Here is a 1153433-nt window from a genome sequence, read left to right on the forward strand (position 1 = left end):
CAAAGGAAGAAAAAGAAATAAGTAGGAAAAAGGCTTGCAGTCAATTTTCCTAGAAGCAGTACCTCATTCCTGGGCTTGGTGCTTTATAAAATACAATTGTCTATGCCTGCTCTTCAAATAGAATCATTTATAAACGTTGTGCAAATCCATATTATAAATTTCATAGCTTCTGCCAAAATTAAGGATATTTTCTTACTTTGAAAAACACCTCATTTAATTGTTTTAACTGCAAAATTAATGAAATTCAGAACATCTAAGAAAAATTACAAAACAAATGACTAACATATTTTACAGCACCTCCTATTCAAGAGATGGAATCTGCTTCTCAGTTCTGTGAATCTGGGCTTGTCTATGACTTGCTTTGACCTAGAGAACCTGACAGAAGTAGTGGTTATCTTTTTAAGTTGTTAAGTTTCCTGGTGTTTCTTTTATTCAACACAAAATAACTGATACAACACTGATCAACAGGAATTGGACAAAATTATTTCGATAAGTTTTCCTTACAAATAAAATATCAAGTGAGATCTAGATATTAAGTTCATTATTCATGCCTTCTGCCAGAATGTGGCTTTCTTCACCTGTTAGAAATTCTAGAGACCCTGAGCTGAGGTTGCTTCTTTCTTAGAGAGGATGGATGAGAGTGTACTAGCCTGCTTATTGACCTTGTCCTCTGTCAGCCACCTCTGAAGTTAGCTGCTCATCTAAAGGTGGGATTCTGCACTGTTCCTATTTATTATTTTCTCCAGAGCAGAAACTGTGGACCTATGGTTACATGTGATCACAATCTATGGAAGGACACATCACCATGGTCTTTTAAATAGATATAAAATGTCAACAGGCCTGGCTTATTAACACACACAGGTCCTTAATAAAAGCTTAGGTAAAGATTGATCTTTGAACTTCAAAAAAGAAACAAAGAGCTATTGGAGGTCATCAATGAGAGGATGTGACTTCAGCTGACTCATAAGCTGGACCCACCAATCAGAGGCTCCTCACCCTCTCCTCTGCCCTTGCCATGTACCTTCTGACCACCTCTCCCACAGCTGGAGCTGTTTTCAAGGACACAGCCTTGAGAAAGCAATGTATGATGGAGACAATCTGGAAAGTACATGTGACTGAATCCAGTAAAGGCCTCCAAATAAACTTTTAAGATTCTGGTGGGCAGGTTCAGAAGTCTATTTGTCCCATAGCCACCCAAGACAAACCTCATGTGTAACTTCCCATGCTTATTAAACCTGCCACATACCAGTCTGGAGTGGTTTGCCTCTTTCTTCAGTCTCTCTTTGCACTCTATGTATGGGGATCAGTTTTTAAACCAACAAGAGCAGCTTCATTTCTCTAATGTGGCTATTAGCAGAAACCATAGATTGAATAAAGCACATCTGGTTATTACCTCCATCTACCTTAGAGGGTGGAGGAAGAGGGCAAGGGATAAAGGGCTCCTGACTTGAGTCCATGATGTTTGTAGAGAGGAGATTGCTCACTGCTTGGTAGTGAGCTCTTAAGTGCAATATCTCAGCTTTACTACTTCAGACAAAGGCAGTGATTTTCGTAGGGAATGGGTGACAGCTGCAGCACTGATTCCACCAGGTTTCCAAGGAAAAGAGGCTGAAGGATTATGCTTTTAAGTGGCTAGGTGGGTTGCTCAGAGTTTTTTTTTTTTTTTTTTTAAGCAGTAGGTCTCCACCTTGAGTAATTCTCTCCTGGGACATTTGGTAAGATCTGGAAAGATTTTTGATTGTCATACTAGGAGTGAAATGCTATTGCGATTTCATATAAGATGCAGCTAAATGTCATAAAATGTACAAGTCAGCATTCCTCCTCACTCCCCCCCACCACAGACACACACACAAGCACAATCCCATCCAAAATGGCAATAATGCCAAAGTCCAGAAACCCTGGTCTAGAGGAGCCAGGCCTTCCTTACCAGATCAGGAACATGCAGGTGGTTTTTGCTGTCAGTCTTTCAAATTGTGTAATGAAATCCCAATGACACTTCTATAATTGAAACAGAATGGTTGTGCTTAAATTTACACTACTCTATTATAACAAAATAATGTTATCCTATTTAAAATTTACAGGGAACAGATTTCAAATGATTTAGGGAAGAATCTGTTATTCAAAGGGAAAAAAATAGGCCCAGGTTCCAAGTGTGGGATTCCATGAAAAAACTTACATTATACATTTACCATTTACTATAATAAACCCTCCCTTATTATACAATTTTAGTTTTATAAAGAAGCTTTCATGTACCTTGTTATTAACAATAGCCCCAAATCAGTGCTTAAAAAACTCATCTGTTACCCAAGTTGTAAATGAATCATTTCCTTGTGATGTCAGGAATCTTGGGGCCCATAAAAGGAATTTTTTTAGTGTCTATCAGAGTACGCTACAAAACAAATATCATTAAGCATATGGAAAGAAATATAATGTTCTTGCTTTTTGAGAAGACTTAGAAAAAACACTTATTTAATAAGATCCTCACACTGAACTTTATACTAAGTTATGTGTAGCTTAATTGGATTAAATTTAAGCCTTTTTTAAGTTGTAATTTAAATTATGCTTTTATGATAACTTTTTTAAAAATCTATTTATGTGTATTTCTGAAATTTATTTGGATGGGCATTTAATTATATCATATTTACTCCTCTCGTTCTTTCTAAAATAGAATCTAGAATAGATTGAGTATTGTTTATCATCTGAAAGTTAAAACTCAGACTATAGATGATTTTTAGATCCTTATGCTGTTCATTTTTTCCTCCATTGTGAACTGGGCAAATGCTGTAGTTATTTAGAAATCTTTTCCATTGCCTTCTGGAAAGAGTGAAAAGAAACAGAAATGGGATAGGAGAAATTAGCCTAAAACATAGACTTTAAGAAGAAATAAATGTGAAAGCTGTTATTGCAGTTTTGCAGTTGGATAGCTACTGTATGAAGTGACAGAAAACCAATATTAATAGAAGTTTTATACCATTAAATGCATACTTAATTTTTTTCTTTAAATTCTTCTTTTTGCTTTTGTTACTTACAGATCAAAATTTAAAATGAGTGCTTTTTGTTATTTTTTCTTCTCCATGAAAGTCATTTTGTTAATTAATCCATTTATTACTGTGTTCCTTGATTTTAAGTTGTTTCTGCTTCTTCATTATCTTGATTACATTATCTTATACAGTGACACAAAAAACTGCTGTTACCCCTTTTATTCACTGATTGATAAGGCAGTGAATATAGTTAGCAGAAATTTTGTAAAAACTGAAGTGTCTCATGTATGTGGAAGAATTTAATTTTATTTTTCTTGAATCTATATCCTGACATTGATGCTGTCATTCAAAACTGCTTTAGGCATTGCTTTCTAAATTCTAACATTTATTCAACAAATATTGAATACATATAACACATCAGAATATCCTTAGACAAAGGGATATAATGTATAAAACAAAATATGCTTCCCTCCATGAAGCTTGTATTATAGCACCCTCTATCCTTCTGATTATGGTGTTTCTCTTGATTCTTTCTCAATCTATGCATTCATCTTTTTAACAAATATTTATGGTGTTCTTATGTGCTTGGCTTTGTTCTACATATTTGGTACATAATGGTGAGATGATTACTATCTTTGTGTTTTTTAAATTAGAATGGGGAAATGAATATTATATAATAAAGGCAGACCTGAATACAAAATAATGAGATTTTAAGCACTAAGAAAGAGACAAATTCTCTGTAAGAAAACAATCAGGGTAGCAGATTCTTATATAGAATTTGTAGCCCAGTATTTTCCTTAAAAGAAGTAAATCAACCTGAGAGCTGAGTGAAGAGAAGGATATAGCCATGCCCAAGAATTCAAATTCATGTTTTTCTGATAGAATATCATCACATTTAAGTACTGAGATGGGTAAAAGTCACAGTCTTCAGTACACCAGAGTCCAGTGCAACTGAAATTCAGTGAATAAAAGGAGAGAAAGATATTAGAAGATGCTGGGTGGTGGTCATGATGTTGAAGATCAAGAAGGTGTTTTTTGGAAATGTACTAATCAGGAATTGGTGATATTTTTTATGTGAGGACTAAGGAATACAGAAGTATCAAGGATGACCCCTAAACCTGAGCTTAAGCAGCAAAACAGGGGACATAGTTTATGGAAGGAATGAGATGAGTTTGCAAAATGTGTTAGAGACACCTTTTCTGGCACTAAAGCAGAGATGTCAGACGGAAAGCTGAGTATAGGTCAAACTTCAGAGGAGGTGATCAGATTGAAGTTAGAGGTATAATGAAAGATGTCTTGAGCTGATAGTATAAGTCATAAAAACAGGTTCCCCAAAGAGTGTCTTGAGAAGATACTTCCAGTATAGATTCAATAGTAAGGTTTGAATAGAGGAATAAAATCTGGGAGCATGCACTAGGAAATGGAGATATGGAAAAAATAGAAAAAGCTTTGACTTCTAGGGGATTAAGGTCAAGCTGAAGAGATAAACAAGTATCTGAATAGTTATATGATAAAGGTATGTACTATCTACTAAGGGAGCACAATGGAAGAAACATTTAACTCTACTGAGGGTAGTTCAGAGGAGAGTTACAGTAGGATAATATGGAGCATTTCTGAAAAATCTTCAAAATAAATAACATGCTAATAGGAAACAGGCAAGAACATTCTGAGTAAAGATTTGAGATTAAAAAAATTTAAAGCATTTGAACAATTGTAAATAGTTCAGCTTAATTACATGGTTATAGCTTGTTTCACAATTCAAGATTTAGTTTAACCTTCACTGATGTACATTTTCACCTTTATTTTACATTCCTGTAGTAATTAACAAATCATATTGCTTTTGCCCTCTCATTGTCTGTATTAATATTTTCTCTCCTGACTTGTCTTTAATCTGTACAGTAAAAAGAGGAGGATAATTCCTTCTTATAAGCAAATGCTCATGCAGTTCTATGGAAACATCAAATGGTCTACAAATGTATCATTTTCTAAAAAACTGTATTCTTGTCCCTTTGTCCTTGGCAGAGATGGAGGTAAAACTTTTAATTAGTGTGAAAACCAAAATAACTGTATCCAAAATATTACAACATATCATTCTAACCTATCTGTGATGCCCTGATATAAGTAAAACAATTCAGTGATCTGAAATTAACCTGTAATTATAGTGTTGAGAATTAATCAGTACAATTTAGGTTTCATTAAATTCAAACACACTCAATATTGAATCAATTTATTAAGCTTATTTATTTCCCAGTCCCCAACAGACACAATGATACCAACATATAACAAGTTCAGATATATAAACAGCTTCACTATTCCACATACAGAAGTGAGACTACAACTTCCCAACTAGAATAAGGTACACTCTAAACGCAAATTAAAAGCAAGACAAGACACTCTAAATTGGAGATCTGCTTGCTGTTGGCGAGAATGCTTTGAAATATTGTTCTTGATCTATATGCAAAAGTATAGGGACACACACTTGTCAAAAGAGAATACAAAGTTCAATCTAACCAATCCATCTTGTGCAGATTTTCCCTTCATTCAGTGCAAGTTTAAAATGTATAAATTATTTTGATCAGAAATCATCAATAAAATCTTAATTCAAAACAAATACAACAGAAGTGTCTTGTTCACACAATGCCTGTGTGTCTTTGAAAAAAGAAAACTACCTGGAAGCAATCCTCTCTGTACCTCTCTGCCAATTTTGATTAACAGATTCCCTCATCTTGACTTGGAGCAACTCTCTTAGAACCATAAATTGTGAAAATGAATTGCACATTAAAGTTTCTGGCTCCCGACGACCTTGAGTTTTCCAAATAATGTTTTTCAAGACATTTAACTAAATGCAACTATTGTGCAAGGAGATGGTAGTTGTCAATATGAACACTTCAATAGAGTAGAAGTAGTCATGTTGAATTTTTTGTATTCAATTATTCATTCTATGTTATATGATAACACATAATCTATCAATTATTTGTTAACTATCACAATTAAATTTGTCAGAATTTTTGGTAAAGCCACTACCAAAAACAGCAATGATTAAACATGCTTTTATAAGGATCAAGCAACCAATGCAGTTTAACACATGATCCATTAGAATCTCTCTTATCAAATCCTGGAGTTCTTTGACAGGTGGAAAAATGTAAATACTGTATACATTACAGAAGAGATCTTACAAAATTCTACCAATAAATATCCACAAAACTATTGCATGTCACTGTTAAAATTCAATTTCACTATTCTGTTGAAAAAATTCCATTGGTTACATATCTCATTTAAGTGTTGGAAAGAATACTCAGTGACTTCTAAGAAATGATGGACAATCTGAATTAAATAGCTAATTAACTTAAAATCAAAACTATAAGTTGCATATTTGATAAAAGTAATCTATATGTGTGCTTATCACACTAATATAATGTGGAATAAGATGGCTATAATTGTGGATGACTGGATCTACAGAGGTAGTAAAATGGTCCTGCTAGCTAGTAAGTCTGATTATTAAATTCAGGAAGGAATAAGAAGAAAGTAGGGAAGAGAGGGAGAGAGGAAGATGAGAGGGAGTTAAAGAGAAAAAGAAGGGAAGGAAGGAACGATTTGTAGTCAAACTGTTACATGTCAGGCCCTAAAATAAATTATTTCCTTAATTCTCCAACACTGGCTCTATTGTACCCAGAATTTATTTTAGCTTTTTTTTCCCAAGGTGAAAACATCAAGGTTTAAGAATATCAAATAAACTTCCTGTGAACACATAAATAATGAAGGAAGAAACAGGACTTTAAACTATTGACTTTTTATTATATCTGGACAACAAAAGTTACTTAAACATAGACTGATTAAACAAATATTTACTACTATTTATTTTTATCATTTACCCACTTTCCTGTAACTATGATAATCACCAGCAAAAACTCAGGTTGTAATGTCTCTTTATTTCACCATTGTAACAGTAGAAATAGAAAAAATATTTCCTATACAAAACATTTGATTTTAAGGTATTTTTTACTCAGCATGCTGAAGATAAATTCAATTAATGGTAGTTAAAATTAATCAGCAAGAAATTGAATGGGACAAAGGGCCTAATTGTTCCTTAAAATATTTATTTCAGAGTCTGTTCTACATGTCATTTTTTATGACGTCTTGTTGGGATATCTCTTAATAAAAAAAAATAGTTACTTTTTTGAGATACACTTTTGAAAGGTTGTGATAATATAATACAAATAGAATTATTCCTGTTTTACTAAACTTGCATAAATGCAAATTCTGAAACACAAGCATAAGGTCAGCTTTGTTTCTCAGTACAAAATTAAACTATACTAAATTAAACTATGCTAAAGGGAAGTGCTTGGCTAAGGGAGTTTGGCCATCTAAATAAATGACCATCATTTATGCAGTTTGCTCATTCCCCTGCAATGATTTTGCATGTTAAATAAAAATTGATATGAGTGAAAGGATATGAAATCTCTACCAACAAATTAGAAAGAAAAAATAACACACTAACTTAAAATATACTTCAGCTACCTGTCATGAGCATATTTTAAAAAGCCTTAATGGAAAGAAGTGCAGTACTTGGCAATATCAGTACTTGCTTCTATAGATGATTCAGCTTATTTGAGTCTTAAAAAGGAATTAGACATATTTGTATCTTCATATCTGAATGTTATGTGGTTTTCCTGTGGGATAAGGTGAATTATTTCCATTTAATAACTTTAGAAACAAAAGATAGGATATTTCCATATTATATTTTAGATGTTGGTATTTAAAATAGCACCTTTGGCCATAGCTTGACCTCATATTTTGTTTCTCCTTATTTTATATTAATCTTAAATCAACATTTGCAAAATTTTGTGCATGGTACTTCTTGTGAATAATTAAAATGGGTCAAACCAAGGAATTGTATTTGACTTCTTTAGGGCAGAAAACGGGGAGAAAAAGTTAAGAAATTCTACCATTTTACTAGAGATTGCTCTGCAAGGCTGACTGCAGGGGACTTTCAACTGCTTACCCATGCAAGTGTTTATCAGTAAACTGACAATTTCAACTGTCTGTATTTACAAGTTCCTGCTGTTCAACGTCAATAAACTCACCGACTGAATTCATGCATTTCAGCCACACAGCCAAGCACTGACTGCAACTGCAAGGAATGCCTTTGAAAAATTGAGATCAAAGATTGAAAACTTGCACTTTTAAGTGTAGATCCATTCACATTCTTTAAGACTCTTTAGGGAAGCTCAGCAGTGGACAGTCATATAACTGCTATGCACTTACAGTTGGTGTTATTTGTTAAGAAAATGTATGGCAATTAGAAACCAGAAAAGGGATTGACAAGATGACAAGAGTAGAAGGACACATGGCCCACCCTGTCCCATGAACACACCAAAAATTATATACAAATACAGAACAATTCACACAGAATAACTCCTGAAATTTGACATAATTTCTCTTACTTTGGAAATACAAGGAAAGCCCCACAAAACCAGGTAGAGGAAAAAAAAGAAAGAAAAAGGAAATTGGTGCATGATATTCTTCACAGAAAGAGAGCAGCATAGAAAGAATAGTGCCCTCACCCTGGGAAGCTCCCTCTCCAGCAAGGAGATCCACAGGGACAGAACAGGAGCTTCAGAGGTTCAGAGGAGGCAGCAACAGCTGCTTAGCAGAAAGAACTAAGAGAAACCAGCAGTGAGAGTCACTTTGAATCCTAGCCTAAGATGCATGCCATTGGGGACAGGCTGGGCTGGGCTGCTGGAACTCAGGCTTACACGGATGAGCCTGGGGAGAGGACTGGGGTTGACTGCACACAGGCAGCCTCAGGAGCCTGGAGTGTGGTGCGGGCTGTGGCTAGAAGAAAGTGCAAATCAATCTGGGTCCCTCCATAGAAAGCACCATTGCATGTGGGATGAGGGGTGCATTGCAACCTTCATAGCTGCCATCTCTACTAGTGCACAGGGTGTTGCTCTGCACCAATGTTGATGAGCATTCTTGTGAGAAGAGAGGCGGGGTTCAGTCACAACCATCTTCTCAGCATGCTCTGGAGCGTTACAACTGCTGGTGCTCGTCTTCTGGGCAGAGGAGGGGCTGAAACATGAACCATTACTCAGGGGCCCTGCAACATCACAGGCAAGACTGTCATTTTAGTCCCAGGCAGAGGTGGTGGATTTGGTCTCCTGGTGCCTTTGTAGAACTGTGCCTCTAAGACAAATGAGTGGAGATTTGGTGCACATTGGGGATGTGTTTGGCATCAACCGTAGGTCTGTGTACCCTGTTTTCGATTTGTGGTTACCCAGTTTTTTAATTATGTTAGCCCATTAGTATATCTATTTGCTTTAGAGTGGTAGTCATAAAGGCTCTAACACATCCTATGAAGAATGCAAAGATAATTTACATTTGGTTTCACTGGGGAATTCTACCAAACATACAAAGAAGAACTCCTATTGATCCTTCTCAAACTCTTCCAAAAGATTGAAGAGGAGGGAATACTACCAAACTCATTCTACAAAGACACCATCACCCAATATCAAAACCACGTAAATATACTACCAAAAAAGAAAATTATAGGCCAATATCATTGATGAACATAGATGCAAAAATCCCTCACAAAATATTAGCAGACTCCAATGACACATAAAAAGATCATACACAATGATCAAGTTGGATTCTTCACCGGGATGGTTCAATATACACAAATCAAACAATGTGATACACCAAATCAACGAAAGAAAGGACAAAAATCACATGATCATCTCAATATATGCAGAAAAAGCATTTGATAAAATTCAAAAATCATTTATGATAAAAATTCTTACCTAAGTGGGCATAGAAGGAACATATCTCAACATAATGAAAGCTATTTATAACAAACCCACAGCCAGCATAATACTCAACAGTGAAAAGGTGAAAACCTTCCCTCTAAAATCTGGAACAAGACAAAGATGCCCATTCTCATCACTTTTATTCAACAGAGTAGTGGAAGTACTGGCCAGAGCAATTAGACAAGAAAAAGAAATAAAAGGAATCTAAATTCAAAGAGAAGAAGTAAAATTGTCACTAAATGTGGATTACATGATACAATATATAGAAAACCTTAAAGGCTCTACACTAAAACTAATAAAGCTGATAAAATATTTGGCAAGGTAGCAGGATACAAGATTAACATAGACAAGTCAGTTGCATTTCTTCACACTAACAATGAAATATCAGAAAAGGAAAATAAAGAAACAATCTCTTTTAAAATCTCATCCAAATAAAAAAAATTCTTAGGAATAAATCTGACCAAGGAGGGGAATGATTTTTATCAGGAGAACTAGAAAACATTAATTAAGGGGATTAAAGATAACTCAAAGAAATAAAAAGATATCCCATGTTCTTGGATTGGAGGAATTAATATTGTTAAAATGGTCACACTACCAAAAGCAATCATTAAAAAGTCCATGAATGATAAACGCAAGAGAGAGTGTGGAGAAAAGGGAGCCCTCACACACTGCTGGTGAGAATGTAGATTGGTACAGCTATTACGGAAAACAATATGGAGATTCCTTAACAAAAACTAAAAATAAAGTTACAATATTATCCAGCAATCCCACTCCTGGGCATATATCTGGAGATAACTCTAATTCAAAAAGATACATGCACCCCAGTGTTCATAGCAGCAATATATACAGGTAGCCAAGACATGGAAGAAGCCTAAGTGTCCATTGACAGATGGCTGGATAAAGAAACTGTGGAATATTTATACAATGGAAAACCACTCAGCCATAAAAAGAATAAAAGAATGTCATTTGCAGCAATATGGATGGACCTGGAGGTTATCATTCTAAGTGAAGTAAGCCAGAAAGAAAAAAAAATTATATGTGATATCACTCATATGTGGAATCTAAAACAAATTAAAAATAAAGACACAAATGAACTTCTTTACAAAGCAGAAAAAGACTCACAGACATAGAAAGTAAACTTATGGATACTAGGGTGAAAGGAGGTGGGAATGAATAAATTAGGAGTTTGTAGATATATGTACTATTATATATATAATAGATAAGCAACAAGCTTCTTCTCTATAGCACAGGGAAGTATATTCAGTATTTTGTAGCAACCTAAAATGAAAAGTAATATGAAAACAAATATATGTATGAATACATATATGACAGAAACATTATGCTGTGCACCAAAAATTGACACAACTTTGTAAACTGACTTTACTTCAGTTGAAAGAAAGAAAGAAAGAAAGAAAGAAAGAAAGAAAGAAAGAAAGAAGGAAAGAAAGAAAGAAAATAGAAAGAAAGAAAGAAAGAAAGAAAGAAAGAAAGAAAGAAAGAAAGAAAGAAAGAAAGAGAGAAAGAAAGAAAGAAACTAAAAAATTTAAAAGGGATAAAGAAGGCCAACAAAAATAATAAACAAAAAGAGGAAAATTGGATTGGATTTTTTCAAAGTACCCCTTTATCTTATTATTTATAATTTAGTCAGTCCTCTATTTAACCATATATCAATTGGTTATTGCCCCTGACCTTCACTGACCTACTTTCTCTCTCTATTGTCCTACTTATTCCAAACATTTCATATAAATGGAATCCAATATATGGCTTTTTGTGTATGACTCCTTTCACTTAGCATAATCAGAACTTCATTCTTTTTATGTCCAAATAATGTTGTATTGTATGGATATACCACATTTTACTTACCCAATTTCTTATTGATAGACTTTGGCTTGTTTTCATTTTGGGGCTATCATGCATATTGATGCTGTGAATATTTGTGTACAAATTTTTGAACGTATTTTTAAAATTTTCTTGGGCATAACAGTGGAGTTGCTGGATCATATGATAATTCTTTCTTTAACTTTTTGAAGAACCAGCTGCCTTACAAATTGGCTTCACTATTTTACATCCCCCCGACTCAAAGCAATGTATGGTGTTTCCAATTACTTCACATTCTTTCCTGTTATTGCTTGTCTTTTTTTTTTTTAATGATAGCTATCCTGGTAGGTGTGAAGTGGTACCTAAAATTGTATTAACTTTCTTAGCATTTACAAACTATGTGATATACAGGTAGATATGAAACTAGATTCATAGGGACATAATTAGATACATGATAGAAAAAGGTATACAGGAATATCTCAAAGATATTGCATGTTCAATTCCAGACAACTACAATAAAGCACATATCACAGTAAAATGAGCCACATAATTTTTTTGGTTTCCAAGTGCATATAAAATTTATGTTATACTACACTGTAGTCTATTTAGCTTGCAATAGTATTATATCTAAAAAGCAATACACATATCTTAATTAAAAATACTTTAAAATCTCTTAGGCATCATCTGAGACTTCAGTGAGTCATAATTTTTTTACTGGTGGAGTGTCTTGCCTCGATGCTGGCAGATCAGGCTAGCAGTTGCTGAAAGTTGAGATGTCTGGCAATTTCTTAAAATAACAATAAATAATAATTGATAGTGAAACATTGATTGATTCCTCTTTCACTTGAACACTTAGAGGCCACTGTAGGTTTATCAACTCATCTAATTTAAATATTATTGTGTCTCAGGGAATAGTGAGGCCCAAGAAAAGAAAGAGAGAGGGGGGAACAGTCAAGTCAATGGAGCAGTCAGAACACACACATCATCTGTGAATCTGGTTTTCCTCTCATGTGGGTGGGGTTCATGGCACCCTGAAACAATTACAGTAGTAACATCAAAGACCACAGGTCACCATAACAAATATAATAACAATGAAATAGTTTGAAATACTGGTAAAATTACCAAAGTGTGACAGAGAGATACAATGTGGAAAAATGGCAGTGATAGACTTCCAGAGACCAGGTTGCCACAAACTTTCAACTTGTAAGGAAAAAACTCAATATCTGCAAAGTACCGTTAAGTGAAGCACAATAAAATAAGATATACCTGTATATAGAAACTTCCAAACAAATTATGCAAATTCATGTTTTTTTTCTGAGAATAAGCATAGTCACAAGGTCAGATACTCTTTTGTGAGAGGAATGACACTTTTGGAGTCACCGGCATTGACTGCTTTTTGAAGGATGAACACTATTCACACAGAGTGAGAAGAGAGAGAAAACTCTTCAAATAGAATATTTAAAGTAACATTTTGGGAAGGCAAAGTGTACAGGGTATCATTGTGAAACACAGGGTAGATCTACTTTGCTTGAGCAGACAGTTTTACAATTGAAGAAAATAAACCTGGAAAAACATATAGCCATTACAACTAAAATAAGGCAACATAAATAATTAGAGTAATTACATACTTTCAATATTTTGAAACAATGCAAGATGATGATATGTTTAAGTGGCATCATGAGTGAAACATCATAATTAACATGACTTTGCACTGAAATTTTCATAAGAGTTTCAGAAAGGGATAGTATTTGGATGGACATAGACACATCCCAGGTTGGTCCAATAGCGGAAGGAACTATTGAGAATTAGATAAGAGATGGACAAAGCTGTGCCTGCTATTCATTTCTCCCCACAAGCCTTGTGCTGTAACATGATATCCCACTGAGGGACCCTAGAGCTAAGGTTGCTTCTGATCTCCATGTATTTCTATTCTTTTGAACCCAATTTGGCTACTAGTTACATTATGTTTATAAAAACAAAGTGTTTTATGTGAGGATATTAATTAGCTATGTCAGCACTGGACTGCACCCTGCAGGTCTACAAGCCCTGTACTTGCCCAGCTTCAAGACCTGAGAAAAAGCCCAGAGTCAGCAACAGAGATAATCAATAGTTTAATGATTAGGGTGATCTTGCACATCTGAAGCAAAGTCCTGGAGCAAAATCCTGCCATGTGTGGGAGCTGGAGGGCAGGACATGATGGCAGTCTTTGCTTCTGGTGGGGAAGGAAAGGTTACCAGTTATAGGGGAGTTGATGTCAGGTTGGCTCATTGGTTACCAGGGTAATCAGCAGAGGGTCATGGCTCTTACCACCCCTATGATAAGCATAGTGGTGAGTTCTGCTCTAAATCTAGAACAGTCATTAGCTGGGGCCTGGGGCAAATATGAAGGAAGATCAGTCATGTGAGTTGTGTGTAGGTGAAGCAGGCACCAGTCAAGCAGGAGATGTATAGAGAGCAGCCATCTTGAGTTGCCTGACCATACAGCCATCATTAGAGGTACATGTTATTTATTGACTGAAAATAAAGAATCATGGAGTAGTGACATCAGAATTCCCATGCTCTCTTAAGGTTATAATTGCTTGTTCTCACTGTATGGGCAGAACCCTTGCCCCCAAGTTTCTGTTGAAACTCATGTTTCAGGGAAGTGTCTTCCAGAATAATGTTCCTTGTATACAGGAGATGGAACTGCAAATTAAGAGAATGGTTAGGATATTAGAAAACTAGACAAAATGATGACAAAGGGATGGCTATCCATTCAGAGGAGAACATGAGAAAAGAGAGGGGAGAATGGCAATCTGATAGTGGACACTTAACCAACGTCAGAAAACAAACTTTGGGAGGACATTTTACTTTTCAATAGTAGGAGATCACCAATAAGGAAATCATAAAGTTGGCTTGGAATGTGTGCCATCATCCTAAATAGTCTTAAGACATGTGATGTGATATGTCGAGTTCTCTGGTGAGTGGAATGATTAAGCTGTAATGACAGCTCCACAGGGCACAATGTCAGGAACCAGTCCTGTTGCTTTTCTGTTAAGGAGGGCAGTAGGGTGGAGGTGGGATTCCATTTTCAAGTTCTTTCAATATGCTGGTCCTCAAGCCAGCGCATATGTATCCGGGGCAGCTGAAAAGAAGAAGGGTGAAGAAGGGCATTGAAACCCTTTAAAATTGTACTCAAAGAACAAGTAACACTTACTTTTATATGTGGCTGACTACAATTTAGTCACTAAATCTAGCTACAAGTCATGCTGGGAAATGTTCCCAGATAAGAACAACTATCATTTCTACCCAGGAAAGGAGCAGCAGACATTGAATGATAGAAAACTGGCAGTCTGGCCCACAACTCCTTTAACGAAGAATCAGTGTAAATCCTCTTATAAGCCTGTAGTTTTATGACTCTCAACCCTTGTCTCACAGAAAAGAAAAGTGAGTTTCAGAATCAAGAGTAAGCATTTGTGTCCTGCCTTCCTCTGCTCTAACGTCACTTGCTCTCAGTAAGTCAGCTGCTCATTCAGAGGAGAAACTATCAGATGCCAAAAGCAAAATTGATCTATTGTGAAAGAGATGAACTGTGTTCTAAAGAAACTTTAGACACTTCTCTGTCCTCGACACTGAAGGCCTTCAGGATGTTATGAGATTGTTATAATTATTTTTGGTTCCTTTAAGTTTAAGCTTAGAGCATGGGACAGGTAGTTGTATTTTATTTTAAATATATTTGGATGATACTATTCATTGAGTAAATTTTGATCGGACTTAATGCATATGAAGATCTGTGTTAGTCCTGATAATTACTTTAGGAGAGAACAAAATATACATAAAATTGTGATGTGTTACAGACCCCCAGGCACCCATAATACAATGAGAATATGACAAGTATTTCAACAACCAGCATGAACAGCTTTACCACACATACACATGCCACATATAGAATATGTTATGTTATACATGCTATAACATATATGCTACATATTATATTATACTATAATGTATTATACTATACACTTTACTGTAGAGGTGAGTAATACATTCTTCCCATTTTCCAGGAGATAAATCCTTAGTAATTTGCATTCAAAGGGAAAGTAGAAGAAGAAATATTTCGGGAAAGAGACAACATGTAAATATACTCAATCAATAAGGCAAATGAGTTTAGGGTACTTCTTTTTTTATGTGTTCCTCAATACATGTACTTTCTTGTAGAAGTGTACTTGAGCATTTTGATCACTAACATGTACACATCATGAAGATGCTGGGTGAAGATGAGTGTTTCAATAGGAAACTCCATAGCATACTCAACTGGAGATTTCTGCCACTGGCTAGAATGACAGATTCAGTGTAAATGTCTAAGTACAGCACTAAGAAGATTTAAGTTTCCCTTTTGTATGTGAAACACTGAGGTCATGCTCCTTACATGAAGCTTGCTTGCGGGGTAATTGGAGTAGGTGATCAGGGCAATCACACTACCTGTGGATGGCTGGAGGGGATGGTGGGCACAGAATGCTCTGGAATATGACACGATAGATTTCTACTCCTCTTACAATGTGCACCCCCCAAAAATAAGCTACTGTTTAGTATTTTTATATACCTATACATATATATAATATTATAATATATATAGATATATATAATATATCTCCTTAGATATTTAGTTTAATTCAATTAAACTTTTGGATAAATTATGCAGTCTTATAGTCTGTCAGACAACCTGATGTTACAGGTAAATAGAATATAAATTTAACACATTTTAATTCACTGTATAGAAAAGAGCACTTTAAGATGAGAAAATTCACAATTTCAAAATTTTCATATCAATCTTTAAAGGGCACTATCTGCTTTATTTTGGGGAAGCAAACACCGAGGGCTTTTGTGATTGAAACAACATTGTGGTTTACCATTTTCTCAATGGCATCATAGTCATTACTCACATCTAATTTAATCAATCCATCTTATTAGTGTTTTCTGATTTTAAAAAGGATATAAAATTACATTTTATTGAATTATAAATGTGAGTATAATAGCTATTAATATTTCCTGTGGGTTGATGTCCATGCACCAGAATGCAATTGTACTATTTTATTAAATTCAAAAATATTTCTGTTTTGCTGCCCATTTGGTTTGCACATTCTGTGTCTTGAGTGATGTTCACAAAGTTTTCTTAAGATTTGTTTCTGCCATTGCCACAATACAACACATTTTTATAGTAATACATTCCTTTAGTATTTTAAGACAAAAAGTTGTACTATTTTGGAAAGATGGTTATGTTTCTAACAATCCTTCTTATGCTCTGGTAATCATAGGAAGTCAAATTCTGCATTTTCTAAATGTTTATAAAAGCTTTATAGCTAGACAGTATAAAATGATGCTGACAATATAAAAAAATTATACACATATAATATTTTGATAAAAGTGCATTTAGACAACATTATAATATTTAATTTTCATAACACTCTGGTACAGGAATGCTATTATCTACAATTGAAGAGAAGTGAGTCCGAGAGAGGTCAGTAAACATGTTCAAAGTTGCACAGTTTAGATTTCAGATCCAGAACCACACAGTGAATCTTGTGACTCAAAATCTCTTACTCATTCTGCTAGACCATGCTACTTCCAGAAATAGATCCAGGCAGCCCAGGTCTATCTCCACAGAATACTTTCTCAAAAGAAATTTCAAGGTAGGCCAAATTAAATAAAAAAATGAACATCTATCTTTTTCTCATATTTAATTCAAGATCAATCTCCCTCTTCTAACCGTGTCTTTATATTTGGCCTTCACTTCAAATCCAAGTGCCTTTTTAAATGAGTTTAAATTTATTGTCTCTAGTTTATGTTTTAAACTAAGTAAATGATTTTCAACATCAGCCTATACCACCAATTGAAATTGGTTAGAAAAAATGACTTTCCTTGTGATCATATTTTTTAAATTTTGTTTTGATGGGGGAGGTATTTATTTATTTGTTTATCTATCTATCTATTTATCATTTGTTTGTTTGTTTGTGTCTTTAAATGAAGATACTGGGAATTGAATCCAGGATCCTGTGTATACTGAGCATGCACTCTACCACTGAGCAAGAATTTTGTTATAGAATGAACTGTGTCCCTGTATAATTTGTATGTGAATTCTAAAATTTGGCTGCCTCAGAATGTGACCTTATATGGAATAGAGCTGTTGAAGGTGTGATTAGTGAAGATGAAATCATGCTGGACTAGTGTGGGCCTCTAACCTAATATGACCGGAGTCCCTGTGATAAGGGAATATTAGAGCATGAATACACATGGACACAGGGACAATGCCACGTGAAAATGAAGGTAGAGATTGGGGCAATGCTTCTTCACACCAAGGAATTCTCAGGACTGCCAGAAAACCACCAGAAACTAGGGGAGAAACCCTAGAAGGAATCAGCCCCACTAAAACCTAGATCTCAGACTTTTAGTATCCTAATCAATAAATTGCTGCTTAAGCCACTTAGTTTGTGGTATTTTGCAGGCCTCATCGGTTAATATATAGCCTTTTCTTTTCTTTATCAAATCCACTATTCTTTCCAGGCTTTTTCATCTTTATTATGATTCTTTAAGAGTCTCTAAAAAATTTGAATTTACCATCCCCTATAATGCCTAAAATGCTGGTCTTCTTGAGGATCGTCCTTTATATACAGTTTTAGAATAATATCAAAATCTGTGGTTTAAACTAGTACTCATTTATATACCGAAATTGCATATGCCTTCTAAAATCAGGCACAGATTACCCAACATATCTTAAACTGAATTCACTACACATGGTGAATTTCCCTATCTTCTTGTCTCTTCCCCACTCTCTCTATTGTTGTAAGTCACTCCTTTGACTCAGTTACTCCAGCAAGAATCTTGAATGAAGGTCAATCTATATTTGTCAACTTCATGTCCTAATGTTAAATAGTACATAAGCCCATCAATTCTATCTCCTTAAAAATTCTTCAATAAATCCAGCTTTTTATAACACTTTACATTCTCTCCTGGTCAACTACAGTACTTTCCTACCTAGCATTTCTGACTTCTGCCTTATGTACTTCCCCCAATTCATTGCTTGAAAGTTGTTCTGTTTAAAGACCCATTCTGTTCTGAAAGATATAACAGAGTGTATTGTGACTTTTTAATTTTATTTTTTATTTAACTCAGGAATAATTGACAAATAAATTGAAATTGTGTTTCTTAATACACATTAATGAGAATAACAGTTTTTAGATGCAGTTCATTTATGCAAAACATCTATCTATTTTTAGCATCTAGGTTTCTTTAATCTTAATGCATTTTGATTTCCATTCTTTGTAATGATGAAACATTGCAGATTTAAATAAATTTACATCAGAGTTTTTATTATCTCTTAAGTTTAAAACACCATAATCAAAGCCTCTTTTTCCCTGTCTACTTCACCTTCAAACCTCCTTCCCCTCCCCAAACACATGCATACACACACATACACACACACACACACACACACACACACACAAAGTCATCACTCTCTTTTTTTCTCTTTTGTGTCAGCAACATGCCATGGATATAGCAAACATATTTCTTGGTTGGTCTTTTTGTGAGTCTAAATGAGGTCCTTGTGCATCTGTAGGTGATTAAAAGGGAATTTTTGATTTCATAGAAAAGTGGTAAAATGCTTTGGAATGTCTTTTAAAATAGCATTTCTAAACTTGAAGTGGAATTTTGACATTTTGGCATTTAGCATTTTAAGTTTTATCCATTTATTAAGCAATTTTATGTGTTTTTGTCACCTGGCCTTTTCTGTCTTATTCATATATTTCCAGATGGTACAAATTTCTTCCCCAAAGAAAGTTCATAATGGCAAGAATGTTAGTTATATTCTTTATTTTGTGTTCTGTAAGGTTTTATTGATCCATACAATTCTAATAGCATCTTTTTTTCTGTTTTGATGGAAATGGGAGAATAAAAAATCATTTGTATCATTATAAGTCAAATACTACTTTCTTTCAATAATGAAATATTTTAAGTAAACTTATCTATTAACAGTTTCTCTTTTTAATTTTTTCTTGTTCATTTCCCCCCATGAATATCCCTAATTTTTAGCACAGTAAGCAAAATTTCCTTGGGTGACTAGTTCTTAGAAATTGTAAAATGCATTTGCTCAGGCAATAAGCACTTTACTATATCAACATATTTCTGCCATGCTTATAAAGTCATTAAGCTTGCACCTTTGGGAAGATTTTAATTAATTACAAAATGTCAATTAATCGATGGAGTAAAATGGGCAAAGGTAACATGGAACAGATTTAGCAATATACAAAAGAGTTGGATATCTTCAGTCTATGCTTGATAGAAAGTTCTAATTTCCCTATCTTGAGAAAAAAGGACACTGGACTTAGACATCTTTTTTCAATTTTGCTGTTAAGGAGATTTGGGCCAAGGAAGGTCACTTAACTGATGGACATCTCTTTTCTCATAAATGAAAGGACAGGACCAGAGTACGTAATTTCTAAAATTCTTTTCAACTCTAATATTTTATTTTTTTGTCAAAATCTATCAGCCTCAGTGATACATGTTGTCAAAGACTAGAGATATAGAGAATGATGATGATGATAATGATGATTTTGATAATGTTTAATATTATTGAGTGCTATATGCCTGCATTTGATTCCCTAATTGTTCTAATAGTGGAATATTACTGCCTTCCATTTTATTAGTGAGAAAATTGAGGAACAGATAATTTAACAGATAATATACCCAATACCATAAAGCCCTATGCCAAAGTCAAATATTTCAAATATTAAGCTTTATGGAAAAATTATTATCAGTGTTCATTAGTATCCTTTCTGTGCACAAGCAAGACTATATTATTTATCCACTTGAAGATAATTGAGGTCATGTAATTAGCTTTGTCCAATGGCCATGAGTCAAATTTACATGTATAAGTTTTGGCACAAAACATGGAAAACCCAGCAATGGCTCTGCAGGTGCCTCTTTTTCTGAGATGCCCATGAGGAGGCAGTAAGCTCCATATGGTGTTGCTTCAAGATGGTGGTAATTTCCTTGTTCTGAATCACTGAGTTTCTGGTTTTGGAACAGTTCATCTCGCTTCTTATCTGGATACAGACTTTGCTTGAGTAAATTCTAAATCTTTGTTGTTTAATCCACTGAAATTTGGAGATATATATATATGTGTGTGTGTGTGTACACACACACACATACATACACACACACACACACACACACACACACACACACACATATGAGTATACCTAGCCTATATACAAAATCAGGACATTTTTATCCTCAATGAAATTTAAGAGCATGAAACTTTGAAAGTTTTCCATGTTATCAATTATACCAGTATTTTCTGATATAACCAGCCACCTGGCAGTTAGCATTGGGTACCAGGAAAACATTCTTAAGCATGAATTATTCTCTCCTGCTAGATTATCTCCTTTTTTCTCACTTCTTTCTCTCTTGAAACCTCTTATTCTTGCTCCCAAATTCTTTTTGAGTAAATACATACCCTAACAAATCCTCTTTTTTTTTTTTGGAAATATTTTTTCTTTCAAGATTGAGATATAGTAAGAAATATTTGATTTTCAATACTGACATTTAATAACAGTGTGATCTCATGAAAGTTATGTCTCAGTCATATTCAATCTGAAAATGAAAAAAAATATGAGTATTATGTAAAAAAGGGTTAGATATGTGATAGCACTTCCCCAAATTGTGTGTATTGCTGGGGTCATAAATTTCTAAAAGGGAGAATTGGAGGATCAGAGAAAAGACGATATCCAACCCTTTGAAATAAAGCAGTTTGGGCTGCCCAAGTGGGTCTGCAAAGGTGGAAAAGATTATGGAAATCTGCTGTCTCCAATTATCTGTTGGGTCTCAGTGGCTCTTGGTCAGCAAGATTTTCATTTGGGAAGATGATGTGGGTGTGGAGAGAAAGACAGCAAGAACTAGCTAGAATCCACATGTATCTGTTTGTTTGTTACTCGTACCTCTAAAATAACAGATTTCAGATGAGCTGCTTTATTTTCCCCTTCCAAAATTTGTAAAAAGAATTTCTTATTTGGGCCAGTTAACAAAGTATCATACAGGATAGGGGATTCTTGTAAACTATTCTAGCTTATCCAAGATGACAGTGCAAAAAATTGCTGCAAGTCAATTAATTTTCCTATACTTTAATTTCTTTATTTCTAAAATGTTTGATTTTGCTTCAGCAACTCAGTGTCATAGTTGTTGGAATCACATGTGAATATACACTGAAAATTAGGATAGTGATAAAAATTATTGTTGTTTCCAAAGTAATTGTGACAACATATTTTAAAACGATTTGCCTAAACACATCAATCTGTGAAAATAAATATTTAATACATTTTAAAAATAGAAGCCTCTTGAAACAGTGTGGGCTTAACTTGTCTTGTGTATATCTGCTTGTTCTATAGTCTATGATTGTAGATTTCAAATTTTTACAGTGCAGGACACAAAATTTACATAAAAAATTCAATAATCATTTGTTAACTAAATCCTTACTTTTAACTTCTAAGATAATATATTAATAATTTAATATTCATGACACATACAAAGAGGTGGATAGCTTACATATTCTATTACATGGAATTCTGAAGTTCATGTACTACCAAGAAAAATATAAATATAGATTTGAATCTTATGTAACTGCTGCTCTGATAAAATTAGTTGGAAGAAAATTCAGTACTTTGAATTTTAAATAGTTATTATTTTTAATAGTTATTTACTTCAATTTTAGCTACTGAACAGTGGAAACCAGCACACATTTAAGCCAGTAATTTCTACTTCTAGCCAGAAACACATAGGAACTGTGTATAAATAAATGCAAATGCCATTAATATATAGATTTCTAAAGTTCTACTATATTTTTCTTGGAAATGAAGAGAAATTTCAAAATTATCTTTCTTAATCCTATCATTTGATAGATAAAATAGAAAATTACCCAAAGTAAGAAAAATTATATAGATCATAAATAAACTTTTTGTATAATTTACTGAACTATTCATGTGCCTGTTTTATTTTATTATTGTTTTTTGTAATACAACTGACTACTTACACCAACCACTGTGGTATATATTTTACCAATTGTGCACATATTTCTATGATTCATTCATACAAATGTTGATTATGGTGTGTTCCAAATTCATTTGGGTTTGCAAACCTTATCATAACTAAGACAACTGAGGAATTAGAAATTCATTTTAAACAAAAATCAAAGGAGAATTTGCAAGAGACTATCCCAATCAAACCTATGGCCCTATTGCAGAAAACAGATTTTAAACAAATCTGGGCTAGGCCTTGTTATGTACACGGTATATAGACTGAGGTTCAAACCACAGTGCCTGATGTTGGGAGTATGTGGTCTTATTAAGATAGTGAAAGACATGTAGTCAGTAGTTACAGAGCAGTGCAAGTGTTTGACAATGACTGTTTCATAGGAGAGGCAGTGAAGGATTCATTTCTGTGTTTTCATCAGAGACATAGAGTTCAAAACAATGACTTTGGTCCTAAACTTAGGAGATTTTATACTACAATAAATAGTAGTAAGGAGGGTGTGTGGATATATTGTGTTCTGTATGTGGGGGCACACACACACATGCCTGTTGTGGGCAAAGATAATGTGTATTTTGCAGGGTTAGCTCATTTAGCCAATACTAAAAAAAAAGGGGGTGGACAATAGATCCCAAGTGACTTTGTGATTTTTTACTACTAATAATTATAAAGAAAAACACTGGCAAAATAAGTAAAAAGTACAGAATTTTTCTAGTTTTTTATTATTTTTTATTTTTTTATTTTCTTTTTTAAACATTTTTATTGATTTATAATCATTTTACAATGTTGTGTCAAATTCCAGTGTTCAGCACAATTTTTCAGTCAAAAATGGACATATACACACTCATTGTCACATTTTTTTCTCTGTGAGTTATCATAACATTTTGTGTATATTTCCATGTGCTATAGAGTATAATCTTGTTTATCTATTCTACAATTTTAAAATCCCAGTCTACCCTTCCCACCCTCCACCCCCCTGGTAACCACAAGTCTGTATTCTCTGTCTGTGAGTCTACTTCTGTCCTGTTTGGTGCAGCCACTATGGAAAACAGTGTGGAGATTCCTCAAAAGACTAGGAATAGACTTACCATATGACCCAGGAATCCCACTTCTGGGCTTGTATCCAGAAGGAAATCTTCTTCAGGATGACATCTGCACCCCAATGTTCATAGCAGCACTATTTACAAAAGCCAAAACATGGAAACAGCCTAAATGTCCATCAACAGGTGACTGGATAAAGAAGATGTGGTATATTTATACAATGGAATTCTATTCAGCCATAAAAACTGACAACATAATGCCATTTGCAGCAACATAGATGCTCCTGGAGAATGTCATTCTTAGTGAAGTATGCCAGAAAGAGAAAGAAAAATACCATATGAGATCGCTCATACGTGGAATCTAAATCACAAAAACAAAAACAAAGAATTTTTCTAGTTTTTAAATTCAAAGTTTGTTTATTCTTTCAAGCAACTGTTATACTTACTGAAGGGGAATAACAGTTCCTGCCTTTTACAGTGAAGGAATAAAGAGTATTCATGATGTTACTTTTCATTAAAATATAAAATTTTCCATCCTAAGGTCCTAGAGAATGAGTTATTCTACCCTGATCAAAAATGGTCCTCTGGGCATTGACTCATATGGGGTAATTTAATGGAATTTCACATTCTGTAATCGAGACTATATGTTCATCTAATGATGCCAAGCATATTTTAAAAACCCCTCAATGCTGAAGTTTCAGTCTCCTGCCATGATTGTTCATATCTCTCAGTTGATTAATGAATCTAAATGACAATGCAAATCAAAGTCAATTTTCATATTGTGTTTACACCATTAGTGAAAATCTAATTAAATATCTAATAATTAATGGAACTCCTTCCAGGAGAGTTAATACATCAGAGAATGTCAACGGGGAATATCCAGTGGGAATATTACCTTCATTGTTGTGTTTCATATTGTGAATTGAGTGAATTATACTGTATATTGTATTTTATATGCATATTTTTTAAAAACTGCGTGGGCAAGACAATCCAGTTCTTGGTACAATAATGTAACTTTCTTTTAGTTGGACATTATTATATTGATAACATGTCTATGTGTCTGACACCAGGTCACCCAGCCAGCTAGCCAGTAAACATTTAGAGAGTGCCTAATACGTGACCAGCACTGTCTTAAATGTCAGTGATATAGAAAGCATTAATATAGAGTCCTTTTTCTAAAAAAGATCTTTTTTAAAATTACTAACCATTACAATTAAGCTTCTAATTTTCAGTGGGGAACTTTTGAGTGGAGGTCAGGGAAGGTTATGGTGCATATTAGAATATCCTTTGCCATTATATTTCCACATGAGGAGTATTTATCTTCTCCTACTTTTGGGCTTGAACTTGTAACCTGCTTTGGCCCTTAGGCTATCAGCAGATATGATGTGATGCAAGCCAAGGCTTGAAATGTGCCTATGCACTGGGCTTTCTCTCTTGTACTCTACCTCTACCATGAAGACATGCTGAGTAGGCTGATTGGTTTCAAACAAATCAAAGGCACTTAAGATTAGACATGAACTGAACCCATGTCCTAGAACTAAACAAAAGTGAGGGCATCAGAGGTCTCAGCAGAGCTGGCCTAGTGGGTCAGCAGTTTGAGTTAGAACCCCAGCTGAACAATTAGTCAGTGCATAAGAATATTTATCTTTATCAGCCTCTAAGTTATGGGATGTTTTGTTGCAGACCCATAGCTGACAGACACAAATGAATCTGTGTTTTACAGTGATTGCAATATCAGATATGTTTTTCTTTTTAGATCTTCTATTTAAAAATATTTACAGGAGTATAAATATGTGTTCCCTGTTTTAAGGAAACAGAGGCTTCATCATTATTTAACTATAATTTAAGAACCAAGCAACAAAGGCAGAAACAGTGAAAACATCAATGGTATAAATGTAATAATATGAATGATTATATTCTACCAAATGTATCCATGACAATTTCTTAAGTGATCATCAAAGTATAGGCAAATTATTCTCCTCAGAAGGCCCTGTAAGCTCCCTGTGTAGTTAACCAGTTTACATAAACATGGAAGACAGTGATGGAGTTGCTTCTTGATTTAAAAAAAAGTTGTGTCAGTGTGTTTAGGTAATTTTTTAGAGTTGTGTTTGTGTTTGATCTGAGTTGGCTCAAAAAATGACAAATAGGCAATGTAAATATAAAAATTCAAGGCCACTAAGAGAAAGAAATATATGCTAGACTTAAAGCCATTAATATGTAACTGTTAACTCCTTAAAATAAAGCACACTCTTATTTTATATTATACACCTCTAGTCCTTAGAGCTATGTCTTTCATGATTTTGGTATATCATGTATGAGCAATAAATAGTATTACGTGATTAAAACAATGATCACACATAAATATATTACTAATGAAAATTTAAATGTTTAGGGACCTTTGTATTGTTAGTCCTTGTATAATGTACTAAATTTACTAAAACAACCTTTTCATGTACATATGTACATTAATAATAGAAAGTCATTTGGCATAAATTAACTGTGTATTTTCAGTGATTATGGTCACACCTCAAATCTCTGGAAGTAGTTATTTGGTACACTTTGACATCGACCCCCTTAAAATTAGATTAAATTTTTAGTAACTATAAAATCTCTGACAAGAATATGCTCCTTCCAGCATATTATATATAAATATAAAATTAAAAGAAGGATGTACCCTCCTGTGAGAAAAGCAAATGTAAATATCCAGTTATGTGGATTAGGTGAAGCAAGGACCTAGCGTTCACTTTACATAGTTTTATAGTGGGCATTTTTTCACCATGAATCTTTCATCACAGGTTGACTAAATGTTACTTGTTCATAACTCACAATTTAAATAGTTTGAGCTCAGGTACCCCTTATGAAAAAAGTGAGATTCAGCATTGCATATTTAATTCTTAAAGCGTAAACTGTCTCATATTTACTATCACACAAAATAACAGAACAAAAATAAGTAAATACAGTAGAAAAATATGAATCTGTAGGCAAAATTGACCTGTAAAAATAAATGGGATTATTCCAACAATGCAAATTAGTTTGCCTGTATACAATAAATTAATGTATTATGGCACATTAATAGATTACAAAACTACAAGGGGAAAAGCAATTGATCATTTCAGAAGATGCAGAGAAAGTACGTGATTAAAGTCCAATACTATTCCTGATAAAAAGCTCTTAGAAAACAAGAAATGAAAGAACTTCTTTATTCTGACAAAGAATATCTGGAAAAAAAAAACACCCAAAGTAAACTATTGTGATTAATACAAAAAAGGTAAAAACATTAAATTCAAAATTAGAAACAAGATAACAATATCCTCTATGACCTCTTCCATTCATCATTGTAAGGGAGGTACATAAGAACTTAGTAAGAAACAGAATCAAATGTATTATTTACTAGAATCTGAAAGAAATAATCTAAACTGTTTATGTTTAAAAAAATAAATATAAAAGAGTAGTTTTCAGGGACTAAATATCAGGTGTATTTCTATGCCTAGAAACAAAATGTTAGAAATACAATAAACAGATACAATTTTAACCACAGAAAATATGAAGAAAAGGAATTCACCAAGTAAATGTCTTGTGAGCCATCAGAAAAAAAATATGACTGTGTGGAAATGCATTAAAGATACAAAAGTAAATGGAGAAATATAGCTTCTTCATGAATATGGAAAGCCTATATTTTAACCATATAAAATCTTACCAAAGTGATTCACAGATTTAATCTCTATGATTAAATGCTGGCAGAGGTTTGAATGGTACTCAACAAACTTACTCTAAAATTTATATGGAAAAAGACACAGCCAATGATAGTCAAGTTATTCTTGAAGAAATTTAGGTGAGTGTAAATTCCAGCCATAAATATTAGGCAGTAACACTTAGCAGAAAAGTTAGAAAAACACTTACCCAAACTTGAAACTTTAAGTTTAAACTTTAAACTTTAAGTACAAGAGATGTGGTGTTGGGGCAAGGAATAGCGACTTTATTTGGAAAGCTGGCAGACCGAGAGGATGGCTGAATAATGTCTTGGAGAACCATCCAGGTCCAGTCACAATACAGGCTTCTTTTATACAAAACAAAAACAAAAACAAACAACAACAACAAACAAATAAAAAACAAGGGAAGGTGTATGGTAGGTTGTTGCAAACATCTTGCTGTAGAAATTCTTTGTTCTTGCAGCTGTCCATGAGGGGCAGTTCATGGTGTCCCTGTAAACCTCCAAAAAACAAATGTTATTCTCTATTCTACAGCTTGTTATCTTTATGTGAGTGCAAAGCTAGCAAGACCAAGCCTAGGAAACAGGGCACAGTGGTCAAAGCTAAAGGAACAGATCTAATATAGAGTCAGATTTTTTCTCCTCTATTACATTAACTTCAGAAAATTATAATATCCTTATAAATTAAAGGTTTCAACACACAAACTCTAGCAATTTCTTTCCTAAGTTACCTTCAACCTTCTGCCTGTGTTCAGTGTGCACCAAGATAAATATACAAGTATGTTTATAACATCATTGCTTATAGTAATCAAACATCATAAATAACTCAAACATCCACTTTTTGGAAAATGGATTAATGGAGTAATTTTTAAGTTGCATTCTAAAAATTTCAGTTTTATAAAAATTAATAATTCTAAATATAAAAATTGCAGTAAAGAGAATGTTTCAGGGGAAATTGAACAACAATATAACATTTAATAAATATAAATGGCAACTTAAACTAAATGATATCATTTTATTGATATATAAGTGTGTTCAAGAAATTATAAAGAAAAGCAGGAGAATGCATTTTAAAATCTCAGGATACTCCATAGTGAAGAAAGAGAGGTAAATAGGATAAAATAAAAGCACATTAAGGGCTTTAATAATAAAGTACATGTTTTAGTTAATTTCAAAAAGAAGGTTGATAAATTTCAGTTAGCCAGACAATTAGCCATTTTTGTTGTTTAAATTTTATCTTACTTATTTTTATAAAAATAGTACAACTTTAGCATCATGAAATTTGTGGACACTTCCTTTCTGACTTACTATATAGTTATTTTTTGTCATTTTTATATGTACATTTAAAAATATATATTCTGTGAGGTGTACAAATTGTTAGACAAAGGTTGGAAACTCTATAAGAAAGTCCTCCCTGTTCTTTTTTGTCTAATTAATCTAGAAATCTTCAAGGGATTAGTTGGTTTTTATTATTGTAAATCTTCTCACTTTAATTTTGAGTTTCTCAGTATCCAGACATTCTTTTTTTGTCAGTCTACCCTATATCTACATATGTGAGAGGACCAAGAACCTGATGCAACAATCATTCTTCCCAGAGAAAGCCCATGTCCTGGGATCTATAGGACCCAGCAGCATATATAAATATATACTTATCTACACTGGCACATTATAATCACTCATAATTACCTTTGGACTCACTCTTGGTGTTGAATACTCTATGTATCTGGACAAGTGTACAATGGTATTTATCCACTGTTACAGTACCACACACAATTGTTTCACTGCCCTAAAAATCCTCTATGCTTTACCTAATCAATCTTCCCTTTCTCATAACACTTAGCAACTTTTCATCTTTTTATTATCTCCATAGTATTGTTTTTTCCAGAATATCATGAGGTTGGAATCATATAATACATAGCCTTTGTAGATTGGCTTCTTTCACTTATCATTATACATTTAAGGATCTATATTATCTTTTTATGGCTTAATAGCTCATTTATTTTCAGCACTGAATAATAATCCATTGTCTGATTGTTCTATGGTTTATCCATTCTCCTACTGAAGGATTTTTTGTTGCTTCCATGTTTTGATAATTACAAATAAATCTGATGTAAATATCCTTGTGTAGGTTCTCATGTGGACATAGTTTTCAGCTCCTTTAGGTAAACTGTAAAGAGTAGACTTGAAGGATTTTATGGTAAGAGCACATTTAGTTTTGTAAGAAACTGCCAAACTACTTTCCAAACTGTTTTAATCATTTTGTATTTCCATCAGCAATAAGTAAGAGTTCCTGTTGCTCTACATCTTGGCAGGATGTTTGGTGTTGTCAGTGTTCTACATTTGGTTAGTCTAATAGGTATGTAGTAGTATCTTCTTGTTTTAATTTGTAGTTTCCTAATGGCATACAATGCTGAACATATTTTCGTATGTTTGTTATCTGTCATCATCCTTGGTGAGGTATCTGCTCAGGTAATTTGCTCATTTTTTAAATCAGGTTGTTTAATGTTCTATTGTTGAGCTTTTTAGAATTCTTTGTATATTTTGGCTAATAGCCTTTTATCAGATATATCTTTTGAATATGCATCCTCCCAATCTGTGGCGTCTTATCATTCTTTTGACAATGTCTTTTGCAAAGAAAACAAATTGTAATTTTTTTTAAAGTTCAGCTTAGAAATTATTCCTTTCATTGATCATGCCTTTGATGGTATATCAAAAAGTAAAGTGAACAAAGTCAAAATATGGACTAGATAATCCTTTAAATAGCAGAAACTAATTTCCAAAGATGGAGCAAAATACCATAATGAACTTATAATATAAAAAACAGTTAACATGACTATTTTCTTGATATAAAGTAGAAAATATATATAAAAATATATAATTAGAAAAAATTTAACTATCCTTGTGTAGGATAGAATAATAACTATCAGAAAATAACAATAAACAGGTTGTTTTTTATATAATATTGGCAAAACTGGATTAGAAGACAGCTTCTTGAAATGTATGCTTTGTAGAAAAGTCATCCTGAATTTTAAAATCTAGAAAAGGCCAAAATATTATACAAGTATGAAATAAATGAAATTATCTTCAGTGGTATAATGAATGAGGTGTTTAATGCCTGAAAAATGCATCTGAAGGAAAAACAAAAGAAAGTCACTCAAAAAAAAGAAAATTAATGAACAAAGTTATATGTGGAAAACAAAATAAAGTCATAAATAAATTAGTCAATAATACATATGGATAAGCCTAAATTAAGTCAATTTCCCTATTAAAAGACATTAAAATGCATAAATTCTCAGATATTTGGGGGGAACCTCTAGGATATTTGCAAGAGGAACACTTAAACATGCTGCAAAAATTATTGAAAATAAAAATATAGAAAAAGAAACACCAGAAAGAAATACCTATTACTATAAAATGTAGTTATATCAGTTTTAGTTTTAAGCAACATAAATGAGCAAGGGTAAATATATTGGAAATGTCATGTTTTATTTCTCAGTTTGGGTGGTAGAGTAATGGATAAATATTTTATAATCATAACCTGTATGTATCAAATGTTTCATAATTTAGAAATGCAAATAAAAAATATAATCAAATCTTAGTGTAATGTAACAAATAAAGAATTAAACATTCTTTTTTGTATGTAATTCCTGGGTATTATGTGTGTGTATATTATATATATGTATATTTTTGTCCTAGAATCAAATTATGCACACAATTTTGCTTTATGAACATTAGACATTCTATATTGAGAATCCCTGATTGTTTTCAAAGACTGTAAATATAATTATTAATAACAAAGTAACATTTTATTTGTGAAAACCATAAGAAATATAATTACTCAGCTTTACTGATGTTGTTACATTGTTTTTAATGCTTCACACTGTAATTTTTCTATTAAAATAACCATTCTAATATCTCTTTATTTATACATTTGAAATGATTTTAACTTTGTAATTAAATTATTAAAAATCTTTAGTGAATAATATAGATTATGAAATATAGAAACAGAAAAAATATTACTCACAAGCCCATAATTAACTAAATTTAATCTTTGATATAGAGACTTCCAGAATGCTATCATTAAAAATATACTCATTATTTTAATTATAAATTTTGCACAGAAATTTTAAAATGTTTTACATATCCAAGAAGTCATTAACTCTGTTTTCCTTTTCTTCTTTTTCCCCACTACTTATACCTGATAGGGATCAGTCTTGAAGGGATCATCAAGAGGACATGACTACTGGAATGTGTTTCGCTTGCCTTCCCTGCAGAAGTCCCACCAAGTACTCAGCCTTGCGACAGTAATGTGCTTGTTGCCGAGACCATCGGACAGTATTTTAAGCCTTCTATATAAACTTTTAAGATTCTGGTGGGGTTGCAGGGAGACTCTTGTGGCTGCTTAAGACAAGTCTCATAATTAAGTTATCTTGCTGATAAAACCTGCTGCCCACTAAGCTGCAGGGCTCTGCTTCTTTCTATGGTCTCCTTCCCGTCTGTGTTGGACCAGTTCATGGATCATCAAGCAGACTGGGCTGAAGTACATCCTCCAGAAATTCTCTCTGTGAAGATGTCTGGGTGTAAATTTTTTTTCATCCTTTTTATTTCTAGAAGTATATTTGGTTATTACTCTCACAACTGCTAATTTGTCCAGATGCATAGTTTTAAGCTTAGAGTGATTTATCTTCCTTTCATCATGCTGAAAATGTCTCTCCTTACACAGATTAATTATCATGGTGGCCCAGTTTTTTTTTTTATTTCAATTTGAAATTATATAGGCAGAGGTATCTTTTCACCAATTGTTACATCAATGTTTTGAACTATTTTAATATACATGCTGTTAACTAAAATAAAATTGTATAACATGAGAGTTGTGGATTAAGTTTTATTTGGGGCAAAATGAGGACTATAATCTAGGAGACAGCACCTCAGATGGCTCTGAGGACCTTTTCTGAAGAGGCAGGGGGAAATTCAATATTATATATGTAATTTTAGTGAAGGGGATTACGTGCAATCAAACACACATTGAGTTCTTTTGCCAGTTATGAGGAGCAGACGTCACCATTAATGAATTTTGTGCTCTTCTAGATATAAGGAGATGCAAGAATTGGGGCTTATAAAATCTTCTCCTGAAAACATCTATCTGAAGCTCTATTTTGTCAGTTTCCCCACAGCACAAAGTGCTCCATTCCTGATCTCCACTGTGAACTTTTAGGGAGTGATGGAGGTCAGCGGCTACAGTGGCTTGTGATTGGATATAGTACCAAGCAGAGGTAGCTGGCAAATGTTATAAACGATTATTCCCCTTAACAATTTTATTTGAATCATTTTTTGCTTACTTTTTTCTCCATTATAATTTTATATTATACTTAAAATATAAAGACTTATGATTGATAAAAATTCACTGTTAAATCTTTTATTTGTAAATATTAGAAAAGAAAGTTATTTTTGCTATCTCAACTTTTTTATAATTTTCTTTTAATTGTATCTGTGTTATTAACCATATAATAATCAATAATGCAAATTGATATAAAGTAACATGCATTTACAAAATCAAACAAGTTAGACGGAAGTATCATTTTAAGAATTACTTTTATTTATTGGCATTTATTTTGAAATATTTTCAAAATAGACGTGATCCTTATTTTGTCTACCTGTAGATTCAATACCCTTTAACATAGCATTTATATAATCATATCGTACTTCTTAAATTTTAAAAAATGTATCCTTTACTTAGTATTTATATTTATTTTTTAGGATAAATATATAGTTACCATTCCTTCTGATTCTTTGAATGTCTTGGTATTACTTTGGCTTAACTACAAACATAACAACATTAGTGGTAACACAATTATAGAATTATAATATTTTTTCTTAAAGCTTTATAGCTATTTCCATAATATTTGGTGGCTAGTCAGTCTTTAATAGAAGAAGACAAGGCTATTCTTTGTTTTCTCTATAGAAGTAATTTTGTTTTTTGTTTTTTTTCTGGTCCACTTTTAAATTTAACATTTTGAAATAGATATAGATATATATCTATTTTGCATTATAATTAAGCTTTAAACATGGTATATTCTTTTACTTATCTTGATATGCCTATTTCCCTGCCCTGGGAACAAATCTGGATATCCAACAGTTTGGCACATTTTCTTGGTTGTTCTCTGATTGCTTAGAGTCAGGTCATACCCATGCTTTAGCTACTGCACTGGATGACTGAATTTCTAATGCTATTTCCGTCTTTTGAGCTGCAGTTTCATTAAATTTATGTATTATTTATTGTAGAAGCAAATAAAAGCTTATATTTGTAGGTAAATGGCATAAGTTTTAGTGGAATGTGGAGGTCACAATACAAATGTTTAGTTGATATAGATCTTTACTCTAAATAATGATGAAATTTTTTGATGTTAAGTTGCCTTCCTGCTTTCCTTCCCTCTTCTTTTCTTTCTTTTTGATTGGTATTTTTGGCTCTAAAATTTATTTTTTTGGCAAAATCTTATTTGAATTGATACAGAGATGAAGGATACATACACACACATAAATGTCTATATAAGCTCTGCTAAATAATCATAAAATCTGTTTCTCGAATCAATTCAAAATATTTTAAGAATGCTGCTTTCCTTGAATTAAACTTAATTCTTCTCACTTATTTATTAAGCAGCATTCCTTTGTCATGCACTGACTACAGCCTTGTTCTTCCATTAAGTAATTGTGTTTTATAAATTTGCAAGCAACCAGAGTGATTTCAGAATTTGTTAAAGATTTACAAAAAATTGACATGATCTTAACCGCATGCTGCTATTGCCAATATGCCCGTTAGAGTGATGATTTTACTAAAAGCAATGTCTAACTCCTTCACATTCCTACAATAATGGCCTTATTATTATACTACAAAAGATGACATCTTCAAATAAAAATGTCTAACTCTATAACAATATTCCATGAATTCACTTATTACACAATATTAACAAACTACTTAAAGAATGAATCAAAACCATATAAGATATTATTTCACATGTATTGGAAAAAATAATACGATGAAGTAAATTAAATCTAATAGTGTTAAAATATTCAAAGCCTTTCTAATGATAAAAACTTTAAATATAAAATATTCTACTTCAAAAATGCTTTCAGAGATGTTATAAATGGTGAGAGGATTATATATCATATATAGTTTTCTGTATATGAATTTGATTATAGCAATGGAACAGTGTAGTATTAAATTTAAAAAAATGCATATCATTTGAAGATATAAATTAACCTCAAATTTGGGTTGTAAATAATTTTATATTTAGCTTTCAGTTTTCTTTATGCGTTTTTATATAATTTCAGGAAAATAATTATCATATACAAATGTACAGATCTGAGTTTTTATCTAATATGTCTCAATCTCAAGAGTTCTAAAACCCCTCCATTTCCTTCTTTCCTTCCTTCCTCTTTCCTTCCTTGGTATAAAAGTTAATTGTTGGCAATATTTTATCAGAACTTATAATGTGAATGAAGGATGAAAGATATATACATATATACACACACACATATAGTGATGATCCAACTTGGAATAAATATTTCCATATTTCTATGAAAAAATATGAATGAATTTAACTATAGTATGTAATTCCTTAACATTTTTCATAATATAGAGTATATGTACTTACAACTTCATACAGTGAACTTAATTGTTGAATATCAACCTTCATGCATGGAAGAGTTTTTATGTTATTATAAAGTATACTTTAATAATTGTGATAAAGGAGAATTACATGGTGTTAAGGAATTATGTTAATGTAATGGGCTTTATGAATTCACAAATTAGCTGAGCAATGAGAGTGATTGGAATTAGATAGGCAAATCCCTTGAGGGGAGTAGGGGATTGATCTGTAAAAGATTATTTCTAAGAGTGAGAATAGCATGTGCATGCCCCTGTAGCATGAGGGAACATAGTTAAGTACGAGGATTGTCAGAAGTATATCTATGATAATGATCCTGAAGGTGAACAAGGAGTGATTTGAGGCTACTAACAAGGGTAAGGCCAAATATGTAACAGTCAACATATTATAGCAGGCTGTCCGGCGAGCCGGCCCTCCGCCCGCGCCGCGGGGTGGGCAAGCGCCCCGCAGGAGTCTCGGGCTCCCAGCCCACTGCCCGGCCTCCCTGCCACATGCTATGCGTCATCCGGGGACGCCCCTCGCCAAGAGAGACCCTCAATCACAAGTCACCCGCCCTCCCCAACCTCCTCGCCGTGCCTTGCAACCCCGCCCCCGAACCGCCCTCCCGATCTCCGTGCAGTACCCCCCGTCCATCGCCGGGAAGAACGGCAGTAACTCCAGCAGCCATGGCGGCTCTTTGAGTCCAAGGGGCGAGCGAGGCAGCCATTGGCGGAGGCCGCTGCCTCTGGCTGTCAATCCCGCGGCCCGGCCCCGCCCCATGGGCGGAGCGTGGCAGGACGCAGGGCCGCGGGGACTGTCGGGACGATTCCAAGATGGCCGCGCGCTTGGGGTCCGCAACTGCTGGCGGCCCCGAGCCCCGTTTACTGCCACCGCTGCTGACCAGAGACGCCGGTCGGATCGGCGACTCCGGGGGCTGTCCCCGCGTGGCGGGAGGCCGCCATGGCGACCCTGGAAAAGATGGTGAAGGCCTTCGAGTCCCTCAAGTCATTCCAGCAGCCGCCGCCGCCGCCTCAGCCCCCTAAGCCGGCATCGCAGCCGCCGCCGCTTCATCCCTTCAGCCGATACCGCCGCCGATGCCGCCTCAGCCCCCTCAGCCGGCACCGCCGCCCGCCCAGCCCCCTCAGCCGGCACCGCCGCCCGCCCAGCCCCCTCAGCCGGCACCGCAGCCGCCGCCGCCTCGGACCCCTCAGCCGGCACCGCAGCCGCTGAACCCCCAGCCCCCTCACCCGGCACCGCAGCCGCCACCGCTTCAGCCGGTACCGGCGCCGATGCCGCCTCAGCAGGCACGGCAGCCGACGCCGTCTCAGCCCCTTCAGCCGGCATCGCAGCCGCCGCCGCCTCGGCCCCCTCAGCCGGAACAGCCGCCTCAGCCGGTAACGCCGCCGATGCCGAGTCAGCCCCTTCAGCCGGCACCGCAGCCTCTACCGGCACCGCCGCCCGCCCAGCCCCCTCAGCTGGCACCGCAGCCGCCGCCGCTTCAGCAGGGACCGCCGCCGATGCCGCCTCAGCCCCCTCAGCCGGCACTGCAGCCGCCGCCGCCTCGGCCCCCTCAGCCGGAACAGCCGCCTCAGCAGGTAACGCCGCCGATGCCGCCTCAGCCCCTTCAGCCGGCACCGCAGCCTCTACCGCCACCGCCGACCGCCCAGCCCCCTCAGCTGGCACCGCAGCCGCCGCTGCTTCAGCCGGTACCGCCGCCGCCGCCGCCTCAGCCCCTTCAGCCGGCACCGCAGACGCCGCCGCCTCGGCCCCTTCAGCCGGCATCGCAGCCTCTACCGCCACCGCCGCCCGCCCAGCCCCCTCAGCCGGCACCGCAGCCGCCACCGCTTCAGCCGGTACCTGCGCCGATGCCGCCTCAGCAGGCACGGCCGCCGACGCCGTCTTAGCCCCTTCAGCCGGCATCGCAGCCTCAACCGCCATCGCCGCCCTCCCAGCCCCCTCAGCCGGCACCGCAACCGCCGCCGCTTCAGCCCCTTGAGCCGGCACTGCAGCTGTCGCCGACTCAGCCCCTTCAGCCGGCACCGCAGCCGCCGCCGCCTCGGCCCCATCAGCCGGAACAGCCGCCTCAGCCGGTAACGCCGCCGATGCCGCCTCAGCCCCTTCAGCCGGCACCGCAGCCTCTACCGCCACCGCCGCCCGCCCAGGCCCCTCAGCCGGCACCGCAGCCGCCGAACCTCCAGCCCCCTCACCAGGCACCGCAGCCGCCGCCGCTTCAGCCGGTACCGCCCCCGATGCCGCCTCAGCCCCCTCAGCCGGCACTGCAGCCGCCGCCGCCTCGGCCCCCTCAGCCGGAACAGCCGCCTCAGCAGGTAACGCCGCCGATGCCGCCTCAGCCCCTTCAGCCGGCACCGCAGCCTCTACCGCCACCGCCGACCGCTCAGCCCCCTCAGCTGGCACCGCAGCCGCCGCTGCTTCAGCCGGTACCGCCGCCGCCGCCGCTTCAGCCGGTACCGCCCCCGATGCCGCCTCAGCCCCCTCAGCCGGCACTGCAGCCGCCGCCGCCTCGGCCCCCTCAGCCGGAACAGCCGCCTCAGCAGGTAACGCCGCCGATGCCGCCTCAGCCCCTTCAGCCGGCACCGCAGCCTCTACCGCCACCGCCGACCGCTCAGCCCCCTCAGCTGGCACCGCAGCCGCCGCTGCTTCAGCCGGTACCGCCGCCGCCGCCGCCTCGGCCCCTTCAGCCGGCATCGCAGCCTCTGCCGCCACCGCCGCCCGCCCAGCGCCCTCAGCCGGCACCGCAGCCGCCGAACCTCCAGCCCCCTCACCCGGCACCGCAGCCGCCACCGCTTCAGCCGGTACCGGCGCCGATGCCGCCTCAGCAGGCACGGCCGCCGACGCCGTATCAGCGCCTTCAGCCGGCATCGCAGCCTCAACCGCCATCGCCGCCCTCCCAGCCCCCTCAGCCGGCACCGCAACCGCCGCCGCTTCAGCCCCTTCAGCCGGCACTGCAGCTGCCGCCGCCTCAGCCCCTTCAGCCGGCACCGCAGCCGCCGCCGCCTCGGCCCCCTCAGCCGGAACAGCCGCCTCTACTGGCACCGCCGCCCGCCCAGCCCCCTCAGCTGGCACCGCAGCCGCCGCTGCTTCAGCCGATACCGCCGCCGCCGCCGCCTCGGCCCCTTCAGCCGGCACCGCAGCCGCCGCCGCCTCGGCCCCTTCAGCCGGCACCGCAGCCTCTACCGGCACCGCCGCCCGCCCAGCCCCCTCAGCTGGCACCGCAGCTGCTGCCGCTTCAGCCGGGACCGCCGCCAATGCCGCCTCAGCCCCCTCAGCCGGCACTGCAGCCGCCGCCGCCTCGGCCCCCTCAGCCGGAACAGCCGCCTCAGCAGGTAACGCCGCCGATGCCGCCTCAGCCCCTTCAGCCGGCACCACAGCCTCTACCGCCACCGCCGCCCGCCCAGCCCCCTCAGCCGGCACCGCAGCCGCTGAACCTCCAGCCCCCTCACCAGGCACCGAAGCCGCTTCAGCCGGTACCCGCCGCCGATGCCGCCTCAGCCCCCTCAGCCGGCACTGAAGCCGCCGCCGCCTCGGCCCCCTCAGCCGGAACAGCCGCCTCAGCAGGTAACGCCGCCGATGCCGCCTCGGCCCCTTCAGCCGGCATCGCAGCCTCTACCGCCACCGCCGCCCGCCCAGCCCCCTCAGCCGGCACCGCAGCCGCCGCCGCCTCGGACCCCTCAGCCTGCACCGCAGCCGCCGAACCTCCAGCCCCCTCACCCGGCACCGCAGCCGCCACCGCTTCAGCCGGTACCGGCGCCGATGCCGCCTCAGCAGGCACGGCCGCCGACGCCGTCTCAGCCCTTTCAGCCGGCACCGCAGCCGCCGCCGCCTCGGCCCCCTCAGCCGGAACAGCCGCCTCAGCCGGTAACGCCGCCGATGCCGCCTCAGCCCCTTCAGCCGGCACCGCAGCCGCCGCCGCCTCGGCCCCTTCAGCCGGCATCGCAGACTCTACCGCCATCGCCGCCCTCCCAGCCCCCTCAGCCGGCACCGCAACCGCCGCCGCTTCAGCCCCTTGAGCCGGCACTGCAGCTGCCGCCGCCTCGGCCCCATCAGCCGGAACAGCCGCCTCAGCCGGTAACGCCGCCGATGCCGCCTCAGCCCCTTCAGCCGGCACCGCAGCCTCTACCGCCACCGCCGCCCGCCCAGGCCCCTCAGCCGGCACCGCAGCCGCCGAACCTCCAGCCCCCTCACCAGGCACCGCAGCCGCCGCCGCTTCAGCCGGTACCGCCCCCGATGCCGCCTCAGCCCCCTCAGCCGGCACTGCAGCCGCCGCCGCCTCGGCCCCCTCAGCCGGAACAGCCGCCTCAGCAGGTAACGCCGCCGATGCCGCCTCAGCCCCTTCAGCCGGCACCGCAGCCTCTACCGCCACCGCCGACCGCTCAGCCCCCTCAGCTGGCACCGCAGCCGCCGCTGCTTCAGCCGGTACCGCCGCCGCCGCCGCCTCGGCCCCTTCAGCCGGCACCGCAGCCGCCGCCGCCTCGGCCCCTTCAGCCGGCATCGCAGCCTCTGCCGCCACCGCCGCCCGCCCAGCGCCCTCAGCCGGCACCGCAGCCGCCGCCGCCTCGGCCCCTTCAGCCGGCATCGCAGCCTCTACCGCCACCGCCGCCCGCCCAGCCCCCTCAGCCGGCACCGCCGCCCGCCCAGCCCCCTCAGCTGGCACCGCAGCCGCCGCCGCCTCGGACCCCTCAGCCGGCACCGCAGCCGCCGAACCCCCAGCCCCCTCACCCGGCACCGCAGCCGCCACCGCTTCAGCCGGTACCGGCGCCGATGCCGCCTCAGCAGGCACGGCCGCCGACGCCGTATCAGCCCCTTCAGCCGGCATCGCAGCCTCAACCGCCATCGCCGCCCTCCCAGCCCCCTCAGCCGGCACCGCAACCGCCGCCGCTTCAGCCCCTTCAGCCGGCACTGCAGCTGCCGCCGCCTCGGCCCCCTCAGCCGGAACAGCCGCCTCAGCAGGTAACGCCGCCGATGCCGCCTCAGCCCCTTCAGCCGGCACCGCAGCCTCTACCGCCACCGCCGCCCGCCCAGCCCCCTCAGCCGGCACCGCAGCCGCCGAACCTCCAGCCCCGTCACCAGGCACCGCAGCCGCCGCCGCTTCAGCCGGTACCGCCGCCGATGCCGCTTCAGCCCCTTCAGCCGGCACCGCAGCCTCTACCGCCACCGCCGACCGCCCAGCCCCCTCAGCTGGCATCGCAGCCGCCGCCGCTTCAGCCGGTACCGTCGCCGATGCCGCTCAGCCCCTTCAGCCGGCACCGCAGCCGCCGCCGCCTCGGCCACTTCAGTCGGCACCGCAGCCTCTACCGCCACCGCCGCCCGCCCACCCCCCTCAGCCGTCACCGCAGCCGCCGACCCCCCAGCCCCCTCAGCCGGCACCGCAGCCGCCGCCGCCGCCTCGGCCCCCTCAGCCGGTACCTCCACTGCTGCCGCCTCAGCCCCTTCAGCCGGCACCGCCGCCTCAACCGCCACCGCCGCCCGCCCAGCTGTGGTTCAGGAGCCGCTGCACAGACGGTGAGTCCCTGCGGGCCCCTCCCCAGCCCTGCGCGGGTCTCCGTCCCTCCCTCGGCCTCCCACGAAGGCCCCGAAGCGGTCCGGGCCCCACGCCTCTGCTTTCCCGGCTGCGAAACTCGGGAAGGAACAGGGCTGTGTTGTGATCGGGGGCCGCTCGTCCTGTTCGGCTTTCTCTGAGCCACTCCCCACCCCTCTCCTCCTCTGGGCCAGGTGTAACATTTTGTCTTCCCTTTTCAACTGACGGTTTAAAACAGTGTTTCAGATAACTGTCAAAACACTGTACATGCAAAATACTAGGTTAACTTAAGGGAAGGAGTAGGAGAGAAGGGGGAAAGGAGCGAAGTTCACCGATCACTTCTGCGGGGGAGGGTTAAGTGGTCACAGTGGTGAACGCGTAACTGCTACATGGCCCAGTGCGCTTACCATCATAGTCGTTACTGTTACTAACCCCAGACAGTTCTGGTATTAAGGAGGCATGACCACAGAACATGTGCTCATTGAGCTTAATTTTACACAAACAGTAAGTTTTCCACGGAATCAAGACAGGCAGTAAACGCCAGCTGCAGAGGACAGCTTGTGCAGGGCTGGGAAAGAGCATGGCATGATCAGAACTTTAGTTTGACTGGCTTGAAATGTAGAGGGAAAGGGAAACTTCACACTGATGAATCAGAGAGGAGATAGCTGTTTTTTATTAAACTAAAATGGTTGAATGAGCCTTGTTGATTAATGATTTGCCTTAGCAATTTGAATTTGGATTCTGCAAGTATTTTATAAGTTCTGTAAGAAGCTTGTTTTAAAATTTCAGAACTCTTAAGGTATTAGAAGTTCAGTTTTATTTTATAAGAATTTTTAAAAAGTGTTTATTTAACTCAATTAGAACAGAGTTCCTTTAACATAGGAGAGTTTATTATCTCATGTATTAATACCCTCTAGAGGTACACAATGAAAAATGTGATTTATAAACAGATACATACAGACACAAGGAAAACAGAGCATGTAGCTTCAGTAACAGTTTAAGAGAAAAGTCAGAAACAGAAATCTTCCCTGGTCAAACTATCAAAAAAAAGCACCTGGGGCTTATATCCCTTAATTGATTTGAGCTCTAAATGGACAAATACACATTTTTTTTTTTAAAAAATTGCTAAGAACAAGATTCTTTTTCATGCTGAGTAATAATTTTGGAGTTTAAATAAATACCAACAATAGAGCTATGAGGGAGGAAAAATATAAAATACTGATTTTTTTATTTGATTTCACCGTAAGGTGCATTCTTAAATACATAGGAGACAACTGTCATGATTTGCACAACTCGCTTGCAAATAGTTCAACAGTATTAACAATGATTGAATTTAGGTGGTGGGCATATGGGAATTTATCATCTTATTAAACAGTTTTCTGTACTTCTGAGACTTATAATAAAACATTGGAAGGAACCTGTTAGACATAATGCTCTATGTGAAGTAATTTGTTCCCTTTGTGAAATTCTAGGAAGGTTAAAATGCATGTTCATAACTTCAAGAAAGTCACAAGCATTTATGATGTAATCAGAACTACCTGAGGATCTGTGAAACTTGGTGAGTTGGTGAATTTTTTAAAATGTCTTAAAACATTTTGTTTTTACAAAGATTACAGGAGTAAGAGAAGGTAAATCTTAATCAACTCTTAATATTTTTTTCCTGGTTGATGTGATATAATTAAATGTGGGGAAAAAAAGGTAAATTCTAAAAGGAGACAGTACCTTGATGTTTTCTATGGAGGAAACTCAAGCAGGAGGAAGTTTAATTTAAAAACATAAATTACTGCTCTTTATAATACATTCTAAGTTGTCATTCTTTTGAATGCCTTCCTTTCCAGACAGATGTGTTATTCTGGGAGATCATCAGGACTTCTGGGTATTTGGAGGTATTGACCTAACCAGTGGAACTGCTGATTTATAAGAAGTTGTCCAGAATTTTGGAAAACTGATTAGTAGAGGTAAATAATGTTTCCATGGCAAGTGATGACAGAAAGTGACTTCAGTGAATTTTCCTTTGTTTTTAGGCAGATGTACCTAACCATGTATGTTAACAATGATTTCAAGCTGAAGACTGAGAAGAACTGCCATTTTTGCCAGCTGGGATGCAGAAAAATTTGGACTTCTGGGTTCCACAAATGGGCTGAGGTAACTAAGACAGTAAACATATCTTCTTGGTCAACATGTATCTCAGGGTAATCACAGATGTGTTCCATTACCTGATACTGTTTTAAATTGGATAAAAACAGGAAAATTTAAGAAATAGAGTTTGTTTTTGCTTTTACATCAGTTTGGCAAAACAGAACAACCTCTTAATTACTAAGCACAAACCAATTTTTTCATTATTTTTAAAATATTTTAGTTTCTATTTATATTGGTTTTGTGATAAGTAAGTAAAATCTGTAAGCTCAGAAAATAGTCAAACCTAGGAAGCTGCTTCTGACAAGTGAATTAGCCTATTGAAAATCTGATTTAGATCCTTGGCATTAATTTTCAAGTTTTTACACTTTCCTTGGATTTCTTCTATCCAGGAAAACAACATGCTCTTTTTAGATGACTATACTCTGATTATAGTCTCTCCTTTATGGATTCAACACTAAATTGTAACCATAGGTATATTTTACCATTTACAAAAGTGCCTGGTTGGGGAGTGTAATACAATGATTTTGTAAATTGAATTACTCTAAAATTTCAAGGATTTATTTTTAACTCAATTATGATTAATTTTCATTTGTCACTGGCTCTTAATGCTTTATTTTAAAGTGTCTCTCATAGACCCCCTTCTTTCATCTTCTTCCCTTATGCTCTCTGTCCAGTAACTCTAAGTTCTTACATGTTCAAGGTAGGCTTGTGTATTTTTTTAAAGGCAGGCGCACCAAAAAGCACTTTCCTGTGACTATCCTCTGTTTTGTTCATTTATGAGTCCAAATTTTATAGAATTGATTTAAAGAATGTCATATCTTTCTTATTATTGTGAATGGTTTTTAAAATGCTTTCCTTCTGACTCATTTCTGCATACTTTAAAATAATAATATGAATCAAATAAGTATGGGAATAAAATCACATTTACTTGTATCACATTTGATTCCATTTATATGGCAAAGTCTTATTATTATGTTGGTGTTATGAACATGCATTTCATAATACACTTATTTAGATGAATCAGAGCTTATTCATTAAGGTCATTTACTTTTAGAAATATGTAATTTCTTGTGAACACATGTATATAGAAATACATGTGTCTTTTTATAATTTAAGCAGCTTAAAATACAGATAAAATAAATCCAAGATACAAGATAATATGCCTTGCATTAATTTAAATTCATGTGAGTTAAAAGACAATTTGAATATTGTTTCCCATTTTCTACTAGCTTCTTGATCATATTCAGCAGCACATTTACCTTTACATATAATTAAGGAATCTTTTTTATTTCTACTGTAGCTCTGTCATAATGGATACTCTGCCGCAGAATCAGCTGTCATCTATCCCATGTGGTCAAGCGCAGAGGTGAGAATTCTCATTTGTGGGATGACCACTCACAGCTTTAAATGTTTTTACTGTAACTGCTTTTATAAGGTAGCAAGCTAGAGAGAGAGAGAGAAACAGAGAGAAGAAAAGAGTTCTCTCTGCATATTCCCATGTTGTGTGATGGCATTAGTCTTCTTCTGCTGTATTTTTCTAGAATGTGTGTGCGTGTGTGCATGTATGTGTGAGAAATGTCTTGTCTTTGTCCTAATAGCCACTCTTCTCTCCCTCGAGTTTTTTTCTCTATCCTCCCCTCCTATATTTTTCTTTTTCATCAATATCTTCTCTTTCAAAAAATTCTTGATAAATCAAATTTCCAACTTCCTCACTTTTAATATGGTAAAGTTACTTGGATCCCCAACATCAAGGGATCTCATACTTTAATGTCTGTAAGGATTTCCAGAGACACCTTTTAAAAATACAGATTTCCAGGCCTTACTTTGAGCAGTCCTCTTCCAGTAGATCCAGGGTGAGGCTGAGCATCTCCGAGCCTTCCCCCTTCATATTATGGTGCAGGGGATCAGGGGCAGTTTTCCTCTGGGTCTCCCTGCTGTTGCTATTAACAGTGGCTACAGCATCACTAATATTTTTCTTTCTTGTTTTAATTGCATTAATATTATCAACCAGTTAATAGCATTTTCTTAAAATTATGGTCAAAAGCATAGGTGTTTGATTTATAATGGTATCTGCAAACCACTCTTTTACTGAATTAATTTGTTTTGCTTGTATTTCCAAAATTGTAAATGCTGTGAGTTAAGTGACTGCTTTGCTTCAACTACAGGAGAATGTGAAAACACTCCAGGAGAGAGAGGTTGCATATATCAATGCAGACTCATACACAGAAGGTAAATTTTATTTCAGATTGTCATTAAATAGTATACCAGTATTTAAGTCTATCAACTCCAACTCATAAACTAGGATTATCCTCTTTCTATGAGATGCCTCAATAATACCTCCATTTCTCCATTTTACCAGAGAGAACATTATTATGATTCAAATGAATCAATATGATTCATAACTAAGCTATTGATCCTAATTTCTTTAGTCTATTTACCATTTGCCTATCTTGGATTACTACTTAAAACTTTAGTACTTTTGACATTCTTCCTGTGGAGCTATTTTTAAAAGTTGGGCTAAAATATTTCATACAGAAATAGTTCCTGTATGTATTGGAACAACTCTGAAATAAGCACCCACTACAAACTTCCTTTTGACCCTGACATGTGGCATGTGCATCTGTAGGCTTTCATCGTATTATGGTTATTTCTAGGTAAGTGTCACAGGACACATGTTAGTTACTGACATGCTCTAGTCTAAAGTCTTCATATTGAATTGAATAAATGAATAAAAACATGAACATTATGGCCTTACCACTTCCTTTGCCAAAGACCCCTAGGTACTGCTGCCGTAATGAGCAATGACCCTTACTTTTACTGCAGGAGCTGCAGCCTTAGCAGCAGAGTCCGCCTCTGCAGTCTCCTATCCTGAGTGTGTGCTGCAGCCTCTCTGGCTCCTGAATAGTTATTTCCACCTTGTGTTTTAGTTTTAGCCAGACTGTCTGCCTGTCTATTTATCTCCCTACCTATCTGTCTATTCTAAAATTTTATTTATTTCTTTTTACTGAAGTACATTTGATTTGTAATATTAGTTTCACGTGTACAGCAAAGTTACTCAGTTATATACATATACATATACATATACATATACATATACATATACATATACATATACATATACATTGTTTTTAGATTCTTTTCCATTATAGGTTATTATAAGATACTGAATATAATTCCCTGTACTATACAGTAGGTCCTTGTTGGTTATCTGTTTCATATATAATAGTGTATATCTGTTAATCCTGAACTCCTAACATATCTCTTCCCTTCCCCCTTTCCCCTTGGGTAACCATAGTTTCTTTTCTATGTCATGAGTCTATTTCTGGTTTGTAAATAAGTTCATTTGTATCATTTTTTTGTTTGTTTACATTCCACATATAAGTGATAGAATGTGATATTTGCCTTTCTCTGTCTGACATACTTCACTGAATATGATAATCTGTAAGGTCCACCCTATTTTTAATTCTCCAGGAATGATGCCTTGAATTTGAAATCTGTTATATATTGTTTATAATTAGAAAATAAAGTTAGAATTAAATACAGGTTTGTAGTCCATTTGGAGGTATTAAAATTCTCTCTTATTTATTTTGCAGGCAATTATACTCTCAGAGTTGACTGTACACCCCTTCTTTTCCAGTTGGTATATAAACTGACAGAAGAGGTATGTAAATAGATCTGTTGTAATGATTTCTGATGAGTAGATAAATCAATAACTTTTGTTTTCTAAATTACTAACATTTAAACTGGTGACAGACATAGCTGATTTGTATAAACAAGAAATCAGAACGAGCTTTAATACACTACTTATGTGACATAACTATGAGAACAGTAGTGCTAGTCTCTGTTCTAATAATAGTTCCTAATAATTGTATACATTTGTTAAAATGTGCAGGGTCTATTGTTTCATGGGGCAGAGTCTCTTTGATATAACAGAAAGAATACTGAGCTGGGTTGGGGAAGCCTTGGCTGTGAAGATTGCCTTGGCTATTCATTCATTCATTCATTTATTCATTCAGGAAGTATTTATTGTGTGGTTACTATGTATCAGGTCCTATGAAAGGAACTCTAGCAGCAAAAGTGATAAAAGGACAAGGTTACTGAATCCAAATACTTTGTAATCTAGAGAGGCCACAGACCTGTAAATGAGGACTCATACTTCACTTGAATATTGGATACTATATACAGTGGAGGACAGTTGCAGAAGAGAGAAGTTAAAATCCTAGGGTAGCTGGTGAGGTTGGAAAGCATTAGAAGGTGTTTAGAGAAGGATTAGTGGTTAGGCTGTAAAATGGAAGGATGTGAAAGTGGGGAGAATGTTTCTCCTCAGAGGACACAGGACCTAATAAAGATGTGGATGTGTGAAAGAACATTTCCTGACCTCTGGGTAATGCAATATAACCTCAATGTAAGGTGTTGGTGAAAAAGCTGGTAAGAAACGGGGCCTGACACATAGGCCTAAATGTTCATAAATCTGGTGATGGTGAAATTAAAGAATCTTTAACAAGGTTGTACATTATCATTTTTATTCATTAGAAAAATTACTCTGTATCAGTGCAGTGAATACGTTAAGCTGTAGTAAGTCTAAAAGCAAAATGGAAATAATTCCACATACTTGTTTAGCACACAGGAATTTATAAATACTAGTTATTGATGTAAAAACTACTCTGAAAATGCTACTGCACTCTGAATCTCTAAAAATTATGTGATCTACTCATTGAGTATATTTGTGCTTCATTTAAATAACCCCCCATTATAGAATTTAACTGTAGAAATGTTTCTTTCAAGTAGGTATCACTTAGATGACAGTGGGAAGTAGATGTCACATCTCTGTGGTCCTGTTTCCCAATCGCCCTTCAGCTTGCCCTGTCCTTTTCACTGTTAGTGAAACATCTTTAACATCTCATCCTCCCAAGTGAGCATCCTCCCATGCCCATCACAACGCCCACCATACTGGGAAGCTTAGGTCCTTGATCCTTTTATTGAAATGTCCCATAAAAACATCTAAAAGCACGCTGAAAAGACAGCCCTTGTTGGGGAATCCTTCTCAAGAGATACATTTACTCTCTGTCCTACAGAGGAGGCTCCTGCCTTTATAGGAGGAGTAGTAAGAATTTTAGGGCCAAGAAGGAGAAGCTTAGGTCTATCCCCTTTGTACATTTATTTAATAAGTATTAAATGTGTAAGTGGTTACCATAGTGACAGGATAAATCAAACATAGTTTCTGCTATTAGTGTGTTACCTGTGTAGCCAGGAGAGACTATGATCAAGAATTTTCAAATCCAAGATAGAGATTAAAATCACCAAAGGGTATACAGATAAAAGTGTGGGAAGCAAAAAATAAGTATCTTAGTTTATTATTTTACATGTTGGAATTAAACAGCCTGCTTAATGGGAAATTGCAAATTTTTTCCCATTCTAAAGCCTCTTTTAGATTAATTTGAATTTAATTTTCATGCCACTTTAGATACAATATATTTGACTTTCAGAGTTTTTGTTTTAGGTAGTTTTTTAACAGTTTAACTGGGAAATTAAAATGTGTATTTAGAAGTTACATTATCAGGATGAACTAATTAATTGTCCAGAAGAGAAGAGTGAGATTTTATAATCTTGTTTGATTTGATTGTCAGTGGAAGAATCAGACATCATTCATCTGGAGAAATGCTATTGGTTGCTGAGGGCTCAATCCTGAACTGGATGATTTGATTTAGAGACATTTGGCCCATTGGCTTCACCACCAATTCGTCCATCTCTGAGTGAAGGTGGGAATCCTTCTATTTTCTACAAATGTTCTTTGCTAAACACCTGAGCCTTGTTCCACCTTTGGAGCCTTGTGTAAGTCGGTTTACCTTTCTGCACTTGAATATTCTCATATATAAAATCAGTTTGACCAAGACAATCATTATGAAAGTGTGCTCCAGTGTGGTGCCTCAGCATCTGGTGCAGGGTCAGGGTGGTGGACACTGAATAGGCAAAGCTCTAGCTTCCACACATGACCCCACCTCTTCCTCAGCTGAGGAGTGTCTATTGTATTTCTTTTATATAGAAGAAGGTTCCACTGCTGTATACTTCCCCCACCCTTAAAAAATTAAGAAACCACTAGACCATCTCTAAGGTCCCCACTTAGCTCTAAACTTTTCACTACTATATATATATATATATATATATATATATATATATATATATATATATATATATATATTTTAAATGAGGTTTACAAGGAGCAGTTGTGGGTGATAATCACAAAAACTGTATTTGAAATCTGAAAGCTTGGGTTCTTCTTCTGATTCAGACCTTTTTAAAAAAAATTTCTTACTTTTAGCAAGTCATTTAACTACTTCTTAGCTTCAATTTTCTGCTCTTTGAGGGCACAGAATTAGATTCTTGAAATAGACAGTCTGTATTCTTCAGGTTTCTAGTGTGTTTTAGAAATATTTATTTGTTAGGGGAGCTAGAACAGACAGGGTTTCCACTTCAGCAGTGCAGTTATGTTTTTACCTTTTTATAATTAGAGATTGAGAAATCATTTCATTTGAAAATAAAATGATTCCATTTATTTTTTAGGAAAAGTTTAAAAACCACAGGATTAGATTATAAATTGCCCTTTATTTCTGAAATTTAATATATTTAGTTATACAGATTAAGTGGTACAATGAAGACTGCAGTACAGAATTTCTGTCTCTTATAATATAGTGTGTTAGTTTTCTTTGCTTCATGAAGGAGCTGTATGAATCTCATTAATAACAACACAGTATATCTTTGATAGAGTTCAACTTTTCTTCTTCTTTTTTCCTTTTTCTTCTTAGTCTTTCCAAATTAGGATAATTGTGGTCTCTGACATTTTTCCAGTTAAATTTTTAAAATACATTTTTATTTTTTACATTCTACAATCACTTTTGACTTTTGGAATTAATATAAGATAGAGACAGTTATGCAGACAAAACCAAACACTAAATGATAGTATTTTCTTCTAGGAAGTTAAATGTTGGTTATAATTATGCCAGGGGGTGGGGGAAAAACTTCCTAAGACAGTGGAAACTACTGATAACTTTTAAAAACTAAATCAGTTTATGCGAGTCATGCCTCCTTTCATAGGCGTGTCATTATTAACAGAAAGTTTGTTGGCTGTGATTTATTCTGTCTGTGTTCCTATTTTACAGGTTTATTTAATGCTTTTGGTGAAAATCATGACAGCCACATAGATTTTAAGGAGATATCCTGTGGGCTATCAGCTTGTTGCAGAGGACCTCTGGCTGAAAGACAGAAATGTAAGTGTGTTAAACATCACAAAATTTGGAAGCTATACAGAGAAAAAAATTAGCATCCATTCATGTAAAAAATCATCTGATTAAGGCTTGAATTATCATCCCTTTTGCAAATAGCAATCTCTTGCTAAGGTTTTACTGACGTCAGTGTAAAGGTTCAATCATCTATTCTTTTTTACTGTGGAGTAATTTAAGATCTTTGTTATTAATAATGGTTGATTTTCCAGATAAATGTACAATTCATGATAAATGAACTACATCAGTCATGATGTGTTTGAAAATGTTAAGCATATAGAAAATATTTTCTGGTAGTCTATATAGAAAATTTGTCTTGCTTAACTTGAATTTCAACTTATTTTCTATCACTGTGTATATTGATATTTTATTAGCAAAATTAAATTTATGATAAAACAATTTTATTAAATACTAAATTTATCTTTTAAACCTATCTAAAATATTATGGCATAATTTATAAGCATATTACATTCCTAAATCTTAACCATATTTGTTTAGGAAAATGCAGCAGTTTACATTTAATTGGAACCTAATTCTTACATATTCACTAGGGTCATTATCTCTGCATCTTTCTAAAATACAGCTTCACAAATACTGCATATTTTGGGTATGATACTTAATAGTTCAATATTCTTTAGTAATGTTGTACTGTGATGCACTCAGTTAACTTAATAGCATAATTATTACATGGGTGTGTGAAGTAGATAATTATTTAATCTTAAAAATTTAGATTTCTTTTATCTTCCCTGATAGTATACCATTACTCTAACCTGGCTTTGTGATAGATTATTTGTTCACATTAAAGTTCTGGTATTAAAGAGGCTGAAGTCTTTGTTTCTCAATTGAGGTTGTTGTCTTAAATTTTTTTTTAATTTATTTTTTTGCCAGTGGACTAGTGGAAGTTAACCAAATAGACTAACTAGCAATTTTGCTGATATTGACGTTAATTAGCAAAGTGCTGATATTTTGGATTTTTAGCTTGTTGTATATAAACTTCATTGAAGAATTGAAATTGTTCTTAGGCAAAAATATTGGGTGCACATTAATTACATTGGAGAGGCAAAATCTTTATACAGTCATCTCTCATTATCTGCTGAGGATTGGTTCTGAGACCCCCTCAGATACCAAGTCCATGGATGCTCATGTCCTTATGTAAAATGGCATAGTATTTGCATATAATCTATGCACATCCTCTTGTATACTTTAAATCATCTCTAGATTACTTTTAGTACCTAATACAATGTAATTATTTGTAAATACAATGTAAATGATATGTGAATAGTTGTCAGTGCATAGCAAATTCAAGTTTTGCTTTTGAGAACTTTCTGGGAAAATGTAGTTGTTTGAGGAACTAAGTAATTTCACTAGGGCAGGTTGTAATAAAATGTATTATACTTCAGAATATAAAAGTAATTTTCCTCCATAAGAGTTTCTTTTCTTTAGTTTGCTTCAAGGTATTTGATGTTGATGGTGATGGAGTTCTCTGTAGGGTTGAACTGAGAGACACGTGGTTGCACAGAGGTCTGGAAGGACAACTGCACCGATGATACCCTGGTAAAGTCTGATTGTATACATCTTCTTGCATGTAAACTTCCAACAGGAACATAGAGTGAAGAATTTTTTAAAAGAGGTTGAGAAAAAGATTTCTTACTACTTCTAGGTTCTATATTATGCTACTCAAAATATTCATAGCCAAAGAAGCAAAATTGGGAAGAGAATTTACCTTAGAAAATTTAATAAACTGAATGTATTATGTAAAAAAAAAAATGAAACCACTGGAAAATTGTCATAAATTTTTAAGGTAAACAAGCAATCTATTTCTGGAATTAAAAAAAAACAAAACTTGACCGAAAAAATATTTTATACTTCAGCTACTGTCTAATAAAAATGATACCTTCTCTTTCCTAACTACTGATTTGGGTTTCTGGTTTTAAAGGAATTACTTGTGGATCTATCCAACATTGTAGAGACACATAGAATGCACATGACACCACAAAGGTGAGTCTTGCAGAGACTAATTTATTCTTTTCTAAAAATACATTATATTCTGAATTGGTATACATACGTTACATATACATACTTGAATCTCTTCTGCATCATCCCTGCTAAATGCTTATTTGGACCTGTGGTTACAATAACTCCAAGTTGTCCCTAAGGAAAGCCCATTCGACCTTTAAACAACTCCATTAAGTGTTATTTACATAAAAACATTATATTTTATAAGCTAGGCATTTTGTAAAAATTAAGTAGAGACAGCCCTTGCCATCTGTAGTTTATAATCTTTACTTCTCCCAGTTTAATACATTATGGTAAGACAAAACTTATATTGAGCAAAAGAAGCCACAATAAAAGAACACATTGTACAATTTAATTTATATGAAGTTCTAGAACAGAGACAGAACTAATGTTAATAAGTGTTACAATAGTGATTTTGGAGATGGGTGAGTTAACTGAGAAGGAGCATAGGATATCTGGGATGATGGAAATTATTTTTCATCTCAATCTGGGTGGTGTATGTAGTTTTTAAATTTTTTTTTCAATAATATTGGTGAGGGTCTGTCCTAAGTTCTTTAATAGCAGCCAGAATAAGTGTATAATAGCAGAAACAAGCATGTACTTTACAAAGAATAAAGCCTTGAATTTTTTTAGTTTCAAAACATTTATTAAAGATATTATAATAGGTTTGCCTTAATGTCTATGTATCCCTGTGAAACTGAAGATAATCCATATATGTGAGACACATATGAGTTAATTTGACCCTTTCTATTCAAATGTTGACATGTACCAAGTTGCAAATGGTAGGATGTAGACCATAGTGGCCTTACACAGGCTTAGAAAAATAAGTAACATTTTTTTCAATCACAAATCCAGAAGAAATCATCATAGTCTTATTAACTGACACTCAATAGAAATAAATAATAGAAATGAATTTTTCAGGGCTTGATCTTTGTTTGGCAATTCAGATAACCGTCTTCATTTACTTTTCTGCCCAAAACTAAGGTAGCCATTTCTATTTGGTATATATGAAAACAGAAACACAGGAAAGTTTCTATTAGGAAATACCTTATGTAGAGATACAATTTCCATCGCCTTTCTTCTGGGTGTTTGATAAGTATGGAGGTTATCATTGCTGTCTATTTTTATATAAGACCGAGTTTCTTCTTATGGCTGTACTTTTGAACATTAAAAAAAAAGATCATTTAGCTGCTCCATCTCCGTGTAACCATAATAATGAAATGGTAAAAATTTAGAATAGATTTTGGACCTTTCAACCAAACCTATTACCCATATTCACTGGTGACTAGACGGTGACAATATTACCCATTATTTTGTACCATTACATTGGTGTTAATATACTTCAATGGAAGTTGCATCATGAAAGCCATTAATTACCATCACAGTGCTTTAAAATCTTTTCTTGTAATAAATGGTAATATATATTGAATGAATACATGAATATCATTAATAGTAAATATTATTAAATATCTTTAAATAATAAATCATTAGATAATAAAAATATAATTAAGTAATAAACGCTAAGAACATTATTATTCATCTAGGATTGTTAAGGTGATTGTTCAAAACATGAAGTAAGAAGCATTTGGTTATATTTTTGCCTGCCAAGAAATATTGTCTACTGTATATAAATGTAATTTTTGGTACACTTTGACACCAAAAAAAAAAAAATACTGCTTTACTCAACTTGTGAAAGTAATGTTACATTTTATTTTGAGGAAATGTTAATATAGATACTCATTTATTATATATATTTAGTTCTTTTAAATCTCTTAAGAAGTCTAATAATATTGCCAGATGTTTTAAAGATCTTAGAAAATTGTTAGGGTCAAAGGGCATAATCCAAAGAGTTTGGAAAAATGCTTTCAAAGTTAGTAAATAGTCCTTTTTCTCTACCCAGAACCTTTTGTGGGTTCTGTTAGTAAACTTCACCTTGAACCAGAAGATACTGTGAGTTATTTCCCAGGTCTTACTGGAGGAAGATTTTTGGTGATAAATTGCCCACGTTATGAGTGACTACTTCAGAGTTTGGTTACTTTTGAACTTATTCTTGCTGGCCTACTTTCGGATGAATACACAGCATCTACATTAAATCATTAGTTTTCTTTCAGACAAATGACCATTGCAAGTTTAATAAAACAAATTTAATTCAAATAATATAAGAAAATGAAGATTTAAGATATTCTTAAATATTGTTTCTCTTTCAGAATGGCCATCTTAACTCTAGAAGAATATCAGATCTGGAGTGTGAAAAATGTTCTTGCCAATGAGTTTTTGAATCTACTTTTCCAGGTATGTTTAAGGTAAATGACAGAGACCGAGGGCAGTGGTACCAGTAGTTCTACATCTTTTCCATTATGTAGTAGTTAGACAACTAGACTACAAAACCATATATTGTCAAAAGAACTGCATTAACCTGTACACCACCAGCAGATGGTAAGTTAGAGCGTGCGTGCTTCTTAGAGTCACAATGTGCATGATAGGAAAGTAGAGTATAGCTGATAATGTTTATCTTAATAACTCATGATAGAGCAGATTGTAGACACATAGAAAAGCATTTAAAATGTAAAAGCCATTATAATTTCCTATTTTTCTTTACTTTTTTTTTAAGACCCTCCCTAACAAGTAAGGCAGTGTGGACAGAGACATAGATCATAAGTTGGCAGCTGTAAATTTTTCACAAAGTATACCATCTTTCCAGATAGGAGGTTATTTTAGATGCAGAGCTGTTTCTTAATTTTCTTTCTTTCTTTCTTTTTTTCTTTTTTGTAATTTAATTCTTTAGAAGGTCCAATAAAGATTGAAGGAGAAAGGAGGAAAGAAAAGCTGTCAGGGGTGAACATGAAATCATAAAACTTGCCAGATTTTAAGTATTTTTCCAGTTAAAGTAGTTCTCTTTGCTCCAATTTAAAGAAACAACTTATAGTTTCCCATTTTTCATAATTCTTCAAAAATATATGTTGATTTAATAGTATTTTACAGGGGGGAGGGGTGTGAGTAGGGACAGACTGGAAGTTCAAGATTTGTAAATACTGACAGGTATATATAGAATAGATAAACAAGCTTATACTGTATAGCACAGGGAAATATATTCAAGAATTTGTAGTAGCTCATGGTGAAAAAATATGAAAACAAATATACGTATATTCATAAAGGACTGAAAAATTGTGCTGTACACCAGAAATTGACACAACATTGTAAATGGACTATAACTCAGTTAAAAAATAAAAGATATAACTGTTAGAACACTATAAAAAAAGTAGTATTTTAGATTTTTTTTTATTTTATTCTCCTTTTCTTATAAAAGCACCCCTATGAAGATCAATAAGGCTTGATATCTTCATATCTATCATGATCCTCCATTGTGAATACAAAGTAACCTGCCTGTGGCACAGCTATGTTAGAATAAATGAAAATTGAACTCTTCCTGACAGCTAATATCTAATGTATATTTAAAGCATATGAAATCTGATAAGCCTGTGATGCCCATTTAAATCAATCAGTTGCTCCACTGTCAGTTATCTGCCAGGATCTAAGTTGATATGTCTTTATAAAATATAAATACATATAAAAATAATATAAACCTACTATAAACAGAAATGACTTGGTTAGTAATATGAAAATTGAGCAGCTATTTTTATCTCATTTAAAATGATGCCCTCAATTACTTTAAGTTATCATTAATTATATAGATATTTTGACCACTGAAGTTTGTGTCTGAGTCATGTTGCAGCTCTTACATAGCAAAGCATTTTGAACTTTTATATTGCCTTTCCTATTTTCTCATGCTTATCAAGGACTTGCATAGGCACTATTTTTTCTATGACTCTATAAACAGATGTATGCCTGAAATTTTCTTTTGTGTCTCAGGGTTTCTAGCATTATATTACTGACAGATTTTTTATTGGTTAGCAATCTAATTTTTTTCTTGGTATATATAGTCCTTTCAGTCCTTTCAAATATATATATATATATATATATATATATATATATATATATATATATATGTATATATATGTATATATATATATATATATATGTAGTCAGTTTTCAATTTTGTGTCAATTTCTGGTGTGCAGCACAATGCTTCAGTCATACATGAACATACATATATTCATTTTCATACTCTTTTTCACCATAAGTTACTACAAAACTTTATTGGATATAGTTCCCTGTGCTATACAGTATGAACTTGTTTATAAATTGGGAGTTTGAGATTTCCAGGTACTAAATATTAACATTACATTTTATGATGCTCACTTTATCCCATATTCAGACATGCTTTTAAAACTTTATTTTCACTTAATATATAAGCAAGCAGGCTTACTCTAAATTGTTTTATTTTCTGTCTGTTTCTAAAATAGAATTAGCTAATAAATTCAGTGATAAAAGCTTGAATTATACTTTTATTTTATTTGCCAAGATCCCACTCCTGGCTGACCATTTTGGGTATTTAAGTATAAAGTAAGTAAATGTCAGTAGAATTAGGAAACCATTCCTGTGGTAATATTATTTTCAGTCCTTTCAAATAAACTCAGTGCCCAATATTTTGCAGAGGAAGCATTCTAAACATGACCAGGATCTTCTATCTTATACGTTTGTCAGAAAGTATCAAATGTTAAACAGTTTGATAAACAGAATAGTGCACCACACTGACCCCTACCTATATCCATGTTCTAATCCTGAAATCTGTGAATATGTTATTTTACATGGCAAAGGGTATTTTGCAGATGTATCAGGTTAAGGACTCTGAGACAGGGAGATTAGCCTGGATTATCTACATGGGCCTAGTCTAACAACAGGAGTCCTTAAAAATTGAAAATCTTTCCCAGATGTGGTCAGAAAGATATGACTTTGGAAGAAGGATTAGAAAGCTGTAAAGCTGTTAGCTTTGAAGATAGAGGAAGGGTCATGGGTAAAGAAATGTGGGTGAACACTAGAAGCCGGAAAAGACAAGGAAATATATTCTTCCTTTGACTTACAGAAGGGCATACAGCCCTGCTGACATCTTGATTTTTAGCCAAGTGATACCTGTTCCTGACTTGACCTACAGAATCATAAAATAATAAGTTTGTGTTGCTTTAAGCTGCAAAATTTGTGATAATTTGTAACAGCAGTGATAAAAATAAGTATAGGGGAGGTAATCCAAATTTATGGATTGGAGGGTTCAACATTTTAAACATGTCAGTTCCCCTTCAACTGATTCAAAGATTTATATGTGCACATCAAAATCCCCAAAACTTAATTGTTGTTACTGTTTCTTTGTAGAACTTGACAAGCTGATTCTAAATACATAGAGAAGCTTGAAGAGCCAACAATAGCCAAGCTGATATTAAAGAACAATGTTAAAGAACTTATTATAAAACAATATTAAGTCTATGTGATAACTACCTAAAGTTAGACATATAGACCAATGGAACAGTATTGAATTAAACCCTGTACCATACATGAACAGTAATTTTAGATAGATTATAAATCTAATAAATTTGAAACAAAAAGCAAAGCATCTGGGGGAGGGTAAAGCTCAGGTGGAATGTGTGCTTAGCATGCATAAGGTCTTGGGTTCAACTCCCAGTACCTCCATTAAAATAAATAACCTAATCCCCCACCAAAATAAAGCATCTAGAAAATAGTGTAGGAGATATTTTAATGACTTTGAAGCGGCAAAGACTTCTTAAACAGGACACAGCACTAAACATAAAAGAAGAGTTTTAAGTTGGACTTCAGTAAAATTAAGAATTATTTTTATCAAGAGATACCATTAAGAAAGTGAAAAGCCACATGGTGCGAAAATATATTTGCTATATCTATATCCACCAAAAGACTTGTATCTAGGGCATATAGAGAACAAAAACCAGTGGAGAAAAAGGCAAAACCTCAATATTAAAATGTGCAAAAAAATTGAACAGGTGCTTCACACACAAAAAGAAAAATCCAAATAAGCTATGAAAAGTGGCTGAGCTCGTTAGTAATAATAAAAATACGTACTAAAACCACACTTGGAACACCATTAGACATCCACTAGAATAGTTAGTTGTTAAGTCATATGAAGCATTGGTGAGGGTAACATGCAATGGGGACTCTTACACATGGCCAGTGGGAATATAAATTCTTACAAATAATTTGAAAGTAGGCTTTTTGAATGAAAGTTATATATGTATATGTGTGTGTGTGTGTATATATGTACACACACACACATATACATACATACAAACACACACTCCCTGTGTACCCTTCAGAAGCTTCTACATCAGAGCACAAAAGGACATCCAGAAAATTCTCATAATCACTATTTGTTATAGCCCCAAATAGAAAATGACCCAAACACCTGTCAACAATAAATACATAACCATAAGTGGTGGCACATGCATACAAGTTGTATACTTTAAAGCAATAAAAATAAATATACTAGTTTACAGAAAACACTAGTGGATGAATCTTACATAATGTTGAGTGGAATGTACGGGACTAAAAATTTCAAAAGCAAAAAAACCAATCCATGGTGGCTGAATTTAGGATGGTGAATCCATCAAAGGGGTGCCATAGTATCTGGGAAGAAACCCAAAGTGGAACAGCAATGTTCTGTTTCTTGACTGGATGAAGGTTACATAGATGTGTTTACTTTGTGAAAAATCACTGAGCTGTATACTTAAGATATGTTCACATGTAAGCATGTATATTATATTTGCATTTTTTAAAAAAAATGTTTGCTTGCAAAAAGAGATATCCAAAGCCTAAGTATTTATCAGTAGGAGAATGGATAAAACAAATGATAGTATATTCAAACAATGGAATACAATTCAACAATAAAAAAGAATCAACTACTGATACAAGGATGAACCTCAAAAGCCTAATTTATACATTTCATTGTCAGGTAAATTTTAACTCAGAAGGTAAACAAAACTATAAGCAGGCATGTGCCCTAGGGGGAGGGGTGCTGAAGCCTTTGTCTCCTCAGACCTGTGCCATTACTGGCACATCTCGCAAGAAGAGAGGCAGGGCTCAGCCACAGCTACCATCTCCTCCTGTGCATATTGCCAGGGCGGGGGCAGGGCTGAGACCTGAATCTGCACGTGGGGGCCCCACAACCTTTTAGGCAGGACTGAGACTGGTTTATAGCCTGAGGCAGAGAGGATTTTTCTACCCTGACACCTCAGAGAACTTGTGCCGCCAAGGGAAACAAGGAGCTCAGATTTGGCACAGAGCGTAGGCGGGGCTGTTCCGTGGTCTTCCCTGAGCCCACCTACAGACCGCCTACCCGAGGCAGAGCAGGCAGCTGCACAGAGCAGCGGAGCGACCAGCACCAGGAGAGGGCAGGTGGGCAGCCACCCACCTTCCTGGCAGGAACACAGCACCTGACCACAGTGCTGGGACAGGGTGTGATCTGCCCACCTGCTTCCCCCTAAGCACAGCATCTGACTGTGGCATCAGGAGGGGGAGTGACCTGCCCACCCACTGGATAAGAGTTCAGCTCCTGACCTAGTGTTAGGAGGGGGCACAATCTGCTGGCCAACAGCCACTGAGAGCAGCACAGATGAGGGTGCCAACAGAAGGCCTATGAAACAGCAAGCTGAGTTCATGAAGCAGGGCAAAGACACAAAGACCTCTCGATAAAATCATTAAGGGCACACCATCTCCAGGATAAGTAGGTAACTGCTACTCCTTAAGCCACGGTGCCAGAGAGATATGAGCAATGTGAAGAAGCAGAGAAACCACTCCCAATGAAAAGTTCAAGAGAAATCCCCTGAAAGCATGAACAAAGAAATAGACATTGATGGTCTATTAAATCAAGATTTCAAAAAAGAGTGATCAAAGTACTGAAGGAACTAAAAGAAATAGTGTTTAGGTATATAAAATGTATCAAAAATGAAATAGAAACTATAAAGAAGAACTAGGTAGGATTAGTAAACTCATTGGCTGAGATGAGAGCTGACCTAAAGGCTGTGCAAAGCAGACAAGAAAATACAGAAGAATAAATAAGTGACCTAGAAGACAGGACAACAGAAAGCACCCAATCAGAACAGCTGAGAGAAAAACAAATGAAAAACAAAACAATATACGGGACCTATGGGGTAATATAAACTGTGCCAATGTATGCATAATAGGAGTTCCAGAAGGGGAAAAAGAACAAAGCGGATTGAAAAGGTATGGGAAGGACTCATGACTGAAAATTTCCCAAACCTAAAGAAGGAATCATATCCAAGCACAGGAGGCTCAGAGGGTCCCAAGCAGGAAGAACCGAAACAGACCCACACCAAGGCATATCCTAATCAAGATAGCCAGATTCAAGGATAAAGAAATGATCCTAAAGGTAGCAAGAGAAAAACAAAGAGTGAGTTACAAGGGAACCCCCATAAGGTTTTCAGCTGATTTTTCTACACTATTTACAACAGCTAAGGCATGGAAACAGCCTAAAATGTCCATCAACAGATGACTGGATAAAGATGTGGGATATTTATATGATGGGATACTATTCAGCCACAAAAACTGACTACATAACGCCATTTGCAGAGATATGGATGCTCCTGAAGAATGTTATTCATGGTGGAGCAGTACAGAAAGAGAAAGAGAAATACCATGTGAGATCACTCATGTGTGGAATCTTAAATATATGCAAGATCTTGTGGTAACTCACAGCAAAAAAAAAAAGTGACAATGAATATATGTACGTTCATGTATAACTGAAAAATTGTGCTCTACACTGGAATTTGTCATAACATTGTAAAATGACTATTACTCAATAAAAAATGTTTAAAAATAAATAAAATAAAATATAACCTTTAAAATACTGTATAATGAGAGGTGTGATGTTCTAGTATCTGTTCTAAGAAGTACGTTAGACACACATAAGAATAGCCAATGGTCAGAAAGATCACATGTTATCAGCTACCACCCCATGCAAATTAATGACATTTAGCAGATATTCATATATGTGTGTAAATATATAAAATAGGTATTAGTCTATATGTAAATCAAATCAAATATTATATTATAATCTAATGTAAAATCATATCAGCAAAAGCACTGTGCTGACATAAGTGTCTTGGTGTAAACAGATTACAATTTTTTATTGAGTTGTCATAATGGGATAATATTGTGAACCAAGTGGAAATTGTAAAAAAAAGTTATCCAAAAAAAAAAAAAAATCCTGACTACATGAAAAGATGCAGTTACTATAAGGCCTTTCCCATTATTTACTATCAGTGTCAGAAAGTCTTGGAATAAGTTAGGAGAATTAAAAACTCTAACAAGACACAAGAATGCACTCTCTGTTAAAGAAAATAAACGAAAAGAAAAAAACAAATGAATAGACAATTAAGGTCCTACAGATAAAAATACCAATTTTTATGGGAAATAGCCTTAAAATAAAAAATAAGGAGATTATATTCTAATTTCACCTTTTGAATTAAGATATACAAAATTTAGCTGAATACCTTCGTATTCTGCACTTATGAAGAAAAAAATGTATTTGCAATGAAAAAGCAGCCATTACCCTGCCTTTTGAGTATTCTCAAGTTTTAGGTCTGAATATATTTCATCTTAAATAATCTTAAGCACTATGCAGTGGTTGGTGTTTTAAAAATACCACTGTGTGTGGAACTTCTAAAAGTGCTTCAAAAAATTTATATTTTTGTAATAATTTAGCAATGGCCTGGATATTATTTTTAAGAAGACAACTCACCATGGAATACTGCAAGATTTTTTCAATGAGTTTATATTCACACATGTTTAAGATTGTCACTGTATTATGAGAAAATGTCAACCGTGGCAGTATTTTGACTTGAAAATGAGATAAGCTGAGAAGCATATTTTAAGTATAAACTAAATGATTGCATTCCTTTAAAGACAAGAAAGTAAAAGCATGATAAACTCTGACTTTGACACACTTAAAATATAAAAATTAACATAATGTAATTTTACACACTTCTCTTTAACTCTCAGTACCTTCTCAGCCCCTTTCCCATTACACCCGCGTCCCCGCTCCTGACCCTTGGTGTACACACCTCCGTTCACACGGAGAAAGGGGGGACCCGGGCGGTGAGGACCCGGGGAGCGGACACCCCCGCGGCCCGGATGGACACGGACACTCACACCCGCATCCCCGCTCCTGACCCGCGGTGTACACACCTACGATCACACGGGGGAAGGGGGGACCCGGGCGGTGAGGACCAGGGGCGCGGACACCCCAGCGGCCCCGATGGACACGGACACTCACCCGCTCCCGGCGGGCGAGGAGAATAGTCGAAGCGGGCCCGCCAGCGCACCCGTCCCCTCCTGCCCTGCTGGCCGGGGCCCCAGCTCGGTCAGGTCCACACACACCCCGGCAGGAAGCGGGCTCAGGCCGTGGGAAACCGGCGTAACTTCAGACAGAGAGCGGGGAGCATCCTCCCGCAGACACGCAGGCAGCGCTGTCCCGGAGCCTCCTTGGTGCCGCCCTCTCAGCCCTGAGGAAAGCAAGCTCCGCCCCCAGGGAAGACGCTGGCTGCTGACGCGGACTGCGCATGCGCACCGCCACCTAAGACACGCTGGCTTCGTTCGCCCCCTGCAGGTCCTTGAGGGCGGTGCAGGATACTCGGAACTCACTGTAGAACACAAGACCCCTCCCAGCCATGATGCTAAATCAATGGAAATCTCAGTGCCCTGGCCTCTTTTTTAATGGCACTGGTGATGCTCTCATCCAGCCATGCCTGCTCTCTTGCCTGGCACATGCCTCAGTCCTTGGAATCCTGCCTGAATCAGATTCTGTTCTGGAGGAAGGACAGGTGCAGAAGAATCTCAAAATTCCAGACTTAGAAGATGACCAGGAACCCAAACTCAACTCTGTCAACTCCCTGGGGTCCCCTGAGGAGTGTGGTTTTCTCAGAACCATCTGCCCTGTGTCAGGAGCAGACCAAGCCTCAGGTAGCTTAGAGAGGCTATCATGCAGCACATGCTTTGGATGGTTCTCAGTTCTGACCTGCATGATCTTGAGACCCTTTTGTAACTCCTAACACTCTGTTTTCTCATACCTATAGTGATGGTTATTGATGACTGAGTTAAACCTCTTACAATGCTGAGGTGCTATTGTTCCTTGGATAACAGAATATTTTGAAGGGATCAACAGTTTATCACTTCCCCCTAATGAAGTATGTTTTTAAAACTAGAAATATTTCAGGGGGCACTCAGGTCCTCCTCTTGCACCAGTTCCTGAGGTGTTGGCAGTTTCTGCTCTGAGCTCCAGATCCTGATCCTGCCGGTGGTCTATGGTGATGCCAGTGTGTACATGCTCTTCCTTTTGCACCGGTGTGGAAAGGAGACAGCCCTTCCCCTACATGAGGCTGCAACACGCTGACACTCAAAGCAGGCACAATGAAGAACCAGCTAGAGTCCCCGGTACCAGCTGTCCCAGGTAGAAACGTCACCTTCACCACAGTGTTCCTGTGCTCCTATCAGGCCTTCACTACTCCCAGCAGGCCATGCATGAGCAGTGTGACAGTGTGACACCTGCACAGCATGGTGGTGATGATCCCACCTTATCTGTTTCTTTTTGGAATGTCCCCACACCTCTCTGAGCTTCACTTTGCTCTTCTCACAGGCAGAGTTGTACAGGCATGAACCTCACAGGGTTATGGTAGGTAGTCACGGTAGCTGCTCACCCAGTGGCAGGCTCTGCCGAGAGGGCTGCTGGGAGTGCTGTGTGTCTTCACACTTGTCCTTCACTCTCCCCAGTGAAAACACTCTTGGCCTTATCCTTCCCTGGTCTGCAGCCTTTCTGTGCTTGCAAAAGAACATGGAAACTATCTGCAAAGAAGTTTTGAGGTTCTGTCCATCTGGTCCAGGAAATGCTGACTCTCCGAGATGTGCTGTTGGGTGGGCTCTCATGGGAGGGGCTTGGGCAGGACTTCCCTTTGCAATAAGCTGCCCCACCCAGCCCTTTCCATGATCCAGACTCCTGGGACCAGGGTGCAAATCCCCAGCTCCGCACTTGTCAACCATGTGACCTGGGCAACTTTCTCAAACCCAAGCTTTGTCCACCCACGGTTAGCAGAGATGGGGGATAACAGGATGTCCCGCACAGAGTGTCTGTGCAGATTAAGTGAGGTAGAACAGACAGAACAGTGGTGGGGCCTGGCCCATTGGTTGACAGAAGGGAGCTCACCATGTGCAGCAAGTTCCACGGGTCACCCAGCAATCTGCCCAGAGGCTTAGCCACTCCATCGCTATCATGCATCTGAAGTCCACTTAACCACATGGGAGAGAAACAAACACATATTCTGAGTGTAGCTACCACAGGGAAAATTGCATCTGAGCGGGGAGTAATACCAGAGGGTGATCAGGATGGAGGAAGATGCCCCCTGGGTTTGAGCAGACTGGAGCTGCCCTCCAGAGCCTGGGGTTAGTGAGGATGGGCTTGTAGAAATGCCCCTCTCCTTTACCCATCAATGCTGGGTCCTGCGGGTACTGAGTCCCACAACCGGTGTGCTGCTTGGGTCCTGAGCACAGAGAAAAACCCAGGGGTTCCCACAAGGCTTCGGCCACATCCTCTGCTTCCTGAACTCCCACTCTGGTGACCCCACCTGGGATGCAGAGATGAGGTGAGGCAGGGACCTGTGCTGTCAACATCACTGCTCTACCCTGGGAATCTGGCACACAGTAGGTGCTTGGTAAGACATTGTTGAATGAACAGCAATACTGGGCCAAGTTTCTGTGGGTGTCTGTGCCCCCAGATCAGGGACCCCTCAGGGCCCACCTCACAAGTGACATGAAAATAATAATCCCACCAGGAGCAATAACAGTTCCTCAGAATAAATGGGCTTTTCCAAGCACTCTCCACCTGTTGCAAAGGCCTCCAAGCAGGGAAGTGGGCTGTCAGGGGCAGCACTGCACTCTCCACTGTAACAAGGAGAAAGCCAAGGGCCACAGAGAGGAGTGCCTTTCCAGTGTCACTGCTCACTTTCCCACCTTTTGGGAGACCAGGAGGCTTTTCTACTACATTCTGGCTCTGAAGCCCCAATACTGTGTGGACATGCCTCCCTCCCCGGAGCAAGGAACCACTAAGTGACCTGTCACTTGTCACCAAGCAGACAGGCTCATTCCAGCTCATTGTGCCACCAGCAGGTTGTGCTAGAAGCAGAATCCTCTGGGAGACATCACACTCTCCCAAGCTGGAAACAGGTGAACAGCTCACAGGTTTCCTGAAGAGGATGGTCACATGGCCTTGATCTGGCCGATCAGCATTTTCCATCCTCCCTGGCCACTGTGATTGGCTCAAGGCTGGGCACCAGCCCAATCAGGCTCCACGGAGGTCAGGCCTAGTTGCTGGAATCCTGGGAGCAGAGAAGTTCTATTTCAGTTGGGAGTTGAGGGGTGGTGATGTCAGCATGTGGCAGTTGGTGACTATCTTGCTTTATAAAGGCAGAGCCATGTGAAGATGACACCAGTGGCAGAGCCCAGAGGTGGGGAAGGATGACTTTTGTTGATGTCACTGAGCACCAGGTACAGACCTGCCTGAAGCTATCTCCCTGTGGACGTCTCAGTTAGGTAAGTCATTCTCTCCTGCCCTGTTTGCTTCTTAAAGCCACTTTGGTTTTCTGTCACTGGTTTTAAGAAAAAGTTTGACTATTCCTTCAAGCTGGCTAAATGGAGACCCTGGAACTGCAACAGTGAGGTGACAGGCAACAATGTGGCAAATAGACTCCAGAGGCCTCTGTTCAAACAGGGGATTGTAAATGACAAGGGAGAGTACACATGGCCTCAGTGAACAGATTTGCTACTGGTAGCTCCCAGTTCCTGGATATTAGAGTGCATGCACTCAGCCAAGTCTCAGCTCTGCTGTCACACCTGCTAACCCACAACTCTCCTCTCCCACCTGCCAGGCCTAGGGGGGGCTTGACACCCCCGGGCACCTGAAACAGCCCAGGGCTTTGTGTAGTAATTTACACAGGCTGCCCCCAGTTCTGAGGGTGAGGGTGACTGGGTTCCAGTTTACAGAGAAAACAGACTAGACGTTCTCACTGGTGAGATGTGGGGGTGGGACCCCAATCTACCATCTGACCTATGACTTCGGAGTGGACAGCCTCCCCACCCTCAGCCAGGATGCTTGCTAAGCCTCGGGGCTCAGGAGTCCTGTTCCCTCCATCACCCCTCCTGGAGGTGAGAGTGGGGGGCTCTTCTCTATACAACATTCACCCCTGCAGGGGCACACGTGTGACCTCACAGTCTGTCATCCCTTCCTTATGACCTGGACCTCCTTGATGTGTGAGCACTGCAGATCATGGGTGCACACGTGGGCAGGTGCACCATGACTGAGAGGACAGCACTCCAATTTAAGCCCCCTCCATGCTCAGATGATTACATCCTGGAATTGAGGGGTTCCCAGGGGTCAGGTGGCCAATTCTGGCCTTAGGGGCAAATTCTTATCACCCAGGGGGCTAATTTTTAAATTAAATTACACATTTACAATTCAATATTCAAGCCCCTTTCTAGGCAGCCTTGTAGCCTCTCAGCTTTTACCCCTCGCTGTGACCATGTTCTAAGCTTCAAATTGAGTGCCATTATGGACATGAACATGTCCCTGTCATGTGTCACCTTCACAGTAAGCGGCCACCCCAAACTCCCCTCCCTTCCCCTTGTCGATATCTCCACACAGGGAGTAGGGTCCTTTTGATGCAGTTGTGCAAATGTGCGAGCTAAGGGTTTAGAATGTCCAGGCTAGGAGGGGTCTTCTCCACATGGCAGGGCAGGTGGGCTGGCAGGGGGTGATGGTTCACTTGTAAAACCTCAGCTGGTTTCAGGCAGTGACCACAGACTGGCAGCCAAGGGCTCAGCTGGTGCAGAGTAAGCGGATTAAATGTGTTCACCCAGACGCCTTGGGAGTGGCAGCCATGAAGTACGAATACAAGTGAGGAAGGTGGAGGATCCCCAGTGCCTGGACCTCCAACTTCTAAAAATCAGGACTGAGATGTGGCTTTGAAATCAGAACACTGGAATTCAAAGCTTCCCCCACCACTTTGTCAATAATTCAGAGCAAATCAGCCTCAGTTTTCTCACGTGTAAAATGAGAACTTTGACGCCTCTCCCTCTGAGGGTGTGGAGGGAAGTAAATGCGGTGACAGCAGAGCACAGGAGCTGTCTTGGCTGAGCCTGCATACAGGCAGGCCTTTGTTGCTGCCATGACCACTGTCTTCCAGGGCAGGGTCTGCACTCGTTCCCTGTGAAGGTCCAGACAGTAAACATTCTAGGCTTTGAGGGACCTACAGTCTCTGTCACAACTACCACCCTCTGCTGTTGGAGGGCAAAGGCAGCTCCTGCAGTAGGTAGTCCAGGCTCGCACCCCCGCTTCCTGACACAAGTATTCCTGAGATACAATTTTCACATAACTTTGTTGGCTTTAGGTGTGCAGCATAATGACTTGTTACATGTGCATATTGTGAAATGATCAGTTCATTAACTTTACTTGACGTCTGTCATCACCCATAGTGACACACTATTTTCCTTGTGATGAGAAATTTTAAGAAGTACTCTCTTAACTAACAAATGCACAACGCAGTGCTGTTAACTACAGTCACCTTGCAGTACATTATGTCCCCAGGACTTGTTTATCTTCTAACTGGAAGTTTGTACATTTTGATTATCTTCCCGAATTTCAATCACCCCCTGACTCACCTCTGGCAACCACCAACCTGATCTCTGTTTCTATGTGTTTCGGTTTATTTTGTAGATTCCACATATAAATGAGATCATAGGTATTTGTCTTTCTGTCTTATTTATTTCACTTAGCATAATACCCTGAAGGTCCACCCAAGTTGTCACAAATGGCAGTATTTCACTTTTTTAATGTCTGAATAAGATTCCATTTTATATACATATATATGCATCACGTTTTCTGTACCCATTCATCTGCTGATGGACACTTAGGTTGTTTACATATCTTGGTTATTGTAAATAATGATACAGTGAACATGAGGGTGCAGTTGTCTCATTGACATAGTGATTTCATTTCCTTTGGATATATTTCCTGCAGTGGACTTGCTGGATCATATGGAAGTTCTAATTTTAAATTTTGGGGGAGCCTTCTTACTCTTTTCCCGAGTGATAGCACCAATTTACATTCCCACCAACATTGCACAAGTTTCCCTTTACTTCACACCACCACCATCACTTGTTATCTCTTGTATTTTGATGACACCCACCCTGACAGGTGAGAGGGGGTATCTCATTGTGGTTTTGATTTGCATTTCCCTGATGGTGAGTGATGTTGAGCACCTTTTCATGTACCTGATAGACATCTGTGTGCCTTCTTTGGAAAAATGTCTATTCAGTTCCTCTGCCCACTTTTTAAATCAGATTGCTTGTTTTTGCTGTTGAATTGTAAGAGTTTTTTATATGTTTTGGGTGTTAACCCCTTATCAGATATATAGTCTGAAAGTACTTTCTCCGCTTTTGTCTGTTATCCTACCCTCTGCTTTCTGGATGACAGGGGTCCAGGCACTTGGGAATCTCTGCTTCTCACGTGTTTCCAATGGTGGGTGGGTGAGGGCTGTGTTCTGATAAAAGTGTGCACAACCGTGGGTCACTACCCCTTAGTTTAGAAGGTGGGCTCTGAAGAGTGCAGTGTGGGCAGGGATGTTTCCCTGAAGTCATCATTTGGATGGTCATGTGCTCTGGAACTCACATCATCTAGCCCGGGTGTGATGGGGCAATTTGCAAAGGGAGGACCTTGTAGCTAAGACACTGACCAGGTGATCTTGTGTCTTGTTGGAAGGACCTGGAAACAAAGTTGTGTGGAACAGGGACTCCTCCAGGTCACAAGGCTCAGTTCAGACTTCTGGGATGCAGAGACCTGCTCAGAGCCACTGTCACTGAGGAGGGAAGGGCCTCAGGCAGGAGGGAGGAGTTGCTGGATTTCACTTGCCCTGTTTGTCAAGTTTCAGCTCTGGTGATGTGTGGAACATGGGCTTAGCTTTGGGAATGTAAGAGGAGAGGTTCCTGGGGAAGGGCTGGCTTTTTCCTCTGATTGAGGTCCTACTGTGTGCCAATCACAGCAGTCCTCTGATTCAGGGCTGGAAAGCCAGGCACAGAGAAGTCAGGGAGTTTCCAAGTCACACAACATTAGGGGCATCATTAGGGTCTGATGCAGACCTGACGCCCAGCCCACATTCTCTCTCCTTTCTCAGGACCATCATGATCCCACATGTCAGAATCACCCAGAGAGGCCCAGGTATGGGCACTGGGACCTTTCCTGCCTAACATGCCAGGAGCCTTAAGAGGGACGACAAGACACTTCCTGAGTCCATGATGCCCAGAGGCTGCTCTTAGCAAGAGGCTCAGCACACACTCCTGGATGAATCCTAGCTCTGTCCTGAGTCACTCTGTCCTCCCTGCCTCAGTTCTTCTGCCCACATGGGGCTGCAAACAGCAGCCACTTCACAAGGGTCTATGGAACCTCCAGGATCCTGGAAGCAGCGCCCTCACACAGGGAGCACGGTCTCCTTAACTTTTCCTCACCTCTTTGCTGGATGTAGAGTCCCAGAGGGGCACTGGCTTGTCCCAATTCTCACCCCAGATCAGGGTCCAGCAGGGGGTGGTGTCCAGGCTGGACTCTGTCCTCTGCCCCTTTTGGGGACCCTCATTCATTGCACCTTGGCTGCCTGGACACTGTCTTCCAGGGGCCACTCTGTGCCTCCCACACCTACCTAGCATCCACCCACCCTGGGTTACTCCAGCGCCCTCTGGCCCTTGGCCACACACCTACTCCGTGTTGAGTGGAAATGAGGTGACCGACATGCTGGGCCTCCTGGACAGTCTGGAGGAGCCCGATATCCCCAACCTGCCCACCACACCAGGTGCCCAAGATGGGGAGAGGGTGTGCCTCCATTCATACTCTGATTTGCTCAGATTCTCAGCACCTACTTTGCTGGGTGGATATGGGGGCAGAGGTATGATGTAAAAGCAGGAGACATGGACAGCAGACCATGAGAAGGGGGCTAGCCCAGGCTGGTCTCATAACCCCCTTAGATTTGACTTTATCATCTTTAAAGTGGGACAGACTCTTGTGAGGTGAGCAGGATCCTGACCCATAGCCAGGCACTGTCCTACACACCTTAGAGAAGCTTACTGACTCCTCATGAAAATCTGTGGGGCAGGGACAGGCATTATCACCCATTTCTGCAGAAGTAACTGAGGCGCAGAGAGAACAGCTGAGGTGACCACCCCAGATTACAGAGCCCAGGTCATCTGGTTCCAGTGTCCAGGCTCATGGTAAGTGCCCATTCTGGGTTTTCCTCCTCCCTTCATCCTCCACTGGGACCCATGGCCGCAGCCTCATCTCAGTGTGATTGTTCATGGGGAGCAGGGTGGTTGCACTGAGGGCCCGTTTCTCTGAGGACTGCTTTCCCAGAAGGCTCAAGGGGTTGACTGTATTCACTACTGGACACCCAGGCCTGGGCCCAGGCCAGCCACACTGCAAAGCCTGAATCAGTGATTGTTGAGTGAATACCTGAACCTCTGCGTGTATCTGCATGTTGCCCCCATTTCCTCATCTCCACAGCTGGCTACCCGGCCAAAACGTTGTGTAATCAGGCCTGGGCCAGGGACAGTCAAGGGGACCAGAGCTGCTCAGCTGGGGACAGGAAGCCTCAGGGGCCCTGTGGCTGTCCCAAGCACCTCCTGGGGCAATTCACAGGGAAACCCAGACATCTTCCAGGAACAGCAATCAGGTCCCAATCCCAGGGGTATAGGGTAGGTCTTGAGGGGTGTTCCTGAGACTGACTTTGTGTATGAAGGGGGCCTGGGGGTCAGGCTGCTTTCAACGTCCATTCCAGGCCCACACCCCTGCTGGCAGCATGGAGCTAGTCATAAAGGACACAGGTCGTGGGGCCAAGGCTATAGCAGGGCTCTGCTCCCTCTCTGTGGCTCAGTGTCCTCATCTGTAACAGAGAACTAGTAACAGGGCCATGGGAGGGCTCACTGAGACCCTCCTCTGTGGCTTTGGTTGGACACTGCCCTCTCTCTGCTCAGTGCCCTTCTCTGTAATAGAGAACTAGTAACATTTTTCTTAGCCCGTTTTGGCCCCATTTTTCTGAGTCTCTTTCTACATTGGGCCCAGGGCTTTCACAGAGATCACAGACTTGGGATGTAATCAGAGTGTGGTCACAGCCCTAGTGGTCTCAATTGAGGCCAGAGGAGCTTCAGGGGGGGTGGGAATCCAGAACTGCTTCATGGAGGAGGTAAGATCTGAGCTGTGTCCCCAAGGATGAGCTGTCATCTAGCTGAGGCCTGGCATTGAGCAGGACCCATGTACATGGTTAATGAGGGTGTGAATGAATGGATGGGCACCCCTCTAACAGAGAGTGAGGGGGGAGTCCCCTAGGCCAAAGCAGGAAACACAGGGCACCCTGGGGGAGCAGAGGGCGGGGCTGCAGTGTGATGCCTGCCTCACCCTTTATGGGTGTCTTGCCACCACTTTAGCGTGTGTTCTGGTGGATTTAGAGCCCTTTCCTCTCCTCTGCTAAAGTATCCTGCTCTTCATTCCCAGCAACATCCGCCTGTGTCACCTCAGTGTCCCCAAGTGGACCTGGACCTGTCTTGTGGGAGATTGTGAAGAGGGATTTGGTGTGCATCCCAAGAATGAAGTGGGAGGGAGAGGATAATAGGGACCTCCATAGGGGATCATGGGCTGGGAGACATCGGAGGGGTGCGGAAGGCAGAGCCTCAGAGCTGTAGGATCCTGCTAGTGGTGGCTCCTTCACGAGGGGCTTCACAGGAAGGAAGCAAACATGGGGTAAAGGCAGAGCTCAGTTTGGGGCTTGCTGACATGGAACAGCTCATCACAGAGATGTCCAGAGGAGCTGGATGTAGGGAACGAAGATGCCACTGATGTCAGGGTCAAAGCCTGAGACCCAGATGTGGTGGGGCGGTGGTGCAGGGGAAGGGGCTTGAGGATATCAAGATGTTCATTCATTGGGGTCCTCAGGGTGTGGACCTTCATGTTCATTTCATAGCCACCTGGTGCCTGACAGAGTTAGGCTTAGGGAGGTCACTGAGTAGACACGTGCCGATAACCTAGATTCTCCTCTTTCCACATAAAGTCCCTGGTGTGAAGCCAGCAGGCACTCTTCAGAGTCATACACCCTCACCCATGGGCTCTCTGTGTGCCTAGAGCCCAGTGGCCCCTTACCTCCCACTCCCCACTGCAGGACCCTTTGCACACCTGCATTTCCACAAGCTATAAAACATCTTCTCTTGCTGTGTGTTTACCCTATGAAACCTCATTACCCCAGGAAGAGAGAACTCACATCCTTCCCTTATTAAATTGGTAAAGCCTTTTGTTCAGAGAAGCCCCTGACAGATCTCACAACCAACAAGGTACCTGTGCATGAATTGATCATGCAGCCCCCTCCTCCTTGTGTGCACAGCACCCCCCCCAATAACAGACCCCACACACTCAACATTGGCTCTCGTGTAGGCACCTCTTGCCTGTGTGGCCTGATGTTGCCTATAGCAGTGTCCCTATTGAACTTTCCTAAACCCTTCTCAGACGCTGGTAATTCTTTACCAACCCAAGTAATTAGCCTGCCATTGTGCCCACAACACCTGAAACAGAGTTGACTAAATTATGCAGACTGATGATGCAGGTTAATTTGCTATAAAGGTGAAATCAAGGTTTACAAATGAAAGCAACATACATACTCAAGGCAGGACTAAGAACTCACACGGATAACTAAGACCCTCCACATACATCCCACTTTGCCCTTAGGGCCTTTGGGATGGCTGCTCTTTCAGCCAGGCTCTCTCTCCCCCTGCTTCTTAAACACCTCCAGGAATCTGCTCAAATGTCCTCCCTGACCTTATTTTTCTCCATGGAACATATCACCTCCGGACATTGTATATATTTTACTTAATTTTCTCTGTGTCCCCCACCAGGCTGTCTGCTGCATGTGGATGGAGACCTGACTGCTTCACTACCTGCTGTGCCCGGTATCTGGAACCCACCCAACACAGTACTACCTCAGAGATTGTGTGACGGGTGTGTGATCACTGTAGGCCACAGACAAAAGCCTTCCCAGCAGTCATGGTAAGAGTCATTCATACTCTACTTACTGAGCCCTACTGTGTGCTGGTTACTGACCTGGGTGGGAGGCATGCAGTGGATTAGACACAGTGAGCACACACAGCATGTTAGGAGGGACCTGTGCTCTGGAGAGCACATAAGGCTGGGAGAAGTCAGGAGTGCAGGAGTGGAGGAGAAGAGGGCCAGGTGGAGACAGTGGTGCCAGAGGAGACAGAGAGGTGGGGCCCAGGTCGTGTAGGGCTTTATGGCTCCTGTGAGGGCTTTTCCTCAGGGCAGCGGAACCATGGCTGGGTACGGAGCAGGGGCCCGTGTCCTGAATGCTATGCAGGAAATGGAGCAGGTGTCTGCTGGGGAGATGTGCTTGGAGGAGGCTGTCCCTGTAGACTGTGCAGGCAGAGAAGGCTCCTCTGAGGAGGTGACATCTGAGCTGAGCCCTTGTATGGACCGTGTTTCCACCTTCTGTAGACTGGATGCTTTCATCTGCCCTGCAGCCCTGTGCAGGACACACCCTGTTCTCAGTCACCTGGACTTGGCCTCCTGCCTCCCTTGTGGGCCCTCCCACCCCAGAAGGAGTCCTTCTAGATCTAACTCACTACCTCCTCCACTGGACTTGGACTCACACTGAGCCACTGTCCACCTGCCCAACTCACCCAGAGTCAAGTCCAGAAACTTGGGGGAGCCCCTCCACCACAGAGCCCATGAACTTACTCAAATGGCCAGTCCTCAGCCTGCTCACATGCCTCACACTCCCCTCCTGCAGAAACCCTGTGACAGATCATGTCCACAGCACCGTGCTCCTCCGATCCTGACCCCAGGCTTTCCCATGGGGTGTGACCCCGCATGGGTTGCAGTCCCCTCCTCCAGTCTGGTGAGTAGAAACTACCTTTTCTTTTTTCTTTTGTTAATATATTTATTTTTTTAATTTTTATTTTATTGAGTTATAGTCAGTTTGCATTGTTGTGTCAATTTCCAGCATAGAACATAATTTTGTCAATTGTGTTTACTCTTTCAAGAAACCATCTCTTGGCTTGATTTTTTCAAATGTTTCTTATATCTCTATTTTATTTATTTCCTCCCTGATCTTTATTATTTCCTTCCTTCTGCTTACTTTTGTTATTTTTGCTCTTCTTTTTCTAATTCTTTTAGGTGGTAAGTTTGATTGTTTATTGCAGTTGTTCCTCGTTTTTGAGGTAGACCTGATTCTCTCGCTATAAACTTCCCTCTAAGCACTGCCTTTTCTGGATCCCATAGGTTCTGTATGGTTGTGTTTTCATCATCATTTGTCTGAATGTGTTTTTTATTTCTTCTTTGATTTCATCATCCACCCATTTTTTTTTTAAAGTAGTATGTTGTTTAACCTCCATACTGTCATTTATTTCTCCTTTATTTTTCTGTAGTTCATTTCTAGTTTCATGGTATTGTGGTCAGAAAAAGTTGCTTCAAATATTTTCTATCTTCTTCAAATTGTTAATACTTCTTTTGTGACAAAGTATATGATCTATCCTAGAAAATGTGGTATGTGCACTTGAGAAGAATGTATGTTCTATTTTAGGGAAATATAATGTTCTGAAAATATTACCCAAGACAAATTGTTCTATTGTATCATTTAATTTCTATGTTGTCTTATTAATTTTATGTATGGAATATCTGTCCAGTGATGTTAATGGATTGTTAAAGTCTTCTACTGTGATTGTGTTCCGATCAAATTTTCCCTTTTTATCTGTTAGTATTTTCTTGTTATCTGTTATGTATTTAGGTGCTCCTATGTTGTGTTCATATATGTTAATGAGTGAAATATCTTCATCTATGACTCCTGTAATCATTATAAAATATCCTTCTTAATCTTTCTTTATAATCTTTGCTTTAAAGTCTATTTTATTTGCAATCACTGTTGATATTCCTGCTTTCTGGTCATTTCCATTTGTGTGGAATATCTTTTTCAATCCTCTCACTTTCAATCTATGTGTGTCCTTCTCCCTAACGTGGGTCTCTTCTATACAGCGTATTGTAGATACTTGCTTTATTATCCACTCTGCACTCTATGTCCTTTGATTAAAGCATTTAGTCCACTGACATTTATATTAATTATTGATAGAAATGTGTTTATTACACTTTGAACTTTGTTTTGCAGTTCATTTTGTATTTCCTCTTTGTTCCTTACTTTTTCTTTTTGTGGTTTGATAATTTTCCTTTTTATTATCTTGGTGTCTTTTTAGTTTTGTGACTCTATTGTAACTTTTTGGCTTGTGGTTAACCTACTTTGTACATATATTAACCCATTACTATATCTGTTTGTTTTAAACAGATAGTAATATAAGCTCAAACCCATCCTACCAAGAACAAAAAAGAGAGAGAGACAGAGAGAAAGAGAGAGAGAGAGAAACCTGTATATTTTCTTGCTCGCCTCTCCCACCCTTAATGATTTAGATGCCCTCTTTTATGATTTCATGTTTATTCTGTTGTAATTCATTGTAGCAATCACCTTTCCAATTATGGTTTTCTCCTTTTTGTAGCATCCTGCTTCTTTTCTATTTAGAGTAGGTCTTTCAATATTTCCTTTAGCATAGGTTTAGTGTTGCTAACTTCTTTTAGTTTTTGCTTGTCTGTGAAGTTCTTTATCTCTCCTTCTATTCTAAAGGATACCCTTGCTGGATAAAGTATCCTAGGCTGCATCATTTTTTCATTCAGGACTTTGAATATACCTTGCTTCTCCCTTCTGGCCTTTACTGTTTTTGTAGAGAAATCAGCTGAAAGTCTTATGGGGGTTCCCTTGTATCTCATTCTTTGTTTTTCTCTTGCTGCCTTTAGAATCATTTCCCATTCTCAACCCTGGTCATCCTGATTGTAATATGTCTTGGTGTGGGTCTGTTTGGGTCCTCCTTGTTTGGGACGCTCTGTGTTTCCTGTACTTGGATATCTGATTCCTTCTTTAGGTTTGGGAAGTTTTCAGTCATGATTCCTTCAAATATCTTTTCAATCTCCTTTGTTCTTTCTTCTCCTTCTGAGACCCCCATTATGAGTAGGTTGGCATGCTTTATGTTATTCCATAGGTCCCTTATATTGCTTTCATTGGTTTTTATTTGTTGTCTCTCAGCTGTTTTGTTGTCCTGTCTTCTAAGTCACATATTCATTCCTCTCAATTATCCAGCCTACATTTTACATCCTTTACCTCAACTCTCATCTCAGCAAATGAGTTTTCCAATTTTCACTGGCTCCTCTTTAGAGTTTCAATTTCGTTATTTGACATATTCTCTGTCTCTATACACAATCTCTTTTAGTTTCTTCAGTACTTTGATCACTCCTTTTTTGAAATCATCTAGTAGACTATCAATGTCTATTTCATTGATTGTTCTTTCAGGGGGTTTATCTTGTTCTTTTAATTGAGACAGGTTGCTCTGCTTTTTTATCTTGCTTATATCTCTCTGGCACTATGGCTTATGGAGTATCAATTATCTACTGTGGTCTTTTAAGAGTTTACTTATTTATATAAAATGGATGCAGAAATAAAACTAAGCACAAAGAAATTAGTTTTAAAAGCAGAATAATCAATAACAGAAGAACATATTGAAACAAGATAACAATTGAGTTGGGATGAATTTTTAAAATATTAAAGGAAGAAAAAATATTTGACAACAGAGTATAATCACAACAGAAGAAAAAAACAAGGATAAAAATGAAATTAGACAAATTGAAAGATAATAATAAAAGTATTTTAAAAGAAAATTTTAAAAGGGATTAAAAATAGAAATATAAAAATTATTTAAGAAGTAACATTTAAAAAGTAAAAGAAAATGGAACAGAAAAAGAAAAGAGTATGTTCCCGTGGAGATTGTGTGCCCTTAGTAATTTTATCAAGAGGTCCTTCTTAAATATGTGTGGTTACCAAGTCTTACTTCTGTGCCTTTTGTCTGTTATCCCTTTGGTTAATGATGTGGCCATTAACCTGTTAACCAGAGCCTACCCTGGCTATTGAATGGGGACTCCTCTTTGTTTTGTGGTTGTCACAGCTCCTGCCCTTGCCTTGCTTCATGAACTCAGCTCGTTGTTTCCAGAGACCCTCTGGTCACACCCTTGGTCTGTGCTGCTCCCAGTGCCTGTAGGTAGACATGTCACATCTCCTCCCAGTGCTGCATCTTGGTGCTGCACTCCTGCATGGTAGGTGGGCAGGTTGTGCCCCTTCCCAATGCCGTGTCCAGGTGCAGCAGTCCTCCACAATAGTTGGGTTGGTTGCTCCCATATTCAGTGCAACTCCCCACTCCACATCTGTTCCACACTCTGTGGGTGGGCTTGAGGCAAATGGCCACACCAGCCCTAGTCCCTGCTCTTTGCCAGAACTTTGCTCCTTGTTCATTTGTCTTAGAGGTGTGAGTTCGTAGAGGCACCAGGACAGAAACTTCCTATATGTCTGGGGATGTAAACAAGTCTCAGTCTCACCTATGAGGTTGCAGAACTGCCAGGTACATATTCAGGTTTCAACCCCATGTCTGCCTGGGTGGGTATGATGGCTGTGGCTGAGCCTCATCTCTCTTATTCTGAGAAATCACCAGTTATGTTGCCATGAGTCAGCAGAAACAAAGGACGAAACACCCTTCCCCCAGGCAAGCCAGCAATATTGCTTTGCTTTATTTTTTTTCTTATTTTATGGGAGGCCCAGGCTGTTCTGATCTGTATACAATCCAAGCAGTTGTCCACAGCACACTGCAGTCCCCCAGGGTTACCTATGTACAGTCAACCAGAGTCTGCCTGGATCCAGCAGCCTGTCCCTTCCCATCCCTGATTCACTTCTAGGTTTGGGGGTTGTTGACACACCTTGTGCCCATTTAACTTAATTCTGTCAATCAAGGGTGGTTCTGTACACATCTGAGCCTCAGAGGTTCCCTGTCCATCCTGCTGACCTCTCCGTTGGAAAGAGGGAGACCCAGTCAACCAGCACTATCCCTCCTTTGCTGCTCCCTCTTCAAAGGACCAACCCCAAGCCATTTTGCATTTTCTTCCTTCTTTTTTCCTTTTCTCCTACCAGATTGGTGGCACATTTTGTCTTTTGAAGATGGCAATGTTTTATCAAAGTTCAGCAGATGTCCTGAGTGGATGGGTGTGTCTGTGAATGTCAGTCTTGGTGAATTTATTGGAGAGGATAAGATACAAGCATCCTTCTACTCCACTATCTTGGCCTTTCTGCAAGAATATACACTCTTAATAATTTTGTCATAAGGTTATTTTTAACTATGGGTGGTTGCCAAGTCTTCCTTCCACGCCTTTTGCCTGTTATCCCCTTTGTTGGTGGTGTGGCTGGTGTTCTGGTGGCCTGAATCTGCCCTGGCTATTGAGCAGGAGCTCCTTTTTTTCTGTGGTTGTCACACTCCTGCCCATATCCTGCTGTGAAAACTCCACTTGCTGGTTCCAGAGGCCGTCTAGTCGTGCCCCTGGTCTGTGTCCCAGCATCTGTAAATGGGTGGTCTGCACCCCCCACCAGATGCCTGGTCCCAGGACCACACTTGTGCAAGGTAGTTGGCAGGTAGCTCCCCTGCCGCATTAGGTCCATGCTTTGTAGGTGGACTCAGAGGAAACAGCTGCACTAGCCCTCACCCCTGCTCTGTTCCAGAACACTGCTTCTTGTGCATTTGTCTTAGAAGAGCCAACTCAGAGAGGCATCGGTGTGTAATGGTCCCTTCTTCTTGGGACTGTAAACAAATCTCATTCCCACCTATGAGGTTGTGGAGCCCCTAGGTAGGGATTTGGGTTTTGACCCCTCCTCTATCTGGGAACCATGCACCAGAAAATATAGTGGCTATTTCTGAGCCTTGACTCTCTTCTCCCAAGAAGTCTCCAATAATGGCACTGTGGGTCTGCGGACACAAAGGCTATGGCTACCCTTCCCCCCAGGGCACACCAGCAGTGTTTTCTGCCTTTTTTTTTTATTTTATGGGGGACCCAGGCTGTTCTGTATACTCTCCCAGCCATGGCACACAGAACATTGCAGTCCCCCAAGGTTTCCTCTGTAGAGTCAGCCCGAGTCCTCTGCTCAACTCAGGCAGGCTGTCCCATCCCACACCTGCTGGTTCGCATCTAGGGCTGGGGATCGTTGGGACCCTTTGTGCCCCATTAACTTAGTTCTGTCAGTCAAAGTCTATTCTATACAGATCTGAGCCTCTGAGGTTCCATCTCCATCCTGCTGAACTGGCCATTGGAGTTGGAGAAACCCAGTGTATTAATGCTATTCCTCCTTTGCAGCTCCCTCCCCATTGGAATGGTCCAGAACTATTTTCCTTTTTCTCCTTTTCTCCTGTTCTCCCACCAGATTTGTGGAAAATTTTATCTTTTGAAGAAGCCAATATTCTGTCAAAGTTCAGCAGGTGTTCTGGGTGGTGGGTGTGTCTGTTGATGTCACTCTTGGTGAATTTGTGGGAGAGGGTGAGCTCTGAGCATCTTTTTTACTCCACCATCTTTCCTCCTCCTTCACTCTTTTTCTTTTGATTGGAACATTTAGTCCATTGACATTTATAGTAGCTATTTTATAGATGTGGGTTTATTGCTATTTTGAAATTTGTTTTCCAGTTGATTTTGGTAATTATTTGTTTCTTTCTTTTAATTATTTTTATTTTTGTGGTTTGATAAATTCCTTTTCTATTAGCTTGGTTTCTTTTTGGGTTTTATGACTCTATTATATACTTCTGATTTGTGGTTATCTTGTCATTCAAGTATGGTAACCCCTTACTTCATCTGTTTGGTTTTAGTTGATAGTCATGTGGGCTCAAGTGCATCCTAAAAAGAAAGAAGACAAAGAGAAAAAAGAAAAAAAAGAGAAAAAAATATATATTCTCTTGCTCTCCTCTTCCACCTTTCATGATTTTGCTATTCTCTCTTTCTTGTTTGCCTTCTTGTTTTCTTTATTAACTTACTGACTTATTTATATCCTCATGTTTTCCCTTGCAACTCACTGTATTTATCGCATTTCCAATTATGGTTTCTTAATTTCTATAGCTTCCTGTTTATTTTTTATTTAGATTAGAACTTTCAAATTGTTTTTTAGCATAGATTTAGTACTGCTGAATTCTTTTAGTTTTTGCTTGTCTGTGAAAATCTTTCTCTCTTTCTGTTCTAAAGGATAGTCTTTCTAGATAGAATATCCTAGTTTGCAGCCTTTTTCTTATTCAGGACTTTGAATACATCTTGCCACTCCCTTCTGGCCAGAAGATTTTAGGTAGTGAAATCTGCTGAATGCTTATGGGACTCCCTTGTAACAAACACTTTGTTTTTCTCTCACTGCCTTTAGAATATTTTATTTTACTTTAACCATTTTAACTATAATATGTCTTGGTGTAGGTCTGTTTGGTTTCTCCTTGTTTGGGACCCTGTGTGCCTCCTGTAGTTAGATAATTCTTTCCTTCTTAAGGTTTGGAAAGTTTTCAGTCATGATTTCTTTAACTAACTTTTCAATCCCCCTTTCACTTTCTTCTCCTTCTGGGACTCACCATTATGCATAGGCTGGCACACTTTATATTATCTTGCTTTAATTGGTTTTTATTGACTTTTCTGTCTGCTGTTCTTTTTGGGTTATTTCTTTTATCTTGTCTCCTAAGCCATTTATTCATTCCTCTGCATTATCTAGTCTTCTTTTGATTGCCTGTAGTTGAATTTTCTATTTTTAACTAGCTCTTCTTTATAGTTTAAATTTTCTTTTTAAAGTTTTCTGTCTCTATTGATAGTCTCTTTTATTTCTTTCAGTGAGTTGATAATTTCCTTTTTGAAGTCTAGTAGACTATCAAAGTCTATTTTACTGATTGTTCTTTCAGGGGATTTCTCTTGTTCTTTTAATTGAAAGTGGTTCCTCGGCTTCTTTATTTTACTTATATTTCTCTGGCTCTATGTATTTCTTTTAGACCCGTTTCTGAGCTGTGATATGTAGTAGGCAGGGTTGGAGCATTTCAGTTGTGAAGAATAGGCAGAAGATGTTCACTGGGGAGTTCTCTCTGTGGTGTTGCCTGTCACTTGTTATGCAGACTTACAAAGTACTATTTGTTGATGTTGGCTTTATCCCTGCCTTAGCTATGGGAATGTCAGCCACCTACTCTGGTGCCCCTCAGGTTCTGAGCCCCAGGAAACATCAGTGCAGATCCAGCAGTGTCAGTCTCTTGGACCTGCCTTAGCAAGTGTGCAGTCACACACATGAATTTGTGGTCCACTACAGGTTCAGCTCAAACCCTAATCCCGCACCCACATATGGAACCATACACCACCCTGTTGTAAATACCCTCACTGGCCACCCTTCTTGAGTCAGAACTCCACTCACTGCCTGTAAGTCTCAGAGGTGTGGATCCACAAAGTGACCAGATACAGCAAATCCACCCTCTCTGCCTGGGGCTGTAAACAAATCTCATTCCTGCCTGTGAAGTTGCAATGGCACAGGGTATGGAGTCAACATTCAGCTCTGCCTTTGTGCAGAAGTGTTGCCTATCACCAAGCCCCATTTCTCTTCTCATGAGAACACACCAACAATGGAGCCAAGTGGAGAAAGTGACTTTGGCACAGCTGTGTTTCATTCCTCCCCCATTATACCAACATCGGTGCTTTTTTATGAGAGTTTCAGTCTGTTCTGTTCCACACACACACACACAGCCAGAGCTCACACTGCCCTCTAGTTTCCTGAGGCTGCCTGTCTGCAGTGTGACCCAGCCCTCTGCCTGGGCTCTTCACTGACTCCAGTAGCCAGTTCTGGCTCATCCCTTCTAGCTCATGTCTAGGGCTGGTCATCACAGGGACCCTCTGTGTCAGTTTTCTCCAGTTCTGCCTGCCATGCAGTTGCCACTGTCTCCTCCAAACCTTGGAAGCTCTGCTTCTTTCCTAGCTGATCTCCCAGCTAGAGAGGTTGTGTCCCAGTGTGAGTGTGCCTTTCTTCCTATGCTACTCTTTCCCTGCAGGATCAGTTCTGCACTGAATTTTTCTTTTCTCTTTTTATTCCTTACCATATTTTGTGAGAATCTTCCTGTATTTCAAAATAAAAGACACTCTACCAGAGTTCAGGAGGTTTCTGTGCAATTCAATGTTTTTGTAGATGTAATTCTTTGCGTATTTGTGGGAGAGGTCAAGCTGTGAGTCTGTCTACTCTGCCATTTTGGCTCCTTCAAATTTTAAAATAGGGCTAGGTCTTTCTTAATTACTCTTAACAAGCTGTTGTAGTTTTCAGCGTACATGTCTTGTAATTTTTCCTTGCCTCTATTGGATGCTGATTCAGAACATACACAACCTTCTGGAGAAACCTGTCCCACCCTGCCATTTACTGTCAAATAGCTGGCCTGTGTCTGAGTCACCAAAAAGTTTTGTTCTTTATCTGATTCTTAATTCTTTAGAATTTATCATTTTACTCTCATAAATGCTGATTGTACTTGTAACAAATATTTTAAAATAAAAATAATAAACTTTATTCTATAGATGAAATATGAATGAATCTCAAGTAACATATGCTTTTAATACCTTAGAATTAGTAAAGCAATATAGATACATTATAAACGCTTGAAATGTTGCCTAAAGGAAAAGTGCAGAGATTTGCAAATCCCACTCCCAGAAGTGACCGTCATTAATGGTTTGGTGAACATCTCTCAGTCTCTATCTCTCTCATTCTCTCTGCCTCTGTCTCTCACACACCACAAGATTCATTTACATCTATGATGATTTGACACATATGTGGTCATAGAGATGGCATCTTGGATGTAGATGATGGATTAACAGGCATCCAAACTGAGGGCTTCCTTGACATCAGGTAAAGACCTAGCACTCATTTTTCCAGCTGCACAACAATCATTCCTCCATCTGAACCAGAACTGATGAATCCCACCCCCTCTCCATGAACATTCGTGTTGCTTCCATTTCCCTAGTAGTTTAAACAGGACTGTGATGAACATCCTTGAAAAGACATCTTTGAACAATTGTGCAAGAATTTTAGTATGATCAACGGTAAGCATTAGCACTGCTCGAAAAGTGGTGCACTTGTGGAACTGTGATGCATCCTGCATACTGTTCTCCCAGAGAGGAGAGTCTGCTCACTCTTCCCTCCAGGGGATCTACTGTGGCCTCTGTCTCCTCATGTTGTCACTAGAGCTGGTTGTCACCAGGCTAAAGGCCTGCCAGTGTGATGTTGACCAATGCTGTCTCCGAAGTGTGAACATCTTGAATTCTCACTTGAGAGGTCGAGCATCTCTAATATACACTGGCCACCTGCATTGCCTCTTGTTGGAATTGCATGTGTTTGTTCTGTTTCTGTTTAGAACACAGTGTTTCAAGATATTTTTGGACCACAGGGATGTGAAACCTTTCTCTGACTTTAGGTTATGAAAAATGATATTTCCATGTTGTGGTTTGTCTTTCATGGATTTTGATTATTATTTTTTTTTATTTTGTTAGGTTATGTTTTGCCACAGGAAGAGCTAAGCATCTCCCTCCTGGCTCTGGTTTCACACATAGAATAGCAGTGCCTATCTCGAGATTATGCACATAGTTTCTAAAAATATTCATTTTGTATATCTCATATTTAATCCACCTGGATTTCCCTTTGAAATAACCAAAATGCTACTTCAATTAAAAAAAAAAACACCAATCCCTTGTTAAAATATGAGAGCAGACACAAACAGCCATCTTTTGTATGATTTCATTGATAGGGAACATCCAGTGTAGGGAAAGACACACAGAGAGAAAGAGGATTAGGGCTTGTCAGGGGTTGGGGGAGGGAGAAAAGAGAATGTGTGCTTTGGATACGGGGTTTTATTTTGAGGAAAGAAACAGTCTGAAACTAGACAGTGACGATGGTTACACAGCATTGTGAATGCACTTAATGCTCCTGAATTGCACAATTTAAAATGGAAAAACATCTAAATTTTATTATGGTAAACTTAAAACATAAAAATAGATGGTACTCTAAATGACATGAAAGAAAACAAGGAAATGACAGAAAAAAGAAACAAAAATGATGCCAGGAGAAGGGAAGTAAAGTTCGGGTCTGAGAGTGGGTTGATTCTTAGAATTAGATGACAGTGTTGGTGGTTGCAGAGACATCTCAGCCCGTAGGGGTGGTGATGCCTGAATTGGCTCTGGGTCTCATAGAAGTATGTGTGTAGGTGCAGGGGGAGCTACAAAATCAGGCTCAGGGTCTCCCTGCAGGACTGGTAATGTAACCTGGTTCTAGGTCTCCTGTAGGGCTAGTCTTACAGTCTGCAAAGCTGGTGGGATGTGACACGGTCCTGTGTGTTTTGCAGGTGCAGGCTCGGGTTCCCCAGCAGGGTTGTTAGAATGGGACACAGTCCTGGGTCTCCTGAAGGAGCCAGCTCAGGATCTCATGCAAGACCAGGCTCAGGGTATCCTTGTAATGCTTGTGGAATGAGACCCCATCATTTTTCTCCTGCAGCAGCAGATTCAGGGTGTCCCTGCAAGGTTTTGCAATTTCACCCTGCTCTATAACTCCTGCAGGAGCAGGCTTGGACTGTCCCTGCTGGGTTGTTGGAATATGACCCATCTCTGATTCTCTTTCAGAAGCAGGCTCAGGGTCCCCCTACAGGGCTAGTCGATTTTGTTCCAGTCTTAGGTCCTTTGCAGGTGCAGGACTGGGGTCTCCCTTCAGGGCTGGTGAAATGTGACTCAGCTGTTGGTCTCTTGCAGAAACAGGCAGAGTTTCTCCCTGCAAGCCTTGTGGAATGAGACCCAGTGCTGGGTCTCCTACAGGAGCATGCTCGGGGTCTACATGCAGGGCTAGTGGAATTGGACCTGGCTAATGGTGTCCCTGCAGTGCTGCTGGAATTGTTGCAATTCTTGGGTGTCTTGAAGGTGTAGGCTCTAAGTCTCCCTGCATTGCTAGTGAAATGTGACCCAGTTGTGGTTCTCCTGAAGGGACAGACTCAGGGTTTCCCTGCAGGGCTGGTGGATGGGACATAGTCCTGGGTCTCCTGGAGGAGCAGGCTCATGTTGCAACATGACGAATCTCAGGTTCTCCTGCAGGAGTAGGCTTGGGACCTTCCTGATGGGCTAGTGGAATTGGACATGGCTCATGGTCTCCCTGCAGTGCCATTGGAATTGGTCCAATTCTTGGGTCTTTTGAAGGTGTAGGTTGCAGGCTGATAAATTACCTGTAGGGCTGGTGGAATGTGACATGGCTCTTAGTCTAATGCTAGAGCTGATTCAGGGTCTTTCCACAGGGTTGGTAGAATTGGTCCCAGGCCTGGGTCTCCTGCATGTGCAGGCTCTGGTATCCCTGTAGGGCTTGTGGAATGTGACTGGGTTTCTGTTTCCTGCAGGGGCAGGCTCAGAGTCTCCTTGCAGTGTTGCTGGAATGGCACATGGTTCTGAGTTTCCTGCAACAGCAGGCTTATGTCCTTCCTGCATGGCTAGTTGAATATGACTCAGACCTTGGTCACTTGCAGGAGCAGGCTAGTTTTCTCACTGCTGGGATGGTGGAATCAGACCCTGTCCTGAGTCTTCTGCAGAAGCAGCTCCAGGTCTTCCTGCAGGGCTGTTGGAACATGACCCATCACTGGTTCTGCTTCAGGAGTAGGCACAGAGTCTCCTTGCAAGGATAGTGTAATTGGTCCCAGCTCAGGGATCACTACAGGGCTGATTAAATGTGTCCTGGCTCTGTGGTTCCTGCAAGTGTAGATTCTGTGTCTCCCTTCAGGGTTGGTTTAGTGGGACCCATTCCTGGGTCTCCTGTAGTAGTAGGCTCAGAGTCTCCCTGCAGGGCTGGTGGAATGGGCCCCTTCTCTAGGTCACCTGCCAGAACAGATTTGGACTCTGCCTTCAGGCTGGTGGAATTGGGCCTGTTCTTGCATCTCCTGCAGGAGCAGGCCTTGGTTCTTCCTGGAAGAATACTGTAATATGACCCATCTCTGGTTCTCTTGCAGGAGAAGCTCATGGTCTCCCTAGAAGGTTAGCAGAATTTGTCCCATTCCTTGGTCCAAGGCTCAGGGTATCCCTGCAAGGTTGGTGGGATGGGACCTAGTCCTGTGTCTCCTGCAGTAGCAGGTTCTGTTCTCTTTGCAGGGCTGGTGGAATGTGACTCCACCCTGTGGTTCTTTTGCAGATGCAGGCTCAGGGACCCCACCAGAACTGATGGCTCTTAGTCTCCTATGGGAGCAGGTGAGGGATTCCCTGGAGAGCTGTTGGAATTGGTCCCAGTCCTGGGTCTCTTACAATTGCAGGCTCAGTGTCTCCCTGGAGGGTTTGTTGAATATGACTTGGCTGTGGGTATGCTGCAGGAGCAAGCTCAGTGTTTCCATGCAGGGTTGGTGGAATGGGATCTAGTTCTGGCTCTCCTGCAGGAGGAGGCTGGGGTTCTCCCTGGAGAGGCTGATGGAATTGGACTGGGATGTCTGTCTCCTGCAGGAGCAAGCCTATGGATTACCTGCAGAGCTGGTAGAATGTCACACAACTCTTGTTCTTCTGCAGGAGCTGGCTCATATTCTCTGTGAATGGCTTGGTCTCCCCCAGGAGCAGGTTTGTAGTCTCACTACAGGGCTGGTGTTATGTGACCCGCACTGTGTTTTCTGCAGATACAGTCTTAGTGTTTGACTGCAGGTTTGGTGGAATGGGACGAAGTTCTGGGTTTCCTGGAGTAGCAGGCTCACGGTCTCCCTTCTGGGGTATTGGAATGTGACCCAGTCATGTGTTTCCTGCTGAAGTGGCCTCACGATATCCCTGCAGGGCTGTTGGAATTGTACCTCACTGTGTATCACCTGCAGGATAAGGTTTGTGCTCTCCCAGCAAGGCTGGCGTATTTGGACCTATTCCTGGGTCTCCTGCAGAAGCAGGCTTTCAGTCTTCCTGCAGGGCTTCTGGAATATGACATATCTCTAATTTTCCTGCAGGATCAGGCTTGTGGGTCACCCAGCAAGGCTAGTGGAATTGGACCCACTTCAAGGTCTTAGTGCATGATTGATGGAATGGGACCCAGTCCTGGGTCTCCTGCAGGAATTGGCTCAGAGTCTTCCTGCAGGACTGGTGAAATTGGACCAATTCCTGAGTCTCCTGCAGGAGGAGGCCCTGCATCTTCCTGGAGGGATGGTGGAAAATGACAGAGATCTGTTTCTCCTGCAGGAACAGGCTCAAGGTCTCCCTACAAGGCTAGTGTAATTGGACACATTCCTGGATCCATTGCAAGTGAAGGCATGATGGTCTTCCTATGCAGCTGGTGGAATGTGATTCGGCTCTCAGTCTCCAGCAGGAGTAGGCTTAGGGTCTCCTTGAAAGATTGGTGAAATGGGACACAGTGCTGTGTCTCCTGCAGTAGCAGGCTCAGGTTCTCCCTACAGTATTGGTAAAATTGGACCTGGCTCTAATTCTCCTGCAGTAGCAGACTGAGGGTATACCTGCATGGCTGGTTTAGTGTGAAGGAACAGCAAGTCTTAATACATTGGCCCACTCCTGGGAAAAGGATAAACAGGGCTTGGTGCATGGTCTCTTGTATTGTCTGAAAAAGACCCTTGAGATGTGTTGATTCTGATGACCTCTTCCAAGAACTTGAACACTTTTAGAATCTCTGCCCATTCATCTTGTTTAGACTGAAGGAATCTGCCTTTCATCAGTTCTTGGAATAGAGATCAACACAAAAGGAAAGAGGGAAGAAAAAAATACCAATCTATCTGTTGAGAAATCAGCTGAAGACATTAAAAAGTTCTCTTGCAATGCACTTGTTTCTATTTTGGTGCAATTAGAATCATTTCCTTATTATCAATTTTTGCCATTTAAATTAGAATATATATTGTTGTAGGCCTACTGGGGTTCGTTATGCTTGGACGCTCTGTGCTTGTTGTGTTGAGATAGCCGGTTCTATATTTGGTTTAAGAAAATTTCAGTCTGATTTCTTCAAATACCTTTTCAAACCATTTGTCTTTATTCTTTTCCATGTGGGATCCCTATGAGTCATACACTGGTATGTTTTCTCTTATCCCAGATTTCATTTGCATTGCTTGCATTGCTTTTCACTAGCTTTTCTATGTCGTGTTCTGACTGAGTGATTGTGGTTATCCTGTTTTCTAAGTCATTTATTTGTTCCTGTGCATTATCTAGTCCGATTTGGACTGTCTTTAGCTTAGCTATTCTCACCATTGAGTTTTCTGATTATATTTGGCTCATCTAAAGTGTTTCTCTTTCCATTTATACTAGCCTGCATTTGTATTCATAGACTCAAGATTTCCTTCAATGTTTTTATGTCCTCCCTTTTCAAGTCATGTTCTATTAAATTTTGGGGGTCTAATACATTGGATGTTCTTTCAGGAGACTCCTGTTTTTTGAAAATTTGGAATAGTTCTTTTAACTTTATTATATCTCTCTATCGCTATGGGTTAAGGATTATCAGTTATCTATTATAGACTTGAACGGCTTTTGTAAGTGAAATCATTTCTGTGCACATTTAGTTTTAATGCTGTGAGGATTGTTTTTGGTATGTAATGATGCCATGCATTCCTTCTGTGTCTGTTGCCTGTTATATCTATGATTGCTACTGCGGTTTTTGTTGTGGTGAATATAACCTATTCTAGTAAGGTTAGCAGAGTGTCATTTTGGTTAAATGTTTATCATAGCTCTGACAGTGCTGGGACTACTAATTTTTGCTGGAATAGAGGTTTCCAAATGGTTTCTGGGCTGCAGGCTGGATATGTGGAGAGGGAATTGTTCCAATACACACTCATGAAAGTGCATTCGTCCTCACTGTTGCCACGGAAAAGTCAAAATTTTATAGTGGGTTCCCTCAGGTTATCTGCAAACAAAAATAAAAGTGGAAACAAATCTAATGATGTCACGCATTAGAACCTGCTGAAACAATCCTGCAGTGCCACAATTGGGTCCTTAGTGTAGTACTGGGTCAGCACCACAACTATAGTTGCATTAGCATGTGGTAGGCAAGGTTGATGGAAAAGCTTCAAATTCTCCTATTTTTCATCAGATCTCTGCTCCAAGAACTCTTGTCAATAAGGCATGGGAACTCAAAGGCAAGCATGGAGCATTTCAAAAACCTCTGCACTGGACAATAAGAAATTTCAATCCTGCCTATGAAAGTTGCAGATCTTTTGGCTATAGAATCTTATTTCAACACTAAATTGCCCTGGATTCTAGAAACCAGATAAAGATGGCTCTGATTGAGACCATTTCTCCTTTATGGAGAAAATGAGCAATTATACTGTGGATGTGAAAATGCTGTGACTAAGGCCCTGGGTTACTAAGCTAATCCACAACACATATGCCAGCAGATTTAATATTAAGAGAGGACCCAGGCAGATCTGTTCTCTAGATAGTACCAACCACAGCCCAAAACAGTCTCCAAACCCCTGGGAATAAATTTGTGACATCAGCCACACCCCTAACACAGATTCCACAGGCACTCCTAGCTCAAAACTGGCAGATGCAGTCTTGGTCTGGGAATCAATTGCAGAGAAATTTTGTGATTATTGCTTTCAGTTATGTCAATCAAACGTCCACTATGCACTCTTTTAACCCTCAGCGCATCGTCTTCCATCTTAAATGACCTGTCCACTTTAGAGTGTGCATCCCAGTAAAACACAGTTTCCCTTTACTGCTCCTTCACCAAAGGTCAGGTCCTGCACTGATTTCCATTCTCTACTTGCCTTCTACTCTTTCCCGGTTATGTGAGAATTCTTTCTGACTTTTGAAGTAAGAGATGTTTGGCCATTATTCAGCAGGGATCCTGAGCCAAGGGCCGGGAGAGTGGATGTTTATCTTGCTGTATACATGGGAGAGAGTGAGCGAAGTTTGCACTGGTACTCTGCCAGTTTGGCATGGATAAATTAACACAATTTAGACATAACTCACAGACACTTGATCCTTGTTTAGCTATTTTTCTCTATATCAATTGTGGAAGGATGTGTTCGAAGATTCCAAGTCTGACAATGTGTACGTACCTCCATTGCAGACTTTCAAATAGTTAACAGAATTGAATTACATACTATGGGAAGTGTATCAAAATAAAGATAGTTTTAGAAATATACTAAATCTAAGTACAAGACAGAGTTGCCATATTTAGGTATCAGCTTGAAATACACAAATAAGAAAAATACACAGAAAACATAAATTAGCAGCCAAAAGTCATGAAGGAGACAGGTCAACACTTTTCTCTTGGTGCTTCCAACACTAAGAAAAACAATGAAATAATTCTTAGAATCATTAACAACCACAACCATGGGTTTCCATTGTTCATGTGGTGCTCTTTCCTAATAATGGCACATACTGGTCAATGTTGGCGATTCAAGGGGCAACATTACTATTTAGGAAAGCACAAAGAAATCCAAACAATGTATTTTTATATAGGCTTGGTTTCAATAGCACTTAGAGACATTAAAGATACGAGAACACTGCAAAAGTTTTGCTAGGCTATTGAGAATCATGTACTCTTCTATGAAAGATGAGAATGTTTAATCATCCAATTATGTTGAGAAAAACAATTAAACCTGACAAATATGGCAACCACATATTTGCACCCGGTACATGCCTGAAGGGAAAAATGGTCCACAAAAAATTTGTCACTACATATCTATGCCAACAATTACACTTCATTTCAATAAGAGAATTGTAATAGTTACAAATACTGTTTTGAAAAACTGAGGATAAATAAATATTCAAATTCAGGCAAAGAATCCACTCACTTACCACACTCCCTTCACCCCAGAGAAGACATAAACCCAGCATTTGCTGAATCTAGCGGAAGGCCATCGTTTCTTTGTGGGAGCTAAGTATTCAATTCCTATCTATTTCATACGAGAGTATTTGACCTTTATGGGTTTCCCTGTTGTTCACAGAGGATGAAGCTAGAGGAACTCTGATTCTAAGAGGGGCTTGCTCTTCTCTTACTGGCTTCATTGCAGCTCAGGTACTGATCCCTCAAAATGGATGCCTGAGTGGAGGGGAGGGAAGAGCAAGTGCTTGATAGCTAGGCCCAAACCTGGGAAAAGGCTTACCTGGGCTTGGTGCACTTTGATCTGAATGGCTTGGAATTGCCTCTTGGGTCGTGTGGATTATCTGACCTCTTTCAAGAACATGAGCGTTTTTATCATCTCTGCCATCTCTTCTCTTTAGACGTCAGGGATCTTGGACCCGTTCTTGGAGCAGAGAATTGAGGAACTTCCTCCAGTCCACGTTGGCCCTCCGTAGGTTTCTGCTAGTATCAGCGAGGTTCAATATGTCTCATGAATGCCTTTCGAGCCTGCTATCCTCTACAGCTGTCTCCAGGCCAGTATTCTCTATTGTAGCAGAACATCTCTCATCAATGTGTTCGCATCTCTCCTCAATCCGTGCAGCCATATTTACGGCCAGCTTCTCTTCGTGTCTCCCATAAAGTCGACTTCAACAGGACTGGGCAATCTGAAAGGACCTCGGAGCCTCTCCAGTAAGCTGAAGACAGGCAGATCTTCCACTGTCTGCCCTTTCAGGTTCTGGAAACTGACCCGTGAACTCAGGTCTTTGGGCAGCAGCAGTATCTCGAACTGACACAGCTTCCCGGACCAAAGACCTAAGCCAAGCTCCACAGAGGGCGGCAGCCCCTCCATCGCACTGATCCACCCACAGAACTCTGCCCGGTTACCTAGGATCCACCAGCCACAACAAGCCTCGCGGTACACACCAACATTCCACCTGGAATCCAACCGCTAACTGCCATCCCCAATGGCTGCTGCATCTTGTCAGTGTTGGGGGAGGGGCTGCATCCGACGAGAGGTTCCTAAGGTAAATGTGATTCTACCCACTAGCGTCCCATGGGCCTTTGTTCTTCCCTCTTTCCTTTTGTTCAGATCTGTATGCACTGTAGCAACGGAGGGAAGTGTGTCCATTTTCAGTTGAATGTTTCACACGTGTTTAAACTTTCTAACAGTTCACAGTACACAGAGACCCACTAAGGGAAACTATTGTTCCTGTAATATGGGCACACCCGCAATACATAGCCGTCGGTTGATTTCTGCTGAAACACCCGCATTCACGGGACATCTATCCATTTGTTTCAAGGGGGCTGAAATTCCTAGGAATGATACAATCCCCAATGTGCACTTTACTGCCTGTCTCTTTTGATCTTAGTACACTTTTGCGGAGCTACTTTTCCTTGTTATAGGCTTGTGCCATTTCTTCTCGACGTAGTGTAGAAGATGGCATTCATTCATCCTGTTGGAAGACTTGCAAGTCTATATCACGGACTAGGAAACCATTGGATTCCAAATCGGCCTTTGGGTTAGGTCACGATATGCTCATATGAATCAATATTTACGAATATAAATGCACGCCTCTGATTTCCGAATACAGGTGTGCTGAGTACATTCAAGCCGCGATACTGGGTCGATGCGTACTGAATGATCCTTGACATCACCTTGAGTAATTTCTTTTGAATATTCATGTTACCCTACTCTTTTTGTGTTGTTTGTTTGTTTGATTCTTTCTTGGTCTGCTTCTCGTTTGCTTTGCAAACACGTCAGGCCATGCATCTCTCCGTTTGCTTCCAACAGAGAGTCATATAAGCTGACTCCCTTAAGATAGTGCTTCCAATCCCCTATGATTTCCTGCTTCCCTCTCCCATCTTTAGGGTTTTGATGTCCTCCTTGCCTTCTTCTTGTTTCTTCTTTTCCACTCATGCTCTTCTTGCATTTCCAATAAGGGTTTTCTTCTTTCCATTTCATCTTGCTGCTTATCCCTTCAGGGGAGAATTCTCAACCTTTCTTTTAGGATAAGTTTCGAACTGCTGAATTCTTTTAAGATTTGCAGGTCTGTGGCATTCTCTAGCTCTGCTGTTATTAGAAATGGTGGTCATGTGGCATAGGCTACCCTAGATGGCAGCATTTTGCCATTCAAGCTATGGTCTATGTCCTGGCACTCCTCCCTGTCCTGCAATATTGCTGCTGAGATAGCAGCTGAAACCCCTCTGGAGGTTCTCTTGTGACTATGTTGCTTTCCTCCAGGCGCATTTTAAATCACTGGGATGCTCATGAACTTTGTTGATTTGGATCATACAGCTGCTGCTAAGTCTATTGGGATTCCACCTCTTTTGGACGCTGTGTACTTCCTGAATTCACCTAGATGATTCTATCTTGGCTTTCAGCAAGTTTCAGTCTGATTTTTCTACACATAACTTTTCAAACATTGGTTGTTTCTTTATCTCTTGCTTTCCCATCTGGGACTCTTTCGAATTTTAGTCTTTCATGCCTTGTCTTCAACCAGGATTCAACAGCAATGTTTTCATTGGTTTGCACTTGCTTTCCTATGTGTGCTTCTGACCGAGGGATTTCTGTTCCCCTGTCTTCAAAGTCATTCACGCGTCCCTCTGCAATATCTCGTCTGCTTAGGACGGAATGTTAGCCCTGATATTTTCTCATCCACTGAGTTTTCTGATATTATTTGGCTCGTCTTTAGGCTTTCTCTTCCCCTTTTCTGGTATTCTGCCTTTTGTGATTCTGAGACACTGTTGTTTTTCAGTGTTTCCCTCACCTCCATTTTCAATACTTGCTCTGGAGAGCGTTTTGCAGTCTAGTTGTCTGAAAGCTTATCTTTAGGGCCTTCAATCTCTTGGGAACTGAAAATGGTACTTCCTTTTCCTTTTACTGTATTTCTTCATCTCTACTGGTCAGGTAATTTCAGGTATCTAATGTAGACTTCTAGGGCTTGGTCAAGTGAAAACTTTAGACACTTGGCTCTACACAATTGCATGGGATTTCTGTGAGGACAAATTTTCCTAGACATTGATGCCATGTCCTGTTCCTGTGTGTGTTGTCTGGTCTATCTCCAATTGCTGGTGTTGCCTTTGTTGTGATGAACCCCCCATACTATTTCGATTAGGATAACCTCATTTTGATTACGCTTATCTCACAAATCTGAAAGAGCACAGGACACTTCCTCTGGTGGAAATGGAGCTTCTCAAGCTTCTCAGCTCTGCATTCTACTCTATGTTATTTTGGAGTGTTTCCAGAAGAGCAGAGTGTGAGTGCGCTTGTGCTTTGTAGTGGTACGGGAATGTCCCACTGAAACCAGTTCTTCCAAGAGCTTCTCTGTCTACAGAAACACCAGTGGAAGCATATCTATGGATGTCACACATCAGGGCCTGCTGGAATGATCCCGCAGCCCGAACTTGGTGTCCTCGCTGCCGAACCGTGCCGGTGCCATCCAAAATGTAGCATCCGCTTTTGAGAGATAAACTGAAGGAAATCCTTCCTCTTCTCACGCTGTGTTCTTGGACCACATTTCCTTGTCCTCTCATCCTTGTGGCACGGGTGCACGAAGGCAACCACAGAGCTGTTGCACATCCTGTGTCTCAAACCAAACCATAATCACAGCCCAGGTTATGAATGTAGCAGATCCTAAGGCTTTTCATTCTGAATTCAAACCCAAGGCCCTCTGGATCCCTCAGACCCGATGCACAATATCTCTGATTCAGCCCCACACATGCTCTATTGGCAAAAGGCCAAATTGGTCTATGGTCCTGCAGATGCACTGGGTGTGGCCATGGGACATATCGATAATTTCAACTGCGCGCGCCAGGGTGGTTGCTTGCTCATTGGGGTCCCAGGTCGGTTTGCTCTCTTGATAGGACCCACCACATCCCACAACGCACTCCAGATCCCTGAGACTCAGCGTGTGCCACCATCCGTAGCCCTATCCCTCCCTGAACGCTGCCTCTGCTACCTCAAATTTGGCAGCTCGGAGCTTGGTCTCAGAATCAACTGTGGGGATATTTTGCACTGGATTCTTTGAGTTCTGTCAGCCAAGCATCCGCTGTGCACTCTTCTAACACTCAGCGCATCACCTTCAATCCCATGTCTCCTGTCCGCTTGAGAGTGTGCGTCCAAGTTAAAGAGAGTTTCACCTTTACTGCTCCATCAACAGGGCTCAGACCATGCACTGGTATCCATTCCCTGCTTTTCCTTCTCCTGCTTCCAGGTGTTCTGAGGCCTCATCCTGTCTTTGGAAGTAACAGACCTCTCTTCGGCAAGTGTCCTGTGCCAAGGGCTGGGTGAGTGGATGTTTCCATTGCTGTGTTCATGGGAGCGAGTGAGCGCAGGTTGCACTGCTTCTCTGTCAACTGGGCATTGATGAATCAACACTTTCCAGATACATTTCACAGAAATGTGATTTTTTTTATCTCTTTGTTTCTATACAGCCGTGGTGGGAGGGATTGTCCGAAGACTCCAGTTTTGACATTGTGTTGATATCTCATTTGCAGTCTTTAAAAATTTAATAGAATTGATATAAATGTTTTGGGAGTTATACGAAAATGAAGTTAGTTTCTGAAACATACTAAATCGACCTCGAAGCCAGACTTGTCAATTTCGGTAACATTTTGTCAGCTCTAAGGAAAACATAGACAGATAGAATGCAAACTAGCAGTCCGAACTGTTAAAGGGGTCATGTCAGCTCTTTACAGTTGAAGCCTCCGAAACCAACAGGAACCATGAAATAACTAATGGAAACATGAAATAACCCCCAAGCTTGGATTCCCTTGTGCATGTGGTGCCCTTTACTCCCGATGACACCTACTGGTCAATGTTGGCATTTCAAGGTGTAACATCCCTCTCAAGGAAAATACAAGAGGAAACGAACTAAATATATACATTTAGCTTTGAATCCAAAGAACCTAGAGGCATTATAGCTATGAGAACCCTGCTGCAGCTATGCTAGGCTACTGAGAACCAGGTGTTCTTCTATCAGTGATGAGAACGCTTAATCATCCGATCATGTTGGGTAAAGCACTTGAATGCAACCAAGTCTGCACCCCCATGATAGATTGCCCCCGGGGGCTTGACTCAATTGAAAGACGGTCCACATAAGCTGTGTCTTTCATGTCATTGGCGACTTTTACAGTTCCGTTCACTATCTGACTTCTAATATTTACCTAGACTGTCTTGAAAAACGGAGGCCTAATACAGATTCAAGTTCAGTCAAAGATTCCCCTCACTTACCACACTCCCTTCACCCCAGAGAGGACATAATCCCAGCATTTGCTGAATCTAGCGGAAGGCCATCGTTTCTTTGTGGGAGCTAAGTATTCAATTCCTATCTATTTCATACGAGAGTATTTGACCTTTATGGGGTTCCCTGTTGTTCACAGAGGATGAAGCTAGAGGAACTCTGATTCTAGGAGGGGCTTGCTCTTCTCTTACTGGCTTCATTGCAGCTCAGGTACTGATCCCTCAAAATGGATGCCTGAGTGGAGGGGAGGGAAGAGCAAGTGCTTGATAGCTAGGCCCAAACCTGGGAAAAGGCTTACCTGGGCTTGGTGCACTTTGATCTGAATGGCTTGGAATTGCCCCTTGGGTCGTGTGGATTATCTGACCTCTTTCAAGAACATGAGCGTTTTTATCATCTCTGCCATCTCTTCTCTGTAGACGTCAGGGGTCTTGGACCCGTTCTTGGAGCAGAGAATTGAGGAACATCCTCCAGTCCACGGTGGCCCTCCGTAGGTTTCTGCTAGTATCAGCGAGGTTCAATATGTCTCATGAATGCCTTTCGAGCCTGCTATCCTCTACAGCTGTCTCCAGGCCAGTATTCTCTATTGTAGCAGAACATCTCTCATCAATGTGTTCGCATCTCTCCTCAATCCGTGCAGCCATGTTTTCGGCCAGCTTCTCTTCGTGTCTCCCATAAAGTCGACTTCAACAGGACTGGGCAAGTCTGAAAGGACCTCGGAGCCTCTCCAGTAAGCTGAAGACAGGCAGATCTTCCACTGTCTGCCCTTTCAGGTTCTGGAAACTGACCCGTGAACTCAGGTCTTTGGGCAGCAGCAGTATCTCGAACTGACACAGCTTCCCGGACCAAAGACCTAAGCCAAGCTCCACAGAGGGCGGCAGCCCCTCCATCGCACTGATCCACCCACAGAACTCTGCCCGGTTACCTAGGATCCACCAGCCACAACAAGCCTCGCGGTACACACCAACATTCCACCTGGAATCCAACCGCTAACTGCCATCCCCAATGGCTGCTGCATCTTGTCAGTGTTGGGGGAGGGGCTGCATCCGACGAGAGGTTCCTAAGGTAAATGTGATTCTACCCACTAGCGTCCCATGGGCCTTTGTTCTTCCCTCTTTCCTTTTGTTCAGATCTGTATGCACTGTAGCAACGGAGGGAAGTGTGTCCATTTTCAGTTGAATGTTTCACACGTCTTTAAACTTTCTAACAGTTCACAGTACACAGAGACCCACTAAGGGAAACTATTGTTCCTGTAATATGGGCACACCCGCAATACATAGCCGTCGGTTGATTTCTGCTGAAACACCCGCATTCACGGGACATCTATCCATTTGTTTCAAGGGGGCTGAAATTCCTAGGACTGATACAATCCCCAATGTGCACTTTACTGCCTGTCTCTTTTGATCTTAGTACACTTTTGCGGAGCTACTTTTCCTTGTTATAGGCTTGTGCCATTTCTTCTCGACGTAGTTTAGAAGATGGCATTCATTCATCCTGTTGGAAGACTTGCAAGTCTATATCACGGACTAGGAATCCATTGGATTCCAAATCGGCATTTGGGTTAGGTCACGATATGCTCATATGAATCAATATTTACGAATATAAATGCACGCCTCTGATTTCCGAATACAGGTGTGCTGAGTACATTCAAGCCGCGATACTGGGTCGATGCGTACTGAATGATCCTTGACATCACCTTGAGTAATTTCTTTTGAATATTCATGTTACCCTACTCTTTTTGTGTTGTTTGTTTGTTTGATTCTTTCTTGGTCTGCTTCTCGTTTGCTTTGCAAACACGTCAGGCCATGCATCTCTCCGTTTGCTTCCAACAGAGAGTCATATAAGCTGACTCCCTTAAGATAGTGCTTCCAATCCCCTATGATTTCCTGCTTCCCTCTCCCATCTTTAGGGTTTTGATGTCCTCCTTGCCTTCTTCTTGTTTCTTCTTTTCCACTCATGCTCTTCTTGCATTTCCAATAAGGGTTTTCTTCTTTCCATTTCATCTTGCTGCTTATCCCTTCAGGGGAGAATTCTCAACCTTTCTTTTAGGATAAGTTTCGAACTGCTGAATTCTTTTAAGATTTGCAGGTCTGTGGCATTCTCTAGCTCTGCTGTTATTAGAAATGGTGGTCATGTGGCATAGGCTACCCTAGATGGCAGCATTTTGCCATTCAAGCTATGGTCTATGTCCTGGCACTCCTCCCTGTCCTGCAATATTGCTGCTGAGATAGCAGCTGAAACCCCTCTGGAGGTTCTCTTGTGACTATGTTGCTTTCCTCCAGGCGCATTTTAAATCACTGGGATGCTCATGAACTTTGTTGATTTGGATCATACAGCTGCTGCTAAGTCTATTGGGATTCCACCTCTTTTGGACGCTGTGTACTTCCTGAATTCACCTAGATGATTCTATCTTGGCTTTCAGCAAGTTTCAGTCTGATTTTTCTACACATAACTTTTCAAACATTGGTTGTTTCTTTATCTCTTGCTTTCCCATCTGGGACTCTTTCGAATTTTAGTCTTTCATGCCTTGTCTTCAACCAGGATTCAACAGCAATGTTTTCATTGGTTTGCACTTGCTTTCCTATGTGTGCTTCTGACCGAGGGATTTCTGTTCCCCTGTCTTCAAAGTCATTCACGCGTCCCTCTGCAATATCTCGTCTGCTTAGGACGGAATGTTAGCCCTGATATTTTCTCATCCACTGAGTTTTCTGATATTATTTGGCTCGTCTTTAGGCTTTCTCTTCCCCTTTTCTGGTATTCTGCCTTTTGTGATTCTGAGACACTGTTGTTCTTCAGTGTTTCCCTCACCTCCATTTTCAATACTTGCTCTGGAGAGCGTTTTGCAGTCTAGTTGTCTGAAAGCTTATCTTTAGGGCCTTCAATCTCTTTGGAACTGAAAATGGTACTTCCTTTTCCTTTTACTGTATTTCTTCATCTCTACTGGTCAGGTAATTTCAGGTATCTAATGTAGACTTCTAGGGCTTGGTCAAGTGAAAACTTTAGACACTTGGCTCTACACAATTGCATGGGATTTCTGTGAGGACAAATTTTCCTAGACATTGATGCCATGTCCTGTTCCTGTGTGTGTTGTCTGGTCTATCTCCAATTGCTGGTGTTGCCTTTGTTGTGATGAACCCCCCATACTATTTCGATTAGGATAACCTCATTTTGATTACGCTTATCTCACAAATCTGAAAGAGCACAGGACACTTCCTCTGGTGGAAATGGAGCTTCTCAAGCTTCTCAGCTCTGCATTCTACTCTATGTTATTTTGGAGTGTTTCCAGAAGAGCAGAGTGTGAGTGCGCTTGTGCTTTGTAGTGGTACGGGAATGTCCCACTGAAACCAGTTCTTCCAAGAGCTTCTCTGTCTACAGAAACACCAGTGGAAGCATATCTATGGATGTCACACATCAGGGCCTGCTGGAATGATCCCGCAGCCCGAACTTGGTGTCCTCGCTGCCGAACCGTGCCGGTGCCATCCAAAATGTAGCATCCGCTTTTGAGAGATAAACTGAAGGAAATCCTTCCTCTTCTCACGCTGTGTTCTTGGACCACATTTCCTTGTCCTCTCATCCTTGTGGCACGGGTGCACGAAGGCAACCACAGAGCTGTTGCACATCCTGTGTCTCAAACCAAACCATAATCACAGCCCAGGTTATGAATGTAGCAGATCCTAAGGCTTTTCATTCTGAATTCAAACCCAAGGCCCCCTGGATCCCTCAGACCCGATGCACAATATCTCTGATTCAGCCCCACACATGCTCTATTGGCAAAAGGCCAAATTGGTCTATGGTCCTGCAGATGCACTGGGTGTGGCCATGGGACATATCGATAATTTCAACTGCACGCGCCAGGGTGGTTGCTTGCTCATTGGGGTCCCAGGTCGGTTTGCTCTCTTGATAGGACCCACCACATCCCACAACGCACTCCAGATCCCTGAGACTCAGCGTGTGCCACCATCCGTAGCCCTATCCCTCCCTGAACGCTGCCTCTGCTACCTCAAATTTGGCAGCTCGGAGCTTGGTCTCAGAATCAACTGTGGGGATATTTTGCACTGGATTCTTTGAGTTCTGTCAGCCAAGCATCCGCTGTGCACTCTTCTAACACTCAGCGCATCACCTTCAATCCCATGTCTCCTGTCCGCTTGAGAGTGTGCGTCCAAGTTAAAGAGAGTTTCACCTTTACTGCTCCATCAACAGGGCTCAGACCATGCACTGGTATCCATTCCCTGCTTTTCCTTCTCCTGCTTCCAGGTGTTCTGAGGCCTCATCCTGTCTTTGGAAGTAACAGACCTCTCTTCGGCAAGTGTCCTGTGCCAAGGGCTGGGTGAGTGGATGTTTCCATTGCTGTGTTCATGGGAGCGAGTGAGCGCAGGTTGCACTGCTTCTCTGTCAACTGGGCATTGATGAATCAACACTTTCCAGATACATTTCACAGAAATGTGATTTTTTTTATCTCTTTGTTTCTATACAGCCGTGGTGGGAGGGATTGTCCGAAGACTCCAGTTTTGACATTGTGTTGATATCTCATTTGCAGTCTTTAAAAATTTAATAGAATTGATATAAATGTTTTGGGAGTTATACGAAAATGAAGTTAGTTTCTGAAACATACTAAATCGACCTCGAAGCCAGACTTGTCAATTTCGGTAACATTTTGTCAGCTCTAAGGAAAACATAGACAGATAGAATGCAAACTAGCAGTCCGAACTGTTAAAGGGGTCATGTCAGCTCTTTACAGTTGAAGCCTCCGAAACCAACAGGAACCATGAAATAACTAATGGAAACATGAAATAACCCCCAAGCTTGGATTCCCTTGTGCATGTGGTGCCCTTTACTCCCGATGACACCTACTGGTCAATGTTGGCATTTCAAGGTGTAACATCCCTCTCAAGGAAAATACAAGAGGAAACGAACTAAATATATACATTTAGCTTTGAATCCAGAGAACCTAGAGGCATTATAGCTATGAGAACCCTGCTGCAGCTATGCTAGGCTACTGAGAACCAGGTGTTCTTCTATCAGTGATGAGAACGCTTAATCATCCGATCATGTTGGGTAAAGCACTTGAATGCAACCAAGTCTGCACCCCCATGATAGATTGCCCCCGGGGGCTTGACTCAATTGAAAGACGGTCCACATAAGCTGTGTCTTTCATGTCATTGGCGACTTTTACAGTTCCGTTCACTATCTGACTTCTAATATTTACCTAGACTGTCTTGAAAAACGGAGGCCTAATACAGATTCAAGTTCAGTCAAAGATTCCCCTCACTTACCACACTCCCTTCACCCCAGAGAGGACATAATCCCAGCATTTGCTGAATCTAGCGGAAGGCCATCGTTTCTTTGTGGGAGCTAAGTATTCAATTCCTATCTATTTCATACGAGAGTATTTGACCTTTATGGGGTTCCCTGTTGTTCACAGAGGATGAAGCTAGAGGAACTCTGATTCTAGGAGGGGCTTGCTCTTCTCTTACTGGCTTCATTGCAGCTCAGGTACTGATCCCTCAAAATGGATGCCTGAGTGGAGGGGAGGGAAGAGCAAGTGCTTGATAGCTAGGCCCAAACCTGGGAAAAGGCTTACCTGGGCTTGGTGCACTTTGATCTGAATGGCTTGGAATTGCCCCTTGGGTCGTGTGGATTATCTGACCTCTTTCAAGAACATGAGCGTTTTTATCATCTCTGCCATCTCTTCTCTGTAGACGTCAGGGGTCTTGGACCCGTTCTTGGAGCAGAGAATTGAGGAACATCCTCCAGTCCACGGTGGCCCTCCGTAGGTTTCTGCTAGTATCAGCGAGGTTCAATATGTCTCATGAATGCCTTTCGAGCCTGCTATCCTCTACAGCTGTCTCCAGGCCAGTATTCTCTATTGTAGCAGAACATCTCTCATCAATGTGTTCGCATCTCTCCTCAATCCGTGCAGCCATGTTTTCGGCCAGCTTCTCTTCGTGTCTCCCATAAAGTCGACTTCAACAGGACTGGGCAAGTCTGAAAGGACCTCGGAGCCTCTCCAGTAAGCTGAAGACAGGCAGATCTTCCACTGTCTGCCCTTTCAGGTTCTGGAAACTGACCCGTGAACTCAGGTCTTTGGGCAGCAGCAGTATCTCGAACTGACACAGCTTCCCGGACCAAAGACCTAAGCCAAGCTCCACAGAGGGCGGCAGCCCCTCCATCGCACTGATCCACCCACAGAACTCTGCCCGGTTACCTAGGATCCACCAGCCACAACAAGCCTCGCGGTACACACCAACATTCCACCTGGAATCCAACCGCTAACTGCCATCCCCAATGGCTGCTGCATCTTGTCAGTGTTGGGGGAGGGGCTGCATCCGACGAGAGGTTCCTAAGGTAAATGTGATTCTACCCACTAGCGTCCCATGGGCCTTTGTTCTTCCCTCTTTCCTTTTGTTCAGATCTGTATGCACTGTAGCAACGGAGGGAAGTGTGTCCATTTTCAGTTGAATGTTTCACACGTCTTTAAACTCTCTAACAGTTCACAGTACACAGAGACCCACTAAGGGAAACTATTGTTCCTGTAATATGGGCACACCCGCAATACATAGCCGTCGGTTGATTTCTGCTGAAACACCCGCATTCACGGGACATCTATCCATTTGTTTCAAGGGGGCTGAAATTCCTAGGACTGATACAATCCCCAATGTGCACTTTACTGCCTGTCTCTTTTGATCTTAGTACACTTTTGCGGAGCTAATTTTCCTTGTTATAGGCTTGTGCCATTTCTTCTCGACGTAGTTTAGAAGATGGCATTCATTCATCCTGTTGGAAGACTTGCAAGTCTATATCACGGACTAGGAATCCATTGGATTCCAAATCGGCATTTGGGTTAGGTCACGATATGCTCATATGAATCAATATTTACGAATATAAATGCACGCCTCTGATTTCCGAATACAGGTGTGCTGAGTACATTCAAGCCGCGATACTGGGTCGATGCGTACTGAATGATCCTTGACATCACCTTGAGTAATTTCTTTTGAATATTCATGTTACCCTACTCTTTTTGTGTTGTTTGTTTGTTTGATTCTTTCTTGGTCTGCTTCTCGTTTGCTTTGCAAACACGTCAGGCCATGCATCTCTCCGTTTGCTTCCAACAGAGAGTCATATAAGCTGACTCCCTTAAGATAGTGCTTCCAATCCCCTATGATTTCCTGCTTCCCTCTCCCATCTTTAGGGTTTTGATGTCCTCCTTGCCTTCTTGTTGTTTCTTCTTTTCCACTCATGCTCTTCTTGCATTTCCAATAAGGGTTTTCTTCTTTCCATTTCATCTTGCTGCTTATCCCTTCAGGGGAGAATTCTCAACCTTTCTTTTAGGATAAGTTTCGAACTGCTGAATTCTTTTAAGATTTGCAGGTCTGTGGCATTCTCTAGCTCTGCTGTTATTAGAAATGGTGGTCATGTGGCATAGGCTACCCTAGATGGCAGCATTTTGCCATTCAAGCTATGGTCTATGTCCTGGCACTCCTCCCTGTCCTGCAATATTGCTGCTGAGATAGCAGCTGAAACCCCTCTGGAGGTTCTCTTGTGACTATGTTGCTTTCCTCCAGGCGCATTTTAAATCACTGGGATGCTCATGAACTTTGTTGATTTGGATCATACAGCTGCTGCTAAGTCTATTGGGATTCCACCTCTTTTGGACGCTGTGTACTTCCTGAATTCACCTAGATGATTCTATCTTGGCTTTCAGCAAGTTTCAGTCTGATTTTTCTACACATAACTTTTCAAACATTGGTTGTTTCTTTATCTCTTGCTTTCCCATCTGGGACTCTTTCGAATTTTAGTCTTTCATGCCTTGTCTTCAACCAGGATTCAACAGCAATGTTTTCATTGGTTTGCACTTGCTTTCCTATGTGTGCTTCTGACCGAGGGATTTCTGTTCCCCTGTCTTCAAAGTCATTCACGCGTCCCTCTGCAATATCTCGTCTGCTTAGGACGGAATGTTAGCCCTGATATTTTCTCATCCACTGAGTTTTCTGATATTATTTGGCTCGTCTTTAGGCTTTCTCTTCCCCTTTTCTGGTATTCTGCCTTTTGTGATTCTGAGACACTGTTGTTCTTCAGTGTTTCCCTCACCTCCATTTTCAATACTTGCTCTGGAGAGCGTTTTGCAGTCTAGTTGTCTGAAAGCTTATCTTTAGGGCCTTCAATCTCTTTGGAACTGAAAATGGTACTTCCTTTTCCTTTTACTGTATTTCTTCATCTCTACTGGTCAGGCAATTTCAGGTATCTAATGTAGACTTCTAGGGCTTGGTCAAGTGAAAACTTTAGACACTTGGCTCTACACAATTGCATGGGATTTCTGTGAGGACAAATTTTCCTAGACATTGATGCCATGTCCTGTTCCTGTGTGTGTTGTCTGGTCTATCTCCAATTGCTGGTGTTGCCTTTGTTGTGATGAACCCCCCATACTATTTCGATTAGGATAACCTCATTTTGATTACGCTTATCTCACAAATCTGAAAGAGCACAGGACACTTCCTCTGGTGGAAATGGAGCTTCTCAAGCTTCTCAGCTCTGCATTCTACTCTATGTTATTTTGGAGTGTTTCCAGAAGAGCAGAGTGTGAGTGCGCTTGTGCTTTGTAGTGGTACGGGAATGTCCCACTGAAACCAGTTCTTCCAAGAGCTTCTCTGTCTACAGAAACACCAGTGGAAGCATATCTATGGATGTCACACATCAGGGCCTGCTGGAATGATCCCGCAGCCCGAACTTGGTGTCCTCGCTGCCGAACCGTGCCGGTGCCATCCAAAATGTAGCATCCGCTTTTGAGAGATAAACTGAAGGAAATCCTTCCTCTTCTCACGCTGTGTTCTTGGACCACATTTCCTTGTCCTCTCATCCTTGTGGCACGGGTGCACGAAGGCAACCACAGAGCTGTTGCACATCCTGTGTCTCAAACCAAACCATAATCACAGCCCAGGTTATGAATGTAGCAGATCCTAAGGCTTTTCATTCTGAATTCAAACCCAAGGCCCCCTGGATCCCTCAGACCCGATGCACAATATCTCTGATTCAGCCCCACACATGCTCTATTGGCAAAAGGCCAAATTGGTCTATGGTCCTGCAGATGCACTGGGGGTGGCCATGGGACATATCGATAATTTCAACTGCGCGCGCCAGGGTGGTTGCTTGCTCATTGGGGTCCCAGGTCGCTTTGCTCTCTTGATAGGACCCACCACATCCCACAATGCACTCCAGATCCCTGAGACTCAGCGTGTGCCACCATCCGTAGCCCTATCCCTCCCTGAATGCTGCCTCTGCTACCTCAAATTTGGCAGCTCGGAGCTTGGTCTCAGAATCAACTGTGGGGATATTTTGCACTGGATTCTTTGAGTTCTGTCAGCCAAGCATCCGCTGTGCACTCTTCTAACACTCAGCGCATCACCTTCAATCCCATGTCTCCTGTCCGCTTGAGAGTGTGCGTCCAAGTTAAAGAGAGTTTCACCTTTACTGCTCCATCAACAGGGCTCAGACCATGCACTGGTATCCATTCCCTGCTTTTCCTTCTCCTGCTTCCAGGTGTTCTGAGGCCTCATCCTGTCTTTGGAAGTAACAGACCTCTCTTCGGCAAGTGTCCTGTGCCAAGGGCTGGGTGAGTGGATGTTTCCATTGCTGTGTTCATGGGAGCGAGTGAGCGCAGGTTGCACTGCTTCTCTGTCAACTGGGCATTGATGAATCAACACTTTCCAGATACATTTCACAGAAATGTGATTTTTTTTATCTCTTTGTTTCTATACAGCCGTGGTGGGAGGGATTGTCCGAAGACTCCAGTTTTGACATTGTGTTGATATCTCATTTGCAGTCTTTAAAAATTTAATAGAATTGATATAAATGTTTTGGGAGTTATACGAAAATGAAGTTAGTTTCTGAAACATACTAAATCGACCTCGAAGCCAGACTTGTCAATTTCGGTAACATTTTGTCAGCTCTAAGGAAAACATAGACAGATAGAATGCAAACTAGCAGTCCGAACTGTTAAAGGGGTCATGTCAGCTCTTTACAGTTGAAGCCTCCGAAACCAACAGGAACCATGAAATAACTAATGGAAACATGAAATAACCCCCAAGCTTGGATTCCCTTGTGCATGTGGTGCCCTTTACTCCCGATGACACCTACTGGTCAATGTTGGCATTTCAAGGTGTAACATCCCTCTCAAGGAAAATACAAGAGGAAACGAACTAAATATATACATTTAGCTTTGAATCCAAAGAACCTAGAGGCATTATAGCTATGAGAACCCTGCTGCAGCTATGCTAGGCTACTGAGAACCAGGTGTTCTTCTATCAGTGATGAGAACGCTTAATCATCCGATCATGTTGGGTAAAGCACTTGAATGCAACCAAGTCTGCACCCCCATGATAGATTGCCCCCGGGGGCTTGACTCAATTGAAAGACGGTCCACATAAGCTGTGTCTTTCATGTCATTGGCGACTTTTACAGTTCCGTTCACTATCTGACTTCTAATATTTACCTAGACTGTCTTGAAAAACGGAGGCCTAATACAGATTCAAGTTCAGTCAAAGATTCCCCTCACTTACCACACTCCCTTCACCCCAGAGAGGACATAATCCCAGCATTTGCTGAATCTAGCGGAAGGCCATCGTTTCTTTGTGGGAGCTAAGTATTCAATTCCTATCTATTTCATACGAGAGTATTTGACCTTTATGGGGTTCCCTGTTGTTCACAGAGGATGAAGCTAGAGGAACTCTGATTCTAGGAGGGGCTTGCTCTTCTCTTACTGGCTTCATTGCAGCTCAGGTACTGATCCCTCAAAATGGATGCCTGAGTGGAGGGGAGGGAAGAGCAAGTGCTTGATAGCTAGGCCCAAACCTGGGAAAAGGCTTACCTGGGCTTGGTGCACTTTGATCTGAATGGCTTGGAATTGCCCCTTGGGTCGTGTGGATTATCTGACCTCTTTCAAGAACATGAGCGTTTTTATCATCTCTGCCATCTCTTCTCTGTAGACGTCAGGGGTCTTGGACCCGTTCTTGGAGCAGAGAATTGAGGAACATCCTCCAGTCCACGGTGGCCCTCCGTAGGTTTCTGCTAGTATCAGCGAGGTTCAATATGTCTCATGAATGCCTTTCGAGCCTGCTATCCTCTACAGCTGTCTCCAGGCCAGTATTCTCTATTGTAGCAGAACATCTCTCATCAATGTGTTCGCATCTCTCCTCAATCCGTGCAGCCATGTTTTCGGCCAGCTTCTCTTCGTGTCTCCCATAAAGTCGACTTCAACAGGACTGGGCAAGTCTGAAAGGACCTCGGAGCCTCTCCAGTAAGCTGAAGACAGGCAGATCTTCCACTGTCTGCCCTTTCAGGTTCTGGAAACTGACCCGTGAACTCAGGTCTTTGGGCAGCAGCAGTATCTCGAACTGACACAGCTTCCCGGACCAAAGACCTAAGCCAAGCTCCACAGAGGGCGGCAGCCCCTCCATCGCACTGATCCACCCACAGAACTCTGCCCGGTTACCTAGGATCCACCAGCCACAACAAGCCTCGCGGTACACACCAACATTCCACCTGGAATCCAACCGCTAACTGCCATCCCCAATGGCTGCTGCATCTTGTCAGTGTTGGGGGAGGGGCTGCATCCGACGAGAGGTTCCTAAGGTAAATGTGATTCTACCCACTAGCGTCCCATGGGCCTTTGTTCTTCCCTCTTTCCTTTTGTTCAGATCTGTATGCACTGTAGCAACGGAGGGAAGTGTGTCCATTTTCAGTTGAATGTTTCACACGTTTTTAAACTCTCTAACAGTTCACAGAACACAGAGACCCACTAAGGGAAACTATTGTTCCTGTAATATGGGCACACCCACAAAACATAGCCGTCGGTTGATTTCTGCTGAAACTCCCGCATGCACGGGACATCTATCCATTTGTTTCAAGGGGGCTGAAATTCCTAGGACTGATACAATCCCCAATGTGCACTTTACTGCCTGTCTCTTTTAATCTTAGTACACTTTTGCGGAGCTACTTTTCCTTGTTATAGGCTTGTGCCATTTCTTCTCGACGTAGTGTAGAATATGGCATTCATTCATCCTGTTGGAAGACTTGCAAGTCTATATCACGGACTAGGAATCCATTGCATTCCAAATCGGCCTTTGGGTTAGGTCACGATATGCTCATATGAATCAATATTTACGAATATAAATGCACGCCTCTGATTTCCGAATACAGGTGTGCTGAGTACATTCAAGCCGCGATACTGGGTCGATGCGTACTGAATGATCCTTGACATCACCTTGAGTAATTTCTTTTGAATATTCATGTTACCCTACTCTTTTTGTGTTGTTTGTTTGTTTGATTCTTTCTTGGTCTGCTTCTCGTTTGCTTTGCAAACACGTCAGGCCATGCATCTCTCCGTTTGCTTCCAACAGAGAGTCATATAAGCTGACTCCCTTAAGACAGTGCTTCCAATCCCCTATGATTTCCTGCTTCCCTCTCCCATCTTTAGGGTTTTGATGTCCTCCTTGCCTTCTTCTTGTTTCTTCTTTTCCACTCATGCTCTTCTTGCATTTCCAATAAGGGTTTTCTTCTTTCCATTTCATCTTGCTGCTTATCCCTTCAGGGGAGAATTCTCAACCTTTCTTTTAGGATAAGTTTCGAACTGCTGAATTCTTTTAAGATTTGCAGGTCTGTGGCATTCTCTAGCTCTGTTGTTATTAGAAATGGTGGTCATGTGGCATAGGCTACCCTAGATGGCAGCATTTTGCCATTCAAGCTATGGTCTATGTCCTGGCACTCCTCCCTGTCCTGCAATATTGCTGCTGAGATAGCAGCTGAAACCCCTCTGGAGGTTCTCTTGTGACTATGTTGCTTTCCTCCAGGCGCATTTTAAATCACTGGGATGCTCATGAACTTTGTTGATTTGGATCATACAGCTGCTGCTAAGTCTATTGGGATTCCACCTCTTTTGGACGCTGTGTACTTCCTGAATTCACCTAGATGATTCTATCTTGGCTTTCAGCAAGTTTCAGTCTGATTTTTCTACACATAACTTTTCAAACATTGGTTGTTTCTTTATCTCTTGCTTTCCCATCTGGGACTCTTTCGAATTTTAGTCTTTCATGCCTTGTCTTCAACCAGGATTCAACAGCAATGTTTTCATTGGTTTGCACTTGCTTTCCTATGTGTGCTTCTGACCGAGGGATTTCTGTTCCCCTGTCTTCAAAGTCATTCACGCGTCCCTCTGCAATATCTCGTCTGCTTAGGACGGAATGTTAGCCCTGATATTTTCTCATCCACTGAGTTTTCTGATATTATTTGGCTCGTCTTTAGGCTTTCTCTTCCCCTTTTCTGGTATTCTGCCTTTTGTGATTCTGAGACACTGTTGTTCTTCAGTGTTTCCCTCACCTCCATTTTCAATACTTGCTCTGGAGAGCGTTTTGCAGTCTAGTTGTCTGAAAGCTTATCTTTAGGGCCTTCAATCTCTTTGGAACTGAAAATGGTACTTCCTTTTCCTTTTACTGTATTTCTTCATCTCTACTGGTCAGGTAATTTCAGGTATCTAATGTAGACTTGTAGGGCTTGGTCAAGTGAATACTTTAGACACTTGGCTCTACACAATTGCATGGGATTTCTGTGAGGACAAATATTCCTAGACATTGATGCCATGTCCTGTTCCTGTGTGTGTTGTCTGGTCTATCTCCAATTGCTGGTGTTGCCTTTGTTGTGATGAACCCCCCATACTATTTCGATTAGGATAACCTCATTTTGATTACGCTTATCTCACAAATCTGAAAGAGCACAGGACACTTCCTCTGGTGGAAATGGAGCTTCTCAAGCTTCTCAGCTCTGCATTCTACTCTACGTTACTTTGGAGTGTTTCCAGAAGAGCAGAGTGTGAGTGCGCTTGTGCTTTGTAGTGCCACGGGAATGTCCCACTGAAACCAGTTCTTCCAAGAGCTTCTCTGTCTACAGAAACACCAGTGGAAGGATATCTATGGATGTCACACATCAGGGCCTGCTGGAATGATCCCGCAGCCCGAACTTGGTGTCCTCGCTGCCGAACCGTGCCGGTGCCATCCAAAATGTAGCATCCGCTTTTGAGAGATAAACTGAAGGAAATCCTTCCTCTTCTCACGCTGTGGTCTTGGACCACACTTCCTTGTCCTCTCATCCTTGTGGCACGGGTGCACGAAGGCAACCACAGAGCTGTTGCACACCCTGTGCCTCAAACCAAACCATAATCACAGCCCAGGTTATGAATGTAGCAGATCCTAAGGCTTTTCATTCTGAATTCAAACCCAAGGCCCCCTGGATCCCTCAGACCCGATGCACAATATCTCTGATTCAGCCCCACACATGCTCTATTGGCAAAAGGCCAAATTGGTCTCTGGTCCTGCAGATGCACTGGGTGTGGCCATGGGACATATCGATAATTTCAACTGCGTGCGCCAGGGTGGTTGCTTGCTCATTGGGGTCCCAGGTCGGTTTGCTCTCTTGATAGGACCCACCACATCCCACAACGCACTCCAGATCCCTGAGACTCAGCGTGTGCCACCATCCGTAGCCCTATCCCTCCCTGAACGCTGCCTCTGCTACCTCAAATTTGGCAGCTCGGAGCTTGGTCTCAGAATCAACTGTGGGGATATTTTGCACTGGATTCTTTGAGTTCTGTCAGCCAAGCATCTGCTGTGCACTCTTCTAACACTCAGCACATCACCTTCAATCCCATGTCTCCTGTCCGCTTGTGAGTGTGCGTCCAAGTTAAAGAGAGTTTCACCTTTACTGCTCCATCAACAGGGCTCAGACCATGCACTGGTATCCATTCCCTGCTTTTCCTTCTCCTGCTTCCAGGTGTTCTGAGGCCTCATCCTGTCTTTGGAAGTAATAGACCTCTCTTCGGCAAGTGTCCTGTGCCAAGGGCTGGGTGAGTGGATGTTTCCATTGCTGTGTTCATGGGAGTGAGTGAGCGCAGTTTGCACTGCTTCTCTGTCAACTGGGCATCGATGAATCAACACTTTCCAGATACATTTCACAGAAATGTGATTTTTTTTTATCTCTTTGTTTCTATACAGCCGTGGTGGGAGGGATTGTCCGAAGACTCCAGTTTTGACATTGTGTTGATATCTCATTTGCAGTCTTTAAAAATTTAATAGAATTGATATAAATGTTTTGGGAGTTATACGAAAATGAAGTTAGTTTCTGAAACATACTAAATCGACCTAGAAGCCAGACTTGTCAATTTCGGTAACATTTTGTCAGCTCTAAGGAAAACATAGACAGATAGAATGCAAACTAGCAGTCCGAACTGTTAAAGGGGTCATGTCAGCTCTTTACTGTTGAAGCCTCCGAAACCAACAGGAACCATGAAATAACTAATGGAAACATGAAATAACCCCCAAGCTTGGATTCCCTTGTGCATGTGGTGCCCTTTACTCCCGATGACACCTACTGGTCAATGTTGGCATTTCAAGGTGTAACATCCCTCTCAAGGAAAATAGAAGAGGAAACGAACTAAATATATACATTTAGCTTTGAATCCAGAGAACCTAGAGGCATTATAGCTATGAGAACCCTGCTGCAGCTCTGCTAGGCTACTGAGAACCAGGTGTTCTTCTATCAGTGATGAGAACGCTTAATCATCCGATCATGTTGGGTAAAGCACTTGAATGCAACCAAGTCTGCACCCCCATGATAGATTGCCCCCGGGGGCTTGACTCAATTGAAAGACGGTCCACATAAGCTGTGTCTTTCATGTCATTGGCGACTTTTACAGTTCCGTTCACTATCTGACTTCTAATATTTACCTAGACTGTCTTGAAAAACGGAGGCCTAATACAGATTCAAGTTCAGTCAAAGATTCCCCTCACTTACCACACTCCCTTCACCCCAGAGAGGACATAATCCCAGCATTTGCTGAATCTAGCGGAAGGCCATCGTTTCTTTGTGGGAGCTAAGTATTCAATTCCTATCTATTTCATACGAGAGTATTTGACCTTTATGGGGTTCCCTGTTGTTCACAGAGGATGAAGCTAGAGGAACTCTGATTCTAGGAGGGGCTTGCTCTTCTCTTACTGGCTTCATTGCAGCTCAGGTACTGATCCCTCAAAATGGATGCCTGAGTGGAGGGGAGGGAAGAGCAAGTGCTTGATAGCTAGGCCCAAACCTGGGAAAAGGCTTACCTGGGCTTGGTGCACTTTGATCTGAATGGCTTGGAATTGCCCCTTGGGTCGTGTGGATTATCTGACCTCTTTCAAGAACATGAGCGTTTTTATCATCTCTGCCATCTCTTCTCTGTAGACGTCTCGGGTCTTGGACCCGTTCTTGGAGCAGAGAATTGAGGAACTTCCTCCAGTCCACGGTGGCCCTCCGTAGGTTTCTGCTAGTATCAGCGAGGTTCAATATGTCTCATGAATGCCTTTCGAGCCTGCTATCCTCTACAGCTGTCTCCAGGCCAGTATTCTCTATTGTAGCAGAACATCTCTCATCAATGTGTTCGCATCTCTCCTCAATCCGTGCAGCCATGTTTTCAGCCAGCTTCTCTTCGTGTCTCCCATAAAGTCGACTTCAACAGGACTGGGCAAGGCTGAAAGGACCTCGGAGCCTCTCCAGTAAGCTGAAGACAGGCAGATCTTCCACTGTCTGCCCTTTCAGGTTCTGGAAACTGACCCGTGAACTCAGGTCTTTGGGCAGCAGCAGTATCTCGAACTGACACAGCTTCCCGGACCAAAGACCTAAGCCAAGCTCCACAGAGGGCGGCAGCCCCTCCATCGCACTGATCCACCCACAGAACTCTGCCCGGTTACCTAGGATCCACCAGCCACAACAAGCCTCGCGGTACACACCAACATTCGACCTGGAATCCAACCGCTAACTGCCATCCCCAATGGCTGCTGCATCTTGTCAGTGTTGGGGGAGGGGCTGCATCCGACGAGAGGTTCCTAAGGTAAATGTGATTCTACCCACTAGCGTCCCATGGGCCTTTGTTCTTCCCTCTTTCCTTTTGTTCAGATCTGTATGCACTGTAGCAACGGAGGGAAGTGTGTCCATTTTCAGTTGAATGTTTCACACGTTTTTAAACTCTCTAACAGTTCACAGAACACAGAGACCCACTCAGGGAAACTATTGTTCCTGTAATATGGGCACACCCACAAAACATAGCCGTCGGTTGATTTCTGCTGAAACTCCCGCATGCACGGGACATCTATCCATTTGTTTCAAGGGGGCTGAAATTCCTAGGACTGATACAATCCCCAATGTGCACTTTACTGCCTGTCTCTTTTAATCTTAGTACACTTTTGCGGAGCTACTTTTCCTTGTTATAGGCTTGTGCCATTTCTTCTCGACGTAGTGTAGAATATGGCATTCATTCATCCTGTTGGAAGACTTGCAAGTCTATATCACGGACTAGGAATCCATTGCATTCCAAATCGGCCTTTGGGTTAGGTCACGATATGCTCATATGAATCAATATTTACGAATATAAATGCACGCCTCTGATTTCCGAATACAGGTGTGCTGAGTACATTCAAGCCGCGATACTGGGTCGATGCGTACTGAATGATCCTTGACATCACCTTGAGTAATTTCTTTTGAATATTCATGTTACCCTACTCTTTTTGTGTTGTTTGTTTGTTTGATTCTTTCTTGGTCTGCTTCTCGTTTGCTTTGCAAACACGTCAGGCCATGCATCTCTCCGTTTGCTTCCAACAGAGAGTCATATAAGCTGACTCCCTTAAGATAGTGCTTCCAATCCCCTATGATTTCCTGCTTCCCTCTCCCATCTTTAGGGTTTTGATGTCCTCCTTGCCTTCTTCTTGTTTCTTCTTTTCCACTCATGCTCTTCTTGCATTTCCAATAAGGGTTTTCTTCTTTCCATTTCATCTTGCTGCTTATCCCTTCAGGGGAGAATTCTCAACCTTTCTTTTAGGATAAGTTTCGAACTGATGAATTCTTTTAAGATTTGCAGGTCTGTGGCATTCTCTAGCTCTGCTGTTTTTAGAAATGGTGGTCATGTGGCATAGGCTACCCTAGATGGCAGCATTTTGCCATTCAAGCTATGGTCTATGTCCTGGCACTCCTCCCTGTCCTGCAATATTGCTGCTGAGATAGCAGCTGAAACCCCTCTGGAGGTTCTCTTGTGACTATGTTGCTTTCCTCCAGGCGCATTTTAAATCACTGGGATGCTCATGAACTTTGTTGATTTGGATCATACAGCTGCTGCTAAGTCTATTGGGATTCCACCTCTTTTGGACGCTGTGTACTTCCTGAATTCACCTAGATGATTCTATCTTGGCTTTCAGCAAGTTTCAGTCTGATTTTTCTACACATAACTTTTCAAACATTGGTTGTTTCTTTATCTCTTGCTTTCCCATCTGGGACTCTTTCGAATTTTAGTCTTTCATGCCTTGTCTTCAACCAGGATTCAACAGCAATGTTTTCATTGGTTTGCACTTGCTTTCCTATGTGTGCTTCTGACCGAGGGATTTCTGTTCCCCTGTCTTCAAAGTCATTCACGCGTCCCTCTGCAATATCTCGTCTGCTTAGGACGGAATGTTAGCCCTGATATTTTCTCATCCACTGAGTTTTCTGATATTATTTGGCTCGTCTTTAGGCTTTCTCTTCCCCTTTTCTGGTATTCTGCCTTTTGTGATTCTGAGACACTGTTGTTCTTCAGTGTTTCCCTCACCTCCATTTTCAATACTTGCTCTGGAGAGCGTTTTGCAGTCTAGTTGTCTGAAAGCTTATCTTTAGGGCCTTCAATCTCTTTGGAACTGAAAATGGTACTTCCTTTTCCTTTTACTGTATTTCTTCATCTCTACTGGTCAGGTAATTTCAGGTATCTAATGTAGACTTCTAGGGCTTGGTCAAGTGAAAACTTTAGACACTTGGCTCTACACAATTGCATGGGATTTCTGTGAGGACAAATTTTCCTAGACATTGATGCCATGTCCTGTTCCTGTGTGTGTTGTCTGGTCTATCTCCAATTGCTGGTGTTGCCTTTGTTGTGATGAACCCCCCATACTATTTCGATTAGGATAACCTCATTTTGATTACGCTTATCTCACAAATCTGAAAGAGCACAGGACACTTCCTCTGGTGGAAATGGAGCTTCTCAAGCTTCTCAGCTCTGCATTCTACTCTATGTTATTTTGGAGTGTTTCCAGAAGAGCAGAGTGTGAGTGCGCTTGTGCTTTGTAGTGCCACGGGAATGTCCCACTGAAACCAGTTCTTCCAAGAGCTTCTCTGTCTACAGAAACACCAGTGGAAGGATATCTATGGATGTCACACATCAGGGCCTGCTGGAATGATCCCGCAGCCCGAACTTGGTGTCCTCGCTGCCGAACCGTGCCGGTGCCATCCAAAATGTAGCATCCGCTTTTGAGAGATAAACTGAAGGAAATCCTTCCTCTTCTCACGCTGTGGTCTTGGACCACACTTCCTTGTCCTCTCATCCTTGTGGCACGGGTGCACGAAGGCAACCACAGAGCTGTTGCACACCCTGTGCCTCAAAGCAAACCATAATCACAGCCCAGGTTATGAATGTAGCAGATCCTAAGGCTTTTCATTCTGAATTCAAACCCAAGGCCCCCTGGATCCCTCAGACCCGATGCACAATATCTCTGATTCAGCCCCACACATGCTCTATTGGCAAAAGGCCAAATTGGTCTCTGGTCCTGCAGATGCACTGGGTGTGGCCATGGGACATATCGATAATTTCAACTGCGCGCGCCAGGGTGGTTGCTTGCTCATTGGGGTCCCAGGTCGGTTTGCTCTCTTGATAGGACCCACCACATCCCACAACGCACTCCAGATCCCTGAGACTCAGCGTGTGCCACCATCCGTAGCCCTATCCCTCCCTGAACGCTGCCTCTGCTACCTCAAATTTGGCAGCTCGGAGCTTGGTCTCAGAATCAACTGTGGGGATATTTTGCACTGGATTCTTTGAGTTCTGTCAGCCAAGCATCCGCTGTGCACTCTTCTAACACTCAGCACATCACCTTCAATCCCATGTCTCCTGTCCGCTTGTGAGTGTGCGTCCAAGTTAAAGAGAGTTTCACCTTTACTGCTCCATCAACAGGGCTCAGACCATGCACTGGTATCCATTCCCTGCTTTTCCTTCTCCTGCTTCCAGGTGTTCTGAGGCCTCATCCTGTCTTTGGAAGTAACAGACCTCTCTTCGGCAAGTGTCCTGTGCCAAGGGCTGGGTGAGTGTATGTTTCCATTGCTGTGTTCATGGGAGCGAGTGAGCGCAGGTTGCACTGCTTCTCTGTCAACTGGGCATCGATGAATCAACACTTTCCAGATACATTTCACAGAAATGTGATTTTTTTTTATCTCTTTGTTTCTATACAGCCGTGGTGGGAGGGAATGTCCGAAGACTCCAGTTTTGACATTGTGTTGATATCTCATTTGCAGTCTTTAAAAATTTAATAGAATTGATATAAATGTTTTGGGAGTTATACGAAAATGAAGTTAGTTTCTGAAACATACTAAATCGACCTAGAAGCCAGACTTGTCAATTTCGGTAACATTTTGTCAGCTCTAAGGAAAACATAGACAGATAGAATGCAAACTAGCTGTCCGAACTGTTAAAGGGGTCATGTCAGCTCTTTACTGTTGAAGCCTCCGAAACCAACAGGAACCATGAAATAACTAATGGAAACATGAAATAACCCCCAAGCTTGGATTCCCTTGTGCATGTGGTGCCCTTTACTCCCGATGACACCTACTGGTCAATGTTGGCATTTCAAGGTGTAACATCCCTCTCAAGGAAAATACAAGAGGAAACGAACTAAATATATACATTTAGCTTTGAATCCAAAGAACCTAGAGGCATTATAGCTATGAGAACCCTGCTGCAGCTATGCTAGGCTACTGAGAACCAGGTGTTCTTCTATCAGTGATGAGAACGCTTAATCATCCGATCATGTTGGGTAAAGCACTTGAATGCAACCAAGTCTGCACCCCCATGATAGATTGCCCCCGGGGGCTTGACTCAATTGAAAGACGGTCCACATAAGCTGTGTCTTTCATGTCATTGGCGACTTTTACAGTTCCGTTCACTATCTGACTTCTAATATTTACCTAGACTGTCTTGAAAAACGGAGGCCTAATACAGATTCAAGTTCAGTCAAAGATTCCCCTCACTTACCACACTCCCTTCACCCCAGAGAGGACATAATCCCAGCATTTGCTGAATCTAGCGGAAGGCCATCGTTTCTTTGTGGGAGCTAAGTATTCAATTCCTATCTATTTCATACGAGAGTATTTGACCTTTATGGGGTTCCCTGTTGTTCACAGAGGATGAAGCTAGAGGAACTCTGATTCTAGGAGGGGCTTGCTCTTCTCTTACTGGCTTCATTGCAGCTCAGGTACTGATCCCTCAAAATGGATGCCTGAGTGGAGGGGAGGGAAGAGCAAGTGCTTGATAGCTAGGCCCAAACCTGGGAAAAGGCTTACCTGGGCTTGGTGCACTTTGATCTGAATGGCTTGGAATTGCCCCTTGGGTCGTGTGGATTATCTGACCTCTTTCAAGAACATGAGCGTTTTTATCATCTCTGCCATCTCTTCTCTGTAGACGTCTCGGGTCTTGGACCCGTTCTTGGAGCAGAGAATTGAGGAACTTCCTCCAGTCCACGGTGGCCCTCCGTAGGTTTCTGCTAGTATCAGCGAGGTTCAATATGTCTCATGAATGCCTTTCGAGCCTGCTATCCTCTACAGCTGTCTCCAGGCCAGTATTCTCTATTGTAGCAGAACATCTCTCATCAATGTGTTCGCATCTCTCCTCAATCCGTGCAGCCATGTTTTCGGCCAGCTTCTCTTCGTGTCTCCCATAAAGTCGACTTCAACAGGACTGGGCAAGGCTGAAAGGACCTCGGAGCCTCTCCAGTAAGCTGAAGACAGGCAGATCTTCCACTGTCTGCCCTTTCAGGTTCTGGAAACTGACCCGTGAACTCAGGTCTTTGGGCAGCAGCAGTATCTCGAACTGACACAGCTTCCCGGACCAAAGACCTAAGCCAAGCTCCACAGAGGGCGGCAGCCCCTCCATCGCACTGATCCACCCACAGAACTCTGCCCGGTTACCTAGGATCCACCAGCCACAAAAAGCCTCGCGGTACACACCAACATTCGACCTGGAATCCAACCGCTAACTGCCATCCCCAATGGCTGCTGCATCTTGTCAGTGTTGGGGGAGGGGCTGCATCCGACGAGAGGTTCCTAAGGTAAATGTGATTCTACCCACTAGCGTCCCATGGGCCTTTGTTCTTCCCTCTTTCCTTTTGTTCAGATCTGTATGCACTGTAGCAACGGAGGGAAGTGTGTCCATTTTCAGTTGAATGTTTCACACGTTTTTAAACTCTCTAACAGTTCACAGAACACAGAGACCCACTAAGGGAAACTATTGTTCCTGTAATATGGGCACACCCACAAAACATAGCCGTCGGTTGATTTCTGCTGAAACTCCCGCATGCACGGGACATCTATCCATTTGTTTCAAGGGGGCTGAAATTCCTAGGACTGATACAATCCCCAATGTGCACTTTACTGCCTGTCTCTTTTAATCTTAGTACACTTTTGCGGAGCTACTTTTCCTTGTTATAGGCTTGTGCCATTTCTTCTCGACGTAGTGTAGAATATGGCATTCATTCATCCTGTTGGAAGACTTGCAAGTCTATATCACGGACTAGGAATCCATTGCATTCCAAATCGGCCTTTGGGTTAGGTCACGATATGCTCATATGAATCAATATTTACGAATATAAATGCACGCCTCTGATTTCCGAATACAGGTGTGCTGAGTACATTCAAGCCGCGATACTGGGTCGATGCGTACTGAATGATCCTTGACATCACCTTGAGTAATTTCTTTTGAATATTCATGTTACCCTACTCTTTTTGTGTTGTTTGTTTGTTTGATTCTTTCTTGGTCTGCTTCTCGTTTGCTTTGCAAACACGTCAGGCCATGCATCTCTCCGTTTGCTTCCAACAGAGAGTCATATAAGCTGACTCCCTTAAGATAGTGCTTCCAATCCCCTATGATTTCCTGCTTCCCTCTCCCATCTTTAGGGTTTTGATGTCCTCCTTGCCTTCTTCTTGTTTCTTCTTTTCCACTCATGCTCTTCTTGCATTTCCAATAAGGGTTTTCTTCTTTCCATTTCATCTTGCTGCTTATCCCTTCAGGGGAGAATTCTCAACCTTTCTTTTAGGATAAGTTTCGAACTGATGAATTCTTTTAAGATTTGCAGGTCTGTGGCATTCTCTAGCTCTGCTGTTTTTAGAAATGGTGGTCATGTGGCATAGGCTACCCTAGATGGCAGCATTTTGCCATTCAAGCTATGGTCTATGTCCTGGCACTCCTCCCTGTCCTGCAATATTGCTGCTGAGATAGCAGCTGAAACCCCTCTGGAGGTTCTCTTGTGACTATGTTGCTTTCCTCCAGGCGCATTTTAAATCACTGGGATGCTCATGAACTTTGTTGATTTGGATCATACAGCTGCTGCTAAGTCTATTGGGATTCCACCTCTTTTGGACGCTGTGTACTTCCTGAATTCACCTAGATGATTCTATCTTGGCTTTCAGCAAGTTTCAGTCTGATTTTTCTACACATAACTTTTCAAACATTGGTTGTTTCTTTATCTCTTGCTTTCCCATCTGGAACTCTTTCAAATTTTAGTCTTTCATGCCTTGTCTTCAACCAGGATTCAACAGCAATGTTTTCATTGGTTTGCACTTGCTTTCCTATGTGTGCTTCTGACCGAGGGATTTCTGTTCCCCTGTCTTCAAAGTCATTCACGCGTCCCTCTGCAATATCTCGTCTGCTTAGGACGGAATGTTAGCCCTGATATTTTCTCATCCACTGAGTTTTCTGATATTATTTGGCTCGTCTTTAGGCTTTCTCTTCCCCTTTTCTGGTATTCTGCCTTTTGTGATTCTGAGACACTGTTGTTCTTCAGTGTTTCCCTCACCTCCATTTTCAATACTTGCTCTGGAGAGCGTTTTGCAGTCTAGTTGTCTGAAAGCTTATCTTTAGGGCCTTCAATCTCTTTGGAACTGAAAATGGTACTTCCTTTTCCTTTTACTGTATTTCTTCATCTCTACTGGTCAGGTAATTTCAGGTATCTAATGTAGACTTGTAGGGCTTGGTCAAGTGAATACTTTAGACACTTGGCTCTACACAATTGCATGGGATTTCTGTGAGGACAAATATTCCTAGACATTGATGCCATGTCCTGTTCCTGTGTGTGTTGTCTGGTCTATCTCCAATTGCTGGTGTTGCCTTTGTTGTGATGAACCCCCCATACTATTTCGATTAGGATAACCTCATTTTGATTACGCTTATCTCACAAATCTGAAAGAGCACAGGACACTTCCTCTGGTGGAAATGGAGCTTCTCAAGCTTCTCAGCTCTGCATTCTACTCTACGTTACTTTGGAGTGTTTCCAGAAGAGCAGAGTGTGAGTGCGCTTGTGCTTTGTAGTGCCACGGGAATGTCCCACTGAAACCAGTTCTTCCAAGAGCTTCTCTGTCTACAGAAACACCAGTGGAAGGATATCTATGGATGTCACACATCAGGGCCTGCTGGAATGATCCCGCAGCCCGAACTTGGTGTCCTCGCTGCCGAACCGTGCCGGTGCCATCCAAAATGTAGCATCCGCTTTTGAGAGATAAACTGAAGGAAATCCTTCCTCTTCTCACGCTGTGGTCTTGGACCACACTTCCTTGTCCTCTCATCCTTGTGGCACGGGTGCACGAAGGCAACCACAGAGCTGTTGCACACCCTGTGCCTCAAACCAAACCATAATCACAGCCCAGGTTATGAATGTAGCAGATCCTAAGGCTTTTCATTCTGAATTCAAACCCAAGGCCCCCTGGATCCCTCAGACCCGATGCACAATATCTCTGATTCAGCCCCACACATGCTCTATTGGCAAAAGGCCAAATTGGTCTCTGGTCCTGCAGATGCACTGGGTGTGGCCATGGGACATATCGATAATTTCAACTGCGTGCGCCAGGGTGGTTGCTTGCTCATTGGGGTCCCAGGTCGGTTTGCTCTCTTGATAGGACCCACCACATCCCACAACGCACTCCAGATCCCTGAGACTCAGCGTGTGCCACCATCCGTAGCCCTATCCCTCCCTGAACGCTGCCTCTGCTACCTCAAATTTGGCAGCTCGGAGCTTGGTCTCAGAATCAACTGTGGGGATATTTTGCACTGGATTCTTTGAGTTCTGTCAGCCAAGCATCTGCTGTGCACTCTTCTAACACTCAGCACATCACCTTCAATCCCATGTCTCCTGTCCGCTTGTGAGTGTGCGTCCAAGTTAAAGAGAGTTTCACCTTTACTGCTCCATCAACAGGGCTCAGACCATGCACTGGTATCCATTCCCTGCTTTTCCTTCTCCTGCTTCCAGGTGTTCTGAGGCCTCATCCTGTCTTTGGAAGTAATAGACCTCTCTTCGGCAAGTGTCCTGTGCCAAGGGCTGGGTGAGTGGATGTTTCCATTGCTGTGTTCATGGGAGTGAGTGAGCGCAGTTTGCACTGCTTCTCTGTCAACTGGGCATCGATGAATCAACACTTTCCAGATACATTTCACAGAAATGTGATTTTTTTTTATCTCTTTGTTTCTATACAGCCGTGGTGGGAGGGATTGTCCGAAGACTCCAGTTTTGACATTGTGTTGATATCTCATTTGCAGTCTTTAAAAATTTAATAGAATTGATATAAATGTTTTGGGAGTTATACGAAAATGAAGTTAGTTTCTGAAACATACTAAATCGACCTAGAAGCCAGACTTGTCAATTTCGGTAACATTTTGTCAGCTCTAAGGAAAACATAGACAGATAGAATGCAAACTAGCAGTCCGAACTGTTAAAGGGGTCATGTCAGCTCTTTACTGTTGAAGCCTCCGAAACCAACAGGAACCATGAAATAACTAATGGAAACATGAAATAACCCCCAAGCTTGGATTCCCTTGTGCATGTGGTGCCCTTTACTCCCGATGACACCTACTGGTCAATGTTGGCATTTCAAGGTGTAACATCCCTCTCAAGGAAAATACAAGAGGAAACGAACTAAATATATACATTTAGCTTTGAATCCAGAGAACCTAGAGGCATTATAGCTATGAGAACCCTGCTGCAGCTCTGCTAGGCTACTGAGAACCAGGTGTTCTTCTATCAGTGATGAGAACGCTTAATCATCCGATCATGTTGGGTAAAGCACTTGAATGCAACCAAGTCTGCACCCCCATGATAGATTGCCCCCGGGGGCTTGACTCAATTGAAAGACGGTCCACATAAGCTGTGTCTTTCATGTCATTGGCGACTTTTACAGTTCCGTTCACTATCTGACTTCTAATATTTACCTAGACTGTCTTGAAAAACGGAGGCCTAATACAGATTCAAGTTCAGTCAAAGATTCCCCTCACTTACCACACTCCCTTCACCCCAGAGAGGACATAATCCCAGCATTTGCTGAATCTAGCGGAAGGCCATCGTTTCTTTGTGGGAGCTAAGTATTCAATTCCTATCTATTTCATACGAGAGTATTTGACCTTTATGGGGTTCCCTGTTGTTCACAGAGGATGAAGCTAGAGGAACTCTGATTCTAGGAGGGGCTTGCTCTTCTCTTACTGGCTTCATTGCAGCTCAGGTACTGATCCCTCAAAATGGATGCCTGAGTGGAGGGGAGGGAAGAGCAAGTGCTTGATAGCTAGGCCCAAACCTGGGAAAAGGCTTACCTGGGCTTGGTGCACTTTGATCTGAATGGCTTGGAATTGCCCCTTGGGTCGTGTGGATTATCTGACCTCTTTCAAGAACATGAGCGTTTTTATCATCTCTGCCATCTCTTCTCTGTAGACGTCTCGGGTCTTGGACCCGTTCTTGGAGCAGAGAATTGAGGAACTTCCTCCAGTCCACGGTGGCCCTCCGTAGGTTTCTGCTAGTATCAGCGAGGTTCAATATGTCTCATGAATGCCTTTCGAGCCTGCTATCCTCTACAGCTGTCTCCAGGCCAGTATTCTCTATTGTAGCAGAACATCTCTCATCAATGTGTTCGCATCTCTCCTCAATCCGTGCAGCCATGTTTTCAGCCAGCTTCTCTTCGTGTCTCCCATAAAGTCGACTTCAACAGGACTGGGCAAGGCTGAAAGGACCTCGGAGCCTCTCCAGTAAGCTGAAGACAGGCAGATCTTCCACTGTCTGCCCTTTCAGGTTCTGGAAACTGACCCGTGAACTCAGGTCTTTGGGCAGCAGCAGTATCTCGAACTGACACAGCTTCCCGGACCAAAGACCTAAGCCAAGCTCCACAGAGGGCGGCAGCCCCTCCATCGCACTGATCCACCCACAGAACTCTGCCCGGTTACCTAGGATCCACCAGCCACAACAAGCCTCGCGGTACACACCAACATTCGACCTGGAATCCAACCGCTAACTGCCATCCCCAATGGCTGCTGCATCTTGTCAGTGTTGGGGGAGGGGCTGCATCCGACGAGAGGTTCCTAAGGTAAATGTGATTCTACCCACTAGCGTCCCATGGGCCTTTGTTCTTCCCTCTTTCCTTTTGTTCAGATCTGTATGCACTGTAGCAACGGAGGGAAGTGTGTCCATTTTCAGTTGAATGTTTCACACGTTTTTAAACTCTCTAACAGTTCACAGAACACAGAGACCCACTCAGGGAAACTATTGTTCCTGTAATATGGGCACACCCACAAAACATAGCCGTCGGTTGATTTCTGCTGAAACTCCCGCATGCACGGGACATCTATCCATTTGTTTCAAGGGGGCTGAAATTCCTAGGACTGATACAATCCCCAATGTGCACTTTACTGCCTGTCTCTTTTAATCTTAGTACACTTTTGCGGAGCTACTTTTCCTTGTTATAGGCTTGTGCCATTTCTTCTCGACGTAGTGTAGAATATGGCATTCATTCATCCTGTTGGAAGACTTGCAAGTCTATATCACGGACTAGGAATCCATTGCATTCCAAATCGGCCTTTGGGTTAGGTCACGATATGCTCATATGAATCAATATTTACGAATATAAATGCACGCCTCTGATTTCCGAATACAGGTGTGCTGAGTACATTCAAGCCGCGATACTGGGTCGATGCGTACTGAATGATCCTTGACATCACCTTGAGTAATTTCTTTTGAATATTCATGTTACCCTACCCTTTTTGTGTTGTTTGTTTGTTTGATTCTTTCTTGGTCTGCTTCTCGTTTGCTTTGCAAACACGTCAGGCCATGCATCTCTCCGTTTGCTTCCAACAGAGAGTCATATAAGCTGACTCCCTTAAGACAGTGCTTCCAATCCCCTATGATTTCCTGCTTCCCTCTCCCATCTTTAGGGTTTTGATGTCCTCCTTGCCTTCTTCTTGTTTCTTCTTTTCCACTCATGCTCTTCTTGCATTTCCAATAAGGGTTTTCTTCTTTCCATTTCATCTTGCTGCTTATCCCTTCAGGGGAGAATTCTCAACCTTTCTTTTAGGATAAGTTTCGAACTGCTGAATTCTTTTAAGATTTGCAGGTCTGTGGCATTCTCTAGCTCTGCTGTTATTAGAAATGGTGGTCATGTGGCATAGGCTACCCTAGATGGCAGCATTTTGCCATTCAAGCTATGGTCTATGTCCTGGCACTCCTCCCTGTCCTGCAATATTGCTGCTGACATAGCAGCTGAAACCCCTCTGGAGGTTCTCTTGTGACTATGTTGCTTTCCTCCAGGCGCATTTTAAATCACTGGGATGCTCATGAACTTTGTTGATTTGGATCATACAGCTGCTGCTAAGTCTATTGGGATTCCACCTCTTTTGGACGCTGTGTACTTCCTGAATTCGCCTAGATGATTCTATCTTGGCTTTCAGCAAGTTTCAGTCTGATTTTTCTACACATCACTTTTCAAACATTGTTTGTTTCTTTACCTCTTGCTTTTCCATCTGGGACTCTTTCGAATTTTAGTCTTTCATGCCTTGTCTTCAACCAGGATTCAACAGCAATGTTTTCATTGGTTTGCACTTGCTTTCCTATGTGTGCTTCTGACCGAGGGATTTCTGTTCCCCTGTCTTCAAAGTCATTCACGCGTCCCTCTGCAATATCTCGTCTGCTTAGGACGGAATGTTAGCCCTGATATTTTCTCATCCACTGAGTTTTCTGATATTATTTGGCTCGTCTTTAGGCTTTCTCTTCCCCTTTTCTGGTATTCTGCCTTTTGTGATTCTGAGACACTGTTGTTCTTCAGTGTTTCCCTCACCTCCATTTTCAATACTTGCTCTGGAGAGCGTTTTGCAGTCTAGTTGTCTGAAAGCTTATCTTTAGGGCCTTCAATCTCTTTGGAACTGAAAATGGTACTTCCTTTTCCTTTTACTGTATTTCTTCATCTCTACTGGTCAGGTAATTTCAGGTATCTAATGTAGACTTCTAGGGCTTGGTCAAGTGAAAACTTTAGACACTTGGCTCTACACAATTGCATGGGATTTCTGTGAGGACAAATTTTCCTAGACATTGATGCCATGTCCTGTTCCTGTGTGTGTTGTCTGGTCTATCTCCAATTGCTGGTGTTGCCTTTGTTGTGATGAACCCCCCATACTATTTCGATTAGGATAACCTCATTTTGATTACGCTTATCTCACAAATCTGAAAGAGCACAGGACACTTCCTCTGGTGGAAATGGAGCTTCTCAAGCTTCTCAGCTCTGCATTCTACTCTATGTTATTTTGGAGTGTTTCCAGAAGAGCAGAGTGTGAGTGCGCTTGTGCTTTGTAGTGCCACGGGAATGTCCCACTGAAACCAGTTCTTCCAAGAGCTTCTCTGTCTACAGAAACACCAGTGGAAGGATATCTATGGATGTCACACATCAGGGCCTGCTGGAATGATCCCGCAGCCCGAACTTGGTGTCCTCGCTGCCGAACCGTGCCGGTGCCATCCAAAATGTAGCATCCGCTTTTGAGAGATAAACTGAAGGAAATCCTTCCTCTTCTCACGCTGTGGTCTTGGACCACACTTCCTTGTCCTCTCATCCTTGTGGCACGGGTGCACGAAGGCAACCACAGAGCTGTTGCACACCCTGTGCCTCAAACCAAACCATAATCACAGCCCAGGTTATGAATGTAGCAGATCCTAAGGCTTTTCATTCTGAATTCAAACCCAAGGCCCCCTGGATCCCTCAGACCCGATGCACAATATCTCTGATTCAGCCCCACACATGCTCTATTGGCAAAAGGCCAAATTGGTCTCTGGTCCTGCAGATGCACTGGGTGTGGCCATGGGACATATCGATAATTTCAACTGCGCGCGCCAGGGTGGTTGCTTGCTCATTGGGGTCCCAGGTCGGTTTGCTCTCTTGATAGGACCCACCACATCCCACAACGCACTCCAGATCCCTGAGACTCAGCGTGTGCCACCATCCGTAGCCCTATCCCTCCCTGAACGCTGCCTCTGCTACCTCAAATTTGGCAGCTCGGAGCTTGGTCTCAGAATCAACTGTGGGGATATTTTGCACTGGATTCTTTGAGTTCTGTCAGCCAAGCATCCGCTGTGCACTCTTCTAACACTCAGCACATCACCTTCAATCCCATGTCTCCTGTCCGCTTGTGAGTGTGCGTCCAAGTTAAAGAGAGTTTCACCTTTACTGCTCCATCAACAGGGCTCAGACCATGCACTGGTATCCATTCCCTGCTTTTCCTTCTCCTGCTTCCAGGTGTTCTGAGGCCTCATCCTGTCTTTGGAAGTAACAGACCTCTCTTCGGCAAGTGTCCTGTGCCAAGGGCTGGGTGAGTGGATGTTTCCATTGCTGTGTTCATGGGAGCGAGTGAGCGCAGGTTGCACTGCTTCTCTGTCAACTGGGCATCGATGAATCAACACTTTCCAGATACATTTCACAGAAATGTGATTTTTTTTATCTCTTTGTTTCTATACAGCCGTGGTGGGAGGGAATGTCCGAAGACTCCAGTTTTGACATTGTGTTGATATCTCATTTGCAGTCTTTAAAAATTTAATAGAATTGATATAAATGTTTTGGGAGTTATACGAAAATGAAGTTAGTTTCTGAAACATACTAAATCGACCTAGAAGCCAGACTTGTCAATTTCGGTAACATTTTGTCAGCTCTAAGGAAAACATAGACAGATAGAATGCAAACTAGCAGTCCGAACTGTTAAAGGGGTCATGTCAGCTCTTTACTGTTGAAGCCTCCAAAACCAACAGGAACCATGAAATAACTAATGGAAACATGAAATAACCCCCAAGCTTGGATTCCCTTGTGCATGTGGTGCCCTTTACTCCCGATGACACCTACTGGTCAATGTTGGCATTTCAAGGTGTAACATCCCTCTCAAGGAAAATACAAGAGGAAACGAACTAAATATATACATTTAGCTTTGAATCCAAAGAACCTAGAGGCATTATAGCTATGAGAACCCTGCTGCAGCTATGCTAGGCTACTGAGAACCAGGTGTTCTTCTATCAGTGATGAGAACGCTTAATCATCCGATCATGTTGGGTAAAGCACTTGAATGCAACCAAGTCTGCACCCCCATGATAGATTGCCCCCGGGGGCTTGACTCAATTGAAAGACGGTCCACATAAGCTGTGTCTTTCATGTCATTGGCGACTTTTACAGTTCCGTTCACTATCTGACTTCTAATATTTACCTAGACTGTCTTGAAAAACGGAGGCCTAATACAGATTCAAGTTCAGTCAAAGATTCCCCTCACTTACCACACTCCCTTCACCCCAGAGAGGACATAATCCCAGCATTTGCTGAATCTAGCGGAAGGCCATCGTTTCTTTGTGGGAGCTAAGTATTCAATTCCTATCTATTTCATACGAGAGTATTTGACCTTTATGGGGTTCCCTGTTGTTCACAGAGGATGAAGCTAGAGGAACTCTGATTCTAGGAGGGGCTTGCTCTTCTCTTACTGGCTTCATTGCAGCTCAGGTACTGATCCCTCAAAATGGATGCCTGAGTGGAGGGGAGGGAAGAGCAAGTGCTTGATAGCTAGGCCCAAACCTGGGAAAAGGCTTACCTGGGCTTGGTGCACTTTGATCTGAATGGCTTGGAATTGCCCCTTGGGTCGTGTGGATTATCTGACCTCTTTCAAGAACATGAGCGTTTTTATCATCTCTGCCATCTCTTCTCTGTAGACGTCAGGGGTCTTGGACCCGTTCTTGGAGCAGAGAATTGAGGAACTTCCTCCAGTCCACGGTGGCCCTCCGTAGGTTTCTGCTAGTATCAGCGAGGTTCAATATGTCTCATGAATGCCTTTCGAGCCTGCTATCCTCTACAGCTGTCTCCAGGCCAGTATTCTCTATTGTAGCAGAACATCTCTCATCAATGTGTTCGCATCTCTCCTCAATCCGTGCAGCCATGTTTTCAGCCAGCTTCTCTTCGTGTCTCCCATAAAGTCGACTTCAACAGGACTGGGCAAGGCTGAAAGGACCTCGGAGCCTCTCCAGTAAGCTGAAGACAGGCAGATCTTCCACTGTCTGCCCTTTCAGGTTCTGGAAACTGACCCGTGAACTCAGGTCTTTGGGCAGCAGCAGTATCTCGAACTGACACAGCTTCCCGGACCAAAGACCTAAGCCAAGCTCCACAGAGGGCGGCAGCCCCTCCATCGCACTGATCCACCCACAGAACTCTGCCCGGTTACCTAGGATCCACCAGCCACAACAAGCCTCGCGGTACACACCAACATTCGACCTGGAATCCAACCGCTAACTGCCATCCCCAATGGCTGCTGCATCTTGTCAGTGTTGGGGGAGGGGCTGCATCCGACGAGAGGTTCCTAAGGTAAATGTGATTCTACCCACTAGCGTCCCATGGGCCTTTGTTCTTCCCTCTTTCCTTTTGTTCAGATCTGTATGCACTGTAGCAACGGAGGGAAGTGTGTCCATTTTCAGTTGAATGTTTCACACGTTTTTAAACTCTCTAACAGTTCACAGAACACAGAGACCCACTAAGGGAAACTATTGTTCCTGTAATATGGGCACACCCACAAAACATAGCCGTCGGTTGATTTCTGCTGAAACTCCCGCATGCACGGGACATCTATCCATTTGTTTCAAGGGGGCTGAAATTCCTAGGACTGATACAATCCCCAATGTGCACTTTACTGCCTGTCTCTTTTAATCTTAGTACACTTTTGCGGAGCTACTTTTCCTTGTTATAGGCTTGTGCCATTTCTTCTCGACGTAGTGTAGAATATGGCATTCATTCATCCTGTTGGAAGACTTGCAAGTCTATATCACGGACTAGGAATCCATTGCATTCCAAATCGGCCTTTGGGTTAGGTCACGATATGCTCATATGAATCAATATTTACGAATATAAATGCACGCCTCTGATTTCCGAATACAGGTGTGCTGAGTACATTCAAGCCGCGATACTGGGTCGATGCGTACTGAATGATCCTTGACATCACCTTGAGTAATTTCTTTTGAATATTCATGTTACCCTACTCTTTTTGTGTTGTTTGTTTGTTTGATTCTTTCTTGGTCTGCTTCTCGTTTGCTTTGCAAACACGTCAGGCCATGCATCTCTCCGTTTGCTTCCAACAGAGAGTCATATAAGCTGACTCCCTTAAGATAGTGCTTCCAATCCCCTATGATTTCCTGCTTCCCTCTCCCATCTTTAGGGTTTTGATGTCCTCCTTGCCTTCTTCTTGTTTCTTCTTTTCCACTCATGCTCTTCTTGCATTTCCAATAAGGGTTTTCTTCTTTCCATTTCATCTTGCTGCTTATCCCTTCAGGGGAGAATTCTCAACCTTTCTTTTAGGATAAGTTTCGAACTGATGAATTCTTTTAAGATTTGCAGGTCTGTGGCATTCTCTAGCTCTGCTGTTTTTAGAAATGGTGGTCATGTGGCATAGGCTACCCTAGATGGCAGCATTTTGCCATTCAAGCTATGGTCTATGTCCTGGCACTCCTCCCTGTCCTGCAATATTGCTGCTGAGATAGCAGCTGAAACCCCTCTGGAGGTTCTCTTGTGACTATGTTGCTTTCCTCCAGGCACATTTTAAATCACTGGGATGCTCATGAACTTTGTTGATTTGGATCATACAGCTGCTGCTAAGTCTATTGGGATTCCACCTCTTTTGGACGCTGTGTACTTCCTGAATTCACCTAGATGATTCTATCTTGGCTTTCAGCAAGTTTCAGTCTGATTTTTCTACACATAACTTTTCAAACATTGGTTGTTTCTTTATCTCTTGCTTTCCCATCTGGGACTCTTTCGAATTTTAGTCTTTCATGCCTTGTCTTCAACCAGGATTCAACAGCAATGTTTTCATTGGTTTGCACTTGCTTTCCTATGTGTGCTTCTGACCGAGGGATTTCTGTTCCCCTGTCTTCAAAGTCATTCACGCGTCCCTCTGCAATATCTCGTCTGCTTAGGACGGAATGTTAGCCCTGATATTTTCTCATCCACTGAGTTTTCTGATATTATTTGGCTCGTCTTTAGGCTTTCTCTTCCCCTTTTCTGGTATTCTGCCTTTTGTGATTCTGAGACACTGTTGTTCTTCAGTGTTTCCCTCACCTCCATTTTCAATACTTGCTCTGGAGAGCGTTTTGCAGTCTAGTTGTCTGAAAGCTTATCTTTAGGGCCTTCAATCTCTTTGGAACTGAAAATGGTACTTCCTTTTCCTTTTACTGTATTTCTTCATCTCTACTGGTCAGGTAATTTCAGGTATCTAATGTAGACTTCTAGGGCTTGGTCAAGTGAAAACTTTAGACACTTGGCTCTACACAATTGCATGGGATTTCTGTGAGGACAAATTTTCCTAGACATTGATGCCATGTCCTGTTCCTGTGTGTGTTGTCTGGTCTATCTCCAATTGCTGGTGTTGCCTTTGTTGTGATGAACCCCCCATACTATTTCGATTAGGATAACCTCATTTTGATTACGCTTATCTCACAAATCTGAAAGAGCACAGGACACTTCCTCTGGTGGAAATGGAGCTTCTCAAGCTTCTCAGCTCTGCATTCTACTCTATGTTATTTTGGAGTGTTTCCAGAAGAGCAGAGTGTGAGTGCGCTTGTGCTTTGTAGTGCCACGGGAATGTCCCACTGAAACCAGTTCTTCCAAGAGCTTCTCTGTCTACAGAAACACCAGTGGAAGGATATCTATGGATGTCACACATCAGGGCCTGCTGGAATGATCCCGCAGCCCGAACTTGGTGTCCTCGCTGCCGAACCGTGCCGGTGCCATCCAAAATGTAGCATCCGCTTTTGAGAGATAAACTGAAGGAAATCCTTCCTCTTCTCACGCTGTGGTCTTGGACCACACTTCCTTGTCCTCTCATCCTTGTGGCACGGGTGCACGAAGGCAACCACAGAGCTGTTGCACACCCTGTGCCTCAAACCAAACCATAATCACAGCCCAGGTTATGAATGTAGCAGATCCTAAGGCTTTTCATTCTGAATTCAAACCCAAGGCCCCCTGGATCCCTCAGACCCGATGCACAATATCTCTGATTCAGCCCCACACATGCTCTATTGGCAAAAGGCCAAATTGGTCTCTGGTCCTGCAGATGCACTGGGTGTGGCCATGGGACATATCGATAATTTCAACTGCGCGCGCCAGGGTGGTTGCTTGCTCATTGGGGTCCCAGGTCGGTTTGCTCTCTTGATAGGACCCACCACATCCCACAACGCACTCCAGATCCCTGAGACTCAGCGTGTGCCACCATCCGTAGCCCTATCCCTCCCTGAACGCTGCCTCTGCTACCTCAAATTTGGCAGCTCGGAGCTTGGTCTCAGAATCAACTGTGGGGATATTTTGCACTGGATTCTTTGAGTTCTGTCAGCCAAGCATCCGCTGTGCACTCTTCTAACACTCAGCACATCACCTTCAATCCCATGTCTCCTGTCCGCTTGTGAGTGTGCGTCCAAGTTAAAGAGAGTTTCACCTTTACTGCTCCATCAACAGGGCTCAGACCATGCACTGGTATCCATTCCCTGCTTTTCCTTCTCCTGCTTCCAGGTGTTCTGAGGCCTCATCCTGTCTTTGGAAGTAACAGACCTCTCTTCGGCAAGTGTCCTGTGCCAAGGGCTGGGTGAGTGGATGTTTCCATTGCTGTGTTCATGGGAGCGAGTGAGCGCAGGTTGCACTGCTTCTCTGTCACCTGGGCATCGATGAATCAACACTTTCCAGATACATTTCACAGAAATGTGATTTTTTTTTATCTCTTTGTTTCTATACAGCCGTGGTGGGAGGGATTGTCCGAAGACTCCAGTTTTGACATTGTGTTGATATCTCATTTGCAGTCTTTAAAAATTTAATAGAATTGATATAAATGTTTTGGGAGTTATACGAAAATGAAGTTAGTTTCTGAAACATACTAAATCGACCTCGAAGCCAGACTTGTCAATTTCGGTAACATTTTGTCAGCTCTAAGGGAAACATAGACAGATAGAATGCAAACTAGCAGTCCGAACTGTTAAAGGGGTCATGTCAGCTCTTTACTGTTGAAGCCTCCGAAACCAACAGGAACCATGAAATAACTAATGGAAACATGAAATAACCCCCAAGCTTGGATTCCCTTGTGCATGTGGTGCCCTTTACTCCCGATGACACCTACTGGTCAATGTTGGCATTTCAAGGTGTAACATCCCTCTCAAGGAAAATACAAGAGGAAACGAACTAAATATATACATTTAGCTTTGAATCCAAAGAACCTAGAGGCATTATAGCTATGAGAACCCTGCTGCAGCTATGCTAGGCTACTGAGAACCAGGTGTTCTTCTATCAGTGATGAGAACGCTTAATCATCCGATCATGTTGGGTAAAGCACTTGAATGCAACCAAGTCTGCACCCCCATGATAGATTGCCCCCGGGGGCTTGACTCAATTGAAAGACGGTCCACATAAGCTGTGTCTTTCATGTCATTGGCGACTTTTACAGTTCCGTTCACTATCTGACTTCTAATATTTACCTAGACTGTCTTGAAAAACGGAGGCCTAATACAGATTCAAGTTCAGTCAAAGATTCCCCTCACTTACCACACTCCCTTCACCCCAGAGAGGACATAATCCCAGCATTTGCTGAATCTAGCGGAAGGCCATCGTTTCTTTGTGGGAGCTAAGTATTCAATTCCTATCTATTTCATACGAGAGTATTTGACCTTTATGGGGTTCCCTGTTGTTCACAGAGGATGAAGCTAGAGGAACTCTGATTCTAGGAGGGGCTTGCTCTTCTCTTACTGGCTTCATTGCAGCTCAGGTACTGATCCCTCAAAATGGATGCCTGAGTGGAGGGGAGGGAAGAGCAAGTGCTTGATAGCTAGGCCCAAACCTGGGAAAAGGCTTACCTGGGCTTGGTGCACTTTGATATGAATGGCTTGGAATTGCCCCTTGGGTCGTGTGGATTATCTGACCTCTTTCAAGAACATGAGCGTTTTTATCATCTCTGCCATCTCTTCTCTGTAGACGTCTCGGGTCTTGGACCCGTTCTTGGAGCAGAGAATTGAGGAACTTCCTCCAGTCCACGGTGGCCCTCCGTAGGTTTCTGCTAGTATCAGCGAGGTTCAATATGTCTCATGAATGCCTTTCGAGCCTGCTATCCTCTACAGCTGTCTCCAGGCCAGTATTCTCTATTGTAGCAGAACATCTCTCATCAATGTGTTCGCATCTCTCCTCAATCCGTGCAGCCATATTTTCGGCCAGCTTCTCTTCGTGTCTCCCATAAAGTCGACTTCAACAGGACTGGGCAAGGCTGAAAGGACCTCGGAGCCTCTCCAGTAAGCTGAAGACAGGCAGATCTTCCACTGTCTGCCCTTTCAGGTTCTGGAAACTGACCCGTGAACTCAGGTCTTTGGGCAGCAGCAGTATCTCGAACTGACACAGCTTCCCGGACCAAAGACCTAAGCCAAGCTCCACAGAGGGCGGCAGCCCCTCCATCGCACTGATCCACCCACAGAACTCTGCCCGGTTACCTAGGATCCACCAGCCACAACAAGCCTCACGGTACACACCAACATTCGACCTGGAATCCAACCGCTAACTGCCATCCCCAATGGCTGCTGCATCTTGTCAGTGTTGGGGGAGGGGCTGCATCCGACGAGAGGTTCCTAAGGTAAATGTGATTCTACCCACTAGCGTCCCATGGGCCTTTGTTCTTCCCTCTTTCCTTTTGTTCAGATCTGTATGCACTGTAGCAACGGAGGGAAGTGTGTCCATTTTCAGTTGAATGTTTCACACGTTTTTAAACTCTCTAACAGTTCACAGAACACAGAGACCCACTAAGGGAAACTATTGTTCCTGTAATATGGGCACACCCACAAAACATAGCCGTCGGTTGATTTCTGCTGAAACTCCCGCATGCACGGGACATCTATCCATTTGTTTCAAGGGGGCTGAAATTCCTAGGACTGATACAATCCCCAATGTGCACTTTACTGCCTGTCTCTTTTAATCTTAGTACACTTTTGCGGAGCTACTTTTCCTTGTTATAGGCTTGTGCCATTTCTTCTCGACGTAGTGTAGAATATGGCATTCATTCATCCTGTTGGAAGACTTGCAAGTCTATATCACGGACTAGGAATCCATTGCATTCCAAATCGGCCTTTGGGTTAGGTCACGATATGCTCATATGAATCAATATTTACGAATATAAATGCACGCCTCTGATTTCCGAATACAGGTGTGCTGAGTACATTCAAGCCGCGATACTGGGTCGATGCGTACTGAATGATCCTTGACATCACCTTGAGTAATTTCTTTTGAATATTCATGTTACCCTACCCTTTTTGTGTTGTTTGTTTGTTTGATTCTTTCTTGGTCTGCTTCTCGTTTGCTTTGCAAACACGTCAGGCCATGCATCTCTCCGTTTGCTTCCAACAGAGAGTCATATAAGCTGACTCCCTTAAGATAGTGCTTCCAATCCCCTATGATTTCCTGCTTCCCTCTCCCATCTTTAGGGTTTTGATGTCCTCCTTGCCTTCTTCTTGTTTCTTCTTTTCCACTCATGCTCTTCTTGCATTTCCAATAAGGGTTTTCTTCTTTCCATTTCATCTTGCTGCTTATCCCTTCAGGGGAGAATTCTCAACCTTTCTTTTAGGATAAGTTTCGAACTGCTGAATTCTTTTAAGATTTGCAGGTCTGTGGCATTCTCTAGCTCTGCTGTTATTAGAAATGGTGGTCATGTGGCATAGGCTACCCTAGATGGCAGCATTTTGCCATTCAAGCTATGGTCTATGTCCTGGCACTCCTCCCTGTCCTGCAATATTGCTGCTGACATAGCAGCTGAAACCCCTCTGGAGGTTCTCTTGTGACTATGTTGCTTTCCTCCAGGCGCATTTTAAATCACTGGGATGCTCATGAACTTTGTTGATTTGGATCATACAGCTGCTGCTAAGTCTATTGGGATTCCACCTCTTTTGGACGCTGTGTACTTCCTGAATTCGCCTAGATGATTCTATCTTGGCTTTCAGCAAGTTTCAGTCTGATTTTTCTACACATCACTTTTCAAACATTGTTTGTTTCTTTACCTCTTGCTTTTCCATCTGGGACTCTTTCGAATTTTAGTCTTTCATGCCTTGTCTTCAACCAGGATTCAACAGCAATGTTTTCATTGGTTTGCACTTGCTTTCCTATGTGTGCTTCTGACCGAGGGATTTCTGTTCCCCTGTCTTCAAAGTCATTCACGCGTCCCTCTGCAATATCTCGTCTGCTTAGGACGGAATGTTAGCCCTGATATTTTCTCATCCACTGAGTTTTCTGATATTATTTGGCTCGTCTTTAGGCTTTCTCTTCCCCTTTTCTGGTATTCTGCCTTTTGTGATTCTGAGACACTGTTGTTCTTCAGTGTTTCCCTCACCTCCATTTTCAATACTTGCTCTGGAGAGCGTTTTGCAGTCTAGTTGTCTGAAAGCTTATCTTTAGGGCCTTCAATCTCTTTGGAACTGAAAATGGTACTTCCTTTTCCTTTTACTGTATTTCTTCATCTCTACTGGTCAGGTAATTTCAGGTATCTAATGTAGACTTCTAGGGCTTGGTCAAGTGAAAACTTTAGACACTTGGCTCTACACAATTGCATGGGATTTCTGTGAGGACAAATTTTCCTAGACATTGATGCCATGTCCTGTTCCTGTGTGTGTTGTCTGGTCTATCTCCAATTGCTGGTGTTGCCTTTGTTGTGATGAACCCCCCATACTATTTCGATTAGGATAACCTCATTTTGATTACGCTTATCTCACAAATCTGAAAGAGCACAGGACACTTCCTCTGGTGGAAATGGAGCTTCTCAAGGTTCTCAGCTCTGCATTCTACTCTATGTTATTTTGGAGTGTTTCCAGAAGAGCAGAGTGTGAGTGCGCTTGTGCTTTGTAGTGCCACGGGAATGTCCCACTGAAACCAGTTCTTCCAAGAGCTTCTCTGTCTACAGAAACACCAGTGGAAGGATATCTATGGATGTCACACATCAGGGCCTGCTGGAATGATCCCGCAGCCCGAACTTGGTGTCCTCGCTGCCGAACCGTGCCGGTGCCATCCAAAATGTAGCATCCGCTTTTGAGAGATAAACTGAAGGAAATCCTTCCTCTTCTCACGCTGTGGTCTTGGACCACACTTCCTTGTCCTCTCATCCTTGTGGCACGGGTGCACGAAGGCAACCACAGAGCTGTTGCACACCCTGTGCCTCAAACCAAACCATAATCACAGCCCAGGTTATGAATGTAGCAGATCCTAAGGCTTTTCATTCTGAATTCAAACCCAAGGCCCCCTGGATCCCTCAGACCCGATGCACAATATCTCTGATTCAGCCCCACACATGCTCTATTGGCAAAAGGCCAAATTGGTCTCTGGTCCTGCAGATGCACTGGGTGTGGCCATGGGACATATCGATAATTTCAACTGCGCGCGCCAGGGTGGTTGCTTGCTCATTGGGGTCCCAGGTCGGTTTGCTCTCTTGATAGGACCCACCACATCCCACAACGCACTCCAGATCCCTGAGACTCAGCGTGTGCCACCATCCGTAGCCCTATCCCTCCCTGAACGCTGCCTCTGCTACCTCAAATTTGGCAGCTCGGAGCTTGGTCTCAGAATCAACTGTGGGGATATTTTGCACTGGATTCTTTGAGTTCTGTCAGCCAAGCATCCGCTGTGCACTCTTCTAACACTCAGCACATCACCTTCAATCCCATGTCTCCTGTCCGCTTGTGAGTGTGCGTCCAAGTTAAAGAGAGTTTCACCTTTACTGCTCCATCAACAGGGCTCAGACCATGCACTGGTATCCATTCCCTGCTTTTCCTTCTCCTGCTTCCAGGTGTTCTGAGGCCTCATCCTGTCTTTGGAAGTAACAGACCTCTCTTCGGCAAGTGTCCTGTGCCAAGGGCTGGGTGAGTGGATGTTTCCATTGCTGTGTTCATGGGAGCGAGTGAGCGCAGGTTGCACTGCTTCTCTGTCAACTGGGCATCGATGAATCAACACTTTCCAGATACATTTCACAGAAATGTGATTTTTTTTTATCTCTTTGTTTCTATACAGCCGTGGTGGGAGGGAATGTCCGAAGACTCCAGTTTTGACATTGTGTTGATATCTCATTTGCAGTCTTTAAAAATTTAATAGAATTGATATAAATGTTTTGGGAGTTATACGAAAATGAAGTTAGTTTCTGAAACATACTAAATCGACCTCGAAGCCAGACTTGTCAATTTCGGTAACATTTTGTCAGCTCTAAGGAAAACATAGACAGATAGAATGCAAACTAGCAGTCCGAACTGTTAAAGGGGTCATGTCAGCTCTTTACTGTTGAAGCCTCCGAAACCAACAGGAACCATGAAATAACTAATGGAAACATGAAATAACCCCCAAGCTTGGATTCCCTTGTGCATGTGGTGCCCTTTACTCCCGATGACACCTACTGGTCAATGTTGGCATTTCAAGGTGTAACATCCCTCTCAAGGAAAATACAAGAGGAAACGAACTAAATATATACATTTAGCTTTGAATCCAAAGAACCTAGAGGCATTATAGCTATGAGAACCCTGCTGCAGCTATGCTAGGCTACTGAGAACCAGGTGTTCTTCTATCAGTGATGAGAACGCTTAATCATCCGATCATGTTGGGTAAAGCACTTGAATGCAACCAAGTCTGCACCCCCATGATAGATTGCCCCCGGGGGCTTGACTCAATTGAAAGACGGTCCACATAAGCTGTGTCTTTCATGTCATTGGCGACTTTTACAGTTCCGTTCACTATCTGACTTCTAATATTTACCTAGACTGTCTTGAAAAACGGAGGCCTAATACAGATTCAAGTTCAGTCAAAGATTCCCCTCACTTACCACACTCCCTTCACCCCAGAGAGGACATAATCCCAGCATTTGCTGAATCTAGCGGAAGGCCATCGTTTCTTTGTGGGAGCTAAGTATTCAATTCCTATCTATTTCATACGAGAGTATTTGACCTTTATGGGGTTCCCTGTTGTTCACAGAGGATGAAGCTAGAGGAACTCTGATTCTAGGAGGGGCTTGCTCTTCTCTTACTGGCTTCATTGCAGCTCAGGTACTGATCCCTCAAAATGGATGCCTGAGTGGAGGGGAGGGAAGAGCAAGTGCTTGATAGCTAGGCCCAAACCTGGGAAAAGGCTTACCTGGGCTTGGTGCACTTTGATCTGAATGGCTTGGAATTGCCCCTTGGGTCGTGTGGATTATCTGACCTCTTTCAAGAACATGAGCGTTTTTATCATCTCTGCCATCTCTTCTCTTTAGACGTCAGGGATCTTGGACCCGTTCTTGGAGCAGAGAATTGAGGAACTTCCTCCAGTCCACGGTGGCCCTCCGTAGGTTTCTGCTAGTATCAGCGAGGTTCAATATGTCTCATGAATGCCTTTCGAGCCTGCTATCCTCTACAGCTGTCTCCAGGCCAGTATTCTCTATTGTAGCAGAACATCTCTCATCAATGTGTTCGCATCTCTCCTCAATCCGTGCAGCCATATTTACGGCCAGCTTCTCTTCGTGTCTCCCATAAAGTCGACTTCAACAGGACTGGGCAATCTGAAAGGACCTCGGAGCCTCTCCAGTAAGCTGAAGACAGGCAGATCTTCCACTGTCTGCCCTTTCAGGTTCTGGAAACTGACCCGTGAACTCAGGTCTTTGGGCAGCAGCAGTATCTCGAACTGACACAGCTTCCCGGACCAAAGACCTAAGCCAAGCTCCACAGAGGGCAGCAGCCCCTCCATCGCACTGATCCACCCACAGAACTCTGCCCGGTTACCTAGGATCCACCAGCCACAACAAGCCTCGCAGTACACACCAACATTCCACCTGGAATCCAACCGCTAACTGCCATCCCCAATGGCTGCTGCATCTTGTCAGTGTTGGGGGAGGGGCTGCATCCGACGAGAGGTTCCTAAGGTAAATGTGATTCTACCCACTAGCGTCCCATGGGCCTTTGTTCTTCCCTCTTTCCTTTTGTTCAGATCTGTATGCACTGTAGCAACGGAGGGAAGTGTGTCCATTTTCAGTTGAATGTTTCACACGTCTTTAAACTTTCTAACAGTTCACAGTACACAGAGACCCACTAAGGGAAACTATTGTTCCTGTAATATGGGCACACCCGCAATACATAGCCGTCGGTTGATTTCTGCTGAAACACCCGCATTCACGGGACATCTATCCATTTGTTTCAAGGGGGCTGAAATTCCTAGGAATGATACAATCCCCAATGTGCACTTTACTGCCTGTCTTTTTGATCTTAGTACACTTTTGCGGAGCTACTTTTCCTTGTTATAGGCTTGTGCCATTTCTTCTCGACGTAGTGTAGAATATGGCATTCATTCATCCTGTTGGAAGACTTGCAAGTCTATAGCACGGACTAGGAATCCATTGCATTCCAAATCGGCCTTTGGGTTAGGTCACGATATGCTCATATGAATCAATATTTACGAATATAAATGCACGCCTCTGATTTCCGAATACAGGTGTGCTGAGTACATTCAAGCCGCGATACTGGGTCGATGCGTACTGAATGATCCTTGACATCACCTTGAGTAATTTCTTTTGAATATTCCTGTTACCCTACTCTTTTTGTGTTGTTTGTTTGTTTGATTCTTTCTTGGTCTGCTTCTCGTTTGCTTTGCAAACACGTCAGGCCATGCATCTCTCCGTTTGCTTCCAACAGAGAGTCATATAAGCTGACTCCCTTAAGATAGTGCTTCCAATCCCCTATGATTTCCTGCTTCCCTCTCCCATCTTTAGGGTTTTGATGTCCTCCTTGCCTTCTTCTTGTTTCTTCTTTTCCACTCATGCTCTTCTTGCATTTCCAATAAGGGTTTTCTTCTTTCCATTTCATCTTGCTGCTTATCCCTTCAGGGGAGAATTCTCAACCTTTCTTTTAGGATAAGTTTCGAACTGCTGAATTCTTTTAAGATTTGCAGGTCTGTGGCATTCTCTAGCTCTGTTGTTATTAGAAATGGTGGTCATGTGGCATAGGCTACCCTAGATGGCAGCATTTTGCCATTCAAGCTATGGTCTATGTCCTGGCACTCCTCCCTGTCCTGCAATATTGCTGCTGAGATAGCAGCTGAAACCCCTCTGGAGGTTCTCTTGTGACTATGTTGCTTTCCTCCAGGCGCATTTTAAATCACTGGGATGCTCATGAACTTTGTTGATTTGGATCATACAGCTGCTGCTAAGTCTATTGGGATTCCACCTCTTTTGGACGCTGTGTACTTCCTGAATTCACCTAGATGATTCTATCTTGGCTTTCAGCAAGTTTCAGTCTGATTTTTCTACACATAACTTTTCAAACATTGGTTGTTTCTTTATCTCTTGCTTTCCCATCTGGGACTCTTTCGAATTTTAGTCTTTCATGCCTTGTCTTCAACCAGGATTCAACAGCAATGTTTTCATTGGTTTGCACTTGCTTTCCTATGTGTGCTTCTGACCGAGGGATTTCTGTTCCCCTGTCTTCAAAGTCATTCACGCGTCCCTCTGCAATATCTCGTCTGCTTAGGACGGAATGTTAGCCCTGATATTTTCTCATCCACTGAGTTTTCTGATATTATTTGGCTCGTCTTTAGGCTTTCTCTTCCCCTTTCTGGTATTCTGCCTTTTGTGATTCTGAGACACTGTTGTTCTTCAGTGTTTCCCTCACCTCCATTTTCAATACTTGCTCTGGAGAGCGTTTTGCAGTCTAGTTGTCTGAAAGCTTATCTTTAGGGCCTTCAATCTCTTTGGAACTGAAAATGGTACTTCCTTTTCCTTTTACTGTATTTCTTCATCTCTACTGGTCAGGTAATTTCAGGTATCTAATGTAGACTTCTAGGGCTTGGTCAAGTGAAAACTTTAGACACTTGGCTCTACACAATTGCATGGGATTTCTGTGAGGACAAATTTTCCTAGACATTGATGCCATGTCCTGTTCCTGTGTGTGTTGTCTGGTCTATCTCCAATTGCTGGTGTTGCCTTTGTTGTGATGAACCCCCCATACTATTTCGATTAGGATAACCTCATTTTGATTACGCTTATCTCACAAATCTGAAAGAGCACAGGACACTTCCTCTGGTGGAAATGGAGCTTCTCAAGCTTCTCAGCTCTGCATTCTACTCTACGTTACTTTGGAGTGTTTCCAGAAGAGCAGAGTGTGAGTGCGCTTGTGCTTTGTAGTGCCACGGGAATGTCCCACTGAAACCAGTTCTTCCAAGAGCTTCTCTGTCTACAGAAACACCAGTGGAAGGATATCTATGGATGTCACACATCAGGGCCTGCTGGAATGATCCCGCAGCCCGAACTTGGTGTCCTCGCTGCCGAACCGTGCCGGTGCCATCCAAAATGTAGCATCCGCTTTTGAGAGATAAACTGAAGGAAATCCTTCCTCTTCTCACGCTGTGGTCTTGGACCACACTTCCTTGTCCTCTCATCCTTGTGGCACGGGTGCACGAAGGCAACCACAGAGCTGTTGCACACCCTGTGCCTCAAACCAAACCATAATCACAGCCCAGGTTATGAATGTAGCAGATCCTAAGGCTTTTCATTCTGAATTCAAACCCAAGGCCCCCTGGATCCCTCAGACCCGATGCACAATATCTCTGATTCAGCCCCACACATGCTCTATTGGCAAAAGGCCAAATTGGTCTCTGGTCCTGCAGATGCACTGGGTGTGGCCATGGGACATATCGATAATTTCAACTGCGTGCGCCAGGGTGGTTGCTTGCTCATTGGGGTCCCAGGTCGGTTTGCTCTCTTGATAGGACCCACCACATCCCACAACGCACTCCAGATCCCTGAGACTCAGCGTGTGCCACCATCCGTAGCCCTATCCCTCCCTGAACGCTGCCTCTGCTACCTCAAATTTGGCAGCTCGGAGCTTGGTCTCAGAATCAACTGTGGGGATATTTTGCACTGGATTCTTTGAGTTCTGTCAGCCAAGCATCTGCTGTGCACTCTTCTAACACTCAGCACATCACCTTCAATCCCATGTCTCCTGTCCGCTTGTGAGTGTGCGTCCAAGTTAAAGAGAGTTTCACCTTTACTGCTCCATCAACAGGGCTCAGACCATGCACTGGTATCCATTCCCTGCTTTTCCTTCTCCTGCTTCCAGGTGTTCTGAGGCCTCATCCTGTCTTTGGAAGTAATAGACCTCTCTTCGGCAAGTGTCCTGTGCCAAGGGCTGGGTGAGTGGATGTTTCCATTGCTGTGTTCATGGGAGCGAGTGAGCGCAGTTTGCACTGCTTCTCTGTCAACTGGGCATCGATGAATCAACACTTTCCAGATACATTTCACAGAAATGTGATTTTTTTTTATCTCTTTGTTTCTATACAGCCGTGGTGGGAGGGATTGTCCGAAGACTCCAGTTTTGACATTGTGTTGATATCTCATTTGCAGTCTTTAAAAATTTAATAGAATTGATATAAATGTTTTGGGAGTTATACGAAAATGAAGTTAGTTTCTGAAACATACTAAATCGACCTAGAAGCCAGACTTGTCAATTTCGGTAACATTTTGTCAGCTCTAAGGAAAACATAGACAGATAGAATGCAAAGTAGCAGTCCGAACTGTTAAAGGGGTCATGTCAGCTCTTTACTGTTGAAGCCTCCGAAACCAACAGGAACCATGAAATAACTAATGGAAACATGAAATAACCCCCAAGCTTGGATTCCCTTGTGCATGTGGTGCCCTTTACTCCCGATGACACCTACTGGTCAATGTTGGCATTTCAAGGTGTAACATCCCTCTCAAGGAAAATACAAGAGGAAACGAACTAAATATATACATTTAGCTTTGAATCCAAAGAACCTAGAGGCATTATAGCTATGAGAACCCTGCTGCAGCTCTGCTAGTCTACTGAGAACCAGGTGTTCTTCTATCAGTGATGAGAACGCTTAATCATCCGATCATGTTGGGTAAAGCACTTGAATGCAACCAAGTCTGCACCCCCATGATAGATTGCCCCCGGGGGCTTGACTCAATTGAAAGACGGTCCACATAAGCTGTGTCTTTCATGTCATTGGCGACTTTTACAGTTCCGTTCACTATCTGACTTCTAATATTTACCTAGACTGTCTTGAAAAACGGAGGCCTAATACAGATTCAAGTTCAGTCAAAGATTCCCCTCACTTACCACACTCCCTTCACCCCAGAGAGGACATAATCCCAGCATTTGCTGAATCTAGCGGAAGGCCATCGTTTCTTTGTGGGAGCTAAGTATTCAATTCCTATCTATTTCATACGAGAGTATTTGACCTTTATGGGGTTCCCTGTTGTTCACAGAGGATGAAGCTAGAGGAACTCTGATTCTAGGAGGGGCTTGCTCTTCTCTTACTGGCTTCATTGCAGCTCAGGTACTGATCCCTCAAAATGGATGCCTGAGTGGAGGGGAGGGAAGAGCAAGTGCTTGATAGCTAGGCCCAAACCTGGGAAAAGGCTTACCTGGGCTTGGTGCACTTTGATCTGAATGGCTTGGAATTGCCCCTTGGGTCGTGTGGATTATCTGACCTCTTTCAAGAACATGAGCGTTTTTATCATCTCTGCCATCTCTTCTCTGTAGACGTCTCGGGTCTTGGACCCGTTCTTGGAGCAGAGAATTGAGGAACTTCCTCCAGTCCACGGTGGCCCTCCGTAGGTTTCTGCTAGTATCAGCGAGGTTCAATATGTCTCATGAATGCCTTTCGAGCCTGCTATCCTCTACAGCTGTCTCCAGGCCAGTATTCTCTATTGTAGCAGAACATCTCTCATCAATGTGTTCGCATCTCTCCTCAATCCGTGCAGCCATGTTTTCAGGCAGCTTCTCTTCGTGTCTCCCATAAAGTCGACTTCAACAGGACTGGGCAAGGCTGAAAGGACCTCGGAGCCTCTCCAGTAAGCTGAAGACAGGCAGATCTTCCACTGTCTGCCCTTTCAGGTTCTGGAAACTGACCCGTGAACTCAGGTCTTTGGGCAGCAGCAGTATCTCGAACTGACACAGCTTCCCGGACCAAAGACCTAAGCCAAGCTCCACAGAGGGCGGCAGCCCCTCCATCGCACTGATCCACCCACAGAACTCTGCCCGGTTACCTAGGATCCACCAGCCACAACAAGCCTCGCGGTACACACCAACATTCCACCTGGAATCCAACCGCTAACTGCCATCCCCAATGGCTGCTGCATCTTGTCAGTGTTGGGGGAGGGGCTGCATCCGACGAGAGGTTCCTAAGGTAAATGTGATTCTACCCACTAGCGTCCCATGGGCCTTTGTTCTTCCCTCTTTCCTTTTGTTCAGATCTGTATGCACTGTAGCAACGGAGGGAAGTGTGTCCATTTTCAGTTGAATGTTTCACACGTTTTTAAACTCTCTAACAGTTCACAGAACACAGAGACCCACTAAGGGAAACTATTGTTCCTGTAATATGGGCACACCCACAAAACATAGCCGTCGGTTGATTTCTGCTGAAACTCCCGCATGCACGGGACATCTATCCATTTGTTTCAAGGGGGCTGAAATTCCTAGGACTGATACAATCCCCAATGTGCACTTTACTGCCTGTCTCTTTTAATCTTAGTACACTTTTGCGGAGCTACTTTTCCTTGTTATAGGCTTGTGCCATTTCTTCTCGACGTAGTGTAGAATATGGCATTCATTCATCCTGTTGGAAGACTTGCAAGTCTATATCACGGACTAGGAATCCATTGCATTCCAAATCGGCCTTTGGGTTAGGTCACGATATGCTCATATGAATCAATATTTACGAATATAAATGCACGCCTCTGATTTCCGAATACAGGTGTGCTGAGTACATTCAAGCCGCGATACTGGGTCGATGCGTACTGAATGATCCTTGACATCACCTTGAGTAATTTCTTTTGAATATTCATGTTACCCTACTCTTTTTGTGTTGTTTGTTTGTTTGATTCTTTCTTGGTCTGCTTCTCGTTTGCTTTGCAAACACGTCAGGCCATGCATCTCTCCGTTTGCTTCCAACAGAGAGTCATATAAGCTGACTCCCTTAAGATAGTGCTTCCAATCCCCTATGATTTCCTGCTTCCCTCTCCCATCTTTAGGGTTTTGATGTCCTCCTTGCCGTCTTCTTGTTTCTTCTTTTCCACTCATGCTCTTCTTGCATTTCCAATAAGGGTTTTCTTCTTTCCATTTCATCTTGCTGCTTATCCCTTCAGGGGAGAATTCTCAACCTTTCTTTTAGGATAAGTTTCGAACTGCTGAATTCTTTTAAGATTTGCAGGTCTGTGGCATTCTCTAGCTCTGCTGTTTTTAGAAATGGTGGTCATGTGGCATAGGCTACCCTAGATGGCAGCATTTTGCCATTCAAGCTATGGTCTATGTCCTGGCACTCCTCCCTGTCCTGCAATATTGCTGCTGAGATAGCAGCTGAAACCCCTCTGGAGGTTCTCTTGTGACTATGTTGCTTTCCTCCAGGCGCATTTTAAATCACTGGGATGCTCATGAACTTTGTTGATTTGGATCATACAGCTGCTGCTAAGTCTATTGGGATTCCACCTCTTTTGGACGCTGTGTACTTCCTGAATTCACCTAGATGATTCTATCTTGGCTTTCAGCAAGTTTCAGTCTGATTTTTCTACACATAACTTTTCAAACATTGGTTGTTTCTTTATCTCTTGCTTTCCCATCTGGGACTCTTTCGAATTTTAGTCTTTCATGCCTTGTCTTCAACCAGGATTCAACAGCAATGTTTTCATTGGTTTGCACTTGCTTTCCTATGTGTGCTTCTGACCGAGGGATTTCTGTTCCCCTGTCTTCAAAGTCATTCACGCGTCCCTCTGCAATATCTCGTCTGCTTAGGACGGAATGTTAGCCCTGATATTTTCTCATCCACTGAGTTTTCTGATATTATTTGGCTCGTCTTTAGGCTTTCTCTTCCCCTTTTCTGGTATTCTGCCTTTTGTGATTCTGAGACACTGTTGTTCTTCAGTGTTTCCCTCACCTCCATTTTCAATACTTGCTCTGGAGAGCGTTTTGCAGTCTAGTTGTCTGAAAGCTTATCTTTAGGGCCTTCAATCTCTTTGGAACTGAAAATGGTACTTCCTTTTCCTTTTACTGTATTTCTTCATCTCTACTGGTCAGGTAATTTCAGGTATCTAATGTAGACTTCTAGGGCTTGGTCAAGTGAAAACTTTAGACACTTGGCTCTACACAATTGCATGGGATTTCTGTGAGGACAAATTTTCCTAGACATTGATGCCATGTCCTGTTCCTGTGTGTGTTGTCTGGTCTATCTCCAATTGCTGGTGTTGCCTTTGTTGTGATGAACCCCCCATACTATTTCGATTAGGATAACCTCATTTTGATTACGCTTATCTCACAAATCTGAAAGAGCACAGGACACTTCCTCTGGTGGAAATGGAGCTTCTCAAGCTTCTCAGCTCTGCATTCTACTCTACGTTACTTTGGAGTGTTTCCAGAAGAGCAGAGTGTGAGTGCGCTTGTGCTTTGTAGTGCCACGGGAATGTCCCACTGAAACCAGTTCTTCCAAGAGCTTCTCTGTCTACAGAAACACCAGTGGAAGGATATCTATGGATGTCACACATCAGGGCCTGCTGGAATGATCCCGCAGCCCGAACTTGGTGTCCTCGCTGCCGAACCGTGGCGGTGCCATCCAAAATGTAGCATCCGCTTTTGAGAGATAAACTGAAGGAAATCCTTCCTCTTCTCACGCTGTGGTCTTGGACCACACTTCCTTGTCCTCTCATCCTTGTGGCACGGGTGCACGAAGGCAACCACAGAGCTGTTGCACACCCTGTGCCTCAAACCAAACCATAATCACAGCCCAGGTTATGAATGTAGCAGATCCTAAGGCTTTTCATTCTGAATTCAAACCCAAGGCCCCCTGGATCCCTCAGACCCGATGCACAATATCTCTGATTCAGCCCCACACATGCTCTATTGGCAAAAGGCCAAATTGGTCTCTGGTCCTGCAGATGCACTGGGTGTGGCCATGGGACATATCGATAATTTCAACTGCGCGCGCCAGGGTGGTTGCTTGCTCATTGGGGTCCCAGGTCGGTTTGCTCTCTTGATAGGACCCACCACATCCCACAACGCACTCCAGATCCCTGAGACTCAGCGTGTGCCACCATCCGTAGCCCTATCCCTCCCTGAACGCTGCCTCTGCTACCTCAAATTTGGCAGCTCGGAGCTTGGTCTCAGAATCAACTGTGGGGATATTTTGCACTGGATTCTTTGAGTTCTGTCAGCCAAGCATCCGCTGTGCACTCTTCTAACACTCAGCACATCACCTTCAATCCCATGTCTCCTGTCCGCTTGTGAGTGTGCGTCCAAGTTAAAGAGAGTTTCACCTTTACTGCTCCATCAACAGGGCTCAGACCATGCACTGGTATCCATTCCCTGCTTTTCCTTCTCCTGCTTCCAGGTGTTCTGAGGCCTCATCCTGTCTTTGGAAGTAACAGACCTCTCTTCGGCAAGTGTCCTGTGCCAAGGGCTGGGTGAGTGGATGTTTCCATTGCTGTGTTCATGGGAGCGAGTGAGCGCAGGTTGCACTGCTTCTCTGTCACCTGGGCATCGATGAATCAACACTTTCCAGATACATTTCACAGAAATGTGATTTTTTTTTATCTCTTTGTTTCTATACAGCCGTGGTGGGAGGGATTGTCCGAAGACTCCAGTTTTGACATTGTGTTGATATCTCATTTGCAGTCTTTAAAAATTTAATAGAATTGATATAAATGTTTTGGGAGTTATACGAAAATGAAGTTAGTTTCTGAAACATACTAAATCGACCTCGAAGCCAGACTTGTCAATTTCGGTAACATTTTGTCAGCTCTAAGGAAAACATAGACAGATAGAATGCAAACTAGCAGTCCGAACTGTTAAAGGGGTCATGTCAGCTCTTTACTGTTGAAGCCTCCGAAACCAACAGGAACCATGAAATAACTAATGGAAACATGAAATAACCCCCAAGCTTGGATTCCCTTGTGCATGTGGTGCCCTTTACTCCCGATGACACCTACTGGTCAATGTTGGCATTTCAAGGTGTAACATCCCTCTCAAGGAAAATACAAGAGGAAACGAACTAAATATATACATTTAGCTTTGAATCCAAAGAACCTAGAGGCATTATAGCTATGAGAACCCTGCTGCAGCTATGCTAGGCTACTGAGAACCAGGTGTTCTTCTATCAGTGATGAGAACGCTTAATCATCCGATCATGTTGGGTAAAGCACTTGAATGCAACCAAGTCTGCACCCCCATGATAGATTGCCCCCGGGGGCTTGACTCAATTGAAAGACGGTCCACATAAGCTGTGTCTTTCATGTCATTGGCGACTTTTACAGTTCCGTTCACTATCTGACTTCTAATATTTACCTAGACTGTCTTGAAAAACGGAGGCCTAATACAGATTCAAGTTCAGTCAAAGATTCCCCTCACTTACCACACTCCCTTCACCCCAGAGAGGACATAATCCCAGCATTTGCTGAATCTAGCGGAAGGCCATCGTTTCTTTGTGGGAGCTAAGTATTCAATTCCTATCTATTTCATACGAGAGTATTTGACCTTTATGGGGTTCCCTGTTGTTCACAGAGGATGAAGCTAGAGGAACTCTGATTCTAGGAGGGGCTTGCTCTTCTCTTACTGGCTTCATTGCAGCTCAGGTACTGATCCCTCAAAATGGATGCCTGAGTGGAGGGGAGGGAAGAGCAAGTGCTTGATAGCTAGGCCCAAACCTGGGAAAAGGCTTACCTGGGCTTGGTGCACTTTGATCTGAATGGCTTGGAATTGCCCCTTGGGTGGTGTGGATTATCTGACCTCTTTCAAGAACATGAGCGTTTTTATCATCTCTGCCATCTCTTCTCTGTAGACGTCAGGGGTCTTGGACCCGTTCTTGGAGCAGAGAATTGAGGAACTTCCTCCAGTCCACGGTGGCCCTCCGTAGGTTTCTGCTAGTATCAGCGAGGTTCAATATGTCTCATGAATGCCTTTCGAGCCTGCTATCCTCTACAGCTGTCTCCAGGCCAGTATTCTCTATTGTAGCAGAACATCTCTCATCAATGTGTTCGCATCTCTCCTCAATCCGTGCAGCCATATTTTCGGCCAGCTTCTCTTCGTGTCTCCCATAAAGTCGACTTCAACAGGACTGGGCAAGGCTGAAAGGACCTCGGAGCCTCTCCAGTAAGCTGAAGACAGGCAGATCTTCCACTGTCTGCCCTTTCAGGTTCTGGAAACTGACCCGTGAACTCAGGTCTTTGGGCAGCAGCAGTATCTCGAACTGACACAGCTTCCCGGACCAAAGACCTAAGCCAAGCTCCACAGAGGGCGGCAGCCCCTCCATCGCACTGATCCACCCACAGAACTCTGCCCGGTTACCTAGGATCCACCAGCCACAACAAGCCTCGCGGTACACACCAACATTCCACCTGGAATCCAACCGCTAACTGCCATCCCCAATGGCTGCTGCATCTTGTCAGTGTTGGGGGAGGGGCTGCATCCGACGAGAGGTTCCTAAGGTAAATGTGATTCTACCCACTAGCGTCCCATGGGCCTTTGTTCTTCCCTCTTTCCTTTTGTTCAGATCTGTATGCACTGTAGCAACGGAGGGAAGTGTGTCCATTTTCAGTTGAATGTTTCACACGTTTTTAAACTCTCTAACAGTTCACAGAACACAGAGACCCACTAAGGGAAACTATTGTTCCTGTAATATGGGCACACCCACAAAACATAGCCGTCGGTTGATTTCTGCTGAAACTCCCGCATGCACGGGACATCTATCCATTTGTTTCAAGGGGGCTGAAATTCCTAGGACTGATACAATCCCCAATGTGCACTTTACTGCCTGTCTCTTTTAATCTTAGTACACTTTTGCGGAGCTACTTTTCCTTGTTATAGGCTTGTGCCATTTCTTCTCGACGTAGTGTAGAATATGGCATTCATTCATCCTGTTGGAAGACTTGCAAGTCTATATCACGGACTAGGAATCCATTGCATTCCAAATCGGCCTTTGGGTTAGGTCACGATATGCTCATATGAATCAATATTTACGAATATAAATGCACGCCTCTGATTTCCGAATACAGGTGTGCTGAGTACATTCAAGCCGCGATACTGGGTCGATGCGTACTGAATGATCCTTGACATCACCTTGAGTAATTTCTTTTGAATATTCATGTTACCCTACTCTTTTTGTGTTGTTTGTTTGTTTGATTCTTTCTTGGTCTGCTTCTCGTTTGCTTTGCAAACACGTCAGGCCATGCATCTCTCCGTTTGCTTCCAACAGAGAGTCATATAAGCTGACTCCCTTAAGATAGTGCTTCCAATCCCCTATGATTTCCTGCTTCCCTCTCCCATCTTTAGGGTTTTGATGTCCTCCTTGCCGTCTTCTTGTTTCTTCTTTTCCACTCATGCTCTTCTTGCATTTCCAATAAGGGTTTTCTTCTTTCCATTTCATCTTGCTGCTTATCCCTTCAGGGGAGAATTCTCAACCTTTCTTTTAGGATAAGTTTCGAACTGCTGAATTCTTTTAAGATTTGCAGGTCTGTGGCATTCTCTAGCTCTGCTGTTTTTAGAAATGGTGGTCATGTGGCATAGGCTACCCTAGATGGCAGCATTTTGCCATTCAAGCTATGGTCTATGTCCTGGCACTCCTCCCTGTCCTGCAATATTGCTGCTGAGATAGCAGCTGAAACCCCTCTGGAGGTTCTCTTGTGACTATGTTGCTTTCCTCCAGGCGCATTTTAAATCACTGGGATGCTCATGAACTTTGTTGATTTGGATCATACAGCTGCTGCTAAGTCTATTGGGATTCCACCTCTTTTGGACGCTGTGTACTTCCTGAATTCACCTAGATGATTCTATCTTGGCTTTCAGCAAGTTTCAGTCTGATTTTTCTACACATAACTTTTCAAACATTGGTTGTTTCTTTATCTCTTGCTTTCCCATCTGGGACTCTTTCGAATTTTAGTCTTTCATGCCTTGTCTTCAACCAGGATTCAACAGCAATGTTTTCATTGGTTTGCACTTGCTTTCCTATGTGTGCTTCTGACCGAGGGATTTCTGTTCCCCTGTCTTCAAAGTCATTCACGCGTCCCTCTGCAATATCTCGTCTGCTTAGGACGGAATGTTAGCCCTGATATTTTCTCATCCACTGAGTTTTCTGATATTATTTGGCTCGTCTTTAGGCTTTCTCTTCCCCTTTCTGGTATTCTGCCTTTTGTGATTCTGAGACACTGTTGTTCTTCAGTGTTTCCCTCACCTCCATTTTCAATACTTGCTCTGGAGAGCGTTTTGCAGTCTAGTTGTCTGAAAGCTTATCTTTAGGGCCTTCAATCTCTTTGGAACTGAAAATGGTACTTCCTTTTCCTTTTACTGTATTTCTTCATCTCTACTGGTCAGGTAATTTCAGGTATCTAATGTAGACTTCTAGGGCTTGGTCAAGTGAAAACTTTAGACACTTGGCTCTACACAATTGCATGGGATTTCTGTGAGGACAAATATTCTTAGACATTGATGCCATGTCCTGTTCCTGTGTGTGTTGTCTGGTCTATCTCCAATTGCTGGTGTTGCCTTTGTTGTGATGAACCCCCCATACTATTTCGATTAGGATAACCTCATTTTGATTACGCTTATCTCACAAATCTGAAAGAGCACAGGACACTTCCTCTGGTGGAAATGGAGCTTCTCAAGCTTCTCAGCTCTGCATTCTACTCTATGTTATTTTGGAGTGTTTCCAGAAGAGCAGAGTGTGAGTGCGCTTGTGCTTTGTAGTGCCACGGGAATGTCCCACTGAAACCAGTTCTTCCAAGAGCTTCTCTGTCTACAGAAACACCAGTGGAAGGATATCTATGGATGTCACACATCAGGGCCTGCTGGAATGATCCCGCAGCCCGAACTTGGTGTCCTCGCTGCCGAACCGTGCCGGTGCCATCCAAAATGTAGCATCCGCTTTTGAGAGATAAACTGAAGGAAATCCTTCCTCTTCTCACGCTGTGGTCTTGGACCACACTTCCTTGTCCTCTCATCCTTGTGGCACGGGTGCACGAAGGCAACCACAGAGCTGTTGCACACCCTGTGCCTCAAACCAAACCATAATCACAGCCCAGGTTATGAATGTAGCAGATCCTAAGGCTTTTCATTCTGAATTCAAACCCAAGGCCCCCTGGATCCCTCAGACCCGATGCACAATATCTCTGATTCAGCCCCACACATGCTCTATTGGCAAAAGGCCAAATTGGTCTCTGGTCCTGCAGATGCACTGGGTGTGGCCATGGGACATATCGATAATTTCAACTGCGCGCGCCAGGGTGGTTGCTTGCTCATTGGGGTCCCAGGTCGGTTTGCTCTCTTGATAGGACCCACCACATCCCACAACGCACTCCAGATCCCTGAGACTCAGCGTGTGCCACCATCCGTAGCCCTATCCCTCCCTGAACGCTGCCTCTGCTACCTCAAATTTGGCAGCTCGGAGCTTGGTCTCAGAATCAACTGTGGGGATATTTTGCACTGGATTCTTTGAGTTCTGTCAGCCAAGCATCCGCTGTGCACTCTTCTAACACTCAGCACATCACCTTCAATCCCATGTCTCCTGTCCGCTTGTGAGTGTGCGTCCAAGTTAAAGAGAGTTTCACCTTTACTGCTCCATCAACAGGGCTCAGACCATGCACTGGTATCCATTCCCTGCTTTTCCTTCTCCTGCTTCCAGGTGTTCTGAGGCCTCATCCTGTCTTTGGAAGTAACAGACCTCTCTTCGGCAAGTGTCCTGTGCCAAGGGCTGGGTGAGTGGATGTTTCCATTGCTGTGTTCATGGGAGCGAGTGAGCGCAGGTTGCACTGCTTCTCTGTCAACTGGGCATCGATGAATCAACACTTTCCAGATACATTTCACAGAAATGTGATTTTTTTTTATCTCTTTGTTTCTATACAGCCGTGGTGGGAGGGATTGTCCGAAGACTCCAGTTTTGACATTGTGTTGATATCTCATTTGCAGTCTTTAAAAATTTAATAGAATTGATATAAATGTTTTGGGAGTTATACGAAAATGAAGTTAGTTTCTGAAACATACTAAATCGACCTCGAAGCCAGACTTGTCAATTTCGGTAACATTTTGTCAGCTCTAAGGAAAACATAGACAGATAGAATGCAAACTAGCAGTCCGAACTGTTAAAGGGGTCATGTCAGCTCTTTACTGTTGAAGCCTCCGAAACCAACAGGAACCATGAAATAACTAATGGAAACATGAAATAACCCCCAAGCTTGGATTCCCTTGTGCATGTGGTGCCCTTTACTCCCGATGACACCTACTGGTCAATGTTGGCATTTCAAGGTGTAACATCCCTCTCAAGGAAAATACAAGAGGAAACGAACTAAATATATACATTTAGCTTTGAATCCAAAGAACCTAGAGGCATTATAGCTATGAGAACCCTGCTGCAGCTATGCTAGGCTACTGAGAACCAGGTGTTCTTCTATCAGTGATGAGAACGCTTAATCATCCGATCATGTTGGGTAAAGCACTTGAATGCAACCAAGTCTGCACCCCCATGATAGATTGCCCCCGGGGGCTTGACTCAATTGAAAGACGGTCCACATAAGCTGTGTCTTTCATGTCATTGGCGACTTTTACAGTTCCGTTCACTATCTGACTTCTAATATTTACCTAGACTGTCTTGAAAAACGGAGGCCTAATACAGATTCAAGTTCAGTCAAAGATTCCCCTCACTTACCACACTCCCTTCACCCCAGAGAGGACATAATCCCAGCATTTGCTGAATCTAGCGGAAGGCCATCGTTTCTTTGTGGGAGCTAAGTATTCAATTCCTATCTATTTCATACGAGAGTATTTGACCTTTATGGGGTTCCCTGTTGTTCACAGAGGATGAAGCTAGAGGAACTCTGATTCTAGGAGGGGCTTGCTCTTCTCTTACTGGCTTCATTGCAGCTCAGGTACTGATCCCTCAAAATGGATGCCTGAGTGGAGGGGAGGGAAGAGCAAGTGCTTGATAGCTAGGCCCAAACCTGGGAAAAGGCTTACCTGGGCTTGGTGCACTTTGATCTGAATGGCTTGGAATTGCCCCTTGGGTCGTGTGGATTATCTGACCTCTTTCAAGAACATGAGCGTTTTTATCATCTCTGCCATCTCTTCTCTGTAGACGTCAGGGGTCTTGGACCCGTTCTTGGAGCAGAGAATTGAGGAACTTCCTCCAGTCCACGGTGGCCCTCCGTAGGTTTCTGCTAGTATCAGCGAGGTTCAATATGTCTCATGAATGCCTTTCGAGCCTGCTATCCTCTACAGCTGTCTCCAGGCCAGTATTCTCTATTGTAGCAGAACATCTCTCATCAATGTGTTCGCATCTCTCCTCAATCCGTGCAGCCATATTTTCGGCCAGCTTCTCTTCGTGTCTCCCATAAAGTCGACTTCAACAGGACTGGGCAAGGCTGAAAGGACCTCGGAGCCTCTCCAGTAAGCTGAAGACAGGCAGATCTTCCACTGTCTGCCCTTTCAGGTTCTGGAAACTGACCCGTGAACTCAGGTCTTTGGGCAGCAGCAGTATCTCGAACTGACACAGCTTCCCGGACCAAAGACCTAAGCCAAGCTCCACAGAGGGCGGCAGCCCCTCCATCGCACTGATCCACCCACAGAACTCTGCCCGGTTACCTAGGATCCACCAGCCACAACAAGCCTCGCGGTACACACCAACATTCCACCTGGAATCCAACCGCTAACTGCCATCCCCAATGGCTGCTGCATCTTGTCAGTGTTGGGGGAGGGGCTGCATCCGACGAGAGGTTCCTAAGGTAAATGTGATTCTACCCACTAGCGTCCCATGGGCCTTTGTTCTTCCCTCTTTCCTTTTGTTCAGATCTGTATGCACTGTAGCAACGGAGGGAAGTGTGTCCATTTTCAGTTGAATGTTTCACACGTTTTTAAACTCTCTAACAGTTCACAGAACACAGAGACCCACTAAGGGAAACTATTGTTCCTGTAATATGGGCACACCCACAAAACATAGCCGTCGGTTGATTTCTGCTGAAACTCCCGCATGCACGGGACATCTATCCATTTGTTTCAAGGGGGCTGAAATTCCTAGGACTGATACAATCCCCAATGTGCACTTTACTGCCTGTCTCTTTTAATCTTAGTACACTTTTGCGGAGCTACTTTTCCTTGTTATAGGCTTGTGCCATTTCTTCTCGACGTAGTGTAGAATATGGCATTCATTCATCCTGTTGGAAGACTTGCAAGTCTATATCACGGACTAGGAATCCATTGCATTCCAAATCGGCCTTTGGGTTAGGTCACGATATGCTCATATGAATCAATATTTACGAATATAAATGCACGCCTCTGATTTCCGAATACAGGTGTGCTGAGTACATTCAAGCCGCGATACTGGGTCGATGCGTACTGAATGATCCTTGACATCACCTTGAGTAATTTCTTTTGAATATTCATGTTACCCTACTCTTTTTGTGTTGTTTGTTTGTTTGATTCTTTCTTGGTCTGCTTCTCGTTTGCTTTGCAAACACGTCAGGCCATGCATCTCTCCGTTTGCTTCCAACAGAGAGTCATATAAGCTGACTCCCTTAAGATAGTGCTTCCAATCCCCTATGATTTCCTGCTTCCCTCTCCCATCTTTAGGGTTTTGATGTCCTCCTTGCCGTCTTCTTGTTTCTTCTTTTCCACTCACGCTCTTCTTGCATTTCCAATAAGGGTTTTCTTCTTTCCATTTCATCTTGCTGCTTATCCCTTCAGGGGAGAATTCTCAACCTTTCTTTTAGGATAAGTTTCGAACTGCTGAATTCTTTTAAGATTTGCAGGTCTGTGGCATTCTCTAGCTCTGCTGTTTTTAGAAATGGTGGTCATGTGGCATAGGCTACCCTAGATGGCAGCATTTTGCCATTCAAGCTATGGTCTATGTCCTGGCACTCCTCCCTGTCCTGCAATATTGCTGCTGAGATAGCAGCTGAAACCCCTCTGGAGGTTCTCTTGTGACTATGTTGCTTTCCTCCAGGCGCATTTTAAATCACTGGGATGCTCATGAACTTTGTTGATTTGGATCATACAGCTGCTGCTAAGTCTATTGGGATTCCACCTCTTTTGGACGCTGTGTACTTCCTGAATTCACCTAGATGATTCTATCTTGGCTTTCAGCAAGTTTCAGTCTGATTTTTCTACACATAACTTTTCAAACATTGGTTGTTTCTTTATCTCTTGCTTTCCCATCTGGGACTCTTTCGAATTTTAGTCTTTCATGCCTTGTCTTCAACCAGGATTCAACAGCAATGTTTTCATTGGTTTGCACTTGCTTTCCTATGTGTGCTTCTGACCGAGGGATTTCTGTTCCCCTGTCTTCAAAGTCATTCACGCGTCCCTCTGCAATATCTCGTCTGCTTAGGACGGAATGTTAGCCCTGATATTTTCTCATCCACTGAGTTTTCTGATATTATTTGGCTCGTCTTTAGGCTTTCTCTTCCCCTTTTCTGGTATTCTGCCTTTTGTGATTCTGAGACACTGTTGTTCTTCAGTGTTTCCCTCACCTCCATTTTCAATACTTGCTCTGGAGAGCGTTTTGCAGTCTAGTTGTCTGAAAGCTTATCTTTAGGGCCTTCAATCTCTTTGGAACTGAAAATGGTACTTCCTTTTCCTTTTACTGTATTTCTTCATCTCTACTGGTCAGGTAATTTCAGGTATCTAATGTAGACTTCTAGGGCTTGGTCAAGTGAAAACTTTAGACACTTGGCTCTACACAATTGCATGGGATTTCTGTGAGGACAAATTTTCCTAGACATTGATGCCATGTCCTGTTCCTGTGTGTGTTGTCTGGTCTATCTCCAATTGCTGGTGTTGCCTTTGTTGTGATGAACCCCCCATACTATTTCGATTAGGATAACCTCATTTTGATTACGCTTATCTCACAAATCTGAAAGAGCACAGGACACTTCCTCTGGTGGAAATGGAGCTTCTCAAGCTTCTCAGCTCTGCATTCTACTCTATGTTATTTTGGAGTGTTTCCAGAAGAGCAGAGTGTGAGTGCGCTTGTGCTTTGTAGTGCCACGGGAATGTCCCACTGAAACCAGTTCTTCCAAGAGCTTCTCTGTCTACAGAAACACCAGTGGAAGGATATCTATGGATGTCACACATCAGGGCCTGCTGGAATGATCCCGCAGCCCGAACTTGGTGTCCTCGCTGCCGAACCGTGCCGGTGCCATCCAAAATGTAGCATCCGCTTTTGAGAGATAAACTGAAGGAAATCCTTCCTCTTCTCACGCTGTGGTCTTGGACCACACTTCCTTGTCCTCTCATCCTTGTGGCACGGGTGCACGAAGGCAACCACAGAGCTGTTGCACACCCTGTGCCTCAAACCAAACCATAATCACAGCCCAGGTTATGAATGTAGCAGATCCTAAGGCTTTTCATTCTGAATTCAAACCCAAGGCCCCCTGGATCCCTCAGACCCGATGCACAATATCTCTGATTCAGCCCCACACATGCTCTATTGGCAAAAGGCCAAATTGGTCTCTGGTCCTGCAGATGCACTGGGTGTGGCCATGGGACATATCGATAATTTCAACTGCGCGCGCCAGGGTGGTTGCTTGCTCATTGGGGTCCCAGGTCGGTTTGCTCTCTTGATAGGACCCACCACATCCCACAACGCACTCCAGATCCCTGAGACTCAGCGTGTGCCACCATCCGTAGCCCTATCCCTCCCTGAACGCTGCCTCTGCTACCTCAAATTTGGCAGCTCGGAGCTTGGTCTCAGAATCAACTGTGGGGATATTTTGCACTGGATTCTTTGAGTTCTGTCAGCCAAGCATCCGCTGTGCACTCTTCTAACACTCAGCACATCACCTTCAATCCCACGTCTCCTGTCCGCTTGTGAGTGTGCGTCCAAGTTAAAGAGAGTTTCACCTTTACTGCTCCATCAACAGGGCTCAGACCATGCACTGGTATCCATTCCCTGCTTTTCCTTCTCCTGCTTCCAGGTGTTCTGAGGCCTCATCCTGTCTTTGGAAGTAACAGACCTCTCTTCGGCAAGTGTCCTGTGCCAAGGGCTGGGTGAGTGGATGTTTCCATTGCTGTGTTCATGGGAGCGAGTGAGCGCAGGTTGCACTGCTTCTCTGTCACCTGGGCATCGATGAATCAACACTTTCCAGATACATTTCACAGAAATGTGATTTTTTTTTATCTCTTTGTTTCTATACAGCCGTGGTGGGAGGGATTGTCCGAAGACTCCAGTTTTGACATTGTGTTGATATCTCATTTGCAGTCTTTAAAAATTTAATAGAATTGATATAAATGTTTTGGGAGTTATACGAAAATGAAGTTAGTTTCTGAAACATACTAAATCGACCTCGAAGCCAGACTTGTCAATTTCGGTAACATTTTGTCAGCTCTAAGGAAAACATAGACAGATAGAATGCAAAGTAGCAGTCCGAACTGTTAAAGGGGTCATGTCAGCTCTTTACTGTTGAAGCCTCCGAAACCAACAGGAACCATGAAATAACTAATGGAAACATGAAATAACCCCCAAGCTTGGATTCCCTTGTGCATGTGGTGCCCTTTACTCCCGATGACACCTACTGGTCAATGTTGGCATTTCAAGGTGTAACATCCCTCTCAAGGAAAATACAAGAGGAAACGAACTAAATATATACATTTAGCTTTGAATCCAAAGAACCTAGAGGCATTATAGCTATGAGAACCCTGCTGCAGCTATGCTAGGCTACTGAGAACCAGGTGTTCTTCTATCAGTGATGAGAACGCTTAATCATCCGATCATGTTGGGTAAAGCACTTGAATGCAACCAAGTCTGCACCCCCATGATAGATTGCCCCCGGGGGCTTGACTCAATTGAAAGACGGTCCACATAAGCTGTGTCTTTCATGTCATTGGCGACTTTTACAGTTCCGTTCACTATCTGACTTCTAATATTTACCTAGACTGTCTTGAAAAACGGAGGCCTAATACAGATTCAAGTTCAGTCAAAGATTCCCCTCACTTACCACACTCCCTTCACCCCAGAGAGGACATAATCCCAGCATTTGCTGAATCTAGCGGAAGGCCATCGTTTCTTTGTGGGAGCTAAGTATTCAATTCCTATCTATTTCATACGAGAGTATTTGACCTTTATGGGGTTCCCTGTTGTTCACAGAGGATGAAGCTAGAGGAACTCTGATTCTAGGAGGGGCTTGCTCTTCTCTTACTGGCTTCATTGCAGCTCAGGTACTGATCCCTCAAAATGGATGCCTGAGTGGAGGGGAGGGAAGAGCAAGTGCTTGATAGCTAGGCCCAAACCTGGGAAAAGGCTTACCTGGGCTTGGTGCACTTTGATCTGAATGGCTTGGAATTGCCCCTTGGGTCGTGTGGATTATCTGACCTCTTTCAAGAACATGAGCGTTTTTATCATCTCTGCCATCTCTTCTCTGTAGACGTCAGGGGTCTTGGACCCGTTCTTGGAGCAGAGAATTGAGGAACTTCCTCCAGTCCACGGTGGCCCTCCGTAGGTTTCTGCTAGTATCAGCGAGGTTCAATATGTCTCATGAATGCCTTTCGAGCCTGCTATCCTCTACAGCTGTCTCCAGGCCAGTATTCTCTATTGTAGCAGAACATCTCTCATCAATGTGTTCGCATCTCTCCTCAATCCGTGCAGCCATATTTTCGGCCAGCTTCTCTTCGTGTCTCCCATAAAGTCGACTTCAACAGGACTGGGCAAGGCTGAAAGGACCTCGGAGCCTCTCCAGTAAGCTGAAGACAGGCAGATCTTCCACTGTCTGCCCTTTCAGGTTCTGGAAACTGACCCGTGAACTCAGGTCTTTGGGCAGCAGCAGTATCTCGAACTGACACAGCTTCCCGGACCAAAGACCTAAGCCAAGCTCCACAGAGGGCGGCAGCCCCTCCATCGCACTGATCCACCCACAGAACTCTGCCCGGTTACCTAGGATCCACCAGCCACAACAAGCCTCGCGGTACACACCAACATTCGACCTGGAATCCAACCGCTAACTGCCATCCCCAATGGCTGCTGCATCTTGTCAGTGTTGGGGGAGGGGCTGCATCCGACGAGAGGTTCCTAAGGTAAATGTGATTCTACCCACTAGCGTCCCATGGGCCTTTGTTCTTCCCTCTTTCCTTTTGTTCAGATCTGTATGCACTGTAGCAACGGAGGGAAGTGTGTCCATTTTCAGTTGAATGTTTCACACGTTTTTAAACTCTCTAACAGTTCACAGAACACAGAGACCCACTAAGGGAAACTATTGTTCCTGTAATATGGGCACACCCACAAAACATAGCCGTCGGTTGATTTCTGCTGAAACTCCCGCATGCACGGGACATCTATCCATTTGTTTCAAGGGGGCTGAAATTCCTAGGACTGATACAATCCCCAATGTGCACTTTACTGCCTGTCTCTTTTAATCTTAGTACACTTTTGCGGAGCTACTTTTCCTTGTTATAGGCTTGTGCCATTTCTTCTCGACGTAGTGTAGAATATGGCATTCATTCATCCTGTTGGAAGACTTGCAAGTCTATATCACGGACTAGGAATCCATTGCATTCCAAATCGGCCTTTGGGTTAGGTCACGATATGCTCATATGAATCAATATTTACGAATATAAATGCACGCCTCTGATTTCCGAATACAGGTGTGCTGAGTACATTCAAGCCGCGATACTGGGTCGATGCGTACTGAATGATCCTTGACATCACCTTGAGTAATTTCTTTTGAATATTCATGTTACCCTACCCTTTTTGTGTTGTTTGTTTGTTTGATTCTTTCTTGGTCTGCTTCTCGTTTGCTTTGCAAACACGTCAGGCCATGCATCTCTCCGTTTGCTTCCAACAGAGAGTCATATAAGCTGACTCCCTTAAGACAGTGCTTCCAATCCCCTATGATTTCCTGCTTCCCTCTCCCATCTTTAGGGTTTTGATGTCCTCCTTGCCTTCTTCTTGTTTCTTCTTTTCCACTCATGCTCTTCTTGCATTTCCAATAAGGGTTTTCTTCTTTCCATTTCATCTTGCTGCTTATCCCTTCAGGGGAGAATTCTCAACCTTTCTTTTAGGATAAGTTTCGAACTGCTGAATTCTTTTAAGATTTGCAGGTCTGTGGCATTCTCTAGCTCTGCTGTTTTTAGAAATGGTGGTCATGTGGCATAGGCTACCCTAGATGGCAGCATTTTGCCATTCAAGCTATGGCCTATGTCCTGGCACTCCTCCCTGTCCTGCAATATTGCTGCTGACATAGCAGCTGAAACCCCTCTGGAGGTTCTCTTGTGACTATGTTGCTTTCCTCCAGGCGCATTTTAAATCACTGGGATGCTCATGAACTTTGTTGATTTGGATCATACAGCTGCTGCTAAGTCTATTGGGATTCCACCTCTTTTGGACGCTGTGTACTTCCTGAATTCGCCTAGATGATTCTATCTTGGCTTTCAGCAAGTTTCAGTCTGATTTTTCTACACATCACTTTTCAAACATTGTTTGTTTCTTTACCTCTTGCTTTTCCATCTGGGACTCTTTCGAATTTTAGTCTTTCATGCCTTGTCTTCAACCAGGATTCAACAGCAATGTTTTCATTGGTTTGCACTTGCTTTCCTATGTGTGCTTCTGACCGAGGGATTTCTGTTCCCCTGTCTTCAAAGTCATTCACGCGTCCCTCTGCAATATCTCGTCTGCTTAGGACGGAATGTTAGCCCTGATATTTTCTCATCCACTGAGTTTTCTGATATTATTTGGCTCGTCTTTAGGCTTTCTCTTCCCCTTTTCTGGTATTCTGCCTTTTGTGATTCTGAGACACTGTTGTTCTTCAGTGTTTCCCTCACCTCCATTTTCAATACTTGCTCTGGAGAGCGTTTTGCAGTCTAGTTGTCTGAAAGCTTATCTTTAGGGCCTTCAATCTCTTTGGAACTGAAAATGGTACTTCCTTTTCCTTTTACTGTATTTCTTCATCTCTACTGGTCAGGTAATTTCAGGTATCTAATGTAGACTTCTAGGGCTTGGTTAAGTGAAAACTTTAGACTCTTGGCTCTACACAATTGCATGGGATTTCTGTGAGGACAAATTTTCCTAGACATTGATGCCATGTCCTGTTCCTGTGTGTGTTGTCTGGTCTATCTCCAATTGCTGGTGTTGCCTTTGTTGTGATGAACCCCCCATACTATTTCGATTAGGATAACCTCATTTTGATTACGCTTATCTCACAAATCTGAAAGAGCACAGGACACTTCCTCTGGTGGAAATGGAGCTTCTCAAGCTTCTCAGCTCTGCATTCTACTCTACGTTACTTTGGAGTGTTTCCAGAAGAGCAGAGTGTGAGTGCGCTTGTGCTTTGTAGTGCCACGGGAATGTCCCACTGAAACCAGTTCTTCCAAGAGCTTCTCTGTCTACAGAAACACCAGTGGAAGCATATCTATGGATGTCACACATCAGGGCCTGCTGGAATGATCCCGCAGCCCGAACTTGGTGTCCTCGCTGCCGAACCGTGCCGGTGCCATCCAAAATATAGCATCCGCTTTTCAGAGATAAACTGAAGGAAATCCTTCCTCTTCTCACGCTGTGGTCTTGGACCACACTTCCTTGTCCTCTCATCCTTGTGGCACGGGTGCACGAAGGCAACCACAGAGCTGTTGCACACCCTGTGCCTCAAACCAAACCATAATCACAGCCCAGGTTATGAATGTAGCAGATCCTAAGGCTTTTCATTCTGAATTCAAACCCAAGGCCCCCTGGATCCCTCAGACCCGATGCACAATATCTCTGATTCAGCCCCACACATGCTCTATTGGCAAAAGGCCAAATTGGTCTCTGGTCCTGCAGATGCACTGGGTGTGGCCATGGGACATATCGATAATTTCAACTGCGCGCGCCAGGGTGGTTGCTTGCTCATTGGGGTCCCAGGTCGGTTTGCTCTCTTGATAGGACACACCACATCCCACAACGCACTCCAGATCCCTGAGACTCAGCGTGTGCCACCATCCGTAGCCCTATCCCTCCCTGAACGCTGCCTCTGCTTCCTCAATTTTGGCAGCTCGGAGCTTGGTCTCAGAATCAACTGTGGGGATATTTTGCACTGGATTCTTTGAGTTCTGTCAGCCAAGCATCTGCTGTGCACTCTTCTAACACTCAGCACATCACCTTCAATCCCATGTCTCCTGTCCGCTTGTGAGTGTGCGTCCAAGTTAAAGAGAGTTTCACCTTTACTGCTCCATCAACAGGGCTCAGACCATGCACTGGTATCCATTCCCTGCTTTTCCTTCTCCTGCTTCCAGGTGTTCTGAGGCCTCATCCTGTCTTTGGAAGTAACAGACCTCTCTTCGGCAAGTGTCCTGTGCCAAGGGCTGGGTGAGTGGATGTTTCCATTGCTGTGTACATGGGAGCGAGTGTGCGCAGTTTGCACTGCTTCTCTGTCAACTGGGCATCGATGAATCAACACTTTCCAGATACATTTCACAGAAATGTGATTTTTTTTTATCTCTTTGTTTCTATACAGCCGTGGTGGGAGGGATTGTCCGAAGACTCCAGTTTTGACATTGTGTTGATATCTCATTTGCAGTCTTTAAAAATTTAATAGAATTGATATAAATGTTTTGGGAGTTATACGAAAATGAAGTTAGTTTCTGAAACATACTAAATCGACCTAGAAGCCAGACTTGTCAATTTCGGTAACATTTTGTCAGCTCTAAGGAAAACATAGACAGATAGAATGCAAAGTAGCAGTCCGAACTGTTAAAGGGGTCATGTCAACTCTTTACTGTTGAAGCCTCCGAAACCAACAGGAACCATGAAATAACTAATGGAAACATGAAATAACCACCAAGCTTGGATTCCCTTGTGCATGTGGTGCCCTTTACTCCCGATGACACCTACTGATCAATGTTGGCATTTCAAGGTGTAACATCCCTCTCAAGGAAAATACAAGAGGAAACGAACTAAATATATACATTTAGCTTTGAATCCAAAGAACCTAGAGGCATTATAGCTATGAGAACCCTGCTGCAGCTATGCTAGGCTACTGAGAACCAGGTGTTCTTCTATCAGTGATGAGAACGCTTAATCATCCGATCATGTTGGGTAAAGCACTTGAATGCAACCAAGTCTGCACCCCCATGATAGATTGCCCCCGGGGGCTTGACTCAATTGAAAGACGGTCCACATAAGCTGTGTCTTTCATGTCATTGGCGACTTTTACAGTTCCGTTCACTATCTGACTTCTAATATTTACCTAGACTGTCTTGAAAAACGGAGGCCTAATACAGATTCAAGTTCAGTCAAAGATTCCCCTCACTTACCACACTCCCTTCACCCCAGAGAGGACATAATCCCAGCATTTGCTGAATCTAGCGGAAGGCCATCGTTTCTTTGTGGGAGCTAAGTATTCAATTCCTATCTATTTCATACGAGAGTATTTGACCTTTATGGGGTTCCCTGTTGTTCACAGAGGATGAAGCTAGAGGAACTCTGATTCTAGGAGGGGCTTGCTCTTCTCTTACTGGCTTCATTGCAGCTCAGGTACTGATCCCTCAAAATGGATGCCTGAGTGGAGGGGAGGGAAGAGCAAGTGCTTGATAGCTAGGCCCAAACCTGGGAAAAGGCTTACCTGGGCTTGGTGCACTTTGATCTGAATGGCTTGGAATTGCCCCTTGGGTCGTGTGGATTATCTGACCTCTTTCAAGAACATGAGCGTTTTTATCATCTCTGCCATCTCTTCTCTGTAGACGTCAGGGGTCTTGGACCCGTTCTTGGAGCAGAGAATTGAGGAACTTCCTCCAGTCCACGGTGGCCCTCCGTAGGTTTCTGCTAGTATCAGCGAGGTTCAATATGTCTCATGAATGCCTTTCGAGCCTGCTATCCTCTACAGCTGTCTCCAGGCCAGTATTCTCTATTGTAGCAGAACATCTCTCATCAATGTGTTCGCATCTCTCCTCAATCCGTGCAGCCATATTTTCGGCCAGCTTCTCTTCGTGTCTCCCATAAAGTCGACTTCAACAGGACTGGGCAAGGCTGAAAGGACCTCGGAGCCTCTCCAGTAAGCTGAAGACAGGCAGATCTTCCACTGTCTGCCCTTTCAGGTTCTGGAAACTGACCCGTGAACTCAGGTCTTTGGGCAGCAGCAGTATCTCGAACTGACACAGCTTCCCGGACCAAAGACCTAAGCCAAGCTCCACAGAGGGCGGCAGCCCCTCCATCGCACTGATCCACCCACAGAACTCTGCCCGGTTACCTAGGATCCACCAGCCACAACAAGCCTCGCGGTACACACCAACATTCGACCTGGAATCCAACCGCTAACTGCCATCCCCAATGGCTGCTGCATCTTGTCAGTGTTGGGGGAGGGGCTGCATCCGACGAGAGGTTCCTAAGGTAAATGTGATTCTACCCACTAGCGTCCCATGGGCCTTTGTTCTTCCCTCTTTCCTTTTGTTCAGATCTGTATGCACTGTAGCAACGGGGGGAAGTGTGTCCATTTTCAGTTGAATGTTTCACACGTTTTTAAACTCTCTAACAGTTCACAGAACACAGAGACCCACTAAGGGAAACTATTGTTCCTGTAATATGGGCACACCCACAAAACATAGCCGTCGGTTGATTTCTGCTGAAACTCCCGCATGCACGGGACATCTATCCATTTGTTTCAAGGGGGCTGAAATTCCTAGGACTGATACAATCCCCAATGTGCACTTTACTGCCTGTCTCTTTTAATCTTAGTACACTTTTGCGGAGCTACTTTTCCTTGTTATAGGCTTGTGCCATTTCTTCTCGACGTAGTGTAGAATATGGCATTCATTCATCCTGTTGGAAGACTTGCAAGTCTATATCACGGACTAGGAATCCATTGCATTCCAAATCGGCCTTTGGGTTAGGTCACGATATGCTCATATGAATCAATATTTACGAATATAAATGCACGCCTCTGATTTCCGAATACAGGTGTGCTGAGTACATTCAAGCCGCGATACTGGGTCGATGCGTACTGAATGATCCTTGACATCACCTTGAGTAATTTCTTTTGAATATTCATGTTACCCTACCCTTTTTGTGTTGTTTGTTTGTTTGATTCTTTCTTGGTCTGCTTCTCGTTTGTTTTGCAAACACGTCAGGCCATGCATCTCTCCGTTTGCTTCCCACAGAGAGTCATATAAGCTGACTCCCTTAAGACAGTGCTTCCAATCCCCTATGATTTCCTGCTTCCCTCTCCCATCTTTAGGGTTTTGATGTCCTCCTTGCCTTCTTCTTGTTTCTTCTTTTCCACTCATGCTCTTCTTGCATTTCCAATAAGGGATTTCTTCTTTCCATTTCATCTTGCTGCTTATTCCTTCAGGGGAGAATTCTCAACCTTTCTTTTAGGATAAGTTTCGAACTGCTGAATTCTTTTAAGATTTGCAGGTCTGTGGCATTCTCTAGCTCTGCTGTTTTTAGAAATGGTGGTCATGTGGCATAGGCTACCCTAGATGGCAGCATTTTGCCATTCAAGCTATGGCCTATGTCCTGGCACTCCTCCCTGTCCTGCAATATTGCTGCTGAGATAGCAGCTGAAACCCCTCTGGAGGTTCTCTTGTGACTATGTTGCTTTCCTCCAGGCGCATTTTAAATCACTGGGTTGCTCATGAACTTTGTTGATTTGGATCATACAGCTGCTGCTAAGTCTATTGGGATTCCACCTCTTTTGGACGCTGTGTACTTCCTGAATTCGCCTAGATGATTCTATCTTGGCTTTCAGCAAGTTTCAGTCTGATTTTTCTACACATCACTTTTCAAACATTGTTTGTTTCTTTACCTCTTGCTTTTCCATCTGGGACTCTTTCGAATTTTAGTCTTTCATGCCTTGTCTTCAACCAGGATTCAACAGCAATGTTTTCATTGGTTTGCACTTGCTTTCCTATGTGTGCTTCTGACCGAGGGATTTCTGTTCCCCTGTCTTCAAAGTCATTCACGCGTCCCTCTGCAATATCTCGTCTGCTTAGGACGGAATGTTAGCCCTGATATTTTCTCATCCACTGAGTTTTCTGATATTATTTGGCTCGTCTTTAGGCTTTCTCTTCCCCTTTTCTGGTATTCTGCCTTTTGTGATTCTGAGACACTGTTGTTCTTCAGTGTTTCCCTCACCTCCATTTTCAATACTTGCTCTGGAGAGCGTTTTGCAGTCTAGTTGTCTGAAAGCTTATCTTTAGGGCCTTCAATCTCTTTGGAACTGAAAATGGTACTTCCTGTTCCTTTTACTGTATTTCTTCATCTCTACTGGTCAGGTAATTTCAGGTATCTAATGTAGACTTCTAGGGCTTGGTTAAGTGAAAACTTTAGACTCTTGGCTCTACACAATTGCATGGGATTTCTGTGAGGACAAATTTTCCTAGACATTGATGCCATGTCCTGTTCCTGTGTGTGTTGTCTGGTCTATCTCCAATTGCTGGTGTTGCCTTTGTTGTGATGAACCCCCCATACTATTTCGATTAGGATAACCTCATTTTGATTACGCTTATCTCACAAATCTGAAAGAGCACAGGACACTTCCTCTGGTGGAAATGGAGCTTCTCAAGCTTCTCAGCTCTGCATTCTACTCTACGTTACTTTGGAGTGTTTCCAGAAGAGCAGAGTGTGAGTGCGCTTGTGCTTTGTAGTGCCACGGGAATGTCCCACTGAAACCAGTTCTTCCAAGAGCTTCTCTGTCTACAGAAACACCAGTGGAAGCATATCTATGGATGTCACACATCAGGGCCTGCTGGAATGATCCCGCAGCCCGAACTTGGTGTCCTCGCTGCCGAACCGTGCCGGTGCCATCCAAAATATAGCATCCGCTTTTCAGAGATAAACTGAAGGAAATCCTTCCTCTTCTCACGCTGTGGTCTTGGACCACACTTCCTTGTCCTCTCATCCTTGTGGCACGGGTGCACGAAGGCAACCACAGAGCTGTTGCACACCCTGTGCCTCAAACCAAACCATAATCACAGCCCAGGTTATGAATGTAGCAGATCCTAAGGCTTTTCATTCTGAATTCAAACCCAAGGCCCCCTGGATCCCTCAGACCCGATGCACAATATCTCTGATTCAGCCCCACACATGCTCTATTGGCAAAAGGCCAAATTGGTCTCTGGTCCTGCAGATGCACTGGGTGTGGCCATGGGACATATCGATAATTTCAACTGCGCGCGCCAGGGTGGTTGCTTGCTCATTGGGGTCCCAGGTCGGTTTGCTCTCTTGATAGGACACACCACATCCCACAACGCACTCCAGATCCCTGAGACTCAGCGTGTGCCACCATCCGTAGCCCTATCCCTCCCTGAACGCTGCCTCTGCTTCCTCAATTTTGGCAGCTCGGAGCTTGGTCTCAGAATCAACTGTGGGGATATTTTGCACTGGATTCTTTGAGTTCTGTCAGCCAAGCATCTGCTGTGCACTCTTCTAACACTCAGCACATCACCTTCAATCCCATGTCTCCTGTCCGCTTGTGAGTGTGCGTCCAAGTTAAAGAGAGTTTCACCTTTACTGCTCCATCAACAGGGCTCAGACCATGCACTGGTATCCATTCCCTGCTTTTCCTTCTCCTGCTTCCAGGTGTTCTGAGGCCTCATCCTGTCTTTGGAAGTAACAGACCTCTCTTCGGCAAGTGTCCTGTGCCAAGGGCTGGGTGAGTGGATGCTTCCATTGCTGTGTTCATGGGAGCGAGTGTGCGCAGTTTGCACTGCTTCTCTGTCAACTGGGCATCGATGAATCAACACTTTCCAGATACATTTCACAGAAATGTGATTTTTTTTTATCTCTTTGTTTCTATACAGCCGTGGTGGGAGGGATTGTCTGAAGACTGCAGTTTTGACATTGTGTTGATATCTCATTTGCAGTCTTTAAAAATTTAATAGAATTGATATAAATGTTTTGGGAGTTATACGAAAATGAAGTTAGTTTCTGAAACATACTAAATCGACCTAGAAGCCAGACTTGTCAATTTCGGTAACATTTTGTCAGCTCTAAGGAAAACATAGACAGATAGAATGCAAAGTAGCAGTCCGAACTGTTTTAGGGGTCATGTCAACTCTTTACTGTTGAAGCCTCCGAAACCAACAGGAACCATGAAATAACTAATGGAAACATGAAATAACCACCAAGCTTGGATTCCCTTGTGCATGTGGTGCCCTTTACTCCCGATGACACCTACTGATCAATGTTGGCATTTCAAGGTGTAACATCCCTCTCAAGGAAAATACAAGAGGAAACGAACTAAATATATACATTTAGCTTTGAATCCAAAGAACCTAGAGGCATTATAGCTATGAGAACCCTGCTGCAGCTATGCTAGGCTACTGAGAACCAGGTGTTCTTCTATCAGTGATGAGAACGCTTAATCATCCGATCATGTTGGGTAAAGCACTTGAATGCAACCAAGTCTGCACCCCCATGATAGATTGCCCCCGGGGGCTTGACTCAATTGAAAGACGGTCCACATAAGCTGTGTCTTTCATGTCATTGGCGACTTTTACAGTTCCGTTCACTATCTGACTTCTAATATTTACCTAGACTGTCTTGAAAAACGGAGGCCTAATACAGATTCAAGTTCAGTCAAAGATTCCCCTCACTTACCACACTCCCTTCACCCCAGAGAGGACATAATCCCAGCATTTGCTGAATCTAGCGGAAGGCCATCGTTTCTTTGTGGGAGCTAAGTATTCAATTCCTATCTATTTCATACGAGAGTATTTGACCTTTATGGGGTTCCCTGTTGTTCACAGAGGATGAAGCTAGAGGAACTCTGATTCTAGGAGGGGCTTGCTCTTCTCTTACTGGCTTCATTGCAGCTCAGGTACTGATCCCTCAAAATGGATGCCTGAGTGGAGGGGAGGGAAGAGCAAGTGCTTGATAGCTAGGCCCAAACCTGGGAAAAGGCTTACCTGGGCTTGGTGCACTTTGATCTGAATGGCTTGGAATTGCCCCTTGGGTCGTGTGGATTATCTGACCTCTTTCAAGAACATGAGCGTTTTTATCATCTCTGCCATCTCTTCTCTGTAGACGTCAGGGGTCTTGGACCCGTTCTTGGAGCAGAGAATTGAGGAACTTCCTCCAGTCCACGGTGGCCCTCCGTAGGTTTCTGCTAGTATCAGCGAGGTTCAATATGTCTCATGAATGCCTTTCGAGCCTGCTATCCTCTACAGCTGTCTCCAGGCCAGTATTCTCTATTGTAGCAGAACATCTCTCATCAATGTGTTCGCATCTCTCCTCAATCCGTGCAGCCATATTTTCGGCCAGCTTCTCTTCGTGTCTCCCATAAAGTCGACTTCAACAGGACTGGGCAAGGCTGAAAGGACCTCGGAGCCTCTCCAGTAAGCTGAAGACAGGCAGATCTTCCACTGTCTGCCCTTTCAGGTTCTGGAAACTGACCCGTGAACTCAGGTCTTTGGGCAGCAGCAGTATCTCGAACTGACACAGCTTCCCGGACCAAAGACCTAAGCCAAGCTCCACAGAGGGCGGCAGCCCCTCCATCGCACTGATCCACCCACAGAACTCTGCCCGGTTACCTAGGATCCACCAGCCACAACAAGCCTCGCGGTACACACCAACATTCCACCTGGAATCCAACCGCTAACTGCCATCCCCAATGGCTGCTGCATCTTGTCAGTGTTGGGGGAGGGGCTGCATCCGACGAGAGGTTCCTAAGGTAAATGTGATTCTACCCACTAGCGTCCCATGGGCCTTTGTTCTTCCCTCTTTCCTTTTGTTCAGATCTGTATGCACTGTAGCAACGGGGGGAAGTGTGTCCATTTTCAGTTGAATGTTTCACACGTTTTTAAACTCTCTAACAGTTCACAGAACACAGAGACCCACTAAGGGAAACTATTGTTCCTGTAATATGGGCACACCCACAAAACATAGCCGTCGGTTGATTTCTGCTGAAACTCCCGCATGCACGGGACATCTATCCATTTGTTTCAACGGGGCTGAAATTCCTAGGACTGATACAATCCCCAATGTGCACTTTACTGCCTGTCTCTTTTAATCTTAGTACACTTTTGCGGAGCTACTTTTCCTTGTTATAGGCTTGTGCCATTTCTTCTCGACGTAGTGTAGAATATGGCATTCATTCATCCTGTTGGAAGACTTGCAAGTCTATATCACGGACTAGGAATCCATTGCATTCCAAATCGGCCTTTGGGTTAGGTCACGATATGCTCATATGAATCAATATTTACGAATATAAATGCACGCCTCTGATTTCCGAATACAGGTGTGCTGAGTACATTCAAGCCGCGATACTGGGTCGATGCGTACTGAATGATCCTTGACATCACCTTGAGTAATTTCTTTTGAATATTCATGTTACCCTACCCTTTTTGTGTTGTTTGTTTGTTTGATTCTTTCTTGGTCTGCTTCTCGTTTGTTTTGCAAACACGTCAGGCCATGCATCTCTCCGTTTGCTTCCCACAGAGAGTCATATAAGCTGACTCCCTTAAGACAGTGCTTCCAATCCCCTATGATTTCCTGCTTCCCTCTCCCATCTTTAGGGTTTTGATGTCCTCCTTGCCTTCTTCTTGTTTCTTCTTTTCCACTCATGCTCTTCTTGCATTTCCAATAAGGGATTTCTTCTTTCCATTTCATCTTGCTGCTTATTCCTTCAGGGGAGAATTCTCAACCTTTCTTTTAGGATAAGTTTCGAACTGCTGAATTCTTTTAAGATTTGCAGGTCTGTGGCATTCTCTAGCTCTGCTGTTTTTAGAAATGGTGGTCATGTGGCATAGGCTACCCTAGATGGCAGCATTTTGCCATTCAAGCTATGGCCTATGTCCTGGCACTCCTCCCTGTCCTGCAATATTGCTGCTGACATAGCAGCTGAAACCCCTCTGGAGGTTCTCTTGTGACTATGTTGCTTTCCTCCAGGCGCATTTTAAATCACTGGGATGCTCATGAACTTTGTTGATTTGGATCATACAGCTGCTGCTAAGTCTATTGGGATTCCACCTCTTTTGGACGCTGTGTACTTCCTGAATTCGCCTAGATGATTCTATCTTGGCTTTCAGCAAGTTTCAGTCTGATTTTTCTACACATCACTTTTCAAACATTGTTTGTTTCTTTATCTCTTGCTTTTCCATCTGGGACTCTTTCGAATTTTAGTCTTTCATGCCTTGTCTTCAACCAGGATTCAACAGCAATGTTTTCATTGGTTTGCACTTGCTTTCCTATGTGTGCTTCTGACCGAGGGATTTCTGTTCCCCTGTCTTCAAAGTCATTCACGCGTCCCTCTGCAATATCTCGTCTGCTTAGGACGGAATGTTAGCCCTGATATTTTCTCATCCACTGAGTTTTCTGATATTATTTGGCTCGTCTTTAGGCTTTCTCTTCCCCTTTTCTGGTATTCTGCCTTTTGTGATTCTGAGACACTGTTGTTCTTCAGTGTTTCCCTCACCTCCATTTTCAATACTTGCTCTGGAGAGCGTTTTGCAGTCTAGTTGTCTGAAAGCTTATCTTTAGGGCCTTCAATCTCTTTGGAACTGAAAATAGTACTTCCTTTTCCTTTTGCTGTATTTCTTCATCCCTACTGGTCAGGTAATTTCAGGTATCTAATTTAGACTTCTAGGGCTTGGTCAAGTGAAAACTTTAGACACTTGGCTCTACACAATTGCATGGGATTTCTGTGAGGACAAATTTTCCTAGACATTGATGCCATGTCCTGTTCCTGTGTGTGTTGTCTGGTCTATCTCCAATTGCTGGTGTTGCCTTTGTTGTGATGAACCCCCCATACTATTTCGATTAGGATAACCTCATTTTGATTACGCTTATCTCACAAATCTGAAAGAGCACAGGACACTTCCTCTGGTGTAAATGGAGCTTCTAAAGGTTCTCAGCTCTGCATTCTACTCTACGTTATTTTGGAGTGTTTCCAGAAGAGCAGAGTGTGAGTGCGCTTGTGCTTTGTAGTGCCACCGGAATATCCCACTGAAACCAGTTCTTCCAAGAGCTTCTCTGTCTACAGAAACACCAGTGGAAGCATATCTATGGATGTCACACATCAGGGCCTGCTGGAATGATCCTGCAGCCCAAACTTGGTGTCCTCGCTGCCGAACCGTGCCGGTGCCATCCAAAATGTAGCATCCGCTTTTGAGAGATAAACTGAAGGAAATCCTTCCTCTTCTCACGCTGTGGTCTTGGACCACACTTCCTTGTCCTCTCATCCTTGTGGCACGGGTGCACGAAGGCAACCACAGAGCTGTTGCACACCCTGTTCCTCAAACCAAACCATAATCACAGCCCAGGTTATGAATGTAGCAGATCCTAAGGCTTTTCATTCTGAATTCAAACCCAAGGCCCCCTGGATCCCTCAGACCCGATGCACAATATCTCTGATTCAGCCCCACACATGCTCTATTGGCAAAAGGCCAAATTGGTCTCTGGTCCTGCAGATGCACTGGGTGTGGCCATGGGACATATCGATAATTTCAACTGCGCGCGCCAGGGTGGTTGCTTGCTCATTGGGGTCCCAGGTCGGTTTGCTCTCTTGATAGGACCCACCACATCCCACAACGCACTCCAGATCCCTGAGACTCAGCGTGTGCCACCATCCGTAGCCCTATCCCTCCCTGAACGCTGCCTCTGCTACCTCAAATTTGGCAGCTCGGAGCTTGGTCTCAGAATCAACTGTGGGGATATTTTGCACTGGATTCTTTGAGTTCTGTCAGCCAAGCATCTGCTGTGCACTCTTCTAACACTCAGCGCATCACCTTCAATCCCATGTCTCCTGTCCGCTTGAGAGTGTGCGTCCAAGTTAAAGAGAGTTTCACCTTTACTGCTCCATCAACAGGGCTCACTGGTATCCATTCCCTGCTTTTCCTTCTCCTGCTTCCAGGTGTTCTGAGGCCTCATCCTGTCTTTGGAAGTAACAGACCTCTCTTCGGCAAGTGTCCTGTGCCAAGGGCTGGGTGAGTGGATGTTTCCATTGCTGTGTTCATGGGAGCGAGTGAGCGCAGGTTGCACTGCTTCTCTGTCAACTGGGCATCGATGAATCAACACTTTCCAGATACATTTCACAGAAATGTGATTTTTTTTTATCTCTTTGTTTCTATACAGCCGTGGTGGGAGGGATTGTCCGAAGACTCCAGTTTTGACATTGTGTTGATATCTCATTTGCAGTCTTTAAAAATTTAATAGAATTGATATAAATGTTTTGGGAGTTATACGAAAATGAAGTTAGTCTCTGAAACATACTAAATCGACCTAGAAGCCAGACTTCTCAATTTCGGTAACATTTTGTCAGCTCTAAGGAAAACATAGACAGATAGAATGCAAAGTAGCAGTCCGAACTGTTAAAGGGGTCATGTCAGCTCTTTACTGTTGAAGCCTCCGAAACCAACAGGAACCATGAAATAACTAATGGAAACATGAAATAACCCCCAAGCTTGGATTCCCTTGTGCATGTGGTGCCCTTTACTCCCGATGACACCTACTGGTCAATGTTGGCATTTCAAGGTGTAACATCCCTCTCAAGGAAAATACAAGAGGAAACGAACTAAATATATACATTTAGCTTTGAATCCAAAGAACCTAGAGGCATTATAGCTATGAGAACCCTGCTGCAGCTATGCTAGTCTACTGAGAACCAGGTGGTCTTCTATCAGTGATGAGAACGCTTAATCATCCGATCATGTTGGGTAATGCACTTGAATGCAACCAAGTCTGCACCCCCATGATAGATTGCCCCCGGGGGCTTGACTCAATTGAATGACGGTCCACATAAGCTGGGTCTTTCATGTCATTGGCGACTTTTACAGCTCCGTTCAGTATCTGACTTCTAGTATTTACCTAGACTGTCTTGAAAAACGGAGGCCTAATACAGATTCAAGTTCAGTCAAAGATTCCCCTCACTTACCACACTCCCTTCACCCCAGAGGAGACATAAACCCAGCATTTGCTGAATCTAGCGGAAGGCCATCGTTTCTTTGTGGGAGCTAAGTATTCAATTCCTATCTATTTCATACGAGAGTATTTGACCTTTATGGGGTTCCCTGTTGTTCACAGAGGATGAAGCTAGAGGAACTCTGATTCTAGGAGGGGCTTGCTCTTCTCTTACTGGCTTCATTGCAGCTCAGGTACTGATCCCTCAAAATGGATGCCTGAGTGGAGGGGAGGGAAGAGCAAGTGCTTGATAGCTAGGCCCAAACCTGGGAAAAGGCTTACCTGGGCTTGGTGCACTTTGATCTGAATGGCTTGGAATAACCCATTGGGTCGTGTGGATTATCTGACCTCTTTCAAGAACATGAGCGTTTTTATCATCTCTGCCATCTCTTCTCTGTAGACGTCAGGGATCTTGGACCCGTTCTTGGAGCAGAGAATTGAGGAACTTCCTCCAGTCCACGGTGGCCCTCCGTAGGTTTCTGCTAGTATCAGCGAGGTTCAATATGTCTCATGAATGCCTTTCGAGCCTGCTATCCTCTACAGCTGTCTCCAGGCCAGTATTCTCTATTGTAGCAGAACATCTCTCATCAATGTGTTCGCATCTCTCCTCAATCCGTGCAGCCATGTTTTCGGCCAGCTTCTCTTCGTGTCTCCCATAAAGTCGACTTCAACAGGACTGGGCAAGTCTGAAAGGACCTCGGAGCCTCTCCAGTAAGCTGAAGACAGGCAGATCTTCCACTGTCTGCCCTTTCAGGTTCTGGAAACTGACCCGTGAACTCAGGTCTTTGGGCAGCAGCAGTATCTCGAACTGACACAGCTTCCCGGACCAAAGACCTAAGCCAAGCTCCACAGAGGGCGGCAGCCCCTCCATCGCACTGATCCACCCACAGAACTCTGCCCGGTTACCTAGGATCCACCAGCCACAACAAGCCTCGCGGTACACACCAAAATTCCACCTGGAATCCAACGGCTAACGACCATCCCCAATGGCTGCTGCATCTTGTCAGTGTTGGGGGAGGGGCTGCATCCGACGAGAGGTTCCTAAGGTAAATGTGATTCTACCCACTAGCGTCCCATGGGCCTTTGTTCTTCCCTCTTTCCTTTTGTCCAGATCTCTATGCACTGTAGCAACGGAGGGAAGTGTGTCCATTTTCAGTTGAATGTTTCACACGTCTTTAAACTTTCTAACAGTTCACAGTACACAGAGACCCACTAAGGGAAACTATTGTTCCTGTAATATGGGCACACCCGCAATACATAGCCGTCGGTTGATTTCTGCTGAAACACCCGCATTCACGGGACATCTATCCATTTGTTTCAAGGGGGCTGAAATTCCTAGGACTGATACAATCCCCAATGTGCACTTTACTGCCTGTCTCTTTTGATCTTAGTACACTTTTGCGGAGCTACTTTTCCTTGTTATAGGCTTGTGCCATTTCTTCTCGACGTAGTGTAGAAGATGGCATTCATTCATCCTGTTGGAAGGCTTGCTAGTCTATAGCACGGACTAGGGATCCATTGCATTCCAAATCGGCATTTGGGTTAGGTCACGATATGCTCATATGAATCAATATTTACGAATATAAATGCACGCCTCTGATTTCCGAATACAGGTGTGCTGAGTACATTCAAGCCGCGATACTGGGTCGATGTGTACTGAATGATCCTTGACATCACCTTGAGTAATTTCTTTTGAATATTCATGTTACCCTACCCTATTTGTGTTGTTCGTTTGTTTGATTCTTTCTTGGTCTGCTTCTCGTTTGTTTTGCAAACACGTCAGGCCATGCATCTCTCCGTTTGCTTCCAACAGAGAGTCATATAAGCTGACTCCCTTAAGATAGTGCTTCCAATCCCCTATGATTTCCTGCTTCCCTCTCCCATCTTTAGGGTTTTGATGTCCTCCTTGCCGTCTTCTTGTTTCTTCTTTTCCACTCATGCTCTTCTTGCATTTCCAATAAGGGTTTTCTTCTTTCCATTTCATCTTGCTGCTTATCCCTTCAGGGGAGAATTCTCAACCTTTCTTTTAGGATAAGTTTCGAACTGATGAATTCTTTTAAGATTTGCAGGTCTGTGGCATTCTCTAGCTCTGCTGTTATTAGAAATGGTGGTCATGTGGCATAGGCTACCCTAGATGGCAGCATTTTGCCATTCAAGCTATGGTCTATGTCCTGGCACTCCTCCCTGTCCTGCAATATTGCTGCTGAGATAGCAGCTGAAACCCCTCTGGAGGTTCTCTTGTGACTATGTTGCTTTCCTCCAGGCGCATTTTAAATCACTGGGATGCTCATGAACTTTGTTGATTTGGATCATACAGCTGCTGCTAAGTCTATTGGGATTCCACCTCTTTTGGACGCTGTGTACTTCCTGAATTCGCCTAGATGATTCTATCTTGGCTTTCAGCAAGTTTCAGTCTGATTTTCCTACACATCACTTTTCAAACATTGTTTGTTTCTTTATCTCTTGCTTTTCCATCTGGGACTCTTTCGAATTTTAGTCTTTCATGCCTTGTCTTCAACCAGGATTCAACAGCAATGTTTTCATTGGTTTGCACTTGCTTTCCTATGTGTGCTTCTGACCGAGGGATTTCTGTTCCCCTGTCTTCAAAGTCATTCACGCGTCCCTCTGCAATATCTCGTCTGCTTAGGACGGAATGTTAGCCCTGATATTTTCTCATCCACTGAGTTTTCTGATATTATTTGGCTCGTCTTTAGGCTTTCTCTTCCCCTTTTCTGGTATTCTGCCTTTTGTGATTCTGAGACACTGTTGTTCTTCAGTGTTTCCCTCACCTCCATTTTCAATACTTGCTCTGGAGAGCGTTTTGCAGTCTAGTTGTCTGAAAGCTTATCTTTAGGGCCTTCAATCTCTTGGGAACTGAAAATGGTACTTCCTTTTCCTTTTACTGTATTTCTTCATCTCTACTTGTCAGGTAATTTCAGGTATCTAATGTAGACTTCTAGGGCTTGGTTAAGTGAAAACTTTAGACTCTTGGCTCTACACAATTGCATGGGATATCTATGAGGACAAATTTTCCTAGACATTGATGCCATGTCCTGTTCCTGTGTGTGTTGTCTGGTCTATCTCCAATTGCTGGTGTTGCCTTTGTTGTGATGAACCCCCCATACTATTTCGATTAGGATAACCTCATTTTGATTACGCTTATCTCACAAATCTGAAAGAGCACAGGACACTTCCTCTGGTGGAAATGGAGATTCTAAAGCTTCTCAGCTCTGCATTCTACTCTGTGTTATTTTGGAGTGTTTCCAGAAGAGCAGAGTGTGAGTGCGCTTGTGCTTTGTAGTGCCACGGGAATGTCCCACTGAAACCAGTTCTTCCAAGAGCTTCTCTGTCTACAGAAACACCAGTGGAAGCATATCTATGGATGTCACACATCAGGGCCTGCTGGAATGATCCCGCAGCCCGAACTTGGTGTCCTCGCTGCCGAACTGTGCCGGTGCCGTCCAAAATGTAGCATCCGCTTTTGAGAGATAAACTGAAGGAAATCCTTCCTCTTCTCACGCTGTGGTCTTGGACCACACTTCCTTGTCCTCTCATCCTTGTGGCACGGGTGCACGAAGCCAACCACAGAGCTGTTGCACATCCTGTGCCTCAAACCAAACCATAATCACAGCCCAGGTTATGAATGCAGCAGTTCCTAAGGCTTTTCATTCTGAATTCAAACCCAAGGCCCCCTGGATCCCTCAGACCCGATGCACAATATCTCTCATTCAGCCCCACACATGCTCTATTGGCAAAATGCCAAATTGGTCTCTGGTCCTGCAGATGCACTGGGTGTGGCCATGGGACATATCGATAATTTCAACTGCGTGCGCCAGGTTGGTTGCTTGCTCATTGGGGTCCCAGGTCGGTTTGCTCTCTTGATAGGACCCACCACATCCCACAACGCACTCCAGATCCCTGAGACTCAGCGTGTGCCACCATCCGTAGCCCTATCCCTCCCTGAACGCTGCCTCTGCTTCCTCAAATTTGGCAGCTCAGAGCTTGGTCTCAGAATCAACTGTGGGGATATTTTGCACTGGATTCTTTGAGTTCTGTCAGCCAAGCATCTGCTGTGATCTCTTCTAACACTCAGCTCATCACCTTCAATCCCATGTCTCCTGTCAGCTTGAGAGTGTGCGTCCAAGTTAAATAGAGTTTCACCTTTACTGCTCCATCAACAGGGCTCACTGGTATCCATTCCCAGCTTTTCCTTCTCCTGATTCCAGGTGTTCTGAGGCCTCATCCTGTCTTTGGAAGTAACAGACCTCTCTTCGGCAAGTGTCCTGTGCCAAGGGCTATGTGAGTGGATGTTTCCATTGCTGTGTTCATGGGAGCGAGTGAGCGCAGGTTGCACTGCTTCTCTGTCACCTGGGCATCGATGAATCAACACTTTCCAGATACATTTCACAGAAATGTGATTTTTTTTTTATCTCTTTGTTTCTATACAGACGTTGTGGGAGGGATTGTCCGAAGACTCCAGTTTTGACATTGTGTTGATATCTCATTTGCAGTCTTTAAAAATTTAATAGAATTGATATAAATGTTTTGGGAGTTATACGAAAATGAAGTTAGTTTCTGAAACATACTAAATCGACCTAGAAGCCAGACTTGTCAATTTCGGTAACATTTTGTCAGCTCTAAGGAAAACATAGACAGATAGAATGCAAAGTAGCAGTCCGAACTGTTAAAGGGGTCATGTCAGCTCTTTACTGTTGAAGCCTCCGAAACCAACAGGAACCATGAAATAACTAATGGAAACATGAAATAACCCCCAAGCTTGGATTCCCTTGTGCATGTGGTGCCCTTTACTCCCGATGACACCTACTGGTCAATGTTGGCATTTCAAGGTGTAACATCCCTCTCAAGGAAAATACAAGAGGAAACGAACTAAATATATACATTTAGCTTTGAATCCAAAGAACCTAGAGGCATTATAGCTATGAGAACCCTGCTGCAGCTATGCTAGGCTACTGAGAACCAGGTGTTCTTCTATCAGTGATGAGAACGCTTAATCATCCGATCATGTTGGGTAAAGCACTTGAATGCAACCAAGTCTGCACCCCCATGATAGATTGCCCCCGGGGGCTTGACTCAATTGAAAGACGGTCCACATAAGCTGTGTCTTTCATGTCACTGGCGACTTTTACAGTTCCGTTCACTATCTGACTTCTAATATTTACCTAGACTGTCTTGAAAAACGGAGGCCTAATACAGATTCAAGTTCAGTCAAAGATTCCCCTCACTTACCACACTCCCTTCACCCCAGAGAAGACATAAACCCAGCATTTGCTGAATCTAGCGGAAGGCCATCGTTTCTTTGTGGGAGCTAAGTATTCAATTCCTATCTATTTCATACGAGAGTATTTGACCTTTATGGGGTTCCCTGTTGTTCACAGAGGATGAAGCTAGAGGAACTCTGATTCTAGGAGGGGCTTGCTCTTCTCTTACTGGCTTCATTGCAGCTCAGGTACTGATCCCTCAAAATGGATGCCTGAGTGGAGGGGAGGGAAGAGCAAGTGCTTGATAGCTAGGCCCAAACCTGGGAAAAGGCTTACCTGGGCTTGGTGCACTTTGATCTGAATGGCTTGGAATTGCCCCTTGGGTCGTGTGGATTATCTGACCTCTTTCAAGAACATGAGCGTTTTTATCATCTCTGCCATCTCTTGTCTTTAGACGTCAGGGATCTTGGACCCGTTCTTGGAGCAGAGAATTGAGGAACTTCCTCCAGTCCACGGTGGCCCTCCGTAGGTTTCTGCTAGTATCAGCGAGGTTCAATATGTCTCATGAATGCCTTTCGAGCCTGCTATCCTCTACAGCTGTCTCCAGGCCAGTATTCTCTATTGTAGCAGAACATCTCTCATCAATGTGTTCGCATCTCTCCTCAATCCGTGCAGCCATGTTTTCGGCCAGCTTCTCTTCGTGTCTCCCATAAAGTCGACTTCAACAGGACTGGGCAAGTCTGAAAGGACCTCGGAGCCTCTCCAGTAAGCTGAAGACAGGCAGATCTTCCACTGTCTGCCCTTTCAGGTTCTGGAAACTGACCTGTGAACTCAGGTCTTTGGGCAGCAGCAGTATCTCGAACTGACACAGCTTCCCGGACCAAAGACCTAAGCCAAGTTCCACAGAGGGCGGCAGCCCCTCCATCGCACTGATCCACCCACAGAACTCTGCCCGGTTACCTAGGATCCACCAGCCACAACAAGCCTCGCGGTACACACCAACATTCCACCTGGAATCCAACCGCTAACTGCCATCCCCAATGGCTGCTGCATCTTGTCAGTGTTGGGGGAGGGGCTGCATCCGACGAGAGGTTCCTAAGGTAAATGTGATTCTACCCACTAGCGTCCCATGGGCCTTTGTTCTTCCCTCTTTACTTTTGTTCAGATCGGTATGCACTGTAGCAACGGAGGGAAGTGTGTCCATTTTCAGTTGAATATTTCACACGTCTTTAAACTTTCTAACAGTTCACAGTACACAGAGACCCACTAAGGGAAACTATTGTTCCTGTAATATGGGCACACCCGCAATACATAGCCGTTGGTTGATTTCTGCTGAAACACCCGCATTCACGGGACATCTATCCATTTGTTTCAAGGGGGCTGAAATTCCTAGGAATGATACAATCCCCAATGTGCACTTTACTGCCTGTCTCTTTTGATCTTAGTACACTTTTGCGGAGCTACTTTTCCTTGTTATAGGCTTGTGCCTTTTCTTCTCGATGTAGTGTAGAATATGGCATTCATTCATCCTGTTGGAAGACTTCAAGTCTATAGCACGGACTAGGGATCCATTGCATTCCAAATCGGCATTTGGGTTAGGTCACGATATGCACATATGAATCAATATTTACGAATATAAATGCACGCCTCTGATTTCCGAATACAGGTGTGCTGAGTACATTCAAGCCGCGATACTGGGTCGATGCGTACTGAATGATCCTTGACATCACCTTGAGTAATTTCTTTTGAATATTCATGTTACCCTACCCTATTTGTGTTGTTTGTTTGTTTGATTCTTTCTTGGTCTGCTTCTCGTTTGTTTTGCAAACACGTCAGGCCATGCAACCCTCCGTTTGCTTCCAACAGAGAGTCATATAAGCTGACTCCCTTAAGATAGTGCTTCCAATCCCCTATGATTTCCTGCTTCCCTCTCCCATCTCTAGGGTTTTGATGTCCTCCTTGCCGTCTTCTTGTTTCTTCTTTTCCACTCATGCTCTTCTTGCATTTCCAATAAGGGTTTTCTTCTTTCCATTTCATCTTGCTGCTTATCCCTTCAGGGGAGAATTCTCAACCTTTCTTTTAGGATAAGTTTCGAACTGCTAAATTCTTTTAAGATTTGCAGGTCTGTGGCATTCTCTAGCTCTGCTGTTTTTAGAAATGGTGGTCATGTGGCATAGGCTACCCTAGATGGCAGCATTTTGCCATTCAAGCTATGGTCTATGTCCTGGCACTCCTCCCTGTCCTGCAATATTGCTGCTGAGATAGCAGCTGAAACCCCTCTGGAGGTTCTCTTGTGACTATGTTGCTTTCCTCCAGGCGCATTTTAAATCACTGGGATGCTCATGAACTTTGTTGATTTGGATCATACAGCTGCTGCTAAGTCTATTGGGATTCCACCTCTTTTGGACGCTGTGTACTTCCTGAATTCGCCTAGATGATTCTATCTTGGCTTTCAGCAAGTTTCAGTCTGATTTTCCTACACATCACTTTTCAAACATTGTTTGTTTCTTTATCTCTTGCTTTTCCATCTGGGACTCTTTCGAATTTTAGTCTTTCATGCCTTGTCTTCAACCAGGATTCAACAGCAATGTTTTCATTGGTTTGCACTTGCTTTCCTATGTGTGCTTCTGACCGAGGGATTTGTGTTCCCCTGTCTTCAAAGTCATTCACGCGTCCCTCTGCAATATCTCGTCTGCTTAGGACGGAATGTTAGCCCTGATATTTTCTCATCCACTGAGTTTTCCAATATTATTTGGCTCGTCTTTAGGCTTTCTCTTCCCCTTTTCTGGTATTCTGCCTTTTGTGATTCTGAGACACTGTTGTTCTTCAGTGTTTCCCTCACCTCCATTTTCAATACTTGCTCTGGAGAGCGTTTTGCAGTCTAGTTGTCTGAAAGCTTATCTTTAGGGCCTTCAATCTCTTGGGAACTGAAAATGGTACTTCCTTTTCCTTTTACTGTATTTCTTCATCTCTACTGGTCAGGTAATTTCAGGTATCTAATGTAGACTTCTAGGGCTTGGTTAAGTGAAAACTTTAGACTCTTGGCTCTACACAATTGCATGGGATTTCTGTGAGGACAAATTTTCCTAGACATTGATGCCATGTCCTGTTCCTGTGTGTGTTGTCTGGTCTATCTCCAATTGCTGGTGTTGCCTTTGTTGTGATGAACCCCCCATACTATTTCGATTAGGATAACCTCATTTTGATTACGCTTATCTCACAAATCTGAAAGAGCACAGGACACTTCCTCTGGTGGAAATGGAGATTCTAAAGCTTCTCAGCTCTGCATTCTACTCTGTGTTATTTTGGAGTGTTTCCAGAAGAGCAGAGTGTGAGTGCGCTTGTGCTTTGTAGTGCCACGGGAATGTCCCACTGAAACCAGTTCTTCCAAGAGCTTCTCTGTCTACAGAAACACCAGTGGAAGCATATCTATGGATGTCACACATCAGGGCCTGCTGGAATGATCCCGCAGCCCGAACTTGGTGTCCTCGCTGCCGAACTGTGCCGGTGCCGTCCAAAATGTAGCATCCGCTTTTGAGAGATAAACTGAAGGAAATCCTTCCTCTTCTCACGCTGTGGTCTTGGACCACACTTCCTTGTCCTCTCATCCTTGTGGCACGGGTGCACGAAGCCAACCACAGAGCTGTTGCACATCCTGTGCCTCAAACCAAACCATAATCACAGCCCAGGTTATGAATGCAGCAGTTCCTAAGGCTTTTCATTCTGAATTCAAACCCAAGGCCCCCTGGATCCCTCAGACCCGATGCACAATATCTCTCATTCAGCCCCACACATGCTCTATTGGCAAAATGCCAAATTGGTCTCTGGTCCTGCAGATGCACTGGGTGTGGCCATGGGACATATCGATAATTTCAACTGCGTGCGCCAGGTTGGTTGCTTGCTCATTGGGGTCCCAGGTCGGTTTGCTCTCTTGATAGGACCCACCACATCCCACAACGCACTCCAGATCCCTGAGACTCAGCGTGTGCCACCATCCGTAGCCCTATCCCTCCCTGAACGCTGCCTCTGCTTCCTCAAATTTGGCAGCTCAGAGCTTGGTCTCAGAATCAACTGTGGGGATATTTTGCACTGGATTCTTTGAGTTCTGTCAGCCAAGCATCTGCTGTGATCTCTTCTAACACTCAGCTCATCACCTTCAATCCCATGTCTCCTGTCAGCTTGAGAGTGTGCGTCCAAGTTAAATAGAGTTTCACCTTTACTGCTCCATCAACAGGGCTCACTGGTATCCATTCCCAGCTTTTCCTTCTCCTGATTCCAGGTGTTCTGAGGCCTCATCCTGTCTTTGGAAGTAACAGACCTCTCTTCGGCAAGTGTCCTGTGCCAAGGGCTATGTGAGTGGATGTTTCCATTGCTGTGTTCATGGGAGCGAGTGAGCGCAGGTTGCACTGCTTCTCTGTCACCTGGGCATCGATGAATCAACACTTTCCAGATACATTTCACAGAAATGTGATTTTTTTTTTATCTCTTTGTTTCTATACAGACGTTGTGGGAGGGATTGTCCGAAGACTCCAGTTTTGACATTGTGTTGATATCTCATTTGCAGTCTTTAAAAATTTAATAGAATTGATATAAATGTTTTGGGAGTTATACGAAAATGAAGTTAGTTTCTGAAACATACTAAATCGACCTAGAAGCCAGACTTGTCAATTTCGGTAACATTTTGTCAGCTCTAAGGAAAACATAGACAGATAGAATGCAAAGTAGCAGTCCGAACTGTTAAAGGGGTCATGTCAGCTCTTTACTGTTGAAGCCTCCGAAACCAACAGGAACCATGAAATAACTAATGGAAACATGAAATAACCCCCAAGCTTGGATTCCCTTGTGCATGTGGTGCCCTTTACTCCCGATGACACCTACTGGTCAATGTTGGCATTTCAAGGTGTAACATCCCTCTCAAGGAAAATACAAGAGGAAACGAACTAAATATATACATTTAGCTTTGAATCCAAAGAACCTAGAGGCATTATAGCTATGAGAACCCTGCTGCAGCTATGCTAGGCTACTGAGAACCAGGTGTTCTTCTATCAGTGATGAGAACGCTTAATCATCCGATCATGTTGGGTAAAGCACTTGAATGCAACCAAGTCTGCACCCCCATGATAGATTGCCCCCGGGGGCTTGACTCAATTGAAAGACGGTCCACATAAGCTGTGTCTTTCATGTCACTGGCGACTTTTACAGTTCCGTTCACTATCTGACTTCTAATATTTACCTAGACTGTCTTGAAAAACGGAGGCCTAATACAGATTCAAGTTCAGTCAAAGATTCCCCTCACTTACCACACTCCCTTCACCCCAGAGAAGACATAAACCCAGCATTTGCTGAATCTAGCGGAAGGCCATCGTTTCTTTGTGGGAGCTAAGTATTCAATTCCTATCTATTTCATACGAGAGTATTTGACCTTTATGGGGTTCCCTGTTGTTCACAGAGGATGAAGCTAGAGGAACTCTGATTCTAGGAGGGGCTTGCTCTTCTCTTACTGGCTTCATTGCAGCTCAGGTACTGATCCCTCAAAATGGATGCCTGAGTGGAGGGGAGGGAAGAGCAAGTGCTTGATAGCTAGGCCCAAACCTGGGAAAAGGCTTACCTGGGCTTGGTGCACTTTGATCTGAATGGCTTGGAATTGCCCCTTGGGTCGTGTGGATTATCTGACCTCTTTCAAGAACATGAGCGTTTTTATCATCTCTGCCATCTCTTGTCTTTAGACGTCAGGGATCTTGGACCCGTTCTTGGAGCAGAGAATTGAGGAACTTCCTCCAGTCCACGGTGGCCCTCCGTAGGTTTCTGCTAGTATCAGCGAGGTTCAATATGTCTCATGAATGCCTTTCGAGCCTGCTATCCTCTACAGCTGTCTCCAGGCCAGTATTCTCTATTGTAGCAGAACATCTCTCATCAATGTGTTCGCATCTCTCCTCAATCCGTGCAGCCATGTTTTCGGCCAGCTTCTCTTCGTGTCTCCCATAAAGTCGACTTCAACAGGACTGGGCAAGTCTGAAAGGACCTCGGAGCCTCTCCAGTAAGCTGAAGACAGGCAGATCTTCCACTGTCTGCCCTTTCAGGTTCTGGAAACTGACCTGTGAACTCAGGTCTTTGGGCAGCAGCAGTATCTCGAACTGACACAGCTTCCCGGACCAAAGACCTAAGCCAAGTTCCACAGAGGGCGGCAGCCCCTCCATCGCACTGATCCACCCACAGAACTCTGCCCGGTTACCTAGGATCCACCAGCCACAACAAGCCTCGCGGTACACACCAACATTCCACCTGGAATCCAACCGCTAACTGCCATCCCCAATGGCTGCTGCATCTTGTCAGTGTTGGGGGAGGGGCTGCATCCGACGAGAGGTTCCTAAGGTAAATGTGATTCTACCCACTAGCGTCCCATGGGCCTTTGTTCTTCCCTCTTTACTTTTGTTCAGATCGGTATGCACTGTAGCAACGGAGGGAAGTGTGTCCATTTTCAGTTGAATATTTCACACGTCTTTAAACTTTCTAACAGTTCACAGTACACAGAGACCCACTAAGGGAAACTATTGTTCCTGTAATATGGGCACACCCGCAATACATAGCCGTTGGTTGATTTCTGCTGAAACACCCGCATTCACGGGACATCTATCCATTTGTTTCAAGGGGGCTGAAATTCCTAGGAATGATACAATCCCCAATGTGCACTTTACTGCCTGTCTCTTTTGATCTTAGTACACTTTTGCGGAGCTACTTTTCCTTGTTATAGGCTTGTGCCTTTTCTTCTCGATGTAGTGTAGAATATGGCATTCATTCATCCTGTTGGAAGACTTCAAGTCTATAGCACGGACTAGGGATCCATTGCATTCCAAATCGGCATTTGGGTTAGGTCACGATATGCACATATGAATCAATATTTACGAATATAAATGCACGCCTCTGATTTCCGAATACAGGTGTGCTGAGTACATTCAAGCCGCGATACTGGGTCGATGCGTACTGAATGATCCTTGACATCACCTTGAGTAATTTCTTTTGAATATTCATGTTACCCTACCCTATTTGTGTTGTTTGTTTGTTTGATTCTTTCTTGGTCTGCTTCTCGTTTGTTTTGCAAACACGTCAGGCCATGCAACCCTCCGTTTGCTTCCAACAGAGAGTCATATAAGCTGACTCCCTTAAGATAGTGCTTCCAATCCCCTATGATTTCCTGCTTCCCTCTCCCATCTCTAGGGTTTTGATGTCCTCCTTGCCGTCTTCTTGTTTCTTCTTTTCCACTCATGCTCTTCTTGCATTTCCAATAAGGGTTTTCTTCTTTCCATTTCATCTTGCTGCTTATCCCTTCAGGGGAGAATTCTCAACCTTTCTTTTAGGATAAGTTTCGAACTGCTAAATTCTTTTAAGATTTGCAGGTCTGTGGCATTCTCTAGCTCTGCTGTTTTTAGAAATGGTGGTCATGTGGCATAGGCTACCCTAGATGGCAGCATTTTGCCATTCAAGCTATGGTCTATGTCCTGGCACTCCTCCCTGTCCTGCAATATTGCTGCTGAGATAGCAGCTGAAACCCCTCTGGAGGTTCTCTTGTGACTATGTTGCTTTCCTCCAGGCGCATTTTAAATCACTGGGATGCTCATGAACTTTGTTGATTTGGATCATACAGCTGCTGCTAAGTCTATTGGGATTCCACCTCTTTTGGACGCTGTGTACTTCCTGAATTCGCCTAGATGATTCTATCTTGGCTTTCAGCAAGTTTCAGTCTGATTTTCCTACACATCACTTTTCAAACATTGTTTGTTTCTTTATCTCTTGCTTTTCCATCTGGGACTCTTTCGAATTTTAGTCTTTCATGCCTTGTCTTCAACCAGGATTCAACAGCAATGTTTTCATTGGTTTGCACTTGCTTTCCTATGTGTGCTTCTGACCGAGGGATTTGTGTTCCCCTGTCTTCAAAGTCATTCACGCGTCCCTCTGCAATATCTCGTCTGCTTAGGACGGAATGTTAGCCCTGATATTTTCTCATCCACTGAGTTTTCCAATATTATTTGGCTCGTCTTTAGGCTTTCTCTTCCCCTTTTCTGGTATTCTGCCTTTTGTGATTCTGAGACACTGTTGTTCTTCAGTGTTTCCCTCACCTCCATTTTCAATACTTGCTCTGGAGAGCGTTTTGCAGTCTAGTTGTCTGAAAGCTTATCTTTAGGGCCTTCAATCTCTTGGGAACTGAAAATGGTACTTCCTTTTCCTTTTACTGTATTTCTTCATCTCTACTGGTCAGGTAATTTCAGGTATCTAATGTAGACTTCTAGGGCTTGGTTAAGTGAAAACTTTAGACTCTTGGCTCTACACAATTGCATGGGATTTCTGTGAGGACAAATTTTCCTAGACATTGATGCCATGTCCTGTTCCTGTGTGTGTTGTCTGGTCTATCTCCAATTGCTGGTGTTGCCTTTGTTGTGATGAACCCCCCATACTATTTCGATTAGGATAACCTCATTTTGATTACGCTTATCTCACAAATCTGAAAGAGCACAGGACACTTCCTCTGGTGGAAATGGAGCTTCTCAAGCTTCTCAGCTCTGCATTCTACTCTATGTTATTTTGGAGTGTTTCCAGAAGAGCAGAGTGTGAGTGCGCTTGTGCTTTGTAGTGCCACGGGAATGTCCCACTGAAACCAGTTCTTCCAAGAGCTTCTCTGTCTACAGAAACACCAGTGGAAGCATATCTATGGATGTCACACATCAGGGCCTGCTGGAATGATCCCGCAGCCCGAACTTGGTGTCCTCGCTGCCGAACCGTGCCGGTGCCATCCAAAATGTAGCATCCAATTTTGAGAGATAAACTGAAGGAAATCCTTCCTCTTCTCACGCTGTGGTCTTGGACCACACTTCCTTGTCCTCTCATCCTTGAGGCACGGGTGCACGAAGCCAACCACAGAGCTGTTGCACATCCTGTGCCTCAAACCAAACCATAATCACAGCCCAGGTTATGAATGTAGCAGATCCTAAGGCTTTTCATTCTGAATTCAAACCCAAGGCCCCCTGGACCCCTCAGACCCTATGCACAATATCTCTGATTCAGCCCCACACATGCTGTATTGGCAAAATGCCAAATTGGTCTCTGGTCCTGCAGATGCACTGGGTGTGGCCATGGGACATATCGATAATTTCAACTGCGCGCGCCAGGGTGGTTGCTTGCTCATTGGGGTCCCAGGTCGGTTTGCTCTCTTGATAGGACCCACCACATCCCACAACGCACTCCAGATCCCTGAGACTCAGCGTGTGCCACCATCCGTAGCCCTATCCCTCCCTGAACGCTGCCTCTGCTACCTCAAATTTGGCAGCTCGGATCTTGGTCTCAGAATCAACTGTGGGGATATTTTGCACTGGAATCTTTGAGTTCTGTCAGCCAAGCATCTGCTGTGCACTCTTCTAACACTCAGCGCATCACCTTCAATCCCATGTCTCCTGTCCGCTTGAGAGTGTGCGTCCAAGTTAAAGAGAGTTTCACCTTTACTGCTCCATCAACAGGGCTCACTGGTATCCATTCCCTGCTTTTCCTTCTCCTGCTTCCAGGTGTTCTGAGGCCTCATCCTGTCTTTGGAAGTAACAGACCTCTCTTCGGCAAGTGTCCTGTGCCAAGGGCTGGGTGAGTGGATGTTTCCATTGCTGTGTTCATGGGAGCGAGTGAGCGCAGGTTGCACTACTTCTCTATCAACTGGGCATCGATGAATCAACACTTTCCAGATACATTTCACAGAAATGTGATTTTTTTTATCTCTTTGTTTCTATACAGCCGTGGTGGGAGGGATTGTCCGAAGACTCCAGTTTTGACATTGTGTTGATATCTCATTTGCAGTCTTTAAAAATTTAATAGAATTGATATAAATGTTTTGGGAGTTATACGAAAATGAAGTTAGTTTCTGAAACATACTAAATCGACCTAGAAGCCAGACTTGTCAATTTCGGTAACATTTTGTCAGCTCTAAGGAAAACATAGACAGATAGAATGCAAAGTAGCAGTCCGAACTGTTAAAGGGGTCATGTCAACTCTTTACTGTTGAAGCCTCCGAAACCAACAGGAACCATGAAATAACTAATGGAAACATGAAATAACCCCCAAGCTTGGATTCCCTTGTGCATGGGGTGCCCTTTACTCCCGATGACACCTACTGGTCAATGTTGGCATTTCAAGGTGTAACATCCCTCTCAAGGAAAATACAAGAGGAAACGAACTAAATATATACATTTAGCTTTGAATCCAAAGAACCTAGAGGCATTATAGCTATGAGAACCCTGCTGCAGCTATGCTAGGCTACTGAGAACCAGGTGTTCTTCTATCAGTGATGAGAACGCTTAATCATCCGATCATGTTGGGTAAAGCACTTGAATGCAACCAAGTCTGCACCCCCATGATAGATTGCCCCCGGGGGCTTGACTCAATTGAAAGACGGTCCACATAAGCTGTGTCTTTCATGTCATTGGCGACTTTTACAGTTCCGTTCACTATCTGACTTCTAATATTTACCTAGACTGTCTTGAAAAACGGAGGCCTAATACAGATTCAAGTTCAGTCAAAGATTCCCCTCACTTACCACACTCCCTTCACCCCAGAGAGGACATAATCCCAGCATTTGCTGAATCTAGCGGAAGGCCATCGTTTCTTTGTGGGAGCTAAGTATTCAATTCCTATCTATTTCATACGAGAGTATTTGACCTTTATGGGGTTCCCTGTTGTTCACAGAGGATGAAGCTAGAGGAACTCTGATTCTAGGAGGGGCTTGCTCTTCTCTTACTGGCTTCATTGCAGCTCAGGTACTGATCCCTCAAAATGGATGCCTGAGTGGAGGGGAGGGAAGAGCAAGTGCTTGATAGCTAGGCCCAAACCTGGGAAAAGGCTTACCTGGGCTTGGTGCACTTTGATCTGAATGGCTTGGAATTGCCCCTTGGGTCGTGTGGATTATCTGACCTCTTTCAAGAACATGAGCGTTTTTATCATCTCTGCCATCTCTTCTCTTTAGACGTCAGGGATCTTGGACCCGTTCTTGGAGCAGAGAATTGAGGAACTTCCTCCAGTCCACGGTGGCCCTCCGTAGGTTTCTGCTAGTATCAGCGAGGTTCAATATGTCTCATGAATGCCTTTCGAGCCTGCTATCCTCTACAGCTGTCTCCAGGCCAGTATTCTCTATTGTAGCAGAACATCTCTCATCAATGTGTTCGCATCTCTCCTCAATCCGTGCAGCCATATTTTCGGCCAGCTTCTCTTCGTGTCTCCCAGAAAGTCGACTTCAACAGGACTGGGCAAGTCTGAAAGGACCTCGGAGCCTCTCCAGTAAGCTGAAGACAGGCAGATCTTCCACTGTCTGCCCTTTCAGGTTCTGGAAACTGACCCGTGAACTCAGGTCTTTGGGCAGCAGCAGTATCTCGAACTGACACAGCTTCCCGGACCAAAGACCTAAGCCAAGCTCCACAGAGGGCGGCAGCCCCTCCATCGCACTGATCCACCCACAGAACTCTGCCCGGTTACCTAGGATCCACCAGCCACAACAAGCCTCGCGGTACACACCAACATTCCACCTGGAATCCAACCGCTAACTGCCATCCCCAATGGCTGCTGCATCTTGTCAGTGTTGGGGGAGGGGCTGCATCCGACGAGAGGTTCCTAAGGTAAATGTGATTCTACCCACTAGCGTCCCATGGGCCTTTGTTCTTCCCTCTTTACTTTTGTTCAGATCGGTATGCACTGTAGCAACGGAGGGAAGTGTGTCCATTTTCAGTTGAATATTTCACACGTCTTTAAACTTTCTAACAGTTCACAGTACACAGAGACCCACTAAGGGAAACTATTGTTCCTGTAATATGGGCACACCCGCAATACATAGCCGTTGGTTGATTTCTGCTGAAACACCCGCATTCACGGGACATCTATCCATTTGTTTCAAGGGGGCTGAAATTCCTAGGAATGATACAATCCCCAATGTGCACTTTACTGCCTGTCTCTTTTGATCTTAGTACACTTTTGCGGAGCTACTTTTCCTTGTTATAGGCTTGTGCCTTTTCTTCTCGATGTAGTGTAGAATATGGCATTCATTCATCCTGTTGGAAGACTTCAAGTCTATAGCACGGACTAGGGATCCATTGCATTCCAAATCGGCATTTGGGTTAGGTCACGATATGCACATATGAATCAATATTTACGAATATAAATGCACGCCTCTGATTTCCGAATACAGGTGTGCTGAGTACATTCAAGCCGCGATACTGGGTCGATGCGTACTGAATGATCCTTGACATCACCTTGAGTAATTTCTTTTGAATATTCATGTTACCCTACCCTATTTGTGTTGTTTGTTTGTTTGATTCTTTCTTGGTCTGCTTCTCGTTTGTTTTGCAAACACGTCAGGCCATGCAACCCTCCGTTTGCTTCCAACAGAGAGTCATATAAGCTGACTCCCTTAAGATAGTGCTTCCAATCCCCTATGATTTCCTGCTTCCCTCTCCCATCTCTAGGGTTTTGATGTCCTCCTTGCCGTCTTCTTGTTTCTTCTTTTCCACTCATGCTCTTCTTGCATTTCCAATAAGGGTTTTCTTCTTTCCATTTCATCTTGCTGCTTATCCCTTCAGGGGAGAATTCTCAACCTTTCTTTTAGGATAAGTTTCGAACTGCTGAATTCTTTTAAGATTTGCAGGTCTGTGGCATTCTCTAGCTCTGCTGTTTTTAGAAATGGTGGTCATGTGGCATAGGCTACCCTAGATGGCAGCATTTTGCCATTCAAGCTATGGTCTATGTCCTGGCACTCCTCCCTGTCCTGCAATATTGCTGCTGAGATAGCAGCTGAAACCCCTCTGGAGGTTCTCTTGTGACTATGTTGCTTTCCTCCAGGCGCATTTTAAATCACTGGGATGCTCATGAACTTTGTTGATTTGGATCATACAGCTGCTGCTAAGTCTATTGGGATTCCACCTCTTTTGGACGCTGTGTACTTCCTGAATTCGCCTAGATGATTCTATCTTGGCTTTCAGCAAGTTTCAGTCTGATTTTTCTACACATCACTTTTGAAACATTGTTTGTTTCTTTATCTCTTGCTTTTCCATCTGGGACTCTTTCGAATTTTAGTCTTTCATGCCTTGTCTTCAACCAGGATTCAACAGCAATGTTTTCATTGGTTTGCACTTGCTTTCCTATGTGTGCTTCTGACCGAGGGATTTCTGTTCCCCTGTCTTCAAAGTCATTCACGCGTCCCTCTGCAATATCTCGTCTGCTTAGGACGGAATGTTAGCCCTGATATTTTCTCATCCACTGAGTTTTCTGATATTATTTGGCTCGTCTTTAGGCTTTCTCTTCCCCTTTTCTGGTATTCTGCCTTTTGTGATTCTGAGACACTGTTGTTCTTCAGTGTTTCCCTCACCTCCATTTTCAATACTTGCTCTGGAGAGCGTTTTGCAGTCTAGTTGTCTGAAAGCTTATCTTTAGGGCCTTCAATCTCTTGGGAACTGAAAATGGTACTTCCTTTTCCTTTTACTGTATTTCTTCATCTCTACTGGTCAGGTAATTTCAGGTATCTAATGTAGACTTCTAGGGCTTGGTTAAGTGAAAACTTTAGACTCTTGGCTCTACACAATTGCATGGGATTTCTGTGAGGACAAATTTTCCTAGACATTGATGCCATGTCCTGTTCCTGTGTGTGTTGTCTGGTCTATCTCCAATTGCTGGTGTTGCCTTTGTTGTGATGAACCCCCCATACTATTTCGATTAGGATAACCTCATTTTGATTACGCTTATCTCACAAATCTGAAAGAGCACAGGACACTTCCTCTGGTGGAAATGGAGCTTCTCAAGCTTCTCAGCTCTGCATTCTACTCTATGTTATTTTGGAGTGTTTCCAGAAGAGCAGAGTGTGAGTGCGCTTGTGCTTTGTAGTGCCACGGGAATGTCCCACTGAAACCAGTTCTTCCAAGAGCTTCTCTGTCTACAGAAACACCAGTGGAAGCATATCTATGGATGTCACACATCAGGGCCTGCTGGAATGATCCCGCAGCCCGAACTTGGTGTCCTCGCTGCCGAACCGTGCCGGTGCCATCCAAAATGTAGCATCCGCTTTTGAGAGATAAACTGAAGGAAATCCTTCCTCTTCTCACGCTGTGGTCTTGGACCACACTTCCTTGTCCTCTCATCCTTGTGGCACGGGTGCACGAAGCCAACCACAGAGCTGTTGCACATCCTGTGCCTCAAACCAAACCATAATCACAACCCAGGTTATGAATGTAGCAGATCCTAAGGCTTTTCATTCTGAATTCAAACCCAAGGCCCCCTGGATCCCTCAGACCCGATGCACAATATCTCTGATTCAGCCCCACACATGCTCTATTGGCAAAATGCCAAATTGGTCACTGGTCCTGCAGATGCACTGGGTGTGGCCATGGGACATATCGATAATTTCAACTGCGCGCGCCAGGGTGGTTGCTTGCTCATTGGGGTCCCAGGTCGGTTTGCTCTCTTGATAGGACCCACCACATCCCACAACGCACTCCAGATCCCTGAGACTCAGCGTGTGCCACCATCCGTAGCCCTATTCCTCCCTGAACGCTGCCTCTGCTACCTCAAATTTGGCAGCTCGGTTCTTGGTCTCAGAATCAACTGTGGGGATATTTTGCACTGGATTCTTTGAGTTCTGTCAGCCAAGCATCTGCTGTGCACTCTTCTAACACTCAGCGCATCACCTTCAATCCCATGTCTCCTGTCCGCTTGAGAGTGTGCGTCCAAGTTAAAGAGAGTTTCACCTTTACTGCTCCATCAACAGGGCTCACTGGTATCCATTCCCTGCTTTTCCTTCTCCTGCTTCCAGGTGTTCTGAGGCCTCATCCTGTCTTTGGAAGTAACAGACCTCTCTTCGGCAAGTGTCCTGTGCCAAGGGCTGGGTGAGTGGATGTTTCCATTGCTGTGTTCATGGGAGCGAGTGAGCGCAGGTTGCACTGCTTCTCTGTCACCTGGGCATCGATGAATCAACACTTTCCAGATACATTTCACAGAAATGTGATTTTTTTTTATCTCTTTGTTTCTATACAGCCGTGGTGGGAGGGATTGTCCGAAGACTCCAGTGTTGACATTGTGTTGATATCTCATTTGCAGTCTTTAAAAATTTAATAGAATTGATATAAATGTTTTGGGAGTTATACGAAAATGAAGTTAGTTTCTGAAACATACTAAATCGACCTAGAAGCCAGACTTGTCAATTTCGGTAACATTTTGTCAGCTCTAAGGAAAACATAGACAGATAGAATGCAAAGTAGCAGTCCGAACTGTTAAAGGGGTCATGTCAACTCTTTACTGTTGAAGCCTCCGAAACCAACAGGAACCATGAAATAACTAATGGAAACATGAAATAACCCCCAAGCTTGGATTCACTTGTGCATGTGGTGCCCTTTACTCCCGATGACACCTACTGGTCAATGTTGGCATTTCAAGGTGTAACATCCCTCTCAAGGAAAATACAAGAGGAAACGAAATAAATATATACATTTAGCTTTGAATCCAAAGAACCTAGAGGCATTATAGCTATGAGAACCCTGCTGCAGCTATGCTAGGCTACTGAGAACCAGGTGTTTTTCTATCAGTGATGAGAACGCTTAATCATCCGATCATGTTGGGTAAAGCACTTGAATGCAACCAAGTCTGCACCCCCATGATAGATTGCCCCCGGGGGCTTGACTCAATTGAAAGACGGTCCACATAAGCTGGGTCTTTCATGTCATTGGCGACTTTTACAGTTCCGTTCACTATCTGACTTCTAATATTTACCTAGACTGTCTTGAAAAACGGAGGCCTAATACAGATTCAAGTTCAGTCAAAGATTCCCCTCACTTACCACACTCCCTTCACCCCAGAGAAGACATAAACCCAGCATTTGCTGAATCTAGCGGAAGGCCATCGTTTCTTTGTGGGAGCTAAGTATTCAATTCCTATCTATTTCATACGAGAGTATTTGACGTTTATGGGGTTCCCTGTTGTTCACAGAGGATGAAGCTAGAGGAACTCTGATTCTAGGAGGGGCTTGCTCTTCTCTTACTGGCTTCATTGCAGCTCAGGTACTGATCCCTCAAAATGGATGCCTGAGTGGAGGGGAGGGAAGAGCAAGTGCTTGATAGCTAGGCCCAAACCTGGGAAAAGGCTTACCTGGGCTTGGTGCACTTTGACCTGAATGGCTTGGAATTGCCCCTTGGGTCGTGTGGATTATCTGACCTCTTTCAAGAACATGAGCGTTTATATCATCTCTGCCATCTCTTCTCTTTAGACGTCAGGGATCTTGGACCCGTTCTTGGAGCAGAGAATTGAGGAACTTCCTCCAGTCCACGGTGGCCCTCCGTAGGTTTCTGCTAGTATCAGCGAGGTTCAATATGTCTCATGAATGCCTTTCGAGCCTGCTATCCTCTACAGCTGTCTCCAGGCCAGTATTCTCTATTGTAGCAGAACATCTCTCATCAATGTGTTCGCATCTCTCCTCAATCCGTGCAGCCATATTTTCGGCCAGCTTCTCTTCGTGTCTCCCAGAAAGTCGACTTCAACAGGACTGGGCAAGTCTGAAAGGACCTCGGAGCCTCTCCAGTAAGCTGAAGACAGGCAGATCTTCCACTGTCTGCCCTTTCAGGTTCTGGAAACTGACCCGTGAACTCAGGTCTTTGGGCAGCAGCAGTATCTCGAACTGACACAGCTTCCCGGACCAAAGACCTAAGCCAAGCTCCACAGAGGGCGGCAGCCCCTCCATCGCACTGATCCACCCACAGAACTCTGCCCGGTTACCTAGGATCCACCAGCCACAACAAGCCTCGCGGTACACACCAACATTCCACCTGGAATCCAACCGCTAACTGCCATCCCCAATGGCTGCTGCATCTTGTCAGTGTTGGGGGAGGGGCTGCATCCGACGAGAGGTTCCTAAGGTAAAAGTGATTCTACCCACTAGCGTCCCATGGGCCTTTGTTCTTCCCTCTTTCCTTTTGTTCAGATCGGTATGCACTGTAGCAACGGAGGGAAGTGTGTCCATTTTCAGTTGAATGTTTCACACGTCTTTAAACTTTCTAACAGTTCACAGTACACAGAGACCCACTAAGGGAAAATATTGTTCCTGTAATATGGGCACACCCGCAATACATAGCCGTCGGTTGATTTCTGCTGAAACACCCGCATTCACGGGACATCTATCCATTTGTTTCAAGGGGGCTGAAATTCCTAGGAATGATACAATCCCCAATGTGCACTTTACTGCCTGTCTCTTTTGATCTTAGTACACTTTTGCGGAGCTACTTTTCCTTGTTATAGGCTTGTGCCATTTCTTCTCGACGTAGTGTAGAATATGGCATTCATTCATCCTGTTGGAAGACTTGCAAGTCTATAGCACGGACTAGGGATCCATTGCATTCCAAATCGGCATTTGGGTTAGGTCACGATATGCTCATATGAATCAATATTTACGAATATAAATGCACGCCTCTGATTTCCGAATACAGGTGTGCTGAGTACATTCAAGCCGCGATACTGGGTCGATGCGTACTGAATGATCCTTGACATCACCTTGAGTAATTTCTTTTGAATATTCATGTTACCCTACCCTATTTGTGTTGTTTGTTTGTTTGATTCTTTCTTGGTCTGCTTCTCGTTTGTTTTGCAAACACGTCAGGCCATGCATCTCTCCGTTTGCTTCCAACAGAGAGTCATATAAGCTGACTCCCTTAAGATAGTGCTTCCAATCCCTATGATTTCCTGCTTCCCTCTCCCATCTTTAGGGTTTTGATGTCCTCCTTGCCGTCTTCTTGTTTCTTCTTTTCCACTCATGCTCTTCTTGCATTTCCAATAAGGGTTTTCTTCTTTCCATTTCATCTTGCTGCTTATCCCTTCAGGGGAGAATTCTCAACCTTTCTTTTAGGATAAGTTTCGAACTGCTGAATTCTTTTAAGATTTGCAGGTCTGTGGCATTCTCTAGCTCTGCTGTTTTTAGAAATGGTGGTCTTGTGGCATAGGCTACCCTAGATGGCAGCATTTTGCCATTCAAGCTATGGTCTATGTCCTGGCACTCCTCCCTGTCCTGCAATATTGCTGCTGAGATAGCAGCTGAAACCCCTCTGGAGGTTCTCTTGTGACTATGTTGCTTTCCTCCAGGCGCATTTTAAATCACTGGGATGCTCATGAACTTTGTTGATTTGGATCATACAGCTGCTGCTAAGTCTATTGGGATTCCACCTCTTTTGGACGCTGTGTACTTCCTGAATTCGCCTAGATGATTCTATCTTGGCTTTCAGCAAGTTTCAGTCTGATTTTTCTACACATCACTTTTCAAACATTGTTTGTTTCTTTATCTCTTGCTTTTCCATCTGGGACTCTTTCGAATTTTAGTCTTTCATGCCTTGTCTTCAACCAGGATTCAACAGCAATGTTTTCATTGGTTTGCACTTGCTTTCCTATGTGTGCTTCTGACCGAGGGATTTCTGTTCCCCTGTCTTCAAAGTCATTCACGCGTCCCTCTTCAATATCTCGTCTGCTTAGGATGGAATGTTAGCCCTGATATTTTCTCATCCACTGAGTTTTCTGATATTATTTGGCTCGTCTTTAGGCTTTCTCTTCCCCTTTTCTGGTATTCTGCCTTTTGTGATTCTGAGACACTGTTGTTCTTCAGTGTTTCCCTCACCTCCATTTTCAATACTTGCTCTGGAGAGCGTTTTGCAGTCTAGTTGTCTGAAAGCTTATCTTTAGGGCCTTCAATCTCTTGGGAACTGAAAATGGTACTTCCTTTTCCTTTTACTGTATTTCTTCATCTCTACTGGTCAGGTAATTTCAGGTATCTAATGTAGACTTCTAGGGCTTGGTTAACTGAAAATTTAGACTCTTGGCTCTACACAATTGCATGGGATTTCTGTGAGGACAAATTTTCCTAGACATTGATGCCATGTCCTGTTCCTGTGTGTGTTGTCTGGTCTATCTCCAATTGCTGGTGTTGCCTTTGTTGTGATGAACCCCCCATACTATTCCGATTAGGATAACCTCATTTTGATTACGCTTATCTCACAAATCTGAAAGAGCACAGGACACTTCCTCTGGTGGAAATGGAGCTTCTCAAGCTTCTCAGCTCTGCATTCTACTCTACGTTATTTTGGAGTGTTTCCAGAAGAGCAGAGTGTGAGTGCGCTTGTGCTTTGTAGTGCCACGGGAATGTCCCACTGAAACCAGTTCTTCCAAGAGCTTCTCTGTCTACAGAAACACCAGTGGAAGCATATCTATGGATGTCACACATCAGGGCCTGCTGGAATGATCCCGCAGCCCGAACTTGGTGTCCTCGCTGCCGAACCGTGCCGGTGCCATCCAAAATGTAGCATCCGCTTTTGAGAGATAAACTGAAGGAAATCCTTCCTCTTCTCACGCTGTGGTCTTGGACCACACTTCCTTGTCCTCTCATCCTTGTGGCACGGGTGCACGAAGCCAACCACAGAGCTGTTGCACATCCTGTGCCTCAAACCAAACCATAATCACAGCCCAGGTTATGAATGTAGCAGATCCTAAGGCTTTTCATTCTGAATTCAAACCCAAGGCCCCCTGGATCCCTCAGACCCGATGCACAATATCTCTGATTCAGCCCCACACATGCTCTATTGGCAAAATGCCAAATTGGTCACTGGTCCTGCAAATGCACTGGGTGTGGCCATGGGACATATCGATAATTTCAACTGCGCGCGCCAGGGTGGTTGCTTGCTCATTGGGGTCCCAGGTCGGTTTGCTCTCTTGATAGGACCCACCACATCCCACAACGCACTCCAGATCCCTGAGACTCAGCGTGTGCCACCATCCGTAGCCCTATTCCTCCCTGAACGCTGCCTCTGCTACCTCAAATTTGGCAGCTCGGTTCTTGGTCTCAGAATCAACTGTGGGGATATTTTGCACTGGATTCTTTGAGTTCTGTCAGCCAAGCATCTGCTGTGCACTCTTCTAACACTCAGCGCATCACCTTCAATCCCATGTCTCCTGTCCGCTTGAGAGTGTGCGTCCAAGTTAAAGAGAGTTTCACCTTTACTGCTCCATCAACAGGGCTCACTGGTATCCATTCCCTGCTTTTCCTTCTCCTGCTTCCAGGTGTTCTGAGGCCTCATCCTGTCTTTGGAAGTAACAGACCTCTCTTCGGCAAGTGTCCTGTGCCAAGGGCTGGGTGAGTGGAAGTTTCCATTGCTGTGTTCATGGGAGCGAGTGAGCGCAGGTTGCACTGCTTCTCTGTCACCTGGGCATCGATGAATCAACACTTTCCAGATACATTTCACAGAAATGTGATTTTTTTTTATCTCTTTGTTTCTATACAGCCGTGGTGGGAGGGATTGTCCGAAGACTCCAGTGTTGACATTGTGTTGATATCTCATTTGCAGTCTTTAAAAATTTAATAGAATTGATATAAATGTTTTGGGAGTTATACGAAAATGAAGTTAGTTTCTGAAACATACTAAATCGACCTAGAAGCCAGACTTGTCAATTTCGGTAACATTTTGTCAGCTCTAAGGAAAACATAGACAGATAGAATGCAAAGTAGCAGTCCGAACTGTTAAAGGGGTCATGTCAACTCTTTACTGTTGAAGCCTCCGAAACCAACAGGAACCATGAAATAACTAATGGAAACATGAAATAACCCCCAAGCTTGGATTCCCTTGTGCATGTGGTGCCCTTTACTCCCGATGACACCTACTGGTCAATGTTGGCATTTCAAGGTGTAACATCCCTCTCAAGGAAAATACAAGAGGAAACGAACTAAATATATACATTTAGCTTTGAATCCAAAGAACCTAGAGGCATTATAGCTATGAGAACCCTGCTGCAGCTATGCTAGGCTACTGAGAACCAGGTGTTCTTCTATCAGTGATGAGAACGCTTAATCATCCGATCATGTTGGGTAAAGCACTTGAATGCAACCAAGTCTGCACCCCCATGATAGATTGCCCCCGGGGGCTTGACTCAATTGAAAGACGGTCCACATAAGCTGGGTCTTTCATGTCATTGGCGACTTTTACAGTTCCGTTCACTATCTGACTTCTAATATTTACCTAGACTGTCTTGAAAAACGGAGGCCTAATACAGATTCAAGTTCAGTCAAAGATTCCCCTCACTTACCACACTCCCTTCACCCCAGAGAAGACATAAACCCAGCATTTGCTGAATCTAGCGGAAGGCCATCGTTTCTTTGTGGGAGCTAAGTATTCAATTCCTATCTATTTCATACGAGAGTATTTGACCTTTATGGGGTTCCCTGTTGTTCACAGAGGATGAAGCTAGAGGAACTCTGATTCTAGGAGGGGCTTGCTCTTCTCTTACTGGCTTCATTGCAGCTCAGGTACTGATCCCTCAAAATGGATGCCTGAGTGGAGGGGAGGGAAGAGCAAGTGCTTGATAGCTAGGCCCAAACCTGGGAAAAGGCTTACCTGGGCTTGGTGCACTTTGATCTGAATGGCTTGGAATTGCCCCTTGGGTCGTGTGGATTATCTGACCTCTTTCAAGAACATGAGCGTTTTTATCATCTCTGCCATCTCTTCTCTGTAGACGTCAGGGATCTTGGACCCGTTCTTGGAGCAGAGAATTGAGGAACTTCCTCCAGTCCACGGTGGCCCTCCGTAGGTTTCTGCTAGTATCAGCGAGGTTCAATATGTCTCATGAATGCCTTTCGAGCCTGCTATCCTCTACAGCTGTCTCCAGGCCAGTATTCTCTATTGTAGCAGAACATCTCTCATCAATGTGTTCGCATCTCTCCTCAATCCGTGCAGCCATATTTTCGGCCAGCTTCTCTTCGTGTCTCCCATAAAGTCGACTTCAACAGGACTGGGCAAGTCTGAAAGGACCTCGGAGCCTCTCCAGTAAGCTGAAGACAGGCAGATCTTCCACTGTCTGCCCTTTCAGGTTCTGGAAACTGACCCGTGAACTCAGGTCTTTGGGCAGCAGCAGTATCTCGAACTGACACAGCTTCCCGGACCAAAGACCTAAGCCAAGCTCCACAGAGGGCGGCAGCCCCTCCATCGCACTGATCCACCCACAGAACTCTGCCCGGTTACCTAGGATCCACCAGCCACAACAAGCCTCGCGGTACACACCAACATTCCACCTGGAATCCAACCGCTAACTGCCATCCCCAATGGCTGCTGCATCTTGTCAGTGTTGGGGGAGGGGCTGCATCCGACGAGAGGTTCCTAAGGTAAATGTGATTCTACCCACTAGCGTCCCATGGGCCTTTGTTCTTCCCTCTTTACTTTTGTTCAGATCGGTATGCACTGTAGCAACGGAGGGAAGTGTGTCCATTTTCAGTTGAATATTTCACACGTCTTTAAACTTTCTAACAGTTCACAGTACACAGAGACCCACTAAGGGAAACTATTGTTCCTGTAATATGGGCACACCCGCAATACATAGCCGTTGGTTGATTTCTGCTGAAACACCCGCATTCACGGGACATCTATCCATTTGTTTCAAGGGGGCTGAAATTCCTAGGAATGATACAATCCCCAATGTGCACTTTACTGCCTGTCTCTTTTGATCTTAGTACACTTTTGCGGAGCTACTTTTCCTTGTTATAGGCTTGTGCCTTTTCTTCTCGATGTAGTGTAGAATATGGCATTCATTCATCCTGTTGGAAGACTTCAAGTCTATAGCACGGACTAGGGATCCATTGCATTCCAAATCGGCATTTGGGTTAGGTCACGATATGCACATATGAATCAATATTTACGAATATAAATGCACGCCTCTGATTTCCGAATACAGGTGTGCTGAGTACATTCAAGCCGCGATACTGGGTCGATGCGTACTGAATGATCCTTGACATCACCTTGAGTAATTTCTTTTGAATATTCATGTTACCCTACCCTATTTGTGTTGTTTGTTTGTTTGATTCTTTCTTGGTCTGCTTCTCGTTTGTTTTGCAAACACGTCAGGCCATGCAACCCTCCGTTTGCTTCCAACAGAGAGTCATATAAGCTGACTCCCTTAAGATAGTGCTTCCAATCCCCTATGATTTCCTGCTTCCCTCTCCCATCTCTAGGGTTTTGATGTCCTCCTTGCCGTCTTCTTGTTTCTTCTTTTCCACTCATGCTCTTCTTGCATTTCCAATAAGGGTTTTCTTCTTTCCATTTCATCTTGCTGCTTATCCCTTCAGGGGAGAATTCTCAACCTTTCTTTTAGGATAAGTTTCGAACTGCTGAATTCTTTTAAGATTTGCAGGTCTGTGGCATTCTCTAGCTCTGCTGTTTTTAGAAATGGTGGTCATGTGGCATAGGCTACCCTAGATGGCAGCATTTTGCCATTCAAGCTATGGTCTATGTCCTGGCACTCCTCCCTGTCCTGCAATATTGCTGCTGAGATAGCAGCTGAAACCCCTCTGGAGGTTCTCTTGTGACTATGTTGCTTTCCTCCAGGCGCATTTTAAATCACTGGGATGCTCATGAACTTTGTTGATTTGGATCATACAGCTGCTGCTAAGTCTATTGGGATTCCACCTCTTTTGGACGCTGTGTACTTCCTGAATTCGCCTAGATGATTCTATCTTGGCTTTCAGCAAGTTTCAGTCTGATTTTTCTACACATCACTTTTGAAACATTGTTTGTTTCTTTATCTCTTGCTTTTCCATCTGGGACTCTTTCGAATTTTAGTCTTTCATGCCTTGTCTTCAACCAGGATTCAACAGCAATGTTTTCATTGGTTTGCACTTGCTTTCCTATGTGTGCTTCTGACCGAGGGATTTCTGTTCCCCTGTCTTCAAAGTCATTCACGCGTCCCTCTGCAATATCTCGTCTGCTTAGGACGGAATGTTAGCCCTGATATTTTCTCATCCACTGAGTTTTCTGATATTATTTGGCTCGTCTTTAGGCTTTCTCTTCCCCTTTTCTGGTATTCTGCCTTTTGTGATTCTGAGACACTGTTGTTCTTCAGTGTTTCCCTCACCTCCATTTTCAATACTTGCTCTGGAGAGCGTTTTGCAGTCTAGTTGTCTGAAAGCTTATCTTTAGGGCCTTCAATCTCTTGGGAACTGAAAATGGTACTTCCTTTTCCTTTTACTGTATTTCTTCATCTCTACTGGTCAGGTAATTTCAGGTATCTAATGTAGACTTCTAGGGCTTGGTTAAGTGAAAACTTTAGACTCTTGGCTCTACACAATTGCATGGGATTTCTGTGAGGACAAATTTTCCTAGACATTGATGCCATGTCCTGTTCCTGTGTGTGTTGTCTGGTCTATCTCCAATTGCTGGTGTTGCCTTTGTTGTGATGAACCCCCCATACTATTTCGATTAGGATAACCTCATTTTGATTACGCTTATCTCACAAATCTGAAAGAGCACAGGACACTTCCTCTGGTGGAAATGGAGCTTCTCAAGCTTCTCAGCTCTGCATTCTACTCTATGTTATTTTGGAGTGTTTCCAGAAGAGCAGAGTGTGAGTGCGCTTGTGCTTTGTAGTGCCACGGGAATGTCCCACTGAAACCAGTTCTTCCAAGAGCTTCTCTGTCTACAGAAACACCAGTGGAAGCATATCTATGGATGTCACACATCAGGGCCTGCTGGAATGATCCCGCAGCCCGAACTTGGTGTCCTCGCTGCCGAACCGTGCCGGTGCCATCCAAAATGTAGCATCCGCTTTTGAGAGATAAACTGAAGGAAATCCTTCCTCTTCTCACGCTGTGGTCTTGGACCACACTTCCTTGTCCTCTCATCCTTGTGGCACGGGTGCACGAAGCCAACCACAGAGCTGTTGCACATCCTGTGCCTCAAACCAAACCATAATCACAACCCAGGTTATGAATGTAGCAGATCCTAAGGCTTTTCATTCTGAATTCAAACCCAAGGCCCCCTGGATCCCTCAGACCCGATGCACAATATCTCTGATTCAGCCCCACACATGCTCTATTGGCAAAATGCCAAATTGGTCACTGGTCCTGCAGATGCACTGGGTGTGGCCATGGGACATATCGATAATTTCAACTGCGCGCGCCAGGGTGGTTGCTTGCTCATTGGGGTCCCAGGTCGGTTTGCTCTCTTGATAGGACCCACCACATCCCACAACGCACTCCAGATCCCTGAGACTCAGCGTGTGCCACCATCCGTAGCCCTATTCCTCCCTGAACGCTGCCTCTGCTACCTCAAATTTGGCAGCTCGGTTCTTGGTCTCAGAATCAACTGTGGGGATATTTTGCACTGGATTCTTTGAGTTCTGTCAGCCAAGCATCTGCTGTGCACTCTTCTAACACTCAGCGCATCACCTTCAATCCCATGTCTCCTGTCCGCTTGAGAGTGTGCGTCCAAGTTAAAGAGAGTTTCACCTTTACTGCTCCATCAACAGGGCTCACTGGTATCCATTCCCTGCTTTTCCTTCTCCTGCTTCCAGGTGTTCTGAGGCCTCATCCTGTCTTTGGAAGTAACAGACCTCTCTTCGGCAAGTGTCCTGTGCCAAGGGCTGGGTGAGTGGATGTTTCCATTGCTGTGTTCATGGGAGCGAGTGAGCGCAGGTTGCACTGCTTCTCTGTCACCTGGGCATCGATGAATCAACACTTCCCAGATACATTTCACAGAAATGTGATTTTTTTTTATCTCTTTGTTTCTATACAGCCGTGGTGGGAGGGATTGTCCGAAGACTCCAGTGTTGACATTGTGTTGATATCTCATTTGCAGTCTTTAAAAATTTAATAGAATTGATATAAATGTTTTGGGAGTTATACGAAAATGAAGTTAGTTTCTGAAACATACTAAATCGACCTAGAAGCCAGACTTGTCAATTTCGGTAACATTTTGTCAGCTCTAAGGAAAACATAGACAGATAGAATGCAAAGTAGCAGTCCGAACTGTTAAAGGGGTCATGTCAACTCTTTACTGTTGAAGCCTCCGAAACCAACAGGAACCATGAAATAACTAATGGAAACATGAAATAACCCCCAAGCTTGGATTCACTTGTGCATGTGGTGCCCTTTACTCCCGATGACACCTACTGGTCAATGTTGGCATTTCAAGGTGTAACATCCCTCTCAAGGAAAATACAAGAGGAAACGAAATAAATATATACATTTAGCTTTGAATCCAAAGAACCTAGAGGCATTATAGCTATGAGAACCCTGCTGCAGCTATGCTAGGCTACTGAGAACCAGGTGTTTTTCTATCAGTGATGAGAACGCTTAATCATCCGATCATGTTGGGTAAAGCACTTGAATGCAACCAAGTCTGCACCCCCATGATAGATTGCCCCCGGGGGCTTGACTCAATTGAAAGACGGTCCACATAAGCTGGGTCTTTCATGTCATTGGCGACTTTTACAGTTCCGTTCACTATCTGACTTCTAATATTTACCTAGACTGTCTTGAAAAACGGAGGCCTAATACAGATTCAAGTTCAGTCAAAGATTCCCCTCACTTACCACACTCCCTTCACCCCAGAGAAGACATAAACCCAGCATTTGCTGAATCTAGCGGAAGGCCATCGTTTCTTTGTGGGAGCTAAGTATTCAATTCCTATCTATTTCATACGAGAGTATTTGACGTTTATGGGGTTCCCTGTTGTTCACAGAGGATGAAGCTAGAGGAAGTCTGATTCTAGGAGGGGCTTGCTCTTCTCTTACTGGCTTCATTGCAGCTCAGGTACTGATCCCTCAAAATGGATGCCTGAGTGGAGGGGAGGGAAGAGCAAGTGCTTGATAGCTAGGCCCAAACCTGGGAAAAGGCTTACCTGGGCTTGGTGCACTTTGACCTGAATGGCTTGGAATTGCCCCTTGGGTCGTGTGGATTATCTGACCTCTTTCAAGAACATGAGCGTTTATATCATCTCTGCCATCTCTTCTCTGTAGACGTCAGGGATCTTGGACCCGTTCTTGGAGCAGAGAATTGAGGAACTTCCTCCAGTCCACGGTGGCCCTCCGTAGGTTTCTGCTAGTATCAGCGAGGTTCAATATGTCTCATGAATGCCTTTCGAGCCTGCTATCCTCTACAGCTGTCTCCAGGCCAGTATTCTCTATTGTAGCAGAACATCTCTCATCAATGTGTTCGCATCTCTCCTCAATCCGTGCAGCCATATTTTCGGCCAGCTTCTCTTCGTGTCTCCCAGAAAGTCGACTTCAACAGGACTGGGCAAGTCTGAAAGGACCTCGGAGCCTCTCCAGTAAGCTGAAGACAGGCAGATCTTCCACTGTCTGCCCTTTCAGGTTCTGGAAACTGACCCGTGAACTCAGGTCTTTGGGCAGCAGCAGTATCTCGAACTGACACAGCTTCCCGGACCAAAGACCTAAGCCAAGCTCCACAGAGGGCGGCAGCCCCTCCATCGCACTGATCCACCCACAGAACTCTGCCCGGTTACCTAGGATCCACCAGCCACAACAAGCCTCGCGGTACACACCAACATTCCACCTGGAATCCAACCGCTAACTGCCATCCCCAATGGCTGCTGCATCTTGTCAGTGTTGGGGGAGGGGCTGCATCCGACGAGAGGTTCCTAAGGTAAAAGTGATTCTACCCACTAGCGTCCCATGGGCCTTTGTTCTTCCCTCTTTCCTTTTGTTCAGATCGGTATGCACTGTAGCAACGGAGGGAAGTGTGTCCATTTTCAGTTGAATGTTTCACACGTCTTTAAACTTTCTAACAGTTCACAGTACACAGAGACCCACTAAGGGAAAATATTGTTCCTGTAATATGGGCACACCCGCAATACATAGCCGTCGGTTGATTTCTGCTGAAACACCCGCATTCACGGGACATCTATCCATTTGTTTCAAGGGGGCTGAAATTCCTAGGAATGATACAATCCCCAATGTGCACTTTACTGCCTGTCTCTTTTGATCTTAGTACACTTTTGCGGAGCTACTTTTCCTTGTTATAGGCTTGTGCCATTTCTTCTCGACGTAGTGTAGAATATGGCATTCATTCATCCTGTTGGAAGACTTGCAAGTCTATAGCACGGACTAGGGATCCATTGCATTCCAAATCGGCATTTGGGTTAGGTCACGATATGCTCATATGAATCAATATTTACGAATATAAATGCACGCCTCTGATTTCCGAATACAGGTGTGCTGAGTACATTCAAGCCGCGATACTGGGTCGATGCGTACTGAATGATCCTTGACATCACCTTGAGTAATTTCTTTTGAATATTCATGTTACCCTACCCTATTTGTGTTGTTTGTTTGTTTGATTCTTTCTTGGTCTGCTTCTCGTTTGTTTTGCAAACACGTCAGGCCATGCATCTCTCCGTTTGCTTCCAACAGAGAGTCATATAAGCTGACTCCCTTAAGATAGTGCTTCCAATCCCTATGATTTCCTGCTTCCCTCTCCCATCTTTAGGGTTTTGATGTCCTCCTTGCCGTCTTCTTGTTTCTTCTTTTCCACTCATGCTCTTCTTGCATTTCCAATAAGGGTTTTCTTCTTTCCATTTCATCTTGCTGCTTATCCCTTCAGGGGAGAATTCTCAACCTTTCTTTTAGGATAAGTTTCGAACTGCTGAATTCTTTTAAGATTTGCAGGTCTGTGGCATTCTCTAGCTCTGCTGTTTTTAGAAATGGTGGTCTTGTGGCATAGGCTACCCTAGATGGCAGCATTTTGCCATTCAAGCTATGGTCTATGTCCTGGCACTCCTCCCTGTCCTGCAATATTGCTGCTGAGATAGCAGCTGAAACCCCTCTGGAGGTTCTCTTGTGACTATGTTGCTTTCCTCCAGGCGCATTTTAAATCACTGGGATGCTCATGAACTTTGTTGATTTGGATCATACAGCTGCTGCTAAGTCTATTGGGATTCCACCTCTTTTGGACGCTGTGTACTTCCTGAATTCGCCTAGATGATTCTATCTTGGCTTTCAGCAAGTTTCAGTCTGATTTTTCTACACATCACTTTTCAAACATTGTTTGTTTCTTTATCTCTTGCTTTTCCATCTGGGACTCTTTCGAATTTTAGTCTTTCATGCCTTGTCTTCAACCAGGATTCAACAGCAATGTTTTCATTGGTTTGCACTTGCTTTCCTATGTGTGCTTCTGACCGAGGGATTTCTGTTCCCCTGTCTTCAAAGTCATTCACGCGTCCCTCTTCAATATCTCGTCTGCTTAGGATGGAATGTTAGCCCTGATATTTTCTCATCCACTGAGTTTTCTGATATTATTTGGCTCGTCTTTAGGCTTTCTCTTCCCCTTTTCTGGTATTCTGCCTTTTGTGATTCTGAGACACTGTTGTTCTTCAGTGTTTCCCTCACCTCCATTTTCAATACTTGCTCTGGAGAGCGTTTTGCAGTCTAGTTGTCTGAAAGCTTATCTTTAGGGCCTTCAATCTCTTGGGAACTGAAAATGGTACTTCCTTTTCCTTTTACTGTATTTCTTCATCTCTACTGGTCAGGTAATTTCAGGTATCTAATGTAGACTTCTAGGGCTTGGTTAACTGAAAATTTAGACTCTTGGCTCTACACAATTGCATGGGATTTCTGTGAGGACAAATTTTCCTAGACATTGATGCCATGTCCTGTTCCTGTGTGTGTTGTCTGGTCTATCTCCAATTGCTGGTGTTGCCTTTGTTGTGATGAACCCCCCATACTATTCCGATTAGGATAACCTCATTTTGATTACGCTTATCTCACAAATCTGAAAGAGCACAGGACACTTCCTCTGGTGGAAATGGAGCTTCTCAAGCTTCTCAGCTCTGCATTCTACTCTACGTTATTTTGGAGTGTTTCCAGAAGAGCAGAGTGTGAGTGCGCTTGTGCTTTGTAGTGCCACGGGAATGTCCCACTGAAACCAGTTCTTCCAAGAGCTTCTCTGTCTACAGAAACACCAGTGGAAGCATATCTATGGATGTCACACATCAGGGCCTGCTGGAATGATCCCGCAGCCCGAACTTGGTGTCCTCGCTGCCGAACCGTGCCGGTGCCATCCAAAATGTAGCATCCGCTTTTGAGAGATAAACTGAAGGAAATCCTTCCTCTTCTCACGCTGTGGTCTTGGACCACACTTCCTTGTCCTCTCATCCTTGTGGCACGGGTGCACGAAGCCAACCACAGAGCTGTTGCACATCCTGTGCCTCAAACCAAACCATAATCACAGCCCAGGTTATGAATGTAGCAGATCCTAAGGCTTTTCATTCTGAATTCAAACCCAAGGCCCCCTGGATCCCTCAGACCCGATGCACAATATCTCTGATTCAGCCCCACACATGCTCTATTGGCAAAATGCCAAATTGGTCACTGGTCCTGCAAATGCACTGGGTGTGGCCATGGGACATATCGATAATTTCAACTGCGCGCGCCAGGGTGGTTGCTTGCTCATTGGGGTCCCAGGTCGGTTTGCTCTCTTGATAGGACCCACCACATCCCACAACGCACTCCAGATCCCTGAGACTCAGCGTGTGCCACCATCCGTAGCCCTATTCCTCCCTGAACGCTGCCTCTGCTACCTCAAATTTGGCAGCTCGGTTCTTGGTCTCAGAATCAACTGTGGGGATATTTTGCACTGGATTCTTTGAGTTCTGTCAGCCAAGCATCTGCTGTGCACTCTTCTAACACTCAGCGCATCACCTTCAATCCCATGTCTCCTGTCCGCTTGAGAGTGTGCGTCCAAGTTAAAGAGAGTTTCACCTTTACTGCTCCATCAACAGGGCTCACTGGTATCCATTCCCTGCTTTTCCTTCTCCTGCTTCCAGGTGTTCTGAGGCCTCATCCTGTCTTTGGAAGTAACAGACCTCTCTTCGGCAAGTGTCCTGTGCCAAGGGCTGGGTGAGTGGAAGTTTCCATTGCTGTGTTCATGGGAGCGAGTGAGCGCAGGTTGCACTGCTTCTCTGTCACCTGGGCATCGATGAATCAACACTTTCCAGATACATTTCACAGAAATGTGATTTTTTTTTATCTCTTTGTTTCTATACAGCCGTGGTGGGAGGGATTGTCCGAAGACTCCAGTGTTGACATTGTGTTGATATCTCATTTGCAGTCTTTAAAAATTTAATAGAATTGATATAAATGTTTTGGGAGTTATACGAAAATGAAGTTCGTTTCTGAAACATACTAAATCGACCTAGAAGCCAGACTTGTCAATTTCGGTAACATTTTGTCAGCTCTAAGGAAAACATAGACAGATAGAATGCAAAGTAGCAGTCCGAACTGTTAAAGGGGTCATGTCAACTCTTTACTGTTGAAGCCTCCGAAACCAACAGGAACCATGAAATAACTAATGGAAACATGAAATAACCCCCAAGCTTGGATTCCCTTGTGCATGTGGTGCCCTTTACTCCCGATGACACCTACTGGTCAATGTTGGCATTTCAAGGTGTAACATCCCTCTCAAGGAAAATACAAGAGGAAACGAACTAAATATATACATTTAGCTTTGAATCCAAAGAACCTAGAGGCATTATAGCTATGAGAACCCTGCTGCAGCTATGCTAGGCTACTGAGAACCAGGTGTTCTTCTATCAGTGATGAGAACGCTTAATCATCCGATCATGTTGGGTAAAGCACTTGAATGCAACCAAGTCTGCACCCCCATGATAGATTGCCCCCGGGGGCTTGACTCAATTGAAAGACGGTCCACATAAGCTGGGTCTTTCATGTCATTGGCGACTTTTACAGTTCCGTTCACTATCTGACTTCTAATATTTACCTAGACTGTCTTGAAAAACGGAGGCCTAATACAGATTCAAGTTCAGTCAAAGATTCCCCTCACTTACCACACTCCCTTCACCCCAGAGAAGACATAAACCCAGCATTTGCTGAATCTAGCGGAAGGCCATCGTTTCTTTGTGGGAGCTAAGTATTCAATTCCTATCTATTTCATACGAGAGTATTTGACCTTTATGGGGTTCCCTGTTGTTCACAGAGGATGAAGCTAGAGGAACTCTGATTCTAGGAGGGGCTTGCTCTTCTCTTACTGGCTTCATTGCAGCTCAGGTACTGATCCCTCAAAATGGATGCCTGAGTGGAGGGGAGGGAAGAGCAAGTGCTTGATAGCTAGGCCCAAACCTGGGAAAAGGCTTACCTGGGCTTGGTGCACTTTGATCTGAATGGCTTGGAATTGCCCCTTGGGTCGTGTGGATTATCTGACCTCTTTCAAGAACATGAGCGTTTTTATCATCTCTGCCATCTCTTCTCTGTAGACGTCAGGGATCTTGGACCCGTTCTTGGAGCAGAGAATTGAGGAACTTCCTCCAGTCCACGGTGGCCCTCCGTAGGTTTCTGCTAGTATCAGCGAGGTTCAATATGTCTCATGAATGCCTTTCGAGCCTGCTATCCTCTACAGCTGTCTCCAGGCCAGTATTCTCTATTGTAGCAGAACATCTCTCATCAATGTGTTCGCATCTCTCCTCAATCCGTGCAGCCATATTTTCGGCCAGCTTCTCTTCGTGTCTCCCATAAAGTCGACTTCAACAGGACTGGGCAAGTCTGAAAGGACCTCGGAGCCTCTCCAGTAAGCTGAAGACAGGCAGATCTTCCACTGTCTGCCCTTTCAGGTTCTGGAAACTGACCCGTGAACTCAGGTCTTTGGGCAGCAGCAGTATCTCGAACTGACACAGCTTCCCGGACCAAAGACCTAAGCCAAGCTCCACAGAGGGCGGCAGCCCCTCCATCGCACTGATCCACCCACAGAACTCTGCCCGGTTACCTAGGATCCACCAGCCACAACAAGCCTCGCGGTACACACCAACATTCCACCTGGAATCCAACCGCTAACTGCCATCCCCAATGGCTGCTGCATCTTGTCAGTGTTGGGGGAGGGGCTGCATCCGACGAGAGGTTCCTAAGGTAAATGTGATTCTACCCACTAGCGTCCCATGGGCCTTTGTTCTTCCCTCTTTCCTTTTGTTCAGATCTGTATGCACTGTAGCAACGGAGGGAAGTGTGTCCATTTTCAGTTGAATGTTTCACACGTCTTTAAACTTTCTAACAGTTCACAGTACACAGAGACCCAATAAGGGAAAATATTGTTCCTGTAATATGGGCACACCCGCAATACATAGCCGTCGGTTGATTTCTGCTAAAACACCCGCATTCACGGGACATCTATCCATTTGTTTCAAGGGGGCTGAAATTCCTAGGAATGATACAATCCCCAATGTGCACTTTACTGCCTGTCTCTTTTGATCTTAGTACACTTTTGCGGAGCTACTTTTCCTTGTTATAGGCTTGTGCCATTTCTTCTCGACGTAGTGTAGAATATGGCATTCATTCATCCTGTTGGAAGACTTGCAAGTCTATAGCACGGACTAGGGATCCATTGCATTCCAAATCGGCATTTGGGTTAGGTCACGATATGCTCATATGAATCAATATTTACGAATATAAATGCACGCCTCTGATTTCCGAATACAGGTGTGCTGAGTACATTCAAGCCGCGATACTGGGTCGATGCGTACTGAATGATCCTTGACATCACCTTGAGTAATTTCTTTTGAATATTCATGTTACCCTACCCTATTTGTGTTGTTTGTTTGTTTGATTCTTTCTTGGTCTGCTTCTCGTTTGTTTTGCAAACACGTCAGGCCATGCATCTCTCCGTTTGCTTCCAACAGAGAGTCATATAAGCTGACTCCCTTAAGATAGTGCTTCCAATCCCCTATGATTTCCTGCTTCCCTCTCCCATCTTTAGGGTTTTGATGTCCTCCTTGCCGTCTTCTTGTTTCTTCTTTTCCACTCATGCTCTTCTTGCATTTCCAATAAGGGTTTTCTTCTTTCCATTTCATCTTGCTGCTTATCCCTTCAGGGGAGAATTCTCAACCTTTCTTTTAGGATAAGTTTCGAACTGCTGAATTCTTTTAAGATTTGCAGGTCTGTGGCATTCTCTAGCTCTGCTGTTTTTAGAAATGGTGGTCATGTGGCATAGGCTACCCTAGATGGCAGCATTTTGCCATTCAAGCTATGGTCTATGTCCTGGCACTCCTCCCTGTCCTGCAATATTGCTGCTGAGATAGCAGCTGAAACCCCTCTGGAGGTTCTCTTGTGACTATGTTGCTTTCCTCCAGGCGCATTTTAAATCACTGGGATGCTCATGAACTTTGTTGATTTGGATCATACAGCTGCTGCTAAGTCTATTGGGATTCCACCTCTTTTGGACGCTGTGTACTTCCTGAATTCGCCTAGATGATTCTATCTTGGCTTTCAGCAAGTTTCAGTCTGATTTTTCTACACATCACTTTTCAAACATTGTTTGTTTCTTTATCTCTTGCTTTTCCATCTGGGACTCTTTCGAATTTTAGTCTTTCATGCCTTGTCTTCAACCAGGATTCAACAACAATGTTTTCATTGGTTTGCACTTGCTTTCCTATGTGTGCTTCTGACCGAGGGATTTCTGTTCCCCTGTCTTCAAAGTCATTCACGCGTCCCTCTGCAATATCTCGTCTGCTTAGGACGGAATGTTAGCCCTGATATTTTCTCATCCACTGAGTTTTCTGATATTATTTGGCTCGTCTTTAGGCTTTCTCTTCCCCTTTTCTGGTATTCTGCCTTTTGTGATTCTGAGACACTGTTGTTCTTCAGTGTTTCCCTCACCTCCATTTTCAATACTTGCTCTGGAGAGCGTTTTGCAGTCTAGTTGTCTGAAAGCTTATCTTTAGGGCCTTCAATCTCTTGGGAACTGAAAATGGTACTTCCTTTTCCTTTTACTGTATTTCTTCATCTCTACTGGTCAGGTAATTTCAGGTATCTAATGTAGACTTCTAGGGCTTGGTTAAGTGAAAACTTTAGACTCTTGGCTCTACACAATTGCATGGGATTTCTGTGAGGACAAATTTTCCTAGACATTGATGCCATGTCCTGTTCCTGTGTGTGTTGTCTGGTCTATCTCCAATTGCTGGTGTTGCCTTTGTTGTGATGAACCCCCCATACTATTTCGATTAGGATAACCTCATTTTGATTACGCTTATCTCACAAATCTGAAAGAGCACAGGACACTTCCTCTGGTGGAAATGGAGCTTCTAAAACTTCTCAGCTCTGCATTCTACTCTATGTTATTTTGGAGTGTTTCCAGAAGGGCAGAGTGTGAGTGCGCTTGTGCTTTGTAGTGCCACGGGAATGTCCCACTGAAACCAGTTCTTCCAAGAGCTTCTCTGTCTACAGAAACACCAGTGGAAGCATATCTATGGATGTCACACATCAGGGTCTGCTGGAATGATCCCGCAGCCCGAACTTGGTGTCCTCGCTGCCGAACCGTGCCGGTGCCATCCAAAATGTAGCATCCGCTTTTGAGAGATAAACTGAAGGAAATCCTTCCTCTTCTCACGCTGTGGTCTTGGACCACACTTCCTTGTCCTCTCATCCTTGTGGCACGGGTGCACGAAGCCAACCACAGAGCTGTTGCACATCCTGTGCCTCAAACCAAACCATAATCACAGCCCAGGTTATGAATGTAGCAGATCCTAAGGCTTTTCATTCTGAATTCAAACCCGAGGCCCCCTGGATCCCTCAGACCCGATGCACAATACCTCTGATTCAGCCCCACACATGCTCTATTGGCAAAATGCCAAATTGGTCTCTGGTCTTGCAGATGCACTGGGTGTGGCCATGGGATATATCGATAATTTCAACTGCGCGCGCCAGGGTGGTTGCTTGCTCATTGGGGTCCCAGGTCGGTTTGCTCTCTTGATAGGACCCACCACATCCCACAACGCACTCCAGATCCCTGAGACTCAGCGTGTGCCACCATCAGTAGCCCTATCCCTCCCTGAACGCTGCCTCTGCTACCTCAAATTTGGCAGCTCGGATCTTGCTCTCAGAATCAAATGTGGGGATATTTTGCACTGGATTCTTTGAGTTCTGTCAGCCTACCATCTGCTGTGCACTCTTCTAATACTCAGCGCATCACCTTCAATCCCATGTCTCCTGTCCGCTTGAGAGTGTGCGTCCAAGTTAAAGAGAGTTTCACCTTTACTGCTCCATCAACAGGGCTCACTGGTATCCATTCCCTGCTTTTCCTTCTCCTGCTTCCAGGTGTTCTGAGGCCTCATCCTTTCTTTGGAAGTAACAGACCTCACTTCGGCAAGTGTCCTGTGCCAAGGGCTGGGTGAGTGGATGTTTCCATTGCTGTGTTCATGGGAGCGAGTGAGCGCAGGTTGCACTGCTTCTCTGTCAACTGGGCATCGATGAATCAACACTTTCCAGATACATTTCACAGAAATGTGATTTTTTTTTATCTCTTTGTTTCTATACAGCCGTATTGGGAGGGAATGTCCGAAGACTCCAGTGTTGACATTGTGTTGATATCTCATTTTCAGTCTTTAAAAATTTAATAGAATTGATATAAATGTTTTGGGAGTTATACGAAAATGAAGTTAGTTTCTGAAACATACTAAATCGACCTAGAAGCCAGACTTGTCAATTTCAGTAACATTTTGTCAGCTCTAAGGAAAACATAGACAGATAGAATGCAAAGTAGCAGTCCGAACTGTTAAAGGGGTCATGTCAACTCTTTACTGTTGAAGCCTCCGAAACCAACAGGAACCATGAAATAACTAATGGAAACATGAAATAACCCCCAAGCTTGGATTCCCTTGTGCATGTGGTGCCCTTTACTCCCGATGGCACCTACTGGTCAATGTTGGCATTTCAAGGTGTAACATCGCTCTCAAGGAAAATACAAGAGGAAACGAACTAAATATATACATTTAGCTTTGAATCCAAAGAACCTAGAGGCATTATAGCTATGAGAACCCTGCTGCAGCTATGCTAGGCTACTGAGAACCAGGTGTTCTTCTATCAGTGATGAGAACGCTTAATCATCCGATCATGTTGGGTAAAGCACTTGAATGCAACCAAGTCTGCACCCCCATGATAGATTGCCCCCGGGGGCTTGACTCAATTGAAAGACGGTCCACATAAGCTGTGTCTTTCATGTCATTGGCGACTTTTACAGTTCTGTTCACTATCTGACTTCTAATATTTACCTAGACTGTCTTGAAAAACGGAGGCCTAATACAGATTCAAGTTCAGTCAAAGATTCCCCTCACTTACCACACTCCCTTCACCCCAGAGAAGACATAAACCCAGCATTTGCTGAATCTAGCGGAAGGCCATTGTTTCTTTGTGGGAGCTAAGTATTCAATTCCTATCTATTTCATACGAGAGTATTTGACCTTTATGGGGTTCCCTGTTGTTCACAGAGGATGAAGCTAGAGGAACTCTGATTCTAGGAGGGGCTTGCTCTTCTCTTACTGGCTTCATTGCAGCTCAGGTACTGATCCCTCAAAATGGATGCCTGAGTGGAGGGGAGGGAAGAGCAAGTGCTTGATAGCTAGGCCCAAACCTGGGAAAAGGCTTACCTGGGCTTGGTGCACTTTGATCTGAATGGCTTGGAATTGCCCCTTGGGTCGTGTGGATTATCTGACCTCTATCAAGAACATGAGCGTTTTTATCATCTCTGCCATCTCTTCTCTTTAGACGTCAGGGATCTTGGACCCGTTCTTGGAGCAGAGAATTGAGGAACTTCCTCCAGTCCACGGTGGCCCTCCGTAGGTTTCTGCTAGTATCAGCGAGGTTCATTATGTCTCATGAATGCCTTTCGAGCCTGCTATCCTCTACAGCTGTCTCCAGGCCAGTATTCTCTATTGTAGCAGAACATCTCTCATCAATGTGTTCGCATCTCTCCTCAATCCGTGCAGCCATATTTTCGGCCAGCTTCTCTTCGTGTCTCCCATAAAGTCGACTTCAACAGGACTGGGCAAGTCTGAAAGGACCTCGGAGCCTCTCCAGTAAGCTGAAGACAGGCAGATCGTCCACTGTCTGCCCTTTCAGGTTCTGGAAACTGACCCGTGAACTCAGGTCTTTGGGCAGCAGCAGTATCTCGAACTGACACAGCTTCCCGGACCAAAGACCTAAGCCAAGCTCCACAGAGGGCGGCAGCCCCTCCATCGCACTGATCCACCCACAGAACTCTGCCCGGTTACCTAGGATCCACCAGCCACAACAAGCCTCGCGGTACACACCAACATTCCACCTGGAATCCAACCGCTAACTGCCATCCCCAATGGCTGCTGCATCTTGTCAGTGTTGGGGGAGGGGCTACATCCGACGAGAGGTTCCTAAGTTAAATGTGATTCTACACACTAGAGTCCCATGGGCCTTTGTTCTTCCCTCTTTCCTTTTGTTCAGATCTGTATGCACTGTAGCAACGGAGGGAAGAGTGTCCATTTTCAGTTGAATGTTTCACACGTCTTTAAACTTTCTAACAGTTCACAGTACACAGAGACCCACTAAGGGAAACTATTGTTCCTGTAATATGGGCACACCCGCAATACATAGCCGTCGGATGATTTCTGCTGAAACACCCGCATTCACGGGACATCTATCCATTTGTTTCAAGGGGGCTGAAATTCCTAGGACTGATACAATCCCCAATGTGCACTTTACTGCCTGTCTCTTTTGATCTTAGTACACTTTTGCGGAGCTACTTTTCCTTGTTATAGGCTTGTGCCATTTCTTCTCGACGTAGTGTAGAAGATGGCATTCATTCATCCTGTTGGAAGACTTGCAAGTCTATAGCACGGACTAGGAATCCATTGCATTCCAAATCGGCATTTGGGTTAGGTCACGATATGCTCATATGAATCAATATTTACGAATATAAATGCACGCCTCTGATTTCCGAATACAGGTGTGCTGAGTACATTCAAGCCGCGATACTGGGTCGATGCGTACTGAATGATCCTTGACATCACCTTGAGTAATTTCTTTTGAATATTCATGTTACCCTACCCTATTTGTGTTGTTTGTTTGTTTGATTCTTTCTTGGTCTGCTTCTCGTTTGCTTTGCAAACACGTCAGGCCATGCATCTCTCCGTTTGCTTCCAACAGAGAGTCATATAAGCTGACTCCCTTAAGACAGTGCTTCCAATCCCCTATGATTTCCTGCTTCCCTCTCCCATCTTTAGGGTTTTGATGTCCTCCTTGCCTTCTTCTTGTTTCTTCTTTTCCACTCATGCTCTTCTTGCATTTCCAATAAGGGTTTTCTTCTTTCCATTTCATCTTGCTGCTTATCCCTTCAGGGGAGAATTCTCAACCTTTCTTTTAGGATAAGTTTCGAACTGCTGAATTCTTTTAAGATTTGCAGGTCTGTGGCATTCTCTAGCTCTGCTGTTATTAGAAATGGTGGTCATGTGGCATAGGCTACCCTAGATGGCAGCATTTTGCCATTCAAGCTATGGTCTATGTCCTGGCACTCCTCCCTGTCCTGCAATATTGCTGCTGAGATAGCAGCTGAAACCCCTCTGGAGGTTCTCTTGTGACTATGTTGCTTTCCTCCAGGCGCATTTTAAATCACTGGGATGCTCATGAACTTTGTTGATTTGGATCATACAGCTGCTGCTAAGTCTATTGGGATTCCACCTCTTTTGGACGCTGTGTACTTCCTGAATTCGCCTAGATGATTCTATCTTGGCTTTCAGCAAGTTTCAGTCTGATTTTTCTACACATCACTTTTGAAACATTGTTTGTTTCTTTATCTCTTGCTTTTCCATCTGGGACTCTTTCGAATTTTAGTCTTTCATGCCTTGTCTTCAACCAGGATTCAACAGCAATGTTTTCATTGGTTTGCACTTGCTTTCCTATGTGTGCTTCTGACCGAGGGATTTCTGTTCCCCTGTCTTCAAAGTCATTCACGCGTCCCTCTGCAATATCTCGTCTGCTTAGGACGGAATGTTAGCCCTGATATTTTCTCATCCACTGAGTTTTCTGATATTATTTGGCTCGTCTTTAGGCTTTCTCTTCCCCTTTTCTGGTATTCTGCCTTTTGTGATTCTGAGACACTGTTGTTCTTCAGTGTTTCCCTCACCTCCATTTTCAATACTTGCTCTGGAGAGCGTTTTGCAGTCTAGTTGTCTGAAAGCTTATCTTTAGGGCCTTCAATCTCTTGGGAACTGAAAATGGTACTTCCTTTTCCTTTTACTGTATTTCTTCATCTCTACTGGTCAGGTAATTTCAGGTATCTAATGTAGACTTCTAGGGCTTGGTTAAGTGAAAACTTTAGACTCTTGGCTCTACACAATTGCATGGGATTTCTGTGAGGACAAATTTTCCTAGACATTGATGCCATGTCCTGTTCCTGTGTGTGTTGTCTGGTCTATCTCCAATTGCTGGTGTTGCCTTTGTTGTGATGAACCCCCCATACTATTTCGATTAGGATAACCTCATTTTGATTACGCTTATCTCACAAATCTGAAAGAGCACAGGACACTTCCTCTGGTGGTAATGGAGCTTCTGAAGCTTCTCAGCTCTGCATTCTACTCTATGTTATTTTGGAGTGTTTCCAGAAGAGCAGAGTGTGAGTGCGCTTGTGCTTTGTAGTGTCACGGGAATGTCCCACTGAAACCAGTTCTTCCAAGAGCTTCTCTGTCTACAGAAACACCAGTGGAAGCATATCTATGGATGTCACACATCAGGGTCTGCTGGAATGATCCCGCAGCCCGAACTTGGTGTCCTCGCTGCCGAACCGTGCCGGTGCCATCCAAAATGTAGCATCCGCTTTTGAGAGATAAACTGAAGGAAATCCTTCCTCTTCTCACGCTGTGGTCTTGGACCACACTTCCTTGTCCTCTCATCCTTGTGGCACGGGTGCACGAAGCCAACCACAGAGCTGTTGCACATCCTGTGCCTCAAACCAAACCATAATCACAGCCCAGGTTATGAATGTAGCAGATCCTAAGGCTTTTCATTCTGAATTCAAACCCGAGGCCCCCTGGATCCCTCAGACCCGATGCACAATACCTCTGATTCAGCCCCACACATGCTCTATTGGCAAAATGCCAAATTGGTCTCTGGTCTTGCAGATGCACTGGGTGTGGCCATGGGACATATCGATAATTTCAACTGCGCGCGCCAGGGTGGTTGCTTGCTCATTGGGGTCCCAGGTCGGTTTGCTCTCTTGATAGGACCCACCACATCCCACAACGCACTCCAGATCCCTGAGACTCAGCGTGTGCCACCATCAGTAGCCCTATCCCTCCCTGAACGCTGCCTCTGCTACCTCAAATTTGGCAGCTCGGATCTTGCTCTCAGAATCAAATGTGGGGATATTTTGCACTGGATTCTTTGAGTTCTGTCAGCCAAGCATCTGCTGTGCACTCTTCTAATACTCAGCGCATCACCTTCAATCCCATGTCTCCTGTCCGCTTGAGAGTGTGCGTCCAAGTTAAAGAGAGTTTCACCTTTACTGCTCCATCAACAGGGCTCACTGGTATCCATTCCCTGCTTTTCCTTCTCCTGCTTCCAGGTGTTCTGAGGCCTCATCCTTTCTTTGGAAGTAACAGACCTCACTTCGGCAAGTGTCCTGTGCCAAGGGCTGGGTGAGTGGATGTTTCCATTGCTGTGTTCATGGGAGCGAGTGAGCGCAGGTTGCACTGCTTCTCTGTCAACTGGGCATCGATGAATCAACACTTTCCAGATACATTTCACAGAAATGTGATTTTTTTTTATCTCTTTGTTTCTATACAGCCGTATTGGGAGGGAATGTCCGAAGACTCCAGTGTTGACATTGTGTTGATATCTCATTTTCAGTCTTTAAAAATTTAATAGAATTGATATAAATGTTTTGGGAGTTATACGAAAATGAAGTTAGTTTCTGAAACATACTAAATCGACCTAGAAGCCAGACTTGTCAATTTCAGTAACATTTTGTCAGCTCTAAGGAAAACATAGACAGATAGAATGCAAAGTAGCAGTCCGAACTGTTAAAGGGGTCATGTCAACTCTTTACTGTTGAAGCCTCCGAAACCAACAGGAACCATGAAATAACTAATGGAAACATGAAATAACCCCCAAGCTTGGATTCCCTTGTGCATGTGGTGCCCTTTACTCCCGATGGCACCTACTGGTCAATGTTGGCATTTCAAGGTGTAACATCCCTCTCAAGGAAAATACAAGAGGAAACGAACTAAATATATACATTTAGCTTTGAATCCAAAGAACCTAGAGGCATTATAGCTATGAGAACCCTGCTGCAGCTATGCTAGGCTACTGAGAACCAGGTGTTCTTCTATCAGTGATGAGAACGCTTAATCATCCGATCATGTTGGGTAAAGCACTTGAATGCAACCAAGTCTGCACCCCCATGATAGATTGCCCCCGGGGGCTTGACTCAATTGAAAGACGGTCCACATAAGCTGTGTCTTTCATGTCATTGGCGACTTTTACAGTTCTGTTCACTATCTGACTTCTAATATTTACCTAGACTGTCTTGAAAAACAGAGGCCTAATACAGATTCAAGTTCAGTCAAAGATTCCCCTCACTTACCACACTCCCTTCACCCCAGAGAAGACATAAACCCAGCATTTGCTGAATCTAGCGGAAGGCCATTGTTTCTTTGTGGGAGCTAAGTATTCAATTCCTATCTATTTCATACGAGAGTATTTGACCTTTATGGGGTTCCCTGTTGTTCACAGAGGATGAAGCTAGAGGAACTCTGATTCTAGGAGGGGCTTGCTCTTCTCTTACTGGCTTCATTGCAGCTCAGGTACTGATCCCTCAAAATGGATGCCTGAGTGGAGGGGAGGGAAGAGCAAGTGCTTGATAGCTAGGCCCAAACCTGGGAAAAGGCTTACCTGGGCTTGGTGCACTTTGATCTGAATGGCTTGGAATTGCCCCTTGGGTCGTGTGGATTATCTGACCTCTATCAAGAACATGAGCGTTTTTATCATCTCTGCCATCTCTTCTCTTTAGACGTCAGGGATCTTGGACCCGTTCTTGGAGCAGAGAATTGAGGAACTTCCTCCAGTCCACGGTGGCCCTCCGTAGGTTTCTGCTAGTATCAGCGAGGTTCATTATGTCTCATGAATGCCTTTCGAGCCTGCTATCCTCTACAGCTGTCTCCAGGCCAGTATTCTCTATTGTAGCAGAACATCTCTCATCAATGTGTTCGCATCTCTCCTCAATCCGTGCAGCCATATTTTCGGCCAGCTTCTCTTCGTGTCTCCCATAAAGTCGACTTCAACAGGACTGGGCAAGTCTGAAAGGACCTCGGAGCCTCTCCAGTAAGCTGAAGACAGGCAGATCGTCCACTGTCTGCCCTTTCAGGTTCTGGAAACTGACCCGTGAACTCAGGTCTTTGGGCAGCAGCAGTATCTCGAACTGACACAGCTTCCCGGACCAAAGACCTAAGCCAAGCTCCACAGAGGGCGGCAGCCCCTCCATCGCACTGATCCACCCACAGAACTCTGCCCGGTTACCTAGGATCCACCAGCCACAACAAGCCTCGCGGTACACACCAACATTCCACCTGGAATCCAACCGCTAACTGCCATCCCCAATGGCTGCTGCATCTTGTCAGTGTTGGGGGAGGGGCTACATCCGACGAGAGGTTCCTAAGTTAAATGTGATTCTACACACTAGAGTCCCATGGGCCTTTGTTCTTCCCTCTTTCCTTTTGTTCAGATCTGTATGCACTGTAGCAACGGAGGGAAGAGTGTCCATTTTCAGTTGAATGTTTCACACGTCTTTAAACTTTCTAACAGTTAACAGTACACAGAGACCCACTAAGGGAAACTATTGTTCCTGTAATATGGGCACACCCGCAATACATAGCCGTCGGATGATTTCTGCTGAAACACCCGCATTCACGGGACATCTATCCATTTGTTTCAAGGGGGCTGAAATTCCTAGGACTGATACAATCCCCAATGTGCACTTTACTGCCTGTCTCTTTTGATCTTAGTACACTTTTGCGGAGCTACTTTTCCTTGTTATAGGCTTGTGCCATTTCTTCTCGACGTAGTGTAGAAGATGGCATTCATTCATCCTGTTGGAAGACTTGCAAGTCTATAGCACGGACTAGGAATCCATTGCATTCCAAATCGGCATTTGGGTTAGGTCACGATATGCTCATATGAATCAATATTTACGAATATAAATGCACGCCTCTGATTTCCGAATACAGGTGTGCTGAGTACATTCAAGCCGCGATACTGGGTCGATGCGTACTGAATGATCCTTGACATCACCTTGAGTAATTTCTTTTGAATATTCATGTTACCCTACCCTTTTTGTGTTGTTTGTTTGTTTGATTCTTTCTTGGTCTGCTTCTCGTTTGCTTTGCAAACACGTCAGGCCATGCATCTCTCCGTTTGCTTCCAACAGAGAGTCATATAAGCTGACTCCCTTAAGACAGTGCTTCCAATCCCCTATGATTTCCTGCTTCCCTCTCCCATCTTTAGGGTTTTGATGTCCTCCTTGCCTTCTTCTTGTTTCTTCTTTTCCACTCATGCTCTTCTTGCATTTCCAATAAGGGTTTTCTTCTTTCCATTTCATCTTGCTGCTTATCCCTTCAGGGGAGAATTCTCAACCTTTCTTTTAGGATAAGTTTCGAACTGCTGAATTCTTTTAAGATTTGCAGGTCTGTGGCATTCTCTAGCTCTGCTGTTATTAGAAATGGTGGTCATGTGGCATAGGCTACCCTAGATGGCAGCATTTTGCCATTCAAGCTATGGTCTATGTCCTGGCACTCCTCCCTGTCCTGCAATATTGCTGCTGAGATAGCAGCTGAAACCCCTCTGGAGGTTCTCTTGTGACTATGTTGCTTTCCTCCAGGCGCATTTTAAATCACTGGGATGCTCATGAACTTTGTTGATTTGGATCATACAGCTGCTGCTAAGTCTATTGGGATTCCACCTCTTTTGGACGCTGTGTACTTCCTGAATTCGCCTAGATGATTCTATCTTGGCTTTCAGCAAGTTTCTGTCTGATTTTTCTACACATCACTTTTCAAACATTGTTTGTTTCTTTATCTCTTGCTTTTCCATCTGGGACTCTTTCGAATTTTAGTCTTTCATGCCTTGTCTTCAACCAGGATTCAACAGCAATGTTTTCATTGGTTTGCACTTGCTTTCCTATGTGTGCTTCTGACCGAGGGATTTGTGTTCCCCTGTCTTCAAAGTCATTCACGCGTCCCTCTGCAATATCTCGTCTGCTTAGGACGGAATGTTAGCCCTGATATTTTCTCATCCACTGAGTTTTCTGATATTATTTGGCTCGTCTTTAGGCTTTCTCTTCCCCTTTTCTGGTATTCTGCCTTTTGTGATTCTGAGACACTGTTGTTCTTCAGTGTTTCCCTCACCTCCATTTTCAATACTTGCTCTGGAGAGCGTTTTGCAGTCTAGTTGTCTGAAAGCTTATCTTTAGGGCCTTCAATCTCTTTGGAACTGAAAATGGTACTTCCTTTTCCTTTTACTGTATTTCTTCATCTCTACTGGTCAGGTAATTTCAGGTATCTAATGTAGACTTCTAGGGCTTGGTTAAGTGAAAACTTTAGACTCTTGGCTCTACACAATTGCATGGGATTTCTGTGAGGACAAATTTTCCTAGACATTGATGCCATGTCCTGTTCCTGTGTGTGTTGTCTGGTCTATCTCCAATTGCTGGTGTTGCCTTTGTTGTGATGAACCCCCCATACTATTTCGATTAGGATAACCTCATTTTGATTACGCTTATCTCACAAATCTGAAAGAGCACAGGACACTTCCTCTGGTGGTAATGGAGCTTCTGAAGCTTCTCAGCTCTGCATTCTACTCTATGTTATTTTGGAGTGTTTCCAGAAGAGCAGAGTGTGAGTGCGCTTGTGCTTTGTAGTGTCACGGGAATGTCCCACTGAAACCAGTTCTTCCAAGAGCTTCTCTGTCTACAGAAACACCAGTGGAAGCATATCTATGGATGTCACACATCAGGGCCTGCTGGAATGATCCCGCAGCCCGAACTTGGTGTCCTCGCTGCCGAACCGTGCCGGTGCCATCCAAAATGTAGCATCCGCTTTTGAGAGATAAACTGAAGGAAATCCTTCCTCTTCTCACGCTGTGTTCTTGGACCACACTTCCTTGTCCTCTCATCCTTGTGGCACGGGTGCACGAAGGCAACCACAGAGCTGTTGCACATCCTGTGCCTCAAACCAAACCATAATCACAGCCCAGGTTATGAATGTAGCAGATCCTAAGGCTTTTCATTCTGAATTCAAACCCGAGGCCCCCTGGATCCCTCAGACCCGATGCACAATATCTCTGATTCAGCCCCACACATGCTCTATTGGCAAAATGCCAAATTGGTCTCTGGTCTTGCAGATGCACTGGGTGTGGCCATGGGACATATCGATAATTTCAACTGCGCGCGCCAGGGTGGTTGCTTGCTCATTGGGGTCCTAGGTCAGTTTGCTCTCTGGATAGGACCCACCACATCCCACAACGCACTCCAGATCCCTGAGACTCAGCGTGTGCCACCATCCGTAGCCCTATCCCTCCCTGAACGCTGCCTCTGCTACCTCAAATTTGGCAGCTCGGATCTTGGTCTCAGAATCAACTGTGGGGATATTTTGCACTGGATTCTTTGAGTTCTGTCAGCCAAGCATCTGCTGTGCACTCTTCTAACACTCAGCGCATCACCTTCAATCCCATGTCTCCTGTCCGCTTGAGAGTGTGCGTCCAAGTTAAAGAGAGTTTCACCTTTACTGCTCCATCAACAGGGCTCACTGGTATCCATTCCCTGCTTTTCCTTCTCCTGCTTCCAGGTGTTCTGAGGCCTCATCCTGTCTTTGGAAGTAACAGACCTCTCTTCGGCAAGTGTCCTGTGCCAAGGGCTGGGTGAGTGGATGTTTCCATTGCTGTGTTCATGGGAGCGAGTGAGCGCAGGTTGCACTGCTTCTCTGTCAACTGGGCATCGATGAATCAACACTTTCCAGATACATTTCACAGAAATGTGATTTTTTTTATCTCTTTGTTTCTATACAGCCGTGGTGGGAGGGATTGTCCGAAGACTCCAGCGTTGACATTGTGTTGATATCTCATTTGCAGTCTTTAAAAATTTAATAGAATTGATATAAATGTTTTGGGAGTTATACGAAAATGAAGTTAGTTTCTGAAACATACTAAATCGACCTAGAAGCCAGACTTGTCAATTTCGGTAACATTTTGTCAGCTCTAAGGAAAACATAGACAGATAGAATGCAAAGTAGCAGTCCGAACTGTTAAAGGGGTCATGTCAACACTTTACTGTTGAAGCCTCCGAAACAAACAGGAACCATGAAATAACTAATGGAAACATGAAATAACCCCCAAGCTTGGATTCCCTTGTGCATGTGGTGCCCTTTACTCCCGATGACACCTACTGGTCAATGTTGGCATTTCAAGGTGTAACATGCCTCTCAAGGAAAATACAAGAGGAAACGAACTGAATATATACATTTAGCTTTGAATCCAAAGAACCTAGAGGCATTATAGCTATGAGAACCCTGCTGCAGCTATGCTAGTCTACTGAGAACCAGGTGTTCTTCTATCAGTGATGAGAACGCTTAATCATCCGATCATGTTGGGTAAAGCACTTGAATGCAACCAAGTCTGCACCCCCATGATAGATTGCCCCCGGGGGCTTGACTCAATTGAAAGACGGTCCACATAAGCTGTGTCTTTCATGTCATTGGCGACTTTTACAGTTCCGTTCACTATCTGACTTCTAATATTTACCTAGACTGTCTTGAAAAACGGAGGCCTAATACAGATTCAAGTTGAGTCAAAGATTCCCCTCACTTACCACACTCCCTTCACCCCAGAGAAGACATAAACCCAGCATTTGCTGAATCTAGCGGAAGGCCATCGTTTCTTTGTGGGAGCTAAGTATTCAATTCCTATCTATTTCATACGAGAGTATTTGACGTTTATGGGGTTCCCTGTTGTTCACAGAGGATGAAGCTAGAGGAACTCTGATTCTAGGAGGGGCTTGCTCTTCTCTTACTGGCTTCATTGCAGCTCAGGTACTGATCCCTCAAAATGGATGCCTGAGTGGAGGGGAGGGAAGAGCAAGTGCTTGATAGCTAGGCCCAAACCTGGGAAAAGGCTTACCTGGGCTTGGTGCACTTTGATCTGAATGGCTTGGAATTGCCCCTTGGGCCGTGTGGATTATCTGACCTCTTTCAAGAACATGAGCGTTTTTATCATCTCTGCCATCTCTTCTCTTTAGACGTCAGGGATCTTGGACCCGTTCTTGGAGCAGAGAATTGAGGAACTTCCTCCAGTCCACGGTGGCCCTCCGTAGGTTTCTGCTAGTATCAGCGAGGTTCAATATGTCTCATGAATGCCTTTCGAGCCTGCTATCCTCTACAGCTGTCTCCAGGCCAGTATTCTCTATTGTAGCAGAACATCTCTCATCAATGTGTTCGCATCTCTCCTCAATCCGTGCAGCCATATTTTCGGCCAGCTTCTCTTCGTGTCTCCCATAAAGTCGACTTCAACAGGACTGGGCAAGTCTGAAAGGACCTCGGAGCCTCTCCAGTAAGCTGAAGACAGGCAGATCTTCCACTGTCTGCCCTTTCAGGTTCTGGAAACTGACCCGTGAACTCAGGTCTTTGGGCAGCAGCAGTATCTCGAACTGACACAGCTTCCCGGACCAAAGACCTAAGCCAAGCTCCACAGAGGGCGGCAGCCCCTCCATCGCACTGATCCACCCACAGAACTCTGCCCGGTTACCTAGGATCCACCAGCCACAACAAGCCTCGCGGTACACACCAACATTCGACCTGGAATCCAACCGCTAACTGCCATCCCCAATGGCTGCTGCATCTTGTCAGTGTTGGGGGAGGGGCTGCATCCGACGAGAGGTTCCTAAGGTAAATGTGATTCTACCCACTAGCGTCCCATGGGCCTTTGTTCTTCCCTCTTTCCTTTTGTTCAGATCTGTATGCACTGTAGCAACGGAGGGAAGTGTGTCCATTTTCAGTTGAATGTTTCACACGTCTTTAAACTTTCTAACAGTTCACAGTACACAGAGACCCACTAAGGGAAAATATTGTTCCTGTAATATGGGCACACCCGCAATACATAGCCGTCGGTTGATTTCTGCTGAAACACCCGCATTCACGGGACATCTATCCATTTGTTTCAAGGGGGCTGAAATTCCTAGGAATGATACAATCCCCAAAGTGCACTTTACTGCCTGTCTCTTTTGATCTTAGTACATTTTTGCGGAGCTACTTTTCCTTGTTATAGGCTTGTGCCATTTCTTCTCGACGTAGTGTAGAATATGGCATTCATTCATCCTGTTGGAAGACTTGCAAGTCTATATCACGGACTAGGAATCCATTGCATTCCAAATCGGCATTTGGGTTAGGTCACGATATGCTCATATGAATCAATATTTACGAATATAAATGCACGCCTCTGATTTCCGAATACAGGTGTGCTGAGTACATTCAAGCCGCGATACTGGGTCGATGCGTACTGAATGATCCTTGACATCACCTTGAGTAATTTCTTTTGAATATTCATGTTACCCTACCCTTTTTGTGTTGTTTGTTTGTTTGATTCTTTCTTGGTCTGCTTCTCGTTTGCTTTGCAAACACGTCAGGCCATGCATCTCTCCGTTTGCTTCCAACAGAGAGTCATATAAGCTGACTCCCTTAAGACAGTGCTTCCAATCCCCTATGATTTCCTGCTTCCCTCTCCCATCTTTAGGGTTTTGATGTCCTCCTTGCCTTCTTCTTGTTTCTTCTTTTCCACTCATGCTCTTCTTGCATTTCCAATAAGGGTTTTCTTCTTTCCATTTCATCTTGCTGCTTATCCCTTCAGGGGAGAATTCTCAACCTTTCTTTTAGGATAAGTTTCGAACTGCTGAATTCTTTTAAGATTTGCAGGTCTGTGGCATTCTCTAGCTCTGCTGTTATTAGAAATGGTGGTCATGTGGCATAGGCTACCCTAGATGGCAGCATTTTGCCATTCAAGCTATGGTCTATGTCCTGGCACTCCTCCCTGTCCTGCAATATTGCTGCTGAGATAGCAGCTGAAACCCCTCTGGAGGTTCTCTTGTGACTATGTTGCTTTCCTCCAGGCGCATTTTAAATCACTGGGATGCTCATGAACTTTGTTGATTTGGATCATACAGCTGCTGCTAAGTCTATTGGGATTCCACCTCTTTTGGACGCTGTGTACTTCCTGAATTCGCCTAGATGATTCTATCTTGGCTTTCAGCAAGTTTCAGTCTGATTTTTCTACACATCACTTTTCAAACATTGTTTGTTTCTTTATCTCTTGCTTTTCCATCTGGGACTCTTTCGAATTTTAGTCTTTCATGCCTTGTCTTCAACCAGGATTCAACAGCAATGTTTTCATTGGTTTGCACTTGCTTTCCTATGTGTGCTTCTGACCGAGGGATTTGTGTTCCCCTGTCTTCAAAGTCATTCACGCGTCCCTCTGCAATATCTCGTCTGCTTAGGACGGAATGTTTGCCCTGATATTTTCTCATCCACTGAGTTTTCTGATATTATTTGGCTCGTCTTTAGGCTTTCTCTTCCCCTTTTCTGGTATTCTGCCTTTTGTGATTCTGAGACACTGTTGTTCTTCAGTGTTTCCCTCACCTCCATTTTCAATACTTGCTCTGGAGAGCGTTTTGCAGTCTAGTTGTCTGAAAGCTTATCTTTAGGGCCTTCAATCTCTTGGGAACTGAAAATGGTACTTCCTTTTCCTTTTACTGTATTTCTTCATCTCTACTGGTCAGGTAATTTCAGGTATCTAATGTAGACTTCTAGGGCTTGGTTAAGTGAAAACTTTAGACTCTTGGCTCTACACAATTGCATGGGATTTCTGTGAGGACAAATTTTCCTAGACATTGATGCCATGTCCTGTTCCTGTGTGTGTTGTCTGGTCTATCTCCAATTGCTGGTGTTGCCTTTGTTGTGATGAACCCCGCATACTATTTCGATTAGGATAACCTCATTTTGATTACGCTTATCTCACAAATCTGAAAGAGCACAGGACACTTCCTCTGGTGGAAATGGAGCTTCTAAAGCTTCTCAGCTCTGCATTCTACTCTATGTTATTTTGGAGTGTTTCCAGAAGGGCAGAGTGTGAGTGCGCTTGTGCTTTGTAGTGCCACGGGAATGTCCCACTGAAGCCAGTTCTTCCAAGAGCTTCTCTGTCTACAGGAACACCAGTGGAAGCATATCTATGGATGTCACACATCAGGGCCTGCTGGAATGATCCCGCAGCCCGAACTTGGTGTCCTCGCTGCCGAACCGTGCCGGTGCCATCCAAAATGTAGCATCCGCTTTTGAGAGATAAACTGAAGGAAATCCTTCCTCTTCTCACGCTGTGGTCTTGGACCACACTTCCTTGTCCTCTCATCCTTGTGGCACGGGTGCACGAAGGCAACCACAGAGCTGTTGCACATCCTGTGCCTCAAACCAAACCATAATCACAGCCCAGGTTATGAATGTAGCAGATCCTAAGGCTTTTCATTCTGAATTCAAACCCAAGGCCCCCTGGATCCCTCAGACCCGATGCACAATATCTCTGATTCAGCCCCACACATGCTCTATTGGCAAAATGCCAAATTGGTCTCTGGTCTTGCAGATGCACTGGGTGTGGCCATGGGACATATCGATAATTTCAACTGCGCGCGCCAGGGTGGTTGCTTGCTCATTGGGGTCCCAGGTCGGTTTGCTCTCTTGATAGGACCCACCACATCCCACAACGCACTCCAGATCCCTGAGACTCAGCGTGTGCCACCATCCGTAGCCCTATCCCTCCCTGAACGCTGCCTCTGCTACCTCAAATTTGGCAGCTCGGATCTTGGTCTCAGAATCAACTGTGGGGATATTTTGCACTGGATTCTTTGAGTTCTGTCAGCCAAGCATCTGCTGTGCACTCTTCTAACACTCAGCGCATCACCTTCAATCCCATGTCTCCTGTCCGCTTGAGAGTGTGCTTCCAAGTTAAAGAGAGTTTCACCTTTACTGCTCCATCAACAGGGCTCACTGGTATCCATTCCCTGCTTTTCCTTCTCCTGCTTCCAGGTGTTCTGAGGCCTCATCCTGTCTTTGGAAGTAACAGACCTCTCTTCGGCAAGTGTCCTGTGCCAAGGGCTGGGTGAGTGGATGTTTCCATTGCTGTGTTCATGGGAGCGAGTGAGCGCAGGTTGCACTGCTTCTCTGTCAACTGGGCATCGATGAATCAACACTTTCCAGATACATTTCACAGAAATGTGATTTTTTTTTATCTCTTTGTTTCTATACAGCCGTGGTGGGAGGGATTGTCCGAAGACTCCAGCGTTGACATTGTGTTGATATCTCATTTGCAGTCTTTAAAAATTTAATAGAATTGATATAAATGTTTTGGGAGTTATACGAAAATGAAGTTAGTTTCTGAAACATACTAAATCGACCTAGAAGCCAGACTTGTCAATTTCGGTAACATTTTGTCAGCTCTAAGGAAAACATAGACAGATAGAATGCAAAGTAGCAGTCCGAACTGTTAAAGGGTTCATGTGAACTCTTTACTGTTGAAGCCTCCGAAACCAAGAGGAACCATGAAATAACTAATGGAAACATGAAATAACCCCCAAGCTTGGATTCACTTGTGCATGTGGTGCCCTTTACTCCCGATGACACCTACTGGTCAATGTTGGCATTTCAAGGTGTAACATCCCTCTCAAGGAAAATACAAGAGGAAACGAACTAAATATATACATTTAGCTTTGAATCCAAAGAACCTAGAGGCATTATAGCTATGAGAACCCTGCTGCAGCTATGCTAGGCTACTGAGAACCAGGTGTTCTTCTATCAGTGATGAGAACGCTTAATCATCCGATCATGTTGGGTAAAGCACTTGAATGAACCAAGTCTGCACCCCCATGATAGATTGCCCCCGGGGGCTTGACTCAATTGAAAGACGGTCCACATAAGCTGGGTCTTTCATGTCATTGGCGACTTTTAGAGTTCCGTTCACTATCTGACTTCTAATATTTACCTAGACTGTCTTGAAAAACGGAGGCCTAATACAGATTCAAGTTCAGTCAAAGATTCCCCTCACTTACCACACTCCCTTCACCCCAGAGAAGACATAAACCCAGCATTTGCTGAATCTAGCGGAAGGCCATCGTTTCTTTGTGGGAGCTAAGTATTCAATTCCTATCTATTTCATACGAGAGTATTTGACCTTTATGGGGTTCCCTGTTGTTCACAGAGGATGAAGCTAGAGGAACTCTGATTCTAGGAGGGGCTTGCTCTTCTCTTACTGGCTTCATTGCAGCTCAGGTACTGATCCCTCAAAATGGATGCCTGAGTGGAGGGGAGGGAAGAGCAAGTGCTTGATAGCTAGGCCCAAACCTGGGAAAAGGCTTACCTGGGCTTGGTGCACTTTGATCTGAATGGCTTGGAATTGCCCCTTGGGTCGTGTGGATTATCTGACCTCTTTCAAGAACATGAGCGTTTTTATCATCTCTGCCATCTCTTCTCTTTAGACGTCAGGGATCTTGGACCCGTTCTTGGAGCAGAGAATTGAGGGACTTCCTCCAGTCCACGGTGGCCCTCCGTAGGTTTCTGCTAGTATCAGCGAGGTTCAATATGTCTCATGAATGCCTTTCGAGCCTGCTATCCTCTACAGCTGTCTCCAGGCCAGTATTCTCTATTGTAGCAGAACATCTCTCATCAATGTGTTCGCATCTCTCCTCAATCCGTGCAGCCATATTTTCGGCCAGCTTCTCTTCGTGTCTCCCAGAAAGTCGACTTCAACAGGACTGGGCAAGTCTGAAAGGACCTCGGAGCCTCTCCAGTAAGCTGAAGACAGGCAGATCTTCCACTGTCTGCCCTTTCAGGTTCTGGAAACTGACCCGTGAACTCAGGTCTTTGGGCAGCAGCAGTATCTCGAACTGACACAGCTTCCCGGACCAAAGACCTAAGCCAAGCTCCACAGAGGGCGGCAGCCCCTGCATCGCACTGATCCACCCACAGAACTCTGCCCGGTTACCTAGGATCCACCAGCCACAACAAGCCTCGCGGTACACACCAACATTCCACCTGGAATCCAACCGCTAACTGCCATCCCCAATGGCTGCTGCATCTTGTCAGTGTTGGGGGAGGGGCTGCATCCGACGAGAGGTTCCTGAGGTAAATGTGATTCTACCCACTAGCGTCCCATGGGCCTTTGTTCTTCCCTCTTTACTTTTGTTCAGATCGGTATGCACTGTAGCAACGGAGGGAAGTGTGTCCATTTTCAGTTGAATATTTCACACGTCTTTAAACTTTCTAACAGTTCACAGTACACAGAGACCCACTAAGGGAAACTATTGTTCCTGTAATATGGGCACACCCGCAATACATAGCCGTTGGTTGATTTCTGCTGAAACACCCGCATTCACGGGACATCTATCCATTTGTTTCAAGGGGGCTGAAATTCCTAGGAATGATACAATCCCCAATGTGCACTTTACTGCCTGTCTCTTTTGATCTTAGTTCACTTTTGCGGAGCTACTTTTCCTTGTTATAGGCTTGTGCCTTTTCTTCTCGATGTAGTGTAGAATATGGCATTCATTCATCCTGTTGGAAGACTTCAAGTCTATAGCACGGACTAGGGATCCATTGCATTCCAAATCGGCATTTGGGTTAGGTCACGATATGCACATATGAATCAATATTTACGAATATAAATGCACGCCTCTGATTTCCGAATACAGGTGTGCTGAGTACATTCAAGCCGCGATACTGGGTCGATGCGTACTGAATGATCCTTGACATCACCTTGAGTAATTTCTTTTGAATATTCATGTTACCCTACCCTATTTGTGTTGTTTGTTTGTTTGATTCTTTCTTGGTCTGCTTCTCGTTTGTTTTGCAAACACGTCAGGCCATGCAACCCTCCGTTTGCTTCCAACAGAGAGTCATATAAGCTGACTCCCTTAAGATAGTGCTTCCAATCCCCTATGATTTCCTGCTTCCCTCTCCCATCTCTAGGGTTTTGATGTCCTCCTTGCCGTCTTCTTGTTTCTTCTTTTCCACTCATGCTCTTCTTGCATTTCCAATAAGGGTTTTCTTCTTTCCATTTCATCTTGCTGCTTATCCCTTCAGGGGAGAATTCTCAACCTTTCTTTTAGGATAAGTTTCGAACTGCTGAATTCTTTTAAGATTTGCAGGTCTGTGGCATTCTCTAGCTCTGCTGTTTTTAGAAATGGTGGTCATGTGGCATAGGCTACCCTAGATGGCAGCATTTTGCCATTCAAGCTATGGTCTATGTCCTGGCACTCCTCCCTGTCCTGCAATATTGCTGCTGAGATAGCAGCTGAAACCCCTCTGGAGGTTCTCTTGTGACTATGTTGCTTTCCTCCAGGCGCATTTTAAATCACTGGGATGCTCATGAACTTTGTTGATTTGGATCATACAGCTGCTGCTAAGTCTATTGGGATTCCACCTCTTTTGGACGCTGTGTACTTCCTGAATTCGCCTAGATGATTCTATCTTGGCTTTCAGCAAGTTTCAGTCTGATTTTTCTACACATCACTTTTCAAACATTGTTTGTTTCTTTATCTCTTGCTTTTCCATCTGGGACTCTTTCGAATTTTAGTCTTTCATGCCTTGTCTTCAACCAGGATTCAACAGCAATGTTTTCATTGGTTTGCACTTGCTTTCCTATGTGTGCTTCTGACCGAGGGATTTCTGTTCCCCTGTCTTCAAAGTCATTCACGCGTCCCTCTGCAATATCTCGTCTGCTTAGGACGGAATGTTAGCCCTGATATTTTCTCATCCACTGAGTTTTCTGATATTATTTGGCTCGTCTTTAGGCTTTCTCTTCCCCTTTTCTGGTATTCTGCCTTTTGTGATTCTGAGACACTGTTGTTCTTCAGTGTTTCCCTCACCTCCATTTTCAATACTTGCTCTGGAGAGCGTTTTGCAGTCTAGTTGTCTGAAAGCTTATCTTTAGGGCCTTCAATCTCTTGGGAACTGAAAATGGTACTTCCTTTTCCTTTTACTGTATTTCTTCATCTCTACTGGTCAGGTAATTTCAGGTATCTAATGTAGACTTCTAGGGCTTGGTTAAGTGAAAACTTTAGACTCTTGGCTCTACACAATTGCATGGGATTTCTGTGAGGACAAATTTTCCTAGACATTGATGCCATGTCCTGTTCCTGTGTGTGTTGTCTGGTCTATCTCCAATTGCTGGTGTTGCCTTTGTTGTGATGAACCCCCCATACTATTTCGATTAGGATAACCTCATTTTGATTACGCTTATCTCACAAATCTGAAAGAGCACAGGACACTTCCTCTGGTGGTAATGGAGCTTCTGAAGCTTCTCAGCTCTGCATTCTACTCTATGTTATTTTGGAGTGTTTCCAGAAGAGCAGAGTGTGAGTGCGCTTGTGCTTTGTAGTGTCACGGGAATGTCCCACTGAAACCAGTTCTTCCAAGAGCTTCTCTGTCTACAGAAACACCAGTGGAAGCATATCTATGGATGTCACACATCAGGGTCTGCTGGAATGATCCCGCAGCCCGAACTTGGTGTCCTCGCTGCCGAACCGTGCCGGTGCCATCCAAAATGTAGCATCCGCTTTTGAGAGATAAACTGAAGGAAATCCTTCCTCTTCTCACGCTGTGGTCTTGGACCACACTTCCTTGTCCTCTCATCCTTGTGGCACGGGTGCACGAAGCCAACCACAGAGCTGTTGCACATCCTGTGCCTCAAACCAAACCATAATCACAGCCCAGGTTATGAATGTAGCAGATCCTAAGGCTTTTCATTCTGAATTCAAACCCGAGGCCCCCTGGATCCCTCAGACCCGATGCACAATACCTCTGATTCAGCCCCACACATGCTCTATTGGCAAAATGCCAAATTGGTCTCTGGTCTTGCAGATGCACTGGGTGTGGCCATGGGACATATCGATAATTTCAACTGCGCGCGCCAGGGTGGTTGCTTGCTCATTGGGGTCCCAGGTCGGTTTGCTCTCTTGATAGGACCCACCACATCCCACAACGCACTCCAGATCCCTGAGACTCAGCGTGTGCCACCATCAGTAGCCCTATCCCTCCCTGAACGCTGCCTCTGCTACCTCAAATTTGGCAGCTCGGATCTTGCTCTCAGAATCAAATGTGGGGATATTTTGCACTGGATTCTTTGAGTTCTGTCAGCCTACCATCTGCTGTGCACTCTTCTAATACTCAGCGCATCACCTTCAATCCCATGTCTCCTGTCCGCTTGAGAGTGTGCGTCCAAGTTAAAGAGAATTTCACCTTTACTGCTCCATCAACAGGGCTCACTGGTATCCATTCCCTGCTTTTCCTTCTCCTGCTTCCAGGTGTTCTGAGGCCTCATCCTTTCTTTGGAAGTAACAGACCTCACTTCGGCAAGTGTCCTGTGCCAAGGGCTGGGTGAGTGGATGTTTCCATTGCTGTGTTCATGGGAGCGAGTGAGCGCAGGTTGCACTGCTTCTCTGTCAACTGGGCATCGATGAATCAACACTTTCCAGATACATTTCACAGAAATGTGATTTTTTTTTATCTCTTTGTTTCTATACAGCCGTATTGGGAGGGAATGTCCGAAGACTCCAGTGTTGACATTGTGTTGATATCTCATTTTCAGTCTTTAAAAATTTAATAGAATTGATATAAATGTTTTGGGAGTTATACGAAAATGAAGTTAGTTTCTGAAACATACTAAATCGACCTAGAAGCCAGACTTGTCAATTTCAGTAACATTTTGTCAGCTCTAAGGAAAACATAGACAGATAGAATGCAAAGTAGCAGTCCGAACTGTTAAAGGGGTCATGTCAACTCTTTACTGTTGAAGCCTCCGAAACCAACAGGAACCATGAAATAACTAATGGAAACATGAAATAACCCCCAAGCTTGGATTCCCTTGTGCATGTGGTGCCCTTTACTCCCGATGGCACCTACTGGTCAATGTTGGCATTTCAAGGTGTAACATCCCTCTCAAGGAAAATACAAGAGGAAACGAACTAAATATATACATTTAGCTTTGAATCCAAAGAACCTAGAGGCATTATAGCTATGAGAACCCTGCTGCAGCTATGCTAGGCTACTGAGAACCAGGTGTTCTTCTATCAGTGATGAGAACGCTTAATCATCCGATCATGTTGGGTAAAGCACTTGAATGCAACCAAGTCTGCACCCCCATGATAGATTGCCCCCGGGGGCTTGACTCAATTGAAAGACGGTCCACATAAGCTGTGTCTTTCATGTCATTGGCGACTTTTACAGTTCTGTTCACTATCTGACTTCTAATATTTACCTAGACTGTCTTGAAAAACAGAGGCCTAATACAGATTCAAGTTCAGTCAAAGATTCCCCTCACTTACCACACTCCCTTCACCCCAGAGAAGACATAAACCCAGCATTTGCTGAATCTAGCGGAAGGCCATTGTTTCTTTGTGGGAGCTAAGTATTCAATTCCTATCTATTTCATACGAGAGTATTTGACCTTTATGGGGTTCCCTGTTGTTCACAGAGGATGAAGCTAGAGGAACTCTGATTCTAGGAGGGGCTTGCTCTTCTCTTACTGGCTTCATTGCAGCTCAGGTACTGATCCCTCAAAATGGATGCCTGAGTGGAGGGGAGGGAAGAGCAAGTGCTTGATAGCTAGGCCCAAACCTGGGAAAAGGCTTACCTGGGCTTGGTGCACTTTGATCTGAATGGCTTGGAATTGCCCCTTGGGTCGTGTGGATTATCTGACCTCTATCAAGAACATGAGCGTTTTTATCATCTCTGCCATCTCTTCTCTTTAGACGTCAGGGATCTTGGACCCGTTCTTGGAGCAGAGAATTGAGGAACTTCCTCCAGTCCACGGTGGCCCTCCGTAGGTTTCTGCTAGTATCAGCGAGGTTCATTATGTCTCATGAATGCCTTTCGAGCCTGCTATCCTCTACAGCTGTCTCCAGGCCAGTATTCTCTATTGTAGCAGAACATCTCTCATCAATGTGTTCGCATCTCTCCTCAATCCGTGCAGCCATATTTTCGGCCAGCTTCTCTTCGTGTCTCCCATAAAGTCGACTTCAACAGGACTGGGCAAGTCTGAAAGGACCTCGGAGCCTCTCCAGTAAGCTGAAGACAGGCAGATCGTCCACTGTCTGCCCTTTCAGGTTCTGGAAACTGACCCGTGAACTCAGGTCTTTGGGCAGCAGCAGTATCTCGAACTGACACAGCTTCCCGGACCAAAGACCTAAGCCAAGCTCCACAGAGGGCGGCAGCCCCTCCATCGCACTGATCCACCCACAGAACTCTGCCCGGTTACCTAGGATCCACCAGCCACAACAAGCCTCGCGGTACACACCAACATTCCACCTGGAATCCAACCGCTAACTGCCATCCCCAATGGCTGCTGCATCTTGTCAGTGTTGGGGGAGGGGCTACATCCGACGGGAGGTTCCTAAGTTAAATGTGATTCTACACACTAGAGTCCCATGGGCCTTTGTTCTTCCCTCTTTCCTTTTGTTCAGATCTGTATGCACTGTAGCAACGGAGGGAAGAGTGTCCATTTTCAGTTGAATGTTTCACACGTCTTTAAACTTTCTAACAGTTAACAGTACACAGAGACCCACTAAGGGAAACTATTGTTCCTGTAATATGGGCACACCCGCAATACATAGCCGTCGGATGATTTCTGCTGAAACACCCGCATTCACGGGACATCTATCCATTTGTTTCAAGGGGGCTGAAATTCCTAGGACTGATACAATCCCCAATGTGCACTTTACTGCCTGTCTCTTTTGATCTTAGTACACTTTTGCGGAGCTACTTTTCCTTGTTATAGGCTTGTGCCATTTCTTCTCGACGTAGTGTAGAAGATGGCATTCATTCATCCTGTTGGAAGACTTGCAAGTCTATAGCACGGACTAGGAATCCATTGCATTCCAAATCGGCATTTGGGTTAGGTCACGATATGCTCATATGAATCAATATTTACGAATATAAATGCACGCCTCTGATTTCCGAATACAGGTGTGCTGAGTACATTCAAGCCGCGATACTGGGTCGATGCGTACTGAATGATCCTTGACATCACCTTGAGTAATTTCTTTTGAATATTCATGTTACCCTACCCTTTTTGTGTTGTTTGTTTGTTTGATTCTTTCTTGGTCTGCTTCTCGTTTGCTTTGCAAACACGTCAGGCCATGCATCTCTCCGTTTGCTTCCAACAGAGAGTCATATAAGCTGACTCCCTTAAGACAGTGCTTCCAATCCCCTATGATTTCCTGCTTCCCTCTCCCATCTTTAGGGTTTTGATGTCCTCCTTGCCTTCTTCTTGTTTCTTCTTTTCCACTCATGCTCTTCTTGCATTTCCAATAAGGGTTTTCTTCTTTCCATTTCATCTTGCTGCTTATCCCTTCAGGGGAGAATTCTCAACCTTTCTTTTAGGATAAGTTTCGAACTGCTGAATTCTTTTAAGATTTGCAGGTCTGTGGCATTCTCTAGCTCTGCTGTTATTAGAAATGGTGGTCATGTGGCATAGGCTACCCTAGATGGCAGCATTTTGCCATTCAAGCTATGGTCTATGTCCTGGCACTCCTCCCTGTCCTGCAATATTGCTGCTGAGATAGCAGCTGAAACCCCTCTGGAGGTTCTCTTGTGACTATGTTGCTTTCCTCCAGGCGCATTTTAAATCACTGGGATGCTCATGAACTTTGTTGATTTGGATCATACAGCTGCTGCTAAGTCTATTGGGATTCCACCTCTTTTGGACGCTGTGTACTTCCTGAATTCGCCTAGATGATTCTATCTTGGCTTTCAGCAAGTTTCTGTCTGATTTTTCTACACATCACTTTTCAAACATTGTTTGTTTCTTTATCTCTTGCTTTTCCATCTGGGACTCTTTCGAATTTTAGTCTTTCATGCCTTGTCTTCAACCAGGATTCAACAGCAATGTTTTCATTGGTTTGCACTTGCTTTCCTATGTGTGCTTCTGACCGAGGGATTTGTGTTCCCCTGTCTTCAAAGTCATTCACGCGTCCCTCTGCAATATCTCGTCTGCTTAGGACGGAATGTTAGCCCTGATATTTTCTCATCCACTGAGTTTTCTGATATTATTTGGCTCGTCTTTAGGCTTTCTCTTCCCCTTTTCTGGTATTCTGCCTTTTGTGATTCTGAGACACTGTTGTTCTTCAGTGTTTCCCTCACCTCCATTTTCAATACTTGCTCTGGAGAGCGTTTTGCAGTCTAGTTGTCTGAAAGCTTATCTTTAGGGCCTTCAATCTCTTTGGAACTGAAAATGGTACTTCCTTTTCCTTTTACTGTATTTCTTCATCTCTACTGGTCAGGTAATTTCAGGTATCTAATGTAGACTTCTAGGGCTTGGTTAAGTGAAAACTTTAGACTCTTGGCTCTACACAATTGCATGGGATTTCTGTGAGGACAAATTTTCCTAGACATTGATGCCATGTCCTGTTCCTGTGTGTGTTGTCTGGTCTATCTCCAATTGCTGGTGTTGCCTTTGTTGTGATGAACCCCCCATACTATTTCGATTAGGATAACCTCATTTTGATTACGCTTATCTCACAAATCTGAAAGAGCACAGGACACTTCCTCTGGTGGTAATGGAGCTTCTGAAGCTTCTCAGCTCTGCATTCTACTCTATGTTATTTTGGAGTGTTTCCAGAAGAGCAGAGTGTGAGTGCGCTTGTGCTTTGTAGTGTCACGGGAATGTCCCACTGAAACCAGTTCTTCCAAGAGCTTCTCTGTCTACAGAAACACCAGTGGAAGCATATCTATGGATGTCACACATCAGGGCCTGCTGGAATGATCCCGCAGCCCGAACTTGGTGTCCTCGCTGCCGAACCGTGCCGGTGCCATCCAAAATGTAGCATCCGCTTTTGAGAGATAAACTGAAGGAAATCCTTCCTCTTCTCACGCTGTGTTCTTGGACCACACTTCCTTGTCCTCTCATCCTTGTGGCACGGGTGCACGAAGGCAACCACAGAGCTGTTGCACATCCTGTGCCTCAAACCAAACCATAATCACAGCCCAGGTTATGAATGTAGCAGATCCTAAGGCTTTTCATTCTGAATTCAAACCCGAGGCCCCCTGGATCCCTCAGACCCGATGCACAATATCTCTGATTCAGCCCCACACATGCTCTATTGGCAAAATGCCAAATTGGTCTCTGGTCTTGCAGATGCACTGGGTGTGGCCATGGGACATATCGATAATTTCAACTGCGCGCGCCAGGGTGGTTGCTTGCTCATTGGGGTCCTAGGTCAGTTTGCTCTCTGGATAGGACCCACCACATCCCACAACGCACTCCAGATCCCTGAGACTCAGCGTGTGCCACCATCCGTAGCCCTATCCCTCCCTGAACGCTGCCTCTGCTACCTCAAATTTGGCAGCTCGGATCTTGGTCTCAGAATCAACTGTGGGGATATTTTGCACTGGATTCTTTGAGTTCTGTCAGCCAAGCATCTGCTGTGCACTCTTCTAACACTCAGCGCATCACCTTCAATCCCATGTCTCCTGTCCGCTTGAGAGTGTGCGTCCAAGTTAAAGAGAGTTTCACCTTTACTGCTCCATCAACAGGGCTCACTGGTATCCATTCCCTGCTTTTCCTTCTCCTGCTTCCAGGTGTTCTGAGGCCTCATCCTGTCTTTGGAAGTAACAGACCTCTCTTCGGCAAGTGTCCTGTGCCAAGGGCTGGGTGAGTGGATGTTTCCATTGCTGTGTTCATGGGAGCGAGTGAGCGCAGGTTGCACTGCTTCTCTGTCAACTGGGCATCGATGAATCAACACTTTCCAGATACATTTCACAGAAATGTGATTTTTTTTTATCTCTTTGTTTCTATACAGCCGTGGTGGGAGGGATTGTCCGAAGACTCCAGCGTTGACATTGTGTTGATATCTCATTTGCAGTCTTTAAAAATTTAATAGAATTGATATAAATGTTTTGGGAGTTATACGAAAATGAAGTTAGTTTCTGAAACATACTAAATCGACCTAGAAGCCAGACTTGTCAATTTCGGTAACATTTTGTCAGCTCTAAGGAAAACATAGACAGATAGAATGCAAAGTAGCAGTCCGAACTGTTAAAGGGGTCATGTCAACACTTTACTGTTGAAGCCTCCGAAACAAACAGGAACCATGAAATAACTAATGGAAACATGAAATAACCCCCAAGCTTGGATTCACTTGTGCATGTGGTGCCCTTTACTCCCGATGACACCTACTGGTCAATGTTGGCATTTCAAGGTGTAACATGCCTCTCAAGGAAAATACAAGAGGAAACGAACTGAATATATACATTTAGCTTTGAATCCAAAGAACCTAGAGGCATTATAGCTATGAGAACCCTGCTGCAGCTCTGCTAGTCTACTGAGAACCAGGTGTTCTTCTATCAGTGATGAGAACGCTTAATCATCCGATCATGTTGGGTAAAGCACTTGAATGCAACCAAGTCTGCACCCCCATGATAGATTGCCCCCGGGGGCTTGACTCAATTGAAAGACGGTCCACATAAGCTGTGTCTTTCATGTCATTGGCGACTTTTACAGTTCCGTTCACTATCTGACTTCTAATATTTACCTAGACTGTCTTGAAAAACGGAGGCCTAATACAGATTCAAGTTGAGTCAAAGATTCCCCTCACTTACCACACTCCCTTCACCCCAGAGAAGACATAAACCCAGCATTTGCTGAATCTAGCGGAAGGCCATCGTTTCTTTGTGGGAGCTAAGTATTCAATTCCTATCTATTTCATACGAGAGTATTTGACGTTTATGGGGTTCCCTGTTGTTCACAGAGGATGAAGCTAGAGGAACTCTGATTCTAGGAGGGGCTTGCTCTTCTCTTACTGGCTTCATTGCAGCTCAGGTACTGATCCCTCAAAATGGATGCCTGAGTGGAGGGGAGGGAAGAGCAAGTGCTTGATAGCTAGGCCCAAACCTGGGAAAAGGCTTACCTGGGCTTGGTGCACTTTGATCTGAATGGCTTGGAATTGCCCCTTGGGCCGTGTGGATTATCTGACCTCTTTCAAGAACATGAGCGTTTTTATCATCTCTGCCATCTCTTCTCTTTAGACGTCAGGGATCTTGGACCCGTTCTTGGAGCAGAGAATTGAGGAACTTCCTCCAGTCCACGGTGGCCCTCCGTAGGTTTCTGCTAGTATCAGCGAGGTTCAATATGTCTCATGAATGCCTTTCGAGCCTGCTATCCTCTACAGCTGTCTCCAGGCCAGTATTCTCTATTGTAGCAGAACATCTCTCATCAATGTGTTCGCATCTCTCCTCAATCCGTGCAGCCATATTTTCGGCCAGCTTCTCTTCGTGTCTCCCATAAAGTCGACTTCAACAGGACTGGGCAAGTCTGAAAGGACCTCGGAGCCTCTCCAGTAAGCTGAAGACAGGCAGATCTTCCACTGTCTGCCCTTTCAGGTTCTGGAAACTGACCCGTGAACTCAGGTCTTTGGGCAGCAGCAGTATCTCGAACTGACACAGCTTCCCGGACCAAAGACCTAAGCCAAGCTCCACAGAGGGCGGCAGCCCCTCCATCGCACTGATCCACCCACAGAACTCTGCCCGGTTACCTAGGATCCACCAGCCACAACAAGCCTCGCGGTACACACCAACATTCGACCTGGAATCCAACCGCTAACTGCCATCCCCAATGGCTGCTGCATCTTGTCAGTGTTGGGGGAGGGGCTGCATCCGACGAGAGGTTCCTAAGGTAAATGTGATTCTACCCACTAGCGTCCCATGGGCCTTTGTTCTTCCCTCTTTCCTTTTGTTCAGATCTGTATGCACTGTAGCAACGGAGGGAAGTGTGTCCATTTTCAGTTGAATGTTTCACACGTCTTTAAACTTTCTAACAGTTCACAGTACACAGAGACCCACTAAGGGAAAATATTGTTCCTGTAATATGGGCACACCCGCAATACATAGCCGTCGGTTGATTTCTGCTGAAACACCCGCATTCACGGGACATCTATCCATTTGTTTCAAGGGGGCTGAAATTCCTAGGAATGATACAATCCCCAAAGTGCACTTTACTGCCTGTCTCTTTTGATCTTAGTACATTTTTGCGGAGCTACTTTTCCTTGTTATAGGCTTGTGCCATTTCTTCTCGACGTAGTGTAGAATATGGCATTCATTCATCCTGTTGGAAGACTTGCAAGTCTATATCACGGACTAGGAATCCATTGCATTCCAAATCGGCATTTGGGTTAGGTCACGATATGCTCATATGAATCAATATTTACGAATATAAATGCACGCCTCTGATTTCCGAATACAGGTGTGCTGAGTACATTCAAGCCGCGATACTGGGTCGATGCGTACTGAATGATCCTTGACATCACCTTGAGTAATTTCTTTTGAATATTCATGTTACCCTACCCTTTTTGTGTTGTTTGTTTGTTTGATTCTTTCTTGGTCTGCTTCTCGTTTGCTTTGCAAACACGTCAGGCCATGCATCTCTCCGTTTGCTTCCAACAGAGAGTCATATAAGCTGACTCCCTTAAGACAGTGCTTCCAATCCCCTATGATTTCCTGCTTCCCTCTCCCATCTTTAGGGTTTTGATGTCCTCCTTGCCTTCTTCTTGTTTCTTCTTTTCCACTCATGCTCTTCTTGCATTTCCAATAAGGGTTTTCTTCTTTCCATTTCATCTTGCTGCTTATCCCTTCAGGGGAGAATTCTCAACCTTTCTTTTAGGATAAGTTTCGAACTGCTGAATTCTTTTAAGATTTGCAGGTCTGTGGCATTCTCTAGCTCTGCTGTTATTAGAAATGGTGGTCATGTGGCATAGGCTACCCTAGATGGCAGCATTTTGCCATTCAAGCTATGGTCTATGTCCTGGCACTCCTCCCTGTCCTGCAATATTGCTGCTGAGATAGCAGCTGAAACCCCTCTGGAGGTTCTCTTGTGACTATGTTGCTTTCCTCCAGGCGCATTTTAAATCACTGGGATGCTCATGAACTTTGTTGATTTGGATCATACAGCTGCTGCTAAGTCTATTGGGATTCCACCTCTTTTGGACGCTGTGTACTTCCTGAATTCGCCTAGATGATTCTATCTTGGCTTTCAGCAAGTTTCAGTCTGATTTTTCTACACATCACTTTTCAAACATTGTTTGTTTCTTTATCTCTTGCTTTTCCATCTGGGACTCTTTCGAATTTTAGTCTTTCATGCCTTGTCTTCAACCAGGATTCAACAGCAATGTTTTCATTGGTTTGCACTTGCTTTCCTATGTGTGCTTCTGACCGAGGGATTTGTGTTCCCCTGTCTTCAAAGTCATTCACGCGTCCCTCTGCAATATCTCGTCTGCTTAGGACGGAATGTTTGCCCTGATATTTTCTCATCCACTGAGTTTTCTGATATTATTTGGCTCGTCTTTAGGCTTTCTCTTCCCCTTTTCTGGTATTCTGCCTTTTGTGATTCTGAGACACTGTTGTTCTTCAGTGTTTCCCTCACCTCCATTTTCAATACTTGCTCTGGAGAGCGTTTTGCAGTCTAGTTGTCTGAAAGCTTATCTTTAGGGCCTTCAATCTCTTGGGAACTGAAAATGGTACTTCCTTTTCCTTTTACTGTATTTCTTCATCTCTACTGGTCAGGTAATTTCAGGTATCTAATGTAGACTTCTAGGGCTTGGTTAAGTGAAAACTTTAGACTCTTGGCTCTACACAATTGCATGGGATTTCTGTGAGGACAAATTTTCCTAGACATTGATGCCATGTCCTGTTCCTGTGTGTGTTGTCTGGTCTATCTCCAATTGCTGGTGTTGCCTTTGTTGTGATGAACCCCGCATACTATTTCGATTAGGATAACCTCATTTTGATTACGCTTATCTCACAAATCTGAAAGAGCACAGGACACTTCCTCTGGTGGAAATGGAGCTTCTAAAGCTTCTCAGCTCTGCATTCTACTCTATGTTATTTTGGAGTGTTTCCAGAAGGGCAGAGTGTGAGTGCGCTTGTGCTTTGTAGTGCCACGGGAATGTCCCACTGAAGCCAGTTCTTCCAAGAGCTTCTCTGTCTACAGGAACACCAGTGGAAGCATATCTATGGATGTCACACATCAGGGCCTGCTGGAATGATCCCGCAGCCCGAACTTGGTGTCCTCGCTGCCGAACCGTGCCGGTGCCATCCAAAATGTAGCATCCGCTTTTGAGAGATAAACTGAAGGAAATCCTTCCTCTTCTCACGCTGTGGTCTTGGACCACACTTCCTTGTCCTCTCATCCTTGTGGCACGGGTGCACGAAGGCAACCACAGAGCTGTTGCACATCCTGTGCCTCAAACCAAACCATAATCACAGCCCAGGTTATGAATGTAGCAGATCCTAAGGCTTTTCATTCTGAATTCAAACCCAAGGCCCCCTGGATCCCTCAGACCCGATGCACAATATCTCTGATTCAGCCCCACACATGCTCTATTGGCAAAATGCCAAATTGGTCTCTGGTCTTGCAGATGCACTGGGTGTGGCCATGGGACATATCGATAATTTCAACTGCGCGCGCCAGGGTGGTTGCTTGCTCATTGGGGTCCCAGGTCGGTTTGCTCTCTTGATAGGACCCACCACATCCCACAACGCACTCCAGATCCCTGAGACTCAGCGTGTGCCACCATCCGTAGCCCTATCCCTCCCTGAACGCTGCCTCTGCTACCTCAAATTTGGCAGCTCGGATCTTGGTCTCAGAATCAACTGTGGGGATATTTTGCACTGGATTCTTTGAGTTCTGTCAGCCAAGCATCTGCTGTGCACTCTTCTAACACTCAGCGCATCACCTTCAATCCCATGTCTCCTGTCCGCTTGAGAGTGTGCTTCCAAGTTAAAGAGAGTTTCACCTTTACTGCTCCATCAACAGGGCTCACTGGTATCCATTCCCTGCTTTTCCTTCTCCTGCTTCCAGGTGTTCTGAGGCCTCATCCTGTCTTTGGAAGTAACAGACCTCTCTTCGGCAAGTGTCCTGTGCCAAGGGCTGGGTGAGTGGATGTTTCCATTGCTGTGTTCATGGGAGCGAGTGAGCGCAGGTTGCACTGCTTCTCTGTCAACTGGGCATCGATGAATCAACACTTTCCAGATACATTTCACAGAAATGTGATTTTTTTTTATCTCTTTGTTTCTATACAGCCGTGGTGGGAGGGATTGTCCGAAGACTCCAGCGTTGACATTGTGTTGATATCTCATTTGCAGTCTTTAAAAATTTAATAGAATTGATATAAATGTTTTGGGAGTTATACGAAAATGAAGTTAGTTTCTGAAACATACTAAATCGACCTAGAAGCCAGACTTGTCAATTTCGGTAACATTTTGTCAGCTCTAAGGAAAACATAGACAGATAGAATGCAAAGTAGCAGTCCGAACTGTTAAAGGGTTCATGTGAACTCTTTACTGTTGAAGCCTCCGAAACCAAGAGGAACCATGAAATAACTAATGGAAACATGAAATAACCCCCAAGCTTGGATTCACTTGTGCATGTGGTGCCCTTTACTCCCGATGACACCTACTGGTCAATGTTGGCATTTCAAGGTGTAACATCCCTCTCAAGGAAAATACAAGAGGAAACGAACTAAATATATACATTTAGCTTTGAATCCAAAGAACCTAGAGGCATTATAGCTATGAGAACCCTGCTGCAGCTATGCTAGGCTACTGAGAACCAGGTGTTCTTCTATCAGTGATGAGAACGCTTAATCATCCGATCATGTTGGGTAAAGCACTTGAATGAACCAAGTCTGCACCCCCATGATAGATTGCCCCCGGGGGCTTGACTCAATTGAAAGACGGTCCACATAAGCTGGGTCTTTCATGTCATTGGCGACTTTTACAGTTCCGTTCACTATCTGACTTCTAATATTTACCTAGACTGTCTTGAAAAACGGAGGCCTAATACAGATTCAAGTTCAGTCAAAGATTCCCCTCACTTACCACACTCCCTTCACCCCAGAGAAGACATAAACCCAGCATTTGCTGAATCTAGCGGAAGGCCATCGTTTCTTTGTGGGAGCTAAGTATTCAATTCCTATCTATTTCATACGAGAGTATTTGACCTTTATGGGGTTCCCTGTTGTTCACAGAGGATGAAGCTAGAGGAACTCTGATTCTAGGAGGGGCTTGCTCTTCTCTTACTGGCTTCATTGCAGCTCAGGTACTGATCCCTCAAAATGGATGCCTGAGTGGAGGGGAGGGAAGAGCAAGTGCTTGATAGCTAGGCCCAAACCTGGGAAAAGGCTTACCTGGGCTTGGTGCACTTTGATCTGAATGGCTTGGAATTGCCCCTTGGGTCGTGTGGATTATCTGACCTCTTTCAAGAACATGAGCGTTTTTATCATCTCTGCCATCTCTTCTCTTTAGACGTCAGGGATCTTGGACCCGTTCTTGGAGCAGAGAATTGAGGGACTTCCTCCAGTCCACGGTGGCCCTCCGTAGGTTTCTGCTAGTATCAGCGAGGTTCAATATGTCTCATGAATGCCTTTCGAGCCTGCTATCCTCTACAGCTGTCTCCAGGCCAGTATTCTCTATTGTAGCAGAACATCTCTCATCAATGTGTTCGCATCTCTCCTCAATCCGTGCAGCCATATTTTCGGCCAGCTTCTCTTCGTGTCTCCCAGAAAGTCGACTTCAACAGGACTGGGCAAGTCTGAAAGGACCTCGGAGCCTCTCCAGTAAGCTGAAGACAGGCAGATCTTCCACTGTCTGCCCTTTCAGGTTCTGGAAACTGACCCGTGAACTCAGGTCTTTGGGCAGCAGCAGTATCTCGAACTGACACAGCTTCCCGGACCAAAGACCTAAGCCAAGCTCCACAGAGGGCGGCAGCCCCTGCATCGCACTGATCCACCCACAGAACTCTGCCCGGTTACCTAGGATCCACCAGCCACAACAAGCCTCGCGGTACACACCAACATTCCACCTGGAATCCAACCGCTAACTGCCATCCCCAATGGCTGCTGCATCTTGTCAGTGTTGGGGGAGGGGCTGCATCCGACGAGAGGTTCCTGAGGTAAATGTGATTCTACCCACTAGCGTCCCATGGGCCTTTGTTCTTCCCTCTTTACTTTTGTTCAGATCGGTATGCACTGTAGCAACGGAGGGAAGTGTGTCCATTTTCAGTTGAATATTTCACACGTCTTTAAACTTTCTAACAGTTCACAGTACACAGAGACCCACTAAGGGAAACTATTGTTCCTGTAATATGGGCACACCCGCAATACATAGCCGTTGGTTGATTTCTGCTGAAACACCCGCATTCACGGGACATCTATCCATTTGTTTCAAGGGGGCTGAAATTCCTAGGAATGATACAATCCCCAATGTGCACTTTACTGCCTGTCTCTTTTGATCTTAGTTCACTTTTGCGGAGCTACTTTTCCTTGTTATAGGCTTGTGCCTTTTCTTCTCGATGTAGTGTAGAATATGGCATTCATTCATCCTGTTGGAAGACTTCAAGTCTATAGCACGGACTAGGGATCCATTGCATTCCAAATCGGCATTTGGGTTAGGTCACGATATGCACATATGAATCAATATTTACGAATATAAATGCACGCCTCTGATTTCCGAATACAGGTGTGCTGAGTACATTCAAGCCGCGATACTGGGTCGATGCGTACTGAATGATCCTTGACATCACCTTGAGTAATTTCTTTTGAATATTCATGTTACCCTACCCTATTTGTGTTGTTTGTTTGTTTGATTCTTTCTTGGTCTGCTTCTCGTTTGTTTTGCAAACACGTCAGGCCATGCAACCCTCCGTTTGCTTCCAACAGAGAGTCATATAAGCTGACTCCCTTAAGATAGTGCTTCCAATCCCCTATGATTTCCTGCTTCCCTCTCCCATCTCTAGGGTTTTGATGTCCTCCTTGCCGTCTTCTTGTTTCTTCTTTTCCACTCATGCTCTTCTTGCATTTCCAATAAGGGTTTTCTTCTTTCCATTTCATCTTGCTGCTTATCCCTTCAGGGGAGAATTCTCAACCTTTCTTTTAGGATAAGTTTCGAACTGCTGAATTCTTTTAAGATTTGCAGGTCTGTGGCATTCTCTAGCTCTGCTGTTTTTAGAAATGGTGGTCATGTGGCATAGGCTACCCTAGATGGCAGCATTTTGCCATTCAAGCTATGGTCTATGTCCTGGCACTCCTCCCTGTCCTGCAATATTGCTGCTGAGATAGCAGCTGAAACCCCTCTGGAGGTTCTCTTGTGACTATGTTGCTTTCCTCCAGGCGCATTTTAAATCACTGGGATGCTCATGAACTTTGTTGATTTGGATCATACAGCTGCTGCTAAGTCTATTGGGATTCCACCTCTTTTGGACGCTGTGTACTTCCTGAATTCGCCTAGATGATTCTATCTTGGCTTTCAGCAAGTTTCAGTCTGATTTTTCTACACATCACTTTTCAAACATTGTTTGTTTCTTTATCTCTTGCTTTTCCATCTGGGACTCTTTCGAATTTTAGTCTTTCATGCCTTGTCTTCAACCAGGATTCAACAGCAATGTTTTCATTGGTTTGCACTTGCTTTCCTATGTGTGCTTCTGACCGAGGGATTTCTGTTCCCCTGTCTTCAAAGTCATTCACGCGTCCCTCTGCAATATCTCGTCTGCTTAGGACGGAATGTTAGCCCTGATATTTTCTCATCCACTGAGTTTTCTGATATTATTTGGCTCGTCTTTAGGCTTTCTCTTCCCCTTTTCTGGTATTCTGCCTTTTGTGATTCTGAGACACTGTTGTTCTTCAGTGTTTCCCTCACCTCCATTTTCAATACTTGCTCTGGAGAGCGTTTTGCAGTCTAGTTGTCTGAAAGCTTATCTTTAGGGCCTTCAATCTCTTGGGAACTGAAAATGGTACTTCCTTTTCCTTTTACTGTATTTCTTCATCTCTACTGGTCAGGTAATTTCAGGTATCTAATGTAGACTTCTAGGGCTTGGTTAAGTGAAAACTTTAGACTCTTGGCTCTACACAATTGCATGGGATTTCTGTGAGGACAAATTTTCCTAGACATTGATGCCATGTCCTGTTCCTGTGTGTGTTGTCTGGTCTATCTCCAATTGCTGGTGTTGCCTTTGTTGTGATGAACCCCCCATACTATTTCGATTAGGATAACCTCATTTTGATTACGCTTATCTCACAAATCTGAAAGAGCACAGGACACTTCCTCTGGTGGAAATGGAGCTTCTAAAACTTCTCAGCTCTGCATTCTACTCTATGTTATTTTGGAGTGTTTCCAGAAGGGCAGAGTGTGAGTGCGCTTGTGCTTTGTAGTGCCACGGGAATGTCCCACTGAAACCAGTTCTTCCAAGAGCTTCTCTGTCTACAGAAACACCAGTGGAAGCATATCTATGGATGTCACACATCAGGGCCTGCTGGAATGATCCCGCAGCCCGAACTTGGTGTCCTCGCTGCCGAACCGTGCCGGTGCCATCCAAAATGTAGCATCCGCTTTTGAGAGATAAACTGAAGGAAATCCTTCCTCTTCTCACGCTGTGGTCTTGGACCACACTTCCTTGTCCTCTCATCCTTGTGGCACGGGTGCACGAAGGCAACCACAGAGCTGTTGCACTTCCTGTGCCTCAAACCAAACCATAATCACATCCCAGGTTATGAATGTAGCAGATCCTAAGGCTTTTCATTCTGAATTCAAACCCAAGGCCCCCTGGATCCCTCAGACACGATGCACAATATCTCTGATTCAGCCCCACACATGCTCTATTGGCAAAATGCCAAATTGGTCACTGGTCCTGCAGATGCACTGGGTGTGGCCATGGGACATATCGATAATTTCGACTGCGCGCGCCAGGGTGGTTGCTTGCTCATTGGGGTCCCAGGTCGGTTTGCTCTCTTGATAGGACCCACCAAATCCCACAACGCACTCCAGATCCCTGAGACTCAGCGTGTGCCACCATCCATAGCCCTATCCCTCCCTGAACGCTGCCTCTGCTACCTCAAATTTGGCAGCTCGGATCTTGGTCTCAGAATCAACTGTGGGGATATTTTGCACTGGATTCTTTGAGTTCTGTCAGCCAAGCATCTGCTGTGCACTCTTCTAACACTCAGCGCATCACCTTCAATCCCATGTCTCCTGTCCACTTGAGAGTGTGCGTCCAAGTTAAAGAGAGTTTCACCTTTACTGCTCCATCAACAGGGCTCACTGGTATCCATTCCCTGCTTTTCCTTCTCCTGCTTCCAGGTGTTCTGAGGCCTCATCCTGTCTTTGGAAGTAACAGACCTCTCTTCGGCAAGTGTCCTGTGCCAAGGGCTGGGTGAGTGGATGTTTCCATTGCTGTGTTCATGGGAGCGAGTGAGCGCAGGTTGCACTGCTTCTCTGTCAACTGGGCATCGATGAATCAACACTTTCCAGATACATTTCACAGAAATGTGATTTTTTTTTATCTCTTTGTTTCTATACAGCCGTGGTGGGAGGGATTGTCCGAAGACTCCAGCGTTGACATTGTGTTGATATCTCATTTGCAGTCTTTAAAAATTTAATAGAATTGATATAAATGTTTTGGGAGTTATACGAAAATGAAGTTAGTTTCTGAAACATACTAAATCGACCTAGAAGCCAGACTTGTCAATTTCGGTAACATTTTGTCAGCTCTAAGGAAAACATAGACAGATAGAATGCAAAGTAGCAGTCCGAACTGTTAAAGGGTTCATGTGAACTCTTTACTGTTGAAGCCTCCGAAACCAAGAGGAACCATGAAATAACTAATGGAAACATGAAATAACCCCCAAGCTTGGATTCACTTGTGCATGTGGTGCCCTTTACTCCCGATGACACCTACTGGTCAATGTTGGCATTTCAAGGTGTAACATCCCTCTCAAGGAAAATACAAGAGGAAACGAACTAAATATATACATTTAGCTTTGAATCCAAAGAACCTAGAGGCATTATAGCTATGAGAACCCTGCTGCAGCTATGCTAGGCTACTGAGAACCAGGTGTTCTTCTATCAGTGATGAGAACGCTTAATCATCCGATCATGTTGGGTAAAGCACTTGAATGAACCAAGTCTGCACCCCCATGATAGATTGCCCCCGGGGGCTTGACTCAATTGAAAGACGGTCCACATAAGCTGGGTCTTTCATGTCATTGGCGACTTTTACAGTTCCGTTCACTATCTGACTTCTAATATTTACCTAGACTGTCTTGAAAAACGGAGGCCTAATACAGATTCAAGTTCAGTCAAAGATTCCCCTCACTTACCACACTCCCTTCACCCCAGAGAAGACATAAACCCAGCATTTGCTGAATCTAGCGGAAGGCCATCGTTTCTTTGTGGGAGCTAAGTATTCAATTCCTATCTATTTCATACGAGAGTATTTGACCTTTATGGGGTTCCCTGTTGTTCACAGAGGATGAAGCTAGAGGAACTCTGATTCTAGGAGGGGCTTGCTCTTCTCTTACTGGCTTCATTGCAGCTCAGGTACTGATCCCTCAAAATGGATGCCTGAGTGGAGGGGAGGGAAGAGCAAGTGCTTGATAGCTAGGCCCAAACCTGGGAAAAGGCTTACCTGGGCTTGGTGCACTTTGATCTGAATGGCTTGGAATTGCCCCTTGGGTCGTGTGGATTATCTGACCTCTTTCAAGAACATGAGCGTTTTTATCATCTCTGCCATCTCTTCTCTTTAGACGTCAGGGATCTTGGACCCGTTCTTGGAGCAGAGAATTGAGGGACTTCCTCCAGTCCACGGTGGCCCTCCGTAGGTTTCTGCTAGTATCAGCGAGGTTCAATATGTCTCATGAATGCCTTTCGAGCCTGCTATCCTCTACAGCTGTCTCCAGGCCAGTATTCTCTATTGTAGCAGAACATCTCTCATCAATGTGTTCGCATCTCTCCTCAATCCGTGCAGCCATATTTTCGGCCAGCTTCTCTTCGTGTCTCCCAGAAAGTCGACTTCAACAGGACTGGGCAAGTCTGAAAGGACCTCGGAGCCTCTCCAGTAAGCTGAAGACAGGCAGATCTTCCACTGTCTGCCCTTTCAGGTTCTGGAAACTGACCCGTGAACTCAGGTCTTTGGGCAGCAGCAGTATCTCGAACTGACACAGCTTCCCGGACCAAAGACCTAAGCCAAGCTCCACAGAGGGCGGCAGCCCCTGCATCGCACTGATCCACCCACAGAACTCTGCCCGGTTACCTAGGATCCACCAGCCACAACAAGCCTCGCGGTACACACCAACATTCCACCTGGAATCCAACCGCTAACTGCCATCCCCAATGGCTGCTGCATCTTGTCAGTGTTGGGGGAGGGGCTGCATCCGACGAGAGGTTCCTGAGGTAAATGTGATTCTACCCACTAGCGTCCCATGGGCCTTTGTTCTTCCCTCTTTACTTTTGTTCAGATCGGTATGCACTGTAGCAACGGAGGGAAGTGTGTCCATTTTCAGTTGAATATTTCACACGTCTTTAAACTTTCTAACAGTTCACAGTACACAGAGACCCACTAAGGGAAACTATTGTTCCTGTAATATGGGCACACCCGCAATACATAGCCGTTGGTTGATTTCTGCTGAAACACCCGCATTCACGGGACATCTATCCATTTGTTTCAAGGGGGCTGAAATTCCTAGGAATGATACAATCCCCAATGTGCACTTTACTGCCTGTCTCTTTTGATCTTAGTTCACTTTTGCGGAGCTACTTTTCCTTGTTATAGGCTTGTGCCTTTTCTTCTCGATGTAGTGTAGAATATGGCATTCATTCATCCTGTTGGAAGACTTCAAGTCTATAGCACGGACTAGGGATCCATTGCATTCCAAATCGGCATTTGGGTTAGGTCACGATATGCACATATGAATCAATATTTACGAATATAAATGCACGCCTCTGATTTCCGAATACAGGTGTGCTGAGTACATTCAAGCCGCGATACTGGGTCGATGCGTACTGAATGATCCTTGACATCACCTTGAGTAATTTCTTTTGAATATTCATGTTACCCTACCCTATTTGTGTTGTTTGTTTGTTTGATTCTTTCTTGGTCTGCTTCTCGTTTGTTTTGCAAACACGTCAGGCCATGCAACCCTCCGTTTGCTTCCAACAGAGAGTCATATAAGCTGACTCCCTTAAGATAGTGCTTCCAATCCCCTATGATTTCCTGCTTCCCTCTCCCATCTCTAGGGTTTTGATGTCCTCCTTGCCGTCTTCTTGTTTCTTCTTTTCCACTCATGCTCTTCTTGCATTTCCAATAAGGGTTTTCTTCTTTCCATTTCATCTTGCTGCTTATCCCTTCAGGGGAGAATTCTCAACCTTTCTTTTAGGATAAGTTTCGAACTGCTGAATTCTTTTAAGATTTGCAGGTCTGTGGCATTCTCTAGCTCTGCTGTTTTTAGAAATGGTGGTCATGTGGCATAGGCTACCCTAGATGGCAGCATTTTGCCATTCAAGCTATGGTCTATGTCCTGGCACTCCTCCCTGTCCTGCAATATTGCTGCTGAGATAGCAGCTGAAACCCCTCTGGAGGTTCTCTTGTGACTATGTTGCTTTCCTCCAGGCGCATTTTAAATCACTGGGATGCTCATGAACTTTGTTGATTTGGATCATACAGCTGCTGCTAAGTCTATTGGGATTCCACCTCTTTTGGACGCTGTGTACTTCCTGAATTCGCCTAGATGATTCTATCTTGGCTTTCAGCAAGTTTCAGTCTGATTTTTCTACACATCACTTTTCAAACATTGTTTGTTTCTTTATCTCTTGCTTTTCCATCTGGGACTCTTTCGAATTTTAGTCTTTCATGCCTTGTCTTCAACCAGGATTCAACAGCAATGTTTTCATTGGTTTGCACTTGCTTTCCTATGTGTGCTTCTGACCGAGGGATTTCTGTTCCCCTGTCTTCAAAGTCATTCACGCGTCCCTCTGCAATATCTCGTCTGCTTAGGACGGAATGTTAGCCCTGATATTTTCTCATCCACTGAGTTTTCTGATATTATTTGGCTCGTCTTTAGGCTTTCTCTTCCCCTTTTCTGGTATTCTGCCTTTTGTGATTCTGAGACACTGTTGTTCTTCAGTGTTTCCCTCACCTCCATTTTCAATACTTGCTCTGGAGAGCGTTTTGCAGTCTAGTTGTCTGAAAGCTTATCTTTAGGGCCTTCAATCTCTTGGGAACTGAAAATGGTACTTCCTTTTCCTTTTACTGTATTTCTTCATCTCTACTGGTCAGGTAATTTCAGGTATCTAATGTAGACTTCTAGGGCTTGGTTAAGTGAAAACTTTAGACTCTTGGCTCTACACAATTGCATGGGATTTCTGTGAGGACAAATTTTCCTAGACATTGATGCCATGTCCTGTTCCTGTGTGTGTTGTCTGGTCTATCTCCAATTGCTGGTGTTGCCTTTGTTGTGATGAACCCCCCATACTATTTCGATTAGGATAACCTCATTTTGATTACGCTTATCTCACAAATCTGAAAGAGCACAGGACACTTCCTCTGGTGGAAATGGAGCTTCTAAAACTTCTCAGCTCTGCATTCTACTCTATGTTATTTTGGAGTGTTTCCAGAAGGGCAGAGTGTGAGTGCGCTTGTGCTTTGTAGTGCCACGGGAATGTCCCACTGAAACCAGTTCTTCCAAGAGCTTCTCTGTCTACAGAAACACCAGTGGAAGCATATCTATGGATGTCACACATCAGGGCCTGCTGGAATGATCCCGCAGCCCGAACTTGGTGTCCTCGCTGCCGAACCGTGCCGGTGCCATCCAAAATGTAGCATCCGCTTTTGAGAGATAAACTGAAGGAAATCCTTCCTCTTCTCACGCTGTGGTCTTGGACCACACTTCCTTGTCCTCTCATCCTTGTGGCACGGGTGCACGAAGGCAACCACAGAGCTGTTGCACTTCCTGTGCCTCAAACCAAACCATAATCACATCCCAGGTTATGAATGTAGCAGATCCTAAGGCTTTTCATTCTGAATTCAAACCCAAGGCCCCCTGGATCCCTCAGACACGATGCACAATATCTCTGATTCAGCCCCACACATGCTCTATTGGCAAAATGCCAAATTGGTCACTGGTCCTGCAGATGCACTGGGTGTGGCCATGGGACATATCGATAATTTCGACTGCGCGCGCCAGGGTGGTTGCTTGCTCATTGGGGTCCCAGGTCGGTTTGCTCTCTTGATAGGACCCACCAAATCCCACAACGCACTCCAGATCCCTGAGACTCAGCGTGTGCCACCATCCATAGCCCTATCCCTCCCTGAACGCTGCCTCTGCTACCTCAAATTTGGCAGCTCGGATCTTGGTCTCAGAATCAACTGTGGGGATATTTTGCACTGGATTCTTTGAGTTCTGTCAGCCAAGCATCTGCTGTGCACTCTTCTAACACTCAGCGCATCACCTTCAATCCCATGTCTCCTGTCCACTTGAGAGTGTGCGTCCAAGTTAAAGAGAGTTTCACCTTTACTGCTCCATCAACAGGGCTCACTGGTATCCATTCCCTGCTTTTCCTTCTCCTGCTTCCAGGTGTTCTGAGGCCTCATCCTGTCTTTGGAAGTAACAGACCTCTCTTCGGCAAGTGTCCTGTGCCAAGGGCTGGGTGAGTGGATGTTTCCATTGCTGTGTTCATGGGAGCGAGTGAGCGCAGGTTGCACTGCTTCTCTGTCAACTGGGCATCGATGAATCAACACTTTCCAGATACATTTCACAGAAATGTGACTTTTTTTTATCTCTTTGTTTCTATACAGCCGTGGTGGGAGGGATTGTCCGAAGACTCCAGTGTTGACATTGTGTTGATATCTCATTTGCAGTCTTTAAAAATTTAATAGAATTGATATAAATGTTTTGGGAGTTATACGAAAATGAAGTTAGTTTCTGAAACATACTAAATCGACCTAGAAGCCAGACTTGTCAATTTCGGTAACATTTTGTCAGCTCTAAGGAAAACATAGACAGATAGAATGCAAAGTAGCAGTCCGAACTGTTAAAGGGGTCATGTCAACTCTTTACTGTTGAAGCCTCTGAAACCAACAGGAACCATGAAATAACTAATGGAAACATGAAATAACCCCCAAGCTTGGATTCCCTTGTGCATGTGGTGCCCTTTACTCCCGATGACACCTACTGGTCAATGTTGGCATTTCAAGGTGTAACATCCCTCTCAAGGAAAATACAAGAGGAAACGAACTAAATATATACATTTAGCTTTGAATCCAAAGAACCTAGAGGCATTATAGCTATGAGAACCCTGCTGCAGCTATGCTAGGCTACTGAGAACCAGGTGTTCTTCTATCAGTGATGAGAACGCTTAATCATCCGATCATGTTGGGTAAAGCACTTGAATGCAACCAAGTCTGCACCCCCATGATAGATTGCCCCCGGGGGCTTGACTCAATTGAAAGACGGTCCACATAAGCTGGGTCTTTCATGACATTGGCGACTTTTACAGTTCCGTTCACTATCTGACTTCTAATATTTACCTAGACTGTCTTGAAAAACGGAGGCCTAATACAGATTCAAGTTCAGTCAAAGATTCCCCTCACTTACCACACTCCCTTCACCCCAGAGAAGACATAAACCCAGCATTTGCTGAATCTAGCGGAAGGCCATCGTTTCTTTGTGGGAGCTAAGTATTCAATTCCTATCTATTTCATACGAGAGTATTTGACCTTTATGGGGTTCCCTGTTGTTCACAGAGGATGAAGCTAGAGGAACTCTGATTCTAGGAGGGGCTTGCTCTTCTCTTACTGGCTTCATTGCAGCTCAGGTACTGATCCCTCATAATGGATGACTGAGTGGAGGGGAGGGAAGAGCAAGTGCTTGATAGCTAGGCCCAAACCTGGGAAAAGGCTTACCTGGGCTTGGTGCACTTTGATCTGAATGGCTTGGAATTGCCCCTTGGGTCGTGTGGATTATCTGACCTCTTTCAAGAACATGAGCGTTTTTATCATCTCTGCCATCTCTTCTCTTTAGACGTCAGGGATCTTGGACCCGTTCTTGGAGCAGAGAATTGAGGAACTTCCTCCAGTCCACGGTGGCCCTCCGTAGGTTTCTGCTAGTATCAGCGAGGTTCAATATGTCTCATGAATGCCTTTCGAGCCTGCTATCCTCTACAGCTGTCTCCAGGCCAGTATTCTCTATTGTAGCAGAACATCTCTCATCAATGTGTTCGCATCTCTCCTCAATCCGTGCAGCCATATTTTCGGCCAGCTTCTCTTCGTGTCTCCCATAAAGTCGACTTCAACAGGACTGGGCAAGTCTGAAAGGACCTCGGAGCCTCTCCAGTAAGCTGAAGACAGGCAGATCTTCCACTGTCTGCCCTTTCAGGTTCTGGAAACTGACCCGTGAACTCAGGTCTTTGGGCAGCAGCAGTATCTCGAACTGACACAGCTTCCCGGACCAAAGACCTAAGCCAAGCTCCACAGAGGGTGGCAGCCCCTCCATCGCACTGATCCACCCACAGAACTCTGCCCGGTTACCTAGGATCCACCAGCCACAACAAGCCTCGCGGTACACACCAACATTCCACCTGGAATCCAACCGCTAACTGCCATCCCCAATGGCTGCTGCATCTTGTCAGTGTTGGGGGAGGGGCTGCATCCGACGAGAGGTTCCTAAGGTAAATGTGATTCTACCCACTAGCGTCCCATGGGCCTTTGTTCTTCCCTCTTTCCTTTTGTTCAGATCGGTATGCACTGTAGCAACGGAGGGAAGTGTGTCCATTTTCAGTTGAATGTTTCACACGTCTTTAAACTTTCTAACAGTTCACAGTACACAGAGACCCACTAAGGGAAAATATTGTTCCTGTAATATGGGCACACCCGCAATACATAGCCGTCGGTTGATTTCTGCTGAAACACCCGCATTCACGGGACATCTATCCATTTGTTTCAAGGGGGCTGAAATTCCTAGGAATGATACAATCCCCAATGTGCACTTTACTGCCTGTCTCTTTTGATCTTAGTACACTTTTGCGGAGCTACTTTTCCTTGTTATAGGCTTGTGCCATTTCTTCTCGACGTAGTGTAGAATATGGCATTCATTCATCCTGTTGGAAGACTTGCAAGTCTATAGCACGGACTAGGGATCCATTGCATTCCAAATCGGCATTTGGGTTAGGTCACGATATGCTCATATGAATCAATATTTACGAATATAAATGCACGCCTCTGATTTCCGAATACAGGTGTGCTGAGTACATTCAAGCCGCGATACTGGGTCGATGCGTACTGAATGATCCTTGACATCACCTTGAGTAATTTCTTTTGAATATTCATGTTACCCTACCCTATTTGTGTTGTTTGTTTGTTTGATTCTTTCTTGGTCTGCTTCTCGTTTGTTTTGCAAACACGTCAGGCCATGCATCTCTCCCTTTGCTTCCAACAGAGAGTCATATAAGCTGACTCCCTTAAGATAGTGCTTCCAATCCCCTATGATTTCCTGCTTCCCTCTCCCATCTTTAGGGTTTTGATGTCCTCCTTGCCGTCTTCTTGTTTCTTCTTTTCCACTCATGCTCTTCTTGCATTTCCAATAAGGGTTTTCTTCTTTCCATTTCATCTTGCTGCTTATCCCTTCAGGGGAGAATTCTCAACCTTTCTTTTAGGATAAGTTTCGAACTGCTGAATTCTTTTAAGATTTGCAGGTCTGTGGCATTCTCTAGCTCTGCTGTTATTAGAAATGGTGGTCTTGTGGCATAGGCTACCCTAGATGGCAGCATTTTGCCATTCAAGCTATGGTCTATGTCCTGGCACTCCTCCCTGTCCTGCAATATTGCTGCTGAGATAGCAGCTGAAACCCCTCTGGAGGTTCTCTTGTGACTATGTTGCTTTCCTCCAGGCGCATTTTAAATCACTGGGATGCTCATGAACTTTGTTGATTTGGATCATACAGCTGCTGCTAAGTCTATTGGGATTCCACCTCTTTTGGACGCTGTGTACTTCCTGAATTCGCCTAGATGATTCTATCTTGGCTTTCAGCAAGTTTCAGTCTGATTTTTCTACACATCACTTTTCAAACATTGTTTGTTTCTTTATCTCTTGCTTTTCCATCTGGGACTCTTTCGAATTTTAGTCTTTCATGCCTTGTCTTCAACCAGGATTCAACAGCAATGTTTTCATAGGTTTGCACTTGCTTTCCTATGTGTGCTTCTGACCGAGGGATTTGTGTTCCCCTGTCTTCAAAGTCATTCACGCGTCCCTCTGCAATATCTCGTCTGCTTAGGACGGAATGTTAGCCCTGATATTTTCTCATCCACTGAGTTTTCTGATATTATTTGGCTCGTCTTTAGGCTTTCTCTTCCCCTTTTCTGGTATTCTGCCTTTTGTGATTCTGAGACACTGTTGTTCTTCAGTGTTTCCCTCACCTCCATTTTCAATACTTGCTCTGGAGAGCGTTTTGCAGTCTAGTTGTCTGAAAGCTTATCTTTAGGGCCTTCAATCTCTTGGGAACTGAAAATGGTACTTCCTTTTCCTTTTACTGTATTTCTTCATCTCTACTGGTCAGGTAATTTCAGGTGTCTAATGTAGACTTCTAGGGCTTGGTTAAGTGAAAACTTTAGACTCTTGGCTCTACACAATTGCATGGGATTTCTGTGAGGACAAATTTTCCTAGACATTGATGCCATGTCCTGTTCCTGTGTGTGTTGTCTGGTCTATCTCCAATTGCTGGTGTTGCCTTTGTTGTGATGAACCCCCCATACTATTTCGATTAGGATAACCTCATTTTGATTACGCTTATCTCACAAATCTGAAAGAGCACAGGACACTTCCTCTGGTGGAAATGGAGCTTCTAAAACTTCTCAGCTCTGCATTCTACTCTATGTTATTTTGGAGTGTTTCCAGAAGGGCAGAGTGTGAGTGCGCTTGTGCTTTGTAGTGCCACGGGAATGTCCCACTGAAACCAGTTCTTCCAAGAGCTTCTCTGTCTACAGAAACACCAGTGGAAGCATATCTATGGATGTCACACATCAGGGCCTGCTGGAATGATCCCGCAGCCCGAACTTGGTGTCCTCGCTGCCGAACCGTGCCGGTGCCATCCAAAATGTAGCATCCGCTTTTGAGAGATAAACTGAAGGAAATCCTTCCTCTTCTCACGCTGTGGTCTTGGACCACACTTCCTTGTCCTCTCATCCTTGTGGCACGGGTGCACGAAGGCAACCACAGAGCTGTTGCACTTCCTGTGCCTCAAACCAAACCATAATCACATCCCAGGTTATGAATGTAGCAGATCCTAAGGCTTTTCATTCTGAATTCAAACCCAAGGCCCCCTGGATCCCTCAGACACGATGCACAATATCTCTGATTCAGCCCCACACATGCTCTATTGGCAAAATGCCAAATTGGTCACTGGTCCTGCAGATGCACTGGGTGTGGCCATGGGACATATCGATAATTTCGACTGCGCGCGCCAGGGTGGTTGCTTGCTCATTGGGGTCCCAGGTCGGTTTGCTCTCTTGATAGGACCCACCACATCCCACAACGCACTCCAGATCCCTGAGACTCAGCGTGTGCCACCATCCATAGCCCTATCCCTCCCTGAACGCTGCCTCTGCTACCTCAAATTTGGCAGCTCGGATCTTGGTCTCAGAATCAACTGTGGGGATATTTTGCACTGGATTCTTTGAGTTCTGTCAGCCAAGCATCTGCTGTGCACTCTTCTAACACTCAGCGCATCACCTTCAATCCCATGTCTCCTGTCCACTTGAGAGTGTGCGTCCAAGTTAAAGAGAGTTTCACCTTTACTGCTCCATCAACAGGGCTCACTGGTATCCATTCCCTGCTTTTCCTTCTCCTGCTTCCAGGTGTTCTGAGGCCTCATCCTGTCTTTGGAAGTAACAGACCTCTCTTCGGCAAGTGTCCTGTGCCAAGGGCTGGGTGAGTGGATGTTTCCATTGCTGTGTTCATGGGAGCGAGTGAGCGCAGGTTGCACTGCTTCTCTGTCAACTGGGCATCGATGAATCAACACTTTCCAGATACATTTCACAGAAATGTGACTTTTTTTTATCTCTTTGTTTCTATACAGCCGTGGTGGGAGGGATTGTCCGAAGACTCCAGTGTTGACATTGTGTTGATATCTCATTTGCAGTCTTTAAAAATTTAATAGAATTGATATAAATGTTTTGGGAGTTATACGAAAATGAAGTTAGTTTCTGAAACATACTAAATCGACCTAGAAGCCAGACTTGTCAATTTCGGTAACATTTTGTCAGCTCTAAGGAAAACATAGACAGATAGAATGCAAAGTAGCAGTCCGAACTGTTAAAGGGGTCATGTCAACTCTTTACTGTTGAAGCCTCCGAAACCAACAGGAACCATGAAATAACTAATGGAAACATGAAATAACCCCCAAGCTTGGATTCCCTTGTGCATGTGGTGCCCTTTACTCCCGATGACACCTACTGGTCAATGTTGGCATTTCAAGGTGTAACATCCCTCTCAAGGAAAATACAAGAGGAAACGAACTAAATATATACATTTAGCTTTGAATCCAAAGAACCTAGAGGCATTATAGCTATGAGAACCCTGCTGCAGCTATGCTAGGCTACTGAGAACCAGGTGTTCTTCTATCAGTGATGAGAACGCTTAATCATCCGATCATGTTGGGTAAAGCACTTGAATGCAACCAAGTCTGCACCCCCATGATAGATTGCCCCCGGGGGCTTGACTCAATTGAAAGACGGTCCACATAAGCTGGGTCTTTCATGTCATTGGCGACTTTTACAGTTCCGTTCACTATCTGACTTCTAATATTTACCTAGACTGTCTTGAAAAACGGAGGCCTAATACAGATTCAAGTTCAGTCAAAGATTCCCCTCACTTACCACACTCCCTTCACCCCAGAGAAGACATAAACCCAGCATTTGCTGAATCTAGCGGAAGGCCATCGTTTCTTTGTGGGAGCTAAGTATTCAATTCCTATCTATTTCATACGAGAGTATTTGACCTTTATGGGGTTCCCTGTTGTTCACAGAGGATGAAGCTAGAGGAACTCTGATTCTAGGAGGGGCTTGCTCTTCTCTTACTGGCTTCATTGCAGCTCAGGTACTGATCCCTCAAAATGGATGCCTGAGTGGAGGGGAGGGAAGAGCAAGTGCTTGATAGCTAGGCCCAAACCTGGGAAAAGGCTTACCTGGGCTTGGTGCACTTTGATCTGAATGGCTTGGAATTGCCCCTTGGGTCGTGTGGATTATCTGACCTCTTTCAAGAACATGAGCGTTTTTATCATCTCTGCCATCTCTTCTCTTTAGACGTCAGGGATCTTGGACCCGTTCTTGGAGCAGAGAATTGAGGAACTTCCTCCAGTCCACGGTGGCCCTCCGTAGGTTTCTGCTAGTATCAGCGAGGTTCAATATGTCTCATGAATGCCTTTCGAGCCTGCTATCCTCTACAGCTGTCTCCAGGCCAGTATTCTCTATTGTAGCAGAACATCTCTCATCAATGTGTTCGCATCTCTCCTCAATCCGTGCAGCCATATTTTCGGCCAGCTTCTCTTCGTGTCTCCCATAAAGTCGACTTCAACAGGACTGGGCAAGTCTGAAAGGACCTCGGAGCCTCTCCAGTAAGCTGAAGACAGGCAGATCTTCCACTGTCTGCCCTTTCAGGTTCTGGAAACTGACCCGTGAACTCAGGTCTTTGGGCAGCAGCAGTATCTCGAACTGACACAGCTTCCCGGACCAAAGACCTAAGCCAAGCTCCACAGAGGGCGGCAGCCCCTCCATCGCACTGATCCACCCACAGAACTCTGCCCGGTTACCTAGGATCCACCAGCCACAACAAGCCTCGCGGTACACACCAACATTCCACCTGGAATCCAACCGCTAACTGCCATCCCCAATGGCTGCTGCATCTTGTCAGTGTTGGGGGAGGGGCTGCATCCGACGAGAGGTTCCTAAGGTAAATGTGATTCTACCCACTAGCGTCCCATGGGCCTTTGTTCTTCCCTCTTTCCTTTTGTTCAGATCGGTATGCACTGTAGCAACGGAGGGAAGTGTGTCCATTTTCAGTTGAATGTTTCACACGTCTTTAAACTTTCTAACAGTTCACAGTACACAGAGACCCACTAAGGGAAAATATTGTTCCTGTAATATGGGCACACCCGCAATACATAGCCGTCGGTTGATTTCTGCTGAAACACCCGCATTCACGGGACATCTATCCATTTGTTTCAAGGGGGCTGAAATTCCTAGGAATGATACAATCCCCAATGTGCACTTTACTGCCTGTCTCTTTTGATCTTAGTACACTTTTGCGGAGCTACTTTTCCTTGTTATAGGCTTGTGCCATTTCTTCTCGACGTAGTGTAGAATATGGCATTCATTCATCCTGTTGGAAGACTTGCAAGTCTATAGCACGGACTAGGGATCCATTGCATTCCAAATCGGCATTTGGGTTAGGTCACGATATGCTCATATGAATCAATATTTACGAATATAAATGCACGCCTCTGATTTCCGAATACAGGTGTGCTGAGTACATTCAAGCCGCGATACTGGGTCGATGCGTACTGAATGATCCTTGACATCACCTTGAGTAATTTCTTTTGAATATTCATGTTACCCTACCCTATTTGTGTTGTTTGTTTGTTTGATTCTTTCTTGGTCTGCTTCTCGTTTGTTTTGCAAACACGTCAGGCCATGCATCTCTCCGTTTGCTTCCAACAGAGAGTCATATAAGCTGACTCCCTTAAGATAGTGCTTCCAATCCCCTATGATTTCCTGCTTCCCTCTCCCATCTTTAGGGTTTTGATGTCCTCCTTGCCGTCTTCTTGTTTCTTCTTTTCCACTCATGCTCTTCTTGCATTTCCAATAAGGGTTTTCTTCTTTCCATTTCATCTTGCTGCTTATCCCTTCAGGGGAGAATTCTCAACCTTTCTTTTAGGATAAGTTTCGAACTGCTGAATTCTTTTAAGATTTGCAGGTCTGTGGCATTCACTAGCTCTGCTGTTATTAGAAATGGTGGTCTTGTGGCATAGGCTACCCTAGATGGCAGCATTTTGCCATTCAAGCTATGGTCTATGTCCTGGCACTCCTCCCTGTCCTGCAATATTGCTGCTGAGATAGCAGCTGAAACCCCTCTGGAGGTTCTCTTGTGACTATGTTGCTTTCCTCCAGGCGCATTTTAAATCACTGGGATGCTCATGAACTTTGTTGATTTGGATCATACAGCTGCTGCTAAGTCTATTGGGATTCCACCTCTTTTGGACGCTGTGTACTTCCTGAATTCGCCTAGATGATTCTATCTTGGCTTTCAGCAAGTTTCAGTCTGATTTTTCTACACATCACTTTTGAAACATTGTTTGTTTCTTTATCTCTTGCTTTTCCATCTGGGACTCTTGCGAATTTTAGTCTTTCATGCCTTGTCTTCAACCAGGATTCAACAACAATGTTTTCATTGGTTTGCACTTGCTTTCCTATGTGTGCTTCTGACCGAGGGATTTCTGTTCCCCTGTCTTCAAAGTCATTCACGCGTCCCTCTGCAATATCTCGTCTGCTTAGGACGGAATGTTAGCCCTGATATTTTCTCATCCACTGAGTTTTCTGATATTATTTGGCTCGTCTTTAGGCTTTCTCTTCCCCTTTTCTGGTATTCTGCCTTTTGTGATTCTGAGACACTGTTGTTCTTCAGTGTTTCCCTCACCTCCATTTTCAATACTTGCTCTGGAGAGCGTTTTGCAGTCTAGTTGTCTGAAAGCTTATCTTTAGGGCCTTCAATCTCTTGGGAACTGAAAATGGTACTTCCTTTTCCTTTTACTGTATTTCTTCATCTCTACTGGTCAGGTAATTTCAGGTATCTAATGTAGACTTCTAGGGCTTGGTTAAGTGAAAACTTTAGACTCTTGGCTCTACACAATTGCATGGGATTTCTGTGAGGACAAATTTTCCTAGACATTGATGCCATGTCCTGTTCCTGTGTGTGTTGTCTGGTCTATCTCCAATTGCTGGTGTTGCCTTTGTTGTGATGAACCCCCCATACTATTTCGATTAGGATAACCTCATTTTGATTACGCTTATCTCACAAATCTGAAAGAGCACAGGACACTTCCTCTGGTGGAAATGGAGCTTCTGAAGCTTCTCAGCTCTGCATTCTACTCTATGTTATTTTGGAGTGTTTCCAGAAGAGCAGAGTGTGAGTGCGCTTGTGCTTTGTAGTGTCACGGGAATGTCCCACAGAAACCAGTTCTTCCAAGAGCTTCTCTGTCTACAGAAACACCAGTGGAAGCATATCTATGGATGTCACACATCAGGGCCTGCTGGAATGATCCCGCAGCCCGAACTTGGTGTCCTCGCTGCCGAACCGTGCCGGTGCCATCCAAAATGTAGCATCCGCTTTTGAGAGATAAACTGAAGGAAATCCTTCCTCTTCTCACGCTGTGTTCTTGGACCACACTTCCTTGTCCTCTCATCCTTGTGGCACGGGTGCACGAAGGCAACCACAGAGCTGTTGCACATCCTGTGCCTCAAACCAAACCATAATCACAGCCCAGGTTATGAATGTAGCAGATCCTAAGGCTTTTCATTCTGAATTCAAACCCAAGGCCCCCTGGATCCCTCAGACCCGATGCACAATATCTCTGATTCAGCCCCACACATGCTCTATTGGCAAAATGCCAAATTGGTCTCTGGTCTTGCAGATGCACTGGGTGTGGCCATGGGACATATCGATAATTTCAACTGCGCGCGCCAGGGTGGTTGCTTGCTCATTGGGGTCCCAGGTCAGTTTGCTCTCTGGATAGGACCCACCACATCCCACAACGCACTCCAGATCCCTGAGACTCAGCGTGTGCCACCATCCGTAGCCCTATCCCTCCCTGAACGCTGCCTCTGCTACCTCAAATTTGGCAGCTCGGATCTTGGTCTCAGAATCAACTGTGGGGATATTTTGCACTGGATTCTTTGAGTTCTGTCAGCCAAGCATCTGCTGTGCACTCTTCTAACACTCAGCGCATCACCTTCAATCCCATGTCTCCTGTCCGCTTGAGAGTGTGCGTCCAAGTTAAAGAGAGTTTCATCTTTACTGCTCCATCAACAGGGCTCACTGGTATCCATTCCCTGCTTTTCCTTCTCCTGCTTCCAGGTGTTCTGAGGCCTCATCCTGTCTTTGGAAGTAACAGACCTCTCTTCGGCAAGTGTCCTGTGCCAAGGGCTGGGTGAGTGGATGTTTCCATTGCTGTGTTCATGGGAGCGAGTGAGCGCAGGTTGCACTGCTTCTCTGTCAACTGGGCATCGATGAATCAACACTTTCCAGATACATTTCACAGAAATGTGATTTTTTTTTATCTCTTAGTTTCTATACAGCCGTGGTGGAAGGGATTGTCCGAAGACTCCAGCTTTGACATTGTGTTGATATCTCATTTGCAGTCTTTAAAAATTTAATAGAATTGATATAAATGTTTTGGGAGTTATACGAAAATGAAGTTAGTTTCTGAAACATACTAAATCGACCTAGAAGCCAGACTTGTCAATTTCGGTAACATTTTGTCAGCTCTAAGGAAAACATAGACAGATAGAATGCAAAGTAGCAGTCCGAACTGTTAAAGGGGTCATGTCAACACTTTACTGTTGAAGCCTCCGAAACCAACAGGAACCATGAAATAACTAATGGAAACATGAAATAACCCCCAAGCTTGGATTCACTTGTGCATGTGGTGCCCTTTACTCCCGATGACACCTACTGGTCAATGTTGGCATTTCAAGGTGTAACATGCCTCTCAAGGAAAATACAAGAGGAAACGAACTGAATATATACATTTAGCTTTGAATCCAAAGAACCTAGAGGCATTATAGCTATGAGAACCCTGCTGCAGCTATGCTAGGCTACTGAGAACCAGGTGTTCTTCTATCAGTAATGAGAACGCTTAATCATCCGATCATGTTGGGTAAAGCACTTGAATGCAACCAAGTCTGCACCCCCATGATAGATTGCCCCCGGGGGCTTGACTCAATTGAAAGACGGTCCACATAAGCTGTGTCTTTCATGTCATTGGCGACTTTTACAGTTCCGTTCACTATCTGACTTCTAATATTTACCTAGACTGTCTTGAAAAACGGAGGCCTAATACAGATTCAAGTTGAGTCAAAGATTCCCCTCACTTACCACACTCCCTTCACCCCAGAGAAGACATAAACCCAGCATTTGCTGAATCTAGCGGAAGGCCATCGTTTCTTTGTGGGAGCTAAGTATTCAATTCCTATCTATTTCATACGAGAGTATTTGACATTTATGGGGTTCCCTGTTGTTCACAGAGGATGAAGCTAGAGGAACTCTGATTCTAGGAGGGGCTTGCTCTTCTCTTACTGGCTTCATTGCAGCTCAGGTACTGATCCCTCAAAATGGATGCCTGAGTGGAGGGGAGGGAAGAGCAAGTGCTTGATAGCTAGGCCCAAACCTGGGAAAAGGCTTACCTGGGCTTGGTGCACTTTGATCTGAATGGCTTGGAATTGCCCCTTGGGCCGTGTGGATTATCTGACCTCTTTCAAGAACATGAGCGTTTTTATCATCTCTGCCATCTCTTCTCTTTAGACGTCAGGGATCTTGGACCCGTTCTTGGAGCAGAGAATTGAGGAACTTCCTCCAGTCCACGGTGGCCCTCCGTAGGTTTCTGCTAGTATCAGCGAGGTTCAATATGTCTCATGAATGCCTTTCGAGCCTGCTATCCTCTACAGCTGTCTCCAGGCCAGTATTCTCTATTGTAGCAGAACATCTCTCATCAATGTGTTCGCATCTCTCCTCAATCCGTGCAGCCATATTTTCGGCCAGCTTCTCTTCGTGTCTCCCATAAAGTCGACTTCAACAGGACTGGGCAAGTCTGAAAGGACCTCGGAGCCTCTCCAGTAAGCTGAAGACAGGCAGATCTTCCACTGTCTGCCCTTTCAGGTTCTGGAAACTGACCCGTGAACTCAGGTCTTTGGGCAGCAGCAGTATCTCGAACTGACACAGCTTCCCGGACCAAAGACCTAAGCCAAGCTCCACAGAGGGCGGCAGCCCCTCCATCGCACTGATCCACCCACAGAACTCTGCCCGGTTACCTAGGATCCACCAGCCACAACAAGCCTCGCGGTACACACCAACATTCCACCTGGAATCCAACCGCTAACTGCCATCCCCAATGGCTGCTGCATCTTGTCAGTGTTGGGGGAGGGGCTGCATCCGACGAGAGGTTCCTAAGGTAAAAGTGATTCTACCCACTAGCGTCCCATGGGCCTTTGTTCTTCCCTCTTTCCTTTTGTTCAGATCTGTATGCACTGTAGCAACGGAGGGAAGTGTGTCCATTTTCAGTTGAATGTTTCACACGTCTTTAAACTTTCTAACAGTTCACAGTACACAGAGACCCACTAAGGGAAAATATTGTTCCTGTAATATGGGCACACCCGCAATACATAGCCGTCGGTTGATTTCTGCTGAAACTCCCGCATGCACGGGATATCTATCCATTTGTTTCAAGGGGGCTGAAATTCCTAGGACTGATACAATCCCCAATGTGCACTTTACTGCCTGTCTCTTTTAATCTTAGTACATTTTTGCGGAGCTACTTTTCCTTGTTATAGGCTTGTGCCATTTCTTCTCGACGTAGTGTAGAATATGGCATTCATTCATCCTGTTGGAAGACTTGCAAGTCTATATCACGGACTTGGAATCCATTGCATTCCAAATCGGCATTTGGGTTAGGTCACGATATGCTCATATGAATCAATATTTACGAATATAAATGCACGCCTCTGATTTCCGAATACAGGTGTGCTGAGTACATTCAAGCCGCGATACTGGGTCGATGCGTACTGAATGATCCTTGACATCACCTTGAGTAATTTCTTTTGAATATTCATGTTACCCTACCCTTTTTGTGTTGTTTGTTTGTTTGATTCTTTCTTGGTCTGCTTCTCGTTTGCTTTGGAAACACGTCAGGCCATGCATCTCTCCGTTTGCTTCCAACAGAGAGTCATATAAGCTGACTCCCTTAAGACAGTGCTTCCAATCCCCTATGATTTCCTGCTTCCCTCTCCCATCTTTAGGGTTTTGATGTCCTCCTTGCCTTCTTCTTGTTTCTTCTTTTCCACTCATGCTCTTCTTGCATTTCCAATAAGGGTTTTCTTCTTTCCATTTCATCTTGCTGCTTATCCCTTCAGGGGAGAATTCTCAACCTTTCTTTTAGGATAAGTTTCGAACTGCTGAATTCTTTTAAGATTTGCAGGTCTGTGGCATTCTCTAGCTCTGCTGTTATTAGAAATGGTGGTCATGTGGCATAGGCTACCCTAGATGGCAGCATTTTGCCATTCAAGCTATGGTCTATGTCCTGGCACTCCTCCCTGTCCTGCAATATTGCTGCTGAGATAGCAGCTGAAACCCCTCTGGAGGTTCTCTTGTGACTATGTTGCTTTCCTCCAGGCGCATTTTAAATCACTGGGATGCTCATGAACTTTGTTGATTTGGATCATACAGCTGCTGCTAAGTCTATTGGGATTCCACCTCTTTTGGACGCTGTGTACTTCCTGAATTCGCCTAGATGATTCTATCTTGGCTTTCAGCAAGTTTCAGTCTGATTTTTCTACACATCACTTTTCAAACATTGTTTGTTTCTTTATCTCTTGCTTTTCCATCTGGGACTCTTGCGAATTTTAGTCTTTCATGCCTTGTCTTCAACCAGGATTCAACAGCAATGTTTTCATTGGTTTGCACTTGCTTTCCTATGTGTGCTTCTGACCGAGGGATTTGTGTTCCCCTGTCTTCAAAGTCATTCACGCGTCCCTCTGCAATACCTCGTCTGCTTAGGACGGAATGTTTGCCCTGATATTTTCTCATCCACTGAGTTTTCTGATATTATTTGGCTCGTCTTTAGGCTTTCTCTTCCCCTTTTCTGGTATTCTGCCTTTTGTGATTCTGAGACACTGTTGTTCTTCAGTGTTTCCCTCACCTCCATTTTCAATACTTGCTCTGGAGAGCGTTTTGCAGTCTAGTTGTCTGAAAGCTTATCTTTAGGGCCTTCAATCTCTTGGGAACTGAAAATGGTACTTCCTTTTCCTTTTACTGTATTTCTTCATCTCTACTGGTCAGGTAATTTCAGGTATCTAATGTAGACTTCTAGGGCTTGGTTAAGTGAAAACTTTAGACTCTTGGCTCTACACAATTGCATGGGATTTCTGTGAGGACAAATTTTCCTAGACATTGATGCCATGTCCTGTTCCTGTGTGTGTTGTCTGGTCTATCTCCAATTGCTGGTGTTGCCTTTGTTGTGATGAACCCCCCATACTATTTCGATTAGGATAACCTCATTTTGATTACGCTTATCTCACAAATCTGAAAGAGCACAGGACACTTCCTCTGGTGGAAATGGAGCTTCTAAAGCTTCTCAGCTCTGCATTCTACTCTATGTTATTTTGGAGTGTTTCCAGAAGGGCAGAGTGTGAGTGCGCTTGTGCTTTGTAGTGCCACGGGAATGTCCCACTGAAGCCAGTTCTTCCAAGAGCTTCTCTGTCTACAGGAACACCAGTGGAAGCATATCTATGGATGTCACACATCAGGGCCTGCTGGAATGATCCCGCAGCCCGAACTTGGTGTCCTCGCTGCCGAACCGTGCCGGTGCCATCCAAAATGTAGCATCCGCTTTTGAGAGATAAACTGAAGGAAATCCTTCCTCTTCTCACGCTGTGGTCTTGGACCACACTTCCTTGTCCTGTCATCCTTGTGGCACGGGTGCACGAAGGCAACCACAGAGCTGTTGCACATCCTGTGCCTCAAACCAAACCATAATCACAGCCCAGGTTATGAATGTAGCAGATCCTAAGGCTTTTCATTCTGAATTCAAACCCAAGGCCCCCTGGATCCCTCAGACCCGATGCACAATATCTCTGATTCAGCCCCACACATGCTCTATTGGCAAAATGCCAAATTGGTCTCTGGTCTTGCAGATGCACTGGGTGTGGCCATGGGACATATCGATAATTTCAACTGCGCGCGCCAGGGTGGTTGCTTGCTCATTGGGGTCCCAGGTCGGTTTGCTCTCTTGATAGGACCCACCACATCCCACAACGCACTCCAGATCCCTGAGACTCAGCGTGTGCCACCATCCGTAGCCCTATCCCTCCCTGAACGCTGCCTCTGCTACCTCAAATTTGGCAGCTCGGATCTTGGTCTCAGAATCAACTGTGGGGATATTTTGCACTGGATTCTTTGAGTTCTGTCAGCCAAGCATCTGCTGTGCACTCTTCTAACACTCAGCGCATCACCTTCAATCCCATGTCTCCTGTCCGCTTGAGAGTGTGCGTCCAAGTTAAAGAGAGTTTCACCTTTACTGCTCCATCAACAGGGCTCACTGGTATCCATTCCCTGCTTTTCCTTCTCCTGCTTCCAGGTGTTCTGAGGCCTCATCCTGTCTTTGGAAGTAACAGACCTCTCTTCGGCAAGTGTCCTGTGCCAAGGGCTGGGTGAGTGGATGTTTCCATTGCTGTGTTCATGGGAGCGAGTGAGCGCAGGTTGCACTGCTTCTCTGTCAACTGGGCATCGATGAATCAACACTTTCCAGATACATTTCACAGAAATGTGATTTTTTTTTATCTCTTTGTTTCTATACAGCCGTGGTGGGAGGGATTGTCCGAAGACTCCAGCGTTGACATTGTGTTGATATCTCATTTGCAGTCTTTAAAAATTTAATAGAATTGATATAAATGTTTTGGGAGTTATACGAAAATGAAGTTAGTTTCTGAAACATACTAAATCGACCTAGAAGCCAGACTTGTCAATTTCGGTAACATTTTGTCAGCTCTAAGGAAAACATAGACAGATAGAATGCAAAGTAGCAGTCCGAACTGTTAAAGGGTTCATGTGAACTCTTTACTGTTGAAGCCTCCGAAACCAAGAGGAACCATGAAATAACTAATGGAAACATGAAATAACCCCCAAGCTTGGATTAACTTGTGCATGTGGTGCCCTTTACTCCCGATGACACCTACTGGTCAATGTTGGCATTTCAATGTGTAACATCCCTCTCAAGGAAAATACAAGAGGAAACGAACTGAATATATACATTTAGCTTTGAATCCAAAGAACCTAGAGGCATTATAGCTATGAGAACCCTGCTGCAGCTATGCTAGGCTACTGAGAACCAGGTGTTCTTCTATCAGTGATGAGAACGCTTAATCATCCGATCATGTTGGGTAAAGCACTTGAATGCAACCAAGTCTGCACCCCCATGATAGATTGCCCCCGGGGGCTTGACTCAATTGAAAGACGGTCCACATAAGCTGGGTCTTTCATGTCATTGGCGACTTTTACAGTTCCGTTCACTATCTGACTTCTAATATTTACCTAGACTGTCTTGAAAAACGGAGGCCTAATACAGATTCAAGTTCAGTCAAAGATTCCCCTCACTTACCACACTCCCTTCACCCCAGAGAAGACATAAACCCAGCATTTGCTGAATCTAGCGGAAGGCCATCGTTTCTTTGTGGGAGCTAAGTATTCAATTCCTATCTATTTCATACGAGAGTATTTGACCTTTATGGGGTTCCCTCTTGTTCACAGAGGATGAAGCTAGAGGAACTCTGATTCTAGGAGGGGCTTGCTCTTCTCTTACTGGCTTCATTGCAGCTCAGGTACTGATCCCTCAAAATGGATGCCTGAGTGGAGGGGAGGGAAGAGCAAGTGCTTGATAGCTAGGCCCAAACCTGGGAAAAGGCTTACCTGGGCTTGGTGCACTTTGATCTGAATGGCTTGGAATTGCCCCTTGGGTCGTGTGGATTATCTGACCTCTTTCAAGAACATGAGCGTTTTTATCATCTCTGCCATCTCTTCTCTTTAGACGTCAGGGATCTTGGACCCGTTCTTGGAGCAGAGAATTGAGGGACTTCCTCCAGTCCACGGTGGCCCTCCGTAGGTTTCTGCTAGTATCAGCGAGGTTCAATATGTCTCATGAATGCCTTTCGAGCCTGCTATCCTCTACAGCTGTCTCCAGGCCAGTATTCTCTATTGTAGCAGAACATCTCTCATCAATGTGTTCGCATCTCTCCTCAATCCGTGCAGCCATATTTTCGGCCAGCTTCTCTTCGTGTCTCCCATAAAGTCGACTTCAACAGGACTGGGCAAGTCTGAAAGGACCTCGGAGCCTCTCCAGTAAGCTGAAGACAGGCAGATCTTCCACTGTCTGCCCTTTCAGGTTCTGGAAACTGACCCGTGAACTCAGGTCTTTGGGCAGCAGCAGTATCTCGAACTGACACAGCTTCCCGGACCAAAGACTTAAGCCAAGCTCCACAGAGGGCGGCAGCCCCTCCATCGCACTGATCCACCCACAGAACTCTGCCCGGTTACCTAGGATCCACCAGCCACAACAAGCCTCGCGGTACACACCAACATTCCACCTGGAATCCAACCGCTAACTGCCATCCCCAATGGCTGCTGCATCTTGTCAGTGTTGGGGGAGGGGCTGCATCCGACGAGAGGTTCCTAAGGTAAAAGTGATTCTACCCACTAGCGTCCCATGGGCCTTTGTTCTTCCCTCTTTCCTTTTGTTCAGATCTGTATGCACTGTAGCAACGGAGGGAAGTGTGTCCATTTTCAGTTGAATGTTTCACACGTCTTTAAACTTTCTAACAGTTCACAGTACACAGAGACCCACTAAGGGAAAATATTGTTCCTGTAATATGGGCACACCCGCAATACATAGCCGTCGGTTGATTTCTGCTGAAACACCCGCATTCACGGGACATCTATCCATTTGTTTCAAGGGGGCTGAAATTCCTAGGAATGATACAATCCCCAATGTGCACTTTACTGCCTGTCTCTTTTGATCTTAGTACACTTTTGCGGAGCTACTTTTCCTTGTTATAGGCTTGTGCCATTTCTTCTCGACGTAGTGTAGAATATGGCATTCATTCATCCTGTTGGAAGGCTTGCAAGTCTATAGCACGGACTAGGGATCCATTGCATTCCAAATCGGCATTTGGGTTAGGTCACGATATGCTCATATGAATCAATATTTACGAATATAAATGCACGCCTCTGATTTCCGAATACAGGTGTGCTGAGTACATTCAAGCCGCGATACTGGGTCGATGCGTACTGAATGATCCTTGACATCACCTTGAGTAATTTCTTTTGAATATTCATGTTACCCTACCCTATTTGTGTTGTTTGTTTGTTTGATTCTTTCTTGGTCTGCTTCTCGTTTGTTTTGCAAACACGTCAGGCCATGCATCTCTCCGTTTGCTTCCAACAGAGAGTCATATAAGCTGACACCCTTAAGATAGTGCTTCCAATCCCCTATGATTTCCTGCTTCCCTCTCCCATCTTTAGGGTTTTGATGTCCTCCTTGCCGTCTTTTTGTTTCTTCTTTTCCACTCATGCTCTTCTTGCATTTCCAATAAGGGTTTTCTTCTTTCCATTTCATCTTGCTGCTTATCCCTTCAGGGGAGAATTCTCAACCTTTCTTTTAGGATAAGTTTCGAACTGCTGAATTCTTTTAAGATTTGCAGGTCTGTGGCATTCTCTAGCTCTGCTGTTTTTAGAAATGGTGGTCATGTGGCATAGGCTACCCTAGATGGCAGCATTTTGCCATTCAAGCTATGGTCTATGTCCTGGCACTCCTCCCTGTCCTGCAATATTGCTGCTGAGATAGCAGCTGAAACCCCTCTGGAGGTTCTCTTGTGACTATGTTGCTTTCCTCCAGGCGCATTTTAAATCACTGGGATGCTCATGAACTTTGTTGATTTGGATCATACAGCTGCTGCTAAGTCTATTGGGATTCCACCTCTTTTGGACGCTGTGTACTTCCTGAATTCGCCTAGATGATTCTATCTTGGCTTTCAGCAAGTTTCAGTCTGATTTTTCTACACATCACTTTTCAAACATTGTTTGTTTCTTTATCTCTTGCTTTTCCATCTGGGACTCTTTCGAATTTTAGTCTTTCATGCCTTGTCTTCAACCAGGATTCAACAACAATGTTTTCATTGGTTTGCACTTGCTTTCCTATGTGTGCTTCTGACCGAGGGATTTCTGTTCCCCTGTCTTCAAAGTCATTCACGCGTCCCTCTGCAATATCTCGTCTGCTTAGGACGGAATGTTAGCCCTGATATTTTCTCATCCACTGAGTTTTCTGATATTATTTGGCTCGTCTTTAGGCTTTCTCTTCCCCTTTTCTGGTATTCTGCCTTTTGTGATTCTGAGACACTGTTGTTCTTCAGTGTTTCCCTCACCTCCATTTTCAATACTTGCTCTGGAGAGCGTTTTGCAGTCTAGTTGTCTGAAAGCTTATCTTTAGGGCCTTCAATCTCTTGGGAACTGAAAATGGTACTTCCTTTTCCTTTTACTGTATTTCTTCATCTCTACTGGTCAGGTAATTTCAGGTATCTAATGTAGACTTCTAGGGCTTGGTTAAGTGAAAACTTTAGACTCTTGGCTCTACACAATTGCATGGGATTTCTGTGAGGACAAATTTTCCTAGACATTGATGCCATGTCCTGTTCCTGTGTGTGTTGTCTGGTCTATCTCCAATTGCTGGTGTTGCCTTTGTTGTGATGAACCCCCCATACTATTTCGATTAGGATAACCTCATTTTGATTACGCTTATCTCACAAATCTGAAAGAGCACAGGACACTTCCTCTGGTGGAAATGGAGCTTCTAAAGCTTCTCAGCTCTGCATTCTACTCTATGTTATTTTGGAGTGTTTCCAGAAGGGCAGAGTGTGAGTGCGCTTGTGCTTTGTAGTGCCACGGGAATGTCCCACTGAAACCAGTTCTTCCAAGAGCTTCTCTGTCTACAGAAACACCAGTGGAAGCATATCTATGGATGTCACACATCAGGGCCTGCTGGAATGATCCCGCAGCCCGAACTTGGTGTCCTCGCTGCCGAACCGTGCCGGTGCCATCCAAAATGTAGCATCCGCTTTTGAGAGATAAACTGAAGGAAATCCTTCCTCTTCTCACGCTGTGGTCTTGGACCACACTTCCTTGTCCTCTCATCCTTGTGGCACGGGTGCACGAAGCCAACCACAGAGCTGTTGCACATCCTGTGCCTCAAACCAAACCATAATCACAGCCCAGGTTATGAATGTAGCAGATCCTAAGGCTTTTCATTCTGAATTCAAACCCGAGGCCCCCTGGATCCCTCAGACCCGATGCACAATACCTCTGATTCAGCCCCACACATGCTCTATTGGCAAAATGCCAAATTGGTCTCTGGTCTTGCAGATGCACTGGGTGTGGCCATGGGACATATCGATAATTTCAACTGCGCGCGCCAGGGTGGTTGCTTGCTCATTGGGGTCCCAGGTCGGTTTGCTCTCTTGATAGGACCCACCACATCCCACAACGCACTCCAGATCCCTGAGACTCAGCGTGTGCCACCATCAGTAGCCCTATCCCTCCCTGAACGCTGCCTCTGCTACCTCAAAATTGGCAGCTCGGATCTTGCTCTCAGAATCAAATGTGGGGATATTTTGCACTGGATTCTTTGAGTTCTGTCAGCCTACCATCTGCTGTGCACTCTTCTAATACTCAGCGCATCACCTTCAATCCCATGTCTCCTGTCCGCTTGAGAGTGTGCGTCCAAGTTAAAGAGAGTTTCACCTTTACTGCTCCATCAACAGGGCTCACTGGTATCCATTCCCTGCTTTTCCTTCTCCTGCTTCCAGGTGTTCTGAGGCCTCATCCTTTCTTTGGAAGTAACAGACCTCACTTCGGCAAGTGTCCTGTGACAAGGGCTGGGTGAGTGGATGTTTCCATTGCTGTGTTCATGGGAGCGAGTGAGCGCAGGTTGCACTGCTTCTCTGTCAACTGGGCATCGATGAATCAACACTTTCCAGATACATTTCACAGAAATGTGATTTTTTTTTATCTCTTTGTTTCTATACAGCCGTGGTGGGAGGGATTGTCCGAAGACTCCAGCGTTGACATTGTGTTGATATCTCATTTGCAGTCTTTAAAAATTTAATAGAATTGATATAAATGTTTTGGGAGTTATACGAAAATGAAGTTAGTTTCTGAAACATACTAAATCGACCTAGAAGCCAGACTTGTCAATTTCGGTAACATTTTGTCAGCTCTAAGGAAAACATAGACAGATAGAATGCAAAGTAGCAGTCCGAACTGTTAAAGGGGTCATGTCAACTCTTTACTGTTGAAGCCTCCGAAACCAACAGGAACCATGAAATAACTAATGGAAACATGAAATAACCCCCAAGCTTGGATTCACTTGTGCATGTGGTGCCCTTTACTCCCGATGACACCTACTGGTCAATGTTGGCATTTCAATGTGTAACATCCCTCTCAAGGAAAATACAAGAGGAAACCAACTGAATATATACATTTAGCTTTGAATCCAAAGAACCTAGAGGCATTATAGCTATGAGAACCCTGCTGCAGCTATGCTAGGCTACTGAGAACCAGGTGTTCTTCTATCAGTGATGAGAACGCTTAATCATCCGATCATGTTGGGTAAAGCACTTGAATGCAACCAAGTCTGCACCCCCATGATAGATTGCCCCCGGGGGCTTGACTCAATTGAAAGACGGTCCACATAAGCTGTGTCTTTCATGTCATTGGCGACTTTTACAGTTTCGTTCACTATCTGACTTCTAATATTTACCTAGACTGTCTTGAAAAACGGAGGCCTAATACAGATTCAAGTTCAGTCAAAGATTCCCCTCACTTACCACACTCCCTTCACCCCAGAGAAGACATAAACCCAGCATTTGCTGAATCTAGCGGAAGGCCATCGTTTCTTTGTGGGAGCTAAGTATTCAATTCCTATCTATTTCATACGAGAGTATTTGACCTTTATGGGGTTCCCTCTTGTTCACAGAGGATGAAGCTAGAGGAACTCTGATTCTAGGAGGGGCTTGCTCTTCTCTTACTGGCTTCATTGCAGCTCAGGTACTGATCCCTCAAAATGGATGCCTGAGTGGAGGGGAGGGAAGAGCAAGTGCTTGATAGCTAGGCCCAAACCTGGGAAAAGGCTTACCTGGGCTTGGTGCACTTTGATCTGAATGGCTTGGAATTGCCCCTTGGGTCGTGTGGATTATCTGACCTCTTTCAAGAACATGAGCGTTTTTATCATCTCTGCCATCTCTTCTCTTTAGACGTCAGGGATCTTGGACCCGTTCTTGGAGCAGAGAATTGAGGGACTTCCTCCAGTCCACGGTGGCCCTCCGTAGGTTTCTGCTAGTATCAGCGAGGTTCAATATGTCTCATGAATGCCTTTCGAGCCTGCTATCCTCTACAGCTGTCTCCAGGCCAGTATTCTCTATTGTAGCAGAACATCTCTCATCAATGTGTTCGCATCTCTCCTCAATCCGTGCAGCCATATTTTCGGCCAGCTTCTCTTCGTGTCTCCCAGAAAGTCGACTTCAACAGGACTGGGCAAGTCTGAAAGGACCTCGGAGCCTCTCCAGTAAGCTGAAGACAGGCAGATCTTCCACTGTCTGCCCTTTCAGGTTCTGGAAACTGACCCGTGAACTCAGGTCTTTGGGCAGCAGCAGTATCTCGAACTGACACAGCTTCCCGGACCAAAGACCTAAGCCAAGCTCCACAGAGGGCGGCAGCCCCTCCATCGCACTGATCCACCCACAGAACTCTGCCCGGTTACCTAGGATCCACCAGCCACAATAAGCCTCGCGGTACACACCAACATTCCACCTGGAATCCAACCGCTAACTGCCATCCCCAATGGCTGCTGCATCTTGGCAGTGTTGGGGGAGGGGCTGCATCCGACGAGAGGTTCCTAAGGTAAATGTGATTCTACCCACTAGCGTCCCATGGGCCTTTGTTCTTCCCTCTTTCCTTTTGTTCAGATCGGTATGCACTGTAGCAACGGAGGGAAGTGTGTCCATTTTCAGTTGAATGTTTCACACGTCTTTAAACTTTCTAACAGTTCACAGTACACAGAGACCCACTAAGGGAAACTATTGTTCCTGTAATATGGGCACACCCGCAATACATAGCCGTCGGATGATTTCTGCTGAAACACCCGCATTCACGGGACATCTATCCATTTGTTTCAAGGGGGCTGAAATTCCTAGGAATGATACAATCCCCAATGTGCACTTTACTGCCTGTCTCTTTTGATCTTAGTACACTTTTGCGGAGCTACTTTTCCTTGTTATAGGCTTGTGCCATTTCTTCTCGACGTAGTGTAGAAGATGGCATTCATTCATCCTGTTGGAAGACTTGCAAGTCTATAGCACGGACTACGAATCCATTGCATTCCAAATCGGCATTTGGGTTAGGTCACGATATGCTCATATGAATCAATATTTACGAATATAAATGCACGCCTCTGATTTCCGAATACAGGTGTGCTGAGTACATTCAAGCCGCGATACTGGGTTGATGCGTACTGAATGATCCTTGACATCACCTTGAGTAATTTCTTTTGAATATTCATGTTACCCTACCCTTTTTGTGTTGTTTGTTTGTTTGATTCTTTCTTGGTCTGCTTCTCGTTTGCTTTGGAAACACGTCAGGCCATGCATCTCTCCGTTTGCTTCCAACAGAGAGTCATATAAGCTGACTCCCTTAAGACAGTGCTTCCAATCCCCTATGATTTCCTGCTTCCCTCTCCCATCTTTAGGGTTTTGATGTCCTCCTTGCCTTCTTCTTGTTTCTTCTTTTCCACTCATGCTCTTCTTGCATTTCCAATAAGGGTTTTCTTCTTTCCATTTCATCTTGCTGCTTATCCCTTCAGGGGAGAATTCTCAACCTTTCTTTTAGGATAAGTTTCGAACTGCTGAATTCTTTTAAGATTTGCAGGTCTGTGGCATTCTCTAGCTCTGCTGTTATTAGAAATGGTGGTCATGTGGCATAGGCTACCCTAGATGGCAGCATTTTGCCATTCAAGCTATGGTCTATGTCCTGGCACTCCTCCCTGTCCTGCAATATTGCTGCTGAGATAGCAGCTGAAACCCCTCTGGAGGTTCTCTTGTGACTATGTTGCTTTCCTCCAGGCGCATTTTAAATCACTGGGATGCTCATGAACTTTGTTGATTTGGATCATACAGCTGCTGCTAAGTCTATTGGGATTCCACCTCTTTTGGACGCTGTGTACTTCCTGAATTCGCCTAGATGATTCTATCTTGGCTTTCAGCAAGTTTCAGTCTGATTTTTCTACACATCACTTTTCAAACATTGTTTGTTTCTTTATCTCTTGCTTTTCCATCTGGGACTCTTGCGAATTTTAGTCTTTCATGCCTTGTCTTCAACCAGGATTCAACAGCAATGTTTTCATTGGTTTGCACTTGCTTTCCTATGTGTGCTTCTGACCGAGGGATTTGTGTTCCCCTGTCTTCAAAGTCATTCACGCGTCCCTCTGCAATATCTCGTCTGCTTAGGACGGAATGTTAGCCCTGATATTTTCTCATCCACTGAGTTTTCTGATATTATTTGGCTCGTCTTTAGGCTTTCTCTTCCCCTTTTCTGGTATTCTGCCTTTTGTGATTCTGAGACACTGTTGTTCTTCAGTGTTTCCCTCACCTCCATTTTCAATACTTGCTCTGGAGAGCGTTTTGCAGTCTAGTTGTCTGAAAGCTTATCTTTAGGGCCTTCAATCTCTTTGGAACTGAAAATGGTACTTCCTTTTCCTTTTACTGTATTTCTTCATCTCTACTGGTCAGGTAATTTCAGGTATCTAATGTAGACTTCTAGGGCTTGGTTAAGTGAAAACTTTAGACTCTTGGCTCTACACAATTGCATGGGATTTCTGTGAGGACAAATTTTCCTAGACATTGATGCCATGTCCTGTTCCTGTGTGTGTTGTCTGGTCTATCTCCAATTGCTGGTGTTGCCTTTGTTGTGATGAACCCCGCATACTATTTCGATTAGGATAACCTCATTTTGATTACGCTTATCTCACAAATCTGAAAGAGCACAGGACACTTCCTCTGGTGGAAATGGAGCTTCTAAAGCTTCTCAGCTCTGCATTCTACTCTATGTTATTTTGGAGTGTTTCCAGAAGGGCAGAGTGTGAGTGCGCTTGTGCTTTGTAGTGCCACGGGAATGTCCCACTGAAGCCAGTTCTTCCAAGAGCTTCTCTGTCTACAGGAACACCAGTGGAAGCATATCTATGGATGTCACACATCAGGGCCTGCTGGAATGATCCCGCAGCCCGAACTTGGTGTCCTCGCTGCCGAACCGTGCCGGTGCCATCCAAAATGTAGCATCCGCTTTTGAGAGATAAACTGAAGGAAATCCTTCCTCTTCTCACGCTGTGTTCTTGGACCACACTTCCTTGTCCTCTCATCCTTGTGGCACGGGTGCACGAAGGCAACCACAGAGCTGTTGCACATCCTGTGCCTCAAACCAAACCATAATCACAGCCCAGGTTATGAATGTAGCAGATCCTAAGGCTTTTCATTCTGAATTCAAACCCAAGGCCCCCTGGATCCCTCAGACCCGATGCACAATATCTCTGATTCAGCCCCACACATGCTCTATTGGCAAAATGCCAAATTGGTCTCTGGTCTTGCAGATGCACTGGGTGTGGCCATGGGACATATCGATAATTTCAACTGCGCGCGCCAGGGTGGTTGCTTGCTCATTGGGGTCCCAGGTCGGTTTGCTCTCTTGATAGGACCCACCACATCCCACAACGCACTCCAGATCCCTGAGACTCAGCGTGTGCCACCATCCGTAGCCCTATCCCTCCCTGAACGCTGCCTCTGCTACCTCAAATTTGGCAGCTCGGATCTTGGTCTCAGAATCAACTGTGGGGATATTTTGCACTGGATTCTTTGAGTTCTGTCAGCCAAGCATCTGCTGTGCACTCTTCTAACACTCAGCGCATCACCTTCAATCCCATGTCTCCTGTCCGCTTGAGAGTGTGCGTCCAAGTTAAAGAGAGTTTCACCTTTACTGCTCCATCAACAGGGCTCACTGGTATCCATTCCCTGCTTTTCCTTCTCCTGCTTCCAGGTGTTCTGAGGCCTCATCCTGTCTTTGGAAGTAACAGACCTCTCTTCGGCAAGTGTCCTGTGCCAAGGGCTGGGTGAGTGGATGTTTCCATTGCTGTGTTCATGGGAGCGAGTGAGCGCAGGTTGCACTGCTTCTCTGTCAACTGGGCATCGATGAATCAACACTTTCCAGATACATTTCACAGAAATGTGATTTTTTTTTATCTCTTTGTTTCTATACAGCCGTGGTGGGAGGGATTGTCCGAAGACTCCAGCGTTGACATTGTGTTGATATCTCATTTGCAGTCTTTAAAAATTTAATAGAATTGATATAAATGTTTTGGGAGTTATACGAAAATGAAGTTAGTTTCTGAAACATACTAAATCGACCTAGAAGCCAGACTTGTCAATTTCGGTAACATTTTGTCAGCTCTAAGGAAAACATAGACAGATAGAATGCAAAGTAGCAGTCCGAACTGTTAAAGGGGTCATGTCAACTCTTTACTGTTGAAGCCTCCGAAACCAACAGGAACCATGAAATAACTAATGGAAACATGAAATAACCCCCAAGCTTGGATTCACTTGTGCATGTGGTGCCCTTTACTCCCGATGACACCTACTGGTCAATGTTGGCATTTCAATGTGTAACATCCCTCTCAAGGAAAATACAAGAGGAAACGAACTGAATATATACATTTAGCTTTGAATCCAAAGAACCTAGAGGCATTATAGCTATGAGAACCCTGCTGCAGCTATGCTAGGCTACTGAGAACCAGGTGTTCTTCTATCAGTGATGAGAACGCTTAAACATCCGATCATGTTGGGTAAAGCACTTGAATGCAACCAAGTCTGCACCCCCATGATAGATTGCCCCCGGGGGCTTGACTCAATTGAAAGACGGTCCACATAAGCTGTGTCTTTCATGTCATTGGCGACTTTTACAGTTCCGTTCACTATCTGACTTCTAATATTTACCTAGACTGTCTTGAAAAACGGAGGCCTAATACAGATTCAAGTTCAGTCAAAGATTCCCCTCACTTACCACACTCCCTTCACCCCAGAGAAGACATAAAACCAGCATTTGCTGAATCTAGCGGAAGGCCATCGTTTCTTTGTGGGAGCTAAGTATTCAATTCCTATCTATTTCATACGAGAGTATTTGACCTTTATGGGGTTCCCTGTTGTTCACAGAGGATGAAGCTAGAGGAACTCTGATTCTAGGAGGGGCTTGCTCTTCTCTTACTGGCTTCATTGCAGCTCAGGTACTGATCCCTCAAAATGGATGCCTGAGTGGAGGGGAGGGAAGAGCAAGTGCTTGATAGCTAGGCCCAAACCTGGGAAAAGGCTTACCTGGGCTTGGTGCACTTTGATCTGAATGGCTTGGAATTGCCCCTTGGGTCGTGTGGATTATCTGACCTCTTTCAAGAACATGAGCGTTTTTATCATCTCTGCCATCTCTTCTCTTTAGACGTCAGGGATCTTGGACCCGTTCTTGGAGCAGAGAATTGAGGGACTTCCTCCAGTCCACGGTGGCCCTCCGTAGGTTTCTGCTAGTATCAGCGAGGTTCAATATGTCTCATGAATGCCTTTCGAGCCTGCTATCCTCTACAGCTGTCTCCAGGCCAGTATTCTCTATTGTAGCAGAACATCTCTCATCAATGTGTTCGCATCTCTCCTCAATCCGTGCAGCCATATTTTCGGCCAGCTTCTCTTCGTGTCTCCCATAAAGTCGACTTCAACAGGACTGGGCAAGTCTGAAAGGACCTCGGAGCCTCTCCAGTAAGCTGAAGACAGGCAGATCTTCCACTGTCTGCCCTTTCAGGTTCTGGAAACTGACCCGTGAACTCAGGTCTTTGGGCAGCAGCAGTATCTCGAACTGACACAGCTTCCCGGACCAAAGACATAAGCCAAGCTCCACAGAGGGCGGCAGCCCCTCCATCGCACTGATCCACCCACAGAACTCTGCCCGGTTACCTAGGATCCACCAGCCACAACAAGCCTCGCGGTACACACCAACATTCCACCTGGAATCCAACCGCTAACTGCCATCCCCAATGGCTGCTGCATCTTGGCAGTGTTGGCTGAGGGGCTGCATCCGACGAGAGGTTCCTAAGGTAAAAGTGATTCTACCCACTAGCGTCCCATGGGCCTTTGTTCTTCCCTCTTTCCTTTTGTTCAGATCTGTATGCACTGTAGCAACGGAGGGAAGTGTGTCCATTTTCAGTTGAATGTTTCACACGTCTTTAAACTTTCTAACAGTTCACAGTACACAGAGACCCACTAAGGGAAACTATTGTTCCTGTAATATGGGCACACCCGCAATACATAGCCGTCGGATGATTTCTGCTGAAACACCCGCATTCACGGGACATCTATCCATTTGTTTCAAGGGGGCTGAAATTCCTAGGAATGATACAATCCCCAATGTGCACTTTACTGCCTGTCTCTTTTGATCTTAGTACACTTTTGCGGAGCTACTTTTCCTTGTTATAGGCTTGTGCCATTTCTTCTCGACGTAGTGTAGAAGATGGCATTCATTCATCCTGTTGGAAGACTTGCAAGTCTATATCACGGACTAGGAATCCATTGCATTCCAAATCGGCATTTGGGTTAGGTCACGATATGCTCATATGAATCAATATTTACGAATATAAATGCACGCCTCTGATTTCCGAATACAGGTGTGCTGAGTACATTCAAGCCGCGATACTGGGTTGATGCGTACTGAATGATCCTTGACATCACCTTGAGTAATTTCTTTTGAATATTCATGTTACCCTACCCTTTTTGTGTTGTTTGTTTGTTTGATTCTTTCTTGGTCTGCTTCTCGTTTGCTTTGGAAACACGTCAGGCCATGCATCTCTCCGTTTGCTTCCAACAGAGAGTCATATAAGCTGACTCCCTTAAGACAGTGCTTCCAATCCCCTATGATTTCCTGCTTCCCTCTCCCATCTTTAGGGTTTTGATGTCCTCCTTGCCTTCTTCTTGTTTCTTCTTTTCCACTCATGCTCTTCTTGCATTTCCAATAAGGGTTTTCTTCTTTCCATTTCATCTTGCTGCTTATCCCTTCAGGGGAGAATTCTCAACCTTTCTTTTAGGATAAGTTTCGAACTGCTGAATTCTTTTAAGATTTGCAGGTCTGTGGCATTCTCTAGCTCTGCTGTTATTAGAAATGGTGGTCATGTGGCATAGGCTACCCTAGATGGCAGCATTTTGCCATTCAAGCTATGGTCTATGTCCTGGCACTCCTCCCTGTCCTGCAATATTGCTGCTGAGATAGCAGCTGAAACCCCTCTGGAGGTTCTCTTGTGACTATGTTGCTTTCCTCCAGGCGCATTTTAAATCACTGGGATGCTCATGAACTTTGTTGATTTGGATCATACAGCTGCTGCTAAGTCTATTGGGATTCCACCTCTTTTGGACGCTGTGTACTTCCTGAATTCGCCTAGATGATTCTATCTTGGCTTTCAGCAAGTTTCAGTCTGATTTTTCTACACATCACTTTTCAAACATTGTTTGTTTCTTTATCTCTTGCTTTTCCATCTGGGACTCTTGCGAATTTTAGTCTTTCATGCCTTGTCTTCAACCAGGATTCAACAGCAATGTTTTCATTGGTTTGCACTTGCTTTCCTATGTGTGCTTCTGACCGAGGGATTTCTGTTCCCCTGTCTTCAAAGTCATTCACGCGTCCCTATGCAATATCTCGTCTGCTTAGGACGGAATGTTAGCCCTGATATTTTCCCATCCACTGAGTTTTCTGATATTATTTGGCTCGTCTTTAGGCTTTCTCTTCCCCTTTTCTGGTATTCTGCCTTTTGTGATTCTGAGACACTGTTGTTCTTCAGTGTTTCCCTCACCTCCATTTTCAATACTTGCTCTGGAGAGCGTTTTGCAGTCTAGTTGTCTGAAAGCTTATCTTTAGGGCCTTCAATCTCTTTGGAACTGAAAATGGTACTTCCTTTTCCTTTTACTGTATTTCTTCATCTCTACTGGTCAGGTAATTTCAGGTATCTAATGTAGACTTCTAGGGCTTGGTTAAGTGAAAACTTTAGACTCTTGGCTCTACACAATTGCATGGGATTTCTGTGAGGACAAATTTTCCTAGACATTGATGCCATGTCCTGTTCCTGTGTGTGTTGTCTGGTCTATCTCCAATTGCTGGTGTTGCCTTTGTTGTGATGAACCCCGCATACTATTTCGATTAGGATAAGCTCATTTTGATTACGCTTATCTCACAAATCTGAAAGAGCACAGGACACTTCCTCTGGTGGAAATGGAGCTTCTAAAGCTTCTCAGCTCTGCATTCTACTCTATGTTATTTTGGAGTGTTTCCAGAAGGGCAGAGTGTGAGTGCGCTTGTGCTTTGTAGTGCCACGGGAATGTCCCACTGAAGCCAGTTCTTCCAAGAGCTTCTCTGTCTACAGGAACACCAGTGGAAGCATATCTATGGATGTCACACATCAGGGCCTGCTGGAATGATCCCGCAGCCCGAACTTGGTGTCCTCGCTGCCGAACCGTGCCGGTGCCATCCAAAATGTAGCATCCGCTTTTGAGAGATAAACTGAAGGAAATCCTTCCTCTTCTCACGCTGTGGTCTTGGACCACACTTCCTTGTCCTCTCATCCTTGTGGCACGGGTGCACGAAGGCAACCACAGAGCTGTTGCACATCCTGTGCCTCAAACCAAACCATAATCACAGCCCAGGTTATGAATGTAGCAGATCCTAAGGCTTTTCATTCTGAATTCAAACCCAAGGCCCCCTGGATCCCTCAGACCCGATGCACAATATCTCTGATTCAGCCCCACACATGCTCTATTGGCAAAATGCCAAATTGGTCTCTGGTCTTGCAGATGCACTGGGTGTGGCCATGGGACATATCGATAATTTCAACTGCGCGCGCCAGGGTGGTTGCTTGCTCATTGGGGTCCCAGGTCGGTTTGCTCTCTTGATAGGACCCACCACATCCCACAACGCACTCCAGATCCCTGAGACTCAGCGTGTGCCACCATCCGTAGCCCTATCCCTCCCTGAACGCTGCCTCTGCTACCTCAAATTTGGCAGCTCGGATCTTGGTCTCAGAATCAACTGTGGGGATATTTTGCACTGGATTCTTTGAGTTCTGTCAGCCAAGCATCTGCTGTGCACTCTTCTAACACTCAGCGCATCACCTTCAATCCCATGTCTCCTGTCCGCTTGAGAGTGTGCGTCCAAGTTAAAGAGAGTTTCACCTTTACTGCTCCATCAACAGGGCTCACTGGTATCCATTCCCTGCTTTTCCTTCTCCTGCTTCCAGGTGTTCTGAGGCCTCATCCTGTCTTTGGAAGTAACAGACCTCTCTTCGGCAAGTGTCCTGTGCCAAGGGCTGGGTGAGTGGATGTTTCCATTGCTGTGTTCATGGGAGCGAGTGAGCGCAGGTTGCACTGCTTCTCTGTCAACTGGGCATCGATGAATCAACACTTTCCAGATACATTTCACAGAAATGTGATTTTTTTTTATCTCTTTGTTTCTATACAGCCGTGGTGGGAGGGATTGTCCGAAGACTCCAGCGTTGACATTGTGTTGATATCTCATTTGCAGTCTTTAAAAATTTAATAGAATTGATATAAATGTTTTGGGAGTTATACGAAAATGAAGTTAGTTTCTGAAACATACTAAATCGACCTAGAAGCCAGACTTGTCTATTTCGGTAACATTTTGTCAGCTCTAAGGAAAACATAGACAGATAGAATGCAAAGTAGCAGTCCGAACTGTTAAAGGGTTCATGTGAACTCTTTACTGTTGAAGCCTCCGAAACCAAGAGGAACCATGAAATAACTAATGGAAACATGAAATAACCCCCAAGCTTGGATTCACTTGTGCATGTGGTGCCCTTTACTCCCGATGACACCTACTGGTCAATGTTGGCATTTCAATGTGTAACATCCCTCTCAAGGAAAATACAAGAGGAAACGAACTGAATATATACATTTAGCTTTGAATCCAAAGAACCTAGAGGCATTATAGCTATGAGAACCCTGCTGCAGCTATGCTAGGCTACTGAGAACCAGGTGTTCTTCTATCAGTGATGAGAACGCTTAATCATCCGATCATGTTGGGTAAAGCACTTGAATGCAACCAAGTCTGCACCCCCATGATAGATTGCCCCCGGGGGCTTGACTCAATTGAAAGACGGTCCACATAAGCTGTGTCTTTCATGTCATTGGCGACTTTTACAGTTCCGTTCACTATCTGACTTCTAATATTTACCTAGACTGTCTTGAAAAACGGAGGCCTAATACAGATTCAAGTTCAGTCAAAGATTCCCCTCACTTACCACACTCCCTTCACCCCAGAGAAGACATAAACCCAGCATTTGCTGAATCTAGCGGAAGGCCATCGTTTCTTTGTGGGAGCTAAGTATTCAATTCCTATCTATTTCATACGAGAGTATTTGACCTTTATGGGGTTCCCTCTTGTTCACAGAGGATGAAGCTAGAGGAACTCTGATTCTAGGAGGGGCTTGCTCTTCTCTTACTGGCTTCATTGCAGCTCAGGTACTGATCCCTCAAAATGGATGCCTGAGTGGAGGGGAGGGAAGAGCAAGTGCTTGATAGCTAGGCCCAAACCTGGGAAAAGGCTTACCTGGGCTTGGTGCACTTTGATCTGAATGGCTTGGAATTGCCCCTTGGGTCGTGTGGATTATCTGACCTCTTTCAAGAACATGAGCGTTTTTATCATCTCTGCCATCTCTTCTCTTTAGACGTCAGGGATCTTGGACCCGTTCTTGGAGCAGAGAATTGAGGGACTTCCTCCAGTCCACGGTGGCCCTCCGTAGGTTTCTGCTAGTATCAGCGAGGTTCAATATGTCTCATGAATGCCTTTCGAGCCTGCTATCCTCTACAGCTGTCTCCAGGCCAGTATTCTCTATTGTAGCAGAACATCTCTCATCAATGTGTTCGCATCTCTCCTCAATCCGTGCAGCCATATTTTCGGCCAGCTTCTCTTCGTGTCTCCCATAAAGTCGACTTCAACAGGACTGGGCAAGTCTGAAAGGACCTCGGAGCCTCTCCAGTAAGCTGAAGACAGGCAGATCTTCCACTGTCTGCCCTTTCAGGTTCTGGAAACTGACCCGTGAACTCAGGTCTTTGGGCAGCAGCAGTATCTCGAACTGACACAGCTTCCCGGACCAAAGACCTAAGCCAAGCTCCACAGAGGGCGGCAGCCCCTCCATCGCACTGATCCACCCACAGAACTCTGCCCGGTTACCTAGGATCCACCAGCCACAACAAGCCTCGCGGTACACACCAACATTCCACCTGGAATCCAACCGCTAACTGCCATCCCCAATGGCTGCTGCATCTTGTCAGTGTTGGGGGAGGGGCTGCATCCGACGAGAGGTTCCTAAGGTAAAAGTGATTCTACCCACTAGCGTCCCATGGGCCTTTGTTCTTCCCTCTTTCCTTTTGTTCAGATCTGTATGCACTGTAGCAACGGAGGGAAGTGTGTCCATTTTCAGTTGAATGTTTCACACGTCTTTAAACTTTCTAACAGTTCACAGTACACAGAGACCCACTAAGGGAAACTATTGTTCCTGTAATATGGGCACACCCGCAATACATAGCCGTCGGATGATTTCTGCTGAAACACCCGCATTCACGGGACATCTATCCATTTGTTTCAAGGGGGCTGAAATTCCTAGGAATGATACAATCCCCAATGTGCACTTTACTGCCTGTCTCTTTTGATCTTAGTACACTTTTGCGGAGCTACTTTTCCTTGTTATAGGCTTGTGCCATTTCTTCTCGACGTAGTGTAGAAGATGGCATTCATTCATCCTGTTGGAAGACTTGCAAGTCTATAGCACGGACTAGGGATCCATTGCATTCCAAATCGGCATTTGGGTTAGGTCACGATATGCTCATATGAATCAATATTTACGAATATAAATGCACGCCTCTGATTTCCGAATACAGGTGTGCTGAGTACATTCAAGCCGCGATACTGGGTTGATGCGTACTGAATGATCCTTGACATCACCTTGAGTAATTTCTTTTGAATATTCATGTTACCCTACCCTTTTTGTGTTGTTTGTTTGTTTGATTCTTTCTTGGTCTGCTTCTCGTTTGCTTTGGAAACACGTCAGGCCATGCATCTCTCTGTTTGCTTCCAACAGAGAGTCATATAAGCTGACTCCCTTAAGACAGTGCTTCCAATCCCCTATGATTTCCTGCTTCCCTCTCCCATCTTTAGGGTTTTGATGTCCTCCTTGCCTTCTTCTTGTTTCTTCTTTTCCACTCATGCTCTTCTTGCATTTCCAATAAGGGTTTTCTTCTTTCCATTTCATCTTGCTGCTTATCCCTTCAGGGGAGAATTCTCAACCTTTCTTTTAGGATAAGTTTCGAACTGCTGAATTCTTTTAAGATTTGCAGGTCTGTGGCATTCTCTAGCTCTGCTGTTATTAGAAATGGTGGTCATGTGGCATAGGCTACCCTAGATGGCAGCATTTTGCCATTCAAGCTATGGTCTATGTCCTGGCACTCCTCCCTGTCCTGCAATATTGCTGCTGAGATAGCAGCTGAAACCCATCTGAAGGTTCTCTTGTGACTATGTTGCTTTCCTCCAGGCGCATTTTAAATCACTGGGATGCTCATGAACTTTGTTGATTTGGATCATACAGCTGCTGCTAAGTCTATTGGGATTCCACCTCTTTTGGACGCTGTGTACTTCCTGAATTCGCCTAGATGATTCTATCTTGGCTTTCAGCAATTTTCAGTCTGATTTTTCTACACATCACTTTTCAAACATTGTTTGTTTCTTTATCTCTTGCTTTTCCATCTGGGACTCTTGCGAATTTTAGTCTTTCATGCCTTGTCTTCAACCAGGATTCAACAGCAATGTTTTCATTGGTTTGCACTTGCTTTCCTATGTGTGCTTCTGACCGAGGGATTTGTGTTCCCCTGTCTTCAAAGTCATTCACGCGTCCCTCTGCAATATCTCGTCTGCTTAGGACGGAATGTTAGCCCTGATATTTTCTCATCCACTGAGTTTTCTGATATTATTTGGCTCGTCTTTAGGCTTTCTCTTCCCCTTTTCTGGTATTCTGCCTTTTGTGATTCTGAGACACTGTTGTTCTTCAGTGTTTCCCTCACCTCCATTTTCAATACTTGCTCTAGAGAGCGTTTTGCAGTCTAGTTGTCTGAAAGCTTATCTTTAGGGCCTTCAATCTCTTTGGAACTGAAAATGGTACTTCCTTTTCCTTTTACTGTATTTCTTCATCTCTACTGGTCAGGTAATTTCAGGTATCTAATGTAGACTTCTAGGGCTTGGTTAAGTGAAAACTTTAGACTCTTGGCTCTACACAATTGCATGGGATTTCTGTGAGGACAAATTTTCCTAGACATTAATGCCATGTCCTGTTCCTGTGTGTGTTGTCTGGTCTATCTCCAATTGCTGGTGTTGCCTTTGTTGTGATGAACCCCCCATACTATTCCGATTAGGATAACCTCATTTTGATTACGCTTATCTCACAAATCTGAAAGAGCACAGGACACTTCCTCTGGTGGAAATGGAGCTTCTAAAGCTTCTCAGCTCTGCATTCTACTCTATGTTATTTTGGAGTGTTTCCAGAAGGGCAGAGTGTGAGTGCGCTTGTGCTTTGTAGTGCCACGGGAATGTCCCACTGAAGCCAGTTCTTCCAAGAGCTTCTCTGTCTACAGGAACACCAGTGGAAGCATATCTATGGATGTCACACATCAGGGCCTGCTGGAATGATCCCGCAGCCCGAACTTGGTGTCCTCGCTGCCGAACCGTGCCGGTGCCATCCAAAATGTAGCATCCGCTTTTGAGAGATAAACTGAAGGAAATCCTTCCTCTTCTCACGCTGTGGTCTTGGACCACACTTCCTTGTCCTCTCATCCTTGTGGCACGGGTGCACGAAGGCAACCACAGAGCTGTTGCACATCCTGTGCCTCAAACCAAACCATAATCACAGCCCAGGTTATGAATGTAGCAGATCCTAAGGCTTTTCATTCTGAATTCAAACCCAAGGCCCCCTGGATCCCTCAGACCCGATGCACAATATCTCTGATTCAGCCCCACACATGCTCTATTGGCAAAATGCCAAATTGGTCTCTGGTCTTGCAGATGCACTGGGTGTGGCCATGGGACATATCGATAATTTCAACTGCGGGCGCCAGGGTGGTTGCTCGCTCATTGGGGTCCCAGGTCGGTTTGCTCTCTTGATAGGACCCACCACATCCCACAACGCACTCCAGATCCCTGAGACTCAGCGTGTGCCACCATCCAAATTTGGCAGCTCGGATCTTGGTCTCAGAATCAACTGTGGGGATATTTTGCACTGGATTCTTTGAGTTCTGTCAGCCAAGCATCTGCTGTGCACTCTTCTAACACTCAGCGCATCACCTTCAATCCCATGTCTCCTGTCCGCTTGAGAGTGTGCGTCCAAGTTAAAGAGAGTTTCACCTTTACTGCTCCATCAACAGGGCTCACTGGTATCCATTCCCTGCTTTTCCTTCTCCTGCTTCCAGGTGTTCTGAGGCCTCATCCTGTCTTTGGAAGTAACAGACCTCTCTTCAGCAAGTGTCCTGTGCCAAGGGCTGGGTGAGTGGATGTTTCCTTTTCTGTGTTCATGGGAGCGAGTGAGCGCAGGTTGCACTGCTTCTCTGTCAACTGGGCATCGATGAATCAACACTTTCCAGATACATTTCACAGAAATGTGATTTTTTTTATCTCTTTGTTTCTATACAGCCGTGGTGGGAGGGATTGTCCGAAGACTCCAGCTTTGACATTGTGTTGATATCTCATTTGCAGTCTTTAAAAATTTAATAGAATTGATATAAATGTTTTGGGAGTTATACGAAAATGAAGTTAGTTTCTGAAACATACTAAATCGACCTAGAAGCCAGACTTGTCAATTTCGGTAACATTTTGTCAGCTCTAAGGAAAACATAGACAGATAGAATGCAAAGTAGCAGTCCGAACTGTTAAACGGGTCATGTCAACTCTTTACTGTTGAAGCCTCCGAAACCAACAGGAACCATGAAATAACTAATGGAAACATGAAATAACCCCCAAGCTTGGATTCCCTTGTGCATGTGGTGCCCTTTACTCCCAATGACACCTACTGGTCAATGTTGGCATTTCAAGGTGTAACATCCCTCTCAAGGAAAATACAAGAGGAAACGAACTAAATATATACATTTAGCTTTGAATCCAAAGAACCTAGAGGCATTATAGCTATGAGAACCCTGCTGCAGCTATGCTAGGCTACTGAGAACCAGGTGTTCTTCTATCAGTGATGAGAACGCTTAATCATCCGATCATGTTGGGTAAAGCACTTGAATGCAACCAAGTCTGCACCCCCATGATAGATTGCCCCCGGGGGCTTGACTCAATTGAAAGACGGTCCACATAAGCTGGGTCTTTCATGTCATTGGCGACTTTTACAGTTCCGTTCACTATCTGACTTCTAATATTTACCTAGACTGTCTTGAAAAACGGAGGCCTAATACAGATTCAAGTTCAGTCAAAGATTCCCCTCACTTACCACACTCCCTTCACCCCAGAGAAGACATAAACCCAGCATTTGCTGAATCTAGCGGAAGGCCATCGTTTCTTTGTGGGAGCTAAGTATTCAATTCCTATCTATTTCATACGAGAGTATTTGACGTTTATGGGGTTCCCTGTTGTTCACAGAGGATGAAGCTAGAGGAACTCTGATTCTAGGAGGGGCTTGCTCTTCTCTTACTGGCTTCATTGCAGCTCAGGTACTGATCCCTCAAAATGGATGCATGAGTGGAGGGGAGGGAAGAGCAAGTGCTTGATAGCTAGGCCCAAACCTGGGAAAAGGCTTACCTGGGCTTGGTGCACTTTGATCTGAATGGCTTGGAATTGCCCCTTGGGTCGTGTGGATTATCTGACCTCTTTCAAGAACATGAGCGTTTTTATCATCTCTGCCATCTCTTCTCTTTAGACGTCAGGGATCTTGGACCCGTTCTTGGAGCAGAGAATTGAGGAACTTCCTCCAGTCCACGGTGGCTCTCCGTAGGTTTCTGCTAGTATCAGCGAGGTTCAATATGTCTCATGAATGCCTTTCGAGCCTGCTATCCTCTACAGCTGTCTCCAGGCCAGTATTCTCTATTGTAGCAGAACATCTCTCATCAATGTGTTCGCATCTCTCCTCAATCCGTGCAGCCATATTTTCGGCCAGCTTCTCTTCGTGTCTCCCATAAAGTCGACTTCAACAGGACTGGGCAAGTCTGAAAGGACCTCGGAGCCTCTCCAGTAAGCTGAAGACAGGCAGATCTTCCACTGTCTGCCCTTTCAGGTTCTTGAACCTGACCCGTGAACTCAGGTCTTTGGGCAGCAGCAGTATCTCGAACTGACACAGCTTCCCGGACCAAAGACCTAAGCCAAGCTCCACAGAGGGCGGCAGCCCCTCCATCGCACTGATCCACCAACAGAACTCTGCCCGGTTACCTAGGATCCACCAGCCACAACAAGCCTCGCGGTACACACCAACATTCCACCTGGAATCCAACCGCTAACTGCCATCCCCAATGGCTGCTGCATCTTGTCAGTGTTGGGGGAGGGGCTGCATCCAACGAGAGGTTCCTAAGGTAAAAGTGATTCTACCCACTAGCGTCCCATGGGCCTTTGTTCTTCCCTCTTTCCTTTTGTTCAGATCTGTATGCACTGTAGCAACGGAGGGAAGTGTGTCCATTTTCAGTTGAATGTTTCACACGTCTTTAAACTTTCTAACAGTTCACAGTACACAGAGACCCACTAAGGGAAACTATTGTTCCTGTAATATGGGCACACCCGCAATACATAGCCGTCGGATGATTTCTGCTGAAACACCCGCATTCACGGGACATCTATCCATTTGTTTCAAGGGGGCTGAAATTCCTAGGAATGATACAATCCCCAATGTGCACTTTACTGCCTGTCTCTTTTGATCTTAGTACACTTTTGCGGAGCTACTTTTCCTTGTTATAGGCTTATGCCATTTCTTCTCGATGTAGTGTAGAAGATGGCATTCATTCATCCTGTTGGAAGACTTGCAAGTCTATAGCACGGACTAGGAATCCATTGCATTCCAAATCGGCATTTGGGTTAGGTCACGATATGCTCATATGAATCAATATTTACGAATATAAATGCACGCCTCTGATTTCCGAATACAGGTGTGCTGAGTACATTCAAGCCGCGATACTGGGTCGATGCGTACTGAATGATCCTTGACATCACCTTGAGTAATTTCTTTTGAATATTCATGTTACCCTACCCTTTTTGTGTTGTTTGTTTGTTTGATTCTTTCTTGGTCTGCTTCTTGTTTGCTTTGCAAACACGTCAGGCCATGCATCTCTCCGTTTGCTTCCAACAGAGAGTCATATAAGCTGACTCCCTTAAGAGAGTGCTTCCAATCCCCTATGATTTCCTGCTTCCCTCTCCCATCTTTAGGGTTTTGATGTCCTCCTTGCCTTCTTCTTGTTTCTTCTTTTCCACTCATGCTCTTCTTGCATTTCCAATAAGGGTTTTCTTCTTTCCATTTCATCTTGCTGCTTATCCCTTCAGGGGAGAATTCTCAACCTTTCTTTTAGGATAAGTTTCGAACTGCTGAATTCTTTTAAGATTTGCAGGTCTGTGGCATTCTCTAGCTCTGCTGTTATTAGAAATGGTGGTCATGTGGCATAGGCTACCCTAGATGGCAGCATTTTGCCATTCAAGCTATGGTCTATGTCCTGGCACTCCTCCCTGTCCTGCAATATTGCTGCTGAGATAGCAGCTGAAACCACTCTGGAGGTTCTCTTGTGACTATGTTGATTTCCTCCAGGCGCATTTTAAATCACTGGGATGCTCATGAACTTTGTTGATTTGGATCATACAGCTGCTGCTAAGTCTATTGGGATTCCACCTCTTTTGGACGCTGTGTACTTCCTGAATTCGCCTAGATGATTCTATCTTGGCTTTCAGCAAGTTTCAGTCTGATTTTTCTACACATCACTTTTCAAACATTGTTTGTTTCTTTATCTCTTGCTTTTCCATCTGGGACTCTTGCGAATTTTAGTCTTTCATGCCTTGTCTTCAACCAGGATTCAACAGCAATGTTTTCATTGGTTTGCACTTGCTTTCCTATGTGTGCTTCTGACCGAGGGATTTCTGTTCCCCTGTCTTCAAAGTCATTCACGCGTCCCTCTGCAATATCTCGTCTGCTTAGGACGGAATGTTAGCCCTGATATTTTCTCATCCACTGAGTTTCCTGATATTATTTGGCTCGTCTTTAGGCTTTCTCTTCCCCTTTTCTGGTATTCTGCCTTTTGTGATTCTGAGACACTGTTGTTCTTCAGTGTTTCCCTCACCTCCATTTTCAATACTTGCTCTGGAGAGCGTTTTGCAGTCTAGTTGTCTGAAAGCTTATCTTTAGGGCCTTCAATCTCTTGGGAACTGAAAATGGTACTTCCTTTTCCTTTTACTGTATTTCTTCATCTCTACTGGTCAGGTAATTTCAGGTATCTAATGTAGACTTCTAGGGCTTGGTTAAGTGAAAACTTTAGACTCTTGGCTCTACACAATTGCATGGGATTTCTGTGAGGACAAATTTTCCTAGACATTGATGCCATGTCCTGTTCCTGTGTGTGTTGTCTGGTCTATCTCCAATTGCTGGTGTTGCCTTTGTTGTGATGAACCCCCCATACTATTTCGATTAGGATAACCTCATTTTGATTACGCTTATCTCACAAATCTGAAAGAGCACAGGACACTTCCTCTGGTGGAAATGGAGCTTCTAAAGCTTCTCAGCTCTGCATTCTACTCTATGTTATTTTGGAGTGTTTCCAGAAGGGCAGAGTGTGAGTGCGCTTGTGCTTTGTAGTGCCACGGGAATGTCCCACTGAAGCCAGTTCTTCCAAGAGCTTCTCTGTCTACAGGAACACCAGTGGAAGCATATCTATGGATGTCACACATCAGGGCCTGCTGGAATGATCCCGCAGCCCGAACTTGGTGTCCTCGCTGCCGAACCGTGCCGGTGCCATCCAAAATGTAGCATCCGCTTTTGAGAGATAAACTGAAGGAAATCCTTCCTCTTCTCACGCTGTGGTCTTGGACCACACTTCCTTGTCCTCTCATCCTTGTGGCACGGGTGCACGAAGGCAACCACAGAGCTGTTGCACATCCTGTGCCTCAAACCAAACCATAATCACAGCCCAGGTTATGAATGTAGCAGATCCTAAGGCTTTTCATTCTGAATTCAAACCCAAGGCCCCCTGGATCCCTCAGACCCGATGCACAATATCTCTGATTCAGCCCCACACATGCTCTATTGGCAAAAGGCCAAATTGGTCTCTGGTCCTGCAGATGCACTGGGTGTGGCCATGGGACATATCGATAATTTCAACTGCGCGCGCCAGGGTGGTTGCTTGCTCATTGGGGTCCCAGGTCGGTTTGCTCTCTTGATAGGACCCACCACATCCCACAACGCACTCCAGATCCCTGAGACTCAGCGTGTGCCACCATCCGTAGCCCTATCCCTCCCTGAACGCTGCCTCTGCTACCTCAAATTTGGCAGCTCGGATCTTGGTCTCAGAATCAACTGTGGGGATATTTTGCACTGGATTCTTTGAGTTCTGTCAGCCAAGCATCTGCTGTGCACTCTTCTAACACTCAGCGCATCACCTTCAATCCCATGTCTCCTGTCCGCTTGAGAGTGTGCGTCCAAGTTAAAGAGAGTTTCACCTTTACTGCTCCATCAACAGGGCTCACTGGTATCCATTCCCTGCTTTTCCTTCTCCTGCTTCCAGGTGTTCTGAGGCCTCATCCTGTCTTTGGAAGTAACAGACCTCTCTTCGGCAAGTGTCCTGTGCCAAGGGCTGGGTGAGTGGATGTTTCCATTGCTGTGTTCATGGGAGCGAGTGAGCGCAGGTTGCACTGCTTCTCTGTCAACTGGGCATCGATGAATCAACACTTTCCAGATACATTTCACAGAAATGTGATTTTTTTTATCTCTTTGTTTCTATACAGCCGTGGTGGGAGGGATTGTCCGAAGACTCCAGTTTTGACATTGTGTTGATATCTCATTTGCAGTCTTTAAAAATTTAATAGAATTGATATAAATGTTTTGGGAGTTATACGAAAATGAAGTTAGTTTCTGAAACATACTAAATCGACCTAGAAGCCAGACTTGTCAATTTCGGTAACATTTTGTCAGCTCTAAGGAAAACATAGACAGATAGAATGCAAAGTAGCAGTCCGAACTGTTAAAGGGGTCATGTCAACTCTTTACTGTTGAAGCCTCCGAAACCAACAGGAACCATGAAATAACTAATGGAAACATGAAATAACCCCCAAGCTTGGATTCCCTTGTGCATGTGGTGCCCTTTACTCCCGATGACACCTACTGGTCAATGTTGGCATTTCAAGGTGTAACATCTCTCTCAAGGATAATACAAGAGGAAACGAACTAAATATATACATTTAGCTTTGAATCCAAAGAACCTAGAGGCATTATAGCTATGAGAACCCTGCTGCAGCTATGCTAGGCTACTGAGAACCAGGTGTTCTTCTATCAGTGATGAGAACGCTTAATCATCCGATCATGTTGGGTAAAGCACTTGAATGCAACCAAGTCTGCACCCCCATGATAGATTGCCCCCGGGGGCTTGACTCAATTGAAAGACGGTCCACATAAGCTGGGTCTTTCATGTCATTGGCGACTTTTACAGTTCAGTTCACTATCTGACTTCTAATATTTACCTAGACTGTCTTGAAAAACGGAGGCCTAATACAAATTCTAGTTCAGTCAAAGATTCTCCTCACTTACCACACTCCCTTCACCCCAGAGAAGACATAAACCCAGCATTTGCTGAATCTAGCGGAAGGCCATCGTTTCTTTGTGGGAGCTAAGTATTCAATTCCTATCTATTTCATACGAGAGTATTTGACCTTTATGGGGTTCCCTGTTGTTCACAGAGGATGAAGCTAGAGGAACTCTGATTCTAGGAGGGGCTTGCTCTTCTCTTACTGGCTTCATTGCAGCTCAGGTACTGATCCCTCAAAATGGATGCCTGAGTGGAGGGGAGGGAAGAGCAAGTGCTTGATAGCTAGGCCCAAACCTGGGAAAAGGCTTACCTGGGCTTGGTGCACTTTGATCTGAATGGCTTGGAATTGCCCCTTGGGTCGTGTGGATTATCTGACCTCTTTCAAGAACATGAGCGTTTTTATCATCTCTGCCATCTCTTGTCTTTAGACGTCAGGGATCTTGGACCCGTTCTTGGAGCAGAGAATTGTGGAACTTCCTCCAGTCCACGGTGGCCTTCCGTAGGTTTCTGCTAGTATCAGCGAGGTTCAATATGTCTCATGAATGCCTTTCGAGCCTGCTATCCTCTACAGCTGTCTCCAGGCCAGTATTCTCTATTGTAGCAGAACATCTCTCATCAATGTGTTCGCATCTCTCCTCAATCCGTGCAGCCATATTTTCGGCCAGCTTCTCTTCGTGTCTCCCATAAAGTCGACTTCAACAGGACTGGGCAAGTCTGAAAGGACCTCGGAGCCTCTCCAGTAAGCTGAAGACAGGCAGATCTTCCACTGTCTGCCCTTTCAGGTTCTGGAAACTGACCCGTGAACTCAGGTCTTTGGGCAGCAGCAGTATCTCGAACTGACACAGCTTCCCGGACCAAAAAACTAAGCCAAGCTCCACAGAGGGCGGCAGCCCCTCCATCGCACTGATCCACCCACAGAACTCTGCCCGGTTACCTAGGATCCACCAGCCACAACAAGCCTCGCGGTACACACCAACATTCCACCTGGAATCCAACCGCTAACTGCCATCCCCAATGGCTGCTGCATCTTGTCAGTGTTGGGGGAGGGGCTGCATCCGACGAAAGTTTCCTAAGGTAAAAGTGATTCTACCCACTAGCGTCCCATGGGCCTTTGTTCTTCCCTCTTTCCTTTTGTTCAGATCTGTATGCACTGTAGCAACGGAGGGAAGTGTGTCCATTTTCAGTTGAATGTTTCACACGTCTTTAAACTTTCTAACAGTTCACAGTACACAGAGACCCACTAAGGGAAACTATTGTTCCTGTAATATGGGCACACCCGCAATACATAGCCGTCGGATGATTTCTGCTGAAACACCCGCATTCACGGGACATCTATCCATTTGTTTCAAGGGGGCTGAAATTCCTAGGAATGATACAATCCCCAATGTGCACTTTACTGCCTGTCTCTTTTGATCTTAGTACACTTTTGCGGAGCTACTTTTCCTTGTTATAGGCTTGTGCCATTTCTTCTCGACGTAGTGTAGAAGATGGCATTCATTCATCCTGTTGGAAGACTTGCAAGTCTATAGCACGGACTAGGAATCCATAGCATTCCAAATCGGCATTTGGGTTAGGTCACGATATGCTCATATGAATCAATATTTACGAATATAAATGCACGCCTCTGATTTCCGAATACAGGTGTGCTGAGTACATTCAAGCCGCGATACTGGGTCGATGCGTACTGAATGATCCTTGACATCACCTTGAGTAATTTCTTTTGAATATTCATGTTACCCTACCCTTTTTGTGTTGTTTGTTTGTTTGATTCTTTCTTGGTCTGCTTCTCGTTTGCTTTGCAAACACGTCAGGCCATGCATCTCTCCGTTTGCTTCCAACAGAGAGTCATATAAGCTGACTCCCTTAAGACAGTGCTTCCAATCCCCTATGATTTCCTGCTTCCCTCTCCCATCTTTAGGGTTTTGATGTCCTCCTTGCCTTCTTCTTGTTTCTTCTTTTCCACTCATGCTCTTCTTGCATTTCCAATAAGGGTTTTCTTCTTTCCATTTCATCTTGCTGCTTATCCCTTCAGGGGAGAATTCTCAACCTTTCTTTTAGGATAGGTTTCGAACTGCTGAATTCTTTTAAGATTTGCAGGTCTGTGGCATTCTCTAGCTCTGCTGTTATTAGAAATGGTGGTCATGTGGCATAGGCTACCCTAGATGGCAGCATTTTGCCATTCAAGCTATGGTCTATGTCCTGGCACTCCTCCCTGTCCTGCAATATTGCTGCTGAGATAGCAACTGAAACCCCTCTGGAGGTTCTCTTGTGACTATGTTGCTTTCCTCCAGGCGCATTTTAAATCACTGGGATGCTCATGAACTTTGTTGATTTGGATCATACAGCTGCTGCTAAGTCTATTGGGATTCCACCTCTTTTGGACGCTGTGTACTTCCTGAATTCGCCTAGATGATTCTATCTTGGCTTTCAGCAAGTTTCAGTCTGATTTTTCTACACATCACTTTTGAAACATTGTTTGTTTCTTTATCTCTTGCTTTTCCATCTGGGACTCTTTCGAATTTTAGTCTTTCATGCCTTGTCTTCAACCAGGATTCAACAGCAATGTTTTCATTGGTTTGCACTTGCTTTCCTATGTGTGCTTCTGACCGAGGGATTTCTGTTCCCCTGTCTTCAAAGTCATTCACGCGTCCCTCTGCAATATCTCGTCTGCTTAGGACGGAATGTTAGCCCTGATATTTTCTCATCCACTGAGTTTTCTGATATTATTTGGCTCGTCTTTAGGCTTTCTCTTCCCCTTTTCTGGTATTCTGCCTTTTGTGATTCTGAGACACTGTTGTTCTTCAGTGTTTCCCTCACCTCCATTTTCAATACTTGCTCTGGAGAGCGTTTTGCAGTCTAGTTGTCTGAAAGCTTATCTTTAGGGCCTTCAATCTCTTGGGAACTGAAAATGGTACTTCCTTTTCCTTTTACTGTATTTCTTCATCTCTACTGGTCAGGTAATTTCAGGTATCTAATGTAGACTTCTAGGGCTTGGTTAAGTGAAAACTTTAGACTCTTGGCTCTACACAATTGCATGGGATTTCTGTGAGGACAAATTTTCCTAGACATTGATGCCATGTCCTGTTCCTGTGTGAGTTGTCTGGTCTATCTCCAATTGCTGGTGTTGCCTTTGTTGTGATGAACCCCCCATACTATTTCGATTAGGATAACCTCATTTTGATTACGCTTATCTCACAAATCTGAAAGAGCACAGGACACTTCCTCTGGTGGAAATGGAGCTTCTAAAGCTTCTCAGCTCTGCATTCTACTCTATGTTATTTTGGAGTGTTTCCAGAAGGGCAGAGTGTGAGTGCGCTTGTGCTTTGTAGTGCCACGGGAATGTCCCACTGAAGCCAGTTCTTCCAAGAGCTTCTCTGTCTACAGGAACACCAGTGGAAGCATATCTATGGATGTCACACATCAGGGCCTGCTGGAATGATCCCGCAGCCCGAACTTGGTGTCCTCGCTGCCGAACCGTGCCGGTGCCATCCAAAATGTAGCATCCGCTTTTGAGAGATAAACTGAAGGAAATCCTTCCTCTTCTCACGCTGTGTTCTTGGACCACACTTCCTTGTCCTCTCATCCTTGTGGCACGGGTGCACGAAGGCAACCACAGAGCTGTTGCACATCCTGTGCCTCAAACCAAACCATAATCACAGCCCAGGTTATGAATGTAGCAGATCCTAAGGCTTTTCATTCTGAATTCAAACCCAAGGCCCCCTGGATCCCTCAGACCCGATGCACAATATCTCTGATTCAGCCCCACACATGCTCTATTGGCAAAAGGCCAAATTGGTCTCTGGTCCTGCAGATGCACTGGGTGTGGCCATGGGACATATCGATAATTTCAACTGCGCGCGCCAGGGTGGTTGCTTGCTCATTGGGGTCCCAGGTCGGTTTGCTCTCTTGATAGGACCCACCACATCCCACAACGCACTCCAGATCCCTGAGACTCAGCGTGTGCCACCATCCGTAGCCCTATCCCTCCCTGAACGCTGCCTCTGCTACCTCAAATTTGGCAGCTCGGATCTTGGTCTCAGAATCAACTGTGGGGATATTTTGCACTGGATTCTTTGAGTTCTGTCAGCCAAGCATCTGCTGTGCACTCTTCTAACACTCAGCGCATCACCTTCAATCCCATGTCTCCTGTCCGCTTGAGAGTGTGTGTCCAAGTTAAAGAGAGTTTCACCTTTACTGCTCCATCAACAGGGCTCACTGGTATCCATTCCCTGCTTTTCCTTCTCCTGCTTCCAGGTGTTCTGAGGCCTCATCCTGTCTTTGGAAGTAACAGACCTCTCTTCGGCAAGTGTCCTGTGCCAAGGGCTGGGTGAGTGGATGTTTCCATTGCTGTGTTCATGGGAGCGAGTGAGCGCAGGTTGCACTGCTTCTCTGTCAACTGGGCATCGATGAATCAACACTTTCCAGATACATTTCACAGAAATGTGATTTTTTTTTATCTCTTTGTTTCTATACAGCCGTGGTGGGAGGGATTGTCCGAAGACACCAGTTTTGACATTGTGTTGATATCTCATTTGCAGTCTTTAAAAATTTAATAGAATTGATATAAATGTTTTGGGAGTTATACGAAAATGAAGTTAGTTTCTGAAACATACTAAATCGACCTAGAAGCCAGACTTGTCAATTTCGGTAACATTTTGTCAGCTCTAAGGAAAACATAGACAGATAGAATGCAAAGTAGCAGTCCGAACTGTTAAAGGGGTCATGTCAACTCTTTACTGTTGAAGCCTCCGAAACCAACAGGAACCATGAAATAACTAATGGAAACATGAAATAACCCCCAAGCTTGGATTCCCTTGTGCATGTGGTGCCCTTTACTCCCGATGACACCTACTGGTCAATGTTGGCATTTCAAGGTGTAACATCCCTCTCAAGGAAAATACAAGAGGAAACGAACTAAATATATACATTTAGCTTTGAATCCAAAGAACCTAGAGGCATTATAGCTATGAGAACCCTGCTGCAGCTATGCTAGGCTACTGAGAACCAGGTGTTCTTCTATCAGTGATGAGAACGCTTAATCATTCGATCATGTTGGGTAAAGCACTTGAATGCAACCAAGTCTGCACCCCCATGATAGATTGCCCCCGGGGGCTTGACTCAATTGAAAGACGGTCCACATAAGCTGGGTCTTTCATGTCATTGGCGACTTTTACAGTTCCGTTCACTATCTGACTTCTAATATTTACCTAGACTGTCTTGAAAAACGGAGGCCTAATACAGATTCAAGTTCAGTCAAAGATTCCCCTCACTTACCACACTCCCTTCACCCCAGAGAAGACATAAACCCAGCATTTGCTGAATCTAGCGGAAGGCCATCGTTTCTTTGTGGGAGCTAAGTATTCAATTCCTATCTATTTCATACAAGAGTATTTGACCTTTATGGGGTTCCCTGTTGTTCACAGAGGATGAAGCTAGAGGAACTCTGATTCTAGGAGGGGCTTGCTCTTCTCTTACTGGCTTCATTGCAGCTCAGGTACTGATCCCTCAAAATGGATGCCTGAGTGGAGGGGAGGGAAGAGCAAGTGCTTGATAGCTAGGCCCAAACCTGGGAAAAGGCTTACCTGGGCTTGGTGCACTTTGATCTGAATGGCTTGGAATTGCCCCTTGGGTCGTGTGGATTATCTGACCTCTTTCAAGAACATGAGTGTTTTTATCATCTCTGCCATCTCTTCTCTTTAGACGTCAGGGATCTTGGACCCGTTCTTGGAGCAGAGAATTGAGGAACTTCCTCCAGTCCACGGTGGCCCTCCGTAGGTTTCTGCTAGTATCAGCGAGGTTCAATATGTCTCATGAATGCCTTTCGAGCCTGCTATCCTCTACAGCTGTCTCCAGGCCAGTATTCTCTATTGTAGCAGAACATCTCTCATCAATGTGTTCGCATCTCTCCTCAATCCGTGCAGCCATATTTTCGGCCAGCTTCTCTTCGTGTCTCCCATAAAGTCGACTTCAACAGGACTGGGCAAGTCTGAAAGGACCTCGGAGCCTCTGCAGTAAGCTGAAGACAGGCAGATCTTCCACTGTCTGCCCTTTCAGGTTCTGGAAAGTGACCCGTGAACTCAGGTCTTTGGGCAGCAGCAGTATCTCGAACTGACACAGCTTCCCGGACCAAAGACCTAAGCCAAGCTCCACAGAGGGCGGCAGCCCCTCCATCGCACTGATCCACCCACAGAACTCTGCCCGGTTACCTAGGATCCACCAGCCACAACAAGCCTCGCGGTACACACCAACATTCCACCTGGAATCCAACCGCTAACTGCCATCCCCAATGGCTGCTGCATCTTGTCAGTGTTGGGGGAGGGGCTGCATCCGACGAAAGGTTCCTAAGGTAAAAGTGATTCTACCCACTAGCGTCCCATGGGCCTTTGTTCTTCCCTCTTTCCTTTTGTTCAGATCTGTATGCACTGTAGCAACGGAGGGAAGTGTGTCCATTTTCAGTTGAATGTTTCACACGTCTTTAAACTTTCTAACAGTTCACAGTACACAGAGACCCACTAAGGGAAACTATTGTTCTTGTAATATGGGCACACCCGCAATACATAGCCGTCGGATGATTTCTGCTGAAACACCCGCATTCACGGGACATCTATCCATTTGTTTCAAGGGGGCTGAAATTCCTAGGAATGATACAATCCCCAATGTGCACTTTACTGCCTGTCTCTTTTGATCTTAGTACACTTTTGCGGAGCTACTTTTCCTTGTTATGGGCTTGTGCCATTTCTTCTCGACGTAGTGTAGAAGATGGCATTCATTCATCCTGTTGGAAGACTTGCAAGTCTATAGCACGGACTAGGAATCCATAGCATTCCAAATCGGCATTTGGGTTAGGTCACGATATGCTCCTATGAATCAATATTTACGAATATAAATGCACGCCTCTGATTTCCGAATACAGGTGTGCTGAGTACATTCAAGCCGCGATACTGGGTCGATGCGTACTGAATGATCCTTGACATCACCTTGAGTAATTTCTTTTGAATATTCATGTTACCCTACCCTTTTTGTGTTGTTTGTTTGTTTGATTCTTTCTTGGTCTGCTTCTCGTTTGCTTTGCAAACACGTCAGGCCATGCATCTCTCCGTTTGCTTCCAACAGAGAGTCATATAAGCTGACTCCCTTAAGACAGTGCTTCCAATCCCCTATGATTTCCTGCTTCCCTCTCCCATCTTTAGGGTTTTGATGTCCTCCTTGCCTTCTTCTTGTTTCTTCTTTTCCACTCATGCTCTTCTTGCATTTCCAATAAGGGTTTTCTTCTTTCCATTTCATCTTGCTGCTTATCCCTTCAGGGGAGAATTCTCAACCTTTCTTTTAGGATAAGTTTCGAACTGCTGAATTCTTTTAAGATTTGCAGGTCTGTGGCATTCTCTAGCTCTGCTGTTATTAGAAATGGTGGTCATGTGGCATAGGCTACCCTAGATGGCAGCATTTTGCCATTCAAGCTATGGTCTATGTCCTGGCACTCCTCCCTGTCCTGCAATATTGCTGCTGACATAGCAGCTGAAACCCCTCTGGAGGTTCTCTTGTGACTATGTTGCTTTCCTCCAGGCGCATTTTAAATCACTGGGATGCTCATGAACTTTGTTGATTTGGATCATACAGCTGCTGCTAAGTCTATTGGGATTCCACCTGTTTTGGACGCTGTGTACTTCCTGAATTCGCCTAGATGATTCTATCTTGGCTTTCAGCAAGTTTCAGTCTGATTTTTCTACACATCACTTTTCAAACATTGTTTGTTTCTTTATCTCTTGCTTTTCCATCTGGGACTCTTGCGAATTTTAGTCTTTCATGCCTTGTCTTCAACCAGGATTCAACAGCAATGTTTTCATTGGTTTGCACTTGCTTTCCTATGTGTGCTTCTGACCGAGGGATTTCTGTTCCCCTGTCTTCAAAGTCATTCACGCGTCCCTCTGCAATATCTCGTCTGCTTAGGATGGAATGTTAGCCCTGATATTTTCTCATCCACTGAGTTTTCTGATATTATTTGGCTCGTCTTTAGGCTTTCTCTTCCCCTTTTCTGGTATTCTGCCTTTTGTGATTCTGAGACACTGTTGTTCTTCAGTGTTTCCCTCACCTCCATTTTCAATACTTGCTCTGGAGAGCGTTTTGCAGTCTAGTTGTCTGAAAGCTTATCTTTAGGGCCTTCAATCTCTTGGGAACTGAAAATGGTACTTCCTTTTCCTTTTACTGTATTTCTTCATCTCTACTGGTCAGGTAATTTCAGGTATCTAATGTAGACTTCTAGGGCTTGGTTAAGTGAAAACTTTAGACTCTTGGCTCTACACAATTGCATGGGATTTCTGTGAGGACAAATTTTCCTAGACATTGATGCCATGTCCTGTTCCTGTGTGTGTTGTCTGGTCTATCTCCAATTGCTGGTGTTGCCTTTGTTGTGATGAACCCCCCATACTATTTCGATTAGGATAACCTCATTTTGATTACGCTTATCTCACAAATCTGAAAGAGCACAGGACACTTCCTCTGGTGGAAATGGAGCTTCTAAAGCTTCTCAGCTCTGCATTCTACTCTATGTTATTTTGGAGTGTTTCCAGAAGGGCAGAGTGTGAGTGCGCTTGTGCTTTGTAGTGCCACGGGAATGTCCCACTGAAGCCAGTTCTTCCAAGAGCTTCTCTGTCTACAGGAACACCAGTGGAAGCATATCTATGGATGTCACACATCAGGGCCTGCTGGAATGATCCCGCAGCCCGAACTTGGTGTCCTCGCTGCCGAACCGTGCCGGTGCCATCCAAAATGTAGCATCCGCTTTTGAGAGATAAACTGAAGGAAATCCTTCCTCTTCTCACGCTGTGTTCTTGGACCACACTTCCTTGTCCTCTCATCCTTGTGGCACGGGTGCACGAAGGCAACCACAGAGCTATTGCACATCCTGTGCCTCAAACCAAGCCATAATCACAGCCCAGGTTATGAATGTAGCAGATCCTAAGGCTTTTCATTCTGAATTCAAACCCAAGGCCCCCTGGATCCCTCAGACCCGATGCACAATATCTCTGATTCAGCCCCACACATGCTCTATTGGCAAAAGGCAAAATTGGTCTCTGGTCTTGCAGATGCACTGGGTGTGGCCATGGGACATATCGATAATTTCAACTGCGCGCGCCAGGGTGGTTGCTTGCTCATTGGGGTCCCAGGTCGGTTTGCTCTCTTGATAGGACCCACCACATCCCACAACGCACTCCAGATCCCTGAGACTCAGCGTGTGCCACCATCCGTAGCCCTATCCCTCCCTGAACGCTGCCTCTGCTACCTCAAATTTGGCAGCTCGGATCTTGGTCTCAGAATCAACTGTGGGGATATTTTGCACTGGATTCTTTGAGTTCTGTCAGCCAAGCATCTGCTGTGCACTCTTCTAACACTCAGTGCATCACCTTCAATCCCATGTCTCCTGTCCGCTTGAGAGTGTGCGTCCAAGTTAAAGAGAGTTTCACCTTTACTGCTCCATCAACAGGGCTCAGACCATGCACTGGTATCCATTCCCTGCTTTTCCTTCTCCTGCTTCCAGGTGTTCTGAGGCCTCATCCTGTCTTTGGAAGTAACAGACCTCTCTTCGGCAAGTGTCCTGTGCCAAGGGCTGGGTGAGTGGATGTTTCCATTGCTGTGTTCATGGGAGCGAGTGAGCGCAGGTTGCACTGCTTCTCTGTCAACTGGGCATCGATGAATCAACACTTTCCAGATACATTTCACAGAAATGTGATTTTTTTTTATCTCTTTGTTTCTATACAGCCGTGGTGGGAGGGATTGTCCGAAGACTCCAGTTTTGACATTGTGTTGATATCTCATTTGCAGTCTTTAAAAATTTAATAGAATTGATATAAATGTTTTGGGAGTTATACGAAAATGAAGTTAGTTTCTGAAACATACTAAATCGACCTAGAAGCCAGACTTGTCAATTTCGGTAACATTTTGTCAGCTCTAAGGAAAACATAGACAGATAGAATGCAAAGTAGCAGTCCGAACTGTTAAAGGGGTCATGTCAACTCTTTACTGTTGAAGCCTCCGAAACCAACAGGAACCATGAAATAACTAATGGAAACATGAAATAACCCCCAAGCTTGGATTCCCTTGTGCATGTGGTGCCCTTTACTCCCGATGACACCTACTGGTCAATGTTGGCATTTCAAGGTGTAACATCCCTCTCAAGGAAAATACAAGAGGAAACGAACTAAATATATACATTTAGCTTTGAATCCAAAGAACCTAGAGGCATTATAGCTATGAGAACCCTGCTGCAGCTATGCTAGGCTACTGAGAACCAGGTGTTCTTCTATCAGTGATGAGAACGCTTAATCATTCGATCATGTTGGGTAAAGCACTTGAATGCAACCAAGTCTGCACCCCCATGATAGATTGCCCCCGGGGGCTTGACTCAATTGAAAGACGGTCCACATAAGCTGGGTCTTTCATGTCATTGGCGACTTTTACAGTTCCGTTCACTATCTGACTTCTAATATTTACCTAGACTGTCTAGAAAAACGGAGGCCTAATACAGATTCAAGTTCAGTCAAAGATTCCCCTCACTTACCACACTCCCTTCACCCCAGAGAAGACATAAACCCAGCATTTGCTGAATCTAGCGGAAGGCCATCGTTTCTTTGTGGGAGCTAAGTGTTCAATTCCTATCTATTTCATACAAGAGTATTTGACCTTTATGGGGTTCCCTGTTGTTCACAGAGGATGAAGCTAGAGGAACTCTGATTCTAGGAGGGGCTTGCTCTTCTCTTACTGGCTTCATTGCAGCTCAGGTACTGATCCCTCAAAATGGATGCCTGAGTGGAGGGGAGGGAAGAGCAAGTGCTTGATAGCTAGGCCCAAACCTGGGAAAAGGCTTACCTGGGTTTGGTGCACTTTGATCTGAATGGCTTGGAATTGCCCCTTGGGTCGTGTGGATTATCTGACCTCTTTCAAGAACATGAGCGTTTTTATCATCTCTGCCATCTCTTGTCTTTAGACGTCAGGGATCTTGGACCCGTTCTTGGAGCAGAGAATTGAGGAACTTCCTCCAGTCCACGGTGGCCCTCCGTAGGTTTCTGCTTGTATCAGCGAGGTTCAATATGTCTCATGAATGCCTTTCGAGCCTGCTATCCTCTACAGCTGTCTCCAGGCCAGTATTCTCTATTGTAGCAGAACATCTCTCATCAATGTGTTCGCATCTCTCCTCAATCCGTGCAGCCATATTTTCGGCCAGCTTCTCTTCGTGTCTCCCATAAAGTCGACTTCAACAGGACTGGGCAAGTCTGAAAGGACCTCGGAGCCTCTCCAGTAAGCTGAAGACAGGCAGATCTTCCACTGTCTGCCCTTTCAGGTTCTGGAAACTGACCCGTGAACTCAGGTCTTTGGGCAGCAGCAGTATCTCGAACTGACACAGCTTCCCGGACCAAAAAACTAAGCCAAGCTCCACAGAGGGGGGCAGCCCCTCCATCGCACTGATCCACCCACAGAACTCTGCCCGGTTACCTAGGATCCACCAGCCACAACAAGCCTCGCGGTACACACCAACATTCCACCTGGAATCCAACCGCTAACTGCCATCCCCAATGGCTGCTGCATCTTGTCAGTGTTGGGGGAGGGGCTGCATCCGACGAGAGGTTCCTAAGGTAAAAGTGATTCTACCCACTAGCGTCCCATGGGCCTTTGTTCTTCCCTCTTTCCTTTTGTTCAGATCTGTATGCACTGTAGCAACGGAGGGAAGTGTGTCCATTTTCAGTTGAATGTTTCACACGTCTTTAAACTTTCTAACAGTTCACAGTACACAGAGACCCACTAAGGGAAACTATTGTTCCTGTAATATGGGCACACCCGCAATACATAGCCGTCGGATGATTTCTGCTGAAACACCCGCATTCACGGGACATCTATCCATTTGTTTCAAGGGGGCTGAAATTCCTAGGAATGATACAATCCCCAATGTGCACTTTACTGCCTGTCTCTTTTGATCTTAGTACACTTTTGCGGAGCTACTTTTCCTTGTTATAGGCTTGTGCCATTTCTTCTCGACGTAGTGTAGAAGATGGCATTCATTCATCCTGTTGGAAGACTTGCAAGTCTATAGCACGGACTAGGAATCCATAGCATTCCAAATCGGCATTTGGGTTAGGTCACGATATGCTCCTATGAATCAATATTTACGAATATAAATGCACGCCTCTGATTTCCGAATACAGGTGTGCTGAGTACATTCAAGCCGCGATACTGGGTCGATGCGTACTGAATGATCCTTGACATCACCTTGAGTAATTTCTTTTGAATATTCATGTTACCCTACCCTTTTTGTGTTGTTTGTTTGTTTGATTCTTTCTTGGTCTGCTTCTCGTTTGCTTTGCAAACACGTCAGGCCATGCATCTCTCCGTTTGCTTCCAACAGAGAGTCATATAAGCTGACTCCCTTAAGACAGTGCTTCCAATCCCCTATGATTTCCTGCTTCCCTCTCCCATCTTTAGGGTTTTGATGTCCTCCTTGCCTTCTTCTTGTTTCTTCTTTTCCACTCATGCTCTTCTTGCATTTCCAATAAGGGTTTTCTTCTTTCCATTTCATCTTGCTGCTTATCCCTTCAGGGGAGAATTCTCAACCTTTCTTTTAGGATAAGTTTCGAACTGCTGAATTCTTTTAAGATTTGCAGGTCTGTGGCATTCTCTAGCTCTGCTGTTATTAGAAATGGTGGTCATGTGGCATAGGCTACCCTAGATGGCAGCATTTTGCCATTCAAGCTATGGTCTATGTCCTGGCACTCCTCCCTGTCCTGCAATATTGCTGCTGAGATAGCAACTGAAACCCCTCTGGAGGTTCTCTTGTGACTATGTTGCTTTCCTCCAGGCGCATTTTAAATCACTGGGATGCTCATGAACTTTGTTGATTTGGATCATACAGCTGCTGCTAAGTCTATTGGGATTCCACCTCTTTTGGACGCTGTGTACTTCCTGAATTCGCCTAGATGATTCTATCTTGGCTTTCAGCAAGTTTCAGTCTGATTTTTCTACACATCACTTTTCAAACATTGTTTGTTTCTTTATCTCTTGCTTTTCCATCTGGGACTCTTGCGAATTTTAGTCTTTCATGCCTTGTCTTCAACCAGGATTCAACAGCAATGTTTTCATTGGTTTGCACTTGCTTTCCTATGTGTGCTTCTGACCGAGGGATTTCTGTTCCCCTGTCTTCAAAGTCATTCACGCGTCACTCTGCAATATCTCGTCTGCTTAGGATGGAATGTTAGCCCTGATATTTTCTCATCCACTGAGTTTTCTGATATTATTTGGCTCGTCTTTAGGCTTTCTCTTCCCCTTTTCTGGTATTCTGCCTTTTGTGATTCTGAGACACTGTTGTTCTTCAGTGTTTCCCTCACCTCCATTTTCAATACTTGCTCTGGAGAGCGTTTTGCAGTCTAGTTGTCTGAAAGCTTATCTTTAGGGCCTTCAATCTCTTGGGAACTGAAAATGGTACTTCCTTTTCCTTTTACTGTATTTCTTCATCTCTACTGGTCAGGTAATTTCAGGTATCTAATGTAGACTTCTAGGGCTTGGTTAAGTGAAAACTTTAGACTCTTGGCTCTACACAATTGCATGGGATTTCTGTGAGGACAAATTTTCCTAGACATTGATGCCATGTCCTGTTCCTGTGTGTGTTGTCTGGTCTATCTCCAATTGCTGGTGTTGCCTTTGTTGTGATGAACCCCCCATACTATTTCGATTAGGATAACCTCATTTTGATTACGCTTATCTCACAAATCTGAAAGAGCACAGGACACTTCCTCTGGTGGAAATGGAGCTTCTAAAGCTTCTCAGCTCTGCATTCTACTCTATGTTATTTTGGAGTGTTTCCAGAAGGGCAGAGTGTGAGTGCGCTTGTGCTTTGTAGTGCCACGGGAATGTCCCACTGAAGCCAGTTCTTCCAAGAGCTTCTCTGTCTACAGGAACACCAGTGGAAGCATATCTATGGATGTCACACATCAGGGCCTGCTGGAATGATCCCGCAGCCCGAACTTGGTGTCCTCGCTGCCGAACCGTGCCGGTGCCATCCAAAATGTAGCATCCGCTTTTGAGAGATAAACTGAAGGAAATCCTTCCTCTTCTCACGCTGTGTTCTTGGACCACACTTCCTTGTCCTCTCATCCTTGTGGCACGGGTGCACGAAGGCAACCACAGAGCTGTTGCACATCCTGTGCCTCAAACCAAACCATAATCACAGCCCAGGTTATGAATGTAGCAGATCCTAAGGCTTTTCATTCTGAATTCAAACCCAAGGCCCCCTGGATCCCTCAGACCCGATGCACAATATCTCTGATTCAGCCCCACACATGCTCTATTGGCAAAAGGCCAAATTGGTCTCTGGTCCTGCAGATGCACTGGGTGTGGCCATGGGACATATCGATAATTTCAACTGTGCGCGCCAGGGTGGTTGCTTGCTCATTGGGGTCCCAGGTCGGTTTGCTCTCTTGATAGGACCCACCACATCCCACAACGCACTCCAGATCCCTGAGACTCAGCGTGTGCCACCATCCGTAGCCCTATCCCTCCCTGAACGCTGCCTCTGCTACCTCAAATTTGGCAGCTCGGATCTTGGTCTCAGAATCAACTGTGGGGATATTTTGCACTGGATTCTTTGAGTTCTGTCAGCCAAGCATCTGCTGTGCACTCTTCTAACACTCAGCGCATCACCTTCAATCCCATGTCTCCTGTCCGCTTGAGAGTGTGTGTCCAAGTTAAAGAGAGTTTCACCTTTACTGCTCCATCAACAGGGCTCACTGGTATCCATTCCCTGCTTTTCCTTCTCCTGCTTCCAGGTGTTCTGAGGCCTCATCCTGTCTTTGGAAGTAACAGACCTCTCTTCGGCAAGTGTCCTGTGCCAAGGGCTGGGTGAGTGGATGTTTCCATTGCTGTGTTCATGGGAGCGAGTGAGCGCAGGTTGCACTGCTTCTCTGTCAACTGGGCATCGATGAATCAACACTTTCCAGATACATTTCACAGAAATGTGATTTTTTTTTATCTCTTTGTTTCTATACAGCCGTGGTGGGAGGGATTGTCCGAAGACTCCAGTTTTGACATTGTGTTGATATCTCATTTGCAGTCTTTAAAAATTTAATAGAATTGATATAAATGTTTTGGGAGTTATACGAAAATGAAGTTACTTTCTGAAACATACTAAATCGACCTAGAAGCCAGACTTGTCAATTTCGGTAACATTTTGTCAGCTCTAAGGAAAACATAGACAGATAGAATGCAAAGTAGCAGTCCGAACTGTTAAAGGGGTCATGTCAACTCTTTACTGTTGAAGCCTCCGAAACCAACAGGAACCATGAAATAACTAATGGAAACATGAAATAACCCCCAAGCTTGGATTCCCTTGTGCATGTGGTTCCCTTTACTCCCGATGACACCTACTGGTCAATGTTGGCATTTCAAGGTGTAACATCCCTCTCAAGGAAAATACAAGAGGAAACGAACTAAATATATACATTTAGCTTTGAATCCAAAGAACCTAGAGGCATTATAGCTATGAGAACCCTGCTGCAGCTATGCTAGGCTACTGAGAACCAGGTGTTCTTCTATCAGTGATGAGAACGCTTAATCATTCGATCATGTTGGGTAAAGCACTTGAATGCAACCAAGTCTGCACCCCCATGATAGATTGCCCCCGGGGGCTTGACTCAATTGAAAGACGGTCCACATAAGCTGGGTCTTTCATGTCATTGGCGACTTTTACAGTTCCGTTCACTATCTGACTTCTAATATTTACCTAGACTGTCTTGAAAAACGGAGGCCTAATACAGATTCAAGTTCAGTCAAAGATTCCCCTCACTTACCACACTCCCTTCACCCCAGAGAAGACATAAACCCAGCATTTGCTGAATCTAGCGGAAGGCCATCGTTTCTTTGTGGGAGCTAAGTATTCAATTCCTATCTATTTCATACAAGAGTATTTGACCTTTATGGGGTTCCCTGTTGTTCACAGAGGATGAAGCTAGAGGAACTCTGATTCTAGGAGGGGCTTGCTCTTCTCTTACTGGCTTCATTGCAGCTCAGGTACTGATCCCTCAAAATGGATGCCTGAGTGGAGGGGAGGGAAGTGCAAGTGCTTGATAGCTAGGCCCAAACCTGGGAAAAGGCTTACCTGGGCTTGGTGCACTTTGATCTGAATGGCTTGGAATTGCCCCTTGGGTCGTGTGGATTATCTGACCTCTTTCAAGAACATGAGCGTTTTTATCATCTCTGCCATCTCTTCTCTTTAGACGTCAGGGATCTTGGACCCGTTCTTGGAGCAGAGAATTGAGGAACTTCCTCCAGTCCACGGTGGCCCTCCGTAGGTTTCTGCTAGTATCAGCGAGGTTCAATATGTCTCATGAATGCCTTTCGAGCCTGCTATCCTCTACAGCTGTCTCCAGGCCAGTATTCTCTATTGTAGCAGAACATCTCTCATCAATGTGTTCGCATCTCTCCTCAATCCGTGCAGCCATATTTTCGGCCAGCTTCTCTTCGTGTCTCCCATAAAGTCGACTTCAACAGGACTGGGCAAGTCTGAAAGGACCTCGGAGCCTCTCCAGTAAGCTGAAGACAGGCAGATCTTCCACTGTCTGCCCTTTCAGGTTCTGGAAACTGACCCGTGAACTCAGGTCTTTGGGCAGCAGCAGTATCTCGAACTGACACAGCTTCCCGGACCAAAGACCTAAGCCAAGCTCCACAGAGGGCGGCAGCCCCTCCATCGCACTGATCCACCCACAGAACTCTGCCCGGTTACCTAGGATCCACCAGCCACAACAAGCCTCGCGGTACACACCAACATTCCACCTGGAATCCAACCGCTAACTGCCATCCCCAATGGCTGCTGCATCTTGTCAGTGTTGGGGGAGGGGCTGCATCCGACGAGAGGTTCCTAAGGTAAAAGTGATTCTACCCACTAGCGTCCCATGGGCCTTTGTTCTTCCCTCTTTCCTTTTGTTCAGATCTGTATGCACTGTAGCAACGGAGGGAAGTGTGTCCATTTTCAGTTGAATGTTTCACACGTCTTTAAACTTTCTAACAGTTCACAGTACACAGAGACCCACTAAGGGAAACTATTGTTCCTGTAATATGGGCACACCCGCAATACATAGCCGTCGGATGATTTCTGCTGAAACACCCGCATTCACGGGACATCTATCCATTTGTTTCAAGGGGGCTGAAATTCCTAGGAATGATACAATCCCCAATGTGCACTTTACTGCCTGTCTCTTTTGATCTTAGTACACTTTTGCGGAGCTACTTTTCCTTGTTATAGGCTTGTGCCATTTCTTCTCGACGTAGTGTAGAAGATGGCATTCATTCATCCTGTTGGAAGACTTGCAAGTCTATAGCACGGACTAGGAATCCATAGCATTCCAAATCGGCATTTGGGTTAGGTCACGATATGCTCCTATGAATCAATATTTACGAATACAAATGCACGCCTCTGATTTCCGAATACAGGTGTGCTGAGTACATTCAAGCCGCGATACTGGGTCGATGCGTACTGAATGATCCTTGACATCACCTTGAGTAATTTCTTTTGAATATTCATGTTACCCTACCCTTTTTGTGTTGTTTGTTTGTTTGATTCTTTCTTGGTCTGCTTCTCGTTTGCTTTGCAAACACGTCAGGCCATGCATCTCTCCGTTTGCTTCCAACAGAGAGTCATATAAGCTGACTCCCTTAAGACAGTGCTTCCAATCCCCTATGATTTCCTGCTTCCCTCTCCCATCTTTAGGGTTTTGATGTCCTCCTTGCCTTCTTCTTGTTTCTTCTTTTCCACTCATGCTCTTCTTGCATTTCCAATAAGGGTTTTCTTCTTTCCATTTCATCTTGCTGCTTATCCCTTCAGGGGAGAATTCTCAACCTTTCTTTTAGGATAAGTTTCGAACTGCTGAATTCTTTTAAGATTTGCAGGTCTGTGGCATTCTCTAGCTCTGCTGTTATTAGAAATGGTGGTCATGTGGCATAGGCTACCCTAGATGGCAGCATTTTGCCATTCAAGCTATGGTCTATGTCCTGGCACTCCTCCCTGTCCTGCAATATTGCTGCTGAGATAGCAACTGAAACCCCTCTGGAGGTTCTCTTGTGACTATGTTGCTTTCCTCCAGGCGCATTTTAAATCACTGGGATGCTCATGAACTTTGTTGATTTGGATCATACAGCTGCTGCTAAGTCTATTGGGATTCCACCTCTTTTGGACGCTGTGTACTTCCTGAATTCGCCTAGATGATTCTATCTTGGCTTTCAGCAAGTTTCAGTCTGATTTTTCTACACATCACTTTTGAAACATTGTTTGTTTCTTTATCTCTTGCTTTTCCATCTGGGACTCTTTCGAATTTTAGTCTTTCATGCCTTGTCTTCAACCAGGATTCAACAGCAATGTTTTCATTGGTTTGCACTTGCTTTCCTATGTGTGCTTCTGACCGAGGGATTTCTGTTCCCCTGTCTTCAAAGTCATTCACGCGTCCCTCTGCAATATCTCGTCTGCTTAGGACGGAATGTTAGCCCTGATATTTTCTCATCCACTGAGTTTTCTGATATTATTTGGCTCGTCTTTAGGCTTTCTCTTCCCCTTTTCTGGTATTCTGCCTTTTGTGATTCTGAGACACTGTTGTTCTTCAGTGTTTCCCTCACCTCCATTTTCAATACTTGCTCTGGAGAGCGTTTTGCAGTCTAGTTGTCTGAAAGCTTATCTTTAGGGCCTTCAATCTCTTGGGAACTGAAAATGGTACTTCCTTTTCCTTTTACTGTATTTCTTCATCTCTACTGGTCAGGTAATTTCAGGTATCTAATATAGACTTCTAGGGCTTGGTTAAGTGAAAACTTTAGACTCTTGGCTCTACACAATTGCATGGGATTTCTGTGAGGACAAATTTTCCTAGACATTGATGCCATGTCCTGTTCCTGTGTGTGTTGTCTGGTCTATCTCCAATTGCTGGTGTTGCCTTTGTTGTGATGAACCCCCCATACTATTTCGATTAGGATAACCTCATTTTGATTACGCTTATCTCACAAATCTGAAAGAGCACAGGACACTTCCTCTGGTGGAAATGGAGCTTCTAAAGCTTCTCAGCTCTGCATTCTACTCTATGTTATTTTGGAGTGTTTCCAGAAGAGCAGAGTGTGAGTGCGCTTGTGCTTTGTAGTGCCACGGGAATGTCCCACTGAAGCCAGTACTTCCAAGAGCTTCTCTGTCTACAGGAACACCAGTGGAAGCATATCTATGGATGTCACACATCAGGGCCTGCTGGAATGATCCCGCAGCCCGAACTTGGTGTCCTCGCTGCCGAACCGTGCCGGTGCCATCCAAAATGTAGCATCCGCTTTTGAGAGATAAACTGAAGGAAATCCTTCCTCTTCTCACGCTGTGGTCTTGGACCACACTTCCTTGTCCTCTCATCCTTGTGCCACGGGTGCACGAAGGCAACCACAGAGCTGTTGCACATCCTGTGCCTCAAACCAAACCATAATCACAGCCCAGGTTATGAATGTAGCAGATCCTAAGGCTTTTCATTCTGAATTCAAACCCAAGGCCCCCTGGATCCCTCAGACCCGATGCACAATATCTCTGATTCAGCCCCACACATGCTCTATTGGCAAAATGCCAAATTGGTCTCTGGTCTTGCAGATGCACTGGGTGTGGCCATGGGACATATCGATAATTTCAACTGCGCGCGCCAGGGTGGTTGCTTGCTCATTGGGGTCCCAGGTCGGTTTGCTCTCTTGATAGGACCCACCACATCCCACAACGCCCTCCAGATCCCTGAGACTCAGCGTGTGCCACCATCCGTAGCCCTATCCCTCCCTGAACGCTGCCTCTGCTACCTCAAATTTGGCAGCTCGGTTCTTGCTCTCAGAATCAACTGTGGGGATATTTTGCACTGGATTCTTTGCGTTCTGTCAGCCAAGCATCTGCTGTGCACTCTTCTAACACTCAGCGCATCACCTTCAATCCCATGTCTCCTGTCCGCTTGAGAGTGTGCGTCCAAGTTAAAGAGAGTTTCACCTTTACTGCTCCATCAACAGGGCTCACTGGTATCCATTCCCTGCTTTTCCTTCTCCTGCTTCCAGGTGTTCTGAGGCCTCATCCTGTCTTTGGAAGTAACAGACCTCTCTTCGGCAAGTGTCCTGTGCCAAGGGCTGGGTGAGTGGATGTTTCCATTGCTGTGTTCATGGGAGCGAGTGAGCGCAGGTTGCACTGCTTCTCTGTCAACTGGGCATCGATGAATCAACACTTTCCAGATACATTTCACAGAAATGTGATTTTTTTTTATCTCTTTGTTTCTATACAGCCGTGGTGGGAGGGATTGTCCGAAGACTCCAGTTTTGACATTGTGTTGATATCTCATTTGCAGTCTTTAAAAATTTAATAGAATTGATATAAATGTTTTGGGAGTTATACGAAAATGAAGTTACTTTCTGAAACATACTAAATCGACCTAGAAGCCAGACTTGTCAATTTCGGTAACATTTTGTCAGCTCTAAGGAAAACATAGACAGATAGAATGCAAAGTAGCAGTCCGAACTGTTAAAGGGGTCATGTCAACTCTTTACTGTTGAAGCCTCCGAAACCAACAGGAACCATGAAATAACTAATGGAAACATGAAATAACCCCCAAGCTTGTATTCCCTTGTGCATGTGGTGCCCTTTACTCCCGATGACACCTACTGGTCAATGTTGGCATTTCAAGGTGTAACATCCCTCTCAAGGAAAATACAAGAGGAAACGAACTAAATATATACATTTAGCTTTGAATCCAAAGAACCTAGAGGCATTATAGCTATGAGAACCCTGCTGCAGCTATGCTAGGCTACTGAGAACCAGGTGTTCTTCTATCAGTGATGAGAACGCTTAATCATTCGATCATGTTGGGTAAAGCACTTGAATGCAACCAAGTCTGCACCCCCATGATAGATTGCCCCCGGGGGCTTGACTCAATTGAAAGACGGTCCACATAAGCTGGGTCTTTCATGTCATTGGCGACTTTTACAGTTCCGTTCACTATCTGACTTCTAATATTTACCTAGACTGTCTTGAAAAACGGAGGCCTAATACAGATTCAAGTTCAGTCAAAGATTCCCCTCACTTACCACACTCCCTTCACCCCAGAGAAGACATAAACCCAGCATTTGCTGAATCTAGCGGAAGGCCATCGTTTCTTTGTGGGAGCTAAGTATTCAATTCCTATCTATTTCATACAAGAGTATTTGACCTTTATGGGGTTCCCTGTTGTTCACAGAGGATGAAGCTAGAGGAACTCTGATTCTAGGAGGGGCTTGCTCTTCTCTTACTGGCTTCATTGCAGCTCAGGTACTGATCCCTCAAAATGGATGCCTGAGTGGAGGGGAGGGAAGAGCAAGTGCTTGATAGCTAGGCCCAAACCTGGGAAAAGGCTTACCTGGGCTTGGTGCACTTTGATCTGAATGGCTTGGAATTGCCCCTTGGGTCGTGTGGATTATCTGACCTCTTTCAAGAACATGAGCGTTTTTATCATCTCTGCCATCTCTTCTCTTTAGACGTCAGGGATCTTGGACCCGTTCTTGGAGCAGAGAATTGAGGAACTTCCTCCAGTCCACGGTGGCCCTCCGTAGGTTTCTGCTAGTATCAGCGAGGTTCAATATGTCTCATGAATGCCTTTCGAGCCTGCTATCCTCTACAGCTGTCTCAAGGCCAGTATTCTCTATTGTAGCAGAACATCTCTCATCAATGTGTTCGCATCTCTCCTCAATCCGTGCAGCCATATTTTCGGCCAGCTTCTCTTCGTGTCTCCCATAAAGTCGACTTCAACAGGACTGGGCAAGTCTGAAAGGACCTCGGAGCCTCTCCAGTAAGCTGAAGACAGGCAGATCTTCCACTGTCTGCCCTTTCAGGTTCTGGAAACTGACCCGTGAACTCAGGTCTTTGGGCAGCAGCAGTATCTCGAACTGACACAGCTTCCCGGACCAAAGACCTAAGCCAAGCTCCACAGAGGGCGGCAGCCCCTCCATCGCACTGATCCACCCACAGAACTCTGCCCGGTTACCTAGGATCCACCAGCCACAACAAGCCTCGCGGTACACACCAACATTCCACCTGGAATCCAACCGCTAACTGCCATCCCCTATGGCTGCTGCATCTTGTCAGTGTTGGGGGAGGGGCTGCATCCGACGAGAGGTTCCTAAGGTAAAAGTGATTCTACCCACTAGCGTCCCATGGGCCTTTGTTCTTCCCTCTTTCCTTTTGTTCAGATCTGTATGCACTGTAGCAACGGAGGGAAGTGTGTCCATTTTCAGTTGAATGTTTCACACGTCTTTAAACTTTCTAACAGTTCACAGTACACAGAGACCCACTAAGGGAAACTATTGTTCCTGTAATATGGGCACACCCGCAATACATAGCCGTCGGATGATTTCTGCTGAAACATCCGCATTCACGGGACATCTATCCATTTGTTTCAAGGGGGCTGAAATTCCTAGGAATGATACAATCCCCAATGTGCACTTTACTGCCTGTCTCTTTTGATCTTAGTACACTTTTGCGGAGCTACTTTTCCTTGTTATAGGCTTGTGCCATTTCTTCTCGACGTAGTGTAGAAGATGGCATTCATTCATCCTGTTGGAAGACTTGCAAGTCTATAGCACGGACTAGGAATCCATAGCATTCCAAATCGGCATTTGGGTTAGGTCACGATATGCTCCTATGAATCAATATTTACGAATATAAATGCACGCCTCTGATTTCCGAATACAGGTGTGCTGAGTACATTCAAGCCGCGATACTGGGTCGATGCGTACTGAATGATCCTTGACATCACCTTGAGTAATTTCTTTTGAATATTCATGTTACCCTACCCTTTTTGTGTTGTTTGTTTGTTTGATTCTTTCTTGGTCTGCTTCTCGTTTGCTTTGCAAACACGTCAGGCCATGCATCTCTCCGTTTGCTTCCAACAGAGAGTCATATAAGCTGACTCCCTTAAGACAGTGCTTCCAATCCCCTATGATTTCCTGCTTCCCTCTTCCATCTTTTGGGTTTTGATGTCCTCCTTGCCTTCTTCTTGTTTCTTCTTTTCCACTCATGCTCTTCTTGCATTTCCAATAAGGGTTTTCTTCTTTCCATTTCATCTTGCTGCTTATCCCTTCAGGGGAGAATTCTCAACCTTTCTTTTAGGATAAGTTTCGAACTGCTGAATTCTTTTAAGATTTGCAGGTCTGTGGCATTCTCTAGCTCTGCTGTTATTAGAAATGGTGGTCATGTGGCATAGGCTACCCTAGATGGCAGCATTTTGCCATTCAAGCTATGGTCTATGTCCTGGCACTCCTCCCTGTCCTGCAATATTGCTGCTGACATAGCAGCTGAAACCCCTCTGGAGGTTCTCTTGTGACTATGTTGCTTTCCTCCAGGCGCATTTTAAATCACTGGGATGCTCATGAACTTTGTTGATTTGGATCATACAGCTGCTGCTAAGTCTATTGGGATTCCACCTCTTTTGGACGCTGTGTACTTCCTGAATTCGCCTAGATGATTCTATCTTGGCTTTCAGCAAGTTTCAGTCTGATTTTTCTACACATCACTTTTGAAACATTGTTTGTTTCTTTATCTCTTGCTTTTCCATCTGGGACTCTTTCGAATTTTAGTCTTTCATGCCTTGTCTTCAACCAGGATTCAACAGCAATGTTTTCATTGGTTTGCACTTGCTTTCCTATGTGTGCTTCTGACCGAGGGATTTCTGTTCCCCTGTCTTCAAAGTCATTCACGCGTCCCTCTGCAATATCTCGTCTGCTTAGGACGGAATGTTAGCCCTGATATTTTCTAATCCACTGAGTTTTCTGATATTATTTGGCTCGTCTTTAGGCTTTCTCTTCCCCTTTTCTGGTATTCTGCCTTTTGTGATTCTGAGACACTGTTGTTCTTCAGTGTTTCCCTCACCTCCATTTTCAATACTTGCTCTGGAGAGCGTTTTGCAGTCTAGTTGTCTGAAAGCTTATCTTTAGGGCCTTCAATCTCTTGGGAACTGAAAATGGTACTTCCTTTTCCTTTTACTGTATTTCTTCATCTCTACTGGTCAGGTAATTTCAGGTATCTAATATAGACTTCTAGGGCTTGGTTAAGTGAAAACTTTAGACTCTTGGCTCTACACAATTGCATGGGATTTCTGTGAGGACAAATTTTCCTAGACATTGATGCCATGTCCTGTTCCTGTGTGTGTTGTCTGGTCTATCTCCAATTGCTGGTGTTGCCTTTGTTGTGATGAACCCCCCATACTATTTCGATTAGGATAACCTCATTTTGATTACGCTTATCTCACAAATCTGAAAGAGCACAGGACACTTCCTCTGGTGGAAATGGAGCTTCTAAAGGTTCTCAGCTCTGCATTCTACTCTATGTTATTTTGGAGTGTTTCCAGAAGAGCAGAGTGTGAGTGCGCTTGTGCTTTGTAGTGCCACGGGAATGTCCCACTGAAGCCAGTACTTCCAAGAGCTTCTCTGTCTACAGGAACACCAGTGGAAGCATATCTATGGATGTCACACATCAGGGCCTGCTGGAATGATCCCGCAGCCCGAACTTGGTGTCCTCGCTGCCGAACCGTGCCGGTGCCATCCAAAATGTAGCATCCGCTTTTGAGAGATAAACTGAAGGAAATCCTTCCTCTTCTCACGCTGTGGTCTTGGACCACACTTCCTTGTCCTCTCATCCTTGTGCCACGGGTGCACGAAGGCAACCACAGAGCTGTTGCACATCCTGTGCCTCAAACCAAACCATAATCACAGCCCAGGTTATGAATGTAGCAGATCCTAAGGCTTTTCATTCTGAATTCAAACCCAAGGCCCCCTGGATCCCTCAGACCCGATGCACAATATCTCTGATTCAGCCCCACACATGCTCTATTGGCAAAATGCCAAATTGGTCTCTGGTCTTGCAGATGCACTGGGTGTGGCCATGGGACATATCGATAATTTCAACTGCGCGCGCCAGGGTGGTTGCTTGCTCATTGGGGTCCCAGGTCGGTTTGCTCTCTTGATAGGACCCACCACATCCCACAACGCCCTCCAGATCCCTGAGACTCAGCGTGTGCCACCATCCGTAGCCCTATCCCTCCCTGAACGCTGCCTCTGCTACCTCAAATTTGGCAGCTCGGATCTTGGTCTCAGAATCAACTGTGGGGATATTTTGCACTGGATTCTTTGAGTTCTGTCAGCCAAGCATCTGCTGTGCACTCTTCTAACACTCAGCGCATCACCTTCAATCCCATGTCTCCTGTCCGCTTGAGAGTGTGCGTCCAAGTTAAAGAGAGTTTCACCTTTACTGCTCCATCAACAGGGCTCACTGGTATCCATTCCCTGCTTTTCCTTCTCCTGCTTCCAGGTGTTCTGAGGCCTCATCCTGTCTTTGGAAGTAACAGACCTCTCTTCGGCAAGTGTCCTGTGCCAAGGGCTGGGTGAGTGGATGTTTCCATTGCTGTGTTCATGGGAGCGAGTGAGCGCAGGTTGCACTGCTTCTCTGTCAACTGGGCATCGATGAATCAACACTTTCCAGATACATTTCACAGAAATGTGATTTTTTTTTATCTCTTTGTTTCTATACAGCCGTGGTGGGAGGGATTGTCCGAAGACTCCAGTTTTGACATTGTGTTGATATCTCATTTGCAGTCTTTAAAAATTTAACAGAATTGATATAAATGTTTTGGGAGTTATACGAAAATGAAGTTACTTTCTGAAACATACTAAATCGACCTAGAAGCCAGACTTGTCAATTTCGGTAACATTTTGTCAGCTCTAAGGAAAACATAGACAGATAGAATGCAAAGTAGCAGTCCGAACTGTTAAAGGGGTCATGTCAACTCTTTACTGTTGAAGCCTCCGAAACCAACAGGAACCATGAAATAACTAATGGAAACATGAAATAACCCCCAAGCTTGTATTCCCTTGTGCATGTGGTGCCCTTTACTCCCGATGACACCTACTGGTCAATGTTGGCATTTCAAGGTGTAACATCCCTCTCAAGGAAAATACAAGAGGAAACGAACTAAATATATACATTTAGCTTTGAATCCAAAGAACCTAGAGGCATTATAGCTATGAGAACCCTGCTGCAGCTATGCTAGGCTACTGAGAACCAGGTGTTCTTCTATCAGTGATGAGAACGCTTAATCATTCGATCATGTTGGGTAAAGCACTTGAATGCAACCAAGTCTGCACCCCCATGATAGATTGCCCCCGGGGGCTTGACTCAATTGAAAGACGGTCCACATAAGCTGGGTCTTTCATGTCATTGGCGACTTTTACAGTTCCGTTCACTATCTGACTTCTAATATTTACCTAGACTGTCTTGAAAAACGGAGGCCTAATACAGATTCAAGTTCAGTCAAAGATTCCCCTCACTTACCACACTCCCTTCACCCCAGAGAAGACATAAACCCAGCATTTGCTGAATCTAGCGGAAGGCCATCGTTTCTTTGTGGGAGCTAAGTATTCAATTCCTATCTATTTCATACAAGAGTATTTGACCTTTATGGGGTTCCCTGTTGTTCACAGAGGATGAAGCTAGAGGAACTCTGATTCTAGGAGGGGCTTGCTCTTCTCTTACTGGCTTCATTGCAGCTCAGGTACTGATCCCTCAAAATGGATGCCTGAGTGGAGGGGAGGGAAGAGCAAGTGCTTGATAGCTAGGCCCAAACCTGGGAAAAGGCTTACCTGGGCTTGGTGCACTTTGATCTGAATGGCTTGGAATTGCCCCTTGGGTCGTGTGGATTATCTGACCTCTTTCAAGAACATGAGCGTTTTTATCATCTCTGCCATCTCTTCTCTTTAGACGTCAGGGATCTTGGACCCGTTCTTGGAGCAGAGAATTGAGGAACTTCCTCCAGTCCACGGTGGCCCTCCGTAGGTTTCTGCTAGTATCAGCGAGGTTCAATATGTCTCATGAATGCCTTTCGAGCCTGCTATCCTCTACAGCTGCCTCCAGGCCAGTATTCTCTATTGTAGCAGAACATCTCTCATCAATGTGTTCGCATCTCTCCTCAATCCGTGCAGCCATATTTTCGGCCAGCTTCTCTTCGTGTCTCCCATAAAGTCGACTTCAACAGGACTGGGCAAGTCTGAAAGGACCTCGGAGCCTCTCCAGTAAGCTGAAGACAGGCAGATCTTCCACTGTCTGCCCTTTCAGGTTCTGGAAACTGACCCGTGAACTCAGGTCTTTGGGCAGCAGCAGTATCTCGAACTGACACAGCTTCCCGGACCAAAGACCTAAGCCAAGCTCCACAGAGGGCGGCAGCCCCTCCATCGCACTGATCCACCCACAGAACTCTGCCCGGTTACCTAGGATCCACCAGCCACAACAAGCCTCGCGGTACACACCAACATTCCACCTGGAATCCAACCGCTAACTGCCATCCCCTATGGCTGCTGCATCTTGTCAGTGTTGGGGGAGGGGCTGCATCCGACGAGAGGTTCCTAAGGTAAAAGTGATTCTACCCACTAGCGTCCCATGGGCCTTTGTTCTTCCCTCTTTCCTTTTGTTCAGATCTGTATGCACTGTAGCAACGGAGGGAAGTGTGTCCATTTTCAGTTGAATGTTTCACACGTCTTTAAACTTTCTAACAGTTCACAGTACACAGAGACCCACTAAGGGAAACTATTGTTCCTGTAATATGGGCACACCCGCAATACATAGCCGTCGGATGATTTCTGCTGAGACACCCGCATTCACGGGACATCTATCCATTTGTTTCAAGGGGGCTGAAATTCCTAGGACTGATACAATCCCCAATGTGCACTTTACTGCCTGTCTCTTTTGATCTTAGTACACTTTTGCGGAGCTACTTTTCCTTGTTATAGGCTTGTGCCATTTCTTCTCGACGTAGTGTAGAAGATGGCATTCATTCATCCTGTTGGAAGACTTGCAAGTCTATAGCACGGACTAGGAATCCATTGCATTCCAAATCGGCATTTGGGTTAGGTCACGATATGCTCATATGAATCAATATTTACGAATATAAATGCACGCCTCTGATTTCCGAATACAGGTGTGCTGAGTACATTCAAGCCGCGATACTGGGTCGATGCGTACTGAATGATCCTTGACATCACCTTGAGTAATTTCTTTTGAATATTCATGTTACCCTACCCTTTTTGTGTTGTTTGTTTGTTTGATTCTTTCTTGGTCTGCTTCTCGTTTGCTTTGCAAACACGTCAGGCCATGCATCTCTCCGTTTGCTTCCAACAGAGAGTCATATAAGCTGACTCCCTTAAGACAGTGCTTCCAATCCCCTATGATTTCCTGCTTCCCTCTCCCATCTTTAGGGTTTTGATGTCCTCCTTGCCTTCTTCTTGTTTCTTCTTTTCCACTCATGCTCTTCTTGCATTTCCAATAAGGGTTTTCTTCTTTCCATTTCATCTTGCTGCTTATCCCTTCAGGGGAGAATTCTCAACCTTTCTTTTAGGATAAGTTTCGAACTGCTGAATTCTTTTAAGATTTGCAGGTCTGTGGCATTCTCTAGCTCTGCTGTTATTAGAAATGGTGGTCATGTGGCATAGGCTACCCTAGATGGCAGCATTTTGCCATTCAAGCTATGGTCTATGTCCTGGCACTCCTCCCTGTCCTGCAATATTGCTGCTGACATAGCAGCTGAAACCCCTCTGGAGGTTCTCTTGTGACTATGTTGCTTTCCTCCAGGCGCATTTTAAATCACTGGGATGCTCATGAACTTTGTTGATTTGGATCATACAGCTGCTGCTAAGTCTATTGGGATTCCACCTCTTTTGGACGCTGTGTACTTCCTGAATTCGCCTAGATGATTCTATCTTGGCTTTCAGCAAGTTTCAGTCTGATTTTTCTACACATCACTTTTCAAACATTGTTTGTTTCTTTATCTCTTGCTTTTCCATCTGGGACTCTTGCGAATTTTAGTCTTTCATGCCTTGTCTTCAACCAGGATTCAACAGCAATGTTTTCATTGGTTTGCACTTGCTTTCCTATGTGTGCTTCTGACCGAGGGATTTCTGTTCCCCTGTCTTCAAAGTCATTCACGCGTCCCTCTGCAATATCTCGTCTGCTTAGGACGGAATGTTAGCCCTGATATTTTCTCATCCACTGAGTTTTCTGATATTATTTGGCTCGTCTTTAGGCTTTCTCTTCCCCTTTTCTGGTATTCTGCCTTTTGTGATTCTGAGACACTGTTGTTCTTCAGTGTTTCCCTCACCTCCATTTTCAATACTTGCTCTGGAGAGCGTTTTGCAGTCTAGTTGTCTGAAAGCTTATCTTTAGGGCCTTCAATCTCTTGGGAACTGAAAATGGTACTTCCTTTTCCTTTTACTGTATTTCTTCATCTCTACTGGTCAGGTAATTTCAGGTATCTAATGTAGACTTCTAGGGCTTGGTTAAGTGAAAACTTTAGACTCTTGGCTCTACACAATTGCATGGGATTTCTGTGAGGACAAATTTTCCTAGACATTGATGCCATGTCCTGTTCCTGTGTGTGTTGTCTGGTCTATCTCCAATTGCTGGTGTTGCCTTTGTTGTGATGAACCCCCCATACTATTTCGATTAGGATAACCTCATTTTGATTACGCTTATCTCACAAATCTGAAAGAGCACAGGACACTTCCTCTGGTGGAAATGGAGCTTCTAAAGCTTCTCAGCTCTGCATTCTACTCTATGTTATTTTGGAGTGTTTCCAGAAGAGCAGAGTGTGAGTGCGCTTGTGCTTTGTAGTGCCACGGGAATGTCCCACTGAAGCCAGTACTTCCAAGAGCTTCTCTGTCTACAGGAACACCAGTGGAAGCATATCTATGGATGTCACACATCAGGGCCTGCTGGAATGATCCCGCAGCCCGAACTTGGTGTCCTCGCTGCCGAACCGTGCCGGTGCCATCCAAAATGTAGCATCCGCTTTTGAGAGATAAACTGAAGGAAATCCTTCCTCTTCTCACGCTGTGGTCTTGGACCACACTTCCTTGTCCTCTCATCCTTGTGCCACGGGTGCACGAAGGCAACCACAGAGCTGTTGCACATCCTGTGCCTCAAACCAAACCATAATCACAGCCCAGGTTATGAATGTAGCAGATCCTAAGGCTTTTCATTCTGAATTCAAACCCAAGGCCCCCTGGATCCCTCAGACCCGATGCACAATATCTCTGATTCAGCCCCACACATGCTCTATTGGCAAAATGCCAAATTGGTCTCTGGTCTTGCAGATGCACTGGGTGTGGCCATGGGACATATCGATAATTTCAACTGCGCGCGCCAGGGTGGTTGCTTGCTCATTGGGGTCCCAGGTCGGTTTGCTCTCTTGATAGGACCCACCACATCCCACAACGCACTCCAGATCCCTGAGACTCAGCGTGTGCCACCATCCGTAGCCCTATCCCTCCCTGAACGCTGCCTCTGCTACCTCAAATTTGGCAGCTCGGATCTTGGTCTCAGAATCAACTGTGGGGATATTTTGCACTGGATTCTTTGAGTTCTGTCAGCCAAGCATCTGCTGTGCACTCTTCTAACACTCAGCGCATCACCTTCAATCCCATGTCTCCTGTCCGCTTGAGAGTGTGCGTCCAAGTTAAAGAGAGTTTCACCTTTACTGCTCCATCAACAGGGCTCACTGGTATCCATTCCCTGCTTTTCCTTCTCCTGCTTCCAGGTGTTCTGAGGCCTCATCCTGTCTTTGGAAGTAACAGACCTCTCTTCGGCAAGTGTCCTGTGCCAAGGGCTGGGTGAGTGGATGTTTCCATTGCTGTGTTCATGGGAGCGAGTGAGCGCAGGTTGCACTGCTTCTCTGTCAACTGGGCATCGATGAATCAACACTTTCCAGATACATTTCACAGAAATGTGATTTTTTTTTATCTCTTTGTTTCTATACAGCCGTGGTGGGAGGGATTGTCCGAAGACTCCAGTTTTGACATTGTGTTGATATCTCATTTGCAGTCTTTAAAAATTTAACAGAATTGATATAAATGTTTTGGGAGTTATACGAAAATGAAGTTACTTTCTGAAACATACTAAATCGACCTAGAAGCCAGACTTGTCAATTTCGGTAACATTTTGTCAGCTCTAAGGAAAACATAGACAGATAGAATGCAAAGTAGCAGTCCGAACTGTTAAAGGGGTCATGTCAACTCTTTACTGTTGAAGCCTCCGAAACCAACAGGAACCATGAAATAACTAATGGAAACATGAAATAACCCCCAAGCTTGTATTCCCTTGTGCATGTGGTGCCCTTTACTCCCGATGACACCTACTGGTCAATGTTGGCATTTCAAGGTGTAACATCCCTCTCAAGGAAAATACAAGAGGAAACGAACTAAATATATACATTTAGCTTTGAATCCAAAGAACCTAGAGGCATTATAGCTATGAGAACCCTGCTGCAGCTATGCTAGGCTACTGAGAACCAGGTGTTCTTCTATCAGTGATGAGAACGCTTAATCATCCGATCATGTTGGGTAAAGCACTTGAATGCAACCAAGTCTGCACCCCCATGATAGATTGCCCCCGGGGGCTTGACTCAATTGAAAGACGGTCCACATAAGCTGGGTCTTTCATGTCATTGGCGACTTTTACAGTTCCGTTCACTATCTGACTTCTAATATTTACCTAGACTGTCTTGAAAAACGGAGGCCTAATACAGATTCAAGTTCAGTCAAAGATTCCCCTCACTTACCACACTCCCTTCACCCCAGAGAAGACATAAACCCAGCATTTGCTGAATCTAGCGGAAGGCCATCGTTTCTTTGTGGGAGCTAAGTATTCAATTCCTATCTATTTCATACAAGAGTATTTGACCTTTATGGGGTTCCCTGTTGTTCACAGAGGATGAAGCTAGAGGAACTCTGATTCTAGGAGGGGCTTGCTCTTCTCTTACTGGCTTCATTGCAGCTCAGGTACTGATCCCTCAAAATGGATGCCTGAGTGGAGGGGAGGGAAGAGCAAGTGCTTGATAGCTAGGCCCAAACCTGGGAAAAGGCTTACCTGGGCTTGGTGCACTTTGATCTGAATGGCTTGGAATTGCCCCTTGGGTCGTGTGGATTATCTGACCTCTTTCAAGAACATGAGCGTTTTTATCATCTCTGCCATCTCTTCTCTTTAGACGTCAGGGATCTTGGACCCGTTCTTGGAGCAGAGAATTGAGGAACTTCCTCCAGTCCACGGTGGCCCTCCGTAGGTTTCTGCTAGTATCAGCGAGGTTCAATATGTCTCATGAATGCCTTTCGAGCCTGCTATCCTCTACAGCTGTCTCCAGGCCAGTATTCTCTATTGTAGCAGAACATCTCTCATCAATGTGTTCGCATCTCTCCTCAATCCGTGCAGCCATATTTTCGGCCAGCTTCTCTTCGTGTCTCCCATAAAGTCGACTTCAACAGGACTGGGCAAGTCTGAAAGGACCTCGGAGCCTCTCCAGTAAGCTGAAGACAGGCAGATCTTCCACTGTCTGCCCTTTCAGGTTCTGGAAACTGACCCGTGAACTCAGGTCTTTGGGCAGCAGCAGTATCTCGAACTGACACAGCTTCCCGGACCAAAGACCTAAGCCAAGCTCCACAGAGGGCGGCAGCCCCTCCATCGCACTGATCCACCCACAGAACTCTGCCCGGTTACCTAGGATCCACCAGCCACAACAAGCCTCGCGGTACACACCAACATTCCACCTGGAATCCAACCGCTAACTGCCATCCCCTATGGCTGCTGCATCTTGTCAGTGTTGGGGGAGGGGCTGCATCCGACGAGAGGTTCCTAAGGTAAAAGTGATTCTACCCACTAGCGTCCCATGGGCCTTTGTTCTTCCCTCTTTCCTTTTGTTCAGATCTGTATGCACTGTAGCAACGGAGGGAAGTGTGTCCATTTTCAGTTGAATGTTTCACACGTCTTTAAACTTTCTAACAGTTCACAGTACACAGAGACCCACTAAGGGAAACTATTGTTCCTGTAATATGGGCACACCCGCAATACATAGCCGTCGGATGATTTCTGCTGAAACACCCGCATTCACGGGACATCTATCCATTTGTTTCAAGGGGGCTGAAATTCCTAGGAATGATACAATCCCCAATGTGCACTTTACTGCCTGTCTCTTTTGATCTTAGTACACTTTTGCGGAGCTACTTTTCCTTGTTATAGGCTTGTGCCATTTCTTCTCGACGTAGTGTAGAAGATGGCATTCATTCATCCTGTTGGAAGACTTGCAAGTCTATAGCACGGACTAGGAATCCATAGCATTCCAAATTGGCATTTGGGTTAGGTCACGATATGCTCCTATGAATCAATATTTACGAATATAAATGCACGCCTCTGATTTCCGAATACAGGTGTGCTGAGTACATTCAAGCCGCGATACTGGGTCGATGCGTACTGAATGATCCTTGACATCACCTTGAGTAATTTCTTTTGAATATTCATGTTACCCTACCCTTTTTGTGTTGTTTGTTTGTTTGATTCTTTCTTGGTCTGCTTCTCGTTTGCTTTGCAAACACGTCAGGCCATGCATCTCTCCGTTTGCTTCCAACAGAGAGTCATATAAGCTGACTCCCTTAAGACAGTGCTTCCAATCCCCTATGATTTCCTGCTTCCCTCTTCCATCTTTTGGGTTTTGATGTCCTCCTTGCCTTCTTCTTGTTTCTTCTTTTCCACTCATGCTCTTCTTGCATTTCCAATAAGGGTTTTCTTCTTTCCATTTCATCTTGCTGCTTATCCCTTCAGGGGAGAATTCTCAACCTTTCTTTTAGGATAAGTTTCGAACTGCTGAATTCTTTTAAGATTTGCAGGTCTGTGGCATTCTCTAGCTCTGCTGTTATTAGAAATGGTGGTCATGTGGCATAGGCTACCCTAGATGGCAGCATTTTGCCATTCAAGCTATGGTCTATGTCCTGGCACTCCTCCCTGTCCTGCAATATTGCTGCTGACATAGCAGCTGAAACCCCTCTGGAGGTTCTCTTGTGACTATGTTGCTTTCCTCCAGGCGCATTTTAAATCACTGGGATGCTCATGAACTTTGTTGATTTGGATCATACAGCTGCTGCTAAGTCTATTGGGATTCCACCTCTTTTGGACGCTGTGTACTTCCTGAATTCGCCTAGATGATTCTATCTTGGCTTTCAGCAAGTTTCAGTCTGATTTTTCTACACATCACTTTTGAAACATTGTTTGTTTCTTTATCTCTTGCTTTTCCATCTGGGACTCTTTCGAATTTTAGTCTTTCATGCCTTGTCTTCAACCAGGATTCAACAGCAATGTTTTCATTGGTTTGCACTTGCTTTCCTATGTGTGCTTCTGACCGAGGGATTTCTGTTCCCCTGTCTTCAAAGTCATTCACGCGTCCCTCTGCAATATCTCGTCTGCTTAGGACGGAATGTTAGCCCTGATATTTTCTCATCCACTGAGTTTTCTGATATTATTTGGCTCGTCTTTAGGCTTTCTCTTCCCCTTTTCTGGTATTCTGCCTTTTGTGATTCTGAGACACTGTTGTTCTTCAGTGTTTCCCTCACCTCCATTTTCAATACTTGCTCTGGAGAGCGTTTTGCAGTCTAGTTGTCTGAAAGCTTATCTTTAGGGCCTTCAATCTCTTGGGAACTGAAAATGGTACTTCCTTTTCCTTTTACTGTATTTCTTCATCTCTACTGGTCAGGTAATTTCAGGTATCTAATATAGACTTCTAGGGCTTGGTTAAGTGAAAACTTTAGACTCTTGGCTCTACACAATTGCATGGGATTTCTGTGAGGACAAATTTTCCTAGACATTGATGCCATGTCCTGTTCCTGTGTGTGTTGTCTGGTCTATCTCCAATTGCTGGTGTTGCCTTTGTTGTGATGAACCCCCCATACTATTTCGATTAGGATAACCTCATTTTGATTACGCTTATCTCACAAATCTGAAAGAGCACAGGACACTTCCTCTGGTGGAAATGGAGCTTCTAAAGGTTCTCAGCTCTGCATTCTACTCTATGTTATTTTGGAGTGTTTCCAGAAGAGCAGAGTGTGAGTGCGCTTGTGCTTTGTAGTGCCACGGGAATGTCCCACTGAAGCCAGTACTTCCAAGAGCTTCTCTGTCTACAGGAACACCAGTGGAAGCATATCTATGGATGTCACACATCAGGGCCTGCTGGAATGATCCCGCAGCCCGAACTTGGTGTCCTCGCTGCCGAACCGTGCCGGTGCCATCCAAAATGTAGCATCCGCTTTTGAGAGATAAACTGAAGGAAATCCTTCCTCTTCTCACGCTGTGGTCTTGGACCACACTTCCTTGTCCTCTCATCCTTGTGCCACGGGTGCACGAAGGCAACCACAGAGCTGTTGCACATCCTGTGCCTCAAACCAAACCATAATCACAGCCCAGGTTATGAATGTAGCAGATCCTAAGGCTTTTCATTCTGAATTCAAACCCAAGGCCCCCTGGATCCCTCAGACCCGATGCACAATATCTCTGATTCAGCCCCACACATGCTCTATTGGCAAAATGCCAAATTGGTCTCTGGTCTTGCAGATGCACTGGGTGTGGCCATGGGACATATCGATAATTTCAACTGCGCGCGCCAGGGTGGTTGCTTGCTCATTGGGGTCCCAGGTCGGTTTGCTCTCTTGATAGGACCCACCACATCCCACAACGCACTCCAGATCCCTGAGACTCAGCGTGTGCCACCATCCGTAGCCCTATCCCTCCCTGAACGCTGCCTCTGCTACCTCAAATTTGGCAGCTCGGATCTTGGTCTCAGAATCAACTGTGGGGATATTTTGCACTGGATTCTTTGAGTTCTGTCAGCCAAGCATCTGCTGTGCACTCTTCTAACACTCAGCGCATCACCTTCAATCCCATGTCTCCTGTCCGCTTGAGAGTGTGCGTCCAAGTTAAAGAGAGTTTCACCTTTACTGCTCCATCAACAGGGCTCACTGGTATCCATTCCCTGCTTTTCCTTCTCCTGCTTCCAGGTGTTCTGAGGCCTCATCCTGTCTTTGGAAGTAACAGACCTCTCTTCGGCAAGTGTCCTGTGCCAAGGGCTGGGTGAGTGGATGTTTCCATTGCTGTGTTCATGGGAGCGAGTGAGCGCAGGTTGCACTGCTTCTCTGTCAACTGGGCATCGATGAATCAACACTTTCCAGATACATTTCACAGAAATGTGATTTTTTTTTATCTCTTTGTTTCTATACAGCCGTGGTGGGAGGGATTGTCCGAAGACTCCAGTTTTGACATTGTGTTGATATCTCATTTGCAGTCTTTAAAAATTTAACAGAATTGATATAAATGTTTTGGGAGTTATACGAAAATGAAGTTACTTTCTGAAACATACTAAATCGACCTCGAAGCCAGACTTGTCAATTTCGGTAACATTTTGTCAGCTCTAAGGAAAACATAGACAGATAGAATGCAAAGTAGCAGTCCGAACTGTTAAAGGGGTCATGTCAACTCTTTACTGTTGAAGCCTCCGAAACCAACAGGAACCATGAAATAACTAATGGAAACATGAAATAACCCCCAAGCTTGGATTCCCTTGTGCATGTGGTGCCCTTTACTCCCGATGACACCTACTGGTCAATGTTGGCATTTCAAGGTGTAACATCCCTCTCAAGGAAAATACAAGAGGAAACGAACTAAATATATACATTTAGCTTTGAATCCAAAGAACCTAGAGGCATTATAGCTATGAGAACCCTGCTGCAGCTATGCTAGGCTACTGAGAACCAGGTGTTCTTCTATCAGTGATGAGAACGCTTAATCATTCGATCATGTTGGGTAAAGCACTTGAATGCAACCAAGTCTGCACCCCCATGATAGATTGCCCCCGGGGGCTTGACTCAATTGAAAGACGGTCCACATAAGCTGGGTCTTTCATGTCATTGGCGACTTTTACAGTTCCGTTCACTATCTGACTTCTAATATTTACCTAGACTGTCTTGAAAAACGGAGGCCTAATACAGATTCAAGTTCAGTCAAAGATTCCCCTCACTTACCACACTCCCTTCACCCCAGAGAAGACATAAACCCAGCATTTGCTGAATCTAGCGGAAGGCCATCGTTTCTTTGTGGGAGCTAAGTATTCAATTCCTATCTATTTCATACAAGAGTATTTGACCTTTATGGGGTTCCCTGTTGTTCACAGAGGATGAAGCTAGAGGAACTCTGATTCTAGGAGGGGCTTGCTCTTCTCTTACTGGCTTCATTGCAGCTCAGGTACTGATCCCTCAAAATGGATGCCTGAGTGGAGGGGAGGGAAGAGCAAGTGCTTGATAGCTAGGCCCAAACCTGGGAAAAGGCTTACCTGGGCTTGGTGCACTTTGATCTGAATGGCTTGGAATTGCCCCTTGGGTCGTGTGGATTATCTGACCTCTTTCAAGAACATGAGCGTTTTTATCATCTCTGCCATCTCTTCTCTTTAGACGTCAGGGATCTTGGACCCGTTCTTGGAGCAGAGAATTGAGGAACTTCCTCCAGTCCACGGTGGCCCTCCGTAGGTTTCTGCTAGTATCAGCGAGGTTCAATATGTCTCATGAATGCCTTTCGAGCCTGCTATCCTCTACAGCTGTCTCCAGGCCAGTATTCTCTATTGTAGCAGAACATCTCTCATCAATGTGTTCGCATCTCTCCTCAATCCGTGCAGCCATATTTTCGGCCAGCTTCTCTTCGTGTCTCCCATAAAGTCGACTTCAACAGGACTGGGCAAGTCTGAAAGGACCTCGGAGCCTCTCCAGTAAGCTGAAGACAGGCAGATCTTCCACTGTCTGCCCTTTCAGGTTCTGGAAACTGACCCGTGAACTCAGGTCTTTGGGCAGCAGCAGTATCTCGAACTGACACAGCTTCCCGGACCAAAGACCTAAGCCAAGCTCCACAGAGGGCGGCAGCCCCTCCATCGCACTGATCCACCCACAGAACTCTGCCCGGTTACCTAGGATCCACCAGCCACAACAAGCCTCGCGGTACACACCAACATTCCACCTGGAATCCAACCGCTAACTGCCATCCCCTATGGCTGCTGCATCTTGTCAGTGTTGGGGGAGGGGCTGCATCCGACGAGAGGTTCCTAAGGTAAAAGTGATTCTACCCACTAGCGTCCCATGGGCCTTTGTTCTTCCCTCTTTCCTTTTGTTCAGATCTGTATGCACTGTAGCAACGGAGGGAAGTGTGTCCATTTTCAGTTGAATGTTTCACACGTCTTTAAACTTTCTAACAGTTCACAGTACACAGAGACCCACTAAGGGAAACTATTGTTCCTGTAATATGGGCACACCCGCAATACATAGCCGTCGGATGATTTCTGCTGAAACACCCGCATTCACGGGACATCTATCCATTTGTTTCAAGGGGGCTGAAATTCCTAGGAATGATACAATCCCCAATGTGCACTTTACTGCCTGTCTCTTTTGATCTTAGTACACTTTTGCGGAGCTACTTTTCCTTGTTATAGGCTTGTGCCATTTCTTCTCGACGTAGTGTAGAAGATGGCATTCATTCATCCTGTTGGAAGACTTGCAAGTCTATAGCACGGACTAGGAATCCATAGCATTCCAAATCGGCATTTGGGTTAGGTCACGATATGCTCCTATGAATCAATATTTACGAATATAAATGCACGCCTCTGATTTCCGAATACAGGTGTGCTGAGTACATTCAAGCCGCGATACTGGGTCGATGCGTACTGAATGATCCTTGACATCACCTTGAGTAATTTCTTTTGAATATTCATGTTACCCTACCCTTTTTGTGTTGTTTGTTTGTTTGATTCTTTCTTGGTCTGCTTCTCGTTTGCTTTGCAAACACGTCAGGCCATGCATCTCTCCGTTTGCTTCCAACAGAGAGTCATATAAGCTGACTCCCTTAAGACAGTGCTTCCAATCCCCTATGATTTCCTGCTTCCCTCTTCCATCTTTTGGGTTTTGATGTCCTCCTTGCCTTCTTCTTGTTTCTTCTTTTCCACTCATGCTCTTCTTGCATTTCCAATAAGGGTTTTCTTCTTTCCATTTCATCTTGCTGCTTATCCCTTCAGGGGAGAATTCTCAACCTTTCTTTTAGGATAAGTTTCGAACTGCTGAATTCTTTTAAGATTTGCAGGTCTGTGGCATTCTCTAGCTCTGCTGTTATTAGAAATGGTGGTCATGTGGCATAGGCTACCCTAGATGGCAGCATTTTGCCATTCAAGCTATGGTCTATGTCCTGGCACTCCTCCCTGTCCTGCAATATTGCTGCTGACATAGCAGCTGAAACCCCTCTGGAGGTTCTCTTGTGACTATGTTGCTTTCCTCCAGGCGCATTTTAAATCACTGGGATGCTCATGAACTTTGTTGATTTGGATCATACAGCTGCTGCTAAGTCTATTGGGATTCCACCTCTTTTGGACGCTGTGTACTTCCTGAATTCGCCTAGATGATTCTATCTTGGCTTTCAGCAAGTTTCAGTCTGATTTTTCTACACATCACTTTTGAAACATTGTTTGTTTCTTTATCTCTTGCTTTTCCATCTGGGACTCTTTCGAATTTTAGTCTTTCATGCCTTGTCTTCAACCAGGATTCAACAGCAATGTTTTCATTGGTTTGCACTTGCTTTCCTATGTGTGCTTCTGACCGAGGGATTTCTGTTCCCCTGTCTTCAAAGTCATTCACGCGTCCCTCTGCAATATCTCGTCTGCTTAGGACGGAATGTTAGCCCTGATATTTTCTCATCCACTGAGTTTTCTGATATTATTTGGCTCGTCTTTAGGCTTTCTCTTCCCCTTTTCTGGTATTCTGCCTTTTGTGATTCTGAGACACTGTTGTTCTTCAGTGTTTCCCTCACCTCCATTTTCAATACTTGCTCTGGAGAGCGTTTTGCAGTCTAGTTGTCTGAAAGCTTATCTTTAGGGCCTTCAATCTCTTGGGAACTGAAAATGGTACTTCCTTTTCCTTTTACTGTATTTCTTCATCTCTACTGGTCAGGTAATTTCAGGTATCTAATGTAGACTTCTAGGGCTTGGTTAAGTGAAAACTTTAGACTCTTGGCTCTACACAATTGCATGGGATTTCTGTGAGGACAAATTTTCCTAGACATTGATGCCATGTCCTGTTCCTGTGTGAGTTGTCTGGTCTATCTCCAATTGCTGGTGTTGCCTTTGTTGTGATGAACCCCCCATACTATTTCGATTAGGATAACCTCATTTTGATTACGCTTATCTCACAAATCTGAAAGAGCACAGGACACTTCCTCTGGTGGAAATGGAGCTTCTAAAGCTTCTCAGCTCTGCATTCTACTCTATGTTATTTTGGAGTGTTTCCAGAAGGGCAGAGTGTGAGTGCGCTTGTGCTTTGTAGTGCCACGGGAATGTCCCACTGAAGCCAGTTCTTCCAAGAGCTTCTCTGTCTACAGGAACACCAGTGGAAGCATATCTATGGATGTCACACATCAGGGCCTGCTGGAATGATCCCGCAGCCCGAACTTGGTGTCCTCGCTGCCGAACCGTGCCGGTGCCATCCAAAATGTAGCATCCGCTTTTGAGAGATAAACTGAAGGAAATCCTTCCTCTTCTCACGCTGTGGTCTTGGACCACACTTCCTTGTCCTCTCATCCTTGTGGCACGGGTGCACGAAGGCAACCACAGAGCTGTTGCACATCCTGTGCCTCAAACCAAACCATAATCACAGCCCAGGTTATGAATGTAGCAGATCCTAAGGCTTTTCATTCTGAATTCAAACCCAAGGCCCCCTGGATCCCTCAGACCCGATGCACAATATCTCTGATTCAGCCCCACACATGCTCTATTGGCAAAATGCCAAATTGGTCTCTGGTCCTGCAGATGCACTGGGTGTGGCCATGGGACATATCGATAATTTCAACTGCGCGCGCCAGGGTGGTTGCTTGCTCATTGGGGTCCCAGGTCGGTTTGCTCTCTTGATAGGACCCACCACATCCCACAACGCACTCCAGATAACTGAGACTCAGCGTGTGCCACCATCCGTAGCCCTATCCCTCCCTGAGCGCTGCCTCTGCTACCTCAAATTTGGCAGCACGGATCTTGGTCTCAGAATCAACTGTGGGGATATTTTGCACTGGATTCTTTGAGTTCTGTCAGCCAAGCATCTGCTGTGCACTCTTCTAACACTCAGCGCATCACCTTCAATCCCATGTCTTCTGTCCGCTTGAGAGTGTGCGTCCAAGTTAAAGAGAGTTTCACCTTTACTGCTCCATCAACAGGGCTCATTGGTATCCATTCCCTGCTTTTCCTTCTCCTGCTTCCAGGTGTTCTGAGGCCTCATCCTGTCTTTGGAAGTAACAGACCTCTCTTCGGCAAGTGTCCTGTGCCAAGGGCTGGGTGAGTGGATGTTTCCATTGCTGTGTTCATGGGAGCGAGTGAGCGCAGGTTGCACTGCTTCTCTGTCAACTGGGCATCGATGAATCAACACTTTCCAGATACATTTCACAGAAATGTGATTTTTTTTATCTCTTTGTTTCTATACAGCCGTGGTGGGAGGGATTGTCCGAAGACTCCAGTTTTGACATTGTGTTGATATCTCATTTGCAGTCTTTAAAAATTTAACAGAATTGATATAAATGTTTTGGGAGTTATACGAAAATGAAGTTACTTTCTGAAACATACTAAATCGACCTAGAAGCCAGACTTGTCAATTTCGGTAACATTTTGTCAGCTCTAAGGAAAACATAGACAGATAGAATGCAAAGTAGCAGTCCGAACTGTTAAAGGGGTCATGTCAACTCTTTACTGTTGAAGCCTCCGAAACCAACAGGAACCATGAAATAACTAATGGAAACATGAAATAACCCCGAAGCTTGGATTCCCTTGTGCATGTGGTGCCCTTTATTCCCGATGACACCTACTGGTCAATGTTGGCATTTCAAGGTGTAACATCCCTCTCAAGGAAAATACAAGAGGAAACGAACTAAATATATACATTTAGCTTTGAATCCAAAGAACCTAGAGGCATTATAGCTATGAGAACCCTGCTGCAGCTATGCTAGGCTACTGAGAACCAGGTGTTCTTCTATCAGTGATGAGAACGCTTAATCATCCGATCATGTTGGGTAAAGCACTTGAATGCAACCAAGTCTGCACCCCCATGATAGATTGCCCCCGGGGGCTTGACTCAATTGAAAGACGGTCCACATAAGCTGGGTCTTTCATGTCATTGGCGACTTTTACAGTTCCGTTCACTATCTGACTTCTAATATTTACCTAGACTGTCTTGAAAAACGGAGGCCTAATACAGATTCAAGTTCAGTCAAAGATTCCCCTCACTGACCACACTCCCTTCACCCCAGAGAAGACATAAACCCAGCATTTGCTGAATCTAGCGGAAGGCCATCGTTTCTTTGTGGGAGCTAAGTATTCAATTCCTATCTATTTCATACGAGAGTATTTGACCTTTATGGGGTTCCCTGTTGTTCACAGAGGATGAAGCTAGAGGAACTCTGATTCTAGGAGGGGCTTGCTCTTCTCTTACTGGCTTCATTGCAGCTCAGGTACTGATCCCTCAAAATGGATGCGTGAGTGGAGGGGAGGGAAGAGCAAGTGCTTGATAGCTAGGCCCAAACCTGGGAAAAGGCTTACCTGGGCTTGGTGCACTTTGATCTGAATGGCTTGGAATTGCCCCTTGGGTCGTGTGGATTATCTGACCTCTTTCAAGAACATGAGCGTTTTTATCATCTCTGCCATCTCTTCTCTTTAGACGTCAGGGATCTTGGACCCGTTCTTGGAGCAGAGAATTGAGGAACTTCCTCCAGTCCACGGTGGCCCTCCGTAGGTTTCTGCTAGTATCAGCGAGGTTCAATATGTCTCATGAATGCCTTTCGAGCCTGCTATCCTCTACAGTTGTCTCCAGGCCAGTATTCTCTATTGTAGCAGAACATCTCTCATCAATGTGTTCGCATCTCTCCTCAATCCGTGCAGCCATATTTTCGGCCAGCTTCTCTTCGTGTCTCCCATAAAGTCGACTTCAACAGGACTGGGCAAATCTGAAAGGACTTCGGAGCCTCTCCAGTAAGCTGAAGACAGGCAGATCTTCCACTGTCTGCCCTTTCAGGTTCTGGAAACTGACCCGTGAACTCAGGTCTTTGGGCAGCAGCAGTATCTCGAACTGACACAGCTTCCCGGACCAAAGACCTAAGCCAAGCTCCACAGAGGGCGGCAGCCCCTCCATCGCACTGATCCACCCACAGAACTCTGCCCGGTTACCTAGGATCCACCAGCCACAACAAGCCTCGCGGTACACACCAACATTCCACCTGGAATCCAACCGCTAACTGCCATCCCCAATGGCTGCTGCATCTTGTCAGTGTTGGGGGAGGGGCTGCATCCGACGAGAGGTTCCTAAGGTAAAAGTGATTCTACCCACTAGCGTCCCATGGGCCTTTGTTCTTCCCTCTTTCCTTTTGTTCAGATCGGTATGCACTGTAGCAACGGAGGGAAGTGTGTCCATTTTCAGTTGAATGTTTCACACGTCTTTAAACTTTCTAACAGTTCACAGTACACAGAGACCCACTAAGGGAAACTATTGTTCCTGTAATATGGGCACACCCGCAATACATAGCCGTCGGATGATTTCTGCTGAAACACCCGCATTCACGGGACATCTATCCATTTGTTTCAAGGGGGCTGAAATTCCTAGGAATGATACAATCCCCAATGTGCACTTTACTGCCTGTCTCTTTTGATCTTAGTACACTTTTGCGGAGCTACTTTCCCTTGTTATAGGCTTGTGCCATTTCTTCTCGACGTAGTGTAGAATATGGCATTCATTCATCCTGTTGGAAGACTCGCAAGTCTACAGCACGGACTAGGAATCCATTGCATTCCAAATCGGCATTTGGGTTAGGTCACGATATGCTCATATGAATCAATATTTACGAATATAAATGCACGCCTCTGATTTCCGAATACAGGTGTGCTGAGTACATTCAAGCCGCGATACTGGGTCGATGCGTACTGAATGATCCTTGACATCACCTTGAGTAATTTCTTTTGAATATTCATGTTACCCTACCCTTTTTGTGTTGTTTGTTTGTTTGATTCTTTCTTGGTCTGCTTCTCGTTTGCTTTGCAAACACGTCAGGCCATGCATCTCTCCGTTTGCTTCCAACAGAGAGTCATATAAGCTGACTCCCTTAAGACAGTGCTTCCAATCCCCTATGATTTCCTGCTTCCCTCTCCCATCTTTAGGGTTTTGATGTCCTCCTTGCCTTCTTCTTGTTTCTTCTTTTCCACTCATGCTCTTCTTGCATTTCCAATAAGGGTTTTCTTCTTTCCATTTCATCTTGCTGCTTATCCCTTCAGGGGAGAATTCTCAACCTTTCTTTTAGGATAAGTTTCGAACTGCTGAATTCTTTTAAGATTTGCAGGTCTGTGGCATTCTCTAGCTCTGCTGTTATTAGAAATGGTGGTCATGTGGCATAGGCTAGCCTAGATGGCAGCATTTTGCCATTCAAGCTATGGTCTATGTCCTGGCACTCCTCCCTGTCCTGCAATATTGCTGCTGAGATAGCAGCTGAAACCCCTCTGGAGGTTCTCTTGTGACTATGTTGCTTTCCTCCAGGCGCATTTTAAATCACTGGGATGCTCATGAACTTTGTTGATTTGGATCATACAGCTGCTGCTAAGTCTATTGGGATTCCACCTCTTTTGGACGCTGTGTACTTCCTGAATTCGCCTAGATGATTCTATCTTGGCTTTCAGCAAGTTTCAGTCTGATTTTTCTACACACAACTTTTCAAACATTGTTTGTTTCTTTACCTCTTGCTTTTCCATCTGGGACTCTTTCGAATTTCAGTCTTTCATGCCTTGTCTTCAACCAGGATTCAACAGCAATGTTGTCATTGGTTTGCACTTGCTTTCCTATGTGTGCTTCTGACCGAGGGATTTCTGTTCCCCTGTCTTCAAAGTCATTCACGCGTCCCTGTGCAATATCTCGTCTGCTTAGGACGGAATGTTAGCCCTGATATTTTCTCATCCACTGAGTTTTCTGATATTATTTGGCTCGTCTTTAGGCTTTCTCTTCCCCTTTTCTGGTATTCTGCCTTTTGTGATTCTGAGACACTGTTGTTCTTCAGTGTTTCCCTCACCTCCATTTTCAATACTTGCTCTGGAGAGCGTTTTGCAGTCTAGTTGTCTGAAAGCTTATCTTTAGGGCCTTCAATCTCTTGGGAACTGAAAATGGTACTTCCTTTTCCTTTTACTGTATTTCTTCATCTCTACTGGTCAGGTAATTTCAGGTATCTAATGTAGACTTCTAGGGCTTGGTTAAGTGAAAACTTTAGACTCTTGGCTCTACACAATTGCATGGGATTTCTGTGAGGACAAATTTTCCTAGACATTGATGCCATGTCCTGTTCCTGTGTGTGTTGTCTGGTCTATCTCCAATTGCTGGTGTTGCCTTTGTTGTGATGAACCCCCCATACTATTTCGATTAGGATAACCTCATTTTGATTACGCTTATCTCACAAATCTGAAAGAGCACAGGACACTTCCTCTGGTGGAAATGGAGCTTCTAAAGCTTCTCAGCTCTGCATTCTACTCTATGTTATTTTGGAGTGTTTCCAGAAGAGCAGAGTGTGAGTGCGCTTGAGCTTTGTAGTGCCACGGGAATGTCCCACTGAAGCAAGTACTTCCAAGAGCTTCTCTGTCTACAGGAACACCAGTGGAAGCATATCTATGGATGTCACACATCAGGGCCTGCTGGAATGATCCCGCAGCCCGAACTTGGTGTCCTCGCTGCCGAACCGTGCCGGTGCCATCCAAAATGTAGCATCCGCTTTTGAGAGATAAACTGAAGGAAATCCTTCCTCTTCTCACGCTGTGGTCTTGGACCACACTTCCTTGTCCTCTCATCCTTGTGGCACGGGTGCACGAAGGCAACCACAGAGCTGTTGCACATCCTGTGCCTCAAACCAAACCATAATCACAGCCCAGGTTATGAATGTAGCAGATCCTAAGGCTTTTCATTCTGAATTCAAACCCAAGGCCCCCTGGATCCCTCAGACCCGATGCACAATATCTCTGATTCAGCCCCACACATGCTCTATTGGCAAAATGCCAAATTGGTCTCTGGTCTTGCAGATGCACTGGGTGTGGCCATGGGACATATCGATAATTTCAACTGCGCGCGCCAGGGTGGTTGCTTGCTCATTGGGGTCCCAGGTCGGTTTGCTCTCTTGATAGGACCCACCACATCCCACAACGCACTCCAGATCCCTGAGACTCAGCGTGTGCCACCATCCGTAGCCCTATCCCTCCCTGAACGCTGCCTCTGCTACCTCAAATTTGGCAGCTCGGATCTTGCTCTCAGAATCAACTGTGGGGATATTTTGCACTGGATTCTTTGAGTTCTGTCAGCCAAGCATCTGCTGTGCACTCTTCTAACACTCAGCGCATCACCTTCAATCCCATGTCTCCTGTCCGCTTGAGAGTGTGCGTCCAAGTTAAAGAGAGTTTCACCTTTACTGCTCCATCAACAGGGCTCACTGGTATCCATTCCCTGCTTTTCCTTCTCCTGCTTCCAGGTGTTCTGAGGCCTCATCCTGTCTTTGGAAGTAACAGACCTCTCTTCGGCAAGTGTCCTGTGCCAAGGGCTGGGTGAGTGGATGTTTCCATTGCTGTGTTCATGGGAGCGAGTGAGCGCAGGTTGCACTGCTTCTCTGTCAACTGGGCATCGATGAATCAACACTTTCCAGATACATTTCACAGAAATGTGATTTTTTTTTATCTCTTTGTTTCTATACAGCCGTGGTGGGAGGGATTGTCCGAAGACTCCAGTTTTGACATTATGTTGATATCTCATTTGCAGTCTTTAAAAATTTAATAGAATTGATATAAATGTTTTGGGAGTTATACGAAAATGAAGTTAGTTTCTGAAACATACTAAATCGACCTAGAAGCCAGACTTGTCAATTTCGGTAACATTTTGTCAGCTCTAAGGAAAACATAGACAGATAGAATGCAAAGTAGCAGTCCGAACTGTTAAAGGGGTCATGTCAACTCTTTACTGTTGAAGCCTCCGAAACCAACAGGAACCATGAAATAACTAATGGAAACATGAAATAACCCCCAAGCTTGGATTCCCTTGTGCATGTGGTGCCCTTTACTCCCGATGACACCTACTGGTCAATGTTGGCATTTCAAGGTGTAACATCCCTCTCAAGGAAAATACAAGAGGAAACGAACTAAATATATACATTTAGCTTTGAATCCAAAGAACCTAGAGGCATTATAGCTATGAGAACCCTGCTGCAGCTATGCTAGGCTACTGAGAACCAGGTGTTCTTCTATCAGTGATGAGAACGCTTAATCATTCGATCATGTTGGGTAAAGCACTTGAATGCAACCAAGTCTGCACCCCCATGATAGATTGCCCCCGGGGGCTTGACTCAATTGAAAGACGGTCCACATAAGCTGGGTCTTTCATGTCATTGGCGACTTTTACAGTTCCGTTCACTATCTGACTTCTAATATTTACCTAGACTGTCTTGAAAAACGGAGGCCTAATACAGATTCAAGTTCAGTCAAAGATTCCCCTCACTTACCACACTCCCTTCACCCCAGAGAAGACATAAACCCAGCATTTGCTGAATCTAGCGGAAGGCCATCGTTTCTTTGTGGGAGCTAAGTATTCAATTCCTATCTATTTCATACAAGAGTATTTGACCTTTATGGGGTTCCCTGTTGTTCACAGAGGATGAAGCTAGAGGAACTCTGATTCTAGGAGGGGCTTGCTCTTCTCTTACTGGCTTCATTGCAGCTCAGGTACTGATCCCTCAAAATGGATGCCTGAGTGGAGGGGAGGGAAGAGCAAGTGCTTGATAGCTAGGCCCAAACCTGGGAAAAGGCTTACCTGGGCTTGGTGCACTTTGATCTGAATGGCTTGGAATTGCCCCTTGGGTCGTGTGGATTATCTGACCTCTTTCAAGAACATGAGCGTTTTTATCATCTCTGCCATCTCTTCTCTTTAGACGTCAGGGATCTTGGACCCGTTCTTGGAGCAGAGAATTGAGGAACTTCCTCCAGTCCACGGTGGCCCTCCGTAGGTTTCTGCTAGTATCAGCGAGGTTCAATATGTCTCATGAATGCCTTTCGAGCCTGCTATCCTCTACAGCTGTCTCCAGGCCAGTATTCTCTATTGTAGCAGAACATCTCTCATCAATGTGTTCGCATCTCTCCTCAATCCGTGCAGCCATATTTTCGGCCAGCTTCTCTTCGTGTCTCCCATAAAGTCGACTTCAACAGGACTGGGCAAGTCTGAAAGGACCTCGGAGCCTCTCCAGTAAGCTGAAGACAGGCAGATCTTCCACTGTCTGCCCTTTCAGGTTCTGGAAACTGACCCGTGAACTCAGGTCTTTGGGCAGCAGCAGTATCTCGAACTGACACAGCTTCCCGGACCAAAGACCTAAGCCAAGCTCCACAGAGGGCGGCAGCCCCTCCATCGCACTGATCCACCCACAGAACTCTGCCCGGTTACCTAGGATCCACCAGCCACAACAAGCCTCGCGGTACACACCAACATTCCACCTGGAATCCAACCGCTAACTGCCATCCCCTATGGCTGCTGCATCTTGTCAGTGTTGGGGGAGGGGCTGCATCCGACGAGAGGTTCCTAAGGTAAAAGTGATTCTACCCACTAGCGTCCCATGGGCCTTTGTTCTTCCCTCTTTCCTTTTGTTCAGATCTGTATGCACTGTAGCAACGGAGGGAAGTGTGTCCATTTTCAGTTGAATGTTTCACACGTCTTTAAACTTTCTAACAGTTCACAGTACACAGAGACCCACTAAGGGAAACTATTGTTCCTGTAATATGGGCACACCCGCAATACATAGCCGTCGGATGATTTCTGCTGAAACACCCGCATTCACGGGACATCTATCCATTTGTTTCAAGGGGGCTGAAATTCCTAGGAATGATACAATCCCCAATGTGCACTTTACTGCCTGTCTCTTTTGATCTTAGTACACTTTTGCGGAGCTACTTTTCCTTGTTATAGGCTTGTGCCATTTCTTCTCGACGTAGTGTAGAAGATGGCATTCATTCATCCTGTTGGAAGACTTGCAAGTCTATAGCACGGACTAGGAATCCATAGCATTCCAAATCGGCATTTGGGTTAGGTCACGATATGCTCCTATGAATCAATATTTACGAATATAAATGCACGCCTCTGATTTCCGAATACAGGTGTGCTGAGTACATTCAAGCCGCGATACTGGTTCGATGCGTACTGAATGATCCTTGACATCACCTTGAGTAATTTCTTTTGAATATTCATGTTACCCTACCCTTTTTGTGTTGTTTGTTTGTTTGATTCTTTCTTGGTCTGCTTCTCGTTTGCTTTGCAAACACGTCAGGCCATGCATCTCTCCGTTTGCTTCCAACAGAGAGTCATATAAGCTGACTCCCTTAAGACAGTGCTTCCAATCCCCTATGATTTCCTGCTTCCCTCTTCCATCTTTTGGGTTTTGATGTCCTCCTTGCCTTCTTCTTGTTTCTTCTTTTCCACTCATGCTCTTCTTGCATTTCCAATAAGGGTTTTCTTCTTTCCATTTCATCTTGCTGCTTATCCCTTCAGGGGAGAATTCTCAACCTTTCTTTTAGGATAAGTTTCGAACTGCTGAATTCTTTTAAGATTTGCAGGTCTGTGGCATTCTCTAGCTCTGCTGTTATTAGAAATGGTGGTCATGTGGCATAGGCTACCCTAGATGGCAGCATTTTGCCATTCAAGCTATGGTCTATGTCCTGGCACTCCTCCCTGTCCTGCAATATTGCTGCTGACATAGCAGCTGAAACCCCTCTGGAGGTTCTCTTGTGACTATGTTGCTTTCCTCCAGGCGCATTTTAAATCACTGGGATGCTCATGAACTTTGTTGATTTGGATCATACAGCTGCTGCTAAGTCTATTGGGATTCCACCTCTTTTGGACGCTGTGTACTTCCTGAATTCGCCTAGATGATTCTATCTTGGCTTTCAGCAAGTTTCAGTCTGATTTTTCTACACATCACTTTTCAAACATTGTTTGTTTCTTTATCTCTTGCTTTTCCATCTGGGACTCTTGCGAATTTTAGTCTTTCATGCCTTGTCTTCAACCAGGATTCAACAGCAATGTTTTCATTGGTTTGCACTTGCTTTCCTATGTGTGCTTCTGACCGAGGGATTTCTGTTCCCCTGTCTTCAAAGTCATTCACGCGTCCCTCTGCAATATCTCGTCTGCTTAGGACGGAATGTTAGCCCTGATATTTTCTCATCCACTGAGTTTTCTGATATTATTTGGCTCGTCTTTAGGCTTTCTCTTCCCCTTTTCTGGTATTCTGCCTTTTGTGATTCTGAGACACTGTTGTTCTTCAGTGTTTCCCTCACCTCCATTTTCAATACTTGCTCTGGAGAGCGTTTTGCAGTCTAGTTGTCTGAAAGCTTATCTTTAGGGCCTTCAATCTCTTGGGAACTGAAAATGGTACTTCCTTTTCCTTTTACTGTATTTCTTCATCTCTACTGGTCAGGTAATTTCAGGTATCTAATGTAGACTTCTAGGGCTTGGTTAAGTGAAAACTTTAGACTCTTGGCTCTACACAATTGCATGGGATTTCTGTGAGGACAAATTTTCCTAGACATTGATGCCATGTCCTGTTCCTGTGTGAGTTGTCTGGTCTATCTCCAATTGCTGGTGTTGCCTTTGTTGTGATGAACCCCCCATACTATTTCGATTAGGATAACCTCATTTTGATTACGCTTATCTCACAAATCTGAAAGAGCACAGGACACTTCCTCTGGTGGAAATGGAGCTTCTAAAGCTTCTCAGCTCTGCATTCTACTCTATGTTATTTTGGAGTGTTTCCAGAAGGGCAGAGTGTGAGTGCGCTTGTGCTTTGTAGTGCCACGGGAATGTCCCACTGAAGCCAGTTCTTCCAAGAGCTTCTCTGTCTACAGGAACACCAGTGGAAGCATATCTATGGATGTCACACATCAGGGCCTGCTGGAATGATCCCGCAGCCCGAACTTGGTGTCCTCGCTGCCGAACCGTGCCGGTGCCATCCAAAATGTAGCATCCGCTTTTGTGAGATAAACTGAAGGAAATCCTTCCTCTTCTCACGCTGTGGTCTTGGACCACACTTCCTTGTCCTCTCATCCTTGTGGCACGGGTGCACGAAGGCAACCACAGAGCTGTTGCACATCCTGTGCCTCAAACCAAACCATAATCACAGCCCAGGTTATGAATGTAGCAGATCCTAAGGCTTTTCATTCTGAATTCAAACCCAAGGCCCCCTGGATCCCTCAGACCCGATGCACAATATCTCTGATTCAGCCCCACACATGCTCTATTGGCAAAATGCCAAATTGGTCTCTGGTCCTGCAGATGCACTGGGTGTGGCCATGGGACATATCGATAATTTCAACTGCGCGCGCCAGGGTGGTTGCTTGCTCATTGGGGTCCCAGTTCGGTTTGCTCTCTTGATAGGACCCACCACATCCCACAACGCACTCCAGATAACTGAGACTCAGCGTGTGCCACCATCCGTAGCCCTATCCCTCCCTGAGCGCTGCCTCTGCTACCTCAAATTTGGCAGCACGGATCTTGGTCTCAGAATCAACTGTGGGGATATTTTGCACTGGATTCTTTGAGTTCTGTCAGCCAAGCATCTGCTGTGCACTCTTCTAACACTCAGCGCATCACCTTCAATCCCATGTCTCCTGTCCGCTTGAGAGTGTGCGTCCAAGTTAAAGAGAGTTTCACCTTTACTGCTCCATCAACAGGGCTCATTGGTATCCATTCCCTGCTTTTCCTTCTCCTGCTTCCAGGTGTTCTGAGGCCTCATCCTGTCTTTGGAAGTAACAGACCTCTCTTCGGCAAGTGTCCTGTGCCAAGGGCTGGGTGAGTGGATGTTTCCATTGCTGTGTTCATGGGAGCGAGTGAGCGCAGGTTGCACTGCTTCTCTGTCAACTGGGCATCGATGAATCAACACTTTCCAGATACATTTCACAGAAATGTGATTTTTTTTTATCTCTTTGTTTCTATACAGCCGTGGTGGGAGGGATTGTCCGAAGACTCCAGTTTTGACATTGTGTTGATATCTCATTTGCAGTCTTTAAAAATTTAACAGAATTGATATAAATGTTTTGGGAGTTATACGAAAATGAAGTTACTTTCTGAAACATACTAAATCGACCTAGAAGCCAGACTTGTCAATTTCGGTAACATTTTGTCAGCTCTAAGGAAAACATAGACAGATAGAATGCAAAGTAGCAGTCCGAACTGTTAAAGGGGTCATGTCAACTCTTTACTGTTGAAGCCTCCGAAACCAACAGGAACCATGAAATAACTAATGGAAACATGAAATAACCCCGAAGCTTGGATTCCCTTGTGCATGTGGTGCCCTTTATTCCCGATGACACCTACTGGTCAATGTTGGCATTTCAAGGTGTAACATCCCTCTCAAGGAAAATACAAGAGGAAACGAACTAAATATATACATTTAGCTTTGAATCCAAAGAACCTAGAGGCATTATAGCTATGAGAACCCTGCTGCAGCTATGCTAGGCTACTGAGAACCAGGTGTTCTTCTATCAGTGATGAGAACGCTTAATCATCCGATCATGTTGGGTAAAGCACTTGAATGCAACCAAGTCTGCACCCCCATGATAGATTGCCCCCGGGGGCTTGACTCAATTGAAAGACGGTCCACATAAGCTGGGTCTTTCATGTCATTGGCGACTTTTACAGTTCCGTTCACTATCTGACTTCTAATATTTACCTAGACTGTCTTGAAAAACGGAGGCCTAATACAGATTCAAGTTCAGTCAAAGATTCCCCTCACTGACCACACTCCCTTCACCCCAGAGAAGACATAAACCCAGCATTTGCTGAATCTAGCGGAAGGCCATCGTTTCTTTGTGGGAGCTAAGTATTCAATTCCTATCTATTTCATACGAGAGTATTTGACCTTTATGGGGTTCCCTGTTGTTCACAGAGGATGAAGCTAGAGGAACTCTGATTCTAGGAGGGGCTTGCTCTTCTCTTACTGGCTTCATTGCAGCTCAGGTACTGATCCCTCAAAATGGATGCGTGAGTGGAGGGGAGGGAAGAGCAAGTGCTTGATAGCTAGGCCCAAACCTGGGAAAAGGCTTACCTGGGCTTGGTGCACTTTGATCTGAATGGCTTGGAATTGCCCCTTGGGTCGTGTGGATTATCTGACCTCTTTCAAGAACATGAGCGTTTTTATCATCTCTGCCATCTCTTCTCTTTAGACGTCAGGGATCTTGGACCCGTTCTTGGAGCAGAGAATTGAGGAACTTCCTCCAGTCCACGGTGGCCCTCCGTAGGTTTCTGCTAGTATCAGCGAGGTTCAATATGTCTCATGAATGCCTTTCGAGCCTGCTATCCTCTACAGTTGTCTCCAGGCCAGTATTCTCTATTGTAGCAGAACATCTCTCATCAATGTGTTCGCATCTCTCCTCAATCCGTGCAGCCATATTTTCGGCCAGCTTCTCTTCGTGTCTCCCATAAAGTCGACTTCAACAGGACTGGGCAAATCTGAAAGGACTTCGGAGCCTCTCCAGTAAGCTGAAGACAGGCAGATCTTCCACTGTCTGCCCTTTCAGGTTCTGGAAACTGACCCGTGAACTCAGGTCTTTGGGCAGCAGCAGTATCTCGAACTGACACAGCTTCCCGGACCAAAGACCTAAGCCAAGCTCCACAGAGGGCGGCAGCCCCTCCATCGCACTGATCCACCCACAGAACTCTGCCCGGTTACCTAGGATCCACCAGCCACAACAAGCCTCGCGGTACACACCAACATTCCACCTGGAATCCAACCGCTAACTGCCATCCCCAATGGCTGCTGCATCTTGTCAGTGTTGGGGGAGGGGCTGCATCCGACGAGAGGTTCCTAAGGTAAAAGTGATTCTACCCACTAGCGTCCCATGGGCCTTTGTTCTTCCCTCTTTCCTTTTGTTCAGATCGGTATGCACTGTAGCAACGGAGGGAAGTGTGTCCATTTTCAGTTGAATGTTTCACACGTCTTTAAACTTTCTAACAGTTCACAGTACACAGAGACCCACTAAGGGAAACTATTGTTCCTGTAATATGGGCACACCCGCAATACATAGCCGTCGGATGATTTCTGCTGAAACACCCGCATTCACGGGACATCTATCCATTTGTTTCAAGGGGGCTGAAATTCCTAGGAATGATACAATCCCCAATGTGCACTTTACTGCCTGTCTCTTTTGATCTTAGTACACTTTTGCGGAGCTACTTTCCCTTGTTATAGGCTTGTGCCATTTCTTCTCGACGTAGTGTAGAATATGGCATTCATTCATCCTGTTGGAAGACTCGCAAGTCTACAGCACGGACTAGGAATCCATTGCATTCCAAATCGGCATTTGGGTTAGGTCACGATATGCTCATATGAATCAATATTTACGAATATAAATGCACGCCTCTGATTTCCGAATACAGGTGTGCTGAGTACATTCAAGCCGCGATACTGGGTCGATGCGTACTGAATGATCCTTGACATCACCTTGAGTAATTTCTTTTGAATATTCATGTTACCCTACCCTTTTTGTGTTGTTTGTTTGTTTGATTCTTTCTTGGTCTGCTTCTCGTTTGCTTTGCAAACACGTCAGGCCATGCATCTCTCCGTTTGCTTCCAACAGAGAGTCATATAAGCTGACTCCCTTAAGACAGTGCTTCCAATCCCCTATGATTTCCTGCTTCCCTCTCCCATCTTTAGGGTTTTGATGTCCTCCTTGCCTTCTTCTTGTTTCTTCTTTTCCACTCATGCTCTTCTTGCATTTCCAATAAGGGTTTTCTTCTTTCCATTTCATCTTGCTGCTTATCCCTTCAGGGGAGAATTCTCAACCTTTCTTTTAGGATAAGTTTCGAACTGCTGAATTCTTTTAAGATTTGCAGGTCTGTGGCATTCTCTAGCTCTGCTGTTATTAGAAATGGTGGTCATGTGGCATAGGCTACCCTAGATGGCAGCATTTTGCCATTCAAGCTATGGTCTATGTCCTGGCACTCCTCCCTGTCCTGCAATATTGCTGCTGAGATAGCAGCTGAAACCCCTCTGGAGGTTCTCTTGTGACTATGTTGCTTTCCTCCAGGCGCATTTTAAATCACTGGGATGCTCATGAACTTTGTTGATTTGGATCATACAGCTGCTGCTAAGTCTATTGGGATTCCACCTCTTTTGGACGCTGTGTACTTCCTGAATTCGCCTAGATGATTCTATCTTGGCTTTCAGCAAGTTTCAGTCTGATTTTTCTACACACAACTTTTCAAACATTGTTTGTTTCTTTACCTCTTGCTTTTCCATCTGGGACTCTTTCGAATTTCAGTCTTTCATGCCTTGTCTTCAACCAGGATTCAACAGCAATGTTGTCATTGGTTTGCACTTGCTTTCCTATGTGTGCTTCTGACCGAGGGATTTCTGTTCCCCTGTCTTCAAAGTCATTCACGCGTCCCTCTGCAATATCTCGTCTGCTTAGGACGGAATGTTAGCCCTGATATTTTCTCATCCACTGAGTTTTCTGATATTATTTGGCTCGTCTTTAGGCTTTCTCTTCCCCTTTTCTGGTATTCTGCCTTTTGTGATTCTGAGACACTGTTGTTCTTCAGTGTTTCCCTCACCTCCATTTTCAATACTTGCTCTGGAGAGCGTTTTGCAGTCTAGTTGTCTGAAAGCTTATCTTTAGGGCCTTCAATCTCTTGGGAACTGAAAATGGTACTTCCTTTTCCTTTTACTGTATTTCTTCATCTCTACTGGTCAGGTAATTTCAGGTATCTAATGTAGACTTCTAGGGCTTGGTTAAGTGAAAACTTTAGACTCTTGGCTCTACACAATTGCATGGGATTTCTGTGAGGACAAATTTTCCTAGACATTGATGCCATGTCCTGTTCCTGTGTGTGTTGTCTGGTCTATCTCCAATTGCTGGTGTTGCCTTTGTTGTGATGAACCCCCCATACTATTTCGATTAGGATAACCTCATTTTGATTACGCTTATCTCACAAATCTGAAAGAGCACAGGACACTTCCTCTGGTGGAAATGGAGCTTCTAAAGGTTCTCAGCTCTGCATTCTACTCTATGTTATTTTGGAGTGTTTCCAGAAGAGCAGAGTGTGAGTGCGCTTGTGCTTTGTAGTGCCACGGGAATGTCCCACTGAAGCAAGTACTTCCAAGAGCTTCTCTGTCTACAGGAACACCAGTGGAAGCATATCTATGGATGTCACACATCAGGGCCTGCTGGAATGATCCCGCAGCCCGAACTTGGTGTCCTCGCTGCCGAACCGTGCCGGTGCCATCCAAAATGTAGCATCCGCTTTTGAGAGATAAACTGAAGGAAATCCTTCCTCTTCTCACGCTGTGGTCTTGGACCACACTTCCTTGTCCTCTCATCCTTGTGGCACGGGTGCACGAAGCCAACCACAGAGCTGTTGCACATCCTGTGCCTCAAACCAAACCATAATCACAGCCCAGGTTATGAATGTAGCAGATCCTAAGGCTTTTCATTCTGAATTCAAACCCAAGGCCCCCTGGATCCCTCAGACCCGATGCACAATATCTCTGATTCAGCCCCACACATGCTCTATTGGCAAAATGCCAAATTGGTCTCTGGTCCTGCAGATGCACTGGGTGTGGCCATGGGACATATCGATAATTTCAACTGCGCGCGCCAGGGTGGTTGCTTGCTCATTGGGGTCCCAGGTCGGTTTGCTCTCTTGATAGGACCCACCACATCCCACAACGCACTCCAGATAACTGAGACTCAGCGTGTGCCACCATCCGTAGCCCTATCCCTCCCTGAGCGCTGCCTCTGCTACCTCAAATTTGGCAGCACGGATCTTGGTCTCAGAATCAACTGTGGGGATATTTTGCACTGGATTCTTTGAGTTCTGTCAGCCAAGCATCTGCTGTGCACTCTTCTAACACTCAGCGCATCACCTTCAATCCCATGTCTCCTGTCCGCTTGAGAGTGTGCGTCCAAGTTAAAGAGAGTTTCACCTTTACTGCTCCATCAACAGGGCTCATTGGTATCCATTCCCTGCTTTTCCTTCTCCTGCTTCCAGGTGTTCTGAGGCCTCATCCTGTCTTTGGAAGTAACAGACCTCTCTTCGGCAAGTGTCCTGTGCCAAGGGCTGGGTGAGTGGATGTTTCCATTGCTGTGTTCATGGGAGCGAGTGAGCGCAGGTTGCACTGCTTCTCTGTCAACTGGGCATCGATGAATCAACACTTTCCAGATACATTTCACAGAAATGTGATTTTTTTTTATCTCTTTGTTTCTATACAGCCGTGGTGGGAGGGATTGTCCGAAGACTCCAGTTTTGACATTGTGTTGATATCTCATTTGCAGTCTTTAAAAATTTAACAGAATTGATATAAATGTTTTGGGAGTTATACGAAAATGAAGTTAGTTTCTGAAACATACTAAATCGACCTAGAAGCCAGACTTGTCAATTTCGGTAACATTTTGTCAGCTCTAAGGAAAACATAGACAGATAGAATGCAAAGTAGCAGTCCGAACTGTTAAAGGGGTCATGTCAACTCTTTACTGTTGAAGCCTCCGAAACCAACAGGAACCATGAAATAACTAATGGAAACATGAAATAACCCCGAAGCTTGGATTCCCTTGTGCATGTGGTGCCCTTTATTCCCGATGACACCTACTGGTCAATGTTGGCATTTCAAGGTGTAACATCCCTCTCAAGGAAAATACAAGAGGAAACGAACTAAATATATACATTTAGCTTTGAATCCAAAGAACCTAGAGGCATTATAGCTATGAGAACCCTGCTGCAGCTATGCTAGGCTACTGAGAACCAGGTGTTCTTCTATCAGTGATGAGAACGCTTAATCATCCGATCATGTTGGGTAAAGCACTTGAATGCAACCAAGTCTGCACCCCCATGATAGATTGCCCCCGGGGGCTTGACTCAATTGAAAGACGGTCCACATAAGCTGGGTCTTTCATGTCATTGGCGACTTTTACAGTTCCGTTCACTATCTGACTTCTAATATTTACCTAGACTGTCTTGAAAAACGGAGGCCTAATACAGATTCAAGTTCAGTCAAAGATTCCCCTCACTGACCACACTCCCTTCACCCCAGAGAAGACATAAACCCAGCATTTGCTGAATCTAGCGGAAGGCCATCGTTTCTTTGTGGGAGCTAAGTATTCAATTCCTATCTATTTCATACGAGAGTATTTGACCTTTATGGGGTTCCCTGTTGTTCACAGAGGATGAAGCTAGAGGAACTCTGATTCTAGGAGGGGCTTGCTCTTCTCTTACTGGCTTCATTGCAGCTCAGGTACTGATCCCTCAAAATGGATGCCTGAGTGGAGGGGAGGGAAGGGCAAGTGCTTGATACCTAGGCCCAAACCTGGGAAAAGGCTTACCTGGGCTTGGTGCACTTTGATCTGAATGGCTTGGAATTGCCCCTTGGGTCGTGTGGATTATCTGACCTCTTTCAAGAACATGAGCGTTTTTATCATCTCTGCCATCTCTTCTCTTTAGACGTCAGGGATCTTGGACCCGTTCTTGGAGCAGAGAATTGAGGAACTTCCTCCAGTCCACGGTGGCCCTCCGTAGGTTTCTGCTAGTATCAGCGAGGTTCAATATGTCTCATGAATGCCTTTCGAGCCTGCTATCCTCTACAGCTGTCTCCAGGCCAGTATTCTCTATTGTAGCAGAACATCTCTCATCAATGTGTTCGCATCTCTCCTCAATCCGTGCAGCCATATTTTCGGCCAGCTTCTCTTCGTGTCTCCCATAAAGTCGACTTCAACAGGACTGGGCAAATCTGAAAGGACTTCGGAGCCTCTCCAGTAAGCTGAAGACAGGCAGATCTTCCACTGTCTGCCCTTTCAGGTTCTGGAAACTGACCCGTGAACTCAGGTCTTTGGGCAGCAGCAGTATCTCGAACTGACACAGCTTCCCGGACCAAAGACCTAAGCCAAGCTCCACAGAGGGCGGCAGCCCCTCCATCGCACTGATCCACCCACAGAACTCTGCCCGGTTACCTAGGATCCACCAGCCACAACAAGCCTCGCGGTACACACCAACATTCCACCTGGAATCCAACCGCTAACTGCCATCCCCAATGGCTGCTGCATCTTGTCAGTGTTGGGGGAGGGGCTGCATCCGACGAGAGGTTCCTAAGGTAAAAGTGATTCTACCCACTAGCGTCCCATGGGCCTTTGTTCTTCCCTCTTTCCTTTTGTTCAGATCGGTATGCACTGTAGCAACGGAGGGAAGTGTGTCCATTTTCAGTTGAATGTTTCACACGTCTTTAAACTTTCTAACAGTTCACAGTACACAGAGACCCACTAAGGGAAACTATTGTTCCTGTAATATGGGCACACCCGCAATACATAGCCGTCGGATGATTTCTGCTGAAACACCCGCATTCACGGGACATCTATCCATTTGTTTCAAGGGGGCTGAAATTCCTAGGAATGATACAATCCCCAATGTGCACTTTACTGCCTGTCTCTTTTGATCTTAGTACACTTTTGCGGAGCTACTTTCCCTTGTTATAGGCTTGTGCCATTTCTTCTCGACGTAGTGTAGAATATGGCATTCATTCATCCTGTTGGAAGACTCGCAAGTCTACAGCACGGACTAGGAATCCATTGCATTCCAAATCGGCATTTGGGTTAGGTCACGATATGCTCATATGAATCAATATTTACGAATATAAATGCACGCCTCTGATTTCCGAATACAGGTGTGCTGAGTACATTCAAGCCGCGATACTGGGTCGATGCGTACTGAATGATCCTTGACATCACCTTGAGTAATTTCTTTTGAATATTCATGTTACCCTACCCTTTTTGTGTTGTTTGTTTGTTTGATTCTTTCTTGGTCTGCTTCTCGTTTGCTTTGCAAACACGTCAGGCCATGCATCTCTCCGTTTGCTTCCAACAGAGAGTCATATAAGCTGACTCCCTTAAGACAGTGCTTCCAATCCCCTATGATTTCCTGCTTCCCTCTCCCATCTTTAGGGTTTTGATGTCCTCCTTGCCTTCTTCTTGTTTCTTCTTTTCCACTCATGCTCTTCTTGCATTTCCAATAAGGGTTTTCTTCTTTCCATTTCATCTTGCTGCTTATCCCTTCAGGGGAGAATTCTCAACCTTTCTTTTAGGATAAGTTTCGAACTGCTGAATTCTTTTAAGATTTGCAGGTCTGTGGCATTCTCTAGCTCTGCTGTTATTAGAAATGGTGGTCATGTGGCATAGGCTACCCTAGATGGCAGCATTTTGCCATTCAAGCTATGGTCTATGTCCTGGCACTCCTCCCTGTCCTGCAATATTGCTGCTGAGATAGCAGCTGAAACCCCTCTGGAGGTTCTCTTGTGACTATGTTGCTTTCCTCCAGGCGCATTTTAAATCACTGGGATGCTCATGAACTTTGTTGATTTGGATCATACAGCTGCTGCTAAGTCTATTGGGATTCCACCTCTTTTGGACGCTGTGTACTTCCTGAATTCGCCTAGATGATTCTATCTTGGCTTTCAGCAAGTTTCAGTCTGATTTTTCTACACACAACTTTTCAAACATTGTTTGTTTCTTTACCTCTTGCTTTTCCATCTGGGACTCTTTCGAATTTCAGTCTTTCATGCCTTGTCTTCAACCAGGATTCAACAGCAATATTTTCATTGGTTTGCACTTGCTTTCCTATGTGTGCTTCTGACCGAGGGATTTCTGTTCCCCTGTCTTCAAAGTCATTCACGCGTCCCTCTGCAATATCTCGTCTGCTTAGGACGGAATGTTAGCCCTGATATTTTCTCATCCACTGAGTTTTCTGATATTATTTGGCTCGTCTTTAGGCTTTCTCTTCCCCTTTTCTGGTATTCTGCCTTTTGTGATTCTGAGACACTGTTGTTCTTCAGTGTTTCCCTCACCTCCATTTTCAATACTTGCTCTGGAGAGCGTTTTGCAGTCTAGTTGTCTGAAAGCTTATCTTTAGGGCCTTCAATCTCTTGGGAACTGAAAATGGTACTTCCTTTTCCTTTTACTGTATTTCTTCATCTCTACTGGTCAGGTAATTTCAGGTATCTAATGTAGACTTCTAGGGCTTGGTTAAGTGAAAACTTTAGACTCTTGGCTCTACACAATTGCATGGGATTTCTGTGAGGACAAATTTTCCTAGACATTGATGCCATGTCCTGTTCCTGTGTGTGTTGTCTGGTCTATCTCCAATTGCTGGTGTTGCCTTTGTTGTGATGAACCCCCCATACTATTTCGATTAGGATAACCTCATTTTGATTACGCTTATCTCACAAATCTGAAAGAGCACAGGACACTTCCTCTGGTGGAAATGGAGCTTCTAAAGGTTCTCAGCTCTGCATTCTACTCTATGTTATTTTGGAGTGTTTCCAGAAGAGCAGAGTGTGAGTGCGCTTGTGCTTTGTAGTGCCACGGGAATGTCCCACTGAAGCAAGTACTTCCAAGAGCTTCTCTGTCTACAGGAACACCAGTGGAAGCATATCTATGGATGTCACACATCAGGGCCTGCTGGAATGATCCCGCAGCCCGAACTTGGTGTCCTCGCTGCCGAACCGTGCCGGTGCCATCCAAAATGTAGCATCCGCTTTTGAGAGATAAACTGAAGGAAATCCTTCCTCTTCTCACGCTGTGGTCTTGGACCACACTTCCTTGTCCTCTCATCCTTGTGGCACGGGTGCACGAAGCCAACCACAGAGCTGTTGCACATCCTGTGCCTCAAACCAAACCATAATCACAGCCCAGGTTATGAATGTAGCAGATCCTAAGGCTTTTCATTCTGAATTCAAACCCAAGGCCCCCTGGATCCCTCAGACCCGATGCACAATATCTCTGATTCAGCCCCACACATGCTCTATTGGCAAAATGCCAAATTGGTCTCTGGTCTTGCAGATGCACTGGGTGTGTCCATGGCACATATCGATAATTTCAACTGCGCGCGCCAGGGTGGTTGCTTGCTCATTGGGGTCCCAGGTCGGTTTGCTCTCTTGATAGGACCCACCACATCCCACAACGCACTCCAGATCCCTGAGACTCAGCGTGTGCCACCATCCGTAGCCTTATCCCTCCCTGAACGCTGCCTCTGCTACCTCAAATTTGGCAGCTCGGATCTTGCTCTCAGAATCAACTGTGGGGATATTTTGCACTGGATTCTTTGAGTTCTGTCAGCCAAGCATCTGCTGTGCACTCTTCTAACACTCAGCGCATCACCTTCAATCCCATGTCTCCTGTCCGCTTGAGAGTGTGCGTCCAAGTTAAAGAGAGTTTCACCTTTACTGCTCCATCAACAGGGCTCACTGGTATCCATTCCCTGCTTTTCCTTCTCCTGCTTCCAGGTGTTCTGAGGCCTCATCCTGTCTTTGGAAGTAACAGACCTCTCTTCGGCAAGTGTCCTGTGCCAAGGGCTGGGTGAGTGGATGTTTCCATTGCTGTGTTCATGGGAGCGAGTGAGCGCATGTTGCACTGCTTCTCTGTTCAACTGGGCATCGATGAATCAACACTTTCCAGATACATTTCACAGAAATGTGATTTTTTTTTATCTCTTTGTTTCTATACAGCCGTGGTGGGAGGGATTGTCCGAAGACTCCAGTTTTGACATTGTGTTGATATCTCATTTGCAGTCTTTAAAAATTTAATAGAATTGATATAAAAGTTTTGGGAGTTATACGAAAATGAAGTTAGTTTCTGAAACATACTAAATCGACCTAGAAGCCAGACTTGTCAATTTCGGTAACATTTTGTCAGCTCTAAGGAAAACATAGACAGATAGAATGCAAAGTAGCAGTCCGAACTGTTAAAGGGGTCATGTCAACTCTTTACTGTTGAAGCCTCCGAAACCAACAGGAACCATGAAATAACTAATGGAAACATGAAATAACCCCCAAGCTTGGATTCACTTGTGCATGTGGTGCCCTTTACTCCCGATGACACCTACTGGTCAATGTTGGCATTTCAAGGTGTAACATCCCTCTCAAGGAAAATACAAGAGGAATCGAACTAAATATATATATTTAGCTTTGAATCCAAAGAACCTAGAGGCATTATAGCTATGAGAACCCTGCTGCAGCTATGCTAGGCTACTGAGAACCAGGGGTTTTTCTATCAGTGATGAGAATGCTTAATCATCCGATCATGTTGGGTAAAGCACTTGAATGCAACCAAGTCTGAACCCCCATGATAGATTGTCCCCGGGGGCTTGACTCAATTGAAAGACGGTCCACATAAGCTGTGTCTTTCATGTCATTGGCGACTTTTACAGTTCCGTTCACTATCTGACTTCTAATAGTTACCTAGACTGTCTTGAAAAACGGAGGCCTAATACATATTCAAGTTCAGTCAAGGATTCCCCTCACTTACCACACTCCCTTCACCCCAGAGAAGACATAAACCCAGCATTTGCTGAATCTAGCGGAAGGCCATCGTTTCTTTGTGGGAGCTAAGTATTCAATTCCTATCTATTTCATACGAGAGTATTTGACCTTTATGGGGTTCCCTGTTGTTCACAGAGGATGAAGCTAGAGGAACTCTGATTCTAGGAGGGGCTTGCTCTTCTCTTACTGGCTTCATTGCAGCTCAGGTACTGATCCCTCAAAATGGATGCGTGAGTGGAGGGGAGGGAAGAGCAAGTGCTTGATAGCTAGGCCCAAACCTGGGAAAAGGCTTACCTGGGCTTGGTGCACTTTGATCTGAATGGCTTGGAATTGCCCCTTGGGTCGTGTGGATTATCTGACCTCTTTCAAGAACATGAGCGTTTTTATCATCTCTGCCATCTCTTCTCTTTAGACGTCAGGGATCTTGGACCCGTTCTTGGAGCAGAGAATTGAGGAACTTCCTCCAGTCCACGGTGGCCCTCCGTAAGTTTCTGCTAGTATCAGCGAGGTTCAATATGTCTCATGAATGTCTTTCGAGCCTGCTATCCTCTACAGCTGTCTCCAGGCCAGTATTCTCTATTGTAGCAGAACATCTCTCATCAATGTGTTCGCATCTCTCCTCAATCTGTGCAGCCATATTTTCGGCCAGCTTTTCTTCGTGTCTCCCATAAAGTCGACTTCAACAGGACTGGGCAAGTCTGAAAGGACCTCGGAGCCTCTCCAGTAAGCTGAAGACAGGCAGATCTTCCACTGTCTGCCCTTTCAGGTTCTGGAACCTGACCCGTGAACTCAGGTCTTTGGGCAGCAGCAGTATCTCGAACTGACACAGCTTCCCGGACCAAAGACCTAAGCCAAGCTCCACAGAGGGCGGCAGCCCCTCCATCGCACTGATCCACCCACAGAACTCTGCCCGGTTACCTAGGATCCACCAGCCACAACAAGCCTCGCGGTACACACCAACATTCCACCTGGAATCCAACCGCTAACTGCCATCCCCAATGGCTGCTGCATCTTGTCAGTGTTGGGGGAGGGGCTGCATCCGACGAGAGGTTCCTAAGGTAAATGTGATTCTACCCACAAGCGTCCCATGGGCCTTTGTTCTTCCCTCTTTCCTTTTGTTCAGATCTGTATGCACTGTAGCAACGGAGGGAAGTGTGTCCATTTTCAGTTGAATGTTTCACACGTCTTTAAACTTTCTAACAGTCCACAGTACACAGAGACCCACTAAGGGAAACTTTTGTTCCTGTAATAAGGGCACACCCGCAATACATAGCCGTCGGTTGACTTCTGCTGAAACACCCGCATTCACGGGACATCTATCCTTTTGTTTCAAGGGGGCTGGAATTCCTAGGAATGATACAATCCCCAATGTGCACTTTACTGCCTGTCTCTTTTGAACTTAGTACACTTTTGCGGAGCTACTTTTCCTTGTTATAGGCTTGTGCCATTCCTTCTCGACATAGTGTAGAATATGGCATTCATTCATCCTGTTGGAAGACTTGCAAGTCATTATCACGGGCTAGGAATCCATTGGATTCCAAAGCGGCATTTGGGTTAGGTCACGATATGCTCATATGAATCAATATTTACGAATATAAATACACGCCTCTGATTTCCGAATACAGGTACATTCAAGCCACGATACTGGGTAGATGCGTACTGAATGATCCTTGACATCACCTTGAGTAATTTCTTTTGAATATTCATGTTATCCTACCCTTTTTGTGTTGTTTGTTTGTTTGATTCTTGGTCTGCTTCTCGTTTGTTTTGCAAACACGTCAGGCCATGCATCTCTCCGTTTGCTTCCAACAGAGAGTCATATAAGCTGACTCCCTTAAGATAGTGCTTCCAATCCCCTATGATTTCCTGCTTCCCTCTCCCATCTTTAGGGTTTTGATGTCCTCCTTGCCTTCTTCTTGTTTCTTCTTTTCCACTCATGCTCTTCTTGCATTTCCAATAAGGGTTTTCTTCTTTCCATTTCATCTTGCTGCTTATCCCTTCAGGGGAGAATTCCCAACCTTTCTTTTAGGATAAGTTTCGAACTGCTGAATTCTTTTAAGATTTGCAGGTCTGTGGCATTCTCTAGGTCTGCTGTTATTAGAAATGGTGGTCATGTGGCATAGGCTACCCTAGATGGCAGCATTTTGCCATTCAAGCTATGGTCTATGTCCTGGCACTCCTCCCTGTCCTGCAATATTGCTGCTGAGATAGCAGCTGAAACCCCTCTGGAGGTTCTCTTGTGACTATGTTGCTTTCCTCCAGGTGCATTTTAAATCACTGGGATGCTCATGAACTTTGTTGATTTGGATCATACAGCTGCTGCTAAGTCTATTGGGATTCCACCTCTTTTGGACGCTGTGTACTTCCTGAATTCGCCTAGATGATTTTATCTTGGCTTTCAGCAAGTTTCAGTCTGATTTTTCTACACATCACTTTTCAAACATTGTTTGTTTCTTTATCTCTTGCTTTTCCATCTGGGACTCTTGCGAATTTTAGTCTTTCATGCCTTGTCTTCAACCAGGATTCAACAGCAATGTTTTCATTGGTTTGCACTTGCTTTCCTATGTGTGCTTCTGACCGAGGGATTTCTGTTCCCCTGTCTTCAAAGTCATTCACGCGTCCCTCTGCAATATCTCATCTGCTTAGGACGGAATGTTAGCCCTGATATTTTCTCATCCACTGAGTTTTCCAATATTATTTGGCTCGTCTTTAGGCTTTCTCTTCCCCTTTTCTGGTATTCTGCCTTTTGTGATTCTGAGACACTGTTGTTCTTCAGTGTTTCCCTCACCTCCATTTTCAATACTTGCTCTGGAGAGCGTTTTGCAGTCTAGTTGTCTGAAAGCTTATCTTTAGGGCCTTCAATCTCTTGGGAACTGAAAATGGTACTTCCTTTTCCTTTTACTGTATTTCTTCATCTCTACTGGTCAGGTAATTTCAGGTATCTAATGTAGACTTCTAGGGCTTGGTTAAGTGAAAACTTTAGACTCTTGGCTCTACACAATTGCATGGGATTTCTGTGAGGACAAATTTTCCTAGACATTGATGCCATGTCCTGTTCCTGTGTGTTTTGTCTGGTCTATCTCCAATTGCTGGTGTTGCCTTTGTTGTGATGAACCCCCCATACTATTTCGATTAGGATAACCTCATTTTGATTACGCTTATCTCACAAATCTGAAAGAGCACAGGACACTTCCTCTGGTGGAAATGGAGCTTCTAAAGGTTCTCAGCTCTGCATTCTACTCTATGTTATTTTGGAGTGTTTCCAGAAGAGCAGAGTGTGAGTGCGCTTGTGCTTTGTAGTGCCACGGGAATGTCCCACTGAAACCAGTTCTTCCAAGAGCTTCTCTGTCTACAGAAACACCAGTGGAAGCATATCTATGGATGTCACACATCAGGGCCTGCTGGAATGATCCCGCAGCCCGAACTTGGTGTCCTCGCTGCCGAACCGTGCCGGTGCCACCCAAAATGTAGCATCCGCTTTTGAGAGATAAACTGAAGGAAATCCTTCCTCTTCTCACGCTGTGGTCTTGGACCACACTTCCTTGTCCTCTCATCCTTGTGGCACGGGTGCACGAAGGCAACCACAGAGCTGTTGCACATCCTGTGCCTCAAACCAAACCATAATCACAGCCCAGGTTATGAATGTAGCAGATCCTAAGGCTTTTCATTCTGAATTCAAACCCGAGGCCCCCTGGATCCCTCAGACCCGATGCACAATATCTCTGATTCAGCCCCACACATGCTCTATTGGCAAAATGCCAAATTGGTCTCTGGTCCTGCAGATGCACTGGGTGTGGCCATGGGACATATCGATAATTTCAACTGCGCGCGCCAGGGTGGTTGCTTGCTCATTGGGGTCACAGGTCGGTTTGCTCTCTTGATAGGACCCACCACATCCCATAACGCACTCCAGATCCCTGAGACTCAGCGTGTGCCATCATCCGTAGCCCTATCCCTCCCTGAACGCTGCCTCTGCTACCTCAAATTTGGCAGCTCGGATCTCGGTCTCAGAATCAACTGTGGGGATATTTTGCACTGGATTCTTTGAGTTCTGTCAGCCAAGCATCTGCTGTGCACTCTTCTAACACTCAGCGCATCACCTTCAATCCCATGTCTTCTGTCCGCTTGAGAGTGTGCGTCCAGTTAAAGAGAGTTTCACCTTTACTGCTCCATCAACAGGGCTCAGACCATGCACTGGTATCCATTCCCTGCTTTTCCTTCTCCTGCTTCCAGGTGTTCTGAGGCCTCATCCTGTCTTTGGAAGTAACAGACCTCTCTTCGGCAAGTGTCCTGTGCCAAGGGCTGGGTGAGTGGATGTTTCCATTGCTGTGTTCATGGGAGCGAGTGAGCGCAGGTTGCACTGCTTCTCTGTCAGCTGGGCATCGATGAATCAGCACTTTCCAGATACATTTCACCGAAATGTGATTTTTTTTTATCTCTTAGTTTCTATACAGCCGTGGTGGGAGGGATTGTCCGAAGACTCGAGTTTTGACATTGTGTTGATCTCTCATTTGCAGTCTTTAAAAATTTAATAGAATTGATATAAATGTTTTGGGAGTTATACGAAAATGAAGTTAGTTTCTGAAACATACTAAATCGACCTAGAAGCCAGACTTGTCAATTTCGGTAACATTTTGTCAGCTCTAAGGAAAACATAGACAGATAGAATGCAAAGTAGCAGTCCGAACTGTTAAAGGGGTCATGTCAACTCTTTACTGTGGAAGCATCCGAAACCAACAGGAACCATGAAATAACTTATGGAAACATGAAATAACCCCCAAGCTTGGATTCACTTGTGCATGTGGTGCCCTGTACTCCCGATGACACCTACTGGTCAATGTTGGCATTTCAAGGTGTAACATCCCTCTCAAGGAAAATACAAGAGAAAACGAACTAAATATATACATTTAGCTTTGAATCCAAAGAACCTAGAGGCATTATAGCTATGAGAACCCTGCTGCAGCTCTGCTAGGCTACTGAGAACCAGGTGTTCTTCTATCAGGGATGAGAACGCTTAATCATCCGATCATGTTGGGTAAAGCACTTGAATGCAACCAAGTCTGCACCCCCATGATAGATTGCCCCCGGGGGCTTGACTCAATTGAAAGACGGTCCACATAAGCTGTGTCTTTCATGTCATTGGCGACTTTTACAGTTCAGTTCACTATCTGACTTCTAATAGTTACCTAGACTGTCTTGAAAAACGGAGGCCTAATACATATTCAAGTTCAGTCAAGGATTCCCCTCACTTACCACACTCCCTTCACCCCAGAGAAGACATAAACCCAGCATTTGCTGAATCTAGCGGAAGGCCATCGTTTCTTTGTGGGAGCTAAGTATTCAATTCCTATCTATTTCATACGAGAGTATTTGACCTTTATGGGGTTCCCTGTTGTTCACAGAGGATGAAGCTAGAGGAACTCTGATTCTAGGAGGGGCTTGCTCTTCTCTTACTGGCTTCATTGCAGCTCAGGTACTGATCCCTCAAAATGGATGCCTGAGTGGAGGGGAGGGAAGGGCAAGTGCTTGATACCTAGGCCCAAACCTGGGAAAAGGCTTACCTGGGCTTGGTGCACTTTGATCTGAATGGCTTGGAATTGCCCCTTGGGTCGTGTGGATTATCTGACCTCTTTCAAGAACATGAGCGTTTTTATCATCTCTGCCATCTCTTCTCTTTAGACGTCAGGGATCTTGGACCCGTTCTTGGAGCAGAGAATTGAGGAACTTCCTCCAGTCCACGGTGGCCCTCCGTAAGTTTCTGCTAGTATCAGCGAGGTTCAATATGTCTCATGAATGCCTTTCGAGCCTGCTATCCTCTACAGCTGTCTCCAGGCCAGTATTCTCTATTGTAGCAGAACATCTCTCATCAATGTGTTCGCATCTCTCCTCAATCTGTGCAGCCATATTTTCGGCCAGCTTTTCTTCGTGTCTCCCATAAAGTCGACTTCAACAGGACTGGGCAAGTCTGAAAGGACCTCGGAGCCTCTCCAGTAAGCTGAAGACAGGCAGATCTTCCACTGTCTGCCCTTTCAGGTTCTGGAACCTCACCCGTGAACTCAGGTCTTTGGGCAGCAGCAGTATCTCGAACTGACACAGCTTCCCGGACCAAAGACCTAAGCCAAGCTCCACAGAGGGCGGCAGCCCCTCCATCGCACTGATCCACCCACAGAACTCTGCCCGGTTACCTAGGATCCACCAGCCACAACAAGCCTCGCGGTACACACCAACATTCCACCTGGAATCCAACCGCTAACTGCCATCCCCAATGGCTGCTGCATCTTGTCAGTGTTGGGGGAGGGGCTGCATCCGACGAGAGGTTCCTAAGGTAAATGTGATTCTACCCACTAGCGTCCCATGGGCCTTTCTTCTTCCCTCTTTCCTTTTGTTCAGATCTGTATGCACTGTAGCAACGGAGGGAAGTGTGTCCATTTTCAGTTGAATGTTTCACACGTCTTTAAACTTTCTAACAGTCCACAGTACACAGAGACCCACTAAGGGAAACTATTGTTCCTGTAATAAGGGCACACCCGCAATACATAGCCGTCGGTTGATTTCTGCTGAAACACCCGCATTCACGGGACATCTATCCTTTTGTTTCAAGGGGGCTGGAATTCCTAGGAATGATACAATCCCCAATGTGCACTTTACTGCCTGTCTCTTTTGAACTTAGTACACTTTTGCGGAGCTACTTTTCCTTGTTATAGGCTTGTGCCATTCCTTCTCGACATAGTGTAGAATATGGCATTCATTCATCCTGTTGGAAGACTTGCAAGTCATTATCACGGGCTAGGAATCCATTGGATTCCAAAGCGGCATTTGGGTTAGGTCACGATATGCTCATATGAATCAATATTTACGAATATAAATACACGCCTCTGATTTCCGAATACAGGTACATTCAAGCCACGATACTGGGTAGATGCGTACTGAATGATCCTTGACATCACCTTGAGTAATTTCTTTTGAATATTCATGTTATCCTACCCTTTTTGTGTTGTTTGTTTGTTTGATTCTTGGTCTGCTTCTCGTTTGTTTTGCAAACACGTCAGGCCATGCATCTCTCCGTTTGCTTCCAACAGAGAGTCATATAAGCTGACTCCCTTAAGATAGTGCTTCCAATCCCCTATGATTTCCTGCTTCCCTCTCCCATCTTTAGGGTTTTGATGTCCTCCTTGCCTTCTTCTTGTTTCTTCTTTCCACTCATGCTCTTCTTGCATTTCCAATAAGGGTTTTCTTCTTTCCATTTCATCTTGCTGCTTATCCCTTCAGGGGAGAATTCCCAACCTTTCTTTTAGGATAAGTTTCGAACTGCTGAATTCTTTTAAGATTTGCAGGTCTGTGGCATTCTCTAGCTCTGCTGTTATTAGAAATGGTGGTCATGTGGCATAGGCTACCCTAGATGGCAGCATTTTGCCATTCAAGCTATGGTCTATGTCCTGGCACTCCTCCCTGTCCTGCAATATTGCTGCTTAGATAGCAGCTGAAACCCCTCTGGAGGTTCTCTTCTGACTATGTTGCTTTCCTCCAGGCACATTTTAAATCACTGGGATGCTCATGAACTTTGTTGATTTGGATCATACAGCTGCTGCTAAGTCTATTGGGATTCCACCTCTTTTGGACGCTGTGTACTTCCTGAATTCGCCTAGATGATTTTATCTTGGCTTTCAGCAAGTTTCAGTCTGATTTTTCTACACATAACTTTTCAAACATTGTTTGTTTCTTTATCTCTTGCTTTTCCATCTGGGACTCTTGCGAATTTTAGTCTTTCATGCCTTGTCTTCAACCAGGATTCAACAGCAATGTTTTCATTGGTTTGCACTTGCTTTCCTATGTGTGCTTCTGACCGAGGGATTTCTGTTCCCCTGTCTTCAAAGTCATTCACGCGTCCCTCTGCAATATCTCGTCTGCTTAGGACGGAATGTTAGCCCTGATATTTTCTCATCCACTGAGTTTTCCGATATTATTTGGCTCGTCTTTAGGCTTTCTCTTCCCCTTTTCTGGTATTCTGCCTTTTGTGATTCTGAGACACTGTTGTTCTTCAGTGTTTCCCTCACCTCCATTTTCAATACTTGCTCTGGAGAGCGTTTTGCAGTCTAGTTGTCTGAAAGCTTATCTTTAGGGCCTTCAATCTCTTGGGAACTGAAAATGGTACTTCCTTTTCCTTTTACTGTATTTCTTCATCTCTACTGGTCAGGTAATTTCAGGTATCTAATGTAGACTTCTAGGGCTTGGTTAAGTGAAAACTTTAGACTCTTGGCTCTACACAATTGCATGGGATTTCTGTGAGGACAAATTTTCCTAGACATTGATGCCATGTCCTGTTCCTGTGTGTGTTGTCTGGTCTATCTCCAATTGCTGGTGTTGCCTTTGTTGTGATGAACCCCCCATACTATTTCGATTAGGATAACCTCATTTTGATTACGCTTATCTCACAAATCTGAAAGAGCACAGGACACTTCCTCTGGTGGAAATGGAGCTTCTAAAGGTTCTCAGCTCTGCATTCTACTCTATGTTATTTTGGAGTGTTTCCAGAAGAGCAGAGTGTGAGTGCGCTTGTGCTTTGTAGTGCCACGGGAATGTCCCACTGAAGCCAGTACTTCCAAGTGCTTCTCTGTCTACAGGAACACCAGTGGAAGCATATCTATGGATGTCACACATCAGGGCCTGCTGGAATGATCCCGCAGCCCGAACTTGGTGTCCTCGCTGCCGAACCGTGCTGGTGCCACCCAAAATGTAGCATCCGCTTTTGAGAGATAAACTGAAGGAAATCCTTCCTCTTCTCACGCTGTGGTCTTGGACCACACTTCCTTGTCCTCTCATCCTTGTGGCACGGGTGCACGAAGGCAACCACAGAGCTGTTGCACATCCTGTGCCTCAAACCAAACCATAATCACAGCCCAGGTTATGAATGTAGCAGATCCTAAGGCTTTTCATTCTGAATTCAAACCCGAGGCCCCCTGGATCCCTCAGACCCGATGCACAATATCTCTGATTCAGCCCCACACATGCTCTATTGGCAAAATGCCAAATTGGTCTCTGGTCCTGCAGATGCACTGGGTGTGGCCATGGGACATATCGATAATTTCAACTGCGCGCGCCAGGGTGGTTGCTTGCTCATTGGGGTCACAGGTCGGTTTGCTCTCTTGATAGGACCCACCACATCCCATAACGCACTCCAGATCCCTGAGACTCAGCGTGTGCCATCATCCGTAGCCCTATCCCTCCCTGAACGCTGCCTCTGCTACCTCAAATTTGGCAGCTCGGATCTCGGTCTCAGAATCAACTGTGGGGATATTTTGCACTGGATTCTTTGAGTTCTGTCAGCCAAGCATCTGCTGTGCACTCTTCTAACACTCAGCGCATCACCTTCAATCCCATGTCTTCTGTCCGCTTGAGAGTGTGCGTCCAAGTTAAAGAGAGTTTCACCTTTACTGCTCCATCAACAGGGCTCAGACCATGCACTGGTATCCATTCCCTGCTTTTCCTTCTCCTGCTTCCAGGTGTTCTGAGGCCTCATCCTGTCTTTGGAAGTAACAGACCTCTCTTCGGCAAGTGTCCTGTGCCAAGGGCTGGGTGAGTGGATGTTTCCATTGCTGTGTTCATGGGAGCGAGTGAGCGCAGGTTGCACTGCTTCTCTGTCAGCTGGGCATCGATGAATCAACACTTTCCAGATACATTTCACAGAAATGTGATTTTTTTTTATCTCTTAGTTTCTATACAGCCGTGGTGGGAGGGATTGTCCGAAACTCGAGTTTTGACATTGTGTTGATCTCTCATTTGCAGTCTTTAAAAATTTAATAGAATTGATATAAATGTTTTGGGAGTTATACGAAAATGAAGTTAGTTTCTGAAACATACTAAATCGACCTAGAAGCCAGACTTGTCAATTTCGGTAACATTTTGTCAGCTCTAAGGAAAACATAGACAGATAGAATGCAAACTAGCAGTCCGAACTGTTAAAGGGGTCATGTCAACTCTTTACTATGGAAGCCTCCGAAACCAACAGGAACCATGAAATAACTAATGGAAACATGAAATAACCCCCAAGCTTGGATTCACTTGTGCATGTGGTGCCCTGTACTCCCGATGACACCTACTGGTCAATGTTGGCATTTCAAGGTGTAACATCCCTCTCAAGGAAAATACAAGAGAAAACGAACTAAATATATACATTTAGCTTTGAATCCAAAGAACCTAGAGGCATTATAGCTATGAGAACCCTGCTGCAGCTCTGCTAGGCTACTGAGAACCAGGTGTTCTTCTATCAGGGATGAGAACGCTTAATCATCCGATCATGTTGGGTAAAGCACTTGAATGCAACCAAGTCTGCACCCCCATGATAGATTGCCCCCGGGGGCTTGACTCAATTGAAAGACGGTCCACATAAGCTGTGTCTTTCATGTCATTGGCGACTTTTACAGTTCAGTTCACTATCTGACTTCTAATAGTTACCTAGACTGTCTTGAAAAACGGAGGCCTAATACATATTCAAGTTCAGTCAAGGATTCCCCTCACTTACCACACTCCCTTCACCCCAGAGAAGACATAAACCCAGCATTTGCTGAATCTAGCGGAAGGCCATCGTTTCTTTGTGGGAGCTAAGTATTCAATTCCTATCTATTTCATACGAGAGTATTTGACCTTTATGGGGTTCCCTGTTGTTCACAGAGGATGAAGCTAGAGGAACTCTGATTCTAGGAGGGGCTTGCTCTTCTCTTACTGGCTTCATTGCAGCTCAGGTACTGATCCCTCAAAATGGATGCCTGAGTGGAGGGGAGGGAAGGGCAAGTGCTTGATACCTAGGCCCAAACCTGGGAAAAGGCTTACCTGGGCTTGGTGCACTTTGATCTGAATGGCTTGGAATTGCCCCTTGGGTCGTGTGGATTATCTGACCTCTTTCAAGAACATGAGCGTTTTTATCATCTCTGCCATCTCTTCTCTTTAGACGTCAGGGATCTTGGACCCGTTCTTGGAGCAGAGAATTGAGGAACTTCCTCCAGTCCACGGTGGCCCTCCGTAAGTTTCTGCTAGTATCAGCGAGGTTCAATATGTCTCATGAATGCCTTTCGAGCCTGCTATCCTCTACAGCTGTCTCCAGGCCAGTATTCTCTATTGTAGCAGAACATCTCTCATCAATGTGTTCGCATCTCTCCTCAATCTGTGCAGCCATATTTTCGGCCAGCTTTTCTTCGTGTCTCCCATAAAGTCGACTTCAACAGGACTGGGCAAGTCTGAAAGGACCTCGGAGCCTCTCCAGTAAGCTGAAGACAGGCAGATCTTCCACTGTCTGCCCTTTCAGGTTCTGGAACCTCACCCGTGAACTCAGGTCTTTGGGCAGCAGCAGTATCTCGAACTGACACAGCTTCCCGGACCAAAGACCTAAGCCAAGCTCCACAGAGGGCGGCAGCCCCTCCATCGCACTGATCCACCCACAGAACTCTGCCCGGTTACCTAGGATCCACCAGCCACAACAAGCCTCGCGGTACACACCAACATTCCACCTGGAATCCAACCGCTAACTGCCATCCCCAATGGCTGCTGCATCTTGTCAGTGTTGGGGGAGGGGCTGCATCCGACGAGAGGTTCCTAAGGTAAATGTGATTCTACCCACTAGCGTCCCATGGGCCTTTCTTCTTCCCTCTTTCCTTTTGTTCAGATCTGTATGCACTGTAGCAACGGAGGGAAGTGTGTCCATTTTCAGTTGAATGTTTCACACGTCTTTAAACTTTCTAACAGTCCACAGTACACAGAGACCCACTAAGGGAAACTATTGTTCCTGTAATAAGGGCACACCCGCAATACATAGCCGTCGGTTGATTTCTGCTGAAACACCCGCATTCACGGGACATCTATCCTTTTGTTTCAAGGGGGCTGGAATTCCTAGGAATGATACAATCCCCAATGTGCACTTTACTGCCTGTCTCTTTTGAACTTAGTACACTTTTGCGGAGCTACTTTTCCTTGTTATAGGCTTGTGCCATTCCTTCTCGACATAGTGTAGAATATGGCATTCATTCATCCTGTTGGAAGACTTGCAAGTCATTATCACGGGCTAGGAATCCATTGGATTCCAAAGCGGCATTTGGGTTAGGTCACGATATGCTCATATGAATCAATATTTACGAATATAAATACACGCCTCTGATTTCCGAATACAGGTACATTCAAGCCACGATACTGGGTAGATGCGTACTGAATGATCCTTGACATCACCTTGAGTAATTTCTTTTGAATATTCATGTTATCCTACCCTTTTTGTGTTGTTTGTTTGTTTGATTCTTGGTCTGCTTCTCGTTTGTTTTGCAAACACGTCAGGCCATGCATCTCTCCGTTTGCTTCCAACAGAGAGTCATATAAGCTGACTCCCTTAAGATAGTGCTTCCAATCCCCTATGATTTCCTGCTTCCCTCTCCCATCTTTAGGGTTTTGATGTCCTCCTTGCCTTCTTCTTGTTTCTTCTTTCCACTCATGCTCTTCTTGCATTTCCAATAAGGGTTTTCTTCTTTCCATTTCATCTTGCTGCTTATCCCTTCAGGGGAGAATTCCCAACCTTTCTTTTAGGATAAGTTTCGAACTGCTGAATTCTTTTAAGATTTGCAGGTCTGTGGCATTCTCTAGCTCTGCTGTTATTAGAAATGGTGGTCATGTGGCATAGGCTACCCTAGATGGCAGCATTTTGCCATTCAAGCTATGGTCTATGTCCTGGCACTCCTCCCTGTCCTGCAATATTGCTGCTTAGATAGCAGCTGAAACCCCTCTGGAGGTTCTCTTCTGACTATGTTGCTTTCCTCCAGGCACATTTTAAATCACTGGGATGCTCATGAACTTTGTTGATTTGGATCATACAGCTGCTGCTAAGTCTATTGGGATTCCACCTCTTTTGGACGCTGTGTACTTCCTGAATTCGCCTAGATGATTTTATCTTGGCTTTCAGCAAGTTTCAGTCTGATTTTTCTACACATAACTTTTCAAACATTGTTTGTTTCTTTATCTCTTGCTTTTCCATCTGGGACTCTTGCGAATTTTAGTCTTTCATGCCTTGTCTTCAACCAGGATTCAACAGCAATGTTTTCATTGGTTTGCACTTGCTTTCCTATGTGTGCTTCTGACCGAGGGATTTCTGTTCCCCTGTCTTCAAAGTCATTCACGCGTCCCTCTGCAATATCTCGTCTGCTTAGGACGGAATGTTAGCCCTGATATTTTCTCATCCACTGAGTTTTCCGATATTATTTGGCTCGTCTTTAGGCTTTCTCTTCCCCTTTTCTGGTATTCTGCCTTTTGTGATTCTGAGACACTGTTGTTCTTCAGTGTTTCCCTCACCTCCATTTTCAATACTTGCTCTGGAGAGCGTTTTGCAGTCTAGTTGTCTGAAAGCTTATCTTTAGGGCCTTCAATCTCTTGGGAACTGAAAATGGTACTTCCTTTTCCTTTTACTGTATTTCTTCATCTCTACTGGTCAGGTAATTTCAGGTATCTAATGTAGACTTCTAGGGCTTGGTTAAGTGAAAACTTTAGACTCTTGGCTCTACACAATTGCATGGGATTTCTGTGAGGACAAATTTTCCTAGACATTGATGCCATGTCCTGTTCCTGTGTGTGTTGTCTGGTCTATCTCCAATTGCTGGTGTTGCCTTTGTTGTGATGAACCCCCCATACTATTTCGATTAGGATAACCTCATTTTGATTACGCTTATCTCACAAATCTGAAAGAGCACAGGACACTTCCTCTGGTGGAAATGGAGCTTCTAAAGGTTCTCAGCTCTGCATTCTACTCTATGTTATTTTGGAGTGTTTCCAGAAGAGCAGAGTGTGAGTGCGCTTGTGCTTTGTAGTGCCACGGGAATGTCCCACTGAAGCCAGTACTTCCAAGTGCTTCTCTGTCTACAGGAACACCAGTGGAAGCATATCTATGGATGTCACACATCAGGGCCTGCTGGAATGATCCCGCAGCCCGAACTTGGTGTCCTCGCTGCCGAACCGTGCTGGTGCCACCCAAAATGTAGCATCCGCTTTTGAGAGATAAACTGAAGGAAATCCTTCCTCTTCTCACGCTGTGGTCTTGGACCACACTTCCTTGTCCTCTCATCCTTGTGGCACGGGTGCACGAAGGCAACCACAGAGCTGTTGCACATCCTGTGCCTCAAACCAAACCATAATCACAGCCCAGGTTATGAATGTAGCAGATCCTAAGGCTTTTCATTCTGAATTCAAACCCGAGGCCCCCTGGATCCCTCAGACCCGATGCACAATATCTCTGATTCAGCCCCACACATGCTCTATTGGCAAAATGCCAAATTGGTCTCTGGTCCTGCAGATGCACTGGGTGTGGCCATGGGACATATCGATAATTTCAACTGCGCGCGCCAGGGTGGTTGCTTGCTCATTGGGGTCACAGGTCGGTTTGCTCTCTTGATAGGACCCACCACATCCCATAACGCACTCCAGATCCCTGAGACTCAGCGTGTGCCATCATCCGTAGCCCTATCCCTCCCTGAACGCTGCCTCTGCTACCTCAAATTTGGCAGCTCGGATCTCGGTCTCAGAATCAACTGTGGGGATATTTTGCACTGGATTCTTTGAGTTCTGTCAGCCAAGCATCTGCTGTGCACTCTTCTAACACTCAGCGCATCACCTTCAATCCCATGTCTTCTGTCCGCTTGAGAGTGTGCGTCCAAGTTAAAGAGAGTTTCACCTTTACTGCTCCATCAACAGGGCTCAGACCATGCACTGGTATCCATTCCCTGCTTTTCCTTCTCCTGCTTCCAGGTGTTCTGAGGCCTCATCCTGTCTTTGGAAGTAACAGACCTCTCTTCGGCAAGTGTCCTGTGCCAAGGGCTGGGTGAGTGGATGTTTCCATTGCTGTGTTCATGGGAGCGAGTGAGCGCAGGTTGCACTGCTTCTCTGTCAGCTGGGCATCGATGAATCAACACTTTCCAGATACATTTCACAGAAATGTGATTTTTTTTTATCTCTTAGTTTCTATACAGCCGTGGTGGGAGGGATTGTCCGAAACTCGAGTTTTGACATTGTGTTGATCTCTCATTTGCAGTCTTTAAAAATTTAATAGAATTGATATAAATGTTTTGGGAGTTATACGAAAATGAAGTTAGTTTCTGAAACATACTAAATCGACCTAGAAGCCAGACTTGTCAATTTCGGTAACATTTTGTCAGCTCTAAGGAAAACATAGACAGATAGAATGCAAACTAGCAGTCCGAACTGTTAAAGGGGTCATGTCAACTCTTTACTATGGAAGCCTCCGAAACCAACAGGAACCATGAAATAACTAATGGAAACATGAAATAACCCCCAAGCTTGGATTCACTTGTGCATGTGGTGCCCTGTACTCCCGATGACACCTACTGGTCAATGTTGGCATTTCAAGGTGTAACATCCCTCTCAAGGAAAATACAAGAGAAAACGAACTAAATATATACATTTAGCTTTGAATCCAAAGAACCTAGAGGCATTATAGCTATGAGAACCCTGCTGCAGCTCTGCTAGGCTACTGAGAACCAGGTGTTCTTCTATCAGGGATGAGAACGCTTAATCATCCGATCATGTTGGGTAAAGCACTTGAATGCAACCAAGTCTGCACCCCCATGATAGATTGCCCCCGGGGGCTTGACTCAATTGAAAGACGGTCCACATAAGCTGTGTCTTTCATGTCATTGGCGACTTTTACAGTTCAGTTCACTATCTGACTTCTAATAGTTACCTAGACTGTCTTGAAAAACGGAGGCCTAATACATATTCAAGTTCAGTCAAGGATTCCCCTCACTTACCACACTCCCTTCACCCCAGAGAAGACATAAACCCAGCATTTGCTGAATCTAGCGGAAGGCCATCGTTTCTTTGTGGGAGCTAAGTATTCAATTCCTATCTATTTCATACGAGAGTATTTGACCTTTATGGGGTTCCCTGTTGTTCACAGAGGATGAAGCTAGAGGAACTCTGATTCTAGGAGGGGCTTGCTCTTCTCTTACTGGCTTCATTGCAGCTCAGGTACTGATCCCTCAAAATGGATGCCTGAGTGGAGGGGAGGGAAGAGCAAGTGCTTGATAACTAGGCCCAAACCTGGGAAAAGGCTTACCTGGGCTTGGTGCACTTTGATCTGAATGGCTTGGAATTGCCCCTTGGGTCGTGTGGATTATCTGACCTCTTTCAAGAACATGAGCGTTTTTATCATCTCTGCCATCTCTTCTCTTTAGACGTCAGGGATCTTGGACCCGTTCTTGGAGCAGAGAATTGAGGAACTTCCTCCAGTCCACGGTGGCCCTCCGTAAGTTTCTGCTAGTATCAGCGAGGTTCAATATGTCTCATGAATGTCTTTCGAGCCTGCTATCCTCTACAGCTGTCTCCAGGCCAGTATTCTCTATTGTAGCAGAACATCTCTCATCAATGTGTTCGCATCTCTCCTCAATCTGTGCAGCCATATTTTCGGCCAGCTTTTCTTCGTGTCTCCCATAAAGTCGACTTCAACAGGACTGGGCAAGTCTGAAAGGACCTCGGAGCCTCTCCAGTAAGCTGAAGACAGGCAGATCTTCCACTGTCTGCCCTTTCAGGTTCTGGAACCTGACCCGTGAACTCAGGTCTTTGGGCAGCAGCAGTATCTCGAACTGACACAGCTTCCCGGACCAAAGACCTAAGCCAAGCTCCACAGAGGGCGGCAGCCCCTCCATCGCACTGATCCACCCACAGAACTCTGCCCGGTTACCTAGGATCCACCAGCCACAACAAGCCTCGCGGTACACACCAACATTCCACCTGGAATCCAACCGCTAACTGCCATCCCCAATGGCTGCTGCATCTTGTCAGTGTTGGGGGAGGGGCTGCATCCGACGAGAGGTTCCTAAGGTAAATGTGATTCTACCCACTAGCGTCCCATGGGCCTTTGTTCTTCCCTCTTTCCTTTTGTTCAGATCTGTATGCACTGTAGCAACGGAGGGAAGTGTGTCCATTTTCAGTTGAATGTTTCACACGTCTTTAAACTTTCTAACAGTCCACAGTACACAGAGACCCACTAAGGGAAACTATTGTTCCTGTAATAAGGGCACACCCGCAATACATAGCCGTCGGTTGATTTCTGCTGAAACACCCGCATTCACGGGACATCTATCCTTTTGTTTCAAGGGGGCTGGAATTCCTAGGAATGATACAATCCCCAATGTGCACTTTACTGCCTGTCTCTTTTGAACTTAGTACACTTTTGCGGAGCTACTTTTCCTTGTTATAGGCTTGTGCCATTCCTTCTCGACATAGTGTAGAATATGGCATTCATTCATCCTGTTGGAAGACTTGCAAGTCATTATCACGGGCTAGGAATCCATTGGATTCCAAAGCGGCATTTGGGTTAGGTCACGATATGCTCATATGAATCAATATTTACGAATATAAATACACGCCTCTGATTTCCGAATACAGGTACATTCAAGCCACGATACTGGGTAGATGCGTACTGAATGATCCTTGACATCACCTTGAGTAATTTCTTTTGAATATTCATGTTATCCTACCCTTTTTGTGTTGTTTGTTTGTTTGATTCTTGGTCTGCTTCTCGTTTGTTTTGCAAACACGTCAGGCCATGCATCTCTCCGTTTGCTTCCAACAGAGAGTCATATAAGCTGACTCCCTTAAGATAGTGCTTCCAATCCCCTATGATTTCCTGCTTCCCTCTCCCATCTTTAGGGTTTTGATGTCCTCCTTGCCTTCTTCTTGTTTCTTCTTTCCACTCATGCTCTTCTTGCATTTCCAATAAGGGTTTTCTTCTTTCCATTTCATCTTGCTGCTTATCCCTTCAGGGGAGAATTCCCAACCTTTCTTTTAGGATAAGTTTCGAACTGCTGAATTCTTTTAAGATTTGCAGGTCTGTGGCATTCTCTAGCTCTGCTGTTATTAGAAATGGTGGTCATGTGGCATAGGCTACCCTAGATGGCAGCATTTTGCCATTCAAGCTATGGTCTATGTCATGGCACTCCTCCCTGTCCTGCAATATTGCTGCTGAGATAGCAGCTGAAACCCCTCTGGAGGTTCTCTTCTGACTATGTTGCTTTCCTCCAGGCGCATTTTAAATCACTGGGATGCTCATGAACTTTGTTGATTTGGATCATACAGCTGCTGCTAAGTCTATTGGGATTCCACCTCTTTTGGACACTGTGTACTTCCTGAATTCGCCTAGATGATTTTATCTTGGCTTTCAGCAAGTTTCAGTCTGATTTTTCTACACATAACTTTTCAAACATTGTTTGTTTCTTTATCTCTTGCTTTTCCATCTGGGACTCTTGCGAATTTTAGTCTTTCATGCCTTGTCTTCAACCAGGATTCAACAGCAATGTTTTCATTGGTTTGCACTTGCTTTCCTATGTGTGCTTCTGACCGAGGGATTTCTGTTCCCCTGTCTTCAAAGTCATTCACGCGTCCCTCTGCAATATCTCGTCTGCTTAGGACGGAATGTTAGCCCTGATATTTTCTCATCCACTGAGTTTTCCGATATTATTTGGCTCGTCTTTAGGCTTTCTCTTCCCCTTTTCTGGTATTCTGCCTTTTGTGATTCTGAGACACTGTTGTTCTTCAGTGTTTCCCTCACCTCCATTTTCAATACTTGCTCTGGAGAGCGTTTTGCAGTCTAGTTGTCTGAAAGCTTATCTTTAGGGCCTTCAATCTCTTGGGAACTGAAAATGGTACTTCCTTTTCCTTTTACTGTATTTCTTCATCTCTACTGGTCAGGTAATTTCAGGTATCTAATGTAGACTTCTAGGGCTTGGTTAAGTGAAAACTTTAGACTCTTGGCTCTACACAATTGCATGGGATTTCTGTGAGGACAAATTTTCCTAGACATTGATGCCATGTCCTGTTCCTGTGTGTGTTGTCTGGTCTATCTCCAATTGCTGGTGTTGCCTTTGTTGTGATGAACCCCCCATACTATTTCGATTAGGATAACCTCATTTTGATTACGCTTATCTCACAAATCTGAAAGACCACAGGACACTTCCTCTGGTGGAAATGGAGCTTCTAAAGGTTCTCAGCTCTGCATTCTACTCTATGTTATTTTGGAGTGTTTCCAGAAGAGCAGAGTGTGAGTGCGCTTGTGCTTTGTAGTGCCACGGGAATGTCCCACTGAAACCAGTTCTTCCAAGAGCTTCTCTGTCTACAGAAACACCAGTGGAAACATATCTATGGATGTCACACATCAGGGCCTGCTGGAATGATCCCGCAGCCCGAACTTGGTGTCCTCGCTGCCGAACCGTGCCGGTGCCACCCAAAATGTAGCATCCGCTTTTGAGAGATAAACTGAAGGAAATCCTTCCTCTTCTCACGCTGTGGTCTTGGACCACACTTCCTTGTCCTCTCATCCTTGTGCCACGGGTGCACGAAGGCAACCACAGAGCTGTTGCACATCCTGTGCCTCAAACCAAACCATAATCACAGCCCAGGTTATGAATGTAGCAGATCCTAAGGCTTTTCATTCTGAATTCAAACCCGAGGCCCCCTGGATCCCTCAGACCCGATGCACAATATCTCTGATTCAGCCCCACACATGCTCTATTGGCAAAATGCCAAATTGGTCTCTGGTCCTGCAGATGCACTGGGTGTGGCCATGGGACATATCGATAATTTCAACTGCGCGCGCCAGGGTGGTTGCTTGCTCATTGGGGTCACAGGTCGGTTTGCTCTCTTGATAGGACCCACCACATCCCATAACGCACTCCAGATCCCTGAGACTCAGCGTGTGCCATCATCCGTAGCCCTATCCCTCCCTGAACGCTGCCTCTGCTACCTCAAATTTGGCAGCTCGGATCTCGGTCTCAGAATCAAATGTGGGGATATTTTGCACTGGATTCTTTGAGTTCTGTCAGCCAAGCATCTGCTGTGCACTCTTCTGACACTCAGCGCATCACCTTCAATCCCATGTCTTCTGTCCGCTTGAGAGTGTGCGTCCAAGTTAAAGAGAGTTTCACCTTTACTGCTCCATCAACAGGGCTCAGACCATGCACTGGTATCCATTCCCTGCTTTTCCTTCTCCTGCTTCCAGGTGTTCTGAGGCCTCATCCTGTCTTTGGAAGTAACAGACCTCTCTTCGGCAAGTGTCCTGTGCCAAGGGCTGGGTGAGTGGATGTTTCCATTGCTGTGTTCATGGGAGCGAGTGAGCGCAGGTTGCACTGCTTCTCTGTCAGCTGGGCATCGATGAATCAACACTTTCCAGATACATTTCACCGAAATGTGATTTTTTTTTATCTCTTAGTTTCTATACAGCCGTGGTGGGAGGGATTGTCCGAAGACTCCAGTTTTGACATTGTGTTGATCTCTCATTTGCAGTCTTTAAAAATTTAATAGAATTGATATAAATGTTTTGGGAGTTATACGAAAATGAAGTTAGTTTCTGAAACATACTAAATCGACCTAGAAGCCAGACTTGTCAATTTCGGTAACATTTTGTCAGCTCTAAGGAAAACATAGACAGATAGAATGCAAACTAGCAGTCCGAACTGTTAAAGGGGTCATGTCAACTCTTTACTGTGGAAGCCTCCGAAACCAACAGGAACCATGAAATAACTAATGGAAACATGAAATAACCCCCAAGCTTGGATTCACTTGTGCATGTGGTGCCCTATACTCCCGATGACATCCACTGGTCAATGTTGGCAATTCAAGGTGTAACATCCCTCTCAAGGAAAATACAAGAGAAAACGAACTAAATATATACATTTAATTTTGAATCCAAAGAACCTAGAGGCATTATAGCTATGAGAACCCTGCTGCAGCTCTGCTAGGCTACTGAGAACCAGGTGTTCTTCTATCAGGGATGAGAACGCTTAATCATCCGATCATGTTGGGTAAAGCACTTGAATGCATCCAAGTCTGCACCCCCATGATAGATTGCCCCCGGGGGCTTGACTCAATTGAAAGACGGTCCACATAAGCTGTTTCTTTCATGTCATTGGCGACTTTTACAGTTCAGTTCACTATCTGACTTCTAATAGTTACCTAGACTGTCTTGAAAAACGGAGGCCTAATATATATTCAAGTTCAGTCAAGGATTCCCCTCACTTACCACACTCCCTTCACCCCAGAGAAGACATAAACCCAGCATTTGCTGAATCTAGCGGAAGGCCATCGTTTCTTTGTGGGAGCTAAGTATTCAATTCCTATCTATTTCATACGAGAGTATTTGACCTTTATGGGGTTCCCTGTTGTTCACAGAGGATGAAGCTAGAGGAACTCTGATTCTAGGAGGGGCTTGCTCTTCTCTTACTGGCTTCATTGCAGCTCAGGTACTGATCCCTCAAAATGGATGCCTGAGTGGAGGGGAGGGAAGGGCAAGTGCTTGATAGCTAGGCCCAAACCTGGGAAAAGGCTTACCTGGGCTTGGTGCACTTTGATCTGAATGGCTTGGAATTGCCCCTTGGGTCGTGTGGATTATCTGACCTCTTTCAAGAACATGAGCGTTTTTATCATCTCTGCCATCTCTTCTCTTTGGACGTCAGGGATCTTGGACCCGTTCTTGGAGCAGAGAATTGAGGAACTTCCTCCAGTCCACGGTGGCCCTCCGTAAGTTTCTGCTAGTATCAGCGAGGTTCAATATGTCTCATGAATGTCTTTCGAGCCTGCTATCCTCTACAGCTGTCTCCAGGCCAGTATTCTCTATTGTAGCAGAACATCTCTCATCAATGTGTTCGCATCTCTCCTCAATCTGTGCAGCCATATTTTCGGCCAGCTTTTCTTCGTGTCTCCCATAAAGTCGACTTCAACAGGACTGGGCAAGTCTGAAAGGACCTCGGAGCCTCTCCAGTAAGCTGAAGACAGGCAGATCTTCCACTGTCTGCCCTTTCAGGTTCTGGAACCTGACCCGTGAACTCAAGTCTTTGGGCAGCAGCAGTATCTCGAACTGACACAGCTTCCCGGACCAAAGACCTAAGCCAAGCTCCACAGAGGGCGGCAGCCCCTCCATCGCACTGATCCACCCACAGAACTCTGCCCGGTTACCTAGGATCCACCAGCCACAACAAGCCTCGCGGTACACACCAACATTCCACCTGGAATCCAACCGCTAACTGCCATCCCCAATGGCTGCTGCATCTTGTCAGTGTTGGGGGAGGGGCTGCATCCGACGAGAGGTTCCTAAGGTAAATGTGATTCTACCCACAAGCGTCCCATGGGCCTTTGTTCTTCCCTCTTTCCTTTTGTTCAGATCTGTATGCACTGTAGCAACGGAGGGAAGTGTGTCCATTTTCAGTTGAATGTTTCACACGTCTTTAAACTTTCTAACAGTCCACAGTACACAGAGACCCACTAAGGGAAACTATTGTTCCTGTAATAAGGGCACACCCGCAATACATAGCCGTCGGTTGATTTCTGCTGAAACACCCGCATTCACGGGACATCTATCCTTTTGTTTCAAGGGGGCTGGAATTCCTAGGAATGATACAATCCCCAATGTGCACTTTACTGCCTGTCTCTTTTGAACTTAGTACACTTTTGCGGAGCTACTTTTCCTTGTTATAGGCTTGTGCCATTCCTTCTCGACATAGTGTAGAATATGGCATTCATTCATCCTGTTGGAAGACTTGCAAGTCATTATCACGGGCTAGGAATCCATTGGATTCCAAAGCGGCATTTGGGTTAGGTCACGATATGCTCAAATGAATCAATATTTACGAATATAAATACACGCCTCTGATTTCCGAATACAGGTACATTCAAGCCACGATACTGGGTAGATGCGTACTGAATGATCCTTGACATCACCTTGAGTAATTTCTTTTGAATATTCATGTTATCCTACCCTTTTTGTGTTGTTTGTTTGTTTGATTCTTGGTCTGCTTCTCGTTTGTTTTGCAAACACGTCAGGCCATGCATCTCTCCGTTTGCTTCCAACAGAGAGTCATATAAGCTGACTCCCTTAAGATAGTGCTTCCAATCCCCTATGATTTCCTGCTTCCCTCTCCCATCTTTAGGGTTTTGATGTCCTCCTTGCCTTCTTCTTGTTTCTTCTTTCCACTCATGCTCTTCTTGCATTTCCAATAAGGGTTTTCTTCTTTCCATTTCATCTTGCTGCTTATCCCTTCAGGGGAGAATTCCCAACCTTTCTTTTAGGATAAGTTTCGAACTGCTGAATTCTTTTAAGATTTGCAGGTCTGTGGCATTCTCTAGCTCTGCTGTTATTAGAAATGGTGGTCATGTGGCATAGGCTACCCTAGATGGCAGCATTTTGCCATTCAAGCTATGGTCTATGTCATGGCACTCCTCCCTGTCCTGCAATATTGCTGCTGAGATAGCAGCTGAAACCCCTCTGGAGGTTCTCTTCTGACTATGTTGCTTTCCTCCAGGCGCATTTTAAATCACTGGGATGCTCATGAACTTTGTTGATTTGGATCATACAGCTGCTGCTAAGTCTATTGGGATTCCACCTCTTTTGGACGCTGTGTACTTCCTGAATTCGCCTAGATGATTTTATCTTGGCTTTCAGCAAGTTTCAGTCTGATTTTTCTACACATAACTTTTCAAACATTGTTTGTTTCTTTATCTCTTGCTTTTCCATCTGGGACTCTTGCGAATTTTAGTCTTTCATGCCTTGTCTTCAACCAGGATTCAACAGCAATGTTTTCATTGGTTTGCACTTGCTTTCCTATGTGTGCTTCTGACCGAGGGATTTCTGTTCCCCTGTCTTCAAAGTCATTCACGCGTCCCTCTGCAATATCTCGTCTGCTTAGGACGGAATGTTAGCCCTGATATTTTCTCATCCACTGAGTTTTCCGATATTATTTGGCTCGTCTTTAGGCTTTCTCTTCCCCTTTTCTGGTATTCTGCCTTTTGTGATTCTGAGACACTGTTGTTCTTCAGTGTTTCCCTCACCTCCATTTTCAATACTTGCTCTGGAGAGCGTTTTGCAGTCTAGTTGTCTGAAAGCTTATCTTTAGGGCCTTCAATCTCTTGGGAACTGAAAATGGTACTTCCTTTTCCTTTTACTGTATTTCTTCATCTCTACTGGTCAGGTAATTTCAGGTATCTAATGTAGACTTCTAGGGCTTGGTTAAGTGAAAACTTTAGACTCTTGGCTCTACACAATTGCATGGGATTTCTGTGAGGACAAATTTTCCTAGACATTGATGCCATGTCCTGTTCCTGTGTGTGTTGTCTGGTCTATCTCCAATTGCTGGTGTTGCCTTTGTTGTGATGAACCCCCCATACTATTTCGATTAGGATAACCTCATTTTGATTACGCTTATCTCACAAATCTGAAAGAGCACAGGACACTTCCTCTGGTGGAAATGGAGCTTCTAAAGGTTCTCAGCTCTGCATTCTACTCTATGTTATTTTGGAGTGTTTCCAGAAGAGCAGAGTGTGAGTGCGCTTGTGCTTTGTAGTGCCACGGGAATGTCCCACTGAAACCAGTTCTTCCAAGAGCTTCTCTGTCTACAGAAACACCAGTGGAAGCATATCTATGGATGTCACACATCAGGGCCTGCTGGAATGATCCCGCAGCCCAAACTTGGTGTCCTCGCTGCCGAACCGTGCCGGTGCCACCCAAAATGTAGCATCCGCTTTTGAGAGATAAACTGAAGGAAATCCTTCCTCTTCTCACGCTGTGGTCTTGGACCACACTTCCTTGTCCTCTCATCCTTGTGGCACGGGTGCACGAAGGCAACCACAGAGCTGTTGCACATCCTGTGCCTCAAACCAAACCATAATCACAGCCCAGGTTATGAATGTAGCAGATCCTAAGGCTTTTCATTCTGAATTCAAACCCGAGGCCCCTGGATCCCTCAGACCCGATGCACAATATCTCTGATTCAGCCCCACACATGCTCTATTGGCAAAATGCCAAATTGGTCTCTGGTCCTGCAGATGCACTGGGTGTGGCCATGGGACATATCGATAATTTCAACTGCGCGCGCCAGGGTGGTTGCTTGCTCATTGGGGTCACAGGTCGGTTTGCTCTCTTGATAGGACCCACCACATCCCATAACGCACTCCAGATCCCTGAGACTCAGCGTGTGCCATCATCCGTAGCCCTATCCCTCCCTGAACGCTGCCTCTGCTACCTCAAATTTGGCAGCTCGGATCTCGGTCTCAGAATCAACTGTGGGGATATTTTGCACTGGATTCTTTGAGTTCTGTCAGCCAAGCATCTGCTGTGCACTCTTCTAACACTCAGCGCATCACCTTCAATCCCATGTCTTCTGTCCGCTTGAGAGTGTGCGTCCAAGTTAAAGAGAGTTTCACCTTTACTGCTCCATCAACAGGGCTCAGACCATGCACTGGTATCCATTCCCTGCTTTTCCTTCTCCTGCTTCCAGGTGTTCTGAGGCCTCATCCTGTCTTTGGAAGTAACAGACCTCTCTTCGGCAAGTGTCCTGTGCCAAGGGCTGGGTGAGTGGATGTTTCCATTGCTGTGTTCATGGGAGTGAGTGAGCGCAGGTTGCACTGCTTCTCTGTCAGCTGGGCATCGATGAATCAACACTTTCCAGATACATTTCACAGAAATGTGATTTTTTTTTATCTCTTAGTTTCTATACAGCCGTGGTGGGAGGGATTGTCCGAAGACTCCAGTTTTGACATTGTGTTGATCTCTCATTTGCAGTCTTTAAAAATTTAATAGAATTGATATAAATGTTTTGGGAGTTATACGAAAATGAAGTTAGTTTCTGAAACATACTAAATCGACCTAGAAGCCAGACTTGTCAATTTCGGTAACATTTTGTCAGCTCTAAGGAAAACATAGACAGATAGAATGCAAACTAGCAGTCCGAACTGTTACAGGGGTCATGTCAACTCTTTACTGTGGAAGCCTCCGAAACCAACAGGAACCATGAAATAACTAATGGAAACATGAAATAACCCCCAAGCTTGGATTCACTTGTGCATGTGGTGCCCTTTACTCCCGATGACACCTACTGGTCAATGTTGGCATTTCAAGGTGTAACATCCCTCTCAAGGAAAATACAAGAGAAAACGAACTAAATATATACATTAACTTTGAATCCAAAGAACCTAGAGGCATTATAGCTATGAGAAACCTGCTGCAGCTCTGCTAGGCTACTGAGAACCAGGTGTTCTTCTATCAGTGATGAGAACGCTTAATCATCCGATCATGTTTTGTAAAGCACTTGAATGCAACCAAGTCTGCACCCCCATGACAGATTGCCCCCGGGGGCTTGACTCAATTGAAAGACGGTCCACATAAGCTGTGTCTTTCATGTCATTGGCGACTTTTACAGTTCAGTTCACTATCTGACTTCTAATAGTTACATAGACTGTCTTGAAAAACGGAGGCCTAATACATATTCAAGTTCAGTCAAGGATTCCCCTCACTTACCACACTCCCTTCACCCCAGAGAAGACATAAACCCAGCATTTGCTGAATCTAGCGGAAGGCCATCGTTTCTTTGTGGGAGCTAAGTATTCAATTCCTATCTATTTCATACGAGAGTATTTGACCTTTATGGGGTTCCCTGTTGTTCACAGAGGATGAAGCTAGAGGAACTCTGATTCTAGGAGGGGCTTGCTCTTCTCTTACTGGCTTCATTGCAGCTCAGGTACTGATCCCTCAAAATGGATGCCTGAGTGGAGGGGAGGGAAGAGCAAGTGCTTGATAGCTAGGCCCAAACCTGGGAAAAGGCTTACCTGGGCTTGGTGCACTTTGATCTGAATGGCTTGGAATTGCCCCTTGGGTCGTGTGGATTATCTGACCTCTTTCAAGAACATGAGCGTTTTTATCATCTCTGCCATCTCTTCTCTTTAGACGTCAGGGATCTTGGACCCGTTCTTGGAGCAGAGAATTGAGGAACTTCCTCCAGTCCACGGTGGCCCTCCGTAAGTTTCTGCTAGTATCAGCGAGGTTCAATATGTCTCATGAATGTCTTTCGAGCCTGCTATCCTCTACAGCTGTCTCCAGGCCAGTATTCTCTATTGTAGCAGAACATCTCTCATCAATGTGTTCGCATCTCTCCTCAATCTGTGCAGCCATATTTTCGGCCAGCTTTTCTTCGTGTCTCCCATAAAGTCGACTTCAACAGGACTGGGCAAGGCTGAAAGGACCTCGGAGCCTCTCCAGTAAGCTGAAGACAGGCAGATCTTCCACTGTCTGCCCTTTCAGGTTCTGGAACCTCACCCGTGAACTCAGGTCTTTGGGCAGCAGCAGTATCTCGAACTGACACAGCTTCCCGGACCAAAGACCTAAGCCAAGCTCCACAGAGGGCGGCAGCCCCTCCATCGCACTGATCCACCCACAGAACTCTGCCCGGTTACCTAGGATCCACCAGCCACAACAAGCCTCGCGGTACACACCAACATTCCACCTGGAATCCAACCGCTAACTGCCATCCCCAATGGCTGCTGCATCTTGTCAGTGTTGGGGGAGGGGCTGCATCCGACGAGAGGTTCCTAAGGTAAATGTGATTCTACCCACTAGCGTCCCATGGGCCTTTCTTCTTCCCTCTTTCCTTTTGTTCAGATCTGTATGCACTGTAGCAACGGAGGGAAGTGTGTCCATTTTCAGTTGAATGTTTCACACGTCTTTAAACTTTCTAACAGTCCACAGTACACAGAGACCCACTAAGGGAAACTATTGTTCCTGTAATAAGGGCACACCCGCAATACATAGCCGTCGTTTGATTTCTGCTGAAACACCCGCATTCACGGGACATCTATCCTTTTGTTTCAAGGGGGCTGGAATTCCTAGGAATGATACAATCCCCAATGTGCACTTTACTGCCTGTCTCTTTTGAACTTAGTACACTTTTGCGGAGCTACTTTTCCTTGTTATAGGCTTGTGCCATTCCTTCTCGACATAGTGTAGAATATGGCATTCATTCATCCTGTTGGAAGACTTGCAAGTCATTATCACGGGCTAGGAATCCATTGGATTCCAAAGCGGCATTTGGGTTAGGTCACGATATGCTCAAATGAATCAATATTTACGAATATAAATACACGCCTCTGATTTCCGAATACAGGTACATTCAAGCCACGATACTGGGTAGATGCGTACTGAATGATCCTTGACATCACCTTGAGTAATTTCTTTTGAATATTCATGTTATCCTACCCTTTTTGTGTTGTTTGTTTGTTTGATTCTTGGTCTGCTTCTCGTTTGTTTTGCAAACACGTCAGGCCATGCATCTCTCCGTTTGCTTCCAACAGAGAGTCATATAAGCTGACTCCCTTAAGATAGTGCTTCCAATCCCCTATGATTTCCTGCTTCCCTCTCCCATCTTTAGGGTTTTGATGTCCTCCTTGCCTTCTTCTTGTTTCTTCTTTCCACTCATGCTCTTCTTGCATTTCCAATAAGGGTTTTCTTCTTTCCATTTCATCTTGCTGCTTATCCCTTCAGGGGAGAATTCCCAACCTTACTTTTAGGATAAGTTTCGAACTGCTGAATTCTTTTAAGATTTGCAGGTCTGTGGCATTCTCTAGCTCTGCTGTTATTAGAAATGGTGGTCATGTGGCATAGGCTACCCTAGATGGCAGCATTTTGCCATTCAAGCTATGGTCTATGTCATGGCACTCCTCCCTGTCCTGCAATATTGCTGCTGAGATAGCAGCTGAAACCCCTCTGGAGGTTCTCTTCTGACTATGTTGCTTTCCTCCAGGCGCATTTTAAATCACTGGGATGCTCATGAACTTTGTTGATTTGGATCATACAGCTGCTGCTAAGTCTATTGGGATTCCACCTCTTTTGGACGCTGTGTACTTCCTGAATTCGCCTAGATGATTTTATCTTGGCTTTCAGCAAGTTTCAGTCTGATTTTTCTACACATAACTTTTCAAACATTGTTTGTTTCTTTATCTCTTGCTTTTCCATCTGGGACTCTTGCGAATTTTAGTCTTTCATGCCTTGTCTTCAACCAGGATTCAACAGCAATGTTTTCATTGGTTTGCACTTGCTTTCCTATGTGTGCTTCTGACCGAGGGATTTCTGTTCCCCTGTCTTCAAAGTCATTCACGCGTCCCTCTGCAATATCTCGTCTGCTTAGGACGGAATGTTAGCCCTGATATTTTCTCATCCACTGAGTTTTCCGATATTATTTGGCTCGTCTTTAGGCTTTCTCTTCCCCTTTTCTGGTATTCTGCCTTTTGTGATTCTGAGACACTGTTGTTCTTCAGTGTTTCCCTCACCTCCATTTTCAATACTTGCTCTGGAGAGCGTTTTGCAGTCTAGTTGTCTGAAAGCTTATCTTTAGGGCCTTCAATCTCTTGGGAACTGAAAATGGTACTTCCTTTTCCTTTTACTGTATTTCTTCATCTCTACTGGTCAGGTAATTTCAGGTATCTAATGTAGACTTCTAGGGCTTGGTTAAGTGAAAACTTTAGACTCTTGGCTCTACACAATTGCATGGGATTTCTGTGAGGACAAATTTTCCTAGACATTGATGCCATGTCCTGTTCCTGTGTGTGTTGTCTGGTCTATCTCCAATTGCTGGTGTTGCCTTTGTTGTGATGAACCCCCCATACTATTTCGATTAGGATAACCTCATTTTGATTACGCTTATCTCACAAATCTGAAAGAGCACAGGACACTTCCTCTGGTGGAAATGGAGCTTCTAAAGGTTCTCAGCTCTGCATTCTACTCTATGTTATTTTGGAGTGTTTCCAGAAGAGCAGAGTGTGAGTGCGCTTGTGCTTTGTAGTGCCACGGGAATGTCCCACTGAAACCAGTTCTTCCAAGAGCTTCTCTGTCTACAGAAACACCAGTGGAAGCATATCTATGGATGTCACACATCAGGGCCTGCTGGAATGATCCCGCAGCCCAAACTTGGTGTCCTCGCTGCCGAACCGTGCCGGTGCCACCCAAAATGTAGCATCCGCTTTTGAGAGATAAACTGAAGGAAATCCTTCCTCTTCTCACGCTGTGGTCTTGGACCACACTTCCTTGTCCTCTCATCCTTGTGGCACGGGTGCACGAAGGCAACCACAGAGCTGTTGCACATCCTGTGCCTCAAACCAAACCATAATCACAGCCCAGGTTATGAATGTAGCAGATCCTAAGGCTTTTCATTCTGAATTCAAACCCGAGGCCCCTGGATCCCTCAGACCCGATGCACAATATCTCTGATTCAGCCCCACACATGCTCTATTGGCAAAATGCCAAATTGGTCTCTGGTCCTGCAGATGCACTGGGTGTGGCCATGGGACATATCGATAATTTCAACTGCGCGCGCCAGGGTGGTTGCTTGCTCATTGGGGTCACAGGTCGGTTTGCTCTCTTGATAGGACCCACCACATCCCATAACGCACTCCAGATCCCTGAGACTCAGCGTGTGCCATCATCCGTAGCCCTATCCCTCCCTGAACGCTGCCTCTGCTACCTCAAATTTGGCAGCTCGGATCTCGGTCTCAGAATCAACTGTGGGGATATTTTGCACTGGATTCTTTGAGTTCTGTCAGCCAAGCATCTGCTGTGCACTCTTCTAACACTCAGCGCATCACCTTCAATCCCATGTCTTCTGTCCGCTTGAGAGTGTGCGTCCAAGTTAAAGAGAGTTTCACCTTTACTGCTCCATCAACAGGGCTCAGACCATGCACTGGTATCCATTCCCTGCTTTTCCTTCTCCTGCTTCCAGGTGTTCTGAGGCCTCATCCTGTCTTTGGAAGTAACAGACCTCTCTTCGGCAAGTGTCCTGTGCCAAGGGCTGGGTGAGTGGATGTTTCCATTGCTGTGTTCATGGGAGTGAGTGAGCGCAGGTTGCACTGCTTCTCTGTCAGCTGGGCATCGATGAATCAACACTTTCCAGATACATTTCACAGAAATGTGATTTTTTTTTATCTCTTAGTTTCTATACAGCCGTGGTGGGAGGGATTGTCCGAAGACTCCAGTTTTGACATTGTGTTGATCTCTCATTTGCAGTCTTTAAAAATTTAATAGAATTGATATAAATGTTTTGGGAGTTATACGAAAATGAAGTTAGTTTCTGAAACATACTAAATCGACCTAGAAGCCAGACTTGTCAATTTCGGTAACATTTTGTCAGCTCTAAGGAAAACATAGACAGATAGAATGCAAACTAGCAGTCCGAACTGTTACAGGGGTCATGTCAACTCTTTACTGTGGAAGCCTCCGAAACCAACAGGAACCATGAAATAACTAATGGAAACATGAAATAACCCCCAAGCTTGGATTCACTTGTGCATGTGGTGCCCTTTACTCCCGATGACACCTACTGGTCAATGTTGGCATTTCAAGGTGTAACATCCCTCTCAAGGAAAATACAAGAGAAAACGAACTAAATATATACATTAACTTTGAATCCAAAGAACCTAGAGGCATTATAGCTATGAGAAACCTGCTGCAGCTCTGCTAGGCTACTGAGAACCAGGTGTTCTTCTATCAGTGATGAGAACGCTTAATCATCCGATCATGTTTTGTAAAGCACTTGAATGCAACCAAGTCTGCACCCCCATGACAGATTGCCCCCGGGGGCTTGACTCAATTGAAAGACGGTCCACATAAGCTGTGTCTTTCATGTCATTGGCGACTTTTACAGTTCAGTTCACTATCTGACTTCTAATAGTTACATAGACTGTCTTGAAAAACGGAGGCCTAATACATATTCAAGTTCAGTCAAGGATTCCCCTCACTTACCACACTCCCTTCACCCCAGAGAAGACATAAACCCAGCATTTGCTGAATCTAGCGGAAGGCCATCGTTTCTTTGTGGGAGCTAAGTATTCAATTCCTATCTATTTCATACGAGAGTATTTGACCTTTATGGGGTTCCCTGTTGTTCACAGAGGATGAAGCTAGAGGAACTCTGATTCTAGGAGGGGCTTGCTCTTCTCTTACTGGCTTCATTGCAGCTCAGGTACTGATCCCTCAAAATGGATGCCTGAGTGGAGGGGAGGGAAGAGCAAGTGCTTGATAGCTAGGCCCAAACCTGGGAAAAGGCTTACCTGGGCTTGGTGCACTTTGATCTGAATGGCTTGGAATTGCCCCTTGGGTCGTGTGGATTATCTGACCTCTTTCAAGAACATGAGCGTTTTTATCATCTCTGCCATCTCTTCTCTTTAGACGTCAGGGATCTTGGACCCGTTCTTGGAGCAGAGAATTGAGGAACTTCCTCCAGTCCACGGTGGCCCTCCGTAAGTTTCTGCTAGTATCAGCGAGGTTCAATATGTCTCATGAATGTCTTTCGAGCCTGCTATCCTCTACAGCTGTCTCCAGGCCAGTATTCTCTATTGTAGCAGAACATCTCTCATCAATGTGTTCGCATCTCTCCTCAATCTGTGCAGCCATATTTTCGGCCAGCTTTTCTTCGTGTCTCCCATAAAGTCGACTTCAACAGGACTGGGCAAGGCTGAAAGGACCTCGGAGCCTCTCCAGTAAGCTGAAGACAGGCAGATCTTCCACTGTCTGCCCTTTCAGGTTCTGGAACCTCACCCGTGAACTCAGGTCTTTGGGCAGCAGCAGTATCTCGAACTGACACAGCTTCCCGGACCAAAGACCTAAGCCAAGCTCCACAGAGGGCGGCAGCCCCTCCATCGCACTGATCCACCCACAGAACTCTGCCCGGTTACCTAGGATCCACCAGCCACAACAAGCCTCGCGGTACACACCAACATTCCACCTGGAATCCAACCGCTAACTGCCATCCCCAATGGCTGCTGCATCTTGTCAGTGTTGGGGGAGGGGCTGCATCCGACGAGAGGTTCCTAAGGTAAATGTGATTCTACCCACTAGCGTCCCATGGGCCTTTCTTCTTCCCTCTTTCCTTTTGTTCAGATCTGTATGCACTGTAGCAACGGAGGGAAGTGTGTCCATTTTCAGTTGAATGTTTCACACGTCTTTAAACTTTCTAACAGTCCACAGTACACAGAGACCCACTAAGGGAAACTATTGTTCCTGTAATAAGCGCACACCCGCAATACATAGCCGTCGGTTGATTTCTGCTGAAACACCCGCATTCACGGGACATCTATCCTTTTGTTTCAAGGGGGCTGGAATTCCTAGGAATGATACAATCCCCAATGTGCACTTTACTGCCTGTCTCTTTTGAACTTAGTACACTTTTGCGGAGCTACTTTTCCTTGTTATAGGCTTGTGCCATTCCTTCTCGACATAGTGTAGAATATGGCATTCATTCATCCTGTTGGAAGACTTGCAAGTCATTATCACGGGCTAGGAATCCATTGGATTCCAAAGCGGCATTTGGGTTAGGTCACGATATGCTCATATGAATCAATATTTACGAATATAAATACACGCCTCTGATTTCCGAATACAGGTACATTCAAGCCACGATACTGGGTAGATGCGTACTGAATGATCCTTGACATCACCTTGAGTAATTTCTTTTGAATATTCATGTTATCCTACCCTTTTTGTGTTGTTTGTTTGTTTGATTCTTGGTCTGCTTCTCGTTTGTTTTGCAAACACGTCAGGCCATGCATCTCTCCGTTTGCTTCCAACAGAGAGTCATATAAGCTGACTCCCTTAAGATAGTGCTTCCAATCCCCTATGATTTCCTGCTTCCCTCTCCCATCTTTAGGGTTTTGATGTCCTCCTTGCCTTCTTCTTGTTTCTTCTTTTCCACTCATGCTCTTCTTGCATTTCCAATAAGGGTTTTCTTCTTTCCATTTCATCTTGCTGCTTATCCCTTCAGGGGAGAATTCCCAACCTTTCTTTTAGGATAAGTTTCGAACTGCTGAATTCTTTTAAGATTTGCAGGTCTGTGGCATTCTCTAGCTCTGCTGTAATTAGAAATGGTGGTCATGTGGCATAGGCTACCCTAGATGGCAGCATTTTGCCATTCAAGCTATGGTCTATGTCCTGGCACTCCTCCCTGTCCTGCAATATTGCTGCTGAGATAGCAGCTGAAACCCCTCTGGAGGTTCTCTTTGACTATGTTGCTTTCCTCCAGGCGCATTTTAAATCACTGGGATGCTCATGAACTTTGTTGATTTGGATCATACAGCTGCTGCTAAGTCTATTGGGATTCCACCTCTTTTGGACGCTGTGTACTTCCTGAATTCGCCTAGATGATTCTATCTTGGCTTTCAGCAAGTTTCAGTCTGATTTTTCTACACATCACATTTCAAACATTGTTTGTTTCTTTATCTCTTGCTTTTCCATCTGGGACTCTTGCGAATTTTAGTCTTTCATGCCTTGTCTTCAACCAGGATTCAACAGCAATGTTTTCATTGGTTTGCACTTGCTTTCCTATGTGTGCTTCTGACCGAGGGATTTCTGTTCCCCTGTCTTCAAAGTCATTCACGCGTCCCTCTGCAATATCTCGTCTGCTTAGGACGGAATGTTAGCCCTGATATTTTCTCATCCACTGAGTTTTCCAATATTATTTGGCTCGTCTTTAGGCTTTCTCTTCCCCTTTTCTGGTATTCTGCCTTTTGTGATTCTGAGACACTGTTGTTCTTCAGTGTTTCCCTCACCTCCATTTTCAATACTTGCTCTGGAGAGCGTTTTGCAGTCTAGTTGTCTGAAAGCTTATCTTTAGGGCCTTCAATCTCTTGGGAACTGAAAATGGTACTTCCTTTTCCTTTTACTGTATTTCTTCATCTCTACTGGTCAGGTAATTTCAGGTATCTAATGTAGAATTCTAGGGCTTGGTTAAGTGAAAACTTTAGACTCTTGGCTCTACACAATTGCATGGGATTTCTGTGAGGACAAATTTTCCTAGACATTGATGCCATGTCCTGTTCCTGTGTGTGTTGTCTGGTCTATCTCCAATTGCTGGTGTTGCCTTTGTTGTGATGAACCCCCCATACTATTTCGATTAGGATAACCTCATTTTGATTACGCTTATCTCACAAATCTGAAAGACCACAGGACACTTCCTCTGGTGGAAATGGAGCTTCTAAAGGTTCTCAGCTCTGCATTCTACTCTATGTTATTTTGGAGTGTTTCCAGAAGAGCAGAGTGTGAGTGCGCTTGTGCTTTGTAGTGCCACGGGAATGTCCCACTGAAACCAGTTCTTCCAAGAGCTTCTCTGTCTACAGAAACACCAGTGGAAGCATATCTATGGATGTCACACATCAGGGCCTGCTGGAATGATCCCGCAGCCCGAACTTGGTGTCCTCGCTGCCGAACCGTGCCGGTGCCACCCAAAATGTAGCATCCACTTTTGAGAGATAAACTGAAGGAAATCCTTCCTCTTCTCACGCTGTGGTCTTGGACCACAATTCCTTGTCCTCTCATCCTTGTGCCACGGGTGCACGAAGGCAACCACAGAGCTGTTGCACATCCTGTGCCTCAAACCAAACCATAATCACAGCCCAGGTTATGAATGTAGCAGATCCTAAGGCTTTTCATTCTGAATTCAAACCCGAGGCCCCCTGGATCCCTCAGACCCGATGCACAATATCTCTGATTCAGCCCCACACATGCTCTATTGGCAAAATGCCAAATTGGTCTCTGGTCCTGCAGATGCACTGGGTGTGGCCATGGGACATATCGATAATTTCAACTGCGCACGCCAGGGTGGTTGCTTGCTCATTGGGGTCACAGGTCGGTTTGCTCTCTTGATAGGACCCACCACATCCCATAACGCACTCCAGATCCCTGAGACTCAGCGTGTGCCATCATCCGTAGCCCTATCCCTCCCTGAACGCTGCCTCTGCTACCTCAAATTTGGCAGCTCGGATCTCGGTCTCAGAATCAACTGTGGGGATATTTCGCACTGGATTCTTTGAGTTCTGTCAGCCAAGCATCTGCTGTGCACTCTTCTAACACTCAGCGCATCACCTTCAATCCCATGTCTTCTGTCCGCTTGAGAGTGTGCGTCCAAGTTAAAGAGAGTTTCACCTTTACTGCTCCATCAACAGGGCTCAGACCATGCACTGGTATCCATTCCCTGCTTTTCCTTCTCCTGCTTCCAGGTGTTCTGAGGCCTCATCCTGTCTTTGGAAGTAACAGACCTCTCTTCGGCAAGTGTCCTGTGCCAAGGGCTGGGTGAGTGGATGTTTCCATTGCTGTGTTCATGGGAGCGAGTGAGCGCAGGTTGCACTGCTTCTCTGTCAGCTGGGCATCGATGAATCAACACTTTCCAGATACATTTCACCGAAATGTGATTTTTTTTTATCTCTTAGTTTCTATACAGCCGTGGTGGGAGGGATTGTCCGAAGACTCCAGTTTTGACATTGTGTTGATCTCTCATTTGCAGTCTTTAAAAATTTAATAGAATTGATATAAATGTTTTGGGAGTTATACGAAAATGAAGTTAGTTTCTGAAACATACTAAATCGACCTAGAAGCCAGACTTGTCAATTTCGGTAACATTTTGTCAGCTCTAAGGAAAACATAGACAGATAGAATGCAAACTAGCAGTCCGAACTGTTAAAGGGGTCATGTCAACTCTTTACTGTGGAAGCCTCCGAAACCAACAGGAACCATGAAATAACTAATGGAAACATGAAATAACCCCCAAGCTTGGATACACTTGTGCATGTGGTGCCCTGTACTCCCGATGACACCTACTGGTCAATGTTGGCATTTCAAGGTGTAACATCCCTCTCAAGGAAAATACAAGAGAAAACGAACTAAATATATACATTTAGCTTTGAATCCAAAGAACCTAGAGGCATTATAGCTATGAGAACCCTGCTGCAGCTCTGCTAGGCTACTGAGAACCAGGTGTTCTTCTATCAGGGATGAGAACGCTTAATCATCCGATCATGTTGGGTAAAGCACTTGAATGCAACCAAGTCTGCACCCCCATGATAGATTGCCCCCGGGGGCTTGACTCAATTGAAAGACGGTCCACATAAGCTGTGTCTTTCATGTCATTGGCGACTTTTACAGTTCAGTTCACTATCTGACTTCTAATAGTTACCTAGACTGTCTTGAAAAACGGAGGCCTAATACATATTCAAGTTCAGTCAAGGATTCCCCTCACTTACCACACTCCCTTCACCCCAGAGAAGACATAAACCCAGCATTTGCTGAATCTAGCGGAAGGCCATCGTTTCTTTGTGGGAGCTAAGTATTCAATTCCTATCTATTTCATACGAGAGTATTTGACCTTTATGGGGTTCCCTGTTGTTCACAGAGGATGAAGCTAGAGGAACTCTGATTCTAGGAGGGGCTTGCTCTTCTCTTACTGGCTTCATTGCAGCTCAGGTACTGATCCCTCAAAATGGATGCCTGAGTGGAGGGGAGGGAAGAGCAAGTGCTTGATAACTAGGCCCAAACCTGGGAAAAGGCTTACCTGGGCTTGGTGCACTTTGATCTGAATGGCTTGGAATTGCCCCTTGGGTCGTGTGGATTATCTGACCTCTTTCAAGAACATGAGCGTTTTTATCATCTCTGCCATCTCTTCTCTTTAGACGTCAGGGATCTTGGACCCGTTCTTGGAGCAGAGAATTGAGGAACTTCCTCCAGTCCACGGTGGCCCTCCGTAAGTTTCTGCTAGTATCAGCGAGGTTCAATATGTCTCATGAATGTCTTTCGAGCCTGCTATCCTCTACAGCTGTCTCCAGGCCAGTATTCTCTACTGTAGCAGAACATCTCTCATCAATGTGTTCGCATCTCTCCTCAATCTGTGCAGCCATATTTTCGGCCAGCTTTTCTTCGTGTCTCCCATAAAGTCGACTTCAACAGGACTGGGCAAGTCTGAAAGGACCTCGGAGCCTCTCCAGTAAGCTGAAGACAGGCAGATCTTCCACTGTCTGCCCTTTCAGGTTCTGGAACCTGACCCGTGAACTCAGGTCTTTGGGCAGCAGCAGTATCTCGAACTGACACAGCTTCCCGGACCAAAGACCTAAGCCAAGCTCCACAGAGGGCGGCAGCCCCTCCATCGCACTGATCCACCCACAGAACTCTGCCCGGTTACCTAGGATCCACCAGCCACAACAAGCCTCGCGGTACACACCAACATTCCACCTGGAATCCAACCGCTAACTGCCATCCCCAATGGCTGCTGCATCTTGTCAGTGTTGGGGGAGGGGCTGCATCCGACGAGAGGTTCCTAAGGTAAATGTGATTCTACCCACAAGCGTCCCATGGGCCTTTGTTCTTCCCTCTTTCCTTTTGTTCAGATCTGTATGCACTGTAGCAACGGAGGGAAGTGTGTCCATTTTCAGTTGAATGTTTCACACGTCTTTAAACTTTCTAACAGTCCACAGTACACAGAGACCCACTAAGGGAAACTATTGTTCCTGTAATAAGGGCACACCCGCAATACATAGCCGTCGGTTGATTTCTGCTGAAACACCCGCATTCACGGGACATCTATCCTTTTGTTTCAAGGGGGCTGGAATTCCTAGGAATGATACAATCCCCAATGTGCACTTTACTGCCTGTCTCTTTTGAACTTAGTACACTTTTGCGGAGCTACTTTTCCTTGTTATAGGCTTGTGCCATTCCTTCTCGACATAGTGTAGAATATGGCATTCATTCATCCTGTTGGAAGACTTGCAAGTCATTATCACGGGCTAGGAATCCATTGGATTCCAAAGCGGCATTTGGGTTAGGTCACGATATGCTCATATGAATCAATATTTACGAATATAAATACACGCCTCTGATTTCCGAATACAGGTACATTCAAGCCACGATACTGGGTAGATGCGTACTGAATGATCCTTGACATCACCTTGAGTAATTTCCTTTGAATATTCATGTTATCCTACCCTTTTTGTGTTGTTTGTTTGTTTGATTCTTGGTCTGCTTCTCGTTTGTTTTGCAAACACGTCAGGCCATGCATCTCTCCGTTTGCTTCCAACAGAGAGTCATATAAGCTGACTCCCTTAAGATAGTGCTTCCAATCCCCTATGATTTCCTGCTTCCCTCTCCCATCTTTAGGGTTTTGATGTCCTCCTTGCCTTCTTCTTGTTTCTTCTTTCCACTCATGCTCTTCTTGCATTTCCAATAAGGGTTTTCTTCTTTCCATTTCATCTTGCTGCTTATCCCTTCAGGGGAGAATTCCCAACCTTTCTTTTAGGATATGTTTCGAACTGCTGAATTCTTTTAAGATTTGCAGGTCTGTGGCATTCTCTAGCTCTGCTGTTATTAGAAATGGTGGTCATGTGGCATAGGCTACCCTAGATGGCAGCATTTTGCCATTCAAGCTATGGTCTATGTCCTGGCACTCCTCCCTGTCCTGCAATATTGCTGCTGAGATAGCAGCTGAAACCCCTCTGGAGGTTCTCTTGTGACTATGTTGCTTTCCTCCAGGCGCATTTTAAATCACTGGGATGCTCATGAACTTTGTTGATTTGGATCATACAGCTGCTGCTAAGTCTATTGGGATTCCACCTCTTTTGGACGCTGTGTACTTCCTGAATTCGCCTAGATGATTCTATCTTGGCTTTCAGCAAGTTTCAGTCTGATTTTTCTACACATCACTTTTCAAACATTGTTTGTTTCTTTATCTCTTGCTTTTCCATCTGGGACTCTTGCGAATTTTAGTCTTTCATGCCTTGTCTTCAACCAGGATTCAACAGCAATGTTTTCATTGGTTTGCACTTGCTTTCCTATGTGTGCTTCTGACCGAGGGATTTCTGTTCCCCTGTCTTCAAAGTCATTCACGCGTCCCTCTGCAATATCTCGTCTGCTTAGGACGGAATGTTAGCCCTGATATTTTCTCATCCACTGAGTTTTCCGATATTATTTGGCTCGTTTTTAGGCTTTCTCTTCCCCTTTTCTGGTATTCTGCCTTTTGTGATTCTGAGACACTGTTGTTCTTCAGTGTTTCCCTCACCTCCATTTTCAATACTTGCTCTGGAGAGCGTTTTGCAGTCTAGTTGTCTGAAAGCTTATCTTTAGGGCCTTCAATCTCTTGGGAACTGAAAATGGTACTTCCTTTTCCTTTTACTGTATTTCTTCATCTCTACTGGTCAGGTAATTTCAGGTATCTAATGTAGACTTCTAGGGCTTGGTTAAGTGAAAACTTTAGACTCTTGGCTCTACACAATTGCATGGGATTTCTGTGAGGACAAATTTTCCTAGACATTGATGCCATGTCCTGTTCCTGTGTGTGTTGTCTGGTCTATCTCCAATTGCTGGTGTTGCCTTTGTTGTGATGAACCCCCCATACTATTTCGATTAGGATAACCTCATTTTGATTACGCTTATCTCACAAATCTGAAAGAGCACAGGACACTTCCTCTGGTGGAAATGGAGCTTCTAAAGCTTCTCAGCTCTGCATTCTACTCTATGTTATTTTGGAGTGTTTCCAGAAGAGCAGAGTGTGAGTGCGCTTGTGCTTTGTAGTGCCACGGGAATGTCCCACTGAAACCAGTTCTTCCAAGAGCTTCTCTGTCTACAGAAACACCAGTGGAAGCATATCTATGGATGTCACACATCAGGGCCTGCTGGAATGATCCCGCAGCCCGAACTTGGTGTCCTCGCTGCCGAACCGTGCCGGTGCCACCCAAAATGTAGCATCCGCTTTTGAGAGATAAACTGAAGGAAATCCTTCCTCTTCTCACGCTGTGGTCTTGGACCACACTTCCTTGTCCTCTCATCCTTGTGCCACGGGTGCACGAAGGCAACCACAGAGCTGTTGCACATCCTGTGCCTCAAACCAAACCATAATCACAGCCCAGGTTATGAATGTAGCAGATCCTAAGGCTTTTCATTCTGAATTCAAACCCGAGGCCCCCTGGATCCCTCAGACCCGATGCACAATATCTCTGATTCAGCCCCACACATGCTCTATTGGCAAAATGCCAAATTGGTCTCTGGTCCTGCAGATGCACTGGGTGTGGCCATGGGACATATCGATAATTTCAACTGCGCGCGCCAGGGTGGTTGCTTGCTCATTGGGGTCACAGGTCGGTTTGCTCTCTTGATAGGACCCACCACATCCCATAACGCACTCCAGATCCCTGAGACTCAGCGTGTGCCATCATCCGTAGCCCTATCCCTCCCTGAACGCTGCCTCTGCTACCTCAAATTTGGCAGCTCGGATCTCGGTCTCAGAATCAACTGTGGGGATATTTTGCACTGGATTCTTTGAGTTCTGTCAGCCAAGCATCTGCTGTGCACTCTTCTGACACTCAGCGCATCACCTTCAATCCCATGTCTTCTGTCCGCTTGAGAGTGTGCGTCCAAGTTAAAGAGAGTTTCACCTTTACTGCTCCATCAACAGGGCTCAGACCATGCACTGGTATCCATTCCCTGCTTTTCCTTCTCCTGCTTCCAGGTGTTCTGAGGCCTCATCCTGTCTTTGGAAGTAACAGACCTCTCTTCGGCAAGTGTCCTGTGCCAAGGGCTGGGTGAGTGGATGTTTCCATTGCTGTGTTCATGGGAGCGAGTGAGCGCAGGTTGCACTGCTTCTCTGTCAGCTGGGCATCGATGAATCAACACTTTCCAGATACATTTCACCGAAATGTGATTTTTTTTTATCTCTTAGTTTCTATACAGCCGTGGTGGGAGGGATTGTCCGAAGACTCCAGTTTTGACATTGTGTTGATCTCTCATTTGCAGTCTTTAAAAATTTAATAGAATTGATATAAATGTTTTGGGAGTTATACGAAAATGAAGTTAGTTTCTGAAACATACTAAATCGACCTAGAAGCCAGACTTGTCAATTTCGGTAACATTTTGTCAGCTCTAAGGAAAACATAGACAGATAGAATGCAAACTAGCAGTCCGAACTGTTACAGGGGTCATGTCAACTCTTTACTGTGGAAGCCTCCGAAACCAACAGGAACCATGAAATAACTAATGGAAACATGAAATAACCCCCAAGCTTGGATTCACTTGTGCATGTGGTGCCCTGTACTCCCGATGACACCTACTGGTCAATGTTGGCATTTCAAGGTGTAACATCCCTCTCAAGGAAAATACAAGAGAAAACGAACTAAATATATACATTTAGCTTTGAATCCAAAGAACCTAGAGGCATTATAGCTATGAGAACCCTGCTGCAGCTCTGCTAGGCTACTGAGAACCAGGTGTTCTTCTATCAGGGATGAGAACGCTTAATCATCCGATCATGTTGGGTAAAGCACTTGAATGCAACCAAGTCTGCACCCCCATGATAGATTGCCCCCGGGGGCTTGACTCAATTGAAAGACGGTCCACATAAGCTGTGTCTTTCATGTCATTGGCGACTTTTACAGTTCAGTTCACTATCTGACTTCTAATAGTTACCTAGACTGTCTTGAAAAACGGAGGCCTAATACATATTCAAGTTCAGTCAAGGATTCCCCTCACTTACCACACTCCCTTCACCCCAGAGAAGACATAAACCCAGCATTTGCTGAATCTAGCGGAAGGCCATCGTTTCTTTGTGGGAGCTAAGTATTCAATTCCTATCTATTTCATACGAGAGTATTTGACCTTTATGGGGTTCCCTGTTGTTCACAGAGGATGAAGCTAGAGGAACTCTGATTCTAGGAGGGGCTTGCTCTTCTCTTACTGGCTTCATTGCAGCTCAGGTACTGATCCCTCAAAATGGATGCCTGAGTGGAGGGGAGGGAAGAGCAAGTGCTTGATAGCTAGGCCCAAACCTGGGAAAAGGCTTACCTGGGCTTGGTGCACTTTGATCTGAATGGCTTGGAATTGCCCCTTGGGTCGTGTGGATTATCTGACCTCTTTCAAGAACATGAGCGTTTTTATCATCTCTGCCATCTCTTCTCTTTAGACGTCAGGGATCTTGGACCCGTTCTTGGAGCAGAGAATTGAGGAACTTCCTCCAGTCCACGGTGGCCCTCCGTAAGTTTCTGCTAGTATCAGCGAGGTTCAATATGTCTCATGAATGTCTTTCGAGCCTGCTATCCTCTACAGCTGTCTCCAGGCCAGTATTCTCTATTGTAGCAGAACATCTCTCATCAATGTGTTCGCATCTCTCCTCAATCTGTGCAGCCATATTTTCGGCCAGCTTTTCTTCGTGTCTCCCATAAAGTCGACTTCAACAGGACTGGGCAAGTCTGAAAGGACCTCGGAGCCTCTCCAGTAAGCTGAAGACAGGCAGATCTTCCACTGTCTGCCCTTTCAGGTTCTGGAACCTGACCCGTGAACTCAGGTCTTTGGGCAGCAGCAGTATCTCGAACTGACACAGCTTCCCGGACCAAAGACCTAAGCCAAGCTCCACAGAGGGCGGCAGCCCCTCCATCGCACTGATCCACCCACAGAACTCTGCCCGGTTACCTAGGATCCACCAGCCACAACAAGCCTCGCGGTACACACCAACATTCCACCTGGAATCCAACCGCTAACTGCCATCCCCAATGGCTGCTGCATCTTGTCAGTGTTGGGGGAGGGGCTGCATCCGACGAGAGGTTCCTAAGGTAAATGTGATTCTACCCACTAGCGTCCCATGGGCCTTTGTTCTTCCCTCTTTCCTTTTGTTCAGATCTGTATGCACTGTAGCAACGGAGGGAAGTGTGTCCATTTTCAGTTGAATGTTTCACACGTCTTTAAACTTTCTAACAGTCCACAGTACACAGAGACCCACTAAGGGAAACTATTGTTCCTGTAATAAGGGCACACCCGCAATACATAGCCGTCGGTTGATTTCTGCTGAAACACCCGCATTCACGGGACATCTATCCTTTTGTTTCAAGGGGGCTGGAATTCCTAGGAATGATACAATCCCCAATGTGCACTTTACTGCCTGTCTCTTTTGAACTTAGTACACTTTTGCGGAGCTACTTTTCCTTGTTATAGGCTTGTGCCATTCCTTCTCGACATAGTGTAGAATATGGCATTCATTCATCCTGTTGGAAGACTTGCAAGTCATTATCACGGGCTAGGAATCCATTGGATTCCAAAGCGGCATTTGGGTTAGGTCACGATATGCTCATATGAATCAATATTTACGAATATAAATACACGCCTCTGATTTCCGAATACAGGTACATTCAAGCCACGATACTGGGTAGATGCGTACTGAATGATCCTTGACATCACCTTGAGTAATTTCTTTTGAATATTCATGTTATCCTATCCTTTTTGTGTTGTTTGTTTGTTTGATTCTTGGTCTGCTTCTCGTTTGTTTTGCAAACACGTCAGGCCATGCATCTCTCCGTTTGCTTCCAACAGAGAGTCATATAAGCTGACTCCCTTAAGATAGTGCTTCCAATCCCCTATGATTTCCTGCTTCCCTCTCCCATCTTTAGGGTTTTGATGTCCTCCTTGCCTTCTTCTTGTTTCTTCTTTCCACTCATGCTCTTCTTGCATTTCCAATAAGGGTTTTCTTCTTTCCATTTCATCTTGCTGCTTATCCCTTCAGGGGAGAATTCTCAACCTTTCTTTTAGGATAAGTTTCTAACTGCTGAATTCTTTTAAGATTTGCAGGTCTGTGCATTCTCTAGCTCTGCTGTTATTAGAAATGGTGGTCATGTGGCATAGGCTACCCTAGATGGCAACATTTTGCCATTCAAGCTATGGTCTATGTCCTGGCACTCCTCCCTGTCCTGCAATATTGCTGCTGAGATAGCAGCTGAAACCCCTCTGGAGGTTCTCTTGTGACTATGTTGCTTTCCTCCAGGCGCATTTTAAATCACTGGGATGCTCATGAACTTTGTTGATTTGGATCATACAGCTGCTGCTAAGTCTATTGGGATTCCACCTCTTTTGGACGCTGTGTACTTCCTGAATTCGCCTAGATGATTCTATCTTGGCTTTCAGCAAGTTTCAGTCTGATTTTTCTACACATCACTTTTCAAACATTGTTTGTTTCTTTATCTCTTGCTTTTCCATCTGGGACTCTTGCGAATTTTAGTCTTTCATGCCTTGTCTTCAACCAGGATTCAACAGCAATGTTTTCATTGGTTTGCACTTGCTTTCCTATGTGTGCTTCTGACCGAGGGATTTCTGTTCCCCTGTCTTCAAAGTCATTCACGCGTCCCTCTGCAATATCTCGTCTGCTTAGGACGGAATGTTAGCCCTGATATTTTCTCATCCACTGAGTTTTCTGATATTATTTGGCTCGTCTTTAGGCTTTCTCTTCCCCTTTTCTGGTATTCTGCCTTTTGTGATTCTGAGACACTGTTGTTCTTCAGTGTTTCCCTCACCTCCATTTTCAATACTTGCTCTGGAGAGTGTTTTGCAGTCTAGTTGTCTGAAAGCTTATGTTTAAGGCCTTCAATCTCTTGGGAACTTAAAATGGTACTTCCTTTTCCTTTTACTCTATTTCTTCATCTCTACTGGTCAGATAATTTCAGGTATCTAATGTAGACTTCTAGGGCTTGGTTACGTGAAAACTTTAGACTCTTGGCTCTACACAATTGCATGGGATTTCTGTGAGGACAAATTTTCCTAGACATTGATGCCATGTCCTGTTCCTGTGTGTGTTGTCTGGTCTATCTCCAATTGCTGGTGTTGCCTTTGTTGTGATGAACCCCCCATACTATTTCGATTAGGATAACCTCATTTTGATTACGCTTATCTCACAAATCTGAAAGACCACAGGACACTTCCTCTGGTGGAAATGGAGCTTCTAAAGGTTCTCAGCTCTGCATTCTACTCTATGTTATTTTGGAGTGTTTCCAGAAGAGCAGAGTGTGAGTGCGCTTGTGCTTTGTAGTGCCACGGGAATGTCCCACTGAAACCAGTTCTTCCAAGAGCTTCTCTGTCTACAGAAACACCAGTGGAAGCATATCTATGGATGTCACACATCAGGGCCTGCTGGAATGATCCCGCAGCCCGAACTTGGTGTCCTCGCTGCCGAACCGTGCCGGTGCCACCCAAAATGTAGCATCCGCTTTTGAGAGATAAACTGAAGGAAATCCTTCCTCTTCTTACGCTGTGGTCTTGGACCACACTTCCTTGTCCTCTCATCCTTGTGGCACGGGTGCACGAAGGCAACCACAGAGCTGTTGCACATCCTGTGCCTCAAACCAAACCATAATCACAGCCCAGGTTATGAATGTAGCAGATCCTAAGGCTTTTCATTCTGAATTCAAACCCGAGGCCCCCTGGATCCCTCAGACCCGATGCACAATATCTCTGATTCAGCCCCACACATGCTCTATTGGCAAAATGCCAAATTGGTCTCTGGTCCTGCAGATGCACTGGGTGTGGCCATGGGACATATCGATAATTTCAACTGCGCGCGCCAGGGTGGTTGCTTGCTCATTGGGGTCACAGGTCGGTTTGCTCTCTTGATAGGACCCACCACATCCCATAACGCACTCCAGATCCCTGAGACTCAGCGTGTGCCATCATCCGTAGCCCTATCCCTCCCTGAACGCTGCCTCTGCTACCTCAAATTTGGCAGCTCGGATCTCGGTCTCAGAATCAACTGTGGGGATATTTTGCACTGGATTCTTTGAGTTCTGTCAGCCAAGCATCTGCTGTGCACTCTTCTGACACTCAGCGCATCACCTTCAATCCCATGTCTTCTGTCCGCTTGAGAGTGTGCGTCCAAGTTAAAGAGAGTTTCACCTTTACTGCTCCATCAACAGGGCTCAGACCATGCACTGGTATCCATTCCCTGCTTTTCCTTCTCCTGCTTCCAGGTGTTCTGAGGCCTCATCCTGTCTTTGGAAGTAACAGACCTCTCTTCGGCAAGTGTCCTGTGCCAAGGGCTGGGTGAGTGGATGTTTCCATTGCTGTGTTCATGGGAGCGAGTGAGCGCAGGTTGCACTGCTTCTCTGTCAGCTGGGCATCGATGAATCAACACTTTCCAGATACATTTCACCGAAATGTGATTTTTTTTTATCTCTTAGTTTCTATACAGCCGTGGTGGGAGGGATTGTCCGAAGACCCCAGTTTTGACATTGTGTTGATCTCTCATTTGCAGTCTTTAAAAATTTAATAGAATTGATATAAATGTTTTGGGAGTTATACGAAAATGAAGTTAGATTCTGAAACATACTAAATCGACCTAGAAGCCAGACTTGTCAATTTCGGTAACATTTTGTCAGCTCTAAGGAAAACATAGACAGATAGAATGCAAACTAGCAGTCCGAACTGTTACAGGGGTCATGTCAACTCTTTACTGTGGAAGCCTCCGAAACCAACAGGAACCATGAAATAACTAATGGAAACATGAAATAACCCCCAAGCTTGGATTCACTTGTGCATGTGGTGCCCTGTACTCCCGATGACACCTACTGGTCAATGTTGGCATTTCAAGGTGTAACATCCCTCTCAAGGAAAATACAAGAGAGAACGAACTAAATATATACATTTAGCTTTGAATCCAAAGAACCTAGAGACATTATAGCTATGAGAACCCTGCTGCAGCTCTGCTAGGCTACTGAGAACCAGGTGTTCTTCTATCAGGGATGAGAACGCTTAATCATCCGATCATGTTGGGTAAAGCACTTGAATGCAACCAAGTCTGCACCCCCATGATAGATTGCCCCCGGGGGCTTGACTCAATTGAAAGACGGTCCACATAAGCTGTGTCTTTCATGTCATTGGCGACTTTTACAGTTCAGTTCACTATCTGACTTCTAATAGTTACCTAGACTGTCTTGAAAAACGGAGGCCTAATACATATTCAAGTTCAGTCAAGGATTCCCCTCACTTACCACACTCCCTTCACCCCAGAGAAGACATAAACCCAGCATTTGCTGAATCTAGCGGAAGGCCATCGTTTCTTTGTGGGAGCTAAGTATTCAATTCCTATCTATTTCATACGAGAGTATTTGACCTTTATGGGGTTCCCTGTTGTTCACAGAGGATGAAGCTAGAGGAACTCTGATTCTAGGAGGGGCTTGCTCTTCTCTTACTGGCTTCATTGCAGCTCAGGTACTGATCCCTCAAAATGGATGCCTGAGTGGAGGGGAGGGAAGAGCAAGTGCTTGATAGCTAGGCCCAAACCTGGGAAAAGGCTTACCTGGGCTTGGTGCACTTTGATCTGAATGGCTTGGAATTGCCCCTTGGGTCGTGTGGATTATCTGACCTCTTTCAAGAACATGAGCGTTTTTATCATCTCTGCCATCTCTTCTCTTTAGACGTCAGGGATCTTGGACCCGTTCTTGGAGCAGAGAATTGAGGAACTTCCTCCAGTCCACGGTGGCCCTCCGTAAGTTTCTGCTAGTATCAGCGAGGTTCAATATGTCTCATGAATGTCTTTCGAGCCTGCTATCCTCTACAGCTGTCTCCAGGCCAGTATTCTCTATTGTAGCAGAACATCTCTCATCAATGTGTTCGCATCTCTCCTCAATCTGTGCAGCCATATTTTCGGCCAGCTTTTCTTCGTGTCTCCCATAAAGTCGACTTCAACAGGACTGGGCAAGTCTGAAAGGACCTCGGAGCCTCTCCAGTAAGCTGAAGACAGGCAGATCTTCCACTGTCTGCCCTTTCAGGTTCTGGAACCTGACCCGTGAACTCAGGTCTTTGGGCAGCAGCAGTATCTCGAACTGACACAGCTTCCCGGACCAAAGACCTAAGCCAAGCTCCACAGAGGGCGGCAGCCCCTCCATCGCACTGATCCACCCACAGAACTCTGCCCGGTTACCTAGGATCCACCAGCCACAACAAGCCTCGCGGTACACACCAACATTCCACCTGGAATCCAACCGCTAACTGCCATCCCCAATGGCTGCTGCATCTTGTCAGTGTTGGGGGAGGGGCTGCATCCGACGAGAGGTTCCTAAGGTAAATGTGATTCTACCCACTAGCGTCCCATGGGCCTTTGTTCTTCCCTCTTTCCTTTTGTTCAGATCTGTATGCACTGTAGCAACGGAGGGAAGTGTGTCCATTTTCAGTTGAATGTTTCACACGTCTTTAAACTTTCTAACAGTCCACAGTACACAGAGACCCACTAAGGGAAACTATTGTTCCTGTAATAAGGGCACACCCGCAATACATAGCCGTCGGTTGATTTCTGCTGAAATACCCGCATTCACGGGACATCTATCCTTTTGTTTCAAGGGGGCTGGAATTCCTAGGAATGATACAATCCCCAATGTGCACTTTACTGCCTGTCTCTTTTGAACTTAGTACACTTTTGCGGAGCTACTTTTCCTTGTTATAGGCTTGTGCCATTCCTTCTCGACATAGTGTAGAATATGGCATTCATTCATCCTGTTGGAAGACTTGCAAGTCATTATCACGGGCTAGGAATCCATTGGATTCCAAAGCGGCATTTGGGTTAGGTCACGATATGCTCATATGAATCAATATTTACGAATATAAATACACGCCTCTGATTTCCGAATACAGGTACATTCAAGCCACGATACTGGGTAGATGCGTACTGAATGATCCTTGACATCACCTTGAGTAATTTCTTTTGAATATTCATGTTATCCTACCCTTTTTGTGTTGTTTGTTTGTTTGATTCTTGGTCTGCTTCTCGTTTGTTTTGCAAACACGTCAGGCCATGCATCTCTCCGTTTGCTTCCAACAGAGAGTCATATAAGCTGACTCCCTTAAGATAGTGCTTCCAATCCCCTATGATTTCCTGCTTCCCTCTCCCATCTTTAGGGTTTTGATGTCCTCCTTGCCTTCTTCTTGTTTCTTCTTTCCACTCATGCTCTTCTTGCATTTCCAATAAGGGTTTTCTTCTTTCCATTTCATCTTGCTGCTTATCCCTTCAGGGGAGAATTCTCAACCTTTCTTTTAGGATAAGTTTCTAACTGCTGAATTCTTTTAAGATTTGCATGTCTGTGCATTCTCTAGCTCTGCTGTTAATAGAAATGGTGGTCATGTGGCATAGGCTACCCTAGATGGCAGCATTTTGCCATTCAAGCTATGGTCTATGTCCTGGCACTCCTCCCTGTCCTGCAATATTGCTGCTGAGATAGCAGCTGAAACCCCTCTGGAGGTTCTCTTGTGACTCTGTTGCTTTCCTCCAGGCGCATTTTAAATCACTGGGATGCTCATGAACTTTGTTGATTTGGATCATACAGCTGCTGCTAAGTCTATTGGGATTCCACCTCTTTTGGACGCTGTGTACTTCCTGAATTCGCCTAGATGATTCTATCTTGGCTTTCAGCAAGTTTCAGTCTGATTTTTCTACACATCACTTTTCAAACATTGTTTGTTTCTTTATCTCTTGCTTTTCCATCTGGGACTCTTGCGAATTTTAGTCTTTCATGCCTTGTCTTCAACCAGGATTCAACAGCAATGTTTTCATTGGTTTGCACTTGCTTTCCTATGTGTGCTTCTGACCGAGGGATTTCTGTTCCCCTGTCTTCAAAGTCATTCACGCGTCCCTCTGGAATATCTCGTCTGATTAGGACGGAATGTTAGCCCTGATATTTTCTCATCCACTGAGTTTTCCAATATTATTTGGCTCGTCTTTAGGCTTTCTCTTCCCCTTTTCTGGTATTCTGCCTTTTGTGATTCTGAGACACTGTTGTTCTTCAGTGTTTCCCTCACCTCCATTTTCAATACTTGCTCTGGAGAGCGTTTTGCAGTCTAGTTGTCTGAAAGCTTATCTTTAGGGCCTTCAATCTCTTGGGAACTGAAAATGGTACTTCCTTTTCCTTTTACTGTATTTCTTCATCTCTACTGGTCAGGTAATTTCAGGTATCTAATGTAGACTTCTAGGGCTTGGTTAAGTGAAAACTTTAGACTCTTGGCTCTACACAATTGCATGGGATTTCTGTGAGGACAAATTTTCCTAGACATTGATGCCATGTCCTGTTCCTGTGTGTGTTGTCTGGTCTATCTCCAATTGCTGGTGTTGCCTTTGTTGTGATGAACCCCCCATACTATTTCGATTAGGATAACCTCATTTTGATTACGCTTATCTCACAAATCTGAAAGAGCACAGGACACTTCCTCTGGTGGAAATGGAGCTTCTAAAGGTTCTCAGCTCTGCATTCTACTCTATGTTATTTTGGAGTGTTTCCAGAAGAGCAGAGTGTGAGTGCGCTTGTGCTTTGTAGTGCCACGGGAATGTCCCACTGAAACCAGTTCTTCCAAGAGCTTCTCTGTCTACAGAAACACCAGTGGAAGCATATCTATGGATGTCACACATCAGGGCCTGCTGGAATGATCCCGCAGCCCGAACTTGGTGTCCTCGCTGCCGAACCGTGCCGGTGCCACCCAAAATGTAGCATCCGCTTTTGAGAGATAAACTGAAGGAAATCCTTCCTCTTCTCACGCTGTGGTCTTGGACCACACTTCCTTGTCCTCTCATCCTTGTGCCACGGGTGCACGAAGGCAACCACAGAGCTGTTGCACATCCTGTGCCTCAAACCAAACCATAATCACAGCCCAGGTTATGAATGTAGCAGATCCTAAGGCTTTTCATTCTGAATTCAAACCCGAGGCCCCCTGGATCCCTCATACCCGATGCACAATATCTCTGATTCAGCCCCACACATGCTCTATTGGCAAAATGCCAAATTGGTCTCTGGTCCTGCAGATGCAATGGGTGTGGCCATGGGACATATCGATAATTTCAACTGCGCGCGCCAGGGTGGTTGCTTGCTCATTGGGGTCACAGGTCGGTTTGCTCTCTTGATAGGACCCACCACATCCCATAACGCACTCCAGATCCCTGAGACTCAGCGTGTGCCATCATCCGTAGCCCTATCCCTCCCTGAACGCTGCCTCTGCTACCTCAAATTTGGCAGCTCGGATCTCGGTCTCAGAATCAACTGTGGGGATATTTTGCACTGGATTCTTTGAGTTCTGTCAGCCAAGCATCTGCTGTGCACTCTTCTAACACTCAGCGCATCACCTTCAATCCCATGTATTCTGTCCGCTTGAGAGTGTGCGTCCAGTTAAAGAGAGTTTCACCTTTACTGCTCCATCAACAGGGCTCAGACCATGCACTGGTATCCATTCCCTGCTTTTCCTTCTCCTGCTTCCAGGTGTTCTGAGGCCTCATCCTGTCTTTGGAAGTAACAGACCTCTCTTCGGCAAGTGTCCTGTGCCAAGGGCTGGGTGAGTGGATGTTTCCATTGCTGTGTTCATGGGAGCGAGTGAGCGCAGGTTGCACTGCTTCTCTGTCAGCTGGGCATCGATGAATCAACACTTTCCAGATACATTTCACCGAAATGTGATTTTTTTTTATCTCTTAGTTTCTATACAGCCATGGTGGGAGGGATTGTCCGAAGACTCCAGTTTTGACATTGTGTTGATCTCTCATTTGCAGTCTTTAAAAATTTAATAGAATTGATATAAATGTTTTGGGAGTTATACGAAAATGAAGTTAGTTTCTGAAACATACTAAATCGACCTAGAAGCCAGACTTGTCAATTTCGGTAACATTTTGTCAGCTCTAAGGAAAACATAGACAGATAGAATGCAAACTAGCAGTCCGAACTGTTACAGGGGTCATGTCAACTCTTTACTGTGGAAGCCTCCGAAACCAACAGGAACCATGAAATAACTAATGGAAACATGAAATAACCCCCAAGCTTGGATTCACTTGTGCATGTGGTGCCCTGTACTCCCGATGACACCTACTGGTCAATGTTGGCATTTCAAGGTGTAACATCCCTCTCAAGGAAAATACAAGAGAAAACGAACTAAATATATACATTTAGCTTTGAATCCAAAGAACCTAGAGGCATTATAGCTATGAGAACCCTGCTGCAGCTCTGCTAGGCTACTGAGAACCAGGTGTTCTTCTATCAGTGATGAGAACGCTTAATCATCCGATCATGTTTTGTAAAGCACTTGAATGGAACCAAGTCTGCACCCCCATGATAGATTGCCCCCGGGGGCTTGACTCAATTGAAAGACGGTCCACATAAGCTGTGTCTTTCATGTCATTGGCGACTTTTACAGTTCCGTTCACTATCTGACTTCTAATAGTTACCTAGACTGTCTTGAAAAACGGAGGCCTAATACATATTCAAGTTCAGTCAAGGATTCCCCTCACTTACCACACTCCCTTCACCCCAGAGAAGACATAAACCCAGCATTTGCTGAATCTAGCGGAAGGCCATCGTTTCTTTGTGGGAGCTAAGTATTCAATTCCTATCTATTTCATACGAGAGTATTTGACCTTTATGGGGTTCCCTGTTGTTCACAGAGGATGAAGCTAGAGGAACTCTGATTCTAGGAGGGGCTTGCTCTTCTCTTACTGGCTTCATTGCAGCTCAGGTACTGATCCCTCAAAATGGATGCCTGAGTGGAGGGGAGGGAAGAGCAAGTGCTTGATAGCTAGGCCCAAACCTGGGAAAAGGCTTACCTGGGCTTGGTGCACTTTGATCTGAATGGCTTGGAATTGCCCCTTGGGTCGTGTGGATTATCTGACCTCTTTCAAGAACATGAGCGTTTTTATCATCTCTGCCATCTCTTCTCTTTAGACGTCAGGGATCTTGGACCCGTTCTTGGAGCAGAGAATTGAGGAACTTCCTCCAGTCCACGGTGGCCCTCCGTAAGTTTCTGCTAGTATCAGCGAGGTTCAATATGTCTCATGAATGTCTTTCGAGCCTGCTATCCTCTACAGCTGTCTCCAGGCCAGTATTCTCTACTGTAGCAGAACATCTCTCATCAATGTGTTCGCATCTCTCCTCAATCTGTGCAGCCATATTTTCGGCCAGCTTTTCTTCGTGTCTCCCATAAAGTCGACTTCAACAGGACTGGGCAAGTCTGAAAGGACCTCGGAACCTCTCCAGTAAGCTGAAGACAGGCAGATCTTCCACTGTCTGCCCTTTCAGGTTCTGGAACCTGACCCGTGAACTCAGGTCTTTGGGCAGCAGCAGTATCTCGAACTGACACAGCTTCCCGGACCAAAGACCTAAGCCAAGCTCCACAGAGGGCGGCAGCCCCTCCATCGCACTGATCCACCCACAGAACTCTGCCCGGTTACCTAGGATCCACCAGCCACAACAAGCCTCGCGGTACACACCAACATTCCACCTGGAATCCAACCGCTAACTGCCATCCCCAATGGCTGCTGCATCTTGTCAGTGTTGGGGGAGGGGCTGCATCCGACGAGAGGTTCCTAAGGTAAATGTGATTCTACCCACAAGCGTCCCATGGGCCTTTGTTCTTCCCTCTTTCCTTTTGTTCAGATCTGTATGCACTGTAGCAACGGAGGGAAGTGTGTCCATTTTCAGTTGAATGTTTCACACGTCTTTAAACTTTCTAACAGTCCACAGTACACAGAGACCCACTAAGGGAAACTATTGTTCCTGTAATAACGGCACACCCGCAATACATAGCCGTCGGTTGATTTCTGCTGAAACACCCGCATTCACGGGACATCTATCCTTTTGTTTCAAGGGGGCTGGAATTCCTAGGAATGATACAATCCCCAATGTGCACTTTACTGCCTGTCTCTTTTGAACTTAGTACACTTTTGCGGAGCTACTTTTCCTTGTTATAGGCTTGTGCCATTCCTTCTCGACATAGTGTAGAATATGGCATTCATTCATCCTGTTGGAAGACTTGCAAGTCATTATCACGGGCTAGGAATCCATTGGATTCCAAAGCGGCATTTGGGTTAGGTCACGATATGCTCATATGAATCAATATTTACGAATATAAATACACGCCTCTGATTTCCGAATACAGGTACATTCAAGCCACGATACTGGGTAGATGCGTACTGAATGATCCTTGACATCACCTTGAGTAATTTCTTTTGAATATTCATGTTATCCTACCCTTTTTGTGTTGTTTGTTTGTTTGATTCTTGGTCTGCTTCTCGTTTGTTTTGCAAACACGTCAGGCCATGCATCTCTCCGTTTGCTTCCAACAGAGAGTCATATAAGCTGACTCCCTTAAGATAGTGCTTCCAATCCCCTATGATTTCCTGCTTCCCTCTCCCATCTTTAGGGTTTTGATGTCCTCCTTGCCTTCTTCTTGTTTCCTCTTTTCCACTCATGCTCTTCTTGCATTTCCAATAAGGGTTTTCTTCTTTCCATTTCATCTTGCTGCTTATCCCTTCAGGGGAGAATTCCCAACCTTTCTTTTAGGATAAGTTTCGAACTGCTGAATTCTTTTAAGATTTGCAGGTCTGTGGCATTCTCTAGCTCTGCTGTTATTAGAAATGGTGGTCATGTGGCATAGGCTACCCTAGATGGCAGCATTTTGCCATTCAAGCTATGGTCTATGTCCTGGCACTCCTCCCTGTCCTGCAATATTGCTGCTGACATAGCAGCTGAAACCCCTCTGGAGGTTCTCTTGTGACTCTGTTGCTTTCCTCCAGGCGCATTTTAAATCACTGGGATGCTCATGAACTTTGTTGATTTGGATCATACAGCTGCTGCTAAGTCTATTGGGATTCCACCTCTTTTGGACGCTGTGTACTTCCTGAATTCGCCTAGATGATTTTATCTTGGCTTTCAGCAAGTTTCAGTCTGATTTTTCTACACATCACTTTTCAAACATTGTTTGTTTCTTTATCTCTTGCTTTTCCATCTGGGACTCTTGCGAATTTTAGTCTTTCATGCCTTGTCTTCAACCAGGATTCAACAGCAATGTTTTCATTGGTTTGCACTTGCTTTCCTATGTGTGCTTCTGACCGAGGGATTTCTGTTCCCCTGTCTTCAAAGTCATTCACGCGTCCCTCTGCAATATCTCATCTGCTTAGGACGGAATGTTAGCCCTGATATTTTCTCATCCACTGAGTTTTCCAATATTATTTGGCTCGTCTTTAGGCTTTCTCTTCCCCTTTTCTGGTATTCTGCCTTTTGTGATTCTGAGACACTGTTGTTCTTCAGTGTTTCCCTCACCTCCATTTTCAATACTTGCTCTGGAGAGCGTTTTGCAGTCTAGTTGTCTGAAAGCTTATCTTTAGGGCCTTCAATCTCTTGGGAACTGAAAATGGTACTTCCTTTTCCTTTTACTGTATTTCTTCATCTCTACTGGTCAGGTAATTTCAGGTATCTAATGTAGACTTCTAGGTCTTGGTTAAGTGAAAACTTTAGACTCTTGGCTCTACACAATTGCATGGGATTTCTGTGAGGACAAATTTTCCTAGACATTGATGCCATGTCCTGTTCCTGTGTGTGTTGTCTGGTCTATCTCCAATTGCTGGTGTTGCCTTTGTTGTGATGAACCCCCCATACTATTTCGATTAGGATAACCTCATTTTGATTACGCTTATCTCACAAATCTGAAAGACCACAGGACACTTCCTCTGGTGGAAATGGAGCTTCTAAAGGTTCTCAGCTCTGCATTCTACTCTATGTTATTTTGGAGTGTTTCCAGAAGAGCAGAGTGTGAGTGCGCTTGTGCTTTGTAGTGCCACGGGAATGTCCCACTGAAACTAGTTCTTCCAAGAGCTTCTCTGTCTACAGAAACACCAGTGGAAGCATATCTATGGATGTCACACATCAGGGCCTGCTGGAATGATCCCGCAGCCCGAACTTGGTGTCCTCGCTGCCGAACCGTGCCGGTGCCACCCAAAATGTAGCATCCGCTTTTGAGAGATAAACTGAAGGAAATCCTTCCTCTTCTCACGCTGTGGTCTTGGACCACACTTCCTTGTCCTCTCATCCTTGTGCCACGGGTGCACGAAGGCAACCACAGAGCTGTTGCACATCCTGTGCCTCAAACCAAACCATAATCACAGCCCAGGTTATGAATGTAGCAGATCCTAAGGCTTTTCATTCTGAATTCAAACCCGAGGCCCCCTGGATCCCTCAGACCCGATGCACAATATCTCTGATTCAGCCCCACACATGCTCTATTGGCAAAATGCCAAATTGGTCTCTGGTCCTGCAGATGCACTGGGTGTGGCCATGGGACATATCGATAATTTCAACTGCGCACGCCAGGGTTGTTGCTTACTCATTGGGGTCACAGGTCGGTTTGCTCTCTTGATAGGACCCACCACATCCCATAACGCACTCCAGATCCCTGAGACTCAGCGTGTGCCATCATCCGTAGCCCTATCCCTCCCTGAACGCTGCCTCTGCTACCTCAAATTTGGCAGCTCGGATCTCGGTCTCAGAATCAACTGTGGGGATATTTTGCACTGGATTCTTTGAGTTCTGTCAGCCAAGCATCTGCTGTGCACTCTTCTAACACTCAGCGCATCACCTTCAATCCCATGTCTTCTGTCCGCTTGAGAGTGTGCGTCCAAGTTAAAGAGAGTTTCACCTTTACTGCTCCATCAACAGGGCTCAGACCATGCACTGGTATCCATTCCCTGCTTTTCCTTCTCCTGCTTCCAGGTGTTCTGAGGCCTCATCCTGTCTTTGGAAGTAACAGACCTCTCTTCGGCAAGTGTCCTGTGCCAAGGGCTGGGTGAGTGGATGTTTCCATTGCTGTGTTCATGGGAGCGAGTGAGCGCAGGTTGCACTGCTTCTCTGTCAGCTGGGCATCGATGAATCAGCACTTTCCACATACATTTCACCGAAATGTGATTTTTTTTTATCTCTTAGTTTCTATACAGCCGTGGTGGGAGGGATTGTCCGAAGATTCGAGTTTTGACATTGTGTTGATCTCTCATTTGCAGTCTTTAAAAATTTAATAGAATTGATATAAATGTTTTGGGAGTTATACGAAAATGAAGTTAGTTTCTGAAACATACTAAATCGACCTAGAAGCCAGACTTGTCAATTTCGGTAACATTTTGTCAGCTCTAAGGAAAACATAGACAGATAGAATGCAAACTAGCAGTCCGAACTGTTACAGGGGTCATGTCAACTCTTTACTGTGGAAGCCTCCGAAACCAACAGGAACCATGAAATAACTAATGGAAACATGAAATAACCCCCAAGCTTGGATTCACTTGTGCATGTGGTGCCCTGTACTCCCGATGACACCTACTGGTCAATGTTAGCATTTCAAGGTGTAACATCCCTCTCAAGGAAAATACAAGAGAAAACGAACTAAATATATACATTTAGCTTTGAATCCAAAGAACCTAGAGGCATTATAGCTATGAGAACCCTGCTGCAGCTCTGCTAGGCTACTGAGAACCAGGTGTTCTTCTATCAGGGATGAGAACGCTTAATCATCCGATCATGTTGGGTAAAGCACTTGAATGCAACCAAGTCTGCACCCCCATGATAGATTGCCCCCGGGGGCTTGACTCAATTGAAAGACGGTCCACATAAGCTGTGTCTTTCATGTCATTGGCGACTTTTACAGTTCAGTTCACTATCTGACTTCTAATAGTTACCTAGACTGTCTTGAAAAACGGAGGCCTAATACATATTCAAGTTCAGTCAAGGATTCCCCTCACTTACCACACTCCCTTCACCCCAGAGAAGACATAAACCCAGCATTTGCTGAATCTAGCGGAAGGCCATCGTTTCTTTGTGGGAGCTAAGTATTCAATTCCTATCTATTTCATACGAGAGTATTTGACCTTTATGGGGTTCCCTGTTGTTCACAGAGGATGAAGCTAGAGGAACTCTGATTCTAGGAGGGGCTTGCTCTTCTCTTACTGGCTTCATTGCAGCTCAGGTACTGATCCCTCAAAATGGATGCCTGAGTGGAGGGGAGGGAAGGGCAAGTGCTTGATAGCTAGGCCCAAACCTGGGAAAAGGCTTACCTGGGCTTGGTGCACTTTGATCTGAATGGCTTGGAATTGCCCCTTGGGTCGTGTGGATTATCTGACCTCTTTCAAGAACATGAGCGTTTTTATCATCTCTGCCATCTCTTCTCTTTAGACGTCAGGGATCTTGGACCCGTTCTTGGAGCAGAGAATTGAGGAACTTCCTCCAGTCCACGGTGGCCCTCCGTAAGTTTCTGCTAGTATCAGCGAGGTTCAATATGTCTCATGAATGTCTTTCGAGCCTGCTATCCTCTACAGCTGTCTCCAGGCCAGTATTCTCTATTGTAGCAGAACATCTCTCATCAATGTGTTCGCATCTCTCCTCAATCTGTGCAGCCATATTTTCGGCCAGCTTTTCTTCGTGTCTCCCATAAAGTCGACTTCAACAGGACTGGGCAAGTCTGAAAGGACCTCGGAGCCTCTCCAGTAAGCTGAAGACAGGCAGATCTTCCACTGTCTGCCCTTTCAGGTTCTGGAACCTGACCCGTGAACTCAGGTCTTTGGGCAGCAGCAGTATCTCGAACTGACACAGCTTCCCGGACCAAAGACCTAAGCCAAGCTCCACAGAGGGCGGCAGCCCCTCCATCGCACTGATCCACCCACAGAACTCTGCCCGGTTACCTAGGATCCACCAGCCACAACAAGCCTCGCGGTACACACCAACATTCCACCTGGAATCCAACAGCTAACTGCCATCCCCAATGGCTGCTGCATCTTGTCAGTGTTGGGGGAGGGGCTGCATCCGACGAGAGGTTCCTAAGGTAAATGTGATTCTACCCACAAGCGTCCCATGGGCCTTTGTTCTTCCCTCTTTCCTTTTGTTCAGATCTGTATGCACTGTAGCAACGGAGGGAAGTGTGTCCATTTTCAGTTGAATGTTTCACACGTCTTTAAACTTTCTAACAGTCCACAGTACACAGAGACCCACTAAGGGAAACTATTGTTCCTGTAATAAGGGCACACCCGCAATACATAGCCGTCGGTTGATTTCTGCTGAAACACCCGCATTCACGGGACATCTATCCTTTTGTTTCAAGGGGGCTGGAATTCCTAGGAATGATACAATCCCCAATGTGCACTTTACTGCCTGTCTCTTTTGAACTTAGTACACTTTTGCGGAGCTACTTTTCCTTGTTATAGGCTTGTGCCATTCCTTCTCGACATAGTGTAGAATATGGCATTCATTCATCCTGTTGGAAGACTTGCAAGTCATTATCACGGGCTAGGAATCCATTGGATTCCAAAGCGGCATTTGGGTTAGGTCACGATATGCTCATATGAATCAATATTTACGAATATAAATACACGCCTCTGATTTCCGAATACAGGTACATTCAAGCCACGATACTGGGTAGATGCGTACTGAATGATCCTTGACATCACCTTGAGTAATTTCTTTTGAATATTCATGTTATCCTACCCTTTTTGTGTTGTTTGTTTGTTTGATTCTTGGTCTGCTTCTCGTTTGTTTTGCAAACACGTCAGGCCATGCATCTCTCCGTTTGCTTCCAACAGAGAGTCATATAAGCTGACTCCCTTAAGATAGTGCTTCCAATCCCCTATGATTTCCTGCTTCCCTCTCCCATCTTTAGGGTTTTGATGTCCTCCTTGCCTTCTTCTTGTTTCTTCTTTCCACTCATGCTCTTCTTGCATTTCCAATAAGGGTTTTCTTCTTTCCATTTCATCTTGCTGCTTATCCCTTCAGGGGAGAATTCCCAACCTTTCTTTTAGGATAAGTTTCGAACTGCTGAATTCTTTTAAGATTTGCAGGTCTGTGGCATTCTCTAGCTCTGCTGTTATTAGAAATGGTGGTCATGTGGCATAGGCTACCCTAGATGGCAGCATTTTGCCATTCAAGCTATGGTCTATGTCCTGGCACTCCTCCCTGTCCTGCAATATTGCTGCTGAGATAGCAGCTGAAACCCCTCTGGAGGTTCTCTTGTGACTCTGTTGCTTTCCTCCAGGCGCATTTTAAATCACTGGGATGCTCATGAACTTTGTTGATTTGGATCATACAGCTGCTGCTAAGTCTATTGGGATTCCACCTCTTTTGGACGCTGTGTACTTCCTGAATTCGCCTAGATGATTTTATCTTGGCTTTCAGCAAGTTTCAGTCTGATTTTTCTACACATAACTTTTCAAACATTGTTTGTTTCTTTATCTCTTGCTTTTCCATCTGGGACTCTTGCGAATTTTAGTCTTTCATGCCTTGTCTTCAACCAGGATTCAACAGCAATGTTTTCATTGGTTTGCACTTGCTTTCCTATGTGTGCTTCTGACCGAGGGATTTCTGTTCCCCTGTCTTCAAAGTCATTCACGCGTCCCTCTGCAATATCTCGTCTGCTTAGGACGGAATGTTAGCCCTGATATTTTCTCATCCACTGAGTTTTCCGATATTATTTGGCTCGTCTTTAGGCTTTCTCTTCCCCTTTTCTGGTATTCTGCCTTTTGTGATTCTGAGACACTGTTGTTCTTCAGTGTTTCCCTCACCTCCATTTTCAATACTTGCTCTGGAGAGCGTTTTGCAGTCTAGTTGTCTGAAAGCTTATCTTTAGGGCCTTCAATCTCTTGGGAACTGAAAATGGTACTTCCTTTTCCTTTTACTCTATTTCTTCATCTCTACTGGTCAGGTAATTTCAGGTATCTAATGTAGACTTCTAGGGCTTGGTTAAGTGAAAACTTTAGACTCTTGGCTCTACACAATTGCATGGGATTTCTGTGAGGACAAATTTTCCTAGACATTGAGGCCATGTCCTGTTCCTGTGTGTGTTGTCTGGTCTATCTCCAATTGCTGGTGTTGCCTTTGTTGTGATGAACCCCCCATACTATTTCGATTAGGATAACCTCATTTTGATTACGCTTATCTCACAAATCTGAAAGAGCACAGGACACTTCCTCTGGTGGAAATGGAGCTTCTAAAGGTTCTCAGCTCTGCATTCTACTCTATGTTATTTTGGAGTGTTTCCAGAAGAGCAGAGTGTGAGTGCGCTTGTGCTTTGTAGTGCCACGGGAATGTCCCACTGAAACCAGTTCTTCCAAGAGCTTCTCTGTCTACAGAAACACCAGTGGAAGCATATCTATGGATGTCACACATCAGGGCCTGCTGGAATGATCCCGCAGCCCGAACTTGGTGTCCTCGCTGCCGAACCGTGCCGGTGCCACCCAAAATGTAGCATCCGCTTTTGAGAGATAAACTGAAGGAAATCCTTCCTCTTCTCACGCTGTGGTCTTGGACCACACTTCCTTGTCCTCTCATCCTTGTGCCACGGGTGCACGAAGGCAACCACAGAGCTGTTGCACATCCTGTGCCTCAAACCAAACCATAATCACAGCCCAGGTTATGAATGTAGCAGATCCTAAGGCTTTTCATTCTGAATTCAAACCCGAGGCCCCCTGGATCCCTCAGACCCGATGCACAATATCTCTGATTCAGCCCCACACATGCTCTATTGGCAAAATGCCAAATTGGTCTCTGGTCCTGCAGATGCACTGGGTGTGGCCATGGGACATATCGATAATTTCAACTGCGCGCGCCAGGGTGGTTGCTTGCTCATTGGGGTCACAGGTCGGTTTGCTCTCTTGATAGGACCCACCACATCCCATAACGCACTCCAGATCCCTGAGACTCAGCGTGTGCCATCATCCGTAGCCCTAACCCTCCCTGAACGCTGCCTCTGCTACCTCAAATTTGGCAGCTCGGATCTCGGTCTCAGAATCAACTGTGGGGATATTTTGCACTGGATTCTTTGAGTTCTGTCAGCCAAGCATCTGCTGTGCACTCTTCTAACACTCAGCGCATCACCTTCAATCCCATGTCTTCTGTCCGCTTGAGAGTGTGCGTCCAAGTTAAAGAGAGTTTCACCTTTACTGCTCCATCAACAGGGCTCAGACCATGCACTGGTATCCATTCCCTGCTTTTCCTTCTCCTGCTTCCAGGTGTTCTGAGGCCTCATCCTGTCTTTGGAAGTAACAGACCTCTCTTCGGCAAGTGTCCTGTGCCAAGGGCTGGGTGAGTGGATGTTTCCATTGCTGTGTTCATGGGAGCGAGTGAGCGCAGGTTGCACTGCTTCTCTGTCAGCTGGGCATCGATGAATCAGCACTTTCCAGATACATTTCACCGAAATGTGATTTTTTTTTATCTCTTAGTTTCTATACAGCCGTGGTGGGAGGGATTGTCCGAAGACTCGAGTTTTGACATTGTGTTGATCTCTCATTTGCAGTCTTTAAAAATTTAATAGAATTGATATAAATGTTTTGGGAGTTATACGAAAATGAAGTTAGTTTCTGAAACATACTAAATCGACCTAGAAGCCAGACTTGTCAATTTCGGTAACATTTTGTCAGCTCTAAGGAAAACATAGACAGATAGAATGCAAACTGGCAGTCCGAACTGTTACAGGGGTCATGTCAACTCTTTACTGTGGAAGCCTCCGAAACCAACAGGAACCATGAAATAACTAATGGAAACATGAAATAACCCCCAAGCTTGGATTCACTTGTGCATGTGGTGCCCTGTACTCCCGATGACACCTACTGGTCAATGTTGGCATTTCAAGGTGTAACATCCCTCTCAAGGAAAATACAAGAGAAAACGAACTAAATATATACATTTAGCTTTGAATCCAAAGAACCTAGAGGCATTATAGCTATGAGAACCCTGCTGCAGCTCTGCTAGGCTACTGAGAACCAGGTGTTCTTCTATCAGGGATGAGAACGCTTAATCATCCGATCATGTTGGGTAAAGCACTTGAATGCAACCAAGTCTGCACCCCCATGATAGATTGCCCCCGGGGGCTTGACTCAATTGAAAGACGGTCCACATAAGCTGTGTCTTTCATGTCATTGGCGACTTTTACAGTTCAGTTCACTATCTGACTTCTAATAGTTACCTAGACTGTCTTGAAAAACGGAGGCCTAATACATATTCAAGTTCAGTCAAGGATTCCCCTCACTTACCACACTCCCTTCACCCCAGAGAAGACATAAACCCAGCATTTGCTGAATCTAGCGGAAGGCCATCGTTTCTTTGTGGGAGCTAAGTATTCAATTCCTATCTATTTCATACGAGAGTATTTGACCTTTATGGGGTTCCCTGTTGTTCACAGAGGATGAAGCTAGAGGAACTCTGATTCTAGGAGGGGCTTGCTCTTCTCTTACTGGCTTCATTGCAGCTCAGGTACTGATCCCTCAAAATGGATGCCTGAGTGGAGGGGAGGGAAGAGCAAGTGCTTGATAGCTAGGCCCAAACCTGGGAAAAGGCTTACCTGGGCTTGGTGCACTTTGATCTGAATGGCTTGGAATTGCCCCTTGGGTCGTGTGGATTATCTGACCTCTTTCAAGAACATGAGCGTTTTTATCATCTCTGCCATCTCTTCTCTTTAGACGTCAGGGATCTTGGACCCGTTCTTGGAGCAGAGAATTGAGGAACTTCCTCCAGTCCACGGTGGCCCTCCGTAAGTTTCTGCTAGTATCAGCGAGGTTCAATATGTCTCATGAATGTCTTTCGAGCCTGCTATCCTCTACAGCTGTCTCCAGGCCAGTATTCTCTATTGTAGCAGAACATCTCTCATCAATGTGTTCGCATCTCTCCTCAATCTGTGCAGCCATATTTTCGGCCAGCTTTTCTTCGTGTCTCCCATAAAGTCGACTTCAACAGGACTGGGCAAGTCTGAAAGGACCTCGGAGCCTCTCCAGTAAGCTGAAGACAGGCAGATCTTCTACTGTCTGCCCTTTCAGGTTCTGGAACCTGACCCGTGAACTCAGGTCTTTGGGCAGCAGCAGTATCTCGAACTGACACAGCTTCCCGGACCAAAGACCTAAGCCAAGCTCCACAGAGGGCGGCAGCCCCTCCATCGCACTGATCCACCCACAGAACTCTGCCCGGTTACCTAGGATCCACCAGCCACAACAAGCCTCGCGGTACACACCAACATTCCACCTGGAATCCAATCGCTAACTGCCAACCCCAATGGCTGCTGCATCTTGTCAGTGTTGGGGGAGGGGCTGCATCCGACGAGAGGTTCCTAAGGTAAATGTGATTCTACCCACAAGCGTCCCATGGGTCTTTGTTCTTCCCTCTTTCCTTTTGTTCAGATCTGTATGCACTGTAGCAACGGAGGGAAGTGTGTCCATTTTCAGTTGAATGTTTCACACGTCTTTAAACTTTCTAACAGTCCACAGTACACAGAGACCCACTAAGGGAAACTATTGTTCCTGTAATAAGGGCACACCCGCAATACATAGCCGTCGTTTGATTTCTGCTGAAACACCCGCATTCACGGGACATCTATCCTTTTGTTTCAAGGGGGCTGGAATTCCTAGGAATGATACAATCCCCAATGTGCACTTTACTGCCTGTCTCTTTTGAACTTAGTACACTTTTGCGGAGCTACTTTTCCTTGTTATAGGCTTGTGCCATTCCTTCTCGACATAGTGTAGAATATGGCATTCATTCATCCTGTTGGAAGACTTGCAAGTCATTATCACGGGCTAGGAATCCATTGGATTCCAAAGCGGCATTTGGGTTAGGTCACGATATGCTCATATGAATCAATATTTACGAATATAAATACACGCCTCTGATTTCCGAATACAGGTACATTCAAGCCACGATACTGGGTAGATGCGTACTGAATGATCCTTGACATCACCTTGAGTAATTTCTTTTGAATATTCATGTTATCCTACCCTTTTTGTGTTGTTTGTTTGTTTGATTCTTGGTCTGCTTCTCGTTTGTTTTGCAAACACGTCAGGCCATGCATCTCTCCGTTTGCTTCCAACAGAGAGTCATATAAGCTGACTCCCTTAAGATAGTGCTTCCAATCCCCTATGATTTCCTGCTTCCCTCTCCCATCTTTAGGGTTTTGATGTCCTCCTTGCCTTCTTCTTGTTTCTTCTTTCCACTCATGCTCTTCTTGCATTTCCAATAAGGGTTTTCTTCTTTCCATTTCATCTTGCTGCTTATCCCTTCAGGGGAGAATTCCCAACCTTTCTTTTAGGATAAGTTTCGAACTGCTGAATTCTTTTAAGATTTGCAGGTCTGTGGCATTCTCTAGCTCTGCTGTTATTAGAAATGGTGGTCATGTGGCATAGGCTACCCTAGATGGCAGCATTTTGCCATTCAAGCTATGGTCTATGTCCTGGCACTCCTCCCTGTCCTGCAATATTGCTGCTGAGATAGCAGCTGAAACCCCTCTGGAGGTTCTCTTGTGATTCTGTTGCTTTCCTCCAGGCGCATTTTAAATCACTGGGATGCTCATGAACTTTGTTGATTTGGATCATACAGCTGCTGCTAAGTCTATTGGGATTCCACCTCTTTTGGACGCTGTGTACTTCCTGAATTCGCCTAGATGATTTTATCTTGGCTTTCAGCAAGTTTCAGTCTGATTTTTCTACACATAACTTTTCAAACATTGTTTGTTTCTTTATCTCTTGCTTTTCCATCTGGGACTCTTGCGAATTTTAGTCTTTCATGCCTTGTCTTCAACCAGGATTCAACAGCAATGTTTTCATTGGTTTGCACTTGCTTTCCTATGTGTGCTTCTGACCGAGGGATTTCTGTTCCCCTGTCTTCAAAGTCATTCACGCGTCCCTCTGCAATATCTCGTCTGCTTAGGACGGAATGTTAGCCCTGATATTTTCTCATCCACTGAGTTTTCCGATATTATTTGGCTCGTCTTTAGGCTTTCTCTTCCCCTTTTCTGGTATTCTGCCTTTTGTGATTCTGAGACACTGTTGTTCTTCAGTGTTTCCCTCACCTCCATTTTCAATACTTGCTCTGGAGAGCGTTTTGCAGTCTAGTTGTCTGAAAGCTTATCTTTAGGGCCTTCAATCTCTTGGGAACTGAAAATGGTACTTCCTTTTCCTTTTACTGTATTTCTTCATCTCTACTGGTCAGGTAATTTCAGGTATCTAATGTAGACTTCTAGGGCTTGGTTAAGTGAAAACTTTAGACTCTTGGCTCTACACAATTGCATGGGATTTCTGTGAGGACAAATTTTCCTAGACATTGATGCCATGTCCTGTTCCTGTGTGTGTTGTCTGGTCTATCTCCAATTGCTGGTGTTGCCTTTGTTGTGATGAACCCCCCATACTATTTCGATTAGGATAACCTCATTTTGATTACGCTTATCTCACAAATCTGAAAGAGCACAGGACACTTCCTCTGGTGGAAATGGAGCTTCTAAAGGTTCTCAGCTCTGCATTCTACTCTATGTTATTTTGGAGTGTTTCCAGAAGAGCAGAGTGTGAGTGCGCTTGTGCTTTGTAGTGCCACGGGAATGTCCCACTGAAACCAGTTCTTCCAAGAGCTTCTCTGTCTACAGAAACACCAGTGGAAGCATATCTATGGATGTCACACATCAGGGCCTGCTGGAATGATCCCGCAGCCCGAACTTGGTGTCCTCGCTGCCGAACCGTGCCGGTGCCACCCAAAATGTAGCATCCGCTTTTGAGAGATAAACTGAAGGAAATCCTTCCTCTTCTCACGCTGTGGTCTTGGACCACACTTCCTTGTCCTCTCATCCTTGTGCCACGGGTGCACGAAGGCAACCACAGAGCTGTTGCACATCCTGTGCCTCAAACCAAACCATAATCACAGCCCAGGTTATGAATGTAGCAGATCCTAAGGCTTTTCATTCTGAATTCAAACCCGAGGCCCCCTGGATCCCTCAGACCCGATGCACAATATCTCTGATTCAGCCCCACACATGCTCTATTGGCAAAATGCCAAATTGGTCTCTGGTCCTGCAGATGCACTGGGTGTGGCCATGGGACATATCGATAATTTCAACTGCGCGCGCCAGGGTTGTTGCTTACTCATTGGGGTCACAGGTCGGTTTGCTCTCTTGATAGGACCCACCACATCCCATAACGCACTCCAGATCCCTGAGACTCAGCGTGTGCCATCATCCGTAGCCCTATCCCTCCCTGAACGCTGCCTCTGCTACCTCAAATTTGGCAGCTCGGATCTCGGTCTCAGAATCAACTGTGGGGATATTTTGCACTGGATTCTTTGAGTTCTGTCAGCCAAGCATCTGCTGTGCACTCTTCTAACACTCAGCGCATCACCTTCAATCCCATGTCTTCTGTCCGCTTGAGAGTGTGCGTCCAAGTTAAAGAGAGTTTCACCTTTACTGCTCCATCAACAGGGCTCAGACCATGCACTGGTATCCATTCCCTGCTTTTCCTTCTCCTGCTTCCAGGTGTTCTGAGGCCTCATCCTGTCTTTGGAAGTAACAGACCTCTCTTCGGCAAGTGTCCTGTGCCAAGGGCTGGGTGAGTGGATGTTTCCATTGCTGTGTTCATGGGAGCGAGTGAGCGCAGGTTGCACTGCTTCTCTGTCAGCTGGGCATCGATGAATCAGCACTTTCCAGATACATTTCACCGAAATGTGATTTTTTTTTATCTCTTAGTTTCTATACAGCCGTGGTGGGAGGGATTGTCCGAAGACTCGAGTTTTGACATTGTGTTGATCTCTCATTTGCAGTCTTTAAAAATTTAATAGAATTGATATAAATGTTTTGGGAGTTATACGAAAATGAAGTTAGTTTCTGAAACATACTAAATCGACCTAGAAGCCAGACTTGTCAATTTCGGTAACATTTTGTCAGCTCTAAGGAAAACATAGACAGATAGAATGCAAACTAGCAGTCCGAACTGTTACAGGGGTCATGTCAACTCTTTACTGTGGAAGCCTCCGAAACCAACAGGAACCATGAAATAACTAATGGAAACATGAAATAACCCCCAAGCTTGGATTCACTTGTGCATGTGGTGCCCTGTACTCCCGATGACACCTACTGGTCAATGTTAGCATTTCAAGGTGTAACATCCCTCTCAAGGAAAATACAAGAGAAAACGAACTAAATATATACATTTAGCTTTGAATCCAAAGAACCTAGAGGCATTATAGCTATGAGAACCCTGCTGCAGCTCTGCTAGGCTACTGAGAACCAGGTGTTCTTCTATCAGGGATGAGAACGCTTAATCATCCGATCATGTTGGGTAAAGCACTTGAATGCAACCAAGTCTGCACCCCCATGATAGATTGCCCCCGGGGGCTTGACTCAATTGAAAGACGGTCCACATAAGCTGTGTCTTTCATGTCATTGGCGACTTTTACAGTTCAGTTCACTATCTGACTTCTAATAGTTACCTAGACTGTCTTGAAAAACGGAGGCCTAATACATATTCAAGTTCAGTCAAGGATTCCCCTCACTTACCACACTCCCTTCACCCCAGAGAAGACATAAACCCAGCATTTGCTGAATCTAGCGGAAGGCCATCGTTTCTTTGTGGGAGCTAAGTATTCAATTCCTATCTATTTCATACGAGAGTATTTGACCTTTATGGGGTTCCCTGTTGTTCACAGAGGATGAAGCTAGAGGAACTCTGATTCTAGGAGGGGCTTGCTCTTCTCTTACTGGCTTCATTGCAGCTCAGGTACTGATCCCTCAAAATGGATGCCTGAGTGGAGGGGAGGGAAGGGCAAGTGCTTGATAGCTAGGCCCAAACCTGGGAAAAGGCTTACCTGGGCTTGGTGCACTTTGATCTGAATGGCTTGGAATTGCCCCTTGGGTCGTGTGGATTATCTGACCTCTTTCAAGAACATGAGCGTTTTTATCATCTCTGCCATCTCTTCTCTTTAGACGTCAGGGATCTTGGACCCGTTCTTGGAGCAGAGAATTGAGGAACTTCCTCCAGTCCACGGTGGCCCTCCGTAAGTTTCTGCTAGTATCAGCGAGGTTCAATATGTCTCATGAATGTCTTTCGAGCCTGCTATCCTCTACAGCTGTCTCCAGGCCAGTATTCTCTATTGTAGCAGAACATCTCTCATCAATGTGTTCGCATCTCTCCTCAATCTGTGCAGCCATATTTTCGGCCAGCTTTTCTTCGTGTCTCCCATAAAGTCGACTTCAACAGGACTGGGCAAGTCTGAAAGGACCTCGGAGCCTCTCCAGTAAGCTGAAGACAGGCAGATCTTCCACTGTCTGCCCTTTCAGGTTCTGGAACCTGACCCGTGAACTCAGGTCTTTGGGCAGCAGCAGTATCTCGAACTGACACAGCTTCCCGGACCAAAGACCTAAGCCAAGCTCCACAGAGGGCGGCAGCCCCTCCATCGCACTGATCCACCCACAGAACTCTGCCCGGTTACCTAGGATCCACCAGCCACAACAAGCCTCGCGGTACACACCAACATTCCACCTGGAATCCAACAGCTAACTGCCATCCCCAATGGCTGCTGCATCTTGTCAGTGTTGGGGGAGGGGCTGCATCCGACGAGAGGTTCCTAAGGTAAATGTGATTCTACCCACAAGCGTCCCATGGGCCTTTGTTCTTCCCTCTTTCCTTTTGTTCAGATCTGTATGCACTGTAGCAACGGAGGGAAGTGTGTCCATTTTCAGTTGAATGTTTCACACGTCTTTAAACTTTCTAACAGTCCACAGTACACAGAGACCCACTAAGGGAAACTATTGTTCCTGTAATAAGGGCACACCCGCAATACATAGCCGTCGGTTGATTTCTGCTGAAACACCCGCATTCACGGGACATCTATCCTTTTGTTTCAAGGGGGCTGGAATTCCTAGGAATGATACAATCCCCAATGTGCACTTTACTGCCTGTCTCTTTTGAACTTAGTACACTTTTGCGGAGCTACTTTTCCTTGTTATAGGCTTGTGCCATTCCTTCTCGACATAGTGTAGAATATGGCATTCATTCATCCTGTTGGAAGACTTGCAAGTCATTATCACGGGCTAGGAATCCATTGGATTCCAAAGCGGCATTTGGGTTAGGTCACGATATGCTCATATGAATCAATATTTACGAATATAAATACACGCCTCTGATTTCCGAATACAGGTACATTCAAGCCACGATACTGGGTAGATGCGTACTGAATGATCCTTGACATCACCTTGAGTAATTTCTTTTGAATATTCATGTTATCCTACCCTTTTTGTGTTGTTTGTTTGTTTGATTCTTGGTCTGCTTCTCGTTTGTTTTGCAAACACGTCAGGCCATGCATCTCTCCGTTTGCTTCCAACAGAGAGTCATATAAGCTGACTCCCTTAAGATAGTGCTTCCAATCCCCTATGATTTCCTGCTTCCCTCTCCCATCTTTAGGGTTTTGATGTCCTCCTTGCCTTCTTCTTGTTTCTTCTTTCCACTCATGCTCTTCTTGCATTTCCAATAAGGGTTTTCTTCTTTCCATTTCATCTTGCTGCTTATCCCTTCAGGGGAGAATTCCCAACCTTTCTTTTAGGATAAGTTTCGAACTGCTGAATTCTTTTAAGATTTGCAGGTCTGTGGCATTCTCTAGCTCTGCTGTTATTAGAAATGGTGGTCATGTGGCATAGGCTACCCTAGATGGCAGCATTTTGCCATTCAAGCTATGGTCTATGTCCTGGCACTCCTCCCTGTCCTGCAATATTGCTGCTGAGATAGCAGCTGAAACCCCTCTGGAGGTTCTCTTGTGACTCTGTTGCTTTCCTCCAGGCGCATTTTAAATCACTGGGATGCTCATGAACTTTGTTGATTTGGATCATACAGCTGCTGCTAAGTCTATTGGGATTCCACCTCTTTTGGACGCTGTGTACTTCCTGAATTCGCCTAGATGATTTTATCTTGGCTTTCAGCAAGTTTCAGTCTGATTTTTCTACACATAACTTTTCAAACATTGTTTGTTTCTTTATCTCTTGCTTTTCCATCTGGGACTCTTGCGAATTTTAGTCTTTCATGCCTTGTCTTCAACCAGGATTCAACAGCAATGTTTTCATTGGTTTGCACTTGCTTTCCTATGTGTGCTTCTGACCGAGGGATTTCTGTTCCCCTGTCTTCAAAGTCATTCACGCGTCCCTCTGCAATATCTCATCTGCTTAGGACGGAATGTTAGCCCTGATATTTTCTCATCCACTGAGTTTTCCAATATTATTTGGCTCGTCTTTAGGCTTTCTCTTCCCCTTTTCTGGTATTCTGCCTTTTGTGATTCTGAGACACTGTTGTTCTTCAGTGTTTCCCTCACCTCCATTTTCAATACTTGCTCTGGAGAGCGTTTTGCAGTCTAGTTGTCTGAAAGCTTATCTTTAGGGCCTTCAATCTCTTGGGAACTGAAAATGGTACTTCCTTTTCCTTTTACTCTATTTCTTCATCTCTACTGGTCAGGTAATTTCAGGTATCTAATGTAGACTTCTAGGGCTTGGTTAAGTGAAAACTTTAGACTCTTGGCTCTACACAATTGCATGGGATTTCTGTGAGGACAAATTTTCCTAGACATTGATGCCATGTCCTGTTCCTGTGTGTGTTGTCTGGTCTATCTCCAATTGCTGGTGTTGCCTTTGTTGTGATGAACCCCCCATACTATTTCGATTAGGATAACCTCATTTTGATTACGCTTATCTCACAAATCTGAAAGACCACAGGACACTTCCTCTGGTGGAAATGGAGCTTCTAAAGGTTCTCAGCTCTGCATTCTACTCTATGTTATTTTGGAGTGTTTCCAGAAGAGCAGAGTGTGAGTGCGCTTGTGCTTTGTAGTGCCACGGGAATGTCCCACTGAAACTAGTTCTTCCAAGAGCTTCTCTGTCTACAGAAACACCAGTGGAAGCATATCTATGGATGTCACACATCAGGGCCTGCTGGAATGATCCCGCAGCCCGAACTTGGTGTCCTCGCTGCCGAACCGTGCCGGTGCCACCCAAAATGTAGCATCCGCTTTTGAGAGATAAACTGAAGGAAATCCTTCCTCTTCTCACGCTGTGGTCTTGGACCACACTTCCTTGTCCTCTCATCCTTGTGCCACGGGTGCACGAAGGCAACCACAGAGCTGTTGCACATCCTGTGCCTCAAACCAAACCATAATCACAGCCCAGGTTATGAATGTAGCAGATCCTAAGGCTTTTCATTCTGAATTCAAACCCGAGGCCCCCTGGATCCCTCAGACCCGATGCACAATATCTCTGATTCAGCCCCACACATGCTCTATTGGCAAAATGCCAAATTGGTCTCTGGTCCTGCAGATGCACTGGGTGTGGCCATGGGACATATCGATAATTTCAACTGCGCACGCCAGGGTTGTTGCTTACTCATTGGGGTCACAGGTCGGTTTGCTCTCTTGATAGGACCCACCACATCCCATAACGCACTCCAGATCCCTGAGACTCAGCGTGTGCCATCATCCGTAGCCCTATCCCTCCCTGAACGCTGCCTCTGCTACCTCAAATTTGGCAGCTCGGATCTCGGTCTCAGAATCAACTGTGGGGATATTTTGCACTGGATTCTTTGAGTTCTGTCAGCCAAGCATCTGCTGTGCACTCTTCTAACACTCAGCGCATCACCTTCAATCCCATGTCTTCTGTCCGCTTGAGAGTGTGCGTCCAAGTTAAAGAGAGTTTCACCTTTACTGCTCCATCAACAGGGCTCAGACCATGCACTGGTATCCATTCCCTGCTTTTCCTTCTCCTGCTTCCAGGTGTTCTGAGGCCTCATCCTGTCTTTGGAAGTAACAGACCTCTCTTCGGCAAGTGTCCTGTGCCAAGGGCTGGGTGAGTGGATGTTTCCATTGCTGTGTTCATGGGAGCGAGTGAGCGCAGGTTGCACTGCTTCTCTGTCAGCTGGGCATCGATGAATCAGCACTTTCCAGATACATTTCACCGAAATGTGATTTTTTTTTATCTCTTAGTTTCTATACAGCCGTGGTGGGAGGGATTGTCCGAAGACTCGAGTTTTGACATTGTGTTGATCTCTCATTTGCAGTCTTTAAAAATTTAATAGAATTGATATAAATGTTTTGGGAGTTATACGAAAATGAATTTAGTTTCTGAAACATACTAAATCGACCTAGAAGCCAGACTTGTCAATTTCGGTAACATTTTGTCAGCTCTAAGGAAAACATAGACAGATAGAATGCAAACTAGCAGTCCGAACTGTTACAGGGGTCATGTCAACTCTTTACTGTGGAAGCCTCCGAAACCAACAGGAACCATGAAATAACTAATGGAAACATGAAATAACCCCCAAGCTTGGATTCACTTGTGCATGTGGTGCCCTGTACTCCCGATGACACCTACTGGTCAATGTTAGCATTTCAAGGTGTAACATCCCTCTCAAGGAAAATACAAGAGAAAACGAACTAAATATATACATTTAGCTTTGAATCCAAAGAACCTAGAGGCATTATAGCTATGAGAACCCTGCTGCAGCTCTGCTAGGCTACTGAGAACCAGGTGTTCTTCTATCAGGGATGAGAACGCTTAATCATCCGATCATGTTGGGTAAAGCACTTGAATGCAACCAAGTCTGCACCCCCATGATAGATTGCCCCCGGAGGCTTGACTCAATTGAAAGACGGTCCACATAAGCTGTGTCTTTCATGTCATTGGCGACTTTTACAGTTCAGTTCACTATCTGACTTCTAATAGTTACCTAGACTGTCTTGAAAAACGGAGGCCTAATACATATTCAAGTTCAGTCAAGGATTCCCCTCACTTACCACACTCCCTTCACCCCAGAGAAGACATAAACCCAGCATTTGCTGAATCTAGCGGAAGGCCATCGTTTCTTTGTGGGAGCTAAGTATTCAATTCCTATCTATTTCATACGAGAGTATTTGACCTTTATGGGGTTCCCTGTTGTTCACAGAGGATGAAGCTAGAGGAACTCTGATTCTAGGAGGGGCTTGCTCTTCTCTTACTGGCTTCATTGCAGCTCAGGTACTGATCCCTCAAAATGGATGCCTGAGTGGAGGGGAGGGAAGGGCAAGTGCTTGATAGCTAGGCCCAAACCTGGGAAAAGGCTTACCTGGGCTTGGTGCACTTTGATCTGAATGGCTTGGAATTGCCCCTTGGGTCGTGTGGATTATCTGACCTCTTTCAAGAACATGAGCGTTTTTATCATCTCTGCCATCTCTTCTCTTTAGACGTCAGGGATCTTGGACCCGTTCTTGGAGCAGAGAATTGAGGAACTTCCTCCAGTCCACGGTGGCCCTCCGTAAGTTTCTGCTAGTATCAGCGAGGTTCAATATGTCTCATGAATGTCTTTCGAGCCTGCTATCCTCTACAGCTGTCTCCAGGCCAGTATTCTCTATTGTAGCAGAACATCTCTCATCAATGTGTTCGCATCTCTCCTCAATCTGTGCAGCCATATTTTCGGCCAGCTTTTCTTCGTGTCTCCCATAAAGTCGACTTCAACAGGACTGGGCAAGTCTGAAAGGACCTCGGAGCCTCTCCAGTAAGCTGAAGACAGGCAGATCTTCCACTGTCTGCCCTTTCAGGTTCTGGAACCTGACCCGTGAACTCAGGTCTTTGGGCAGCAGCAGTATCTCGAACTGACACAGCTTCCCGGACCAAAGACCTAAGCCAAGCTCCACAGAGGGCGGCAGCCCCTCCATCGCACTGATCCACCCACAGAACTCTGCCCGGTTACCTAGGATCCACCAGCCACAACAAGCCTCGCGGTACACACCAACATTCCACCTGGAATCCAACAGCTAACTGCCATCCCCAATGGCTGCTGCATCTTGTCAGTGTTGGGGGAGGGGCTGCATCCGACGAGAGGTTCCTAAGGTAAATGTGATTCTACCCACAAGCGTCCCATGGGCCTTTGTTCTTCCCTCTTTCCTTTTGTTCAGATCTGTATGCACTGTAGCAACGGAGGGAAGTGTGTCCATTTTCAGTTGAATGTTTCACACGTCTTTAAACTTTCTAACAGTCCACAGTACACAGAGACCCACTAAGGGAAACTATTGTTCCTGTAATAAGGGCACACCCGCAATACATAGCCGTCGGTTGATTTCTGCTGAAACACCCGCATTCACGGGACATCTATCCTTTTGTTTCAAGGGGGCTGGAATTCCTAGGAATGATACAATCCCCAATGTGCACTTTACTGCCTGTCTCTTTTGAACTTAGTACACTTTTGCGGAGCTACTTTTCCTTGTTATAGGCTTGTGCCATTCCTTCTCGACATAGTGTAGAATATGGCATTCATTCATCCTGTTGGAAGACTTGCAAGTCATTATCACGGGCTAGGAATCCATTGGATTCCAAAGCGGCATTTGGGTTAGGTCACGATATGCTCATATGAATCAATATTTACGAATATAAATACACGCCTCTGATTTCCGAATACAGGTACATTCAAGCCACGATACTGGGTAGATGCGTACTGAATGATCCTTGACATCACCTTGAGTAATTTCTTTTGAATATTCATGTTATCCTACCCTTTTTGTGTTGTTTGTTTGTTTGATTCTTGGTCTGCTTCTCGTTTGTTTTGCAAACACGTCAGGCCATGCATCTCTCCGTTTGCTTCCAACAGAGAGTCATATAAGCTGACTCCCTTAAGATAGTGCTTCCAATCCCCTATGATTTCCTGCTTCCCTCTCCCATCTTTAGGGTTTTGATGTCCTCCTTGCCTTCTTCTTGTTTCTTCTTTCCACTCATGCTCTTCTTGCATTTCCAATAAGGGTTTTCTTCTTTCCATTTCATCTTGCTGCTTATCCCTTCAGGGGAGAATTCCCAACCTTTCTTTTAGGATAAGTTTCGAACTGCTGAATTCTTTTAAGATTTGCAGGTCTGTGGCATTCTCTAGCTCTGCTGTTATTAGAAATGGTGGTCATGTGGCATAGGCTACCCTAGATGGCAGCATTTTGCCATTCAAGCTATGGTCTATGTCCTGGCACTCCTCCCTGTCCTGCAATATTGCTGCTTAGATAGCAGCTGAAACCCCTCTGGAGGTTCTCTTCTGACTATGTTGCTTTCCTCCAGGCACATTTTAAATCACTGGGATGCTCATGAACTTTGTTGATTTGGATCATACAGCTGCTGCTAAGTCTATTGGGATTCCACCTCTTTTGGACGCTGTGTACTTCCTGAATTCGCCTAGATGATTTTATCTTGGCTTTCAGCAAGTTTCAGTCTGATTTTTCTACACATAACTTTTCAAACATTGTTTGTTTCTTTATCTCTTGCTTTTCCATCTGGGACTCTTGCGAATTTTAGTCTTTCATGCCTTGTCTTCAACCAGGATTCAACAGCAATGTTTTCATTGGTTTGCACTTGCTTTCCTATGTGTGCTTCTGACCGAGGGATTTCTGTTCCCCTGTCTTCAAAGTCATTCACGCGTCCCTCTGCAATATCTCGTCTGCTTAGGACGGAATGTTAGCCCTGATATTTTCTCATCCACTGAGTTTTCCGATATTATTTGGCTCGTCTTTAGGCTTTCTCTTCCCCTTTTCTGGTATTCTGCCTTTTGTGATTCTGAGACACTGTTGTTCTTCAGTGTTTCCCTCACCTCCATTTTCAATACTTGCTCTGGAGAGCGTTTTGCAGTCTAGTTGTCTGAAAGCTTATCTTTAGGGCCTTCAATCTCTTGGGAACTGAAAATGGTACTTCCTTTTCCTTTTACTGTATTTCTTCATCTCTACTGGTCAGGTAATTTCAGGTATCTAATGTAGACTTCTAGGGCTTGGTTAAGTGAAAACTTTAGACTCTTGGCTCTACACAATTGCATGGGATTTCTGTGAGGACAAATTTTCCTAGACATTGATGCCATGTCCTGTTCCTGTGTGTGTTGTCTGGTCTATCTCCAATTGCTGGTGTTGCCTTTGTTGTGATGAACCCCCCATACTATTTCGATTAGGATAACCTCATTTTGATTACGCTTATCTCACAAATCTGAAAGAGCACAGGACACTTCCTCTGGTGGAAATGGAGCTTCTAAAGGTTCTCAGCTCTGCATTCTACTCTATGTTATTTTGGAGTGTTTCCAGAAGAGCAGAGTGTGAGTGCGCTTGTGCTTTGTAGTGCCACGGGAATGTCCCACTGAAACCAGTTCTTCCAAGAGCTTCTCTGTCTACAGAAACACCAGTGGAAGCATATCTATGGATGTCACACATCAGGGCCTGCTGGAATGATCCCGCAGCCCGAACTTGGTGTCCTCGCTGCCGAACCGTGCCGGTGCCACCCAAAATGTAGCATCCGCTTTTGAGAGATAAACTGAAGGAAATCCTTCCTCTTCTCACGCTGTGGTCTTGGACCACACTTCCTTGTCCTCTCATCCTTGTGCCACGGGTGCACGAAGGCAACCACAGAGCTGTTGCACATCCTGTGCCTCAAACCAAACCATAATCACAGCCCAGGTTATGAATGTAGCAGATCCTAAGGCTTTTCATTCTGAATTCAAACCCGAGGCCCCCTGGATCCCTCAGACCCGATGCACAATATCTCTGATTCAGCCCCACACATGCTCTATTGGCAAAATGCCAAATTGGTCTCTGGTCCTGCAGATGCACTGGGTGTGGCCATGGGACATATCGATAATTTCAACTGCGCGCGCCAGGGTGGTTGCTTGCTCATTGGGGTCACAGGTCGGTTTGCTCTCTTGATAGGACCCACCACATCCCATAACGCACTCCAGATCCCTGAGACTCAGCGTGTGCCATCATCCGTAGCCCTAACCCTCCCTGAACGCTGCCTCTGCTACCTCAAATTTGGCAGCTCGGATCTCGGTCTCAGAATCAACTGTGGGGATATTTTGCACTGGATTCTTTGAGTTCTGTCAGCCAAGCATCTGCTGTGCACTCTTCTAACACTCAGCGCATCACCTTCAATCCCATGTCTTCTGTCCGCTTGAGAGTGTGCGTCCAAGTTAAAGAGAGTTTCACCTTTACTGCTCCATCAACAGGGCTCAGACCATGCACTGGTATCCATTCCCTGCTTTTCCTTCTCCTGCTTCCAGGTGTTCTGAGGCCTCATCCTGTCTTTGGAAGTAACAGACCTCTCTTCGGCAAGTGTCCTGTGCCAAGGGCTGGGTGAGTGGATGTTTCCATTGCTGTGTTCATGGGAGCGAGTGAGCGCAGGTTGCACTGCTTCTCTGTCAGCTGGGCATCGATGAATCAGCACTTTCCAGATACATTTCACCGAAATGTGATTTTTTTTTATCTCTTAGTTTCTATACAGCCGTGGTGGGAGGGATTGTCCGAAGACTCGAGTTTTGACATTGTGTTGATCTCTCATTTGCAGTCTTTAAAAATTTAATAGAATTGATATAAATGTTTTGGGAGTTATACGAAAATGAAGTTAGTTTCTGAAACATACTAAATCGACCTAGAAGCCAGACTTGTCAATTTCGGTAACATTTTGTCAGCTCTAAGGAAAACATAGACAGATAGAATGCAAACTAGCAGTCCGAACTGTTACAGGGGTCATGTCAACTCTTTACTGTGGAAGCCTCCGAAACCAACAGGAACCATGAAATAACTAATGGAAACATGAAATAACCCCCAAGCTTGGATTCACTTGTGCATGTGGTGCCCTGTACTCCCGATGACACCTACTGGTCAATGTTAGCATTTCAAGGTGTAACATCCCTCTCAAGGAAAATACAAGAGAAAACGAACTAAATATATACATTTAGCTTTGAATCCAAAGAACCTAGAGGCATTATAGCTATGAGAACCCTGCTGCAGCTCTGCTAGGCTACTGAGAACCAGGTGTTCTTCTATCAGGGATGAGAACGCTTAATCATCCGATCATGTTGGGTAAAGCACTTGAATGCAACCAAGTCTGCACCCCCATGATAGATTGCCCCCGGGGGCTTGACTCAATTGAAAGACGGTCCACATAAGCTGTGTCTTTCATGTCATTGGCGACTTTTACAGTTCAGTTCACTATCTGACTTCTAATAGTTACCTAGACTGTCTTGAAAAACGGAGGCCTAATACATATTCAAGTTCAGTCAAGGATTCCCCTCACTTACCACACTCCCTTCACCCCAGAGAAGACATAAACCCAGCATTTGCTGAATCTAGCGGAAGGCCATCGTTTCTTTGTGGGAGCTAAGTATTCAATTCCTATCTATTTCATACGAGAGTATTTGACCTTTATGGGGTTCCCTGTTGTTCACAGAGGATGAAGCTAGAGGAACTCTGATTCTAGGAGGGGCTTGCTCTTCTCTTACTGGCTTCATTGCAGCTCAGGTACTGATCCCTCAAAATGGATGCCTGAGTGGAGGGGAGGGAAGGGCAAGTGCTTGATAGCTAGGCCCAAACCTGGGAAAAGGCTTACCTGGGCTTGGTGCACTTTGATCTGAATGGCTTGGAATTGCCCCTTGGGTCGTGTGGATTATCTGACCTCTTTCAAGAACATGAGCGTTTTTATCATCTCTGCCATCTCTTCTCTTTAGACGTCAGGGATCTTGGACCCGTTCTTGGAGCAGAGAATTGAGGAACTTCCTCCAGTCCACGGTGGCCCTCCGTAAGTTTCTGCTAGTATCAGCGAGGTTCAATATGTCTCATGAATGTCTTTCGAGCCTGCTATCCTCTACAGCTGTCTCCAGGCCAGTATTCTCTATTGTAGCAGAACATCTCTCATCAATGTGTTCGCATCTCTCCTCAATCTGTGCAGCCATATTTTCGGCCAGCTTTTCTTCGTGTCTCCCATAAAGTCGACTTCAACAGGACTGGGCAAGTCTGAAAGGACCTCGGAGCCTCTCCAGTAAGTTGAAGACAGGCAGATCTTCCACTGTCTGCCCTTTCAGGTTCTGGAACCTGACCCGTGAACTCAGGTCTTTGGGCAGCAGCAGTATCTCGAACTGACACAGCTTCCCGGACCAAAGACCTAAGCCAAGCTCCACAGAGGGCGGCAGCCCCTCCATCGCACTGATCCACCCACAGAACTCTGCCCGGTTACCTAGGATCCACCAGCCACAACAAGCCTCGCGGTACACACCAACATTCCACCTGGAATCCAACCGCTAACTGCCATCCCCAATGGCTGCTGCATCTTGTCAGTGTTGGGGGAGGGGCTGCATCCGACGAGAGGTTCCTAAGGTAAATGTGATTCTACCCACAAGCGTCCCATGGGTCTTTGTTCTTCCCTCTTTCCTTTTGTTCAGATCTGTATGCACTGTAGCAACGGAGGGAAGTGTGTCCATTTTCAGTTGAATGTTTCACACGTCTTTAAACTTTCTAACAGTCCACAGTACACAGAGACCCACTAAGGGAAACTATTGTTCCTGTAATAAGGGCACACCCGCAATACATAGCCGTCGTTTGATTTCTGCTGAAACACCCGCATTCACGGGACATCTATCCTTTTGTTTCAAGGGGGCTGGAATTCCTAGGAATGATACAATCCCCAATGTGCACTTTACTGCCTGTCTCTTTTGAACTTAGTACACTTTTGCGGAGCTACTTTTCCTTGTTATAGGCTTGTGCCATTCCTTCTCGACATAGTGTAGAATATGGCATTCATTCATCCTGTTGGAAGACTTGCAAGTCATTATCACGGGCTAGGAATCCATTGGATTCCAAAGCGGCATTTGGGTTAGGTCACGATATGCTCATATGAATCAATATTTACGAATATAAATACACGCCTCTGATTTCCGAATACAGGTACATTCAAGCCACGATACTGGGTAGATGCGTACTGAATGATCCTTGACATCACCTTGAGTAATTTCTTTTGAATATTCATGTTATCCTACCCTTTTTGTGTTGTTTGTTTGTTTGATTCTTGGTCTGCTTCTCGTTTGTTTTGCAAACACGTCAGGCCATGCATCTCTCCGTTTGCTTCCAACAGAGAGTCATATAAGCTGACTCCCTTAAGATAGTGCTTCCAATCCCCTATGATTTCCTGCTTCCCTCTCCCATCTTTAGGGTTTTGATGTCCTCCTTGCCTTCTTCTTGTTTCTTCTTTCCACTCATGCTCTTCTTGCATTTCCAATAAGGGTTTTCTTCTTTCCATTTCATCTTGCTGCTTATCCCTTCAGGGGAGAATTCCCAACCTTTCTTTTAGGATAAGTTTCGAACTGCTGAATTCTTTTAAGATTTGCAGGTCTGTGGCATTCTCTAGCTCTGCTGTTATTAGAAATGGTGGTCATGTGGCATAGGCTACCCTAGATGGCAGCATTTTGCCATTCAAGCTATGGTCTATGTCCTGGCACTCCTCCCTGTCCTGCAATATTGCTGCTGAGATAGCAGCTGAAACCCCTCTGGAGGTTCTCTTGTGATTCTGTTGCTTTCCTCCAGGCGCATTTTAAATCACTGGGATGCTCATGAACTTTGTTGATTTGGATCATACAGCTGCTGCTAAGTCTATTGGGATTCCACCTCTTTTGGACGCTGTGTACTTCCTGAATTCGCCTAGATGATTTTATCTTGGCTTTCAGCAAGTTTCAGTCTGATTTTTCTACACATAACTTTTCAAACATTGTTTGTTTCTTTATCTCTTGCTTTTCCATCTGGGACTCTTGCGAATTTTAGTCTTTCATGCCTTGTCTTCAACCAGGATTCAACAGCAATGTTTTCATTGGTTTGCACTTGCTTTCCTATGTGTGCTTCTGACCGAGGGATTTCTGTTCCCCTGTCTTCAAAGTCATTCACGCGTCCCTCTGCAATATCTCGTCTGCTTAGGACGGAATGTTAGCCCTGATATTTTCTCATCCACTGAGTTTTCCGATATTATTTGGCTCGTCTTTAGGCTTTCTCTTCCCCTTTTCTGGTATTCTGCCTTTTGTGATTCTGAGACACTGTTGTTCTTCAGTGTTTCCCTCACCTCCATTTTCAATACTTGCTCTGGAGAGCGTTTTGCAGTCTAGTTGTCTGAAAGCTTATCTTTAGGGCCTTCAATCTCTTGGGAACTGAAAATGGTACTTCCTTTTCCTTTTACTGTATTTCTTCATCTCTACTGGTCAGGTAATTTCAGGTATCTAATGTAGACTTCTAGGGCTTGGTTAAGTGAAAACTTTAGACTCTTGGCTCTACACAATTGCATGGGATTTCTGTGAGGACAAATTTTCCTAGACATTGATGCCATGTCCTGTTCCTGTGTGTGTTGTCTGGTCTATCTCCAATTGCTGGTGTTGCCTTTGTTGTGATGAACCCCCCATACTATTTCGATTAGGATAACCTCATTTTGATTACGCTTATCTCACAAATCTGAAAGAGCACAGGACACTTCCTCTGGTGGAAATGGAGCTTCTAAAGGTTCTCAGCTCTGCATTCTACTCTATGTTATTTTGGAGTGTTTCCAGAAGAGCAGAGTGTGAGTGCGCTTGTGCTTTGTAGTGCCACGGGAATGTCCCACTGAAACCAGTTCTTCCAAGAGCTTCTCTGTCTACAGAAACACCAGTGGAAGCATATCTATGGATGTCACACATCAGGGCCTGCTGGAATGATCCCGCAGCCCGAACTTGGTGTCCTCGCTGCCGAACCGTGCCGGTGCCACCCAAAATGTAGCATCCGCTTTTGAGAGATAAACTGAAGGAAATCCTTCCTCTTCTCACGCTGTGGTCTTGGACCACACTTCCTTGTCCTCTCATCCTTGTGCCACGGGTGCACGAAGGCAACCACAGAGCTGTTGCACATCCTGTGCCTCAAACCAAACCATAATCACAGCCCAGGTTATGAATGTAGCAGATCCTAAGGCTTTTCATTCTGAATTCAAACCCGAGGCCCCCTGGATCCCTCAGACCCGATGCACAATATCTCTGATTCAGCCCCACACATGCTCTATTGGCAAAATGCCAAATTGGTCTCTGGTCCTGCAGATGCACTGGGTGTGGCCATGGGACATATCGATAATTTCAACTGCGCGCGCCAGGGTGGTTGCTTGCTCATTGGGGTCACAGGTCGGTTTGCTCTCTTGATAGGACCCACCACATCCCATAACGCACTCCAGATCCCTGAGACTCAGCGTGTGCCATCATCCGTAGCCCTAACCCTCCCTGAACGCTGCCTCTGCTACCTCAAATTTGGCAGCTCGGATCTCGGTCTCAGAATCAACTGTGGGGATATTTTGCACTGGATTCTTTGAGTTCTGTCAGCCAAGCATCTGCTGTGCACTCTTCTAACACTCAGCGCATCACCTTCAATCCCATGTCTTCTGTCCGCTTGAGAGTGTGCGTCCAAGTTAAGAGAGTTTCACCTTTACTGCTCCATCAACAGGGCTCAGACCATGCACTGGTATCCATTCCCTGCTTTTCCTTCTCCTGCTTCCAGGTGTTCTGAGGCCTCATCCTGTCTTTGGAAGTAACAGACCTCTCTTCGGCAAGTGTCCTGTGCCAAGGGCTGGGTGAGTGGATGTTTCCATTGCTGTGTTCATGGGAGCGAGTGAGCGCAGGTTGCACTGCTTCTCTGTCAGCTGGGCATCGATGAATCAGCACTTTCCAGATACATTTCACCGAAATGTGATTTTTTTTTATCTCTTAGTTTCTATACAGCCGTGGTGGGAGGGATTGTCCGAAGACTCGAGTTTTGACATTGTGTTGATCTCTCATTTGCAGTCTTTAAAAATTTAATAGAATTGATATAAATGTTTTGGGAGTTATACGAAAATGAAGTTAGTTTCTGAAACATACTAAATCGACCTAGAAGCCAGACTTGTCAATTTCGGTAACATTTTGTCAGCTCTAAGGAAAACATAGACAGATAGAATGCAAACTGGCAGTCCGAACTGTTACAGGGGTCATGTCAACTCTTTACTGTGGAAGCCTCCGAAACCAACAGGAACCATGAAATAACTAATGGAAACATGAAATAACCCCCAAGCTTGGATTCACTTGTGCATGTGGTGCCCTGTACTCCCGATGACACCTACTGGTCAATGTTGGCATTTCAAGGTGTAACATCCCTCTCAAGGAAAATACAAGAGAAAACGAACTAAATATATACATTTAGCTTTGAATCCAAAGAACCTAGAGGCATTATAGCTATGAGAACCCTGCTGCAGCTCTGCTAGGCTACTGAGAACCAGGTGTTCTTCTATCAGGGATGAGAACGCTTAATCATCCGATCATGTTGGGTAAAGCACTTGAATGCAACCAAGTCTGCACCCCCATGATAGATTGCCCCCGGGGGCTTGACTCAATTGAAAGACGGTCCACATAAGCTGTGTCTTTCATGTCATTGGCGACTTTTACAGTTCCGTTCACTATCTGACTTCTAATAGTTACCTAGACTGTCTTGAAAAACGGAGGCCTAATACATATTCAAGTTCAGTCAAGGATTCCCCTCACTTACCACACTCCCTTCACCCCAGAGAAGACATAAACCCAGCATTTGCTGAATCTAGCGGAAGGCCATCGTTTCTTTGTGGGAGCTAAGTATTCAATTCCTATCTATTTCATACGAGAGTATTTGACCTTTATGGGGTTCCCTGTTGTTCACAGAGGATGAAGCTAGAGGAACTCTGATTCTAGGAGGGGCTTGCTCTTCTCTTACTGGCTTCATTGCAGCTCAGGTACTGATCCCTCAAAATGGATGCCTGAGTGGAGGGGAGGGAAGAGCAAGTGCTTGATAGCTAGGCCCAAACCTGGGAAAAGGCTTACCTGGGCTTGGTGCACTTTGATCTGAATGGCTTGGAATTGCCCCTTGGGTCGTGTGGATTATCTGACCTCTTTCAAGAACATGAGCGTTTTTATCATCTCTGCCATCTCTTCTCTTTAGACGTCAGGGATCTTGGACCCGTTCTTGGAGCAGAGAATTGAGGAACTTCCTCCAGTCCACGGTGGCCCTCCGTAAGTTTCTGCTAGTATCAGCGAGGTTCAATATGTCTCATGAATGTCTTTCGAGCCTGCTATCCTCTACAGCTGTCTCCAGGCCAGTATTCTCTATTGTAGCAGAACATCTCTCATCAATGTGTTCGCATCTCTCCTCAATCTGTGCAGCCATATTTTCGGCCAGCTTTTCTTCGTGTCTCCCATAAAGTCGACTTCAACAGGACTGGGCAAGTCTGAAAGGACCTCGGAGCCTCTCCAGTAAGTTGAAGACAGGCAGATCTTCCACTGTCTGCCCTTTCAGGTTCTGGAACCTGACCCGTGAACTCAGGTCTTTGGGCAGCAGCAGTATCTCGAACTGACACAGCTTCCCGGACCAAAGACCTAAGCCAAGCTCCACAGAGGGCGGCAGCCCCTCCATCGCACTGATCCACCCACAGAACTCTGCCCGGTTACCTAGGATCCACCAGCCACAACAAGCCTCGCGGTACACACCAACATTCCACCTGGAATCCAACCGCTAACTGCCATCCCCAATGGCTGCTGCATCTTGTCAGTGTTGGGGGAGGGGCTGCATCCGACGAGAGGTTCCTAAGGTAAATGTGATTCTACCCACAAGCGTCCCATGGGTCTTTGTTCTTCCCTCTTTCCTTTTGTTCAGATCTGTATGCACTGTAGCAACGGAGGGAAGTGTGTCCATTTTCAGTTGAATGTTTCACACGTCTTTAAACTTTCTAACAGTCCACAGTACACAGAGACCCACTAAGGGAAACTATTGTTCCTGTAATAAGGGCACACCCGCAATACATAGCCGTCGTTTGATTTCTGCTGAAACACCCGCATTCACGGGACATCTATCCTTTTGTTTCAAGGGGGCTGGAATTCCTAGGAATGATACAATCCCCAATGTGCACTTTACTGCCTGTCTCTTTTGAACTTAGTACACTTTTGCGGAGCTACTTTTCCTTGTTATAGGCTTGTGCCATTCCTTCTCGACATAGTGTAGAATATGGCATTCATTCATCCTGTTGGAAGACTTGCAAGTCATTATCACGGGCTAGGAATCCATTGGATTCCAAAGCGGCATTTGGGTTAGGTCACGATATGCTCATATGAATCAATATTTACGAATATAAATACACGCCTCTGATTTCCGAATACAGGTACATTCAAGCCACGATACTGGGTAGATGCGTACTGAATGATCCTTGACATCACCTTGAGTAATTTCTTTTGAATATTCATGTTATCCTACCCTTTTTGTGTTGTTTGTTTGTTTGATTCTTGGTCTGCTTCTCGTTTGTTTTGCAAACACGTCAGGCCATGCATCTCTCCGTTTGCTTCCAACAGAGAGTCATATAAGCTGACTCCCTTAAGATAATGCTTCCAATCCCCTATGATTTCCTGCTTCCCTCTCCCATCTTTAGGGTTTTGATGTCCTCCTTGCCTTCTTCTTGTTTCTCCTTTCCACTCATGCTCTTCTTGCATTTCCAATAAGGGTTTTCTTCTTTCCATTTCATCTTGCTGCTTATCCCTTCAGGGGAGAATTCCCAACCTTTCTTTTAGGATAAGTTTCGAACTGCTGAATTCTTTTAAGATTTGCAGGTCTGTGGCATTCTCTAGCTCTGCTGTTATTAGAAATGGTGGTCATGTGGCATAGGCTACCCTAGATGGCAGCATTTTGCCATTCAAGCTATGGTCTATGTCCTGGCACTCCTCCCTGTCCTGCAATATTGCTGCTGAGATAGCAGCTGAAACCCCTCTGGAGGTTCTCTTGTGATTCTGTTGCTTTCCTCCAGGCGCATTTTAAATCACTGGGATGCTCATGAACTTTGTTGATTTGGATCATACAGCTGCTGCTAAGTCTATTGGGATTCCACCTCTTTTGGACGCTGTGTACTTCCTGAATTCGCCTAGATGATTTTATCTTGGCTTTCAGCAAGTTTCAGTCTGATTTTTCTACACATAACTTTTCAAACATTGTTTGTTTCTTTATCTCTTGCTTTTCCATCTGGGACTCTTGCGAATTTTAGTCTTTCATGCCTTGTCTTCAACCAGGATTCAACAGCAATGTTTTCATTGGTTTGCACTTGCTTTCCTATGTGTGCTTCTGACCGAGGGATTTCTGTTCCCCTGTCTTCAAAGTCATTCACGCGTCCCTCTGCAATATCTCGTCTGCTTAGGACGGAATGTTAGCCCTGATATTTTCTCATCCACTGAGTTTTCCGATATTATTTGGCTCGTCTTTAGGCTTTCTCTTCCCCTTTTCTGGTATTCTGCCTTTTGTGATTCTGAGACACTGTTGTTCTTCAGTGTTTCCCTCACCTCCATTTTCAATACTTGCTCTGGAGAGCGTTTTGCAGTCTAGTTGTCTGAAAGCTTATCTTTAGGGCCTTCAATCTCTTGGGAACTGAAAATGGTACTTCCTTTTCCTTTTACTGTATTTCTTCATCTCTACTGGTCAGGTAATTTCAGGTATCTAATGTAGACTTCTAGGGCTTGGTTAAGTGAAAACTTTAGACTCTTGGCTCTACACAATTGCATGGGATTTCTGTGAGGACAAATTTTCCTAGACATTGATGCCATGTCCTGTTCCTGTGTGTGTTGTCTGGTCTATCTCCAATTGCTGGTGTTGCCTTTGTTGTGATGAACCCCCCATACTATTTCGATTAGGATAACCTCATTTTGATTACGCTTATCTCACAAATCTGAAAGAGCACAGGACACTTCCTCTGGTGGAAATGGAGCTTCTAAAGGTTCTCAGCTCTGCATTCTACTCTATGTTATTTTGGAGTGTTTCCAGAAGAGCAGAGTGTGAGTGCGCTTGTGCTTTTTAGTGCCACGGGAATGTCCCACTGAAACCAGTTCTTCCAAGAGCTTCTCTGTCTACAGAAACACCAGTGGAAGCATATCTATGGATGTCACACATCAGGGCCTGCTGGAATGATCCCGCAGCCCGAACTTGGTGTCCTCGCTGCCGAACCGTGCCGGTGCCACCCAAAATGTAGCATCCGCTTTTGAGAGATAAACTGAAGGAAATCCTTCCTCTTCTCACGCTGTGGTCTTGGACCACACTTCCTTGTCCTCTCATCCTTGTGCCACGGGTGCACGAAGGCAACCACAGAGCTGTTGCACATCCTGTGCCTCAAACCAAACCATAATCACAGCCCAGGTTATGAATGTAGCAGATCCTAAGGCTTTTCATTCTGAATTCAAACCCGAGGCCCCCTGGATCCCTCAGACCCGATGCACAATATCTCTGATTCAGCCCCACACATGCTCTATTGGCAAAATGCCAAATTGGTCTCTGGTCCTGCAGATGCACTGGGTGTGGCCATGGGACATATCGATAATTTCAACTGCGCGCGCCAGGGTGGTTGCTTGCTCATTGGGGTCACAGGTCGGTTTGCTCTCTTGATAGGACCCACCACATCCCATAACGCACTCCAGATCCCTGAGACTCAGCGTGTGCCATCATCCGTAGCCCTATCCCTCCCTGAACGCTGCCTCTGCTACCTCAAATTTGGCAGCTCGGATCTCGGTCTCAGAATCAACTGTGGGGATATTTTGCACTGGATTCTTTGAGTTCTGTCAGCCAAGCATCTGCTGTGCACTCTTCTAACACTCAGCGCATCACCTTCAATCCCATGTCTCCTGTCCGCTTGAGAGTGTGCGTCCAGTTAAAGAGAGTTTCACCTTTACTGCTCCATCAACAGGGCTCAGACCATGCACTGGTATCCATTCCCTGCTTTTCCTTCTCCTGCTTCCAGGTGTTCTGAGGCCTCATCCTGTCTTTGGAAGTAACAGACCTCTCTTCGGCAAGTGTCCTGTGCCAAGGGCTGGGTGAGTGGATGTTTCCATTGCTGTGTTCATGGGAGCGAGTGAGCGCAGGTTGCACTGCTTCTCTGTCAGCTGGGCATCGATGAATCAACACTTTCCAGATACATTTCACCGAAATGTGATTTTTTTTTATCTCTTAGTTTCTATACAGCCATGGTGGGAGGGATTGTCCGAAGACTCCAGTTTTGACATTGTGTTGATCTCTCATTTGCAGTCTTTAAAAATTTAATAGAATTGATATAAATGTTTTGGGAGTTATACGAAAATGAAGTTAGTTTCTGAAACATACTAAATCGACCTAGAAGCCAGACTTGTCAATTTCGGTAACATTTTGTCAGCTCTAAGGAAAACATAGACAGATAGAATGCAAACTAGCAGTCCGAACTGTTACAGGGGTCATGTCAACTCTTTACTGTGGAAGCCTCCGAAACCAACAGGAACCATGAAATAACTAATGGAAACATGAAATAACCCCCAAGCTTGGATTCACTTGTGCATGTGGTGCCCTGTACTCCCGATGACACCTACTGGTCAATGTTGGCATTTCAAGGTGTAACATCCCTCTCAAGGAAAATACAAGAGAAAACGAACTAAATATATACATTTAGCTTTGAATCCAAAGAACCTAGAGGCATTATAGCTATGAGAACCCTGCTGCAGCTCTGCTAGGCTACTGAGAACCAGGTGTTCTTCTATCAGTGATGAGAACGCTTAATCATCCGATCATGTTTTGTAAAGCACTTGAATGGAACCAAGTCTGCACCCCCATGATAGATTGCCCCCGGGGGCTTGACTCAATTGAAAGACGGTCCACATAAGCTGTGTCTTTCATGTCATTGGCGACTTTTACAGTTCCGTTCACTATCTGACTTCTAATAGTTACCTAGACTGTCTTGAAAAACGGAGGCCTAATACATATTCAAGTTCAGTCAAGGATTCCCCTCACTTACCACACTCCCTTCACCCCAGAGAAGACATAAACCCAGCATTTGCTGAATCTAGCGGAAGGCCATCGTTTCTTTGTGGGAGCTAAGTATTCAATTCCTATCTATTTCATACGAGAGTATTTGACCTTTATGGGGTTCCCTGTTGTTCACAGAGGATGAAGCTAGAGGAACTCTGATTCTAGGAGGGGCTTGCTCTTCTCTTACTGGCTTCATTGCAGCTCAGGTACTGATCCCTCAAAATGGATGCCTGAGTGGAGGGGAGGGAAGAGCAAGTGCTTGATAGCTAGGCCCAAACCTGGGAAAAGGCTTACCTGGGCTTGGTTCACTTTGATCTGAATGGCTTGGAATTGCCCCTTGGGTCGTGTGGATTATCTGACCTCTTTGAAGAACATGAGCGTTTTTATCATCTCTGCCATCTCTTCTCTTTAGACGTCAGGGATCTTGGACCCGTTCTTGGAGCAGAGAATTGAGGAACTTCCTCCAGTCCACGGTGGCCCTCCGTAAGTTTCTGCTAGTATCAGCGAGGTTCAATATGTCTCATGAATGTCTTTCGAGCCTGCTATCATCTACAGCTGTCTCCAGGCCAGTATTCTCTACTGTAGCAGAACATCTCTCATCAATGTGTTCGCATCTCTCCTCAATCTGTGCAGCCATATTTTCGGCCAGCTTTTCTTCGTGTCTCCCATAAAGTCGACTTCAACAGGACTGGGCAAGTCTGAAAGGACCTCGGAGCCTCTCCAGTAAGCTGAAGACAGGCAGATCTTCCACTGTCTGCCCTTTCAGGTTCTGGAACCTGACCCGTGAACTCAGGTATTTGGGCAGCAGCAGTATCTCGAACTGACACAGCTTCCCGGACCAAAGACCTAAGCCAAGCTCCACAGAGGGCGGCAGCCCCTCCATCGCACTGATCCACCCACAGAACTCTGCCCGGTTACCTAGGATCCACCAGCCACAACAAGCCTCGCGGTACACACCAACATTCCACCTGGAATCCAACCGCTAACTGCCATCCCCAATGGCTGCTGCATCTTGTCAGTGTTGGGGGAGGGGCTGCATCCGACGAGAGGTTCCTAAGGTAAATGTGATTCTACCCACAAGCGTCCCATGGGCCTTTGTTCTTCCCTCTTTCCTTTTGTTCAGATCTGTATGCACTGTAGCAACGGAGGGAAGTGTGTCCATTTTCAGTTGAATGTTTCACACGTCTTTAAACTTTCTAACAGTCCACAGTACACAGAGACCCACTAAGGGAAACTATTGTTCCTGTAATAAGGGCACACCCGCAATACATAGCCGTCGGTTGATTTCTGCTGAAACACCCGCATTCACGGGACATCTATCCTTTTGTTTCAAGGGGGCTGGAATTCCTAGGAATGATACAATCCCCAATGTGCACTTTACTGCCTGTCTCTTTTGAACTTAGTACACTTTTGCGGAGCTACTTTTCCTTGTTATAGGCTTGTGCCATTCCTTCTCGACATAGTGTAGAATATGGCATTCATTCATCCTGTTGGAAGACTTGCAAGTCATTATCACGGGCTAGGAATCCATTGGATTCCAAAGCGGCATTTGGGTTAGGTCACGATATGCTCATATGAATCAATATTTACGAATATAAATACACGCCTCTGATTTCCGAATACAGGTACATTCAAGCCACGATACTGGGTAGATGCGTACTGAATGATCCTTGACATCACCTTGAGTAATTTCTTTTGAATATTCATGTTATCCTACCCTTTTTGTGTTGTTTGTTTGTTTGATTCTTGGTCTGCTTCTCGTTTGTTTTGCAAACACGTCAGGCCATGCATCTCTCCGTTTGCTTCCAACAGAGAGTCATATAAGCTGACTCCCTTAAGATAATGCTTCCAATCCCCTATGATTTCCTGCTTCCCTCTCCCATCTTTAGGGTTTTGATGTCCTCCTTGCCTTCTTCTTGTTTCTCCTTTCCACTCATGCTCTTCTTGCATTTCCAATAAGGGTTTTCTTCTTTCCATTTCATCTTGCTGCTTATCCCTTCAGGGGAGAATTCCCAACCTTTCTTTTAGGATAAGTTTCGAACTGCTGAATTCTTTTAAGATTTGCAGGTCTGTGGCATTCTCTAGCTCTGCTGTTATTAGAAATGGTGGTCATGTGGCATAGGCTACCCTAGATGGCAGCATTTTGCCATTCAAGCTATGGTCTATGTCCTGGCACTCCTCCCTGTCCTGCAATATTGCTGCTGAGATAGCAGCTGAAACCCCTCTGGAGGTTCTCTTGTGATTCTGTTGCTTTCCTCCAGGCGCATTTTAAATCACTGGGATGCTCATGAACTTTGTTGATTTGGATCATACAGCTGCTGCTAAGTCTATTGGGATTCCACCTCTTTTGGACGCTGTGTACTTCCTGAATTCGCCTAGATGATTTTATCTTGGCTTTCAGCAAGTTTCAGTCTGATTTTTCTACACATAACTTTTCAAACATTGTTTGTTTCTTTATCTCTTGCTTTTCCATCTGGGACTCTTGCGAATTTTAGTCTTTCATGCCTTGTCTTCAACCAGGATTCAACAGCAATGTTTTCATTGGTTTGCACTTGCTTTCCTATGTGTGCTTCTGACCGAGGGATTTCTGTTCCCCTGTCTTCAAAGTCATTCACGCGTCCCTCTGCAATATCTCGTCTGCTTAGGACGGAATGTTAGCCCTGATATTTTCTCATCCACTGAGTTTTCCGATATTATTTGGCTCGTCTTTAGGCTTTCTCTTCCCCTTTTCTGGTATTCTGCCTTTTGTGATTCTGAGACACTGTTGTTCTTCAGTGTTTCCCTCACCTCCATTTTCAATACTTGCTCTGGAGAGCGTTTTGCAGTCTAGTTGTCTGAAAGCTTATCTTTAGGGCCTTCAATCTCTTGGGAACTGAAAATGGTACTTCCTTTTCCTTTTACTGTATTTCTTCATCTCTACTGGTCAGGTAATTTCAGGTATCTAATGTAGACTTCTAGGGCTTGGTTAAGTGAAAACTTTAGACTCTTGGCTCTACACAATTGCATGGGATTTCTGTGAGGACAAATTTTCCTAGACATTGATGCCATGTCCTGTTCCTGTGTGTGTTGTCTGGTCTATCTCCAATTGCTGGTGTTGCCTTTGTTGTGATGAACCCCCCATACTATTTCGATTAGGATAACCTCATTTTGATTACGCTTATCTCACAAATCTGAAAGAGCACAGGACACTTCCTCTGGTGGAAATGGAGCTTCTAAAGCTTCTCAGCTCTGCATTCTACTCTATGTTATTTTGGAGTGTTTCCAGAAGAGCAGAGTGTGAGTGCGCTTGTGCTTTGTAGTGCCACGGGAATGTCCCACTGAAACCAGTTCTTCCAAGAGCTTCTCTGTCTACAGAAACACCAGTGGAAGCATATCTATGGATGTCACACATCAGGGCCTGCTGGAATGATCCCGCAGCCCGAACTTGGTGTCCTCGCTGCCGAACCGTGCCGGTGCCACCCAAAATGTAGCATCCGCTTTTGAGAGATAAACTGAAGGAAATCCTTTCTCTTCTCACGCTGTGGTCTTGGACCACACTTCCTTGTCCTCTCATCCTTGTGCCACGGGTGCACGAAGGCAACCACAGAGCTGTTGCACATCCTGTGCCTCAAACCAAACCATAATCACAGCCCAGGTTATGAATGTAGCAGATCCTAAGGCTTTTCATTCTGAATTCAAACCCAAGGCCCCCTGGATCCCTCAGACCCGATGCACAATATCTCTGATTCAGCCCCACACATGCTCTATTGGCAAAATGCCAAATTGGTCTCTGGTCCTGCAGATGCACTGGGTGTGGCCATGGGACATATCGATAATTTCAACTGCGCGCGCCAGGGTGGTTGCTTGCTCATTGGGGTCACAGGTCGGTTTGCTCTCTTGATAGGACCCACCACATCCCATAACGCACTCCAGATCCCTGAGACTCAGCGTGTGCCATCATCCGTAGCCCTAACCCTCCCTGAACGCTGCCTCTGCTACCTCAAATTTGGCAGCTCGGATCTCGGTCTCAGAATCAACTGTGGGGATATTTTGCACTGGATTCTTTGAGTTCTGTCAGCCAAGCATCTGCTGTGCACTCTTCTAACACTCAGCGCATCACCTTCAATCCCATGTCTTCTGTCCGCTTGAGAGTGTGCGTCCAAGTTAAAGAGAGTTTCACCTTTACTGCTCCATCAACAGGGCTCAGACCATGCACTGGTATCCATTCCCTGCTTTTCCTTCTCCTGCTTCCAGGTGTTCTGAGGCCTCATCCTGTCTTTGGAAGTAACAGACCTCTCTTCGGCAAGTGTCCTGTGCCAAGGGCTGGGTGAGTGGATGTTTCCATTGCTGTGTTCATGGGAGCGAGTGAGCGCAGGTTGCACTGCTTCTCTGTCAGCTGGGCATCGATGAATCAGCACTTTCCAGATACATTTCACCGAAATGTGATTTTTTTTTATCTCTTAGTTTCTATACAGCCGTGGTGGGAGGGATTGTCCGAAGACTCGAGTTTTGACATTGTGTTGATCTCTCATTTGCAGTCTTTAAAAATTTAATAGAATTGATATAAATGTTTTGGGAGTTATACGAAAATGAAGTTAGTTTCTGAAACATACTAAATCGACCTAGAAGCCAGACTTGTCAATTTCGGTAACATTTTGTCAGCTCTAAGGAAAACATAGACAGATAGAATGCAAACTGGCAGTCCGAACTGTTACAGGGGTCATGTCAACTCTTTACTGTGGAAGCCTCCGAAACCAACAGGAACCATGAAATAACTAATGGAAACATGAAATAACCCCCAAGCTTGGATTCACTTGTGCATGTGGTGCCCTGTACTCCCGATGACACCTACTGGTCAATGTTGGCATTTCAAGGTGTAACATCCCTCTCAAGGAAAATACAAGAGAAAACGAACTAAATATATACATTTAGCTTTGAATCCAAAGAACCTAGAGGCATTATAGCTATGAGAACCCTGCTGCAGCTCTGCTAGGCTACTGAGAACCAGGTGTTCTTCTATCAGGGATGAGAACGCTTAATCATCCGATCATGTTGGGTAAAGCACTTGAATGCAACCAAGTCTGCACCCCCATGATAGATTGCCCCCGGGGGCTTGACTCAATTGAAAGACGGTCCACATAAGCTGTGTCTTTCATGTCATTGGCGACTTTTACAGTTCAGTTCACTATCTGACTTCTAATAGTTACCTAGACTGTCTTGAAAAACGGAGGCCTAATACATATTCAAGTTCAGTCAAGGATTCCCCTCACTTACCACACTCCCTTCACCCCAGAGAAGACATAAACCCAGCATTTGCTGAATCTAGCGGAAGGCCATCGTTTCTTTGTGGGAGCTAAGTATTCAATTCCTATCTATTTCATACGAGAGTATTTGACCTTTATGGGGTTCCCTGTTGTTCACAGAGGATGAAGCTAGAGGAACTCTGATTCTAGGAGGGGCTTGCTCTTCTCTTACTGGCTTCATTGCAGCTCAGGTACTGATCCCTCAAAATGGATGCCTGAGTGGAGGGGAGGGAAGGGCAAGTGCTTGATAGCTAGGCCCAAACCTGGGAAAAGGCTTACCTGGGCTTGGTGCACTTTGATCTGAATGGCTTGGAATTGCCCCTTGGGTCGTGTGGATTATCTGACCTCTTTCAAGAACATGAGCGTTTTTATCATCTCTGCCATCTCTTCTCTTTAGACGTCAGGGATCTTGGACCCGTTCTTGGAGCAGAGAATTGAGGAACTTCCTCCAGTCCACGGTGGCCCTCCGTAAGTTTCTGCTAGTATCAGCGAGGTTCAATATGTCTCATGAATGTCTTTCGAGCCTGCTATCCTCTACAGCTGTCTCCAGGCCAGTATTCTCTATTGTAGCAGAACATCTCTCATCAATGTGTTCGCATCTCTCCTCAATCTGTGCAGCCACATTTTCGGCCAGCTTTTCTTCGTGTCTCCCATAAAGTCGACTTCAACAGGACTGGGCAAGTCTGAAAGGACCTCGGAGCCTCTCCAGTAAGCTGAAGACAGGCAGATCTTCCACTGTCTGCCCTTTAAGGTTCTGGAACCTGACCCGTGAACTCAGGTCTTTGGGCAGCAGCAGTATCTCGAACTGACACAGCTTCCCGGACCAAAGACCTAAGCCAAGCTCCACAGAGGGCGGCAGCCCCTCCATCGCACTGATCCACCCACAGAACTCTGCCCGGTTACCTAGGATCCACCAGCCACAACAAGCCTCGCGGTACACACCAACATTCCACCTGGAATCCAACCGCTAACTGCCATCCCCAATGGCTGCTGCATCTTGTCAGTGTTGGGGGAGGGGCTGCATCCGACGAGAGGTTCCTAAGGTAAATGTGATTCTACCCACTAGCGTCCCATGGGCCTTTGTTCTTCCCTCTTTCCTTTTGTTCAGATCTGTATGCACTGTAGCAACGGAGGGAAGTGTGTCCATTTTCAGTTGAATGTTTCACACGTCTTTAAACTTTCTAACAGTCCACAGTACACAGAGACCCACTAAGGGAAACTATTGTTCCTGTAATAAGGGCACACCCGCAATACATAGCCGTCGGTTGATTTCTGCTGAAACACCCGCATTCACGGGACATCTATCCTTTTGTTTCAAGGGGGCTGGAATTCCTAGGAATGATACAATCCCCAATGTGCACTTTACTGCCTGTCTCTTTTGAACTTAGTACACTTTTGCGGAGCTACTTTTCCTTGTTATAGGCTTGTGCCATTCCTTCTCGACATAGTGTAGAATATGGCATTCATTCATCCTGTTGGAAGACTTGCAAGTCATTATCACGGGCTAGGAATCCATTGGATTCCAAAGCGGCATTTGGGTTAGGTCACGATATGCTCATATGAATCAATATTTACGAATATAAATACACGCCTCTGATTTCCGAATACAGGTACATTCAAGCCACGATACTGGGTAGATGCGTACTGAATGATCCTTGACATCACCTTGAGTAATTTCTTTTGAATATTCATGTTATCCTACCCTTTTTGTGTTGTTTGTTTGTTTGATTCTTGGTCTGCTTCTCGTTTGTTTTGCAAACACGTCAGGCCATGCATCTCTCCGTTTGCTTCCAACAGAGAGTCATATAAGCTGACTCCCTTAAGATAGTGCTTCCAATCCCCTATGATTTCCTGCTTCCCTCTCCCATCTTTAGGGTTTTGATGTCCTCCTTGCCTTCTTCTTGTTTCTTCTTTCCACTCATGCTCTTCTTGCATTTCCAATAAGGGTTTTCTTCTTTCCATTTCATCTTGCTGCTTATCCCTTCAGGGGAGAATTCTCAACCTTTCTTTTAGGATAAGTTTCGAACTGCTGAATTCTTTTAAGATTTGCAGGTCTGTGGCATTCTCTAGCTCTGCTGTTATTAGAAATGGTGGTCATGTGGCATAGGCTACCCTAGATGGCAGCATTTTGCCATTCAAGCTATGGTCTATGTCCTGGCACTCCTCCCTGTCCTGCAATATTGCTGCTGAGATAGCAGCTGAAACCCCTCTGGAGGTTCTCTTGTGACTATGTTGCTTTCCTCCAGGCGCATTTTAAATCACTGGGATGCTCATGAACTTTGTTGATTTGGATCATACAGCTGCTGCTAAGTCTATTGGGATTCCACCTCTTTTGGACGCTGTGTACTTCCTGAATTCGCCTAGATGATTCTATCTTGGCTTTCAGCAAGTTTCAGTCTGATTTTTCTACACATAACGTTTCAAACATTGTTTGTTTCTTTATCTCTTGCTTTTCCATCTGGGACTCTTGCGAATTTTAGTCTTTCATGCCTTGTCTTCAACCAGGATTCAACAGCAATGTTTTCATTGGTTTGCACTTGCTTTCCTATGTGTGCTTCTGACCGAGGAATTTGTGTTCCCCTGTCTTCAAAGTCATTCACGCGTCCCTCTGCAATATCTCGTCTGCTTAGGACGGAATGTTAGCCCTGATATTTTCTCATCCACTGAGTTTTCCGATATTATTTGGCTCGTCTTTAGGCTTTCTCTTCCCCTTTTCTGGTATTCTGCCTTTTGTGATTCTGAGACACTGTTGTTCTTCAGTGTTTCCCTCACCTCCATTTTCAATACTTGCTCTGGAGAGCGTTTTGCAGTCTAGTTGTCTGAAAGCTTATCTTTAGGGCCTTCAATCTCTTGGGAACTGAAAATGGTACTTCCTTTTCCTTTTACTGTATTTCTTCATCTCTACTGGTCAGGTAATTTCAGGTATCTAATGTAGACTTCTAGGGCTTGGTTAAGTGAAAACTTTAGACTCTTGGCTCTACACAATTGCATGGGATTTCTGTGAGGACAAATTTTCCTAGACATTGATGCCATGTCCTGTTCCTGTGTGTGTTGTCTGGTCTATCTCCAATTGCTGGTGTTGCCTTTGTTGTGATGAAACCCCCATGCTATTTCGATTAGGATAACCTCATTTTGATTACGCTTATCTCACAAATCTGAAAGAGCACAGGACACTTCCTCTGGTGGAAATGGAGCTTCTAAAGGTTCTCAGCTCTGCATTCTACTCTATGTTATTTTGGAGTGTTTCCAGAAGAGCAGAGTGTGAGTGCGCTTGTGCTTTGTAGTGCCACGGGAATGTCCCACTGAAACCAGTTCTTCCAAGAGCTTCTCTGTCTACAGAAACACCAGTGGAAGCATATCTATGGATGTCACACATCAGGGCCTGCTGGAATGATCCCGCAGCCCGAACTTGGTGTCCTCGCTGCCGAACCGTGCCGGTGCCACCCAAAATGTAGCATCCGCTTTTGAGAGATAAACTGAAGGAAATCCTTCCTCTTCTCACGCTGTGGTCTTGGACCACACTTCCTTGTCCTCTCATCCTTGTGGCACGGGTGCACGAAGGCAACCACAGAGCTGTTGCACATCCTGTGCCTCAAACCAAACCATAATCACAGCCCAGGTTATGAATGTAGCAGATCCTAAGGCTTTTCATTCTGAATTCAAACCCGAGGCCCCCTGGATCCCTCAGACCCGATGCACAATATCTCTGATTCAGCCCCACACATGCTCTATTGGCAAAATGCCAAATTGGTCTCTGGTCCTGCAGATGCACTGGGTGTGGCCATGGGACATATCGATAATTTCAACTGCGCGCGCCAGGGTGGTTGCTTGCTCATTGGGGTCACAGGTCGGTTTGCTCTCTTGATAGGACCCACCACATCCCATAACGCACTCCAGATCCCTGAGACTCAGCGTGTGCCATCATCCGTAGCCCTAACCCTCCCTGAACGCTGCCTCTGCTACCTCAAATTTGGCAGCTCGGATCTCGGTCTCAGAATCAACTGTGGGGATATTTTGCACTGGATTCTTTGAGTTCTGTCAGCCAAGCATCTGCTGTGCACTCTTCTAACACTCAGCGCATCACCTTCAATCCCATGTCTTCTGTCCGCTTGAGAGTGTGCGTCCAAGTTAAAGAGAGTTTCACCTTTACTGCTCCATCAACAGGGCTCAGACCATGCACTGGTATCCATTCCCTGCTTTTCCTTCTCCTGCTTCCAGGTGTTCTGAGGCCTCATCCTGTCTTTGGAAGTAACAGACCTCTCTTCGGCAAGTGTCCTGTGCCAAGGGCTGGGTGAGTGGATGTTTCCATTGCTGTGTTCATGGGAGCGAGTGAGCGCAGGTTGCACTGCTTCTCTGTCAGCTGGGCATCGATGAATCAGCACTTTCCAGATACATTTCACCGAAATGTGATTTTTTTTTATCTCTTAGTTTCTATACAGCCGTGGTGGGAGGGATTGTCCGAAGACTCGAGTTTTGACATTGTGTTGATCTCTCATTTGCAGTCTTTAAAAATTTAATAGAATTGATATAAATGTTTTGGGAGTTATACGAAAATGAAGTTAGTTTCTGAAACATACTAAATCGACCTAGAAGCCAGACTTGTCAATTTCGGTAACATTTTGTCAGCTCTAAGGAAAACATAGACAGATAGAATGCAAACTGGCAGTCCGAACTGTTACAGGGGTCATGTCAACTCTTTACTGTGGAAGCCTCCGAAACCAACAGGAACCATGAAATAACTAATGGAAACATGAAATAACCCCCAAGCTTGGATTCACTTGTGCATGTGGTGCCCTGTACTCCCGATGACACCTACTGGTCAATGTTGGCATTTCAAGGTGTAACATCCCTCTCAAGGAAAATACAAGAGAAAACGAACTAAATATATACATTTAGCTTTGAATCCAAAGAACCTAGAGGCATTATAGCTATGAGAACCCTGCTGCAGCTCTGCTAGGCTACTGAGAACCAGGTGTTCTTCTATCAGGGATGAGAACGCTTAATCATCCGATCATGTTGGGTAAAGCACTTGAATGCAACCAAGTCTGCACCCCCATGATAGATTGCCCCCGGGGGCTTGACTCAATTGAAAGACGGTCCACATAAGCTGTGTCTTTCATGTCATTGGCGACTTTTACAGTTCAGTTCACTATCTGACTTCTAATAGTTACCTAGACTGTCTTGAAAAACGGAGGCCTAATACATATTCAAGTTCAGTCAAGGATTCCCCTCACTTACCACACTCCCTTCACCCCAGAGAAGACATAAACCCAGCATTTGCTGAATCTAGCGGAAGGCCATCGTTTCTTTGTGGGAGCTAAGTATTCAATTCCTATCTATTTCATACGAGAGTATTTGACCTTTATGGGGTTCCCTGTTGTTCACAGAGGATGAAGCTAGAGGAACTCTGATTCTAGGAGGGGCTTGCTCTTCTCTTACTGGCTTCATTGCAGCTCAGGTACTGATCCCTCAAAATGGATGCCTGAGTGGAGGGGAGGGAAGAGCAAGTGCTTGATAGCTAGGCCCAAACCTGGGAAAAGGCTTACCTGGGCTTGGTGCACTTTGATCTGAATGGCTTGGAATTGCCCCTTGGGTCGTGTGGATTATCTGACCTCTTTCAAGAACATGAGCGTTTTTATCATCTCTGCCATCTCTTCTCTTTAGACGTCAGGGATCTTGGACCCGTTCTTGGAGCAGAGAATTGAGGAACTTCCTCCAGTCCACGGTGGCCCTCCGTAAGTTTCTGCTAGTATCAGCGAGGTTCAATATGTCTCATGAATGTCTTTCGAGCCTGCTATCCTCTACAGCTGTCTCCAGGCCAGTATTCTCTATTGTAGCAGAACATCTCTCATCAATGTGTTCGCATCTCTCCTCAATCTGTGCAGCCATATTTTCAGCCAGCTTTTCTTCGTGTCTCCCATAAAGTCGACTTCAACAGGACTGGGCAAGTCTGAAAGGACCTCGGAGCCTCTCCAGTAAGCTGAAGACAGGCAGATCTTCCACTGTCTGCCCTTTCAGGTTCTGGAACCTGACCCGTGAACTCAGGTCTTTGGGCAGCAGCAGTATCTCGAACTGACACAGCTTCCCGGACCAAAAAACTAAGCCAAGCTCCACAGAGGGTGGCAGCCCCTCCATCGCACTGATCCACCCACAGAACTCTGCCCGGTTACCTAGGATCCACCAGCCACAACAAGCCTCGCGGTACACACCAACATTCCACCTGGAATCCAACCGCTAACTGCCATCCCCAATGGCTGCTGCATCTTGTCAGTGTTGGGGGAGGGGCTGCATCCGACGAGAGGTTCCTAAGGTAAATGTGATTCTACCCACTAGCGTCCCATGGGCCTTTGTTCTTCCCTCTTTCCTTTTGTTCAGATCTGTATGCACTGTAGCAACGGAGGGAAGTGTGTCCATTTTCAGTTGAATGTTTCACACGTCTTTAAACTTTCTAACAGTCCACAGTACACAGAGACCCACTAAGGGAAACTATTGTTCCTGTAATAAGGGCACACCCGCAATACATAGCCGTCGGTTGATTTCTGCTGAAACACCCGCATTCACGGGACATCTATCCTTTTGTTTCAAGGGGGCTGGAATTCCTAGGAATGATACAATCCCCAATGTGCACTTTACTGCCTGTCTCTTTTGAACTTAGTACACTTTTGCGGAGCTACTTTTCCTTGTTATAGGCTTGTGCCATTCCTTCTCGACATAGTGTAGAATATGGCATTCATTCATCCTGTTGGAAGACTTGCAAGTCATTATCACGGGCTAGGAATCCATTGGATTCCAAAGCGGCATTTGGGTTAGGTCACGATATGCTCATATGAATCAATATTTACGAATATAAATACACGCCTCTGATTTCCAAATACAGGTACATTCAAGCCACGATACTGGGTAGATGCGTACTGAATGATCCTTGACATCACCTTGAGTAATTTCTTTTGAATATTCATGTTATCCTACCCTTTTTGTGTTGTTTGTTTGTTTGATTCTTGGTCTGCTTCTCGTTTGTTTTGCAAACACGTCAGGCCATGCATCTCTCCGTTTGCTTCCAACAGAGAGTCATATAAGCTGACTCCCTTAAGATAGTGCTTCCAATCCCCTATGATTTCCTGCTTCCCTCTCCCATCTTTAGGGTTTTGATGTCCTCCTTGCCTTCTTCTTGTTTCTTCTTTCCACTCATGCTCTTCTTGCATTTCCAATAAGGGTTTTCTTCTTTCCATTTCATCTTGCTGCTTATCCCTTCAGGGGAGAATTCCCAACCTTTCTTTTAGGATAAGTTTCGAACTGCTGAATTCTTTTAAGATTTGCAGGTCTGTGGCATTCTCTAGCTCTGCTGTTATTAGAAATGGTGGTCATGTGGCATAGGCTACCCTAGATGGCAGCATTTTGCCATTCAAGCTATGGTCTATGTCCTGGCACTCCTCCCTGTCCTGCAATATTGCTGCTGAGATAGCAGCTGAAACCCCTCTGGAGGTTCTCTTGTGACTATGTTGCTTTCCTCCAGGCGCATTTTAAATCACTGGGATGCTCATGAACTTTGTTGATTTGGATCATACAGCTGCTGCTAAGTCTATTGGGATTCCACCTCTTTTGGACGCTGTGTACTTCCTGAATTCGCCTAGATGATTTTATCTTGGCCTTCAGCAAGTTTCAGTCTGATTTTTCTACACATAACTTTTCAAACATTGTTTGTTTCTTTATCTCTTGCTTTTCCATCTGGGACTCTTTCGAATTGTAGTCTTTCATGCCTTGTCTTCAACCAGGATTCAACAGCAATGTTTTCATTGGTTTGCACTTGCTTTCCTATGTGTGCTTCTGACCGAGGGATTTGTGTTCCCCTGTCTTCAAAGTCATTCACGCGTCCCTCTGCAATATCTCGTCTGCTTAGGACGGAATGTTAGCCCTGACATTTTCTCATCCACTGAGTTTTCCAATATTATTTGGCTCGTCTTTAGGCTTTCTCTTCCCCTTTTCTGGTATTCTGCCTTTTGTGATTCTGAGACACTGTTGTTCTTCAGTGTTTCCCTCACCTCCATTTTCAATACTTGCTCTGGAGAGCGTTTTGCAGTCTAGTTGTCTGAAAGCTTATCTTTAGGGCCTTCAATCTCTTGGGAGCTGAAAATGGTACTTCCTTTTCCTTTTACTGTATTTCTTCATCTCTACTGGTCAGGTAATTTCAGGTATCTAATGTAGACTTCTAGGGCTTGGTTAACTGAAACTTTAGACTCTTGGCTCTACACAATTGCATGGGATTTCTGTGAGGACTAATTTTCCTAGACATTGATGCCATGTCCTGTTCCTGTGTGTGTTGTCTGGTCTATCTCCAATTGCTGGTGTTGCCTTTGTTGTGATGAACCCCCCATACTATTTCGATTAGGATAACCTCATTTTGATTACGCTTATCTCACAAATCTGAAAGAGCACAGGACACTTCCTCTGGTGGAAATGGAGCTTCTAAAGGTTCTCAGCTCTGCATTCTACTCTATGTTATTTTGGAGTGTTTCCAGAAGAGCCGAGTGTGAGTGCGCTTGTGCTTTGTAGTGCCACGGGAATGTCCCACTGAAACCAGTTCTTCCAAGAGCTTCTCTGTCTACAGAAACACCAGTGGAAACATATCTATGGATGTCACACATCAGGGCCTGCTGGAATGATCCCGCAGCCCGAACTTGTTGTCCTCGCTGCCAAACCGTGCCGGTGCCACCCAAAATGTAGCATCCGCTTTTGAGAGATAAACTGAAGGAAATCCTTCCTCTTCTCACGCTGTGGTCTTGGACCACACTTCCTTGTCCTCTCATCCTTGTGCCACGGGTGCACGAAGGCAACCACAGAGCTGTTGCACATCCTGTGCCTCAAACCAAACCATAATCACAGCCCAGGTTATGAATGTACCAGATCCTAAGGCTTTTCATTCTGAATTCAAACCCGAGGCCCCCTGGATCCCTCAGACCCGATGCACAATATCTCTGATTCAGCCCCACACATGCTCTATTGGCAAAATGCCAAATTGGTCTCTGGTCCTGCAGATGCACTGGGTGTGGCCATGGGACATATCGATAATTTCAACTGCGCGCGCCAGGGTGGTTGCTTGCTCATTGGGGTCACAGGTCGGTTTGCTCTCTTGATAGGACCCACCACATCCCATAACGCACTCCAGATCCCTGAGACTCAGCGTGTGCCATCATCCGTAGCCCTATCCCTCCCTGAACGCTGCCTCTGCTACCTCAAATTTGGCAGCTCGGATCTCGGTCTCAGAATCAACTGTGGGGATATTTTGCACTGGATTCTTTGAGTTCTGTCAGCCAAGCATCTGCTGTGCACTCTTCTAACACTCAGCGCATCACCTTCAATCCCATGTCTTCTGTCCGCTTGAGAGTGTGCGTCCAAGTTAAAGAGAGTTTCACCTTTACTGCTCCATCAACAGGGCTCAGACCATGCACTGGTATCCATTCCCTGCTTTTCCTTCTCCTGCTTCCAGGTGTTCTGAGGCCTCATCCTGTCTTTGGAAGTAACAGACCTCTCTTCGGCAAGTGTCCTGTGCCAAGGGCTGGGTGAGTGGATGTTTCCATTGCTGTGTTCATGGGAGCGAGTGAGCGCAGGTTGCACTGCTTCTCTGTCAGCTGGGCATCGATGAATCAACACTTTCCAGATACATTTCACCGAAATGTGATTTTTTTTTATCTCTTAGTTTCTATACAGCCGTGGTGGGAGGGATTGTCCGAAGACTCCAGTTTTGACATTGTGTTGATCTCTCATTTGCAGTCTTTAAAAATTTAATAGAATTGATATAAATGTTTTGGGAGTTATACGAAAATGAAGTTAGTTTCTGAAACATACTAAATCGACCTAGAAGCCAGACTTGTCAATTTCGGTAACATTTTGTCAGCTCTAAGGAAAACATAGACAGATAGAATGCAAACTAGCAGTCCGAACTGTTAAAGGGGTCATGTCAACTCTTTACTGTGGAAGCCTCCGAAACCAACAGGAACCATGAAATAACTAATGGAAACATGAAATAACCCCCAAGCTTGGATTCACTTGTGCATGGGGTGCCCTTTACTCCCGATGACACCTACTGGTCAATGTTGGCATTTCAAGGTGTAACATCCCTCTCAAGGAAAATACAAGAGAAAACGAACTAAATATATACATTTAGCTTTGAATCCAAAGAACCTAGAGGCATTATAGCTATGAGAACCCTGCTGCAGCTCTGCTAGGCTACTGAGAACCAGGTGTTCTTCTATCAGGGATGAGAACGCTTAATCATCCGATCATGTTGGGTAAAGCACTTGAATGCAACCAAGTCTGCACCCCCATGATAGATTGCCCCCGGGGGCTTGACTCAATTGAAAGACGGTCCACATAAGCTGTGTCTTTCATGTCATTGGCGACTTTTACAGTTCAGTTCACTATCTGACTTCTAATAGTTACCTAGACTGTCTTGAAAAACGGAGGCCTAATACATATTCAAGTTCAGTCAAGGATTCCCCTCACTTACCACACTCCCTTCACCCCAGAGAAGACAGAAACCCAGCATTTGCTGAATCTAGCGGAAGGCCATCGTTTCTTTGTGGGAGCTAAGTATTCAATTCCTATCTATTTCATACGAGAGTATTTGACCTTTATGGGGTTCCCTGTTGTTCACAGAGGATGAAGCTAGAGGAACTCTGATTCTAGGAGGGGCTTGCTCTTCTCTTACTGGCTTCATTGCAGCTCAGGTACTGATCCCTCAAAATGGATGCCTGAGTGGAGGGGAGGGAAGAGCAAGTGCTTGATAGCTAGGCCCAAACCTGGGAAAAGGCTTACCTGGGCTTGGTGCACTTTGATCTGAATGGCTTGGAATTGCCCCTTGGGTCGTGTGGATTATCTGACCTCTTTGAAGAACATGAGCGTTTTTATCATCTCTGCCATCTCTTCTCTTTAGACGTCAGGGATCTTGGACCCGTTCTTGGAGCAGAGAATTGAGGAACTTCCTCCAGTCCACGGTGGCCCTCCGTAAGTTTCTGCTAGTATCAGCGAGGTTCAATATGTCTCATGAATGTCTTTCGAGCCTGCTATCCTCTACAGCTGTCTCCAGGCCAGTATTCTCTATTGTAGCAGAACATCTCTCATCAATGTGTTCGCATCTCTCCTCAATCTGTGCAGCCACATTTTCGGCCAGCTTTTCTTCGTGTCTCCCATAAAGTCGACTTCAACAGGACTGGGCAAGTCTGAAAGGACCTCGGAGCCTCTCCAGTAAGCTGAAGACAGGCAGATCTTCCACTGTCTGCCCTTTCAGGTTCTGGAACCTGACCCGTGAACTCAGGTCTTTGGGCAGCAGCAGTATCTCGAACTGACACAGCTTCCCGGACCAAAGACCTAAGCCAAGCTCCACAGAGGGCGGCAGCCCCTCCATCGCACTGATCCACCCACAGAACTCTGCCCGGTTACCTAGGATCCACCAGCCACAACAAGCCTCGCGGTACACACCAACATTCCACCTGGAATCCAACCGCTAACTGCCATCCCCAATGGCTGCTGCATCTTGTCAGTGTTGGGGGAGGGGCTGCATCCGACGAGAGGTTCCTAAGGTAAATGTGATTCTACCCACAAGCGTCCCATGGGCCTTTGTTCTTCCCTCTTTCCTTTTGTTCAGATCTGTATGCACTGTAGCAACGGAGGGAAGTGTGTCCATTTTCAGTTGAATGTTTCACACGTCTTTAAACTTTCTAACAGTCCACAGTACACAGAGACCCACTAAGGGAAACTATTGTTCCTGTAATAAGGGCACACCCGCAATACATAGCCGTCGGTTGATTTCTGCTGAAACACCCGCATTCACGGGACATCTATCCTTTTGTTTCAAGGGGGCTGGAATTCCTAGGAATGATACAATCCCCAATGTGCACTTTACTGCCTGTCTCTTTTGAACTTAGTACACTTTTGCGGAGCTACTTTTCCTTGTTATAGGCTTGTGCCATTCCTTCTCGACATAGTGTAGGATATGGCATTCATTCATCCTGTTGGAAGACTTGCAAGTCATTATCACGGGCTAGGAATCCATTGGATTCCAAAGCGGCATTTGGGTTAGGTCACGATATGCTCATATGAATCAATATTTACGAATATAAATACACGCCTCTGATTTCCGAATACAGGTACATTCAAGCCACGATACTGGGTAGATGCGTACTGAATGATCCTTGACATCACCTTGAGTAATTTCTTTTGAATATTCATGTTATCCTACCCTTTTTGTGTTGTTTGTTTGTTTGATTCTTGGTCTGCTTCTCGTTTGTTTTGCAAACACGTCAGGCCATGCATCTCTCCGTTTGCTTCCAACAGAGAGTCATATAAGCTGACTCCCTTAAGATAGTGCTTCCAATCCCCTATGATTTCCTGCTTCCCTCTCCCATCTTTAGGGTTTTGATGTCCTCCTTGCCTTCTTCTTGTTTCCTCTTTTCCACTCATGCTCTTCTTGCATTTCCAATAAGGGTTTTCTTCTTTCCATTTCATCTTGCTGCTTATCCCTTCAGGGGAGAATTCCCAACCTTTCTTTTAGGATAAGTTTCGAACTGCTGAATTCTTTTAAGATTTGCAGGTCTGTGGCATTCTCTAGCTCTGCTGTTATTAGAAATGGTGGTCATGTGGCATAGGCTACCCTAGATCGCAGCATTTTGCCATTCAAGCTATGGTCTATGTCCTGGCACTCCTCCCTGTCCTGCAATGTTGCTGCTGAGATAGCAGCTGAAACCCCTCTGGAGGTTCTCTTGTGACTATGTTGCTTTCCTCCAGGCGCATTTTAAATCACTGGGATGCTCATGAACTTTGTTGATTTGGATCATACAGCTGCTGCTAAGTCTATTGGGATTCCACCTCTTTTGGACGCTGTGTACTTCCTGAATTCACCTAGATGATTTTATCTTGGCTTTCAGCAAGTTTCAGTCTGATTTTTCTACACATAACTTTTCAAACATTGTTTGTTTCTTTATCTCTTGCTTTTCCATCTGGGACTCTTGCGAATTTTAGTCTTTCATGCCTTGTCTTCAACCAGGATTCAACAGCAATGTTTTCATTGGTTTGCACTTGCTTTCCTATGTGTGCTTCTGACAGAGGGATTTCTGTTCCCCTGTCTTCAAAGTCATTCACGCGTCCCTCTGCAATATCTCATCTGCTTAGGACGGAATGTTAGCCCTGATATTTTCTCATCCACTGAGTTTTCCAATATTATTTGGCTCGTCTTTAGGCTTTCTCTTCCCCTTTTCTGGTATTCTGCCTTTTGTGATTCTGAGACACTGTTGTTCTTCAGTGTTTCCCTCACCTCCATTTTCAATACTTGCTCTGGAGAGCGTTTTGCAGTCTAGTTGTCTGAAAGCTTATCTTTAGGGCCTTCAATCTCTTGGGAACTGAAAATGGTACTTCCTTTTCCTTTTACTGTATTTCTTCATCTCTACTGGTCAGGTAATTTCAGGTATCTAATGTAGACTTCTAGGGCTTGGTTAAGTGAAAACTTTAGACTCTTGGCTCTACACAATTGCATGGGATTTCTGTGAGGACAAATTTTCCTAGACATTGATGCCATGTCCTGTTCCTGTGTGTGTTGTCTGGTCTATCTCCAATTGCTGGTGTTGCCTTTGTTGTGATGAACCCCCCATACTATTTCGATTAGGATAACCTCATTTTGATTACGCTTATCTCACAAATCTGAAAGAGCACAGGACACTTCCTCTGGTGGAAATGGAGCTTCTAAAGGTTCTCAGCTCTGCATTCTACTCTATGTTATTTTGGAGTGTTTCCAGAAGAGCAGAGTGTGAGTGCGCTTGTGCTTTGTAGTGCCACGGGAATGTCCCACTGAAACCAGTTCTTCCAAGAGCTTCTCTGTCTACAGAAACACCAGTGGAAGCATATCTATGGATGTCACACATCAGGGCCTGCTGGAATGATCCCGCAGCCCGAACTTGGTGTCCTCGCTGCCGAACCGTGCCGGTGCCACCCAAAATGTAGCATCCGCTTTTGAGAGATAAACTGAAGGAAATCCTTCCTCTTCTCACGCTGTGGTCTTGGACCACACTTCCTTGTCCTCTCATCCTTGTGCCACGGGTGCACGAAGGCAACCACAGAGCTGTTGCACATCCTGTGCCTCAAACCAAACCATAATCACAGCCCAGGTTATGAATGTAGCAGATCCTAAGGCTTTTCATTCTGAATTCAAACCCGAGGCCCCCTGGATCCCTCAGACCCGATGCACAATATCTCTGATTCAGCCCCACACATGCTCTATTGGCAAAATGCCAAATTGGTCTCTGGTCCTGCAGATGCACTGGGTGTGGCCATGGGACATATCGATAATTTCAACTGCGCGCGCCAGGGTGGTTGCTTGCTCATTGGGGTCACAGGTCGGTTTGCTCTCTTGATAGGACCCACCACATCCCATAACGCACTCCAGATCCCTGAGACTCAGCGTGTGCCATCATCCGTAGCCCTATCCCTCCCTGAACGCTGCCTCTGCTACCTCAAATTTGGCAGCTCGGATCTCGGTCTCAGAATCAACTGTGGGGATATTTCGCACTGGATTCTTTGAGTTCTGTCAGCCAAGCATCTGCTGTGCACTCTTCTAACACTCAGCGCATCACCTTCAATCCCATGTCTTCTGTCCGCTTGAGAGTGTGCGTCCAAGTTAAAGAGAGTTTCACCTTTACTGCTCCATCAACAGGGCTCAGACCATGCACTGGTATCCATTCCCTGCTTTTCCTTCTCCTGCTTCCAGGTGTTCTGAGGCCTCATCCTGTCTTTGGAAGTAACAGACCTCTCTTCGGCAAGTGTCCTGTGCCAAGGGCTGGGTGAGTGGATGTTTCCATTGCTGTGTTCATGGGAGCGAGTGAGCGCAGGTTGCACTGCTTCTCTGTCAGCTGGGCATCGATGAATCAACACTTTCCAGATACATTTCACCAAAATGTGATTTTTTTTATCTCTTAGTTTCTATACAGCCGTGGTGGGAGGGATTGTCCGAAGACTCGAGTTTTGACATTGTGTTGATCTCTCATTTGCAGTCTTTAAAAATTTAATAGAATTGATATAAATGTTTTGGGATTTATACGAAAATGAAGTTAGTTTCTGAAACATACTAAATCGACCTAGAAGCCAGACTTGTCAATTTTGGTAACATTTTGTCAGCTCTAAGGAAAACATAGACAGATTGAATGCAAACTAGCAGTCTGAACTGTTAAAGGGGTCATGTCAACTCTTTACTGTGGAAGCCTCCGAAACCAACAGGAACCATGAAATAACTAATGGAAACATGAAATAACCCCCAAGCTTGGATTCACTTGTGCATGTGGTGCCCTTTACTCCCGATGACACCTACTGGTCAATGTTGGCATTTCAAGGTGTAACATCCCCCTCAAGGAAAATACAAGAGAAAACGAACTAAATATATACATTTAGCTTTGAATCCAAAGAACCTAGAGGCATTATAGCTATGAGAACCCTACTGCAGCTATGCTAGGCTACTGAGAACCAGGTGTACTTCTATCAGGGATGAGAACGTTTAATCATCCGATCATGTTGGGTAAAGCACTTGAATGCAACCAAGTCGGCAACCCCATGATAGATTGCCCCCGGGGGCTTGTCTCAATTGAAAGACGGTCCACATAAGCTGTGTCTTTCATGTCATTGGCCACTTTTACAGTTCCATTCACTATCTGACTTCTAATAGTTACCTAGACTGTCTTGAAAAACGGAGGCCTAATACATATTCAAGTTCAGTCAAAGATTCCCCTCACTTACCACACTCCCTTCACCCCAGAGAAGACATAAACCCAGCATTTGCTGAATCTAGCGGAAGGCCATCGTTTCTTTGTGGGAGCTAAGTATTAAATTCCTATCTATTTCATACGAGAGTATTTGACCTTTATGGGGTTCCCTGTTGTTCACAGAGGATGAAGCTAGAGGAACTCTGATTCTAGGAGGGGCTTGCTCTTCTCTTACTGGCTTCATTGCAGCTCAGGTACTGATCCCTCAAAATGGATGCCTGAGTGGAGGGGAGGGAAGAGCAAGTGCTTGATAGCTAGGCCCAAACCTGGGAAAAGGCTTACCTGGGCTTGGTGCACTTTGATCTGAATGGCTTGGAATTGCCCCTTGGGTCGTGTGGATTATCTAAACTCTTTCAAGAACATGAGCGTTTTTATCATCTCTGCCATCTCTTCTCTTTAGACGTCAGGGATCTTGGACCCGTTCTTGGAGCAGAGAATTGAGGAACTTCCTCCAGTCCACGGTGGCCCTCCGTAAGTTTCTGCTAGTATCAGCGAGGTTCAATATGTCTCATGAATGTCTTTCGAGCCTGCTATCCTCTACAGCTGTCTCCAGGCCAGTATTCTCTATTGTAGCAGAACATCTCTCATCAATGTGTTCGCATCTCTCCTCAATCTGTGCAGCCACATTTTCGGCCAGCTTTTCTTCGTGTCTCCCATAAAGTCGACTTCAACAGGACTGGGCAAGTCTGAAAGGACCTCGGAGCCTCTCCAGTAAGCTGAAGACAGGCAGATCTTCCACTGTCTGCCCTTTCAGGTTCTGGAACCTGACCCGTGAACTCAGGTCTTTGGGCAGCAGCAGTATCTCGAACTGACACAGCTTCCCGGACCAAAGACCTAAGCCAAGCTCCACAGAGGGCGGCAGCCCCTCCATCGCACTGATCCACCCACAGAACTCTGCCCGGTTACCTAGGATCCACCAGCCACAACAAGCCTCGCGGTACACACCAACATTCCACCTGGAATCCAACCGCTAACTGCCATCCCCAATGGCTGCTGCATCTTGTCAGTGTTGGGGGAGGGGCTGCATCCGACGAGAGGTTCCTAAGGTAAATGTGATTCTACCCACAAGCGTCCCATGGGCCTTTGTTCTTCCCTCTTTCCTTTTGTTCAGATCTGTATGCACTGTAGCAACGGAGGGAAGTGTGTCCATTTTCAGTTGAATGTTTCACACGTCTTTAAACTTTCTAACAGTCCACAGTACACAGAGACCCACTAAGGGAAACTATTGTTCCTGTAATAAGGGCACACCCGCAATACATAGCCGTCGGTTGATTTCTGCTGAAACACCCGCATTCACGGGACATCTATCCTTTTGTTTCAAGGGGGCTGGAATTCCTAGGAATGATACAATCCCCAATGTGCACTTTACTGCCTGTCTCTTTTGAACTTAGTACACTTTTGCGGAGCTACTTTTCCTTGTTATAGGCTTGTGCCATTCCTTCTCGACATAGTGTAGAATATGGCATTCATTCATCCTGTTGGAAGACTTGCAAGTCATTATCACGGGCTAGGAATCCATTGGATTCCAAAGCGGCATTTGGGTTAGGTCACGATATGCTCATATGAATCAATATTTACGAATATAAATACACGCCTCTGATTTCCGAATACAGGTACATTCAAGCCACGATACTGGGTAGATGCGTACTGAATGATCCTTGACATCACCTTGAGTAATTTCTTTTGAATATTCATGTTATCCTACCCTTTTTGTGTTGTTTGTTTGTTTGATTCTTGGTCTGCTTCTCGTTTGTTTTGCAAACACGTCAGGCCATGCATCTCTCCGTTTGCTTCCAACAGAGAGTCATATAAGCTGACTCCCTTAAGATAGTGCTTCCAATCCCCTATGATTTCCTGCTTCCCTCTCCCATCTTTAGGGTTTTGATGTCCTCCTTGCCTTCTTCTTGTTTCTTCTTTTCCACTCATGCTCTTCTTGCATTTCCAATAAGGGTTTTCTTCTTTCCATTTCATCTTGCTGCTTATCCCTTCAGGGGAGAATTCCCAACCTTTCTTTTAGGATAAGTTTCGAACTGCTGAATTCTTTTAAGATTTGCAGGTCTGTGGCATTCTCTAGCTCTGCTGTTATTAGAAATGGTGGTCATGTGGCATAGGCTACCCTAGATGGCAGCATTTTGCCATTCAAGCTATGGTCTATGTCCTGGCACTCCTCCCTGTCCTGCAATATTGCTGCTGAGATAGCAGCTGAAACCCCTCTGGAGGTTCTCTTGTGACTATGTTGCTTTCCTCCAGGCGCATTTTAAATCACTGGGATGCTCATGAACTTTGTTGATTTGGATCATACAGCTGCTGCTAAGTCTATTGGGATTCCACCTCTTTTGGACGCTGTGTACTTCCTGAATTCGCCTAGATGATTCTATCTTGGCTTTCAGCAAGTTTCAGTCTGATTTTTCTACACATCACTTTTCAAACATTTTTTGTTTCTTTATCTCTTGCTTTTCCATCTGGGACTCTTGCGAATTTTAGTCTTTCATGCCTTGTCTTCAACCAGGATTAAACAGCAATGTTTTCATTGGCTTGCACTTGCTTTCCTATGTGTGCTTCTGACCGAGGGATTTCTGTTCCCCTGTCTTCAAAGTCATTCACGCGTCCCTCTGCAATATCTCGTCTGCTTAGGACGGAATGTTAGCCCTGATATTTTCTCATCCACTGAGTTTTCCAATATTATTTGGCTCGTCTTTAGGCTTTCTCTTCGCCTTTTCTGGTATTCTGCCTTTTGTGATTCTGAGACACTGTTGTTCTTCAGTGTTTCCCTCACCTCCATTTTCAATACTTGCTCTGGAGAGCGTTTTGCAGTCTAGTTGTCTGAAAGCTTATCTTTAGGGCCTTCAATCTCTTGGGAACTGAAAATGGTACTTCCTTTTCCTTTTACTGCATTTCTTCATCTCTACTGGTCAGGTAATTTCAGGTATCTAATGTAGACTTCTAGGGCTTGGTTAAGTGAAAACTTTAGACTCTTGGCTCTACACAATTGCATGGGATTTCTGTGAGGACAAATTTTCCTAGACATTGATGCCATGTCCTGTTCCTGTGTGTGTTGTCTGGTCTATCTCCAATTGCTGGTGTTGCCTTTGTTGTGATGAACCCCCCATACTATTTCGATTAGGATAACCTCATTTTGATTACGCTTATCTCACAAATCTGAAAGAGCACAGGACACTTCCTCTGGTGGAAATGGAGCTTCTAAAGCTTCTCAGCTCTGCATTCTACTCTATGTTATTTTGGAGTGTTTCCAGAAGAGCAGAGTGTGAGTGCGCTTGTGCTTTGTAGTGCCACGGGAATGTCCCACTGAAACCAGTTCTTCCAAGAGCTTCTCTGTCTACAGAAACACCAGTGGAAGCATATCTATGGATGTCACACATCAGGGCCTGCTGGAATGATCCCGCAGCCCGAACTTGGTGTCCTCGCTGCCGAACCGTGCCGGTGCCACCCAAAATGTAGCATCCGCTTTTGAGAGATAAACTGAAGGAAATCCTTCCTCTTCTCACGCTGTGGTCTTGGACCACACTTCCTTGTCCTCTCATCCTTGTGCCACGGGTGCACGAAGGCAACCACAGAGCTGTTGCACATCCTGTGCCTCAAACCAAACCATAATCACAGCCCAGGTTATGAATGTAGCAGATCCTAAGGCTTTTCATTCTGAATTCAAACCCGAGGCCCCCTGGATCCCTCAGACCCGATGCACAATATCTCTGATTCAGCCCCACACATGCTCTATTGGCAAAATGCCAAATTGGTCTCTGGTCCTGCAGATGCACTGGGTGTGGCCATGGGACATATCGATAATTTCAACTGCGCGCGCCAGGGTGGTTGCTTGCTCATTGGGGTCACAGGTCGGTTTGCTCTCTTGATAGGACCCACCACATCCCATAACGCACTCCAGATCCCTGAGACTCAGCGTGTGCCATCATCCGTAGCCCTATCCCTCCCTGAACGCTGCCTCTGCTACCTCAAATTTGGCAGCTCAGATCTCGGTCTCAGAATCAACTGTGGGGATATTTTGCACTGGATTCTTTGAGTTCTGTCAGCCAAGCATCTGCTGTGCACTCTTCTAACACTCAGCGCATCACCTTCAATCCCATGTCTTCTGTCCGCTTGAGAGTGTGCGTCCAAGTTAAAGAGAGTTTCACCTTTACTGCTCCATCAACAGGGCTCAGACCATGCACTGGTATCCATTCCCTGCTTTTCCTTCTCCTGCTTCCAGGTGTTCTGAGGCCTCATCCTGTCTTTGGAAGTAACAGACCTCTCTTCGGCAAGTGTCCTGTGCCAAGGGCTGGGTGAGTGGATGTTTCCATTGCTGTGTTCATGGGAGCGAGTGAGCGCAGGTTGCACTGCTTCTCTGTCAGCTGGGCATCGATGAATCAACACTTTCCAGATACATTTCACCAAAATGTGATTTTTTTTATCTCTTAGTTTCTATACAGCCGTGGTGGGAGGGATTGTCCGAAGACTCCAGTTTTGACATTGTGTTGATCTCTCATTTGCAGTCTTTAAAAATTTAATAGAATTGATATAAATGTTTTGGGAGTTATACGAAAATGAAGTTAGTTTCTGAAACATACTAAATCGACCTAGAAGCCAGACTTGTCAATTTCGGTAACATTTTGTCAGCTCTAAGGAAAACATAGACAGATAGAATGCAAACTAGCAGTCCGAACTGTTACAGGGGTCATGTCAACTCTTTACTGTGGAAGCCTCCGAAACCAACAGGAACCATGAAATAACTAATGGAAACATGAAATAACCCCCAAGCTTGGATTCACTTGTGCATGTGGTGCCCTTTACTCCCGATGACACCTACTGGTCAATGTTGGCATTTCAAGGTGTAACATCCCTCTCAAGGAAAATACAAGAGAAAACGAACTAAATATATACATTTAGCTTTGAATCCAAAGAACCTAGAGGCATTATAGCTATGAGAACCCTGCTGCAGCTCTGCTAGGCTACTGAGAACCAGGTGTTCTTCTATCAGTGATGAGAACGCTTAATCATCCGATCATGTTGGGTAAAGCACTTGAATGCAACCAAGTCTGCACCCCCATGATAGATTGCCCCCGGGGGCTTGACTCAATTGAAAGACGGTCCACATAAGCTGTGTCTTTCATGTCATTGGCGACTTTTACAGTTCAGTTCACTATCTGACTTCTAATACTTACCTAGACTGTCTTGAAAAACGGAGGCCTAATACATATTCAAGTTCAGTCAAGGATTCCCCTCACTTACCACACTCCCTTCACCCCAGAGAAGACATAAACCCAGCATTTGCTGAATCTAGCGGAAGGCCATCGTTTCTTTGTGGGAGCTAAGTATTCAATTCCTATCTATTTCATACGAGAGTATTTGACCTTTATGGGGTTCCCTGTTGTTCACAGAGGATGAAGCTAGAGGAACTCTGATTCTAGGAGGGGCTTGCTCTTCTCTTACTGGCTTCATTGCAGCTCAGGTACTGATCCCTCAAAATGGATGCCTGAGTGGAGGGGAGGGAAGAGCAAGTGCTTGATAGCTAGGCCCAAACCTGGGAAAAGGCTTACCTGGGCTTGGTGCACTTTGATCTGAATGGCTTGGAATTGCCCCTTGGGTCGTGTGGATTATCTGACCTCTTTCAAGAACATGAGCGTTTTTATCATCTCTGCCATCTCTTCTCTTTAGACGTCAGGGATCTTGGACCCGTTCTTGGAGCAGAGAATTGAGGAACTTCCTCCAGTCCACGGTGGCCCTCCGTAAGTTTCTGCTAGTATCAGCGAGGTTCAATATGTCTCATGAATGTCTTTCGAGCCTGCTATCCTCTACAGCTGTCTCCAGGCCAGTATTCTCTATTGTAGCAGAACATCTCTCATCAATGTGTTCGCATCTCTCCTCAATCTGTGCAGCCATATTTTCGGCCAGCTTTTCTTCGTGTCTCCCATAAAGTCGACTTCAACAGGACTGGGCAAGTCTGAAAGGACCTCGGAGCCTCTCCAGTAAGCTGAAGACAGGCAGATCTTCCACTGTCTGCCCTTTCAGGTTCTGGAACCTGACCCGTGAACTCAGGTCTTTGGGCAGCAGCAGTATCTCGAACTGACACAGCTTCCCGGACCAAAGACCTAAGCCAAGCTCCACAGAGGGCGGCAGCCCCTCCATCGCACTGATCCACCCACAGAACTCTGCCCGGTTACCTAGGATCCACCAGCCACAACAAGCCTCGCGGTACACACCAACATTCCACCTGGAATCCAACAGCTAACTGCCATCCCCAATGGCTGCTGCATCTTGTCAGTGTTGGGGGAGGGGCTGCATCCGACGAGAGGTTCCTAAGGTAAATGTGATTCTACCCACAAGCGTCCCATGGGCCTTTGTTCTTCCCTCTTTCCTTTTGTTCAGATCTGTATGCACTGTAGCAACGGAGGGAAGTGTGTCCATTTTCAGTTGAATGTTTCACACGTCTTTAAACTTTCTAACAGTCCACAGTACACAGAGACCCACTAAGGGAAACTATTGTTCCTGTAATAAGGGCACACCCGCAATACATAGCCGTCGGTTGATTTCTGCTGAAACACCCGCATTCACGGGACATCTATCCTTTTGTTTCAAGGGGGCTGGAATTCCTAGGAATGATACAATCCCCAATGTGCACTTTACTGCCTGTCTCTTTTGAACTTAGTACACTTTTGCGGAGCTACTTTTCCTTGTTATAGGCTTGTGCCATTCCTTCTCGACATAGTGTAGAATATGGCATTCATTCATCCTGTTGGAAGACTTGCAAGTCATTATCACGGGCTAGGAATCCATTGGATTCCAAAGCGGCATTTGGGTTAGGTCACGATATGCTCATATGAATCAATATTTACGAATATAAATACACGCCTCTGATTTCCGAATACAGGTACATTCAAGCCACGATACTGGGTAGATGCGTACTGAATGATCCTTGACATCACCTTGAGTAATTTCTTTTGAATATTCATGTTATCCTACCCTTTTTGTGTTGTTTGTTTGTTTGATTCTTGGTCTGCTTCTCGTTTGTTTTGCAAACACGTCAGGCCATGCATCTCTCCGTTTGCTTCCAACAGAGAGTCATATAAGCTGACTCCCTTAAGATAGTGCTTCCAATCCCCTATGATTTCCTGCTTCCCTCTCCCATCTTTAGGGTTTTGATGTCCTCCTTGCCTTCTTCTTGTTTCTTCTTTTCCACTCATGCTCTTCTTGCATTTCCAATAAGGGTTTTCTTCTTTCCATTTCATCTTGCTGCTTATCCCTTCAGGGGAGAATTCCCAACCTTTCTTTTAGGATAAGTTTCGAACTGCTGAATTCTTTTAAGATTTGCAGGTCTGTGGCATTCTCTAGCTCTGCTGTTATTAGAAATGGTGGTCATGTGGCATAGGCTACCCTAGATGGCAGCATTTTGCCATTCAAGCTATGGTCTATGTCCTGGCACTCCTCCCTGTCCTGCAATATTGCTGCTGAGATAGCAGCTGAAACCCCTCTGGAGGTTCTCTTGTGACTATGTTGCTTTCCTCCAGGCGCATTTTAAATCACTGGGATGCTCATGAACTTTGTTGATTTGGATCATACAGCTGCTGCTAAGTCTATTGGGATTCCACCTCTTTTGGACGCTGTGTACTTCCTGAATTCGCCTAGATGATTCTATCTTGGCTTTCAGCAAGTTTCAGTCTGATTTTTCTACACATCACTTTTCAAACATTGTTTGTTTCTTTATCTCTTGCTTTTCCATCTGGGACTCTTGCGAATTTTAGTCTTTCATGCCTTGTCTTCAACCAGGATTCAACAGCAATGTTTTCATTGGTTTGCACTTGCTTTCCTATGTGTGCTTCTGACCGAGGGATTTCTGTTCCCCTGTCTTCAAAGTCATTCACGCGTCCCTCTGCAATATCTCGTCTGCTTAGGACGGAATGTTAGCCCTGATATTTTCTCATCCACTGAGTTTTCCAATATTATTTGGCTCGTCTTTAGGCTTTCTCTTCCCCTTTTCTGGTATTCTGCCTTTTGTGATTCTGAGACACTGTTGTTCTTCAGTGTTTCCCTCACCTCCATTTTCAATACTTGCTCTGGAGAGCGTTTTGCAGTCTAGTTGTCTGAAAGCTTATCTTTAGGGCCTTCAATCTCTTGGGAACTGAAAATGGTACTTCCTTTTCCTTTTACTGCATTTCTTCACCTCTACTGGTCAGGTAATTTCAGGTATCTAATGTAGACTTCTAGGGCTTGGTTAAGTGAAAACTTTAGACTCTTGGCTCTACACAATTGCATGGGATTTCTGTGAGGACAAATTTTCCTAGACATTGATGCCATGTCCTGTTCCTGTGTGTGTTGTCTGGTCTATCTCCAATTGCTGGTGTTGCCTTTGTTGTGATGAACCCCCCATACTATTTCGATTAGGATAACCTCATTTTGATTACGCTTATCTCACAAATCTGAAAGAGCACAGGACACTTCCTCTGGTGGAAATGGAGCTTCTAAAGGTTCTCAGCTCTGCATTCTACTCTATGTTATTTTGGAGTGTTTCCAGAAGAGCAGAGTGTGAGTGCGCTTGTGCTTTGTAGTGCCACGGGAATGTCCCACTGAAACCAGTTCTTCCAAGAGCTTCTCTGTCTACAGAAACACCAGTGGAAGCATATCTATGGATGTCACACATCAGGGCCTGCTGGAATGATCCCGCAGCCCGAACTTGGTGTCCTCGCTGCCGAACCGTGCCGGTGCCACCCAAAATGTAGCATCCGCTTTTGAGAGATAAACTGAAGGAAATCCTTCCTCTTCTCACGCTGTGGTCTTGGACCACACTTCCTTGTCCTCTCATCCTTGTGCCACGGGTGCACGAAGGCAACCACAGAGCTGTTGCACATCCTGTGCCTCAAACCAAACCATAATCACAGCCCAGGTTATGAATGTAGCAGATCCTAAGGCTTTTCATTCTGAATTCAAACCCGAGGCCCCCTGGATCCCTCAGACCCGATGCACAATATCTCTGATTCAGCCCCACACATGCTCTATTGGCAAAATGCCAAATTGGTCTCTGGTCCTGCAGATGCACTGGGTGTGGCCATGGGACATATCGATAATTTCAACTGCGCGCGCCAGGGTGGTTGCTTGCTCATTGGGGTCACAGGTCGGTTTGCTCTCTTGATAGGACCCACCACATCCCATAACGCACTCCAGATCCCTGAGACTCAGCGTGTGCCATCATCCGTAGCCCTATCCCTCCCTGAACGCTGCCTCTACTACCTCAAATTTGGCAGCTCGGATCTCGGTCTCAGAATCAACTGTGGGGATATTTTGCACTGGATTCTTTGAGTTCTGTCAGCCAAGCATCTGCTGTGCACTCTTCTGACACTCAGCGCATCACCTTCAATCCCATGTCTTCTGTCCGCTTGAGAGTGTGCGTCCAAGTTAAAGAGAGTTTCACCTTTACTGCTCCATCAACAGGGCTCAGACCATGCACTGGTATCCATTCCCTGCTTTTCCTTCTCCTGCTTCCAGGTGTTCTGAGGCCTCATCCTGTCTTTGGAAGTAACAGACCTCTCTTCGGCAAGTGTCCTGTGCCAAGGGCTGGGTGAGTGGATGTTTCCATTGCTGTGTTCATGGGAGCGAGTGAGCGCAGGTTGCACTGCTTCTCTGTCAGCTGGGCATCGATGAATCAACACTTTCCAGATACATTTCACCGAAATGTGATTTTTTTTTATCTCTTAGTTTCTATACAGCCGTGGTGGGAGGGATTGTCCGAAGACTCCAGTTTTGACATTGTGTTGATCTCTCATTTGCAGTCTTTAAAAATTTAATAGAATTGATATAAATGTTTTGGGAGTTATACGAAAATGAAGTTAGTTTCTGAAACATACTAAATCGACCTAGAAGCCAGACTTGTCAATTTCGGTAACATTTTGTCAGCTCTAAGGAAAACATAGACAGATAGAATGCAAACTAGCAGTCCGAACTGTAAAAGGGGTCATGTCAACTCTTTACTGTGGAAGCCTCCGAAACCAACAGGAACCATGAAATAACTAATGGAAACATGAAATAACCCCCAAGCTTGGATTCACTTGTGCATGTGGTGCCCTGTACTCCCGATGACACCTACTGGTCAATGTTGGCATTTCAAGGTGTAACATCCCTCTCAAGGAAAATACAAGAGAAAACGAACTAAATATATACATTTAGCTTTGAATCCAAAGAACCTAGAGGCATTATAGCTATGAGAACCCTGCTGCAGCTCTGCTAGGCTACTGAGAACCAGGTGTTCTTCTATCAGGGATGAGAACGCTTAATCATCCGATCATGTTGGGTAAAGCACTTGAATGCAACCAAGTCTGCACCCCCATGATAGATTGCCCCCGGGGGCTTGACTCAATTGAAAGACGGTCCACATAAGCTGTGTCTTTCATGTCATTGGCGACTTTTACAGTTCAGTTCACTATCTGACTTCTAATAGTTACCTAGACTGTCTTGAAAAACGGAGGCCTAATACATATTCAAGTTCAGTCAAGGATTCCCCTCACTTACCACACTCCCTTCACCCCAGAGAAGACATAAACCCAGCATTTGCTGAATCTAGCGGAAGGCCATCGTTTCTTTGTGGGAGCTAAGTACTCAATTCCTATCTATTTCATACGAGAGTATTTGACCTTTATGGGGTTCCCTGTTGTTCACAGAGGATGAAGCTAGAGGAACTCTGATTCTAGGAGGGGCTTGCTCTTCTCTTACTGGCTTCATTGCAGCTCAGGTACTGATCCCTCAAAATGGATGCCTGAGTGGAGGGGAGGGAAGAGCAAGTGCTTGATAGCTAGGCCCAAACCTGGGAAAAGGCTTACCTGGGCTTGGTGCACTTTGATCTGAATGGCTTGGAATTGCCCCTTGGGTCGTGTGGATTATCTGACCTCTTTCAAGAACATGAGCGTTTTTATCATCTCTGCCATCTCTTCTCTTTAGACGTCAGGGATCTTGGACCAGTTCTTGGAGCAGAGAATTGAGGAACTTCCTCCAGTCCACGGTGGCCCTCTGTAAGTTTCTGCTAGTATCAGCGAGGTTCAATATGTCTCATGAATGTCTTTCGAGCCTGCTATCCTCTACAGCTGTCTCCAGGCCAGTATTCTCTATTGTAGCAGAACATCTCTCATCAATGTGTTCGCATCTCTCCTCAATCTGTGCAGCCATATTTTCGGCCAGCTTTTCTTCGTGTCTCCCATAAAGTCGACTTCAACAGGACTGGGCAAGTCTGAAAGGACCTCGGAGCCTCTCCAGTAAGCTGAAGACAGGCAGATCTTCCACTGTCTGCCCTTTCAGGTTCTGGAACCTGACCCGTGAACTCAGGTCTTTGGGCAGCAGCAGTATCTCGAACTGACACAGCTTCCCGGACCAAAGACCTAAGCCAAGCTCCACAGAGGGCGGCAGCCCCTCCATCGCACTGATCCACCCACAGAACTCTGCCCGGTTACCTAGGATCCACCAGCCACAACAAGCCTCGCGGTACACACCAACATTCCACCTGGAATCCAACAGCTAACTGCCATCCCCAATGGCTGCTGCATCTTGTCAGTGTTGGGGGAGGGGCTGCATCCGACGAGAGGTTCCTAAGGTAAATGTGATTCTACCCACTAGCGTCCCATGGGCCTTTGTTCTTCCCTCTTTCCTTTTGTTCAGATCTGTATGCACTGTAGCAACGGAGGGAAGTGTGTCCATTTTCAGTTGAATGTTTCACACGTCTTTAAACTTTCTAACAGTCCACAGTACACAGAGACCCACTAAGGGAAACTATTGTTCCTGTAATAAGGGCACACCCGCAATACATAGCCGTCGGTTGATTTCTGCTGAAACACCCGCATTCACGGGACATCTATCCTTTTGTTTCAAGGGGGCTGGAATTCCTAGGAATGATACAATCCCCAATGTGCACTTTACTGCCTGTCTCTTTTGAACTTAGTACACTTTTGCGGAGCTACTTTTCCTTGTTATAGGCTTGTGCCATTCCTTCTCGACATAGTGTAGAATATGGCATTCATTCATCCTGTTGGAAGACTTGCAAGTCATTATCACGGGCTAGGAATCCATTGGATTCCAAAGCGGCATTTGGGTTAGGTCACGATATGCTCATATGAATCAATATTTACGAATATAAATACACGCCTCTGATTTCCGAATACAGGTACATTCAAGCCACGATACTGGGTAGATGCGTACTGAATGATCCTTGACATCACCTTGAGTAATTTCTTTTGAATATTCATGTTATCCTACCCTTTTTGTGTTGTTTGTTTGTTTGATTCTTGGTCTGCTTCTCGTTTGTTTTGCAAACACGTCAGGCCATGCATCTCTCCGTTTGCTTCCAACAGAGAGTCATATAAGCTGACTCCCTTAAGATAGTGCTTCCAATCCCCTATGATTTCCTGCTTCCCTCTCCCATCTTTAGGGTTTTGATGTCCTCCTTGCCTTCTTCTTGTTTCTTCTTTCCACTCATGCTCTTCTTGCATTTCCAATAAGGGTTTTCTTCTTTCCATTTCATCTTGCTGCTTATCCCTTCAGGGGAGAATTCCCAACCTTTCTTTTAGGATAAGTTTCGAACTGCTGAATTCTTTTAAGATTTGCAGGTCTGTGGCATTCTCTAGCTCTGCTGTTATTAGAAATGGTGGTCATGTGGCATAGGCTACCCTAGATGGCAGCATTTTGCCATTCAAGCTATGGTCTATGTCCTGGCACTCCTCCCTGTCCTGCAATATTGCTGCTGAGATAGCAGCTGAAACCCCTCTGGAGGTTCTCTTGTGACTATGTTGCTTTCCTCCAGGCGCATTTTAAATCACTGGGATGCTCATGAACTTTGTTGATTTGGATCATACAGCTGCTGCTAAGTCTATTGGGATTCCACCTCTTTTGGACGCTGTGTACTTCCTGAATTCGCCTAGATGATTCTATCTTGGCTTTCAGCAAGTTTCAGTCTGATTTTTCTACACATAACTTTTCAAACATTGTTTGTTTCTTTATCTCTTGCTTTTCCATCTGGGACTCTTGCGAATTTTAGTCTTTCATGCCTTGTCTTCAACCAGGATTCAACAGCAATGTTTTCATTGGTTTGCACTTGCTTTCCTATGTGTGCTTCTGACCGAGGGATTTCTGTTCCCCTGTCTTCAAAGTCATTCACGCGTCCCTCTGCAATATCTCGTCTGCTTAGGACGGAATGTTAGCCCTGATATTTTCTCATCCACTGAGTTTTCCAATATTATTTGGCTCGTCTTTAGGCTTTCTCTTCCCCTTTTCTGGTATTCTGCCTTTTGTGATTCTGAGACACTGTTGTTCTTCAGTGTTTCCCTCACCTCCATTTTCAATACTTGCTCTGGAGAGTGTTTTGCAGTCTAGTTGTCTGAAAGCTTATGTATAAGGTCTTCAAACTCTTGGGAACTGAAAATGGTACTTCCTTTTCCTTTTACTGTATTTCTTCATCTCTACTGGTCAGGTAATTTCAGGTATCTAATGTAGACTTCTAGGGCTTGGTTACGTGAAAACTTTAGACTCTTGGCTCTACACAATTGCATGGGATTTCTGTGAGGACAAATTTTCCTAGACATTGATGCCATGTCCTGTTCCTGTGTGTGTTGTCTGGTCTATCTCCAATTGCTGGTGTTGCCTTTGTTGTGATGAACCCCCCATACTATTTCGATTAGGATAACCTCATTTTGATTACGCTTATCTCACAAATCTGAAAGAGCACAGGACACTTCCTCTGGTGGAAATGGAGCTTCTAAAGGTTCTCAGATCTGCATTCTACTCTATGTTATTTTGGAGTGTTTCCAGAAGAGCAGAGTGTGAGTGCGCTTGTGCTTTGTAGTGCCACGGGAATGTCCCACTGAAACCAGTTCTTCCAAGAGCTTCTCTGTCTACAGAAACACCAGTGGAAGCATATCTATGGATGTCACACATCAGGGCCTGCTGGAATGATCCCGCAGCCCGAACTTGGTGTCCTCGCTGCCGAACCGTGCCGGTGCCACCCAAAATGTAGCATCCGCTTTTGAGAGATAAACTGAAGGAAATCCTTCCCCTTCTCACGCTGTGGTCTTGGACCACACTTCCTTGTCCTCTCATCCTTGTGCCACGGGTGCACGAAGGCAACCACAGAGCTGTTGCACATCCTGTGCCTCAAACCAAACCATAATCACAGCCCAGGTTATGAATGTAGCAGATCCTAAGGCTTTTCATTCTGAATTCAAACCCGAGGCCCCCTGGATCCCTCAGACCCGATGCACAATACCTCTGATTCAGCCCCACACATGCTCTATTGGCAAAATGCCAAATTGGTCTCTGGTCCTGCAGATGCACTGGGTGTGGCCATGGGACATATCGATAATTTCAACTGCGCGCGCCAGGGTGGTTGCTTGCTCATTGGGGTCACAGGTCGGTTTGCTCTCTTGATAGGACCCACCACATCCCATAACGCACTCCAGATCCCTGAGACTCAGCGTGTGCCATCATCCGTAGCCCTATCCCTCCCTGAACGCTGCCTCTGCTACCTCAAATTTGGCAGCTCGGATCTCGGTCTCAGAATCAACTGTGGGGATATTTTGCACTGGATTCTTTGAGTTCTGTCAGCCAAGCATCTGCTGTGCACTCTTCTAACACTCAGCGCATCACCTTCAATCCCATGTCTTCTGTCCGCTTGAGAGTGTGCGTCCAAGTTAAAGAGAGTTTCACCTTTACTGCTCCATCAACAGGGCTCAGACCATGCACTGGTATCCATTCCCTGCTTTTCCTTCTCCTGCTTCCAGGTGTTCTGAGGCCTCATCCTGTCTTTGGAAGTAACAGACCTCTCTTCGGCAAGTGTCCTGTGCCAAGGGCTGGGTGAGTGGATGTTTCCATTGCTGTGTTCATGGGAGCGAGTGAGCGCAGGTTGCACTGCTTCTCTGTCAGCTGGGCATCGATGAATCAACACTTTCCAGATACATTTCACCGAAATGTGATTTTTTTTATCTCTTAGTTTCTATACAGCCGTGGTGGGAGGGATTGTCCGAAGACTCCAGTTTTGACATTGTGTTGATCTCTCATTTGCAGTCTTTAAAAATTTAATAGAATTGATATAAATGTTTTGGGAGTTATACGAAAATGAAGTTAGTTTCTGAAACATACTAAATCGACCTAGAAGCCAGACTTGTCAATTTCGGTAACATTTTGTCAGCTCTAAGGAAAACATAGACAGATAGAATGCAAACTAGCAGTCCGAACTGTTACAGGGGTCATGTCAACTCTTTACTGTGGAAGCCTCCGAAACCAACAGGAACCATGAAATAACTAATGGAAACATGAAATAACCCCCAAGCTTGGATTCACTTGTGCATGTGGTGCCCTGTACTCCCGATGACACCTACTGGTCAATGTTGGCATTTCAAGGTGTAACATCCCTCTCAAGGAAAATACAAGAGAAAACGAACTAAATATATACATTTAGCTTTGAATCCAAAGAACCTAGAGGCATTATAGCTATGAGAACCCTGCTGCAGCTCTGCTAGGCTACTGAGAACCAGGTGTTCTTCTATCAGGGATGAGAACGCTTAATCATCCGATCATGTTGGGTAAAGCACTTGAATGCAACCAAGTCTGCACCCCCATGATAGATTGCCCCCGGGGGCTTGACTCAATTGAAAGACGGTCCACATAAGCTGTGTCTTTCATGTCATTGGCGACTTTTACAGTTCAGTTCACTATCTGACTTCTAATAGTTACCTAGACTGTCTTGAAAAACGGAGGCCTAATACATATTCAAGTTCAGTCAAGGATTCCCCTCACTTACCACACTCCCTTCACCCCAGAGAAGACAGAAACCCAGCATTTGCTGAATCTAGCGGAAGGCCATCGTTTCTTTGTGGGAGCTAAGTATTCAATTCCTATCTATTTCATACGAGAGTATTTGACCTTTATGGGGTTCCCTGTTGTTCACAGAGGATGAAGCTAGAGGAACTCTGATTCTAGGAGGGGCTTGCTCTTCTCTTACTGGCTTCATTGCAGCTCAGGTACTGATCCCTCAAAATGGATGCCTGAGTGGAGGGGAGGGAAGAGCAAGTGCTTGATAGCTAGGCCCAAACCTGGGAAAAGGCTTACCTGGGCTTGGTGCACTTTGATCTGAATGGCTTGGAATTGCCCCTTGGGTCGTGTGGATTATCTGACCTCTTTCAAGAACATGAGCGTTTTTATCATCTCTGCCATCTCTTCTCTTTAGACGTCAGGGATCTTGGACCCGTTCTTGGAGCAGAGAATTGAGGAACTTCCTCCAGTCCACGGTGGCCCTCCGTAAGTTTCTGCTAGTATCAGCGAGGTTCAATATGTCTCATGAATGTCTTTCGAGCCTGCTATCCTCTACAGCTGTCTCCAGGCCAGTATTCTCTATTGTAGCAGAACATCTCTCATCAATGTGTTCGCATCTCTCCTCAATCTGTGCAGCCATATTTTCGGCCAGCTTTTCTTCGTGTCTCCCATAAAGTCGACTTCAACAGGACTGGGCAAGTCTGAAAGGACCTCGGAGCCTCTCCAGTAAGCTGAAGACAGGCAGATCTTCCACTGTCTGCCCTTTCAGGTTCTGGAACCTGACCCGTGAACTCAGGTCTTTGGGCAGCAGCAGTATCTCGAACTGACACAGCTTCCCGGACCAAAGACCTAAGCCAAGCTCCACAGAGGGCGGCAGCCCCTCCATCGCACTGATCCACCCACAGAACTCTGCCCGGTTACCTAGGATCCACCAGCCACAACAAGCCTCGCGGTACACACCAACATTCCACCTGGAATCCAACAGCTAACTGCCATCCCCAATGGCTGCTGCATCTTGTCAGTGTTGGGGGAGGGGCTGCATCCGACGAGAGGTTCCTAAGGTAAATGTGATTCTACCCACTAGCGTCCCATGGGCCTTTGTTCTTCCCTCTTTCCTTTTGTTCAGATCTGTATGCACTGTAGCAACGGAGGGAAGTGTGTCCATTTTCAGTTGAATGTTTCACACGTCTTTAAACTTTCTAACAGTCCACAGTACACAGAGACCCACTAAGGGAAACTATTGTTCCTGTAATAAGGGCACACCCGCAATACATAGCCGTCGGTTGATTTCTGCTGAAACACCCGCATTCACGGGACATCTATCCTTTTGTTTCAAGGGGGCTGGAATTCCTAGGAATGATACAATCCCCAATGTGCACTTTAATGCCTGTCTCTTTTGAACTTAGTACACTTTTGCGGAGCTACTTTTCCTTGTTATAGGCTTGTGCCATTCCTTCTCGCCCTAGTGTAGAATATGGCATTCATTCATCCTGTTGGAAGACTTGCAAGTCATTATCACGGGCTAGGAATCCATTGGATTCCAAAGCGGCATTTGGGTTAGGTCACGATATGCTCATATGAATCAATATTTACGAATATAAATACACGCCTCTGATTTCCGAATACAGGTACATTCAAGCCACGATACTGGGTAGATGCGTACTGAATGATCCTTGACATCACCTTGAGTAATTTCTTTTGAATATTCATGTTATCCTACCCTTTTTGTGTTGTTTGTTTGTTTGATTCTTGGTCTGCTTCTCGTTTGTTTTGCAAACACGTCAGGCCATGCATCTCTCCGTTTGCTTCCAACAGAGAGTCATATAAGCTGACTCCCTTAAGATAGTGCTTCCAATCCCCTATGATTTCCTGCTTCCCTCTCCCATCTTTAGGGTTTTGATGTCCTCCTTGCCTTCTTCTTGTTTCTTCTTTTCCACTCATGCTCTTCTTGCATTTCCAATAAGGGTTTTCTTCTTTCCATTTCATCTTGCTGCTTATCCCTTCAGGGGAGAATTCCCAACCTTTCTTTTAGGATAAGTTTCGAACTGCTGAATTCTTTTAAGATTTGCAGGTCTGTGGCATTCTCTAGCTCTGCTGTTATTAGAAATGGTGGTCATGTGGCATAGGCTACCCTAGATGGCAGCATTTTGCCATTCAAGCTATGGTCTATGTCCTGGCACTCCTCCCTGTCCTGCAATATTGCTGCTGAGATAGCAGCTGAAACCCCTCTGGAGGTTCTCTTGTGACTATGTTGCTTTCCTCCAGGCGCATTTTAAATCACTGGGATGCTCATGAACTTTGTTGATTTGGATCATACAGCTGCTGCTAAGTCTATTGGGATTCCACCTCTTTTGGACGCTGTGTACTCCCTGAATTCGCCTAGATGATTTTATCTTGGCTTTCAGCAAGTTTCAGTCTGATTTTTCTACACATAACTTTTCAAACATTGTTTGTTTCTTTATCTCTTGCTTTTCCATCTGGGACTCTTGCGAATTTTAGTCTTTCATGCCTTGTCTTCAACCAGGATTCAACAGCAATGTTTTCATTGGTTTGCACTTGCTTTCCTATGTGTGCTTCTGACCGAGGGATTTCTGTTCCCCTGTCTTCAAAGTCATTCACGCGTCCCTCTGCAATATCTCGTCTGCTTAGGACGGAATGTTAGCCCTGATATTTTCTCATCCACTGAGTTTTCCAATATTATTTGGCTCGTCTTTAGGCTTTCTCTTCCCCTTTTCTGGTATTCTGCCTTTTGTGATTCTGAGACACTGTTGTTCTTCAGTGTTTCCCTCACCTCCATTTTCAATACTTGCTCTGGAGAGCGTTTTGCAGTCTAGTTGTCTGAAAGCTTATCTTTAAGGCCTTCAATCTCTTGGGAACTGAAAATGGTACTTCCTTTTCCTTTTACTCTATTTCTTCATCTCTACTGGTCAGGTAATTTCAGGTATCTAATGTAGACTTCTAGGGCTTGGTTAAGTGAAAACTTTAGACTCTTGGCTCTACACAATTGCATGGGATTTCTGTGAGGACAAATTTTCCTAGACATTGATGCCATGTCCTGTTCCTGTGTGTGTTGTCTGGTCTATCTCCAATTGCTGGTGTTGCCTTTGTTGTGATGAACCCCCCATACTATTTCGATTAGGATAACCTCATTTTGATTACGCTTATCTCACAAATCTGAAAGAGCACAGGACACTTCCTCTGGTGGAAATGGAGCTTCTAAAGGTTCTCAGCTCTGCATTCTACTCTATGTTATTTTGGAGTGTTTCCAGAAGAGCAGAGTGTGAGTGCGCTTGTGCTTTGTAGTGCCACGGGAATGTCCCACTGAAACCAGTTCTTCCAAGAGCTTCTCTGTCTACAGAAACACCAGTGGAAGCATATCTATGGATGTCACACATCAGGGCCTGCTGGAATGATCCCGCAGCCCGAACTTGGTGTCCTCGCTGCCGAACCGTGCCGGTGCCACCCAAAATGTAGCATCCGCTTTTGAGAGATAAACTGAAGGAAATCCTTCCCCTTCTCACGCTGTGGTCTTGGACCACACTTCCTTGTCCTCTCATCCTTGTGCCACGGGTGCACGAAGGCAACCACAGAGCTGTTGCACATCCTGTGCCTCAAACCAAACCATAATCACAGCCCAGGTTATGAATGTAGCAGATCCTAAGGCTTTTCATTCTGAATTCAAACCCGAGGCCCCCTGGATCCCTCAGACCCGATGCACAATACCTCTGATTCAGCCCCACACATGCTCTATTGGCAAAATGCCAAATTGGTCTCTGGTCCTGCAGATGCACTGGGTGTGGCCATGGGACATATCGATAATTTCAACTGCGCGCGCCAGGGTGGTTGCTTGCTCATTGGGGTCACAGGTCGGTTTGCTCTCTTGATAGGACCCACCACATCCCATAACGCACTCCAGATCCCTGAGACTCAGCGTGTGCCATCATCCGTAGCCCTATCCCTCCCTGAACGCTGCCTCTGCTACCTCAAATTTGGCAGCTCGGATCTCGGTCTCAGAATCAACTGTGGGGATATTTTGCACTGGATTCTTTGAGTTCTGTCAGCCAAGCATCTGCTGTGCACTCTTCTAACACTCAGCACATCACCTTCAATCCCATGTCTTCTGTCCGCTTGAGAGTGTGCGTCCAAGTTAAAGAGAGTTTCACCTTTACTGCTCCATCAACAGGGCTCAGACCATGCACTGGTATCCATTCCCTGCTTTTCCTTCTCCTGCTTCCAGGTGTTCTGAGGCCTCATCCTGTCTTTGGAAGTAACAGACCTCTCTTCGGCAAGTGTCCTGTGCCAAGGGCTGGGTGAGTGGATGTTTCCATTGCTGTGTTCATGGGAGTGAGTGAGCGCAGGTTGCACTGCTTCTCTGTCAGCTGGGCATCGATGAATCAACACTTTCCAGATACATTTCACCGAAATGTGATTTTTTTTTATCTCTTAGTTTCTATACAGCCGTGGTGGGAGGGATTGTCCGAAGACTCGAGTTTTGACATTGTGTTGATCTCTCATTTGCAGTCTTTAAAAATTTAATAGAATTGATATAAATGTTTTGGGAGTTATACGAAAATGAAGTTAGTTTCTGAAACATACTAAATCGACCTAGAAGCCAGACTTGTCAATTTCGGTAACATTTTGTCAGCTCTAAGGAAAACATAGACAGATAGAATGCAAACTAGCAGTCCGAACTGTTACAGGGGTCATGTCAACTCTTTACTGTGGAAGCCTCCGAAACCAACAGGAACCATGAAATAACTAATGGAAACATGAAATAACCCCCAAGCTTGGATTCACTTGTGCATGTGGTGCCCTGTACTCCCGATGACACCTACTGGTCAATGTTGGCATTTCAAGGTGTAACATCCCTCTCAAGGAAAATACAAGAGAAAACGAACTAAATATATACATTTAGCTTTGAATCCAAAGAACCTAGAGGCATTATAGCTATGAGAACCCTGCTGCAGCTCTGCTAGGCTACTGAGAACCAGGTGTTCTTCTATCAGGGATGAGAACGCTTAATCATCCGATCATGTTGGGTAAAGCACTTGAATGCAACCAAGTCTGCACCCCCATGATAGATTGCCCCCGGGGGCTTGACTCAATTGAAAGACGGTCCACATAAGCTGTGTCTTTCATGTCATTGGCGACTTTTACAGTTCAGTTCACTATCTGACTTTTAATAGTTACCTAGACTGTCTTGAAAAACGGAGGCCTAATACATATTCAAGTTCAGTCAAAGATTCCCCTCACTTACCACACTCCCTTCACCCCAGAGAAGACATAAACCCAGCATTTGCTGAATCTAGCAGAAGGCAATCGTTTCTTTGTGGGAGCTAAGTATTCCATTCCTATCTATTTCATACGAGAGTATTTGACCTTTATGGGGTTCCCTGTTGTTCACAGAGGATGAAGCTAGAGGAACTCTGATTCTAGGAGGGGCTTGCTCTTCTCTTACTGGCTTCATTGCAGCTCAGGTACTGATCCCTCAAAATGGATGCCTGAGTGGAGGGGAGGGAAGAGCAAGTGCTTGATAGCTAGGCCCAAACCTGGGAAAAGGCTTACCTGGGCTTGGTGCACTTTGATCTGAATGGCTTGGAATTGCCCCTTGGGTCGTGTGGATTATCTGACCTCTTTCAAGAACATGAGCGTTTTTATCATCTCTGCCATCTCTTCTCTTTAGACGTCAGGGATCTTGGACCCGTTCTTGGAGCAGAGAATTGAGGAACTTCCTCCAGTCCACGGTGGCCCTCCGTAAGTTTCTGCTAGTATCAGCGAGGTTCAATATGTCTCATGAATGTCTTTCGAGCCTGCTATCCTCTACAGCTGTCTCCAGGCCAGTATTCTCTATTGTAGCAGAACATCTCTCATCAATGTGTTCGCATCTCTCCTCAATCTGTGCAGCCATATTTTCGGCCAGCTTTTCTTCGTGTCTCCCATAAAGTCGACTTCAACAGGACTGGGCAAGTCTGAAAGGACCTCGGAGCCTCTCCAGTAAGCTGAAGACAGGCAGATCTTCCACTGTCTGCCCTTTCAGGTTCTGGAACCTGACCCGTGAACTCAGGTCTTTGGGCAGCAGCAGTATCTCGAACTGACACAGCTTCCCGGACCAAAGACCTAAGCCAAGCTCCACAGAGGGCGGCAGCCCCTCCATCGCACTGATCCACCCACAGAACTCTGCCCGGTTACCTAGGATCCACCAGCCACAACAAGCCTCGCGGTACACACCAACATTCCACCTGGAATCCAACCGCTAACTGCCATCCCCAATGGCTGCTGCATCTTGTCAGTGTTGGGGGAGGGGCTGCATCCGACGAGAGGTTCCTAAGGTAAATGTGATTCTACCCACAAGCGTCCCATGGGCCTTTTTTCTTCCCTCTTTCCTTTTGTTCAGATCTGTATGCACTGTAGCAACGGAGGGAAGTGTGTCCATTTTCAGTTGAATGTTTCACACGTCTTTAAACTTTCTAACAGTCCACAGTACACAGAGACCCACTAAGGGAAACTATTGTTCCTGTAATAAGGGCACACCCGCAATACATAGCCGTCGGTTGATTTCTGCTGAAACACCCGCATTCACGGGACATCTATCCTTTTGTTTCAAGGGGGCTGGAATTCCTAGGAATGATACAATCCCCAATGTGCACTTTACTGCCTGTCTCTTTTGAACTTAGTACACTTTTGCGGAGCTACTTTTCCTTGTTATAGGCTTGTGCCATTCCTTCTCGCCCTAGTGTAGAATATGGCATTCATTCATCCTGTTGGAAGACTTGCAAGTCATTATCACGGGCTAGGAATCCATTGGATTCCAAAGCGGCATTTGGGTTAGGTCACGATATGCTCATATGAATCAATATTTACGAATATAAATACACGCCTCTGATTTCCGAATACAGGTACATTCAAGCCACGATACTGGGTAGATGCGTACTGAATGATCCTTGACATCACCTTGAGTAATTTCTTTTGAATATTCATGTTATCCTACCCTTTTTGTGTTGTTTGTTTGTTTGATTCTTGGTCTGCTTCTCGTTTGTTTTGCAAACACGTCAGGCCATGCATCTCTCCGTTTGCTTCCAACAGAGAGTCATATAAGCTGACTCCCTTAAGATAGTGCTTCCAATCCCCTATGATTTCCTGCTTCCCTCTCCCATCTTTAGGGTTTTGATGTCCTCCTTGCCTTCTTCTTGTTTCTTCTTTTCCACTCATGCTCTTCTTGCATTTCCAATAAGGGTTTTCTTCTTTCCATTTCATCTTGCTGCTTATCCCTTCAGGGGAGAATTCCCAACCTTTCTTTTAGGATAAGTTTCGAACTGCTGAATTCTTTTAAGATTTGCAGGTCTGTGGCATTCTCTAGCTCTGCTGTTATTAGAAATGGTGGTCATGTGGCATAGGCTACCCTAGATGGCAGCATTTTGCCATTCAAGCTATGGTCTATGTCCTGGCACTCCTCCCTGTCCTGCAATATTGCTGCTGAGATAGCAGCTGAAACCCCTCTGGAGGTTCTCTTGTGACTATGTTGCTTTCCTCCAGGCGCATTTTAAATCACTGGGATGCTCATGAACATTGTTGATTTGGATCATACAGCTGCTGCTAAGTCTATTGGGATTCCACCTCTTTTGGACGCTGTGTACTTCCTGAATTCGCCTAGATGATTTTATCTTGGCTTTCAGCAAGTTTCAGTCTGATTTTTCTACACATAACTTTTCAAACATTGTTTGTTTCTTTATCTCTTGCTTTTCCATCTGGGACTCTTGCGAATTTTAGTCTTTCATGCCTTGTCTTCAACCAGGATTCAACAGCAATGTTTTCATTGGTTTGCACTTGCTTTCCTATGTGTGCTTCTGACCGAGGGATTTCTGTTCCCCTGTCTTCAAAGTCATTCACGCGTCCCTCTGCAATATCTCATCTGCTTAGGACGGAATGTTAGCCCTGATATTTTCTCATCCACTGAGTTTTCCAATATTATTTGGCTCGTCTTTAGGCTTTCTCTTCCCCTTTTCTGGTATTCTGCCTTTTGTGATTCTGAGACACTGTTGTTCTTCAGTGTTTCCCTCACCTCCATTTTCAATACTTGCTCTGGAGAGCGTTTTGCAGTCTAGTTGTCTGAAAGCTTATCTTTAGGGCCTTCAATCTCTTGGGAACTGAAAATGGTACTTCCTTTTCCTTTTACTGTATTTCTTCATCTCTACTGGTCAGGTAATTTCAGGTATCTAATGTAGACTTCTAGGGCTTGGTTAAGTGAAAACTTTAGACTCTTGGCTCTACACAATTGCATGGGATTTCTGTGAGGACAAATTTTCCTAGACATTGATGCCATGTCCTGTTCCTGTGTGTGTTGTCTGGTCTATCTCCAACTGCTGGTGTTGCCTTTGTTGTGATGAACCCCCCATACTATTTCGATTAGGATAACCTCATTTTGATTACGCTTATCTCACAAATCTGAAAGAGCACAGGACACTTCCTCTGGTGGAAATGGAGCTTCTAAACCTTCTCAGCTCTGCATTCTACTCTATGTTATTTTGGAGTGTTTCCAGAAGAGCAGAGTGTGAGTGCGCTTGTGCTTTGTAGTGCCACGGGAATGTCCCACTGAAACCAGTTCTTCCAAGAGCTTCTCTGTCTAAAGAAACACCAGTGGAAGCATATCTATGGATGTCACACATCAGGGCCTGCTGGAATGATCCCGCAGCCCGAACTTGGTGTCCTCGCTGCCGAACCGTGCCGGTGCCACCCAAAATGTAGCATCCGCTTTTGAGAGATAAACTGAAGGAAATCCTTCCTCTTCTCACGCTGTGGTCTTGACCACACTTCCTTGTCCTCTCATCCTTGTGCCACGGGTGCACGAAGGCAACCACAGAGCTGTTGCACATCCTGTGCCTCAAACCAAACCATAATCACAGCCCAGGTTATGAATGTAGCAGATCCTAAGGCTTTTCATTCTGAATTCAAACCCGAGGCCCCCTGGATCCCTCAGACCCGATGCACAATACCTCTGATTCAGCCCCACACATGCTCTATTGGCAAAATGCCAAATTGGTCTCTGGTCCTGCAGATGCACTGGGTGTGGCCATGGGACATATCGATAATTTCAACTGCGCACGCCAGGGTGGTTGCTTGCTCATTGGGGTCACAGGTCGGTTTGCTCTCTTGATAGGACCCACCATATCCCATAACGCACTCCAGATCCCTGAGACTCAGCGTGTGCCATCATCCGTAGCCCTATCCCTCCCTGAACGCTGCCTCTGCTACCTCAAATTTGGCAGCTCGGATCTCGGTCTCAGAATCAACTGTGGGGATATTTTGCACTGGATTCTTTGAGTTCTGTCAGCCAAGCATCTGCTGTGCACTCTTCTAACACTCAGCGCATCACCTTCAATCCCATGTCTTCTGTCCGCTTGAGAGTGTGCGTCCAAGTTAAAGAGAGTTTCACCTTTACTGCTCCATCAACAGGGCTCAGACCATGCACTGGTATCCATTCCCTGCTTTTCCTTCTCCTGCTTCCAGGTGTTCTGAGGCCTCATCCTGTCTTTGGAAGTAACAGACCTCTCTTCGGCAAGTGTCCTGTGCCAAGGGCTGGGTGAGTGGATGTTTCCATTGCTGTGTTCATGGGAGCGAGTGAGCGCAGGTTGCACTGCTTCTCTGTCAGCTGGGCATCGATGAATCAACACTTTCCAGATACATTTCACCGAAATGTGATTTTTTTTTATCTCTTAGTTTCTATACAGCCGTGGTGGGAGGGATTGTCCGAAGACTCCAGTTTTGACATTGTGTTGATCTCTCATTTGCAGTCTTTAAAAATTTAATAGAATTGATATAAATGTTTTGGGAGTTATACGAAAATGAAGTTAGTTTCTGAAACATACTAAATCGACCTAGAAGCCAGACTTGTCAATTTCGGTAACATTTTGTCAGCTCTAAGGAAAACATAGACAGATAGAATGCAAACTAGCAGTCCGAACTGTTAAAGGGGTCATGTCAACTCTTTACTGTGGAAGCCTCCGAAACCAACAGGAACCATGAAATAACTAATGGAAACATGAAATAACCCCCAAGCTTGGATTCACTTGTGCATGTGGTGCCCTGTACTCCCGATGACACCTACTGGTCAATGTTGGCATTTCAAGGTGTAACATCCCTCTCAAGGAAAATACAAGAGAAAACGAACTAAATATATACATTTAGCTTTGAATCCAAAGAACCTAGAGGCATTATAGCTATGAGAACCCTGCTGCAGCTCTGCTAGGCTACTGAGAACCAGGTGTTCTTCTATCAGGGATGAGAACGCTTAATCATCCGATCATGTTGGGTAAAGCACTTGAATGCAACCAAGTCTGCACCCCCATGATAGATTGCCCCCGGGGGCTTGACTCAATTGAAAGACGGTCCACATAAGCTGTGTCTTTCATGTCATTGGCGACTTTTACTGTTCAGTTCACTATCTGACTTCTAATAGTTACCTAGACTGTCTTGAAAAACGGAGGCCTAATACATATTCAAGTTAAGTCAAGGATTCCCCTCACTTACCACACTCCCTTCACCCCAGAGAAGACATAAACCCAGCATTTGCTGAATCTAGCGGAAGGCCATCGTTTCTTTGTGGGAGCTAAGTATTCAATTCCTATCTATTTCATATGAGAGTATTTGACCTTTATGGGGTTCCCTGTTGTTCACAGAGGATGAAGCTAGAGGAACTCTGATTCTAGGAGGGGCTTGCTCTTCTCTTACTGGCTTCATTGCAGCTCAGGTACTGATCCCTCAAAATGGATGCCTGAGTGGAGGGGAGGGAAGAGCAAGTGCTTGATAGCTAGGCCCAAACCTGGGAAAAGGCTTACCTGGGCTTGGTGCACTTTGATCTGAATGGCTTGGAATTGCCCCTTGGGTCGTGTGGATTATCTGACCTCTTTCAAGAACATGAGCGTTTTTATCATCTCTGCCATCTCTTCTCTTCAGACGTCAGGGATCTTGGACCCGTTCTTGGAGCAGAGAATTGAGGAACTTCCTCCAGTCCACGGTGGCCCTCCGTAAGTTTCTGCTAGTATCAGCGAGGTTCAATATGTCTCATGAATGTCTTTCGAGCCTGCTATCCTCTACAGCTGTCTCCAGGCCAGTATTCTCTATTGTAGCAGAACATCTCTCATCAATGTGTTCGCATCTCTCCTCAATCTGTGCAGCCACATTTTCGGCCAGCTTTTCTTCGTGTCTCCCATAAAGTCGACTTCAACAGGACTGGGCAAGTCTGAAAGGACCTCGGAGCCTCTCCAGTAAGCTGAAGACAGGCAGATCTTCCACTGTCTGCCCTTTCAGGTTCTGGAACCTGACCCGTGAACTCAGGTCTTTGGGCAGCAGCAGTATCTCGAACTGACACAGCTTCCCGGACCAAAGACCTAAGCCAAGCTCCACAGAGGGCGGCAGCCCCTCCATCGCACTGATCCACCCACAGAACTCTGCCCGGTTACCTAGGATCCACCAGCCACAACAAGCCTCGCGGTACACACCAACATTCCACCTGGAATCCAACCGCTAACTGCCATCCCCAATGGCTGCTGCATCTTGTCAGTGTTGGGGGAGGGGCTGCATCCGACGAGAGGTTCCTAAGGTAAATGTGATTCTACCCACAAGCGTCCCATGGGCCTTTGTTCTTCCCTCTTTCCTTTTGTTCAGATCTGTATGCACTGTAGCAACGGAGGGAAGTGTGTCCATTTTCAGTTGAATGTTTCACACGTCTTTAAACTTTCTAACAGTCCACAGTACACAGAGACCCACTAAGGGAAACTATTGTTCCTGTAATAAGGGCACACCCGCAATACATAGCCGTCGGTTGATTTCTGCTGAAACACCCGCATTCACGGGACATCTATCCTTTTGTTTCAAGGGGGCTGGAATTCCTAGGAATGATACAATCCCCAATGTGCACTTTACTGCCTGTCTCTTTTGAACTTAGTACACTTTTGCGGAGCTACTTTTCCTTGTTATAGGCTTGTGCCATTCCTTCTCGCCCTAGTGTAGAATATGGCATTCATTCATCCTGTTGGAAGACTTGCAAGTCATTATCACGGGCTAGGAATCCATTGGATTCCAAAGCGGCATTTGGGTTAGGTCACGATATGCTCATATGAATCAATATTTACGAATATAAATACACGCCTCTGATTTCCGAATACAGGTACATTCAAGCCACGATACTGGGTAGATGCGTACTGAATGATCCTTGACATCACCTTGAGTAATTTCTTTTGAATATTCATGTTATCCTACCCTTTTTGTGTTGTTTGTTTGTTTGATTCTTGGTCTGCTTCTCGTTTGTTTTGCAAACACGTCAGGCCATGCATCTCTCCGTTTGCTTCCAACAGAGAGTCATATAAGCTGACTCCCTTAAGATAGTGCTTCCAATCCCCTATGATTTCCTGCTTCCCTCTCCCATCTTTAGGGTTTTGATGTCCTCCTTGCCTTCTTCTTGTTTCTTCTTTTCCACTCATGCTCTTCTTGCATTTCCAATAAGGGTTTTCTTCTTTCCATTTCATCTTGCTGCTTATCCCTTCAGGGGAGAATTCCCAACCTTTCTTTTAGGATAAGTTTCGAACTGCTGAATTCTTTTAAGATTTGCAGGTCTGTGGCATTCTCTAGCTCTGCTGTTATTAGAAATGGTGGTCATGTGGCATAGGCTACCCTAGATGGCAGCATTTTGCCATTCAAGCTATGGTCTATGTCCTGGCACTCCTCCCTGTCCTGCAATATTGCTGCTGAGATAGCAGCTGAAACCCCTCTGGAGGTTCTCTTGTGACTCTGTTGCTTTCCTCCAGGCGCATTTTAAATCACTGGGATGCTCATGAACTTTGTTGATTTGGATCATACAGCTGCTGCTAAGTCTATTGGGATTCCACCTCTTTTGGACGCTGTGTACTTCCTGAATTCGCCTAGATGATTTTATCTTGGCTTTCAGCAAGTTTCAGTCTGATTTTTCTACACATAACTTTTCAAACATTGTTTGTTTCTTTATCTCTTGCTTTTCCATCTGGGACTCTTGCGAATTTTAGTCTTTCATGCCTTGTCTTCAACCAGGATTCAACAGCAATGTTTTCATTGGTTTGCACTTGCTTTCCTATGTGTGCTTCTGACCGAGGGATTTCTGTTCCCCTGTCTTCAAAGTCATTCACGCGTCCCTCTGCAATATCTCATCTGCTTAGGACGGAATGTTAGCCCTGATATTTTCTCATCCACTGAGTTTTCCAATATTATTTGGCTCGTCTTTAGGCTTTCTCTTCCCCTTTTCTGGTATTCTGCCTTTTGTGATTCTGAGACACTGTTGTTCTTCAGTGTTTCCCTCACCTCCATTTTCAATACTTGCTCTGGAGAGCGTTTTGCAGTCTAGTTGTCTGAAAGCTTATCTTTAAGGCCTTCAATCTCTTGGGAACTGAAAATGGTACTTCCTTTTCCTTTTACTGTATTTCTTCATCTCTACTGGTCAGGTAATTTCAGGTATCTAATGTAGACTTCTAAGGCTTGGTTAAGTGAAAACTTTAGACTCTTGGCTCTACACAATTGCATGGGATTTCTGTGAGGACAAATTTTCCTAGACATTGATGCCATGTCCTGTTCCTGTGTGTGTTGTCTGGTCTATCTCCAATTGCTGGTGTTGCCTTTGTTGTGATGAACCCCCCATACTATTTCGATTAGGATAACCTCATTTTGATTACGCTTATCTCACAAATCTGAAAGAGCACAGGACACTTCCTCTGGTGGAAATGGAGCTTCTAAAGCTTCTCAGCTCTGCATTCTACTCTATGTTATTTTGGAGTGTTTCCAGAAGAGCAGAGTGTGAGTGCGCTTGTGCTTTGTAGTGCCACGGGAATGTCCCACTGAAACCAGTTCTTCCAAGAGCTTCTCTGTCTACAGAAACACCAGTGGAAGCATATCTATGGATGTCACACATCAGGGCCTGCTGGAATGATCCCGCAGCCCGAACTTGGTGTCCTCGCTGCCGAACCGTGCCGGTGCCACCCAAAATGTAGCATCCGCTTTTGAGAGATAAACTGAAGGAAATCCTTCCTCTTCTCACGCTGTGGTCTTGGACCACACTTCCTTGTCCTCTCATCCTTGTGCCACGGGTGCACGAAGGCAACCACAGAGCTGTTGCACATCCTGTGCCTCAAACCAAACCATAATCACAGCCCAGGTTATGAATGTAGCAGATCCTAAGGCTTTTCATTCTGAATTCAAACCCGAGGCCCCCTGGATCCCTCAGACCCGATGCACAATACCTCTGATTCAGCCCCACACATGCTCTATTGGCAAAATGCCAAATTGGTCTCTGGTCCTGCAGATGCACTGGGTGTGGCCATGGGACATATCGATAATTTCAACTGCGCGCGCCAGGGTGGTTGCTTGCTCATTGGGGTCACAGGTCGGTTTGCTCTCTTGATAGGACCCACCACATCCCATAACGCACTCCAGATCCCTGAGACTCAGCGTGTGCCATCATCCGTAGCCCTATCCCTCCCTGAACGCTGCCTCTGCTACCTCAAATTTGGCAGCTCGGATCTCGGTCTCAGAATCAACTGTGGGGATATTTTGCACTGGATTCTTTGAGTTCTGTCAGCCAAGCATCTGCTGTGCACTCTTCTAACACTCAGCGCATCACCTTCAATCCCATGTCTTCTGTCCGCTTGAGAGTGTGCGTCCAAGTTAAAGAGAGTTTCACCTTTACTGCTCCATCAACAGGGCTCAGACCATGCACTGGTATCCATTCCCTGCTTTTCCTTCTCCTGCTTCCAGGTGTTCTGAGGCCTCATCCTGTCTTTGGAAGTAACAGACCTCTCTTCGGCAAGTGTCCTGTGCCAAGGGCTGGGTGAGTGGATGTTTCCATTGCTGTGTTCATGGGAGCGAGTGAGCGCAGGTTGCACTGCTTCTCTGTCAGCTGGGCATCGATGAATCAACACTTTCCAGATACATTTCACAGAAATGTGATTTTTTTTTATCTCTTAGTTTCTATACAGCCGTGGTGGGAGGGATTGTCCGAAGACTCCAGTTTTGACATTGTGTTGATCTCTCATTTGCAGTCTTTAAAAATTTAATAGAATTGATATAAATGTTTTGGGAGTTATACGAAAATGAAGTTAGTTTCTGAAACATACTAAATCGACCTAGAAGCCAGACTTGTCAATTTCGGTAACATTTTGTCAGCTCTAAGGAAAACATAGACAGATAGAATGCAAACTAGCAGTCCGAACTGTTAAAGGGGTCATGTCAACTCTTTACTGTGGAAGCCTCCGAAACCAACAGGAACCATGAAATAACTAATGGAAACATGAAATAACCCCCAAGCTTGGATTCACTTGTGCCTGTGGTGCCCTTTACTCCCGATGACATCTACTGGTCAATGTTGGCAATTCAAGGTGTAACATCCCTCTCAAGGAAAATACAAGAGAAAACGAACTAAATATATACATTTAGTTTTGAATCCAAAGAACCTAGAGGCATTATAGCTATGAGAACCCTGCTGCAGCTCTGCTAGGCTACTGAGACCCAGGTGTTATTCTATCAGGGATGAGAACGCTTAATCATCCGATCATGTTGGGTAAAGCACTTGAATGCAACCAAGTCTGCACCCCCATGATAGATTGCCCCCGGGGGCTTGACTCAATTGAAAGACGGTCCACAAAAGCTGTGTCTTTCATGTCATTGGCGACTTTTACTGTTCAGTTCACTATCTGACTTCTAATAGTTACCTAGACTGTCTTGAAAAACGGAGGCCTAATACATATTCAAGTTCAGTCAAGGATTCCCCTCACTTACCACACTCCCTTCACCCCAGAGAAGACATAAACCCAGCATTTGCTGAATCTAGCGGAAGGCCATCGTTTCTTTGTGGGAGCTAAGTATTCAATTCCTATCTATTTCATATGAGAGTATTTGACCTTTATGGGGTTCCCTGTTGTTCACAGAGGATGAAGCTAGAGGAACTCTGATTCTAGGAGGGGCTTGCTCTTCTCTTACTGGCTTCATTGCAGCTCAGGTACTGATCCCTCAAAATGGATGCCTGAGTGGAGGGGAGGGAAGAGCAAGTGCTTGATAGCTAGGCCCAAACCTGGGAAAAGGCTTACCTGGGCTTGGTGCACTTTGATCTGAATGGCTTGGAATTGCCCCTTGGGTCGTGTGGATTATCTGACCTCTTTCAAGAACATGAGCGTTTTTATCATCTCTGCCATCTCTTCTCTTCAGACGTCAGGGATCTTGGACCCGTTCTTGGAGCAGAGAATTGAGGAACTTCCTCCAGTCCACGGTGGCCCTCCGTAAGTTTCTGCTAGTATCAGCGAGGTTCAATATGTCTCATGAATGTCTTTCGAGCCTGCTATCCTCTACAGCTGTCTCCAGGCCAGTATTCTCTATTGTAGCAGAACATCTCTCATCAATGTGTTCGCATCTCTCCTCAATCTGTGCAGCCATATTTTCGGCCAGCTTTTCTTCGTGTCTCCCATAAAGTCGACTTCAACAGGACTGGGCAAGTCTGAAAGGACCTCGGAGCCTCTCCAGTAAGCTGAAGACAGGCAGATCTTCCACTGTCTGCCCTTTCAGGTTCTGGAACCTGACCCGTGAACTCAGGTCTTTGGGCAGCAGCAGTATCTCGAACTGACACAGCTTCCCGGACCAAAGACCTAAGCCAAGCTCCACAGAGGGCGGCAGCCCCTCCATCGCACTGATCCACCCACAGAACTCTGCCCGGTTACCTAGGATCCACCAGCCACAACAAGCCTCGCGGTACACACCAACATTCCACCTGGAATCCAACCGCTAACTGCCATCCCCAATGGCTGCTGCATCTTGTCAGTGTTGGGGGAGGGGCTGCATCCGACGAGAGGTTCCTAAGGTAAATGTGATTCTACCCACAAGCGTCCCATGGGCCTTTGTTCTTCCCTCTTTCCTTTTGTTCAGATCTGTATGCACTGTAGCAACGGAGGGAAGTGTGTCCATTTTCAGTTGAATGTTTCACACGTCTTTAAACTTTCTAACAGTCCACAGTACACAGAGACCCACTAAGGGAAACTATTGTTCCTGTAATAAGGGCACACCCGCAATACATAGCCGTCGGTTGATTTCTGCTGAAACACCCGCATTCACGGGACATCTATCCTTTTGTTTCAAGGGGGCTGGAATTCCTAGGAATGATACAATCCCCAATGTGCACTTTACTGCCTGTCTCTTTTGAACTTAGTACACTTTTGCGGAGCTACTTTTCCTTGTTATAGGCTTGTGCCATTCCTTCTCGACATAGTGTAGGATATGGCATTCATTCATCCTGTTGGAAGACTTGCAAGTCATTATCACGGGCTAGGAATCCATTGGATTCCAAAGCGGCATTTGGGTTAGGTCACGATATGCTCATATGAATCAATATTTACGAATATAAATACACGCCTCTGATTTCCGAATACAGGTACATTCAAGCCACGATACTGGGTAGATGCGTACTGAATGATCCTTGACATCACCTTGAGTAATTTCTTTTGAATATTCATGTTATCCTACCCTTTTTGTGTTGTTTGTTTGTTTGATTCTTGGTCTGCTTCTCGTTTGTTTTGCAAACACGTCAGGCCATGCATCTCTCCGTTTGCTTCCAACAGAGAGTCATATAAGCTGACTCCCTTAAGATAGTGCTTCCAATCCCCTATGATTTCCTGCTTCCCTCTCCCATCTTTAGGGTTTTGATGTCCTCCTTGCCTTCTTCTTGTTTCTTCTTTTCCACTCATGCTCTTCTTGCATTTCCAATAAGGGTTTTCTTCTTTCCATTTCATCTTGCTGCTTATCCCTTCAGGGGAGAATTCCCAACCTTTCTTTTAGGATAAGTTTCGAACTGCTGAATTCTTTTAAGATTTGCAGGTCTGTGGCATTCTCTAGCTCTGCTGTTATTAGAAATGGTGGTCATGTGGCATAGGCTACCCTAGATGGCAGCATTTTGCCATTCAAGCTATGGTCTATGTCCTGGCACTCCTCCCTGTCCTGCAAAATTGCTGCTGAGATAGCAGCTGAAACCCCTCTGGAGGTTCTCTTGTGACTATGTTGCTTTCCTCCAGGCGCATTTTAAATCACTGGGATGCTCATGAACTTTGTTGATTTGGATCATACAGCTGCTGCTAAGTCTATTGGGATTCCACCTCTTTTGGACGCTGTGTACTTCCTGAATTCGCCTAGATGATTTTATCTTGGCTTTCAGCAAGTTTCAGTCTGATTTTTCTACACATAACTTTTCAAACATTGTTAGTTTCTTTATCTCTTGCTTTTCCATCTGGGACTCTTGCGAATTTTAGTCTTTCATGCCTTGTCTTCAACCAGGATTCAACAGCAATGTTTTCATTGGTTTGCACTTGCTTTCCTATGTGTGCTTCTGACCGAGGGATTTCTGTTCCCCTGTCTTCAAAGTCATTCACGCGTCCCTCTGCAATATCTCGTCTGCTTAGGACGGAATGTTAGCCCTGATATTTTCTCATCCACTGAGTTTTCCAATATTATTTGGCTCGTCTTTAGGCTTTCTCTTCCCCTTTTCTGGTATTCTGCCTTTTGTGATTCTGAGACACTGTTGTTCTTCAGTGTTTCCCTCACCTCCATTTTCAATACTTGCTCTGGAGAGCGTTTTGCAGTCTAGTTGTCTGAAAGCTTATCTTTAGGGCCTTCAATCTCTTGGGAACTGAAAATGGTACTTCCTTTTCCTTTTACTGTATTTCTTCATCTCTACTGGTCAGGTAATTTCAGGTATCTAATGTAGACTTCTAGGGCTTGGTTAAGTGAAAACTTTAGACTCTTGGCTCTACACAATTGCATGGGATTTCTGTGAGGACAAATTTTCCTAGACATTGATGCCATGTCCTGTTCCTGTGTGTGTTGTCTGGTCTATCTCCAATTGCTGGTGTTGCCTTTGTTGTGATGAACCCCCCATACTATTTCGATTAGGATAACCTCATTTTGATTACGCTTATCTCACAAATCTGAAAGAGCACAGGACACTTCCTCTGGTGGAAATGGAGCTTCTAAAGGTTCTCAGCTCTGCATTCTACTCTATGTTATTTTGGAGTGTTTCCAGAAGAGCAGAGTGTGAGTGCGCTTGTGCTTTGTAGTGCCACGGGAATGTCCCACTGAAACCAGTTCTTCCAAGAGCTTCTCTGTCTACAGAAACACCAGTGGAAGCATATCTATGGATGTCACACATCAGGGCCTGCTGGAATGATCCCGCAGCCCGAACTTGGTGTCCTCGCTGCCGAACCGTGCCGGTGCCACCCAAAATGTAGCATCCGCTTTTGAGAGATAAACTGAAGGAAATCCTTCCTCTTCTCACGCTGTGGTCTTGGACCACACTTCCTTGTCCTCTCATCCTTGTGCCACGGGTGCACGAAGGCAACCACAGAGCTGTTGCACATCCTGTGCCTCAAACCAAACCATAATCACAGCCCAGGTTATGAATGTAGCAGATCCTAAGGCTTTTCATTCTGAATTCAAACCCGAGGCCCCCTGGATCCCTCAGACCCGATGCACAATATCTCTGATTCAGCCCCACACATGCTCTATTGGCAAAATGCCAAATTGGTCTCTGGTCCTGCAGATGCACTGGGTGTGGCCATGGGACATATCGATAATTTCAACTGCGCGCGCCAGGGTGGTTGCTTGCTCATTGGGGTCACAGGTCGGTTTGCTCTCTTGATAGGACCCACCACATCCCATAACGCACTCCAGATCCCTGAGACTCAGCGTGTGCCATCATCCGTAGCCCTATCCCTCCCTGAACGCTGCCTCTGCTACCTCAAATTTGGCAGCTCGGATCTCGGTCTCAGAATCAACTGTGGGGATATTTTGCACTGGATTCTTTGAGTTCTGTCAGCCAAGCATCTGCTGTGCACTCTTCTAACACTCAGCGCATCACCTTCAATCCCATGTCTTCTGTCCGCTTGAGAGTGTGCGTCCAAGTTAAAGAGAGTTTCACCTTTACTGCTCCATCAACAGGGCTCAGACCATGCACTGGTATCCATTCCCTGCTTTTCCTTCTCCTGCTTCCAGGTGTTCTGAGGCCTCATCCTGTCTTTGGAAGTAACAGACCTCTCTTCGGCAAGTGTCCTGTGCCAAGGGCTGGGTGAGTGGATGTTTCCATTGCTGTGTTCATGGGAGCGAGTGAGCGCAGGTTGCACTGCTTCTCTGTCAGCTGGGCATCGATGAATCAACACTTTCCAGATACATTTCACCGAAATGTGATTTTTTTTTATCTCTTAGTTTCTATACAGCCGTGGTGGGAGGGATTGTCCGAAGACTCCAGTTTTGACATTGTGTTGATCTCTCATTTGCAGTCTTTAAAAATTTAATAGAATTGATATAAATGTTTTGGGAGTTATACGAAAATGAAGTTAGTTTCTGAAACATACTAAATCGACCTAGAAGCCAGACTTGTCAATTTCGGTAACATTTTGTCAGCTCTAAGGAAAACATAGACAGATAGAATGCAAACTAGCAGTCCGAACTGTTACAGGGGTCATGTCAACTCTTTACTGTGGAAGCCTCCGAAACCAACAGGAACCATGAAATAACTAATGGAAACATGAAATAACCCCCAAGCTTGGATTCACTTGTGCATATGGTGCCCTGTACTCCCGATGACACCTACTGGTCAATGTTGGCATTTCAAGGTGTAACATCCCTCTCAAGGAAAATACAAGAGAAAACGAACTAAATATATACATTTAGCTTTGAATCCAAAGAACCTAGAGGCATTATAGCTATGAGAACCCTGCTGCAGCTCTGCTAGGCTACTGAGAACCAGGTGTTCTTCTATCAGGGATGAGAACGTTTAATCATCCGATCATGTTGGGTAAAGCACTTGAATGCAACCAAGTCTGCACCCCCATGATAGATTGCCCCCGGGGGCTTGACTCAATTGAAAGACGGTCCACAAAAGCTGTGTCTTTCATGTCATTGGCGACTTTTACTGTTCAGTTTACTATCTGACTTCTAATAGTTACCTAGACTGTCTTGAAAAACGGAGGCCTAATACATATTCAAGTTCAGTCAAGGATTCCCCTCACTTACCACACTCCCTTCACCCCAGAGAAGACATAAACCCAGCATTTGCTGAATCTAGCGGAAGGCCATCGTTTCTTTGTGGGAGCTAAGTATTCAATTCCTATCTATTTCATACGAGAGTATTTGACCTTTATGGGGTTCCCTGTTGTTCACAGAGGATGAAGCTAGAGGAACTCTGATTCTAGGAGGGGCTTGCTCTTCTCTTACTGGCTTCATTGCAGCTCAGGTACTGATCCCTCAAAATGGATGCCTGAGTGGAGGGGAGGGAAGAGCAAGTGCTTGATAGCTAGGCCCAAACCTGGGAAAAGGCTTACCTGGGCTTGGTGCACTTTGATCTGAATGGCTTGGAATTGCCCCTTGGGTCGTGTGGATTATCTGACCTCTTTCAAGAACATGAGCGTTTTTATCATCTCTGCCATCTCTTCTCTTCAGACGTCAGGGATCTTGGACCCGTTCTTGGAGCAGAGAATTGAGGAACTTCCTCCAGTCCACGGTGGCCCTCCGTAAGTTTCTGCTAGTATCAGCGAGGTTCAATATGTCTCATGAATGTCTTTCGAGCCTGCTATCCTCTACAGCTGTCTCCAGGCCAGTATTCTCTATTGTAGCAGAACATCTCTCATCAATGTGTTCGCATCTCTCCTCAATCTGTGCAGCCATATTTTCGGCCAGCTTTTCTTCGTGTCTCCCATAAAGTCGACTTCAACAGGACTGGGCAAGTCTGAAAGGACCTCGGAGCCTCTCCAGTAAGCTGAAGACAGGCAGATCTTCCACTGTCTGCCCTTTCAGGTTCTGGAACCTGACCCGTGAACTCAGGTCTTTGGGCAGCAGCAGTATCTCGAACTGACACAGCTTCCCGGACCAAAGACCTAAGCCAAGCTCCACAGAGGGCGGCAGCCCCTCCATCGCACTGATCCACCCACAGAACTCTGCCCGGTTACCTAGGATCCACCAGCCACAACAAGCCTCGCGGTACACACCAACATTCCACCTGGAATCCAACCGCTAACTGCCATCCCCAATGGCTGCTGCACCTTGTCAGTGTTGGGGGAGGGGCTGCATCCGACGAGAGGTTCCTAAGGTAAATGTAATTCTACCCACTAGCGTCCCATGGGCCTTTGTTCTTCCCTCTTTCCTTTTGTTCAGATCTGTATGCACTGTAGCAACGGAGGGAAGTGTGTCCATTTTCAGTTGAATGTTTCACACGTCTTTAAACTTTCTAACAGTCCACAGTACACAGAGACCCACTAAGGGAAACTATTGTTCCTGTAATAAGGGCACACCCGCAATACATAGCCGTCGGTTGATTTCTGCTGAAACACCCGCATTCACGGGACATCTATCCTTTTGTTTCAAGGGGGCTGGAATTCCTAGGAATGATACAATCCCCAATGTGCACTTTACTGCCTGTCTCTTTTGAACTTAGTACACTTTTGCGGAGCTACTTTTCCTTGTTATAGGCTTGTGCCATTCCTTCTCGACATAGTGTAGAATATGGCATTCATTCATCCTGTTGGAAGACTTGCAATTCATTATCACGGGCTAGGAATCCATTGGATTCCAAAGCGGCATTTGGTTTAGGTCACGATATGCTCATATGAATCAATATTTACGAATATAAATACACGCCTCTGATTTCCGAATACAGGTACATTCAAGCCACGATACTGGGTAGATGCGTACTGAATGATCCTTGACATCACCTTGAGTAATTTCTTTTGAATATTCATGTTATCCAACCCTTTTTGTGTTGTTTGTTTGTTTGATTCTTGGTCTGCTTCTCGTTTGTTTTGCAAACACGTCAGGCCATGCATCTCTCCGTTTGCTTCCAACAGAGAGTCATATAAGCTGACTCCCTTAAGATAGTGCTTCCAATCCCCTATGATTTCCTGCTTCCCTCTCCCATCTTTAGGGTTTTGATGTCCTCCTTGCCTTCTTCTTGTTTCTTCTTTTCCACTCATGCTCTTCTTGCATTTCCAATAAGGGTTTTCTTCTTTCCATTTCATCTTGCTGCTTATCCCTTCAAGGGAGAATTCCCAACCTTTCTTTTAGGATAAGTTTCGAACTGCTGAATTCTTTTAAGATTTGCAGGTCTGTGGCATTCTCTAGCTCTGCTGTTATTAGAAATGGTGGTCATGTGGCATAGGCTACCCTAGATGGCAGCATTTTGCCATTCAAGCTATGGTCTATGTCCTGGCACTCCTCCCTGTCCTGCAAAATTGCTGCTGAGATAGCAGCTGAAACCCCTCTGGAGGTTCTCTTGTGACTATGTTGCTTTCCTCCAGGCGCATTTTAAATCACTGGGATGCTCATGAACTTTGTTGATTTGGATCATACAGCTGCTGCTAAGTCTATTGGGATTCCACCTCTTTTGGACGCTGTGTACTTCCTGAATTCGCCTAGATGATTTTATCTTGGCTTTCAGCAAGTTTCAGTCTGATTTTTCTACACATAACTTTTCAAACATTGTTAGTTTCTTTATCTCTTGCTTTTCCATCTGGGACTCTTGCGAATTTTAGTCTTTCATGCCTTGTCTTCAACCAGGATTCAACAGCAATGTTTTCATTGGTTTGCACTTGCTTTCCTATGTGTGCTTCTGACCGAGGGATTTCTGTTCCCCTGTCTTCAAAGTCATTCACGCGTCCCTCTGCAATATCTCGTCTGCTTAGGACGGAATGTTAGCCCTGATATTTTCTCATCCACTGAGTTTTCCAATATTATTTGGCTCGTCTTTAGGCTTTCTCTTCCCCTTTTCTGGTATTCTGCCTTTTGTGATTCTGAGACACTGTTGTTCTTCAGTGTTTCCCTCACCTCCATTTTCAATACTTGCTCTGGAGAGCGTTTTGCAGTCTAGTTGTCTGAAAGCTTATCTTTAGGGCCTTCAATCTCTTGGGAACTGAAAATGGTACTTCCTTTTCCTTTTACTGTATTTCTTCATCTCTACTGGTCAGGTAATTTCAGGTATCTAATGTAGACTTCTAGGGCTTGGTTAAGTGAAAACTTTAGACTCTTGGCTCTACACAATTGCATGGGATTTCTGTGAGGACAAATTTTCCTAGACATTGATGCCATGTCCTGTTCCTGTGTGTGTTGTCTGGTCTATCTCCAATTGCTGGTGTTGCCTTTGTTGTGATGAACCCCCCCATACTATTTCGATTAGGATAACCTCATTTTGATTACGCTTATCTCACAAATCTGAAAGAGCACAGGACACTTCCTCTGGTGGAAATGGAGCTTCTAAAGGTTCTCAGCTCTGCATTCTACTCTATGTTATTTTGGAGTGTTTCCAGAAGAGCAGAGTGTGAGTGCGCTTGTGCTTTGTAGTGCCACGGGAATGTCCCACTGAAACCAGTTCTTCCAAGAGCTTCTCTGTCTACAGAAACACCAGTGGAAGCATATCTATGGATGTCACACATCAGGGCCTGCTGGAATGATCCCGCAGCCCGAACTTGGTGTCCTCGCTGCCGAACCGTGCCGGTGCCACCCAAAATGTAGCATCCGCTTTTGAGAGATAAACTGAAGGAAATCCTTCCTCTTCTCACGCTGTGGTCTTGGACCACACTTCCTTGTCCTCTCATCCTTGTGGCACGGGTGCACGAAGGCAACCACAGAGCTGTTGCACATCCTGTGCCTCAAACCAAACCATAATCACAGCCCAGGTTATGAATGTAGCAGATCCTAAGGCTTTTCATTCTGAATTCAAACCCGAGGCCCCCTGGATCCCTCAGACCCGATGCACAATATCTCTGATTCAGCCCCACACATGCTCTATTGGCAAAATGCCAAATTGGTCTCTGGTCCTGCAGATGCACTGGGTGTGGCCATGGGACATATCGATAATTTCAACTGCGCGCGCCAGGGTGGTTGCTTGCTCATTGGGGTCACAGGTCGGTTTGCTCTCTTGATAGGACCCACCACATCCCATAACGCACTCCAGATCCCTGAGACTCAGCGTGTGCCATCATCCGTAGCCCTATCCCTCCCTGAACGCTGCCTCTGCTACCTCAAATTTGGCAGCTCGGATCTCGGTCTCAGAATCAACTGTGGGGATATTTTGCACTGGATTCTTTGAGTTCTGTCAGCCAAGCATCTGCTGTGCACTCTTCTAACACTCAGCGCATCACCTTCAATCCCATGTCTTCTGTCCGCTTGAGAGTGTGCGTCCAAGTTAAAGAGAGTTTCACCTTTACTGCTCCATCAACAGGGCTCAGACCATGCACTGGTATCCATTCCCTGCTTTTCCTTCTCCTGCTTCCAGGTGTTCTGAGGCCTCATCCTGTCTTTGGAAGTAACAGACCTCTCTTCGGCAAGTGTCCTGTGCCAAGGGCTGGGTGAGTGGATGTTTCCATTGCTGTGTTCATGGGAGCGAGTGAGCGCAGGTTGCACTGCTTCTCTGTCAGCTGGGCATCGATGAATCAACACTTTCCAGATACATTTCACCGAAATGTGATTTTTTTTTATCTCTTAGTTTCTATACAGCCGTGGTGGGAGGGATTGTCCGAAGACTCCAGTTTTGACATTGTGTTGATCTCTCATTTGCAGTCTTTAAAAATTTAATAGAATTGATATAAATGTTTTGGGAGTTATACGAAAATGAAGTTAGTTTCTGAAACATACTAAATCGACCTAGAAGCCAGACTTGTCAATTTCGGTAACATTTTGTCAGCTCTAAGGAAAACATAGACAGATAGAATGCAAACTAGCAGTCCGAACTGTTACAGGGGTCATGTCAACTCTTTACTGTGGAAGCCTCCGAAACCAACAGGAACCATGAAATAACTAATGGAAACATGAAATAACCCCCAAGCTTGGATTCACTTGTGCATATGGTGCCCTGTACTCCCGATGACACCTACTGGTCAATGTTGGCATTTCAAGGTGTAACATCCCTCTCAAGGAAAATACAAGAGAAAACGAACTAAATATATACATTTAGCTTTGAATCCAAAGAACCTAGAGGCATTATAGCTATGAGAACCCTGCTGCAGCTCTGCTAGGCTACTGAGAACCAGGTGTTCTTCTATCAGGGATGAGAACGTTTAATCATCCGATCATGTTGGGTAAAGCACTTGAATGCAACCAAGTCTGCACCCCCATGATAGATTGCCCCCGGGGGCTTGACTCAATTGAAAGACGGTCCACAAAAGCTGTGTCTTTCATGTCATTGGCGACTTTTACTGTTCAGTTTACTATCTGACTTCTAATAGTTACCTAGACTGTCTTGAAAAACGGAGGCCTAATACATATTCAAGTTCAGTCAAGGATTCCCCTCACTTACCACACTCCCTTCACCCCAGAGAAGACATAAACCCAGCATTTGCTGAATCTAGCGGAAGGCCATCGTTTCTTTGTGGGAGCTAAGTATTCAATTCCTATCTATTTCATACGAGAGTATTTGACCTTTATGGGGTTCCCTGTTGTTCACAGAGGATGAAGCTAGAGGAACTCTGATTCTAGGAGGGGCTTGCTCTTCTCTTACTGGCTTCATTGCAGCTCAGGTACTGATCCCTCAAAATGGATGCCTGAGTGGAGGGGAGGGAAGAGCAAGTGCTTGATAGCTAGGCCCAAACCTGGGAAAAGGCTTACCTGGGCTTGGTGCACTTTGATCTGAATGGCTTGGAATTGCCCCTTGGGTCGTGTGGATTATCTGACCTCTTTCAAGAACATGAGCGTTTTTATCATCTCTGCCATCTCTTCTCTTCAGACGTCAGGGATCTTGGACCCGTTCTTGGAGCAGAGAATTGAGGAACTTCCTCCAGTCCACGGTGGCCCTCCGTAAGTTTCTGCTAGTATCAGCGAGGTTCAATATGTCTCATGAATGTCTTTCGAGCCTGCTATCCTCTACAGCTGTCTCCAGGCCAGTATTCTCTATTGTAGCAGAACATCTCTCATCAATGTGTTCGCATCTCTCCTCAATCTGTGCAGCCATATTTTCGGCCAGCTTTTCTTCGTGTCTCCCATAAAGTCGACTTCAACAGGACTGGGCAAGTCTGAAAGGACCTCGGAGCCTCTCCAGTAAGCTGAAGACAGGCAGATCTTCCACTGTCTGCCCTTTCAGGTTCTGGAACCTGACCCGTGAACTCAGGTCTTTGGGCAGCAGCAGTATCTCGAACTGACACAGCTTCCCGGACCAAAGACCTAAGCCAAGCTCCACAGAGGGCGGCAGCCCCTCCATCGCACTGATCCACCCACAGAACTCTGCCCGGTTACCTAGGATCCACCAGCCACAACAAGCCTCGCGGTACACACCAACATTCCACCTGGAATCCAACCGCTAACTGCCATCCCCAATGGCTGCTGCACCTTGTCAGTGTTGGGGGAGGGGCTGCATCCGACGAGAGGTTCCTAAGGTAAATGTAATTCTACCCACTAGCGTCCCATGGGCCTTTGTTCTTCCCTCTTTCCTTTTGTTCAGATCTGTATGCACTGTAGCAACGGAGGGAAGTGTGTCCATTTTCAGTTGAATGTTTCACACGTCTTTAAACTTTCTAACAGTCCACAGTACACAGAGACCCACTAAGGGAAACTATTGTTCCTGTAATAAGGGCACACCCGCAATACATAGCCGTCGGTTGATTTCTGCTGAAACACCCGCATTCACGGGACATCTATCCTTTTGTTTCAAGGGGGCTGGAATTCCTAGGAATGATACAATCCCCAATGTGCACTTTACTGCCTGTCTCTTTTGAACTTAGTACACTTTTGCGGAGCTACTTTTCCTTGTTATAGGCTTGTGCCATTCCTTCTCGACATAGTGTAGAATATGGCATTCATTCATCCTGTTGGAAGACTTGCAATTCATTATCACGGGCTAGGAATCCATTGGATTCCAAAGCGGCATTTGGTTTAGGTCACGATATGCTCATATGAATCAATATTTACGAATATAAATACACGCCTCTGATTTCCGAATACAGGTACATTCAAGCCACGATACTGGGTAGATGCGTACTGAATGATCCTTGACATCACCTTGAGTAATTTCTTTTGAATATTCATGTTATCCAACCCTTTTTGTGTTGTTTGTTTGTTTGATTCTTGGTCTGCTTCTCGTTTGTTTTGCAAACACGTCAGGCCATGCATCTCTCCGTTTGCTTCCAACAGAGAGTCATATAAGCTGACTCCCTTAAGATAGTGCTTCCAATCCCCTATGATTTCCTGCTTCCCTCTCCCATCTTTAGGGTTTTGATGTCCTCCTTGCCTTCTTCTTGTTTCTTCTTTTCCACTCATGCTCTTCTTGCATTTCCAATAAGGGTTTTCTTCTTTCCATTTCATCTTGCTGCTTATCCCTTCAGGGGAGAATTCCCAACCTTTCTTTTAGGATAAGTTTCGAACTGCTGAATTCTTTTAAGATTTGCAGGTCTGTGGCATTCTCTAGCTCTGCTGTTATTAGAAATGGTGGTCATGTGGCATAGGCTACCCTAGATGGCAGCATTTTGCCATTCAAGCTATGGTCTATGTCCTGGCACTCCTCCCTGTCCTGCAAAATTGCTGCTGAGATAGCAGCTGAAACCCCTCTGGAGGTTCTCTTGTGACTATGTTGCTTTCCTCCAGGCGCATTTTAAATCACTGGGATGCTCATGAACTTTGTTGATTTGGATCATACAGCTGCTGCTAAGTCTATTGGGATTCCACCTCTTTTGGACGCTGTGTACTTCCTGAATTCGCCTAGATGATTTTATCTTGGCTTTCAGCAAGTTTCAGTCTGATTTTTCTACACATAACTTTTCAAACATTGTTAGTTTCTTTATCTCTTGCTTTTCCATCTGGGACTCTTGCGAATTTTAGTCTTTCATGCCTTGTCTTCAACCAGGATTCAACAGCAATGTTTTCATTGGTTTGCACTTGCTTTCCTATGTGTGCTTCTGACCGAGGGATTTCTGTTCCCCTGTCTTCAAAGTCATTCACGCGTCCCTCTGCAATATCTCGTCTGCTTAGGACGGAATGTTAGCCCTGATATTTTCTCATCCACTGAGTTTTCCAATATTATTTGGCTCGTCTTTAGGCTTTCTCTTCCCCTTTTCTGGTATTCTGCCTTTTGTGATTCTGAGACACTGTTGTTCTTCAGTGTTTCCCTCACCTCCATTTTCAATACTTGCTCTGGAGAGCGTTTTGCAGTCTAGTTGTCTGAAAGCTTATCTTTAGGGCCTTCAAACTCTTGGGAACTGAAAATGGTACTTCCTTTTCCTTTTACTGTATTTCTTCATCTCTACTGGTCAGGTAATTTCAGGTATCTAATGTAGACTTCTAGGGCTTGGTTAAGTGAAAACTTTAGACTCTTGGCTCTACACAATTGCATGGGATTTCTGTGAGGACAAATTTTCCTAGACATTGATGCCATGTCCTGTTCCTGTGTGTGTTGTCTGGTCTATCTCCAATTGCTGGTGTTGCCTTTGTTGTGATGAACCCCCCATACTATTTCGATTAGGATAACCTCATTTTGATTACGCTTATCTCACAAATCTGAAAGAGCACAGGACACTTCCTCTGGTGGAAATGGAGCTTCTAAAGGTTCTCAGCTCTGCATTCTACTCTATGTTATTTTGGAGTGTTTCCAGAAGAGCAGAGTGTGAGTGCGCTTGTGCTTTGTAGTGCCACGGGAATGTCCCACTGAAACCAGTTCTTCCAAGAGCTTCTCTGTCTACAGAAACACCAGTGGAAGCATATCTATGGATGTCACACATCAGGGCCTGCTGGAATGATCCCGCAGCCCGAACTTGGTGTCCTCGCTGCCGAACCGTGCCGGTGCCACCCAAAATGTAGCATCCGCTTTTGAGAGATAAACTGAAGGAAATCCTTCCTCTTCTCACGCTGTGGTCTTGGACCACACTTCCTTGTCCTCTCATCCTTGTGCCACGGGTGCACGAAGGCAACCACAGAGCTGTTGCACATCCTGTGCCTCAAACCAAACCATAATCACAGCCCAGGTTATGAATGTAGCAGATCCTAAGGCTTTTCATTCTGAATTCAAACCCGAGGCCCCCTGGATCCCTCAGACCCGATGCACAATATCTCTGATTCAGCCCCACACATGCTCTATTGGCAAAATGCCAAATTGGTCTCTGGTCCTGCAGATGCACTGGGTGTGGCCATGGGACATATCGATAATTTCAACTGCGCGCGCCAGGGTGGTTGCTTGCTCATTGGGGTCACAGGTCGGTTTGCTCTCTTGATAGGACCCACCACATCCCATAACGCACTCCAGATCCCTGAGACTCAGCGTGTGCCATCATCCGTAGCCCTATCCCTCCCTGAACGCTGCCTCTGCTACCTCAAATTTGGCAGCTCGGATCTCGGTCTCAGAATCAACTGTGGGGATATTTTGCACTGGATTCTTTGAGTTCTGTCAGCCAAGCATCTGCTGTGCACTCTTCTAACACTCAGCGCATCACCTTCAATCCCATGTCTTCTGTCCGCTTGAGAGTGTGCGTCCAAGTTAAAGAGAGTTTCACCTTTACTGCTCCATCAACAGGGCTCAGACCATGCACTGGTATCCATTCCCTGCTTTTCCTTCTCCTGCTTCCAGGTGTTCTGAGGCCTCATCCTGTCTTTGGAAGTAACAGACCTCTCTTCGGCAAGTGTCCTGTGCCAAGGGCTGGGTGAGTGGATGTTTCCATTGCTGTGTTCATGGGAGCGAGTGAGCGCAGGTTGCACTGCTTCTCTGTCAGCTGGGCATCGATGAATCAACACTTTCCAGATACATTTCACCGAAATGTGATTTTTTTTTATCTCTTAGTTTCTATACAGCCGTGGTGGGAGGGATTGTCCGAAGACTCCAGTTTTGACATTGTGTTGATCTCTCATTTGCAGTCTTTAAAAATTTAATAGAATTGATATAAATGTTTTGGGAGTTATACGAAAATGAAGTTAGTTTCTGAAACATACTAAATCGACCTAGAAGCCAGACTTGTCAATTTCGGTAACATTTTGTCAGCTCTAAGGAAAACATAGACAGATAGAATGCAAACTAGCAGTCCGAACTGTTACAGGGGTCATGTCAACTCTTTACTGTGGAAGCCTCCGAAACCAACAGGAACCATGAAATAACTAATGGAAACATGAAATAACCCCCAAGCTTGGATTCACTTGTGCATGTGGTGCCCTGTACTCCCGATGACACCTACTGGTCAATGTTGGCATTTCAAGGTGTAACATCCCTCTCAAGGAAAATACAAGAGAAAACGAACTAAATATATACATTTAGCTTTGAATCCAAAGAACCTAGAGGCATTATAGCTATGAGAACCCTGCTGCAGCTCTGCTAGGCTACTGAGAACCAGGTGTTCTTCTATCAGGGATGAGAACGTTTAATCATCCAATCATGTTGGGTAAAGCACTTGAATGCAACCAAGTCTGCACCCCCATGATAGATTGCCCCCGGGGGATTGACTCAATTGAAAGACGGTCCACAAAAGCTGTGTCTTTCATGTCATTGGCGACTTTTACTGTTCAGTTCACTATCTGACTTCTAATAGTTACCTAGACTGTCTTGAAAAACGGAGGCCTAATACATATTCAAGTTCAGTCAAGGATTCCCCTCACTTACCACACTCCCTTCACCCCAGAGAAGACATAAACCCAGCATTTGCTGAATCTAGCGGAAAGCCATCGTTTCTTTGTGGGAGCTAAGTATTCAATTCCTATCTATTTCATACGAGAGTATTTGACCTTTATGGGGTTCCCTGTTGTTCACAGAGGATGAAGCTAGAGGAACTCTGATTCTAGGAGGGGCTTACTCTTCTCTTACTGGCTTCATTGCAGCTCAGGTACTGATCCCTCAAAATGGATGCCTGAGTGGAGGGGAGGGAAGAGCAAGTGCTTGATAGCTAGGCCCAAACCTGGGAAAAGGCTTACCTGGGCTTGGTGCACTTTGATCTGAATGGCTTGGAATTGCCCCTTGGGTCGTGTGGATTATCTGACCTCTTTCAAGAACATGAGCGTTTTTATCATCTCTGCCATCTCTTCTCTTCAGACGTCAGGGATCTTGGACCCGTTCTTGGAGCAGAGAATTGAGGAACTTCCTCCAGTCCACGGTGGCCCTCCGTAAGTTTCTGCTAGTATCAGCGAGGTTCAATATGTCTCATGAATGTCTTTCGAGCCTGCTATCCTCTACAGCTGTCTCCAGGCCAGTATTCTCTATTGTAGCAGAACATCTCTCATCAATGTGTTCGCATCTCTCCTCAATCTGTGCAGCCATATTTTCGGCCAGCTTTTCTTCGTGTCTCCCATAAAGTCGACTTCAACAGGACTGGGCAAGTCTGAAAGGACCTCGGAGCCTCTCCAGTAAGCTGAAGACAGGCAGATCTTCCACTGTCTGCCCTTTCAGGTTCTGGAACCTGACCCGTGAACTCAGGTCTTTGGGCAGCAGCAGTATCTCGAACTGACACAGCTTCCCGGACCAAAGACCTAAGCCAAGCTCCACAGAGGGCGGCAGCCCCTCCATCGCACTGATCCACCCACAGAACTCTGCCCGGTTACCTAGGATCCACCAGCCACAACAAGCCTCGCGGTACACACCAACATTCCACCTGGAATCCAACCGCTAACTGCCATCCCCAATGGCTGCTGCATCTTGTCAGTGTTGGGGGAGGGGCTGCATCCGACGAGAGGTTCCTAAGGTAAATGTGATTCTACCCACAAGCGTCCCATGGGCCTTTGTTCTTCCCTCTTTCCTTTTGTTCAGATCTGTATGCACTGTAGCAACGGAGGGAAGTGTGTCCATTTTCAGTTGAATGTTTCACACGTCTTTAAACTTTCTAACAGTCCACAGTACACAGAGACCCACTAAGGGAAACTATTGTTCCTGTAATAAGGGCACACCCGCAATACATAGCCGTCGGTTGATTTCTGCTGAAACACCCGCATTCACGGGACATCTATCCTTTTGTTTCAAGGGGGCTGGAATTCCTAGGAATGATACAATCCCCAATGTGCACTTTACTGCCTGTCTCTTTTGAACTTAGTACACTTTTGCGGAGCTACTTTTCCTTGTTATAGGCTTGTGCCATTCCTTCTCGACATAGTGTAGGATATGGCATTCATTCATCCTGTTGGAAGACTTGCAAGTCATTATCACGGGCTAGGAATCCATTGGATTCCAAAGCGGCATTTGGGTTAGGTCACGATATGCTCATATGAATCAATATTTACGAATATAAATACACGCCTCTGATTTCCGAATACAGGTACATTCAAGCCACGATACTGGGTAGATGCGTACTGAATGATCCTTGACATCACCTTGAGTAATTTCTTTTGAATATTCATGTTATCCTACCCTTTTTGTGTTGTTTGTTTGTTTGATTCTTGGTCTGCTTCTCGTTTGTTTTGCAAACACGTCAGGCCATGCATCTCTCCGTTTGCTTCCAACAGAGAGTCATATAAGCTGACTCCCTTAAGATAGTGCTTCCAATCCCCTATGATTTCCTGCTTCCCTCTCCCATCTTTAGGGTTTTGATGTCCTCCTTGCCTTCTTCTTGTTTCTTCTTTTCCACTCATGCTCTTCTTGCATTTCCAATAAGGGTTTTCTTCTTTCCATTTCATCTTGCTGCTTATCCCTTCAGGGGAGAATTCCCAACCTTTCTTTTAGGATAAGTTTCGAACTGCTGAATTCTTTTAAGATTTGCAGGTCTGTGGCATTCTCTAGCTCTGCTGTTATTAGAAATGGTGGTCATGTGGCATAGGCTACCCTAGATGGCAGCATTTTGCCATTCAAGCTATGGTCTATGTCCTGGCACTCCTCCCTGTCCTGCAAAATTGCTGCTGAGATAGCAGCTGAAACCCCTCTGGAGGTTCTCTTGTGACTATGTTGCTTTCCTCCAGGCGCATTTTAAATCACTGGGATGCTCATGAACTTTGTTGATTTGGATCATACAGCTGCTGCTAAGTCTATTGGGATTCCACCTCTTTTGGACGCTGTGTACTTCCTGAATTCGCCTAGATGATTTTATCTTGGCTTTCAGCAAGTTTCAGTCTGATTTTTCTACACATAACTTTTCAAACATTGTTAGTTTCTTTATCTCTTGCTTTTCCATCTGGGACTCTTGCGAATTGTAGTCTTTCATGCCTTGTCTTCAACCAGGATTCAACAGCAATGTTTTCATTGGTTTGCACTTGCTTTCCTATGTGTGCTTCTGACCGAGGGATTTCTGTTCCCCTGTCTTCAAAGTCATTCACGCGTCCCTCTGCAATATCTCGTCTGCTTAGGACGGAATGTTAGCCCTGATATTTTCTCATCCACTGAGTTTTCCAATATTATTTGGCTCGTCTTTAGGCTTTCTCTTCCCCTTTTCTGGTATTCTGCCTTTTGTGATTCTGAGACACTGTTGTTCTTCAGTGTTTCCCTCACCTCCATTTTCAATACTTGCTCTGGAGAGCGTTTTGCAGTCTAGTTGTCTGAAAGCTTATCTTTAGGGCCTTCAATCTCTTGGGAACTGAAAATGGTACTTCCTTTTCCTTTTACTGTATTTCTTCATCTCTACTGGTCAGGTAATTTCAGGTATCTAATGTAGACTTCTAGGGCTTGGTTAAGTGAAAACTTTAGACTCTTGGCTCTACACAATTGCATGGGATTTCTGTGAGGACAAATTTTCCTAGACATTGATGCCATGTCCTGTTCCTGTGTGTGTTGTCTGGTCTATCTCCAATTGCTGGTGTTGCCTTTGTTGTGATGAACCCCCCATACTATTTCGATTAGGATAACCTCATTTTGATTACGCTTATCTCACAAATCTGAAAGAGCACAGGACACTTCCTCTGGTGGAAATGGAGCTTCTAAAGGTTCTCAGCTCTGCATTCTACTCTATGTTATTTTGGAGTGTTTCCAGAAGAGCAGAGTGTGAGTGCGCTTGTGCTTTGTAGTGCCACGGGAATGTCCCACTGAAACCAGTTCTTCCAAGAGCTTCTCTGTCTACAGAAACACCAGTGGAAGCATATCTATGGATGTCACACATCAGGGCCTGCTGGAATGATCCCGCAGCCCGAACTTGGTGTCCTCGCTGCCGAACCGTGCCGGTGCCACCCAAAATGTAGCATCCGCTTTTGAGAGATAAACTGAAGGAAATCCTTCCTCTTCTCACGCTGTGGTCTTGGACCACACTTCCTTGTCCTCTCATCCTTGTGCCACGGGTGCACGAAGGCAACCACAGAGCTGTTGCACATCCTGTGCCTCAAACCAAACCATAATCACAGCCCAGGTTATGAATGTAGCAGATCCTAAGGCTTTTCATTCTGAATTCAAACCCGAGGCCCCCTGGATCCCTCAGACCCGATGCACAATATCTCTGATTCAGCCCCACACATGCTCTATTGGCAAAATGCCAAATTGGTCTCTGGTCCTGCAGATGCACTGGGTGTGGCCATGGGACATATCGATAATTTCAACTGCGCGCGCCAGGGTGGTTGCTTGCTCATTGGGGTCACAGGTCGGTTTGCTCTCTTGATAGGACCCACCACATCCCATAACGCACTCCAGATCCCTGAGACTCAGCGTGTGCCATCATCCGTAGCCCTATCCCTCCCTGAACGCTGCCTCTGCTACCTCAAATTTGGCAGCTCGGATCTCGGTCTCAGAATCAACTGTGGGGATATTTTGCACTGGATTCTTTGAGTTCTGTCAGCCAAGCATCTGCTGTGCACTCTTCTAACACTCAGCGCATCACCTTCAATCCCATGTCTTCTGTCCGCTTGAGAGTGTGCGTCCAAGTTAAAGAGAGTTTCACCTTTACTGCTCCATCAACAGGGCTCAGACCATGCACTGGTATCCATTCCCTGCTTTTCCTTCTCCTGCTTCCAGGTGTTCTGAGGCCTCATCCTGTCTTTGGAAGTAACAGACCTCTCTTCGGCAAGTGTCCTGTGCCAAGGGCTGGGTGAGTGGATGTTTCCATTGCTGTGTTCATGGGAGCGAGTGAGCGCAGGTTGCACTGCTTCTCTGTCAGCTGGGCATCGATGAATCAACACTTTCCAGATACATTTCACCGAAATGTGATTTTTTTTTATCTCTTAGTTTCTATACAGCCGTGGTGGGAGGGATTGTCCGAAGACTCCAGTTTTGACATTGTGTTGATCTCTCATTTGCAGTCTTTAAAAATTTAATAGAATTGATATAAATGTTTTGGGAGTTATACGAAAATGAAGTTAGTTTCTGAAACATACTAAATCGACCTAGAAGCCAGACTTGTCAATTTCGGTAACATTTTGTCAGCTCTAAGGAAAACATAGACAGATAGAATGCAAACTAGCAGTCCGAACTGTTACAGGGGTCATGTCAACTCTTTACTGTGGAAGCCTCCGAAACCAACAGGAACCATGAAATAACTAATGGAAACATGAAATAACCCCCAAGCTTGGATTCACTTGTGCATGTGGTGCCCTGTACTCCCGATGACACCTACTGGTCAATGTTGGCATTTCAAGGTGTAACATCCCTCTCAAGGAAAATACAAGAGAAAACGAACTAAATATATACATTTAGCTTTGAATCCAAAGAACCTAGAGGCATTATAGCTATGAGAACCCTGCTGCAGCTCTGCTAGGCTACTGAGAACCAGGTGTTCTTCTATCAGGGATGAGAACGTTTAATCATCCAATCATGTTGGGTAAAGCAATTGAATGCAACCAAGTCTGCACCCCCATGATAGATTGCCCCCGGGGGATTGACTCAATTGAAAGACGGTCCACAAAAGCTGTGTCTTTCATGTCATTGGCGACTTTTACTGTTCAGTTCACTATCTGACTTCTAATAGTTACCTAGACTGTCTTGAAAAACGGAGGCCTAATACATATTCAAGTTCAGTCAAGGATTCCCCTCACTTACCACACTCCCTTCACCCCAGAGAAGACATAAACCCAGCATTTGCTGAATCTAGCGGAAAGCCATCGTTTCTTTGTGGGAGCTAAGTATTCAATTCCTATCTATTTCATACGAGAGTATTTGACCTTTATGGGGTTCCCTGTTGTTCACAGAGGATGAAGCTAGAGGAACTCTGATTCTAGGAGGGGCTTACTCTTCTCTTACTGGCTTCATTGCAGCTCAGGTACTGATCCCTCAAAATGGATGCCTGAGTGGAGGGGAGGGAAGAGCAAGTGCTTGATAGCTAGGCCCAAACCTGGGAAAAGGCTTACCTGGGCTTGGTGCACTTTGATCTGAATGGCTTGGAATTGCCCCTTGGGTCGTGTGGATTATCTGACCTCTTTCAAGAACATGAGCGTTTTTATCATCTCTGCCATCTCTTCTCTTCAGACGTCAGGGATCTTGGACCCGTTCTTGGAGCAGAGAATTGAGGAACTTCCTCCAGTCCACGGTGGCCCTCCGTAAGTTTCTGCTAGTATCAGCGAGGTTCAATATGTCTCATGAATGTCTTTCGAGCCTGCTATCCTCTACAGCTGTCTCCAGGCCAGTATTCTCTATTGTAGCAGAACATCTCTCATCAATGTGTTCGCATCTCTCCTCAATCTGTGCAGCCATATTTTCGGCCAGCTTTTCTTCGTGTCTCCCATAAAGTCGACTTCAACAGGACTGGGCAAGTCTGAAAGGACCTCGGAGCCTCTCCAGTAAGCTGAAGACAGGCAGATCTTCCACTGTCTGCCCTTTCAGGTTCTGGAACCTGACCCGTGAACTCAGGTCTTTGGGCAGCAGCAGTATCTCGAACTGACACAGCTTCCCGGACCAAAGACCTAAGCCAAGCTCCACAGAGGGCGGCAGCCCCTCCATCGCACTGATCCACCCACAGAACTCTGCCCGGTTACCTAGGATCCACCAGCCACAACAAGCCTCGCGGTACACACCAACATTCCACCTGGAATCCAACCGCTAACTGCCATCCCCAATGGCTGCTGCATCTTGTCAGTGTTGGGGGAGGGGCTGCATCCGACGAGAGGTTCCTAAGGTAAATGTGATTCTACCCACAAGCGTCCCATGGGCCTTTGTTCTTCCCTCTTTCCTTTTGTTCAGATCTGTATGCACTGTAGCAACGGAGGGAAGTGTGTCCATTTTCAGTTGAATGTTTCACACGTCTTTAAACTTTCTAACAGTCCACAGTACACAGAGACCCACTAAGGGAAACTATTGTTCCTGTAATAAGGGCACACCCGCAATACATAGCCGTCGGTTGATTTCTGCTGAAACACCCGCATTCACGGGACATCTATCCTTTTGTTTCAAGGGGGCTGGAATTCCTAGGAATGATACAATCCCCAATGTGCACTTTACTGCCTGTCTCTTTTGAACTTAGTACACTTTTGCGGAGCTACTTTTCCTTGTTATAGGCTTGTGCCATTCCTTCTCGACATAGTGTAGGATATGGCATTCATTCATCCTGTTGGAAGACTTGCAAGTCATTATCACGGGCTAGGAATCCATTGGATTCCAAAGCGGCATTTGGGTTAGGTCACGATATGCTCATATGAATCAATATTTACGAATATAAATACACGCCTCTGATTTCCGAATACAGGTACATTCAAGCCACGATACTGGGTAGATGCGTACTGAATGATCCTTGACATCACCTTGAGTAATTTCTTTTGAATATTCATGTTATCCTACCCTTTTTGTGTTGTTTGTTTGTTTGATTCTTGGTCTGCTTCTCGTTTGTTTTGCAAACACGTCAGGCCATGCATCTCTCCGTTTGCTTCCAACAGAGAGTCATATAAGCTGACTCCCTTAAGATAGTGCTTCCAATCCCCTATGATTTCCTGCTTCCCTCTCCCATCTTTAGGGTTTTGATGTCCTCCTTGCCTTCTTCTTGTTTCTTCTTTTCCACTCATGCTCTTCTTGCATTTCCAATAAGGGTTTTCTTCTTTCCATTTCATCTTGCTGCTTATCCCTTCAGGGGAGAATTCCCAACCTTTCTTTTAGGATAAGTTTCGAACTGCTGAATTCTTTTAAGATTTGCAGGTCTGTGGCATTCTCTAGCTCTGCTGTTATTAGAAATGGTGGTCATGTGGCATAGGCTACCCTAGATGGCAGCATTTTGCCATTCAAGCTATGGTCTATGTCCTGGCACTCCTCCCTGTCCTGCAAAATTGCTGCTGAGATAGCAGCTGAAACCCCTCTGGAGGTTCTCTTGTGACTATGTTGCTTTCCTCCAGGCGCATTTTAAATCACTGGGATGCTCATGAACTTTGTTGATTTGGATCATACAGCTGCTGCTAAGTCTATTGGGATTCCACCTCTTTTGGACGCTGTGTACTTCCTGAATTCGCCTAGATGATTTTATCTTGGCTTTCAGCAAGTTTCAGTCTGATTTTTCTACACATAACTTTTCAAACATTGTTAGTTTCTTTATCTCTTGCTTTTCCATCTGGGACTCTTGCGAATTTTAGTCTTTCATGCCTTGTCTTCAACCAGGATTCAACAGCAATGTTTTCATTGGTTTGCACTTGCTTTCCTATGTGTGCTTCTGACCGAGGGATTTCTGTTCCCCTGTCTTCAAAGTCATTCACGCGTCCCTCTGCAATATCTCGTCTGCTTAGGACGGAATGTTAGCCCTGATATTTTCTCATCCACTGAGTTTTCCAATAGTATTTGGCTCGTCTTTAGGCTTTCTCTTCCCCTTTTCTGGTATTCTGCCTTTTGTGATTCTGAGACACTGTTGTTCTTCAGTGTTTCCCTCACCTCCATTTTCAATACTTGCTCTGGAGAGCGTTTTGCAGTCTAGTTGTCTGAAAGCTTATCTTTAGGGCCTTCAATCTCTTGGGAACTGAAAATGGTACTTCCTTTTCCTTTTACTGTATTTCTTCATCTCTACTGGTCAGGTAATTTCAGGTATCTAATGTAGACTTCTAGGGCTTGGTTAAGTGAAAACTTTAGACTCTTGGCTCTACACAATTGCATGGGATTTCTGTGAGGACAAATTTTCCTAGACATTGATGCCATGTCCTGTTCCTGTGTGTGTTGTCTGGTCTATCTCCAATTGCTGGTGTTGCCTTTGTTGTGATGAACCCCCCATACTATTTCGATTAGGATAACCTCATTTTGATTACGCTTATCTCACAAATCTGAAAGAGCACAGGACACTTCCTCTGGTGGAAATGGAGCTTCTAAAGGTTCTCAGCTCTGCATTCTACTCTATGTTATTTTGGAGTGTTTCCAGAAGAGCAGAGTGTGAGTGCGCTTGTGCTTTGTAGTGCCACGGGAATGTCCCACTGAAACCAGTTCTTCCAAGAGCTTCTCTGTCTACAGAAACACCAGTGGAAGCATATCTATGGATGTCACACATCAGGGCCTGCTGGAATGATCCCGCAGCCCGAACTTGGTGTCCTCGCTGCCGAACCGTGCCGGTGCCACCCAAAATGTAGCATCCGCTTTTGAGAGATAAACTGAAGGAAATCCTTCCTCTTCTCACGCTGTGGTCTTGGACCACACTTCCTTGTCCTCTCATCCTTGTGCCACGGGTGCACGAAGGCAACCACAGAGCTGTTGCACATCCTGTGCCTCAAACCAAACCATAATCACAGCCCAGGTTATGAATGTAGCAGATCCTAAGGCTTTTCATTCTGAATTCAAACCCGAGGCCCCCTGGATCCCTCAGACCCGATGCACAATATCTCTGATTCAGCCCCACACATGCTCTATTGGCAAAATGCCAAATTGGTCTCTGGTCCTGCAGATGCACTGGGTGTGGCCATGGGACATATCGATAATTTCAACTGCGCGCGCCAGGGTGGTTGCTTGCTCATTGGGGTCACAGGTCGGTTTGCTCTCTTGATAGGACCCACCACATCCCATAACGCACTCCAGATCCCTGAGACTCAGCGTGTGCCATCATCCGTAGCCCTATCCCTCCCTGAACGCTGCCTCTGCTACCTCAAATTTGGCAGCTCGGATCTCGGTCTCAGAATCAACTGTGGGGATATTTTGCACTGGATTCTTTGAGTTCTGTCAGCCAAGCATCTGCTGTGCACTCTTCTAACACTCAGCGCATCACCTTCAATCCCATGTCTTCTGTCCGCTTGAGAGTGTGCGTCCAAGTTAAAGAGAGTTTCACCTTTACTGCTCCATCAACAGGGCTCAGACCATGCACTGGTATCCATTCCCTGCTTTTCCTTCTCCTGCTTCCAGGTGTTCTGAGGCCTCATCCTGTCTTTGGAAGTAACAGACCTCTCTTCGGCAAGTGTCCTGTGCCAAGGGCTGGGTGAGTGGATGTTTCCATTGCTGTGTTCATGGGAGCGAGTGAGCGCAGGTTGCACTGCTTCTCTGTCAGCTGGGCATCGATGAATCAACACTTTCCAGATACATTTCACCGAAATGTGATTTTTTTTTATCTCTTAGTTTCTATACAGCCGTGGTGGGAGGGATTGTCCGAAGACTCCAGTTTTGACATTGTGTTGATCTCTCATTTGCAGTCTTTAAAAATTTAATAGAATTGATATAAATGTTTTGGGAGTTATACGAAAATGAAGTTAGTTTCTGAAACATACTAAATCGACCTAGAAGCCAGACTTGTCAATTTCGGTAACATTTTGTCAGCTCTAAGGAAAACATAGACAGATAGAATGCAAACTAGCAGTCCGAACTGTTACAGGGGTCATGTCAACTCTTTACTGTGGAAGCCTCCGAAACCAACAGGAACCATGAAATAACTAATGGAAACATGAAATAACCCCCAAGCTTGGATTCACTTGTGCATATGGTGCCCTGTACTCCCGATGACACCTACTGGTCAATGTTGGCATTTCAAGGTGTAACATCCCTCTCAAGGAAAATACAAGAGAAAACGAACTAAATATATACATTTAGCTTTGAATCCAAAGAACCTAGAGGCATTATAGCTATGAGAACCCTGCTGCAGCTCTGCTAGGCTACTGAGAACCAGGTGTTCTTCTATCAGGGATGAGAACGTTTAATCATCCGATCATGTTGGGTAAAGCACTTGAATGCAACCAAGTCTGCACCCCCATGATAGATTGCCCCCGGGGGCTTGACTCAATTGAAAGACGGTCCACAAAAGCTGTGTCTTTCATGTCATTGGCGACTTTTACTGTTCAGTTTACTATCTGACTTCTAATAGTTACCTAGACTGTCTTGAAAAACGGAGGCCTAATACATATTCAAGTTCAGTCAAGGATTCCCCTCACTTACCACACTCCCTTCACCCCAGAGAAGACATAAACCCAGCATTTGCTGAATCTAGCGGAAGGCCATCGTTTCTTTGTGGGAGCTAAGTATTCAATTCCTATCTATTTCATACGAGAGTATTTGACCTTTATGGGGTTCCCTGTTGTTCACAGAGGATGAAGCTAGAGGAACTCTGATTCTAGGAGGGGCTTGCTCTTCTCTTACTGGCTTCATTGCAGCTCAGGTACTGATCCCTCAAAATGGATGCCTGAGTGGAGGGGAGGGAAGAGCAAGTGCTTGATAGCTAGGCCCAAACCTGGGAAAAGGCTTACCTGGGCTTGGTGCACTTTGATCTGAATGGCTTGGAATTGCCCCTTGGGTCGTGTGGATTATCTGACCTCTTTCAAGAACATGAGCGTTTTTATCATCTCTGCCATCTCTTCTCTTCAGACGTCAGGGATCTTGGACCCGTTCTTGGAGCAGAGAATTGAGGAACTTCCTCCAGTCCACGGTGGCCCTCCGTAAGTTTCTGCTAGTATCAGCGAGGTTCAATATGTCTCATGAATGTCTTTCGAGCCTGCTATCCTCTACAGCTGTCTCCAGGCCAGTATTCTCTATTGTAGCAGAACATCTCTCATCAATGTGTTCGCATCTCTCCTCAATCTGTGCAGCCATATTTTCGGCCAGCTTTTCTTCGTGTCTCCCATAAAGTCGACTTCAACAGGACTGGGCAAGTCTGAAAGGACCTCGGAGCCTCTCCAGTAAGCTGAAGACAGGCAGATCTTCCACTGTCTGCCCTTTCAGGTTCTGGAACCTGACCCGTGAACTCAGGTCTTTGGGCAGCAGCAGTATCTCGAACTGACACAGCTTCCCGGACCAAAGACCTAAGCCAAGCTCCACAGAGGGCGGCAGCCCCTCCATCGCACTGATCCACCCACAGAACTCTGCCCGGTTACCTAGGATCCACCAGCCACAACAAGCCTCGCGGTACACACCAACATTCCACCTGGAATCCAACCGCTAACTGCCATCCCCAATGGCTGCTGCACCTTGTCAGTGTTGGGGGAGGGGCTGCATCCGACGAGAGGTTCCTAAGGTAAATGTAATTCTACCCACTAGCGTCCCATGGGCCTTTGTTCTTCCCTCTTTCCTTTTGTTCAGATCTGTATGCACTGTAGCAACGGAGGGAAGTGTGTCCATTTTCAGTTGAATGTTTCACACGTCTTTAAACTTTCTAACAGTCCACAGTACACAGAGACCCACTAAGGGAAACTATTGTTCCTGTAATAAGGGCACACCCGCAATACATAGCCGTCGGTTGATTTCTGCTGAAACACCCGCATTCACGGGACATCTATCCTTTTGTTTCAAGGGGGCTGGAATTCCTAGGAATGATACAATCCCCAATGTGCACTTTACTGCCTGTCTCTTTTGAACTTAGTACACTTTTGCGGAGCTACTTTTCCTTGTTATAGGCTTGTGCCATTCCTTCTCGACATAGTGTAGAATATGGCATTCATTCATCCTGTTGGAAGACTTGCAAGTCATTATCACGGGCTAGGAATCCATTGGATTCCAAAGCGGCATTTGGTTTAGGTCACGATATGCTCATATGAATCAATATTTACGAATATAAATACACGCCTCTGATTTCCGAATACAGGTACATTCAAGCCACGATACTGGGTAGATGCGTACTGAATGATCCTTGACATCACCTTGAGTAATTTCTTTTGAATATTCATGTTATCCAACCCTTTTTGTGTTGTTTGTTTGTTTGATTCTTGGTCTGCTTCTCGTTTGTTTTGCAAACACGTCAGGCCATGCATCTCTCCGTTTGCTTCCAACAGAGAGTCATATAAGCTGACTCCCTTAAGATAGTGCTTCCAATCCCCTATGATTTCCTGCTTCCCTCTCCCATCTTTAGGGTTTTGATGTCCTCCTTGCCTTCTTCTTGTTTCTTCTTTTCCACTCATGCTCTTCTTGCATTTCCAATAAGGGTTTTCTTCTTTCCATTTCATCTTGCTGCTTATCCCTTCAAGGGAGAATTCCCAACCTTTCTTTTAGGATAAGTTTCGAACTGCTGAATTCTTTTAAGATTTGCAGGTCTGTGGCATTCTCTAGCTCTGCTGTTATTAGAAATGGTGGTCATGTGGCATAGGCTACCCTAGATGGCAGCATTTTGCCATTCAAGCTATGGTCTATGTCCTGGCACTCCTCCCTGTCCTGCAATATTGCTGCTGAGATAGCAGCTGAAACCCCTCTGGAGGTTCTCTTGTGACTATGTTGCTTTCCTCCAGGCGCATTTTAAATCACTGGGATGCTCATGAACTTTGTTGATTTGGATCATACAGCTGCTGCTAAGTCTATTGGGATTCCACCTCTTTTGGACGCTGTGTACTTCCTGAATTCGCCTAGATGATTCTATCTTGGCTTTCAGCAAGTTTCAGTCTGATTTTTCTACACATAACTTTTCAAACATTGTTTGTTTCTTTATCTCTTGCTTTTCCATCTGGGACTCTTGCGAATTTTAGTCTTTCATGCCTTGTCTTCAACCAGGATTCAACAGCAATGTTTTCATTGGTTTGCACTTGCTTTCCTATGTGTGCTTCTGACCGAGGGATTTCTGTTCTCCTGTCTTCAAAGTCATTCACGCGTCCCTCTGCAATATCTCGTCTGCTTAGGACGGAATGTTAGCCCTGATATTTTCTCATCCACTGAGTTTTCCAATATTATTTGGCTCGTCTTTAGGCTTTCTCTTCCCCTTTTCTGGTATTCTGCCTTTTGTGATTCTGAGACACTGTTGTTCTTCAGTGTTTCCCTCACCTCCATTTTCAATACTTGCTCTGGAGAGCGTTTTGCAGTCTAGTTGTCTGAAAGCTTATCTTTAGGGCCTTCAATCTCTTGGGAACTGAAAATGGTACTTCCTTTTCCTTTTACTGTATTTCTTCATCTCTACTGGTCAGGTAATTTCAGGTATCTAATGTAGACTTCTAGGGCTTGGTTAAGTGAAAACTTTAGACTCTTGGCTCTACACAATTGCATGGGATTTCTGTGAGGACAAATTTTCCTAGACATTGATGCCATGTCCTGTTCCTGTGTGTGTTGTCTGGTCTATCTCCAATTGCTGGTGTTGCCTTTGTTGTGATGAACCCCCCATACTATTTCGATTAGGATAACCTCATTTTGATTACGCTTATCTCACAAATCTGAAAGAGCACAGGACACTTCCTCTGGTGGAAATGGAGCTTCTAAAGCTTCTCAGCTCTGCATTCTACTCTATGTTATTTTGGAGTGTTTCCAGAAGAGCAGAGTGTGAGTGCGCTTGTGCTTTGTAGTGCCACGGGAATGTCCCACTGAAACCAGTTCTTCCAAGAGCTTCTCTGTCTACAGAAACACCAGTGGAAGCATATCTATGGATGTCACACATCAGGGCCTGCTGGAATGATCCCGCAGCCCGAACTTGGTGTCCTCGCTGCCGAACCGTGCCGGTGCCACCCAAAATGTAGCATCCGCTTTTGAGAGATAAACTGAAGGAAATCCTTCCTCTTCTCACGCTGTGGTCTTGGACCACACTTCCTTGTCCTCTCATCCTTGTGCCACGGGTGCACGAAGGCAACCACAGAGCTGTTGCACATCCTGTGCCTCAAACCAAACCATAATCACAGCCCAGGTTATGAATGTAGCAGATCCTAAGGCTTTTCATTCTGAATTCAAACCCGAGGCCCCCTGGATCCCTCAGACCCGATGCACAATATCTCTGATTCAGCCCCACACATGCTCTATTGGCAAAATGCCAAATTGGTCTCTGGTCCTGCAGATGCACTGGGTGTGGCCATGGGACATATCGATAATTTCAACTGCGCGCGCCAGGGTGGTTGCTTGCTCATTGGGGTCACAGGTCGGTTTGCTCTCTTGATAGGACCCACCACATCCCATAACGCACTCCAGATCCCTGAGACTCAGCGTGTGCCATCATCCGTAGCCCTATCCCTCCCTGAACGCTGCCTCTGCTACCTCAAATTTGGCAGCTCGGATCTCGGTCTCAGAATCAACTGTGGGGATATTTTGCACTGGATTCTTTGAGTTCTGTCAGCCAAGCATCTGCTGTGCACTCTTCTAACACTCAGCGCATCACCTTCAATCCCATGTCTTCTGTCCGCTTGAGAGTGTGCGTCCAAGTTAAAGAGAGTTTCACCTTTACTGCTCCATCAACAGGGCTCAGACCATGCACTGGTATCCATTCCCTGCTTTTCCTTCTCCTGCTTCCAGGTGTTCTGAGGCCTCATCCTGTCTTTGGAAGTAACAGACCTCTCTTCGGCAAGTGTCCTGTGCCAAGGGCTGGGTGAGTGGATGTTTCCATTGCTGTGTTCATGGGAGCGAGTGAGCGCAGGTTGCACTGCTTCTCTGTCAGCTGGGCATCGATGAATCAACACTTTCCAGATACATTTCACCGAAATGTGATTTTTTTTTATCTCTTAGTTTCTATACAGCCGTGGTGGGAGGGATTGTCCGAAGACTCCAGTTTTGACATTGTGTTGATCTCTCATTTGCAGTCTTTAAAAATTTAATAGAATTGATATAAATGTTTTGGGAGTTATACGAAAATGAAGTTAGTTTCTGAAACATACTAAATCGACCTAGAAGCCAGACTTGTCAATTTCGGTAACATTTTGTCAGCTCTAAGGAAAACATAGACAGATAGAATGCAAACTAGCAGTCCGAACTGTTACAGGGGTCATGTCAACTCTTTACTGTGGAAGCCTCCGAAACCAACAGGAACCATGAAATAACTAATGGAAACATGAAATAACCCCCAAGCTTGGATTCACTTGTGCATGTGGTGCCCTGTACTCCCGATGACACCTACTGGTCAATGTTGGCATTTCAAGGTGTAACATCCCTCTCAAGGAAAATACAAGAGAAAACGAACTAAATATATACATTTAGCTTTGAATCCAAAGAACCTAGAGGCATTATAGCTATGAGAACCCTGCTGCAGCTCTGCTAGGCTACTGAGAACCAGGTGTTCTTCTATCAGGGATGAGAACGTTTAATCATCCAATCATGTTGGGTAAAGCACTTGAATGCAACCAAGTCTGCACCCCCATGATAGATTGCCCCCGGGGGCTTGACTCAATTGAAAGACGGTCCACAAAAGCTGTGTCTTTCATGTCATTGGCGACTTTTACTGTTCAGTTCACTATCTGACTTCTAATAGTTACCTAGACTGTCTTGAAAAACGGAGGCCTAATACATATTCAAGTTCAGTCAAGGATTCCCCTCACTTACCACACTCCCTTCACCCCAGAGAAGACATAAACCCAGCATTTGCTGAATCTAGCGGAAAGCCATCGTTTCTTTGTGGGAGCTAAGTATTCAATTCCTATCTATTTCATACGAGAGTATTTGACCTTTATGGGGTTCCCTGTTGTTCACAGAGGATGAAGCTAGAGGAACTCTGATTCTAGGAGGGACTTACTCTTCTCTTACTGGCTTCATTGCAGCTCAGGTACTGATCCCTCAAAATGGATGCCTGAGTGGAGGGGAGGGAAGAGCAAGTGCTTGATAGCTAGGCCCAAACCTGGGAAAAGGCTTACCTGGGCTTGGTGCACTTTGATCTGAATGGCTTGGAATTGCCCCTTGGGTCGTGTGGATTATCTGACCTCTTTCAAGAACATGAGCGTTTTTATCATCTCTGCCATCTCTTCTCTTCAGACGTCAGGGATCTTGGACCCGTTCTTGGAGCAGAGAATTGAGGAACTTCCTCCAGTCCACGGTGGCCCTCCGTAAGTTTCTGCTAGTATCAGCGAGGTTCAATATGTCTCATGAATGTCTTTCGAGCCTGCTATCCTCTACAGCTGTCTCCAGGCCAGTATTCTCTATTGTAGCAGAACATCTCTCATCAATGTGTTCGCATCTCTCCTCAATCTGTGCAGCCATATTTTCGGCCAGCTTTTCTTCGTGTCTCCCATAAAGTCGACTTCAACAGGACTGGGCAAGTCTGAAAGGACCTCGGAGCCTCTCCAGTAAGCTGAAGACAGGCAGATCTTCCACTGTCTGCCCTTTCAGGTTCTGGAACCTGACCCGTGAACTCAGGTCTTTGGGCAGCAGCAGTATCTCGAACTGACACAGCTTCCCGGACCAAAGACCTAAGCCAAGCTCCACAGAGGGCGGCAGCCCCTCCATCGCACTGATCCACCCACAGAACTCTGCCCGGTTACCTAGGATCCACCAGCCACAACAAGCCTCGCGGTACACACCAACATTCCACCTGGAATCCAACCGCTAACTGCCATCCCCAATGGCTGCTGCATCTTGTCAGTGTTGGGGGAGGGGCTGCATCCGACGAGAGGTTCCTAAGGTAAATGTGATTCTACCCACAAGCGTCCCATGGGCCTTTGTTCTTCCCTCTTTCCTTTTGTTCAGATCTGTATGCACTGTAGCAACGGAGGGAAGTGTGTCCATTTTCAGTTGAATGTTTCACACGTCTTTAAACTTTCTAACAGTCCACAGTACACAGAGACCCACTAAGGGAAACTATTGTTCCTGTAATAAGGGCACACCCGCAATACATAGCCGTCGGTTGATTTCTGCTGAAACACCCGCATTCACGGGACATCTATCCTTTTGTTTCAAGGGGGCTGGAATTCCTAGGAATGATACAATCCCCAATGTGCACTTTACTGCCTGTCTCTTTTGAACTTAGTACACTTTTGCGGAGCTACTTTTCCTTGTTATAGGCTTGTGCCATTCCTTCTCGACATAGTGTAGGATATGGCATTCATTCATCCTGTTGGAAGACTTGCAAGTCATTATCACGGGCTAGGAATCCATTGGATTCCAAAGCGGCATTTGGGTTAGGTCACGATATGCTCATATGAATCAATATTTACGAATATAAATACACGCCTCTGATTTCCGAATACAGGTACATTCAAGCCACGATACTGGGTAGATGCGTACTGAATGATCCTTGACATCACCTTGAGTAATTTCTTTTGAATATTCATGTTATCCTACCCTTTTTGTGTTGTTTGTTTGTTTGATTCTTGGTCTGCTTCTCGTTTGTTTTGCAAACACGTCAGGCCATGCATCTCTCCGTTTGCTTCCAACAGAGAGTCATATAAGCTGACTCCCTTAAGATAGTGCTTCCAATCCCCTATGATTTCCTGCTTCCCTCTCCCATCTTTAGGGTTTTGATGTCCTCCTTGCCTTCTTCTTGTTTCTTCTTTTCCACTCATGCTCTTCTTGCATTTCCAATAAGGGTTTTCTTCTTTCCATTTCATCTTGCTGCTTATCCCTTCAGGGGAGAATTCCCAACCTTTCTTTTAGGATAAGTTTCGAACTGCTGAATTCTTTTAAGATTTGCAGGTCTGTGGCATTCTCTAGCTCTGCTGTTATTAGAAATGGTGGTCATGTGGCATAGGCTACCCTAGATGGCAGCATTTTGCCATTCAAGCTATGGTCTATGTCCTGGCACTCCTCCCTGTCCTGCAAAATTGCTGCTGAGATAGCAGCTGAAACCCCTCTGGAGGTTCTCTTGTGACTATGTTGCTTTCCTCCAGGCGCATTTTAAATCACTGGGATGCTCATGAACTTTGTTGATTTGGATCATACAGCTGCTGCTAAGTCTATTGGGATTCCACCTCTTTTGGACGCTGTGTACTTCCTGAATTCGCCTAGATGATTTTATCTTGGCTTTCAGCAAGTTTCAGTCTGATTTTTCTACACATAACTTTTCAAACATTGTTAGTTTCTTTATCTCTTGCTTTTCCATCTGGGACTCTTGCGAATTGTAGTCTTTCATGCCTTGTCTTCAACCAGGATTCAACAGCAATGTTTTCATTGGTTTGCACTTGCTTTCCTATGTGTGCTTCTGACCGAGGGATTTCTGTTCCCCTGTCTTCAAAGTCATTCACGCGTCCCTCTGCAATATCTCGTCTGCTTAGGACGGAATGTTAGCCCTGATATTTTCTCATCCACTGAGTTTTCCAATAGTATTTGGCTCGTCTTTAGGCTTTCTCTTCCCCTTTTCTGGTATTCTGCCTTTTGTGATTCTGAGACACTGTTGTTCTTCAGTGTTTCCCTCACCTCCATTTTCAATACTTGCTCTGGAGAGCGTTTTGCAGTCTAGTTGTCTGAAAGCTTATCTTTAGGGCCTTCAATCTCTTGGGAACTGAAAATGGTACTTCCTTTTCCTTTTACTGTATTTCTTCATCTCTACTGGTCAGGTAATTTCAGGTATCTAATGTAGACTTCTAGGGCTTGGTTAAGTGAAAACTTTAGACTCTTGGCTCTACACAATTGCATGGGATTTCTGTGAGGACAAATTTTCCTAGACATTGATGCCATGTCCTGTTCCTGTGTGTGTTGTCTGGTCTATCTCCAATTGCTGGTGTTGCCTTTGTTGTGATGAACCCCCCATACTATTTCGATTAGGATAACCTCATTTTGATTACGCTTATCTCACAAATCTGAAAGAGCACAGGACACTTCCTCTGGTGGAAATGGAGCTTCTAAAGGTTCTCAGCTCTGCATTCTACTCTATGTTATTTTGGAGTGTTTCCAGAAGAGCAGAGTGTGAGTGCGCTTGTGCTTTGTAGTGCCACGGGAATGTCCCACTGAAACCAGTTCTTCCAAGAGCTTCTCTGTCTACAGAAACACCAGTGGAAGCATATCTATGGATGTCACACATCAGGGCCTGCTGGAATGATCCCGCAGCCCGAACTTGGTGTCCTCGCTGCCGAACCGTGCCGGTGCCACCCAAAATGTAGCATCCGCTTTTGAGAGATAAACTGAAGGAAATCCTTCCTCTTCTCACGCTGTGGTCTTGGACCACACTTCCTTGTCCTCTCATCCTTGTGCCACGGGTGCACGAAGGCAACCACAGAGCTGTTGCACATCCTGTGCCTCAAACCAAACCATAATCACAGCCCAGGTTATGAATGTAGCAGATCCTAAGGCTTTTCATTCTGAATTCAAACCCGAGGCCCCCTGGATCCCTCAGACCCGATGCACAATATCTCTGATTCAGCCCCACACATGCTCTATTGGCAAAATGCCAAATTGGTCTCTGGTCCTGCAGATGCACTGGGTGTGGCCATGGGACATATCGATAATTTCAACTGCGCGCGCCAGGGTGGTTGCTTGCTCATTGGGGTCACAGGTCGGTTTGCTCTCTTGATAGGACCCACCACATCCCATAACGCACTCCAGATCCCTGAGACTCAGCGTGTGCCATCATCCGTAGCCCTATCCCTCCCTGAACGCTGCCTCTGCTACCTCAAATTTGGCAGCTCGGATCTCGGTCTCAGAATCAACTGTGGGGATATTTTGCACTGGATTCTTTGAGTTCTGTCAGCCAAGCATCTGCTGTGCACTCTTCTAACACTCAGCGCATCACCTTCAATCCCATGTCTTCTGTCCGCTTGAGAGTGTGCGTCCAAGTTAAAGAGAGTTTCACCTTTACTGCTCCATCAACAGGGCTCAGACCATGCACTGGTATCCATTCCCTGCTTTTCCTTCTCCTGCTTCCAGGTGTTCTGAGGCCTCATCCTGTCTTTGGAAGTAACAGACCTCTCTTCGGCAAGTGTCCTGTGCCAAGGGCTGGGTGAGTGGATGTTTCCATTGCTGTGTTCATGGGAGCGAGTGAGCGCAGGTTGCACTGCTTCTCTGTCAGCTGGGCATCGATGAATCAACACTTTCCAGATACATTTCACCGAAATGTGATTTTTTTTTATCTCTTAGTTTCTATACAGCCGTGGTGGGAGGGATTGTCCGAAGACTCCAGTTTTGACATTGTGTTGATCTCTCATTTGCAGTCTTTAAAAATTTAATAGAATTGATATAAATGTTTTGGGAGTTATACGAAAATGAAGTTAGTTTCTGAAACATACTAAATCGACCTAGAAGCCAGACTTGTCAATTTCGGTAACATTTTGTCAGCTCTAAGGAAAACATAGACAGATAGAATGCAAACTAGCAGTCCGAACTGTTACAGGGGTCATGTCAACTCTTTACTGTGGAAGCCTCCGAAACCAACAGGAACCATGAAATAACTAATGGAAACATGAAATAACCCCCAAGCTTGGATTCACTTGTGCATATGGTGCCCTGTACTCCCGATGACACCTACTGGTCAATGTTGGCATTTCAAGGTGTAACATCCCTCTCAAGGAAAATACAAGAGAAAACGAACTAAATATATACATTTAGCTTTGAATCCAAAGAACCTAGAGGCATTATAGCTATGAGAACCCTGCTGCAGCTCTGCTAGGCTACTGAGAACCAGGTGTTCTTCTATCAGGGATGAGAACGTTTAATCATCCGATCATGTTGGGTAAAGCACTTGAATGCAACCAAGTCTGCACCCCCATGATAGATTGCCCCCGGGGGCTTGACTCAATTGAAAGACGGTCCACAAAAGCTGTGTCTTTCATGTCATTGGCGACTTTTACTGTTCAGTTTACTATCTGACTTCTAATAGTTACCTAGACTGTCTTGAAAAACGGAGGCCTAATACATATTCAAGTTCAGTCAAGGATTCCCCTCACTTACCACACTCCCTTCACCCCAGAGAAGACATAAACCCAGCATTTGCTGAATCTAGCGGAAGGCCATCGTTTCTTTGTGGGAGCTAAGTATTCAATTCCTATCTATTTCATACGAGAGTATTTGACCTTTATGGGGTTCCCTGTTGTTCACAGAGGATGAAGCTAGAGGAACTCTGATTCTAGGAGGGGCTTGCTCTTCTCTTACTGGCTTCATTGCAGCTCAGGTACTGATCCCTCAAAATGGATGCCTGAGTGGAGGGGAGGGAAGAGCAAGTGCTTGATAGCTAGGCCCAAACCTGGGAAAAGGCTTACCTGGGCTTGGTGCACTTTGATCTGAATGGCTTGGAATTGCCCCTTGGGTCGTGTGGATTATCTGACCTCTTTCAAGAACATGAGCGTTTTTATCATCTCTGCCATCTCTTCTCTTCAGACGTCAGGGATCTTGGACCCGTTCTTGGAGCAGAGAATTGAGGAACTTCCTCCAGTCCACGGTGGCCCTCCGTAAGTTTCTGCTAGTATCAGCGAGGTTCAATATGTCTCATGAATGTCTTTCGAGCCTGCTATCCTCTACAGCTGTCTCCAGGCCAGTATTCTCTATTGTAGCAGAACATCTCTCATCAATGTGTTCGCATCTCTCCTCAATCTGTGCAGCCATATTTTCGGCCAGCTTTTCTTCGTGTCTCCCATAAAGTCGACTTCAACAGGACTGGGCAAGTCTGAAAGGACCTCGGAGCCTCTCCAGTAAGCTGAAGACAGGCAGATCTTCCACTGTCTGCCCTTTCAGGTTCTGGAACCTGACCCGTGAACTCAGGTCTTTGGGCAGCAGCAGTATCTCGAACTGACACAGCTTCCCGGACCAAAGACCTAAGCCAAGCTCCACAGAGGGCGGCAGCCCCTCCATCGCACTGATCCACCCACAGAACTCTGCCCGGTTACCTAGGATCCACCAGCCACAACAAGCCTCGCGGTACACACCAACATTCCACCTGGAATCCAACCGCTAACTGCCATCCCCAATGGCTGCTGCACCTTGTCAGTGTTGGGGGAGGGGCTGCATCCGACGAGAGGTTCCTAAGGTAAATGTAATTCTACCCACTAGCGTCCCATGGGCCTTTGTTCTTCCCTCTTTCCTTTTGTTCAGATCTGTATGCACTGTAGCAACGGAGGGAAGTGTGTCCATTTTCAGTTGAATGTTTCACACGTCTTTAAACTTTCTAAAAGTCCACAGTACACAGAGACCCACTAAGGGAAACTATTGTTCCTGTAATAAGGGCACACCCGCAATACATAGCCGTCGGTTGATTTCTGCTGAAACACCCGCATTCACGGGACATCTATCCTTTTGTTTCAAGGGGGCTGGAATTCCTAGGAATGATACAATCCCCAATGTGCACTTTACTGCCTGTCTCTTTTGAACTTAGTACACTTTTGCGGAGCTACTTTTCCTTGTTATAGGCTTGTGCCATTCCTTCTCGACATAGTGTAGAATATGGCATTCATTCATCCTGTTGGAAGACTTGCAATTCATTATCACGGGCTAGGAATCCATTGGATTCCAAAGCGGCATTTGGTTTAGGTCACGATATGCTCATATGAATCAATATTTACGAATATAAATACACGCCTCTGATTTCCGGATACAGGTACATTCAAGCCACGATACTGGGTAGATGCGTACTGAATGATCCTTGACATCACCTTGAGTAATTTCTTTTGAATATTCATGTTATCCAACCCTTTTTGTGTTGTTTGTTTGTTTGATTCTTGGTCTGCTTCTCGTTTGTTTTGCAAACACGTCAGGCCATGCATCTCTCCGTTTGCTTCCAACAGAGAGTCATATAAGCTGACTCCCTTAAGATAGTGCTTCCAATCCCCTATGATTTCCTGCTTCCCTCTCCCATCTTTAGGGTTTTGATGTCCTCCTTGCCTTCTTCTTGTTTCTTCTTTTCCACTCATGCTCTTCTTGCATTTCCAATAAGGGTTTTCTTCTTTCCATTTCATCTTGCTGCTTATCCCTTCAGGGGAGAATTCCCAACCTTTCTTTTAGGATAAGTTTCGAACTGCTGAATTCTTTTAAGATTTGCAGGTCTGTGGCATTCTCTAGCTCTGCTGTTATTAGAAATGGTGGTCATGTGGCATAGGCTACCCTAGATGGCAGCATTTTGCCATTCAAGCTATGGTCTATGTCCTGGCACTCCTCCCTGTCCTGCAAAATTGCTGCTGAGATAGCAGCTGAAACCCCTCTGGAGGTTCTCTTGTGACTATGTTGCTTTCCTCCAGGCGCATTTTAAATCACTGGGATGCTCATGAACTTTGTTGATTTGGATCATACAGCTGCTGCTAAGTCTATTGGGATTCCACCTCTTTTGGACGCTGTGTACTTCCTGAATTCGCCTAGATGATTCTATCTTGGCTTTCAGCAAGTTTCAGTCTGATTTTTCTACACATAACTTTTCAAACATTGTTAGTTTCTTTATCTCTTGCTTTTCCATCTGGGACTCTTGCGAATTTTAGTCTTTCATGCCTTGTCTTCAACCAGGATTCAACAGCAATGTTTTCATTGGTTTGCACTTGCTTTCCTATGTGTGCTTCTGACCGAGGGATTTCTGTTCTCCTGTCTTCAAAGTCATTCACGCGTCCCTCTGCAATATCTCGTCTGCTTAGGACGGAATGTTAGCCCTGATATTTTCTCATCCACTGAGTTTTCCAATATTATTTGGCTCGTCTTTAGGCTTTCTCTTCCCCTTTTCTGGTATTCTGCCTTTTGTGATTCTGAGACACTGTTGTTCTTCAGTGTTTCCCTCACCTCCATTTTCAATACTTGCTCTGGAGAGCGTTTTGCAGTCTAGTTGTCTGAAAGCTTATCTTTAGGGCCTTCAATCTCTTGGGAACTGAAAATGGTACTTCCTTTTCCTTTTACTGTATTTCTTCATCTCTACTGGTCAGGTAATTTCAGGTATCTAATGTAGACTTCTAGGGCTTGGTTAAGTGAAAACTTTAGACTCTTGGCTCTACACAATTGCATGGGATTTCTGTGAGGACAAATTTTCCTAGACATTGATGCCATGTCCTGTTCCTGTGTGTGTTGTCTGGTCTATCTCCAATTGCTGGTGTTGCCTTTGTTGTGATGAACCCCCCATACTATTTCGATTAGGATAACCTCATTTTGATTACGCTTATCTCACAAATCTGAAAGAGCACAGGACACTTCCTCTGGTGGAAATGGAGCTTCTAAAGGTTCTCAGCTCTGCATTCTACTCTATGTTATTTTGGAGTGTTTCCAGAAGAGCAGAGTGTGAGTGCGCTTGTGCTTTGTAGTGCCACGGGAATGTCCCACTGAAACCAGTTCTTCCAAGAGCTTCTCTGTCTACAGAAACACCAGTGGAAGCATATCTATGGATGTCACACATCAGGGCCTGCTGGAATGATCCCGCAGCCCGAACTTGGTGTCCTCGCTGCCGAACCGTGCCGGTGCCACCCAAAATGTAGCATCCGCTTTTGAGAGATAAACTGAAGGAAATCCTTCCTCTTCTCACGCTGTGGTCTTGGACCACACTTCCTTGTCCTCTCATCCTTGTGCCACGGGTGCACGAAGGCAACCACAGAGCTGTTGCACATCCTGTGCCTCAAACCAAACCATAATCACAGCCCAGGTTATGAATGTAGCAGATCCTAAGGCTTTTCATTCTGAATTCAAACCCGAGGCCCCCTGGATCCCTCAGACCCGATGCACAATATCTCTGATTCAGCCCCACACATGCTCTATTGGCAAAATGCCAAATTGGTCTCTGGTCCTGCAGATGCACTGGGTGTGGCCATGGGACATATCGATAATTTCAACTGCGCGCGCCAGGGTGGTTGCTTGCTCATTGGGGTCACAGGTCGGTTTGCTCTCTTGATAGGACCCACCACATCCCATAACGCACTCCAGATCCCTGAGACTCAGCGTGTGCCATCATCCGTAGCCCTATCCCTCCCTGAACGCTGCCTCTGCTACCTCAAATTTGGCAGCTCGGATCTCGGTCTCAGAATCAACTGTGGGGATATTTTGCACTGGATTCTTTGAGTTCTGTCAGCCAAGCATCTGCTGTGCACTCTTCTAACACTCAGCGCATCACCTTCAATCCCATGTCTTCTGTCCGCTTGAGAGTGTGCGTCCAAGTTAAAGAGAGTTTCACCTTTACTGCTCCATCAACAGGGCTCAGACCATGCACTGGTATCCATTCCCTGCTTTTCCTTCTCCTGCTTCCAGGTGTTCTGAGGCCTCATCCTGTCTTTGGAAGTAACAGACCTCTCTTCGGCAAGTGTCCTGTGCCAAGGGCTGGGTGAGTGGATGTTTCCATTGCTGTGTTCATGGGAGCGAGTGAGCGCAGGTTGCACTGCTTCTCTGTCAGCTGGGCATCGATGAATCAACACTTTCCAGATACATTTCACCGAAATGTGATTTTTTTTTATCTCTTAGTTTCTATACAGCCGTGGTGGGAGGGATTGTCCGAAGACTCCAGTTTTGACATTGTGTTGATCTCTCATTTGCAGTCTTTAAAAATTTAATAGAATTGATATAAATGTTTTGGGAGTTATACGAAAATGAAGTTAGTTTCTGAAACATACTAAATCGACCTAGAAGCCAGACTTGTCAATTTCGGTAACATTTTGTCAGCTCTAAGGAAAACATAGACAGATAGAATGCAAACTAGCAGTCCGAACTGTTACAGGGGTCATGTCAACTCTTTACTGTGGAAGCCTCCGAAACCAACAGGAACCATGAAATAACTAATGGAAACATGAAATAACCCCCAAGCTTGGATTCACTTGTGCATGTGGTGCCCTGTACTCCCGATGACACCTACTGGTCAATGTTGGCATTTCAAGGTGTAACATCCCTCTCAAGGAAAATACAAGAGAAAACGAACTAAATATATACATTTAGCTTTGAATCCAAAGAACCTAGAGGCATTATAGCTATGAGAACCCTGCTGCAGCTCTGCTAGGCTACTGAGAACCAGGTGTTCTTCTATCAGGGATGAGAACGTTTAATCATCCAATCATGTTGGGTAAAGCACTTGAATGCAACCAAGTCTGCACCCCCATGATAGATTGCCCCCGGGGGCTTGACTCAATTGAAAGACGGTCCACAAAAGCTGTGTCTTTCATGTCATTGGCGACTTTTACTGTTCAGTTCACTATCTGACTTCTAATAGTTACCTAGACTGTCTTGAAAAACGGAGGCCTAATACATATTCAAGTTCAGTCAAGGATTCCCCTCACTTACCACACTCCCTTCACCCCAGAGAAGACATAAACCCAGCATTTGCTGAATCTAGCGGAAAGCCATCGTTTCTTTGTGGGAGCTAACTATTCAATTCCTATCTATTTCATACGAGAGTATTTGACCTTTATGGGGTTCCCTGTTGTTCACAGAGGATGAAGCTAGAGGAACTCTGATTCTAGGAGGGGCTTACTCTTCTCTTACTGGCTTCATTGCAGCTCAGGTACTGATCCCTCAAAATGGATGCCTGAGTGGAGGGGAGGGAAGAGCAAGTGCTTGATAGCTAGGCCCAAACCTGGGAAAAGGCTTACCTGGGCTTGGTGCACTTTGATCTGAATGGCTTGGAATTGCCCCTTGGGTCGTGTGGATTATCTGACCTCTTTCAAGAACATGAGCGTTTTTATCATCTCTGCCATCTCTTCTCTTCAGACGTCAGGGATCTTGGACCCGTTCTTGGAGCAGAGAATTGAGGAACTTCCTCCAGTCCACGGTGGCCCTCCGTAAGTTTCTGCTAGTATCAGCGAGGTTCAATATGTCTCATGAATGTCTTTCGAGCCTGCTATCCTCTACAGCTGTCTCCAGGCCAGTATTCTCTATTGTAGCAGAACATCTCTCATCAATGTGTTCGCATCTCTCCTCAATCTGTGCAGCCATATTTTCGGCCAGCTTTTCTTCGTGTCTCCCATAAAGTCGACTTCAACAGGACTGGGCAAGTCTGAAAGGACCTCGGAGCCTCTCCAGTAAGCTGAAGACAGGCAGATCTTCCACTGTCTGCCCTTTCAGGTTCTGGAACCTGACCCGTGAACTCAGGTCTTTGGGCAGCAGCAGTATCTCGAACTGACACAGCTTCCCGGACCAAAGACCTAAGCCAAGCTCCACAGAGGGCGGCAGCCCCTCCATTGCACTGATCCACTCACAGAACTCTGCCCGGTTACCTAGGATCCACCAGCCACAACAAGCCTCGCGGTACACACCAACATTCCACCTGGAATCCAACCGCTAACTGCCATCCCCAATGGCTGCTGCACCTTGTCAGTGTTGGGGGAGGGGCTGCATCCGACGAGAGGTTCCTAAGGTAAATGTAATTCTACCCACTAGCGTCCCATGGGCCTTTGTTCTTCCCTCTTTCCTTTTGTTCAGATCTGTATGCACTGTAGCAACGGAGGGAAGTGTGTCCATTTTCAGTTGAATATTTCACACGTCTTTAAACTTTCTAACAGTCCACAGTACACAGAGACCCACTAAGGGAAACTATTGTTCCTGTAATAAGGGCACACCCGCAATACATAGCCGTCGGTTGATTTCTGCTGAAACACCCGCATTCACGGGACATCTATCCTTTTGTTTCAAGGGGGCTGGAATTCCTAGGAATGATACAATCCCCAATGTGCACTTTACTGCCTGTCTCTTTTGAACTTAGTACACTTTTGCGGAGCTACTTTTCCTTGTTATAGGCTTGTGCCATTCCTTCTCGACATAGTGTAGAATATGGCATTCATTCATCCTGTTGGAAGACTTGCAAGTCATTATCACGGGCTAGGAATCCATTGGATTCCAAAGCGGCATTTGGGTTAGGTCACGATATGCTCATATGAATCAATATTTACGAATATAAATACACGCCTCTGATTTCCGAATACAGGTACATTCAAGCCACGATACTGGGTAGATGCGTACTGAATGATCCTTGACATCACCTTGAGTAATTTCTTTTGAATATTCATGTTATCCTACCCTTTTTGTGTTGTTTGTTTGTTTGATTCTTGGTCTGCTTCTCGTTTGTTTTGCAAACACGTCAGGCCATGCATCTCTCCGTTTGCTTCCAACAGAGAGTCATATAAGCTGACTCCCTTAAGATAGTGCTTCCAATCCCCTATGATTTCCTGCTTCCCTCTCCCATCTTTAGGGTTTTGATGTCCTCCTTGCCTTCTTCTTGTTTCTTCTTTTCCACTCATGCTCTTCTTGCATTTCCAATAAGGGTTTTCTTCTTTCCATTTCATCTTGCTGCTTATCCCTTCAGGGGAGAATTCCCAACCTTTCTTTTAGGATAAGTTTCGAACTGCTGAATTCTTTTAAGATTTGCAGGTCTGTGGCATTCTCTAGCTCTGCTGTTATTAGAAATGGTGGTCATGTGGCATAGGCTACCCTAGATGGCCGCATTTTGCCATTCAAGCTATGGTCTATGTCCTGGCACTCCTCCCTGTCCTGCAATATTGCTGCTGACATAGCAGCTGAAACCCCTCTGGAGGTTCTCTTGTGACTATGTTGCTTTCCTCCAGGCGCATTTTAAATCACTGGGATGCTCATGAACTTTGTTGATTTGGATCATACAGCTGCTGCTAAGTCTATTGGGATTCCACCTCTTTTGGACGCTGTGTACTTCCTGAATTCGCCTAGATGATTTTATCTTGGCTTTCAGCAAGTTTCAGTCTGATTTTTCTACACATAACTTTTCAAACATTTTTAGTTTCTTTATCTCTTGCTTTTCCATCTGGGACTCTTGCGAATTTTAGTCTTTCATGCCTTGTCTTCAACCAGGATTCAACAGCAATGTTTTCATTGGTTTGCACTTGCTTTCCTATGTGTGCTTCTGACCGAGGGATTTCTGTTCCCCTGTCTTCAAAGTCATTCACGCGTCCCTCTGGAATATCTCGTCTGCTTAGGACGGAATGTTAGCCCTGATATTTTCTCATCCACTGAGTTTTCCAATATTATTTGGCTCGTCTTTAGGCTTTCTCTTCCCCTTTACTGGTATTCTGCCTTTTGTGATTCTGAGACACTGTTGTTCTTCAGTGTTTCCCTCACCTCCATTTTCAATACTTGCTCTGGAGAGCGTTTTGCAGTCTAGTTGTCTGAAAGCTTATCTTTAGGGCCTTCAATCTCTTGGGAACTGAAAATGGTACTTCCTTTTCCTTTTACTGTATTTCTTCATCTCTACTGGTCAGGTAATTTCAGGTATCTAATGTAGACTTCTAGGGCTTGGTTAAGTGAAAACTTTAGACTCTTGGCTCTACACAATTGCATGGGATTTCTGTGAGGACAAATTTTCCTAGACATTGATGCCATGTCCTGTTCCTGTGTGTGTTGTCTGGTCTATCTCCAATTGCTGGTGTTGCCTTTGTTGTGATGAACCCCCCATACTATTTCGATTAGGATAACCTCATTTTGATTACGCTTATCTCACAAATCTGAAAGAGCACAGGACACTTCCTCTGGTGGAAATGGAGCTTCTAAAGCTTCTCAGCTCTGCATTCTACTCTATGTTATTTTGGAGTGTTTCCAGAAGAGCAGAGTGTGAGTGCGCTTGTGCTTTGTAGTGCCACGGGAATGTCCCACTGAAACCAGTTCTTCCAAGAGCTTCTCTGTCTACAGAAACACCAGTGGAAGCATATCTATGGATGTCACACATCAGGGCCTGCTGGAATGATCCCGCAGCCCGAACTTGGTGTCCTCGCTGCCGAACCGTGCCGGTGCCACCCAAAATGTAGCATCCGCTTTTGAGAGATAAACTGAAGGAAATCCTTCCTCTTCTCACGCTGTGGTCTTGGACCACACTTCCTTGTCCTCTCATCCTTGTGCCACGGGTGCACGAAGGCAACCACAGAGCTGTTGCACATCCTGTGCCTCAAACCAAACCATAATCACAGCCCAGGTTATGAATGTAGCAGATCCTAAGGCTTTTCATTCTGAATTCAAACCCGAGGCCCCCTGGATCCCTCAGACCCGATGCACAATATCTCTGATTCAGCCCCACACATGCTCTATTGGCAAAATGCCAAATTGGTCTCTGGTCCTGCAGATGCACTGGGTGTGGCCATGGGACATATCGATAATTTCAACTGCGCGCGCCAGGGTGGTTGCTTGCTCATTGGGGTCACAGGTCGGTTTGCTCTCTTGATAGGACCCACCACATCCCATAACGCACTCCAGATCCCTGAGACTCAGCGTGTGCCATCATCCGTAGCCCTATCCCTCCCTGAACGCTGCCTCTGCTACCTCAAATTTGGCAGCTCGGATCTCGGTCTCAGAATCAACTGTGGGGATATTTTGCACTGGATTCTTTGAGTTCTGTCAGCCAAGCATCTGCTGTGCACTCTTCTAACACTCAGCGCATCACCTTCAATCCCATGTCTTCTGTCCGCTTGAGAGTGTGCGTCCAAGTTAAAGAGAGTTTCACCTTTACTGCTCCATCAACAGGGCTCAGACCATGCACTGGTATCCATTCCCTGCTTTTCCTTCTCCTGCTTCCAGGTGTTCTGAGGCCTCATCCTGTCTTTGGAAGTAACAGACCTCTCTTCGGCAAGTGTCCTGTGCCAAGGGCTGGGTGAGTGGATGTTTCCATTGCTGTGTTCATGGGAGCGAGTGAGCGCAGGTTGCACTGCTTCTCTGTCAGCTGGGCATCGATGAATCAACACTTTCCAGATACATTTCACCGAAATGTGATTTTTTTTTATCTCTTAGTTTCTATACAGCCGTGGTGGGAGGGATTGTCCGAAGACTCCAGTTTTGACATTGTGTTGATCTCTCATTTGCAGTCTTTAAAAATTTAATAGAATTGATATAAATGTTTTGGGAGTTATACGAAAATGAAGTTAGTTTCTGAAACATACTAAATCGACCTAGAAGCCAGACTTGTCAATTTCGGTAACATTTTGTCAGCTCTAAGGAAAACATAGACAGATAGAATGCAAACTAGCAGTCCGAACTGTTACAGGGGTCATGTCAACTCTTTACTGTGGAAGCCTCCGAAACCAACAGGAACCATGAAATAACTAATGGAAACATGAAATAACCCCCAAGCTTGGATTCACTTGTGCATGTGGTGCCCTGTACTCCCGATGACACCTACTGGTCAATGTTGGCATTTCAAGGTGTAACATCCCTCTCAAGGAAAATACAAGAGAAAACGAACTAAATATATACATTTAGCTTTGAATCCAAAGAACCTAGAGGCATTATAGCTATGAGAACCCTGCTGCAGCTCTGCTAGGCTACTGAGAACCAGGTGTTCTTCTATCAGGGATGAGAACGCTTAATCATCCGATCATGTTGGGTAAAGCACTTGAATGCAACCAAGTCTGCACCCCCATGATAGATTGCCCCCGGGGGCTTGACTCAATTGAAAGACGGTCCACATAAGCTGTGTCTTTCATGTCATTGGCGACTTTTACAGTTCAGTTCACTATCTGACTTCTAATAGTTACCTAGACTGTCTTGAAAAACGGAGGCCTAATACATATTCAAGTTCAGTCAAGGATTCCCCTCACTTACCACACTCCCTTCACCCCAGAGAAGACATAAACCCAGCATTTGCTGAATCTAGCGGAAGGCCATCGTTTCTTTGTGGGAGCTAAGTATTCAATTCCTATCTATTTCATACGAGAGTATTTGACCTTTATGGGGTTCCCTGTTGTTCACAGAGGATGAAGCTAGAGGAACTCTGATTCTAGGAGGGGCTTGCTCTTCTCTTACTGGCTTCATTGCAGCTCAGGTACTGATCCCTCAAAATGGATGCCTGAGTGGAGGGGAGGGAAGAGCAAGTGCTTGATAGCTAGGCCCAAACCTGGGAAAAGGCTTACCTGGGCTTGGTGCACTTTGATCTGAATGGCTTGGAATTGCCCCTTGGGTCGTGTGGATTATCTGACCTCTTTCAAGAACATGAGCGTTTTTATCATCTCTGCCATCTCTTCTCTTCAGACGTCAGGGATCTTGGACCCGTTCTTGGAGCAGAGAATTGAGGAACTTCCTCCAGTCCACGGTGGCCCTCCGTAAGTTTCTGCTAGTATCAGCGAGGTTCAATATGTCTCATGAATGTCTTTCGAGCCTGCTATCCTCTACAGCTGTCTCCAGGCCAGTATTCTCTATTGTAGCAGAACATCTCTCATCAATGTGTTCGCATCTCTCCTCAATCTGTGCAGCCATATTTTCGGCCAGCTTTTCTTCGTGTCTCCCATAAAGTCGACTTCAACAGGACTGGGCAAGTCTGAAAGGACCTCGGAGCCTCTCCAGTAAGCTGAAGACAGGCAGATCTTCCACTGTCTGCCCTTTCAGGTTCTGGAACCTGACCCGTGAACTCAGGTCTTTGGGCAGCAGCAGTATCTCGAACTGACACAGCTTCCCGGACCAAAGACCTAAGCCAAGCTCCACAGAGGGCGGCAGCCCCTCCATCGCACTGATCCACCCACAGAACTCTGCCCGGTTACCTAGGATCCACCAGCCACAACAAGCCTCGCGGTACACACCAACATTCCACCTGGAATCCAACCGCTAACTGCCATCCCCAATGGCTGCTGCACCTTGTCAGTGTTGGGGGAGGGGCTGCATCCGACGAGAGGTTCCTAAGGTAAATGTAATTCTACCCACTAGCGTCCCATGGGCCTTTGTTCTTCCCTCTTTCCTTTTGTTCAGATCTGTATGCACTGTAGCAACGGAGGGAAGTGTGTCCATTTTCAGTTGAATGTTTCACACGTCTTTAAACTTTCTAACAGTCCACAGTACACAGAGACCCACTAAGGGAAACTATTGTTCCTGTAATAAGGGCACACCCGCAATACATAGCCGTCGGTTGATTTCTGCTGAAACACCCGCATTCACGGGACATCTATCCTTTTGTTTCAAGGGGGCTGGAATTCCTAGGAATGATACAATCCCCAATGTGCACTTTACTGCCTGTCTCTTTTGAACTTAGTACACTTTTGCGGAGCTACTTTTCCTTGTTATAGGCTTGTGCCATTCCTTCTCGACATAGTGTAGAATATGGCATTCATTCATCCTGTTGGAAGACTTGCAAGTCATTATCACGGGCTAGGAATCCATTGGATTCCAAAGCGGCATTTGGGTTAGGTCACGATATGCTCATATGAATCAATATTTACGAATATAAATACACGCCTCTGATTTCCGAATACAGGTACATTCAAGCCACGATACTGGGTAGATGCGTACTGAATGATCCTTGACATCACCTTGAGTAATTTCTTTTGAATATTCATGTTATCCTACCCTTTTTGTGTTGTTTGTTTGTTTGATTCTTGGTCTGCTTCTCGTTTGTTTTGCAAACACGTCAGGCCATGCATTTCTCCGTTTGCTTCCAACAGAGAGTCATATAAGCTGACTCCCTTAAGATAGTGCTTCCAATCCCCTATGATTTCCTGCTTCCCTCTCCCATCTTTAGGGTTTTGATGTCCTCCTTGCCTTCTTCTTGTTTCTTCTTTTCCACTCATGCTCTTCTTGCATTTCCAATAAGGGTTTTCTTCTTTCCATTTCATCTTGCTGCTTATCCCTTCAGGGGAGAATTCCCAACCTTTCTTTTAGGATAAGTTTCGAACTGCTGAATTCTTTTAAGATTTGCAGGTCTGTGGCATTCTCTAGCTCTGCTGTTATTAGAAATGGTGGTCATGTGGCATAGGCTACCCTAGATGGCCGCATTTTGCCATTCAAGCTATGGTCTATGTCCTGGCACTCCTCCCTGTCCTGCAATATTGCTGCTGACATAGCAGCTGAAACCCCTCTGGAGGTTCTCTTGTGACTATGTTGCTTTCCTCCAGGCGCATTTTAAATCACTGGGATGCTCATGAACTTTGTTGATTTGGATCATACAGCTGCTGCTAAGTCTATTGGGATTCCACCTCTTTTGGACGCTGTGTACTTCCTGAATTCGCCTAGATGATTCTATCTTGGCTTTCAGCAAGTTTCAGTCTGATTTTTCTACACATCACTTTTCAAACATTGTTTGTTTCTTTATCTCTTGCTTTTCCATCTGGGACTCTTGCGAATTTTAGTCTTTCATGCCTTGTCTTCAACCAGGATTCAACAGCAATGTTTTCATTGGTTTGCACTTGCTTTCCTATGTGTGCTTCTGACCGAGGGATTTCTGTTCCCCTGTCTTCAAAGTCATTCACGCGTCCCTCTGCAATATCTCGTCTGCTTAGGACGGAATGTTAGCCCTGATATTTTCTCATCCACTGAGTTTTCCAATATTATTTGGCTCGTCTTTAGGCTTTCTCTTCCCCTTTACTGGTATTCTGCCTTTTGTGATTCTGAGACACTGTTGTTCTTCAGTGTTTCCCTCACCTCCATTTTCAATACTTGCTCTGGAGAGCGTTTTGCAGTCTAGTTTTCTGAAAGCTTATCTTTAGGGCCTTCAATCTCTTGGGAACTGAAAATGGTACTTCCTTTTCCTTTTACTGTATTTCTTCATCTCTACTGGTCAGGTAATTTCAGGTATCTAATGTAGACTTCTAGGGCTTGGTTAAGTGAAAACTTTAGACTCTTGGCTCTACACAATTGCATGGGATTTCTGTGAGGACAAATTTTCCTAGACATTGATGCCATGTCCTGTTCCTGTGTGTGTTGTCTGGTCTATCTCCAATTGCTGGTGTTGCCTTTGTTGTGATGAACCCCCCATACTATTTCGATTAGGATAACCTCATTTTGATTACGCTTATCTCACAAATCTGAAAGAGCACAGGACACTTCCTCTGGTGGAAATGGAGCTTCTAAAGGTTCTCAGCTCTGCATTCTACTCTATGTTATTTTGGAGTGTTTCCAGAAGAGCAGAGTGTGAGTGCGCTTGTGCTTTGTAGTGCCACGGGAATGTCCCACTGAAACCAGTTCTTCCAAGAGCTTCTCTGTCTACAGAAACACCAGTGGAAGCATATCTATGGATGTCACACATCAGGGCCTGCTGGAATGATCCCGCAGCCCGAACTTGGTGTCCTCGCTGCCGAACCGTGCCGGTGCCACCCAAAATGTAGCATCCGCTTTTGAGAGATAAACTGAAGGAAATCCTTCCTCTTCTCACGCTGTGGTCTTGGACCACACTTCCTTGTCCTCTCATCCTTGTGCCACGGGTGCACGAAGGCAACCACAGAGCTGTTGCACATCCTGTGCCTCAAACCAAACCATAATCACAGCCCAGGTTATGAATGTAGCAGATCCTAAGGCTTTTCATTCTGAATTCAAACCCGAGGCCCCCTGGATCCCTCAGACCCGATGCACAATATCTCTGATTCAGCCCCACACATGCTCTATTGGCAAAATGCCAAATTGGTCTCTGGTCCTGCAGATGCACTGGGTGTGGCCATGGGACATATCGATAATTTCAACTGCGCGCGCCAGGGTGGTTGCTTGCTCATTGGGGTCACAGGTCGGTTTGCTCTCTTGATAGGACCCACCACATCCCATAACGCACTCCAGATCCCTGAGACTCAGCGTGTGCCATCATCCGTAGCCCTATCCCTCCCTGAACGCTGCCTCTGCTACCTCAAATTTGGCAGCTCGGATCTCGGTCTCAGAATCAACTGTGGGGATATTTTGCACTGGATTCTTTGAGTTCTGTCAGCCAAGCATCTGCTGTGCACTCTTCTAACACTCAGCGCATCACCTTCAATCCCATGTCTTCTGTCCGCTTGAGAGTGTGCGTCCAAGTTAAAGAGAGTTTCACCTTTACTGCTCCATCAACAGGGCTCAGACCATGCACTGGTATCCATTCCCTGCTTTTCCTTCTCCTGCTTCCAGGTGTTCTGAGGCCTCATCCTGTCTTTGGAAGTAACAGACCTCTCTTCGGCAAGTGTCCTGTGCCAAGGGCTGGGTGAGTGGATGTTTCCATTGCTGTGTTCATGGGAGCGAGTGAGCGCAGGTTGCACTGCTTCTCTGTCAGCTGGGCATCGATGAATCAACACTTTCCAGATACATTTCACCGAAATGTGATTTTTTTTTATCTCTTAGTTTCTATACAGCCGTGGTGGGAGGGATTGTCCGAAGACTCCAGTTTTGACATTGTGTTGATCTCTCATTTGCAGTCTTTAAAAATTTAATAGAATTGATATAAATGTTTTGGGAGTTATACGAAAATGAAGTTAGTTTCTGAAACATACTAAATCGACCTAGAAGCCAGACTTGTCAATTTCGGTAACATTTTGTCAGCTCTAAGGAAAACATAGACAGATAGAATGCAAACTAGCAGTCCGAACTGTTACAGGGGTCATGTCAACTCTTTACTGTGGAAGCCTCCGAAACCAACAGGAACCATGAAATAACTAATGGAAACATGAAATAACCCCCAAGCTTGGATTCACTTGTGCATGTGGTGCCCTGTACTCCCGATGACACCTACTGGTCAATGTTGGCATTTCAAGGTGTAACATCCCTCTCAAGGAAAATACAAGAGAAAACGAACTAAATATATACATTTAGCATTGAATCCAAAGAACCTAGAGGCATTATAGCTATGAGAACCCTGCTGCAGCTCTGCTAGGCTACTGAGAACCAGGTGTTCTTCTATCAGTGATGAGAACGCTTAATCATCCGATCATGTTGGGTAAAGCACTTGAATGCAACCAAGTCTGCACCCCCATGATAGATTGCCCCCGGGGGCTTGACTCAATTGAAAGACGGTCCACATAAGCTGTGTCTTTCATGTCATTGGCGACTTTTACAGTTCAGTTCACTATCTGACTTCTAATAGTTACCTAGACTGTCTTGAAAAACGGAGGCCTAATACAGATTCAAGTTCAGTCAAGGATTCCCCTCACTTACCACACTCCCTTCACCCCAGAGAAGACATAAACCCAGCATTTGCTGAATCTAGCGGAAGGCCATCGTTTCTTTGTGGGAGCTAAGTATTCAATTCCTATCTATTTCATACGAGAGTATTTGACCTTTATGGGGTTCCCTGTTGTTCACAGAGGATGAAGCTAGAGGAACTCTGATTCTAGGAGGGGCTTGCTCTTCTCTTACTGGCTTCATTGCAGCTCAGGTACTGATCCCTCAAAATGGATGCCTGAGTGGAGGGGAGGGAAGAGCAAGTGCTTGATAGCTAGGCCCAAACCTGGGAAAAGGCTTACCTGGGCTTGGTGCACTTTGATCTGAATGGCTTGGAATTGCCCCTTGGGTCGTGTGGATTATCTGACCTCTTTCAAGAACATGAGCGTTTTTATCATCTCTGCCATCTCTTCTCTTCAGACGTCAGGGATCTTGGACCCGTTCTTGGAGCAGAGAATTGAGGAACTTCCTCCAGTCCACGGTGGCCCTCCGTTAGTTTCTGCTAGTATCAGCGAGGTTCAATATGTCTCATGAATGTCTTTCGAGCCTGCTATCCTCTACAGCTGTCTCCAGGCCAGTATTCTCTATTGTAGCAGAACATCTCTCATCAATGTGTTCGCATCTCTCCTCAATCTGTGCAGCCATATTTTCGGCCAGCTTTTCTTCGTGTCTCCCATAAAGTCGACTTCAACAGGACTGGGCAAGTCTGAAAGGACCTCGGAGCCTCTCCAGTAAGCTGAAGACAGGCAGATCTTCCACTGTCTGCCCTTTCAGGTTCTGGAACCTGACCCGTGAACTCAGGTCTTTGGGCAGCAGCAGTATCTCGAACTGACACAGCTTCCCGGACCAAAGACCTAAGCCAAGCTCCACAGAGGGCGGCAGCCCCTCCATCGCACTGATCCACCCACAGAACTCTGCCCGGTTACCTAGGATCCACCAGCCACAACAAGCCTCGCGGTACACACCAACATTCCACCTGGAATCCAACCGCTAACTGCCATCCCCAATGGCTGCTGCATCTTGTCAGTGTTGGGGGAGGGGCTGCATCCGACGAGAGGTTCCTAAGGTAAATGTGATTCTACCCACAAGCGTCCCATGGGCCTTTGTTCTTCCCTCTTTCCTTTTGTTCAGATCTGTATGCACTGTAGCAACGGAGGGAAGTGTGTCCATTTTCAGTTGAATGTTTCACACGTCTTTAAACTTTCTAACAGTCCACAGTACACAGAGACCCACTAAGGGAAACTATTGTTCCTGTAATAAGGGCACACCCGCAATACATAGCCGTCGGTTGATTTCTGCTGAAACACCCGCATTCACGGGACATCTATCCTTTTGTTTCAAGGGGGCTGGAATTCCTAGGAATGATACAATCCCCAATGTGCACTTTACTGCCTGTCTCTTTTGAACTTAGTACACTTTTGCGGAGCTACTTTTCCTTGTTATAGGCTTGTGCCATTCCTTCTCGACATAGTGTAGGATATGGCATTCATTCATCCTGTTGGAAGACTTGCAAGTCATTATCACGGGCTAGGAATCCATTGGATTCCAAAGCGGCATTTGGGTTAGGTCACGATATGCTCATATGAATCAATATTTACGAATATAAATACACGCCTCTGATTTCCGAATACAGGTACATTCAAGCCACGATACTGGGTAGATGCGTACTGAATGATCCTTGACATCACCTTGAGTAATTTCTTTTGAATATTCATGTTATCCTACCCTTTTTGTGTTGTTTGTTTGTTTGATTCTTGGTCTGCTTCTCGTTTGTTTTGCAAACACGTCAGGCCATGCATCTCTCCGTTTGCTTCCAACAGAGAGTCATATAAGCTGACTCCCTTAAGATAGTGCTTCCAATCCCCTATGATTTCCTGCTTCCCTCTCCCATCTTTAGGGTTTTGATGTCCTCCTTGCCTTCTTCTTGTTTCTTCTTTTCCACTCATGCTCTTCTTGCATTTCCAATAAGGGTTTTCTTCTTTCCATTTCATCTTGCTGCTTATCCCTTCAGGGGAGAATTCCCAACCTTTCTTTTAGGATAAGTTTCGAACTGCTGAATTCTTTTAAGATTTGCAGGTCTGTGGCATTCTCTAGCTCTGCTGTTATTAGAAATGGTGGTCATGTGGCATAGGCTACCCTAGATGGCAGCATTTTGCCATTCAAGCTATGGTCTATGTCCTGGCACTCCTCCCTGTCCTGCAAAATTGCTGCTGAGATAGCAGCTGAAACCCCTCTGGAGGTTCTCTTGTGACTATGTTGCTTTCCTCCAGGCGCATTTTAAATCACTGGGATGCTCATGAACTTTGTTGATTTGGATCATACAGCTGCTGCTAAGTCTATTGGGATTCCACCTCTTTTGGACGCTGTGTACTTCCTGAATTCGCCTAGATGATTTTATCTTGGCTTTCAGCAAGTTTCAGTCTGATTTTTCTACACATAACTTTTCAAACATTGTTAGTTTCTTTATCTCTTGCTTTTCCATCTGGGACTCTTGCGAATTGTAGTCTTTCATGCCTTGTCTTCAACCAGGATTCAACAGCAATGTTTTCATTGGTTTGCACTTGCTTTCCTATGTGTGCTTCTGACCGAGGGATTTCTGTTCCCCTGTCTTCAAAGTCATTCACGCGTCCCTCTGCAATATCTCGTCTGCTTAGGACGGAATGTTAGCCCTGATATTTTCTCATCCACTGAGTTTTCCAATATTATTTGGCTCGTCTTTAGGCTTTCTCTTCCCCTTTTCTGGTATTCTGCCTTTTGTGATTCTGAGACACTGTTGTTCTTCAGTGTTTCCCTCACCTCCATTTTCAATACTTGCTCTGGAGAGCGTTTTGCAGTCTAGTTGTCTGAAAGCTTATCTTTAGGGCCTTCAATCTCTTGGGAACTGAAAATGGTACTTCCTTTTCCTTTTACTGTATTTCTTCATCTCTACTGGTCAGGTAATTTCAGGTATCTAATGTAGACTTCTAGGGCTTGGTTAAGTGAAAACTTTAGACTCTTGGCTCTACACAATTGCATGGGATTTCTGTGAGGACAAATTTTCCTAGACATTGATGCCATGTCCTGTTCCTGTGTGTGTTGTCTGGTCTATCTCCAATTGCTGGTGTTGCCTTTGTTGTGATGAACCCCCCATACTATTTCGATTAGGATAACCTCATTTTGATTACGCTTATCTCACAAATCTGAAAGAGCACAGGACACTTCCTCTGGTGGAAATGGAGCTTCTAAAGGTTCTCAGCTCTGCATTCTACTCTATGTTATTTTGGAGTGTTTCCAGAAGAGCAGAGTGTGAGTGCGCTTGTGCTTTGTAGTGCCACGGGAATGTCCCACTGAAACCAGTTCTTCCAAGAGCTTCTCTGTCTACAGAAACACCAGTGGAAGCATATCTATGGATGTCACACATCAGGGCCTGCTGGAATGATCCCGCAGCCCGAACTTGGTGTCCTCGCTGCCGAACCGTGCCGGTGCCACCCAAAATGTAGCATCCGCTTTTGAGAGATAAACTGAAGGAAATCCTTCCTCTTCTCACGCTGTGGTCTTGGACCACACTTCCTTGTCCTCTCATCCTTGTGCCACGGGTGCACGAAGGCAACCACAGAGCTGTTGCACATCCTGTGCCTCAAACCAAACCATAATCACAGCCCAGGTTATGAATGTAGCAGATCCTAAGGCTTTTCATTCTGAATTCAAACCCGAGGCCCCCTGGATCCCTCAGACCCGATGCACAATATCTCTGATTCAGCCCCACACATGCTCTATTGGCAAAATGCCAAATTGGTCTCTGGTCCTGCAGATGCACTGGGTGTGGCCATGGGACATATCGATAATTTCAACTGCGCGCGCCAGGGTGGTTGCTTGCTCATTGGGGTCACAGGTCGGTTTGCTCTCTTGATAGGACCCACCACATCCCATAACGCACTCCAGATCCCTGAGACTCAGCGTGTGCCATCATCCGTAGCCCTATCCCTCCCTGAACGCTGCCTCTGCTACCTCAAATTTGGCAGCTCGGATCTCGGTCTCAGAATCAACTGTGGGGATATTTTGCACTGGATTCTTTGAGTTCTGTCAGCCAAGCATCTGCTGTGCACTCTTCTAACACTCAGCGCATCACCTTCAATCCCATGTCTTCTGTCCGCTTGAGAGTGTGCGTCCAAGTTAAAGAGAGTTTCACCTTTACTGCTCCATCAACAGGGCTCAGACCATGCACTGGTATCCATTCCCTGCTTTTCCTTCTCCTGCTTCCAGGTGTTCTGAGGCCTCATCCTGTCTTTGGAAGTAACAGACCTCTCTTCGGCAAGTGTCCTGTGCCAAGGGCTGGGTGAGTGGATGTTTCCATTGCTGTGTTCATGGGAGCGAGTGAGCGCAGGTTGCACTGCTTCTCTGTCAGCTGGGCATCGATGAATCAACACTTTCCAGATACATTTCACCGAAATGTGATTTTTTTTTATCTCTTAGTTTCTATACAGCCGTGGTGGGAGGGATTGTCCGAAGACTCCAGTTTTGACATTGTGTTGATCTCTCATTTGCAGTCTTTAAAAATGTAATAGAATTGATATAAATGTTTTGGGAGTTATACGAAAATGAAGTTAGTTTCTGAAACATACTAAATCGACCTAGAAGCCAGACTTGTCAATTTCGGTAACATTTTGTCAGCTCTAAGGAAAACATAGACAGATAGAATGCAAACTAGCAGTCCGAACTGTTACAGGGGTCATGTCAACTCTTTACTGTGGAAGCCTCCGAAACCAACAGGAACCATGAAATAACTAATGGAAACATGAAATAACCCCCAAGCTTGGATTCACTTGTGCATGTGGTGCCCTGTACTCCCGATGACACCTACTGGTCAATGTTGGCATTTCAAGGTGTAACATCCCTCTCAAGGAAAATACAAGAGAAAACGAACTAAATATATACATTTAGCTTTGAATCCAAAGAACCTAGAGGCATTATAGCTATGAGAACCCTGCTGCAGCTCTGCTAGGCTACTGAGAACCAGGTGTTCTTCTATCAGGGATGAGAACGTTTAATCATCCAATCATGTTGGGTAAAGCACTTGAATGCAACCAAGTCTGCACCCCCATGATAGATTGCCCCCGGGGGCTTGACTCAATTGAAAGACGGTCCACAAAAGCTGTGTCTTTCATGTCATTGGCGACTTTTACAGTTCAGTTCACTATCTGACTTCTAATAGTTACCTAGACTGTCTTGAAAAACGGAGGCCTAATACAGATTCAAGTTCAGTCAAGGATTCCCCTCACTTACCACACTCCCTTCACCCCAGAGAAGACATAAACCCAGCATTTGCTGAATCTAGCGGAAGGCCATCGTTTCTTTGTGGGAGCTAAGTATTCAATTCCTATCTATTTCATACGAGAGTATTTGACCTTTATGGGGTTCCCTGTTTTTCACAGAGGATGAAGCTAGAGGAACTCTGATTCTAGGAGGGGCTTGCTCTTCTCTTACTGGCTTCATTGCAGCTCAGGTACTGATCCCTCAAAATGGATGCCTGAGTGGAGGGGAGGGAAGAGCAAGTGCTTGATAGCTAGGCCCAAACCTGGGAAAAGGCTTACCTGGGCTTGGTGCACTTTGATCTGAATGGCTTGGAATTGCCCCTTGGGTCGTGTGGATTATCTGACCTCTTTCAAGAACATGAGCGTTTTTATCATCTCTGCCATCTCTTCTCTTCAGACGTCAGGGATCTTGGACCCGTTCTTGGAGCAGAGAATTGAGGAACTTCCTCCAGTCCACGGTGGCCCTCCGTAAGTTTCTGCTAGTATCAGCGAGGTTCAATATGTCTCATGAATGTCTTTCGAGCCTGCTATCCTCTACAGCTGTCTCCAGGCCAGTATTCTCTATTGTAGCAGAACATCTCTCATCAATGTGTTCGCATCTCTCCTCAATCTGTGCAGCCATATTTTCGGCCAGCTTTTCTTCGTGTCTCCCATAAAGTCGACTTCAACAGGACTGGGCAAGTCTGAAAGGACCTCGGAGCCTCTCCAGTAAGCTGAAGACAGGCAGATCTTCCACTGTCTGCCCTTTCAGGTTCTGGAACCTGACCCGTGAACTCAGGTCTTTGGGCAGCAGCAGTATCTCGAACTGACACAGCTTCCCGGACCAAAGACCTAAGCCAAGCTCCACAGAGGGCGGCAGCCCCTCCATCGCACTGATCCACCCACAGAACTCTGCCCGGTTACCTAGGATCCACCAGCCACAACAAGCCTCGCGGTACACACCAACATTCCACCTGGAATCCAACCGCTAACTGCCATCCCCAATGGCTGCTGCACCTTGTCAGTGTTGGGGGAGGGGCTGCATCCGACGAGAGGTTCCTAAGGTAAATGTAATTCTACCCACTAGCGTCCCATGGGCCTTTGTTCTTCCCTCTTTCCTTTTGTTCAGATCTGTATGCACTGTAGCAACGGAGGGAAGTGTGTCCATTTTCAGTTGAATGTTTCACACGTCTTTAAACTTTCTAACAGTCCACAGTACACAGAGACCCACTAAGGGAAACTATTGTTCCTGTAATAAGGGCACACCCGCAATACATAGCCGTCGGTTGATTTCTGCTGAAACACCCGCATTCACGGGACATCTATCCTTTTGTTTCAAGGGGGCTGGAATTCCTAGGAATGATACAATCCCCAATGTGCACTTTACTGCCTGTCTCTTTTGAACTTAGTACACTTTTGCGGAGCTACTTTCCCTTGTTATAGGCTTGTGCCATTCCTTCTCGACATAGTGTAGAATATGGCATTCATTCATCCTGTTGGAAGACATGCAAGTCATTATCACGGGCTAGGAATCCATTGGATTCCAAAGCGGCATTTGGGTTAGGTCACGATATGCTCATATGAATCAATATTTACGAATATAAATACACGCCTCTGATTTCTGAATACAGGTACATTCAAGCCACGATACTGGGTAGATGCGTACTGAATGATCCTTGACATCACCTTGAGTAATTTCTTTTGAATATTCATGTTATCCTACGCTTTTTGTGTTGTTTGTTTGTTTGATTCTTGGTCTGCTTCTCGTTTGTTTTGCAAACACGTCAGGCCATGCATTTCTCCGTTTGCTTCGAACAGAGAGTCATATAAGCTGACTCCCTTAAGATAGTGCTTCCAATCCCCTATGATTTCCTGCTTCCCTCTCCCATCTTTAGGGTTTTGATGTCCTCCTTGCCTTCTTCTTGTTTCTTCTTTTCCACTCATGCTCTTCTTGCATTTCCAATAAGGGTTTTCTTCTTTCCATTTCATCTTGCTGCTTATCCCTTCAGGGGAGAATTCCCAACCTTTCTTTTAGGATAAGTTTCGAACTGCTGAATTCTTTTAAGATTTGCAGGTCTGTGGCATTCTCTAGCTCTGCTGTTATTAGAAATGGTGGTCATGTGGCATAGGCTACCCTAGATGGCAGCATTTTGCCATTCAAGCTATGGTCTATGTCCTGGCACTCCTCCCTGTCCTGCAATATTGCTGCTGACATAGCAGCTGAAACCCCTCTGGAGGTTCTCTTGTGACTATGTTGCTTTCCTCCAGGCGCATTTTAAATCACTGGGATGCTCATGAACTTTGTTGATTTGGATCATACAGCTGCTGCTAAGTCTATTGGGATTCCACCTCTTTTGGACGCTGTGTACTTCCTGAATTCGCCTAGATGATTTTATCTTGGCTTTCAGCAAGTTTCAGTCTGATTTTTCTACACATCACTTTTCAAACATTGTTTGTTTCTTTATCTCTTGCTTTTCCATCTGGGACTCTTGCGAATTTTAGTCTTTCATGCCTTGTCTTCAACCAGGATTCAACAGCAATGTTTTCATTGGTTTGCACTTGCTTTCCTATGTGTGCTTCTGACCGAGGGATTTCTGTTCCCCTGTCTTCAAAGTCATTCACGCGTCCCTCTGCAATATCTCGTCTGCTTAGGACGGAATGTTAGCCCTGATATTTTCTCATCCACTGAGTTTTCCAATAATATTTGGCTCGTCTTTAGGCTTTCTCTTCCCCTTTTCTGGTATTCTGCCTTTTGTGATTCTGAGACACTGTTGTTCTTCAGTGTTTCCCTCACCTCCATTTTCAATACTTGCTCTGGAGAGCGTTTTGCAGTCTAGTTTTCTGAAAGCTTATCTTTAGGGCCTTCAATCTCTTGGGAACTGAAAATGGTACTTCCTTTTCCTTTTACTGTATTTCTTCATCTCTACTGGTCAGGTAATTTCAGGTATCTAATGTAGACTTCTAGGGCTTGGTTAAGTGAAAACTTTAGACTCTTGGCTCTACACAATTGCATGGGATTTCTGTGAGGACAAATTTTCCTAGACATTGATGCCATGTCCTGTTCCTGTGTGTGTTGTCTGGTCTATCTCCAATTGCTGGTGTTGCCTTTGTTGTGATGAACCCCCCATACTATTTCGATTAGGATAACCTCATTTTGATTACGCTTATCTCACAAATCTGAAAGAGCACAGGACACTTCCTCTGGTGGAAATGGAGCTTCTAAAGGTTCTCAGCTCTGCATTCTACTCTATGTTATTTTGGAGTGTTTCCAGAAGAGCAGAGTGTGAGTGCGCTTGTGCTTTGTAGTGCCACGGGAATGTCCCACTGAAACCAGTTCTTCCAAGAGCTTCTCTGTCTACAGAAACACCAGTGGAAGCATATCTATGGATGTCACACATCAGGGCCTGCTGGAATGATCCCGCAGCCCGAACTTGGTGTCCTCGCTGCCGAACCGTGCCGGTGCCACCCAAAATGTAGCATCCGCTTTTGAGAGATAAACTGAAGGAAATCCTTCCTCTTCTCACGCTGTGGTCTTGGACCACACTTCCTTGTCCTCTCATCCTTGTGCCACGGGTGCACGAAGGCAACCACAGAGCTGTTGCACATCCTGTGCCTCAAACCAAACCATAATCACAGCCCAGGTTATGAATGTAGCAGATCCTAAGGCTTTTCATTCTGAATTCAAACCCGAGGCCCCCTGGATCCCTCAGACCCGATGCACAATATCTCTGATTCAGCCCCACACATGCTCTATTGGCAAAATGCCAAATTGGTCTCTGGTCCTGCAGATGCACTGGGTGTGGCCATGGGACATATCGATAATTTCAACTGCGCGCGCCAGGGTGGTTGCTTGCTCATTGGGGTCACAGGTCGGTTTGCTCTCTTGATAGGACCCACCACATCCCATAACGCACTCCAGATCCCTGAGACTCAGCGTGTGCCATCATCCGTAGCCCTATCCCTCCCTGAACGCTGCCTCTGCTACCTCAAATTTGGCAGCTCGGATCTCGGTCTCAGAATCAACTGTGGGGATATTTTGCACTGGATTCTTTGAGTTCTGTCAGCCAAGCATCTGCTGTGCACTCTTCTAACACTCAGCGCATCACCTTCAATCCCATGTCTTCTGTCCGCTTGAGAGTGTGCGTCCAAGTTAAAGAGAGTTTCACCTTTACTGCTCCATCAACAGGGCTCAGACCATGCACTGGTATCCATTCCCTGCTTTTCCTTCTCCTGCTTCCAGGTGTTCTGAGGCCTCATCCTGTCTTTGGAAGTAACAGACCTCTCTTCGGCAAGTGTCCTGTGCCAAGGGCTGGGTGAGTGGATGTTTCCATTGCTGTGTTCATGGGAGCGAGTGAGCGCAGGTTGCACTGCTTCTCTGTCAGCTGGGCATCGATGAATCAACACTTTCCAGATACATTTCACCGAAATGTGATTTTTTTTTATCTCTTAGTTTCTATACAGCCGTGGTGGGAGGGATTGTCCGAAGACTCCAGTTTTGACATTGTGTTGATCTCTCATTTGCAGTCTTTAAAAATTTAATAGAATTGATATAAATGTTTTGGGAGTTATACGAAAATGAAGTTAGTTTCTGAAACATACTAAATCGACCTAGAAGCCAGACTTGTCAATTTCGGTAACATTTTGTCAGCTCTAAGGAAAACATAGACAGATAGAATGCAAACTAGCAGTCCGAACTGTTACAGGGGTCATGTCAACTCTTTACTGTGGAAGCCTCCGAAACCAACAGGAACCATGAAATAACTAATGGAAACATGAAATAACCCCCAAGCTTGGATTCACTTGTGCATGTGGTGCCCTGTACTCCCGATGACACCTACTGGTCAATGTTGGCATTTCAAGGTGTAACATCCCTCTCAAGGAAAATACAAGAGAAAACGAACTAAATATATACATTTAGCATTGAATCCAAAGAACCTAGAGGCATTATAGCTATGAGAACCCTGCTGCAGCTCTGCTAGGCTACTGAGAACCAGGTGTTCTTCTATCAGTGATGAGAACGCTTAATCATCCGATCATGTTGGGTAAAGCACTTGAATGCAACCAAGTCTGCACCCCCATGATAGATTGCCCCCGGGGGCTTGACTCAATTGAAAGACGGTCCACATAAGCTGTGTCTTTCATGTCATTGGCGACTTTTACAGTTCAGTTCACTATCTGACTTCTAATAGTTACCTAGACTGTCTTGAAAAACGGAGGCCTAATACATATTCAAGTTCAGTCAAGGATTCCCCTCACTTACCACACTCCCTTCACCCCAGAGAAGACATAAACCCAGCATTTGCTGAATCTAGCGGAAGGCCATCGTTTCTTTGTGGGAGCTAAGTATTCAATTCCTATCTATTTCATACGAGAGTATTTGACCTTTATGGGGTTCCCTGTTGTTCACAGAGGATGAAGCTAGAGGAACTCTGATTCTAGGAGGGGCTTGCTCTTCTCTTACTGGCTTCATTGCAGCTCAGGTACTGATCCCTCAAAATGGATGCCTGAGTGGAGGGGAGGGAAGAGCAAGTGCTTGATAGCTAGGCCCAAACCTGGGAAAAGGCTTACCTGGGCTTGGTGCACTTTGATCTGAATGGCTTGGAATTGCCCCTTGGGTCGTGTGGATTATCTGACCTCTTTCAAGAACATGAGCGTTTTTATCATCTCTGCCATCTCTTCTCTTCAGACGTCAGGGATCTTGGACCCGTTCTTGGAGCAGAGAATTGAGGAACTTCCTCCAGTCCACGGTGGCCCTCCGTAAGTTTCTGCTAGTATCAGCGAGGTTCAATATGTCTCATGAATGTCTTTCGAGCCTGCTATCCTCTACAGCTGTCTCCAGGCCAGTATTCTCTATTGTAGCAGAACATCTCTCATCAATGTGTTCGCATCTCTCCTCAATCTGTGCAGCCATATTTTCGGCCAGCTTTTCTTCGTGTCTCCCATAAAGTCGACTTCAACAGGACTGGGCAAGTCTGAAAGGACCTCGGAGCCTCTCCAGTAAGCTGAAGACAGGCAGATCTTCCACTGTCTGCCCTTTCAGGTTCTGGAACCTGACCCGTGAACTCAGGTCTTTGGGCAGCAGCAGTATCTCGAACTGACACAGCTTCCCGGACCAAAGACCTAAGCCAAGCTCCACAGAGGGCGGCAGCCCCTCCATTGCACTGATCCACCCACAGAACTCTGCCCGGTTACCTAGGATCCACCAGCCACAACAAGCCTCGCGGTACACACCAACATTCCACCTGGAATCCAACCGCTAACTGCCATCCCCAATGGCTGCTGCACCTTGTCAGTGTTGGGGGAGGGGCTGCATCCGACGAGAGGTTCCTAAGGTAAATGTAATTCTACCCACTAGCGTCCCATGGGCCTTTGTTCTTCCCTCTTTCCTTTTGTTCAGATCTGTATGCACTGTAGCAACGGAGGGAAGTGTGTCCATTTTCAGTTGAATGTTTCACACGTCTTTAAACTTTCTAACAGTCCACAGTACACAGAGACCCACTAAGGGAAACTATTGTTCCTGTAATAAGGGCACACCCGCAATACATAGCCGTCGGTTGATTTCTGCTGAAACACCCGCATTCACGGGACATCTATCCTTTTGTTTCAAGGGGGCTGGAATTCCTAGGAATGATACAATCCCCAATGTGCACTTTACTGCCTGTCTCTTTTGAACTTAGTACACTTTTGCGGAGCTACTTTTCCTTGTTATAGGCTTGTGCCATTCCTTCTCGACATAGTGTAGAATATGGCATTCATTCATCCTGTTGGAAGACTTGCAAGTCATTATCACGGGCTAGGAATCCATTGGATTCCAAAGCGGCATTTGGGTTAGGTCACGATATGCTCATATGAATCAATATTTACGAATATAAATACACGCCTCTGATTTCTGAATACAGGTACATTCAAGCCACGATACTGGGTAGATGCGTACTGAATGATCCTTGACATCACCTTGAGTAATTTCTTTTGAATATTCATGTTATCCTACGCTTTTTGTGTTGTTTGTTTGTTTGATTCTTGGTCTGCTTCTCGTTTGTTTTGCAAACACGTCAGGCCATGCATCTCTCCGTTTGCTTCCAACAGAGAGTCATATAAGCTGACTCCCTTAAGATAGTGCTTCCAATCCCCTATGATTTCCTGCTTCCCTCTCCCATCTTTAGGGTTTTGATGTCCTCCTTGCCTTCTTCTTGTTTCTTCTTTTCCACTCATGCTCTTCTTGCATTTCCAATAAGGGTTTTCTTCTTTCCATTTCATCTTGCTGCTTATCCCTTCAGGGGAGAATTCCCAACCTTTCTTTTAGGATAAGTTTTGAACTGCTGAATTCTTTTAAGATTTGCAGGTCTGTGGCATTCTCTAGCTCTGCTGTTATTAGAAATGGTGGTCATGTGGCATAGGCTACCCTAGATGGCAGCATTTTGCCATTCAAGCTATGGTCTATGTCCTGGCACTCCTCCCTGTCCTGCAATATTGCTGCTGACATAGCAGCTGAAACCCCTCTGGAGGTTCTCTTGTGACTATGTTGCTTTCCTCCAGGCGCATTTTAAATCACTGGGATGCTCATGAACTTTGTTGATTTGGATCATACAGCTGCTGCTAAGTCTATTGGGATTCCACCTCTTTTGGACGCTGTGTACTTCCTGAATTCGCCTAGATGATTCTATCTTGGCTTTCAGCAAGTTTCAGTCTGATTTTTCTACACATCACTTTTCAAACATTGTTTGTTTCTTTATCTCTTGCTTTTCCATCTGGGACTCTTGCGAATTTTAGTCTTTCATGCCTTGTCTTCAACCAGGATTCAACAGCAATGTTTTCATTGGTTTGCACTTGCTTTCCTATGTGTGCTTCTGACCGAGGGATTTCTGTTCCCCTGTCTTCAAAGTCATTCACGCGTCCCTCTGCAATATCTCATCTGCTTAGGATGGAATGTTAGCCCTGATATTTTCTCATCCACTGAGTTTTCCAATATTATTTGGCTCGTCTTTAGGCTTTCTCTTCCCCTTTTCTGGTATTCTGCCTTTTGTGATTCTGAGACACTGTTGTTCTTCAGTGTTTCCCTCACCTCCATTTTCAATACTTGCTCTGGAGAGCGTTTTGCAGTCTAGTTGTCTGAAAGCTTATCTTTAGGGCCTTCAATCTCTTGGGAACTGAAAATGGTACTTCCTTTTCCTTTTACTGTATTTCTTCATCTCTACTGGTCAGGTAATTTCAGGTATCTAATGTAGACTTCTAGGGCTTGGTTAACTGAAAACTTTAGACTCTTGGCTCTACACAATTGCATGGGATTTCTGTGAGGACAAATTTTCCTAGACATTGATGCCATGTCCTGTTCCTGTGTGTGTTGTCTGGTCTATCTCCAATTGCTGGTGTTGCCTTTGTTGTGATGAACCCCCCATACTATTTCGATTAGGATAACCTCATTTTGATTACGCTTATCTCACAAATCTGAAAGAGCACAGGACACTTCCTCTGGTGGAAATGGAGCTTCTAAAGGTTCTCAGATCTGCATTCTACTCTATGTTATTTTGGAGTGTTTCCAGAAGAGCAGAGTGTGAGTGCGCTTGTGCTTTGTAGTGCCACGGGAATGTCCCACTGAAACCAGTTCTTCCAAGAGCTTCTCTGTCTACAGAAACACCAGTGGAAGCATATCTATGGATGTCACACATCAGGGCCTGCTGGAATGATCCCGCAGCCCGAACTTGGTGTCCTCGCTGCCGAACCGTGCCGGTGCCACCCAAAATGTAGCATCCGCTTTTGAGAGATAAACTGAAGGAAATCCTTCCTCTTCTCACGCTGTGGTCTTGGACCACACTTCCTTGTCCTCTCATCCTTGTGCCACGGGTGCACGAAGGCAACCACAGAGCTGTTGCACATCCTATGCCTCAAACCAAACCATAATCACAGCCCAGGTTATGAATGTAGCAGATCCTAAGGCTTTTCATTCTGAATTCAAACCCGAGGCCCCCTGGATCCCTCAGACCCGATGCACAATATCTCTGATTCAGCCCCACACATGCTCTATTGGCAAAATGCCAAATTGGTCTCTGGTCCTGCAGATGCACTGGGTGTGGCCATGGGACATATCGATAATTTCAACTGCGCGCGCCAGGGTGGTTGCTTGCTCATTGGGGTCACAGGTCGGTTTGCTCTCTTGATAGGACCCACCACATCCCATAACGCACTCCAGATCCCTGAGACTCAGCGTGTGCCATCATCCGTAGCCCTATCCCTCCCTGAACGCTGCCTCTGCTACCTCAAATTTGGCAGCTCGGATCTCGGTCTCAGAATCAACTGTGGGGATATTTTGCACTGGATTCTTTGAGTTCTGTCAGCCAAGCATCTGCTGTGCACTCTTCTAACACTCAGCGCATCACCTTCAATCCCATGTCTTCTGTCCGCTTGAGAGTGTGCGTCCAAGTTAAAGAGAGTTTCACCTTTACTGCTCCATCAACAGGGCTCAGACCATGCACTGGTATCCATTCCCTGCTTTTCCTTCTCCTGCTTCCAGGTGTTCTGAGGCCTCATCCTGTCTTTGGAAGTAACAGACCTCTCTTCGGCAAGTGTCCTGTGCCAAGGGCTGGGTGAGTGGATGTTTCCATTGCTGTGTTCATGGGAGCGAGTGAGCGCAGGTTGCACTGCTTCTCTGTCAGCTGGGCATCGATGAATCAACACTTTCCAGATACATTTCACCGAAATGTGATTTTTTTTTATCTCTTAGTTTCTATACAGCCGTGGTGGGAGGGATTGTCCGAAGACTCCAGTTTTGACATTGTGTTGATCTCTCATTTGTAGTCTTTAAAAATTTAATAGAATTGATATAAATGTTTTGGGAGTTATACGAAAATGAAGTTAGTTTCTGAAACATACTAAATCGACCTCGAAGCCAGACTTGTCAATTTCGGTAACATTTTGTCAGCTCTAAGGAAAACATAGACAGATAGAATGCAAACTAGCAGTCCGAACTGTTAAAGGGGTCATGTCAACTCTTTACTGTGGAAGCCTCCGAAACCAACAGGAACCATGAAATAACTAATGGAAACATGAAATAACCCCCAAGCTTGGATTCACTTGTGCATGTGGTGCCCTTTACTCCCGATGACACCTACTGGTCAATGTTGGCATTTCAAGGTGTAACATCCCTCTCAAGGAAAATACAAGAGAAAACCAACTAAATATATACATTTAGCTTTGAATCCAAAGAACCTAGAGGCATTATAGCTATGAGAACCCTGCTGCAGCTCTGCTAGGCTACTGAGAACCAGGTGTTCTTCTATCAGTGATGAGAACGCTTAATCATCCGATCATGTTGGGTAAAGCACTTGAATGCAACCAAGTCTGCACCCCCATGATAGATTGCCCCCGGGGGCTTGACTCAATTGAAAGACGGTCCACATAAGCTGTGTCTTTCATGTCATTGGCGACTTTTACAGTTCAGTTCACTATCTGACTTCTAATAGTTACCTAGACTGTCTTGAAAAACGGAGGCCTAATACATATTCAAGTTCAGTCAAGGATTCCCCTCACTTACCACACTCCCTTCACCCCAGAGAAGACATAAACCCAGCATTTGCTGAATCTAGCGGAAGGCCATCGTTTCTTTGTGGGAGCTAAGTATTCAATTCCTATCTATTTCATACGAGAGTATTTGACCTTTATGGGGTTCCCTGTTGTTCACAGAGGATGAAGCTAGAGGAACTCTGATTCTAGGAGGGGCTTGCTCTTCTCTTACTGGCTTCATTGCAGCTCAGGTACTGATCCCTCAAAATGGATGCCTGAGTGGAGGGGAGGGAAGAGCAAGTGCTTGATAGCTAGGCCCAAACCTGGGAAAAGGCTTACCTGGGCTTGGTGCACTTTGATCTGAATGGCTTGGAATTGCCCCTTGGGTCGTGTGGATTATCTGACCTCTTTCAAGAACATGAGCGTTTTTATCATCTCTGCCATCTCTTCTCTTCAGACGTCAGGGATCTTGGACCCGTTCTTGGAGCAGAGAATTGAGGAACTTCCTCCAGTCCACGGTGGCCCTCCGTAAGTTTCTGCTAGTATCAGCGAGGTTCAATATGTCTCATGAATGTCTTTCGAGCCTGCTATCCTCTACAGCTGTCTCCAGGCCAGTATTCTCTATTGTAGCAGAACATCTCTCATCAATGTGTTCGCATCTCTCCTCAATCTGTGCAGCCATATTTTCGGCCAGCTTTTCTTCGTGTCTCCCATAAAGTCGACTTCAACAGGACTGGGCAAGTCTGAAAGGACCTCGGAGCCTCTCCAGTAAGCTGAAGACAGGCAGATCTTCCACTGTCTGCCCTTTCAGGTTCTGGAACCTGACCCGTGAACTCAGGTCTTTGGGCAGCAGCAGTATCTCGAACTGACACAGCTTCCCGGACCAAAGACCTAAGCCAAGCTCCACAGAGGGCGGCAGCCCCTCCATCGCACTGATCCACCCACAGAACTCTGCCCGGTTACCTAGGATCCACCAGCCACAACAAGCCTCGCGGTACACACCAACATTCCACCTGGAATCCAACCGCTAACTGCCATCCCCAATGGCTGCTGCACCTTGTCAGTGTTGGGGGAGGGGCTGCATCCGACGAGAGGTTCCTAAGGTAAATGTAATTCTACCCACTAGCGTCCCATGGGCCTTTGTTCTTCCCTCTTTCCTTTTGTTCAGATCTGTATGCACTGTAGCAACGGAGGGAAGTGTGTCCATTTTCAGTTGAATGTTTCACACGTCTTTAAACTTTCTAACAGTCCACAGTACACAGAGACCCACTAAGGGAAACTATTGTTCCTGTAATAAGGGCACACCCGCAATACATAGCCGTCGGTTGATTTCTGCTGAAACACCCGCATTCACGGGACATCTATCCTTTTGTTTCAAGGGGGCTGGAATTCCTAGGAATGATACAATCCCCAATGTCCACTTTACTGCCTGTCTCTTTTGAACTTAGTACACTTTTGCGGAGCTACTTTTCCTTGTTATAGGCTTGTGCCATTCCTTCTCGACATAGTGTAGAATATGGCATTCATTCATCCTGTTGGAAGACTTGCAAGTCATTATCACGGGCTAGGAATCCATTGGATTCCAAAGCGGCATTTGGGTTAGGTCACGATATGCTCATATGAATCAATATTTACGAATATAAATACACGCCTCTGATTTCCGAATACAGGTACATTCAAGCCACGATACTGGGTAGATGCGTACTGAATGATCCTTGACATCACCTTGAGTAATTTCTTTTGAATATTCATGTTATCCTACCCTTTTTGTGTTGTTTGTTTGTTTGATTCTTGGTCTGCTTCTCGTTTGTTTTGCAAACACGTCAGGCCATGCATCTCTCCGTTTGCTTCCAACAGAGAGTCATATAAGCTGACTCCCTTAAGATAGTGCTTCCAATCCCCTATGATTTCCTGCTTCCCTCTCCCATCTTTAGGGTTTTGATGTCCTCCTTGCCTTCTTCTTGTTTCTTCTTTTCCACTCATGCTCTTCTTGCATTTCCAATAAGGGTTTTCTTCTTTCCATTTCATCTTGCTGCTTATCCCTTCAGGGGAGAATTCCCAACCTTTCTTTTAGGATAAGTTTCGAACTGCTGAATTCTTTTAAGATTTGCAGGTCTGTGGCATTCTCTAGCTCTGCTGTTATTAGAAATGGTGGTCATGTGGCATAGGCTACCCTAGATGGCAGCATTTTGCCATTCAAGCTATGGTCTATGTCCTGGCACTCCTCCCTGTCCTGCAATATTGCTGCTGAGATAGCAGCTGAAACCCCTCTGGAGGTTCTCTTGTGACTATGTTGCTTTCCTCCAGGCGCATTTTAAATCACTGGGATGCTCATGAACTTTGTTGATTTGGATCATACAGCTGCTGCTAAGTCTATTGGGATTCCACCTCTTTTGGACGCTGTGTACTTCCTGAATTCGCCTAGATGATTTTATCTTGGCTTTCAGCAAGTTTCAGTCTGATTTTTCTACACATAACTTTTCAAACATTGTTTGTTTCTTTATCTCTTGCTTTTCCATCTGGGACTCTTGCGAATTTTAGTCTTTCATGCCTTGTCTTCAACCAGGATTCAACAGCAATGTTTTCATTGGTTTGCACTTGCTTTCCTATGTGTGCTTCTGACCGAGGGATTTCTGTTCCCCTGTCTTCAAAGTCATTCACGCGTCCCTCTGCAATATCTCATCTGCTTAGGATGGAATGTTAGCCCTGATATTTTCTCATCCACTGAGTTTTCCAATATTATTTGGCTCGTCTTTAGGCTTTCTCTTCCCCTTTTCTGGTATTCTGCCTTTTGTGATTCTGAGACACTGTTGTTCTTCAGTGTTTCCCTCACCTCCATTTTCAATACTTGCTCTGGAGAGCGTTTTGCAGTCTAGTTGTCTGAAAGCTTATCTTTAGGGCCTTCAATCTCTTGGGAACTGAAAATGGTACTTCCTTTTCCTTTTACTGCATTTCTTCATCTCTACTGGTCAGGTAATTTCAGGTATCTAATGTAGACTTCTAGGGCTTGGTTAAGTGAAAACTTTAGACTCTTGGCTCTACACAATTGCATGGGATTTCTGTGAGGACAAATTTTCCTAGACATTGATGCCATGTCCTGTTCCTGTGTGTGTTGTCTGGTCTATCTCCAATTGCTGGTGTTGCCTTTGTTGTGATGAACCCCCCATACTATTTCGATTAGGATAACCTCATTTTGATTACGCTTATCTCACAAATCTGAAAGAGCACAGGACACTTCCTCTGGTGGAAATGGAGCTTCTAAAGGTTCTCAGCTCTGCATTCTACTCTATGTTATTTTGGAGTGTTTCCAGAAGAGCAGAGTGTGAGTGCGCTTGTGCTTTGTAGTGCCACGGGAATGTCCCACTGAAACCAGTTCTTCCAAGAGCTTCTCTGTCTACAGAAACACCAGTGGAAGCATATCTATGGATGTCACACATCAGGGCCTGCTGGAATGATCCCGCAGCCCGAACTTGGTGTCCTCGCTGCCGAACCGTGCCGGTGCCACCCAAAATGTAGCATCCGCTTTTGAGAGATAAACTGAAGGAAATCCTTCCTCTTCTCACGCTGTGGTCTTGGACCACACTTCCTTGTCCTCTCATCCTTGTGCCACGGGTGCACGAAGGCAACCACAGAGCTGTTGCACATCCTATGCCTCAAACCAAACCATAATCACAGCCCAGGTTATGAATGTAGCAGATCCTAAGGCTTTTCATTCTGAATTCAAACCCGAGGCCCCCTGGATCCCTCAGACCCGATGCACAATATCTCTGATTCAGCCCCACACATGCTCTATTGGCAAAATGCCAAATTGGTCTCTGGTCCTGCAGATGCACTGGGTGTGGCCATGGGACATATCGATAATTTCAACTGCGCGCGCCAGGGTGGTTGCTTGCTCATTGGGGTCACAGGTCGGTTTGCTCTCTTGATAGGACCCACCACATCCCATAACGCACTCCAGATCCCTGAGACTCAGCGTGTGCCATCATCCGTAGCCCTATCCCTCCCTGAACGCTGCCTCTGCTACCTCAAATTTGGCAGCTCGGATCTCGGTCTCAGAATCAACTGTGGGGATATTTTGCACTGGATTCTTTGAGTTCTGTCAGCCAAGCATCTGCTGTGCACTCTTCTAACACTCAGCGCATCACCTTCAATCCCATGTCTTCTGTCCGCTTGAGAGTGTGCGTCCAAGTTAAAGAGAGTTTCACCTTTACTGCTCCATCAACAGGGCTCAGACCATGCACTGGTATCCATTCCCTGCTTTTCCTTCTCCTGCTTCCAGGTGTTCTGAGGCCTCATCCTGTCTTTGGAAGTAACAGACCTCTCTTCGGCAAGTGTCCTGTGCCAAGGGCTGGGTGAGTGGATGTTTCCATTGCTGTGTTCATGGGAGCGAGTGAGCGCAGGTTGCACTGCTTCTCTGTCAGCTGGGCATCGATGAATCAACACTTTCCAGATACATTTCACCGAAATGTGATTTTTTTTTATCTCTTAGTTTCTATACAGCCGTGGTGGGAGGGATTGTCCGAAGACTCCAGTTTTGACATTGTGTTGATCTCTCATTTGCAGTCTTTAAAAATGTAATAGAATTGATATAAATGTTTTGGGAGTTATACGAAAATGAAGTTAGTTTCTGAAACATACTAAATCGACCTAGAAGCCAGACTTGTCAATTTCGGTAACATTTTGTCAGCTCTAAGGAAAACATAGACAGATAGAATGCAAACTAGCAGTCCGAACTGTTACAGGGGTCATGTCAACTCTTTACTGTGGAAGCCTCCGAAACCAACAGGAACCATGAAATAACTAATGGAAACATGAAATAACCCCCAAGCTTGGATTCACTTGTGCATGGGGTGCCCTTTACTCCCGATGACACCTACTGGTCAATGTTGGCATTTCAAGGTGTAACATCCCTCTCAAGGAAAATACAAGAGAAAACGAACTAAATATATACATTTAGCTTTGAATCCAAAGAACCTAGAGGCATTATAGCTATGAGAACCCTGCTGCAGCTCTGCTAGGCTACTGAGAACCAGGTGTTCTTCTATCAGTGATGAGAACGCTTAATCATCCGATCATGTTGGGTAAAGCACTTGAATGCAACCAAGTCTGCACCCCCATGACAGATTGCCCCCGGGGGCTTGACTCAATTGAAAGACGGTCCACATAAGCTGTGTCTTTCATGTCATTGGCGACTTTTACTGTTCAGTTCACTATCTGACTTCTAATAGTTACCTAGACTGTCTTGAAAAACGGAGGCCTAATACAGATTCAAGTTCAGTCAAGGATTCCCCTCACTTACCACACTCCCTTCACCCCAGAGAAGACAGAAACCCAGCATTTGCTGAATCTAGCGGAAGGCCATCGTTTCTTTGTGGGAGCTAAGTATTCAATTCCTATCTATTTCATACGAGAGTATTTGACCTTTATGGGGTTCCCTGTTGTTCACAGAGGATGAAGCTAGAGGAACTCTGATTCTAGGAGGGGCTTGCTCTTCTCTTACTGGCTTCATTGCAGCTCAGGTACTGATCCCTCAAAATGGATGCCTGAGTGGAGGGGAGGGAAGAGCAAGTGCTTGATAGCTAGGCCCAAACCTGGGAAAAGGCTTACCTGGGCTTGGTGCACTTTGATCTGAATGGCTTGGAATTGCCCCTTGGGTCGTGTGGATTATCTGACCTCTTTCAAGAACATGAGCGTTTTTATCATCTCTGCCATCTCTTCTCTTCAGACGTCAGGGATCTTGGACCCGTTCTTGGAGCAGAGAATTGAGGAACTTCCTCCAGTCCACGGTGGCCCTCCGTAAGTTTCTGCTAGTATCAGCGAGGTTCAATATGTCTCATGAATGTCTTTCGAGCCTGCTATCCTCTACAGCTGTCTCCAGGCCAGTATTCTCTATTGTAGCAGAACATCTCTCATCAATGTGTTCGCATCTCTCCTCAATCTGTGCAGCCATATTTTCGGCCAGCTTTTCTTCGTGTCTCCCATAAAGTCGACTTCAACAGGACTGGGCAAGTCTGAAAGGACCTCGGAGCCTCTCCAGTAAGCTGAAGACAGGCAGATCTTCCACTGTCTGCCCTTTCAGGTTCTGGAACCTGACCCGTGAACTCAGGTCTTTGGGCAGCAGCAGTATCTCGAACTGACACAGCTTCCCGGACCAAAGACCTAAGCCAAGCTCCACAGAGGGCGGCAGCCCCTCCATCGCACTGATCCACCCACAGAACTCTGCCCGGTTACCTAGGATCCACCAGCCACAACAAGCCTCGCGGTACACACCAACATTCCACCTGGAATCCAACCGCTAACTGCCATCCCCAATGGCTGCTGCACCTTGTCAGTGTTGGGGGAGGGGCTGCATCCGACGAGAGGTTCCTAAGGTAAATGTAATTCTACCCACTAGCGTCCCATGGGCCTTTGTTCTTCCCTCTTTCCTTTTGTTCAGATCTGTATGCACTGTAGCAACGGAGGGAAGTGTGTCCATTTTCAGTTGAATGTTTCACACGTCTTTAAACTTTCTAACAGTCCACAGTACACAGAGACCCACTAAGGGAAACTATTGTTCCTGTAATAAGGGCACACCCGCAATACATAGCCGTCGGTTGATTTCTGCTGAAACACCCGCATTCACGGGACATCTATCCTTTTGTTTCAAGGGGGCTGGAATTCCTAGGAATGATACAATCCCCAATGTGCACTTTACTGCCTGTCTCTTTTGAACTTAGTACACTTTTGCGGAGCTACTTTTCCTTGTTATAGGCTTGTGCCATTCCTTCTCGACATAGTGTAGAATATGGCATTCATTCATCCTGTTGGAAGACTTGCAAGTCATTATCACGGGCTAGGAATCCATTGGATTCCAAAGCGGCATTTGGGTTAGGTCACGATATGCTCATATGAATCAATATTTACGAATATAAATACACGCCTCTGATTTCCGAATACAGGTACATTCAAGCCACGATACTGGGTAGATGCGTACTGAATGATCCTTGACATCACCTTGAGTAATTTCTTTTGAATATTCATGTTATCCTACGCTTTTTGTGTTGTTTGTTTGTTTGATTCTTGGTCTGCTTCTCGTTTGTTTTGCAAACACGTCAGGAAATGCATCTCTCCGTTTGCTTCCAACAGAGAGTCATATAAGCTGACTCCCTTAAGATAGTGCTTCCAATCCCCTATGATTTCCTGCTTCCCTCTCCCATCTTTAGGGTTTTGATGTCCTCCTTGCCTTCTTCTTGTTTCTTCTTTTCCACTCATGCTCTTCTTGCATTTCCAATAAGGGTTTTCTTCTTTCCATTTCATCTTGCTGCTTATCCCTTCAGGGGAGAATTCCCAACCTTTCTTTTAGGATAAGTTTCGAACTGCTGAATTCTTTTAAGATTTGCAGGTCTGTGGCATTCTCTAGCTCTGCTGTTATTAGAAATGGTGGTCATGTGGCATAGGCTACCCTAGATGGCAGCATTTTGCCATTCAAGCTATGGTCTATGTCCTGGCACTCCTCCCTGTCCTGCAATATTGCTGCTGAGATAGCAGCTGAAACCCCTCTGGAGGTTCTCTTGTGACTATGTTGCTTTCCTCCAGGCGCATTTTAAATCACTGGGATGCTCATGAACTTTGTTGATTTGGATCATACAGCTGCTGCTAAGTCTATTGGGATTCCACCTCTTTTGGACGCTGTGTACTTCCTGAATTCGCCTAGATGATTCTATCTTGGCTTTCAGCAAGTTTCAGTCTGATTTTTCTACACATCACTTTTCAAACATTGTTTGTTTCTTTATCTCTTGCTTTTCCATCTGGGACTCTTGCGAATTTTAGTCTTTCATGCCTTGTCTTCAACCAGGATTCAACAGCAATGTTGTCATTGGTTTGCACTTGCTTTCCTATGTGTGCTTCTGACCGAGGGATTTCTGTTCCCCTGTCTTCAAAGTCATTCACGCGTCCCACGGCAATATCTCGTCTGCTTAGGACGGAATGTTAGCCCTGATATTTTCTCATCCACTGAGTTTTCCAATATTATTTGGCTCGTCTTTAGGCTTTCTCTTCCCCTTTTCTGGTATTCTGCCTTTTGTGATTCTGAGACACTGTTGTTCTTCAGTGTTTCCCTCACCTCCATTTTCAATACTTGCTCTGGAGAGCGTTTTGCAGTCTAGTTGTCTGAAAGCTTATCTTTAGGGCCTTCAATCTCTTGGGAACTGAAAATGGTACTTCCTTTTCCTTTTACTGCATTTCTTCATCTCTACTGGTCAGGTAATTTCAGGTATCTAATGTAGACTTCTAGGGCTTGGTTAAGTGAAAACTTTAGACTCTTGGCTCTACACAATTGCATGGGATTTCTGTGAGGACAAATTTTCCTAGACATTGATGCCATGTCCTGTTCCTGTGTGTGTTGTCTGGTCTATCTCCAATTGCTGGTGTTGCCTTTGTTGTGATGAACCCCCCATACTATTTCGATTAGGATAACCTCATTTTGATTACGCTTATCTCACAAATCTGAAAGAGCACAGGACACTTCCTCTGGTGGAAATGGAGCTTCTAAAGGTTCTCAGCTCTGCATTCTACTCTATGTTATTTTGGAGTGTTTCCAGAAGAGCAGAGTGTGAGTGCGCTTGTGCTTTGTAGTGCCACGGGAATGTCCCACTGAAACCAGTTCTTCCAAGAGCTTCTCTGTCTACAGAAACACCAGTGGAAGCATATCTATGGATGTCACACATCAGGGCCTGCTGGAATGATCCCGCAGCCCGAACTTGGTGTCCTCGCTGCCGAACCGTGCCGGTGCCACCCAAAATGTAGCATCCGCTTTTGAGAGATAAACTGAAGGAAATCCTTCCTCTTCTCACGCTGTGGTCTTGGACCACACTTCCTTGTCCTCTCATCCTTGTGCCACGGGTGCACGAAGGCAACCACAGAGCTGTTGCACATCCTATGCCTCAAACCAAACCATAATCACAGCCCAGGTTATGAATGTAGCAGATCCTAAGGCTTTTCATTCTGAATTCAAACCCGAGGCCCCCTGGATCCCTCAGACCCGATGCACAATATCTCTGATTCAGCCCCACACATGCTCTATTGGCAAAATGCCAAATTGGTCTCTGGTCCTGCAGATGCACTGGGTGTGGCCATGGGACATATCGATAATTTCAACTGCGCGCGCCAGGGTGGTTGCTTGCTCATTGGGGTCACAGGTCGGTTTGCTCTCTTGATAGGACCCACCACATCCCATAACGCACTCCAGATCCCTGAGACTCAGCGTGTGCCATCATCCGTAGCCCTATCCCTCCCTGAACGCTGCCTCTGCTACCTCAAATTTGGCAGCTCGGATCTCGGTCTCAGAATCAACTGTGGGGATATTTTGCACTGGATTCTTTGAGTTCTGTCAGCCAAGCATCTGCTGTGCACTCTTCTAACACTCAGCGCATCACCTTCAATCCCATGTCTTCTGTCCGCTTGAGAGTGTGCGTCCAAGTTAAAGAGAGTTTCACCTTTACTGCTCCATCAACAGGGCTCAGACCATGCACTGGTATCCATTCCCTGCTTTTCCTTCTCCTGCTTCCAGGTGTTCTGAGGCCTCATCCTGTCTTTGGAAGTAACAGACCTCTCTTCGGCAAGTGTCCTGTGCCAAGGGCTGGGTGAGTGGATGTTTCCATTGCTGTGTTCATGGGAGCGAGTGAGCGCAGGTTGCACTGCTTCTCTGTCAGCTGGGCATCGATGAATCAACACTTTCCAGATACATTTCACCGAAATGTGATTTTTTTTTATCTCTTAGTTTCTATACAGCCGTGGTGGGAGGGATTGTCCGAAGACTCCAGTTTTGACATTGTGTTGATCTCTCATTTGCAGTCTTTAAAAATGTAATAGAATTGATATAAATGTTTTGGGAGTTATACGAAAATGAAGTTAGTTTCTGAAACATACTAAATCGACCTAGAAGCCAGACTTGTCAATTTTGGTAACATTTTGTCAGCTCTAAGGAAAACATAGACAGATAGAATGCAAACTAGCAGTCCGAACTGTTAAAGGGGTCATGTCAACTCTTTACTGTGGAAGCCTCCGAAACCAACAGGAACCATGAAATAACTAATGGAAACATGAAATAACCCCCAAGCTTGGATTCACTTGTGCATGGGGTGCCCTTTACTCCCGATGACACCTACTGGTCAATGTTGGCATTTCAAGGTGTAACATCCCTCTCAAGGAAAATACAAGAGAAAACGAACTAAATATATACATTTAGCTTTGAATCCAAAGAACCTAGAGGCATTATAGCTATGAGAACCCTGCTGCAGCTCTGCTAGGCTACTGAGAACCAGGTGTTCTTCTATCAGTGATGAGAACGCTTAATCATCCGATCATGTTGGGTAAAGCACTTGAATGCAACCAAGTCTGCACCCCCATGACAGATTGCCCCCGGGGGCTTGACTCAATTGAAAGACGGTCCACATAAGCTGTGTCTTTCATGTCATTGGCGACTTTTACTGTTCAGTTCACTATCTGACTTCTAATAGTTACCTAGACTGTCTTGAAAAACGGAGGCCTAATACAGATTCAAGTTCAGTCAAGGATTCCCCTCACTTACCACACTCCCTTCACCCCAGAGAAGACAGAAACCCAGCATTTGCTGAATCTAGCGGAAGGCCATCGTTTCTTTGTGGGAGCTAAGTATTCAATTCCTATCTATTTCATACGAGAGTATTTGACCTTTATGGGGTTCCCTGTTGTTCACAGAGGATGAAGCTAGAGGAACTCTGATTCTAGGAGGGGCTTGCTCTTCTCTTACTGGCTTCATTGCAGCTCAGGTACTGATCCCTCAAAATGGATGCCTGAGTGGAGGGGAGGGAAGAGCAAGTGCTTGATAGCTAGGCCCAAACCTGGGAAAAGGCTTACCTGGGCTTGGTGCACTTTGATCTGAATGGCTTGGAATTGCCCCTTGGGTCGTGTGGATTATCTGACCTCTTTCAAGAACATGAGCGTTTTTATCATCTCTGCCATCTCTTCTCTTCAGACGTCAGGGATCTTGGACCCGTTCTTGGAGCAGAGAATTGAGGAACTTCCTCCAGTCCACGGTGGCCCTCCGTAAGTTTCTGCTAGTATCAGCGAGGTTCAATATGTCTCATGAATGTCTTTCGAGCCTGCTATCCTCTACAGCTGTCTCCAGGCCAGTATTCTCTATTGTAGCAGAACATCTCTCATCAATGTGTTCGCATCTCTCCTCAATCTGTGCAGCCATATTTTCGGCCAGCTTTTCTTCGTGTCTCCCATAAAGTCGACTTCAACAGGACTGGGCAAGTCTGAAAGGACCTCGGAGCCTCTCCAGTAAGCTGAAGACAGGCAGATCTTCCACTGTCTGCCCTTTCAGGTTCTGGAACCTGACCCGTGAACTCAGGTCTTTGGGCAGCAGCAGTATCTCGAACTGACACAGCTTCCCGGACCAAAGACCTAAGCCAAGCTCCACAGAGGGCGGCAGCCCCTCCATCGCACTGATCCACCCACAGAACTCTGCCCGGTTACCTAGGATCCACCAGCCACAACAAGCCTCGCGGTACACACCAACATTCCACCTGGAATCCAACCGCTAACTGCCATCCCCAATGGCTGCTGCACCTTGTCAGTGTTGGGGGAGGGGCTGCATCCGACGAGAGGTTCCTAAGGTAAATGTAATTCTACCCACTAGCGTCCCATGGGCCTTTGTTCTTCCCTCTTTCCTTTTGTTCAGATCTGTATGCACTGTAGCAACGGAGGGAAGTGTGTCCATTTTCAGTTGAATGTTTCACACGTCTTTAAACTTTCTAACAGTCCACAGTACACAGAGACCCACTAAGGGAAACTATTGTTCCTGTAATAAGGGCACACCCGCAATACATAGCCGTCGGTTGATTTCTGCTGAAACACCCGCATTCACGGGACATCTATCCTTTTGTTTCAAGGGGGCTGGAATTCCTAGGAATGATACAATCCCCAATGTGCACTTTACTGCCTGTCTCTTTTGAACTTAGTACACTTTTGCGGAGCTACTTTTCCTTGTTATAGGCTTGTGCCATTCCTTCTCGACATAGTGTAGAATATGGCATTCATTCATCCTGTTGGAAGACTTGCAAGTCATTATCACGGGCTAGGAATCCATTGGATTCCAAAGCGGCATTTGGGTTAGGTCACGATATGCTCATATGAATCAATATTTACGAATATAAATACACGCCTCTGATTTCCGAATACAGGTACATTCAAGCCACGATACTGGGTAGATGCGTACTGAATGATCCTTGACATCACCTTGAGTAATTTCTTTTGAATATTCATGTTATCCTACGCTTTTTGTGTTGTTTGTTTGTTTGATTCTTGGTCTGCTTCTCGTTTGTTTTGCAAACACGTCAGGAAATGCATCTCTCCGTTTGCTTCCAACAGAGAGTCATATAAGCTGACTCCCTTAAGATAGTGCTTCCAATCCCCTATGATTTCCTGCTTCCCTCTCCCATCTTTAGGGTTTTGATGTCCTCCTTGCCTTCTTCTTGTTTCTTCTTTTCCACTCATGCTCTTCTTGCATTTCCAATAAGGGTTTTCTTCTTTCCATTTCATCTTGCTGCTTATCCCTTCAGGGGAGAATTCCCAACCTTTCTTTTAGGATAAGTTTCGAACTGCTGAATTCTTTTAAGATTTGCAGGTCTGTGGCATTCTCTAGCTCTGCTGTTATTAGAAATGGTGGTCATGTGGCATAGGCTACCCTAGATGGCAGCATTTTGCCATTCAAGCTATGGTCTATGTCCTGGCACTCCTCCCTGTCCTGCAATATTGCTGCTGACATAGCAGCTGAAACCCCTCTGGAGGTTCTCTTGTGACTATGTTGCTTTCCTCCAGGCGCATTTTAAATCACTGGGATGCTCATGAACTTTGTTGATTTGGATCATACAGCTGCTGCTAAGTCTATTGGGATTCCACCTCTTTTGGACGCTGTGTACTTCCTGAATTCGCCTAGATGATTCTATCTTGGCTTTCAGCAAGTTTCAGTCTGATTTTTCTACACATCACTTTTCAAACATTGTTTGTTTCTTTATCTCTTGCTTTTCCATCTGGGACTCTTGCGAATTGTAGTCTTTCATGCCTTGTCTTCAACCAGGATTCAACAGCAATGTTGTCATTGGTTTGCACTTGCTATCCTATGTGTGCTTCTGACCGAGGGATTTCTGTTCCCCTGTCTTCAAAGTCATTCACGCGTCCCTCTGCAATATCTCGTCTGCTTAGGACGGAATGTTAGCCCTGATATTTTCTCATCCACTGAGTTTTCCAATATTATTTGGCTCGTCTTTAGGCTTTCTCTTCCCCTTTTCTGGTATTCTGCCTTTTGTGATTCTGAGACACTGTTGTTCTTCAGTGTTTCCCTCACCTCCATTTTCAATACTTGCTCTGGAGAGCGTTTTGCAGTCTAGTTGTCTGAAAGCTTATCTTTAGGGCCTTCAATCTCTTGGGAACTGAAAATGGTACTTCCTTTTCCTTTTACTGCATTTCTTCATCTCTACTGGTCAGGTAATTTCAGGTATCTAATGTAGACTTCTAGGGCTTGGTTAAGTGAAAACTTTAGACTCTTGGCTCTACACAATTGCATGGGATTTCTGTGAGGACAAATTTTCCTAGACATTGATGCCATGTCCTGTTCCTGTGTGTGTTGTCTGGTCTATCTCCAATTGCTGGTGTTGCCTTTGTTGTGATGAACCCCCCATACTATTTCGATTAGGATAACCTCATTTTGATTACGCTTATCTCACAAATCTGAAAGAGCACAGGACACTTCCTCTGGTGGAAATGGAGCTTCTAAAGGTTCTCAGCTCTGCATTCTACTCTATGTTATTTTGGAGTGTTTCCAGAAGAGCAGAGTGTGAGTGCGCTTGTGCTTTGTAGTGCCACGGGAATGTCCCACTGAAACCAGTTCTTCCAAGAGCTTCTCTGTCTACAGAAACACCAGTGGAAGCATATCTATGGATGTCACACATCAGGGCCTGCTGGAATGATCCCGCAGCCCGAACTTGGTGTCCTCGCTGCCGAACCGTGCCGGTGCCACCCAAAATGTAGCATCCGCTTTTGAGAGATAAACTGAAGGAAATCCTTCCTCTTCTCACGCTGTGGTCTTGGACCACACTTCCTTGTCCTCTCATCCTTGTGCCACGGGTGCACGAAGGCAACCACAGAGCTGTTGCACATCCTGTGCCTCAAACCAAACCATAATCACAGCCCAGGTTATGAATGTAGCAGATCCTAAGGCTTTTCATTCTGAATTCAAACCCGAGGCCCCCTGGATCCCTCAGACCCGATGCACAATATCTCTGATTCAGCCCCACACATGCTCTATTGGCAAAATGCCAAATTGGTCTCTGGTCCTGCAGATGCACTGGGTGTGGCCATGGGACATATCGATAATTTCAACTGTGCGCGCCAGGGTGGTTGCTTGCTCATTGGGGTCACAGGTCGGTTTGCTCTCTTGATAGGACCCACCACATCCCATAACGCACTCCAGATCCCTGAGACTCAGCGTGTGCCATCATCCGTAGCCCTATCCCTCCCTGAACGCTGCCTCTGCTACCTCAAATTTGGCAGCTCGGATCTCGGTCTCAGAATCAACTGTGGGGATATTTTGCACTGGATTCTTTGAGTTCTGTCAGCCAAGCATCTGCTGTGCACTCTTCTAACACTCAGCGCATCACCTTCAATCCCATGTCTTCTGTCCGCTTGAGAGTGTGCGTCCAAGTTAAAGAGAGTTTCACCTTTACTGCTCCATCAACAGGGCTCAGACCATGCACTGGTATCCATTCCCTGCTTTTCCTTCTCCTGCTTCCAGGTGTTCTGAGGCCTCATCCTGTCTTTGGAAGTAACAGACCTCTCTTCGGCAAGTGTCCTGTGCCAAGGGCTGGGTGAGTGGATGTTTCCATTGCTGTGTTCATGGGAGCGAGTGAGCGCAGGTTGCACTGCTTCTCTGTCAGCTGGGCATCGATGAATCAACACTTTCCAGATACATTTCACCGAAATGTGATTTTTTTTTATCTCTTAGTTTCTATACAGCCGTGGTGGGAGGGATTGTCCGAAGACTCCAGTTTTGACATTGTGTTGATCTCTCATTTGCAGTCTTTAAAAATGTAATAGAATTGATATAAATGTTTTGGGAGTTATACGAAAATGAAGTTAGTTTCTGAAACATACTAAATCGACCTAGAAGCCAGACTTGTCAATTTCGGTAACATTTTGTCAGCTCTAAGGAAAACATAGACAGATAGAATGCAAACTAGCAGTCCGAACTGTTAAAGGGGTCATGTCAACTCTTTACTGTGGAAGCCTCCGAAACCAACAGGAACCATGAAATAACTAATGGAAACATGAAATAACCCCCAAGCTTGGATTCACTTGTGCATGGGGTGCCCTTTACTCCCGATGACACCTACTGGTCAATGTTGGCATTTCAAGGTGTAACATCCCTCTCAAGGAAAATACAAGAGAAAACGAACTAAATATATACATTTAGCTTTGAATCCAAAGAACCTAGAGGCATTATAGCTATGAGAACCCTGCTGCAGCTCTGCTAGGCTACTGAGAACCAGGTGTTCTTCTATCAGGGATGAGAACGCTTAATCATCCGATCATGTTTTGTAAAGCACTTGAATGCAACCAAGTCTGCACCCCCATGACAGATTGCCCCCGGGGGCTTGACTCAATTGAAAGACGGTCCACATAAGCTGTGTCTTTCATGTCATTGGCGACTTTTACAGTTCAGTTCACTATCTGACTTCTAATAGTTACCTAGACTGTCTTGAAAAACGGAGGCCTAATACAGATTCAAGTTCAGTCAAGGATTCCCCTCACTTACCACACTCCCTTCACCCCAGAGAAGACATAAACCCAGCATTTGCTGAATCTAGCGGAAGGCCATCGTTTCTTTGTGGGAGCTAAGTATTCAATTCCTATCTATTTCATACGAGAGTATTTGACCTTTATGGGGTTCCCTGTTGTTCACAGAGGATGAAGCTAGAGGAACTCTGATTCTAGGAGGGGCTTGCTCTTCTCTTACTGGCTTCATTGCAGCTCAGGTACTGATCCCTCAAAATGGATGCCTGAGTGGTGGGGAGGGAAGAGCAAGTGCTTGATAGCTAGGCCCAAACCTGGGAAAAGGCTTACCTGGGCTTGGTGCACTTTGATCTGAATGGCTTGGAATTGCCCCTTGGGTCGTGTGGATTATCTGACCTCTTTCAAGAACATGAGCGTTTTTATCATCTCTGCCATCTCTTCTCTTTAGACGTCAGGGATCTTGGACCCGTTCTTGGAGCAGAGAATTGAGGAACTTCCTCCAGTCCACGGTGGCCCTCCGTAAGTTTCTGCTAGTATCAGCGAGGTTCAATATGTCTCATGAATGTCTTTCGAACCTCCTATCCTCTACAGCTGTCTCCAGGCCAGTATTCTCTATTGTAGCAGAACATCTCTCATCAATGTGTTCGCATCTCTCCTCAATCTGTGCAGCCATATTTTCGGCCAGCTTTTCTTCGTGTCTCCCATAAAGTCGACTTCAACAGGACTGGGCAAGTCTGAAAGGACCTCGGAGCCTCTCCAGTAAGCTGAAGACAGGCAGATCTTCCACTGTCTGCCCTTTCAGGTTCTGGAACCTGACCCGTGAACTCAGGTCTTTGGGCAGCAGCAGTATCTCGAACTGACACAGCTTCCCGGACCAAAGACCTAAGCCAAGCTCCACAGAGGGCGGCAGCCCCTCCATCGCACTGATCCACCCACAGAACTCTGCCCGGTTACCTAGGATCCACCAGCCACAACAAGCCTCGCGGTACACACCAACATTCCACCTGGAATCCAACCGCTAACTGCCATCCCCAATGGCTGCTGCATCTTGTCAGTGTTGGGGGAGGGGCTGCATCCGACGAGAGGTTCCTAAGGTAAATGTGATTCTACCCACTAGCGTCCCATGGGCCTTTGTTCTTCCCTCTTTCCTTTTGTTCAGATCTGTATGCACTGTAGCAACGGAGGGAAGTGTGTCCATTTTCAGTTGAATGTTTCACACGTCTTTAAACTTTCTAACAGTCCACAGTACACAGAGACCCACTAAGGGAAACTATTGTTCCTGTAATAAGGGCACACCCGCAATACATAGCCGTCGGTTGATTTCTGCTGAAACACCCGCATTCACGGGACATCTATCCTTTTGTTTCAAGGGGGCTGGAATTCCTAGGAATGATACAATCCCCAATGTGCACTTTACTGCCTGTCTCTTTTGAACTTAGTACACTTTTGCGGAGCTACTTTTCCTTGTTATAGGCTTGTGCCATTCCTTCTCGACATAGTGTAGAATATGGCATTCATTCATCCTGTTGGAAGACTTGCAAGTCATTATCACGGGCTAGGAATCCATTGGATTCCAAAGCGGCATTTGGGTTAGGTCACGATATGCTCATATGAATCAATATTTACGAATATAAATACACACCTCTGATTTCCGAATACAGGTACATTCAAGCCACGATACTGGGTAGATGCGTACTGAATGATCCTTGACATCACCTTGAGTAATTTCTTTTGAATATTCATGTTACCCTACCCTTTTTGTGTTGTTTGTTTGTTTGATTCTTTCTTGGTCTGCTTCTCGTTTGTTTTGCAAACACGTCAGGCCATGCATCTCTCCGTTTGCTTCCAACAGAGAGTCATATAAGCTGACTCCCTTAAGATAGTGCTTCCAATCCCCTATGATTTCCTGCTTCCCTCTCCCATCTTTAGGGTTTTGATGTCCTCCTTGCCTTCTTCTTGTTTCTTCTTTTCCACTCATGCTCTTCTTGCATTTCCAATAAGGGTTTTCTTCTTTCCATTTCATCTTGCTGCTTATCCCTTCAGGGGAGAATTCCCAACCTTTCTTTTAGGATAAGTTTCGAACTGCTGAATTCTTTTAAGATTTGCAGGTCTGTGGCATTCTCTAGCTCTGCTGTTATTAGAAATGGTGGTCATGTGGCATAGGCTACCCTAGATGGCAGCATTTTGCCATTCAAGCTATGGTCTATGTCCTGGCACTCCTCCCTGTCCTGCAATATTGCTGCTGACATAGCAGCTGAAACCCCTCTGGAGGTTCTCTTGTGACTATGTTGCTTTCCTCCAGGCGCATTTTAAATCACTGGGATGCTCATGAACTTTGTTGATTTGGATCATACAGCTGCTGCTAAGTCTATTGGGATTCCACCTCTTTTGGACGCTGTGTACTTCCTGAATTCGCCTAGATGATTCTATCTTGGCTTTCAGCAAGTTTCAGTCTGATTTTTCTACACATCACTTTTCAAACATTGTTTGTTTCTTTATCTCTTGCTTTTCCATCTGGGACTCTTGCGAATTTTAGTCTTTCATGCCTTGTCTTCAACCAGGATTCAACAGCAATGTTGTCATTGGTTTGCACTTGCTTTCCTATGTGTGCTTCTGACCGAGGGATTTCTGTTCCCCTGTCTTCAAAGTCATTCACGCGTCCCTCTGCAATATCTCGTCTGCTTAGGACGGAATGTTAGCCCTGATATTTTCTCATCCACTGAGTTTTCCAATATTATTTGGCTCGTCTTTAGGCTTTCTCTTCCCCTTTTCTGGTATTCTGCCTTTTGTGATTCTGAGACACTGTTGTTCTTCAGTGTTTCCCTCACCTCCATTTTCAATACTTGCTCTGGAGAGCGTTTTGCAGTCTAGTTGTCTGAAAGCTTATCTTTAGGGCCTTCAATCTCTTGGGAACTGAAAATGGTACTTCCTTTTCCTTTTACTGCATTTCTTCATCTCTACTGGTCAGGTAATTTCAGGTATCTAATGTAGACTTCTAGGGCTTGGTTAAGTGAAAACTTTAGACTCTTGGCTCTACACAATTGCATGGGATTTCTGTGAGGACAAATTTTCCTAGACATTGATGCCATGTCCTGTTCCTGTGTGTGTTGTCTGGTCTATCTCCAATTGCTGGTGTTGCCTTTGTTGTGATGAACCCCTCATAATATTTCGATTAGGATAACCTCATTTTGATTACGCTTATCTCACAAATCTGAAAGAGCACAGGACACTTCCTCTGGTGGAAATGGAGCTTCTAAAGGTTCTCAGCTCTGCATTCTACTCTATGTTATTTTGGAGTGTTTCCAGAAGAGCAGAGTGTGAGTGCGCTTGTGCTTTGTAGTGCCACGGGAATGTCCCACTGAAACCAGTTCTTCCAAGAGCTTCTCTGTCTACAGAAACACCAGTGGAAGCATATCTATGGATGTCACACATCAGGGCCTGCTGGAATGATCCCGCAGCCCGAACTTGGTGTCCTCGCTGCCGAACCGTGCCGGTGCCACCCAAAATGTAGCATCCGCTTTTGAGAGATAAACTGAAGGAAATCCTTCCTCTTCTCACGCTGTGGTCTTGGACCACACTTCCTTGTCCTCTCATCCTTGTGCCACGGGTGCACGAAGGCAACCACAGAGCTGTTGCACATCCTGTGCCTCAAACCAAACCATAATCACAGCCCAGGTTATGAATGTAGCAGATCCTAAGGCTTTTCATTCTGAATTCAAACCCGAGGCCCCCTGGATCCCTCAGACCCGATGCACAATATCTCTGATTCAGCCCCACACATGCTCTATTGGCAAAATGCCAAATTGGTCTCTGGTCCTGCAGATGCACTGGGTGTGGCCATGGGACATATCGATAATTTCAACTGCGCGCGCCAGGGTGGTTGCTTGCTCATTGGGGTCACAGGTCGGTTTGCTCTCTTGATAGGACCCACCACATCCCATAACGCACTCCAGATCCCTGAGACTCAGCGTGTGCCATCATCCGTAGCCCTATCCCTCCCTGAACGCTGCCTCTGCTACCTCAAATTTGGCAGCTCGGATCTCGGTCTCAGAATCAACTGTGGGGATATTTTGCACTGGATTCTTTGAGTTCTGTCAGCCAAGCATCTGCTGTGCACTCTTCTAACACTCAGCGCATCACCTTCAATCCCATGTCTTCTGTCCGCTTGAGAGTGTGCGTCCAAGTTAAAGAGAGTTTCACCTTTACTGCTCCATCAACAGGGCTCAGACCATGCACTGGTATCCATTCCCTGCTTTTCCTTCTCCTGCTTCCAGGTGTTCTGAGGCCTCATCCTGTCTTTGGAAGTAACAGACCTCTCTTCGGCAAGTGTCCTGTGCCAAGGGCTGGGTGAGTGGATGTTTCCATTGCTGTGTTCATGGGAGTGAGTGAGCGCAGGTTGCACTGCTTCTCTGTCAGCTGGGCATCGATGAATCAACACTTTCCAGATACATTTCACCGAAATGTGATTTTTTTTTATCTCTTAGTTTCTATACAGCCGTGGTGGGAGGGATTGTCCGAAGACTCCAGTTTTGACATTGTGTTGATATCTCATTTGCAGTCTTTAAAAATTTAATAGAATTGATATAAATGTTTTGGGAGTTATACGAAAATGAAGTTAGTTTCTGAAACATACTATATCGACCTAGAAGCCAGACTTGTCAATTTCGGTAACATTTTGTCAGCTCTAAGGAAAACATAGACAGATAGAATGCAAACTAGCAGTCCGAACTGTTAAAGGGGTCATGTCAACTCTTTACTGTGGAAGCCTCCGAAACCAACAGGAACCATGAAATAACTAATGGAAACATGAAATAACCCCCAAGCTTGGGTTTACTTGTGCATGTGGTGCCCTGTACTCCCGATGACACCTACTGGTCAATGTTGGCATTTCAAGGTGTAACATCCCTCTCAAGGAAAATACAAGAGAAAACGAACTAAATATATACATTTAGCTTTGAATCCAAAGAACCTAGAGGCATTATAGCTATGAGAACCCTGCTGCAGCTATGCTAGACTACTGAGAACCAGGTGTTCTTCTATCAGGGATGAGAACGCTTAATCATCCGATCATGTTGGGTAAAGCACTTGAATGCAACCAAGTCTGCACCCCCATGATAGATTGCCCCCGGGGGCTTGACTCAATTGAAAGACAGTCCACATAAGCTGTGTCTTTCATGTCATTGGCGACTTTTACAGTTCAGTTCACTATCTGACTTCTAATAGTTACCTAGACTGTCTTGAAAAACGGAGGCCTAATACATATTCAAGTTCAGTCAAGGTTTCCCCTCACTTACCACACTCCCTTCACCCCAGAGAAGACATAAACCCAGCATTTGCTGAATCTAGCGGAAGGCCATCGTTTCTTTGTGGGAGCTAAGTATTCAATTCCTATCTATTTCATACGAGAGTATTTGACCTTTATGGGGTTCCCTGTTGTTCACAGAGGATGAAGCTAGAGGAACTCTGATTCTAGGAGGGGCTTGCTCTTCTCTTACTGGCTTCATTGCAGCTCAGGTACTGATCCCTCAAAATGGATGCCTGAGTGGAGGGGAGGGAAGAGCAAGTGCTTGATAGCTAGGCCCAAACCTGGGAAAAAGCTTACCTGGGCTTGGTGCACTTTGATCTGAATGGCTTGGAATTGCCCCTTGGGTCGTGTGGATTATCTGACCTCTTTCAAGAACATGAGCGTTTTTATCATCTCTGCCATCTCTTCTCTTTAGACGTCAGGGATCTTGGACCCGTTCTTGGAGCAGAGAATTGAGGAACTTCCTCCAGTCCACGGTGGCCCTCCGTAAGTTTCTGCTAGTATCAGCGAGGTTCAATATGTCTCATGAATGCCTTTCGAGCCTGCTATCCTCTACAGCTGTCTCCAGGCCAGTATTCTCTATTGTAGCAGAACATCTCTCATCAATGTGTTCGCATCTCTCCTCAATCCGTGCAGCCATATTTTCGGCCAGCTTTTCTTCGTGTCTCCCATAAAGTCGACTTCAACAGGACTGGGCAAGTCTGAAAGGACCTCGGAGCCTCTCCAGTAAGCTGAAGACAGGCAGATCTTCCACTGTCTGCCCTTTCAGGTTCTGGAACCTGACCCGTGAACTCAGGTCTTTGGGCAGCAGCAGTATCTCGAACTGACACAGCTTCCCGGACCAAAGACCTAAGCCAAGCTCCACAGAGGGCGGCAGCCCCTCCATCGCACTGATCCACCCACAGAACTCTGCCCGGTTACCTAGGATCCACCAGCCACAACAAGCCTCGCGGTACACACCAACATTCCACCTGGAATCCAACAGCTAACTGCCATCCCCAATGGCTGCTGCATCTTGTCAGTGTTGGGGGAGGGGATGCATCCAACGAGAGGTTCCTAAGGTAAATGTAATTCTACCCACTAGCGTCCCATGGGCCTTTGTTCTTCCCTCTTTCCTTTTGTTCAGATCTGTATGCACTGTAGCAACGGAGGGAAGTGTGTCCATTTTCAGTTGAATGTTTCACACGTCTTTAAACTTTCTAACAGTCCACAGTACACAGAGACCCACTAAGGGAAACTATTGTTCCTGTAATAAGGGCACACCCGCAATACATAGCCGTCGGTTGATTTCTGCTGAAACACCCGCATTCACGGGACATCTATCCTTTTGTTTCAAGGGGGCTGGAATTCCTAGGAATGATACAATCCCCAATGTGCACTTTACTGCCTGTCTCTTTTGAACTTAGTACACTTTTGCGGAGCTACTTTTCCTTGTTATAGGCTTGTGCCATTCCTTCTCGACATAGTGTAGAATATGGCATTCATTCATCCTGTTGGAAGACTTGCAAGTCATTATCACGGGCTAGGAATCCATTGGATTCCAAAGCGGCATTTGGGTTAGGTCACGAGATGCTCATATGAATCAATATTTACAAATATAAATACACGCCTCTGATTTCCGAATACAGGTACATTCTAGCCACGATACTGGGTAGATGCGTACTGAATGATCCTTGACATCACCTTGAGTAATTTCTTTTGAATATTCATGTTATCCTACCCTTTTTGTGTTGTTTGTTTGTTTGATTCTTGGTCTGCTTCTCGTTTGTTTTGCAAACACGTCAGGCCATGCATCTCTCCGTTTGCTTCCAACAGAGAGTCATATAAGCTGACTCCCTTAAGATAGTGCTTCCAATCCCCTATGATTTCCTGCTTCCCTCTCCCATCTTTAGGGTTTTGATGTCCTCCTTGCCTTCTTCTTGTTTCTTCTTTTCCACTCATGCTCTTCTTGCATTTCCAATAAGGGTTTTCTTCTTTCCATTTCATCTTGCTGCTTATCCCTTCAGGGAAGAATTCCCAACCTTTCTTTTAGGATAAGTTTCGAACTGCTGAATTCTTTTAAGATTTGCAGGTCTGTGGCATTCTCTAGCTCTGCTGTTATTAGAAATGGTGGTCATGTGGCATAGGCTACCCTAGATGGCAGCATTTTGCCATTCAAGCTATGGTCTATGTCCTGGCACTCCTCCCTGTCCTGCAATATTGCTGCTGAGATAGCAGCTGAAACCCCTCTGGAGGTTCTCTTGTGACTATGTTGCTTTCCTCCAGGCGCATTTTAAATCACTGGGATGCTCATGAACTTTGTTGATTTGGATCATACAGCTGCTGCTAAGTCTATTGGGATTCCACCTCTTTTGGACGCTGTGTACTTCCTGAATTCGCCTAGATGATTCTATCTTGGATTTCAGCAAGTTTCAGTCTGATTTTCCTACACATCACTTTTCAAACATTGTTTGTTTCTTTATCTCTTGCTTTTCCATCTGGGACTCTTTCGAATTTTAGTCTTTCATGCCTTGTCTTCAACCAGGATTCAACAGCAATGTTTTCATTGGTTTGCACTTGCTTTCCTATGTGTGCTTCTGACCGAGGGATTTCTGTTCCCCTGTCTTCAAAGTCATTCACACGTCCCTCTGCAATATCTCGTCTGCTTAGGACGGAATGTTAGCCCTGACATTTTCTCATCCACTGAGTTTTCTGATATTATTTGGCTCGTCTTTAGGCTTTCTCTTCCCCTTTTCTGGTATTCTGCCTTTTGTGATTCTGAGACACTGTTGTTCTTCAGTGTTTCCCTCACCTCCATTTTCAATACTTGCTCTGGAGAGCGTTTTGCAGTCTAGTTGTCTGAAAGCTTATCTTTAGGGCCTTCAATCTCTTGGGAACTGAAAATGGTACTTCCTTTTCCTTTTACTGTATTTCTTCATCTCTACTGGTCAGGTAATTTCAGGTATCTAATGTAGACTTCTAGGGCTTGGTTAAGTGAAAACTTTAGACTCTTGGCTCTACACAATTGCATGGGATTTCTGTGAGGACAAATTTTCCTAGACATTGATGCCATGTCCTGTTCCTGTGTGTGTTGTCTGGTCTATCTCCAATTGCTGGTGTTGCCTTTGTTGTGATGAACCCCCCATACTATTTCGATTAGGATAACCTCATTTTGATTACGCTTATCTCACAAATCTGAAAGAGCACAGGACACTTCCTCTGGTGGAAATGGAGCTTCTAAAGGTTCTCAGCTCTGCATTCTACTCTATGTTATTTTGGAGTGTTTCCAGAAGAGCAGAGTGTGAGTGCGCTTGTGCTTTGTAGTGCCACGGGAATGTCCCACTGAAACCAGTTCTTCCAAGAGCTTCTCTGTCTACAGAAACACCAGTGGAAGCATATCTATGGATGTCACACATCAGGGCCTGCTGGAATGATCCCGCAGCCCGAACTTGGTGTCCTCGCTGCCGAACCGTGCCGGTGCCACCCAAAATGTAGCATCCGCTTTTGAGAGATAAACTGAAGGAAATCCTTCCTCTTCTCACGCTGTGGTCTTGGACCACACTTCCTTGTCCTCTCATCCTTGTGCCACGGGTGCACGAATGCAACCACAGAGCTGTTGCACATCCTGTGCCTCAAACCAAACCATAATCACAGCCCAGGTTATGAATGTAGCAGATCCTAAGGCTTTTCATTCTGAATTCAAACCCGAGGCCCCCTGGATCCCTCAGACCCGATGCACAATATCTCTGATTCAGCCCCACACATGCTCTATTGGCAAAATGCCAAATTAGTCTCTGGTCCTGCAGATGCACTGGGTGTGGCCATGGGACATATCGATAATTTCAACTGCGCGCGCCAGGGTGGTTGCTTGCTCATTGGGGTCACAGGTCGGTTTGCTCTCTTGATAGGACCCACCACATCCCATAACGCACTCCAGATCCCTGAGACTCAGCGTGTGCCATCATCCGTAGCCCTATCCCTCCCTGAACGCTGCCTCTGCTACCTCAAATTTGGCAGCTCGGATCTCGGTCTCAGAATCAACTGTGGGGATATTTTGCACTGGATTCTTTGAGTTCTGTCAGCCAAGCATCTGCTGTGCACTCTTCTAACACTCAGCGCATCACCTTCAATCCCATGTCTTCTTTCCGCTTGAGAGTGTGCGTCCAAGTTAAAGAGAGTTTCACCTTTACTGCTCCATCAACAGGGCTCAGACCATGCACTGGTATCCATTCCCTGCTTTTCCTTCTCCTGCTTCCAGGTGTTCTGAGGCCTCATCCTGTCTTTGGAAGTAACAGACCTCTCTTCGGCAAGTGTCCTGTGCCAAGGGCTGGGTGAGTGGATGTTTCCATTGCTGTGTTCATGGGAGTGAGTGAGCGCAGGTTGCACTGCTTCTCTGTCAGCTGGGCATCGATGAATCAACACTTTCCAGATACATTTCACAGAAATGTGATTGTTTCTTATCTCTTAGTTTCTATACAGCCGTGGTGGGAGGGATTGTCCGAAGACTCCAGTTTTGACATTGTGTTGATCTCTCATTTGCAGTCTTTAAAAATTTAATAGAATTGATATAAATGTTTTGGGAGTTATACGAAATTGAAGTTAGTTTCTGAAACATACTACATCGACATCGAAGCCAGACTTGTCAATTTCGGTAACATTTTGTCAGCTCTAAGGAAAACATAGACAGATAGAATGCAAACTAGCAGTCCGAACTGTTAAAGGGGTCATGTCAACTCTTTACTGTGGAAGCCTCCGAAACCAACAGGAACCATGAAATAACTAATGGAAACATGAAATAACCCCCAAGCTTGGATTCACTTGTGCATGTGGTGCCCTGTACTCCCGATGACACCTACTGGTCAATGTTGGCATTTCAAGGTGTAACATCCCTCTCAAGGAAAATACAAGAGAAAACGAACTAAATATATACATTTAGCTTTGAATCCAAAGAACCTAGAGGCATTATAGCTATGAGAACCCTGCTGCAGCTATGCTAGGCTACTGAGAACCAGGTGTTCTTCTATCAGGGATGAGAACGCTTAATCATCCGATCATGTTGGGTAAAGCACTTGAATGCAACCAAGTCTGCACCCCCATGATAGATTGCCCCCGGGGGCTTGACTCAATTGAAAGACGGTCCACATAAGCTGTGTCTTTCATGTCATTGGCGACTTTTACAGTTCAGTTCACTATCTGACTTCTAATAGTTACCTAGACTGTCTTGAAAAACGGAGGCCTAATACAGATTCAAGTTCAGTCAAGGATTCCCCTCACTTACCACACTCCCTTCACCCCAGAGAAGACATAAACCCAGCATTTGCTGAATCTAGCGGAAGGCCATCGTTTCTTTGTGGGAGCTAAGTATTCAATTCCTATCTATTTCATACGAGAGTATTTGACCTTTATGGGGTTCCCTGTTGTTCACAGAGGATGAAGCTAGAGGAACTCTGATTCTAGGAGGGGCTTGCTCTTCTCTTACTGGCTTCATTGCAGCTCAGGTACTGATCCCTCAAAATGGATGCCTGAGTGGAGGGGATGGAAGAACAAGTGATTGATAGCTAGGCCCAAACCTGGGAAAAGGCTTACCTGGGCTTGGTGCACTTTGATCTGAATGGCTTGGAATTGCCCCCTTGGGTCGTGTGGATTATCTGACCTCTTTCAAGAACATGAGCGTTTTTATCATCTCTGCCATCTCTTCTCTTTAGACGTCAGGGATCTTGGACCCGTTCTTGGAGCAGAGAATTGAGGAACTTCCTCCAGTCCACGGTGGCCCTCCGTAAGTTTCTGCTAGTATCAGCGAGGTTCAATATGTCTCATGAATGCCTTTCGAGCCTGCTATCCTCTACAGCTGTCTCCAGGCCAGTATGCTCTATTGTAGCAGAACATCTCTCATCAATGTGTTCGCATCTCTCCTCAATCCGTGCAGCCATATTTTCGGCCAGCTTCTCTTCGTGTCTCCCATAAAGTCGACTTCAACAGGACTGGGCAAGTCTGAAAGGACCTCGGAGCCTCTCCAGTAAGCTGAAGACAGGCAGATCTTCCACTGTCTGCCCTTTCAGGTTCTGGAAACTGACCCGTGAACTCAGGTCTTTGGGCAGCAGCAGTATCTCGAACTGACACAGCTTCCCGGACCAAAGACCTAAGCCAAGCTCCACAGAGGGCGGCAGCCCCTCCATCGCACTGATCCACCCACAGAACTCTGCCCGATTACCTAGGATCCACCAGCCACAACAAGCCTCGCGGTACACACCAACATTCCACCTGGAATCCAACAGCTAACTGCCATCCCCAATGGCTGCTGCATCTTGTCAGTGTTCGGGGAGGGGCTGCATCCAACGAGAGGTTCCTAAGTTAAATGTAATTCTACCCACTAGCGTCCCATGGGCCTTTGTTCTTCCCTCTTTCCTTTTGTTCAGATCGGTATGCACTGTAGCAACGGAGGGAAGTGTGTCCATTTTCAGTTGAATGTTTCACACGTCTTTAAACTTTCTAACAGTCCACAGTACACAGAGACCCACTAAGGGAAACTATTGTTCCTGTAATAAGGGCACACCCGCAATACATAGCCATCGGTTGATTTCTGCTGAAACACCCGCATTCACGGGACATCTATCCTTTTGTTTCAAGGGGGCTGGAATTCCTAGGAATGATACAATCCCCAATGTGCACTTTACTGCCTGTCTCTTTTGAACTTAGTACACTTTTGCGGAGCTACTTTTCCTTGTTATAGGCTTGTGCCATTCCTTCTCGACATAGTGTAGAATATGGCATTCATTCATCCTGTTGGAAGACTTGCAAGTCATTATCACGGGCTAGGAATCCATTGGATTCCAAAGCGGCATTTGGGTTAGGTCACGAGATGCTCATATGAATCAATATTTACGAATATAAATACACGCCTCTGATTTCCGAATACAGGTACATTCTAGCCACGATACTGGGTAGATGCGTACTGAATGATCCTTGACATCACCTTGAGTAATTTCTTTTGAATATTCATGTTATCCTACCCTTTTTGTGTTGTTTGTTTGTTTGATTCTTGGTCTGCTTCTCGTTTGTTTTGCAAACACGTCAGGCCATGCATCTCTCCGTTTGCTTCCAACAGAGAGTCATATAAGCTGACTCCCTTAAGATAGTGCTTCAAATCCCCTATGATTTCCTGCTTCCCTCTCCCATCTTTAGGGTTTTGATGTCCTCCTTGCCTTCTTCTTGTTTCTTCTTTTCCACTCATGCTCTTCTTGCATTTCCAATAAGGGTTTTCTTCTTTCCATTTCATCTTGCTGCTTATCCCTTCAGGGGAGAATTCCCAACCTTTCTTTTAGGATAAGTTTCGAACTGCTGAATTCTTTTAAGATTTGCAGGTCTGTGGCATTCTCTAGCTCTGCTGTTATTAGAAATGGTGGTCATGTGGCATAGGCTACCCTAGATGGCAGCATTTTGCCATTCAAGCTATGGTCTATGTCCTGGCACTCCTCCCTGTCCTGCAATATTGCTGCTGACATAGCAGCTGAAACCCCTCTGGAGGTTCTCTTGTGACTATGTTGCTTTCCTCCAGGCGCATTTTAAATCACTGGGATGCTCATGAACTTTGTTGATTTGGATCATACAGCTGCTGCTAAGTCTATTGGGATTCCACCTCTTTTGGACGCTGTGTACTTCCTGAATTCGCCTAGATGATTCTATCTTGGCTTTCAGCAAGTTTCAGTCTGATTTTTCTACACATCACTTTTCAAACATTGTTTGTTTCTTTATCTCTTGCTTTTCCATCTGGGACTCTTGCGAATTGTAGTCTTTCATGCCTTGTCTTCAACCAGGATTCAACAGCAATGTTTTCATTGGTTTGCACTTGCTTTCCTATGTGTGCTTCTGACCGAGGGATTTCTGTTCCCCTGTCTTCAAAGTCATTCACGCGTCCCTCTGCAATATCTCGTCTGCTTAGAACGGAATGTTAGCCCTGATATTTTCTCATCCACTGAGTTTTCCGATATTATTTGGCTCGTCTTTAGGCTTTCTCTTCCCCTTTTCTGGTATTCTGCCTTTTGTGATTCTGAGACACTGTTGTTCTTCAGTGTTTCCCTCACCTCCATTTTCAATACTTGCTCTGGAGAGCGTTTTGCAGTCTAGTTGTCTGAAAGCTTATCTTTAGGGCCTTCAATCTCTTGGGAACTGAAAATGGTACTTCCTTTTCCTTTTACTGTATTTCTTCATCTCTACTGGTCAGGTAATTTCAGGTATCTAATGTAGACTTCTAGGGCTTGGTTAAGTGAAAACTTTAGACTCTTGGCTCTACACAATGGCATGGGATTTCTGTGAGGACAAATTTTCCTAGACATTGATGCCATATCCTGTTCCTGTGTGTGTTGTCTGGTCTATCTCCAATTGCTGGTGTTGCGTTTGTTGTGATGAACCCCCCATACTATTTCGATTAGGATAACCTCATTTTGATTACGCTTATCTCACAAATCTGAAAGAGCACAGGACACTTCCTCTGGTGGAAATGGAGCTTCTAAAGGTTCTCAGCTCTGCATTCTACTCTATGTTATTTTGGAGTGTTTCCAGAAGAGCAGAGTGTGAGTGCGCTTGTGCTTTGTAGTGCCACGGGAATGTCCCACTGAAACCAGTTCTTCCAAGAGCTTCTCTGTCTACAGAAACACCAGTGGAAGCATATCTATGGATGTCACACATCAGGGCCTGCTGGAATGATCCCGCAGCCCGAACTTGGTGTCCTCGCTGCCGAACCGTGCCGGTGCCACCCAAAATGTAGCATCCGCTTTTGAGAGATAAACTGAAGGAAATCCTTCCTCTTCTCACGCTGTGGTCTTGGACCACACTTCCTTGTCCTCTCATCCTTGTGCCACGGGTGCACGAAGGCAACCACAGAGCTGTTGCACATCCTATGCCTCAAACCAAACCATAATCACAGCCCAGGTTATGAATGTAGCAGATCCTAAGGCTTTTCATTCTGAATTCAAACCCGAGGCCCCCTGGATCCCTCAGACCCGATGCACAATATCTCTGATTCAGCCCCACACATGCTCTATTGGCAAAATGCCAAATTGGTCTCTGGTCCTGCAGATGCACTGGGTGTGGCCATGGGACATATCGATAATTTCAACTGCGCGCGCCAGGGTGGTTGCTTGCTCATTGGGGTCACAGGTCGGTTTGCTCTCTTGATAATACCCACCACATCCCATAACGCACTCCAGATCCCTGAGACTCAGCGTGTGCCATCATCCGGAGCCCTATCCCTCCCTGAACGCTGCCTCTGCTACCTCAAATTTGGCAGCTCGGATCTCGGTCTCAGAATCAACTGTGGGGATATTTTGCACTGGATTCTTTGAGTTCTGTCAGCCAAGCATCTGCTGTGCACTCTTCTAACACTCAGCGCATCACCTTCAATCCCATGTCTTCTGTCCGCTTGAGAGTGTGCGTCCAAGTTAAAGAGAGTTTCACCTTTACTGCTCCATCAACAGGGCTCAGACCATGCACTGGTATCCATTCCCTGCTTTTCCTTCTCCTGCTTCCAGGTGTTCTGAGGCCTCATCCTGTCTTTGGAAGTAACAGACCTCTCTTCGGCAAGTGTCCTGTGCCAAGGGCTGGGTGAGTGGATGTTTCCATTGCTGTGTTCATGGGAGCGAGTGAGCGCAGGTTGCACTGCTTCTCTGTCAACTGGGCATCGATGAATCAACACTTTCCAGATACATTTCACAGAAATGTGATTTTTTTTTTATCTCTTTGTTTCTATACAGCCGTGGTGGGAGGGATTGTATGAAGACTCCAGTTTTGACATTGTGTTGATCTCTCATTTGCAGTCTTTAAAAATTTAATAGAATTTATATAAATGTTTTGGGAGTTATACGAAAATGAAGTTAGTTTCTGAAACATACTAAATCGACCTAGAAGCCAGACTTGTCAATTTCGGTAATATTTTGTCAGCTCTAAATAAAACATAGACAGATAAAATGCAAACTAGCAGTCCGCACTGTTAAAGGTTTCATGTCAACTCTTTACTGTGGAAGCCTCCGAAACCAACAGGAACCATGAAATAACTAATGGAAACATGAAATAACCCCCAAGCTTGGATTCACTTGTGCATATGGTGCCCTTTACTCCCGATGACACCTACTGGTCAATGTTGGCATTTCAAGGTGTAACATCCCTCTCAAGGAAAATACAAGAGAAAACGAACTAAATATATACATTTAGCTTTGAATCCAAAGAACCTAGAGGCATTATAGCTATGAGAACCCTGCTGCAGCTATGCTAGGCTACTGAGAACCAGGTGTTCTTCTATCAGTGATGAGAACGCTTAATCATCCGATCATGTTGGGTAAAGCCCTTGAATGCAACCAAGTCTGCACCCCCATGATAGGTTGCCCCCGGGGGCTTGACTCAATTGAAAGACGGTCCACATAAGCTGTGTCTTTCATGTCATTGGCGACTTTTACAGTTCAGTTCACTATCTGACTTCTAATATTTACCTAGACTGTCTTGAAAAACAGAGGCCTAATACATATTCAAGTTCAGTCAAGGATTCCCCTCACTTACCACACTCCCTTCACCCCAGAGAAGACATAAACCCAGCATTTGCTGAATCTAGCGGAAGGCCATCGTTTCTTTGTGGGAGCTAAGTATTCAATTCCTATCTATTTCATACGAGAGTATGTGACCTTTATGGGTTTCCCTGTTGTTCACAGAGGATGAAGCTAGAGGAACTCTGATTCTAGGAGGGGCTTGCTCTTCTCTTACTGGCTTCATTGCAGCTCAGGTACTGATCCCTCAAAATGGATGCGTGAGTGGAGGGGAGGGAAGAGCAAGTGCTTGATAGCTAGGCACAAACCTGGGAAAAGGCTTACCTGGGCTTGGTGCACTTTGATCTGAATGGCTTGGACTTGCCCCATGGGTCGTGTGGATTATCTGACCTCTTTCAAGAACATGAGCGTTTTTATCATCTCTGCCATCTCTTCTCTTTAGACGTCAGGGATCTTGGACCCGTTCTTGGAGTAGAGAATTGAGGAACTTCCTCCAGTCCACGGTGGCCTTCCGTATGTTTCTGCTAGTATCAGCGAGGTTCAATATGTCTCATGAATGCCTTTCGAGCCTGCTATCCTCTACAGCTGTCTCCAGGCCAGTATTCTCTATTGTAGCAGAACATCTCTCATCAATGTGTTCGCATCTCTCCTCAATCCGTGCAGCCACATTTTCGGCCAGCTTCTCTTCGTGTCTCCCATAAAGTCGACTTCAACAGGACTGGGCAAGTCTGAAAGGACCTCGGAGCCTCTCCAGTAAGCTGAAGACAGGCAGATCTTCCACTGTCTGCCCTTTCAGGTTCTGGAAACTGACCCGTGAACTCAGGTCTTTGGGCAGCAGCAGTATCTCGAACTGACACAGCTTCCCGGACCAAAGACCTAAGCCAAGCTCCACAGAGGGCGGCAGCCCCTCCATCGCACTGATCCACCCACAGAACTCTGCCCGGTTACCTAGGATCCACCAGCCACAACAAGCCTCGCGGTACACACCAACATTCCACCTGGAATCCAACCGCTAACTGCCATCCCCAATGGCTGCTGCATCTTGTCAGTGTTGGGGGAGGGGCTGCATCCGACGAGAGGTTCCTAAGGTAAATGTGATTCTACCCACTAGCGTCCCATGGGCCTTTGTTCTTCCCTCTTTCCTTTTGTTCAGATCGGTATGCACTGTAGCAACGGAGGGAAGTGTGTCCATTTTCAGTTGAATGTTTCACACGTCTTTAAACTTTCTAACAGTTCACAGTACACAGAGACCCACTAAGGGAAACTATTGTTCCTGTAATATGGGCACACCCGCAATACATAGCCGTCGGTTGATTTCTGCTGAAACACCCGCATTCACGGGACATCTATCCCTTTGTTTCAAGGGGGCTGAAATTCCTAGGAATGATACAATCCCCAATGTGCACTTTACTGCCTGTCTCTTTTGATCTTAGTACAATTTTGTGGAGCTATTTTTCCTTGTTATAGGCTTGTGCCATTTCTTCTCGACGTAGTGTAGAAGATGGCATTCATTCATCCTGTTGGAAGACTTGCAAGTCTATATCACGGACTAGGAATCCATTGGATTCCAAATCGGCATTTGGGTTAGGTCACGATATGCTCCTATGAATCAATATTTACGAATATAAATGCACGCCTCTGATTTCCGAATACAGGTGTGCTGAGTACATTCAAGCCGCGATACTGGGTCGATGCGTACTGAATGATCCTTGACATCACCTTGAGTAATTTCTTTTGAATATTCATGTTACCCTACCCTTTTTGTGTTGTTTGTTTGTTTGATTCTTTGTTGGTCTGCTTCTCGTTTGTTTTGCAAACACGTCAGGCCATGCATCTCTCCGTTTGCTTCCAACAGAGAGTCATATAAGCTGACTCCCTTAAGAGAGTGCTTCCAATCCCCTATGATTTCCTGCTTCCCTCTCCCATCTTTAGGGTTTTGATGTCCTCCTTGCCTTCTTCTTGTTTCTTCTTTTCCACTCATGCTCTTCTTGTATTTCCAATAAGGGTTTTCTTCTTTCCATTTCATCTTGCTGCTTATCCCTTCAGGGGAGAATTCTCAACCTTTCTTTTAGGATAAGTTTCGAACTGCTGAATTCTTTTAAGATTTGCAGGTCTGTGGCATTCTCTAGCTCTGCTGTTATTAGAAATGGTGGTCATGTGGCATAGGCTACCCTAGATGGCAGCATTTTGCCATTCAAGCTATGGTCTATGTCCTGGCACTCCTCCCTGTCCTGCAATATTGCTGCTGAGATAGCAGCTGAAACCCCTCTGGAGGTTCTCTTGTGACTATGTTGCTTTCCTCCAGGTGCATTTTAAATCACTGGGATGCTCATGAACTTTGTTGATTTGGATCATACAGCTGCTGCTAAGTCTATTGGGATTCCACCTCTTTTGGACGCTGTGTACTTCCTGAATTCGCCTAGATGATTCTATCTTGGCTTTCAGCAAGTTTCAGTCTGATTTTTCTACACATAACTTTTCAAACATTGTTTGTTTCTTTATCTCTTGGTTTTCCATCTGGGACTCTTGCGAATTGTAGTCTTTCATGCCTTGTCTTCAACCAGGATTCAACAGCAATGTTTTCATTGGTTTGCACTTGCTTTCCTATGTGTGCTTCTGACCGAGGGATTTCTGTTCCCCTGTCTTCAAAGTCATTCACGCGTCCCTCTGCAATATCTCGTCTGCTTAGGACGGAATGTTAGCCCTGATATTTTCTCATCCACTGAGTTTTCCAATATTATTTGGCTCGTCTTTAGGCTTTCTCTTCCCCTTTTCTGGTATTCTGCCTTTTGTGATTTTGAGACACTGTTGTTCTTCAGTGTTTCCCTCACCTCCATTTTCAATACTTGCTCTGGAGAGCGTTTTGCAGTCTAGTTGTCTGAAAGCTTATCTTTAGGGCCTTCAATCTCTTGGGAACTGAAAATGGTACTTCCTTTTCCTTTTACTGTATTTCTTCATCTCTACTGGTCAGGTAATTTCAGGTATCTAATGTAGACTTCTAGGGCTTGGTTAAGTGAAAACTTTAGACTCTTGGCTCTACACAATTGCATGGGATTTCTGTGAGGACAAATTTTCCTAGACATTGATGCCATGTCCTGTTCCTGTGTGTGTTGTCTGGTCTATCTCCAATTGCTGGTGTTGCCTTTGTTGTGATGAACCCCCCATTCTATTTCGATTAGGATAACTTCATTTTGATTACGCTTATCTCACAAATCTGAAAGAACACAGGACACTTCCTCTGGTGGAAATGGAGCTTCTAAAGGTTCTCAGCTCTGCATTCTACTCTATGTTATTTTGGAGTGTTTCCAGAAGAGCAGAGTGTGAGTGCGCTTGTGCTTTGTAGTGCCACGGGAATGTCCCACTGAAACCAGTTCTTCCAAGAGCTTCTCTGTCTACAGAAACACCAGTGGAAGCATATCTATGGATGTCACACATCAGGGCCTGCTGGAATGATCCCGCAACCTGAACTTGGTATCCTCGCTGCCGAACCGTGCCGGTGCCATCCAAAATGTAGCATCCGCTTTTGAGAGATAAACTGAAGGAAATCCTTCCTCTTCTCACGCTGTGGTCTTGGACCACACTTCCTTGTCCTCTCATCCTTGTGGCATGGGTGCACGAAGGCAACCACAGAGCTGTTGCACATCCTGTGCCTCAAACCAAACCATAATCACAGCCCAGGTTATGAATGTAGCAGATCCTAAGGCTTTTCATTCTGAATTCAAACCCGAGGCCCCCTGGATCCCTCAGACCCGATGCACAATATCTCTGATTCAGCCCCACACATGCTCTATTGGCAAAATGCCAAATTGGTCTCTGGTCCTGCAGATGCACTGGGTGTGGCCATGGGACATATCGATAATTTCAACTGCGCGCGCCAGGGTGGTTGCTTGCTCATTGGGGTCACAGGTCGGTTTGCTCTCTTGATAGGACCCACCACATCCCACAACGCACTCCAGATCCCTGAGACTCAGCATGTGCCATCATCCGTAGCCCTATCCCTCCCTGAACGCTGCCTCTGCTACCTCAAATTTGGCAGCTCGGATCTTGGTCTCAGAATCAACTGTGGGGATATTTTGCACTGGATTCTTTGAGTTCTGTCAGCCAAGCATCTGCTGTGCACTCTTCTAACACTCAGCACATCACCTTCAATCCCATGTCTCCTGTCCGCTTGAGAGTGTGCGTCCAAGTTAAAGAGAGTTTCACCTTTACTGCTCCATCAACAGGGCTCAGACCATGCACTGGTATCCATTCCCTGCTTTTCCTTCTCCTGCTTCCAGGTGTTCTGAGGCCTCATCCTGTCTTTGGAAGTAACAGACCTCTCTTCGGCAAGTGTCCTGTGCCAAGGGCTGGGTGAGTGGATGTTTCCATTGCTGTGTTCATGGGAGCGAGTGAGCGCAGGTTGCACTGCTTCTCTGTCAACTGGGCATCGATGAATCAACACTTTCCAGATACATTTCACAGAAATGTGATTTTTTTTTATCTCTTAGTTTCTATACAGCCGTGGTGGGAGGGATTGTATGAAGACTCCAGTTGTGACATTGTGTTGATCTCTCATTTGCAGTCTTTAAAAATTTAATAGAATTTATATAAATGTTTTGGGAGTTATACGAAAATGAAGTTAGTTTCTGAAACATACTATATCGACCTAGAAGCCAGACTTGTCAATTTCGGTAACATTTTGTCAGCTCTAAGGAAAACATAGACAGATAGAATGCAAACTAGCAGTCCGCACTGTTAAAGGGTTCATGTCAACTCTTTACTGTGGAAGCCTCCGAAACCAACAGGAACCATGAAATAACTAATGGAAACATGAAATAACCCCCAAGCTTGGATTCACTTGTGCATGTGGTGCCCTTTACTCCCGATGACACCTACTGGTCAATGTTGGCATTTCAAGGTGTAACATCCCTCTCAAGGAAAATACAAGAGAAAACCAACTAAATATATACATTTAGCTTTGAATCCAAAGAACCTAGAGGCATTATAGCTATGAGAACCCTGCTGCAGCTATGCTAGGCTACTGAGAACCAGGTGTTCTTCTATCAGTGATGAGAACGCTTAATCATCCGATCATGTTGTGTAAAGCCCTTGAATGCAACCAAGTCTGCACCCCCATGATAGATTGCCCCCGGGGGCTTGACTCAATTGAAAGACGGTCCACATAAGCTGTGTCTTTCATGTCATTGGCGACTTTTACAGTTCAGTTCACTATCTGACTTCTAATAGTTACCTAGACTGTCTTGAAAAACGGAGGCCTAATACAGATTCAAGTTCAGTCAAGGATTCCCCTCACTTACCACACTCCCTTCACCCCAGAGAAGACAGAAACCCAGCATTTGCTGAATCTAGCGGAAGGCCATCGTTTCTTTGTGGGAGCTAAGTATTCAATTCCTATCTATTTCATACGAGAGTATTTGACCTTTATGGGGTTCCCTGTTGTTCACAGAGGATGAAGCTAGAGGAACTCTGATTCTAGGAGGGGCTTGCTCTTCTCTTACTGGCTTCATTGCAGCTCAGGTACTGATCCCTCAAAATGGATGCCTGAGTGGAGGGGAGGGAAGAGCAAGTGCTTGATAGCTAGGCCCAAACCTGGGAAAAGGCTTACCTGGGCTTGGTGCACTTTGATCTGAATGGCTTGGAATTGCCCCTTGGGTCGTGTGGATTATCTGACCTCTTTCAAGAACATGAGCGTTTTTATCATCTCTGCCATCTCTTCTCTTTAGACGTCAGGGATCTTGGACCCGTTCTTGGAGCAGAGAATTGAGGAACTTCCTCCAGTCCACGGTGGCCTTCCGTATGTTTCTGCTAGTATCAGCGAGGTTCAATATGTCTCATGAATGCCTTTCGAGCCTGCTATCCTCTACAGCTGTCTCCAGGCCAGTATTCTCTATTGTAGCAGAACATCTCTCATCAATGTGTTCGCATCTCTCCTCAATCCGTGCAGCCACATTTTCGGCCAGCTTCTCTTCGTGTCTCCCATAAAGTCGACTTCAACAGGACTGGGCAAGTCTGAAAGGACCTCGGAGCCTCTCCAGTAAGCTGAAGACAGGCAGATCTTCCACTGTCTGCCCTTTCAGGTTCTGGAAACTGACCCGTGAACTCAGGTCTTTGGGCAGCAGCAGTATCTCGAACTGACACAGCTTCCCGGACCAAAGACCTAAGCCAAGCTCCACAGAGGGCGGCAGCCCCTCCATCGCACTGATCCACCCACAGAACTCTGCCCGGTTACCTAGGATCCACCAGCCACAACAAGCCTCGCGGTACACACCAACATTCCACCTGGAATCCAACCGCTAACTGCCATCCCCAATGGCTGCTGCATCTTGTCAGTGTTGGGGGAGGGGCTGCATCCGACGAGAGGTTCCTAAGGTAAATGTGATTCTACCCACTAGCGTCCCATGGGCCTTTGTTCTTCCCTCTTTCCTTTTGTTCAGATCGGTATGCACTGTAGCAACGGAGGGAAGTGTGTCCATTTTCAGTTGAATGTTTCACACGTCTTTAAACTTTCTAACAGTTCACAGTACACAGAGACCCACTAAGGGAAACTATTGTTCCTGTAATATGGGCACACCCGCAATACATAGCCGTCGGTTGATTTCTGCTGAAACACCCGCATTCACGGGACATCTATCCCTTTGTTTCAAGGGGGCTGAAATTCCTAGGAATGATACAATCCCCAATGTGCACTTTACTGCCTGTCTCTTTTGATCTTAGTACACTTTTGTGGAGCTATTTTTCCTTGTTATAGGCTTGTGCCATTTCTTCTCGACGTAGTGTAGAAGATGGCATTCATTCATCCTGTTGGAAGACTTGCAAGTCTATATCACGGACTAGGAATCCATTGGATTCCAAATCGGCATTTGGGTTAGGTCACGATATGCTCCTATGAATCAATATTTACGAATATAAATGCACGCCTCTGATTTCCGAATACAGGTGTGCTGAGTACATTCAAGCCGCGATACTGGGTCGATGCGTACTGAATGATCCTTGACATCACCTTGAGTAATTTCTTTTGAATATTCATGTTACCCTACCCTTTTTGTGTTGTTTGTTTGTTTGATTCTTTCTTGGTCTGCTTCTCGTTTGTTTTGCAAACACGTCAGGCCATGCATCTCTCCGTTTGCTTCCAACAGAGAGTCATATAAGCTGACTCCCTTAAGATAGTGCTTCCAATCCCCTATGATTTCCTGCTTCCCTCTCCCATCTTTAGGGTTTTGATGTCCTCCTTGCCTTCTTCTTGTTTCTTCTTTTCCACTCATGCTCTTCTTGCATTTCCAATAAGGGTTTTCTTCTTTCCATTTCATCTTGCTGCTTATCCCTTCAGGGGAGAATTCTCAACCTTTCTTTTAGGATAAGTTTCGAACTGCTGAATTCTTTTAAGATTTGCAGGTCTGTGGCATTCTCTAGCTCTGCTGTTATTAGAAATGGTGGTCATGTGGCATAGGCTACCCTAGATGGCAGCATTTTGCCATTCAAGCTATGGTCTATGTCCTGGCACTCCTCCCTGTCCTGCAATATTGCTGCTGAGATAGCAGCTGAAACCCCTCTGGAGGTTCTCTTGTGACTATGTTGCTTTCCTCCAGGCGCATTTTAAATCACTGGGATGCTCATGAACTTTGTTGATTTGGATCATACAGCTGCTGCTAAGTCTATTGGGATTCCACCTCTTTTGGACGCTGTGTACTTCCTGAATTCGCCTAGATGATTCTATCTTGGCTTTCAGCAAGTTTCAGTCTGATTTTTCTACACATCACTTTTCAAACATTGTTTGTTTCTTTATCTCTTGCTTTTCCATCTGGGACTCTTGCGAATTGTAGTCTTTCATGCCTTGTCTTCAACCAGGATTCAACAGCAATGTTTTCATTGGTTTGCACTTGCTTTCCTATGTGTGCTTCTGACCGAGGGATTTCTGTTCCCCTGTCTTCAAAGTCATTCACGCGTCCCTCTGCAATATCTCGTCTGCTTAGGACGGAATGTTAGCCCTGATATTTTCTCATCCACTGAGTTTTCTGATATTATTTGCCTCGTCTTTAGGCATTCTCTTCCCCTTTTCTGGTATTCTGCCTTATGTGATTCTGAGACACTGTTGTTCTTCAGTGTTTCCCTCACCTCCATTTTCAATACTTGCTCTGGAGAGCGTTTTACAGTCTAGTTGTCTGAAAGCTTATCTTTAGGGCCTTCAATCTCTTTGGAACTGAAAATGGTACTTCCTTTTCCTTTTACTGTATTTCTTCATCTCTACTGGTCAGGTAATTTCAGGTATCTAATGTAGACTTCTAGGGCTTGGTTAAGTGAAAACTTTAGACTCTTGGCTCTACACAATTGCATGGGATTTCTGTGAGGACAAATTTTCCTAGACATTGATGCCATGTCCTTTTCCTGTGTGTGTTGTCTGGACTATCTCCAATTGCTGGTGTTGCCTTTGTTGTGATGAACCCCCCATTCTATTTTGATTAGGATAACCTCATTTTGATTACGCTTATCTCACAAATCTGAAAGAGCACAGGACACTTCCTCTGGTGGAAATGGAGCTTCTAAAGGTTCTCAGCTCTGCATTCTACTCTATGTTATTTTGGAGTGTTTCCAGGAGAGCAGAGTGTGAGTGCGCTTGTGCTTTGTAGTGCCACGGGAATGTCCCACTGAAACCAGTTCTTCCAAGAGCTTCTCTGTCTACAGAAACACCAGTGGAAGCATATCTATGGATGTCACACATCAGGGCCTGCTGGAATGATCCCGCAGCCCGAACTAGGTGTCCTCGCTGCCGAACCGTGCCGGTGCCATCCAAAATGTAGCATCCGCTTTTGAGAGATAAACTGAAGGAAATCCTTCCTCTTCTCACGCTGTGGTCTTGGACCACACTTCCTTGTCCTCTCATCCTTGTGGCACGGGTGCACGAAGGCAACCACAGAGCTGTTGCACATCCTGTGCCTCAAACCAAACCATAATCACAGCCCAGGTTATGAATGTAGCAGATCCTAAGGCTTTTCATTCTGAATTCAAACCCAAGGCCCCCTGGATCCCTCAGACCCGATGCACAATATCTCTGATTCAGCCCCACACATGCTCTATTGGCAAAATGCCAATTTGGTCTCTGGTCCTGCAGATGCACTGGGTGTGGCCATGGGACATATCGATAATTTCAACTGCACGAGCCAGGGTGGTTGCTTGCTCATTGGGGTCACAGGTCGGTTTGCTCTCTTGATAGGACCCACCACATCCCACAACGCACTCCAGATCCCTGAGACTCAGCGTGTGCCATCATCCGGAGCCCTATCCCTCCCTGAACGCTGCCTCTGCTACCTCAAATTTGGCAGCTCGGATCTCGGTCTCAGAATCAACTGTGGGGATATTTTGCACTGGATTCTTTGAGTTCTGTCAGCCAAGCATCTGCTGTGCACTCTTCTAACACTCAGCACATCACCTTCAATCCCATGTCTCCTGTCCGCTTGAGAGTGTGCGTCCAAGTTAAAGAGAGTTTCACCTTTACTGCTCCATCAACAGGGCTCAGACCATGCACTGGTATCCATTCCCTGCTTTTCCTTCTCCTGCTTCCAGGTGTTCTGAGGCCTCATCCTGTCTTTGGAAGTAACAGACCTCTCTTCGGCAAGTGTCCTGTGCCAAGGGCTGGGTGAGTGGATGTTTCCATTGCTGTGTTCATGGGAGCGAGTGAGCGCAGGTTGCACTGCTTCTCTGTCAACTGGGCATCGATGAATCAACACTTTCCAGATACATTTCACAGAAATGTGATTTTTTTTTATCTCTTTGTTTCTATACAACCGTGGTGGGAGGGATTGTCCGAAGACTCCAGTTGTGACATTGTGTTGATCTCTCATTTGCAGTCTTTAAAAATTTAATAGAATTGATATAAATGTTTTGGGAGTTATACGAAAATGAAGTTAGTTTCTGAAACATACTACATCGACCTCGAAGCCAGACTTGTCAATTTCGGTAACATTTTGTCAGCTCTAAGGAAAACATAGACAGATAGAATGCAAACTAGCAGTCCGAACTGTTAAAGGGGTCATGTCAACTCTTTACTGTGGAAGCCTCCGAAACCAACAGGAACCATGAAATAACTAATGGAAACATGAAATAACCCCCAAGCTTGGATTCACTTGTGCATGTGGTGCCCTTTACTCCCGATGACACCTACTGGTCAATGTTGGCATTTCAAGGTGTAACATCCCTCTCAAGGAAAATACAAGAGAAAACCAACTAAATATATACATTTAGCTTTGAATCCAAAGAACCTAGAGGCATTATAGCTATGAGAACCCTGCTGCAGCTATGCTAGGCTACTGAGAACCAGGTGTTCTTCTATCAGTGATGAGAACGCTTAATCATCCGATCATGTTGGGTAAAGCACTTGAATGCAACCAAGTCTGCACCCCCATGATAGATTGCCCCCGGGGGCTTGACTCAATTGAAAGACGGTCCACATAAGCTGTGTCTTTCATGTCATTGGCGACTTTTACAGTTCAGTTCACTATCTGACTTCTAATAGTTACCTAGACTGTCTTGAAAAACGGAGGCCTAATACATATTCAAGTTCAGTCAAGGATTCCCCTCACTTACCACACTCCCTTCACCCCAGAGAAGACATAAACCCAGCATTTGCTGAATCTAGCGGAAGGCCATCGTTTCTTTGTGGGAGCTAAGTATTCAATTTCTATCTATTTCATACGAGAGTATTTGACCTTTATGGGGTTCCCTGTTGTTCACAGAGGATGAAGCTAGAGGAACTCTGATTCTAGGAGGGGCTTGCTCTTCTCTTACTGGCTTCATTGCAGCTCAGGTACTGATCCCTCAAAATGGATGCCTGAGTGGAGGGGAGGGAAGAGCAAGTGCTTGATAGCTAGGCCCAAACCTGGGAAAAGGCTTACCTGGGCTTGGTGCACTTTGATCTGAATGGCTTGGAATTGCCCCTTGGGTCGTGTGGATTATCTGACCTCTTTCAAGAACATGAGCGTTTTTATCATCTCTGCCATCTCTTCTCTTTAGACGTCAGGGATCTTGGACCCGTTCTTGGAGCAGAGAATTGAGGAACTTCCTCCAGTCCACGGTGGCCTTCCGTATGTTTCTGCTAGTATCAGCGAGGTTCAATATGTCTCATGAATGCCTTTCGAGCCTGCTATCCTCTACAGCTGTCTCCAGGCCAGTATTCTCTATTGTAGCAGAACATCTCTCATCAATGTGTTCGCATCTCTCCTCAATCCGTGCAGCCACATTTTCGGCCAGCTTCTCTTCGTGTCTCCCATAAAGTCGACTTCAACAGGACTGGGCAAGTCTGAAAGGACCTCGGAGCCTCTCCAGTAAGCTGAAGACAGGCAGATCTTCCACTGTCTGCCCTTTCAGGTTCTGGAAACTGACCCGTGAACTCAGGTCTTTGGGCAGCAGCAGTATCTCGAACTGACACAGCTTCCCGGACCAAAGACCTAAGCCAAGCTCCACAGAGGGCGGCAGCCCCTCCATCGCACTGATCCACCCACAGAACTCTGCCCGGTTACCTAGGATCCACCAGCCACAACAAGCCTCGCGGTACACACCAACATTCCACCTGGAATCCAACCGCTAACTGCCATCCCCAATGGCTGCTGCATCTTGTCAGTGTTGGGGGAGGGGCTGCATCCGACGAGAGGTTCCTAAGGTAAATGTGATTCTACCCACTAGCGTCCCATGGGCCTTTGTTCTTCCCTCTTTCCTTTTGTTCAGATCGGTATGCACTGTAGCAACGGAGGGAAGTGTGTCCATTTTCAGTTGAATGTTTCACACGTCTTTAAACTTTCTAACAGTTCACAGTACACAGAGACCCACTAAGGGAAACTATTGTTCCTGTAATATGGGCACACCCGCAATACATAGCCGTCGGTTGATTTCTGCTGAAACACCCGCATTCACGGGACATCTATCCCTTTGTTTCAAGGGGGCTGAAATTCCTAGGAATGATACAATCCCCAATGTGCACTTTACTGCCTGTCTCTTTTGATCTTAGTACACTTTTGTGGAGCTATTTTTCCTTGTTATAGGCTTGTGCCATTTCTTCTCGACGTAGTGTAGAAGATGGCATTCATTCATCCTGTTGGAAGACTTGCAAGTCTATATCACGGACTAGGAATCCATTGGATTCCAAATCGGCATTTGGGTTAGGTCACGATATGCTCCTATGAATCAATATTTACGAATATAAATGCACGCCTCTGATTTCCGAATACAGGTGTGCTGAGTACATTCAAGCCGCGATACTGGGTCGATGCGTACTGAATGATCCTTGACATCACCTTGAGTAATTTCTTTTGAATATTCATGTTACCCTACCCTTTTTGTGTTGTTTGTTTGTTTGATTCTTTGTTGGTCTGCTTCTCGTTTGTTTTGCAAACACGTCAGGCCATGCATCTCTCCGTTTGCTTCCAACAGAGAGTCATATAAGCTGACTCCCTTAAGAGAGTGCTTCCAATCCCCTATGATTTCCTGCTTCCCTCTCCCATCTTTAGGGTTTTGATGTCCTCCTTGCCTTCTTCTTGTTTCTTCTTTTCCACTCATGCTCTTCTTGCATTTCCAATAAGGGTTTTCTTCTTTCCATTTCATCTTGCTGCTTATCCCTTCAGGGGAGAATTCTCAACCTTTCTTTTAGGATAAGTTTCGAACTGCTGAATTCTTTTAAGATTTGCAGGTCTGTGGCATTCTCTAGCTCTGCTGTTATTAGAAATGGTGGTCATGTGGCATAGGCTACCCTAGATGGCAGCATTTTGCCATTCAAGCTATGGTCTATGTCCTGGCACTCCTCCCTGTCCTGCAATATTGCTGCTGAGATAGCAGCTGAAACCCCTCTGGAGGTTCTCTTGTGACTATGTTGCTTTCCTCCAGGCGCATTTTAAATCACTGGGATGCTCATGAACTTTGTTGATTTGGATCATACAGCTGCTGCTAAGTCTATTGGGATTCCACCTCTTTTGGACGCTGTGTACTTCCTGAATTCGCCTAGATGATTCTATCTTGGCTTTCAGCAAGTTTCAGTCTGATTTTTCTACACATCACTTTTCAAACATTGTTTGTTTCTTTATCTCTTGCTTTTCCATCTGGGACTCTTGCGAATTGTAGTCTTTCATGCCTTGTCTTCAACCAGGATTCAACAGCAATGTTTTCATTGGTTTGCACTTGCTTTCCTATGTGTGCTTCTGACCGAGGGATTTCTGTTCCCCTGTCTTCAAAGTCATTCACGCGTCCCTCTGCAATATCTCGTCTGCTTAGGACGGAATGTTAGCCCTGATATTTTCTCATCCACTGAGTTTTCTGATATTATTTGCCTCGTCTTTAGGCATTCTCTTCCCCTTTTCTGGTATTCTGCCTTATGTGATTCTGAGACACTGTTGTTCTTCAGTGTTTCCCTCACCTCCATTTTCAATACTTGCTCTGGAGAGCGTTTTGCAGTCTAGTTGTCTGAAAGCTTATCTTTAGGGCCTTCAATCTCTTTGGAACTGAAAATGGTACTTCCTTTTCCTTTTACTGTATTTCTTCATCTCTACTGGTCAGGTAATTTCAGGTATCTAATGTAGACTTCTAGGGCTTGGTTAAGTGAAAACTTTAGACTCTTGGCTCTACACAATTGCATGGGATTTCTGTGAGGACAAATTTTCCTAGACATTGATGCCATGTCCTGTTCCTGTGTGTGTTGTCTGGTCTATCTCCAATTGCTGGTGTTGCCTTTGTTGTGATGAACCCCCCATACTATTTCGATTAGGATAACCTCATTTTGATTACGCTTATCTCACAAATCTGAAAGAGCACAGAACACTTCCTCTGGTGGAAATGGAGCTTCTAAAGCTTCTCAGCTCTGCATTCTACTCTATGTTATTTTGGAGTGTTTCCAGAAGAGCAGAGTGTGAGTGCGCTTGTGCTTTGTAGTGCCACGGGAATGTCCCACTGAAACCAGTTCTTCCAAGAGCTTCTCTGTCTACAGAAACACCAGTGGAAGCATATCTATGGATGTCACACATCAGGGCCTGCTGGAATGATCCCGCAGCCCGAACTAGGTGTCCTCGCTGCCGAACCATGCCGGTGCCATCCAAAATGTAGCATCCGCTTTTGAGAGATAAACTGAAGGAAATCCTTCCTCTTCTCACGCTGTGGTCTTGGACCACACTTCCTTGTCCTCTCATCCTTGTGGCACGGGTTCACGAAGGCAACCACAGAGCTGTTGCACATCCTGTGCCTCAAACCAAACCATAATCACAGCCCAGGTTATGAATGTAGCAGATCCTAAGGCTTTTCATTCTGAATTCAAACCCAAGGCCCCCTGGATCCCTCAGACCCGATGCACAATATCTCTGATTCAGCCCCACACATGCTCTATTGGCAAAATGCCAAATTGGTCTCTGGTCCTGCAGATGCACTGGGTGTGGCCATGGGACATATCGATAATTTCAACTGCACGAGCCAGAGTGGTTGCTTGCTCATTGGGGTCACAGGTCGGTTTGCTCTCTTGATAGGACCCACCACATCCCACAACGCACTCCAGATCCCTGAGACTCAGCGTGTGCCATCATCCGGAGCCCTATCCCTCCCTGAACGCTGCCTCTGCTACCTCAAATTTGGCAGCTCGGATCTCGGTCTCAGAATCAACTGTGGGGATATTTTGCACTGGATTCTTTGAGTTCTGTCAGCCAAGCATCTGCTGTGCACTCTTCTAACACTCAGCGCATCACCTTCAATCCCATGCCTCCTGTCCGCTTGAGAGTGTGCGTCCAAGTTAAAGAGAGTTTCACCTTTACTGCTCCATCAACAGGGCTCAGACCATGCACTGGTATCCATTCCCTGCTTTTCCTTCTCCTGCTTCCAGGTGTTCTGAGGCCTCATCCTGTCTTTGGAAGTAACAGACCTCTCTTCGGCAAGTGTCCTGTGCCAAGGGCTGGGTGAGTGGATGTTTCCATTGCTGTGTTCATGGGAGCGAGTGAGCGCAGGTTGCACTGCTTCTCTGTCAGCTGGGCATCGATGAATCAACACTTTCCAGATACATTTCACAGAAATGTGATTTTTTTTTATCTCTTTGTTTCTATACAACCGTGGTGGGAGGGATTGTCCGAAGACTCCTGTTGTGACATTGTGTTGATCTCTCATTTGCAGTCTTTAAAAATTTAATAGAATTGATATAAATGTTTTGGGAGTTATACGAAAATGAAGTTAGTTTCTGAAACATACTACATCGACCTCGAAGCCAGACTTGTCAATTTCGGTAACATTTTGTCAGCTCTAAGGAAAACATAGACAGATAGAATGCAAACTAGCAGTCCGAACTGTTAAAGGGGTCATGTCAACTCTTTACTGTGGAAGCCTCCGAAACCAACAGGAACCATGAAATAACTAATGGAAACATGAAATAACCCCCAAGCTTGGATTCACTTGTGCATGTGGTGCCCTTTACTCCCGATGACACCTACTGGTCAATGTTGGCATTTCAAGGTGTAACATCCCTCTCAAGGAAAATACAAGAGAAAACCAACTAAATATATACATTTAGCTTTGAATCCAAAGAACCTAGAGGCATTATAGCTATGAGAACCCTGCTGCAGCTATGCTAGGCTACTGAGAACCAGGTGTTCTTCTATCAGTGATGAGAACGCTTAATCATCCGATCATGTTGGGTAAAGCACTTGAATGCAACCAAGTCTGCACCCCCATGATAGATTGCCCCCGGGGGCTTGACTCAATTGAAAGACGGTCCACATAAGCTGTGTCTTTCATGTCATTGGCGACTTTTACAGTTCAGTTCACTATCTGACTTCTAATAGTTACCTAGACTGTCTTGAAAAACGGAGGCCTAATACATATTCAAGTTCAGTCAAGGATTCCCCTCACTTACCACACTCCCTTCACCCCAGAGAAGACATAAACCCAGCATTTGCTGAATCTAGCGGAAGGCCATCGTTTCTTTGTGGGAGCTAAGTATTCAATTCCTATCTATTTCATACGAGAGTATTTGACCTTTATGGGGTTCCCTGTTGTTCACAGAGGATGAAGCTAGAGGAACTCTGATTCTAGGAGGGGCTTGCTCTTCTCTTACTGGCTTCATTGCAGCTCAGGTACTGATCCCTCAAAATGGATGCCTGAGTGGAGGGGAGGGAAGAGCAAGTGCTTGATAGCTAGGCCCAAACCTGGGAAAAGGCTTACCTGGGCTTGGTGCACTTTGATCTGAATGGCTTGGAATTGCCCCTTGGGTCGTGTGGATTATCTGACCTCTTTCAAGAACATGAGCGTTTTTATCATCTCTGCCATCTCTTCTCTTCAGACGTCAGGGATCTTGGACTCGTTCTTGGAGCAGAGAATTGAGGAACTTCCTCCAGTCCACGGTGGCCCTCCGTAAGTTTCTGCTAGTATCAGCGAGGTTCAATATGTCTCATGAATGCCTTTCGAGCCTGCTATCCTCTACAGCTGTCTCCAGGCCAGTATTCTCTATTGTAGCAGAACATCTCTCATCAATGTGTTCGCATCTCTCCTCAATCCGTGCAGCCACATTTTCGGCCAGCTTCTCTTCGTGTCTCCCATAAAGTCGACTTCAACAGGACTGGGCAAGTCTGAAAGGACCTCGGAGCCTCTCCAGTAAGCTGAAGACAGGCAGATCTTCCACTGTCTGCCCTTTCAGGTTCTGGAAACTGACCCGTGAACTCAGGTCTTTGGGCAGCAGCAGTATCTCGAACTGACACAGCTTCCCGGACCAAAGACCTAAGCCAAGCTCCACAGAGGGCGGCAGCCCCTCCATCGCACTGATCCACCCACAGAACTCTGCCCGGTTACCTAGGATCCACCAGCCACAACAAGCCTCGCGGTACACACCAACATTCCACCTGGAATCCAACCGCTAACTGCCATCCCCAATGGCTGCTGCATCTTGTCAGTGTTGGGGGAGGGGCTGCATCCGACGAGAGGTTCCTAAGGTAAATGTGATTCTACCCACTAGCGTCCCATGGGCCTTTGTTCTTCCCTCTTTCCTTTTGTTCAGATCGGTATGCACTGTAGCAACGGAGGGAAGTGTGTCCATTTTCAGTTGAATGTTTCACACGTCTTTAAACTTTCTAACAGTTCACAGTACACAGAGACCCACTAAGGGAAACTATTGTTCCTGTAATATGGGCACACCCGCAATACATAGCCGTCGGTTGATTTCTGCTGAAACACCCGCATTCACGGGACATCTATCCCTTTGTTTCAAGGGGGCTGAAATTCCTAGGAATGATACAATCCCCAATGTGCACTTTACTGTCTGTCTCTTTTGCTGTTAGTACACTTTTGCAGAGCTATTTTTCCTTGTTATAGGCTTGTGCCATTTCTTCTCGACGTAGTGTAGAAGATGGCATTCATTCATCCTGTTGGAAGACTTGCAAGTCTATATCACGGACTAGGAATCCATTGGATTCCAAATCGGCATTTGGGTTAGGTCACGATATGCTCCTATGAATCAATATTTACGAATATAAATGCACGCCTCTGATTTCCGAATACAGGTGTGCTGAGTACATTCAAGCCGCGATACTGGGTCGATGCGTACTGAATGATCCTTGACATCACCTTGAGTAATTTCTTTTGAATATTCATGTTACCCTACCCTTTTTGTGTTGTTTGTTTGTTTGATTCTTTGTTGGTCTGCTTCTCGTTTGTCTTGCAAACACGTCAGGCCATGCATCTCTCCGTTTGCTTCCAACAGAGAGTCATATAAGCTGACTCCCTTAAGATAGTGCTTCCAATCCCCTATGATTTCCTGCTTCCCTCTCCCATCTTTAGGGTTTTGATGTCCTCCTTGCCTTCTTCTTGTTTCTTCTTTTCCACTCATGCTCTTCTTGCATTTCCAATAAGGGTTTTCTTCTTTCCATTTCATCTTGCTGCTTATCCCTTCAGGGGAGAATTCTCAACCTTTCTTTTAGGATAAGTTTCGAACTGCTGAATTCTTTTAAGATTTGCAGGTCTGTGGCATTCTCTAGCTCTGCTGTTATTAGAAATGGTGGTCATGTGGCATAGGCTACCCTAGATGGCAGCATTTTGCCATTCAAGCTATGGTCTATGTCCTGGCACTCCTCCCTGTCCTGCAATATTGCTGCTGAGATAGCAGCTGAAACCCCTCTGGAGGTTCTCTTGTGACTATGTTGCTTTCCTCCAGGCGCATTTTAAATCACTGGGATGCTCATGAACTTTGTTGATTTGGATCATACAGCTGCTGCTAAGTCTATTGGGATTCCACCTCTTTTGGACGCTGTGTACTTCCTGAATTCGCCTAGATGATTCTATCTTGGCTTTCAGCAAGTTTCAGTCTGATTTTTCTACACATCACTTTTCAAACATTGTTTGTTTCTTTATCTCTTGCTTTTCCATCTGGGACTCTTGCGAATTGTAGTCTTTCATGCCTTGTCTTCAACCAGGATTCAACAGCAATGTTTTCATTGGTTTGCACTTGCTTTCCTATGTGTGCTTCTGACCGAGGGATTTCTGTTCCCCTGTCTTCAAAGTCATTCACGCGTCCCTCTGCAATATCTCGTCTGCTTAGGACGGAATGTTAGCCCTGATATTTTCTCATCCACTGAGTTTTCTGATATTATTTGCCTCGTCTTTAGGCATTCTCTTCCCCTTTTCTGGTATTCTGCCTTATGTGATTCTGAGACACTGTTGTTCTTCAGTGTTTCCCTCACCTCCATTTTCAATACTTGCTCTGGAGAGCGTTTTACAGTCTAGTTGTCTGAAAGCTTATCTTTAGGGCCTTCAATCTCTTTGGAACTGAAAATGGTACTTCCTTTTCCTTTTACTGTATTTCTTCATCTCTACTGGTCAGGTAATTTCAGGTATCTAATGTAGACTTCTAGGGCTTGGTTAAGTGAAAACTTTAGACTCTTGGCTCTACACAATTGCATGGGATTTCTGTGAGGACAAATTTTCCTAGACATTGATGCCATGTCCTGTTCCTGTGTGTGTTGTCTGGACTATCTCCAATTGCTGGTGTTGCCTTTGTTGTGATGAACCCCCCATTCTATTTCGATTAGGATAACCTCATTTTGATTACGCTTATCTCACAAATCTGAAAGAGCACAGGACACTTCCTCTGGTGGAAATGGAGCTTCTAAAGGTTCTCAGCTCTGCATTCTACTCTATGTTATTTTGGAGTGTTTCCAGAAGAGCAGAGTGTGAGTGCGCTTGTGCTTTGTAGTGCCACGGGACTGTCCCACTGAAACCAGTTCTTCCAAGAGCTTCTCTGTCTACAGAAACACCAGTGGAAGCATATCTATGGATGTCACACATCAGGGCCTGCTGGAATGATCCCGCAGCCCGAACTAGGTGTCCTCGCTGCCGAACCGTGCCGGTGCCATCCAAAATGTAGCATCCGCTTTTGAGAGATAAACTGAAGGAAATCCTTCCTCTTCTCACGCTGTGGTCTTGGACCACACTTCCTTGTCCTCTCATCCTTGTGCCACGGGTGCACGAAGGCAACCACAGAGCTGTTGCACATCCTGTGCCTCAAACCAAACCATAATCACAGCCCAGGTTATGAATGTAGCAGATCCTAAGGCTTTTCATTCTGAATTCAAACCCAAGGCCCCCTGGATCCCTCAGACCCGATGCACAATATCTCTGATTCAGCCCCACACATGCTCTATTGGCAAAATGCCAATTTGGTCTCTGGTCCTGCAGATGCACTGGGTGTGGCCATGGGACATATCGATAATTTCAACTGCACGAGCCAGGGTGGTTGCTTGCTCATTGGGGTCACAGGTCGGTTTGCTCTCTTGATAGGACCCACCACATCCCACAACGCACTCCAGATCCCTGAGACTCAGCGTGTGCCATCATCCGGAGCCCTATCCCTCCCTGAACGCTGCCTCTGCTACCTCAAATTTGGCAGCTCGGATCTCGGTCTCAGAATCAACTGTGGGGATATTTTGCACTGGATTCTTTGAGTTCTGTCAGCCAAGCATCTGCTGTGCACTCTTCTAACACTCAGCACATCACCTTCAATCCCATGTCTCCTGTCCGCTTGAGAGTGTGCGTCCAAGTTAAAGAGAGTTTCACCTTTACTGCTCCATCAACAGGGCTCAGACCATGCACTGGTATCCATTCCCTGCTTTTCCTTCTCCTGCTTCCAGGTGTTCTGAGGCCTCATCCTGTCTTTGGAAGTAACAGACCTCTCTTCGGCAAGTGTCCTGTGCCAAGGGCTGGGTGAGTGGATGTTTCCATTGCTGTGTTCATGGGAGCGAGTGAGCGCAGGTTGCACTGCTTCTCTGTCAACTGGGCATCGATGAATCAACACTTTCCAGATACATTTCACAGAAATGTGATTTTTTTTTATCTCTTTGTTTCTATACAACCGTGGTGGGAGGGATTGTCCGAAGACTCCAGTTGTGACATTGTGTTGATCTCTCATTTGCAGTCTTTAAAAATTTAATAGAATTGATATAAATGTTTTGGGAGTTATACGAAAATGAAGTTAGTTTCTGAAACATACTACATCGACCTCGAAGCCAGGCTTGTCAATTTCGGTAACATTTTGTCAGCTCTAAGGAAAACATAGACAGATAGAATGCAAACTAGCAGTCCGAACTGTTAAAGGGGTCATGTCAACTCTTTACTGTGGAAGCCTCCGAAACCAACAGGAACCATGAAATAACTAATGGAAACATGAAATAACCCCCAAGCTTGGATTCACTTGTGCATGTGGTGCCCCTTACTCCCGATGACACCTACTGGTCAATGTTGGCATTTCAAGGTGTAACATCCCTCTCAAGGAAAATACAAGAGAAAACCAACTAAATATATACATTTAGCTTTGAATCCAAAGAACCTAGAGGCATTATAGCTATGAGAACCCTGCTGCAGCTATGCTAGGCTACTGAGAACCAGGTGTTCTTCTATCAGTGATGAGAACGCTTAATCATCTGATCATGTTGGGTAAAGCACTTGAATGCAACCAAGTCTGCACCCCCATGATAGATTGCCCCCGGGGGCTTGACTCAATTGAAAGACGGTCCACATAAGCTGTGTCTTTCATGTCATTGGCGACTTTTACAGTTCAGTTCACTATCTGACTTCTAATAGTTACCTAGACTGTCTTGAAAAACGGAGGCCTAATACATATTCAAGTTCAGTCAAGGATTCCCCTCACTTACCACACTCCCTTCACCCCAGAGAAGACATAAACCCAGCATTTGCTGAATCTAGCGGAAGGCCATCGTTTCTTTGTGGGAGCTAAGTATTCAATTCCTATCTATTTCATACGAGAGTATTTGACCTTTATGGGGTTCCCTGTTGTTCACAGAGGATGAAGCTAGAGGAACTCTGATTCTAGGAGGGGCTTGCTCTTCTCTTACTGGCTTCATTGCAGCTCAGGTACTGATCCCTCAAAATGGATGCCTGAGTGGAGGGGAGGGAAGAGCAAGTGCTTGATAGCTAGGCCCAAACCTGGGAAAAGGCTTACCTGGGCTTGGTGCACTTTGATCTGAATGGCTTGGAATTGCCCCTTGGGTCGTGTGGATTATCTGACCTCTTTCAAGAACATGAGCGTTTTTATCATCTCTGCCATCTCTTCTCTTTAGACGTCAGGGATCTTGGACCCGTTCTTGGAGCAGAGAATTGAGGAACTTCCTCCAGTCCACGGTGGCCTTCCGTATGTTTCTGCTAGTATCAGCGAGGTTCAATATGTCTCATGAATGCCTTTCGAGCCTGCTATCCTCTACAGCTGTCTCCAGGCCAGTATTCTCTATTGTAGCAGAACATCTCTCATCAATGTGTTCGCATCTCTCCTCAATCCGTGCAGCCACATTTTCGGCCAGCTTCTCTTCGTGTCTCCCATAAAGTCGACTTCAACAGGACTGGGCAAGTCTGAAAGGACCTCGGAGCCTCTCCAGTAAGCTGAAGACAGGCAGATCTTCCACTGTCTGCCCTTTCAGGTTCTGGAAACTGACCCGTGAACTCAGGTCTTTGGGCAGCAGCAGTATCTCGAACTGACACAGCTTCCCGGACCAAAGACCTAAGCCAAGCTCCACAGAGGGCGGCAGCCCCTCCATCGCACTGATCCACCCACAGAACTCTGCTCGGTTACCTAGGATCCACCAGCCACAACAAGCCTCGCGGTACACACCAACATTCCACCTGGAATCCAACCGCTAACTGCCATCCCCAATGGCTGCTGCATCTTGTCAGTGTTGGGGGAGGGCTGCATCCGACGAGAGGTTCCTAAGGTAAATGTGATTCTACCCACTAGCGTCCCATGGGCCTTTGTTCTTCCCTCTTTCCTTTTGTTCAGATTGGTATGCACTGTAGCAACGGAGGGAAGTGTGTCCATTTTCAGTTGAATGTTTCACACGTCTTTAAACTTTCTAACAGTTCACAGTACACAGAGACCCACTAAGGGAAACTATTGTTCCTGTAATATGGGCACACCCGCAATACATAGCCGTCGGTTGATTTCTGCTGAAACACCCGCATTCACGGGACATCTATCCCTTTGTTTCAAGGGGGCTGAAATTCCTAGGAATGATACAATCCCCAATGTGCACTTTACTGCCTGTCTCTTTTGATCTTAGTACACTTTTGTGGAGCTATTTTTCCTTGTTATAGGCTTGTGCCATTTCTTCTCGACGTAGTGTAGAAGATGGCATTCATTCATCCTGTTGGAAGACTTGCAAGTCTATATCACGGACTAGGAATCCATTGGATTCCAAATCGGCATTTGGGTTAGGTCACGATATGCTCCTATGAATCAATATTTACGAATATAAATGCACGCCTCTGATTTCCGAATACAGGTGTGCTGAGTACATTCAAGCCGCGATACTGGGTCGATGCGTACTGAATGATCCTTGACATCACCTTGAGTAATTTCTTTTGAATATTCATGTTACCCTACCCTTTTTGTGTTGTTTGTTTGTTTGATTCTTTCTTGGTCTGCTTCTCGTTTGTTTTGCAAACACGTCAGGCCATGCATCTCTCCGTTTGCTTCCAACAGAGAGTCATATAAGCTGACTCCCTTAAGATAGTGCTTCCAATCCCCTATGATTTCCTGCTTCCCTCTCCCATCTTTAGGGTTTTGATGTCCTCCTTGCCTTCTTCTTGTTTCTTCTTTTCCACTCATGCTCTTCTTGCATTTCCAATAAGGGTTTTCTTCTTTCCATTTCATCTTGCTTCTTATCCCTTCAGGGGAGAATTCTCAACCTTTCTTTTAGGATAAGTTTCGAACTGCTGAATTCTTTTAAGATTTGCAGGTCTGTGGCATTCTCTAGCTCTGCTGTTATTAGAAATGGTGGTCATGTGGCATAGGCTACCCTAGATGGCAGCATTTTGCCATTCAAGCTATGGTCTATGTCCTGGCACTCCTCCCTGTCCTGCAATATTGCTGCTGAGATAGCAGCTGAAACCCCTCTGGAGGTTCTCTTGTGACTATGTTGCTTTCCTCCAGGCGCATTTTAAATCACTGGGATGCTCATGAACTTTGTTGATTTGGATCATACAGCTGCTGCTAAGTCTATTGGGATTCCACCTCTTTTGGACGCTGTGTACTTCCTGAATTCGCCTAGATGATTCTATCTTGGCTTTCAGCAAGTTTCAGTCTGATTTTTCTACACATCACTTTTCAAACATTGTTTGTTTCTTTATCTCTTGCTTTTCCATCTGGGACTCTTGCGAATTGTAGTCTTTCATGCCTTGTCTTCAACCAGGATTCAACAGCAATGTTTTCATTGGTTTGCACTTGCTTTCCTATGTGTGCTTCTGACCGAGGGATTTCTGTTCCCCTGTCTTCAAAGTCATTCACGCGTCCCTCTGCAATATCTCGTCTGCTTAGGACGGAATGTTAGCCCTGATATTTTCTCATCCACTGAGTTTTCTGATATTATTTGCCTCGTCTTTAGGCATTCTCTTCCCCTTTTCTGGTATTCTGCCTTATGTGATTCTGAGACACTGTTGTTCTTCAGTGTTTCCCTCACCTCCATTTTCAATACTTGCTCTGGAGAGCGTTTTGCAGTCTAGTTGTCTGAAAGCTTATCTTTAGGGCCTTCAATCTCTTTGGAACTGAAAATGGTACTTCCTTTTCCTTTTACTGTATTTCTTCATCTCTACTGGTCAGGTAATTTCAGGTATCTAATGTAGACTTCTAGGGCTTGGTTAAGTGAAAACTTTAGACTCTTGGCTCTACACAATTGCATGGGATTTCTGTGAGGACAAATTTTCCTAGACATTGATGCCATGTCCTGTTCCTGTGTGTGTTGTCTGGTCTATCTCCAATTGCTGGTGTTGCCTTTGTTGTGATGAACCCCCCATACTATTTCGATTAGGATAACCTCATTTTGATTACGCTTATCTCACAAATCTGAAAGAGCACAGGACACTTCCTCTGGTGGAAATGGAGCTTCTAAAGCTTCTCAGCTCTGCATTCTACTCTATGTTATTTTGGAGTGTTTCCAGAAGAGCAGAGTGTGAGTGCGCTTGTGCTTTGTAGTGCCACGGGAATGTCCCACTGAAACCAGTTCTTCCAAGAGCTTCTCTGTCTACAGAAACACCAGTGGAAGCATATCTATGGATGTCACACATCAGGGCCTGCTGGAATGATCCCGCAGCCCGAACTAGGTGTCCTCGCTGCCGAACCGTGCCGGTGCCATCCAAAATGTAGCATCGGCTTTTGAGAGATAAACTGAAGGAAATCCTTCCTCTTCTCACGCTGTGGTCTTGGACCACACTTCCTTGTCCTCTCATCCTTGTGGCACGGGTGCACGAAGGCAACCACAGAGCTGTTGCACATCCTGTGCCTCAAACCAAACCATAATCACAGCCCAGGTTATGAATGTAGCAGATCCTAAGGCTTTTCATTCTGAATTCAAACCCAAGGCCCCCTGGATCCCTCAGACCCGATGCACAATATCTCTGATTCAGCCCCACACATGCTCTATTGGCAAAATGCCAAATTGGTCTCTGGTCCTGCAGATGCACTGGGTGTGGCCATGGGACATATCGATAATTTCAACTGCACGAGCCAGGGTGGTTGCTTGCTCATTGGGGTCACAGGTCGGTTTGCTCTCTTGATAGGACCCACCACATCCCACAACGCACTCCAGATCCCTGAGACTCAGCGTGTGCCATCATCCGGAGCCCTATCCCTCCCTGAACGCTGCCTCTGCTACCTCAAATTTGGCAGCTCGGATCTCGGTCTCAGAATCAACTGTGGGGATATTTTGCACTGGATTCTTTGAGTTCTGTCAGCCAAGCATCTGCTGTGCCCTCTTCTAACACTCAGCGCATCACCTTCAATCCCATGTCTCCTGTCCGCTTGAGAGTGTGCGTCCAAGTTAAAGAGAGTTTCACCTTTACTGCTCCATCAACAGGGCTCAGACCATGCACTGGTATCCATTCCCTGCTTTTCCTTCTCCTGCTTCCAGGTGTTCTGAGGCCTCATCCTGTCTTTGGAAGTAACAGACCTCTCTTCGGCAAGTGTCCTGTGCCAAGGGCTGGGTGAGTGGATGTTTCCATTGCTGTGTTCATGGGAGCGAGTGAGCGCAGGTTGCACTGCTTCTCTGTCAACTGGGCATCGATGAATCAACACTTTCCAGATACATTTCACAGAAATGTGATTTTTTTTTATCTCTTTGTTTCTATACAACCGTGGTGGGAGGGATTGTCCGAAGACTCCAGTTGTGACATTGTGTTGATCTCTCATTTGCAGTCTTTAAAAATTTAATAGAATTGATATAAATGTTTTGGGAGTTATACGAAAATGAAGTTAGTTTCTGAAACATACTAATTCGACCTCGAAGCCAGGCTTGTCAATTTCGGTAACATTTTGTCAGCTCTAAGGAAAACATAGACAGATAGAATGCAAACTAGCAGTCCGAACTGTTAAAGGGGTCATGTCAACTCTTTACTGTGGAAGCCTCCGAAACCAACAGGAACCATGAAATAACTAATGGAAACATGAAATAACCCCCAAGCTTGGATTCACTTGTGCATGTGGTGCCCTTTACTCCCGATGACACCTACTGGTCAATGTTGGCATTTCAAGGTGTAACATCCCTCTCAAGGAAAATACAAGAGAAAACCAACTAAATATATACATTTAGCTTTGAATCCAAAGAACCTAGAGGCATTATAGCTATGAGAACCCTGCTGCAGCTATGCTAGTCTACTGAGAACCAGGTGTTCTTCTATCAGTGATGAGAACGCTTAATCATCCGATCATGTTGGGTAAAGCACTTGAATGCAACCAAGTCTGCACCCCCATGATAGATTGCCCCCGGGGGCTTGACTCAATTGAAAGACGGTCCACATAAGCTGTGTCTTTCATGTCATTGGCGACTTTTACAGTTCAGTTCACTATCTGACTTCTAATAGTTACCTAGACTGTCTTGAAAAACGGAGGCCTAATACATATTCAAGTTCAGTCAAGGATTCCCCTCACTTACCACACTCCCTTCACCCCAGAGAAGACATAAACCCAGCATTTGCTGAATCTAGCGGAAGGCCATCGTTTCTTTGTGGGAGCTAAGTATTCAATTCCTATCTATTTCATACGAGAGTATTTGACCTTTATGGGGTTCCCTGTTGTTCACAGAGGATGAAGCTAGAGGAACTCTGATTCTAGGAGGGGCTTGCTCTTCTCTTACTGGCTTCATTGCAGCTCAGGTACTGATCCCTCAAAATGGATGCCTGAGTGGAGGGGAGGGAAGAGCAAGTGCTTGATAGCTAGGCCCAAACCTGGGAAAAGGCTTACCTGGGCTTGGTGCACTTTGATCTGAATGGCTTGGAATTGCCCCTTGGGTCGTGTGGATTATCTGACCTCTTTCAAGAACATGAGCGTTTTTATCATCTCTGCCATCTCTTCTCTTTAGACGTCAGGGATCTTGGACCCGTTCTTGGAGCAGAGAATTGAGGAACTTCCTCCAGTCCACGGTGGCCCTCCGTAAGTTTCTGCTAGTATCAGCGAGGTTCAATATGTCTCATGAATGCCTTTCGAGCCTGCTATCCTCTACAGCTGTCTCCAGGCCAGTATTCTCTATTGTAGCAGAACATCTCTCATCAATGTGTTCGCATCTCTCCTCAATCCGTGCAGCCACATTTTCGGCCAGCTTCTCTTCGTGTCTCCCATAAAGTCGACTTCAACAGGACTGGGCAAGTCTGAAAGGACCTCGGAGCCTCTCCAGTAAGCTGAAGACAGGCAGATCTTCCACTGTCTGCCCTTTCAGGTTCTGGAAACTGACCCGTGAACTCAGGTCTTTGGGCAGCAGCAGTATCTCGAACTGACACAGCTTCCCGGACCAAAGACCTAAGCCAAGCTCCACAGAGGGCGGCAGCCCCTCCATCGCACTGATCCACCCACAGAACTCTGCCCGGTTACCTAGGATCCACCAGCCACAACAAGCCTCGCGGTACACACCAACATTCCACCTGGAATCCAACCGCTAACTGCCATCCCCAATGGCTGCTGCATCTTGTCAGTGTTGGGGGAGGGGCTGCATCCGACGAGAGGTTCCTAAGGTAAATGTGATTCTACCCACTAGCGTCCCATGGGCCTTTGTTCTTCCCTCTTTCCTTTTGTTCAGATCGGTATGCACTGTAGCAACGGAGGGAAGTGTGTCCATTTTCAGTTGAATGTTTCACACGTCTTTAAACTTTCTAACAGTTCACAGTACACAGAGACCCACTAAGGGAAACTATTGTTCCTGTAATATGGGCACACCCGCAATACATAGCCGTCGGTTGATTTCTGCTGAAACACCCGCATTCACGGGACATCTATCCCTTTGTTTCAAGGGGGCTGAAATTCCTAGGAATGATACAATCCCCAATGTGCACTTTACTGTCTGTCTCTTTTGCTGTTAGTACACTTTTGCAGAGCTATTTTTCCTTGTTATAGGCTTGTGCCATTTCTTCTCGACGTAGTGTAAAAGATGGCATTCATTCATCCTGTTGGAAGACTTGCAAGTCTATATCACGGACTAGGAATCCATTGGATTCCAAATCGGCATTTGGGTTAGGTCACGATATGCTCCTATGAATCAATATTTACGAATATAAATGCACGCCTCTGATTTCCGAATACAGGTGTGCTGAGTACATTCAAGCCGCGATACTGGGTCGATGCGTACTGAATGATCCTTGACATCACCTTGAGTAATTTCTTTTGAATATTCATGTTACCCTACCCTTTTTGTGTTGTTTGTTTGTTTGATTCTTTCTTGGTCTGCTTCTCGTTTGCTTTGCAAACACGTCAGGCCATGCATCTCTCCGTTTGCTTCCAACAGAGAGTCATATAAGCTGACTCCCTTAAGATAGTGCTTCCAATCCCCTATGATTTCCTGCTTCCCTCTCCCATCTTTAGGGTTTTGATGTCCTCCTTGCCTTCTTCTTGTTTCTTCTTTTCCACTCATGCTCTTCTTGCATTTCCAATAAGGGTTTTCTTCTTTCCATTTCATCTTGCTTCTTATCCCTTCAGGGGAGAATTCTCAACCTTTCTTTTAGGATAAGTTTCGAACTGCTGAATTCTTTTAAGATTTGCAGGTCTGTGGCATTCTCTAGCTCTGCTGTTATTAGAAATGGTGGTCATGTGGCATAGGCTACCCTAGATGGCAGCATTTTGCCATTCAAGCTATGGTCTATGTCCTGGCACTCCTCCCTGTCCTGCAATATTGCTGCTGAGATAGCAGCTGAAACCCCTCTGGAGGTTCTCTTGTGACTATGTTGCTTTCCTCCAGGCGCATTTTAAATCACTGGGATGCTCATGAACTTTGTTGATTTGGATCATACAGCTGCTGCTAAGTCTATTGGGATTCCACCTCTTTTGGACGCTGTGTACTTCCTGAATTCGCCTAGATGATTCTATGTTGGCTTTCAGCAAGTTTCAGTCTGATTTTTCTACACATAACTTTTCAAACATTGTTTGTTTCTTTATCTCTTGCTTTTCCATCTGGGACTCTTGCGAATTGTAGTCTTTCATGCCTTGTCTTCAACCAGGATTCAACAGCAATGTTTTCATTGGTTTGCACTTGCTTTCCTATGTGTGCTTCTGACCGAGGGATTTCTGTTCCCCTGTCTTCAAAGTCATTCACGCGTCCCTCTGCAATATCTCGTCTGCTTAGGACGGAATGTTAGCCCTGATATTTTCTCATCCACTGAGTTTTCTGATATTATTTGGCTCATCTTTAGGCATTCTCTTCCCCTTTTCTGGTATTCTGCCTTATGTGATTCTGAGACACTGTTGTTCTTCAGTGTTTCCCTCACCTCCATTTTCAATACTTGCTCTGGAGAGCGTTTTGCAGTCTAGTTGTCTGAAAGCTTATCTTTAGGGCCTTCAATCTCTTTGGAACTGAAAATGGTACTTCCTTTTCCTTTTACTGTATTTCTTCATCTCTACTGGTCAGGTAATTTCAGGTATCTAATGTAGACTTCTAGGGCTTGGTTAAGTGAAAACTTTAGACTCTTGGCTCTACACAATTGCATGGGATTTCTGTGAGGACAAATTTTCCTAGACATTGATGCCATGTCCTGTTCCTGTGTGTGTTGTCTGGACTATCTCCAATTGCTGGTGTTGCCTTTGTTGTGATGAACCCCCCATTCTATTTCGATTAGGATAACCTCATTTTGATTACGCTTATCTCACAAATCTGAAAGAGCACAGGACACTTCCTCTGGTGGAAATGGAGCTTCTAAAGCTTCTCAGCTCTGCATTCTACTCTATGTTATTTTGGAGTGTTTCCAGAAGAGCAGAGTGTGAGTGCGCTTGTGCTTTGTAGTGCCACGGGAATGTCCCACTGAAACCAGTTCTTCCAAGAGCTTCTCTGTCTACAGAAACACCAGTGGAAGCATATCTATGGATGTCACACATCAGGGCCTGCTGGAATGATCCCGCAGCCCGAACTAGGTGTCCTCGCTGCCGAACCGTGCCGGTGCCATCCAAAATGTAGCATCCGCTTTTGAGAGATAAACTGAAGGAAATCCTTCCTCTTCTCACGCTGTGGTCTTGGACCACACTTCCTTGTCCTCTCATCCTTGTGGCACGGGTTCACGAAGGCAACCACAGAGCTGTTGCACATCCTGTGCCTCAAACCAAACCATAATCACAGCCCAGGTTATGAATGTAGCAGATCCTAAGGCTTTTCATTCTGAATTCAAACCCAAGGCCCCCTGGATCCCTCAGACCCGATGCACAATATCTCTGATTCAGCCCCACACATGCTCTATTGGCAAAATGCCAATTTGGTCTCTGGTCCTGCAGATGCACTGGGTGTGGCCATGGGACATATCGATAATTTCAACTGCACGAGCCAGGGTGGTTGCTTGCTCATTGGGGTCACAGGTCGGTTTGCTCTCTTGATAGGACCCACCACATCCCACAACGCACTCCAGATCCCTGAGACTCAGCGTGTGCCATCATCCGGAGCCCTATCCCTCCCTGAACGCTGCCTCTGCTACCTCAAATTTGGCAGCTCGGATCTCGGTCTCAGAATCAACTGTGGGGATATTTTGCACTGGATTCTTTGAGTTCTGTCAGCCAAGCATCTGCTGTGCACTCTTCTAACACTCAGCACATCACCTTCAATCCCATGTCTCCTGTCCGCTTGAGAGTGTGCGTCCAAGTTAAAGAGAGTTTCACCTTTACTGCTCCATCAACAGGGCTCAGACCATGCACTGGTATCCATTCCCTGCTTTTCCTTCTCCTGCTTCCAGGTGTTCTGAGGCCTCATCCTGTCTTTGGAAGTAACAGACCTCTCTTCGGCAAGTGTCCTGTGCCAAGGGCTGGGTGAGTGGATGTTTCCATTGCTGTGTTCATGGGAGCGAGTGAGCGCAGGTTGCACTGCTTCTCTGTCAACTGGGCATCGATGAATCAACACTTTCCAGATACATTTCACAGAAATGTGATTTTTTTTTATCTCTTTGTTTCTATACAACCGTGGTGGGAGGGATTGTCCGAAGACTCCAGTTGTGACATTGTGTTGATCTCTCATTTGCAGTCTTTAAAAATTTAATAGAATTGATATAAATGTTTTGGGAGTTATACGAAAATGAAGTTAGTTTCTGAAACATACTACATCGACCTCGAAGCCAGACTTGTCAATTTCGGTAACATTTTGTCAGCTCTAAGGAAAACATAGACAGATAGAATGCAAACTAGCAGTCCGAACTGTTAAAGGGGTCATGTCAACTCTTTACTGTGGAAGCCTCCGAAACCAACAGGAACCATGAAATAACTAATGGAAACATGAAATAACCCCCAAGCTTGGATTCACTTGTGCATGTGGTGCCCTTTACTCCCGATGACACCTACTGGTCAATGTTGGCATTTCAAGGTGTAACATCCCTCTCAAGGAAAATACAAGAGAAAACCAACTAAATATATACATTTAGCTTTGAATCCAAAGAACCTAGAGGCATTATAGCTATGAGAACCCTGCTGCAGCTATGCTAGTCTACTGAGAACCAGGTGTTCTTCTATCAGTGATGAGAACGCTTAATCATCCGATCATGTTGTGTAAAGCACTTGAATGCAACCAAGTCTGCACCCCCATGATAGATTGCCCCCGGGGGCTTGACTCAATTGAAAGACGGTCCACATAAGCTGTGTCTTTCATGTCATTGGCGACTTTTACAGTTCAGTTCACTATCTGACTTCTAATAGTTACCTAGACTGTCTTGAAAAACGGAGGCCTAATACATATTCAAGTTCAGTCAAGGATTCCCCTCACTTACCACACTCCCTTCACCCCAGAGAAGACATAAACCCAGCATTTGCTGAATCTAGCGGAAGGCCATCGTTTCTTTGTGGGAGCTAAGTATTCAATTCCTATCTATTTCATACGAGAGTATTTGACCTTTATGGGGTTCCCTGTTGTTCACAGAGGATGAAGCTAGAGGAACTCTGATTCTAGGAGGGGCTTGCTCTTCTCTTACTGGCTTCATTGCAGCTCAGGTACTGATCCCTCAAAATGGATGCCTGAGTGGAGGGGAGGGAAGGGCAAGTGCTTGATAGCTAGGCCCAAACCTGGGAAAAGGCTTACCTGGGCTTGGTGCACTTTGATCTGAATGGCTTGGAATTGCCCCTTGGGTCGTGTGGATTATCTGACCTCTTTCAAGAACATGAGCGTTTTTATCATCTCTGCCATCTCTTCTCTTTAGACGTCAGGGATCTTGGACCCGTTCTTGGAACAGAGAATTGAGGAACTTCCTCCAGTCCACGGTGGCCTTCCGTATGTTTCTGCTAGTATCAGCGAGGTTCAATATGTCTCATGAATGCCTTTCGAGCCTGCTATCCTCTACAGCTGTCTCCAGGCCAGTATTCTCTATTGTAGCAGAACATCTCTCATCAATGTGTTCGCATCTCTCCTCAATCCGTGCAGCCACATTTTCGGCCAGCTTCTCTTCGTGTCTCCCATAAAGTCGACTTCAACAGGACTGGGCAAGTCTGAAAGGACCTCGGAGCCTCTCCAGTAAGCTGAAGACAGGCAGATCTTCCACTGTCTGCCCTTTCAGGTTCTGGAAACTGACCCGTGAACTCAGGTCTTTGGGCAGCAGCAGTATCTCGAACTGACACAGCTTCCCGGACCAAAGACCTAAGCCAAGCTCCACAGAGGGCGGCAGCCCCTCCATCGCACTGATCCACCCACAGAACTCTGCCCGGTTACCTAGGATCCACCAGCCACAACAAGCCTCGCGGTACACACCAACATTCCACCTGGAATCCAACCGCTAACTGCCATCCCCAATGGCTGCTGCATCTTGTCAGTGTTGGGGGAGGGGCTGCATCCGACGAGAGGTTCCTAAGGTAAATGTGATTCTACCCACTAGCGTCCCATGGGCCTTTGTTCTTCCCTCTTTCCTTTTGTTCAGATCGGTATGCACTGTAGCAACGGAGGGAAGTGTGTCCATTTTCAGTTGAATGTTTCACACGTCTTTAAACTTTCTAACAGTTCACAGTACACAGAGACCCACTAAGGGAAACTATTGTTCCTGTAATATGGGCACACCCGCAATACATAGCCGTCGGTTGATTTCTGCTGAAACACCCGCATTCACGGGACATCTATCCCTTTGTTTCAAGGGGGCTGAAATTCCTAGGAATGATACAATCCCCAATGTGCACTTTACTGCCTGTCTCTTTTGATCTTAGTACACTTTTGTGGAGCTATTTTTCCTTGTTATAGGCTTGTGCCATTTCTTCTCGACGTAGTGTAGAAGATGGCATTCATTCATCCTGTTGGAAGACTTGCAAGTCTATATCACGGACTAGGAATCCATTGGATTCCAAATCGGCATTTGGGTTAGGTCACGATATGCTCCTATGAATCAATATTTACGAATATAAATGCACGCCTCTGATTTCCGAATACAGGTGTGCTGAGTACATTCAAGCCGCGATACTGGGTCGATGCGTACTGAATGATCCTTGACATCACCTTGAGTAATTTCTTTTGAATATTCATGTTACCCTACCCTTTTTGTGTTGTTTGTTTGTTTGATTCTTTGTTGGTCTGCTTCTCGTTTGTTTTGCAAACACGTCAGGCCATGCATCTCTCCGTTTGCTTCCAACAGAGAGTCATATAAGCTGACTCCCTTAAGATAGTGCTTCCAATCCCCTATGATTTCCTGCTTCCCTCTCCCATCTTTAGGGTTTTGATGTCCTCCTTGCCTTCTTCTTGTTTCTTCTTTTCCACTCATGCTCTTCTTGCATTTCCAATAAGGGTTTTCTTCTTTCCATTTCATCTTGCTGCTTATCCCTTCAGGGGAGAATTCTCAACCTTTCTTTTAGGATAAGTTTCGAACTGCTGAATTCTTTTAAGATTTGCAGGTCTGTGGCATTCTCTAGCTCTGCTGTTATTAGAAATGGTGGTCATGTGGCATAGGCTACCCTAGATGGCAGCATTTTGCCATTCAAGCTATGGTCTATGTCCTGGCACTCCTCCCTGTCCTGCAATATTGCTGCTGAGATAGCAGCTGAAACCCCTCTGGAGGTTCTCTTGTGACTATGTTGCTTTCCTCCAGGCGCATTTTAAATCACTGGGATGCTCATGAACTTTGTTGATTTGGATCATACAGCTGCTGCTAAGTCTATTGGGATTCCACCTCTTTTGGACGCTGTGTACTTCCTGAATTCGCCTAGATGATTCTATCTTGGCTTTCAGCAAGTTTCAGTCTGATTTTTCTACACATCACATTTCAAACATTGTTTGTTTCTTTATCTCTTGCTTTTCCATCTGGGACTCTTGCGAATTGTAGTCTTTCATGCCTTGTCTTCAACCAGGATTCAACAGCAATGTTTTCATTGGTTTGCACTTGCTTTCCTATGTGTGCTTCTGACCGAGGGATTTCTGTTCCCCTGTCTTCAAAGTCATTCACGCGTCCCTCTGCAATATCTCGTCTGCTTAGGACGGAATGTTAGCCCTGATATTTTCTCATCCACTGAGTTTTCTGATATTATTTGCCTCGTCTTTAGGCATTCTCTTCCCCTTTTCTGGTATTCTGCCTTATGTGATTCTGAGACACTGTTGTTCTTCAGTGTTTCCCTCACCTCCATTTTCAATACTTGCTCTGGAGAGCGTTTTGCAGTCTAGTTGTCTGAAAGCTTATCTTTAGGGCCTTCAATCTCTTTGGAACTGAAAATGGTACTTCCTTTTCCTTTTACTGTATTTCTTCATCTCTACTGGTCAGGTAATTTCAGGTATCTAATGTAGACTTCTAGGGCTTGGTTAAGTGAAAACTTTAGACTCTTGGCTCTACACAATTGCATGGGATTTCTGTGAGGACAAATTTTCCTAGACATTGATGCCATGTCCTGTTCCTGTGTGTGTTGTCTGGTCTATCTCCAATTGCTGGTGTTGCCTTTGTTGTGATGAACCCCCCATACTATTTCGATTAGGATAACCTCATTTTGATTACGCTTATCTCACAAATCTGAAAGAGCACAGGACACTTCCTCTGGTGGAAATGGAGCTTCTAAAGCTTCTCAGCTCTGCATTCTACTCTATGTTATTTTGGAGTGTTTCCAGAAGAGCAGAGTGTGAGTGCGCTTGTGCTTTGTAGTGCCACGGGAATGTCCCACTGAAACCAGTTCTTCCAAGAGCTTCTCTGTCTACAGAAACACCAGTGGAAGCATATCTATGGATGTCACACATCAGGGCCTGCTGGAATGATCCCGCAGCCCGAACTAGGTGTCCTCGCTGCCGAACCGTGCCGGTGCCATCCAAAATGTAGCATCCGCTTTTGAGAGATAAACTGAAGGAAATCCTTCCTCTTCTCACGCTGTGGTCTTGGACCACACTTCCTTGTCCTCTCATCCTTGTGGCACGGGTGCACGAAGGCAACCACAGAGCTGTTGCACATCCTGTGCCTCAAACCAAACCATAATCACAGCCCAGGTTATGAATGTAGCAGATCCTAAGGCTTTTCATTCTGAATTCAAACCCAAGGCCCCCTGGATCCCTCAGACCCGATGCACAATATCTCTGATTCAGCCCCACACATGCTCTATTGGCAAAATGCCAAATTGGTCTCTGGTCCTGCAGATGCACTGGGTGTGGCCATGGGACATATCGATAATTTCAACTGCACGAGCCAGGGTGGTTGCTTGCTCATTGGGGTCACAGGTCGGTTTGCTCTCTTGATAGGACCCACCACATCCCACAACGCACTCCAGATCCCTGAGACTCAGCGTGTGCCATCATCCGGAGCCCTATCCCTCCCTGAACGCTGCCTCTGCTACCTCAAATTTGGCAGCTCGGATCTCGGTCTCAGAATCAACTGTGGGGATATTTTGCACTGGATTCTTTGAGTTCTGTCAGCCAAGCATCTGCTGTGCACTCTTCTAACACTCAGCGCATCACCTTCAATCCCATGCCTCCTGTCCGCTTGAGAGTGTGCGTCCAAGTTAAAGAGAGTTTCACCTTTACTGCTCCATCAACAGGGCTCAGACCATGCACTGGTATCCATTCCCTGCTTTTCCTTCTCCTGCTTCCAGGTGTTCTGAGGCCTCATCCTGTCTTTGGAAGTAACAGACCTCTCTTCGGCAAGTGTCCTGTGCCAAGGGCTGGGTGAGTGGATGTTTCCATTGCTGTGTTCATGGGAGCGAGTTAGCGCAGGTTGCACTGCTTCTCTGTCAGCTGGGCATCGATGAATCAACACTTTCCAGATACATTTCACAGAAATGTGATTTTTTTTATCTCTTTGTTTCTATACAACCGTGGTGGGAGGGATTGTCCGAAGACTCCAGTTGTGACATTGTGTTGATCTCTCATTTGCAGTCTTTAAAAATTTAATAGAATTGATATAAATGTTTTGGGAGTTATACGAAAATGAAGTTAGTTTCTGAAACATACTACATCGACCTCGAAGCCAGACTTGTCAATTTCGGTAACATTTTGTCAGCTCTAAGGAAAACATAGACAGATAGAATGCAAACTAGCAGTCCGAACTGTTAAAGGGGTCATGTCAACTCTTTACTGTGGAAGCCTCCGAAACCAACAGGAACCATGAAATAACTAATGGAAACATGAAATAACCCCCAAGCTTGGATTCACTTGTGCATGTGGTGCCCTTTACTCCCGATGACACCTACTGGTCAATGTTGGCATTTCAAGGTGTAACATCCCTCTCAAGGAAAATACAAGAGAAAACCAACTAAATATATACATTTAGCTTTGAATCCAAAGAACCTAGAGGCATTATAGCTATGAGAACCCTGCTGCAGCTATGCTAGGCTACTGAGAACCAGGTGTTCTTCTATCAGTGATGAGAACGCTTAATCATCCGATCATGTTGGGTAAAGCACTTGAATGCAACCAAGTCTGCACCCCCATGATAGATTGCCCCCGGGGGCTTGACTCAATTGAAAGACGGTCCACATAAGCTGTGTCTTTCATGTCATTGGCGACTTTTACAGTTCAGTTCACTATCTGACTTCTAATAGTTACCTAGACTGTCTTGAAAAACGGAGGCCTAATACATATTCAAGTTCAGTCAAGGATTCCCCTCACTTACCACACTCCCTTCACCCCAGAGAAGACATAAACCCAGCATTTGCTGAATCTAGCGGAAGGCCATCGTTTCTTTGTGGGAGCTAAGTATTCAATTCCTATCTATTTCATACGAGAGTATTTGACCTTTATGGGGTTCCCTGTTGTTCACAGAGGATGAAGCTAGAGGAACTCTGATTCTAGGAGGGGCTTGCTCTTCTCTTACTGGCTTCATTGCAGCTCAGGTACTGATCCCTCAAAATGGATGCCTGAGTGGAGGGGAGGGAAGAGCAAGTGCTTGATAGCTAGGCCCAAACCTGGGAAAAGGCTTACCTGGGCTTGGTGCACTTTGATCTGAATGGCTTGGAATTGCCCCTTGGGTCGTGTGGATTATCTGACCTCTTTCAAGAACATGAGCGTTTTTATCATCTCTGCCATCTCTTCTCTTTAGACGTCAGGGATCTTGGACCCGTTCTTGGAGCAGAGAATTGAGGAACTTCCTCCAGTCCACGGTGGCCCTCCGTAAGTTTCTGCTAGTATCAGCGAGGTTCAATATGTCTCATGAATGTCTTTCGAGCCTGCTATCCTCTACAGCTGTCTCCAGGCCAGTATTCTCTATTGTAGCAGAACATCTCTCATCAATGTGTTCGCATCTCTCCTCAATCCGTGCAGCCACATTTTCGGCCAGCTTCTCTTCGTGTCTCCCATAAAGTCGACTTCAACAGGACTGGGCAAGTCTGAAAGGACCTCGGAGCCTCTCCAGTAAGCTGAAGACAGGCAGATCTTCCACTGTCTGCCCTTTCAGGTTCTGGAAACTGACCCGTGAACTCAGGTCTTTGGGCAGCAGCAGTATCTCGAACTGACACAGCTTCCCGGACCAAAGACCTAAGCCAAGCTCCACAGAGGGCGGCAGCCCCTCCATCGCACTGATCCACCCACAGAACTCTGCCCGGTTACCTAGGATCCACCAGCCACAACAAGCCTCGCGGTACACACCAACATTCCACCTGGAATCCAACCGCTAACTGCCATCCCCAATGGCTGCTGCATCTTGTCAGTGTTGGGGGAGGGGCTGCATCCGACGAGAGGTTCCTAAGGTAAATGTGATTCTACCCACTAGCGTCCCATGGGCCTTTGTTCTTCCCTCTTTCCTTTTGTTCAGATCGGTATGCACTGTAGCAACGGAGGGAAGTGTGTCCATTTTCAGTTGAATGTTTCACACGTCTTTAAACTTTCTAACAGTTCACAGTACACAGAGACCCACTAAGGGAAACTATTGTTCCTGTAATATGGGCACACCCGCAATACATAGCCGTCGGTTGATTTCTGCTGAAACACCCGCATTCACGGGACATCTATCCCTTTGTTTCAAGGGGGCTGAAATTCCTAGGAATGATACAATCCCCAATGTGCACTTTACTGTCTGTCTCTTTTGCTGTTAGTACACTTTTGCAGAGCTATTTTTCCTTGTTATAGGCTTGTGCCATTTCTTCTCGACGTAGTGTAGAAGATGGCATTCATTCATCCTGTTGGAAGACTTGCAAGTCTATATCACGGACTAGGAATCCATTGGATTCCAAATCGGCATTTGGGTTAGGTCACGATATGCTCCTATGAATCAATATTTACGAATATAAATGCACGCCTCTGATTTCCGAATACAGGTGTGCTGAGTACATTCAAGCCGCGATACTGGGTCGATGCGTACTGAATGATCCTTGACATCACCTTGAGTAATTTCTTTTGAATATTCATGTTACCCTACCCTTTTTGTGTTGTTTGTTTGTTTGATTCTTTGTTGGTCTGCTTCTCGTTTGTTTTGCAAACACGTCAGGCCATGCATCTCTCCGTTTGCTTCCAACAGAGAGTCATATAAGCTGACTCCCTTAAGATAGTGCTTCCAATCCCCTATGATTTCCTGCTTCCCTCTCCCATCTTTAGGGTTTTGATGTCCTCCTTGCCTTCTTCTTGTTTCTTCTTTTCCACTCATGCTCTTCTTGCATTTCCAATAAGGGTTTTCTTCTTTCCATTTCATCTTGCTGCTTATCCCTTCAGGGGAGAATTCTCAACCTTTCTTTTAGGATAAGTTTCGAACTGCTGAATTCTTTTAAGATTTGCAGGTCTGTGGCATTCTCTAGCTCTGCTGTTATTAGAAATGGTGGTCATGTGGCATAGGCTACCCTAGATGGCAGCATTTTGCCATTCAAGCTATGGTCTATGTCCTGGCACTCCTCCCTGTCCTGCAATATTGCTGCTGAGATAGCAGCTGAAACCCCTCTGGAGGTTCTCTTGTGACTATGTTGCTTTCCTCCAGGCGCATTTTAAATCACTGGGATGCTCATGAACTTTGTTGATTTGGATCATACAGCTGCTGCTAAGTCTATTGGGATTCCACCTCTTTTGGACGCTGTGTACTTCCTGAATTCGCCTAGATGATTCTATCTTGGCTTTCAGCAAGTTTCAGTCTGATTTTTCTACACATCACTTTTCAAACATTGTTTGTTTCTTTATCTCTTGCTTTTCCATCTGGGACTCTTGCGAATTGTAGTCTTTCATGCCTTGTCTTCAACCAGGATTCAACAGCAATGTTTTCATTGGTTTGCACTTGCTTTCCTATGTGTGCTTCTGACCGAGGGATTTCTGTTCCCCTGTCTTCAAAGTCATTCACGCGTCCCTCTGCAATATCTCGTCTGCTTAGGACGGAATGTTAGCCCTGATATTTTCTCATCCACTGAGTTTTCTGATATTATTTGGCTCGTCTTTAGGCATTCTCTTCCCCTTTTCTGGTATTCTGCCTTATGTGATTCTGAGACACTGTTGTTCTTCAGTGTTTCCCTCACCTCCATTTTCAATACTTGCTCTGGAGAGCGTTTTGCAGTCTAGTTGTCTGAAAGCTTATCTTTAGGGCCTTCAATCTCTTTGGAACTGAAAATGGTACTTCCTTTTCCTTTTACTGTATTTCTTCATCTCTACTGGTCAGGTAATTTCAGGTATCTAATGTAGACTTCTAGGGCTTGGTTAAGTGAAAACTTTAGACTCTTGGCTCTACACAATTGCATGGGATTTCTGTGAGGACAAATTTTCCTAGACATTGATGCCATGTCCTGTTCCTGTGTGTGTTGTCTGGTCTATCTCCAATTGCTGGTGTTGCCTTTGTTGTGATGAACCCCCCATACTATTTCGATTAGGATAACCTCATTTTGATTACGCTTATCTCACAAATCTGAAAGAGCACAGGACACTTCCTCTGGTGGAAATGGAGCTTCTAAAGCTTCTCAGCTCTGCATTCTACTCTATGTTATTTTGGAGTGTTTCCAGAAGAGCAGAGTGTGAGTGCGCTTGTGCTTTGTAGTGCCACGGGAATGTCCCACTGAAACCAGTTCTTCCAAGAGCTTCTCTGTCTACAGAAACACCAGTGGAAGCATATCTATGGATGTCACACATCAGGGCCTGCTGGAATGATCCCGCAGCCCGAACTAGGTGTCCTCGCTGCCGAACCGTGCCGGTGCCATCCAAAATGTAGCATCCGCTTTTGAGAGATAAACTGAAGGAAATCCTTCCTCTTCTCACGCTGTGGTCTTGGACCACACTTCCTTGTCCTCTCATCCTTGTGGCACGGGTGCACGAAGGCAACCACAGAGCTGTTGCACATCCTGTGCCTCAAACCAAACCATAATCACAGCCCAGGTTATGAATGTAGCAGATCCTAAGGCTTTTCATTCTGAATTCAAACCCAAGGCCCCCTGGATCCCTCAGACCCGATGCACAATATCTCTGATTCAGCCCCACACATGCTCTATTGGCAAAATGCCAAATTGGTCTCTGGTCCTGCAGATGCACTGGGTGTGGCCATGGGACATATCGATAATTTCAACTGCACGAGCCAGGGTGGTTGCTTGCTCATTGGGGTCACAGGTCGGTTTGCTCTCTTGATAGGACCCACCACATCCCACAACGCACTCCAGATCCCTGAGACTCAGCGTGTGCCATCATCCGGAGCCCTATCCCTCCCTGAACGCTGCCTCTGCTACCTCAAATTTGGCAGCTCGGATCTCGGTCTCAGAATCAACTGTGGGGATATTTTGCACTGGATTCTTTGAGTTCTGTCAGCCAAGCATCTGCTGTGCACTCTTCTAACACTCAGCGCATCACCTTCAATCCCATGCCTCCTGTCCGCTTGAGAGTGTGCGTCCAAGTTAAAGAGAGTTTCACCTTTACTGCTCCATCAACAGGGCTCAGACCATGCACTGGTATCCATTCCCTGCTTTTCCTTCTCCTGCTTCCAGGTGTTCTGAGGCCTCATCCTGTCTTTGGAAGTAACAGACCTCTCTTCGGCAAGTGTCCTGTGCCAAGGGCTGGGTGAGTGGATGTTTCCATTGCTGTGTTCATGGGAGCGAGTTAGCGCAGGTTGCACTGCTTCTCTGTCAGCTGGGCATCGATGAATCAACACTTTCCAGATACATTTCACAGAAATGTGATTTTTTTTATCTCTTTGTTTCTATACAACCGTGGTGGGAGGGATTGTCCGAAGACTCCAGTTGTGACATTGTGTTGATCTCTCATTTGCAGTCTTTAAAAATTTAATAGAATTGATATAAATGTTTTGGGAGTTATACGAAAATGAAGTTAGTTTCTGAAACATACTAAATCGACCTCGAAGCCAGACTTGTCAATTTCGGTAACATTTTGTCAGCTCTAAGGAAAACATAGACAGATAGAATGCAAACTAGCAGTCCGAACTGTTAAAGGGGTCATGTCAACTCTTTACTGTGGAAGCCTCCGAAACCAACAGGAACCATGAAATAACTAATGGAAACATGAAATAACCCCCAAGCTTGGATTCACTTGTGCATGTGGTGCCCTTTACTCCCGATGACACCTACTGGTCAATGTTGGCATTTCAAGGTGTAACATCCCTCTCAAGGAAAATACAAGAGAAAACCAACTAAATATATACATTTAGCTTTGAATCCAAAGAACCTAGAGGCATTATAGCTATGAGAACCCTGCTGCAGCTATGCTAGGCTACTGAGAACCAGGTGTTCTTCTATCAGTGATGAGAACGCTTAATCATCCGATCATGTTGGGTAAAGCACTTGAATGCAACCAAGTCTGCACCCCCATGATAGATTGCCCCCGGGGGCTTGACTCAATTGAAAGACGGTCCACATAAGCTGTGTCTTTCATGTCATTGGCGACTTTTACAGTTCAGTTCACTATCTGACTTCTAATAGTTACCTAGACTGTCTTGAAAAACGGAGGCCTAATACATATTCAAGTTCAGTCAAGGATTCCCCTCACTTACCACACTCCCTTCACCCCAGAGAAGACATAAACCCAGCATTTGCTGAATCTAGCGGAAGGCCATCGTTTCTTTGTGGGAGCTAAGTATTCAATTCCTATCTATTTCATACGAGAGTATTTGACCTTTATGGGGTTCCCTGTTGTTCACAGAGGATGAAGCTAGAGGAACTCTGATTCTAGGAGGGGCTTGCTCTTCTCTTACTGGCTTCATTGCAGCTCAGGTACTGATCCCTCAAAATGGATGCGTGAGTGGAGGGGAGGGAAGAGCAAGTGCTTGATAGCTAGGCCCAAACCTGGGAAAAGGCTTACCTGGGCTTGGTGCACTTTGATCTGAATGGCTTGGAACTGCCCCTTGGGTCGTGTGGATTATCTGACCTCTTTCAAGAACATGAGCGTTTTTATCATCTCTGCCATCTCTTCTCTTTAGACGTCAGGGATCTTGGACCCGTTCTTGGAGCAGAGAATTGAGGAACTTCCTCCAGTCCACGGTGGCCCTCCGTAAGTTTCTGCTAGTATCAGCGAGGTTCAATATGTCTCATGAATGCCTTTCGAGCCTGCTATCCTCTACAGCTGTCTCCAGGCCAGTATTCTCTATTGTAGCAGAACATCTCTCATCAATGTGTTCGCATCTCTCCTCAATCCGTGCAGCCACATTTTCGGCCAGCTTCTCTTCGTGTCTCCCATAAAGTCGACTTCAACAGGACTGGGCAAGTCTGAAAGGACCTCGGAGCCTCTCCAGTAAGCTGAAGACAGGCAGATCTTCCACTGTCTGCCCTTTCAGGTTCTGGAAACTGACCCGTGAACTCAGGTCTTTGGGCAGCAGCAGTATCTCGAACTGACACAGCTTCCCGGACCAAAGACCTAAGCCAAGCTCCACAGAGGGCGGCAGCCCCTCCATCGCACTGATCCACCCACAGAACTCTGCCCGGTTACCTAGGATCCACCAGCCACAACAAGCCTCGCGGTACACACCAACATTCCACCTGGAATCCAACCGCTAACTGCCATCCCCAATGGCTGCTGCATCTTGTCAGTGTTGGGGGAGGGGCTGCATCCGACGAGAGGTTCCTAAGGTAAATGTGATTCTACCCACTAGCGTCCCATGGGCCTTTGTTCTTCCCTCTTTCCTTTTGTTCAGATCGGTATGCACTGTAGCAACGGAGGGAAGTGTGTCCATTTTCAGTTGAATGTTTCACACGTCTTTAAACTTTCTAACAGTTCACAGTACACAGAGACCCACTAAGGGAAACTATTGTTCCTGTAATATGGGCACACCCGCAATACATAGCCGTCGGTTGATTTCTGCTGAAACACCCGCATTCACGGGACATCTATCCCTTTGTTTCAAGGGGGCTGAAATTCCTAGGAATGATACAATCCCCAATGTGCACTTTACTGCCTGTCTCTTTTGATCTTAGTACACTTTTGTGGAGCTATTTTTCCTTGTTATAGGCTTGTGCCATTTCTTCTCGACGTAGTGTAGAAGATGGCATTCATTCATCCTGTTGGAAGACTTGCAAGTCTATATCACGGACTAGGAATCCATTGGATTCCAAATCGGCATTTGGGTTAGGTCACGATATGCTCCTATGAATCAATATTTACGAATATAAATGCACGCCTCTGATTTCCGAATACAGGTGTGCTGAGTACATTCAAGCCGCGATACTGGGTCGATGCGTACTGAATGATCCTTGACATCACCTTGAGTAATTTCTTTTGAATATTCATGTTACCCTACCCTTTTTGTGTTGTTTGTTTGTTTGATTCTTTGTTGGTCTGCTTCTCGTTTGTTTTGCAAACACGTCAGGCCATGCATCTCTCCGTTTGCTTCCAACAGAGAGTCATATAAGCTGACTCCCTTAAGATAGTGCTTCCAATCCCCTATGATTTCCTGCTTCCCTCTCCCATCTTTAGGGTTTTGATGTCCTCCTTGCCTTCTTCTTGTTTCTTCTTTTCCACTCATGCTCTTCTTGCATTTCCAATAAGGGTTTTCTTCTTTCCATTTCATCTTGCTGCTTATCCCTTCAGGGGAGAATTCTCAACCTTTCTTTTAGGATAAGTTTCGAACTGCTGAATTCTTTTAAGATTTGCAGGTCTGTGGCATTCTCTAGCTCTGCTGTTATTAGAAATGGTGGTCATGTGGCATAGGCTACCCTAGATGGCAGCATTTTGCCATTCAAGCTATGGTCTATGTCCTGGCACTCCTCCCTGTCCTGCAATATTGCTGCTGAGATAGCAGCTGAAACCCCTCTGGAGGTTCTCTTGTGACTATGTTGCTTTCCTCCAGGCGCATTTTAAATCACTGGGATGCTCATGAACTTTGTTGATTTGGATCATACAGCTGCTGCTAAGTCTATTGGGATTCCACCTCTTTTGGACGCTGTGTACTTCCTGAATTCGCCTAGATGATTCTATCTTGGCTTTCAGCAAGTTTCAGTCTGATTTTTCTACACATCACTTTTCAAACATTGTTTGTTTCTTTATCTCTTGCTTTTCCATCTGGGACTCTTGCGAATTGTAGTCTTTCATGCCTTGTCTTCAACCAGGATTCAACAGCAATGTTTTCATTGGTTTGCACTTGCTTTCCTATGTGTGCTTCTGACCGAGGGATTTCTGTTCCCCTGTCTTCAAAGTCATTCACGCGTCCCTCTGCAATATCTCGTCTGCTTAGGACGGAATGTTAGCCCTGATATTTTCTCATCCACTGAGTTTTCTGATATTATTTGGCTCATCTTTAGGCATTCTCTTCCCCTTTTCTGGTATTCTGCCTTATGTGATTCTGAGACACTGTTTTTCTTCAGTGTTTCCCTCACCTCCATTTTCAATACTTGCTCTGGAGAGCGTTTTGCAGTCTAGTTGTCTGAAAGCTTATCTTTAGGGCCTTCAATCTCTTTGGAACTGAAAATGGTACTTCCTTTTCCTTTTACTGTATTTCTTCATCTCTACTGGTCAGGTAATTTCAGGTATCTAATGTAGACTTCTAGGGCTTGGTTAAGTGAAAACTTTAGACTCTTGGCTCTACACAATTGCATGGGATTTCTGTGAGGACAAATTTTCCTAGACATTGATGCCATGTCCTGTTCCTGTGTGTTTTGTCTGGTCTATCTCCAATTGCTGGTGTTGCCTTTGTTGTGATGAACCCCCCATACTATTTCGATTAGGATAACCTCATTTTGATTACGCTTATCTCACAAATCTGAAAGAGCACAGGACACTTCCTCTGGTGGAAATGGAGCTTCTAAAGCTTCTCAGCTCTGCATTCTACTCTATGTTATTTTGGAGTGTTTCCAGAAGAGCAGAGTGTGAGTGCGCTTGTGCTTTGTAGTGCCACGGGAATGTCCCACTGAAACCAGTTCTTCCAAGAGCTTCTCTGTCTACAGAAACACCAGTGGAAGCATATCTATGGATGTCACACATCAGGGCCTGCTGGAATGATCCCGCAGCCCGAACTAGGTGTCCTCGCTGCCGAACCGTGCCGGTGCCATCCAAAATGTAGCATCCGCTTTTGAGAGATAAACTGAAGGAAATCCTTCCTCTTCTCACGCTGTGGTCTTGGACCACACTTCCTTGTCCTCTCATCCTTGTGCCACGGGTGCACGAAGGCAACCACAGAGCTGTTGCACATCCTGTGCCTCAAACCAAACCATAATCACAGCCCAGGTTATGAATGTAGCAGATCCTAAGGCTTTTCATTCTGAATTCAAACCCAAGGCCCCCTGGATCCCTCAGACCCGATGCACAATATCTCTGATTCAGCCCCACACATGCTCTATTGGCAAAATGCCAATTTGGTCTCTGGTCCTGCAGATGCACTGGGTGTGGCCATGGGACATATCGATAATTTCAACTGCACGAGCCAGGGTGGTTGCTTGCTCATTGGGGTCACAGGTCGGTTTGCTCTCTTGATAGGACCCACCACATCCCACAACGCACTCCAGATCCCTGAGACTCAGCGTGTGCCATCATCCGGAGCCCTATCCCTCCCTGAACGCTGCCTCCGCTACCTCAAATTTGGCAGCTCGGATCTCGGTCTCAGAATCAACTGTGGGGATATTTTGCACTGGATTCTTTGAGTTCTGTCAGCCAAGCATCTGCTGTGCACTCTTCTAACACTCAGCGCATCACCTTCAATCCCATGTCTCCTGTCCGCTTGAGAGTGTGCGTCCAAGTTAAAGAGAGTTTCACCTTTACTGCTCCATCAACAGGGCTCAGACCATGCACTGGTATCCATTCCCTGCTTTTCCTTCTCCTGCTTCCAGGTGTTCTGAGGCCTCATCCTGTCTTTGGAAGTAACAGACCTCTCTTCGGCAAGTGTCCTGTGCCAAGGGCTGGGTGAGTGGATGTTTCCATTGCTGTGTTCATGGGAGCGAGTGAGCGCAGGTTGCACTGCTTCTCTGTCAGCTGGGCATCGATGAATCAACACTTTCCAGATACATTTCACAGAAATGTGATTTTTTTTTATCTCTTTGTTTCTATACAACCGTGGTGGGAAGGATTGTCCGAAGACTCCAGTTGTGACATTGTGTTGATCTCTCATTTGCAGTCTTTAAAAATTTAATAGAATTGATATAAATGTTTTGGGAGTTATACGAAAATGAAGTTAGTTTCTGAAACATACTACATCGACCTCGAAGCCAGACTTGTCAATTTCGGTAACATTTTGTCAGCTCTAAGGAAAACATAGACAGATAGAATGCAAACTAGCAGTCCGAACTGTTAAAGGGGTCATGTCAACTCTTTACTGTGGAAGCCTCCGAAACCAACAGGAACCATGAAATAACTAATGGAAACATGAAATAACCCCCAAGCTTGGATTCACTTGTGCATGTGGTGCCCTTTACTCCCGATGACACCTACTGGTCAATGTTGGCATTTCAAGGTGTAACATCCCTCTCAAGGAAAATACAAGAGAAAACCAACTAAATATATACATTTAGCTTTGAATCCAAAGAACCTAGAGGCATTATAGCTATGAGAACCCTGCTGCAGCTATGCTAGGCTACTGAGAACCAGGTGTTCTTCTATCAGTGATGAGAACGCTTAATCATCCGATCATGTTGGGTAAAGCACTTGAATGCAACCAAGTCTGCACCCCCATGGTAGATTGCCCCCGGGGGCTTGACTCAATTGAAAGACGGTCCACATAAGATGTGTCTTTCATGTCATTGGCGACTTTTACAGTTCAGTTCACTATCTGACTTCTAATAGTTACCTAGACTGTCTTGAAAAACGGAGGCCTAATACATATTCAAGTTCAGTCAAGGATTCCCCTCACTTACCACACTCCCTTCACCCCAGAGAAGACATAAACCCAGCATTTGCTGAATCTAGCGGAAGGCCATCGTTTCTTTGTGGGAGCTAAGTATTCAATTCCTATCTATTTCATACGAGAGTATTTGACCTTTACGGGGTTCCCTGTTGTTCACAGAGGATGAAGCTAGAGGAACTCTGATTCTAGGAGGGGCTTGCTCTTCTCTTACTGGCTTCATTGCAGCTCAGGTACTGATCCCTCAAAATGGATGCCTGAGTGGAGGGGAGGGAAGAGCAAGTGCTTGATAGCTAGGCCCAAACCTGGGAAAAGGCTTACCTGGGCTTGGTGCACTTTGATCTGAATGGCTTGGAATTGCCCCTTGGGTCGTGTGGATTATCTGACCTCTTTCAAGAACATGAGCGTTTTTATCATCTCTGCCATCTCTTCTCTTTAGACGTCAGGGATCTTGGACCCGTTCTTGGAGCAGAGAATTGAGGATCTTCCTCCAGTCCACCGTGGCCCTCCGTATGTTTCTGCTTGTATCAGCGAGGTTCAATATATCTCATGAATGTCTTTCGAGCCTGCTATCCTCTACAGCTGTCTCCAGGCCAGTATTCTCTATTGTAGCAGAACATCTCTCATCAATGTGTTCGCATCTCTCCTCAATCCGTGCAGCCACATTTTCGGCCAGCTTCTCTTCGTGTCTCCCATAAAGTCGACTTCAACAGGACTGGGCAAGTCTGAAAGGACCTCGGAGCCTCTCCAGTAAGCTGAAGACAGGCAGATCTTCCACTGTCTGCCCTTTCAGGTTCTGGAAACTGACCCGTGAACTCAGGTCTTTGGGCAGCAGCAGTATCTCGAACTGACACAGCTTCCCGGACCAAAGACCTAAGCCAAGCTCCACAGAGGGCGGCATCCCCTCCATCGCACTGATCCACCCACAGAACTCTGCCCGGTTACCTAGGATCCACCAGCCACAACAAGCCTCGCGGTACACACCAACATTCCACCTGGAATCCAACCGCTAACTGCCATCCCCAATGGCTGCTGCATCTTGTCAGTGTTGGGGGAGGGGCTGCATCCGACGAGAGGTTCCTAAGGTAAATGTGATTCTACCCACTAGCGTCCCATGGGCCTTTGTTCTTCCCTCTTTCCTTTTGTTCAGGTCGGTATGCACTGTAGCAACGGAGGGAAGTGTGTCCATTTTCAGTTGAATGTTTCACACGTCTTTAAACTTTCTAACAGTTCACAGTACACAGAGACCCACTAAGGGAAACTATTGTTCCTGTAATATGGGCACACCCGCAATACATAGCCGTCGGTTGATTTCTGCTGAAACACCCGCATTCACGGGACATCTATCCCTTTGTTTCAAGGGGGCTGAAATTCCTAGGAATGATACAATCCCCAATGTGCACTTTACTGTCTGTCTCTTTTGCTGTTAGTACACTTTTGCAGAGCTTCCTGTATTTGTTATTGGCTTATGCCATTTCTTCTCTACGTAGGGTAAAATATGGCATTTATTCATCCTGTTGGAAGACATGCAAGTCTTTATCACGGACTTGTAATCCATTGGATTCCAAAGCGGCATTTATTTTAGGTCACGATATGCTCTTATGAATCAATATTTACGAATATAAATGCACGCCTCTGATTTCCGAATACAAGTGTGCTGATACATGCAAGCCGCTATACTGGGTCGATGCGTGCTGAATGATCCTTGACATCACCTTGTGTATTTTCTTGTGAATAATCATGGTTCCCTTGGTATATGTCTGCCAACCGTACCCTTTTGGTGCTTCTTTGTTGGTTTGAATCTTTGTTGGTCTGCTTCTCGTTTGTTTTGCAAACACTTCAGGCCATGCATCTATCCGTTCGCTTTAAACCGATAGTCATATCAGCTGACTCACTTGCGATAGTGCTTCCAATCCCCTATGATTTCCTGCTTCCCTCTCCCGTCTTTAGGCTTTTGATGTCCTCCTTGCCTTCTTCTTGTTTCTTCTTTTCCACTCATGCTCTTCTTGCATTTCCAATAATGGTTTTCTTCTTTCCATTTCATCTTGCTGCTTTTCTATTCAGTAGAGAATTCTCAAACTTTATTTAAAATAACTTTTGAACTGCTGATTTCTTTTAAGATTTGCAGATGTGTGAAATTCTCTAGCTCTGCCGTTATTAGAAATGGTAGTCATGAGTCATAGTCTACCCTAGATGGCAGCATTTTGCCATTCAGGATATGGTCTTTGTCCTGGCACTCCTCCCTGTCCTGCAATATTGCTGTGGAGATATCAGCTGAAACCACTCTGGTGGTTCTCTTTTGACTATATTGCTTTCCTTGAGGCGCATTTTAAATCACTGTGATGCTTATGAACTTTCTTGTATTGAATCATACAGCTCCTGGTAGGTCTATTGGGATTCCACCTCCTTTGAACGCTGTGCACTTCCTGAATTTGCATAGATGATTCTCTCTTGGCTTTCAGCAAGTTTCAGTCTGATTGTTCTACAGATAACATTTCAGACTTTTTTGTTTCTTTTTCTCTTGCTTTTCAATCTGGTACTCTTATGAATTCTAGACTTTTATGCCCTGTCTTAACCCAGGATTCAACAGCAATGTTTTCATAGGTTTGCACTTGCTTTCCTATGTCTGCTTCTGCCCGAGAGATTTCTGTTCCCCTGTATTCACAGAAATTCACGTGTCCCTCTGCATTATCTAGTCTGCTTTTTACTGTATTTTTGCTATGATAATATCTCGTCCATTTAGTTTTGTGATATTATTTGGCTCATCTTTAGGCTTTCTCTTCCCCTTTTGTTGGTATTCTGCCTTTTGTGATTGTGAGACACTGTTGTTCTTCAGTGTTTCCCTCACATCTGTTTTCAATACTTGCTCTGTGTAGCGTTTTGAAGTGTTGTTGTTTGAAAGCTTATCTTTTGGGCCTTCAATCTCTTTGGAACTGAAAATGGTACTTCCTGTTTCTTTTACTATACTTCTTCGCCTCTACTGGTCAGGTAATATCAGATATCTAATGTAGAATTCTTTGGCTTTGTTTTGTGAAAACTTTAGACTCTTGTCTCTACAAAATTCTATGGGATTTCTGTGAGGACAATTTCTCCTAGACATTGATGCCATGTCCTTTTCCTTTGTGTGTTGTCTGGTCTATCTCCACTTGCTGGTGTTGCCTTTGTTGTGATGAACACCCCTTACTATTTCGATTAGCATAACCTCATTTTGATTACGCTTATCTCCCTATTCTGAAAGTGCACAGGACACTTCCTCTGGTGGAAATGAAGCTTCTAAAGGTTCTCAGGTCTGCATTCGGCTCTATTTCATTTTGGAGTGTTTCCAAAACTGGAAACTACGAGTGCGTTTGTGCTTTCTTGTGCCATGGGTATGTCCCAATGGATCCAGTTCTTCTAAGAGCTTCTCTGTCTACAGAAACACCAGTGGAAACATATCTATGGATATCATACATCAGGGCCTGCTGGAATGATCCTGCAGACCAACCTTGGTGTCCTCGGTGGCGTACCTTGCCGGTGCCATCCAAAATGTAGCATCTGCTTTTGGGAGATAGTGCTGAAGGAAATGCTTCCTGTTCTCATGCTGTGGACTTGGACCACTATTCCTTGTCCTCTCATCCTTGTTGCCCATTTGCACGAAGGCAACCACAAAGCTGTTGTGCAACCTGTGCCTGAAACCAAACCATAATCCCAGCCCAGGTTATGTATGTAGCAGTACTTCTCTCCGAAAGAGAATATACATTCTTTTCCTGTGCACATGGAACATTTTCTAAGAATGATTATCTACTCAGGCAATGAGGAAGCCTCTACTAATTTAAGAAATTAAAAATTATTTTAAGCAACTTTTCTGAGTATAATACCATGAAACTTGAATTTAATCACCGAATAACAGTGAGAAAATATGAAAGCATGTAGATTAGAAAATGTGATTCTATACCAAGGGGGGATGGTGATGAAGTAAAAGAAGAAATTATAAAATATGTTTACAAATATGACAAAGCACTACACAAAGTCTATGGAATACAGTTAAATCCGGCTTAATAGGGAAGTTCAAAATGACACGGCCCTCTTCAATTTAGAAAAGCAATTACAAATAAATAATCTTACGTTCTATGTAAACTAATCATGTAAAGATTAGTAAAAAAGCCAAAAGTCAGCAGAAAGTGGGGACTAAGAAAGATCAAGGAAGAAAGAATTGAAATACAGATTAAAAAATAGAAAAAATCAATCAAACTCTTTGTTAACATAGCAAACAAATTTGACAAAACTCTGAACAGACTCACCAACAAGAAAAGAGAGGGAACACAATTAACATAAGTAATGTAAATGGAGAAACTTAAACGTGTACAACAAATTTGCATAATATCATAAGTGAATACCATGAGCAAATGTATGGAAACAAACTGGATAACCAGGTAATAATGGAGAAGTTTTTGGAAATATTCAGCCTACCTATATTGCATCAAGAATTAACCATTTGAACAGACCGATCACCGGAAATTGATTAGAATTATCAATAAAATAAAAATTTCTGCATACAAATTCAGGCCCAAATAGCTTCACTTCAGAATTTGATGAAACATACAAAGAATAATACATATCAGTCCTCCTCAAACTCTTCCAAAAGATTGATATAGAGATAGTACACCCAAACTCACACTGTAAGGCCAACTTCTATCTGATACCAAAACCAGACAAAGACATTACTCCAAGGGAAATCTATAGGCAAATATCATTGATAAACATAAATGTAAATGTCCTTAAGAAATTATTACAAACAGAATCCAACAGCATGTAAAAAAAGATTATACACCATAGTCATGTTAGGTTCATCCCAGGAAGAAAAGGATGGTTTATCATACGTAAATCAATCAATCAATTGTGATAGACCTTATCCACAACAGAGAGGACAAAAAACCACATGATCATCTCAGTAGATGCAGAGAAAGCATTTGATAAAATTTAACACCTATTTGCAATAAAAGTTCTTATCACAGTGGGAATAGAGGGACCATATCTCAACATAATAAAATCTAATTATGACAAATATATAGCCAGCAAAATACTCAATTGTGAAAAACTGAAACCTTCCCACAAAATCCTTAGACAAGACAAGGTTGCCCATTCTCACAATTTCAATTCAATATTGTCTTGGAATTCCTAGCCACAACAATCAGGCAAGAAAAAGAAATTAAATGTTCAGACTGGAAAAGAAGAGGTAAATTTTCACAATATGCACACATGACACTATATATAGAAAAATATAAAAGCTTCACAAAAAATTACTTAGGCTAAAAAATGAACTGGGCAATGTACCCAGAGTAAGGTACAAATACCAATTGCATTTCTTTACACTATCATTGAATCAACAGGAAAACAAACTGTAGAAACAACCGCTTTAATAACTGCAATGAAAATAATAAAATGTTAAGAATAAATATGACCAGAGAGGTGAATGAGTTATACATGGAGAACTAGAAAACATTGATTGAGGAAATCAAAAAACATTTGAAGAATTGAAAAGATACCCAATGGTCTTGTAATGGAATAAACAGTATGGTTAAAATGGTCACAATGCCCAAGGCAATCCACAGACTTAATTTGATTTCCTATCAAATTATGCAAAATATTTCTTTTAAGGACTGAAACAAATGATGCTAAGATTTACATAGAGTCATAAATGATCCATAATTTCCAAAGCAATATTAAAGAAAAAGAAAGAGGCTGGAAGAATAAACCACCAGGTCTCCATAGAGTATTGCAGATTTACAATAATCAAAATGACATGATATTGGTACAGAAATAGGCATATGGACCAATGGAACAGAATCGAGGGCCTAGGAATAAATCTACAGGCCTATGTTCAATTAATCTTTGACAGAGTAGAAAGGAATATGACAAAGAAAGACGATCCCTTCACCAACTGGCGTTGGGAAAACTGGATAGCAGCATGCAGAGCAATGGAGTTAGAACACTCCACCACTCCATACACAAGAATAAACTGAAAATGGCTTGAAGACTTAAATGAAAGGCAAGACACAGTTAATCTCCTGGAAGAAAACATAGGCAAAACACTCTGAGATAAATCTCAGCAATGATCTCCTAGAAGAATCGACCTATGTAATGGATGTAAGAGCAAAATTAATAAATGGGACCTAATTAAACTTATAAGCTTTTGCACAGCAAAGGGAACCATAAACAATGCAAAATGACAAACAACAGGATTAAAGAAAATATTTAGAAGTGATGCAACTGACAAAGTCTTAATTTCTAAAATATAAAGACTTCATACATCCTAATAGTAATAAAAAAAAAAAGAAACCCAATCTGAAAATGGGCAGAAGCCCTAAAAAAGCCATTCTCCAATAGAGACACACAAATGCCACATACAAATATGAAAAAGAAAATTGCTCACTATCATTATCAGAGAAGGGTTATTCAAAACTATAATGAAGTATCACCTCACAATAGTCACAATGGCCATCATTCAAAAGTCCACAAACATTAAATGCTGGGGTAGCTGTGGAGAAAGTGAACCCTCCTACACTTTTGGAAGGAATGTAGTTTGGTGCAGTCATTGTGGAAACCAGGATGGGGATTCCTCAAAAGAATGAAAATAGACTTAATATACGATCCAGCAATTCCACTTCTGGGTATATATCAAAGGGAACCCTAATTCAAAAAGATACCTGCACCGCAATGTTCTTCACAGTGCTATAAACAACAGCCACGGCATGGAAACAACATAATTCCCAAAAACAAATGACAGTATTCAGAAATTATGTCATATTTATACAATGGAATAATATTCTGCCATGAAAAATGATAAAACAATGACATTTGCAGCAAAATGGATATTCCCAAAAAGTGTCATTCTAATTGAAGTTAGACAGAAAGAGAAAGAAAAATAATACAAGACATGACATATGTGGAATCTTAGAAACTATTTGGCTGAGAACACTATGATTTCATCTACAAAACTGAAACACACTTGCAGATCTACTAAACAATTTCTTGATTACTGTGTAAAGGGGCTGTGAGAGGATATATTTGGGAGCTGTAGATTTATAAATGTTATCCACTATATATAAAAATAGATTTTTCCAATTTTCTCTTGTAAGACACAGGGCAATAAGTTAAATATCGTGAGGTAAAGTTTAATAGGCACTCAATAATATGCGTGTACGGGACACTGTGTGATACACCACAGATTGACACATTGTAAATGGCAGTAATTCAATGATAAATAAATGAAAAAATATGTAAATAAATAAATAAATAAATAATAACTAAATAAAAATATATAATAATAAATGAAATACAAATCTACACAATACTTAACTTTACAACACAAGAATCTAGAAAACATCAGAAAGGATAAAGAAGAGAATTGAATGAATGGGAGTAAGGCAAATAACAACAGAAACAACTGAAAAGATGAAAAAGAAAATACCTAAGTCTGATTCTTTTCAACATAAACTGGACAAAGTTTAAGTTGGTTAAGAAAATAAAGACTCAAATAAAATTAGAAATTAAAGAGAAGTTATTACCACTGATGTTGTAGAGATGCAAAGCATCATAAGAAATTACCACTAGTCAACGATTTGAATGACATAGAACAAAAGACAAATTCCCAGAAACATATGTCTTCCAATCCTGAATCAAGAAGAAATTAGATAGTAAAATAGAGCAAAAGTGTGTTTGAGTAAATCAATAATCCAAACTTCCCAAACCAGAAAAAATTTACAAGACTAATTTACTGGTGAATTCTGTCATATATTTGAAATCAAATTTTCACCAATTCTTCCCCAAATCTTCCCAGAATTTGAAGGGTGTGAAAGATTCCAAACATGTTTTATGATGCGAGCTTTATTTGCACTAAAATGCTACAAAGGACATTAGATGTAATATATACAATATTATCCCTGATGAACATATGTGCCAAAATTCTCAACAAAAAACAAGCAAAATGAATTCAACAACACATTTAATGTATCATACACATACATAAGTAAAGGGGTTTATCCCTTGGTTTAACAATACTTCAAAATATTCAAATCAATAAAGGTGACATGCCACACTAATAGAATGAGAAATAAAACTCACAATTGTCTCAAAAGATGCAGAAAGAGTATTGTATACAATGCAACATCCTTTTACGGTACTCCTAACAAATTAAATTAACCTTGTCACTGGCACGATATCATTTACACACAAACACTGTGTGGAGAGAAGTGAAGCATTTCTCTGTTTATTGATTCTTAGAAGAAGGGTTTATATAGGACTTGCACAATGACTCACATATCATCTAAGTTATAACAATGATAATAATCTTAAGCTATTTATGTCCCCATGCTCCTGCAGTAAGCGCAGGATGGTAAATGATCAAGGATTGTTTTAAAGTTCATCATGGAACTTCATTAAGTAGGCCAACTCTTATCCAGCCGGCTTTGCTTGTCAGGTTGTCCTCCTCTGAGGATCTTACCCAGCATTGGCTATCCAGTCATCCATACTGGATATATTGTGTAGGCCATTTCTTATCCAGCTTAGATATGTGAATTCCTCAAAGATTGTTTATCAGTTCAGCCCATGGGCTTATTCTCTACAGCCTTCAGACAGGGGCCTACAAATTCGACATCCCTTGACAGAAAAATGGCTGATGCAAATTTGATGTATATATGCAATGGAATCAATATTTTGCATTCCTATCAACAGTGTGCATGGTGTTCCTTTTTCTCCACAATTTCACCAACATATATATATTATCTTTTTGTTGAGAGCTTTCTGACAATTGTGAGGTCTTGTCTCATCTTTGGTTTATGACTTTCCTAATAATTTATAACTCTGAACATATTTTCATGTGTCATTTAGCCAACTGTATGTTTTCTACAGCTAATTGATTCAGATCTATCTATTCAGTTCCTTAGGGACTTTTTTTTTTATTTGGATTCTTAGGTCTGTTTGTTTTTGTTTGGGGTAAGAGTTTGCCATATATTTTGGATATTAACACTTGATTGGAAAATATCACTTGAAAATATATTCTCCCATTGTGTTGGTTGACTTTTCATTTTATTGATCATTTCTTCTGCAGTGTAAATCTGTTTAGAGTGATACAATCATATTTTGTTAGTTTTGCTTCTACTTCCCTTGCCAGAGGAGACATATGTAGAATCAAATTAAGTCCAATGTCAGAGTGTACTTCTAACGTTTTACCCTAGGATTCTTTGTTTTCAGATTTATATTTTATATGTCCAGGAGGGGGATTGCTGGGTCATAAGATAGGTCTATTTTTATTATTTATAGGAACTTCCATACTGTTTCCAAAGTGGTTGCACAAATTTTCATTCCCACCAGCAGCGTTGGAGAGTACCTTTTTCTCCACAAACTCCCCAGTATTTATTATTTGTAGATATTTGAATGACAGCCCTTCTCATTAGTGTGACGTATAACATTATTTTATTTTTGTCTTCCCTTTGTATAATGATTAGCAATGTGTGCATATTTTTATGTTCCTGTTTTTCATCTTTGTGTCTTTTAGAGAATTGTCTTCTGCTCATTTTCTGGCTGAGATGTTTGTAGATTTTTGAAATGGAGTTGAATGAACGGTTTGAATATTTTAAAAATTAGCCAATTTTTGATTGCATTGTTTCCTAATGTTTTCTTCCATTTGGAACTTCAACTTTCATTCTATTTATTTTGCTGTGTAGAAGCTTTTAAGTTTAATTAGGACCTATTTGTTTAGTTTGCCTTTATTGTTTTCAGCTTGGGATTGTGAGATGAGAAAATTTTGCTACAATTTTTGTCTTGTTTTGCCTATGTTAGTTTCCAGGAGTTTTATTCTGTCATGTATTAGATTCAGATATTTAAAACATTTTGAGTTTATCTTTATACAGTGTGAGGGAGTGTTCTAATTTCATTGATTTACATGTAGCTGTCTAGCTTTCTCAACATCACTTGCTGAAGACTGTCTTTAAGGCATTGTTTATTTTTGTTTCCTTTGTCATAGTTTAGTTGACCATAGGTGTGATGTTATATTTCTGCCTCTGTGTTCTGTTCCATTGATGTAGATGTTTGTTTGTTATCCAATATTGTGCTGTTTTGATTACTGTATTTTTGTAATATAGTCAGAGATCTGGGAGGGTTATGGGTTATGCCTCCAAATTTGTTCTTTTTCCTCATTCTTTCTTTTGCAGTTCTGGTTCTTTTGCAGTTCCATACAAACCATAGGACTGTTTATACTTCTGTGGAAAATATCATATAGTTCGATCTGAATCACATTATATCTGTAGACATATTGTAGTATGTATATGTTAACATTATTATTTCCTCTAATCTAAGACTTTGAGATTTCTTTCCATTTCTTTGAATCATCTTCAAATTTTTTATCAGTGCCCTATAGATTTTATTATCTTGGATTTTCCATAGAGTTTTCATTTTATGATCTGATTTCATATGGATTTTTTAAAATTGGAATATTTCATTGTTAGTGTAAAGAAATGTGACAGTTTTTGTATATTAATCATGAATCATGCTACTTTGCTAAATCTCTTTATTAGATTTAGTTGTTTTGGTTTGGAGAATGTTTAGGGATCTCTATATATATTATCATGTCATCTAAAATAATAACAGTTTTACTTCATTCATTTCAACTTGAATAAATTTTTTTCTTGTCCGACTGCTGTTGCTAGGACTTCCCATACTGTGTTTAATAGAACTGGTGAGATTGGGCATCCTTGTCTTATTCCTCAATTTGGCTTTCAGTTTTTCATTCTTGCATATTATGTTGTCTGTGGGATTGTAATTAATGACTGTAGTTATGTTGAGATATATTTCCTGAATCCTACTCATGTTAAAAGTTTCTGTTTTTGTTTCTGTTGTTGTTGTTTTTGTTGTTGTTGCTGTTGTTACTGTTTTAATGAACAAATGTTGAATTTTGTGAAATACTTTTTATGGATTTATTGAGATGACCACATCATTTTCTCTTTTCCTTTTGTTAATGTGGTGTATCAAACAGATTGATTTGTGTATGTTAAAAATCTCTTGTGACCCTGCAATGAATCCAAGTTGACCATGGTGTATGATTCATTTTAGGTATTGCTGAATATAGTTTGCTAATAATATTTTGTAGAATTTTTGCTTCTAAATCTATCAAATTTACTGGCTTGAAGTTCCCTTTGCCTCTACTTTGTTTGCTGACTTTGCTATCAGGGTGATGAAAGTTACATAGAATTTTGTAGTTTCCCACATCTTCAGTATTTTTGAATAGTTTGAAGAGTATAAGTTCTGCTTTGTATTTTTGTACAGTTCTCCATGGGAGTTGTTTAAATCTGCACTTCTATTTAAAGATTTTTTAAAATGCAGATTCTATCTTTCTTCTAGTAAATAGTTTGTTCAAATTACTTGTTTCTCCTTATCTCTGTCTCTTTCTAGACACTTGTCTATTTCTTCTAAGTTGTCCAGTTTATTGGCATGTTGTTGACAAATGATCCTTTTTTTTGTATATCTGTGGGAATAGTTGTTATTTCTTTTCTTTTTTATCTTCCTTTATTTCTTTGGATCATCTCTCTTTTCTTCATGATGCACCTGGCTAGAGGTTTTTTGATTTTGCTTATCTTAAAAAAATAAAAAATCTTTGATTTTACTGCTCTTATGCATAGTTTTATTTTTCTCTCTATTTTATATTTACACCTGTAATATTTAGGATCATGTTTTTTTCTGTTTTTAAGTTTTTTTATTGATTTACAGTCATTTTACAAAGTTGTCTCCAATTCCAGCGTACAGCACAATTTTGCAGTTGCAATGAACATATATACATTTGTTGTCCCATTTTTTCCTCTGTGGGTGGCCGTAAGATCTTTTATATATTTCCCTGTGCTATATAATTCAATCCTGTTTATCTATTCTACAACAAATAACTCCCAGTCTATCTATTCCCACCCCCTGCCAACTAGGCCACCAAAACTTTGTATTCTATGTCTGTGAGTCTATTTCTGTTTTCTATTTGAGTTTTCTTGTTTTGTTTTGTTTTGTTTTGGATTCAATATATGAGCAATCTCATATGGTATTTTTCTTCCTCTTTCTGGCTTACTTCTCTTAGACTTATTTTCTCCAGGAGCATCCATGTTGCTGAAAATGGCATTATGTTGTTGGTTTATATGGCTGACCAGTACTCCATTGTAAAAATATATGACCTCTTCTTTATCCAGTTAACTTTTGATGGCCATTTAGGCTGTTTCCATGTCTTGGCTATTGTAAATAGTGCTGGCTATGAATATTGGGGTGCAGGTGTCATCCTAAAGTAGAGTTCCTTCATGATTTATGGCCAGGAGCGGGATTCCTCGGTCATATGGTAAGTCTATTCCAAGGCTTATTGAGGAATCTCCATCCTGTTTTCCACAGTGGCTGCACCAAACTGCATTGCCCCCAGCAGTGAAGGACGGTTCCCTTTTCTCCACAGCCTCTCCAGCATTTGTCATTTGTGGATTTTTGAATGATGGCTATTCTGTCTGGTGTGAGTTGATACCTCATTGCAGTTTTGATTTGCATTTCTCTGATAATCAGTGATATTGAGCACTTTCTGATGTGCCTCTTGATAATTTGTATGTCTTCCTTGGAGAATTGCTTGTTTAGGTCTTCTGCCCATTTTTGCATTGTGTAGCTTATTTTTTCTTATTCAGTTGGATGAGTTGCTTATATACTCTGGAGATCAAGCCTTCGTCGGTTTCATTTTCAAATTTTGTCCCATTCCGTAGGTTGTCTTTTTGTTTTACTTCCGGTTTCTTTACTGTGCAGAAGCTTGTAAGTTTCATTAGGTCTCATTTGTTTATTCTTGCTTTTAATTTTTCTACGAGAAAATTTACGAGACATATGTCAGATACTGTTTTGCCTATATTTCCCTCTAGGAGGTTTATTGTATCTTCTCTTATGTATAAGTCTTTGATCCATTCTGAGTTTATTTTTGTGTATGGTGTTCTAGCTTCATTGGGAGTGTTCTAGCTTCTTTGATTTACATGATGCTGTCCAGTTTTCCCAACACCAGTTCCTGAAGTTCCTGTCTCTATTCCATTTTATTTCCTTGCCTCCTTTGTTGAAGATTAATTGACCAAAAGTTTGTGGGTTCATTTCTGAGCTCTCTATTCTTTTCCATTGGAATATATGTATCTTTTCCTACCAATACAGTGCTGTCATGTTGACTTTAGCTCTACAGTATTATCTGAATCTTTAGTGTAAAAACTGCCACTGATTTTTGAACCTTAATCTTGTAACCTGCTGCATTGTTGAATTCTTTGATCAGCTGTGGGAGTGTTTGTCTGGATCTTGTAGGGTTTTCTATATATAATAACATTATCTGCATATCGTGAGACTTTTATATCTTCCTTTCCAATTTGCATTGCTTTTATTTCTTTCTCTTGTTTGATTGCTGTGGCTAGGACTTCCAAGACTATGTTGAGTAGGAGTGGTGATAGTGTGCATCCTTGACTTGTCCCAGATTTTAGTGGGAAGGTTTTAACTTTCTCACCATTGAGTACTATGCTGGCTGTAGGATTGTAATCTATAGCATTCATGATGCTGAGATATGTTGCCTCTATTCCCACTTTGGTGAGACTATTTATTGTGTGTGTTGAATTTTATCAAATGATTTTCCTGCATCTATTGAGAAGATCATGGTGTTTTTTTCCTTTCTCTTGTTGATGTGCTGTATTACATTGATTGATTTGCATATGTTGAACTACCCCTTTGTCCCTGGCATGATCCCCAATTGGTCATGATGTATAATCTTTTCTCTGTGTTGTTGGATTCTACTTGCTAATATTTAGGTGAGAATTTTGGCATCTGTGTTCATCAGTGATATTGGCTTATATTTCACTTGTTTGGTAGTGTCTTTTCCTGGTTGTGGTATCAGGGTGATTGTGGATCCATAGAATGACTTTGGGAGTATTCCTCCCTTTTCAATCTTCTGAAAGAGTTTGAGAATTACTGGTATGAGTTCTTCTCTGCATGTTTGGTAGAAATCCACTGTGAAGCCATCCGGTCCTAGACTGTTATTTGTAGGGAGGTTTTATATTGCAATTTTGATTTCATTTCTCATGCTCTGTTTGTTCAAGGGGTCAGTTTCTTCTTAATTCAGTCTTGGTGGACAGTATGTTTCCAGAAACTTGTCCATCTACTCTAGGTTATCCAGTTTGTTTCCACATACATTTCATAATATTCTCGTATGATATTCTGTATTTCTATTTTATTAGTAGTAATTTCTCAATTCTCCTACGTTATTTTGCTAATTTGTGCTGTCTCTGTATTCTTCTTTTTGAGTTTGGCCAGAGGTCTGTCGATTTTACTTACTTTTTTGAAAAACCAGCCTTTGGATTGTTTGAATTTTTCCTATGGTCTTTTTAAACTCTATTTTATCCATTTCCTCCCCAATATTTATGATTTCCTTCCTTCTGATGCCTTTTGGGGATTTTGTTCTTCTTTTTCTAGTTCATTCTCCTGAGGGGTTAAATTGTTTATTTGTGATTTGTCTTCTTATTTGAGGAAGGCCTGTATCACTAAACTCCCCTCTCAATACTGCTTTTGCTGTGTCCCATAAGTTTAGTGTGTTTTTTCTTTAATATTCTTTTGTCTCAAAGTACTTTTTCATTTCAGCTTTGATTTCTTCTTTGACCTATTTGTTTTTTTATGACATTTTGTTTAATCCCCATGTTCTCATTTTGTTCTCCTTTGTTTCTCTGTTGTTGATTTCTAGCTTCATGTCATTGTGGTGAGTAAATATGCTTGAGGTAATTTCTGTCTTCTTAAAATTGCTGAGGTTTCTTTTGTGCCCAAGTATATCATGAATCCTGGAAAATGTCCCATGTGCACTTGAAAGGAATGTATATACTATTTTGTGGGGGGTGCAATGCTGTGAATATATCCACCAAGTGTAATATTTCTATTGTATTATTTAAATTCTCTATTGCCTATTTTTTTTCTGTATCGATGATAAGTCCAGTGATGTAAATGCAGTGTTGAAATCTCCAACAATTATTAGTTCCCCATCACTATTCCCCTTTATATTTGTTAGTAATTATTTTATATACTTTGGTAGCCCTCTATTTGGTGCATATGTAATAATGAGTGTGCTATCCTCATCTTGTATCACTCCTTCAATCATTATAAAATGTCCTTATTTATCATTCTTTATGGCCTTTGCTTTAAAAACTGTTTACTCTGAAGTCAGTACTGCAACACCTGCTTTTTTGGCTTTTCCATTTGTATGGAATACCCATTTCCATCCTGTCACTCTCAATCTATATGTTCCCTTCTCCCTGAAGTGGGTCTCTTGTATTCAGCATATTGAAGATTCTTGCCTTATTATCCAGCCTATCACTCAATGACTTTGACAGCAGCATTTATTCCATTAACATTTAAAATAATTGATGATATGTTTGTGTTTATTGCCATTTTGACCTTTTCTTTGATGCTGATTTTGTATTTCTGCTTTGGTTGTTTCATCTTCCTTTTTTGGTTTGGTCATTTTCCTTTGTATTATCATGAAATTTATTTAGTTTTAGTGACTCCAGGAATAAATTTTTGCCTTGTTTTTACCCTTTTATATAAGTCTATTAGACCATTACTATAACTGATTTTATTAAACTGATAATAATATGATCTCAATACCATCCTACTGAGAACAAAATATTTTAAAAGGAAAGAACAAAAAAAAATTTTTCTCTCTTTTCCTGCCTCCCTTTCTCACTCTCAATGATTTGTATGTGTTGTTTAAAATTTTGCATTTATTTTACTTGTAGTTCATGAGTTATCACTTTTCCAGCTATGAGTTTCACATATTTGTAGCATCCTGCTGCTTTTCTTTTTAGAGTAGATCTTTCAATATTCCTTTTAGCATGGGTCTAGTATTGCTAGACTCTTGTAGATATTTTTGTCTGTGAAATTCTTTATGTCTCCTTCTTCCATAAAGGATAGCCTAGCTGGTTAAAGTTTCCTAGTTTATATCATTTTTTCATTCAGGACTTTGAATATATCTTTCCACTCCCTTCTGTCCTTTAGCATTTGTGTTGTGAAATCAGCTGTGAGCCTTATTGTAATTCCCTTGTAACTCACTCTTTGCTAATCTCTTGCTGCCTTTAGGATCATTTCTTTATCCTTGATTCTGGCTGTCTTAATTATATGTCTAGGTGTGGGTTTATTTGAGTTCTTCCTGTTTGGGACACTCTGAGCTTCCTGTACTTGGATATCTGATTCCTTCTTTAAGTTTGGGAAGTTCTCAGTCATGATTTCTACAAAAACCTTTGCAATCGCCTTTGATCATTCATCCCCTTCTGGGAATTCTATCCTGCACAGTTTGGCATGCTTTCTGTTATCTCATATGTCTCTTATGCTTTTTCTTTTGTCTCTCATAGTTTCTCTTGTAACTCTTCTGATTGGGTGCTTTCCATTTTCCTGTCTTCTAGGTCACTAATTCATTCCTCTGCATTACGTATCCAGCTTTGTGACACCTTTAGATCATTTCTCATCTCAGTCAATGGTTTTACCTATTTTACTAGGATCTTCTTTATAGCTTCCATTTCATTTTTATCATATTTTATATCTCTAAACACTATCTTTTATTTCCTTCAGTAATTTGATCAATCCTCTTTTGAAATCTTGATCTAGTAGGCTATCGATATCTATTTCTGTGATCATTCTTTCAGGGGATTTCTCCTGTTCTTTTTATTGGGAATGGTTTCTCTGCTTCTTCTTTTTGTTCCTACCTCTCTGGGACTGTGATTTATGGAGTATCAGTTACCTACTGTGGTACTAAATGAGTTTATCTACCTAATGCCTAATTATTAATACAACTAGAAAAGACAAAAAAGAGTGAGGGAGACAAAGAATTTTAAAGAAGGGGAAATAAATGTTTGAAGACATTGTATAATGCATAATAGAGCAAGTTGAAGCAGAGTTTAGAAAAATAATAATAATAAAAATGTTTTTAAAAATTTAAATGGGATTTAAATGGGGGTATATATAATTGCCTAAGAAGTAAAAATTAAGAGAGTAATAGAAAATGGAAAAGGTAAAATCAGATTAAAACTAGGGGGTGGTCAGTGTCCTCCTGCAGACTGTGTAATTTTAAAGTGAAGTCTTTCTGTATTCATCCTGTTTTGGAAGCTCAGCTTGCTTTTTCCAGAGGCCCTCCATTGGAGCCCTTATCTGTGCTGATCCCAGGGCCTGTCGGCAAGCAGATCACTCCTTCTACCAACACTTGTTCCAGTGAAGCTCTCTTTACTAAGTACTGGCTTGTAACTGACCTGACTAATGCCTCAGCCAGATGTTTCAGAATGACAAGGCAGGATTGGGCATCAGACCATCTCCCAGCCACATGGTCAAGGGCTGCATTCCATCCCAAAAGGTGGGGCCACCAGCCCCCTGAGGGTGCCGGTCTCTCTACTGCACTGTGCCCTGTCACTGGTCTGGGCCAAAACCCATCTCCTTGTTTGTCTCAGTGGAGCAAGTTCTCTGAGGAAATAGGATGGAATGATCTTATCTGCCTCAGGCTGTAGACAAGTCCCCATCTGGCACTTGAGTCTAAGTCCTTAGGAGTGAATGCAGGTTTTGCTCTCACTGCTGCCTGGGTGCAAAACACCAGAGGGCATGGTGGCTGTGTGTAAGCCCAAGCGCTCTTGTCCTAGAAACTTTTGTGGATTTTCAGAGATGGGGAATACACCTTTCCCCTCCCAGGGCACGTCTGCTCTGTTGTTAAATGGAGGGCCCAAGGTGTTCTGCCCTGTGCACCCACAGGAATGGCACACAGTCCCCTCCATTCCCCCAGGGTGCCCCAGTACCGCCATTCCCATTTTCCACCCAGCTCGGGCAGCATGGCCCTTCCACCAGCTGCCTGGATTCATATTGGGGTGGGTGTCACAAGGATTCTCTGTGCCTGTTTAACTTAGTACTGTCAGTCAACTTATACTCTGTAGAGGTCTAATCCTTGGAGGCTCCCCCTCCATCCTGCCCACCTATCAGTTGGAGTGGGGAGACCCAGTGAATGAGTGCCAGTCCTTCTTTGCTGCTCCCTCACTGTGGGACTTGTCCCAATCTGTTTTGCCTTTTCTTCTTTCTTTCTTCATTTTCTCCTACCAGATTTTTTGCATCTTTATCTTTTGAAGAGGACAATGTTGTATCAGAGTCTTGCAGGTTCTCTGGTTAGCTGAGTGGATCTGTGGATGTGAGTCTTGGTGCATTTGTGGGAAAGGGTGAGCTACAAGGATCCTTCGGCTCCACCATCTTGCATTACCCCACAAAAAGTCTCACTTTATGGTGGAAGATAAAAACAACCAGTAAAAAGATGGAAAAGATATTCCATGGAAATGACAAGAATGTGCAGATTGCAATGCACAACTCATACAAAATATGTTTTAAAATAAGGGCCACAATGAAAGATAAATATGAGATTATATAAATAAGAAGAGATCAATATAAAAATAGAGCTTTACACTCATTGAATTATATATGGACCCAACAATGTAGATCCTAAGTATAAAAAGAAATATTAGTAGACATGAAGGAATTAATTCATTATAAAATAATAATAGTAGATGAGTTTAACACCTCACTAGTCTGATGGCCATATCATCCAGAAAGAATATCTGTAAGGAAACAGAGGTCTTAGTGGCAAATTATATCATTTGAACCTGAGATATTGTACACTGCATCAGAAAAGGGGAACACATAAATTTCTCAAGTGTGCACAGGATGTTATCTTAGGAATTAACCACATATTATGTCATGAAATGAGCCTCAGGAATTTTAAGCAAATACATATTTACAGCATGTATTTTTCCATACACAATATTATGAAACTATGCATCAACTGTAGAAAGAAGAACAGGAAAAGCACAAACATGAGATTAAACCACATCCTTTAAAATATAACATAAAATAAGGTCAATGATTAAATCAAAGAAGTAATAAAATCATACCTGCAGTCAAATTACAATGAAAACACAGCTTCATAAAATGTATGGGATGCAGCAAATGCAAATCTAAGAGGGAAGTTTAGAACAAGTTGGCCTTCTACAAGGAAAATGAAACCCTCACACAAAGGACAAACATGCCACCAAAAATAACTAGACATATGAACAAACAAAACCCAAAGTGAGTAGAATGAGAAATCTTCAATGATTAGGTTGAAAATAAATAAAATAAAAATTAACATATAAACTAAAATTCATAAAATCAACAGCTTTTTTCTTAAAAGTATTAACAAATTGATAATCATTTAGCCAGGCTTATCAAGAAATACAGAGTGGAACCATGCAAAATAAGAAATGAAACAGAAGAAATAATATCTGATAGCACAGAAATGCAAACAAAGATTTTGAAAGCACTCTGAGCAGTTACGTGACAAAAACTGGATGACCTTAAATAAATGGACAAATTTCTTGAAATGTACAGCCTGTCAACAATGAATAAAGAGCAAACTGAAAACTTGAAAAGAGCAATCTGTATAAGTTAAATAAAATCTATAATGTTAAAAACACCGCTTGAACAAAATGCCTGGGTGCCTTCACTAAAAACTCTTTCCTCTCATCTATTTCAAAAAATGTAGGAAGAAGGAACATTCCCAAAGTTATTCTATGAGGCCACCAATAGCATGATAACATAACCTGTCAAAGACACTACCAAAAAAAAAGAAAAAAGAAAATGTAAACCAATATCCTTGATGAATATACATTAAAAATCCTCAAAAAACTTCAACAAATTAATCCAGCAATTCATAGAAAGTATTATACACGATGATGAATTTGATTCCTTCCAGAGTCACAGGGATGGCTCAACATACACATGTCAATCAGCAAGACACATTTTTAATAATGGAAGGACTAAATTAACAGGACAATTTCAATACACACAGAAAAAGCATTACACAAAATTCAACATACATTCATAATCAGAACTCTCATGAAAGAGAATACAATAGGAAAATCTCTCAACATACTAAAGGCCATTTATAAAAATTTATAATACTTTTGGGAAAAGCAGAAAGACTTCTGGGTAAATTCGGGAACATGACAAGGATTTCTACTCTCAGAACTTCTGTTCCATAGTAAAAGAAGAAAGGAAAAGGAAAGAAAAATAAGTAAAAGAAATGCAAATTGGAGAGAAAGAGGCAAAATTGTCACCAGTACTGATGACATAACAATCTACATAGAGTCCTAAGGGCTCCACACAGATTAATATGAACAATAAATAATTTCAACAAGGGAGCAGGGTGCAAGATTAATGTAAAGTAGTCTCTTGCATTTATACACATTAATCATGAGATACCCTAAAATGGACATTGAAAACAATATTACTTAAAATCCCTTCCCCCCGAATACCTTGGAATAAATGTAACCATATATATGAAAGATCTACACACTGAAAATTAAAAGAACATTGACAAAGAATTTAAAAATGATTCAAAAAATTGGAAAGATGTCTTGTGCTCTTGGATTGAAGGAGTTAACATTGTTAACATTGCCGTACTACACATAGAAAACTACATATTTACTGAAATTCCTGTTATGAAGATGTAGTATTTCCCACAGAACCAGAAAATAAATAACTCTAAGTTTTACATGAAACCATTAAAAATTGTCCAAATGATCTTGAGAAAAAACAACAAATCTGGAGGTATAATCCTCCCAGATTCCTTACTATACAACAAAGCTACAGTGATAAATACAGCATGGCATTTGCACAGAGATATGATCAATAAAATCAGATAGACAGCCTAGAAATAATTCCACACACCTATGAGCAATGAATCAATGATAAAAGAGGCAAGAGTACACAATGGAGAAAAGACAGTCTCATCAACGGATGGTGTTGGGAAAGCTGGACATCTACATGTAAAAGAATGAAATGAGGGCATTCCCTGACATCATATACAAAAATAAACTCCAAGTGTATTAAGGACCTAAATGTAAGACCTGTTACTATAACACTGCTAGAAGGGGATATAGGTGATATCCTATTGGATATATATCATAGGAATATTTTATTATATCAGTGTCCTAAGGCAAAAGAAATAAAAGCAAAAATAAGCAAGTGGGACCTAAATAAACTTGAAAACTTCTGCACAGCTAACGACACTTTGAATGAAATGAAAACACTGCCTGTGTAATTGGAGAACATATTTGCAAACAATGCAAGTGACCAGGGGTTAATAGATGTAGGTTAATAGATGTAACATGGATTTAGGTTACACAACTCAACGTGAAAAACAAAAACCCAATCAAAAAATGAGCAGAGTACCTGAGTTAATATTTTTCCAATGGAAACATGCAGATGAGTAACATGCAAGTGATAAAAATGTTCATTACTAATTTTTAGTTAATTTCTGTTCAAAACCACAATGAGGTATCACTTCACACTGGTCACATGGCTATTATCAAAAGTTCTACAAATAGAAAGTGTTGGAGATGATGTTGAGGAAACAAATCTCTTGTATACTCTTGGTAGGAATGTAAATTGGTACAACTTCTATGGAAAAGAGTATTCAGATTTGTTTAAATCCTAAAACAGAATTACCAAATGAAGCAGTAATAACTCCCCTAGGAAAAATCTGGGGAAATTCCTTAAATTGAGAAGAACCAATGTTCACAACAGCACTGTTTATAATATGCAAGACAGGGAAGCATTCCAAGAGTCCACAGTAGACTATGGACTTACAAAGATATAATGTTTCTATAAATATGCAATGGAATATTTCTCAGCCATGAAAAAGTATAACACATTGCTATTTCAGCATCATGAATGGACCTGGTAAATATTGTGCTTAGTGAAGTAACTTAGACAAAGACATAAGTATATAATGTAATCTATAAGTGGAATCTAAAGAATAACAAATATCAGTGTACATCTATCTGTAGCTATCTATTGATAGATGAGTGATAAATCGATACATAGAAGGATAGATACTTAGATACATGATAGATAGATAGATAAATAGATAGATAGGTAGACAGACCGACAGACAGATAGATAGATAGATAGATAGATACATAGATAGATGATAGATAGATAGATAGATAGATTGATAGAGAAATGGTAGAGAGATATAGAGTTTAGATAAGGAAGACTGAAGCAGACTGAAAAATATGGGAAAAAATTTGTGTTTATCAAAGTGGAAGGGATAGACAATTAAATGGTAGGACACTGACAGACAAAAATTAGTATACATAAAGGAGATAAGCAACAAAGATGATCTGTATAGATCAGGGAATTACACACAATAACTTATAATCATTGTATGTTACAATTATTGTAATAAATTATAATGAAATATAATCAACAAAGAGATTGGAATCACTATGTTGTACATCTGAATCTACATATTATAGTTCATCAACTCTAATTAAAAATAAAACATCTCATGTATAATTTAGTCCTTTTTCTGATGATAGCATCTTCCTTTAATATTGTATTTTTTACTCTTTTCCTTTTATTATTACTGACTCAAATTATTTCTATTTCTTTTGTGAACATGTTACCAGATATATGTATCTATATTTATTGCAACTGATTTCCTGTATTTCTCTCTTTAATTCATATAGAATAGTAGCATTTAAAAACGTACCCAAATAAACAGTTTCAAATTCCTCGTGGTCTCTGCTTAGTATTATGCTCAATGTTTTGCGTATATTTGCCATTTTATTTTTCTTAGAATACCTCTTTTCTGCACCTCTTTTCAGGTGCCTCGGTTTTGTTTTTTACATCTCAGTCAGGTTAGTTTTTCTGGTAAACCTTTATTTTCACTTTATATTTAAGTGATAAATGTGCAATGTAGAGTATTCTTGGGTGAGAGATTTCTTATTTCAGTAGTTTGAAAAATGTCATTTTAATTACCCTTGGCATCTGTTTTCTTCTCAGCAATATGCTGATAGCCTAATGGGGGTTCCTTTGTAGATTATCATAACTTTCTTTGGCTGCCTTTAAAATTTTACTCTGTAATTGACTTGCCAATTATCATATGATGTCTCTTGAAGGAGATGTCTTTGTCTTAAAGTTATTGGTGTTTTGTTGGCTCACGGACTTGTATATCAGTTACTTATCCATGTTCTGGAAGTTATCAACTAATACTACTTTAAACAAACCATCAGCTGCCTACTAACTTTCTTCTCCCTCCAGGATTTCACTCTAATGTGCACTTCCTGAAGAAGTCTGATGGCTATTGTAGAATTTCCTCACTTTTTACTATCTTGTATCTTTGCCCTCTCCTATCATTCCTAGTATTGTATTGGTGAGTTTGCTTATCTCTCTTCCACAAAGACAGTCTTCTTACAGTGCTTTCTGTTGCATTGTTCATCTCATTTATTAAGTTCATCTGGTCTTCCAATAATGTTTATTTGTTTTATAGATTCAGTCTCTTAGGTAATGTACATCTTATCAAGATTTATTTTATTCCTGAGCTCACTAAACTGCTATCTGAGTTTTGTTTTTTGTATTGAGTTTCTTTATGACAGCTCTTTGGATTCTGTATTAGTTATATGGCAATATTCCATGACTTTAAGTTTGTTTGCTGCAGGGTTGCATTCGGTGTGTGTGTGTGTGCATGTGTGTGTGCATGTGCCTGTGCAAGTGTGTCTGTGTCTGTGTCGGTGTCCGTGTGTTTGTATCTGTGTGTGTGCATGCCCTATAATTTTACTGTGATTGGTCATGATCCTGGTGAATTATATTGCTCTGCTGACAGCAAAATCAGATTGGAATTTGGAGTCCTTGCTTTTGTTTTTGGTAGTTTGTAATATTACACAATTTTTGGTTTTACTTACCTGAGCTACCTCTGATAATATTTCAAAATGGCACATTCAAGTCGCAATTGTCTGGATAAAAGATTGCTTACATTGTCACTTCTAAGACAACTCTGTTAGTTAATGCCACTGTTGTCACTGGGCCTGTGAACCCTTCCTTTTATCTTATATCCCTTATGAATCAGTGCACACATTGAGGAATGGTGTAAAACAGGTGGGTAGTTGGAATCAGGCAATTGCCTTTGCCATGTCCAATGTTGCAAGGTACATTGTCTCTACCACTGTGAATGGGGAGTAAGGAGAGTGTCATGAATCTCTGAGTGTCTAAAGGATGGAAATTCTGTCTGCATTTCGGCTCCCTCCAAGTTAACTGTTACCATGAATACTGGTACAGTTGGAGGCTGAAGCTGTGTGAACCACTGAGACCCTGTTTCTACATGTTACACTGAAACTGTGGGCTCAGATACCCTAGTAAGTGGACCTTGGTGGCAGGCACCAACTCTTCTCTTCCCTCATTTCAGCCGAATTTTTGTGTTTTAGCCCACCAAACTTCAGATGGACACATATGTTCTGGAGTATTGTTTTGTGTTGTAGTAATTTTTGTTGAGATGTGATTATTTCACTGACTGTAGATTTAAGGGGAGAGACAGAAATAGTTTAAACTTATGCCACTTTATTCAAAGTCTATAATTTTTCATTTAAAAGCTTAAATTCTAATAAGGACATTATAAAACAGTAAAGAAAGTGAATAAATCACTTCCCTTTTTATCAGAGTACTACAAAATATTTTGTTTATCCTGGGTTCTTTACTTCAATGTTTTTCCCACATGCATGCACATTTTAGTATAATATATGCCTATAGTCTCTTAAGATCATTTAAATTATTAAAATATTTCTCTGTGCGGTAAATATAGCCCTGTTGCTTCACTAATATATAACTAGTAGCTTGCATATTTCTGTCTTCCTCATCCTTCTTCCTTGTCCCCAATGGAAACCACTACTTGGTACACTACACATATATATGTGATTCTGTTTCTGTTTTTTTAAGATTATTTCTCTTGTATCTTTAGTTTCCTCATGTAAGTGGTAATGTAGAGAGTTTTTCTCTGTATGACTTATTTTCCTATGTGCAACACATTCTGGGTCCAGTCACATTGTTCCAAATAGCAGAATTTTATTTTTTGATATGACAATTACTAAGTATTTATTATGTTAGCTATATCTCACATCTACTTCAGACAATCATCTGTTGATGGGCAGTTGAATTGTGCTTCTCTCCTTGGCTATTATAAATGATGATGTTAAGAACATTCGGGGTAATATATCCTTTAAAGTTTATGTTTTCATTTTTTACATATTTATATCAAAAAATGGAATTGCTGCAAAATATAATGTTTCTATTTCTAGTTTTCTTCACACTGTCCACTCTTTTATAATAGTGGATGCATCAATTTATATTTCCACCAATAGTGTACCTGGGTTCCCTTTTATCAACATTCTTATTAATGTTTGTCATTTGAAGACTTTTTTTAATAGCAATTTTGGTTGCTGTGAGATTAAATTTCATTCTGGTTTTTATTTATGTTTTCCTAATGAATAGCAACGTTATGTTTCTTTTTATGTGCATGAAAATCATACACATGTCTGTTTTTGAAAAGTTTCCATGAAGATCCTTCAACTGTTTTTAAGTGGGGGTCTTTGTTTTTAAATATTTACTCTAATGTGCTTTATATATAAGATGGATATTAACACCTTGTTGGTTTCATTGTCTGAAACTCTTCCTTCAATTCTGTGTTTTGTCATAAGTCTTCCTGAAGGTTTCCTTTGCTCTGCAAAAGGTTTTGCACTTCACATTTATACAAGAAGTGGAATCCCTGTATCACATAATACACCTAATTTTTCCTCAGTAAAATTTAAAACTGTTATGGTTAGTTTTCCTTTTTTTTTTTTTTACTTAGGAAATAGATCAAAAATAAATATTGCTATGATTTCTCTCAAAGGCAGCTCTGCTCCTGTTCTTGGTCAGAAATTTTACAGTTTCAGGTTTTACCTTTAGGAAATTAATCAATATCTATCTTATTTTGTATACTATGGAAGAAAGTGTTCTTACATCTTCATTTTACATGTACTGTCCATTTTTCCCACAACTAATTGTTGAAGAGACTGCCTTTTTCCATTGTATACTCTTGCATCCTTCATTGTAGACTAATTGACCATATGTGTGTAGGTTTATTTTAGGACTATTTATTTTGTTCCATTGATCTATGTGACTCTTTTAGTGATATATTTTGATGTTTTGATTACTGTAGCTTTGTAGTATGTTCTAAAGCCAGGGAGGATAATACACACAGCTTTGTTCATTTTTCAAAGATAACTTTAGAAAATTTGGGTCATTCAGAATTTTGTATAAATTTTATTATTTTTCTCCTTGCTTTGTGAAGAAACATACAGCTTCTATGAAAACTGAAGTTTACTAAAAGGAAAAACCTGAGAAAAATTGTAAAATGTGGAGGATAAATCATACAATATTAAACAACAAATGGATTGCTGCATAAATCAAAGATAAAATACATAAAGAAATATGACAACAAAAACAAAGTCCATGTGATATAGCAAAAGCAGTATTAATAGGGATGCTTATAACAAAATAATCCCACTTATGCAAATAAGAAACATCTCTCTCTTATAATATAATCTTACAAACAATGATGTAGCAAAATATTAAATGAACTTGTTAGTAGAAGAAAAGACAGCAGAAAGGTAGGAACATAAATAAATAAAATAAAGATTAAAAATAGAAACATCTAAACAAACTACATAATGGCTTTTGAAAGATAAATATAACTGATAAAATTTAATGAGACTCATGAGCAAAAACGGGAGTACAGATAAAAAAGCTCCAAAATAAATGAGAAGTTACAGCTTATATCAAAGTAACACAAAGCATCATAAGATGATACAACAAATTATATGACATAAAAATGCAATCCCTTGAAGAAATGGACAATTTCTTAGAAAGACCAAAATTCCAGGATGGAATGAGAAATAGAAATATTAACAGATTTTCACTAATGAAATTGAATAAGTAATTATATAAAATCTCCTAAGAAACAAAATTCCAAGACTAGACAGCTTCTGCCAAACATTTAGAGAAGAGCTATCACCTATACTTCTCAGAGAATTCCAAAAATTTGCAGAGGAAGGAAGGCTTCTTACCCCAAATTTCTGTATCACACTACTACTGAAACTGGAACAAATACCTCATAAAATTACAGGTTAAATACTACTGATAAGCATAGATGCAAAAATCATCACTAAAATTTTAGCAAAGCAAACCATACATTAATAGGATTATACAGTATGTTTAAGTCTCTTTTATTCCAGGGATGCAAAAGTGACACATAACCCACAAATTAATCAATATGATACACCCAACTAACAAATTGAAAAATAAATATTATATGGTCACCTCAAAAGAGTCATAAAATGTATTGATAAATTCAGCATCTATTTATGCTTATATTTCTCCTCAAAGTGGGCATGAGGAAACATACCTCAACACAGTTAAGGTCATATATGACAAGAACTCAGTTAATATGACACTCACTGATTAAAAACTGAAAGCATCTCCTGTAAGAGCAGGAAGAAGACAAGAATGCTCACTCTTACCACTGTTATTCAGTATAGTATTGGAAATTCTACCCAAAGCTCTACAAAATAAAAGTAAATACAATATAGCTATTTCATAAAAGGAGTAAAAGAATCTGTTTGTAGATGAAATACTTTAAACAGAAATCCTAAAGGAGACACCACAAAACTACTGGGGTTTATCAATGCATTTGGTAAAATTTCAGAATGTAAAATTAACATACAGAAATCTTGCATTTCTACACACTAACAAGAAGCTAACAGATAGAGAAATTGGGGGAACTGTCTCATTAAAAGTTGCATTACAAAAAAAAATTGAGAAATGTATACAACCAAGGAGGTAAAATACCTGTACTCAGAAAACTATAATATATTTATAAAAGAAATTGAAGATAATGCAAACACATGAAAGGATATACTGTGTTCATAGATTAGGAAAAAATATTGTTTAAATGACAGAACAAGCCAAGAAAATACATCAGTTAAACTCAGTGCCTATCAAACCAGCAAGGGCATTTTCAGACACTTACAAAAAATAATTCTAAGATTTACATATAAACACAAAATAGTTGAAATCACTAAAAAAAAAAGAAAGAAAGGAAAACAAATAAAAACACTAACAACTTTGACAAAGAAAAAAGGATGTATCACTGTCCCTGATTTTAAACTATAATACAAGAAACAGTAATGAAAAGAATATGGTAGTGCACAGAACAAACAGAATAATGGAAAACAAAGAATGCATGAAAATGAAATCAGACTGTTATGGTCATTTAGCCCATTACAAAACATGAATTTACAGTGGGGTAAATGTAACCAACAAGCATATGAACCCCATCAACATCACTAAACATCAGAAAAATGCAAGTCCAAAACACAGTGAGATTTTATGTCACTCCTGTCAGAACGACTATTATCAAAAAGATAACAAACTTAACTATTGGTGAGGATGTAAGAAAAACGATCCTGATGCACTGCTGGAGTGAATGTAAATATGTGCTGCCACTGTGGAAAAACACATGGAGCTTGATCTAAAAATTAAAAATGAAATATTATCCAACATTTCCATAACTGGATACATATTTCAAGAAAATAAAAGCACTAATTAGAAAAGATATATTCAACCATATATTCATTGCAGCATTATTCACAATAGACAGGATATAGAAGCAAATTAATTGCACATCAATAGATGATGAATAAATAAGATGTGTGTTTATACTATATATATCTACACAGCTTAACTACAGATTCATCTATATTTATGTATATATATACACACACACTATATATAGGCATTATATATATATATATATATATATATATATATATATATATATATGCACACACCCACATAAAAATACAATGGGTTATTACTCAGCTCTAAAAAGAATAAGTTCTTGTCATTTGCAGCAAATGGGTAGACCAAGAAGGTAATAGGCTAAGTGAAATATCTCAGAAATTGAATGACAATTCTTGAATGATTTTACTTATAATTCGAATTTAAAACAAATGAACATAACAACACTGAAAAGCAAATATAGATATAGAAAGAAACAGGTTTTTCACAAGAAAGAGGGAAATGGGGTGAGGAAAAGAAAAAGTTGAGGATAATGAAGAGAGAAAATTTTCCAGTTGCAAATAAAATGAGTCAGGGACAAGAAATTTACTGTATGGGGAGTAGTCAATAAGAATGTAATATGTTTAAATAGCAACATATACTAACTAGATATATTCTGGTGATCAGTTGGAAATGTATTAAAAATAGTAAACTGTATATTGTGTAAGAGAAACTAAGACAGTGTTATAGATTAAAGTACACTTCAAAAACAAAGAAACATACTTATAGAAAAAATATATTTGTAGTTAACAGAGGCAGGAGTTGGTAAGTGAGAATTTGATTAATACACTCGAAAGCTACAAATCTCCAGCTGTAAAATAAACGTGTTTTAGGGATGCCCCATAGTAACATGAAAATTATAATTAATAATGCTTTATGTTCTATATGAATGTTGATAAGAGAGTAGACCATAAGTTTTCACATCACAACAAAAAGACAAATTGTATTTCTTTAAAATTGTATCTAAAAGAGATAATGAATTCTCCCTAAAGTTGCCAAGATAGTTATTCATGATACGTGTAAATCAAATCACTATCCTGTGCACCAAAATTTACACAAAGTTTTATGCCAATTAAACCTCAATAAAAGCAAAAGGAAAAATGAAAATTCAATGGTCATTTTTTCCCATGTCATTTCTCATGATTGTTTTTGCAGCAAGTAAACTTGAGTCCTGGTATACTTATCCTAGGTAAAGACACAAATAAATAAGTGATTCTAATAAATTATATATAAAGATAAAAATAAAATTAGTGTTTTACCATGCGTTAAACTTTCTTCATGTAAACAGCCCACTGCTTCTGTAGGCATCAAAATTTCACTGTGTGTATTCATCTGAGATTAGGGAATGGATACAAATTTAAAACTGGCTGCTCTTGCTGTGAGTGATAAAGTTCACTGTCTCTGAACGGTGGTCTCATCTCCCCGACAGCATCTGTAGGAAATGAACATGCTGGGTTGCTAAAAATCTCAGCATGGTAAAATCTCAGAACTCCTACAATTGTTAACTGTTTTGCAATGGGAATGCAAAACTGACAAAAGCTTGATTTTGGATAAAGATGTGGTGTTTTCTCATGTTTGCATTAGGGGATGTGAGGATAATCCCTGAGATCCAAAACAAACATTCTTGCTCAAGTCCTGGGCAAAGAAGTGTAAAGGTTCTGCATTATTAGGACTGAGGACTGCTTTCAAAATGATGACTATGCTCACTCTATTCCAGGTAGTCCAAGGAAAGGAAGGTTATTGCAATTTCTAGATGAACGGGAATAAGTCAGTGGTTCAGTCTCTATAAATTAGTCAACGGGTGTTCAAAGCCAAAATAAGTGTGTCAACAATGAGAATTAAAAGCAAAAATACTTAGACATAAGCTTAAACTAAAAAGGTGACAGTCCTGCACTGGGGTCTGGGGAATGGGGAATGGGGAATGTATATGCCTCAGTCCAATTCCAGGGTTCAGTGGCTTGTCCCTAGCATCAGCTCGGGATTCAATGAACAGGTAACAATTAGTATTGTGGGAGAAATATAATCTACCTCTCCCTGATCTGAAGAAAATCTGGTGGCTCAATAAATCTCTTAATTCACAGAGAATCTGCCAGATGCAGGGGAATAATTCACTGATGACTCAAATAAGAAAAACTTAGTTACTGCCTAACAATCCATCTTCACACAAACACACAGTGGTAGACAGATTTGTAGTATTTAATCGGAGGAATTCAGTGGGCAGAGCTCAGAGAATAGTTTTCTATGCAACAGCCAACTTTTGTACTTTAGTCAATAGTCTAGCTTCTCCCAGTTAGAAAACTACAGATGGACAAACAAACAATATTCTTCTTTAGGATTTTTAATTTTGAAAGTAAACTGTAGCTTGTGACTTATCAGTATAGAACCTTGTTAAGATGTTCACGGTAAGACCCATTCTCTGATATGAGAGATGGAAACTAGCTGCTGAACCAGCCCATCTGAACCCGAGACTGCTAATGTAAGCAACAACATAGCCACCATCAGAGATGAGCTGACAAACTTAAAATCTTGATGTTTCTGTTGTAGGAACAACCACTGCTCTCCAGACAGAGTTCTCCTGCTGCAAGTGGGCTCCTTTCTTCTCTTGGTAAAGGTCATATTGGTGGGATGTTGCTAGAATTTACCCTGGCCAATTTGCCTATTCTCCAGATTACAAAAGGCTTTCTTCACAATTGGTGACACATATTAAGGACTCAAATTTGCCATTCCAGTCTTATCAGCTGACACTGGCTGCATGATTGTGAGCAGAAGTCTTAGGTTCCCTGATGTTGCCCACAAATTTTCCAGCATTTCAGGGCATTTCACACTCTGAAAATGCTTTACCTATTATTTTAGATTAATGGGAAATTGTCAAAGCCTTCCATGAATATTTTATATTTCATAATATCTGCAGAAATTTGGTGTTCTTGCATTCGGACACATTTTTTATTCTACCACCCACACCTCCTTCTAGTCCACACATTATAGATTGCAATTTGGTTACTGAATACCACCACCATAACCAAGGGGCTAGTACCTCTTAGATACTTCCATTGTGAAGGTTAGAAGGGGCACAAATTATGTGGTGTGTATAAACATATATTAAATGTTTGCAATGACACTTTCTCTTCTGGAGAAAGCTCTAATTCTAAGAAGTAAATTAAAGGCAGTATAGTTATTGGTATGGGGAAGAGAATCAGCTATTTTGGGGTGGGTGGGTGATGAAGAGACAGGAAAAAATCCAGCAAATGAGAATGGAATGCTTTAGGCCTCTGGAGGCATGAATTAAGAAGAAAATAATACCTGTATCTTGTACCTACCTCCACTTACTGTCTTGAGTGACTAGTCCTTAGTCTATGAAAAGAGCTAGTTTGTGGTGAAGAGTAAAGACCGTAATGAAATAGTTTGAAAACCATGAAAGTTTTGTTGTTTCAGGAAAGTAGATTTTGCTTAAAGTCAACATGTATTTCTCATTGACTAAATATTAAAATGCATCCTGTGGCATGTGCTGTGCTTACTGTGCTGGTATCCAAGTTAGACAAGGAAAGGGGGATAGACAGGAAACATCTGGAAAAGGTGGTTTCTGTGCTGAGACTCGGAAAGTCTAAGTAGGTAATACGAGGACACCCAAAATCCAAGGATGAGCTGGAGCAAAAGTGGTGAGTTTGCAGCTAATATAGTTGACAATCATTTGCCTGGATATATCTCCAGATACAGTGAAACTTAAAGATATGCCAAGGTAATCAGATGCCAGATTTATAAAGAAATGACTAAACTAACTTGAGCTTGTGTGCTTAGATTTAGAAAGATATTAAATGCCACCCTGAGGACGTAAGCTTGTCTTTCGCTGGAAGATAAATGCAACATAAATTATTGACTAGAAAATATAGTGTAGACTCTTGAGGGCAGGAAATGAAAGCACCAATTAAAATGCTTTGATAACAGCACAAAGAAGACCATAGATAAAATTACTTCTTAAATTCTACCACATGCTGAATGTGCCATCTGAGACTACATCATGTGACCTTTATGACTCCAGGGATGACATAATAAAGACAATGATCCCTGGGCCGGTTCCTGCATTTATCTCCTGTTGCAACCTATCCTAACTTAACACTTTTAATACTTTCCACGATGAACCAGACACAATTTAGTACTTTTCCCTCTCTCCATGTTTTTGTGTTTTTCCAAATTCTTCCATTTTCTCTTCTTTCTTACAAGAAAGCACTAAAATTTACTCCCATTATTTTCCATCAAATGATCATATCAATCAAATATCTTTTTTTAAGTGGTATCTTTGTCTCCCGTTTAACTCTTAAGTCTATTTAAAAAGAAAATAAATAAAATAAAGGTACACAACTATGTTAATTTTTCAAATAAGAAAATTGCAGATATTTGTCGACATTTGCCAACATCAATTTTAATCTTTTTTATTCTACATAATATGGTAGACCCCCTCTGGCAGATAAGTTGTAATTAGGATGACGTTTATAAACTGAAGATGGCTGATGAGTTGGCCTTGAAAGAGAGGTGGCTGATGTATCAGCTCTCACTGGCATGGGAAACCGTGCGTTGCTCCCTAGTTGAAGTTTAGAAAAACGACCTTCATTGGCAGATATGTTGTGATATCTATTTGGAAAATTAGAAGGTTCCACCATCAATCCAAAATAATTGCTCTGTATGGGAGACAATATGCTGTCCTGGAAATAGAAGTTGTAGTTGTAATGAAGTTCACAACAAGACCATTTGCTTCAGTGTAGCTGCTTTGAGAGTGCCCGTGGACAGTGGTCAACCAATTTAAAAGAGCACGTTGATACACTGCAATTTGTTCTGGTGGTCTAAATGAAATTGATGATGGAGGAGAAATATCATCTCTGATCAGGGTAGTGGTATCACCAATTATGTGGCTAGTTCAGGGCGTTCTTATTAGAGGCATGTTTAAATTTGCAGAATGTAAAAATGCCCTTTCGTCACTAGTGTCAGCCACAAAAACAGAATTATAATTATCCACATTACCCCCTCCTTTAAAGTGCTTCTTTTTGAAATCTTCAACCAATGAAGATACCAGAGAGGCATTTGTAATCGCAACTCTTCTTTTTATTCTCACAAAAATTGGGAGAAAGCCTCATTTAAAATTTGGATTTTGATAGAACTGCAGCTAAAACCAAAGGAGAAAGGTTTTAGTAATATTTTAAACCAAAATACAAGACTACAGTAAGCGTAATGTATAAAACCTCTGATTTCATGTTTACTATGCACAGCTGACGATATTTTGATATTCCTTATTAGGAAATTCACATTTTAAAAGTATAGACATCAAATTTAAGAAGTTAGCATTTGCAGTAATTGTGAATGCCAATTTTCAAAAGCAGCTTTAATACATTTATTTAGATTTCTGGTAAGATTCATAGTTGCAAGCAAAGTTTCTTATAATCTTGAATACTTATGGCACTGTCCTCTTTTTTTAGAAAAAATAAAGGATTTAAATTTGGAGTTTTATACAATTATCAAAATCTAGCTTTACATTTATATTACCATAAATTGTTATATAAAATAAACTTCTATATATAAGTTAACATGTGGTAACTAAAATTACTGAATATGTTGCTTAAAACAGAGACTACTTTTCTTTTGCCAGAAAGTCAGCTAGACAGGCAGATCTTTGAAAATTCTGCTGCACTTTACTAAACCCATAAAGATTAAGCAGTCTAAGTAAACTTTTCATACTTCCAGTTTCAAATATTATAAAAAAGGCATTTTTTCCCAAAACTTCCTTCTTAAAGACATCTTCGTCAATCACTATGGAAGTTCCATTATCATCCCACCAGATGGATTTAAATTGGTCACTCCCAGCCATTTTTGAGGGTTTTATTAGAAATGTCAGAGAGCAAAAATCATTATCTTCATCTGGTTCAGAGACACAAAGTGTGTAACATGGACTTTTTATCAAGGATTCTTCAGACAAAGTCTGAAAAGCAATTTCTGCAATCATAGACCTCAAGTCCAAGTCCCCAGAGAATGTTTGATCACACAATAGAGATCTACCAGTGTTTCCTGAACCAGTTGGTCCATCTTTACGAGACACATCTTGAATTTGTGAAGAAATATGTGCCATTTCAAATAACTTTTTCTACAGCCACTTTTCTAATCTGCATAATTTTGAGCACTGCAGCTTCAAATGCTGCTTTGGCAGGCCTGCACAGATAAACAGCTAGGCCGTCACAATGTTTCTCACCCTGAGAAGCTGTGACATCACAAAATGACTGGTCTCCTAGAAACTCAAGTGTAACATTCAGCCAGTGTTTACTTTTCATTCATCCAGTTAAATTGAAATATATAGGATGCTTATTTTTATAGTGTTATCTGCAAATATTATCCCCACAAAATCTTTTTAAATAATTTAATTTTGGTGTCTGTGAAATAAAACCAATCTCCATTCTGTTATATAGAAATTTATACCTGATTTGTGAACAGAGTATAAATAATGGCAAAAATATATAAAATAAATTTTAAGTTTTGGAATTTAAAGTGAAATTTGTGTAAAACCTGTTCAGAGAATGTATAACTATTTTATTATAATTTGTAATTAAAGTGAAACATAATTTGATTTGGAAATGGAAGTAGGTATTTATCTGTGTACTTTACAATAAGTAGCTCTATGTTCAAAACATGGGCAGAATAAATATCAGTTTATCTGGTATGTTTATAAATAAATAGTAATTATTTCTGAAATAAAATTAGATTAATATAATCAATCAAATTTAAGAAATCCCGAAGTGGGGAATTTTTGTTTTAAAATCTAATTCAGTGCTATAATTAAAACAATTGTAATTTAATATCCTACTTTAAAATTACAAAAGAGCCAATCTTATTGTGTATTTAAAAATTTTTATTTTTGACATTCTTTGACTCAGAGGTTTTTCAGTCCTTAGAAGAAATAAATTTTCTTGCCATCTTTATAATCAATACTCTTGTGGCTTCTGTTATGTGTTCCAAAATGATGTTGATAAATACACTTATGCACAAGATCCTGGGTTCTATAAGCATTGACTCCATTAAGGGGCAAACAAACAATCAAAAAACAAAGATATAACAGTATATGTTGGTTGGGGTGAAAAAGACCACGTTATGCATTCTAGGAAGCATTATGTTTCTCAGTCCTGAAACAGTTGGCATTGTTATCAAAATACAGCATTTTGAGGCAAGTGATTGGTTCACTAAATGTAAACAATAGCTATATTTTGTATCAGTTAACTGTAGTAAATCAAGTTCTACCAAAAGTTATATTCTGTATTTAGAAATAAATTCCATTAAGGATAAGCCAAATTCAAAATGAGAGATAAAATTTTAAATAAATAAATGTAAACTCAAGCCACAATGTAAATTTTTCCTTCAGTATGTGTATATTCCATTCTAAATCAACATTAGCAACATGAAATCGTGCATAATATAAGTATTAGAAACTATAGTTAAGTTGCATTTAGTCCTGATTCATCAATATTATTTAATGTATGCAAATCAATATATGTCATACCATCCCTTAAAATACAGAGAATTCAAAAATAAAAATCTCAAATTATGTAGGAAAATTATTGACAGATCTGATCTTAATTTTTTATAAAAATATTCTAAACAAATTCACTTTAGATATAATGTAACTAAACATAATAAAAGCCATTTATGAAAAACCCATGACTATCTTTAAGTTCAATGTAAACGTACAGGTAGGTTTTCCTCTGGTCCAGTAATAAGAAAAAGTAGCTCATTCTCACTTGTCCTAAATTACACTACAAGAAGTCCTAGCCAGAACAACCAGTCAATACAAAATATAAAAGGTATCCAACTTACAAAAAAGCAGTAAAATTTTTAGAGTTGACATAATTATACATTGATGGAAAAGTCCATATACTCCTCCAGTGACTGTTAGAAATAATGAACAAACTTAGTAAACTTGCAAAATACAAAATCAATATACAAATATCCTTTGCATTTTTATATAGTAACAACACATTATCAGAAAGGGAAATTAGGAAAACAATTGTGTATATATTTATACAAAAAAGAATAAAATAGGAATACATTTGATAAGTGAAATAAAAGAAATAAACATAGATCAATAAATTGCAGGGGCAAGAAATATAAGTAAACAAAATAATTAGAAAGATATTCTGTGCTTATGGATTGTATAAAATGTGAGGAGCTATTCTAATCTATCTTTTACATGTTCAATCACCCCAGCACTACTTATTGAGGAGAATGTCTTTTCTTTTATACACTTTCTTTATACACTTGCTTCGTTTTTCATGGGTTAATTGATCAGACGTGTGAGGGATTATATCTGGTTGCTCTACTCTCTTCTATTGATTGGCGTCTGTTTTTGAGCCAATATCATGTTGTTTAAATTACTAAAGTTTGTAGGGCTGTTTGACATCATAGAAATTTTCACCATTAGATTTAATACACTTTTTTCAAGATTATTTTTGCAACTCATGTTCTTTGTGAATACATACAAATTTTGAAATTATCTGTTCTATTAAATGGAAAATCTCATGGGTGTTTTGACATGAATCACATGAAATGTAGATTGCTTTGTGTAGTATGGTTGTTTCAACCACATTGTTTCACATCATTAACATAAGAGATCTTTTCATTTCTTTGGATCAGTTTTAATTTCCTTCATCAATGTTTTCTATTTTTTAAAGTAAAAGTTTTCTCCTTATTTGTTAACTTCATTTCTAGGTATTCTTTACATATATACATATATATATATATATAATTATATATATTTATTTGTAAACACGTTTCCTACGCAAATACAAGTGACAGAAGGCAGTGACAAGATATATTCAAATTCCTGAATGAAAGAAAGCTGTAATCTAAGACAATTTATCAAGCAAGGCTATCCTTTAGAATAGAAGTAGAGATAAATAACTTCCACAAAATCAAATACTTAAAGAATTTTGCAACAGAAAAAGAAATAATGAAAGGTTTACCCTAAAAAAAAAAAAAGAAGCAGGATACTACAGAAGGGAGAAAGGCATAATTAGAAAGGCAATACCTGCAATGACTTACAACAGATTAAACATGATGTTGTAAAACAGGACATGAAAATTTTTAAGGGTCAGAAAGTGAAACAGGACAATACAGAGTATTTTCTTCTTGTTTCTGTTCTCTGTAGAATGGGATAGTGTTTGTATTCTTATCAGTTAAAATAAACAAATATATAGTAACAGGTCAATATACATGCAAAACATGGTAACCATAAATCAACAGCTTACAATGAAGTCACAAAGCCTAAAAGAAACCAAGATAATAAAAGAAAACTTACCAAGCCACAAAAAGAAAAAGAAATGAACAAAAAGGAAATACCAAATCAACTGGAAAATGAAGTTCAAAATGGAAATAAACACCAGTCTCCGAATAATTGTTACAAATGTTAATACACTAAGTGGTTCAATCAAAAGATATATATTGTAAGGTGGGATAATATAACAAGACCCTACATTATGAAGCATACAAGAGACCCACTTTAGAAAGAGGAACACATATCAATTGAAATTCAGAAGATGGAAAAATATATTCCATGCAAATGGACATGACAAGAAAGCAGGACTAGCTGTACTGACTTCACACAAAATAGACTTTACACCAAAGGCCATAGAGAAAGATAAACAGGGACATGATATAATGATTAAAGAAGGAATACAAAATGAAGGTTTTACACTCATTAAGATATATGCACTCAATATAGGAGCACCTTAATACATAAAGCAAATACTAATAGATAAAAATGGAGAAATCGATGGGAACACAAACACAGAAGTAGAATATGACTCCCCATTACCATTATTAGACTGGGCTTTCATAAAGAAAGTTAACAAGGGAACAAAGATACTAAATGTTACGAAAAAATAATTGATGTTGGTTGATATTTTCAAAACAGTACTTCTCCCCAAAACAGAATATAAATTCTTTTCCAGTGCACATTTAACGTTTTCTAGGAAAGATTATGTACTCAGTCACAGAAGAAGCCTCAACAATTTTAAGAAGATAAAAATAATTTCAAGCATCTTTTCTGAGTATAATACCATGAAACTAGTAATCAATCACAGAAAAACAGGGAGAAAAAATGACAGTGTGTAGATTAAACAACATGGTATTAAAATAAGGGGGGGAGGTGAAGACGTAAAAGAAGAAATTAAAATAATCTTGAGAAATATGACAAAACACTACTCAAAGTCTATGGAATACAGTTAAAGCAGGCTTAAGAGGGAAGTTCAGAGTGACAAATCCCTCCTCAAAGTAGAAGAGCAATTTCAAATAAATAATCTAAAGTTCTATGTAAACTAATCATGAAAAGAAGAGTAAAGAAACCAAAAGTCAGCAGAAAGAGGGAAATAAGAAAGATCAAGGAAGAAAGAATTGAAATACAATTTAAAAAACAGAAAAAAATCATTCAAACTCTTTTTTGAAATAGTAAACAACATTGACAAAACTCTGGACAGGCTCACCAACAAGAAAAGACAAAGAACACAAATAACATAAGAAATGAAAATGGAGAAACTACAAAGAGTACAATAAATTTGCATAATATCATAAGGGAATACCATGAAAAACTGCATGGAAACAAACTGAATAACCAAGAAGACATGGAGAAGTTTCTGGGAACATTAGCCAACCATTATTGCATCGAGAAGAAATTGACCATTTGAACAGACAGATCACCAGAAATGGAATGGCATTATAAATAAAAAAAAACCTCTGAAAACAAAATTCAGACCCAAATAACTTCACTGTGGAATTTGACCAAACATACAAAGAAAAATCCATACCAGTCTTCCTCAATCTCTTCCAAAAGATTGATATGTAGAGAGTACTCCCAAACTCACACCATAAGGCCATCAACATGGTATCAAAACCAGACAAAGACACTTCCCCAAGAGAAAATTTTAGGCCAATATCATTGATAAACCTAGATGTAAATGTCCTTAAGAAACTATTAACAAACAGAATCCAACAGCATGTAAAAAAAGATCACTCACCATGGTCAAGTTACGTTCACCCCAGGAAAACAAGGATGGTTTAACATATACAAATCAATCAATCAATTGTTATACACCATATCAACAACAGAGAGGACAAAAAACTACATGATCATCTCAGTAGATGCAGAGAAAGTATTTGATAAAATTTAACCCCTTTTTGCAATAAAAGTTCTTATCACAGTGGGAATAGAGGGACCATATCTCAACATTATGAAAGCTATTAATGACAAACATATAGCCAGCAAAATACTCAGTGGTGAAAAACTGAAACCCTTCCCACAAAAACCTGAGACAAGTCAAGGTTGCCCATTCTCACAATTTCAATTCAATATAGTCTTGGAAGTCCTAGCCACAACGATCAGGCAAGAAAAAGAAGTAAATTTTCAGACTGTAAAAGAAGAGGTAAAATTGTCACGATATGCAGACATGACACTATATATAGAAAAGTGTAAAAGCTTCACAAAAATTTGCTTAGGCTGAAAAAAGAACTGGGCAAGGTACCCATAGTAATGTACAAAAACCAATTGCATTTCTTTACACTAACATTGAGTCAACAGGAAAACAAAGTATAGAAGCAACCGCTTCTATAACTGCACCCAAAACTATAAAATGCTTAAGAATAAATCTGATCAAAGAGGTGAATGGCTTATACATGGAGAACAAGAAAACATTGAGGAAATCAAAAAAGATATGAAGAATTGGAAAGATATCCAATGATCTTGTAATGGAAGAAACAATATTGATAAAATGGCCATACTGCCCAAGGCAATCCACAGACTAAATGTGATTTCCTATCAAATTATGCAAAACATTTCTTTTTAGGACTAAAACAAATGATCCTAAGATATACATAGATTCATAAAAGATACATAATTCCCAAAGCAATATTAAAGAAAAAGAAAGAGGCTGGAGGAATAAACCACCATGTCTCCATAAACTATTGCATGGTTAGAATAATCAAAATGACATGATATTGGTACAGATACAGGCATATTGACCAATGGAACAGAATAGAGGGCCTAGGAATAAATCTACAGGCCTATGTTCTATTAACCTTTGACAGAGTAGCCGGGAATATGACAGAGAAAAGAGGATCTCTTCACCAACTGGTGTTGGGAAAACTGGATAGCAGCATGCAGAGCAATGGAGTAGAACTCTTCTTCACTCCATACACAAGAATAAACTCAAAATGGCTTGAAGATTTAAATGTAAGGCAAGACAAAATAAATCTCCTAGAAGAAAACATACGCAAAACTCTTTGAGGTAAATCTCATCAATGATCCCCTAGAACTGACTACCCAGGTAATGGATGTAAGAGCAAAATTAATAAATGGGACCTAATTAAACTTAAAAGCTTTTTCAGAGAAAGGGAAACATAAACAAAGCAAAATGACAAACTACATTATTAAAGAAAATATTTAGAAGTGATGCAACTGACAAAGTCTTAATTTCTAAAATATAAATACTTCATAAAACCTAAAAAAAAAGAAACCCAATCTGAAAATGGGCAGAAGCCCTAAACAAGCAATTCTCAAATAGAGACATAGAAATGCCACATAGCAATATGAAAAAAAATAATTTCTTACTATCATTATCAGAGAAGGGCAATTCAAAATTATAATGAAGTATCACCTCACAATAGTCACAATGGCCATCATTCAAAAGTCTACAGACAATAAGTGCTGGGGAAGCTGTGGAGAAAGGGAACCCTCCTACACTGTTGGAAGGAATGTAGTTTGGTGCAGTCATTGTGGAATACAGGATGGGTATTCCTCAAAAGAATAAAAATTGACAATATACATTCCAGCAATCCCACTTCTGGGTATAGTTCAAAGGGAACGGTAATTCAAAAAGACACCTGCACCCTGATGTTCTTAGCACTGCTGTATACAACAGCCATGACATGGAAGCAAGGTAATTTTCCAAAAGCAGATGAGAGTATTCAGAAGTTATGTCATATTTACACAGTGGAATAATATTGTGCAATAAAAAATGATAAAACAATGACATTTGCAGCAAATTGATGTCCCCATAAAGTGTCATTCTAATTGAAGTTAGCCAGAAAGAGAAAGAAAAATAATACATGACAAGACATATGTGGAACCTTAGAAAAAAATTTGGATGAGAGCACTATGATTTCATCTTCAAAACTGAAACACACTCGCAGATATGCTAAACAATTTTATGATTACTGCGGAAAGGGGCTGTGAGAGGATATATTTGGGAGCTGTAGATTTATAAATGTTATCCACTATATATAAAAATAGATTTTTTTCAAAATTTCTCTTCTATGACACAGGGCAGTAAGTTAAGTATCGTGAAGTAATCTTTAATAGGCACAAAAATATATGTGTTTATGGGGACACTGTGCTCTACACTACAGATTGACACATTGTAAATGGCAGTCCTTCAAAGATAAATAAATTATTATGTAAACAAATAAATAAACAAATAAATAAATTAATACTAAATGAATAAATAAAATTTAATAATAAAAGAAATAAAAGGATTCACACTACTTAATTTTACACATGAAGAATTTAGGATAAAACAGAAAGAATAAACAAGAAAATTGAATGAATGAGATTAAGGCAAATAATAAGAGAAACAATTGAAAAGATGAAAATTTTATACCTAAGTCTGTTTCTTTTTAACAAAAAGTGGACAAAAGTTTAGGTTTGCTAAGAAAATTAAGACTCAAATAAAATTAGAAGTAAAAGAGAAAATATTACCACTGATGTTGTAGAGATGCATAGCATCATAAGAAATTACCACTAGCCAATGATTTTAATGACCAAGAACTAATGACAAGTTCCCAGAAACATATGTCTTCCAATACAGAATGAAGAAGAAATTATAAAGTGAAATAGAACAAAAGTGTGTATGAGTAAATCAGTAATCCATACATCCCAAATCAGAAAAAATTTACAAGATGACTTTACTGGTGAATTCTGTCATATATTTGTAGACAATTTTTCACCAATTCTTCCCCAAATCTTCCAAGAATTTGAAGGGGGTGAAAGACTCCAAACTTGTTTTCTGATGCCAGCATTATTTGCATAACAATGCTAGAAAAGACATTATATACAAAATATAGAATATTATCCCTGATGAATATATGTGCCAAAATACTCAACAAAACACAAGCAAAATGAATTAAAAAACACATTTGATGTATCATACACTTACATGAGTAAAGGGATTTATCCCTGGGTTTAAGGATACTTCAAAATATTCAAATCAATAAAGGTGACATGCCACACTAATAGAATGAGAAATAAAACTCACATAATCATCTCAATAGGTGCAGAAAGGACATTGTATGTAATGCAACATCCTTTTAAGATACTCCCAACAAATTAAATTAACCTTGTCAGTGGCACGATATCATATACACACAAACACTGTGTGGAGAGAAGCGAAGTAGTTATCTGTCTATTGATTCATAGAAAAAGGGTTTATATAGGACATGCACAATGCCTCACATATCATCTAAGTTATAACAATGTTAATAATCTTAAGCTCTTTACGCCCCCATGCTTCTGCAGTAAGCACAGGATGTTAAATGATCAAGGAAGGCTTTAAAGTTCATCACGGAACTTCATTAAGTAGGCCATCTCTTCTCCAGCCGGCTGTGCCTGTCTTATATTGTCCTCCTCTGAGGATCTTTCCGAGAATAGGCTATCCATCCATCCATAGTGGAAACATTGAGTAGGCCATTTCTTCTCCAGCCTGGATATGTGACATTCCTCACAGCTTGTTTATCAGTTCAGCCCATGGGCTTATACTCTAGAGCCTTTAGACAGGGGCCTGCAAACCTAACACCCCTTGACAGACAAATGGATGAAGAAAATTTGATGTACATATGCAATGGAATCAATACTTTGCATTCCTATCAGCAGTGTCCACGGTGTTCCTTTTTCTCCACAATCTCACCAACATCTATTTCTTTTCTTTTTGATGAGAGCCTTCTGACAAATGTGAGGTCTTGCCTCATTTTTGGGTTATGACTTTCCTAATAATTTATAACTCTGAATATATTTTCATGTGTCATTAAGCCAACTGCATGTTTTCCACAGAAAATTGATTCAGATCTATCTATTCAGTTCCTATGGACAATTTTTTCAATTGGATTGCTTGGGTTTTTTTATTGTTGTGGCGTATGAGTTTACCATATATATTGGATATTAACACTTGATTGGAAAATATCACTTGCAAATATATTCTACCTTTGTGTTGGCTGACTTTTCATTTTATTGATCATTTCTTCTGCAGTGTAAATCTGTTTAAACTGATGTAATCATCTTTTGTTAATTTCTTCTGCTTCCCTTGCCAGATGAGAGATATGAAAAATCAAATTAAGTCAAGTGTACTTCTTATGTTTTACCCTTGGATTCTTTGTTTTCAGGTTTTATGTTTTATATGCCCAGGAGTGGGATTGCCGGGTGATATGATAGGTCTATTTTTATTATTTAAAGAACTTCCATACTGTTTCCAAAGTGTTTGCACAAATTTTCATTCCCACCAACAGCGTTGGAGAGTCCCTTTTTCTATGCAACCTAGACAGTCTTTATTATTTGTAGACATATGGATGACAGCCCTTCTCACTAGTGTGAAGAAAAACAATATTTAATTTTTGCCTAGCCTTTGTATAATGATTAGCTATGTGAGCATGTTTTTATATTCCTGTTTGTCATCGGTGGGTCTTCTTTTGGGAATTGTTTTCTGCTCGTTTTCTGTCTGAGTTGTTTGTAGATTTTTGAAATGGAGTTGAATGAACGATGTGTGTATTTTAGAAATTAGCCTCTTGTTGATTGCATTGTTTCCTAATGTTTTCTCCCATTTGGAAGTTCATCTTTTCATTCAGTATATTTTGCCGTGTACAAGCTTTTAAATTTAATTAGGACCTATTTGATTATTTTGCTTTTACTGTTTTCAGCTTTGGAGAGTGACATAAGAAACTTTCATGACATTTTATCTCTTTTTTTGCCTATGTTAATTTCCAGGAGTTTCATTGTCTCATGTATTAGATTCAGATATTTAAAACATTTTGATTTTATTTTTGTACAGTGTGAGGGAGTGTTCTAATTCCATTGATTTACATGTAGCTGTCTAGTTTTCTCAACATAACTTGCTGAAGACTGTGTTTTAGGCATTGTATGTTTTTGTTTCCTTTGTCATAGTTTAGTTGACCATAGGTGTGAGGTTTTATTTCTGCATCTGTGTTATATTCCAGTGATATACATGTTTGTTTTTTTCCAGTATTGTGCTGTTTTAATTACTGTATTTTTGTAATAAATTCTGGGATCTGGGAGGGGTGTGGGTTATGCATCCATCTTTGATCTTTTTCCTCATTGTTCCTTTTGCAGTTCTGGTTCTTTTGCAGTTCATTATAAATCTTTGGACTTTTTTTTGTTTCTGTGGAAAATATCATGTATTTCGATATGAATCACTTTATATTTGTAGACATCTTTTGTAGTATATATATTTTAACAATATAATTCCTCTAAACTAAGACCTTGAGATTTCTTTCCATTTCTTTGCATCACCTTCAAATTTGTTTTTCAGTTTCCTATTGAATTTATTATCTTGGTTTTTCCATATATTTTTCATTTTTTGATTTGATTTCATATGGAATTTTAAAATTATGAAATATTTCATTTTTAGTTTAAAGAAATGTGATAGTTTTTGTACATTAATCATGAATCATGGAAGTTTGCTAAATGTCTTTATTAGTTTTAGTTGCTCTGGTGTGGAGAATTTTTAGCGTTCTCTATATAGACTATTGTGTCATCTAAAATAATAACAGTTTTACTTCATTCAATCCAACTTGAATAAATTTTCTTCTACTACGATTGCTGTTTCTCGGACATCCCATACTGTGTTTAATAGAAATGGTGAGAGTGGGCATCCTTGTTTTATTCTTTAATTTGGCTTTCAGTTTTTCACTTTTGCATATTATGTTGTCTGTGGGTCTGCAATTAATGACTTTAGTTATGTTGAGAGTTATTTCCTGTATACTTCTTTGGTAAGAGGTTTCTGCTGTTGTTGTTATTGTTGTTGCTGTTGTGCTGTATTAATTAATAAATATTGAATTTTGTGAAATAATTGTTATGGATTTATTGGGATGACCAAGTCATTTTCTTTTTCTTCTCTTAATATGGTGTATCAAACTGATTGATTTGTGTATGTTGAACCTCTCTTTTGATTCTGCAATGAATCCAAGTTGATCATGGTGTTTGATTCATTTTATGTATTGCTGGATTTAGTTTGCTAATAATATTTTGTAGAATTTTTGCATCTAAATCAATCAAATATATTAGCTTGAAATTCTCTTTGCATGTACTTTGTTTGTTGGCTTTTCTATCAAGATGATGAAATCTTCATAAAATTAATTTGGGAGTTTCCCACATCTTCAATATTTTTGAATACTTTGAAGAGTATAAGTTCTGCTTTGTATTTTTGTACAGTACTCCACGGGAGCTGTTTAAATCTGCACTAGTGTTTAACGATTTTTTTAAGTGCAGATTCTATCTTTCGTCTAGTAATCAGTTTGTTCAAATTGTTTGTTTCTCCTTATCTCTGTCTCTTTCTAGATACTTGTCTATTTCTTCTAAGTTGTCCAGTTTTTCGGCTTGTGTTGACAAAATGTTCCCTTTTTTGTATATCTGAGGTAACAATTGTTATTTCTCTTCTTTTATTTCTTACTTTATTTCTTTGTAGCATCTCTCTTTTCTTCATGATGCACATGGCTAGAGGTTTTTTGATTTTGTTTATTTTAAAAAGAAATCATAAAACAAAATCTTTGGTTTTATTACTCTTTTCATTGTTTTTATTCTCTCTAATTTATATTCACACCTGTAATATTTAAGATTATGTTTTTTAACTTTTTTATTGATTTACAGTCATTTTACAAAGTTGTCTCCAATTCCAGTGTACAGCACAATTTTGCAGTTACAATGAACATATATACACTTGTAGCCCCATTTTTTTCTCTGTGGGCTGCTGTAAGATCTTTTATATATTTCCCTGTGCTATAAAGTACAATCCTGTTAACTATTCTACAATTTTGACCTCCCAGTCTATCTCTTTCCACCCCCAGCCCCATGGCAACCAAACTTTGTATTCTATGTCTGCGAGTCTATTTAGCTTTGTATTTGTGTTTTTGTTTTGTTTTGTTTTGTTTTGTTTTTAGATTCCACTGAAGAGCCATCTCATATGGTATTTTTCTTTCCCTATCTGGCTTACTTCACTTAGACTGATTTTCTCCAGGAGCATCCATGTTGCTGAAAATGGCATTATGTTATAGGTTTATATGTTTATCTAGTGTTCCATTGTATAAATATACCACCTCTTCTTTTTCCAGTCAACAGTCGATGGACATTCAGGTTGTTTCCATGTCCTGGCTATCGTAAATAGTGCTGGCTATGAACATTGGTGTGCATGTGTTATCCTGAAGTAGGGTTCCTTCTGTATTTATGCCCAGGGGCGGGATTCCTGAGTCATATGGTCAGTATATTCTTAGGCTTTTGAAGAATCTCCATTCTGTTTTCCACAGTGGCTGCACCAAACTGCATTGCCACCAGCAGTGAAGGACTGTACCCTTTTCTCCACAGCCTTTCCAGAATTTGTCATTTGTGTATTTTTGAATGATGGCCATTCTGACTGTTATGAGGTGATACCTCACTGTAGTTTTGATTTGCATTTCTCTGATAATCAGTGATATTGAGCATTTTCTGATTTGCCTTTTGATCATTTTTATGTCTTCCTTGGAGAATTGCTTGTTTAGGTCTCCTGCCCATTTTTCCATTGGGTAGTTTATTTTTTCTTGTTCAGTTGGATGAGCTGCTTATATACTCTGGAGATCAAGCCTATTTTGGTTTCATATTCAAATTTTTTCCCATTCCGTAGGTTGTTTTTTTGTTTCACTTCTGGTTTCTTTACTTTGCAGAAGCTTGTAAGTTTCACTAGGTCTCATTTGTTTTTTCTTGATTTTATTTCTTCTATGAGAAAATTTTTGAGACTTATGTCACATAATATTTTGCCTATATTTTCTTCTAGGAGGTTTATTTTATCTTGTCTTATGTTTAAGCCTTTGTACTATTCTGAGTTTATTTTTGTGTATGGTGTTCTAGCTTCATTGGGAGTGTTCTAGTTTCATTGATTTTCATGCTGCTTTCCAGTTTTCCCAACACAAGTTGCTGAAGGGACTGTCTCTATTCCATTGTATTTTCTTGCCTCTTTGTTTGAAGACTAATTTACCAAAAGTTTGTGGGTTATTTTCTGGGTTCTCTATTCTGTTCCATTAGCCTATATGTCTGTTTTCCTTCCAATACATTGCTGTCATGTTGACTGTAGCTCTTTAGTATTATCTGAATCATTAGCATAAATAATGCCACTGATTTTTGAACCTTAATCTTGTAACCTGCTACCTTGCTGAATTCTTCGATCAGCTGTAGAAGTTTTTGTCTGGGTCTCGCAGGGTTTTCTATATATAGTGACATATTATCTGCATATAGTGAGACTTTTTCCTCTTCCTTTCCAATTTGCATCCCTTTTATTTCTCTCTCTTGTTTGATTGCTGTGGCTAGGACTTCCAAGATTATATAGAGTTGGAATGGTGATAGTGTGCATCCTTGTCTTGTCCCAGATTTTAGTGGGAAGATTTTTTTAACTTTCTCACCATTGAGTACTATGCTAGCTGTAGGTTTTCCATCTATAGCTTTCATGATGCTGAGATATGTTCACTCTATGCCCACTTTGGTGAGTTTTTATCATACGTGGGTGTTGAATATTATAAAATGCTTTTCCTGAGAAAATCATGTGGTTTTGGTCCTTTCTCATGTTGATGTGCTGTATTACATTGATTGATTTGCCTATGTTGAACCACCCCTGTGTCCCTGTCATAATCCCCACTTAGTCCTGGTGCATAATCTTTTTCCTGTATTGTTGGAGTCTCTTTGATACTATTCTGGTGAGGATTTTGGCGTCTGTGTTCATCAGTGACATTGCCTTGTAATCCTCTTTTTTAGTAGTGTCTTCTGATTGTGGTCTCAGGGTGATTTTGACTACATAGAATGGCTTTGTGAGTATTCCTTCCTATTTAATATTCTGGAGGAGTTTGAGAAGGAATGGTATGAGCTCTTCTTTGTATGTTTGGTAGAATTCCACAGTGAAGCCATCCGGTCCTGGACTGTTATTTGTAGGGAGGTTTTATATTGCTATTTTGATTTCATTTCTAGTGCTCTGCTTGTTCAAGGGGTCAGTTTCTTCTTAATTCATTCTTGGTGGACAGTATGTTTCCAGAAACTTGCTCATCTCCTGTAGGTTATCCAGTAAGTTTCCACATACTTTTCATAATATTTTCGTATGATATTCTGTGTTTCTTTTTTATTTGTTGTAATTTCTCCATTCTCTTTTTTATTTTGCTAATTTGTGCTCTCTCTCTTTTCTTCTTTTTGAGTTCTGCCAGAGGTTTGTTGATTTTACTTACTTTTTCAGAAAACCAGCTTTTGGATTGGTTGAATTTTTTCCTATAGTCTTTTTAATCTCTATTTTATTAATTTCCTCACCAATATTTGTGATTTCCTTCCTTCTGCTGCCCTTCATGGTTTTTTTTTTCTTCTTCTTTCTGTAGTTCATTCTGCTGGTGTGTTAAATTGTTTATTTGTGATTCTTCTTCTTTTTTGAAAAAGGCCTGTATCACTCTAAACTCCTATCTCAGCACTGCTTTTGCTCTGTCCCATAAATTTTCTGTGGTTTTGTTTTCATTTTCTTTTGTCTCAAGGTAATTTTCATTGCAGCTTTGATTTCTTCATTGACCCATTTTTTTTAATAACATATTGTTTAATCTCCATGTCTACCTTTTGTTCTCCTTTGTTTCTCTTTTGTTGATTTCTAGCTTCATGTCATTGTGGTCAGTAAATATGCTTGAGGTAATTTCTATATTCTTAAAATTGCTGAAGTTTCCTTTGTGCCCAACTATATCATGAATCCTGGAAAATATCCCATGTGCACTTGAGAAGAATGTATGTACTATTTTGTGTGGGATGCAATGCTCTGAAAATATCCACCAACTTTAATATTTCTATTGTATTATTTCACTTCTCTTTTGCCTAATATATTTTCTGCTTTGGTGATCTGTACAGTGATGTTAATGCAGTGTTGAAATCTGCAGCTGTGATTAGAATCCCATTGCTATACCCCTTTATATCTGTTAGTAATTATTTTATGTGCTTAGGTGCTCATCTATTTGGTGCATATGTAATAACGAGTGTGCTATCCTCATCTTGTATCACTCTTTCAATCATTATAAAATGTCCTTCTTTATATTTCTTTATGGTCTTTGTTTTAAAGAATATTTTGTCTGAAATCAGTACTGCAACCTCTGCTTTTTGGCTTTTCCGTTTGAATGGAATACACTTTTCCATCCTTTCACTCTCAATTTATATGTGTCCTTATCTCTGAAGTGGGTCTCTTGTATGCAGCATATTGAAGGTTCTTGCTTTATTATCCAGCCTGCCACTCTATGACTTTTGACTGGAGCATTTAGCCCACTAACATTTACAATAATTGATGATATGCTTGTGTTTATTGCCAATTTGACCTTATCTTTGCAGATGATTTTGTATTTCCTCTTTGTTCCTTTCATCTTCCTTTTATGGTTTGGTCATTTTCCTTTGTATTATCATGAATTTTATTTAGTTTTAGTGACACCCTGATAAGTATTTTTCTTCTTGTTACCCTTTTTATAAGTCTTTTAGAGAACTACTATAACTGCTTTTATTAAACTGATAGTAACATGGTCTCAAACCCATCCTGCCGATAACAAAAAATTTTAAAACGAAAGACCAAAAAAAATTCTCTATTTTCCTGCCTCCCCCTAACACTCTCAATGATTTGTATGTCTTATTTTAAAATTTTGTGTGTGTTTTATTTGTAGTTCATGAGTTATCAAGTTTCCGGCTGTGAGTTTCACATTTCTGAAGCATTCGGCTGCTTTTGTATTTACAGTAGACCTTTCAATATTTCTTCTAGCATGGGTCTAGTGTTGCTAAACTCTTGAAGCTTTTTCTTGTCTGTGAAATTCTTTATGTCTCCTTCTACCAAAAAGGGCAGCCCTGCTGGTTAAAGTATCCTAGTGTATATCAGTTTTTTCATTCAGGACTTTGTATATATCTTTCCACTCCCTTCAGGCCTGTAGTATTTTTGTAGTGAAATCAGGTGTGAACCTTAAGGGAATTCCTTTGTAACTCAATGTTTACTTTCTCTTGTTTCCTTTTGGATTATTTCTTTATCCTTGACTATGGCCATCTTAATTATATGTCTTGGTGTGGCTGTATTTGTGTTCTTCCTGTTTGGGACACTCTGAGCTTCCTGTAGTTGGATATCTGATTCCTTTTTTATGTTTGGGAAGTTCTCAGTCATCATTTCTTCAAACACCTTTGCAATCCCCTTTGATCTATCCTCCCCTTCTGGGACTTTTATCATGCCAAGTTTGACATGCTTTATATTATCCCATAGGTCTCTTATGCTTTTTTTCATTTGTTTCCCATTGTTTCTCTTCTAGCTCTTCTGATTGGATGCTTTGTACTGTCCTGTCTTCTAAGTCACTAAGTAGTTCTGCTGCATTGTCTTGTCAGCTTTGTGACACCTTTATTTAATTCCTCATCTCAGTCAACGGGTTTACCTATTTTACTCGACTCTTCTTTATAGCTTCCATTTCATTTTTAACATATTTTATATCTCTAAACCCTATCTTTTATTTACTTCAGTAATTTCATCTCTCCTTTTTTGAAATCATGATATCATAGGCTATAAATCCCTATTTCACTGATCATTCTTTCAGGGGATTTCTCTTGTTCTTTTAATTGCAACTTGTTTCTCTGCTTATTCATCTTGCTCCTACCTCTCTGACACTGTGGTTTATGGAGTATCAGTTATCTACTGTGGTCCTAAAAGAGTTTATCTACTTAATTCCTATGAAGTAATACAACTAAGAAAAGAGAAAATTGAGAGAGATAAAGAATTTTAAAGAAGGGAGAAATAAAGGTTTGAAGACATTGTATAATAAATAATATAAAAGCAAGTTGAAGCACAATTTTGAAAAATAATATTAATAAAAATATTTTTAAAAATTTCAAAGGGATTAAAATGGGGTATTTATAATTGCAGAAAAAGTAAAAATTAAGAGGGTAATAGAAAATGGAACAGGTGAAAACAGATTAAAACAAGGGGGTGTTCAGTGTCCTCCTGGATATTGTGTACTTTTAATGTGAACTCTTTCTCTATTCATCCTGTTTTGGAAGCTCAACTTGCTTTTTCCATTGGCTCTCCATTGGAGCCTGCCTCTGTGCTGCTCCCAGGGCCTGTCAGCAAGCAGATCACTCCTACTCCCAACACTTGTTCCCAAGCATCTCTCTTTACTGTGGGCTGGATTGTCACTGCCCTGCCCGATGGTACAGTCAGATGTTTCAGACTGACCAGGCAGGAGTGGGCATCAAGACCTCTCACAGCCACGTGGTCAGGGGCTGCATTCCATCCCAAAAGGTGGGGGGCCAACAGCCTCGCAGGTTGCCAGTCTCTCCACTGCTCTTTACCACTGTATGCTCCGCGTCAGGTTTGCACACCAGATTGGGCTCAGGGTAGACTAAGGAACATCCCTGTCCCTGTTTGGGCCAAAACTCAGCTCCTTGTTTGTCTTGGCAGAGCATGATCTCTGTGGAAATAGGACGGATGTATCCTATCTGCCTCATGGTGTAGACAAGTCCCCGTCATGCTCTTGAGACTACTAAGTCCTTAGGAGTGGATGCAGGTTTTTCCCCCACTGCCACCTGTGTGCAAAGCTCCAGAGGGTATGGTGGCTGTGTCTGAGCCCCATCTCTCTTCACCTAGAAAATTCTGTGGGTTTTCAGAGATGGGGAATGCACCTTTCCCCTCCCAGGGCATGTCTGCCCTGTTGTTTTATGGAGGGCCTAGGTTTTTCTGCCCTGTGGACCCATAGCAATGGCACACAGACCACTCCATTCCCCTGCGCTGCCTCAGTGCAGCCATCCCCATCTTCCACCTAGCTCGTGAAGCATGGCCCTGCCCTCAGCTGACAGGATGCATCTTGGGCTGGGTGTCACAAGGATCCTCTGTGCCTGTTTAACTTGGTTCTGTCAGTCAATTTATACTCTGTAGAGATCCAATCCTTGGAGGCTCCCTCTCCTTCCTGCCGAACCCCCAATTGGAGAAGGGAGACCCAGTGAATGAGCACCAGTCCTTCTTAGCTGCTCCCTCCCTGTGGGAACTGTCCCAATCTGTTTTGCCTTTTCTTCTTTCTTTCTTCCTTTTCTTCTACCAGGTATTTTGCATCTTTATCTTTTGAAGAGGGCAATGTACTATCAGAGATCTGCAGGTTCCCTGGTTAATTGTGTGGGTCTGTGGATGAGTCTTGGTGCATTTGTGAGAAAGAGTGTGCTACAAGCATCCTTCTCCTCCACCATCTTGGCATCCCACCCCACAAGGTCTCACTTTATGGTGGAAGATAAACAAAGCCAGGAAATATATAGAAAAGATATTTCATGAAAATGACAAGAAATTGCAGATTGCAATGCTCAAATCATACAAAATACATTTTAAAATAAGGGTCACAATGAAAGATAAATATAAGAATACATAAAGAAATAAGAGATCAACATTAAAAAAAGATTATTACACTCATTAAATTATATATGGATCCAAAAGTGTAGATCATATGTATAAAAAGATATATTAGTAAACATGAAGTAATTAATTCATTATAAAACAATAATAGTAGATGAGTTTAACACCTCACTATTCTGATGGCCAGATCACCCAGAAAGAATATCTTTAAGGAAACAGAGGTCTTAATAACATATTAGATCATTTGAACCTAAATGAGTTATTGGACACTGGATCAGAAAAGAAGAACACATAAGCTTCTGAAGTGTGCACAGGATGTTTTCTAAGGAATTAACCACATATTATGTCATGAAAAGAGCCTCAGGAAATTTAAGCAAATATAGTTTACAGCAAGTATTTTTCCATACAAAAAAGTATGAAACTATGCATCAACTCTAGAAAGAAGAACATGAAAAGCACCAACATGAGATTAAACCACATCCTTTAAAAAAATAAAATAAAACAAGGTCAATGATGAAATCAAAGAGGTAATAAAATCATACCTCGGAACAAATTACAATGAAAACACAGCTTCATAAAAGGTATAGGATGCAGCAAAAGCAAATCTAAGTGGGAAGTTTAAAACAATTCAGGCCTTCTACAAGGAAAAAGAAAAACCTGACACAAAGGACCAAGCTTACCTCCAAAAATAACTAGAAATAAGAACAAACAAAACCCAAAGGCAGTAGAATGAGAAATCTTTAATGATTACGTTCAAAATAAATAAAAAATTAAAAAATAAATTAAATGTCATAAAATCAATAGCTTTAATTTTTCCTAAAAATATTAACAAACTGATAAGCATTTAGCCAGGCTTATCAAGAAATACAGAGTGGACACAAACAAAATAAGAAATGAAACAGTTGAAATAACATCTGATATTACAGAAATGCAAACAAAGATTATAAAAGCATTCTGAGCAGTTACGTGACAAACAACTGGACCTTAAAGAAATGGACAAATTTCTTGAAACGTACAGCCTGCCAACACTGAATAAAGAGAAAACAGTAAACTTGAAAAGAGCAATCAGTATAAGTTAAATAATATCTATAATTTTAAAAACACCCCTTGAACAAAATGCCTGGATGCATTCACTAAAACCTCTTTCCTCCCAACTATTTCAAAAAATGAAGGAGGAAGGAAAATTCCCACAGTTATTCTATGAAGCCACCAATATCATGAAAACAAAACCAGTCACAGATACTACAAAAAAAAATGAAAATGTAAAGCCAATATCCTTGATGAATATATATTAAAAATTCCTCAACAGAACATCAACAAATTAATCCAGGAATACATAGAAATGATTATACACAATGATCAGTTCAATTCCTTCCAGAGTCACAAAGATGGTTCAACATACACAAGTCAATCAGCATGACACAAATTTAATATGGAAGGACAAATTTCACAGGACCATGTCAATACACACAGAAAAATCATTAGACAAAATTCGACATACATTCATGATCAGAAATCTCGTGAATGTGATTACATTGGGGACATCTCTCAACATACTAAAGGCCATTTATAACATTTATAATACTCAGGGGAAAGGCTGAATGTCTTCTGGGTAAATTCAGGAACAACACAAGTATTTCTACTCTCAGGACTTCTGTTCCAGAGTAAAAGAAGAAAGGAAAGGAAAGAAAAAGAAGTAAAAGAAATGCCAAATGGAAAGAAAGAGGCAAAATTGGCACCAGTACTGATGACATAACAATCTACATAGAGTCCTAAGTGCTCCACACAGACTATTATGAACAATAAATAATTTCAGCAATGGAGCAGGGTACAAGATTAATGTAAAGTAGTCTCTTGCATTTCTACACGTTAATCATGAGATACCATAAAATGGCCATTGAAAGCAATACTATTTAAAATCCCATCCCACCGAACATCTTGGAATAAATGTAACCACATATATGAAAGACCTACACACTGAAAATTAAAAAAATTGATAAAGAAATTAAAAATGACTCAAAGAAATGAAAAGATGCCTTGTGCTCTTGGATTGAAGGAGTTAATATTGTTAACATGGCCGTACTACACAAAGGAACCTATAGATTTATTGCAATTCCTGTTACAAAGCTGTAGTATTTCACACAGAACCAGAAAATAAATAACTCTACGTTTTACATGAAACCATTAAAAATTGCCAAAATGGTCTTTAGATAAAACAACAACTCTGGAGGTATAAGCCTGCCAGATTCCTTAGTATACTATAAGCCTACAGTAATAAAAACAGCATGGCATTGGCACAGAGATATAATCAATAAAAACAGATAGAGAGCCTAGAAATAATTCCACACACCTATGAGTAATGAATCGATGATAAACGAGGCAAGAGTACACAATGGAGAAAAGACAGTCTCATCAATGAATGGTGTTGGGAAAGCTGGACATCTACATGTAAAACAGTGATATTAGAGCATTCCCAGACATCAAATACAAAAATTAACTCCAAGTTTATTAAGGACCTAAATGTAAGACCTGATACTATAAAACTGCCAGAATGTTATATAGGTGATACTCAATTCGATATATAGTATAGGAACATTTTCTTATATCAGTCTCCTAAGGCAAAAGAAATAAAAGCAAAAATAAGCAAGTGAGACATACACAAACTTGAAAACTTCTGCACAGCTAAGGACACTATCAATGAAATGAAAACATTGCCTATGTAATTGGAGAACATATATGCAAACAATGCAAGTGACCAGGGGTTAATAGATGTAGGTTAATAGATGTAACATGGATTTAAGTTACCCAACTCAATGTGAAAAAAAAAACCCAATCAAAAAAAGAGCAGAGTACCTTAGTTAATATTTTTCCAAAGAAAACATACAGATGAGTAATAGGCAAGTGATAAAAATGCACAACAATAATAATTATTGGTAATTGCAGTTCAAAACCACAATGAGGTATCATTTCACACTGGTCAAATGGCTATTATCAAAAAGTCTTCAAATAGAAAGTGTTGGAGACGATGTGGAGGAAACAAATCTCTTGTATACTTTGGTAGGAATATAAATTGGTACAACTTCTATGGAAAACAGTATTCAGATTTTTTAAAAAGTTAAAAGAGAACTACCATATGAAACAGTAATACTTCTCCTAGGAGAAATCTTGGGAAAAATATTAAATTGAGAAGAACTAATGTTCACAACAGCACTGTTTATAATATGCAAGACACGGAAGCAATCCAAGAGTCCACTGTTGAATATGGACTTAAGAATATGTGATGTTACTGTAAATATGCAATGGAATATTACTCAGCCATGAAAAATTATGACACATTGCAATTTCAGCATCATGAATGGGCTTAGTAAATATTGTGCTTAGTGAAGTAACTTAGACAAAGACAAAAGTAAATAATATAATTTATATGTGGAATCTAAAGAATAACAAATATCTGGGTACATCTATCTATAGATATCTATTGATAAATGACAGATCAATAGATATATGGATAGATACATAGATACATGATAGACAGATAGATAGATAGATAGATAGATAATAGATGACAGATAGATTGATAGATAGATTGATTGAGATGTGGTATAGAGATAGAGAGATTAGATAGACAAGACTGAAGCAGACTGAAAGATATGGAAAAAATTTATGTTTACCAAAGTGGAAGGGAAAGAGTAATTAATGGTAGGACATTGACAGATGGAAAGTAGTATACATTAAGGAGATAAGCAACAAGGATAATCTGTATAGATCAGGGAATTATACACAATAACATATAATAATTGTATGTTACAATTATTGTAATAAATTATAATGCAATATTATCTACAATGTGGTTGGAATCACTATGTCGTACATATGAAACAACACAATATAGTACATCTACCATACGTCAATTAAAAATAAAACATCTCATGTATAATTTAGTCCTTTTTCCACTGATAGCATCTTCCTTTAATATTGTTTTATTTTCACTCTTTTCCTTTTATGAATACTGACTCAAACTATTTCTTTTACTTTTGTGAACATCATACCAGATTGATGTATCTACATTTATTGCAAATGATTTCGTATTTTCCTCTCTTTAATCCATATAGAATACTAGCATTTAAAAGCATAAACAAAGAAACAGTTGCAACTTTCTCGTGGTCTCTGCTTAGTATTTTGTTCAATGTTTTGCGTATTTTTGCCATTTTATTCTTTTAGAAGAGCTCTTTTCTGCTCCTCTTGTAAGGTGTCTCGGTTTTGTTTTTTATCTCATTCAGGTTTTGTTTGTCTGGTAAAGTTTTTATTTTCACTTTATACCTAAGTAATAACTGTGCAAAGTAGAGTATTCTTAGGTGAGAGATTTCTTATTTCAGTATTTTGAAAATGTCATTTTATTTACGCTTGGCATATGTTTTCTGCTCAGAAAACTGCTGATAGCCTAATGAGGGTTCCTTTGTAGATTATCACAACTTTTTTTGGCTGCCTTTAAAATTTTACTCTGTCATTGACTTTCCAAGTTGCATATCACATATCTTGAAGGAGGTCTCTTTGTCTTAAAGTTATTGGTGTTTTCTTGGCTCACACACTTGTATATCAGTTCCTTATCCAGGTTTGCGAATTTATCAACTATTATTTCTTAAAATAAACCATCAGCTGCCTTCTAACTTTCTTCTCCATCCAGAATTTCACTCTAATGTGCACTTCTTGAAGAAGTCTGATGGCTATTGTAGAATTTCCTCACTTTTCAATATCTTGTATCTCTGCCATCTCCTTTCATTTCCAGTTTTGTATTGGTGAGTTTTCTAAACTCTCTTCCACAAAGACAGTCTTCTTCCAATGCTTTCTGTTGCATTCTTCATCTCATTTACTAAGTTCATCTGGTCCTCCAATAATGTTTGGTTATTTTATAGTTTCAATCTCTTAGGTAATGTATACCATATCATCATTTATTTTAATCCAGAGCTGAGTAAACTTCTTTCTGGGTTTTGTTTTTTGTATTGAGTTTCTGTATGATATGTCTCTGGATCCCCTATTAGTTATATGGCAATATTCCATGACTTTAAGTTTGCTGCAGTGTTGAAATTGTGTGTGTGTGTGCGCGTGTGTTTGTGCTTGTGCCTGTACATGTGTGTCTGCGTCTGTGTTGATGTCTGTGTGTGTGTATCTGTGTGCGTGTGTGCTATAATGTTACTGTGATTGGTCATGATTTTAGTAAATTTTTGCTCTGATGACGCTAAATAACAGCTAGGGAGTTGGAGTCTTTCCTTTTGTTATCTGGTAGTTTGCAATATTGCACAATTTTTGGTTTTACTTACCTGATCTACCTCTGATAATATTTCAAAATGGCACTTTCCAGTCGCTACTTTTTGGATAAAAGATGTGCTTTCATTGTAACTTCTTAGAATTCTATGGAGGTTAATGCCACTGTTGTCACTGGGACAGCAAACCCTTCCTTTTATTTGATATCCCTTGAGACTCAGTGTACATATTGAAGAAAGGTGTAAACGCAGGTGGGTAGTTGGATTCAGGCAAGTGCCTTTGCCATGTACAGTGTTGCAAGGTACCTTGTCTCCACCACTTTGAATGGGGAGTAGGGACAGTGTCATGAATGTCTGAGTGTCTGAAGGATGGAATTTCTGTCTCCATTGTGGCTCCCTGTGACCATGTGTACTGGTGAACTTGGAGGCTAAAGCTGTGTGAACCACTGAGACCCTGTATCTACTGGGTACTCTGAACCTGTGGGCTCAGATACCCTAGTCAGTGGGCTTTGGACGCAGGCAACAAACCTGCTCTTCCCTCAGTTCAGGCACCTTTATGTGTTTTAGCCCACCAAACTTCAGCTGTACACATGCTTTCTGGAGTATTGTTTTGTGTTGTAGTTATCGTTGTTGAGATGTGATCGTCACTGACTGTTGATTTAAGGGGAGAGACAGAAATAATTTTAACATATCACTTTTTCAAAAGTATATGATTTTTCATTTAAAAGCTTAAATTCTACTATGGAAATTTTAAGAACAGTAAAGAAAGTGAACAAATCACCTCCCTTAATATCAGAGTTCTACACAATATTTTGTTTTTCCTGGGTTCTTTTCTTCAATGCTTTTCCCACATACATGCACATTTTACTATAATATATGACTATAATCTCTTTAAAGTCATTTAATATATTAAAATATATTTCTGTGCTGTAAATACAGCCCTGTTGCTTCTCTAATTTATAACTAGTAGCTTGCACATTTCTGTCTTCTCCATCCTTCTCCCTTGTCCCCACATGATACCACTACTTGGTACACTACACATACATATATGTGATTCTGTTTCTATTTTTTATGATTATTTCTCTTATATCTTTAGTTTCCTCATGAAAATGATAACGTAGAGTGTTTTTCTCCGTATGACTTATTTTCCTATGTGTAACACTGTCTGGGTCCAGTCACATTGCTCCGAAAGGCAGAAATTTATTTTTTGATATGACAATGACTAAGTATTTATTATGTTATCTATATTTCACATCTACTTCAGCCAATCATCCGTTGAATGGCATTTGAGTTGTGCATCTATCCTTGGCTATTATAAATGATGTTGTTAAGAACATTGAGGGTAATATATCCTTTAAATTTAATGTTTTCATTTTTTTCAGATTTGTACCAAAACTTGAATTGTTGCAAGAAATAATGTTTCTATTACAAATTTTCTGGGCACTTTCCATACATTTTTTAAAGTGGATGCATCAATTTTTATTTCCACCAAAATTGTACCTGGGTTCCCTCTTATAGAATTTCTTATTAATATTTGTCATTTGAAGAATTTTTTTAATAACAATTTTGGTTGCTGTGAGATTATATTTCATTTTGGTTTTGATTTACAATTTCCTAATGAATAACAACATTACGTTTCTATTTCTGTGCATGAAAATCATCCACATGTCTGTTTTTGAAAACTTTCCATGAAGATCCTTAAACTGTTTTTAACTTGTGGTCTTTGTTTTTAAATATTGAGTCTGATATGCTACATATATATAATGGATAGTAACAAAATGTTGGTTTAATTGTCTAAAATTCTTCATTCTATTCTGTGTGCTGTCATAAGTCTTGCTGAAGCTTTCATTTGCTCTGCAAAAGGTTTTGCACTTCACACTTATACAAGAAGTGGAATCTGAATATCACATGGTACATCTATTGCTTCCTCAGTAAACTAAAAATTGTTATTGTTAGTTTTCCTTTTTTTCTACTTAGGAGATAGATCAAAAATAAATATTGCCTTGATTTATCTCAAAGTCAGTTCTGCTCCTTTTCTTGGTCAGAAATTGTATAGTTTCAGGCTTTCCATTTAGGAAATTAATCCATTTTTATCTTATTTTATATATTATAGAAGGAAGTGCTCTTACACCTTCATTTTACATGTACTGTCCAGTTTTCCCAGAACTACTTGTTGAAGAGACTGCCTTTTTTCCATTGTATACTCTTGCCTCCTTCATTGTAGACTAATTGACCATATGTGTGTGGGTTTAATTTAGGACTCTTTATTTTGTTCCATTGATGTATTTTTTTTAGTGCAATATTTTGATGTTTTCATTACTGTAGCCTTGTAGTATGTTCTAAAGTCAGGGAGGATAATACCCACAACTTTGTTCATTTTTCAAGGATAATTCTAGAAAATTTGTGCATTTCATATTTTTGTATAAATTTTAGTATTTTTCTCCTTGTTTTGTGAAGAAACTTATGGATTCTGTGAGAATAGAAATTTACTAAAAATAGAAACCTGGGAAAAACAGTAAAGTGTGGAGGATAAATCATACAATGTTAAACAGCAAATAGATTGCTGTATAAATCAAAGAAAAAATATAAAAAGAAATATGACTACAAAAACAAAGTCCATGGGGTATAGCCAAAGGACTATTAATAGGGATGCTTATAGCAAAATAATCCCACTTATACAAAAAAGAAACATCTCTCTTATATAACATAATCTTACAAACAAAAGATGTAGCAAAATAATAAACAAACTTGTTATTAGAAGGAAAGACATCTGAAAGGTCAGAAAATAAATTAATAAAATAAATATTAAAAATAGAAACATCTAATCAAACTAAATAACGCCTTTTAAAAGAAAAATAAAATTGATAAACTTTAACTAGACTCATGAGCAAAATAGAGAGTACAAATTAATAAGCTCCAAAATAAATGAGAAGTTTCAGCTTATATCAAAGTAACACAAAACATCATAAGAAGACACAACAAATTATATGCCAATAAAAATGGATAACCTAGAAGAAATGGACAATGTCTTAGAAAAACTTAATCTCCAGGATGGAATGAGAAATAGAAAATATGAACAGATTATCACTAATGAAATTGAATGAGTAATTAAATAAAATCTCCCATGAAACAAAATTCCAGCCCTAGTCAGCGTCACAGGTGACTCCTGCCAAACATTTAGAGAAGACCAATCAAAAATACATCTCAGAGAGTTCCAAAATTTTGAAGAGGAAGGAAGGACTCCTACCCCACCAATCGGTATCACACTATTAATAAAACTGGAACAAATACCACATAAAATTTCTGGTTAAATACTACTGATAATCATAGATGAAAAATCATCACTAAAATGTTAGCAAAGCAAACAATACATTAAAAGGTTTATACATTATGATTAAGTCCATTTCCTTCCAGGCATTCAAAAGTAATTCATTACCCAGAAATTAATTAATATGATACACCACACTAACAATTTGAAGAATAAAAATTATATGGTCGCCTAGAAAGAGTCATAAAATATTGTGACATATTCAGTATCTATTTAAGATTATATTTCTCCTCAAAGTGGGCATAAGGAAACATACTTCAACACAGTTAAGGTCATATATGATAAGAACTCATCTAACATGACACTCACTTATTAAAAGCTGAAAGCATCTCCTTTAAGAGTAGGAGGAAGAGAAGAATTCTCACTCTTATCACTTTTATTAAGTATCGTATTGGAAATTCTAGCCATAGCTATCCAAAATAAAAGTAAATAAAATATAGCTATTTCAGAAAAGGAGTAAAAGTATCTGTTTGCAGATGAAATACTTTAAACAGAAATCCTATAGAAGATGCCACAATACTACGAGGCTTATCAATGCATTTGGTAAAATTTCAGAATGTAAAATTAACATACAGAAATCTTGCATTTCTACACACTAACAACAAGCTAACAGATAAAGTAAGGGAACTGTATCATTTACAGTTACATTACAAAAAATATCAAGGAATGTATCCATCCAAGGAGGTAAAGGATCTATACTCAGAAACCTATAAAATATTTATAACACAAATTGAACATAATGCAAACAGATGAAAGGATATACTCTGTTAATAGATTAGGAAAAAAATATTGTTTAAATGACAGTACTAGACAAGAAATTACACAAATTAAATTAAGAGCCTTTTAAAATACCAAGGGCATTTTCAGACACTTAAAATAAATAATTCTTAAATTTACATGTAAACACAAAGAGTTGAAATCACAAGAAAAAGAAAAGGAAAGAAAACAACCAAACTAAAAACACAAACAACTTTGACATAGTACAAAGAGGATGTATAACGGTCCCTATTTTTAATCTATAATAGAAAGCAATAGTACTAAAAAGAATATGGTAGTGGCACGAAAGAAACAGAATAATGGAACACAACACAATGCCTAAAAATGAAATCAGAGAGTTATGGTCATTTAGACCATTATAAAAATGAATATTCAGTGGGGGGAAAGTAACAAACAGGCACATGAAATCAGTAAATATAACTAACCATCTGAAAAATGCAAGTCCATAACACAATGAGATTTTATGTCAGTCCTGTCAGAATGACTATTATCAAAAAGATAAAAATATAAGTTTTGGTGAGGATGTAAGAAAAAGCACCCTGATTCACTACTTGAGTGAATGTAAATTTGTGCTGCCACTGTGGAAAACAGTATGGAGTTTTATCTAAAAATTAAAAATGAAATATGATCTAACATTTCCATATCTGGATACTTATTGCAAGAAAATAAAAACATTAATCAGGAAAGAAAAATTCAAACCTGTATTCACTGTGGCATTATTTACAATACCCAGGATATAGAAGAAAATTAATTGCTCATCAATAGATGATGGGTAAAGAAGATGTGTGCTTATAGTATATATATCAACCCATCTATTAACTAGAGATTTATATATATATATATATATATATAATATAAACACACTAAATATATATATAAATATATCTATATAATTCAGTGGGTTATTACTTAGCTCTAAAAAGAATAAGTTCTTGTCATTTGCAACAAATGGGTAGACTAAGAGGGTAATACGCTAAGTGAAATAAGTCAGACAGAGAATGACAAATGCTGAATGGTTTTACACATATTTGGAATTTAAAACAAATGAACATAACAAAACATAAATGGAGATATAGATATAGAAAGAAACAGGTTGCTCACAAGAAGGAGGGAATTGTGGTGAAGAAAAAGATATAGTTGAGGATAATTAAGAGAGAATATTTTCCAGTTGAAAATTAAATGAGTCAGGGACAAGAAATATACAGTATGGGGAATAGTCAATAACTATGAAGTATTTTAAATAGCAAAATATAATAAATAGATTTAATATTGTGATCAGTTTTAAATGTATTAAAAAAAGCAAACAGCATGTTATGTAAGAGAAACAAACAGTTTTATACATTAAAAACAAACAAACATACTTATAGAAAAAAATTTGATTTGCAGTTAACAGAGGCAGGAGACAGACTTGTAGTATTTAGTGGGAAGAATTCAGTGGGCAGAAATCAGAGACTAGTGTTCAAAGCCACAGCCAAATTTTGTACTTTTGCCAATAGTCTAGTTTTCCCAGGTAGAAGTCTACAGATGGACAAACAAACAATATTCTTCTTTAGGGTTTCTAATTTTGAAAGTAAACTGTAGCTTTTGACTTATCAGTGTAGAACCATGTTATGATGATCACAGTAAGACCCACTGTCTGATAAGATAGCTGGAAACTAGCTGGTGAAACAGCCCATCTGAACCCCAGACTGCTAATGTAAGCAACAACATAGCCATCATCAGAGTTAAGCTGACAAATTTAAAGCTTGATGTTTCTGTTGTAGGAACAACCACTGCTGTCCAGACACAGATCTCCTGCTGCAAATGGGCTCTTTTCTTCTCTTGGTAAAGTCATATTTATATGATGATGCTAGAGTTTACCCTGGCCCATTTGCCCATTCTCCGGATTATCAAAAGCTTTCATCACAACTGGTGACACATTTTCAGGACTCAATGTTTCCATTCTAGTCTTATCAGCTGACACTGGCTGCATGATTGTGAGCAGAAGCCTTAGGCTCCCTGACCTAGCCTACAATTTTTCCAGCATTTCAGGGCATATCACATTCTGAAAATGCTTCACCTTTTATTTTAAATTAATGGGAAATAGTCAAAGTCTTCCATGAATATTTTATATTTCTTAATATCTGCAGAAATTTGGTATTCTTGTAGTTGGACAAATTTTTAATTCTACCACCCTCACCACTTTGTAGTCCACACAGTTTGGATTGCAATTTGGTTACTGAATACGACCACCGCAACCAAAGGGTTAGTACCTCTTTGATACTTACTGTGTGAAGGTTAGAAGGGGCACTAGTTTTGTGGGGTATTTAAACCTATATAAAATTATTGCAATATCACTCTCTCTTCTGGATAAACCTCTGATTCTAAGAAGTAAATTAAATAGAAGGCAGTATAGTTATTGGCATGGGGAAGAGAATCAGCTATTTTGGGGTGGGTGGGTGATAAAGAGACAGGAAAAAATCCAGCAAATGATAATGGAAAGCTTTAGGACTCTGGAGGCATGAATTAAGAAGAAAATAATACTTTGTCTCCAGTACCTACCTCCAATTACTGTCTTGATTGACAAGGCCTTGGACTATGAAAATAGCTAGTTTGTGGTGAAGAGTAAAGACCATAATGAAATACTTTGAAAACCATGAGAGTTTTATTGTTTCAGGAAAGTAGATTTTGCTTAAAGTCAACATGTATTTTTCATTCACTAAATACTAAAATGCATCCTGTGGCATGTGATGTGCTTACTGTGCTGGTATTCAAGTAAGACAAGGAAAGGGGGATAGACAGAAAATATCTGGTGGAGGTGATTTCTGTGCTGAGACTGGGGATGTCTAAATAGGTAAAAGGAGGATATCCTAAGTCCAAGGCTGAGCTGGAGCAAAAGATGTGAGGTTGGATTTAATACGGTTGACAAGCATTTGCCTGGGTGTATCTCCAGAAGCATAGAAACATAAAGATATGCCAAGGTTGTCAGATGCCAGATCTAAAAATAAATTACTAAACTCTGTTGAACTTGTGGGCTTAGATTTGGAAAGGCATTAAGTGCAACCCTGAGGATGTAAGCTTGTCTTTGGCTGGAACATAATTGTAACATAAAATATTCACATGAAAATATAGTGTAGAGTCTTGAGGGGAGGAAAAGAAAGCTCCAATTGGAATGCATTGAAAACAGCACAAAGAAGACCATAGATAAAATTACTTCTTAAATTCTACCACATGCTGAATGTGCCATCTGAGACTACATCATGTGACCTGTATCATACCAGGGATGACAATTTAGAGACCATGATCCCTGGGCCTGTTCTAGTATTTATTTCCCATTCCAACCTATCGTAACTTACACATTTAATACTTTCCAGGTTGAACCAGAAACCACTAAGTTATTTTCCCTCTCTCCATATTTTAGTCTTTTTCCAAATTCTTCCATTTTGTCTTATTCCTTATAGAAATAATTTAAATTTACACCCATATTGTTCCATCAAATGATCATATCAATCAAATATCTCTTTTCTTCTTTGAATGGTAGCTTAGTCTCCCATTTAACACTTTACTGTGTTTTAAAAAAATATAAGGAAAATGCAGGTACACATTTATGTTTATTGTTCAAATAAGAAAATTGTAGATATTTGTCAACATTTGCCAACATCAATTTCAATCTTTGTTATCCTGCATAATCTGGTAGTCCTCTGGTAGATAATTTGTAATTAGGCTGACGTTCATAAACTGAAGATGGCTGATGAGTTGGCCTTGAAAGAGAGGTAGCTGATGTATCAGCTATCACTGGCACTGGGAACCGTGGGTTGCTTCATGGTTGAAGTTTAGAAAAACGACCATCATTGGCAGATATTTTGTGATATCTATTTGGAAAAGTAGAAGGCTCAACCATCAGTCCAAATTAATTGCTCTGTATGGGAGACAAGATGCTGTACTGAGAAGTAGAAGTTGTAGTTGTAATGAAGTTCACAACACAGCCATTTGCTTGAGTGTAGCTGCTTTCAGATTGCCCGTGAAAAGTGGTCCACTGATTTAAAATAGCACGTTGATCCACTGCAGGTTTTCTGGTGGTCTAACTGACATTGATGATGGAGGAAAAAAATCACCTCTGATCATGGTATTTGTATCACAAATTTTGTGGCTAGTAGAGGGCTTTCTTATTAGAGGCATGTTTAAATTTGCAGAAGGTAAAAATGCACTTTCTCCACTAGTGTCAGCACAAAAGAACAATTATTTTTAACCACATTTCCTCCTCCTTTAAATTGCTTCTTGTTAAAATCTTTAGCCAATAAAGATACCAAAGAGGCATTTTAATCCCAACTCTTCTATTTATTCTCTCTAAAAGCAGGGGAAAGCCTCGTTTAAAATTTGGATTATGGTAGGTCTGCAGCTACAACAAAATGAGAAAGATTTTAGTAATATTTAAATCAAAATACAAGACTAAAATAAGCCTAACCTATAAAACCTCAGATTTCACGTTTACAATGCAAAGATAATATCATCAAAATATGAATATAGCTGATGATATTTTGAAGTTCCTTATTTGGAAAATACACATTTAAATAGTATAGTCATCAAATTTAAGAAGTTAGCATTTGCAGTAACGGTGAGTGCCACTTTTGAAAAGCAGCTTTAATACCTTTATTTAGGTTTCAGATAAGATTTATATTTGCTAGCAAAGTTTCTCATAATCTTGAATACTTAAGGCACTGTCTTCATTTTTAGAAAAAATAAAGAATTTTAGCCTTAGTAGTTTTATACAATTTTCAAAATCTAGCTTTACATTTATATTACCATAGATTAAATTAGAAAATAAAATTTTATATATAAGTTACCAAGTCATAGCTAAAATTTCTGAATTCCTTGCTTAAAACATAGACTTCTTTTTCTTCTGCCAGAAAGTCAGCTAGACAATCAGATCACTGAAAATTCTGCCGCACTTTACTAAACCCATAAAGGTTAAGCTGTCTAACTAAGCTTTTCATACTCCCAGTTTCAAATATTGTGAAATGGGCCTTTCTTTACAAAACTTTCTTATTAAAGACATCTTCATCAATCACTATGGAAGTTCAGTTATCATCACACCAGAGGGATATAAATTGTCCACTCCCAGCCATTTTCCACAGTTTTCTTGGAAATGTCAGAGAACGAAAATAATTATCTTCATCTGTTTCAAAGACACAATATGTGTAACATGGTTTTTTTTTTAATCAAGGATTCTTCAGACTAAGTCTGAAAATCATTTTCTTCAATCATACACCTAAGTCCAAGTCCCCAGAGAATGTTTGATCACACAATAGAGATCTACTGGAGTTTCCTGAACCAGTTCATCCATCTGAAGGAGACAAATCTTGAATTTCTGAAGAAATATGTGCCATCTCAAATAACTTTTTCTACAGCTACTTTTCAAATTTGCATGATTTTGAGCACTGCAGCTTCCAATGCTGCTTAGGCAAGCCTGCACAGTTAAACTGCTAGGCCATTAAAATGGTTCTTAACCTGAGTAGCTGTGACATCACAAAACGACTGGTCTCCTAGCAACCCAAGTGTAAAATTCAGCCAGTGTTTCCTTCTCATACATCCAGTTAAAATGAAACATATAGGATGAATATTTTTATAGTGTGATATGCAAATATTTTCCCCTTAAAATCTTTTTAAATAATTTAATTTTGGGGTTTTGAAATGAAACCAATCTACTTCCTTTTGTACAAAAATTTATACCAGATTTGTGAACAGAGTATAAATAATGCACAAAATAAAAACAAAATGTTGAAGTTTTGGAAACAAAGTGAAATTTGTGTAAAACATTACAGAAAAGGTACAACAATTTCATGATCATTTGTAATTAAATTGAAACATAATTTGATTTGGAAACAGAAGTAGTTATTTATCTGTGTACTTTATATTAAGTAGCTCTATATTTAAAATATGAGCAGAATAAATATCAGTTTATTTGGTATGTTTGTAAATAAATGGTAAATATTTATGAATTAAAATTAGATTAAAATTATCAATCAAATTTAAGAAATTCCAAAGGAGGGAATTTTTGTTTTAAATTGTAATTCAGTGCTATAAGTAAAACAAATGTAATTTAATATACTACTTTAAAATTACAAAAGAGAAACTTTTATTGTACATTTACAAATGTTTATTTTTGCCATTCTTTCAGTCAGAGGTTTTTCAGTCCCAAGAAGGAATAAATTTTCTTGTCATCTATATAATCCATACTCTTGTGGTTTCTGTTAAGTGTTCCAAAATGATGTTGATAAATACACTTATACACAAAATCCTAGATTCAATAAGCATTGACTTCATTAAGGGTCAAATAAACAATCAAACAAAAAGCAAATAATATATTTATATGTGGGTTGATATGGAAAAGATCAGGTAATGCATTTTAGGAAGCAATATGTTTCCCAGTCCTGAAACAGTTGGCATTGTTCGTATAATACGGCATTTTAAGGCAAGTGCTTTGTGCACTAATTGTAAATAATAGCTATGTTCTGTATCAGTAAACTGTAGTAAATCCAGTTCTACCAAAATTTATATTATTTATTTAGAAATAAATTCCATTAAACATAAGCCAATTTCAAAATGAGTGATAAAAATTTTAAATAAATAAATGTACACTCAAGCTACAATGTAAATTTTTCCTTCAGTATGTGTATATTCCATTCTAAATAAGTATTAGCAACCTGAATTCATAGCTTATTATAAGTATTATAAAATATAGTTAAGTTTGATTAAGTCCTGATTCATAAATATTATACAACATATGCAAATCAATAAATGTGATACCATCCCTTAAAAACAGAGAATGCAAAAGTAATAATCTCCAAAATGTAGGAAAATTATTGACAGAACTGATCTTAACTTTTGTATACAAAAAATTGTTAATAAATTCGCTCTAGATAGAATATATCTAAAGATAATAAAAGCCATATATGAAAAACCCATGACTAACATCAAGTTCAATGTTAAAATACAGGAAGGTTTTCCTCTGGTCCAGTAATACGAAAAACTAGCTCGTTTTCACAAGTCCTAAATTACAATACTAGAAGTCCTAGCCAGAACAACTAGTCAGGAAAAAATATAAAAGACTTCCAACTTGTAAACAAGCACTAAAATTTATACAGATGACATAATTATACGTTGATGGAAAACTCCATATTCTACTCCAGTGACTGCTGGAAATAGTCAACAAACTTAGTAAACTTGCAGGATACAAAATTAATATACAAATATCTCTTGCATTTTTATATACTAACAACACATTATCAAAAATAGAAATTAGGAAAACAATTGTGTGTAGATTTATACCAAAAAGTTTAAAATAGGAATAAATTTGATAAGTGAAATAAAATATCTAAACATAGATCTATAAATTAAAGGTGCAAGAAATATAAGTAAACAAAATAAATAAAAGACATTCTGTGCTCATAGATTGTGTGCAATGTGAGGAAATACTGTATTCCATCTTTCACATGTTCAATCTCCCCAGCACTACTTTTTGAGGAAAATGTTTTTTCTTAATTTTATATTCTTGTTTCCTTTTTCATGGGTTAATTGATTATAGGTGTGAGGGATTATATCTGGTTACTCTATTCTCTTCTATTGATTGGTGTCTTGTTTTGAGCCAGTATCATGTTTTTTAATTACTAAAATTTTGTAGGACTGTTTAACATCAGAGTACTTTACAGTATCAGAATTAATTCTCTTTTTCAAGATTATGTTAGCAACTCATGATCTTTGTTGTTACATACAAATTTTGAAATTATTTGTTCTATTTAATGGAAAAATCTCATGGGTATTTTGACATGAATCACACTAAATGTAGATTGCTTAAGGTAGTATGTTTGTCTCAACCACATTGTTTCACATCATTAACATAAGAGATCTTTTAATTTCTTTGGGTCAGATTTAATTTCCTTCATCTATGTTTTCTTTTTTTTCACGTATAACTTTTCATCTTATTTGTTAACTTGATTTCTAGGTATTCTATACATATATATAATTATTTACATTATATTTGTAAACACATTTCCTACACAAATACAACAGGCAGAAGGCAGTGGTAAGATATTCAAAATCCTGAATGAAAGAAACTGTAATCTAAGATAATTTATCAAGCAAGGCTATCCTTTAGAATAGAAGGAGAGATAAATAACTTCCATAAAAGCAAATACTGAAAGAATTTAACAACTGAAAAAGAAATACTGAAAGATCTACTCTAAAGAAAAGAAGCAGAATGCTATAGAAAGGAGAAAGGCATAATTAGAAATGCAATAGCTGCAATGACATACAATAGAATATACATGATATTGTAAAACAGTACATCAAAATTTTTAAGTGTCAGAGAGTGAAACAAGACAATACAGATTATTTCCTTCTTGTTTCTGTTCTCTGTAGGAGGGGTTAGAATTTGTATTCTTATCAGTGAAAATAAACAGATATAGTAACGGTTAAATATACATACAAAACAGGGTAACCATATGTCAAAAGCTTACAATGAAGTCACAAAGCCAAAAAGAAACCAAGATAATAAAAGAAAGCTTATCAAGCCACAAAAAGAAAATGCAATGAACAAAAAGGGAATACAAAATAAACTGGGAAATGAAGTTCAAAATGGAAATAAACACCAGTCAATCAATAATCATCACAATTGTTAATAGACTAACAGCTGCAATCAAAAGATATATATTGTCAGATGGGATAATATAACAAGACCATACATTATGAAGCATACAAGAGACCCACTTTAGTAAGAAGAACACACATCAATTGAAAGTCAGAAGATGGAAAAATATTTTCCATACAAATGGACATTACAAAAAAGCAGGACTAGCAGTACTGACGTCACACAAAAGAGACATTAGAACAAAGGCCATAGAGAAAGATAAACAAGGACATGATATAATGATTAAAGGAGAAATATAAAATGAGGGTATTATACTCATTAAGATATATGCACTCAAAATAGGAGCACCTAAATACATAAAGCAAATACTAATAGATAAAAAGGAAGAAATCGGTGGGAACACAATCACAGTAGGAGAGTATTATTCCCCATTACCATCACTAGACTGGTCTTTCAGACAGAAAATTAATAAGGGAATCAAGATACTAAAAACACAATGCAAAGTTTATATAATACAGATAAAGCAGGCTTAAGAGGGAAGTTCATAGTGAGAAGGCCCTCCTCAAAGTAGAAGAGAAATTTCAAGTAAATAATCTAACGTTCTATGTACACTAATCATGAAAAGAGGAGCAAAAAAACCCAAAAGTCAGCAGAAAGAGGGAAATAATAAAGATCAAAGAAGAAATAATTGAAATAGAGTTTAAAAAATAGAAAAAATCAAACTCTTTTTTGAAATAGTAAACAAAATTGACAAAACTCTGGACAGACTCATCAACAAGAATAAAGAGAGAACACAAATAACATAAGAAATGCCAATGCAGAAACTTCAAAGAGTACAACAAATTTGCAAAATATCATAAGGAAATACCATGAGCAACTGCATGGGAACAAACTGTATAACCAGGAAGAAATGCAGAAGTTTCTGGAAACATTCAGCGAACCATTTTTGCATTAAGAAAATATTAACCATTTGAACAGACAGATCACCAGAAATGGAATAGAATTATAAATAAAATAAAAAATCTCTGCAAACAAAATTCAGACCCAAATACATTCACTGGGGAATTTGAGAAAACATACAAAGAAAAATCCATACCACTTCTCAGGCTTTTCCAAAAGTTTGATATGGAGAGAGTATTCCCAATCTCACACCATAAGGCCAACATAAACCTGATACCAAAACTACACAAAGACACTACCCCGAAAAGAAAAGTATAGGCCAATATCCTTGATAAAAATAGATGTAAAAGTCTTTAAGATATTATTAACAAACCGAATCCAACAGCATGTAAAAAAAGATTATATACCATGGTCAAGTTAGGTGCATACCAGGAACACAAGGATGGTTGAACATATGCAAATCAATCAATCCATTGTGATACATCATATAAACAAAAGAAAGGACAAAATACCACATGATCATTTCAGTAGATAAAGAAAAAGCGTTTGATAATATTTAACACCTATTTGCAATAAAAGTTCTTATCACAGTGGGCATAGAGGGACCAAATCTCAACATAATGAAAGCTATTTATGACAAATATATAGCCAGCAAAATACTCAATGGTGAAAAACTAAAACGCTTCCCACAAAAACCTTAGACAACAAGGTTGCCAATTCTCACAATTTCAATTCAGTATAGTCTTGGAAGTCCTAGCCACAATGATCAGGCAAGAAAAAGATATAAAAGTATTCAGACTGGAAAAGAAGAGGTAAAATTGCCACGATATGCAGACATGACACTATATAGAGAAAACTGTAAAAGTTTCACAAAAAATTACTTAGGGTAAAAAAGGAACTGGGCAACGTACCCAGAGTAATGTACAAAAACAAATTGCATTTCTTTACACTACCACTGAATCAACAGGAAAACAAAGTATAGAAGCAACCACTTTTATACCTGCATCCAAAACTATTAAAGGCTTAAGAATAAATCTGACCAAGGAGGTGAATAACTTATATATGGACAACTAGAAAACATAGAGGATATCAAAAAAGATTTCAAGAATTGAAAAGATACCCAATGGACATGAAATGGAAGAAACAATATTGTAAAAATGGCCATACTGCCCAAGGCAATCTACAGACTTAATGTGATTTCCAATCAAATTATGCAAAAAAAATTTTTAAGGACTGAAACAAATGATCCTAAGATTAACACAGACTCATAAAAGATTCATAATTTCCAAAGCACTATTAAAGAAAAAGAAAGAGGATAGAGGAATAAACCACCAGGTCTCCTTACACTGTTGCAGAGCTACAGTAATCAAAATGACAAGATATTGGTACAGAAACAGGTATTTGGACCAATGGAAAAGAATAGAAGGCCTAGTAATAAATCTAAAGGCCTATGTTCAATTAATCTTTGACAGAGTAGCCAAGAATATGACATAGAAAAGACAATCTCTTCTCCAACTGGTGTTGGGAAAACTGGATAGCAGCATCAGAGCAATGGAGTTAGAACACTCCTTCACTCCATACACAAGAATAAAATCAAAATGGCTTGAAGGCTTAAATGTAAGGCAAGACACAGAAAATCTCCTAGAAGGAAACATAGGCAAAATACTCTGAGATAAATCTCAGCAATGATGTCCTAGAACAGCCTACCCAGGTAATGGATGTAAGAGCAAAATTAATTAATGGGACCTAATTAAACATAAGCTTTTGCACAGCAAATGGAACCATAAACAAAGCAAAATGAAAACCTACAGGATTAAAGAAAATTTTTAGAAATGATGCAACTGACAAAGTCTTAATTTCCAAAATATAAGACTTCATACAACCTAATAATAATAAAAAAAAACCAAGAAACCCAATCTGAAAATGGGCAGAAGCCCTAAACAAGCAATTCTCCATTAGAGACATACAAATGCCACATAGAAATATGAAAACAAAAATGCTCACTATCATTATCACAGAAGGGCAATTCAAAGTTATAATGAAGTATCACCTCACAATAGTCACAATGGCCATCATTAAAAAATCCACAAGCAATAAATGCTGGGGAAGCTGTGGAGAAAGAGAACCCTCCTACACTGATGGAAGGAATGCAGTTTGGTGCAGTCATTGTGGAAACCAGGATGGGGATTCCTCAAAAGAATAAAAATAGACTTAACATACGATCTAACAATCCCACTTCCGGGTATGTATCAAAGTGATCTCTTATTCAAAAAGACACCTGCACCCCAATGTTCTTAGCAGTGCTATATACAACAGCCACGACATGGAAGCAACCTAATTGTCCAACAACAGATGACAGTATTCAGAAGTTAATCCATATTTACACAATGGAAAAATATTCTGCAATAAAAAATGATAAAACAATGACATTTGCAGCAAAATGAATGTCCCCAATAAGTGTCATTCTAATTGAAGTAAGCCAGAAAGAGAAAGAAAAGTAATTCATGACATAAAACATGTGGATCCTTAAAAAAAAATTGGATGAGAACACAATGATTTCATCTACAAAACTGAAGCACACTTGCAGATCTACTAAACAATTTTATGATTACTGTGGAAAGGGGCTGTGAGAGGATATATTTGGGAGCTGTAGATTTATAAATGTTATCCACTATATATAAAAATAGATTTTTTCAAAATTTCTTTTGTATGACACAGGGCATTAAGTTAAATATCTTGAAGAATCATTTAATAGGCCCACAAATGTATGCATGTATGGGAACACAGTGCTATACATCACAGATAGACACATTGTAAATGGCAGTACTTCAATGATAAATAAATGAATAAATATGTAAATATATTAATAACTAACTAACTAACTAAATAAATAAATAAATAATTAAATAATATCTAAGTAAAAACTATTTAGTAGTAAATGAAATACAAATATTCACACTACTTAAATTTTCACTTCAAGAATCTAGGAGAAAATAGAAAGAATAAAGAAGAAAATTGAATGAATGTGAGTAAGGAAATTAACAAGAGAAACATTTGAAAAGATAAAAGAAAACCTAAGTCTGGTTCTTTTAAACATAAAGCGGACAAATTTTAGGTTGGCTAAGGAAGTAAAGACTCAAATAAAATTATAAATAAAAGAGAAGATTTTACCACTGATGTTGTAGACATGCAAAGCTTCATTAGAAATTACCACAAGCCAACGATTTCAATGACTTAGAACAAAAGACAAATATCCAGCAACATATGTCTTCCAATACTGAATCAAGAAGCAATAAGAAATTTAAATAGAGCAAAACTGTGTATGAGTAAATCAATAATCCAAACTTCCCAAACCCGAAAAATTTACAAGACGATTTTACTGGTGAATTCTGTCATACATTTCAAGACAATTTTTCACCATTTCTTCCCCAAAGCTTCCGAGAATTTGAAGGGGGTGAAAGATTACAAACATGTTTTATGATGCCAGCTTTATTTGCATAACAATGGTAGAAAGGACATTATATGCAAAATATAGAATATTATCCCTGTTGAACATACGTGCAAAAATTCTCAAAAATCACAGGCAAAATGAATTCAACAACACATTTAATGTATCATAAACATACATGACAAAAGGGATTTATCCCTGGGTTTAAAGATTCTTCAAAATATTCAAATCAATAAAGGTGACATGCCAAACTAATAGAATGAGAAATAAAACTCACATAATCATCTCAATAAGTGAGGAAAGGGCATTGTATATAATGCAACATACTTTAAAGATACTCCCAACAAATTAAATTTACCCTGTCAGTGACACGATATCATATACACCCAAACACTGTGTGGAGAGAAGCGAAGTAGTTCTCTGTTTATTGATTCTTAGAAGAAGGGTTTATATAGGACATGCACAATACCTCACATATCATCCAAGTTATAACAATGTTAATAATCTTAAGCTGTATATGTACCCATGCTCCTGCAGTAAACACAGGATGTTAAATGATCAAGGATTGTTTAAAAGTTTATCACGGAACTTCATTAAGTAGGCCATCTCTGATCCAGCTGGCTGTGCCTGTCTTAGGCTGTCCTCCATTGAGGATCTTACCCAGCATAGTCTATCCAGCCATCCATTCTTGATACATAGAGTAGGCCATATAATACCCAGCCTGGATATGTGACATTCCTCACAGATTGTTTATCAGTTCAGCCCATGGGCTTATTCACTAGAGCCTTCAGACAGGGGCCTACAAACCCAACATCCCTTGACAGAAAAATGGATGAAGAAAATTTCATGTATATATGCAATGGAATCAATACTTTGCATTCCTATCAACAGTGTCCATGTTGTACTTTCTCTCCGCAATCTCACCCACATCTATTTCTTTTTTTTTTTAATGAGAGCCTTCTGACAAGTGTGAGGTCTTGCTTCATTTTTGGTTTATGACTTTCCTAATAATTTATAACTCTGAACATATTTTCATGTGTCATTTAGCCAAATATGTTTTCTACAGAAAATTGATTCAGATCTATCTATTCAGTTCCTATGGACTTTTTTTTAGTTGCATTGTTGGGTCTTTTTTGTTATTGTTGTGGGGTCAGTGTTTGCCATATATTTTGGATATTAACACTAGATTGGAAAAAATCTTGAAAATATATTCTCCCATTCTGTTTGTTGACTTTTCATTTTATTGATCATTTCTTCTGCAGTGCAAATCTGTTTAGAGTGATACAATCATATTTTATTAGATTAGCTTCTGCTTCCCTTGCCATGGAGACATATGTAGAATCATATTAAGTCCAATGTCAGAGTGTATTTCTTATATTTTACTCTAGGATTCTTTGCTTTCAGGATTTATGTTTTATATGCCCAGGTGTGGGATTGCTGTGCCATATGATAGGTCTATTTTTATTATTTAAAGGAACTTCCATACAGTTTCCAAAGTGCTTGCACCAATTTTCATTCCCACCAACAGCATTGGAGAGTCCCTATTTCTCCACAACCACCCCAGTCTGTATTATTTGTAGACATTTGGATGACATCCCTTCTCAATATTGGGAGGTAAAACATTATTTTATTTTTGTGTTGCCTTTGTATTATGATTAGCAATGTGAGCATGTTTTTCTTTTCCTGTTTGTCATCTGTGTGTCTTCTTTAGAGAATTGTCTTCTCATTTTCTGGCTGAGTTGTTTGTAGATATTTGAAATGGAGTTGTATGAAAGATGTGTGTATTTTTGAAATTAGCCTCTTGTTGATTGTATTGTTTCCTAAAGTTTTCTCCCATTTGGAAATTCATCTTTTCATTTTGTTTACTTTGCTGCATAGAAGCATTCAAATTTATTTAGGACCTTTTTGTTTATTTTGTTTTTATTGTTTTCAGCTTGGGAGAGTGACATAAGAAACTTTTCCTACAATTTATGCTTGTTTTCTCTATGTTAGTTTCCAGGAGTTTTATTGTGTCATGTTTTAGATTCAGATATTTAAATCATTTTGTGTTTATTTTTGTACAGTTTGAGGGAGTGTTCTAATTTCATTGATTTATATGTAGCTGTCTAGCTTTCTCAACATCCCTTGCTGAAAACTGTCTTAAAGGCATTGTATATTTTTATTTCCTTTGTCATAGTTTAGTTCACCATACGTGTGATATTTTATTTTTGCCTCTGTGTTCCATTCCAGTGATATAGATATTTGGTTGTTTTCCAGCATTGTGCTGTTTTGATTACAGTATTTTTGTAATATAGTCTGAGATCTGGGAGGGTTATTGGTTATGCCTCCATCTTTGTTCTTATTCCTCATGTTTCTTTTGTAATTCTGGTTCTTTTGCAGTTCCATACAAATCTTAAGACTCTTTTTAGTTCTGTGGAAAATATCATGTAGTTCGATCAGAATCAATTTATATCTGTAGACATACTTTGTAGTATGTATATTTTAACAATATTAATTCCTCTTAACTAAGACATTGAGATTTCTTTCCATTTATTTGCATCATCTTCAAATTTCTTTATCAGTGTTCTAATCATTTTATTATGTTGGTTTTTTCATAGGTTTTTCATTTTTTGGTCTGATTCATATAGATCTTTTAAAATTATGGAATATTGCATTGTTAGTGTAAAAATGTGACAGTTTTTGTATATTAATCATGAATCATGCTACTTTGCTAAATGTGTTTATTACTTTTAGTTGTTTTAGTTTGGAGAATCTTTAGGGATCACTATATAGATTATCATGTCATCTAAATTAATAACAGTTTTACTTCATTCAATCCCACATGAATAATTTTTTTCTTGTCCAATTGCTGTTGCTAGAACTTCCCATAATGTGTTTAATAGAAATGGTGAGAGTGGGCATCCTTGATTTTTTCCTTAATTTGGATTTCAGTTTTTCACTTTTGCATATTATGTAGTCTGTTTGTCTGTAATTAATGACTTTAGATATTTTGAGATATATTTCCTGCATCCTAATTTGCTAAGAGGTTTCTGTCATTGTTGATGTTGTTGTTGTTGTTGTTGATTTTGTTGCTGTCTTAATGAAAAAATGTTGAATTTTATGAAATGCTTTTTATGGATTTATTGGCATGACCATGTCATTTTCTCTTTTTCTTTTGTTAATGTGGTGTATCAAAGTGATTGATTTGTGTATGATGAACCTCTCTTGTGACACTGTAATGAATCCAAGTTGATCATGGTGTATGATTCATTTTAGGTATTGCTGGATTTCGTTTGCTAATAATATTTTGTAGAATTTTTGCTTGTAAATCTATCAAATATAATGGCTTGAAGTTCACTTTGCCCGTACTTTTTTTTGTTGGTTTTGCTATCAGGGTGATGAAACTTCATAGAATTAATTTGGGAGTTTCCCACATCTGCACTATGTTTGAATACTAAGAATTGTATAAGTTCTTGTTTGTATTTTTGTACAGTTCTCCACAGGAGCTTTTGAAATCTACACTTCTATTCAAACATTTTTTTAAATGCAGATTCTATCTTTCTTCTAGTAAACAGTTTGGTCAAATTATTTGTTTCTCCTTATCTCTGTCTCTTTCTAGACATATGTCTATATCTTCTAAGTTGTCCAGTTTATTGGCATGTAAGTTCTGACCAAATAAACACTTTTTTGTATATCTGGGGTAACAATTGTTATTTCTCTTCTTTTATTTCTTAATTTATTTCTTTGTAGCATCTACCTTTTTTCATGATACACCTGGCTAGCGGTTTTTAGATTTGCTTATCTCAAAAGGAAAACATATAACAAAATATTTGGTTTTACTACTCTACTGCATAGGTTTTTCTCTATAATTTATATTTACACCTGTAATATTTAGGATAATGTTTTTCTTTTTTTAACTTTTTTATTGATTTACATTCATTTTACAAAGTTGTCTCCAATTCCAGCGTAGAGCACAATTTTTCAGTTACAAAAACATATATACATTTGATGTCCCATTTTTCATTTTTATGATGCCGTAAGATCTTTTATACATTTCCCTGTGCTATACAGAACAATCCTGCTTATCTATTCTACAATTTTGACCTCCCAGTCTATCTCTTCCCACCCCCAGCCATATGGAAAACAAAATTTTATATTCTATGACTGCAAGTCTATTTCTGTTTTTTATTTGTGCTTTTTTTGTTTTGTTTTGTTTTGTTTTTTGATTCCACTTATGAGCCATTTCATATGGTATTTTTCTTTGTATTTCTGGCTAACTTCACTTAGACTGATTTTCCCCAGGATCATTCATGTTGCTGAAAAAGGCGTTATGTTGTCAGTTTATATGGCTGGCTTGTATTTCATTGTATAAATATACCACCTCTTCTTTATCCAGTCAACTGTCGATGGACATTTAGTTTGTTTATATGTCTTGGCTATTGTAAATAGTGCTGGCTATGAACATTGGGGTGCAGGTTAGGGTGAATTAGGGTTCCTTCTGGATTTATGCACAGGAGTGGGATTCCTGGGTCATATGGTAAGTCTATTCCTTGGCTTTTGAGGAATCTCCATCCTGTTTTCCACAGTGGCTGCACAAAACTGCATTGCCACCAGCAGTGAAAGATGTTTCCCTTTTGTCCACAGTCTCTCAAGCATTTGACATTTGTGGATTTTTGAATGATGGCCATTCTGTCTGGTGTGAGGTGATACATCACTGTAGTTTTGATTTGCATTTCTCGGATAATCAGTGATATTGAGCATTTTCTGATGTGCCCTTTAATCATTTGTATGTCTTCCTTGGAGAATCGCTTGTTTAGGTTTTCTGCCCATTTTTGGATTGGGTTGTTTACTTTTTCTTACTCAGTTTGATGAACTGCTTATATACTCTGAAGATCAAGCCTTTGTCGGTTTCATAGGCAAATTTTTTTTCCCATTCCTTATGTTGTCTTTTTGTTTTGCTTCCGGTTTCGTTACTGTGCAGTAGCTTGTAAGTTTCATTATGTCTCATTTGTTTATTCTTGCTTTTACTTCTTCTACGAGAAAATTTTCGAGACTTATGTCAGATAATCTTTTGCCTGTATTTTCCTCAAGGAGGTTTATTGCATCTTGTCTTATGTTTAATTATTTGATCCATTTTGAGTTATTTTGTGTGTGGTGTTCTAGCCTCATTGAGAGTGTTCTAACTTCATTGATTTACATGCTGCTGTACAGTTTTCCCAATATTTGCTGAAGAGTCTGTCTCTATTCCATTGTATTTTCTTGCCCCCTTTGTCAAAGTTTAATTGACCAAAAATTTGTGGATTCATTTCTGGGCTATCTATTCTGTTCCATTGGCCTATATGTCTGTTTTCCTACCAATAGAGTGCTGTCATGTTGACTGTAGCTCTATAGTATTATCTGAAACGTTAGCATAAAGAAATTCCACTGATTTTTGAACCTTAATCTTGTAACCTGCCACCTTGCTGAATTGTTTGATCAGCTACAGTAATTTTTGTCTGGATCTGGAAGGGTTTTCTATATGTAGTAACATATTTTCTGCATATAGTGAGAGTTTTACCTCTTCCTTTCCAATTTGCATCCCTTTTACTTCTCTCTCTTGTTTGATTGCTTAGGTTAGGACTTCCAAGTTTATATTGAGTTGGAGTGGTGATAGTGTGCATCTTTTCCTTTTCTCAGATTTTAGTGGGGAGATTTTAACTTTCTCACCATTGAGTACTATGCTAGCTATAGGTTTGTTATCTATAGCTTTCATGGTGCTGAGATATGTTCCCACTATGCTCACTTTGGTGAGATATTTTATCATATGTGGGTTTTGAATTTTATCAGATGCTTTTCCTGCATCTATTGAGATGATCATGTGGTTTTGGTCCTTTCTCTTTCTGATGTGCTGTATTACATTGATTGATTTGCATATGTTGAAACACCCCTTTGCCCCTGGCATAATCCCCACTTGGTCATGATGTATAATCTTTCTTCTGTGTTGTTGGATTCTATTTCCTACTATTTTGGTGAGGACTTTGGCGTCTGTGTTCATCAGTGATTTTGGACTATAATTCTCTTTGTTGGTAGTGTCTTTGCCTGGTTGTGATATCAGTGTGATTGTGGCTTCATAGAATCACTTTGGGAGTATTCCTTACTTTTAAATCTTCTGGAAGAGATTGAGAAAAAGTGGAATGAGTTCTTCTTTGTATGTTTGGTAGAATTCCTCAGTAAATCTGTCCAGTCCTGGACTGTTAAATTTAGGGAGGTTTTATATTGCTATTTTGATTTCATTTCTAGTGCTCTGCTTGTTCAGGGGGTCAGTTTTTTCTTGATTCAGTCATGGTGGACAGTATGTTTCCAGAAACTTGTCCTTTTCCTCTAGGTTATCCAGTCTGATTCCATAAACTTTTCATAATATTCACGTATGATATTCTGTATTTCTACTTTATTTGTTGTAAATTCTCCATTCTCCTAACTTATTTTGCTAATTTGTGCTCTCTCTCTTTTCTTCCTTTTGAGTTTTGAAAGAGGTTTGTTGATTTTACTTACTTTTTCAAAAAACCATCTTTTTTAATGGTTGATTTATTTCCTATGATGTTTAAATCTCTATTCAATTTATTTCCTCCACAATATTTATCATTTCTTTCTTTCTGCTGCCATTTGGGTTTTTCCTTCTTCTTTTTCTAGTTCATTCTTCTGTTGGGTTAAATTGTTTCTTTCTCATTTTTCTTCTTTTTTAAGGAAGGCCTGTATCACTATAAACACCCCTCTGAGCACTGCTTTTGCTATGTCCCTTAAATTTTGTGTGGTTTTGCTATCATTTTATTTTGTCTCAAGATACTTTTTCATTTCAACTTTGATTTCTTCATTGACCCATTGGTTTTTTACTAACATATTGTTTAATCTCCATGTTTTCCTTATGTTCTCATTTGTTTCTCTGTTGTTGATTTCTTGCTTCATGGCATTGTGGTCAGTAAAGACACTTGAGGTAATTTCTATATTCTTATACTTGCTGAGGTTTCTTTTGTATCCAAGTACATCATGAATCCTGGAAAATGTTCCACGTGCACTGGAAAAGAATGTATATCCTATTTTGTGGGGGATGCAATGCTCTGAATATATCCACCAAGTGTAATATTACTATTACACATATTCTATTATTTAACTTCTCTGTTGCCTAATTTATTTTCTGTCTCGATGATCTGTGCAGTGATATAAATGCAGTGTTGAAATCTCCAAATATGAATCCCCCTTTATATCTGTTAGTAGTTATTTTATGTACTTAGGTGCTCATCTATTTAGTGCATATGTATTAATGAGTGTGCTATCTTCATAATGTATCACTCCTTCAATCATAATAAAATGTCCTTCTTTATCTTTCTTTATGGCCTTTGTTTTAAAGGCTATTTTGTCTGAAATCAGTTCTGCAACACCTGCTTTTTGGCTTTTCAAATTGTATGGAATACCACTTTCTGTCCTTTCACTCTCAATCTATGTGTGTCCTTCTCTCTGAAGTGGGTCTCTTATATGCAATATTTTGAAGGATCTTGCTTTATTACCCAGCTTGCCACTCTATGACTTTCAACTGGAGCATTTAGGCCATTAACATTTATAATAATTGATGATACGCTTGGGTTTATTGCAAATTTGACCTTAACTTTGCAGATGATTTGGTATTTCCTCTTTGTTCTTTCATCTTCCTTTTATGGTTGGTAAGTTTCTTTTGCATTATCATGAATTTTATTTAGTTTTAGTGACTCCATGATAAGTATTTGTCTTCTTGTTTCCCTTTTTTATAAGTCCATTAGACCATTACTATAACTGCTTTTATTAAATGGATAGTAACATGATCTCAAACCCATCCTACTGAGAACAAAAAATTTAAAAAGAAAAATCAAAAAAAATTCTTTATTTCCTGCCTCCCTCTCCAATTCTCAATAATTTGTATGTCTTGTTTTAAAATTTTGAGTTTATTTTATTTGTAATTCATGAATTATCACCTTTAAAGCTGTGAGTTTCACATTTCTGTAGCATCCTGCTGCTTTTCTTTTTAGAGAAGAATTTTCAATAATTCTTTAAGCATGGGTCTAGTGTTGCAGATCACTTGAAGATTTTTCTTGTCTGTGAAATTCTTTATGTCTCCTTTTACCAAAAAGGATAGTGTTGCTGGTTAACGTATCCTAGGGTATATCAATTTTTTTTCATTCAGGACTTTGAATATATCTTGCACTCCATTCTGGTCTGTAGTATTTGCGTAGCGAACTCAGCTGGGAGCCTTATGGGGATTCCCTTGTAACTCACTCTTTGATATTCTCTTACTGTCTTTAGAATCATTTCGTTATCTTTGACTCTGGCCATCTTAATTATATGTCTTGGTATGTGTGTATTTTGGTTCTTCCTGTTTGAGACACACTGAGCTTCCTGTATTGGATATCTGATTCCTTCTTTAAGTTTGGGAAGTTCTCAGTCATGATTTCTACAAAAAACTTTGCAATCCCCTTTTATCTTTCTTCCCCTTCTGGGACTTCTATCATGCCAAGTTTGGCATGCTTTCTATTAACCCATAGGTCCCTTATGCTTTTTTCATTTGTTTCTTGTTGTTTCTCTTGTAGCTCTTCTGATTGGGTGCTTTCTATTTTCCTGTATTCTAAGAAACTAATTCGTTATTCTGCGTTATATAGTCAGCTTTGCTACACCTTTAAATCTTTCCTCATCTCAGTCAACGGGTTTACCTATTCTACTCGGCTCTTCCTTATAGCATCCATTTCATTTTTGACATATTTTGTGTCTCTAAACTTTATCTGTTTTATTTCATTCAGTATTTTGATCACTCTATTTTTGAAATATTGATCTAGTAGGATATTGATGTGTATTTCACTGATCATTCTTTCAGGGGATTTCTCTTGTTCTATTAATTGGGAATGGTTTCTCTGCTTCTTCATCTTTCTACTACCTCTCTGGCACTGTAGTTTATGGAGTATCAGTTATCTTCTCTGGTCCTAAAGGAGTATATCTACCTAATGCCTATGTAGTAATACATACTTGGAAGAGAGAAAAAAGAGAGAAAGAGATAAAAATTTTAAAAAAGGGAGAAATAAAGCTTTGAAGACATTGTATATTGAATATTAGAAAGCAAGTTGAAGCAGAGTTTTGAAAAATAATAATAATAAAAATATTTTTAAAAATTTCAAAGGGATTAAAATGGGATTATATATAATTAAATAAGAAGTAAAAATTAAGAGTGTAATAGAAAATGGAACAGGTAAAAACAGATTAAAACAAGGGGTGGTCTGTGTCCTCCAGGAGACTGTACACTTAATGTGGAGTCTTTCTGTATTCATCCTGTTTTGGAAGCTCATCTTCCTGTTTTCAGAGGCCCTCCATTGGAGCCCTCATTTGTGCTTCTCCCAGTGCCTGTCAGCAAGCAGATCGCTCCTACACCCAACACTGCACCTGGAGCAGCTCCCTTTAATGAGGCCTGCTTGTCACTGCCCTGCCTGATGCTGCAGTGAGATGTTGCAGACTGACCAGGCAGGAGTGTGCATCATGCCCTCTCCCCGCACCATGGTTAGGGGCTGCGTTCCAGTCCAAAATGTGGGGGGCCACACACCCCATCAGGGTGCCGGTCGCTCCATTGCTCTGTGACACTGTACACTCTGTCTCAGGTTTGCACACTGGAAGTGGGCTCAGGGAATACTGAGGAACCACCCTGTCCCTGGTCTGGCCCAAAACCCAGCTCCTTGTTTGTCTTGGTGAAACAAGTTCTCTGAGGAACGAGGACAGAAGGCTCCTATCTTCCTGAGGCTGTAGAGAAGTCTCTTTCTGGCCCCTTAAGACTTCTAAATCCTTAGACGTGGATGCAGACATTGTCCCCTCTGCTGCCTGGGTGCAAAGCACCAGAAGGTATGGTGGCTGTGTCTAAGACCCAGGTCTCTTCACGTTGAAACTTTTGTGGATTTTCAGTGAAAGTTATGCACCCTTCCCCCCCAAAGGGCACATCTGCCCTGTTGTTTTATGGGGGGCCCAGGATGTTTTGCCCTGTGCACCCACAGCCATGGCAAACAGCCGCATCTATTCCCCCAGACTGCGTCAGTGCTGCCATCCCCAACTTCCACCCAACTCGTGCAGCATGGCCCTGCCCCAGCCTCTGGGCTGCATCTTGGGCTGGGTGTCTGTACCTGTTTACTTAGTTCTGTCACTCAACTTATTGTCTGTACAGATTCAAGGCTTGGAGGCTACCCCTCCTTCCTGCCAACCTCTCAGTTGGAGAGGGAAGACACAGTGAATGAGTGCCAGTCCTTCTTTGTAGTTCCATCCCTGTGGAACCTGTCCCAAACTGTTTTCCCTTTTCTTCTTTCTTTCTTCCTTTTCTGCTACCAGATTTATTGCATCTTTAAATGGAAGAGCTATTTCATGAAAATGAGAAGAAAGTGCAGATTGCAATGCTCAAATCATTCAAAATATGTTTTAAAATAAGTTTCACAATGAAAGATAAATATGAGATTAAATAAAGAAAAAGAGATCAATGTAAAAATAGAGTTTTACACTGATAAAATTATATATGGACAAAACTCTATAGATCCTAATTATAAGAAAAATAATAGTAGACATGAAGTGTTTAATTCATTATAAATAATAATAGTAGATGAGTATAACACCTCACTATTCTGATGACCATATCATTCAGAAAGAATATCTGTAAGGAAACAGAGGTCTTAATGACATTTTAGATCATTTGAACCTAAATGAGCTTTTTGACACCACATCAGTAAAGGAGAACACTTAAGCTTCTCAAGTGTGCACAGGATGTATTCTAAGGAACTAACCACATATTATGTCATGGAAAGAGCCTCAGGAACTTTAAGCAAATATAGTTTACAGCAAGTATTTTTCCATACACAAAACTGTGAAAATATGTATCAACTATAGAAAGAAGAACAGTAAAAGCACAAACATGAGATTAAACCACATCCTTTAAAAAATAAAATAAAACAAGGTCAATGATGAAATCAAAGAGGGAATTAATTCATACCTGGAAACAAATTACAATGAAAACACAGCTTCATAAAATGTATGGAATGCAGCAAAGGGAAATCTAAGAGGGAGTTTAGAAAAATTCATGCCTTCTATAAGGAAAAAGTAAAACCTCACACAAAGGACCAAGCTTACCACCCAAAATAACGAGAAATAAGGACAAACAAAACCCAAAGGCGGTAGAACGTGAAATCTTTAATGATTAGTTTGAAAATAAATATAAAATAAATTTAAAAATAAATTAAAAATCATAAAATCAACAGCTTTTTTCTTAAAAATATTAACAAATTGATAAGCATTTAGCCAGGCTTATCAAGAAAAACAGACAGTGGACCCCAAAAAAATAATAAATGAAACATTAGAAATAATATGTGATATTACAGAAATACAAACAAAGTTTATGAAAGCACTCTGAGCAGTTACGTGTCAACCAACTGGACGACATTAAAGAAATGGACAAATTACTTGAAACGTTCAGACTGCCAACACTGAATAAAGAGAAATCTGAAAACTTGAAAAGAGCAATCAGTATAAGTTAAATAAAATATATAATTTTAAAAATACCCCTTGAACAAAATGCCTGGATGCCTTCACTAAAACCTCTGTTGTCACAACTATTTCAAAAAAATGAAGGAGGAAAGAAAATTCCCAAAGTTATTCTATGAGGCCAACAATACCATGATACCAAAACCCGTCAGTGACACTACCAAAAAAAAAAAATGAAAATGTTAAGACAAAATCCTTGATGAATATACATTCAAAAATCCTCGAAAAACATCAACAAATGAATCCAGCAATACATAGAAAGGATTATACACGATGATCAGTTGGATTCCTTCCAGAGTCACAAGGATGGTTCAACATACACAAGTCAATCAGCATGAAACATATTTAATAAAGGACGGACAAAATTCACAGGACCATTTCAATACACACAGAAAGAGTATTAGACAAAATTCAACATACATCATGATCAGAATTATGAAACTGAGTACAATGGGAACATCTCTCAACATACTAAAGGCCATTTATAACAATTTATAGTACCCAGGGGAATGGCTGAAAGCCTTCTGTGTAAATTCGGGAACAAGACAAGGATTCCTAATCTCACCACTTCTGTTCAATAGTAATAGAAGAAAGGAAAGGAAAAGAAAAAGAAGAAAAAGAAACACAAAATGGAAAGAAAGAGGCAAAATTGTCACCAGTATTGATGGCATAACAATCTACATAGAAAGACCTAAGGGCTCCACACTGACTATTATGAACAATAAAAAATTTCACCAAGGGAACAGGGTACAAGATTAATGTAAAGAAGTCTCTGGCATTTCTCCATATTAATCATGAGATACCATTAAATCGACGTTGAAAGCAATAATATTTAAAACCACATTCGCCCAAATATCTTGGAACAAATGTAACCATATATGCGAAAAATATACACACTGAAAATTGTAAAATATTGACAAAGAAATCAAAAATGATTCAAAGAAATGGAAAGATGTCTTGTGGTCTTGGATTCAAAGAGTTAATATTATTAACATGGCCGTACTACACAAAGAAACCAAAGGATTTAGTGCAATGCCTGTTACGAAGCTGCAGTATTTTCCACAGAACCGGAAAACAACAAATCTGGAGGTATAATCCTCCCGGATACCTTACTATTCTAAAAACCTACAGTAATAAAAACAGTATTTCATTGGCACAGATATATAATCAATAAAATTAGATAGAGAGCCTAGAAATATTTCCACACACCTATGAGCAATGAATCTATGATAAAATAGGCAAGAGAACACAATGAAGAAAAGAAAGTCTCGTCAATGGACGGTGTTGGGAAAGCTGGACATCTACATGTAAAAGTGAAATTAGAGCATTCCCTGACATCATATACAAAAATAAACTCCAAGTGTATTAAGGAGCTAAATGAAAGACCTGATACTATAAAACTGCCAGAAGGGAATATAGGTGATACCCTATTGGATATATTTCATAGGAATATTTTCTTATATCAGTCTCCTAAGACAAAAGAAATAAAAGCAAAAATAAGCAAGTGGGACCTAAACAAACTTGAAAATTTCTGCACAGCTAAGGACACTATCAATGAAATTAAAACGCTGCCGGTGTATTTGGAGAACATGTTTGCAAACAATGCAAGTGAGCAGGGGTTAATAGATGTAGGTTAGTAGATGTAACATGGATTTAGGTTACACAACTCAAGGTGAAAAACAAAAACCCAATCGAAAACAAGGGCAGAGTACCTGACTTACTAATTTTCCAAAGAAAACATTCAGATGAGTAACAGGCAAGTGATAAAATTGCTCAACATTTCTATTTAATAGGTAATTACAAAACAAAACCACAATGAGGTATCACTTCATACTAGTCAAACGGCTATTATCAAATAGTCTACAAATAGTAAGTGTTGGACACGATGTGGAGGTAACAAATCTCTTGTATACTCTTGGTATGAATGTAAATTGATATATCTTCTATGGAAAACAGTATTGAGATTTGTTTAAAAACTAACAAGTTAACTACCATATGACCCAGTATTACCTCTCCTTGGAAAAATCTGTGGAAAGCACCCTAAATTTAGAAGAACCAATATTCACAACAGCACTGTTTATTTTATGAAAGACAGGGAATTAATCCAAGTGTCCAAAGTAGACTATGGACTTAAGAATATATGTTTCTTTAAATATTCAATGCAATATTACACAGCCATGAAAAAGCATAACACATTGCTATTTCAGTATCATGAATGGACCATGGACCTAGAAAATATTGTGCTAGTGAAGTAACTTAGATAAAGTCAAAAGTATATAATATAATTTATAGGTGGAATTTAAAGAATAACAAATATCTGTGTACAGCTATCTATAGCTATCTATTGATAGATGACAGATAAATAGATAAAAGATTAGATATATACATAAATGATAGATAGATAGATAGACAGATAGATAGACAGACAGAGACATGATAGAGAGGTAAAGAGTTTAGGTAGACAAAACTTAAGCAGACTCAAAGATATATGGAAAACTTTATATTTACCAAAGGGAAGGGAAAGAGAATTTAATAGTAAGACATTGAGAGATACAAAGTAGTATACATAAAGGAGAGAAGCCATAAGGGTAATCTGTATAGATCATGGAAATATACACAATACTTTAAATAAGTGTATGTTACAATTATTGTAATAATTCATAATGCAATATAATATTCAAAGTAGTTGGAATCACTATGCTGTACATCTGAAACTACACAATATATTACATCTACTATACTTCAATTAAATATAAAACATCTCATGTAAAATTTAGTCCTTTTTCTGCTGATAGCATCTTCCTTTAATATTGTTTTATTGTTACTCTTTACATTTATGATTACTGTTTCAAATTATTTCTTTTACTGTTGTAAACATGTTACCAGTTTGAAATATCAATATTTATTTCAACTGATTTCGTGTTTTCCCCTCTTTAATCCATATAGTATAGTAGCATTTAAAAACATAACCAAAGAAACATTTGCACGTTTCTCATGGTCTCTCCTTAGCATTTTGGTCAATGTTTTGCATATTTTTGCCATTTTATATTTCTTAGTAGATTTCTTTTTTTCCCCTCTTATAAGGTGTATCCATTTTGTTTTTTCAACACATTCAGGTTTTGATTCTCTGTTAAAGTCTTAATTTTCACTTTATATCTAAATGATAACTGTGTAAGTATTATTGGGTGAGTGATTTCTTATTTCATTAGTTTGAAAATGTCATTTTATTTAATATTGGCCTATGTTTTCAGCTCTGAAATTTGCTGATAGCCTAATGGGGGTTCCTTTGTAAATTATCATAATTTTTTTGGCTGCCTTTAAAATTTTTTCTCTGTCATTGACTTGCCAATTTGCATATGACGTATCTTGAAGGAGGTCCCTTTGTCTTAAAGTTATTGGTGTTTTGTTGGCTCACGGACTTGTATATGAGTTCCTTACACAGGTTCGGGAAGTTATCAACTATCACTTCTTTAAATAAACCATCAGCTGCCTTCTAAATTTCTTATCCCTCCAGGATTCCACTCTAATGTGCACTTCCTGAGGAAGTCTGAAAGCTATTGTAGAATTTCCTCACTTTTTAATATCTTGTATCTCTGCCCTCTCCTATAATTTCTAGTTTTGTATTGCTGAGTTTGCTAATCTCTCTTCCACAAAGACAGCCTACTTCCATTGCTTTCTGTTGCGTTCCTCATCTCATTTATTAAGTTCTCCTGGTCCTCTAATAATGTTTGGTTATTTTATAGTTTCAGTCTCTTTGGTAATGTATTCCTTATCATCATTTCATTTATTCCTGGGCTCGCTAAACTGAGTTTTGTTTTGTGTATTTAGTTTCTGTATGACATCTATTTGGATTGAGTATTAGTTACATGGCAATATACCATGACTTTAAGTTTGTTTGCTGCAGGGTTGACATTGTGTGTGTGTGTGTGTGTGTGTGTGTGTGTGTGTGTGTGTTCAGGTGCGTGTGCGTGTTTGTCTGTGTCTGTGTCATTGTATGTGTGTGTCTTTCAGTGATTGTGTGTGCCTTAAAATGTAACTGTGATTGGTCATGATCTTGGTAAATTATTGCTCTGATGACACTAAATAACAGATTTGGAGTTGGAGTCCGTGTTTTTGTTTCTGGTAGTTTGCAATATGGCACAACTTTTGGTTTTACTTACGTGAGCTACTTCTGATAATATTTCAAAATGGCACTTTCCAGACACTACTGTCTGGATAAAAGATGTGCTTTCATTGTCACTTCTTACACTTCTCTGGTAGTTAATGCCACTGTTGTCACTGGGAGGCGAAACCTTCCTTTTATTTGATATCCCTTGAGATTCAGTGAGCACAATGAGGAAAGGTGTAAAGACAGGTTGGTATTTGGAATCGGGCAAGTGTCTTTGCCATGTCCAGTTTTGCAATGTAACTTGTCTCCACCACTGTGAATGGGGAGTAGGGACAGTGTCATGAATGTCTGAGGGTCTGAAAGATGGAATTTCTGTCTCCTTTGTGGCTCCCTCCTAGTTACCTGTGACCATAAGTACTGGTGCAGTTGGAGGCCGAAGCTGTGTGAACCACTGAGACCCTGTTTCTACTGGGTCCTCTGAACTTGTGGACTCAGATATCTTAGTCATGGGGCCTTGGTTGCAGACATCAAATCTGCTCTTCCCTCAGTTCAGCCTCTTTGAGTGTTTTATTACACCAAACTTCACCTTTTCACATGCGTTCTGTAGTATTGTTTTGTGTTGTATTTATTTTTATTGAGATTTGAAAGTTTTAATGACTGTAGATGTAAGGGGAAAGACAAAAATAGTTTAAACATGTCACTTTTAAAAGTATATACTTTTTCAATTAAAAGCTTAAATTCTACTAAGGACATTATAAGAACACAAAATAAAGTGAACAAATCACCTCCCTTAATGTCATAGTACTGCAAAATAATTTGATTTTACTGGGTTATTTTCTTCAATATTTTTCCCACTTACATGCACATTTTACTAAAATATATCTATATAATCTCTTTAAAATCAATTAAATTATTAAAATATTTCTCTATGCTCTAAATATAGCCCTGTTGGTTCTCTAATTTATTAGTAGTAGCTTGCACGTTTCTGTCTTCTCCATCCTTTTTCCCTTTCTCCACAGGAAACCACTACTTGGTAAAGTACACATATATAAGTGATTCTGTTTCTGTTTTTTTATGATTATTTCTCTTTTATCTTTATTTTCCTCATTTAAGTTACAATGTAGATTGTTTTTCTCTGTATGACTTATTTTCCTATGTGCAACACTTTCTGGGTCCATTCACATTGTTCCAAATGGCGGAATTTTATTTTTTAATTTACAATGACTAAGTATATATTATGTTATCTATGTCTAACATCTACTTCAGCCAATCATCTGTTGATGTGCAGTTGATTTGTGCTTCTATCCTTGGCTGCTATAAATGATGATGTTAAGAACTTTGGGGGTAATATATCCTTTAAGTTAATGTTTTCATTTATTTCAGATTTATACCAAAAAGAGGAATTGCTGCAACATATTATGATTCTATTACTAGTTTTCTGAGCACTGTCCACATTTTTATACTAGTGGATACATCAATTTATATTTCCACCAACAGTGTACCTGGGTTCTCTCTTATCAAATTCTTATTAATTTTTATCATTGGTAGACTATTTGTTAATAGCCATTTTGGTTGCTGTGAGATTATATTCCATTCTGGTTTTGATTTATGTTTTCCTAATGAATAGCAATGTTACGTATACTTATATGTGCATGAAAATCATCCACATGTCTATTTTTGAAAAGTTTCCATGAAGATTCTTCAACTGTTTTCAAGTTGGGGTCTTTGATTGATAAATAGTGAGTCTAATATGCTATACATATATTACGGATATTGACATCTTGTTGTTCTCATTATCTGAAATTTTTCCTTCTATTCTGTCTTTTATCATATGTCTTGCTGAAGGTTTCCTTTGCTTTGCAAAAGGTTTTCACTTCACATTTATACAAGAAGTAAATTCCCTATATCACATAGTACATCTATTTTTTTCCTCAGTAAACTAAAAACTGTAATTGTTGGTTTTCATTTTTTTTTAATTTGGAGACAGAACAAAAATACACATTGCTATGATTTATCTCAAAGTCAGTTCTGCTCCTGTTCTTAGTCAGAAATTGTATAGTTTCGGGCTTTACATTTAGGAAATTAATCCATTGTTATCTCATTTTGTATACTGTGGAAGGAAGTGCTCTTCCATCTTCCTTTTTCATATACTGTCAAGATTTCTCAGAGCTACTTGTTGAAGAGACTGCTTTTTTTCCATTGTGTACACTTGCATCCATCATTGTAAACTAATTGACCATATGTGTGTGGGTTAATTTTTGGACTCTTTATTTTGTTCCATTGATTTATGTGTTTCTTTAAGTGCCATATTTTAATGTATTGATTACTGTAGCTTTGTAGTATGTTATAAAATCAGGGAGGGTAATAACCACATCTTTGTTCATTTTTTAAAATAATTTTAGAAAATTTGGGTGTTTCAGATGTATGTATAAATTTTATTATTTTCTCTTTGTTTTGTGAAGAAACTTATGGATTCTGTGAGAATAGAAATTTACTAAAGGGAAAAACCTGAGAAAAATACTAAAGTATGGAAGATAAATCATACAATATTAGCAACAAATGGATTGCTGTATAAATCAAAGAAAAAATATATAAAGACAAATGACAACAGAAACAAAATCCATGGGGTATAACAAAAACAGTATTAATAGGGATGCTTACAGCAAAATAATCCCACTTATACAAATAAGAAACATCTCAATCTTATATTCTTACAAACAAAAGTTTTACCAAAATTTAAAACAAACATGTTAGTAAAGGAAAGACAGGTGAAAGGACAGGACATAATTAAATAAAATAAAGATTAAATATAGAAACATTTAATCAAATTAATAATGGCTTTTGAAAGATAAATATAGTTGTTAGACTTTAACCAGACACATGAGCAAAAAAGAGAGTACAGATTAATAAACTGAGAAATAAATGAGAAGTTACAACTTATATCATAGAAATACAGAGCATCATAAGACGATACAGCAAATTATATGCCAATAAAATGAAAACCCTAGGAGAAATGGACAATTTCTTAGAAAGAGCTAATCTCCAGAATGGCATGAGTAAGAAAATATGAACAGATTATCACTTATGAAATTGAATATCTAATTAAACAAAATCTCCCAAGAAACAAAATTCCAGGCCTTGACAGCTTCACAGGTGATTTCTGCAAACATTTAAAGAACAATCACCTATACTTCTCAGAGAATTCCAAAAATTTCGAGAGGAAGGGAGGCTTCCTACCCGATATTTCTGTATCACACTACAACTAAAACTGGAACAAATACCTCAAAAAATTACAGGTTAAATAGTAATGATAAGCATAGATGTGAAAATCATCACTAAAATATTAGCAAATCAAACAGTACATTAAGAGGGTTATACATTATGTTTAAGTTCATTTTATTCCATGGATGCAAAAGTGATTCAATACCCACAAATTAATCAGATGCACCACACTAACAAATTGAAGAATAAAATTTATATGGACACCTCAATAGAGTCATTAAGTATTTTGACAAATTCAGTATCTATTTATGAATATATTTCTCCTCAAAGTGGGCATGAGGAAACATACCTCAACACAGTTAAGGTCATATATGACAAAAGCTCAGCTAACATGACACTCACTGATTAAAAGCTGAAATCCTCTCCAATAAGAGCTGGAAGAAGACAAGAATGCTCATTCTTACTTCTATTATTCAGTCTAGTAATGGAAATTCTAGCCATAGCTATCCAAAATAAAAGTAAATAAAATATAGCTATTTCAGAAAAGGAGTAAAAGAATCTGTTTGCAGATGACATACATTAAACAGAAATCCTAAAAATGATGCCATGAAACTACTAGGTCTTATCAATGCATTTGGTAAAATTTCAGAATGTAAAATTAACATACAGAAATCTTGCATTTCTACACACTAACAACAAGCTAACAGATAGAGAAAGTGACGGAACTGCCTCATTTACACTTGCAATACCAAAGAAAAATCAAAAATTTATCCAGCCAAGGAGGTAAAAGACCTGTACTCAGAACACTATAAAATATTTATAACAGAAATTGAAGATAATGCAAACACATGAAAGGATATTCTGTGTTCATAGATGAGGAAAAAAATGTTTAAATGACAGTATTAGCCAAGAATATTCACAAATTAAATTCAGTGCCTATCGAAATACCAAGGGCATTTTCAGACACTTACAGAAAATAATTCTAAAATTTACATGTAAACACAAATGAGTTGAAATCACTGAAAAAAAAGAAGTAAAGAATACAAACAAACTAAAAACACAAACAACTTTGAGAAAGAACAAATGGGAATTATCACTGTCCCTGATTTTAAACTATAATACAAATCTACAGTAAGAAAGAAAATATGGTAGTGGCACAGAACAAACAGAATAATGGAACACAAAGAATGCCTGAAAATGAAATCAGACAGTTATTGTCATTTGGCCCATTACAAAAAATGAATATACAATGGGGGAAATGTTACCAACAGGCACATGAAACAGATCAAAATCACTAACCATCAGAAAAATGCATGACCAAAACACAATGAGAGCTTATGTCACTCCTGTCAGATGACTATTATCAAAAAGATAACAAACATAAGTGTTGGTGAGGATGTATGACAAACAACCCTGATGCACTACTGGAGTGAATGTAAATATGTGCTGCCACTGTGGAAAACAACGTGGAACCTTATCTAAAAATTAAAAATGAAATATAATCCAACATGTCTATACCTGGATACTTATTTCAAGAAAATAAAAACACTAATTAGTAAATATAATTTCAACCCTATACTCACTGCAGCAATATTCACAATAGACAGGATATAGAAGCAGATTAATTGCTCATCAATAAATGATGGATAAAGAAGATGTGTGTTTATAGTATATATATCCACAAATATTAACTACAGATTTATCTATATTTATATATATATATACACACAATGTATATATATGCCCTATGTGTTTGTGCATATATATATATATATATATATATATATATATATATATATATAGGCACACACACACATAAAATTACAATGGGTAATTACTCAGGTATAAAAAGAATAATTTCTTGTCATTTGCAAGAAATGGGTAGACAAAGACGGTATATGCTAAGTGAAATATCTCAGAATGAAAATGACAAATGCTGAATGATTTTACTCATATTTGTAATTTTAAACAAATGAACAAAACAACACAGAAAAGGAGTTATAGATATAGAAAGAAACAGGTTGTTCACAAGACGGAGGGAAATGGGGTGAGGAAAAAGTAAAGCTGAAGAAAATGAAGAGAGAAAATTTTGTAGTTGCAAATTAAATGAGTCAGGGGCAAGAAATGTACTGTATGGGGAATAGTCAATGACTATGAAATATCTTTAAATAGCAACATATCATAACTAGATATATTCTGGTGATCAGTTTGAAATATATTAAAAATAGCAAAGGGTATGTTGTGTAAGAGAAACTAACAGAGTGTTATAGATTAAAGTACATTTCAAAGACAAACATACTGATAGAAAATAATTAGATTTGTAGTTAACAGAGGCAGGGTTTGGGAAAGAGAATTTATTAATGCATTCAAGAGCTACAAATCTACAGCCGTAAAATAAACGTGTTTTAGGGATGTCCGTAGTAACATGAAAATTACAATAAATACTGCTTTATGTTCTATATGAATGTTGTTAAGAGAGTATACAATGAGGTTCCTCATCACGACCAATAGACAAATAGTATTTCTTTTATATTGTATCTAAATGATATAATGAATTCTCCCTAAAGTTGCCTTGATATTAATTTCAAGATACTTGTAAATCAAATCAATATCTTGTGCACCTAAACTCACACAATGTTTTATGACAATTATATCTCAATAAAAGCGGAAGAAAAAATGGAAAATCAATGGTAATTTTTCCCATGAAATTTCTCATGATTGTTTTTGCAGCAAGTAATCTTGAGTCATGATATACTTATCATAGGTAAAGATAGTAATAAATAAGTGATTCTAAAATATTTTACATAAAGATACTTATAAATTTAGTGTTTTACCATGCCTTTATCTTTCTACATGTTAAAAGCCTACTGCTTCTGTAGGCGACAAAATTTCATTCTGTGTATTCATCTGAGTTTAGGGAATGGATACAAATTTAAAACTGGCTGCTCTTGTTGTGAGTGATTAGGTTCACTGTTTGTGACCTATGGTCTCATCTCCCCGACAGCATAGGTAAAAAATGAACATGCTAGGTTGCTAAAAATCTCAGTATAATAAAATCTCAGAACTCCTACAATTCTTAACTTTTATGCAATAGGAATGCAATACTGACAAAGACTTGATTTTGGATAACAATGTGGTGTTTTCTCATGGTTGCATTAGGGTATGTGAGAATAATCCCTGAGATCCACAACAAACATTCTAGCTCAATTGCTGGGCAAATAAGTGTAATGGTTCTGCATTATTAGCACTGAGTACTGCTTTCAAAATGATGACTATGCTCACTCTATTCCAGGTAGTCCAAGGAAAGAAAGGTTATTTCTATTTCTAGGTAAACTGGAATAAGTCAGTAGTTCAGCCTCTATAAATTTGTCACGGGGTGTTCAAAACCAAAATAAGTTATGTCAAAAATTAGAATTAAAAAAAATTAGACATAAGCTTAAATTAAAAATAAGACACAGTCTGTGCTGGGCTCTGTGAACTGTCTCAGTCCAATTCAAGGGTTCAGTGGCTTGACCTTAGGATCAGCTCTGGATTCAATGAACAGTTAACAATTAGTATACTGGGAGAAATTTAAACTACCACTCCCTGATCGGAAGAAAACCTGGTGGCTCAGTGAAACTCTTAATTCACAGAGATTCTGCCAGATGCAGAAGAATAATTCACTGATGACTCAACTAAAAAAACTTAGTTACTTCTTAACAAACCATCTTCATACACACACAAAATGGTAGACAGATTTGTAGTTATTAGTGGGAAGTATTCAGTGGGCACAGCGCAGAGAATAGTTTTCACAGCACCACCCAAATTTTGTACATTTGCCAATAGTCTAGATTTTCACAGGTAGACAACTACAGATGGACAAACAATATTCTTCTTTAGAATTTCTAATTTTGAAAGTAAACTGTAGATTTTGACTTATCAGTATAGATCCTTGTTATGATGATCACGCTAAGACCCACTGTCTGACAAGAGAGCTGGAAACTAGCTGCCGAACAAGCCCATCTGAAGCCCAGACTGCTAATGCAAAAAAAACATAGCCACCATCTGAGCTGAGCTGACAAATTTAAAAGCTTGATGTTTCTGTTGTAAGAACAACCAGTGATGTGCAGACACAGTTCTCCTGCTGCAAGTGGGCCTTTTTATTCTCTTGGTAAAGGTCATAATGGTTGCATGTTGCTAGAACATACCCTGGCTCATTTGATAATCTCCAGATTATCAAAGGCTTTCTTCACAACTGGTGACACATTTTCAGGACTCAAACTTGCCATTTCAGTCTTATCAGATGACACTTGCTGCATGATTGTGAGCAGAAGCCTTAGGCTCCTTGACCCTGCCTAAAAGTTTTCCAGCATTTCACATTCTGAAAATGCTTCACTTTTATTATAATTTAATGGGAAATAGACAAAGCCTTCCGTGAATATTTTATATTTCTTAATATCTGCAGAAATTTGGTATTCTTGCAGTTGAACAAATTTTTAATTCCACCACTCTCACCTCCTTTGAGTCCACACATTTTAGATTGCAATTTGGTAACTGAATATGACCACCCCAACCAACGGGCAAGTACCACTTAGATACTTACTGTGTGAAGGTTAGAAGGGGCACAATTTCTGTGGGGTGTATGAACCTACATTAAATGTTTGCAATGGCACTACCTCTTCTGGACAAAGCTCTGATTCTAAGAAGTAAATTTATTAGAAGTCAGTATAGTTATTCACATGGGGAAGAGAATCAGCAATTTTGGGGTGGGTGGGTGATGAAGAGACAGGAAAAAATGCAGCAAATGGGAATTTAGTGCTTTTGGTTTCTGGAGGTATGAATGAAGAAGAAAATAATACTTTGTCTCCTGTACCAACATCCACTTACTCTCTTGAGTGACTAGTCCTTGGGCTATGAAAAGAGCTAGTTTGTGGTGAAGAGTAAAGAACATAACGAAATAGTTTGAAAACCATGAGAGTTTTGTTGTTTCAGGAAAGTAGATTTTGCTTAAAGTCAACATGTATTTTTCATTCACTAAATAATAAAACGCATTCTGTGGCATGTGCTGTGCTTTCTGTGCCGGTATCCAAGTTAGACAAGGAAGGGGGGATAGACAGAAAACATCTGGAGGAGGTGGCTTCTGTGCTGAGACTGGGAAAGTCTAAGTAGGTAAAATGAGAACACTCTAAGCTCAATGATGAGCTGAAGAAAAAGTGGTGAGGTTGCAGCTAACATAGTTGACAAGCATTTGCCTGGATATATCTCCAGATACAGTGAAACATTAAGATATGCCAAGGTACTCAGATGCCAAATTTATAAAGAAATAACAAAACTAAGTTGAGTTTCTGGGGTTAGATATAGAAAGGCGTATAGTGCCACCCTGAGGACTTAAGCTTGTATTTGGCTGGAACATAAAAGCAACATAAAGTATTGACTAGAAGATATAGTGTAGACACTTGAGGGCAGGAAATGAAAGCACCAATTGGAATGCTTTGAGAACAGCACAAAGAACACCATAGATAAAATTGCTTCTTAAATTCTACCACATGATGAATGTGCCATCTGAGACTACATCATGTGACCTTTATGATTCCAGGTATGACATAATCGAGACCAGGATCCCTGGGCCAGTTCCGTCATTTATCTCCTGTTCCAACTTATCCTAACTTATCACTTTTGATACTTTCCAATATGAACCAGAAACCAATTAGTACTTTTCCCTCTCTCCATGTTTTAGTCTTTTCCCAAAATCTTCCATTTTCTCTTCTTCCTTACAAGAAATTATTTAAATTTACTCCCATATTTTTCCATCAAATGATCATATGAACCAAATATCTCTTTTTTTCTTTAAATGGTAACTTAATCTCCCATTTAACACTTAAGTCTACTTAAAAAATATAAGGAAAATACAGGTACACATCTATGTTTATTGTTCAAATAAGAATATTGCAGATATTTGTCGACATTTGCCAACATCAATTTTAATCTTTGTTATCCTGCATAATCTGGTAGTCCTCTGGTAGATCAGTTGTAATAAGGATGACGTTCATAAGCTGAAGATGGCTGATGATTTGGCCTTGAAAAAGAAGTAGCTGATGTATTGGCTATCTCTGGCACTGGAAACCGTGGGTTGATACCTGGTTGAAGTTTAGAAAAACGACCTTCATTGCGAGATATGTTGTGATATCCATTTGGAAAAGTAGGAGGTTCCTCCATCAGTCCAAAATAATTGCACTGTATGGGAGATAAGGTGCTGTACTGAGAATTAGAAGTTGTAGTTGTAATGAAGTTCACAACACGGCCATTTGCTTCATTGTAGCTGCTTTGAGAGTGCCCGTGGATAGTGGTCAAGTGATTTAAAATAGCACGTTGATCCATTGCAATTTGGTCTGGATGTCTAAATGACATTGATCAAAGAGGAGAAAAATCACCTCTGATCAGGGTATTCGTATCACCATTTATGTCGCTAGTAGAGGGCTTTCTTATTAGAATCATGTTTAAATTTGCAGAAGGTAAAAATACACTTTCTCCTCTATTGTCAGCCACAAAATCTGAATTATGAGTGTCCACATTACCCCCTGCTTTAAGTGCTTCTTTTTGAAATCTTCAGCCAATGAAGCCACCAGAGAGGCATTTTTAATCCCAACTATTCCTTTTATACTCACTGAAATCAGGGGACAGCCTAGTTTAAAATTTGGATTATGATAGAACTGATGCTACAACCAAAGGAGAAAGATTTTAGTAATATTTTAAACTGAAATACAAGACTACAATAAGCCTAACCTATAAAACCTCAGAATTCACGTTTACTATGCAAAGATATTATCATCAAAATATGAACATTGCTGACGATATTTTGAAGTTCCTTATTTGGAAAATACCTTTTAAATAGTATAGTCATCAAATTTATGAAGTTAGCATTTGCAGTAACGGTGAATGCCACTTTTTAAAAGCAGTTTTAATACGTTTATTTAAATTTGTGGTAAGATTCATAGTTGTAAGCAAATTTCTCATAATCTTGACTACATAAGACATTGTCCTCATTTTTTTGAAAAATAAAGTATTTTAGTTTTAATAGTTTTGTACATTTTTCAAAATCTTGTTTTACATATATATTACCATAGATTGATGTACAAAATAAAATTTTATATATAAGTTACCAAGTGGTAACTAAAATTTCATAATACCTTGCTTAAAACAGAGACTACTTTTTCTTCTGCCTGAAAGTCAGCTAGAAAAGCAGATCTTCGAAAATTCTGCTGCTCTTTACTGAATCCATAAAGGTTAAGCTCTCTAACTAAACTTTCTTACTTCCAGGTTCAAATATTCTGAAAGGAGACTTTCTTTCCAAAACTTCCTTCATAAAGGCATCTTCATCCATCACTATGGAAGTTCCATTATCATCCCAACAGATGGATTTAAATTGGTCATTCCCAGCCATTTTCCGGAGTATTCTTGGATATGTCAGAGAACGAAAATCATTATCTTCATCTGGTTCAGAGACACAATGTTTGTAACATGGCCTTTTTATCAGGGATTCTTCAGACAAAGTCTGAAAAACATTTTCCTCACTCGTAGACCTCAAGTCCAAGTCCCCAGAGAATGTTTGATCACACAATAGAGATCTACTGTACATTCCTGAAGCAGTTGGTCCATATTTAGGAGACAAAACTTGAATTTCTGTAGAAACATGTGCCATCTCAAATAACATTTTCTACAACTACATTTCTAATCTGCATAATTTTGAGCACTGCAGCTTCAAATGCTGCTTTGGCGGGCCAGCACAGATAAACTGCAAGGCCATCACAATGGTTCTCAACTTGAGAAGCTGTGACATCACAATCGACTGGTCTCCTAGCAACTCAAGTGAAACATTCAGCCAGTGTTTACTTCTCATTCATCCAGTAAAAATGAAGCATATATGATGCTTAATTTTATACGGTGATCTGCAAATATTATCCCAAAAAATCTATTTAAATAATTTAATTTTGGTGTCTAAGAAATAAAACCAATCTCCAACCTTTTGTACACAAATTTATACCAGATTTGTGAACAGAGAATAAATAATAACAAAATATATAAAATAATTTTAAAGTTTTGGATTTTAAAGTGAAATTTGTGTAAAATATTTATGAAAATTTATAACTATTTCATTATCATTTGTAAATAAAATGAAACATAATTTGATTTGGAAGTGGAAGTAGTTTTTTTTCTGTGTACTTTACAATAAGTAGCTCTATATTCAACACATGAGCAAAATAAATATTAGTTTATTTGTTATGTTTATATATAAATGGTAAATATTTATGAAATAAAATTAGATTAAAATAATCAATCAAATTTAAGAAATTCTAAAGGGGGAAATTTTTTTTTAATTTGTAATTAAGTGCTATAAGTAAAATAAATGTAGTTTTATATACTACTTTAAAATTACACAAGAGAAAATCTTACAGTATTCTTATAAATGTTCATTTTTGCCATTCTTTCACTCAGAGGTTTTCAGTCCCTAGAAGGAATAAATTTTCTTGTCATCTTTCTAATACATACTCTTGTGGCTTCTGTTAAGTGTTCTAAAATGATGTTGATAAATACACTTAGGCACAAGATCCTGGGTTCAATAAGCATTACCTCCATTTAGGGGCAAACAATCAAAATACAAAGAAATTAGAGAACATATGGGTTGGGGTGGAAAAGACCAGGTAATGCATTTTAGGAAGCAATAAGTTTCTCAGTCCTGAAACAGTTGTCATTGTTAGTAAAATACGGCACTTTAAGGCAAGTGTTTTGTTCACTAATTGTAAATAACAGCTATGTTCTTTATCAGTAAACTGTAGTAAATCAAGTTCAACCAAAATTTATATTCTTAAATAAGAAATAAAATCCACTAAACATAAACCAAATTCAAAATGAGAGACAAAAATTTGAATAAATAAATCTACACTCAAGCTACAATGTAAATTTCTCATTCAGTATGTGTATATTCCATTCAAAATAAACATTAGCAACCTGAATTCATTGCATATTATAAGTATTATAAACTATAGTTAATAGGGATTTAGTCCTGATTCATAAATATTATTTAACATATGCAAAGTAATATATGTGATACCATCCCTTTAAAAACAGAGAATTCAGAAATAACAGTCTCAAAAACTGTAGGAAATTTATTTACAGGTCTAATCTTAAGTTTTCTATAAAATTATTCTTAACAAATTCACTTTAGATAGAATGTAACTAAACATTAAAAAGGCATAAATGTAATACCCATGAATAAAATCAAGTTCAATGTTAACATACAGAAAGATTTATCTCAGGTCCTGTAATAAAAAAAGTAGCTCATTGTCACAAGTCCTAAATTACACTTCTAGAAGTCCGAGCCAGAACAACTAGCCAAGAAAAAATATAAAATGCATACAACTTGTAAAGAAGCAGTAAAATTTTTACAGATGACATAATTATACATAGATGGAAAACTCCATAGACTCCTCCAGTGACTGTTAGAAATAATGAACATACTTAGTAAACTTGCAGAATACAAAATCAATATACTAATATCCGTTGCATTTTTATATAGTAAGAACTCATTATCAGAAAGAGAAATTGGCAAAACAATTGTGTGCAACTTTATACCAAAAAGAATAAAATAGGAATAAATTTGATAAGTGAAATAAAAGATCAAAACATAGATCAATAAATTACAGGTGTAAGAAATAAAAGTAAACAAAAAAAATAAAAGATATTCTGTGCGCATGGATTGTATACAATGTGAGGAAATACTCTAATTTATATTTCTCATGTTCAATCTCTCCAGCACTACATATTTAGGAGAATGTCTTTTCTTCATTTTATACTCTTGCTTCCTTTTTCATGGGTTAATTGATCATAAATGTGAGGGATTATATCTGGTTGCTCTATTCTCTTCTATTGTTTGGTGTCTGTTTTTGAGTCAGTATCATGTTATTTAAATTACTAAAGCTTTGTAGGACTGTTTAACATCAGAGAACTTTACACTATTAGATTTAATACATATTTTCAAGATTATTTTGGCAACTCATGGTTTTTGTGGATACATACAAATTTTGAAATTGTATGTTCTATTTAATGGAAAAATCTCATGGTTATTTTGACATGAATCATACTAAATGTAGATTGCTTTGGGTAGTATGGTTTTTTCAACCAAATAGTTTCACATAATTAACATAAGAGATATTTTCATTTCTTTGGATCAGGTTTAATTTCCTTCATCAGTGTTTTCTATATTTTAATGTATAGGTTTTCATCTCAATTGTTAACTTCATTTCTATGTATTCTTTACATATACATAAAATTACATACATTATATTTTTAAACATGTTCCTACACAATTACAACCGGCAGAAGGCAGTGGCAAGACATATTCAAAGTCCTGAATGAAAGAAAGCTGTAATCTAAGATAATTTATCAAGCAAGGATATCCTTTAGAATAGAAGGAGAGATAAATAACTTCCGAAAAAACAAATATAGAATAATTTAGCAACAGAAAAAGAAATAATGAAAGATCTACTCTAAAACAAAAAGAAGCATGATGTTATAGAAAAGAGAAAGGCATAATTAGAAAGGCAATAACTACAATGACTTACAATAGCATAAACATGATGTTGTAAAACAGGACATCAAAATTTTTAAGTGTCAGAGTGTGAAACAGTATAATACAAAGTATTTTATTCTTGTTTCTCTTCTCTTTAGGATGGGTTAGAATTTGTATTCCTATCAGTTAAAATAAATAGATATAGTAATGGGTCAATATACATACAAAACAGGTCAACCATAAGTCAAAAGCTTACAATGAAGTCACAAATCCAAAAAGAAACCAGGATAATAAAAAAATTACCAAATCACAAAAGAAAAAGAAATGAACAAAAAGGAAATACAAAATCAAAAGGGAAATGAAGTTCAAAATGGATATAAACACGTCTATCAATAATTATCACAATTCTTAATAGACAAAGTGCCTGATTAAAAGATAAATATTGTCAGATGTGATAACATAACAAGACCCTACATAATGAAGATACAAGAGACCCACTTTAGTAAGAGGAACACACATAAATGAAATCAGAGGATTGAAAAATATATTCCATGCAAATGGACATGAAAAGAAAGCAGGACTAGCAGTACCGACTTCACACAAAATAGACTTTACAACAAAGGCCATAGAGAAAGATAAGGACATGATATAATGATTAAAGGAGCAATAAAGACTGAGGGTATTATGCTCATTAAGATATATGCCCTCAATATAGGAGCATCTAAATACATAAAGCAAATACTAATAGACAAAAAGGGAGAAATGGATGGGAACACAATCACAGTAGGAGATTATAACTCCCCATTACCATCACTAGACTGGTCTTTCAGACAGGAAATTAATAAGGGAACAAAGATACTAAAAGTTAAGATAAAATAATTGGAGTTGGCTGATATTTTCAAAACAGTACTTCTCCCCAAAGCAGAATATGCATTCTTTCCCAGTGCACATGAAACATTTTCTAGGAAAGATTATGTACTCAGGCACAGAAGAATCCTCAAAAAATTTAAGAAGATAATAATTATTTCAAGCATCATTTCTGAGTACACCATGAAAGTAGTAATCAATCACAGAAAAATAGGGAGAAAAAATGACAGCAAGAAGATTAATCAACGTGGTACTAAAACAAGAGGGGAGTTGATGAAGTAAAATAAGAAATTAAAAAATATCTTGAGAAATATGACAAAACACTATGCAAAGTTTATGGAATAAAATTAAAGCAGGCTTAAGAGGGAAGATCATAGTGACAAGGCCCTCCTCAAAGAAGAAGAGCATTTTCAAATAAATAATCTAAAGTTCTATTTAAATTAATCATGAAAAGAAGAGCAAACAAAACCAAAAGTCAGCAGAAAGAGGGAAATAATAAAGATAAAGGAAGGAAGAATTGAAGTAGAGATTAATAAATAGAAAAATCAAACTCTTTTCTAAAATAGTAAACAAAATTGACAAAACTCTGGACAGACACATCAACAAGAATAGAGAGAACACAAATAACATAAGAAATGACAATGGAGAAACAACAAAGAGTACAACAAATTTTCAAAATATCATAAGGGAATACCATGAGTAACTCTATGGAAACATACTGGATAACCAGGAAGAAATGCAGAAGTTTCTGGAAACATTCAGCCAACCATATTTGCATTAAGAAGAAATTGACCATTTGAACAGACAGATCACCAGAAATGGAATAGAATTATCAATAAAATAAAAAATCTCTGCAAACAAAAATTCAGACCCAAATAGCTTCACTGGGGAATTTGACCAAACATAGAAAGAAAAATCCATACCACTCTTCCTCAAGCTTTTCCAAAAGATTGATATGGAGGGAGTACTCCCAAACTCACATCATAAAGCCAACATCAACCTGATACCAAAACCAGACAAAGACACTATTCCAAAAGAAAACTATAGGCCAATATCATTGATAAACATAGATGTAAAAGTCTTTAAGGAAGTATTAACAAACAGAATCCAACAGCATGAAAAAAAAGATTATACACCATGGTCAATTTAGGTTCAACCCAGGAACGCAAAGATGGTTGAACATATGCAAATCAATCAATCCATTGTGATACACCATATCAACAACAGAGAGAACAAAAAACCACATGATCATCTCAGTAGATAAAGAAAAAGCATTTGATAAAATTTAGCACCTATTTGCAATAAAAGTTCTTATCACAGTGTGCATAGAGGGACCATATCTCAACATAATGAAAGCTATTTATGACAAACATATACCAGCAAATTACTCAATGGTGAAAAACTGAAACCCTTCCCACAAAAAGCTGAGACAAGACAAGGTTGCCAATTCTCACAATTTCAATTCAATATAGTCTTGGAAGTCCTAGCCACAATGATCAGGCAAGAAAAAGAAATAAAATTATTCAGACTGGAAAAGAAGAGGTAAAATTGCCACGATATGCAGACATGACACTATATATAGAAAACTGTAAAAGCTTCACAAAAAATACTTAGGCTAAAAAAGGAACTGGTCAAGCTACCCAGATTAATGTAAAAAACCAATTTCATTCTTTACACTAACATTTAATCAACAGGAAAACAAAGTATAGAAACAACCACTTTTATAATTGCACCCAAACCTATAAAATGCTTAAGAATAAATCTCACCAAGGAGGTGAATGGCTTATACATAGAGAACTAGAAAACATTGATTGAGGAAATCAAAAAAGATTATAAGAATTGAAAAGATACCCAATGGACTTGAAATAGAAGAAACAATATTGTTAAAATGGCAATACTGCCCAAGGCAATCCACAAACTTAATGTGATTACCTCTCAAATTTTGCAAAACATTTCTTTTTGTGACTGAAACAAATGATCCTAAGATTACACAGAGTCATAAAAGATCCATAATTTCCAAAGCAATATTCAAGAAAAAGAAACAGGCTGGAGGAATAAACAACCATGTCTCCATACACTATTGCAGAGCTACAATAATCAAAATGACATGATATTGGTACAGAAACAGGCATATGGACCAATGGAACAGAATAGAGGGCTTAGGAATAAATCTACAGGCCTATGTTCAATTAATATTTGACAGAGTAGCCAAGAATATGAGAGAGAAAAGGCCATCTCTTCACCAACTGGTGTTGGGAAAAGTGGATAGCAGCATGCAGAGCAATGGAGATAGAACACTCCTTCACTCCATACACAAGAATAAAATCAAAATGGCTTGAAGGCTTAAATGTAAGGCAAGACAGAGTAGAAGAAAATATACGCAAAATACTCTGAGATAATTCTCAGCAATGATGTCCTAGAACAGCCTACCCAGGTAATGGATGTAAGAGCAAAATTAATAAATGGGACCTAATTAAACTTATAAGTTTTGCACAGCAAATTTAACCATAAACAAAGCAAAATGACAAACTACAGGATTAAAGAAAATATTTAGAAATGATGCAACTGACAATGGCTAAATTTCCAAACTATAAAGACTTCATACCACCTAATAATAATAAAAAAGCCCACAAGAAACCCAATCTGAAAATGGGCAGAAGCACTAAAGAAGCAATTCTCAAATAAAGACATACAAATGACACATAGATATATGAAAAATAATTGCTCATCATCATTATCAGAGAAGGGCAATTCAAAAGAATAATGAAGTATCAGCTCACAATAGTCACAATGGCCATCATTCAAAACTCCACAAACAATAAATGCTGGGGAAGCTGTGGTGAAAGAGAACCCTCCTACACTGTTGGAAGGAATGTAGTTTGGTGCAGTCATTGTGGAAACCAGGATGGGGATTCCTCTAAATATAAATAGACAACATACAATCCAACAATCCCACTTCTGGGTATATATCAAAGAGAACTCTAATTCAGAAAGACATCTGCACCAAAATGTTCTTAGCAGGGCTATATACAACAGCCACGACATGGAAGCAACCTAATTGTCCAACAACAGATGACAGTATTCAGAAGTTATGCCGTATTTACACAATGGAATACTATTCTGCAATAAAAAATGATCAAACAATCACATTTACAGAAAAATGGATGTCCACAAAAAGTGTCATTCTAATTGAAGTAAGCCAGAAAGAGAAAGAAAAATAATACATGACATGCCATATGTGGAACCTTAAAAAAAATTTTGGTTGAGAACAGTATGGCTTCATCTACAAAACTGAAACACTGTCGCAGATCTACTAAACAAATTTATAATTACTGTGGAAAGGGGCTGCAAGAGGATAAATCTGGGAGCTGTAGATTTATAAATGTTATCCATTACATATAAAGATACATTTTTTTCAAAATTATTTTTTATGACACAGGGCAGTAAGTTAAATATCTTGAAGTAATATTTACTAGGCACACAAATATATGCATGTATGGGAACACTGTGATAAACCCACAAATTCACACATTGTAAATTGCAGTACTTCAATGATAAATAAATGAATAAATATGTAAATAAATAAATAAATAAATAAAAGTAATAAATAAATCAATAAATAATAAAGAAATAAATATATTTAATTATAAATGAAATACAAATATTAACACTATCTTTACACCTCACGAATCCAAGAGAAAACAGAAAGAATATAGAAGAAAATTCAATGAATGAGAATAAGGCAAATAACAAGAGAAACAATTGAAAAAATAAAAAAAATATACCAAAGTCTGTTTCTTTTAAACATAAACTGAACAAACGTTTAGATTGGCTAAGAAAATAAAGACTCAAATAAAATAAGAAATAAAAGAGAAGATTTTACAACTGACGTTGTAGAGATGCAAAGCATCATAAGAAATTACCACTAGCCAACGATTTGAATGACCTAGAACAAAAGACAATTTCTCAGAAACATATGTCTTCTAATACTGAATGAAGAAGAAATTAGAAATTTAAATAGAGCAAAAGTGTATGTGAGTAAATCAAGAATCCAAACGTCCGAAACCAGAAAAAATTTACAAGACAGCTTTACTGGTGAATTCTGTCACACATCTGAAGACAATTTTTCACCCATTCTTCCCCATATCTTCCAAGAATTTGAAGGAGGTGAAAGATTCTAAACTTATTTTATGATGCCAGCTTTATTTGCATAAAAATGCTAGAAAGAACATTATATGCAAAATATAGAATATTATCCCTGATGAATATATGTGCCAAAACTCTCAACAAAACACATGCAAAATGAATTCAACAACACATTTAATGTATCATACACATACATAAGTAAAGGGATTTATCCCTTGGTTTAACAATACTTCAAAATATTCAAATCAATAAAGGTGACATGCCACACCAATAGAATGAGAAATAAAACTCACATAATCATCTCAATAGGTGCAGAAACAGCATTCTATATAATGCAACATCCTTTTAAGATACTCCCATCAAATTAAATTTACCCTATCAGTGGCACGATATCATATACACACAAACACTGTGTGGAGAGAAGCGGAGCAGTTCTCTGTTTATTGATTCTTAGAAGAAGGGTTTATATAGGACATGCACAATGCCTCACATATCATCTAAGTTATAACAATGTTAATAATCTTAAGCAATTTATGTCCCCATGCTCTTGCAGTAAGCACAGAATGTTAAATTATCAAGGATTGTTTTAAAGTTCATCATGGAACTTCATTAAATAGGCCATCTCTTATCCAGACAGCTGTGCCTGTCTTAGGTTGTCCTCCTCTGAGGAACTTACCCAGCATAGGCTATCCAGCCATCCATACTGGATACACTGATTAGGCCATTTCTAATCCAGCCTGGATATGTGACATTCCTCACAGCTTGTTTATCAGTTCAGCCCATGGGCTTATTCTCTAGAGCCTTCAGACAGGGACCTACATACCCAACATTCCTTGACAGAAAAATGGATGAAGAAAATTTGAAGTATATATGCAGTGTAGTCAATACTTTGCATTCCTATCAATAGTGTCCACGATGTTCCCTTTTCTCCACTATCTCACAAACATCTATTTATTTTCTTTTTGATGAGAGCCTTCTGACAAGTGTGAGTTCTTGTCTCATTGTTGGTATATGACTTTTGTAATAATTTTAACTCTGAACATATTTTCATTTGTCCTTAAGCCAACTGTATGTTTTCTACAGAGAATTGATTTAGATCTATCTATTCAGTTCCTATGGACTTATTTTTATTGGACTGTTTGGTCTTTTGTTGTTGTTGTTGTGGGGAAAGAGTTTGACATATATTTTGGATATTAACACTTGATTGGAAAATATCAATTGAAAGTATATTCTCGCATTGTGTTGATTGGCTTTTCATTTTATTGATCATTTTTTCTGCAGTGTAAATCTGTTCAGAGTGATATAATCATATTTTGTTAGTTTTGTTTCTGCTTCCCTTGCCAGAGGAGACATATGTAGAATCAATTTAAGTCCAATGTCAGAGTGTACTTCTTATGTTTTACCCTAGGATTCTTTGTTTTCAGGGTTTATGTTTTATATCCCCAAGAGTGGGATTGCTGGGTAATATGATGTATCTATTTTTATTTTTTAAAGGAACTTCGATACAGTTTCCAAAGTGGTTGCACCAATTTTCATTCCCACCAACAGCGTTGGTAAGTCTCTATTTCTCCACAACCACCCCAGTCTTTATTATTTGTAGACATTTGGATGACATCCCTTCTCAATATTGCGAGGTAAAACATTATTTTATTTTTGTCTTGCCTTTGTATAATGATTAGCAATGTGAGCATGTCGTTATGTTCCTGTTTGTCATATGTGTGTCTTCTTTAGAGAAATGTCTTCTGCTCATTTTTTGGCTGAGTTGTTTGTAAATTTTTGAAATAGAGTTGTATGAACGATGTGTGTATTTTAGAAATTAGACTCTTGTTGATTGCATTTTTCCAAATGTTTTCTCCCATTTGGAATTTCATCTTTTCATTTTGTTTATGTTGCTGTGTAGAAGATTTTAAGTTTAATTAGGACCTTTTTGTTTATTTGGTTTTATTGTTTTTAGCTTGGGAGTGTGATATAAGAAAATTTTGCTACAATTTATGTCTTGTTTTCTCTATGTTAGTTTCCAGGAGTTTTATTGTGTCATGTATTAGATTCAGATATTAAAATTATTTTGAGTTTATTTTTGTACAGTTTGAGGGAGCGTTCTAATTTCATTGATTTAATGTAGCTGTCTAGCTTTCTCAACAACACTTGCTGTAGGCTGTCTTTTAGGCAGTGTATAATTTTGTTTCCTTTGTCATAGTTTAGATGACCATAGGTGTGATATTTTATTTCTGCTTCTGTGTTCTGTTCCAGTGATATAGATGTTTGTTTGTTTTCCAGCATTGTACTGTTTTGATTACTGTATTTTTGTAATATAGTCTGAGATCTGGGAGGGTTATGGATTATGAATCCAACTTTGTTATTTTTCCTGATTGTTACTTTTGCAGTTCTTGTTCTTTTGCTGTTCCATACAAATCATAGGACTGTTTTTAGTTCTGTGGAAAATAACATGTAGTTCGATCTGAATCACTTTATATCTGTAGACATCTTTTGTAGTATGTATATTTTAACAATATTAATTCTTGTAAACTAAGACCTTGAGATTTCTTTCCCTTTTTTGCATCATCTCCAAATTTATTCATCAGTGTCCTATTGATTTTATTACCTTGGTTTTTTCATAGGTTTTTCATTTTTTGATCTGATTTCATATGGATTTTTTAAAATTTTGGAATATTTAATTGTTAGTGTAAAGAAATGTGACAGTTTTTGTATATTAATCATGAATCATGCTACTTTGCTAAATGTCTTTATTAGTTTTAGTTGTTTTGGTGTGGATAATCTTTAGAGTTGTCTATATAGATTATCAAGTCATCAAAAATAATAACAGATTTACTTCATTCAATCCAACTTGAATAGATATTTTCTTGTCCAATTGCTGTTGCTAAGACTTCCCATAATTTATTTAATACAAATGGTGAGAGTGGGCATCCTAGTCTTTTTCCTTAATTTGGCTTTCAGCTTTTCACTTTTGCATATTATGTTGTCTGTGGGCCTGTAATTAAAGACTTTATTTATGTTGAGATATATTTCCTGAATCCTACTTTGGTAAGAGGTTTCTGTCATTTTTGCTGTAGTTGTTGTTGCTGTTTTAATGAATAAACGTTGAATTTTATGAAATGCTTTTTATGGATTTATTTGGATGACCATGTAATTTTCTCTTTATCTTTTGATAATTCAGCGTATCAAACTGATTGATTTGTGAATGTTGATCATATCTTGTGACCATACAGTCATTCCAAGTTGATCATGGTGTATGATTCATTTCAGTTATTGCTGGATCTAGTTTGCTAAAAATATTTTGTAGAATTTTCTTTTCTAAATCTATCAAATATAATGCCTTGAAGATCTCTTTGCCCATACTTTGTTTGTTGGCTTTGCTATCAGGGTGATTATAGTTTCATAGAATAAATTTGGTTGTTTCCCACATCTTCACTATGTTTGAATAGTTTGAAGAGTATAAGTTCTGCTTTCTATTTTTGTACAGTTCTCCACGGGAGCTGTTTAAATCTGAACTTCTATTTAACGATTTTTTTAAATGCATATTCTATGTTTCTTCTAGTAAACAGATTGTTCAAATTATTTGTTTCTCCCTATCTCTGTCTCTTTCTAGACATTTGTCTATTTCTTCTAAGTTGACAAGTTTATTGTCATGTAAGTGTTGACAAAATGATCCCTTTTTTGTATATCTCAGGTAACAATTTTTATTTCTCTTATTTTATTTCTTACTTTATTTCTTTGGAGCATCTCTCTTTTATTCATGATGCACCTGGCTGCAGGTTTTTTGATTTGTATATCTTACAAAAAACATAAAACTGAATCTTTAGTTTTACTACACTTTTGCATAGTTTTCTTTTCTGTATAATTTATATTTACACCTGTAATATTTAGGGTAATATTTTTCTCTTTTTTTAACTTTTTTATTGATTTAAAGTCATTTTACAAATTTGTCTCAAATTCCAGCCTGGGGCACAATTTTTCAGTTACTATGAAAATGTATGCAGTTTTTGTCCCATTTTTTCCTCTGTCAGCTGCCATAAGATCTTTTACATATTTCCCTGTGCTATACACTACAATCCTGTTTACCTTATTCTACAATTTTTACTTCTCAGTCTATCTCTTCCCACCCCCAGCCACATGGAAACCAAAACTTTGTGTTCTATGTCTGTGAGTGAATTTCTGTTTTGTATTTGTGCTTTTTTTGTTTTGTTTTGTTTTGTTTTTAGATTCCACTGATGAGCCATCTCATATGGTATTTTTCTTTCTCTTTCTGGCTTACTTCACTTAGACTGAATTTCTCCAGAAGCATCCATGTTGCTGAAAATGACGTTATGTTGTCGGCTTATATGCCTGACTAGTATTCCATTGTATAAATATAACACCACTTTTTATCCAGTCAACTGTCAATGGACATTTAGGCTGTTTACATTTCTTGGCTATTGTAAATATTGCTGGCTATGAACAATGGGGTGCAGGTGTCATCCTGAAGTAGGGTTCCTTCTCGATTTATGCCCAGGAGCGTGATTCCTGGGTCATATGGTAAGTCTATTCCTAGGTTTTGAGGAATCTCCATCCTGCTTTCCACAGTTTCTGCACCAAACTTCATTGCCACCAGCAGTGAAGGATGGTACCCTTTTCTCCAAAGCCTTTCCAGCATTTGTCATTTGTGGATTTTTGAATGATGTCCATTCTTACTCGTGTGAGGTGATACATCACTGTAGTTTTGATTTGCAATTCTCTGATAATCAGTGATATTGAGCATTTTCTGATGCGCCTTTTGATCATTTGTATGTCTTCTTTGTGTAATCACTTGTTTAGGTTTTCTGCCCATTTTTAAATTGGGTTGTTTATTTTTTCTTATTCAGTTGGGTGTCCTGCTTATATGCTCTGAAGATCAAGGCTTTGTCTGTTTCATATGCAATTTTTTTCCTAATCCGTAGGTTGTATTTTTGTTTAACTTCCGGTTTCTTTACTGTACAGAAGCTCGTATGTTTCATTAGGTCTTATTTGTTTATTCTTGCTTTTATTTCTTCTATGGGAAAATTTTCGAGACATATGTCAGAAAATATTTTGCCTATATTTTCCTCTTGGAGGTTTATTGTATCTTTTGTTATGTTTAAGTCTTTGATCCATCGAGTTTATTTTTTTGTATGGTATTCTAGCTTTATTGAGAGTGTTCTAGCTTCATTGATTTACATGCTGCAGTCCAGCTTTCCCAACATTTGCTGAAGAGTCTCTCTCTATTTCATTGTACTTTCTTGCCTCCTTTGTCGAAAATTTATTGTCCATAAGTTTGTGGGTTCATTTCTGTGTTCTCTATTCTCTTCCATTGGCATATATGTCTGTTTTCCTACCAATAAAGTGGTGTCATGTTGACTGTAGCTCTATAATATTATCTGAATCGTTAGCATAAAGTAATGCCACTGATTTTTGAAACTTAATCATGTAACCTGCTACCTTGCTGCATTCTTTGTTCAGCTATGGTAGTTTTTGTGTGGATCTTGTAAGGTTTCTATATATAATAACATATTATCTGCATATAGTGAGACTTTTACCTTTTCCTTTCCAATTTCCATCGCTTTTACTTCTCTCTCTTGTTTGATTGCTGTGGCTAAGACTTCCAAGGTTATATTGAGTTGGAGTGTTGATAATGTGCATCCTTGTCTTGTCCCAGATTTTAGAGGGGAGCTTTTATCTTTCTCACCTTTGAGTACTATGCTGGCTGTAGATTTGTTATCTATAGCTTCCATGATGATGAGATATGTTCCCTCTATGCCCACTTTGTTGAGAATTTTTATCATACGTGGGTGTTGAATTTTATCAATTGCTTTTCCTGCATCTATTGAGATGATCATGTGATTTTGGTCCTTCCTCTTGTTGATGTGCTGTATTCCATTGATTGATTTGCATATGTTGAACCACCCCTGTGTCCCTGGCATGATCCCCACGTGGTCATGATGTATTATCATTTATCTGTGTTGTTGGGTTCTATTTGCTACCCTTTTGGTGAGGATTTTGGCATCTGTGTTCATCAGTGATAGTGACCTATAATCCTCTTTTTTGGTAGTGTCTTTGCCTGGTTGTGGTATCAGGGTGATTGTGGTTTCATAGAATCACTTTGGGAGTATTCCTTCCTTTTCAATCTTCTGGAAGAGTTTGAGAAGTACTGGTATGGGTTCTTCTTTGTATGTGTATAGAATTCCTCATTGAAGCCGTCCGGTCCTGGAGTGCTATTTGTAGGAAAGTTTTATATTGCTATTTTGATTTCATTTCTAGTGCTCTGCTTGTTCAAGGGGTCAGTTTCTTCTTGATTCAGTCTTGGTGGACAGTATGTTTTCAGAAACTTGTCCATCTCCTCTAGGTTATCCAGCTTGGTTCCAAAAACTTTTCATAATTTTCTCGTATGTTATTCTGTATTTCTAATTTGTTTGTTGTAATTTCTCCATTGTCCTATCTTATTTTGCTAATTGTGCTCTCTCTCGTTTTCTATTTTTTGAGTTTTGCCAGAGGTTTGTGATTTTACTTACTTTTTCAAAAACCAGCTTTTGGAATGGTTGATTTTCTTCCCATTGTCTTTTGGAGACAGTTGGAGAGGCGAGACCAAGTGAATGAGTGCCAGTCCTTCTTTACAGCTCTCTCCCTGTGGGAACTGTCCCACTCTGTTTTGGTTTTTGTTCTTTCTTTCTACCTTTTCTCCTAACAGATTTTATGCATCTTTACCTATTGAAGAGGACAATGTTCTACCAGAGTTCTGCAGGTACTCTGGTTAGCTGAGTGGGTCTGTGGATATGAGACTTGGTACATTTGTGGGAAAGGGTGAGTAACGAGCATCCTTCTACTCCACCATCTTGGCCTTCTCCCCCAAAAAGTCTCACTTTATGGTGGAAGATAAACACAGCCTTGAGATAGATGGAAGAGATATTTCATGGAAATGACAAGAAAGTACAGATTGCAATGCTGAACTCAAACAAAATGCATTTCAAAATAAGGGCCACAATGAAAGATATATATTAGATTATATAATGACAAAGAGATCAATATTAAAATAGGGTATTACACTCATTAAATTATATATGGACCCAACACCATAGATAATTAATATATAAAGAAATATTAGTAGACATGAAGGAATTAATTGATTATAAAAGAAAAATTGTAGGTGAATTTAACACCTCACTATTCTGATAGCCAGATCATCCAGAAAGATTATCTTTAAGGAAACAGAGGTCTTATTAGTATATTAGATCATTTGAACCTAACAGTGTTATTGGACACTGCATCAGAAAATCAGAACACATAAGCTTCTCAAGTGTGCACAGGATGTTATCTAAGGAATTAACCACAAATTATGTCATAAAAAGTGCCTCAGGAACTGTAAGCAAATATAGATTACAGCAAGTATTTTTCCATACACATAAGTATGAAACAAAGCATCACCTCTAGAAAGAAAAACAGGAAAAGCACAAACATGAGATTAAACCACAACCTTTAAAAAAATAGAATAAAACATGGTCAATGATGAAATCAAAGAGGTAATAAAATCATAACTAGAGACAAATTTCAATGAAAACACAGCTTCATTAAATGTATGGGATGCAACACAGACAAATCTAAGAAGGAAGTTTACAACGATTAAGGCCTTCTACAAGGAATAAGAAAAACCTCACACAAAGGACCAAGCATCCCACCAAAAATAACTAGAAATAAGAACAAACAAATACCAAAGGCAGTAGAATGAGAACACTTTAATTATTAGGAAGAAAACATTGAAATAAAAATCAAAAATAAGTTAAAAGTCCTAAAATCAAGAGCTTTTCTTTCATTAAAAATATTAACACAGTGCTAAGCATTTATCCAGGCTTATCAAGAAATACACAGATTGAACCCAATCAAAATAAGAAATGAAACAGTAAAAATAACATTTGATATAACTGAAATCCAAAAAAAAGATTATGTAAGCACTAAGAGCTGTAATGTGACAACCAACAGGACGACCTTAAAGAAATGGACACATTTCTAGATATGTGCAGCCTACCAACACTGAATAAAGAGAAAACATAGAACTTGAAAAGAGCAATCACTATAAGTTAAATACAATGTATAATTTTAAAAACGCCCTTGAATAAAATGCCTGGATGCATTCACTAAATCCGCTTTCCCCCAATTACTTCAAAAAATGAAGGAGGAAGGAAAATTCCCAAAGTTATTCTATAAGACCACCATTACCCTGATAACATAACCAAAGACTCTACCAAAAGAAAAAAAAATGAAAATGAAAAGCCAATATTGTTGATGAATATACATTCAAAAATCCTCAACAGAACTTCAACAAATTAATCCAGCAATACATAGAAAGGATTATACACGATGATCAGTTGGATTCCTTCCAGAGACACAAGGATGGTTCAACATACACAAGTCAATCAGCATGACACATATCTAATAAAGGAAGGACAAATTCACAAGACCATGTAAATACACACACACAAAAAAAGGATTTGACAAAACTCAACATACATTCATGACCAGAACTCTCATGAAAGTGAGTATAATGGGAAGATCTTTCAGCATAGTAAGGGCCATTAAAAACAATTTATAGTACTCAGATGGAAAATCTGAAAGCCTTCTGGGTAAATTCGGGAACAAGACAAGGATTCCTACTATCATCACTTCTGCTCCATAGTAATACAAGAATAGAAAAGGAAAGAAAAATAAGTAAAAGAAATGCAAAATGGAAAGAAAGAAGCAAAATTGTCACCAGTACTGATGACATAACAAACTACATAGAGTCCTAAGGGCTCCACACGGACTATTATGAATAATAAATTATTTCAGCAAAGGAGCAGGGTACAAGATTAATGTAAAGAAGTCTCTTGCATTTCTACACATTAATCATGAGATTCCATAAATGGACGTTGAAAGCAATACTATTTATAATCACATCCCCTCGAATATCTTGGAAAAAATGTAACCACTTTTGTGAAAGATCTACACACTGAAAATTAAAAAACATTGACAAAGAAATTAAAAATGATTCAAAGAAATGGAAAGATGTCTTGTGCTCTTCGAGTGAAAGAGTTCATATTGTTAACATGTCCGTACTACACAAAGAAACCTACAGATTTAGTGGAATTCCTTCTATGAAGCTGTAGAATTTTCCAAAGGAGCAGAAAAAAATAACTCTAAGTTTTACATGAAACCATTAAAAATTGACAAAATGATCTTGTGGAAAAAGAAGTCTGGATGTATAAACCTCCCAGATACCTTACTGTACTACAAACCTACAGTAATAAAAAGAGCATGGCATTGGCACAGAGATATAATCAATAAAACAGAGAGCCTAGAAATAATTCCACACACCTATGAGCAATGAATGTATGATAAAAGAATGAAAGGTACACAATGGACAAAAGACAGTCTCATCAATGGGTGGTGTTGGAAAAGCAGGATATCTACATGTAAAACAGTGAAATTAGAGCATTCCCTGACATATACAAAAATAAACTCCAAGTCTATTAAGGACCTAAATGTAAGACCTGATACTATAAAACTACTAGAAGTGGATATAGGTGATACACTATTGGATATATATCATAGGAATATTTTCTTATATCAGTCTCCTAAGGCAAAAGAAATAAAAGCAAAAATAAGCAAGTGGGACTGAAACAAACTTGAAAACTTCTGCACAACTAAGGACACAATCAATGAAATGAAAACGCTGCCTGTGTAATTGGAGAACATATTTGCAAACAATGCAAGTGACCAGGGTTTAATAGATGTAGGTTAATAGATGTCACATGGATTGAGGTTACACAACTCAATGTGAAAAGCAAAAACCCAATCAAAAACAAGAGCAGACTAACAGTTAATATTTTTCCAAAGAAAACATACAGATGAGTAACAGGCAAGTGATAAAAATGCACAACATTACTAATTAGGTAATTGCAAATCAAAACCACAATGAGGTATCACTTCACACTGGTCAAACGGCTATTATCAAAAAGTCTACAAATAGAAAGTTTTGGAGACGATGTGGATGTAAGAATTCTCTTGTATACTCTTGGAATGAATGCAAATTGGTACAATTTCTATGGAAAACTGTATTCAGAATTCTTTAAAACCTAAAAAAGAACTACCATATGATACATCAAAATCTCTCCTAGGAAAAATCTGGGGACAAAACCCTAAATTGAGAAGAACCAACGTACACAACAGCACTCTTTATAATATGTAAGACAGGGAAGAAATCCAAGAGTCCACAGTAGAATATGGACTTAAGAAGATATGATGTTTTTATAAATATACAATGGAATATTACTCAGCCATGAAATGTATAACACATTGCTATTTCAGCATCATTAAAGGACCTAGTAAATATTGGGCTTAGTGAAGTAACTTAGACAAAGACAAAAGTATATAATATAGTTTATATTTGGAATCTAAAGAATAACATATATCTATGTAAATCTATCTATAGCTACCTATTGATAGATGACAGATAAATAGAAGGATAGATACATGTTAGAGAGATACATAGATGGATAGATAGATAGATAGACAGACAGATTGACTGATTGATTGATTGATTGATTGATTGATAGAAACATGGTAGAGAGATAGATTTGATAGGCAAGAGTGAAGCAAAATGGAAGGGAAGGACAATTTTATGGTATGATATTGAGAGATATAATGTTGTATACATAAAAGAGAGAAGCAACAAGGATAATCTGTTTAGATCAGGGAATTATACACAATAACTTATAATAATTGAATGTTAAAAGTATTGTAATAATTTATAATGCAATTTAATCCAGAAAGTGGTTGGAATCACTATGCTGTACATCTGAAATTAATCAATATAGTACGTCTACTGTACTTCAAATAAAAATAAACATCTCATGCAATATTTAGCCCTTTTTCCTCTGATAGAAGCTTCCTTTATTATTGATTTATTTTACTCTTTACCTTTTATGATTACTGTCTCAAATTATTTCTTTTATCCTTGTGAACATGTTACCAGATTGATATAACTATATTTATTCCCCCTGATTTCCTATTTTTCTCTCTTTAATCCATATATTATAGTAGAATTTAAAAACATACCCAAAGAAACAGTTGTAAATTTCTCGTGGTCTCTGCTTAGCGTTTTGTTCAATGTTTTGCATATTTTTGCCATTTTATTTTTCTTAGAAGAGCTCTTTTCTGCACCCCGTGTAAGGTGTCTCAGTTTTGTTTTTTTCATCTTATTCAGGTTTTGTTTGTCTGGTAAAGTCTCTATTTTCACCTTATATCTAAGTGATAACTGTGCTAGTTTGAGTATTCTTGTGTGAGAGATTTCTTATTTCAGTAGTTTGAAAATGCCATTAAATTTACCCTTGGCCTATGTTTTCTGCTGAGAATTCTGCTGAAAGCCTAATGGGTGTTCCTTTGTAGATTATCATAACATATTTTGGCTGCCTTTAAAATTTTACTCTGTCAATGATTAGCCAATTTGCATATGACGTATCTTGAAGGAGGTCTCTTTGCCTTAAAGTTATTGGTGTTTTGTTGGCTCACGGACTCATATATCAGTTCCTTACACAGGTTCGGGAAGTTATCAACTATTACTTCTTTAAATAAACCAGCAGCTACCTTCTAACTTTCTTCTCCCTCCAGGATTTCACTCTAAAGTGCACTTCCTGAAGAAGTCTGATGTCTATTGTAGAATTTCCTCACTTTTTAATATCCTGTATCTTTGCCCCCTTCTATTGTTCCTAGTTTTTTATTGGTGAGTTTTCTAAACTCTCTTCCACAAAGGCAGTCCGCTTCCAATGCTTTCTGTTGCATTCTTCATCTCATTTACTAGTTCATCTGGTCTAGTTCATCTGGTCCTCCAATAATGTTCTGTTATTTTATAGTTCCAGTCTCTTTAGTAATGTATTCCTTATCAGCATTTAATTTATTACTAAGCTCACTGAACTGCTATCTGAGTTTTGTTTTTTGTATTGAGTCTCTGTGTGACAACTATTTGGGTACTGTATTAGTTATATGGCAATATACCGTGACTTTAAATTTGTTTGCTGCAGGGTTGAAATTGTGTGTGTGTGTGAGCATGTGCGTGTTTGTGTGTGTCTGTGTCTGTTTTGGTGTCTGTTCCTGTGTAACTTTGTGTGTGTGTGCCCTATAATTTTATTGTGATTGGTCATGGTCTTGGTAAATTATTGCTCTGATGACACTAAATAACAGATTGGGAGTTGGAGACCTTGCTTTTTTTATCTGATAGATTGCAATATTGTACAATATTTCATTTTACTTAATTGAGCTACCTCTGATAATATTTCAAAATGGCACTTTCCAGTCGCTACTGTCTGGATAAAAGATGTGCTTTCATTGTCACTTCTTAGACTTCTCTGTTAGTTAATGCCACTGTTGTCACTGGTATGGTGAACCCTTCCATTTATCTGATATCCCTTGAGACACAGCGTACACATTGAGGAAATGTGTAAAGACAGGTGGGTATTTGGAATCAGGCAAGTGCCTTTTCCATATCTAGTTTTGCAAGGTAACTTGTCTCCACTATTGTGAATGGGGAGTTAGGACAGTGTCATGAATGTCTGAGTGTCTGAAGGATGGAATTTCTGTCTCCATTGTGGCTCCCTCCTAGTTATCTGTGATCATGAGTACTGGTGCAGTTGGAGGCTGAAGCTGTGTCAACCACTGAGACCCTGTTTCTATTGGGTTCTCTGAGCCTGAGGGCTAAGGTGCCCTAGTCAGTGGGACTTGGTTGCAGGCACCAAATCTTCTCTTCCCTCAGTTGAGCCTCCTTTATTTGTTTCAGTGCACCAAACTTCAGCTGTACATATGCGTTCTGGAGTATTGTTTTGTGTTGTAGTTATTTTTGTTGAGATGTGAACGTTTTACTGACTGTAGATTTAAGAAATAGTTTAAACTTATGTTACTTTTTTCAATATACATACTTTTTCATTTAAAAGCTTAAATTCTAATAAGGATATTATAAGAACACTAAAGAAAGTGAACAAATCACCACCCTTAAAGCCATAGTACTACAAACTATTTTGATTTTCCTGGGTTCATTTCTTCAAAGTTATTCCCACATAGATGCACATTTTACTATAATATATGCCTATAATCTCTTTAAAATAATTTAAATTATTAAAATATTTCTCTGTGCTGTAAATATAGCCCGGTTGCTTCTCTAATTTATAACTAGTAGCTTGCATATTTCTATCTTCCTCATCCTTCTTGACTGTCCCCATAGGAAACCACTACTTGGTACACTACACATATATACGTGATTCTGTTCCTGTTTATTTATGATTACTTCTCTTATCTTTAGTTTCCTCATGGAAGTGATAACTAAGAGTGTTTATCTCTTTTTGACTTATTTTCATATGTACAACACACTCTGGGTTCAGTCACATTGTTCCAAACAGAAGAATTTTATTTTTTGATATGGCAATGACTAAGAAATTATTATGTTATCTATTTCTCACATGTACTTCAGCCAACCATCTGTTAATGGGCAGTTGAGTTGTGCATCTATCCTTGGCTATTATAAATGATGATATTAAGAACATTGGGGGTAATATATCCTTTAAAGTTAATGTTTTCATGTTTTTACAGATTTATAACAAAAGCTGGAATTGCTTCAACATATAATGCTTCTATTTCTAGTTTTCTGTGCACTGTTTTCACTTTTATACTAGTGGATGCATCAATTTATATTTCCACCAACAGTGTACCTGGGTTCCCTTTTATCGACATTCTTATTAATGGTTGTCATTTGAAGCCTTTTTAATAGCCATTTTGGTTGCTGTGAGATATTATATCATTCTGGTTTTGATTTATGATTTCCTAAAGAATAGCAAAATTATGTTTCTATTTATGTGAATGAAAATCATCCACATGTCTGTTTTTGAAAACTTTCCATGAAGATCCTTAAACTTTTTTTAAGTTGGGGCCTGTGTTTTAAAATATTGAGTCTAATTTGCTACATATATATTATGGATATTAACATCTTGTTGGTCTTACGGTCCGAAATTTTTCCTTCTATTCTGTGTGTTGTCATATGTCTTGTAGAAGGTTTTCTTTGCTCTGCAAAAAGTTTTGCACTTCACACTTATAGAAGAAGTAGAATCCCTGTATCATATAGTACATCTAATTTTTCCTTAGTAAAGATAAAAGTATTATTGCTAATTTTACTTTGTTTTTATTTGGAGAGAGATCAAAAATAAATATTGCTATCATTTACCTCAAAGACTGTTCTCCTCATGTTCTTGATCAGAAATTGTCTATTTTCAGGTTTTACATTTAGGAAATTAATCCATTTTCATCATATTTTGTGATCTATAGAAGGAAGTGCTCATACATCTTCCTTTTACATGTACTGTTCTGTTTTCCCAGAACTACTTTTTGAAGAGACTACCTTTTTCCATTGTATACTCTTGCCTCCTTCATTGTAGACTAATTGAACATATGTGTGTGCGTTTATTTTTGGACTCTTTATTTTGTTGCATTGATCTATGTGTCTCTTTTAGTGATAAATATGATGTTTTGATTACTGTATCTTTGTAGTATTTCTAAAGTCAGTGAGTATAATACCCACAGCTTTGTTCATTTTTCCAATAAAATTTTAGAAAATTTGGCTCTTTCCAATTTTTGTATAAATTTTAGTATTTTTCTCCTTATTTTTTGAAGAAACATATGGATTCTATGATAATAGAAATTTACAAAAAGAAAAAACCTAAGAAAAATAGTAAATGTGGAGAATAAATCATACAATATTAAACAAACAATGGATTGATATAAAAATCAAAGGAAACATATATAAAGAAAAATGACAACAAAAACATAGTCCATGGGGTTGAGCAAAAACATTATTAAAAGGGGTGCTTATAGCAAAATTATCCCACTTATACAAATAAGAAACATCTCACTGTTATAACATAATCTTACAAAAAAAAAGATGTAGCAAAACAATAAACAAACTTGTTAGTAGAAAGAAAGTCAGCTGAAAGGTGAGAACATAAATAAATAAAATAATGATTAAAAATAGAAACATTCGATCACACTAAATAATGGCTTTTGAAAGATAAATAAAACTGATAAACTTTAACCAGACTCATGAGTAAAAAAAGAGTACAGATTAATAAGCTCAGAATAAGTGAGAAGTTACAGCTTATATCAAAGAAATATGAAGCATCATAAGAAGATGCAACAAAATATATGTCATGAAATGGAAACCCTAGATGAAATGCCCAATTTCTTAGAAAGACATAATCTCCAGGATAGAATGAGAAATAGAAAATATGAACAGATTATCACTAATGAAACTGAATAAGTAATAAAATAAAATCTCCCAAGAAACAAAATTCCAGCCCTAGACAGCTTCACAGGTGAATTCTGCAAATCATTTACAGAAGAACTATCACCTATACTTCTCAGAGAATTCCAAAAATTTGCAGAAGGAAGGCTTCCTACCCCAACTTTCTGTATCACACTATTACTAAAACTGGAACAAATACCTCAAAAAATTACAGGTTAAAGACTACTGATAAGCATAAATGCAAATATCATGACTAAAATGTTAGCAATGCAAAAAATACATGAAAATGATTATACATTATGATTAAGTCCATTTTATTCCAGGGATGCAAAAGTGATTCATTACCTACAAAGTAATCGATATGATACATCACACTAACAAATTGAAGAATAAAAATTATATGGTTACATCAATAGAGTCATAAAATGTTTTGACATTTCAGTAACTATTTATGATTATATTTCTCCTCAAACTGGGCATGAGGAAACATACCTCAACACAGTTAAGGTCATGTATGACAAGAACTCAGCTAACATGACACTCAGTGATTAAAAGCTGAAATCATCCCCTGTAAGAGCAGGAAGAAGACAAGAATGCTCTCTCTAACCAATTTTATTCAGTATAGTATTGGAAATTCTAGCCACAGGTATCCAAAATAAATGTAAGTATAATATAGTTAATTAAGAATAGGAGTAAAAGTATCTGTTTGCAGATGACATACTTTTAACAGAAATCCTAATAATGGCACCTAAAAACTACTAGGGCTTATCAATGCATTTGATAAAATTTCAGAATGTAAAATTAACATACAGAAATCTTGCATTTCTGCACAATAACAACAAGCTAACATATAGAGAAATTGAGGGAACTGTCTCATTTACAGTTGCATTACAAAAAAAAAATCAAGAAATATATCCAACCATGGAGGTAAAAGAACTGTACCCAGAAAACTATTAAATATTTATAAGAGAAATTGAAGATAATGCAAACAGATGAAAGGGTATACTGTGTTCATTGATGAGGAAAAATATATTATTTAAATGACAGTATTACCCAAGAAAATACACTAATTAAAATCAATGCCTATCAAAATCCAAGGGCATTTTCGGAATTTAAAATAAATAATACATAAATTTACATGTAAATACAGAAGTGTTGAAATCACTAAAAAAAAAATAAAAGGAAAGAAAACAAACAAAAAATACAAACATGTTTGTCAAAGAAAAAGGGGATATATCACTTTCCTGATTTAAAACTATAATACAAAACTAAAGTAATAAAAATTATATGGTAGTGGCACAGAACAAACAGAATAATGGAACACAAATAATGCCTAAAAATGAAATCAGACAGTTATGGTCATTTAGCACATTACAAAAAATGAATATACAGCGGGGGAAAGGAAAACAACAGACATATGAAACCGGTCATCACTAACCATCAGAAAAATGCAAGTCCAAAACACAATGAGATTTTATGTCAGTCCTGTCAGAATGACTATTATCAAAGATAACAAATATAAGTGTTGGTGAGGATGTAAGGAAAAGAACCCTGATGCACTGCTTGAGGGAATGCAACTTTGTGCTGCCACTGTGGAAAACAGTATGCAGTTTTGTCTAAAAATTAAAAAGGAAATATAATCCAGTATTTCCATAAATGGATATTTATTCAAAGAATAGAAAACACTAACTAGAAAAGATAAATTCAAACCTATATTTACTGCAGCATTATTTATAGTAGACAGGATACAGAAGCAAATAGCTCATCAATAGATGATGGATAAAGAAAATGTGTGTTTATACTATATGTATATATCTACCCATTTTTTCTTTATATTTTATAGATTTATCTGTATTTATATATATATATATATATATGTACACACACACATAAAAATTCAATGAGTTATTACTCAGCTATAAAAAGAATAAGTTCTTGTCATTTGCAAATAATGGGTAGACCAAGAGGGTAATATGATAAGTGAAATAATTCAGAAAGAGAATGACAAATGCTGTATGATTTTACTTATATTTGGAACTTAAAATGAATGAACATAACACAATAGAAAAGTAGATATAGATATATAAAGAAACTGTTCACAAGATGGAGGGAAATGGGGTGAATAAAAAGAAATATTTGTCAAAATTTAAGAGAGAAAATTTTCAAGTTGCAAATTAAATGAGTCAGGGACAAGAAATGTTCTGTATGGGGGAAAGTAAATAACTATGAAATAACTTTAAATGGCAACATATCATATCTAGATAAATTCTGGTGATCAGTTTGAAATGTAATATAAATTGCAAACAGAATATTGTGTAAGAAAAACTAACACAGTTTATACATTTAAGTACACTTCAAAAACAAACAAACATACTTATAGAAAAAAAAAGATTTGTAGTTAAGAGAGGCAGGGGTTGGGAAAGGAGAATTTGATAAATGCACTCAAAAGCAACAAACTGCCAGCCGTAAAATAAACGTGTTCTAGGGATGCCCCATAGTAACATGAAAATTACAATTAATACTGATTTATGTTATATATGAATGTTGTTAAGATAGCACACCCTAAGTTTTCTCATCACAAACAAAAAAAATTTTATTTCTTTAATTATTGTATCAAAATGAGATAATGAATTCTCACTAAAGTTGCTTTGATATTTATTACATGATACTTGTAAATCAAATCACTATCCTGTGCACCTAAACTTACACAATGTTCTACACCAATTATATCTCAATAGAAGCGGAATGAAAAATACAAACTGAATGGTTATTTTTTCCCATGTCATTTCTCATGATTGTTTCTGCAGCAAGTAAACTTGAGTGGTGATATGCCAATCCTAGGTAAAGATACTAATAAATAAGTGATTCTAATAAATTATACATAAAGCTACTATCATAATTAGTGTTTTACCATGCCTTAAATTTTCTTCATGTTAACAGCCCACTGCTTCTGTAGGCATCAAAATTTCACTCTGTGTATTCATCTGAGATTAGGAAATGGACACAAATTTAAAACTGGCTGCTCTTGCTGTGAGTGGTAAAGTTCACTGTCTCTGAACGATGGTCTCATCTCCACGACAGCATCGGAAATAAAGGAACATGCTAGATTGCTAAAAATCTCAGCATGGCAAAATCTCAGAACTCCTACAATTCTTAACTGTTTTGCAATGGGAATGCAATACTGACAAAGACTTGATTTTGGATAACAATGTGGTGTTTTCTCATGGTTGCATTAGGAGATGTGAGGATAATCCCTCAGATCCACAACAAATATTCTTGCTCAAGTGCTGGGCTAAGATCTGTAATGGTTCTGAATTATTGGCACTGAGGACTGCTTTCAAAATGATGACTATGCTCACTTTATTCCAGGTAGTCCAAGGAAAGAAAGATTATTGCAATTTCTAGGTGAATGAGATTAAGTCAGTGGTTCACTCTTTATAAATAAGTCAATGGGTTTTCAAAGCCAAAATAAGATGTGTCAACAATGAGAATTAGAAAAAAAAAAGAAAATTAGACATAAGCATAAATTAAAAAGGAGACACAGGCCTGTGCTGGTCTCTGGGGACTGGAGAATGCATATGCCTCAGTCCAATTCAAGGGTTCAGTGGCTTGCCCTAGCATCAGCTCGGGATTCAATGAACAGTTAACAATAAGGATACTGGGAGAAATGTAATCTACCTCTCCCTGATCGGAAGAAAATCTGGTGGCTCAATGAAACTCTTAATTCACAGAGATTCTGCCAGATGCAGAGGAATAATTCACTGATGACTCAACTAAGACAAACTTAGTTACTGCTTAACAATCCATCTTGACACACACACACAGTGGTAGATATATTTGTAGTAGATAGTGGGAAGAATTCAGTGGGCAGGGCTAAGAGAATAGTTTTCAAACACCAGCCAACTTTTGTACTTTTGCTAAGAGTCTAGCTTTTCCCAGGTAGAAATCTACAGATGGACAAACAATATTCTTCTTTAAGATTTCTAATATTGAAAGTAAACTGGAGCTTTTGACTTATCAGTATAGAACCTTGTTAAGATGATCATGGTAAGACCCACTGTATGATAAGAGAGCTGGAAACTAGCTGCTGAACCAGCTAATCTGAACCCCAGACTGCTAATGTAAGCAACTACAAAGCCACCATTAGAGTTGAGCTAACAATCTTAAAAGCTTGATGTTTCTGTTGTAGGAAAAACCACTACTGTCCAGACAAAGATCTCCTGCTGCAAGTGGGCTCTTTTCTTCTCTTGGTTAAGGTCATATTGGTGGGATGTTGCAAGAGCTTACCCTGGCCCATTTGCCCTCTCTCCAGATTATCAAAATCTTTCTTCACAAATGGTGACAAATTTTCAGGACTTTATGTTCACATTCCAGGCTTATCAGATGACACTGGCTGCATGATTATGAGCAGAAGCCTTAGGCTCCCTGACCTTGCCTACAATTTTTCCAGCATTTCAGGGCATTTCACATTTTGATAATGCTTCACCTTTCATTTTAAATTAATTGGAAAATGTCAAAGTCTTCCATAAATTATTTATATTTCATAATATCTGCAGAAATTTGGTATTCTTGCAGTTGGAAAAATTTTCAACTCCAAAACCCTCACCTCCTTCTAGTTCACACAAATTTGATTGCAATTTGGTTACTAAATATGACAAACCCCAACCAAGGTTCTAGTACCTCTTAGATACTATCTTTGTGAAGGTTAGAAAGGGCACAAGTTATGTGGGGTGTATAAACATACAACAAATGTTTGCAATGGCACTGTCTCTTCTGGACAATGCTCTGATTCTAAGAAGTAAATTAATTAGAAAACATTATAGTTATTAGAATGGGGAAGAGAATCAGCTATTTTGGGGTGGGTGGGTGATGAAGAGGTAGGAAAAAATACAGCAAATGAAAATGGAATGCTTTAGGCGTCTGTAGGCATGAATTAAGAAGAAAATAATACTTTGTCTCCTGTACGTACCTCCACTTCGTGTCTTGAGTGACTAGACCTTGGGCTATGAAAAGAACTAGTTTGTGGTGAAGAGTAAAGACCATAACGAAATAGTTTGAAAACCATAAGAGATTTGTTGTTTCAGAAAAGTAGATTTTGCTTAAAGTCAACATGTATTTTTCATTCACTAAATACTAAAATGCATCCTGTGGCATGTGCTGTGCTTACTGTGCTGGTGTCCAAATTAGACAAGGAAAGGGGGATAGACAGAAAACATTTGGAGGAGGTGGATTTAGTGCTGAGACTTGGAAAGTGTAAGTAGGTAAAAGGAGGACACCCAAAGTCCAAAGATGAGCTGGAGATAAAGTGGTGAGTTTAGAGCTAACATAGCTGACAAGCATTTGCCTGGATGTTTATCCAGATACACTGAAACATAAAGATATGCCATGGTAGTCAGATGCCAGATTTATAAAGAAATGAAAAATCTAAGTTGAGTTTGTAGGCTTAGAGTTTTAAAGGCATTAATGCCAACCTGAGGACGTAAGCTTGACTTTGGATGGTACATTAAAGCAACATTAATTATTGACTAGAAAATATAGTGAAGAATCTTAAGGGCAGGAAATGAAAGCACCAGATGGAATGCTTTCAGAACAGCACAAAAAATAACAAATATAAAATTACTTCTTAAATTCTACCACATGATGAATGTGCCATCTGAGACTACATCATGTGACCTTTATGATTCCAGGGATGACATAATAGAGACCATGATCCCTGGGCCGGTTCCGTCATTTATCTCCTGTTCCAACCTATCCTAACTTAACACTTTTGATACTTTCCAGGATGAACCCGAAACCACTTAGTACTTTTCCCTCTCTCCATGTTTTAGTCTTTTCCCAAATTCTTCCATTTTCTCTTCTTCCTTACAGGAAATTATTTAAATTTACTCCCATATTGTTCCATCATATTATCATATGAATCAAATATCCCTTTTTTTTACTTTAAATGGTAACTTAGTTTCCCATTTAACTCTTAAAACTATTTATAAAAAAGGAAAATAAAGGTACAAATCTATGTTTATTGTTCAAATGAGAAAATTGCAGATACTTGTCGACATTTGCCAACATCTATTTTAATCTTTGTTTTACTGCATTATCTGGTAGTCCCCTGGTAGATCAGTTGTAATTAGGATGACGTTCATAAACTGAAGTTGGCTGATGATTTCACATTGAAAGAGATGTAGCTGATGTATCAGCTATCACTGGCACTGGAAACCATTGGTTGCTCCCTGGTTGAAGTTTAGAAAAACGACCTTCATTGGCAGATATGTTGTGATATTTATTCGGAAAAGAAGAAGGCTGCATCATCAGTCCAAAATAATTGCTCTGTATGGGAGACAAGATGCTGTACAGAGAATTAGAAGTTGTAGTTGTAGTGAAGTTCACAACACGGCCATTTGCTTCAGTGTAGTTGCTTTGAGAGTGCCCGTGGAGAGTGGTCAACTGACTTAAAACAGCACGTTGATCCACTGCACTTTTTTCTTGTGGTCTAACTGACATTGATGATGGAGGAGAAAAATCACCTCTGATCGGGATATTTGTATCACCAATTATGTGGCTATTAGAGGGCTTTATTATTAGAGGCATGTTTAAATCTGCAGAAGGTAAAAATGCACTTTCTCCACGAGTGTCAGCCAAAAATCAGAATTATGATTATCCACATTTCCCCCTTCTTTAAAGTGCTTCTTTTTGAAATCTTCAACCAATGAAGATACCAGAGAGTCATTTTTAATCCCAACTCTTCTTTTCATTCTCACTAAAAGCAGGGGACAGCCACGTTTAAAATTTGGATTATGATAAAACTGCAGTTACAACAAAAGGAGAAATGTTTTAGTAATAATTTAAACCAAAATACAACACTACAATAAGCCTAACCTATAAAACCTCAGAGTTCACGTTTACTATGCAAAGAAAATATCATCAAAATATGAACAATGTTGACGATATTTTGAAATTACTTATTTGGAAAATACACTTTAAATTTTATAGTCATCAAATTTAAGAAGTTAGCATTTGAAATAAGGGTGAATGCTACTTTTTAAAAGCAGCTTTTAAAGTTTATTTAGATTTCTGGTAAGATTCATAGTTACAAGCAACTATCTCATAATCTTGACTACTTAAGGCACTGTCCTTTTTTTAGAAAAAATAAAGGATTTTAGCCTTAGTAGTTTTATACAATATTCAAAAGCTAACTTTACATTTATATTCTCATAATTTGGTGTACAAAATAAAATTTTATACATAAGTTACCCAGCGGTAACTAAAATTACTTAATACCTTGCTTAAAAGAGAGACTTCTATTTCTTCTGCCAGAAAGTTAGCCAGAGAAGCAGAGCTTTAAAAATTTTGCCGCACTTTACTAAACCCATAAAGTTTAAGTTGTCTAACTAAAGTTTTCATACTTCCAGTTTCAAATATTCTGAATGGGTCCTTTCTTTCCAAAACTTCCTTCTTAAAGATATCCTCATCAATCACTATGGAAGCTCCAATATCATCCCACCAGATGGATTTAATTTGGTCACTCCCAGCCAATTTCCAGAGTTTTCTTGGAAATGTCAGGGAACGAATATCATTATCTTCATCTGGTTCAAAGACACAATGTGTGTAACATGGTCTTTTTATCAAAAATACTTCAAAGTCTGAAAAGCATTTTCTACAATTATAGATCTCAAGTCCAAGTCCCCAGAAAATGTTTGTTCACACAATAGAGATCTACCGGAGTTTCCTGAACCAGTTGGTCCATCTTTACGAGACACATCTTGAATTTCTGAAGAAAAATGTACCACCTCAAATAACTTTTTCTACAAGTACTTTTCAAGTCTGCATGATTTTGAGCACTGCAGCTTCAAATGCTGCTTTGGCAGGCCTGCACAGTTAAACTGCTAGGCCATCACAATGGTTCTCAACCTGAGCAGCTGTGACATCACAAAACGACTGGTCTCCTAGCAACTCAAGTGGAACATTCAGCCAGTGTTTCCTTCTCATTCATTAAGTAAAAATGAAACATATAGGATGCTTATATTTATAGTGTGATCTGCAAATATTATCCTCACAATATCTTTTAAAATTATTTAATTTTGGGGACTATGAAATAAAACCAATCTCCATCCTTTTGTACACAAATTTATAGCAGATTGGTGAACAGAGCATAAATAATGCACAAAATATATGAAATAATTTTAAAGTTTTGGAATTTAAAGTGAAATTTTTGTAAAACCTGTACAGAAAGTTATAAATTTTCATCAACATTTGTAAGTAAAGTGAAAAATACTTTTATTTGGAAGTGGAAGTAGGTATTTATCTGTGTGCTTTACGGTAAGTAGCTCTATATTCAAAACATGAGAAGACTAAATGTCAGTATATTTGTTATGTTTATAAATAAATTGTAAATATTTATGAAACAAAATTAGATTAAAATAATCTATCAAATTTAAGAAATACCAAAGTGGGTAATTGTTGTTTTAAATTGTAAATCAGTGTTATAAGTAAAATAAATATAATTTAATACTCTACTTTAAAATTACAAAAGACAAAAGCTTATTGTATATTTACAAATTTTTTTGCCATTCTTTCACTCAGAGGTTTATTAGTCCCCAGATGCAATAAAATTTCTTGTCATCTTTATAATCCATACTCTTGCGACTTCTGTTTAGTGTTCCAAAATGATGTTGATAAATACACTTATGCACAAGATCCTGTGCTCAATAAGCAGTGCCTCCATTAAGGGGCAAACGAACAATCAAAAAACAAAGCAATAACAGTATATGTGGGTTGGGGTGGAAAAATCATGTAAGGCATTTTAGGAAGCAATATGTTTCTCAGTCCTGAAACAGATGGCATTGTTAGTATAATATGGCATTTTAAGGCAAGTGTATTTTGCACTAACTGTAAATAATAGCTATGCTATTTATCAGTAAACTGTAGTAAATCCAGTTCTAGCAAAACTTAAATTATTTATTTAGAAATAAATTCCATTAAATATAAGCCAAATTCAAAATGAGTGATAAAATTTTTAAATAAATTAATGTACCCTCAAGCTACAATGTAAATTTTTCCTTCAGTATCTGTAATTCCATTCTTTATAAATATTATCCACCTGAATTCATGGCATACTATACATATTATAAACTAAAGTTAATTTGAATTTAGTCCTCATTCATAATTTTCATTTAACATATGCAAATGAAACTATGGGATACCATCCCTTCAAAACCAAAGAATTATAAAATAACAATCTCAAAAAATGTAGGAAAATTATTGACTGATCTGACCATAAATCACTCTAGATAGAATGTAACTAAACATAATAAAAGGCATATATGAAAAACCCATGATTAACATCAAGTTCAATGTTAACATACAGGAAGATTTTCCTCTGGTCCAGTAATAAGAAATAGTAGTTCAAATTCACAAGTCCTAAATTACACTACTAGAAATCCTAGCCAGAACAACTAGTCAAGAAAAAATATAAAAGTCATCCAACTTGTAAAAAAGCAGTAAAGTTTTTACAGATGACATAATTTTGCATAGATAGAAAACTCCATAGACTCCTCCAGTGACTGTAAGAAATAATGAACAAACTTAGTATACTTAAAGTATACAAAATCAATATACAAATATCTGTTACACTTTTGTATAGTAACAACACATTATCAGAAAGAGAAATTAGGAAAATAATTCTATGTAAATTTATCCCAAAAAGAATAATATAGGAATAAATTGGTAAGTGAAATTAAAGATCTAAACATAGATCTATAAACTAAAGTTACAAGAAATATTAGTAAACAAAAGAAATAAAATGTTATTCTTTGTCATGGAATGTATACAATGTGAGGAAATATTTTAATCTATCTTTTCAATGTTCAATCTCCCCAGCACTAATTATTGAGGAGAATGTCTTTTCTTCATTTTATACTCTTGCTTCCTTTTTCATGGATAAATTGATCATAGGTGTGAGGGATTATATCTGGTTGCTCTATTCTCTTATATTGATTGGTGCCTGTTTTTGAGCCCATATCATGTTGTCTTAATTACTAAAGCTTTGTAGGACTGTTTAACATCAGAGAATTTACACCATTAGATTTAATACACTTTTTCAAGATTATATTTGCAACTCATGATCTTTGTGATTACATATAAATTTTGAAATTATTTGTTCTATTTAATGGAAATATTTCATGGTTATTTTGAGATGAATCACACTAAATGTAGATTCCTTTGGGTAGTATGCTTGTTTGAACCACATTGTTTCACATCATTAACATAGGAGATCTTTTCATTTCTTTGGATCAGTTTTAATTTCCATCATCAATGTTTTTTCACTTTTCTAATGTATATGATTTCACCTTATGTGTTAACTTCATTTCTAGGCGTTCTTTACATATATATACAATTATATACATAATATTTGTAAACTCGTTTCCTACACAAATACAGCAGGCAGATGTCAGTGGCAAGACATATTCAAAGTCCTGAATGAAAGAAAATGGTATTCTAAGATAATTTATCAAGCAAGGATATCTTTTAGAATACAAGGAGAGATAAATAAATTCAACACAAGCAAACACTGCAGGAATTTAGCAAGAGAAAAAGAAATAATGAAAATTCTGCTCTAAATAAAAAGAAGCAGGATGCTATAGAAAAGACAATGGCAATATTATAAAGGCAATAGTTACAAAGACTTACAAAAGAATAAATAAGATTATGTAAAACAAGACATCAAAAGTTTTAAGGGTCACAGAGTGAAACAGGTCAATACAGTGTGTTTTTTCTTGTTTCTCTTCTCTGTAGAATGGGTTTTAGTTTGTATTGTTATCAGTTATAATAAACAGATATGGTATGGGTCAATATAAATACAAAACAAGGTAACCATAAGTCAAAATCTTACAATGAAGTCACAAAGACAAAAAGAACCCAAGATAATAAAATAAAATTTATCAAGTCACAAAAAGAAAAAGAAATGAACAAAAATAAATACAAAATCAACTGGAAAATGTTCAAAATGGAAATAAAGACCAGTCTTTCAATAACTATAACAAATGTTAATGGACTTAGTGCTTCAATCAAAAGATGTATATTGTCAAATGGGATAATATAACAAGACCCTACATTATGAAGCATACAAGATACCCACTTTAGTAAGAGGAACACACATCAATTGAAAGTCAGAAGATGGAAAAATATATTCCATGCAAATGCACATGACAAGAAAGAAGGACAAGCAGTACTGACTTCACACAAAAGAGACTTTACAACAAAGGCCATAGAGGAACATAAACAAGGACATGATATAATGATTAAAGGAGCAATAAACAATGAGGGTATTATACAAATTAAGGTATAATCACTCAATATAGGATTACCTAAAAAAAAAGACAAATGCTAATAGATTAATAGAGAGAAACCCCTGGGAACACAAGCACAGTAGGAGACTATAACTTCCCATTACCATCACTGGATTTGTCTTTCACACAGAAAATTAATAAGGGAACAAAGTTACTAAAAGATATTATAAAATAATTGGAGATGGCTGATATTTTCAAAACAGTACTTCTTCCCAAAACAGAATATACATTCTTTTCCTGTGCACATGGAACATTTTCCAGGAAAGATTATGTACTCAGGCATTGAATAAGCCTCAACAAATTTAAGAAGATAAAAATTATTTCAAGCAAATTTTCTGAGTATAATACCATGAAACTAGAAATCAATCACAGAAAAACAGGGAGAAAAAATGACAGCATGTAGATTAAAAAACATGGTAGTAAAACAAGGAGGGGAGGTGATGAGTAAAAGAAGAAATTAAAAAATATCTTAAGAAATATGACAAAACACTACACAAACTCTATGGAATACAGTTAAAGCAGGCTTAAGAGGGAAGTGCATAGTGACAAGACCCCCCTCAAAGTAGAAGAACAATTTGAGATAAATAATCTAATGTTCTATGTAAACTAATCAAGAAAAGAAGAGCAAATATAACAAAAAGTCAACAGAAAGAGGGAAAAAATAAAGATGAAAAAAGAAAGAATTGAAATAAAAATAAAAAATAGAAAAAATCAATCAAACACTTTTTTGAAATAGTAAACAATATTGGCAAATCTCTGAACAGGCTCACCAACACGAAAAGAAAGAGAATAAAAATGATATAAGAAATGAAAATTGTGAAATTACAAACAGTACAAAAAATTACAATATATCATAAGGGAATACCATGAGCAACTGTATGCAAACAAACTGTATAACCAGGAATAAATGGAGAAGTTTTTGGAAATATTCAGACTAGCAAAATTGCATCAAGAAGAAATTAACCATTTGAACAGACATATCACCAGAAATGGAATAGAATTATCAATAAAATAAAAAATCACTGCAAACAAAATTCAGACCCAAATAGTTCACTGGGGAATTTGACCAAATATACAAAGAAAAATCCACACCAGACCTCCTCAAACTCTTCCAAAAGACTGATATGGAGAGAGTACTCCCAAACTCACACCATAAGGCCAAAATCAAACTGATATCAAAACCAGAAAAAGACACTACCACAAAAAGAAAACTATAGGCCAATATCATTGATAAACATAGATGTAAATGTCCTTAAGAAATTATTAACAAACAGAATCCAACAGCATGTAAATAAAAGCTCATGCACCATGGACAAGTTAGGTTCATCCCAGGAACACAAGGATGGTTTAACATATGCAAATCAATCAGTCAATTGTGATAAACCGTATCAACAAAAGAGAAGACAAAAATGATATAATCATCTCAGTAGATGCAGAAAAAGCATTTGATAAATTTTAACACATATTTGCAATAAAAGTTCTTATCACAGTGGGCATATAAAGACCACATCTCAACATAATGAAAGCTATTTATGACAAACATATAGCCAGCAAAATACTCAATTGTGAAAAACTGGAAACTTTCCCACAAAGACCTGAGACAAGACAAGGATGCCCATTCCCACAATTTCAATTCAATATAGTCTTGGAAGTCCTACCCACAACGATCAGGCAAGAAAAAGAAATAAAATGATACAGACTGGAAGAGAAGAGGTAAAATTGTCATGATATGCAGACATGACACTATATATAAAAAAGTGTAAAAGTTTCACAAAAAATTACTTAGGCTATAAAAGGAACTGGGCAAAGTAGACTGATTAGTGTGCAAAAACAAATTGGATTCTTTACACTATCATTGAATCAACAGGAAAACAAAGAATAGAAACAACCCCTTTTATAACTGCACCCAAACTATAAAATGCTTAAGCATAACTCTGACCAAGGAGGTGAATGATTCACACATGGAGTAGAAGAAAACATTGAGAAAATCAAGAAAGATTTGAAGAGTTGAAAAGATACCCAATGGTCCTGTATTGGAAGAAATAATATTGTAAAAATGGCCATACTGCTCAAGGTAATCCACAGACTTAATCGGAGTTCCTATCAAATTATGAAAAACATTTCTTTTTAGGAATGAAACAAATGATCATATGATTTATATAGAATCAAAAAAGATCCATAATTTCCGAAACAATATTGAAGACTAAAAGAGGATGTAGCAATAAACCGCCTTGTCTCCATACACTATTGCAGAGCTACAATAATCAAAACGACATGATACTGGTACAGAAAAAGGCAAATGGACCAATGGAAAAGAATAGAGAGCCTGGGAATAAATATACATGCCTATGTTCAATTAATATTTGACAGAGTAGCTAAGAGTATGACAGAGAAAAGACCATCTCTTCACCAACTGGTTTTGGGAAAACTGGATAGAAGCATGAAAAGCAATGGAGTTAGAACACTCCTTCACTCCATACACAAGAATAAACTCAAAATGGCTTGAAGACTAAAATGTAAGCCAAGACACAGTAAATCTCCTAGAAGAAAACAGGCAAAACACTCTGAGATAAATCTCAGCAATGAACTCCTAGAACATCCTACCCAGGTAATGGATGTAACAGCAAAATTAATAAATGAGACCTAATTAAACTTAAAACATTTGCACAGCAAAGGGAACCATAAACATAGCAAAATGACAACCTACAGGATTAAAGAAAATATTTAGAAGTGATGCAACTGACAAAGGCTAAATTTCCAAAATATAAAGACATCATACAACCTAATAATAATAATAAAAAAACCAAGAAACCCTATCTGAAAATGGGCAGAAGCAGTAAACAAACAATTCTCCATTAGAGACATACATATGCCACATAGAAATATGAAAATAAAATTGCTCAATATCATTAGCAGAGAAGGGCAATTCAAAACTATAATGAAGTATCACCTCACAATAGTCACAATGGCCATCATTCAAAACTCCACAAACAATAAATCCTGGGGAAGCTGTGGAGAAAGGGAACACTTCTACACTATTGGTAGGAATGTAGTTTGGTGAAGTCATTGTGGAAAACAGGATGGGGATTAATCAAAAGAATAAAACTAGACTTAACATATGATCCAGCAATCCCACATTTGGGTATATATCAGAGAGAACCATAATTCAAAATGTCACCTGCTCCCCTATGACCTTAGCAGTGCTATATACAAAAGTCACGACATGGAAACACCCTAATTGTCCATCAACAGATGACAGTATACAGAATTTATGCCATATTTACACAACGGATTTTTATTCTGACATAAAAAATGATAAAACCATGACATTTGCAGCAAAATGGATGTCCCCAAAAAGTGACATTCTAAATGAAGTAAGCCAGAAAGAGAAAGAAAAATAATGCATGACATGACATATGTAGAATATTTAAAAAACAATTCGGATAAGAACACTATGATTTCATCTACAAAACTTAAACACACTTGCAGATCTACTTAATACTCTTATGGTTACTGCAGACAAGGCATAGGAGAGGATACAATTGGAAGCTGTAGAGTTATAAATGTTAACCACTATATATAAAAATAGATTTTTTCAAAATGCCTTTTGTATGACACTGGGCAGTATGTAAATATCATGAAGTTTACTTTAATAGGCACACAAATATATGCATGAAGCTGGACACTGTGTAATACACCATAGATGAACACATTGTAAATGGCAGTATTCAATGATAAATAAATGAATAAATAAGTAAATAAATAAGTAAGTAAGTAAATAAATAAATAAATAAATCATATTTAATAATAAAAGAAATACAAAAATCACACTACATAACTTTACACATCAAGAACTAGGATAAAACAGAAAGAATAAAGGAAATTGAATGAATGAGAGTAAGGGAAATAACAAGAAAAACAATTGAAAAGATAAAAAAATACCTAAGTCTGTTTCTTTTAAACATAAAGTGGACAAACATTTAGGTTGGCTAAGAAAATAAAGACTCGAATAAAATTAGAAATATAAGAGAAGATACTGTAGATGTGTAGAGGTGCATAGCATCAGAAGTAATTTCCACTAGCCAACAATTTGAATGACCTAGAACAAAAGGCATATTCCCAGAATCATATGTCTTCCAATACTGAATCAAGAAGAAATTACAAAATTAAATTGAGCAAAAGTGTGTATGAGTAAATCAGTATTCCAAACCTCCCAAACCAGAAAAAATTTACAAGAATACTTTACTGGTGAATTCTGTCATACATTTGAAGACAATTGCTCACCAATTCTTCCCCAAATCTTCCAAGATTTTGAAGTGGGTGAAAGTATCCAAACTACTTTTATGATGCCAGCTATATTTGCATTACAATGTTAGAAAGGAAATTATATGCAAAATATAGAATATAAACCCTGATGAACATATGTGCCAAAATTCTCAACAAAACACAAGAAACACAAATTCAACAAAATATTTAATGTATCATACACATACTTGAGTAGAAGGATTTATCCCTGGGTTTAAGGATACTACAAATTTTTCAAATCAATAAAGGTGACATGCCACACTAATAGAATGAGAAATAAAACTCACATAATCATCTCAATAGGTGTAGAAAGAGCATTGTATATAATGCAACATCCTTTTAAGACACTCAGAACAAATTAAATTAACCCTGTCAGTGGCACAATATCATGTACACACAAAAACTGTGTGGAGAGAAGCAAAGCAGTTCTCTGTTTATTGATTCTTAGAAGAAGGGTTTATATAGGACATGCACAATGCCTCACATATCATCTAACTTATAACAATGTTAATAATCTTAATCAATTTATGTCCCCATGCTCCTGCAGTAAGCACAGGATGTTAAATGATCAAGGATTGTTTTAAAGTTCATCACGGAACTTCATTAAGTAGGCCTTCTCTTATCCAGCCAGCTGTGCCTGTTTTAGGTTGTCCTCCTCTGAGAATCTTACCCATCATAGGCTATCCAGCCATCCATACTGGATACATTGATTAGGTCATTTCTTATCCAGCCTGGATATGTGACATTCCTCACAGCTTATTTATCAGCTCAGCCCATGGGCTTATTCTCTAGAGCCTTCAGTCAGGGACCTACAAACCCAACATCGCTTGACAGAAATCTGGATGAAGAAAATTTCATGTTTATACACAATGGAATCAATACTTTGCAGTCCTATCTACGGTGTCCACGGTGTTACTTTTTCTCCACAATCTCACCAAGATTTATTTATTTTCTTTTGGATGAGAGCCTTCTGACAAGTTTGAGGTCTTGTCTCACTTTTGGTTAATGATTTTCCTAATAATTTATAATTCTGAACATATTTTCATGTGTGATATAGCCAACTGTATGTTTTCAATAGAAAATTGATTCAGATCTTTCTATTCAGTTCCGATGGACATTCTTTTTAATTGGATTATTTTGTCTTTTTTTGTAGTGGTGTATGAGTTTGCATTTATTTTGTATATTAACACTTGATTTGAAAATTTCACTTGCAAATATATTCTCCCATTGTGTTTGTTGACTTTTCATTTTATTGATCATTTCTTCTTCATTGTTAATCTGTTTAGACTGATACAATCATCTTTTGTTAGTTTTGCTTCTTCTTCCCTTGCCAGAGGACATATGAAGAATCATTTTAAGTCAAGTGTACTTCTTATGTTTTACCCTAGGATTCTTTGTTTTCAGGTTTTATGTTTTATATGCACAGGAGTGGGATTGATGGGCAATATGATAGGTCTATTTTATTATTTAAAGTAGCTTCCATACTGATTCCTAAGTGGTTGCACCAATTTTCATTCCCATCAACAGTTTTGGAGAGTCCGTTTTTCTCAACAACCTCCACAGTCTTTATTATTTATAGACATTTTGATGACAGCCTTTCTCACTAGTGTGAGGTAAATCATTATTTTATTTTTGTCTTGCCTTTGTATAATGATTAGCAATGTGAGCATGTTTTTATATTCCTGTTTATCATCTGTGTGTCTTCTTTAGAAAATTGTCTTCTGCCCATTTTCTGTCTGAGTTGTTTGTAGATTTTTGAAATGGAGTTTTATGAATGATGCGTGTATTTTAAAAATTAGCCTTTGTTGATTGAATTGTTTCCTAATGTGTTCTCCCATTTGGAAGTTCATCTTTTCATTCAGTTTATTTTGCTGTGTAGAAGCTTTTAAGTTTAATTAAGACCTATTTGATTATTTTGTTTTATTGTTTTCAGCTTGGGAGAGTGACATAAGAAAATTTTACTACAATTTATCTCTTGTTTTGCATATGTTAGTTTCCAGGAGTTTTATTCAGTCATGTATTAGATTCAGATATTTAAAACATTTTGAGTTTATTTTTGTACAGTGTAATGCAGTGTTGTAATTTCATTGAGTTACATGTAGCTGTCTAGCTTTCTCAACATCTCTTGCTCAAGACTGTCTTTTAGGCATTGTATATTTTTGTTTCCTTTGTCATAGTTTAGTTGACCATATGTGTGATGTTTAATTTCTGCCTCTGTGTTCTTTTCCAGTGATATAGATGTTTGTATGGTTTCTGGTATTGTGCTGTTTTGATTACTGTATTTTTGTAATATATTCTGGGACCTGGGAGGATTATGGGTTATGCCTCCAATTTTGTTCTTTTTCCTCATTGTTCTTTTTGCAGTTCTGGGCCTTTTGCAGTTCCTTACAAATCTTAGGACTGTTTTTATTTCTGTGGAAAATATCATGTAATTCGATCTGAATCACTTTATATCTGTAGACATCATTTGTAGTATGTATATTTTGACAATAATAATCCTCTAAATTAAGACATTGAGATTTCTTTCCATTTCTTTACATCATCTTCGAATTTATTTATGTGTCTTATTGATTTTATTATCTTGGTTTTTTCACAGGTTTTTCATTTTTTGATCTGATTTCATATGAATTTTTTAAAATTATGGAATATTTTGCTTTTAGGGTAAAGAAATGTGACAGTTTTTGTATATTAATCATGAATCATGCAACTTTGCTAAATGTATTTGTTTTAGTTGTTCTGGTGTGGAGATTCTTTAGGGATCTCTATATAGATTATCATGTCATCTAAAATAAAAACAGTTTTACATCATTCAATCCAACAAGATTAAATTATTTTCTAGTCCGTTTGCTGTTGCTAGGACATCCCATACTGTGTTTAATAGAAATGGTGAGAGTGGGCATCCTTGTCGTATTCCTTTATTTGGCTTTCAGTTTTTCACTTTTGCATATTATTTTGTCTGTGTGTCTGTAATTAATGACTTTAGTTACGTTGAGACATATTTCCTGAATCCTACTTTTGTAAAAGGTTTCTGTTGTTGTTCTTGCTGTTGTTGTTTTTGTTGTTGTTGTTGTTGCAGTTGTTGATATTTTAATGAATAAATGTTGAATTTTGTGAAATACTTTTGATGGATTTATGACCACATCATTTTCCCTTTTCATTTTGTTAATGTAGTGTATCAAACTAATTGATTTTTGTATGTTGAACCTCTCTTGTGACTCTGCATTGAATCCAAGTTGATCATGGTGTATGATTCATTTAGGTATTGCTGGATTTAGTTTGCTAATAATATTTTGTAGAATTTTTGCATCTAATTCAATGAAATATATTTGCTTGAAGTTCCCTTTGCCCGTACTTTGTTTTTTGGCTTTGCTCTCAGGGTGATGAAATCTTCATATAATTAATTTGGGAGTTTCCCACATCTTCATTATTGTTGAATAGTTTGAAGAGTATGAGTCCTGCTTTGTATTTTAGTACAGTTTTCCATGGGAGCTGTTTAAATCTGCACTGATATTTACTGATAATTTTAAATGCAGATTCTATCTTTCTTCTAGTAATCAGTTTTTTCAAATTATTTGTTTCTCCTTATCTTGGTCTCTTTCTAGACATTTGTCTATTTTTTCTAATTTGTCCAGTTTTTTGGCATGTAATTGTTGACAAAACGAACCCTTATTTGTATATTTGAGATAACAATTGTTATTTCTCTTCTTTTATTTCATATTTTATTTCTTTGGAGTATCTCTCTTTTCTTCATGACACACCAGGCTAGAGGTTTTTTCATTTTACTTATTTTAAAAAGAAAACATTAAACAAAATTTTTGGTTTTACTACTTTTTTGCATAGTTTTTTTCTCTCAAATTTATATTTACACCTGTAATATTTAGGATCATGCTTTTTTCTTTTTTTAACTTTTTTCTATTGGTTTACATTCATTTTACAAAGTTCTCTCCAATTCCAGCGTAGAGCACACTTTTTCAGTTACAATGAACATATATACATTTTTGTCCCATTTTTTACTCTCTGAGATGCTTTAAGAACTTTTATATATTTCCCTGTGTGATAAAGTATGATCCTGTTTATCTATTCTACAATTTTGACCTCCCAGTCTATCTCTCCCCGACCCCCACACCCTTGGCAACCAAAATATTGTATTCATTGTCTGTGAGTCTATTTCTCTTTTAATTTTGTGCTTTTATTGTTTTTTTTTTTATTTTTAGATTCCGCTGATGAGCCATCTCATATGGTATTTTTCTTTCTCTTTCTGGCTTACTTCACTTAGACTGATTATCTCCAGGAGCATCCATGTTTCTGAAAATTGCATTATGTTGTTGTTTTATATGGTTGACTGGTCTTGCACTGTATAAATATACCACCTCTTCTTTATCCAGACAACTGTCGATGGACATTTAGTCTGTTTCCATGTCTTGGCTATTGTAAATAATACTGGCTATGAACATTGGGGTGCAGGTGTCATCCTGAAATAGGTTTCCGTCTGGATTTATGTCCAGGAGTGGGATTCCTCGGTCATATGGTAAGTCTATTTCTAGGCTTTTGAAAGATCTCCATCCTGTTTTCCACAGTGGCTGAACCAAACTGCATTGCCACCAGCAGTGAAGGATGGTACCCTTTTATCCACAGCCTCTCCAGCATTTGTCATTTGTGGATTTTTGAATGATGGCCATTCTGAATAGTGTGAGTTGTTAACTCACTGTAGTTTTGATTTGCATTTCTCTGATAATCAGTGATATTGAGCATTGTCTGATGTGTCTTTTGATCATTTGTATGTCTTCCTTGGAGAATTGCTTGTTTAGTTTTTCAGCCCATTTTTGGATTGCGTTGTTTATTTTTTCTTATTCAGTTGGATGAACTGCTTATATATTCTGGAGATCAAGCCTTTGTAGATTTCATATGCACATTTTTTTCCCATTCCATACGTTGTCTTTTTGCTTCACTTCTGGTTTCTTTACTATGCAGAAGCGTGTGAGATTCATTAGGTCTCTTTTGTTTATTCTTGCTTTTATTTCTTTGAGAAAATTTTCTTGACTTATGTCAGATAACTCTTTGCCTATATTTTCCTCATGGAGATATATTGTATCTTGTCTTATGTTTAAGTCTTTGATACATTCTCATTTTATTTTTGTGTATGGTGCTCTAGCTTCATTGGGAGTGTTCCATTGGCCTATATGTCTGTTTTCCTTCCAATACATTGCTGTCATGTTGACTGTAGCTCTATAGTATTATCTGAATCATTAGCATAAATAATGCCACTGATTTTTGAGCCTTAGTCTTGTAACCTGCTACCTTGCTGAATTCTTCTATCAGCTGTAGAATTTTTGTCTGGATCTCGCAAGGTTTTCTTTATTTAGTGACATACTATCTGAATATAGTGAGACTTTTTTCTCTTCCTTTCCAATTTGCATCCCTTTTACTTCTCTCTCATTTGATTGCTGTGACTAGGACTTCCATGGTTATATTGAATTGGAGTAGTGATAGAGTGCATCCTTGACTTGTCTCGATTTTAGTGGGAAAGTTTTAACTTTCTCACCATTGAGTACTGGGCTGGCTGTAGGTTTGTTATCTATAGCTTTCATGATGCTGAAATATGTTCCCTCTATGCCCACTTTGGTGAGAGTTTTTATCATATGTGGGTGTTGAATTTCAACAAATGCTTTTCCTGCATCTATTGAGAAGGTCATTTTGTTTTGGTCCTTTCTCTTGTTGATATGCTGTATTACACTGATTGATTTGCATATGTTGATTCACCCCTGTGTCCCTGGCATGATCCCCTTGGTCATGATGTATAATGTTTTATCTGTGTTGGATTCTATTTGTTACTATTTTGGTGAGGATTTTGGCGTCTGTGTTCATCAGTGATATTGGCCTATAATCCTCTTTTTTGGTAGTGTCTTTGCCTCGTTGTGGTATCAGGGTGATTGTGGCTTCATAGAATGAATTTGGGAGTATGCCTTCCTTTTCAATCTTCTGGAAGATTTTGAGAAGTACTGGTATGAGTTCTTCTTTGTATGTTTAGTAGAATTCCACAGTGATGCCTTCCAGTCCTGGACTTTTATTTGTAGGAATGTTTTATATTGCTATTTTGAATTCATTTCTAGTGCTCTGCTTGTTCAAGGGGTCAGTTTCTTCTTGATTCAGTCTTGGTGGACAGTATGTTTCCAGAAAATTGTCCATCTCCTCTAGGTTATCCAGTTTGTTTCCATATAGATTTAATAATATTTTCATATGACATCCTGTATTTCATTTTTAGTTGTTGTAATTTCTCCGTTCTCTTTTCTTATTTTGCTAATTTGTGCTCTCTGTCTTTCCTTCTTTTTTAGTTTGGACAGAGGATTGTTGATTTTATTTACTTTTTCAAAAAACAAGCGTTTGTTTCAGTTGATTTTTTCCTATGTTCTTTTTAATTACTATTTTATTTCCTCCCCAATATTTAGGATTTCTTTCCTTCTGCTGCCATTTGGGGTTTTTTGTTCTTCTTTTTCTAGTGCATTCTGCTGGTGGTTTAAATTGTTTATTTGTGATTGTTCTTCTTTATACAGGAAGGCCTTTATTGCTATAAACTCCCCTCTCAGCACTGCTTTTGCTGTGTCCCATTAATTTTGTTTGGTTTTGCTTTCATTTTCTTTTGTCTCAAGGTACTTTTTCAATTTAGCTTTGATTTCTTCATTGACCCATTGGTTTTTAATAACATATTGTTTAATCTCCATGATTTCTTTTGTTCTCCTTTGTTTCTCTGTTGTTGATTTCTAGCTTCATGGCATTGTGGTTAGTAAAGATGCTTGAGGTAATTTCTTCCTTCTTAAAATTGCTGAGGTTTCTTTTGTGCCCAAAAATATCATGAATCCTGGAAAATGTCCCATGTGCACTTGAAAAGAATGTATATCCTATTTTGTGGGGGCTGCAATGCTCTGAAAAATCCAACAAGTTTAATATTTCTATTGTAGTATTTAACTTCTCTGTTGCCTAATTTATTTTCTGTCGTGATGATCTGTCCAGTGCTGTTAATGCAGTGTTGAAATCTCCAACAATTATTAGATTCCCATCACTATCCCCCTCTATATCTGTTAGTAATTATTTTATATATTTAGGTGCTCCTCAATTTGGTGCATATGTATTAACGAGTGTGCTATCCTCATCTTGTATCACTCCTTCAATCATTATAAAATGTCCTTCTTTATCTTTTTTTATGGCCTTTGTTTTAAAGACTATTTTGTCTGAAATTAGTACTGTAACACCTGCTTTTTTGGCTTTTCCATTTGAATGGAATAACTTTTCTATCCTTTCACTCTCGATCTATATGTGTCATTCTCTCTTAATTGCGTCTCTTGTATGCAGCATATTGAAGATTCTTGCTTTATTATCTAGCATGCCACTCTATGACATTCGACTGGAGCATTTAGTACATTTACATTTAAAATAATCGATGATAGGTTTGTGTTTATTGCCATTATGACCTTATCTTTTCAGTTGATTAGGTATTTCCTCTTTGTTCCTTTCATCTTTCTTTTATGGTTTGGTCATTTTCCTATGTAGTGTCATGTATTTTATTTAGTTTTAGTGACTCCTTGATAAGTTTTTGTCTTGTTGTTACCACTTTTATAAGTGTTTTGACCATTATTGTAACTGCTTTTATTAAACTGCTAGTAATATGATCTCAAACCCATCCTATCGAGAACAAATAACTTTAAAAGGAAAGACCAAAAAAAAAAATTCTCTATTTTCCTTCCTCCCTCTCCCTATCTCAATGATTTGTATGTCTTGTTTTAAAATTTTTTGTGTATTTTATTTGTAATTCATGAGTTATCACCTTTCCAGCTGTGAGTTTTAAATTTCTGAAGCATCCTGCTGCTTTTATATTTAGTGTAGACCTTTCAATATTTCTTCTAGCATGGGTCTAGTTTTGCTAAACTCTTGTAGCTCTTTCTTGTCTGTGAAACTTTTTATGTCTCCTTCTAGCATAAATTATTGGCTTACTGGTTAAAATATCCTAGGGTATATCTTTTTTTCATTCAGAACTTTAAATATATCTTTCCACTCCCTACAGGCCTGTAGTATTTGTGTAGTGAAATCAGCTGGGAGCCTTATGAGGATTCCCTTGTAACTCACTCTTTGCTATTCTCTTGCTGCCTTTAGGATTATTTCTTTGTCCTTAGTCTGGCGATCTTATTTATATGTCTTGGTTTGGGTGTATTTTTGTTCTTCCTGTTTGGGACACTCTGAGCTTCTTTTACTTGGATATCTGATTCCTTCCATATGTTAGGGAAGTTCTCAGTCATGATTTCTTCAAACACCTTTGTAATCCCCTTTGATCTTTCCTCCCCTTCTGGGACTTCTATCATGGCAAGATTGGCATGCTTTCTATTATCCCATAAGTCTCTTATGCCTTTTTCAATTGTTTCTCATTGTTTCTGTTGTAGATATTCTGATTGTGTGCTTTCTATTGTCCTATCTTCTAAGTCACTAATTTGTTCCTCTGAGTTCTCTACTCAGATTTGCAACACATTTAGATCATTCCTCATCTCAGTCAACGGTTTTACATATTCTTTTCAGTTCTTCTTTATAGCTTTCATTTCATTTTTAACATATTTGATATCGCTTAACACTATCTTTTATTTCATTCAATAATTTGATCACTCTTTTTTTGAAATCTTGATCTAGTAGGTTATTGATGTCTAATTCACTGATTGTTCTTTAAGGAATTTCTCTTTTTCTTTTAATTGGGAATTGTTTCTTTGCTTTTTCATCTTGGTCTTACCTTTCTGGCACTGTGGTTTATGGATTATTATTTATCTTCTGTGGTCCTAAAGGTTTTTATCTAACTAATGCTATGTAGAATGCAACTTAGAAAAGAGAAAAGAGAGAGAGAGAGATAAAGAATATTAAAGGAGGGAGAAATAAAGGTTTGAAGACATTGTAAATGGATAATAGAAAAGCAAGTTAAAGCAGAGTTTTGAAAAATAATAATAAATATATTTTAAAAAATTTCAAAGGGATTAAAATGGGGGTATATATAATTGCCTGAGATGTAAAAATTAAGAGGGTAATAGAAAATGGAACAGGTAAAAACAGATTAAAACAAGGGGGTGGTTAGTGTCCTCCTGGTGACTGTGTACTTTTAATGTGAAGTCTTTCTGTCTTGATCCTGTTTTGGAAGCTCAGCTTACTTTTTCCAGAGGCCCTCCATTGGAGTTCTAATATGTGCTGCTCCCAGGGCCTGTTAGCAAGCAGATTGCTCCTATTCCAAACACTGGTTCCAGAGCAGCTCTCTTTACTGTGGGCTGGCTTGTCACTGCCCTGCCTGATGCTGCAGTCAGATGTTTCAGACTGACCAGGCAGGATTGGGCATCATGCTCACTCGCAGCCACATGGTCAGGGGCTGCGTTCCAGCTCAAAAGGTGGGAGGCCACCAGCCCCCTCATGGTGCTGGTCTCTCCACTGCTCTGTGCCACTGTACGCTCTGCCTCGGGTTTGCACACCTGAATTGGGCTCAGGGTAGACTGAGGAACAGACCTGTCCCTGTTTAGGCCAAAACACAGCTCCTTGTTTGTCTTGGCAGAGCAAGTTCTCTGAGGAAATAAGACAGAAGTATCCTATCTGCCTCAGACTGTAGACAAGCCCCATCTGTCACTTGACGCTGCTAAGTCCTTAGGAATGGATGCAGGTCTTGCTCCCGCCGCCACCTGCATGCAAAGCACCAGAGGGTATGGTGTCTGTGTCTGCACCCCAGCTCTCTTCACCTAGAAACTTTTGTGGATTATCAAAGATGGGGAATGCACCTTTCCCCTCCCAGGGCATGTCTGACCTGTTGTGTTATGGAGGGCCCAGATTGTTCTGCCCTGTGCACCCTCAGCAATGACACACAGCTCCCTCCATTTCCCCAAGCTACCTCAGTGCAGCCATCTCCATCTGCCATCCAGCTCTTGCAGCATGGCCCTGCACTCAGCTGCCAGGATTCATCTTGGGGTTGGTGACACAGGGATCCCCTGTTCCTTTTTAACTTAGATCTGTCAGTCAACTTATTCTCTGTAGAGATCCAATCGTTGGAGGCTCCCCTTTCATCCTGCAGAACTCTCAGTTGAAGAGGGGAGACACTGTGAGTGAGCACCAGTGCTTCAAAGATGCTCCCTCCCCGTGGGAACTGTCCCAATCTGTGTTGCCTTTTCTTCTTTCTTTCCTCCTTTTCTTCTTCCAAATTTTTTGCATTTTTATCGTTTGAAGAGGACAATGTTCCATCAGAGTTCATCAGGTCCTCTGTTTAGCTGAGTGGGTCTATGGATGAGTCTTGGTGCATTTGTGAGAAAGGGTGAGCTACAAGCATCCTTCCCCTCCAACATATTGGCCTTCCCCCCAAAAAGTCTCACTTTATGGTGGAAGATAAACACAGCCAGGAAATAGATGGAAAAAATATTTCATGGAAATGACAATAAAGTGCAGTTTGCAATGCTCAAATCATACAAAATACGTTCCAAAATTAGGTTCACAATGAAAGATTAATATGAGATTACTTAAAAAAAAGAGATTGTAAAAATAGAGTATTACACTCATTAAATTATATATGGACCCAACACTGTAGATCCTAAGTATAAAAAGAAATATTGGTAGACATGAAGTAATTAATTTATTATAAAACAATAATAGCAGATGAATGTAACACCTCACTATTCTGATGGCCATATCATCCAGAAAGAATATCTGTAAGGAAACAGAGGTCTTAATGACATATTAGATAATTTGAACCAAAATGAACTATTGGACACTGCATTAGAAAAGGAGAACACAAAAGCTTCTCAAGTGTGCACAGGATGTTTTCTAAGGAATTAGCCACTTATTATGTCATGAAAATACCCTCAGGATCTTTAAGCAAATATAGTTTACAGCAAATATTTTTCCATACACAGAATTATGAAACTATGCATCAATTCTTGAAACAAGAACAGGAAAACCACAAACATGAGATTAAACCACATCCTTTAAAAAATTAAAATAAAACAAGGTCAATGATGAAATCAAAGAGGTAATAAAATCATACCTGCAAACAAATTGCAATGAAAATAGCTTCATACAAAGTATGGGATGCAGTAAAAGGAAATCTAAGTGGGAAGTTTAGAACAATTCAGACCTTCTACAAGGAAAAAAAATACCTCACACAAAGGACCATGCTTTCCACCCAAAATAACTAGAAATAAGGACAAACCCAAAGGCAGTGGAAAGAGAAATCTTTAATGATTAGGTTGAAAATAAATAAAAAATTAAAAAATAAATTAAAAATCATTAAATCAACAACTTTTTTTTCTTAAAAACATTAACAAATTGACAAGCATAAAGTCAGGTTTATCAAGAAATGCAGAGTGCTGACCCAAACAAAATAATAAATGAAAGAGTAGAAATAAAATCTGATATTACAGAAATACAAAAAAAGATTATGAAAGCACTCTGAGCAGTTACATGACAACCAACTAGACGACCTTAAAGAAATGGACAAATTTCTTGAAACGTACTTCCTGCCAACACTTAATAAAGATAAAACTGAAAACTTGAAAAGTGCAATCAGTATAAGTTAAATAAAATCTATGATATTAAAAATACCCTTTGAACACAATACCTAAATGCCTTCTCTAAAACCACTTTCCTCCCAACTATTTCAAAAAATGAAGGAGGAAAGAAAATTCGCAAAGTTATTCTATGAGGCCACCAATACCATGATAACAAAACCAGTCAAAGACACTAACAAAAAATAAAAAGAAAATGTAAAGCCAATATTCTTGATGAATATAGATTCAAAAATCCACGAGAAACATCAACAAACTAATCAAGCAGTACATAGAAAGGATAATACACGATGATCAGTTGGATTCCTTCCAGAGTCACAAGGATGGTTAAACATACAAAAGTCAATCAGCATGACACATATTTAATAAAATAAGGGAAAAATTCACAGGGCCATGTCAATACACACAGAAAAATCATTAGTCAAATTTCAACATACATTCATGATCACAACTCTCATAATAGGGACTACAATGGGAACATCTCTCAACATAATAAAGGCCATTTATAAAAATTCATAATACTTTGGGGGAAAGCAGAAAGACTTCTGGGTAAATTCGGGAACAACACATTGATTTCTACTCTCAGCACTTCTGTTCCATAGTAAAAGAAGAAAGGAAAGGGAAAGAAGAAGAAATAAAAGAAATGCAAAATGGAAAGAGGCAAAATTGTCACCAGTACTGATGACGTAACAATCTACATAGAGTCTTAAGGTCTTCACACTGACTATTATGAACAATAAAAATTTCATCAAGGGAGCCGGATACAAGATTAATTTAAAGAATTCTCTTGAATTTCTACATATTAATCATGAGATACCCTAAAATGGATGTTGAAAGCAATACTATTTAAAATCACATCACCCAGAATATCTTGGAATAAATGTAACCATATATATGAAAGATCTAAACACTGAAAATTAAAAAACATTGACAAAGAAATTAAAAATGAATCACAGAAATGGAAAGATGTCTTGTGATCTTGGATTGAAGTAGTTAATATTGTTAACATGGCCGTACTACACAAAGTAACCTATAGATTTAGTGCAATTCCTGTTACGAAGCTGTAGTATTTCCCACAGAACCAGAAAATAAATAACTCTAAGCTTTACATGAAACCTTTAAAAATTGCCAAAATGATCTTTAGAACAAACAAGAAATCTGGAGGTATAAAACTCCCCAATAGCTTATTATACTACAACCCTGCAGTAATAAAAACAGCATGGCATTGACAGAGATATATAATAAATAAAAACAGATAGAGAGCCTAGAAATAATTCCACACACCTATGAGTAATGAATCAATTATAAAAGAGCCAAGAGTACACAATGGAGAAAAGACAGTCTCGTCAATGGATTGTGTTGGGAAAGCTGGACATCTACATGTAAAACAGTGAAATGAGAGCATCCCCTGACATCATATACAAAAATAAACTCCAAGTTTATTAAGGGCCTAAATGTAAAACCTGATACTAAAAAACTGCTAGTAGGGGATATAGGTAATACCATATTGGATATATATCATAGGAGTAATTTCTTATATCTGTCTCCTAAGGCAAAAGAAATAAAAGCAAAAATATGCGAATGGGACCTAAACAAACTTGAAAACTTCTGCACAGCTAAGGACACTATCAATGAAATGAAAACATTGTCTGTGTAATTGGAGAATATAATTGCCAACAATGCAAGTGACCAGGGGTTAAAAGATGTAGGTTAATAGATGTAACATGGATTTAGGTTACCCAACTCAAAGTGAAAAACAAAAGCCCAATAAAAAAATGGAGCAGAGTGCCTGAGTTAATATTTTTCCAAAGAAAACATAAAGATGAGTAACAGGCAAGTGTTAAAATGTTCAACATTAATAATTATTTGTAATTGCAAATCAAAACCACAATGAGGTATCACTTCACACTGGTCAAATGGCTGTTATCAAAAAGTACAAATAGAAAGTGTTGGAGAGTATATGGAGGATACAAATCTCTTTTATACTTTTGTAGGAATATAAATTGGTACAACTGCTATGTAAAACAGTATTCAGATTATTTATAAAGTAAAAAGAGTACTACCATATGACCCAGTAATACTACCATATGACCCAGTAATACCTCTCCTAGGAAAACTCTGGGGAAAAACACTAAATTGAGAAGAACCAATGTTCACAACAGCACTGTTTATATTATGCAAGACAGGTAATCTATCCAAGGGTCCACAGTAGACTATGGACTTAAGAAGATATGATGTTTCTATAAATATGCAATGGAATATAACTCAGCCATGAAAAAGTACAACACATTGCTATTTCAGCATCATGAAAGGACCTAGTAAATATTCTGCTTAGAGAAGTAACTTAGACAAAGGCAAAAGTATATAATATAATTTATATGTGGAATATAAAGAATAACACATATCTGTGTACATTTATCTATAGCTATCAATTGATAGATGACAGATAAATAGTTAGATAGAAGGATAGATACATAGATACAAGATAGATAGATAGATAGATAGATTGATAGAGACATGGTAGGGAGATAGGGAGATTAGATAGAAAAGCCTGAAGCAGACTGAAAGATATGGGGAAAAATTTATGTTTAGCAAATTGGAAGTGAAAGACAATTTAACGGTAAGACATTGACAGATACAAAGTAGTATACATAAAGGAGAGAAGCAACAAGGATAATCTGTATGGATCAGGGAATTATACACAATAACATATAATAAATAATGTTGCAATTATTGTAATAATTTATAATGCAATATAATACACAAAGTGGTTTGGAATCACTATGCCGTACATCTGAAACTACACAAAACTGTACATCTACTGTACTTCAAATAAAAATAAAACATCTCATGTATAATTTAGTGTTTTTTCTGCTGATAGCATCTTCCTTTAATATTGTTTTAATTTTACTCTTTACGTTTCAAGAATACTGACTAAAATTATTTCTTTTACTGTTGTGAACACCTTACCAGATTGATGTATCTATATTTATTGCAAATGATTTCCTATTTTTCACTCTTTAATCCATATAGTAAAGTAGCATTTAAAAACATACCCAAAGAAACAGTTGCAACTTTCTCGTGGTCTCTGCTTAGTATTTTGTTCAAAGTTTTGCTTATTTTTGCCATTTTACTTTTCTTAGAATAGCATTTTTCTGTACCTGTTTTAAGGTGTCTCGGTTTTGTTTTTTTATCCCATTCAGGTTTGTTTTGTCTGGTAAAGGCTTTAACTTTATATGTAAGAGATTACTGTGCTAGGTATAGTATTCTTAGGTCAGAAATTTCTTAATTCAGTAGTTTGAAAATGTCATTTTATTTACCTTGGCATATGTTTTCTGCTCAGAAATCTGCTGATAGCCTAATGGGGATTCCTTTGTAGATTATCATAACTTATTGGCTGCTTTTAAAATTTTATTCTGTCATTGACTTACCAATTTGCATATGACATATCTTAAATCAGTTATTGGTGTTTTGTTGACTCACAGACTTGTATATAAGTTCCTTACACATGTTCAGGAAGTTATCAACTATTACTTCTTTAAATAAACCATCAACAGCCTTCTAAATTTCTTCTCCCTCTAGGATTTCACTCTAATGTGCACTTCCTGAAGAAGTCTGATGGCTATTGTAGAATTTCCTCACTTTTTAATATCTTGTATCTCTGTCATCTCCTTTCATTTCTAGTTTTGTATTGGTGAGTTTGCTAATCTCTCTTCCACAAAGACAGTCTTCTTCCAATGCTTTCTGTTGCATTCTTCATCTCATTTACTAAGTTCATCTGGTCCTCCAGTAATGTTGGTTTATTTTATAGTTTCAGTCTCCTCAGTAATGTATTCCTTATCATCATTTATTTTAATACTGAGCTCACTAAACTGCTTTCTGATTTCTGTTTTTTATATTGAGTTTGTGTATGACATCTCTCTGGATTCCTATTAGTTATATGGCAATATTATATGACTTTAAGTTTGTTTGCTGCAGGGTTGACATTGTGTGTGCTTGTGTGTGTGTGTGCGAGTGTGGGTGCGTGAGCATGTTCGTGTGTGTCTGTATCTGTGTCGGTGCCTGTGTGCTGTATTGATGTGTGTGTGTGTGCCATATACTGCTACTGAAATTGGTCATGCTCTTGGGAAATTATTGCTCTGATGACACTAAATAACAGCTAGGGAGTTGGAGTTCTTGCTTTTGTTTTCTGGTAGATTGCAATATTGCACAATATTTGGTTTTACTTACCTAAGCTACCTCTGATAATAATTCAAAATGGCAATTTCCAGTTTCTACTGGCTGGATAAAAGATTGCTTACATTGTCGCTTCTTAGACATCTCTGGTAGTTAATGCCACTGTTGTCACTGGGCTGGTGAATCCTTCCTTTTATCTTATATCATTTGAGACTCAGTGTATACACCGAGGAATGGTGTAAAGACAGGTGGGTATTTGGAATCACGCAGGAGCCTTTGCCATGTCCAGTGTTGCAAGGTATCTTGTCTCCACCACTGTGAATGGGGATTAGGGACAGTGTCATGAATGTCTGAGTGTCTGAAGGATGGAATTTCTGTCTCCATTGTGGCTCCCTCCTAGTTAAATGTGACCATGAGTACCGGTGAAGTTTGAGGCTGAAGCTGTGTGAACCACTGAGAACCTGTTTCTACTGGGTTCTCTGAACTTGTGGACTCAGATATCCTAGTCAGGGGGCCTTGGTTGCAGACACCAAATCTGCTCTTCCCTCAGTTCAGTATTCTTTATGTGTTTTAGCCCACCAAAGTTCAGCTGTACACATGCGTTCTGCAGTAATGTTTTGTGTTGTAGATATTTTTGTTCAGATGAGATCGTTTCACTGACTGTAGATTTAAGGGGAGAGACAGAAATAATTTAAACTTGTGTCACTTTTTTAAAAGAATATGCTTTTTCATTTAAAAGCTTAAATTCTACTAAGGACATTATAAGAAGAGTAAATAAATTGAACAAATCACCTACCTTAATATCAGAGTACCAGAAACTATTTTGTATTTCCTGGGTTCTTTTCTTCAATGTTTTTCCCACATACATGCACATTTTACTATAATATATGCCTAAAATTTCTTTAAAATCATTTAAATTATTAAAATATTTTTCTGTTGTCAATATAGCTGAGTTGCTTCTCTAAATTATAACTAGTAGCTTGCACATTTCTGTCTTCTCCATCCTTCTTCCCTGTCCCCACAGCAAACAACTACTTGGTACACTATGCATATATATATGATTCTGTTTCTGTTTTCTATGATTATTTCTCTTATATCTTTAGTTTCCTCATGTAAGTGATAATGTATAGTGTTTTTCTCTGTATGACTTATTTTCCTATATGCAACACACTCTGGGTCCAGTCCAATTGCTCCAAATGCAGAATTTTATTTTTATATGACGTTGGCTAAGTATTTATTATGTTATCTATATCTCTCAACACCTCCAGCCAATCATCTGTTGATGGGAAGTTGAGTGGTGCATCAATGCTTCGCTAGTATAAATGATGATGTTAAGAACATTGGGGGTAATATATTCTTTAAATTTAATGCTTTCATTTTTTTTCAGATTAATACCAAAAACTGGAATTGCTGCAACACACGATGCTTCTATATCTAGTTTTATGAGCACTGTTCACACTTTTATAATAGTGGATGCATCAATTTATATTTCCACCAACAGTGTACCTGGGTTCCCTTTTATCAACATTCTTTTTAATTTTTGTCATTTAAAGAGTTTTTTTAAAAGCCATTTTGTTGCTGTGAGTTTATATTTCATTCTGGTTTTGATTTACATTTTCCTAATGAATAGCAATGATATGTTTCTTTTTATGTACATGAAAATCTTCTACAGGTCTGTTTTGAAAAGTTTCCAAGAAGATCCTTAAACTGTTTTTAAGTTGGGGTGTTTGATTTCTAAATAATTTGTCTAATATGCTACATATATATTACAGATATTAACAAAATGTTGGTTCCATTGTCTGAAATTATTCCTTCTATTCTGTGTGTTGTCATATGTCTTGCTGAAGGTTTCCTTTGCTCTGCAAAAGGTTTTACACTTCACACTTATACAAGAAGTGGAAGCCCTGTATCACATAGTACTTCTATTTTCTCCTCAGTAAAATTAAAATCTGTTATTGTTAATTTTCCTCTTTTTTATACTTAGGAGATACATCAAATATAAATGTTGCTATGATTTATCTCAAAGGCTGTTCTGCTCCTGTTTTTGGTCAGAAATTCTTTAGTATCAAGTTTTACATTTAGAAAATTAATCCATATTTATCTTATTTGCTATACTATGGAAGGAAGTGCTCTTCAATTTTCCTTTCACATGTACTGTCCAGTTTTCCAGGAACTACTTGTTGAAGAGACTGCATTTTTTCCATTTTATACTCTTGCCTCCTTCATTGTAGACTAATAGACAATATGTGTGTTGGTTTATTTTAGGACTCTTTATTTTGTTCCATTAATCTATGTGTCTCTTTTTGCCATTTTTTGATGTTTTGATTACTGTAGCTTTGCAGTATGTTCTAAAGTCAGGGAGGATAATACCCACAACTATGTTTATTTTTCAAAGATAATTTTAGAAAATTTGTGTCTTTCATATTTTTGTATAAATTTTATTATTTTTTTCCTTGTTTTGTGATGACATATTGATTCTGTGAGAATAAAAATTTATGTATAGAAAAAACCTGGGAAAAATAGAAAAGTGTGGAGGATAAATCATACAAAATTAAACAACAGATGGATTGCCATATAAATCAAAGGAAATATATATATAAAGAAATATGACTATAGAAACACAATCCATGGGGTATAGCTAAAGCAGTATTAATAGGGATGCTTATAGCAAAATAATCCCACTTATACAAATAAGAAACACCTCTTTCTTATAACATAATCTTACAAACAAAAGATGTAGCAAAACAATAAACAAACTTGTTAGCAGAAGGAAAGACAGCTGAAAGGTCAGAACATAAATAAATAAAATAAAGATTAAAGATAGAAACATCTAATCAAATTAAATAATGGCTTTTGTAAGAAAAATATAATTGATAATATTTAACCAGACTCATGAGCATAATAGAGAGTACAGAATAATAAGGTCTATAATAAATGAGAAGTTACAGCTTATATCAAAGTAACACAATGCATCATAAGAAAATACAACAAATTATATGACAATTAAAATGGAAACCCTAGAAGAAATGGACAATTTCTTAGAAGACATATTCTCCAGGATGGAATGAGAAGGAGAAAATATGAACAGATTATCACTAATGAAATTGAATAAGTTATAAAACAAAATCACCCAAGAAACAAAATTCCAGGCCTAGATAGCTTCACAGGTGAATTCAGTCAAACATTAAGAGAAGAGCTATCACCTATATTTCTCAGAGAATTCCAAACATTTGCAGAGGAAGGAAGGCTCCCTAACCCACATTTCTGTTTCACACTACTACTAAAACAGGAACAAATACCTCAAAAAATAACAGGTTAAATAATACTGTTAAGCATAAATGCAAATATCACCACTAAATTGTTAGCAAATCAAACAAAACTTTAGGAGGATTATACATTATGATTAAGTCCATTTTAATCCAGGGATGCAAAAGTGATTCAGTACCCACAAATTAATCAGTATGATATACCACACTAACAAATTGAAGAATAGAAATTATATGGTCGCCTCAATAGAGTCATAAAATGTTTTGACAAATTCAGTATCTATTTATGAATATATTTCTCCTCAAAGTGGGCATGAGGAAACATACTTCAACACAGTTAAGGTCATATATGACATGAACCCAGCTAGCATGACACTCACTGTTTAAAAGCTGAAAGCATCTCCAATAAGAGCAGGAAAAAGACAAGTATGCTCACTCTTACCAATTATATTCAGTATCGAATTGGAAATTCAAGCCATAGCTATCCAAAATAAAAGTAAATAAAATATAGCTTTTTCAGAAAAGGAGTAAAAGAATCTGCTTGCAGATGACATACTTGAAACAAAAATCCTAATAACGGTACCATAAAACCACTAGGGCTTATCAATGCATTTGCTAAAATTTCAGAATGTAAAATTAACATACAGAAATCTTGCATTTCTACACACTAACAACAAGCTAACCGATAGAGAAAGTGAGGGAACTGTCTCATTTGCAGTTGCATTACAAAAAAAAAAAAAAAGAAATGTATCCAAACAAGGAGGTAAAACACCTGTATTAAGAAATCTATTAAATATTTATAACAGAAATTGAAGATAATGGAAACAGATAAAGTATATACTGTGTTCGTAGATGAGGAAAAATATATTGCTTAAATGACAGTATTAGCCAAGAAAATACACAGAAAAATTTCAGTGACTATCAAAATCCCAACGGCATTTTCAGATACTTGGAATAAATAATTCTAAAATATACATGAAAACACAAAAGAGTTGAAATCACAAAAAGAAAAAGAAAGAAAAGAAAACAAACTAAAAACACAAACAACTTTGACAAAGAACAAAGAGGATGTATCACTGTCACTGATTTTAAATTATAATAAAAAGCTATAGTAATAAATACAATATGGTTGTGGCACAGAACAAACAGAATAATGGAACTCAAAGAATGCCTGAAAGTGAAATCAGTTATGGTCATTTTGTCTATTACAAAAAATGAATATACAGTTGGGGAAAGGTAACCAAGAGGCACATGAAACCGATCAACATCACTAAACATCAGAAAAATGCAAGTCCAAAATACAATGAGATTTTATGTCACTCCTATCAGAATGACTATTATCAAAAAGATAACAAATATAAGTGTTGGTGAGGATGTAAGAAAAACTACCCTGATGCACTGCTGGAGTGAATGTAAATTTGTGCTTCCACTGTGGAAAACAACATGGAGCTTTATATAAAAACTAAAAATGAAATATAATCCAACATTTCCATATCTGGATACTTATTCCAAGAAAATTGTAACACTAATTAGAAAAGATAAACTCAACCCTATATTCACTGCAGCATTATTCACAATAGACAGGATATAGAAGCAAACTAATTGCTCATCAATAGATGATGGATAATGAAGATGTGTGTTTATAGTATATATATCTACCCATCTAATAACTACAGATTTATCTATATTTATATATACACACACACACTAAATATATATATATAAGAACTATATATATATATATATATATATATATATGCACACACACACATAAAAATACAATGGGTTATTACTCAGCTCTGAAAAGAATAAGTTCTTTTCATTTGCAGCAAATGGGTAGACCAATAGGGTAATATGCTAAGTGAAATAATCAGAAAGAGAATGACAAATGCTGTATGATTTTACTCATATTTGGAATTTAAAACAAATGAACATAACAAAACAGAAAAGGAGATATAGATATACAAAGATACAGGTTGTTAACAAGAAGGAGGGTAATGAGGTGAGGAAAAGAAAAAGTTGAGGAAAATTAGGAGAGAAAATTTTCCAGTTGCAAATTAAATCAGTCAGGGGCAAGAAATGTACTGTATGGGGAGTAGTCAATAATTATGAAATATATTTACATAGCAATATATCAAAACTAGATTTTTTCTTGTGATCAGTTTGAAATGTATTAAAAATAGCAAACAGTTATTTGTGTAAGAGAAATAAACATAGTGTTATAGATTAAATTACACTTCAAAAACAAACAAACATACTTAAAGAAAAAAAATTAGATTTGTAGTTAACAGAGGCAGGGGTTGGGAAAGGAGAATTTGATTAATGCACTCAATATAATCAAACCTCCATCCAAAAAATGAACGTGTTCTAGGTTTGCCCCGTACTAACATGAAAATTACAATTAATACTGCTTTATGTTCAATATGAATGTTGTTAAGATAGTAGACCATAAGGTTTCTCATCACAACCAAAAGACAAATTGTATTTCTTTAAAATTGTATTTATATGAAATAATGAATTCTTCCTAAAGTTGCTATGACATTTATTTCATAATACTTGTAAATCAAATCACTATACTGTGCACCTAAACTTACAAAATGTTTTATGCCAGTTATATCTCAAAAAAGCGGAAGGAAAAATGGTAAGTCAATGGTTATTTTTTCCCATGTCATTTCTCATGACTGTTTTTGCAGCAAGTATACCTGAGTGATGATATACTTATCTTGGTAAAGATACTAATAAATAAGTGATTCAAATTAAGTATACATAAAGATAATAATAAAATTAGTGTTTTAACATGCCTTAATCTTTCTTCATTTTCACAGCCCCCTGCTTCTGTTGGCATCAAAATTTCACTCTGTGTATTCATCTGAGATTAGGGAATGGATACAAATTTAAAACTGGCTGCTCTTGCTGTGATTGATAAAGTTCACTGTCTCTGACAGATGGTCTCATCTCCCGACAACATCTGTAAGAAAACAACATGCTAGGTTGCTAAAAAATCAGCATGGTAAAATCTCAGAACTCCTACAGTTCCGAACTGTTTTGCAATGGGAATGCAATACTGATAAAGACTTGATTTTGGATAACAATTGTGGTGTTTACTCATGGTTGCATTAGTGGATGTGAGGAAAATCACTGAGATCCAAAACAAATATTCTTGCTCAAGTGCTGGGCAAAGATGTGTAAAGGTTCTGCATTATTAGGACTGATGGCTGCTTTAAAAATGATGATTATGCTCACCCTATTCCAGGTAGTCCAAGGAAAGAAAGCTTATTGCAATTTCTAGGTGAACGTGAGTAAGTCAGTGGTTCAGTCTCTATAAATTAGTCAACGGGTGTTCAAAGCCAAAAAAAGTTGTGTTAACAATGAGAAAAAAAAAAACTTGGACATAAGCTTAAATTAAAATGCTGACATAGGCCTGTGCTGGGCTCTGGGGACTGGAGAATGTAAATGCCTCAGTCCAATTAAAGGTTTCAGTGGTTTTACCCTAACATCAGCTCGGGATTCAATGAACAGTTAACAATTAATATACTGGGAGAAATATAATCTACCTCTCCCTGAACGGAAGAAAATCTGGGGCTCAATGAAATTCTTAATTCACAGAGATTCTGCCAGATACAGAGGAAAATTTCACTGATGACTCAACTAAGACAAACTTAGTGACTGCTTAACAGTCCATCTTGACACACACACACAGTGGTAGACAGATTTGTAGTATTTAGTGGGAAGAATTCAGTAGGTAGAGCTCAGAGAATAGTTTTCAAAGCACCAGACGACTTTTGTACTTTTGCCAATAGTCTAGCTTTTCCCAGGTTGAAAACTACAGATGGATAAACAAACAATATTCTTCTTTAGGATTTCATATTTTGAAAATAAACTGTTGCTTTTGACTTATCAGCATACAACCTTGTTAAGATGATCACGGTAAGACCCACAGTCTGATAAGAGAGCTGGAAACTAGCTGCTGAACCAGCCCATCTGAACACCCAGACTGGCAATATAAGCAAAAATATAGCCACCATTAGAATTGAGCTGAAAAACTTAAAACCTTGATGTTTCTGTTGTAGGAAAACCACTGCTATCCAGACACAGTTCTCCTACTGCAAGTGTGCTCTTTTCTTCTCTTGGTAAAGGTCATATTGGTGGGATGTTGCAAGAATATACCCTGGCCCATTTGCCCATTCTCCCGATTATCAAAGGCTTTCTTCACAACTGGTGACACATTTTCAGGACTAAATATTGCCATTCCAGTCTTGTCAGCTGACACTGACTGCATGATTGTGAGCAGAATCCTCTGGCTACCTGAAATTGCCTACAATTTTTCCAGCCTTTCAGGGCATTTCACATTCTGAAAATGATTCACCTTTTATTTTAAATTAATGGGAAATTTTCAAAGACTTCCATGAATATTTCTTGTTTCCTAATATATGCAGAAATTTGGTATTCTTGCAGTTGGACAAATTTTTAATTCTACAGCCCTCACCTCCTTCTAGTCCACATATTTTAGATTGCAATTTGGTTACTGAATATTACCACCCCAACCAACGGGCTAGTACCCCTTAGTTATTTCCACTGTGAATGTTAGAATGGGCAAAAGTTATGTGGGTTGTATAAACCTACATTAAATGTTTGCACTGGCAGTCTCTTCTGGACAAAATTTTGATTCTAAGAAGTAAATTAATTAGAAGGCAGTATAGTTATTGGTATGGGGAAGAGAATCAGCTATTTTGGGGTGAGAGGGTGATGAAGAGACAGGAAAAATTCCAGCAAATGAGAATGGAATGCTTTAGGCCTCTGGAGGCATGAATAAAGAAAAAAATAATACTTTGTCTCCTGTACCTACCTCCACTTACTGTCTTGTGTGACTAGTCCTTGGGCTATGAAAAGAGCTAGTATGTGGTGAATAGTAAAGAGCATAACGAAATAGTTTGAAAACCATGAGAGTTTTGTTGTTTCAGGAAAGTAGATTTTGCTTAAAGTCAACATGTATTTTTTTCACTAAATACTAAAATGCATCCTGTGGCATGTGCTGTGATACTGTGCTGGTATCCAAGTTAGACAAGTAAAGGGGGATAGACAGAAAATATCTGGAGGAGGTGGTTTCTGTGCTGAGACTGGGAAAGTCTAAGTATGTAAAGGGAGGACACCCAAAGTCCAAGGATGAGCTAGAGAAAACGTGGTGAGGTTGGGGCTAACATTGTTGACAAGCATTTGCCTGGATGTATCTCCAGATACAGTGAAACATAAAGATATGCCATGGTAGTCAGATGCCAGATTTATAAAGAAATGACTAAACTAAGTTGAGTTTGTGCTCTTAGAGTTGAAAAGGCATTAAGTGCCTCCCTGAGGACGTAAGCTTGTCTTTGGCTGGGACATAAAAGCAACATAATGTGTTGACTACAAAATATAGTGTAGACACTTAAGGGTAGGAAATGAAAGCACCAATTGGAATGCTTTGATAACAGCACAAAGAAGACCATAGATAAAATTATATCTTAAATTCTACCACATGCTGAATGTGCCATCTGAGTCTATATCATGTGACTTTTATGATTTCAGGGATGACATAATAAAGACCATGATCCCTGGGCCGGTTTCTGCATTTATCTCCTGTTCCAATCTATTCTAACTTAACACTTTTTATACTTTCCATGATGAACCAAAAACCTCTTAGTACTTTTCCCTCTATCCATGTTTTAGTCTTTTTCCAAATTCTTCCATTTTGCCTTCTTCCTTACAAGAAATTATTTAAATTTACTCCCATATTGTTCCATCAAATGATCATATCAATCCAATATCTTTTTTCTTTAAATGTTAACTTAGTCTCCCATTTAACTCTTAATTGTATTTAAAAAAAATAAGGAAATTACAGTTACACATCTATGTTTATTGTTCAAATAAGAAAATTGCATGTATTTGTCGACATTTGCCAACATCAATTTTAATCTTTGTTATCCTGCATAATCGGGTAGTCCTCTGGTAGATCAGTTGTAATAGGATGACGTTCATAAACTGAAGAGGCTGATGATTTGGCCTTGGAAGAGAGGTAGCTGATGTATCAGCTATCACTGGCACTGGAACCGTGGGTTTCTACCTGGTTGAAGTTTAGAAAAAGACCTTCATTGACAGATATGTTGTGAAATCTATTTGGAAAAGTAGAAGGCTCCACCATCAGTCCAAAGTAATTGCTCTTTATGGGAGACAAGATGCTGTACTGAGAAGTAGAAGTTGTATTTGTAATGAGATTCACAACACGGCCATTTGCTTCAGTGTAGCTACTTTGATAGTGCCTGTGGACTGTGGTCAACTCATTTAAAATAGCACGTTGTTCCACTGCAATTTGTTCTGGTGGTCTAACTGACATTGATGATGTAAGAGAAAAATCACCTCTGATCGGGATAGTTTTATCAACAATTATGTGGCTAGTAGAGGGCTTTCTTATTAGAGGAATGTTTAAATTTGCAGAAGGTAAAAATGCACTTTCTCCACTTCTGTCAGCCACAAAACAAGAAATATGATTATCCACATTACCCTCTGCTTTAAATTGCTTCTTGTTGAAATGTTCAGCCAATGAAGATACCAGAGAGGCATATTTAATCCCAACTTTTCTTATTATTCTCACTAAAACCTGGGGTAAGCCTCGTTTAGAATTTGTATTATGATAGAACTGCAGCTACAACCAAAGAGAAAGGTTTTAGTAATATTTTAAAACAAAATACAACACTACAATAAGCCTAATAAAACCCTCAGATTTCACGTTTACCACGCAAAGATAATATCATGAAAATATGAACATTACTAACGATACTTTGAAGTTCCTTATTTGGAAAACAAACATTTAAACAGTATAGTCATCAGATTTAAGATGTTAGCATTTGCAGTAATGGTGAATGCCACTTCTCAAAAGCAGCTTTAATACATTTATTTTGATTTCTGATAAGATTCATAGTTGCAAGCAATGTTTCTCATAATCTTGAATACTTAAGTCACTGTCCTTTTTTTAGAAAAAATATTTTAACATTAGTACTTTTATACAATATTCAAAATCTATCTTTACATTTATATTACCATAGATTGATGTACAAAATAAAATTTTATATGTAAGTTACCAAGTAGTAACTAAAATTTCTAAATACCTTGCTTAAAACAGAGACATTTTTTCTTCTGCCAGGAAGTCTGCTAGACAAGCAGACATTTGAAAATTTTGCCATAATTTACTAAAACCATAATGGTTAAGCTGTGTAACTAGGCTTTTCATACTTCCAGTTTCAAATATACTGAAAGGGGCCTTTCTTTCCAAAACTTCCTTCTTAAAGACATCTTCATCAATCACTATGGAAGTTCCATTATCGTCCCACCAGATGGATTTAAGTTGGTCACTCCCAGCCATTTTTCAGAGTTTACTTGGAAATGTCAGACAACGAAAATTATTATTTTCATCTTTTTCAGAGACACAATGTGTGTAACATGGTCTTTTTATCAAGGATTCTTCAAACAAATTCTAAAAAGCATTTTCTTCAATCATAGACCTCAAGTCCAAGTCCCCAGAGAATGTTTTGTTACACAATAGAGATCTGCCGCAGATTCCTGAACCAGTTCGTCCAACTTTATTAGACACATCTTGAAATTCTGAGAAACATGTGTCATCTCATATAACTTTTTCTACAGCTACTTTTCAAATATACATGATTTTGAGCACTGCAGTTTCCAATGCTGCTTTGGCAGGCCTGCACAGATAAACTGCTAGGCCATCAAAATGGTTCTCAACCTGAGTAGCTGTGACATCACAAAACGCCTGGTCTCCTAGCAACTCAAGTGCAACAATCAGCCAGTGCTTACTTCTCATTAATCCAGTTAAAATGAAACATAAGATGTTAATTTTTATAGTGTGATCTGCAAATATTATCCCCACAAAATCTTTTTAATAATTTAATTTTGAGGTCTATGAAATAAAACCAATCTCCATCCTTTTTTACACAAATTTATGCCAGATGGGTGAACAGAGTATATATAATACACAAAATATATTAAATAATTTTAAAGTTTTTGAATTTAATGTGAAATTTGTGTAAAACATGTAAAGAAAATATATAACAATTTCATTATCATTTGTAATTAATGCGAAACTTAATTTGATTTGGAAATGGAAGTAGGCATTTTTCTGTGTACTTTAAAATCAGTAGCTCTATCTTCAAAACATCAGCAGAATAAATATCAGTTTATCTGGTATGTTTATAAATAAATGGTAAATATTTATGATATAAAATTAGATTAAAATAATGGATCAAATTTAAGAAATCCCAAATGTGGCAATTTTTTTTAAATCGTATTTGAGTGCTATAATAAAAGAAATGAAATTTAATATTCTTCTTTAAAATTACAAAAGAGAAAATCTTATAGTATACTTACAAAAGTTTATTTTTGCTATTCTTTCACTCAGATGTTTATCAGTCCCTAGAGAAGGAATAAATTTTCTTTTCATCTTTATAATCCATTCTCTTGTGGCTTCTGTTAAGTGTTCCAAAATGATGTTGGTAAATAAACTTATGCACAAGATCCTGGGTTTAATAAGCAGTGACTCAATTAAGGGGCAAATAAACAATCAAGAAACAAAAAAAATCAGTATATGCCGGTTGGGGTGGAAAAGTCTAGGTGATGCATTTTAGGAAGCATTATGTTTTTCAGTCCTGAAACAGTTGCCATTGTTAGTAAAATGTGGTATTTTAAGGCAAGAGTTTTGTTCACTAATTGTAAATAAAAGCTATGTTGTGTATCAGTAAACTGAAGTAACACAAGTTCTACCAAAACACTTATTCTTTATTTAGAAATAAATTCCATTAAACATAAGCCAAATTCAAAATGATTGATAAAATTTTAATTAAATAAATGTATACTCAAGCTACAAATGTAAATTTTTCCTTCAATATCTGTAAATTCCATTCTAAACAAATTTTAGCAACCTGAATTCATTGCATATTTTAAGTATTATAAACAATAGTTGTTTGATTTAGTCCTGATTCATAAATATTATATAAAGTACACAAATCAATATATGTGATACCATCCCTTAAAAAACAGAGAATTCAAATTTAAAAATCTCAATAAATGTAGGAAAATTATTGACAGATCTCATCATATCCTTTTTATAAAAATATTCTTAACAAATTCTCTTCAGATAAAATGTAACTAAACATAATAAAAGCCATACATGAAAAACCCATGACTAACATCAAGTTCAATGTTAACATACAGGAAGGTTTTCCTCTGGTCCAGTAATAAGAGAAAGTAGCTCATTCTCAAAAGTCCTAAATTAAACTACTAGAAGTCCTAGCCAGAACAACTACTCAAGAAAAAATAAAAAGGCATCCAACTTGTAAAAAAGCAGTAAAATTTTTACAGATGACATAATTATACATAGATGGAAAACTCCATAGACTCCTCCATTGACCATTAGAAATAATGAACAAACTTAGTAAACTTGCAGAATTCAAAATCAAAGTACAAATATCCGTTGCCTTTTTAAAAAGTAACAGCACATTATCAGAAAGAGAATTTAGGAAAACAATTGTGTGTATATTTATAACAAAAGGAATAAAATAGGAATACATTTGATAATGAAATAAAAGATCAAATCATAGATGTATAAATTACAGGTGAAAGAAATATAAGTAAACAAAATAAATAGAAAGATATTTTGTGCTTATGGATTGTATACAATTTGAGGAATTATTCTATTCTGTCTTTTACATGTTCAATCTCTCCAGCACTACTTAATGAGGAGTATGTCTTTTCTACATTTTATACTCTTGCTTCCATTTTCATGGGTTAATTGATCAAAGGTGTGAGGGATTATATCTGGTTGCTCTATCCTCTTCTATTGATTGGTGTCTGTTTTTGAGCCAGTATCATGCTGTTAAAATTACTAAAGCTTTGTACGACGGTTAAACATCAGAGAAATTTACACCATTAGATTTAATAAACTTTTTCAAGATTATTTATGCAACTTATGATCTTAGTTGTTACATATAAATTATGAAATTATCTTTTGTATTAAATGGAAATATCTAATGGGTATTTTGACATGAATCACACTAAATGTAGATTCCTTTGAGTAGTATGATTGTTTCAACCACATTGTTTCACATCATTAACATAAGAGATCTTTTCACTTTTTTGGATCAGTTTTAATTTCCTCCATCCATGTTTTCTATTTTTTAACTAATAGATTTTCTCCTAATTTGTTAACTTCATTACTAGGTATTCTTTACATATATATATTATTATATATATTATATTTGTAAACATGTGTCCTACACAAATACAACAGACAGAAGGCAGTGGCAAAACATATTCAAGTCCTGAATGAAAGAAAGCTGTAATCTAACATAATTTATCAAGCAAGGCTATCCTTTAGAATAGAAGGAGAGATAAATAAATTCCACACAAGCAAATTCTAAACTAATTTAGCAACAGAGAAAGAAATAATGAAAGATCTACTCTAAAAAAAAAGCAGGATTCTATAGAAAGGAGAAAGGCATACTTAGGCAATAGCTACAATGAATTACAATAGGATAAACATGATGTAAAACAGGACATCAAAATTTTTAAATATCAGAGAGTGAAACAGGCAATACAGAGTATTTTCTTCTTGTTTCTGTTCTCTGTATGATGGGTTAGAATTTGGATTCTTATCAGTTAAAACAAACTGATATAATAACGGGTCAATATACATACAAAACAGGGTAACCATAAGTCAAAAGTTTACAATTAATTCACAAAGCAAAAAAGAAACCAAGATAATAAAAAAGAAAACATATCAAGCCACAAAAAGAAAGAGAAATGAACAAAAAAGATATACCAAGTCAACTGGAAAATGAAGTTCAAAATTTAAATAAACAGCAGTCTATCAATAATTATAACAAATGTTAATGGACTTAGTGCTTCAATCAAAAGTTATATATTGTCATATGGGATAATATAACAAGACCCTACATTATGAAGCATACAAGAGACCCACTTTAGTAAGAGGAACAAATATCATTTGAATGTCAGAAGATGGAAAAATATATTCCATGCAAATGGACATGACAAGAATGCAGGACTAGCAGTACTGACTTCACTCAAAATAGACTTTACAAGAAAGGCCATAGAGAAAGATAAACAAGGACATGATATAATGATTAAAGGAGCAACACACAATGATGATATTATACTCATTAATATATATGCACTCAATATTAGAGCACCTAAATACATAAAGCAAACACTAATAGATGAAAAGGAAGAAATCAATGGGAGCACAATCACAGTAGGAGATTATAACTCCCCATTACCATCACTAGATTGGTCTTTCAGACAGAAAATTAATAAGGGAACAAAGACACTGAAAGATACAATAAAATAATTGGAGTTGGTTGATATTTTCAAAACAGTACTTCTCCCCAAAACAGATTATATATTCTTTTCCAGTGCACATGGGACATTTTCTAGGAAAGATTATGTAATCAGTCACATAAGAAGCCTCAACAAATTTAAGAAGATAAAAATTATTTCAAGCATCTTTCTGAGTATAAAAACATGAAACTAGAAATCAATGAAAGAAAAACAGGGAGAAAAAATGACAGTATGTAGATTAAAAAACATGCTACTAAAACAAGGGAGGGAGGTGAAGATTTAAAAGAATAAATTAAAAAATATCTTGTGAAATATGGCAAAACACTACACAAAGTCAATTGAATACCGTTAAAGCAGGTTTAAGAGGGAATTTCATAGTGACAAGGCCCTCCTTATATAAGAAGAGCAATTTCCAAAAAAAAATCTAACATTCTTTGTAAACTATCATGAAAAGTAGAACAAACAAAACCAAAAGTAAGCAGAAAGAGGGAAATAATAAAGATCAAGGAAGAATGAATTGAAATAGAGATTAAAAATAGAAAAAATCAATCAACAATTTTTTGAAATAGTAAACATAATTGACAAATCTCTGGACAGGCTCACCAACAAGAAAAAAGGGGGAACACAAATAACATAAGAAATGAAATTGGAGAAACTACAAAGAGCACAACAAATTTGCATAATATCATAAGAGAATACCATGAGCAACTGTATGGAAACAAACTGGATAACCAAGAAGACATTGAGAAGTTTCTGGAAACATTAGCCCAACATTATTGCATCAAGAAGAAATTGACCATTTGAACAGAAAGATCACAAGAAATGGAATAGAATTATCAATAAAATAAAAAATCTCTGCAAGCAAACATTCAGACACAAATAGCTTCACTGGGGAATTTGACCAAACATTCAAGGAAAAATCCATACCAGTCCTCCTCAAACTCTTCCAAAAAATTGATATGGAGAGAGTACTCCCTATCTCACACCATAAGGCCAACATCAAACTGATACCAAAACCAGACAAAGACAATACCTCAAAAGAAAACTATAGGCCGATATCCTTGATAAACATAGATGTAAAAGTCTTTAAGAAATTATTAACAAAGAGAATCGAACAGCATGCAAAAAAAAGATTATACTCCATGGACAAGTTAGGTGCATATCAGGAACACAAGGATGGTTCAACATATGCAAATCAATTAATCAATTGTGATACACCATATCAACAAAAGAGAGGACAAAAAACCACATGAACATCTCAGATACAGAAAAAGCATTTAATAATATTTAACACCTTTTTGCAATAAAAGCTCTTATCACAGTGGGCATAGAGGGACCATATCTCAACATTATGAAAGCTATTTATGACAAATTTATAGCCAGCAAAATACTCAATAGTGAAAAACTGAAACCCTTCCCATAAAAACCTGAGACAAGACAAGGTTGCCCATTCTCACAATTTCAACTCAATATAGTCTTGGAAGACCTAGCCACAATGATCAGGCAAGAAAAAGAAATAAAAGTATTCAGACTGGAAAAGAAGAGGTAAAATTGCCACGATATGCTGACATGACCCTATATAGAGAAAACTGTAAAAGCTTCACAAAAAATTACTTAGGCTAAAAAAGGAACTGGGCAAGGTACTCAGAGTAATGTAGAAAAACAAATTGCATTTCTTTACACTACCAAAAAATCAACAGGGAATCAAAGTATAGAAACAAACACTTTTATAAGTGCACCCAAAACCATTAAATGCTTAAGAATATATCTGACCAAGGAGGTAAATAACTTATTCATGGACAACTAGAAAACATTTATTGTGGAAATCAAAAAAGATTTGAAGAATTGAAAAGTTACCCAATGAACTTGTAATGGAAGAAACAACATTGTTAAAATGGCCATACTGCCAAAGGCAATCTACAGACTTAATGTGATTTCCTATCAAATTATGCAGAACATTTCTTTTTAGGCCTGAAACAAATGATCCAAAGATTTACACAGGGTCATAAAAGATCCATAACTTCCAAAGCAATATTCAAGAAAAAAAAAGAGGCTGGAGAAATAAACCACCAGATCTCCACAAACTATTGCAGAGATACAATAATCAAAACTATATTATATTGGTACAGACACAGGCATGTGGACAAATGGAACAGAATACAGGGACTAGGAATAAATCTACAGGCCTATGTTTTATTAATCTTTAACAGAGTATCCAGGAATATGACAGAGAAAAGGCGATATCTTCACCAACTGGTGTTGGGAAATCTGGATAGCAGCATGCAGAGCAATGGAGTTAGAACACTCCTTCACTCCATACACAAGAATAAACTCAAAATGGCTTGAAGACTTAAATGTAAGTCAAGACACAGTAAATCTCCTAGAAGAAAACAGGCAAAACACTCTGACATAAATCTCAGCAATGATCTCCTAGAACAGCCTACCCAGGTAATGGATGTAAGATCAAAATTAATAAATGGGACCTAATTAAACTTATAAGCTTTTGCACAGCAAAGGGAACCATAAACAAAGCAAAATGACAACCTACAAGATTAAAGAAAATATTTAGAAGTGATGCAACTGACAAAGGCTAAATTTCCAAAATATAAAGACTTCATACCACCTAATAATAATAATAAAAAAAGCAAGAAACCCAATCTGAAAATGGGCAGGAGCCCTAAACAAGCAATTCTTCAATAGAGACATACAAATGCCACACAGATACATGAAAAAAATTGCTCACTATCATTTTCAGAGAAGGGCAATTCAAAACTATAATGAATTATCACCTCACAATAATCATAATGGACATTATTCAAAAATTCACAAACAGTAAATGCTTGGGAAGGTGTGGAGAATGTGAACCCTCCTACACTGATGGAAGGAATGTAGATTCGTGCAGTCATTGTGGAATCCAGGATGGGGATTCCTCAAAAGAATAAAAATAGACTTAATGTACAATCCAGCAGTCCCACTTCTGGGTATATATCAAAGAGAACTCTAATTCAAAAAGACACCTGCACCCCAATGTTCTTAGCAGTGCTATATACAACAGCCATGACATGGAAGCAACCTAATTGTCCAACAACAGATGACAGTAATCAGAAGTTATGCCATATTTACACAATGGAATACTATTCTGCAATAAAAAATGAAAAAACAATGGCATTTGCAGCAAAATGTATGTCCCCAATAAGTGTCATTCTAATTGAAGTAAGCCAGAAAGAGAAAGGAAAATAATACATTACATGACATATGTGGAAACTTAAAAAAATTTTGGATGAGAACACAGTGATTTCACCTACAAAACTGAAGCACACTTGCAGATCTACTGAACAATTTTATGATTACTGCAGAAAGGGGCAGTGAGAGGATATATTTGGGAGCTGTATATTTATACATGTTATCCACTATATATAAAAATAGATTTTTTTTTCAAAATTTCTTTCATATGACACAGGGTAGTAACTTAAATAACGTGAAGAAACCTTTAATATGCACACAAATGTATGCATGCACGGGAACACTGTGCTATACCCCACAGATTGACACATTGTAAATGGCAATAATTGAATGATAAATAAATGAATAAATATGTAAATAAATAAATAAATAGTATCTAAATAGAAAATATTTAATAATAAATGAAATACAATAATTCACACTACTTATTTTTACACCTCAAGAATCTAGGAGAAAACAGAAAGAATAAAGAAGAAAATTGAATGAATCAGAGTAAGGCAAATAAGAGAAATAATTGAAAAGATAAAAAAAACCTTAGTCTGTTTCTTTTAAACATAAAGTGGACAAACGTTCAGGTTGACTTAGAAAATAAGACTCAAATAAAATCAGAAATACAAGAGAAGATATTAACACTGATTTTGTAGAGATGCAAAGCATCATAAGATGTTACCACAAGCCAAAGATTTGAATGACTTTGAACAAAAGACAAATTTCCAGTAACATATGTCTTCCAATACTGAATCAAGAAGAATTAAGAAAGTTAAATAGAGCAAAAGTGTGCATGAGTAAATCAATAATCCAAACTTCCCAAACAAGAAAATATTTACAAGATGACTTTACTGGTGAATTCTGCAATACATTTGAAAACAATTTTTCACCAATTCTTCCACAATTCTTCCAAGAATTTGAAGGGTGTGAAAGAATCGAAACATGATTTATGAAGCCAGTATTATTTGCATAACAATGCTAGAAAGGACATTATATGCAAAATATAGAACATTATCCCTGATGAACATATGTGACAAAATTCTCAACAAAACACAAGCAAAATGAATTCAACAACACATTTAATGTATCATACACATACATGAGTAAAGGGATTTATCCCTGGGTTTAAGGATACTTCAAAATATTCAAATCAATAAAGGTGATATGCCACACTTATAGAATGAGAAATAAAACTCAATAATCATCTCAATAAGTGCAGAAAAAGCATTGTATATAATGCAACATTCTTTTAAGTTACTTCCAACAAATTAAATTTACCCTATCAGTGGCACGCTATCATATACACACAAACACTGTGTGGACAAAAGTGGAGCAGTTCACTGTTTATTGATTCTTAGAAGAAGGGTTTATATAGGACATGCACAATGCCTCACATATCATCTTAGTTATAACAATGTTAATAATCTTAAGCTATTTATGTCCCCATGCTCCTTCAGTAAGCACAGGATGTTAAATGATCAAGGATTGTTTTAAAGTTCATCACGGAACTTCATTAAGTAGGCCATCTCTTATCCAGCCGGCTGTGCCTGTCTTAGGTTGTCCTTCTATGAGGAACTTACACAGCATAGGCTATATAGCCATCCATACTGGATACATTGATTAGGCAATTTATTATCCAGCCTGGATATGTGACATTCCTCACAGCTTCTTTAACAGTTCAGCCCAAGGGCTTATTTTTTAGAGCCTTCAGACAGGGGCCTACTAACCCAACATCCCTTGACAGAAAAAAGGATGGAGAAAATTTGATGTATATATGCAATGGAATCAATATTTTGCATTCCTATCAACAGTGTCCATGGGGTTTCTTTTTTCCACAATCTCACTATCATCTATTTTCTTTTTGATGAGAGCCTTCTGGCAAGTGTGTGGTCTTGTCTCACTTTTGGTATATGACTTTCCTAATAATTTATATCTCTGAACATAATTTCATGTGTCATTTCGCCAACTGTATGTTTTCTACAGAAAATTGATTCAGATCTATCTCTTCAGTTCCTATGGACTTTTTTTAGTTGGTTCATTTGGTATTTTTGTTGTTGGTGTGGGGTAAGGTTTTGCCATAAATTTTGGATATTAACACTAGATTGGAAATTATTACTTGCATATATATTCTCCCATTGTGTTTGTTGAGTTCTCATTTTATTGATCATTTCTTCTGTAGTGTAAATCTGTTTAGAGTGATACAATCGTATTTTGTTAGTTTTGTTTCTGCTTCCCTTGCCAGAGGAGACATATGAAGAATCATATTAAATCCAATGTCACAGTGTAATTCTTATATTTTACCCTAGGATTCTTTGTTTTCAGGTTTTATGTTTTATATGTCCAGGAGTGTGATTGCTGCATCACATGATAGGTCTATTTTTATTATGTAAAGGAATACCCATACTGTTCCCAAAGTGGTTGCACCAATTTTTATTCCCACCAACAGCGATGGAGAGTCCCTTTTTCTCCACAACCACCCCATTCTTTATTATTTGAAGACATTTTGATGACAGGCCTTCTCTATAGTGTGAGGTAAAACATTATGTTATTTTTGTCTTCGCTTTGTATAGTGATTAGCAATGTGAGCATGTTTTACTTTTCCTGTTTGTCATCTGTGTGTCTTCTTTACAGAAATGTCTTCTGCTCATTTTCTGTCTGAGTTGTTTGTAGATTTTTGAAATGGAGTTGTATGAAAGATGTGTGTATTTCAGAAATTAGCCTCTTGTTGATTGCATTGTTTCCTAATGTTTTCTCCCATTTGGAAGTTCATCTTTTCATTTTATATATTTTGCTACTTAGAAGCTTTTAAATTTAATTAGGTCCTATTTGTTTATTTTGTTTTTAAAGTTTTCAGCTTGGGAGAGTGACATAAGAAAATTTTACTTCAATATATGTCTTGTTTTGCTTATGTTAGTTTCCAGGAGTTTTATTTTGTCATGCATTAGATTCAGATATATAAATAATTTTGAGTTTATTTTTGTACAGTGTGAGGGAGTGTTCTAATTTCATTGATTAACATGTAGCTGTCTAGCTTTCTCAACATCACTTACTGAAGAATGTCTTAAAGGCATTGTATATATTTGTTTCCTTTGTCATAGTTTAGTTGACCATAGGTGTGATGTCTTATTTCTGCCTCTGTGTTCCATTCTAGTGATATAGATGTTTATTTGTTTTCCAGCATTGTGCTGTTTTGATTACTGTATTTTTAATATAGTCTGAGATCTGGGAGAGTTATGGGTTATGCCTCCAACTTTGTACTTTTTCCTCATTGTTACTTTTGCAGTTCTTGTTCTTTTGCATTTCCATACAAATCATAGGACTGTTTTTAGTTCTGTGGAAAATAACATGCAGTTCGATCTGAATCACTTTATATCTGTAGACAACTTTTGTAGTATGTATATTTTAACAATATTTATTCCTCTTAACTAAGGCCTTGAGATTTCTTTCCATTTCTTTGCATTCGCTTCAAATTTCTTTATCTTCATTTTATTATTTTTTTCATAGGTTTTTCATTTTTTGTTCTGATTTCATATGGATCTTATAAAATTATGGAATATTTAATTTTTAGTGTAAAGAAATGTGACAGTTATTGTATATTAATCATGAATCATGCTGCTTTGCTAAATGTATTTATTAGTTTTAGTTCTTTTAGTTTGGAGAATCTTTAGGGATCACTATATAAATTATTATGTCATCTAAAATAATAAAAGTTTTACTTCATTCAATCCAACTTGAATAGTTTTTGTCTTGTCCAATTGCCGTTGCTAGAACTTCCCATACTGTGTTTAATAGAAATTGTAAGAATGGACATCCTTGTCTTATTCCTTAATTTGGCTTTCAGTTTTTCACTTTTGCATATTATGTTGTCTGTGGGTCTGTAATTAATGACTTTAGTTATGTTGAGGTATATTTCCTGAATCCTACATTGCTAAGAGGTTTCTGTCATTGTTGCTGATGTTGCTGTTGTTGTTGTTACTGTATTTGCTGTCTTAATGAATAAAAGTCGAATTTTATGAAATGCTTTTTATGGATTTATTGGGATGACCATTTCTTTTTCTCTTTTTCTTTTGTTAATTTGGTGTATCAAACTGATTGATTTGTAAATGTTGAACGTCTCTTCTGACCCTGCAATGAATCCAAGTAGATCATGGTGTATGATTCATTTTAGGTATTGCTGGATTTAGTTTGCTAATAATATTTTGTAGAATTTTTGCATGTAATTCTATCAAATATAATGGCTTGAAATTGCATTTGCCCATAATTTTTATGTTGGTTTTGATATCAGGGTGATGAAAGCTTCATAGAATTAATTTGGGAGTTTCCCACATCTTTACTAAGTTTGAATAGTTTGAAGAGTATAAGTTTTGATTTGTATTTTTGTACAGTTCTCCACGGGAGTTGTTTAAATCTGCACTTCTATTCAACGATTTTTTTAAATGCAGATTCTATCTTTCTTGTAGCACACAGATTGTTCAAATTATTTGTTTCTCCTAATCTCTGTCTCCTTCTAGACATTTGTCTATTTCTTCTAAGTTGTCCAGTTTTTATGCGTGTAATTTTTGACAAAATGATCCCTTTTTTGTATACCTGAGGTAACAATTGTTATTTCTCTTCTTTTATTTCTTAATTTATTTCTTTGGATCATCTACCTTTTCTTCATGATGCACCTGGCTAGAGGTTTATTAATTTGCTTATCTCAAAAGAAAACATAAAACAAAATCTTTGGTTCTATTAGTCTTTTGAATAGTTTTTTATTCTCTATAATTTATATTTACCCCTGTAATATTTAGGATAATTTTTTTCATTTTTACCTTTTTTTATTGATTTACAGTCATTTTACGAAGTTGTCTCCAGTTCCAGAGTAGAGCACAATTTTTCATTTAAAATGAACATATGTGCATTTTTTGTCCCATTTTATTGTCTTTGAACTGCTGTATGAACTTTTGTACTTTTCCCTGTGCTATAAAGTGCAATACTGTATATCTATTCTACAATTTTGATATCCCAGTCTATCTCTTCACACCCCACACCCCATGGCAAACAAAATTTTGTATTCTATGTCTGCAGTCTATTCCTTTTTTTATTTGTGCTTTTTTTGTTTTGTTTTGGGTTTTTTTTTTAGATTCCTCTAATGAGCCATCTCATATGGCATTTTTATTTCTCTTTCTGTCTTAATTTACTTAGACTGATTTTCTCCAGGAGCATCCTTGTTGCTAAAAATGGCATTATGTTGATGGTTTATATGGCTGACTAGTATTCCACTGTATAAATATACCACCTCTTTTTTATCCAGTCAACTGTCGATGGACATTTAGGCAGTTTCCATGTCTTGGCTATTGTAAATAGTGCTGGCTATGAAAATTGGGCTGCAGGTGTCATCCTGAAATAGATTTCCTTCTGGATTTAAGGCCAGGAGCGGGATTCCTGGGTCATATGGTATTCTATTCCTAGGATTTTGAGGAATCTCCATCCTGCTTTCCACATTGGCTGCACCGAACTGCATTGCAACCAACAGTGAAGGACTGTTCCCTTTTCTCCACAGCCTCTCCTGCATTTGTCATTTGTGGATTTTGGAATGAAAGCCATTCTGACTGGTGTGAGGTGATATCTCACTGTAGTTTTGATTTGCATTTCTCTGATAATCAGTGATATTGAGCATTTTCTGATGTGCCTTTTGATCATTTGTATGTCTTCCTTGGAGAATCGCTTGTTTAGGTTTTCTGCCCATTTTTGCATTGGGTTGTTTATTTTATCTTATTCAGTTGGATGAACTGCTTATATGCTCTGAAGTTCAAGCTTTTGTCTGTTTCATATGCAAATTATTTTTCCCATTCCGTAGGTGGTCTTTTTGTTTTACTTCATGTTTCTTTACTGTGCAGAAGCTTGTAAGTTTCATTAGGTCTCATTTGTTTATTCTTACTTTTATTTCTTCTACGAGAAAATTTTTGAGACTTATTTCAGATAGTGTTTTGCCTATATTTTCCTCAAGGAGGTTTATTTTATCTTGTCTTATGTTTAAGTCTTTGATCCAGTCTGAGTTTATTTTTGTGTGTGGTGTTCTAGCTCCATTGGGAGTGTTCTAACTTCATTGATTTACATGCTGCTCTCCAGTTTTCTTAACACCATTTGCTGAAGTGTCTGTCTCTATTCCATTGTATTTTCTTGCCTCCTTTGTCAAAGATTAATTGACCAAAAGTTTGTGGGTTCATTTCTGGGCTCTCTATTCTGTTCCATTGCCCTATATGTCTGTTTTCCTACAAATACAGTGCTGTCATGTTGACTGTAGCTCGATAGTATTATCTGAATCATTAGCATAAAGAATTACCACTGATTTTTGAACCTTAATCTTGTAACCTGCTACCTTGCTGAATTCTTTGATCAGCTATAGTAGTTTTTGTTTGGTTCTTTAAGGGTTTTCTATATATAGTAACATATTATCTGCATATAGTGAGAATTTTACCTCTTCGTTTCCAAATTGCATCTCTTTTTATTCTCTCTCTTGTTTGATTGCTGAGGCTAGGACTTCCAAGTTTATATTGAGTTGGAGTGGTGATAGTGTGCATCGCTGTCTTTTCCCAGATTTTAGTGGGAAGATTTTAACTTTCTCACCATTGAGTACTATGCTAGCTGTAGCTTTGTTATCTATAGCTTTCATGATGCTGAGATATGTTCCCTCTATGCCCACTTTAGTGAGAGTTTTTATCATACATGGGTGTTGAATTTTATCAAATGCTTTTCCTGAATCTATTGAGATGATCCTGTGGTTTTGGTCCTTTCTCTTGTTGATGTGCTGTATTACATTGATTGATTTGCATATGTTGAACCACCCCAGTGTCCCTGGTATTATCCCCATTTGGTCATGATGTATAATCTTTTTTCTGTGTTGTTGGTTCTGCTTGCTACTATTTTGGTGAGGATTATGGCGTCTGTGTTCATCAGTGATTTTGGACAATAATTATTTTTTTTGGTATTGTCTTTTCCTGGTTGTGGTGTCAGGGTGATTGTGGCTTCATAGAATGACTTTGGGAGTATTCCTTCATTTTCAATCTTCTGGAGGAGTGTGAGAAATCCTGGTATGAGTTCTTCTTTGTATGTTTGGTAGAATTCCACTGTGAAGCCGTTCAGTCCTGGACTTTTATTTGTAGGGACGTTTTTTATTGCTATTTTGATTTCATTTCTAGTGCTCTGCTCGTTCGAAGGGTCAGTTTCTTCTTGATTCAGTCATGGTGGACAGTATGTTTCCAAAAACTTGTCCACCTCCTCTAGGTTATCCAGTTTGGTTCCATAAACTATTCATAATATTCTCATATGATATTCTGTATTTCTAATTTATTTGTTGTAATTTCTCCATTCTCCTATCTTATTTTGCTAATTTGTGCTCTCTCTCTTTTCTTCTTATTGAGTTTTGCCAGAGGTTTGTTGATTTTACTTACTTTTTCAAATAACCACAATTTGGAATGGATGATTATTTTCTTATGGTTTTTTCAATCTCTATTTATTTCCTCCTCAATATTTATGATTTCTTTCCTTCCGCTGCCATTTGGGTTTTTTTCTTCTTGTTTTTCTAGTTCATTCTGCTTTTGGGTTTAATTGTTTATTTCTGATTGTTCTTTTTTGAGGTAGGCCTGTATCACTATAAACACCCCTCTGAGCACTGCTTTTGCTGTGTCCCATAAATTTTGTGTGGTTTTGCTTTCATTTTCTTTGTCTCAAGGTAATTTTTCATTTCAGCTTTGATTTCTGCTTTGAACCATTCGTTTTTTAATAACATATTGTTTAATCTCCATGTTTTCCATTTGTTCTCCTTTGTTTCTCTGTTGTTGATTTCTAGCTTCATGGCATTGTAGTCAGTAAAGACACTTGAGGTAATTTCTATTTTCTTAAAATTGCTGAGGGTTATTTTGTGCCCAAATATATTATGAATCCTGGAAAATATCCCATGTCAACTTGAAAAGAATGTATATACTATTATGTGGGGTGTGTAATGCTCTGAAAATATCCACCAAGTGTAATATTACTATTACACATATTCTATTATTTAACTTCTCTGTTGCCTAATTTATTTTCTGTCTCGATGATCTCTCTAGTGAAGTTAATGCAGTGTTGAAATCTACAACAATGATTAGATTCCCATCACTATTCCTCTTTGTATCTGTTAGTAATTATTTTATGTACTAAGCTACTCCTCAATTTGGTGCATATGTATTAATGAGTGTGCTGTCCTCATTTTGTATAACTCCTTCAATCATTATACAATGTCCTACTTTATCTTTCTTTATGGCCTTTGTTTAAAGACTATTTTGTCTGAAATCAATACTGCAACACCTACTTTTTTCGCTTTTCCATTCGTATAGAATACCCTTTTCCATCATTTTACTCTCAAACTATATGTGTCCTTCTCCCTGAAGTGGGTCTCTTGTATGCAGCATATTCACGGTTCTTGCTTTATTATCAAGCCTGGCACTCTATGACATTTGACTAGAGCATTTAGTCCATTAACATTTACAATAATCGATGATATGTTTGTGTTTATTGCCATTTTGACCTTATCTTTTCAGTAGATTTGTTATTTCCTCTTTGTTCTTTTCATCGTCCTATTATGGTTTGGTCATTTTACTTTGTATTATCATGAAGTTTATCTAGTTTTAGTGACACTCTGATAAGTTTTTGTCTTGTTATTACCCTTTTATATAAGTCTTTTAGACCATTTCTATAACTGCTTTTATTAAACGGATAGTAACATGATCTCAAACCCATCCTACCGAGAGCAAAATTTTGTAAAAGAAAGACCAAAAAAGTAAATTCTCCATTATCCTGCCTCCCTCTCAAGCTCTCAATTATTTGTATATCTTGTTTTAAAGTTTAGTGTTTATTTTATTTATAATTAATGAGTTATCACATTTCCAGCTGTGAGATTCATATTTCTGTAGCAACCTGCTGCTTTTCTTTTTAGAGTAGAACTTTCAGAATTTCTTTTAGCATGGGTCTAGTGTTGCAAAACTGTTGTAGCTTTTTCTTGTCTGTGAAATCCTTTTTGTCTCCTTCTACCATAAATGAAAACCTTGCTAGTTAAAGTATTCTAGGGTATACCTTTTTTTCATTCAGTACTATGAATAAATCTTGCCACTCCATTCTGGCCTTTAGTATTTGTGTAGTGAAATCAGCTGTGAGTCATATAGTGATTCCCTTGTAACTCACTCTTTGCTATTCTCTTGCTGCCTTTAGGATCATTTCTTTTTCCTTGACTCTGGCCATCTTAATTATATGTCTTTGTGTGAGTGTATTTGGGTTCTTCCTGTTTGGGACACTCTGAGCTTCCTGTATTTGGATATCTGATTCCTTCTTTAAGTTTGGGTAGTTCTCAGTCATGATTTCTTCAAACACTTTTGCAATCCCCTTTGATCTTACCTCCCCTCTGGGACTTCTATCATGCCAAGATTGGTATGCTTTCTATTCTTTCATAGGTCCCTTATGCTTTTTTCATTTGTTTCTCATTGTTTCTCTTGTAGCTGTTCTGATTCTGTGCTTTCTATTGTCCTGTCTTCTTAGTCACTAATTCATTGCTCTGCATTATCTAGTCAGCTTTGAGATACCTTTAGATCATTACTCATCTCAGTCAACAGGTTTACCTATTCTACTTGGCTCTTCTTTATAGCTTCCATTTCATTTTTGACATATTTTATATCTCTGGCCACTATCTTTTATTTCCTTCAGTAATTTGATCACCCCTTTTTTGAAATCTTGATTTAGTAGGCTATTGATGTCTATTACACTGATCGTTCTTTCAGAGGATTTCTCTTGTTCTTTTATTTGGGAATGGTTTGACTGCTTTTTCATCTTGCTCCTACCTCTCTGGCACTGTGGCTTATGGAGTATCAGTTATCTAATGTGGTCCTAAAGGAGTTTACCTACCTAATGCCTATGTAGTAATACAACTTAGAAAATAGAAAAAAGAGAGAGAGAGATAAAGAATTTTAAAGAAGGGGAAATAAATGTTTGAAGAAAATGTATAATGCATAATATAAGAGGAAGTTGAAGCAGAGTTTTGAAAAATAATAGTAATAAAAATATTTTTTAAAAATGTCAAAGGGATTAAAATGGGTGTATATATAATTGAATAAGTAGTACAAATTAAGAGGGTAATAGAAAATGGAAGAGGTAATAACAGATTAAAACAAGGGTGTGGTCTGTGTCCTCCTGGAGACTGGGTACATTTAATGTGAAGTCTTTCTTTATTCATCCTGCTATGGAAGTTCATCTTCCTGTTTTCAGAGGCTTTCCATTGGAGCCCCCATTTGTGCTGCTCCCAGTGCCTGTCTGTAAGCCGATCACTCCTACACACAACACTGCATCTGGAACAGCTCTCTTTACTGTGGGCTGCTTGTCACTGCCTTGTCCGATGCTGCAGTCAGATGTTGCAGACTGACCAGGCAGGAGTGTGCATCATGCCCTCTCCTAGCACCATGGTCAGGGGCTGAATTCCAGCCCAAAATTTGGGAGGCCACACACCCCATCAGGGTGCCAGTTGCTCCGCTGCTGTGAGCCACTGTACGATCTGCCTTGGGTTTGCACACTGGAAGTGGGCTCAGGGAAGCCTGAGGAACAGCCCTGTCCCTGATCTGGCCCAAAACCCAGCTGCTTGTTTGCCTTGGTGATGCAAGTTCTCTGAGAAACCAGGTTAGAAGAATCCTATCTGCCTCAGGATGTAGAGAAGTCTCCATCTGGCCCTTAAGGCTTCTAAATCCTTAGACGTGGATGCAGATTTTGCACCCACTGCTGCCTGGGTGCAAAGCACCAGAAGGTATTGTGGCTGTGTCTCAACCCCAACTCTCTTCACCTAGAAACGTTTGCAGATTTTCAGAGATGGCTAAGTACCCTTCCCCCTACAGGGCACATCTGCCCTGTTGCTTCATGGAGGGCCCAGGTTGTCTTGCTCTGTGCACCCACAGCAATGGCACACAGCAACATGCATTCCCCAGGACTGCCTCAGTGCAGCCATCCCCAACTTCCACCCAGCTCATGCCGCATGGCCCTGCCCCCAGCTTCTTGGCTGCATTTTGGCTGGGTGCCTGTGCCTGTTTACTTAGTTCTGTCAGTCAACTTATACTCTGTACAGATTCAAGGCTTGGAAGCTCCCCCTCCATCCTGCCAAACTCTCAGTTGGAGAAGGGAGACACAGTGATTGAGTGCCTGTCCTTCTTAGCTGCTCCCTCCCTGTGGAGCTTGTCCCAATCTGTTTTGCATTTTCTTCTTTCTTTCTTCCTTTTCTCCTGCCAGATTTATTGCATCTTTATCTTTTGAAGGGGACAATGTTATATCAGAGATCTGCAGATTCTCTGGATAGCTGAGTGGGTCTGTGATGAGACTTGGTGCATTTGAGGGAAAGGGTGAGCTATGAGTATCCTTCTCCTGCAACATCTTGTCCTCCCCCACAAAAAATTCTCACTTTATGGTGGAAGATAAACACAGCCAGGAAATAAAAATAAAAGTTATTTGATGGAAATGACAAGAAAGTGCACCTTTCAATACTCAAATCATACAAAATACATTTTAAAATAAGGTTCACAATGAAAGATTAATATGAGATTAAATAAAGAAAAAGAGATCAATGTAAAAATAGAGTATTACACTCATTAAATTATATATGGACCCAATACTGTAGATCCTAATTATAAGTAGAAATATTAGTAGACATGAAGTAATTAATTCATTATAAAAAATAATAGTTTATGAGTTTACCACCTCACTATCCTGATGGACATATCATCCAGAAAGAATAGCTGTAAGGAAACAGAGGTCTTAATGGCATATTGGATCATTTGAACCTAAATGAGCTATTGGACACTGCATCAGAAATGGAGAACACATAAGCTTCTCAAGTGTGTACAGGATGTTTTCTAAGGAATTAACCACATACTATGTCATGAAAAGAGCCTCAGGAAATTTAAACAAATATAGTTTACAGCAAGAATTTTTCAATACACAAAAGTATGAAACTATGCATCAACTATAGAAAGAACAGGAAAGGCACATACATGAGATTAAACCATATCCTTTAAAAAAATTAAATAAAACAAGGTCAATGATGAAATCAAAGAGATAATAAAATCATACCTGGAAACAAATTACAGTGAAAACATAGCTTCATAAAATGTATGGGATGCAGCAAAAGCAATCATAAGAGAGAAGTTTAGAACAATTCAGGCCTTCTTCAAGGAAAAGGAAAACCTCACACAAAGGACCAAGCTTACCAAACAAAATAACCAGAAATAAGAACAAACAAAACCCAAAGGTGGTAGAATGAGAAATCTTTAATGTTTCAGTAGAAAATAAATAAAATAAAAGTTAAAAAATAAATTAAAAATCATAAAATCAACAGCTTTTTTTCTTAAAAATATTAACAAATTGATAAGCATTTAGCAAGGCTTATCAACAAATAAAGAGTGGACCCAAACAAAAAAAGAAATGAAACAGTAGAAATTATGTCTGATAGTACAGAAATGCAAACAAAGATTATGAAAGCACTCTGAGCAGTTACATGACAACCATTTGGACAACCTTAAAGAAATGGACATATTTCTTGAAACGTACAGTCTGCCAAAAGTGAATAAAGAGAAAACTGAAAACTTGAAAAGAGCAATCAGTATAAGTTAAATAAAATCTATAATTTTAAAAACATCCCTTGAACAAAATGCCTGGATGAATTCACTAAAACTTGTTTCCTCTCAACTATTTCAAAAAATGTAGGAAGAAGTAAAATTCCCAAAGTTATTGTATGAGGACATGAATACCATGTTAAAAAAACCAGCCAAAGACACTACCAAAAAAAAAAGAAAAAGAAAATGTAAACACAATATCCTTGATGAATGTACATTCAAAAATCCTCAAAAAAAATCAACAAATTAATCCAGCAATACATAGAAAGGGTTATACACGATGATCAGTTGGATTCCTTCCAGAGTCACAGGGATGGTATAACATACACATAGCAATCAGCATGATGCATATTTAATAAAGGAAGGACATAATTCACAGGACCGTGTCAATAGACACAGAGAAAGCATTAGACAAAATTCAACATATATTCATGATCAGAACTCTCATGAAAGTGAGTAAAATCGGAACATCTCTCAACATACTAAAGGACATTTATAGCAGTTTATAATACTTAGGGGAAAAGCTGAAAGGATTCTGGATAAATTCAGGAACAAGACAAGGATTCCTACTCTCAGCCCTTCTGTTCCATAGTAAAAGAAGAAAGGAAAAGGAAATAAAAAGAAATAAAATAAATGCAAAATGAAAAAAAGAGGTAAAATTTTCACCAGTACTGATGACATAACAATCTACATAGAGTCCTAAGGGCTCCAGACAGACTAATATGAACAATAAATAATTTCAGCAAAGGAGCAGGGTACACGATTAATGTAAATTATTCTCTTGCATTTCTACCCATTCATCATGAGATACCCTAAAATGGACGTTGAAAGCAATACTATTTAAAATCCCATCCCCCCGAATATCTTGGAATAAATGTAACCACATATATGAAAGATCTAAATACTGAAAATTAAAAAACATTGGAAAAGAAATTAAAAATGATTCAAAGAAATGGAAAGATGTCTTGTGATCTTGGATTGAAGGAGTTAATATTGTTAACATGGCCGTATTACACAAAGAAACCTACAGATTTAGTGCAATTCCTATTACGAAGCTGTAGTATTTCCCAAAGAATAAGAAAATAAATAACTTTAAGTTTTACATGAAACCAGTTAAAATTGTCAAAATGATCTTGAGAAAAACCAACAAATCTAGAGGTATAAATCTCCTGGATACCTTACTATATTACAACCCTACAGTAATAAAAATAGCATGGCATTGACACAGAGATATAATCAATAAAAACAGATAGAGAGCCTAGAAATAATTCCACACACCTATGAGCAATGAATCAATGATAAAAGAGACAAGAGTACACAATGGAGAAAAGACAGTCTCGTCAGTGGGTGGTGTTTGGAAAGCTGGACTTCTACATGTAAAACAGTGAAATTAGAGCATTCCCTGACATCATATACAAAAATAAACCCCAAGTGTATTAAGAACCTAAATGTAAGACCTGATACTTTAATTCTGCTAGAAGGGAATACAGGTGGTACTCTATTGGATATCTATCATAGGAATATTTTCTAATATCAGTTTCCTACAGTAAAAGAAATATAAGCAAAAATAAGCAAGTGGGACCTAAATAAACTTGAAAAATTCTGCATACGTAAGGAAACTATGAATGAAATGAAAACACTGCCTGTGTATTTGGAGAACATATTTGCAAACAATGCAAGAGACCAGGGGTTAATAGATGAAGTTTAATTGTTGTAACATGGATTTAGGTTACACAACTCAATATGAAAAAGAAAACCCAATTAAAAAAAAGAGCAGAGTACCTGAGTTAATATTTTTCCAAAGAAAACATACAGACGAGTCACTGGCAAGTGATAAAAATGTTCAACATGACTAATTATTAGTTAATTGCATTTCAAAACCACAATGAATTATCACTTCACACTGGTCAGTGGCTATTATCAAAAAGTCTACAAATAGAAAGTGTTTGAGACGATGTGGAGGTAAGAAATCTCTTGTATATTCTTGGTAGAAATGTAAATTATTACAACTTCTATGGAAAACAGTATTCAGATTTATTTAAAACCAGAAGAGAACTACCATATGAAAGAGTAATATCTCTTCTAGGAAAAATATGGGGAAAAAAACCATAAATTGAGAAGAACCAATGTTTACAACAACACTATTTATAATATGCAACACAGGGAAGCAATTCTAGAGTCCACAGTACACTATGGACTTAAGATGATATGAAATATCTATAAATATGGGATGGAATATTACTCAGCCATGAAAAAGTATGACACATTGCTATTTTAGCATCATGAATTGTCCTAGTATATATTGTGCTTAGTGAATTAACTTAGACGAAGACAAAAGAATATAATATAATTTATATGTGGAATCTAAAGTATAACAAATCTCTGTGTACATCTATCTATAGCTATCTATTCATAGATGACAGATAAATAGATACATAGAAGGATAGATACATACATACAAGATAGACAGATAGATAGATGATAGATAGATAGATAGATAAATAGTTTGATAGGGACATGGTAGAGAGATAGAGAGATTAGATAGAGAAGACTGAAGCAGACTGAAAGATATGGGAAAAAATTCATATTTACCAAAGTGGAAGGGAAAGTCAATTTAATGGTAGGACATTAACAGATGCAAAGTAGTATACATAAAGGAGATAAGCAACAAGGATAATCTGTATAGATCAGGGAATTTTACACAATAACTTTTAATAATTTTATGTTACAATTATTGTAATAATTTACAATGCAATATAATCTACAAAGTGGTTGGAATCACTATGCTGTATATCTGAAACTATTCAATATATTACATCTACTGTTCTTCAATTAAAAATGAAACACCTCATGTATAATTTAGTTTCTTTTCCGCTGATATCATTTTCCTTTAAAATTGTTTTATTTTTACTCTTTAACTTTTATGATTACTGACTCAAATTATTTCTTTTACTCTTGTGAACATGTTACCAGATTGATGTATCTATATTTATTGCATCTGATTTCCTATTTTACTCTCTTTAATACATATAGAATAGTAACATTTCAAAACATACCCAAAGAAACTGATGCAACTTTCTCGTGGTCTCTGCTTTAGTTCAATGTTTTGCGTATATTTGCCATTTTATTTTTCTTAGAATAGCTCTTTTATGCACCTCTTTTAAGGTGTCTTGGTTTTGTTTTTTTTCATCTTGTTCAGGTTTGTTTGGTAAAGTCTTTATTTTCACTTTATATATAAGTAATAACTGTGCAAATTCGAGTATTCTTGGGTGAGAGATTTCTTACTTCAGTAGTTTCAAAATGTCATTTTAATTACCCTTGGCATATGTTTTCTGCTCAGAAATCTGCTGATAGCTTAATGGGGGTTCCTTTGTAGATTATCAAAATTTTTTTGGCTGCCTTTAAAATTTTACTGCATCATTGATTTGCCAATTTGCATATAACGTATCTTGAAGGAGGTATTTTTGTCTTAATGTTATTGGTGTTTGGTTGGCTCATGGACTTGTTTATCAGTTCCTTACCAAGGTTCGGGAAGTTATCAACCATTAATATTTTAAATAAACAATCAGCTGCCTTCTAAGTTACTTCTCCCTCCAGGATTTCAAGCTAATGTGCACTTCCTGAAGAAGTCTGATGGCTATTGTAGAATTTCCTCAGTTTTTAATACCTTGTATCTTTGCCCTCTCCTATCATTTCTAGTTTTGTTTTGGTGAGTTTGCTTATCTCTCTTCCACAAAGACAGTCTTCTTCCAGTGCTTTCTGTTGTATTCTTCATCTCATTTACTTAGTTCATCTGGTCCTCCAATAATGTTAGGTTATTTTATAGATTCAGTCTCTTAGGTAATGTATTCCTTATCACCATTTATTTTATTCCTGAGCTCACTAAACAGCTTTCTGAGTTTTGTTTTCTGTATTGAGTTTCTGTATGACATCTCTTTGGATTCTCTATTAGTTATACGGCAATATTCCATGACTTTAAGTTTGTTTGCTGCAGGGTTGATATTTTCTGTGTGTGTGTGTACATGCGTGTGTGCGTGTGCGTGCACGTGTGTGTCTGTGTCTCTGTCAGTGTCTGTTTCTGTCTATCTGTGTGTGTGCTTGCCTTATAATGTTACTGAGATTGGTCATGAACTTGGTAAATTATTGTTCTGATGACACTAAAAAACAGAATGGGATTTGGAGTCCTTGATTTTGTTTCCTGGTATTTTGCAATATTGCACAATTTTTGGTTTTAATTACCTGAGCTACCTCTGACAATATTTCAAAATTGCACTTTCCAGTTTCTACTGTCTGGATAAAAGATTGCTTACATTGTCACTTCTTAGACAACTCTGGTAGTTAATGCCACTGTTGTCACTGGTATGGTGAACCCTTCCTTTTATCTGATATCCCTTGAGACTCAGTCCACACATTGAGGAAAGTTGTAAAGACATGTGGGAATTTGAAATCAGGCAAGTGTCTTTGCCGTGTCCAATGTTGCAAGGAAATTTGTCTCCACCACTGGGAATAGGAAGTAGGGAGAGTGTCACGAATGTCTGAGTGTCTAAAGGATGGAAATTCTGTCTGCATTGTGGCTCCCTCCTAGTTACCTGTGACCATGAGTGATGGCACACTTGGTGGCTGAAGCTGTGTGAACCACTGTGACCCTATTTCTACTGGGTACTCTTAACCTGTGGGCTCAGATACCCCAGTCAGTGGGCCTTGGTCGCAGGCACCAGCTCTGCTCTTCCCTCAGTTCAGCCACCTTTATGTGTTTTAGCCCATCAAACTTCAGCTGCACACGTGTGCTCTGGAGTATTGTTTTGTGTTGTAGTTATTTTTGTTCAAATGTGAACGTTTCACTGACTGTAGATTTAAGGGGAGAGACAGAAATAATTTAAACATTTGTCACTATTTTCAAAGTCTATACTGTTTCATTTAAAAGCTTAAATTCTAATAAGGAAATTATAAGAACAGTAAAGAAAGTAAACAAATCACCTCCTAATATCAGAGTACTACAAAATATTTTGTTTGTCCTGGGTTATTTTCTTCAATGTTTTTCCCTCATGCGTGCACATTTTACTATAATATATGCCTATAAACTCTTTAAAATCATTTAAATTATTAAAATATTTCTCTGTGATGTAAATATAGCCCTGATGCTTCTCTAATTTTTAACTAGTAGCTTGCATATTTCTGTCTTCCCCATCCATCTTCCTGTCCCCAATGGAAACCACTACTTGGTACACTACACATATATATATTATTCTGTTTCTATGTTTTTAATGATTATTTCTCTTATATCTTTAGTTTCCTCATGTAAGTGGTAATGTAGAGTGTTTTTCTCTGTATGACCTGTTTTCCTGTGTGCAACAGTCTCTGGGTCCAGTCACATTGTTCCAAAAGGCAGAATTTTATTTTTTGATATGACAATGACTAAGTATTTATTATGTTATCTATATCTTACATCTACTTCAGCCAATCATCTGTTGATAGGCAGTTGAGTTGTGCTACATACCTTGGCTATTATAAATGATGATGATATGAACATTGGGAGTAATATATCCTTTAAATTTAATGCTTTCATTTTTTAAAGATTTATATCAAAAACTGGAATTGCTGGAAAATATGATGCTTCTATTTCTAGTTTTCTTAGCAGTGTCCACACTTTTATAATAGTGGATGCATCAATTTATATTTCCACCATATGTGTACCTGGGTTCCCTTTAATCAACATTCTTATTAATGTTTGTCATTTGAAGAATATTTTTAATATTCATTTTGGTTGCTGTGAGATTATATTTCATTCTGGTTTTGATTTATGATTTCCTAATTAATAGCAATTTTATGTTTCTTTTTATGTGCATGAAAATCATCCACATGTCTGTTTTTGAAAAGTTTCCATGAAGATCCTTAAACTGTTTTTATTTTGGGGTCTTTGTTTTTTAAATATTGGGTCTAATATGCTACATATATATATTATGGATATTAACTAAATGTTGGTTTCCTTGTGTGAAACTCTTCCTTCTATTCTGTGTGTTGTCATAAATCTTGCTGAAGGTTTCCTTTGCTTTGCAAAAGGTTTTGCACTTCACACTAATACAAGAAGTGGAATCCCTGTATCACATACTATATCTATTTTTTCCCAGTAATAGTAAAAACTGTTATTGATATTTTTCCTTTTCTTAACTTACGAGTAAGATCAAAAATAAATTTTGCTATGATTTTTCTCAAAGGCAGTTCTGCTCCTGTTCATGGTCAGAAATTGTATATTTTCAGGTTTTGCATTTAGGATATTAATCCATTTTTATCTTACTGTGTATTCTTTGGAAGGAAGTGCTCATACATCTTTCTATTACATGTACTGTTCTGTTTTCCCAAAACTAGTCTTTGAAGAGATTGCCTTTTTTCCACTGTATACTGTTGCCTCATTCATTGTAGACTAATTGAGCTTATGTGTGTGGGCATATTTTTGGACTTTTTATTTTCTTCCATTAATCTATGTGTCTCTTTTAGTGATATATTTTGATGTTTTGATTACTGTATCTTTGTAGTATGTTCTAAAGTTAGGGAGGATATTACCCACAACTTCGTTCATTTTTCAAAGATAATTTTAGAAAAATGGTTCTTTCCAGTTTTTGTATAAATTTTATTATTTTTCTCCTTGTTTTGTGAAGAAACATATGGATTCTGTGAGAATAGAAATTTACTAAAAGAAAAAACCTAAGAGAAACACTAAAATGTCGAGGATAAATCATATAATATTAAACAAACAATGGATTGCTGTATAAATCAAAGGAAATATATATAAAGAAAAATGACAAAAAAAAGTCCATGGGGTATAGCAAAAGCAGTATTAATAGGGATGCTTATAGCAAAATAATCCCACTTATACAAATAAGAAACATCTCTCTTTTATAACATAATCGTACAAACTGAAGATGTAGCAAAATTTGAAACAAACTTGTTAGTAGAAGGAAAGACAGCTGAAAGGTCAGAACATTCATAAATAAAATAAAGATTAAAAATACAAATATTCAATCAAAATAATAATGTCTTTTCAAAGATAAATAAAATGGATAAAATTTAACCAGACTCATGCGTAATAAAAGAGTTCAGATTAATAAGCTCAGAAATAAATGAGAAGTTACAGCTTATATCAAAGAAATACAAAGCATTATAAGAAGATACAACTAATTTTATGTAAATAAAATGGAAACCCTAGAAGAAATATACAATTTCTGAGAAACACATAATCTCCAGGATGGAATGAGAAATAGAAAATATGAAAAGATTACCACTAATGAAATTAATAAGTAATTAAACAAAATCTCCCAAGAAACAAAATTCCAGGCATAGACAGCTTCACAGGTAATTTGTGCCAAACATTTAGAGAACAGCTATCACCTATACTTCTCAGAGAATTCCAAAAATATGCAGAGGAAGGAAGGCATCCTACCCCAACTTTCTGTATCACACTACTACTAAAACTGAACAAATACCACAAAAAACAACAGGTTAAATACTACTGATAAGCATAGTTTTAAAAATCATCACTAAATTGTTAGCAAAGCAAAAAATACATTTAAAGGATTATACATTATGATTAAGTCCATTTTATTCCAGGGATGCAAAAGTGATTCATTACCCACAAATTAATTAATATGATACACCACACTAACAAATTGAAGAATAAAAATTATATGGTCAAATCAATAGAGACATAAAATGTTTTGACAAATTCCGTGTCTATTTGTGACTAAGTTTCTCCTCAAATTGGGCATAAGGAAACATACCTCAACACAGATAAGGTAATACATGACAAGATCTCAGCTAACATGACACTCACTGATAAAAAGCTGAAAGCATCTCCTTTAAGGGCAGGGAGAAGACAATGCTCTCTCTTACCACTTTTATTCAGAATAATATTGGAAATTCTAGCCATAGCTATACAAAGTTAATGTAAATATAATATAGAAAATGAAGAATATGAGTAAATGTATCTGTGTGCAGATGACATACTTTAAACAGAAATCCATAGATGGCACCTCAAAACTACTAGGGTTTATCAATGCATTTGATTAAATTTCAGAATGTAAAATTAACATACAGAAAGCTTGCATCTCTGCACACTAACAACAAGCTAACAGATAGACAAAGTAAGGGAACTGTCTCATTACAGTTGCATTACAAAAAAAAAGACCTGGAAATATATCCAACCAAGGAGGTAAAAGATCTGTACACAGAAAACTATTAAATATTTATAAAAGTAACTGAAGATAATGCAAAGAGATGAAAAGATATACTGTGTTCATTGATGAGGAACAAAATATTGTTTAAATGAGAGTACTAGCCAAGAAAATACACTAATTAAATTCAGTGGTTATCAAAATACCAAGGGTATTTTCAGAATTTAAAAATAAATAATTCTAAAATTTACATGTAAACACAAAAGACTTGAAATCACTAAAAAATGAAAAGAAAAGAAAAGAAAAGAAACAATAACACAAACATAATTTACAAAGAAATATGTGGATGTATCACTTTCCCTGATTTAAAACTATAATACATATCTACAGTAATAAAAAGAATATGGTAGGGGCACAGAACAAAGGGAATAATGGAACACATACAATGCCTAAAAATGAAATCAGACAGTTATGGTCATTTAGCCCATTACAAAAAATGAATATACAGTTGGGGAAAGATTACCAACAGGCATATGAAACCGGTTAACATCATTAACCATCAGAAAAATGCAAGTCCAAAACACAGTGAGATTTTATATCAGTCCTTTCAGAATGACTATAATCCAAAAGATAACAAATATAAGTGTTGGTGAGGATGTAAGAAAATCAAACCTGATGCACTGTTGGACTGAGTGTAAATTGGCGCTGACACTGGAAAACTGTATGCAGTTTTCTCTCAAAATTAAAAATATAATCCAACGTATCCATACCTGGATACTTATTCCAAGAAAATAGAAACACTAACTAGAAAAGATAAATTCAAACCTTTATTCACTGTGGCATTATTCAAAATAGACAGGATATAGAAGCAAATTAATTGCTCATCAATAGATGATGGATAAAGAAAATGCGTTTTCATAGTATATATAACTACCCATCTATTTTTTATTTTTATATTTCATAGGTTTATCTATATTTATATATATATAAATATATATAAATATATATATGCATATATATGCCCACAAACAGATAAAAATACAATAGGTTATTACTCAGCTATAAAAAGTGTAACTTCTTCATTTGCAACAAATGGGTAGACCAAGAGGGTAATATGCTAAGTGAAATAAGTCAGAAAGAGAAAGACAAATGCTGTATGATTTTACTCATATTTGGAATTTAAATCAAATGAAAATTACACAGCATAAAAGGAGATATAGATATACAAAGTAACTGATTGTTCAAATGAAAATTACACAGCATAAAAGGAGATATAGATATACAAAGTAACTGATTGTTCACCAGAAGGGGAGAAATGGGTTGAGGAAAAAGAAATATTTGACAAAAATTAAGAGAGAAAATTTTCCAGTTGCAAATTAAATGAGTCAGGGACAAGAAATGTGCTGTATGGGGAATAGTAAATAACTATGAAATATCTTTAAATAGCAACATATCATAACTAGATATATTCTGGTGATCAGTTTGAAATGTACTAAAAATAGCAAAGAGTATGATGTGTAAGAGAAACTAATACAGTTTGTAGATAAATGTACAATTCAAAAGGAAACATACTTATAGAAAAAAAATAGACTTGTAGTTAACACAGGCAGGGGTTGGGAAAGGAGAATTTGATTCATGCACTCAAATGCAACAAAATTCCAGCTGTAAAATAAACATGTTCTAGGGATGCCCGTAGTAACATAAAAATTACAATTAATACTACTTTGTTATATATGAATGTTGTTAAGAGAGTAGACCCTAAGGTTTTTCATCACAACCAAAATACAAATTGTATTTCTTTAATATTGTACTTAAATTAGATAATGAATTCTCCCTAAAGTTGCTATGATATTTATTTCATTATACTTGTAAATCAAACCACTCTCATGTGCACCTAAACTTAATGTTCTTCGCCAATTATATCTCAATAGAAGCAGGAGGAAAAATGGAAAGTCAATGTTCATTTTTTCCCATGTCATTTCTCATGATTGTTTCTGCAGTAAGTAAAGTTGAGTCATGATATACTTATCCTAGGTAAAGATACTAATAAACAAGTGATTCTAATAAATAATACATAAAGTTACCAATATAATTAGTGTTTTATCATGCCTTAAACTTTCTTTTTGTTAACATCCCACTGCTTCTGTAGGTTTGAATAGTTCACTCTGTGTATTAATCTGAGATTAGGGAATGTATGCAAAATTTAACCCTGGCTGCTATTGCGGTAAGTGATAAAGTTCACTGTGTCTGAAATATTGTCTCATCTACATGACATCATCAGTAAGAAAGGAACATGCTAGGTTGGTAAACATCTCAGCATGGTAAAATCTCAGAACTCCTAAAATTCTTAACTGTTTTGTAATGGGAATGCAATACTGACAAAAGTTTGATTTTGGATAACAATGTGGTGTTTTCTCATTGTTGCATTTGGGGATGTGAGGAAAATCCCTGAGATCCACAACAAACAATCTTGCACAAGTGCTGGGCAAAGAAGTGTAAAGGTTCTGCATTATTAGGACTGAGGGCTGCTTTCAAAATGATGACCGCACTCACTCTATTCCAGGTAGTCCAAGGAAAGTAATGTTACTGCAATTTCTAGGAAAACAGGAATAAGTCAGTGGTTCAGTCTCTATAAATTAGTCAACATGTGTTCAAAGCAAAACTAAGTTGTGTCAACAATGAGAATTAAAAGAAAAAAAACACTAAGATATAAGCTTAAATTAAAAAGGAGACATAGTCCTGTGCTGGGCTCTGGGGACTGGAGAATGTATATGCCTCAGTCCAATTAAAGGTTTCAGTGGTTTTACCCTAACATCAGCTTAGGATTCAATGAACAGGTAATAATTAATACACTGGGAGAATTATAATCTACCTCTCCCTGATCGGTAGAAAATCTGATGGCTCAGTGAAATTCTTAATTCACAGAGATTCTGCCAGATGCAGAGGAATAATTCACTGATGGCTCAACTAAGACAAGCTTAGTTAATGCTTAACAATCCATCTTCACACACACACAGTGGTAGACAGATTTGTAGTATTTAGTGGGAAGAATTCAGTGGGCAGAGCTCAGGGAATAGTTTTCAAACACCAGCCAACTTTTGTACTTTGCCAATAGTCTAGCTTTTCCCAGGTAGAAAACAACAGATAGACTAACAAATAATATTCTTTTTTAGGATTTCTAATTTTGAAAGTAAACTGTTGCTTTTGACTTATCAGTATAGAACGTTGTTAAGATGATCACGGTAAGACCCACTGTCTAATAAGAGAGTTGGAAACTAGCTGCTGAACCATCCCATCTGAACCCCAGACTGCTAATGTAAACAACAACATAGCCACCATCATAGTTGTGCTGACAAACTTAAAATCTTGATGTTTCTGTTGTAGGAACAACCACTGCTGTCCATACACAGATCTCCTACTGCAAGTGGTCTCCTTTCTTCTCTTGGTAAAGGACATATTGGTGAAATGTTGTGTGAGCTTACCCTGGCCCACTTGCCAATTCTCAAGATTATCAAAGGCTTTATTCACAATTGGTGACACATTTTTAGGACTCAATATTGCCATTTCAGTCTTATCAGCTGACACTGGATGCATGATTATGACCAGAAGCCTTAGATACCCTGACATTGCCTACAAATTTTCCAGCATTTCAGGGCATTTCACATTCTGAAAATGCTTCACCTTTTATTTTAAGTAAAAGGGAATTACTCATAGTCTTCCATGAATATTTTATATTTCTTAATATCTGCAGAAATTTTATATTCTTGCAGTTGGACAAATTTTAAATTCTACCACCCTCACCTCCTTGTAGTCCACACATTTTAGATTGCTATTTAGTTTCTGAATATGACCACCACTACCAACGTTCTAGTACCTCTTAGATACTTCCTTTGTTAAGGTTAGAAGTGGCAAAATTTGTGTGGTGTCTATAAACCTGTATTAAATATATGCAATGGCACTGTCTCTTCTGGACGAAGCTCTGATTCTAAGAAGTAAATTAATTAGAAGGCAGTATAGTTATTGGTATGGGGAAGAGAATCAGCTATTTTGGGGTGGGTGAGTGATGAAGAGACAGGAAAAAATCCAGCAAATGAGAATGGAATGCTTTAGGCCTCTGGAGGCATGAATTAAGAAGAAAATAATACTTTGTCTCCTGTACCTACCTCCACTTACTGTCTTGAATGACTAGTCCATGGGCTATGAAAAGAGCTAGTTTGTGGTGAAGAGTAAAGACCATAACGAAATAGTTTGAAAACCATGAGAGTTTTGTTGTTTCAGGAAAGTAGATTTTGCTTAAAGTCAACATGTATTTTTCATTCACTAAATAATAAAATGCATCTTGTGGCATGTGCTGTGCTTATTGTGCTGGTATCCAAGTTAGACAAGGAAAGTTCGATAGACAGAAAACATCTGGAGGAGGTGGTTTCTGTGCTGAGACTGGGAAAATCTAAGTAGGTAAATGGAGGACATCCTAAGTCCAAGGATGAGTTGGAGCAACAGTTTTGAGGTTGGAGTTAATATGGTTGACAAGCATTTGCCTGGATATATCTCCAGATACTGTGAAACATAAAGATATTCCAAGGTAGCCAGATGCCAGATCTATAAAGAAACGACTAAACTATGTTGAGATGTGGACTCAGATTTGGAAATGCTTTAAGTGCCACTCTGAGGACGTAAGCATATCTTTGGCTGGAACATAAAAGCAACATTAAATTTTCACTAGAAAATATAGTGCAGACCCTTGAGGGGAGGAAAATAAAGCACCAATTGAAATGCATTGAGAACAGCACAAAGAAGACCATAGAAAAAATTACTTCTTAAATTCTACCTCATGCTGAATGTGCCATCTGAGACTACATCACGTGACTGTTATGATTCCAGGGATGACATATTAGAGACCATGACTCCTTAGCCGGTTCCTGCATTTATCTCCTGTTCCAACCTATCATAACTTAACACTTTAAATACTTTCCAGGATCAACCAGAAACCACTTAGTACTGTTCCCTCTCTCCATGTTTTTGTCTTTTTCCAAATTCTTCCATTTTCCCTTCTTCCTTACAAGAAATTATATAAATTTACTCTCATATTGTTCCATCAAATGATCATATCAATCAAATATCTCTTTTTTTTCTTTAAATGTTAACTTAGTCTCGCGTTTAAATCTTTACTCTATTTTAAAAAATATAAGGACAATACAGGTACACATTTATGTTTATTGTTCAAATAAGAATATTGCAGATATATGTCGACATTTGCCATCATAAATTTTAATCTTTGCTATCCTGCATAATCTGGTAGTCCTCTGGTAGATCAATTGTAATTAGGATGACATTATTAAACTGAAGATAGCTGATGAGTTGGCTTTGAGAGGTAGTTGATGTATCAGCTATCACTGGCAATGGAAACCGTGGGTTGCTCCCTGGTTGAAGTTTAGAAAAACGACCTTCATTGGCAGATATGTTGTGATATCTATTTGGAAAAGTAGAAGGCTCCACCATCAGTCCAAAATAATTGCCCTGTATGGGAGACAAGATGCTGTAATGAGAAATAGATGTTGTAGTTGTAATGAAGTTCACAGCACAGCCATTTGCTTCAGTTTAGCTGCTTTGGGAGTGCCTGTGGATAGTGGTCAACTGATTTAAAGTAGCACATTGATCCACTGCAATTTGTTCTCGTGGTCTAACTGACACTGATGATGAAGGAGAAAAATCACCTCTGATCGGGGTATTTGTATCACCAATTATATGGCTAGTAGAGGGCTTTCTGTTAAGAGGCATGTTTAAATTAGGAGAAGGTAAAAATGCACTTTCTCCACTAGTGCCAGCCACAAAATCAGAATTATGATTATCTATATTACCCCTTCCTATAAAGTGCTTCTTGTTGAAATCTTCAGCCAATGAAGATACCAGAGAGACATTTTTAATCCCAACTCTTATTTTTATTCTCACTAAAATTTGGGGACAGCCTCGTTTAAAATTTGAAATATGGTAGAATTGCAGCTACAATCAAAGTGGAAAGATTTTAGTAATATTTTAAACCAAATTAGAAGACTACAATAAGCCTAACCTATAAAACCTCAGATTTCACGTTTACAATGCAAAGATAATATCATCAAAATATGAGCAATTCTGACTATTTTTTGAAATTCCTTATTTCGAATATACACATTTAAATAATACAGTCATCAAATTTAAGAAGTTAGCATTTGCAGTAACGGTGAAAGCCACTTTTGAAAACAGCTTTAATACCTTTATTTAGATTTCTGTTAAGATTCATAGTTGCTAGCAAAGTTTATCATAATCTTGACTACTTAAGGCACTATCCTCATTTTTATATAAAATTAAGAATTATAGCCTTAGTAGTTTTATACAATTTTCAAAAAAGCTTTCCATTTATATTACCATAGATTGATGTACAAAATTAAATTTTATATCTAAGTTACCAAGTTGTAACTAAACTTTGTGAATACCTTGTTTAAAATATAGACTTCTTTTTCTTCTGCCATAAAGACAGCTAGACAAGCAGATCTTTGAAAATTCTGCTGCAATTACCTAAACCCATAAAGCTTTAGCTGTATAACTAAACTTTTCATACTTCCAGGTTCAAATATTCTGAAAGGGGCCTTTCTTTCCAAAACTTCCTTCTTAAAGACATCTTCATCAATCACTATGGAAGATCCATTATCACCCCACCAGATGGATTTAAATTGGTCACTCCCAGGCATTTTCCAGAGTTTTCTTGGAAATTTCAGAGAACGAAAATCATTATCTCCAACTGGTTCAGAGACACAATGTGTGTAACATGGTCTTTTTATCAAGGATCCTTCTGACAAAGTCAGAGAATCAATTTCTTCAAACATAGACCTCAAGTCCAAGTCCCCAGAGAATGTTTGATCACAAAATAGAGATCTACTGGAGTTTCCTGAACCAGTTGACCCATCTTTAGGAAACTTATCTTGAATTTCTGAAGAAACAAGTGCCATCTCAAATAACTTTTTCTGCAGCTACTTTTCTATTCTGCATGGTTTTGAGCACTACAGCTTCAAATGCTGCTCTGGCAAGCCTGCACATTTAAACTGGTAGGCCATCACAATGGTTCTCAACCTGAGTAGCTGTGACATCACAAAACGTCTGGTCTCCTAGCAACCCAAGATTAACATTCAGCCAGTGTTTCTTTCTCATTCTTCCAGTTAAAATGAATCATATAAGATGCTTATTTTTATAGTGTGATCTGCAAATATTATCCCCACAAAATCTTTTTAAATAATTTAATTTTGGGGTCTATGAAATAAAAACAATCTCCTTTCTTTTGTACACAAATTTATACCAGTTTGGTGAACAGAGTATAAATAATGCTCAAAATAAATAAAATAATTTTAAAGTTTTGTAATTTAAAGTGAAATTTGTGTAAAACTTGTACAGAAAATTTATAACTATTTCATTATCTTTTGTAATTAAAGTGAAACATAAGATGATTTGGAAATGGAAGTAATTATTTATCTGTGTACCTTAAAAAAGTAGCTCTATATTCAAAACATGAGCAGAATAAATGTCAGTTTCTTTGGTATGTTTATAAATAAATGGTAAATATTTATGAATTAAAATTATAAAGCTTTAATCAATCAAATTTAAGAAATCTCAAAGTGGGGAACTTTTGTTTTTAATTGTACTTCAGTGCTATATGTAAAACTAATGTAATTTAATATTCTACTTTAAAATTACACAAGGGAAAATCTTATTGTATACATACAAATGTTTATTTTTACCATTCTTTCACTCAGAGGTTTTTCAGTCCCTAGAAGGAATAAATTTTCCTGTCATCTTTATAATCCATACTCTTTTGGATTCTGTTAAGTGCTCCAAAATGATGTTGATAAATACACTTATGCACAAGATCCTGGGTTCTATAAGCAGTGCCTCCATTAAGGGGCAAACAATCAAAAAACAAAGAAATAAGTGTATATGTGGGTTGGTGTGGAAAACACCACATAATGCATTTTAGGAAGCATTATGTTTCCCAGTCCTGAATCAGTTGGCATTGTTAGTATAATATGGCATTTTAAGACAAGTGATTTGTGCACTAATTGTAAATAATAGCTATGTTCTGTATCAGTAAACTGTAGTAAATTCAGTTCTACCAAGAGTTATATTCTTTATTTAGAAATAATTTCCATTAAACATAAGCCAAATTCAAAATGAGAGATAAAATTTTTAAATAAATAAATGTACACTCAAGCTACAATGTATATTTTTCCTTCTGTATGTGTATATTACATTCTAAATAAATATTAGCAACCTGATTTCATGGCATATTATAAGTACTATAAACTATAGTTAAGTTTGATTTAGTCCTGTTTCATAAGTATTATTTAACAAATGCAAATCAATATATGTGATACTATCAATTAAAAAACAGAGAATTAAAAAGTGACAATCTCAGAAAATGTAGGAAAATTATTGACAGAACTGATCTTAACTTTTGTATACAAAAAAATCTTAACAAATTTGCTTTAAATAAAATATAACTAAACATAATAAAAGCCATATATGAAAAACCCATGACAAAAATCAAGTTCAATGTTAACATACAGGAAGGTTTTCCTCTGGTCAAGTAATAAGAAAAAGTAGCTCATTTTCACAAGTCCTAAATTACACTACTCAAAGTCCTAGCCAGAACAACTAGTCAAGAAAAATTATATAAAGCTTCCAACTAGTAAACAAGCAGTAAAATTTTTACAAATGACATAATTATACACAGATGGAAAACTCCATATACTCCTCCAGTGAATGCTAGAAATAATGAACAAACTTAGCAAACTTGCAGAATACAAAATCAATATACAAATATATGTTGCATGTTTATACACTAACATCACATTATCAGAATAAGGAATTAGGAAAACAGTTGTGTGTACATTTATACCAAAAAGAATAAAATAGGAATAAAATTGATAAGTGAAATAAAAGATCTAAACATAGTTCTATAAATTAAAGGTGTAATAAATATAAGTAAACAAAAGAAATAAAAGATATTCTGTGCTCATGGATTGCATACAATGTGAGGAAATACTCTAATCTATGTTTCACATGTTCAATCTCCCCAGCACTACATATTGAGGAGAATGTCTTTTCTTCATTTTATACTCTTGCTTCATTTTTCATGGGTTAATTGATCGTAGGTGTGAGGGATTATATCTGGTTGCTCAATTCTCTTCTATTGATTGGTGTCTGTTTTTGAGCCAGAATCATGTTGTTTAAATTACTAAAGCTTTGTAGGACTGTTTAACATCAGAGAATATTACACTAATTGATTTAATACTCTTTTTCAAGTTTATTTTAACAACTCATGATCTTTGTAGTTACAAATACATTTTGAAGTTATTTTTTCTATTTAATGCAAAAATCTCATGGGTATTTTGACATGATTTACACTAAATGTAGATTGCTATGGGTAGTATGGTTGTTTCAACCACATAGTTTCACATCATTAACATAAGAGATCTTTTCATTTCTTTGAATCAGTTTTAATTTCCTTCATCAATGGTTTCTATTTTTTAACGTATCATTTTTCATCTTATTCGTTAACTTCATTTGTATGTATTCCTTACATATATATATAATTATATACATTATATTTGTAAACACATTTCCTGCACAAATACAACAGTCAGAAGGCAGTGACAAGACATATTCAAAGTCCTGAATGAAAGAAAGCTGTAATCTAAAATAATTTATTAAGCAAGGCTATCCTTTAGAATAGTAGGAGAGATAAATAACTTCCACAAAAGCAAATAGTAAAAGAAATTAGCGACAGAAATAGAAATAATGAAAATCTACTCTAAGAAAAAAGAAGCAGTATGCCATAGAAATGAGAAAGGCATTATTAAAAAGGTAATAGCTACAATGACTTACAATAGAATAAACATGATGTTAAAAAGAGGACATCAACATTTTTAAGGGTTAGAGAGTGAAACAGGACAATACAGAGTATTTTCTTCTTGTTTCTGTTCTCTTTATGAAGGGTTAGAATTTGTATTCCTATCAGTTAAAATAAACAGATATAATAACTGGTCAATATACATACAAAAGAGGTTAACCATAAGTCTAAAGCTTACAATGAAGTCACAAAGACAAATAGAAACCAAGATAATAAAAGAAAACTTATCAAACCACAAAAAGAAAAAGAAGTGAACAAAAAGGATATACAAAATCAAATGGAAAATGTTCAAAATGGAAATAAACACCAGTCTCTCAATAATTATCACAAATGTTAATGCACTTAGTGATTCAATCAAAAGATATATATTGTCAGATGGGATAATATAACAAGACCCTACATTTTGAAGCATACAAGAGACCCAATTTTGTAAGAGGACTACATATCAATTGAATGTCAGAAGATGGAAAAATATATTCCATGCTAATGGACATGACAAGAAAGCAGGACTAACAGTACTGACTTCACACAAAAGAGACTTTACAAGAAAGGCCATAGAGAAAGATAAACAAGGACATGATATGGTGATTAAAGGAGAAATACAAAATGAGGGTTTTATACACATTAAGATATATGCACTCACAACAGGAGCACCTAAATACATAAAGCAAATACTAATAGATGAAAAGGGAGAAATTGATGGGAACACAATCACAGTAGGAAATTATAACACCCCATTATCATCACCAGACTGGTCTTTCAGACAGAAAATTAATAAGGGAACAAAGATACTAAAAGATATGATAAAATAATTGGATTTGGTTTATATTTTCATAACAGTACTTCTCCCCAAAACAGAATATACATTCTTTTCCAGTGCACATGGAATGTTTTCTAGGAAAGATTATGTACTCAGGCACAGAAGAAGCCTTAACAAATTTTAGAAGATAAAAATTATTTCAAGTATCTTTTCTGAGTATAATAACATGAAACTAGAATTCAATCACAGAAAAACAGAGAGAAAAAATGACAGCATGTAGATTCAACAACATGGTACTAAAACAAGGGGGGGAGCTGATGAAGTAAAATAAGAAATTTAAAAAAAACCTTGAGAAATATGACAAAACACTATGCAATGTTTATGGAATACAGTTAAAGCCGGCTTAAGAGGGAAGTTCATAGTGACAAGGCTCTCCTCAATGTAGAAGAGCAATTTCAAATAAATAATCTAACGTTCTATGTAAACTAATCATGAAAAGAAGAACAAACAAAACCAAAAGTCAACAGAAAGAGGGAAATAACGATCAAGGAAGAAATAATTGAAATAGAGATTAAAAATAGAAAAAATCAAACAATATTTTGAAATAGTAAACAAAATTGACAAAACTCTGGAAAGACTCATCACAAGAATAGAGAGAGAACACAAATAACATAAGAAATGAAAATGGAGAAAGTATAAATTCTGCAAATAATTTGGAAAATATAAGGGAATACCATGAGCAACTATATGGAAACAGACTGGATAACCAGGAAGAAGTGGAGAAGTTTCAGGAAATATTCAGCCCACCACTTTTGCATTAAGAAGAAATTGACCATTTGAACAGACAGATCACCAGAAATGAAATAGAACTATCAATAAAATAAAAAAATCTCTGCAAACAAATATTCAGACCCAAATAGATTCACTGGGGAATTTGACCAAACATAGAGAGAAAAAATCCATAGCACTCCTCCTCAATCTCTTCCAAAAATTGATATGGAGAGAGTACACCCAAACTCAAACCATAAGGCCAACATCAACCTGATACCAAAACCAGACAAAGACACTACCCCAAAACAAAACTATAGGTCAATATCATTGATAAACACAGATGTAAATGTCTTTAAGAAATTATTAACTAACAAAATATAACAGCATGTAAAAAAAGATTATACACCATGGTCAAGTTAGGTATTTCCCAGGAACACAAGGATGGTTGAACATATGCAAATCAATCAATCAATTTTGATACAACATATCAACAAAAGAGAGGACAAAAAACCACATAATCATCTCAGTAGATAAAGATAAAGCATTTGATAAAATTTAACCACTATTTGCTATAAAAGTCCTTATCACAGTGGGCACAGAGGGACCATATCTCAGCTAATGAAAGCTATTTATGACAAACATATAGCCAGCAAAATACTAAATGGTGAAAAACCAAAACCCTTCCCAGAAAAACCTGAGACAAATCAAGTTTGCCCATTCTCACAATTTCTATTCAATATAGTCTTGGAAATCTTAGCCACAATGATCAGGCCAGAAAATGAAATAAAAGCATTTAGACTGGAAAAGAAGAGGTAAAATTGCCATGATAAGCAGACATGACTCTATATATAGAAAACCGAAAAAGCTTCACAAAAAAATTACTTAGGCTAAAAAAGGAACTGGGCAAGGTACCCAGTGTAATGTAGGAAAACCAATTGCATTTCTTTATGCTACCATTTAATCAACAGGAATACAAAGTATAGAAACAACCGCTTTTTTAACTGCACCCAAAACTATAAAATGTTTAAGAATAAATCTGACCAAGTAGGTGAATGACTTATACATGGAGAACTAGAAAACATTGATTGAGGAATTCAAAAAAGATCTGAAGAAGTGGAAAGATACCCAATGAACTTGTAATGGAAGAAACAATATTGTTATAATGCCCATACCGCCCAAGGCAATCCACAGACTTAATTTGATTTCCTATCAAATTATTCAAAACATTTTTTTGACTGAAACAAATACTCCTAAGATTTACACAGAGTCATAAAAGATCCATAATTTCCAAAGCAATATTCAAGAAAAAGAAAGAGGCTGGAGGAATAAACTACCAGGTCTCCAAACAATATTGCAGAGCTACAATAAACAAAATAACATGATATTGATACAGAAAAAGTCATATGGACCATTGGAACAGAATAGAGGGCCTAGGAATAAATCTTCAGGCCTATGTTCAATTAATCTCTGACAGAGTAGTCAAGAATATGACAGAGAAAAGACCAACTCTTCACCAAATGGTGTTGGGAAAACTGGATAGCAGCGTGCAGAGCAATTGAGTTAGGACACTCCTTCACTCCATACACAAGAATAACCAAAAAATGGCTTGAAGTTTCAAATGAAAGGCAAGACACAGTAAATCTCCTAGAAGAGTTAATACACAAAACACTCTGAGATAAATCTCAGCAATGACCTCCTAGAACAGCCTACCCAGGTAATGGATGTAAGAGCAAAATTAGTAAATGGGACTTAATTTAACATATAAGCTTTTGCACAGCAAAGCAAACCAGACAAAAAGCAAAATGACAACCTACAGGATTAAAGAAAATATTAAGAAATGATGCAACTGACAAAGTCTTAATTTCCAAAATACAAAGACTTCATACAACATAATAATAATAATAAAAAAAGGAAACCCAATCTGAGAATGGGCAGAAGCCCTAAAAAAGCAATTCTCCAATAAAGACATACAAATGACACATAGATATATGAAAAAATAAATTGCTCAGTTTCATTATCAGAGAAGGGCAATTCAAAATTATAATGAATTATCACTTCACAATAGTCACAGTGGCCATCATTCAAAAGTCCACAAACAACAGATGCTGGGGAAGCTGTGGAGAAAGGGAAACCTCCTACACTTTTGGTAGGAATGTAGTTTGGTGCAGTCATTGTGGAAACCAGGATGGGGATTCCTCAAAAGAATAAAAACAGAATTAACATACAATCCAGCAATCTCACTTCTGGGTATATATCAAAGGGAACTCTAATTCAAAAAGACTTCTGCACCCCAATGTTCTTAGCAGTGCTATATACAAAAGACATGGAAGCAACCTTATCGTCCAACAACAGATGACAATATTCAGAAGTTATGCCGTATTTACACATTGGAATAATATTCTGCAATGAAAAATGGTAAAACTATGACATTTGAACCAAAATGGATGTCCCCAAACGTGTCAATCTAATTGAAAAATGCCAGAAAGAGAAAGAAAAGTAATACATGGCATGACATATGTGGAACCTTAAAAAAAAATTTGGATGAGAACACTACGATTTTATCTACAAAACTGAAATACAGTCGCAGATCTAATAAACAATTTTATGATTACTGCCAAAAAGGGCTGCAAGAGTATATATTTGGGAGCTGTAGATTTATAAAAGCTATCCACTACATATAAAAATAGATTTTTTCAAAATTTCTTTTCTATGACACAGGGCAGTAAGTTAAATATCGTGAAGTAAACTTTAATAGGCACACAAATAAATGCATGTACGGGAACACTGTGCTATACATCACAGATTGACACATTGTAAATGGCAGTATTTCAATGATAAATAAATGAATAAATATGTAAATAAATAAATAAATAAATAAATAAATAAATAAATAATAACTAAATAAAAATATTTAATAATAAATGAAATACAAAGATTCACACTTCTTAACATTACACATCAAGAATCTAGGTGAAAACAAAGAATAAAGAAGAAAATTAAATGAATGAGAGTAAGTCAAATAACAAGAGAAACAGTTGAAAAGATAAAAAAATATACTTAACTCTGTTTCTTTTTAACATAAAGTGGACAAAAGTTTAGGTTGTCTAAGAAAATAATGACTCAGATAATATTAGAAATAAAAGAGAAGATATTACCACTGATGTTGTAGAGATGCAAATCATCATAAGAAATTACCACTAGCCAACGATTTGAATGACCTAGAACAAAAGACATATTTCCAGAAACATATGTCTTCCAATACTGAATCAAGAAGAAATAAGAAAATTAAACAGGGCAAAAGAGTGTAAGAGTACATAAATAATGCAAACTTTCCAAACTAGTAAAAATTTACAAGACGAATTTTCTGCTGAATTCTGTCATACATTTGAAGACAATTATTCACCAATTCTTCCCCAAATCTTCCAAGAATTTGAAGGGGGTGAAAGATTCCAAACTTGTTTTATGATGCCAGATTTATTTGCATAACAATGCTAGAAAGGACATTATATGCAAAATATAGAATATTATCCCTGATGAACATATGTGCCAAAATTCTCAACAAAACACAAGCAAAATGAATTCAACAACACATTTAATGTATCATACACATACATGAGTAAAGGGATTTATCCCTGTGTTTAAGGATACTTCAAAATATTCAAATCAATAAAGGTGACATGCCACACTAATAGAATGAGAAATAAAACACATAATCATCTCAATAGGTGCAGAAAGAGCATTGTATATAATGCAACATCCTTTTATGATACTCTCAACAAATTAAATTAACCCTGTCAGTGGCACGATATCATATACACACAAACACTGTGTGGAGAGAAGCGGAGCAGTTCTCTGTTTATTGATTCTTAGAAGAAGGTTTTATATAGGACATGCACAATGCCTCACATATCATCTAAGTTATAACAATGTGAATAATCATAAACTATTTATGTCCCCATGCTCCTGCAGTAAGCACAGGATGTTAAATGATCAAGGATTGTTTTAAAGTTCATCACGGAAATTCATTAAGTAGGCCATCTCTTATGCAGCCGGCTGTGCCTGTCTTAGTTTGTCCTCATCTGAGGATCTTACCCAGCATAGGCTATCCAGCCATCCATACTAGATACATTGATTAGGCCATTTTTTATCCAGCCTGGATATGTGACATTCCTCACAGCTTGTTTATCAGTTCAGCCCATGGGCTTATTCTCTAGTGCCTTCAGACAGGGGCCTACAAACCCAACATCCCTTGATAGAAAACTGGATGAAAAAAATTTGATGTATATATGCATTGGAATCAATACTTTGCATTCCTATCAAGAGTGTCCACGGTGTTCCTTGTTCTCCACAATCTCACCATCATTTATTTCTTTTCTTTTTGATGAGAGCCTTCTGACAATTGTGAGTTCTTGTCTCATTTATGGTTTATGACTTTCCTAATAATTTATAACTCTGAATATAATTTCATGTGTCACTTAGCCAACCATATGTTTTCTACAAAAAATTGATTCAGATCTATCTGTTCATTGCTATGAACTGTTTTTAATTGGATTGTTTGGTATTTTTGTTGTTGTTGTGGGGTAAGAGTTTGCCATATATTTTGGATATTAACACTAGTTTGGAAAATATCACTTGAAAATATAATCTCCCATTGTGTTGGTTGACTTTTCATTTTATTGATCATTTCTTCAACAGTGTAAATCAGTTTACAGTGATACAATCATATTTTGTTAGTTTTGCTTCTGCTTCCCTTGCAAGAGGAAACATAAGTAAAATCAAATTAAGTCCAATGTCAGAGTGTACTTCTTATGTTTTACCCTAGGATTCTTTGTTTTCAGGTTTCATCTTTTATATGCCCAGGATTGGGATTGCTGGGTCATATGATAGGTCTATGTTTATTTTTTAAAGAACTTCCATATAGTTTCCAATGTTGTTGCACCAATATTCATTCCCACCAACAGCGTTGGAGAGTCCCTTTTTCTCCACAGCCACCATAGTCTTTATTATTTGTACATTTGCATGACAGCCCTTCTCACTAGTGTGAGGTAAAACATTATTTTATTTTTGTCTTCCCTTTGAATAATGATTAGCAATGTGAGCATATCTTTATGTTCCTGTTTGTCATCTGTGTGTCTTCTTTGTATAATTGTCTTCTGCTCATTTTCTGGCTGAGTTGTTTGTAGATTTTTGAAATGGAGTTCTATGAACGATGTGTGTATTTTTGAAATTAGCCTCTTGTTAATTGAATTGTTTCCTAATGTTTTCTCACATTTGGAATTTCATCTTTTCATTTTGTTTACTTTGTTGGGTAAAAGCTTTTAAGTTTAATTAGGACCTTTTTTTTATTTTGCTTTTATTGTTTTCAGCTTGGGAGAGGGACATAAGAAAATTTTGCTACAATTTATGTCTTGTTTTGCCTATGTTAGTTTCCAGGAGTTATATTTTGTCATATATTAGATTCAGATATTTAAATCATTTTGTGTTTATATTTGTACAGTGTGTGGGAGTGTTCTTTTTTGTTTTTTTTTTAACATTTTGTATTGATTTATAATCATTTTACAATTTTGGGTCAAAATCCAATGTTCAGCACAAATTTTAAGTCATTTATGGACATATACACACTAATTGTCACATTTTTTTCTCTGTGATTTAGCATAACATTTTGTGTATATTTTCCTGTGCTATACAGTATAATCTTGTTTATCTACTCTACAATTTTGAAATCCCCATCTATCCCTTCCCACCCTCTACCCCCCTCCTCACCACAATTCTGTATTCTCTGTCCATGAGTCTATTTCTGAACTGTATTTTTGCTTTGTTTTTGTTTGTTTGTTTTTGTTTTTGTTTTTTAGATTCCACATATGAGCGATCTCATATTGTATTTTTCTTTGTCTTTCTGGCTTGCTTCTCTTAGAATGACATTCTCTAGGAGCAACCATTTTGATGCAAATGGCATTATGTTGTTGGATTTTATGGCTGAGTAGTATTCCATTGTATAAATATACCACATCTTCTTTATCCAGTCACCTGTTGATGGACATTTAGGCTGTTTCCATATTTTGGTTATTGTAAATAGTGCTGCTATGAACATTGGGCTGCAGGTGTCATCCTGAAGTTGATTTCCTTGTTGATACAAGCCCAGGAGTGGGATTCCTGGCTCATATGTTAAATCTATTCCTAGTCTTTTGAGGAATCTCCACAATGTTTTCCACAGTGGCTGCACCAACCTGCATTCCCACCAGCAGTGTAGGAGGGTTCCTCTTTCTCAACAGCTTCTCCAGCATTTGTCATTTTTGGATTCTTGAATGACGGCCTTTCTGACTGGTGTGAGGTGATCCTCATTGTAGTTTTGATTTGCATTTCTCTGATAATTAGTGATATAGAGCATTTTTTCATGTGCCTTTTGATCATTTGTAAGTCTTCCTTGGAGAATTGCTTGTTTAAGTCTTCTGCCCCCTTTTGGATGGGGTTGTTTATTATTTTCTTATTGAGTCGTACGAGCTGCTTATATATTCTGGAGATCAAGCCTTTGTCAGTTTCACTTGCAAAAATTTTCTCCCACTCTGTAGGTTTTCTTCTTGTTTTACTTCTGGTTTACTTTGCTGTGCAGAAGCTTGTATGTTTCATTAAGTCCCATTTCTTTATTCTTGCTTTTATTTCTTCTAGGAGAAAATTTTTGAAATATATGTCAGATAATGTTTTGCCTATATTTTCCTCTAGGAGGTTTATTTTATCTTGTCTTATGTTTAAGTCTTTAATCCGTTTTGAGTTGATTTTTGTATGTGGTTTAAGGGAGTGTTCTAGCTTCATTGTTTTACATGCTGCTGTCCAGTTTTCCCAACAATATTTGCTGAAGAGACTGTCTTTTTTCCATTGTATATTCTTGCCTCCTTTGTCGAATATGAGTTGACCAAATGTTTGTGAGTTCATTTCTGGATTCTCTATTCTGTTCCATTGGTCTATATGTCTGTTTTGTTACCAATACCATGCTGTCTTGATGACTGTAGCTCTATCGTATTGTCTGAAGTCTGGGAGAGTTATTCCTCCAGCCTCTTTCTTTCTCTTCAGCAATGCTTTGGCAATTCTAGGTCTTTGATGGTTCCATATAAATTTTATTATGATTTGTTCTAGTTCTATGAAATATATCCTGGGTAATTGGATAGGAATTTCATTAAATCTGTAGATTGCCTTGGGCAGTGTGACCAGTTTAACAATATTGATTCTTCCAATCCAGGAGCATGGAATATCTTTCCATTTTTTAAAGTCTTCTTTTATTTCCTTCATCAACGATTTATAGTTTTCTGTGTATAATTTTTTCACCTACTTGGTTAGATTTATTCCCAGATATTTTATTATTTTGGGTGCTATTTTAAAGGGGATTGTTTCTTTACTTTCTTTTTCTGTTGATTTATCGTTAGTATAAAGAAATGCAACTGATTTTTGAACGTTAATTTTGTAACCAGCTGCCTTCCTGAATTTTTCAATCAAATCTAGTAGCTTTTCTGTGGACCTTTTAGGGTTTTCTATATATAGAAACATGTCATTAGCATATAATGACACTTTTATCACTTCATTTCCAATCTGGATCCATTTATTTCTTTCTCTTGCCTCACTGCTGTGGGTAGGACTTCCAGGGCTATGTTGAATAGGAGGGGTGATAGTGGGCATCCTTGTCTTGTCCCAGATTTTAGTGGGAAGCTTTTGAGTTTTTCAAAATTGAGTACTATGCTGGCTGTAGGTTTGTCATATATAGCTTTTATTATGTTGAGATATGTTCCCTCTATACCCACTTTGGCGAGAGTTTTTATCATAAATGGGTGATGAATTTTATCAAATGCTTTTTCTCCATCAATTGAGATGATCATGTGGTTTTTGTCCTTTCTCTTGTTGATGTGATGTATTACATTGATTGATTTGCGTATGTTGAACCAGTCTTGTGTCCCTGGGATGAACCCCACTTGGTCATGATGTATAATCTTTTTTATGTGTTGTTGGATTCAATTTGCTAAAATTTTGGTGAGGATTTTGGTGTCTATGTTCATCAGTGATATTGGCCTATAATTCTCTTTTTTTGTAGTGTCTTTGCCTGGTTTTTGTATCAGGGAGGTTGTGGCTTCATAGAATGTATTTGGGGGTATTCCCTCCTTTTCAATCATCTGGAAGAATTTGAGAAGGACTGGTATACGTTCTTCTTTGTATGTTTGGTAGAGTTCCCCGGTGAAGCCATCAGGTCTTGGACTTTTATTTGTAGGGAGGTTTTTAATTGCTATTTCTATATCCTTTCTAGTGATCGGATTGTTCAAGTGTTCAGTTTCTTCTTGATTCAGTCTTGGTGGGCAGTATGTTTCCAGAAACTTGTCCATCTCCTTTAGGTTATCCAGTTTGATTCCATATAGTTTTTCATAATATTCTCGTATGATATTCTTTATTTCTATTTTGTTTGTTGTAATTTCTCAGTTTTCCTTTCTTATTTTGTAATTTGTGCTCTCTCTTTTTTCTTCTTTGTGAGTTTGGCCAGATGTTTGTCGATTTTATTTACTTTTTCAAAAAACCAGCTTTTGGTTTGGTTGATTTTTCTATGGTCTTGTTAATCTCAATTGTATTTAATTTCTCTCTGATCTTTATTATTTCCTTCCTTCTGCTGCTTTTTGGGGCTTTTTGTTCTTTGGTGGGTTAACTTGTTTATTTGAGATTGTTCTTCTTTTTTGAGGAAAGCCTGTATCGCTCTAAACTTCCCTCTTAGCACTGCCTTTGCTGTGTCCCATAGTTTTTGAGTGGTTGTGCTTACATTATCATTTGTCTCAAGGTATTTTTTAATTTCAGCTTTAATTTCCTCATTGATCAATTGGTTTTTCAATAACATATTGTTTAATCTCCATGATTTCCTTTTTTTCTCCTTTGTTTCTCTGTTGTTGATTTCCAGTTTCATGGCATTGTGGTCAGTAAAGATGCTTGAGATAATTTCTATCTTCTTAAAATTGTTGAAGTTTCTTTTGTGCCCAAGCACATGATTGATCCTGGAAAATGTTCAATGTTCCCTTGGAAAGAATGTATATCCTATTCTTTGGGTGTGTAATGCTCTGAAAATATCCACCAAATCTAGTTTTTCTATTGTAGTATTTAATTTCTCTGTTGCCTTGTTTATTTTCTGTCTGGAAGATTTGTCTAGTGATGTTAATGCAGTGTTAAAATCTCCAACTATGATTGTATTCCCATCAATATCCCCCTTTATCTCTGTTAGTAATTCTTGTATGAACTTAGGTGCTCCTATATTGGGTGTATATATATTGATGAGTGTAATATCTTCATCTTGTATCACTCCTTTAATCAGTATTAAATGTCCTTCTTTATCTTTCTTTATGGCCTTTGATTTAAAGTTTATTTTGTTTGAAATTAGTACTGCAACACCTGCTTTTTTGGCTTTTCCATTTGCATGGAATACTCTTTACCATCCTTTCACTCTCAATCTATATGTGTCCTTCTCCCTAAATTGGGTTTCTTGTAGGCAGCATTTTGAAGGTTCTTGCTTTATTATCCAGTCTGCCACTCTATATCTTTTGACTGGAGCATTTAGTCCATTAGCATTTGCAGTAATTAATGATAGATGTGTGTTTATTGCCATTTTGAACTTATCTTTGCAGTTGAATTGGTATATCTTCTTTGTTCCTTTCTTCTTCCTTTTGTGGTTTGGTAATTTTCCTTTGTATTATCATGGATTTTATTTAATTTTTGTGACTCCCTTGTAAATTTTTGACTTGTGGTTACCCTTTTTTATAAATCGATTAACCTATTATTATAACTGTTTTTATTAAACTGATAGTAACATGATCTCAATCCCATCTTACCCTTTAGAAAATTTAAATAAGAAATAAAAAATATTCTATATTTCCCTGCCTCTCTCTTCCACTCTCAGTGATTTGTATGTTTTCTTTATTTGTAATTCATGAATTATTACCTTTCCAGTGGTGACTTTCACATTTCTGTAGCATCCTGCTGCTTTTCTATTTAGAATAGCCCTTTCAATATTTCTTTTAGCGTGGGTTTAGTGTTGCTAAACTCCTGCAGCTTTTTTTTTGTCTGTGAAACTCTTTATTTCTCCTTCTATCCTAAAGGATAGCCTTGCTGGATAATGTATCCTAGACTGCATCATTTTTTCATTCAGGGCTTTGAATATATCTTGCCACTCCCTTCTGGCCTGTAGTGTTTTTGTAGAGAAATTAGCTGAGAGCCTTTTGGGGGTTCCCTTGGAATTCACTCTTTGCTTTTCTCTTCCTGCCTTAAGAATCATTTCTTTATCCTTGACTCTGGCCATCTTGATTATGAAATGTCTTGGTGTGGGTCTATTTGGATTCTTCCTGTTTGGGACCCTCTGTGCTTCCTGTACTTGGATATCTGATTCCTTCTTTAAGTTTGGGAAGTTTTCAGTCATGATTTCTTCAAAAACCTTTTCAATCCCCTTTGATTCTTCTTCCCCTTCTGGGAACCCTCTTATGTGAAGATTGGGATTGTTTATATTATCCCATAGGTCCCTTATGCTATTATCATTATTTTTTATTTGCTTATCTTGTAGTTCTTCTGAATGGGTGCTTTCTATTGCTCTGTCTTCTAGATCACTAATTCGTCCCTCTGCATTAACTACTCAGCATTGCACAGCTATTAGGTCATTCTTTGTCTCTGTCAATGAGTTTACCCATTCTTCTTGGCTCTTCTTTATAGCTTCAATTTCATTTTTGACATATTTTATATCTCTAAATACTATCTCTTTTTATTCCTTCAGCAATTTGATCAATCCTTTTTTGAAATCTTGATCTAGTTGGCTATCAATGTCTAGTTCATTGATCTTTCTTTCAGGGGATTCCTCTTGTTCTTTTAATTGGGAAAGGTTTCTCTGCTTCTTCATCTTGATCATACCTCTCTGGTATTGTGCTTTATGGAGTATCAGTTGTCTATTTTGGATCTTAAGCATTTTATCTGTCTAGTGCCTATTTAGGAATAGAATTTAGAAAAAAAGAAAAAAAAATAAGAGAGAGAGAGAAAGATTTTTAAAAGAAGGGAGAGAGAGGGTTTGAAAACAGTGTATAATGAAAAATAGAAGAGCGAGGTGAAGCAGAGTATTAATCGGGTTGAGACGTCCTTTTAAAACCTAAAAAAAAAAAAAGAAGCGGTGGGGAAATGAATAGATGTATTTGAAACCTGTGTCTAATCAATAACAGGACATCAAAACCCAAGAGAAATAGAAATGAATTAAGAAGTAAAAATTAAGGGTGTAATTGAAAATAGAACAGGTAAAAACAGATTAAAAAAAAAAAGGGGGTTGTCGGTGTTCTCCTGGAGTCTGTGTGCTTTTAATGTGAAGTCTTTCTGTCTTCGTCCTGTTTTGGTAGCTCAGCTTGTTTTCATAAGCCCTCCGTTGGCACCCTCTTCTGTGCTGCTCCCAGCAACTGTCAGCAAGCAAATCGCTCCTCCTCCTAATACAGGGTCAGATGCAGCTTTCCTCTGCTGTGGGCGGGCGGGTCACTGCCCCTCCGGATGCCGTAGTCAGATGTTGTAGACTGGACAGGTAGGAGGGCGGGTCGTGCCCCCTCCCAGCACTTCAGTCAGGGGCTGTGTTCTTGCCCGACAGGCGGGGGCTGCTCTCCCTCTACCTGCGCCGCTGGTAGCTCCGCTGCTCTGTGCAGCTGCGCGCTCCGCCCTGGTCGGCGCTCCGTGGGTGGCTCAGGGAAGACTGAGGGACAGCCTCGTCCCTGCTCCGAGCCAAGACCCAGCTCCTTGTTTGTCTTTGTGGAGCAAGTTCTCTGAGGGTCCAGGATGGAAGGATCCTATCTGCCCCGGGCTGTAGGCGAGTCTCAGTCTGGCCTTTGAGGCTGCTAAGCCCGTCAGTGCGGATGAAGGTTTCGCCCCCACCCCCGCATGAGTGTTCAGCACCGGAGAATATGGCGGCTGTGCCTGAGCCCCACCTCTCTTCCCCTGAAAAGTTTCTGCGGGTTTTCAGAGATGGAGGTATGCACCCTTCCCCCGAGAGCACATCAAACTTGCCGTTTTATGGAGGGCCCAGGTTGTTCTGTCCTGTACACCCACAGCCACGGCGCCCAGCCCCTTGCAGTTCCCAGGGGCTGCCTCCGTGCAGCCGCCTCCGTCCTCCGCCCGGCTTGTGCAGCCTGGCCCTGCCCACTGCTGCCGGCCCGCGTCTCAGGCTGGGTGTCGGGGGAACGCTCTGTGCCTGTTTAACTTAGTTCTGTCAGACAAGGTCTACTCTGTACAGATCCGAGCCTCAGAGGCTCCCCAACCGTCCCGCTGGCCTCTCAGTTGGAGAGTGGAGACCCAGTGAGCGAGCGCCTGCCCTCCTTTGCCGCTCCCTCCCCGCGGGACCCGTCCCCTGCTGCTTTGCCTTTTGTTCTTTCTTTTTTCCTTTTCTCCTACCAGATTTTTGGCGTCTATATCTTTTGAAGAGGGCGATGTTCTGTCGGATTTCCGCAGGCTCTCTGGTTGGCTGAGTGGGTCTGTAGATGTGGGTATTGCTGTATTTGTGGGAGATGGTGACTTACGAGCGTCCTTCTACTCCGCCATCTTGCCTCTACTGGGAGTGTTCTAATTTCATTGATTTACATGTAGCTGTCTAGCTTTCTTAACATCACTTGATGATGACTGTCTTTTAGGCATTGTATAATTTTGTTTCCTTTGTCATAGTTTAGTTGACCATAGGTGTGATTTTTATTTCTATCTCTGTGTTCCGTTCCAGTGATATAGATATTTCTTTGTTTTCCAGCATTGTGCTCTTTTGATTACTGTATTTTTGTAATATAGTCTGAGATCTGGGAGGGTTATGGGCTATGCCTCCAACTTTGTTCTTTTCCCTCATTGTTACTTTTGCAGTTCTGGTTCTTTTGCAGTTCCATACGAATCATAGGGCTGTTTTTAGTTCTGTGGAAAATATCATGTAGTTCAATGTGAATCTCTATATCTGTAGACATTTTTGTAGTATGAATATTTTAACAATATAAATTCCTTTAAACTAAGACCTTGAGATTTTTTTCCATTTCTTTGCATCATCTTCAAATTTCTTTATTAGTGTCCTATTGATTTTATTATCTTGGTTTTTTCATAGGTTTATCATTTTTTGATCTGATTTCATATGGATTTTTTAAAATTATGGAATATTTCATTCTTAGTGTAAAGAAATGTGACAGTTATTGTATATTAATCATGAATCATGCTACTTTGCTAAATGTCTTTATTAGTTATAGTTGTTTTGGTGTGGAGAATCTTTAGGGTTCTCTATATAGATTATCATGTCATCTAAAATAATAACAGACTTATGACATTGAATCCAACATGAATAACTTTTTTTCTTGTCCGAATTCTGTTGCTAGGTCTTCACGTACTGTGTTTAATACAAATGGTGAGAGTGGGCATCCTTGTCTTATTCCTTAATTTGGCTTCCAGTATTTCACTTTTGCATATTATGTTGTCTGTGGGTCTGTAATTAATGACTTTAGTTATGTTGACAAATATTTCCTGAATCCTAATTTGCTAAGAGGATTCTGTCGTTTTTAATGTTGTTCTTGTCGTTGTTGGTGTGAGGTGATACCTCACTGTAGTTTTGATTTTCATTTCTCTGATAATCAGTGATATTGAGCATTTTTTGATGTGCCTTTTGATTATTTGTATGTCTTCCTTGGAGAATTGCTTGTTTAGGTTTTCTGCCCATTTTGATTGTTTTTTTTATTTTTTTTTATTCAGTTGGATGAGCTGCATATATACTCTAATGATCAAGCCTTTGTTGGTTTCATATGCAAATTTTATTTCCCATTCCGTAGGTTGTGTTTTTGTTTTATTTCTGGTTTCATTACTGTGCAGAAGCTTGTAAGTTTCATTAGATCTCATTTGATTATTCTTGCTTTTATTTTTTCTATGAGAAAATTTTCGAGACTTATGTCAGATAGTGTTTTGCCTATATTTCCCTCTAGGAGGTTTATTGTATTTAGTCTTATGTTTAAGTCTTTGATCCATTCTGAGATTTTTGCGTATGGTGTTCTAGCTTCATTGAGAGTGTTCTAGCTTCATTGATTTACATACTGCTGTCCAGTTTTCCCAACATCATTTGCTGAAGAGTCTGTCTCCTTTCCATTGCATTTTCTTGCCTCCTTTGTTAAAGATTAATTGACCAAAATTTTGTGGGTTTATTTCTGGACTCTCTGTTCTATTCCATTGGCCTATATGTCTGTTTTCCTACCAATAAAGTGCTGTCATGTTGACTGTAGCTCTATAGTATTATCTGAATCATTAGCGTAAATAAATATCACTGATTTTTGAACCTTAATCTTGTAACCTGCTACCTTGCTGAATTATTCCATCAGTTGTAGTAATTTTTGTCTGGATCTTGCAGGGTTTTCGATATATAATAACATATTATCTGCATATAGTTATAATTTTACCACTTCCTTTCCAATTTGCATCCCTTTTACTTCTATCTCTAGTTTGATTGCTGTGGCTAAGTCTTCCAAGTTTATATTGAGTTGGAGTGGTGTTACTGTGCATCCTTGTCCCAGATTTTAGTGGGAAGGTTTTAACTTTCTCATCATTGAGTACTATACTAGCTGTAGGTTTGTTATCTATAGCTTTCATGATGCTGAGTTATGTTGCCTCTATGCCCACTTTGGTGAGAGTTTTTATCATAAGTGTGTGTTGAATCCTATCAAATGATTTTCCTGCATCTATTGAGATGATCATGTGGATTTGCTACTTTCTTTTGTTGATGTGCTGTGTTACATTGATTAAGTTGCATATGTTGAACCACCCCTGTGTCCCTGGCATGATCCCAACTTGGTCATGATGTATAATCTTTTTTCTGTGTTGTTGGATTCTGCTTGCTACTATTTTGGTGAGGATTTTGGTGTCTGTGTTCATCAGTGATATTGACCTATAATTCTCTTGTTTGGTAGTGTCTTTGCCTTGTTGTGGTATCAGGGTGATTGTGGCTTCACAGAATGACTTTGGGTGTACTCCTTCTTTTTCATTATTCTGGAAGAGTTTGGGAAAAACTGGTATGAGTTCTTCTTTCTATATTTGGTAGAATTCCTCGGTGAAGCCATCCGGTCCTGGACTGTTACTTTTAGGGAGGCTTTATATTGCTATTTTGATTTAATTTCTAGTGCTCTGCATTTTCAAGGGATCAGTTATGTCTTGAATCAGTCTTGGTGGACAGTATGTTTCCAGAAAACTGTCCATCTCCTCTAGGTTATCTAGTTTGGTTCCATAAACTTTTCATAATATTCTCATATGACATACTGTATTTGTATTTTATTTGTTGTAATTTCTCCATTCTATCTTATTTTGATAATTTGTGCTCTCTCTCTTTTCTTCTATTTGAGTTTGGACAGAGGATTGTTGCTTTTACTTACTTTTTCAAAAAACCAGCTTTTGGAATGGTTGATTTTTTTCCAATTATTTTTCGAATCTCTATTTTGTTTATTTCCTCCCTAATATTTATGATTTCCTTCCTTCTGCTGCCCTTTGGGGTTTCTTGTTCTTCTTTTTCTAGTTCATTCTGCTGGTGGGTTAAATTGTTAATTTGTGATTGTTCTTCTTTTTTGAGGAAGGCCTGTATGGCTATAAACTCCCCTCTCAGCACTGCTTCTGCTGTGTCCCATAAATTTTGTGTGGTATTGCTTTCCTTTTCCTTTGTCTCAAGGTTCTTTTTCATTTCAGCTTTGATTTCTTCTTTGACTCATTCGTTTTTTAGTAACATATTGCTAACTCCCCATGTTTTCCATTTGTTCTCATTTGTTTCTCTGTTGTTGATTTCTAGCTTCATGGCATTGTGTTCAGAAAAGATGCTTGAGGTAATTTCTATCTTCTTAAAATTGCTGAGGATTCTTCTGTGCCCAAGTACATCATGAATCCTGGAATATGTCCCATGTGTACTTGAAAAGAATGTATATACTAATTTGTGGGGGGGGGCAATGCTCTGAAAATATCCACAAAGTGTAATATTTCTATTGTATTTTTTAACTTCTCTGTTGCCTTATTCATTTTCTGTCTCAGTGATAGGTCCAGTGATGTTAATTCAGTGTTGTAATTTCCAACTATGATTAGATTCCCAACACAATCCCCCTTTACATCTGTTAGTAATTATTTTATGTACTTAGGTGCTCTTCTATTTGGTGCATATGTATTAACGGGTGTGCTATCCTCATCTTGTATCACTCCTTCAATCATTATAAAATGTCCTTCTTTATCTTTCTTTATGGCCTATGTTTTAAAGACTCTTTTGTCAGAAATCACTACTGCAACACCTGCTTTTTGACTTTTCCATTTGTATGGAATACCCTTTTCCATCCTTTCACTGTCAATCTATATGTATCCTTCTCCCTGATGTGGGTCTCTTGTATGCAGCATATTGAAGGTTCTTGCTTTATTATGCAGCCTGCCACTCAATGACATTTGACTGGAGCATTTAGTCCATTAAATTTACAATAATCGATGATATGTTTTTATTTATTGCCATTTTGACCTTATCTTTGCAGTTGATTTGATATTTCCTCTTTGTTCATTTCATCTTCCTTTTATGGTTTGGTCATTTTCCTTTGAATTATCATGAATTTTATTTAGTTTCACTGACTCCCTGATATGTTTTTGTCTTTTTGTTACCCTTTTATAGAAGTCTTTTATACCATTATTATAACTGCTTTTATTAAACTGATAGTAACAAGATCTCAAACCCATTCTACTGAGAAAGAAAAATTTTAAAAGAAAGACAAAAATATTCTCTATTTTCCTGCCTCTCTCTCCCATTCTCAATTATTTGTATGTCTTTTTTAAAAATTTTATGTTTAATTTAGTTATGATTAATGAGTTATCACCTTTCCAGCTGTGTGTTTAACATTCCTGCAGTATCCTACTTCTTTTGATTTTAGAGTATACCTTTCAATATTTCTTTTAGCATGGGTCTAGTATTGCTAAAATGTTGTAGCTTTTTCTTGTCTGTGAAATCTTTATATTTCCTTCTACCAGAAAGGATACCATTGCTGGTTAAAGTATCCTATGATATATCATTTTTTTCATTCAGAACTATGAATATATCTTGCCAGTACCTTCTGGCCTGTAGTATTTCTGTAGTGAAATCAGCTGGGAGCCTTATGGGGATTCCCTTGTAACTCACTCTTTGCTATTCTCTTACTGCCTTTAGGATCATTCCTTTATCCTTTTCTATGGCCAACTTAATTATATGTCTTGGTGTGGGTGTATTTGGGTTCTTCCTTTTTGGGACACTCTGAGCTTCCTATACTTGGATATCTGATTCCTTATTTAAATTTGGGAAGTTCTCGGTCATTATTTCTATGAACACCTTAGCAATCCCCTTTAATCTTTCCCCCATTCTGGAACTTGTATCATGCCAAGATTGGCATGCTTTCTATTATCCCATATATTCCTTATGCTTTTTTCATTTGTTTCTCATTGTTTCTCTTGGAGCTCTTCTAATTGGGTGCTGTCAATTGTCCTGTCCTCTAAGTCACTAATTCTTTCCTCTGCGTTATCTAGTCAACATTGCAACACCTTTAGATCAATCCTCATCTCAGTCAACGAGTTTACATATTCTACTCATTTCTTCTTTATAGCTTCCATTTCATTTTTGACATATTTTGTATCTATAAATACTTTATTTCCTTCAGTCATTTGATCACTCTTCTTCTGAACTCCTGATCTAGTAGGATATCAATGTCTATTTCACTGATCATTCTTTCAGGGAATTTCTTTTGTTCTTTTAATTGGGAATGGTTTCTCTGCTTGTTCATCTTGCTCCTACCTCTCTGGCACTGTGGTGTATGGAGTATAAGTTATCTAATGTGGTCCTAAAGGAGTTTGTCTGCCTAATGTCTATGTGGTAATACAACTTAGAAAAAAAAAAGAGAGAGAGAGAGACAGAGAATTTTAAAGAAGGGATAAACAAAAGTTTGAAGACATTGTATAATTCATAATAGAAGATCAAGTTGAAGCAGAGTTTTGAAAAACAATAATAATAAAATTATTTTTTAAAAATTTCAAAGGGATTAAAATGGGTGTGTAAATAATTGCCTTAGAAGTAAAAATTAAGAGGTTAATAAAAATGGAACAGTTAAAAACAGATTAAAACTTTGGGGTGGTCTGTGTCCTCCTGGAGACTGTGTATATTTAATGTGAAATCTTTCTGTATTCATCCTGTTTTGGAATCTCATCTTCATTTTATCAGAGGCCCTCCATTGGAGCCCTCAACTCTGCTGATTCCAGTGTCTGTCGGCAAGCTGATCGCTCTTACCCCCAACATTGCATCTGGAGCAGCTCTCTTTGCCTTGGGCTGGTTTTCACTCTCCTGCCAGATGCTGCAGTCAGCTATTCCAGACTGACCAGGCAGAAGTGGGCATCACACCATCTCCTGGCACCATGTTCAGGGGCTGCAGTCCAGCCCAAAAAGTGAGGGGCCACACTCCCCCTCAGGGTGCTGGTCACTTCGCTGCTCTGTGTTACTGTACTGTCTGCCTCGGGTTTGCACACCAGAAGTTGGCTCCGGGAAGACAGAGGAACAGCCCTGTCCCTGGCCTGGCCCAAATCCCAGCTCCTTGTTTGTCTTGGTGAAGCAAGTTTTCTGAGGAACCAGGACAGAAGTGTCCTATCTGCCTCAGGCTGTAAAGAAGTCTCCGTCTGGCCCTTAAGGTTGCTATATCCTCAGAGGTGCATGCAGATTTTTCCCCCACTGCTGCCTGGGTGCAAAGTACCAGAGGGTATGGTGGCTGTATCTGATCCCCAGTTATCTTCACCTAGAAACTTTTGTGGGTTTTCAGACATGGTTATGCACCCTTCCCCACACAGGGCACATCTGCCCTATTGTTTTATGGAGGGCCCAGATTTTTCTGCCCTGTGCACCCACAGCCATGGCACACAGCCCCCTCCATTTCCCCTGGCTGCCACAGTGCAGCTATTCCCATCTACCACCCAGCTTTTGCAGCATGGCCCTGCCCCCAGCTTCCGGGCTGCATTTTGATCTGGGTGTCTCTGCTTGTTTAACTTAGTTCTGTCAGCCTACTTATACTCTGTACAGACCCAAGCCTTGGAGGCTCACCCTCCATCCTTCCGAATTCTCAGTTGGAGAGGGGAGACCCAGTGAATGAGCACCAGCCCTTCTTTGCAGCTCCCTCCCTGGGGGACCTGACCCCCTCTGTTTTGCCTTTTCTTCTTTCTTTCTTCCTTTTCTCCTACCAGCTTTTCCACATGTTTACATAGTGAAGAGGACAATGTTCTGGCAGAGTTCTGCATGTTCTCTGCTTAGCTGTGTAGGTCTGTGTATGTGAGTCTTGGTGCATTTGTGGGAAATGGTGAGTAACGAGCATCCTTCTAATCCACCATCTTGGCCTCTGCCCCCAAAAAGTTTCACTTTATGGTGGAAGATAAACACAGCCTGGAAATAGATGGAAGAGATATTTCATGGAAATTACAAGAAAGTGCATATTGCAATGATCAACTCATACAAAATACGTTTCAAAATAAGGGCCACAATGAAAGATAAATATGAGATTATATAATGAAAAAGAGATCAATATTAAAATAGGGTATTACACTCATTAAATTATATATGGACCCAACACCATAGATCCAAATTATATAAAGACATATTAGTAGACATGAAGGAATTAACTGATTATAAAACAATAATAGTAGATGAATTTAACACCTCTTTATTCTGAAGGCCAGTTCAACCAGAAAGAATATCTGTAAGGAAACAGAGGTCTTAATAGTATATTAGATCATTTGAACCTAACTGGTTTATTGGTCACAGCATCAGAAAATCAGAACACATAAACTTTTCAAGTGTGCACAGGATGTTATCTAAGGAATTAACCACAAATTATGTCATGAAAAGTGCCTCAGGAACTTTAAGCAAATAAAGATTACAGCAAGTACTTTTTCATACTCATAATTATGAAACAATGCATCAACTCTAGAAAGAAGAACAGGAAAAGCACAAACATGAGATTAAACCACATCCTTTAAAAAAATAAAACAAGGTCAATTATGAAATCAAAGTGGTAATAAAATCATACCTAGAGACAAATTACAATGAAAACACAGCTTCATAAAATGTACGGGTTGCAGCAAAGAAAAATCTATCAAGTAAGTTTAGAACAATTAAGGCCTTTTACAAGGAACAAGAAAAACCTGACACAAAGGACCAAGCATAACACCCAAAATTACTTGATATAAAACAAGCAAAACCCAAAGGCATTAGAATAAGAATTCTTTAATGAATACTTTGAAAATAAATGAAATAAAAATCAAAATATAAATTAAATGTCCTAAAATCAAGAGATTTTTTTCTTAAAAATATTAACGACCTGGTAAGCATTTAGCCAGGCTTATCAAGAAATACACAGAATGGACCCAAACAAAATAAGAAATGAAATAGTAGAAATAACATCTGATATTACAGAAATACAAAAAAAGATTATGAAAGCACTGTGAGAAGTTACGTGACAACCAACTGGACGACCTTAAAGAAATGGATACATTTTTAGAAACGTGTAGCCTACAAACACTGAATAAAGACAAAAAAGTAAACTTGAAAAGCAGAATCAGTATAAGTTAAATAAAATCTTTAATTTTAAAAACACCCCTTGAACAAAATGCCTGGGTGCCTTCACTGAAACCTCTTTCCCACCAACTCTTTCAAAAAATGCAGGAGGAAGGAAAATTCCCAGATTTATTCTATAAGGCCACCATTACCCTGATAACAAAACCAAAGACACTACCAAAAAAAAATGAAAATCCAATATCCTTGATGAATACACATTCAAAAATCCTCAAAAGAACATCAACAAATTAATCCAGCAATACATAGAAAGGATTATACACGATAATCAGTTGGATTCCTTCCAGAATCACAAGGATGTTTCAACATACACAGGTCAATCAGCATGACACATATCTAACGAAAGAAGGACAAAATTCACAGGACCATGTCAATACACACAGAAAAAGCATTTGACAAAATTCAACATACATTCATGATCAGAACTCTCATGGATGTGAGTATAATGGGAAAATCTCCCAGCATAATAAAGGCCATTTAAAACAATTTATAATTCTCAGGGGGAAAAGCTGAAAGCCTTATGGGTAAATTAGGGAAAAATACAAGGGCTCCTACTCTCACCATTTCTGTTCCGTAGTAAATCAATAAAGGAAGAGGAAAAGAAAAGGAAGTAAAAGAAATGCAAAATGGAAAGAAAGAGGCAAAACTGTCGCCAGTACTGATGACATAACAATCCGCATAGAGAGTCCTAATGGATCCACACTGCCTATTATGAATAATAAATAATTTCAACAAAGGAGCAGGGTACAAGATTAATGTAAAGAAGTCTCTTGCATTTCTACACATTAATCATGAGATACCCTAAAATGGATGTTGAAAGCAATACTATTTAAAATCCCATCCCCTCGAATATCTTGGAATAAACATAACCACATATGGGAAAGGTCTACACACTGAAAATTATAAAACATTGACAAAGAAATTAAAAATTATTCAAAGAAATGGAAATATGTCTTGTGATCTTGGATTGAAAGAGTTTGTATTGTTAACATAGTCATACTACACAAAGAAACCTGCAATTTAAGCAAATTCCTGTTAGATAGCTTTAGTGTTTTCCGTAGAAGTAGAAAAAAATAACTGTTTTACATGAAACCATTAAAAATTGCCAAAATGATCTTGAGAAAAAACAACAAATCTGTAGATATTACCCTCCCAGATAACTTACTATACTACTAACCTACAGGAATAAAAACAGCATGGAATTGGCACAGAGATATAATCAATAAAAACAGTCTAGAAATAATTCCACACACCTATGAGTAATGAATCTATGATAAAAGAGGCAAGAATACACAATGGATAAAATGTCACGTCAATGGATGGTGTTGGGAAAGCTGGACATCTACATGTAAAACAGTGAAATTAGAGCATTCCCTGACATCATATACAAAAATATACTCCAAGTGTATTAAGGACCTAAATATAAGACCTGATACTATAAAACTGCTAGAAGGGAATATAGGTGATACCCTATTGGATATATATCATAGGAATATTTTCTTATATCAGTCTCCATAGGTAAAAGAAATAAAAGCAAACATAAGCAAGTGGGACCTAAACAAACTTGAAAACTTCTGCACAGCTAAGGACACAATCAATGAAATGAAAACGCTGCCTGTGTAATTGGAGAACATATCGGTAAACAATGCAAATGACCGGGGTTTAATAGATGTAGGTAAATAGATGCAACATACATTTAGATTACACAACTCAATGTGAAAGGCAAAAACCCAATCAAAAACAAGGGCAGAGTAACTGAGCTAATATTTTTCCAATGAAAACATAAAGATGAGCAACAAGCAAGTGATAAAATTGCTCAACATTACTAATTATTAGGTAATTGCAAAACAAAACCACAAAGAGGTATCACTTCACACTTCTCAAATGGCTATTATCTAAAAGTCTACAAATAGAAAGTGTTGGAGACCATGTGGAGGTAAGAAATCTCTTGAATTCTCTTGGTAGGAATGTAAATTTGAACAACTTCTATGGAAAACAATAGTCAGATTTCTTTAAAACTAAAAGACAAATACCATATGAAACATTAATAACTCTCCTCAGAAAAATCTGGGGAAAACACCCTAAATTGAGAAGAATCAATGTTCAAAACAGCACTGTTTATTATATGCAAGACAGGAAAGCAATCCAAGAGTCCACAGTAGACTATGGAATTAAGAAGATATGATATTTCTATAAATATGCAATGGTATAAAATGCAGCCATGAAATAGTATAACACATTGCTATTTCAACATCATGAAAGGACCTAGTAAATAATGTGCTTAGTGAAGTAACTTATACAAAGACAAAACTATATAATATAATTTATGTTTGGAATCTAAAGAATAACAAATATCTATGTAAATCTATCTATAGCTATCTATTAATAGATGACAGATAAATAGATAGATAGAAGGATAATAAATGATAGAGAGATACATAAATATATAGATAGATGATAGAAAGATAGATAGATAGATAGATAGATAGATAGATAGATAGACAGATACACAGATTGATTGATTGATTGATTGAATGATTGATAGAGATATGGTAGAAAGAAAGAGAGATTAGATAGACAAGACTGAAGCAGACTGAAATATATGGGAAAAAATTTATCTTTACCAAAGTGGAAGGGAAGTACAATTTTATGGTACGATATTGAGGGATATAATATAGAATACATAAAGGAGAGAAGCAACAAGATAATCTGTAAAGATCAGGGAATTATACACAATAACTTAGAATAATTTAATGTTAAAAGTATTGTCATAATTTATAATGCAATATTATCCACAAAGTGGTTGGTATCCCTTAACTGTACATCTGAAACTGCACAATATACTACATCAACTGTACTTCAATTAAAAATAAAACATCTCATGTATAATTTAGCCCTTTTTCCGCTGATAGCAGCTTCCTTTAATATTGATTTATTTTTACTCCTTAACTTTTAATATTACTGTCTCAAATTAGTTCATTTATTCTTGTGAAGTTGTTACCAGATTGATGTATATATATTTATTGCCCCTGATTTCCTATTTTTCTTTCTTGAATATATATAATAGAGAAGCTTTTAAAAACATATCCAAAGAAACAGTTGCAAATTTCTCATGGTGTCTACTTAGCATTTTGTTCAATGTTTTGCATATTTTTGCTCTTTTATTTTTCTTAGTAGAGCTCTTTTCTGCACCCCGTGTAAGGTGTCTCAGTTTTGTTTTTTCATCTCATTCAGGTTTTTTTTTCTGGTAAAGACTTTATTTTCACTTTATACCTAAGTGATAACTGTGCAAGGTAGGGTATTCTTGGGTGATAGGTTTATTATTTCAGGAGTTTGAAAATGTCATTTTATTTACCCTTGGCCAATGTTTTCTGCTGAGAAATCTGCTGAAAGCCTAATGAGGTTCCTTTGTAGATTATTATAATATTTTTTGGCTGCATTTAAAATTTTCCTCTGTCATTGAGTTGTCAATATGCTTCTGACGTATCTTGAAGGTCTCTTTGCCTTAAAGTTATTGGTGTTTTGTTGGCTCACGGACTTGTATATCAGTTCCTTACACAGGTTTGGGAAGTTATCAACTATTACTTCTTTAAATAAACCATCAGCTACATTCTAACTTTCTTCTCCCTCCAGGATTTCACACTAAAGTGCATTTCCTGAAGAAGTCTGATGGCTATTGTAGAATTTCCTCACTTTTTAATATCTTGTATCTCTGCCCTCTTCTATCATTTCTAGTTTTGTATTGGTCAGCTTGGTAAATTCTCTTCCACATAGGCAGTCTGCTTCCAATGCTTTCTGTTGCATTCTTCATCTCAGTTTTTGAGTTCATCTCGTCCTCCAATTATGTTTGGTTATTTTATAGTTTCAGTCTCTTTGGTAATGTATTGCTTATCAGCATTTAATTTATTCCTAAGCTCACTAAACTTATATCTGAGATTTGTTTTATGTATTGAGATTCTGTATGACACCTATTTGGAGTCTCTATTAATTATATGGCAATATACCATGACTTTAAGTTTGCTGCAGGGTTGACATTGTGTGTGTGTGCGTGTGTGTGCTCGTGTGTGACTGTGTCTGTTTTGGTGTCTGTGTCTGTGTATCTGTATGTTACCATGCCTTATAATTTTACTGTGATTGGTCATGGTCTTGGTAATTTACTGCTCTGATGACACTAAATAACAGATTGGGAGTTGAAGACCTTGCTTTTGTTTTCTGGTAGTTTGCAATATTGTACAATTATTGGTTTTACTTACCTGAGCTACCTCTGATAATATTTCAAAATGGCACTATCCAGTCTCTACTGTCTGGATAAAAGATGTGCTTTCATTGTCACTTCTTAGAATTCTCTGGTACTTAATGCCACTGCAGTCACTGGTATAGTGAACACTTCCTTTTATCTGATATGCCTTGAGACTCAGTGTACACATTGAGGAAACATGCAAAGACAGGTGGGTAATTGGAATCAGACAAGTGCCTTTCCCATGACCAGTTTTGCAAGGTAACTTGTCTCCACCAATATGAATTGGGAGTTAGGACAATGTCATGAATGTCTGAGTGTCTGAAGGATGGAATTTCTGTCTCCATTGTGGCTCCCTCCTAGTTACCTGTGACCATGAGTACTGGTGCAGTTTGAGGCTGAAGCTGTGTGAACCACTGAGACCCTGTTTCTACTGGGTTCTCTGAACCTGTAGGCTCAGATACCCTAGTCAGTGGTCCTTGGTTGCAGGCACCAAATCTTCTCTTCCCTCAGTAGAGCCTCCTTTATGTGTTTTAGCCCACCAAACGTCAGCTGTACATATGTGTTCTGGAGTATTGTTTTGTGTTGTAGTTATTTTTGTTGAGATGTGAACGTTTTACTGACTGTAGATTTAAGGGGAGAGACAGAAATAATTTAAACTTATGTCACTTTTTTTAAAGTATATACTTTTTCATTTAAATGCTTAAATTATAATAAGGAAATTATAAGAAGAGTAAAGAAATTGAACAAATCAACCCCCTTAATGTCATAGTACTACAAAATATTTTATTTTCCTGGGTTCTTTTCTTCAATATTTTTCCCACATACAGGCACATTTTACTAAAATGTATGCCTATAATTTCTTTAAAATCATTTAAATTATTAAAATATTTCTGTGCTGTAAATATAGCACTGTTGCTCCTCTAATTTATAACTAGTAGCTTGCATATTTCTGTCTTCCCCATCCTTCTTGTCTGTCCCCAAAGGAAACCACTACTTGGAACAGTACACATATATATGTGATTATGTTACTGTTTCTTTATGATTATTACACTTATATCTTTAATTTTCTCTTGTAAGTTATAACTTAAAGTGTTTTTGTCTGTATGATTTATTTTCATATATACAACACTCTCTGGGTCCAGTCACATTGTTCCAATTTGAAGAATTTTATTTTTTGATATGGCAATGACTATTATGTTATCTATATCTCACATCTACTTCAGCCAGTCATCTCTTGATGGGCAGTTGATTTGTGCATCTATCCTTGGCTATTATAAATGATGATGTAAAGAACATTGGGGGTAATATATCCTTTAAAGTTAATGTTTTCATGTTTTTACAGATTTGTACCAAAAACTGGAATTGCTGCAACATATAATGCTTCTATTTCTAGTTATTTGTGCACTGTTTATACTTTTATACAAGTGGATGTATCAATTTTTATTTCCACCAACAGTGTACCTGGGTTCCATTTTATCATTTGATGGTTGTCATTTGAAGACTTTTCTAATAGCCATTTTCGTTGCTGTGAGATTATATTTCATTCTGGTTTTGATTTATGATTCCCTTATGAATAGCAACATTATGTTTCTTTTTATGTGCATGAAAATCATCCACATGTCTGTTTTTGAAAAGTTAACATGAAGACACTTAAACTGTTTTTAAGATGGGGCCTGTGTTTTAAAATATTGGGTCTAATATGCTACATATATATTATGGCTATTAACACCATCTTGGTCTCATTGTCTGAAGTTTTTCCTTCTATTCTATGTGTTGTCATATTTCTTGTAGAAGGTTTCCTTTGCTCTGAAAACGGTTTTGCACTTCACACTTATACAAGAAGTAGAATCCCTGTATCACGTAGAACATCTAACTTTTCCTTAGTAAACTTAAAGCTATTATTAATTTTCCTTTTTTTTAATTAGGAGACATATCAAAAATAAATATTGCTATGATTTATCTCAAAGTCAGTTCTCCTCATGTTCTTGGTCAGAAATTGTATAGTTTCAGGTTTTACATTAAGGAAATTAATCCATTTTTTTTTGTATTCTATGGAAGGAAGTGCTCATAAATCTTCTTTTTACATGTACTGTCCTGTTTTCCCAGAACTACTTGTTGAAGGGATTGCCATTTTTCCATTGTATACTCTTGCCTCCTTCATTGTGGACTAATTGACCATATGTGTGTGGGTTTATTTCTGGACTTTTTATATTGTTCCATTGATCTGTGTGTGTCTTTTAGTGATAAATTTTGATGTTTTGAATACTGTAGCTTTGTAATATGTTCTAAAGTCAGGGAGGGTAATACCCACAGCTTTGTTCATTTTTCAAAAATAATTTTAGAAAATTTGTGTCTTCTGATTTTGAATATTATTATTTTTCTCCTTGTTTTGTGAAGAAACATATGGATTCTGGGAGAATAGAAATTTTCTAAAGGAAAAAACAAAAGAAAAATACTAAAATTTGGATTATAAATCATACAATATTAAACAACCAATGGATTGCTGTATAAATCAAAGGAAATATATATAAAGAAAATGACAACAAAAACAAAGCCCATGGGGTATAGCAAAAGCAGTATTAATAGGGATGAATATAGCAAAATAATCCCACTTATTCAAATAAGAAACATCTCTCTCTTATAACATAATCGTACAAACAGATGATGTAGCAAAATATGAAACAAACTTGTTAGTAGAAGGAAAGACAGCTGAAAGATCATAAGATACACGAATAAAAAGATTAAAAATAGAAACATTCAATCATACTAAATAATGGCTATTGAAAGATAGATAAAATTGATAAAATTTAACCAGACTCATGAGTAAAACCAGAATACAGATAAATAAGCTCATAAATAAATGGAAGTTACAGTTTATATCAAAGAAATACAAAACATTATAAGAAGATACAAAAAATTATATGTCAATAAAATGGAAACCCTAGAAGAAATGGACAATTTCTTAAAAAGACATAATCTCCAGGATGGAATGAGAAAGAGAAAATATGAACAGATTATCACTAATGAATTTGAATAAGTAATTAAACAAAATCTCCCAAGAAACAAAATTCCAGGCCTAGACAGCTTCACAGGTGAATTCTGACAAACAATTAGAGAAGAGCTATCACCTATACTTCTCAGAGAATTCCAAAAATTTGCAGAGGAAGGAAGGCTTCCTACCCCAACTTTCTGTATCACACTACTATTAAAACTGGAACAAATACCTCAAAAAATTACAGGTTATATACTACTGATAAGCATAGGTGTAAAACTCATCACTAAAATGTTAGCAATGAAAAAATACAGTAAAAGGATTATACAGCATGATTAGTCCATTTTATTCAAGGGATGCAAAAGCGATTCATTACCCACAAATTAATTAATATGATACACCACACTAACAAATTGAAGAAAAAAAATAATATGCTCACTTCAAAAGAGTCATAAAATGTTTTGAAATATTCAGTATCTATTTATGAGTAAGTTTCTCCTCAAATTGGGCATGAGGAAACATACCTCAACACAGATAAGATCATATATGACAAGAAGTCAGCTAACATGACACTCACTGATTAAAAGCTGAAATCATCTCCTTTATGGACAGGAAAAAGACAAGAATGCACACTCTTTCAACTTTTATTCTGAATAGTATTGGAAATTCTAGCCATAGTTATCCAAAATAAATGTAAAAAAAATATGGCTAATTTAGGATAGGAATAAAAGTATCTGATTGCAGATGACATACTTTAAACAGAAATCCTTAAGATGGCACCTCAAAACTACTAGGGCTTATCAATGCATTTGATAAAATTTCATATTGTAAAATTAACATACAGAAATCTTGCATTTCTGCACACTAACAACAAGCTAACAGATAGAGAAGTAAGGGAACTGTCTCACTTAGAGTTGCATTACAAAAAAAATAAACCTGGAAATATATCCAATCAAGGAGGTAAAAGAACTGTACACAGAAAACTATGAAATATTTATAAAAGAAATTGAAGATAATGCAAACAGATGAAAGGATATATTGTGTTCATTGATGAGGTAATAATATTGTTTAAATGACAGTACTAGCCAAGAAAATACACTAATTAAATTCAGTGCCTATCAAAATACCAAGGGCATTTTCATAATTTACAATAAATAATTCTAAAATTTACATGTAAACACAAAATTGTTGAAATCACTAAAACAAATAACAAAAGAAGAAACAAACCATAAATACAAATTTATTTTACAAACAACAAAGAGGATGCATCACTTTCCCTGATTTAAAACTATAATAAAAAGCTACAGTAATAAAAAGAATTTGGTAGTGGCACAGAACAAAGGGAATAATGGCACACAAAGAATGCCTAAAAATGAAATCAGACAGTTATGGTCATTTAGACCATTACAAAAAATGAATATACAGTGGGGAAAAGGTAACCAACAGGCATATGAAACCAGTCAACATCACTAATCATCAGAAGAATGCAAGTCCAAAACACAATGAGAGTTTATGTCAGCCCTGCCAGAAAGAATATAATCAAAAAGATAACAAATATAAGTGTTGGTGAGGATGTAAGAAAAACAAACCTGATGCACTGCTGGAGTGAATGTAAATTTGTGCTGCCACTGTGGAAAACAGTATGTAGTTTTCTCTAAAAATTGAAAATGAAATATAATCCAACATTTCCATATCTGGATACTTATTCCAAGAAAATAAAAACACTAACCAGAAAAGATAAATTCAAACATATATTCCCTCCAGCATTATATACAATAGACAAGATATAGAAGCAAATTAATTGCTCATCAATAGATGATGGATAAAGATAATGTGTGTTTATAATATATATATCTACACAGCTATATTTTTTCTTTGATTTTATTGATTAATCTTTATTTACATGTATATATATAAATATATATGTATATATATATGCACACACACAGATAAAATTCCAATGGGTTATTACTCAGCTATAAAAAGAGTAATTTTTTCATTTGCAACAAATTTGTAGACCAAGAGGGTAATATGTTAAGTGAAATAATTCAGAAATAGAATGACATATGATATATGATTTTACTCATATTTGTAATTTAAAACAAATGAAAATAACACAGCAGGAAAGGAGATATAGATATACAAAGAAACAGGTTGTTCACAAGAATGGGGGAAATGGGGTGAGGAAAAAGAAATATTTCATGAAAATTAAGAGAGAAAATTTTCCAGTTGCAAATTAAATGAGTCAGGGTCAAGAAATGTGCTGTATGGGGTATAGTAAATAACTACGAAATATCTTTAAATAGCAACATATCATATCTAGATATATTCTGGTTATCAGTTTGAAGTGTACTAAAAATTGCAAAGAGTTTGATGTTTAAGAGATACTAACACAGTTTATAAATTAATGTTCACTTCATAAAGAAACATACTTATAGAAAGAAATTAGATTTGTAGTTAACAGGGGCAGGGGTTGGGAAAGGAGAATTTGATTAATGCTATAAACCTCCAGCCATAAAATAAACGTGTTCAAGGGATGCCCCGTAGTAATATGAAAATTACAATAAATACTGCTTTATGTTATATATGAATGTTGTTAAGGAAGTAGACAATAAGGTTTTATATCACAACCAAAAGGCAAATCGTATTTCTTTAATATTGAATCTAAATGAGATAATGAATTCTCCCTAATGTTGCTATGATATTTGTTTCAAGATACTTGTTAATCAAGCCAATATCCTGGGCACCTAAACTTACACAATGTTCTATGCCATTTATAACTCAATAGATGCAGAAGGAAAAATGGAAAGACAATATTCATTTTTTCCCATGATATTTCTCATGATTTTTTCTGCAGCAAGTAAAGTTGAGTCATGATATACTTATCCTAGGTAAAGATACTAATAAACATGTGATTCTAATAAATAATACATAAAGATACTAATATAATTAGTTTTACCATGCCTTAAACATTGTTCATGTTAACAGCCCACTGCTTCTGTAGGCATCAAAATTTCACTCTGTGTATTCATCTGAGATTAGGAAATGAATGCTCTTGTGCTGAGTGATAAAGTTCATTGTCTCTGACTGATGGTCTCATCTCCATGACAGCATCAGTAAGAAAGGAACATGCTAGGTTGCTAAAAATCTCAGCATGGTAAAATCTCAGATCCCCTACAATTCTTAACTGTTTTGCAATGGGAAGTCAATACTGACAAAGACTTGATTTTGGATAACAATCTGGTGTTTTCTCATGGTTGCATTAGAGAATGTGAGGATAATCATTGAGACCCACAACAAATATTCTCGCTCAAGAGCTGGGCAAAGAACTGTAAATGTTCTGCATTATTAGGACTGAGGACTGCTTTCAAAATGATGACAATGCAAACTCTATTCCATGTATTCCAAGAAAAGAAAGATTATTGCAATTTCTAGGTGAGCAGGAATAAGTCAGTGGTTCAGTCTCTACAAATTAGTCAACGGGTGGTCAAAGCCAAAATAAGTTGTGACAACAATGAGAATTAAAAGAAAAATAACTTAGACGTAAGCTTAAATTAAAAAGGAGACACAATCCTGTGCTGGGCTCTGTGGACTGAAGAATGTACCTGCCTCAGTCCAATTCAAGGGTTCAGAGGCTTGGCCCTAGCATCAGCTCGGGATTCAATGAACAGTTAACAATTAGTATACTGGAAGAAATATAATCTACCTCTCCTTGATTGGTAGAAAATCTGGTGGCTCAATGAAACTCTTAATACACAGATATTCTGCCAAATGCAGAGGAATATTTCACTGATGACTCAGCTAAGACAAACTTAACAATCCATCTTCACACACACACAGTGGTAGACAGATTTGTAGTATTTACTGGGAAGAATTCAGTGGGCAGTGCACAGAGAATAGTTTTCAAAGCACCAGCCAACTTTTGTACTTTTGCCAATGGTCTAGATTTTCCCAGGGAGAAAACTACAGATGGACAAACAAACAATATTCTTCTTTAGGATTTTGAATTTTGAAAGTAAACTGTAGCTTTTGGCTTATAAGTATAGAACCTTGTTAAGATGATCACGGTAAGACCCACTGTCTGATAAGAGAGCTGGAAACTAGCTGCTGAACCAGCCCATCTGAACCCCAGACTGCTAATGTAAGCAAAAATATAGTCACCATCAGATTTGAGCTGACAAACTTAAAAGCGTGATGTTTCTGTTGTAGGAAAAACCACTGCTGTCAATACACAGATCTCCTACTGCAAGTGGTCTCTTTCTTCTCTTGATAAAGGTCATATTGGTGGGATGTTCCAAGAGCTTACCCTGGACCATTTGCCCATTCTCCAGATAATCAAATACTTTCTTCACACCTGGTGACACATTTTCAGGACTCAATTTTACCATTCCAGTCTTATCAGCTGACACTGGCTGCATGATTATGACCAGAAGCCTTAGACACCCTGACGTTGCCTACAATTTTTCCAGCCTTTCAGGGCATTTCACATTCTGAAAATGCTTCACCTTTTATTTTAAATAAATGGGAAATACTCAAAGTCTTCCAGGAATATATTATATTTCCTAATATCTGCAGAAATTTGGTAATCTTGCAGTTGGACAAATTTTAATTCCACCACCCTCACCTCCTACTATTCCACACATATTTGATTGCAATTTCGTTACTGAATACGACCACCACAACCAAGGGTCTAGTACCTCTTAGATACTTCCTGTGTTAAGGTTAGAAGGGGCACAAATTATGTGGGGTGTATAAATCTACATTAAAAGTTTGAAATGGCACTGTCTCTTCTGGACAAAGCTCTGATTCTAAGAAGTAAATTAATTAGAAGGCAGTATAGTTATTGCTATGGGGAAGAGAATCAGCTATTTTGGGTGGGTGTGTGATGAAGAGATAGGAAAAAATCCAGCAAATGAGAATGGAATACTTTATGCCTCTCGAGGCATGAATTAAGAAGAAAATAATACTTTGTCTACTTTACCTACCTCCACTTACTGTTTTGAGTGACTAGTCCTTGGGCTATGAAAAGAGCTAGTTTGTGGTGAAGAGTAAACACCATAACGAAACAGTTTGAAAAGCATGAGAGATTTGTTGTTTCAGGAAAGTAGATTTTCCTTAAAGTCAACATGTATCTTTCATTCACTAAATATTAAATTGCATCCTGTGGCATGTGCTGTGCTTACAGTGCTGGTATCCAAGTTAGACAATGAAAGGGGGATAGACAGAAAACATCTGGAGGAGGTGGTTTCATGCTGAGACTGGGAAAGTCTAAGAAGGTAAAAGGAGGATACCTAAAGTCCATGGATGAGCTGGAACAAAAGTGGTAAGGTTGGAGCTTACATTGTTGACAAGCATTTGCCTGGATATATCTCCAGATACTGTGAAACATAAAGATATTCCAAGGATGTCAGATACCAGATTTATTAAGGAATGACTAAACTAAGTTGAGTTTCTGGGCTTAGAGATGGATAGGCATTAAGTGCCAACCTGAGGACGTAAGCTTGTCTTTAGCTGGAACGTAAAAGCAACATAAATTATTGACTTGTTAATATACTGTAGACTCTTTAGTTCAGGAAATGAAACCACCAATTGGAATGTTTTGAGAACAGCACAAAGAAGACCATAGATAAAATTGCTTCTTAAATTCTACCTCATGCTTAATATGCCATCTGAGACTACATTATGTGAACTTTATGGTTCCAGGAGTGACACAATAGAGACCATGATCCCTGGGCTTGTCCTACATTTACTTTCTGTTCCAACCTATCCTAACTTAACACTATTAATACTTTCAAGGATGAACCAGAAACCACTTAGTACATTTGTCTCTCTCCATGTGTTAGTTTTTTTTCCAAATTCTTCCATTTTCTCTTCTTCCTTACAAGAAATTATTTAAATTTACTTACATATTGTTCCATCAAATGATCAAATCAATCAAATATTTTTTTCTTAAATGGTTACTTAATCTCACATTTAAATTTTAACTCCATTTAAAAAAAAATAAGGAAAATACAGGCACAAATCTATGTTTATTTTTCAAATAAGAAATTTGCAGATATTTGTGGACATTTGACAACATCAATTTTAATCTTTGTTATCTTGCATAATCTGGTAGTCCTCTGGTAGATCAGTTTTAATTAGGATGACGTTGATAAACTGAAGATGGTTGATGAGCTGGCCTTGAAAGAGAGGTAGTTGATGTATCAGCTATCCCTGGCACTGGAAACCGTGGGTTGCTCCCTGGTTGAAGTTTAGAAAAATGACCTTCAATGGCAGATTTGTTGTGATATCTATCTGGAAAAGTAGAAGGCTCCAACATCAGTCCAAAACAATTGCTCTGTATGGGAGACAAGATGCTGTATTGAGAATTAGAAGTTGTAGTTGTAATGAAGTTCACAACAGTGTCATTTGCTTCATTGAAGCTGCTTTGAGAGTGCCCGTGGACAGTGGTAAACTGACTTAAAATAGCACGTTGATCCACTGCAATTTGCACTCGTGATCTAACTGATATTGATGATGGAGGAGAAAAATCACCTCTGATCGGGGTATTTGTATCACCAATAATGTGGCTAGTAGGGGGCTTACTTATTAGATTCATATTTAAATTTGCAGAAGATAAAAATGCACTTTCTCCACTAGTGTCAGCCACAAAACCAGAATTAAGATTATCCACATTACCCCCTGATTTAAAGTGCTTCTTTTTGAAATCTTCATCCAATGAAGATACCTGAGAGGCATTTTTAATCCCAACTCTTCTTTTTATTCTCACTAAAAGCTGGGGACAGACTCGTTTAAAATTTGGATAATGACAGAATTGCAGCTAAAACCAAAGAAGAAAAATTTTAGTAATATTTTAAAACAAAATACAAGACTACAATAAGCCTAACTAATAAAACCTCAGATTTCACGTTTACTGTGCATAGAAAATATCATCAAAATATAAACAATGCTGACGATATTTTGAAGTTCCTTATTTGGAAAATACAAATTTAAATTTTATAGTCATCAAATTTAAGAAGTTAACATTTGCAGCAACGGTGAATTCCAATTTTTAAAGCAACTTTAATACCTTTATTTAGATTTCTGGTATGATTCATAGTTGCAAGCAAAGTTTCTCATAATCTTGACTACTTAAGGCACTGTCCTCATTTTTTTGAAAAAATAAAGGATTTTAGTCTTAGTAGTTCTATACAATTTTCAAAATCTAGCTTTACATTTATATTACCATAGATTGATGTACAAAATAAACTTTTATATATAAGTTACCAAGTCGTAACTAATATTTCTGAATATCTTGCTTAAAACAGAGACTAATTTTTCTTCTGCCAGAAAGTCAGCTAGACAAGCAGATCTTTGAAAATTCTGCCACTCTTTACTAAACCCATAAAGCTTAAGCTCTCTAACTAAACTTTTCATACTTCCAGTTTCAAATATAGTGAAAGGGGACTTTCTTTCCAAAACTTCCTTCTTAAAGACATCTTCATCAATCACTACAGAGGTTCCATTATCATCCCAACAAATGGATTTAAATTGGTCACTCCCAGTCATTTTCCAGAGTATTCTGGGAAATGTCAGAGAACGAAAATTATTATCTTCATCTGGTTCAGAGACACAATGTGTGTAACATGGTCTTTTTATCATGGATTCTTCAGAGAAAGTCTGGAAAATAATTTCCTCAATCATAGACCTCAATTCCAAGTCCCCAGAGAATGTTTGATCACACAGTAGAGATCTACCGGGGTTTCCTGAACCAGTTTGTTCATCTTTACGAGACACATCTTGAATTTCTGAAGAAACATGTGACATCTCAAATAAATTTTTCCACAGCTACTTTTCTAATCAGCATTATTTTGAGCACTGCAGCTACAAATGCAGCTTTAGCAGTCTTGCACAGATAAACTGCTAGGCCATCATAATGGTTCTCAACCTGAGTCGCTGTCACATCACAAAGCGACTGATCTCCTACCAACCCAAGAGTAACACTCAGCCACTGTTTACTTCTCATTCATTTACTTAAAATGAAACATATAGGATGCTTATGTTTATAGTGTTATCTGCAAATCTTATTCCCACAAAATCTTTTTAAATAATTTAATTTTGGGGTCTATGAAATAAAACCAATCTCCATCCTTTTGTACACAAATTTATACCAGATTGGTGAACAGAGTATAAATAATGCACAAAATATCTATAGTAATTTTAAAGTTTTGGAATTTAAAGTGAAATTTGTGTAAAAACTGTAAAGAAATGGTATAACGATTTCATCATCATTTGTAATTAAAGTGAAACTTAGTTTGATTTGGAAATGGAAGTAGTTATTTATCTGTGTACTTTACAATATGTATCTCTATATTCAAAACATGTGAAGAATAAATATGTTTATTTTTTATGTTTATAAATAAACGATAAATATTTATGAAATAAAATTAGATTAAAATAATCATTAAAATTTAAGAAATCCCAAAGGGTGGCATTTTTGTTTTAAATTGTAATTCAGTGCTATAAGTAAAACAAATGTAATTTAATATACTACTTTAAAATTACAAGAGAGACAATCTTATTGTATATTTACAAATGTTTGTTTTTGCCATTCTTTCACTCAGAGGTTTCTCAGTGCATAGAACTAATAAATTTTCTTGTCATCTATATAATACATACCCTTGGGGCTTCTGTTATGTGTTCCAAAATGATGTTGATTAATACTCTTATGCACAATTTCCTGGGTTCAATAAAAAGTGCCTCCATTCAGGGGGAAACAAACAGTCAAAAAACAAAGAAATAACAGTGTATGTGGGTTGGGGTGGAGAAGACCAGGTAATGCATTTTAGGAAGCAACATATTTCTCAGTCCTGAAACATTTGTCATTGTAAGTATAATACGGCATTTTAAAGCAAGTGTCTTGTGCACTAATTGTAATAATAGCTATGTTCTGTATCAGTAAACTGTAGTAAATCCAGTTCTACCAATACTTATATACTTATTTAGAAATAAATTCCATTAAACATAAGACAAATTCAAAATGGGAGATAAAATTTTTAAATAAATAAATGTACCCTCAAGCTACAGTGTAAAATTTTCCTTCAGTATCTGTAAATTCCATTCTAAATAAATAATAGCAACCTGAATTTATTGCACGTTACAAGTATTAGAAACTATAGTTAAGTTGGGTTTAGTCCTCATTCATAAATATTACTTAACATATGTAAATGAATATATGTGATACCGTCCATTAGAAAACAAAGAATTCAAAAATAACAATCTGAAAATATGTAGGAAAATTATTCACAGATTGCATATTACCTTTTTTTATAAAAATATTCTTAACAAATTTGCTCTAGATTGAATGTAACTAAAAGCCATATATGGGAAACCCATGACTAACATCAAGTTCAATATTAACATACAGGAATGTTTTCATCTGGTCCAGTAATAAGAAGAAGTAGCTCATTTTCAGAAGTCCTAAATTACAGTACTAGATGTCCTAGCCAGAACAAGTAGTCAAGAAAAATTATAAAAGGCATCCAACTTGTAAAAATGCAGTAAAATTTTTACAGATGACATAATTATGCATAGATAGAAAACTCCATATACTCCTCCAGTGACTGTTAGAAATAATGAACAAACTTAGTAAACTTGCAGAATACAAAATCAATATACAAATATCCGTTGCATTTATGTATACTAAAAACACATTATCAGAAAGAGAAATTAGGAATACAATTGTGTGTAAATTAATACCAAAAAGATTAAAATACGAATAAATTTGATAAGTGTAATTAAAGATCTAAGCATAGATGTATAAATTATAGGTGCAAGAAATATAAGCAAACAAAGTAAATACAAAGATATTCTGTGCTCATGGATTGTATACATTGTGAGGAAATATTCTAATCTATCTTTTACATGTTCAATCTTCCAGCACTAATTATTGAGGGGAATGTCTTTTCTTCATTTTATACTCTTGCTACCTTTATCATGGGTTAAAAGATCATAGGTGTGAGGGATTATATTTGGTTGCTCTATTCTCTTCAATTCATTGGTGTCTGTTTTTGAGCCAGTATCATGTTGTTTTAAATACTAAAGCTTTGTAGGACTATTTAACGTCAGAGAAATTTACACCATTATATTTAATACAATTTTTGAAGATTATTTTGGCAACTCATGTTCTTTGTGGTTACATATAAATTTTGAAATTATTTGTTCTATTAAATGGAAAAATCTCATGGGTATTTTGACATGAATCACCCTAAATGTAGATTGCTTTGGGTAGTAGGGTTGTTGCAACCACATGGTTTCACATCATTAACACAAGAGATTTTTTTCATTTCTTTGGATCAGTTTTAATTTCATTCATCAATATTTTCTGTTTTTTAATGTATAGGTTTTCTCCTTATTTGTTAACTTATTTGTAGGTTTTCTTTACATATATATAATTAAATACATTATATTTGTAAATACATTTCCTGCACAAATACAACAGGCAGAAGGCAGTGGCAAGTCATATTCAAAGTCCTGAATGAAAATAGCTGTAATCTAAGATACTTTATCAAGCAAGGCTACCTTTTAGTGTAGAAGGCGAGATAAATAGCTTCCACACAAGCAAATACTAAAAGAATTAAGCAAGAGAAAAAGAAATAATGAAAGATCTACTCTAAATAAAAAACAAGCAGGAAGCTATAGAAAAGAGAAAGGTATAATTAGAAAGGAAATAGCTACAATGACTTACAACAGAATAAATATGATGTTGTAAAACAGGACGTCAAAATTTTATGCATCACCGACTGAAACATGAAAATACAGTGTTTTCTTCTTGTTTCTCTTCTCTGCAGGATGGGTTCGAGTTATATTCTTATCAGTTAAAATAAACAGAAATATCATAGGTCAATATAAATATAAAACAACGTAATAATAATTCAAAAGCTTACAATGAATTCACAAAGCAAAAAAGAAATCAAGATAATAAAAGAATACTTATCAAGCCACAAAAAGAAAAAGAAATGAACAAAAAGGAAATACCAATCAACTGGAAAATGAAGTTAAAAATGGAAATAAACACTAGTCTATTAATAATTATCACAAATGTTAATGGATTTAGTACTTCAATCAAAAGATATATATTGTCAGATGGGATAATATAACAAGACCCTACATTATGACGAATACAAGAGAACTACTTTTGCGAGAGGAACACACATCAAATTTAAGTCAGAAGATGGAAAAATATATTCCATTCAAATGTACATATGAAGAATGCAGGACTAGCAGTACTGACTTCACACAATAGAGACTTTACAAGAAAGGCCATAGAGAAAGATAAACAAGGACATGATATAAAGATTAAAGGAACAATGCAAAATGGGGGTATTATACTCATTAATATATATGCACTCAATATAGTAGCCCCTAAATATATAAAGCAAATACAAATAGATAAAACGACAGAAATCCCTGGGAACACAATCAGAGTTGGAGACTATAACTCCCCATTACATCACTGGACTGGTCTTTCACACAGAAAATTAATAAGGGAACAAAGATACTAAAAGACATTATAAAATAATTGGAGATGGTTGATATTTTTAAAACAGTACTTCTCCCCAAAACAGAATATGCACTCTTTTCCTGTGCACATGGAACATCTTCTAGGAAAGATTATGAACTCAGGCACTGAAAAAGTTTCAACAAATTTAAGAAGATAAAAAATATTTCAAGCATCTTTTCTGAGTATAATACCATGAAACAGAAAAACAGGGAGAAAAAATGACAGCATCCAGAATAAAAAACATGGTACTAAAACAAGGGGGAGAGTTGATGAAGTAAAAGAAGAAATTACAAAATATCTTGAGAAATATGACAAAACACAGCACAAATTCTATGGAAAACTTAAAGTAGGCTTAAGAGGGAAGTTCATAGTGAAAAGGCCTTTGTCAAAGAAGAACAATTTCAAATAAATAATCTAACGTTCTATGTAAACTAATCAAGAAAAGAAGAGCAAACAAAACCAAAAGTCAACAGAATGATGTAAAAAATAAAGACCATGGAAGGAAGAATTGGAATAGAGATTAAAAAATAGAAAAAAATTAATCTAATTATTTTTTTAAATAGTAAACAAAATAGACAAATCTCTGTACAGGCTCACTAACAAGAAAAGAGAGAGAACACAAATAATATAAGAAATGAAAATGGAGAAAATACAAAGAGTACAACAAATTTGCAAAATATCATAAGGGATTACCATGAGCAACTGTATGTAAACAAACTGGGCAACCAGGAAGAAATGGAGAAGTTTGTGGAAACATTCAGCCCACCAATATTGCATCAAGAAGAAATTAACCATTTGAACAGACAGATCACCAGAAATCGAATAGAAATATCAATAAAATAAAATTCTCTGCAAACAAAATCCAGACCCAATTACCTTCACTGGGGAATTTGATCAAACATACAAAGAAAAATCCATACCAATCCTCCTCAAACTCTTCCAAAAGATTGATATGGAGAGAGTACTCCCAAACTGACACCATAGGCCAACATCAAACTGATACCAAAAGCAGAAAAGACACTACCCCAAAAAGAAAACTATAGGCCAATATCATTGATAAACATAGATGTAAATGTCCTTAAGAAATAATTAATAAACAGAATCCAACAGCATGTAAAAAAAGATCATGCACCATTTACACCTTAGGTTCATCCCAGGAACACAAGGATGGTTTACCATTTGCAAATCAATCAAACAATTGTGATACACCATATCAACAAAAGAGAAGACAAAAACGATATGATCATCTCAGTAGATGCAGAAAAGCATTTGATAAAATTTAACACCGATTTGCGATAAAAGTTCTTATCACAGTGGGCATAGAAGGACCATATCTCAACATAATGAAAGCTATTTATGACAAATATTTAGCCAGCAAATACTCAATGGTGAAAAACTGGAACCCTTTCCACAAAAACCTGAGACAATACAAGGATGCACATTCTCACAATTTCAGTATAGTCTTGGAATTCCTAGCCACAATGATCAAGCAAGAAAAATAAATAAAATGATTCAGACTGTAAAAGAAGAGTTAAAACTGTCATGATAGGCAGATATGACACTATATATAGAAAACTGTAAAAGCTTCACAAAAAATACTTAGGATAAAAAAGGAATTGGGCAAGGTAGCCAGTGTAATGTACAAAAACCAATTAGATTTCATTACACTACCATTGAATCAACAGGAAAAAAAAGTATAGAAACAACCCCTTTTATAACTGCACCCAAAACTATAAAATGCTTAAAAATAACTCTGACCAGGTAGGTGAATGACTTATACATGGAGAACAGGAAATCATTGTTTCAGGAAATCAAAAAGGATTTTAAGAATTGAAAAGATAACCAATGGTCTTGTAATGGAAGAAATAATATTGTTAAAATGGCCATACTGCCCAAGGCAATCCACAGACTTAATCTCAGTTCTTATCAAATTATTCAAAACATTTCTTTTTAGGACTGAAACAAATGATCATAAGAATTATATAGATACAATAAAGATCTATAATTTTCCAAACAATATTGAAGACAAAGAAAGAGGCTGGAGGAATAACCCTCCTGGTCTCCATACACTATTGCAGACCTACAATAATCAAAACGACATGATATTGGTACAGAAACAGACATATGGCCAATGCAACAGAATTGAGAGACTAGGAATAAATCTACAGGCCTATGTTCAATTAATCTTTGACAGAGTAGCCAAGAATATGACTGAGAAAAGACCATCTCTTCACCAACTGGTGTTGGGAAAACAGGATAGCAGCAAGCAGGGCAATGGAGTTAGAACACTCCTTCGCTCCATACACAAGAATAAACTCAAAATGGCTTGAAGACTTAAATGTAAGGCAAGACAGAGTAAATCTCCAAGAAGAAAACAGGCAAAACACTCTGAGATAAATCTCAGCAATGATCTCCTAGTACAGTCTACCCAGGTAATGGATGTAAGAGCAAAATTATTAAAATTGGACCTAATTAAACTTATAAGCTTTTGCACAGCAAAAGGAACCATAAACAAAGCAAAATGACTAACTACAGGATTAAGGAAAATATTTAGAAATGATGCAACTGACAAAGGCTAAATTTCCAATATATAGAGTTCATACAAACTAATAATAATACAAAAAAAAGAAATCCAATCTGAAAATGCACAGAAGCCCTAAACAATACATTATCCATTAGAGACATGCAAATGCCACATAGAAATATGAAAAAAAAAATTCTCACTCTCATTATCAGAGAAGGGCAATTCAAAACTATAATGAATTATCACCTCACATTAGTCACAATGGCCATCAATAAAAAGTCCAAAAACAATAAATGCTGGGGAAGCTATGATGAAATGGAACCCTCTTACACTGTTGGTAGGAATGTAGTTTGTTGCAGTCATTGTGGAAACCAGGATGGGTATTCCTCAAAAGAATAAAAATACATTTAACTTATCCAGCAATCCCACTCCTGGGTATATATAAAAGAGGACCCTAATTCAAAATGTCACCTGCACACAAATGTTCTTAGCAGTGCTATATACAAAAGCCACGACATGGAAGCACCCTAAATGTCCATCAACAGATGACAGTATATAGAATTTATGACTTATTTACAAAATGGAATAATATTCTGCCATAAAATTGATAAAACAATGACATTTGAAGCAAAATATATTTCCCAAAATGTGTCATTCTAATTGAAGTAAGCCAGAAAGAGAAAGAAAAATTATACATGGCATGACACATGTAGAAACCTAAAAAAAAATTTGGATGAGAACACTATGATTTCATCTACATCTATGAAACACACATGCAGATCTACATAATCATCTTATGGTAACTGCCGAAATGGTCAAGGATAGGATATATTTGGGAGCTGTAGATTTATAAATGTTATCCACTATATATAAAAATAAATATTTTCAAAATGTCTATTGTATGACACAGGGCAGTATGTTAAATATTGTGAAGTTAAATTTAATAGGCATGCAAACATAAGCAAGAAGTGGGTCACTGTGTTATGCACCACAGATTGACACGTTGTAAATGGAAGTAGTTCAATGATAAACAAATGAATATATAAGTAAATAAGAAAATAAATAAGTAAATAAATAGACAAATTAAATAAATAAATAAACAAATAAACAAATAATATTTAATAATGAATGTAATACAAAGATTCACACTACTTAACTTTACACATCAAGAACCTAGGAGAAAACAGAAAGAATGAAGAAGAAAATTGAATGAATGAGAGTAAGGCAAATGACAAGAGAAACAATTGAAAAGATAACAAAAAATATACCTAAGTGTGATTCTTTTAATCATAAACTGGACAAAAGTTTAGGTTGGCTAAGAAAATAAAGACAAATAAAATTTGAAATAGAAGAGAAGATATTAACACTGATGTTGTAGAGATGCATAGCATCATAAGAAATGACCACTAGATAACAATTTAAATGACCTAGAACAAAAGACAAATTCCCAGAAACATGTCTTCCAATACTGAATCAAGAAGTAATTAGAAAGTTAAATATAGCAAAACTGTGTATGAGCAAATCAGTAATCCAAACCTCTGAAACCAGAAAATATTTACAAAAAGTCTTTACCGGTATATTCTGTCATATATTTGAAGACAATTTTTCACCAATTCTTCCCCAAATCTTCCAAGAATTTGATGGGGTGAAAGTTTCCAAACTAGATTTATGATGCCAGGTATATTTGCATAAAATGCTAGAAAGGACATTATATGCAATATATGTAATATAACCCTCATGAATATATGAGCCAAAATTCTCAAGAAAACACAAGCAAAATGAATTCAATAAAACATTTAATGTATCATACACATTCATGAGTAAAGGGATTAATACCTGGGTTTAAGGAAACTTCAAAATATTCAAATCAATAAAGGTGACATGCCACACTAATAGAATGAGAAATAAAACTCACATAATCATCTCAATAGGTGCAGAAAGAGTATTGTATATAATGCAACATCCTTTTGAGATACTCCCAACAAATTAAATTAAACCTGTCAAAGGCACGATATAATATACACACAAACACTGTGTGGAAAGAAGCGAAGCAGTTCCCTGTTTATTGATTCTTAGGAAAAGGGTTTATATACAACATGCACAATGCCTCACATATCATCTAAGTTATAACAATGTTAATAATCGTAAGCTATTTATGTCCCCATGCTCCTGCAGTAAGCACAGGATGTTAAATGATCAAGGATTGTTTTAAAGTTCATCACGGAACTTCATTAAGTAGGCCATCTCTTATGCAGCCGGCTCTGCCTGTCTTACGTTGTCCTCCTATGAGTATCTTATCCAGCATAGGCTATCCAGCCACCCATACAGTATATATTGAATAGGCCATTTCTTTTCCAGCCTGGATATGTAACACTCCTCACAGCTTGTTTATTAGTTCAGCCCATGGGCTTATTCTCTAGAGCCTTCAGACAGGGGCCTACGAACCAAACATCCCTTGACAGAAAACTGGATGAAGAAAATTTGATGTTTATATGTTATGGAATCAATACTTTGCATTCCTATCAACAGTTTCCACGGTGTTCCCTTTTGTCCACAATCTCACCAATATCTATTTCTTTTCTTTTTGTTGAGAGCCTTCTGACAAGTGTGAGGTGTTGTCTCATTTTTGGTTTATGACTTTCCTAATAATTTATAACTCTGAACATATTTTCATGTGTCATTTAGCAAACTGTATGTTTTCTACAGAAAATTGATTCAGATCTATCTATTCAGTACCTATGGACTTTTTTTAATTGAATTGTTTGGTCTTTATTTTGTTGTGGTGTATGAGATTGCCATATATTTTGGATATTAACACTTGATTGGAAAATATCACTTGCATATATTTTCTCCCATTGTCTTGGTTGACTGTTCATTTTATTGATCATTTCTTCTGCAGTGTAAATCTGTTTAGACTGATACAATCATCTTTTGTTAATTTTGCTTCTGCTTCCCCTGCCAGAGGAGACATATGAAAAATCAAATTAAGTGTACTTCTTTTGTTTTACCCTAGGATTCGTTGTTTTCAGGTTTTATGTTTTATATGCCCAGGAGTGGGATTACTGTGTCATAAGATAGGTCTATTTTTATTATTAAAAGGAACTTCTGTACTGTTTCCAAAGTGGTTGCACTAATTTTCATTCTCAACAACAGCGTTGGAGAGTCCCTTATTCTCTACAACCTCCACAGTCTTTATTATTTGTAGACATTTTGATGACAACCCTTCTCACTAGTGTGAGGTAAAACATTATTTTATTTTTGTCTTGCCTTTGTATAATGATTAGCAATATGAGCATGTTTTTATGTTCCTGTTGGTCATCTGTGTGTCTTCTTTGGAGAATTGTCTTCTGCTCATTTTCTGGCTGGGTTGTTTGTAGATTTTTGAAATGGAGTTTTATAAACGATGTGTGTATTTTAGAAATTAGCCTCTTGTTGATTGCATTTTTTCCAAATGTTTTCTCCCATTTGGAATTTCATGTTTTCATTCTGTTTATTTTGCTGTGTATAAGCTTTTAATTTTAATTCAGACCAATTTGATTATTTTGCTTTTATTGTTTTCAGCTTGGGAGAGTGAGATAAGAAAATTTCAGTACAATTTATCTATTGTTTTGCTTATGTTAGTTTCCAGGAGATTTATTGTGTCATGTGTTAGATTCAGATAATTAAATCATTTTGAGTTTATTTTTGTACTGTATGAGGGAGTGTTCAAATTTCATTGATTTACATGTAGCTGTCTAATTGTCTCAACATCACTTGCTGGAGACTGTCTTTTAGGCATTGTATATTTTGTTTCCTTTGTCATCGTTTAGTTGACCATGGGTGTAATGTTTTATTTCTACCTCTGTGTTCCGTTCCAGTGATATAGATGTTTGTTTTCCAGTATTGTGCTGTTTTGATTACTATATTTTTGTAATATTGTCTGAGATCTGGGAGGGTTACGGGTTATGCTTCCAACTTTGTTCTTTTCCCCCATTGTTCCTTTTGCAGTTCTGGTTCTCTTGCAGTTCCTTACAAATCTTAGGACTGTTTATATTTCTATGGAAAATATCATGTATTTCGATCTGAATCACTTTATATCTGTAGACATTTTTGTAGTATGTATATTATAGCAATATTATTTCCTCTAAGCTAGGACCTTGAGATTTCTTTCCATTTATTGCATCATCTTCAATTTTCTTTATCAGTGTCCTAATGATTTTTTATCTTGATTTTTAATAGGTTTTTCATTTTTCATCTGATTTCATATGGTTTTTTTAAATTATGGAATATTTCATTGTTAAAGAGATGTGACAGTTTTTTATATTAATCATGAATCATGCAACATTGGTAAATGTCTTTATTAGTTTTAGTTGTTCTGGTGTGGAGAATCTTTAGAGTTCTCTATATAGATTATTATGTCATCTAAAATAATGACTGTTGTACTACATTCAATCCAATTTGAATACATTTTTTTCTATTCCAATTGTTGTTGCTAGGGCATCCCATACTGTGTTTAATAGAAATCTTGAGAGTGGGCATCCTTGTCTTATTTCTTATTTTGGCTTTCAGTTTTTCACTTTTACATATTATATATTCTGTGGGTCTGTAATTAATGACTTTAGTTATGTTGAGATTTATTTCCTGAATCCTACTTTTGTAAGAGGTTTCTGTTGTTGTTGCTGTTGTTGTTGTTGTTGTTGTTGCTGTTGTTGTTGTTTTAATGAATAAATGTTGAATTTTGTGAAATGCTTTTTATGGATTTATTGGGGTGACCACATCATTTTCACTTTTTCTTTTGTTAATTTGGTGTATCAAACTGATTTGTGTATGTTGAACCTCTCTTGTGACCCTGCAATAAATCCAAGTTGATCATAGTGCATGATTCATTTTAGCTATTGTTGCATGCAGTTTGCTAATGATATTTGGTAGAACTTTTGCAACTAAATCAATCAAATATATTGGCTTGAAATTCTCTTTGCCTGTACTTTGTTGGCTTTGCTATCACATTGATGAAGTCTTCATTGAATTAATTTGGGAGTTTCCCACATCTTCACTATGTTTGAATAGTTTGAACAGTATAAGTCCTGTTTTGTATTTTTGTACAGTACTCCACGACAGCTGTTTATATCTGCACTAATGTTTAACGATTTTTTAAATGAAGATCCTAACTTTCTTCTAGTAATTAGTTTGTTCAAATTATTTGTTTCTCCTTATCTCTGTCTCTTTCTAGACATTTGTCTATTTCTTCTAAGTTGTCCAGGTTATTGGCATGTATGTGTTGACAAAATGATCCTTTTTTTGTATATCTGAGGTAACAATTATTATTTCTCTTTTTATTTCTTATTTTATTTCTTTGGAGCATCTCTCTTTTCTTCTTGGTGCACCTGGCTAGAGGTTTTTTGATTTTGCTTACCTTAAAAAGAAAACATAAAACAAAATCTGGTGTTTTACTACTCTTTTGCATAGTGTTTTTGCTCTCTAATTTATATTTAAACTTGTAATATTTAGGATCATGTTTTCTTCTATTTTTAACTTTTTTTTATTGGTTTACATTCATTTTACAAAGTTGACTCAAATTCCAGCGAAGAGCACAATCTTTCAGTTACAATGAACATATACACAATTATTTTCCCATTTTTTCCTCAGTGAGCTGCCGTAAGATGTTTTATATATTTCCCTGTGCTATATAGTACAATCCTGTTTATCAATTCTACAATTTTGAATTCCCAGTCTATCTCTCCCCGCCCCGTGCCCCCTTGGCAACCAAAACATTGTATTCTATATTTATGAGTCTATTTCTGTTTTGAATTTCTGTTTTTTTTTGTTTTTTGTTTTGTTTTGTTTTTAGTTTCCACTGATGAGCCATCTCATATGGTATTTCTCTTTCTATATATGGGTTACTTCACTTAGACTGATTTTCTCCAGGAGCATCCATGTTGCTGATAATGGAATTATGCTGTCAGTTTATAAGCCTGAATAGCATTCCATTGTATAAATATACCACCTCGTCTTTATTCAATAAACTGTTGATGGACATTTTGGACTATTCCACATCTTGGCTATTGTAAATAGTGCTGGCTATGAACATTGGGGTGCAGGTGTCATCCTACGATAGGGTTTTTTCTGGATTTATGCCCAGGAGCGGGATTCCTGTGTCACATGATAAGTCTATTCCTTGGCTTTTGAAGAATCTCCATCCTGTTTTCCACAGTGGCTTCACCGTACTCCATTGCCACCAGCAGTGAAGGACTGTTCCCTTTTATCCACAGCTCCTCCAGCATTTGTCATTTGTGGATTTTTGAATGATGGCCATTCTGAGTAATGTGAGGTGATACCTCACTGTAGTTTTGATTTGCATTTCTCTGATAATCAGTGATATTGAGCATTTTCTGATGTGTCTTTTGGTCATTAGTATGTCTTCCTTGGAGAATCGCTTGTTTAGGTTTTCTGTCCATTTTTGTATTATGTTGTTTATTTTTTCTTATTCAGTTGGATGAACTGCTTATATACTTTGGAGATCAAGCCTTTATAGGTTTCATATGCAAATTATTTTCCCGTTCCGTAGGTGGTCTTTTTGTTTCACTTCCGGTTTCTAACTGTGCTGAAACTTGTAAGTTTCATTACGTCTCACATGTTTATTCTTGTTTTTATTTCATCTGCAAGAAAATTTTGGAGACGTAAGTTAGATAACGTTTTGCCTATATTTTCCTCTAGGAGGTTTCTTGTATCTTGTCTTATGTTTAAGTCTTTGATCCATTCTGAGTTTATTTTTGTGTATGGTGTTCTAGCTTCATTGGGAGTGTTCAAGCTTCATTGATATTCCTGCTGCTGTCCAGTTTTTCCAACACCATTTCCTGAAGGGACTGTCTCAATTCCATTGTATTTTCTTGCCTCCTTTGTCAAAGATTAATTGACTAAATGTTTGTGGGTTCATTTCTAGGATCTCTATAATGTTCCACTGGCCTATATGTCTGTTTCCCTACCAATAAAGTGCTGTCATTTTTACTGTAGCTCTTTAGCATTATCTGAATCGTTAGTGTAAAGAAATGCCACTGATTTTTGAACCTTAATCTTGTAACCTGCTACCTTGCTGAATTCTTCGTTCAGCTGTAGTAGTTTTTGTCTGGATCTTGCAGGGCTTTCTCTATATAGTAACATATTATTTGCATATAGTGAGAATTTTACCTCTTCCTTTCCAATTTGCATCCCTTTTACTTCTCTCTTTTGTTTGATTGCTGTGGCTAGGAATTCCATGATTATATTGAGTTGGAGTGGTGATAGTGTGCATCCTTGTCTTGTCTCAGATTTTGGTGGGAAGGTTTAATTTTCTCACCATTCAGTACTATGCTGGCTGTAGGTTTATCTTCAGCTTTCATGATGCTGAGATATGTTGGTGAGATTTTTTATCAAACTTGAGTGTTGAATTTTATCAAATAATTTTCCTGCATCTATTGAGAAGATCATGTGGTTTTGGTCCTTTCTCTTGTTGATGTGCTGTATTACACTGATTGATTTGCATATGTTGAACCACCCCTGTGTCCCTGGCATAATCCCCAATTGGTCATGATGTATAACCTTTCATCTGTGTTGTTGGATTCTATTTGCTACAATTTTTGTGAGGAGTTTTGCATCTGTGTTCATCAGTGATATTGATCTAGAATCCTCTTTTTTGGTAGTGTCTTTGCCTGGTTGTGGTATCAGGGTGATTGTGGCTTCATAGAATGACTTTGGGAGTATTCCTTACTTTTCAATCTTCTGGAAGAGTTTGAGAAGGACTGGTATGAGTTCTTCTTTGTATGTTTGGTAGAATTCTGCAGTGAATCCATCCTGTCCTGGAGTGTTATTTATAGGGAGTTTTCATATTGCTATTTTGATTTAATTTCTAGTGCTCTGCTTGTTCAAGGGGTCAGTTTCTTCTTGATTCAGTCTTGATGGACAGTATGTTTCCAGAAACTTTTCCATCTCGTCTAGGTTATCCATATACTTTTAATAATACTTTCGTATGATATTCTGTATTTTTTATTTGTTGTTATTTCTCTATTCTCCTTCCTTATTTTGCTAATTACTGGTCTCTCTCTTTTCTTCTTTTCGAGTTTGGACAGAGATTTGTTGAATTTACTTACTTTTTTGAAAAACCAGCTTTTGGATTTGTCGATTTTTTTCTATGGTGTTTTTAATCTCTATTATATTTATTTCCTCCCCAATATTTATGATTTCCTTCTTTCTGCTGCCTTTTGTTGTTTTTTGTTCTTCTTTTTCCAGTGCATTCTGCTGGTGGTTTAAATTTTTTTTGAAGTTGTTCTTCTTTTTGTGGAAGGCCTGTATCGCTGTAAACACCCCTCTGAGCACTGCTTTTGATGTGACCCATAAATTTTGTGTGGTATTGTTTTCATTTTCTTCTGTCTTAAAGTATTTTTCATTTCAGCTATGATTTCTTCATTGACCCATTGGTTTTTTATTAACATATTTTTTAATCTCCGTGTTTTCCTTTTATTCCCCTTTGTTTCTCTGTTGTTGATTTCTAGCTTCATGGGTTTGTGGTCTGTAAAGATGCTTGAGATAATTTCTATCTTCTTAAAATTGCTGAGGTTTCTTTTGTGCCCAAGTATATCATGAATCCTGGAAAATGCCCCATGTGCACTTGAAAAGGCTGTATATTCTATTTTTTGTGGTTGCAATGCTCTGAAAATATCCACCAAGTGTAATATTTCTACTGTATTATTTACCTTCTCTGATGCCTTATTCATTTTCTGTCTCAGTGATCTTTCCAGTGATGTTAATCCAGTGTTAATTCTCCAACTATGATTAGATTCCCATCACTATCCCCCTTTATATCTGTAAGTAATAATTTTATGTACTTAGGTGCTCCTTTTTTTCATGCATATGTATTAACAAGTGGGCTATTCTCATTTTGTATCACTCCTTCGATCATTATAAAATGTCATTTTTTATCTTTCTTTATGGCCTTTGTTTTAAAGAATATTTTGTCTGAAATCAGTACTGTAACACCTGCTTTTTTAGATTTCCTAATTGAATGTAATTCCCTGTTCCATCCTTTCACTCTCAATGTATATGTGTCCTACTATCTGAAGTGGTTCTCTTGGATGCAGCATATTGAAGGTTCGTGCTTCATTATACAGCATGCCACTCTTTGACTTTCTCCTGGAGCATTTATTCCATTAACATTTACAGTAATCAATGATAGGTTTCTGTTTATTGCCATTTTTACCTTATCTTTGCTGTTGATTTGTTATTTCCTCTTTGTTCATTTCACCTTCCTTTTATGGTTTGGTCATTTTCCTTTGTATTTTCATGAATTTTATTTTGTTTTAGTGACTCCCTGATATGTTTTAGTCTTGTTGTCACACTTCATTATAAGTCTTTTAGACCATTATTATAACTGCTTTTATTAAACTGATAGTAACATGATCTCAATCCCATTTAACCAAAAACAAAAGAATTTTTAAAGACTAAAAAAAAAATGTTCTATTTTCCTGCCTCCCTCTCCGACTCTCAATGATTTGTATATCTTATTTTAAAATTTTGTGCATATTTTATTTGTAATTCATGAGTTATCACGTTTCCAGCTGTGAATTTCACATTTCTGAAGCATCCTGCTTCTTTTCTATTTAGAGTAGTCTTTTCAATATTTCTTCTAGCATGGGTCTAGTGTTGCTAAACTCTTGAAGCATTTTCTTGTCTGTGAAATTCTTTATGTCTCCTTTTACCAAAAAGGATAGACTTGCTTATTAAAGTATCTTAGGGTATATCTTTTTTCACTCAGGCCTTTGAATATATCTTTCCACTCCCTTCAGGCCTGTAGTACTTGTGTAGTGAAATTAGCTGGGAGAGTTATGGGGATTCCCTTGTATCTCACTCTTTGCTATTTTCCTGCTGCCTTTAGGATCATTTCTTTATCCTTGGCTCTGGCCATCTTAATTATATGTCTAGGTGTGGGTGTATTTGTGTTCTTCCTGTTTTGGACACTCTGAGCTTACTGTACCTGAGTATCTGATTCCTTCTTTATGTTTGGGAAGTTCTCAGTCATGAATTCTTCAAACGGCTTTGCAATCACCTTTGATCTTTCCTCCCCTTCTTGGACTTCTATCATACCAAGTTTGGCATGCTTTATAATATCCCATAGATCTCATGCTTTTTTCATTTGTTTCTCATTGTTTCTCTTGTAGCTATTCTGATTGTGTGCTTTCTATTGTCCTGTCTTTTAAGTCACTAATTCTTTCCTCTGCATTGTCTAGTCAGCTTTGTGATGCTTTTATATCATTCCTCATCTCAGTCAATGGGTTTACTAATTCTACTCGGCTCTTCTTTTTACCTTTCATTTCATTTTAAACATATTTTATATCTCTAAACACTATCTTTAATTTCCTTCAATAATAAGATCACTATTTTTTTGAAATCTTGATCTAGTAGGATATTGATGTCTATTTCACTGATCATTATTTCAGGGGATATCTCTTGTTCTTTTAATTGTGAATGGTTTCTCAGCTTCTTCATCTTGCACCTACCTCTCTGGCACTGTGATTTATGGAGTATCAGTTATCTACTGCGGTCCTAAAAGAGTTTATCTACCTAATACCTATGTAGTAATACAAGTTAGAAAATGGAAAAAAGAGAGAGAGAGAGATGAAGAATTTTAAAGAAGGGAGAACAAAAGCTTTGAAGACATTGTATAATGAATAATAGAAAAGCAAGTTGAAGCAGAAATCTGATAAATAATAATAATAAAAATATTTTTAAAAATTTCAAAGGGATTTAAATGGGGGTATATATAATTGCATAAGAAGTAAAAATTAGGAGGGTAATGGAAAATGGAATAGGTAAAACAGATTAAAACATGGGGGTGGTCAGTGTCCTCCTGGAGACTGTGTAATTTTAATGTGAAATTTTTCTGTATTCATCCTGTTTTGGAATCTCAGCCTGCTGTTTCCTGAGACCCTCCATTGGAGCCCTCATCTGTGGTGCTCCCAGGGCATGTCAGCAAGCAGATAGCTCCTAAACCCAACACTGGGTCAGGTTCAGCTCTCTTTACTATAGGCTGGCTTGTCACTGCCCTGCTTGATGCTGCAGTCAGATGTTGCAGACTGACAAGGCAGGATTGGGCATCACAACCTTTCCCAACACCATGGTCAGGGGCTGCATTCCAGCCCAAAATGTGGGGGGCCACATGCACCCTCAGGGTGCCGGTCACTCTGCTGCACTGTGACACTGTACTTTCTGCCTCGGGTTTGCACAACAGAAGTGGGCTCAGGGTAGACTGAGTATCTGCCCTGTCCCTGTTCTGGGCCAAAATCCAGCTCCTTGTTTGTCTTGGTGGACAAGATCTCTGAGAAACCAGGACAGTAGTATCCTTTCTGCTTCAGGCTGTAGGCAAGTCTCCATCTGGCTCTTGAGGCCTCTAGGTTCTTAGGTGTAGATGCAGGTTTTGCCCCCACTGTCACCTGGGTGCAAAGCACCAGAGGTTATGGTGGCTGTGTCTTAGCCCCAACTCTCTTCACCTAGAACTTTTTGCAGATTTCCAGAGATGGGGATAGTACCCTTCCCCCCAACAGGGCACATTTGCCCTGTCATTTTATGGAAAGCCCAGGTTGTTCTGCCCTTTGCACCCACAGCAATGGCACAAAGCCTTTTCCATTCCACTGGGATGCCTCAGTGCAGCCATCCCCATCTTCCTCCCAGCTCGGGCAGCAAGGCCCTGCCCCCTGCATCTGGGGTGCATTTTTGGCTGTGTTTCAGAGGGATCCTCTGTGCCTGTTAACTTAGAATTGTCAGTCAAATTATACTTTGTAAAGGTCAAACCTTGGAGGCTCCCCTTCCGTCCTGCCGAACTCTAAGTTGTAGAGGGGAGATACAGTGAATGAGCACCAGTCCTTCTTTGCTGCTCCCTCCACGTGGGATCTGTCCCACTATGTTTTGCCTTTTCTTCTTTCTTTCTTCATTTCTCCTACCAGATTTTTCGCACCTTTATCTATTGAAGAGGACAATGTTCTGTCAGAGTTTTGCAGGTTCTCTGGTTAGCTGACTTGGTCTGTGGATGTGAGTCTTGGTGCATTTGTGTGAAAGGGTGAGCTACGAGCATCCTTCTGCTCTAACATCTTTGCCTCCCCCCCAAAAAAGTCTCACTTTATGGTGGAAGATAAACATAGTCTGGAAAAAAATGGAAAATTTATTTCATGGAAATGACAAGAAAGTGCAGATTGCAATGCTCAACTCATACAAAATACGTTTTAAAATAAGGGCCAAAATGAAAGAAATTTGAGATTATATAAAGAAAAAGAGATCAACAAAATGTAGGGTATTATTTTCATTAAATTTTATATGGACCCAACACCATAGATCCTATGTATAAAAAGAAATTTTAGTAGACAAGAAAGAATTAATTCATTATAAAACAATAATAGTAGATGAGTTTAAGACCTTATTATAATGATGGTCAGATCATCCAGAAAGAATATCTGTAAGAAAACAGAGTTCTTAATAGCATATTAGATCATTTGAACCTAACTGAAATGTTAGACACTGCATCAGAAAAGCAGAACACATAAACTTTTCAAGTGTGCACAGGATGTTGTCTAAGGAATTAACCACACATTATGTCATGAAATGAGCCTCAGGAACTTTAAGCAAATATAGATTACAGCAAGTATTTTTACATACACAAAAGTATGAAACTATGAATCAACTGTAGACAGAAGAATAGGAAAAGCACAAACATGAGGTCAAACCACATCCTTTAAAAAAAAATAAAACATGTTCAATGATGAAATCAAAGAGGTAATAAAATCATACCTGGAGACAAATTACAATGACAACACAGCTTCATAAAATGTATGGGTTGCAGCAAAGACAAATCTAAGAGGGAAGTTGAGAAGAAGCCAGGGCTTCTACAAGGAACAAGAAAAACCTCATAGAAAGGACAAAGCATACCACCAAAAATAACAAGAAATAAAACAAACAAAACCCAAAGGCAGTAGAAGGAGAAATTTTTAATGATTAGGTTGAAAATAAATAAAGTAAAAGTGAAAAATAAATTACAATTCATATCATCAACAGCTTTAATTTTTCTTAAAAATTTAACAAACATGTAAGCATTTAGCCAGGCTTATCAAGAAATACAGAGACTGGACCAAAACAAAATAAGAAATGAAAGAGTAGAAATAACATCTGAAATTTCAGAAATACAAAAAAATGTTTATGAAAGCACTATGAGCTTTTACGTGACAACAAACTGGACTACCTAAAAGAAATGCACAATTTTCTAGAAATGTACAGCCTGCCAACAGTGAAGTAAGGTAAAACTGAGAACTTGAAAACAGCAATCAGTATAAGTTAAATAAAATCTGTACTTTTAAAAACACCCCTTGAACAAAATGCCTGGATGCATTCCCTAAAACCACTTTCCCCCCAACTATTTTAAAAAATGAAGATAGAAGGAAAATTCCCAAAGTTATTCTATGAGGCCACCATTACACTGATAACAAAACCAGTCAAAGACAATACCAAAAAAAATATGAAAATGAAAATCCAATATCCTAGATGAATATATATTCAAAAATCCTCAAAAAACATCAACAAATTAATCCAGCAATACATAGAAAAGATTATACATTATGATCAGTTGGATTCCTTCCAGAGACACAAGGATGGTTCAACATACACAATTCAATCAGTATGACAATTATCTAATAAAGGAAGGACAATATTCACAAGACCATGTCAATACACAAAGAAAAAGCATTTGAAAATTCAACATACATTAACCTTCAGAACTCTCATGAAAGTGAGTAAAATGGGAACATCTCTCAACATACTAAAGGCCATTTATAACAATTTATAATACTCAGGGGAAAGGCTGAAAGCCTTCTGGGTAAATTCGGGAACAAGACAAGGGCTCCTACTGTCACCACTTGTGTTCCACACTAATACAAGAAAGGAAGAGGAAAAGAAAAAAAAGTAAAAGAAACTCAAAATGGAAAAAGAGGCCAAATTTTCACCAGTACTGATGGCATAAAAATCTACATAGAGTGTCCTAAGGGCTCCACACTGACTATTATGAACAATAAATAATTTCATTAAGGGAGCAGGGTACAAGATTAACGTAAAAAAGTCTCTTGCATTTCTACACATTAATGAAGAGATACCATAAAATGGACATTGAAAGCAATAATGTTTAAAACCCCATTCCCCAGAATATTTTGGATTAAATGTAGCAACATATGTGAAATATCTACACACTGAAAATTATAAAACAATGACAAAGAAATTAAAAATGTTTCAAAGAAATGGAAAGATGTCTTGTGCTCCTGGATTGAAATGTTTCAAAGAAATGGAAAGATGTCTTTTGCTCTTGGATTGAAAGATGTCTTGTTAACATGGCCGTACTACACAAAGAAACCTACAGATCAAGTGCAATTCTTGTTATGAAGCTGTAGTATTTTCTACAGAACCAGAAATTAAATAACTCTAAGTTTTACATGAAACCATTAAAAATTGCTAAAATGATCTTGAGAAAAACAACATATCTGGAGGTATAACCCTCCCGGACACCTTACTATACTACAAACCTACAGTAATAAAAACAGTATGGCATTGGGAAAGAGATATAATCAATTAGAAACAGATAGAGAGCCTAGAAATAATTCCACACACCTATGAGCAATGAATCTATGATAAAAGAGGCAAGAGTACACAATGGAGAAAAGACAGTCTCGTCAATGGATGGTGTTGGGATAGCTGGACATCTACATGTAAAACAGTGAAATGAGAGCATTCCCTGACATCATATACAAAAATAAACTCCAAGTATATTAAGGACCTAAATATAAGACCTGATAATATAAAACGTCTAGAAGGGAATGTAGGTGAAACCCTATTGGATATATATCATAGGAATATTTTCTTATATCAATCTCCTAAGGCAAAATAAATAAAAGCAAAAATAAGCAAGTGGGACCTAAACAAACTTGAAAATTTCTGCACAGCTAAGGACAATATCAATGAAGTGAAAACACTGCCTGTGTAATAGGAGAACATATTTGCAAACAATGCAAGTGACCAGGGGTTAATAGATGTATGTTAATAGATGTAAGATGTATTTAGATTACACAACACAAGGTGAAAAACAAAAACCCCATCAATAACAAGAGCAGAGTACCTGAGTTAATATTTTTCCAAAGAAAACTTACAGATGAGTAACAGGCAAGTGATAAAATTGCTCAACATAACTAATTATTAGGTAATTGCAAATCAAAACTGAAATGACGTATCACTTCACATAGGTCAAACGGCTATTATCAAAAAGTCTACAAATAGTAAGTGTTGGAGATGATGTTCAGGTAACAAATCTCTTGTATACTCTTGGCAGGAATGTAAATTGCTACAACTTCTATGGAAAACAGTATTCAGATTTCTTTAAAAACTAAAAAGTTAACTACCATATGACCCAATAATGCCTCTCATAGAAAAAATCTGGGGAAACACCCTAAATTGAGAGGAACCAATGTTCCCAATAGAAGTGTTTATAATATACAAGACAGGGAAGCAATCCAAGAGTCCACAGTAGACTATGGACTTAAGAAGATATGATGTTTCTATAAATATGCAATGGAAAATTACTCAGTGATGAAAAAGTATAACACTTTGTTATTTCAGCATCATGAATGGACCTATTAAATATTGTGCTTAGTGAAGTAACTTAGAAAAAGACAAAAGAATATAACATAATTTATATGTGGAATCTAAAGAATAACAATTATCAGTTTACATCAGTCTATAGGTATCTTTTGATAGATGACAGATAAATAGATAGATGGACAGATACATACATACATGGTAGATAGATAGATAGATAGATAGATAGATACATGGATAAATAGACAGAGACATGATGGAGAGGTAAATAGATTAGATAGGTAAGACTTAAGCAGACTCAAAGATATGGGAAAATATTTATGTTTACCAAAGGGGTAGGGAAAGAGAATTTAATGGTAGGACTTTGACAGATACAAAGTAGTATACATATAGGAGAGAAGAAACAAGGATAATCTGTATAGATCAGGGAATTATACACAATGGCTTAAAATAATTGTATGTTACAATTATTGTAATAATTCATAATGCAATATAATCTACAAAATGGTTAGAATAACTATGCTGTACATCTGAAACTATACAATATAGTACATCTACTGTACTTCAATTAAAATTAAAACATCTCATGTATAAATTAGTCCTTTTCCCGCTGATAGCATTTTCCTTTAATATTGTTTTATTTTTATTCTTTACCTTTTATGATTACTCTTTCAAATTATTTATTTTACTGTTGTGAACATCTTAACAGTTTGATGTATCTATATTTATTGCCCCTGATATCCTATTTTTCTCTCTTTAATTCATGTAGTATAACAGCATTTGAAAACATACCCAAAGAAACTGTCGCAACTTTCTCGTGGACTCTGCTTAGCATTTTGTTCAATGTTTTGCATATTATTGCCATTTAATTTTTCTTAGAAGACTTCTTTTCTACACCTTTTATAAGGTGATCCGGATTTGTATTTTTCATCTCATTCAGGTTTTTTTTGTCTTGTAAATTCTTTATTTTCACTTTATATCTAAGTGATAACTGTGTAAGTATTATTGGGTGAGTGATTTCTTATTTGATTAGTTTGAAAATATCATTTTATTTACCCGTGGCCTATGTTTTCTGCACAGATATCTGCTGATGGCCTAATGGGGGTTCATTTGTAGATTCTCATAACTTTTTGTGGCTGCATTTACAATTTTACTCTGTCATTGACTTGAAAATTTGCATATGACGTATTTTGAAGGAGGTCCCTTTGTATTAAAGTTATTGGTGTTTTGTTGGCTCACTGAGCTGTATATCAGTTCCTTACATAGGTTCGGGAAGTTATCAACTATTACTTCTTTAAATACACCATCAGCTTCCTTCTAATTTTCTTCTCCCTCCAGGATTCCAATCTAATGTGCAATTCCTGAGGAAGTCTGACGGCTACTGTAGAATTTCCTCACTTTTTAATGTCTTGTATCTCTGCCCTCTCCTATCATTTCTAGTTTTGTAATGGTGAGTTTGCTAATCTATTCCACAAAGACAGTCTACTTCCAATGCATTCTGTTGCATTCTTCATCTCATTTATTAAGTTCTCCTTGTCCTCCAATAATGTTTATTTATTTTATAGTTTCAGTCTCTTTGGTAATGTATTCCTTATCTTCATTTCGTTTATTCCTGAGTTCACTAAACTGTTTTCTTAGTTTAGTTTCTTGTATTAAGTTTGTATATGACACCTATTTGGATTCTCTCAGTTATAAGGCAATATACCATGACTTTAATTTTGTTTGCTGCAGGGTTGACATTGTGTGTGTGTGTGTGTGTGTGTGCACGCAGGTGCGTGTGCGTCTGTGTCTGTTTGTATCTATTTGTGTGTGTGCATGCCCTATAATGTTACTGTGATTTGTCATGATCTTGATAAATTATTGCTCTGATGACACTAAATAACAGATTCGCAGTTGGAGTCCTCGTTTTTGTTTTCTGGTTGTTTGCAATATTGCACAATTTTTGGTTTTACTTACCTGAGATACCTCTGATAATATTTCAAAATGGCACTTTCCAGTCTCTACTGTCTGGATAAAAGATGTGCTTTCATTGTCACTTCTTAGAATTCTCTGGTAGTTAATGCCACTGTTGTCACTGGGATTGCGAACCCTTCCTTTTATTTGATATCCCTTGAGACTCAGTGTACACATCGAGGAAAGGTGTAAAGACAGGTGGGTATTTGGAATCAGGCAAGTGCCTTTGCCATGTCCAGTGTTGCAAGGTAACTTGTCTTCACCACTGTGAATGGGGAGTAGGGACAGTGTCATGAATGTCTGAGTGTGTGAAGGATGGAATTTCTGTCTCCATTGTGGCTCCCTCCTAGTTACATGTGACCATAAGTACTGGTGCAGTTGGAGGCTGAATTTTTGTGAACCACTGAGACCCTGTTTCTACTGTTTTCTCTGAACTTGTGGACTCATATATCCTATTCAGGGGGCCTTTGTTGCAGACACCAAATTTGCTCTTCCCTCAGTTCGCCTCCTTTGAATGTTTTAGTCCACCAAACTTCACCTGTTCACGTGCGTTCTGGAGTATTGCTTTGTGTTGTAGATATTTTTGTTGAGATGTGAACGTTTTACTGACTGTAGATGTAATGGGAGAGACAAAAAGAGTTTAAATTTATGTCACTTTTAAAAATATATACTTTTTCAATTCAAAGCTTAAATTCTACTAAAGGAATTTTAAGAACACTAAAGAAAGTAAACAAATCACCTCCCTTAATATTATAGTACTATAAAATATTTTGATATTCCTGGGTTCTTTTCATCAAAGCTTTTCCCACCCACAGGCATATTATACTATAATATATACCTGTAATCTCTTTAAAATCATTTAAATTTTTAATATATATCTCTGTGCCATAAATATAGCCCTTTTGGTTCTCCCATTTATTACTAGTAGTTTCCACATTTCTGTTTTCTCCATCCTTCTTCCCTGTCCCCAGAGGAAACCACTACTTGGTACACTACACATACATATGTGATTCTGTTTCACTTTTTTTTATGATTATATCACTTATATCTTTATTTTCCTCATTTAAGTGAGAACGTAGATTGTTTTTATCTCTATGTCTTATTTTCCTATGTGCAACACTCTCTGGTTCCAGTCACATTGTTCCAGAAGGCAGAATTTTATTTTTTGATATGACAATGACTAAGCATTTATTTTGTTATCTATATATCACATCTACTTCAGCCAATCGTCTGTTGATGGGCAGTTGAGTTCTGCTTCTATTCTTGGCTATTATAAATGATGATGTTAAGAACTTTGAGGGTAATATATCCTTTAAGTTAATGTTTTCATTTTTCAAATTTATACCAAAAACTGCATTTGCTGCAACATATAATGCTTCTATTTCTAGTTTTCTGAGCACTGTCCACACTTTTATAATAGTGGATGCATCAATATATATTTCCACCAACAGTGTACATGGGTTCCCTCTTATTGACATTCTTGTTAATGTTTGTTGTTTGTAGAATTTTTGTTAAAAGCCATTTTGGTGGCTGTGAGATTATATTTCATTCTGGTTTGATTTATGTTTTCCTAATAAATAGCAACGTTAACTTTCTTTATATGTGCATGAAAATCTTCCACATGTCTGTTTTTCAAAAGTTTCCATGAAGATCTTTCAACTGTTTTTAACTTGGGGTATTTGTTTTTTAAATATTGAGTCTAATATGCTATATATATATATTATGGATATTAACATCTTGTTGGTTTCATTGTCTGAAATTTTCCTTCTATTCTGTCTGATATCATATGTCTTGCTGAAGGTTTCCTTTGCTCTGCAAAAGGTTTTGCACTTCATACTTATACAAGAAGTAGAATCCCTGTATCACCACAAACATCTATTTTTTCCTCAGTAAACTAAAAACTGTAATTGTTAGCTTTCATTTTTGTTTTTACTTTGGAGACAGGTCAAAAATAAACATTGCTATGTTTTATCTCAAAGTCAGTTGTGCTCCTGCTCTTGGTCAGAAATTGTATTCTTTTGGGCTTTACATTTAGGAAATTAATCCATTTTAATCTCATTTTGTATACTATGGAAGGAAGTGCTCTTACATATTACTTTTACATGTATTGTCCAGTATTCTCAAGACCACTTGTTGAAGAGACTGTCTTTCTCCATTTTATACTCTTGCCTCCTTCATTGTAGACTAATTGACCATATGTGTGTGGGTTTATTTTACAACTATTTATTTTGTTCCATTGGTCTATGTGATTCTTAAAGTGCCATATATTCATGTATTGATTACTGTAGCTTTGTATTGTGTTATAAATTCAGGGAGGGTAATACCCAAAGCTTTGTTCATTTTTCAATATAATTTTGGAAAATATGGGTCTTTCAGATGTTTGTATATATTTTATTATTTTTCTCCATCTTTTGTGAAGAAACATCTGGATTCTGTGAGAATATAAATTTACTAAAAGAAAAAACCTGAGAAAATTACTATAGTGTTGAAGATAAATAATACATTATTAACAACAAATGGATTGCTGTATAAATCAAAGAAAAATATCAAAAAAATGACAACAAAAACAAAATCCGTGGGGTATAACAAAAGTAGTACTAATAGGGATGCTTATAGTAAAATAATCCCACTTATACAAATAAGAAACAGCTCTCTCATATCATATTCTTACAACCAAGTGTTTTAACAAAATAATAAACAAACTTGTTAGTAGAAGGAAAGACACCTGAAAGGACAGAACATAATTAAATAAAATAAAGATTAAAATAGAAACATTTAATCAAACTAATTAATGTCTTTTGAAAGATTAATAAAGTTGATAAAATTTAACCAGACACATGAGCAAAAAGAGAGTACAGAATAATAAACTCAGAAATAAATGGGAAGTTACAGCTTGTATCAAGGAAATACAAAGCATCATTAGAAGATACCACAAATTATATGCCAATAAAATGGAATCCCTAGAAGAAATGTACAATTTCTTAGAAAGACATAATCCCCAGAACGGAATGAGAAAAAAATATGAACAGATTATCACTAATGAAATTGAATACGTAATTAAACAAAATCTCCCAAGAAACAAATTTCCAGGTTTAGACAGCTTCACAGGTGATTTCGACCAAACATTTAAAGAAGAGCTATCACCTATACTTCTCAGAGAATTCCAAAAATTTCGAGAGGAATGGAGGCTTCGTTCCCCACATTTCTGTATCACACTAGTACTAAAACTAGAACAAATACCTCAAAAAATTACAGGTTACATACTACTGATAAGCATAGATGCAAAAATCATCACTAAATTGTAAGCAAATCAAACAATACTTTCAGAGGATTATACATTATGATTAAGTCTATTTTATTCCAGGGATGCAAAAGTGATTCAATACCCACAAATTAATCAGTATGATACACCACACTAATAAATTGAAGAATAATAATTATATGGTCACCTCAATAGAGACATAAAATGTTTTGACAAATTCAGTATCTATTTATGAATATATTTCTCCTCAAATTGGGCATGAGGAAACATACCTCAACACAGTTAAGGTCATATATGACATGAACTCAGCTAACATGACACTCACTGATTAAAAGCTGAAAGCATCTCCAATAAGAGCAGAAAGAAGTCAAGAATGCTCACTTTTATTCAGTATAGTATAGGAAATTCTAGCCATAGCTATCCAAAATAAAAGTAAGTAAAATATAGGTATTTCAGAAAATGTGTAAAAGATTCTGCTTGCAGATGACATACTTTAAACAGAAATCCTAAAAATGGTGCCAGAAAACTACTAGGGCTTATCAATGCATTTGGTAAAATTTCAGAATGTAAAATTAACATACAGAAATCTTGCATTTCTGCACACTAACAACAAGCAAACAGATAGAGAAAGTGAGGAAACTGTCTCATTTACAGTTGCATTACAAAACAACAAAAAAGAAATATATCATACCAAGGAGGTAAAAGACCTGTACTCAGAAACTATAAAATACTTATAACAGAAATTGTAGATAATGCAAACAGATAAAGGATACACTGGGTTCGCAGATGAGAAAAAAATTGTTTAAATGACAGTATTAGCCAAGAAAATACACAAATTAAATTCAGGGCCTATCAAAATACCAAGAACATTTTCAGACACTTACAATAAATAATTGTAAAATATACATGTAAACACACAAGTGTTCAAATCACTAAAAAAAAAAGAAAGGAAGGAAAGAAAACAAACTAAAAACACAAACAAATTTGACAAAAAACTAAAAGAATGTATCACTGTCACTGATTTTAAACTATAATAAAAAGCTACAGTGATAAAAAGAATATGGTAGTGGCACATAACAAACAGAATAATGGAACACAAAGAATGCCTGAATATGAAATCAGTTATGGTCATTTAGCCCATTACAAAAAATGAATATACAGATGGGGAAAGGTAACCAACAGGCACATGAAACCGCTCAACATCACTAACCATCAGAAAAAGGCAAGTCCAATATACAATGAGATTTTATGTCACTCCTGTCAGAATGACTATTTTCAAAAATATAACAAACATAACTGTTGGTGAGGATGTAAGAAAAACAACCCTGATGCACTGCAGGAGTGAATGTAAATATGTGCTGCCACTGTGGAAAACAACGTGGAACCTTATCTAAAAATTAAAAATGAAATATAAACCAACATTTCCATACCTGGATACTTATTCCAAAAAAATAAAAACACTAACTAGAAAAGATAAATTCAACCCTATATTCACTGCAGCATTACTCACAATAGACAGGATATAGAAGCAAATTAATTGCTCATCAAGAGATGATGGATAATGAAGATTTGTGTTTATAGTATATATATCTACCCATCTTAACTGCAGATTTATCTATATTTATATATATAAATATATACACACACTATATATATGTACTATATATAAATATATATATGCACACACACATAAAAATACAATGAGTTATTACTCAGTTCTAAAAACAAAAAGTTCTTGTCATTTGCAGAAAATGGGTAGAACAAGAGGGTAATATGCTAAGTGAAATATGTCAGTAAGAGAATGACAAATGCTGTATGATTTTACCCACATTTGGAATTTAAAACAAATGAACATAACATAAGAGAAAAGGAGATATAGATATACAAAGAAACAGGTTGTTAACAAGAAGGAGGGAAGTGGGGTGAGGAAAAAGAAATATTTGACAAAAATTAAAAGAGAACATTTCCCAGTTGCAAAATAAATGAGTCAGGGACAAGAAATGTACTGTATGGGGAATAGTCAATAACTATGAAATATCTTTACATAGCAACATATCATAAGTAGATATATTCTGGTGATCATTTTGAGATGTATTAAAAATAGCAAACAGTTAGTTGTGTAAGAGAACCTAACACAGTGTTAAGGATAAAAGTACACTTCAAAATTAAAGAAACATACTTAAAAAAATTAGATTTGTAATTAACAGAGGCAGGGGTTGGGATAGGAGGATTTGATTAATGCACACAAAATCTTAAACCTCCAGCCGTAAAATAAACGTGTTCTAGGGATGCCTGTAGTAACATGAAAATTAAAATTAATACTGGTTTATGTTCTATATGAATGTTGATAACATAGTAGACCATAAGTTTTCTCATCAGAACCAAATGACAAATAATATTTTTTAAAATTGTATCTAAATGAGATAATGAATACTCCCTAAAGTTGCTATGATATTTATTTCATGATACTTGAAAATCAAATCACTATACTTTGCACCTAAATTTACAAAATGTTTTATGCCAATTATATCTCAAAAGCAGAAGGAAAAATGGAAATTCAATGGTCATTTTTTCCCCATTTCATTTCTCATGATTGTTTTTGCAGTAAGTAAACTTGAGTCATGATATACTTATTCTAGGTAAATATACTAATAAATAAGTGATTCTAATAAATTATACATAAAGATAACAATAAAATTAGTGTTTAACTTACCTTAAACTTTCTTCATGTTAATAGCACATTACTTCTATAGGAATCAAAATTTCACTCTGTGTATTCATCTGAGATTAGGGAATGGATACAAATTTAAAATTGGCTGCTCTTGCTGTGATTGATAAATTTCACTGACTCTGAAAGATGGTCTCATCTCCCCGACAGCATCTGTAAATAAGAATATTCTAGGCTGCTAAAAATCTCAGCATGGTAAAATTTCAGAACTCCTACAGTTCCTAAATGTTTTGCAATGGGAATGCAATAATGACAAACACTTGATTTTGGATAACAATGTGGTGTTTTCTCATGGTTGCATTAGGGATGTGAAGAAAATCCCTGAGATCCACAACAAATGTTCTTGCTCAATTGCTGGGCAAAGAAGAGTAAATGTTCTGCATTAATAGGACTGAGGACTGCTTTCAAAATGACGACTATGCTCACTAATTTCCAGGTAGTCCAAGGAAAGAAAGATTATTGCAATTTCTAGGTGAACGGGAATATGTCAGTGGTTCAGTCCCTATAAATTAGTCAACGGGTGTTGAAAGCCAAAATAAGTTGTGTCAACAATGAGAATTAGAAGAAAAATAACTTGGACATAAACTTAAATTAACAAGGAGACACAGTCCTGTGCTGGGCTCTGGGGACTGGAGAATGTATATGCCTCAGTCCAATTCAAGGGTTCAGTGGCTAGGCCCTAGAATCAGCTCGAGATTCAATGAACAGGTAACAAATAGAATACTGGAAGAAATATAATCTACCTCTCCCTGATCAGAAGAAAATCCGTTGGCTCAATGAAACTCTTAATTCACAGAGATTCTGCCAGATGCAGAGGAGAAATTCAAAGATGACTCAACTAAGAAAAACTTAGTTACTTTTTAACAATCCATCTTCACACACACAATCAGTGGTAGACAGATTTGTAATATTTAATAGGAAGAATTCACTGGGTAGAGCTCAGAGAATAGTTTTCAAAGTACCAGAGAACATTTGTACTTTTGCCAATAGTCTAGATTTTCCCAGGTAGATATCTACAGATGGACAAACAAACAATATTCTTCTTTAGAATTTCTAATTTTTAAAGTAAACTGTAGCTTCTGACTTATCAGTATAGAACCTTTTTAAGATGATCACGGTACAACCCACTGTCTGATAAGAGAGCTGGAAATTAACTGCTGAACCAACCCATCTGAACCCCAGTCTGCTAATATAAGCAACAACATACTCACCATCAGACATGAGCTGAAAAACATAAAAGATTGATGTTTCTGTTGTAGGAACAACAACTACTGTCAAGAAACAGTCCTCCTGCTGCAAGTGGGCTCTTTTCTTCTCTTGGTAAAGGTCATATAGGTGGGATGTTGCTAGAATTTCCCTGGCCCATTTGCCCATTCTCCAGACTATCAAAGGATTTCGTCACAATTGGTGACACATTTTCTGGACTCAATGTTGCCATTCCAGTCTTATCGGCTGTCACTGGCAGTATGATTGTGAACAGAACTCTTTAGGCTCCCTGACCTTGCCTATAATTTTTCCAGCATTCCAGGGCATTTCACATTCTGAAAATGCTTCACCATTTATTTTAAAATAATGGGAAATTGTAAAAGATTTCCATGAATATTTTATATTTCCTAATATGTGCAGAAATTTCGTATTCCTGCAGTTTGACATAATTTAATTCTACCGCCCTCACCTCCTTCTAGTCCACATATTTTAGATTGCAATTTGGTTACTGAATATGACCACCCCAACAAAGGGGCTATTACCTCTTAGTTACTTCCTTTGTGAAGGTTAGAAAGGGCACAAGTTACGTGGGTTGTAAAAACCTACATTCAATGTTTGCAATGGCACTCTTTCTTCAGGAAAAAGCTCTGATTCTAACAAGTAAATTAATTAGAAGTCAGTATAGTTATTGGTATGGGGAAGAGAATCAACAATGTGGGGTGGGTGGGTGATGAAGGGACAGAAAAAAATCCAGCAAATGAGAATGGAATGCTTTAGGCCTCTGGAGGCATGAATTAATAAGAAAATAATACTTTGTCTCCTGCACCTACCTCCAATTTCTGTCTTGTGACTAGTCCTTGGGCTATGAAAAGAGCTAGCTTGTGGTGAAGAGTAAAGACCATAACGAAATAGTTTGAAAACAATGAGACATTTGTTGTTTGAGGAAAGTAGATTTTGCTAAAATCAACATATATTTTTCAATCACAAAATAAAAAAATGCATCCTTTGGCATGTGCTGTTCTTACTGTGCTGGTATCCAAGTTAGACAAGGAAAGGGGGATACACAGAAAACATCTGGAGGAGGTGGTTTCTGTGCTGAGATTGGGAATGTCTAAGAAGGTAAAAGGAGGACACCCAAAGTCCAAGGATGAGCTGAAGCATAAGTGTTGAGTTTGGAGCTAATATAGTTGACAAGCATTTGCCTGAATGTATCTCCAGATACAGTGAAACATAAAGATATGTCAAGGTAGTCAGATGCCAGATATATAAAGAAATGACTAAACAAATTTGGGTTTGTGGGCTTAGAGTTGGAAAGGCATTAAGTGCCACCCTGAGGACGTAAGCTTGCCTTTGGATGGAACATAAATGCAACATAAATTATTGACTACAAAATATAGTGTAGACTCTTGAGGGCAGGAAATTAAAGGACCAATTGGAATGCTTTGAGAACAGCACAATGAAGACCATAGAAAAAATTACTTCTTAAATTCTACCAAATGCTGGATGTGCCATCTGAGACTATATCATGTGACCTTTATGATTCCAGGGATGACATAAGGGAGAACATGATCCGTGGGCCGGTTCCTTCATTTATCTCCTTTTCCAACCTATCCTAACTTAACACTTTTAATGCTTTCCAGGATGAACTAGAAACCACTTAGTACTTTTCACTCTCTCCATGTTTTAGTCTTTTTCCTATTTCTTCCATTTTCTCTTCTTCCTTACAACAAATTATTTAAATTTACTCCCATATTGTTCCATAAAATGATCATATCAATCAAATATCTCTTTTTCCTTTAAATGGTAACTTAGTCTCCCATTTAACTCTTAACTCTATTTAAAAAAAATAAGGAAATTACAGGTACACAACTATGTTTACTGTTCAAATAAGAAAATTGCAGATATTTGTCGACATTTGCCAACATCAATTTTAATCTTTGCTATCCTGCATAATCTGGTAGTCCTCTGGTAGATCAGTTGTAATTAGTATGAAGTTCATAAACTGAAGATGGCTGATGGGTTGGCCTTGAAATAGAGGTAGTTGATGTATCAGCTATCAATGGCACTGGAAACCGTGGGTTGCTCCCTTGTTGAAGTTTATAAAAACGAGCTTCATTGGCAGATATATTGTGATATCTATTAGGAAAAGTAGAAGGATCCACCATCAGTCCAAAATAATTACTCTGTGTGGTAGACAAGATGCTGTACAGAGAATTAGAAGTTGTAGTTGTAATGAATTTCACAACACGGCCATTTGTTTCAGTGTAGCTGCTTTGAGAGTGCCCGTGAAGAGTCGTCAACTGATTTAATATAGCACGTTGATCCACTGCAATTTGTTCTGGTGGTATAACTGACATTGATGATGGAGGAGAAATATCACCTCTGATCAGAGTATTTCTGTCACTAATTATGTGGCTAGTAGAGGGCTTTCTTATAAGTGGCATGTTTAAATTTGCAGAAGGTAAAAATGCACTTTCCCCACTAGTGTCAGACACAAAACCAGAATTATGTTTATCCACATTTCGCCCTGCTTTAAAGTGCTTCTTTTTGAAATCTTCATCCAATGAAGATACCAGAGAGGCATTTTTAATCCCAACTCTTCTTTTTATTCTCACTGAAATCTGGGGACAGCCACGTTTAATATTTGGATTATGATAGAACTGCATCTACAACCATAGGAGGTATATTTTAGTAATATTTTAAACCAAACTACAACTATACAATAAGCCTTACCTATAAAATCTCAGATTTCATGTTTTCAGTTCAAAGATAATAACATCAAAATATGAACATTACTAAGGATAATTTGAAGTTCCTTATTTGGAAAATACAAATTTGAATAGATTAGTCATCAAATTTATGAAGTTAGCATTTTCAGTAACAGTGAATGCCACTTCTCAAAAGCAGATTTAATACCTTTATTTAGATTTATGTTAAGATTCATATTTACAATCAAAGTTTCTCATAAACTTGAATTCTTAAGGCCCTGTCCTCATTTTTTAGAAATAATAAGGAATTTATCCTTAGTAGTTTAATACAATTTTCAAAATCTAGTTTTGCATTTATATTACCATAAATTGATGTACAAAATAAAATTTTATATATAAGTTACCAAGTGGTAACTAAAATTTCTAAATACCTTGCTTAAAACAGAGACTTATTTTTCTTCTGCCAGATATTCTGCTAGAGAAAGAGATCTTTGAAAATTCTTCCACAATTTACTAATCCCATAAAGAGTAAGCACTGTAACTAAACTTTTTATGCTTCCACTTTAAATATTCTGAAAGGGGCCTTTCTTTCCAAAACTTCCATCTTAAAGACATCTTCATCAATCACTATGGAAATTTCATTATCATCCCACCAGATAGATTTAAATTGGTCACTCCTAGCCATTTTCCAGAGTTTTCTTGGAAATGTCAGAGAGTGAAAATCATTATCTTCATCTGGTTCAGAGACACAATGTGTGTAACATGGTCTTTTTATCAAGGGTTCTTCAGACAAAGTCTGAAAAGCATTTTCTTCAATCATAGACCTCAAGTCCATGTCCCCAGGGAATGTTTTATCACACAATAGAGATCTTCCAGAAATTCCTGAACCAGTTGGTCCATCTTTATGAGACAAATCTTGAATTTATGAAGAAACATGTGTCATCTCAAATAACTTTTTCTACATATTCTTTTCTAATCTTCATGATTTTGGGCACTGCAGTTTCTAATGCTGCTTTGGCAGGCCTGCACATATAAACTGCTAGGCCATCACAATGGTTCTCAACCTGAGTAGCTGTGACATCACAAAACATCTGGTCTCCTAGCAAATCCAGTGTAACATTCAGCCATTGTTTACTTCTCATTCATCCAGTTAAAATGAAACATATAGGATGCTTCTCTTTATAGAGTGATCTGCAAATATTATCCCCACAAAATCTTTTTAAATAATTTATTTTTGGGGTCTATGAGATAAAACCAATCTCCATCCTTTTGTACACAAATTTATACCAGATTTGTGAACAGAGTATAAATAATGCACAAAATATATAAAATAATTTTAAAGTTTTGGAATTTAAAGTGAAATTTCTGTAAAACCTGTACAGAAAATATATATCAATTTCATTTTCATTTGTAATTAAACTGAAACATAATTTGATTTGGAAATGGAAGTAGGTATTTTTGTACTTTACAATAAGTTGCTCTCTTCTCATAACATGAGCAGAATAAATATCAGTTTATCTGGTATGTTTATAAATAAATTGTAAATATTTATGAAATAAAATTAGATTAAAACAATCAATCAAATTTAATAAATCCCAAAGGGGGGAATTTTTCTTTTAAATTTTAATTGAGTTCTATAATCAAACAAATGTAATTTTATATTCTACTTTAAAATTACTAAAGTGAAAATCTTATAGTATACTTACAAAGTTTATTTTTGACATTCTCTCACTCAGAAGTTTTTCAGTCCCTAGAAGGTATAAATTTTCTTGTCATCTTTATAATCCATAATCTTGTGGCTTCTGATAAGTGTTCCAAAATGATGTTGATAAGTAAACTTATGCACAAGATCCTGGGTTTAATAAGCAGTGCCTCAATTAAGGGGCAAACAAACAAACAATCAAAAAACAAAGAAATAACTGTATATGTCCGTTGTGGTGGAAAAGACTAGGTAATGCATTTTAGGAAGCATTATGTTTCTCAGTCCTGAAAAAGTTGGCATATTTAGTAAAATACAGCATTTTAAGGCAAGTGATTTGTTCACTAATTATAAATAATAGCTATGTTCTGTATCAGCAATCTGTAGTATATCCAGTTCTACCAAAACTTTCATTCTTTATTTAGTAATAAATTCCATTAAACGTAAGACAAATTCAAAATGTGAGACAAAATTTTTAAATAAATAAATGTGCACTCTAGCTAGAATGTAAACTTTTCCTTTGGTATGTGTATATTCCATTCTAAATAAACGTTAGCAACCTGAAATCATTGCATTTTATAAGTTTTATAAACTATAGTTTAGTTGGATTTAGTCTTGATTCATAAATATTATTTAACATCTGCAAATCAATATATGTGATACCATCCCTTAAAAAACAGAAAATTCAAAAAAAAATCTCAAAAAATATAGGAAATTTATTGACAGATCTCATCTTAACTTTTTTATAAAATTATTCTTAACAAATTCACTTCAGATAAAATGTAACTGAACATAATATAATCCATACATGAAAAACCCATGACTAACATCAAGTTCAATGTTAACATACAGGAAAGTTTTCCTCTTGTCCAGAAATAAGAAAAAGTAGCTCATTCTCACAAGTCCTAAATTACACTACTAGAAGTCCTGGCCAGAACAACTAGTCAAGAAAAAATAAAAAGGCACCCAACTTGTAAAAAAGCAGTAAAGATTTTACAGATGACATAATTATGCATCTCCATAGTCTCCTCCAGTGACTGTTAGAAATAATGAACAAACTTAGGAAACTTGCAGAATACAAAGTCAATATACAAATATCCATTGCATTTTTATATAGTAACAACTCATTATCAGAAATAGAAACTAGGAAAACAATTGTGTGTATATTCATACCAAAAAGAATAAAATATGAATAAATTTGATAAGGGAAATAAAAGATCAAAACATAAATCTATAAATTACAGGTGAAAGAAATATAAGTAAACAAAATAAATAGAAAGATATTCTGTGCTTATGGATTATAAACAATGTGAGGAACTTTTCTAATCTTTTACTTGTCCAATCTCCCCAGCACTGCTTATTGAGAAGTATGTCTTTTCTTCATTTTATACTCTTGCTTCCTTTTTCATGGGTTAATTGATCATAGGTGTGAGGGCTTATATCTGGTTGCTCTATTCTCTTCTATTTATTGGTGTCTGTTTTTGAGTCAGTATCATGTTGTTTAAATTACTAAAGCTTTGTAGGACTGTTTAACAATGGAGAAATTTACACCATTAGATTTAATACACTTTTTCAAAATTATTATGGCAACTCATGATCTTTGTAGTTACATATAAATTTTGAAATTATTTGTTCTACTAAATGGAAAAATCTCATGGGTATTTTGACATAAATCACACTAATTGTAGATTCTTTTGAGTAGTATGTTTGCTTCAACCACATTCTTTCACACCATAAACATAAGATATCTTTTAACTTCTTTGGATCAGTTTTAATTCCCTTCATCCATGTTTTCCATTTTTTAACGTATAGGTTTTCTCCTTATTTGTTAACTTCATTTGTAGGTATTTTTTACATACGTAGATAATTATATATATTATATTTGTAAACACATTTCCTACACAAATACAGCAGGTAGAAGGCAGTGGCAAGACATATTCAAGTCCTGAATGAAATAAAGCTGTAATCTAAGATAATTTATCAAGCAAGGCTATCATTTAGAGTAGAAGGAGAAATATATAACTTCCACAAAATCAGATTCTAAAAGAATTTAGCAACAGAGAAAGAAATAATGAGAGATCCACTCTAGAAAAAAATAAGCAGAATGCTATAGAAAGGAGAAATTCTTAATTAGAAAGGCAACAGCTACAATCACATGCAATAGAATAAGCATGCTGTTGATAAACCGGACATCAAAATTTTTAAGGGTCAGAGAGTAAAACAAGACAATACAGAGTATTTTCTTCTTGTTTCTGTTCTCTGTAGGGTGGGTTAGAAATTGGATTCTTATCAGTTAAAACAAACAGATATAGTAACGGTTCAATATACATACAAAACTAGGTAACCATAAGTCAAAGGCTTACAATGAAGTCACAAAGCCAAAAAGAATCCAAGATAATAAAAGAAAACTTATCAAGCCACAAAAAGAAAAAGAAATGAACAAAAATGAAATAACAAATCAACTGGAAAATAAAGTTCAAAATGGAAATAAACACCAGTCTATCAATAATTATCACAAATTTTAATGGACCTTGTGCTTCAATCAAAAGTTATATATTGTCAGATGGGATAATATAACAAGACCCTACATTATGAAGCATACAAGAGAACCACTTTAGTAAGAGGGACACACATCAATTGAAAGTCAGAAGATGGAAAAATATATTCCATGCAAATGGACATGAGAAGAAATCAGGACTAGCAGTACTGACTTCACACGAAATAGGCTTTACAACAAAGGCCATAGAGAAAGATAAACAAGGATATGATATAATGATTAAATGAACAATACAAAATGAGAGTATTATACTCATTAAGATATATTCACTCAATATAGGAGCACATAAACACATAAATCAAATACTAATAGATAAAAAGGGAGAAATTGATGGGAACACAATCACAATAGGAGACTATAAGTCCGCATTACCATCACTAGACTGGTCTTTCAGGCAGTAAATTAATAAGGGAAAAAAAGATACTAAAATATACGATAAAATAATTGGATTTGGTTGATATTTTCAAAACAGTACTTTTCCCCAAAAAAGAATATACATTCTTTTCCAGTTCACATGGGACATTTTCTAGGAAAGTTTATGTACTCATGCACAGAAGAAGCCTCAACAAATTTAAGAAGATAAAACTTATTTCAAGCATCTTTTCTGAGAAAAATAACATGAAACTAAAAATCAATCACATCAAAACAGAGAGAAAAAATGACAGCATGTTCATTAAAAACCATGGTGCTATAACAAGTGGGGGAGGTGAAGATTTAAAAGAAGAAATTAAAAAATATCTTGAGAAATATGACAAAACACTACACAAAGTCTATGGAATACAGTTAAAGCAGGCTTAAGAGGGAAGTTCATATTGACAAGGCCCTCCTTAAAGAAGAAGAGCAATTCCAAATAAATAATCTAACGTTCTTTGTAAACTAATCATGAAAAAAAGAGCAAACTAAACCAAAAGTCAGCAGAAAGAGGGAAATAATAAAGATCAAGGAAGAAAATTTGAAATAGAGATTAAAACATAGAAAAAATCAATCAAACTCTTTTTTGAAATAGTAAACATAATTGACAAAGCTCTGGAATGGCTCACAAACAAGAAAAGAGAAAGAACACAAATAACATAAGAAATGAAAATGGAGAAACTACAAGAGTACAACAAATTTGCATAATATCATAAGGGAATACCATGAGCAACTGCTTGGAAACAAACAGGGTAACCAAGGAGACATGGAGAAGTTTCTGGAAATATTAGCCCACCATTACTGCATCGAGAAGAAATTGACCATTTGAACAGATAGATCACCAGAAATGGAATATGATTATCAATAAAATAAAAAATTTCTGCAAACAAAAATTCAGAACCAAATAGCTTCCCTGGGGTCTTTGACCAATCATACAAAGAAAAATCCATCCCAGTCTTCCTCAATCTCTTCCAAAAGATTGATATGGAGAAAGTACTCCCAAACTCACACAACATCAACCTGATATCAAAACCAGATAAAGACACTACCTCAAAGAAAACTATATGCCAATATCATTGATAAACATAGATGTAAATGTCCTTAAGAAATTATCAACAAACAGAATCCAACAGCATGTATAAAAAGATCATGCACCATGGTCAACTTAGGTTCATCCCAGCAACACAAGGATGGTTTAACATATGCAAATAAATCAATCAATTTTGATACACCATATCAACAACAGAGAGGTCACAACACCACATGATCATCTTGGTAGATGCAGAGAAAGCATTTGATAAAATTTAACACCTATTTGAAATAAAAGTTCTTAACACAGTGGGCATAGAGGGACCATATCTCACCATTATGAAAGCTATTCATGACAAACATACATCCAGCAAAATACTCAATGGTGAAAAACTGGAACCCTTCCCATAAAAACCTGAGACAAGACAAGGTTGCCCATTCTCACAATTTCAATTCAATATAGTCTCAGAAGTCCTAGCCACAATGATCAGGCAAGAAAAAAAATAAAATATTTAGAATGGAATAGAAGGTGTAAAATGTCATGATATGCAGACATGACACTATATATAGAAAACTGTAAAAGCTTCATAAAAAATTAGGCTGAAAAAGGAACTGGGCAAGGTACCAAGAGAAATGTGCAAAAACCAATTGCATTTTTTTACACTAACTTTTAATCAACAGGAGAACTAAATATAGAAGCAACCGCTTTTACAACTGCATCCAAAACTATAAAATGCTTAAGAGTATATCTGACCAAGGAGGTGAATGACTTATACATGAAGAACTAGAAAACATTGATTAAGGAAATCAAAAAAGATTTGAAGAATTGAAAAGATACCCAATGGTCTTGTAATGGAAGAAACAATATGGTTAGAAGGCTATACTGCTGAAAGAAATCCAAAGACTTAATGTGATTTCCAACCAAGTTATGCAAAACATTTCTTTTTTGGACTTTAACAAACGATCCTAAGATTTGCAGAGTCATAAAAGATCCATAATTCATAAATCAATATTCAAGGAAATAAAGGTGGCTGGAGGAATAAACCACAATGTCTCCATAAATTATTGCAGAGCTTCAATAATCAAAATAACATGATATTGGTACAGAAACAGGCATATGGACAAATGGAACAGAATAGAGGGCCTAGGAATAAATCTAAAGGCCTATGTTCAATTAATCTTTGACAGAGTAGCCAAGAATTTGACAGAGAAAAGACGATCTTTTCACCAACTGGTGTTGGGAAAACTGGATAGCAGCATGCAGAGCAATGGATTTAGAACACTCCTTCACTCCATAGAAAAGAATAAACTCAAAATGGCTTGAATATTTAAATATAAGGCAAAATACAGTAAGTCTCCTAGAAGAAAATATAGGAAAAACAATCTGAGATAAATCTCACAAATGATCTCCTAGAACAGGCTACCTATGTAATAGATGTAAGAGCAAAATTAATAAATGAGATCTTATTAAACTTATAAGATTTGCACAGCAAAAGGAACCATAAACAAAGCAATATGACAACCTACAGGATTAAAGAAAATATTTAGAAGTGATGCAACTGACAAAGTGTTAATTTCTAAAATATAAAGACTTCATACAACCTAATAATAATAATAAAAAAATACAAGAAACCCTACCTGAAAATGGGCAGAAGCCCTTAAACAAGCAATTCTCCAAAAGAGACATACAAATGCCACATAGATTTATGAAAAAAAATTGCTCACTATCATTATCAGGGAAGGGCAATTCAAAATGATAATGAAGTATCACCTCACAATAGTCACAATGGCCATCATTCAAACCTCCACAAACAATAAATGCTGGGGAAGCTGTGGAGAAAGGGAACCCTCCTACACTGTTGGTAGGAATGTAGTTTGGTGCAGTCACTGTGGAAACCAGAATGCGGATTTATCTAAAGTATAAAATTAGACTTAATATATGATCCAGCAATCCCACTTCTTGGTATACATCAAAGTATACCCTAATTCAAAAAGACACCTGCACCAGAATGTTCTTAGCAGTGATATATACAACAGCCACGACATGGAAGTAACCTAATTCTCCAACAACAGATGACAGTATTCAGAAGCTATGCCGTATTTACACAATGGAATAATATTCTGCAATAAAAATGATAAAACAATGATATTTGCAGCAAAATGGATATCCCCAAAAATTGTCATTCTAATTGAAGTAAGCCAGAAAGAGAAATAAAAATAATACATGACAAGACATATGTGGAGACTTAAAAAAATTGGAATGAGAACACTATGATTTCATCTACAAAACTGAAACACACTTGCAGATCTACTAACCAATTTTATGCTTAATGCGGAAATGGGCTCTGAGAGGATATATTTGGGAGCTGTAGATTTATAAATGTTATCCACTATATAAACAAATAGTTGTTTTCAAAATTTCTTTTGTTTGACACAGGGCAGTATGTGAAATATCATGAAGTTTACTTTAATAGGCACACAAATATATACATGAATTGGGACACTGTGATATACACAACAGACTGACACACCTTAAATTGCAGTACTTCAATTATAAATAAATCAATAAATATGTAAATAAATAAATACATAAATGAATAATAAATAAATAAAAATGTTTAATAATAAATGAAATACAAAGATTCACACTACATATATTTACACATCAAAAATCTTGGAGAAATCAGAAAGAATAAAGAAGAAAATTGAATGAATGGGAGGAAGGTAAATAACAAGATATACAATTGAAAAGATAAAAAAAATCTAAGTCTGTTTCTTTTAAACATGAAGTGGACAAATTTTTAGGTTGGCTAAGAAAATAAAGACTCAAATAAAATTAGAAATAAAAGAATAGATATTACCACTGATGTTGTAGAGATGCAAAAATAATAAGAAATTACCAGTAATCAATGATTTGAATGACCTAGAACAAAAGACAAATTCCCAGAAACATATATCTTCCAATAATGCATCAAGAAGAAATTAGAAAGTTAAATAGAGCAAAAGTGCGTATGAGTAAATCAATAATCCAAACCTCCCAAACCAGAAAATATTTACAAGACGACTTTAATGGTGAATTCTGTCATGCACTTGAAGAAAATTTTTCACCAATTCTTCAGCAAATCTTCCAAGAATTTGAAGGGGGTGAAAGATTCCAAACTTGTTTTATGATGCCATCTTTATTTGCATAACAATGCTAGAAAGGACATTATACGCAAAATATAGAATATTATCCCTGATGAACATATGTGCCAAAATTCTCAACAAAACACAAGCAAAATAAATTCAAAAAAACATTTAATGTATCATACACATACATGAGTAAAGGGATTTATCCCTGGGTTTAAGGTTACTTCAAAATATTCAAATAAATAAAGGTGAAATGCCACACTAATAGAATGAGAAATAAAACTCAAATAATCATCTCAATAGGTGCAGAAAGAGCATTGTATATAATGCAACATCCTTTTAACATAATTCTAACAAATTAAATTAACAGTCAGTAGCACGATATCATATACACACAAACACTGTGTGGACAGAAGTGGAGCAGTTCTCTGTTTATTGATTCTTAGAAGAAGGGTTTATATAGGACATGCACAATGCCTCACATATTATCTAAGTTATAACAATGTTAATAATCTTAAGCTATTTATGTCCCCATGTTCCTGCAGTAGGCGCAGGATGTTAAATGATCAAGGATTGTTTTAAAGTTCATCACAGAACTTCATTAAGTAGGCCATCTCTAATCCAGCCTGCTGGGCCTGTCTCAGGTTGTCCTCCTTTGAAGATCTTACCCAGCATAGGCTATCCAGAAACCCATACTGGATACATTGAGTAGGCCATTTCTTATCCAGCCTGGATATGTGACATTCCTCACAGGTTGATTATCAGTTCAGCCCATGGGCTTATTCTCTAGAGCCTTCAGACAGGGGCCTACAAACCCAACATCCCTTGACAGAAAAATGGATGAGGAAAATCTGATGTATATACGCAATGGTATCAATACTTTGCATTCCTATCAAAAGTGTAAACGGTTTTCCTTTTTCTCCACAATCTCACCAACATCTATTGCTTTTCTTTTTGATGAGAGCCTTGTGACAAGTGTGAGATCTTGTCTTGTTTTTGGTTTATGACTTTCCTAATAATTTGTAACTCTGAACATATTTTAATGTGTCATTTAGCCAACAGTATGTTTTCTAAAGAAAATTGATTAGATCTATCTATTCAGTTTCTACGGACATTTTTTTAAATTGGATTATTTTGTCTTTTTTGTTGTTGTTTTGGGGTAAGAGTTTGCCATATATTTGGGATATTAACACTTGATTGGAAAATATCACTTGAAAATATATTCTCCCATTGTGTTGATTGACTTTTCATTTTATTTATCATTTCTACTGCAGTGTATTTCTATTTTGAGTGATACAATCATATTTTGTTAAATTTGCTTCTGCTTCCCTTGCCAGAGGAGACATATGTAGAATGAAGTTAAGTCCAATATCAGAGTGTACTTCTTATATATTACCGTATGATTCTTTGTTTTCAGGTTTTATGTATTATATGCCCAGAAGTGGTATTGCTGGTTCATGATAGTTCTATTTTTATTATTTAAAGGAACTTCCATACCATTTCCAAAGTGTTTTCACCAATTTTTATTCCCACCAACAGCATAGAAGAGTCCCTTTTTCTCCACAACCTCCCCAGTCTTTATTATTTGTTGACATTTTGATGACAGCGCTTCTCAGTAGTGTGAGGTAAAGCATTATTTTATTTTTGTCTTGCCTTTGTATAATGATTAGCAATGTGAGAACGTTTTTATGTTCCTGTTTGTCATCTGTGTGTCTGTTTTAAAGAATTGCCTTTTGCTCATTTTCTGGCTGAGTTGCTTGTAGATATTTTAAACGGAGTTGTATGAACGTTTTGTGCATTTTAGAAATTAGCCTCTTGTTAATTGCATTGTTTCCTAATATTTTCTCCTATTTGGATGTTCATCTTTTCATTTTGTTTATTTTGCTGTGTAGAAGTTTTATATTTAATTAGGACCTTTTTGTTTGTTTTGATTTTATTTTTTTCAGCTTGGGATTGTGACATAAGAAAATTTTGCTACAATTTTTGTCTTGTTTGGCCTATGTTAGTTTCCACGAGTTTTATTGTGTCATGTATTAGATTCAGATATTTAAAACATTTACAGTTTATTTTTATACAGTGTGAGGGAGTGTTCTAATTTAATTGATTTACATGTAGCTGTCTAGCTTTCTCAAAATCATTTGCTGAAGACTGCCTTTAAGGCATTGTATATTTTTGCTTCCTTTGTCATAGTTTAGTTGACCATAGGTGTGATGTTTTATTTCTACCTCTGTGTTCTGTTCCAGGGTTATAGATGTTTGTTTGTTTTCCAGCATCGTTCTGTTTTGATTACTGTATTTTTGTAATACAGTCTGAGTTCTGGGAGGATTATTGGTTATTCCTCCAACTTTGTTCTTTTTCCTCATTGTTTCTTTTGAAGGTCTGGTTCTTTTGAAGTTCCATAGAAATCTTAGGACTGTTTTTAGTTTTGTGGAAAATATCATGTAGTTCAATCTGAATCAATATATATCTGTATACATATTTTGTTGCATGCATATTTTAACAATATTAATTCCTCTAAACTAAGACCTTGTGATTTCTTTCCATTTCTTTGCATCATCTTCAAATTTCTTTATCAGTGTCCTTCTGATTTTATTATCATGGTTTTTTCATAGGTTAATTATTTTTTGATCTAATTTCATATGGATTTTTTAAAATTATGGAATATTTCATTGTTAGTGTAAAGAAATGTGGCTTTTTGTATATTAATCATGAATCATGCTACTTTGCTTAATGTCTTTTTTAGTTTTAGTTGTTTAGTTGGGGAGAATCTTTGGGGATCTCTATATAGATTATCAATTCATTAAAATAATAACAGTTTTACTTCATTCAATCCAAGTTGCATAACTTTTTTTCTTGTACGATTGATGTTGCTAGGGCTTTCCGTACTGTGTTTAATAGAAATGTGGAGATTTGGCATCCTAGTCTTATTCCTTAATTTGGCTTTCAGTTTTTCACTTTTGCATATTATTTTGTCTGTTGGTGTGTAATTAAAGACTTTAGTTATGTTAAGATATATTTCCTGAATCCTACTTTGGTAAGAAGTTTCTCTTGTTGTTGCTGTTGTTGTTGTTGTTCATGTTGCTGTTCTTGCTGTTTTAATGAATAAATGTTGAATTTTGTGAAATACTTTTTATGGATTTATTGGGAAGACCATGTTGTTTTCTCTTTTCCTTTTGTTAATGTGGTGTATCAAACTTATTGATTTGTGTATGTTGAACCTCTCTTGTGACCCTGCAATGAATCCAAGTTGATCATGGTGTATGATTCATTTTAGGTATTGCTGGATTTAATTTGGTAATAATATTTTTTAGAATTTTTCATTTAAATCTATCAAATTTATTGGCTTGAAGTTCCCTTTGCCTGTACTTTGTTTGTTGGCTTTGCTATCAGGGTGATTAAAGCTTCATAGAATTAATTTGGGAGTTTCCCACAACTTCAATATTTTTGAATAGTTTGAAGAGTATAAGTTCTGATTTGTATTTTTGTACAGTTATCCAAGGGAGTTGTTAAAATCTGCTCTTATATTTAACTATTTATTTAAGTGCAGATTCTATCTATTTTCTAGTAATCAGTTTGTTCAAATTATTTGTTTCTCCTCATCTCTGTCTCTTTCTAGACAATTGTCAATTTCTTCTAATTTGTCCAGTTTTTTGGCAAGTAAGTTTTGACAAAATGATCCCTTATTAGCATATCTGAGGTAACAATTATTATTTGTATCCTTTTATTTCTTACTTTATTTCTTTGGAGCATCTCTCTTACCTTCATGATGCACCTACCTAGAGGTTTTTTGATTTTGCTTATGTTAAGATGAAAACGTAAAAAAATTCTTTGCTTTTACTGCTCTTTTGCATAGTTTTCTTTTTCTCTCTAATGTATATTTATATTTCTAATTCATAAGTTCATTTTTTTTCTTGTTTCAGGTTTTTTATTTTTGATTTACTTTCATTTTCAAAGTTGTCTCCAATTCCAGCATAGAGCTCAATTTTTTTGTTGCAATGAACATATATACATTTATTGTCCCATTTTTTCCTCTGTGAGCTGCCATAAGATCTTTTAATATTTCCCTGTGCTATAAAGTATAATCCTGTTTATCTATTCTGCAATTTAGACCTCCAGGTCTATCTCTTCACACCCCCACCCCCTAGGCATCCAATACTTTGCATTCTATGTGTGCAAGTCTATTTCTGTTTTGTATTTGTGCTTTTTTTGTTTTGTTTTGTTTTGTATTTAGATTCTACGAATGAGCCATTTCATATTGTATTTTTCTTTCACTTTCTGGCTTACTTCACTTAGACTGATTATCTCTAGGAGCATCTTTGTTGTTGATAATGGCGCTATGTTGTCAGTTTATATGGCTGACCAGTATTCCATTGTATAAATATACCACCTCTTCTTTATCCAGTCAACTGTTGATGGACATTTAATGTGTTTCCATGTCTTGCCTATTGTAAATAATGCTGGCTAAGAATATTTGGGTGCTGGTGTCACCCAGAAATAGGGTTCCTTCTGGATTTATGCCCAGGAGCGGGATTCCTGGGTCATATGGTATGTTTATTCATAGACTTTTGAGGAATCTCCATCCTGTTTTCCACAGTGGCTGCACCAAACTGCATTGCCATCAGCAGTGAAGGACGGTACCCTTTTCTCCACAGCCTCTCCAGCATTTGTCATTTGTGCATGTTTGAATGATGGCCATTCTGACTGGTGTGAGGTGATACCTCATTGTAGTTTTGATTTGCATTTCTCTGATAATCAGTGATATTGAGCATTATCAGATGTGTCATTGATCATTTGAATGTCTTCCTTAGAAAATTGCTTGTTTATGTCTTCTGACCATTTTTGCATTGGGCTTGTCTTCTCCCAAATTTTAGTGTGAAGATTTTGAATTTCTCACCATTGAGTACTATGCTGGCTGTAGGTTTGTTACCTATAGCTTTCATGATGCTGAGTTATGTTGCCTCTATTCACACTTTGGTGAGAATTTTTATCATACGTGTGTGTTGAATTTTATCAAATGCTGTTCCTGAATCTATTGAGAAGATCATGCGGTTTTGGTCTTTTCTCTTGTTGATGTGCTGTATTACAGTGATTGATTTGCATAAGTTGAACCACCCCTGTGTCCCTGGCATGATCCCCAATTGGTCATGATATACAATCTTTTCTCTGTGATGTTGGATTCTATATTCTACTATTTTGGTAAGTATTTTGGCGTCTGTGTTCATCAGTGATAATGGCCTATAATTCTCTTGTTTGGTAGTGTCTTTGCCTGGTTGTGGTATCAGGGTGATTGTGGCTTCATAGAATGACTTTGGGAGTATTCCTTTCTTTTCAATCTTCTGGAAGAGTTTGAGAAGGAATGGTTTGAGTTCTTCTATGAATGTTTTGTAGAATTCCACATTGAGGCCGACCATCCCTGGACTGTTAGTTGTAGGTAGGATTTATATTGCTATTTTGATTTCATTTCTAGTGCTCTGCTTATTCTAGAGGTCAGTTTCTTCTTGATTCAGTCTTGGTGGAAAGTATGTTTCCAGAAACTTGTCCATCTCCTCTAGATTATCCAGTTTGTTTCCATATACTTTTAAGTATATTCTCATATGATATTCTGTATTTCTATTTTTTTGTTGTAATTTTCCTTTCTCCTTCCTTATTTTGCTAATTTGTGCTATCTCTCTTTTCTTCTTTTTGGGTTTGGCAGAGGTTTGTCGATGTTACTTACTTTTTCAAAAAACCGGCCTTTTGTTTGGTTGATTTCTTATCTATGGTCATTTTAAACTCTATTTTATTCATTTCCTCCCCAATATTTATGATTTCCTTCCTTCTGCTTTCTTCTGGGGTTTTTTGTTCTTCTTTTTCTAGTTCATTCTGCTGATGTGTTAAATTGCTTATTTGTGTTTGTTCTTTTTTGAGGAATGCCTTTATCACTATAAACTCCCCTCTCAACACTGCTTTTGTTGTGTCCGATAAAATTTGTGTGATTTTGTTTCATTTTCTTTTGTCTCAAGGTAATTTTTCTTTTCAGCTTTAATTTCTTCTTTGATCAATTGGTTTCTAATAGCATATTGTTTAATCCCCATGTTTTCCTTTTGTTCTTCTTTGTTTCTCTGTTGTTGATTCCTAGCTTCATGACATTATGTTCAGTAACGATGCTTGACGTAATTTCTATCTTCTTAAAATTGCTGTGGTTTTTTTGTGCCCAGGTATATCATGAATTTTGGAAAATATCCCATGTGCACATGAAAAGAATGTATATACTATTTTGTGGGGGATGACATGCTCTGGAAATATCCACTAAGGGTAATATTTCTATTGTATTATTTAACTTCTCTTTTGCCTAATTTATTTTCTGCCTTGATGATCTGTCCAGTGATGTTAATGCAGTGTTTGAATCTCCAACTATGATTTGATTCCCATTACTATCCCCCTTTATATCTGTTAGTAATTATTTAATGTACTTAGGTATTCCTCTATTTGGTGCATATGTATTAATGAGTGTGCTATCCTCATATTGTATCACTCCTTCAATCATTATAAAATACCCTTCTTTATCCTTCTATATGGCCTTTGTTTTAAAGACTCTTTTGTCTGAAATCAGTACTGCAACACCTCCTCTTTTGGCTTTTCCATTTTTATGGAATACCCTTTTCCATCCTTTCACTCTCAATCTATATTTGTCTTTCTCCCTGAGGTGGGTCTCTTGTATGCAGCATATTGAAGGTTCTTGCTTTATTATCCAGCCTTCCACTCAATGACTTTTGACTGGAGCATTAAGTCCATTAACATTTACAATCATTGATGATATGATTGTGTTTATTACCATTTTGACCTAATCTTTGCAGTTGATTTGGTGTTTCCTCTTTGTTCATTTCATCTTACTTTTTTGGTTTGGTCACTTTCCTTTGTATTATCATGAAATTTTTTAAGTTTTAGCAACTCGTGAATAAGTTTTGTCTTGTTATTACCATTTTATATAAGTCTATTAGACCATTATTTTGTCTGCTTTTATTGAACTGATAGTAACATGATCTCAAACCCATCCTACTGAAAACAAAATATTTTAAAAGGAAAGACCAAAAAAAAATCTCTATTTTCCTTCCTCCATTTCTTACTCTCAATTATTTGTATGTCTTGTTTTAAAATTTTGTGTTTATTTTATTTTTAGTTCATGAGTCATCACCATTCTAGCTGTGAGTTTCACATTTCTGTAGCATCCTGCTGCTTTTCTTTTTAGAGTAGACATTTCAATATTTCTTTTAGCATGGGTCTAGTGTTGCTAAACTCTTGTAGCATTTTCTTTGTGAAATTCTTTATGTCTCCTTTGACAATAAAAGATAGTTTTGCTGGCTAAAGTATCCTAGTGTATATCATTTTTTTCATTCAGAACATTGAATATATCTTGCCACACCCTTCTGGCCTGTAGTATTTGTGTAGTGAAATCAGCTGGGAGGCTAAGGGGATTCCCTTATAACTCACTCTCTGCTATTCTCTTGCTGCCTTTAGGAACATTTCTTTATCCTTGACTCTGGCCATCTTAATTATATGTCTTGGTGTGGGTTTATTTGAGTTCTTCCTGTTTGGGACACTCTGAGGTTCCTGTACTTAGATATCTGATTCCTTCTTTAAGTTTGGGAATTTCTCAGTCATGATTTCTACCAAAACCTTTGCAATCACCTTTGATCTTTCCTCCCTTTCTGGGATTTCTATCATGCTATGATTGGCATGCTTTCTATTATCCCATAGGTCCCTTATGCTTTTTTCATTTGTTTCTCATTGTTTCTCTTGTAGGTCTTCTGATTGGGTTCTTTCTATTGTCCTGTCTTCTAAGTCACTAATTATTTCCTCTGCATTGTCTAGTCAGCTTTGCTATGCCTTTAGATCATTACTCATTTCAGTCAACGTGTTTACCAATTCTTTTCAGCTCTTCTTTATTGCTTCCATTTCATTTTTATCATATTTTATATCTCTATACACTATCTTTTATTTCCTTCAGTAATTTGATCACTCTCTTTTGAAATCTTGATCTAGTAGTATATCGATGTCCATTTCACTGATCATTCTTTCAGGGGATTTCTCTTGTTGTTTTATTTGGGAATGGTTTCTCTGCTTCTTCATCTTGCTCCTACCTCTCTGGCACTATGGTTTATGGATTATCAGTTTATCTACTGTGGTCCTAAAGGAGTTTATCTACCTAATGCTTATGTAGTAATACAACTTAGAAAAGAGAAAAAAGAGAGACAGAAATAAAGAAATTTAAAGAAAAGGAAATAAATATTTGAAGACATTGTATAATGCATAATAGAAGAGCAAGTTGAAGCAAAGTTTTGAAAAATAATAATAATAAAAATATTTTTAAAAATTTCAAAGGGATTAAAATGGAGGTATATATAATTGCCTAAGAAGTAAAAATTAAGGAGGTAATATAATTTGGAACAGGTAAAAACAGATTAAAACAAGGGGGTGTCCTGTGTCCTCCTGGAGACTGTGTAATTTAATGTGAAGTCTTTCTGTATTCATCCTGTTTTTGAAGCTCAGCTTGCTTTATCCAGAGGCCCTCCATTGGAGTCCTCATTTGTGCTGCTCTGTGGGCCTGTAGGCAAGCAGATCACTCCTACTCCCAACACTGGTTCTGGAGCAGCTCTCTTTACTGTGTCCTGGCTTGTCACTGCCCTGACCAATGCTGCAGTCAGATGTTTAATACTGACCAGCAGGAGTGGGCATCATGCCCTCTCCAAGCCACATGGTCAGTGGCTCCATTTCAGCCCAAAATATGGGGGGCAACCAGCCAACTGAGGGTGACATTTTCTCCACTGCCTGTGCCCTGTCCCTGTTCTGGGCCAAAATCCTGCTCCCTGTTTATCTTGGTGGAGCAAGCTCTCTGAGGAAATAGGACAGAAGTTTCTTATCTGCCTCAGGCTGTAGACAAGTCCCCATGTGGCACTTGAGGCTGCTAAGACCTTAGGGGTGAATGCAGGTTTCCTCTCGCTGCTGTCTGGGTGCAAAGCACCAGAGGGTATGGTGGCTGTGTCTGAGCCCCAGCTCACTTCACATAGAAACTTTTGTGGATTTTCAGAGATAGGGAATGTAGCTTTCCCCACCCAGGGCACGTCTGCCCTGTTGTTTTATTGAGGGACCAGGTTGTTCTGCCCTGTGAACCCACAGCAATGGCACACAGCCCCCTTTTTTCCCCCGGGCTGCCTCAGTGAAGCCATCCCCATCTTCCACCCAGGTCATGCAGCATGGCCCTGCCCCCAGCTTCCAGGATGCATCTTGTGCTGGGTGTCACAGGGATCCTCTGTGCTTGTTTAACTCAGTTCTGTCAGTCAACTTATACTCTGTAGAGGTCCAATCCTTGGAGCCTCCCACTCCAACCTGCCAGACTCTCAGTTGAAGAGGGGAGACACAGTGAATGAGTGCCAGTCCTTGTTTGCTGCTCCCTCCCTGTGGGAGCTATCCCAATATGTTTTGCCTTTTCTTCTTTCTTTCTTCATTTTCTCCTACCAGCTTTTTTGCATCTTTATCTTTTGAAGAGAACAATGTTCTATCAGAGTTCTGCACGTTTTCTGGTTAGCTGAGTGGGTCTGTGGATGTGAGTCTAGGTGCATTTGTGGGAAAGGGTGAGCTACGAGCATCCTTCTGCTCCACCATCTTGGCTTACCCCCCAAAAGTATCACTTTATGTTGGAAGATTAACACAGCCAGGAAATAGATGGAAAAGATATTTCATGGAAATTACAAGAAAGTTCAGATTGCACTGCACAACTCATACAAAACACATTTTAAAATAAGGGCCTCAATGAAAGATAAATATGAGATTATATAAAGAATAGAGATCAATATAAAAATAGAGTATTATACTCATTAATTTATATATGGACACAACACCTTAGATCCTAATTATAAAAAGACATATTAGCAGACATGAAGGAATTAATTTATTATAAAACAATAATAGCAGATGAGTTGAACCCCTCACAATTCTGATGGTCATATCATCCAGAAAGTACATCTGTAAGGAAACAGAGGTCTTAATGGCATATTAGATCATTTGAACCAAACTGAGCTATTGGACACAGAATCAGAAAAGCAGAACACATAAACTTCTCAAGTGTGCACAGGATGTTATCTGAGGAATTAGCCACATATTATGTCATGAAAAGAGCCTCAGGAACTTTACAAAAAGATTACAGCAAGTATTTTTCCATACACAAAATTAAGAAACACTATGCATCAACTCTAGAAAGAAGAACAGGAAAAGCACAAACATCAGATTAAACCACATCCTTTAAAAAAAATTAATACAAGGTCAAAGATGAAACCAAAGAGGTCATAAAATCATACCTGGAGACAAATTACAATGAAAACACAGCTTCATCACATGTATGTGATGCAGCAAATGCAAAAATAAGAGAAAAGTTTAGAACAATTCAGGACTTCTACAAGGAAAAAAAAAAACCTCACACAATAAACCAAGCTTACCACCCAAAATAACTAGAAATAAGAACAAACAAAACCCAAAGGCAGTACAATAAGTAATCTTTAATGATTAGGTGGAAAATAAATAAAATAAAAATTAAAAAATTAATTAAATATCATAAAATCAACAGCTTTTTTTTCTTAAAAGTATTAACAATTTGATAAGCATTTAGCCAGGCTTATCAACAAATACATAGTGGACCCAAACAAAATAAGAAATGAAACAGTAGAAATAATGTCTGATAGTACATAAATGCAAGCAAAGATTATGAAAGCACTGTGAGTAATTACGTGACAACCAACTGGAAGATCTTAAAGAAATTTACAAATTTATTCAAACATACAGCCTGCCAACACTGAATAAAGAGAAAACAGAATACTTGAAAAGAGCAATCAGTATAAGTTAAATAACATCTAGAATTTTAAAAACACCCCTTGAACAAAATGCTTGGATCTCTTAACTAAAACCTCTTTCATCTCAAGTATTTCAAAATATGTAGGAGGAAAGAACATTCCCAATTTTATTCTATGAGGCCTCCAAAATCATGATTACAAACCAAAGACACAACCAAAAAAAATGAAAATGTAAATGTAAAAATGAAAATGTAAATGAAAATGTAAAAATGTAAATCCTTGATGAATATACAATCAAAAATGCTCAAAAAACATCAACAAATTAAGCCAGCAATACATAGAAAGGATTGTACACGATGGTCAGTTGGATTCCTTCCAGAGTCACAAGGATGGTTCAGCATACACAAGTCAGTCAGCATGACACACATTTAATAAAGGAAGGACAAAATTCACAGGACCATATCAATACACACAGAAAAAGCATTAGACAATATTCAACACACATTCATGATCAGAACTCTCATGAAAGTGAGTACAATGGGAAAATCCCTCAACTTACTAAAGGCCATTAACAATGATTTATAATACTTTGGGGAAAAGCTGAATGCCTTCTTGGTAAATTCAGGAACAAGACAAAGATTCCTACTCACAGCACTTCTGTTCCATATTAAAAGAAGAAAGGAAAAGGAAAGAAAAAGAAGTAAAAGAAATGCAAAATTGAAAGGAACAAGCAAAATTGTCACCATTACTGATGACATAACAATCTACATAGAGCCCTAAGGGCTCCACACAGACTAATATGAACAATAAATAATTTCAGCAAGGGAGCAGTGTACAAGATTAATGTAAATAAGTCTCTTGCATTTATACACATTAATCATAAGATACACTAAAATGGACGTTGAAAGCAATACTATTTAATATCCCATCACCCCGAATATCTTGGAATAAATGTAACCACATATATGAAAGATCTACACACAGAAAATTAAAAAACATTGACAAAGAAATTTAAAATGATTCAAAGAAATGGAAAGATATCTTGTGATCTTGGATTGAAGGAGTTAATATTGTTAACAAGGCCGTACTACGCAAAGAAACCTACAGATTTAATTCAATTCCTGTTACAGAGCTGTAGTATTTCCCACATTATCAGAAAATAGATAACTCTAAGTTTTACATGAAACCATTAAAAATTGTCAAAATGATCTTGAGAAAAACAACAAATCTGGAGGTATAAAACTCCCAGATGCCTTACTATACTACAAACCTTCAGTAATAAAAACAGCATGGCATTGGCACAGAGATATAATCAATAAAAACAGATAGAGAGCCTAGAAATAAATCCACACACCTACGAGCAATGAATCAATGATAAAGGAGGCAAGAGTACACAATGCAGAAAAGACAGTCTCGTCAATGGATTGTGTTTGGAAAGCTCGACATCTACATGTAGCACAGTGAAATTAGAGCATTCTCTGAAATCATATACAAAAATAAACTCCAAGTGTATTAAGTACCTAAATGTAAGACCTGATAATATAAAAATTCTAGAAGAGAATATAGGTAATACTCTATTGGATATATATCATAGGAATATTTTCTTATATCAGTCTCCTAAGGCATAAGAAATTAAAGTAAAAATAAGCAAGTGGGACCTAAATACACTTGAAATATTCTGCACATATAAGGACACTATGAATGAAATTAAAACCCTGCCTGTGTAATTGAAGAACATAATTGCAAACAATACAAGTGACCAGGGGTTAATAGATGTAGGTTAAAAGATGTAACATGGATTTAGGTTACACAACTCAAGGTGAAAAACAAAAACCCAATGAAAAAAAGAGCAGAGTACCTGACAATATTTTTCCAAAGAAAACATACAGATGAGTAACAGGCAAGTGATAAAAATTCTCAACATTACTAATTAGTTAATTTCAATTCAAAACCACAATGAGGTATCACTTCACACTGGTCAAATGGTTATTATCACAAATTCTACAAATAGAAAATGATGGAGATGATGTAGAGAAACAAATCTCTTGTACACTTTGGTAGGAATGTAAATTGGTACAACTTCTATGGAAAACAGTATTCAAATTTCTTAAAAATTTAGAAAGAAAACTACCATATGACCTAGTAATACCTCTCCTAGGAAAAATCTGGGGAATAACACTGAATTGAGAAGAACCAAGGTTCACAATACCACTGTTATAATATGCAAGACAGGGAAACAATCCAAGAGTCCACAGTAGACTATGGACTTAAGAAGATATGATGTTTCTATAAATATGCAATGGAATATTACTCAGCCATGAAAAAGTATAACACATTGCTATTTCAGCATCATGAATGGACCTAGTAAATATTGTGCTTAGTGAAGTAACTTAGACAAAGACAAAATTATATAATATAATTTAAATGTGAAATCTAAAGAATAACAAATATCTGTGTACATCTATCTATAGATATCTATTGATAGATGACAGATAAGTAGATACATAGAAGGATAGATACATAGGCACATGATAGATAGATAAAAATATACATAAATATATAGATAGATAGATAGATAGATAGATAGATAGATAGATAGATAGATAGGGACATGGTAGAGAGATAGAGAGATTAGATAGACAAGACTAAAGCAGACTGAAAGATATGGATAAAAATTTATGTTTACCAAAGGGGAAGGGAAAGACAATATTATGGTAGGACATTAACAGATACAAAGTAGTATAAATAAAGGAGAGAAGCAACAAGAATAATCTATATTGATGAGGGAATTATACACAATAACATATAATAATTCTATTTTAAAATTATTGTAATAATTTATAATGCAATATAATGTACAAAGTCGTTGGAATCACTATGTTGTACATCTGAAACTACACAATATAATACATCTACTGTATTTCAATTAAAAATGAAACATTTCATGTGTAATTTATGCTTTATCTGCTGATAGCATCTTCCTTTAATATTGTTTTATTTTTACTTTTTACCTTTTATGATTACTGACTAAAATTATTTCTTTTATTTTGTAAAAATTTTACCAAATTGATGTACACATGTTTATTGCAACTAATTTCCTATTTTTCTCCCTTTAGTCCATATAGTATAGCAGCATATAAAAGTATACCCAAAGAAACAGTTGCAAATTTGTCGTGGTCTCTGCTTAGTATTTTGTTCAAAGTTTTGCATATATTTGCCATTATATTTTTCTTAGAATAGCTCTTTTCTGCACCTCTTTTAAGGTGTCTCGGTTTTGTTTTTTAATCTCATTCAGGTTTGTTTGTCTGGTAAAGCCTTTATTATCACTTTATATCTAAGTGATAACTATGCAAGGTAGAGTATTCTTGGCTGAGAGGTTTCTTATCTCAGTAGTTTGAAAATGGCACTTTAATTACCCTTGGCGGATATTTTCTGCTCAGAGTCCTGCTGATAGCCTAAAGGTGGTTCCTTTGTAGAGTATCATAACTAATTTTGAGTCTTCAAAATTTTACTCTGTCATTGACTTTCCAATTTGCATATGACGTGTCTTGAAGGAGGTCTCTTTGTCTTAAAGTTATTGGTGTTTTGCTGGCTCACGGACTTGTATATCAGTTCCTTACCAAGATTCAGGAAGTTATCAACTATTACTACTTTAAATAAACCATCATCTGCCTTCTAAATTTCTTCTCCATCCAGGATTTCACACTAATGTGCACTTCCTGAAGAAGTTTGTTGGCTATTGTAGAATTTCCTCACTTTTTAATATCTTGTATCTCTGCCCTCTCCTATCTTTTCTCGTTTTGTATAAGTGAGTTTGCTAATCTCTCCTACACAAAGACAGTCTTCTTCCAGTGATTTCTGTTGCATTCTTCATCTCACTTATTAAGTTCATCTGGTCCTCCAATAATATTTGGTTATTTTATAGTTTCAGTCTCTTAGGTAATGTATCCCTTATCACCATTTATTTTATTCCTGAGCTCACTAAACTGCTTTCTGAGTTTTGTTTTGTTTTTTGTATTGAGTGTCTGTATGACATCTCTTTGAATTCTGTATTAGTTATACAGCAATATTAAATTACTTTAAGTTTGTTTACTACAGGGTTGACTTTGTGTGTGTGTGTGTGTGCGTGCGTGTGTGCGTGTGCCTGTGCATGTGTGTCTGTGCATGTGTATCTGTGTGTGTGCATGCCCTTTAATTTTACTGTAATTGGTCATGATCTTGGTAATTTATTGCTTTGATGACACTAAAAAACAGGTTGGGATTTGGAGTCCTTGCTTTTGTTTTCTGGTGTTTGCAATATTGCACAATATTTGGTTTTACTTACCTGAGCTACCTCTCATAATATTTCAAAATTGCACTTTCTAGTTGCTACTGTCTGGATAAAAGATTGCTTACATTGTCACTTCTTAGACAACTCTGGTAGTTAATGCCACTATTGTCACTGAGCTGGTAAACCCTTCCTTTTATCTGATATCCCTTAAGACTCAGTGCATACATTGAGGAAAGTTGTAAAGACAGGAGTGTATTTGGAATCAGGCAACTGCCTTTGCCATGTCCAATGTTGCAAGGTACCTTTTCTTCACCACTGTAAATGGGGAGTAGGGAGAATGTCGTGAATATCAGAGTGTCTAAAATATGGAAATTCTGTCTGCATTGTGATTCCCTCCTAGTTACTTGTGACCATGAGTACTGGTGCAGTTGGTGGCTGAAGCTGGTGAACCACTGGGACTCTGTTTCTACTGGGCACTCTGAACCTGTGGGCTCTGATACCCTATTCAGTGGGCCTTGGTCGCAGGCACCAACCAGGTTCTTCCCTCAGTTCTGCCACCGTTATGTGATTTAGCCCACCAAACTTCAGCTGTACACATATGTTCTGGAGTATTGTTTTGTGTTGTAGTTATTTTTGTAGAGATGTGATTGTTTCACTGACTGTAGATTTAAGTGTAGAGATAGAAATAATTTAAACTTATGTCACTTTTTTAAAGTCTGTACTTTTTCATTTAAAATCTTAAATTCTAATAAGGACATTACAAGAACAGTAAAGAAAGTGAACAAATCACCTCCCTTAATATCAGAGTTCTACAAAATATTTTGATTTTCCTGGGTTGTTTTCTTCAATGTTTTTCCCACATACATGCACATTTTACTATAATATATGCCTATAATATCTTTATAATCATTTAAATTATAAAAATATTTCCCTGTGCTGTAAATATAGCCCTGCTGCTTCTCTAATTTATAACTAGTAGCTTTCATATTTCTGTCTTCCCCATCCTTCTTCCCTGTCCCCAATGGAAACCAATACTTGGTACACTACACATATATATGTGATTCTGTTTCTGTTTTTTTATGATTATTTCTCTTTTATCTTTAGTTTCCTCATGTAAGTTATAACGTAGAGTGTCTTTATCTGTATGACTTATTTTCCTATGGGCAACACTCTCTGGGTCAGGTCACATTGTTCGAAATGGCAGAAATTTATTTTTTGATATGACAATGACTATTTATTATGTTATCTATATCTCACATCTACTTCATCCCATCATCTGTTGATGGGCAGTTGAGTTGTTCATCTATCCTTGGCTATTATAAATGATGATGTTATGAACTTTGTGGGTAATATATCCTTTAAAGTTAATGTTTTCATTTTTTTTCAGATTTATATCAAAAACTGAAATTGCTGCAACATATAATGCTTCTATTTTTAGTTTCATTAGCACTGTTTACACTTTTATAATAGTGCATGCATCAATTAATATTTCCACCAACAGTGTACCAGGGTTCCCTTTTATCGACATTCTTATTAACGTTTGTGATTTGAAGACTTTTTTTAATAGCCATTTTGGTTGCTGTGAGATTATATTTCATTCTAGTTTTGATTTAAGATTTCCTAATGAATAGCAGCGTTATGTTTCTTTTTATGTGAATGAAAATCTTCCATATGTCTCTTTGTGAAAAGTTTCCATGAAGATCCTTAAACTGTTTTAAAGTTGGGGTCTGTGTTATAAAATATTGTGTCTAATATTCTACATATATATTATGGATACTAACACCTTTTTGGTCTCAATGTCTGAAATTTTTCCTTCTATACTGTGTGTTGTCATATGTCTTGTTGAAGGTTTCCTTTGCTATACAAAAGACTTTGCATTTCACATTTGTACAAGAAATAGAATCCCTGTATACGTAGTACATCTAATTTTTACTCAGTAAACTAAAAAGTATTATTGTTAATTTTACCTTTTTTTAATTTGGGGACAGATCAAAAATAAATATTGCTATCATTTATCTCAAAGTAGGTTCTCCTCATGTTCTTGGTCAGAAATTGTATATTTTCAGGTTTTACATTTAGGAAATTAATCCATTTTTATCTTATTTTGTATTCTATGGAAGGAAGTGCTCATAAATCTTCCTTTCACATGTACTGTCCTATTTTCCCAGAACTACTTGTTGAAGAGACTGCCTTTTCTCCATTGTATACTCTTGCCTACTACATTGTAGACTAATTGAACATATGTGTGAGTTTATTTTTGGAATCTTTATTTTGTTAAATTAATCTATGTGTCTCTTTTAGTGATACACTTTGATGTTATATTACTGTAGTTTTGTAGTATGTTCTAAAGCCAGGGATGTTAATACCCACAGCTTTGTTCATTTTTCAAAGTTAATTTTAGAAAATTTGGGTCTTTCCAATTTTGGTATTAATTTTATTATTTTTCTCATTGTTTTGTAAAGAAACATATGGATTCTGTGAGAATAGTTATTTACTAAAAGAAAAAACATAAGAAAAATAGTAAAATATGTGGAATAAATCATACAATATTAAACAACAAATGGATTGCTGTAAAAATCAAAGGAAATATATATAAAGAAAAATGACAAGAAAAACAAAGTCCATGGGGTATAGCAAAAGCAGTGTTAATAGGGATGCTTAAAGCAAAATAAACTCACTTATACAAATAAGAAACATCTCTCCCTTATAACATAATTTTATAAACAAAAGATGTAGCAAAATTAGAAACAAACTTGTTAGTAGAAGGAAAGAGCTGAAAGGTCAGAACATAAACAAAATAATGATTAAAAATAGAAACATTCAATCAAACTAAATAATGGATTTTGAAAGATAAATAAAATTGATAAACTTTAACCAGATTCATGAGTAAAAAAAGAGTACAGATTAATAAGCTCAGAAATAAATGAGAATTTACAGCTTATATCAAAGAAATACAAAGCATCATAAAAAGATACAACAAATTATGTCAATAAAATGGAATCCCTAGAAGAAATGGACAATTTCTGAGAAAGACATAATCTGCAGGATTGAATGAGAAATAGAAAATATTAACAGATTAACACTAATGAAGTTGAATAAGTAATTAAACAAAATCCCCCAAGAAACAAAATTACAGGCCTAGACAGCTTCACAGGAGACTTCTGCCAAATGTTTAGAAAAGAGCTATCACCTATACTTCTCAGAGAATTTTAAAAATTTGCAGAGGAAGAAGGCTTCCTACCCCAACTTTCTGTATCACACTATTACTAAGACTGGAAGAAATACCTCCAAAAATTACAGGTTAAATATTACTGATAAGCATAGATGTAAAAATTATCACTAAAATGTTAGCAAATCAAAAAATACATTAAAAGGATTTTACAGTATGATTAAGTCCCTTTTATTCCAGGGATGCAAAAGTGATACATTACCTACAAATTAATCAATATGATACAACACAGTAACAAATTGAAGAATAAAAATTAAATGGTCACATCAATAGAGTCATAAAAATGTTTTGACAAATCAGTAAATGTTTATGATTATATATCTCCTCAAATTGGGCATGAGGAAACATGCCTCATCACAGTTAAGGTCATATATGACAAGAACACAGATAACATGACACTCACTGATTAAAAGCTGAAATCATCTCCTTTAAGAGCAGGAAGAAGACAAAAATGTTGACTCTTACCACTTTTATTCAGTATAGTATTGGAAATTCTAGCCATAGCTTTCCAAATTAAATGTAAATATAATATAGCTAATTAAGAATTGGAGTAAAAGTATCTGTTTGCTGATGACATACTTTAAATTGAAATCCTAAAGGTGGCACTACAAAACTACTATGGCTTGTCAATGCATTTGGTAAAATTTCGGAATGTAAATTTAACATACAGAAGTCTTGCATTTCTGCACACTAACGACATGCTAACAGATAGAGAAAGTGAGGGAACTGTCTCATTTACAGTTCCATTACAAAAAATATATCTAGAAATATATCCAGCCAAGGAGGTAAAAGATCTGTACACAGAAATCTATAAAATATTTATAACAGAAATTGAAGATAATGCAAACAGATGAAAGGATATACTGTGTTCATTGATGAGGAAAAAATATTGTTTAAACGACAGTACTAGCCAAGAAAATACACTAATTAAATTCAGTGCCTATCAAAATACCAAGGGCATTTTGAGAATTTACAATAAATAATTTAAAAATTTACATGTAAATACAAAAGAGATGAAATCACTGAAAAGAAAAGAAAACAAACAATAAACACAAATATATTTAAAAAAATAACAAAGAGGATGTATCATTTTCCCTGATTTAATACTATAATACAAAACTACAGTAATGAAAAGAATATGGTAGTGGCACAGAATGAACAGAATAATGGAACACAAAGAATGCCTAAAAATGTAATCAGACAGTTATGGTCACTTAGCCCATTACAAAAAATGAACATACAGTGGGGGAAAGGTAACCAACAGGCATATGAAACCGGTCAACATCACTAACCATCAAAAAAATGCAAGTCCTAAACACAATGTGATTTTAAGTCAGTCCTGTTGGAATGACTATTATCAAAAAGATAATAAATATAAGTGTTGGTGAGGATGTAAGAAAAACAACCCTGATGCACTGCTGGAGTGAATGTAAATTTGTGCTGCCACTGTGGAAAACAGTATGCAGTTTTACCTAGAAATTAAAAATAAAATACAATCCAACATTTCCATATATGGATACATATTCCAAGAAAATAAAAACACTAAGTAGAAATGATAAATTCAAACCTATATTCACTGCAGCATCATTTACAATAGGCAGGATATAGAAGCAAATTAATTGCTCATCAATAGATGATGGATAAAGAAAATATGTGTTTATAGAATATATATATTCCTATCTAATTTTTTATTTTTATATTTTATAGAGTTATGTATATTTATATATTTATATGTATATATATATATATACTCACAAACACAGATAAAAATACAGTGGGTTATTACTCAGCTATAAAAAGAATAAGTTCTTGTCATTTGTAAAAAATGGGTCGAACAAGAGGGTAAAATGCTTAGTGAAGTAAGTCAGACAAAGAATGACAAATGTTGTATGATTTTACTCATATTTGGAATTTAAATCAAATGAAAATAACACAACAGAAAATGAGATATAGATATACAAAGAAACAGGTTGCTCACAAGAAGGAGGGAAATAGCATGAGGGAAAAGAAATATTTGACAAAAATTAAAAGAAAACATTTTCCAGTTGCAAATTAAATGAGTCAGGGACAAGAAATGTGCTATATGGGGAATAGTAAATGACTATGAAATATCGTTAAATAGCAACATATCATAACTAGATATATTCAGGTGATCAGTTTGAAATCTATTAATAATAGCTAAGAGTATGTTGTGTAAGAGAAACTAACACAGTTTATAGATTAAAGTACACTTCAAAAACATACAAACATACTTATAAAAAAAGAAATTAGATATGTAGTTAAAAGAGACAGGGGTTGGTAAAGGTGGATTTGATTAATGCACTCAAAATCTACAAACCGTCAGCTGTAAAATAAACGTGTTGTAGGGATGCCCCATAGTAACATGAAAATTAAAATTAATACTGCTTTATGTTATATATGAATGTTGTTAAAAGCCTAGATCCTAAGTTTTCTCATCACAACCAAAACACAAATTGTATTTTTTAATATTGTATCTAAATATGATAATTAATTCTCCCTAAAGTTGCTATGATATTTATTTCATGATATTTGTAAATCATATTACTATCCTGTGCACCTAAGCTTACACAATGTTCTACGCCAATTATATATCAATAGAAGTGGAAGGAAAAATGGAAACACAATGGTCATTTTTTTCCCATGTCATTTCTCATGATTGTTTCTGCAGCAAGTAAACTTGAGTCATGATATACTTATCCTATTTAAAGATACCAATAAATAAGTGATTCTAATAAATAATACATAAAGATACTAATATAATTAGTGTTTCACCATGCCTTAAACTTTCTTCCTATTAACAGCCCACTGCTTCTGTAGGCATCAATATTTCACTCTGTGTATTCATCTGAGATTAGTGAATGGATACAAAAGTTAACCCTGGCAGCTCTTGCTGTTGGTTATAAAGTTCACTGTCTCTGACCGATGGTCTCAACTCCACGACAGCATCGGTAAGAAAGGATCATGCTAGGTTGCAAAAAATCTCAGCATGGTAAAATCTCAGAACTCCAGAAATTCTTAAGTGTTCTCCAATGGGAATGCAATACTGACAAAAAGTTGATTTTGGATAACAATGTGGGGTGTTCTCATGGATGCATTATGGGATGTGAGGATAATACCTGAGATCCAAAACAATTTTATTGCTCAAGTGCTGGGCAAAGAACTGTAATGTTTCTGCATTATTAGCACTGAGGACTGCTTTCAAAATGATGACTACGCTCACTCTACTCCAGGTAGTTAAAGGAAAGAAAGGTTAGTGCAATTTCTAGGAGAACGGGAATAAGTCTGTGGTTCACTCTCTATAAATTAGTCAAAGGGTGTTCAAAGCCAAAATAAGTTGTGTCAACAATGAAAATTAGAAGAAAAAAATTAGACATAAGCTTAAATTATAACAGAGACACTGGCATGTGTTGGGCTCTGGGGACTGGAGAATGTGTTTCTCTCAGTCCAATTCAAGGTTTCAGTGGCTTGGCCCTAGCATCAGCTTGGGATTCAATGAACAGGTAACAATTAGTATACAGGAAGAATTATAATCTACCTCTCCCTGATCAGAAGAAAATCTGGTGGCTCAATGAATCTCTTAATAAACAGAGATTCTGCCAGATGCAGAGGAATATTTCACTGATGACTCAACTAAGACAAACAGTTACAGCTTAACAATCCATCTTCACACACACACACACACAGTGGTAGACAGATTTGTAGTATTTAGTGGGAAGAATTCAGTGGGCAAATCTCAGAGAATAACTTTCAAAGCAACAGCCAACTTTTGTACTTTTGCCAATAGCCTAGTTTTCCAGGTAGAAAACTACAGATGGACAAACAAACAATATTCTTCTTTAGGATTTCTAATTTTTAAAGTAAACTGTAGCTTTTGATTTATCAGTATAGAACCTTGTTAATATGATCACGGTAAGACCCACTGTCTGATTAGATAGCGGGAAACTAGCTGCTGAAACAGCCCATCTGAATCCCAGACTGCTAATGTAAGCAACAACATAGCCACCATCAGAATTGAGCTGACAAACTTAAAAGCTTGATGCTTCTGTTGTAGGAAAAACCACTGCTGTCCAGACACTGTTCTCCTACTGCAAGTGGGCTCTTTTGTTCTCTTGGTAAAGGTCATATTTGTGGGATGTTGCAAGAGCTTACCCTGGCCCATTTGCCCTTTCTCCAGATTATCAAAGGCTTACTTCACATCTGGAGACAAACTTTCAGGACTCAATGCTGCCATTCCACTCTTATCAGCTGACACTGGCTGCATGATTTTGAGCAGGAGCCTTAGATACCCAGACCTTGCCTACAAATTTTCCAGCATTTCAGGGCATTTCACATTCTGAAAATGTTTCATAATTTATTTTAAATTAATGGGAAATTGTCAAAATCTTCCATGAATATTTTATATTTCCTAATATCTGCAGAAAATTGGTATTCTTGCAGTTGGACAAATATTTAATTCCACCACCCTGACCTTTTAGTCCACATATTTTAGAATGCAATTTGGTTACTGAATAAGACCACCCCAACCAAGGTGCTACTACCTCTTAAATACTTACTGTGTGAAGGTTAGAATGGGTGCAAGTTATTTGTTTTGTATAAACCTTCATTAAATGTTTGCAATGGCACTCTCTCCTCTGGAAAATCTCTGATTCTAAGAAGTAAATTAATTAGAAGTGGGTATAGTTATAAGTATGGTGAAGAGAATCAGCTATTTTGGGGTGGGTGGGTGATGAAGAGACAGGAAAAAATCCAGCAAATGAGAATGGAATGCTTTAGGCCTCCAGAGGCTTGAATTAAGAACATAATACTTTGTCTTCTGTACCTACCTCCACTTACTGTCTTGATTGACTAGTCCTTGGGCTTTGAAAAGAGCTAGTTTGCTGTGAAGAGTAAAGAACATAATGAAATAGTTTGAAAACCATGATAGTTTTGTTGTTTCAGGAAAGTAGACTTTGCTTGAAGTCAACATGTATTTTTCATTTACTAAATACTAAATGCATCCTGTGGCATGTGCTGTGCTTGCTGTGCTGGTATCCAAGTTAGACAAGGAAAGGTGGAGAGACAGAAAACATCTGTAGGAGGTGGTTTCTGTGCTGAGACTGGGAAAGTCTAAGTAGGTAAATGGAGGACACCCAAAGTCCAAGGATGAGCTGGAGCAAAATTGGTGATGTTGGATTTAATATGATTGACAAGCATTTGCCTGGATGTATCACCAGATACAGTGAAACATAAAGAAAAGCCAAGGTAGTCAGATGCCAGATTTATTAGAAATGACTAAACTAAGTTGAGTTTGTGGGCTTAGAGTTGGAAAGGCATTAAGTGCCACCCTGAAGACGTAAGCTTGTCTTTGGCTGGAACATAAAAGAAAAATAAATTATTGACTAGAAAATATAGCATAGACTCTTGAGGACAGGAAATGAAAGCACCAATTAGAATGCTTTTTGAAGAGCACAAAGAAGAACATAGATAAAATTACTTCTTAAATTCTACCACATGCTGAATATGCTATCTGGGACTACATCATGTGACCTTTATGATTCCAGGGATGACATAATAGATACCAAGATTCCAGGGCCGGTTCCTGCATTTATCTCCTGTTCCAAACTATCCTAACTTAACAGTTTTAATACTTTCCAGGATGAACCAGAAACCACTTAGTATTTTTCCCTCTCTCCATGTTTTAGACATTTTCCAAATTCTTCCATTTTCTCTTCTTACTTATGAGAAATTACTTAAATTTACTCCCATATTGTTCCATCAAAAGATCATATCAAATATTTCTTATTTTCTTTAAATGGTAACTTAGTCTCCCGTTTAACTCTTAACTCTATTTAAAAAATAAGGAAAGGAAAATACAGGTACACATCTATGTTTATTGTTCAAGTAAGAAAATTGCAGATATTTGTCGACATTTGCCAACATCAATTTTAATCTTTGTTATCCTGCATGATCTGATAGTGTTCTGGGTGATCAGTTGTAAATAGGATGACGTTCATAAACTGAAGACGGCTGATGAGTTGGCCTTCGAAGAGAGGTAGCTGATGAATCAGTTATCACTGGCACTGGAAACCATGGGTTGCTCCCTGGTTGACGTTAAGAAAAATGACCTTCATTGGCAGATATTTTGTGATATCAATTTGTAAAAGTAGAAGGCTCCACCATCAGTCCAAAATAATTGTTCTGTATTGGAGACAAGATGCTGTACTGTGAAGTAGAATTTGTAGTTGTAATGGAGTTCACAACATGGCCATTTATTTAGTGTAGCTGCTTTGAGAGTGCCCGTGGACAGTGGTCAACTGATTTAAAATAGCACGTTGATCCAATGCAATTTGTTCTGGTGGTCTAACTGACATTGATGATGGAGAAGAAAAATCAGGTCTGATCGTAGTAGTTGTACCACTAATTATGTGGCTAATAGAGGGCTTTCTTATTAGAGGCATGTTTAAATTTGCAGAAGGTAAAAATGCACTTTCTCCACTAGTGTCAGACACAAAACCAGAATTATGATTATCCATATTACCCCCTGCTTTAAAGTGCTTCATGTCAAAATCTTCAGCCAATGAAGATAACAGAGAGGCATTTTTCATCCCAAGTCTTCTTTTCATTCCCACTGAAAGCTGGGGACAGCCTCGTTTTATATTTGGATTATGGTAGAACTGCATCTACAACCAAAGGAGAAATTTTAGTAATATATAAACCAAAATACAACACAACAATAAACCTAACTTATAAAACCTCAGATTCAATGCTTACTCTGCAAAGATAATATCGTCAAAATATGAACATTCCTGACTATATTTTGAAATTCCTTATTTGGAAAATACACATTTAAATATTATAGTCCTCAAATTGAAGAATTTATCATTTGCGGTAATGGTGAATGCCAATTTGAAAAGCAGCTTTAATACATTTACTTAGATTTCTGGAAAGATTCATAGTTGCAAGCAAAATTTCTTATAATCTTGAATAATAAAGGCACTGTCTTCATTTTTTAGAAAAAATAAAGAATTTTAGCCTTATTATTTTTATACAATTTTCAAAATCTATATTTAAATTTATATTACCATAGACTGATGTATGAAATGTAATTTTATATATGTTACCAAGTGGTAACTAAAATTTCTGAATCCATTTCTTAAAACTAAGACACCTTTTTCTTCTGCCAGAAAGTCAGCTAGGCAAGCAGATATTTGAAAATTCTAACTCACTTTACTAAACACATAAAGGTTAAGCTGTCTAACTAAACTTTTCATATTTCCAGTTTCAAATATTCTGTAAGGGGCCTTTCTTTCCAAAACTTCCTTCTTAAAGACATCTTCATCAATCACTATGGAAGTTCCATTAACATCCCACCAAATGGATTTAAATTGGTCACTCCCAGGCATTTTCCATAGGTTTCTTGTAAATGTCAGAGAACGAAAATCATTATCTTCATCTGGTTCAGAGACACGTTGTGTGTAACATGGTCTTTTTATCAAGGATTCCTCAGACAAAGTCTGAAAAGCATTTTCTTCAAACATAGACCTCAAGTCCAAGTCTCCAGAGAATGTTTGATCAAACAATATAGATCTATCGGAGTTTCCTGAGCCAGTTGGTCCATCTTTATGAGACACATCCTGAATTTCTGAAGAAACATGTGCCATCTCAAATAACTTTTTGTACATCTACTTTTCTAATCTGCATGATTTTGAGCACTGCAGCCTCAAATGCTGCTTTGGCAGGCCTGCTGAGATAAATTGCTAGGCCACCACAATGGTTCTCATCTTGAGTAACTGTGACATCACAAAATGACTGGTCTCCTAGCAACTAAAGTGTGACGTTCAGTTTGTTTCCTTCTCATTCATCCAGTTAAAATGAAACATATTGGATGCTTTCTTTATAGTTTGATCTGCAAATATTATCCCCACAAAATCTTTTTATATAATTTAATTTTGGTGTCTATGAAATAAAACCAATCTCCATCCTTTTGTAGAGAAATTTATACCAGATTTGTGAGCAGAGTTTAAATGCAAAAAATATATAAAATAATTTTAAAGTTTTGGAATTTAAAGTGAAATTTGTGCAAAACCTGTACAGAAAATGTATAATGTTTTCATTATAATTTGTAATTAAACAGAAACATAATTTGATTTGGAAATAGAAATATGTATTTATCTGTGTACTTTACAATACATAGCTCTATATTCAATACATGAGCAGAATAAATATCAATTAATTTTTTATGTATATATATATAAAAAGTAAATATTTATGAAATAAAATTAGATTAAAATAATGAATCAAATTTAAGAAATCCCAAAGGGGGAATTTTTGTTTTAATTTTTAATTCAGTGTTATAAGTAAAACAAATGCAATTTAATATTCTATTTTAAAATTACAAAAGAGAAAATCTTATTGTTTATTTATAAATATTTATTTTTGCCATTCTTACACTCAGAGGTTTTTCAGTCCCTAGAAGGAATAAATTTTCCTGTCATCTTTATAATCCATACACTTTGGGCTTCTGTTAAGTGTTCCAAAATGATGTTGATAAATACACTTATGCACAAGATCCTGGATTCAATATGTAGTGCCTCCACTAAGGGGCAAACAAACAATCAAAAAAAAAATAACATTATATGTGGTTTGGTGTGGAAAACACCAGGTTATGCATTTTAGTGAGCAATATGTTTCTCAGTCCTGAAACAGCTGGCATTGTTAGTAAAATACGGCATTTTAAGGCAAGAGTTTTGTGCACTAATTTTAAATAAGAGCTATGTTCTGTATCAGTAAACTGAAATAAATCCACTTCTACCAAAAGTTATATTTTTTATATAGAAATAAATTCTATTAAACATAAGCCATATTCAAAATGAGAAGGTAAATTTTTAAACAAATAAATGTACAGTCAAGCTACAATGTAAATTTTTCTTTCAGTATATGTATATACCAGTCTAAATAAACATTAGCAACCTGAATTCATTGCATATTTTAAGTATTATAAACTATATGTAAGCAGGATTTAGTCCAGTTTCATAAATATTATTTAACATATGCAAATCAATATATGTGATACCATCCATTAATAAGCAGAGAATTCAAAAATAACAATCTCTAAAAATGTAGGAAAATTATTGACAGATCTGATTTTAACTTTTTTATAAAATATTCTTAATGAATTCACTTTAGATAGATGTAACTAAACATAATAAAAGCCATATATGAAAAACCCATGACTAACATCAAGTTCAATGTTAACATACAGGAAGGTTTTCTTCTGTTCCAGTAAAAAGAAAAAGTAGCTCATTTTCACAAGTCCTAAATTACACTACTGGAAGACCTAGCCAGAACAACTAGTCAAGAAAAAATATAAAAGGCATCCAACTTGTAAAAAAGCAGTAAAATTTTTACAGATGACATAATTATGCATAGGTAGAAAACTCCATAGACTCCTCCAGTGACTTCTAGAAATAATGAACAAACTTAGTAATCATGCAGAATAAAAAATCAATATACAAATATCCATTGCATTTTTATATAGTAACAACACATTATCAGAAAGAGAAATTAGGAAAACAACTCTGTGTATATTTATAACACATAGAATAAAATAGGAAAAAATTTGATAAGTGAAATAAAAGATCTAAACATAGATCTATAAATTACAGGTGCAAGAAATATAATTAAACAAAATAAATTGATATTCTGTGCTTATGAATTGTATAAAATGTGAGGAACTATTCTAACGTATCTTTTACATGTTCAATATCCCCTGCACTACTTAATGAGGAGAATGTCTAATCTTCATTTTATACTCTTGCTTCCTTTATCATGGGTTAATTGATCATATTTGTGAGGGATTATATCTGGTTGCTCTATTCTCTTCTATTGATTGGTGTCTGTTTTTGAGCCTGTATCATGTTGTTTAAATTACTAAAGCTTTGTAGGACTGTTTAACATCAGAGAACTTCACACTATTAGACTTAATACACATTTTCAACATTATTTTGGCAACTCATGATCTATGTGGTTATGTAAAATTTTGAAATTATTTGCTCTAATAAATGGAAAAATCTAATGGGTATTTTGACATGAATCACACTATATGTAGATTACTTTCGGTAGTATGGTTGTTTCAACCACATTGTTTCACATCATTAACATAAGAGATCTTTTCATTTCTTTGGATCAGTTTTAATTTCCTTCATCAATGTTTTTTTCTTAACGTATATGTTTTCTCCTTATTTGTTAACTTCATTTCTATTTATTCATTACATATATATATAATTATATATATTATATTTGTAAACATGTTTCCTACACAAATACAACAGGCAGAAGGCAGTGGCAAGACATATTCAAAGTCCTGAATGAAAGAAAGCTGTAATCTAAGATAATTTAGCAAGCAAGGCTATCCTTTAGAGTAGGAGAGATAAATAACTTCCACAAAAGCAAATACTAAAAGAATTTAGCAACAGAGAAAGAAATAATGAAAGATATACTCTAAATAAAAAAGAAGCTGGATGCTATAGAAAGGAGAAAGGCATAATAAGAAAGGCAATAACTACGATGTCTTTCAATAGAATAAAAATGATGTTTTAAAAGAGGACATCAAAAATTTAAGGGTCAAAGAGTAAAACAGGACAATACAGAGTATTTTCTTCTTGTTTCTGTTCTCCAAAGGAGGGGTTAGAATTTGTTTTCCTATCAGTTAAAATAAACAGATTAAGTAATTGTTCAATATACATACAATACAGGGCGACCATAAGTCAAAAGTTTACAATGAAGTCACAAAGCCAAAAAGAATCCAAGATAGTAAAAGAAAACTTATCAAGCCATATAAAGAAAAGGAAATGAACAAAAAGTAAATACAAAATCAACTGGAAAATGAAGTCCAAAATGGAAATAAACACCAGTCTATCAATAATTATCACAAAAGTTAATGGACTTAGTGCTTAAATCAAAAGATATATATTGTCAGATGGGATAATATAACAAGATATTACATTATGAAGCATACAAGAGAGCCACATTACTAAGAGGAACACATATCATTTGAAAGTCAGACGATGGACAAATATATTCCATGCAAATGCACATGACAAGAAAGCAGGAAAAGCAGAACAGATTTCACACAAAATAGACTTTACAACAAAGGCCATAGAGAAAGGTAAACAAGGACATGATATAATGATTAAAGCAGCAATACAAAATGAGAGTATTATACTCATTAAGATATATGCATTCAATATAGTAGCACCTAAATACATAAAGCAAATACTAATAGATAAAAAGGGAGAAATGGATGGGAACACAATCACAGTAGGAGGCTATAACTTCCCATTACCATCACTAGACTGGTCTATCAGACAGAAAATTAATAAGGGAACAATGATACAAAAAGATACAATAAAATAATTGGAGTTGGTTGATATTTTCAAAACAGTACTTCTCCCCAAACACAATATACATTCTTTTCCAATTCACATGGAATATTTCTAGGAAATTTTATGTACTCAGGCACAGAAGAAGATTCAACAAATTTAAGAAGATAAAAATTATTTCAAGCAACTTTTCTGAGTATAATACCATGAAACTAGAACTCAATCACAGAAAAACATGGAGAAAAATGACAGCATATACATTAAAAAATATGGTACTGTAACAGGGGGGAGGTGAATAAGTAAAAGAAGAAATTAAAAAAATATCTTGAGAAATATGACAAAACACTACACAATGTCTATGGAATACAGTTAGAGCAGGCTTAAGTGGGAAGTTCATAGTGACAAGGCCCTCCTCAATGTAGAAGAGCAATTTCAAATAACTAATCTAACGTTCTGTGTAAACTAATCATGAATAAAACAGTAATCAAAACCAAAAGTCAACAGAAAGATGGAAATAAGAACGATCAAAGAAGAAAGTATTGAAATACAGATTAAAAAATAGAAAAAATCAATCAAACTCTTTTTTGAAATAGTAAACAAAATTGACAAAACACTGGAGAGGCTTACCAACAAGAAAAGAGGAAGAACACAATTAACATATGAAATGAAAATGGAGAAACAACAAAGTGTACAACAAATTTGCATAATATCATAAGGGAATACCATGAGCAACTGTATGGAAACAAACTGGATAACCAGGAAGAAATGGATAAGTTTTTGGAAACATTCAGCCCACCAATATTGCAACAAGAAGAAATTAACTGTTTGAACAGACAGATCACAAGAAATGGAATAGAATTATCAATAAAATAATAAAAACTCTGCAAACAAAAATTCAGACCCAAATAGATTCACTGGGGAATTTGACCAAACATACACATAAAAATCCATACCAGTCCTCCTCAAACTCTTCCAAAAGATTGATATGGAGAGAGTACTACCAAACTCACACTGTAAGGCCAAAATCATACTGATACCAAAACCAGACAAAGACACTACCCCCAGCGAAAACTATAGGCCAATATCATTGATAAACTTAGATGTAAATGTCCTTAAGAATTTATTAACAAACAGAATCCAAAAGTATGTAAAAACAGATCATACACCATTGTCAAGTTAGGTTCATCCCAGGAACACAAAGATGGTTTAACATATGCAAATAAATTAATCAATTGTGATACACCATATCAACAACAGAGAAGACAAAAAAAATTATCATACCAGTAGAAGCAGAGAAAGCATTTGATAAATTTTAAGGCATATTTGCAATAAAATTTCAATTCACAGTGGGCATAGAGGGACCATATCTCAACATGATGAAAGCTATTTTTGACAAACCTATAGCCAGCAAAATACTCAATGGTGAAAAATTGAAAACTTCCCACAAAATCCTGAGACAAGGCAAGGATGCCCATTCTCACAGATTCAATTCAATATAGTCTTGGAATTCCAAGCCACAATGATCAAGCAAGAAAAAGAATTAAAATTTCAGAATGGAAAAGAAAAGGTAAATTTGTCACGATATGCAGACTTGACACTATATATAGAAAAATGTAAAAGCTTCATAAAGAATTACTTAGGCTAAAAAAGGAAATGGGAAAGTACCCAGAATAATGTACAAAAGCCAATTACATTTCTTTACACTACCATTGAATCAACAGGAAAACATAATATAGAAACAACCACTTTTATAACTACACTCCAAATTATAAAATGCTTAAGAATAAATCTGACCAAGGAAGTGAATTAATTATACATGAAGAACTAGAAAACATTGATTGAAGAAATCAGAAAAGACTTGAAGAATTGAAAAGACACCCAAAGGTCTTGTAATGGAACAAACAATATGGTTAAAATGGTCATACTGCACAAGGCAATCCACAGACTTAAAGTGATTTCCTTTCAAATTATGCAAAACATTTCTTTTAAGGACTGAAATAAATGATCCTAAGATTTACAAAGAACCATAAAAGATCCATAATTTCCAAAGCAATATTAAAGAAAAAGAAAGAGGTTGGAAGAATAAACCACCTGGTCTCTATATACTATTGCAGAGATACAACAATCAAAATGACAAGATATTGGTACAGAAACAGGCATATGGACCAAAAGAACAGAACAGAGGGCCTAGGAATAAATCTACAGGCCTTTCTTCAATTATACATTGAAACAGTAGCCAGGAAAATGACAAGAAAAGAAGATCTCTTCACCAACAAGTGTTGGGAAAACTGGGTAGCAGCATATAGAGCAATGGACTTAGAACACTCCTTCACTCCATACACAAGAATAAACTCAAAATGGCTTGAAGACTTAAATGTAAGACAAGACACAGTAAATCTCCTAGAAGAAAACATAGGCAAAACACTCTGAGATAAATCTCAGCAATGATCTCCTAGAACAGCTTACCTATGTAATGGATGTAAGAGCAAAGTTAATAAATGGGACCCAATTAAACTTATAAGCTTTTGCACAGCAAATGGAACCATAAACAAAGCAAAATAACAAACAACAGGGTTAAAGATTATATTTAGAATTGACGCAATAGAAAAAGTCTTAATTTCAAAAATATAAAGACTACATACAATCTAATAATAATAAAAAAAACAAGAAACCCAATCTGAAAATGGGCAGAAGCCCTAAACAAGCCATTCTCCAATAGAGACACACAAATGCCACATAGATATAAGAAAAATAATTGCTCACTATCATTATCAGAATAGAGTAATTCAAAACTATAATGAAGTACCACCTCACACTAGTCACAATGGCCATCATTCAAAAGTCCACAAACATAAAATGCTGGGGTAGCTGTGGATAAAGGGAACCCTCCAACAATGTTGGAGGGAATGTAGTTTGATGCAGTCATTGTGGAAACCAGGATGGGGATTCTTCAAAAGAATAACAATAGACTTAATATATGATCTAGCAATTCCACTTCAGGGTATATATCAAAGGGAAACCTAAATCAAAAAGACACTTGCACCACAATGTTCTTAGCAGTGCTATATACAATAGCCAAGACATGAAAGCAACCTAATTGCCAACAACAGATGACAGTATTCAGAAGTTAAGTCGTATTTAAAAAATGGACTACTATTCAGCAATAAATAATGATAAAACAATGACATTTGCAGTAAAATGGACGTCCCCAAAAAGTGTCATTCTATTTGAAGTTAACCAGAAAGAGAAAGAAAAATAATGCATGACATGACATATGTGGAACCTTAAAAAAATTTGGTTGAGAACACTTTGATTTCATCTACAAAATTGAAACACACTCGCAGATCTACTAAACAATTATATGATTACTGTGGAAAGGGGCTGTGAGAGGATATTTTTGGGAGCTGTAGAGTTATAAATGTTTTCCACTAAATATAAAAATAGATTTTTTCAAAATTTCTCTTGTATGACACAGGGCAGTAAGTTAAATATCATGAAGTAACGTTTAATAGGCACACAAATATATGCATGTACAGGGACACTGTGCTATACACAACAGATTGACACAGTGCAAATGGCAGTACTTCAATGATAAAAAAATGAATAAATATGTAAATAAAAAAATAAATAAATAAATAAAAACTATTTAATAATAAATGAAATACAAAGATTCACACTACTTTACACCTCAAGAATCTAGGAGAAAACAGAAAAAATAAAGAAGAAAATTGAATGAATGAGAGTAAGGCAATTAACAAGACAAGCAATAGAAAACATAAAAAAATATACCTAAGTGTGTTTCTTTTAAACATAAACTGGACAAACGTTTAGTTTGGCTAAGAAAATAAAGACTCAAATAAAATTAGAAATTAAAGGGACGATATTACCACTTATGTTGTAGAGATGCAAAGCATCATAAGAAATTACCTCTAGCCAGTGATTTGAATGACCTAAAACAAAAGACAAATTCCCAGAAACATATGTCTTCCAATACTGAATCAAGAAGTATTTAGAAAGTTAAATAGAGCAAAATTTTGTTTGAATAAATCAATAATCCAAACTTCCAAAACCAGGAAAAATTTACAAGATGACTTTACTGGTGAATTCTGTCTTACATTTGAAGTCAATTTTCCACCAATTATTCCCCAAATTTTCCCAGAATTTGAAGAGGGTGAAAGATTCCAAACATATTTTATGATGCGAGCTTTATTTGCATAAAAATGCTAGAAAGGACATTATATGCAAAATATAGAATATTATCCCTGATGAACATATGTGCCAAAATTCTCAACAAAACACAAGCAAAATGAATTCAACAACACATTTAATGTATCATACACATACATGAGTAAAGGGATTTATCCCTGGGCTTAAGGATACTTCATAATATTCAAATCAATAAAGGTGACATGCCACACTAATAGAATGAGAAATAAAACTCACATAATCATTTCAATATGTGCAGAAAGAGCATTGTATATAATGCAACATCCTTTTAAGATACTCCCAACAAATTAAATTAACCCTGTCATTGGCAGGATATCATATACACACAAGCACTGTGTGGAAAGAAGCGAAGCAATTCTCTGTTTATTGATTCTTAGAAGTAGGGATTATATAGGACTTACACAATGCCTCACATATCATCTAAGTTATAACAATGTTAATAATCTTGTTATTTATGTCCCCATGCTCCTGCAGTAAGCGCAGGATGTTAAATGATCAAGGATTGTTTTAAAGTTCATCACGGAATTTCATTAAGTAGGCCATCTCTTATCCAGCTGGCTGTTCCTGTCTTAGGATGTTCTCCTCTGAGGAAATTACCCAGCATATGCTATCCAGCCATCCATACTTGATACATTGAGTAGGCCATTTGTTATCCAGCCTGGATATGTGACATTCCTCACAGTTTTTTATCATTTCAGCCCATGGGCTTATTCTCTAGAGACTTCAGACAGGGGCCTACATACCCAACATCCCTTGACTGAAAAATGGATGAAGAAAATTTGATGTGTATATGCAATGGAATCAATACTTTGCATTCCTACCAACAATGTCCAAGGTGTTACTTTTTCTCCACAATCTCACCAACATCTATTTCTTTTCTTTTTGATGAGACCCTTCTGACAATTGTGAGGTCTTGTCTCATTTTTGGTTTATGACTTTCCAAATAATTTATAACTATGTACATATTTTCATGTGTCAAATAGCCAACTGTATGTTTTATACAGAAAATTGATTCAGATATAACTATTCAGTTCCTACAGACATTTTTTTTTAATTGGATTGTTTGGTCTTTCTGTTTTTGTTTTAGGGTAATAGCTTGCCATATATTTTGGATATTAACAATTGATTGGAAAATATCCATTGAAATATATTCTCCCATTGTGTTGGTTGACTTTTCATTTTATTTATCATTTCTTCTGCAGTGTAAATCTGTTTCGAGTGATGCAATCATATTTTGTTAGTTTTGCTTCTGCTTCCCTTACCAGAGGAGACATATGAAGAATCAAACTATGCCCAATGCCAGAGTGTAATTCTTATGTTTTACCCTAGGATTTTTTGTTTTCAGGTTTTATGTTTTATATGTCCAGGAGTGGGATTTCTGGGTCATAAAATAAGTGTATTTTTATTTTTTAAAGTAAATTCCATAGTGTTTCCAAAATGGTTGCACCAATTTTCATTCCCACCAACAGCGTTGGAGAGTCCCTTTTTGTCCACAACTCCCCAGATTTTATTATTTGTAGACATTTGGATGACAGCCCTTTTCATTAGTGTGAGGTTAAACATTATTTTATTTTTGTCTTGCCTTTGTATAATGATTAGCAATGTGTGCACGTTTTTATGTTCCTGTTTGTTATCTGTGTGTCTTTTTAGGGAATTCTCTTCTGCTCATTTTCTGGCTGAGTTTGTAGATTTATGAAATGGAGTTGAATGAACGATTTGAGTGTTTTAGAAATTAGTCACTTGTTGATTGCATTGTTTCCTAAAGTTTTCTCCCATTTGGAACTTCATCTTTTCATTTTGTTTATTTTGCTGTGTAGAAGCTTTTAAGTTTAATTAAGGACCTATTTTTTTATTTTGCTTTTATTGTTTTCAGCTTGGGATTGTGACATGAGAAAATTTTGCTACAATTTTTGTCTTGTTTTGACTTTGTGAGTTTCCAGGGGATTTATTGTGTCATGTATTAGATTCAGATATTTAAAACCGTTTGAATTTATTTTTATACAGTGTGAGGGAGTGTTCTAATTTCATTGATTTACATGTAGATATCTATCTTTCTCAACATCACTTACTTAAGAATGTCTTTAAGGCATTGTATATTTTTGTTTCCTTTGTCATAGTTTATTTGACCATAGGTGTGATGTTTTATTTCTGCCTCTGTGTTCTGTTCCAGTGATTTAGATGTTTCTTTGTTTTCCAGCATTGTGCTCTTTTGATTATTGTATCTTTTTAATATAGTCTGAGATCTGGGCGTGTTATGGGTTATGCTTCCAAATTTGTTCTTTTTCCTCATTGTTTCTTTTGCAGTTCTGGTACTTTTGGTGTTCCATACAAATCATAGGACTGTTTTTACTTCTGTGGAAAGTATCATGTAGTTCAATCTGAATCAATTTATATCTGTAGACATAATTTGTTGTATGTATATTTTAACAATATTAATTCCTCTAAACTAAAACCGTGAGATTTCTTTCCATTTCTTTGCATCTTCTTCAAATTTATTTATCAGTGTCATATAGGTTCCATTATTTTGGATTTTCCATAGGCTTTTCATTTTTTGATCTGATTTCTTATGGATTTTTTAAAATTGTTATATTTCATTGTAAGTGTAAAGAATGTGACAGTTATTGTATATTAATCATGAATCTGCTACTTTGCTAAATGTCTTTATTAGTTTTAGTTGTTTTGGTTTGGAGAATCTTTAGGGATCTCTACATATATTATCATGTCATCTAAAATAATACCAGTTTTACTTCATTCAATCTAACGTGAATAAATTTTTTTCTTGTCCAACTGCTATTGCTAGGACTTCCCATAATGTGTTTAATAGAAATAGTGAGATTGGGCATCCTTGTCTTATTCCTTTATTTGGCTTTCAGTTTTTCACTCTTGCATATTATGTTGTCTGTGAATCTGTAATTAATGACTTTAGTTATGTTGAGATATATTTCCTGAATACTGCTTTGCTAAGAGGTTTCTGTTGTTGTTGCTGTTGTTGTTCTTGTTTTTGTTGCTCTTGTTGCTCTTTTAATGAACAAATGTTGAATTTTGTGAAACACAATTTATGGATTTATTGGAATGACCACGTCATTTTCTTTTTTCCTTTTTTTAATGTGTTGTATCAAACTGATTGATTTGTGTATGTTTAACCTTTCTCGTGATCCTGCAATTAATCCATGTTGATCATGGTGTATGATTCATTTTAGGTATTGCTCGATTTAGTTTTCTGGTAATATTTTGTAGAATTTTTGCTTCTAAATCTATCAGATTTACTGGCTTGAAGTTCCCTTTGCCTGTACTTTGTTTGTTTGCTTTGCTATCAGGGTGATGAATGCTTCATAGAATTAATTTGGGAGTTTCCCTCCTCTTCAATATTTTTGAATAGTTTCAAGAGTATAACTTTTGCTTAGTATTTTTGTACATTTCTCCACGGGAGTTGTTTAAATCTGCACTTCTATTTAACAATTTTTTTAAATGCAGATTCTATCTTTCTTCTTGTAAACAGTTTGTTCAAATTGTTTGTTTTTCCTTATCTCTGTCTCTTTCTAGACATTTGTCTATTTCTTCTAAGTTGCCCAGTTTATTGGCATGTAAGTGTTGACAAAATGATCCCTTTTTTGTATGTCTGTGGGTACAATTGTTATTTCTCTTCTTTTATATCTTACTTTATTTCTTTGGATCATCTGTCTTTCCTTCATGATGGACCTGGCTAGAGGTTGTTTGATTTTGCTAATCTTAAAATGAAAACATAAAAAAAATCTTTTGTTTTACTGCTCTTTTGCATAGTTTTCTTTTTCTCTCTAATGAATATTTACACCTGTAATATTTAGGATCATGTTTTTTTCTTTTTTTAAGTTTTTTATCGATTTACAGTCATTTTACAAAGTTGTCTCCAATTCCAGTGTAGAGCACAAATTTGCAGTTGCAATGAACATATATGCATTTGTTGTCCCATTAATTCCTCTGTGGGCTGCGTAAGATCTTTTATATATTTCCCTGTGCTATATAGTACAATCCTGTTTATCTATTCTACAACTTAGAACTACCAGTCTATCTCTTCCCACCCCCCGCCCCCTTGGCAAACAAAACTTTTTATTCTATGTCTGCGAGTCTATTTGTTTTTTATTTGTGCATTTTTTGTTTTGTTTTGTATTTAGATTCAATAGATGAGCTATCTCATATGGTATTTTTCTTTCTCTTTCGGGCTTACTCCACTTAGACTGATTTTCTCCAGGAGCATCCATGTTGCTAAGAATGGTGTTATGTTGTGTGTTTATATGGCTAACCAGTATTATATTGTATAAACATACCACCTCTTCTTTATCCAGTCAATTTTGATGGACATTTAAGCTGGTTCCCAGTCTTGGCCTTGTAAATAGTGCTGGCTATTAATATTGGGGTGCAGGTGTAATCCAGAAGTAGGGTTCCATCTGGATTTAAGACCAGGTGTGGGATTCCTGGGTCATATGGTAAGTCCATTCCAAGGCTTTTGAGGAATCTCCATCCTGTTTTCCACTGTGGCTGCACCAAACTGCATTGTCACCAGCAGTGAAGGATGGTTCCCTTTTCTCCACAGCCTCTCCAGCATTTGTCATTTGTGCATGTTTGAATGATGGCCATTCTGATTGGCATGAGATGATACATCATTGTAGTTTTGATTTGCAATTCTCTGATAATCAGTGATATTGTGCATTTTCTGATGTGCCTTTTGATCATTTGTATGTCTTCCTTGGAGAATTGCTTGTTTATGTCTTCTACCAATTTTTGCATTGGGTTGTTTAGTTTTTCTTATTCAGGTGGATGAGCTGCTTATATACTCTGAAGATCAAGCCTTTGTCGGTGTCATATGAAATTTTTTTTCCCATTCTGTAGGTTGTCTTTTTGTTTCACCTCCAGTTTCTTTACTGTGCAGAAGCTTGTAAGTTTCATTAGGTCCCATATGTTTATTCATGCTTTGATTTCTTCTATGTGAAAATTTATGAGATTTATGTCAGATAATGTTTTGCCTATATTTTCCTCTAGGAGGTTTATTGTATCTTGTCTTATGTATAAGTCTTTGATTCATTCTGAGTTTATTTTTGTGTATGGTGTTCTAGCTTCAATGGGAGTGTTCTAGCTTCATTGATTTACATGGTGCTGTCCAGTTTTCCCAACACCTGTTCCTGAAGTAACTGTCTCCCTTCCATTGTATTTTCTTGCTTTCTTTTCGAAGATTAATTGACCAAAACTTTGTGGGTTCATTTCTGGGCTCTCTATTCAGTTCCATTGGCCAATGTGTATCTTGTCCTACAAATACAGTGCTGCCATTTTGACTGTAGCTCTATATTATTATCTGAATCATTAGCATAAAGAAATGCCACTGATTTTTGAACCATAATATTGTAACCTGCTACCTGGCTGAATTCTGTGATCAGCTGTAGTTGTTTTTGCCTGTATCTTGTAGGGTTTTCTATATATAGTAACATATTGTCTGCATATAGTGAGACTTTTACCTTTTCCTTTCCAATTTGCATCCCTTTTACTTCTTTCTCTTGTTTGATTGCTGTAGCTAGGACTTCCATGTCTATGTTGAGTAGGAGTGGTGATAGTGTGCATCCTTGTCTTGTCCCAGATTTTAGTGGGAAGATTTTGACTTTTTCACTGTTGAGTACTATGCTAGATGTAGGATTGTTATCTATAGCTTTCATGATGCTGAGATATGTTGCCTCTATGCCCACTTTGGAGAGAGTTTTTATCATAAGTGTGTGTTGAATTCTATCAAATGATTTTCCTGCATCTATTGAGATGCTCATGTGGTTTTGTTCCTTTCTCTTGTTGATGTGCTATATTACATTGATTAATTTGCATATGTTGAACCACCCCTTTTTCTCTGGCATTATCCCCACTTGGTCATGTTGTGCAATCTTTATTCTGTGTTTCTGGATTCTATTTGCTACTATTTTGGTGAGAATTTTGGCGTCTGTGTTCATCAGTGATATTGGCTTATAATTGTCTTGTTTGGTATTGTCTTTGCCTGTTTGTGGTATCAGGGTGATTGTGGCTTCATAGAATGGCTTTGGGGGTGTTCCTTCCTTTTCAATATTCTGGAAGAATTTGAGAAGGACTGGTATGAGTTCTTCTATGCATGTTTGGTAGAATTCCGCAGTGAAGCCTTCTGGTCCTGGACTGTTATTTGTAGAGAGGTTTTATACTGCTATTTTGATTCATTTCTAGTGTTCTGCTTGTTCAATGAGTCAGTTTGTTCTTGATTCAGTCTTTGTGGACTGTATGTTTCCAGAAACTTTTCCATTTCCTCTAGGTTATTCAGTTTGGTTCCATATACTTTTCATCATATTCTCGTATGATATTCTGTATTTCTAATTTATCAGTTGTAATTTCTCCATTCTCCTGTCTTATTTTGCTAATTTGTGCTCTCTCTCTTTTCTTCTTTTTGTGTTTGGCCAGAGGTTTGTCGATTTTACTTACTTTTTCAAAAAACCAACTTTTGGATTGGTTGATTGTTTTCCTATGGTCTTTTTAAACTCTATTTATTTGTTTCCTCCCCAATACTTATGATTTCCTTCCTTCTGCTTCCTTTTGGGGTTTTTTGTTCTCATTTTTCTTTTTCATTCTCTTGATGGGTTTAATTGTTAATTTGTGACTTTTCTTCTTTTTGGAGGAAGACCTCTATCACTATAAACTCCCCTCTCAACACTGCTTTTGCTGTGTCCCATAAATTTTGAGTGCTTTTGCTTTCATTTTCTTTTGTCTCATGGTACATTTTCATTTCAGCTTTGATTTCTTTTTGACCCATTTGTTATATAATAACATATTTTTTAATCCCCATGTTTTCATTTTGTTCTTTATTTCTCTGTTGTTGATTTGAAGCTACATGTCATTGTGGTCATTAAATATTCTTGAGGTAATTTTTATCTTCTTAAAATTGCTGGCGTTTCTTTTGTGCCCAAGTATTTCATGAATCTTGGAAAATGTCCCATGTGCACTTTAAAAGATTGTATATACTATTTTTTGGGGGTGCAGTGCTCTGAAAATATCCACCAACTGTAATATTTCTATTGTATTATTTAACTTCTCTAATGCCTAATTTATTTTGTCTTCTGATGAACAGTCCAGTGATGTTAATGCAGTGTTGAAATCTCCAACTATTATTAGATTCCCATCACTATCCCCCTTTATATCTGTTAGTAATTTTTTAATGTATAGGTTGTCCTCTATTTGGTGCATATGTATTAACGAGTGTGCTATACTATTCTTGTATTACTCCTTCAATCATTATAAAATGTCCTTCTTTATCTTTCTTTCTGGCCTTTGCTTTAAAGACTGTTTTGTCTGAAGTCAGTACTGTAACAACTGCTTTTTTGGTTTTTCCATTTGTATGGAATACCCTTTTCCATACTTTCACTCTCAATCTATATGTTTCCTTCTCCTTGAATTGCGTCTCTTGTATGCAGCATATTGAAGGTCCTTGCTTTATTATCCAGCCTACCACTCAATGACTGTGACTGGAGCATTTAGTCCACTAGCTTTTAAAATAATAGATGATATGTTTGTGTTTATTGCCATTTTGACCTAATCTTTGCAGTTGATTTGGTATTTCTGCTTTGTTCATTTCATCTTCCTTTTTTGGTTGGGACATTTTCCTTGGTATTATCATGAAATTTATTTAGTTTTAGTGACCCCATGAATAAGTTTTTGCCTTGTTTTTACCCTTTTGTATAAGTCTATTATACTATTAATATAACTGATTTTATTAAACGGATAGTAATATGATCTCAAACCCATCCTACCAAGAACAAAATATTTTAAAATGAAAGACCAAAAAAAAAATTCTCTATTTTCCTGCCTCCCTTTCCCACTTTCAATTATTTGTATGTGTTGTTTAAAATTTTGTGATTATTTTATTTATAATTCATGAGCTATCACCTTTCCAGCTGTGAGTTTCACATTTCTGAACCATCCTGCTGTTTTTCTTTCTAGAGTACACCTTTCAATATTTCTTTTAGCATGGGTCTAGAGTTGTTAAATTCTTGTAAATTATTCTTGTCTGTGAAATTCTTTATGTCTCCTTCTACCAGAAAGGATAGCCTAGCTGGTTAAAGTGTCCTAGTGTATATCATTTTTTTCATTAGGACTTTGACTATATCTTGCCACTCCCTTCTGGTCTGTAGTATTTGTGTTGTGAAATCAGCTGTGAGCCTTATGGTGATTCCCTTGTAACTCACTCTCTGCTATTCTCTTGCTGCCTTTAGGATCATTTCTTTATCCTTGTCTCTGGCCATCTTAATTATACACCTTGGTGTGGGTTTATTTGAGTTCTTCCTTTTTGGGACACTCTGAGCTTCCTGTATTTGGATATCTGATTCCTTCTTTAAGTTTGGAAAGTTCTAAGTCATGATTTCTTCCAACATCTTTGCAATCCCCTTTGATCTTTCCTCCCCTTCTGGGAATTCTATCCTGCCAAGATTGGCATGCTTTCTATTATCCCATAGGTCTCTTATGCTTTTTTCATTTGTTTATCATTGTTTCTCTTGTAGCTCTTCTGATTGGGTGCTTTCTATTGTCCTGTCTTCTAAGTCACTAATTCATTCCTCTGTGTTATCTAGTCAGCTTTGTAACACCTTTAGATCATTCCTCATCTCGGTCAACAGGTTTACCTTTTCTACTCAGCTCTTCTTTATAGCTTCCATTTCATTTTTAACATATTTTATATCTCTAAACACTATCATTTATTTCCTTCAGTAATTTGATCACTCATCTTTAGAAATCTTGATCTAGTAGGCTATCAATGTCTATTTCACTGATCATACTTTCAGGGTATTTCTCTTGTTCTTTTAATTGGGAATGGTTTCTCTGCTTCTTCATCTTGCCCCTACCACTCTGGGACTGTGGTTTATGGAGTATCAGTTACCTACTGTGGTCCTAAAGCAGTTTATTTACCTAATGCCTATGTAGTAATACAAATAAAAAAGAGAAGAATGTGTGAGGGAGACAAAGAATTTTAAAGAAGGGGAAATAAATGTTTGAAGACATTGTATAGTGCATAATAGAAGAGCAAGTTGAAGAAGAATTTTGAAAAATAATAATAATAAAAATATTTTTTAAAAATTTCAGAGATTTAAATAGGGGTATATATAATTGCCTAAGAAGTAAAAATTAAGAGGATAATTTAAAATGGAACAGGTAAAAACAGTTTGAAACTAAGGGTGATCAGTGTGTCCTGGATTCTGTAATTTAATGTGATGTCTTTCTGTATTCATCCTGTTTTGGAAACTCAGCTTGCTTTTTCCAGAAGCCCTCCATTGGAGCCCTCATCTGTGCTGCTCCCAAGGCCTGTCGACAAGCAGATCACTCCTTCCCCCAATGCTTGTTCCAGAGCAGCTCTCTTTAGAGTGTGCTGGCTTGTCACTGCCCTAACTGATGCCTTAGTTAAATGTTTCAGAATGACCAGGCAGAAGTGGGCATCACACCCTTTCCCAGCCACATGGTCAGGGGCTGCATTCCATCCCAAAAGGTGGGGGGCCACCAGCCCACTCAGGGTGCCATCTCTCCACTGATCTGTGCCCTGTCCAAGGTCTGGGCCAAAACCCAGCTCCGTGTTTGTCTTGGTGGAGCAAGTTTTCTGAGGAAATAGGACAGAAGTATCTTATCTGCCTCAGGCTGTAGACAAGTCCCCATCTGGTGCTTGAGGCTGCTAAGTCCTTAGGAGTGAATGCAGATTTTGCTCTCACTGCTGCCTGGGTGCAAAGCAATAGAGGGTATGGTGGCTGCTGTTGAGCCCCAGCTCGCTTGTCCTAGAAACTTTTGTGGAATTTTAGAGATTCAGAATGCACCTTTCCCCTCCCAGGACATGTCTGCCCTCTTGTTAAATGGAGGGCCAAGGATGTTCTGCCTGTGCACCAACAGGAATGGCACACAGCCTCCTCCAATCCCCCATGCTGCCTCAGTACAACCACCCCATCTTCCACCCAGCTCAGGCAGCATGGCCCTGCCCCCATCTGCCAGGTTGCATTTTGGGCTGGGTGTCACAGGGATCATCTGTGCCTGTTTACTTAGTACTGTCAGTCAACTTATACTCTGTAGAGGTCCAAACCTTGGAGGCTACCCCTCCTTCTTGCCAACCTCTCAGTTGGAGTGGGGAGACCCAGTGAATGAGTGCCAGTCCTTCTTTACTGCTCCATCCCTGTGGGACCTGTCCCAATCTGTTTTGCCTTTTCTTCTTTCATTCTTCATTTTCTCCTACCAGATTTTTTGCATCTTTATTTATTGAAAAGGACAATGTTCTACCAGAGTCCTGCAGGTTCTCTGGTTAACTGAGAGGGTCTGTGGATATGAGTCTTGGTGCATTTGTGGGAAAGGGTGAGCTGCGAGCATCCTTCTGCTCCACCATCTTGGCTTCTCCCACAAAAAGTCTCACAATATGGTGGAAGTAAACACAGCCAGGTAATAGATGGAAAAGATATTTCATGGAAATGACAAGAAAGTGCAGATTGCAATGCTCAACTTATACAAAATACGTTTTAAAATAAGGGCCACAATTAAAGATAAATATGAGATTATATAAAGAAATAGAGATCAAAATAAAAAAAAGCATTAAACTCATTAAATTATATATGGACCCAACACTGAAAATCCTAAGTATAAAAAGATATATTAGTAGACATGAAGGAATTAATTCATTATAAAACAATAATAGTAGATGAGATTAACACCTCACTATTTTGATGGCCATATCATCCAAAAAGAATATGTGTAAGGAAACAAAGGTCTTAAAGGCATATTAGATCATTTGAACTTAACTGAGCTATTGGAGACTGCATCAGAAATGGAGAACACAAAACTTCTCAAGTGTGCACAGGATGTTATCTAAGGAATTAACCATATATTATGTCATGAAATGAGCCTCAGGAACGTTAAGCAAATATGGATTACAGTAAGTATTTTTCCATACACAAAATTATGAATCTATGCATCAACTCTAGAAAGAAGAAAAGGAAAAGCACAAACATGAGATTAAACCACATCCTTTAAAAAATAAAATAAAATCAGGTCAATGATGAAATCAAAGAGGTAATAAAATCATACCTGGAAAAATATTACAATGAAAACACAGCTTCATAAAATGTATGGAATGCAGCAAAGGCAAATCTAAGAGGGACGTTTCAAACAATTCAGGCCTTCTACAAGGTAAAAGAAAAACCTCACAGAATGGACAAAGCTTGCCATCCAAAATAACTAGATATAAGAAGAAACAAAACCCAAAGGCAGTAGAACGAGAAATCATTAATCATTAGGCTGAAAAAAATAAAATAAAAATTAAAAAGTAAATTAAAATTCATAAAATCAACAGGTTTTTTTTTTTAAAAATATTAACATATTGATAAGTATTTAGCCAAGCTTATCAAGAAATAGAGAGTGGACCCAAACAAAATTAGAAATGAAGCAAAAGAAATAAAGTCTGATAGCACAGAAATGCAAACAAAGATCATGAAAGCACTCAGAGCAGTTAAGTGACAACCAACTGGACGACCTTAAAGAAATGGAAAAATTTCCTGAAATGTACATCCTGCCAACACTGAATAAAGAGAAAACTGAAAACTTGAAAAGAGCAAGCAGTATAAGTTAAATAAATTCTATAATTTTAAAAACACCGCTTGAACAAAATGCCTGGATGCATTCACTAAAACCTCTTTCCTCTCAACTGTTTCAAAAAATGTAGGAGGAAGGAAAATTCTCAGTTATTCTATGAGGCCACCAATACCATGATAACAAAACCAGTCAAAGACACTATCAAAAAACAAAATGAAAATGTAAAGAAAATATCCTTGATGAATATACTTCCAAAAATCCTCAAAAAAATCAACAAATTAATCCAGCAATACATAGAAAAGATTATACACGATGATCAGTTGGATTCCTTCCAGAGTCACAGGGATGGCTCAACATACACAAGTCAATCAGCAAGACACATATTTAATAAAGGAAGTTCAAAATTAACAGGACCATGTCAATACACACAGAAAAAGCATTAGACAAAATTCAAAATACATGCATGATCAGAACGCTCATGAAATAGAGTACAATGGGAAAATCCCTCAACATACTAAAGGCCATTTATAACAATTTATAATACTTAGGGGAAAAGCTGAAAGCATTCTGAGTAAATTTGGGAACAAGACAAGGATTCCTACTCTCAGCACTTCTGATCCATAGTAAAAGAAGGAAGGAAAAGGAAAGAAAAAGAAGTAAAAGAAATGCAAAATTGAAAGGAAGAGGCAAAATTGTCACTAGTACTGATGACATAACAATCTACATAGAGTCCTAAGTGCTCCACACAGGCTAATATGAAGAATAAATAATTTCCACAAGGGGGCAGGGCACAAGGTTAATGTGAAGTAATCTCTTGCATTTCTACACATCAATCATGAGATACCATAAAATGGATGTTGAAAGCAATACTATTTAAAATCCCATCCCCCTGAATATCTTGGAATAAATGTAACCACGTATATGAAAAATCTACAAACTGAAAATTAAAAAACATTGACAAAGAAATTAAAAAGCTTTCAAAAAATGGATAGCTCTCTTGTGATCTTGGATTGAAGGATTTAATATTGCTAACATGGCCGTACTACACAAAAAAATACAGATTTGGTGAAATTCCTGTTATGAAGCTGTAGTATTTCCCACAGAACCAGAAAATAAATAACTCTAAGTTTTACATGAAATCATTTAAAATTGTCAAAATGATCTTGGGAAAAAACAACAAATCTGGAGGTATAAACCTCCCAGATTCCATACTATACAACAAAGCAACAGTAATAAAAACAGCATGGCATTGGCACAGAAATATAATCAATAAAATCAGATAGAGAGCCTAGAAAAAATTCCACACACCTATGAGCAATGAATCAATGATATAAGAGGCAAGAATACACAATAGAGAAAAGATGCTCTCGTCAATGGATGGTGTTTGGAAAGCTACACATCTACATGTAAAACAGTGAAATGAGAGCATTCCCTGACATCATATACAAAAATAAACTAGAAGTATATTAAGGACCGAAATGTAAGACCTGATACTATAAAACTGCTAGAAGGGAATATAGGTGATACAAGATTGGATATATATCATAGGAATATTTTTTATATCAGTCTCCTAAGGTGAAAGAAATAAAAGCAGAAATAAGCAAGTGGGACCTAGATAAACTTGAAAACTTCTGCACAGCTAAGGACACTTTTAATGAATTGAAAACACTGCCTGTTTAAATGTAGAACATATTGGGAAACAATGCAAGTGATCAGTGGTTAATAGATGTAGGTTAATAGATGTAGCATGGATTTAGGTTACACAACTCAAGGTGAAAAACAAAAACCAAATCAAAAACAAAAGCAGAGTATCTGAGTTAATATTTTTCCAATGGAAACATGCAGATGAGTAATATGCAAATGATACAAATGCTCAGCATTACTAATTATTAGTTAATTGCAGTTGAAAACCACAATGAGTTATCACTTCACATGGGTCAAATGACTATTATCATAAGGTGTACAAATAGAAAGTGTTGGAGACGTTGTGGAGGAAACAAATCTCTTGTATACTCTTGGTAGGAATGTAAATTGGTACAACATCTGTGGAATACAGTATTCAGATTTCTTTAAATATTTAAACAGAATTGCCATATGAAACAGTAGTACCTCTGCAAGGAAAAATCTGGGGAATAAGCCATAAATTGAGAAGAACCAATGTTCACAACAGCACTGTTTATAATATGCAAGACTGGTAAGCATTCCAAGAGTCCTCAGTAGACTATGGACTTAAGAAGATATGATGTTTCTATAAATATGCAATGGAATATTACTCAACCATGAAAATGTATAACACATTGCTATTTCAGCATCATGAAAAGACTTAGTAAATATTGTGTTAGTGAAGTAACTTAGACAAAGACAAAAGTATATAGTTTAATCTATCTGTGGAATCTAAAGAATATCAAATATCTGTGTATATCTATCTATAGCTATCTATTGATAGATGACAGATAATTAGATACATAGAATGATATAATCATAGATACATGATAGATAGATAAATAGATAGATAGAAAGATACATAGAAAGATAGATTGATAGAAAAATAGATAGATAGATACATAGATAGATAGATTGATAGAGACATGGTAGATAGATAGATTAGATAGAAAAGACTGAAGCAGACTGAATGATATGGGAAAAAATTTATGTTTAAAAAAGTGGAAGGGAAAGAGAATTTAATGGTAGGACACTGACAGATAAAAATAAGCATACATAAAGGAAATAAGCAACAAGGATAATCTATATAGAAAAGAGAATTACGCACAATAACTTTTAATCACTCTATGTTAAAATTGTAATAGTGTATAATGAAATATTATCTAAAAAGTGGTTGGAATAACTATGCTGTACTTCTGAATTTACACAATATACTTCATCTACTGTACTTCAAATAAAAATAAAATATCTCATGTATAATTTAATCCTTTTTCCGCGGATAGCATCTTCTTTTAATATTGTTTTATTTTTACTCTTTACCTTTTATGAATACAGATTCAAATTATTTCTTTTACTGTTGTGAAAAGGTTACCAGATTGATGTATCTATATTTATTGCAACTGATTTCCTATTTTTCACCCTTTAATTCCTATAGAATAGTAGCATTTAAAAACGCACCAAAAGAAACAGTTGCAACTTTCCCGTGGTCTCTGCTTAGTATTTTGTTCAATGTTTTGCATATATTTGCCATTTTATTTTTCTTAGAATACCTCTTTTCTGCACCTCTTGTAAGGTGTCTCGGTTTTGTTTTTTACATCTCATTCAGGTTTGTTTGTCTGGTAAAATCTTTATTTTCACTTTATATCTAAGTGATAACTGTGCAATGTAGAGTATTCTTGGGTGAGAGATTTCTTATTTCAGGAGTATGATAATGTCATTTTAATTACCCTTGGCGTATGTTTTCTTCTCAGCAATCTGCTGATAGCCTAATGAGGGTTCCTTTGTAGATTATCATAACTTTTTTTTGCTGCCTTTAAAATTTTACACTGTCATTGACTTGCCAATTGGCATATGACGTATCTTGAAGGAGGTCCCTTTGTCTTAAAGTTATTGGTGTTTTGTTGGCTCACGGACTTGTATATCAGTTCTTTAACCAGGTTCAGGAAGTTATCAACTATTACTACTTTAAATAAACCATCAGCTGCCGTCTAACTTTCATCTCCCTCCAGGATTTCACTCTAATTTTCACTTCCTGAGGAAGTCTGAAGGCTACTGTAAAATTTCCTCACTTTTTGATATCTTGTATCTTTGCCCTCTCCTATCATTTCTAGTTTTGTATTGGTGAGTTTGCTAACCTCTCTTCCACAAAGACAGTCTTCTTCCAGTGCTTTCTGTTGCATTCTTCATCTCATTTATTGAGTTCATCTGGTTCTCCAATAATGTTTGTTTGCTTTATAGTTTCAGTCTCTTAGGTAATGTATAACTTATCAACTTTTATTTTATTCCTGAGCTCACTAAACTGCTTTCTGAGTTTTGTTTTTTTATTGAGTTTCTCTATGACATCTCTTTGGATTCTCTATTAGTTATACGGCAATATTCCATGACTTTAAGTTTGTTTGCTGCAGGGTTGACAGCGTGTGTGTCTGTGTGTGTGTGTGTGTGTGTGCATGTGCCTGTGCGTGTGTATCTGGGTCTGTGTCGATATCTGTGTGTTCGTATCTATGTGTGTGCATGCCCTATAATGTTACTGTGATTGGTCATGATCCTGGTGAATTATTGTTCTGCTGACAGTAAAAAACCGATTGGGATTTGGAGTCCTTGCTTTTGTTATTGGTCGATCGCAATATTGCACAATATTTGGTTTTACTTACCTGAGCTACCTCTTATAATATTTCAAAATGGCACTTTCCAGTCGCTACTGTCTGGATAAAAGATTGTTTACATTGTCATTTCTTAGATAAATCTGGTAGTTAATGCCACTGATGTCACTGGGCCTGTGAATCCTTCCTTTTATCTTATATCCCTTAAGACTTAGTGCACACATTGAGGAAAGATGTAAAGACAGGTGGGAAGTTGGAATCAGACAAGTGCCTTTGCCATGTCCTATGTTGCATGGTACATTGTCTCCACCACTGTGAATAGGGAGGAGGGAGAGTGTCATGAATGTTTGAGGGTTTAAAGGATGGAAATTCTGTCTGCATTGTGGCTCCCTCCTAGTTACCTGTGACAATGAGTACTGGTGCAGCTGGAGGCTGAAGCTGTGGGAACCACTGAGACCCTGTTTCTTCTGGGTACTTTGAAGCTCTGGGCTCAGATACCCTAGTCAGTGGGCCTTGGATGCAGGCACCAACTCTGCTCTTCCCTCAGTTCAGCCACCTTTATGTGTTTTAGCCCACCAAACTTCAGCTGTACATATGTGTTCTGGAGTATTGTTTTGTGTTGTATTTATTTTTGTTGAGATGTGATCGTTTCACTGACTGTTGATTTATGGGGAGAGACAGAAATAATTTAAACTTATGTCACTTTTTTCAAAGTCTATACTTGTTCATTTAAACACTTAAATTCTAATAAGGTCATTATAAGAACAGTAAAGAAAGTGAACAAATCACCTCCCTTTATATCAGAGTACTATAAAATATTTTGTTATTCCTGGGTTCTTTTCTTCAATATTTTCCCAAAAGCATGCACATTTTAGTATAATATATGCCTATAATCTCTAAAATCATTTAAATTCATAAAATATTTCTCTGTGCTATAAATATAGCCCTGTTGCTTCTCAAATTTATAACTAGTAGCTTACATATTTCTGTCTTCCCCATCCATCTTCCCTGTCCCCAATGGAAACCACTACTTGGTACATTACACATATATATGTGATTCTGTTTCTGTATTTTTATGATTATTTCTCTTATATTTTTAGTTTCCTCATGTAAGTGGTAACTTAGAGTGTTTTTATCTGTATGACTTATTTTCCTATGTGCAACAATATCTGGGTCCAGTCACATTTTTCCAAATGGCATAATTTCATTTTTTAATATGACAATGCCTAAGTATTATGTTATCTATCTCTCACATCTACATCATCCAATCATATGTTGATGGGCAATTGAGTTGTGCTTCTATCCTTGGCTGTTATAAATTATGATGTAAAGTACATTGGGGTAATATATCCTTTAAAGTCAATGTTTTCAGGTTTTTTTCACATTTATATCAAAAACTGGAATTGCTGCAACATATAATGCTTCTATTTCTAGTTTCATTAGCACTGTCCACACTTTTATTATAGTGGATGCATCAATTTATATTTCCACCATAAGTGTACCTTGGTTCCCTTTTATCGACATTCTTATTAATGTTTGTCATTTGAAGACTTTTTTTAATAGCCATTTTGGTTGCTGTGAGATTATATTTCATTCTGGTTTTGATTTACATTTTCCTAATGAATAGCAACGTTATGTTTCTTTTCATGAGCATGAAAATCATCCACATGTCTGTTTTTGAAAACTTTCCAGGAAGATCCTTCAACTGTTTTAAGTTCGGGTCTTTGTTTTTTAAATATTGAGTCTAATATGCTATGTAAATATTATTGAAATTAACAACTTGTTGGTTTCACTGTCTGAAACTCCTCCTTCTATTCTGTGTTTTGTCATAAGTCCTGCTGAAGGTTTCCTTTGCTTTGCAAAAGGTTTGGCACTTCACAATTATAAAAGAAGTGGATTCCCTGTATCACATAGTACATTTATTATTTCCTCAGTAAAATTATAAACTGTTATTGTTAGTTTACCTTATTTTTTTTTACTTAAGAGATAGATTAAAAATAAATATTGCTATGATTTATCTCAAAGGCAGTTCTGCTCATGTTCTTGGTCAGAAATTGTATAGTTTCAGGTTTTACATTTAGGAAATTAATCCATTTTTATCTTATTTTGTATAAAATGGAAGGAAGTGCTCATACATCTTCCTTTTACATGCACTGTCCAGTTTTCCTAGAACTACATGTTGGAGAGACTGTCTTTTTTCTATTGTATACTCTCACCTGCTTCATTGCAGACTAATTGACCATATGTGTGTGGGTTTATTTTAGGACTCTTTATTTTGTTCCATTGATCTATGTGATTCTTTTAGTGATATATTTTGATGTTTTGATTACTGTAGCTTTGAAGTATGTTCTAAAGTCAGGGAGAATAATACCCACATTTTTGTTCATTTTTCAAATTTAATTTTAGAAAATTTGTGTCTTTCATAATTTTGCATAAATTTTATTTTTTTCTCCTTGTTTTGTGAAGAAACATGTGGATTCTATGAGAATAGAAAATTACTAAAAGTAATTTTAGTATTAGTGAGAAAAATTGTAAAATGTGGTGGATACATCATACAATATTAAACAACCAATGGATTGCTGCATAAATCAAAGAAAAATACATAAAGAATTATTAGAACAAAAAAAAAGTCCATGGGGTATAGCTAAAGCAGTATTTGTGGGGATGCTTATAGCAAAATAATCCCACTTATACAAGTAAGAAACATCTCTCTCTCTTATAAAATAAACTTGCAAACAAAAGATGCAGCAAAATAATAAAGAAAGTTGTTATTAGAAGGAAAGACAGCTGAAAGGTCGAAACATAAATAAATAAAATAAAGATTAAAAATAGAAACATCTAAACAAACTACATAATGGCTTTTGAAAGATAAATATAACTGATAAAATTTAACAAGACTCATGAGCTAAAAAGATAGTATGGAGTAAAGAGCTCCAAAATAAATGAGAAGTTACAATTTATATCAAAGTAACACAAAGCATCATAAGATGATACAACAAATTATATGACATTATAATGAAATCCCTATAAGAAATGGACAATTTCTAAGAAAGACAAAATCTTCAGGATGGAATGAGAAATAGAAAATATTAACAGATTCTCATGAATGAAATTGAATAAGTAATTAAACAAAATCTCCCAAGAAATAAAATTCCAGTCTTAGACAGCTTCTTAGGTGACTTCTGCCAAACATTAAAAGCAGAGCTACCACCTATACTTCTCAGAGAATTCCAAAAACTTCGAGAGGAACAGAGGCTTCCTACCCCACATTTCTGTATTACACTACTACTAAAACAGGAAGAAATACCTCATAAAATTACAGTTTAAATACTACTGATAAGCGTATATGCAAAAATCATCACTAAAATGTTAGCAAAGCAAACAGTACATTAAAAGGTTTATGCAATATGATTAAGACTCTTTTGTTCCAGGGATGCAAAAGTGATTCATTACCCACAAATTAATCAATATGATACACCAAACTTACAAATTGAAAAATAAAAATTATATGGTCACCTCAAAAGAGTCATAAAATGTTTTGACAAATTCTGTATCTATTTATAATTATATTTCTCCTCAAATTATGCATGAGGAAACATACCTCAACACAATTAAGGTCATATATGACAAGAACTCAGCTAACATGGCACACACTGATTAAAAGCTGAAAGCATCTACTGTAAGAGCAGGAAGAAGACAAGGTTGCTGACTCTTATCACTGTTATTCAATATCGTAATGGCAATTTTAGCCATAGCTATCCAAAATAAAGTTAAATAAAATATAGCTATTTCAGAAAAGAAGTGAAAGTATCTGTTTGTAGATGAAAAATTTTAAACAGAAATCCTAAGGAAGATGCCACAAAACTACTAGGCCTTATCAATGCATTTGTTAAAATTTCAGAATGTAAAATTAACATACAGAAATCTTGCATTTCTACACATTAACAACTTGCTAACAGATAGAGAAAGTGAGGGAACTGTCTCATTTACAGTTGCATTACAAAATAAAAATCAAGAAATATACCCAACCAAGGAGGTAAAAGACCTGTAGTCAGAAAACTATAAAATATTTATAAGAGAATTTGAAGATAATGCAAACAAATGAAAGGATATACTGTGTTCATATATTAGGAAAATATATTGTTTCAATGACAGTACAAGCCAAGAAAATACACAAATAAAATTCAGTTCGTATCAAGAACAAAATACATTTTCAGACACTTAAAAAACATAATTCTTTAATTTACATGTAAACACAAAAGATTTGAAATCACTAAAAAAAGAAAAGAAAAGAAAACAAACACACTAAAAACACGAACTTTGACAAAGAACAAAGAGGATGTATCACTGTCCCTGATTTTAAATTATAAAACAAAGCTACAGTAATGAATATGGTAGTGGCACAGAACAAACAGAATAATGGAACACAACAGAATGCCTAAAAATGAAATCAGATAGTTATGGTCACTTAGCCCATTACAAAAAATGAATACACAGTGGGGGAAAGGTAATCAACAGGCACATGAAAATGGTCAAAATCATTAACCATCAGAAAAATGCAAGTCCAGAACACAATGAGATTTTATGTCACTCTTCTCAGAATGACTATGATCAAAAAGATAACAAATATAAATATTGGTGAGGATGTAAGAAAAAGAACCCTGATGTAATGCTTCAGTGAATGTAAATTTGTGCTGCCACTGTGGAAAAAACTATGGAGTTTTATCTAAAAATTAAAAATGATATATGATCCAACAATTCCTTATCTGGATACCAATTCCCAGAAAATAAAAACACAAACTAGAAAAGATAAATTCAAACGTATATTCACTGCAGCATTATTTATAAAGAGGATATAGAAGCAAATTATTTGCTCATCAATAAATGATGGATAAAGAAAATGTGTGTTTATAGTATATATATCTACCCATCAATTAACTACAGATTTATCTATATTTGTATATATATATGCACACACAATAAATATATATATATGCACACTATATATATATATCTATATGCACACACACACATAAAAATTCAATGGGTTGTTACTCAGCTCTAAAAATTATAGGTTGTTGCCATTTGCAGCAAATGGTTAGACCAAGAGGGTAATATGCTAAATGAAATAAGTCAGACAGACAATGACAAATGCTAAATGATTTTACTCATATTTGGAATTTAAAACAAATTAACATAACAAAACAGAAAAAGAGTTATAGACATACAAAGAAACAGGTTGTTTACTAGAAGCAGGGAAATGTGCTGAACAAAAAGAAATAGTTGAGAAAAATTAAGAGAGAAAATTTTCCAGTAGCAAATTAAATGAGTCAGGGACCAGAAATATACTGTATGGGGAATAGTCAATAATTATGAAATATCTTTAAATAGCAACATATCATAAGTAGATTTATTCTTGTGATCAGTTTGAAATGTATTAAAAATTGTAAACGGTATGTTATGTAAGAGAAACTAAAACAGTGTTATACATTGAAGAACACTTCAAAAACAAACAACCATACTTATAAAAAAAACCAGATTTGTAGTCAACAGAGACAGGGTTTGGGAAAGGAGTATTAGATTAATGCACTCGAAAGATAAAAACCTCCAGCCGTTAAATAAACGTGTTCTAGGGATGCTATGTATTAAAATGATAAATACAATAAATAATGCTTTATGTTATATATGAATGTTGTTAAGAGTGAAGACCATAAGATTTCTCATCACAACAAAGATACAAATTGTATTTCTTTAATACTGTATCTAAATGAGAAAATGAATTCTCCCTAAATTTGCTATGATATTTATTTCATGATACATGTAACTCAAAAGCCTACCCTGTGCACCTAAACTTACAGAATGTATTATGCCAAGTATATCTCAATAAAAGCAGGAGGAAAAATGGATATACAATGATCATTGTTTCTCATGTCATTTCTCATGTTTGTTTTTACAGCAAGTAAACTTGAGTCATGATAGACTTATCCTAGGTAAAGATACCAATAAATAAGGGATTCTAATACATAATGCATAAAGATACTAATATAATTAGTGTTTTACCATGCCTTAACCTTTTTTTCATGATAATAGCCCATTGCTTCTGTAGGCATCAAAATTTAAATCCGTGTATTCATCTGAGACAAGGAAACGGATACAAAATTTAACCATGGCTGCTTTTCTGTGAGTAATAATGTTCACTGTCTCTGACCAGAGGTCTCATCTCCCAAACAGCATCTGTAAGAAAGGAACATGCTAGGTTGCTAAAAATCTCAGCATGGTAAAATATCAGAACTCCTACAATTCTTAACTGTTCTGCAATGGGAATGTAATACTGACAAAGTTTTCATTTTGTTTAACAATGAGGTGTTTTCTCATGGTTGCATTAGGGGATGTGAGGATAATCCCTGAGATCCACAACAAACATTCTCGCTCAAGTGCTGGGCAAACAACTGAAAAGGATCTGCATTATTAGAACTGAGGACTGCTTTCAAAATGATGACTACGCGCACTCTATTCCAGATAGATCAGCGAAAGGAAGGTTATTGCAATTTGTAGTTGAACGGGAATATATCAGAGGTTCAGTCTCTATAAATGAGTCAACGGGTGTTCAAAGCCAAAATAAATTGTGTCAACAATGAGAATTAAAGGAAAATCTTGGACATAAGCTTAAATTAAAAATGAGACTCAGTCCTGTGCTGGGCTCTGGGGACTGGAGAATGAATATGCCTCAGCCCAATTCAAGGTTTCAGTGGATTGGCCCTAGCATCAGCTCGGAATTCAATGAACAGGTAACAATTAGTATACTGGGAGAAATATAATCTACCTCTCCCTGATCAGAAGGAAATCTGGTGGCTCAATAAAACTCTTAATTCACAGAGATTCTGCCAAATGCAGAGGAATAATTCACTGATGACTTAACTAAGACAAACTTAGTTACTGCTTAACAATCCATCTTCACACACACACACAGTGGTAGGAAGATTTGTAGTATTTAGTGGGAATAATTCAGTGGGGAGACCTCAGTGTATAGTTTTCAAAACACCAGCCAACTTTTCTACTATTGCCAATTATCTAGTTTTCCCAGGTAGAAAGCTACAGATGGACAAATAATATTCTTATTTAGGATTTCTAATAATGAAAGTAAACTGTGGCTTTTGACTTATCAGTATTGAACTTTGTTATGATGATCACGGCAAGACCCACTGGCTGATAAGAGACCTGGAAACTATCTGCTGAACTGGCCCAACTGAACCCCAGACTGCTAATGTAAGCAACAACATAGCCACCATCAGAGTTGAGCTCACAAACTTAAAAGCTCGATGTTTCTGTTGTAGGAACAACCACTGCTGTCCAGACAAAGATCTTCTGCTGCAAGTGGGCACTTTTCTCTTGGTAAAGGTCATCCTGGTGGGATGTTGCTAGAGCTTACCCTGGCCCACTTGCCCATTCTCTCGATTATCAAAGGCTTTCTTCAGTACTGGTGACACATTTTCAGGACTCAATGTTGCCATTCCAGTCTTATCAGCTGACACTGGCTGCATGATTGTGAGCAGAAGCCTTAGGCTCCTTGACCTTGCCTTCAGTTTTTCCAGCATTTCATGGCATTTCACATACTGAAAATGCTTCACCTTTCATTTTAAATTAAGGGGAAGTTGTCAAAGTCTTCCACGAATAATTTATATTTACTAATATCTGCAGATATTTGGTATTATTGCAGTTGGACAAATTTTTAATTCTACCACCGTCACCTCTTTTTATTCCACACAGTTTAGATTGCAATTTGGTAACTGAATATGACCATCCCAACCAAGGGTCAAGTACCTCTAAGATACTAAATGTGTGAAGGTTCGAAGGGTCACAACTTATGTGGGGTGTATAAACCTACATTAAATGTTTGCAATGGCACTGCCTCTTCTGGATAAAGCTCTGATTCTAAGAAGTTAATTAATTAGAAGGCAGTATAGTTATTGGTATGGGGAAGAGAATCAGCAATTTTGGGGTGGGTGGGTGATGAAGAGACAGGAAAAAATCCAGCAAAATAGAATGGAATTCTTTAGGCCTCTGGAGGCATGAATTAACAAGAAAATAATACTTTATCTCATGTATCTACCTTCACATACTGTCTTGATTGACTAGTCCTTGGGCTATGAAAACAGCTAGTTTGTATTGAAGAGTAAAGATAATAACGAAATAGTTTGAAAACCATGAGATTTTTTGTTTCAGGAAAGTAGATTTTGCTTAAAGTAAACATGTATTTTTCATTCACTAAATATTAAAATGCATCCTGTGGCAAGTGCTGTGCTTACTGTGCTGGTATCCAAGTTAAACAAGGAAAGGGGGATAGACAGAAAATATCTGGAGGAGGTGGTTTCTGTGCTGAGACAGGGAAAATCAAACTAGGTAAAAGGAGGACAACCTACAACCAAGGATGAGCTGGAGCAAAAGTTTTGAGGTTGGATTTAATATGATTGACAAGCATTTGCCTGGATGTATCACCATAAACAGTGAAACATAAAGATCTGCTAAGGTTTTCAGGTTCCAGGTCTATGAAGGAATGACTAAACTATGTTGAGTTTGTGGGCTTACATTTGGAAAGGCATTAAGTGCCACCCTGAGAATTTAATCTTGTCTTTGGCTGGAAAATAAAAGTAACATAAAATATTCAGTTGAAAATATAATGTAGACTCTTTAGGGGAGGAAAAGGAAACACCAATTGGAATGCTTTGAGAACATCACAAAGAAGACCATAGATAAAATTACCTCTTAAATTCTAGCACATGCAGAATAAGCCATCTGAGACTACATCATGTGAAATTCATGATACCAGGGATGACATAAGAGAGATCATGATCCCTGGGCCGGAACCTGCATTTATCTCCTGTTCCAACCTATCCTAACTTAACACTTTTAATACTTTCCAGGATGAACCAGAAACCACTTAGCACTTTTCCCTCTCTCTATGTTTTAGTCTTCTTCCAAATTCTTCCATTTTCTCTTCTTCCTTACAAGAAATTATTTAAATTTACTCCTATATTTTTCCATCAAATGATCATATCAATCAAATATCTCTTTTTTCTTTAAATGGTAACTTAGTCTCCGTTTAACTCTTTTCTCTATTTTAAAAAACATAAGGAAAATACAAGTGCACATCTATGTTTATTGTTCAAATAAGAAAAATGCAGATATTTGTCGACATTTTCCAACATCAATTTTAATCTTTGTTATCCTGCATACTCTGGTAGTCCTCTGGTAGATCAGTTGTAATTAGGATGACGTTCATAAAGATGGCTGATGAGTTGGCCTTGGAAGAGAGGTAGCTGATGTATCAGCTGTCACTGGCACTGGAAACCGTGGGTTGCTCCTGGTTGAAGTTTAGAAAAACGAACTTCATTGGCAGATATATTGTGATATCTATTTGGAAAAATAGAAGGCTCCAACATTAGTCCAAAATAACTACTCTGTACGGGAGACAAGTTGCTGTGTTGAGAATTAGAATTTGTAGTTGTAATGAAGTTCACAACACGGCCATTTGCTTCAGTGTAGCTGCTTTGAGAGTGCCCATGGACAGTGGTAAACTGACTTAAAATAGCACGTTGATCCACTGCAATTTGTTCTGTGGGTCTAAGTGATATTGATGATGGAGGAGAAAAATCATCTCTGATCAGGGTAATTGTATCACAAATTATGTGGCTAGTAGAGGGTGTTCTTATTAGAGGCATGTTTAAATTTGCAGAAGGTAAAAATGCACTTTCCCCACTAGTGTCATTCACAAAATCAGAATTATTATTATTCACATTACCCCCTGCTTTAAAGTGTTTCTTTTTGAAATCTTCAGCCAATGAAGATATCAGAGAGGCATTTTTAATCCCAACTCTTCTTTTTATTCTCACTAAAAGCTGGGGACAGACTCGTTTATTATTTGGATTATGGTAAAACTGCAGCTAAAACCAAAGGAGGAAGATTTTAGTAATATTTTAAAACAAAATACAAGACTACAGTAAGCCTAACCTATGAAACCTCAGATTTCACATTAACAATGCAAAGATAATATCATCAAAATGTGAACATTGCTTATGATATTTCAAAATTCCTTATTTGGAAAATACACATTTAAATAGTGTAGTCATCAAACTTAGGAAGTTAGCATTTGCAGTAATAGTGAATGCCACTTTTGAAAAGCAGCATTAATACCTTTATTTAGATTTCTGATAAGATTCATAGTTGCCATCAATTTTTCTCATTATCTTGAATACTTAAGACACTGTCCTTATTTTTAGAGAAAATAAAGAATTTTAGACTTAGTAATTTTATACAATTTTCAAAATCTAGCTTTACATTTATATTACCATAGATTGATGTACAAAATAAAATTTTATATTTAAGTAATCAAGTGGTAACTAAAATTTCTGAATACCTTGCTTAAAACAGAAACTTCTTTTTCTTCTGCATGAAAGTCAGCTAGACAAGCACATCTTTGAAAATTCTGCTGCACTTTACTAAACCCATAAAGCTTAAGCTGTCTAATTGATCTTTTCATACTTCCAGTTTCAAATATTCTGAATGGGGCCTTTCTTTCCAAACTTCCTTCTTAAAAATAACTTCATCAATCACTATGGAAGATCCATTATCATCTCACTAGATGGATTTTTATTGGTCACTACCAGCCATTTTCCAGAGTTTTCTTGGAAATGTCAGAGAACGAAAATCATTATCTTCATCTGACTCTGAGACACAATGTGTATAACATTGTCTTTTTATCAAGGATTATTCAGACAAACTCTGAAAAGCATTTTCATCAATCACAGACCTCAAGTCCAAGTCCTCAGAGAATGTTTGATCACACAATAGAGATCTACCGGAGTTTCCTGAACCACTTGGTCCATTTTTAGGAGACACATCTTGAATTTCTGAAGAAATATGTGCCATCTCAAATAACTTTTTCAACAGCTACTTTTTTAATCTGCATGATTTTGAGAACTGCAGCTTCAAATGCTGCTTTGGCAGACCTGCACAAATAAACTACTAGGCCATCACAATGGTTCTAAACCTGAGTAGCTGTGATATCAAAAACGACTAGTCTCCTAGCAATCCAAGTGTAACATTCAGCAAGTGTTTAATTCTCATTCATCCAGTTTAAATGAAACATATAGGATGCTGTTATTTATAGTGTGATCTGCAAATATTATCCCCACAAAACCTTTTGATATACTTTAATTTTGGGGTCTATGAAATAAAACAAATCTCTTTTCTTTTGTGCAAAAATTTATGCCAGATTGGTGAGCAGAGTATAAATAATGCACAAAATAAATAAAATAATTTTAAAGTTTTCATATTTAAATAAATTTGTGTACGACCTTTGCAGAAAATGTATAACACTTTCATTATCATTTGTAATAACAGTGAAACATAATTTGATTTGGAAATGGTAGTAGTTATTTATCTGTGTTCTTTACAATAAGTAGCTCTATATTCAAAACATGAGCAGAGTAAATATCAGTTTATTTAGTATGTTTATAAATAAATGGTAAACAATTATGATTTAAAATTAGATTAAAATAATCAATTAAATTTAAGAAATCCCAAAGGGGGGGATTTTTGTTTTAAATTGTAATTCAGTGCTATAAAAAAAAAACAAATGTAATTTAATACTCAACTTTAAAATTACACAATGGATAATCTTATTGTATGCTTACAAATATTTATTTTTGCCATTCTTTCACACAGTGGTTTTTCAGTCCCTATAAGTAATACATTTTCTTGTCATCTTTATAATCCATACTCTTGTGGTTTCTGTTAAGTGTTCCAAAATGATGTTGATAAATACAGTTATGCACAAGATCCTGGGTTCAATAAGCAGTGTCTCCATTAAGTGGCAAACAAAAACAATCAAAAAACAAAGAAATAACTGTATGTGGGTTGGTGTTTAAAAGACCCGGTGATGCATTTTAGGAAGCAATATGTTTCCCAGTCTTGGAACAGTTGGCATTGTTAGTATAATACCGCATTTTAAGGCAAGTGATTTGTGCACTAATTGTTAATACTAGCTATGTTCTGTATCAGTAAACTGTAGTAAATCCTGTTGTACCAAAAATTATATTCTTTATTTAGAAATGAATCCCATTAAACATAAGCCAAATTCAAAATGAGAGAATAAATTTGTAAATAAATAAATGTACACTCAAACTACAATGTAAATTTATCCTTTAGTATGCATATATACCATTCTAAATTAATATTAGCAACCTGAATTCATGGCATATTATAAGTATTATAAACTATAGTAAAGTTTGAATTAGTCCCGATTCATAAATAATATTTAACATATGCAAATGAATAAATGTGATACCATCCCTTAAAAAACAGAGAATTCAAAAGTAAAAATCTCAAAAAAAGTAGGAAAATTATTGACAGAACTGATCTTAACTTTTGTATATAAAACATGCTGAACCGATTCGCTCTAGAATAGAATATAACTAAACATAATAAAAGCCATATATGAAAAACCCATGAGTAACATCAAGTTCAATGTTAACATACAGGAATATTTTACTCTGGTCCAGTAATACGAAAAAGTAGCTCATTCTCACAAGTCATAAATTACACTACTAGAAGTCCTAGCCAGAATTTCAAGTCAAGAAAAAGTATAAAAGGACTCCTACTTGTAAACAAGCAGTAAAATTTTTACAGAAGACACAATTATACACAGATGGAAAACTCCATATTCTCTTCCAGTGACTGTTAGAAATAGTCAACAAACTTAGTAAACTTGCAGAGTACAAAACCAATATACAAATATCTGTTGTATTTTTATATAGTAACAACACATTATCAGAAAGAGAAATTAGGAAAACAATTGTGTGCACATTTATACCAAAAAGTATAAAATAGGAATAAATTTGATAAATGAAATAAAAGACCTAAACATAGATCTATAAATTAAAGGTGAAAAAATATAAGTAAACAAAATAATTAAAAGATAGTCTGTGCTCATGGATTGCATACAATGTGAGGAAATACTCTAATCTATCTTTCACATTTTCAATCTCCCCAGCAAAGTCTATGGAATACAGTTAAAGCAGGCTAAAGGGGGAAATTCAAAGTGACATGGCTCTCCTTAAAGTATAAAAGCAATTTCAAATAAATAATCTAACGTTCTTTGTAAACTAATCATGAAAAGAAGAGCAAACAAAACCAATAGTAAGCAGAAAGAGGGAAATAATAAAGATAAAGGAAGAAATAATTGAAATAGAGTTTAAAAAATAGAAAAAATCAACCAAACTCTTTTATGAAATAGTAAGCATAATTGACAAACTCTGTACAGGCCCACCAACAAGAAAAGAGAGAGAACACAAATAACATAAGAAATGAAAATGGAGAAACTACAAAGAGTACAACAAATTTGCATAATATCATAAGGGAATACCATGAGCAAATGTATGGAAACAAACTGGATAACCAAGAAGACATGGAGAAGTTTCTGGAAATATTAGCCCACTTTATTGCATCGAGAACAAATTGACCATTTGAACAGAGAGATCACCAGAAATGGGATATAATTTTCAATAAAATAGAAAATCTCTGCAAACAAAATTTCAGACCCAAATAGCTTCACTGGTGAATTTGACCAAATGTACAAAGAAATATCCATACCAGTCCTCCTCAAACTCTTCTAAAAGTTTGCTATGGAGAGAGTACTCCCAAACTCACACCATAAGGCCAACATCAACCTGATACCAAAACCAGATAAAGACACTACCTTAAAAGAAAACTATAGGCCAATATCATTGATAAACATGGATGGAAATATCCTTAAGAAATTATTAACAAACAGAATCCAACATCATGTAAAAAAAAGATCATGCACCATGGTGAAGTTAGGTTCATCCCAGGAACACAAGGATGGTTGAACATATGCAAATCAATCAATCAATTGTGATACACCGTATCAAAAACAGAGAGGACAAAAAGCCACATGATCATCTCAGTAGATGCAGAGAAAGCATTTGATAAAATTTAACACCTATTTGCAATAAAAATTCTTATCACAGTGGGCATAAAGGGACCATATCTCAATATAATGAAAGTTATTTATGACAAACATATAGCCAGCAAAATACTCAATGGTGAAAAACTGGAAAACTTCCCACAAAAACCTGAGACAAGACTAGGTTGCCCATTCTCACAATTTCAATTCAATATAGTCTTGGATCTCCTAGCCACAAAGATCAGGCAAAAAAAGAAACAAAATATTCTAATGGAATAGAAGAGATAAAATATCACTATGTGCAGATATGACACTATATATAGAAAACTCTAAATGGTTCACAAAAAATTACTTAGGCTGAAAAGGAACTGGACAAGGTGACCAGAGTAATGTACAAAAACCAATTGCATTTCTTTACACTACCATTGAATCAACAGGAGAAAAAATTATAGAAGCAACCGCTTTTACAACTGCACCAAAAATTATAAAATGTTTAAAAATAAATCTGACCAAGGAGATGAATGAATTATACATGAAGAACTTGAAATCATTGATTAAGGAAATCAAAAAAGATATGAAAATTGAAAAGATACCCAATGGTCTTGTAAAGGAAGAAACAATATTGTTAAAACGGCCATACTGCCCAAAGCAATCCACAGACTTAATGTAATTTCCTATCAAATTATGCAAAACATTTCTTTTTAGGACTGTAACAAATGATCCTAGGATTTTCGTAGTCATAAAAGATCAATAATTCCCAAAGCAATATTCAAGAAAAAGAAAGAGGCTGGAGGAATAAACCACCAGGTCTCCATAAACTATTGCAGAGATACAATAATCAAAATGACATGATTTTGGTACAGAAACAGGCATATGGACAAATGGAACAGAATAGGGGGCCTAGGAATAAATATACAGGCCTATGTTCTATTAATCTTTGACAGAAAAGCCATGAATATGGCAGAGAAAAGACCATCACTTCACCACTGGTTTTGGGAAAACTGGATAGCAGCATGCAGATCACTGGAGTTAGAACACCCTTCGCTCCATACACAAGAATAAATTCTAAATGGCTTGAAGACTTAAATGAAAGTCAAGACACAGTAAATCTCCTAGAAGGAAACATATGCAAAACACTCCGAGGTAAATCTCAGCAATGATCTCGTAGAACAGCCTAACCCTGTAAAGAATGTAAGAGCAAAATTAGTAAATGAGACCCTATTAAACTTATAAGTTTTTGCACAGCAAAGGGAACCATAAACAAAGAAAAATGACAACCTACATTATTAAAGATAATATTTAGAAGTGATGTAACTGACAAAGTCTTAATTACTTAAATATAAAGACTACATAAAACCTAATAATAATAAAAAAAAACAAGAAACCCAGTCTGAAAATGGGCAGAAGCCCTAAACAAGCAATTCTCCAATAGCGACATTCAAATGTCACACAGATATATGAAAAAAAAAATTGCTCACTATCATTATCAGAGAAGGGCAATTCAAAACTCTAATGAAGTATCACCCCTCAATAGTCACAATGACCATCATTCAAAAGTCCGCAAACAATTAATGCCTGGGAAACTGTGGAGAAAGGGAACCTTCCAACACTGTTGTAGGAATGTAGATTGGTGCAGTCACTGTGGAAACCAGGTTGGGGATTCCTCTTAAGTATAAAAATAAACTTAATGTACGATCCAGCATTCACACTTCTGGGTATATATCAAAGGGAATCCGATTTCCAAAAGTCACCTGCACCCCAATGATCTTAGCAGTGCTATATACAACAACCATGACATGGTAGAAACCTAATTGTCCAACAACAGTTGACAGTATTCAGAACTTATGCCTTATTTACACAATGGAATAATTTTCTGAAATAAAAAATGATAAAACAATGACATTTGCAGCAAAATGGATGCCCCCATAAAGTGTCATTCTAATTGAAGTAAGCAAGAAAGAGAAAGAAAAATAATACATGACATGACAAATGTGAAACCTTAAAAAAAAATTTGGATGAGAACACTATGATTTCATCTACAAAACTGAAGCACACTCGCAGACCTACTAAACAATTTTATGAATACTGAAAAAAGGGGCTGTGAGAGGATATATTTGGGAGCTGTAGAATTATAAATGTTATCCACTATATATAAAAATAGATATTTTCAAAATTTCTTTTGTATGACACAGGGCAGTAAGTTAAAAATAGTGAAGTAACTTTTAATAGGCACACAAATGTATACATGTACGGGAACACTGTTATACACCACAGTTTGACACATTGTAAATGGCATAATTCAAAGGTAAGTAAATGAATAAATATGTAAGTAAATAAATAAATAATAACTAAATAAAAAATATTGAATAATAAATGAAATACAAAGTTTCACACTACATATCTTTACACCTCAAGAAACTAGGAGAAAAAAGAATGAATAAAGAAGAAAATTGAATGAATGAGAGTAAGGGAAATAACAAGAGAAACAATTGAAAAGATAAAAAAATATTCCTAAACCTGTTTCTTTTAAACATAAATTGGACAAAATTTAGGTTGGCTAAAAAATAAAGTCACAAATAAAATTAGAAATAAAAGAGAAGATATTACCACTGATGTTGTAGAGATGCAAAGCACCATAAGAAATTGTCACCAGCCAACGATTTGAATGACCTAGAACAAAAGACAAATTCCCAGAAACATATGTCTTCCAACACTGAATCAAGAAGAAATTAGAAAGTTAAATAAAGCAAAAGTGTGTATGAGTAAATCAGTAATTCAAACTTCACAAAACAGAAAAAATTTACAAGACGACATTATTGGTGAATTCTGTCATGCAATTGAAGACAATTTTACACCAATTCTTCCCCAAATCTTCCAAGAATTTGATGGGGTGAAAGATTACAAACTTGTTTTATGACAGCTTTATTTGCATAACAATGCTAGAAAGGACATTATATTCAAAATATAGAATATTGTCCCTGATGAACATATGTGCCAAAATTCTCAACAAAACAGAAGGAAAATGAATTCAACAGCACTTTTAATGTATCATACACATACATGAGTCAAGGGATTTATACCTGGATTTAAGGATACTTCAAAATATTCAAATCAATAAAGATGACATGCCACACTAATAGAATGAAAAACAAAACTCACATAATCATCTCAATAGGTGCAGAAAGAGCATTATATATAATGCAACATCCTTTTAAGATACTCCCAACAAATTAAATTAACCCTGTCAGTGGCACAGTATCATATACACACAAACACTATGTGGAGAGAATCAAAGCAGTTCTCTGTATATTGATTCTTAGAAGAAGGGTTTATCTAGGACATGCACAATGCCTCACATATCATCTAATTTATAACAATGTTAATAATCTTAAGCCATTTATGTCGCCATGCTCCTGCAGTAAGCACAGGATGTTAAATGATCAAGGATTGTTTTAAAGTTCATAACGGAATTTCATTAAGAATGCCATCTCATATCCAGCCGGCTGTGCCTGTCTTAGGGTGTCCTCCTCCAAGGATTTTACCCATCATTGGGCATCCAGCCATCCATACTGGAGACATTGAGTAGGCCATTTCTTATCCAGCCTGGATATGTGACATTCCTCACAGCTTTTATATCAGTTCAGTCCATGGGCTTATTCTCTAGAGCCTTCAGACAGGGGCCGACAAACCCAACATCCCTTGACAGAAAAATGGATGAAAAAATTTTGATGTATATATGCAATGGAATCAATACTTTGCATTCCTATCAACAGAGTCCACGATGTTCCTTTTTCTCCACAATCTCACCAACATCTATGCTTTTCTTTTTGATGAGAGCCTTGTGACAAGTGTGAGGTCTTGCCTCATTTTTGTTTTATGACTTTCCTAATAGTTTATAACTCTGAACATATATTCATGTGTCACTTAGCCAACTGTATGTTTCTACAGAAAATTGATTCAGATCTATCTATTCTATTCCTGTGAACATTTCGTTAAATTGAATTTTTGGTCTTTTTTGTTGTTGTTGTGGGGTAAGAGTTTGCCATATATTTTGGATGTTAACACTAGATTGGAAAATATCACTTGAAAATATATTCTCCCATTGTGTTGATTGGCTTTTCATTTTATTGATCATTTTTTCTGCAGTGAAAATCTGTTTAGAGAGATCCAATCTTATTTTGTTAGTTTTGCTTCTGCTTCCCTTTCCAGAGGAGGTATATGTAGAATCAAATTAATTCCAATGTCAAAGTGTACATCTTATCTTTTGCCCTAGGATTCTTTGTATTCAGGTTCTATGTTTTATATGCCCAGGAGTGGGATTGCTGTGTCATATGATAGGTGTATTTTTATTTTTTAAAGGAACTTCCATACAGTTTCCAAAGTGGTTTCACCAATTTTCATTCCCACCAATAGCTTTGGAGAGTCCCTATTTCTCCACAACCACCCCAGTTTTTATTATTTGTAGACATTTGGATGACATCCCTTCTCAATAGTGTGAGGTAAAATATTATTTTTTTGTCTTGCATTTGTATAAGATTAGAAATGTGAGCATGATTTTATGTTAATTTTTGTCATCTGTGTGTCTTCATTAGAGAATTGTCTTCTGCTCATTTTCTGGCTGAGTTGTTTGTAGGTTTTTGAGATGGAGTTGTATGAACGATGTGTGAATTTTAGAAATTAGCCTCTTGTTGATTGCATTGTTTCCTAACGTTTTCTCCCATTTGCATGTTCATCTTTACATTTTGTTTATTTTGCTGTGTAGTAGCTTTTAAGTTTAATTAGGACCTTTTTGTTTATTTTGCTTTTATTCTTTTCAGCTTTGGAGAGTGACATAAGAAAATTTTGCTACAATTAATGTCTTGTTTTGCCTATGTTAGGTTCCAGGGGTTTTATTGTGTCATGTATTAGATTCAGATATTTAAGTCATTTTGTGTTTATTTTTGTACAGTGTGAGGGAGTGTTCTAATTTCATTGATTTATATGTAGCTGTCTAGCTTTCTCAACATCACTTGCTGGATACTGTCTTTAAGGCATTGTATATTTTTGTTTCCTTGTCATAGTTAATTGACCATAGGTGTGATATTTTATTTCTGCCTCTGTGTTCTGTTCCAGTGATATAGATGTTTGTTTGTTTTCCAGCATTATTCTGTTTTGTTTACTGTATTTTTGTAATATAATATGAGATCTGGGAGGGTTATGGGTTATGCCTTCAACTTTGCTCTTTTTCCTCATTGTTTCTTTTGCTGTTCTGGTTCTTTTGCAGTTCCATACGAATCATAGGACTGTTTTTAGTTCTGTGGAAAACATCACGTGGTTTGATCTGAATCACTTTATATCTGTAGACATCTTTTGTAGTATTTATATTTTAACAATATTAATTCCTCTAAGACTATGAGATTTCTTTACATTTCTTTGCACCATTTTTAAATATCTTTATCAGTGTCCTATAGATTTTATTATCATGGTTTTTTCATAGGTTTATCATTTTTTGATCTGATTTCATGTGCATTTTTTAAAATTATGGAATATTTCATTGTTAGTGTAAAGAAATGTGACAATTCTTGTATATTTATCATGAATAATGCTACTCTGCTAAGTGTCTTTATTAGTTTTAGTTGTTTTGGTGTGGAGAATCTTTAGGGTTCTCTGTATAGATTATCAAGTCATCTAAAATAATAACGGTTTTACTTCATTCAATCCAACATGAATAACATTTTCTTGTATGATTGTTGTTGCTAGGACTTCCCATACTGTGTTTAATAGAGATGGTGAGAGTTGACATCTTTGTCTTATTCCTTAATTTGGCTTTCAGTTTTTCACTTTTGCATATTATGTTGTCTGTGGGTCTGTAATTAATGACTTTATTTATGTTGAGGTGTATTTCCTGAATCTTACTTTGCTAAGAGATTTCTGTCATTGTTGCTGTTGTTGTTGTTGTTGTTATTTTTGCTGTTGTTGCTGTTTTAATGAATAAATGTTGAAGTTTATGAAGTGCTTTTTATGGATTTATTGGGATGACCATATCATTGCCTCTTTTTCTTTTGTTAATATTCTGTATCAAACTGATTGATTTGTGTATTTTGAACCGCTCTTGTGACACTGCAATGAATCAAATTTGATCATGGTGTATGATTCATTTTAGGTATTGCTGGATTTAGTTTGCTAATAATATTTTGTAGAATTTCTGCATCTAAACCTATCAGATATATCGGCTTGAAATTTTCTTTGCCCGTACTTTGTTTGTTGGCTTTACTATCAGGGTGGTGAAAGCTTCATAAAATTCATTTGGGTGTTTCCCACATCTTCATTATATTTAAGTAGTTTGAAGAGAATAAGTTCTGCTTTGTATTTTTGTACAGTTCGCCACGGGAGCTGTTTAAATCTGCACTTGTATTTAACGATTTTTGTAAATGCAGGTTATATTTTTCTTCTAGTAAACAGTTTGTTCAAATTATTTGTTTCTCCTTATCTCTTTCTCTTTCTAGATATTTGTCTATTTCTTCTAAGTTGTCCAGTTTATTGGCATGTAACTGTTGACAAATTGATCCCCTTTTTGTATATCTGAGGTAACAATAGTTATTTCTCTTCTTTTATTTCTGACTTTATTTCTTTGGAGCATCTATCTTTTCCTCATGATGCACCAGGCTAGAGGTTTTTAGATTTGCTTATCTTAAAAAGAAACATAAAACAAAGTCTTTGGTTATACTACTATTTTGCATAGTTTTTTTCTCTAGAAATTATATTTACACGTGTAATATTTACGATAATATTTTTCTCTATTTTTAATTTTTTTATTGATTTAAATTGATTTTACAAAGTTATCTCCAATTCCAGTTTAGAGAACATTTTTTCAGTTAAAATGAAAATATATACATTTGTTGTCCCATTTTTTCCTCTATGAGCTGGCGTAAGATCTTTTATAGATTTCCCTGTGCTATAAAGTACAATCCTGCTTATCTATTCTACAATTTTGACCCCCCAGTCTATCTCTTCCCACCCCCCGCCCCATGGCAACCAAAACTTTGTATTCTATGTCTGCGAGTCTATTTCTGTTTTGAATTTGTGCTTTTTTGTTTTGTATTTTAAGTTTAAATTCCACTGATGAGCCATCTCATATGGTATTTTTCTTTCTCTTTCTGGCTTACTTTACTTAGACTGATTTTCTCCAGAAGCATCCATGTTGCTGAAAATGGCGTTATGTTGTCATTTTATATAGCTGACAAATATTCCATTGTATAAATATAACACCTCTACTTTATCCAGTCAACTGTCGATGGACATTTAGGCTGTTTACATGTCTTGGCTATTTTAAATACTGCTGGCTCTGAACAATAGGGTGCAGGTGTCATCCTGAAGTAGGGTTCCTTCTGGATTTATGCACAGGAGCGGGATTCCTGTGTCATATGGTAAGTCAATTCCTAGGGTTTTAAGTAATCTCCATCCTGCTTTCCACAGTGGCTGCACCAAACTGCATTGCCACCAGCAGTGAAGGACGATTCCCTTTTCTCCACAGCCTTTCCAGCATTTGTGATTTGTGGATTTTTGAATGATGGCCATTCTGACTGGTGTGAGTTGATACCTCACTGTAGTTTTGATTTGCATTTCTCTGATAATCAGTGATATTGAGCATTTTCTGATGTCCCTTTCGATCATTTGTATGACTTCCTTGGAGAATCAATTGTTTAGGTTTTCTGCCCATTTATGCATTGGGTTGTTTATTTTTTCTTATTCAGTTGGATGAGCTGCTTATATACTCTGAAGATCAAGCCTTTGTCTGTTACATATGCAAATTTTTTTCACATTCCGTAGGTTGTCTTTTTATTTCACTTTCGGTTTCTTTACTGTGCAGAAGCTTGTAAGTTTCATTAGGTCTCATTTGTTTATTCTTGCTTTTATTCCTTCTATGAGAAAATTTTCGAGACTTATGTCAGATACTGTTTTGTCTATATTTTCCTCTAGGAGGTTTATTGTATCTTTTCTTATGTTTAAGTCTTTTATCCATTCTGAGTTTATTTTTGTGTATCGTGTTCTAACTTAATTGGGAGTGTTCTGTCTTCATTGATTTACATGCTGCTGTTCAGTTTTCCCACAATTTGCTGAAGAGTCTGTCTCTATTCCATTGTATTTTCTTGCCTCCTTTGTCGAAGGTTAATTGACCAAAAGATTGTGGGTTAATTTCTGGGCTCTCTATTCTGTTCCATTGGCCTATATTTCTGTTTTCCTCCCAGTACAGTGCTGTCATGTTGACTGTAGCTCTATAGAATTATCTGAATAAAGAAATGCCACTGATTTTTGGTGATTAAACAATATATACATTTGTTGTCCCATTTTTTGTCTATGAGCTGCTGTAAGATCTTTTATATATTTCCCTGTGGTATAAAGTACAATCCTGTTTATCTATTCTACAATTTTGACTCTCCAGTCTATCTCTTCCCACCCCCCGCCCCATGGCTTAAAGCAATGCCACTGAATTTTGAACCTTAATCTTGTAACCTGCTACCTTGCTGAATTCTTTGATCACCTATTGTAGTTTATGTCTGGATCTTGTAGGATTTGCTATATATAGTAATATATTATCTGCACATAGTGAGTCTTTTACCTCTTCCTTTCAAATTTGCATCCCTTTTACTTCTCTCTCTTGTTTGATTCCTGAGGCTAGGACTTCCAAGATTATATTGAGTAGGAGTGGTGAGAGTGTGCATTCTTGTCTTGTCCCAGATTTTAGTTGGAATGTTTTAACTGTCTCACTGTTGAGTACTATGCTAGCTCTAGGTTTGTTATCTATAGCTTTCATGATGCTGAGTTATGTTCCCTCTATGCCCACTTTAGTGAGAGCTTTTATCATACGTGGTTGATGAATTTTATCAAATGATTTCCCTGCATCTATTAGATGATCATGTGGTTTTGGTCCTTTCTCTTGTTGATGTGCTGTATTACATTGATTGATTTGCATATGTTGAACCACCCCTGTGTCACTGGCATGATCGCCACTTGGTCATGATGTATAATCATTTTTCTGTTTTGTTGGATTCTATTTGCTATTTTGGTGAGGATTTTGGTGTCTGTGTTCATCAGTGATATTGGCCTATAATCCTATTTTTTGGTAGTGTCCTTTCCTGGTTGTTTTATCAGGGTGATTATGGCTTCATAGAATGACTTTAGTATTCCTTCATTTTCAATATTCTGGGAGAGTTTGAGAAAGTGTGTATGAGTCCTTCTTTGTATGTTTGGTAGAATTGCTGAGTGAAGCCGTCTGGTCCTGGACTGTTATTTGCAGGGAGATTTTATATTGCTATTTTGATTTCATTTCTAGTGTTCTGCTTGTTCAAGGGGTCAGTTTCTTCTTGATTCAGTCTTGGTGGACAGTATGTTTCAAGAAATTTGTCCATCTACTCTAGGTTATCCAGTTTGATTCCATAAATTTTCATAATATTCTCGTATGATATTCTGTATTTCAATTTTATTTGTTGCAATTTCTCCATTCTCCTATCTTATTTTGCTAATTTGTACACTCTCTTTTTTCTTCTTTTTGAGTTTTGACAGAGGTTTGTCGATTTTACTTTCTTTTTGTAAAACAGCTTTTGGAATGGTTGATTTTTTTCCTATGGTTTTTTCAATGACTATTTTATTTATTTCTTCCACAATATTTATGATTTTTTCCTTCTGCTGCCTTTTGGTGTATTTTCTTTTTCTTTTTCTAGTTCATTCTGCTGCTGTGTTAAATTGTTTATTTGTGATTGTTTTTCTTTTTTGAGGAAGGCCTGTATCACTATAAACTCCACTCTGAGCACTGCTTTTGCTGTGTCCCATAAAATTCGTGTGGTTTTGCTTTCATTTTCTTTTGTCTCAAGGTACTTTTTCATTTCAGCTTTAATTTCTTCATTGACCCATTGGTTTTTTAATAATATATTGTTTAATCACCAAGTTTTCCTTTTGTTCTTTTTTTTTCTTTTGTTGATTTTTGGCTTCATGGCATTTTGGTCAGTAAAGATGCTTGAGGTAATTTCTATCTTCTTAAAATTGCTGAGGCTTCTTTTGTGCCCAAATATATCATGAATCCTGGAAAATGTGCCATGTGCAGTTTTAAAGGATGTATATATTATTTTGTGGATTGTGCAATGCTCTGAAAATATCCAGCAACTGTTATATTTCTACTGTATTATTTAACTTCTGTGTTGCCTACTTTATTTTCTGTCTCGATGATCTGTCCAGTGATGTTAATGCAGTGTTGAAATCTCCAACTATGATTAGATTCCCATCACTATCCCCCTTTATATCTGTAAGTAAGAATTTTATTATCTTAGGTTCTCTTTTATTTGGTGCATATGTATTAATGAGTGTTCTATCCTCGTCTTGTTTCACTCCTTCAATCATTATAAAATGTCCTTCTTTATCTTTCTTTATGGCCTTTGTTTTAAAGACTCTTTTGTCTGAAATCAGTACTGCAACACCTGCTTTTGTGACTTTTCCATTTGTATGGAATTCCCTTTTCCATCCATTCACTCTCAATCAATGTTTCCTTCTCCCTGAAGTGGGTCTCTTGTATGCAGCATATCGAATGTTCTTGCTTTATTATCCAGCCTGCCACTCTATGACTTTTAACTGGAGCATTTAGTCCATTAAGATTTGAAATTATCTATGATATATTTATGTTTATTGCTATTTTGACCTTATATTTACAGTAGATCTGGTATTTCCTCTTTGTTCCTTTCATGTTCCTTTTATGGTTTGGTCATTTTCCTTAGTATTATCATGAAGTTTATTTAGTTTTAGTTACACTCTGATAAGATTTCGTCTTGTTGTTACCCTTTTATATAAGTCTTTAAGACCATTGCTATAACTGCATTTATTAAATGGATAGTAGCAAGATCTCAAACTCATCCTACCAAAATGAAAAAAGGTTAAAATGAAAGACCAAAAAAAATTCTCTATTTACCTGCCTCCCTCTGACACTCTCAATTATTTGTATGTCTTATTTTAAATTTTTTTGTTTATTTTATTAATAATTCATGAGTTATCACCTTTCCAGCTGTGAGTTTCACATTTCTGTAGCATCCTGTTGCTTTTCTTTTTAGAGTAGACCTTTCAAAGTTTCTTTTAGCATGGGTCTAATGTTTCTAAACTCTTGTAGCTTTTTCTTGTCTGTGAAAACTTTTATGTCTCCTTCTACCATAAAGGATAGCATTTGAGGTTAAAGTATTCTAGGGTATATCATTTTTTTCATTCAGGACTATGAATATATCTTGCCACTCCCTTCTGGCCTGTAGTATTTGTGTAGTGAAATCAGCTGGGAGCCTTATGGGAATTTCCATTGTAACTCTTTGCTATTCTCTTGCTGCCTTAGATAATTTCTTTATCCTTGATTCTGGCCATCTTAATCTTTTTTCTTGGTGTGGGTCTATTTGGGTTATTCCTGTTTTGGACACTCTGAGATTCGTATACATGGATATATTTTCCTTCTTTAAGTTTGGGTAATTCTCAGTCATGATTTCTTCAAACACTTTTGCAATCCCATTTGATCTTTCTTCCCCTTCTGGGACATCTATCATGCCAATTTTGGCATGCTTTCTATTATTCCATAGGTCCCTTATGCTTTTTTCATTTGTTTCTTGTTGTTTCTCTTGTAGATATTCTGATTGTGTGCTTCCTATTGTCCTGTCTTCTAAGTCACTAATTCATTCCTCTGTGATAGCTAGTCAGCTCTGCGATGCATTTAGATCATTCCTCATCTCAGTCAATGTGTTTACCTATTCTGCTGGGATCTTCTTTATAGCTTCCATTTCATTTTTAACATATTTTATATCTCTAAACACTATCTTTTATTTCCTTCAGTAATTTGATCACTCCTATTTTGAAATCTTGATCTAGTTGGCTATCGATGTCTATTTCACTGTTCATTCTTTCATGGTATTTCACTTGTTCTTTTAATTGGGAATGGTTTCTCTGCTCCTTCATCTTGCTCCTACCTCTCTGGCACTGTGGTTTTGGAGTATCAGTTATCTACTGTGATCCTAAAGGAATTTATCTACCCAATGTCTATGTAGTAATACAACTTAGAAAAGAGAAACAAGAGAGAGAGAGAGACAAAGAATTTTTAAGAAGGGAGAAATAAATATTTGAAGACATTGTATAATGCATAATAGAAGAGCAAGTTGAAGCAGAGATTTGAAAAATTTTAATAATAAAATTATTTTTAAAAAATTTCAAAGGGATTAAAATGGGGGTATATATAATTGTCTCAGAAGTAAATATTAAGAGTGTAATAGAAAATGGAACAGGTAAAAACAGATTAAAACAAGGGGGTGGTCTGTGTCCTCCTGCAGACTGTGTACATTTAATGTTAAGTCTTTCTGTATTCATCCTGTTTTGGAAGATCATCTTCCTGTTTTAAGAGGCCCTCCATTGGAGCCCTCAACTATGATGCTCCCAGTGCCTGTCGGCAAGCAGATGGCTCCTAACCCCAACACTGCTTCTGGAGCAGCTCTCTTTACTGTTTTCTGGCTTGTGACTATGCTGACTGATGCTGCAGTCAGCTATTGCAGACTGACCTGGCAGGAGTGGGCATCAGTCACTCTCCCAGCATCATGGTCAGGGGCTGCATTCCAACCCAAAAATGGGGGGCAACACGCCCCCTCAGGGTGCCAGTCTCTCTGCTGCTCTGTGCCATTGTACAGTCCTCCTCATGTTTGCACACCAGTAGTGGGATCAGGGAAGACTGAAGAACAGCCCTGCCCCTGGACTGGCTCAAACCCAGCTCTTGTTTGTCTTGGTGAAGCAAGATCTCTGAGGAACCAGGGCAAATGTATCCTATCTACCTCAGGTGTTAGAGAAATCTCCATCTGGCCATTAAGGCTGCTATGTCCTAAGGCATAGATGCAGATTTTGCCCCCACTGCTACCTGGGTGCATAGCACCAGAGGGTATGGTGGCTGTGTCTGATCCCCAGGTCTCTTCACCTAGAAACTATTGTGGATTTTCAGCTTTGGGAATGCACCCTTTCCCCCACAGGGCACAACTGCCCTGTTGTTTAATGGAGGGCCCAGGTTGTTCTGCCCTGTACACCCACAGCCATGGCACACAGCCCCATCCATTCCCCTGGACTGCCTCAGTACAGAAATCCCCATCTTCCACCCACCTCGTGAAGCATGGCCCTGTCCCCAGTTTCTGGGCTGCATTTTGGGCAGGGTGTCTGTGCCTTTTTAACTTAGTTGTGTCAGTTAACTTATACTCAGTACAGATCCAAGCCCTGGAGGCACACCCTCCGTCCTGCTGAACTCTCAGTTGGAGAGGGGAGACCAAGTGAATGAGCACCAGATCTTCTTTGCTGCTCCCTCCCCGTGGGACCTGTCCCACTCTGTTTTGCCTTTTCTTCTTTCTTTCTTCCTTTTCTCCTACCAGATTTTATGCATCTTTACCTATTGAAGAGGACAATGTTCTGCCAGAGTTCTGCAGGTTAGCTGGTTAGCTGAGTGGGTCTGTGGATGTGAGCCTTGGTGCATTTGTGGGAAAGGGTGAGTAACGAGCATCCTTCTACTCCACCATCTTGTCCTCCACCCCAATAAATGCTCACTTTATGGTGGAAGATAAACACAGCCTGGAGATAGATGTAAGAGATATTTCATGGAAATGATAAGAAAGTGCAGATTGCAATGCTCAACTCATACAAAATATGTTTCAAAATAAAGGCCACAATGAATGATATATATGAGATTATATAATGAAAAAGAGATCAATATTAAAATAGAGTATTACACCCATTAAATTATATATGGACCCAACACCTTAGATCCTAAGTATATTAAAAAATATTAGTAGACATAAAGGAATTAATTCATTATAAAGCAATAATAGTAGAAGAGTTTAACACCGCACTATTCCGATAGCCAGTTCATCCAGAAAGAATATCTGTAAGGAAACAGAGATCTTAATAGTATATAAGATCATTTGAACCTAACTAGTCTATTGGACACTGCATCAGAAAAGCAGAACACATAAACTTTTCAAGTGTGCACAGGATGTTATCTAAGGAATTAACCACAAATTATGTCATGAAAAGTGCCTCAGGAACTTTAAGCAAATATAGATTACAACAAGTATTTTTCCATACACATAAGTATGAAACAATGCATCAACTCTAGAAAGAAGAACAGGAAAAGCACAAACATGAGATTAAACCACATCCTTTAAGAAATATAATAAAACAAGTTCAATGATGAAATCAAAGAGGTAATAAAATCATACCTAGAGATAAATTATAATGAATACACAGCTTCATAAAATGTATGGGATGCAGCAAAGACAAATCTAAGTGGGAAGTTTACAACGATTAATGCCTTCTAAAGGAATAAGAAAAACCTCACACAAAGGACAAAGCATACCACTCAAAATAACAAGAAATAAGAACAAACAAAACACAAAGGCAGTAGAATGAAAACTCTTCAGTGAGTAGGCTGAAAATAAATGAAATAAAAATCAAAAAATAAGTTAAAAGTTCTAAAATCAAGAGATTTTTTTTCTTAAAATTATTAACAAAATAGTAAGCATTTAGCCAGGCTTATCAAGAAATACACAGGGTGGGCCCAAACAAAATAATAAATGAAACAGTTCAAATAATATTTGATATTACAGAAATACAAAATAAGATTATGTAAGCACTATGAGCAGTAATGTGACAACCAACTAGACGACCTAAAAGAAATGGACACATTACTAAATACATGCAGCCTACCAACACTGAATAAGGAGAAAACAGAAAACTTGAAAAGAGCAATCAGTATATGTTAAATAAAATCTATAATTTTTAAAACTCCCCTTGAAGTAAATACCTGGATGCCTTCACTAAAACCTCTTTCCCCCCAACTATTTCAAAAAATGAAGGAGGAAGGAAAATTCCCAAAGTTATTCTATGAGGCCACCATTACCCAGATAACAAAACCAAAGACAATACCAAAAAAAAAAAAAAAGAAAATGTAAAGTCAATATCCTTGATGAATACACATTCAAATATCCTCAAAAGAACATCAACAAATTAATCCAGCAATACATAGAAAGGATTATACACGAAGATCAGTTTGATTCCTTCCAGAGTCAGAAGGATGTTCAAATTACACAAGTCAATCAGCATAACACATATCTAAAAAGGAAGGACAAAATTCACAGGACCATGTCAATACACACAGAAAAAGGATTTGACAAAATTCAACATACATTCATGACCAGAACTCTCATGAAAGTGAGTAAAATGGGAAGATCTCTCAGCATAGTAAAGGCCATTTATAACAATTTATAATACTCAGAGGGAAAAGATGAAAGCCTTCTGGGTAAATTCGGGAAGAAAACAAGGACTCCTGCTCTCAGCACTTCTGTTCCATAGTAATAGAAGAAAGGAAAAGGAAAGAAAAAGAAGTAAAAGAAATGCAAAATGGAAAGAAAGAGGCAAAATTGTCACCAGTACTGATGACATAACAATCTACATAGAGTCCTAAGGGCTCCACACGGTCTATGATGAATAATAAATAATTTCAGCACGGGAGCAGGGTACAAGATTAATGTAAAGAATCTCTTGCATTTCTACACATTAATCATTAAATGCCATAAAATGGAAGTTAAAAGCAATACTAATTAAAATCACATCCCCTAGAATAACTTGGAATAAATGTAACCACATGTGTGAAAGTTCTACACACTGAAAATTTAAAAAAAAATTGACAAAGAAATTAAAAATAATTCAAAGAAATAGAAAGATTTCTTGTGCCCTTCGAATGAAAGAATTCAAGTTGTTAACAGGGCCGTACTACACAAACAAACCTACAGATTTAGTTCAATTCCTTTTACGAAGCTGTACTATTTTACAAAGAAGCAGAAAAAAATAACTCTAAGTTTTACATGAAACCGTTAAAGATTGCCAAAATGATCTTGAGAAGAAACAAAAAATCTGGAGGTAAAATCCTCCCAGATAGCTTACTATACAACAAACCTACAGTAATAAAAATCAACATGGCATTGGCACAGAGATAAATAAAAACAGAGAGCCAGAAAATAATTCCACACACCTATGAGCAATGAATCTATGATAAAAGAGGGAAAAGTACACAATGGAGAAAAGACAGTCTTGTTAATGGATGGTGTTGGGAAAGCTGGACATGTACATGTAAAACAGTGAAATGAGAGCATTCCATGACATCATAAACAAAAATAAACTCCAAGTTTATTAAGGATATAAATGTAAGACCTGATAATATAAAACTGCTAGAAGGGAATATAGGTGATACTCTATTGCATCTATATCATAGTAATATTTTCTTAAATCCGTCTCCTATTGCAAAAGAAATAAAAGCAAATATAAGCAAGTGGGACCTAAACAAACTGGAAATCTTCTGAAAAGCTAATGGCACAATCAATGAAATGAAAACACTGCCTATGTAATTGGAGAACATATTGGCAAAGAATTCAAGTGACCAGGGTTTAATAGATGTAGGTTAATAGATGTCACATGGATTTAGGTTACACAACTCAATTTGAAAAGCAAAAACCCAATCAAAAACAAGAGCAGAGTAACTGAGTTAATATTTTTCTAAAGAAAACTTAAAGATGAGTAACAGGCAAGTAATAAAAATGCTCAACGTTACTAATTATTAGGTAATTGCAAATCAAAACCACAATGAGGTATCACTTCACACTGGTCAAATGGTTATTATCAAAAAGTCTACATATTGAAAGTGTTGGAGACAATGTGGATATAAGAAATCTCTTGTATACTCTTGGTAGGAATGTAAATTGGTACAACTTCTATGGAAAACAGTATTCAGATTTCTTTAAAACGTAAAACAGGACTACCATATGAAACAGTAATACGTCTCCTAGGAAAAATCTAGGGACAAAACCCTAAATTGAGAAGAACCAATGTACACAACAGAACTCTTTATAATATGCAAGACAGGGAAGCAATCCAAGAGTCCACAGTAAACTATGGACTTAAAAAGATATGATGTTTCTATAAATATGCAATGAAATATTACTGAGCCATGAAAAATTATAACAAATTGCTATTTCAGGATCATGAATGGACCTAGTAAATATTGTGCTTAGTGAAGTAACTTATACAAAGACAAAAGTACATAATGTAATTTATATTTGGAATCAAAAGAATAAAAAATATCTTTGTACATCTATCTATAGCTATCCATTGATAGATGACAGATAAATAGAAGGATAGTTACAAAGATACATGATGGATAGATAGATAGATAGATAGATAGATAGATAGATAGATAGACTGATTGATTGATTGATTGATTGATTGATTGATTGATAGAGACATGGTAGATAGAGAGATTAGATAGACAAGACTGAAACAGACTGAAAGATATGAGAAAAAATTTATGTTTACCAAAGTAGAAGGCAAGGACAATTTTATGGTATGATATTGAGAGATATAATGTAATATATATAAAGGAGAGAAGCAACAAGGATAATCTGTATAGATCAGGGAATTATGCACAATAACTTAAAATAATTGAATGTTAAAAGTATTGTAATAATTTATAATGCAATATAATCCACAAAATGGTTGGAATCACTATGCTGTACACCTGAAACTACACAATATAGTACGTCTGCTGTTCTTCAACTAAAAATAAAACATCTCATTTCAAATTAAGTACTTATTCCACTGATAGCAGCTTCCTTTAATATTGATTTATTTTTACTCTTTATATTTTATGATTACTGTCTCAAAATATTTCCTTTACTCTTGTGAACATTTTACCAGATTAATGTTTATATATTTATTGCCCCTGATTTCCTATTTTTCCCTCTTTAATCCATAGAGTTTAGTAGCATTTAAAAAATACCCAAAGAAATAGTTGCAAATTTCTTGTGGTAACTGCTTAGCATTTTGTTCAATGTTTTGCATATTTTTGCCATTTTATTTTTCTTAGAAGAGCTCTTTTCTGCACCCTGTGTAAGTTGTTTCAGTATTGTTTTTTTCATCTCATTCAGGTCTTGTTTTTTCTGGTAAAGTCTTTATTTTTACTTTATATCTAAGTGAAAAGTGTGCAAGGTAGAATATTCTTGGGTGAGAGATTTCTTATTTCAGTAGTTTGATAATGCCATTTAATTTAGCCTTGGCCTTTGTTTTCTGCTGAGAATTCTGCTTAAAGCCTGATGGGGGCTCCTTTGTAGATTATCATAACATTTTTTGACTGCCTTTAAAAATTTACTCTGTCATTGACTAGCCAATTTGCATATGACGTATCTTGAAGGAGGTCTCTTTGTCTTAAACTTATTGGTGTTTTTTTTGGCTCATGGACTTGTATATCAGTTCCTTACACAGGTTCGGGTAGTTATCAACAATTAATTCTTTAAATGAACCAACAGCTACCTTTTAACTTTCTTCTCCCTCCAGGATTTCAGTCTAAAGTGCACTTCCTGAAGAAGTCTAATGGCTATTGTAGAATTTCCTCCCTTATTAATATATTGTATCTCTGCCCTCTTCTATCATTTGAATTTTTGTATTGGTGAGTTTGCTAAACTCTCTTCCACAAAGGCAGTCTGCTTCCAATGCTTTCTGTTGCATTCTCCATCTCATTTACTAAGTCCATCTGGTCCTCCAATAATGTTTGGTTATTTAATAGTTTCAGTCTCTTTTGTAATGTATTGCTTATCAGCATTTAATTTATTCCTATGCTCACTAAATTGCTATCTGAATTTTGTATTCTGTATTGAGTTTCTATATGACACCTATTTGGATTCTCTATTAATTATATGGCAGTATTCCATGACTTTAAGTTTGTTTGCTGCAGGGTTGACATTGTGTGTGTGTGTGCATGTGCATGTTCGTGTGTGTCTGTGTCTGTTTCGGTGTCTGTGTGTGTTTATCTGTGTGTGTGTATGCCCTATAATTTTACTGTAATTGGTCATGATCTTGGTAAATTATTGCTCTGATGACACTAAATAACAGATTGGGAGTTGAGCCCTTGCTTTTTTTTTCTGGTAGTTTGCAATATCGTACAATTTTTGGTTTTACTTACATAACCTACCTATGATAATATTTCAAAATGTCACTTTCCAGTAGCTGCTGTCTGGATAAAAGATGTGCTTTCATTGTCACTTAGACTTCTCTGGTAGTTAATGCCAGTGTTGTCACTGGTATGGTGAACCCTTCCTTTTATCTGATATCCCTTGAGACTCCGTGTACACATTCTGGAAACATGTAAAGACAGGTGAGTATTTGTAATCAGGCAAGTGCTTTTTTCATGTCCAGTTTTGCAAGGTAAATTGTCTCCACCAATGTGAATGGGTAGTTAGGACAGTGTCATGAATGTCTGAGTGTCTGAAGGATGGAATTTCTTTCTCTATTGTGGCTCCCTCCTAGTTACCTGTGAACATGGGTACTTGTGCAGTTGGAGACCGAAGCTGTGTGAACCACTGAAACCCTGTTTCTACTGGGTTCTCAGAGCCTGTGGGCTCAGATACCCTTGTAAGTTGTCCTTGGTTGCAGTCACCAAATCTGCTCTTCCCTCAGTTAATCCTCCCTTATGTGTTGTAGCCCACCAAACTTCAGCCTTACACATGCGTTCTGGATTATTGTTTTGTGTTCTAGTTATTTTTGTTGAGATGTGAATGTTTTACTGACTGTAGATTTAAGGGGAGAGTCAGAAATAGTTTAAACTTATGTCACTTATTTCAAACTACATGCTTTTTCATTTAAAAGCTAAAATTCTAATAAGGACATTATAAGAACACTAAAGAAAGTGAAAAAATCAACTCCCTTAAAGTCATAGTACTACAAACTATTTTGAATTTCCTGGGTTCTTTTCTTCAATGTTTTTCCTACATAAATGCACATTTTACTATATTATAAGCCTATAATCTCTTTAAAATCATTTAAATTTTTGAAATATTTCTCTGTGCTGTAAATATAGTCCTGTTGCTTCTCTAATTTATAACTATTAGCTTGCATAGTTCTGTCTTCCCCATCCTTCTTGTTTGTCTCCAAAGCAAATCATTAATTGGTACACTACACATATATATGTTATTCTGTTCCCGTTTCTTTATGATTATTTCTCTTATGTCTTTAGTTTCCTCATGTAAGTGATTACGTAGAGTGTTTTTCTCTGTATGACTTATTTTCATATATACAACACTCTCTCGGTCCAGTCACATTGTTCCAAATTGCAGAATTTTATTTTTTGATATGGCAATGAGTATTTATTATGTTATCTATATCTCATATCTACTTCAGCCAATCATCTGTTGATGGGCAGTTGAATTATGCATCTATCCTTGGCTATTATAAATGATGATGTTAAGAACATTGGGGGTAATATAGCCTTAAAAGTTAATATTTCCATGTTTTTACTAATTTATAACAAAAACTGGAATTGCTGCAACATATAATGGTTCTATTTCTAGTTTTCCGTGCACTGTTTAAACTTTTATACTAGTGGATGCATCAATTTATATTTCCACCAACAGTGTACTTTGGTTCCCTTTTACTGACATTCTTATTAATGTTTCTCATTTGAAGACATTTTTAATAGCCATTTTGGTTGCTGTGAGATTATATTTCATTCTGGTTTTGATTTAAGATTTCCTAATGAATAGCAAAGTTATGTTTCTTTTTATGTGAATGAAAATCATCCACATGTCTGTTTTTGAAAACTTTCCAGGAAGATCCTTAAACTGTTTTTAAGTTGGGGCCTGTGTTTTAAAATATTCAGTCTAATATGCTGCATGTATTTTATGGATATTAACAAAATGTTGGTCTCATTGTCTGAAATTTTTCCTTCTATTCTTTGTATTGTCATATGTCTTGTAGAAGTTACACTTTGCTCTGCAAAGTGTTGCACTTCACAATTATACAAGAAATAAAATCCCTGTATCACTTAAAACATCTAATTTTTCCTCAGTAAACTTAAAAGAGTATTGTTAATTTTCCTTTTATTTTTTTAATTAGGAGACAGATCAAAAATAAATATTACTATGATTAACCTCAAAGTCATTTCTCCTCATGGTCTTGATCAGAAATTGTATAGTTTCAGGTTTTACATTTAGGAAATAAATCCATTTTTATCTTAGTATGTATTCTATGGAAGGAAGTGTTCATACATCTTCCTTTTACATATACTGTCCTGTTTTCCCAGAACTACTTGTTGAAGAGACTGCCTTTTCTCCATTGTATACTCTTGCCTCTTTCATTGTAGACTAATTGACCCTATGTATGTGCGTTTATTTTCGGACTCTTTATTTTGTTACATAGGTCTATATGTCTCTTTAGTGATATATTTTGATGTTTTGATTACTGTAGCTTTGTAGTACGTTCTAAAGTCAGGGAGGATAAAACCCACAGTTTTGTTCATTTTTTAAAGACAATTTTAGAAAATTTCGGTCTTTCAGGTGTTTTTATAAATTTTATTATATTTCTCCTTTTTTTTTAAAAGAAACATATGGATTCTGTGAGAATAGAAATTCACTTAAAGAAAAAATCTAAGAAAAATGGTTAAATGTGGAGGATAAATCATACAATTTTAAAAAACAATGGATTGATGTAAAAATCAAAGGAAATATATACAAAGAAAAATGACAACAAAAACAAAGTCCATGGGGTATAGAAAAAGCAGTATTAATAGGGATGCTTTTAGCAAAATAATCCCACTTATACAAATAAGAAACATCTCTTATAACATAATCTTAGAAACAAAAGATTTAGCAAAATAAGAAACAAACTTGTTTGTAGAAGGAAAGACAGCTGAAAGGTGAGAACATAAATAAATAAAATAATGATTAAAAATATAAACATTCAATCAAACTAAATAATGGCTTTTGAAAGATAAACAAAATTGATAAACTTTAACCAGACTCGTGGGTAAAAAAAGAGTACAGATTAATAAGCTCAGAAATAAGTGAGAAGTTACAGCTCATATCAAAGCAATACAAAGCATCATAAGAAGATATATCAAATTATATATCATAAAATGGAAACCCTAGAAGAAATGCACAATTTCTTGGAAAGACATAATCTGCAGGATGAAATGAGAAATAGAAAATATGAACAGATTATCACTCATAAAATTGAATAACTAATTAAACAAAATCTCCCAAGAAACAAAATTCCAGGCCTAGAAAGCCTCCCAATAGAATTCTGCCAAACATTTAGAGAAGAGCTATCACCTATACTTCTCAGATATTGCAAAAATTTCGAAAGGAAGGTAGGCTTCCTACACAATCTTTCTGTATCACACTATTACTAAAACAGGAAGAAATACCTAAAAAAAATTAGAGGTTAAAAACTACTGATAAGCATAGATGCAAAAATCATCACTAAATTGTTAGCAAAGCAAAAAATACATTTAAAGTATTATACATTATGAATAAGTCCATTTTATTCCAGGGATGCAAAAGTGATTCATTACCTACAAAGTAATCAATATGATACACCACACTAACAAATTGAAGAATAAAAATTATATTGTTACATCAGTAGTGTCATAAAATGTTTTGACAATTCAGTAACTATTTATGATTATATTTCTCCTCAAAGTGGACATGAGGAAACATACCTCAACACAGTTTAGGTCATATATGACAAGAACTCAGCTAACGTGACACTCACTGATTAAAAGCTGAAAGCATCTCCTTTAAGAGCAGGAAGAAGACAAGAATGTTCACTCTTAACACTTTTATTCAGTATAGTATCGGAAATTCTAGCCATAGCTATCCAAATAAATGTAAATATAAAATATCTAATTAAGAATAAGAGTAAAACTATCTGTTTGCAGATGACATGCTTTAAACAGAAATCATAAAGATGGCATATCAAAACTACTAGGGCTTATCAATGCATTTGGTAAAATTTCAGAATGTAAAATAAACATACAGAAATCTTGCATTTCTGCACACTAACAACACGCTAACTGATAGAGAAATTGAGGGAACTGTCTCATTTACAGTTGCATTAAAAATAAAAAATCTAGAAATATATCCAACCAAGGAGGTAAATGACCTGTACACAGAACACGATAAAATATTTATAACAGAAATTGAAGATAATGCAAACAGAAGAAAGGATATACTTTGTTCATTGATGAGAAAAAATATTCCTTAAATGACAATACTAGCCAAGAAAATACACTAATTACATTCAGTGCCTATCAAATTACCAAGGGCATTTTCAGAATTTGCAGTAAATAATACTTAAATTTACATGTAAAAACAAAAGTGTTGAAATCACTAAAAGAAAAGAAAAGAAAAGAAAAGAAACAATAAAAACAAACATATTTGACAAAGAACAAAGGGGAAGTATCAGTTTCCCTGATTTAAAATTATAATACAAATCTACAGTAATAAAAAGACTATGGTAGTGGCACAGGACAAAGAGAATAATAGAACACAAAGAATGCCTAAAAATGAAATCAGACAGTTATGGTCATTTAGCCCATTACAAAAAATGAATATACAGTGGTTGAATGGTAAACAATAAGCATATGAAACCGGTCAACATCACTAACCATCAGAAAAATGCAAGTCGAAAACACAAGGAGATTTTATGTCAGTCCTGTCAGAATGGCTATTATCAAAAAGATAACAAATATAAGGGTTGGTGAGGATGTAAGTAAAACAACCTCATGCACTGCTGGAGTGAATGCAAATTTGTGCTGCCACTGTGGAAAAGAGTATGCAGTTTTATCTACAAATTTAAAATGAAATATAATCCAACATTTCCATAACTGGATACTTATTCCAAGAAAATAAAAACACTAACTAGAAAAGATAAATTTAACCATATATTCACTGCAGCATTATTTACAATAGCCAGGATATAGAAGCAAATTAATTGCTCAACAACAGATGATGGATAAAGAATATGTGTGTTTATAGTATATATATCTACCCATCTATTTTTTTATTTTTATATTTTATAGTTTTTTATATATGCACATACACAGATAAAAATACAATTTTTTATTACTCAGCTATAAAAAGAAAAAGTTCCTGTCATTTGCAACAAATGGGTAGACCAAGAGGGTAATAAGCTTAGTGAAATAATTCAGAAAGAGAATGACAAATGCTGTATGAATTTAATCATATTTGGTATTTGAAACAAATGAACAAAACACAACAGAAAAGGAGACATAGATATACAAAGAAACAGGTTGTTCACAAGAAGGAGGGAAATGGGGTGAGTAAAAAGAAATATTTGAGTAAAATTAAGAGAGAAAATTTTCCATTTGCAAATTAAATGAGTCAGGGACAAGAAATGGGCTGTATGGGGAATAGTAAATAACTATGAAATATCTGTAAATAGCAACATATCATAACTACATATATTCTGGTGATCAGATTGAAATGTAATAAAAATAGAAAACAGTATGATGTGTAAGACAATCTAACACAGTTTATAGATTAAAGTACACTTCAAAAACAAACATAATTAAAGAAAAAAATAGATTTGTAGTTAACAGAGGCAGGGTTTGGGATAGGGGAATTTCATTAATGCACTCAAAAAGTACAAACTGCCAGCAGTAAAATAAACGTGTTCTGGGGATGCCCCGTAATAACATGAAAATTACAATTAATACTGCTTTATGTTATATATGAATGTTGTTAAGAGAGTAGACCCTAAGGTTTCTCATCACAACCAAAAGACAAATTGTGTTTCTTTAATATTGTATGTAAATGAGGTAATGAATTCTCCCTAAAGTTGCTAGGATATCAATTTCATGATAATTGTAAATCAAATCACTATCCTGTGCACCTAAACTTACAAAAAGTTCTACGCCAATTAAATCTCACTAGAAACGAGAAAAAGGAAAAATGGAAAGTGAATGGTCATTATTTCTCATATCATTTCTGATGATTGTTTCTGCAGCAAGTAAGCTTGAGTCATGATATACTTATTCAAGGTAAAGATTCTAATAAATAAGTGATTCTAATAAATTATACATAAAGATACTATTATAATTAGTGTTTTACCATTCTTAAAATTTCTTAATGTTAACAGACCACTGCTTCTGTAGGCATCAAAATTTCACTCTGTGTACTCATCTGAGATTAGGGAATGTATACAAAAGTTAAACCTGGCTGCTCTTGCTGTGAGTGATAAAGTTCAGTGTCTCTGACCGATGGTCTCATCTCCATGACAGCAACGGTAAAAAAGGAATATGCTAGGTTGCTGAAAATCTGAGCATGATAAAGTCTCAGAACTCCTACAATTCTTAACTGTTTTGAAGTGGGAATGCAATAATGACAAAGACTTGATTTTGGATAACAATGTGATGTTTTCTCATGGTTGCATTAGGGGATGTGAGGATAATCCCTGAGATCCACAATAAATATTCTCATTCAAGTGCTGAACAAGGACTGTAATGGTTCAGAAATATTAGCACTAAAGACTGCTTTCAAAATGATGACTACGCTCACTCTATTCCAGGTAGTCCAAGGAAAGAAAGGTTACTGCAATTTCAAGGTGAATGAGAATAAGTCAGTGGTTCAGTCTCTGTAAATTAGTCAACGGGTTTTGAAACCCAAAATAAGTTGTGTCAACAATGAGAATTAAAAGAAAAAAATTAGACATAAGCTTAAATTAAAAAGGAGACACCATCCAGTGCTGGCCTCTGGGGACTAGAGAATGTATATGCCTCAGTCCAATTCATGGGTTCAGTGGCTTGGCCCTAGCGTCAGCTCGGGATTCAATGAACAGGTAACAATTAGTATACTGGGAGAAATATAATCTACCTCTCCCTGATTGAAAGAAAATCTGGTGGCTCAATGAAACTATTAAATCACCGTTTCTGCCAGATGCAGAGGAATAATTCACTGATGACTCAACTAAGACAAACTTAGTTACTGCTTAACAATCCATCTTCACACACACAGAGGTAGACAGATTTGTAGCTTTTAGTGGGAAGAATTCAGTGGACAGAGCTCAGAGAATAGTTTTCAAAACACCAACAAACTTTTGTACTTTTCCCAATAGTCTAGCTTTTCCCAGGTAGAAAATTACAGATGGAGAAACAAACAAGATTCTTCTTTAGGATTTCTAATATTGAAAGTAAACTGTAGCTTTTGACTTATCAGTATAGAACCTTGTTAAGATAATCACGGTAAGACCCACTGTCTGATAAGAGAGCTGGAAAATAGCTGCTGAACAAGCCCATCTTAACCCCAGTCTGTTAATGTAAGCAACAACATAGCCACCATCAGATTTGAGATGACAAAATTAAAAGCTTGATGTTTCTGTTGTATCAACATCCACTACTGTCCAGACACAGTTCTCCTGCTGCAAGTGGAGTTTTTTCTTCTCTTGTAAAGGTCATATTTGTGGGATGTTGCAAGAGCTTACCCTGGCCCATTTGCTCTTTCTCCAGATTATTGAAGGCTTTCTTCACAACTGGTGACACATTTTCAGGACTCAATATTGCCATTCCAGTCTTATCAGCTGACATTTGATGCATGATTATGAGAAGAAGTCTTAGAAACCCTAAACTTGCATACAACTTTTCGAGCATTTCAGGGCATTTCACATTCTGAAAATGCTTCACATTTTGTTTTAAATTAATGGGAAATTGTCAAAGTCTTCCATGAATATTTTATGTTTCCTAATATCTGCAGAAATTTGGTATTCTTGTAGTTGGACAAATTTTTATTTCCACCACCCTCACCTATTTCTAGTCCACACATTTTAGATTGCAATTTGGTTACTGAATACGACCACCACAACCAAGGGTCTAGGACCTCTTAGATACATTCTGTGTGAAGGTTAGAAGGGGCAAATTTATCTGGGGTGCATAAACCTACATTAAATGTTTGCAATGGCACTGCCCCTTCTGGACAAAGCTCTGATTCTAAGAAGTAAATTAATAAGAAGTCAGTATAGTTACAGCTATGGGGAAGAGAATCAGCTATTTTGGGGTGGGTGGGTGATGAAGAGACAGCAAAAAATCCAGCAAATGAAAATGGAATGCTTTAGGCCTCTGGAGGCATGAATTAAAAAGAAAATGATACTTTGTCTCCTGTACCTACCTCCACTTTCTCTCTTGAGTGACTAGTCCTTGGGCTATGAAAAGTGTTAGTTTGTGGTGAAGAGTAAAGACAATAACGAAATAGTTAGAAAACCATGATAGTTTTGTTGTTTCAGGAAAGTAGATTTTGCTTAAAGTAATCTTGTATTTTTCATTCACTAAATACTAAAATGCATCCTGTGGCATGTGCTGTGCTTATTATGCTGGTATCCAAGTTAGACAAGGAAAGGGGGATGGACAGAAAACATCTGGAGGAGGTGGTTTCTCTGCTGAAACTGGGAAAGTCTAAGCAGGTAAAAGGAGGACACCCAAATTCCAAGGATGAGATGGAGCAAAAGTGTTGAGGTTGGAGATAACATAGTTGACAAGCATTTGTCTGGATATATTTCCAGATACAGTGAAACATAAAGATATGCCAAGATAGTCAGATGCGTGATTTACAGAGAAATGACAAATCTAAGTAGGGTTTGTGGGCTTAGAGCTGGATAGGCATTAAGTGCCACCCTGAGGACATAAGCTTGTCTTTGGCTGGAACATAAATGCAACATAAATTATTGACTACAAAATATAGTGTAGACTCTTGATGGCAGGAATTGAAATCACCAATTGGAATGCTTTGAGAGCAGCACAAAGAAGACCATAGATAAAATTACTTCTTAAATTCTACCACATGCTGTATGTGCCATCTGGGAATACATCATTAGACCTTTATGATTCCAGGAATGACATAATAGAGACCATGATCCCTGGGCCGGTTCCTGCATTTATTTCCTGTTCCAACCTATCCTAACTTAACACATTTGATTCTTTCCAGGATGAACCAGAAACCACTTAGTACTTTTCCCTCTCTCCATGTTTTTGTCTTTTTCCAAATTCTTCCATTTACTCTTCTTCCTTACAAGAAATTATTTAAATTTACTCCTATATTGTTCCATCAAATGATCATATCAATCAAATATATCTATTTTCTTAAAATGTTAACATAGACTCCCGTTTAATTCTTAACTCTATATAAAAAATATAAGGAAAATAAAGTTAAAAATCTATGTTTATTGTTCAAATATGAAAATTGCAGATATTTGTCGACATTTGCCAACATCAATTTTAATCTTTGTTATCCTACATAATCTGGTAGTCCTCTGGTAGATCAGTTGTAATAAGGATGACGTTTTTAAACTGAAGTTGGCTAATGAGTTCAAGTTGCAAGAGATGTAGCTGATGTATCAGCTTTCACTAGCACTGGAAACCGTGGGTTGCTCCCTGGTTGAAGTTTAGAAAAACGACCTTCATTGGCAGACCTGTTGTGATACCTATTTGGAAAAGTACAAGTCTCCAACATCAGTCCAAAATAATTGCTCTGTGTGGAAGACAAGATGCTGTACTGAGAAGTAGAATTTGTAGTTGTAATGAAGTTCACAACACGGCCATTTGCTTCAGTGCAGCTGCTTTGAGAGTGCCTGTGGACTGTGGTCAAGTGATTTAAAATAGCACGTTGATCCACTGCAATTTGTTCTGGTGGTCTAAGTGACATTGATGATGGAGGAGAAAACTCACATCTGATCAGGATAGTTGTACCATCAATTATGTGGCTAGTAGTGGGCTTTATTATTAGAGGCAAGTTTCAATTTGCAGAAGGTAAAAATGCACTTTCTCCACTAGTGTCAGACACAAAATCAGAATTATGATTATCCACATTACCCTCTGCTTTAAAGTGTGTCTTTTTGTAATCTTCAGCCAATGAAGATACCAGAGAGGCATTTTTCATCACTAGTCTTCTTTTTATTCTCACTAAAAGCTGGGGACAGCCTCGTTTGAAATTTGGATTATGATAGAACTGCAGCTATAACCAAAAGAGAAAGATTTAAATAGAGTTTTAAACCAAAATACAAGACTACAATAAGCCTAACCTATAAAACCTCAGATTTCGCGTTTATTATACAAAGATTATATCATTAAAATATGAACATTGCTTGCGATATTTTGAAGATCCTTATTGGGAAAATACACATTTAAATAGCATAGTCATCAAATTTAAGAAGTTACCATTTTCAGTAAAGGTGAATGCTACGTTTTAAAAGCAGATTTAATACCTTTATTTAGATTTCTGTTAAGATTCATAGTTGCAAGCAAAGTTTCTCATTATCTTGACTACTTAAGGCACTGTCACTCTTTTAGAAAAAAATAAAGGATTTTATTCTTAGTAGTTTTATACAATATACAAAATCTAGTTTTACATTTATTTTACCATAGTTTGAAGTACAAAATAAAACTTATACATAAGTTACCAAGTGGTAACTAAAATTTCTGTATACCTTGCTTAAAACAGAGAGTTCTTTGACTTCTGCCAGAAATTCAGCCAGACAAACATAGCTTTGAAAATTCTGCCACACTTTTCTAAACCCATAAAGGTTAAGCTGTCTAACTAAACTTTTCATTCTTCCAGTTTCAAGTATTCTGAAAGGGGCCTTTCTCTCCAAATCTTCCTCCTTAAAGGCATCTTCATCAATCACTATGGAAGCTCTATTATCATCCCACCAGATGGATTTAAGCTGGTCATTCCCAGCCATTTTCCCGAGCTTTCTTGGAAATTTAAGAGAACGAAAATCATTATCTTCATGTCGTTCAGAGACACAATGTGTGTAACTTGGACTTTTTATCAAGGATTCTTCAGACAAAGTCTGAAAAGCATTTTCTTCAATTATAGACCTCAAGTCCAAGTCCCCAGAGAATGTTTGATCACACAATAGAGACCTACCGGAGTTTCCTGAAAAAATTGGTCCATCTTTACAAGACAAATTTTGAATTTCTGAAGAAACATATGCCACCTCAAATAACTTTTTCTACAGGTACTTTTCTGATCTGCATGATTTTAGCACTGCAGCTTCAAATGCTGCTTTGGCAGGCCTGCAAAGATAATCTACTAGGCCATCAGAATTGTTCTCAACCTGAGTAATTGTTACATCACAAAATGACTGGTCTCCTAGCAACTGAAGGGTAACATTCAGCCAGTGTTTCCTTCTCATTCATCCAGTTAAAATGAAACATATAGGATGCTTATTTTTATAGTGTGTTCTGCAAATATTATCCCCGCAATATCTTTTTAGATAATTTAATATTGGTGTCTATGAAATAAAACCAATCTCCATCCTTTTGTACACAAATTTATACCAGATTAGTGAAAAAGAGTATAAGTAATGCACAAAATATATAAAATAATTTTTAAGATATGGAATTTAAAGCGAAATTTTATGTAAAACCTGTACAGAAAATGTATAACTATTTCATCATCATTTGTAATTAAAGTGAATCATAGTTTGATTTGGAAATGAAAGTAGGAATTTACCTTTGTTCTTTACACTAAGTAGCTGTATATTCTAAAAGGGGGAAGAATAAATATCAGTTTATTTGGTATGTTTATATATAAATAGCAAATATTTATGAATTAAAATAATCAATAAAATTTTAAGAAATTTTAAGAAATCCCAAAGGGGGAAATTATTGTTTTAAATTGTAATTCAGTGCTATAAGTAAAATAAATGTAATTTAATATTCTACTTTAAAATTACAAAGAGACAATCTTATTGTATATTTACAAATGTTTATTTTTGCCATTCTTTCACTCAGAGATTTTTCTGTCCGCACAAGTAATAAATTTTCTTGTCATCATTATACTCATTACTCTTGTGGCTTCTGTTAAGTATTCCAAATTGATGTTGATAAATACACTTATGCACAAGATCCTGGGTTCAATAAGCAGTGCCTCCATTAACGGGCAAGCAAAGAAACAATCAAAAAAGAAAGAAAGAACAGTATATGTGGGTTGGGGTGGAAAAGACCAGGTAATGCATTTTAGGAAGCAATATGTTTCTCAGTCCTGAAACAGTTGTCATTCTTACTATAATACAGCATTTTAAGCAAGTGTTTTGTGCACTAACTGTAAATAATAGCTATGTTATGTATCAGTAAATCGTAGTAAATCCAGTTCTACCAAAATTTATATTACTTATTTTAAAATAATTTCCATTAAACATAAAACAAATTTAAAATGAGAGATAAAATATTTAAATAAATAAGTGTACCCTCAAGCTACAATGAAAATTTTTCTTTCAGTATCTGTAATTTCCACTAAAATTAAATATTAGCAACCCGAATTCATAGCATATTATAAGTATTATGTTCTATAGTTAATTTGTATTTAGTCCTCATTCATATATATTATTTAACATGTGCAAATGTACCTATGTGATACCATCCCATAAAAAACAAACAATTCAAAATAACAATCTCAAAATTGTAGGAAAATTATTGACAGATCTGATCTTAAATTTTTTTAGAAAAATATTCTTCACAAATTCTCTCTAGATAGAATGTAACTATACATAATAAAAGGTATATATGAAAAGCCCATGTCTAACATCAAGTTCAGTGTTAACATACAGGAAGGTATTCCTCTAGTCCAGTAATAAGAAAAAGTAGCTCATTTTCCCAATCCTAAATAACACTACTACAAATCCTAGCCAGAACAACTAGTCAAGAAATAATAAAAAAGTCATCCAAATTGCAAAAAAGCATTGAAGTTTTTACAGAAGACACAATTATGCATAGATAGAAAACTCCATAGAATCCTCCAGTGACTGTTAGAAGTAATGAACAAACTTAGTAAACTTGCAGATTACAAAATCAATATACAAATATCCATTGCATTTTTATATAGTAACAGCACATTATCAGAAAAAGTAATTAGGAAAATAATTGTGTGTAAGATTATACCAAAAAGAATAATATAGGAGTAAATTTGGTAAGTGAAAAAAAAGATCTAAACATAGATCTATAAATTACAGGTGCAAGAAATATAAGTATACAAAATAAATAGAAAGATATTCTGTGCTCATGGATTGTATACAGTGTGAGGAAATGTTCTAATATATCTTTTCCATGTTCAATCTCCCCAGCACTATTTATTGAGGAGAATGTCTTTCTTCATTTTGTACTCTTGCTTCCTTTTTCATGGGTTAATTGATCATAGGTGTGAGGGATTATATCTGGTTGCTCTATTCTCTTCTTTTGATTGGTGCCTGTTTTTGAGCCAGTATCATTTTGTTTTAATTACTAAAGCTTTGTAGGACTGTTTAACATCAGAGAACTTTACATCACTAGATTTAATACTCTTTTTCAAGAATATTTTGGCAACTCATGATCTTTGTGATTACATATAAATTTTGAAAATATTTCTTCTGTTTAATGGAAAAATCTAACTGGTATTTTGACATGAATCCCACTAAATGTAGATTCCATTGTGTAGTATGGTTGTTTCAACCACATTGTTTTACATCACTAACATAAGAGATCTATTAGTTTCTTTGGATCAGTTTTAAGTTCCTTCATCAAAGTTTTCTGTATTTTAACATATATTTTTTTACATTATTTGCTAACTTCATTTCTAGGTGTTCTTTACATATATATATAATTATATATATAATATTTGTAAACTCGTTTCCTACACAAATACAGCAGGCAGAAGGCAGTGGCAAGACATATTCAAAGTCCTGAATGAAAGAAAGCTGAAATCTATGATAATTTATCAAGCAAGGCTACACTTTAGAATAGAAGGAGATATAAATAACTTCCACACATGCAAATACTAAAAGAATTTAGCAAAAGAAAAAGAAATAATGAAAGATCTACTCTAAATAAAAAAAAAAGCAGGATGCTATAGAAAAGACAAAGGCATAATTATAAAGACAATAGCTACAATGGTATACAACAGAATAAATATGATGTTATCAAACAGGACATCAAAAGTTTTAAGGGTCAGAGAGTGAAACAGGACAATACAGAGTGGTTTCTTCTTGTTTCCGTTCCCTGTAGGGTGGGTTTGAATTTGTATTCTTATCAGTTAAATCAAACAGATATAGTACGGGTCAATATAAATACAAAACAAAGTATGCATACCTCAAAAGCTTACAATGAAGTCACAAAACCAAAAAGAAACCAAGAAAATAAAAGAAAACTTATCAAGCCACAAAAAGAAAAAGAAATGACCAAAAAAGAAATACCAAATCAACTGGAAAATGAAGTTCAAATGGAAATAAACAAGAGTCTATCAATAATTATCACAAATGTTAATGGACTTAGTACTTCAATAAAAAGATATATATTGTCAGATGGGATAATATAACAAGACCCTACATTATGAAGCATACAAGAGACCCACTTTAGTAAGAGGAACACAAATCAATTGAAAATCAGAAGATGGAAAATTATATTCCATGCAAATGCACTTGACAGGAAAGCAGGACTAGCAGTACTGACTTCACACAAAATAGAATTTACAAGAAAGGCCATAGAGAAAGATAAACAAGGACAAGACATAATGATTAAAGAAGCAATACAACGTGAGGATATTATACTCATTATGATATATGTACTCAATATAGGAGCACCTAAAAGAAAAGCAAATACTAATAGATAAAAAGAGAGAAATCCCTGGGAACACAATCACAGTAGGAGACTACAGATTCCCATTACCACCACTGGACTGGTCTTTCACACAGAAAATTAATAAGGGAACAAAGATACTAAAAGTCATTATAAAATAATTAGAGATGGTTGACATTTTCAAAACAGTACTTCTCCCCAAAAGAGAATATACTTTCTTTTCCTGTGCACATGGAACATTTTCTAGGAAAGATTATGAACTCAGGCACTGAAGAAGCCTCAACAAATTTAAGAAGATAATAATAATTTCAAGCAGCTTTTCTGAGTATAATAGCATGAAACTAGAAATCAATCACAGAAAACCAGGGAGGAAAATAACAGCATCCAGATTAAAAACATGGTACTAAACAAGGGGGGTAGGTGATGAAATAAAAGAATAAATTAAAAAATATCTTGAGAAATATGACAAAACACTACACAAAGTCCATGGAATACAGTAACAGCACTCTTAAGAGGGAAGTTCAGAGTGACAAGACCCTCCTAAAAGTAGAAGAACAATTTGTAATAAATAATCTAATTTTCTATGTAAACTAATCAAGAAAAGAAGAGCAAACAAAACCAAAAGTCAGCAGAAAGAAGGAAAAAATAAAGATGAAGGGAGGAAGAATAAAATAAAGTTAAAAAATAGAAAAAATCAATCAAACTCTTTTTTGAAATAGTAAACAAAATTGACAAATCTCTGGACAGGCTCACCAGCAAGAAAAGAGAGAGAACAAAAATAATATAAGAAATGAAAATGGAGAAACTACAAAGTGTACAACAAATTTACAATATATCATAAGGGAATACCATGAGCAACTGTATGGAAACAAACTGGATAACCAGGAAGAAATGGAGAAATTTTTGGAAACATTCATCCCAGCAATATTGCATCAAGAAGAGATTAACCATTTGAACAGACAGATCACCAAAACTGGAATAGAATTATCAATTAAATAAAAAATCTCTGCAAACGAAATTCAGATCCAAATAGCTTCACTGAGGAAATTGACCAAACATACAAGGAAAAATCCATACAATTCCAACTCAAATTCTTCCAAAATATTGATATGGAGAGAGTACTCCCAAACTCACACCATAAGGTCAAAATCAAACCGATAAGAAAACCAAAGACACTACCCCAAGAAGAATACTATAGGCCAATATCATTGATAAACATAGATGTAAATGTCCTTAAGAAATTATTAACAAACAGAATCCAACAGCATTTAAAAAAAAGATCATTCACCATGAACAAGTTGGGTTCATCCCAGGAACACAAGGATGGTTTAACATATGCAAATCAATTAATAAATTATGAAACACCATATCAACAAAAGAGAAGACAAAAACGATATGATCATCTCAGTAAATGCAGAAAAAGCATTTGATATAATTTAACACCTATTTGCAATAAAAGTTCTTATCACAGTGGGCATAGAGGGACCATATTTCAACATAATGAAAACTATTTACCACAAACATATAGCCAGCAAAATACTCAAAGGTGAAAAACTGGAAAACTTCCCACAAAAACCTGAGACAAGACAAGGATGCCCATTTTCACAATTTCAATTCAATATAGTCTTGGAATTCTTACCCACAACGATCAGGCAAGAAAAAGAAATAAAAATTCAGACTGGAAAAGAAGAGGTAAAATTGTCACGATATGCAGACATGACACTATATAAAGAAAATTGTAAAAGCTTCACAAAATATAACTTAGGCAATAAAAGGAAATGGGAAAGGTAGACAGAGTAATGTACAAAAACCATTTAGATTTCTTTACACTGCCATTGAATCAACAGGAAAACAAAGTATAGAAACATCCCCTTTTATAACTTCACCCAAAACTATAAAATGTTTAATCAGAACTCTGACCAAGGAGGCAAATGACTTATACATAGAAAACAAGAAAACATTGATTAAGGTAATCAAGAAAGATTTGAAGAATTGAAAAGATACCCAATGGTCTAATAATTGAAGAAATACTATTGTTTAAATGGCCATACTGCCCAAGGCAATCCACAGACTTAATCGGAGTTCCTATCAAATTATGCAAAACATTTCTTTTTAAGAATGAAACAAATGATCATATGATTTATATATAATCAAAAAAAATCCATAATTTCCAAAACAATATTGAAGACAAAGAAATAGGACGGAAGAATAAACCGCCTGGACTCCATACACTTTTGCAGAGCTACAATAATCAAAATGACATGATATTGGTACAGAAACAGGCATATGGACAAATGCAACAGAATAGAGAGCCTAGGAATAAATCTACAGGCCTATGTTCAATTAATATTTGACAGAGTAGCCAAGAATATGACAGAGAAAATTCCATCTCTTCACCAACTGGTGTTGGGAAAACTGGATAGCAGCATCAGAGCAATGGAGTTGGAACACTCCTTCACTCCATACACAAGTATAAACTCAAAATGACTTGAAGACTTAAACGTAAGCCAAGACACAGTAAATCTCCTAGAAGAAAACATACGCAAAACACTCTGAGATGAATCTCAGCAATTATCTTCTAGAACAGCCTACCCAGGTAATGGATGTAAGAGCAAATTTAATAAATGGGACCTAATTAAACTTATAAGCTTTTGCACAGTAAAGTGAACCATAAACAAGTCAAAATGACAACCTACAGGATTAAACAAAATATTTAGAAGTGATGCAACTGAAAAAGGCTAAATTTCTTAAATATAAAGAGTTCATACAACCTAATAATAATAAAGAAAAAACAAGAAACCCAATATGAAAATGTGCAAAAGCCCTAAGCAAGCAAATCTCCATTAGAGACATACAAATACCACACAGAAATATGAAAAAAAAAATGCTCACTATCTTTATCAGAGAAGGGAAATTCAAAACTTTAATAAAGTATCAACTCACAATAGTCACAATGGCCATCATTCAAAACTCCACAAACAATAAATGCTGGGGAAGCTGTAGAGAAAGTGACCACTCCTACACTGTTGGTAGGAATAGAGTTTGTTGCAGTCTTTGTGGAAAAGAGGACGGTGATTCCTCAAAAGAATAAAAGTAGACTTAACATATGATCCAGCAATCCCACATCTGGGTATATATCAAAGAGAACCCTAATTCAAAAAGACACCTGCACCCCAATATTCTTAGCAGTGCTATAGACAAGAGCCACGACATGGAAGCACACTAATTGTCCATCAAGAGATGACAATATGCAGAATTTATGCCATATTTACACAATGGAATTATATTCTGCCTAAAAAATGAATAAAACAATGACAAATCCAGCAAAATGGATGTCCCAAATAGTGTCATTCTAATTGAAGTAAGCCAGAAAGAGAAAGAAAAATAATACATGACATCACATATGTAGAACATTAAAAAAAATTTGGATGAGAACACTATGATTCCATTTACAAAACTGAAACAAACTTGCAGACCTACTTAATAATCTCATGGTTACTGAAGAAAGGGGCTAAGAGACGATATATTTGGGAGCTGTAGAGTTATATATGTTATCAACTATATATAACAATAGATTTTTTCAAAATGCCTTTTGTATGACACAGGGCTGTATGTAAATATCATGAAGTTTATTTTAATAGGCACAAAAACATATGCATGAATTTGGACATTGTGCTATACACCATAGATTGACACATTGTAAATGGTAGTACTTCATTGATAAAGAAATGAATAAATAAGTAAATAAGTAAATAATTATGTAAGTAAATAAATAAATAATAACTATATAAATAATATTTAATAATAAAAGAAATACAAATATTCACACTACTTATCTTTACACATCAAGAATCTAGGAGAAAACAGAAAGAATAAAGAGAAAATTTAATGAATCAGAGTAAGGGAAATAACAAGAGAAATAATTGAAAAGATATAAAATATACATAAGTCTGTTTCTTTTAAACATAAATTGGACAAACATTTAGGTTGGCTAAGAAAATAAAGATTGAAATTAAATTAGAAATAAAAGAGAAGTTATTGTAGATGTGTAGAGATACAGAGCATCATAAAAAATTACCACTAGCCAACAATTTGAATGACCTAGAACAAAAGACAAATTCCCAGAATCATATGTCTTCCAATACTGAATCAAGAAAAAATTAGAAATTTAAATAGAGCAAAAGTGTGTATGAGTAAATCAGAAATCCAAACCTCCCAAACAAGAAAATATATACTAGATGACTTTACTGGTGAATTCTGTCATAAATTTTTCACCAAGTCTTCCCCAAATCTTCCAAGAATTTGAAGGGGGTGAAAGTTACGAAACTTATTTTATGGTGCCAGCTTTATTTGCAATACAATGCTAGAAAACACATTATATGCAAAATATAGAATATTGTCCCTGATGAACATATGTGCCAAAATTCTCAACAAAACACAAGCAAAATGAATTCAACAACACATTTAATGTATCATACACATACATGAGTAAAGGGATGTATCCCTGGGTTTAAGGAGACTTCAAAATATTCAAATCAATAAAGGTGACATGCCACACTAATAGAATGAAAAGCAAAACTCACATAATCATCTCAATAGGTGCAGAAAGAGCATTGTATATAATGCAACATCCTTTTAAGACACTCCCAACAAATTAAATTAACCCTGTCAGTGGCACGATAACATATATACAAAAACGCTGTGTGGAGAGAAGCGAAGCAGTTCTCTGTTCATTGATTATTAGAAGAAGGGTTTATATAGGACATGCACAATAACTCACATATCATCTAAGTTATAACAATGTTAATAATCTTAAGCTATTTATGTCCCGATGCTCCTGCAGAAAGCACAGGATGTTAAATGATCAAGGATTGTTTTCAAGTTCATCACGGAACTTCATTAAGCAGGCCATCTCTTATCCAGCCGGCGGCTGTGCCTGCCGTAGTTTGTCCTCCTCTGAGGAACTTACCCATCATTGGGTATCCAGTCATCTATACTGGATACATTGAATAGGCCATTTCTTATCCAGCCTGAATATGTGACATTCCTCACAGCTTGTTTATCAGTTCAGCCCATGGGCTTAATCTCTACAGCCTTCAGACAGGGGCCTACAAACCCAACATCCCTTGAAAAAAACTAGATGAAGAAAATTTGATGTTTATATGCAATGGAATTAATACCTTGCATTCTTTGCATACACAGTGTCCTCGGTTATTCTTTTTCTCCACAATCTCTCCAACATCTATTTCTTTACTTTTTGATGAGAGCCTTCTGAGAAGTGTGAGGTCTTGTCTCATTTTTGGTTTATGACTTTCCAAAAAATTTATAACTCTGAACATATTTTCATGTGTCATTTTGCCAACTGTATGTTTTCTTCAGAAAATTGATTCAGATCTATCTATTCAGTTCCTATGGACTTTTTTTAAATTGGATTGTTTGGTCTTTTTTGTTGTTGTGGTGTATGTGTTTGCCATATATTTTGGATATTAACAGTTGATTGGAAAATATCACTTGAAAATATATTCTCCCATTGTTTTGGTTGAATTTTCATTTTATTGATCATTTCTTCTTCAGTGTAAATCTGTTTAGAGTGATCTAATCATATTTTGTTACTTTTGCTTCTGCTTCCCTTGCCAGAGGAGACATATAAAGAATCAAATTAAGTCAAGTGTACTTCTTATGTTTTATCCTAGGATTCTTTGTTTTCAGGTTTTATGTTTTATATGCCCAGGACTGGGATTTCTGGGTCTTATGATAGGTCTATTTTTATTATTTAAAGGAGCTTCCATACCGTTACCAAAGTTGTTGCACCAATTTTCATACCCACCAAGAGCGTTGGAGAGTCCCTTTTTCTCTACAACCTCCACAGTCTTTATTATTTGAGACATTTTGATGACAGCCCTTCTCACTAGTGTGAGGTAAAACATTATTTTATTTTTGTCTTGCCTTTGTATAATGATTAGCAATGTGAACATGTTTTTATGTTCCTGTTGGTCATCTGTGTGTCTTCTTTGTAGAATTGTCTTCTGCTCATTTTCTGTCTGAGTTGTTTGTAGATTTTTGAAATGTAGTTGAATGAACGATGTCTGTATTTTAGAAATTAGCCTCTTGTTGATTGCGTAGTTTCCTAATGTGTTCTTAGATTTAAGTTCATCTTTTCATTCTGTTTATTTTGCTGTGTAGAAGTTTTTAAGTTTAATTAGGACCTATTATTTATTTTGCTTTTATTGTTTTCAGCTTGGAAGAATGACGTAAGAAAATTTTACTACATTTTCTCTCTTGTTTTGCATATGTTAGTTTCCAGGAGTTTTATTGTGTCATGTATTAGATTCAGATAATTAAAACATCTTCAGTTTATTTGTGTACAGTGTGAGGGAGTGTTCTAATTTCATTGATTTACATGTAGCTGTCTAGTTTTCTCAATATCACTTGCTGAAGATGGTCTTTTAGGCATTGTATATTTTTGTTTCCTTTGTCATAGTTTAGTTGACCATAGATGTGATGATTCATTTCTGCCTATGTGTTCTGTTCCAGTGATATAGTTGCTTGTATGTTTTCCAGTATTGTGCTGTTTTGATTACTGTATATTTGTAATATATTCTGTGATCTGGGAGGGTTTTGGGTTATACCTCCAAATTTTTTCTTTTTCCTCATTGTTACTTTTGTAGTTCTTGTTCTTTTTCAGTGCCATACAAATCTTAGGAGTATTTTTAGTTATGAGGAAAATATCATGTAGTTCGAGCTGAATCACTTTATATCTGTAGACATCTTTTGTAGTATGCATATTTTAACAATATTAATTAATCTCAACTAGACCTTGAGATTTCATTCCATTTCTTTGCATCACCTTCAAATTTATTTATCAGTATCCTATTGAATTTTTTATCTTGGTTTTTCTTAGGTTTTTCATTTTTTGACCTGATTTCATATGAATTTTTTAAAATTATGGAATATTTCACTGTTAGGGTAAAGAAATGTGACAGTTTTTATATATTAATCATGAATCATGTTACTTGGCTAAATGTCTTTATTAGCTTTAGTAGTTTTGTTCTAGAGAATCTTTAGGGTTCTCTATATAGATGATCAGGTCATCTAAGTTAATATAATAACAGTTTTACTTCATTCTATCCAACTTGAATAACTTTATTTCTTGTCCGAATTCTGTTGCTAGGACTTCCCATACTGTGTTTAATAGAAATGGTGAGAGTGGTCATCATTGCCTTGTCCCAGTTTTTAGTGGGAAGATTTTGACTTTCTCACCGTTGAGTACTATGCTGTCTGTAGATTTGTTATCTATAGCTTTCATGATGCAGAAATATGTTGCCTCTATGCCCACTTTGGTTAAAATTTTTATCATACATGTGTGTTGAATTATAGCAAATGTTTTATCTGCATCTATTGAGATGATCATGCGGTTTTGTTACTTTCTCTTTTTGATGTGCTGTATTACATTGATTGATTTGCATATGGTGAACCACACCTGTGTCCCTGGCATGATCCCCACTTGGTCAAGATGTATAATCTTTTTTCTGTGTTTTTGGATACTATTTGCTACTATTTTGGTGAGGATTTTGGCGTCTGTGCTCATCAGTGATATTGGCCTTTAATTCTCTTGTTTGGTAGTGTCTTTGCCTGGTTGTGGTATCAGGGTGAATGTGGCTTCATAGAATGACTTTGGGAGTATTCCTTCCTTTTCAATCTTCTGGTAGAGTTTGAGTAAAACTGATATGGGTCCTTCTTTGTATGTTTGGTAGAATTCCTTAGTGAAGCCATCCTGTCATGGGCTGTTATTCATAGGGAGGTTTTATATTGCTATTTTGATTTCATTTCTAGTGCTCTGCTTGTTCAAGGGGTTAATTTCTTCTAGATTCAGTCTTGGTGGACAGTATGTTTCCAGAAACTTGTCCATCTCGTCTAGGTCATACAGTTTGATTGCATATAGTCTTCAGAATATTCTCATATGATATTCTGTATTTCTATTTTATTTGTTGTAATTTCTCCATTCTCCTATCTTATTTTGCAAATTTGTGCTCTCTCTCTTTTCTTCATTTTGAGTTTTGCCAGAGGTTTGTCGATTTTACTTACTTTTTAAAAAAACCACCTTTTGGATTGATTTAATTTTTTCCTATGCTCTTTTTAATCTCTATTTTATTTCCTCCCCAGTATTTATGATGTCCTTCTTTTTGCTGTCTTTGGCGATTTTTTGTTCTTATTTTTCTAGTTCATTCAGCTGGTGAGTTAAATTAATTTTTTGTGATTGTCCTTCTTTTTTGAGGAAGGCCTGTATCGCTATAAACTCCCCTATCAGCACTGCTTTTGCTGTGTGCCATAAATTTTGTGTCGTTTTGCTTTCATTTTCTTTTGTCTCAAGGTACTTTTTCATTTCAGCTTTGATTTCTTTATTTTCCCATTGTTTTTTTAATAACATATTGTTTAATCTCCATGTTTTCCTTTTGTTATCATTTGTTTCTCTGTTGTTGATTTATAGCTTCATGGCATTGTGTTCAGTAAACATGCTTGAGGTAATTTCTGTCTTCTTAAAATTGCTGAGGTTTCTTTTGTGCCCAAGTATATCATGAATCCTGGAAAATGTCCCATGTGCACTTGAAAATAATGTATATCCTATTTTGTGGGTGGGGCAATGCTCTGAAAATATCCACCAAGTGTAATATTTCTATGGATAATTTAACTTCTCTGTTGCCTAATTTATTTTTTATCTCAGTGATCTGTCCTGTGATGTTAATTCAGTGTTGAAATCTCCAACTATGTTTAGATTCCCATTAGTATCCCCATTTATATCTGTTAGTAATTATTTTATGTATTTATGAGCTCCTCTATTTGGTGCATATATATTAACGTGTGTGCTATCCTCATCTTATATCACTCCTTCAATCAGAATAAAATGTCCTTCTTTATCTTTCTTTATGGTCTTAGTTTTAAAGACTACTTTATCTGAAATGACTACTGTAACAACTGCTTTTTTGGCTTTTCCATTTGAATGGAATACTCTTTTCCATCCTTTCACTCTCAATCTCTATGTGTCCTTCTCTCTCAATTGGGTCTCTTGTATGTAGCATATTGAAATTTCTTGCTTTATTATCCAGCTTATCACTCTATGACATTCGACTGGAGCATTTAGTCCATTAACATTTAAAATAATCGATTATAGGTTTGTGTTTATTGCCATTTTGACATTATTTTTGCAGTTGATTTGGTATTTCCTCTTTGTTCCTTTCATCTTCCTTTTATGGTTTGGTCATTTTCCTTTGTATTATCATGCATTTTATTTAGTTTTATTGACACCCTGATAAGTTTTTGTCTTGTTGTTACCCTTTTTTATAAGTATTTTAGACCATTATTATAAGTGATTTTATTAAACTTATAGTAACATGATCTCAAACCCATCCTACAGAGAACAAAATATTTTAAAAAGAAAGAACAAAAAAATTCTCTCTTTTCCTGCCTCCCTCTCCCATTCTCAATGATTTGTATCTCTTGTTTTAAAATTTTGTGTATATTTTATTTGTAATTCATGAGTTAGCACTTTTCCTGCTGTGAGTTTCACATATTTGATGTATCCTGCTGCTTTTCTATTTAGAGTAGACTTTTAAATATTTCTTCTAGCATGGGTCTAGTGTTGCTAAACTCTTGTAGCATTTTCTTGTCTGTGAATTTCTTTATGTATCCTTCTACCATAAAGGATAAACATGCTGATTAAAGTATCCTAGGATATAACATTTTTTCATTCAGGACATTGAATATATCTTTCCACTCCCTTCAGGCCTTTAGTATTGATGTAGTGAAATCAGCTGGGAGCCTTATGGGGATTCCCTTATAACTCACTCTTTGCTATACTCTTGCTGCCTTTAGGATCATTTCTTTATCCTTGACTCTGGACATCTTAATTTTATGTCTTGGTGTTGGTATTTGGGTTCTTCCTGTTTGGGACACTCTGAGGTTCGTGTACTTGGATATCTGATTCCTTGTATCTGTTTGGGAAGTTCTCAGTCATTATTTCTTCAAAAACCTTTGCAATCCCCTTTGATCATTCCTCCCCTTCTGGGATTTCTATCATGCCATGATTGGCATGCTTTTTATTATCCCTTAGGTCTCATGCTTTATTCAATTGTTTCTCTTGTAGACAATCTGATTGGATGCTTTCTATTGTCCTGTCTTCTAAGTCAATAATTCATTCCTCTGCAATGTCAAGTCAGCTTTGCGACCACTTTAGATCATTCCTCATCTCAGTAAATGGGTTTACCTATTCTACTCAGCTCTTCTTTATATCTTCCATTTCATTTTTTACATATTTTATATCTCTAAACTCTATCTTTTATTTCCTTCAATAATTTGAACACTCTTGTTTGAAATCTTAATATAGTAGGCTATCGATATCTATTTCACTGATCGTTCTTTCAGGGGATTTCTCTTGTTTTTTAATTGAGATTGTTTTCTCTGCTTCTTCATCTTGCTCCTACCTCTCTGGCACTGTGGTTTATGGAGTATCAATTATCTACTGTGCTCTTAAAGGTGTTTATCTACACAATGCCTATGTAGAAATACAACTAAGAAAAGAGAAAAAAGAGAGAGAGACATAAAGAATTTTAAAGAAGGGAGAAATAAAAGTTTGAAGACATTGTATAATGAATAATAGAAAAGCAAGTTGGTGCAGAGTTTTGAAAAATAATAATATTAAAAATATTTTTAAAAATTTCAAAGGGATTAATATGGGGGTATATATAATTGACTTAGTAGTAAAAATTAAGAGGGTAATAGAAAATGGAACAGGTAAAAACAGATTAAGACAAGGGGGTGGTCAGTGTCCTCCTGGAGACTGTGTACATTTAATGTGAACTCTTTCTGTATTCATCCTGTTTTTGAAGCTGAGCTTGCTTTTTCCAGAGGCCCTCCATTGGAGCCCTCATCTGTGCTGCTCCCAGAGCCTATCAGCAAGTAGATTGCTCCTACACCGAAAACTGGTTCTGGAGCAGCTCTCTTTACTGTGAGCTGGCTTCTCACTGCCCTGTCTGAGGCTGCAGTCAAATGTTTCTGACTGAGCAGGCAGGAGTGGATGTCATGCCCTCTCCCAGCACCATGGTCAGAGGCTGCATTCAACCCCAAAATTTGGTGGGCCACCAGCCACCTTAGGGTGCCAGTCTCTCCACTGCTCTGTGCCACTGAATGCTCTGCCTCAGGCTTGCACACCGGAATTGGGCTCAGGGTAGACTTAGGAACAGACCTGTCCCTGTTTGGGCCAGAACTCAGCTCCATGTTTGTCTAGGCAGAGCAAGTATTCTGAGGAAAAACGACAGGCGTATCCTATCTGCCTCGGACTGAAGACAAGCCCCATTTGGCTTTTGAGGCTGCTAAGTCCTTAGGAGAGGATACAGGTTTTGCCCCCACTGCCACCTGGGTGCAAAGCACCAGAGGGTATGGTGGCTGTGGCTGAGCCGCAGCTCTCTTCTCCAAGAAAATTTGTGGAATTTCAGAGATGGGGAATGCACCTTTCCCCTGCCAGGGCACGTCTGCCCTTTTGTTTTATGGAGGGCCCAGGTTTTTCTGCCCTGTCCACCCACAGCAATAGCACACAGCCCCATCCATTCCCCTGGTCTGCCTCAGTGCACCCATCCCCATCTTCCAACCAGGTCTTGCAGCATGGCCCTGCCCTCAGCTGCCTGGATGCATCACAGGCTGGCTGTCACAGGGATCCTCTGCCTGTTTAACTTAGTACTGTCAGTCAACTTATAGACTTCAGAGATCCAATCCTTGGAGGCTCCCCGTCCGTTCTGCCAACATTTCAGTTGGAGTGGGGAGACCTAGTGAAAGAGCGCCAGTCCTTTTTAGCTGATCCCTCCCTGTGAGACCTGTCACAATCTGCTTTACCTTTTCTTCTTTCTTTCCTCCTTTTCTCCTGCCATATTTTTTGCATCTTTATCTTTTGAAGAGGACAATGCTCTATCAGAGTTCTGCAGGTTCTCTGGTTAGCTGAGTGGGTCTGTGGATGAGTCTTGGTGCATTTGTGGAAAAGGGTGTGATACCAGCTTCCTTCTCCTCCACCATCTTGGCCTCCACCCAAAAAAACTTACTCTATGGTGGAAGACATACACAGCCAGGAAATAGATGGAAATTATATTTCATGGAAATGACAAGAATGTGTAGATTGCAAAGCTCAAATCATACAAAATACATTTTAAAATAAGGTTTACAATGAAAGATAAATATGAGATTACATAAAGAAAAAGAGATCAAAATAAAAATAGAGTATTACACTCATTAAATTATATATGTACCCAACAATGTAGATCATAAGTATAAAAAGAAATATTAGTAGACGTGAAGTAATTAATTCATTATAAAACAATAATAGATGAGTTTAACACCTCACTTTTCTGATGGCCATATCATCCAGAAAGAATATCTGTAAGGAAACAAAGGTCTTAATGTCAAATTAGATCATTTGAATCTAAATGAGTTATTGGACACTGCATCAGAAAAGGAGAACACATAAGATTCTCATGGGTGCACAGGATGATTTCTAAAGAATTAGCCACATATTATGTCATAAAAAGAGCCTCAGGAACATTAAGCTAATATAGTTTACAGCAAGTAATTTTCCATACACAAAATTATGAAACTATGCATCAAATCTGGAGAGAAGAACAGGAAAACCACAAACATGAGATTAAACTACATCCTTTAAAAAAATAAAATAAAACAAGGTCAATGATGAAATCAAAGAGATAATGAAAACATACGTAGAATCAAATTACAATGAAAAGAGCTTCATAAAATTTATGGGATGCACCAAAGGCAAATCTAAGGGGGAAGTTTAGAGCAATTCAGGCCTTCTACAAGGAAAAAGGAAAACCTCACACAAAGGACCAAGCCTGCCACCCAAAATAAAGTGAAATAAGAACAAACAAAACCTAAAGGCAGTAGAATGAGAAATCTTTAATGATTAGGTTGAAAATAAATACAATAAAATTAAAAAATAAATTAAAAATCATAAAAAACAGCTTTTATTTTCTTAAAAATTTTAACAAATTGATAAAATTTAGCCAAGCTTATCAAGAAATACAGGGAGTGGGCCCCCCAAAAATAATAAATGAAACAGTAGAAATAACATCTGATATTACAGAAATACAAACAAAGATTATGAAAGCACTCTGAGCAGTTACATGACAACCAACTGGACGATCTTAAAGAAATGGATAAATTTCTTGAAACGTACAGCCTGCCAACACTGAATAAATAGAAAACTGAAAACTTGAAAAGAACAATATGTGCAATTTAAATAAAATGTATAATTTTAAAAACACCCCTTGAACAAAATGCCTGGATGCCTTCTCTAAAACCACTTTCCTCCCAAGTATTTCAAAAAATGAAGGAGGAAAGAAAATTCCCAAAGTTATTCTATTAGGCCACCAATACCATGATAACATAACCAGTCAAAGATACTACCAAAAAAAAAAAAAAAGAAAATGTAAAGCCAATATTCTTGATGAATATACATTCAAAAATCCTCGAACAACATCAACAAACTAATCCAGCAGTAGATAGGAAGGATAATACACGATGATCAGTTTGATTCCATCCAGATTCACAAGGATAGTTCAACATACACGAGTCAATCAGCATGACACTTATATAAAAAAGGAAGGACAAAATTCACAGGACCATGTGAATACACACAGAAAAATCATTAGACAAAATTCAACACACATCATGATCTGAAATCTCATTAAAGGGAGTGCATTGGGAACATCTCTCAACATACTAAAGGCCACTTATAACAATTTATAATGCTCAGAGGAAAGGCTGAAAGCCTTCTGAGTAAATTCGGGAACAACACAAGGATTTCTATTCTCAGCACTTCTGTTTCATAGTAAAAGAAGAAAGAAAAAGGAAAGAAAAAGAAGTAAAAGAAATGCAAAATGGAAAGAAAGAGGCAAAATTGTCACCAGTACTGATGACCTAACAATCTACATAGAGTCCTAAGGGCTCCACACAGACTATTATGAACAATAAAAATTTCCTCAAGGGAGCAGGGTACAAGATTAATGTAAAGAAGTCTCTTGCATTCCTACATATTAATCATGAGATACCTTAAAATGGATGTTGAAAGCAATACTATTTATAATCACATCACCCCGAATATCTTGGAATAAATGAAAACACATATATGAAAGATCTACACACTGAAAATTAAAAAACATTGACAAAGAAATTAAAAATTATTCAAAGAAATGGAAAGATGTCCTGTGCTCTTTGATTGAAAGAGTTAATATTGTTAACATGGCCGAACTACACAAAGAAACCTACAGATTTAGTGCAATTCCTGTTACGAAGCTGTAGTATTTCCCACAGTACCAGAAAATAAATAACTCTAAGTTTTACATGAAACCATTAAAATTTGCCAAAATGATCTTGAGAAAAAAACAACAAATCTGGAGGTACAATCCGCCCGGATACCTTACTACACTACAACCCTACAGTTATAAAAACAGCATAGGATTGACACAGAAATGTAATCAATAAAAACAGATAGAAAGCCTAGAAATAATTCCACACACCTATGAGTAATGAATCTATGATAAAGGAGGCAAGAGTACACAATGGAGAAAAGACAGTCTGGTCAATGGATGGTGTTGGGAAAGCTGGACATCTACGTGTAAAAGTGTGAAATTAGAGCATTCCCTGACATCATATACAAAAATAAACTCCAAGTGTATTAAGGACCTAAATGTAAAACCTGATACTAAAAAACTGCTAGAAGTGGATATAGGAGATACACTATTGTATATATATCATAGGAATATTTTCTTATATCAGTCTCCTAAGGCAAAAGAAATGAAAGCAAAAATAAGCAAATGGGACCTAAACAAACTTGAAAACTTCTGCACAGCTAAGGACACTATGAATGAAATGAAAACACTGCCTGTGTAATTGGAGAATATATTTGCAAACAATGCAAGTGACCAGTGGTTAATAGATGTAGGTTAATAGATGTAACATGGATTTAGGTTATCCAACTCAATGTTAAAAACAAAAACCCAATCAAAAAATAGAACAGAGTTCCTGAGTTAATATTTTTCCAAAATAACAAAAAGATGAGTAACAGGCAAGTGATAAAAATGCTCAACATTACTAATTCTTAGGTAATTGCAAATCAAAACCACAATGAGATATCATTTCACACTGCTCAAATGGTTATTATCAAAAAGTCTACAAATAGAATGTGTTGAAGACGATGTGGAGGAAACATATCTGTTGTATCCTTTGGTAGGAATGTAAAATATACAACTTCTATGGAAAACAGAATTCAGATATTTTAAAAGTAAAAAGAGAACTACCATATGACCCAGTAATATCTCTCCTAGGAAAAATCTGGGGAAAAACACTAAATTGAGAAGAACCAATGTTCACAACCGCACTGTTTATAATATGCAAGACAGGGAAGCAATCCAAGAGTCCAAATTAGACTATGGATTTAAGAAGGTATGATGTTACAATAAATATGCAATGGAATATTACTCAGCCATGAAAAAGTACAACACATTTCTCTTTCAGCATCATGAATGGACCTAGTAAATATTGTGCTTAGTGAAGTAACTTAAACAAAGACAATAGTATATAATATAATTTATTTGTGGAATCTAAAGAATAATAAGTATCTGAGTATATCTATCTATAGCTATTTATTGATAGATTACAGATAAATAGATAGAAGTATAGATACATAGATACATGATAGATAGATAGATAGATAGATAGAGAGATAGATAGATTGATAGATAGAGATATGGTAGAGAGATGGAGAGATTAGATAGACAAGACTGAAGCAGACTGAATCATATGGGAAAATATTTATGTTTACCAAAGGGGAAGGGAAAGACAATTTAATGGTAGGATATTGACAGATACAAATTAGTATATATAAAGGAGAGAAGAAACAAGGATAATCTGTATAGATCAGGGAATTATGCACAATAACATATAATAATTGTATGTTACAATTATTGTAATAATTTATAATGCAATATAATCTACAAAGTGGTTGGAATCACTATGATATACATCTGAAACTACACAAAAGAATACATCTACTCTATTTCAATTAAAAATAAAATATCTTATGTATAATTTAGTCATTTTTCTGCTGATAGCATCTTTCTTTAATATTGTATTATTTTTACAAGTTACCTTTTATGAATACTGACTCAAATTATTTCTATTCCTGTTGAGAACATCTTACCAGATTGATGTATATTTATTTATTGCAACTAATTTCCTATTTTACACTGTTTTATCCATATAGAATAGCAGCCTTTAAAAACATACCCAAAGAATCAGTTGCAACTTTCTCGTGGTCTCTGCTTAGTATTTTGTTCAATTTTTGCATAGTTCTGCCATTTTATTTTTCTTAGAATAGCAGTTTTCCTCATATCTTTTAAGGTGTCTTGGTTTGTTTTTTTTTTATCTCATTCAGGATTTGTTTTTCTGGTAAAGGCTTTATTTTAATTTTATACCGAAGTGATAACTGTGCGAGGTAGAATATTCTTAGGTGAGGAATTTGTAAATACAGTAGTTTGAAAATGTCATTTTATTTAACCTTGGCACATATTTTCCGCTCAGAAATCTGCTGAGAGCCTAATTGGGGTTCTTTGTACATTATCAAAACTTTCTTTGGCTGCCTTTAAAATTTTACTCTGTCATTGACTTGCCAACTTGCATATGACGTATCTTGAAACAGGTCTCTTTGTCTTAAAGTTATTGGTGTTTTATTGGCTCACAGAGTTGTATATCAGTTCCTCAAATAGGTTCAGGAAATTATCAACTATTTCTTCTTTAAATAAACCATTAGCTGCCGTCTAACTTTCATCTCCCTCCAGGATTTCACTCTAATGTTCACTTCCTGAGGAAGTCTGAAGGCTACTGTAAAATTTCCTCACTTTTTAATATCTTGAATCTCTGCCATCTCCTATCATTTCTAGCTTTGTATTGGTGAGTTTGCTAATCTCTCTTCCACAAAGACAGTCTTCTTCCAATGCTTTCTGTTGCATTCTTCATCTTATTTTCAAAGTTCATCTGGTCCTCATAATGTTGGGTTATTTTATAGTTTCAGTCTCTTAGGTAATGTATTCCTTATCAACATTTATTTTAATACTGAGCTCATTAAACTGCTTTCTGAGTTTTGTTTTTTGTATTGAGTTTCTGTATCACAACTGTCTGGATTCTCTATTAGTTATATGGCAATATTCCATGACTTATGTTTCTTTGCTGCAGGGTTGACATTGTGTGTGCGTGTGTGCGAGTGTGGGTTTGTAAGTGTGTTCTTGTGTGTCTGCATCTGTGTTGATGTCTGTGTGTGAGTATCTCTGTGTGTGCGTGCCCTACACTGTTACTGTGATTGGTCATGATCATGGTGAATTATTGCTCTGATGACACTAAATAACAAATTGGGAGTTGTAACCCTTGCTTTTGTTTTCTGGTATTTTGCAATATTGCACAATTTTTGGTTTAACTTACCTGAGCTACCTCTGATAATAATTCAAAATGGCACTTTCCAGTTGCTACTGTCTGGATAAAAGATTGCTTACATTGTCACTTTTTAGACATCTCTGGTAGTTAATGCCACTGTTGTCACTGGGCCAGTGAACCTTTCCTTTTATCTGATATCCCTTGAGACTCAGTGTACACATTGAGGAAAGGTGTAAAGACAGGTGGGCATTTGGAATCACACAAGTGCCTTTGCCATGTCCTATGTTGCAAGGTACCTTGTCTCCACCACTGTGAATGGGGAGTAGGGACTGTGTCATGAATATCTGAGTGTCTGAAGGATGGAATTTCTGTCTCCACTGTGCCACCCTCCTAGTTACCTGTGACCATGAGTAATGGTGCAGTTGGTGGCTGAAGCTGTGTGAACCAATGAGACCCTGTTTCTGCTGTGTACTCTGAAGCTCTGGGCTCAGATAACCTTGTCAGTGGGCCTTGGATGAAGGCACCACCTCTGCTCTTCCCTCATTTCAGCCTCCTTTATGTGTTTTAGCCCACCAAACTTCAGCTGTACACCTGCACTCTTGAGTATTGTTTTGTGTTGTAGTTATTTTTGTTGAGATGTGATCCTTTCACTGACTGTAGATTTAAGGGGAGAGACAGAAATAGTTTAAATTTATGTCACTTTTTTAAAAGCATATGCTTTTTCATTTAAAAGGTTAAATTCTACTAAGGACATTATTAGAACAGTAAAGAAAGTGAACAAATCACTTCCCTTAATATCAGAGTACCACAAACTATTTTGTATTTCCTGGGTTCTTTTCTTCAATGTTTTTCCCACCTACATGCAAATTTTACTATAATATATGCCTATAATTTCTTTAAAATCATTTAAATTATTAAAATATTTTTCTGTGCTGCAAATATGACAGTGTTGCTTCTCTAAATTATATCTAGTTCCTTGCACATATCTGTCTTCTCCATCCTTCTTACCTGTCGTCACAGGAAACAACTACTTGGTACACTACACATATATATGTGATTCTGTTTCTCTTTTTTATGATTATTTCTCTTATATCTTTAGTTTCCTTATATAAGTGATAACGTAGTTTGTTTCTCTCTGTATGACTTTTTTTTTTTATGTACAACACTCTCTGGGTCCAGTCACATTGCTCCGAATGGCAGAATTTTATTTTTTGATATGACAATGACTAAGTATTTTTTATGTTATCTATATCTCACATCAACTTCAGCCAATCATCTGTTGATGGGGGGGTTGAGTTGTGCATCTCTCCTTGACTATTATAAATGATGATGTTAAGAACATTGGGGGTAATATTTTCTTTAAAGATAATGTTTTCATTTTTTTAAGATTTATATCAAAAACTGGATTTGCTGCAACATATAGTGCTTCTATATCTAGTTTTCTGGGCACTGTCCACTCTTATCATAGTGAATGCATCAATTTATATTTCCACGAACAGTGTATCTGGGTTCACTTTTATCGACATTCTTATTAATGTTTGACATTTGAAGACTTTTTTAATAGCCATTTTGGTTTCTGTGAGATTATTTTTCATTCTGGTTTTTATTTACAATTTCCTAATTAATAGCAACATTATGTTTCTTTTTATGTGCATGAAAATCATCCACCTGTCTGTATTTGAAAAGTTTCCTTGAAGATCCTTCAAATGTTTTTAAGTTGGAGTCTTTGTTTTTTAAATATTGAGTCTAGTATGCTATAAATATGGATATTAACAAAATGTTGGTTTCATTGTCTGAAATTCTTCCTTCTATTCTGTGTGTTGCCATATATCTTGCTGAAGGTTTCCTTTGCTCTGCAAAATGTTTTGCACTTCACATTTATACAAGAAGTAGAATCCCTTTATCACATATTACATCTATTTTCTCCTCAGTAAAATTAAAAACTGTTATTGTAAATTTTCCTTTTCTTTTTACTTAGGAGATAGATTAAAAATAAATATTGCTATGATTTATCTCAAAGGCAGATCTGCTCCTGTTCTTGGTTAGAAAGTGTTAATTATCAGGTATTACTTTTAGAAAATTATTCCATTTTTATCTTATTTTGTATACTATGGAAGGAAGTGCTCTTACATCTTCCTTTTACATGAACTGTCTAGTTTTCCCAGAACTACTTGTTGAAGAGATTGCCTTTTTTCCATTTTATACTCTTGCCCCCTTCATTGTAGACTTATTGACCATATGTGTGTGGGTTTATTTTAGGACTCTTTATTTTGTTCCATTGTTCTATGTGTCTCTTTTAGTGCCATATTTAGGTGTTTTCATTACTGTAGCTTTGTTGTATGTTCCAAAGTCAGGGAGGATAATACCCACAGCTTTGTTCATTTTTCAAAGATAATTTTAGAAAATTTGGGTCTTTCATATTTTTTATAAATTTTATTATTTTTCTCTTTGTTTTGTGAAGAGACTTATGGATTCTGTAGAATAGAAATTTACTAAAAGAAAAAACCTGGGAAAATTGTAAAGTGTGGAGGATAAATCATACAATATTAAACAAAAAATGGATTGCTGTATAAATCAAAGGAAATATATATAAAGAAATATTACTACAGAAACAAAGTCCATGGGGTAAAGCAGACGCAGTATTAATAGGGAAGCTTATAGTAAAATAATCCCACTTATACAAATAATAATTATCTCTCATTTATAACATAATCTTACAAACAAAATATGTAGCAAAACAATTAAAAAAACTTGTTAGTAGAAGGAAAGACAGCTGAAAGTTCAGAATATAAATAAATAAAATAAAGATTAAAAATAGAAACATCTAATCAAACTAAATAATATCTTTTGAAAGAATAATGAAATTCATAAAATTTAACCCGACTCATGAGCAAAATAGAGAGTACAGATTTATAAACTCCAAAATAAATGAGAAGTTACAGCTTATATCAAAGTTGCACAAAGCATCATAAGAAGGTACAACAAATTATATGCCAATTAAAATGGAAACCGTAGAAGAAATGGACAATTTCTTAGAAAGACTTAATCTCCAGGATGGAATGATAATTAGAAAATATGAACAGATTATCACTAATGAAATTGAATAAGTAATTAAACAAAATCTCCCAAGAAACAAAATTCCAGGCCTAGGCAGCTTCACAGGTGAATTCTGCCAAACACTTAGAGAAGAGTTATCACCTATACTTCTCAGAGAATTCCATAAATTTGCAGAGGAAGGAAGGCTTCCTACCCCACATTTCTGTATCAGACTGCTACAAAAACAGGAACAAATACCTCATAAAATTACATGTTAAATACTACTAAAAAGCATAGTTGCAAAAATCATCATTAAAATGTTAGCAAACAATACATTAAAAGGATTATACATTATGATTAAGTCCATTTTATTCCAGGGATGCAAAAGTGATTCATTACCCACAAATTAATTAATATGATACACCACACTAACAAATTGAAAAACAAAAATTATATGGTCACCTCAAAAGAGTCATAAAATGTTTTGACAAATTCAGTATCTATTTATGATTATATTTCTCCTCAAATTGGGCATAAGTAAACATATCTCAACACATTTAAGGCCATAAATGACACAAAATCAGCAAACATGACACTCACTGATTCAAACCAGAAAACATCACCTTTAAGAGCAGGAAAAAGGCAAGAATGCTTACTCTTACCACTTTTATTCAGTACAGTATTGGAAATTCTTGCCATAGCTATCCAAAATAAATGCAAATATAATATAGCTAATTAAGAAAAGGGGTAAAAGTATCTGTTTTCAGATGACATATTTCAAATTGAAATCCTAAAGAAGATGGCATAAATCTACTAGGGCTTACCAATGCATTTTGTAAAATTTCAGAATATAAAATTAACATAAAGAAATCTTGCATTTCTACACACTGACATCAAGCTAACAGAGAAAGTGAGGGAACTGTCTCATTTACAGTTGCATTACAAAAAAAGCCAAAAATCAAGTAATGTGTGCAGCCAAGGTGGTAAAAGATCTGTGCTCAGAAACCTATAAAATATTTATAACAGAAAATGAAGATAATGCAAACAAATGAAAGGAAATTCTCTGTTCATAGATTAGGAAAGAAATATTGTTTAAGTGACAGTACTAGACAAGACAATACACAAATTAAATTCAGTTCCTATTAAAATACCAACGGCATTTTTAGACACTTACAATAAATAATTCTTAAATTTACATGTAAACACAAAAGAGATGAAATCACTAAAATAAAATGAAAACAAAGAAAACAAACTAAAAACAAAAATAACTTTGACAAAGAACTAACAGGATGTAACACAGTCCCTGATTTTCAACTAAAATACAAAGCTACAGTATTAAAAAGAATAAGGTAGTGGCACAGAATGAACAGAATAATGGAACACAGCAAAATCCATAAAAATGAAATCGCACAGTTATGGTCATTTAGCCCGTTACAAAAATGAATATACAGTGGGGGAAAGGCAACCAACAGGCACATGAAATCGGTCAACATCACAAATCATCAGTAAAATGCAAGTCCAAAACACAATGAGATTTTATGTCAGTCCTGTCAGAATGACTATTATCAAAAAGATAACAAATATAAGTGTTGGTGAGGATGTAAGAAATAGAACTCTGATACACTGTTTAAGTGAATGTAAATTTGTGCTGCCACTGTGGAAAACAGTATGCAATTTTATCTAAAAATTAAGAATGAAATATTATCCAACATTTCCATATCTGGATATTTATTGCAAGAAAACAAAAACACTAATCAGAAAAGATAAATTCAGCCCTATATTCACTGTGGCATTATTTACAATAGCCAGGATATAGAAGCAAATTAATTGCTCATCAACAGATGATGGATAAAAAGATGTGTTTTTATAGTAAATATATCTACCCATCTATTAACTGCAGATTTGTCTATATTTATACATATATATACAGACACCCTAAAAATATATATATTTATATATGCACACAAACAAAAATAAAAGTTCAATGGGTTATTATTCAGCTCTGAAAAGATTAATTTCTTGTCATTTGCAACAAATTGGTAGACCAAGAGGGTAATATGCTAAGTGAAATAAGTCAGAAAGTGAATGACAAATGCTGAATGGTTTTACTCATATTTGGAATTTAAAACAAACGAACATAACAAAACAGAAAAGGAGTTATAGATATAGAAACAGGTTGTTCACAAGAAGAAGGGAAATGTGATGAAGAAAAAGAAATATATGAGGCAAATTAAGAGAGAAAATTTTCCATTGGCAGATTAAATGAGTCAGGGACAAGAAATGTACTGTATGGGGAAGAGTCAATAACCATGAAATATCTTTAAAAAGCAACATATCAAAACTTGTTTTATATTTGTGATCAGTTTTAAATGTATTAAAGATAGAAAACAGTATGTTGTGTAAGAGAAACTAACACAGTGTTATATATAAAACTACACTTCAAAAACAAACAAACATACTATAGAAAAAAATTAGATTTGTAGTTAACAGAGGCAGGGGTTAGGAAAGGAGTATTTGATTAATGCACTCAAAAGCTACAAACCTGCAGCAGAAAAATAAACGTGTTCTAGGGATGCCCCGTAGTAACATGAAAATTACAATTAATACTGCTTTAGGTTCTATATGAATGTTGTTAAGAGAGAAGACCATAAGTTTTCTCATCACAACCAAAAGACAAATTGTATTTCTTTAAAGTTGTATCTAAATGAGATAATGAAATCTCCCTAAAGTTGCTATGATATTTATTTTATGATACTTGTAAATCAAATCACTATCCTGTGCACCTAAATTTACACAATGTTTTTTGCCAATTATATCTCAATAAGAGCTGAAGGAAAAATGTAAAGTCAATGGTCATTTTTTCCCATGTTATTTCTCATAATTGTTTTTGCAGCAATTAAACTTGAGTCATGATATATTTATCCTAGGTAAAGATACTAATAAATAAGTGATTTTAATATATTTACATAAAGATACTAATAAAATTACTGTTTTACCATGCCTTAAACTTTCTTCATATTAACAGACCACTGCTTCTGTAGGCATCAAAATTTCTCTCTGTGTATTCATCTGAGATTAGGGAATGGATACAAATTTAAAACTGTCCTTGCTGTAAGTGATAAAGTTCACTGTCTCTGAATGATGTTCTCATTTAACCCCACAGCATCTGTAAGAAATGAACATACTAGGCAGCTAAAAATCTCAGCATGGTAAAATCTCAGAACTCCTACAATACTTAAATCTTTTGCAATGGGAATGCAATACTGACAAAGACTTGATTTTGGATAACAATGTGGTGTTTACTCATGGTTGCATTAGGGGATGTGAGGATAATCGCTGAGATCCACAACAAACATAATTGCTCAATTCCTGGGCAAATAAGTGTAAAATTTCTGCATTATTAGGACTGAGGACTGCTTTCAAAATGATGACTATGCTCACTCTATTCCAGGTAGCCCAAGGAAAAAAAGGTTATTGCAATTTCTATGTGAATGGGAATAAGTCATAGCTTCAGTCACTATAAATTAGTCAACGGGTGTTCAAAGCCAGAATAACTTGTGTCAACAATGAGAATTAAAAGAAAAAAAAACTTAGACATAAGCTTAAGTTAAAAAGAGAGACAGTCTTTGCTGGGCTCTGGGAACTGTAGAATGTATATGCCTCAGTCCAATTCAAGGGTTCAGTGGCTTGGCCATAGCATCAGCTCGGGATTCAATGAAAAGGTAACAATTAGTATACTGGGAGAATTATAATCTACCTCTCCCTGATCGGAAGAAAATCTGGTGGCTCAATGAAACTCTAAATTCACAGAGATTGTGCCAGATGTAGAGGAATAATTCACTGATGACTCAACTAAGACAAACTTAGTTACTGTTAACAATCCATCTTCACACACACACACAGTGGTAGGCAGATTCGTAGTATTTAGTGGGAAGAATTCAGTGGGCAAAGCTCAGAGTATAGTTTTCAAACACCAGCCAAATTTTGTACTTTTGCCAATAGTCTAGCTTTTACCAGGTAGGAACCTACAGATGGGCAAAGAAATAATGTTTTTCCCCAGAATTTCAATTTTGAAAGTGAACTTTAGCTTTTGAATTATCAGTATAGAACCTTCTTAAAATGATCACGGTAAGACCCACTGACTGATAAGAGAGCTGGAAAATAGCTGCTGAACCAGCCCATCTGAACCCCAGACTGCTAATATAAGCAACAACATAGACACCATCTGATTTGAGCTGACAATATTAACAGCTTGATGTTTCTGTTATAGGAAAAACCACTGCTGTCCAGACACAGATCTCCTGCTGCAAGTGTGCTCTTTTCTTCTCTTGGTAAAGGTCATATTGATGGGATGTTGCTAGAGCTTTCCCTGGCCCATTTGTCATTCTCCAGATTATCAAAGACTTTCTTCCAAACTGGTGACACATTTTCAGAACTCAATATTGCCATTACACTCTTATCAGCTGACACTGGCTGCATGATTGTAAGCAGAAGTCTTAAGCTCCCTGACCTTGTCTACAATTTTTGCAGCATTCCAGGGCACTTTGCATTCTGAAAATGATTCACCTTTTATTTAAAATTAATGGGAAATTGTCAAAGTCTTCCATGAATAATTTATATTTCTTTATATCTGCAGAAACTTGGTATTCTTGCAGCTGGACAAATTTTTAATTCTACCACCCTCACCTCTTTCTAGTCCACACATTTTAGATTGCAATTTGGTTACTGGATATGACCGCCCCAACCAAGGGGCTATTATCTCTTAGATACTTACTGTGCGAAGTTTAGAAGTGGCACAAGTTATGTGGGGTGAAAAAACTGACATTAAATATTTGAAATAACACTGTCCCTTCTGGACAAAGCTCTGATTCTAAGAAGTAAATTAATTAGAAGGCAGTATTGTTATTGGTATGGGTAAGAGAATCAGCTATTTTGGGGTGGTTGGGTGATGAAGAGACAGGAAAAATTCCAGCAAATGAGAGTGGAATGCTTTAGACCTCTGGAGGCATGAATAAACAAGAAAATAATATTTTGTCTCCTGTACCTACCTCCAATTACTGTCTTGACTGAATAGTCCTTGGGCTATGAAAAGAGCTAGTTTGTGGTGAAGATTAAAGAACATAATGAAATAATTTGAAAACCATGAGAGTTTTGTTGATTCAGGAAAGTAGATTTTGCTTAAAGTCAACATGTATTTTTCATTCACTAAATACTAAAATGCATCCGGTGGCATGTGCTATGCTTAACGTGCTGGTATACAAGTTAGAGAAGGAAACGTGGAAACACAAAACATCTGGAGGAGTTGGTTTTTGCACTGAGACTGGGAAAGTCTAAGTAGGTAAAAGGAGGACACACAAAGTCAAAGGATGAGCTGGAGTAAAAGTGGTGAGATTGGAGTGAACATAGATGACAAGCATTTGCCTGGATGTATCTCCAGAAACAGTAAAACATAAAGACATGCCAAGGTAGTTAGATGTCAGATTTATAGAGAAATGACAAATCTAAGTTGAGTTTGTGGGCTTAGAGTTGGAAAAGCATTAAATGCCACCCTGAGGACATAAGCTTGACTTTGTCTGGAAAATAAAAGCAACATAAATTATTAACTAGAAAATACAGTGTAGAATCTTGAGTGCAGGAAGTAAAAGCACCAATTGGAATGCTTTGAGAGCAGCACAAAAAGGCCATAAATAAAATTACTTCTTACCCTGAACCACATGCTGAATGAGTCATCTGGGACTACATCATGTGACCTTTATGATTCCAGGGATGACATAATAGAGACCATGATCCCTGGGCCGGTTCCTGCATTTATCTCCTATTTCAACCTATCCTAACTTAACACTTTCCTACTTTCCAGGATGAACCAGAAACCACTTAGTAATTTTCCCTCTCTCCATGTTTTTGTCTTTTTCCAAATTCTTCCATTTACTCTTCTTCCTTACAAGAAATTATTTAAATTTACTCCCATATTTTTCCATCAAATGATCATATCAATCAAATATCACTTTTTTCTTTCAATGGAAACTTACTCTACCATTTACCTCTTAACCATTTTTAAAAAATAATAAGGAAATTACAGGTACACATCTATGTTTATTGTTAAATATGAAAATTGCAGATATTTGTTGACATTTTCCAACATCAATTTTATTCTTTGCTTCGCTGCATAATCTGGTAGTCCTTTGGTAGATCAGTTGTAATTAGGATGACATTCATAAACTGAAGATGGCTGATGAGTTGGCCTTGAAAGAATGGTTGCTGATGTATCAGCCATCACTGGCACTGGAATCCATGGGTTGCTCCCTGGTTGAAGTTTAGAAAAATGACCTTCATTGGCAGATATGTTGTGATACCTATTTGGAAAAGTAGAAGGCTCCGCCATCAGTCCAAAATAGTTGCTCTGTCTCAGAGAAAAGATGCTGCACTGAAATGTAGATGTTGTAGTTGTAATTAATTTCAAAACACGGCCATTTGCTTCAGTGTAGCTGCTTTAAAAGTGCCCATGGACAGAGGTCAACTGATTTAAAATAGCATGTTGATCCACTGCAATTTTTTCTGGTGGTCTAAATGACATTGATGATGGAGGAGAAAAATCATCTCTGATCGGGCTATTTGTATAACCAATTATGTGGCTAGAAGAGGGCTTTCTTATTCGAAGAATGTTTAAATTTGCAGAAGGTAAAAATGTACTATCTCCACTAGTGTCAGCCACAAAATCAGAATTATGAATATCCTCATTACCGCCTCCTTTAAATTGCTTCTTCTGATATCTTGAGCCAATGAAGATACCAGAGAGGCATTTTTAACCCCAACTCTCCTTTTTATTCTCCATAAAATCTGGGGACAACCTCAGTTAAAATTTTGATTATGATAGAACTCCAGCTACAACCAAAGGAGTAAGATTTTATTAATATTTTAAACCAAAATACAACACTAAAATAAGCCTAACCTATAAAACCTGAGACTTCATGTTTACAATGCAAAGATAATATCATCAAAATATGAACATTGCTAATGATATTTTGAAGTTCCTTTTTTGGGAAATACACATTTAAATAGTATAGTCATCAAATTTAAGAAGTTAGCATTTGCAGTAACGGTGAATGCCACTTTTCAAAAGCAGATTTAATATCTTTATTTAGATTTCTGGTAAGAATTATATTTGCAAGCAAATTTTCTCATAATCTTGAATACATAAGGCACTGTCCTCATTTTTTAGAAAAAATAATGAATTTTAGCTTTAATAATTTTATACAATTTTCAAAATTTAGCTTTACATTTATATTACCATAGATTGATGTACAAAGTAAAATTTTATATATAAGTTACCATGTGGTAACTAAAATTTATATATACCTTTCTCAAAACAGAGACTTCTTTTTCTTCTGCCAGAAAGTCAACTAGACAAGCAAATCTCTGAAATATCTGCCTCACTTTATTAAACCCATAAAGGTTAAGCTGTCTAACTAAGCTTTTCATAATTCCTGTTTCAAATATACTGAAAGGGGCCTTTCTTTCCAAAACTTCCTTCTTAAAGGCATCTTCATCAATCACTATGGAAGATCCATTATCATCCCACCAGATGGATTTAAATTGGTCACTTCCAGCCATTTTCCAGAGTTTTCTTGGAAATGTCAGGGAACAAAATTCATTATCTTTATGTCATTCAGAAACACAATGTGTGTAACATGGTCTTTTTATCAAGGATTCTTCAGACAAAATCTGAAAAGCATTTTCTTCAATCATAGACTTCAAGTCCAAGTCCCCAGAGAATGTTTGATCACACAATAGAGATCTACTGGAGATTCCTGAACCAGTTGGTCCATCTTAACTAGACACATCTTGAATTTCTGAAGAAACATGTGTCATCTCAAATAACTTTTTCTACAGTTACTTTTCTAATCTGCATGATTTTGAGCACTGCAGCTTCAAATGCTGCTTTGGCAGGCCTGCACAGATAAACTGCTAGGCCATCAAAATGGTTCTCAACCTAAGTAGCTATGACATAACAAAACGTCAGGTCTCCTAGGAACTCAAGTGAAACATTCAGACAGTGTTTATCCTCATTCATAAAATTAAAATGAAACATAAATGATGCTTATATTTATGGTGTGATCTGCAAATATTATCCCCACAAAATCTGTTTAAATAATATTATTTTGGGGTCTTAAAAATAAAACAAATCTCCATTCTTTTGTACACAAATTTATACCAGATTGGTGAACAGAGTATAAATATTGCACAAAATATATAAAATAATTTTAAAGTTTTTGAATTTAAAGTGAAATTTGTGTAAAACCTGTACAGAAAATGTATACCTTTTCAATATCATTTGTAATTAAAGTGAAACATAATTTGATCTGGAAATGAATGTAGTTATTTACCTGTGTACTTTACAATAAGTAGCTCTATATTCAAAACATGAGCAGAATAAATATCAGTTTTTCTGGTTTGTTTATAAATAAATGTTAAATATTTATGAAATAAATTTAGAATAAAAAAATCAATCAAATTTAAGAAATCTCAAAGGGGGAATTTTTGATTTAAATTGCAATTGAGTGCTATAATAAAACAAATGTTATTTAATATTCTATTTTAAAATTACAAAAGAGGAAGGCTTATAGCATACTTACATAAGTTTATTTTAGCCATTCTTTCACTCAGAGGTTTTTCAGTCCCTAGAAGGAATAAATATTCTTATCATTTTTATAATCCATACCGTTGTGGCTTCTGTTAAGTGTTCCAAAATTATGTTAATAAATACACTTATGTACAAGATTCTGGGTTCAATAATCAGTGCCTCAATTAAGGGGTAAAGAAATAAACAATCAAAAAAAGAAATAACAGTATATGCTGGTTGGGGTGGAAAAGACTAGGTAGTGCATTTTAGGAAGAATGTTTCTCAGTCCTAAAACATTTGGCATTGTTAGTAAAATACGACATTTAAGGCAACGGTTTTGTTCACCAAGTGTAAATAATAGCTATTTTCTGTATCAGTAAACTGTAGTAAATCCAGTTCTACCAAAACTTATATTCTTTATTTAGAAATAAATTCAATTAAACATAAGCCAAATTCAAAATAAGAGATTAAATTTTTAAATGAGTAAATATACACTCAAGTCACAATGTAAATTTTTCCTTCAGTATGTGTATATTCCAATCTAAATAAACATTAGCAACCTGAAATCATTGCATATATTAGTATTATAAAGTATAATTAAGTTGGATTTAGTCCCGATTCATAAATAGCATTTAATGTACGCAAATCAATATATGTGATACCATCCTTTAAGAAACCGAGAATTCAAAAATAACAATATCAAAATATTTAGGAGTATTATTCACAGAACTCATCTTAGCTTTTTTAAAAAAAATACTCTTAACAAATTCACTTCAGATAAAATGAAACTAAACATAATAAAAGCCATACATGAAAAACCCATGACTAACATCAAGTTCAATAGGAACGTTTTCCACTTGTTTAGTAATAAGAAAAAGTAGCTCATTCTCACAAGTCCTAAATTATACTACTAGAAGTCCTAGCCAAACAACTAGACAAGAAAAAATAAAAATGCATCCAACTTGTAAAAAAGCAGTAAGTTTTTACAGATTATATAATTAAACATAGATAGAAAACTCATAGACTCCTCCAGTGACTGTTACAAATAATGAACAAACTTAGTAAATTTGCAGAATACAAAATCAATATACAAATATCCGTTGCATTTTTATATAGTAACAACATATTATCAGAAAGAGAAATTAGGAATACAATTGTGTTTATATTTATACCAAAAAGAATAAAATAGGAATACAATTGATAAGTGAAATAAAAGATCTAAACATACATCTATAAATTACAGGTGTATGAAATATAAGTAAACAAAATAAATAGAAAGATATTTTGTTTTTATGGATTGTGTACAATGTGAGGAAGTATTCTAATCTATCTTTTACATGTACAAACTCCCCAGCACTACATAATGAGGAGTATGTCTTTTCTTCGTTTTATACTCTAGCTTCCTTTTTCATGGGTTAATTGATCATAGGTGTGAGTGATTGTATCTGGTTGCTCTATTCTCTTCTATTGATTGGTGTCTGTTTTTGAGCCAGTATCATGTTGTTTTAATTACTAAAGCTTTGTAGGACTGTTTAACATCAGAGAAATTTACACAATTAGATTTAATACACTTTTTCAAGATTATTAATGCAACTCATGATCTTTATGTTTAAATACAAATTTTGAAATTATTTCTTCCATTAAATGGAAAAATTTCATGGGTATTTTGACATGTATCACACTAAATGTAGATTCCTTTGAGTAGTATGGTTGTTTCAACCACATTGTTTCACATCATAAACATAAGAGATATTTTCACTTCTTTGGATCAGTTTTATTTTCATTCATCCATGTTTTCTATTTTTTAACTTATAGGTTTTCTCCTTATTTGTTAAATTTATTACTAGGTATTTATTACATATATATATATAATTATTTATATTATATTTGTAAACACATTTCCTACACAAATACAAAAGGCAGAAGGCTGTGGTAAGACATATTCAAAGTCCTGAATGAAAGAAAGCTGAAATCTATGGTAATTTATCAAGCAAGGCTATCCTTAACAATAGAAAAATAGATAAATAACTTCCACACAAGCAAATACTAAAAGAATTTAGCAACAGAGAAAGACATATTGAAAGATGTACTCTAAGAAAAAAAGAAGCCGGATGGTAGAGAAAGGAGAATGTCATAATTAAAAAGGCAATAACTACAATGACTTACAATAAAATAAAAATGATGTTGTAAAACAGGACATCAAAATTTTTAATGGTCAGAGGGTGAAACAGGACAATACAAAGTGTTTTCTTCTTGTTTCTGTTCTCTGTATGATGGGTTACAATTTGTATTTTTATCAGTTAAAAAATACAGTTATATTTATGGGTAAATATACATACAAAACAGGGGAACCATAGGTCAAAAGCTTACAATGAAGTCACAAAGCCAAATAGAAACCAAGATGATAAAAGAAAACTTATCAAGCCACAAAAAGGAAAAGAAATGAACAAAAAGGAAATACCAAATCAACTGGAAAATGAAGTTCAAAATGGAAATAAACAGCAGTCTATCAATAATTATCACAAATGTTAATGGACTTAGTGCTTCAATCAAAAGATATATATTGTCAAATGGGATAATATAACAAAACCCTACATTATGAAGCATACAAGAGACCCAATTTAGTAAGAGGAACACACATCAATTGAAAGTCAGAAGATGGAAAAATACATTCCATGCAAATCGACATGATAAGAAAGCAGGACTAGCAGTACTGAGTTCACACAAAATAGATTTTACAACAAAGGCCATAGAGAAAGATAAACAAGACATGATATAATGATGAAAGGAGCAATACAAAATGAGGGTATTATACTCATTAAGATATATGCACTCAATATAAGAGCGCCTAAACACATAAAGCAAATACTAATAAATAAAAAGGGAGAAATCGATGGGAACACAATCAAAGTAGGAGACTATAACTCCCCATTACAATTACTAGGCTGGTCTTTCAGACAGAAAATTAATAAGGGAACAATGATACTAAAAGATATGATAAAATAATTGGAGTTGGTTGATATTTCCAAAATAATACTTTTTCCCAAAACAGAATATAAATTCTTTTCCAGTGCACATGGAACACTTTCTAGGAAAGATTATGTACTCAGGCACAGAAGAAGCCTCAACAAACTTAAGAAGATAAAATTTATTTCAAGCATCTTTTCTGAGAGTAATAACATGATACTAGAAATCAATCAAAGAAAAACTGGGAGAAAAAATGACAACATGTAGATTAAAAAACATGGTACTATAACAAGTGAAGGAGGTAAGAAGTAAAAGAAGAGATTAAAAAATATCTTGAGAAATATAAGAAAACACTACACAAAGTATATGGAATAGAGTTAAAGATGGCTTAAGAGGGAAGTTCATAGTGACAAGGCCCTCCTTAATGTAGAAGAGCAATTTCAAATAAATAATCAAATGTTCTTTGTAAACTAGTCATGAATAGAAGAGCAAACAAAACCAAAAGTATCCAGAAAGTGGGAAATAATAACGATCAAGGAAGAAAGAAGTGAAAAAGAGATTAAAAATAGAGAAAATTAATCAAACTCATTTTTGAAAAAGTAAACATAATTGACAAATCTCTGGACAGGCTCACCAACACGAAAAGAGAGAGAACACAAATAACATAAGAAATGCAAGTGGAGAAACTACAAAGAGTACAACAAATTTGCATAATATCATAAGGGAATACCATGAGCAATTGTATTGAAACAAACTGGATAACCAAGAAGTCATGGAGAAGTTTCTGGAAATAGCCCACCATAATTGCATTGGGAAGAAATTCACCATATGAACAGACAGATCACCAGAAATGGAATATGATTATCAACAAAATAAAAATCTCTGCAAACAAAAATTCATACCCAAATAGATTCACTGGGGAATTTGTCTCAACATACAAAGAAAAATCCATACCAGTCCTCCTCAAACTCTTCCAAAAGATTGACATGAAGAGAGTACCCCCAAACTCACACCGTAAGGCCAACAATAACCTGATACCAAAACCAGATAAAGACACTACCTCAAAAGAATACTATAGGCCAATATCATTGAGAAACATAGATGTAAAAGTCTTTAAGAAATTATTTACAAACAGAATCCAACAGCATGTAAAAAAAGATTATGCACCATGGTCAGGTTAGGTTCATCCCAAGATCACAAGGATGGTTTAACATATGTAAATCAATCAATCAATTGTGATACATCGTATCAAAAACAGAGAGGACACAAAACCACATGATCATCTCAGTAGATGCTGAGAAAGCATTTGATAAAATTTAACACATATTTGCAATAAAAGTTCTTATCACAGTTGGCATAGAGAGACCATAACTCAATATATTGAAAGCTATTTATGACAAACATATAGCCAGGAAATTACTCAATGGTGAAAACTGAAAACCTTCCCACAAAAACCTGAGACAAGACAAGGATGCCCATTCTCACAATTTCAATTCAATATAGTCTTGGAAGTCCTAGGCACAATGAACAGGCAAGAAAAAGAAATGAAATATTCAGAATGGAAAAGAAGAGTTAAAATGTCACGATATGCAGACATGACAGTATATATAAAAATATAAAAGCTTCACAAAAAATTACTTCGGCTGAAAAAGGAACTGGGCAAGGTAACCAGAATAATGTAGGAAAACCAATTGCATTTCTTTACACTAACATTGAATCAACAGGAAAACAAAGTACAGAGCCAACCGCTTTTACAACTTCACCCAAAACTATAAAATGCTTAAGAGTAAATCTGACTAAGGAGGTGAATTTCTTATACATGGAGAACTAGAAAACATTGATTAAGGAAATCAAAAAAGAACTGAAGAATTGAAAAGATACCCAATGGTCTTGTAATGGAAGAAACAATATTGTTAAAATGGCCATACAGCCCAAGGCAATCCACAGACATAATGTGATTTCCTATCAAATTATGCAAAACATTTCTTTTTAGGACTGTAACAAATGGTCCTAAGATTTACATAGAATCATAAAAGATCCATAATTCCTAAAGCAATATTAAAGAAAAAGAAAGAGGGTGAAGGAATAAATCACCAGGCCTCCATACACTATTGCAGTGCTACAATAATCAAAATGACATGATATTTGTACAGAAACAGGCATATGGACAAATGGAACAGAATACAGGGTTATGAATAAGTCTACAGGCCTATATTCTATTAATCTTTGAAAGAATAGCCAGGAATATGACAGAGAAAAGACAAACTCTTCACCAAATGGTGTTGGGAAAACTGGATAGCAGCATGCAGAGCAATGGCGTTAGAACACTCCTTCACTCCATACACAAGAATAAACTCAAAATGGCTTGAAGACTTAAATGTAAGGCAAGACACAGTAAATATCCTAGAAGAAAACGTAGGCAAAACACTCTGAGATAAATCTCAGCAATGATCTCCTAGAACAGCCTACACAGGTAATGGATGTAAAAACAAAATTAATGAATGGGACCTAATTAAACTTATAAGTTTTTGAACAGCAAAGGGAACCATAAACAAATCAAAAGGAAAACCTACAGGATTATAGAAAATATTTAGAACTGATGCAACTGACAAAGTCTTAATTTCTAAAACATAAAGACTTAATACAAAATAATAATAATAATAATAATAATAATAATAAAAGAAATCCAATCTGAAAATGGGCAGAAGTCCTAAGTAAGGAATTCTCCAATAGAGACATACAAATGCCACATAGATATATGAAAAAAAATTGCTCTCTATCATTATCAGAGAAGGGCAATTCAAAACTATAATGAAGTATCAGCTCACAATAGTCACAATGGCCATCATTCAAAAGTCCAAAAGCAATAAATGCTGGGGAAGCTGTGGAGAAAGGGAATCCTCCTGCACTGTTGAAAGGAATGTAGTTTGGTGCAGTCATTGTGGAAACCAGGATCGGGATTCCTCATAAGAATAAAAATAGGCTTAATATACGATCCAGCAATCCCACTTCTGGGTATAAATCAAAGGGAACACTAATCCAAAAACACACCTGCACCGCAATGTTTTAGCAGTTCTATATACAAGAGCCACGACATGGAAGCAACCTAATTGTCCAACAATAGATGACAGTATTCAGAAATTATGCCATATTTACTCAATGGAATAATATTCTGCAATAAAAAATGATAAAAGAATGACATTTGCAGCAAAATGGATCTCCTCAAAAAGTGTCATTCTAATTGAAGTAAGTCAGAAAGAGAAAGAAAAATAATACATGACAAGACATATGTTGAGTCTTAAAAAAATTTGAATGAGAACATTATGATTTCATCTACAAAACTGAAACACACTTGCAGATATAATAAACCATTTTATGATTACTGAGGAAAGGGCCTGTGAGAGGATATATTTGGGAGCTGTAAATTTATAAGTGTTATCCACTTTATATAAACATAGATTTTTGAAAATTTCTCTTGTATGACACAGGGCAGTATGTAAAATATCGTCAACTTGCATTTAATAGGCACACAAATATATGCATGTACGGGGACACTGTGCCCTACATCACGCATTGACACATTGTAAATGACAGTAATTCAATGATAAATAAATGAATGAATATGTAAATAAATAAATGAATAAATAAATAATAAATAAATAAAAATGTTTAATAATACAAGAAATATAAATATTCACACTACCTATTTTTAAACCTCAAGTATCTAGGAGAAAACAGAAAGAATAAAGAAGAATATTGAATAAATGAGAGTAAGGCAAATAACATGAGAAACAATTGAAAAGATAAAAAAAAATTCCTGTCTGTTTCTTTTAAACATAAACTGGACAAAAGTTTAGGTTGGCTAACAAAACAAAGACTCAAATAAAATTAGAAATAAAAGAGAAGATATTACCACTGATGTTGTAGAGATGCAAAGCATCATAAGATGTTACCACTAGCCAACGATTTGAATGACCTAGAACAAAAGACAATTTCCCAGAAACATATGTCTTCCAATACTGAATCAAGAAGAAATTAGAAAGTTAAATAGAGCAAAAGTGTGTAGGAGTAAATCAATAATCCAAACTTCCCAAACCATAAAAAATTTACAAGGTGACATTATTGGTGAAATCTGTCATACATTTGAAGGCAATTTTTCACCAATTCTTCCCCAAATCTTCCAAGACTTTGAAGGGGGTGAAAGATTCCAAACTTGTTTTATGATGCCAGCTTTATTTGCATAACAATGCTAGAAAGGACATTGTAGGCAAATATAGAATATTATCCCTGATGAAAATATGTGCTAAAATTCTCAACAAAACACAAGCAAAATGAATTCAACAACACATTTAATGTGTCATACACATACATAAGTAAATGGATTTATCCCTGGGTTTAAGGATACTTCAAAATATTCAAATCAATAAAGGTGACATGCCACACTAATAGAATGAGAAATAAAACTCACATAATCATTTCAATAGGTGCAGAAAGAGCATTGTATATAATGCAACATCCTTTTAAGATACTCCCAACTAATTAAATTAACCCTGTCAGTGGCACGATATCATATACACACAAACACTGTGTGGAGAGCAGCGGAGCAGTTCTCTTTTTATTGATTCTTAGAAAAAGGGTTTATATAGGACATACACAATGCCTCACATATAATCTAAGTTATAACACTGTTAATAATCTTTAGCTATTTATATCCCCATGCTCCTGCTGTAAGTGCAGGTTATTAAATGATCGAGGATTGTTTTAAAGTTCATCAAGGAACTTCATTAATTAGGCCATCTCTTATCCAGCCGGCTCTGCCTGTCTTAGGTTGTCCTCCTGTGAGGATCTTACCCGGCATAGGCTATCCAGCCACCCATGCTGGATACATTGAGTAGGCCATTTCATATCCAGCCTTGTTATGTGACATTCCTCACAGCTTCTGCAGGGTAAATCTCTTTTGAGTGATACAATCATATTTTGTTAGTTTTGCTTCTGCTTCCCTTTCCAGTGGAGACATATTTAGAATCAAATTAAGTCCAATGTCAGAGTGTACTTCTTATACTTTACCCTAGGATTCTTTATTTTCAGGGTTTATATTTTATATGTCCAGGAGTGGTATTGCTGGGTCATATAATACGTCTATTTTTATTATTTAAAGAAACTTCCATACCGTTTCCAAAGTGGTTTCACTAGTTTTCATTCCGACCAACAGTGTCGGATATTTCCTTTTTCTCCACAACCTCCCCAGTCTTTATTATTTTTGACATTTGGATGACAGCCCTTCTTACTAGTGTGAGGTAAAACATTATTTAATTTTTGTCTTGCCTTTGTATAATGATTAGCAATATGAGCATGTTTTTATGTTCCTGTTTGTTATTTGGGTGTCTTTTTTAAAGAATTGTCTTCTGCACATTTTCTGGCTGAGTTGTTTGTAGATTTTTGAGATGGTGTTTTATGAACGATTTGTGTATATTACAAATTAGCCTCCTGTTGATTGCATTGTTTCCTAAATTCTCCTCCCATTTGGAAGTTCATCTTTTCATTCTGTTTATTTTGCTTTCTAGAAGCTTTTAAGTTTAATTAAGACCTATTTGTTTATTTTGCTTTTATTGTTTTTAGCTTGGGAGTGTGACACAAGAAAAATTTGCTACAATTTTTGTCTTATTTTGCCTATGTTAGTTTCCAGGAGTATTATTGTGTCATATATTAGATTCAGGTATTTAAAACATTTACAGTTTATTTTTATACAGTGTGAGGGAGTGTTCTAATTTCATTGATTTACATGTAGCTGTGTAGCTTTCTCAAAATCACTTGCTGGAGACTGTCTTTAAGATATTGTATATTTTTGTTTCCTTTGTCATTGTTTAGTTGACCATAGGTATGATGTTTTATTTCTGCCTCTGTGTTCTGTTCCAGAGTTATAGATGTTTGTTTTCCAGCATTGTGCGGTTTTGATTACTGTATTTTAGAAATATAGTCTGAGATCTGGGAGGGTTATTGGTTATGCCACCAACTTTGATCTTTTTCCTCATTGTTACTTTTTCCGTTCTGGTTCTTTTGCAGCTCCATACAAATCTTAGGACTGTTTTTAGTTCTGTGGAAAATATCATGTAGTCCAATCTTAATCAATTTATATCTGTAGGCATATTTTGTAGTATGTATATTTTAACAATATTAATTCCTCTAAACTAAGACCTTGAGGTTTCTTTCCATTTCTTTGCATCATCTTCAAATTTCTTTATCAGTGTCCTAAAAATGTTATTATCTTGGATTTTCCAAAAGTTTTTCATCTTTTTGATCTGATTTCATATGGATTTTTTAAAATTATGGACTGTTTCATTGTTAGTGTAAAGAAATGTGACAGTTTTTATATATTAATCATGAATCATGCTTCTATGCTTAATGACTTTATTAGTTTTAGTTGTTTAGTTGTGGAGAATCTTTAGGGATCTCTATGTAGATTATCATGTAATCTAAAATAATTACATTTTTCTTCATTCAATCCAAGTTGAATAACTTTTTTTCTCGTCCGATTTCTGTTGTTAGGACTTTCCATTCTGTGTTTAATAGAAATGCTGAGATTGGGCATTCATGTCTTATTCCTTAATTTGGCTTTCAGTTTTTCACTTTTGCATATTATGTTGTCTGTGGGTTTGTAATTAATGACTTTTGTTATGTTGAGGTATATTTCCTGAATCCTGCATTGGTAAGAGGTTTCTGTTTTTGTTGCTGTTGTTATTGTTTTTGTTGCTGTTGTTGCTGTTTTAATGAATAAATGTTGAATTTTGTGAAATGCTTTTTATGGATTTATTGGGATGACCACAACATTTTCTCTTTTCCTTTTGTTAAATGGTGTATCAAACTGATTGATTTGTGTATGTTGAACCTCTCTTGTGACCCTGCAATTAATCCAAGTTGATCTTTGTTTATGATTCATTTTAGGTATTGCTGGGTTTAATTTGCTAATAATATTTTTTAGAATTTTTGCATTAAAATCTATCAAATTTATTGGCTTGAAGTTCCCTTTGCCTGTACTGTGTTTGTTGGCTTTGCTATCAGGGTGATTAAAACTTCATAAAGTTAATTTGGGAGTTTCCCACATCTTCAATATTTTTGAATAGATTGAAGACTATTACTTCTGCTTTGTATTTTTGTATATTTCTCCATGGGAACTGTTTAAATCTGCACTTCTATTTAACGATTTTTTTAAATGCAGATTCTATTTTTCTTCTAGTAACCAGTTGGTTCAAATTATTTGTTTCTCCTTATCGCTGTCTCTTTCTAGACATTTCTCTATTTCTTCTACTTTGTCCAATTTATTGGCATGTAAGTGTTGGCAAAATGATCCCTTATTTGTATATCTCAGGTAACAATAGTTATTTCTATTCTTTTATTTCTTTATTTATTTCTTTGGAGCATCTCTGTTATCTTCATGATGCACCTGGCTAGAGGTTTTTTGATTTTGCTTATCTTAATATAAAACATAAAATTTTTTTTGTTTTACTGCTCTTTTGCATAGTTTTCTTTTTCTCTCTAATGTATATTTACATTTGTAATACATAGGATCATGTTTTTTTGAGGTTATTTTTATTGATTTACAGTCATTTTACAAAGTTGTCTCCAATTCCAGCGTAGAGCACAATTTTGCAGTTACAATGAACATATATACATTTGTTGTCCCATTTTTTCCTCTGTTAGCTGCCGTATGATCTTTTATATATTTCCCTGTGCTATACAGTACAATCCTGTTTATCTATTCTGCAATTTAGATCTCCAGGTCTATCTCTTCCCACCCCCGGCCCCCTTGGCTAACAAAACCTTGTATTCTATGTCTGCGAGTCTATTTCTGTTTTGTATTTGTGCTTTTTTGTTTTGTTTTGTTTTGTTTTGTATTTATATTCTACAGATGTGCCATCTCATATGATATTATTCTTTCTCTTTCTGGCTTACTTCACTTAGACTGATTTTCACCAGGATCAACCATGTTGCTGAAAATGGCATTATGTTGTCGGTTTATATGGCTGACAGTATTCCATTGTATAAATATACCAACTCTTCTTTATCCAGTCAACTGTCGATGGACATTTAGGCTGTTTCCTTGTCTTGGCTATTGTAAATAGTGCTGGCTATGAATATTGGGTTGCTGGTGTCATCATGAAGTATGGTTCCTTCTGGATTTATGCCCAGTAGCGAGATTCCTGGGTCATATGGTAAGTCTATTCTTAGGCTTTTGAGGAGTCTCCATCCTGTTTTCCACAGTGGCTGCACCAAACTGCATTGCCACCAGCAGTGAGGGACGGTTCCCTATTCTCTAAAGCCTCTCCAGCTTTTGTCATTTGTGGATTTTTAAATGATGGCCATTCTGACTGCTGTGATGTGATACCTCACTGCAGTTTTGATTTGCATTTCTCTGATAATCAGTGATATTGAGAATTATCTGATGTGTCTTTTGAACATTTGTGTATCTTCCTTAGAGAATTTCTTGTTTAGGTCTTCTAACCAGTTTTGCATTGGGTTGTTTATTTTTTCTTATTCAGTTGGATGAGCTGCTTATATACTCTGGAGATCAAGCCTTTGTAGGTTTCATATTCAAATTTTTTCCCCATTCCGTAGGTTGTCTCTTTGTTTTTCTTCCAGTTTCTTTACTGTGCTGCAGCTTGTAAGTTTCATTAGGTCTCATTTGTTTATTCTTTCTTTCATGTTTTGTATGAGAAAATTTACGAGACGTATGTCAGATACTGTTTTGCCTATATTTTCCTCTAGGAGGTTTATTGTATCCTGTCTTATGTTTAAGTCTTTGATCCATTCTGAGTTTATTTTTGTGTATGTTGTTTTAGCTTCATTGGGAGTGTTCTAGCTTCATTGATTTACATGCTGCTGTCCAGTTTTCCCAACACCATTTGCTGAAGGGACTGTCTCATTTCCATTGTATTTTCTTGCCTACTTTGTCGAAAATTAATTGACCAAAAGTTTGTGGGTTCATTTCTGGGCTCTCTATTTTGTTGCACTGGCCTATATGTCTATTTTCCTACCAATACAGTGCTGTCATGTTGACTGTAGCTCTATAGTATTATCTGAATCATTAGTGTAAAGAAATGTCACTAATTTTTGAACCTTAATCTTGTAACCTGCTACCTTGCTGAATTCTTTGATCAGCTGTAGTAGTTTTTGTCTGGATCTTGAAGGGTTTTGTATATATAGTAACATATTTTCTGCATATAGTGAGACTTTTATCTCTTCCTTTCCAATTTGCATCCGTTTTAATTCTCTCTCTTGTTTGATTGCTGTGGCTAGGACTTCCATGGTTATGTTGAGTAGTAGTGGAGATAGTGTGAATCCTTGTTTTGTCCCAGATTTTAGCTTGAAGGTTTTGACTTTCTCACCATTGAGTACTATGCTGGCTGTGGGTTTGTTACCTATAGCTTTCATGATGCTGAGATATGTTGCCTCTATGCCCACTTTGGTGAGAGATTTTTTCATACATGGGTGTGGAATTTTATCAAATGCTTTTCCTGCATCTATTGAGAAGGTCATGCTGTTTTGATCCTTTCTCTTCTTGATGTGCTGTATTACATTGATTCTTTTGCATATGTTGAACCGCCCCTTTGTCCCTGACATGATCCCCCCTTGGTCATGGTGTATAATTGTTTTCTGTGATGTTGGATTCTATTTGCTTCTATTTTGGTAAGTATTTTGACATCTGTGTTCATCAGTGATATTGGCCTATAATCCTCTTGTTTGGTAGTGTCTTCACCTGTTTGTGGTATCAGGGTGATTGTGGCTACATAGAATGACTTTGGGAGTATTCCTTCCTTTTCAATCTTCCGGAAGAGTTTGAGAAGGACTGGCTTGAGTCCTTCTATGCATGTTTCGTAGAATTCCGTTCTGAAGCCGTCCGGTTCTGGACTGTTATTTATAGGTAGGTTTTATATTGCTATTTTGATTTCATTTCTAGTGCTCTGCTTGTTCAAGGGGTCAGTTTCTTCTTGATTCAGTCTTGGTGGACAGTATGTTTCCAGAAACCTGTCCATCTCCTCTAGGTTATCCAGTTTGTTTCCATATGCTTTTCATTATATGCTCATATAATATTCTGTATTTCTAATTTTTGCTTTAATTTCTACATTCTCCTGTTTATTTTGCTAATTTATGCTATCTCTCTTTTCTTTTTTCTGAGTTTGGCCAGAGGTTTGTCGATTTTACATACTTTTTTGAAAAACCAGCCATTGGTTTGGGTGATTTTTTCTCTATGGACTTTTTAAACTCTATTTTATTTATTTCCTCCCCAATATTTATGATTTCCTTTCTTCTGCTTCCTTTTGTGCTTTTTTGTTCTTCTTTTTCTAGTTCATTCTGCTGATGGGTTATATTGTTTATTTGTGATTGTTCTTTTTTGAGGAATGCCTGTATCGCTATAAACTCCCATCTCAACACTGCTTTTGCTGTGTCCCATAAATTTTGTGTGGTTTTGTTTCATTTTCTTTTGTCTCAAGGTAATTTTTCATTTCAGCATTGATTTCTTCTTTGACCAATTGGTTTTTAATAACATATTGTTTAATCCTCATGTTTTTCTTTTGTTCTCCTTTGTTCCTCTGTTTTTGATTTCTAGCTTCATGGCATTGTCGTCAGTAAAATTTCTTGAGGTAATTTCTATCTTCTTAAAATTACTTTGGTATTTTTGTGCCCAAGTATATCAAGAATACTGGTAAATGTCCCATGTGCACTTGAAAAGAATGTATATACTATTTTTGGGGGGGTACAATGCTCTGAAAATATCCACCAAGTGTAATATTTCTATTGTATTATTAAACTTCCCTGTTGCCTAATTTATTTTCTTTCTTGATGATCTGTTCAGTGATGTTAATGCAGTGTTGAAACCTCCAACTATGATTAGATTTCCATCGCTATCCTTGTTTATATCTGTTAGTAATTATATAGTGTAATTAGTTGCTCCTCTATTTGGTGCATATGTATTAAGGAGTGTGTTATCCTCATCTTGTATCAATCCTGCAATCATTATAAAATATCCTTCTTTATCTTTATAGCCTTTGTTTTAAAGACTCTTTTGTCTGAAATCAGTACGGCAACACATGCTTTTTTGGCTTTTCCATTAGTATGGAATAACCTTTTCCATCCTTTTATCTCAATCTATATGTGTCCTTCTCCTTGATGTGGGTTTTTGTTTGCAGCATATTGAAAGTTCTTGCTATATTATCCAGCCAGCCACACAATGACATTTTGACTGCAGCATTTAGTCCATTAACATTTAAAATAATCGATGATATGTTTGTGTTTATTGCCATTTTGACCTTATTTTGTAGTTGATTTGGTGTTTCCTCCTTGTTCATTTCATCTTCCTTTTTTGGTTTGGTCATTTTCCTTTGTATTATCATGAAATTTATTTAGTTTTACTGACTCATGAATATGTTTTGTCTTACTTTTGCCCTTTTATATAAGCCTATTAGACCATTACTATAACTGCTTTTATTAAACTTATAGTAACATGATCTCAGACCCATCCTACTGAGAACAAAAATTTTTAAAAGGAAAGACCAAAAATAAAAAATTCTCTATTTTCCTGCCTCCATTTCCCACTCTCAATGATTTGTATATCTTGTTATAAATTTTGTTTTTTTTATTTGCAATTCATGAGTTATCACCTTTCCAGCTGTGAGTTTCACATTTCTGTAGCATCCTGCTGCTTTTCATTTTAGAGTAGACCTTTGAATATTTCTTTTAGCATGGGTCTAGTTTTACTAAACTCTTGTAGCTTATTCTTGTCTGTGAAATTCTTTATGTCTCCTTCTACCATAGAGGATAGTCTTGCTGATTAAAGTATACTAGGGTATATCCTTTTTTCACTCAGGACATTGGATATATCTTGCCACTCCCTTCTGGTCTGTAGTATATTTGTAGTGAAATGAGCTGGGTGCCTTATGGGGATTTCCTTGTAACTCACTCTTTGCTATTCTCTTGCTGCCTTTATGGTCATTTCCTTATCCTTGACTCTGGCCATCTTAATTATATATCTTGGTGTGGGTTTATTTGAGTTCTTGTTTGGGACACTCTGAGCTTCCTATATTTGGATATCTGATTCCTTCTTTAAGCTTTGGAATTTCTCATTCATGAATTATTCAAACACCTTTGCAAACCCGTTTGATCTTTCCTCCCCTTCTCGGACTTCTATCATGCCAAGATTGGCATGCTTTCTCTTATTACGTAAGTCCCTTTTTTTTTAAATTTGTTTCACATTGTTTCTTTTGTAGCTCTTCTGATTGGATATCTTCTATTCTCCTGTCTTCTAAGTCACTAATTCTTTCCTCTGTGTTATCTAGTCAGCTTTGTGACACCTTTAGATCATTCCTCATCTCAGTCGACATGTTTACCAATACTACTCGGCTCTTCTTTATAGCTTCCTTATCATTTTTAACATATTTTATATCTCTAAACATTAGCTTTTATTTCCTTCATTAATTTGATCACTCCTCTTTTGAAATCTTGTTCGAGTAGGCTATTGATGTCCATTTCACTGATCATTCTTTCAGGGGATTTCTCTTGTTCTTTTATTTGGGAATAGTTTCTCTGCTTCTTCATCATGCTCCTACGTCTCTAACACTGTGGTTTATGGAGTATCAGTTACCTATTTTGGTCCTAAAGGAGTTTATCTACCTAATGCCTATGTAGAAATACATCTTAGAAAAGAGCAAAAAGAGAGAGAGACATAAAGAACTTTAAAAAAGGGGAAATAAATGTTTCATGACATTGTATAATGCATAAGAGAAGAGCAAGTTGAAGCAGAGTTTTGAAAAATTATAATAATAAAAATATTTTAAACAATTTCCAAGGGATTAAAATGGGGGTATATATAATGGCCTAAGAAGTAAAAATTAAGAGGGTAATGGTAAATAGTACAGGTAAATACAGACTAAAACAAGGTGGTAATATGTGTCCTCCTGGAGACTGTGTAGCTTAATGTGAAGTCTTTCTGTATTCATCCTGTTTTGGAAGCTCAGCTTGCTTTCTCCAGAGGCCCTCAATAAGAGCCCTCATCTGTGCTGCTCCCAGAGCCTGTCGGCAAGCAGATCACTGCAACTCACAACACTGGTTCTAGAGCAGCTCTCTTTACAGTGGGATGGCTTGTCACTGCCCTAACTGATGCTGTAGTCAGATGTTTCACACTGACCAGGGAGTTGTGGCTGTCATACCCTCTCTGAGCCACAAGGTCAGGGGCTGCTTTCAAGCCCAAAATGTGGGGGCCAACCAGCCCCCTTAGGGAGCCAGTCTCTCCACTGCTCTGTGCCCTGTCCCTCGTCTAGGCCAAAACACAGTCCCTTGTTTATCTTGGTGGGACAAGTTCTCTATGGAAATAGGACAGATTTATCTTATCTGCCTCAGGCTGTAGACAAGTCCCCTTCTGGCATTTGAGACTGCTAAGTACTTAAGAGTGAATGCAGGTTTTGCTCTCACTGCTGCCTGGGTGCAAAGCACCAGAGGGTATGGTGGCTGTGTCTGAGCCCCTGCTCCCTTGTCCTAGAAACTTTTGTGGATTTTCAGAGATGGGGATTGTAGCTTTCCCCTCCAAGGGAACGTCTGCCCTGTTGTTTTATGGAGGGTCCAGGTTGTTCTGCCCTGTGCATCCACAGCAATGGCACACAGCCCCCTTTTATCCCCCAGGCTGCCTCAGTGCAGATATCCTCATCTTCCACCCAGATTGGGCAGCAAGTCCCTGCCCGCAGCTGCCAAAATGCATCATAGGCTGGGTGTAACAGGGATCCTCTGTGCCTGTTGAACTTAGTACAGTTAGTCAACTTAAACTCAGTACAGGTCAAATCCTTGGAGGCTCCCCCTCCGTCCTGCTGGCCACTCAGTTGGAGAGGGGAGACCCAGTGAATGAGAATGAGTCTTTCTTTGTTGCTCCATCCCAGTAGGACCTGTCCCAATATGTTTTGCCTTTTTTCTTTTTTTCTTCATTTTCTCCTACCAGATTTTTTGCATCATTATCTTTTGAAGAGGACAAAGTCCTATCAGACTTCTGCACGTTCTCTGGTTAGCTGAGTGGGTCTGTGGATGTGAGTCTTGGTGCATTTGTGGGAAAAGGTGAGCTACGAGCATCCTTCTGCTCCACCATCTTCGCTTCCCCCGCAAAAACTCTCAGTTTATGGTGGAAGATAAACACAGCCAGGAAATAGATGGAAAAGTTATTTTATGTAAATGACAAGAAAGTGCAGATTGCAATGCACAACTCATACAAAATACATTTTAAAATAAGGGCCACAATGAAAGATAAATATGAGATTACATAAAGAAAAAGAGATCAATATAAAAATAGAGTTTTACACTCATTAAATTATATATGGACCCAACACCATAGATCTAAGTATAAAAAGAAATATTAGTAGATATGAAGGAATTAATTAATTATGAAACAATAATAGTAGATGAGTTTAACACCTTACTATTCTGATGGCCGTATCATCCAGAAAGAATATCTGTAAGGAAACAGAGGTCTTAATAGCAGATTAGGTCATTTGAACCTAACTGAGCTATAGGACACAGCATCAGAAAAGCAGAACACATAGGCTTCTCAAGTGTGCACATGTTGTTATCAAAGGAATTAACCACATATTTTGTCATTAATAGAGCCTCAGAAAATTTATGCAAATAAAGATTACAGCAAGTATTTTTCTATACACAAAATTATGAAACTATGCATCAACTCTAGAAAGAAGAACAGGAAAAGCACAAACATGAGATTAAACCACATCCTTTAAAAAAATACAATAAAACAAGGTCAATGATGAAATCAAAGAGGTAGTAAAATCATACCTGGAGACATATTACAATGAAAACACAGCTTCATCACATGTATGGGATGCAGTAAAGGCAAATATAAGAGGGAAGTTTAGAACAGTTCAGGCCTTCTACAAGGAAAAAGAAAAAACTCACACAAAAGACCAAGCTTACCAACCAAAATAACTAGATACAAAAACAAACCAAACCCAATGGCAGTAGAATGAAAAATCTTTAATGATTAGGTTGAAAATAAATAAAATAAAAATTAAAAAATTAATTAAAAATCATAAAAATCAACAGCTTATTTTTCTTAAAAATATTAACAAATTGATAAGCATTTAGCCAGGCTTATCAACAAATACAGATTGGACCCAAACAAAATAAGATGTGAAACAGTAGAAATAATGTCTGATAGTATACAAATGCAAACAAAGATTATGAAAGCACTCTGAGCAGTTACGTGACAACCAACAGGACGACCTTAAACAAATGGACAAATTTCTTGAAACGTACAGCCTGCCAACAATGAATAAAGAGAAAACTGAAAACTTGAAAAGAGCAATCATTATAAGTTAAATAATATCTAGAATTTTAAAAACAGCCCTTGAACAAAATGCTTGGATGCCTTCATTAAAACCTCTTTCCTCTCAACTGTTTCAAAAAATGTAGGAGAAAGGAACATTTCCAATGTTATTCTATGAGGCCACCAATACCATGATAACAAAACCAGACAGACACTACCAAAAAAAAATTTGAAAATGTGAAGCCAATATCGTTGATGAATATACATTCAAAAATCCTCAAAAAAAATAAAAAAATTAATCCAGCAATAAATAGAAAGGATTATTCACGATGATCAGTTGAATTCCTTCCCGAGTCACAAGGATTGTTCAACATACACAAGTCAATCAGCATGACACATATTTAATACAGGAAGAACAAAATTCACAGGACCATGTCAATACACACAGAAAAAATTAGACAAAATTCAACATACATTCATGATCAGAACTCTCATAAATTTGAGTACAATAGGAACATCTCTCAACATAGTAAGGCAATTTATAACAATTTATAATATTAGGGAAAAAAGCTGAAAGCCTTCAGGGTAAATTCTGGAACAACACAAGGATTCCTACTCTCAGCACTTCTGTTCCATAGTAAAAGATGAAAGGGAAAGGAAAGAAAAAGAAGTAAAAGAAATGCAAAATGGAAATAAAGAGGCAAAAATTTCCCCAGTATTGATGACATAACAATCTGCATAGAGTCCTAAGGTCTCCACACAGACTAATATGAACAATAAATAATTTCAGCAAGGGATCAGGGTACAAGATTAATGTAGTCTCTTGCATTTCTACACATTAATCATGAGATACCCTAAACTGGACTTTGAAAGCAATACTATTTATAATCCCATCCCCTCGAATATCTTGGAATAAATGTAACCACATATATGAAAGATCTAAACACTGAAAATTAAAACACATTGACAAAGAAATTAAAAGTGATTCAAAGAATTGGAAAGATGTCTTGTGCTCTTGGATTGAAAGAATTAATATTGTTAACATGGCCGTACTACACAAAGAAACTAACAGATTTAGTGCAATTCCTGTTACAAAGCTGTAGTATTTCCCACAGAACCAGAAAATAAATTACTCTAAGTTTTACATGAAACCAATAAAAATTGTCAAAATTATCTTGAGGAAAACAACATATCTGTAGGTACAAACCTCCCAGATACTTTACTATACTACAAACCTACAGTAATAAAAACAGCATGGCTTTGGCACAGAGGTATAATCAATTAAAACAGAGAGCCTAGAAATAATTCCACACACCTATGAGCAACAAATCAATGATAAAGAAGCAAGAGTACACAATGGAGAAAAGACAGTCTCGTCAATGCATGGTGTTTGGAAAGCTGGACAGCTACATGTAAAACAGTGAAATTAGAGCATCCCCTGAAATCATATACAAAAATGAAATCCAAGTGTTTTAAGGACCTAAATGTAAGACCTGATACTACAAAACTACTAGAAGGGAATATAGGATATACTCTATTGGATATATATTATAGGAATATTTTCTTATATCAGTCTCCTAAGGAAAAAGAAATAAAAGCAAAAATAAGCAAGTGGGACCTAAATAAACTTGAAAACTTCTGCACAACTACAGACAGTGTGAATGAAATGAAAACACTGCCTGTGTAATGGGAGAACATATATGCAAACAATGCAAGTGAGCAGGGGTTAATACATGTAGGTTAATAGATGTAAGATGGATTTAGGTTACACAACTCAATGTGAAAAACAAAAACCTAATCAAAAAAAGAGCAGAGTACCTGAGTTAATATTTTTCCAAAGAAAACATACAGATGAGTAACAGGCAAGTGATAAAAATGCTCAACATTTCTAATTATTAATTAATTGCAGTTCAAAACCCCAATGAGGTATCACTTCATACTGGTCAAATGGTTATTATCACAAAGTCTACAAAGAGAAATTGTTGGAGACAATGTGGAGGAAACTAATCTCTTGTATACTCTTTGTAGGAATGTAAATTGGTACTACTTCTATGGAAAACAGTATTCAGATTTCTTTAAAACCTAAAACAGAACTACCATATGAAACAGTAACACCTCTCCTAGAAAAAAATCTGGAGAAAACACCCTAAATTGAGAAGAATCAATGTTCACAAGAGCACTCTTTATAATATGCAGGACAGGGAAGCAATACAAGTGTCCACAGTAAACTATGGACTTAAAAAGATATGATATTTCTATAAATATGCAATGGAATATTACTCAGACTTGAAAAAGTACAACAAATTGCTATTTCAGCATCATGAATGGAGCTAGTAAGCATTGTGCTTAGTGGAGTAACTTAGACAAAGACAAAAATATATAATATAATTTATATGTTGAATCTAAACATTAACACATATCTGTGTACATCCATCTATAGCTATCTATTGATAGATGACAGATAAATAGACACGTAGGAGGAAAGATACATAGATACATAATAGATAGATAGATAGATAGATCGATAGATAGATAGATGGATAAATAGATTGATAGAGACATGGTAGAGGGATAGAGAGATGAGATTGACAAGACTGAAGGAGACTGAAAGATATGGGAAAAATTTATGTTTACCAAAGGGAAAGGGAAAGACAATTTAATGGTAGGACATTGAAAGATAAAAATTATTATACATAAAGGAGATAAGCAACAGGGATGATCTATATTGATCAGGGTATTATACACAATAACATAATAATTGAATGTTATTATTATTGTAATAATTTATAATGCAGTGTAATCAACAAAGTGGTTGGAATCACTAGGCTGTACATCTGAAACTACACAATATAGAACATCTACTGTACTGCAATTAAAAATGAAGCATCTCATGTAAAATTTAGTGCTTTTTCTGCTGATACCATCTTCCTTTAATATAACTTTATTTTCACTTTTTACCTTTTAGGATTACTGACTCAAATTATATCTTTTACTGTTGTGAAAATGTTACCAGAGTGATGTATGTATATTTATTGCAACTGGTTTCCTATTCTTCTTTCTTTAATCCATATACTATAGTAGCATATAAAAACATACCCAAAGAATCAGTTGCAACTTTCTCGTGGTCTCTGCTTATTATTATTCAATGCTTTGTGTATATTTGCCATTATATTTTTCTTAGTATAGCTCTTTTCTGCACCTCTTGTAAGGTGTCTCAGTTTTGTTTTTTCATCTCATTCAGGTTTGTTTGTCTGGTAAAGCCTTTATTTTCATGTTATATCTAAGTGATAATTGTGCAAGGTAGAGTATTCTTGGGTGAGAGATTTCTTATTTCAGCAGTTTGAAAATGTCATTTTAATAATCCTTGGCGGATGTTTTCTGCTCAGAAATCTGCTGATAGTCTAATGGGGGTTCCTTTGTATATTACCATAACTTTTATCTGCTGCCTTTAAAATTTTACTCTGTCATTGACTTGTCAATTTGCATATGATGTATCTTGAAGAGGTCTTTTTGTCATAAAGTTATTTGTGTTTTGTTGGCTCACGGACTTGAATATCAGTTTCTTACCCAGGTTCAGGAAGTTATCAACTATTACTACTTTAAATAAACCATCAGCTGCCTTCTAACTTTGTTCTCCATCCAGGATTTCACTCTAATGTGCACTTCTTGAAGAAGTTTGATGGCTATTGTAGAATTTCCTCACTTTTTAATATCTTGTATCTCTGCCATCTCCTATCATTTCTAGTTTTGTATTGGTGAGTTTGTTAATCTCTACTCCACAAAGACAGTCTTCTTACAGTGTTTTCTGTTGCATTCTTCATCTCATTTATTAAGTTCATCTGGTCCTCCAATAATGTTTGTTTATTTTATAGTTTAAGTCTCTTAGGTAATGTATTCCTTATCAACATTCATTTTAATCCTGAGCTCACTTAACTGCTTTCTGAGTTTTGTGTTTTGTATTGAGTTATTGTATGACATCTCTTTGGATTCTCTATTAATTACACAGAAGTATTCCATGACGTTAAGTTTGTTATCTGCAGGGTTGACATTGTGTGTGTGTGTGCATGTGCTTGTGTGTGTGCGTGTGCCTGTGCATGTGTCTCTGTCTGTGTCAGTGTCTGTGTGTGTGTATCTGTGAGTGTGCCTGCCCTTTAATGTTATTGTGATTGGTCATGATCTTGGTAATTTATTGCTCTGATGACACCAAAAAAAACAGATTTGGATTTGGAGTTTTGCTTTTGTTTTCTATTAGTTTGCAATATTGCACAATATTTGGTTTCACTTACCTGAGCTACCTCTGATAATATTTCAAAATAGCACTTTCTAGACGCTACTGTCTGGATAAAAGATTTCTTACATTGTCACTTCTTAGACAACTCTGGTAGTTAATGCCATTGTTGTCACTGGGCTGGTGAACTCTTCCTTTTATCCGATATCCCTTAAGACTCAGTGCACACATTGAGGAACGGTGTAAAGACAGGTGGTTATTTGGTATCAGGCAAGTGCCTTTGCCATGTCCAATGTTGCAAGGTAACTTTTCTCCACCACTATGAATGGGGAGTAGGGAGAATGTCATGAATGTATGAGGGTCTAAAGGATGCAAATTCTGTCTGCATTGTGGCTCCCTCCTAGTTACCTGTGACCATGAGTTCTGGTGCAGTTGGAAGCTGAAGCTGTGTGAACCACTGAGACCCTGTTTCTACTGGGTACTCTGAACCTGTGGGCTCTGATACCCTAGTCAGTGGGCCTTGGTCGCAGGCACCAACTCTTCTCTTCCCTCAGTTCAGCCACATTTATGTGATTTAGCCCACCAAACTGCAGCCTTACACATGTGTTCTGGTGTATTGCTTTGTGTTGTAGTTATTTTTGTTGAGATGTGATCGTTTCACTGACTGTAGATTTAAGGGGAGAGACAGAAATAGTTTAAACTTCTGTCACTTTTTCAAAGTCTACACTTTTTCATTTAAAAGCTTAAATTCTAATAAGGACATTATAAAAAGAGTAAAGAAAGTGAACAAATCACCTCCCTTAATATTAGAGTCCTACAAAATATTTTGATTTTCCTGGGTTTTTTTCTTCAAAATTTTTCCCACATGCATGAATATTTTACTATAATATAAGACTATAATCTCTTTAAAATCATTTAAATTATTAAAAATTTTCTCTGTGCTGTAAATATAGCCCCGTTGCTTCTCAAATTTATAACTAGTAGCTTGCATATTTCTGTCTTCCACATCCATCTTCCCTATCCCCAGTGGAAACCACTACTTGGTACACTACACATATATATGTGATTCTGTTTCTGTTTTTTTATGATTATTTCTCTTATATCTTTAGTTTCCTCATGTAAGTGATAACACAGTGTGTTTTTCTCTGTATGACTTATTTTCCTATGTGCAACATTATCTGGGTCCAGTCACATTGTTCCAAATGGCAGAATTTTATTTTTTGATATGACAATGAGTAAGTTATTATTATGTGATCTATATCTTACATCTACTTCAGCCAATCATCTGCTGATGGGCACTTGATTTTTGCTTCTATCCTTCACTATTATAAATGATGATGTTAAGGACATTGGGGGTAATATATCCTTTAAAGTTAATGTTTTCATTTTTTTCAGATTTATATCAAAAACTGGAATTGCTGCAACATATAATGCTTCTATTTCTAGTTTTATTAGCACTGTCCACATTTGTAAAATAGTGGATGCATCAATTTATATTTCCACAAATAGTGTACCTGGGTTCCTTTTATCGACATTGTCATTAATGTTTGTCATTTGAAGACTTTTTTTGATAGCCATTTTGGTTGCTGTGAGATTATATTTCATTCTGGTTTTGATTTATGATTTCCTAATGAATAGCAACGTTATGTTTCTTTTTATGTGAATGAAAGTCTTTCACATGTCTGTTTTTGAATAGTTTCCATGAAGATAATTAAACTGATTTTAAGTTGGTGTCTTTGATTTTAAATATCGAGACTAATATGCTATTTATATATTATGGATATTAACACAATGTTGGTTTCATTGTCTGAAACTCTTCCTTCTATTCTGTGTGTTGTCATACATATTGCTGAACGTTTCCTTTGCTCTGCAAAAGGTTTTGCACTTCACACTTATACAAAAAGTTGAATCCTTGTATCACATAATATATCTATTTTTTCCTCAGTAAAATTAAAAAGTATTATTGTTAGTTTTCCTTTATCTTTTACTTAGGAGATAGATCAAAAATAAATATTTCTATGAATTATCTCAAAGGCAGTTCTGCTCATGTTCTTGGCCAGAAATTGTATAGTTTCATGTTTTACATTTACAAAATTAATAAATTTTTATCTTAGTTTTTATGCTATGGTAGGAAGTGCTCTTACATCTTCCTTTAACATGTACTGTCCAGTTTTCCAAGAACTACTTGTTGAAGAGACTGCCTTTTTTCCATTGTATACCTTTGCCTCCTTCTTTGTAGACTAATTGACCATACTTGTGTGGGTTTATTTTAGGAAACTTTATTTTGTTCCATTGATCTATGTGTCTCTTTTAGTGACATATTTTGACATTTTAATTGCTGTTGCTTTGTAGTATGTTCTAAAGTCAGGGAGGATAATAACAAAAGCTTTGTTCATTTTTCAAGGATAATTTTATGATATTTGGGTCTTTCAGAATTTTGTATAAATTTTAGTACTTTTCTCCTTGTTTTGTGAAGAAACATATGGATTCTGTGAGAATAGAAATTTACTAAATGAAAAAAACTGAGAAAAATTTTATAGTTTGGAGGATAAATCATACAATATTAAACAACCAATGGATTGCTGCATAAATCAAGGAAAAAATACATAAATAAATACGACAACAAAAACAAAGTCCATGGGATATAGCAAAAGCAGTATTAATAGGGATACTTATAGCAAAATAATCCCACTTATGCAAATAAGAAACATCTCTCTCTTTTAACATAATCTTATAAACAAAAGATGTAGCAAAATAATAAACAAACTTGTTAGTAGAAGGATAGGCAGCTGAACGGTCAGAACATAAATAAATAAAACAAAGATTAAAAATAGAAACATCTCAATAAACTAAATAATGTCTTTTGAAAGATAAATTTAACTGAGAAACTTTAACAAGACTCATGAGCAATAAAGTGACTACAGATTAAAATGCTCAAAAATAAATGAGAAGTTACAGCTTATATCAAAATAACACTAAGCACCATAAGATGATACAACAAATTTTATGCCAATTAAAATGGAAATCCTAGAAGAAATGGAAAATTTCTTAGAAAGACTTTATCTCCAGGATGGAATGAGAAATAGAAAATATGAACAGATTATCACTAATGATATTTAATAAGTAATTAAACAAAATCTCCCAATAAACAAAATTCCAGTCCTAGACAGGTTCAAAGGTGACTTCTGCCAAACATTTAGAGAAGAGATATCACCTATACTTCTCAGAGAATTCCAAAAATTTCGAGAAGAAGGGAGGTTTCCTACCCCACCTTTCTGTATCACACTACTACATAAACAGGAACAAATACCACATAAAATTACAGGTTAAATACTACTGATAAGCATAAATGCAAAAATCATCACTAAAACTTTAGAAAAGCAAACAATACATTAAAAGGATAATACATTTTGATTAAGTCCCTATTATTCCAGGGACGCAAAAGTGATCCATTATCCACAAATTAATCAATGTGATACACCAAACTAACAAATTGAAAAATAAAAATTATATGGTCACCTCAAAATAGTCATAAAATGTTTTGAGAAATTCAGTATCTGTTTATGATTATATTTCTCCTCAAATTGGGCATGAGGGAACAAACCTTAAAACAGTTAAGCACATATATGACAAGAACTCAGCTAACATGACAATCACTGATTAAAAGCTGAAAGCATCTCCAATAAGAGCAGGAAGAAGAAAAGAATGTTCTATCTTACCACTTTTATTCAGTATAGTATTTGAAATTCTAGCCATAGCTATCCAAAATAAAAGTAAGTAAAATAGAGCTAATTAAGAAAAGGAGTAAAAGTATCTTTTTCAGATGTCATAATTTAAACAGAAATCCTAAAAAACGGTGCCAAAAAACTACTAGGGCTTATCAATGCATTTGGTAAAATTTCAGAATGTAAAATTAACATACAGAAATTTTGCATTTCTGCACACTAACAAGAACCTAACAAATAGAGAAAGTGAGGGAACTGTCTCATTTACAGTTGCATTACAAAAAGAAAATCAAGAAAGATATCAAACCAAGGAGGTAAAAACGTGTACTCAGAAAACTATAAAACTTTATAAAAGAAATTGAAGATAATGCAAACAGATGAAAGGATATAATGTGTTCATAGATGAGGAAAATAATATTGTTTAAATGATAGTACTAGCCAAGTTATACACAAATTAAATTCAGTGCCTATCAAAATACCAAGGGCATTTTCATACACTTACAAAAAATAATTCTTAATTTTACATGTAAACACAAAAGAGTTGAAATCACTAAAAAAGAAAAGAAAAGAAAAGAAAACAAACAATTAAAAACACAAAAAACTTTAACAAAGAACAAAGAAGATGTATCACTGCCCTGATTTAAAACTATAATACAAAGCTACAGTAATGAATATGGTTGTGGCATAGAACAAACAGAATAATGGAACACAACAGAATGACTAAAAATGAAATCAGACAGTTATGCTCATTTAGCCCATTACAAAAAAAATGAATATACAGTGGCGGAAATGTAATCGACAGGCATATAAAATGGTGAACATCACTAACCATCAGGAAAATGCAAGTCCAAAACACAAGGAGATTTTATGTCAATCCTGTCAGAATGACTATGATCAAAAAGCTAACAAATATAAATATTAGTGAGGATGTAAGAAATTGAATGCTGATGCAATGCTTGAGTGAATGTAAATTTGTGCTGCCACTGTGGAAATCACTGTGGAGTTTTATCTAAAAATTAAAAATGAAATATTATCCAACATTTCCATATCTGGATACTTATTCCAAGAAAATAAAAATGCTAATCAGAAAAGATAAATTCAACCCTATATTCACTGTGGCATTATTTGAAATTGACAGGATATAGAAGCAAATTAACTGCTCATCAATAGATGACGGATGAAGAAAATGTGTGTTTACAATATATATATCTACCCATCTATTAACTACAGATTTATCTACATTTGTAAATTATATATATATATATATATATATATACACACACACACACACACACATTAAAATTGAATGGGTTATTTCTCAGCTCTAAAAAGAATTTCTTGTCATTTGCAACAATTGGGTAGACCAAGGGGGTAATATGCTAATTGAAATAAGTCAGAGAGAGAATGACAAATGCTGAATGGTTTTACTCATATTTGGAATTCAAAACAAATGAACATAACAAAACAGAAAAGGAGTTATAGAAATAGAAATAAACAGGTTGTTCACAAGAAGGAGGGAAATGTGGTGAAGAAAAAGAAATATTTGAGGGAAATTAAGAAAGAAATTTTCCATTTGCAAATTAAATGGGTCAGGGGCAAGAAATGTATTGTATGGGAAATCGTAAATAATGATGAAATATTTTTAAATAGCAACATATCATAACTAGATTTATTCTTCTGATCAGTTTGAAATGTACTAAAAATTGCAAACATTATGTTCTGTAAGAGAAACTAACACATTGTTATACATTAAAGTATACTTCAAAACCAAAAAAACATACTTATACAATAAACATCAGATTTCTAGTTAACAGAGGCAGGGTTTGGGAAAGGAGAATTAGATTAATGCACTCAAAGTATGCAATCATCCAGCCGTAAAATAATGATGTTCAACGGATGCTACATATTAACAGGATAAATAAAATTAATACTGCTTTATGTTATATATGAATGTTGTTAAGAGGGTAGACTCTAAGTTTTCTCATCACAACAAAAAAAATTGTATTTCTTTAAAATTGTATCCAAATGAGATACTGAATTCTCCCTAAAGTAGCTAAGATATTTATTCCATGATACATGTAACACAAATCAATACACTGTGCAACTAAATTTGCACAATGCATTTTGCCAATTATATCTCAATAAAAGCTGAAGGAAAAATGGAAAGACAATGATCATTTTTTTCCCATGTCATTTCTCATGATTGCTTTTGCAACAAGTAAACTTGAGTCATGATACACTTATCCTAGGTAAAGATACTAATAAAAAAGTGATTCTACTAAATAATGCAGAGGGATACTAAAAAAATTTGTGTTTTACCCTGCCTTAAACTTCTTCATGATAACCGCACACAGCTTTTGTAGACATGAAAATTTCACTCTGTGTATTCATCTGAGATTAGGGAATGGATACTAATGTTAACCCTGGCTGCATTTGCTGTGAGTGATAAAGTTCAATGTCTCTGACAGAAGGTCTCATCTTCACGACAGCCTCTGTAAGAAAGGAGCATGCAAGGTTGCTAAAAAGCTCAGCATGGTGAAATCTCAGAACCCCTACAATTCTTAACTGTTTTGCAATGGGAATGCAATACTGACAAAGACTTGATTTTGGAAAACAATATGGTGTTTTCCCATGGTTGTATTAGGGGATGTGAGGATAATCCCTGAGATCTAAAACAAATATCCTCGCTCAAGTGCTGGGCAAAGAACTTTAAAGTTCTGCATTATTAGGACTGAGGATTGCTTTCAAAATGATGACTACGCTCACTCCATTCCAGATAGTCCAAGGAAAGAAAAGTTATTGCAATTTCTAGGTGAATGGGAATAAGTCACTGGTTCAGTCTCTATAAATTTGTCAAGGGTAGTTCAAAGCCAAAATAAGTTGTGTCAACAATAAGAAATAAAAGAAAAAAAAAACTTGGACATAATCTTAAATTAAAAGGAGACACAGACCTGTGCTGGGCTCTGGGGACTGGAGAATGTATATGCCTCAGTCTAATTCAAGGGTTCAGTGGCTTGACCCTAGCATCAGCTCAGGATTCAATGAACAGGTAACAATTAGTATACTGGGAGAAATATAATCTGCCTATCCCTGATCGGAAGAAAAGCTGGTGGTTCCAATGAAACTCTTAATTCACAGAGATTCTGCCAAATGCAGAGGAATAATTCACTGATGACTCAACTAAGAAAATCTTAGTTACAGCTTAACTATCCATTTCACACACACACACAGTGGTAGAAAGATTTGTAGTATTTGGTGGGAAGAATTCAGTGGGCAGATCTCAGAGAATAGTTTTAAAAGCACCAGCCAACTTTTGTACTTTTGCCTATAGTCTAGGTTTTCCCAGGGAGAAGACTACAGATGGACAAACAAACAATATTCTTTTCAGGATTTGTAATTTTGAGAGTAAACTGTAGCTTTTGACTTATCAGTATAGAACCTTGTTAAGATGATCACGGTAAGACCCACTGTCTGATAAGAGAGATGGAAACTAGCTGCTGAACCAGCCCATCTGAACCCCAGAATGCTAATGTAAGCAACAACATAGCCACCATCAGATTTGAGCTGAAACACTTAAAAGTTTGATGTTTCTGTTGTAGGAAGAACCACTGCTGTCCAGACACAGTTCTCCTGCTGCAAGTGGTCTCTTTTCTTCTCTTGGCAAAGGTCATATTGGTGGGATGTTGCTAGAGATTACACTGGCCCATTTGCCCATTCTCCAGATCGTCAAAGGCTTTCTTCACAACTGGTGACACATTTTCAGGACTCAATGTTGCCATTCCAATCTTATCAGCTGACACTGGCTGCATGTTTGTGAGTAGAAGCCTTAGGATCCCTGACCTTGCCTACAATTTTTACAGCATTTCAGGGCATTTCACTTTCTGAAAATGCTTCACCTTTTATTTTAAATTAATGGGAAACCATGAAAGACTTCCATGAATATTTTATATTTCTTAATATCTGCAGAAATTTGGTATTCTTGCACTTGGACAAATTTTTATTTCTATCATCCTCACCTCCTTCTTGTCCACACATTTTAGATTGCAATTTGGTTACTCAATACGACCACCCCAACCAAGGGGCAAGTACCTCTTAGATACTTCCTGTGTGAAGGTTAGAAGGGGCAAAATTTATGTGGGGTGTATAAACCTACATTAAATATTTGCAATGGCACTGTCTCTTCTGTAAAAAGCTCTGATTCTAAGAAGTAAATTAACTAGAAGTCAGTATAGTTATAGCTATGGGGATGAGAATCAGTTATTTTGGGGTGGTTGGGTGATGAAGAGACAGGAGAAAATCCAGCAAATGTGAATGGAATGCTTTATGCATCTGGAGGCATGAATTCAGAAGAGAATAATACATTGTCTCCTGTACCTACCACCACTTACTCTCTTGGGTGATTAGACCTTTGGCTATGAAATTAGCTATTTTGTGATGGAGAGTAAAGGCCATAATGAAATAGTTTGAAAACCATGAGAGATTTGTTGTTTCAGGAAAGTAAATTTTGCTTAAAGTCAACATATTTTTTCATTCACTAAATACGAAAATGCATCCGCTGGCATGTGCTGTGCTTACTGTGCTGGTATCCAAGTTAGACAAGGAAAGGGGGATAGACAGAAAATATCTGCAGGAGGTGATTTCTGTGCTGAGACATGGAAAATCTAAGTATGCAAAAGGAGGATATCCTAAGTCCAAGGATGAGCTGGAGCAAAACTTGTGAGTTTGGAGTTAATATGGTTGATAAGCATTTGCCTGGATATATCACCAGATACAGTGAAACATAAAGATATGCCAAGGTAATCAGATGCCAGATCTATAAAAAATGACTAAACTATATTGAGTTTGTGGGCTTAGTGTTGGAAAGTCATAAATTGTCACCCTGAGGATGTAAGCTTGTTTTTGGCTGGAACATAAAAGCAACATTAAATATTCACTAGAAAATATAGTGTAGACTCTTGAGGGGAGGAAAAGAAAGCACCAATTGGAATACTTTGAGAACAGCACATATAAGACCATAGATAAAATTACTTCTTAAATTCTATCACATGCTGAATGTGCCATCTGAGACTATATCATGTGATCTTTATGATTCCAGGGATGACATAAAAGAGACCATGATCCCTGGGCCGGTTCCTGCATTTATCTCCTGTTGCAACCTATCCTAACTTAACACTTTAAATAATTTCCAGGATGAACCAGAAACCACTTATTAGTTTTCCCTCTCTCCATGTTTTAGACTTCTCAAAATTGTTCCATTTTCTCTTCTTCCTTACAAGAAATTATTTAAATTTACTCCCATACTTTTCCATCAAATATTTATATCAATGAAATATCTTCTTTTTTCTTTAAAAGGTATCTTAGTCTCCCATTTAACTCTTTACTCTATTTTAAACAAATATAAAGAAAATAGAAGTACACATCTATGTTTATTGTTCAAATAAGAAAATTGCAGATATTTGTTGACATTTGCCAACCTCACTTTTAATCTTTGTTATCCTGCATAATCTGGTAGTCCTGTGGTAGATAAGTTGTAATTAGGATGCTGTTCATAAACTGAAGATGGCTGATGAATTGGCCTTGAAAGAGAGGTAGCTGATGTATCAGCTATCACTGGCACTGGAAACCGTGGGTTGATCCCTGGTTGAAGTTTAGAAAAATGACGTTCATTGTCAGATATGTTGTGATATCTATTTGGAAAATTAGAAGTCTCCACCATCAGTCCAAAATAATTGCTCTGTATTGGAGACAAGATGCTGTACTGAGAATTAGAAGTTGTAGTTGTAATGAAGTCCACAACACGGCCATTTGCTTCAGTGTAACTGCTTTGAGAGTGCCCGTGGACAGTGGTCAACTGATTTAAAATAGCACGTTTATCCACTGCAATTTGTTCTGGTGGTCTAACTGACATTGATGATGGAGAAAAATCACCTCTGACCGGGATGTTTGTATCACCAATTATGTGGCTAGCAGAGGGCTTTCTTATTAGAGGTATGTTTAAATTTGCAAAAGTTAAAAATGCACTTTCTCCACTAGTGTCAGCCACAAAATCGGAATTATGGTTATCCACATTACCCCCTCCTTTAAAGTGCTTTTTTTGAAATCTTCAGCCAATGAAGATACCAGAAAGGCATTTTTAATACCAACTCTTCTTTTTATTCTCACTAAAATCTAGAGACAGCCTCGTTCAAAATTTGGATTATGGTAGAACTGCAGCTACAACCAAAGGAGGAATGTTTTAGTAATATTTTAAACCAAAATTCAACACTACAATAAGCTTAACCAATAAACCCACAGATTTCATGTTTACTATGCAAAGATAATATCATCAAAATATGAACATTGTTGACTACTTTTTGAAGTTCCTTATTTGGAACATACGCATTTAAATAGTATAGTCATCAAATTAAAGAAGTTAGCATTTGCAGTAACGGTGCATGCCACTTTTTAAAGACAGCTTTAATACATTTATTTAGGTTTCTGGTAAGATTCATAATTGCAAGCAAAGTTTCTCATAATCTTGAATATTTAAGGCACTGTCCTCATTTTTTAGAAGAAACAAAGAATTTTGGCTTTAGTAGTTTTATAAAATTTTAAAAATCTAGCTTTACAATTATATTAACATTGATTGATTTGCAAAATAAAACTTTATATATCTTACCAAGTGGTATCTAAAATTTCTGAAAACCTTGCTTAAAACAGAGACTTCTTTTCCTTCTGCCAGAAAGTCTGCTAGACAAGCAGATCTTTGAAAATTCTGCATCACTTTATGAAATCCATAAAGGTTAAGCTGTCTAACAAAACATTTCATACTTCCAGTTTCAAATATTCTGAAAGGGGCCTTTCTTTCCAAAACTTCCTTCTTAAAGACATCTTTATCAATCACTACGGTAGTTCCATTATCATCCCACCAGATGGATTTAAATTGGTCACTCCCAGCCATTTTCCAGAGTTTATTGGAAATGTCAGAGAACGAAAATCATTATCTTCATCTGGTTCAGAGACACAATGTGTGTAACATGGTCTTTTTATCAAGGATTCTTCAGACAAACCCTGAAAAGCATTTTCTTCAATCATGGACCTCAAGTCCAAGTCCCCAGAGAATGTTTGATCACACAAACAGATCTACCGGAGTTTCCTGAATCAGTTGGTCCAACTTAATGAGACACATCTTGAATTTTGGAAGAAACATGTGCCACCTCAAATAGCTTTTTCTACAGGTACTTTTCTTATCTGCATGATTTTGAGCATTGCAGCTTGAAATGCTACTTTGGCAGGCCTGCACAAATAAACTACTAGGCCATCACAATGGTTCTCAACCTGAGTAGCTGTGACATCACAAAACGACTGGTCTCCTAGCAACTCAAGTGGAAAATTCAGCCAGTGTTTACTTCTCATTCATCCAGTTAAAATGAAACATACTGGATGTTTATTTTTATAGTGTGATCTGCAAATATTAACCCCACAAACTTTTTTTAAATAATTTAATATTGGGGTATTTTAAATAAAACCAATCTCCTTCCTTTTGTACACAAATTTATAACAGATTTGTAAACAGAGTATAAATAATGCAGAGAATAAATTAAATAATTTTAAAGTTTTGGAATTTAAAGTGAAATTTGTGTAAAACCTGTACAGAAAAGCTATAAGAATTTCATTATCATTTGTTATTAAATGTAACATAATTTGATTTGGAAACAGAAGTAGATATTTATCTGTGTATTTTACAATAAGTAGCTCTATATTCAAAACATGAGCAGAATAAATATCAGTTTATTTGGTAATTTTATAAATAAGTGGTAAATATATATGAATTATAATTAGATTAAAATAATGAAACAAACAAGAAATCCCAAAGGGGGAATTTTTGTTTTAAATTGTAATTCAGTGCTATAATTAAAACAATTGTAATTAAATATTCTACATTAAAATAACACTAGAGAAAATCTTATTGTATACTTACAAATGTTTATTTTTGCCATTCTTTCACTCAGAGTTTTTCCAGTCCCAAGAAGGAAAAAATTTTCTTATCATCTTTATAATCCATACTCTTTGGGCTTCTGTTAAGTGTTCTAAAATAATGTTGATAAATACACTTATGCACAAGATCCTTGATTCAATAAGCAGTGCCTCCAATAAGGGGCAAACAAACAATCAAATAACAAATAAATAACTGAATATGTGGGTTGGGGTGGAAAAGACAAGGTACCAGATTTTAGGAAGCAATATGTTTCCCAGTCCTAAAACAGTTGGCATTGTTATTATAATATGGCATTTTAAGGCAAGTGTTTTGTGCACTAATTGTAAATAGTAGCTATGTTCTGTATCAGTAAGCTGTAGTAAATCCAGTACTACCAAAACTTATAATCTTTATTTAGAAATAAATTCCATTAAACATAATTCAAATTCAAGTTGAGAGATAAAAATTTTAAATAAATAAATGTACACTCAAGCTACAATGTAAATTTTTCCTTCAGTATGTGCATATTCCATTCTAAATAAATATTAGCAACCTGAATTCATTGCATGTTCTAAGTATTAGAAACTATAGTTTAGTTTGATTTAGTCCTGATTCATAAATATTATTTAACAGATGCAAATCAATAAATGTGATACCATTCCTTAAATAACAGAAAATTCTAAAGTAACTATCTCAAAAAATGTAGGAAAATTATTGGCAGATCTGATCTTAATTTTTGTGTACAAAAAATTCTTAACAAATTCGCTCTAGATTAAATAAAACTAAACATAATTAAAGCCATATATGAAAAACCAATCAGTAAATTCAAGTTCAATGTTAAAAGACAGGAAGGTTTTCCTCTGGTCCAAGAATATGAAAAAGTAGCTCATTTTCACAAGTCCTAAATTACACTTCTAGAAGTCCTAACCAGAACAACTAGCCAAGAAAAAATATAAAAGACATACAACTTGTAAACAAGAAGTAAAATTTTTACAGATATCATAATTATACATAGATGGAAAACTCCACAGACTCCTCCAGTGTTTGTTAGAAATAATGAACAAAGATAGTAAATTTGCCAAATGCATAATCAATATACAAATATCCATTTTATTTTTATATAGTAACAACACATAATCAGACAAAGAAATTAGGAAAACAATTTTGTATACATTTATACCAAAAATAATAAAATAGGAATACATTTGATAAGTGAAATAAAAAATCTAAACATAGGTCTATAAATTACAGTTGCAAGAAATATATGTAAACAAAATAAATAAAAGATGTTCTGTGCTCATGGATTGTATACAATATGAAGAAATATTCTAATCTATCTTTCACATGTTCAATCTCCCCAGCACTACTTATTGAGGAGAATGTCTTTTCTTCATTTTATAGTCTTGCTTCCTTTTTCATGGGTTAATTCATCATAGGTGTGAAGGAATATATTGGTGTCTATTTTTGAGCCAGTATCATGTTGTTTAAATTACTAAAGCTTTGTAGGACTGTTTAATATCAGAGAACTTTACACTATTGTATTTAACACTCTTTTGCAAGGTTATTTTTGCAACTCATGATATTTGTGGTTACATATAAATTTTGAAATTATTTGTTCTATTTAATGAAAAAATCTCATGGATATTTTGAGATGAATCACAATAAATGTAGATTCCTTTGGGTCGTATGGTTGTTTCCACCACATTTTTTCACATTATTAACATAAGTGATCTTTTCTTTTCTTTGGATCAGTTTTAATTTCCTTCATCCATGCTATCTATCTTTTAATGTATAGGTATTCTCCTTATTTGTTAACTTCATTTCTAGGTTTTCTTTACATATATATATATAATTATATTCATTATATATGTAAACACGATTCCTACACAAATACAAAAAGCAGAAGGCAGTGTGAAGTCATATTCAAATTCCTGAATGAAAGAAAGCTGGAATCTAAGATAATATATCAAGCAAGGCTTTACTTTAGAATAGAAGGAGAGAAAAATAACTTCCACAAAAGCAAATACTAAAAGAATTTAGCAACAGAAAAAGAAATAATGAAAGATCTACTCTAAAAAAAGAACCAGAATGCTAGAGAAAGGAGAAAGGCATAATTAGAAAGGCAATAGCTACAATGACTTACAATAGAATAAACATGATGTTGTAAAACAGGACATCAAAATTTTTAAGGGTCAGAGGGTGAAACAGGACAATACAGAGTATTTCCTTCTTCTTGCTATTCCCTTTAGGATTGGTTAGAATTTGTACCCTTAACAGTTAAAATAAACAGATATAATAAGGGTTCAATATGCATACAAAACAGGTTAACCATAAGTCAAAAACTTTCAATGAATTCACAAAGCCTAAAAGAAACCAAGATAATAAAAGAAAACTTATCAAGCCACAAAAAGAAAATGAAATGAAGAAAAAGGAAACAAAAAATCAACAGGGAAATGAAGTTCAAAATGGAAATAAACACGTCTACCAATAATTATCACAATTGTTAATAGACTATGTGCTTCAATCAAAAGATATATATTGTCAGATGGGATAATATAACAAGACCCTACTTTATGAAGCATGCAAGAGACCCACTTTAGTTAGAGGAACACACACCAATTGATAGTCAGAAGATGGAAAAATATATTCCATGCAATTGGACATGACAACAAACAGAACTAGCAGTACTGACTTCAAACAAAATAGACTTTACAAAAAGGCCATAGAGAAAGATAAACAAGGACATGATATAATGATTAAAGGAGCAATAAAAAATGAGGGTATTATACTTATTAATATATATGCACTCAATATAGGAGCATCTTAACACATGAAAAATACTAATAGATAAAAAGGGAGAAATCGATGGGAACACAATAACAGTAGGAGACTACAACACCCCATTACTATCACTAGACTGGTCTTTCAGACATAAAATTAATAAGGGAACCAAGATACTTAGAGATACAATAAAATAATTGGAGTTGGTTGATATTTTCAAAACAGTACTTCTCCCCAAAACATAATATACATTCTTTTCCAGTGCACATGGAACATTTTCTAGGAAATATTATGTAGTCAGGCACAGAAGAAGCCTCAACAAATTTAAACAGTTAAAAATAATTTCAAGCATCTTTTCTGAGTATAATACCATGAATCTAGGAATCAATCAGAGAAAAACAAGTAGAAAAAATGACAGCATGTAGATTAAACAACATGGTACTAAAACAAGGGGGGGAGGTGATGTAGTAAAAGAGGAAATTTAAAAAAATCTTGAGAAATATGACAAAACACTATGCAAAGTTTATGGAATAAAGTTAAAACAGGCTTAAGAGGGATGTTCATAGAGACAAGACCCTCCTGAAAGTTAAAGAGCAATTTCAAATAAATAATCTAACATTCTATATAAACTAATAATGAAAAGAAGAGCAAAAAAAACCCAAAAGTCAGCAGAAAGAGGAAAATAAAAAAGATCAATGAAGAAAGAATTGAAATAGAGAATAAAAAATTGAAAAAAAATGAAATTCTCTTTTGAAATAGTAAACAAAATTGCCAAAACTCTGGAGAGACACATCAACAAGAATAGAGAGAGAACACAAATAACATAAGAAATGACAATGGAGAAACTACAAAGAGTACAACAAATTTGCAAAATATCATAAGGGAACACCATAAGCAACTCTATGGAAACGAACTGGATAACCAGGAAGTAATGGAGAATTTCTGGAAATATTCAGCCCACCATTTTTGCATCAAGAAGAAATTGACCTTTGAACAGACAGATCACCAGAAAAAGAGTAGAATTATCAATAAAATAAAAAATCTCTGCAATCAAAATTCAGACCCAAAAAGATTCACTGGGGAATTTGTCCAAACATACAAAGAAAAATCCATTCCAGTTCTCCTCAAACTCTTCCAAAAGATTGATATGGAGAGAGTACACCCAAACTCACACCATAAGGCCAACATCAACCTGATACCAAAACCAGACAAAGACACTACCCCTAAAGAATACTATAGGCCAATATCATTGATAAACATAGATGTAAAAGTCTTTAAGATATTCTTAACAAACAGAATCCAACAGCATGTAAAAAAAGATTATACATCATGGTCAAGTTAGGTTCATCCCAGGAACACAAGGATGGTTGAACTTATGCAAATCAATCAATCAATTGTGATACACCATATCAACAAAAAAGAGGACAAAGAACCACATGATCATCTCAGTAGATGCAGAAAAAGCATTTGATAAAATTTAACACCTATTTGCTATAAAAGTTCTTATCACAGTGGGCATATAGGGACCATATCTCAACATAATGAAAGCTATTTATGACAAACATATAGACAGCAAAATACTCAATGGTAAAAAACTGAAACCCTTCTCACAAAAACCCAAGACAATACATGGTTGCCCATTCTCGCAATTTCAATTAAATATAGTCTTGGAAGTCCTAGCAACAACCATCAGTCAAGAAAAAGAAATAAAACGATTCAGACTGGAAAAGAAGAGGTAAAATTGCCACGATAAGGAGACATGACACTATATATAGAAAACTGTAAAAGCTTCACAAAAAATACTTAGGCTAAAAAAGGAAATAGGTAAGGTACCTAGAATAATGTACAAAAACCAACTGCATTTCTTAAAACTGCAATTGAATCGACAGGAAAAAAAGTATAGAAACAACTGCTTTTATAACTGCACAGAAATCTATAAAATATTTAAGAATAAATCTGCCCAAGTAGGTGCATGACTTATACATGGAGAACAAGAAAACTTTGATTGAGAAAATCAAGAAAGACTTGAAGAATTGAAAAGATACCCAATGGTCTCGTAATGGAAGAAATAATATTGTTTAAATGGCCATACTGCCCAAGGCAATCCACAGAATTAATGTGATTTCCTATCAAATTATGCAAAACATTTCTTTTAACGACTGAAACAAATGATCTTAAGATTTTCAAAGAGTCATAAAAGGTCCATAATTTCAAAAGGAATATTCAAGAAAAAGAAAGAGGCTGGAAGAATAAACCACCAGGTCTCCATACACTATTGAAGAGCTACAATAATCAAAATGACATGATATTGGTACAGAAACAGGCATATGGACCAATGAAACAAAATAGAGGGCCTAGGAATAAATCTACAGGCCTATGTTCTATTAATCTTCGACAGAGTAGCCAGGAATATGACAGAGAAAGACCATCTCTTCACAAACTGGTGTTGGGAAAACTGGATAGCAGCTTGCAGAGCAATGGAATTAGAACACTCCTTAACTCCTTAAACAAGAATAAACACAAAATGGCTTGAAGACTTAAATGTTAGTCAAGACACAGTAAATCTCCTAGAAGAAAACATAGGCAAAACACTCTGATATAAATCTCAGAAATGATCTCCTAGAATAGACTACCCAGGTAATGAATGTAAGAGCAAAATTAATTAATGGGACCTAATTAAACTTATGAGCTTTTGCATAGAAATGGGAACCATAAACAAAGAAAAATGACAACCTGCGGGATTAAAGAAAATGTTTAGAAATGATGCAACTGACAAAGTCTTAATTTCCAAAATATAAAGTCTTCATACAACCTATTACTAAAAAAAAAAAACAAGAAACCTAATCTGAAAATGGGCAGAAGCCCTAAACAAGCAATTCTCCAATAGAGACACACAAATGTCACATAGATATATAAAAAAAAAATTGCTCACTATCATTATCAGAGAAGGGCATTTCAAAACTATAATGAAGTATCACTTCACAGTAGTCACAATGGCCATCATTAAAAAGTCCACAAACAATAAGTTCTCGGGATACTGTGGAGAAAGGGAACCCTCTGACACTGTTGGAAGGAATGTTGTTTAGTGCAGTCATTGTGGAAACCAGGATGGGGATTCCTCAAAAGAATAAAAATAGACTTAACATACAATCCAGCAATCCCACTTCTTGGTATTTATCAAAGGGAACCCAAATTCAAAAAGACACCTGTACCCCAATGTTCTTTGCAGTGCTATATACAACAGCCACGACATGGAAGCAACCTAATTGTCCAACAACAGATGACAGAATTCAGAAGTTATGCCGTATTTACACAATGGAATAATATTCTACCAGAAAAATTGATAAAACAATGACATTTGCAGCAAAATGGATGTCCCCAAAAAGTGTCATTCTAAATGAAGTAAGCCAGAAAGAGAAAGAAAAATAATACATGACATGATATTTGTGGACCCTTAAAAAAAATTTGGATGAGAACACTATGATTTCATCAACAAAAGTAAAGCACACTCGCAGATCTACTAAACAGTAATATGATGATGTGGAAAGTGGATGCAAGAGGATATATCTGAGAGCTGTACTTTTATAAAAGTTATCCACTATATATAAAAATAGATTTTTTGAAAATTTTTTTTGTATGACACAGGGTAGTAAGTTAAATATCGTGAAGTAACCTTTAATAGGCCCACAAATATATGCATGTATAGGAACAAATGGCAGTATTTCAATGATAAATAAATGAATAAAAATGTAAATAAATAAATAAATAATAACAAAATATAATTATTTAATAATAAATGAAGTACAATGATTCACACTATTTATCTTCACACCTCAAGAATCTAGGAGAAAACAGAAAGAATATAGAAGAAAAGTGAATGTATGAGAGTAAGGCAAATAACGAGAAACAATTGAAAAGATAAAAAAAAAAACCTAAGTTTGTTTCTTTTAAACGTAAGTTGGACAAAAGTTTAGGTTTGCTAAGAAAATAATGACTTAAATAGAATTAGAAATAAAAGAAAAAATATTACCTCTGGTCTTGTAGAGATGCATGGCATCATAAGAAATTACCATTGGCAATGATTTGAATGACCTAGAACAAAAGACAAATTCCCAGAAACATATGTCTTCCAATACTGAATCAAGAAGAAATTAGAAAGTTAAATGGAGCAAAAGTGTGTATGAGTATATCGGTAATCCATACGTACTAAAGCAGAAAAAATTTTCAAGACGATGTTACTGGTAAATTCTGACATAAATTTGAAGACAATTTTTCAGCAGTTCTTCCCCAAATCTTCCAAGAATTTGAAGGGGGTGAAAAATTCCAAACTTGTTTTATGATGCCAGATTTATTCGCATAACAATGCTAGAAAGGACATTATATGCAAAATATAGAATATTATCCCTGTTGAACATACGTGCAAAAATTCTCAACAAAACACAAGCAAAATGAATTCAACAACACATTTAACGTATCATACACGTACACGGGTAAAGGGATTTATCCCTGGGTTTAAGGATACTTCAAAATATTCAAATCAATAAAGGTGACATGCCACACTAATAGAATGAGGAATGATACTCACATAATCATTTCAATAGGTGCAGAAAGAGCATTGTATATAATGCAACATACTTTTAAGGTCTTCAAAGAAATTTAATTATGCCTGTCAGTGGTACGATATCATATACACACAAACACTGTGTGGAGAGAACCGAAGCAGTTCTCTGTTTATTGATTCTTAGAAACAGGGTTTATTTCGGACATGCACAATACCTCACATATCATCTTAGTTATAACAATGTTAATAACCTTAAGCTATTTATGTCGCCATGCTCCTGCAATAAGCACAGGATGTTAAATGATCAAAGATTGTTTTAAATTTCATCACGGAACTCCATTAAGTAGGCCATCTGTTATCCAGCCGGCTGTGCCTATCTTAGGTTGTCCTCCTCTGAGTATCTTACCCAGAATAGGCTATCCAGCCATCCATACTGGATACATTGAGTAGGCCATTTCTTATCCACCCTGGATATGTGACATTCCTCACAGCTTGTTTATCATTTCAGCCAATGAGCTTATTCTCTTGAGCTTTCAGACAGGGGCCTACAAACCCAACATCACCTTGACAGAAAAATGGATGAAGAAAATTTGATGTATATAAGCAATGGAATCAATACTATGCATTACTTTCAACAGTGTCCATGGTGTTAATTTTTCTCCACAATCTAACCAATATCTATTTCTTTTCATTTTGATGAGAGCCTTCTGACAAGTGTGAGGTCTTGTCTCATTTGTGGTTTATGAATTACCTAATAATTTATAACTCTGAACATATTTTCATGTGTCATTTTGCCAACTGTATGTTTTCTACAGAAAATTGATTCAGATCAATCTATTCAGTTCCTATGGACTTTTTTAAATTGGATTCTTTGGTATTTTTGTTGTTTTGGGGTAATTGTTTGCCATATATTTTGGATATTAACACTAGATTGGAAAATATCACTTGAAAATATATTCTCCCATTGTGTTGGTCGACTTTTCATTTTATTGATCATTTCTTCTACAGTGTAAATCTGTTTAGAGTGATACAATCGTATTTTGTTTTGCTTCTGCTTCCCTTCCCAGAGGAGACATATGTAGAATCATATTAAGTCCAATCTCAGAGTGTACTTCTTATATTTTACCCTTGGATTTTTGTTTTCAGGATTTATGTTTTATATGCCCAGGAGTGGGATTGCTGTGTCATATGATAGGTCTATTTTTATTAATTAAAAACTTCCATACAGTTTGCAAAGTGGTTGCACCAATTTTCATTCCAACCAACAGCGTTGGAGAGTCCCTTTTTCTGCACAACCACCTCAGTCTTTATTTTTTGTAGATATTTGTAAGACAGCTCTTCTCAATATTGTGGGGTAAGTCATTGTTTATTTTTGTCTTGCCTTTGTATAATGATTAGCAATGAGAGCATATTTTTATGTTCCTGTTTGTCATCTGTGTATCTTCTTTAGAGAATTGTCTTCTGCTCATTTTCTGGCTGAGTTGTTTCTAGATTTTTGAAATGGAGTTGTATGAACGATTTGTGTATTTTTGAAATTAACCTCTTGTTGATTGCACTGTTTCCTAATGTTTTCTCCCATTTGGAAGTGCATCTTTTCATTTTGTTTATTTTGCTGTGTAGAAGTTTTTAAATTAAATTTATACCTATTTGTTTATCTTTCTTCTATTGTTTTCAGCTTGGGAGAGTGACAAAAGAAAATTTTACTACAATTTATGTCTTGTTTTGCCTATGTTAGTCCCAGGAGTTTTATTATGTCATGTATTAGATTCAGATATTTAAAACATTTTGAGTTTATTTTTGTACAGTGTGAGGGAGTGTTCTAATTTCATTGATTTACATGTAGCTGTCTAGCTTTCTCAACATCACTTGCTGAAGACTGTTCAGGGTTTGTATATATTTGTTTCCTTTGTCATAGTTTAGTTGACCATAGGTGTGATGTTTAATTTCTGCCCCTGTTATCCATTCCAATGATATAGATGTTTGGTTGTTTTCCAGCATTGTGGTGTTTTGATTACTGTATTATTGTAATATAGTCTGAGATCTGGGTGTGTTATGGGTTATGCCTCCAACATTGTTCTTTTTCCTCATTGTTACTTTTGCAGTTCTGATTCTTTTGCAGTTCCATTCAAATCATAGGACTGTTTTTATTTCTGTGGAAAATATCATGTAGTTCGATCTGAATCACTTTATATCTGTACACATCTTTTGTAGAATGTATATTTTAAAAATAATAATTCCTCTAAACTAAGTCCTTAAAATTCCTTTCCATTTCTTTGCATCATCTTCAAATTTCTTCATCAGTGTCCTATTGATTTTACTATCTTGTTTTTTCCATAGGTTTTTCATTTTTTGATCTGATTTCTTATGGACTTTTTAAAATTATGGAATTATTCAGTTAGTGTAAAAAAAGTGACAGTTTTTGTATATTAATCATGAATCATGCTTCTTTGCTAAATGTCTTTATTAGTTTTATTTGTTCTGGTGTGGAGAATCTTTAGGGATCTCTATATAGTTTATCATGTCATATAAAATAATAACAGTTTTACTTCATTCAATCCAACTTGAATGACATTTTTTCTTGTCCAATCACTGTTGTTAGAATTTCCCATACTGTGTTTAATAAAAATGGTGAAAGTGGGCACCCTTGTCTTATCCCTTAATTTGGCTTTCAGGTTTTCACTTTTGCATATTATGTTGTCTGTGGGTCTGTAATTAATGACTTTAGTTATGTTGAGATATATTTTCTGAATCCTTCTCTGCTAAGAGGTTTCTGTCGTTGTTGCTGTTGTTGTTTTAATGAATAAATGTTGAATTCTATGAAATGTTTTTATCGATTTATTGGTATTACCATGTCATTTTCTCTTTTTCTATTGTTAATGTGGTGTATCAAACTGATTGATTTGTGTATGTTGAACCTCTCTTGTGACCCTGCAATGAATCCAAGTTGATAATGGTGTATGATTCATTTTGGGTATTGCTTGATTTAGAATGCTAATAATATTTTTTAGAATTTTTGTGTCTAAATCTATCAAATATTATGGCTTGAAGTTCCCTTTGCCCGTACTTTGTTTGTTGGCTTTGCTATCAAGGTGATGAAAGCTTCATAGAATTAATTTGGGAGTTCCCCACATCTTCACTAATTTTGAATTGTTTGAAGAGTATGAGTTCTGCTTTTTATTTTTGTACACTTATCCATGTGAGCTGTTAAAATCTGCACTTCTATTTAATGATTTTTTAAATGCAAATTCTTTCTTCTAGTAAGCGGTTTGATCAAATTATTTGTTTCTCCTAATCTCTGTCTCTTTCTAGACATTTGTCTATTTCTTCTAAGCTGTCCAGTTTATTGGCATGTAAATGTTGACAAAATGATCCCTTTTTTGTATAACTGATGTAACAATTGATATTTCTCTTCTTTTATTTCTTAATTTATTTCTTTGGAGCATCTATCTTTTCATCATGATGCACCTGGCTAGAGGTTTTTTGATTTGCTTATCTCAAAAAGAAAACATAAATCATAATTTTGGTTTTATTACTTTTGCATAGTTCTTTTCTCTATAATTTATATTTACACCTGTAATATTTAGCATAATGTTTTTTTTCCTTTTTAAGTTTTTTTATTGATTTACAGTCATTTTACAAAATTGTCTCCAATTCCAGCGTACAGCATAATTTTTCAGTTTCAATGAACATATATACATTTTTTGTCCCATTTTTTCCTCTTTGAGCTGCCATATGATTTTTTGTTCTTTTCCCTGTGCTATACAGTACAATCCTGTTTATCTATTCTACAGTTTTGTCCTCCCAGTCTATCTCTTCCACCTCCTGCCCCATGGCAACCAAAACTTTGTATTCAATGTCTGTGAGTCTATTTCTGTTGTGTATTTGGGCTTTTTATGTTTTTTGGTTTTTTTTTTAGATTCCACTGATGAGCCAACTCATATGGTATTTTTCTTTCTCTTTATGGCTTACTTCACTTAGACTGATGTTCTCCAGGAGCATCCATGCTGCTGAAAATGGCGTTACACTGTCAGTTTATATGGCTGACTAGTATTCTATTGTATAATTATACCATCTCTTCTTTATCCAGTCAAGTGTAAATGGACATTTATGCTGTTTCCATGTCTTGGCTATTGTAAATATTGCTGGCTATGAATATTGGGGTGCAGGTGTCATCCTGAAGAAGGGTTCCTTCTGGGTTTATGCACAGGAGCGGGATTCCTGGGTCATATGTTAAGTCTATTCCTAGGCTTTTGAGGAATCTCCATCCTTTTGTCCACAGTGGCTGCACCAAACTGCATTGCCACCAGCAGTGAAGGACGGTTCCCTTTTCTCCACAGCCACTCCAGCATTTTTCATTTGTGAATTATTGTTTGATGGCCATTCTGACACGTCTGAGGTGATACCTCACTGTAGTTTTGATTTGCATTTCTCTAATAATCAGTGATATTGAGTATTTTCTGATGTGCCTTTTGATCATTTGTATGTCTTCCTTGGAGAATTGCTTGTTAAGCTTTTCTGCCCAATTTTGCATTGGGTTGTTTATTTTTTCTTATTCAATTGGATGAAATGCTTATATACAAAGAAGATCAAGCCTTTGTCACTTTCATATGTGAATTTTTTTCCCTTTCTGTAGGTTGTCTTTTTGTTTTACTTCAGGTATCTATACTGTGCAGAAGCTTGTAAGTTTCATTAGGTCTCATTTATTTATTCTTGCTTTTATTTCTTCTACGAGAAAATTTTCGAGACTTATGTCAGATAATGTTTTGCCTATATTTTTCTCAAGGAGGTTTATTACATCTTGTCTTTTGTTTAAGCCTTTGATCCATTCTGAGTTTATTTTTGTGTGTGGTGTTCTAGCTTCATTGGGAGTGTTCTAGCTTCATTGATTTACATGCTGCTGTCCAGTTTCTCCAACACCATTTGCTGAAGTGTCTGTCTCTATTCCATTGTATTTTCTTGCCTCCATTGTCAAAGATTAATTGACCAAAATTTGTGGGTTCATTTCTGGGCTCTCTATTCTGTTTCATTGGCCTATGTGTCTGTTTTCCTACCAATAAAGTGCTGTCATGTTGACTGTAGCTATATAGTATTATCTGAATCTTTAGTGTAAAGAAATGCCACTGATTTTTGAACCTTAATCTTGTAACCTGCTAACTTGCTGAATTCTTTGATCAGCTATATTAGTTTTTGTCTGGATCTTGTAGTGTTTTCTATATTTAGTAACATATTATCTGCATATAGTGAGACTTTTATCTCTTCCTTTCCAATTTGCATCCCTTTTACTTTTCTCTCTTGTTTGATTACTGTGGCTAGGACTTCCAAGATTATCTTCAGTAGGAGCCGTGATTGTGTGCATGTTTCTCTTGTAGCAGATTTTAGTGGGAAGAATTTAACTTTCTCACCATTGAGTACTATGCCAGCTGTAGGTTTTTTATCTATAGCTTTCATGATGCTGAGATATATTCCCTCTATTCCTACTTTGGTGAGACTTTAACAAACGTGGGTGTTGAATTTTATCAAATGCATTTCCTGCATCTTTTGAGATGATCATGTGGTTTTGGTCCTTTCTCTTGTTGATGTGCTGTATTATATTGTTTGATTTGCATAAGTTGAACCACCCCGGTATCCCTGGCAAGATCCCCACTTGGTCATGATGTATAAATATTTTTCTGTGTTCTTGGATTCTATTTGCTACTATTTTGGTAAGGATTTTTGCGTCTGTGTTCATCAGTGATATTGGCGTATAATTCTCTTGTTTGGTAGTGTCTTTGCCTGGTTGTGGTATCAGGGTGATTGTGGCTTTATAGAATGACTTTGGGAGTGTTCCTTCTTTTTCAATCTTCTGGAAGAATTTGAGAAAGACTGGTATGAATTCTTATTTGTATGTTTGGTTGAATTCCTCAGTGAAGCCGTCCGGTCATGGACTGTTATTTGTTGGGAGGTTTTATATTGCTATTTTGATTTCATTTCTAGTGCTCTGCTTGTTCAAGTGGTCAGTTTCCTCTAGATTCAGTCTTGGTGGACAGTATGTGTCCAGAAAATTGTCCGTCTCCTCTAGGTTATCCAGTTTGTTTCCATAAAATTTTCATTATATTATCGTACGTTATTCTGTATTTCTTTTTTATTTCTTCTAATTTCTCCATTCTCTTATTTTATTTTGCTAATTTGTGCTCTCTCTCTTTCCTACTTTCAGAGTTTGGCCAGAGGTTTGTTGATTTTACTTACTTTTTCAAAAAAACAGTTTTTGTATTGGTTGATTTTTTTCCTATGTTTTTTTCAATCTCTATTTTATATATTTCCTCCCCAATGATTATAATTTCCTTCCTTCTGCTTCCTTTTGGGGTTTTTTGTTCTTCTTTTTCTAGTTCATTCTGCTGGTGGGATAAATTGATTTTTGTGATTGTTCTACTTTTTTATGGAAGGCCTGTATCACTATAAACTCCCCTCTCAGCACTGCTTTTGCTGTGTCCCATAAATTTTGTGTGCTTTTGTTTTCATTTCCTTTTGTCTCATGGTACTTTTTCATTACAGCTTTGATTTATTCAGTAACCCATTGGATTTTTAATAACATATTGTTTTATCTCCATGTTTTCCATTTGTTCTCCTTTGTTTCTCTGATGCTGATTTTTAGCTTAATGGCATTGTAGTCAGTAAAGATGCTTGAGGTAATTTCTATCTTCTTAAAGTTGCTGAGGTTTCTTTTGTGCACAAGTATATCATGAATCCTGGAAAATGTCCCATGAGCACTTGAAAAGAATGTATATGCTATTTTGTGGTGGGTGCAATGCTCTGAAATTATCCACCAAGTGTAATATTTCTATTGTCATATTTAACTTCTCTGTTGCCTAATTTATTTTCTGTTTCGGTGATCTGTCCAGTGATGTTAAAGCAGTGTTTTAATCTCCAACTATGATTAGATTCCCATCACTATCCCCCGTTATATCAGTTAGTAACTATTTTATGTACTTAGGTGCTCCTGAATTTGTTGCATATGAATTAATGAGTGTGCTATCCTCAACTTGTATCACTCCTTCAATCATTATAAAGTGTCCTTCTTTATCTTTCTTTATGGCATTTGTTTTAAAGACTCTTTTGTCTAACATCAGTACTGCAAACCTTGCTTTTCTGGCTTTTCCGTTTGTATGGAATACCCTTTTCCATCCCTTCATTCTCAAGCTATAAGTATCCTTCTCCCTGAAGTGGGTCTCTTGTATGCAGCATATTGATGGTTCATGTTTTATTATCCAGCCTGCCACTCTATGACTTCGACTGGAGCAATTAGTCCATTAACATTTACAATAATCGATGATATGTTTGAGCTTATTACCATTTTGACCTTATTTTGCAGTTGATTTGGTATTACCTCTTTGTTCATATCATATTCCTTTTATGGTTTGGTCATTTTCCTTTGTATTATCATGAAATTTATTTTGTTTTAGGGACACCCTGATAAGTTATTTTCTTGTTGTTACACTTTTAGATAAGTCTTTTAGACCATTACTTTAACTGCTTTTATTAATCTGATATTAACAAGATCTCAATCCCATTCTACTGAGAACAAAATATTTTAAAATGAAAGACCAAAAAAAATAATTCTCTATTTTCCTGGCTCCCTCTCACACTCTCAATGATTTGTATGTCTTGTTTTAAAATTTTGTGTTTATTTTATTGATAAATTCATGAGCTATCACCTTTCCAGCTGTGAGTTTCACATTTCTGTAGCATCCTGGTTCTTTCTTTTTATAGTAGAACTTTCAATATTTCTTTTAGCATGGGTCTTGTGTTGATAAACTCTTGTAGCTTTTTCTTATCTGTGAAATTCTTTATGTTTCCTTCTAACATAAAGGATCGCATTTCCGGTTAAAATATGCTAGGATATATCATTTTTTTCATTCAGGACTTTGAATATATCTTGCCACTCTCTTCTGGACTGTAGTATATGTGTTGTGAAATCAGCCGGGAGTCTTAAGGGGATTCCTTTGTAACTCACTCTTTGCTATTCTCTTGCTGCCTTTAGATCATTCCTTTATCCTTGACACTGGCCATATTAATTATATGACTTGCTGTGGGTGTATTTGGGTTCTTCCTGTTTGGGACACACTGAGCATCCTTTACTTGGATATCTGATTCCTTCTTTAAGTTTGGGAAGTTCTCAGTCATGATCTCTTCAAACATCTTTGCAATCCCATTTGATTTTTCCTCCCCTCCTGGGACTTCTATCATGCCACGATTGGCATGCTTTCTATTAACCCATAGGTCCCTTATGCTTTTTTTATTTGTTTCTCATTGTTCCTCTTGTAGCTTTTCTGATTTCTATTTTTCTGTCTTCTAAGTCACTAATTCATTCCTCTGCGTTATCTAGTCAGCTTTGTGTCGCCTTTAGATCATTCCTCATCTCAGTCAATGGTTTACCTATTCTACTCGGCTCTTCTCTATAGCTTCCATTTCATTTTTAAAATATTTTATATCTCTAAACACTATCTTTTATTTCATTCTGTAATTTGATCACTCCTTTTTTGAAATCTTGTCCAAGTAGGCTATCGATGTCTATTTAACTGATCTTTGTTTCAAGGGATTTCTCTTGTTCTTTTAATTGGGAATGGTTTCTCTGATTCTTCATCTTGCTCCTACTTCTCTGGCACTGTGGTTTATGGAGCATCAGTTATCTACTGTGGTCTGAAAGGAGTTTATCTACCTAATGCCTATGTAGTAATACAACTTAGAAAAGAGAAAAAAGAGAACGAGAGACAAAGAGTTTTAAAGAAGGGGAAATAAATATTTGAAGACATTTTGTAATGCATAATGGAAGAGCAAGTTGAAGCAGAGTTTTGAAAAATACTAATAATTAAATTATTTTTAAAATATTTCAAAGGGAATAATATGGGGCTATATATAATTGCCTAAGAAGTAAAAATTAAGAGAGTGATAGAAAATGTAACAGGTAAAAAGAGATTAAAACAAGGGGATGGTCAATGCCCTCCTGGCGACTGCATAATGTTAATGTGAATTCTTTCTCTATTCATCCTGTTTGGAAGCTCATCTTCCTGCTTTCTGAGGCCCTCCATTGGAGCCTTGTCTGTGCTGCTCCCAGTGCCTGTTGGCAAGCAGATCGCTCCTACACCCAACACTGCATCGGGAGCAGTCTTCTTTACTATGGGCTGCTTGTCACTGCCCTGCCCATTGCTGCAGTCAGCTGTTGAATATTCACCAGTCAGGAGTGGGCATCATGTCCTCTCCCAGTACCATGGTCAGGGGCTGCATTCCAGCCCAAAATTTGAGGGGCAACATGCCCCCTCTGTGTGCTGGTCACTCCACAGCTTTGTGCCACTGTATGGTCTGCCTTGGGTTTGCACACCGGAAGTAGGCTCAGGGAAGAGAGAGGAACGGCCCTGTCCCTGGTCTGGCCCAAAGCCCAGCTCCTTGTTTGTCTTGTTGAAGCTAGTTGTCTGAGGAACCAGGACAGAAGGATCCTGTCTGCCTCAGGCTGTGGAGAATTCTCTGTCTGGCCCATAAGGCTTCTAAATCCTTAGGAGTGGATTCAGATTTTGCCCCAGCTGCTGCCTGAGTGCAAAGCACCATAGGGTATGGTGGCTGTGTCTGAGCCCCGGCTATCTTCATCTAGAAACTTTTGTGGATTTCCAGACAAGGGTATGCACCCTTCCCCCCAGAGGGCACATCTGCCCAGTTGTTTTATGGAGGGCCCGGGATGTTCTGCCCTGTGAACCCACAGCCATGGCACACAGCCTCCTCCATTCCACCAGACTGCCTCAGTGCACCCAACCCCATCATCCACCCAGCTCATACAGCATGGCCCTGCCCCCAGCTTATGGGCTGCATCTTGGGCTGGGTGTCTGTGCCTGTTTACTTAGTTCTGTCAGTCAACTTTTACTTTGTACAGATCCAAGCCTTGAAGCCTACCCCTCCATCCTGCTAACCTCTCAGTTGGAAGGGAGAGACACAGTGAATGAGCACCATTACTTCTTAGCTGCTCCCTCCCTGTGGGACCTGTTCCAATATGTTTTGCCTTTTCCTCTTTCTTTCTTCCTTTTCTCCTACCAGACTTTTTGCTTCTTTATCTTTTGAAGAGAACAATGTACTATCAGAGATCTGCAGGTCCTCTCATGAGCTGAGTGGGTCTGTGGATGAGTCTTGGTGCATATGTGGGAAAAGGTGAGCTACGAGTATCCTTCTCCTCCACCATCTTGGCCTCCACCCAAATAATTCTCATTTTATGGTGGAAGAAAAACACAGCCAGGAAATAGATGGAAAAGATATTTCATGGAAATGACAAGAAAGTGCAGATTGCATTGCTCAACTCATACAAAATATGTTTTAAAATAAGAGTCACAATGAAAGATAAATATGAGATTACATAAAGAACAAGATCAATATAAATATGGAGTATTACATTCATTAAATTATATATGGACCCAACACTGTAGATCATAATTATAAAAAGAAATATTAGTAGACATGAAATAATTAATTCATTATAAAACAACAATAGTAGATGAGTTTAACACCTCACTATTCTGATGGCCATTTCTTCCATAAAGAATATCTGTAAGGAAACAGAGGTCTTAATGACATATTAGATCATTTGAACCTAAATGAACTATTGGACACTGCATCAGAAAATGAGAATACATAAGCTTCTCAAGTGTGCACAGGATGTTTTCTAAGGAATTAACCACATATTATGTCATGAAAAGGGCCTCAGGAACTTTAAGCAAATATAGTTTACAGCAAGTACTTTTCCATAAACAAAAGTGTGAAAGAATGCATCAAATCTAGAAAGAAGAACAGGAAAAGCACCAACATGAGATTTAACAACATCCTTTAAGAAAATACAATGAAACAAGGTAAAAGATGAAATCAAAGAGGTAATACAATCATACCTGGGAACAAATTACAATGAAAATACAGCTTCATAACATGTATGGGATGCAGCAAATGCAAATCTAAGAGGGAAGTTTAGAACAATTATAGCCTTTTACAAGAAATAGTAAAACTCACACAAAGGACCAAGCTTACCACCCAAAATAACTATAAATAAGACCAAACAAAACCCAAAGTCAGTAAAATGAGAAATCATTAATGATTAGGTTGAAAATAAATAAAATAAATATTAAAAATAAATTAAAAATCATAAAATCAACAGCATTTATTTTCTTAAAAATATTAACAAATAAATAAGCATTTAGACAGGCTTATCAAGAAATATAGAGAGTGGACACAAACAAAATAATAAATGAAACAGAAGATATAATATCTGAAAGTGCACAAATACAAACAAAGATTATGAAAGCACTCTGAACAGTTACGTTACAACCAACTGAACGACCTTAAACAAATGGACAAATTTCTTGAAACGTACAGCCTGCCAACACTGAATAAAGAGAAATCTTACAGCTAGAAAAGAGCAATCATTATAACTTAAATAAAACCTATAATTTTAAAAACACCCCTAAAACAAAATGCCTGGATGCCTTCACTAAAACCTCTTTCCTCCCAACTATTTTATAAAATGAAGGAGGAAAGAAAATTCCCAAAGTTATTCATTGAGGCCACCAATACCATGATAATAAAAACCAGTGAAATACACTATCAAAAAAAGTATGAAAATGTAAAGCCAATATCCTTGATGAATATATATTCAAAAATCCTCAAAAAACATCAACAAATTAATACAGCAATACATATAAATGATTGTACATGATGATCAGTTGGATTCCTTCCAGAGTCACAAGGATGGTTCAACATACACAAGTTAATCAGCATGACACATATCTAATAAAGGAAGGACAATATTCACAGGACAATGTCAATACACACAGAAAAATCATTAGACAAAATTCGACATACATTCATGACCAGAACTTTCATGAAAGTGAGTACATTGGGAACATCTCTCAACATACTAAAGGCCACTTATAACAATTTTTAATACTTAGGGGAAAGGCTGAAAGCCTTCTGGGTAATTTTGGGAACAATACAATGATTCCTACTTTCAGCTCATCTGTTCCATAGTAAAAGAAGAAAGGAAAAGGAAAGAAAAAGAAATAAAAGAAATGCAAAATGGAAAGTAAGAGACAAAATTCTCACCAGTACTGATGACATAACTATCTACATAGAGTCCTAAGGGCTCCACACAGACTATTATGAACAATAAAATATTTCAGCAAGGGAGCAGGGTACAAGATTAATGAAAATAAGTCTCTTGCATTTCTACACATTAATCGTGAGATACCATAAAATGGACGTTGAAAGCAATACTATTTAAAATCTCATCTCCCCAAATATCTTGGAAGAAATGTAACCACATTTATGAAAGATCAACACACTGAAAATAAAGAAACATTGACAAAGAAATTAAAAATGAGTCAAAGAAATGGAAAGATGTCTTGTGCTCTTGGATTGAAGGAGTTAATATTGTTTACATGGCAGTACTACACAATGGAACATATAGATTTAGTGCAATTCCTGTTAAGAAAGTGTAGTATTTCTCACAGAACAAGAAAATGAATAACTCTACGTTTTACATGAAACCATTAAAAATTGCCAAAATGATGTTGAGAAAAACAACAAATCTGAAGGTATAACCTCCCGGATACCTTGCTATACTACAGTTATTCAGTAATAAAAACAACATGACATTGACACAGTGATATAATGAATAAAAACAGATACAGAGCCTAGAAATAATTCCACACACCTATGAGTAATGAATCAATGATAAAAGAGGCAAGAGTACACAATGGAGAAAAGACTGTCTCATCAATGGATGGTGTTGGGAAAGCTGGACATGTACATGTAAAACAGTGAAATTAGAACACTCCTTGACATCATATACAAAAATAAACTCCAAGTGTATTAAGAACCTAAATATAAGACCTGAAACTATAAAACTGCTAGAAAGGGATATAGGTGATACTCTATTGGATATATATCAGAGGAATATTTTCTTATACCAGTCTCCTAAGGCAAAAGAAATAAAAGCAAAACTAAGCAAATGGCACCTAAACAAACCTGAAAACTTCTGCACAGTTAAGGACAATATCATTGAAATGAAAACACTGCCTGCGTAATTGGAGAACATATTTGCAAACATTGCAAGTGACCAGGGGTTAATAGATGTAGGTTAATGGATGTAAAATGGATTTAGGTTACCCAACTCTATATGAAAAACAAAAACCCAATCAAAAAAAGAGCAGAATACCTGAGCTAATATTTTTCTAAAGAAAACATACAGATGAGTAACAGGCAAATGATAAAAATGCCCAACATTACTAATTTTTGGTAATTGCAAATCAAAACCACAATGAGGTATCATTTCACACTGGTCAAATGGCTATTATCAAAAAGTCTACAAATAGAAAGTGTTGGAGAAGATGTGGAAGAAACAAATCTCCTGTATACTCTTTGTAGGAATGTAAATTGGTACAACTTCTATGGAAAACAGTATACAGATAACTTTAAAAATAAAAAGAGAACTACCATACGACCCAGTAATACCTCTCCTAGGAAAAATCTGGGGAGAAACACTAAATTGAGAAAAACCAATGTTCACAACAGCACTGTTTATAATATGCCAGACAGGGAAGCAATTCAAGAGTCCACAGTAGACTATGGACTTAAGAAGAAATGATGCTTCTATAAATATGCAATGGAATATTACTCAGCCATGAAAAATTATAACACATTGCTATTTCAGCATCATTAATGTGCTTAGTGAAGTATCTTAGACAAAGACAAAAGCATATAATATAACTTATGTTGAATTTAAAGTATAACAAATATCTGTATATATATATCGATAGCTATCTATTGATAGATGACAAATAGAAAGAAGTATAGATACATAGATACATGTTAGATAGATAGATAGTTAAAAAGATAGGTATATAGATAGATAGATAGACAGACAGATAGATAGAGAAATGGTTGAGAGATAGAGAGATTAGATAGACAAGACTGAAGCAGACTGAAAGATACGGGAAAATATTTATGTTTACCAAAGTGGAAGGGAAAGACAATTTAATGGTAGGACATTGACAAATACAAAGTAGTACACATAAAGGAGACAAGCAACAAGAATAACCTGTATAGATCAGGGAATTATACATAATAACATATAATAATTTTATGTTACAATTATTGTAATAATTTATAATGAAATATAATCTTCAAAGTGGTTGGAATAACTATGCTGTAAATCTGAAACAACACAATATAGTCCATCGATTTTACTTCAAATAAAAATAAAATATCTCATGTATAATTTAATCCTTTTTCTGCTGATAGCATCTTTTTTAATATTGTTTTATTTTTACTCTTTACCTTTTATGAATACAGATTCAAATTATTTCTTTTACTGTTGTGAACATCTTACAAGATTGATGTATCAATATTTATTGCAACTGATTTCCTAGTTTTTCTCCCTTTAATCCATATAGAATAGTAACGTTTAAAAACATACCCAAAGAAACAGTTGCAACTTTCTCGTGGTCTCTGCTTAGTATTTTGTTCAATGTTTTGTGTATTTTTGCCATTTTATTTTTCTTAGAAGAGCTCTTTTCTGCACCTCTTTTAAGGAATCTCGGTTTTGTTTTTTAATCTCATTTAAGTATTGTTTCTCTGGTAAAGTGTTTATTTTCACGTCACAACTAAGTGATAACTATGCAAGGTAGAGTATTTTTAGGTGAGAGATTTCTTATTTCAGTAGTTTGAAAATGTCACTTTATTTACCCTTGGCATATGTTTTCTGCTCAGAAATTTGCTGATAGCCTAATGGGAGTCCCTTTGTAGATTATCATAAGGTTTTATGGCTCCCTTTAAAATTTCACTTTGTCATTGACTTGCCAATTTGCATATGACGTATCTTGAAAGAGGTCTCTTTGTCTTTAAGTTATTGGTGTTTTGTTGGCTCACAGACTTGTATATCAGTTCCTTACCCAGGTTCGGGAATTTATCAACTATTACTTCTTTAAATAAACCATCAGCTGCCTTCTAACTTTCTTCTCTGTCCAAGATTTCACTCTAGTGTTCGATTCCTGAAGAAGTCTGATGGCTATTGTTGTATTTCCTCACTTTTTAATATCTTGTATCTCTGCCATCTCCTATCATTTTTATTTTGTATTTGTGAGTTTGCTAATCTCTCCTCCACAAAGATGGTCTTCTTCCAATGCTTTCTGTTGCATTCTTCATCTCATTTACTCAGTCCATCTGGTCTTCCAATAATGTTTGGTTATTTTATAGTTTGAGTCTCTTAGGTAATGCATTCCTTATCATCATTTATTTTAATCCCGAGCTCACTAAACTGCTTTCTGAGTTTTGATTTTTGTATTGAGGTACTGTATGACATGTCTCCGGATTCTCTATTACTTATATGGCAATATTCCATGACTTTAAGTTTGTTTGCTGCAGGGTTGTCATTGTGTGTGTGTGTGTGTGTGTGCACGTGTGTGTGTACGTGTGCATGTGTCTGCATCTGTGTCGGTGTCTGTGTGTGTGTATCTGTGTGTGTGCATGCTCTATAATGTTACTGTGATTGGTCATGATCTTGATAAATAATTGTATGATGACACTAAAAACAGATTGGAAGTTGGAGTTCTTACTTCTGTTTTCTGGCAGTTTGGAATATTGCACAATATTTGATTTTACTTACATGAGCTACCTCTGATAATAATTCAAATTGGCACTTTCCAGTCGCAATTGTCTGGATAAAAGATTGCTTACATTGTCACTTCTTAGACATCTCTGGTAGTTAATGCCACTCTTTTCACTGGGCCGGTGAACCCTTCCTTTTATGTGATATCTCTTGAGACTCAGTATACACATTGAGGAAAGTTGTAAAGACAGGTGGATAGTTGGAATCATGAAAGTGCCTTTACCATGGCCAATGTTGCAAGGTACCTTGTCTCCACCACTGTGAATGGGGAATAGGGACAGTGTCATGAATGTCTGAGTGTCTGAAAGATGGAATATCTGTCTCCATTGTGGTTCCCTCCTAGTTACCTGTGACCATGAGTACTGGTGCATTTGGATGCTGAAGCTGTGTGAACAACTGAGACCCAGTTTCTACTGGGTACTCTGAAGTTCTGGGCTCAGATACCCTAGTCAGTGGGCCTTGGACGCAGGCACCAACTCTGCTCTTCCCTCAGTTCAGCCACCTTTATGTGTTTTAGCCCACCAAACTTCAGCTGTACATATGCATCCTAGAGTATTGTTTTATGTTCTAGTTTTTTTGTTGAGATGCGATTGTTTCACTTACTGTAGATTTAAGGAGAGAGACAGAAATATTTTAACCTTATGTCACTTTTTTAAAAGTATATGCTTTTTCATTTAAAAGCTTAAATTCTACAAAGGACATTAAAAAACAGTAAAGAAACTGAACAAATCACCTCTCTTAATATCAGAGTACTACAAAATATTTTGATTTTCCTGGGTTATTTTCTTCAATGTTTTTCCTACATCCATGCACATTTTAGTATAATATATGCCTATAATCTCTTTAAAATCATTTAAATTATTAAAATATTTTTCTGTGGTGTAAATATAGCCCTTTTGCTTCTCTAATATATAACTAGTTGCTTGCACATTTCTATTTTCTCCATTTTCCCTGTCCCCACAGGAAACCACTATTGGTACACTACACATAAATATGTGATTCTATTTCTGTTTTTTATGATTATTTCTCTTATATATTTACTTTCCTCGTGTAAGTGATAACACAGAGTGTTTTTCTCTGTATGACTTATTTTCCTATGTGCAACACTTTCTGGGTCCAGTCTCATTGCTCCAAAAGGCAGAATTTTATTTTTTGATATGACAATGACTAAGTATTTATTATGTTATCTATATCTCACATCTACTTCAGCCAATCATCTGTTGATGGGCAGCTGAGTTGTGCATCTATCCTTGACTATTATAAATTATGTTGTTAAGAACATTGTGGGTAATATATCCATTAAAGTTAACGTTTTCATTTTTTTCAGATTTATATCAAAAACTGGAATTGCTGCAACATATAATGCTTCTATTTCTAGTTTTCTGGTCACTGTCCGCACTTTTATAATAGTGGATGCATCAATTTATATTTCCACCAACCGTGTACCTGGGTTCCATTTTATCGATAGTCTTATTAATTTTTGTCATTTGAAGACTTTTTTTAATAGCCATTTTGGTTGCTGTGAGATTATATTTCATTCTGGTTTTGATTTATGTTTTCCTAATGAATAGCAATGTTATGTTTCTTTTTATGTGCATGAAAATAATTCACATGTCTGTTTTTGAAAAGTTTCCATGAAGATCCTTAAACTTTTTTAAATTGGTATGTTTGTTTTTTAAATCTTTGGTCTAATATGTTATTTATATATTATGGATATTAACAAAATATTGGTTTCATTGTCTGAAATTCTTCATTCGATTCTGTGAGTTGTCATAAGTCTTACTGAAGGTTTCATTTGCTCTGCAAAAGGTTTTGCACGTCTCTCATACAACAAGTGGAATCGCTTTATCACATATTACATCTATATTTTCCTCAGTAAAATTGTAAACTGTTAATGTTGGTTTCCTTTTTTTTCTACTTAGGAGTTAGATCAAAAATAAATATTGCTATGATTTATCTGAAAGGCAGTTCTGCTCCTCTTCTTGGTAAGAAATTGTAGAGTTTCATGTTTTACATTTAGGAAATTAATCCATGTTTTATCTTATTTTTTATACTATAGAAGGAAGTGCTCACATCTCCATTTTATATGTACTGTCCATTATTCCCAGAACTACTTGTTGAAGAGACTGCCTTTTTTCCATTGTATAATCTTGTCTCCTTCATTGTAGGTTAATTGACCATGTGTGTGTGGATTTATATTAGGAGACTTCATTTTGTTCCATTGTTCTATGTGTCTCTTTAGTGCCATTTTTTGATGTTTTCATTACTGTTGCTTTGTAGTATGTTCTAAAGTCAGGGAGGATAATACCCACAGTTTTGTTGGTTTTTCAAAGATAATTTTAGAAAATTTGGGTCTTTCATATTTTTGAATACATTTTATTATTTTTCTCCTTGTTTTGTGAAGAAACATATGGATTTTGTTAGAAAAGAAATTTACTAAAAGGAAAAACCTGGGAAAAATTGTAAAGTGTGGAGGATACAATATTAAACAACAAATGGATTACTGTATAAATCAAAGAAAAAATATCTAAAGAAATATGACTACAAAAACAAAGTCCATGGGGTATAGAAAGTGCAGTATTAATAGGGATGCTTATAGCAAAATAATCCCACTTATACAAATAAGAAACATCTCTCTCTTATAACAGAATCTTAAAAAAAAGATGTAGCAAAATAATAAACAAACATGTTAGTAGAAAGAAAAACAGCTGAAAGGGCAGAACATAAATAAATAAAATAAAGATTAAAAATAGGAACATCTAATCAAATTAAATAATGGCTTATGAATGAAAAATAATATTGATAAACTTTAACCGGACTCATGAGCAAAATAGACAGTACAGATTAATAAGCTCCAAAATAAATGAGAAGTTACCATTTATATCAAAATAACAAAAAGCATCATAAGAATATACCACAAATTATATGCCAATTGAAATGGAAACACTAGAAGAAATGGACAATTTCTTAGAAAGACGTAATCTCCAGGACGGAATGAGAAATAGAAAATGTGAACAGATTTTCACAAATGAAATTGAATAAGTAATTAAACAAAATCTCCCAAGAAACAAAATTCCAGGCCTAGAGAGCTTCACAGGTGACTTCTGACAAACATTTAGAGAAGAACTATCACCTATAAATCTCAGAGAATTCCAAAAATTTGCAGAGGAAGGAAGGCTTCTTACCCCACCTTTCTGTATCACACTACTTCTAAAACTGGAACAAATACCTGATAAAATTACAGGTAAAATACTATGGATATGCATAGATGCAAAATTCATTACTAAAATGTTAGCAAAGCAAAAAATATATTAAAAGGATTATAGTTTATTATTAAATTCATTTTATTCTAGGGATGAAAAAGTGATATATTAACCAAAATTTAATTAATATGATAAAACACACTAACAAATTGAAGAATAAAAATTATATGGTCACATCAAAAGAGTCATAAAAAGTTCTGAAAAATTCAGTATCTATTTATAATTATATTTCTCCTCAAAGTGAGCATAAGGAACATACCTCAACAGACTTAAGTGCTCATATGACAAGAACTCAGCTAACATGACACTCACTGATTAAAAGCTGAAAGCATCTCCTTTAAGAGCAGGAAGAAGACAAGAATGCTCAGTCTTAACACTTTTATTCAGTATAGTATTGGAAATTCTAGCCATAGCAATCCAAAATAAATGTAAATATAATATAACTAATTAAGAAAAGGAGTAAAAGAATCCATATGCAGATGACATATTTTAAATTGAAATCCTAAAGAAGACGCCACAAAACTATTTGGGCTTATCAATGCATTTGGTAAAATTCAATGAAAAATTAACATACAGAAATCTTGCATTTCTACACACTAACAACAAGCTAACATATAGAGAAAATGAGGGAACTGTCTGATTTACAGTTGCATTACAAAACAAATCAAGAAATGTATGCAACCAAGGAGGTAAAAGATCTGTACTCAGAAACATATAAAATTATTATAACAGGAGTTGAAGATAATGCAAACAAATGAAAGGATATACACTTTTCATAGATTACAAAAAAATTGTTTCAATGACACTACTAGACAACAATATACACAAATTAAATTCAGTGCCTATCAAAATACCAAGGGCATTTTCAGACACAAAAATTAATTATTAAATTTACATATAAACACATAAGAGTTGAAATCACTAAAAATAAAAGACAAGAAAAGAAAACAAACAAACTAAAAACACTAACAACTTTGACAAAGTACAAACAGGATGTATCACAGTCCCAGATTTTAACCTATCATACAAAGCTGCAGTATTAAAAAGAATATGGTAGTGGCACAGAATGAACAGAATAATGGAACACAAGAGAACGTCTAAAAATGAAATCAGAGTGTTATGGTCAATTAGCCCATTATAAAAATGAATATACAGTGGGGAAAATGTAAGCAACAGGCACATGAAATCGGTCAACATCACTAACCATCAGAAAAATGCAAGTCCAAAACACAGTGAGGTATTATGTCACTCCTGTCAGAATGACTATTATCAAAAAGATAACAAATATAAGTGTTGGTGAGGATGTAAGAAAAACAACCCTGATGCACTGCTGAAGTGAATGTAAATTTGTGCTGCCACTGTGGAAAACAGTATAGAGTTTTATCTTAAAATTAAAAATGAAATATGATCCAACAATTCCATATCAGGGTACTTATTCCAAGAAAACAAAAACACTAATCAGAAAAGATAAATTCAACCCCATATTCATTGTGGCATTATTTACAATAGCCAGGATATAGAAGCAAATTAATTGCTCATTAATAGATAATGGATAAAAAATATGTGTGTTTATAGTATATATATCTACACATCTATTAACTACAGATTTATCTATATTTATATATATATATACACACACAAATAAAAATATGCACACACACATTAAATACAATGGGTTATTACTCAGCTCTAAAATGAATAAATTCTTGTTATTTGCAACAAATGGGTAGACAAAGAATATAATATTCTAAGTGAAATAAGTCAGACATGGAATGACAAATTCTGAATGGTTTTACTCATACTTGTAATTTAAAATAAATTAAAATAACAAAACAGAAAAGGAGTTATAGATATAGAAATAAACAGGTTGTTCACAAGAAAGAGGGAAATGTGGTGAAGAAAAAGAAATAGTTGAGGAAAATTAAGAGAGAAAATTTTCCAGTTGCAAATTAAATGAGTCCGGTACAAGAAATATGCTGTATGGGGAATAGTCAATAACAATGAAATATCTTTAAATAGTAACATAACAAAACTTGATTTATTTATGTGATCAGTTTGAAATGTATTAAAAATAGCAAACAGTATGTTGTGTAAGAGAAATTAACACACTGTTATAGATTATAGTACACTTCAAAAACAAACAAACATACTTCTAGAAAATAAAATTAGATTTGTATTTAACAAAGGCAGGGGTTGGGAATAGAGAATTTGATTAATGCACTCAAAAGCTAAAACCTCCAGCCGTAAAACAAACGTATTCTAGGGATGACCCATAGTAACATGAAAATTAAAATTAATACTGCTTTATGTTATATATGAATGTTGTTAAGGGAGTAGACCCTTAGTTTTCTCATCACAACCAAAAGACAAATGGTATTTCTTTAATATTTTATCTAAATGAGATAATGAATTGTCCCTAAAATTGCTACAATATTTATTTCATGATACTTGTAAATCAAATCACTGTCCTATCCACCTAAACTTACACAATGTTCTACGCCAATTATATCTCAATAGAAGCAGAAGGAAAAATGGAAAGTCAATGGTCATTTTTTCCCATGTCATTTCTCACGATTGTTTGTGCAGTAAGTAAACTTGAGTCATAATATACTTATCCTTGGTAAAGATACTAATATCTAGGTGAATCTATTAAATAATACATGAAGATACTAATATAATTAGTGTTTGAACATGCCTTAAACTTTATTCATGTTAACAGCCCACTGCATCTGTAGGCATCAAAATTTCACTCTGTGTATTCATCTGAGATTGGGGAATGGATACAAATGTTAACCCTGGCCACTCTTGCTGTGACTGATAAAGTTCACTGTCTCTAACTGATGGTCTCATCTCCACAACAGCATCGGTAAGAAAGGAGCATGCTATGTTGCTAAGCATCTCAGCATGGTAAAATCTCAGAACTCCTACAATTCGTAACTGGTTTGCAATGGGAATACAATACTGACAAAGACTTTATTTTGGATAACAATGTAGTGTTTTCTCATGGTTGCATTAAGGGATGTGAGGATAATCCCTGAGATCGAAAACAAATATTCTTCTTCAAGTACTGGAAAAAGAACTGTAAAAGTTCTGCATTATTAGCACTGAGGACTGCTTTAAAAATGATGAATATGCTCACTCTATTCCAGGTAGTCCAAAGAAAGAAGGTTATTTCAATTTCTAGGTGAATGGGAATAAGTCAGTAGTTCAGTCCCTATAAATTAGTCAACGGGTGTTCAAAGCCAAAATAAGTTGTGTCAACAATGAGAATAAGAAGATAAAAAATTAGACATAAGCTTAAATTGAAAAGGAGACACAGTCCTATGCTGGGCTCCGGGGACTGGAGAATATATATGCCTCAGTCCAATTCAAGTGTTCAGTGGCTTGGCCCTAGCATCAGCTTGGGATTCAATGAAAAGGAAACAATTAGTATACTTGGAGAAATATAACCTACCTCTCCCTGATCAGAAGGAAATCTGGTGGCTCAATTAAACTCTTAATTCACAGAAATTCTTCCAAATGCAGGGGAATAATTCATTGATGACTCAACTAAGACAAACTTAGTTACAGCTTAACAATCCATTTCACACACACACACAGTGGTAGACAGATTTGTAGTATTTAGTGGGAAGAATTCAGTGGGCAGAGCTCAGAGAATAGTTTTCAAAGCACCAGCCAACTTTTGTACTTTTGCCAATAGTCTAGATTTTTCCAGGTAGAACACTGCAGATGGACAAACAAATAATATTCTTCCTCAGAATTTCTAATTTTGAAAGTAAACTGTAGATTTTGACTTGTCAGTATAGAACCCTGTTAAGATGATCATGGTAAGACCCAGTGTCTAATAAGAGAGCTGGAAACTAGCTGCTAAACCAGCCCATCTGAACCCCAGACTGCTAATGTAAGCAACAACATAGCCACCATTAGAGTTGAGCTGACAAACTTAAAAGCTTGATGTTTCTGTTCTAGGAAAATCCACTGCTATCCAGAAAGTGTTCTCCTGCTGCAAGTGGTCTCATTTCTTCTCTTGGTAATGGTCATATTGGTGGGATGTTGCAAGAGCTCACCCTGATGAATTTGCCCTTTCTCCAGATTATCAATGGCTTTCTTCACAACTGGTGACATATTTTTAGGACTCAATGTTGCCATTCCAGTCTTATCAGCTGACATTGGCTGCATGATTATGAACAGAAGCCTTAGACATCCTGACTTTGCCTACAAATTTTCCAGCATTTCAGGGCATTTCACATTCTGAAAATGCTTCACCATTTCTTTTAAACTAATGGGAAATTGTCAAAGTCTTCCATGAGTGTTTTAAATTTCCTATTATCTGCAGAAATTTGGTATTCTTGCAGTTAGACAAATTTTTAATTCCACCACCCTCACCTCCTTCTAGTCCACACATTTCAGATTGCAATTAAGTTACTGAATACGACCACCCCAACCAAGGGGCTAGTACCTCTTATATACTACCTGTGTGAAAGTTAGAAGGGGTAGAAGTTATGTGGGATGTATAAAGCTACATTAAATGTTTGCAATGGTACTCTCTATTCTGGACAAAGCTTTGATTCTAAGAAGTAAATTAATTAGAAGTCAGTATAGTTATTGGTATGGGGAAGGAATCAGCTATTTTGGGGTGGGTGTGTGATGAAGAGACAGAAAAATATCCAGCAAATGAGAATGGAATACTTTAGGCCTCCGGAGGCATGAATTAAGAAGAAACTAATACTTTGTCTCCTGTAGCTACCTCCACTTACTGTCTTGATTGAGTGGTCTTTGGGCTATGAAAAGAGCTAGTCTGTGGTGAAGAATAAAGACCATAATTAAATAGTTTGAAAACCATGAGAGTCCTGTTATTCCAGGAAAGTAGATTTTGCTTAAAGTCAACATGTATTTTTCATTCATTAAATACTAAAATGCATCCTGTGGCGTGTGCTTTGCTTACTGTGCTGGTATCCAAGTTAGACAAGGAAAGGTTTCAGAGACACAATGTGTGTAACATGGTGTTTTTATCAAGGATTCTTCAAAGTCTGAAAAGCATTTTCTTCACTCATAGACCTCAAGTCCGAGTCCACAGAAAATGTTTGATCACACAACAGAGTCTACCAGGGTTTCCTGAAACAGTTGGTCCATCTTTACGAGACACATCTTGAATTTCCGAAGAATCATGTGCCATCTCAAATAAATTTTCTACAGCAATTATCCTAATATGCATGGTTTTGAGCACTGCAGCTTCAAATGCTTCTTTGGTAGGCCTGCACAGATAAACTGCTAGGTCTTCTCAATGATTCTCAACTTGAGAAGCTGTGACATCACAAAATGACTGGTCTCCCAGCAACTCAAGTGTAACATTCAGCCAGTGTTTCCTTCTCATTCATCCAGTTAAAATAAAACATATAAGATGTTTATTTTTATAGTGTGATCTGCAAATATTATCCCAATGAAATCTTTTTAAATAATTTAATTTTGAGGTCTATGAAATGAAACAAATCTCTATTCTTTTGTACAGAAATTTGTACCAGATTTGTGAACAGAGAATTAATAAGGCAAAAATATATAAAATAATTTTAAACTTTTGGAATTTAAAGTGAAATTTGTGTAAAACGTGTTCAGAAAATGTATGTCTATTTCAAAATCATTTGTAATTAAAGTGAAACATAATTTCATTTACAAATGGAAGTAGGTATTTATTTGTGTAGTTTATAATAACTAGCAGTATATTCAAAACATGAGCAGAATAAATATCAGTTTATTTGTTTTGCATATAAATAAATGGTAAATTATTATGAATGAAAATTCGATAAAAATAATAAATCAAATTTAAAAAATCGGAAAAGGCGGAATTTTTTTAAATTGTAATTCAGTTCTATAAGTAAAACAATAGTAATTTAATATTCTACTCTTAAATTACAAAAGAGAAAATCTTATTGTATATTTACAAATGCTTATTATTGCCGTTCTTTCACTGAGAGGTTTTTCAGTCATCTCTATAATCCATACCCTCATGGCTTCTGTTATGTGTTCCAAGATGATGTTGATAAATACACTTACGCACAAGATCCTGGGTTCAATAAGCAGTGCCTCCATTAAGGGGCAAACAAACAAAACAATCAAAAAACAAATAACACTATATGTGTGTTCGGGTGGAGAAGACCAGATAATACATTTTAGGAAGCAATATGTATCTCAGCCTGAAACATTTGACATTGTTAGTAAAATATGGCATTTAAGGCAAGTGCTTTGTTCACTAATCGTAAATAATAGCTATGTTCTGTATCAGTAAACTGCAGTAAATCCAGTTCTACAAAAAGTTATATACTTTATTTAGAAATAAATTCCATTAAACATAAGCCAAATTCAAAATGAAGGATAAAATTTTTAAATAAATAAATGTACACTCAAGCTACAATGTAAATTTCTCTTTCAGTATGTGTACATTCGATTCTAAATAAATATTAGCAAACTGAATTCATTACATATTATAAGTATTATAAACTATAGTTAAGAGGGATTTAGTCCTGATTCATAAATATTACTTAACATATGCAAATCAATATATGTGATACAAACCCTTAAAAAGCAGTGAATTCAAAAACAACAATCTCAAAAAATGTAGGAAAATTATTCACAGATCTGATCTTTACTTTTTTATAAACATATTTTAACAAATTCACTTTAAATAGAATGTAACTAAACATAATAAAAGCCATATATGAAAAACCCATGTCTAACATCAAGTTCAATGTTAACATACAGGAAGGTTTTCCTTTGGTCCAGTAATAAGAAATGTTAGCTCATTCTCACAAGTAGTAAATTACATTATTTCCTTCATCAATGTTTTCTATTTTCCATTATATATGTTTTCTCCTTATTTGTTAACTTCATTTCTATATATTCAATTCATATATATATAATTATATATATTATATTTGTAAACACGCTTCCTACACAAATACAACAGGCAGAAGGCAGTGGCAAGTCATACTCAAATTTCTGAATGAAAGAAAACTGTTATCTGAGATAAGTTATCAAGTAAGGCAATCCTTTAGAATAGAAGGAGATATAAATAACTTCCACAAAAGCAAATACTAAAAGAATTTAGCAAAAGAAAAAGAAATAATGAAAGATCTACTCTAAATAAAAAAGAAGCAGGATGCTATAGAAAGGAGAAAGCCATAATTAGAAAGGTATAACTACAATGTCTTACAATACAATAAACATGATGTTGTAAAAGAGAACATCAAAATTTTTAAGGCTCAGAGAGTGAAACAGAACAATACGGTGTATTTTCTTCTTGTTTCTGTTCTCTATAGGTGGGGTTAGAATTTGTATTCCTATCAGTTATAATAAAATTTATAGTAATGGGTCAATATACATACAAAACTGGGTAACCATAAGTCAAAATCTTACAATGAAGTAACAAAGCCAAAAAGAAACAAAGATAATAAAAGAAAACTTATCAAGCCACAAAAAGAAAATGAAACGAACAAAAAGGAAATACCAAATCAACTGGAAAATGAAGTTCAAAATGGAAATAAACACCAGTCTATCACAAATTATCACAAATGTTAATGGACTTAATGCTTCAATCAAAATTATATATTGTCAGATGGGATAATATAACAAGACCCTACATTAAAAACCATACAAGAGTCCCGCTTTAGTAAGAGGAACACACATTAATTGAAAGTCAGAAGATGGAAAAGTATATTCCATACAAATGGACATGACAAGAAAGCAGGACTAGCAGTACTGAGTTCACACAAAATAGACTTTATAACAAAAGGCCATAGAGAAATATAAACAAGGACATGATATAATGATTAAAGGAGCAATACAAAATGAGGGTATTAAACTCATTAAAATATATGCGTTTAATATATGAGCATCTAAATACATAAAGCAAATACTAATAGATAGATAGGAAGAAATGGATGGGAGCACAATCACAGTAGGAGACTATAACTCCCCATTACCATCACTAAACTGGTCTTTCTAAAAGAAAATTAATAAGGGAACAAAGATACAAATAGATATGATAAAATAATTGGAGTTGGTTGATATTTTCAAAACAGTACTTCTCCCCAAAACAGAATATACATTCTTTTCCAGTTCACATGGAGTATTTTCTAGAAAAGATTATTTACTCAGGCTCAGAATAAGCCTCAACAAATTTAAGAAGACAAAAATTACTTCAAGCGTTTTTTCTGAGTATAATATCATGAAACTTGAAATCCTTCACAGAAAAGCAGGGAGAAAAAATAACAGCACCCACATTAAACAACATGGTACTATAACAAAGGGGGGAGTTGTTGAAGTAAAAGAAGAAATTAAAATGAATCTTGAGAAATATGACAAAACAGTACACAATGTCTATGGAATACAGTTAAAGCAGGTTTAAGAGGGAAGTTCATACTGACAAAGCCCTCCTCAATGTAGAAGTACAATTTCAAATAAATAATCTAATGTTCTATGTAAATTAATCATGAAAAGAAGAGCAAACAAAACCCAAAGTCATCAGAAAGAGGGAAAATTAATGATCAAGGAGGAAAGAATTGAAATACAGATTTAAAAATAGAAAAAAAATTAATCAAATACTTTTTTTGAAATTTTAAACAAAATTGACAAATCTCTGGACAGGATCACTAACAACAAAAAAGAGAGAGAACACAAATGATATAAGAAATGAATATGGAGAAACTACAAAGAATACAACAAATTCACAAAATATCTTAAGGGATTACCATGAGCAACTGTATGGAAAAAAAATGGATAACCAGGAAGAAATGGAGATGTTTTTGGAAACATTCAGCCCACCAATATTGCATCAAGAAGAAATTAACCATTAGAACAGACAGATAACCAGAAATGGAATAGAATTATAAATAAAATAAAAATTCTCTGCAAACAAAATTCAGACCCAAATAGCTTCACTGGGGAATTTGACCAAACATACAAAGAAAAATCCATACCAGTCCTCCTCAAACTCTTCCAAAAGATTGATATGGAGAGAGTACTCCCAAACTCACACCATAAGGCCAAAATCAACCTGATACAAAAACCAAAGACACTACCCCAAAAAGAAAACTATAGGCCAATATCAATGATAAACATAGATGTAAAAGTCCTTAAGAAATTATTAACAAACAGAATCCAACATCATGTGAAAAAAAGATCATGCACCATGAACAAGTTAAGTTCATCCCAGGAACACAAGAATAGTTGAACATATGCAAATCAATCAATCAATTGTGATACACCATATCAATAAAAGAGAAGACAAGAACGATATGATCATCACAGTAGATGCAGAAAAAGCATTTGATAAAATTTAACATCTATTTGCAATAAAAGTTCTTATCACAGTGGGCATAGAGGGACCATTTATCAACATAATAATAGCTATTTATGACAGATATATGGCCAGCAATATACTCAATGGTGAAAAACTGAAACCCTTCCCACAGAAACCTGAGACAAGACAAGGATGCCCATTCTCACAATTTCAATTCAATATAGTCTTGGAATTCCTAGCCACAATGATCAGGCAAGGAAAATAAGTAAACTATAGAGAATGGAAAAGAACAGTTAAAATTGTCATGATATGCAGACATGACACTATATATAGAAAACTCTGAAGCTTCACAAAAAAAATACTTAGGCTAAAAAAGGAAATGGGTAAGGTAGCCAGATTAATTTACAAAAACCAATTACATTTCTTTACACTACCATTGTATCAACAGGAAATCAAAGTACAGAAACAACCCCTTTTATAACTGCACCCTAAAGGATATAATGATTAAGAATAGCTCTAACCAAGGTGGTGAATGATTTATACATGGAGAAGAAGAAAACATTGATTAAGGAAATCAAGAAAGACTTGAACAATTGAAAAGATACCCAATGGTCTTGTAATGGAAGAAATAATACTGTTTAAATGGCCATACTGTCCAAGGCAATACATAGACTTAAACTGAGTTCCTATCAAATTATGAAAATCATTTCTTTTTAGGGCTGAAACAAATGATCATAAGATTTATATAGAATCTAAAAGATCCATAATTTCCAAAACAATTTTGAAGACAAATAAAGAGGCTGGGGCAATAACCCGCCTGTTCTCCCTACAGTATTGCAGAGCTACAATAATCAAAATGACATGATATTGGTACCGAAACAGGCATATGGTCCAATGGAACAGAATAGAGAGCCTATGAATAAATCTACAGGCCTATGTTCAATTAAAATTTTAAAGAGTAGCCAAGACTATGACAGAGAAAATATCATCTCTTCACCAACTGGTGTTGGGAAAAATGGATAGCAGCATCAGAGCAATGGAGTTAGAACAATCCTTCACCCCATACACAAGAATAAACTCAAAATGACTTGAAGACTTAAATGTAAAGCAAGACACACTAAATCTCCTAGAAGAAAACCTATGGAAAACACTCTGAGATAAATCTCAGCAATGATCTCCTTGAACAGCCTATCCAGGTAATGGATGTAAGAGCAAAATTAATAAATGGGACCTAATTAAACTTATAAGCTTTTGCACAACAAATGGAACCATAAACAAGACAAAATGACAACGTAGAGGATTAAAGAAAATATTTAGAAATGATGCAACTGACAAAGGCTAAATTTCCAAAATATAAAGACTTCATACAAACTAATAATAATAATAAAAAGAAACCCTATCTGAAAATGGGCCGAAGCCCTAAACAAGCAATTCTCCAATAGAGACATTCAAATGCCACACAGATTTATGAAAAAATAATTGCTCACTATCATTATCAGAGAAGGGCAATTCAAAAGTGTAATGAAGTATCACTTCACAATAGTCAGAATGGCCATCATTCAAAAGTCAAAAAACAATAAATGCTGGGGAAGCTGTAGAGAAAGGAAACCCTCCTACACTGTTGGTAGGAATGAAGTTTGGTGTAGTCACTGTGGAATACAGGGTGGGGATTCCTCTAAAGTATAAAAATACACTTAACATATGAACCAGCAATCCCACTTCTGAGTATATATCAAAGGGAACCTTATTTCAAAAAGACACCTGCACCCCAATGTTCTTAGCAGTGTTATATACAACAGCCAAGACATAGAAGCAACCTAATTGTCCAACAAGAGATGACAGTATACAGACGTTATGCATTATTTACACAATGGAATAATACTCTGCAATAAAAAATGATAAAACAATGACATTTGCAACAAAATGGATGTCCCCAAAAAGTGTCATTCTAATTGAAGTTAGCCAGAAAGAGAAAGAAAAATAACACAGGACATGACATATGTAGAACCTGAAAAAAATAATTTGCATGTGAACACTATGATTTCATCTGCAAAACTGAAACACACTTAAAGATCTACTTAATAATCTTATGGTTACTGCAGAAAGGGACTGGTTGAGGATATATTTGGGAGCTGTAGATTTCTAAATGTTATCCACTATATATATAAAAATAGATGTTTTCAAAGTTTCTTTTGTATGACACAGGGCAGTAAGTTAAATATCATGAAATAAAGTTTAATAGGCACAGAAATTTATGCATGTACGGGGACACTGTGCTATACACCACAGATTGATACATTGTAAATGGCATATTTCAAAGATAAATAAATGAATAAATATGTAAATAAATAAATAAATAAAGAAGTAAAAAATAATATTTAATAATAAAAGAAATACAATGATTCACACTACTTAACTTTACACATCAAGAAACTAGGAGAAAACAGAAAGAATAAAGAAGAAATTTGAATGAATGAAAGCAAGGCAAATAACAAGAGAAAAAATGAAAAGATAAAAATATTATACCTAAGTCTGTTTCCTTTCAACATAAAGTGGACAAAAGTTTATGTTGGCTAAGAAAATAAAGACTCAAATAAAAGTAGAAATAAAAGAGATGATATTGCCACTCATGTTGTAGAGATGCATAGCATGATAAGAAATTAACACTAGCCAACGATTTGAATGACCTAGAACAAAAGACATATACCCAGAAACACATGTCTTCCAATACTGAAGCAAGAAGTAATTAGAAAGCTAAATAAAGCAGAAGTGTGTATGAGTAAATCAGTAATCCAAAACTCCCAAACCAGGAATAATTAACAAGATGACTTTTCTGGTGAATTCTATCATACACTTGAAGAAAATTTTTCACCAATTCTTCCCCAAATCTATCAAGAATTTGAAGGGGGTGAAAGATTCCAAAGTTGTTTTATGATGCCAGCTTTATTTGCATAACCAATCTAGAAAGGACATTATACGCAAAATATAGAAGATTATGCCTGATGAATATATGTGCCAAAATTCTCAACAAAACACAAGCAAAATGAATTCAACAACACATTTAATGTATCATAAACATACGTGAGTAAAGGGATTTATCCCTGGGTTTAAGGATATTTCAAAATATTCAAATGAATAAAGGTGACATGCCACACTAATAGAATGAGTAAAAGAACTCACATAATCATCTCAATAGGTACAGAAATAGCCTTATATATAATGAAACATCCTTTTAAGATACTCCCAAAAAATTAAATTAACCCTCTCAGTGGCATGATATCATATACACACGAACACTGTGTGGACAGAAGCGAAGTAGTTCACTGTTTATTGATTCATAGAAAAAGGGTTTATATAGGACAGGCACAATGCCTCACATATCATCTAAGTTATAACAATGTAAATAATCTTAAACGATTTATGTCCCCATGCTCCTTAGTAATCACAGGATGTTAAATGATCAAGGATTGTTTTAAAGTTCATCACGGAACTTCATTAAGTAGGCGATCTCTTATCCAGCCGGCTGTGCCTGTCTTAGGTTGTTCTCCTCTAAGGATATCACCCAGCATAGGCTATCCAGCCATCCATACTGGATACTTTGAGCAGGTCATTTCTTATCCAGCCTGAATATGTGACATTCCTCACAGCTTGTTTATCAGTTCAGCCCATGGGCTTTTTCTCTAGAGCCTTCAGACAGGGGCCTACAAACCCAAGATCCCTTGACAGGAAAATGGATGAAGAAAATTTGATGTACATATGCAATGTAACAATACTTTGCTTTCCTATCAACAGTGTCCATAGTGTTACTTTTTCTCCACAATCTCACCAACATGTATTTCTTTTCTTTTTGATGAGAGCCTTCTGACAAGTGTGAGGTCTTGTCTCATTTTTGGTTTATGACTTTCCTTATAATTTATAACTCTGAACATATTTTCATGTGTCATTTAGTCAACTGTATGTTTTCTACAAAAAATTGATTCAGATCTATCTATTCAGTTCATACGGATATTTTATTTAATTGTATTGTTTGGTCATTTTTGTTGTTGTTATGGTGTATGAAATTGCCATATATTTGCATATTAACACTTGATTGGAAAATATCACATGCAAATATATTCTTCTAATGTGTTAGTTGACTTTTCATTTTATTGATCATTTTTTTCTTTAGTGTAAATCTGTTTAGAGTGATACAATCATATTTTTTAAGTTTTGCTTCTGCTTCCTTTGCCAGAGGAGACATATGTAGAATCAAATTAAGTCCAATGTCAGAGTGTACTTCTTATATTTTACACTAGGATTCATTGTTTTCAGGTTTTATATTTTATATGCCCAGGAGTGGGATTGCTGTGTCATATGGTAGGTGTATTTTTATTATTGAATGAACTTCCATACTGTTTCCAATGTGGAAGCACCAATTTTCATTCCCACCAACAGCATTGAAGAGTCCCTTTTTGTCCACAACCTCCCGAGTATTTATTATTTGCAGACATTTTGATGACAGCCCTACTCAGTAATGTGAGTTAATACATTATTTTATTTTTGTCTTGCATTTGTATAATGATTAGCAATGTGAGCAAGTTTTTATGTTCCTGTTTGTCATCTGCGTGTCTCCTTTAGAGACATGCCTTCTGCTCATTTTCTGGCTGAGTTGTTTGTAGATTTTTGAAATGGAGTTGTATGAACGATGTGTGTATTTTAGAAATTAGCCTCTTGTAGATTGCATTATTTCCAAAAGTTTTCTCCTTTTTGGAAGTTCATCTTTACATATTGTTAACTTTGCTGTGTAGAACCTTTTAAGTTTAATTAGGACCTATTTGTTTATTTTGCTTTTATAGTTTTCAGCTTGGGAGAGTGACATAAGAAAATTTTGCTTCAATTTTTGTCTTGTTTTGCATATGTTAGTTTCCAGGAGTTATATTGTGTCATGTATTAGATTCAGATATTTAAAACATTTTGAGTTTATTTTTATACAGTGTGAGGGAGTGTTCTAATTTCATTGATTTACATGTAGCTGTTTAGCTTTCTCAACATCTCTTCCTGAAAGCTGTAATTAAGGCATTGTATATTTTTGTTTCCTTTGTCATAGATTAGTTGACCATAGGTGAGATGTTTTATTTCTGCCTCTGTGTTCTGTTCCAGTGATATAGATGTTTGTTTGTTTTCCAGTATTGTGCTGTTTTAATTACTGTTTTTGTAATATAGTCTGAGATAGGAGGGTTGTGGTTTATGCCTCCAAATTTGTTATTTTTCCTCATTGTTTCTTTTGCAGTTCTAGTTCTTTTGCAGATCCATACAAATCTTAGGACTGTTTTAATTTCTGTGGAAAATATCATGAACTTCGATCTGAATCACTTTATATAAGTACACATCTTATGTAGTATGTATATTTTAACAATATTAATTCCTCTAAACTAAGACCTTGAGACTTCTTTCCATTTCTTTGCAACATCTTCAAATTTCTTTATCAGTTTCCTATTGATTGTATTATCTTGGGTTTTTCATAGGTTTTATTTTTGATCTGATTTCATATGGGTTTTTTAAAATTATGGAATATTTCATTGTTAGTGTAAATAAATGTGACAGTTTTGTATATTAATCATGAATCATGCTACTTTGCTAAATGTCTTTATTAGTTTTAGTTGTTTTGTTGTGGAGAATCTTTAGGGTTCTCTCTATAGATTATCATGTCATTTAAAATAATAACAGTTTAACTTCATTCAATCCAACTTGAATAATTTTTTTCTTGTCCGATTGCTGTTGCTAGGACTTCCCATACTGTGTTTAATTGAAAGGGTAAGAGTGGGCATCGTTGCTTTATTCCTCAACTTGGCTTTCAGTTATTCACTTTTGCATATTGTGTTGTCTGTTGTTCTGTAATTAATGAGTTTAGTTATGTTGAGATATATTTCCTGAATCCTACTTTTGTAAGTGGTTTCTGTTTTTGTTGATCCTATTTTTCTTGTTGTTGGTGATGTTGCTGCTGTTTTAATGAATAAAAGTTGAAGTTTGTGAAATGCTTTTTATCGATTTATTGGGATGAATACATCATTTTCCCTTTTTCTTTTGTTAATGTGCTGTATAAAACTGATTGACTTCATGCAATTTCAAACTCTCTTATGACCCAGGAATGAATTAAAGTGGATCACGTACTATGATTCATTTTAAATATTGCTGGATTTAGTTTTCTAATAATATTTTTTTTGAATTTTTGCATCTATATCAACCAAAGTTATTGGCTTGAAATTCTCTTTGCTTGTACTTTGTTTGTTGGCTTTGCTTTCAGGGTGATGTAAGCTTTATAGAATTAATTTGTGAGTTTCCCAAATTTTCACAATTTTTGAATAGTTGAAGAATATAAGTTCTGCTTTGTATTTCTGTACAGTTCTCCACAGGAGCTGTTAAAATCTGCCCTAATATTGAACGAATTTTTTAAATGCAGATTCTATCTTTCTTCTAGAAATCAGTTTGTTCAAATTATTTGTTTCACCTTATTCCTGTCTATTTCTAGACATTTGTCTTTTTTTTTCTAAGTTGTCCAGTTTATTGCCATGTAAATGTTGACAAAATGTTCCCTTTTTTGTATATCTGAGGGAAGAATTGTTATTTCTCCACTTTTAATTCTGACTTTATTATTTTGGAGCATCTCTCTTTTCTTCATGATGCCCTTTTCTAGGGGTTTTTTGAATTTGCTTATCTCAAAAAGAAAACAATAACAAAATTTTTGGTTTTACTACTCTTCTGCATAGTTGTTTTTTCTCTATAATTTATATTTACACCTGTAATATTTAGGATCATGTTTTTTCTTTTTTTACCTTTTTAAATTGGTTTTTAATCATTTTACAAAGTTGTCTCAAATTCCATTTTAGAGCACAATTTTTTATGTACAACGAACATATATACATTTGTTGTCCCATTATTTCCCCTGTGAGCTGCCGTAAAATCTTTTGTATATTTCCCTGTGCTATATAGTACAATCCTATTACCTATTCTACAATTTTTACCTCCCAGCCTATTCCCACACCACAACCCTTGGCAACCAACACTTTGTATTCTCTGCCTGCGAGTCAATTTCTGTTTTGTATTTATGCCTTTTTTGTTTGGTTTGGTTTTGCTTTTTGATTCCACACATGATCCATCTCATATGGTATTTTTCTTTCTGTTTCTGGCTAACTTCACTTAGACTGATTTTCTCCTGGACCATCCATGTTGCTGAAAATGGCATTATGTTGTCAGTTTATAAGAGTGACTACTATTCCATTGTATAAATATACCACCTCTTCTTTATCGAGTCAAATGTCGATGGACATTTATGCTGTTTCCATGTCTTGGCTATTGTAAATAATGCTGGATATGAACATTGGGGTGTAGGTGTCTTCCTGAAATTGGGTTCCTTCTGGATTTATTCCCAGGTGCGGGATTCTTGTGTTATATGGTAAGTCTATTCCAAGGCTTTTGAGGAATCTTCATCCTGTATTCCACAGTGGCTGCACCAAACTGCATTGCCACCAGCAGTGAAGGACGGTTCCCTTTATTCCACAGCCTCTCCAGCATTTGTCATTTGTGGATTTTTGAATGATGGCCATTCTGACTGGTGTGAGGTGATACCTCACTGTAGTTTTGATTTGCATTTCTCTGATAATCAGTGATATTGAGCATTTTCTGATGTGCCTTTTGATCATTTGTATGTCTTCCTTGGAGAATTGCTTGTTTAGGTCTTCTGCCCAATTTTGGATTGGGTTGTTTATTTTTTCTTATTCAGTTGGATGAGCTGCTTATATACTCTGGAGATCAAGCCTTTGACGGTTTCATATGCAAATTTTGTCCCATTCCGTAGGTTGTCTTTTTGTTTTACTACCAGTTCCTTTACTGTACAGAAGCTTGTATGTTTCATTAGGTCTCATTTATTTATTCTTGTTTTTTCTCTTCTATGAGAAAATTTTCCAGACATATGTGAGATAACGCTTTGCCTTTATCTTTCTCTTGGAGTTTTATTGTATCTTGTCTTATGTTTAAGTGATTTTTCTATTTTGAGTTTATATTTTTTGTATGGTGTTCTAGCTTCATTGGGAATGTTTTAGCTTTATTGAATTACATGCTGCTGTCCAGTTTTCCCAACACCAGTTGCTGAAGAGACTATCTCTATTCCATTGTAATTTCTTGCCTTCTTTGTCTCAGATTAATTGACCAAACTTTTGTGGGTTCATTTCTGGGCTCTCTATTCTGTTCCATCGACCTATATGTATGTTTTTCTACCAATAGTGTGCTGTCATGTTGTCATGTTGACTATAGCTCTATAGCATTATGTGAATCTTTTGTGTAAAGAAATGCCACTGATATTTGAAGCAAAATCTTGTAACCTACTACCTTGTTGAATTCTTTGATCAGCTGTAGTAAATTTTGTCTGGATCTTTAAGAGTTTTCTATATATGGTAACGAATTCTGTGCATATAGTGGGACTTCTACCTCTTCATTTCCAATTTTCATCACTTTTACTTCTCTCTCGTTTGATTGCTGTGGCTAGGGCTTCCAAGTCTATCTTGAGTAGGAGTCGTGATAGTGTGCATTCTTTTACTTTCCCAGATTTTAGTGGGAAGAATTTGACTTTCTCACCATTGAGTACTATACTGGCTGTAGGTTTGTTATCTATAGCTTTCATGATCTGAAGATATATTCCCTTTATGCCCAATTTGGTGAGAATTTTTATCATACATGGTTGTTGAATTTTATCAAATGCTTTTCCTGCATCAATTGAGATGATCATGTGTTTTTGGTTGTTTCTCTTGTTGATGTGCTGTATTACATTGAATGATTTCCATATGTTGAACCACCCCTGTGTCCCTGGCATGATGTATAATCTTTCTGTGTTGAATTCTATTTGTTACTATTTTGGTGAGGATATTGGCGTCTATATTCATCAGTGATATTGGCCTATAATCCTGATTTTGTTAGTGTATTTGCCTGGTTGTGGTATTGATGTTTCACAGAGTGACTTTGTGAATATTACTTCCTTTTCAATCGTCTGGAAGTGTTTGAGAAGGACAGGTATGAGTTCTTCTTTTATGTTTGGTAGAATTCCACAGTGAATCCGTCCGGTCCTGGACTGTTATTTGTAGGGAGGTTTTATACTGCTATTTTGATTTCATTTCTAGTGTTCTGCTTTTTCAAGGGATCAGTTATGTCTTGATTTAGTCTTGGTGGACAGTATGTTTCCAGAAACTTGTGCATCCCTTCTAGGTTTTACAGTTTGTTTCAATATACTTTTCATAATATTCTCATATGATATTTTGTATTTCTAATTTTTTGTAGTAATTTTTACATTCTCCATTCTTATTTTGGTAATTTGTACTCTCTCACTTTTCTTCTTTTTGAGTTTGGCCAGAGGATTGTCGATTTTACTTACATTTTGGAAAAACCAGCTTTGAATTGGTTGATTTTTTCCTATGGTCTTTTTAATCTCTATTTTATTTATTTCCTCCCCAATATTTATGATTTCCTTCCTTCTGCTTCCTTTTGGGGTTTTTTGTTCTCCTTTTTCTTGTTCATTCTGCTGGTGGGTAAAATTGTTTATTTGTGATAGTTCTTCTTTTTTGAGCATGGCCTGTATCACTATAAACACCCCTCTCAGCACTGCTTTTGCTGTGTCCCATAAATTTTGTGGGGTTTTGCTTTAATTTTCTTTTGTCTCAAGCTAATTTTTCATTTCAACTTTGATTTCTTCATTGACCCATTGGTTTTTGAATAACATATTGTTTAATCCCCATGTTTTCCTATTGTTCTCCTTTGCTTCTCTTTTGTTGATTTCTAGCTTCATGGCATTGTGGTCAGTAAAGATGCTTGAGGTAATTTCTATCTTCTTTGAAATGCTGAGGTTTCTTTCCTGCCCAAGTACGTCATGAAACCTGGAAAATGTCCCACATGCACTTGAAAATAATGTATATCCTATTTTGTGGGGGGTGCAATGCTCTTAAAATATCCACCAAGTGTAATATTTGTGCTGTGTTATTTAACTTCTCTTTTGCCTAATTTATTTTCTGTCTCGATGATCTGTCCAGTGATGTTAATGCAGTTTTGAAATCTCCAAATATGAATCCCCCTTTGTATCTGTTAGCAATTATTTTATGTACTTAGTTGCTCCTGTATTTGGTGCATATGTATTAATGAGTGTTTTATCCTCATATTGTATCAATCCTTTAATCATTATAAAATGTCCGTATTTATCTTTCTTTATGGTCTTTGTTTTAAAGACTATTTTGTCTGAAATCAGTTCAGCAACACCTGCTTTTAGGCTTTTCAAATTATATGGAATACTCTTTTCCAACCTTTCACTCTCAATCTATATGTGTCCTTCTCTCTGAAGTGAGTCTCTTGCATGCAGCATATTGAAGGTTCTTGCTTTATTATCCAGCCTGCCACTCAATGAGTTTTGACTGGAGCATTTAGTCCATTAACATTTACAATAATTGATGATAGGCTTGTGTTTATAGCCAATTTCACCTTATCTTTGCAGTTCATTTGGTATTTCCTCTTTGTTCCTTTCATGTTCCTTTTATTGTTTGGTCATTTTCCTTTGTATTATCATGAATTTTATTTCGATTTTGTGACACCCTGGTAAGTTTTTGTCTTCTTGTTACCCTTTTTTATAAGTCCATTAGACCATTACTATAACTGATTTTATTAAACGGATAGTAAGATGATCTCAAACCCATCCTACCGAGAACAAAATATTTTAAATGGAAAGACCAAAAAAATAAATTCTCTATTTTCCTTACTCCCTCTCCCACTCTCAATGATTTGCAAGTCTTGTTTTAAAATTTTGTGTTTATTTTATTTGTAATTCATGAATTATCACCTTTCCAGCTGTGAGTTTCACATTTCTGTTGCATCCTGCTGCTTTTCCTTTTAGAGAAGACATTTCAATAATTCTTTTAGCATGGGTCTAGTTTTGCTGAACTTTTGAACATTTTTCTTGTGTGTGAAATTCTTTATGTCTCCTTCTACCAAAAAGAATAGCCTTGCTGGTTTAAGTATCCTAGGGTATACAATTTTTTTCATTCAAGACTTTGAATATAATTTGCCACTCCCTTCTGGCCTGTAGTATTTGTGCAGTGAAATCAGCTGGGAGCCTTATGGGGATTCCCTTGAAACACACTCTTTGCTATTGTCTTGGTGTCTTTTGGATCATTTCGTTATCCTTTACTCTGGGAGTCTTAATTATATGTCTTGGTATGGGTGTATTTGGTTTCTTCCTGTTTGGGGCACTCAGAGCTTCCTGTATTGGATATCTGATTCCTTCTTTAACTTTAGGAAGTTCTCAGTCATGATATCTACAAAAACCTTTGCAATCCACTTTGATATTTCTTCCCCTTCTGTGACATTTATCATGCCAAGTTTGGCATGATTTTACTATCCCATAGGTTCCTTATGGTTTTCTAATTTGTTTCTTGTTGTTTCTCTTGTAGCTCTACTGATTGGCTGCTTTTTATTGTCCTGTCTTATAAGTCACTAATTCGTTCCTCTGCACTATATTGTCAGCATTGCTACACCTTTAAATCATTCCTCATCTCAGTCAACGGGTTCTATTCTACCCGGCTCTTCCTTATAGCTTCCATTTCATTTTTGACATATTTTATATCTCTAAACACTATCTCTTTTATTTCCTTCAGTACTTAGATCACTGCGTTTTTGTAATCTGCATCTAGTAGGATTTCGATGTCTATTTCACTGATCATTCTTTCAGGGGATTTCTCTTGTTCTTCTAATTGGGAATGGCTTCTCTGCTTCTTCAACTTTCTACTACCTCTCTGGCACTGTGGTTTATGGAGTATCAGTTATATACTGTTGTCCTAAAGGAGTATATGTACCTAATGCCTATGTAGTAATACAACTTAGAAAATAGAAAAAAAGAGAGAGAGGTAAAGAATATTAAAGAAGGGAGAAATAAAGCTTTGAAGGCATTGTAAAATGAATAATATTAAAGAAAGTTGAAGCAGAGTTTTGAAAAATAATAATAGTAAAATTATTTTTAAAAATTTCAAAGGGATTAAAATGGGGTATATATAATTGAATAAGAAGTAAAAACTAAGAGGGTAATAGAAAATGGAACTGGTAAAAACAGATTAAAACAAGGGGGTTGTCTGTGTCCTGCTGGAGAGTGTGTATTTTAATGTGAATTCTTTCTGTATTCATCCTGTTTTGGAATCTCAGCTTGCTGTTTCCAGAGGCCCTCCATTGGAGCCCTCATCTGTGCTGCTCCCAGGGCATGTTGTCAAGCAGATCGCTCCTACACCCTACACTGGTTCAGGTGCAGCTCTCTTTACTCTGGGCTGGCTTGTCACTTCCCTGCCGATGCTGCAGTCAGATGTTGCAGACTGACCAGGCAGGATTGGGCATCATGCCCTCTCCCAGCACCATGGTCAAGGGCTGCATTCCAGCTCAAATTTGAGGGTACACCCACCCCTTCAGGTTGCAGATCATTCTGCTTCTCTGTGCCACTGTACGCTCTGCATCAGGTTTGCACACCAGAAGTGGGCTCAGGGAAGACTGAGGAACAGCCCTGTCCCTGGTCTGGGCCAAAATCCAGCTCCTTGTTTGTCTTGGCAGACAAGATATCTGAGGAACCAAGGCAGTAGGATCATATTTGCCTCGTGCTGTCAACAAGTCTCAGTCTGGCCCTTCATGCTGCCAAGTCCTTAGGTGTAGATGTAGGTTTTTCCTCCACTGCCGACTGGGTACAAAGCACCAGAGGCTATGGTGGCTGTGTCTGAGCCCAGCTCTCTTCACCTAGAAACTTCTGTGGATTTTCAGAGATGCGAATTGCACCCTTCCCCGCACAGGGCACATTTGCCCTGTTGCTTTATGAAGGGCCCAGGTTGTTCTGTGCTATTCACCCATAGCAATGGCACAAAGCCCACTCCATTCTCCTGGGTCGCCACAGTGCAGCCATTTCCCATCTACCACCCTGCTCGGGCAGCATGGCCCTGCCCCTAGCTTCTGGGGGTTTTCATCTGGGTGTCACAGGGATTCTCTGTGCCTGTTTATCTTAGTTCTGTCAGTCAACTTATACTCTGTACAGGTCCATGCCTAGGAGGCTCCCCCTCCAACCTACCGATCTCTGAGTTGGAGAGGGGAGACACTGTGAATGAGCATCAGCCCTTCTATGATGCTCTCTCCCCGTGGGACCTGTCCCACTCTGTTTTGACTTTTCTCCCACCAGATTTTTCACATAGTTATCTATTGAAGAGGACGATGTTCTGTCAGAGTTCTGCAGGTTCTCTGGTTAACTGAGTGGTTCTGTGGATGTGACACTTAGTGCATTTGTGTGAAAGGGTGAGCTACGAGCATCTTTCTTCTCCACCATCTTTGCATCCCCGACAGAAAGTCTCACTTTATGGTGGAAGATAAACATAGTCTGGAAAAAATGGAAAAGATAGTCCATGGAAATGACAAGAAAGTGCAGATTGCAATGCTCAACTCATTCAAAATATGTTTTAAAATAAGGGCCAAAATGAAAAAAATATGAGATTATATAAAGAAAAATAGATAAAATAAGGGTATTAAACTCATTAAAATATATATGGACCCAACACCATAGATACTAAGTATAAAAAGAAATTTTAGTAGACATGAAAGAATTAATTCATTATGAAACAATAATAGTAGATGAGTTGAACACCTCACTATTCTGATGGTCAGATCATCCAGAAAGAATATCTGTAAGGAAACAGAGGTCTTAACAGCATATTAGATAATTTGAACCTAAGTGAGCTATTGGACTCTGCATCAGAAAAGCAGAACACATAAACTATTCAAGTGTGTACAGGATGTTATCTAAGGAATTAACCACATATTATGTCATGAAATGAGCCTCAGGGACTTTAAGCAAATATAGATTACAGCAAATATTTTTCCATACACAAAAGTATGATACTGTGCATCAACACTACAAAGAAGAATAGGAAAATCACAAACATGAAGTCAAACCACATCCTTTAAAAAATAAAATAAAAATGTCAATGATGAAATCAAAGAGGTGATGAAATCAGACAGGTAATAAAATCATACCTGGAGACAAATTACAATGAAAACACACTTTCATAACACATATCGGATGCAGCAAACACAAATCTAAGAGGGAAGATGAGAACAAATCATGTATTCTACAAGGAACAAGAAAAACGTCATACAAAGGACAAAGCATACCACAAAAAAAACAAGAAATAAGAATAAACAAAACCCAATGGCAGTAGGATGAGATATCTTTAATAATTATGTTGAAAATAAATAAAATAAAATTTGAAAAATAAATTAAAAATCAAAAAATCAACAGCTTTAATTTTTCTTAAAAATATTAACAAACAGGTAAGCATTTAGCCAGGCTTATCAAGAAATACAGAGACTTGACCCTAACAAAATAAGAAATTAAACAGTAAAAATAACATCTGATATTACAGAAATACAAAAAATGATTATGAAAGCAGTATGAGCTATTACATGACAACAAATTGGATGACCTAAAAGAAATGGACAAATTTCTAGAAATGTACAGCCTGACCACAATGAATAAAAAGAATACTGAGAACTTGAAAAGAGCAATCGGTATAAGTTAAGTAACATCTATAATTTAAAAAAAAACCCTTGAACAAAATGCCTGGATGCCTTCACTAAAACCTCTTTACCCCCAAGTATTTTAAAAAATGATGGAGGAAGGAAAATTCCCAAAGTTATTCTATGAGGCCACCATTACCCTGATAACAAAATCAGTCAAAACACTAACAAAAAAGAATGAAAATGAATATCCAATATCCTTGATTAATATACACTCAAAAATCCTTGAAATACAGCAACAAATGAATCCAGCAATACATAGAAAGGATTATACATGATGATCATTTGGATTCCTTCCAGAGTCACTAGGATGATTCAACATACACAAGTCAATCAGCGTGACACATATCTAACAAAGGAAGGACAAAACTCACAAGATGCTGTCAATACATAAAGAAAAAACATATGACAAAATTCAACATACATTTATCATCAGAAATCTCATGAAAGTGAGTACAATGGGAACATCTCTCAACATACTAAAGGCCATTTATAACAATTTATAATACTCAGGGGAAAGCTGAAAGCATTCTGGGTAAATTCGGAAACAGGAAAAGGATTCCTACTCTCAGCACTTGTGTTCAATAGTAATAGAAGAAAATAAAAGAAAAAGAAAAAGAAGTAAAAGAAATGCAAAATGGAAAGAAAGAGGCAAAATTGTCACCAGTACTGATGGTATAACAATCCACAAAGAGAGTACTTAGGGCTCCACACTGACTATTATGAACAATAAATAATTTCATCAAGGGAGCAGGGTAAAAGTTTAATGTAAAGTAGTCTCGCATTTCAACACATTAAACATGAGATACCATATAATTGACCTTGAAAGCAATAATATTTAAAACACTATACCCCGAATAACTTGGAATAAAGTAACCACATATGTGAAAGATCAACACACTGAAAATTATAAAACATTGACTAAGAGATTAAAAATGACTCAAAGAAATGGAAAGATGTCTTGTGCTCTTGGATTGAAAGAGTTAATATTGCTAACATGGCCGAGCTACACAAAGAAACATACAGATTTAGTGCAATTCCTGTTACGAAGCTGTAGTATTTTCCACAGAACCAGAAAATAAATAAGTTTTACGTGAAACCATTAAAAATTGCCAAAATGATCTTGAGTAAAAACAACAAATTTGGAGGTATAACCCTCCCAGATACCTTACTATACTACAAACCTACAGTAATAAATACAGCATGGCATTTGCACAGAGATATAATCAATAAAATCAGATAGAGAGCCTAGAAATAATTCCACACACCTATGAGCAATGAATCTATGATATAAGAGGCAAGAGTACACAATGGAGAAATGACAGTCTAGTCAATGGATCGTGTTTGGAAAGCTGGATATCTACATGTAAAACATTGAAATGAGAGCATTCCCTGACATCATATACAAAAATAAACTCCAAGTGAATTAAAGACCTAAATGTAAGACCTGATACTATAAAACTGCTTGAAGGGAATATAGGTGATACCCTATTGTATATATATCATAGGAATATTTTATTATTTCAGTCTCCTTAGGCAAAAGAATCAAAGCAAAAATAAGCAAGTGGGACCTAAACAAACTTGAAAATTTCTGCACAGCTAAGGACACTATACATGAAATGTAAACACTGCCTGTGTAATTGGAGAACATATTTGCAAGCAATGCAAGTGACCAGGGGTTAATAGATGTAGGTTAATACATATAACATGGATTTATGTTACACAACTCAATGTGAAAAAAAAATCCAATCAAAAACAAAAGCAGAGTACCTGAGTAAATATTTTTCCAAAGAAAACATTCAGATGAGTAACAGGCAAATGATAAAATTTCACAACATTATTAACTATTAGGTAATTGCAAATTAAAACCACAATGAGATATCACTTCACACTGGTCAAATGACTATTATCAAAAATTCTACAAATAGTAAGAGTTGGAGACAATGTGGAGGTAAGAAATCTCTTGTATACTTTCGGTATTAATGGAAATTGGTAGACCTTCTAAGGAAAACACTATTCAGATTTGTTTAACAACTTAAAAGTTAACTACCATATGAACCAGCAATAACTCTCCTCGGAAAAATCTGGGGAAGACACCATAAATTGAGAAGAACCAATGTTCAAAACAGCACTGTTAATAATATGCAAGACAGGGAAGCAATCCAAGAGTCCACAGAAGACTATGGACTTAAGAAGAAATGATGTTTCTATTAATATGCAATGGAATATTACTCAGACATGAAAAAGTATAACACATTGCTATTTCAGCATCACGAAAGGACCTAGTAAATATTGTGCTTAGTGAAGTAACTTAGACAAAGACAAAAGTATATAATATAATTTATATGTGGAATCTAAAGAATAACATATCTGTGTACATCTATGTATAGCTATCTATTGATAGATGACAGATAAATAGATAGAAGGATAGATACATACATACATGATAGATAGATAGATAGATAGATAGATAGATAGATAGATAGATAGATAGAGACATGATGGAGTGGTAAAGAGATTAGGTAGGGAAGACTTAAGCAGACACAAAGATATGGGAAAAAATTTATGTTTACCAAAGTGGAAGGGAAAGAGAATTTAAAGGTAGAACATTGACAGATAGAAAGTAGTATTTATTAAGTAGTGAAGCAACAAGGATAATCTGTATAGATTAGGGAACTATACACAATAGCTTAAAATAATTGTATGTTACAATTATTGAAATATTTCATAATGCAATATAATTTACAAAGTGGTTAGAATATCTAAGTTGTACATCTGAAACTGCACAATATTATACATCTACTGTACTTCAATTAAAAATAAAACATATCATGTATAATTTAGTCGTTTTT

The 1153433-nt window shown here is 39.9% G+C and overlaps 1 protein-coding gene and 3 long non-coding RNA genes across 4 annotated transcripts; 3 read left to right on the forward strand and 1 right to left on the reverse strand.

Moving 5' to 3' along the window:
• Positions 1-39767: 39767 nt before the first annotated feature.
• LOC140692709 (uncharacterized) lies at positions 39768-44952 on the forward strand. The gene is made up of 5 exons (XM_072957028.1): positions 39768-40574; positions 42063-42148; positions 42615-42735; positions 44030-44095; positions 44895-44952. Exons 1-2 carry the CDS (start codon positions 39834-39836, stop codon positions 42069-42071), a joined length of 750 nt encoding a protein of 249 aa, XP_072813129.1. The 5' UTR covers positions 39768-39833; the 3' UTR covers positions 42072-42148; positions 42615-42735; positions 44030-44095; positions 44895-44952.
• A 236612-nt stretch (positions 44953-281564) lies between these two features.
• Positions 281565-286482, forward strand: LOC140692713 (uncharacterized). The gene is made up of 3 exons (XR_012068286.1): positions 281565-281687; positions 284868-284940; positions 286314-286482. It is a non-coding gene; the product is annotated as an uncharacterized lncRNA (long non-coding RNA).
• Positions 286483-297337: 10855 nt separating this feature from the next.
• On the forward strand, positions 297338-307553 carry LOC140692711 (uncharacterized). The gene is made up of 3 exons (XR_012068284.1): positions 297338-297463; positions 305915-305987; positions 307361-307553. It is a non-coding gene; the product is annotated as an uncharacterized lncRNA (long non-coding RNA).
• Positions 307554-755075: 447522 nt separating this feature from the next.
• Positions 755076-756615, reverse strand: LOC140692712 (uncharacterized). Its single transcript, XR_012068285.1, has 2 exons — positions 756356-756615; positions 755076-755402 (listed from the first exon to the last, which is right to left on the reverse strand). It is a non-coding gene; the product is annotated as an uncharacterized lncRNA (long non-coding RNA).
• Positions 756616-1153433: the final 396818 nt, after the last annotated feature.

This window comes from Vicugna pacos, unplaced genomic scaffold (genome assembly GCF_048564905.1).
Source record: "Vicugna pacos unplaced genomic scaffold, VicPac4 scaffold_16, whole genome shotgun sequence".
Classification (NCBI taxonomy): domain Eukaryota; kingdom Metazoa; phylum Chordata; class Mammalia; order Artiodactyla; family Camelidae; genus Vicugna; species Vicugna pacos.

Bases quoted from the DNA above. Each gene is read 5' to 3' on its own strand.
- LOC140692709 (XM_072957028.1), top strand. From the start codon at position 39,834: ATGCCGCCTCAGCAGGCACGGCCGCCGACGCCGTATCAGCCCCTTCAG.